General features: G+C 49.0%; 376 protein-coding genes and 9 non-coding genes across 385 annotated transcripts, besides 2 other annotated features; 165 read left to right on the forward strand and 220 right to left on the reverse strand.

Annotated features, from left to right (window-relative positions):
• Window positions 1–2007: 2007 nt before the first annotated feature.
• FMAN_10894 (uncharacterized protein) lies at window positions 2008–3450 on the forward strand (the record flags this gene model as incomplete). The annotated part of the gene is made up of 3 exons (XM_041823590.1): window positions 2008–2316; window positions 2378–2599; window positions 2656–3450. 3 exons carry the CDS (start codon window positions 2008–2010, stop codon window positions 3448–3450), a joined length of 1326 nt encoding a protein of 441 aa, XP_041689155.1.
• Window positions 3451–4186: 736 nt separating this feature from the next.
• FMAN_10893 (uncharacterized protein) lies at window positions 4187–6537 on the forward strand (the record flags this gene model as incomplete). Its single annotated transcript, XM_041823591.1, has 4 exons — window positions 4187–4239; window positions 4304–5026; window positions 5084–5634; window positions 5711–6537. The coding sequence occupies 4 exons, from the start codon at window positions 4187–4189 to the stop codon at window positions 6535–6537; spliced, it is 2154 nt and encodes a 717-aa protein (XP_041689156.1).
• A 152-nt stretch (window positions 6538–6689) lies between these two features.
• FMAN_10892 (uncharacterized protein) lies at window positions 6690–8439 on the reverse strand (the record flags this gene model as incomplete). The annotated part of the gene is made up of 2 exons (XM_041823592.1): window positions 6690–7262; window positions 7333–8439. The coding sequence occupies 2 exons, from the start codon at window positions 8437–8439 to the stop codon at window positions 6690–6692; spliced, it is 1680 nt and encodes a 559-aa protein (XP_041689157.1).
• A 780-nt stretch (window positions 8440–9219) lies between these two features.
• Window positions 9220–10177, reverse strand: FMAN_10891 (uncharacterized protein; the record flags this gene model as incomplete). The annotated part of the gene is made up of 2 exons (XM_041823593.1): window positions 9220–9828; window positions 9893–10177. The coding sequence occupies 2 exons, from the start codon at window positions 10175–10177 to the stop codon at window positions 9220–9222; spliced, it is 894 nt and encodes a 297-aa protein (XP_041689158.1).
• An 819-nt stretch (window positions 10178–10996) lies between these two features.
• FMAN_10890 (putative sugar transporter) lies at window positions 10997–12864 on the forward strand (the record flags this gene model as incomplete). Its single annotated transcript, XM_041823594.1, has 6 exons — window positions 10997–11092; window positions 11146–11401; window positions 11465–11662; window positions 11719–12005; window positions 12077–12483; window positions 12534–12864. The coding sequence occupies 6 exons, from the start codon at window positions 10997–10999 to the stop codon at window positions 12862–12864; spliced, it is 1575 nt and encodes a 524-aa protein (XP_041689159.1).
• A 767-nt stretch (window positions 12865–13631) lies between these two features.
• FMAN_10889 (uncharacterized protein) lies at window positions 13632–15203 on the forward strand (the record flags this gene model as incomplete). The annotated part of the gene is made up of 2 exons (XM_041823595.1): window positions 13632–14172; window positions 14242–15203. The coding sequence occupies 2 exons, from the start codon at window positions 13632–13634 to the stop codon at window positions 15201–15203; spliced, it is 1503 nt and encodes a 500-aa protein (XP_041689160.1).
• Window positions 15204–16079: 876 nt separating this feature from the next.
• Window positions 16080–18342, forward strand: FMAN_10888 (putative uracil permease; the record flags this gene model as incomplete). The annotated part of the gene is made up of 10 exons (XM_041823596.1): window positions 16080–16344; window positions 16409–16521; window positions 16578–16678; window positions 16737–16914; window positions 16966–17128; window positions 17184–17303; window positions 17357–17649; window positions 17743–17834; window positions 17894–18100; window positions 18156–18342. 10 exons carry the CDS (start codon window positions 16080–16082, stop codon window positions 18340–18342), a joined length of 1719 nt encoding a protein of 572 aa, XP_041689161.1.
• Window positions 18343–18734: 392 nt separating this feature from the next.
• Window positions 18735–21812, reverse strand: FMAN_10887 (uncharacterized protein; the record flags this gene model as incomplete). Its single annotated transcript, XM_041823597.1, has 3 exons — window positions 18735–19478; window positions 19536–19727; window positions 19779–21812. The coding sequence occupies 3 exons, from the start codon at window positions 21810–21812 to the stop codon at window positions 18735–18737; spliced, it is 2970 nt and encodes a 989-aa protein (XP_041689162.1).
• Window positions 21813–23097: 1285 nt separating this feature from the next.
• FMAN_10886 (uncharacterized protein) lies at window positions 23098–24069 on the reverse strand (the record flags this gene model as incomplete). Its single annotated transcript, XM_041823598.1, has 2 exons — window positions 23098–23249; window positions 23310–24069. 2 exons carry the CDS (start codon window positions 24067–24069, stop codon window positions 23098–23100), a joined length of 912 nt encoding a protein of 303 aa, XP_041689163.1.
• Window positions 24070–24617: 548 nt separating this feature from the next.
• FMAN_10885 (uncharacterized protein) lies at window positions 24618–26276 on the forward strand (the record flags this gene model as incomplete). Its single annotated transcript, XM_041823599.1, has 1 exon — window positions 24618–26276. The coding sequence occupies one exon, from the start codon at window positions 24618–24620 to the stop codon at window positions 26274–26276; it is 1659 nt and encodes a 552-aa protein (XP_041689164.1).
• Window positions 26277–26422: 146 nt separating this feature from the next.
• Window positions 26423–28036, reverse strand: FMAN_10884 (uncharacterized protein; the record flags this gene model as incomplete). Its single annotated transcript, XM_041823602.1, has 3 exons — window positions 26423–26624; window positions 26680–27800; window positions 27848–28036. The coding sequence occupies 3 exons, from the start codon at window positions 28034–28036 to the stop codon at window positions 26423–26425; spliced, it is 1512 nt and encodes a 503-aa protein (XP_041689165.1).
• Window positions 28037–28584: 548 nt separating this feature from the next.
• Window positions 28585–30471, forward strand: FMAN_10883 (putative D-lactate dehydrogenase (cytochrome); the record flags this gene model as incomplete). The annotated part of the gene is made up of 5 exons (XM_041823603.1): window positions 28585–28908; window positions 28964–29790; window positions 29851–30080; window positions 30132–30343; window positions 30394–30471. The coding sequence occupies 5 exons, from the start codon at window positions 28585–28587 to the stop codon at window positions 30469–30471; spliced, it is 1671 nt and encodes a 556-aa protein (XP_041689166.1).
• A 601-nt stretch (window positions 30472–31072) lies between these two features.
• FMAN_10882 (uncharacterized protein) lies at window positions 31073–33490 on the forward strand (the record flags this gene model as incomplete). Its single annotated transcript, XM_041823604.1, has 4 exons — window positions 31073–32241; window positions 32308–32735; window positions 32782–33056; window positions 33119–33490. The coding sequence occupies 4 exons, from the start codon at window positions 31073–31075 to the stop codon at window positions 33488–33490; spliced, it is 2244 nt and encodes a 747-aa protein (XP_041689167.1).
• Window positions 33491–33786: 296 nt separating this feature from the next.
• On the reverse strand, window positions 33787–35307 carry FMAN_10881 (uncharacterized protein; the record flags this gene model as incomplete). Its single annotated transcript, XM_041823605.1, has 2 exons — window positions 33787–34641; window positions 34732–35307. The coding sequence occupies 2 exons, from the start codon at window positions 35305–35307 to the stop codon at window positions 33787–33789; spliced, it is 1431 nt and encodes a 476-aa protein (XP_041689168.1).
• A 660-nt stretch (window positions 35308–35967) lies between these two features.
• On the forward strand, window positions 35968–37635 carry FMAN_10880 (uncharacterized protein; the record flags this gene model as incomplete). Its single annotated transcript, XM_041823606.1, has 1 exon — window positions 35968–37635. The coding sequence occupies one exon, from the start codon at window positions 35968–35970 to the stop codon at window positions 37633–37635; it is 1668 nt and encodes a 555-aa protein (XP_041689169.1).
• Window positions 37636–38724: 1089 nt separating this feature from the next.
• FMAN_10879 (putative 2-haloalkanoic acid dehalogenase) lies at window positions 38725–39447 on the forward strand (the record flags this gene model as incomplete). Its single annotated transcript, XM_041823607.1, has 1 exon — window positions 38725–39447. One exon carries the CDS (start codon window positions 38725–38727, stop codon window positions 39445–39447), a length of 723 nt encoding a protein of 240 aa, XP_041689170.1.
• A 60-nt stretch (window positions 39448–39507) lies between these two features.
• FMAN_10878 (uncharacterized protein) lies at window positions 39508–41757 on the reverse strand (the record flags this gene model as incomplete). The annotated part of the gene is made up of 5 exons (XM_041823608.1): window positions 39508–40471; window positions 40526–40696; window positions 40754–41373; window positions 41429–41517; window positions 41571–41757. 5 exons carry the CDS (start codon window positions 41755–41757, stop codon window positions 39508–39510), a joined length of 2031 nt encoding a protein of 676 aa, XP_041689171.1.
• A 1591-nt stretch (window positions 41758–43348) lies between these two features.
• FMAN_10877 (uncharacterized protein) lies at window positions 43349–43949 on the forward strand (the record flags this gene model as incomplete). Its single annotated transcript, XM_041823609.1, has 2 exons — window positions 43349–43408; window positions 43464–43949. 2 exons carry the CDS (start codon window positions 43349–43351, stop codon window positions 43947–43949), a joined length of 546 nt encoding a protein of 181 aa, XP_041689172.1.
• Window positions 43950–44442: 493 nt separating this feature from the next.
• FMAN_10876 (uncharacterized protein) lies at window positions 44443–45864 on the forward strand (the record flags this gene model as incomplete). Its single annotated transcript, XM_041823610.1, has 2 exons — window positions 44443–45354; window positions 45406–45864. The coding sequence occupies 2 exons, from the start codon at window positions 44443–44445 to the stop codon at window positions 45862–45864; spliced, it is 1371 nt and encodes a 456-aa protein (XP_041689173.1).
• A 572-nt stretch (window positions 45865–46436) lies between these two features.
• Window positions 46437–48216, reverse strand: FMAN_10875 (uncharacterized protein; the record flags this gene model as incomplete). Its single annotated transcript, XM_041823611.1, has 3 exons — window positions 46437–47849; window positions 47899–47983; window positions 48038–48216. The coding sequence occupies 3 exons, from the start codon at window positions 48214–48216 to the stop codon at window positions 46437–46439; spliced, it is 1677 nt and encodes a 558-aa protein (XP_041689174.1).
• A 1364-nt stretch (window positions 48217–49580) lies between these two features.
• Window positions 49581–50498, reverse strand: FMAN_10874 (uncharacterized protein; the record flags this gene model as incomplete). Its single annotated transcript, XM_041823613.1, has 1 exon — window positions 49581–50498. The coding sequence occupies one exon, from the start codon at window positions 50496–50498 to the stop codon at window positions 49581–49583; it is 918 nt and encodes a 305-aa protein (XP_041689175.1).
• Window positions 50499–50977: 479 nt separating this feature from the next.
• Window positions 50978–52570, forward strand: FMAN_10873 (uncharacterized protein; the record flags this gene model as incomplete). The annotated part of the gene is made up of 3 exons (XM_041823614.1): window positions 50978–51780; window positions 51843–52161; window positions 52226–52570. 3 exons carry the CDS (start codon window positions 50978–50980, stop codon window positions 52568–52570), a joined length of 1467 nt encoding a protein of 488 aa, XP_041689176.1.
• Window positions 52571–53829: 1259 nt separating this feature from the next.
• Window positions 53830–54801, forward strand: FMAN_10872 (uncharacterized protein; the record flags this gene model as incomplete). Its single annotated transcript, XM_041823615.1, has 1 exon — window positions 53830–54801. One exon carries the CDS (start codon window positions 53830–53832, stop codon window positions 54799–54801), a length of 972 nt encoding a protein of 323 aa, XP_041689177.1.
• A 2745-nt stretch (window positions 54802–57546) lies between these two features.
• Window positions 57547–58623, forward strand: FMAN_10871 (putative PGU1-Endo-polygalacturonase; the record flags this gene model as incomplete). Its single annotated transcript, XM_041823616.1, has 1 exon — window positions 57547–58623. One exon carries the CDS (start codon window positions 57547–57549, stop codon window positions 58621–58623), a length of 1077 nt encoding a protein of 358 aa, XP_041689178.1.
• Window positions 58624–59389: 766 nt separating this feature from the next.
• FMAN_10870 (uncharacterized protein) lies at window positions 59390–60107 on the reverse strand (the record flags this gene model as incomplete). Its single annotated transcript, XM_041823617.1, has 2 exons — window positions 59390–59892; window positions 59996–60107. The coding sequence occupies 2 exons, from the start codon at window positions 60105–60107 to the stop codon at window positions 59390–59392; spliced, it is 615 nt and encodes a 204-aa protein (XP_041689179.1).
• Window positions 60108–61140: 1033 nt separating this feature from the next.
• On the forward strand, window positions 61141–61544 carry FMAN_10869 (uncharacterized protein; the record flags this gene model as incomplete). Its single annotated transcript, XM_041823618.1, has 2 exons — window positions 61141–61229; window positions 61283–61544. The coding sequence occupies 2 exons, from the start codon at window positions 61141–61143 to the stop codon at window positions 61542–61544; spliced, it is 351 nt and encodes a 116-aa protein (XP_041689180.1).
• Window positions 61545–66004: 4460 nt separating this feature from the next.
• On the reverse strand, window positions 66005–66724 carry FMAN_10868 (uncharacterized protein; the record flags this gene model as incomplete). Its single annotated transcript, XM_041823619.1, has 1 exon — window positions 66005–66724. The coding sequence occupies one exon, from the start codon at window positions 66722–66724 to the stop codon at window positions 66005–66007; it is 720 nt and encodes a 239-aa protein (XP_041689181.1).
• A 1434-nt stretch (window positions 66725–68158) lies between these two features.
• FMAN_10867 (uncharacterized protein) lies at window positions 68159–73711 on the forward strand (the record flags this gene model as incomplete). The annotated part of the gene is made up of 3 exons (XM_041823620.1): window positions 68159–68329; window positions 68405–70069; window positions 70118–73711. The coding sequence occupies 3 exons, from the start codon at window positions 68159–68161 to the stop codon at window positions 73709–73711; spliced, it is 5430 nt and encodes a 1809-aa protein (XP_041689182.1).
• Window positions 73712–73910: 199 nt separating this feature from the next.
• On the reverse strand, window positions 73911–74417 carry FMAN_10866 (uncharacterized protein; the record flags this gene model as incomplete). Its single annotated transcript, XM_041823621.1, has 1 exon — window positions 73911–74417. One exon carries the CDS (start codon window positions 74415–74417, stop codon window positions 73911–73913), a length of 507 nt encoding a protein of 168 aa, XP_041689183.1.
• Window positions 74418–75213: 796 nt separating this feature from the next.
• Window positions 75214–75863, reverse strand: FMAN_10865 (uncharacterized protein; the record flags this gene model as incomplete). The annotated part of the gene is made up of 2 exons (XM_041823622.1): window positions 75214–75445; window positions 75496–75863. 2 exons carry the CDS (start codon window positions 75861–75863, stop codon window positions 75214–75216), a joined length of 600 nt encoding a protein of 199 aa, XP_041689184.1.
• A 986-nt stretch (window positions 75864–76849) lies between these two features.
• FMAN_10864 (uncharacterized protein) lies at window positions 76850–80417 on the reverse strand (the record flags this gene model as incomplete). The annotated part of the gene is made up of 10 exons (XM_041823624.1): window positions 76850–76870; window positions 76921–77025; window positions 77079–77181; window positions 77230–77520; window positions 77571–78450; window positions 78508–78701; window positions 78763–78793; window positions 78851–79065; window positions 79117–79224; window positions 79276–80417. 10 exons carry the CDS (start codon window positions 80415–80417, stop codon window positions 76850–76852), a joined length of 3090 nt encoding a protein of 1029 aa, XP_041689185.1.
• A 497-nt stretch (window positions 80418–80914) lies between these two features.
• On the forward strand, window positions 80915–83981 carry FMAN_10863 (uncharacterized protein; the record flags this gene model as incomplete). The annotated part of the gene is made up of 7 exons (XM_041823625.1): window positions 80915–81217; window positions 81264–81456; window positions 81510–82538; window positions 82589–82700; window positions 82752–83006; window positions 83056–83501; window positions 83551–83981. 7 exons carry the CDS (start codon window positions 80915–80917, stop codon window positions 83979–83981), a joined length of 2769 nt encoding a protein of 922 aa, XP_041689186.1.
• A 1575-nt stretch (window positions 83982–85556) lies between these two features.
• Window positions 85557–88164, forward strand: FMAN_10862 (uncharacterized protein; the record flags this gene model as incomplete). Its single annotated transcript, XM_041823626.1, has 4 exons — window positions 85557–86035; window positions 86100–86317; window positions 86399–86828; window positions 86910–88164. The coding sequence occupies 4 exons, from the start codon at window positions 85557–85559 to the stop codon at window positions 88162–88164; spliced, it is 2382 nt and encodes a 793-aa protein (XP_041689187.1).
• A 450-nt stretch (window positions 88165–88614) lies between these two features.
• Window positions 88615–89604, forward strand: FMAN_10861 (uncharacterized protein; the record flags this gene model as incomplete). Its single annotated transcript, XM_041823627.1, has 1 exon — window positions 88615–89604. One exon carries the CDS (start codon window positions 88615–88617, stop codon window positions 89602–89604), a length of 990 nt encoding a protein of 329 aa, XP_041689188.1.
• Window positions 89605–90063: 459 nt separating this feature from the next.
• FMAN_10860 (uncharacterized protein) lies at window positions 90064–91820 on the forward strand (the record flags this gene model as incomplete). The annotated part of the gene is made up of 9 exons (XM_041823628.1): window positions 90064–90179; window positions 90226–90266; window positions 90319–90396; window positions 90462–90574; window positions 90708–90720; window positions 90774–91198; window positions 91256–91340; window positions 91392–91512; window positions 91577–91820. 9 exons carry the CDS (start codon window positions 90064–90066, stop codon window positions 91818–91820), a joined length of 1236 nt encoding a protein of 411 aa, XP_041689189.1.
• Window positions 91821–91913: 93 nt separating this feature from the next.
• FMAN_10859 (putative endopeptidase K) lies at window positions 91914–93241 on the reverse strand (the record flags this gene model as incomplete). Its single annotated transcript, XM_041823629.1, has 4 exons — window positions 91914–92454; window positions 92509–92681; window positions 92734–92913; window positions 92963–93241. 4 exons carry the CDS (start codon window positions 93239–93241, stop codon window positions 91914–91916), a joined length of 1173 nt encoding a protein of 390 aa, XP_041689190.1.
• A 1057-nt stretch (window positions 93242–94298) lies between these two features.
• On the reverse strand, window positions 94299–95141 carry FMAN_10858 (related to NADPH:quinone reductase and related Zn-dependent oxidoreductases; the record flags this gene model as incomplete). The annotated part of the gene is made up of 1 exon (XM_041823630.1): window positions 94299–95141. The coding sequence occupies one exon, from the start codon at window positions 95139–95141 to the stop codon at window positions 94299–94301; it is 843 nt and encodes a 280-aa protein (XP_041689191.1).
• A 1124-nt stretch (window positions 95142–96265) lies between these two features.
• Window positions 96266–99539, reverse strand: FMAN_10857 (uncharacterized protein; the record flags this gene model as incomplete). Its single annotated transcript, XM_041823631.1, has 3 exons — window positions 96266–97424; window positions 97474–98884; window positions 98939–99539. The coding sequence occupies 3 exons, from the start codon at window positions 99537–99539 to the stop codon at window positions 96266–96268; spliced, it is 3171 nt and encodes a 1056-aa protein (XP_041689192.1).
• Window positions 99540–102754: 3215 nt separating this feature from the next.
• Window positions 102755–104023, forward strand: FMAN_10856 (uncharacterized protein; the record flags this gene model as incomplete). Its single annotated transcript, XM_041823632.1, has 1 exon — window positions 102755–104023. The coding sequence occupies one exon, from the start codon at window positions 102755–102757 to the stop codon at window positions 104021–104023; it is 1269 nt and encodes a 422-aa protein (XP_041689193.1).
• A 263-nt stretch (window positions 104024–104286) lies between these two features.
• FMAN_10855 (uncharacterized protein) lies at window positions 104287–105423 on the reverse strand (the record flags this gene model as incomplete). Its single annotated transcript, XM_041823633.1, has 1 exon — window positions 104287–105423. The coding sequence occupies one exon, from the start codon at window positions 105421–105423 to the stop codon at window positions 104287–104289; it is 1137 nt and encodes a 378-aa protein (XP_041689194.1).
• Window positions 105424–106261: 838 nt separating this feature from the next.
• On the forward strand, window positions 106262–108043 carry FMAN_10854 (uncharacterized protein; the record flags this gene model as incomplete). Its single annotated transcript, XM_041823635.1, has 1 exon — window positions 106262–108043. The coding sequence occupies one exon, from the start codon at window positions 106262–106264 to the stop codon at window positions 108041–108043; it is 1782 nt and encodes a 593-aa protein (XP_041689195.1).
• Window positions 108044–108238: 195 nt separating this feature from the next.
• On the reverse strand, window positions 108239–110161 carry FMAN_10853 (uncharacterized protein; the record flags this gene model as incomplete). The annotated part of the gene is made up of 1 exon (XM_041823636.1): window positions 108239–110161. The coding sequence occupies one exon, from the start codon at window positions 110159–110161 to the stop codon at window positions 108239–108241; it is 1923 nt and encodes a 640-aa protein (XP_041689196.1).
• An 833-nt stretch (window positions 110162–110994) lies between these two features.
• Window positions 110995–112745, reverse strand: FMAN_10852 (uncharacterized protein; the record flags this gene model as incomplete). The annotated part of the gene is made up of 4 exons (XM_041823637.1): window positions 110995–112072; window positions 112128–112422; window positions 112475–112666; window positions 112712–112745. 4 exons carry the CDS (start codon window positions 112743–112745, stop codon window positions 110995–110997), a joined length of 1599 nt encoding a protein of 532 aa, XP_041689197.1.
• A 2174-nt stretch (window positions 112746–114919) lies between these two features.
• Window positions 114920–116293, forward strand: FMAN_10851 (uncharacterized protein; the record flags this gene model as incomplete). Its single annotated transcript, XM_041823638.1, has 2 exons — window positions 114920–115379; window positions 115428–116293. The coding sequence occupies 2 exons, from the start codon at window positions 114920–114922 to the stop codon at window positions 116291–116293; spliced, it is 1326 nt and encodes a 441-aa protein (XP_041689198.1).
• Window positions 116294–116814: 521 nt separating this feature from the next.
• On the reverse strand, window positions 116815–118654 carry FMAN_10850 (putative general amino acid permease; the record flags this gene model as incomplete). Its single annotated transcript, XM_041823639.1, has 4 exons — window positions 116815–117407; window positions 117462–118024; window positions 118074–118417; window positions 118466–118654. 4 exons carry the CDS (start codon window positions 118652–118654, stop codon window positions 116815–116817), a joined length of 1689 nt encoding a protein of 562 aa, XP_041689199.1.
• Window positions 118655–119610: 956 nt separating this feature from the next.
• Window positions 119611–121590, reverse strand: FMAN_10849 (uncharacterized protein; the record flags this gene model as incomplete). Its single annotated transcript, XM_041823640.1, has 3 exons — window positions 119611–120062; window positions 120189–120951; window positions 121009–121590. 3 exons carry the CDS (start codon window positions 121588–121590, stop codon window positions 119611–119613), a joined length of 1797 nt encoding a protein of 598 aa, XP_041689200.1.
• Window positions 121591–121838: 248 nt separating this feature from the next.
• Window positions 121839–122915, reverse strand: FMAN_10848 (uncharacterized protein; the record flags this gene model as incomplete). Its single annotated transcript, XM_041823641.1, has 1 exon — window positions 121839–122915. One exon carries the CDS (start codon window positions 122913–122915, stop codon window positions 121839–121841), a length of 1077 nt encoding a protein of 358 aa, XP_041689201.1.
• Window positions 122916–124385: 1470 nt separating this feature from the next.
• Window positions 124386–125293, reverse strand: FMAN_10847 (uncharacterized protein; the record flags this gene model as incomplete). Its single annotated transcript, XM_041823642.1, has 3 exons — window positions 124386–124602; window positions 124654–124954; window positions 125014–125293. The coding sequence occupies 3 exons, from the start codon at window positions 125291–125293 to the stop codon at window positions 124386–124388; spliced, it is 798 nt and encodes a 265-aa protein (XP_041689202.1).
• Window positions 125294–127424: 2131 nt separating this feature from the next.
• On the forward strand, window positions 127425–130368 carry FMAN_10846 (uncharacterized protein; the record flags this gene model as incomplete). Its single annotated transcript, XM_041823643.1, has 2 exons — window positions 127425–127488; window positions 127538–130368. The coding sequence occupies 2 exons, from the start codon at window positions 127425–127427 to the stop codon at window positions 130366–130368; spliced, it is 2895 nt and encodes a 964-aa protein (XP_041689203.1).
• A 273-nt stretch (window positions 130369–130641) lies between these two features.
• On the reverse strand, window positions 130642–131396 carry FMAN_10845 (uncharacterized protein; the record flags this gene model as incomplete). The annotated part of the gene is made up of 3 exons (XM_041823644.1): window positions 130642–130737; window positions 130790–131191; window positions 131247–131396. The coding sequence occupies 3 exons, from the start codon at window positions 131394–131396 to the stop codon at window positions 130642–130644; spliced, it is 648 nt and encodes a 215-aa protein (XP_041689204.1).
• Window positions 131397–132137: 741 nt separating this feature from the next.
• Window positions 132138–132865, reverse strand: FMAN_10844 (uncharacterized protein; the record flags this gene model as incomplete). The annotated part of the gene is made up of 2 exons (XM_041823646.1): window positions 132138–132509; window positions 132596–132865. The coding sequence occupies 2 exons, from the start codon at window positions 132863–132865 to the stop codon at window positions 132138–132140; spliced, it is 642 nt and encodes a 213-aa protein (XP_041689205.1).
• A 1323-nt stretch (window positions 132866–134188) lies between these two features.
• On the reverse strand, window positions 134189–157036 carry FMAN_10843 (uncharacterized protein; the record flags this gene model as incomplete). Its single annotated transcript, XM_041823647.1, has 2 exons — window positions 134189–142414; window positions 142466–157036. The coding sequence occupies 2 exons, from the start codon at window positions 157034–157036 to the stop codon at window positions 134189–134191; spliced, it is 22797 nt and encodes a 7598-aa protein (XP_041689206.1).
• A 2465-nt stretch (window positions 157037–159501) lies between these two features.
• On the forward strand, window positions 159502–164453 carry FMAN_10842 (uncharacterized protein; the record flags this gene model as incomplete). The annotated part of the gene is made up of 10 exons (XM_041823648.1): window positions 159502–159708; window positions 159790–160288; window positions 160347–160573; window positions 160627–160906; window positions 160981–161214; window positions 161280–162233; window positions 162286–163570; window positions 163626–163706; window positions 163764–164141; window positions 164201–164453. The coding sequence occupies 10 exons, from the start codon at window positions 159502–159504 to the stop codon at window positions 164451–164453; spliced, it is 4398 nt and encodes a 1465-aa protein (XP_041689207.1).
• Window positions 164454–165389: 936 nt separating this feature from the next.
• Window positions 165390–168127, forward strand: FMAN_10841 (uncharacterized protein; the record flags this gene model as incomplete). Its single annotated transcript, XM_041823649.1, has 7 exons — window positions 165390–165670; window positions 165773–166100; window positions 166154–166571; window positions 166623–167259; window positions 167307–167482; window positions 167538–167748; window positions 167803–168127. The coding sequence occupies 7 exons, from the start codon at window positions 165390–165392 to the stop codon at window positions 168125–168127; spliced, it is 2376 nt and encodes a 791-aa protein (XP_041689208.1).
• A 309-nt stretch (window positions 168128–168436) lies between these two features.
• Window positions 168437–169522, reverse strand: FMAN_10840 (ADH4-Alcohol dehydrogenase IV; the record flags this gene model as incomplete). The annotated part of the gene is made up of 1 exon (XM_041823650.1): window positions 168437–169522. The coding sequence occupies one exon, from the start codon at window positions 169520–169522 to the stop codon at window positions 168437–168439; it is 1086 nt and encodes a 361-aa protein (XP_041689209.1).
• A 547-nt stretch (window positions 169523–170069) lies between these two features.
• On the forward strand, window positions 170070–171771 carry FMAN_10839 (uncharacterized protein; the record flags this gene model as incomplete). Its single annotated transcript, XM_041823651.1, has 4 exons — window positions 170070–170368; window positions 170423–170828; window positions 170880–171531; window positions 171590–171771. The coding sequence occupies 4 exons, from the start codon at window positions 170070–170072 to the stop codon at window positions 171769–171771; spliced, it is 1539 nt and encodes a 512-aa protein (XP_041689210.1).
• Window positions 171772–172443: 672 nt separating this feature from the next.
• Window positions 172444–173221, reverse strand: FMAN_10838 (uncharacterized protein; the record flags this gene model as incomplete). The annotated part of the gene is made up of 2 exons (XM_041823652.1): window positions 172444–172656; window positions 172709–173221. The coding sequence occupies 2 exons, from the start codon at window positions 173219–173221 to the stop codon at window positions 172444–172446; spliced, it is 726 nt and encodes a 241-aa protein (XP_041689211.1).
• Window positions 173222–174070: 849 nt separating this feature from the next.
• Window positions 174071–175396, reverse strand: FMAN_10837 (uncharacterized protein; the record flags this gene model as incomplete). The annotated part of the gene is made up of 2 exons (XM_041823653.1): window positions 174071–175255; window positions 175307–175396. 2 exons carry the CDS (start codon window positions 175394–175396, stop codon window positions 174071–174073), a joined length of 1275 nt encoding a protein of 424 aa, XP_041689212.1.
• Window positions 175397–176816: 1420 nt separating this feature from the next.
• Window positions 176817–179508, forward strand: FMAN_10836 (uncharacterized protein; the record flags this gene model as incomplete). Its single annotated transcript, XM_041823654.1, has 6 exons — window positions 176817–176841; window positions 177001–177208; window positions 177263–177290; window positions 177346–177464; window positions 177539–178871; window positions 178930–179508. The coding sequence occupies 6 exons, from the start codon at window positions 176817–176819 to the stop codon at window positions 179506–179508; spliced, it is 2292 nt and encodes a 763-aa protein (XP_041689213.1).
• Window positions 179509–179608: 100 nt separating this feature from the next.
• FMAN_10835 (uncharacterized protein) lies at window positions 179609–180658 on the reverse strand (the record flags this gene model as incomplete). Its single annotated transcript, XM_041823655.1, has 2 exons — window positions 179609–180309; window positions 180367–180658. The coding sequence occupies 2 exons, from the start codon at window positions 180656–180658 to the stop codon at window positions 179609–179611; spliced, it is 993 nt and encodes a 330-aa protein (XP_041689214.1).
• A 466-nt stretch (window positions 180659–181124) lies between these two features.
• On the reverse strand, window positions 181125–182438 carry FMAN_10834 (uncharacterized protein; the record flags this gene model as incomplete). The annotated part of the gene is made up of 1 exon (XM_041823657.1): window positions 181125–182438. The coding sequence occupies one exon, from the start codon at window positions 182436–182438 to the stop codon at window positions 181125–181127; it is 1314 nt and encodes a 437-aa protein (XP_041689215.1).
• A 414-nt stretch (window positions 182439–182852) lies between these two features.
• Window positions 182853–184989, forward strand: FMAN_10833 (uncharacterized protein; the record flags this gene model as incomplete). The annotated part of the gene is made up of 4 exons (XM_041823658.1): window positions 182853–183068; window positions 183369–184135; window positions 184186–184881; window positions 184941–184989. 4 exons carry the CDS (start codon window positions 182853–182855, stop codon window positions 184987–184989), a joined length of 1728 nt encoding a protein of 575 aa, XP_041689216.1.
• Window positions 184990–185289: 300 nt separating this feature from the next.
• On the reverse strand, window positions 185290–186284 carry FMAN_10832 (uncharacterized protein; the record flags this gene model as incomplete). The annotated part of the gene is made up of 3 exons (XM_041823659.1): window positions 185290–185602; window positions 185652–186180; window positions 186236–186284. The coding sequence occupies 3 exons, from the start codon at window positions 186282–186284 to the stop codon at window positions 185290–185292; spliced, it is 891 nt and encodes a 296-aa protein (XP_041689217.1).
• Window positions 186285–186951: 667 nt separating this feature from the next.
• On the forward strand, window positions 186952–187716 carry FMAN_10831 (uncharacterized protein; the record flags this gene model as incomplete). The annotated part of the gene is made up of 1 exon (XM_041823660.1): window positions 186952–187716. One exon carries the CDS (start codon window positions 186952–186954, stop codon window positions 187714–187716), a length of 765 nt encoding a protein of 254 aa, XP_041689218.1.
• Window positions 187717–188151: 435 nt separating this feature from the next.
• On the reverse strand, window positions 188152–188982 carry FMAN_10830 (uncharacterized protein; the record flags this gene model as incomplete). Its single annotated transcript, XM_041823661.1, has 2 exons — window positions 188152–188353; window positions 188408–188982. 2 exons carry the CDS (start codon window positions 188980–188982, stop codon window positions 188152–188154), a joined length of 777 nt encoding a protein of 258 aa, XP_041689219.1.
• Window positions 188983–189500: 518 nt separating this feature from the next.
• FMAN_10829 (uncharacterized protein) lies at window positions 189501–191357 on the forward strand (the record flags this gene model as incomplete). Its single annotated transcript, XM_041823662.1, has 3 exons — window positions 189501–189980; window positions 190028–190597; window positions 190650–191357. 3 exons carry the CDS (start codon window positions 189501–189503, stop codon window positions 191355–191357), a joined length of 1758 nt encoding a protein of 585 aa, XP_041689220.1.
• Window positions 191358–193431: 2074 nt separating this feature from the next.
• On the forward strand, window positions 193432–195344 carry FMAN_10828 (uncharacterized protein; the record flags this gene model as incomplete). The annotated part of the gene is made up of 2 exons (XM_041823663.1): window positions 193432–194963; window positions 195023–195344. The coding sequence occupies 2 exons, from the start codon at window positions 193432–193434 to the stop codon at window positions 195342–195344; spliced, it is 1854 nt and encodes a 617-aa protein (XP_041689221.1).
• Window positions 195345–196111: 767 nt separating this feature from the next.
• FMAN_10827 (putative mannosyltransferase involved in N-linked and O-linked glycosylation) lies at window positions 196112–197513 on the reverse strand (the record flags this gene model as incomplete). The annotated part of the gene is made up of 4 exons (XM_041823664.1): window positions 196112–196179; window positions 196232–196520; window positions 196579–197370; window positions 197439–197513. The coding sequence occupies 4 exons, from the start codon at window positions 197511–197513 to the stop codon at window positions 196112–196114; spliced, it is 1224 nt and encodes a 407-aa protein (XP_041689222.1).
• Window positions 197514–199189: 1676 nt separating this feature from the next.
• Window positions 199190–200287, forward strand: FMAN_10826 (uncharacterized protein; the record flags this gene model as incomplete). Its single annotated transcript, XM_041823665.1, has 1 exon — window positions 199190–200287. One exon carries the CDS (start codon window positions 199190–199192, stop codon window positions 200285–200287), a length of 1098 nt encoding a protein of 365 aa, XP_041689223.1.
• Window positions 200288–200345: 58 nt separating this feature from the next.
• Window positions 200346–201387, reverse strand: FMAN_10825 (uncharacterized protein; the record flags this gene model as incomplete). The annotated part of the gene is made up of 2 exons (XM_041823666.1): window positions 200346–201250; window positions 201300–201387. 2 exons carry the CDS (start codon window positions 201385–201387, stop codon window positions 200346–200348), a joined length of 993 nt encoding a protein of 330 aa, XP_041689224.1.
• A 548-nt stretch (window positions 201388–201935) lies between these two features.
• Window positions 201936–202934, forward strand: FMAN_10824 (related to reductases; the record flags this gene model as incomplete). The annotated part of the gene is made up of 1 exon (XM_041823668.1): window positions 201936–202934. One exon carries the CDS (start codon window positions 201936–201938, stop codon window positions 202932–202934), a length of 999 nt encoding a protein of 332 aa, XP_041689225.1.
• Window positions 202935–203194: 260 nt separating this feature from the next.
• Window positions 203195–204388, reverse strand: FMAN_10823 (uncharacterized protein; the record flags this gene model as incomplete). The annotated part of the gene is made up of 1 exon (XM_041823669.1): window positions 203195–204388. The coding sequence occupies one exon, from the start codon at window positions 204386–204388 to the stop codon at window positions 203195–203197; it is 1194 nt and encodes a 397-aa protein (XP_041689226.1).
• Window positions 204389–204855: 467 nt separating this feature from the next.
• Window positions 204856–205340, forward strand: FMAN_10822 (uncharacterized protein; the record flags this gene model as incomplete). Its single annotated transcript, XM_041823670.1, has 2 exons — window positions 204856–205001; window positions 205058–205340. 2 exons carry the CDS (start codon window positions 204856–204858, stop codon window positions 205338–205340), a joined length of 429 nt encoding a protein of 142 aa, XP_041689227.1.
• Window positions 205341–205624: 284 nt separating this feature from the next.
• FMAN_10821 (uncharacterized protein) lies at window positions 205625–206809 on the reverse strand (the record flags this gene model as incomplete). The annotated part of the gene is made up of 2 exons (XM_041823671.1): window positions 205625–206682; window positions 206740–206809. 2 exons carry the CDS (start codon window positions 206807–206809, stop codon window positions 205625–205627), a joined length of 1128 nt encoding a protein of 375 aa, XP_041689228.1.
• A 1152-nt stretch (window positions 206810–207961) lies between these two features.
• Window positions 207962–208793, reverse strand: FMAN_10820 (uncharacterized protein; the record flags this gene model as incomplete). The annotated part of the gene is made up of 2 exons (XM_041823672.1): window positions 207962–208596; window positions 208646–208793. The coding sequence occupies 2 exons, from the start codon at window positions 208791–208793 to the stop codon at window positions 207962–207964; spliced, it is 783 nt and encodes a 260-aa protein (XP_041689229.1).
• Window positions 208794–209683: 890 nt separating this feature from the next.
• FMAN_10819 (uncharacterized protein) lies at window positions 209684–210214 on the forward strand (the record flags this gene model as incomplete). The annotated part of the gene is made up of 4 exons (XM_041823673.1): window positions 209684–209727; window positions 209781–209982; window positions 210037–210084; window positions 210161–210214. The coding sequence occupies 4 exons, from the start codon at window positions 209684–209686 to the stop codon at window positions 210212–210214; spliced, it is 348 nt and encodes a 115-aa protein (XP_041689230.1).
• Window positions 210215–212150: 1936 nt separating this feature from the next.
• On the forward strand, window positions 212151–213790 carry FMAN_10818 (uncharacterized protein; the record flags this gene model as incomplete). The annotated part of the gene is made up of 2 exons (XM_041823674.1): window positions 212151–213725; window positions 213779–213790. 2 exons carry the CDS (start codon window positions 212151–212153, stop codon window positions 213788–213790), a joined length of 1587 nt encoding a protein of 528 aa, XP_041689231.1.
• Window positions 213791–216109: 2319 nt separating this feature from the next.
• On the forward strand, window positions 216110–217751 carry FMAN_10817 (uncharacterized protein; the record flags this gene model as incomplete). Its single annotated transcript, XM_041823675.1, has 4 exons — window positions 216110–216897; window positions 216969–217032; window positions 217103–217336; window positions 217395–217751. The coding sequence occupies 4 exons, from the start codon at window positions 216110–216112 to the stop codon at window positions 217749–217751; spliced, it is 1443 nt and encodes a 480-aa protein (XP_041689232.1).
• Window positions 217752–217975: 224 nt separating this feature from the next.
• FMAN_10816 (uncharacterized protein) lies at window positions 217976–218965 on the reverse strand (the record flags this gene model as incomplete). Its single annotated transcript, XM_041823676.1, has 1 exon — window positions 217976–218965. The coding sequence occupies one exon, from the start codon at window positions 218963–218965 to the stop codon at window positions 217976–217978; it is 990 nt and encodes a 329-aa protein (XP_041689233.1).
• A 523-nt stretch (window positions 218966–219488) lies between these two features.
• FMAN_10815 (uncharacterized protein) lies at window positions 219489–219794 on the reverse strand (the record flags this gene model as incomplete). The annotated part of the gene is made up of 1 exon (XM_041823677.1): window positions 219489–219794. The coding sequence occupies one exon, from the start codon at window positions 219792–219794 to the stop codon at window positions 219489–219491; it is 306 nt and encodes a 101-aa protein (XP_041689234.1).
• A 996-nt stretch (window positions 219795–220790) lies between these two features.
• On the reverse strand, window positions 220791–221099 carry FMAN_10814 (uncharacterized protein; the record flags this gene model as incomplete). Its single annotated transcript, XM_041823679.1, has 1 exon — window positions 220791–221099. The coding sequence occupies one exon, from the start codon at window positions 221097–221099 to the stop codon at window positions 220791–220793; it is 309 nt and encodes a 102-aa protein (XP_041689235.1).
• Window positions 221100–224050: 2951 nt separating this feature from the next.
• On the reverse strand, window positions 224051–224392 carry FMAN_10813 (uncharacterized protein; the record flags this gene model as incomplete). The annotated part of the gene is made up of 1 exon (XM_041823680.1): window positions 224051–224392. One exon carries the CDS (start codon window positions 224390–224392, stop codon window positions 224051–224053), a length of 342 nt encoding a protein of 113 aa, XP_041689236.1.
• A 1474-nt stretch (window positions 224393–225866) lies between these two features.
• On the forward strand, window positions 225867–227402 carry FMAN_10812 (uncharacterized protein; the record flags this gene model as incomplete). The annotated part of the gene is made up of 2 exons (XM_041823681.1): window positions 225867–226880; window positions 226929–227402. 2 exons carry the CDS (start codon window positions 225867–225869, stop codon window positions 227400–227402), a joined length of 1488 nt encoding a protein of 495 aa, XP_041689237.1.
• A 734-nt stretch (window positions 227403–228136) lies between these two features.
• Window positions 228137–230101, forward strand: FMAN_10811 (uncharacterized protein; the record flags this gene model as incomplete). Its single annotated transcript, XM_041823682.1, has 2 exons — window positions 228137–229626; window positions 229675–230101. The coding sequence occupies 2 exons, from the start codon at window positions 228137–228139 to the stop codon at window positions 230099–230101; spliced, it is 1917 nt and encodes a 638-aa protein (XP_041689238.1).
• Window positions 230102–230148: 47 nt separating this feature from the next.
• Window positions 230149–230603, reverse strand: FMAN_10810 (uncharacterized protein; the record flags this gene model as incomplete). Its single annotated transcript, XM_041823683.1, has 4 exons — window positions 230149–230225; window positions 230279–230356; window positions 230439–230487; window positions 230544–230603. The coding sequence occupies 4 exons, from the start codon at window positions 230601–230603 to the stop codon at window positions 230149–230151; spliced, it is 264 nt and encodes an 87-aa protein (XP_041689239.1).
• Window positions 230604–231030: 427 nt separating this feature from the next.
• Window positions 231031–234492, reverse strand: FMAN_10809 (uncharacterized protein; the record flags this gene model as incomplete). Its single annotated transcript, XM_041823684.1, has 2 exons — window positions 231031–233175; window positions 233230–234492. 2 exons carry the CDS (start codon window positions 234490–234492, stop codon window positions 231031–231033), a joined length of 3408 nt encoding a protein of 1135 aa, XP_041689240.1.
• A 1088-nt stretch (window positions 234493–235580) lies between these two features.
• Window positions 235581–236741, reverse strand: FMAN_10808 (uncharacterized protein; the record flags this gene model as incomplete). Its single annotated transcript, XM_041823685.1, has 5 exons — window positions 235581–235667; window positions 235716–235883; window positions 235949–236341; window positions 236405–236639; window positions 236689–236741. The coding sequence occupies 5 exons, from the start codon at window positions 236739–236741 to the stop codon at window positions 235581–235583; spliced, it is 936 nt and encodes a 311-aa protein (XP_041689241.1).
• A 1124-nt stretch (window positions 236742–237865) lies between these two features.
• Window positions 237866–240082, reverse strand: FMAN_10807 (uncharacterized protein; the record flags this gene model as incomplete). Its single annotated transcript, XM_041823686.1, has 1 exon — window positions 237866–240082. One exon carries the CDS (start codon window positions 240080–240082, stop codon window positions 237866–237868), a length of 2217 nt encoding a protein of 738 aa, XP_041689242.1.
• A 949-nt stretch (window positions 240083–241031) lies between these two features.
• FMAN_10806 (uncharacterized protein) lies at window positions 241032–241985 on the forward strand (the record flags this gene model as incomplete). The annotated part of the gene is made up of 1 exon (XM_041823687.1): window positions 241032–241985. One exon carries the CDS (start codon window positions 241032–241034, stop codon window positions 241983–241985), a length of 954 nt encoding a protein of 317 aa, XP_041689243.1.
• Window positions 241986–242386: 401 nt separating this feature from the next.
• Window positions 242387–242779, reverse strand: FMAN_10805 (uncharacterized protein; the record flags this gene model as incomplete). Its single annotated transcript, XM_041823688.1, has 1 exon — window positions 242387–242779. The coding sequence occupies one exon, from the start codon at window positions 242777–242779 to the stop codon at window positions 242387–242389; it is 393 nt and encodes a 130-aa protein (XP_041689244.1).
• A 1112-nt stretch (window positions 242780–243891) lies between these two features.
• On the reverse strand, window positions 243892–244809 carry FMAN_10804 (uncharacterized protein; the record flags this gene model as incomplete). Its single annotated transcript, XM_041823690.1, has 2 exons — window positions 243892–244415; window positions 244473–244809. The coding sequence occupies 2 exons, from the start codon at window positions 244807–244809 to the stop codon at window positions 243892–243894; spliced, it is 861 nt and encodes a 286-aa protein (XP_041689245.1).
• Window positions 244810–245472: 663 nt separating this feature from the next.
• On the forward strand, window positions 245473–246331 carry FMAN_16218 (uncharacterized protein; the record flags this gene model as incomplete). Its single annotated transcript, XM_041823691.1, has 3 exons — window positions 245473–245819; window positions 245872–246101; window positions 246156–246331. 3 exons carry the CDS (start codon window positions 245473–245475, stop codon window positions 246329–246331), a joined length of 753 nt encoding a protein of 250 aa, XP_041689246.1.
• A 485-nt stretch (window positions 246332–246816) lies between these two features.
• On the forward strand, window positions 246817–247128 carry FMAN_10803 (uncharacterized protein; the record flags this gene model as incomplete). The annotated part of the gene is made up of 2 exons (XM_041823692.1): window positions 246817–247022; window positions 247089–247128. The coding sequence occupies 2 exons, from the start codon at window positions 246817–246819 to the stop codon at window positions 247126–247128; spliced, it is 246 nt and encodes an 81-aa protein (XP_041689247.1).
• Window positions 247129–247594: 466 nt separating this feature from the next.
• Window positions 247595–248071, reverse strand: FMAN_10802 (uncharacterized protein; the record flags this gene model as incomplete). Its single annotated transcript, XM_041823693.1, has 4 exons — window positions 247595–247738; window positions 247789–247824; window positions 247875–247977; window positions 248028–248071. 4 exons carry the CDS (start codon window positions 248069–248071, stop codon window positions 247595–247597), a joined length of 327 nt encoding a protein of 108 aa, XP_041689248.1.
• A 906-nt stretch (window positions 248072–248977) lies between these two features.
• FMAN_10801 (uncharacterized protein) lies at window positions 248978–249670 on the forward strand (the record flags this gene model as incomplete). Its single annotated transcript, XM_041823694.1, has 1 exon — window positions 248978–249670. One exon carries the CDS (start codon window positions 248978–248980, stop codon window positions 249668–249670), a length of 693 nt encoding a protein of 230 aa, XP_041689249.1.
• A 172-nt stretch (window positions 249671–249842) lies between these two features.
• Window positions 249843–250494, reverse strand: FMAN_10800 (uncharacterized protein; the record flags this gene model as incomplete). Its single annotated transcript, XM_041823695.1, has 3 exons — window positions 249843–250120; window positions 250183–250265; window positions 250316–250494. The coding sequence occupies 3 exons, from the start codon at window positions 250492–250494 to the stop codon at window positions 249843–249845; spliced, it is 540 nt and encodes a 179-aa protein (XP_041689250.1).
• Window positions 250495–251184: 690 nt separating this feature from the next.
• On the reverse strand, window positions 251185–252131 carry FMAN_10799 (uncharacterized protein; the record flags this gene model as incomplete). Its single annotated transcript, XM_041823696.1, has 2 exons — window positions 251185–251999; window positions 252053–252131. The coding sequence occupies 2 exons, from the start codon at window positions 252129–252131 to the stop codon at window positions 251185–251187; spliced, it is 894 nt and encodes a 297-aa protein (XP_041689251.1).
• A 954-nt stretch (window positions 252132–253085) lies between these two features.
• On the forward strand, window positions 253086–254070 carry FMAN_10798 (uncharacterized protein; the record flags this gene model as incomplete). Its single annotated transcript, XM_041823697.1, has 4 exons — window positions 253086–253205; window positions 253290–253662; window positions 253736–253853; window positions 253914–254070. 4 exons carry the CDS (start codon window positions 253086–253088, stop codon window positions 254068–254070), a joined length of 768 nt encoding a protein of 255 aa, XP_041689252.1.
• A 1308-nt stretch (window positions 254071–255378) lies between these two features.
• Window positions 255379–256824, forward strand: FMAN_10797 (uncharacterized protein; the record flags this gene model as incomplete). The annotated part of the gene is made up of 9 exons (XM_041823698.1): window positions 255379–255450; window positions 255512–255549; window positions 255603–255656; window positions 255722–255728; window positions 255775–255819; window positions 255870–256027; window positions 256082–256138; window positions 256186–256540; window positions 256594–256824. The coding sequence occupies 9 exons, from the start codon at window positions 255379–255381 to the stop codon at window positions 256822–256824; spliced, it is 1017 nt and encodes a 338-aa protein (XP_041689253.1).
• A 569-nt stretch (window positions 256825–257393) lies between these two features.
• Window positions 257394–258684, reverse strand: FMAN_10796 (uncharacterized protein; the record flags this gene model as incomplete). The annotated part of the gene is made up of 6 exons (XM_041823699.1): window positions 257394–257710; window positions 257766–257930; window positions 257988–258076; window positions 258127–258329; window positions 258383–258610; window positions 258664–258684. 6 exons carry the CDS (start codon window positions 258682–258684, stop codon window positions 257394–257396), a joined length of 1023 nt encoding a protein of 340 aa, XP_041689254.1.
• A 1222-nt stretch (window positions 258685–259906) lies between these two features.
• Window positions 259907–261542, forward strand: FMAN_10795 (uncharacterized protein; the record flags this gene model as incomplete). The annotated part of the gene is made up of 2 exons (XM_041823701.1): window positions 259907–261177; window positions 261230–261542. The coding sequence occupies 2 exons, from the start codon at window positions 259907–259909 to the stop codon at window positions 261540–261542; spliced, it is 1584 nt and encodes a 527-aa protein (XP_041689255.1).
• Window positions 261543–262196: 654 nt separating this feature from the next.
• Window positions 262197–263760, reverse strand: FMAN_10794 (uncharacterized protein; the record flags this gene model as incomplete). The annotated part of the gene is made up of 2 exons (XM_041823702.1): window positions 262197–263631; window positions 263681–263760. The coding sequence occupies 2 exons, from the start codon at window positions 263758–263760 to the stop codon at window positions 262197–262199; spliced, it is 1515 nt and encodes a 504-aa protein (XP_041689256.1).
• A 1914-nt stretch (window positions 263761–265674) lies between these two features.
• FMAN_10793 (uncharacterized protein) lies at window positions 265675–268509 on the forward strand (the record flags this gene model as incomplete). Its single annotated transcript, XM_041823703.1, has 6 exons — window positions 265675–266081; window positions 266134–266222; window positions 266272–266448; window positions 266509–266533; window positions 266583–267152; window positions 267207–268509. 6 exons carry the CDS (start codon window positions 265675–265677, stop codon window positions 268507–268509), a joined length of 2571 nt encoding a protein of 856 aa, XP_041689257.1.
• A 166-nt stretch (window positions 268510–268675) lies between these two features.
• FMAN_10792 (uncharacterized protein) lies at window positions 268676–269723 on the reverse strand (the record flags this gene model as incomplete). Its single annotated transcript, XM_041823704.1, has 2 exons — window positions 268676–268787; window positions 268840–269723. 2 exons carry the CDS (start codon window positions 269721–269723, stop codon window positions 268676–268678), a joined length of 996 nt encoding a protein of 331 aa, XP_041689258.1.
• A 318-nt stretch (window positions 269724–270041) lies between these two features.
• Window positions 270042–272400, forward strand: FMAN_10791 (uncharacterized protein; the record flags this gene model as incomplete). Its single annotated transcript, XM_041823705.1, has 6 exons — window positions 270042–270054; window positions 270102–270159; window positions 270209–270798; window positions 270857–270888; window positions 270939–272249; window positions 272302–272400. 6 exons carry the CDS (start codon window positions 270042–270044, stop codon window positions 272398–272400), a joined length of 2103 nt encoding a protein of 700 aa, XP_041689259.1.
• A 1102-nt stretch (window positions 272401–273502) lies between these two features.
• Window positions 273503–276789, forward strand: FMAN_10790 (uncharacterized protein; the record flags this gene model as incomplete). The annotated part of the gene is made up of 2 exons (XM_041823706.1): window positions 273503–273599; window positions 273647–276789. 2 exons carry the CDS (start codon window positions 273503–273505, stop codon window positions 276787–276789), a joined length of 3240 nt encoding a protein of 1079 aa, XP_041689260.1.
• Window positions 276790–277035: 246 nt separating this feature from the next.
• FMAN_10789 (putative choline-sulfatase) lies at window positions 277036–278598 on the reverse strand (the record flags this gene model as incomplete). Its single annotated transcript, XM_041823707.1, has 1 exon — window positions 277036–278598. The coding sequence occupies one exon, from the start codon at window positions 278596–278598 to the stop codon at window positions 277036–277038; it is 1563 nt and encodes a 520-aa protein (XP_041689261.1).
• A 603-nt stretch (window positions 278599–279201) lies between these two features.
• On the forward strand, window positions 279202–281181 carry FMAN_10788 (uncharacterized protein; the record flags this gene model as incomplete). Its single annotated transcript, XM_041823708.1, has 5 exons — window positions 279202–279311; window positions 279361–280023; window positions 280069–280618; window positions 280667–280728; window positions 280779–281181. The coding sequence occupies 5 exons, from the start codon at window positions 279202–279204 to the stop codon at window positions 281179–281181; spliced, it is 1788 nt and encodes a 595-aa protein (XP_041689262.1).
• A 65-nt stretch (window positions 281182–281246) lies between these two features.
• On the reverse strand, window positions 281247–282985 carry FMAN_10787 (related to RGT2-Sensor of high external glucose concentrations; the record flags this gene model as incomplete). The annotated part of the gene is made up of 5 exons (XM_041823709.1): window positions 281247–281553; window positions 281603–281845; window positions 281897–282458; window positions 282507–282704; window positions 282751–282985. 5 exons carry the CDS (start codon window positions 282983–282985, stop codon window positions 281247–281249), a joined length of 1545 nt encoding a protein of 514 aa, XP_041689263.1.
• Window positions 282986–283380: 395 nt separating this feature from the next.
• FMAN_10786 (uncharacterized protein) lies at window positions 283381–286754 on the reverse strand (the record flags this gene model as incomplete). Its single annotated transcript, XM_041823710.1, has 4 exons — window positions 283381–283504; window positions 283556–286071; window positions 286119–286590; window positions 286642–286754. 4 exons carry the CDS (start codon window positions 286752–286754, stop codon window positions 283381–283383), a joined length of 3225 nt encoding a protein of 1074 aa, XP_041689264.1.
• Window positions 286755–287022: 268 nt separating this feature from the next.
• Window positions 287023–288466, reverse strand: FMAN_10785 (uncharacterized protein; the record flags this gene model as incomplete). The annotated part of the gene is made up of 6 exons (XM_041823713.1): window positions 287023–287565; window positions 287623–287786; window positions 287835–287971; window positions 288023–288231; window positions 288278–288350; window positions 288399–288466. 6 exons carry the CDS (start codon window positions 288464–288466, stop codon window positions 287023–287025), a joined length of 1194 nt encoding a protein of 397 aa, XP_041689265.1.
• A 1554-nt stretch (window positions 288467–290020) lies between these two features.
• On the reverse strand, window positions 290021–290092 carry tRNA. The gene has a single exon. It is a non-coding gene; the product is annotated as a tRNA-Gln (tRNA).
• A 1523-nt stretch (window positions 290093–291615) lies between these two features.
• FMAN_10784 (uncharacterized protein) lies at window positions 291616–292851 on the forward strand (the record flags this gene model as incomplete). The annotated part of the gene is made up of 1 exon (XM_041823714.1): window positions 291616–292851. One exon carries the CDS (start codon window positions 291616–291618, stop codon window positions 292849–292851), a length of 1236 nt encoding a protein of 411 aa, XP_041689266.1.
• Window positions 292852–293078: 227 nt separating this feature from the next.
• Window positions 293079–294489, reverse strand: FMAN_10783 (uncharacterized protein; the record flags this gene model as incomplete). The annotated part of the gene is made up of 7 exons (XM_041823715.1): window positions 293079–293333; window positions 293383–293725; window positions 293784–293873; window positions 293923–293935; window positions 293993–294004; window positions 294088–294154; window positions 294208–294489. The coding sequence occupies 7 exons, from the start codon at window positions 294487–294489 to the stop codon at window positions 293079–293081; spliced, it is 1062 nt and encodes a 353-aa protein (XP_041689267.1).
• Window positions 294490–295775: 1286 nt separating this feature from the next.
• Window positions 295776–296803, reverse strand: FMAN_10782 (putative acetylxylan esterase; the record flags this gene model as incomplete). Its single annotated transcript, XM_041823716.1, has 3 exons — window positions 295776–295889; window positions 295938–296309; window positions 296354–296803. The coding sequence occupies 3 exons, from the start codon at window positions 296801–296803 to the stop codon at window positions 295776–295778; spliced, it is 936 nt and encodes a 311-aa protein (XP_041689268.1).
• Window positions 296804–297995: 1192 nt separating this feature from the next.
• Window positions 297996–298950, reverse strand: FMAN_10781 (uncharacterized protein; the record flags this gene model as incomplete). The annotated part of the gene is made up of 4 exons (XM_041823717.1): window positions 297996–298157; window positions 298263–298397; window positions 298463–298702; window positions 298753–298950. 4 exons carry the CDS (start codon window positions 298948–298950, stop codon window positions 297996–297998), a joined length of 735 nt encoding a protein of 244 aa, XP_041689269.1.
• A 480-nt stretch (window positions 298951–299430) lies between these two features.
• FMAN_10780 (uncharacterized protein) lies at window positions 299431–300723 on the reverse strand (the record flags this gene model as incomplete). The annotated part of the gene is made up of 1 exon (XM_041823718.1): window positions 299431–300723. One exon carries the CDS (start codon window positions 300721–300723, stop codon window positions 299431–299433), a length of 1293 nt encoding a protein of 430 aa, XP_041689270.1.
• An 893-nt stretch (window positions 300724–301616) lies between these two features.
• FMAN_10779 (uncharacterized protein) lies at window positions 301617–302552 on the forward strand (the record flags this gene model as incomplete). Its single annotated transcript, XM_041823719.1, has 3 exons — window positions 301617–301726; window positions 301777–302151; window positions 302183–302552. The coding sequence occupies 3 exons, from the start codon at window positions 301617–301619 to the stop codon at window positions 302550–302552; spliced, it is 855 nt and encodes a 284-aa protein (XP_041689271.1).
• Window positions 302553–303644: 1092 nt separating this feature from the next.
• On the forward strand, window positions 303645–303884 carry FMAN_10778 (uncharacterized protein; the record flags this gene model as incomplete). Its single annotated transcript, XM_041823720.1, has 1 exon — window positions 303645–303884. The coding sequence occupies one exon, from the start codon at window positions 303645–303647 to the stop codon at window positions 303882–303884; it is 240 nt and encodes a 79-aa protein (XP_041689272.1).
• An 892-nt stretch (window positions 303885–304776) lies between these two features.
• Window positions 304777–305508, forward strand: FMAN_10777 (uncharacterized protein; the record flags this gene model as incomplete). Its single annotated transcript, XM_041823721.1, has 1 exon — window positions 304777–305508. The coding sequence occupies one exon, from the start codon at window positions 304777–304779 to the stop codon at window positions 305506–305508; it is 732 nt and encodes a 243-aa protein (XP_041689273.1).
• A 594-nt stretch (window positions 305509–306102) lies between these two features.
• On the forward strand, window positions 306103–307149 carry FMAN_10776 (putative arabinogalactan endo-1,4-beta-galactosidase; the record flags this gene model as incomplete). Its single annotated transcript, XM_041823722.1, has 1 exon — window positions 306103–307149. One exon carries the CDS (start codon window positions 306103–306105, stop codon window positions 307147–307149), a length of 1047 nt encoding a protein of 348 aa, XP_041689274.1.
• A 373-nt stretch (window positions 307150–307522) lies between these two features.
• Window positions 307523–310831, forward strand: FMAN_10775 (uncharacterized protein; the record flags this gene model as incomplete). Its single annotated transcript, XM_041823724.1, has 1 exon — window positions 307523–310831. The coding sequence occupies one exon, from the start codon at window positions 307523–307525 to the stop codon at window positions 310829–310831; it is 3309 nt and encodes a 1102-aa protein (XP_041689275.1).
• Window positions 310832–311376: 545 nt separating this feature from the next.
• Window positions 311377–313713, forward strand: FMAN_10774 (uncharacterized protein; the record flags this gene model as incomplete). The annotated part of the gene is made up of 1 exon (XM_041823725.1): window positions 311377–313713. One exon carries the CDS (start codon window positions 311377–311379, stop codon window positions 313711–313713), a length of 2337 nt encoding a protein of 778 aa, XP_041689276.1.
• A 496-nt stretch (window positions 313714–314209) lies between these two features.
• FMAN_16219 (uncharacterized protein) lies at window positions 314210–314912 on the reverse strand (the record flags this gene model as incomplete). Its single annotated transcript, XM_041823726.1, has 3 exons — window positions 314210–314662; window positions 314716–314740; window positions 314875–314912. 3 exons carry the CDS (start codon window positions 314910–314912, stop codon window positions 314210–314212), a joined length of 516 nt encoding a protein of 171 aa, XP_041689277.1.
• A 1171-nt stretch (window positions 314913–316083) lies between these two features.
• FMAN_10773 (uncharacterized protein) lies at window positions 316084–316710 on the forward strand (the record flags this gene model as incomplete). Its single annotated transcript, XM_041823727.1, has 3 exons — window positions 316084–316150; window positions 316283–316307; window positions 316356–316710. 3 exons carry the CDS (start codon window positions 316084–316086, stop codon window positions 316708–316710), a joined length of 447 nt encoding a protein of 148 aa, XP_041689278.1.
• Window positions 316711–317760: 1050 nt separating this feature from the next.
• On the reverse strand, window positions 317761–320087 carry FMAN_10772 (uncharacterized protein; the record flags this gene model as incomplete). The annotated part of the gene is made up of 9 exons (XM_041823728.1): window positions 317761–318029; window positions 318084–318219; window positions 318275–318473; window positions 318529–318629; window positions 318693–318789; window positions 318844–319226; window positions 319289–319333; window positions 319399–319973; window positions 320024–320087. The coding sequence occupies 9 exons, from the start codon at window positions 320085–320087 to the stop codon at window positions 317761–317763; spliced, it is 1869 nt and encodes a 622-aa protein (XP_041689279.1).
• A 469-nt stretch (window positions 320088–320556) lies between these two features.
• FMAN_10771 (uncharacterized protein) lies at window positions 320557–322551 on the forward strand (the record flags this gene model as incomplete). Its single annotated transcript, XM_041823729.1, has 3 exons — window positions 320557–320632; window positions 320686–321921; window positions 321977–322551. 3 exons carry the CDS (start codon window positions 320557–320559, stop codon window positions 322549–322551), a joined length of 1887 nt encoding a protein of 628 aa, XP_041689280.1.
• Window positions 322552–323003: 452 nt separating this feature from the next.
• On the forward strand, window positions 323004–324282 carry FMAN_10770 (uncharacterized protein; the record flags this gene model as incomplete). The annotated part of the gene is made up of 2 exons (XM_041823730.1): window positions 323004–323106; window positions 323162–324282. The coding sequence occupies 2 exons, from the start codon at window positions 323004–323006 to the stop codon at window positions 324280–324282; spliced, it is 1224 nt and encodes a 407-aa protein (XP_041689281.1).
• A 547-nt stretch (window positions 324283–324829) lies between these two features.
• FMAN_10769 (uncharacterized protein) lies at window positions 324830–327318 on the reverse strand (the record flags this gene model as incomplete). Its single annotated transcript, XM_041823731.1, is given in 5 exon segments — window positions 324830–325429; window positions 325467–325717; window positions 325735–325860; window positions 325885–326996; window positions 327053–327318. The coding sequence occupies 5 exon segments, from the start codon at window positions 327316–327318 to the stop codon at window positions 324830–324832; spliced, it is 2355 nt and encodes a 784-aa protein (XP_041689282.1).
• A 399-nt stretch (window positions 327319–327717) lies between these two features.
• FMAN_10768 (uncharacterized protein) lies at window positions 327718–328896 on the reverse strand (the record flags this gene model as incomplete). The annotated part of the gene is made up of 1 exon (XM_041823732.1): window positions 327718–328896. The coding sequence occupies one exon, from the start codon at window positions 328894–328896 to the stop codon at window positions 327718–327720; it is 1179 nt and encodes a 392-aa protein (XP_041689283.1).
• Window positions 328897–329114: 218 nt separating this feature from the next.
• On the reverse strand, window positions 329115–329705 carry FMAN_10767 (uncharacterized protein; the record flags this gene model as incomplete). The annotated part of the gene is made up of 1 exon (XM_041823733.1): window positions 329115–329705. One exon carries the CDS (start codon window positions 329703–329705, stop codon window positions 329115–329117), a length of 591 nt encoding a protein of 196 aa, XP_041689284.1.
• Window positions 329706–330397: 692 nt separating this feature from the next.
• Window positions 330398–331689, forward strand: FMAN_10766 (uncharacterized protein; the record flags this gene model as incomplete). The annotated part of the gene is made up of 5 exons (XM_041823735.1): window positions 330398–330473; window positions 330521–330817; window positions 330865–330941; window positions 330993–331361; window positions 331405–331689. The coding sequence occupies 5 exons, from the start codon at window positions 330398–330400 to the stop codon at window positions 331687–331689; spliced, it is 1104 nt and encodes a 367-aa protein (XP_041689285.1).
• Window positions 331690–331988: 299 nt separating this feature from the next.
• FMAN_10765 (uncharacterized protein) lies at window positions 331989–334247 on the reverse strand (the record flags this gene model as incomplete). The annotated part of the gene is made up of 1 exon (XM_041823736.1): window positions 331989–334247. The coding sequence occupies one exon, from the start codon at window positions 334245–334247 to the stop codon at window positions 331989–331991; it is 2259 nt and encodes a 752-aa protein (XP_041689286.1).
• Window positions 334248–336712: 2465 nt separating this feature from the next.
• Window positions 336713–338843, forward strand: FMAN_10764 (uncharacterized protein; the record flags this gene model as incomplete). Its single annotated transcript, XM_041823737.1, has 4 exons — window positions 336713–337605; window positions 337658–337796; window positions 337846–338147; window positions 338198–338843. 4 exons carry the CDS (start codon window positions 336713–336715, stop codon window positions 338841–338843), a joined length of 1980 nt encoding a protein of 659 aa, XP_041689287.1.
• A 705-nt stretch (window positions 338844–339548) lies between these two features.
• Window positions 339549–341921, reverse strand: FMAN_10763 (uncharacterized protein; the record flags this gene model as incomplete). Its single annotated transcript, XM_041823738.1, has 6 exons — window positions 339549–339675; window positions 339727–339838; window positions 339889–340007; window positions 340057–340934; window positions 340982–341168; window positions 341215–341921. The coding sequence occupies 6 exons, from the start codon at window positions 341919–341921 to the stop codon at window positions 339549–339551; spliced, it is 2130 nt and encodes a 709-aa protein (XP_041689288.1).
• Window positions 341922–343195: 1274 nt separating this feature from the next.
• FMAN_10762 (uncharacterized protein) lies at window positions 343196–344017 on the reverse strand (the record flags this gene model as incomplete). The annotated part of the gene is made up of 2 exons (XM_041823739.1): window positions 343196–343607; window positions 343680–344017. 2 exons carry the CDS (start codon window positions 344015–344017, stop codon window positions 343196–343198), a joined length of 750 nt encoding a protein of 249 aa, XP_041689289.1.
• Window positions 344018–344376: 359 nt separating this feature from the next.
• FMAN_10761 (uncharacterized protein) lies at window positions 344377–346392 on the reverse strand (the record flags this gene model as incomplete). Its single annotated transcript, XM_041823740.1, has 1 exon — window positions 344377–346392. One exon carries the CDS (start codon window positions 346390–346392, stop codon window positions 344377–344379), a length of 2016 nt encoding a protein of 671 aa, XP_041689290.1.
• A 1001-nt stretch (window positions 346393–347393) lies between these two features.
• FMAN_10760 (uncharacterized protein) lies at window positions 347394–349476 on the forward strand (the record flags this gene model as incomplete). Its single annotated transcript, XM_041823741.1, has 4 exons — window positions 347394–347507; window positions 347570–347646; window positions 347700–348781; window positions 348824–349476. The coding sequence occupies 4 exons, from the start codon at window positions 347394–347396 to the stop codon at window positions 349474–349476; spliced, it is 1926 nt and encodes a 641-aa protein (XP_041689291.1).
• Window positions 349477–350428: 952 nt separating this feature from the next.
• Window positions 350429–350807, reverse strand: FMAN_10759 (uncharacterized protein; the record flags this gene model as incomplete). Its single annotated transcript, XM_041823742.1, has 3 exons — window positions 350429–350644; window positions 350697–350714; window positions 350763–350807. The coding sequence occupies 3 exons, from the start codon at window positions 350805–350807 to the stop codon at window positions 350429–350431; spliced, it is 279 nt and encodes a 92-aa protein (XP_041689292.1).
• Window positions 350808–351215: 408 nt separating this feature from the next.
• Window positions 351216–351728, reverse strand: FMAN_10758 (uncharacterized protein; the record flags this gene model as incomplete). Its single annotated transcript, XM_041823743.1, has 1 exon — window positions 351216–351728. The coding sequence occupies one exon, from the start codon at window positions 351726–351728 to the stop codon at window positions 351216–351218; it is 513 nt and encodes a 170-aa protein (XP_041689293.1).
• A 609-nt stretch (window positions 351729–352337) lies between these two features.
• Window positions 352338–353902, reverse strand: FMAN_10757 (uncharacterized protein; the record flags this gene model as incomplete). Its single annotated transcript, XM_041823744.1, has 3 exons — window positions 352338–352633; window positions 352714–353421; window positions 353473–353902. 3 exons carry the CDS (start codon window positions 353900–353902, stop codon window positions 352338–352340), a joined length of 1434 nt encoding a protein of 477 aa, XP_041689294.1.
• A 1019-nt stretch (window positions 353903–354921) lies between these two features.
• FMAN_10756 (putative apsB protein) lies at window positions 354922–359485 on the reverse strand (the record flags this gene model as incomplete). The annotated part of the gene is made up of 2 exons (XM_041823746.1): window positions 354922–356055; window positions 356105–359485. 2 exons carry the CDS (start codon window positions 359483–359485, stop codon window positions 354922–354924), a joined length of 4515 nt encoding a protein of 1504 aa, XP_041689295.1.
• A 760-nt stretch (window positions 359486–360245) lies between these two features.
• Window positions 360246–360586, reverse strand: FMAN_10755 (uncharacterized protein; the record flags this gene model as incomplete). The annotated part of the gene is made up of 3 exons (XM_041823747.1): window positions 360246–360276; window positions 360331–360430; window positions 360487–360586. 3 exons carry the CDS (start codon window positions 360584–360586, stop codon window positions 360246–360248), a joined length of 231 nt encoding a protein of 76 aa, XP_041689296.1.
• A 2256-nt stretch (window positions 360587–362842) lies between these two features.
• On the forward strand, window positions 362843–365485 carry FMAN_10754 (putative homocitrate synthase, mitochondrial precursor; the record flags this gene model as incomplete). The annotated part of the gene is made up of 20 exons (XM_041823748.1): window positions 362843–363057; window positions 363144–363237; window positions 363298–363351; window positions 363514–363608; window positions 363667–363696; window positions 363755–363835; window positions 363888–363927; window positions 363995–364046; window positions 364098–364266; window positions 364318–364340; window positions 364392–364436; window positions 364493–364511; window positions 364564–364703; window positions 364765–364806; window positions 364860–364888; window positions 364942–364966; window positions 365025–365085; window positions 365179–365238; window positions 365298–365325; window positions 365390–365485. The coding sequence occupies 20 exons, from the start codon at window positions 362843–362845 to the stop codon at window positions 365483–365485; spliced, it is 1398 nt and encodes a 465-aa protein (XP_041689297.1).
• A 405-nt stretch (window positions 365486–365890) lies between these two features.
• On the reverse strand, window positions 365891–366617 carry FMAN_10753 (uncharacterized protein; the record flags this gene model as incomplete). The annotated part of the gene is made up of 3 exons (XM_041823749.1): window positions 365891–365988; window positions 366042–366316; window positions 366376–366617. The coding sequence occupies 3 exons, from the start codon at window positions 366615–366617 to the stop codon at window positions 365891–365893; spliced, it is 615 nt and encodes a 204-aa protein (XP_041689298.1).
• A 989-nt stretch (window positions 366618–367606) lies between these two features.
• On the reverse strand, window positions 367607–368630 carry FMAN_10752 (putative arginase; the record flags this gene model as incomplete). Its single annotated transcript, XM_041823750.1, has 2 exons — window positions 367607–367916; window positions 367963–368630. 2 exons carry the CDS (start codon window positions 368628–368630, stop codon window positions 367607–367609), a joined length of 978 nt encoding a protein of 325 aa, XP_041689299.1.
• Window positions 368631–372480: 3850 nt separating this feature from the next.
• FMAN_10751 (uncharacterized protein) lies at window positions 372481–374500 on the forward strand (the record flags this gene model as incomplete). The annotated part of the gene is made up of 3 exons (XM_041823751.1): window positions 372481–372684; window positions 372732–373329; window positions 373377–374500. 3 exons carry the CDS (start codon window positions 372481–372483, stop codon window positions 374498–374500), a joined length of 1926 nt encoding a protein of 641 aa, XP_041689300.1.
• Window positions 374501–374778: 278 nt separating this feature from the next.
• FMAN_10750 (uncharacterized protein) lies at window positions 374779–376607 on the reverse strand (the record flags this gene model as incomplete). Its single annotated transcript, XM_041823752.1, has 2 exons — window positions 374779–376328; window positions 376373–376607. 2 exons carry the CDS (start codon window positions 376605–376607, stop codon window positions 374779–374781), a joined length of 1785 nt encoding a protein of 594 aa, XP_041689301.1.
• A 977-nt stretch (window positions 376608–377584) lies between these two features.
• Window positions 377585–378969, reverse strand: FMAN_10749 (putative VPS4-vacuolar sorting protein; the record flags this gene model as incomplete). The annotated part of the gene is made up of 3 exons (XM_041823753.1): window positions 377585–377806; window positions 377852–378302; window positions 378347–378969. The coding sequence occupies 3 exons, from the start codon at window positions 378967–378969 to the stop codon at window positions 377585–377587; spliced, it is 1296 nt and encodes a 431-aa protein (XP_041689302.1).
• A 440-nt stretch (window positions 378970–379409) lies between these two features.
• Window positions 379410–379921, forward strand: FMAN_10748 (uncharacterized protein; the record flags this gene model as incomplete). The annotated part of the gene is made up of 4 exons (XM_041823754.1): window positions 379410–379470; window positions 379518–379588; window positions 379636–379760; window positions 379807–379921. The coding sequence occupies 4 exons, from the start codon at window positions 379410–379412 to the stop codon at window positions 379919–379921; spliced, it is 372 nt and encodes a 123-aa protein (XP_041689303.1).
• Window positions 379922–380078: 157 nt separating this feature from the next.
• On the reverse strand, window positions 380079–380808 carry FMAN_10747 (uncharacterized protein; the record flags this gene model as incomplete). The annotated part of the gene is made up of 2 exons (XM_041823755.1): window positions 380079–380695; window positions 380742–380808. The coding sequence occupies 2 exons, from the start codon at window positions 380806–380808 to the stop codon at window positions 380079–380081; spliced, it is 684 nt and encodes a 227-aa protein (XP_041689304.1).
• Window positions 380809–381901: 1093 nt separating this feature from the next.
• On the forward strand, window positions 381902–383599 carry FMAN_10746 (uncharacterized protein; the record flags this gene model as incomplete). The annotated part of the gene is made up of 3 exons (XM_041823757.1): window positions 381902–382039; window positions 382092–383368; window positions 383419–383599. 3 exons carry the CDS (start codon window positions 381902–381904, stop codon window positions 383597–383599), a joined length of 1596 nt encoding a protein of 531 aa, XP_041689305.1.
• Window positions 383600–385201: 1602 nt separating this feature from the next.
• Window positions 385202–388739, forward strand: FMAN_10745 (uncharacterized protein; the record flags this gene model as incomplete). Its single annotated transcript, XM_041823758.1, has 5 exons — window positions 385202–385451; window positions 385521–385759; window positions 385818–386010; window positions 386061–388132; window positions 388188–388739. The coding sequence occupies 5 exons, from the start codon at window positions 385202–385204 to the stop codon at window positions 388737–388739; spliced, it is 3306 nt and encodes a 1101-aa protein (XP_041689306.1).
• A 709-nt stretch (window positions 388740–389448) lies between these two features.
• Window positions 389449–390060, forward strand: FMAN_10744 (uncharacterized protein; the record flags this gene model as incomplete). The annotated part of the gene is made up of 1 exon (XM_041823759.1): window positions 389449–390060. One exon carries the CDS (start codon window positions 389449–389451, stop codon window positions 390058–390060), a length of 612 nt encoding a protein of 203 aa, XP_041689307.1.
• Window positions 390061–390306: 246 nt separating this feature from the next.
• Window positions 390307–391923, reverse strand: FMAN_10743 (putative beta-xylosidase; the record flags this gene model as incomplete). The annotated part of the gene is made up of 2 exons (XM_041823760.1): window positions 390307–391316; window positions 391386–391923. 2 exons carry the CDS (start codon window positions 391921–391923, stop codon window positions 390307–390309), a joined length of 1548 nt encoding a protein of 515 aa, XP_041689308.1.
• Window positions 391924–392146: 223 nt separating this feature from the next.
• FMAN_10742 (uncharacterized protein) lies at window positions 392147–394191 on the reverse strand (the record flags this gene model as incomplete). The annotated part of the gene is made up of 5 exons (XM_041823761.1): window positions 392147–392347; window positions 392394–392561; window positions 392607–393693; window positions 393741–394084; window positions 394144–394191. 5 exons carry the CDS (start codon window positions 394189–394191, stop codon window positions 392147–392149), a joined length of 1848 nt encoding a protein of 615 aa, XP_041689309.1.
• Window positions 394192–395323: 1132 nt separating this feature from the next.
• Window positions 395324–395677, reverse strand: FMAN_10741 (uncharacterized protein; the record flags this gene model as incomplete). Its single annotated transcript, XM_041823762.1, has 2 exons — window positions 395324–395599; window positions 395657–395677. 2 exons carry the CDS (start codon window positions 395675–395677, stop codon window positions 395324–395326), a joined length of 297 nt encoding a protein of 98 aa, XP_041689310.1.
• Window positions 395678–396806: 1129 nt separating this feature from the next.
• Window positions 396807–397613, forward strand: FMAN_10740 (uncharacterized protein; the record flags this gene model as incomplete). The annotated part of the gene is made up of 1 exon (XM_041823763.1): window positions 396807–397613. One exon carries the CDS (start codon window positions 396807–396809, stop codon window positions 397611–397613), a length of 807 nt encoding a protein of 268 aa, XP_041689311.1.
• Window positions 397614–398179: 566 nt separating this feature from the next.
• On the forward strand, window positions 398180–402074 carry FMAN_10739 (uncharacterized protein; the record flags this gene model as incomplete). The annotated part of the gene is made up of 7 exons (XM_041823764.1): window positions 398180–398678; window positions 398732–399106; window positions 399172–399750; window positions 399806–399911; window positions 399967–400218; window positions 400266–400693; window positions 400747–402074. The coding sequence occupies 7 exons, from the start codon at window positions 398180–398182 to the stop codon at window positions 402072–402074; spliced, it is 3567 nt and encodes a 1188-aa protein (XP_041689312.1).
• Window positions 402075–402230: 156 nt separating this feature from the next.
• On the reverse strand, window positions 402231–404012 carry FMAN_10738 (uncharacterized protein; the record flags this gene model as incomplete). The annotated part of the gene is made up of 6 exons (XM_041823765.1): window positions 402231–402317; window positions 402376–402526; window positions 402583–402768; window positions 402822–403674; window positions 403723–403910; window positions 403960–404012. 6 exons carry the CDS (start codon window positions 404010–404012, stop codon window positions 402231–402233), a joined length of 1518 nt encoding a protein of 505 aa, XP_041689313.1.
• A 469-nt stretch (window positions 404013–404481) lies between these two features.
• FMAN_10737 (uncharacterized protein) lies at window positions 404482–405401 on the reverse strand (the record flags this gene model as incomplete). The annotated part of the gene is made up of 2 exons (XM_041823766.1): window positions 404482–405054; window positions 405102–405401. The coding sequence occupies 2 exons, from the start codon at window positions 405399–405401 to the stop codon at window positions 404482–404484; spliced, it is 873 nt and encodes a 290-aa protein (XP_041689314.1).
• A 693-nt stretch (window positions 405402–406094) lies between these two features.
• On the reverse strand, window positions 406095–407616 carry FMAN_10736 (putative mfs-multidrug-resistance transporter; the record flags this gene model as incomplete). Its single annotated transcript, XM_041823768.1, has 3 exons — window positions 406095–406444; window positions 406495–406756; window positions 406804–407616. The coding sequence occupies 3 exons, from the start codon at window positions 407614–407616 to the stop codon at window positions 406095–406097; spliced, it is 1425 nt and encodes a 474-aa protein (XP_041689315.1).
• Window positions 407617–408349: 733 nt separating this feature from the next.
• On the forward strand, window positions 408350–409933 carry FMAN_10735 (uncharacterized protein; the record flags this gene model as incomplete). Its single annotated transcript, XM_041823769.1, has 1 exon — window positions 408350–409933. One exon carries the CDS (start codon window positions 408350–408352, stop codon window positions 409931–409933), a length of 1584 nt encoding a protein of 527 aa, XP_041689316.1.
• Window positions 409934–410335: 402 nt separating this feature from the next.
• On the forward strand, window positions 410336–412780 carry FMAN_10734 (uncharacterized protein; the record flags this gene model as incomplete). Its single annotated transcript, XM_041823770.1, has 1 exon — window positions 410336–412780. One exon carries the CDS (start codon window positions 410336–410338, stop codon window positions 412778–412780), a length of 2445 nt encoding a protein of 814 aa, XP_041689317.1.
• Window positions 412781–413904: 1124 nt separating this feature from the next.
• FMAN_10733 (uncharacterized protein) lies at window positions 413905–415424 on the forward strand (the record flags this gene model as incomplete). Its single annotated transcript, XM_041823771.1, has 9 exons — window positions 413905–413931; window positions 413978–414146; window positions 414194–414241; window positions 414291–414496; window positions 414550–414587; window positions 414635–414654; window positions 414709–414763; window positions 414810–414875; window positions 414920–415424. The coding sequence occupies 9 exons, from the start codon at window positions 413905–413907 to the stop codon at window positions 415422–415424; spliced, it is 1134 nt and encodes a 377-aa protein (XP_041689318.1).
• A 231-nt stretch (window positions 415425–415655) lies between these two features.
• On the reverse strand, window positions 415656–419536 carry FMAN_10732 (uncharacterized protein; the record flags this gene model as incomplete). Its single annotated transcript, XM_041823772.1, has 2 exons — window positions 415656–419188; window positions 419245–419536. The coding sequence occupies 2 exons, from the start codon at window positions 419534–419536 to the stop codon at window positions 415656–415658; spliced, it is 3825 nt and encodes a 1274-aa protein (XP_041689319.1).
• A 531-nt stretch (window positions 419537–420067) lies between these two features.
• FMAN_10731 (uncharacterized protein) lies at window positions 420068–421132 on the reverse strand (the record flags this gene model as incomplete). The annotated part of the gene is made up of 1 exon (XM_041823773.1): window positions 420068–421132. The coding sequence occupies one exon, from the start codon at window positions 421130–421132 to the stop codon at window positions 420068–420070; it is 1065 nt and encodes a 354-aa protein (XP_041689320.1).
• Window positions 421133–421635: 503 nt separating this feature from the next.
• On the reverse strand, window positions 421636–422238 carry FMAN_10730 (uncharacterized protein; the record flags this gene model as incomplete). Its single annotated transcript, XM_041823774.1, has 1 exon — window positions 421636–422238. One exon carries the CDS (start codon window positions 422236–422238, stop codon window positions 421636–421638), a length of 603 nt encoding a protein of 200 aa, XP_041689321.1.
• Window positions 422239–422761: 523 nt separating this feature from the next.
• On the reverse strand, window positions 422762–423845 carry FMAN_10729 (related to GNT1 alphaN-acetylglucosamine transferase K. lactis; the record flags this gene model as incomplete). The annotated part of the gene is made up of 2 exons (XM_041823775.1): window positions 422762–423420; window positions 423467–423845. The coding sequence occupies 2 exons, from the start codon at window positions 423843–423845 to the stop codon at window positions 422762–422764; spliced, it is 1038 nt and encodes a 345-aa protein (XP_041689322.1).
• Window positions 423846–424982: 1137 nt separating this feature from the next.
• On the forward strand, window positions 424983–426686 carry FMAN_10728 (uncharacterized protein; the record flags this gene model as incomplete). Its single annotated transcript, XM_041823776.1, has 1 exon — window positions 424983–426686. The coding sequence occupies one exon, from the start codon at window positions 424983–424985 to the stop codon at window positions 426684–426686; it is 1704 nt and encodes a 567-aa protein (XP_041689323.1).
• Window positions 426687–427270: 584 nt separating this feature from the next.
• On the forward strand, window positions 427271–429535 carry FMAN_10727 (uncharacterized protein; the record flags this gene model as incomplete). The annotated part of the gene is made up of 1 exon (XM_041823777.1): window positions 427271–429535. The coding sequence occupies one exon, from the start codon at window positions 427271–427273 to the stop codon at window positions 429533–429535; it is 2265 nt and encodes a 754-aa protein (XP_041689324.1).
• A 2249-nt stretch (window positions 429536–431784) lies between these two features.
• Window positions 431785–432326, forward strand: FMAN_10726 (uncharacterized protein; the record flags this gene model as incomplete). Its single annotated transcript, XM_041823779.1, has 2 exons — window positions 431785–432080; window positions 432137–432326. 2 exons carry the CDS (start codon window positions 431785–431787, stop codon window positions 432324–432326), a joined length of 486 nt encoding a protein of 161 aa, XP_041689325.1.
• Window positions 432327–432708: 382 nt separating this feature from the next.
• On the reverse strand, window positions 432709–433212 carry FMAN_10725 (putative brt1 protein; the record flags this gene model as incomplete). Its single annotated transcript, XM_041823780.1, has 3 exons — window positions 432709–432796; window positions 432844–433001; window positions 433054–433212. 3 exons carry the CDS (start codon window positions 433210–433212, stop codon window positions 432709–432711), a joined length of 405 nt encoding a protein of 134 aa, XP_041689326.1.
• Window positions 433213–435435: 2223 nt separating this feature from the next.
• Window positions 435436–438185, reverse strand: FMAN_10724 (putative homoaconitase precursor; the record flags this gene model as incomplete). Its single annotated transcript, XM_041823781.1, has 8 exons — window positions 435436–435923; window positions 435973–436354; window positions 436408–437255; window positions 437306–437365; window positions 437417–437560; window positions 437658–437755; window positions 437811–438115; window positions 438174–438185. 8 exons carry the CDS (start codon window positions 438183–438185, stop codon window positions 435436–435438), a joined length of 2337 nt encoding a protein of 778 aa, XP_041689327.1.
• Window positions 438186–438878: 693 nt separating this feature from the next.
• Window positions 438879–439888, forward strand: FMAN_10723 (uncharacterized protein; the record flags this gene model as incomplete). Its single annotated transcript, XM_041823782.1, has 2 exons — window positions 438879–439482; window positions 439530–439888. The coding sequence occupies 2 exons, from the start codon at window positions 438879–438881 to the stop codon at window positions 439886–439888; spliced, it is 963 nt and encodes a 320-aa protein (XP_041689328.1).
• Window positions 439889–440237: 349 nt separating this feature from the next.
• FMAN_10722 (putative KGD2-2-oxoglutarate dehydrogenase complex E2 component) lies at window positions 440238–441689 on the reverse strand (the record flags this gene model as incomplete). Its single annotated transcript, XM_041823783.1, has 4 exons — window positions 440238–440354; window positions 440403–440585; window positions 440634–441020; window positions 441072–441689. 4 exons carry the CDS (start codon window positions 441687–441689, stop codon window positions 440238–440240), a joined length of 1305 nt encoding a protein of 434 aa, XP_041689329.1.
• A 1131-nt stretch (window positions 441690–442820) lies between these two features.
• Window positions 442821–444070, reverse strand: FMAN_10721 (uncharacterized protein; the record flags this gene model as incomplete). Its single annotated transcript, XM_041823784.1, has 3 exons — window positions 442821–443188; window positions 443239–443878; window positions 443927–444070. 3 exons carry the CDS (start codon window positions 444068–444070, stop codon window positions 442821–442823), a joined length of 1152 nt encoding a protein of 383 aa, XP_041689330.1.
• Window positions 444071–445967: 1897 nt separating this feature from the next.
• On the reverse strand, window positions 445968–446985 carry FMAN_10720 (uncharacterized protein; the record flags this gene model as incomplete). The annotated part of the gene is made up of 3 exons (XM_041823785.1): window positions 445968–446495; window positions 446547–446782; window positions 446832–446985. The coding sequence occupies 3 exons, from the start codon at window positions 446983–446985 to the stop codon at window positions 445968–445970; spliced, it is 918 nt and encodes a 305-aa protein (XP_041689331.1).
• A 351-nt stretch (window positions 446986–447336) lies between these two features.
• On the forward strand, window positions 447337–451955 carry FMAN_10719 (putative SMC4-Stable Maintenance of Chromosomes; the record flags this gene model as incomplete). Its single annotated transcript, XM_041823786.1, has 3 exons — window positions 447337–448203; window positions 448249–451602; window positions 451719–451955. 3 exons carry the CDS (start codon window positions 447337–447339, stop codon window positions 451953–451955), a joined length of 4458 nt encoding a protein of 1485 aa, XP_041689332.1.
• A 1244-nt stretch (window positions 451956–453199) lies between these two features.
• On the reverse strand, window positions 453200–454672 carry FMAN_10718 (uncharacterized protein; the record flags this gene model as incomplete). Its single annotated transcript, XM_041823787.1, has 2 exons — window positions 453200–454010; window positions 454086–454672. 2 exons carry the CDS (start codon window positions 454670–454672, stop codon window positions 453200–453202), a joined length of 1398 nt encoding a protein of 465 aa, XP_041689333.1.
• A 109-nt stretch (window positions 454673–454781) lies between these two features.
• FMAN_10717 (uncharacterized protein) lies at window positions 454782–457031 on the forward strand (the record flags this gene model as incomplete). Its single annotated transcript, XM_041823788.1, has 1 exon — window positions 454782–457031. The coding sequence occupies one exon, from the start codon at window positions 454782–454784 to the stop codon at window positions 457029–457031; it is 2250 nt and encodes a 749-aa protein (XP_041689334.1).
• Window positions 457032–457678: 647 nt separating this feature from the next.
• FMAN_10716 (40S ribosomal protein S26E) lies at window positions 457679–458417 on the reverse strand (the record flags this gene model as incomplete). Its single annotated transcript, XM_041823790.1, has 4 exons — window positions 457679–457778; window positions 457952–458054; window positions 458113–458240; window positions 458395–458417. The coding sequence occupies 4 exons, from the start codon at window positions 458415–458417 to the stop codon at window positions 457679–457681; spliced, it is 354 nt and encodes a 117-aa protein (XP_041689335.1).
• Window positions 458418–459048: 631 nt separating this feature from the next.
• Window positions 459049–459570, forward strand: FMAN_10715 (putative ubiquitin/ribosomal protein S27a fusion protein; the record flags this gene model as incomplete). The annotated part of the gene is made up of 2 exons (XM_041823791.1): window positions 459049–459426; window positions 459484–459570. 2 exons carry the CDS (start codon window positions 459049–459051, stop codon window positions 459568–459570), a joined length of 465 nt encoding a protein of 154 aa, XP_041689336.1.
• A 1076-nt stretch (window positions 459571–460646) lies between these two features.
• Window positions 460647–462291, reverse strand: FMAN_10714 (putative SIK1-involved in pre-rRNA processing; the record flags this gene model as incomplete). The annotated part of the gene is made up of 3 exons (XM_041823792.1): window positions 460647–460889; window positions 460939–462061; window positions 462122–462291. 3 exons carry the CDS (start codon window positions 462289–462291, stop codon window positions 460647–460649), a joined length of 1536 nt encoding a protein of 511 aa, XP_041689337.1.
• Window positions 462292–462664: 373 nt separating this feature from the next.
• FMAN_10713 (putative endochitinase class V precursor) lies at window positions 462665–463963 on the reverse strand (the record flags this gene model as incomplete). Its single annotated transcript, XM_041823793.1, has 3 exons — window positions 462665–463712; window positions 463763–463864; window positions 463914–463963. The coding sequence occupies 3 exons, from the start codon at window positions 463961–463963 to the stop codon at window positions 462665–462667; spliced, it is 1200 nt and encodes a 399-aa protein (XP_041689338.1).
• A 738-nt stretch (window positions 463964–464701) lies between these two features.
• On the reverse strand, window positions 464702–466597 carry FMAN_10712 (uncharacterized protein; the record flags this gene model as incomplete). Its single annotated transcript, XM_041823794.1, has 5 exons — window positions 464702–465198; window positions 465246–465774; window positions 465822–465881; window positions 465928–465982; window positions 466029–466597. The coding sequence occupies 5 exons, from the start codon at window positions 466595–466597 to the stop codon at window positions 464702–464704; spliced, it is 1710 nt and encodes a 569-aa protein (XP_041689339.1).
• A 4888-nt stretch (window positions 466598–471485) lies between these two features.
• FMAN_10711 (related to GNT1 alphaN-acetylglucosamine transferase K. lactis) lies at window positions 471486–472894 on the forward strand (the record flags this gene model as incomplete). The annotated part of the gene is made up of 3 exons (XM_041823795.1): window positions 471486–472131; window positions 472182–472774; window positions 472826–472894. 3 exons carry the CDS (start codon window positions 471486–471488, stop codon window positions 472892–472894), a joined length of 1308 nt encoding a protein of 435 aa, XP_041689340.1.
• A 784-nt stretch (window positions 472895–473678) lies between these two features.
• Window positions 473679–474446, reverse strand: FMAN_16220 (uncharacterized protein; the record flags this gene model as incomplete). Its single annotated transcript, XM_041823796.1, has 2 exons — window positions 473679–474133; window positions 474185–474446. 2 exons carry the CDS (start codon window positions 474444–474446, stop codon window positions 473679–473681), a joined length of 717 nt encoding a protein of 238 aa, XP_041689341.1.
• A 433-nt stretch (window positions 474447–474879) lies between these two features.
• On the reverse strand, window positions 474880–476514 carry FMAN_10710 (uncharacterized protein; the record flags this gene model as incomplete). Its single annotated transcript, XM_041823797.1, has 2 exons — window positions 474880–476422; window positions 476477–476514. The coding sequence occupies 2 exons, from the start codon at window positions 476512–476514 to the stop codon at window positions 474880–474882; spliced, it is 1581 nt and encodes a 526-aa protein (XP_041689342.1).
• A 644-nt stretch (window positions 476515–477158) lies between these two features.
• On the reverse strand, window positions 477159–478223 carry FMAN_10709 (uncharacterized protein; the record flags this gene model as incomplete). The annotated part of the gene is made up of 2 exons (XM_041823798.1): window positions 477159–477552; window positions 477607–478223. The coding sequence occupies 2 exons, from the start codon at window positions 478221–478223 to the stop codon at window positions 477159–477161; spliced, it is 1011 nt and encodes a 336-aa protein (XP_041689343.1).
• Window positions 478224–479196: 973 nt separating this feature from the next.
• Window positions 479197–482454, forward strand: FMAN_10708 (uncharacterized protein; the record flags this gene model as incomplete). The annotated part of the gene is made up of 1 exon (XM_041823799.1): window positions 479197–482454. The coding sequence occupies one exon, from the start codon at window positions 479197–479199 to the stop codon at window positions 482452–482454; it is 3258 nt and encodes a 1085-aa protein (XP_041689344.1).
• Window positions 482455–482946: 492 nt separating this feature from the next.
• Window positions 482947–483763, reverse strand: FMAN_10707 (uncharacterized protein; the record flags this gene model as incomplete). Its single annotated transcript, XM_041823801.1, has 2 exons — window positions 482947–483706; window positions 483759–483763. 2 exons carry the CDS (start codon window positions 483761–483763, stop codon window positions 482947–482949), a joined length of 765 nt encoding a protein of 254 aa, XP_041689345.1.
• Window positions 483764–484306: 543 nt separating this feature from the next.
• FMAN_10706 (uncharacterized protein) lies at window positions 484307–485171 on the reverse strand (the record flags this gene model as incomplete). The annotated part of the gene is made up of 2 exons (XM_041823802.1): window positions 484307–484846; window positions 484899–485171. The coding sequence occupies 2 exons, from the start codon at window positions 485169–485171 to the stop codon at window positions 484307–484309; spliced, it is 813 nt and encodes a 270-aa protein (XP_041689346.1).
• A 539-nt stretch (window positions 485172–485710) lies between these two features.
• Window positions 485711–487121, forward strand: FMAN_10705 (putative prenyl transferase; the record flags this gene model as incomplete). Its single annotated transcript, XM_041823803.1, has 2 exons — window positions 485711–486880; window positions 486960–487121. The coding sequence occupies 2 exons, from the start codon at window positions 485711–485713 to the stop codon at window positions 487119–487121; spliced, it is 1332 nt and encodes a 443-aa protein (XP_041689347.1).
• A 1402-nt stretch (window positions 487122–488523) lies between these two features.
• Window positions 488524–490163, forward strand: FMAN_10704 (uncharacterized protein; the record flags this gene model as incomplete). The annotated part of the gene is made up of 2 exons (XM_041823804.1): window positions 488524–489051; window positions 489099–490163. 2 exons carry the CDS (start codon window positions 488524–488526, stop codon window positions 490161–490163), a joined length of 1593 nt encoding a protein of 530 aa, XP_041689348.1.
• Window positions 490164–491641: 1478 nt separating this feature from the next.
• On the forward strand, window positions 491642–495652 carry FMAN_16221 (uncharacterized protein; the record flags this gene model as incomplete). Its single annotated transcript, XM_041823805.1, has 2 exons — window positions 491642–493366; window positions 493412–495652. The coding sequence occupies 2 exons, from the start codon at window positions 491642–491644 to the stop codon at window positions 495650–495652; spliced, it is 3966 nt and encodes a 1321-aa protein (XP_041689349.1).
• Window positions 495653–496127: 475 nt separating this feature from the next.
• On the forward strand, window positions 496128–497533 carry FMAN_10703 (uncharacterized protein; the record flags this gene model as incomplete). The annotated part of the gene is made up of 9 exons (XM_041823806.1): window positions 496128–496172; window positions 496224–496250; window positions 496307–496397; window positions 496449–496490; window positions 496541–496695; window positions 496750–496787; window positions 496845–496982; window positions 497032–497451; window positions 497506–497533. The coding sequence occupies 9 exons, from the start codon at window positions 496128–496130 to the stop codon at window positions 497531–497533; spliced, it is 984 nt and encodes a 327-aa protein (XP_041689350.1).
• A 515-nt stretch (window positions 497534–498048) lies between these two features.
• Window positions 498049–498777, reverse strand: FMAN_10702 (uncharacterized protein; the record flags this gene model as incomplete). Its single annotated transcript, XM_041823807.1, has 1 exon — window positions 498049–498777. One exon carries the CDS (start codon window positions 498775–498777, stop codon window positions 498049–498051), a length of 729 nt encoding a protein of 242 aa, XP_041689351.1.
• Window positions 498778–498810: 33 nt separating this feature from the next.
• FMAN_10701 (uncharacterized protein) lies at window positions 498811–499401 on the reverse strand (the record flags this gene model as incomplete). Its single annotated transcript, XM_041823808.1, has 2 exons — window positions 498811–499031; window positions 499125–499401. 2 exons carry the CDS (start codon window positions 499399–499401, stop codon window positions 498811–498813), a joined length of 498 nt encoding a protein of 165 aa, XP_041689352.1.
• A 2285-nt stretch (window positions 499402–501686) lies between these two features.
• FMAN_10700 (uncharacterized protein) lies at window positions 501687–503016 on the forward strand (the record flags this gene model as incomplete). Its single annotated transcript, XM_041823809.1, has 2 exons — window positions 501687–502669; window positions 502743–503016. 2 exons carry the CDS (start codon window positions 501687–501689, stop codon window positions 503014–503016), a joined length of 1257 nt encoding a protein of 418 aa, XP_041689353.1.
• Window positions 503017–506321: 3305 nt separating this feature from the next.
• FMAN_10699 (uncharacterized protein) lies at window positions 506322–506822 on the forward strand (the record flags this gene model as incomplete). The annotated part of the gene is made up of 1 exon (XM_041823810.1): window positions 506322–506822. The coding sequence occupies one exon, from the start codon at window positions 506322–506324 to the stop codon at window positions 506820–506822; it is 501 nt and encodes a 166-aa protein (XP_041689354.1).
• Window positions 506823–509989: 3167 nt separating this feature from the next.
• Window positions 509990–510892, forward strand: FMAN_10698 (uncharacterized protein; the record flags this gene model as incomplete). Its single annotated transcript, XM_041823812.1, has 3 exons — window positions 509990–510273; window positions 510320–510730; window positions 510778–510892. The coding sequence occupies 3 exons, from the start codon at window positions 509990–509992 to the stop codon at window positions 510890–510892; spliced, it is 810 nt and encodes a 269-aa protein (XP_041689355.1).
• Window positions 510893–511555: 663 nt separating this feature from the next.
• On the reverse strand, window positions 511556–511927 carry FMAN_10697 (uncharacterized protein; the record flags this gene model as incomplete). Its single annotated transcript, XM_041823813.1, has 2 exons — window positions 511556–511851; window positions 511906–511927. The coding sequence occupies 2 exons, from the start codon at window positions 511925–511927 to the stop codon at window positions 511556–511558; spliced, it is 318 nt and encodes a 105-aa protein (XP_041689356.1).
• A 3216-nt stretch (window positions 511928–515143) lies between these two features.
• On the forward strand, window positions 515144–516807 carry FMAN_10696 (uncharacterized protein; the record flags this gene model as incomplete). Its single annotated transcript, XM_041823814.1, has 2 exons — window positions 515144–515786; window positions 515855–516807. The coding sequence occupies 2 exons, from the start codon at window positions 515144–515146 to the stop codon at window positions 516805–516807; spliced, it is 1596 nt and encodes a 531-aa protein (XP_041689357.1).
• Window positions 516808–517375: 568 nt separating this feature from the next.
• Window positions 517376–518449, reverse strand: FMAN_10695 (uncharacterized protein; the record flags this gene model as incomplete). Its single annotated transcript, XM_041823815.1, has 5 exons — window positions 517376–517563; window positions 517612–517833; window positions 517882–517983; window positions 518033–518348; window positions 518399–518449. 5 exons carry the CDS (start codon window positions 518447–518449, stop codon window positions 517376–517378), a joined length of 879 nt encoding a protein of 292 aa, XP_041689358.1.
• Window positions 518450–520354: 1905 nt separating this feature from the next.
• Window positions 520355–522328, reverse strand: FMAN_10694 (putative saccharopine dehydrogenase (NAD, L-lysine-forming); the record flags this gene model as incomplete). Its single annotated transcript, XM_041823816.1, has 5 exons — window positions 520355–520791; window positions 520848–521170; window positions 521816–521919; window positions 521969–521989; window positions 522041–522328. The coding sequence occupies 5 exons, from the start codon at window positions 522326–522328 to the stop codon at window positions 520355–520357; spliced, it is 1173 nt and encodes a 390-aa protein (XP_041689359.1).
• Window positions 522329–523735: 1407 nt separating this feature from the next.
• Window positions 523736–524791, forward strand: FMAN_10693 (uncharacterized protein; the record flags this gene model as incomplete). The annotated part of the gene is made up of 3 exons (XM_041823817.1): window positions 523736–523986; window positions 524058–524615; window positions 524671–524791. The coding sequence occupies 3 exons, from the start codon at window positions 523736–523738 to the stop codon at window positions 524789–524791; spliced, it is 930 nt and encodes a 309-aa protein (XP_041689360.1).
• Window positions 524792–525041: 250 nt separating this feature from the next.
• tRNA lies at window positions 525042–525124 on the reverse strand. The gene is given in 2 exon segments: window positions 525042–525077; window positions 525088–525124. It is a non-coding gene; the product is annotated as a tRNA-Lys (tRNA).
• A 1182-nt stretch (window positions 525125–526306) lies between these two features.
• On the forward strand, window positions 526307–527086 carry FMAN_10692 (related to AVO2 Component of a complex containing the Tor2p kinase and other proteins, which may have a role in regulation of cell growth; the record flags this gene model as incomplete). Its single annotated transcript, XM_041823818.1, has 1 exon — window positions 526307–527086. One exon carries the CDS (start codon window positions 526307–526309, stop codon window positions 527084–527086), a length of 780 nt encoding a protein of 259 aa, XP_041689361.1.
• A 1369-nt stretch (window positions 527087–528455) lies between these two features.
• Window positions 528456–529628, reverse strand: FMAN_10691 (uncharacterized protein; the record flags this gene model as incomplete). Its single annotated transcript, XM_041823819.1, has 1 exon — window positions 528456–529628. The coding sequence occupies one exon, from the start codon at window positions 529626–529628 to the stop codon at window positions 528456–528458; it is 1173 nt and encodes a 390-aa protein (XP_041689362.1).
• A 1157-nt stretch (window positions 529629–530785) lies between these two features.
• On the reverse strand, window positions 530786–532529 carry FMAN_10690 (uncharacterized protein; the record flags this gene model as incomplete). Its single annotated transcript, XM_041823820.1, has 5 exons — window positions 530786–531083; window positions 531141–531575; window positions 531623–531992; window positions 532041–532457; window positions 532505–532529. 5 exons carry the CDS (start codon window positions 532527–532529, stop codon window positions 530786–530788), a joined length of 1545 nt encoding a protein of 514 aa, XP_041689363.1.
• Window positions 532530–535955: 3426 nt separating this feature from the next.
• Window positions 535956–536979, forward strand: FMAN_10689 (uncharacterized protein; the record flags this gene model as incomplete). Its single annotated transcript, XM_041823821.1, has 2 exons — window positions 535956–536525; window positions 536572–536979. 2 exons carry the CDS (start codon window positions 535956–535958, stop codon window positions 536977–536979), a joined length of 978 nt encoding a protein of 325 aa, XP_041689364.1.
• A 2188-nt stretch (window positions 536980–539167) lies between these two features.
• On the forward strand, window positions 539168–540315 carry FMAN_10688 (putative endo-polygalacturonase 6; the record flags this gene model as incomplete). The annotated part of the gene is made up of 3 exons (XM_041823824.1): window positions 539168–539348; window positions 539398–539901; window positions 539951–540315. The coding sequence occupies 3 exons, from the start codon at window positions 539168–539170 to the stop codon at window positions 540313–540315; spliced, it is 1050 nt and encodes a 349-aa protein (XP_041689365.1).
• Window positions 540316–540619: 304 nt separating this feature from the next.
• Window positions 540620–542225, reverse strand: FMAN_10687 (uncharacterized protein; the record flags this gene model as incomplete). The annotated part of the gene is made up of 3 exons (XM_041823825.1): window positions 540620–540782; window positions 540828–542019; window positions 542063–542225. The coding sequence occupies 3 exons, from the start codon at window positions 542223–542225 to the stop codon at window positions 540620–540622; spliced, it is 1518 nt and encodes a 505-aa protein (XP_041689366.1).
• Window positions 542226–542784: 559 nt separating this feature from the next.
• FMAN_10686 (uncharacterized protein) lies at window positions 542785–544393 on the reverse strand (the record flags this gene model as incomplete). The annotated part of the gene is made up of 3 exons (XM_041823826.1): window positions 542785–543216; window positions 543264–543723; window positions 543771–544393. 3 exons carry the CDS (start codon window positions 544391–544393, stop codon window positions 542785–542787), a joined length of 1515 nt encoding a protein of 504 aa, XP_041689367.1.
• A 518-nt stretch (window positions 544394–544911) lies between these two features.
• FMAN_10685 (uncharacterized protein) lies at window positions 544912–545874 on the reverse strand (the record flags this gene model as incomplete). Its single annotated transcript, XM_041823827.1, has 4 exons — window positions 544912–545466; window positions 545514–545717; window positions 545764–545781; window positions 545830–545874. 4 exons carry the CDS (start codon window positions 545872–545874, stop codon window positions 544912–544914), a joined length of 822 nt encoding a protein of 273 aa, XP_041689368.1.
• Window positions 545875–547493: 1619 nt separating this feature from the next.
• Window positions 547494–548890, forward strand: FMAN_16222 (uncharacterized protein; the record flags this gene model as incomplete). Its single annotated transcript, XM_041823828.1, has 3 exons — window positions 547494–547984; window positions 548031–548108; window positions 548158–548890. The coding sequence occupies 3 exons, from the start codon at window positions 547494–547496 to the stop codon at window positions 548888–548890; spliced, it is 1302 nt and encodes a 433-aa protein (XP_041689369.1).
• A 247-nt stretch (window positions 548891–549137) lies between these two features.
• On the reverse strand, window positions 549138–550375 carry FMAN_10684 (uncharacterized protein; the record flags this gene model as incomplete). The annotated part of the gene is made up of 2 exons (XM_041823829.1): window positions 549138–549429; window positions 549477–550375. The coding sequence occupies 2 exons, from the start codon at window positions 550373–550375 to the stop codon at window positions 549138–549140; spliced, it is 1191 nt and encodes a 396-aa protein (XP_041689370.1).
• Window positions 550376–550637: 262 nt separating this feature from the next.
• FMAN_10683 (uncharacterized protein) lies at window positions 550638–552653 on the reverse strand (the record flags this gene model as incomplete). Its single annotated transcript, XM_041823830.1, has 1 exon — window positions 550638–552653. The coding sequence occupies one exon, from the start codon at window positions 552651–552653 to the stop codon at window positions 550638–550640; it is 2016 nt and encodes a 671-aa protein (XP_041689371.1).
• Window positions 552654–553971: 1318 nt separating this feature from the next.
• On the forward strand, window positions 553972–559461 carry FMAN_10682 (putative DUR1,2-urea amidolyase; the record flags this gene model as incomplete). The annotated part of the gene is made up of 1 exon (XM_041823831.1): window positions 553972–559461. The coding sequence occupies one exon, from the start codon at window positions 553972–553974 to the stop codon at window positions 559459–559461; it is 5490 nt and encodes a 1829-aa protein (XP_041689372.1).
• A 523-nt stretch (window positions 559462–559984) lies between these two features.
• Window positions 559985–560879, reverse strand: FMAN_10681 (uncharacterized protein; the record flags this gene model as incomplete). Its single annotated transcript, XM_041823832.1, has 5 exons — window positions 559985–560104; window positions 560154–560427; window positions 560477–560562; window positions 560695–560793; window positions 560844–560879. The coding sequence occupies 5 exons, from the start codon at window positions 560877–560879 to the stop codon at window positions 559985–559987; spliced, it is 615 nt and encodes a 204-aa protein (XP_041689373.1).
• A 3507-nt stretch (window positions 560880–564386) lies between these two features.
• On the reverse strand, window positions 564387–565670 carry FMAN_10680 (uncharacterized protein; the record flags this gene model as incomplete). Its single annotated transcript, XM_041823833.1, has 1 exon — window positions 564387–565670. The coding sequence occupies one exon, from the start codon at window positions 565668–565670 to the stop codon at window positions 564387–564389; it is 1284 nt and encodes a 427-aa protein (XP_041689374.1).
• Window positions 565671–570374: 4704 nt separating this feature from the next.
• On the reverse strand, window positions 570375–572515 carry FMAN_10679 (putative ATP-binding cassette transporter protein, mitochondrial; the record flags this gene model as incomplete). Its single annotated transcript, XM_041823835.1, has 2 exons — window positions 570375–570454; window positions 570502–572515. 2 exons carry the CDS (start codon window positions 572513–572515, stop codon window positions 570375–570377), a joined length of 2094 nt encoding a protein of 697 aa, XP_041689375.1.
• Window positions 572516–573515: 1000 nt separating this feature from the next.
• tRNA lies at window positions 573516–573587 on the reverse strand. Its single transcript has one exon. It is a non-coding gene; the product is annotated as a tRNA-Gln (tRNA).
• Window positions 573588–574253: 666 nt separating this feature from the next.
• On the forward strand, window positions 574254–576012 carry FMAN_10678 (uncharacterized protein; the record flags this gene model as incomplete). The annotated part of the gene is made up of 2 exons (XM_041823836.1): window positions 574254–575757; window positions 575807–576012. 2 exons carry the CDS (start codon window positions 574254–574256, stop codon window positions 576010–576012), a joined length of 1710 nt encoding a protein of 569 aa, XP_041689376.1.
• Window positions 576013–576438: 426 nt separating this feature from the next.
• On the reverse strand, window positions 576439–576522 carry tRNA. Its single transcript is given in 2 exon segments — window positions 576439–576474; window positions 576485–576522. It is a non-coding gene; the product is annotated as a tRNA-Asn (tRNA).
• Window positions 576523–577068: 546 nt separating this feature from the next.
• On the reverse strand, window positions 577069–577153 carry tRNA. The gene is given in 2 exon segments: window positions 577069–577104; window positions 577116–577153. It is a non-coding gene; the product is annotated as a tRNA-Asn (tRNA).
• A 2757-nt stretch (window positions 577154–579910) lies between these two features.
• On the forward strand, window positions 579911–581093 carry FMAN_10677 (uncharacterized protein; the record flags this gene model as incomplete). Its single annotated transcript, XM_041823837.1, has 3 exons — window positions 579911–580112; window positions 580169–580752; window positions 580809–581093. 3 exons carry the CDS (start codon window positions 579911–579913, stop codon window positions 581091–581093), a joined length of 1071 nt encoding a protein of 356 aa, XP_041689377.1.
• A 1299-nt stretch (window positions 581094–582392) lies between these two features.
• On the reverse strand, window positions 582393–584401 carry FMAN_10676 (putative nucleolar protein NOP58; the record flags this gene model as incomplete). Its single annotated transcript, XM_041823838.1, has 3 exons — window positions 582393–584049; window positions 584184–584273; window positions 584367–584401. The coding sequence occupies 3 exons, from the start codon at window positions 584399–584401 to the stop codon at window positions 582393–582395; spliced, it is 1782 nt and encodes a 593-aa protein (XP_041689378.1).
• Window positions 584402–584867: 466 nt separating this feature from the next.
• On the forward strand, window positions 584868–586124 carry FMAN_10675 (putative H+-transporting ATPase, vacuolar, 41 kDa subunit; the record flags this gene model as incomplete). The annotated part of the gene is made up of 4 exons (XM_041823839.1): window positions 584868–584899; window positions 584964–585052; window positions 585103–585992; window positions 586041–586124. The coding sequence occupies 4 exons, from the start codon at window positions 584868–584870 to the stop codon at window positions 586122–586124; spliced, it is 1095 nt and encodes a 364-aa protein (XP_041689379.1).
• Window positions 586125–586344: 220 nt separating this feature from the next.
• Window positions 586345–587351, reverse strand: FMAN_10674 (uncharacterized protein; the record flags this gene model as incomplete). Its single annotated transcript, XM_041823840.1, has 2 exons — window positions 586345–587255; window positions 587306–587351. 2 exons carry the CDS (start codon window positions 587349–587351, stop codon window positions 586345–586347), a joined length of 957 nt encoding a protein of 318 aa, XP_041689380.1.
• A 372-nt stretch (window positions 587352–587723) lies between these two features.
• FMAN_10673 (putative ribosome-associated protein S2 (Rap-1)) lies at window positions 587724–588834 on the forward strand (the record flags this gene model as incomplete). The annotated part of the gene is made up of 3 exons (XM_041823841.1): window positions 587724–587893; window positions 588074–588522; window positions 588572–588834. 3 exons carry the CDS (start codon window positions 587724–587726, stop codon window positions 588832–588834), a joined length of 882 nt encoding a protein of 293 aa, XP_041689381.1.
• A 1159-nt stretch (window positions 588835–589993) lies between these two features.
• Window positions 589994–595691, reverse strand: FMAN_10672 (uncharacterized protein; the record flags this gene model as incomplete). The annotated part of the gene is made up of 2 exons (XM_041823842.1): window positions 589994–594902; window positions 595171–595691. 2 exons carry the CDS (start codon window positions 595689–595691, stop codon window positions 589994–589996), a joined length of 5430 nt encoding a protein of 1809 aa, XP_041689382.1.
• Window positions 595692–599371: 3680 nt separating this feature from the next.
• On the reverse strand, window positions 599372–601790 carry FMAN_10671 (putative vesicular fusion ATPase, NsfA protein; the record flags this gene model as incomplete). Its single annotated transcript, XM_041823843.1, has 3 exons — window positions 599372–599710; window positions 599759–601619; window positions 601672–601790. The coding sequence occupies 3 exons, from the start codon at window positions 601788–601790 to the stop codon at window positions 599372–599374; spliced, it is 2319 nt and encodes a 772-aa protein (XP_041689383.1).
• Window positions 601791–602121: 331 nt separating this feature from the next.
• On the forward strand, window positions 602122–603285 carry FMAN_10670 (uncharacterized protein; the record flags this gene model as incomplete). Its single annotated transcript, XM_041823844.1, has 2 exons — window positions 602122–602129; window positions 602187–603285. The coding sequence occupies 2 exons, from the start codon at window positions 602122–602124 to the stop codon at window positions 603283–603285; spliced, it is 1107 nt and encodes a 368-aa protein (XP_041689384.1).
• Window positions 603286–603806: 521 nt separating this feature from the next.
• FMAN_10669 (uncharacterized protein) lies at window positions 603807–604412 on the reverse strand (the record flags this gene model as incomplete). The annotated part of the gene is made up of 1 exon (XM_041823846.1): window positions 603807–604412. The coding sequence occupies one exon, from the start codon at window positions 604410–604412 to the stop codon at window positions 603807–603809; it is 606 nt and encodes a 201-aa protein (XP_041689385.1).
• Window positions 604413–605288: 876 nt separating this feature from the next.
• Window positions 605289–605780, forward strand: FMAN_10668 (uncharacterized protein; the record flags this gene model as incomplete). Its single annotated transcript, XM_041823847.1, has 1 exon — window positions 605289–605780. One exon carries the CDS (start codon window positions 605289–605291, stop codon window positions 605778–605780), a length of 492 nt encoding a protein of 163 aa, XP_041689386.1.
• Window positions 605781–607118: 1338 nt separating this feature from the next.
• On the reverse strand, window positions 607119–607938 carry FMAN_10667 (uncharacterized protein; the record flags this gene model as incomplete). Its single annotated transcript, XM_041823848.1, has 3 exons — window positions 607119–607200; window positions 607321–607473; window positions 607616–607938. 3 exons carry the CDS (start codon window positions 607936–607938, stop codon window positions 607119–607121), a joined length of 558 nt encoding a protein of 185 aa, XP_041689387.1.
• Window positions 607939–614085: 6147 nt separating this feature from the next.
• On the reverse strand, window positions 614086–615288 carry FMAN_10666 (uncharacterized protein; the record flags this gene model as incomplete). Its single annotated transcript, XM_041823849.1, has 1 exon — window positions 614086–615288. One exon carries the CDS (start codon window positions 615286–615288, stop codon window positions 614086–614088), a length of 1203 nt encoding a protein of 400 aa, XP_041689388.1.
• A 1535-nt stretch (window positions 615289–616823) lies between these two features.
• FMAN_10665 (uncharacterized protein) lies at window positions 616824–618783 on the forward strand (the record flags this gene model as incomplete). Its single annotated transcript, XM_041823850.1, has 2 exons — window positions 616824–616994; window positions 617047–618783. 2 exons carry the CDS (start codon window positions 616824–616826, stop codon window positions 618781–618783), a joined length of 1908 nt encoding a protein of 635 aa, XP_041689389.1.
• Window positions 618784–619920: 1137 nt separating this feature from the next.
• Window positions 619921–621321, forward strand: FMAN_10664 (uncharacterized protein; the record flags this gene model as incomplete). The annotated part of the gene is made up of 1 exon (XM_041823851.1): window positions 619921–621321. One exon carries the CDS (start codon window positions 619921–619923, stop codon window positions 621319–621321), a length of 1401 nt encoding a protein of 466 aa, XP_041689390.1.
• Window positions 621322–622367: 1046 nt separating this feature from the next.
• FMAN_10663 (putative nuclear export factor CRM1) lies at window positions 622368–626145 on the reverse strand (the record flags this gene model as incomplete). The annotated part of the gene is made up of 9 exons (XM_041823852.1): window positions 622368–622605; window positions 622654–623222; window positions 623274–623974; window positions 624029–624797; window positions 624851–625572; window positions 625631–625702; window positions 625822–625894; window positions 625952–625981; window positions 626080–626145. 9 exons carry the CDS (start codon window positions 626143–626145, stop codon window positions 622368–622370), a joined length of 3240 nt encoding a protein of 1079 aa, XP_041689391.1.
• A 1388-nt stretch (window positions 626146–627533) lies between these two features.
• Window positions 627534–629054, reverse strand: FMAN_10662 (related to several transaminases; the record flags this gene model as incomplete). The annotated part of the gene is made up of 3 exons (XM_041823853.1): window positions 627534–627614; window positions 627670–628657; window positions 628735–629054. The coding sequence occupies 3 exons, from the start codon at window positions 629052–629054 to the stop codon at window positions 627534–627536; spliced, it is 1389 nt and encodes a 462-aa protein (XP_041689392.1).
• A 751-nt stretch (window positions 629055–629805) lies between these two features.
• Window positions 629806–630847, reverse strand: FMAN_10661 (uncharacterized protein; the record flags this gene model as incomplete). Its single annotated transcript, XM_041823854.1, has 2 exons — window positions 629806–630286; window positions 630345–630847. The coding sequence occupies 2 exons, from the start codon at window positions 630845–630847 to the stop codon at window positions 629806–629808; spliced, it is 984 nt and encodes a 327-aa protein (XP_041689393.1).
• A 923-nt stretch (window positions 630848–631770) lies between these two features.
• FMAN_10660 (uncharacterized protein) lies at window positions 631771–634339 on the forward strand (the record flags this gene model as incomplete). The annotated part of the gene is made up of 9 exons (XM_041823855.1): window positions 631771–631835; window positions 631890–632012; window positions 632066–632169; window positions 632257–632409; window positions 632473–633032; window positions 633079–633352; window positions 633398–633573; window positions 633621–633804; window positions 633858–634339. The coding sequence occupies 9 exons, from the start codon at window positions 631771–631773 to the stop codon at window positions 634337–634339; spliced, it is 2121 nt and encodes a 706-aa protein (XP_041689394.1).
• A 424-nt stretch (window positions 634340–634763) lies between these two features.
• Window positions 634764–636758, reverse strand: FMAN_10659 (uncharacterized protein; the record flags this gene model as incomplete). Its single annotated transcript, XM_041823857.1, has 7 exons — window positions 634764–634997; window positions 635056–635297; window positions 635345–635819; window positions 635872–636083; window positions 636134–636223; window positions 636274–636517; window positions 636570–636758. 7 exons carry the CDS (start codon window positions 636756–636758, stop codon window positions 634764–634766), a joined length of 1686 nt encoding a protein of 561 aa, XP_041689395.1.
• Window positions 636759–639262: 2504 nt separating this feature from the next.
• FMAN_10658 (uncharacterized protein) lies at window positions 639263–639433 on the reverse strand (the record flags this gene model as incomplete). The annotated part of the gene is made up of 1 exon (XM_041823858.1): window positions 639263–639433. The coding sequence occupies one exon, from the start codon at window positions 639431–639433 to the stop codon at window positions 639263–639265; it is 171 nt and encodes a 56-aa protein (XP_041689396.1).
• Window positions 639434–643093: 3660 nt separating this feature from the next.
• Window positions 643094–644985, forward strand: FMAN_10657 (NAAP-1 amino acid permease NAAP1; the record flags this gene model as incomplete). The annotated part of the gene is made up of 4 exons (XM_041823859.1): window positions 643094–643381; window positions 643434–643491; window positions 643551–644671; window positions 644725–644985. The coding sequence occupies 4 exons, from the start codon at window positions 643094–643096 to the stop codon at window positions 644983–644985; spliced, it is 1728 nt and encodes a 575-aa protein (XP_041689397.1).
• Window positions 644986–647973: 2988 nt separating this feature from the next.
• Window positions 647974–648055, reverse strand: tRNA. Its single transcript is given in 2 exon segments — window positions 647974–648008; window positions 648020–648055. It is a non-coding gene; the product is annotated as a tRNA-Gly (tRNA).
• A 2469-nt stretch (window positions 648056–650524) lies between these two features.
• Window positions 650525–652802, forward strand: FMAN_10656 (uncharacterized protein; the record flags this gene model as incomplete). Its single annotated transcript, XM_041823860.1, has 6 exons — window positions 650525–650680; window positions 650800–651006; window positions 651061–651214; window positions 651262–651374; window positions 651422–651759; window positions 651812–652802. The coding sequence occupies 6 exons, from the start codon at window positions 650525–650527 to the stop codon at window positions 652800–652802; spliced, it is 1959 nt and encodes a 652-aa protein (XP_041689398.1).
• A 14978-nt stretch (window positions 652803–667780) lies between these two features.
• Window positions 667781–671459, forward strand: FMAN_10655 (uncharacterized protein; the record flags this gene model as incomplete). Its single annotated transcript, XM_041823861.1, has 2 exons — window positions 667781–668320; window positions 668370–671459. The coding sequence occupies 2 exons, from the start codon at window positions 667781–667783 to the stop codon at window positions 671457–671459; spliced, it is 3630 nt and encodes a 1209-aa protein (XP_041689399.1).
• Window positions 671460–672604: 1145 nt separating this feature from the next.
• On the reverse strand, window positions 672605–674222 carry FMAN_10654 (uncharacterized protein; the record flags this gene model as incomplete). The annotated part of the gene is made up of 3 exons (XM_041823862.1): window positions 672605–672858; window positions 672913–673597; window positions 673653–674222. 3 exons carry the CDS (start codon window positions 674220–674222, stop codon window positions 672605–672607), a joined length of 1509 nt encoding a protein of 502 aa, XP_041689400.1.
• A 2733-nt stretch (window positions 674223–676955) lies between these two features.
• Window positions 676956–677896, forward strand: FMAN_10653 (uncharacterized protein; the record flags this gene model as incomplete). The annotated part of the gene is made up of 2 exons (XM_041823863.1): window positions 676956–677604; window positions 677658–677896. 2 exons carry the CDS (start codon window positions 676956–676958, stop codon window positions 677894–677896), a joined length of 888 nt encoding a protein of 295 aa, XP_041689401.1.
• A 1197-nt stretch (window positions 677897–679093) lies between these two features.
• Window positions 679094–679582, forward strand: FMAN_10652 (uncharacterized protein; the record flags this gene model as incomplete). The annotated part of the gene is made up of 1 exon (XM_041823864.1): window positions 679094–679582. The coding sequence occupies one exon, from the start codon at window positions 679094–679096 to the stop codon at window positions 679580–679582; it is 489 nt and encodes a 162-aa protein (XP_041689402.1).
• Window positions 679583–680524: 942 nt separating this feature from the next.
• On the forward strand, window positions 680525–682111 carry FMAN_10651 (putative beta-succinyl CoA synthetase precursor; the record flags this gene model as incomplete). The annotated part of the gene is made up of 4 exons (XM_041823865.1): window positions 680525–680578; window positions 680663–680758; window positions 680865–682014; window positions 682068–682111. The coding sequence occupies 4 exons, from the start codon at window positions 680525–680527 to the stop codon at window positions 682109–682111; spliced, it is 1344 nt and encodes a 447-aa protein (XP_041689403.1).
• Window positions 682112–686338: 4227 nt separating this feature from the next.
• On the forward strand, window positions 686339–687412 carry FMAN_10650 (uncharacterized protein; the record flags this gene model as incomplete). The annotated part of the gene is made up of 3 exons (XM_041823866.1): window positions 686339–686528; window positions 686583–687270; window positions 687319–687412. 3 exons carry the CDS (start codon window positions 686339–686341, stop codon window positions 687410–687412), a joined length of 972 nt encoding a protein of 323 aa, XP_041689404.1.
• A 166-nt stretch (window positions 687413–687578) lies between these two features.
• On the reverse strand, window positions 687579–688302 carry FMAN_10649 (related to VPS20 vacuolar protein sorting (putative); the record flags this gene model as incomplete). Its single annotated transcript, XM_041823868.1, has 3 exons — window positions 687579–687782; window positions 687839–688202; window positions 688265–688302. The coding sequence occupies 3 exons, from the start codon at window positions 688300–688302 to the stop codon at window positions 687579–687581; spliced, it is 606 nt and encodes a 201-aa protein (XP_041689405.1).
• A 744-nt stretch (window positions 688303–689046) lies between these two features.
• On the forward strand, window positions 689047–691317 carry FMAN_10648 (uncharacterized protein; the record flags this gene model as incomplete). Its single annotated transcript, XM_041823869.1, has 1 exon — window positions 689047–691317. The coding sequence occupies one exon, from the start codon at window positions 689047–689049 to the stop codon at window positions 691315–691317; it is 2271 nt and encodes a 756-aa protein (XP_041689406.1).
• A 920-nt stretch (window positions 691318–692237) lies between these two features.
• Window positions 692238–693115, reverse strand: FMAN_10647 (Cytochrome c; the record flags this gene model as incomplete). Its single annotated transcript, XM_041823870.1, has 3 exons — window positions 692238–692262; window positions 692410–692695; window positions 693106–693115. 3 exons carry the CDS (start codon window positions 693113–693115, stop codon window positions 692238–692240), a joined length of 321 nt encoding a protein of 106 aa, XP_041689407.1.
• A 707-nt stretch (window positions 693116–693822) lies between these two features.
• FMAN_10646 (uncharacterized protein) lies at window positions 693823–694613 on the forward strand (the record flags this gene model as incomplete). Its single annotated transcript, XM_041823871.1, has 2 exons — window positions 693823–694164; window positions 694224–694613. The coding sequence occupies 2 exons, from the start codon at window positions 693823–693825 to the stop codon at window positions 694611–694613; spliced, it is 732 nt and encodes a 243-aa protein (XP_041689408.1).
• A 163-nt stretch (window positions 694614–694776) lies between these two features.
• Window positions 694777–695845, reverse strand: FMAN_10645 (uncharacterized protein; the record flags this gene model as incomplete). The annotated part of the gene is made up of 2 exons (XM_041823872.1): window positions 694777–695367; window positions 695417–695845. The coding sequence occupies 2 exons, from the start codon at window positions 695843–695845 to the stop codon at window positions 694777–694779; spliced, it is 1020 nt and encodes a 339-aa protein (XP_041689409.1).
• Window positions 695846–696391: 546 nt separating this feature from the next.
• FMAN_10644 (uncharacterized protein) lies at window positions 696392–698792 on the reverse strand (the record flags this gene model as incomplete). The annotated part of the gene is made up of 3 exons (XM_041823873.1): window positions 696392–697632; window positions 697855–697902; window positions 698726–698792. The coding sequence occupies 3 exons, from the start codon at window positions 698790–698792 to the stop codon at window positions 696392–696394; spliced, it is 1356 nt and encodes a 451-aa protein (XP_041689410.1).
• Window positions 698793–701073: 2281 nt separating this feature from the next.
• FMAN_10643 (uncharacterized protein) lies at window positions 701074–701371 on the forward strand (the record flags this gene model as incomplete). Its single annotated transcript, XM_041823874.1, has 2 exons — window positions 701074–701196; window positions 701222–701371. 2 exons carry the CDS (start codon window positions 701074–701076, stop codon window positions 701369–701371), a joined length of 273 nt encoding a protein of 90 aa, XP_041689411.1.
• Window positions 701372–703966: 2595 nt separating this feature from the next.
• On the forward strand, window positions 703967–704722 carry FMAN_10642 (uncharacterized protein; the record flags this gene model as incomplete). The annotated part of the gene is made up of 2 exons (XM_041823875.1): window positions 703967–704039; window positions 704304–704722. 2 exons carry the CDS (start codon window positions 703967–703969, stop codon window positions 704720–704722), a joined length of 492 nt encoding a protein of 163 aa, XP_041689412.1.
• A 1185-nt stretch (window positions 704723–705907) lies between these two features.
• Window positions 705908–706590, forward strand: FMAN_10641 (uncharacterized protein; the record flags this gene model as incomplete). Its single annotated transcript, XM_041823876.1, has 3 exons — window positions 705908–706025; window positions 706139–706207; window positions 706268–706590. 3 exons carry the CDS (start codon window positions 705908–705910, stop codon window positions 706588–706590), a joined length of 510 nt encoding a protein of 169 aa, XP_041689413.1.
• Window positions 706591–707440: 850 nt separating this feature from the next.
• On the reverse strand, window positions 707441–708363 carry FMAN_10640 (uncharacterized protein; the record flags this gene model as incomplete). The annotated part of the gene is made up of 2 exons (XM_041823877.1): window positions 707441–708033; window positions 708087–708363. 2 exons carry the CDS (start codon window positions 708361–708363, stop codon window positions 707441–707443), a joined length of 870 nt encoding a protein of 289 aa, XP_041689414.1.
• Window positions 708364–709672: 1309 nt separating this feature from the next.
• FMAN_10639 (putative GTP-binding protein ypt1) lies at window positions 709673–710739 on the forward strand (the record flags this gene model as incomplete). Its single annotated transcript, XM_041823879.1, has 5 exons — window positions 709673–709683; window positions 709862–709985; window positions 710045–710092; window positions 710153–710380; window positions 710542–710739. 5 exons carry the CDS (start codon window positions 709673–709675, stop codon window positions 710737–710739), a joined length of 609 nt encoding a protein of 202 aa, XP_041689415.1.
• Window positions 710740–712139: 1400 nt separating this feature from the next.
• Window positions 712140–712500, forward strand: FMAN_10638 (uncharacterized protein; the record flags this gene model as incomplete). The annotated part of the gene is made up of 2 exons (XM_041823880.1): window positions 712140–712327; window positions 712380–712500. The coding sequence occupies 2 exons, from the start codon at window positions 712140–712142 to the stop codon at window positions 712498–712500; spliced, it is 309 nt and encodes a 102-aa protein (XP_041689416.1).
• Window positions 712501–712793: 293 nt separating this feature from the next.
• Window positions 712794–715792, reverse strand: FMAN_10637 (uncharacterized protein; the record flags this gene model as incomplete). Its single annotated transcript, XM_041823881.1, has 2 exons — window positions 712794–713682; window positions 713736–715792. The coding sequence occupies 2 exons, from the start codon at window positions 715790–715792 to the stop codon at window positions 712794–712796; spliced, it is 2946 nt and encodes a 981-aa protein (XP_041689417.1).
• A 4150-nt stretch (window positions 715793–719942) lies between these two features.
• On the reverse strand, window positions 719943–721223 carry FMAN_10636 (uncharacterized protein; the record flags this gene model as incomplete). Its single annotated transcript, XM_041823882.1, has 3 exons — window positions 719943–720917; window positions 720965–721133; window positions 721186–721223. 3 exons carry the CDS (start codon window positions 721221–721223, stop codon window positions 719943–719945), a joined length of 1182 nt encoding a protein of 393 aa, XP_041689418.1.
• A 381-nt stretch (window positions 721224–721604) lies between these two features.
• FMAN_10635 (putative sepB protein) lies at window positions 721605–724225 on the forward strand (the record flags this gene model as incomplete). Its single annotated transcript, XM_041823883.1, has 2 exons — window positions 721605–723464; window positions 723518–724225. 2 exons carry the CDS (start codon window positions 721605–721607, stop codon window positions 724223–724225), a joined length of 2568 nt encoding a protein of 855 aa, XP_041689419.1.
• Window positions 724226–732096: 7871 nt separating this feature from the next.
• On the forward strand, window positions 732097–734071 carry FMAN_10634 (uncharacterized protein; the record flags this gene model as incomplete). The annotated part of the gene is made up of 5 exons (XM_041823884.1): window positions 732097–732464; window positions 732516–732614; window positions 732670–732737; window positions 732797–733213; window positions 733263–734071. 5 exons carry the CDS (start codon window positions 732097–732099, stop codon window positions 734069–734071), a joined length of 1761 nt encoding a protein of 586 aa, XP_041689420.1.
• Window positions 734072–734616: 545 nt separating this feature from the next.
• FMAN_10633 (uncharacterized protein) lies at window positions 734617–735249 on the reverse strand (the record flags this gene model as incomplete). Its single annotated transcript, XM_041823885.1, has 1 exon — window positions 734617–735249. The coding sequence occupies one exon, from the start codon at window positions 735247–735249 to the stop codon at window positions 734617–734619; it is 633 nt and encodes a 210-aa protein (XP_041689421.1).
• Window positions 735250–735695: 446 nt separating this feature from the next.
• FMAN_10632 (related to thermotolerance membrane protein Dlt1) lies at window positions 735696–736976 on the reverse strand (the record flags this gene model as incomplete). Its single annotated transcript, XM_041823886.1, has 1 exon — window positions 735696–736976. The coding sequence occupies one exon, from the start codon at window positions 736974–736976 to the stop codon at window positions 735696–735698; it is 1281 nt and encodes a 426-aa protein (XP_041689422.1).
• Window positions 736977–737515: 539 nt separating this feature from the next.
• On the reverse strand, window positions 737516–739485 carry FMAN_10631 (uncharacterized protein; the record flags this gene model as incomplete). Its single annotated transcript, XM_041823887.1, has 3 exons — window positions 737516–738430; window positions 738482–739290; window positions 739347–739485. The coding sequence occupies 3 exons, from the start codon at window positions 739483–739485 to the stop codon at window positions 737516–737518; spliced, it is 1863 nt and encodes a 620-aa protein (XP_041689423.1).
• A 925-nt stretch (window positions 739486–740410) lies between these two features.
• On the forward strand, window positions 740411–741248 carry FMAN_10630 (uncharacterized protein; the record flags this gene model as incomplete). The annotated part of the gene is made up of 2 exons (XM_041823888.1): window positions 740411–740677; window positions 740730–741248. The coding sequence occupies 2 exons, from the start codon at window positions 740411–740413 to the stop codon at window positions 741246–741248; spliced, it is 786 nt and encodes a 261-aa protein (XP_041689424.1).
• A 134-nt stretch (window positions 741249–741382) lies between these two features.
• On the reverse strand, window positions 741383–742444 carry FMAN_10629 (uncharacterized protein; the record flags this gene model as incomplete). Its single annotated transcript, XM_041823890.1, has 1 exon — window positions 741383–742444. The coding sequence occupies one exon, from the start codon at window positions 742442–742444 to the stop codon at window positions 741383–741385; it is 1062 nt and encodes a 353-aa protein (XP_041689425.1).
• A 1055-nt stretch (window positions 742445–743499) lies between these two features.
• FMAN_10628 (uncharacterized protein) lies at window positions 743500–745245 on the forward strand (the record flags this gene model as incomplete). Its single annotated transcript, XM_041823891.1, has 4 exons — window positions 743500–743783; window positions 743831–743966; window positions 744022–745009; window positions 745061–745245. The coding sequence occupies 4 exons, from the start codon at window positions 743500–743502 to the stop codon at window positions 745243–745245; spliced, it is 1593 nt and encodes a 530-aa protein (XP_041689426.1).
• Window positions 745246–745446: 201 nt separating this feature from the next.
• On the reverse strand, window positions 745447–747499 carry FMAN_10627 (uncharacterized protein; the record flags this gene model as incomplete). Its single annotated transcript, XM_041823892.1, has 8 exons — window positions 745447–745915; window positions 745968–746502; window positions 746552–746607; window positions 746655–746703; window positions 746758–746856; window positions 746909–746969; window positions 747021–747284; window positions 747335–747499. The coding sequence occupies 8 exons, from the start codon at window positions 747497–747499 to the stop codon at window positions 745447–745449; spliced, it is 1698 nt and encodes a 565-aa protein (XP_041689427.1).
• A 1047-nt stretch (window positions 747500–748546) lies between these two features.
• Window positions 748547–750175, forward strand: FMAN_10626 (uncharacterized protein; the record flags this gene model as incomplete). The annotated part of the gene is made up of 1 exon (XM_041823893.1): window positions 748547–750175. One exon carries the CDS (start codon window positions 748547–748549, stop codon window positions 750173–750175), a length of 1629 nt encoding a protein of 542 aa, XP_041689428.1.
• A 173-nt stretch (window positions 750176–750348) lies between these two features.
• On the reverse strand, window positions 750349–752509 carry FMAN_10625 (putative cro1 protein; the record flags this gene model as incomplete). The annotated part of the gene is made up of 2 exons (XM_041823894.1): window positions 750349–751704; window positions 751760–752509. 2 exons carry the CDS (start codon window positions 752507–752509, stop codon window positions 750349–750351), a joined length of 2106 nt encoding a protein of 701 aa, XP_041689429.1.
• A 743-nt stretch (window positions 752510–753252) lies between these two features.
• On the forward strand, window positions 753253–754329 carry FMAN_10624 (uncharacterized protein; the record flags this gene model as incomplete). Its single annotated transcript, XM_041823895.1, has 1 exon — window positions 753253–754329. One exon carries the CDS (start codon window positions 753253–753255, stop codon window positions 754327–754329), a length of 1077 nt encoding a protein of 358 aa, XP_041689430.1.
• A 355-nt stretch (window positions 754330–754684) lies between these two features.
• Window positions 754685–756589, reverse strand: FMAN_10623 (uncharacterized protein; the record flags this gene model as incomplete). The annotated part of the gene is made up of 3 exons (XM_041823896.1): window positions 754685–756099; window positions 756148–756347; window positions 756402–756589. The coding sequence occupies 3 exons, from the start codon at window positions 756587–756589 to the stop codon at window positions 754685–754687; spliced, it is 1803 nt and encodes a 600-aa protein (XP_041689431.1).
• Window positions 756590–757625: 1036 nt separating this feature from the next.
• Window positions 757626–759272, forward strand: FMAN_10622 (putative actin-related protein 3 (ARP3); the record flags this gene model as incomplete). Its single annotated transcript, XM_041823897.1, has 7 exons — window positions 757626–757660; window positions 757720–757742; window positions 757814–758041; window positions 758091–758137; window positions 758186–758272; window positions 758324–759157; window positions 759207–759272. 7 exons carry the CDS (start codon window positions 757626–757628, stop codon window positions 759270–759272), a joined length of 1320 nt encoding a protein of 439 aa, XP_041689432.1.
• A 1437-nt stretch (window positions 759273–760709) lies between these two features.
• Window positions 760710–761945, reverse strand: FMAN_10621 (putative ALCOHOL DEHYDROGENASE I-ADH1; the record flags this gene model as incomplete). The annotated part of the gene is made up of 2 exons (XM_041823898.1): window positions 760710–761710; window positions 761885–761945. The coding sequence occupies 2 exons, from the start codon at window positions 761943–761945 to the stop codon at window positions 760710–760712; spliced, it is 1062 nt and encodes a 353-aa protein (XP_041689433.1).
• Window positions 761946–767376: 5431 nt separating this feature from the next.
• On the reverse strand, window positions 767377–767680 carry FMAN_10620 (uncharacterized protein; the record flags this gene model as incomplete). The annotated part of the gene is made up of 2 exons (XM_041823899.1): window positions 767377–767534; window positions 767590–767680. The coding sequence occupies 2 exons, from the start codon at window positions 767678–767680 to the stop codon at window positions 767377–767379; spliced, it is 249 nt and encodes an 82-aa protein (XP_041689434.1).
• A 2515-nt stretch (window positions 767681–770195) lies between these two features.
• Window positions 770196–771083, reverse strand: FMAN_10619 (uncharacterized protein; the record flags this gene model as incomplete). The annotated part of the gene is made up of 1 exon (XM_041823901.1): window positions 770196–771083. One exon carries the CDS (start codon window positions 771081–771083, stop codon window positions 770196–770198), a length of 888 nt encoding a protein of 295 aa, XP_041689435.1.
• Window positions 771084–771660: 577 nt separating this feature from the next.
• Window positions 771661–772524, reverse strand: FMAN_10618 (uncharacterized protein; the record flags this gene model as incomplete). The annotated part of the gene is made up of 1 exon (XM_041823902.1): window positions 771661–772524. The coding sequence occupies one exon, from the start codon at window positions 772522–772524 to the stop codon at window positions 771661–771663; it is 864 nt and encodes a 287-aa protein (XP_041689436.1).
• Window positions 772525–772943: 419 nt separating this feature from the next.
• FMAN_10617 (putative sterol carrier protein) lies at window positions 772944–774373 on the reverse strand (the record flags this gene model as incomplete). Its single annotated transcript, XM_041823903.1, has 2 exons — window positions 772944–773826; window positions 773880–774373. 2 exons carry the CDS (start codon window positions 774371–774373, stop codon window positions 772944–772946), a joined length of 1377 nt encoding a protein of 458 aa, XP_041689437.1.
• Window positions 774374–775169: 796 nt separating this feature from the next.
• FMAN_10616 (uncharacterized protein) lies at window positions 775170–775763 on the forward strand (the record flags this gene model as incomplete). Its single annotated transcript, XM_041823904.1, has 1 exon — window positions 775170–775763. One exon carries the CDS (start codon window positions 775170–775172, stop codon window positions 775761–775763), a length of 594 nt encoding a protein of 197 aa, XP_041689438.1.
• A 583-nt stretch (window positions 775764–776346) lies between these two features.
• FMAN_10615 (uncharacterized protein) lies at window positions 776347–778844 on the reverse strand (the record flags this gene model as incomplete). The annotated part of the gene is made up of 2 exons (XM_041823905.1): window positions 776347–778101; window positions 778152–778844. 2 exons carry the CDS (start codon window positions 778842–778844, stop codon window positions 776347–776349), a joined length of 2448 nt encoding a protein of 815 aa, XP_041689439.1.
• Window positions 778845–782665: 3821 nt separating this feature from the next.
• Window positions 782666–784768, reverse strand: FMAN_10614 (uncharacterized protein; the record flags this gene model as incomplete). The annotated part of the gene is made up of 1 exon (XM_041823906.1): window positions 782666–784768. One exon carries the CDS (start codon window positions 784766–784768, stop codon window positions 782666–782668), a length of 2103 nt encoding a protein of 700 aa, XP_041689440.1.
• Window positions 784769–785803: 1035 nt separating this feature from the next.
• On the reverse strand, window positions 785804–787788 carry FMAN_10613 (uncharacterized protein; the record flags this gene model as incomplete). The annotated part of the gene is made up of 4 exons (XM_041823907.1): window positions 785804–787180; window positions 787388–787628; window positions 787683–787718; window positions 787772–787788. The coding sequence occupies 4 exons, from the start codon at window positions 787786–787788 to the stop codon at window positions 785804–785806; spliced, it is 1671 nt and encodes a 556-aa protein (XP_041689441.1).
• A 765-nt stretch (window positions 787789–788553) lies between these two features.
• Window positions 788554–789368, reverse strand: FMAN_10612 (uncharacterized protein; the record flags this gene model as incomplete). The annotated part of the gene is made up of 3 exons (XM_041823908.1): window positions 788554–788641; window positions 788706–789121; window positions 789189–789368. 3 exons carry the CDS (start codon window positions 789366–789368, stop codon window positions 788554–788556), a joined length of 684 nt encoding a protein of 227 aa, XP_041689442.1.
• A 1679-nt stretch (window positions 789369–791047) lies between these two features.
• On the forward strand, window positions 791048–792743 carry FMAN_10611 (uncharacterized protein; the record flags this gene model as incomplete). The annotated part of the gene is made up of 3 exons (XM_041823909.1): window positions 791048–791273; window positions 791340–791763; window positions 791822–792743. 3 exons carry the CDS (start codon window positions 791048–791050, stop codon window positions 792741–792743), a joined length of 1572 nt encoding a protein of 523 aa, XP_041689443.1.
• A 558-nt stretch (window positions 792744–793301) lies between these two features.
• FMAN_10610 (uncharacterized protein) lies at window positions 793302–795028 on the reverse strand (the record flags this gene model as incomplete). The annotated part of the gene is made up of 3 exons (XM_041823910.1): window positions 793302–794127; window positions 794181–794479; window positions 794531–795028. The coding sequence occupies 3 exons, from the start codon at window positions 795026–795028 to the stop codon at window positions 793302–793304; spliced, it is 1623 nt and encodes a 540-aa protein (XP_041689444.1).
• A 1234-nt stretch (window positions 795029–796262) lies between these two features.
• Window positions 796263–797368, forward strand: FMAN_10609 (putative cytochrome-c oxidase assembly protein (COX11); the record flags this gene model as incomplete). The annotated part of the gene is made up of 4 exons (XM_041823912.1): window positions 796263–796645; window positions 796693–796762; window positions 796813–797266; window positions 797319–797368. The coding sequence occupies 4 exons, from the start codon at window positions 796263–796265 to the stop codon at window positions 797366–797368; spliced, it is 957 nt and encodes a 318-aa protein (XP_041689445.1).
• A 517-nt stretch (window positions 797369–797885) lies between these two features.
• Window positions 797886–798401, forward strand: FMAN_10608 (putative ribosomal protein L26; the record flags this gene model as incomplete). The annotated part of the gene is made up of 3 exons (XM_041823913.1): window positions 797886–797904; window positions 797959–798071; window positions 798123–798401. 3 exons carry the CDS (start codon window positions 797886–797888, stop codon window positions 798399–798401), a joined length of 411 nt encoding a protein of 136 aa, XP_041689446.1.
• Window positions 798402–799798: 1397 nt separating this feature from the next.
• On the reverse strand, window positions 799799–802508 carry FMAN_10607 (uncharacterized protein; the record flags this gene model as incomplete). Its single annotated transcript, XM_041823914.1, has 3 exons — window positions 799799–800120; window positions 800171–802337; window positions 802397–802508. The coding sequence occupies 3 exons, from the start codon at window positions 802506–802508 to the stop codon at window positions 799799–799801; spliced, it is 2601 nt and encodes an 866-aa protein (XP_041689447.1).
• A 3756-nt stretch (window positions 802509–806264) lies between these two features.
• Window positions 806265–807149, forward strand: FMAN_10606 (uncharacterized protein; the record flags this gene model as incomplete). Its single annotated transcript, XM_041823915.1, has 3 exons — window positions 806265–806525; window positions 806616–806684; window positions 806739–807149. 3 exons carry the CDS (start codon window positions 806265–806267, stop codon window positions 807147–807149), a joined length of 741 nt encoding a protein of 246 aa, XP_041689448.1.
• A 371-nt stretch (window positions 807150–807520) lies between these two features.
• Window positions 807521–809491, reverse strand: FMAN_10605 (uncharacterized protein; the record flags this gene model as incomplete). Its single annotated transcript, XM_041823916.1, has 1 exon — window positions 807521–809491. One exon carries the CDS (start codon window positions 809489–809491, stop codon window positions 807521–807523), a length of 1971 nt encoding a protein of 656 aa, XP_041689449.1.
• A 1618-nt stretch (window positions 809492–811109) lies between these two features.
• FMAN_10604 (uncharacterized protein) lies at window positions 811110–814769 on the forward strand (the record flags this gene model as incomplete). The annotated part of the gene is made up of 2 exons (XM_041823917.1): window positions 811110–812748; window positions 812821–814769. The coding sequence occupies 2 exons, from the start codon at window positions 811110–811112 to the stop codon at window positions 814767–814769; spliced, it is 3588 nt and encodes a 1195-aa protein (XP_041689450.1).
• A 1091-nt stretch (window positions 814770–815860) lies between these two features.
• FMAN_10603 (putative PRS5-ribose-phosphate pyrophosphokinases) lies at window positions 815861–817246 on the reverse strand (the record flags this gene model as incomplete). Its single annotated transcript, XM_041823918.1, has 2 exons — window positions 815861–816241; window positions 816299–817246. The coding sequence occupies 2 exons, from the start codon at window positions 817244–817246 to the stop codon at window positions 815861–815863; spliced, it is 1329 nt and encodes a 442-aa protein (XP_041689451.1).
• Window positions 817247–820161: 2915 nt separating this feature from the next.
• Window positions 820162–820677, forward strand: FMAN_10602 (uncharacterized protein; the record flags this gene model as incomplete). Its single annotated transcript, XM_041823919.1, has 2 exons — window positions 820162–820293; window positions 820357–820677. 2 exons carry the CDS (start codon window positions 820162–820164, stop codon window positions 820675–820677), a joined length of 453 nt encoding a protein of 150 aa, XP_041689452.1.
• An 80-nt stretch (window positions 820678–820757) lies between these two features.
• FMAN_10601 (uncharacterized protein) lies at window positions 820758–821429 on the reverse strand (the record flags this gene model as incomplete). The annotated part of the gene is made up of 3 exons (XM_041823920.1): window positions 820758–821039; window positions 821087–821300; window positions 821362–821429. 3 exons carry the CDS (start codon window positions 821427–821429, stop codon window positions 820758–820760), a joined length of 564 nt encoding a protein of 187 aa, XP_041689453.1.
• Window positions 821430–821883: 454 nt separating this feature from the next.
• FMAN_10600 (uncharacterized protein) lies at window positions 821884–823524 on the forward strand (the record flags this gene model as incomplete). Its single annotated transcript, XM_041823921.1, has 1 exon — window positions 821884–823524. The coding sequence occupies one exon, from the start codon at window positions 821884–821886 to the stop codon at window positions 823522–823524; it is 1641 nt and encodes a 546-aa protein (XP_041689454.1).
• Window positions 823525–823631: 107 nt separating this feature from the next.
• Window positions 823632–824267, reverse strand: FMAN_10599 (uncharacterized protein; the record flags this gene model as incomplete). The annotated part of the gene is made up of 1 exon (XM_041823923.1): window positions 823632–824267. The coding sequence occupies one exon, from the start codon at window positions 824265–824267 to the stop codon at window positions 823632–823634; it is 636 nt and encodes a 211-aa protein (XP_041689455.1).
• Window positions 824268–825820: 1553 nt separating this feature from the next.
• On the reverse strand, window positions 825821–830827 carry FMAN_10598 (uncharacterized protein; the record flags this gene model as incomplete). Its single annotated transcript, XM_041823924.1, has 4 exons — window positions 825821–829772; window positions 829862–830173; window positions 830220–830346; window positions 830395–830827. The coding sequence occupies 4 exons, from the start codon at window positions 830825–830827 to the stop codon at window positions 825821–825823; spliced, it is 4824 nt and encodes a 1607-aa protein (XP_041689456.1).
• Window positions 830828–839216: 8389 nt separating this feature from the next.
• Window positions 839217–839300, reverse strand: tRNA. Its single transcript is given in 2 exon segments — window positions 839217–839252; window positions 839263–839300. It is a non-coding gene; the product is annotated as a tRNA-Asn (tRNA).
• Window positions 839301–839693: 393 nt separating this feature from the next.
• FMAN_10597 (related to cytosine/adenosine deaminases) lies at window positions 839694–840365 on the reverse strand (the record flags this gene model as incomplete). The annotated part of the gene is made up of 2 exons (XM_041823925.1): window positions 839694–840226; window positions 840290–840365. The coding sequence occupies 2 exons, from the start codon at window positions 840363–840365 to the stop codon at window positions 839694–839696; spliced, it is 609 nt and encodes a 202-aa protein (XP_041689457.1).
• Window positions 840366–843605: 3240 nt separating this feature from the next.
• On the reverse strand, window positions 843606–844070 carry FMAN_10596 (uncharacterized protein; the record flags this gene model as incomplete). The annotated part of the gene is made up of 1 exon (XM_041823926.1): window positions 843606–844070. One exon carries the CDS (start codon window positions 844068–844070, stop codon window positions 843606–843608), a length of 465 nt encoding a protein of 154 aa, XP_041689458.1.
• Window positions 844071–846797: 2727 nt separating this feature from the next.
• Window positions 846798–846839: a sequence feature (Short protein (FMAN_10595, CVL05688.1) was converted to a misc_feature.).
• A 53-nt stretch (window positions 846840–846892) lies between these two features.
• Window positions 846893–846925: a sequence feature (Short protein (FMAN_10595, CVL05688.1) was converted to a misc_feature.).
• Window positions 846926–856267: 9342 nt separating this feature from the next.
• On the reverse strand, window positions 856268–857011 carry FMAN_10594 (uncharacterized protein; the record flags this gene model as incomplete). The annotated part of the gene is made up of 2 exons (XM_041823927.1): window positions 856268–856906; window positions 856964–857011. The coding sequence occupies 2 exons, from the start codon at window positions 857009–857011 to the stop codon at window positions 856268–856270; spliced, it is 687 nt and encodes a 228-aa protein (XP_041689459.1).
• A 1138-nt stretch (window positions 857012–858149) lies between these two features.
• On the forward strand, window positions 858150–859023 carry FMAN_10593 (uncharacterized protein; the record flags this gene model as incomplete). The annotated part of the gene is made up of 3 exons (XM_041823928.1): window positions 858150–858174; window positions 858350–858742; window positions 858809–859023. The coding sequence occupies 3 exons, from the start codon at window positions 858150–858152 to the stop codon at window positions 859021–859023; spliced, it is 633 nt and encodes a 210-aa protein (XP_041689460.1).
• An 848-nt stretch (window positions 859024–859871) lies between these two features.
• FMAN_10592 (uncharacterized protein) lies at window positions 859872–860623 on the reverse strand (the record flags this gene model as incomplete). The annotated part of the gene is made up of 4 exons (XM_041823929.1): window positions 859872–860163; window positions 860215–860288; window positions 860337–860501; window positions 860546–860623. 4 exons carry the CDS (start codon window positions 860621–860623, stop codon window positions 859872–859874), a joined length of 609 nt encoding a protein of 202 aa, XP_041689461.1.
• Window positions 860624–863663: 3040 nt separating this feature from the next.
• Window positions 863664–864793, forward strand: FMAN_10591 (uncharacterized protein; the record flags this gene model as incomplete). Its single annotated transcript, XM_041823930.1, has 2 exons — window positions 863664–864289; window positions 864343–864793. The coding sequence occupies 2 exons, from the start codon at window positions 863664–863666 to the stop codon at window positions 864791–864793; spliced, it is 1077 nt and encodes a 358-aa protein (XP_041689462.1).
• A 1857-nt stretch (window positions 864794–866650) lies between these two features.
• On the forward strand, window positions 866651–867957 carry FMAN_10590 (uncharacterized protein; the record flags this gene model as incomplete). The annotated part of the gene is made up of 4 exons (XM_041823931.1): window positions 866651–867020; window positions 867081–867485; window positions 867537–867689; window positions 867740–867957. 4 exons carry the CDS (start codon window positions 866651–866653, stop codon window positions 867955–867957), a joined length of 1146 nt encoding a protein of 381 aa, XP_041689463.1.
• A 669-nt stretch (window positions 867958–868626) lies between these two features.
• On the reverse strand, window positions 868627–868885 carry FMAN_10589 (uncharacterized protein; the record flags this gene model as incomplete). The annotated part of the gene is made up of 2 exons (XM_041823932.1): window positions 868627–868737; window positions 868817–868885. The coding sequence occupies 2 exons, from the start codon at window positions 868883–868885 to the stop codon at window positions 868627–868629; spliced, it is 180 nt and encodes a 59-aa protein (XP_041689464.1).
• Window positions 868886–869724: 839 nt separating this feature from the next.
• On the reverse strand, window positions 869725–871581 carry FMAN_10588 (uncharacterized protein; the record flags this gene model as incomplete). The annotated part of the gene is made up of 1 exon (XM_041823935.1): window positions 869725–871581. The coding sequence occupies one exon, from the start codon at window positions 871579–871581 to the stop codon at window positions 869725–869727; it is 1857 nt and encodes a 618-aa protein (XP_041689465.1).
• Window positions 871582–872189: 608 nt separating this feature from the next.
• On the reverse strand, window positions 872190–874603 carry FMAN_10587 (putative methionine synthase; the record flags this gene model as incomplete). Its single annotated transcript, XM_041823936.1, has 3 exons — window positions 872190–874259; window positions 874319–874476; window positions 874531–874603. 3 exons carry the CDS (start codon window positions 874601–874603, stop codon window positions 872190–872192), a joined length of 2301 nt encoding a protein of 766 aa, XP_041689466.1.
• Window positions 874604–876592: 1989 nt separating this feature from the next.
• On the forward strand, window positions 876593–879757 carry FMAN_10586 (uncharacterized protein; the record flags this gene model as incomplete). The annotated part of the gene is made up of 2 exons (XM_041823937.1): window positions 876593–878000; window positions 878052–879757. The coding sequence occupies 2 exons, from the start codon at window positions 876593–876595 to the stop codon at window positions 879755–879757; spliced, it is 3114 nt and encodes a 1037-aa protein (XP_041689467.1).
• Window positions 879758–880137: 380 nt separating this feature from the next.
• On the reverse strand, window positions 880138–882073 carry FMAN_10585 (uncharacterized protein; the record flags this gene model as incomplete). The annotated part of the gene is made up of 4 exons (XM_041823938.1): window positions 880138–881172; window positions 881241–881654; window positions 881729–881931; window positions 882025–882073. The coding sequence occupies 4 exons, from the start codon at window positions 882071–882073 to the stop codon at window positions 880138–880140; spliced, it is 1701 nt and encodes a 566-aa protein (XP_041689468.1).
• Window positions 882074–882992: 919 nt separating this feature from the next.
• On the reverse strand, window positions 882993–883595 carry FMAN_10584 (putative Gim complex component GIM3; the record flags this gene model as incomplete). The annotated part of the gene is made up of 4 exons (XM_041823939.1): window positions 882993–883185; window positions 883242–883309; window positions 883387–883515; window positions 883569–883595. 4 exons carry the CDS (start codon window positions 883593–883595, stop codon window positions 882993–882995), a joined length of 417 nt encoding a protein of 138 aa, XP_041689469.1.
• Window positions 883596–883926: 331 nt separating this feature from the next.
• Window positions 883927–884326, forward strand: FMAN_16223 (uncharacterized protein; the record flags this gene model as incomplete). Its single annotated transcript, XM_041823940.1, has 4 exons — window positions 883927–884022; window positions 884077–884108; window positions 884166–884247; window positions 884300–884326. 4 exons carry the CDS (start codon window positions 883927–883929, stop codon window positions 884324–884326), a joined length of 237 nt encoding a protein of 78 aa, XP_041689470.1.
• An 863-nt stretch (window positions 884327–885189) lies between these two features.
• Window positions 885190–886673, forward strand: FMAN_10583 (uncharacterized protein; the record flags this gene model as incomplete). The annotated part of the gene is made up of 5 exons (XM_041823941.1): window positions 885190–885347; window positions 885408–885435; window positions 885493–885997; window positions 886052–886428; window positions 886479–886673. The coding sequence occupies 5 exons, from the start codon at window positions 885190–885192 to the stop codon at window positions 886671–886673; spliced, it is 1263 nt and encodes a 420-aa protein (XP_041689471.1).
• Window positions 886674–888076: 1403 nt separating this feature from the next.
• Window positions 888077–891100, forward strand: FMAN_10582 (related to stress protein ORP150; the record flags this gene model as incomplete). Its single annotated transcript, XM_041823942.1, has 1 exon — window positions 888077–891100. One exon carries the CDS (start codon window positions 888077–888079, stop codon window positions 891098–891100), a length of 3024 nt encoding a protein of 1007 aa, XP_041689472.1.
• A 1146-nt stretch (window positions 891101–892246) lies between these two features.
• FMAN_16224 (uncharacterized protein) lies at window positions 892247–893691 on the forward strand (the record flags this gene model as incomplete). The annotated part of the gene is made up of 4 exons (XM_041823943.1): window positions 892247–892499; window positions 892549–892663; window positions 892715–892839; window positions 892898–893691. 4 exons carry the CDS (start codon window positions 892247–892249, stop codon window positions 893689–893691), a joined length of 1287 nt encoding a protein of 428 aa, XP_041689473.1.
• Window positions 893692–894769: 1078 nt separating this feature from the next.
• FMAN_10581 (uncharacterized protein) lies at window positions 894770–895426 on the reverse strand (the record flags this gene model as incomplete). Its single annotated transcript, XM_041823944.1, has 3 exons — window positions 894770–895103; window positions 895173–895262; window positions 895365–895426. The coding sequence occupies 3 exons, from the start codon at window positions 895424–895426 to the stop codon at window positions 894770–894772; spliced, it is 486 nt and encodes a 161-aa protein (XP_041689474.1).
• A 2333-nt stretch (window positions 895427–897759) lies between these two features.
• On the reverse strand, window positions 897760–897831 carry tRNA. The gene has a single exon. It is a non-coding gene; the product is annotated as a tRNA-Thr (tRNA).
• A 1855-nt stretch (window positions 897832–899686) lies between these two features.
• Window positions 899687–901306, reverse strand: FMAN_10580 (uncharacterized protein; the record flags this gene model as incomplete). The annotated part of the gene is made up of 1 exon (XM_041823946.1): window positions 899687–901306. One exon carries the CDS (start codon window positions 901304–901306, stop codon window positions 899687–899689), a length of 1620 nt encoding a protein of 539 aa, XP_041689475.1.
• Window positions 901307–904078: 2772 nt separating this feature from the next.
• On the forward strand, window positions 904079–905430 carry FMAN_10579 (uncharacterized protein; the record flags this gene model as incomplete). The annotated part of the gene is made up of 2 exons (XM_041823947.1): window positions 904079–904848; window positions 904902–905430. The coding sequence occupies 2 exons, from the start codon at window positions 904079–904081 to the stop codon at window positions 905428–905430; spliced, it is 1299 nt and encodes a 432-aa protein (XP_041689476.1).
• Window positions 905431–906063: 633 nt separating this feature from the next.
• Window positions 906064–909315, reverse strand: FMAN_10578 (uncharacterized protein; the record flags this gene model as incomplete). Its single annotated transcript, XM_041823948.1, has 1 exon — window positions 906064–909315. The coding sequence occupies one exon, from the start codon at window positions 909313–909315 to the stop codon at window positions 906064–906066; it is 3252 nt and encodes a 1083-aa protein (XP_041689477.1).
• Window positions 909316–910031: 716 nt separating this feature from the next.
• Window positions 910032–912091, reverse strand: FMAN_10577 (uncharacterized protein; the record flags this gene model as incomplete). Its single annotated transcript, XM_041823949.1, has 3 exons — window positions 910032–910457; window positions 910517–911625; window positions 911923–912091. The coding sequence occupies 3 exons, from the start codon at window positions 912089–912091 to the stop codon at window positions 910032–910034; spliced, it is 1704 nt and encodes a 567-aa protein (XP_041689478.1).
• A 1057-nt stretch (window positions 912092–913148) lies between these two features.
• FMAN_10576 (uncharacterized protein) lies at window positions 913149–917828 on the forward strand (the record flags this gene model as incomplete). Its single annotated transcript, XM_041823950.1, has 4 exons — window positions 913149–913634; window positions 913687–914403; window positions 914464–915385; window positions 915442–917828. 4 exons carry the CDS (start codon window positions 913149–913151, stop codon window positions 917826–917828), a joined length of 4512 nt encoding a protein of 1503 aa, XP_041689479.1.
• Window positions 917829–925659: 7831 nt separating this feature from the next.
• Window positions 925660–927958, forward strand: FMAN_10575 (uncharacterized protein; the record flags this gene model as incomplete). Its single annotated transcript, XM_041823951.1, has 4 exons — window positions 925660–926133; window positions 926260–926269; window positions 926325–926411; window positions 926463–927958. The coding sequence occupies 4 exons, from the start codon at window positions 925660–925662 to the stop codon at window positions 927956–927958; spliced, it is 2067 nt and encodes a 688-aa protein (XP_041689480.1).
• Window positions 927959–929100: 1142 nt separating this feature from the next.
• FMAN_10574 (uncharacterized protein) lies at window positions 929101–930314 on the reverse strand (the record flags this gene model as incomplete). The annotated part of the gene is made up of 2 exons (XM_041823952.1): window positions 929101–930145; window positions 930238–930314. 2 exons carry the CDS (start codon window positions 930312–930314, stop codon window positions 929101–929103), a joined length of 1122 nt encoding a protein of 373 aa, XP_041689481.1.
• A 1326-nt stretch (window positions 930315–931640) lies between these two features.
• FMAN_10573 (uncharacterized protein) lies at window positions 931641–932057 on the reverse strand (the record flags this gene model as incomplete). Its single annotated transcript, XM_041823953.1, has 1 exon — window positions 931641–932057. One exon carries the CDS (start codon window positions 932055–932057, stop codon window positions 931641–931643), a length of 417 nt encoding a protein of 138 aa, XP_041689482.1.
• Window positions 932058–933444: 1387 nt separating this feature from the next.
• FMAN_10572 (putative MFS transporter) lies at window positions 933445–935116 on the reverse strand (the record flags this gene model as incomplete). Its single annotated transcript, XM_041823954.1, has 5 exons — window positions 933445–933661; window positions 933711–933808; window positions 933863–934152; window positions 934207–934898; window positions 934956–935116. The coding sequence occupies 5 exons, from the start codon at window positions 935114–935116 to the stop codon at window positions 933445–933447; spliced, it is 1458 nt and encodes a 485-aa protein (XP_041689483.1).
• Window positions 935117–936482: 1366 nt separating this feature from the next.
• Window positions 936483–938051, reverse strand: FMAN_10571 (uncharacterized protein; the record flags this gene model as incomplete). Its single annotated transcript, XM_041823955.1, has 1 exon — window positions 936483–938051. The coding sequence occupies one exon, from the start codon at window positions 938049–938051 to the stop codon at window positions 936483–936485; it is 1569 nt and encodes a 522-aa protein (XP_041689484.1).
• Window positions 938052–940894: 2843 nt separating this feature from the next.
• On the reverse strand, window positions 940895–942732 carry FMAN_10570 (uncharacterized protein; the record flags this gene model as incomplete). The annotated part of the gene is made up of 3 exons (XM_041823957.1): window positions 940895–940928; window positions 940986–942515; window positions 942566–942732. 3 exons carry the CDS (start codon window positions 942730–942732, stop codon window positions 940895–940897), a joined length of 1731 nt encoding a protein of 576 aa, XP_041689485.1.
• A 2277-nt stretch (window positions 942733–945009) lies between these two features.
• On the reverse strand, window positions 945010–945957 carry FMAN_10569 (putative ubiquitin conjugating enzyme ubc1; the record flags this gene model as incomplete). Its single annotated transcript, XM_041823958.1, has 5 exons — window positions 945010–945149; window positions 945206–945389; window positions 945536–945565; window positions 945691–945736; window positions 945914–945957. The coding sequence occupies 5 exons, from the start codon at window positions 945955–945957 to the stop codon at window positions 945010–945012; spliced, it is 444 nt and encodes a 147-aa protein (XP_041689486.1).
• Window positions 945958–947492: 1535 nt separating this feature from the next.
• FMAN_10568 (putative glutaryl-CoA dehydrogenase) lies at window positions 947493–948878 on the reverse strand (the record flags this gene model as incomplete). Its single annotated transcript, XM_041823959.1, has 3 exons — window positions 947493–947539; window positions 947589–948614; window positions 948671–948878. 3 exons carry the CDS (start codon window positions 948876–948878, stop codon window positions 947493–947495), a joined length of 1281 nt encoding a protein of 426 aa, XP_041689487.1.
• A 2024-nt stretch (window positions 948879–950902) lies between these two features.
• Window positions 950903–952715, forward strand: FMAN_10567 (uncharacterized protein; the record flags this gene model as incomplete). Its single annotated transcript, XM_041823960.1, has 4 exons — window positions 950903–950953; window positions 951005–951235; window positions 951290–951401; window positions 951451–952715. 4 exons carry the CDS (start codon window positions 950903–950905, stop codon window positions 952713–952715), a joined length of 1659 nt encoding a protein of 552 aa, XP_041689488.1.
• A 3150-nt stretch (window positions 952716–955865) lies between these two features.
• Window positions 955866–957722, reverse strand: FMAN_10566 (uncharacterized protein; the record flags this gene model as incomplete). Its single annotated transcript, XM_041823961.1, has 1 exon — window positions 955866–957722. The coding sequence occupies one exon, from the start codon at window positions 957720–957722 to the stop codon at window positions 955866–955868; it is 1857 nt and encodes a 618-aa protein (XP_041689489.1).
• A 2325-nt stretch (window positions 957723–960047) lies between these two features.
• On the reverse strand, window positions 960048–961095 carry FMAN_10565 (uncharacterized protein; the record flags this gene model as incomplete). The annotated part of the gene is made up of 5 exons (XM_041823962.1): window positions 960048–960188; window positions 960241–960667; window positions 960764–960786; window positions 960952–960978; window positions 961039–961095. 5 exons carry the CDS (start codon window positions 961093–961095, stop codon window positions 960048–960050), a joined length of 675 nt encoding a protein of 224 aa, XP_041689490.1.
• Window positions 961096–963990: 2895 nt separating this feature from the next.
• On the forward strand, window positions 963991–967266 carry FMAN_10564 (uncharacterized protein; the record flags this gene model as incomplete). Its single annotated transcript, XM_041823963.1, has 4 exons — window positions 963991–965361; window positions 965411–965849; window positions 965906–967125; window positions 967180–967266. The coding sequence occupies 4 exons, from the start codon at window positions 963991–963993 to the stop codon at window positions 967264–967266; spliced, it is 3117 nt and encodes a 1038-aa protein (XP_041689491.1).
• Window positions 967267–969623: 2357 nt separating this feature from the next.
• On the reverse strand, window positions 969624–970649 carry FMAN_10563 (uncharacterized protein; the record flags this gene model as incomplete). The annotated part of the gene is made up of 1 exon (XM_041823964.1): window positions 969624–970649. The coding sequence occupies one exon, from the start codon at window positions 970647–970649 to the stop codon at window positions 969624–969626; it is 1026 nt and encodes a 341-aa protein (XP_041689492.1).
• A 3041-nt stretch (window positions 970650–973690) lies between these two features.
• Window positions 973691–975399, forward strand: FMAN_10562 (uncharacterized protein; the record flags this gene model as incomplete). Its single annotated transcript, XM_041823965.1, has 3 exons — window positions 973691–973968; window positions 974020–974194; window positions 974254–975399. The coding sequence occupies 3 exons, from the start codon at window positions 973691–973693 to the stop codon at window positions 975397–975399; spliced, it is 1599 nt and encodes a 532-aa protein (XP_041689493.1).
• A 5033-nt stretch (window positions 975400–980432) lies between these two features.
• On the reverse strand, window positions 980433–980614 carry FMAN_10561 (uncharacterized protein; the record flags this gene model as incomplete). The annotated part of the gene is made up of 2 exons (XM_041823966.1): window positions 980433–980468; window positions 980537–980614. 2 exons carry the CDS (start codon window positions 980612–980614, stop codon window positions 980433–980435), a joined length of 114 nt encoding a protein of 37 aa, XP_041689494.1.
• Window positions 980615–987159: 6545 nt separating this feature from the next.
• FMAN_10560 (uncharacterized protein) lies at window positions 987160–988434 on the forward strand (the record flags this gene model as incomplete). The annotated part of the gene is made up of 1 exon (XM_041823968.1): window positions 987160–988434. One exon carries the CDS (start codon window positions 987160–987162, stop codon window positions 988432–988434), a length of 1275 nt encoding a protein of 424 aa, XP_041689495.1.
• A 1477-nt stretch (window positions 988435–989911) lies between these two features.
• FMAN_10559 (uncharacterized protein) lies at window positions 989912–992871 on the forward strand (the record flags this gene model as incomplete). Its single annotated transcript, XM_041823969.1, has 2 exons — window positions 989912–990057; window positions 990129–992871. The coding sequence occupies 2 exons, from the start codon at window positions 989912–989914 to the stop codon at window positions 992869–992871; spliced, it is 2889 nt and encodes a 962-aa protein (XP_041689496.1).
• Window positions 992872–993411: 540 nt separating this feature from the next.
• On the reverse strand, window positions 993412–994099 carry FMAN_10558 (uncharacterized protein; the record flags this gene model as incomplete). Its single annotated transcript, XM_041823970.1, has 2 exons — window positions 993412–993775; window positions 993849–994099. The coding sequence occupies 2 exons, from the start codon at window positions 994097–994099 to the stop codon at window positions 993412–993414; spliced, it is 615 nt and encodes a 204-aa protein (XP_041689497.1).
• Window positions 994100–994654: 555 nt separating this feature from the next.
• Window positions 994655–995059, forward strand: FMAN_10557 (uncharacterized protein; the record flags this gene model as incomplete). Its single annotated transcript, XM_041823971.1, has 1 exon — window positions 994655–995059. One exon carries the CDS (start codon window positions 994655–994657, stop codon window positions 995057–995059), a length of 405 nt encoding a protein of 134 aa, XP_041689498.1.
• An 899-nt stretch (window positions 995060–995958) lies between these two features.
• FMAN_10556 (uncharacterized protein) lies at window positions 995959–998907 on the reverse strand (the record flags this gene model as incomplete). The annotated part of the gene is made up of 2 exons (XM_041823972.1): window positions 995959–996693; window positions 996742–998907. 2 exons carry the CDS (start codon window positions 998905–998907, stop codon window positions 995959–995961), a joined length of 2901 nt encoding a protein of 966 aa, XP_041689499.1.
• Window positions 998908–1002994: 4087 nt separating this feature from the next.
• Window positions 1002995–1004676, reverse strand: FMAN_10555 (putative ATP-dependent RNA helicase DHH1; the record flags this gene model as incomplete). The annotated part of the gene is made up of 3 exons (XM_041823973.1): window positions 1002995–1004443; window positions 1004503–1004581; window positions 1004633–1004676. The coding sequence occupies 3 exons, from the start codon at window positions 1004674–1004676 to the stop codon at window positions 1002995–1002997; spliced, it is 1572 nt and encodes a 523-aa protein (XP_041689500.1).
• A 1088-nt stretch (window positions 1004677–1005764) lies between these two features.
• FMAN_10554 (putative acyl-CoA dehydrogenase) lies at window positions 1005765–1007511 on the reverse strand (the record flags this gene model as incomplete). The annotated part of the gene is made up of 3 exons (XM_041823974.1): window positions 1005765–1006997; window positions 1007048–1007346; window positions 1007397–1007511. 3 exons carry the CDS (start codon window positions 1007509–1007511, stop codon window positions 1005765–1005767), a joined length of 1647 nt encoding a protein of 548 aa, XP_041689501.1.
• A 1181-nt stretch (window positions 1007512–1008692) lies between these two features.
• Window positions 1008693–1009980, reverse strand: FMAN_10553 (putative DNA repair endonuclease rad2; the record flags this gene model as incomplete). The annotated part of the gene is made up of 3 exons (XM_041823975.1): window positions 1008693–1009214; window positions 1009265–1009831; window positions 1009882–1009980. The coding sequence occupies 3 exons, from the start codon at window positions 1009978–1009980 to the stop codon at window positions 1008693–1008695; spliced, it is 1188 nt and encodes a 395-aa protein (XP_041689502.1).
• Window positions 1009981–1010955: 975 nt separating this feature from the next.
• On the reverse strand, window positions 1010956–1013106 carry FMAN_10552 (uncharacterized protein; the record flags this gene model as incomplete). Its single annotated transcript, XM_041823976.1, has 2 exons — window positions 1010956–1012990; window positions 1013051–1013106. 2 exons carry the CDS (start codon window positions 1013104–1013106, stop codon window positions 1010956–1010958), a joined length of 2091 nt encoding a protein of 696 aa, XP_041689503.1.
• A 1650-nt stretch (window positions 1013107–1014756) lies between these two features.
• On the reverse strand, window positions 1014757–1015650 carry FMAN_10551 (uncharacterized protein; the record flags this gene model as incomplete). The annotated part of the gene is made up of 2 exons (XM_041823977.1): window positions 1014757–1014771; window positions 1014826–1015650. 2 exons carry the CDS (start codon window positions 1015648–1015650, stop codon window positions 1014757–1014759), a joined length of 840 nt encoding a protein of 279 aa, XP_041689504.1.
• Window positions 1015651–1020962: 5312 nt separating this feature from the next.
• FMAN_10550 (uncharacterized protein) lies at window positions 1020963–1021930 on the reverse strand (the record flags this gene model as incomplete). Its single annotated transcript, XM_041823979.1, has 4 exons — window positions 1020963–1021110; window positions 1021195–1021270; window positions 1021326–1021558; window positions 1021608–1021930. 4 exons carry the CDS (start codon window positions 1021928–1021930, stop codon window positions 1020963–1020965), a joined length of 780 nt encoding a protein of 259 aa, XP_041689505.1.
• A 388-nt stretch (window positions 1021931–1022318) lies between these two features.
• Window positions 1022319–1023492, forward strand: FMAN_16225 (uncharacterized protein; the record flags this gene model as incomplete). The annotated part of the gene is made up of 2 exons (XM_041823980.1): window positions 1022319–1022492; window positions 1022548–1023492. The coding sequence occupies 2 exons, from the start codon at window positions 1022319–1022321 to the stop codon at window positions 1023490–1023492; spliced, it is 1119 nt and encodes a 372-aa protein (XP_041689506.1).
• Window positions 1023493–1023689: 197 nt separating this feature from the next.
• FMAN_10549 (uncharacterized protein) lies at window positions 1023690–1024110 on the reverse strand (the record flags this gene model as incomplete). The annotated part of the gene is made up of 2 exons (XM_041823981.1): window positions 1023690–1023786; window positions 1023857–1024110. 2 exons carry the CDS (start codon window positions 1024108–1024110, stop codon window positions 1023690–1023692), a joined length of 351 nt encoding a protein of 116 aa, XP_041689507.1.
• A 3549-nt stretch (window positions 1024111–1027659) lies between these two features.
• Window positions 1027660–1030228, forward strand: FMAN_10548 (uncharacterized protein; the record flags this gene model as incomplete). The annotated part of the gene is made up of 2 exons (XM_041823982.1): window positions 1027660–1027822; window positions 1027872–1030228. The coding sequence occupies 2 exons, from the start codon at window positions 1027660–1027662 to the stop codon at window positions 1030226–1030228; spliced, it is 2520 nt and encodes an 839-aa protein (XP_041689508.1).
• Window positions 1030229–1031280: 1052 nt separating this feature from the next.
• Window positions 1031281–1032578, forward strand: FMAN_10547 (putative aspartic proteinase, pepstatin-sensitive; the record flags this gene model as incomplete). The annotated part of the gene is made up of 3 exons (XM_041823983.1): window positions 1031281–1031379; window positions 1031440–1031596; window positions 1031644–1032578. 3 exons carry the CDS (start codon window positions 1031281–1031283, stop codon window positions 1032576–1032578), a joined length of 1191 nt encoding a protein of 396 aa, XP_041689509.1.
• A 1158-nt stretch (window positions 1032579–1033736) lies between these two features.
• On the forward strand, window positions 1033737–1036493 carry FMAN_10546 (uncharacterized protein; the record flags this gene model as incomplete). Its single annotated transcript, XM_041823984.1, has 2 exons — window positions 1033737–1033972; window positions 1034069–1036493. The coding sequence occupies 2 exons, from the start codon at window positions 1033737–1033739 to the stop codon at window positions 1036491–1036493; spliced, it is 2661 nt and encodes an 886-aa protein (XP_041689510.1).
• Window positions 1036494–1037146: 653 nt separating this feature from the next.
• On the reverse strand, window positions 1037147–1038403 carry FMAN_10545 (uncharacterized protein; the record flags this gene model as incomplete). Its single annotated transcript, XM_041823985.1, has 1 exon — window positions 1037147–1038403. The coding sequence occupies one exon, from the start codon at window positions 1038401–1038403 to the stop codon at window positions 1037147–1037149; it is 1257 nt and encodes a 418-aa protein (XP_041689511.1).
• Window positions 1038404–1039002: 599 nt separating this feature from the next.
• Window positions 1039003–1040285, forward strand: FMAN_10544 (putative phosphatidylinositol/phosphatidylcholine transfer protein SEC14; the record flags this gene model as incomplete). The annotated part of the gene is made up of 4 exons (XM_041823986.1): window positions 1039003–1039170; window positions 1039274–1039323; window positions 1039412–1039535; window positions 1039614–1040285. The coding sequence occupies 4 exons, from the start codon at window positions 1039003–1039005 to the stop codon at window positions 1040283–1040285; spliced, it is 1014 nt and encodes a 337-aa protein (XP_041689512.1).
• A 501-nt stretch (window positions 1040286–1040786) lies between these two features.
• Window positions 1040787–1041507, reverse strand: FMAN_10543 (uncharacterized protein; the record flags this gene model as incomplete). The annotated part of the gene is made up of 2 exons (XM_041823987.1): window positions 1040787–1041266; window positions 1041319–1041507. 2 exons carry the CDS (start codon window positions 1041505–1041507, stop codon window positions 1040787–1040789), a joined length of 669 nt encoding a protein of 222 aa, XP_041689513.1.
• Window positions 1041508–1041835: 328 nt separating this feature from the next.
• Window positions 1041836–1043559, reverse strand: FMAN_10542 (uncharacterized protein; the record flags this gene model as incomplete). Its single annotated transcript, XM_041823988.1, has 2 exons — window positions 1041836–1043450; window positions 1043510–1043559. 2 exons carry the CDS (start codon window positions 1043557–1043559, stop codon window positions 1041836–1041838), a joined length of 1665 nt encoding a protein of 554 aa, XP_041689514.1.
• Window positions 1043560–1044806: 1247 nt separating this feature from the next.
• FMAN_10541 (uncharacterized protein) lies at window positions 1044807–1045271 on the reverse strand (the record flags this gene model as incomplete). Its single annotated transcript, XM_041823990.1, has 1 exon — window positions 1044807–1045271. One exon carries the CDS (start codon window positions 1045269–1045271, stop codon window positions 1044807–1044809), a length of 465 nt encoding a protein of 154 aa, XP_041689515.1.
• Window positions 1045272–1045828: 557 nt separating this feature from the next.
• On the reverse strand, window positions 1045829–1046946 carry FMAN_10540 (uncharacterized protein; the record flags this gene model as incomplete). Its single annotated transcript, XM_041823991.1, has 6 exons — window positions 1045829–1046032; window positions 1046099–1046212; window positions 1046258–1046488; window positions 1046523–1046531; window positions 1046615–1046802; window positions 1046865–1046946. 6 exons carry the CDS (start codon window positions 1046944–1046946, stop codon window positions 1045829–1045831), a joined length of 828 nt encoding a protein of 275 aa, XP_041689516.1.
• Window positions 1046947–1048499: 1553 nt separating this feature from the next.
• On the reverse strand, window positions 1048500–1049183 carry FMAN_10539 (putative Putative glutathione-dependent formaldehyde-activating enzyme; the record flags this gene model as incomplete). The annotated part of the gene is made up of 1 exon (XM_041823992.1): window positions 1048500–1049183. The coding sequence occupies one exon, from the start codon at window positions 1049181–1049183 to the stop codon at window positions 1048500–1048502; it is 684 nt and encodes a 227-aa protein (XP_041689517.1).
• Window positions 1049184–1050516: 1333 nt separating this feature from the next.
• Window positions 1050517–1051602, forward strand: FMAN_10538 (uncharacterized protein; the record flags this gene model as incomplete). The annotated part of the gene is made up of 1 exon (XM_041823993.1): window positions 1050517–1051602. One exon carries the CDS (start codon window positions 1050517–1050519, stop codon window positions 1051600–1051602), a length of 1086 nt encoding a protein of 361 aa, XP_041689518.1.
• A 241-nt stretch (window positions 1051603–1051843) lies between these two features.
• On the reverse strand, window positions 1051844–1052770 carry FMAN_10537 (related to nucleoside-diphosphate-sugar epimerases; the record flags this gene model as incomplete). Its single annotated transcript, XM_041823994.1, has 1 exon — window positions 1051844–1052770. One exon carries the CDS (start codon window positions 1052768–1052770, stop codon window positions 1051844–1051846), a length of 927 nt encoding a protein of 308 aa, XP_041689519.1.
• An 809-nt stretch (window positions 1052771–1053579) lies between these two features.
• FMAN_10536 (uncharacterized protein) lies at window positions 1053580–1053895 on the reverse strand (the record flags this gene model as incomplete). Its single annotated transcript, XM_041823995.1, has 2 exons — window positions 1053580–1053791; window positions 1053841–1053895. 2 exons carry the CDS (start codon window positions 1053893–1053895, stop codon window positions 1053580–1053582), a joined length of 267 nt encoding a protein of 88 aa, XP_041689520.1.
• Window positions 1053896–1054694: 799 nt separating this feature from the next.
• On the reverse strand, window positions 1054695–1055165 carry FMAN_10535 (uncharacterized protein; the record flags this gene model as incomplete). Its single annotated transcript, XM_041823996.1, has 2 exons — window positions 1054695–1055026; window positions 1055072–1055165. 2 exons carry the CDS (start codon window positions 1055163–1055165, stop codon window positions 1054695–1054697), a joined length of 426 nt encoding a protein of 141 aa, XP_041689521.1.
• Window positions 1055166–1055956: 791 nt separating this feature from the next.
• On the forward strand, window positions 1055957–1057068 carry FMAN_10534 (related to isoflavone reductase homolog P3; the record flags this gene model as incomplete). The annotated part of the gene is made up of 4 exons (XM_041823997.1): window positions 1055957–1056037; window positions 1056087–1056371; window positions 1056420–1056746; window positions 1056799–1057068. 4 exons carry the CDS (start codon window positions 1055957–1055959, stop codon window positions 1057066–1057068), a joined length of 963 nt encoding a protein of 320 aa, XP_041689522.1.
• Window positions 1057069–1057171: 103 nt separating this feature from the next.
• Window positions 1057172–1057674, reverse strand: FMAN_10533 (putative brt1 protein; the record flags this gene model as incomplete). Its single annotated transcript, XM_041823998.1, has 3 exons — window positions 1057172–1057249; window positions 1057299–1057451; window positions 1057510–1057674. The coding sequence occupies 3 exons, from the start codon at window positions 1057672–1057674 to the stop codon at window positions 1057172–1057174; spliced, it is 396 nt and encodes a 131-aa protein (XP_041689523.1).
• Window positions 1057675–1058404: 730 nt separating this feature from the next.
• FMAN_10532 (uncharacterized protein) lies at window positions 1058405–1060260 on the reverse strand (the record flags this gene model as incomplete). Its single annotated transcript, XM_041823999.1, has 2 exons — window positions 1058405–1059775; window positions 1059826–1060260. The coding sequence occupies 2 exons, from the start codon at window positions 1060258–1060260 to the stop codon at window positions 1058405–1058407; spliced, it is 1806 nt and encodes a 601-aa protein (XP_041689524.1).
• Window positions 1060261–1063607: 3347 nt separating this feature from the next.
• On the forward strand, window positions 1063608–1064240 carry FMAN_10531 (putative SED1-abundant cell surface glycoprotein; the record flags this gene model as incomplete). The annotated part of the gene is made up of 1 exon (XM_041824001.1): window positions 1063608–1064240. One exon carries the CDS (start codon window positions 1063608–1063610, stop codon window positions 1064238–1064240), a length of 633 nt encoding a protein of 210 aa, XP_041689525.1.
• Window positions 1064241–1064741: 501 nt separating this feature from the next.
• Window positions 1064742–1066577, forward strand: FMAN_10530 (uncharacterized protein; the record flags this gene model as incomplete). Its single annotated transcript, XM_041824002.1, has 1 exon — window positions 1064742–1066577. One exon carries the CDS (start codon window positions 1064742–1064744, stop codon window positions 1066575–1066577), a length of 1836 nt encoding a protein of 611 aa, XP_041689526.1.
• Window positions 1066578–1067273: 696 nt separating this feature from the next.
• FMAN_10529 (uncharacterized protein) lies at window positions 1067274–1067963 on the forward strand (the record flags this gene model as incomplete). The annotated part of the gene is made up of 1 exon (XM_041824003.1): window positions 1067274–1067963. The coding sequence occupies one exon, from the start codon at window positions 1067274–1067276 to the stop codon at window positions 1067961–1067963; it is 690 nt and encodes a 229-aa protein (XP_041689527.1).
• A 1146-nt stretch (window positions 1067964–1069109) lies between these two features.
• rrna47 lies at window positions 1069110–1069225 on the reverse strand. The gene has a single exon (XR_005994039.1). It is a non-coding gene; the product is annotated as a ribosomal RNA (ribosomal RNA).
• A 1170-nt stretch (window positions 1069226–1070395) lies between these two features.
• Window positions 1070396–1070993, reverse strand: FMAN_10528 (uncharacterized protein; the record flags this gene model as incomplete). Its single annotated transcript, XM_041824004.1, has 4 exons — window positions 1070396–1070511; window positions 1070570–1070612; window positions 1070666–1070733; window positions 1070834–1070993. The coding sequence occupies 4 exons, from the start codon at window positions 1070991–1070993 to the stop codon at window positions 1070396–1070398; spliced, it is 387 nt and encodes a 128-aa protein (XP_041689528.1).
• A 1329-nt stretch (window positions 1070994–1072322) lies between these two features.
• FMAN_10527 (putative 26S proteasome regulatory particle chain RPT3) lies at window positions 1072323–1073753 on the forward strand (the record flags this gene model as incomplete). The annotated part of the gene is made up of 4 exons (XM_041824005.1): window positions 1072323–1072477; window positions 1072537–1072578; window positions 1072632–1072730; window positions 1072784–1073753. 4 exons carry the CDS (start codon window positions 1072323–1072325, stop codon window positions 1073751–1073753), a joined length of 1266 nt encoding a protein of 421 aa, XP_041689529.1.
• Window positions 1073754–1075201: 1448 nt separating this feature from the next.
• FMAN_10526 (uncharacterized protein) lies at window positions 1075202–1076614 on the reverse strand (the record flags this gene model as incomplete). The annotated part of the gene is made up of 1 exon (XM_041824006.1): window positions 1075202–1076614. The coding sequence occupies one exon, from the start codon at window positions 1076612–1076614 to the stop codon at window positions 1075202–1075204; it is 1413 nt and encodes a 470-aa protein (XP_041689530.1).
• Between the last annotated feature and the right edge of the window lie 9891 nt (window positions 1076615–1086505).

Genomic DNA, 1086505 nt, shown 5'->3' on the forward strand with positions numbered 1-1086505 from the left:
TGATGGAATATGGGATAGAAAATAAAATAGAAGGCGCGAATCAAGATTAAAATGGATTTGGTACTTGCTAGTTATTTAATTACGTCTTGCACTATGCTTCTCTCTACTTTTTATTTGCTTGTCCACTAATGTTGATTTTTGGCAGATTTTAATTGTTATTTTCTGGTCGGCGCTCGAATTTGACAAAGACATTCACCATCCCGCCAACCCTGTCCCTATTTGCACAACTGATGCCTGAAGGAGATTTGAATTGGAGGTGTATTGTATCTGCACAAGTGGCACTAAGAATGCCTTTTGAGAAGCGCCCCATGTCGATGATTCGCGGCCCTGGGTACGATTTGATCATAAACAGATGCAGCAACGTCTTCGGAATAGAATATCAGTTATTGTATATGTGCCATGTATTGCTACTGATTGATGTTTAATGGACCATTTAGTGAAACCCAAACGAGTTGCTCCTCATCCTGGTGCTCAACATCGATCTGCGTAAGTGTCGCATTTCTACCACATCCTTGGAGTGTCAAACGAGTATCGGTTTGGCTATGGTCATGCCAACAATTCCCGTTCGTGGAGTGTCGGGCATGGTGGTGGGGGAACCATGAAGGAAGCTGATGGCAAAGCCCATACCAGTCACTGCGCGGTACCAGGTTCAAGACTTGCGGCTCTGGATCAAGGTAAGATGTGCATTATCTAAGAGATAGAAGAGATGATAAATGAAAGTGGGCATGCTGGTAAATCAGAATTTATGTTTGTAGATTAATACATAAATAACTCTACAGTAAGGGCTATGCAATATATAGAGGACATCTAGCAGCTAATAAATAATTTATATTTAAAGATTCCTTTATTACTCTCTTAGCCTCTTTCTCTTTAATTGTATAAGATTTAAAAATAGAACTACTTAAATAAAGTGTAATATTTCTATTAGTTTATTATATTATTTATAATAATAAGTATTATACTATAAAGAAAAACGTTGTAGTATTTGTGCTGATATAAAGATATATTAACGACTTCCCCCAATGGGCCAACTGGCCAGAGCTCCCTGAGTGGCAGGKCTTTTAATGCCATACAGCTCGTCGTTGGACGATGAGGCTTCTGTGACTAAGAGCTGAGCACCTGTCCCATATTGTAAGCACTAGGGCAGCCACAGTTGCCTCGCATGACTAGAGAGACAAAGCTGAGAGACATGCTGATCCCATTTAGAATAGGTGGCATGGCCATTTCCAATACTTTCAAGGGATGAAAATTCCTGCTCAGGTGTGGGGTAACAACCCTCCCAATCTGGCAGAAAACCCCTGGGCAATTTCTTACCGTATTACTAAGAGTGAGACAAAGAGGTCTAATCATAAGAGTAGAGTAAGCTAAAGCTGGTCCCTTACAGGAGAACTATTGCGCTAATTGATGCAGGTTATAATAGTATATGACCTTACTCTATGAATGCAAAGGCTAAGCGAACCGTTGTAACGGTTTTGGTTACATTGTGTTACGCTCTCCCTTTAAAGGTAGATCAATTGCCCCTATTTATGCAGGGCGGTGGCGTGTCAACCACTTAATGTTTATCTCGCGTTATAAGGTTCTACTTTTTGTCTTACCTTGACTTTTTACACACAGTTTTGGATATGTTTTACACGGATATCTTCTTGTCTAATCTTGCTTGGTAGCACATTGTACCTGAACTCAGCCAGTCACTATCAGTTGACATCTCGGAAAAAGACTAAGTAGGATAATATCAATCGGCCCGGTTTATGCAGATGCGGTTTAGAAGCATTCATGCAACTAGCTACTGGCCCAATTTCTTTTGGGTTGGCAAGATCTACTTTTTAAGGACCACCTGGGCAAATTGTCTCAATGGCCAACGTGAATTAATCTCCTACATCTATTTCTGGCCCCCCCATCCCAAGATTCTTGTCTTTGGGGTTATAAATGAGCCAAAACTACAATGAGTCACACTCATCTGACCTCGTTGTCTCCAAAATCATTTTTCCTTCAACTTACATAAGCAATATGATCAACGACTATGAACAGCGGGTCGAGGACATCGCATCGCGATTGCCAACACTGCAAGCAAAGTTCGAAGACCTTCGGTCAGCCTCGGTACAAAACCAGATCGACCTCCGGTCGGATCTTGCTTCCAAGGTTTCTTCCGCCGTGGATACACTGACGAAACTGGCCCAGCTTATATGTGGCCAGCCCGACCGATTCAGCCCTCATCCAGAGATAAACATCACTATTAAAGAGCTTAACTCATCCTGGAAAGAAACCAACAAAGCAGCAAAGAATCTTCTTGACAATATTAACAACAATTACATCAATGTATGTTTAACATTCTTCCAGTAATTACTTATGAACGACGAGCCAACTTTATGGTATCTAGATTGCCGATTTTAATAATGTCAGCTTGGGCCGCTGGTACAATCAAGCAGTTAATCTACAGGCAGCGCTACGGGCGACCCAGAAGTCTACAAAAAAAGACTATAGGATTGAGAAGTCTATACAATTGTCTTTGTTTCAGGCCCGCCGAGATGCAGAAAGCCACGTCCATAGCTTGCAGCAGACGCTGGATGAAGCACAGAGCGAATACGACGGCCTCGACCAGGTATGCAGAACGTATACTGCTACAGATCCATCAACACTAACATCGTTCCAAACAAGCTTGCGCTGAATCCTACGATGAGAAGGATGACTTTACAACGCTTCGAGCACGCCATGGCGATTTGCACGTTTGACTTATCAGACGCAAAAAATGCCGTTCAAACGGCTATTGAGCAAGGAAACGCTACAGAACAGCGACTACGCGAGCAAGAGTCCACGGTGCGAGAAATAAATGATCTTGTAACCATGCAAGCCGATCTCGTATCTCAAGGCTCATCGCTACTTACCAACTGTAGTGACCTGATGGGAAGTGTAGAGCATGCCGAAGATGAGATTTCCTGCATTAAAATTCATCACTTCCGCGCTTGGCAGCTTATAAACAGGTTATCCGACCGTTCCGAGTCTGCCGAGTTCGCTCTCTCCAAAGCAGCGTGTGCCAGCTGTATACTGATGGTCATCGATACGATCCTTGACGACCATACTCTCACGGCCCGTTTGACAGAAATGGTTCAACACTTGGCAAATTATGATGATAGCGAGGGATTTATTCGAGGGATCATTACTGGTGATTATCCCAATGGTTTGCTTGCCGGAGTGCAAAGGGAATTAGAGCTGATTCAAGATCGCTGTTTGGTGTCAAATACTGTCAGCCCCACCTGTGAGAGACAAGACACGAAGTCGCCGGCTTTTGTGCCTTTGAAACTTTTTCCTACTATATTACCATCTCCCACTCGACCAATGCTTGCTGATGCTAGTATAGATCTGTTGGAGAAAGACAAAAATAGGTCATTTAACGTTAGGCGCTTTTCAGCTTCATCTATAAAAAGAATTATAATTAGGCCTAGTTTTAAATAGTAACTTCTTATCTTTTTTACTTAAATTATATAAATTATATAGTGGTATCCTGGCTTTTAATATATAATCAATTTATTTTAATTTGAACATTACCTTTATTTTTACATTATATTATTATTTATTTATTTTTATTTTACTCATACTTCTTCAAGATAAATAAGGCAGAATAATGGCCCTTTAGTGAATAATTAGAATTATCAGTATGACTAGGAGAATATCATCGTTTGGGCTGAGCAAGGCGAGCCTCGGATTAACGCTATCTCATGTCATGGAGACTACAACTGTCGCGAAGTCATGAATGGTCCTATCGAATACCCTGTACAGAACTGGGATTGACTGCCCGCAGACACGCCCGCGCACCCAAAGGTGGTTTTCAATAAGGATGGTCAGCTTGTCATTTCGGGGGAGCTTATTTCGCGATAGGTAAGATAATAAAAATAACGATAATTTACGGTCTGCGTCATTTCAACTGATCGGTAAGGCAATCAGCAGCTGAATTATTAGTGACATAAATAGATCCAACCTTGCGGTATTTTCCGCCACTAATTGCGACGACTAAATTAATGATAGCCGCTAAATGTACATAGCGTGCCTTGTTGGGATGATTGGGCACATGATAAGCAGCTTTCCCCGCGTTTCAGGACATGGACTGCATTCCACCCACAATTCCGGGGAATTGCCTGTTTTTTTTTTACTTTGTCCAAGCTTCCCCTCAACCCCTTTGCTCTGAGCGGCTATGGACAAGACTCAGAGACGCCGAGTCCAGGGGAAAAGATCACGCACTGGATGGTATGAGGCTTCTCCTGGTAAATATTAAATTGCTCGCTTGCTTATACCTTTTATCACCTTCTAGTCTACCGTGCCGCATCCAAAAGATCAAATGCGACGAAACTCAACCCTGCTGTCAACAGTGTTATAAACGTAACCGTGTATGCAACATCTCAAGCGCTCGGTTCCGCGTCTATAATCGCGGCTCTGATCCACAGCCTGCCACGGCTCAGAGACCGTCACAGTCATCGGAACCTGACCCTATTGATAACAGTTGCCGCAATGCGGACGAAGACGCCCTTGACAGATCTTGGCATTTATTTGTTGGCGTTGATAGCACGTCTCCAGATCTAGACGTGGCCGCCGAAACGCCCAATGTCCCCAGCCCAATCTCAAACGCTGTCTATGACTCGAGTCGCATCCTGGTACGACTGGCGAGCTTACCGACGGTCCATCCTAGTGAAGCTCAACCTCACTTGGCGATTGGAGCCACCCCGCCAGGTGCCTCAGGCACAGTGAGCTCACCTCCATCAAACAGCATTGCAGCGCAGTCAGAAGTGCCTCGACGGGACTCAAACATCCCCGAACCATTTGATTTGATTGTCTCGCCCTCTTCGTTTGGAACAGATGAGAGTTTGCCGCATTTGCCCGCAATGGTCGCGGCACACGCTCTGACACCATCTCACGACTATACGAATGCAAGGGGCAGGGTCTCGACAAATTTGATAGACCAGAAATCAGAAATAATAGAAACAGACCCTGAGCTGTCCTTTTTCTTGCGGCAATTCGCCGATACAATGGGAAACTGGTAAGCAGCACCAAGCCCCTTAACCGTCGCCTTGCATACTAAAAATCGCCTTTATAGGATGGATTTGTTCGATATGGATCGGCATTACCATAGAGTCATACCAATGCTCGCATGGAGTAGCCCGCTGCTTCTCTATTCTGCCTGTGCCGTGGCAGCCAAGCAGCTTACTTTAGTTGAACCATCTCCACAAGAGCTACGGTCCTATATGGAGTTCTGGCAGACCACCTCTCACAAGGACTTTGGATGGTATAGCACCAAGTACTACGATCGTGCTATCTCGTTACTTTTGAGGTATGTTTCCGATCTCAGTTCAGGAGACTCTGGGCGGGAAACAGTAGAGCAACAAAGTGAGCGTGATCACAATTCGAAGCCATGTAGAAATGAGATCATCATAGCGGCCACCATCTTATCAGTTTACGAGTTTCTCACCGCTAGTGACCAGACGTGGTCTGAACACCTTGATGGTATCCGATCCTTTATTCGTCTATCGGACGAATTAGGCTTCAACTTCCAGCCCACGTCGGCAAGCCTGATTCTCGATCCTCTGCTACCAAGTCTACTACGAGCTGCCTGTTGGAACTTTGCAAGGCAAGACTTTCTTGCAGCTTGTGAGACATCCCCTTCCTTATTCAAACATTTCTCAACGTCATTGCTTTCCAACGAAGGCATAGCTAACGTGGTTAGTGATCAATGGTCACAAGACTAGGCTCGACACTGAAAATCCAGTTATCTGGCGACGAATGGGTCTAAACGTCTCTGCAGATGGGAAACCAATGGCCCACGTGCACTCCGATTCCCCAGAAGATCCCTATTCACAGGCTTTACGACCTGACATAATATCTAATACGCTCGTATGGCTTCTCTCAAAACTAGCCAACTACGTTGCACTTGTAAACGATCCAAGGCAGCAAGCAAACTCGGCGAGAGGTCTAGAGACTACGTGGCTGTCGCTGAATCAAGACTTTGAAACATGGCACCAGGGACTGCCCTCTAGCTTTCGACCGTCATACCGAGTGCGATACACGCCGCGTCACAGTGCCAAAGGGTGTCGGACATGTAGGCATCAGCCTGAATCGTTGATTTGTCACGAGACTTGGTATAGTAATAGTATGTGTGCCTCTAGCATACAGTCCTACCACATGAGTCAGATACTCCTCTTGATTCACAAGCCCGAAGGGCTAGCAGCAGCTCATGTTTCGCGACCGTCTGCCTCGGAAGGCCCTTTCGATGCCTTAACGAGGTTTAACCAGATGAAACGGGTGCTGCAATATCATGCTGCAGAAATTTGTGCTATAGCATTGTCCAGACTGGAAGCAGCCGCGAAAATCCATATGCTGCAGCCTGTTTACCTTGCAGGTCGTTGTCTACACACTAAAGCTGATCGTGCTATTGTTCTCAGGCTACTTGAATCTATTGAGATCGAGTTGGGATGGAGCTCACGATACCGAGTGGATGATTTACTCAGAGAGTGGGGCATGGATCGCGAAGAGATTATGGATTGCTGTCATTGATCTTCTTATGGCTTGGATACTGATAGCGAGATTTGAAGATGCATACTCTCATCTTTTACATAATTCTGTTGATACCATAACAAAAGAGCCCAATGTCGTTTGGGTTAGGGTGATTTTTATCTAGATACCCTGGTATGCTAACTCTTCCTCCACTATCTACTGGCAAAGGATAACACAAGCTTGTCATTCAACAACCGCGATACAGACGATACCGTACTTTTATCCATAACGAATGAAAGACCAGCGAGAGCCGGTAGCAATACCCAAAGGGGAGATATTTGGCCACCGCTCTTAAGGTCAGAAACAAACCGAAAGTCTCCCCAGCGAATGAAGATACTTCTCAACCAAAAGTGCCACTGCCATTCAGGATAGATCAATAGGTTCTTACCCGTCTTGGGCTCGACATACCAGTTACTGCATCCCGACGACCAAACCAAGCTCTTACATTTGGACTGGATCCATGAGTTCTCTTCATTTTCGGCCTGCTGTTTGACTTGGACAGCCTCTGCTGTTCGCGAGGGCCAAAGAGATATTTTCGGCGGGTGCAGTGAGCGTAAAATGGGATCGATGACGCGGAGGGCGAAGTTTATCTGGCACTCAGTCGACCATGTAACTGACAGATGACCGGTGAGTGTGTTGGGGCCCATCATGATGAACATATTTGGGAAGCCGGCAATGCAAGTCCCGTAATAGGCTAGGGGGAGTCCGTCGTTATGCTTGTTCCACTATTCAAATCATTGTGTCAGTCACTTGATGTATATAAGATCAAGATTAATGTGAATAATGAGTGCCTACATGATCTTCAACGCTCTCCCCTTCAAGACCGATAATCTCCATCGGCGCGAGCAGTTTTGTCGTCTCAAACCCAGTAGCCAGCACAATGGCGTCAGCTGGGAGTTCCTTGCCCGAACGGAGAAAGACGCTTCGCCGGCCAACCCGCTCAACAGGATCATCTGAGATAAGATGGAGGTTAGGCCTGTGCAGCGCCTCTAGGTATCCTGTGTCAAACACGCGACGCTTGCAACCAACTTCGAACTTGGGCACCAACGCGTTGACATATTCAGCTGGTGCATTCTCTCTAATGTACTTTCTAGATGCCTCGCTTAACTTCTGACGCGCGTTCTTGCCCGTTGCTGTATTGAACATGAGCCACTCAGCCTCGAGTTCGGCGTAGATGACGGCACGGAGTAACATCATGGCACCAGGGACCCAGCGCATCACGAAGCGGAACAGGGCCGAATACTCTGGATTGGGACGCTCGAGTAACCAGTGCGGTTGGCGCGCAAACTGGGTGACGCTCTTTGCAGTCTGTGCAATAACGGGCACGAATTGCGTGGCGCTGCAGCCGTTCCCTAGCACCACGACATTCTTGTTGGCGTGGTCGAAGCTGTGGTCCCAAGTTGCAGAGTGGAAGATGTTGCCCTCGAAGGTCTCGTGGCCTGGGACCTCGCACTTTTTGGGGATGCTGAGGGCACCAACAGCTGTAATGAGGATGTTGGCTCGTCTCTGAATGACTTTGTTGGTGCGGTGGTTGAGGATATCGACGAGCCAGGTGCTAGAATCGGACTGCCACTCGGCTTTGATGACGCTGCGCTGGAGACTTATGTGGGAGTCGATATCTTGCTGGCGAGATACGTCTTTGAAGTAGGCAAGAATCTCAGGCTGCATGGTGAATTTGCGCGTCCAATGCGGGTTCAGTCCGAATGAATACGAGTAGAAGTGGGAAGGAACATCAACTCCGCAACCAGGATATGTGTTAACGGCCCAGGTTCCTCCCACTTCGGTGCCTTTCTCATAAATCTCGAAAGTGGCATGTCTGTACTTTTTCTGCAATTGGATGGCGAATCCAATGCCTGACATGCCAGCGCCAATAATGAGTACGTCGGTATCAGCGGCAGTCATTGTCATGACAGCAGAGCGCGACGGCGAACATAAACGATGAGATACTCCCCAAGAAAACAAAGTCTTGCAGGCAAGAAAATAAGAATGTCCAGTTTTTTTCCCCTTGTGTCGGAACTCAATATTATCTGGCGTTGAGATTAATGGCACTATAGAAAGGGCGAGGATAATAAAGTCTTCATGAGCGCTGTATAAGGTCTTGACTTGATGGATCCTACATTCCTCACTGGAGGCACGCCAGTATTACCCTTTTCGGATGGCTAGTGAGTTTAGCCAAGGTTTAGGACACTGCCGCCAAGTCCAATCATGCATGATATGATACACCTGCCGATCTAACGCCTAAACTTCCAAATCGGGAGATTTTATCCTCAGCTCGATATCATGTTTCTGAGCATCCCTTCCTCAGGCTACATTGATCGGCTCCGCAATCTACGTCTGGTCACATGCATGTTATTATCTGGGAGCTAGGAGCAGAGCTACTTTTGCTCGAGACACCGGGCACCAGTCGGGAAGGTTCCTTTCTGCTCCTCTTTGAAACTAGCTTAGTGCTTCTTAATTCCTCTGGCCATCTCGGTAATGGTGTAAACCAAGGTCTGAGTGAAGTTTAACAGGCACAGAAGCTGGAAGCGGAATATGAGACGTTCTATCCTTGGCAGAGAAAAGGAATGGCACCTGATTATTGACTTTTCTTATAACAAGTTCTTAATAATGCAAAAAGGAGACTAGTACCAAGTTATTCCAAACTATCTTGAACTATACCGTCAAAGAAATTCATAACCCATCTCAGCCATGCTTCTTCTGTGAAAGAATCTCCCAAACCTCGTCGATGCCCTTACCCAAGCCGCTAACGGTATGTCCCGAGCCAGACGGCCCAGAATCATTGAGAACATGAACCTCTCTTGTTTGACCTTTTCCGACTTCCAAAACCGTTCCTCCAACATATTCTTCCTTCTCAACGAGACTGAGCATTGCCAGCGCAACATCCTCAGGCTCTACCCACTCGTCTTTTGCGCCATCAATCCACGCAAGCTTCTCTGGATGCTCTGTCCACAGGGGAGTTTTAATGACCCCTGGTGCAACTGCTGTCACACGGATACTAGCCAAGTCGGTACTGGCTGGAGGTTTCTCGAGACCCGCGAGTGACCGGACGAAATGAGATATCCCAGCTTTGGCTGCACAGTACATGGGCACCGACAAAACTGGGCCTTGTGCAGCGATAGATGAGATGTGCACTATGGAACCCAGTTTCTTGTTCTTTGTGAAATGTGTAATGGCTTGTTGCGTTGCGTAGATTGGGTGCGTCAAGTTGATGTCAAGGCTTGCGAAGCGACTTGCGCTATGCACATCTTTTGACAACGCCGTGCCAGCTGGGTGCCAGAAATTCGAGAAGGGCTGGAAAATGCCAAGTTTTAGACTCCCAAACAGACGTAGTATCATGGACTTAAGAAATACTTACCGGGTCGTACACTCCAGCACCAGGACATACGATGTCATACCCTCCAAATTCCTTCTTAGCAACCTCGAATGCGTGATCGAGTTGATCCCATTTCGTGACATCAGTCGGCTGGTATAACGCCTGAGAAGGGAAGGCCTTCAGCAACTCGCTCGCCTCAGGCCGTAGAGAAAGGTCGGCCATGACAACATTGCATCCCCTCTCGAGGAGGACTTTTGAGAAGTGATAGCATATTCCCGAGCCTGCTCCCGTCACAACAGCAGTTCTGCCCTTGACCGTAAATGCCATTGCCCTTGTGCTATGTGTGTATTCTTTGCTCAAGGTAAAGGAAACTTGATGAATGGCTGGTGATTGAGTGCCAGCTTGTGTAGATGATGCACGAAGGGGTTCGGGTGTAGGCAAAGAAACTGGATAGACAAAAAATCATTCTTTGATTTTAAGCGACTTGAGGGGGGATGTCTTACGTCCGGTCTATACTCCATACAGAGCGTGTTGTCAACTCATGATATGACTGGGACTCTCAAGTATGCTTCCCCACGATATTGACCCCACGGGGTTCTCACGTGTCATGCATACCTAGATGTTATTAGTTCGAGGACCCGGAGGGACATGATGAAAGGTTGCACCCAGCGCTTAAATTTCCACTTTGGGAATCGGACCAGTGTCTTTGGAACCGAACCCCGCAAAGACCTCAATTCCGCCGCAAATCTTACCCAGACGAGTCTGGTTCCTCTAATGAGCACCAGTCCAGAAGCGGAAAAACAAGAGTGCCGACTCGGCTAGCGTTACCCCGGAATTTAGGTGTCGGCTCCAGATTTCTAGGGGGGGCAGAATGCGGAGAAGTCAAGGTTGCAAACAGGTTCCAATCACCGTGAGATCTTGATTCGCCAATTAAGATGCTGATCATGTATCAAGGCCCGCAGTCCGATTTGCATTAAATGGATCGAAGTGGCTCTTGGCAATCAAGTACAAAAGGCGATCAATAACCCATTTCCACCCTATAGATTATCCTACACATGATCCTGATCTGTAAACCATCGATAAGCATTTGGTAGCAACCTCACCAGTCGACACAGCTCACCAGTCCTTGGTGACTGACATAACATCATGGGCCGAAATTACCTCGGCGGCTCTGGAGAGAGCCTGACTGTTTGGATCAGTCTCGCAGCATCAACCGTGCTAGTATTCTATGGCTACGACCAGGTACGAGAAGCAGACAATCTGTCAGATGAGCTCGCTGACGAGGCCAAACTCAGGGAGTTTTTGGTAACATTCTCGTTTCCAAAGATTTCATCGAGACCGTGGGTCATCCTTCTGTCGAGGCCCAAGGAACCATGACATCTGTATACAACCTCGGCTGTTTTGGTGGTGCACTCTCGACGTTATATACAGGTGATAAGCTTGGGCGGCCCAGGTCACTCATTGTTGGAAGTTTGATCATTGCGCTTGGTGCTATTATACAGGCTACTGTTTTTGGCCCAACGCAGATGTACGTTGGACGCGTTGTGGCAGGTAAGCCCTTGGCTCCTCATATTAGGTCTTTGTCAATCGATGTTACTGATACTCATAACCCAGGTATCGGAACTGGCATTAATACCTCGACTGCTGGTGTATGGCAGTCAGAAACAGCAAAGACCGCCAGCCGTGGCAAGCTGATTATCATCCAGATGGCCAACTGTATCACGGGCTTTTCTATCTCCAATTGGTTGACACTCGGCTTCTCCTTCGTTCCAGGAAGTGCCAGCTGGAGATTCCCTCTCGCATTTCAGATCTGTCAGTTCTGTTTCATATGTCCCGAAATACGAAAGTTTGCTAATTTCCACTCCAAGTCTTCTCTGCCCTCGTCTGTCTTATGTGTCCTTTTCTCCCCGACTCTCCCCGTCTGCTTATGCGCAAGGAGAAACATGAAGAAGCCCTTGAGGTCCTTGCCGCGCTTGAAGGGCACGGCGTAACTGTGGACTCACCGTCAGTACGAACTCAATATGCCATCATCAAAGACATCATGGACAAGGAACGTGGTGATGAATGTACATGGTGGCAGCTGATCACCGGGCGTGGTCCATCAGGTGCAGTGAGGAGAATGATTCTCGGCGCATGGATGCAATGCATGAACCAAGTTAGTTCCTTTTTGCTCATCTGTCTCACTCATAGTTCAATGATAAAGAGATGGCTAACATCAATCACCAGATTTCAGGCATTAACGTAACTAGTTATTACATGACCTATGTATTTATCAACGCCCTCGGCCTCAGCGAATTCATGGCCCGGGTCCTTGCTGCTGCTGGCTCGATCGACTATCTTGTCTTCTCTTTCCTCGCCTGGTTTGTCATTGAGCGTTATGGCAGACGTCGTGTCATGATGGTGTCTGCTGCCGCTTGTGCTGCCTGCTGGACCATCATCTCCATTGCTGCCTCCCAGATCGAACTTGGCAAGGGTAACCGATTTTCATGGGGTTGTGCAGCCATCTTCGGCTTCTTTGCTTTCTTTGCGGCGTTCGGTATGGGTGTCTTGGCAGTGCCGTGGCTTTATCCTACAGAGGTGAACGCTTTGGCTTTTCGGGCCAAGGGTGCTAGCTTAGCCATGGCCTCCAACTGGTAAGTGAATGACGTGATTCCTGCCAATACTTACTAACACCATGGTTTAGGATCATGAACTACATGGTTGCTCAGATTACACCTCCAGGTATTGCCAATCTCGGCTACCGTTTCTGGGTGATCTGGGCTGTCATCTGCGCTGCCTTCGTGCCAATTACCTACCTGTTTTACCCCGAGACTGCAAATCGCTCTTTAGAGGACATTGACCGCTTTTTTGCCGAACATCCGGATATTTTTGTCTTCCGCAACAAGACTGCCACTCAGCTCGCAAGGCCCGAGATTTACTTTGAGGCAGATAAGGCTATCGCCGAACAGCAAAAGATCCGAGGTGAGGTGGATGAGAAGAGCATTACTAGTGTAGTCGAGAAAGAGTTTGCTTAAACGAACAGTAAGCCGGTTGTGGGATGTAATAAATCGATACAGCTAGAATGATAATACTATTAGCTTGAATCTTATATAACCAACTCTGGAGTATCTAAACTACCAGTTAGTTAATACACATAGGTGGATCCTCTCTGTGACCCCATCGTCTTTGAATATACAGTAGATTGAAGTATGGAAGCATTTTTCAATATGCTTATAACTTCCAGAAATATTTTAATTAACTGTTGGCTTTATTTGTGATAAGTCAATGTCTCTGTATTAATATTGGGTGATATCTCCAGACCGGGAAAATGACGCATCTGTTACCCTGTACCTAGGCCGGATTTAATCTCCTATGGGATTTCATATCTACAATACTTACACAACAAATTACTGGTGTAAAAATTGCAACACGCAAGCATTATTAGATTTCCTTTTCTGATCTTGCCCCGGAAGGAGAGTATATCGTGATTGGCGCGGAAAGCATGAGGCGGGACACATGCTGCCAAGAAACCAAAGGCCAACAAAATTCTCACGACAGACTCCGGGGTATTATGCCGGTTAAATGAAACAGACACAACTCATTACCGCACCAGTTTTGTTCGTCCTTATGGGCAGTCCCCTGTACATATAATAACAGGGTAATATTCCTCGTTTCTTCCAGCTCACTCTTTCTAGATTTGTCTCCAATTAGAACTAATCTCTGCCTACCAATGCGATCTTACGTATCTTTATCGATGGTAGTTGGCCTAATGTCAGGTCTCTGTGCCATGACATCGGCTAGAATGCCACTAGACATACGACAAGAAGCAGCGTTCAGCAATCCAGTCCTATTCCAGGATCTTCCAGACATAGATGTTTTCCGCGTTGGCTCTGTCTACTACTACTCGACATCGACCTTCGCCTTTTCTCCTGGGGCACCGGTCTTGAAATCCTACGACTTGGTAAACTGGACACCCATAACGCACAGCGTTCCCGACGTTGCGGATTTTGGAGAGGAATACAGACTCAATGGCGATAATGACCGCGCCTATGTCAAAGGTGTTTGGGCGAGCTCAATGAGGTATCGCGAGTCTAACGACAAGTTCTACTGGATGGGCTGCATCCAGTCCACTGGCAAGACGTTTCTCTACACTGCTCCAGGTAATGGTGCTGCCGACAACGACGGCGAGAATGCCGATTGGGAATGGACTCTTCAAGGCACCATTGACGAGTGCTTCTACGACAATGGAATCTTCTTCGACGATGATGATACCATGTACGTGACATGGGGCAACCGAAAGCTCCGCGTTACTCAACTGTCCGATGATGGCTTGAGCGTTGTGCGTACCGAGACAATTTACGATAGTGGCGATGATTTATATCTTGAAGGGGCCCATCTCTACAAAACCTGAGGCTACTACTGGGTATGTCCTACAAAAGTTGCCAGCGGCCAATACATCCTTCGCTCAACTGAGCCGTTCGGCACATACGAAGTCCGGGAGTTCTGGGATAACCTTTCCGGGCCACTCCCAAATGCCGGATATGCTCACCAGGGCGGTATGGTGGACACTGCTGAGGGCGACTGGCATTACCTCGCCTTCATGGATGCATATCCCGCCGGCCGCATTCCTGTTCTGGCCCCTATCACATGGTCTGAGGATGACTGGCCATCAATTGTACTCGACGCCAATGGCGGATGGGGAGTGACCTACCCAATGCCGGTCAAGACAAACAAGACTGTTCCCAGTGTCGAACGTCTTGATGACTTTTCCGCATCAGCCTTGCATCCAGAGTGGGAGTGGAATCACAGCCCTGATGCGGAATACTTCGAGCTCGGGTCAGACGGCTTGACTCTCAAGACTGCCTCTGTCGTTGGGGATCTGTTTAATGCACGAAACACTCTTACTCATCGCATCACAGGCCCACGTTCTGTAGCGACCTGGCACCTCAATATCAGTGAACTCATGGAAGGTGATCGTGCCGGTGCAGCCATATTCCGCGACGAATCCGCATATATTGGCATGCACAAGGGCGCAAATGGCACCCAAATCGTGTTTGTGAACGATATCATCATGAACCAGCAGTGGCAGACTGTCAGTAGAGGCACTGTCGCAGCATCGGGACCCCTCATAGACGTTCACGAGATCTGGCTTCGTGTCGATGCTGATGTGACCCCAAGTTTCGGACTGTCTCCTGTGAGGGAAGCGCATTTCTACTACAGCCTTGACGGAGAGAATTGGAAGCAGCTCGGCATTTTTGTACTCCACAATAGATGGCAGTGGTTCACGGGCTTCCGGTTTGCCGTGTTCAACTTTGCGACTCTGAAGCTGGGTGGTCAAATCACCATTAAAAGCTTTCAAAATGCATTAAATTAAATCATTCTTAAAATATCTGAGATGCAGGCCCAAACACGCTATATAAGCTTTATCTCATGTCTATCTGCAGAAGAACGTCGAGTGGCCGCCGGCTGAATATTGGCTCGGCCGCCGGGCCACTGTTTCCGTTGACTGAACTAATCAGCAGCTATAATATCGGAGACCCCGCTTTCGCTCTAGACCTCTCTTACCGGAAACACTTCAATCACTAGGCGGTTATCAAGAGATCAACAAGGGAGGCTCTAGGTTTTCTTAGTAGAATTCGACGAATCGATGTTATGCGATGCGCCTTGGTGGCGGAGGCCTTCGAAAGGGAACACAGCGGGCCATTAGATAAGCGACCAATTATATCTTCTTACGGGAGGCTCCATGTCGGGAGATCGGAGGCCACCGTGGGGGCATGGGTTCGAGATCTTGAATAGCGCGTTGCCTGTGGACTATGTAACTATATTAGGTTAGCAGGCACGCGAGATTAATTCACATTGATCTGTGGCAAGTCCGTTTAAGCTGAGCAAGCTGAGGTTGGCTTTTCCGACATGATAAGAACAAATAAGACCCTCGGTTTTAGTCACACTTCAGCGTATCACAGAAGATAAGGTTCATAAATCTCACTGGCCAGGTTGGGACGGACGCCACGAATTAGAGTTGGGTGGCGATAAAGCTAAGCTGGATCCCTTCGGGCTTATCAAAAGGTCTTATGATTTATCGATTGCGGAGATAAGCTTTACAGCGTATTTTTCTGGGATATCAATCCCCAGACTCCCCTCATTCATTTCGCATTAAAACGCTTGGCATTTGTTTCCAACAGCTCGGTCTCTAGTGCACTCCCCTTGATTGACTTGGCGCTGTGCTTCGCTTTCCCTGCCTTACCCCAAGATGCAATCGGACGGCTCGGACACTAAGAATGGCTTCGGGGTCACTTCCGACTCGGAGCCGGGGCATGTCGGCCCGGTGAGGCGACGACGATTCGGATTCAACTTCAGCCTCGAAGTTGACCAGGAACCTAGCTCTTTTGCACCGTCCAAGAACATGTCCAATGCGGATTTCGATCCGATCCCGCCTTCGAAGCGAACCTGGAATTGGGGTGCCTATGTGGCTTATTGGATGGCAGATGCATGGGCTGTGTCGAACTGGGAAGTTGGTAAGCTTGCTACGTTGTGTATAGTCACAGGAAGAGCGCGAATTGTTAATGTTTTGTTGCGTAGCCTCATCTATGATTGCTGTTGGACTTAGTTGGCGAATGGCAATTGGAGCCTGTGTTCTTGGTAACTTGCTCATGGGTCTCGTCATTACAGCCAATGGAAGAATCGGAGCTATTGTAAGTTTCTCACATCGTGACTGTGGCTCCTTATCGACTGACGGACTTGTTCACAGCTGCACACTCCCTTCCCGGTTCTCTCCCGTATGCCCTTTGGCTACTACTTTAGCTACTTTGTTGTGCTGTCCCGCTGTGTCCTTGCCATTGTTTGGCTCGGGTAAGTGCATTTTATTCTGTTGCTGCTGTAAGGGTCGTGACTGAGAGATGTCTTATAGTGTGCAAACCACGACTGGAGGTCAATGTATGACCGTTCTACTGACCGCCATCTGGCCGAGCTTTGCCAACATCCCGAATCACATCCCAGAATCCGAGGGCATCACCACTGCAGGCATGTGTGGATTCGTGCTCTACTTCCTCCTTCAGCTTCCCTTCTTGTGTATCCCATACACCAAGGTACTACTCAATGCCACCTTTGTGAGCTGGACACTCGACTGATAATTGCAGGTTCAATACTTCTTCGCCTTCAAGAGTGTCATCGCTCCGATTGTCTTCCTGGCTGTCTTCGGTGACACATTGCATAAGGCCGGTGGAACAATTAGCCACAGCACTGTGATTTCCAAGGGCACTACCATTCACGGTGCTACTTTGGCATGGGCCTTCTTTAATAGTGAGCGAGGCAGTTCCAGTCTTCTCTTTCACCCACTGATAGCTGAAAACTTTAGATCTCAACGGAGTCTTGGGTAACTACTCCACGCTCGGTCTCAACATCGCCGACTTTTCGAGATATGCCAACAAACCAAGCGCTCAGAACGTGCAAGCTATCGTTATCCCGTTCATCTTCAGTACGACTATCATGTTCATGCACCCTATTCAGATTACTAATCAATGTCTCCAGCCATTGTCGGTCTCCTTGGCATTTTCACCGCAGCTGCTTCCCAATCAGCGTACGGCGAGGTTCTCTGGAACCCCATTGATATCATCAACTTGTGGATGAAATCTGGTTCCTCTGGTGGTCGTGCTGCAGCTGCCTTCGCCGCCATCGGCCTGATTATCGTAACGCTTGGTATCAATATTTCCGCCAACTCAATTAGCGCCGCCAACGATTTGATGGCTTTTGCTCCCCGATATATCAACATCCGACGTGGTCAAATCCTTGCCGCCGTAATTGGTAGCTGGGCATTTGTTCCGGTGAGTAACTGCACTTATTTATGAGTTGCTACAACAACTCATTCTCCAAAATAATGGCTTCGTGTTAACCAAATGACTGACCTTATGCTACAGTGGAAAATCTTGGCATCCGCCCAAAAGTTTATTGCTTTCCTCAACGGTTATACTATCTTCCTTGGTCCTATGACCTCTATCCTCATGACTGAGTACGTTCACCCTGGTCTTTGCCTCTCATAACGGTTCGCTGTCTCTAATCCTTCTTCAGCTACTACATTCTCCGACGAGGCAAAGTCTCAGTGCCGGACATGTACGACTTCCACGGCATCTACCGCTACTCGCAGAAATGGGGAACCAACTGGCGTGCTGTGGTTGCCTTCTTCATTGGCTGCACCCCGCCTCTTCCTGGCTTCATCGATAACATTGTCCAAGCAGGCGGGGGCCATACCGGTGTCTCGCTAGGAGGCCAACACCTGTAAGTCTTAAATTATAGCCTGCTCTAATGAATTCTGACTGAAATATGTGTATAGCTTCTACATCGGCTATGTCTACTCTTTCTTATCTGGTGGCGTCTTCTATTATCTCCTTAACCACTTTTTCCCAGCCCCTGAAAGTATGGTGGAATTTGCTATCACTGGTGAGGACATTATTGCTGCTCAAGACGCCAAGAACTTGGAGATCAAGAAAGCAGGATTTGCAAGCAAGGAGTCTGCTTAGATGAATCAACAGAGTATCGTAGTGAATACGAGCAGGCCGCGAGTCTGAAAATTGAAAGGATAAATCAGGGTTTTTATATTAAGATTAATACCGTCTAAATTAGGCGATATCTTTAGTTTCTCATCGCCTGAACAAGCTTGCAAAGCAAATACAGTTCGTTCCTCACCACATGTCGTCCGCTTTGTTGTGCACTTGTTTATCAACCTCGGGGCATCTAGACTACAGCTGATGCTTATCACGCGCCCCGCGCATGGCTTAATAATGACTTTTGTTTCCATCTCTATACCTATACCAATACAATATTCGAGGGCATAAAACTGGAAAGTTATAAAAAGTTTGCTCGGGTCTTGGTGTAATCTTACTATATGTTATACTCCTCCCATTAAGTCTGGCTAAAGAACGCCCAGCATCTTGAGGAACGCGTTGGCCATAAAGACTCGTGATTGATACAAGAACAGCCCACCTATACGGCCCGGTGGTATCTCGAAGTCGTAGTATTCTTTTACACGGGTCCCTCCTAAGGAATCCAGAAGCTCATTAACGTTCTTCATCCAGGGCTTGTTAATAAGATAGAGATTATCCGAGGCTTCCTCTTCGATGTCTTGGCGGCCTGGATTTCTGTCTGAAGCTTCCACCGTCGTTTTGTTAGCTAATCTGGTATCAACTTCTCCTGCCTGTTGGGCAACATCGCCAGGCCGTTCGGCTTGTAAATTAGATTCAAGTTTTGATGATACCTCTGAGTGTTGCGTTTGAGGTACTTCGACCCGGTGACACGTTCTGGGACGAAAGACATAGTCCCCAACGTTCACCCTCGTCGAGGGGGACATATCGCCCATGCGGCGTTCCATCATAGCCGTGAGATTCTGATATTGCTCGTTCTGTCGATCTTGACTCGACCATAGGTCCTCTCTCCGACTCACAATATTCTTCAGCTCCTGAACCTGCATCTTAGACTCTGGTATCCGGCCAAGATACTTAAGACATTGTACCCTCCTAGTGGTCATCCATTTTCTCTGTTCAAGTACACTTACTTCGTCAATGTTGGTCCCTCTGAACCTGCAAATATCGTTGGAGCACTGGTCAATCTTGTCGAGGACGAAGAGAGCGGTTTCCCAGTCCCCAGCGTTGAAGTACACCTATATTCCGCTTAGCCCTATAGCGAGGAATGATTGCTCTGTTCCAATTTGTTTTACCTCTGCCAATTTATCGTAGATGTCAAGTTGACTCCGAGTGTCATACCGCTGGATTGCATCACGTAAATTCTGATCAAGAGGCGGTAAATCTTGTTCCTGGTTGATGGAGGCACTATTCAGAGCTTCAAACGCGTCAACTAGTGTGTCCAAAGGCTTCAGAGGTGAGAAATCCTCGGATGAGTCGACAGAATACTAAGGGATTTAGTATACGTGCTGCACAAAACTCCAACAGAGGCAACATACCCTCGCACGGTTCTGATGATTCCGCCACGTCTGGGTCAGGTCCAAAACGAAGCCCAGTCTTCTGTAAGCGTGCGTTTTCCCCCAGACATCGGCAAAGGTGCGGAAGTTTGAAGGCAGGTCAAAATCTGATGAGACTTCGTCCCATAGATCCATCGTCTTTGGCATCCGTCCCTCTTCACAAGAGAGCTCACATTCTGTTAGAAACGATATCGATGTCGCCATGCTCAGTAGCTTGCGATACTCTTGGTCATCTAGGCTCGTCGGAAGTGCATCTTGCAGAATCATCAAGGCATCTTGGTAGATACTAGCAGTTCTTGGTGAAATATCGTAATAGTAATGGACGAGGAATTGCACTAATAGTGTGATGCGCAATATCTGGAAATCTGATAGCTTCCTCGCTCTGGCGCAGAGGCCCTGATCAACAATAAATCGCAGGCCTTCATTGCTTGTTGGTACAAACTCGGGGGCCATGGCATTCAGCGCTTTGAGAGTCAGGTCAGCGAACATGTCGACGGCGTGCTTGGGAATGTCTTTATGGAAAACATGAAATGAGCCAACAACCCAAGAGAGGTCGAAGAGTCCCGATGCATCGCTGTCGTTCTCGAGCTCTGGGATCATATGGCTCAGAACGGCTGTCAGATTTTCCCACTCGTCCTTTGGCTTGGACTTTGGTGTAGTCGGGGAGTAGAGGCCTGTTTTGATCCAGTCGATGCTTCGATCGTGGTAGTAGGCTGCTGCTCTGCGCCAACTAGAGGTGACGTCTTCTTTTGGCCAGGGCTGATTCCGCGCGAACTGAGAAAATAGGGGATGAAGCTGGAGAGGACCAGTGGATGCTCTTACTCCTTCCGTACTTGTGCAACCCGCTTGGACCAATGTCTGTCTGGCAGAGAGACCAAGTCGGTAGATTGCAGAGATCTTGGACAGATAGTCTTCTGGCACCGAAGTGGTGAAGGGGATGAAAGCTTTCAGGATGTCAGGGTGATGTTCTACTAGAGGCTTCCACAGCAGGAATAGCTGCTTGACAGGGAAAGCCTCCCAGTCCAGGTCCAAGCTTCCCGTCTTCAGATGCCAGTAAACTTCGCGAGACTCACAGCTTACGGTCACTGGAAGTACAATTTCGATTGCCAGTGGGTTATGCTGGAGGAGCATAAGAATGCTCTGCCGGTACCAGAGTGCTGAGTATGATTCTTCCTTAGGCTGTTTGCCACTGACAAGATTCTCTGCAAGGTTTGAGGCAGAAACCGAGTTCAAGCTTTTTAATTCGTAAGCGAACTGTCTGCCGGGCTTCGTCTTGGATAGCTTGCGACGGAATGAGGATAGAGACGTTAGAGATGAAATAAGAACGAATAAAGGAATGGCGTCCTCGTCTCTCTCAAAGATGGCGAGCTTTGAACAGAGTTCTGCTAACCAGTCTGTGCTGTCCTCCACGTTTTCGACGACGAGTAAAGTAGCTTGTCTGAACATAGTTTGAAGCATGAGATCTTCGACCTCACATGTCTCCATTCGTTTCGTTTCTATTGCAGAGTCGGCTTGGCGGCAGATGGTTGCAAGAACTGATTCTAACGATGAGGTGTCGGAGGAGCAATCCACGTGGAAAACATGGTTAATTAGACGGCTCTCAAGGAGCCATTTGCTCAAGTTGTTTACCAGGCATCGTTTCCCTATTCCATGAGGCCCATAAACGATACAGACACGATTCCTTAATAATGAGTTCTCTACCTGGAGCATATCGAGTTCCCGGCCAAAGAGATTATCGGATGGCGTTGATACGCCTGCTGGTGTCTCAGAGGACGTTTTCAGAAGTCTCACCGAATGCTTGTGCAGTTGACGGTCACTCGCATACAGCACAGGTAAAATATCGTCGTGCAAGGAAATCGGGAGCCCGAAAAGGTCACTGGTCCGCTCCTTGTTCATCCTCAGCTTTGCGCGGGCTTCATAAACTGCAAGGAGAATATTCCGCGTATTCCACAAAAGACAGTCATGCAAGGCTGATGTGAATATCTCTACAGCAGTATGTGTTACCTTAAAAGCCATCCCGAGTACGTACGGCACGCCGTGGGAAGCTAACTGGTGCGCAAAGTTGGCTGTTGACGAGCCTGTTGTGGAAGCACTCTGACACGCATTCATGATAACTAGCTTCACTCTGTTGACAAAGAGAGCTTTTCCGATATCGTTAGCACTGACTTCGACAGTGTAATCGTCATCCGGATCTTGTAATAAGAGAAATGCTCTAATGTAAAAGGGTCAACGGTGATGCACAGATGTTATGTACTCGAGAGACTTGCCTCCCATTCCGAACTACGCCATGTACATCTAGGTGCACAATATCATAATCCTTTTCACAGAGACATCTTAGGAACTCCTTCAGTGTCCCCGGGCGGGCAATGTCCACAGACACTGAGCCCGAAGAGTCTTGACCAAGTTTCTGAAGTAAGGGCCTTGAAGTCAGTCGAGGGTCGATTGCGTCGTTCTTCCCCCTTGCGACTACAAGTAGGACATTGATGCTTTTCTGTATGTCGATGTGCGTTGGCGCTCGTTGTAATCGTGTTCTTTCGCCCGTCGCGATGCGACATACTGTGACTTTAATGTCGGTCTTCCATATTTCAGGTGATTCGAGTGCTTCCCAATGGATCTTGGAGAGCTCTGTTCCTTCCACTATTTCAAATACGATCCGCCTGAAACCTAACTTCCATATGGAAGCATTATCTATCTGTAGCTCCTCAAGTAGAAGAGATGTCTGAGAGTTGATAAGAACTCTGGCATTATCGGCCCTTAGGGTCAAGAAAGGATCTCTAGGATATCGCTCGAAATACCATTCGATTTCTTTGTTCGACCTGGGAACTGATATGAGTCGTGTGAGGGGAGCCTGGACAGCTGTTGTGTTGGGCTGAATTCCTGCAGGATGATGAAAGGAGATAACAACCTTAACCTTGCAGCCGTCGCCGGGGAGAGGGACAGAAGCAACCTCTTCGACAGCAATGAAGACTGTAAGGTCCATACTGGGACTTTCTACTGACTGGAAGTCGTGGATAATAGAAATCAACGGCGTCAGATCTAACCAGTTACAAGTCGTGACACCAGAATGGCATGCGGTGTCCAAACTAAAACCAAAAGCTCTCAATGGAGGTGCCAGGTCTTGAGCTACGTCCCGTGCACAATTGAAGTGAAATACCATCGTTCCAAGCCATAAGCACTAGGGGTCAGAAGACTCCCCACTTAGCCCCAGTAGCGTGCCGCAGCTGAAAATTAGGTACTTTGTATTGTCTACTTCCGCCTACAAACGGAGGACGCACTGATTGGTCTGAACTCAATTGAGGGTTCAATCAAGCCCCAGCGATGTCATGACATTCCCGTCCCTCGCTTGCAGCTCAACCTCGTAGCTCGGTGACAAGACAACTTCTCCCTTCTCGTCATCATCTAAACCATCGGACATGCAGACCTCCCACTCCTTGACCTCTTGGGTGTCCTTTTCTGAGTAGTAGAGTTAGACAGTAGTAGCACAAATGAGAATTTCATGTAGCATGAACTTACTATCTTGTGGCCCAAACATCATATCCTCCGACCCTCGGATATCCAGACTCTTTCTCATCGTGATTTCGCCTTTAAGCAGTCTGGCTAGAATTAGCCCTTTACGCTGCAGCTGACGGTACCGAATGGCAATAATCGACTCGCCAGCATATGTGGCGCTCCAATCTACCGACTTGTCGCTCTGATTCCGCCATTCGACGGAGATGGACGGTAGCTCCACTGGTACGCCCCCAACACCAAGAATGGCGGCTTCTAGCGCCTTTGTGATCGATGTGTCGAATCCAGCACTGGAAGTCTCGGAATTGGTAACATGGCATGAGGCATTGACGATAGTCACGAACCCCGTGATCATGTATAGGTGCCTGCTGTCGTCGAGCCATTGCTCTGCTTTCTCCTTGAATTGTGGATCAAGCAGCATCTTACTGAGAACTTCTCTCTCCTGGGGCAGGTTGAAAACGCGAGCTAGCTCCCCGAACCAGTTGGCGGTGGGCTTCTTTGCCTTCTCCCTCTCCACGGACAACAGGTCTTCGATGAGAAAACGAGCAAAGGCCGTAGTATTGCGGCCAAGAAGGATGGAGGTAGACCGCGCCTTGATATGGAAGGGAGCCGCAGTGCTGCTGTAGAAAGACGAGGGGTCCTCAGGGAAGTAATTGGCCCATGGCTGATTTGGGCTGTCGCATACACGTCCCAGTAAGGTTGGGATAAACTGGCTGGGGAGAAGGTTCTTTGGGTCCAGAAGAAGGAATTTATCGCTGCTACTCATGGTGTAAAGGATCTATGAAGTCCAAAATGTGAATTGGGTCCGGAGTGCTGCGGATAACTAACCACGCTTACAGGCTATGGATTCTGCCTTGTTGGGCAACCTAGTTAATATACACCTCTAGAAGTTCCACATTATGAAGGGCGCTTTTACTTAGCGATAGGTGCCGAGCCAAAGTCACCTTGCGTATTCAGCTCGTCCTCAGGTGGCGTTTGTGGCGTGATTTGGGTAACATTCACTGCAACTAAAAACGCCGTGGCTTATCGTCGGAAGCAATATCAACTCGCCGGATCCAGCATTGAAAACTTTGGCTAGCAAAATCTGGCCCATCAACAACATTATGACAGGGACGGCCTGTTGAACTTGCGAAAATGGACGCTTTTAATCAGGATCTTCTGGCAAACCTCTCTGCCGCCGATCACCTAGACTTACTGGAAGCTCTGACGTTGGATGACTCTGACGGAGGCTCGAGTCTACAAAATGGTGGGCCTGCAGGAATTACTGACGATGGTAGTGGAGGTAAAATCGCATCACACAAGGTCGCTGTCGCTATGTCGGACATTTTCAGACAGACTGTACGAAACGAGCCCATTGTTAAGGCAGCAATCATTGGAGACATACCCAAGCTAAAAGATCTACTTCAGCAGCCTGGTGTTAATGTCAATGTCAGAGACGGTATTGGAGACACAGCACTCTTCGCCGCTGTCTGTCATGACAGGGTCGATGCTGCAGCCCTCCTACTTGAAGCGGAAGCAGATCCCAGTATCCAGAGCTTTGACTCGTGGGCAGCTCTTCACGCCGTGAGCCGTAGCGGTAACGAAGAAATGGCTGCCACACTTCTAGACTGGAAAGCCAACACTGAGGTCGTGGATGAAGCAGGCTGGACTCCGCTTCACGTGTCCAGTCTCTATGGGACCAATCTCATCGCAGATCTTCTGCTTGAGCGAAAAGCAAATCCGAACGCGCAAGCGTTAGACGGTCTAACCCCTCTCCACACTGCAGTGGACTTCGGACACAGAGACGTGATCCTGAATCTCATCAAACATGGCGCCCGGCTAGATGCCAGAGACTATCACGGACAAACACCACTTCATATAGCATCTATGAAGAGGCCGTTTCCTCCTCCTGTAGCCCTCCTGCTAGATCTCGGGGCAGATCCTAAGCTAGCAGACGAAAAAGGATATACAGCTCTTCATTTTGCGGTTGAAGCGGGCCATGATCCATCCCTGGCCGTTACTCCCCTGCTCCAAAGAGGCGCCGATCCGAATACTGCCACCACTGGCGGCTGGACACCGCTTTTGTCGGCGGTTCATCAGATGACTAAACCAGGCGACCATCGCGAGGCCATCCTCGAGACCTTACTCGAAGAAAGTCTTACTGATACAAACCGCATATCAACCATCTCTTCTGGCGGTACAACACCCCTGATTCTAGCTGTTCAGGTCAGAAGCCAGCGAGCAGTTCAACTTCTCACAGACCATGGTGCAGACATTGCCCTTCCAGTAGAGAGGGACGGGCAGCGTATCACTCCTGCTCTCCAAGCTGCCGCGTGCCATAACCCAGAAGAGGTCGAGATCCTTCGGTACCTGCTCGCGGATGAAAATGCCAAGGATAAGATGGAGGGCGACATCAGCCTGGCCCATATCACTGCCCTTCATGGGCACATTGACTCTCTGCGACTCCTGCTCGGATACGGTATAGATGCCAACGCAGCTGACGTGGAGGGAAGAACACCATTACACTTTGCCGCACACCATAGCCACCCGGAGTGTATCTCGCTTCTTCTAGCACACGGGGCAAACATCAACGCCAAAGCCAGCAACAGAAGCACCCCCCTACATGAAGCCGCGAGCAACGCAGATGAAGAGTGTGTCCGGCTGCTACTAGATGCAGGGGCTGATATGTTGGTTAGATGCGAAAGAGGAAGCTTGCAGTCACCCATAGATATCATGAGGGAGAAGCTCAAATTGGAGGAGGATGAGAATGTGCAGAAAAGGTATCTATGCATTTTGACCATCATGATAGAAACCCTGGCCGAGAGAGATCCGCGAGTGGGAGAGGTTTCGCAGGATCGACGAGAGGGTTGGAGTATTGAAGCACTGCAGCAATTTAGTCTGTCTGGTGAGGACGAGAGACCACGTCGGCCAACAGTAGCAGAGCTCAGGGAAAGATATCAGCCGAGGTTTAACACAGAAGCAGGACATCATTAGCTTTTAATAAAGACAGGGATTTAATTTTAAAGCATTTTAAAGCATTTGAAGGATAATTAACAATCAGGTTATGGATATCTAATATCACCAGCTACAGTACTATGTGTTGATTTTCTTTCCTATAAGCTATTACTCCTTGATATTGGCTATAGCCTATATCTGAATGACTTGTTTTCCCGATCTGTCAGATCTTCCAAGCCGTGACTGTGGTTGGGAGAGCCATAAGTTGTATCGCGATGCTTGTTCTCCCGATCAAGTAACCATCGGAGTGCAAGGGCAGCAAAGACACAGACCGTAAAGCAAATCATGATCCCAGTGAATGATTCGTCATAACGAGGGGCGAATTTCCTATGATTGTCAGCAAAAGTTCTGTTATTTGTATTCACAACTGTCGTTCACTTACGCATCAAACATGAGAGGACCAATAATGTTTCCAAGGCAGTAACCAATGAACGTCGAAGCAGCATACACAGCTTTCTTAGTATGCCCGGCGACATTGGAAGTCCCCAAGCCAATGCACTGGACCCAGGCAGAAGAAAAGAAGTTGACAAGATAGAAGCCGATGATGCGTCCTGCTTTCTTAGAGTCTGGAAGTTGCCATATCAGGGAACAACCAAGAATGACAGGAAGACATGCTCCGGCGATGATATACAACCTTGAGTTCGGAACCTTCCTACCAATATACCCTGAACCGAGAATGCAGATGAAAGCGAGGGCTCCAATGGGCAGGTTGAGCAACAGCGAAGTAAAAACGTCAAATCCCATATCCTTGAATACAATGGTTCCAAAGGTTGTGACAGCACCGGAGCCTGTGCAGGACACAATAGACAGAATCATGATACCCCAAAGCCGATAGTCGAATAAGGCCTCCTTGAACTGGTAGGACTTGAAATGCTTATCCTCAGTACCGGCATTATTTTCTCGAACTCGCTCTAGGAGAAGGTGGCGCTCGGCTTCTGTAAACCCTTTGGCATGCTGAGGGCTATCGGGGAACAGCCACCAAAGTGCAATACCCCAGGCCAGAGTCGCAAGTCCGGCGATGATGTACATCCACTGCCAGGAGTTGAGAACGCCTCCTTTGATGTGGCCAAGTCCGTAGTTGATCAAGGGTGAGATAAGCAGAGATCCTCCGCTGCAGGAATACCACCAACTAGATCGCGAGACCTGCTCCGAGTGGGTATACCAGAGGCCTACGACGAGCATGAAGATAGGTGATACACCTGCCTCGACAAGACCAAGCATAAAGCGATTGATAAGAAGTCCGGTATAGGAAGTACAGGCCGGTGTGCAAAGTATCACAAGAGACCATATAATGCAGATGGCCGTACAGACGATTCGAATGGGGTATCGTTGGGCGAGAAATGAGGCGGGATAAGTACCAGCGATATAGCCAAAGTAGAAGATAAGAGAGACCCAGGAGTACCTGATGCCAGTGGTGAGTTTTAGGTCCTCTCGCAGGCCGAAGATGGCGGCCTGGCTGAGGATGGCCTTGTCGTAATACTGTAGGGCGTAGGTAAAGCAAAGCTTCCAAAGTCAATTTTAGATCATACAGCCAGGTAGATATGTCTTACCACGGGCATCAGTTTTCGATCGATCTTCCGAAGCAACTTTCTGTTCGTCTCTTCATCAAGCTCAACACTGGCTCCAATCACTGAACTTGGGACAGTCTCAAGATTCATGGCAGAAGATTTGCTATCAATGCTGGCCTTGGAGCTAGCTTCATTCTCTTGACGTGTCATGGTTGTGATCGTCGGTGACATAAGGTAGTGGATTGTGTCGGAAGTTCAAACAGGTATGAAAGCAGCAAAGGCGACGAAAGAAAGGCCTTGCCACGATGTTTGTCGGAGGTTAGCTGGGCAGAGTGGATTGATGTCGTGGGTTTATATAATTAATGGCAGTTGCCTTGACCGCACCAACCCCAGATCGATACCCCAGATCCCATTATTTCAACTGATTATACACTTGCCGCGCATTACCCCAGGTCGAATCACACCAATCCGACAGTTGAATACCACAGCGGGGTACAATCCCGAGACTCCACAGATATCCGAGCCGGTCGGATATTGAACAGGCTAGTCTGTTCTGGGAATATCCGAGCCCGCCATTTGCCTCGGCGTCTGTTTCCCTGATTCAACCAATTCCGATTTTCAGCAAATGGGGTAGAAGTCGTTTCACTTGGATATTACCCTCAGACGCACGAGATAAACCAACCCTTCTACTTATCTTATGGAAATCTTTTTACAGCTATTAAGTTCCCAAAGATCGACAAAACACCGTGCTAACTACATTTACACCAAACAATAAAAACATGGTCATCATATCGACCATTTATTCGAGCTTGTCCCGACCGTCATTGTCAGCTCTGTCAAGGCGATGTACCCCTCGCCGTCAAGCTCTTTTATCCGCAAGACATGTTTCTTCCAACGCGCAATCCAGTCGGCAGAGACATTATCCTCTAGGGTACTTTCTATTGGGATTAGGAGTCGCTGTGAGCGGCATGGCTCTCGCACCGTCGAAAGGCATCGACTTACTCAGGAAGCCAGCAAATGGCACACCTTCCAGATGGAAAGAAAGCGACAGCTCACTTATTTCGGTGAAAATGGTGTATGCGGATAGAGCAACTATGTTGAAGGTACGCTAATTTGGAGACTGTAAATGCTACTAAACACGGGTTGCTGACAGTTTAGGCTGTGGATGAGATACGCCAATTACTTGGCGAAAGCATCGTGAGCGTGGACTCGGATGACCTTGATGAACATGGCTATTCAGAGTGGTCCACGTCAAATACTGACGTACGACCAGTGGCAGTTGTCCGACCACAGACGACAGAAGAGGTCTCGAGTATTGCCCGTATCTGCACCAAGTACAAAGTGCCGATAATTCCATACGGAGCTGGATCCAGCGTTGAAGGCAATTTCAGCTCCCCCCATTCTGGAGTATGTCTTGACCTATCTGGCATGGATAGAATCGTGGCTTTTCACCCCGAGGACATGGATATCGTGGTCCAGGCTGGTGTCAATTGGACCAATATGAATGAAGAAATCAAGAATACTGGTCTCTTCTTGCCACTTGACCCCAGCCCTACTGCATTGATCGGTGGCATGATAGCTACGAACTGCAGTGGTACCAATGCCATGAGATATGGAACCATGAAGGACTATGTTATTAACCTCACAGTAGTGCTCTCAGATGGATCTGTGATTAAAACACGTCACCGACCTCGGAAAACATCAGCTGGATATAATATTACAGGTCTTTTTACCGGATCTGAGGGAACACTGGGTATAATCACTGAAGCAACTTTGAAGCTAGCCATAATTCCCGAGAACTTTTCTGTTGCAACAGCCACTTTCTCAACTGTCAAGGAGGCGGCGGATGCTGCATTTAAGATGATGCGACGGGGAATACCCCTCGCTGCCCTGGAAATGATGGATGATGTTCAGATGAAAGTCATTAACCAGAGCGGTGGAGCAGGCGGAAGGCTATGGGACGAACATCCTACGCTTTTTCTGAAGTAAGTAGCAAGCAGCTACTATTTGTCCCTGAATACATCCTGATACTAATCAAAACGCAGATTTTCAGGCTCCCAGAATGCAGTTCAAGACAGCATCAAATCGGCCAAAGAAATCGCCAAGTCCAACAGTTGCCGTTCCTTCGAATTTGCCAAAACAGAGGATGAGATGCAGTCCCTTTGGTCTGCCAGAAAACAAGCTTTGTGGGCAAACCTCGCTGTCCGACCCGAGGGCACCCAGATTTGGTCCACAGATGTTGCTGTCCCTCTGTCTCGAATGGCCGAATTAATTGGTGAGCGGCATGATCCTTACAAATGGGCATGAGCTAACACGGTAACTATAGAGATATCAAAGCAAAAGGCCAGCCAACTAGGACTTTTCAATAGTGTTCTGGGACATGTCGGCGACGGCAACTTTCACCAGGTCGTCATGTACAACCCAGATGATAAGACGGAACGCCAAGCTGTGTCGGATTGCGTGGATGGGATGATGGTGAGAGCACTGGAAATGGAGGGTACAGTATCAGGCGAGCATGGGATTGGACTGGGGAAAAAGGTGACTATGTTCTTGTCTCGATTCGTCTTATTCCAGCTAACAGACTTAAGCATTGCTTACAGAAAGAGCTCGGCCCAGCCACGATAGGTATCATGAAAGCTATCAAAGACACATTGGATCCCCAGTAAGTACACAATAAAGACAGCCACGCGATGAATCGTGGAAACCTACTAAGTCTGTCGTTTAGTTGGTTATTAAATCCGGGTAAGGTGTTTGACCCGTGAAAACAAAAGTATTGTAGGAATCTCGAGGTCTCTCTCTTGTGCTAAGAAAATGGGAAAATGTATGTCGGTTGGCAAAGACTGGATATAGATGCATAAAGACTGTATATACGCTGCTAGCAAGAACCCTTTGTCAAAGACTTAACTGACAAATTCACTCAATTTGTTTTTCTCGTGCTGGGCAGAATTGCATGCTTATCATGAGGGAGAAATGAAGGCAAATGTAAAACAGAGCGCCTAGTCCGTTGTCAACTGCGTACCTAATCAGGCTAGTCCAGAGCATCACAAGTGCAGTGCGGGGTTGGAGTTGATCGACCCTACTCGGGGCAAGCTTCCCCCGGATATTCAGAAGGGCCGGAGCCAAGAATTGTATCCGAACTGTGAGGATGTTTCCCTCCCTACCACTAGCCGAACTCCGAAGTATTCACCCAAGTCTTCCAAGCGGCAGTCCGTCAGGCATTTGTTATAGTACGGTAATATGCAGTAACAGTGCTCGGATAACCCAAAAATGGCGGACCACAATGACAGCGGCAGCTGGCAGGGTCTGCAGCTTGGCTTCGTCCCCATCAACCAAGCAAATTCACCCCCTGAATCTAAACGACGCCGCGCGTACTTATCTTGCGAACGATGCCGTAAGCGCAAAACTCGCTGCGAGCCAGCATCAGATCAGAAGCAGCCGTGTAAGCGATGCTCAGCCGACAATCAGCCTTGCGAGTTCAGAGCGTCGCGACGCACCAAAAGAAGGCTGTCGCTTCCAGGCGAAGAAGACACCGAGTCAGTGTCGCGTCGCAATCATACGGGTATTGATGTCGACATCCTAGCTTTGACACCACTTGCGTCTCGAAATGCTCCGGTTCATCCTCTCAATGAGAAGGAATACATGGATGACATACCCATGGCCGACTGTTCCCATGAACCAAGGTCTCCAACCGCCCTCGACGCAAGAGCACGGATTATTTCTACGCATATAAATAATGCATCAGATGCCCTTGATCTTCTCACATTTGCTGCGAGCGGTACCCATGCCTACAACAACCCTTCTGCCACGCCGAGCCGCGAAAGCCAAGTCCCATCAATTACCTCTCCGACTGTTGCCTCAGATGTAGCCCTCAGTCTGGACAGAGCGTGGAAAGGCTTCTCCCTTATTAAAAAGGGAATAGTATCGCAACAAGAAGTTATGGACTACCTAGGCTTCTTCTTTAATCAGTTATGGCCTCTAAAGCCAGTTGTACCGTCTTACTACCGCAACCGGGCCACTTATGGTCAGCTTGTTACTGAGGAGCCTCTTTTAGTGGTCTGTCTCGTCACGCTCTCCTCGAGATATTTTCCACTGCCTGGAGACCATGGCGAGATTAGGTCAGAGCGTATACACTGGCAAGCGTGGAGGATCCTGCAGCGATCCCTTCAGTCCGTCATGTGGGGGTCTACGACGACGCGTTCTCTCGGCGCGATAGCGTCGATGCTGCTTCTGATTGACTGGCATGTTAAGGCCATAAATAATCCATCTGACTTCACAGAGGGAGAGGACGAATCTCATGAACAAGTCGATAGTCATGGCTTCAAGCCTTCGACCAACAACACAGACTCACTCACTGGACAGCGACGGTATGGGATGGTATCACTGATGGAGAGGCTAAACATAGTATCACCGGCATACCGAAGCAACAAGATGTCATGGTAAGCATATGAATTGTCCAGTTGGCTTACCCATCTCAATCGGTTGTGCTCATGACTCTCAAATAGGAGTCTTCTTTCAAACGCTATTGCTTTAGCACACGAAGGCTGCTGTTTCCAAAACGAATCCTCTAGATCCAGACTTACCTCCTCCAATCCGGACTCTATCAGACAAGAGTGGAATAGTCTTCTCTGTGTTTTCATATACCTCGCTGATGAAGGTCTCGCAACTCGACTTGGCCTAGAGCCCTTGTTGCCCGACAGGTCGAGACAAATAGTCAAAGATCGATTCGCAACGACATTCACTGAGTCTTTACCCAACAGTCACCTCTGGGAAGGCTATTTTGAACTCTCCATAGAGACTCGAAAGGGGAGAGATTTCCTGCTCTCATTGAAATCCAGAGATGGGTCCTTTTCTGACTTGGATCTCGTCCCTCATTTGGAACGTTTACGAAGAGCCCTGCGTCGCTGGAGACGACAGTACTATGATCAAGATGGTAGGTTCAAGGAACGATGAGATATATCCCAGCTCACCATTCCCAGATGTCAATTCTTTATTGAGTGCCTGTCTTCTCATTGAGTTTTACTACATAAACCTGTTTTGCTTCGCTCCGGCAGCTCAAGCCGTCCAAACTGGCTCCGCCTCCCTGCCACAAGAAACACTTCAAGCCTTATCTGAGTTCGAGGATCAAGCAAGACAGGCCAGCCACGCACTTCTATCAATAGTCGTGGATTTTCTAAAACCTTCAGGACTCATCAAGTATCTCCCGGTTAGATGTTGGCTATTCATTGTTGCTGCAAGCCTTCATCTACTCAAGGTATATTGTAGATTCTAGCAGAAAGGTATTTCTGTACAGGACTAACGAGTATAACATAATAGGCAACTCTTACAAAAGCCAAGGATATAAATCGAGCACATCCAAACATCTATCTTCTACACCGCGTTATCAATGCAGTCCACAATGGCTCCCCAGATGACTCGCATATGGCAATCCGATATGCCAAGTTTCTGGGCATTATGGTACAGATAGCTGTTCCTGCCCCGTCGAGAAGTCCCACTACGGCACCAAGAGCAAGAAATGGAGAAGTCAGTATTGGTGCTGAAAATCAGGCAGAGGACGACAACGGGCAAGTCGCCTATCCTTACTCGTTTCATGATATAGCGGTTGAGGGAGTAAGTGACTGGAATGCTCTTTTGGACTTAGACCTAGCTCCAGATCTTTTCATGTGGTGGGAGTCTATGCATAGCTAGTTTAGTTCTCCCTGAGTTCCTTGTTCTTTTGGTGCCACTTGAGATTATCCTGCTATGTTGTATGGCAGCCCGAACTTGAAAAACAGTAGATGGGAGGGACATCCCAAGAAGACGGTACCGGACTGGTCTGAAGATAAGAACTTGACAGAGCGGGACCACTCTACTGACTCCTGGCTCGGCAAAAGCAACACGACGTTACGTCAGATACTATACCTGAAGAAAATATCTCTAAGTATAAATACGCCCACTAAAGATGCTGATAAGAGCCTACTTGTCATCTGATCAATATTGTCATACTATGGCTTTGTAGTACTAAAGTTACCAGTGCCTATAATATCACCATCTTCCTCCTTACCGCTCTGTGCCCGGTCAATTCGAAACTGGCTTGTCTGGAACAAGCGAGGCAGTGTTGTCTCCTCAAACTGAGTCCCTTGGGATACCATCCGAGCCAACTCTTTAGCTGCCAGCCAGATGACAGGCATGCCGTGTCCATTAAACCCAGCTACGATGAATTGCCCATCCTTGCTGGGAACTTTACCAATGTGTGGATTTGAGTCATATGAGTAACCCATCACGCCAGTCCAGATATTGCTCACTTTGGCACCAGTCTCTTCCCAGCCACGATAGGTTTGCTGCATGTAGTCCTTGTAGTAGTCCTTTGCAGAGTCAATAAGGACACTGTCGTCGACATTGTCATACCACTGTTCCTTAAATGGCCGGAAAACAGATGAAGCACCACCTACAATGATACTTCCGTCGTGTCTAGGGATAAAATATGATAGTGCGTTATCTTTGGTGCGGTTGATGTACGAGTTGTTCAATAACGGCGCTGTAGTTCCCTCTGGGACGGTGATACGACAGCAAATGCCCTTACAGGGGATGATGTTCTTGCTGTATTCCGGGAGAAGCGCTGAAACATAGGCGTTGTTGGCGTGTATCACCTTTCCTGCTCGTATCTTCCCACGCGGTGTCTCGACGATGAACGATCCGTCACCCGAGGGATCTGGCGTCACGGAAGTGACAGGTGTATGTGCCTGGATGTTGACGCCTGCGGCAAGGAGTTTTTTTGTGAGATGCATCAAGAATTTGAAGGGCCACATGGTCCCGGCCGTGAAGCTTGCGCATGCAACAGCGCCTTTGACACCGCAGATCTATTCCACGATAACTCAGTCAGTACATAACTCCAAATACATCTTTGTGCCGCACGCAAAGCAATCTGGGCTGGTGTTTGGGCCACTTACGCCTTCGACTTTATCGCCTGTATAAAACACAACATCATCCATGTACTCAAAGTTGTGAGACACCATTGATTGGTAGACGGCCTCTGCCTTCTTGGCCGAGTCTTCGTTACACCAGACATCAATGGATCGGGTAAGAGTGAAGTCGCAATCAATCTTCTCTTCATCAATGATCTTCTTGATGGCGCGCAGGTTAGCAATCTCAAATTCGGCAATCTCAGCACCAGCGCGCTCGCCAGCTCGATCTATGTAGGTAGGAATATGGCCGTAGAGGTCTGGCCTGCAGTGACCCCCATTGCGACCAGTTGCACCGGAGCAGATTCCCCTGGCCTCGAGGATACAGATAGACGTGGTGCCGGCATCGCGGACGAGGTGGTGCGCTGTGCTGAGGCCTGCGAATCCAGCGCCGATGATGACGATGTCGCTGTAGTCGAGGAGCTGCTCTGAAGAGCGGTGATCGCGCAGCTCAGTCAAATCTTGTGGCAATTCTTGTTGCCAGAAGCATGGTGCTGGGTCCGGTGTGGGCATGCACTTGGGCGTGCCGGCGGTGCGAGATGTGTTTCCGTTTGAGATGGCCATGACTGCGCTAGGATGTGATGAAAGTTTGCTTACAGGATCAGGTTGAGGTATCTCAGGTATGTTTTGTATAGAGGCTATCAAGAGGCGTACACTGTTCTAGTTTAGCTGAACTTTATTTAGAGGATTGTGCTCACGACTATCGATTTCGCTGGAATTTGTCAGCTTGATTGGGGACAGGTTGTATACAGTTAGATAGACCGGAGTCGGGACCCACCGGGCCGGCGTTACCCAATCTGGACAAATCGCTCCGGGTCCGGTGGACAATGCCGCTAACGCTATATCGCTCACCACGGTGGGAGTACCATAGCATGGAGGATTGCAGGGCCCTACACTTTCAGAGTCAAAGACAGCCAATCTGGTCTCATCGTGCTCTTGATATCTCCATAGCCGGTCGACCCCGGTCTGATCTGCACCCTATCGCCCCAGCCAGAACTTCCCCAGACCTGCCTATGGCACTAGGCCTACCTTACTGATAAGCCGTGGCCAATCGTGGCAGACATAAAAACGTTTCGTAATACAGGGAAACAAATACTTGAGATCCTCGATTCATCTCGCTTCTCAGAGAAACTATCTTGAGTTGACTCAATATCTTTTCTCTGCTCTGGTTGCTTCTGCAGCAGTCTCCAATTCCGCCTCCTTTCCTGTGTTGGCAAAAGCCAGATGTCAACTCACGACACTTCGTCCCAACTTCTCAAAGTCGACATTATGCCTTCGGAAAAGAAACTCGGTGATCCTGTCACAGATACACGGCGGGACAGCGACGTCGAAAATATGGCTGGAACGGTCGTTGAGTCTCACGAGCTCAGGCAAGGTCTGCACCAACGACATATCCAGATGATTGCACTGGCGGGCACAATTGGCACTGGCTTGTTCCTAAGCTCTGGTCGAGCCATTGCCTATGCTGGTCCACTCGGTGCCTTCCTGGCATACCTGATCATTGGCTTGGCTGTTTCGAGTGTCGTCTGCGGCGTTGGCGAGATGGGTGCTCTGGCGCCCCTCAGTGGTGGTGTTATCCGTTACGCCGAGCTCTTCTGCGACCCTGCTCTTGCGTTTGCCAACGGATGGAATCAGGTCTACTCATACATGGTCTCTATCCCCGCCGAGATCGTAGCGGCGGCCGTTATCATCGAATACTGGGTTACCATCAACAGCGCCATCTGGATCACCGTGCTCGGCATTCCCATGATTGTCAGTTCGCTGCTGGCTGTGCGCGTCTACGGCGAGCTCGAGTTCGGCTTCTCCATAATCAAGATCATGCTCATTGTTGGCGTCAACATCATGGCTCTAGTCATCACCTGCGGCGGCGGTCCAAAAGGCGAGGCCATCGGCTTCGAGTACTGGAAAAGCCCATACGGGCCCATGGTTCAGTACCTAGGCATTGCTGGGTCGCTTGGCCGGTTCCTGGGCTTCTGGAAGACACTTAACAATGCGCTTTACGCCTACTCGGGCATAGAGAACATCACACTGGCTGCGGCTGAGACGAGGGACCCTCGTCGGTCTATCCCCATGGCTGCCAAACGTATCTTTATCCGCATCGGCCTCTTCTACGTCGTGACCATCTTCATGATCGGCTTGGTCGTCCCGTCCACCGACAAGAAGCTAGTACCATGGACGGGAGACGCTTCCATGTCGCCATTTGTCATTGCTGCTCAAAACGCAGGTATCAAGGCTGTGCCGTCCATCGTCAACGCTGTCGTGCTCACTTCGGCCTGGTCAGCGGGTAACTCCAACATGCTTGGAGGCTCCAGAATCCTATACGGAATGGCAGCTCAAGGCCAAGCCCCGTCCATTTTCCTGCGTATTAACAGATTCGGTATCCCCTATGTCGCTGTTTCCCTCTATGGTCTCTTCATGGCCCTGGGATATATGACACTGTCCGACTCGGCTAGCACAGTCTTCACCTGGCTGCAGGATCTCGTCTCCATCTCTACGCTGGTCAACTGGATCACCATCTGCATCGTCTATTTGCGATTCGTCCATGCCTGCAACAAGCAAGGAATCGATCGTCAAAAGGAGCTCCCTTGGGCCGCTCCTTTCCAGCCCTATACCACCTACGCCTCTCTTGTCTTGTTTGTTCTGCTTTTCTTCACTGGCGGCTACACGACCTTTTTGCACGGCCATTGGGAGATCGAGACGTTCATTTCAAATTACTTCAATTTGCCCTTCACTCTTATCATGTACTTCGGCTATAAGCTTTGGTTCAAGACCAAGATAATTCCCTTGGAAGATGTACAACTTCGTCATCTGATCGACTGTTACGAACATGAGCCACGGGTTGAGCCAAAGCCTCGACGCGGATTAGCAAGACTGAACTTTCTGTGGTCTTGAACATTCAGGGTAGTCGGAGTATCTTTGTGAGACTTTTGCTATAGTAGCATAACATGCGTGGATATTTCGTGTCTTGGGAAGTGGTGATTGCTTTGACGTAGCATGGTTATTGATTACTTACTATTGAATTGAGACGTGTCTGCCAACCTACCCTGTACTGCAATCTGACATTCGCTGTGCAAGACTTCAAGTATCAGTCTAATAGACATAAGACCTGTAAATTTCGCTGTCTTGATGATAATAGCGATGGGGTAAGGTATGACATAGTAGAAGTCCGTTGATGCGCCCAATAATACCGCAGAATATACTCCGTACAATTGGTAAAATGAGTCTGCACTTTGTGGGGAAAGTGGGACATGTGGGAGATGCCGAGAGTGTGTTGCAGATTCTAGAGTACACCAGTCAGCAGGCTGACTTGCTTGGCTGCTTGAACACTAACTTAACTAAGCCTCATCGGGCTTAGGTTTCCAGAAGGGGATCATGGAATTTCTTTTGTCTATGTAAATAAATTCGATTATTGTTTATTAATCTGCTCTATATAGAACAGACACAACATGCACTGAGACACACGCGCTCTCTATAGAACATTCTTGGGAAAAGGATAACCAAACCGGAATAACGGCAGCGTGTGCTCCTATCGGTTGAGCTTTCATGTCAAGATACCACTAACTATCTGGAAAGCCGCTAGCATATCTCCGATCCGGCCACAAGAGTCGAGAACCAAGTGTGGAACCCCTGTAGCCCCGATAATGATAACCGATAACGAGAGGAGAGAATAGCCAATCACGCCTTACCGGACCGGTATTGCTCCATTAGGCTAGATCAAGATGAAATGGCGATAACCGGCCGGTTCAGTGGAGTACAGAGTACCAGTGTCACAGTCGTCATTGGATAAAAGAGACCATTTCACGTTGTTGTTGATGCTGCAAGTCGACCCTGCTTGAGATAATTCATTGTTGTCTACTGCGTAATCTCATAATTGCGCCCTTTCTATCAGCATCTTATCTTGTTTCGCCAAACTTTCTTTTCCCCTCTTCCCCGCACTCTTCTATCAAGGACTGCAACCGAAGTTGACATCGAGTCCCCATCATGGCCAATCAGAAACATGTCGTCTTCGACGTCGTCGGCACTTGCGTCTCATTTGATGCCTTCTACAACGGTATTGACCGCGTCATTGGCGAGAAGCTGGCCTCAAAGCACATCACAGCCAATGCATTCGGCTACACTTGGATGACGGCAGCCGAGCTTGAGTTCACCTTTCTCTCCGTCTCTGAGCGCCATCGTCCCTACAAGGAAGTCTTGCGCACCTTGTTCTACCGCACGCTGTTCATGGTTGGTGTTGCAGCACCACGAGAACTGGTCACAGACGCAGAGAGGGATGCTTGTGTCCAGGCATACTCGGATCTCGAGTTGCGACCCGGAGCAAAAGAGTGCTTTCAGATATTGAGAGACGCCGGCTTCACAGTTTGGTGTCTGACAACAGGCGATACCAAGCGTGTGGGTGGATACTTTGAACGCGCTGGCGTTGACATGCCCTTGGAGAACCTCATCAGCTGCGATGGACAGGGCGTGGCCAAGCCCGCGTTGGCTGCGTATAGGCCGACCTTGGCTCGATTCGCACCGGATGATATCAAGTGGTTTGCTGCTGCTCACATGTGGGACGTGTCAGCTGCGGTCAAAGTTGGCTTCCGCGGTGCTTACTGCACCATATATGAACAGGATCCCTGCGCTGAGATCTTCGACACCAAGATGGAGGTCATGGCTGACACACTACCAGAGATGGCAAAGGGGATCGTGCAAGCATCGCTTTAGTTATTGTCTGTTTTAAATAAATTCGATGAACCATGTTTTATTATGATTCGCTTCCACTACCTAGTCTCCTCCAGGAGGTCCTGTGATGAATTGCCCAAGGATTTCCGTCTCGGACTGGGTAAGCCATCCATCAGTCGGAGAGAGATTTTCGGTACCAAAGACAGGTAGTTGAAGTAGAGGATCAGCCATAGGGTCATAAGCACTGAAAAAGTCCATGCTGGACAGGGCCTGGAAGTCTACCGGCCAGCCAGACACGGAGTCTATCTCCGCTTGACCACCTGAGGCATTCGAAACCGCAGGTGTAGTGGCGTCGAGCCCATTCTTGCCTGCCAAGTTGGCTCCCCAGCTGCGGAATGCTTCGTATGCCGAATCAAAATTCGCTTGATTATCGCTACTGCCCACGTCGTTCGATCGTGCTCTTGCATGCAAACGAGCTAGAGCACGCTCAAGCGACTCGATCAAGGAAATCTCTGCGCGTGCCGACTCTCCAACAGCAGACATATCCCGTATCATATCCAGCCCTTCACATAACGACTTGCGGAATTGGTCAGAGAGATTACGAATTGAGTAGGCAATCAGCACCAGCAACGATGCTCGACACGCACTGTATTCGGAATACGAGGCTCGAGCGAGGCCCATCCCGCTCGACCGTAGCTGCTGACAAATGTCGAGGGCTTCCGTTGCCGCTTTGATGCAGTCGCTTATCAGCTCTTCTCGGCTAGTCACGAGTTTCGATGCACTTCTTTCGTTGGTCCCAGGGCTGTTTTCGGGGACAGACGGGCTTGTCGCAGAGTCTTTTGTCTCTTTCTTCAGAAGAAACGGTCTCCCGACAAACATGCGCACCAGGCAGTAATCGAGCCTCAGGTGCATTGCTGAACGTGACTGTGCCATTGTTGGCTGCTCGGTCACGTCGATTGTATTCGGAGGGAGAGATTGCCACCAGGTGATCAAGCCGTCCTTCTTGGACACAAGCCGTGATACTATTGTGACTATCTCTCGCTTTCGGCAATTGCGCAAGATGTTGCTGGATGGGCGTTATTCTTATCGTGTCTTGCGTCGATCTTAGGTCTCAACTTACATCTCGTGATACATGTCTTCGAGGAAGTGCATCAGCTGTACAGAAACTCTCGTGTATGAAGCTCGTTTGCGCCAATCATCTGATTGTAAACCGTCCTGCTGCAGGGGTAGACTGGCATCGATATTTGACCGGGACACCGAGATAGGCCGGCCGTGGAAAATAGATATCTTTCTTCTCTACAGTCAGCGGAGGAAATTCCATTTGCATTCTGGGGAAGCCATAGCTTACCTTTCCAACACGAAGGTCGTCCACCAAACGCGATTTCGAGTTTCAATAACGCTTGCGTTAAAGGCGTTGTTGCTGCATTTCCGATGCATACCATTCTGTATCCCCAATCTAGTAGCCAGATTAATGTAGATAAACCCCAGGCCAGAAGCGTCAATCGGCAGGGAATAGTATCCAAACAACAGACATGCCTGTACACTTTCGAGGGACGAGATCTCGATGATTTCTGGGAGCAGTCGAATTGCTTGTTGGTAAAACATGGCGCCTATCTCTTCCTCCAACAGGCCTGACGTCGAGGTGTTATCAGAACCATCGGTGTGTTCTAGATGAGCGTATTGAGTTCCGATGGCAAGGACTGTCAGGAGGATGCTGATCGTCACTTCACTGCCATCGTGGGATAGACCTTGAGGGCTCTTATAGAGTAGATCTAATTTCTCAAAAACCCAGCTTTCTTCAATAAAGAAGAGGTAACTCTCTGCAAGCTTGAAAAAGACTGTCACTAGGAAGTGTGATATGTTGGCAGGAGGAAACGATGATATGGCTTCTGACATGTGGTTACGCCCAGGACGAAGATGATGCGCCCGTGGAAAGGCATCCGAGTCATCATTTTGACTATTGCCATCCTATATATCATTAGATACGAATGGAAAAACAATTCCTGTCTGTAGCATAACATACTCGGCGGCTCTCTGGCTCTTGTATCTGGCTCTCGATTAGGTTTTTGATACGCATGGAGAAGTTCCAATACGAGAATTCTCCTGAGAAATCTGCGATGGTTCAGTGCTTGTGTCAGTGCAAGTTAAGTATGAGGTCAACGAACGCGCTGTTGTATCTCCAACTGGTTGCATCGTACAAGCCTCATCATCGATCTCCAATGCTTCCAAGTTGTCCCCCAGCCCTTCCAAGTCCCTCGGGCCATCTGAGGCCGTATTTAGACTCTGATGCTCGGCGTCGAGTCTGTCTGCTATGTTGGACAGATTCTCAGTGTCAAGAGGGACTCCTGGCATGGTTCGCCGTAATATCCGTTCCATGTGTTTTGCTCTTTCAATCAGTTGGCTCGTATCCGGTCTCCGGCGGCTTTCTCTTCGAGGCGTCAGACGTGCTTTCGACGATCGCAGTCGTTGAGGCTACTCACCTGGGAACGTAGGCACGAAACTCACGAGGCTTCGGGGCCGGATCTGTGTATCTACATTGCCGCTGAAGATGTGAGCACCTGCGGCACGGGAAGCCGCTTTCACATTTCTCTTTCAATCGACGACATTCATCGCACCTATCGCGTTCGATATTAGACAATTGGGTATTTCCCTCCCTGGCTTGTTTCGGGATCTTACGCTCGGGAGACGCGTCTTCGTTGCTCCATAAGGACTGGGTCTGAAACTGACGCTCACGTATTTAATCAGGTAGGGAGCTCACAATGAGATAACGGGTTTTCGACGAGTATGAATGCATGTTCCCCAATCTGGCTGGGGGCTAATCATCTACGTGACTTTCCTGCACCCCGCTTTTCCAGCAACTACCCCAGAATAGTTAGTCACTGTGCAGTGTCTTATCTTAAGGTAAGATAAGCTTGAAGAAGAGTCAGTTAATTGTTAGTAAGAGCTTGTGACACCTCAGCGACATATATCAGGCTGGCATTACTCAATCTTCAACCAGCCAAGCCAAGATAATGGCAGTCACCTGCTACCTTGGGCTACCTTGGGCTGCCTAGTCGGCCTTTTGGTCAGCTAGTGGCACCTAACCGTTATGCCTAGCTTGTAGAGCCAGACAAGGTAAATGTCCCTATAGATCGGAACCTCAGCGAGAGCCTGAAATGCGGCTGTAGTGTTTGGCTTTGGCGCGCGGAAGCTTGAGCATATTGATAGCAAGAAAAGAAGTCGCTGCAGAAATACAGGCTTCCAAGTCCGATGAAGTAGCTCCTTACCCTTTCTGTCTGTACGACCACAAGTGTGGCACGAGAAATCTTGGGATAAGACCTGGCGGTAATTGCGGGCCTGGCCGCTTCTTGTACCAGGTATCTCTCAGCACAAAGAATCGCCAAAGTGATTGAATTTTAATCTCATCACCAATCACCAAGGGCTACCATACGTGTCCCGACGAAGTACATTACCCAAATCATCCGCCTACAAGAACTAGGCCATCATGCACGAGTGATCTAACGCGACTTATGCAATTCTCACAAGTTATAGCCGAAACCTCCCTAGCGCAGATCAAGGCATCTGCCCAGCTGGACTTAGCTGCTTTACAGAATCATGCTGAGATGGACTTTCGGTACTAGACTAATAGCCCTTTCGATGAGCAAATGGCAGCTATTGAAGTTGTTGCCCAGTCTTGGAACACAGCGCAAAGCGCTGCAGCCTAAGTGGCCCATCTGGTCTGGTCTACATTGAGTAACACTAGCCAGAAGGGGCCGAAGCGCACGGGACTGCATTACGTAAGCCTTTGAGAACTCAAAAGGGCCAAATTCGGGTAACAAATGAGAGTCTGGTTTGCATTACTACACGGCCTGAATTTACCATTGGAAGAATCTGACACTGGGAAATCTCGGCTTCTTCTTATTGTTTCTCCCCTATAATTGACCTATCTGAGAGGAATTGCACCATGACGCAAATATCTGAGGTTTTCCCACGGTACTATCAGCTTCTGTTTATGGTTCTCGAAGTACGCGTTCTTGCCGACCCTTGGCTTATCGGGCATCTTATTAACTCTTCTATAGCCAAGTGCGATCCTTATCTCACTTTTTTTTATTCCAGCATCACCATCAAACCACTTCCACTCCCTCGCACCATCTGATAGCATGGGGCCTTTCTGGTCGCCCTCTCCTTTGCACAAGCTATGTGACGCCGATTCAGCCTGGAACACCCCGCAGCTCCGCGGCCTCTGGTATTCATACATCTCCGCTCTCGCCTTTAGTGGCGTTATTGAGCCGATGGTCCTGTACGTAGCTCGATACAAGCTGCGAGATATACGTGACGCGGAGGAGGTGATAAAGACAGTTTTGGTTGCTTTTATAGCCTTTGATATCTTCCATGCAGGCGCAACTTTGGCTGTCACGGGTGTGGCGGCGGTACTTCCTGGATCACGGAGTCACATATATGCTATGGTTAATGTTTGGGTTCCGATGGCGTGGATGCTCTTGCGGATATCGTGGATAGCAGGTGTTGGGAGAAAGTCTGCCATGACTGGGATAAAGCGCGAGTAAATATCAGTAACAGTCACTTACTGCTATTTGCTAGAGAAGGGGAAGTGAATAGTAGTACTTTGGATCTTCTTTTATTTAGCAATGTTGGTCGCTCTTACCCAGCGCGTCTTGCGGAAAGAGCTGGCGAGCCTGATTCTAATGGTGGCTTTCCTACCTGCGCCTCAGCTTTCCTAGCTTCATTACTGGCGCACTAATTGGATGTGGGTTTCTTCTCATGGCTCTCAATGTTACGTACCCCTCGCAACCTGTCTTGGCGGCGGGTTTGCTGTGTGGGGTCGGCTCAGCAGACCAATTCTGCATAGTAAATACTCTGGATCTGCAAAACTACAGGTTCTCGTATGTGGGACAAAGAGGAGAGGCTTGACTTGCTTGATTATTTTACAAGTATCGCCTTTTGTATCATAGGACAAGCTGCTACCACATCTTCCGACTGATCCATTGGGTTTCCATATTATTTAACCTTCACTTTTGCTTATTACATATTAATGAGATCATGCCTTCCCCAAACTCAAACCACCATCCAGTTATAATCGTTGGGGCAGGTCCGGTTGGCCTAATTACCGCGGTAAACTTGGCAAAGCTCAATGTGCCAGTACTGATTCTAGAGAGAAACCATCAAGTCGACCAATCTCCCCGCGCAGCTGTTTACCAGCCTTGTGCACAGGCAGAGCTGCTCGAGTCTGGCACTCTCGACGATGTCCGGAAGGAGTCTGTTCTCAATGATGTCATGACTTTTTGGAAGAACAAGGAAAAGGTCGCTTCTATCACCAAGACTCAAGATGCTGATGTATTCCCTGCCGGACTTAATTGCCCGCAACCCAAGCTGGCCAAAATCTTGGTCGATCATCTCCTCAAGAAATACAATGCTGAGATCAAGTTCTGCAAGAAAGTCATTCAAATTAACCCTTACGTTGGTCGAGATACAGTCGAAGTCGTGGCTCTGGACACCAATACAAATCGCGAGATCACATACACGTGCAACTGGCTGGTAGGGGCTGACGGCGCTGGATTAACCGTTCGCAGACTCTCCGACATTACATTTGACGGCTTCTCTTGGCCCAAAGAAGACTTCGTCGCAACCAACGTACGCTTCGATTTCATGAAGCATGGCTTTTCGACCGCCAACTTTATCATGGACCCTGTACACTGGTCCGTCGTATGCATTCTAGACGATGCTGGCCTTTGGCGTTGTGCCTTTGGTGTCAAGGCAGGAATGACAAACGATGAGATTCGGGCCGAGATTGATGAGCACTACAAGCACATTTTCCCAGTCTGGCCTGTCGAATACGAGCTCGTAGAGCTAAACAAGTACAAGCCTCATCAGAGATGTGCCTCGACTTTCAAGAAAGGAAGGGTTTTGCTGGCGGGAGACGCAGCTCATGTACGTCATTGTTTCCACAGACCAGTGTAACCATATTCCGCGAGGTCATCTGATATACTGACCAATAGACTATAGAGCAATAACCCCATCGGAGGACTGGGCTTGACTACTGGCCTATTAGACGCGGGACCTCTCGGCCGCGCTCTTGGTGCTGTGATCAACGGTCGAGCACCAGAAGATATTCTTGACTACTGGGCAAATGCGCGTCGCGACAAGTGGCTCACTTTCACCAACGCATTCTCCATTGAAAATAAGAGAATGATCCAGATGGGAGGATACAGCGAAGACCCTCTTGGTATATGGGCCGATGATGAAGTCGCGAAAGAACATAATATGGAGAAGTGGGTAAGGACAGCAACTCCAGAAAAGAGACAGGAGGACAATCAGTTCCATGAGTCGCTTGCAGACCTTCACAACCAGGATATGGTCCACGTGAGGCAATGGAGCATTACCCTTGATCCTTGGTGGATGGAGGAGTACGAGGATCTAGAGGTGGTTAAGTACAGAATTTCCCTTCGGCCAGATACGTGTTGAGTATGAGTGTGCTGGTCCTATCCAGATACCAACCAAGGCCTACATAACTCACAGTCACCAGAATGAGGTTATAGCCTTTTAAATACTGGTAACGTTAAATAGCTTTTACATAATAAGAATCTACCTTTTTTAAAAACTCTAAGCAACGGATAAGACCGCAGTTTCAAGATGTACAGAACTGTGCCAAACAGGTTTACACCACCTAACACACTTATTAAACTGCAGTCTTTAGCCTTAAGTGATGATACGAGCTCTATAGTAAGGTGTATGTCTATATAGGTGTCTAGAGGCTATTTAAAAACTTAATACTTTTATTGGCAAACGCGACCTCGATCGTAGGTAATTCATTTACTGCAGACTTTTAAGGCCCTTTATAAGGATAGTGAGCCTTACTAGATGCAGATTATTAGCCTTCTTTATAATTTAACAGGTAGGAGAGCATAATAGCCAGAGGTAATAGATCCAAATTGATTATATAAACTATATATACCTGTAACTCTAGTTGAAGGTATCGCTATAGTTACCAGCATTCAGGACTCATTTATATAAAGGAATCGTATACCCAGGAATGGCTATTGTCTTGTTTCCGCCGCAAGGTCCGCCCAGTAAGTACATTTCTCAGATAATGAGTTACTTATTTTTTCCATCCTAGTATTATTCGTCTCGATATTAAGAAAGCTACCATCCGTGGATTTCTTCCAAAACGGCGTCCCGTTAGCCCTTAAGATATTAGGGTTGCCAGAAGACCGCGCGAAACTAGTCCAAAAAGCCTGCATTACAGGTACGATCGCAGAATTAGATTGACCTGGTTTGAAGCTAATGGCCCCCGGCAAAGCAGCATAGTTTATGGCAAATGAGGGTCCCCAGACAGCCTGCGTGTCGAAAGTATGTGGCACAATGTAGCCAGTTTGGACCTCGACTGGATCCAAGATGCGATCAAGATACAAGTACACAGGAACACCAGCATTACGGAGACCTGCCGCGAACTGGAAAGCCGGACAAAGGAATGAGGAATCGCCAAGCATCTCTGCAGCTCTGTAGTATAATGGAGCCTGCGTGATGGTGACATTGGGATACGTCGCTGGTATATCTGAATAAAGCTGGTTTAGCCTGCTAAGGGCTGTTTCCGTCAGACCAGGGAGTTGAGCCGTTAGGAATAGGTTCACATCCTCGGTAGTATTGGCTTGAGGTGCAAAGACGGTTCCTTCTGTATTCGAGGATCCCAGGATCATCGGTTTGTCTTTAGCAAACTGTCCTTGCTGAAGCAGAGTGGAAGGTCGATCTGGGAGAAAGCTACCATCGATGGTCGGACCATATCCGAAAAGTGCAGGCTCATGTTGACCAGGGAATGGGATAGCCACATTCTTGGCTTGAAACTGCTCAATAGGCAACTGGCGCAGACATTCCAAGTCGCTACAATTCGTAGCCGTAAGCAGGTGCTCGTAATGGAACTGCATCTCATCGACAGTGTAGACTGAGGGCAGATACATGGACTCGGCGATTCCTGCACTCCACTGCTTAGAGCTATTTGTGGACTTGCCTCCATATGCCAGTAATTGCAGAAGAACACTGCCTCCGCCGACTGAAGTACCGAAAAGTGTCACTTTGCTCGGATCGCCTCCGAATTTGGAGATATGTTCATGAATCCATTCGATAGCGGCCATCTGATCGTGAAGCCCGACATTCAGGTTTCCTTCTTCTTTCAATTCATGGTTGGCAAGGAACCCGTACGGTCCAACACGGTAGTTAAAGGTGGCCACAATCATGTTTCCCTGAGTTGCTTCGATGAGGCCAGAGCCATTGTAGTTTGCGTTGATGTTCTGTACAAATCCACCGCCTTGGATCCACAACATGACTGGAAGACCGCCGTCTTTGTTGGAGGTAGCATTTTTCGGAGCGTATACGTCGATGAAGAGGCAGTCTTCTGAGAACTCCAAATCGGGGGTTGGAACAGATGGGTTAACGCCATAACAGACAGCGCCGTGCTAGTATTTGAAGATTAGATAGGTCTAGATTGCAAGTGACAAACCTCACCTTGTGAGCCTGGACTAAGTGTGTTTCATTGAGCGGCCGATCAGGCAACCGGAAACGGCGTGACCCCGTGGGCGGCGCGGCATATCTGAGCTAACATCAACAACATTTCGCGATGAAAGCGTTATAAGTATCAACATACCGCATACCCAAGAACTGGTTAACACCATTGGAAAGGGCCACACCTTCGTATTTAGCATAGCCCAAATTGACACGAGGTGCAGTCGTTGACGAGCAGCTATCGACAGGCTTTGCGGCTGCGATGATGCCTCTGAAAGAGGAAGCGCACAGCAACACGATGTACGAGAGTCGTGGCAACATGGTAGGAAAGTCTGGTATTCTATGAGGTATTGTGAAAAGAGTATATTGGCCGTCTGTAACCTGTCTCAGTAGATGTAATAGCGGTAGGTGATCAGCATATTATATATGTATCATAGAGCACAGATCACAACCGGGCATTCAAGATTGCAGTTCCTACACAACCAAGAGAGTAGAGCATAAAGAGAAAAACATTTGTAAGCACACTACAAATTAGACCGGATTTGTCGTGACACCGCCTTGAGTAAGCTGTCGCAATTCGCGCGCGCTTGTCAGTAATCTTTAAGATGTATTTCGGCCCTTATGTTGTTAAGAAGAAATGGCCTCCGCTATTTCCATCAATCTCACCCTGTTCCTTATACGCCAGCGAAGCTTCCATAGGTAGATTTGCCGAAGATCGCGTACGTACTGCCCCACATCTAGCTAGTATACCCCGAGGAGGCAACTGCATTAGTTATCTTGCTGGACTTTTTAAGCAACTCTGTGGGATGGGGTACCCAGCACAAGAGATAACTCAAGAATGAGTGATTAACACGTTTTGCTGCTACTCGTTGTTATTGGCCGTTGTCAATCTGCATATTACCTGGATCGATAGCCAGTGCTAAAACGTCAGAAATTCCTTAATGCGATTCGTCGTGCAAGACGTGAACGTCCAATATCGGGATGCCGGAGGCAACAAGAGCAGCTGCCAGCCCTCGAGCACACGGCAGACTTTATTATTCTTCAATCTATGATTTCTGTTATTCGCATTCAGAAAAAGTTGTTAGGAAACGTGGGCTGGCGACAGATTCCTCTGATTTTGTTCAGCCACTCTTACTGCGAATCCTGTTATCGTTACTTGCGAAGCGCGCCGAGTTGCATTATGTCTATCAAGCTGTTGAGGTCCATCTGGTCCTCCCTAGGTCTTGGAGCGTCCGCTAGTATCTCCCTGATTTCTAATAGCAGTCCCATCATCTATCAACCAAATGAAGTCAGCACACCTACTTCTTGCAAAATGGTCATGAATAGGTAGATAACTACTCTTCCACATACTGAGCTGGAGGTTTTGTTGGTTGTGATCGTATAAATTAAGAGCGCTGCGCCCACAACCATGCATCGTCGTTGCGAAGTTGAGAGCAGCGTCCATTGGCGTACAAGTTGTTGAGGCCGCACATGCGAACAGTGCAGCGAAAACATCAATACAGACTCTTGATAGCGACCAGGGTGCCATTAGGTCTCCGCAATGGCATGCCCCAATATAGTCGGTGACGGAGACGCCTACACCTGCCCAGCAGATCAACTGCGGTATTCTAAGCTCTGTCTGCTGATTTACGCTCTCACACACAAGTCTGAAATGTAAATAACACATCTGCATAACAACCTAGACATTATATAGTCGCTATATTACACCAATCTAGTGTCAGAATTGTACCAGACTCACTTTCAACAATGTAGAGAGTTTTCTCAGGCCCCTCTCCCCAAGTCAAATTAGTCGTGCCGGAACCAAAACCTTTTGTTGTAATGGTTGCGCGCGGTGTGCCGTCCTTGCGATGCACAAAAACTGTGCCCAGTGTAGAATGAGCAACAAAAAGATCACCCTCCCTATTCGTCAACAGGCCATCAGGTCCCCCAACACCAAAGTAGCTCGAAAACCGCCCTGTTCGCTGCACACTACCATCTGGGTACAGGGGCGCAAGCCAGACACTGTTATCCCTTGTCATGGCGACGAAGAGATTCTTTTCATCTTTATCGAGAACTAGGCCATTGGGTGAAGGACAGTTGCGAAGCAGCACCTCGACGCGGTTAGGGCCTGCATCTGTGTTGAAGCCTGGGCCGATGCGGTATACACGTCCCGTCGGGTCTTGAAGTCCACTCATACCCTGATCGGTGAAGATAATACTGCCGTCGCAAGTGGCAATCAGGTCGTTGGGGCCCTTCAGCCGCTCGCCATTGAAGCGATCCATCACAGTGGTCATGATCTTAGTTTTGAGGTCGAGAGCAAGGATGCCGTGCTTGAAGTCGGCAATGAGGAGTTGGCGCCGCTCTTTATGCCATGCTAGACCATTGGGCTCACCGTCGTATTGTATCACAAGGTTCCATTCATTTGTGTTGAGATTGACGGCGAAGATCCGACCGTACGGGATGTCGGCCAGATACAGCGTGTCGTCTATGACGACTGGCCCTTCAAGGAAGCTGTCGAGTGGTCGTCCACGTTTCTGGTTTGTCGAGTGCTCTGATACGCCAAAAGTGCGAAATTTGGATGGAAGCGTGGTTAGGAGCTTTGGCTCCAGTACTGGAGGGGGCATGGTCCAATTCATCTCGCAGGATAGCTGAGCAATACCCAAGGTGGTGATGACTTTTCGAACTGGTAAGGGCAGGGTTGCATAGTCTAGGTCATCGGGCCTCTAAAGGATCTGAAGCGGGACTTTGCCGTACATACGCTCCCGCCAGATTTGAAGAACGGGCAAATGCCGCACGGGGTGGTGTGCGGAGATTGAGCACGGAGGCTCTCCGCCCAGGGCTCCGGCGGTGTTTGCTCCGCTGACCCACGATTCCGGAGTCCTGCGGGGAAACTCAATGTAGATGCCAGGTTACTTATGAGCTTGTGTTGATTACCCCTTTATTTGCTCGTTGTGTCCAACGGATTTCACCCGCCACTACGTAAAACATGGGCAGAAGCCTGTTCGCTCCTCCGCATAGAAAAAATGCTATATCTCATTCCGATTCACTACTATGCGAATGCTCTCCATCTACTTCTCCATTAAATTGATGATACGCGTATATCATGTCAGGCCTAGAGAAACAGCAACCATGCCTTCACCTCGAGAACAACACGGAAGCCGCCAAGGCAAACACCGAGACCCCCGAAGCCTTTGGCCCAGCGGATGAGAAACGACTCGTCCGAAAGCTCGACAGGACCATCCTCCCTTGGATCATGCTCCTCTACCTTCTCTCCTACATCGATCGAAGTAACATGGGAAACGCCCGTAATATTGGCCTCGAAGCGGATATTGGTCTCTCCAGCGTCCAGTATCAGATTGCCTCAGCTTCTTTCTACATTGGCACAGTGATATTCGGCACAATCGGGGCCTTGATGTTGAAGGTAGTCAAGCCATCCACGTGGCTGGGCATCTGTGCCGTGGGTTGGGGCGCTGTTAGCACTTTACAGGCTGCATGTGTCAACCCCGGAGGACTCATCGCGGTGCGTTTTTTCCTCGGGGTATTTGAGGCATCATTTGCCCCTGGGTGTGCCTTGTACCTCAGCTTCTGGTACCTCAAGTCTGAACTATCTCTGCGCATCGCGGCCTATGCGGGTATGAGTGCCCTAAGCGGCGTCATCTCAGGTGTAGTTGCTTACGGTATGGGCCTTGCCAAAGACATGGCTGTTACCCCTTGGCAGGGCTTGTTCCTTGTCGAGGGTGTTCCAACAATTGCTGTGGGGATTGCTACTTTCTGGATGCTGCCTGGCCGACCAGAGTCCGGGAAGTCGTTTTGGTTCACGGAAGAGGAGCATCAAATCATCTTGAATAGACGTAGCCGGTTCACCAAGAACGCAGATGAAGGCATCAGCAAAGCTCAAGTCAAAGCGTAAGTCCCTCTTTATTTATATTTCCAACTGGCCATCCAAACATTGACACATACTCTGGCAGAGCTTTTCTCGATTACCGTCTTTACCTCTTCTGCGTCATGTATTCCGGTCTTTCCTTGTCCCTGGCCGTCGCTGCCGTTTTCCTGCCTACAATTGTAAAAGACTTGGGTTACCACTCTGTGCAGGCGAACCTTATGACAGCTCCCATCTACGCCGTCGCTTATGTCACCTTGCTTGTGACAGCCGCCTTGTCTGACAGGTTTCGGGTCAGAGGTATTCCAATCTCCCTCGGAGGCTTGATCGCTGGCGCTGGATACATCTGTCTCGGCCTTCTGAAAGATGACTTGTCGCGATATATAACATGTTTTCTCGCTGTCACGGTAAGTTCGTCCATATACCAGCCGCAATTTCATAAAACTCGCTGGCTGACCCCTCTCGTCATAGGGAACATACATGGCCTTCCCCATCGTCCTTACCTGGATCACTTCGACTTTTGCTGGAGACACAAAGGCAGGCGTCGGCCTCGGTATTGTTATTGCTGTCACTCACGCCGTGGGCGTTGCCGCGTCCAATATTTATCCCAAAACCGACGCGCCATATTATCTAATGGGAAACGCAGTATCAAGCTCCCTGGTGTTCCTCACGGCCCTGAGCGCTGTTAGTATGAGTGTCATGCTTTACAAGGAGAACCGCCGACGTGATAGGCGTTTCGGTAGACCTGAAGCAGGCGTGCCCATTGATATGGGAGGCGATGCTGACAAAGCCCAAGATTATCGTTACGAGATTTGAGGCGTGTTTATTGTTGGAAATAGGATGTGTAAATGGTTTTGTTGATGTATTATTATTAGCTATTGAGCAGATTATTATGGGCGATTTTGGGGAATATGTACCGCCGCCGGAGTCGGGATGAAGCCTATTGTACCTTTTGCTTCCTGCGGCGACATTTGCTGCATTGATAAGCGTTTTAAGCAATAGTTCTAATCATCGGTCGGAAAGGCGAGACAGGCTCTCACTTTTGACGGGCCTGGACTCCGCCTCTGATCTTGTGCTCGAAGATGGTTTGGCCAAACTTATCACCGGCACCAGTTTGGGCTTGGCTCTCGGGCTGGAAACGACTGTGCTTTTACTACCATCGCTTTTTGAAGCATCTGAGTTCTTTATAAACGCTGTCGTTTCCTCGAAGATAATAATCTTAGGAGTCGGGCACTGCACCTTTTGCGTTTCAAATCTTGCAGTCTCTAGCCAGCGAAAGCTCAGCACGAAAGCCCATTGATGAGAAGGAATGGCTCGGATCCTCAAAATGCCCCCACAAACCGCGAGATTATACAATAACTTGATTGTATAGAACACAATGGCATTCAAAAAGAAGTGTTCTGGATTGGAGTCTTGGCTTGTCAAGTGAGTGAGCTGTCTGGTGGAATAATCAGCATCCGGAAGTGACGCCTTCTTAGTGCTGCGATGGCGAGGTAGCCAAGAATCGGGAGGCCACGTTTTGTGCCTAATAGGCATCGTAGAATGGCCAATAAAAATGACGTTAAACGCCCAGTCTAACCCTTACACCTGAAACGCGCTGTTGTACAGCACTTGAGTAAATCAGGTGGATGCAAGATACTTCACGAGTACTGGACACTGCAAGTCTTCCTCCCGTTCTCCGCGGAGGCCGAGTAAATAAGGGCTTAGGCACTGTTGTCACTTGGAGCAGGTAGCTATCTTAGACACGATGTGTAAAACTTTTATCGTTTCAGATTGGGGCCCTTAATAGCCCTTTGCTCCGAATCATATATGTCTAGCGTTCTTTGACAAAGGACCGGTATAGAAAATGAGTACTATAAATCCCTCGCAAGGAACATAAAATATCTTCCAGTCTTACTCTCTGCGTTCATCCTTCCGCTCTTTCAAGCCCGGTGCTAGCTGTGCGTCCTCTCTTTTCATCTCGTTGCCTTTTTTAGCTTATCTCGTTCCCTTCTTGACTTATCTCGTTCCCTTTTTTGACGCATCTCGTTCTCGCTCTACTTAGCTCGTTCTTCGTTTACATTTTGTTTGCCAAAATGCACTTCAGCTTCTTCTTGGCTGCATTTGTCGGCAATGCCGCTGCACATGGTGTTGTATCAAGCTTCAAAACTGATGGTGTTGAACATCAAGGTTACTTGATGAATTACTACTATGATGCTAAGAATGGCAAATCTCTCCCTCCTTTAGCTGCATGGTCTGCAGAGAACCTCGATAACGGCTTCGTGTCCCCAGACAACTATACGCATCCGGACATTATTTGCCAGAAGAATGGAAAGCCGGCCAATCTGACTGTTCAGGTTGCTGCTGGGGGGACTGTCGACTTTCAATGGACCAAATGGGCCCATTTTGGCCCGATGATGACATATGTCGCTCCCTGCGGAGGCGATTGCGCTACTGTCGACAAAACCACCCTCAAGTGGGTAAAGATTGACGAAGCGGGTATTGATTTTGATACTCAAGAGTGGGCGGCTCGAAAGATGGTCAACAACAACCGAACATGGACGACAAAGATACCCTCGACACTGGCTGCGGGCAACTATGTCTTCCGTCACGAAACCATCGCTGTTCACGGGTCGAACAGGATTGGCGGCGCACAGAACTATCCTCAATGTTTCAATATTAAGATCACGGGGTCTGGAACTGCTAAGCCTGAAGGCGTCTTGGGCACCAAGCTGTACACTCCTACTGATCCGGGTATCTACTTCAACCCTTACACAACTCTGAAGAACTATACTATCCCCGGTCCGCCTCTGTTTAAGAACGACAATGGAAGTCTTGGCAACGGCGCCATCACATTATCAAGTGCTAAGGACCAGACCACTGCTACGAGCATTGCCACCACATTGGTAACCTCTGGACTGCCCAAGCAAACCACAGTGGACACTCTCACCAACGCCTTACCAACCGCTACTATCATACCCAATAAGACCCCTGCTAAGTCATCTGCGACTGGATGTAGAGCTGTGCGAAATGGTAAATACCAGAGAACCCGACGTTCTCAATTCTAGTACCTATCGGTCTATTCAAGATCCATTCATATACGCTCACCAAGAGTACGTTTGGATTTCTCTTCCATTCATTTGAACCCCCAGGGTATGGCGCTGGTAGCCATATGTAGCTTGTCAAGGAAAAATGGCTTAGCTATTATCTTATAAATAAAACTTTTATTTACAATTTTAAACTCTTATTTGCGATGCCCTGTAGAAACTATAACGCTCTAAATAAGGAGCCACCGCATACTTTTACATGTTTTACAAGACTTGACAAACCACTCTGTCATACGGAACATAAGAGGAGAAGTTTAGTAGTGGCGTTCAATCTGGCGACCGTGCACCCTGTGATTGAATTTTCTGGTGACGGCTATCGGTCAAGACGGTTAAGGTTTAGCACTAACTACTGCAACCCACTGACGGGCTAATTACGCCGAGAGCGGTCCACATACCACGATCACAGAAGGCGTCCTTGAAGCGTCAATGTCACAGGTACGTAGTAATTTGTTATCATAAAGCGCTAATGGACCCGGATAACAAACGCGTTATATCAGCCGCATCCTTGCAGAATAGTGTGTATCGGAGAATCATGCAAGAGGAAGCAAATAAGTTTAATGATTTGTACGCATTCAGTTATATGTAAAAGAACTGCTGGCGCTTCGATTACGATGGTATGTAGACATAATGAGAGGTATCTAGGACACACCAGCCTCGCCGATGTGCCGGAGGTAAGGTGATTGAGAGCCGAGCAAGGGGCGTGGCTCAGTCGTTTCATTAAAGCATAACAGAATTACGCAGACAGAAGCAAGCCTACTCAGCGCATTCATTTGATTGTCCAGCCTGCAGACATCTTACGAAAAGATAGCGCAGCTGGTTCAATCACAATCTACGCCAGCATTCCAACTATAACGATCCTCCCATCGATCGCACAACTAATCTAATTGCCATGGCTCTAATCCCGTTGGTAAGAATTGGTCTGCCTACTAAACCTGGTAGCTGGACCGGCGTAGCCCACCTACCCTAAATCCTCTCTCCTCACTGCAGGGCTCACCATAAGATTGTCTCCCTTTGCAACTCAAGCGTAGAGTCAGCGCATTTTGGCGATTAAGACATTTGGCCTGCCCTCAGACACTCGAACATACAGCGATGCCACCAACCTGGCCCAGGATGCCAATATAGACTTGGTAGTATACAATGCTCGCCTTGACCGCCGTTACACAACGGCGAAAGTCAACATCTCCGCCGGCACGGTCCTCAGCATTTAATTCTTATTAAGCTAATATATCTTTGTATGGGAGGTCCTGTACTATCCCTTAAAGACGCCTATTATATTTGAAACAGGATGCAGCTACAGTAACCCAACGTTGAGCTTACTTCGACGACCGGAGCAATAGTTGGCACTGTCGAATCTGACGTACAAGATCTTATTGCTGTACCTACCAATACATTGAGGAGGGTGCAATAGTCATTGTCATTTTTGCGAGAAGACCGCCAAATCCTGGTGAACCTTATCTCTCGTGGACTAGAACAGAATAGAATGGTAAGCTCACGTTCACTAAAGGAGGAGCCACGCCTTTATGGCTTCTGAGCCTGTCAAGATCGAGCTGCTCAATATCCCCGCTGGAACAGTCCAACGGGTTGGTTCCATAGACCTGGGCGGCTTAGCGTCAGAAACTCCCAATCGCGCCCGGGGCATTTCCAACGTGTATGAAGCATAAGCCCGAGGTGACCAAATGGCATGTTACGACTCTGAACACAAGATAAAGCGACATGGGAAATTAGGGAATCTATAATCTAGGGGCGCTTAAAGAATGTAGAAGCATAATTTATCAACTAGTCAGTTTTATATTCAGAAACTATGAGCCTTAGAAATGAGACAATTAGGCTCTGAGAGGCTCAAGACTCTTGCATCCCCCACAGAAATCGCCATGCCCCCGATCAAACTGATTGGGATCTTGGAGCTAAAGGGGAACAGACAATTAGTACAATACTTAGTGTCAGGCTTATAGGAGGTAAAAATCAACGTTAATTTAGCAAAGTTAGATTCCAAGGAGAATAGAGTTCGCCGTTCCGTTGCTAATGAAGAAGGTAGTGCCAGCTCATGCAGTCGCACAATCTGGGGAAATACACCCACGAATGAAAAGAATCACCGACGTGCCTTATTGCCGAAAGCTTTGGGGGAAGTCATACTGGCTAGTGCAATCGAGGAATTGAACTGCATCTCCCACTGTACGATGTCACGCAACGTGCAGCACTTTTACTTATCTAAAAGTCGTTTGAGAAACAGCTGGAATGCGTTGAATGTGCCGGGCATCCGAGATGGTCCAGATTCCAGACTCGATGGTGAAACATGACAGCCTGATGGGTTTCTCTGGAAAAATGCAGTCCACCAATTGACCGGGCTTTTTGTGGCGTCGATGTTGGTGTTTCAATCTTAACCCCGGTACATTGGGGGCGATGTGGAGCACTCAGCTAATTCCCGGACCAAACTCGCGATCCCTAATCAAGATGCAGGGCCGACGTTATTGCAAACACGGGCCATTGTCACGGCTGAACGGCATCAATACGCGGGTCTGTCATGATTCAGGCTTCAAGTGCGCGCTTCAGATATAGGGAGTGCACTGAACTCAGTATATAAGAGAGCCGCATGCTCTTGGCATCATACATCTTGTTCTTGGCATCAGCATTCCATTCAGCAGTATACTTCAATTCGTATATACACTTTCTCAAAACTTCCATTCATTTAACATTACATTCATTACCATGTTCTCTTCAACTGTCCTCCTCAGCGGCCTGGTCGCCTCTGTACTCGCAGCCCCTCTTGAGCCTCGTGCTAGCTGCACTTTCACCGATGCGGCTACTGCCATTAAGAACAAGGCTGGCTGCTCTACCATCATCCTCAACAACATTGCAGTTCCTGCAAAGACCACTCTCGACTTGACCAAGCTCAACGATGGCACTCACGTCATCTTCCAGGGCAAGACCACCTTCGGCTATGCTGAATGGGCGGGCCCTCTTATCTCCTTCACCGGTAACAACCTACTCATCGAGGGAGCTTCCGGACACTCCATTGACTGCGAGGGTAAGAGATGGTGGGATGGCAAGGGCAGCAACGGCGGCAAGACGAAGCCCAAGTTCTTCAGCGCCCACTCCCTCAAGAACTCCAACATCAAGAACCTGAACGTTCTCAACACCCCTGTCCAGGCTTTCAGCATCAACAGCGTCACCAACTTGGGCGTCTATGGCGTTCACATGGACAACTCTCTCGGCGATTCTCTTGGTGGACACAACACCGATGCCTTCGATGTTGGCTCCTCCACCGGCGTGTATATCTCTGGAGCCGTCGTCAAGAACCAGGACGATTGTCTCGCCATCAACTCTGGCACCAACATCACCTTCACTGGCGGTAACTGCAGTGGCGGTCATGGTCTTTCCATTGGATCCGTTGGTGGACGCTCTGACAACACCGTCAAGACAGTCCGCATCCTCAACTCTGCCATCTCCAACTCCGACAACGGTGTCCGTATCAAGACCGTTTCCGGCGCTACCGGTTCCGTTTCCGATGTCAAGTACGACACCATCACTCTCTCCAACATCGCCAAGTACGGTATCGTCATTGAGCAGGATTACGAGAACGGTTCTCCCACAGGAACCCCCACTTCTGGTGTCCCCATCACCGACGTCACCATCAACAAGGTCACCGGAACGGTCAAGTCCAGCGGAACTGATGTCTACATTCTTTGCGCCAGCTGCAAGAACTGGACCTGGACCAACAACAAGGTCACTGGTGGAAAGACCTCTACCAAGTGCAAGGGAATTCCCTCTGGTGCTTCTTGCTAAATTTTGAGTTTGAATGGAGAGAAGTACATGGAGGTTGTGTAGAACATGACATATAGCTGGTACTATCTTCTGTTTGTTTTCTTTGTACATATAAGCTATCAGTTAATACTATTCTCTCTGATACATATAATGACCTTCTCTATTATGGTATGTGGTGTGAAATGCAAAGTCTGGGATAGGAAGGGTTGTTTATTTATTAAATGATCCGTCTTAAGTATATCTTATCCTTTTCATCAAGATCCACTTCCTGATTAGTTCTCTCCAAGTCGCTTGAGGCTTATCGTACCTGGTTTTGTTTTGGTATTTCATGGACCTCTAAACTCTCATTAAACGTATGTGCTTAGAACAGCAACCGAGGCATTTCCTCTGTAAATATGACTCTCTCGACTGGTTACAATCTTGTGCAGAGACTTGTCTCCTGAGATTAAACGAGCCATGGCAGGAGGAACTATTATTTACTATTATACTTGATTTGCATTGCTAAGCTGTTACGGACCAAGATTCAGATTGATAATACCCCTTTTAAGGCTTAATTCACTTAAATAAGTCACTTACAAGATCTAATGGTAAGCTAGTTCTTGCAATACAGAGTCTTATATTTAATACATATAGCTGCTAACTGATGTTATAATAGATAAATTGCTGTATTGCCTTTTTAACGAAAATTCCTTAAGAATAAACATAAAAGTACAAGAGATAACGTATCCACTCTTGCTTTTACTTTGCGGCTCCTTTTAGTGTTTTCTTAAGTCATATAAGAAAGGATTTACTTGGTGTCAACAAAGTCCCAGCTGGATACAGGAGCATTCTGACCGGCGATCGTGGCCGTGGGGCGGTCGTAGAAGTATCGGACTGAAGTTTCACCAGCGTCGCTGAGGATTCGGACAATGAAGTGAACGACAATCTCCTTTCCGGCGTAGAAGCCCCTGACGAGGAAGGGGACTTTGATGTCGAGCTCAGTACCGCTCTTGTTGATGAAGGTTGCGCCCTCGACGCCGATCTTGGGACTGGTGACGCCGCCACCAGTGAGGCCGCTGTACCAGATGGTGGACTTGCCAGTGTAGTCCTCCTCGACCCAAAAGTTGAAAGCCCAGGAGGCGGCACTGATCATGTTGCCGGCGACGACCTTGAAGGCCTTGCGGACATGGGGGGAAGTGAAGACACGCTTCTTGAGAGAGGCGGTATCCTTATCGACGCTGCGGACGGCGACGGCGTTGGCGATATCAATACCAATGGGGGTGCTGACACCCTCGCTCAGGTATTTGACATCTGTAAGTGTGATTTAAGGTTAGCTCCGCTCGATGAACGAATCTCTGATCATTTCAGGGGATACAGGGTTTGGAGACTGTGTTATGGGATTCATCTGTCTCACCTCTGGACTCGACGACGACGGCAGTATTGTCGATGGGGCTGGCAAATACGGCTGAGGTGAAAGTGCTGGCTGCGAGAAGACCAGCGTAGAAGTACTTCATCATAGGAGCCATTTTGAAGACTAAGAAAATAATAATGGGTGGTTGTGTAATTTGATAGACTGGTTTTGTTGAGAGTTGAATGAGTAGTAGATAACGATGAAACAATTTCTCTAAGACACAGGGTGTCCTCCATTTATACAAGTTAATACAAAGTCTGAAATTAAAAGATTCCTCCCGCTCCTTTGCGGGCAGTCGATGACATCTGTTTCAAAAATGGACAGGTGTATATTCTTTAGATTGTTTCACTCTAAAGCTGCTAAAGCATTGCTTGATCTGCGAAAATGGTTATAACTGCCAATCCAAACATGCCAGCAGTTGCTAGTCTCTACTAAAGATTATGCCTTATTAGCAAAAAGCTACCTATGTTAACACGTGTTAAATATAAAGTTTTAACTAAAACAAGCTTTTAAGTTTAAAAAGAAAGAGAATAACTTAATTTTTATAATACTAACTATTTAAAGGTTAAGATAAAGAAGGTTATATAAGATATTTATTTTAAGAGATTAAAAGTTATATAAATAAATAATATATTATATAATCTTAAAGTAGTTAAAAGGTAAAGTAATAAAGTACTTTCTATAATAAAATTATTTATATCTTTATATTTATATTAAATCTATAAAACCTAAATCTATTTATTTTTTCTTAGAGGGAAAGACAACATGTCTAAAGCACGGTCTTATTGAAGACAACGTGTCTAGAGTACAGTCCTCTTAAAAGACAACGTGTCTAGAGCACGGCCCTCTTAAAGATAACGTGTCTAAAGCACGGTTTTAAACACACTAACCTTATAACAGTTAAGACCACTGCTAGTACAGTGGTGTTCAAATAGGAGCATTACGATCTGGGTTAAAGAGACTGTTAGTATTATTTATGCTAGAAGGTCTTATAAATATAATTTAAGAAGACCTATAGCTTGTATTATAAATTCTATTATAGTAATAAATCATCCTTCCTGAAAAGAACTCATTACATCTTTACAATTTCAATTAGTTCCTTAACTTCTTTATCCTTAACAGTTTTGCTATTCCTTACCTAGAAAAACATGGCCGACAGTAACTTTAGTGGCTTTAATGTTAGCAACAAGTACCACATAGGTTCGGTTCTAGGCACTGGAGCATATGGCATTGTTCGGTATGTTGCAAAATGTCTTATTTCTCGCACTCGTACTGACTAGTGGCTACTAGATCTGCTGTTCACAGACCTTCAGGTCAAAAAGTCGCCATCAAGAGAATAGAACTACCCAACGTCCCTATGTTTTGCTTGAGAGCTCTTCGTGAGATAAGACTTTTGAGATGTATCAGTCACGAGAACATTATATCCATTTTGGATATCGAGAAGCCATATTGTCACAACGAATTGACTGAAATATATATAGTCCAGGTAATAAAGCCTCCTAGATATTTATTCATATCATCTTTATATCTACCTTGTATATTATATCTTTGATGATTTTATACTAACTCCATTTCTAACTGCTTAGGAAATAATGGACACAGATTTACATAAAGCTATAAAGTCTCAGCCTCTTACTGATGATCATGGCCAATTTCTGATATATCAGTCATTGTGTGCTTTGAAAGCATTGCACTCTCTCAACATCATCCACCGGGATCTTAAGCCCAGTAATATCCTGCTAAGCGAGGATTGCGACTTAAAAATATGTGATTTTGGACTTTCTCGGAGTACCAATTCCAGTCACCAATCCCGAGGCTTCATGACCGAATATGTTGTAACTCGGTGGTATCGAGCACCAGAGCTCATGTGGAGTCCCGGAACATACAATAATGCAATCGATATCTGGTCGCTTGGGTGTATCTTTGCTGAGATCCTCAAGGGCAAGCCTATCTTCCCCGGCAAACATTGTAAGAAAACTAGGCCTTCATGAGCAAAGAAGGACCGCCTTTTCATGGCGAATCTTAGTTGAACATACGCTGACGTTCTCCCCTTGGTGTAGTTCTTCATCAGCTGTCAACAATTTTCGACATCCTCGGGTCGCCGACAGCTGAATTTTGCCGTTCGATTCGTTCTCCACACGCTCGTAACTACATACTATCTATGCCCCACAAGAGCCCAGTACCATTTCGAAACTTGTTCCCAACAGCGTCGAGTCAAGCGATCGATCTACTTCAAAAGATGTTGACTCTTGATCCTGCCAAGCGTATTACCGCTGAAGAAGCCTTAAAACACCCATATGTTGAAATGTATTATGACCCAGCTGACGAACCAAATATTGCCTTCCATCCAGGCGGGTCGACAGATCTCGTTAAGGCTGAGGAAGGTTTATGTTTGGAAGAGATAAAGCGGTTGATATCTAAGGAAATAGACGCAATGCAAACGCAATCTGAGGACTATTATTAGGGTAACAAGTAGATAGACACTTATAGAGGCTTCAAAGTTAATTCTTAAAGTTCTGTGACGTCGATTAATTATTTCTTAAAAGTAAAGTTGATCACCAATTGGCTTCTCAACATGGGAATGATGGTCCCAGTGTGATTAATTATCATGGCCTAATGACTGCATGTGCCTGTAAGGCAATATATCTCTTTTAGCTACTTAATTGCTATACACATAAGAGCATTGTCAAATAGCAGATATGGTTATCAATGCACTGAAAATGCTCTACTAATTGAATTATGAATAAAAAGTAGAATCTTTAATTGGGCATTCCTCGTTATATCAGAGTCTGATTTCATTTACAGCAATATAAAACGCAGCGTCTTTTCCACGATATAAATATTATATCACAGTACCCCTGGACTGAATTGATCCATGTAAGTCCCAAAGTAGCTCCACGATGACTACCGATCCTTTGCCAAGTTTGATGAAGCACATCTCATACGGGTGATCGGCGAAAAGATGGCTTGAAAGACTGGGAATTCAAGCCTCCCTGGACACAAAGAGCATTATGGTAGTCGTCGAGCCCTGATACTGATGCCCATATATCTTGTTCTTGATCTCGTCTAGACTTGTAACCTTGTGGATCTATTCCATAGACATCTCTTGTCGATTCAGATCCAGTGGTTATCACTCTTGAAGTAGGAAAAGAGCCACCTGGCAGCATTCGTTCACTTCTATCTCGAAAGCGCCCTTCGTCTCTGACAAGCATAATGTAAGCGACAGGCCCTGTTTCACCTTGGGAAGCCGGAATCATGTTGGCGAAAGTTGAATCAACTTTCGACCAAACAGATTCATGTATGGCATGGTGTGCCTCGCTTCTAATTTCTTTCTGGAAGATTGGCCCAGAAATATTCTGGTCAAGTTCCGGCATGTCATGAAACTGATCGCTGGCTGTTCCACTTCGATATGGCGACAGTCTTGGAGGAGACGCAGATGGTAGAGAACGGGATTTATTTCCCTATTCGATAAAAATTAGTTCAGGAAGAAAATTTAAAGTGAGAAAATCACGGAATGAATAGATAATAAATGAAATGCAAAAGCTTGAATAGAGGCAGAGTGGGTCGGTAGTTAAATATAGGTGAGAGTATGTAAAGCAGAAAGAGGAAAGCTTAAAGGGTAGAAAGAAATTTATTATAATAAAAACATAAATTACCTGCATAACATGGTTCTCAAATGTCTTATCTGCTTGTAAAGTTCTTATGGAATGATATCGGTGATGGCGGTTATATGGCCTCCTGCCTTGATAGCCTACTTGGGGTAGCAGGGAATGCTGTTCAATGTTGAGATTACGTCCAGTGCTGGGGAAGCTATCACCATGCGCTGCCTCTAATTCATCGTATACTGATGACTCAGACCAGATTGGACTTTCGCAACTCTGGCTTGCAGTGGTAGACACATTCTCGCCCTCAAATGAATCCAAGGTGTCGAGGCATTTCCAAATTTCTTCTATCAGGTCTCAATAATGGATGATGACAACTGCATATTGAATACGTACCGCTATCGTCGGAGATAGACGGAGATGTGGGTCCAGAAAAAGACAAACCGAAATCCACTCGAAGGTCGTCAATGTCTGCCAGCAATGACTCGAGAGAGAAATAAACACTGTCGGGTGGTTTGTGCATGGTGGCCCTTGGAAAAATAAAGGCCTTTCATCAGTCAGACCTGGTGTTTCAACTAATACCCTCTTGCAATAGGGCATAAGAATGCAGCATAAGAGTAAATAAATGCAAGGGAGAGAGAATAATTAAATAAGTTTTGTCTGGAAGCCACTCTTTCTTTACACAGTTGCAGACTTTGATAACTGTCAGATTGCAGGGCTCTTGATAACGTTGATTGGTAGAGCTACATTGTAAGTGAGAGGAGCATAGACCACATCGTATTAATGGAAGCTTATCTGTTAAGGACACGTAGCAATTCAATCTGAACACGTGTATATATGGATGATCTACAGCCAGAAAGAGACAAGGCAAGCTGAAAAAGTCTATCAAGAGTCACAGATCCGCCAACAGATAGCAAGACTTGTGCTTCGTCGCGACCAATCACCTCGAGCCGAATCCCTTTACATTTGATCCCTGGGATATCTGAACTATAAAGCACCCCTTGACGAGCTCATACCTACGTCACTTTAGCGGAATAACTGCCGATGCGTGTAGCTGTGTGGAACCCTGGATCCAAGATCGAACGGAAACACCAGGCAATCGGCCCATAGAGCGTCAAGTGAAGTGTGTTTTTAATACGTGTCGTTCATTGTAATCGGCCTGAATGACATCATACCGACTGCAATATAATTTATAGGAGGCGCTAAGAATGATGCTACTTTTAGCTAGACAAAGCTCATAGTTTTCTCATACCTAACAGATAATGAGGCAGATGCTATTAAAGATGTTGAAGGAGATGAATTGCCTACGCGGTATATTGAACTTACCTCTGCGCCATGATTTCACCGCCTTTAGTTCATGCAAGAGTTTGTTTTAAGACGTAATATAGTCATAATCTTTGGCCGTTGGCACATCCCTTAGGGACAGCTCTAGGCAGGTACCGCATGGTACAAGGGAGTTGAATGGCCATTGGACTCAGCCAAGATGTCTTGTTCGTTCATGTCGACTCATCGGTGTCCACACATATGGCCGTGATTTTAACGACACAATCAAACTACTCCTTTGCAGAGTTGAGATGGATCAAGCGGGCTTGCCAATGTGTATGATGATTTTCTACTCCCATGGCTGTACTGTGCCTCGGGATCGTCATTTTGGTATTTTTGGTATGGTTAATGAGGATGATAGAGAAAAAGCACTCAGTCTTCGACCTGATTATACCTTGTCAGTAAGAGACATAACCATGCGATTCTGGAGATATGCACTGCGGACCGGTTCGGAAGGAGAGCTCCTGTTCTGTGCGGGCTTTTCCTGGTCGTGCTGAAGAATACCCATCTTGAATACGAGATCTTTGTGCCCCAAAACCCTTGAGAAATATCCAGATAGGTTCTCCCAAGGCACTGGTGACAAAGGATATCAGGTTTGACTTCAACCTGTCAGGTTAAACAGCTCAGTACTTTATTGGCTGTCCGCCGGCTGTCGATGCAACATGCCATTTGATCAGAAATAATGCAACTGTCATAACGAAGTCTTCAGTCAACCAGGAATGTAAGATTTATTACAGCCTTATTCCTTTCGAGGTAGTAGGCAGGACGAGAGTTTAACGGTTCTGGATGAATGTGTCGTTTGTATGTTTTAGTTCAATACGTAGTATAATATGAGTTCTTCCCAAATCTCGCTACGTTGCCATCACTGTTCGACTAGTTGTCAAATCTATCTCGCCATCATGGTCTTAAAACAGTCACGTCACAGCAGTTTGCCAGATTATTCACTTGGCCAAGATTCAAGCACGCAATCAGCGGTAAGATAACAGATAAATTTATTAGCTAGTAACCAGATCAGAGCATATAAGAAATCCCAAATATATCAATATTATAACCATCCTGTGAAACCCATGAAACAACAGCTGACTGTTTAATTGATGATAATGCGCTGGGACTTAGGAGTAGCCTTAGGAATGACTATAGTCAGGAGACCATCCTTGAGATCGGCAGTGACCGCGTCGTGGTTGATGTAGGTAGGGAAAGTGAAGTAGCGCGAGAACTCCTTGCTATAGCCAGAGCGCCTTGACTCTTCAGGCTGCTCGGGCTGCTTCTCCTGTGCCTTCTCGCTGAGGTTCTCAGGTTCTGGCTGGCTGACGGTCTTTGACTTCTCTGATGTGTGACTCAAGACCTCAAACTCGTCGTCATTAACATCATCCTCTACAGTGGCCTGGTAAGAGCTTCTGCTTCGAGTGTCTTCGTTGTCTGAATCGGTGACTGGGGTGGGAGCAGCCTGCTCGGTGGTTGTTTCAACTGGCTTGGGCTCCTCTGTGAATCGCTCAACCTTGCCGCTGACGACAAGCTTGCGAGGCTCAGGGAACTCGACAGTGACGTGCTCCTTGTTCATACCGGGGAGTTCGCCGTAGAGCACGAAAGAGTCCTCAGTCTCGTGGGCCTCGAAGCGGGGTTCCCATGGGCGGGAGTTCACCCGATAGGCAGGGCAAGAAGCCTGAGCGCGGCTCCGCTGCTGAGGCTGGCATTGGCGCTTTCGCTGGGGCTGCTGAACCGACTGGTCAAGCTCCCGAAGGAGATGGTAGAGTGGGTTCTGGGGAGCCTGGATATGGTAGAAGGTCTGGGGAAGGAAGAATGCCATTGTGTTTGTGTGTTTTGGTTGCGAGTTGTAGAGGGTGATTGATATGATGGTTCAGGCTTCTGATTGGCTGAGTGGAGGCGACTTGTGCTTTGAGCTTTGTTTAAGTTGAATGAGTAGTGAAGAGATGGAATTCTGATGAATAAAAAATTTACCAAAGACGTCGGAAACGCTTCATTTATACAGCAATATCTCAGAAATAACCTTTAGGCAGGGTGTTCTTGCGCAAGCTGTTACTCACCATATCGAATTGCCATGATCTTGCCCGAAGCATCCAGAAGGTTCTGGGGACTTTTCCAAGCTGAGTAAGACGTCATTTGTCAGTCCTCTTTGCACTAACACTAGCCACTGTGGCTGGGGCTGCTTGCAAATCCACATTCAGAGCCTGGACCATTGAGATTGTCACCATTGATGACAAATTTAATTTAATTCCCGGACATTCCGTGTTAAAGCCGTCCCGACTGTAGTAGTCAAATCGGGATGGGCCTACCCGATACTGAAACAATGCGTATAATGAGATGCAAGAATGGCTAATAGTTATGCATACAATTCTATTTTGAAAGCCCTGGGATGTCACTGCAGAGAGCACGAGCAAGCGGATCGGAATATGTTTTTATTTAGTTATAACAGCTGACACATGTAAGTTCCGTAAGCTTTCCGAACCAAAGACACGTAGACAAGGATGATATCGCACAAATCTTGGATCTCACGTCCCTTTGTCACCGCCTCTGCTGGGCCGACTGCCATCATCTACAGTTCTACCATCTTGCTTCCAAACATGACAATACTTACGTTCCAGATTACAGAATTGCATAGGGGGCTGAGAAAGCGAAGGTAGTTCCAGGCACTGCCCATCCACTATCCAGGTAAGAGGGCAGCCGGTTCGAAACCATTGGCGTGAATAAGAAGACCACGCTCAATCCAACATGTGAAGATGCATCAGAGAGTTATCTCCACCCGCTTCTGTAAAATAAAAGTCCAGACTCCTTCCACAATGCTAGCAAAGTCCACTGAGACCTAAACAGAATAGTGCCCAAAATTCCTACCAGTAAGATAAGATAGAAAGCGACACTATCCCAAAGTAGCAAGCGTAGCTCTGTATAATTCGTCACTTTTGTCTCCAGCAATTCGATAGTCAGCGCCATAGATTTCATCTACAGCACTTAGCTTGCAGCCATAAGTACAATATGTATTTTTCCACTGAGTCTTATTGGTAAAGCTGAAGGAATCTAGATCTCGTGGCGCATACCTGTCTCAGAATGTGGCCTGATGATAAGACTTTCAGCTTTCAGCTTGACTCTTGATCAACTTTCCGTTGTATCTCTTGAACAAAATCTCTTGGCTTCCCAATTGCATCAGCACATCATACCTCCAAGATACAAATCTCAAGTATTATACGTCATTCAGTCAATCTGAACATTTACCCCTGCCTACGCCATGGAGATCGTCGATGGATCCTCGCCTTATCAGGGAAATGGCTGCAACTTATCCAACCCAAAGTATGGTTACGACTTTGTCATCTCAACTACCCAAGCTAGTATAAATTCGGATTTCTGCAATTACCTGCACAACAACACTTTGCCCTGTAATTACTTCTGTTTTCTATCGGTATGTTACTCGACTTTGCCTATAGATGTCCCCGGACTCATGCTCGTGGCTGTAAAACCAGCTAATCAGGTCTAGAACTCCTCAAATGCGAATGCAGTGGTTCCAGTCACCTTGGATGACCTTGTTGCCAAAACAGGCGGGGTTGATCCCTTCAAGGTTCCACGGGATACCCCGCACACAGACCCTCGGGTTCAGGCGCTAACCAAGGTGGGATTCACCGTCGGTGTCAAGATTCGTATGGGGCTTCCTCCAGGTGTAGAGCCCAGGGATCTCCCTCCCATTCTTGAGCTTGGCGATCTTGCCAACTCCGCCACTTTCAACATCCCTTGTTCCGACTTTCATGTCGTTGAGAACGAGCTGGGCACACCAGCCAGCCCCAATGGCAAATGGAATGTCTGGAAGCAGCCCCCGGGTCATCCATGGACTCTCAAAACATGGGTCAGCCTCGTTCATGCCAGTCTCGACAATCAGCTCAATGGCTCAGCACATTTTGCTCAAAACCCAGCCAAGAAGCAAAGACTACTCAAAAGGCTTCAAAACATTTCTAGCACGGCTTTTAGTCTGCAACAGCTGTTGCTGGATATGGATAATGCTACAGTTCAGAATGTCCCTGTCATTGAAGGCATGAAGCCTGGCAGTCGAGCTCACCTTGTTGTCTCTGGCCAAATCGGTAACATCTGGACAGCATTCACCAAGAAGTGCCATTGTCCCCCAATCTCTGTCGTCGCTGTTCCCCGAACATCACCAGACGCCTCCAAGCTCCGCTTGACATCCTTCGACCTCCAAGTTAACCGCGTCAAGGACGGCAACGGCGATGCGGTCAAGAATCCTACCAAGGAACAACTTGCTGCAACCACTCTCGATTACCGTTGCATGACTAGTGGCTCACAGCTACCGCCTGCTAAGCATTTCTCCTGGAACTGGGTCGAGCCAAGCAGCATCAATTCCGAAAGCGGTGTTGTCGCCATCAAGAGAGAAGTCTTCAGCCAGTATTTGCTTGATGCAATCCTTCCTCAGATCAAGAAATACTGCATCACCACGGACCCAGTGGTGGGAAACAGATTCCCCTGCGGCACCGGGAAACTATGGGCAGACTGGTCTCTACCCACGATCAACAACCAAACCCCCAAGTATCTTATCCGCCGTGGGTCCGACAATATAATCGTTATCAACTACTATGCTATCGATGACCCAGACACAAGCTCAACCCGAGGTTCGATATACGCTTCAGACTATTGCCGTTTAGACGTGGTGCCTGGCTATGAATGCAACGTTATACTTACCGGCAACACTCTGCAGATCCAGCAAAACCATGTCGTCAACGTCAGGCTCAAATGCACCGGTGCTACCTTTCCCTCGAAGAGTATTCCAGATTTTGATGAACAGTGTACGGCATACAACGCGTTCACTACTGATCACTACCAGATATCTGTTGGGCAAACAGGCTGTCTTCAAATCACTCACACCAACAGCTCCCCGGACACTTCACATGATAGATTTGAGGATAGAAACTCTTTTTTCGAGACGGACAATTTGTTGGAGAAGGTCAGGAGCCGTTTCACAGCACCAGTACCCATTGACTTCACTTCAATCAATGCCGCGATGTTACAAAACTTCATCTTCCCAGGAGGAAAGGTCTTTACCTACGGCAATGTCAGAGCAGCACCAAGTGGCGATCTTCTCTGCAGCCTGACTTATGCGGACCCCGACGAAGCCATCACTTCGACAGCAATGCTCAAGGTATGTGACCTGCAGTTTGAGAGTAGCCCATGCTAATCTAGTTGGTAGTTTCCAGCGGCAAAAGCAGAAGATGATGTCCCGTCTACTCCAGTCGCTGTACCCGTCCCAGCTGCGACTACGCCACCAGCTTCCCTGACATTTACGGCGGAGATGATGCAGAACTACGTCCCTGGCGAGATTGTTAATCCTTCTGGAAAATTCGAGGCTCTGCAGACACAAGATGGCCACTCTATTCTTTTCAACTTAAGCTCTACAAATGTGTTGCAGGCTATTGTCGAGCAGAGCGGAGCCAGCTCAACGGGATGGCGAATAGTAGACCTCTCGTCCAACGTCCTTAGTTCCGCTTTTGCCAGCGATAAGAGTGCAGTTGTCAAAACATTCGATGTTAACCAAAGTGCTGTAGACAGCACTATTAGTCTGGCGATGGTTGTTACCTCTGGGGGTACAGATAACCTCCTCTTGTCTCTGTACAATCACAACTCAACTGCTGCATGGATTCCTGCGCCAAACCTGACCTGGAAATCGGTTCCGTTCGATGCTTCTTCGGCATCCAGCAGTACAATAGCCATAGAAGGTGTCATGTTTGCCGAGACAGATGCCAGTCACAAGCAACACATTATTGTTGACATTGACCGCTCAAGTTCTGACGCAATCAAGATGATTTCTCGATATCACGTCAATCCACTAGCAACAGACAAGCACTGGACCTCTCATGGTATCACGGTAGATATCCAAGCCGGGAACTATCAAAGCTGTGTTGGGAGGTTCCAGAATGAATTCGTTGACGGAGTCTTTACCCGCGGTGTATCTGGAAACTCGAGCCAACTTGTCTATGTCCCTATTCACAACGCCTTTGGAGATGGCCCACCTGCAGCGCGCACTCTCAGTCTCCCAGGGAATGTCACAGCATCGGCAATAGCAACGGCAAGGGCATTCAATAATTCGACAGACTTGTATGCTATTGGTGGTCAGACCCTGTTCTGGTTCCCTGCAAACAGCCAGGCCGGACAGTCAGTTGCTACGACAATCGTCAGCAACAGCATATTCCAAGGAACGACTGAGCTTTCAGCCATGACGCACGGCGGTGTTACAACCATTTGGGGCAAGAATGGAAGTGATCAGATCTACTACACGTCTTGTCCCAATACACAGCTTGGTACGGCCGCATCATGGAGCACACCTCTCCCGCTGATGACCGGTATAGAGAACATGTCGGCCTTTGTGAACCGTACGGGCTATAGCAACACCATATTTGTTTCTGGGGGAACCTCCCTTTGGCGATTAGTGCAAGCTACAGAGACAACTGCCAAGCTTTGGCGTCAGGAGTCCCTTGTTATTGAGGCACCGCCACAAACCAAGGCGATTGCATTCAACTCTTACACTACCACCATTCAACTGGCAGACGATAAGAAGGTGCCTGCAGGCGATGTCGCTGTCTCTATCACAGCGCCTTGCAGGACTCCTGTTTACATCAATGGCTTGTACTACGTTTTGAGCTCAACGCCCATCACTGTTTCTTCAGACAAAACTGGTGCACTAACGGTAGTTGAGAACACGCACAACACTCTGAATGGGACATCCATCACTGTTACCTGTGGCGGTCATGCAACGGTCATAGATCCATCGCATCAACATTTCCAAAAGATTACCTCATTGAACACTCCCACTAAGTTGGGAGCAGCCAAGATCCCCAAAAATGTCGTTGCAGGGGGTACTTCAGGCCCCTCGGTCACAACGCCTCTTGTCAATCCATCTACTTCGTCAAATGACACGCAAAGTGTTGCAACCACCTTGGGAAACCTCAATACTGTCTATGGTGCCATCAAGAACCCAAATGCGCCTCTCAAGGTCGCTCCGAAGCCAGTCCCTCCCAAGCCAATTCCAGAGCATCGCCCTAGTTCAGGTCTTTTCGGGTCTATTTGCGACACCTTCGAGGATATTGGTCATGCGATCGAGGCTGATGTTGGAGACATTTTTCACGCCCTCAAATCAGCAGCTGAAGCGATCGTTCACATCGTCAAGGAGGCAGCAAGCGACGTGTGGCATTTCGTGACCACCATCGCAGGCAAGGTCTACCATGTAGTCCTCAGCACAGTTGATGCAGTTGTCGGTGCTGTCGAATGGGTATTTAATGCCATCAAGACGGTGATCCAGGATGTGATCCGCTTCCTGGAGTTTCTCTTGGATTGGGAGGACATCAAACGCACCAAGAACGTTATCTGCAACATTGCGAAGCTGTTTATGCAGGGCCAGATCAACTTGATTGCATCCGCCAAGCCCTTCTTCGACCAGGAGATGAATGCTCTTGTGACCATGATCAACGGCTGGGCTGGTGATACAAGCTGGACGGGCACGATTGGCCAGGCTACGACCCAGCCCTTGTCGGCAAATGGTCAGAATACATCAACAGGCCAGACATCTGGCTCACAGATGCTGTCTAGCCACTACAAGAACAACGCTTCTTCCCTGACTCTCGTTGAAACCGACACAGCCGAGAGTGGGGTAGAAGAGCTTGTGGACAACCTCTTGACCGCTCTGGAGAATGAAAACAAGACAATGACAGCAGCATACAACAACCTGAAGAACCTTGCTCACAACGTCTCATCTCAACCACTGCAAGACTCCCTCAAACAACTTGTTGCGATCATCGCCGATGTTTTGGTCTCTACTCTAGGCAACGTTGGGGACGCCATTCTAGATATTCTAACGAGTCTCGCCAGCTCCGCCATGCACCTTCTCGACACAAAGTTCCATATCCCAATCATTTCCGACATACTCAGTGATCTGGATATAAGTGAACCTTCTCTGCTGGACCTTTTCTGCTGGATTGTCGCTGTTGCTTACACAGTCATATATAAAATCGCCAACAACAGCGCCCCATTCCCCGACAACGACGATGTGAGTGCCCTGATCAACTCCGATAGCTGGCATACACTCCAAACTATCCTGGGTCAACCACCTCCCCAGGACGAGCTTTCCTATTACTCGCGTGCCGCTTCATACATCTGGTCAGCGCCTAAAGAAATCGGCGATTCTACCAAGAAGAGTATTTACCGCTGCCTACACACCATCGGGACCGACATTGATCTGCTGAATGTGTTTGTCATTCCTCTTGAGGCTAATGGCTCTTCGGATAGCAAGCAGAACGCATTTAGTGGGCCTATGTCGGTTCTAGGTTATCTGAATACCGCATGTCACGTTGTTGCTGGACTCGCCGTACCCCAAAATCCCATATCAAACGAGGTTCTCAAGGCCATGCATTACAGAAACATTGCTGTCAAGGTTCTGGCTAGTCCTATTCTCAAGAAGTGCATGAAAGTGAATGGAGATAACAGAGGCTTCCCTGCCCTTGACAAACGCGGCATGGGGGCTTTGGTTAAAGTCGTTGTCGGGTATTGGGGGCTGTTCGTCACTGCAGGTCATCTCTATGAGTTGAGTCACGATGCTCCAAGTTCCAACAGAACAGCGGCTATTCTGACGGAGGTCGGTAGTATACTGGGTGAAATCAGCAATGTTGCCTATTGCGAAGCTGTCAATGATCCAGATCGAACTACCAGAGAGGTCCCTCTCTTAGTTATAGCTGGAGTGGGATTGATTGAGGCCGGGTTGGAGGTGTCGTTAGTGGCAACTGTTGACAAATAGTTTATGACTGTTAGATCTTGATGAGAGATATGTATTTGTTTAACGGACATTAAGATTCTAATACTTCTCGTGCCTAAACATAGTCTTGTGACTGTCCTCCCTCCATCGTGAATCAAGCCCCTCATAGCCATTTCTAGAAAGTCTACCTCTTTTATCATGCCCATCGTTAAATGACTTTCCCTCCTCCGGCAAGCTCTTATCAGAGATGCACCAAGCATGCCACAGTAAAGGCGACAGCAGCTGTGTAAAACCCGACTTGCGCACCCTTGCCAGCACTATTTCGGATAAAATCAAAGCCTTCAACGGCGTACACATCACTCTCGACTGATGATAATTGACTACCAGAATTATTCAGCAGCCTAGCTTCAAAGGCGTGCACCGCGTCTGCTGAGATCGAGACATCGCTATCTTTGAGGCTTTTGACGACTGTTTCAGGGTTCCACTTGAAGGATCCTGCAGAGAGCGAGAGATTGGTGGCAAGTTCCCAGCCAAGCCGGCCACTGATGTCGCTGGTGAGGGCATAGAACCAGAGATCGAGTGCGCGAGCCTTTGGTTCGTTGAAAGGCCCATTGTTGGCATCCCACGTGATTGTGATAGGTTGAGTCAGGTCAAGTTTCTGAGACGAGTCAGGGCCAGTAAACTCGAATGCATGGCTGGCATGAAAGAAGGCGCAGCCAAGAGTGAGGAGTAGGGGGTCGTAGCGCATTATGTTTTGCGAGACGAGCACTAATGAGGTATCGAGGACAGGATAGGCCGCAAGAGAACTAAGTGCAGAATTGGTTAAGTGAAGCTATGGCTAACACGTGTAGAAAAATGAGGTAAAAGACTTTTTAAAATGAAAGATAGAATTAATAAACAGGTGAGAATGTAGGTCTTGTGACCAAGCATTCATCCTACAGATGACAAGTGCTCAAGGTACTCGTATAAACCTCCGTAAATGGCAGGTAATGACCTTTTCTTGTTGGTTGATCCTTGACTGCTGGGGAAGAGTTCCACTTTGAGCCATGTCCCTTACCGTATGGTGCAGAAGACGCGCTTGGCAGAGAGTCCAGAACGCGAAAAATGCCACGTTAGTTGGGCGGATTGGAATCTGGAATACAAATGGCTGGCATAATGTTACTAAGCACTAAGTTGGTGACCCGAAGGATTGATATAGGCTAAACTTGGAGCCAGAGCAAGTGACGGTGAGAAAAGAAAACATCGTGTTGGTCGAGGGAAGCTTGCTTGGCGTGAGGGGTATTGTGGATGGTGTTTTCTTCGGCTGATTAGCTGACATCGAGCTATTCAACTACACAGCTGCCAACGCCGAGATGTCACTTGTATGCAGTAAATGCTATTGTAAAAAGAGTTGGATAAAGTAGCCCGGGAAGGTAAATGTATAATCCAAATTAAAGTAGCCTCCCTACCGTTTTGCAGGCGCGATAAAAATATGTCTATGTATATACGATAATTATGTGAAAGAAATGTGATCATTATAGAACACAAAACTGATCTATCAAGCCTTAATTAGTAATGATAACTTCAGTAGTCGTGGGCTCCGGAATTGTAGTTGTGAAGGCAGTGACACCAAGCTCAGAGCAAGCCTCATAGTACGCTGATGGGCTATCGCAGTATGTAGCATAAGCTGGGACTCCAGAAGGAAAGATAGTTGTTGCGGCCTCGCCCTCGGCACGACGGGCAATCGCATTTGTAGGGATAATTATAACATTCCCGCGCTTATACACTGTCTGAGTCCTGGAGAATCGTCAGCCGATTGCCTACTAATTGATGTGAACGTTACCTACACTTCATATGAGCTGACTGTGACTACATTGAGATCCTGACAGTCTGCAATTTTATCTGTGAGCTGAGGCTCGCCATTGTTTAAGGCAAGGCTTTGGGCACAGCTATCATCCGGTGGAGCTGTGGTTGAGGCGGAGCCTGAGGTCGTGGTGGTTTCGGCTGTAGTGGTCGCATCCGAGCTGGCGATGGAAGAGGCTACGCTTGTGCTCTCAGAAGAGGATGTCGCTTCGGTGACGGAAGTCTCGACGTAGGACGTCTCGGTCGACCCGATGGTGGTCGACAGAAGCTCAGTGGAAGAACTGGTGGGTTTGCAAGGTCCAGCAATGGCAGTGACTGCGAGTGCAGCAAGAACGAGAGTGTTGCGGATCATTTTGAGTATGACGACCGGTGTTGATAATTGAGAAAGAGCGTGTATGTCCCAAGTTCACAAAAAGAGGAAATAATGCCAAACGTCTAGATTTTACAATCGAGGAAAACAAGGAGATAAATACGTCAAAGCAGACCACACTACTTAGCGGCTTTATCACGCATATTGCAACCGAGCATTTCTTTTTCAGATGTCTCCGGCTGCAATGAACACTTCTAGTCAGGGGCAGCTGAAAGACTATTGAATGGCTAGACCTGACTTGGTGTTTTTACTCAAGCTAGTAGGACGCTATTGACACGCTACCAGATTAGAGCCAACGAAAACGATAACCCCTGTATTTTTCTCAACAAGGAGCTGGATACGGGAAACTGGAAATACTCGGCAGCTAACAATACATGCCCCAAATGCGGATTGACTAAGATAAGCATGATGTACTTAGCAATACCCACATTTACCTTTCGCCACCGTGTGCGCTGCGTGTTCAGGGACAACACTTCGTAGTAACCAACACATTTAAAAAGTGGTACGATGTTGGTACGCAAAATCACCGAGATAACTAACTAATCTGTGTATACTGGAGGATCTCCCCGACGTCCAACAAGACTAAGGTAGTAAGGCTACTCAATGCCCTTTTGGGCCACAATTCAGTCGTCGAGGTCTGACTTGACCCTTTGTATTACACCTCTAACTACGGAGTGGTGGCACTGATTACGGGAGCTCCCGCTGCTAGCATGATGCGCCTAAAGACAAGGCGTTGTGATTCAACGCCGCTCGACGCCTCTCAACGCCTCTTAAAAACATGGTTATTGCGGGAGTAGAGTGAAGCGTGCATTAGTTCGAGATCAAACTTAATAAATTCTACGTGGTCTAATTACAAGTTTCATAACATGCATCGCAATGCAAGTCGTTTTATATCCGCCGAGTTGAATATTCTCTCTAATTACATAATGAAAATCTTTCTATTCTATATCTTATTTGAAAAGTGAAATCTAAACTAAACGGCGCAGGAACTTTGTATCGATTAGCAAGTACTTCAATATTCAGGTCGAAGGCAACATACCTCCAAACGGTTCAAACCAGACTCGGTTCTGTTTTCATCACCATTGGCGGGATTAAGAAGGATCCGTGCTAGGTCTCGTTTTGAGGCTTGTGCCTCTATAATTCTCTGGTGACACTCTTAGTTAGGGGACGTATCGTCGGCGATTTTCGCAATCTCACCTCCTCGAAGGAGTTTTGCACAAACATCCTCAATGTAGTCACTTCTTGGGTTTGTCCAATCCGGTGAATTCTTGCCAGCGCCTGGTCTTCCAGCGTTGGATTCCTATTATGCAGTGAGTCATCAAATCAACGCGAAAGCCGATTAACATACCAGCTTGGCTCCATTAAATAAGCTCGGGAAGCTTCCGTCAATGTAAGCCTGTTCACAGGAACGTTAGCGTAACAACCTAGGGACAAAGATCCATAAATGGCTAACCCAACTGCACCACACGTCAAGGTTAACAGTAGAACCCTAATCTGAGGGTCATTACGAAATCTCTCGATAACGCTGTGTCTCTCCTTCTGCGTAACAGTGCCATCAAATCTCAGACATGGAATAGACTCATGATCAAGACTGGCCTGGATAACATTGAGTGTAGTCCTCCATGAAGAGAAAACGACGCTGGAAGAATTTAGTTATGTCGGGTTATTGTAGGATATAAAATGACGTACCATTTAGTTTTTGGAGATTGCTTTCTAAGATCGCACAGCAACATTGCTACCTTGGAGGGTATTTCATGAGAAAAACTTGGTATACTCATAGATAATTCTGAGAATGAGGTGCCTGTTGTGACCGCGGCGATACAGCATTTTGGCTTATGAGGACAGAAGTTCTCTCGGTTAGTCTCACTTTGAGAACAGACCGGACATAGGAATGCAAGACATCGGGAGAACCAGGGATTCCCAACCTGCACTCCCTCGTCTACAAGACTTTCCATTTCTTCGAGGCTTAGACCACATAGATGACACTGAATGGCGCCCTCTTCGCGTCTAAGGTTGAACGCTTTCTGAGCTTCTGATTGCCAATCATCAACTGATACCTGGACGGATGGCTTCTCGTGTCGCAAATAATAATGAAGACCGAGGTTGCATATCATGCGCATGGCCTCGATCTTCTGCAGAATGTTGATGAAGAAATTTGGCTGCAGGGACTTGAAAGATGTGGGAGCTGAGTCGTTGAGCTGAGAAAGTACTTGCAATCTGACATCCTCGTACAGTTGTCGCTCGGCCGTCGTAAATTCCACTTGGAGCTGCAGATTATGAATTGGAGGTAATTGAATAACTTCTTTTGGACGCCGGAGCAGGAGACAACTAGCAATCCTCTTTAACCGTTGAACTGCCTTTTCAGCGTTACCGGACTTCCAGAGACTTGAGATGTCAGCATCAAAATGTCTCTTCTCAGAATATGGGTGAACACGCAGGAATTTTAATAGAGCCGTGAGATCAGACAGCCTATTTTGTATGGGTGTTCCAGTTACAGCCCACCTGGACACAGAATCAAGACTGCATATGGCGCGAGAGAGTTGCGAGTTGGTGTTTCGAATGTAATGAGCTGTTGCTGGGTCAGTAGTCTTCTTACCTACAAAATGGGTACCAGAGTAAGACGTACCTTCATCGAGAATGACCCTTTTCCATTTTGTTGAGAAGATTATTGATTGGTCTGTCTCTTTGCCCTTCTTCCATTCTGTCATTACTGTGTGGTATGTTGTTAAGACGATCGCTACTTGATCTAAGTCTGAAGCCACTCTTAAGCGAGACTGGTTATGATGGCAACGCCATGGTAGACTGTTCGGGAAGCAATGTCTACAGTCGTGTTAAAGGTTTTGCACTCCTCAATCATTGTTCAGCTTAGCTCGTGACATACCTCTGAAGCTGTTCTTCCCAGGACCCCATCACTATTAGCTACTCAGTGCTGATTCATCAAGTTTACGTGTTGCGTGGCTTCAACTCACATGGTGCAGGAACAATAATCAGTGTTTTGCCCGAGGAGACTTCAATGTCTACACCGGGAAGTGAAGATGGCTCAATGTCCTCCGCGCGGACATCGCATGCTACCAATGCGATCATACTGAGTGTCTTGCCCAAACCCATTGGATCGGCAACTATTCCTCCATAAAACTGAGGTGGTTGTTCAACTTGCATGGCGCCCGAAACTGTGTTGTAGAAGCTGGATACGGTTGATAATATGCTAATATCAGACGGAAAGGGCATGACTTACTATGACTCATGGCCATTATCCCTCACTTCCCATATGTCAGTACGACACCCATCCCATGCCCAACCACACTCCCTTTGAAGTAGAAATGTCAAAGCTTGCTTTTGATGGCTATAGATCATTAGATAAGTGCGGTTATAGCGCTGGTATCTGGCCACTTACGGCTGCAAAGGTGTTCTGATCGATCTTGGTTGTGTCGCTTCTGCAAGATCTTGGTGCGAAAAGATGATATCAAGTAGCTCCAGATCATCATTGATATCAATTGTAGTGGCCAATGGTGCAGTTGACTTGCCCAAATCAAATGTATACTTAACATCGCTTGGATTGACTGATAATCTGTGGGGGTTACTGTATCTGACATTTTGCTTACAGTTTACCGGATCCTGTAGATAAAGGTCGTATTCTTCGAAGAAGGAGCCGACATCCTGGCATAGATCTGGAGGTCCGTAAATAATAATGTCTAAAGCGCATTGTGACGAGTAGCCTGGAATACGCTTTCCTGGCATCTGTGGTCCTGGCTTGGAAGGATTATCTAAAGTCGAACAATTGATTTCTAGCACAAGCTCACTCTGACCGAATAGAGCGCTTGTCAAGTGGGTGAATTCGTAGTTGAGCTTCCCTTCTATTGAAGTGTCGTCAGAGCCAATAAAGTTCTCAACATCTAAAAGCTTAACGCTAAACTCAGAAAGAGAACAGTTAAAGGAAGGCCGATATCGGGCAGATAAGCCTTTGATCTGCCGCTTGTTTAGTGTATGACGGCTTATTGTATTATGAGGTTGACAAACCATGCCAAAGCATATGAGTTCTGGCTCGGGAGGAGGCTGGGGGTAGCTGACTGCTTCAAATTTCAGGGGGGGTTCTATGAGAGCTTGGTGATTTTGCTGATTCATCCAGACATCTTGCTGGTGGATGACATGATACTGTTGCAGATTTCCAGGCATTGGATCGCTTGGAAAGATGCAAGCGGGCGTGGCAAAGGCTGTTTGGGGAACCAATGGCTGCTGAATATGGTGCCCGTAATCGCCTTCGTAGTTGTAGTGAGGGTTACCACCAATGTAGGGAGTTTGGAGAGGGGTATTACTGAACCCATATGGAAGCAGTTGTGGCTGCCCAGTCCGTGTTGCAAAGTCCGAGGCGGGTATACTTCTATCAATCTCCCAAGTCTCTGGATAACTGTTGATAAGGTTGGTATCCTGGTGCTGAATCTCAGAATTACTTGGCTGTGTTGGAATATTATCGGCTAGATATTCACTGTACGACCTTTTGGATGTCGACTGGAACCCTTGTTGTGTGAAATCGGCCATTTCTGGTCCTGAATATGCCAGAAAGCAATATAGAAAAATTTAATAAGCGACGAATCTATAACCTTAATTCTATGAGTTTGACGGCGGCGGGGGGGGCATAGGACTGTTACATTATGCTGCCTTATGCGAATCAACTAGCCTCTGGGCTCTGGCCAATCTGCCTTGGGCCCATGCGCAGTTGGCACTGCCATGTTGGCGATTGAACGGCCCTGGCCCGGCCACCTAGAACCAATCAATCAACGCCACGTAAAACGTAATTGTTATTTTCAACCCCAAGATACTCAAAGCAAGAGGTGAGTCGGCTGCAAAGCCCCCACACGGCCTCATAACAGGTCTCACTTGGCGGTGGCTTGTGAATGTCAATGGCAGCCCTCAAATAATATCTGCCGTTCTCAAATTTCCTGTATTCTCAATTCCCACAAAATCAATCTTTCTATGCTATTCAACAATCTCTCGAAATTCCACTTGCTGTTCTATCAAACCGCTAGACCAGCAACATGCCGCTTGCTCCCACGATCAATCTGGAAGCCCGACGCACTATTGAAAAGGCGTTTAAAGATCTAGAAAGCACGGTATCAGCTAGCGATCGCATAAGCCTTCAGGATACAACTCTTGACGATGTACGAAAAGCAGCGCACCTTGTCGAAGATGAACTTGCGGCTCGCCAATCACTTCGCAATATGAGGAGACTTGAACCTCTTTTCACGGGTTTGGAGTATTACTCTAAAACAATCGAGGTCTTATGCAACGGGGCTCCATATATGCCGTGGATATGGGCTCCAATCAAACTCGTTCTTAAAGTAAGATTTTTTAGTTGTATAGGCCAAGATGCTGATAGCTTATTAGATCTCCTCTGACTACATTGAAGGATTTGAGAAAATTATCAAGGTCTATTGCCAAATCGCCGAACCACTAAAAAGGTTCCAGAAGCTCAATCGCGCATTTTATAGCGACAAAGATATCCAGCAGACTCTTGCCATCTTTTATTCAGATATTCTAAAATTCCATAAGGAAGCGTATCAGTTTATTCGCCGGAGTTGTGAGTTTCCTCTTAAATGTACAGCAAATAATACTACTAGCTGACTTGAACAGCCTGGCGACTACTATTTCTTACATCATGGGGACGTTTCCAACGGCGTTTTGAAGGTATCATCCAAGACTTGAAAGCTCACGAAGAACTAGTTGACAAGATGGCTATTGCCACTAACATTGCCGAATCAAAAGACTGGCGAAAGGAACTCAGGCAAGAAATGGAAAGCTGGAGACAGGAACAAGTGGAAAGAATGGCTAAAGAAGAGACCGAAGAGGTCGTAAGGCAATACCTTGCAATCACCAGCTACCTCAAGGTCGATGATTCTATAAGCGCCAAAGTCTTTGATGCCATTGCTTCAGAGGCTGTTGACAGTGTCGGGACAAGCAGCTGGATCTTAGGCCAGTCTGAAATACAGGCTTGGTTAAGATGTCACCCCTCTTCCACATTCATGCTTCTTCACGGGCGTCCCGGAAGTGGGAAGAGTGTGCTGGCCACGCAGATTGTCCAGTTCCTCCAGGCATCTCAACAATCACTAGTCATGTCACATTTCTGCACATATGCTTACGAAGAGTCGATGGACTATGACAAGCTATTGAAGAGTCTTCTTCTGCAACTCATTCGCTCCGACAAAGACCTCATAGATTATGTGTATGATATGTTGCTGCGCAAAAGCAGGGTCCCCAGCTCTAAAATCGTCGAAGCACTCATTTTGGATTCTGTGCGTGCCTCGTCACTTGACCCGTCACGAACTAGGTACATCCACATCGTCATAGATGGACTGGACGAATGCGATCAAGCGACCCAGTCTAAAGTCACAAAGCTTATGAAACGGATGGTATCTGCCGCCTTTTCATCCGGATCGACCATCTGCAAAGTAATGCTCTCAAGTCGCTCTTCTCCTGCAATCACGAAAACGGCAAAGCAATCGCAAAGAGTGTGCCTCTCCAACGAGAACAAGCACCTCGAAAGGGCTATCGAGGTGTATGCAGGGCACAGGCTTTCCCTCCTCGAAACGGAGCTTTCTCAACTACAGGTTACTCCTGACGATATCTCTGACCTGAGTTGTCGCATTGCGAAAAGGGCAGAAGGTAACCTCCATCCCTGATATGTTCTTGGGGTCTGAGCTAATAGTTCTGAGGAATGTTTCTTTGGGCCCGACTCGTACTAGATTACTTGGCAAACAATATGTTTTTGCAGCGAGAGGAGGTTTTGTCAGCACCTGAAGCCTTACCCCGAGCACTACAGCAGTTGTAAGAATGGCGTTCATGTCCCGGTGACAGGGAAACTGACATATGTTATAGCTACGAGAAGATCTTGACACATATAACTAGTCATTTTGACGAGCGGTCCCTGGAGCGCATGAAACTAATTTTTGAGTGGATCGCTTTCGCGAAAAGACCCCTTCGAAAGGCTGAGTTCCGATCTGCATTGGCTTTTAGCTCTGGAAACCCGGATACTGGCGAACTAGCGCCCCAATATCTCTTTGATAAGTGCAGTCCGCTGATAGAGGAGCGATACGACTCGACATTCGCATTTATCCATGTTTCTGTCAGAGAGTAGGTAGTTTGATCTACCTTATCTAGAGACCGATGCTAATATTTGCAGCTATCTAGAAAGCAGTGACAGCATAATGGCCATTGATGAGTCTAGCAGCATCAGATCACATGGACAAGCAATTGCAGCTTGCCTTGTCTCTGGTTTGCAAATATTCACGCCGAATTATCCCGAACACAAGCGGCAACTGAGAGTTCTGCGTGGCATTCATGCCTTCCATACGTATGCCAGCCAATATTGGGTGCACTATGTTCTTGATACTTGCGATTCTCCCGAGACTAATCACGGATCCAATTTCTTGACCTTATGCAGCGAGCTCTGCGCCAAGTTCAATCCAGCGTCTGACACTTGTCACAGCGCGGATATCGGGGCGCCCCCTTGTCTTGATCCACGACTGGCGGCAGTTCATTTTGTGGACAAATCCTTAGGCGCAGTAGTTCAGCGAATCTTGGAACAAGAGCGGAACCAGTATCTTGAAGAGCCATCGCCAGAAGATGGTACGTATATCCAAGGAGGCTGAGATAGAAATTGCTAATATCGATATAGACTCTGTCAGTGACATAGTTGAAGTGACAAGCCTCAAATCACTACTGAATAATTACCAACAAACCATACGACAGTTACTATCGTTGCCAGGTTGTACAGGAGTCAGCTTTCATAATCTCGAGAGATTTAGACAAGAATTCCGATCCTCTGCATTTACTTGTCGCCTGCCTTCGTGTCGGCGCTCGGTAGAGGGGTTCGAGACCCACTCCCTTCTGGTTGCCCATGAATCCTCGCACCGTAGGATCTTATGTGAGGTACAGGGATGTCTATATCCGCCATTTATAAGCATCGAGGCTCTGCAACGACACCAGATAAAATATCATGATTTGCAGGTGGCTAACATAAGAAGAACGATTATCAAAGAGGCACCGGGGCAGCCTGCAAGATTCAAAAATCTCATAATGGCTGGCACCGTTAAACTACGGATATAACTGCTGCCTATAAGGTTAAGCTTTAGGCCATAAATACAGGAAACTCAAAAGGTTCGGGCTCGAAATCTGTTTTCTCTCTTAAGACTAACTGGATTGCGGATGCTTGTCCATGGAGCCGTATCATAGCCGCTGAACGATAGCAATTTGCTGCAAGGCCCCAATCTCCACGAAAGGATGGCCGTTGATGCAAGGTTATTGTCAATGTCCGGGTCTCTTTACTCTGAGGCAACGGCTCACTCGGGTACCACCACATCATTTATTGAGCTCCCGGGGCGTCGCCATACGCCTCATCAGTCGAATATTCAACTTGAGCAGTAAAGCAGACCAGAGTATGCAAAGCATGGCCGCTTCCACGCGCATAAGGGCCGGGCTATACAATAACATTTTTTGCGAGTGAGTATATGCTTCTCATTCGGGTACCTAGGTATTTCGCTCCTTTGTTTCTTCTTGATTAATGCAGATTGCATCTATCCGTGGGATACAAGCCTTGTCGGGGTAGCGGAGGTGATCCAACGCGTCTGCCAGGTTAGCCCCAATCAATGTATATGATATATCAGACTTTGTCTCTATCCAGACCTCGATCATTCCCATTCATCGAACCCCACACCTATAATAACGCATCATACTATTGTTGACTGCTTACAAATTCCTCGATCTTAAGTAGATGGTAAAACGAAGGGTCTACTCCAAGGTCGGGATGAGCCCAAGAGTTCCTATGGCCTTTGGGGTTCATAAATAAGTAGCGGCCCTCCTACGTTGTATTTACTATCCATTCTTTCGTTGCCGTTGCCGTCTTCTCCACTTCCTCCAGCTCCATGCGGGTATCTGTTTTGGGCTCTTTTTTGGGCCCACGAATAAGTGAAATATGGGGTATCTTGAATGTTATTTGCTGTCCCAGTAGAGCTAGCATTGGCACTATGAGAGGAACCTCATCCGCCTTTTTTTCAAGCTGCTGTATTGTTGTCTAGCTTAATGACAAATGTAAGGGTGTATGACTTAGGTGGGATGAAAACAAACTTGCCACATAAAGCAAACCTAATTTATGGCAAGTGAGTTAGTTCATTATGATCTATCTGCAAGTTTTCCTGAAACAGGCAGGTATCTTCGAAAGTTCAGTAACATGAGATCTCGGAGAATTTAGCCACTTAAACAGTTCCGACGGCTATTTTCTCGTATTCCATGAGGAGTATGTCGACTACAAGTATTAGTCGGCACGCGGCAAGGATTATTGTAGATCACATCCACATTCAACGATGATGCACGCCGGCCAGCGATGGCACGGATAAATTGACCAAACCCGCTTAATTTCTGATTCAAACGGAGTACCGTCGGCTATTTTCGAATATGTTGTATTTCGGCTCACCGGCAATGTTAAGCAAAACTAGTTAGTGACTGCGAACCAGGAATGTTGTAGATCCCATCCCCAAGAATATGTTTTGCGTTAAATGTATAGTTTTACCCCAGATTCGGTCAATACGAAGCGGTTACTGATTTCTATTTAATTGCTGCATTCCTCTTCACCTCTAAGTTAGACATAACCGACACAACTTGCTTTTGCATGGCTATCAATTCAAAATGCATATACTCTCCTTCAATGTCTTTCTTGCCCTTGCCGCCTCGGTAGAAGCCTTGAAAAGCAACTACTCCGGCTCACGGCACCTTTGGTATGATAGTCCTGGGAGCGATTTCAGGTCATCTCTACCAATCGGCAACGGCAGACTGGGTGCCCTCGTCCAAGGTTCCATCTCCGAAAAAATCATCATCAATGAAAACTCGGTATGGAGCGGTCCTTTCCAAGACCGGATCAATCCCGGCTCCTTGGAAGCGTTTCCCAAGGCTCGCAAGTTGTTGACTGCAAATGACTACACGGGAGCTGCGGGGTTGGCCAGCGACATGTACGGAATACCCCCACAGAACAGGTGGTACAGCGTGACGGGAAATCTGCTCTTGGACTTTGGGCATCAGACTGAAGAAGTCTCAAACTACGAGAGATGGCTAGACACCCTGGAGGGCACCACTGGTATTAGCTACGATATCAATGGAGTCACATACACGTAAGTGCGATCGACTTGAAGCATTCGTGTTTCTATCAGTTCATCCGAGTTGACAAGAGAATAGTCGCGAAGTTGTAGCCAACTTTCCACTTGGTGTCATTGCTGCGCGGTTCACTGCAAGCAAGCATGGTGCACTGAATATCGGCGTGAGCCTTGAGCGTGACAGAGGCGTCATTAGTAACATCGCAACTGAAGGAGAACACAACGTCATGATGGATGTTGGAGGCTCAGGAGCAGACGCAATTCCTTTCACTGCAGGCCTTCGCGTTGTTCCGTACAATGGTACGTGCAGTAGAGATTGATGAAACGCCAAATGACAACCATTGCTCCCTTAGACATGACTGACCATGATTTACACATCAGGGACCATAAAGGCAGGCGGGTCTGTCTTGAACATCACAAACGCCTCCACCGTCGATCTTTTCTTGGATGTAGAAACAAGCTTTCAGTGGAGTTCCGAGTCTCAATGGAAAGCTGGCCTTGCGAACAAGCTGGACAATGCAGCGAAGCGCGGGTTCACGTCTCTCAAAGCTGAAGCCATCTCAGACCACCAGAACCTGATGCAGCGTGTAGCCCTCGATCTCGGATCAAATGATGCCACTTCGAGTCTGCCAACGGATCAACGAGTCAATGCATACGCGAGTAACCCAGACGACGATCCTGAGTTTGTTACGCTGAGTTTCCAATTTGGCCGTCACCTGCTTGTCTCTGCTTCTAGAGACACTGGGGGTTCTGGCCTAGGAGTCCCAGCAAATTTGCAGGGTATTTGGAACGACATGTATAATCCTCCTTGGTAAGATTACCCTCCTCACCTACAGTTACATTAAGCAAGATGCAGAAACAGCTAGTTGGGGTTGGCTAACTGATGAAATAGGGGCAGTAAGTTCACTGTCAACATCAACACGGAGATGAATTACTGGCTAGCTGAAACAACCGACCTCACGGACACCCTCAGGCCACTTTGGGACCTCATGTATCGCAGCCGCGATAGAGGGTCCGAAGTTGCCACCAAGATGTATGGCTGCCCAGGCTATCTGTCGCATCATAATCTTGACCTCTGGGGCGATTCGGCACCTCACGATAGTGGTACGGCTTATTCCATCTGGCCATCAAGCAACCTGTGGCTTTCTCAGCACATGATGGAGCATTACCGATTTACTGGTGACAAGACGTTTTTGAGAGAAAAGGCTTGGCCGCTATTCAAAGACATCGCGGCATTTTTTGACTGCTACCTCTTTGAATTCGATGGCAAATGGACCTCTGGACCTTCCACTTCCCCCGAGAATGTTTTCATTATTCCCAAGGATGGGTCAAAGGCTGGTAGCAAAGAGTCTTTCGATATTTCCATCACCATGGACAACTCTCTACTGCGCGAATTCTTCTCCAACGTCATCGAGGCAGCGGGCATCCTTGGCACAGATCTTAGCACAGATAAGGTCCTCTCAAAGGTGAAAGACTACCGAGATGGTTTACGACCTACAGAAATCGGCGCTCGAGGTCAGATTCAAGAGTGGCGTCAAGACTATACAGAAGCCGAACCTGGACACCGCCACTATTCACACCTCGTGGATCTCTTCCCTGCCAGAGCGATGTCCCCTCTTCTCAACAAAACCCTTGCGAATGCAGCCCAGAAGAGTATCGAACTTCGACTCGCTGCGGGTGGTGCGTCCACTGGCTGGTCGCGCGCGTGGACAGCAGCGCTTTATGCTCGATTGCTCAACGGCGACAAGGCATATGACAACATTCAGACTCTACTTGGCCGCCATCCCGCCACGAACCTGTTTCATAACATCGAACCTGGTCAGGCATTTCAGATTGACAGCAATTTTGGTCTGGTTGCTGCGGTGGCGGAGACTCTGGTCCAGAGCCAGGCCGGTGTTGTGCATATCTTGCCTGCACTGGGCTCCCAGGTGAAGACTGGTTCTGTTTCTGGGCTTGTTGCCCGTGGGGGCTTCCAAGTGTCCATCGTCTGGAAAGATGGGCTTCTTGTGGAGGCAAAGGTCAAATCTAGACTAGGTAATTCTTTGAAGGTGAGGGTTGCGGATGGTTCAAGCTTCGAGATCGATGGAAAGGGAGTAACTGAGGTTGAGACAACATCAGGCCAAACATATACTATTACTCTCGCCTGATCTTCAGCAATACACTAGATAGTCCTGTCTAATATTGACTCGAGTTTTCACGATCGTGCTTGCGTATCATCTGGCTTTTAATTTCCAGAGCCAATGTAGAAAGAAATCCACCAATTTGATCTCATTCAAGCCAGGGCTGTTTTGAAAGTCTTAAGCCGCGCAAGAAGCAGGGAAGATTTATAATTGGAGGTAAATCGTTTAGATACCCACTTGACATTTAGCTCCATTGACTTGATTGGTTGATAAAGTCCGCTGCCTCTGAGCCCGCTCGTCAATCAGTCCAAATCAGGCAAGTGATCGCCATCTTCTAACCAAGCCCATATTTTTTCCATCTCCATGCTTCGCTTTTTACTTATATTCCGCTTCAGCGCTCTTTAACAATCCTCCTTTTACTTTTCCCTCGATAATTTAAATCTCATCATTATCTCATCCTCTCACCACTTCGACAATATGTCCAGTAAAACAAGCTTGGTCTTTGTTCCGGGCGCATGGCATAAGCCATCATGTTATGGCAAAGTAATGGAACAACTACAAAACCAACATCATTTGAGATGCATTCCCGTCACACTTCCAACAACAATGGATGACCCAATGGAGACCTTCAAAGACGATGTTGAGGCCGTCCGTGGTGCTATCAGGCAGGAAACAGAAAAGGGCCGTGACGTGATTGTCATTACGCATTCCTATGGAGGAACGGTTGGGAACAGCGCTGTCAGAGGTTTCTCTAGGCCAGCCGAGTCATCCAAATCAGGCCAAAATCCAGTATCACCATCTACGTCCCGCGAACGGATTCCAGAGACCGGACACGTTGTCGGTATTATCCCCATTGCAACTGGTTTTTGCTTCACTGGACTCACCTTCATGGACCACTTTCTCAACATAACTCCACCGTTCTTTCGCGTCAACAACAAGACTGGATATGCAGATCTCACAGTCCGTCCTCAGAAATTCTTCTACCACGATCTACCGCCTGCCGAGGCAGACCACGCGACTTCTATGCTCACCACGCAAAGCCTCAAAGCACTATTTGAAGGCAGGGAGTACTCGTACTCTGGGTGGTTAGATGTGCCTGTATGGTTCATTGGAACTGTTGAAGATCAGGGGCTGCCTATCCTTGTCCAGAGAGCTCAGATCGGGATGGTGAGGATGCTGGGTGGTCGCGTGGTTTATACCGAGCTCAAGACAAGCCATTCACCATTCCTGAGTCAGCCGAAGCAAGTTGTGCAGATCGTGCTTCAGGCTTTTGAGTCATTCACTGGCACAAGAGCCAACGAAACGCCCGAGACGCTCGAACTGGCAAACAGGTCATTCATTCCTTTAGTAAGTCCTTGGCAACCTTCAACATGGTTTCGGTACGGACTGCCTCTGGTTTTTGGAGGTCTTATAGGCTGTACTATACTATTCTATAGAAGGGTCACGGGTTTGTTTCAGTCCGGGTAGATAAAGAGGGACTAGAGAACTTGGGACGATGTAAATCGGTATAGAGAAGAAATCCCCAATCAATGTTTCGATATTATAGTTTATTGGTTCAAGGTTTGCATGTTCAGTTTCGCGTTCTCCTGCACATTTTAGATAATATATAGAGTTCAATCGAGGATTTACTATCTTTCTCATCGCAGAAGATGCAGCTATATCTACGCGACTTGATTTGTGCATTCAGACTATTCCTAATACCTTCTTTATAGAATTTTCACCTTCAGATGTCAATATACCTATTCAAATCATCATGATATGATCTGATAAAAATGGCTGTTACTCAGCCCACCATGATGCAACGTCAGCACAGCTGGTCATTGGCATGCCAGGGTTCCCCTCTCCCTCTCACGTCCACTCAATTTAAACTGTCAAAAACATCTCTCTCAATAACTTTGATTCAGCGTCGCATTACGATATTTCTTCATGTCGTCGCCAAAGACCAAATCGCCGACTGGGCCGTCATCCCCGGCCTCTGGGCCCAAGTCAACGCCGTCTCCGCAGGCCGAACTCATTCCCGCTGCTGACGACGACGCGGTGGGGTAGCATGAAATGTTCCGTGCTGCTAGTTATGCTAACGTGCTGAAGGACGTTCGAGATGACGCCGACTCGACGCTTGAAACAGACGCGTAAGATTTACTACTACCGGCATGATAAGCCCATACTGATAGCAATTTTTAGTGACAGCTCAACTGCCTCTGTTTCCTCAAGCATCCTCCACTACAGAAGTATTCAAGGTCGCACGTTCCATAGCGACAAGTTCGTGACTGAGTATTCTTTTCCGAATGATGAACAGCAATTAGAGTCTGTTGACATCAGGTGAGATGCTATATCCTCAATCTTTCGCGCTCCGACTCATCGAAGTTCAAGCCATCATTACCTGACGGTGCTGCTCGACGGTCAGTTATATCTAGCTCCCATCGGAGATGACGTCCAGGTATGTGGAGGAATCGTATTGGGTATAAATGATTATAAATGTTGATATATGATTAGAAAGCGCTTGACGTTGGTACGGGAAGTGGTAAGTCGGTGTAGAGTTGATTCCTGATCATAGCTAATGAACCGATTAGGGATCTGGGCAATGTACGACAACTACATGCTCTATTACGCGACGCGACGCTGACACACTTGCAGAGACTTCGCAGATCAGTTCCCCCAAGCAGAAGTAACAGCAACTGATCTCTCACCAACGCAGCCAAAATGGGTCCCTCCGAATGTGCGTTTCGAGATCGATGATGCCACCGAAACATGGACCTGGAAAGATAACACTTTTGATTTCGTTCATATGCGTTATCTCTTTGGCGCCATCCAGGATTGGACTACTTTGTATCAACAGGCCTACCGTGTTTGTACACCAGGAGGCTGGGTTGAGTCCGTTGAAGCCGACATTCATTTTCGCAGCGATGATGGCACAGCTGAGGAACAAGAGGTCTATAAACTGTGCAACAAGCTTTATGAAGAAGGTGGCAAAGCAATTGGTCGAACATTCTTTGTGCATGACTTGCAGCCGAAGGGGATGGAAGAGGCGGGGTTTGTGGACATCAAAACGGTGGACTACAAGGTGAGCGTTCAATTTATCAGTGTGCTCTTACAAGGCTGATTCCATGCGCGATTACAGATTCCAATTGGGGATTGGCCCAAGGACCCGAGACTTGCTGAGGTCGGTCGATTTGTCAAGCTGACATTGGAGAATGACATGGAAGGTATGATGAGTTTATGCTTTTTTTCTGTTCTATGCTCACAGATTATTTAAGGATATACTTTACTATTGTGGAACAATGTGCTACAATGGCCAAAGGACGAGTATCAAGTGTTCCTGATGCAGAGTAGAAAGGCTCTGCGCAACCGCAAGATTCATGGTTATTTTGTGGTACGGTATGTATATGGCCGCAAGCCAGAACAATTATACGACGCTACAGGATAACTGAACCGTCCGTAGGTTGTTTTGCGCAGCCGACTTATCGGGCCGGAGATTCTTAACAGGTCACTGCATTAGCACATTGCAATATTTCAATAACATCAACAATAAAGCAAACCAACTAGTATATACACATCTAGGCCATAGGGATCACAGCATCTATATATCAGTAAATGTATGTTGTTGGCACATGCCTCCACCCTTCATATACGAAAGACACAGGGAAGACCTAGTAGCTATGAGTTCAGGCGACAGGTCATTATAAAGGATTCATCTTCCAAAGCTTATCCAGCATTCCCATGCCCGTCTATCATCTCTTATCGTAGAATTCATCTATCAAAACCATGCAGAGCATAACTTAAACGGACTTGTCATTCTGGACAAGGAGGTTCTTGGTACCACTGGGGACATTATCAATCACGTCCTTAAGAGCAATTCCCTGGAGATACTCGCAAAGACCAGTAGCGGCCTTTCCGAGGCTGAGGAAGTAGGCACCAAGGCCGACAACATGGGGAGTAGCCATGGAAGTGCCAGAGATGGTATTTTTGCCTCCACCAATCCAGGTGCTTAAGACGTCAACGCCAGGGGCGTAGAGATCGATCAGAGAACCGTAGTTGGAGAATTCAGCAACCTTATCGCTGATATCGCTGGCACCAATGGAGCAGACTGAAGGCTCAGAGGCAGGAGAAAAGCCAGCGGCATCCTCGGGGTTGCCGAACAGGTCACCATTTCCTGCGGCGACAACGGCAAAGTAGCCAGCGTCGACGAGGGCCTTGGCAGCCGAGTTGACGGCCGTAGACTTGGTGTTGCCGAAAGACATGTTGATAACCACACCGTTGGGGCAGTCTCGGCTCGGGGCGTCCTGAAGGACTCGGTCCATGCCGGCAATCATGAGAGAGCTGTGATCCGACGTTAGATTTGGGTCTCAAAGACTGAAAACTGAGAAGACGTACTCTGTGCCAAAGCCATACTTGTCGAAGATCTTAATACCGTACAGGCTAGCCTTCTTGGCAACTCCGTAGGTCTTGGAGCCGATAGTACCGGCGCAGTGAGTTCCGTGGCCATGGTCGTCGGTGTTGATGCCGTCGACGTAGGTGGCGACAAACTTGGCACGGCCCTGGAATTCCTGAAAGGCGTGAGTTATAAGATAAAGCATATCGGTAGAGCTTCAAACTTACAGGGTGCGAAACTTCAATGCCAGTGTCAACAACATAGGCGCAGACACCTTGACCAGCAGAGTCGTCATAGGTGTAGGTCCTAGAGCCGGGCGACTTGTTGGACAGACGGGCCAGACCCCAGGTAGCGTTGTTCTGAGTAGCAAAGATCTTGGCCCGGGAGTCCTGCTCAATATACGCAACCTACAACGATGTCAGAATATTGTATGCAGCAAAAGTAGAATCAACTCACGTTGGGGTTCTTTCGGAGCTCCTCAATCTCCTTGTTGGTCAAAGAAGCGGCGAAACCGCCGACCTTCTTGTAGACAATATCAGGGTCGGCAGCCACAGAGTCAACAGCTGTCTTGAGGACCTTGGCGGCATTGATTGAGGCCACATTCTTCATCATGACAATGTACTTTCCCTCGAGCGCCTCTCCTTCCTGACGGGTGATAAGGGGAGCACGCTTGACAGGGCTAGCAGTCGCGGCCTCAGCCATGAGGAGGGCAGTCAAAGCAGCGATAAGACGCATTCTGAAAAGATGTATTGAAGACTTGAGGGAGACGAGATGATAAATACTAGCGGTTGCGGTGATCTACAGACTCTCTTTTACTAGCAAGAGGGAATGGACTACACCTTTATATACTTCTTGTTGCTAAACATCCCGTTCGGAGACTTGTTTGTCGATCATTATCTTGGTCGTATTCTCATGACAAGTAAAGCTTCCATCTGTTTGGCATACGAACTCTGCGTCTCTTTCAGGCCGGAAATTCAAAAGTTCTTGATGATTTCTCGTGTATGCATAGACTCGCGCGATTGTAACCCTTGGTAGTCTTCCCTTCGAGGGCATCTAGTAGCGTATACAATTGTGTGATTGCAAGGCTACACAACATAATTGGTATGCCTCCTGCCTCTTTTGAGACAGCCGAGTCTTTCAGGATATTTGGGTCCATGGAGATCTTATTGGCTACAAGGCCGTATTTCATTTAATCGGATGGTATACGTCGATCATAGCCGGGTTTGTAGCCTTAATCCGTTGGACTTTTCTACTATTGGCAGGAGACCAGTCCGACACCAGTGACCTGAGCACTATCTTCCCTGTAGATAGATAAGACCAATGAAGGGGCCTTTTGTATTTACAGTTACGGGATCTAATTGGTGCGCTTTTTATGGTTACCTGTTAAGGTAATGGCCCGGTCCGGCCGATCATAAGAGGATAATGCAGTCATTGGTTTCGGCAGTTGATAGCACACAAAGTACCGTTTCCGAATGACACTCTTGTTACTTATTCAGGAAAGTGCTCACTGCGGCGGGGTCTGAGCACCTTGTTAATACGGATGAACCCTCCAGGTTTCCTAAACTTTATTTAACAGATCTACTTCTTGTACTCAACTAATCTTTCTACCATCTTATCATTACTTAAGGAGTGGATAAGATTGTAACACCTAATCAGTTATAAGGTTGGTTTTTAAGAAGGTTAGGCGTTATAGCAACAGTAAGACAGAATTCCGCTATCTATAGTCCACAAAACAGCCTGATCCTAATATCCTCAGATTCTATAAGGTAAGGTAGCTTTATCATTTTCGGACTCAATCCCTGTCAGGACTCTGATAAGCTATACATACTCCTGCTACTTTTGTAGCCACAGTGCCATCGCGAATCATTTCGAAGATCTCATCCAAAGCACTTTGTACCTCGTCGTGTCCCTTTACGCGAGCCCAATCCCTGAGTCTAAAAAGTTCAATCCTCGCCCAGGGGCACTCCTTGAGCAGTTCATATGATAGAGCTCTGCCAGAAAGGAGACGATTGTGGACAAGAACTCCTTTTGGGCTCAGCGTGCGAACCAAATCGTCACCTTCAGATCCGCCAACCGCGTTGAATGCAACCGCGAGACCACGGCTACGGGTCAATTCATACAGCTTTTGTGGGAGACTGGCTTCTTCCGAACTGCAGATCACAGCTGCCACGTCTAGCTCTCTCATCAGCTGTTCTCCTGCGTCGGAACGTCTGACCAAGACGACGGGCTCCAGGCCTTTTTTGTTGAGCATACGAATGAGAATTTGGCCGATTGCAGACGTTGCGGCATTGACAGCCACGATTGTGTCCTGTTTCTTGGGTGCGTATTTTTCGACTATCTTCTGAGCTGTCAGCGGATTGATATATGCCATTGCCGCCTGTTCGTCGGTCAGGTCAGATGGAACGCTAGAACACGATTCCTTTCCAGTGACTAACTTTTCAGTGACCTTGACGTCCTGCCAGGTCCCCGAGCTCCCCAATGGTAATACTCTTTGTCCCACCTTCGACTCAGAGACTCCATCGCTGACAGATTCGACTACTACAACTCCTTCATATCCAGGCACAAAGGGAAGAGAAATCCTCGATCCGTAAGCGCCAGAAATGGTAACCAAGTCCGAGGGATTTATGCTGGCCATCAGCATCTGCACCCGGAATTATCCTGGTCCGGAACTTCCGGCTTGTAGGCCTCATGAACGACTACCTCTGCCCCACCAAACTTGTGCGCGATAGTCTTGAACATGCTTAATAGCTGAAATTTACAAGAGGCAATATGTTGACTAATTCAGCGGTGATAATTGCGACGATGTAAGTGTCTTTAGAGTTTTGCTGTTTGGTCTGACAAGGGACAAATGGCCTGATGGTGTGAGCATGATTGGCGATAAGCTGATAAGCATTGCTAGGCAAAGGTTAAACTAGATGAGGACTGCGTGTTCCCCTTGTCAGACATACAACGAGCGCTTTCGTGTGATGCTGCACGAGGACGACAGGGAAAAGTGCTGCTTTCTTTCAATCGAGGCATGAGTGCTGCTGTGTACTGGTCCACTGGAAGAGCTGGTACATCTCCAGAACTTCACATGAACATCCGAAATAACCTGCGGCATATTCTCTGTTGCGTATTAAAGCTTTGTTATTCCACTTCATCTGATAGGAGTCATTCCTCATGAACCATTACCTCCTCGTCTACTTGTACTAAGATGAGACGAAGGCGTATTCCATGTGCCTGACCTTGCGTCCAGGACCGTTCCTATGGTTCTTACGAAGAATATCATGAATATAAACCAACTTTCTAATAAACCGAATAGAACACGGGTTTCTTCACCTACGTTGAGCTTCTCAAGGAACTCACAATAGTCGCTAAATTGTAAAAATAAAAACAATACAGATCACAGGAAACGCTGCGAGACAATTCATTACATACTGATCTGTCTACCTAACGTCTTATAACATCCAGCATGGATTTTTAATAATATAGTGGAAGTCTCAGTTTAAAGAGATATGTTTACGATAGAGTATGTTGAATACCTATAATAACACTACCGCAGTATCGAAGCACTGATTTTGCTACGTTATCTGCGCACCGTTTCAGTTTCGGTCCATCGAGGGCCGTTTGTCAGTAGGGCATGTACCAAATCTACCAAACTCGTGAGGCCCACCAGATCCTACGCTTGCTCTTGCTCTAAATTTGGAAAGCTGCGGTGATTTCAAACCCCCCAAAGCGCCGAAGGTAACTTTTATCAGGCTTGAACGGCACTGCAGCTCTTTAGAGTGGTTCCAACAAGAAACCGAAAGCCGTATCCTGTGTCTTAACTAGCAAATCCTCTCGAATAGCAGGTCTACCAACGCAAGTTCCTACAGCGGAGGCTCTAGCGTCTAGTCTGATGAATACGCAATCTTCCTCGACTAGGTCAGACGGGTGCTTAGCGTTCTGAATCGTTGTATCTCTGTAGTGCGATGCAGTAAAGCTGAAGTGTTCATTTTCTTGTGTCCCAGATAGTCGGGTGACGCGCAGTCCGACATGGGACATTTTAGAATCTCTGAACGTCACCCATCTGGCTTCTTCTCTGTTACCATTTTCTTGTGGGATATCATAGGCAGTCTGAAGCTCTGAGATAGACTCGCAATTCCAGATACCGACTCGCTGGGAGCTTTTCTTATCGGGGTAGCTCTCGCCTGGTCCCAGGCCAAACCAGCTTACATGGTCCAGCAGCTTTGTCCCATAAAGGTTCAAGCCAATACGTGGAAGGAATTCTGGAAAAGACCCAGTAGGACACATGCGAGTGACCTTAATACTGAGAGCTCCAGTTGTATGCACAGTATACTCCATATCTGTATCAAAACCCCAGTCCAGGACCGGTGGAGTGATGAAGAGGTGCGCTTTGAGGATAATCTTGTGGCGATCGAAGCTATCAACCGAAAGTGAACGAAGCTGCGACGCAAGCTTATTGACACCAAATCTCTCCCAGTATGATAGCGACGCACGGGTATCATTAAGGGTACTGGGTCTCCAGAATGATAGGGCAGTGGCTATGCTGGTCTGAATATCGGCGTCCAATAACTTGTCATTACCGTGGATCCAGCGCTTCAATGCACCACGGGCTCGATCAAAGACGAACAGAAAGTCATTTCCAGAAACTGAGATAGTAGAAGGGTCCGAGGACACGCGCAGTTCGGGGTACGGCATACTGACATCATTGAGGGTTACTTCAGCTTCATGGTGATGATCTTGAAGTCGATGTTGACCCCAAGCGACTTCGTGACCGGCATCAGCCCAAGGAGTTGACTGCCTAAGTACCAATGATACTGTCAAGTAAGTTTCTCCTCGCCTATATTGCCGGTGGCTGAGGGGAATAGGTATGATGTGAGTATTGCCGGCTGGGATATCTGGCAATTCGAAGAAGCCTGTATCTAGTAGCGTCGTCCTACATCGATTAGCGCCAGCCAGAGATATAGAGACCTTTTCATACTCACTCATCACCCAGATGTTCCACCTTGAAACTTGCTGATAGATAGTTCAAGGCGACAAAATCATGGCGGTTCTCGATCCTTAGCTTGCCGTTTTCAAAAGAGAAGCCAACAGGCTGAATAACCTTCTTATACTCCATCAGTCCCGGAGTAGGCTGATGCGCGCTATTTAACAAGCCATCCATCAGATATGGCCCGTCATTTGGCTCATCGCCAAAATCCCCGCCATAGGCATAGTATCCCCGGCCATGAGAGCCAGACGACTTCCATAAGCCATGGTTAGCCCACTCCCAGATAAAGCCGCCTTGGAGGCGAGGAAAGTCGCGGAAAGCTTGCTCATAATCCTCCAACCAGCCAGGGCCATTGCCAAGCGCATGGCCATATTCACATAGGACAATAGGCTTATCAAAGTTGCCATCATCTTTTACGCCTTCTTCTTTTGCATACTTGATCAGACGCTCAACACTTGGGTACATATAGCTATACATATGTGTCGTCTCGGCTTGCTCATCTCCTTCATAGTGTACCAATCTGCTCGGATCGAACTCTGTGGCATACTTGAACATTGCCCGGATATTATCTCCGTAGAAGGCTTCGTTGCCAAGACTCCAGATAATAATGCTAGTATGGTTCTTGTCGCGATTGATGACAGTATGAATGCGGTCAATATAGGCATTCTTCCAAGACAGGTTATTGGAAGTATATTGCGCCGCCTTACCAAATACTAGCCTTTTCCTTTCTCCATAATCCATTTCTTCAGGAATATTAAGCGGACGCGCAATAGCATCATAAAACCCATGACATTCCAGGTCAGCTTCAGCCATAACCCACAGGCCTAGCTCATCACAGAGATCTAGGACCTTTGGGTCATGCGGCTGATGAGCACAACGGATTGCATTGATATTATGTGCTTTCATCAACATCAGATCCTTCCTCGCAAACTCGAGAGGAACAGACCGTCCTAAAACAGGATGATGTTCGTGGCGATTGACTCCCTTAAATCGAATTGGCCTGCCGTTAACAGTAAGAAGTCCCTCTTTAATCTCGACCTCCCTAAATCCAATACGATGCTGGACCTTGTGCAGCACAGAATTGGAATCGTTAGATCTCAGGATTATCTCGGTTGAGTAAAGGTATGGGGTTTCCGCGGTCCATTTCTTTGGATTGTCGATCTCAAGGCTTACATCAAGCTGCACGGTGTTTTCATCGATGACGACCTTGCTGGAATTGACCAAGGCGCCTCCATTTTTGTCCAGCTCGGAAAGCCCAACCTCAAGAGTTGCGGACTGTTCGGTAACAACACTAACGGAGACAATGAGAATGGCGTCCTCATAGTTACTATCAAGTTTCGTCTTGATAAAGAAATCTTCAATTCGACAAGATGGGAAAGAGATGAGATACACATCTCGGAAAATTCCTATGGTTTATTAGTTTCTATTGTAGTTAACAACGCTCTGATTCTGTATATTACCTGAAAGCCACCATTGATCCTGATCCTCAATATAGGTTGCATCAGACCATTGGTAAACTCGCACAAACAGTTCGTTTGTATCATTCCGATTGACAAAGGCAGATATATCAAACTCAGATGGGTTTCGAGAGCCCTGAGCATAGCCAACAAGTACGCCATTGATCCAGACGTGGTACGCACTATCAACCCCGTCAAATCGTATTCTTAACTGGTCATTTGAGTCCCAAGCAGGAGGAATGCGAAATGTGCGGCGGTAAGACCCCGTGGGGTTCTCGACGGGGACATAGGGTGGGCAAACCGGAATAGGGAATTGGACATTTGTATAGCAGGGTTTTCCAAAACCCTGTAATTGCCAATGGCCAGGTACCTGAATCTGTTCGGAAACAAGATCTCTTGCCAGGGTTGGTTCTGGGGCTTCAAGAGGTGTAGCAGCAATTGAGAATTCCCACGTGCCATTCAGTGAAATCGAGGTGTCAGGAATATAGTATGATCGGGTATTGAGGGTATTTCGCCTGAAAACAGCTAGATTGGTATAGTCCGGCAGGTACTTATCCTGTTGTGGAGGAATACCCTTGGGCTTTTCATTCGAGTAATCACTCATATTGTCATCAAGATTGCCAACAACGCCTGGGTAGCATTTGTGTTTCAGGATTAACTTGATTCTTTTATCTTATTTTTACTACCGACTCTACACCTAGATGGGGAGGCACACACCCCATACGCACTGACCTCTTACTTTTCCTATCACAAGCTTGATCCGGCTTAAAAGTATTTGATAGGTTCGGCATCATGGCTGGAGAACAGTATCCTACTACAAGTACAAAACCTAATACGGGCGAGCCAATCGCCGTATAGAACGAAAGCTCGGGGGTTCGAGTGCGGGGAGACCGGAGCCGGAGTGATTTAATGGTAGCTTCAAGCGTTGAACGGGTTGTGCTCTGTTCTGGCTGACGGTGTAAGTGATGGATTTCTGATTGATAAGCCGACGAGCCCACTCTGCCGGCAGCTCTGCCGATGCCCGATGCATAGTTTGGAATGGAAACGTTGGGGATTGGTGTAAAGATTATTTGCGCTGTGCATCTCGTGTAAGAGTGGGGCTCGGCTCATTTAGAACACAAGTCTTGGCCAGAGTAGGCTCATAAAGCTCTGCGCTTTGTCCAATGATGGCTAACACAAACTCTTCATGCCACATAAGCAAGCTTAATGCAGATACGTCGAGCCTATGAGATCACAGGCATTAGAATCCATTTTAATATCTGATACGCTCGCAGAACATCTGTCCATGACGTCTCTGTGATCGCATCATCTGCCGTTTCCAGAGCATCCTCGAATTTGTAAAATGAGCTAAATATAGCCACTCGATGTAGCTCTATAAGGTCTAAAGAAGGTATGTTCTTCAGAACCCTGAATGCGTAATTAGTATTGGAATCTTCAAACTTAACTCGACTGGTGTAACGAATCAATTGCGCTTGCGGGTAGCTCTTGGCTTGCTATCACACAATGATCACATTTCTATCCATAGCTAGTTATCTATTATGCAGCATCTCCTCTAAGCATCTTACGTTTAGGCTTGTCGCTGCGGAATGCCCTCCGCACTCGAAGCCATCGCTCCGTGGGAAGGGATCAGGGAATTTCATTGCCAAAGCATCTGTCGAAGTGGTATTCTGACTGTTATGGCTATCTTCACCTTCAAAGTATGCCAAATTACAAGTTCCGAGATCTTTTAATGAAAAAGTTCAATAGCAAGACTTGTAGAGAAGCGGCGGCACCGTGATTGAAAAGTATACTCTGGCGAACAAGTATTAAGAGGACAAAAAGCCCAACCTTCAGAATATCGATATTCCCCTCTATATTGGGACTCATTATTTTGCTGACTTGCATACCGAGGGCTCGCTCAGAGTGCTAGAAATACTCGAATTTCGAGGGAAAATAGTAGGTTGTTCATTCTGGATGCAAATACAATTATAACTTACCCTTTTAGGCTAAGGATCCATCCAACTCGCGAGTGCAAATGATGAATCGCAGAGATTCCTAGACTACCATCTTATCGGTAGCGAAAATTGGTGGAAGAATGCGCCAAAGGTCAGACTATTACTTCTCAGATATAATGCTCCTCCTGCATCATTCCGGGCAAAGGACAATTACCTACCAAGCCATACTAAGTACCAAACCTTCTACCTAAATGTCTTAAACAGAAGGCTAGAGGAGAAAACTGCCGAGAACGACAAGGATATCTTTATAGCGTTTAGACTCCTGGCAGGACGATAGCGCTCACTCTACATTCACCCTTAATCACTACAGGGAAGTGTGTGGATTCTCCAAAGCCAACATTTATTTCATGCTTCGATTTAAATAACATGGATATATATATAATCATAAGGAAGCTTGACTAAGACGGAAAAGCGATTCTCAGCTATGGCATCCCTTGTATAAATCATAAGCCTGATACGAAACTGGAAGGCTCCGGGCATCGAAGCGCGAGACTGGAGAAGATGGTGACCTTGCAAAGGAGATGTGATCAAGTAGAGATTCCACAGAGATTTGGTACACATGACGGTTCTGAAAGGTACCTCCAGGATAGGTTATTGAGCTCGACACCGCCATCTAGCCTGGCAGGATCATTTTTGAGACTGGCGATTCGCTGCAGTTTTGAGGTCAAAATTCATGTTCCTCCTATAGTATTCTGCCAGAATATCCTCTGCTATCCTAAAATCTCACATTGGTAGGCATACTATATATACAGGTCCTAAGTATTAAAGCAGTCTAATACTGCCTCTTATTAAATAGGAGTTAATTATATAAAGTTTTCAGGCTAAGAAAACCTAATTTACAGATAGTCTTATTAAAGAAAGAGTCTATTATTTATATATTTTGGCTTGATTTATTATTTTGTCTGAGTCTAGCATCTGAAACAACATTTGCATCACACTCAGGTGATGCTTACTGAGTTGTTGTGAGACGTAAAGAGTCTGGAGAGCACCTCGTAAAACGTCATTTGCACGAAATGCTGCATGTTTGTTGTTAGTAGGAACTCATGAAATTAAGTTCAACGACGTTGCCAAGCTGATTCAATGTCGTCAGTGTGCATTCCGAGAATGGGACGAGTTGTAAAAACCTGTCCTGAGGGTCCCCGGATATTAATGGATCACATGAGAGATCACGAGATTAAATTACATTTCAATGTTGTGATCGCGCTTGACAGGTGCAATTTACCCTGCCGGTGTTGCCTGGGGACGTACCCGTGAGGAATTTCAATCGTGAATTGCATTGCGTTAAGCTTGATGACACTTACGTTCTGGCGAGATATTCACGAAGCACGGACGACAACAACACTTTCTCACCTCAACCTTTCAACTCATGTACACAAATCAATTGGTTGGTCTGTATTCAGTATTACCTCTCTATAAGTCTCATAGTCTATAGTTTACTTTGAGCATCTCTTGACCTGTCCTCAATTGACAATTGTTGACTCTAGGTTAGAATGCAACCTCGGGCATGTCTACCCCACCTCTTTTACTGGAGAAGACTATCCCAAACAAGTCAAGCCCATAGTGAAATCATGCAGTAATATCGGCTAAGCCCGAACTAGGCACCGGATCATTTGAAACAATGAAGGGGGTAACGTCAAGCGAGCAATGCAACGCATTCCTCGCCCCTTTTGCCCCAAAACCAAACATGGACCTGTAAACAAACACAGAGCAGCCAAAACTTATGACTGCTTTTTACAAGCAGCCAGAAAAATAGTGTGATGCAATCGGTACCTTTGATGCAACCCTTTTGATCTTGGAAAAGAAAAGAGAGTCGTTAGACAAGACAATGGCAGGCAACAAGACCAGCACCAGCAACAGCAACGATAAACCCCTGTGGCGACCGTTGGCCCATAAGCTCTCCAGCCTGATCCCGCTGCGACGCCTCAATAAAGCCAAATCCAAGCCCGACGTCAGGTCCGATCACGCTGCGCACTCCAACGCGTCCGACTTTCGACTTGACGTCCAGTTAAACGGCCTCGAGAGCCTGCGCCTCCCGAGTAATTGGCTCCTCCAGCCCAAGGACGCAGACAAGCAGCAGCAGCAGCAGCAGCAGCAGCCTGTCGACGCGTCGTCTCCGAGACTTAGTCATCACTTTTCGCGGAAGCCAGTTAATCGCAATGAAGGCTCTCGGCCATTGACTTTTATCGACAGCAGCGATGCAGACCAGCGCCACGCTCGGGCATCGGCGCTGGAAGCCCTCAACAGTCCAGATGCGTCGACGACGGCTAGTATTTTGGACCGTGGGCGACCGGTCGAGGCCAGGCATTTAATTCACCAGCCGGTCAAGAACCTCAAGAACCATCGCAAGTCATTGCCTCTAGACCTGGAGACCATGTTCCAGGCTCCTAACGAAGATCACGATTCAAATGCACTACGCACCGCCACTATTCGCCTGGTGCCGAATGAAAGTCTCATCACCACTCCATCTGTAAAGGAATCGCCAAGATGGACTGCTGAGCGCGAGGCACGATTAGCCATGCCCCCACCACCAAGGCCACTCAGCACCAGCCCAATTGACTCATCGTCTACTGCTACACCACCCAAGCCAATTCAAATCCCACGAAACCCTCAATTGGCATTAAAGAGACCCACCAGCCTCGGACCTCCCCCCAAGGCCGCCGAGTCACCCTCAGAAACTCCCCTCGCAAGAGTCAACTCAAAGCGACCAGGCGCACTTAGCGACCGCCTCGCCTGGATGCGCAAGCTAGAAGAGAAAGACACCACCAAACCAAACAACGACCTGACCGCGCTTCAGAAACGAGCTGGCTCCGTTTCCGACAAGCTCGCCATGTTCGAGAAGAAGAACCTCTCCGTCACTTCCGCCTCCTCCAAGCGCCTCCAACTCCCAGCGCGCAACACAAGCAGCCAGTATTCCGCGTCGGTGCGCGAGTCCATCTTCTCGGCGGATGGCAGCGCTTACGCCCCGTCGCCTCGCACGTCGATGGACACGGCGCGGACGTCCTCCGTTATGAGCTATTACGACGATTCGTTCCGAGAGAAACTCGAGTCAATCGTTGGACAAGAGCCTGAGGCGAATAAGCAAGCAGAGGAGTGATATTGATTCCTCACTCAGTGTTCTTGTCGGCGTTGATGCGATCATTACAGATCAGAATGAAGATGATTTAGAATGTATTTATTGATATTATTAGAGCAGGTTTCTTTCATACGATGGCGTTGATGACTTATCTTAGAAATGATTTGAGAGTTGTTTAGATTCTCTTTAATATACTGCACGCAATGTGTCACTTACATCGAGTTGTCTTTGCCACGTTTAGTTATACAAGTTACGTGCATGCTGTAAAGATGATAAGTGCTGTCTCAAACCAATTGATGAAGAACATCCTTTCCGTCTAACCATCTCTCGACATTCTCTGCCTGTTCAGCATACCAATTATTCATAATACCCTCCTCCACGTACCCCATATGCGGCGTCACCAGAACACGACTCTTGTTACCCCTTCCCCAGTTCTGAGACCGCCATGGGCTATCTGCAGGCAGAGGCTCAGACTCAAAGACATCCAGTGCCACGCCGCGGATTAAACCGTCATTCGCTGCTTCGAGCAGTGCCGTCTCATCGATGAGTGCCCCACGGGATGTATTAACCAGTAACGCCGACTTCTTCATCGCCTTGAGTTCCTTGGCGCCAATAAGACCGCGGGATCGCTCACTCAAAACGTAATGCAGAGTGACTACATCAGCAGTTGCAAAGAGCTCTTCCTTGCTCACTGCCTCAAAGGTCTTATCGCCATCCTCGTCCACAATAGGCAAGCCAAGCTTAGCAGCCATTTCATCCGCCCTGGACTGGTCTAAGCTGCTGCTCCAGCACTTGATCTTCATGCCAAAGGCCAAAGACCCGATTCTCGCCACTGCTGCTCCTAGCCTTCCCAGACCAACAACTCCCAGAGTCTTTCCGGATAGACCAATAGCCATATCTGATTGCCATCCACCAGCTTTGATGGAAGCATCATCTGCCGCAATATTTCTCGCCAGAGCAAGGATCATGGCCCAGGCATGATGAGTGGCAGGGTGACTTCCGCCTTTACGGATGTCCTGCTTATGCTGCGTTCCATCACTCCGCCCGCGACCTAGCGCCGAAGCAACAGTGATCCCCAGATCCTTGGCAACTTCAAGGTCAAAGGTCTCAAACTGAGTACCGGTACATAACAGTAGCTTCAAGTTGGGCAATTGGCGTAGGAGCTCGCCAGAAAATGAGGTTCGCTCACGCATGGTGGAGATGATGTCATATGGGTAGAGCTTCTCTACCAGACTTGCTTTTTCATCTGCAGTCCGCCGAGGAAGGTAGGCTTCATATACGTCAATCTGTAGTTTTGAAGGCTGCAAGTGCTCAAAGTGTTTCGCTGAGATGCGAAGATAGTCGTCCAAGACTAACAGGGCGGGTGTTGATGATTTTCCATGCAGGGGAACCCCACGAGCCGTGCGGCCAAGCGAACGCATAGTGGGAAGCATCTCAATTGAATGGTCTTTTAAAGTCTGGGATTTTTCGTCAAAATATTAAAAAAAGATTCATTGACTTCGAATTAAATTTAAATAATTATTAATGATGTGCACAAAACCGTCCTTCTTGATTAAAAGCCGACGGAGCTCGGCTCGGCCGAGTCAGCTCCGAAAGTCCATTAGACTCACCAAACTCAACGCTACCGGGTAAGTATAAAATGAAGATATTTCCATCATGACTGTTCCATTGGCCGCCAACTCATATAAGGTCGAATAACTGACGCAAAACCAGTATTTTCCACGGACATGGCCTATTGTATCATTTTATATCAAACCTGTAACCTTTCACCGATCCTCTAGTGTAGTGAATGTCCAGAAAGCTACCAGACTCCAAGCAAAGTTCGCCACGCTGATGAATACAACCTTTACAACAGGCGCTTTGCAAAAAAGGCAGGCGACATAATGGGGCAATGCCGTTAAATTTGGCCACTGACATGATGTTACAAATAACTCTATTATGTAGACAAAATACATTACTTCGGACACTTGTCCGAACGGTTCCCCCAATGTCCATCGTCATTTACTAAGGTTAAGCTTAATCGTGCTAGCCAACAACACCCCCACAGGATCTAACCTGTACTGAAGCCTTCCCCGCGGGGAAGTGGACTTCGGCAGCTCTTCATGAAGCCGATTGCTGCTGTAATCGGTATATCAGGCACCGAACCTCGGGCTTGGCAGATTTTGTTTACTTATTTAAGCTTGTAACATGCGCTGACTCTCGTCATGTAGGCAGTGCACGGATTCCCAGTCTTGTCGTGTTCCAATGCATCTTTTGCGTATGTCGAGTGCCCTTAGGGCAGCGGGCGTGGCGTTGCTTGCCATCACCGCCACTGCCGCTTCTACCCCAGCCAAGGATTGGACCAGTCTAAAGCTTCTCACCAAGTCTGCTGATGCTCAGGTACAGACAGTTATTGACGGTAAAAATGCCTCATTGACTGGCTCACCGAGATCACTGACGCGTGAGGTTCGTCGACTCGTCACACCATTTGTCTGGCCGAACTCGACCTACTACCACGATGAATCTCTGTTGCCACATATCGAGGAGATGCTCTCTGTGCTGGTAGAAGTTCAGCATGACGACGGGACTTACACTGTCGGCAACCGACACTCTCCTCCGGATACAGGCTTCTTGATCGAAGACTTTGGTATCATGGTACGCATCCTCGAACGCGACAATCACAAGGCGTCGCAACCTTTCGCCAAAGCCATGCGTGGTATTCTCAAAAAGGCTGCACCTGGTCTTGCAAAGGGCGGGATTCATACCCCCAATCATAGATGGAAGATTTGCAGCGCCTTAGCACGCATCTCCAACATCATTGAGGACCCGAGCTTGATTGAGAGGATCGATGAGTGGCTTGCAGAGGGCATTGACATCGACGCTGATGGCATCTACTCGGAACGCAGCCCAAACTACTACTCGGCCGTGTCGAACCCTTCTCTTTTGACGGTAGCCCATGAGCTCAATTACACAAAATTGGTCAGCTTCGTTCGCAAAAACCTTGAGCTTTCCATTGAGCACGCAGAGCCAAATGGTGAGATGGAAACGATTCAGAGCCGCCGACAGGACCAGTCTCAGCCCCCAGGGGACAACATGGGCAACTTTTACCCACAATTCCGCGAGCTTGCTCTGCTAGACAAAAACGGTCGATTCGCTGCAATGGCTCGTCTCATCGAGAAGCGAGTTGGAGCGCAATTGGGCGACTTTCTAGGCAACCTCATAGAACGCCCTGAGCTGGCAGCAGAATTGCCCAAGCCAAAGCAACCATTCTCCGACTTCAAGAAGCACTACAAGTCAGCAGGTCTCGTGCGAGCCAGACGAGGAAAGCTCACAGTGTCGGCATTTGGTGGGTCGGATTGGTATACCATGGACGGAAAGAAGGCCGAGTTCTACAACCGGATGGGCTCGGGCCTTTCGACGAATCCGACCATGTTCCGAGCCTGGAACGGAAAGGCTGTTCTTGAAGCCGTGCGACTTAGTGCTAGCTTTTTCAGCATGGGCCACTTCCGGTCGAATGGCGTTGAGCTCTCCAAGGATGGTACCATCAAGTTGGGGAGCGAGATTGAAGTTCCATACTACCTACCTATTCCAGCCGATGAACGTGACGACAACGGGACATATGCGCTGTCCAAATCGGTCGATGGTCGTTTTTACGCTATGCTTGACTTTACGAACCGCCCAACCAGTGTTCGTCGTCTCAAGACAGATGTTGAGATCAAGCCAACGAAGAAGGGATATGATCTCGATTTTGAGGTTACAGGAGAGGACAATGTGGAATTGACTTTTGAACTGACCTTCAGAGAGGGTGGAAAGTTCAAGGGAGTGAAAGAGATTCTTGATAGCGATAACACAACCATATACCATCTCATTGAAGGAAAGGGAGAGTATAGTATGGGCGACGACAAGATCACCTTCGGGCCAGGAAATGGAAAGGGACCAATCGCTGCTGATGCTGGTGAGCAGTACAGTTGGCACGGTGGTAATCTCACTTTACAAGGGAGCCATGTTTACATCACAGGCAAGACGCCACTGAAGTATACTCTGAACCTCGGCTTTGCTTAGATAGACCAAACAAGAGGCAGCTCTTGAGTGAATTACAGGGAAACATTTAGATCAATTACATGTAGCAGATAAGCATCACAATATTACCATCTCATGAGGCAGAGTAGTTTATATCTCAAACATTACTTGGTATTAGTCTTCGTCTAAGATCAGCTCAACATTAATATACATTACGACCACTTGTCTCATAAACATTTATTCCTCAAGCTCAGCCAACATGACATCAGCGGCCTTCTCAGCAACCATGTAGGTCGACACAGCTGTGAAGGTACCAGGGATACGAGGGTAAACCGAAGCATCAACAACACGAAGACCAGCGACACCTCGAACCCGGAACTTGGAGTCGAGAACCGCCATCTTGTCATCATCAGCACCAATGGGGCAAGTCGAGGAAGCGTGGTGACCCCAAGCAACATCCTTGACATAAGTCTCAATGTCCTTCTGAGAAGTGACGCCGGCACCGGGAAGAACCTCAGTTACGTTGACAGGCTGGTTGGCCAGTGCGCTGCGGGTAAGCTCGACGGCCTCGTACAGGGCCTGGAGATCAGCAGAGGAGTCGCCGTTTCCAGTGTCGAAGTAGTTGAAGGTGATGGCAGGCATGTCGAGAGGATCGGCGGACTTGAGGAGGACTTCACCAGCGGTGTTGCGAGGGTGAGCCTTGAGGATGGCCCATGAGAACCAGTTGTGCTCGATGGTGGCGTTGACGGCGTACTGAGGGAAGTATCCTCTGAAGTTGACGGGGCCACCGAAAGCAAAGATGTCAAAGTTGTCCTTCTCAGCAGTGGAGCTCTTGTAGAACATGGTGGCAGCAAGACCGGAAGAGGAGTAGATACCGTGATCGCCATCAACGGGAGCTTTCCAGCGGTCGACACAGGGGTCCTCATCAGTGTAGAGACCGAAAGTGCAGCCATCGAAGGATGTGAAGTTGTTCTCGAGAGTTCCCTGGACGGAGATCTCGTAGTGATCTTGCAGGTTGGTGCCAACACCGGGAAGATCAGAGACAACGGGGATGTCGAACTTCTTCAGCTCATCAGCAGGTCCGATACCGCTAAGCTTGAGGATCTGAGGAGTGTTGTAAACACCGCCAGCAACAACAACCTCACGAGAAGCAGTGGCGTTACCATGGGTACCAGCAGCACCAGTGGCGAGAGGGCTAGCCTTGTAGAGATGCTTGCCGTCAAGGAACTCAACGCCATTGGCACGAGGGGGCTTGGAGTCATCGAAAGTAACCTTGGTGACGTAGCAGTTGGTTCGGACATCGAGGGGATACTTCTTTGTACCGTTGGAGTGCTTGGCATCGCGGACAGAGAGAATAAACTCACGGGGTCCAATACGGCTGGCATCCTTGGTAGACAGGGGGATCTGGTAGAAGCCAGCCTCCTGGTCACGAGCCAGAGTATCGGCGTTGGCATCGTCGGCAAGCAGACCATCCAAGGTGATGTTCTTGCCGCTCATCTCAGTAAGAGCAACGGCACCTCCCCCGAGAATGCTGAAAAGCTGCTCGTCGTTGAGGGGAATGCTGAGGGGAGCAGTCTCAGTGCTGAGCCAGCCATCGTAGCCGTGGCCAGCCTCGCCTGCAGGGCGGTAGTTGTTGTCCTCAGCCTTGACAAAGTACTTGCGCATGTTATCCGCTGACCAGGAGTCATCACCGGTCAGAGAGGCGATGTACTCAAAGTCAGACTGGTGGGGGTACACGGCGATCAAAGCATTGTGAGCTGTGCAGCCACCAAGAGCTTGGGTGCGGGGGTACAGAGTACCCTTCATCTCAGCTCCCTCAGGGGGGTTAAGACCAGTGTACTCTCCGTTGGGGGTATCATAAGTGGTCTTGTAGTCACGAGCTTGTCGCTCATCATCAGCGTAGTGACGAACAAAGAAGTTCCACGAGATCTCAGGATCCTCGGACGCATTGGCAGAGTAGGCAGGGACGGTGTAGTTGAGAGAGGCATAGTCGTCACCGGCCTCGATGAGAAGGGTCTTGTGACCAGCCAGTGCGAGACGAGCAGCCAGAGGACCTCCTCCAGCGCCGGAGCCAACGACGATGTACTCGTAGCCTGTGAGGGCGACGGCGCACACGGAAGCTGGGGCGGCCAGAAGGCCGGCAAAGAAGGCGTGTCTCATGATGTATTAAGTAAGATCCAATCAAAGAGTGTTATAAATGAATGACGTCCCTGTGGCCGTGGTGGGTCAACGAGGGAGAATGAAGGAATGACTGTAATGAATGGATGGTGAGGAACAGCATAAGTCGGCTGCAACTTGCTATTTATCTATCCATCAATACGGAGTAGAATCTCTTAGTATCCCGGTTTAAACCAGGGGAGGTCTCGTTGAATGTAACGACCTCGGCATTCAGTCCAGAACAAGTCAGGGGTCAACTGCACCACCAATTCCCCATTATACATACATAACCAATAGCTACCAGACGCAACGTCGAGTGCAGAATCTACAGGCTTGGCTCACACATGGCATAGCAGGCAGTGCAATACCACCCCAACGAACAAACCAGACCAACTACCACGAACGGCATAGCCTCGGCTCACACTAGCTGCCTTTCCGCCCATCCCCGAACATGGAGCTTGGCCCGGGTTCCACTCCCGCGGGATCAGAGTACATAACCGGGGCGTTGAGCCGCACGCCGTTACATGCACCAACCAGAACCATCGAAACCCCCGCTGCAGGGGGCGTTGCATCGAGGATCGGCGGCTAGGGTTCAATTCCGCAGCTCGACCGTTTTCTCCCGACCATAATTTTGGAGGGGGCCTTTATGCGGTGCAGAATATAGGCAACTGGTCCGTTCGCCGGGCTTAAGCAAAGCCGTTATGCGCAAGGATAATAAATGAGATGCGGTCATAATTCTAGTGAAGACGAATATAGCCACCTACATCCGATTCTAATGCCGGGCCCAAGACGCAGGAGTTGTAGTTCTAGAAAACGTCTCCTGACTTGGCTGCAACCTATTCCTCCCTCAGCTTCTTGTTCTTCCCAGAAAAGCTCTCCTCAACTATCTTATTCTGACGAACAATCTCATCCCTCGCCCCCTCCCACGTTTTTCTCTTCCCCGTCTCAAAGTATCGAAACATGTGAGCTGTCTCTACACCGTGATTCATGAGGTTGTACATCTGTCTATCCTTCCACCAGAACTTCCACCCTGCCAATCCCCACCCAAGGTTCTCCATTCCCGTTCCCGCTTGTTGATGCATCCAGGGTTGGAACTCATATTGTTTGACCATGCTCACATCGAGATGCGGCTCTCGGGCCCAGTTTGCTGCAACCCATTTTTGATGGTCGTCAACCCATTTCTCCATCTCTTCGTAAGACGGTAGCTTGCTCACGCCTCGCCAAATGTTCGAGATAGCCATGTTCATGACATCGCTGAATGAGAAGCCATTATTTTTGCCATATGCTGAGTAACATAGCACAGCGCAGCTGTCCGCGTATTTCGGGGGAAAGACATTCATGTATAGGCGCTGAATGGCAGGTCCCTGATAAGTCGATGAATTTGGCACGCTCTTTTCGACGAAAGGAGAGACAGAAAAGTCGGCACAGTAGCCTGTAGTCAAGATAACGCTGTCCACGTCATCCACGACAGTCCCGTCATCAAACTCGATTGACCGTCCGCCCAAGAAACGTTTAATTCCATGCAGACTCGTCAAGCTACCGTCTTGCAAGTGAGGTACGATATCTTGAATAAGACCCGGTAATCGCAACGTCGGGTTACGGAATGACTGTATCCGCCATTCCGGGTCGAGTTTCACATCTGAGAACTGCGACGAGAGAAGTCTGGCTCCCCAGCCCGCCAAGTATCTGTAGAAATTAGGTATGTTCTTTGCCATCCACTGAGTAATCTGGCGACGTCTCCACGAGACTATTAAATCTGTCGGCCGTCCTTTACGCATGCGCTTGACCATCATCTGGCCGCTTCTATGGGAGAGGTAGACCCTTTTCGCTGTGCTGATTACTTGCGGCGTGATCTCGCCTGTTGTCGTGGATAGGCCGAGGATCACCACTGTTTTGTCCTGGAACGCTTCTGGGCTAGAGATTACTTGTTAGTACGGTCGAGAGAACTGCGAATCATGGTACCACGAACCTTCGGTATTGCTGCGAATGTATAATCTCCCCATCGAATTTATCCTGCCCCGGAAATATCGGCATTACTCTTTTAGTCTGATAACCATGACAGAAAACGACCTTGTCAAATAAGCGAGACTCTTTTTCGCCCGTTCCGACTTTCTCAACCTCCAATATCCACCCGCTATCGTCGCTGTTGCGGTTGACGACTTGAACACTGCTGTTGAACGAGATATGCTCCGTGAGCTTGAAGTGCTCCGCGTAGCTCTGCATAAACTCTTGGAAGTTTGCTGCGCTGAGATAGACGGGATACTCTGGATGAAGTAAGCATGCATCATGATATCAGTGGAGCCTGGCCCGACTTACTGTCTGGTATTGGAAAATCGGTAAATCCACAGGTATACTTGCTGATGTTTGCACTCGTAGACGCTAATGCAGTGGTCCATCCATTATTTGCATCATATGCCCACAATCCTCCGACAGAACTGCGTCTCTCAAACAACGTCGCGTTGAAGCCATCTTGGAGAAGCTGCTTGAGCATGGAAATGCCCGTAGGACCTTGACATGTTAGAGATCAGTATGACATATCGCACGATTACTTACCGGCGCCTATGATGGCAACACTGACGTGCTTCATTTTGTCTTTCGTCCTATTTTACGTACGCGTAGTTTCGAATGAATATGAAGGTGCTGAAAAGGCGAGGCCTGCGTGGTATTTATGATGCCTTATCAAAGGATCACACATTCAATTAGCCGATTGGCAAGTTCGGAATGTAGCGCTGTTCATTGGCTGTGCGCTGCACGAGGCTAATTTCTTACATGTCATCATTGGTCTTGCTGGGATCGGCATTTCTGACAAGCTTCCCACTGCAACCTTGGTAGGCATTTCACTCCGGATCTTGCGGAAGTGATCAAACCTCAAAGAACTGCCGGTATTAGACTTGCAGCAGTTTAATATAATGCAAGCACATCTTTATCTATAATGACGACCTGTAATTTCTTGATAAATTAATCGGCCAACTAAACGGAGAATGTGTATACATTGCGCTATATCGCAGGACAAGTACGTGAGTCCATCTTTGACTGCGAGTCTTGTTCTTGCACTGAATAATAGGCGACAAAATGTTGTAACTCTTGCCCTAAGCCGTCTTAAGCCTAACCATGAATCGTCTTTGCAGAAAGTCCAACTGGTTAGTCCAGGGGCCTCTTCGGACATAGAGAAGCTATTCAATATGCGAACTTATAAATATCCCGGATCTTCTCGATGAATAGATTAAAGATAAGATAGTTCTGTAAGGTGATACTCCTGGTTAGAGGAAAAATTAAATCCGACCGACCAACTTTAAATGGAAATTAAGCAGCATTGATACTTTATTTCATGAGACAAGGTAAGTACGACTGAGCCTCAGCTGACATCAACTCACTATTTGTCGCTTAAGATAAGGCAATATTAGCCACGACCCATTTACCATCTTTTTGGTGTTTTTTGCCATTGAGGCCTGGGGGGTAAAGCCTCTTTCAAGCTCTTAACCTTATCACAACTATTAACCATCTCAGCACGCACAGATGGCCGTAACAACATCCTGATCATGGAGAGTGTTATTAGAAAGAAAAATCTATTGATACATAGCTAGCTAAGTCACTATACAGTGGACAAGCAACGCAGGAAATGGTGTAGTATGATACCGAAAACTCAAGATTCATGATGTCATCCTAATGATTCTAGATGAATTCAAGTCCGATCTAGAGGAAGCTCTTAGTGCTGGTGAGAAATGTGCAATACAAGGTGCACTAAAAGGATCAAAGAGTAGAATATCCAAGTGTCAAAGGAATTCGGCAAACGCGGCTCTAGTTAAGCTCCAGTTCTGAGGCTCGGTTACCTGCGTAGTTTCATCTGACTAGCGAGCCATAATTGCTTGTAGCTGCTTTTTCCCACCGTTGTGCCGTTGCACTTGCGTGCCAATGTGGCTGAGAACTCAATGGCTTGCTAGGGGAGTAAGTTTGGCATCGGTAACAGCAGTGGCTTTTTGAGTCATTTGCGTACTACTAGCGGTCTGTTTGATCTATCAAGGTTTTGTATTACTCATGACCTTCAAGCAAGGTATTGTTCGTATTGGCTTGAAACTGCCGTTCAGCAACAGTCTCTTCATACTTATTCAGTCTCTTGATAATATACTGGCTTCTATGCTTGGAGACCTCGCTTATGCTTAGCTCAAATGGAGTCGTCTGTCTCGTCTGTTGTGAGAGCCTTTAAGAGGTTGTTATGAATTGAGTTTGTGAACATTCCAGGCAAGACAGCGGTTTATACGCCACTCGCTTATTACGCGCTTGTCATCGCGGGGACGGTACAACGGCCCCCCATGATGAATATCACCAGATACGACTAGAAAATGCCTCAAGGTTATATACACTTTGAGGCTGAGCTAATTGCTTTTAGTAATAATCTATGTATCTAAATAGCCAAGTGCTGAGAGAGATCTCTAACTGGTAAAACTCAATTGCATTGTATTTTACACTAAGTCATAATAACAATTTGCAGTCGCTATTTGATCCTTCACGTGGTAGATGCAGGAATGATGTGGCTTAGGGTCTAATTAAATACTAATATCGCCACATTTTCATCTCATTCCAAGGCTCTTATGCAGCGCTAAGAGATATTTCCAGTGCCGACAGCAGTTATAAATTCAACACCTCCCTCCAACAATCCTGTTACCGGAGGACAAATTCAAAGTACATTGTGGATCCCGAAGACACATCAAATGTCCCCTTCTCCCTAGTCTTCCCAACCATTACTTAGTAACCCTTCGCACTATGTTATCCAAACTCCTTCCCCTTATATTAATCGCAAGCGCTCTTGCAGCGCCGCAAACTCCTCTCCCATATGCCAATGAGCCAAATCGATGCGATGCCACTTGTCAAATCGCCTACCGACAGGTGCTAGCTATGGAGGCAGAACGATGGGTCAACCAAGATATCACCACTGATTCCTTCTATTCAACCCCCTCAAATGTGTCAAAGTATTCGACTGCAGATATACTAAAATGGGAAAAGATTCCATCTGAACAGGCTTACCGGCGATGGACTGTCCCTGCTGGCATATCTTTGATTCGTTTCTTTTACATGTCTGAGGATATTAAGGGGAAACCTCTTCCAGCTACTGGCATTGTGCTTATTCCATACTCCAATCCGCAGGGGAATAAGCCATTCCGTACTGTTGTTTGGACGCACGGAACAGCTGGCGGAACCCGACAGTGTTCACCATCGAACCATCGTGCACTGCTCTATGGCTAGTCAGCTCCGTTTGCTCTAGCCCTTGCAGGCTACGTCGTTATCGCCCCTGACTACGCAGGCCAGGGAAGCGAGGCCCAGGGCTTTATGTACGAGGCTGGCATTCTCCATGCAGCAGATGCCAGCTTAAGCGTCCAGGCTGTACGCAAAGCTCTAGGCAGCAAGATTACAAAGGAGTGGGTTGTTATGGGCCACAGCGAAGGTGGAATGTCTTGCTGGCGCACCAATGAGCGAGAGGCAAAGCCGGAGGCTACAGGCGGCCTAATTGGGGCGGTTTGTGCTTCTCCTGGCCTTGTCCCAAGCAAGATTATCGCTGAAATGATCCGTCGTGCCGGAGATGGACCTGCTGGAGACTTCCTCTCTTCCCTCATGCTACAATCGGTTTCAAGGATCTACCCCTCTATCAAAGTTGAGGACTATGCTTCTGATATCCTTCTTGCCCGGATGCCTCTGGCCGACCAAGGATGTTTCTATACTTCAGCTGCCCTCTACAGCAACCTAACTGTCAGTCAACTCTACAAGAACACTAGTTGGATTCAACACCCCGATTTCATCAAGTGGGAGACAATCTATAATGGTGCAGGGCCTCATAAATTGGCAGCTCCATTGCTTGTGATCCAAGGCGCTGAAGATCCCTTGGTATACCCTGACACTTCTGAGGAGGCCTTTAACGAAACGTGCAAAGAGTTTGCAAGCTCGACGACTGCTGAGTATAGGCTATACCCAGGCCTTGGTCACGGTGCGGTTCTCCCAGCTTCACAGCAATACTTCCTTTCCTGGATTGAGGATCGATTCAACAAGGTCTCTCTCAAAAAGGGTTGTAAGAAGCTGAGTTTGACACCCGAAACCGACAACTTTTCCCCAGTTAATGATGAATGGGTTGCAGTACTTAGTTAAGAGACTTTGCATAGCTTACGGCTGGGAACGAACTAGTGAATGGTAGGTCATATGCAAAGACGTCAATATACTATCGTTATTATCTACAAAATTTGAATGGATATCGTTTGGCAACGGTAGATTTCTGCAATTAATCGATCATGGAGTCTGTCCTGCCCAAGTATTTCAGGGGAAGAAGTATAAGAGGAAATCCCCCGCCGAGATGGGCAATTCGTACTGACTAGTAAGTATAAAATGCTCAATACTAGCGCTGTATCATCTCTAGTGTCTGTTCTGTAGATCAAGACCTATGGCCGTTATGGAAGCCATCTCAGATATCCGATATGGCGTACTAGTTGAAGTACAAGACCCAGTATCGGCAGTCAACACGTAATACATGCAAAGAGTGTGATTCGAGGTCTTTGTCGTGTGAAAAGCGCATGATACCGGTAGAAGGAAAAGATGGATAAATTGGCACTTTGACCCATAAGGTAGTCTACTTTATCAAAAGGCACTCTACATCGTCGGCGACTACCTTGTAATTACCACATTCTCTCCCAAGTACGCCTGGCCCAATTCATCTCAGCCAGTCTAGCCTTTTCAACCTCCTCAATGCCCCCTTCCTCCCAGTGTCTGCATTCCTCGTCAATCTCAGCCTTACCAGTGATCAAATCTGCATCCTTCGGACTGACGATACCCTTACCCTCTCTCCAGTACTTTATCTTGCCAACCAGATACATAACAGCTGTGAAAGCAACGGCGAAATAAGATGTGATGAAACCTCGCAGGCTGAACGGGCTGAACACGTCAAAGCCTACGAAAAAGATCGCTGTGCATCCCAAAGCGAGGGCCATGATGGGAGTGTATGGTGTATAAGGCGCGACATAAGACAGTGACTCGTCGGTGAGACCCTGTGCCTTGCGAGCACGGTAGAACCCAATGTACGCGAGTAGCATAAAGCTGTACGAAGCGATGAATGCGGTGGTGGTCAGGTCAACGAACCAGAAGAAGACCTCTATAGCCGAGTTGGATGCCACAAGGAAAGTGACGCAAGAGATCAGGGAGACGACTGCAGTGGAATAGATTGGGACGCCAGTCTTGGTACATTTCATCAAGAACTTGGGCGCTTGATGATCTAAAGCATTATCAGTGGTCTGGTCAGGTTCGATAAACAGTGGATCAGGCTTACCTCTGGCAAGGCCATATAGCGTTCGACTAGCAGCAAAAAGATAAGCATTGCCACAAGAAAGCCCAGACACAAGGATCAGGGCATTGATGAAGTGAGGCAAGAATCCGATTCCAAGATTCTGAATACCAATCACCCATGGGCTCGCAGCAGCGCCAGAAGAACCATCTGCGATGGCGCTAATAAGTCTCTCATCTTTCGATGAGCATATAATGCCAACAGCAAGGGCTCCGACGATATAAAACCCGACAAGACGGTAGAATATCATCCGCGCGACTCGGGGAATAGTCCGACGAGGGTTCTGGATCTCACCGGCCGCAAGGGCGATCATATCAGGCCCAGCGATAGTAAATGCCGCATAGATAACAACCGACCACCAGCCGAGGAATCTACCAGTGGGACCTTTGGCGTAGTATTCGTGCATGGCTCCGTCCTTCCAGTTACGAAACCCATAGGCATCACCTTTAGGGTTTCCGCCGGCCATCGTTATGACAGTGATGAGGACGAGGAGGATGAACAAGAACACCTTGGTGATGGCGAGAATAAACTCGGCTTCGCCATACCATCTGTCAAACGGTTATCTTTTGATGTAACAATGCGTGTTGGGATACTTACTTGACTGCAACAACATTGAGAAAAATACAGATAGCCATTGAAACGGCTATCCAGACAGCAGGATTGGTTGTACTGTCCCAGTACTCGGCCACAGCGGCAACTGCACTGTACTCGACACAAACAAGCATGCACGTCCCAAAGAAATAGGTCCAACCTAAGCTAAAGCCAACAGCTGGCTCGACGAAGCGAGAGGCAAGTTCAAAAATGGAGCCGCGAACGGGGAGATATGCCATCATTTCTGCGACGCACAGGTACGTGGGCCAAATGAAGAAAATACCCCAGAAGGTGTATCCCAGAAGAAGAGAGAGGGGTCCAGCTTGACTTAGATAGCCTCCGATACCGACCTGATCCTCATCAGCCTTTGGTCATGTAGAATTTAATGATTAGCTTACCCATAGTGCAGTTCCGATTGAGCCACCGATGGCCATGAGCTGTACGTGACGGGGCTTTAGACCACGCTGGGTCTGTCCATACTTCTCAACCAATTCACTGACTACCGGTTTATTGTCGGTGTCAAGTAGGGAGCCAGGACGGTTACTTTCCACGGGTGAGATGCCCATTTCAGTTTTGTTAGCATCCATGATGGCAGAAATGAAGTGAGATCGGATTGGAACAAATGTCTTGAGTGTTACTCAAGCGTTGGCATTGAGCTGTGGCAGCGACGATAGCGCGGATGTCAAGGGATATATATACCTGTTCCGATTCATTGCTCTAAAATGGTCTCACCCTTGTTTCTGTAAACAACACTCGCGGTTGTGTTCATATTCACTATCGCAGATCTGCTTATCTGCAACATCAAGACAAACAAACTATCCCCATTGTAGAATGTTCAGGCGACTTGGACCGGATCTACCCCCGAGTCTCGACTACCAAGCGTCCAGACTTGGCTGCGAACGCTAAAGCGATAGCAAGGTTTAACGTTTACCATGGTTGTGCGGATTGACCAATCTCCTTGCAAATGTATATCAGCCACATGATGGCCGATAAGCTATCGTAGATGGGGTAATCTGATGCCCTTCTCAAGATGGAAACCTGGAGCGACTGGTGCACTTCCCCGCGTTTTAGCGTCTGCGCTCGGAGCTTCTACTAACGATCCGCTATCTAAGTCGCTGCTCTCGTCTCTAGGCTATTGCCGTTCAAATAGCCCGCTTTTTATGCTCTCGGCATTTCCTTGTCTGAATCATGGGTAAGATAACAACGTGAAGGGCTGTAGAGCCTGTGCCCTACTGCGATTCTCAAGTGCATCTCGACCTACGTTTTGCAAAAGGATCTTAAAAAGGTCTGCCATATCCCCTCGAGCGCAGAAGTACAGTGGTTTCGTTGCCCAGGTCGCGGGCTCGCCCTCAGGATACACTCACCAATACTACGTCGCAGAGTTGCGACCATTTGGGAGTTCTGCTAAAGTGAACAAATTCAAGACGGCAGTATTACTCTGCTTCAATGCATGAACAAGGCGGCGCATGTGGCAGGTCCAAAAGAAATAGGCATACTAAACAAGTTCATTTCTATACCTATTCCTGACTACGTTTGCTAGGCCTTATACTTCTGCTGGGGTAAATATCCCATGATGAGAGGCATCGAGCAGCTCGTCTAGATAATCCCAATTAGTTTCGTGTTGATGGGCCTCCCCATTTTCCCACCTCATTTCCTCAGTTCCATTCGGTGACGCCTGTATATCGGCTGTTGTTTGCATGCCTTCGCTGCTTTGTTGTGCCCATAGACGAGAGATTGTAGCTTCCACTATCGATAAAACTCTGGATCGAGCCCTTGCTCCATCTTCTGAATTTTCAGTTTGAAGCATTGTTCTGACTCTTTCCAACAGAAGCTTCACACTCAGTTGATCGATATGAAATCCCTCAGTGATCTGGCTTGTTGCATGGGCCACAAGACACAATGTGGTTACACCGAGTAAGAAGTCATGCCAGGTGATACTCTTCATCAACCACTCCTCGGTATCCAGCTGGCCTCCAGGCCTGCACTCCTCGTAGACTTGTAGGAGGTCAGTTACCAGGGCAGATGATGCCGAATAGCATTCTCGAATGCTCTTATCTCGATGTTTGGCTACATGTGGACGATGAAGAACACATAGACTTTTGTAGTATACAAAAGACATACAAAGGCGAGCGACGATAAGTTGAGGATGGTCGATTATACAAGTCTGAATTGGCCGAGGTCGATATAATTCCGGCAGGCTTCCGTATAAATGTTTGAGTTCGGCATCCAAAGAGTCAATTTGAGCGTCTATTACCTCGTGTGAAGGGTTTACAAGCGCATGTTGCAGAATCTTGCCGAATATTGTCATGAATTTGTGCTTGATAATGCAAAATGTTACACTAGTCACCTCAGAATCCGGTCGTGGGGAGGGCAGTCGAGCGCTGTGTTCGTCGAAATCGGAGTCGAGAAGATTGCTTGGAGCTCGTGTGTCTGAGACTGATAAGGTGATTCTCGACGGAACACCCAGATGGAATGATACTAAAAGATCAAGCTGCATGAACATACTCCATCCCCTGCGTCGCATCTCTGCTGTGAAGGGACTCATACTTGAGACGCTACTCTCTCTGTGATAGCCTGAAACCGTCGCAATGTGGGCAAGCACGCTAAGAAGAGCACCCATATCCGGAGAGATTTCCAGACAAGTCATGAAGCGTGAATGGAGATAAAGTAAGAGTGCCTCGAAGCAGAAGGCTTTGGGGCGGAAATACTCGCCCAGAGCGAGACACTGGGCGGCAGCAACTGCAAACCCATGCCCTGGTATCTCATTTTCTGTACCGTTTCGGGATATGTTGGCGGCGATGAACAATATTGAAAAGAGGATCGATATCCAAAGTGGCGAAGCTGCGCTAGGGTCGCTCCAGAAAGCCTCGTACTGCCTCTGAAACTGCACTGAATGTATATATGGCGTGATGTACAACCGAACGCGAAATTATGTGGATACCAGGCGGTCGGTGCTCCTTCGCGATGGAAGATGAGTATTCAGTACATGTTCGATACTGACGGCTTGTGAAAGGCCAGCGCCGAACATGACGTCCATTCCCATTCCAACGTCTGCTTGAGGAGCACTCGTGTCTCCATCATCCATGTCATTGCCCTCTAGAGGATCGAGGGTAGACCTGAGAGCTTGTATGTCGTCTAGCATAGCTGACCAGTGTGTTGTACCACTTCCAGCCTGGTCGGAGCGAGAAGACGACGATGCGATTGTGTGCTCCCCAGTGTCCGGGTCATGCGGTAACTCAACAGCCGGAGTGCTATATTGAGCTCCAATAGTGGTGCTTGAACGTTGTTCCGCGAGTAACCCGACGAGGTGCTCCAGATGTTCAAGACGTGCTTGGGCCTGTGTGCGGCGGAGACGGTCGCGGTCCAGGTCATCGATGGAAGCTTCGTAGGAGCAGGATGTAGTGTCTCTCCTGCGAATACAGCTGCCGCAGGGACTTTCACGGTCACACTTGAGCTTCCTCTGCCGGCATGCCGAACAAGCCAGCCGCTCTCTGTGCTTTCTCAGCCTAGAAGCGGACCTCATGGTTTGATGCAGGGCAAATTCTACTCATGACGATGATAAACGGATAGAGCAGAGACTTTTATGAGGGAGGGGTCATGAGGATAATGCATGCTTTCTCGGGCGCTAATCCTTGATAGGGTTAGTGTCCAGCAAGATGGCTTGAGCCCGCAATGTGTTCCTGCTCAATGCACCTTAGAACTAGATATATTACTACTTAACAGACTACCCTTATAAAGTAAATTTCAAAGCAGTAATATGTATACTTGCTATCAATATTCTAGTGGATGCTTTGTTGTAAGCTTTTCCAAGCTCATTTCACCTCCCGCAACACGTTGGATTCCCTCAATACCAGCCTCAGCGCCAGTTACAACTGTGACAACAGGCAGTCTCAAGCACCCATCCTTTAGAGCCAACAGATGCTCCATAATCTTGCGTATACGGATAGCTGAATCCGGATCTTGAGGTGCGCCCATGGCGTTCACATTGCCGCTTGGCCGATAAGACGTGCACATAATGAATTTAGGGTCTTGGGGAACCGGGAGCGTGTAGGCTAGGCGAAGACCCTCCAAAGCGCCCAATGCATTCTTTGTGAGCTCAGGAGAGCTGGGACTGCCAGCGTCCGTAGGAGCCGTGGCTCCTTTGCCAACAGTATCGAAGGCCAAGGCTAAAATAATGCCGAGCGACTTCTGAGCCTGTTGGATATCTTCAACCACGCTGGGGCTCCTGTAGTCAAAACAGTGGGTGGCTCCCAACTCTCGAAGGATGTCATGGTTTTTAGCCGAGGCTGTTGCAAAGATGTAACGGAGCCCAGCAGCCTTGGCCAATTGAATAGCCATCATTCCAACACTGCTTGCGCCGCCCCAGATGAGAATTCCCTTGCCGACAGGGTCAATGCCAGCCACGCCAGCGGCTGGAAGCCCCAGGCCAATGACATTGAACAAGGCATCTGCCGCTGTATGTGCGGGCATGCAGATTACGCTGGCGTCCTTTGATGACACACCGGCTGGGATCTTGTAGAGTAGCTCAGACCTCGCGACAACCAAGTCCTGGTGGGTTCCATGCGAGGATGGCATTGGAATGATGACAGGTGAGATACCAAAGACGGCATCTCCGACTTGGAATTGAGAGTCAGGGCCCGTTTGCTCGACAGTACCCGACATCTCGAATCCGGTGATGAAGGAACTGAGTCCCATGTAGAAGAAGTTGTAATCACAGAGGTTGATGGCTGAATAGTCGACACGGACGAGGCATTGGGAGCCCTCAACCGTGTACCTTTCTGTCACCGGCTGGACGAGGAGCTTGCCCTGAGCGGACAGAAAAATGGACTTGGATGCTTGGGTAGACATGACGGTTGTTGGTTAGATGGTAGGTTTTCTTGAATTGGATGGATTGAGAACGATGGGGAAAAGACGAGATGGATCTTAGAGTAGTCTATTTATATTCTCTTGACTATGGTACTTTACTGTCTCGGCAGCCAAGAGAACCAAGCTTGGCAAGCCTTCTTCGCCGTGTCTGAGCGGACTCGCTTACCCACCGGCGGGCTGATTCATATGCCGTTGCTTCTTCATTTTCCGATACGCTTCGTCAGCAGTGGGATTCAATGTCAGCAATTCTTATACAGTGGGGGCAATACGTTTAAATATCACTTCACTGCCTGGCACCTTACATCTAGCCTGTTTGAACCTAGCTGACTAGCCATACTGGTGGAGAGCCCAGACCAGCTATGAGTATAAGTGAATTCGGCATGCAAGGAAGTATCTCTATGCACATGGAAGCCTACCTGAAGCAGCTAAAATCTCAAAAAGACACAGGTCGAGAACACGAACCTTGGTGATTTAAGGTTTGTCCGAGCGGACAGCAAGGCGCGACAAGCGACCCCGCGTTACGGAGTACGGAGCAACTAATTATTAGGTAGGAATACATAGTCGTGCTTTTAACGGACTTTATCTCCGAACACCCAAAGCGTCACCGCTCAATTGCTCAATCCGATAACTAACATGAGGAAAGCACATTTATGTCAACAAGTTTCATATCGGTAGATAATTGTAGGATTACAACGAGGAAGGCTCCTAAACCCTCCTGGTTATTTGTACCTCTTGCCCTGGCGGCCTTATGACCCAATTGTGTACAATCTTCTAGACTCTACTATAGTACACTAACTCGATATCATTTAACGTCATAAAGGATTTTTCAAACGGCACAAGACTTTTGTATTGCTGCAGGAACTGAATGGCAAAGCAGAACAATCTTCAAGAGACAGAAGGTCATGCTAGGAAGTAAGATAAGAGAGGATTAATAGCTTAATATAAAACACAGAGCATGTCATTATTACGCTAAATCTATTAAAATCTTTATTATACTATATAGAAGATAAATAATAAAATCGTTCTTGGTGTCACACACTACTAGTCTCTTTGCCTCCTCCTCGGCCTCTTTGAGGCTGGATTCTTCCCTGGCTGAGTTTATCCACGCTTAACTTACCATTCTCATTTTGGTATATAAAAGAGATACGCTCGCTTCTACCTTCTGGGGACTCTTGCTTCTGGACTAGATGGAGTTTTGGCCTTTAGCCTTTATATAATCGACATATTAATAAGCCATCGATCCCAACATCGCCAGTAGCCAGTACCGGAATGGCCCGGACCTGTGTTGATTATTTAAGAATGCCACATTCTCAGGGTGCCTAGTTGAGTATAACCGAGGTGGGAGAAAGAAAGGATACCGGGTTTTTTGGTAAATGCCTGACGCAATGTGTGATTTAAGCTCAATATCTAGCAGCAGCCTTGGCATCTTGACCAATGGGTTTGAAATGAGACCTACCAAGGCTGAACGCCTTGCTTTGATACAACTTTGCCAACCTCCTTATCTCTGACTCCTTCCAAAACATCTTTGACAATCGCAGCTCCAATAGAAGGATCAATTGCACCCTGTGTTTTGTTCTGCTCTTGGCCAACACCGAGGCCGGTTGCCAGGTATCCAGGGCTGATAGCCCAAACTTTAACGCCATCCTGGCCAAGAATCCGGAACCACTCCCTAATCTTCAAGTCAGCGCTACTCTCGTGTGCTGGCCAGGTTATAAAATACCTCATCATCATGTTCAGTGCAGTCTTGCTACTTCTATATGCCGGCAAGTTGAGGTTATTCAAGGCTTTGGGCCAGCCTTTGCTGGGCTGCTTATTGAAGGGCAAGTCGGAAGTTTCAGACCCAGTAAGGGAGGATGTGCCGCTGGCGATGAACATGAGGCGGGGATCGCTGGACTCGAGAAGCAATGGAGCCAAGGTCCAAGTCAAGATATGGGTCCCGGTCACGTTCACATCATAGGTTTTATTCCACATTTCCCTAGCGGACATCTTGCCAGCAGTCAACTGTTGATCTAGTTGAGCACCTTTGATTTATGATCACGTTAATATTGTAATAGGTATTCTTGGATTGGGGTTGATTTACCTGCGTTGTTGATAAGCGCATCAAGTCTCCCGTACTGAGCCTTGATATATTCAAATGCCGAGGCAATAGAGATATCATCTTCAATATCAAGTTGAATTGCATGAAGGTAGCTGGAAGGAAACTCTTCCTTGAGGTTCTTGACGGCCTGTTCAGCCTTTTGAAGGGATCTACCTCCGACCAAGACCTCATATCCTTTATTAGAGCTACAAATGGCCTTGACAATCTGGAAACCGAGACCGGTGTTGGCACCTGTCACAAGCACGAGCTTACGTCCGTCCATTTTGTTAGGCTCTTTTGTGTTGCAGGATAGAATTCAGATCAATAATGGGAACAGAACAAAGACAAAGACCGTAAAAAGATTGACAGTGTAGTAATATTAACCTTTTAAGCTTCTTATGGTCTTATACCAGGTACTTAGAAAATAAGGAATGGGTCTGGAATCAGCAGTATTGCCCTTTCTGTCGTTCGGCGGGAACATTCATCAGTCCGGAATATTGGCTGGGATTTCCTTTCCCCATAATTTCTCGGCCATTAACTCCGATCGTGATGTCCGGCCGTAACTGGTGTCTCGGCCGACAATCTCCGGTGCCGTTAGCTCCGGCCGGCGAAACTCAATCCTAATTCGAACATAGCGCGCTTTGGACTGGAGCTTCTACCATTTGCTTCTAACCTAACTAAATTGCAGCTCTTGTCTTTGGTATACTGCCGTTTGAATAGCACGCCTTTTATGCTCTACGGCATTCATTATCTGAGCCCTGTGAAAGATAGCATTAATTGGACTCTTGGATCGCAATTCTGGGATGGCAAAGGCCACCAACAGTCTATAGAGCACACCGAACTGCAATGGCATGTTGGCCTACTTGCTTGTAAATAGCCTCAGTTACAGCTATAGCGATAATCGATAGTAACGCCAGGGCCTGATCCCAGATTCTAGGTCTGACTTGATTGATTCTCAGTTTCTGATATTCTTTAGTAAGGACCATCAGGGAGGCATGACGTCCCCATGCCTAAACACTGGAATCTATCTTACCGCCTTGGCACATCATTTTTGAAAGGTTGCCCTGCATCTTGTGGCCTCTAAGACAGAGCGCTCGATGCATTTTCGCTTCAAGATAATGGACTACTGCAAGATTGTGCTGCGAAGACACGCCATGGCTTAAATTTGGTCCCCCAAGGTGATTATGCATCGGGAGCCGGACCCAGCAAAGGCGGCTCTGTAGATGACATGCGCTGGTCCCAGGTTACCGGCAACCCTGAATAGAGGCTTTTACGTGACCTCAGCGACGTCCTTTCATCCTTTCCACTTACTTTTTCTAAAGCGTCCTTTCCCGGCACTGTAAGTGGACAGCAACTCTGAAAGTATGCAGATCTTCACAACGCAATTTAGCTGCCGCCTGGATCCTTACACCACACTATACGCGTTAAAACAGTCTGGGGAACTTTAGGCAACCCTCAAGTCTTACGCATATTGGGCAGGGGCTACATATGTTGTCTCCTTTATTGGAGAGGCTCTGAAGTACCAGGTTATAATGCTTTCTGTTATTACCGATACTGAAAAACTCGGGAAGCCGGCCCCAGAACCCTTTCCCGCATCTAGGCGTCTACCGCTTAATTCTGCTACCATGTCGAATCCTCTTACCGTGGATCTGTGAGGGTAATTACCAAGACAGGAAGTCTTATGTATCAAGTACAGAGGCGCAGACAAAACTTTACTGTATTTTCTTGGCGATGCAGATATTACTTTCTCTTGCAAAATATTAAAAAGCTCTTAATAAGAGATTATGATTCCCCCCAGCTTTCTCGACATCTGCCGCTTGGAAGCGTCATTAGACTATTGTTTCTTCTCGAAACGAGCTAAATTAGACAGTTCAGGTGTGGCAGATGCAAGGGCGGAGTTCTAATTTCGCAGATCTAGCAACCACTCCCATTAAAGGCAGTGAAACAATATGTGGAGCTACAACATTCCATCTCATCGTTTGGGGACCAACATGCCACTCAGTAGTTCTCAGCAAAGGTCATTAAACGTGTCCTCTGATCAGGCATTTACCTCAGGAATGTATGCCAAATTATCGTCAACAAACACAATACGCAATGCCTTCATAACCCTTTTTAACAACAGTACGTCTCCATTCACTGTGGCAATACTGTAAAATGAGGTTCTGTATCCAATGTTTGTCTCAAGCTGAAACTTGAAGGAACCTGCGAGTGACGGTGTGAACAATTTCTATTATCCCTGTCGTGAAACTGGCCCGAATAGAGCCGGCAAGGCTTCCTGCAGGCTACACTTTTCATTGTTCCTCAATTTCGCAAAGGGGACGGATCAGGATTACTAGATATTCGGCGGGTGAGCACCAAAGCTTTCGATACGCTCTCCAAGATCAATCGCCTCCCGTTGTTGACTGGATGCCGCTATGCTTCTTTCTAGCAATCGTAACGATCTTTCTCTGGAGTCTTTGCAGCAAAGCCAAGTTGACAGTAAGTACAAGCCTTCCAGTGCATCACCAACTTCTAAAGGACAATCCAGTGTCACTAGAATTTCTCGATGGCGATGCCACGAACTTAGAACAGTTATTAGAGTGCTACCAAACAGGGAAAGAGTGTGCACATCCGGCTGTAAGCTTCGATGTAACCACTTCGCATCGTCCAGACCGAATAGACGGTCCCGAGCGTGCTTCAGAAGCGTCCTTTGCATCCTCGCCTAGTCACCCACGAGACCCTCCCACGGCGGGGTATGCTCTTACAAGGGAATCGGACGACAGATTACCGCGACCTACCTCTGTCCATACCTCAACGCAGCTTCAGAAGCTTCCACTTGTATTCGCCGTGGAAGTATCTAGTACAAGCGAGAAAATCTTCCAGCGAGAAAAGAACACGATCTCATATATAGCCTCGAAGCTCGAGCCCAAAGAGTTGGCAGACCAGTCTCATATCTTACCTTGGGATCGTCAAGCTCACGATCCAGTACCCGCAAATCTGATTGGAAATCTCCAACATAGTGTTGGATCAAACCCATCGAGCATTTTCGATAATCATCTTGGTCGAAAATGCCTTGAACAGTCAAAAATATGGTTTCTCATGACGGATGGTGTGATTGAGGAGGAGCGTGCCAATGCTTTTACGAATAAGCTTGTCGAAGCGGGATTACACGGCACTCCATCCGTCATAATTGTCTTTGGAAACAGGTCTCGTCCTCCTTCTCGAAGCAAACTCTCAATTGGCATGTCTATCTGTGCACCGTCGCCACACTGTGCGGTTCTTTTCCACGACGTATGGAGCAACGAGCCATTCATCGTCCAAGCCAAAGGATGCTTCGCTAGTTTGCTCCCGAAAGGGTCTTATTTCAAGTGGTTCAGTGGAACAAAATGGACGGACTTCCCTCAGACTTCCTACGATAGGCTGCTAAGGGTCCGTGCTCCCCAGTCAATCCGACTCTCCAAAGACGAAGTGGCCCTGCCCTACGGCAGAGTGTTTGATATGAAGTCCATCTATAACGACTCCATGTCCGACCAGGATAAACTTCAACTGGTATCAAACAACTCTGCCCTCGATGCGATAATGGTAGTTGCCAGAACAAGAGGAGAAGGATTCTTGGTGAAGCTGTGGATTGAGAGCCTCCGCAGAACAACGACAACGGAGAGCTTTACCATAGAGAGAGACGATGTCGACTCCCGAGGGATAACAGCCATGGGATTCTTGTTGATGGCAGCTGAGCAAGAGCTGGAAGCACCAAATACTCGCCACAAAGACATTTGGTCTTGTTTGACATCTGTCGCACCTCCTCGCTGTTCCAGATCCACGCATGTACATGGAACAAGCCATTTGGACTTTCATCGCGCGTCAGTCAGGCTTCAGAACAAGAGAAATTGGGCCAACTTCGAAGCCAAGGTGGAGATAGAACGGGCAGCACTTGGGCGTGTTACCAAAGGGTTACAAGAGGTCCAGTCCGCGATAGGGATACTAGATGACCCTTCGCCAAATGATCCAAGTCTCGCCACAGCTAACACCTTTTGGTACCCCGCGAGTGGATTAAAGACTGCGAAAGACAATGAGAAGCTTCCGGCTTCAGTTCTATCAAAGAAGTTGGATAAACAAGATGTCGACAAGTCACTCTTTCTCTCTGGCTTCAAGGGCACCCGGAAGCTTGAAAAGGCTGCACGGTCAAGGGCATACGCTACCTGTTCGATATGTCGAGAGCCGAATTCGATCCAAACATTGCTGCTGCGAACGAGCCCAAAGGACAACAAAACTCCACACCTTCCATTGCCCAACGAAAGGCTCCAGCTGAAATGTCCCTTGGCGCTGGGCAACTGCCCGGAGGTCGACATCCTTCTTCCACTTACATGCTGCGATGGCTGCGCACTCCTTCTCCTGAGAACGAACAAGCAAGCCAATCCTCTTGAAACGAGCCATCGAATCGCCGCGGCACTGCCACTTGTATCGCTCCAAGACAAGCAGAATCGAAGGCTGTGGAGGCAGACACTCGCAGAGGTCTTCAGACACCGCTTCCACGATAGTACTGTCTTGTCCGTCTTCCTCGCTACCATCTGCGCTGAAATTGAAAACGTCCCCAGTCTGACACGCTCGAAGAGTCTCAAGTGGTGCAGAGACGAACTCTCCCGACTCCCAGGGATCCACGTACCCCAAAGCTCCAGCCCAAAGCTCGTCACTAGTCTTCCATCAGCAGTGGACAATATGGTTCCGCCACAACAGGTCGCCTTCTTTGCATGTCTAGGAAACAAATTCTATCTCAAGGCAGTTCTATCGCAGCCGGTTGAGGGGTTCGTTGTCCTAGTTCAGCTAGCGACATCGATGAATGTTGTTGAACCAGAGGCTATCCGAAATCTGGTTTGGAAGCGGCTTCTATGTCATTTCATAAAACAAGACTTGCGTCTGCGGACGAATTTTGGGATAAAATACGCCTACGCGATGTTGCAAGAAATCGTACAAGAATCTCCATCCTCTAGCCACGGCCATCATGGCAAATTCGTCATAGCTCTCCCAAAGCAACGAACGTCTATATCACTGACTTCGCTGGTCAATACCTACTTTATCCCGCCGGAATCGAGCGCAATATCGCATTTCTTTCGCATACCCTGCTTCGGGGAATTGCGTAGTACGACAGAGTATGATGCAGCGCTAGCAATGTTTTTACATATACTGGCCAGCATTGAGTATCATGGTGAGGAGGCGACGGATATTTTGGAAGAGATGAACGGCGTAGCAGACAAACTTCGCCATGTCGGAGAGGATATGAGGAGTGTTTTTGAGGATCCAACATCGGTTGAAGAGTCTGGAGCTGCTTATGTCATTGCTCATTTAGAATCATGGCTGAATTTCCTTGTGTCAAGCAATTGAGCCATTTTTAGCCTGCAAGTCCAAACTACTTTTTCATAATTGTAATTATAATATATTTTACTTAAAGAGAAGCAATAGGACGAGAATTTCATTATCCTTACTACTGCTCGCAGCCAATTGAAAGACATCTTATGTGATCTACGCGCCCGAAGTTCGCTATTCTAATACAATAGCCAGCAGCCTTCGTACCAGTCTGTCGAATGGCTCTCCCTTCAATCTTCATGAGTTCCCCCCGACAATCCCTATAACTGAGAGACCGCCAGAACTTAATTCTTATAGCCTAATCGCATTACCTTTTGACAGGGCAGACTGTGATAGGACCAGGATTAAAGACGCGAATCCGAGGACGATTGTAAAGGTCACCGCCATCTAAAACGCGACAGTGTTAGTGAAATACAGTGACATAGAGAATACTACTTACCTTGGAGTTACCATCCCACCAGCCATCTTCTCTAGACTTCGAAGGCCCAAACTCAGTGCCAGCCCAAAGCAGAATTGTCAAGCCTATTACCATGCAAAATATGGCCAATACCAAGAACGCAAGGCTGAACTCCCAGGCGTATACCTGCAGCCAGCTAGGTCGAGACTTGTTATCGGATTGTCGTTTGCGACCAAGGCTGTTTCGGATCAAGCTGAGGCCGTCGGGATGAGCAGACAGGCGGTGCAGTCTCATGCTCTGGACGCCTGCAATGACTACTGAGAAGAGGGCAAACACGAGGCCGCTGAACCACATCGTTCGCACGGACCAGGGCTTGTTACGCCCATTGGGGAGGACATCTGGCCATGAACCTGTTGTGCTAAGACAACTTGCGAGAAGAGCGCCCTGTTCAAAGATTCAGCGAGTGGGCATCAGAGAGAGGTATTTAGAAGCCCTGTACAAGTGTCCCGACAAAATTCAGTTCCTGCAACTTATGGTCACGCCAGTTCTTTGTCATTTCGTCTTGCTGAATCTGGTCATCTTCATTCAACATCTGAATGATAGTGTCGGCTGAAGTCGAGGTCTCTCCTAAGAAGCTAAAGTGAGGCATGGTGACGAATGTTGTTCTAGCTCATGTCAACCTTATTGCACTGGAGACTCCTTATGGGCTGTGAATGAATTTACCTTATATTTTGATACGCTTAGCCTGCTTAGAGATTTTAAATAGTTATCGTTTGCAACGTGGTTGAAAAGAAGAGAAGGGAGTAAAACGCGGGGAAGTGAGCTCACTTGCTTCAGCATCAAAGGGCGGGGAAAAGATTCCGCTTTTCTATCAGGCTAGACAGGCTAGGTAGATATGTCGTCATAAGTCTGCAATGCTGTTCTAATTAATTACAGGCCATATAGGTAATGATAAAATGTTTAATCTCGGAAATACAGATTAAGTTAGATTTATAATGCAGAAAAAGAAGAAGCCTTAGTAGTCTTGTATCTCTTGGTGCTATCAGCAGGACGCTCGTTCGCGAACCCTCTAGGACACACAAGCAAGTGTTGAGATTCTGCTGCAGACTGTTTCTAGGATACTACAGGGAGATGTAGGCATCAGCCGACTGTCAATTGTAGAAATCGATTTGGCAGAGATCTCTGCCCAATGAAGGATATATCAGTCACATAATACAACACTATAGGGTGACTTTAAATTCTGGTTGACGGATTTTTGGCGTCCTGCGGTTGCTCAGTACTGACTGATAAAATAGGCGACGGACTCTGTTCAAACTGAGTTATATGCATCGTGATTATAGACTGAGACAAAGAGAATCAATTAAATTCTGTGAAGTATTATTCAGTCTAACTAATATGCTGCAAAGATAAAAGCGACAGTAAGTACTACGGTTGGCAAATTATAGAGAGACACAGCAAGTGAGCTCTTGGTCTCTGAATGAGAGGCCGACGTATCTACCGCAGTACTAAGAGCTGAGGATTCCGTAGTGGTTGCGAAGTCATCCGTGAAAGAGTCCGACTCTGTCTCTGCTGCAGTCTCTTCTGCAGTTTCCACTGCCGTCTCTGTTGCCTGTCCATTGCAATTGTCCCTTTTGGCTCTTCCACCGATGCAGCCTCCGCCTGCGTTGTTGCATACAGCATCCCAAGGACAGTACCAGTCACTGTCAACCCCGACGCAAAGCTTTGACGGATGGATGCCGGGGGCAGTTGGGCACGCAGGAGACTGAAAGTAATAGATATCAGTCCTTGTGCAGACAAAAAGACTCATTGGGTATGTAGAATACCCGGATCAGGAGATAGGAATCTTACCGAGTCAGTAACAGCTGCTCCACAGAGAGACTTATCCGAGAGGTCGCAGCACTGCTCATTAGATGTGCCACTATTGACGCAAATGGCAGATAGTGGACAACAGCCGCCGGCGCAGCACATTGCACCACCCGAGCAGCAGCCGGGCTGATCGGGGCATTGAAGCTCCGTGCCTGCTATGCCACCGCCACAGTCTGATACCGGGTAGGGAGAGACAACTTGGGCAGACACAAGGCCGCAGGCTTGAATGAGGAGGAATGTTAACAGCATCATGGTAACGGTCGCTGGTAGTTCTTGATGCGTAATGTTGAGTGTGCCTGTATTTCTTGTTCCCTTATAAAGTTCTGGCGAAGATAGCTATATAAGATGACTGCGCAAGACCAGGCGCGACGGAATCTCGGCATCAAAGAAGCAAGGTTGTCTCAGTAGCAAGCACATCCTCGAGTCCCTGAATGCTACCATAGCGGCCCGAGCGTGCGATGCTATTGGTGTCTTCTCAAGCTGAAAAATGTGGCGCGCTTCGGCAAAAGGCCTGTGCAGCTGGGAGACGGTATCTTGGCCTTGTGACCGAGAGCTTGTGCTCGCTTATCTGGAGCGCTACTTACTGCTAGCTTAGGATTCAACCACCCGCGAGCAATAAAGACCAGTCCAAATTTACATATCCCTTTCAATTTCCCGATAATAATAATGTTTTCTGATTTAGACCACTTATTCTACAACAGTTTCGCGAGATAAGGGTAGCTATTAATGCAGAGAAATACTATTAGTTCACACCTGGAGCTTTTAGTAGTTCTAGACTGTTCTTAGTCTTATCGTTGATACTCTCTTCCAAAGAGGAATCCCCAACGTGGCTGTGCCACTATAGGCAATATTCAGGGATTATGCATAAGTGCTGTAGCACTGAAATTCTTAGCGTTCAACCTAGTGCAATTTAACTTCACTACTGCGTTTGCCATTGTACGATATTTTAAACTTTAAATAAGTCTAGATTCTGAAATTATTATCACCACAGTTGGGACGCGAAAGCACGACACATTTTGTACAAGGATTTCACCGAATTTCTGTCGTGAATAAGCAAGGTAGTCTACGACAGGGGCTTCGTCAACCATAGGGTTAGCAAAGTCAAATGAGCAACTAGAGCGATGGCATCTGGAATGTTCAAGTCTTTACGAGTTTCGTTGAACCAAAGAGTTTCGTTTTCAAATGCTCTACTTCCTGTAGAAGATTGCATGGTTTCGACGGGAGCGAAGTTGAGGTAATTGAGTTGCGCCATCAGTACATGACAACCTTAGGGAAAAAAACTCAATAGGCGCTTGCAGTCTGTACATGGCCCTTTCTGGTGCCCTCGGCCAGTACTCTTGGCCAACATTACGCTTATTTCCTAGACGTCGACTGCTCTGGTCTTCTGTTGCATTTTCTCGGTTGGTGATAAGTCTAATTGTTACATTCGGGTTTGTTTATGCCCATAAGAAATTCACTGCCTTGAAACTGGGTTCAAATCAGGCATGGTAAACACAGTATACTTAGTATCAAAAAACTATATACCAAAGAAATTAACTGGCGCCCCGATCCGATAACTTATAATAGCCCGCATCACTATAGTAAAGCATAAGGATCCTGCGAGAATGCTGAAACCCTGTCACAGAGACTTTCAAACATCTCGTCCGTCAACTCCTTGCTTATAGCTCCGTTCCCGTTGTAAACCAAGCAGATCTCAGTGCTGTTGGTATCCAGAGGCGTCGTCACGACGCTCACATCAGCGCAGTCTTCCTGCGAGCCCATCACACCAACCTGATACATGTTTCCCCCCATCGCAAAACTCTCTGTACGCGGCATGCTCTGATGCTGAACAACAGTAGAGAAACCGTTGGTTCCATCATCATCCCAGTCAGTGCACTTGTTGATGATCTCTTTAAATCCCAGTGTCTCATATGGCATATTGTCCACCTGCTGGTCTTGAATGTATTGAAGAAGATCCAGAATGGTCCAAGAGGCTTGGCGTCGAACGCGTACGGGCACTACGTTTAAACAAGGCCCGACAATGCTCTGTATCCCAGCTATGTTGCTGTCATTCCGCCCGCTAATAATGTTGCCGAAAACAACGTCCGTCTTCCCTGTGAAGTTTGCCAATACCGTTGACCAGGCAGCCTTGATGACAGTTGAGGTTGTGATGCTGAATGACGCGAGAGAGGATGTAGACACGACCCTCCTCAAGACATGGGTAGAGAATGTCTGTAAGGATGAGCGCTGCCGTTGGACGACATTGGTAGGAGTTGAATCTTTCAGAAGCGATCTCCAATACGAGTAGCACCCTTGTTTGTTCGTGCCCAACACCTTTTGGATGTAGGCTGCGTATGAGGGTGTCGGGCTGATAGGCTCTCCATCAAATGAGGCTTTCAGACTTTGTAGGATAGTCGGGAAGCATACGCCGTCATACAGCGCGTGAGATATCCGGATGAAGATTCGATGCCGTTCCGATGACTTGTGGCGTGCTACTATGAAGCGGAGGGATGAGTCCTCAGCACGCGAAACGTCGTTCTGATGGGTCAATTCAAGGTTTGAAGTAAATATATCGATACTATCCACATCTTCAACGATGACAGTGGGTTGAACATGGCGGAGGATCACCTGCAAGTAACGGCCTTGATGAGAGACAAAGACAGTGCGCAAGATATCGTAAGCGGCAACGATGTTGGTGATACCCTCTTGTAGTAGCGCCATGTCAAGTGAGCCTGAAGAGTCCAAGTGGAAACAGTTGAGTTGCCATCGCGACTCCAGAAGGCCTCCGTGAATGGCCTGGTCCTGAAAGTCGGTAGTGGGGAGAACGTCGATAATGCTGGCTCGGGACACGCCAACAACGGGACAGACGTGGCTTCGCACGAATTGTTCGACATCATCTGCGTCAATCATGGAGAGAGGCTTGTAAGTGTCGTCACTGGGGATGTATTTCTCCTTCTTGAAGGTCGAGGTATCCAGGTGGTCATGGCTGGAAGCCCTGTCACTATACTTGTAAGACTTGTCATTGAGGCAATCCAACAAGGAACCGAACTCGGGATTCTTGAAGATATCAGCCACAGTGAGCGGCAAGTCCAAGTCTCTGGCGTTGCCCACCATGGACATGGCGATAATTGAGTCACCGCCTGATTCGAAGAAATTGTCGGTGGGTGAGATTGCACAACCTTGATACTCGAGACTGTCTCTCCATAGTGCGGATAGTTTGTTGTGTAGATGCTTCGTATCGCGGGAGAATGAGTTGAACATGTTGGATGACATGGAGGATACGTCGCCAAGGTCAATCAAAGTGGAGGATGCACTGATTCCTGAGCTTTGTGCTTTGGGCAGATGGCTCGTGTCGTCACGCTCGGACGTCGAGCCGTCAACCTCAGATGATTGCGCGTATGTACTGCGAGTCACTGGGGGGCTCTGTAACAGTCGAAGATGAACCAGAGTGCTCTCGCTGTGATCGATGAAGTCGTCAAGTAGCTTAGACATGTTCACGGCAAGCTCCTGGGCCTGTGAGCTGGAAAGTATGTTGGTCCAGTAGCGGAAGACGATGCCTTCGTCACCTCGTGTCGCATTGGCGTTGAGAGTGACGGCGTATTCGCTTGGGTCGTAGGCATCGATTGATTCGTAGGTAAGCGAGTTGGGCTCGGAGACACTTGTTACACCGGCGTTCTGGATGGACACAGCTGTGTTGAAGAAGCCCCGCTTCGATTGGCCCAGGGTATGGCTCACACGAGCCAGAGAGAAGTGTTGATGTGGCAGACTGGCCATATAATCATCTCGGGCGGTGGAGAAGAGTGTCTTGAGAAGCGTCTCAGTCGTGAACTGGAAGCGGAACACGAGCATGTTGATGAGAGGACCGACAATTTCATCGACGCCATCGATCCGGGCATCGCGTCCTGAGGCTAGATAGCCAAAGCAGACGTCTTGGCGGTCTGTATAAGCTCCAAGGAGCAAGGCCCATGCCGCCATGATGATGTTTGAGAATGTCACCCCGAGTTTGGATCCAAGAGTTTGTAGCTCTGAGAAACGGTCGAACTGGACCATGACACACTGTAGTTGGCGGTTAGCCATCAAGTCTGGGTTGAGTGTCGGAAACGCTGTATGTTGTGACTCCCAGAGATAACCTGTCCAGAAGTTGAGGCTTGAGGTGGTGGATTGGTTGGAAATGTATTTGATGTACTCCTTGTACGAAGGAGGTGGAGTTGGAGACAAGCTGTCGGTGTAGGCGTTGGAGATGTCTCGGAGGAGGATTGATGTAGAGGCACCGTCGGTCACTGCGTGGTTCAGCTCAAGTTTCATGAAAACCTTGCCTTGTGGTGTTTCGCAGATGGTGATCTGATACGGGAGCATAGGTCCATCATGTGTCTTGTTGGTCTCACCGAGTGATCTAGAGTTCAGCTCGGCCATGACGTCGATCTCCCGACACTTGATAGTGCTAATGCGAGACTCAAAAGGCCGCAAAACGACCTGATCGAAGGATCCACCTTGACGCAAGGTATCAATGAAGACAGTTCTCAATGCTGGATGTCGCTCAATGACTCTGTGACAAGCCTGGACGAGCTTTGCAGTGTCGATTGCAGAGCCGTCGGGAAGATTAACTTGAAGAACAACGTGGAACAGATACTGCGATGGGTCTAGAAGCTGGCTGAGCAAAATGCCAGTCTGCATGGGCGAACATGGATACATGTCCTCTAGCATGTCGAGCGAGACGTGAGCCCTGGGAAGATGCGTGGTCATAATCTCGTGGAGATCTGTGTAGCTAATGGGCAAGAGAGGGAAGTCGCTGAGTGTTGGAGCAGAAGAGGTCTCGGCAAGCCTTCTCGTAGTGTTGATGAGGCTGTCCTGGCAATTGGATAACCACTTCTCGATACCGTCTTGGTGAAGCATATGTCGGTTATACATCAATGTAAACCCGATGCCTTCGTCAAGGACGGATATAGAAATCTCGAAGAGAGCGAGGCGAGAGGTCTCAGGCGCGACATCGGAGATAGCCAGAGTGTCTTGCTCCGTGAATGGAAAGTCAACTGCAGTGAAGAGAGAATCGCTGTGGTTTGTTTGTTGAGTGTGACCAAGGTAGTTCAGCAAAATCTCCATGGGTCCATCATCAAGCGTTCCTGGGCCGGTGAGATGACGGTGGGCAAAGTATGGGCGGCCATTATTGGGAATACTCCGGCGGACATCCTTGACCTTACGAACATGGTCGACTTCATCGCCGTGGTCGAGACTCTGTCGAGATACTTGCAGAGGGCAGAGTGAGGTGAACCATCCGACGGTTTGAGAAGCGTCAATGCTTTGATCCCAAGGTTCACGGCCATGACCCTCGTTGAACAGTGTTGGCAACTCCCGGCTGTCGAAGGACTCTGCAAAAGACTTGAGGATGGCTGTGATGAACAGATCGAGTGGTTCGGTCTTGAGGGCTCTGTGCGAGTCACCAAGTATGGAGGAGACGACATCAGGTTCTGTGATGACGAACGACTTTTGTTTCATGTCTCCGTAGACGTTGGGGGTGTTTGACATGCCCCAGAAATCCAAGTCGGCAGGTCGTACAGCAAATGGAAGAAGTGCTGCACCATTGCTGAGGGAGTTGATATGATCGATCTGTAAAGCATTCCATCTGCGGAACGAGAGGGGCTTGGTGGGTGGTGAGAAGGTAGAGGTCAGTAGTGCCTCGAGGTCGTGGATGATGTTAATCCAAGAAATGATGTCAATGACGAGGTGATGGGCTACAAGTGACAGTACCTGAGCGCCATGAGATAGTGTGAATAGATCGACCGCAAAGACAGGACCAGAAACATCAATGCTGCCTTGGCTGGCGGCTACGAATGGTATCATGTCCGGCTCTGCAGCAATCTCATGGTGTTGGAAGCCATAGGAACCTTGGGCATGTGAGACGATATGCTGTGTCCACTCCCCAGTAGAAGATTTGTTGAACCGCGCGCGAAGCATCGGATGTCTTTCAACAAGAGCATCAAGAGCCTCCTGGAGGCTGGACATCTCGACAGGCCGGCTGATGGACAAGAGTTGGCTCTGGTTGAAGCGATCTCCACGTTCCGTGTTGGCGCTGTTGTTGAAGAAGAGGCGTTGGATTGGTGACAACTCGAATGCTTGATCGTCATCTTCCTCGTAGTTGTCAAGAACTTGGTCTTCTTTGGCGATGACGATAGTAGCCAACTCAGAGATTCCCTTGGCTCTCATGATGTCCTGCAAGGTCAATGAAAGAGACTGGTCATGACAGCGTGTAAGCATTTGAATCGCCATGATGGAGTCGCCGCCGAGGGAAATGAGAGAACGGTTCATAGGAGTTTCTGTCTCTGGGATGTTGAGTATTGACGCCCAGATACGTCTGAGCTGTTGGCCAACTGGTGTCATGACCGCGTCCACCGCATTTTGACCATGATCCAAGTCGACAGTAACCTTGCAAAAGTCTGCGTCTACATCAACAAGCCAGCTACCTGCGCTCTTTCTGTCTAGTTTCCCAGACAGTAAGAGTGGAATGGTTTGGACCGCGAGCCAAACCGACGGGATCATATACGGTGGAAGGGTCGCGGCCAGATCGTGTTGTATCGCGCAGATCCGTATTCGGGCGGCATTCATGGCCGAATCGGGAATAGGGACAAAGCCAGACGAGGAAATGGATGATTCGGCGGGTAAATGATCCTGGAGAGAAGTAATAGCTACCAAACGACCCTTGAAGATACCAGATTGTGGTAGATTGACCAAGACCTGGCGAATGCGCGGGTCAGACTCAAGACGAGCCTCGATCTCACCGAGCTCCATGCGCTGGCCATGGAGCTTGACCTGATGGTCCTTACGCCCTAGATACATGAGCGATCCATCAGGACAATATCTGACCAAGTCGCCCGTCTTGTATAGACGCACAGGGTCGGTGGTGAAGAAGTGCATCCACGCTGGATCCTCGATGAACGATGCCGCCGTCCGTTCTCTATCGTTCAAGTACCCGCGGGTCACGATGGGACCACTGATGAGAAGTTCGCCAACACATCCCACAGGGACAAGAGAGTTGTGGTCTCTGGGATCGACGACCCAAGTGTGGTTCCCGTCCATGGCGTAGCCGATATTAGCGTTGGTAGCAGAGACAGAACTGTTTGCAACAGCAAATATGGTACACTCCGCTGGCCCGTAGCCATTCATCAGCTCGACCTTGTCTCCCCAGGCACTGATCGTTTCGGGTGTAAGAGTCTCGCCTCCGCAGACCAGAGTCTGCAATGTGGTGAATTTGGAGGGGTCCTGTAGATTTGCGAGCGAGGGCGTTAGGAATGCCCAAGTGACACCGAGGGAGTTCATGGAACCGGCAAGATGTTTCATTCTCATCTCTTCGCTGGGAATGCAGACACAGGCACCGATGGTGAGTGGAGCGAACGTCTCTGCCATGGAAATGTCGAAGGCATAGGATGCAAAATGGAGTACGCCAGAATCTGGACCCAGGTTCATGCGTTTCATGAAAGCCTTGGAGCTTGTCAAGAACGAACCGTGTTCAATGACAACGCCTTTAGGCTTTCCGGTACTGCCGGAGGTAAAGATGACAAATGCGGCATCTCGAGGCGCGACGATTGGCAGATCCTGCGTACAAGGTTCTGGGGCAGTGATCGAGTCAGAAGTGACCAAGACAACGGATTCGACAATGCCTTGAAAGCGCTCTTGATACTGCGGTGCGCACAATGCAACACGGGCCTTGCAGTCGCGTGTGATCTCGGCGTGACGAGCAGAAGGATGCGCAGGGTCCATGGGAACGATGGTGCCGCCGGCGAGTATCACAGCGAGCATCGAGACTGTCGCCCAGAGAGATTTTTCCATACAGCATGGAACTAGCTCATGAGCGCGTACACCATGTCGCATGAGTGTCCTGGCGAAATGAGAGGCGTGCTGGGCGAGATCTTTGTAGCTGAGTTGACCGTCCCAGGCGCGAACGGCGGTCTTGTTGGGATTGGTTGCTACTGACTGCCAGAACAGGTCGGGAATACTCTCCTTTGAAGGTTGTAGGACAAGGCTGTTCCATCCTCTGATTGTCTCCACGTCCTCTTGGCTGTAGAGCCGAAGATCCGATACCTTGCGAGTGGGTTCTCGAAGCGATAGGTCTATCAGTTGACCTACGAGCACTTCGAACTGTTGGGCAATGTGCTGTGCCTCCCAACTAGAGATGACTTTGTTGTCGTGGTGAATTGTCAAGATGAGCTCATGCTTCTCAATGGAGCATTCCACAACAAGTGGATAGGTGAAGAAGCTTTTCTGGCCAACGTCGTTTTGGGTAGGGCTAAGCAGATCATTCAGGCCCGTTTCCTGGTCGGATGACTGTATTACCAGCAAGTTCTGGAAGTCACAGGCGACCGCTATGGCATCGTCTAGGCGACTAATGCGCTGGAGGCCCGCATGCTGATGGGGGATGACCTCTGTGGCTCGTTCGCGAAGACCCTTCAAGAAGTCACCGATTGTACTGTTACGACTGATGTGAACTCTTGAGGGGACCGTGGTCAATGTAGGTCCAAGGATGTCTTGTACATGATCGAGGGCAATGTCACGTCCAGACAAAGTCTCGCCGAAGACGACATCGTCAGATCCAGTCTGAGACCCCAGAACAAGCGCCCATGCGGCCCGGGCGATTGTTGGAATGGTTACATCCATGCCGAGGCCATCTCTGCTGTACTGCACCGTGTGTATCAAGGATTCATGATACGATTGCGCAGCAGGCGCCGAAGAGACTTTGGGGAAGTGAGATACGAGAGAAGCGTCTTGGAACCTAGCTCTCCAAAACTCGTCAGAGGCTTCGGCGTCAACATCGACTAGGTACTTGATGAAGTTGGCGTATTCGCCCACAGGCTCATGGGTGGTGTCTCCGTGGTAGAACTGCCACACTAGTTTGAGGAGGGACGGCATGCTCCACGCGTCATATAGCGCGTGATGGACAACCCACACAAAGTGGCAAGGCCCGTCGTCAGTCGCCTTGACCATACTGTAGCGGGCCAAAGCTCCTCCATTGTGATCAGGTATCGATCCAGCCCGGGTAGTAGCAGACTCGAGGTCATCATGATGCTCCCACTCAATGTCATGAGGAGCAAGAACGGCTTGATATGACTTGAGCGACGTGTTGACGATGCGTGTTCTCAAAATTTCGACTCGATCAACAGTATGCTGCCAAGCGAGCTTGAAACGGTCAATGGAGATGTCCAAAGGAAGCTCAAAAACATAAGTGGCGACATATGCGCCTGGCTGTTGCAAAGTCGAGGCAACAAGACCGTCTTGGAGGGAGCTGCAAGGGTAGATGTCCAGAATCTGACTCTCTTGCACGCCACACCGACCTGCAACCTCGCGCAGGAGTGACGAAGGATGTTCAGTGTCCGAAAGAAGCGAGAACGGGTCAACACTGGAGACAAGAGCTTCGTCTGAGTGTTTGCAAGACATTGCCATGTCTGACAGGACAGGGTTGTTGAAGATGGCCATGACGCTGATGGCAAGGCCTTCCGCCCTAGCCGCCGGAACGAGCTTCATGGCATCGACTGAATCACCGCCGAGTCTGAAGAAGCTGTCGTCTTTGCTGATCTGGGCGAGAGGAATGTCCAAGACTGTAGCCCAGGCTTTCTGCAGTTTGCGCTGCATCGCCGTTGTAGGGTTGTTTCCGCTTCGAGACGAGCTAGAGAGCTTGTAGGAGGCCATCAGTTGAGGTGTTATGGACTTGGCGATGGCTTTGAGTCTCTGGCGATCAAGCTTGCCAGCCAAGGTCAATGGCATCTTGGACAGCGGTATGTAGATGGTAGGCACCATGTAGGATGGCAGAGCGTCCCTGAGAGCTGACTTGAGGGACTGGGCAAGGTCAGTCAAAGCACTCGACATGCTTGTAAGAAGTGGATCGACGTCTTGGGTGAAAGTATCCTCAAGATCATCGTCGCTGGTAAAGAAGACGGCTAGCGCTTTAGTTGACGTCTTGCTCTGCGGAACAACTATGTCAACAGCGGCTTGAATGCAGTCCGGTAAGTGCGCCTGGACATGGTACTCAATCTCGCCAAGCTCAATACGTTGCCCATTGAGTTTGATCTGTGTGTCCTTGCGCGACACGTACTTGAGTGACCCGTCCGAGTTGTACATAACCAGATCACCAGTCTTGTACATCCGACCGATGCCGTCTCCCTCAAGGTTCATGCGTGTACGCCACGAAGGAGGCTCGATGAATGCCTCTTTCGTCTTTGTCTCGTTGTTGAGATAACCTCTGGCGACAATGGGCCCTTCCACGAGTAGTTCACCGATGCCGCCAATTGGCATGAGGCGATTGTGGTTGCGCGCATCTACAACCCAGCAACGACTGCCAACAGCGTGACCGATTGTACCTGGGTCACTGTTGAGGATATTTCCATCATGATCAACCTTTGTGCTCGTTGCAGCGATAACGCTCGTCTCACTCGGGCCATAAGCGTTGATCAGAGCGGCGTGCCCAGTCCACTTCTTAATGTGGTCTCTTGACATTGCCTCGCCGCCGGTGACAAGGACCTTGAGGGTAGGGATACTACCTGGCTTAAGGACTCCCGCGACTGATGGTGTGAGTAGCGTCCAGTTCACGCTGAACTTGGTGATGACGCCCGACAAATCGTCCATGCGGTCTTGGTCGTTGGGAATGCAGATGCAGCCGCCTACCAACAAGGTGGAGAGGATCTCCATGACGCTAGCATCGAATGTGTGCGACGCGAATTGTAGCACGCGAGAGGAAGATGTCATCATGATAACATTGGCGTGAGCGGTGCCTCCCGTGGTGAATGATGCATGCTCGATAATTGTACCCTTGGGAACACCTGTCGTACCCGAAGTGAAGATGATGTACGCAGCGTTGTCAGGCTTAACAGCGATACTGGGCGAGTGCGGTAGAACGGAAGGAAGTAAAGACATAGTATCCCTACCAAGGGGAATAGCGGGAAGATCCAGGCTGTCGAACTTGGCTTTCAAGGACGTGGAGCAAATGATGAGCTTGGCGTCGACGTTACTAACCAGGAACTTGATACGGTCGGGTGGATGAGTAGGATCCAGAGGAACAAAGGCACCACCGGCCTTGAGGACTGCCATCATGGCAACAACGGTCCATGCTGACTTTTGGAAACACAGCGGGACGTACGTTTCGGGCCCGATGCCGAGAAAGACGAGGTACTGAGCGAATCGCGAAGCTGCTGCGTCGAGTTCAGAGTAGGTAAAGGCGGCATCCCACGCGTCGATGGCCGGTGTATGGTCTGGCAGTCGTTGACAGTTATGCTCAAAGACGTGGTGCACACAATCATTCAAGACCTCGGGCTCATTCTTGTTCCACGACACCAACTGCTGTCTACCAAGATCGCTGAGCATATCCAATTCTCCGATCGGGAGTGCCGTGTCACATCTCGTCATTGAGGAAAGGACCCGGTCAAATGTAGAGGCAATGTTGGCGGCCTGCGCGTCTGCGACTTTGTCTTGCCAGTAACATAACTGGAGCTCGACACTCGAGTCCCAGACTTCGACGTTGACGGTCATGTCGTATTCGCTAGGGTCCTGCGCATCTCTGACGTCGAACGCAATCGCACCGGTTGCCATGTCCTTGGAGACTGATCTACGTTGGAAGGAATAGGCGGTGTTGAAGAGAGGCTCGTTGGAGTTACCCATGGCGTGCTGGAAGCTGGCAAGGGAGGCATTCTTGTGATTCATGGCCGTGGCTAGGTCGTCCTGGATGGTTCGCATAGCATTGTCGAGGTTGGTGGATGGGTCGAGGCGGACTCGGCAGACGAGCATACTGATGAATACGCCAATTGCCTCGTCAATACCACTGACGGGTACGTCCCTGTCAGCGACGAGATAGCCGAAGCACACATCGTCAAGGCCTGTGTATACCTGGAGAACCAATGCCCAAGCCAGCTGTAGCAGGTTGGATAGAGTGATGCCTCGTTCGTTGCAGAGCGTTTGAAGCTCAGCAGGGTGCGAGATACCTTGGGCAAGGGTTCCAAGAGTCCTGGGTGATGTAGTTCCGTCCGTAAGCAGAGGCAGACAACAAGGCTCAGCGCCGTCCAAGTAATCCTTCCAGTACTTGGCATCCTGAGAGCCTCCGCTCCGCTGTAAGAAGGAGACGTAGTCTCTGTAAACAGTAAGTTGGACAGTATTCAGGCTGCCCTCGTACGCTAAACCAAGGTCGCGGAAAAGAAGTGGCATGGAAGTTCCGTCGGAGATAGCATGGCTCATCTCTAGAACACTTGACACAGTGCCCTCTTCGGTGGCATAGATTGTGAGACAGTGAGGTGGTTGGTTCGTAGGAAGACCAAGAGGCTGCTGGTTACTGAGTCTGAGGTCTACCTCTGTGGTGGGACATTCGACGATGGACATGTTGGCATCATGGTTCCTGAGAACGACTTGACTGATAGCGCCCTCTTGTAGTACACTGTCCATGAAGACAGTACGAAGTGCAGAATGGCGATGAACCACACGCTTCCAAGCGTCCGATAGTCTTTGAACGTCGATCACGTCGCCTGGACGTGTGGATGTAACCGAAAAGGTGATCGAGTAAGAGTAGTATCCGGGGTCCTTGATCTGGGACAATAGTATGCCCTGCTGGACTGAAGAGCATGGATACACTGCTTCAACATTATCAAGAGAAATTCCCGCCACAGCGAGGTTCTCTTCAACCTGTGACTCCTTCCTGAAGGCCAGAGGCAGCAGAGATAGATCCGTCAATGGCTCTCGCGTAAACTGTGATAGCCTTTGGGATGCTTGGCGTATGTAGTCCCTACAGCTCTGGATCCATCTGCTGACAGATGACTGACGTTCCATGTGGCGGTTGAAAGAAAAGTCAAAGGTTAAGCCGTCGTTAGTGAAAGATGCTGAAATCTCGATGAGGGCTAGTCGTGGAATGTTGCCTCCAATGTCGGATTGCGAGCTCAAAGAGCTCAACATGTTTCCATCGAAAGACTTGAACACGGAGTCTCCCGTTCCAATGTCCAGTGTATGACCAAGGAAATTGAAGGCAATTTCCACTGGGAACTCGATCTGGGACTTCGAGTTAGGTAACATGCTATGAGCAAAGTACGACCGACCGTTGGCGGGAAGTTTCCTCCGGAAGTCCCGTATCCAGCACACTACATCGAGGATATCGTGTTCGGCGGGCATAACCTTGGGGAGGAAAACAGGACAGAGAGTGGTGAACCATCCAACGGTGCGTGATAGATCCACGGTGTCATCGGTAGGCTCTCTCCCATGACCCTCGTTGAATATGGGGGGCACCGAAGGCCGATCTGGAAAGGCTTGGCGGAAGGATGCTAACAGTGATGCTAGCAAGACATCGACAACATCATGACTGCTGCCTAAGAGCAGGTTTGATGTATCAGTCGGGATGTTCATGGTCTCAGTCACCGAGTCGCTATGAAGATTCGATACGCCTTCCATTCCCCAATATTTGTGGTCCTGTAGAGGGACTGGAATGTCATGGAACACACGCTCGAGCGAAGCCTCCCGAGCTTCGTCGTGTTGTGCGGAGCTCCACGTCTGGAAGCATAGTGATTTCGACGGGCTGTAGGCAGATGCTGACAAGAGGCCTTCCAGGTCCTGTAATATGATGTTCCAAGACACGACGTCGACAATGAGGTGATGGGCCACGAATGTGACGATCTGGTTGCCAGTTCCCTCCACTTGAAACATGTCGGCAGCGAATATCGGTCCATCAAGAATGTCTAGGGTAGTCTGACTCTTCATGACCAAATCCAAGAGACGCTTCTCGTCGACGATGCCGTGTGAACGGAGAGTATATGAGCCAGCGACATCGCTAGTGATCCGCTGGGTCCATGTGCCATCGACCTGCGAGAAACGAGCACGCATCATGCTATGCATCTCGACGATACGATGCAGCGCATTCGAGAGCTCCTGTGAGGTGATGCTGCGAGTGGTAGCTAAAGTCATGCTCTGGTTGAAGTGGTGAGAGCCTAGACCAATACTCTCAAAGTAAACCTTCTGAATGGGTGATAGTTCAAAAGACTTGTCCAGCTGTTCTTCATCACACAATACTTCCTTGACGTTGGTGACGGCAGAGGCAAGGTCGATGATGGACTTGGCTCGCATGATCTGGCTGACCGACACAGCCATGTTGGAGGATCGGCAAATGGCCATCAGCTTCATGGCGGATATCGAATCGCCGCCGAGGTGGATAAACGACTGCTTGAACGGGACCATGTCGACCTTGAGATTGAGAGCCTTGGCCCACGCAGCCCTAAGCTTGATCTCCACTTCCGAAGCATCTCTATCCAGAGCAGACGCATCTTCCTGCGCGTCAAGAACGAGATGGTAGTCTTCAAGAGTCATGTCCTCAACCCATCGCATGGTGCGCCTACGATCAAGCTTTCCAGAGGGGAGGAGGGGAACATGGCTTGCGATAATCCACAAAGATGGGATCATGTAGGATGTCAAATGCCTTGCGAGACCTTCTCGAATGCCCACCAAAGCAGATGGATCATACTTGGTCAGGATCTGCATGTCTTGGTCCCCGGTCATTTCTGTCTTGGTCGAAGCAGCAGAGTGCAAGGATAGAATGCCTACAAGGCGGGCTTTGAACGGGCCGGAAGCTGGAACAGCCGCAAGACAAGATTCGACGGCAGGGTCCGCGCCCAAATGATGCTCAATCTCCGACAGCTCGATTCTCTGACCGTTGACTTTGACTTGATCATCCTTGCGCCCATGGAACTCGATCCCGTCCTCAGTAAGCTTGACCAAGTCTCCTGTCTTGTAGAACCTGCGTTCCCTGTCGGCAGCAGCCGTTGGGAACTGTCTGCACCACTTCGGGTCGGCGATGAAGGACTTTGCCGTTCTAGCAGTGTCATTCAAATACCCTTGAGCGAGGATCGGGCCTTCTATCACGAGCTCGCCGACAGCGCCGATGGGCATGAGTCTGTCGTGATTGGCGGCATCAGTGACCCAGCAGATACCACCCACAGCGTGACCGATATTCGAGGGAGAAGAATCCAGTGTAACACTCGGGTTGACAGCAGCCACCACGGCAGTCTCACTGGGTCCGTATGCATTCATGAGACGAACTGACGGGGCCCACGAAGAGATGTGAGCAGAAGACATAGCTTCACCTCCGAGAACAAGTGTCTCGAGACCAGGGACGAGCGATGGCTGGAGCAGCTGGGCCACCGAAGGCGTCAATAGAGCCCAGTTGACGTTCATTCTGTTGATAGCACCTGCAAGATCGTGGAGACGCTCGTCGGTACTTGGAACGCAGACTGTCCCGCCGTGGATAAGCGTGGTGAGGATCTCCATGATACTGGCGTCGAATGTATACGACGCAAACTGCAGGACACGCGACGACTCTGTCATGCCCATGGCACGACCGTGGGCATAGGCACCGGTGGAAAATGCGGAGTGGTCCACGATGGTTCCCTTAGGCTTCCCAGTCGTGCCAGAGGTGAAAATGATGTAAGCTGGACTGGTGGCGGATAGTGACAGAGGCGCTGGGTTGGTTGGGGCGTCTTGAGCTTGCGTTACTAGAGCCTGCGAGACGGTGAAGACCCGTGATCCGAGCTTCGTCAATCGCCCAGAGTGTTGATCAGACGCGAGGACGACAGTAGCCCCAGTGTCGGTGAGAATTCCTTGAATCCGAGCATCAGGGTGTGCTGGGTCGAGCGGCACAAAGGCAGCACCCGACTTGAGAATAGCCAGGATGGATACAACGACAAGAGATGACTTTTCCATGCAGAAAGGAACGATTGAGTGGACTGACACGCCATTTGCCATCAAGACACCAGCAAGACGTGTAGATTGAGAGTCCAGATCAGCGTACGTGAGGCTCTGGTCCCACGACACGACAGCAAGCTTATCTCGTGGTTGAGTCAGTGTCTGAGCCCCAACAGCGTCGTGAATGAGTCGCCCTAAGGCGGGTAGGGGAGTATGGTTCATATCACGCAGCATCTGTAGGTCATTGCAGCTCAACAAAGGTACATCGCGAAGCTGCTCATCCAACAGGTCAGACGACGACACGGACTCAAGCATCAGCGCAAATTGATCCATGATACGCTGCATCTGAGGCTCAGGTACAACGTTGGGATCAAAGTGCAAGACAGTCTCGAGCTCGCCATCTGCAAAGTGGCACGAGAGCATGAGCGGGTATGAGGAATAAAAGTTCGTACCAGCCATCTCGTTTGACTGCTCGCACCAAAAGGTATCCGTCGACTCCCGAGGTCCGTAGTTGATGGCCAGGAGGTTCTGAGCGCCGCAAGCAAGGGCCGTATCAGCGCTGATGTTCTTGATGCACTGAATGCCAGCAAACTGGTGGTTTCTCACGGCGGCTGACCGATCCTGCACAGAGGCAAGTAATGCAGCGACAGTTTGCGAAGGCTCAATGACCACACGTGTTGGCACAGTAGCCAACGTGATGCCCGCCATTTCCTCGATCCCGGCGACCGGAACATCGCGTCCTGTCATAGTCTCCCAGAATACGACGTCGTTGGTTCCAGAGTAGGTAGAGATCGCCATCGCCCAGGCTGTGCGTATTCTGGTAGCGGCGGTGATCTCCGATCCCGATGTGGTTCCTAGTGTTGCTTTATGAACCATCAGGCTCGTTGCGGAAGGCTGGTACTCGGCGTTGGGAAGACGTGGAAAGTGTTGGGTGGACATGTTCGAAAGATGCGACATCCAGAAGTCGGTGTCTTGCTTCGGGTCCCGGTCTGTGAGGTGCTTGATGAAGTTGGAGTAGTCAGGGCCCTTGAGTTGCATGGAACTCAAATCGTCGTGGTAGCATCGCTTGACCTTGTCGAGGATGAGAGGAAGACACCAACCATCGTAGATGGAATGATGGATAGACCAGACAAAGCATTTGCCTGCAGAGTCATCGTCAACGAGACCGTAGCTGGTCAATCTTGCACCATTATGCAGCGGAACTTGGCGTCGAATTGCGTCGGCATCAGAGAGGCTGGTAAAGTTAGACCATTGAGGTGCTTCCCCAGCGACAACGACCTGCACGAACCCAGCATCTTCTGTATGAACGATCCTCGTGCGCAGCGTTGGCTCAGCTTCCACCACAATACTCCAAGCCTTCTGGAACCTGGCGTTGTCGACGTCAGCTGGCAGTCGATAGACGAGTTGCGCCACGTAAGCCCCAGGTTCCTTGGTCGAGAGAGCCATGAGTCCCTCTTGCAGTGCGGAACAAGGATATACGTCTTGAACATGACCAACGTCGATACGAGCAGAGTCTGCAACTATTTGTCGCAACGCATCAACCGAGCATTCATCAGATAGCAACGAGAACGGTCGGTATGTCGTGATTGGGGCCTTCGATAGCGGCACAGCCGACTCCGCCATGTCCAGCAGAGATGGCTTCTGGAACACCCCAGCCACGGTCAAGTCAATGTTGGAGCATCGAGCAAGCGTCACAAGTTGCATGGCCCCAATCGAGTCTCCTCCAAGCTTGAAGAAATGATCTTGGACTCCAATAGACGCCACGTCGATGTCCAGCAACTGAGCCCACATAGCTGCCAGCTGCTTCTCCACCTCACTGAACGGTGCCCTACCGCTCTTGAGGGCAAGCTTGTAAGTCTTCATCCTGGCTGCTGGCACCGACTCTCCCAGAATCCTGAGGCTGCGTCGATTGAGCTTGCCTGACGAAGTAAGAGGCATCTTGGAGACGGGGAGCCACGCGGATGGGACCATGTAGGCAGGAACTGCATTGAAAAGCACAATCTCGAGCTTCTTGGCGTGAGACCTGAAAGAGTCATCCATGTCCAGCACCATGCTATCATCGCTGGTTTCTCTGAGGGAAATATCGGCATCGGCACAAATGAAGCAGGCGAGCAACTTCCTGCCCTGTGATGTGACAAGCTCCACGGCAGATTCCCAGCCCTTGGGGAGATTTGCCTCGATGTGGTGCTCAATCTCTCCAAGTTCGATGCGCTGGCCGTTGAGCTTGACCTGGGTATCCTTCCGTCCAAGGTAGGTAAGGGTACCGTCAGAGTTGTAGCGCACAAGGTCGCCGGTCTTGTAGAGCTTGCGATCCCGTCCGCCATTCTCAGTGATTCCCTCGATACAAGCGGGTGGAGGAACAAAGGACTGGGCCATCTTGTCTGGGAGGTTCAGGTAGCCTCTAGACACGATAGGACCATCAATGAGGAGTTCACCAACGCAGCCAATTGGGACGAGAAGATTGTGATCCGTCGCATCGACTACCCAAGCGACACTACCAATGGCACGGCCAATATTGTTGGCCTTCCCAGGCTGGGCGATATCTCCAGAGTAGGTCGAATTGACGGAGCATTCCGACGGCCCGTAGCAGCATCGCAGAGACACAAAGTCCCGCCAGATGCCAACGCACTTGGTAGTCACCGCTTCACCTCCAAGAGCCAGAGTCTTCAAAGTCGGAACCTCCGATGGCTCGAGGAAGCAAGCCACAGTGGGTGTTATGTCAGCTAACGTGACGCTGTGCCGATTGATGGCTCCGGCCAAATCGTTCAGCCTCTCGTGGTCCGAGGGTACGCATACGCAGCCTCCCAGACTGATAGTGCTGAATATCTCTGCGAGACTGTTGTCAAAGGTGTACGAAGCGAACTGCAGCACCCTCGAGTCTGAGCCGTAACCTAGCCTGGGGCCTGAGTACATGGCGTTGCTGGCGATGCCTCTGTGCTCTAGCACCACACCCTTGGGACGTCCTGTGCTGCCGGACGTGTAGATGACGAAGCAGGCGTTGTCGGGCGTGATTGGAGGAAGAGGTGGCTCAGGCGCCGTGGAGATGGTCTGAAGTAGATCTGCGTCCACAGCGACGACGGTCGTGACGAGGGAGCTGAGCTTGGACACTAACGAGGGAGATACAACGGCGATAGTAGACCCTGTATCCTCGACACGAAGTCGATGCGCAGCTTCCGGGTGCGCTGGGTCCAGAGGCACGCATACACCGCCAGCTTTGAGAATAGCCAGCATCGAAACTATAGCGAAAGCCGACTTCTCGAAGCAGACAACCACAAACGTTTCTAGACCGACGCCCAATGAGGCAACATGATGGGCGAGTCTGTCGGAAGCGCTATCAAGCTCAGCGTAGGTGAAGTCCATGTCCCATGAAACAATCGCGGGACTGTCGGGACGTGAGGCAACCTGCTGCTTGAACAAGTCATGCACGCAGCTCTCAATGGCGTCAGGAATCCGCTGATTCCATTGAGAAATCTGGCTGCTATGCGAGGAACCTAAGTGGTTGAGCTGAGCAATGGGCTGGTCGCAATCATGTAGAATATTGCTCAGCGACTTTGTAAAAGTGCTAGCGACATTGGAAGCCTGTCCGTACGACAGAGTATCAGACCAGTACATCAAGTCAATCGCCATGTCATGCTCGCCTGCCTCAATGTTGACCGACACGTTGTACTCATCAGGATCGTAGGTAGGGCAGCATTCCTCAAACACGAGGTCCGTCTGCGTGATTGGCGGCAGCTTTCTGTACGACAAGGCTGTGTTGAACAGAACAGCGTCGGAGAGCTGAAGGGCGTGATGAACCTGGGCCAGCGGCGTGTGGCGATACTCCAGACTATCGAGATAGTCCCTCTGCACCGAGCCCATCATGTCCGCCAAGCTTGTCGTGCTATCAGCGTTGACACGGCATGTGACCATGTTGATGATGGGACCGACGGCATCACGGATGCCTTCGATTGGTAGATCACGAGCTGATGTCAGATAGCCGAAGCAAACCTCATCAGAGCCAGTATATAAACGCAACGTGACAGCCCAGGCAGCATAGATGGCATTGACAATAGTGACTCCCTGTTTCTCACAAAGATTCTGCAGCGCAGCAAGCTCATCAAATCTGACCCGTAAGTGTCGCAGCTCCTTGACCTCCGCAATCTCCCCGTCGTCCAGAACTGGGAAGAGGCATGGCTCAACACCCGCCAGGTAAGACTTCCAGTAGTCGATACCGGGTTTGATCGGCTGGTTCTGAAGAGCTTTGATGTAATCGCGATACAGCGGGCCTGTTTCAGCCGTGAGGAGCCCTTGATATGCCAATGCAAGATCGCGGAAGAGGATTGATAGCGAAGTGCCATCCATGATGACATGGCTTATATCCAATCTGCAAAACACCTTGCCGCTCTTTGCTGTACAGACGTGGAAATGGTGTAACAGCCGGGATGCATTGTCGCCATGGTTCGTAGGTACCTTCAGTGCTGCAATCGCATCCTCATCTGTGCCGCTCTCAGAAACAGTGAATGGAACTTGAACTTCCTTGAGCACCACCTGATCGTAGATAGAGTCCTCCAACGTCACGCTCTCCAAGAAGATAGTCCTGAGAATAGGATGGTACTGCACCATGCGCTTCCAAGCAGTGATGAGCTTGACAACATCCACCCTATCGCCACTCCTGTTCTTGATCTCGTGGAGCGTGTAGGCAGCGTAAGCAGCGTTCTCCCTGGTGGTGCTGACCAAAAGCCCAGACTGCATGGGAGAGCAAGGGTAAGCGTCTTGAATAAGGCCCACGTCTGTGATCCCAGCCTCGGGGAGCTTCTCCTTTGTGAATACCCTCAGACGGTCATACGTCAGGGATAAGAGCGGGAAGTCGCTTAGAGTAGGTTCAGGTACCATTGAGGCCAAAGATGTAATGACTTCGCCGAGACTCTGCTCGCAGCTGGAGATCCACTGGTGGATCTGCGGTTGGTGTTTCATGTTCTGGTTGAACCCAAATGAGAAACGAAGAGATCCCTTGACTATGACGGCGGACACCTCGAAGAGAGAGATGCAAGCAGTCAGAGGCCCGATATCTGCACCTTGACTTGCTTCTCTAATCTCGCCAGCGATGTTGCTTTCGGGAGTGAAGAGAGCGCCCTCACGCTCCAGCTGTTGGTACTGGCCCAGGTAATTAAAGGTAATCTCCAAAGGCCAGTGACGAGAAAAGGCTTCTTGACCCTCCTTCGTCAGCCAGCGACTCGCGAAGTAAGGCCGACCGTTGTCGAGAACTTTGCGCCTTGAGTCCTTGATCATCTTGACTGTGTCGATGAGACTGGATTGAGTATCTGATCCAGCAAAGACAGGGTAAATGGTAGTGAACCATCCGACAACGTTTGACAGGTCGATTGAGTTGTCCCAGACTTCTCTGCCGTGACCTTCTGCAAAGATGGCTGGGATTGGACGGTCGGTGAAGATCTGGCCAAAGGAATACACCATCGCTGCCATAAGCACATCCGGGATCTCTGTGCGCAGTGCGTCGTGGCACTTGGATAAAAGTAACGATGTCTGGTGCGGCCCAATCTCAAAGCCTTGACGGACCATCTGCCCATAGATATTGGGAGTATCTGTCATGGCCCAGTACGCAGCATCGCCGTCGGGAATGCCGTGGATTGGCAGGACTTGGTCTGGCTTTTGGGTCTGAGCGTGTTCGGACTGCATCTTACACCAGACCTGAAATGGAAGCGGACGATCTGCATCATGCACAGCTTCGGGCCGCAGTAAGATCTCCTCGAGTTCTTGAAGGATGATTCTCCAGGATACAAGGTCGATGACCAGGTGATGCGCCACGACGAACAAAAGCTGCTCTTCTGTCCCTCGGTCGATCAGGTCAGCAGCGACAAGTGGACCTCGTACAGGATCCAGGCAGGTCTGACTGTCAACAAGCGAGTCATCGACGTCCTCTTGCGAAACCAGTTTCAAGTCACGCAGTCGATACGAGGACGCAACGTCGTTGGTGATGCGTTGCTGCCACTCCCCACCAACATCCTGCTGGAACCTCGCACGGAGCATCGAGTGCCTGGAGATAAGAGTCTCCATTGCCCTGCGTAGATGTGCCTCATGAATACGCTGGCTCGTCCGCAGCAAAAAGCTCTGGTTGTAATGGCCCTGCTCGTAGTTTGGCCTCGCGAAGTAGAGCTTCTGGATGGGGGACAGGTCAAACGGTGTTTCAACCATCTCGTGCAGCAGCGCGGGCTTCTCAATGTCCTTAACCTGCAGAGCCAGCGCGCTGATGGACTTGCAGTTGATGATGTGAGAGACTGCCAGTCCGAGACCGCGTTTCTTGCACTCACTCATGACTTGCATCGCCGAGATGGAGTCACCGCCGACGCTGAGGAAGGATTGTGCGAGGCCAAGCTGTTCTTCCTTGAGGTTCAAGACGTAGGTCCATATCTTGTGTAGCTCCAGCTCAGTCGTGCTTCCGCACTCAAGATCTCCCGATCGTTGCGTGACTGCTGCCACAGGATTGAGTTGACGATACAATGCCTCGCTCATGCCATCGATCCATTTCGCTGTCTGCTTGCGATCCAGTTTTCCAGACTGGAGACGAGGGATAAACTCGACGGCAAGCCACATGGATGGTATCATGTATGAGGGCAGCCTCTTGCCAAGCAGCTCCTTGGTCTCTGCAATCTTTTCCTGCGCAGTGCTCTCAAGATCGCCCCCGATGAGCTTATAGGGTTGACCATTGGGCACGAGGTCCTCACTCAGGGCGTCGCAGAGCTGCACCATGGCCAAGAGTCGACCATTGCAAAAGCCCTCCCTTGGTAGGACTACCATGCCGTGCTTGATGCTGGCACTGGCATTGATGTGATGCTCTATCTCCCCGAGTTCGATGCGCTGCCCGTGAAACTTGATCTGCGCATCTTTCCGACCGGCAATATGAAACGTCCCGTCGTGGTTGTATTTGACGAGATCGCCCGTCTTGTACATCCTTCTAGGGCCAATTCGTGACGGTTGGTTCCTTGCCCACGATGGATCTTCGATAAATGCTTCGCGGGTTTTCTCGGGCTCCTTGTAGTACTCGCGTGCGAGCGTATGGCCCTCGATGACCAACTCGCCCACTGCACCAACGGGCATGAGACGGTCGTGATTGTCCCGATCGACGATCCAGCAGTTTATGCCGACCTGGTGCCCAATGTTCAACGGATTGGTCCCTTGCACCATGCCTCGGTGCACGTGTGAAACAACAGACGTCTCAGCAGGGCCGTAGCAGTTGATGAGGTTGATGTGCGACCATGAACGGATGACAGCCTGTGTCATGGCCTCTCCACCAGTAACGAGTGTCTTCAAGGTTGGGACATTGGCGGGGTTGATGAACTTGACGAACGTCGGGGTCAAAAGCGCCCAGTTTGCTCGGAGCTCGGTGATGGCCTCTTCAACTGCATTGAGGCGAGCGTGTTCGCTGGGTATGCAGACACATCCACCCAAGATCATACAGGTCAAGATCTCAGTGATGCTCACGTCAAAGGTAGACGCAGCGAATTGGAACGATCGTGTATTGGAGTCCATCATCATAGCAGGCCCGTGAGCAAGTGCGCTCGACATGAGAGCTCCATGTTGGATCAGGGCTCCTTTGGGCTCACCCGTTGTGCCACTTGTAAATATCATGTAGGCTCCGTTATGCCACGATCCACAGTCAACCTCATCGCTTTGGTTGGGTAGCTCGGTGAACAGCTGCTCATCGACAGGAATCAACTCTGGCGCTACGCTCTCCAGCATGCGCTGATGCTGAGGAGAGCACAAGATCGTCTTGGCTTCCACCTTTTGCGCGAGAGATTGTAGACGAAGCAGTGGTTGAGAAGGGTCGAGAGGGACAAAGATGCCGCCTGCTTTGAGGATCGCCAGCATCGAAACAACGACCCATTTGGACTTGTCAAAGCAGATGGGCACAAAGACTTCAGGCCCAACTCCAGAGGCTTGCAGACGACAGGCGAGACGATCTGCTAGTGAAAGGACCTGTTGGTAGGAAAAGCTCCCATCCCAAGCGCAAACAGCTTCTTCATCAGGTCTCAACGCTCCCTGCATTGACACGGCCTGATGGATGCACTTGCGCACATTTCTCATAGGGTTGCTGTTCCAGGCCAAAACTTGTCGCTCATTTCGCTCACTGAAGAAGCTGACTTGTGATAGGAGAGTCTCCGGGTGGTTGATGATTTCCCTGAAAATCTTGTCGAAGGTGCTGCTGATGTTCTCTGCTTGATCTTGGCCCATGAAGGAAGGGTCCCATGTCAAGACATTTTCAAGCGTCACGGGATCTACCGTCATGCGAATTTTGCACCACAAAGGATGTTGTCCGCTACTGTTTCTAGGCTCATTTCCGTGGTTCTGAATTGACAAAATCGTGTTGAATAGCGTTTTGGCCTTTTCGTCGCTCATCAACACCAGCGACGAAAAGCTGCCGTTGAGAATTTCTCCAACGCGCTGATTGGCAGGCAAGCGAGCATGCACAGCTTGTCTCATGCGCTCTGCAAGTCCCGACGTTTCGGTAACGCTGTGCTGACTGTCAAAGCCGAAACACACATCATCCAGCCCGGTGAAGCAGCCAAGAAGGATCGCCCATGCTGCACAGAGAGCAGAGCACGTGTCTCTCAGATCATCAGGTGCAACGTGGTAGATCCGGCTGGCAAATTCCAGGTGCTCAGAACCTGTCTCAGACACATCGAACTGCGGGAACATGGCAGACTTCAGATCCGGCATTGACTGATCGGCGGTTCTGACACAGCCGCAAGAGACATTGGGTGCCATTGTTTAGGTTATGTAAAATGATTCGGTGAGTATTTGCTGGTGAGGACTTGTATGACAGAAAGATGTAGACCGTCAAACGAATAATGTGTGAAATTCGTGCGTCACGACAGCAATAATTTTCTCTAAGGTGACTGCATCTATGTGGATGGAGGTTACAGCAGATATATCCTTGTTACGGATCAGCAACATCACTACCAAGAAACAGCATTCAAGGTGTCATTCAGGGATATAAACAGCAAACCATACCGAATTAGAGGACTATTTTTTCAGCTCTACAGCGACATGCAGCCTATTTCGCCATGCTGGCTCCTTTTTCTTGCTTCTGAACCGCAAGACGATAGTTGTCTCCGCCCATTGGCCACTGACAACGCCGTTACACCAATGACAACATGGAAAATCCAGTATTTCCGCTCTTTTCTGATTCTCCCTTTCCTCGTTTCTCTCGTTCCACCATATACGAACCGGTTTTGGGACCCGGAAAGCCCGGATGTAGCCCGAAATGGTATGGAGCCCAGAAGTATCTTCTCGACTGAGACATAAGAGGCGGATGAAAGTCTAGGGTGCTTCAGGCAACTTGACGAAGCAAACTTGGCCAAGCCAATGTTGAGAGCACGTAGGCGGCGCAGCTTGGCCAGAAAGAAATGAGATAATCTGAATGGATCCGCGATGGCAAATCTATCCTTGTCACTTGATGGCGCGATTCACACTCAACAAGTGGTGGAGTGACAAATATGGCAGACAAAGACCAGTTAACTGGACTATGCATCGAGATACTCCATAAGCCGGCTTGGCGCTGGGAAACTGCAGCTAGTCACGAGCCGACCATGCAGCCGTTTTGCTCGTTTGGTGGACAGACGCAGCTGCGAATCACGCTTATTCACTCCCTTCTTGGCGGTGGACCGTTGGAGCTTCTGCAAGGACTACATTAGTTCGGTTCCGCTGCTGGGGTGAGAAGCTTGGCAGGCCTCAGGAGAAGGCATTCCGGATGATGATATGACTAGCATGAATCTATGTCAGCACGCAAGGGGGCGTGGTAAGATATTAGGATCTCTGTCCTAAGTAGCAAAAGGGTTTAGGTAAACTTAGTGTAATTTGGTAAAGATCGACTACTCGATCTTAGACTAAGTTTTGCTAGGACCTTGATCTAATATCAGACGTTTTCTTGCATCCCGGAGACATGGTTTAATGGGAGGGAGGTCTGGCTTGCAGGGAGCGGGGTCATGTGGCGGCTGTAGTGCCAACACAAAGAAAAGCTTTTTTTAATCATGATGCGTGTTTTATGTCAAATGTCGTACTATATGCAAATTTACAGTCTTGTTGAGCTGGTGAGTCTTGTCCCAATCTGCAAATTATAGAGACTGGATATAAATAATTCAAAAAGAGGAATGTTTAGTCCTGATAAATGTATATGTCTTCTCTTTGGAAAGTTAACAAGAGCTCTTTTTCAATCTAAGCGCCTGCAAAGAGCACTTTGGCATTCATCCTCGTAGTCGCGGACATGACTCACGAGGCGGCATATGCATGTAACGTGCCGGAATGGATTCTGATGCAACACCACAGGGATAAAAGACCACACAAACTAAAATACGAGCGGTGAAGTGGAACTAGTTATCTAATTCCATGATCTGAGCAGGCCTGACCAGTGGGTACAGAAAAAGCAAAGAATTGCTGAACAAGAGGCTGAGAGAAGTAAGTGATGATCTTTCTCGGTCTTGAAAGGGCAGGTAAGCAAGATAACTTCCAGATAGCGTAAGATCGGTACTTCGCCCCAGAACAGGATTGATTGATGCTTGTCTCAGAAGCCAATCAAGCAATTGTCCTAGGGTAAGGCACTAATAGCCGCTGCCGTGCTTGCATTAGTCCCCGCCGGTGAGGTGGCTTCGATGTAGGCCTAATTCACACTAGCTATACCGGTAATGATTATGATCGCCGCTACGGAGCCAGCTGAAAATTACCCCGGCAGATTGTCCTAAAAATCGCCGATCTTTAACATTTCAGTCCCGTTCCTGATCCTCCAAAGTCCCCGGATTGATCAGATCATGGCGTCTCGGAGCCCAGATGTAGAGTACGTACAGTGCTTCCCTTACGACCGGGCCGCCGGATCGTTTTCACCGGCTTCGTGTCGTATCCGCCATGTGCGCTACGCCGTTGCGAGCCGTGCCGTGTCCCTTGCCTACCCTGTACGTACCCTTGCACCATGTCTGACGTGGCTCGCTTCTCTATGATGACATTTTGTTTTTCCGCATTTTTTTCATTTATCCTGGCTTTTTTGTCTGTGGAGCATTTTCTCGGCTAAGCTTGCAAAGGGGCTCTATTGTACTACGTAGCAGGAAAGATTTCCCGGCTCGCTTAGCGATTGATCGATTGATTGATGCCCTGTTGATCAAACAACCTTAATCGATTTTTCCCAAACATTTGATTGTGATTACAGATTGTAAACCTTTGGTCTCACATTAGGCACAATCATGGTCTCGCTGTCGTGCGACGACTCTTTTGGTCCATATGCTGGTGGTTGTAGAGGCGGCTTCGACTTTACACTGCTTTTTGAAGAGTCAATCCTCACCATACCCATCACCGCTCTGGTGCTTCTCGCTGCCCCATGTCGAGTCCTGTACCTCTTGCACAAGAATAAGGTCAAGGTAGAAAATAGCCGCTGGCTGTACTGTAAAATTGTGAGTTAATTGATGTGCTCGCGTCGTGTCTCGGGTACTAACAGCCTCACGACATTATGTCTCGGTCTCCTAGCAGCGCAGATCAGCTTCCTCATCTCGTGGACTCGCTCTTCAGCAGTCACCACTAGAGCTTCTCTTGCAACGGCTGCCTTATCCTTCGTCGCATCAATTGGCATCTTGTGTCTATCCTACGTCGAGCACGTCTATTCGTACCGACCGTCGACAGTGCTCATACTCTTCCTGCTCTTCTCTGCTCTTTTCGACGCTGCGCAAACACGGACACTATGGCTCCAAGGCTACAACCGGCCCGCCGCAATCACCGCGCTCATAGCGACTGTGATCAAGATTCTCATGCTCGCTGTCGAGGCAATCGAGAAGCGTCGTTTCTTGCGGCCCCAGTACCGTGTTTTGCCCCCCGAAGTCACTGGTAGTGTCTTGTCGCACTGGTTCTTCTCTTGGCAAATACCGATGTTTCGCTCTGGCTATTCTAAGCACCTAGAGATCGAGGCGCTGTTTCCCCTGGAGAAACATTTCAAGTCTTCGTATCTTCAGAAGCTTTTGCAGACAGCGTGGGCTAAAGGTCTGTCATCCTGCCAGCTCCATAGACCTCAATTGACTGGATGCTGACATTGGTATAGCATCTCGGAAAGGCAACCATGCTCTGATGCTTACGGTCCTCAGGACCCTGAAGTGGCCTACCCTGTCCATAATCTTTCCACGTTTGTGCTTCATCGGTTTCACCTTTTGCCAACCATTCCTCATCTCTGCTACCCTTGCATGGGCAGAGAACGACAGCGACTCTGACGACATGAACCAAGGATATGGCCTCATAGGCGCATGGTTTCTTGTGTTCATGGGTCTAGCAGTACGTGAATCTCTGTTGCTACAGGCGCGTCCTACTAACGTTCCATGCTACAGGTGACGAGCGGCCAGTATCAACACCTGACGTATCGCGCCATCACCATGGCACGCGGTCAGCTCGTATCGATCTTGTTCGACAAGGCCACAGATATCAGTATTGCGGCGGCTGACCCTAGCGCAGCACTGACTCTGATGAGTGCCGACATTGAGAGGATCGACACGGGTTGGCGCACTGCCCATGACGTTTGGGCCAACTTGGTTGAGATTGTTATCGCAGTCTACTTGTTAGGACGCCAGCTTGGTATTGCGTGTCTTATTCCTGTCGGAGCAGCGATTTGTGAGTCTACTCATCCTCTGTTCATTTTCGAGCACGACATGTTACAGTACTGACCCGACCCCGGATGTGTTTAGTCTCGATCATCGGGTCTGTTATCGCCGTCAGTTTTGTCATGGCTCGTCAAGCCGCATGGCTAGAGGCCATCGAAAAGAGGATATCCGTTACCTCGCAGATGCTAGGCAGCATGAAGGGCGTCAAGATGTGTGGACTGACCGACGTGCTCAGCACTCGTATCCACGCCCTGCGAAACGACGAGTTGCGCATTTCCGGCAAATTCCGCAGGTTGTTGATCTGGAATATGGTCTTGGGTGAGTACCTACCTTGCATGGTCCGAACCGCTTCGATGGGACGTTTGCTTACAAGACATCTATAGCATACCTCGCTCCTATCTTCGCCCCAATCCTGACCTTTGCAACATACAGTCTTGTCGCCCAGTCCCGGGGAGGAGACAACAACCTGGACATAAACCGCATGTTTACATCTCTATCACTGTTCGCATTGTTAAACGAGCCTATCTCCTCGTTTGTTACGTCGTTGTCCTCTTTGATGGGGTCCGTCGGGAGCTTTGCGCGTATACAGGCTTTCCTCAACACAGACATTCGCGTCGATAGCAGAATCATCTCTCATGATAACACGAGCGAAGGGTCATCGACCTCAGTTTCTCTACGCAGCGAGCAGGAGAAACACTCGGTATTGTCCGAGAAAGAGCCTAACACTACCCAGAGAGGCCCATTGCTGATCGATCCTCTGGACTGCAACTGTATCGTCGTCAAGACAGGTGCCTTTGGATATGATCCTACTCAGAAACCCATCCTCAGTGATATCACCGCTCAGGTTCCACTGGGCAACCTTACCCTTGTCGTGGGGCCAGTGGGCAGTGGCAAGTCAACTCTTCTCAGAGCATTCCTCGGAGAAGTGGTAGTCATGGCCGGATCTATTCAAGTGATGAATTCGGAGATCGCCTACTGCGACCAAACTCCCTGGCACATGAACGGCACTGTGCGAGATAGCATCATCGCCTTCTCTCACGTCGACGAACGTTGGTACCAAAAGGTCCTACAGGCTTGTTCTTTGACAGAAGATCTCGGCCAACTGCCCAACGGCGATCTCAGCAGGATCGGGAGCAAGGGGATCGTCCTCAGCGGAGGCCAGAGCCAACGAGTCAGCCTAGCAAGAGCCATCTACGCACAGAAGAGAATCATCATCCTTGACGATGTCTTCAGTGGACTGGATATGCACACTGAGAATGCTGTCTTCCACAGCCTACTCGGCACTGATGGCCTCCTGCGACAGTCTAATACAACCGTCATCATGGCGACTTCTCGTGGTACGTTGTACCGTCTATCTTTGTTCTCATACTTATGCTGACACTGCTGTAGCAAATCGACTTTCTTACGCAGACTATATCATCAGTCTCGATGGTACTGGTATAGGCTGTGTACAGGGAAGCTTTGACAAGCTGACCCAAGAGGACAGCTACGTGTCCCGCTCGGCTGTAGCGTCTGCGAACTGGACATACAGCAAAGAAACCTCTGTCTCTGCTTCTACAGAACCTTCGGCTGATACGTTGCTGGATGCAGAGGTACTCCTCTCAGAGGAAGCCAAAGATGACGCTGGTCGTCGCACTGGTGATATGGCAATATACCTCTACTACATCCGCGCCATCGGCTGGATTCCAAGCTTGATCTTCGTCTTTGCCATCTGCGCCTTTATCGTCTGCCAGTCCTTCCCCACCATCTGGCTCAACTGGTGGGCAGCTGCCAATGCCAAAGACCCTTTTGCACGTCTGGGTTATTACCTGGGCATCTACGCGATGCTAGGTGGGCTCGCGATTATCTTCCTAGTCCTCAGCACCTGGCAGATGATTGTCACTATGGTGCCGTTGTCGGGCAATAGCTTCCACCAGAGTCTTCTCAAGACGGTACTCAACGCGCCCATGTCCTTCTTTGCCACTACAGATGCTGGTGTCACTATCAACCGCTTCAGCCAGGATCTTCAGCTCGTCGATATGGACTTGCCACTGTCAGCGCTCAACACATTTGCCACGTTCGTACTGTGCATCGCTGAGATGGTTCTGATCTCTGTAGGTTCGTACTACACAGCCATCGCGTTTCCCTTTCTGTTCGTCGCGTTGTGGGTGGTTCAGCATACATATCTTCGAACGTCTCGCCAGCTCAGATTCATGGATCTCGAGGCGAAAAGTCCGCTGTATGCCCTTTTCACAGAATCTGTCGCTGGACTGGCGACACTACGTGCATTTGGCTGGCGTGACGCACTGGAGAAGAAGCATCATGACCTTCTAGATCGGTCTCAGAGGCCGTTCTATCTTCTTTACGCGGCTCAGAGATGGCTGACTCTTGTCCTCGACTTGTTTGTCACAGTCATTGCTGTGCTGGTCGTGGTTCTTGTCACACAGTTGAGAGGTGTACTCCCAACTGGGTTGATTGGCGTGGCCGTTGTCAACATTATCCAGTTCAGTCAGCACCTGAAGCTGCTGATGACATTCTGGACGACCCTGGAAACGCATATCGGTGCAATTTCTAGGATCAAATCGTTCACATCTGATACTGCGTCAGAGCACGAGCCGCAGGAAACGGAGCAGCCGCCGTCTCTATGGCCGTCCAAAGGCCAGATAGTCTTTGACAATGTTTCGGCCGGATATACGTGCGTCTAGTTTCATCTATTACTCACAATCAGTTGCTGACTGACTTTTTTGCAGGCCATCTGAAAACATCTTGAAAAGTATATCTTTATCGATAGAGGCAGGTCAAAAAGTCGGCATTTGCGGACGAACCGGAAGGTAACATGCTCTCACCATTCACTAGTCATACCCAAGCTGACCTATATACACCCGTAGCGGCAAGAGTTCCATGGTATCTTGTCTCTTCCGTATGGTGGACCTCCACCATGGTAAAATCCTCGTAGACGGGCTCGACATCAGCACGCTTCCTCGCGAAGAAGTTCGCACTCGACTAGTTGGAGTGCCTCAAGATGCATTCCTCGTCGAAGGAAGCAGCGTGAGGCTGAATGCTGACCCTGCTCAAGGGCTCTCAGATGCTGCCATTGAAGACGCCATGAGGGCCGTTGAGCTCTGGGACATTGTAGCTGAGAAAGGCGGCCTTGATGCGCCTATTGAAGCGCTTCACCTTTCCCATGGCCAGAAGCAGCTCTTCTGTATCGCACGTGCTATCTTGCGCCCTTCGCCCATTGTAGTTTTGGATGAAGCTACCAGCAGGTAAGCCGTAACCGTCCATTTGCCGCCGCCTTGACATCAAGAACTGACATTGTGACTAGCGTTGACTCGCATGTTGACGAGCTTGTGCAGCGTGTTATACGCGAGCGGTTTGAGAATCGCACAGTGATTGCAATCGTGCACAAGCTCCAGTCAGCCCTTGAGGATTTTGACATGGTAGCTGTGCTTGATAAGGGTGAACTACTAGAGTTTGGACCTCCGCGACAGCTACTGGAACAGGGGCCTGGAAATTCTGCATTTGCTGCTCTTTACGCGAGCCTAGGTACGGGAGACGAGGAAGCACCGCATGAATGATGAAAAAATGAGATTCTACTAGAAACGTACGATGTAGCATGGTCTGATTTGCTCCGGCACCAGCGAGTGGATTCTAGGCTGGACTCGTATACTTCTTACTGTTATGATAGCTTCTAGTAAATAGCTTGGTTTAGAGCATCAGTTATGATACTAAGATCTAAAATAAGATCACTAGCTAATCCACCAGAGATATTTTGCTCTCTAAGGCAGAGAAACAGTAAATGGCTTCATACGTCTACCCTAAAGAGAGAGACCGACTATGGACTCATGAAGGTCGGTGAGAATGTGGCCATACCTGAAGTGCCCACGAAAGCCTCCCATGTCATAATCTTATGTTTGCCGCGCTACCCGCTACCGTGGGGCCTCAATTTCAAATTTTCATCCTGCAGTTCCGTATTGCAACGATCGTTCCCTGCTCGAATACGGTGACAATGAATCATGATGCGGATATTGGGCTTTCAGCTGCAGCCACAGCTGCTAGATCCTGTATTTGCGCTAGGCTTTATCTGCTGTCCCATCATTTATCGGAACGCAGAACTGCCGGTAGCCTCACTTTCCGTGATCGACATGGTAGCATCGAAAGTGAAAATATTAGGCTTCTCGGACTGTTTCCAGCTCTAGACGTTGGACCGGAGCTATGTTGTGTGCCGTGAAAATGGCTTGCAGCATGCAGTAGTGAATTTAGTGGCTGGCTGATCAGATATCACTTGCAACAGGCCCCAGCTGCCCGCTGTTCTCTTTTGTACCGCCCTAAGCCGTGCCGTGCTAGCCGTGCTTCCCCTTGCATAGCTGTGCCTGGGGGCTACCTGCCCTTCTCCTTCCAGGTTGTTTACAGCCCTATAACCACAACATGCGTCTACCTGTCTTTCGCAGGTCAGCACCACCATCGCATCCACCATTTTCTGTGCCACCTCAGGCCTTTGATTACAGGCGGTCATGCGTCCCACTATCAGCCTGATCCTCTGCCTTTTTGCCATCCCGAATGGGATATCGGCTTATCCTGGGCCCGCTGGTCCAGCAACACGGCCTCATTCCCTCAAGCGGCTTTCAGAGTACAAGTCCTCTACATCAGGATGCAGCTCTGGTCAAGATGTAGTCATCAAGGCGCCAGTGAAGAATATTTTCCAAAGTCTCACGGATGAAGAATATGCCCATGTTACGGCGTATCTTCATGAGCAGAAAGACCTTAACTTGACTGCTGTAGTCAACTCAACCTCGTGAGTCTCAGTTTCCTTCGAATCTTTAACAAAACTGTGTTGAACATCTTCTGCCTACTCCTCACATAAAGCTTTCGCGATTCATCAGCTAACGGCGCCCAGCTGGGATAATGTAATTGTGTCTTTGGACCTGTTACAGCCAAACAAGACAGGTGCATTGACGTATCTTGAAGGCCACGGTCCTGCTCCAGTCCGCTATGCCAGAGCAACCCTCCAGTTTAACTCAAAATTGCAGCCCTATATCCAAGAGTACATGGTCGGGCCTCTGCCGATCCAAAAGGGTCTTACACATCATGAGGAACTCAACTACATTTTCACATCTGGCCGAGGCCGGATCAATGTGTACAACGCTGACGGTGAAGCCATCGCTGCTTTCAATCTCAAGATTGGCACCGAGATAAAAGACATCACCAAAGAGCTTCTCAACGGTGTTCGTATATCCTTCAATTATCCGTCTAGAAGTCACTCGACTAACGATGTCAGACTGCAACAGGTGCCAAAACTGATAATCTGCTGATTGCAGGGAGTGACCCTCTGATTCATCGTAACGATAGGGTCTACCAGTGGAACGAGTTCTACTCTGCTCATACTGGAGAATTCTACTCAGAGACAGTACTACCCACCAGTTTGCAATTCAAGGTTGACCTCACGGGCCGAGATCCATCAAAGTGGAAGGTGGTGGGCTGGTACTACGACGGCAACTTCTGGCCAACGACTGCCGCCTTTCGCAAGGGCATCAAGACCTTAAAACGAAGGCCAGGCCCAGTCGTTGATGGAGCTTGGACTTCTACTGATCAACAAGGCGATGGCTTTCCTCGTGATCATCTATACCCTCCCATTTCAGTCCAACCTGATGGTCCCCGGTTTGGAGTGGATAGAGAGCAGAACTACGTTGAATGGAGTAAGTTCTTTTGTCATTTCTCTCGTAGATCCAGCTGACAGTACTTGAAAGTGGACTTTAGCTTCTTCCTTTCTAATCACAAAGAAACCGGTTTGCAGCTACACGACGTGCGATTCAAGGGCGAACGCCTGATCTATGAGTTTGGGCTTCAAGAGGCTCTTGCGCATTATGCTTCACAAGACCCGCTGCATGCCTCATCGGCATACCTTGATTCCTCATACGGTATAGGCACCAGTCAATGGAACCTCGTCGACGGTTTTGACTGCCCATCTCACGCTACCTATCTCAACACAACCTTTTACATCAGCGAGACTACTCATGTGCACCCAAACAGTTTGTGTCTGTTTGAGTACGATACTGGTTATCCTATTCAACGACACTTGACCACGGACTATGTTTCTGCAACCAAGAACATTGTTTTCACCGTACGCAGCGTTTCCACGGTGGGTAACTATGACTATCTCTTTGAGTACTCTTTCTACTACGATGGATCCATCACCGTTACTGTTCGGGCCTCGGGTTATATCCAAGGAGCCTTTTGGTCGGGAGACGGCGATTACGGTTATCATATTCATGATAATCTGTCTGGATCTATGCACGACCATGTCATCAACTTCAAGCTGGACCTGGATGTCAAGGGTACTAAGAACAGTCTGATGAAGACTGAGTTCGTACCACATACTCAAGTGTAAGATGCCTTCCAGCATTTGTACTCAGCCCGTTGACTTTGAACAGCTATCCATGGTCTGATGGCCAGTCTATCAATACCATGAAGGTTAACCGCTCGTACATTGCCAGTGAGGACGACAGCAAGATAAACTGGTCACCAAATGGAGCTGCTTCATATTCCGTTGTTAACAAGGACAAGCTGAATGACTTTGGGGAGGCACCTGGTTACTCCATAACCCCAAGTATGACAACCTACCCATATACATGATCTCACACGATGGCTAACCTGGTCTATAGATAGCGGTAGTACTGCGTATCTGACTGTTCAGTCATCCTCCGCCCTTGGTCAAGCCGCCAATTGGGCCAATCATAACCTTTACGCCCTCCAACGCCACGACACTGAGCCCAAGAGCGCATACGCCTATAATAGCCACGACTTGAACCGCCCAGCTGTCGACTTCAACAAGTTCTTCAATGGGGAAAGTCTCGATCAGGAAGACATTGTTTTGTAAGTACCTGATGCGACGACATGGCTGTCATTCCGAGCTAATAAGCATCACAGATACTTCAATCTAGGCATGCATCACCTGCCTAACACAGCCGACCTGCCCAACACTGTGACTACGAAAGCTGTATCTTCAATGTTGATCTCTCCACAGAATTACTTTGCTGGTGATGTATCACGACGGACTGTGCATCAAGTTCGTATGTCCTTTGACAAGAACTCCAATGTCACTGGGGTAAAGAGATTTGGTGTGAAGCAGCCAACATGCGCGCTTGATATGAACACAGTGGCACCTGATCTGAGCACGTTTGTCGGGGAGATCGAGATTCCCAAGTTTCCATGGAATCCGAGTGGTAGTCTGCAGACAAACCCTGGTGGCTAAGGGTCAGGATACTTAGTAAAGGTGACGCTGACACTGGACCCTATGATGCAGTAGTCACTCACTTGAAGTTTCTTTGTAATAATGATGGGAGATGTATATAATACCATAGTTTACTTCCAAGTCACCAATTGAGTAGAGAACCTTATAGCAAAACAGAAGCCTAGATTGTGGGCGTTCCATCTGCTTCTATTTCACATGCGAGTAAATATTGATTCATCTGACAATGGTTGCTTTCATCTTTTGCGAGGTAACCGCACTGGTAAGAGCAGCGTTATCCTAAAGGTATTCGGTCGCCTTAGATTAAGCTCTTTACTGTAAGGTTGCTTCTGCAGACTCCCCAGTCCAAGCTCGCCGCAGTAGTTCAGAAATCCATTTGAACTCCAAAGGGCGTGGGTTCGGGTATTGTTTACTTGTGGCAATATGAGTCGCCCTTTCAATATCACTTTCTTTCATTCCCAACTCCTCCAATCCGCGTGGTACTGGCAGCTTGCTGAATAGTACCTCCAATCCTTTCAACGCATCCCCATCGCTTCCGGGGAGAGCAGCAGCTAGTTTCGCCATCTGATCGGGTATACAGGGTGCATTGTAAGACAAGGAATGGGGGAGCATAACAGTGTGCGTTTCAGCGTGAGGAAGTCCGAACGACCCACCGAGCACATGGCAGATTTTGTGATGCAGTCCCATTGAGGAGTTTCCAAGGACTGTGCCGCAAAGCCACGCACCATATAGAGCCTGATCTCGAGGAGCCTTGGAGTCGGGGCTTTCCACAATTTGAGGCAACGCCTCCGCCAATGACTTTATTCCCTCGAGGGCGAGTATCGAAGTGATTGGGTTGGCATTTTGTGCGTAGAGTGCCTCGACTGCATGAGCGATTGCGTTGACTCCGGATGTACTGCAAATAACAGGCGGTAGAGTCAAGGTGAGATCCACATCATAGATAACAACAGCAGGAAGGATCTTAGGGTCGGAGCGAGTAGTTTTGATACCGTCCTGCGTCTCGCCGAGGATGGGAGTCATTTCCGAGCCAGAATAGGTCGTTGGAATGCTAATGTGAGGTACGCCTGAGCGGATGGAAATAGCTTTCCCGAGTCCAACTACTGATCCGCCACCTATAGAAACAACGCAGTCTGCTGACACGGAGCCAAGAAAGGCAGTTCCTTCTTCGGTTACAGACGTCGGAGTGTGCGCTGTGGCGTGGGCAAAGATGCCAGCGACATCTAGAGAAGCATCTTTGATGATATCGGACAATTGATCGGCGAGGTGTCGCTTGCCAGGCGTGGAAAGGATGAGTGGTCGGGAGACCTTGAGGCGCTTTATTTCGGCTGCGAGTTTTGTGATACTGCCAGAGCCAAAGACCACTCGGTTTGTTTGGACGTTGTACTCAAAGTCCTTCATTTTGCGCTTGCGAGAATTGTTGTATGTAGTGATGAATCCAACAAAGTCCTAAAAGATTGTTCCTTTAACAAATTGCTACGCCAAGATAGATGTCAAATTACCTCATTCAATTGTTTTGTTACATATCGGGCCGGAAGATCCGGAAGATTCGGAAAACCTGACATGTTGAGACCGGAAGGCGGAAGATTTAGATTTGAGGTTGAGGTTTTCCGAGATAACGTGTGTTCTTCCGGAGGCTAGAGCCGTAGTTACCATCGCGGGGCCCCGCGTTACAGGGTATTCTACGACTACTGTACATCGGATTGCACGTCCAATCCTGCCGGTGTTCCCCCGCATCCGGGGATAGACCCGGCAACAATACTAACGGAGATCCTAGAGGCAGGCGGGAGAATTTAAACATAAAGCATGGACTTCCCCTCTGTTGTAGATCTCTTTCAGGTAGATCTTCATTCCTGGGCAGGCCATACATGAGCACCGCTTCATTTCAATCAATCTTAATACCAGGCTACCCTACAAGTCACGTACACTTGTATGAGCTCACACCAGCATGGACGATTACAAACCCAAGCAATCAATGGACGAACAAGTCGGCGACACTGCACTGTCTTCAGATCTCAAAGATTCAGAAGGCTACATAGCCCAGGTTGACACCGCACACCATGGCAACCTCAAGCTCGCCAAGGATGGCCATACCGTCCTAATTCCACAGCCTTCCGACGATACACGTGATCCTCTCAACTGGAGCCCTGTCAAGAAACACGTGATCCTCTTCATCATCAGTTTCGCAGCCTTTCTTCCCGACTATGGCAGCGCTGTTGGTGCAGTTACTCTCATCCCGCAGGCAGCGTAAGTTGAGACTTAGTCACAGGGTGAATCATTCCACTAACCCAATGGCTCTAGACAATGGAACATGAGCCAAGATACAGTCAACCACTCACAAGTCGGTAACGTTTTCATGCTCGGCGCAGGCGGTATCTTTGTTGTAGCCCTCTCCGCATGGGCAGGCCGTCTCCCTGTCCTATTCTACTTCCTCGTCATCGCTGCAGCTACAGCAGCTTGGTGTGCTGCTGCTACGACCTTTGAGTCTTTCATGGCTGCTCGTATCCTCAATGGTTTCTTCAGCACTGTCTCGCAGGGTGGAGGACTTATGTTCATCTTTGACATGTTCTTCTTCCACGAGCGTGCTCGCAAGATCAATATCTGGGCTGCCTTCATTATCCTCTCTCCCTATATGGGGCCATTGTTGACTGCCTTTATAATTACGACAGAGCCGTGGCCCATTGCGTTCTGGGTATACTTTACTGAGGTGTGACAGACTGGCCTAATGAGTTTGAGTCCAAAACTGACCGTGACATAGACTTCGCTTGCGCTCATCCTTACCATCTTGTTTGTCGAAGAAACCTACTATGACCGTCGCATCACTGCTGCCAATCAACCACCCAGAGGATCACGCATTGGCATTCTACTAGGCTATGCTCAGTACCAATCACGCCACCTCCGTAACAGCTTCGGCCAAGCCTGTATGCGCCCAATTCGGGTCATCCTGAAGCCAACTGTCTTCCTGTCTTGCCTTTACTACCTACTGACCTTTGCATGGGTCGTCGGTATTAATACAACCTTGTCCATCTTCCTTACACCGCTATACAACTTTGGCCCTAAGCAGATCGGTTTCTTCTATTTTACACCTGTTGTTGCCGCAATTTTGGGAGAGGTAGTCGGCCACTGGCTCCACGATGGAATTGCCACACAATTCATCAAGACGCACAATGGTCACTTTGAGCCGGAAATCAGATTACGTGCAATTTGGTTCAGTACCCCGTTCATGCTCGCCGGTTTGGTCGGACTAGGCTTCGCTCTTCAGGAGGGGTATCACTACATGATTACAGCCTTGTTCTGGGGCCTGTACGTCTTTGGTATCATGGTAACTACAGTTGCTCTGAATGCATACAACCTCGACAGCTATCCAGAAGCATCCGGGGAAGTATCTGCATGGATCAACTTTGCGCGAAGTAAGTTGAGAAACCACTACTCACTCAACATCGTCAGACAATTGCTGACACCAAACAGCTACTGGGGGGTTTATCATCAGCTATTTTCAAGTCAAATGGGCAAACTCTGTCGGCGCTAAAGTCAGCTTCGGCACCCAGGCTGGTATCTGTGCCTTTGCGTTTCTTATCATTCTTGTATTGCAGGTTTTCGGAAAGAGAATGAGAGCCAAGAGTAGAGAATTGTCCTTCCCTACAGCCTAGGTAGACTCATCTTGATACTTTTACTATGTACTTGTTGATGTAACAATGAGATAATGTAATAAAGGCTTTCATTCAACTTGCAATCGAGTCTTAGAGAAAAGAGTCTATGGCTATGCCACCTTGCTTCCTTAAAAAGTGATAAGCTGTTTCCATTTTGCGACAGAGGCGCACATGATAGATGCGTCTTTGCGTCTTTAACGGTGTCACCCTAGCCCTGAACAAGTAGGCGACAGTGTTGCAACTACATATTCTCTTACTAGGTGAGGCACGAAATAATAAATACATACTCCATACCTCGCCCGCGAGTGACTTATTTCGCGAGTTTTATAGGCGGTCATACCTTACAGTTAGTAAACACGCTTGCATACGGACACAGCTTTTAGGTTCGAAGCATATCCCTGCGACTATCAACGATCAGGCCATGCCGTTGATAACAGTGAGGCAACAAAGGCTGCCGATATTCTTAGCTAAGGCTCCGAATAACAAGTCTGGGAGTAATGACAAATTTTACAATTGTTTTCAATCCAGGTATTAAGGCAAGCTAGTAGACATTTCTTAAAATTCACAATGACGTTTGTCTAGGTCAGGCGACAGCTTATTACCCAATCTTAAATGTTCTCAGCCGAGGTCGAAGTCATATCAATGGCCTAAGCTGAAGCAGACATCGCAGATCTAAGCTCCTACAGTTGCCTTAATAAAAGACTGAAACTCATCCATGTTTCGAGTCTGTACATAAACCGAGCCAGGACCTGTGAAGCGGCATACTAGACCCTCGCCCGTCTTCAATCCAGTCATAGCCCCCCCACCAGCCTTTTCAATCGCGTATTTGCAGCTCCAAGCTACGAGATGACCGTTATCAACAATATGTTCCTCACCAGGTCGAAGCTATTCATCGAAAGTCAGTAGTGCACCTACGCGAATTTCTTGGGAATCTCACATCTAGCCCATCGACAGCACCAAAGCTCGTCAGCCACATAATTCCTTGACCCTCAATACGAAAGACAAAGAGATCCTCTCCCGAGAACAGCGCCTTGCCAATACCTTGAGTCTCTCTCTTCTTGCTAACCTCAGAAGTGCAAGCAAGGAAAGCGTCTCTGCCGATGGTCCAAGACTGGTGCCCATCGACATGGAGGGTGATAATATCTCCAAACAGCGTTGGGCCGAGCGCGATCCGTCCTGGGCCGGTATACGTCGACTCGTACAAGTTGCCACCTGTAAAGAGCTTCCCCAGAGAGAATTTGGACTTTCCAGCTAGCTCGATAGAGCCAGACATGTGAATCATGGCACCTGACTTGGAGCGCACCACGGCGCCTTGCTGGAGATCGACATTGAGAACGGCATTGGTGTCGCGGTGAGCAATGCTGTAAGTTCCGCCTGGAAAAGCACCTCTGTCATTGCTTGGGGGTTGCATCGCCTGTTGATGCTGCGGGTATCCTTGTTGGTGAGCCATGGCGTTGTAATGAAAGCTGGTAGTAGCGTGAGATGGTGAGAAAGGAGGGATGAAGATGTGAAAGATGACAGGTGTCAGACTTTATTTATATGCTTATTTCTGCTCCTGCTGACATTGATCTTATCTTTTTCAGCAGTGACATAATGTTCGGTACTTTGGTAAAATGGAGTGGTTCAGCTCTGCTGATCCCAGTAAGCCTTAGCTTGTTTAGGCAAGTCGGTATTGAAATGTGCCTTGTCTTACCCCCCTCAGGACTAGAATAGAAAGTAAGGACGCTCCGTGCAGGGGTTCTTGACAAGTAAACAGCCTTATATTCTTTAAATCCCCGAGCCATCCCTGTACTCTGTTCAATGATTCGTGGTGACTTGAAGTAATTGTTATATAAGTCTGGCCAGTTACTTACGCAACTGTAATCACATGGAAATGTCCCTTCCGCAATCGTGTTTTTGACATCCTCGTGGCTCTAGTATTACGAGTCATGCTAATTGTTCTTGAAAGATAGGCGTGATTGGCTTGGAACAAGGCTGCTGAGTGTGCTGCCTGCTTTAGTTATTGCATTAAACAGCGAGCTTGAGCACCACTTCTACCACAAACTCAGAATGCCCGGCATCGATTAGTATCTTCAGTACCTTCTAGTTGGGACTAAGCAGAGTGGCGGTGGTCCCGATGGTTTAAGCCAGTTGACTGTTGTTGTTGCTAACAATGGGAACCACCTGTTCTACGTTTCTAAGGGTGATGGCGAGTCCAATGTCAGCCATTTAATCCACAAGAAGTAGATCATTAGTGCTACGCTTAGTTAGGGACGTGGAATTGGGCTAGAGAGATGTGCTCGATTATATATGTCTGTTGTTATTCTTGAATAACCTGTAACGGCCAAAGCAACCATTCTCTCCAGTAACTCCCCAAGATATCTGCTATTACCTCCACTATCGCTTTGCCCCAGCCCTCCAAGAACCAGTAATCCCTTATCTTATGCAGGAGTGCTCCAAATAGTGAGAATAGGATCAAAGCTGGCGGTTGCCGCTGTTGCAAGAGTGCGAAGTAAGAGTCTGGTGCGAAATGAATGAACATCAGAGGCGCAGACCACTCTTTGTTGTATCCCCAGTTGTCTCTTGTCTCAGAGTCCATTGCGCGGAACTGCGACGAGTAAAGTCGACATTTCCGGAGAACTTGAAGCGCCTCTTCATAGACCTCGGCACCTTCGGAGTGGCTCCAAGACTCGCGGGCGCGGCAGAAGTGGGCATCTTCTGGGTTCTGGGTTTCTTGATCTGGATCAAGTTCATACCAGTTCCCCGTACTCATTATAGCCTTCATTCTCCCGAGTCGGAAGTAATTATGTGTAGGCTCAAGCACGGCCCTCAGACCGCGGATCATAGGAATCCATTCTGTACCCAAGACCTTCTCCTTTTGGGCTGATGTAGACGAGGTGGGGCTACCATCTATACCCTGATAAAGTGGATTTGAGGTAGCGAAGATGTACAGAACATTGCATATGGACCAGGTAAACAATGCCTCACTGTTCTCTTCTGTGATAACGCAGAGTTCTCTCCGAAAACCGGCCGAGGCCTCGTTATGATGATACATGCCAACTAGCCAACTCCGGGTTCGCTGGGTTGGGGACGTGTAAGCAATGTGTAAAGCGGCAAGACCTAACAAAGCATGCATGACGAATGGATATTGGAAGCCAATCTGGGGAAGGGCTTCCTGCCAGATATACAATGTCTTGGAGCATCTGCAAAGGTCGACACTTGTTGTGACTGTCCAGTGGTGAAGCAGATGTAATTGATTCAACTCTAATGATGCTTGACTAGTCGCAGGGCCAAGACTCTGAAGTGCCGGAACCGGGGTTCCTGTCGATCCCGAGGGTGACGCTGACACGCCCAGTGGTGAATGTACGAGGGAGGGTAGCGGTGGTATAGACACTGAGTTTGAAGTAGATTCGACAATTCCGTCCGGGTATTTACAAACGGTTCTGCGGTTCAGGCATGACCGACATGTCGGGTGTTCCTCGGTACACTGACAAGGGAACAAATGCTTGTTTCAGCCTTGGCTAGACAGGTAAGAAAGGAATTCGGAGTCACTTACCTTGACCCGGCGTTTCCTGCATGTGAAGCAGCCATTCCTGGACTTGAGGTGTGGCCTCCGTGCCCGAGGTCTTGTTGATGACGACCCCATGATTCATGAACTGGGACTTGCAAGTGCCGAGTCGGTCTAGGCAAACAGAGCAGCAAGTAGTCTGCGGGGCTGGCTGCTCAAACCCCAAGCGATGTATGATAAAGAACGAAGAATGCGAAGAGGAAGTGATTGAGAACGAAGAGAAGACGAAGGAAATCGCGTTGCTTGGCCTTGGGTCGCAAGAAGGAGTTTAGCAGATCCTTCGGCGGGGCAGTGGATCAGGTTCCTGGGAGAACCACCACTCACAGTATTGAACTCTGGGCTCCATACCTCGTTTATCCTCGTTTATCCTCGTTTACTTCGTCTAGTTTGTTTATTCGTATAACTTCCCATCACTGATGTGCACTAATTCCTTCTGGTGCCCTTAGCGTCTGATGGCCGGTACCCCCGGCACTCGATGTCTCTTGATTACTCCCGAGATGGATATTCTATGCAGCTAGGTAGAAAAACGCAATCTGGCATTGATGGCCAACGTCTGCGGTGGTGGAAATGGCATTGCTCGTTCGCCGTCGTATCGTAAGTAGTACCAAAGTCGTGTGTCAGTACTAACTGGGCCTTGACCAGTGCGCTTTACTGGAATGTCAGACTTCCACGACCAGAGCCCTTACCTTACCATTCATTTATAAAGCTTATCCCCAAGAGCCAATGCCCAAAAAAAAGCATACGCAAACACACGTCACCTTTGGATCCTCCGCCCGTCCACTTACGACCAAAGTCCAACTACAGGTTATTGACGGTTGCGCATATCGAAGACCATGAAAAATCGAACATGGCGTCGCTCAAGCCTTGCAGTTTTTCCACCATCATCTCCTGCGGAACCGGCTTACCTGCGCATTGTTGCAAAATGCCGGATCCTCCAATGTTCTGCGCAGATTCTGCAAAAACGAGCTCGAGCTGAGGATATAAGGGAGTCTGACGAGCAACAGCATATTGAAAACGCTAGTCGCGACGTGGGGGGAAGTATCAATTTTCAGCAGGCCATCTCAAAGATCGGGAGCTTTTGAGGGAATGGGATTTTGCCGCTTCTGTCCACATCAAGTTATTCAGACAAGGTCCCGCAAGCAATGGCGAGAAGACTATCCAGATTGCAACAATCTCTGCCAAAGGCTTTGAGAAATTGGCAACTCTCCTACTGGAAGCATTGTAGCTGGCTGCTGAAAAAGGCAGTCTTGATGTGTTTACGAGGACCGCGATAGGAGATAAATACCTATTTCTGCATGCAATGATCAATCTCATTTATCAACAAGTGTCAATAAATCGTCAGTTATTAAGATGGTAAGATATAACTGTGCCATATGTCTTTATATTATACTAAATTCTCTAAACAAAGAAAATATTTCTAAAATCCTTAGAAAGTTATCTTCAAAAGCCTCGGCTACAGGCAGAAGAAGATTTACTTTTTCCCCTGCAGGGCTGCATAATGCAGGTCTTCAGTCTTTGTGTCGGTACGTTTCCCCTTATGAGGAACAACACAGTAACAGCAGAACTTGATTGCTACCCTCTGCATTCATCTGGCTTATTTAAACCAATTACAGAGGTATCGTAAGTAAAACATACCCCAGGTTCTGAAATTGCGGGGGAGTGACTATGACGTACCAAAACAGTTAGTGGATCTGCCTCGGCACTTCAGTGCGGAATTGACGATGCGTCTAAAATGAATGGAGCTCGCCTGTCGCGCTGTTTGGCCAACTTGGACCTTCAATCCCGCGAGTCCCGGTCTATCTTTGAGGGGTCAAACGAGAACCGAAAAATGTCCACCGCCTCGACGACGAAGAAATCCAGCAAGAGGGATGAGTATACCTCCCATGCTTGGTAAGCTATTTTTGTGCCTGTACCAAGATTATTCGCTGACCAGGGTCAATGAAGCACTGAGTGCCAGCGACGCAAGGTTAAAGTTAGTCTCCCCCTCAACATAAATAATCACTTCAGTGCTGATGCTACCGTTGTAGTGTTCTGGACAGTCGCCATGTCATAACTGTCTTGGGAGAGGTGCTGAATGTTCCTATCAAGATATCTCGAATGGATCGAGTAAGAGGAAGCGAAAACAATCTTCGTCAAATGCAAATAAGTATGGTAGATCCACTGTCCTTTCAACAGACAATTGTACTCAGGGCTTGGACTGCAGAGCTGACAGTCATCAAGAAGACGAGCTGTTCCGTCCTCAAGTCTCTCCACCTCTGCGTCAGACGAGACTGCACTGCTCAAGGAGCAACTTCGACGGTTGCAACAAGGATTGGATACCTTGATGATGCAGCAATCACTCAGCTTCGACTTTCTCACTTCGCACAACACGCCATCATTGCCGAACCAGACGGGTATCTCAGCACCCTCACCAGATGAACCGCCTCTCACATCCAGTCAATCAATCGAAGCATTTGAACCACGGAGCACGACACACAATGATGAAGAAGAGTCACCGAACTCTTGTCAAGAACACCGTCAACCAGATGAGCTCACCTACGCCGACACCGACACCTTTGTCCCCGGGAGTAGATGGCTCAATCGATTCGCTGTTGCTTCACAGATCTGTGATCTACGCTCCAGTGTCGGAGCAGGTCCTTTCCTCCCAAGCACGACTCTCCCAAAGAGCTGCACCGTTATCCTTCCTTGCCCCAAGGACTTGTCGCAGGCAATCAAGGTCGGTCTGGCTGGTGCCGACTGCTTCTTTCCTTCCATCCACGGGACGAGGCTAGTAGAGGCGATTTCAGAGACCCTCAAGGCACTGAGCTACTCTTCTACAACCCAGTCGGTAGTTGTGACTGAGCCGCATCACTTGGTGATATCAATTCTTCTCGTCATCATTGCAGCTGGACAAAACCTGGACGATACGATTTGCCCCGATCTGGATCTTGACAAGGTGTGGCCTGGCTCGGAAGCTTATTGGCAGAGTAGGAAGCTCATGCAGCACTTTGAAGGAGGCGGCAGTGAGCTGCAAACAAATTGTGTCATCTATCACACCTTCTCCGCAGCGTATCTCCTAGCAGCAGAGAGGTTACGTCTTGCCTCCACCCACGTGCTCAACGGTCTTCATTCAGCAGTTAGTCTAGGATTAGGCCAAAGCCACGGATATCCGACATCCTCTGAGGACATTGTAGATCCCCTGGCACTATGGGTCACTCTCGACTTCCTCGACAAGCGCATCACCCAGAAATGCGGCATCCCATACTTTGTCGGAAACAGTCTTGGGCATGTGGATTTTGAGCATGAAACCAGCGCTCACATCGACCTGAAGAGCAAGACATATCTGAAGACAATGTTTAGCCATGCCAGGCTCTGGGCATCAGTGTGGGACGGGTTTCTGGCTCCGAATGCCCCGATGGCGAGCGATTGGGTTGAGATCCAAGCATTTGATGCAAAGCTCCTAGCCCTTAGGGAGCAATACCCCGACATCTCATCATGGAACGGAGAAGTGGACAACACCATTTTGAATTCTCCTTGTGAGCTAGAAGATCGACGGCATCTTCTTGTTTTTCTGGCAAGTCTTCCAAGGACAGTTTGGGATGAGTAACACAACACTAACCAAGCAACTCTAGCGATATCAATCTCTCAGACTGAGTATCCGCCAAAGGACGTTGATTCCCCCAGAGACAAATGCTCGAAGGGTAGCATCTTGCTTGAGAATTTCCATCGAGTCTTTGGATGCCATGAGCCATTACCTAGACAGCTGGGGCGCAAACCCGAATGCCGGCTACATACTAACTGCTTCTCTGGTCGAGTCCATATACTATCTAACCCTTGGATACCGCGAAGGTGTTTCTGTGCTTGACGTTGAAGCACTTCCACTGGCGCTCCATCGAGCCGGTAGCATGCTAGAGTCTCTGTCTGCCACAATCGTGTCCGCAGCTAGAGCCTTCAAAGCCCTGCGATGCGTGCTGAACTTTGACTTTAATGATTCACGTCCAGACTATGACCTGATATTTCCACTCGGGGGCTATTCAGAGTCTGACATGAACTTTGCAATGGCAGTTGACCAGGTCGATTATCCCTCGAGCACAGAAACATTTGACTTTTCAAAGAGCTTTAACAGCATGATTCCAAACCCCATGGCAGAACGTGGCCTTGAGGTCAGCTTAGGATTAGCTGAGATGTTCACTGAGATAGAGGCTAGATAGTTTCTCTATAGAATGTTTGTTCCTTTGGCTACTCTTTAAATGTTGCTCGGATATGAAAGAAATTCACGGATTATCTTAGGCCAAGTATATTAACGTATTGCTACATTGCAAAGCGCTTCATTTGTATATGCACAAAGTCAACAACTGCCTGAATCCCCAGTTCCGTGACCTCACCCAGCGGAAACAGCGTAAAGGCATGACAAGCACCCTCAACAACATGCAGCTCAGCTTCACTCCCCGCGTTGATCCACTTGGCAGCCATGAAGATGCTATCATCAAGTAGTGGCTCAATATTTCCCACGAGAAAATGCGCCGGGGGTAGGTTGCCCAAGTCAGCGTATAACAGGGATATGTCAGGCCTTTTCCTGTCGCTGAACGGGATATGACCAAAAGCCGCCTCAGAAAATCTCATCATGGTCTCGCGACTGATAACTATGTTCCTTGTGTGCGACAGCAAGGAAGGCGTATAGGTCAAGTCGTATATCCCATAGCCAGCACAGATGGCAGCGATTTGTGACTTGACGTCGATTTCATGCTTATCCCGCAATTCTAGGGCAACTGCAACGGCAAACCAGGCACCGGCTGATTCTCCGCCTAGTACTCGCAACGGAACCCCAAGTGCACTAATACCTTGGGCAGAAAGAGCAAAGAGGGCCGCATCTACGCAATCGTCGCGGCCCGCTGGGAATGGGTGCTCCGGCGCGAGTCGGTACTCCACAGACGCGACGGTCAGGCCGGATGCTTCGGAGAGTCGGGTCAAGTACCCATCGTAAGAAGCATTGCTCCCAATGACGAAGCCACCTAAAGACGGTTAACAAGTCCACTACAGATAGACTGCGGAGTCGCGCGTGACCATACCTGCATGGAAATGGAGGAACACGCCTTTCGACGGCCCAGGCGGTTCAATCACCCGGAGTTCAATCCTCTGTCCGTCACGCCCGGTAGCATAAACCAAGCGGGCTTGGTCATTCAGTTGCAGACGGTTGAACCCGTGAGTGCCTTCTGCTCGTGCTTGTCGATAGTCTTGGGGGCGGTCAAAGTCATACCATTGCTTGGCATCTGCCAACTGTTTCTCGAGGCGATCGACAACTTCGAGGCGAGCCGCACGGACTTTGCCGGACACGGATTTCGGGCGTACGTTGACCGACATTTGAATAAGGCTTGGCCTGCGAGAGAAGCCTTTTCTTTTTTTTTCGGACCAAGATGCGGAGGAAGTATATAATCTAGCCAGAGATATCGGCGGAAGTCTTTTGGCCAAAATCCACAGGTCTGTTGTCTATTTCCTTTTGATGTTCCTGTACAGCATCTGAACCACCTCTGAACTGTAGTCGTGATTGGAAAGCCGCAACGGAATTGGTGATTCCGAACGATACGACATTCCGCGGGAAGCTCCTTGTAATCCGTGCTCCGCCCCGTTTATTTAGTTAGTGCGAGGATATTAGCAGACAGATTGGCCTGGTCTCCCGGGTAGCATTAACTTCCCTAAAATAAATATCGTGATTACTGTATTAAAATATTTTAAAAAATATTAAAGTAAGAATACTAAGTGATTGAAACAAGAGAGGCTGAAATGTTACATTCTATTAAGCAATAGCGTCTTCTATCTGCGTTCAAGTTCAGAGCTTTGTGAGCACCTGAGATATTTGAGGTCGCGAAATAAATTGTGGCCAGGCCACGTCCACTCCCAACTCCTGAGCGGCCTTCAAAACCCAACCGGGCTCTTTCAAAAACTGGCGACCAACCGAGATCAGATCAACACTACCCTCCGCGCCGTCCTGAACCAAGTCTCTGGCCTGGAAGGCATCCGTAATCTCACCAACAGTACCAATAATCATCCGCTTGCCTGCCCTTTCCAGTGCCTCCTTCACCCTCGCCGCAATGGCAGCTTGCTCCTTTCCAGCGTCGAACACGCTGTGAGCGGCCTGTGGATGGTTGCCTGCGGAACTGACGTCGAGGACATCTACGCCCAGGTCAGGAAGCAGCTTTGCGAAGCGGATCGTGCTGGGAACATCCCAACTTCCGAGTTTCTTGCCCAGGGTAGAGTGTTCCATCCAGTCAGTTGCGCTGATTCGGACGAACAGGGGCATGGAATCAGGGATAACACCTCGGACGGCTTGGATGATCTCGAGAACCAGCCGTATCCGGTTTTCGAAGCTGCCGCCGTACTTGTCTTTCCTCTGGTTCGTGATGGGGCTGACGGACTGATGGAGGAGATAGCCGTGGGCAACATGAACCTCGAGTACATCTACACCAGCCCAGACAGCTCGTTCTGCTGCTTTCGCAAAGCTTCTGACCAAGTCGGAGATGTCGTCAATGCTCATCTCTCTAGGCTCCCAGAATCCGCCCTTTAGATCTTGACTAGCCTTTCCATCCCAGACAAAGTCCGAGCCTCCAGATGGCCCAAGAACGTCATTTGGCCATCCACCTTGGGATTCATCAGCTCTAGCACTTCCCTGTCCCATACGAGTGGCAACCCACGGCGCCAGAGTGCTAGCCTTCCTCCCGGCGTGGCCAAGCTGCAGCCCTATAAGACCTCCCTGGGAGTGCACAAAGTCTGCCAGGTTCTTGAGGGCATCTCTCTGCGCATCGTTCCAGATCCCAGGACAGTTGACGCTGATACGACCATTAGGCGTAACACCAGTTGCTTCCAGCATGACTAGCGCTGCTCCTCGGAAGGCATAGTGGCCGATGGTAGTGTAGTACAGAGGAGTCAGGACACCCGTCTGCGGTCCACTTGCGGCGCATGAGTAGTGACACATGGGGGACACGCAGATGCGGTTTCGCAGCGTGATGCCGCGGATCTTGAGGGGACGAAAGATCGTCGGAGTGTCTGGTTCAAGCTTTTTCGCAGTCCCTGTGCTTGGATCCTGTGCTGGCGCAAAGAAAGGGATGCCTGGCACTGCGGCGTTGAGTTGCGCGCCGCGAACCATAATGCGTATTGTTTAGACAGAACGTATAGAGAGACTATGATGAGCTGTAATCAGGATGTGATGGATGAGCGATTTGTAGAAAATTATTACATCAATCAGTAAAGGTGAATTTAGTTAGGCCCAGCTCTTAAAAGACTAAAAGTGGTCTGGCAAGTATTGATCAATTCCACGGAAGTAGTACCTAATTGTTGATTGGGGTTTTCGGAACTTGATAATTTCCGAAACCTGGGAGCCGCGGCAAGAAGCGAGACCAAGACTGAATGACTAACAGCCTGAACTTGTTCATATATTGACTGACGTTGGTTGATTCAAGAGCATTGCAGTGTTTGATAACCATATGCGAAAAGGCAATCATAATACCATCCCCTTCTCTTCTCGTTCACTAGTCTCCCAGACATCGCGGCAAAGCTCGAGATGCCAACAAATCAGTCAATGAGCGCGCGAGACCGCGCCATCAAACACTTCCAGAGTCTAGCTCCTGGACCACCCAACCCAGGAGAAGGCACAGAGGCTTACAGGGATGTTGACGAGCTGGCATACGCTCTATCTCGAGTGCCCACGTTCACACCTCGGCCAGTGCGTATCATTGCAATTGGGGCGGGCTTTGCTGGTATTTCGATGGCCAGGGCTGTAAGAACCGGCAATCTCCAAAATGCTAGTATTACTGTTTATGAAAAGAACGCTGATGTTGGAGGAACGTGGTATGAGAATCGCTACCCAGGGTCAGTACCATATTAGATTTGTGCACGGAAATTCTTCAAATCTCTCCCTACTTGTGGATTTCTAATACTTACTTCGCTTTAATCTGACTTCTTGTATTATACTCAAGCTAATGGTCTACTAGATGCGCCTGTGATATACCAGCACCTAATTACCAAGTAGGTGAACCACAAGGCCTGGCTGAGTGCCAAAATCTAACCAGTCTACTAGTTCTCCTGGGCACCTAACCCGCTCTGGAAATCGTATTACGCCAAGCAAGAGGATATCTTATGGTATATACGATCAGTTGCCGAACAGCATGATTTACGGCGTTACATAAAGACGTCTCACAAGATCACCAATGCTTCTTGGATACCAGAGCGCGAGGTCTGGCAGGTCACAGTGACCAAGACCGACGGTAGAGATCTCGTCATTTCCAGTCCAGGTATTACAGAGGGTGAGACCTCGTCTACATTTGTGGAAGAGTGTGATATCTTCATCAACTGCACCGGTTTCTTCAATCACTGGAAATGGCCCAACGTGAAAGATCGAGAAGAGTTTGGGGGAAGAATGCTTCATTCAGCAGCTTGGCCACAGGATGCTGATAAGGACATCAAGGGGAAAACTGTGGCACTGATCGGTAATGGAAGCAGTGGTGTCCAGATTCTCCCCGCCATCCTCAATGACGCAGAGAAGATATATGTCCATATTAGAAGTCCCACATGGATCACCACCAATTTCGCTTCCAAGTTTGCAGGTCCCGGTGGATCAAACTATGATTACTCTGAAGAGAAAAAGGCTGCCTGGGCCAAGGATCCAGAGACATATCTCCAGTACAGGCGTCAGATCGAGCAGGAACTCAACAGCCGTTTCGGTCTATACGTAAACCATTCTCCGGAGCAAAAGGCTGCTCGAGAGTATGGAATCCGTGAGATGGCCAACAAGCTTGGAGAGAGACAAGACTTGCTTCAAGCGCTGCTACCGGACTTTGCTGTTGGGTAAGTCAAGAGAAATCACAAAGCGGCAAAGGTTACTGACTAAGGTATAGGTGTCGTCGTCCAACGCCTGGCAATGGGTATCTCGAGGCTCTCACGTCGCCAAAGGTACAAGTTATTTGGGGCACTGTCGATGCATTCACCAAGAGCGGTATCCGCACTTCACCAGGTCACGAAACAAAAGACGTGGATACCATCATCTGCGCCACTGGCTTCGACTTGTCTTGCGCCCCTCGCTTCCCAATCACCGGCCTCAACGGAACCGATCTCCAACACCTCTGGAACGGGAACCCACGGTCCTACCTCTCAGTAACAGCCCAAGACATGCCCAACTACTTCGGCTTCCTAGGTCCATTCTCCCCGCTCGGCCATGGCAGTCTGGTCACTTCGATCGAAATGGTGACCAAGTACATCACCGACTTTGTGAACAAGCTTCAGACTCAGAACTACAGTTACTGTGTCCCCAAGGCTCACATACCCGCTGCATACCAGAAACATGCCCTCGCATGGCTCAATAAAACGGTCTGGGCGAGTAATTGCAGCAGCACGTTTAAGAACGGGACTGCTGGAGGAGAGCTAAACAGTTTACATCCTGGTAGTCGCATCAACTACTTTGAGCTTCTGCGTACTCCGAGGTGGGAGGACTTTGAGTGGAAGAGTCTTTGCGATAGTGAGGACTTGACTTTTGCTTGGCTGGCGAGTGGTTTCACGTATAGGGAAAAGAACCCCGCTGAATATCCGGATACAACGTAAGTCTTCTCTCATTTATGCTTTTCATCAAGTAGCGTTAACTAACATTGGAATCTAGCTGGTTTATCAACTTTGACAAACAGTCTAAGCAGATCGAAAGACGATAGAGGAAGAGGTTGGGAATGTCGTGAATGGAGCATGGAGGCTGTACACAGACTAGATAGACTTCGTTACCTGGGCTGACATATAAAATGCATCTTCATTTATTGTTATCATCGGTCCTATGTGGCTTGTTAAGTTTCGCTCAATTAGGACTGAACGTTCGTCGGATTCGTAACCCTCCAGAGTTTAAGTCTTATTACTCATCATAAGAGTGGATTTGTTGCGGTAGTAGTGGCAAAATAAATAAGTTCAGTTCAGCACAAATGCTGCTGAAGGGCAGTGAGAGACAATATTATTCAGTATCTTTATAGCTTGGAAGTCCTACAAACATCCTTCTCTTCTCCCATCAACATCTTTGCAAGCTTGGCTGTGGCTTCGGTTGTCTTGGCTCTTGCACGAGTCGATCGGCCCTGGGGCCCAGCATCTCCCAATAAATGCACCTCCCTCCAACTACCAATATCGCCAACCTCCAGAACCGTCCCCCCAGCATACTGGATGTCAGTCAGCAATGCCACCATGGCCTTCACAACTTCCTCAGTAGGCAGCAAGAAGTCTTCAGCCGGATCAACGTGATTTTGTGCTCCTGAGGTATTACGAAGCAGCGGTGTGTCAACCAAGCTAAATCCTGTGAGCAAGATTGGCAGCTCAGTAGGGATTGTGAACTTACCCCGGCGCGATACCGACTACTCGGATGCCGCACATCTGATCGAGAGGTGCCATGCAACGGACGAATTGGCTGATAGCAGCTTTTGATACAGAGTAGAGCGGAAGAACAACGGAGGGCTTCTGGGCTGTAATGCTTGAGAGGTGGAGGATAGTGCCTGGCTTCTTGGCCTCTCGCATCTTGCGTATCGCGATGCGTGTCATTCTTATGGGGTGCAGCATGTTGATGTCAAATAGCCTGTAGCTGAGTGTTTCGTCCTTGTCATCCCAGAATCCAGGAAAGGACCCTTCGTACACGCCAGCGCCGGGAACCACGATATCGGGTATGCCGCCGAGCCTCTTCTCAAATACCTCAAAGACCTCGATTAGTTGTTCCAGTGAGGTTACATCGGTTTTGTGAAATACCACTTGGGTATTCACTTGGTTTCCAAGAGACTTTAGCCATGCTGTGGCAGGTGGACTCAGTGCGATGTCAGCGACGAGGACTGCGCATCCTTTGGCTCTGAGAGCCTTCGCAAGTTCCAGATTGATCCCTATGTTTAAAGAGTCAGATCGAAGGACGCAGAAATGTGATTAGAGACTTGTTACCTGAACCCCCTCCGGTTACTAGAGCTGTTTTGCGGAGAAGATCGCTCATAGTGGCAGGATGAGGTAATGTGCTTCGCCGCAAGTGAGTTGTGAAGCGGGCAGTGCTGGATGAAGAATGGTGCGACCGAAAGTCAATTGAGATTCCGAGTCAAGAGTCCAATTCATGAAATTTGTTTCTTCGCCCGAGGTTTGAGAATTACACTGTAATGTTAAGAATGATAAGCGAGGCTATTTCCCGGTGAACTCTAGCCTAAACGGAATGGAACCAAATTTAGCGGACCTCTTTTACCTCCGAGTTCCGCGGGGCATTTATACGGAAATATTAGCTAAAACGACCATGAGTTGATTGATTCCATGGAAATAATGTGGTAGGGATAATGCCTGAAAGCCTGTAACACCTCGGCTTTTCACTCCACCATTTATTCCACTGCGGCCTGTAGTGTTGAGATATTGCGGTCAACACTGCTTACTATTGATCGTATTGTAGTATAGGTATTTAAGGCCTGGAAATCGGGGTGACAGGCTAATCAACCACTATTCCGACTTTCCGAATCTCACTGAGACCGTGCGATCATCTTGACTACAATTCAGGTGTGTAAGCAAATACAAGTAGACTAAATATAATATTCTGTCCCCTTTCCTCAGGCCTTCACCTTGCAGCTTGAATATTCTTTCAACTTATTTTATATACAAAAAAACCACCACATTCAGCAACCATGCCCTTCGGTACTTTCAAGACAAAAGAGGCTGTAGGCCCTATCCCTCTCTGCTCTCCGCCCTACACAACTGGCCCAGATGAATTCACCGATATCCAGATTCTTGCCATCAAATATCACACGACATACGACGCCGTCAAGGACATGATCCCTGAAGAATGCGAGCTGGAAGATGAACCGCTCGTAACGCTCACCCTCTTCAACTACGGCATGGGTCCCATAGGCGCATACAACGAGTTTGTCTGCCAGGTCGAGGTCAAGTGGGAGGGCAGGAAGTTACCCTTCTCGATCGAGCTCATCCTCAACAACGAAGGCGCCATATATGCTGGCCGGGAGCGCTGGGGCATTCCCAAGGTCATGGGCACGGTTGAGTGGGATCCCTCCAAGACCAATTCGGCGCCTAACGGAATCATCACGGGCCATGTTGAGCGTCCTGCCGGGTGCAAGCTCGTCCAGTTTGGGTTCAAACCGCAGAAGAAAGTGCAGGACTGGGGTGCTATGAGCGGCATGATGCGCGAGAGCCTTCACTTCCGCTTGATCCCTGCGGCGAATCATCATGATCCCCCGATCATCAGGGAATTCATTCCTACCGCTTTTGAGATTACTCACGGTGAGGTTTGGACAGGGAATGGATCCATTGGTCTCTTTAATGTTTCAGAGTTCGACCCGGTTCATCGACTCAAGGTCGTGAGATATGTTGGCGCAACAATGTGCAGAAATGCGAGAGGTGTTCTGCATCCAGTCTCAAAGACCTTCCCTGTCTGAGGACGATGACACGGCATTCAAGCGGCATATGAGTTTATAAATATTTATATGGATATTAAATTGTAAATTCTAATGCTAGAATTATGGTTACTATACGTTTTGTCCTTGAAAATGTGTGAATCGGGTGGCAGGTAACCTAGAAATATTGACAATCTAAGTTCCTTAGAGGTTCTACGTCAACAGAATAATTAGGTCACCCTGAATAATGATATGTCAACCTACTTCTGTTCTGCCAAACCAGTTACAATCATACTAAATGTCCGAAAATATGACTAGACGCACCATCATGCATCTAAGACTTTTATACAAGGCTTTCAGCTCCGGGACTACCCAATTTATGACTAAAGTAGTGACTGAGAAGTAAGAATATCATATTGCGCCCCTCAAGAAGTAGAACGTTCAAGACACCACAGGTTGGCATTTGGACATTCTATATTACACAGACGACCCCCCATCTATGCGAATAATCTGGCCCGTTATGAAAGACGAGAGTCTTTCACTGAGGAGAAAGCAAATCAGCGCCGCAACCTCCTCGGCTCGTCCCTGTCTCGAGATAGGCTGCCTGGAAACCTTGTCTTTCAGAAACGTTATAAACTCGTCGGGAACATTCCGACCCATTGGAGTATCTATCTGGCCACTAGCCCCAATGTTAGCCCAGTCTAATGGTCACTCTTCTTCACGGGACACTTACGGTGCGACTGCGTTGACTCTAATGCCAGCTTGGCCCTCTTCTCTGGCTCCCGTCTTTGTTAGACCAACCACTGCATGCTTCGACGCTCCGTATTCCGCAGCCCCAGGGACTGCAATTACACCAGCCAGGCTTGCTAGGTTGACAATGCTCCCGCCGTTAATCATGGCGTTGAGCTCAGCGCGCATGGAGTAGAAGACACCCGTGGCATTGATGCCCATACACAAAGCCCAGTCCTCATCACTGAGGTTACGGATCCTGCCCTTGCCCATCTGGACAGCGCTAATTCCTGCTGAATTAACTGCCCCATCGAGTCTGCCAAATCTCTTGACGGTCTCTTGGATCCAGGAAGTGACTTGTGCGCTGGATGTAACGTCGACCTCTGCTGTCAGGATGTCTTGCTTATTGCGGTTTGGGTGTGCGGCGAGAAGGGCTTGGGCGGCTTGTTCAAGTGGAATAGGTGATCTATCGGACAAGGATAACTTGGCTCCGACAGAGAATAGTAGTTGAGCAGTTGCAAGCCCAATTCCGGATGCTGCACCCGTGATGGCGATAACTTTATCTTTGAGGTCTTCCATTGTAGTGTGGCTTTGTATGATCCTGATATATCTTATTGATGTTATTAGAGGATGTATAAGCCAGATGTGAGACCTTTTGATCTTGATCTACTTATTTGATGAGAGCAAGATGGATTTCAATAGCATTATTTTAGCTAACTGCAAAAGGAACAATCCTGTCTATAACCCATAAAGAATAGGTTGTATGTTGGAGAAATTAGCCGGAATTGTATTTCGGAATGCCTGAACAGCGGGCACTAATTAGCCCCGCGGAACCCAAGCTAGGGCACAACGTTTAGTGCTCATGGCGTTGGGCATGATCAAAGTGGGCCTGTCATGGTTCATGTAATCACGCAGTTCCGCGGAAACAAACCATGAGACGACTATCGACCATTTGAACTATCTATAGTTATTAGACCAGGATATAGAAGTGACGACTAAAAGCTCTTTCCCATATATCGAGATGCAATATCCTAGCTCCTAGATCAAGCTACAATCCATCACATACTGGCAAACTGGATCCTTTTCACCAAGCAGCAATGTTCTCTCTTCATATTGGTTCTATGTCCTGGTTTGAACTCACATCTGGTGCCTTTTCTATCATCCTGATACTCCTTTGCCTGTATAACCTTGCTCTTCCCAAGCCTATTCCCGGAATACCGTATAACAAACATGCCACAAAACGCCTCCTCGGAGACCTTCCAGACCTGATGAAGCATCAGAAGCATACTGGAGAGCAACGTCGATGGTTTCCGTTGCAAAACCAGAAGTTCGACTCCCCAGTCTGTCAAGTATTCATCCGCCCGTTCGGAAAGCCGAGAGTGGTTCTATCAGACTTTCGAGAGGCGCAAGATATCCTTTCGAAACGGTTGAAGGATTTTGACCGCAGTGATAGAGCCCGGGAGGCATTCGCGGGAATCGTCCCCCATCAGATGCTCTCTTATCAAACCGTGTATCCCAAGTTCAAGAAGCACAGAGAGCTGATGAGGGATCTCATGTCACCAAAGTTTCTCAACCAGGTACGATAATTAAACGCCGTGGAAGAAAAAACTCTAATCGTGATTAGGTCTCAGGTCCAGAGATATATTCCAAAGTCAACACTCTGGTCAGACTCTGGCATGAGAAGTGCTTGCATGCCGCCGAGCATCCGTTCGATGCAAAGACAGATCTCAAGAGAGCTACTCTCGACGTTGTTACAGCTGTTTCATTTGGCCTAGCCGATGAGAACAGTGCTACTAGGCGGCAACTGGACGACATGTTGGCCAGATCTACCGCGGGTGTTACATGCACGCAGCCCGACAACAAAATTGTGGCTTTCCCCGTTCATCCCTTGACAGCAGAGCTAGATGCAACCTTGACTATTGTTGAGAGCTCAGCAGTTGGCTTCTCGTCGCCGATACCCCGATGGCACTATTGGGTCATCAGCCAGTTTCCGTTTCTGAGAAACGCCGCCAGAGTTAGGGAGGAGTGGACGCGACGTGAGATCGACAAGGCGGTCGAGGCAATCTCCATAGATGGCTCCGATAACGAATGGGCAACACGTTCGGCACTAGAGTTCATGGTACTTCGAGAAGCAGCCGCTGCTAAGAAGGCACAGAGACTCCCAAGGTTCCATCGCCGGCGTATCTATGACGAAGTATGCTTCCCTCATTGTCTTGTGTCGACTGACGACTAACCATTCTGGATAGCTGTTTGGGTTCATCATTGCAGGTCATGATACAACGGGTGCTACTCTCTCATGGGGGGTGAGATACATTGCGGATGCTCCGCAAGCACAAGAAAAACTCCGATCACTTCTTCAAAATGCCTTCTCCCCCGCTCTTGCGGAGCATCGCCAGCCGACGATTAACGAGATAACCAGTACGTCTATTCCATATCTTGATGCTGTCATCGAGGAGATATTGCGTCTCAGTGTGGTACTCCCAATCGTAAGTCGAGAATCAATGGTCGACACAACTATTCTCGGACACGCCATTCCAAAGGGCACCACCGTGTTCTTTGCGCTCAACGGACCCAGTCTGATGAAGCCGGCGATCAAAATCCCTGAGACCATTCGAAGTCAGAGCTCGCAGGATACAAAGAACAGGTACGGAGAGTGGAGCGCAGAAGATGTCGAGCAGTTCATACCTGAGCGATGGATAGATGTCGACGAGAAAGGCGTTGAGACTTATAACGCTATGAAGGGCCCGTTCCTCACGTTTGGCAGCGGACCACGAGGCTGCTATGGAAGGAGACTTGCTTACCTGCAGCTTCAGATTTTCTGGGTGTTGCTTATGTGGAACTTTGAGTTTCTCCCCGTTGATCCAGAGCTCAGGACTAGGGATGTTATAGAGCATGCTGGGGTAGAGCCGCGCGAGAGTTATGTACGACTGAGAAAGGTAGGGAGTACTTTGTGATATACTGGGATAAGGTTATTGGGTTCTGAAAGCCTTATCTTGTATGTATCTCTATAAAATATACTTCGACATGCAATCGCTGTGCTAGGAGTTTGCAGGTGATCTCCCCAAGAATCAGCTTCAAGAGGTGCTCTTGCGGCGTGTATCTTCTCCCGGGTTGCGGTCTCATGCTAGACTGTTACAACGAGGACGGACATAAGGATTCTTAAAAACCTTTGAGAATTAACAGAGCGAACCTAGACAGGCGGTGATGTTGCGGTCAGGGGATTCTATCGGCGGGTTGAGGAACCCACTGGCTTCGGGTGATTTCTACACCTTCCGTTGGTACAGGAATTGTCACTTACAGCCGCAATCTAGTCAAGTCGATGTTTTACAATTACTAAGAACAATCAAAGCTCTGCAAGACAGACTCAGCTCATCATTAAGCCTCTTTCTATCATTCTTGCCAGTTCGCTCAGCATCATATGTCCAGGCAGCTGTCTCACCAGGACACCTCATCCCTCCAGACCAAACAACATAGAGGTGGTGTGCTTGTATAATAATAAATAAAGTTAATACTTGCTTATAGTTATCTTAATAATATTATTAATCATATATAGAATATAAACATTATATTATTTAATAGTAAGTTACTATAATAAAATGTATTACTTAAACATAGCCTTATTAGCTGGCCTATTCATAAGCTTGCTAGATATTAATATATCTTATAAATTAAAGGGAATCTAAAAATAAAATTGAGATGGCATCATGACTTCAGCAATGTTGGCTTGCATTAGAAGCATACTAACAACAGCCGGTGTTACAGATCTCGTAGGTAAGTTTCCTGATGTGCTGTCACAGCGCGACTAAGTCTGATGCTGACATCCCTGGGGATTCTGGGCCAGTACTATTTTCGGTCCCAGATCAGAGGCTGAAGTGTTTTCGTGGTAATCTCATGCGGGCAATGACGCTGACTACAAACCGGGCCACCCAACTTCCCGCGAGAAGCCTAGTACATCCAGTAAAGACAAGACGCCGGATGGCAACAACGCCCATGTCCTTTTGCCAGATAGTCTCAAAAGCTAGTTCAGGCTGTACGCATTCGACGAAAGAATTGCCACCGATACCACGGGAACAATTAGTGGGCCTGCCGTGATGATCGATACCGTCTTTACCAAGATAATCATGGGTCACCAGATGCCCCTCAACTCCTCCTTCAACCCGCATAAACACTCTTATCGCTATCAGTCCAGAGACTACGACCAAGATACCCGTGCATAACAACAAGACGTGTGCGGACTCTCCGTACGACGATGCCGGTCTTGAGACGCCTTTGCTCTTGGGTCGAGGTTCAACTCGCCCTTCCACTCCATTACCAGGGCTCGATTCAAGTCCGGTACTCAATTAAGACAAATAATTTACACAAGGTTAATACTTTCTACTTGAGTTTATTGCGTTAGGCGGGATCTTTGAAACACATGATGGCATTCTAGGCTGGAAAAGGTTTGGCTGTCATGATTCCGTGGGCTGATTGAATTCATATCGAAACGGCGTTTTGGTTGAGCTTGAGTGGTCAAAATACAACAATACTTTTTGCTTCCTCGCTTGACATTGTCAAAGCGCAGAACTATAGGCCGGGCTCTGATTAAGCGCCTAGATGCCAATGGTCAAGACCTTAAGGTACTTTTGCTATCAATGATGCGCCAAAATTAGATCTCGTATTTCGGCAATTCGGCACCGATCGCTCTTGCTTTTGCGTCTATTCACTCAAGACAATTCATTGGGACTTTTCATTAGCTAGTCCAACTACCTTCTTACTGTAAGAGGGTGGGTGGGTTCTGATTCTCGAACTGGAAGGTAGTATTTAGTGATCGACCTTAAGAACAAGATACCTATACATCACACGGAATTTGCGGTACAAGAGCAACTAAATTCCCAGAATGTAGATATTCTCAGCTTGCTCGGTCTATCCTATTCAAGTATTTTGAAACAAAACATGCATTACCTTGTAGGATTTCTTATTTTCTTTTTGAGCTTGTGCACAGCCGAAGATTTACGCATCGCTCATGAATCACGAAATAGCCATGGGGACATGTGGGTTAAAGGGGAGCGGATCGACCCGGACGCTCGCTTTTACCTTCGCATTGGTTTAAAGCAGTCAAATCTCGAGGACGCCGACAATCTCATTCACAAAGTGTCGGATCCATCGTCCCCCAGCTATGGTAAGCATTACTCTGGACAAGACATTGTTGAGATTTTTGCCCCCTCAAATGATACCGTCGAGACTGTCCGCTCGTGGATTTCCAAATATGGAGGGTCTTCAGCATTATCCCCAGATAGGGGATGGCTGTACGTCAACATGTCAGTCATCGAAGCTGAAACCATGCTTAACGCGACTTATCACAAGTACCACCATACCCTACAAGAGTATTCAACACTATCATGCGAGGAATACTATCTTCCTGCCTCTGTGCGCCCACATATCGACTTTGTCACCCCAGGCGTCATGCTTCTCGCGCCTAAGCAATCGCGTACCAACACAAAAGTCAAGAGACAGGAACCTATTTTTCAACCCGCTTCCAGCAGTCCGCCTTCAACTGGCACGTCCAAGTGCGGTGACGCCGTTACTCCCGATTGCATACGAAAACTTTACAATATACCCACGAATAAATTGAAAAGTCCGTCTAATAGCCTCGGAATCTTTGAAACAGGGGACTATTATGCCCAAGAAGATTTAGATCTGTTCTTTGGCAAATTCTCACCCAACATCCCGAAGGGGACCCACCCTAAGCTCGTTTCAATCGATGGAGGCTCTGCACCGGTCAAGCCAGCCGAGGCCGATGGGGAGTCCGATCTTGACCTGCAGGTCGCTTACCCGCTTGTATACCCTCAGTCAATCACCTTGTACCAAACCGACGACAAAGTGTACACTGTAAACGGCGCTGGAGGACTGTTTAACAACTTTCTCAACGCCATTGACGGGTCATATTGTTCTTACAAAGCCTTTGGGGAGAAGGGTAATGATCCTGCATTCGATGATGTTTATCCTGATACACAACCTGGCGGTTACACGGGCAAGACGCAATGCGGCATCTCGAAACCAACGAACGTGATTTCCATCTCGTACAGCAAATCGGAGTCGGATTTGCCTTTCTACTACCAGCAACGCCAATGCAATGAATTTATGAAACTCGCACTCCAGGGACACACTGTTCTAGTTGCCTCTGGTGATGCCGGTGTGGCCTCTCGCTCCTGGGACCCAGAGCCGAACGGATGTCTCGGTTCGAACAATACGGTGTTCAATCCTAACTTTCCCGGAAACTGTCCGTACGTTACAGTTGTTGGTGGAACTAGACTACCCGCTGGCGCTTCAGTCACTGAGCCAGAAGTTGCTGCGTATCTCCCGCATCAAGACGGTTCGGATAGCACATACACAAGTGGTGGAGGGTTCAGTACCATCTACTCTATCCCAAGCTATCAGAAAGCAGCACTCGATACATATTACACGCACCATGATCCAGGTCACAAATCCTTCAGTGTTATACACAATGCTACACACAATGACACAGCTCCCATTGGCGCAAATGGAGGCATTTACAATCGCATAGGCAGAGGTATGCCTGAGTAAGTCCATCGCTGCCGCTTTATCTTGAATTGAAATCCTGACATGTTTTATTTTATAGTGTTTCGGCTATCAGTCAAGATATAGTAACGTATGTGGATCGTGAGTACGGGCTCATAAGCGGTACTAGCGCGGCGACGCCTTTATTTGCTTCCATTGTGACCCTCATCAATGAACAGAGACTCAAAGCTGGAAAAAGTCCTGTTGGCTTCATAAATCTAGTCATGTATCAAAACCCTCAGATTTTCAACGACATCACCAAAGGAAACAACGAGGGATGCGGTACTAAAGGTTTTTCTGCAGTTCCAGGATGGGATCCAGTGACTGGGCTTGGGACACCTAAGTATCCTGCAATGTTGAAGTTATTTATGGATTTACCTTGAGGCATAAATTAGAGAGTAGTATTATATATAGTATTTATAGAATATGTAATTAATATATATCTCTATTTATAAATGCTAGATTTATAACTTTATAGCTGTAAAATAAAGAGTTAGGTATATAATATTACTAAACAAAAATGAATAAATACTTCTATAATATTAATATACCTTCATCTGCCTCCATCTTTTCAGAGTCATTCTGTTTATTTTGCTGACTCCTTGTAGGCACGATGTTGTCGAAAATTACGTCTCTTAGTTATAACAGAAGCTGGGGTATTATCTTCTAATAGAAATTTGCCCTTGAGTTATAAAACTATATCAGCATCCCTGGCGCAAACCAGGATGCGGGCCTTGAAGAGCACGGATAAAAGTTTAAAGGTTATGCACTTTCGAGAAGTGCTTAACTGTTGTTCTAGAGTTTTTACGAAGAAAGTGTTTTGCCGAGACCGACTTCCTTGTGAGGATCAGCGGTGTTTGCTTGATATCCTATACTCACCAGGTAAGTAATCAAGAGTTGGCTAACTCTTTCTTAACGAGACTGATATAGCTAGACTTAAACAGTAAGTCAATATACTATAATATGCCATAGTAGCAATAGTAATATAAGAACTATGCTTTTCTTTTTATGTATTATATCAGGAAAATACATTTAAGAGCTATATTAAAATAAAATGTAAGGGCTGGCGTTATATAGCTAAGCTACAGTCACCTACCAGACCTCTTCCTTCACAATTTCATTTCCCATCGGCCAGAACTCCTTTCCTTCATCAATCCTGTTGGTTCTCATACCCCTCCGGCTTTTCCATCCCTTGAGAATCAAAGAACTTCGATGTACCTAGTAGCTTCGTTAATAAAAACCTCTTAATCATGGGCCATTGGGAACTTACAAGAATAACCTTTCCAATCGTTATTGTCTTTTGGATTGCAGTGGCAGCGAAGTTCGAGTCTTTTCTTGACATCGGTTGGACAGTGAGTAAAAGGATTGTGCCAATACGCGATGTCGTCAAAGAAATGAATCTCGGACTTATCGAGCATGAGCCCGGCCGCGATTGAGTGAATCGGAGCGTCGCCCCATCTCTCATAGAAAAAGCCACCGGCTTGATCGAGATGGTTGAAATAGTCTAGATATTTTTGACTTCTGAAAAAGTTCAAGTCGCCAATTTCAAAATTTGACCACTAGATCAGAAATGTTAGTCTTCTTACTCGCCACTGTTGTTATTGTGCGATGACCTACAAAGTGACACTTGTTATATGTTGATCCATTGTCATCACTCAAAAAGTCCATGGAGTTATGTGGGCTTAGATGACCTGGATTGTTCTCGAAAAACTGCTTGGTAGTGTCCCAAAGGGTAGGAATCGTCTCGATATACTCAGGAAGACTCAACACAAAGCTGTACTTTTTCTTCTGTTCCTTCATAAACTTGAAAGGGTCGTAATCGAGATCGCAATAGAGTTGGATATCTGGTTCTACCCGCCAGTAGTAATCATAGTTCATCATGAGAGGTTGTCGAAAAAAGAAGCCCGATTCGAATCTGCACATATGGCGGTAGCTCACAGAGTCTCCGTAGATTATTTGTCTCTGGGCCATATCCTCTCTGGTTTTCCTTGCTTTTTCCTGGTCAATCCAATCAGGAAATGACCAGTTCTCTGGCGGGATCAAGCCGTAATAGGTTTTGCCTGATACAAGAGCGCTGGTTACTCTTTTGAAGGTCGCATCGAATGGCTTCTCGTTCAAAAACACCCAGTCATATCCGTACTTTCTATTGAAACGATCTTCGACTTGCCGTATCGACTTGGCTATGTTCCATACATCACTGTTCCGCGCAAGGGTGACAAATGTAGCGTTCATGCGGAAAGCCTGGTTTGGCAGCCGGTTTGGTGTTTGCTTTAACAAAGCATTATCTGTCTGTACGTGAGATGCGGTAGGCGGCTCAGCACGACAGTTCCGAGACCTAAAATCGAAGGCATTACACCGGTATTCTAAGAATATATTTCCAGGCCTTAGATATAAGAGTATTCCGAGTGCCTGCAAATGTTATAAGGCGTCTGAGCTATATGGTTTACAATCTTGGCCGGATGACAAAGAGAGCTTACCAGTAATATGAGGACAATTATCCTTGAATATAGCCTGGATCTTTTGACAGAAACAGGCGCAGATCCAAAGCGCATGTTGCCGTGAATGGTATGGTGTTGTAACCTATATATAAAAGAAGGAATAGAAAGTAAGAAAAAGATGAATAAGAGAAAAATAAAACACAGAAGCCAGTAGAATAACAAAATTAACAGACAATCGACAGAATAAGAAGAGGACTTTATTCAGTATTTAAAACAGGTAGTGGAGCACATCATGGCGCTAAGTGCACAAGTTCGTAAAGAATTTAGGTTTGCTTTTATCCCCTGACACTCAAGGGCGATGTTCATCCAGTTGTGCCTAGGTTCCAAACTCAATTCCAACCCTGCTACCTAGTCTTTAACCGGTAAACAAAGCTACTGATATAACCTCTATTTAGATTAGCTTATCCCTTAGGAAGTCTAACAGTAAGACAGCGGCGCTAGCATTTTAACATCATTTATAAGGCCCACCTATTCGACTACCCTTGGCACACATTTTCGTTTCCAAGGGATAAAGCAAGTGTTATATCCTTGAAGCGGCGTCACTTAAGTCAATCAGCAGGATAGAACAATATGCCTCTTATATGCAATACGTTGAATTGGAGATGCTGTACCAACCTGATGCTTTTTAGTATTTACCCACGTTGACCCTGATCTTCAGTCTTATGAACAAATCTCAGTTCAATATCTCTGGCGCCGTATTGAGTGGTTTTACGGCCAAAGCCTGGCCACTGCTCCAGCTGTCAAACGTGGCATTCTGTAGACCTATCATGTATAAATTACAATGTTCTTTCTCAAGGATCGGCCTTTTTATGCAAGATGTAAGCAAGAACCATGATTTTTTCCAGACAACGTTACGTAGACGTCTTGCTGAAACATGTTGAGCTTTGGCAAATTATTTCATAGAAGAGTTTAGGGAGCCCGATAAAACGCTCATTCCTGTCAGATATTTCGAGCTCAAATATCTCCATTGAAAGGCCGGCTGGGCCTTGATCGATGGGAAGAACGCTAAGTCCCAAGTCTGCAACCCCCAATGACACCTTTGTGTTTCCTTACTCAGGGCTTGGTAGACGTCGTGAATTTGGTCTCAAGACTGTAGTCAAGGCAATTCACTCTCAGCTGTAGGTAGTCTACCTAATCATCTCGTTCATCTCAGTTGACTCCTCGTGTACATGATGCTGTGGACCATTATTCTCAGCCTCGGCAATTATTGTAAACCAACGCGCTTTCGCGGCGGGTGTAATTGTGCCAAGCTTTCATATCTCGGTTTATAAAGGAGACAACCATAAGAATTACTCTATTTCTTTAAGACCGTTAACAGAAACGGTTAGAAGCTTCTTCTCAAACTCCTGCTCTATTCGCTGCAAGTATCGGCAGCGTTATTCAGAGCACCGTTTAGTAGCCCGAAACTCCGCTAGGACGGACGTGGACCCGGACAAATTTTAAGACTAGCGCCCTTGTCTCGGGCAGATGGTTGCTCCGCAAGTAGAAGATCAGAGGCCAGATAACGCCAATTCGGCAGTGGCTTGAACCTAAAACAGTGAACATGGCCGATTACTCAACAAAACCGTCATACTGTCCGGGGGATTGATAAATGCGGTTTTGTTTTCTCCTAGCTCTAAAAAGCTTGTCAAATGTTGCACATCAGGAACTCAATACGTATAAAGTATCTGTTTGGCGACTTGTCATAACGAATTGCAACGCTTTTTTCATCTGAGTTCAATGTTATCATCATGACTACCATGAAGGCGCTCGTCTCCAACCGCAGCATCGTCACACGACTCGTCAACGCCACTCGCAACAAGGCCATCTGTGGCCAGGGCGGTCGTGTCCAAGACGATGTACCCATTCCCTCCATCTCCTCCAACGAAATCCTCGTCAAAGTCAAAGCTGTAGCCCTCAACCCTACAGACTTTAAGCATCTCGACATTATCTCTCCACCCAACTCCATCATCGGATGTGATTACGCAGGTGTCGTCCACCAAGTGGGTGATTCCGCCAAGGATAAATGGAAAATTGGCGATCGTGTTGCTGGCGCTGTGCATGGAGGCTTATACCCTGACAAAGGCGCCTTTGCAGAGTATTTGAAGATAGATTCGGATCTGGCCTTTAAAGTCCCGGAGGGAATAAGCGATACTCAGGCAACTACATATGGTGTCTCAGCTGTGACAGCCATGCTGGTCCTCAATGTCCATCACGGGCTTCCCTTCCTCGACACGAAACCTGCTACGCCCAAGAATGAAGCTGTCTTCATTTACGCCGGATCAACCAGTGCAGGCCTATACCATATCCAACTCGCAAAAGCAGCTGGATACAAGGTCGTCACAACGGCCTCGCCACGTTCATCCCAGCTAGTGAAGCAGTATGGTGCCGATGCTGTCTTTGACTACAATTCCCCCTCCGTGGCAGAAGATATCATCAAGGATTATCCCAAGATCACAAAAGCGGTGGATTGTTTCTCTGAGGGCAAATCAACGTCCATCTGCGCCGCGGTCCTCAAGCCCAGTGGAGGGAAGGTGGTTACGCTATTACCCAACGGGAAGTCGAGTACTCCTGGTGTGACTTACGACCTTGTCATGTCGTATACAGCTATGGGGCATGCCTTCCAGTGGCTACCACCAATTGGACCCAAGTTTGAAGCCAGGCCACAGGATCGAGCGGCCCTTGTTCGCTTTTATGAGACTCTACCGCGAATCACTCACATCTTGAAACCTATCCCGACTATTGAGCTAAAGAACGGCTTTGAAGGTATATTTGAGGGGTTGGATAAATTGCGAGCGGGTCAGATAGCCGGAGGCAAGCAGGTTGTCCGGTTCAATACAGAAGAGTAACAGACAGCGCTCTAAACTGTAATAATTATTTAGGATAAATAGTCTCTTTCAGCATTGCCTATTTATTCCTTCCCAGTGTCGAGATTGACAGACGCATTGGCTCCGCCCCTCTTTTCACCCTCCAGCGATTACTTATCTCCACGAGCTCTTCGCAGCCCTCGACAGCCCATGACCACTTCGTAAGAAAACCAGGTGTAGCCTCCCAACTCTGCATATCATGCGGCTCGCCCCAAATTATCAGCCCGTTGCGTCCAGCCGTAAGTTCGTCTGTATCTATGTAATTCTCCAAGATCAACTTCTGTGACTGCTCGGCCTCAGGGATTGTAGGAGAAAAGCTGAATGGTGTTCCTCGTTGCCAAGGCGCAGCAGTATAACTCATAAGATCGCCGACGAGATCGCGCCACAATTCGAAATTATCAAACCGACCTTCGCGTCGTATAAGATTGTCTCGTAGCCGGGCGAACGGCATGATATTGATCCAGGGGAAATGGTATTGAGATACTTGCAGTGTAGTAGGGGCAAGAGAAGGAGGAATATTGGGGTTGGGGGGGTATCGGGTTGTGTCGTCTAGGCAGGGCCCGAAGACGGGACAGGTTGTTGGGTCTAGTGATATTGTGTTTATGGTGCGTTTGATGGAGATGAAGGCACGGTAGACGTTGAATTGTATGAGATGGAGCAGTTGATCGGAGGGGAGGGGGAAGGCGATGGTAATGGGCTGAGAGGCTGAGTATATGGTCCTGCTTTGATTGGGTTGGTCTGCGGATGATGGTTCTTGAACAACAGTGGCACTTTCGGTAGTGTAGGGAAGTGTAGAAGACGCATGATAGTTTGTAAGCACGGTAGTTGAGTCTCTGTCCTCATCTTGGGAACGGTCATCATCAATCTCATCGACCCGCCAGCGCCTAATCTCAAATGACTCCGGTCCTTGGTGTATCTCAAAATCTTTACCCTTGATACGTTGCCCTAAAGATATTAATAAGCACCTCTAGCCATTTGGCCAGGGAAAACTCACGACGGGCTCTCTGGTTCTTCCGGTTTTGTAGCTTTCTTCGCTGCCTATTCGCCCCGGAAATTGCGAAGAAATTATTTCTGGAGTCCATATGATGTGTATTATCGACTTTGAGATATTGGAAGGAGAGGACGATGAAATTGGTAGCCGAGTTCTGTCGGCGAGTTGAGAAATGCTCCGCCTGGGCTAGCGTAGTCAAGTCCCGCAAGCTAAACTGGATGAGGATATACTGTCATCAGCCCCACCTACGCTTCCGGCTTCAGGGCATTTAGGTGGGACGGCTAGACCTAGAAGGGCAGGAATGTCATCAACCAGGTACACCAACTCACCCTACAGTTCGATACTGAATAATCAAGATGCTTTTTTCTCATGCTTCAGCTTTAGTAGACGGTAATTATTCTGTGGGAAGATTTTAACTCCATACTGGATAATGATTTGTAAGTTATTCTTCACGACGTAGTGCGGCTCAACAATGATACATAATGAGACAACATCATATTCAAAGATCCAAAACATGGGATATAAATGTCTGCATCCCAAATACAACTCATGGTTTTTCTTTCATCAAATACAACAGGACATCAAAAGCACCAAGGGCTGCAAACTTATCAACTCTCTTCTTCGAATCCGCAAACAATCATGTCTCGCTACACCGCTGTCCACGCCAACACCAAAGGCCCAGGCGATGCCCGTCCAATAGCCCTCCAGATCATCAAAGACGAAGGTCTCGAGGAAAAGCGCCAAGGTCAAATCTTCGTCATCACCGGCACATCCTCTGGAATCGGCATCGAGACTGTCCGAGCAATCGCAGCCACAGGTGCAACTCTTTACCTTACGGCCCGAAACCTTGACAAGGCCAAGACAGCCTTAGATGGCATCTTCGACCCCTCTCGTATGGAACTGTTCCAGATGGATCAGGGGTCTCTTACATCCGTCCGCGCTGCTGCTACTGCTATTCTCAAGAAGACCTCCAAGATCCACTGCCTCATTGCTAATGCTGGTATCATGGCTATTCCTGACCTTCGCTTTACGGCTGATGGTCATGAACTCCAGTTCGGCACCAATCACCTGTCGCACTTCCTATTCTTCCAGCTTCTCAAGCCTGCACTCCTTGCTGCTGCCTCGCCTGAGCTCCCCTCCCGCGTTGTGGTTCTTTCGTCGTCTGGCCATAACATCCAGGGCATCAACGACGCTGACAACTACGCCTTTGAGCACGGCGACTACGAGCCCAACCTCGCTTACGCCCAGTCCAAAACAGCAAATATCTACATGGCCAATGAGATTGAGCGCCGCTACGGCGCGAAACACCTTCACGCCACTAGTGTCCACCCAGGCGTCGTCGCCACAGGACTGACTAGACACATGCCTCCCGACGCCTTCAAGGGTATGGAGCATATCTATCCTATGATGAAGAGTGTCGAGCAAGGAGCTGCAACTACGGTATGGGCAGCTGTTGGTGAGGCTTGGAAGCATAATGGTGGCAAATACCTTGTTGACTGCGATGCTGCAAAGCCAACGGTTGATGGGGACGATAAGATGATCGGGCCTGGGTATGCTCCGCACGCGTATGATGTCCAGAAGGCGGCACGGCTGTGGAAGGACTCGCTCAAGTTGGTGGGATTGGAGGATGAGGAGTAGTTACTAGCGGGCTGCATGCTTCATTGCGTGATCTCCTGGGGGTAACAGAGTCATGGTAACTCTGGCCGATTTTGGAGGGAGGAATAAGGGGGTTTGGGAAGTAGATAGAGATATCGATAGCTCAATTTAGAAAGAATTGGTCACCGTACAACTACATGTGTCTTTTGTGTATGCTAGCTTCGATGTTGTGACACGATAAGCCCGCTTTACCTTAATGCTCTATGCGAGGGTGCAGACATATCTTATCTAAGCGTGTGAAATTATTCAAATGGATTATTATCTCCAGAGCTTAAACCCCATTTCTCAAGCATCTTCTTATCATCACCAGCCCACTCCTTCAACACCTCAAAGCCCTCATAACTGACCAGAATCATAATACCCAATTCATCAAGCTCATGTAAAGAAACCCCCTTGACACTATCACGAAACCTCGACATCTCCAATCTGAGCCACGTCTTTTGCTCTATGGCTTGTTGCCACTCCGCCAGCGACCTTGCGTTCCATATCGCTGCATGGCCTGTGAAACTTAGCTCGGATAGCCTTGGACTGGGTTGATACCAGCCGAATTTGAGAAAAGTGTAAATACTCTCAACAAGGTCTGCAACGATCATGGTTCGCTGGATGCTCTCTTCCCGGACCCAGTCTTCCCAAGAACGACTAAGCATCGAATTGTTGGAGGAAACTTCCGACGTCTGTGCCTGCAAAACATCGATCCATCTGGAGAGTGACTTGGCGTCCTGCTGAGCTTGTTCTTGCTGTGAGTTGTCGCCAGAGAATAGCCGGATGCACTGATACATCAGCATGGCCTGTATAGAGGGCAGCAGTTTAAGACTTATGGTCGACTGAGAGCTCGGAGGACATAGCTCGATTGCTGCGTCTGTAGCCCGTATGAGTAGTTCTGCTCGTCGTGATATCTCCGATGCCACAAGGGATGCATTCACTGAGTTACGTGTTGTGTGTAGAGAGCAAGCAGCGAAAGCATCGCGTAGCGCAGTGGAGTTGCTGGTTTGAGAGTAGTGAATGAAGCATGTTTGTCCCGACTCTGTAAAGCTCTTGACCTGATGAACTAGACGATGGGCCTCATACTCTGCGCGCTCTTTCAAAGTATTGTTTGTGTACACGGGCCTATTCCGGGACCCTTGCAACGGTAGTAACGGGCGGCCAATCGCCGTTTCCGTGTAGAGCGTCTGTGAATCCGGAGACGGCTGGTTTGGATGTTGAGGATAAGGGTCTAGGGTGAACAAGGATATGGTTCTTCCTCGGCCAACGATCTCGTCTATAAGTGGCACCAGCGGAGGGGGAATCGTAATAGGAGTTGGGAAAAGCGAACTATCATGACCGGCTTCTGCCCCAAACGAGTCATAATTGGGCCGAGAGGTTTCGGCAGTGAGTGCTCCATCGTTCCAAACAATTACATCAGAACTTCCGTTGTCTTGCGCGTCTTCAGATGACATCCAAGCATACACACAACTAACTCTCCTCGCAAGACAGCGTCCGCACTGCGGAAATCCGAGGTCGCACCGCCTTTTCCCTCGGACACAAGCCGAGCACGACTTTTGTCTTGACGAGACCATGTCTGCGAGATGGAACCAAGACGCTCTGTGAGAATCGTGACTAATTTTGTTTAGTGGTTAAAGAATGGTGCTGCAGGTAGTAGCCGCTGGAAAAACAAGTCGGTCAGCGCCGAGCCCGACCATTCCGGGCGTGTTTGACTAAGATGCGGAGTTCCGCACGCTAGACTAAAATCTTGGGTTTGATCCACTCGGACGACTCCCGACTTATACAGACATATCGAAGCACATGGCCTGGACAATGGGTATAAATAAGTGCCTATGAAGCTGTTCAAGCTGAGTATTGATTCTCTATCTCACATCATTATTCATACTTTACAAAACTGTCACAAACCTGATATTCATCCACCATGGCTAACAATCTCGAATCCACTCTCCCAGTTTCTGCCCTGGGCAGTTGGATGGAAGATCTCTACGCCCGAATCTTTGTCCAGCCAGATGATGAAGTCTCAGCGACCACTATCAAAGAGTGCATTGCAGAGGATTTCACAGCCAGGTAATTCAAACCCCAAAACAAGCTTCACTTCGAGTGAAACTAATCGCTTGCCTTAGAATCAACCATGATCACTACACACGACAATCATTCCACGATATCATCATGAAGTTCCGCGTCGATAACAAGACCACCATCCACGAAACCAAGGAGCTCCAATGTTGGGATGCGCCCGATGGCTCAGGTGCTGGCTGTGTCTCCCAGTTTGTGCGCTTTACCGACTCGAATAAGGAGACTGGCGTTGGTAGCATGTCTTCTACGTTGCTGATTGCAGGCATCAAGGTTGTCAATGGGCGGAAGATGCTGGTAGAACTTACTGAGGTGATGAAGGCATCTGCTTAGACCTTTAGAGGATGGAAGAGCTGAGGTCAACGTTGTTGAACCTAGTATGGTCCATACTCTGGGACTATCATAGGATTAAAAGTTACCGAAGTCTGACATTCAGACCAGATTCCATACAAATATTGTGCGTTACTTGTCATCGATGTTCAAAATGTCAGGTCCACGGGATAATACTAAACATCTTTCAAGCATCTTGCCCATGTCTGTACCATGTTGATTTGTAGCTCCTGTCTTTTCCATCGACTGACAACTCCTCCTCCACAGTGCACCTCTCGTCAATACCCCTACTCCACTAATATCCTCGAAGACCAATTCCTCATTCTCTCCGTGGCATCCCCTACCACTTCTGCTTGGTTCTCAATGAGTATAAAGTCATGGCACTCATGCTCACCAACTTCAAAAACAACAGGAATCGAACGGCATTTCTCTTCGGCAGCTTTCCCAAATTCAACGACTGCATCACAGAAGACCTCGCGTCCACCGACAGTAACGTAGAGCGCTTTAGTTACCGGTGGGAGATCGCTCAACCATGATAAATCTCCATCCATGGCTAACGCTGGATGAGCTTCCTTGACCTTTGGCTTCAAGTCGTCAATGTTGAAGGAATGGGGTGAGGTTTGCTGGAGTAAACCTGCAGATAGCATGTCGACGTTGCCGTATTGCTTGAACGAGGCTGTATCTGTTCGGTCGCTAAGCCATGGAGAGACTAAGAACATTCCTGCTAATGGGCTCTGAAGCTTCACTTCTGGAACCGCTGGATGGGGATGGAGGAGGTGGTAAGCCAGCTGAGCTGTCAAGTTCCCTCCGGCCGAGTCACCGCCGACTATCAGATCATCTGGACTCACGCCGCTTCGAAGCAGATGATCGAGAGCAGCGGAAGCTTCACGCAGCTGATCGGGATATTTCGCACCTGGCGCCAGGGTATACTGCAGAAACGCAACAGCGACTTCTGTCTCTACACCAGGTCCACCGTTGACATATGCCTCCCAGCACCAAGTAAAGTGACCTGGCAGAGGGGGCGCGACATATCCACCACCGTGTAGGAAGAGGACGAATTTAGTTGCTTTCTTGCGATTGCCGATCCACAGTATCGATGCGTCAGTGCCAGTAAGGGGCTCGATGTCGATGCTTAGACGAGTGTCATGACCCTGGCCACGCTGTTTCTTGATCCAGGCTGTGTAGGCATCTATTGTTGGTATGCAGAGGAATTGAACCTGGCGTGGGTTGAAGTTGCCGAGGAGGATGCGTCCGACCATGCAGGTGAGCCAGAGCTTTAATGGAATTTTGTATTTGATGGCGAGTGGTAGGCCTCGGATGAGAATGCCCACGATGGTTCCGGGTACTTTGAAACTGTGAGTCTATGAGGCCAAGGACGATGTGGAGCGGAATCGCATCTTACCCAGAAGAACTTTTACCGCAAGACCAAACTTCTCCAGGAGAGATAGTCCTGGGATAGTGGTTGACTTCATTGTTAGTGGTATCTCGGTCTCCACCAAAGTTATCTCCTGTGGGTTTCAAGGTTCGAGCATAGATGAGAGATACGAATTGTGGACTTGCCAAGTATTGGCTTAATATATCCCATCGGCATATCGGAACATCATCAGCCATAGAGAGTCAAGTGATACAAATACAAAACCATCCTCGGCTCAGGATGGCGGCAATTGTCTACGGCAAGTAATAGAGTTTGCGCTAGTTTATGCTTGGTGATAGTTATGATCCCTAGACCCTAATTTGAAGCTGGGGTTTTAGTTTACCCCAGACCCCGTACTCCAAGATCGCTCGTTACTCTAAGATCGCTCGTTACTCTTAACAAGTCACAGTACTCACCAAACTTCTTTTATAACAAGACTCATATCTTATTACAGAAGGATTGAAATTGATCTGAGTTAATGTGGTATGTTACTGGGGTCTCCAATAACGTGGCTAGGTAGTCTAAGTCATCACTCATTATTCAATAACGGCAGATCGCGGCAAAACATGCTTCCTTCCTTGCGGCCGGTCGATCGGAAATTTGACTAGACTTTAACACCCCGTCAATTCCATGCCATAACAGAGGATTCAGGAAGGCTTACTTCAGCATCTAGACCATCCGAAAAATGAGCCTCTCAAGTTTCAGGTTAGGCACGCCTAGACAGACCGCACTAGGCGATGCTATCTCTTTTAGTGCCAATTTCCCCGCATGCCGTGTATGCTGCAATGAGGTCAGTTAAACCGCCTCTCCTCCGCTGGAACGTTGGATCTAAATACTGATATATATTCGCTGACTTATGCTAACTTGTTCATATCAGTCGGGCAAGAAAGAGAGAACAAAATGAGACCGCCCACTTCATAAGCAAATCATAAAGCATAAGCACCAGGTATAATTCAGCTTACTGGTCGTGTATTCAAGTTACAAGTGCCATCAAATAATACCAATAAGTCATAAAGTTCTCATCCACCATGAAGTGCATAATGTATCACCGTTAAGCCAAGGTCTTTCAATAATCTCCAATGTTACATCAATGGTCACCACGTGGCCGGATCTCCGTGCTATATCCGTTGACATTTGCTCCCCGCCCTGTCAAGCCATGCGAGATGCTAGGTCCATGACTCGTATGGGTTCCAGACCAATCGATAGCAGTTTACCGGAAGTTTCCACCGCCGTTGCATCGAGAAAGAGGAATACCACTCTGCCTCTTAATGCACATGGTAATAGCACCAGCAACCCACTTAACACCCTCATAAGACCCCTCCTCATGCGCATCAGCCATCCACGTACCAGTCTGCTGCATCGACCCAACACATCCCCTAAACTGCCGTCCATAGCGACGATTAGTCCAAGGCCGCGTGATAACAACACCAGTTTCACCAGCGTGCACGGTACCGCGGACAGTGACGGTGGCTTGAGTTGTCCAGGTGCGGGAGTAGTTGATACCAAAGCTAGCGCCGAGACGGTCCTTGACGGCCTTGAGGTCTAGACCCGCGCTGACGGAAACGCTGTTGGAGATGCTGAAGGATGAAGCGACGCTGACGTCGATGCCGCTGCTGCCGGCGCCGATGACGACGGGGGACATTTGCACATCCCAGTCGACGAAGCGCTGGGTGCGGTCGGTCACGTACGAGGTTGTGGCGCCGCAGGACTGACGTTCCTCGAGGTCGCGGGGTGCAACGGCGTTGGAGTCGGTGTCAAGCCAGTCTTGGTCGATTTCAGGGGTGATGGGGGAGATGCCCTCTGACTCCAGAAGTTTCTCATAGACGCTGACGTGAACAACCTCCACTAAGTTATGTTGAGCGGCGATGAGCTGGAGAATGGGAGGGTGACTTACTGCGGCCTTCGCCGTAGAGGATAACTTCATCTTGCTTGAGGATGTGGTCGGGGGTCCAGAGTGTGGAGTTGAGATCGCGCTCGGTCATGAAGGGGGCAGCACTGGCGACAGCTGCCAGGCTGAGAAGGATGAACTGAGGTGCAATCATCCTCACAGACTGTAGAAAGGGTAAGATGGGAAGAGGTTGTTGAGATGTTGAGAGAAGATGCTGGTTGAGGAATGAGAGCTGTACTATCATCAAGAGCATCTCAGCTTTTTATACCTGAATATGCCCAGCTGTAGGACCAACTTCTCAAGCTATCCTGTTTTGTCAACACCATCAATAACTCACCATCACATCGGCAGTTGATTTCTCATCCGATTCCGGAAGCTCCCTCGCAATCTCCCACGAAGCCAGACTTGAAGCTATTTACGCGGCTAAAAAGATCATCCATTTACAAAAGTTCAATGTATCGGTGATTGTGGATTTGTCCCATCTAGGTCTCGGCAAGACCTGAGCTCCTGGTGTATTAGGAAGGTGACTCGCTAGTCGACGGGTCCAACTAACACTGACGATCACGACGGCAAGTTTGATGTGTCGGTCCGAAGTACGGAATAAATTGTTACTGGTTGAATATTTTACACGGCCACTGCTATCACGACTTCACTCATGGTGTTCTCAGCTCTGGAGTTGTGATTACAAGGTAACTGCCGGACCTCGTGGGAGAGCGATAGGACTTGGAGAGATGATGGATCCTGGCTATCTATCGTGTGGCATGACTCAAGTACGAAATTGGCAGGTCAGCTGTGAATAATGGGTATAGCTTCAGATAACAGTCAGGAAATGTCTGGGCAATGGGTCAGCATGGAAAAGTTGGATCATCCGTCTCCGGAGTCGTCCTTGACATTTAGCCGTGATATTGAACATATAAGCGCTCTAGATCACATTGTCAAGGACCAGATCATCCAGTATCACATTCTCGCCTCGATCCTTCTGTATCCCTCATACAGAGTCCCAGCCCAAATCTCCATTATCCCTCCCTATCATCACAAGTCACAATGCAGTTCCTGAGCATCACTTCTCTCTTCGCTCTCGCGACTCTGTACGAGCCCAAACTCCTCGCAGCATGTATCACTACTGACAAGATGTCAACAGTGCGTCGGCAAAGCTTCACAGCCAAGCTGTCTGCGTCACCAACCGCCGCTACGACCCCATCGGAGGAACGCCATGGAGCCCCAGCTACAACTGGAAGGTGAACTATGAGATTCTTCCTGGCGCTACCAAGTGTGCCTGCGACTACTACAAAAGCCGTAATACTGGCAGCAAACAGTGGGACAAGTGCCCTGACTGTCGCTTTGTGGGTCACCCAAGATGCAATGTCTTGGTGGAATGAGGCGCTAACACCTGGTAGGATGGTCTTGCGTGTGGATCTAACGGCTGGCATATTGGCGGTGACGAGGTGAGTAACGTAGCATATCATGCCCAGTCCCTGTCACTGGGCATCTTTTGAAGTCTTGGCTGACGATGAATCTCAGTTTACCTACTACTGTGAGAAGAAGTGTGGAGCGCAGGGAGCAGAGGCAAACTAGTATGGAACAGCCTTGTTGCCAGTTCCACCAAAAGGACCTTGAAGGATAGTGCAGCATTTGGGTACAAGTTGAGATAGGTCAATACCAGACAGGAAATTCGTATTCATTGTCGGAAAACGGCATTCGTGACAGCTCGGCATTTACCGTTCACCCTGGGCCAGGCCTAAATGCAAGGGTCTCGCAGTTTGACAGTAGAAATGACTCGCACTGATCATCAAACGTGCTGGGGACCGAAATAGGGCACGGCTCGCAATGCATTAGTGCAGGCATCGGTAATATTTCCACGAATCGCCTTTGAAGAATCGTAGTTTAAACTTTGCAGCCACTTGATGCGCATATTAATGTTGATCAGCGGTGATTGGCTCATCGTGGTATTGAGATGAATAGACTTCCAGATTCGAAGTTTCGTGCATTTCGCACAAACCTTGTTAGTTAAATGCCAACAAGCTTATTAAACTCAGGCATCTTTGATGGGACCTGGTCCCTGTTCCCAATGGCATGGGACGTAGCAGTTGACGGCCCACGTGCTCAACAAGCCGCCAACTGAAACACGGGATTAGGCCTTTTGCTGTTGACCCACCAGAGCCTTGATGGCCATGGCAGTGGTTAAATGGATACCCAGCGTTAGTTGCTTTTATCCATTGTTTGTTGAGTGAGCTGCGGGAATAGATGACCCGAAGACCGTGCGATATCTCCATTGCCGAAATGAGCATGTGTCGATCAATCTGGTACCCTTATGGTTACAATCGGCTACCAGGCCCGCGAAATCTATTCCCGGTTTGAGTGTTTGTGAGTCTACAAGTATTTGGCTCCGCCATTTGAGCAAGTGACTGTCTCCTCTCTCCGCCAATTCGTTGTGAATCAGTTTAAAACACAGATTTGTGATTGTATAAACATGTGACAATTTTTGCCGCCTTATCTGACTTTTGTTCCTGGAACTCTACAGTCGTTGGACAAGCAACGAGAAAAAAAAATAACAGCAGTCTCGCTTTTGTGTGACTCTTACCTTGGCACTATACTTTGAGATCGTACCGTGATGCGAAAGCTTAGCAAGAGTGTCACATCAGCAAGCAAAGGCATCCAAGTTGGTTGAACAAGCAGGACACGTCCTTCGAGTTTGAATCACGCGCAAAGCTTAGCCTTGTAAGCGGCAGTCAACCCCGTAGTAAATCTCATGGTCACAATACGGAGAGTTTAGCACGATGAGCGCTGTAAGCATTGTATGCGTGTTATCAACTCGACTTATTCTGAAATACTTTGCCGCAGGTTGTTCTACATTTGCTCTCTCCAAATAGATCGAATAGCTTGTTTAGAGTCTACTACATAGTGTTTTGCACTCTTTAAATCATGAATATCCTTTCAATCGGAGATCCTCCTTGTCTCAAGGGATTAGTGAGACAACGGACGAAACAGAAATTCGGAATTGCCGTCAAAGGCGGATCTGATAGTAAATATCGGGGGAACTGAAGTCAGTTCGCCCAACGTGTGATATCTTGATTGGTAGTTCAAGCTTATGACACCTCAACAAGACGTATCAAATCAACACACTGGAGAATCCAAATTAACTTCACATGTTGGAAGGCAATATTTTGTACGCAGGCTTGGTTGATTGCGCAAACTTAAAATCATCGATCTCGGAAACGTGTCAAAGATAGAATTTACTAGAAATCAGCAAACCAAGATCTATACTTTCATATCTCGATCTTCGGCAACACCATCAGGCTGCCTCTCTTCGTCACGACCAGTCATCATCCCGAGCGCGCGGCCATAACGAAAATACTTTTTGCGCGAATAAACAGACCAAAGTCATTGTTCATTTAATCCTTCAAAACACACTTTGCCTAAATGTGAGCACATCAATTCTTCTATAAATTAGGTGAGCTTTCCTCATCCTCCCAAACTCCACCCAAAAATTCTTCAGCAAGTTTTTCGCGGAATGTCCTCTCAGGCGGGCTCAAGCAAGGAGGTAGTGGCACCCAACCCACAGCCGCCTCCGAAACCCCCAGAGGAACTGCCAAAGGAACTCCAAGGCGGAAAACTCATTTTCTTCACGCTCGACACCCTGTTCAACCGTGACTATGCTATTGAGTGCGCTCTGAAGAGATGCATGGATCTTAACAAAGACCTTGAAAGCAAATCCATGGATGAACTCAAGATAGCCTATCGCGGTGCCATGGACGCGGCGTATCGACAGCACATCCAAACCCAGCTCCGAGGGCCGCAAGCTCCGATGGACAAAGTTGGATTGATATTTCAGCAGCTCAAGCTCGAACTGCCGTCGCTGAGTGATCGTAAGCTCCTCAGCAACGCGTTCGCCGCTGAATTCAACCGCAATCGATCAGAAGCTACCGGCGCTTCTCATCTCCTTAAGCTGCTGAAGCGTCTCGGGTACAGTATCGTTGTTGTCGACCACGGTTTTGACTGGCAGGTTGTCAAGGATCTCAATTTCTGGCACGACGTCGGTGCTATGATACGTACATGGGATCTGTTGGTGCGCAAGCCTGACCGTCGTGTGTTTCAAAAGGCGTTGAATGAATGCCAAGTCTCTGCCAGGACTGCTCTCATTGTTGGGTTTTCAGTGGAGGAGGACATTTTTGGTATCCTCGCTGCTGGCGCAGAGCCAATCTTGTACATGCCAGGCCATAATTACATGACTATGGATGTTCGGGGCACGCGTGTTCCCGTTGTTCGTACTATGGCTGAGCTATCGTCGGAGATACACCTTCGACCGGAAAACAGTCAGCTCGTACCAGCACAACATAGCCAGGCACAACATAACCAGGTACCTCCTAGACCACAGCACCCAGTCCACCCACCAATGGTTTATGAACCACAGAGCCGGGAAAATCCGAGCGATCAGAACGCTGCACCCTCAGCGGCACGACAGCGACTACCTCCGGTGCGGCTGCATCCACTCACGCAAGACTATGGGATTTCTAGCTCAAATCCTGCACAGAGATCGAGTCCCAGGCCGTCGACACAGAGTTATGGCCCCCGTGCACCAACACCAGCCACGGAAGTACCGACACCGAGTGGTCAGGTTTCCCGTAGAGTCAGACCTGACAGCAACTCGCCCGTCCATAGCTCTGGGGGCTCGACGCCACGAGTGTGGCTACATCCTCCCACCGAAGACTATGGGATTTCCATCCGAAACTCAAACCACAATGAGGATCGGTATCAGCCGCGCTCTCGGCATGATGGGTATGGACATGGGACTTCGAGGGACAGGTACACAGACCAAGGCGGATATCCACCTCCACCTCTACCTCCACCCAGACCTCCGTCTCCACCACCCACCCCCCGAAGCCACACCAGCTATCAAGATCTGGCAGGGCCTTGGCCAGGCGGACACGGGTACGAGACCTCGAGGGGCGGGTACACCACCCAAGGTGGATACCCACCTGAACCCTCGGCCCAACATGAGATCGTAGATCCAGAGCTTAGAGACGTTGCTCAAAGTATTCTGGACCTAGCACGAGATATCCGACGAACTGGTTCGTCTTCCGAGGATGTGAGTAGGCTACCTCGTCTCCATACAAATCAATATCTTGCTAACTTTTATAGGTCGATACATAGACTGGGGATTCGGCGGCTAGCAGAGGAAAGATAATGTAGAGCCTGGATCCTAAACAATAAAATTTCTTCAGTAACTTCATATAAACTTATAATAACTTTACTAAGTATGGGATATCTTTTACTGAGTTATATAAATTTATAATAAATGTACTGAGTTTAGGATGTCTTTTACTGACTTTATTTTAACGCCTTATATCAACGTCTGGTTTTTTCTTGCTCCCTAAGGGGCGGGTCGACAGTAGCTGGCTGAGTAACTTTCTTACGCCCAAGGATACAGACGCCGTGAAAGTCCCTTAGGGTTGACTTTGTGAGACAATTTTGGAAACGTATATGGCGGACCAGATAGTTGAATCTGGCTCGTATAACATTGCTGGGTACCACCTTTCCAACGTGAACATCACTAAGTTACATCCCCACTGCAAGTGTCTCAAGCATTGTCTCGCCTTATGGTGGGGGAGCTAAATGTAAACTATCTAACGATGAATATTTATCGCCGCCAGAATTACTCAGCGATACTTATGAAGCTTCTCGCTCGTGACATTAAGATTGCTGTTATCTACCAACGTGACGAAACAGTAGGCCGTTCCCAGCACAAGGAAAATAGGGCGAATCCTCAACTAACATCTGAGTCTACGAGCAAACGTCAGTCCAGCGTGCTAAACAAGTGACAGCCGACCTCTTCACCCAAGCTTTCTCAGCAGAGAAGCGAGTTCCTTCACCTTCATATCATCTACCAACTCATAGATAAGAAGTGCATCATCCAGAGAGGCAGGAGGTGGCTTGGTTCCATTAAACCAATCCTAAGTCTCGAAGCCCGCAAAGTCCATGGTGTGAGTCTTTGGATCTCCTCCTGCCGTAGTGACCAAAAACGATTGATTTCAGATAGCCTCGATCAAGTCTGTGTATATATTAACATTAAAATTTCTCAGCCAGCACCTCAATCTCAATATTGGTCAAACAGTGACCTCCACCCGGAAGCCTTCTGACCCGTGCACTTGTTTCAGCTCTTTCAGCTCACGGTTTCATGTTTACATGGGTTGATATTGGACCGACCGTGCGCTATGCCAACACAAGGTTCATGTAGCAAGTGATGCTTGATAAATGCTCCGAGCCATAAGGCTGCGAAGTCCTCCGATTGCACGGATAGTGACTGTTGAGACGACTATGAATAGCTGGCGACCTGGCAATCACCAAGGACGCGGTACTTCAGAGTGGATATATCAGTTCCAGAAGTTGAATTACCATTTTGAGTGCAAAAATACGGCGGAAATACTATCTCAGTATTCGGGTGAATCAGGCCGAAATCCTCTGGGATATTACCTCCTTCTATGGAGTATCATGCACAAAAGTAGCCTCCCAGGCCAGCATTCTGGTCCCACTGGGGAAGAGCCATAGATGTTCTTAGAGTAGAGAGTATCATGATACCAACTAACTTGCGAACATCCGTTGAAACATGGCATGATGCATCAAGTCACAAAGAGAACGTCCGATCGACGATGTCGGGGGCCTCCATTGGTGGGGTTGGTTAGCTGGTAGAAGAATTATTGCCTCCGGATAACGTTATCCTGAAAGTCAGATAACAGGAATATCATTTGCCGTACGAGGTAAGAATATCCAGACTTTTGCCTCGGCATGCATTAATCGGTCGCCGATCTTGAATATAATGTATAAAGTCTCCCTTTTAACGACATTCTAGTAATCGTCCTGTTACTCTTCATGCCAGTTAGGAAGCAGACAAGCGGACCGATCGCAATTCTCATAGAAACATGCTTCCCTCGCTGCCTCCCCTTTCATCTAATGCTGCAATACTTAATTTTGAGGCCTTCTACACCAATGCGGCTTAAGGGACCGCGACCATCACGCTCATTTTCGGGTTTTGCTCCGGGATGTATGACGTTTATATATGCATGCAGACCATGTGACTTTCTTACTTGCAGACCCAGAGGTGACAGATCAAGTGATACGCTTGAAAACGGACAAGATAAATGAGAAGGCAATCATTGGCTCTTGGCTGTTCAATGTGGTCGTATTTGTGCCAATCTGCAATGTAACGCATAAGCGTGACAAAGCAACTGCATATGCGCGAGGCTGTATAAGGTAGATGTGGCTGTCTTGACCACTAACCGGCTAAATACAGAGCAAAAGAGCTGTCAAGGCGAATTGTTTTTGGGTTGTGAGGGAGGATATGTAGACTTGCGGTTTGATTTGAAAATGGGCATAAGACCCCGGTTGTATCCCCATTCAGCCCCTCAAGGCTTTACGCTCTACATTTCGTTTTAGAGGCAGTCAAGTCAATATCTGACAAAACCTACAGCAGCGATGACCTTCTCTTATGTATCAGATCTCACAACCTCCAGTGGCATTGGCATAACCGCTTTCTGCTTGCTATCAACCTGGTGGCTCGGCACATCCTTTCTAGCATGGTACCGCCTCCGACACGTCCCAGGCCCCTGGTTCGCAGGACTCAGCTACATATGGAACGGCTGGATAGCCTACAGCGGTAAACAACATCATGTATTCGTCGCTCTCGACGAAAAGTACGGCTCACTTGTTAGAATCGGGCCACAAGTCCTGCTCACTTCAGATGTCGAGCTCGTCAAGCGCATGTCGGCGACAAAGAGCTCATATGGCAAATCATCTTGGGTCGATGGTGTGCGCTTCAATCCGTATCACGACACTATGTTTGCGGTGAGGGACCCGCGACAGCATGATCGCGCAAAGGCAAGGGTTGCCCCTGCGTATAGTGGTCGTGACACGCCGAATCTCGAGGGCGCTGTCGATCAGCAGGTCAACAATCTCGTATCCTTGATTCGGCGGCGTTATCTTTCAGAGCCGGCATCTGGTGTATTCCGTACCCTACCGCTTCTTAACGTCCTGTCATATTTCACCCTAGATGTCATTTCCAAAGTGGCGCTTGGGACGGAGTTTGGTTGCTGCGCTTCTGGCTCGGATCCGTATAGGTTCTATGAAGGGTTGGCTGAGCATATGCCTCTGATGGCGCTGACGAGTGATGTGCCGTGGATACGAGCCATAATGTACTCAACCACGTTTCTCAAGTACTTTGGGCCACGCGAGACTGATACTCATGGGATCGGCCCATTGATGAAGTAAAAGATCCTCATCCCGAATCGCTCAACAATTTACTCAGAGCGTCCTTTGGCTGACTTATCGCGCTCAGAGTTACGAATGACAATGTTAGGCAACGCTATAGTCAGGACCAAACAGAGAAGAGAGATATGCTGGTACGTCAGAGTGTCCCACTTCCCCATTTAACATTATTCCCAAACGGCCATTGATGTCTTCTGCTATCAGAGCTCATTCAAGGTCCATGGTCTGTCCGAAGGCAACGCCCAATCTGAGACGCTCTTCATGTTCGTCGCGGGATCCGATACCACGGCGTCGGCTATACGAGTCACTCTATTCTACCTCATGTCCTCTCCCCGCGTCTATCGGAAGCTCAAGGAAGAGATCCGAGTTACTATTCGTGAGGGAAGAGCTTCAAGTCCAATTACAGCTGCTCAGGCACGCGAGTTGCCTTATCTCCAAGTGAGTCCCTTTCGCTTACTTCACCCCACATTTGATACAGATAGTTGACTTCCAACAGGCAGTTATATATGAAGGTCTTCGCATGCGACCAGTGACAACAGGGCAGCAAGCCAAGGAAGTACCAGCTGGAGGCGATACCATCAACGGGCACTTCATTCCCGGCGGTACATCCATCGCCATAAACTTCTCGGCTATTTTAGGCTCAAAAGCCCTCTTTGGCCCGGATGCCGACGTCTTCCGACCAGAACGGTTTCTGGGTCTTTCAGCTTCCGACCTCGCCGAGATGCGACGTAACGTCGAAATGAACTTTGGCCACGGTCGATGGATGTGTGCTGGAAAGCCGTTGGCGTTTATGGAGCTGCAGAAAGTGTACTTCGAGGTTTGTTGTAAAACGGAATTTGCCCCTAGGATATAGTTTTCGCTGACCTTTGAGGACATAGTTACTACGAGCGTTCGACTTTCAGCTCACGGAGCCTCTGAGTCCCATGCGGTCGGAGAGCTACGCTCTGTTTCGAGATTTTGGACTTAAAGTGCGTGCGACAGTAGCAGAAGATATGGAATAGTGGTTAGAGTCGATTGAGTGCAGGACACGATATTTATAACGGTCTATCGTTCTATGAATACTTGAATTCGTAGCTTCTAGTGCGGGTAGTAAATTGAACGAATGTTATAGGATAGCACCACCAATCCCCCAAACAAGCTCGCTACTTGCTCCATTTCAAAGACTGAAATACCAACGGCCGGAATAAACAGCTGGATCGGATATCCTAGTCTGAAGGTGATGACTGTACTTGCCGCCAGGATACCAATGAAGGCAAGATAGAGGATCCCAAACCCAAAGTGTAAAAGCCGGATTCTACGGATCTGTTGAAACAGGTTGACAGTGAGCTCTAAAAGAAACCGTTTTGTGGATCTTGTTTCGGGCAGTATTCCAGAGATTGAACTCCACTCGGTTGATAGTGGTAGATATATGAAGAATGCCACCACAACTGGGCACATACCCATAGTTACCGCCATGCACCTGAACATTGTAGACTCTAAAAAGATCCAGAAGGTTCGAGAGTCATGAAATAGGACAAGTAGAAATATTCCGTTGAGTATCGGTATTAAAACCCCAGCAACGAGGCATTTTCCAACGCGGTTGGAGCCTTTGAGCTGTTGCTCTGTCCAGTTCTTCCTTGGCTCGACTAGGAGAAATCCAAGCGCGATCAAGCAAAGCCAAAAGCAATTATCGTTGATTCGCAAAGCAGCATCAATTGTGACGACACGCGGGAATATTTCGAACATGTCGGGGCCTGGTTTGTCGAAAAGGATTTGGTTCTTGTATTGGTAGTCATATTGTTCCGAGACTGGGCCCTCAGGTCCATTTCCGATGATGATATGCATAATGTTGGCCCTGAGATACTGCATTTTGTCGGAGGGGAAGGTCCATAACTGTGTAGCAAAGTGTATCATTGCGATGAAAGGGTATAAAATAGCCGCCACGAAGTCAGAGGTTGGCTGGAAGCGATGAGCGGGATTCCATATCCAGGATACAGCTGTGGATGCTACGATGCAGTACCAGGCTGTGATAGAGCCTGGGCCATAGTATCCCGGCGTCGAGAGGACGATTTCTGACGGGGAGTCCATAGTTCTATGTGGAAGATATGGACTTGAGAAGTGAGGCGATTTGAAAAGAATGAAGGGGGATCAAGCTGGAAATAAGCGCCTACGCTAAGCCTCAAATTAGAACAATGTCGTAAGTGGCGCTGATAGACAAGATAAGATCTGGAACGTCTCTCTTTGGCTTAGCGCCTTGTTATCTAATTCAAATTCAGGATGTGAATTGAAAAAAACATATGTCTTTGTTCCCGATCAGGACCGCTCGAAAGCTGCAGGATAATGGCACAGGAGCCCTTGAGCTAGCAGAGCCTCGTCACTTCATGGCGTCAATTAGAGTGCATCTCCAACTTCATGCTTAGTTCTTTTGTACATTATGTACAATAACATCGACTCCATCAATCAACCAAGACAGCCAATACCTCTCTTAGCATCTCACGACTCCGTTATTCAGATGCCCATCAAGTCTCAGCTTAAATTCAAGGGTCATAGGCTTCTATTTACTGCCATAAGTACTTTTCTATGCTTGACGCCCTGCACTTTTGATAGCTACCTATCGTGCCGACCGTAACAGCATGGAAAGCCTCCTCTCTTCGTCCCTCAGCTCCTGCATTCTTCGTTCCCGGTCTAGTGCCTTGTCGAGGAGATCAGACAGAATGTCGCAATAATAGTCATATTCCTTCCGGGCCGCGTCCTTTGTGTCTTGGTCATGGAGCCCATATACAATTGCCTGCTTGTCCAACTTCTGCTGCGTTATGTGCTTTGTATAATCATCGGCAGCCTTTATCTCTCTCTCCAGGTGCTCCTTTTCAAACCCAACATTAGCTAATCCTTGTAGGATCTCGGCTTTAGAGGGCATGATGTTCTTGCTGTAATGCAAAGCTATATAATTTCCAAGTGCCGACGGATCTTGCGGGAGGGTACTTTTTCTGGAGAAAGGGTTGAAACCTAGGGGGAGCGAGGTTTTATACCTTTTAAGCATGTTTTGTCACTCATGGCTGTCGTCTAGCTGAATGGGTCGAGCCAGTGTTTCCTAATCGGCCTTGGTAGCTGTTCCTTTGAATTAAAGCGTATACCACCAATGGGACCATGTATGACTTGCTGTTCACTGTAAGTAGTAATGCTGAGACTCGATGTCCTTGTAACGTGACACGCGAGCATCACTCACAAAATCTCCCGCCAAGGGGCTCAGCGCCTAATCAATGTCTCTACCCACATGCTGTTAATCAGTGACGGCAACCAACAAAAGGCCTCAAGGTCATTGCTTTTATTCACTCAAGAACAGCCACCTTCGCCTATCTACTTTCTCTTGAAAACTAAAGAAGCACCTGGGGCATCCAATCACAACCCTCTTCGAGGGAACTTAATGTGATTTTGACTGTATTTATTTATGCCATGTGTGACTTCGTCAGTAGCCACGTCTGGGAGATTAATAAGGTTACTGATTAAGTTATCATAAAAGCATATTATTCTGATTTTAATTGGGAGACTTATCTTTGTGGAGGCTATACGTATATTGCCTTTGGAAGCCTAAAGTTAATGTATTTATTGCTATGCATGCCGAAGCTACATCTCGCATCACTATCTAAGGGTTTAGGGATTCCAGGAAGCCTGAAGTTAATTGGTATTTTTTAGTGTGTTGGCTTGATATATCTCGTTGAGATATCATAAGCTTTAACTATGAATCAGCATCCAATCACAATAGTGACAGACCCCTACGGATCCTCACGTTTCCCCATGTCACTTGACAAATCATCGCAAGGGCCCACAGCCAGTTAAGATGTTGAAAGTTCTGGTTCATTTGAAAAGTCTGTAGCTAAGCGTTGTACACTCGCTGCCTCATCATTTCAAGCTGTCACCAAAGCGCTATGCGCAAATCCCTCAACAGCTCCCTCTCCTTGTCCCTATACTCCTGCAGCTGCCAAGCCCGCTCCTGTTGCTTATCGCAGAGCCTTGTAATAGTCGCACACAGGCGATCATGCTCCCTTGTTGCCGACTCCTTCTCGGCCTCGCTCGCTCCTCCGTTCATTATTCTCTGCGCCTCTCTCCTTTTCTCCATTAAGTCTTGTATTTCCCATCTGGCGGTATCATAGTTGATCTGCAATCGCTCCATAGTTGCTCTGAGCCTTTCGAGCTCTGCCTTGAGCACCGCTTTAGAGGGCATGATGTTGTAGCTGTGCGGTCAAGTGGTATAAGGCGTGTAGGTATTTACTTAAAATTCTAGGAATAAATTATTTGGGTGGAGATCGTCGACATACCAAGCTCAGGGCGTTTTTATATCCCAACGGCCAGGCGCTTAATTCACTGACTAGAATGGACCTTCACTTTCGCTGACACTGCATTTCTTTTAACTTGAGCAAAAGCAGTGAATCGACCGTGACACTTCATTCTTTATTTATTTAAGAGTTGTAGAAGACGGCAAGTGTTATAATCCAAAATAACCACTCATTCCATGATTTCTGGCTTTTCCTACGTAATCGCAGGGCGTGGTCAGCACCTTGATTGACCATATGGTCAAGACTACTGTTGTTAGTGAGTGACGGTGGCTAAATCAGAAATCATATTCCCTACTATCTCTTGTCATGCAATTGTTCATGGATCAGCTGTCTTGATGCAACTGTTACTTTCTCACTAGTAACTGTGTATCATTATATCACAGCGTTTGCTTGAATCTGATACTTACTAATCGACTCAATATAGTTTTATCACCTAAAGCTTAACCTTCTCGAGGAGTAGTTTATTGTGTACCAATAAATGATCAACAGCCTAATTTGCTGATTGTAATTCTCTCTTCAGACATGCAACTTTTCCATTCTTTCTCAGCAAATCCATCTTCAGTCTCTCTAGCTTGAGTTCTAGTTCCACTTCTTCACGAAGAAACTCGTGACGTTGTTGCCGAGCTACGCATTTCTGCTCATCGCTAAAGTTTGGGGAAGTACATATCGCAGTGGCAGCCCGCCCTTTTGCCTACACCCCCAGTATTTCCCAGTTTACATTGTTGATGTCCTTTTCTGTCGTACTTATTTCGCATTTGACGGCAGAAATCTCCGCCTCGATGTATTCCCTAGTTCTAGGCATGTTGTTTTGGATATACTATCAGGTGGTAAAATGGGTGTAGCTCTGTGTTTATAGTTCTTTAGCTAACGTAGTTTGCTTTACAGGAGATACTCTAAGAACCCGTGTTAGGGCGCCTTTTATACCATTCTGGCCTGGTATTTCACTGACTAGTACATCAGAAAGATGTTGCTTTCATAAACACTATCTACTACTGATCAATTGTTGTGTCATAGTATACCCTGAGCAGGAGCTGTGAAACTACAGCTATGCACTTAGTTCTTAGTGCTGATATATGCTCTTAACTACAAGCCGCTACAAATAATGGCTCATACTGGCTGTATGTGATGTTGAGAGCGGCCATCTTTACCTGATGTTTGTTTACGGATTCATAAGTCCCGGGCGATAATCAAGTCACTCATGCCGTTTTTACTACCTAGCGATATGTGAGATGCGTGAGGTGAGCCATCAGCTATGGGTCTATCAACTCGAAATAACACTCCTATCAAATCAGTTCGGGAAGTATGCCAGCCAACTACACAATTTCCACTACTTGGCTTCATGAGGTCGCGCTTCCTGTCCCTTGTTCCTTCATTCATTTATCGAGAAGGAAGTATTAATGTCAATGTGGTAAACTCAAGTTCTGTATTGCCTATCTTCTCTCAACGCTCCGCCTTCCTAAGGAGTAGCAGATCCTATACTATAGCGAAGGCCCTCAACCATCATCAATGGCCTCTTACGCTTGTAGTTGATGCTGAAGCCTTGTCTCTTTTGCTTTCAGTCTCTGTAATTCCGACCTGCTTCTGTTTTGCTGACGGTACAGTTCGTTCTCCTTATTAATAAATTCCGCAACTTGCTGTTGAGCTACGACGATCCGATCATGCGGATAGTTTCCAGTTACTATCGCCTGTGCAGCGGACTGTTTTGTCTGCACCTGAATTATTGCCCATTTTATATCGTTTATTTCCTTCTCGGTGGAGGAAATGTCGCTTCTCGTGCGAACAAGCTCTAACGCGATATCTGTCTTTGTAGCCGCCATGATGTTGTGGATATATTGTCAAGTAGTTGAAGTGTTTTAGTTCTTTGGTAGGGTTTCTTTACAGGAGATCGTTTAAATGCCCAGCTCGGGCCTTTTTTATAGCTTGCTGGTGTGGCATTTCACTGACTGTTTGATATAATCAGATATAGCTTGTGCGAACACAATCCAAGGATTCATCACTGGTGTCATGGTACCCCAGATAGCATCAGTGAACCTACTGCTACACCCTAAGTCCTTTGTGCTAATATAGCTCTCAGCCACAAGCACCGATAACTGATCGCATATCTAGGTTACAAATTAGACATTGTATCACGATCTACTGAGTTGCACACTTTTCTTGTTACACAACCACTATGTGACATCGTTTCGTAGCCACTGTACGACGAAAGAGACACTACACTCAACCGCTACTATGATCAAGTGTAGTGTCGGGTTTAATGCGTGTGGTGAGTGCTATCAGATGAAAACAATAAATCAGATGTCCTGTTTCCCAAAAGCTGTCGTGAAAATATTTATATAGCTATGTTCTCCTTCTTGATTCAAGCTCTCAGCCACAAGTCTCAGCGGCAAATAACACTTCTCAATAGCAAGTATTCACTATCCAGATGTGTTATTTGCAGTCGATACTTGTGGCTGGGAGCTTAAATCCGCAGACAGACCTCAGCAAGTATTCACATATCAATCGTCACAGTTCACCGAGTTCGTTTACTACAGCCTATGATCAATTCTACGCATGAGCAGTTCCAATTAACTCAATACCTCTCTGGTAACTTAAACTTTCCTCATGTGCTTTGAAGCACTAACAAGACTCAAATATATAACTACTTCATTAGATCATCTTTGCATGACATTGAACAATGGGCAAATATACCTCATTGCTTCTCCTACAAAAGGCGTGGGGTCGGTGCATGCAATAGTCTTGATGTGAAGTCTATGCCATTTTTAGTATCCTGAAACCTAACCTCTCGTAGCGATACCGTATATGATACCGCAAGGGAATTGGCCTTGATGCGTTCCGTTGCCTAGTCTGGACCTGTCCACTGCTTGTTGAAGTCTTCAAGCTCCTCCAACCTCTTCTCCAGCTTCTTCTCTTCCCTCTGGAGTCTCTCTTTGTCTTTCAATGCGCGCTCTTCGTTATTCTCGTGTTCGTAAGATTGCTGTTGAGCCATGGCCTTCTCGGCATTGTTGTATTGCGCAGGACTTGAGGTCACTATGCCCCCGGCAGCCAGCTTGAACCAGTATTCGTCTATAGCTACCCAATCCTCACTTTCCCTCAACTTTGTTACCGTTTCTAGACTGGTTTTGGTGGTGCGGATCTCTGTTTCGATCTCTCTCTTATTTTTGAAATCCTTGTTGCGCGGCATGTTGGGATGGTTGTACTAGCAAGTGTTGCGGTTTGTTGAATTTGTTTGTTTCGGGGATGCTTCATAGAAGAGTTGGGAGGGTTGTTTGTATGACTGTTGTATGGTTGTTTGTGTGATTGCTCGTAGTTCAGTTTGTAGAGCGTACCTACACCAGTTATTATAGTCTGCTTGACTTGCATTTCACTGATTCATATGACCGACTCGAACGTGACTTTTGCTGTGACTTTCTATTCAACAGCATCAGGAAACTCAGATTCAGAGTCATGTTGAGTCTTCGGAGAGTGAACATGACTGGATTTACGATCCATTCAATGCTGTTGACTGTCATGAACAAGCAACTCGAAACTTGTAACTATCGTGAATGGCTCACAGACTCCTCGGGTAGCGGAAAGATGTTTCACCATCATTACCACGATCAGTGACGCAGGACGGTTTGTAACTGATGTATTGTCGCGTTGCTCGCTTTGACCATTTTTCAGAGTCCCTGACTCTTCATGCAGAACTCTGACTCTGATCTTGAATGAGGGATAATTTCTGGTCAGCGTATCAGTTCGTCGCTCGGAAATCCCATCATGTGATTCACCTTATTTTTGAGCATCCATTTCACGGGCATGCAGCAAAAAGTCTCCCAAATGCACCAACACTCTGACCCTCGCGAAGACGGAGCTTTGCTGAGATAATACATCAATCCTTGAGCCGATAATTCTACATCGCATTAACAACGACCAGGTAGTGTCGATGCTCAAGTTAACGTCATTAGCAAACGCAGCCCCAATTTGTATTAGTGCATCGGAAACCTCGTGTTACCCGAAAAGCCCGCTCCAGAATCGGCAATCCCTTTCGCACTATCAGCAGCCATCATTCCAACCCCATAAAGGTTTCCATAAAGGGCACCTCTAGCTTCAAGCTAGTCAAGCCGTGACATCATGGTCCACGCTTAGTGAGGTCCGTGATTTGCCAGTTGCTAATTATAGCGAGTCCACTTCGTATGCTACCCGGTAGATCGGCACTTTGAGGCTTAGAATCACGAGAATGAGCGCCACTAGCTCAATCTTTGGTTGGGACTCTTTCCATCAACGTTGCATTCTCGATCAAAGTTTCCTCTGCAGCTCATGTTCTTAGTTAGTACCAAGCGGCAGTTAGTGTCGCGGGAAGACAGCGCATTATTGCTTTAGCGGGTTAGAGTTCGTAATTTCACATATGGTAGCGATGCAGGGATCGTGTAATGTCTATTCTGCGCCCGGGGACAGCGAGGGCCACTGATGGTAGATCCGCAACGTAGTTTTTACTTTAGCTCATGTCGTATTGGGCTTGAATATCAGTTCGTAACGCGTCGATCTGTGGATCATGCGAGTGCGAGGGTGGCCACGGCAGTTGATGCATTTAATAACATTTAATGTCCGCTCCATCCGCTTTGTTTCACCTCATTCCATTCATCCTTCCATCACCCTTCCATTCCTCACAATCATTCACAATGCATCTCAATACACTTCAGTGTTTGGTCATTGGCCTCGTTGCCAATGCTGCACAATCATTAGCTGTGCCGACGAAACGAGAGGCTGTGAATAGCTGTCTTGTCCAAGCAAAAGTCCCAGTCGACACCAAGGGCACGCAAACATGGACCGAAGACGGCACCGCTTACAATCTTCGCCTTCAGTTCGAACCCGTCGCCATCGCAGTCCCCACGACCGTAGCTCAAATCTCCGCCGCTGTCGTTTGCGGCTCAAAACATGGCGTCGCAGTTAATGCCAAGAGCGGTGGCCACAGTTATACATCCCTCGGTTTCGGCGGAGAAGATGGCCATCTCATGATTGAGCTAGACCGTTTATACAGCGTCAAACTAGCCAAGGATGGCACTGCCAAGATTCAGCCTGGCGCACGACTTGGCCATGTCGCCACTGAGCTCTGGAACCAAGGAAAGCGTGCTCTTTCTCATGGAACTTGTCCTGGTGTCGGTATCGGTGGTCACGCCCTGCACGGCGGTTACGGAATGGTCGCGCGCAAGTACGGACTCACGCTGGACTTGATGAAGGGCGCTACTGTAGTTCTCCCCACCGGAAAAGTGGTCCACTGCTCCAAGACCGAGAACTCGGATCTATTCTGGGCCATTCGCGGCGCCGGTGCTTCATTCGGCGTCGTCGCTGAACTCGAGTTCGACACCTTCGCTGCACCAGAACAAATCACATATTTCGATATTGGTGGATTGAACTGGAACCAACAAACTGCTCCTCAGAATCTCCTGGACTTTCAGGAGTTTGGAAAGACTATGCCTGCGGAAATCACTATGCAGATGGCCATCTCCAAGAATGGATACAGTGTTGATGGTACTTTTGTCGGTACGGAGGCTGACCTTAAGAAGGCTCTTCAGCCGCTGCTTAGCAAGTTCAATGTGCAAGTTAGTGCGACGACTGTGGATTGGATTCAGCTTGTTACTCACTTTGCTGGTGCAAATGTCAACATCAACCCTACCAGCGCTTCATACGATGCTGTAAGTCTATCTCTCCCATAATGGTGATTATTCGCTAACAATTTGCAGCACGACAACTTCTATGCTAGCAGTCTGCAAGCGCCTGAACTCACTCTCGCTCAATTCAAGTCCTTCGTCGACTACATCTCCACCACTGGCCAGAGCAGCAGTCACTCGTGGTGGTTGCAGATGGACATCTCTGGCGGCAAAAACTCCGCCATCTCCAAGCACAAGTCCACCGACACTGCTTACGTTCATCGCGACGCGCTTCTTCTCTTCCAATTCTACGACAGCGTTGCTCAGAATCAGAAGTATCCCTCTGATGGCTTCAACCTGATCAAGGGTCTGCGACAGAGCATCTCCAATACCCTGAAGGCGGGTACTTGGGGCATGTATGTCAATTACCCTGATTCGCAGCTCAAAGGAGACAGAGCTACCGAGATGTACTGGGGAAGCAACCTCGCCAAGTTGGAGTCCATCAAGGCGAAATACGACCCAAAGAACATCTTCCGCAATCCTCAGTCAATTAAGCCCAAGGCTTAAAAAAATCCATATAAAGAGTTGTACTTTTATCGCTACATATAGACTTGTTCTTTAGCGTGTTTTATTAGTTTAATATTATAGATTTGTTTTTCCTCAAGCCAGGTCCCGGGTAGCTTCTATATTTATTTGTTTCTTAAATCAACCTTTACATAATTCGGCCAACCTAAGTTACTCGAGCTACTCATATAGTATGTTACTTCCCTTTATACAGTTTCCCTACCTTTCTATTCAACGCATGATATTTTTCAGTGGCGTGTACTTTCGCAGCTCCGTAGCACTGGGGCTCCCGGTAAGTGACCTCCATGGTTGGACATTAGTTCCAACGGACTAACAAAGTGTGACTGAAAGGCTCTTTCAAATTGACCAAATTGAATGCTTGACATATGATCCAAATTACCTTTCAACGTCCCCTTCTCAGTTGAGGCATAAATAAACATCACTCCGTAACGACGACAACAACATTGGTAGAACCAACAGTCTTGGTTGACTGTTGGTTGTTACAGCTCTAACGCGGTTTGAGTTAGTTCCCCTCCGAATTGGTCAATATGATTGGCCCAACAGTCATCTCACCGTATGATTTGCCCACCTTCTGCCTAACTGTGCCCGAAATAACGGGGCCGGTTTTAACGCCAGCGAACCAACACTCGACTTACCGTAAAAAGTCTTCCCCTTTTCTATCATCACCTCATCCATTTCCTCACCAATTGTCCCTAGAAAAGCATATTATCGCAACAATGTCGGACCTCAGCGACCGGATGCTGCAGCTAGACATGGCTCTGACCCAGAACGGGACAGCAGCCACGCCCCATCTCCGTCAAGCGCGGATCAAGCGGAAAAACAGCCCTACAGACATCAGCCATTTAGTCTTTGGTCCACAACCTGGGAAGAAGCATCAATTGTGGATCACGGATCGAATCATGGAACCTCAGACAATTCCTCACTTCTTTGAGTTTCTCATGAATGGCGAACTTCCTGGGGATCGTAAAACATCTCGTCCTTTGCTTACGGTCGAAGAGGTCAAGAACTTAACTAGGCCATCCTCGGAATGGGCGCCTGCTCCACATAATCGACAAATAAGATCGACCGGGGAATGGATTGGGATTCGAATTGGCTCGTATGAAGACAGTTCAAGACTTTGGCCAATTGCAAAAGAACTTCACGCTATGAAGTCCAGACTTTGGGAAGGGATACCACCTATATCTGAGAGACGATGGCAAGAGCTGGGGTTGGATCATCCCGACAGATTCCCCGAGGCTTGTCGTTACTTCGTTGCGGTTATCAATGTCTTTATCTACCTAAACACCAAGCGCACCAAGGCGGCTCTGCGAAAGACTTATAACCTGATCTGGGAACATATTAGTGTGTTTGAGCAGGCGGTCAACGCCAAGCGAAAAGCCGAAGCAGAAGACGGTGTTTATCAGCACGTATCAGTCACTGGTCTCTGGTATGAGTTCATCAAAGCCCAATATGACTCTATCTGTGAGAATGCGCACCACTGGATAATCGAGCACATCGATCGCATACGAGAGTCAATCGTGCAAGAGCTCGCGCTACACCAGCCCGATCATCCAGATCATTACAGCGATAAGCAATGGGAATTGACAAACAAGCTGCACGACCTTGCCGAAAACACCTCTCAGGCTGATTACACCATAATGATGCCTACGGATGGGTACAAAGGCGATAGTCTCCCAGTGAAAGAGGACGATTGCCTTACAGAAGCTCATGGCGGTGGGTTTCGCACAGAAACGATCAGCTGGTCTGCGAATCTGTCATGGCGAGCGTCTGACTACACCAAACGTGTTAGATATCTTGACCGGAAGGAAATGTACAGCCATGTCCAGCATGAGGACTTTAGAATGCTTCGAAACTCCGTTGGTGTGACTGACCCAGCGTGTATGGTCATATCGGCGATTAGTCAGATTGATGCGCAATCTATGGCCAGGGAAGAACTACGCGGGCTCCCGAATCATCCAGACTTTGTGCCGTGGATTGAGTATGCGCGACGAAGGTCGAATAAACATTTGGGTTTTGTGGCGTATAGGCTTTGTCATGAGTATAGTCCTGAGAAATGGGATTTGTTCAAGGTCAAGTTCGAGGCGGATATTTCTGATTGGGGACGAGGGATGATTGGAATTAATGATATACGCAAGGCGTGTAAGATCCATTGGATTGATGGCAAAGAAGAGGATATTGCGGATGACGATATCGAAGCTGCCAGGAAGTAAGTTCAATGATGCGGAGACAGTGGAAAATGCTAACAATTGTGCAGGCATTTCGAAACCCTTTCGGATCAGTCAGTACACGACAGGGTATTCCTCGTCATCGATGAAGCAACCATGAAATCATATCTCGAACCAGAACCCGGAAAAGAGAAATTCGTCCTCGCCGTTGATGCAAACTACAAACCAACAAAGGAAGAGAACGTGGAGTCACCAGGCTACAAAGGAACTTTACGCATACTAGGCAGTCTTCTTTGGGATGAGCTTGGCGCCCTGCTGGTCATGCAAAGCGCATTCCTTGAGAATCTCTGGCCGATGGCGATGCATGATTCTGAGGGTATTTACCGCGGCATCAGGGTTACATCAGTGCTCAAGTTCTCATCTTATCAAGAGAATCTGAACTGGAGGCTTGCAAGTGAGATAGTCCCCAAGTTGGTTTCTTTCAGAAGGAGACTTGAGTTCAGATCGAGGCGGTAGATTGACGGCGCGAATAGCTAATAACTGAATTGTTGTTCCCGTGGCTATTAATCCCTGCCAGCCTTTTTGGCCGCCATCCTCGCTCGTGTGATCTGCTTCTTCCAACCAAAACACTGACTGCACGCTACATGTTCCAGTCAGAATTATGTTTTTCAATATGTAACAGCCGCGACTTACTCCCGCTGTGATGTTTATTGCAGACATAAACGCCATCGTTGTTGACGGAGGCATCTGGAGTTTCGATTGCATCGCGGTCTATAGTGTCAAACTACATCGCGAGTAAGGGTTGTAAATAAACGGGTTTTGGTTTAGGGAGAGAGATAATGGCAACGTACACCGTAGAAAGCGTCGTTCTCTTCGCGCAAATCGGCGTTGCAGTCATCGCACTACGGAGACGATGTTAGATGTTTTGATGGGCTTTGAGGAGGGAGAGTGTACTGACGATTTCTGCGAGATGCTGTTGGCAGAATACTGCGTCGTTGATCTCAACAGTGGCGGCCATAGTTGTGTCGATGAGAGAATTGAGGGATTGAGTATAGTCTAAGATGAGATGGAATGAAATTTTAGGAATGGCGAAACAGTCGTCTTATAAAGTGATGCATTTTTGGGATCACGTCAGTGGCGGGGGGGATCAGCGAGACACTACTGCAGCATTTGCGCTTGCACCGCAGCTGAAAGATGGCATGGCCCAATGGTGAGGTCGAGAGCTAAGCGTCAACTGTATGCGATCGGCGCTGGTATTCTTGTAGCAAGATCATTGGATGAAGATACGAGCTTATTAACTGGAATCCTGGAACTCAGCTGCCAAAATGAGACATTCTTTCCCTTTTACGTGTGATGGAGATGTGAACCAAGTTCCCACGCATGGTGAAGGGCGGAGCCCGGGCTGAGCGAATATTATGAACCAAGCTATATTAATTGGAAAAATACTATATAGAATCTATCTTGATACTCAGTATAAACACACACCCGTCATGCACTAGTGTAACCGTCGATTTTCCTGTCCCCAAGTCTGTCTGAATGGAGAACCGTTCGGGATCAACATCCTGGCGAGGAATCCACAGTATCCTCCTAGAACCTTTCATAAGCCAGGCCTCGGACTTTGAGAAGAATAGCCTGAGGTAACGCGGGTCCCAGTGATCCTCTGCAGTCACAGTTGGCATGTCGTATTTGAGGACACCAAAACCTGTGTCGAGTAGTGTGGGGGTTAAAAAGCTCAAAGTTGGAACGTTGCCAAATAGAGAGTACTTCCCAATCCAGGTACCATTCGTATTTCCAATGGCTATATATTCCTGGCCGGTTACCTGGACATATATCGCAAGAACACCACTAGAATCTAGAGAAATATCCAGAATTTCACGACAATCGCGTGATTGAATGTGTGCTTCAAAACGCTGGATTTCCTTATCACGCATGACGTCCCATATCACTACCTCAAAACATTCTTCAACCCAAGCGACTCGACCGTCGGCTGCAATAGTGGATGTACAGTATCTCCACCGATCTGGGATAGATAACCTCTGCAGAAGTTTGCCTGTCTTGAGGTCCCAGAAATTCATAGAAGGACCATAGCCTATAATCAGGCCTTGTCCCCAGAACTGTATGGTCACATGGGGCATCCCATCGAGCCCTTGAATCAAAGGCTCTTCAATCCGCCGCTCGCAGTAGTAAAGGCCCGTATCGTGGTCGAAGTTAAAAACATCAATAAAACCACCGTTGGTGGCCATAGCAAAGGAGTCTTCGTGACTGAATGCTAGTGATCTACTTATGGAATATGACCCAGGTGTCGAATTTTGAAGTGTCTGTGGGAGATGGTGAAGGCTGCAATCTACTGCTATGCTCAACGTGTTGAGCATTCCATCGAATATAGCGACCTTACCACTTGGCGATGTGATAAATGGCTCGACTATGCCGACCGATTGTTGGGTGAAAGGCTCTGAATGTGTTAAGATCGAGTCCAGGCTCCATACCTTGAGAGTGCCGTTTTCAAACCCGAGCGAAGCAAGCCGGCCATGTCTTCCATAGAATATTGTACTGACATGATCGCCTCGTACCTGCGCTACCAGTCCTTTAGTTCCTAAATCCCATATTTCGATGCCGAAAACACCACAAAGGGCTATCAAACGGTCATCGGCCACCCATGACACACCATCTATGCGCTTCATTCGGTCAAATTGCACAATCTTATGCAAGGTTATGCATGAACCCCAAGAGTACAATACGACCTCCTTCCATTCATGCACTACAGCACAGCATGTCCGATCATGGCTAACCGCGGCAGCGTTAGGAAATGTTATGCCCGTCAAGGACATTAGTTTCGACATTTGATGTTTCTTATCAAGACCCCAAATAGAAATACCCATTCGGCCGACAATTAAGAGAGCCCGTGGATGTGAATGAATACTAATCCAGGAAATATATTGGATACCTCGTACTGTAACCGCGTGGCAGCCATCCACTTTTGTTTGGCTCGCCACATTCCAAATTTCGACATTTTGGAGGTCGGATGCAAATGCAATGAATTCTCCGTCAAGAGAGAAGGATGGACAGAATGGCTGGCCATAAACGGCAAAAGATGCACTTTCTTCCCCGTTAGGAAGATGGAAGACAGTGAGTTTTTGTTCGTCTTCTATGTAGCCAGAAAATGTGACTAGTGAATGTCCGCTGGGATGGAATGTAAATGCAAACAGATGAGCTTCAGAAGGTTTAATTGACCTAATAAGTCCACCAGTAGACGCATCAATCAATAGCAAACTGTCTTCATTGCTGCTAATCGTGGCAATTTGTCGACCATCAGGCGAAAATTTGCATGTGAATGAGCCGTTGTCAGGACTTGCTATTCCCGGAATAGTCTGGAGGCAGGCGTCCCAATGTTGGAAGTTGGGGGATAATACACCTATAGATTGGCTGATTTCTTGATTAAAGGATCCTTTGATCTTGCTGAGTTGGGGCGTGAATATCAGAGCTGAGCCATAGAGCTGAAGTGGTGCAGCATCCATTATGGCTCTGTGCTTAGAACCGAAACGTACAGCGTCATTGACCAGAAGCTTCAGCTCATCAGGTACTCTACCATTCTAAAACAGGGTTAAAGGTCAATTAGATTCTTTTCATTCCCCTTGGCTACCTACCAACGCTTTATCAAGTTTCTGCATTGCCTTGATTGCCTCTGAGGTACATCCCAACAGGCTCATAGCCTCAAGCCAGTAAAGATATTTCTTCTTAAAGAAAGAGGTGATTGTCGCATAACATAAGTTTCTTTGATGTCGGTTATCAATCAGAAGCCATGCACAGAAGTGATCAACCCAATAGACACAGGCATATGCAACAATCGTCAGAGAGGAATCTTCCAAAATATCTATCTCATCGATCAAAACGCAACTGTCTTTGAGTTTGCAGAGATTTCGATGGAGCCTCTCACGCATGACATTCATGCTACTGAGGAAGATAGAGTAATGTTGGTATCCTACACCTGATGGCAAGATCTGGGGTGCCTTATGTAAGAAATCGTTGACTGACTGATGGACAGTGTAGACTGTATCGCCTCGTATTGTTAGGAGGGAGCCACAAGATGTGACAAGGCTTGATAGGGTTTCCTTATCTTCGATCCACTGAGTCAGAGTTTCGTCAGCTGCGGCTAGCTCTTGTAGACTAAGAGGCCTTAGAGCAACAGCTACCACGTTAAGGATGGCTTTGCACCAATCAAAGTCTCTAATGTTGATGTGGCTAATCATCCTTTTGTATAGCTCGTTCAGTCCAGGGGGGAAGCACTCTAAGATGCTGGAAATGTGGCGGCGCTTAACAGTGGAATTTTCCAGTTCTTGACAAACCAAAGCAAGCCAAAGAAATGTGTCCTTCGCCTTATTGAGCAGATGTTTGCGGATAAGCTCTCGGCTAGGCTGGTCGTATGTTGAATTGAGCCCGTCGATCTTGGTATCAACGAATCTGAGGACAGCATGTGAGATTGAATCATGGCTGAGTTCCAGATGTAATCGAACTTGACTTGGCGCTGCATCAAGCTGCGATTTTATCTCATCCCAATTGCGGCTGGATATGACCCATTTGGCCCTATAGGACATTGAACACTGGCTGATATAGCCAATAAGTTTTTCGCGACCCTCGGTGCACTCATCCAAAGCATCAATAATGATGACACAATCCGCAGATGTCTCATCTTCGAGGATAGCGGAAAGGATCCCTGATAATGCATACCAAGCGTTATGATCGGTGAAGATATTTGAACCAGCTTGATCGTATTCCTTGCGAATATAGGACTTCAAACCCGGTCGCTTGCTAACGAAAAGCCATATAACCCCGCGAAGCACGTTTGATGCAGTTCGATGGGAAGGCCGTTCGGCTTGGCAGAAGAAGTAAAAGATACCGTCATCTGACATTTTTTCTAGCTCTGTGATAAGCCCGGCTAGAAGCATCGTCTTGCCTTTGCCAGGGTCGCCTCTGACCCAGAGCAAATGTTGTTCTGGATCGTCGCGCCATTGCAAAAAGTTATCATTGTATAAAATCCAGCTGTAACAGTCTTTAAGCAGGCCGCCCTTTTCGCGTTCAATGCGTTTTTTATCGGCTTGAGGGTTGGTGATATAAAGATCTCTGAGGCATGAGTCCTTCTCTACCTGAGTCGCTATCAGATATCGCTCGCAGATGTATCTACAGGAGACCGCGTGTCCAGAACCCACTCACATCTGTCTCGTAGATATAGTTAGTCTGTTTATCGATTTCAATGTGACCGGCATTTGCAGCTTTCCCTATGTGCATGCCGTTCATTGTCAAGACCGAATATTGTACTTGAAAAGAAAATTGAGCCTGCAAGTATCAGAGAGAATGAGTATGCAGTAGGAAAGCTTCAAGCGTACCAACCTCTTGTCAAGTTTCAATGACATCCAACCCACCTAACCCTAGGGCCAACGCTCAAAAGTCCTACACTTCTGACCACGTCACATCACACACCGCCTTAATTTCAACCACCCTGCCTTTCCCTGGTTGATTTTGCTGCTGCATGCATGATTGAGCGTAATGGAGGGGGCGTTGGCCAACCAACACTCGTCATCCTCATCCTAGCCATCATTGTGTACGCCACGGCGCTAACGGCTGTCACATCTTTTTCTTTGGGCGAAAAAAAAAAGAAAGAAAGAAAATACCATGGCGGCTTGAATAAGTACTTAGGCATCGATTCGCGCTCCTTTGTATTTTTTCCCACACCATCCTAGCCACTGTTAGAAATGAACAGCAGTCTCATAGGCCCGTCCCGAGTCAATTTGCCCCAAAAAAGGACCTTTAGGAGCCTTTTGACTGCTGACGATGTTTCAAATTGTGTTTGTCCTTTTCTCACATCTCAACGAGACTCATAAAATCCCAATTATTAAATAAATTAAACAGGTTTGCGTCTAGACAGATGTTATGATCTAGAGAATCTGACTTGCTTATCAAAATACTAGAGTATGTCCATAAATGGTTAAAGACTATGCCACTAGAGGTGGTTCACTTGACTCCCAATACTGATGCTGTCGTTGGCAACATTTACAGCCTTCCCAAGTATATTGATAATCCGGCCACCCTACAATGGTTATTAGTATCCGTACCACGTAGTTTACAAAAGGCTCACCCGTGTTGGTGAGGCGCCTGGTGGTATCATGGCTTTCCGAATTGCTGCCACAACAGTAGCGTAGCCGTCAGCGTCCTTTGTCTCGAACTTGCAGATACCAATATGGTCAGCACGAATAGGCACGGCATCGCCACATCCATGAAGTTGAGCGGACTCAGCTTCGACGATCTAAACGCGTCAATCTTAGTATCTGTCTACTAGCTGGGACCAGAGTTCAAGAAGAGGTATCATACCTGGACCGATCCTATGCCCCATCTTGTTTTCAGAGTTTCATAGAAGAAAAAAGCTTCGATCCTATGGTCGATATCTGTAGAGAATCTGCGCTTATTCAGAACCTGTGGAAATGCTCTCGTGAGTTCATCTAAGCGCTCAGAGTCAACACCAAGAAGCTTCAGAGTTTGCTGCTGTGTGTCAACCTTGAAAAGGTCAAGGACTCTGCGGACAACTTCAGCGGGCCTCGCGACTGAAGATCCTCGGAATGGTGTTCCCAAGAATACCAATCCACGGATATTTTTGGCGATAGATGCTTCTGCCGAGTTCTCGGGTTTATGCTCTCCATGAACCAGAATTTGGGCAGCAACTAGACCGCCGAGGCTGTGAGCAACGAAAATTATTGGTCGATCACCCTATTTCCATGTCCAAGAGTCAACATTTGGATTCTTTCTCGTACCGCATTCGAAGTTACTAACGGTTTGTGTGCTTAGTCGCTCTGCTGCCAGCTTTGCACACACGTCTTCGGCATCACTATGGATCTCAGTTTTCGTGGCGCCAGACTGGCCAGGACTGGTGATATTGGTGTCATAACCAAAAAGAAAGATGCGAGATGCTGGAATATCGTTGGGCAATAAATCTTTAGGCCAAACGACCCCATTTTTTGCCCAGGTCTTTTCTCGATTCCCCCGCAACCCATGCAAAAAGACAATGCTAGGATTTTGTTTGAGCTGAGTGACGTGGTGAAAAGAGGTCAACTTACTCGGCTTGCGCGTTTTCTCCATTATACACTTCTAGTAAACCGTATTGGGCCATCATGAGGATACCTGCGGCCTGACTGTACTTCGGGGTTTCGTTGTTAGTCGACAGAAAATATGCGATGACAATCCTCGATGAATCATTGAAGTAAGGTGTTCACCGCCTGCAAGACTTCTGCTTTAGGTGTGAAAATTGAGTGGTGAGGCCCAATGCAAGATAAAGGTCAAGACTTCTCAGGTGACGTGTACTACCTTTGACTTACAACAAACCCCACTGGCGTGCCAAGTGCGGTGTGTCTTTATAAAATGGTATTGTGCAGGCAATGCAGGTGTCTGACCGAGCCCACAAGGCGCCTGCATTGTTAGCCAGCTGGCAAACAGGAAGAATACAGCACCACTTCCTCCTGTTGTAGCAGGGCTCATTCTCCGAAAGAAAAGTCTATGTTATTAGCCGCACTAACGGCAGTTTCTTGGTAGCTGTATTTCAAGAGTTATTCGTATACTCTTCCTTCTCAAGCTAGGTTATGATGGGTTGGCAGAATACTTCCCATCAACGCCGCTCAAGGATGTCAACCGCGGCGGGCTGATCTTTGCTGAATGGATCAAATATTGTCAGATTGGCTTTTCAACTCTCCACAATAGACGGGCGCTACGATAACAAGTGAATTCAGCCGCACTTCCCCACCCCCATTGATGAGTTTTATGCCTGCTGTTGATCCCTCCGGGGCTCACTACCCCGCTCAATCGGGCGCTTGGTCAAAGCATGTTATTTGTCGATATTGAAAGGGACTGTTTACCCTTTCAGATGTCTTAACAGATCTGTGCAACCAATAGTTGATCTTTCGCACAGCATACTTAATACGGGCCCTTATGAGGAAAAAGAGAAGAGAAGATAGAAAACATCTTAGTTCTACTCAGCACATAGACATAAAAGCGGCGAAATCTGGCATTTTCATTCTGGTTTCTATTTGAGTTTAAATAAATATTTTAAAGTTCCTATAAACTATATATTTGATATCGGGAAATAATCTAGAGGGATATTTTTAAGACCTGAATAAAGATATAATATAACTTCAAGCAAATCCTAGGGCAAAAGGAACTTGACATGCTTGGTCGAGACCTCCAGAATTTAGATATTCTCGCGTCATCTAGAGGCACTCATCTCTCAGCCCCACTGAGTATTTACCCGAGGACAAGGGAAACCTTCTCTAGATCTAAACTTTCCCACTCTGATGCTATCACTTCCCCACTTGCAACTCGATATGCAACACCGTCCTTCCACTCAACCCAGAGCACAAGATATAAGTCCTCCCTGAATATTGGTAGCCGCGTCTTCCATTTCCCTCGATCCCACGTCTTGGAACATCTTTTCAATCTACACACCGCCACTATATCAACCTGTAACCCTGCTTCATCTCCATTCACATTTTCTGGGAAGCGATCCCTTGTTTCTTCGTTAGGTAGGTGCAGTTTTCCAATCTCCTTTCCAAATCCATCGCAGAGCTTTGCTTCATTGTCCCACAGGAAGTATAGCTTATGGGAATCCTGCTGATATCCTGACAGTCTGGCTTGGACTGTCTCACAGAATAGATACGGGGTTTGCTCTGGCATGAAAGGGGGTGTTGATTCCTGGATCTCGCTCACAGGGAAAGGGTAGTACCAGTACAAAGGTGCCCCATAGCGCTCAAGCATAGATTCGTGCTGGAAGAGATATTTGCCGCAGCCATCGGGGTAAATCTGGGGCTCATTGCCGGGTTCTGGTACACGCTTCCATCCCGGTGGCAGAGGTTTGGTGAAATCCCTATATCCCTCACGTTTCTCGAACCAAGTCGGCCGAATTCTTCGCCTTCGGTTATGAGGATCAGCTGGTGACCTACTCGTGTACCACTCAGTAATAGGAAATGCTTCTTCAACATGTTCCTCTTCACCTGTGTAGTTGCTGCCAACTCGAATGCCTGTCTGGCCGCGGTCGTTGATAGAGCCTTTCCAACCTAGCCAAGACCAAGAAGGCAGATCAGAATACTCAAAGCGACTTTCGATAGGTCTACTTGATTCGATGCGACGCTGTATGCCTTCCGTGCTTGATGCTCGCCAGCAGAGACTATGCTCGAAGAACATCTCTGGAATCCCATAAAGGAACCCACCTTCAAAGGAGCGACTGAAAACCGATAGTAGACCGGACAGAGCTGGAAGAGCATCTTCCTCAAAGGTCAAAGACCTCTGGTTGTATTCGTGAAAATAACGGGAAAGAGATGAGTCATCCGGGAATCCAGCTATGACAATATTGGACTGAGGATGCAACTCGTCATCAATCTCAGTAAACAAGGCGAGCTCTTCGTGCCAGAGACTACATGAGCACACCCAGTGGACCTCGCGTCTATGAAAGATAATCTTTCTCTTGGCCATTGCATATTCCTGACAGGTCCAACCCCTCTGATAGTAATTCCTGAGCCGAGTTGGAAAAAAGATCATCTCATCCAGGTAAGAAGTGTTCCGAAGAATCAGCTTCTCATCCCCGAAAGGAATGACTCTCTGGTTCAGCCCTCGGGGGTTGGATATACTCTTGAGACCAGATATCCCCGATCCAGAGTCACCATCTGTGGCAATGATGGTGACAACTGCATTGGCGTAGATGGCCCCCATTGACCTCAACTGCTCAGAAGCAGCCTTAGGATCGTGGTGAGTGACACAAAGTGCATCAGCCCACAGGTACCGTTCGTCAATGGCTGAGGCTAGGCACATGGCGTGGCGGATAATAGGCGAGATAAAGTCTGAGAACTCGGGGGTTGCCAGAGCGGAAGGCTTTTGTAGGTCTCTGAAGGTGTTCGAAGTAATTTTGGGTGGAGTATGGCTTCCGTATGTGTAACTTATTGCCACGTAGTCAACGGGTTCGACGCCTGGGACAATGCATTGCTTCTGCACATCTACTAGCCAAGCAGGGCGCGTGGGCCAGACTTTGAGAGGATTTTCGCACCTGGCACCATGGGATGCAACGTATTTATGCTTCCATCTTTTGATAGTTTCGACATCAGCCCAGTCCGTATCAAGTACACGCCCATTGCCCGGGTGTCCAGGCACGTCATCCTTCTTCACCAACAGTAAATTCCAAAGATAGCCGGTGCCATTTAGTGATTGATTGAGACTTGCGCTGTTGCCCTTGTGTGGTTTTCGAAACCCCATGACCCTGTGATCGAAAGTTCCTCCTTTAGAGAGGACATAGTCAATGAACCTCTGCAACAGTTCTTTGTGGTGCTGACACGTAGTCGAAAGCGCCTCTCTGCAGGTTCCAAGATTGACCTCAGGCGCAGATTCAGGATCTGCGAATTGAAGCCAGATAGCCTTGCAGGTCGGACAGGTAGACGCCCACGACGGACTGCTGTCTGCAGGTGTTGTAGCCATGATCTAGCTGGCTTGGATAAAGAGAAATAATATTGAGAATAGAAAGAACTAATCTAATTACGTACACCAACGTGCTTAAATGCCGTGCGACTCTCGATAGTCATCATATAGTTTGATGAGGGGTAACTGCATATGCATAATAAGCGTAAATAAGCGGCTCCCGCTTTCCTATCCGCCTGCATGCCCCATCACGTCTCACGGATCCTTCTGTAAAAGGGCGACTGGGCCGTGCCAGCTGTAACCTACCTAAGTAGACATGCCGGTAGTTGGTTATTGCCTAAAACGTTAAGCTTTTGGCTGACAACACCAGTGAAAGACAACGGTACATCCGCACCCAAATATGAGCTTCTACCTAGAAGCATTCACCATGGAACTGGTTATACAATACAAGCCTGTTACTTGGGATGTATAAAGATGATAGAGCATAATTCTTTTCAATCTTGGTGACTCTTTGGACCTAACTCCTTCGGACATCATTTGTAGAGTTTTCGTATAGATGGCGAAAGCTGATTGTCAATCACCACGGCATTGCCGCGTTTTGCCGGGTCTAATTAGGGCCTGGTGCGAACTTCAGTTAGTTTCTGCCATAAGACTCAACCAGAAGACCGTGTCCATAATTGAGTCAACGGTTCGGCCGGCCCAAAATAAAGCCAGATATCTCTGACGACGGCGGGAATTGTGTTCTCTCCCGACGTGGGATTTTGATGTGAATTAGACTTTGTAAACCTGTTACGGTAGCATCAAACAAATACAGACTCCGGTGCTTCCGATGGCGTCCCTTAAATATTTAGTTGTGACTCCAGCAGAAGAAAACTCAAGTTTGGTGTTTTCTGAAGCATCATCTGGTTAGATTTCTTTCTTACTTCGAGTATAGCATTACAGCAGGCTTCATTCACTTGCGATATACTAAAAGAAACACCGACGTCCAAACAATTATCACTTCGTCAACATGGATGTTATCAAGAAGTCAATTCCGAAAAGCGTCTTGATCTTTGGCGCTGCTGGCCACATCGGCCAACCGCTAGCGGAATTTCTCACACGAGAAGCCCCTGATATTCAACTCTCGCTCGTTGCAAGAAGCCCCGAAAAACAGAAAATGCTACAGCACAAATTTCCCAACGCCCGGGTTCTCGCGGCTGACTACGAGGACCCATCTTCGCTCGCCACTGCTGTAAAGGGCATTGAAGGTGTTTTCGTCATATCATCCAGTGGCATGTTGGAAACCAGTGCCATGACGAACCTCACAAATGTTCTCAAGCAAGATGGCTCTGCTGTTCATGTCATCCGGTTGCTCGGGATATTCCCTGAGTTCAATCCCCATCGCGTGCCTACAAATCTAGGGCCAGGAAGCCTGCCTGTTGAACATCCGATTGCGAAGCGTATCTTGGATGAAAGCGGACTTCCAGTTACATACATCAACTCCGGGGCTTCCTTCATTGATAATTTATGGTTACAGATCCAACCCGTCCTACTGCACAAGAAGTTCATCTGGCCAGAGCACCGAGTGCCATTTGTCGACCCGCGCGACATTGCCGAAGTCGCCGGACGTTTGTTTCTTTCAGATAATGCCAAGCACATAGGTGCATTTCACACAATGAACAACGGTCATGACTGGCTGAACTCTGAAGAAGTGGCGGGAATTCTCAGTGAAGAACTGGGTGAGCCGATTCCCTTTGACGGAAGCTATGAGGGTTTCATGGAGTTCTGGGGTCCGAGGATGGGAAAGAAGGCGGAGCGACTATGGAATTTCTTCAAGTTCGAACAGGCTAACGAGGAACATTGGGCTTTAAATAGTTTTGTCGAGCGGATCTTAGGGAGGAAGCCTACTACTGTCAGGGGCTGGATAGTGGAGCACAAGGATGGTCTATTGAACGCTAAGCATCTGGTATCGTGGGGACAGTGAAGAGGAGTCTCATGTCTTATAAAAGAAGGCTATGGAAGACAATAAGAGAAAAGCACACTGTATTAGAGATATGAAGACAGTGAAGTCGCTTATAGAGCTGCTTCGATATAGACTTTTTGAGGACATATTTACTGCTTAGGGCCAATATGTAGATCTTGGTACCATCTTGAGCCGGGGATCGTCAATGGTTTCGAACAGACCCAGCCAGAAACATTTCCTAATCCAAGCTTTTCGCCATCCTCGAGCTGCGTCCTGATGAGATTATCAACCCGAGGCTTCAGTACCCAAACATATACCTCTCTCTCACTGCCTCAGGCTGCATTACACTATATCATGAACCGGGCCTGAAGATCTTAGCAGTGGCCTCAAACACTAATGGAAAGAACCCATACATCTTGGTATTAACAAATAGCCCAGTTGCACTTGGGGCTGGAGACATAGTTGATAGTAAGGATACCATGGCTCTTCTCATCGTTATCCTGCGGCCAAAAGACCGGAATACTGCCGCATTTGTTGCAGCCGTGGGCTTCAAGGTCCGAGATAAGTGTCTTGATGCTCGAGCCAGGCATTCCTCCTGTGTTCTGCAGGAAAGCACAGAGATGCTGGGCACACATGATATGCTGCCCGTTGTAGTACCAGCGGTTAGGGTCGAGGCCCCTGGCCAAGTTTACAAAGCTGGAAGTATATTCTCCCTGTGTTCCGCCAGCACACTGGCTGCTGCCCTTGCAGTTAATGCCAGCAGCTGCTTGTCCTGCTGCTAGGAGGGCGGTGGCGAGTATGGCGGTGAGTTGCATACTACAGTCGTGATGTGTTAGCATTGCCGATAGAAAGATGGAGATTGGTGCTGACCTGGCGTTTATGGAGGTATATGAGTGCTGAGTTCAGTGAGAAGAGTGAGAAGAGTGAGATGGACAAGATGAGATTGGGGTCTCAGGAAAACAGACAGCTTTATATCTAGAAACCAGTAACCGAACATGCACGGATATAAAACCCACAACTGGGTAGAGTTTGAAATGCACATACGATTTTTTCTGTCGGGCAGCGGTCGGGAATCAAAGTCGTATCAGCGAACCCGTTCTAGAAGTTATCACCAATCGTAGCTTGCCTATCTAAGTACAACTGGGTATTCCCCTGGATGTAACATGGCCGAAAACCGCAACTTGTGGGACAAGCCTTTAACATAGTTGGATGACCGAGATGATTCAGCAGCTGAATAATCGCGCTACCATGCATGATATTCGGCCGCCCGTGCAGATACGAACTCGCGGCACCTCTCCTTCATTCAGGACCTTCCAAAATTGTAGTAGGCAACTAACTAAAGCGGGACGGTCCGTCGGTCTGTGCATATAATTATTTTATTCTGAAAAGTCTGCCTAGACCGATCGAAACCAGTGCTTCCATCCTTCATCGCCTGCATTCAGACAACTCCAACTCTTCTTGAAGGAGCTACGTCTGGACTCGCTTAATCGTCGGGATAGGCGCTCTCAGTACCGCCATTCTGACTTCGATGTCTAATGCAAGGGTCTTGATAATTACTACCTCGGTCTTGCAGGCGCTTACCGGCTGGGGTCACACTCTGGTTCAACCTATAGTATAGAACTTTTCATAGTCTTATTTTAAAAGACATTTTAACGTCTAGTAAGCTTGCAATCGACTCGTTATATAACGAACAGCTGCTGCAATATGGACCAATCTGCCGAAAATACAGCGTTCACAGGGTACCTTGCGAACATCTCTATTCAGAGCCCTTATATCAGTTCGCGAGGTCACAAGCCCGGTTATCTACACAGGGCTTTATAGAAACAACCAGCTGCATAGTCAAGGGATTAATAGTTAACAAAGATGAAGTTAAGTTCTTAAATATAGATATAAGGAGCCTGCGGTTAACACCTCAGCCTTGGAGACCCTATGGCGCAATAAACCTTTCTGGGTTAGGCTCTATCGACCCTCCTCTCTCTGCAAAATATTCATCTGGAAACCAGCGGGGGATTTGCAGAAGAAAAGACGAATTGATATCTATCCAGATAATAATCCGGCGCAAAAGTCCATTCAAACCTAGTGAATCCAGACCGCGTCTTTGCTCAACCATATCATACAGCCCCTGCATGTGAATTCGATACGAATCGACGCCTCCATGCATCGCCTCAAAACTTGCCATTTTTGCAACGGCCCCAATAAGGGCGTCGCTTGTGTCATCATGCGCAGCCATCAATGCATTGATTGATGATATCGCTTGAAGTCTCAGCTGCAGAATATAATTCGATGGAATGGAGGCACCGGAGACCGATGACTTGTTGGCTGCAGAGAGTAAAAGGATTGTTTGAAAGGGTGCCTCGTCGGAAAGCACGAGTGGGAACCAGCTCGTACGGAGAAGACCTTTGTTTCCTGGCTGGTCTAACTCGGGGATATCTACTGCCATGTGTACTAAATCTATGACAGCCTGTTAGCCAGTCATGAATGTTGACGACGACATGGGAGGATGCTCACAGTGGTCCACGAGCCCAGGGACCTGCGGGTTCCACGGACCAGGATAGGTTCTGAAGGGATCGACCCGACCTCCGCCGAGCTGTTTTTCAACGGGCGGTATCTGTGTACATAATTGGTTTATGTCGTAGCTGACGCATTCAAAAACAATTTCCTGTTCCTTGTGGCGTCCCCGACGTTGTTTCGGCCGGCCAGGCTTCGTATAAGCTTTCCAACCCCGCTTCGAAATATGTGACCGGATACTTGAATCCGCTTTCAGCAAATCGGGCTGATCGGCGATAACGAACTTAAGGTCCGAGGGCAGTTGAGGGGCGCACTGGATGAGTGTAGAGCGAGACATGTCAATGACGAAGGATTTTGGCGTGGTAGATCTTTGTTTTCAATGTTGGACGGTAGAGATGAGGTCGGGGAGACCCTAGACCTAAATAGGGAAATGCATCACGGCTCACTAGTTCATGTTTAGGTTTGGAACTCAGCTGCCAAGTAGTGTGACAGCTGCTGATCAATACGCCAAATGTTCTAGCGTCAATTGTCATAGCGTTGACAGGTCAAACTTCATATCCTCCATCATCTAGAGGTACCTCCATCTACCTATGGTCCATCCTTTGTGCAGAGTATCCTTGTTATTGGTCATCTGGTCACAATTCGTTTTCACCGACTCCTGGTGCACAAGGGATTAAATGCTACTGCTAAGCCTAATTCCGCCGCTGCATCGAGTTTACCAGTCATAAGTCCGACTTCCTAACTCAACGCAGATGTCATTTTCAGTGTATCCCCCCTGGATCCTTTGATCCTCGTACTATGCCCGATTCCGTCAATGCATATGTTCAGCAAGTGCTGATGCCTTATCCCCTCCATCGAGATTCCTCCTCAGGCCTGGTTTAGTATGTATATAAACCTGTCCCTAGACCTGCAACAAGTTATCAAGAACCCCATCGTCCAAGACTCACACTACAATCCAATATTAAACCCATACTCAATCTATCTCATCACACTTTTAAAAATGTCTCTTGAAGGAAAGGTCGTTCTCATCACAGGCGGGGCCAAGAACCTGGGTGCCGAAATCGCCTTATCCCTCGCCAGCGTTGGCGCTAGCCTAGCCCTCCACTACAACTCCCCGTCTACGAAGGACAGTGCCGACGCTTTAGCAAAGACAATCGGCCAATCATTCCCCAAGGTGAAATATGCTTTTTATCAGGGCGATCTCACCACCAAAGCAGCAGTTGACAAACTGTTCGAATCGGTGCTCAAGGACTTCGGCAAGATTGACATTGTCATCAACACAATTGGAAAGGTTCTCAAGAAGCCCATCGCTGAGATCTCTGAGGCAGAGTACGACAGCATGTTTGAGTAAGTCTCGCCACTTTAATTTCCAGCTTAATCTTGCTAAACAAGACCGTAGCGTCAACTCCAAATCGGCTTTTCTGATTCTCCAAGCTGGTGCAAAGCATGTCAAAGACGGCGGAAAGATCATCACTATCGTCACAGCCCTTCTAGCCGCCTTCACCGGCTTCTACACCTCATATGCCGGATCCAAATCTCCTGTTGAGCACTTCACCCGTGGCGTTGCCAAAGAGCTTATGGGGCGCCGAATTAGCGTCAATGCTGTCGCGCCTGGACCGATGGATACACGTAAGTCGCCCTTGAAGTTTCTAGACTATGTACTGACAATGATATGCGATAAAGCTTTCTTCTATCCACAGGAGGCTGATGATGCTGTGGCTTTTCATAAGAGTCAAGCGCTGGAGGGACGGCTGACGGATGTTAAGGATATCGCTCCCCTTGTTAAATTCCTTGTCACTGAGGGAGGATGGATTACGGGCCAGACCATCTTTGCTAATGGCGGCTATACTACCCGCTGATTGTCTTATGCCTATTCATAGTGTATCTAAACTGAGACAAAATCATCGAGTGTTCATCCTACCCTGATGAGGCTGATTGTCGACAGTCCTATTCGGGAAATTCTGTTTACACCCATGCTGTATCCACTCCGCTCTACTTCCTTGCAGCCAAGACCTGCTGAAACTGCAGTGTTCCACCGTCTGCCCAATCAAATAGATGGTGAAACCGTTATTTACTGAGCTTCAAGGTTTGCGTTAAACTTGTTCTTCCACTTGGATATTTTCTCGTCTGTTGTTTCGTGAAAGCCACTGGTCACAACTTGAGCACCTCCCAGTCACTGTACTAGGCAACCTGAATCTGTCCTTGTATTTGGTTCGGAGATTATATAAAGCAGCTGGATCACGAATTTTAGCAAAATTATTTCCTTCTCAACATATATTCTTCTCTTGGCTGGTCCAGCAACATTTCACCTATTTCCACGTATCTCACATCCTTTCTTTTCTCAATGCTCGTCAACAACATCTGCCTCATTGCCTTCGCCGCTGTTGCCATGGCTGCGCCCCAGCGCCCCGACTTTAACCGAGATCCTAATAACAATGGCGACCGAACGGCACAAATGGCGCGCGTCGAGGATCTCCGAAACAAGGGCCTCACGTGTAATGAGGCTGCTCAGGAAACTTTTGTATGCTCTGATGGCCTTGGTGGCGACTGGTCAGTATATCTACGCGCATTCTGCACTATATCTTTGAGGTCATTAACTAATTCCATTTCGAATAGTTTTATTAATATCTTCGGAGAAGGAAACTGCTTGATTTAGATAGTCTATCTGCAGAAAAAGCCGATGTACTTTGATATTCGAAATGCCTACAGGAATAGACAAAATCCAGTCTCCCTCCACCATTTGCGGAATTGGTTTTATTGATTTCTTCGGCTTGCTCTTCAGTCGCTACCTTCGATTGATTCTTGCATGCTTCTTCCATCAGCCTCATCGAATGACCTTTGAGAGAGGCAATGAGTTGTATATCGCTATGTCCAGCCCACTCAAAGCCTATCACGAAAAAAGGCTTCACTGTATGAGCAACAGCATACTATGTCCACCGCCTTCGATTACACACAAGTGGGGGGTTTCCTGCCCATACTGGACCTTACTCTCCGTTTCTCATGATCAAGATGGTTTGTGATTTAATATCGTTAGGTTATTAACAAAGACTTCATCCATGGAAGCGGAAAGGTCTTCGACACTTCTATAGCATTCATTCCCCGCTGAGCATTACACAAAGACCTTAACATCTACCACGGACCTTGCTGGGGTTGGCGTAGCACTTCCCTTCGCCATCAGCGCAGTCATATCCCTCCTCAGCGATCTTCCTACAAGCATCCTCCCACTGGTCACCAGCGATCTTGTCTTCAGTGGTGGCCTGGGCACACTACTCTCGAGTCAGCATAGATCTCATCCATCAAATAAATTTTCACTTACACGACCAGACGTCTCATTGTAGGTAGCACCGCCCCACTACACAATTAGTTAGCCAATACTGATGAGTGCTGGCTCCAGTTGCTTACCTCGTAGCCCTCATCGTTGTACTCTGTGCATGCAGCTGCAGTCAATCGCCAATTGTAGCTGTCGCCATTATGGCAGGCACAGTCGTCGTGAAGCTTGGCTGTCCTTTGGTCTGTTAGCGAACTTATGTGTCAAGGCCGACAGATCTATCTTACACGGCGGTGACGAGCAGGAAAGCGCTGAAGATCTTGGCGAACATGATGAATTCTAGTATTATTTGAGCAGATAGAAAGATGGAATATTAACTCGTAATCGCAGAAGTTTCGATGTAATGAATGAGTGACTGAGTAAAAAGAGTGTTGAAATGCCAAAACTGGTAAAGACTGTTGGTGATGGTTGTAAGCCATCGACTATCTACGGACGTGCAGACACTTATAACACCCTATCTCAGGGATCGTATGTCCATCTCCTCAGCTGAACAGGTTTGTCCGAGCTTTCTCCATCAATGCAACGTCACTAATATCCAGTACCGGCATCTACACGAAAATTATGCCAACCTGAAACAATACCAAGGACCCTCTGAAAGATCAGCGCCAACAACCGACGATATTCCCGCGGGCAAATAGTCCACAAACCTGCTTCTCATGCAACCTCAACGCTTCTATTCCAAGGCACACCCCAGTATCGGCAGTTCCGATGGATATAAGGATGAAACTAGTCATAAACTCTATTTCCTTGCTGTCGGTGCGAGAAATAGGAGAAGTTCATGACGCAGCCGACGATTTGAAACTTCGGGATACGATTTTCCGTGTGGAGCACCCGTTGTCCGCTGCGTGTGCACTGCCCTACTGGGCCAGAGTTGCATTTTCGCGTGCATTGATAATGGGATCCTTGTGTCATATGTGAATTTACGCATTGCCGTTTTGAGTCATGAAGGGGAGTCGAGATGAACTGGGTCCGTGATATCTGGAGATGGATGGGTTAAAAGATCAATGCGCCCCAGCTTAATGAGATTAGCTTTTAGGAGCATCGAGCTTTCGTCGTTCATTCGTTTGTGCACCAAGACGCTCTTTACAGTCTTTACCAAGTCACTCATTTATTTGGTTTATCGCGTTTGCAATCTTGGTTATTAGCCGCAGTTAATCACACCAACAACTCCTCCACCATGATCCCCTCCACGCTCCTGGCACTGATCAGCCTTGTCTCGGTCACCCAAGCCGCAGCTGCTCCCAAGATCCTTTCATCCGACGATGTCATTGTTCTCAAGACCGATGGCACCTCCCAAATCATGAAAGCCGCTGACCTCGAGCGTCTCGAGACTGCCCCCGCTATCAACACCAAGACTCCCTCCAAGCGAAACATCAACCGTCGTGGCTGCGAAAGCACCGAAGTCCAAGTCCTTTCCGAAAAAGAATTCCTCAACTGGGACGTCCCCATGTCCCCCGTCATCAGCAGTCTCGATGGTTCCAAGGCCACCGTCAGCGTCACCTCTGGTTTCACCATCGCCAACTCCCTTAAAGTCGGCGCTAGCTTCAGCATTCCTCTCATTGAGGACATTCTCACTACTTCGCTGAGCATTGACTACACCGAGACCTGGACGTCAAGCCAGCAGCAGTCACTGTCGTTCCAAGTTCCTGAGAATCATCACGGTCTCATTGTCAGCCAGCCTTATGTCCGACGTGTTCAGGGAAATGTTCTTGATGGGTGCGGTGATGATATTGAGAAGACGGAGTTTACGTCGGATTCTTATGAGAGTCAGAATTATGGGGACCTTGAGTGGGTTAAGGGTATTATTCGTCTCTGCAGCAGCGAAACTTATCCCATTCCTTTCTGCAATGGCGAGGGCGAGCACAAGTAAGACTTAGGCTTGGAGATTATGTATGGTTTGCAAGTGGTGGTGGAGCGCTTCTCGCAAGCAATGGTCGAGCTCCAATGACATAATAATTCACATAATTGATTTTGTTCTTACACTGCTGCAAACTCAAGCATGTTTGTTGAAATATAAATCATTTGTTGTATAGATTATGCATCTAATCCTCTCTGTTGAAACCACTAAGATCCAATGGAATTCTTTCGCCCATCCAGATCGCCCTCTCCAAATGATCCCTCTTCATCGAGGCCCAACGATTCACGCCCTTTTCGGGAATAACATTAGGGTGAACAAGAGCTGATAGGGGCCCTCTCCAAATAGCAAGCCACGCGACGAACGCCCCAAACTGAGCGGGTGTGAAGACATTGACTTCAAACATGGCAATCGGATGAGGTCCAATTGGCCCCTCCCAAAATTTGTAGATTCGGAGCTCGGGAACTAAAGTTGCTCGCGTTAGCTACGGCCGAAGCAATTCATTTGATTATGGCGCATCGACTCACACTCTCTTCGGATGCGTTCCCACAGTTCCTTGGCGTACTTGGTCTGCGTTTCGTTGGTTTGGAGGTAGTAGATATGAATGTCACTGGTATCTGTCAGCTTATCACGTGCAGTCCAAGGATCGATCTGACTTACAAGCCACCTTGTCTGCCATTGTCCAAAGGATCAATGAACTTTTCGTATGCTTCGCTGAGCTTCCCTGACTGAGGATTTACATAACTCTTCCCGTCTGCTGCCTTCTCCTCTGGTAGTGGTGGGGCATTCTCGTACCCAGTTAAGGGAGAGGGATATTTGAAGACTGAAACGTCGCCCATGGCTGTGCTGATTAACTGATCAAGATAAGAGGACAAGAGTTTGAATTGATGCAAACCTAGTAGTCGATTAAGGTTTAAACGATGTTACTGCGAAGCAATGTCTCTTAGGGGGCTGGATGCGGGGGATTTAAAGGCGACTGCTGGTTGCGTGACTGTTGCTATTAATAAGCTGCGTGAGTCAGCAGCTGGAGCACAAGCGGGATCGCCCGACGCGCGCGGCAATTACCCTATAACTACTAACCTGTTTTAAAAAAGTCAATTCAACCGTGGCAAACGACCGAAAGGGTCCAACAAAGCAGCATTGCACCAGCCTATATTTGCATGATGTCTAGAACACCAGCAATTATCAAGATGCCGTTCCCCAACAGAGCTTCTGTCTTTCCTCAATGGGTGTGGACAGCTAAGACTATTTAGCTGGTAATTCCAAAAAGAAAAGATTGGGAGCTAAAACCTTTCTGTTACAAAATATTACTTATCTTTACACGACGTAGAATAGGTATATTTAGTGGTCGAAAGAATAATTATAGTTGCTCAGAAACATGCCGCTTTTGTTCCAAAGCCCTCACTATTCCGAGTCTTCTCGAAGCATATCTTGCTTTCTGTCAATGTTGTAAAAGTATCTACATCGAATCCAAATAACCAGAGAAGAAACAAAAGTCCCATAGATCTCCTCTATTTTCTATCTGCTGCTCAAGGTGTCGGAGCAGCAACCGCAGCCTGGTCAACAACCAGATCAACTGGCGTCTGATTAATACCCGTGAATCCATCACCAACAATATACACCATTCCAACATCACCCTCCATGCTAAAGTGACTCAACGTGCCCGACGTCGCAGAGCATGTCTGAACTCCACGACCTTGCTGCACACAGCTCAGTACCGGAACGCTGCACTGGAGGGCAGATCCCTCAGTACCGGCCTGACAGGTAAGATGAACTACGCCCTTGCTGACATCCTCATTGTCGCTGGTGCATGCAGTGATGTAAGCCTTGGTCATATCGCTGTTGTTGAACCATGCGCAGATGGACTTGCTGCCAGATTTGATCTGGCCGGTGGCGGCATCGATGTTGTAGTGCTGCGCGGGGAGAGTGACGCCTGAGCCGAAGTAAATGGGGGTGCCGAAGGAGTTGTCTGATCTGAGGTTGCGGTTGGCGGCGGGGCCGGAGCCGGCGATGATGGCGAAGGTGGTGATTACGGGCGGGGCGTCGGATGTAGTGGTTGTTGCGTCGGCGGTGGTGGTATCGGCTGTAGTCTCAGTGGAGGAGAATTCAGTTGTAGCTGCCGAGGTTTCGCTTGTGAATAGTGTTGTTGAATCGGCGGACGTAGTGGTCAAAGCGAGAGTGGTTGACAAATCAATGGTGGTTGAGTCCGTAGCGGTTGAAGTCGCAGTGTCAGTTACCAAAGACTCGGCTGAAGTTGAGGTCTCAGCGACAATAGATTCAACAGAGCTAGACACAGTAGGTTCAGCCACACTCGATGTCAAAGTGGCAGAAGAAAGTGCCGAACCTGTACAACTCTTGATTAGCGGATCCCTTATCAGATTCATGATACAACCATACCCGACGTCAGCGGCTTGCATGGGCTGGCAGCCGCACCAATGAGGCCAATGGCCAGCGACAAGAATGCACGAGTATACATAGCTAGTAGCGAAAGACTAAAGTTGGAATTGAGATACAAAAGAAAGAAGCTGAATCCAGAGGCAATACGCAAACGGGCGCTGCAATGTCTTTATGGCGTCGGGCTTGGTGCTAGCGCCATGTCATCCGTGAACTATCGACCTCAGTTACACGCTAATACGCTTAGTTTAGGGGCTACCAAGGGAGAATACAGGGGAAAATCAATGGTCTGTCAATAGCTTCGTCTGATTCTTCGATTTACGAGCATCTAATTTCTTTATTTACAAACCGACGGATATAAATGCATCAGATCGAGCTTGATAAGTCGAGTTAGAACATGCTATCTGAGAACTGCTTGTATGTCTGGTCTCTTCTTTTACTATTGCAAATAAGTGTGAAATTAAGATAAAAATAAAGAAATCTATAAAGGCCTTATCCATTTATTACTATATTAAACTTTTTCTTTTAAGACTAAAGGCTACTTATAGCATAATGTTGTTATATCTGTCTACTCTAGATGTTTTTATATCTTGTTTAGGTGGCTGTAAGATATTGAACTTGCCGACTAAAAGCTTGAGATTATTAGAGTTTAATACTTATGTAGATCCAACCTATTATAAGGCTTATATCATGTGATATCTACTTATCACATAACACTAGACTTCTATAAGTAAGATCAAATTCCACTTTGCTTAAAATCATACTCCTAAAGGTCGTATTCATTGAAAAATAGCTCATGCTTACTACTTATTCTTTCTATTGTAACTGTCCTGTAAACAACAGATATGGGATATTGCCAAGGTGTCATTCGACAATTCGGTCCTCTCGAATTACTATCCCGACGACCTTTTAGATAACGTCGACATTCGGCTGAGGCTGCGTATAAGGAGCGGAAGAGAAGGTTCCTGCGGCCCGAATACCAGCAATGAATTCGCTTCCGCCTGATGTCGCGTCTGAGACCAAAGGCCCTGCTATGATGGTATCTATGTATTCATTCACTGCCCTTTCATGCCTCGCTGTCGTAGGCAGGGTCTTTTCGAGATATAAAAAGCTCGGTCGCTTAGCTATCGATGATTACGTTATAATCCTGTCTCTTGTTGGTCCCCTGCTCTGTTCTCTGTCATCCTAACTCTATCTACCACGCGCGATAGAAAAGGTACGACTGCTGACATCCCGATAGGGCTCCGTATTCGCCTACGTAGCGTGCTGGACGGCCGCCATATTAGCCGGTAGTGGCCGCCACCAGGCGACTCTGACCGTCGACGAATTCCATCGTTCTGTATTCTACCTAATGATCGGCTTGATCCCAGGAGTCCTGTCGCTCGCGCTACCCAAATTCGCTGTCGTCAATCTGCTCGTCAAGATCCTCTTCCCATCAACCCGGCACGTCCGGTTGCTTTGGGGCCTCGCGATCGCAAACCTTGTCCTTATGCTCGGTGCATTCGGGGTCCGTTTCTCGGAGTGCGACCCGCCAGAAGCTCAATTCACTCTATATGCCCCTGCCAAGTGTCGAAGCTCGACTGCCGTAATAGTCTATTCAGTTATTGTGGGATGTAAGTATGCCCTTATCCTCGAGGGTGAAGTGAGAGGTGTTCGATATACTAATGATCAATCGACAAACGGCAGCATTTTCCGCCGTGGTGGACTTCTACCTTGCTCTATACCCAGCTGTAGTACTATGGTCACTAAAATTACATCTGAAAAAGAAATTGGCCCTTAGCGTGGCCCTTGGCTTTGGTGTTTGGTTAGTATCGCTGCATGCTACCCCCCGTTGAGTTTTGACATTGACTGATAACTTCCCTAGTGCTGGCTGTGCTGCTATACGCAAAGTCATGATGGTGCCAGGTATGGGAGACGGCAAAGACTATACCTGTGAGCTCGCACAATCCGCACGACTGTACAACACAGGCAACCTTACTGACAAAGTCTCGCATGGCAAGATGCTTCAGGGAGTCTCGTGATTTGGATAAGGTTTGTGGTCTCCCTTTTACCATCCAACATATTGCCATTGACGTATTCCTATGACCGTAGTATCGAAACAAACTGTGTCATAATAGCCGCCTGCATCCCGATGCTGCTTCCTTTCCTTGAACTATTATTTGGGAAGAGGTTTTTGTCAGCGCCACCTCCATCGTCGTTGAGTCGAATAAGTGATTCAAAGCCTGGAAGCAGGACAGAAAGTCTCAGTGGGACCAACAGGACAGTCGAAACGGAGAGGCGGAGAATAAGAGACGAGGTGGAGGAACGCGTGGAGGCCGTCCTGCTCCTCGAGGAACCGGGCCAAGATGAGGAAGGCGGCCAGAACCAGAGGGCAGACAATGTTCGTCAACGTAGGCTACAGCATACCTAGGATGCTATCATTCCAGCCAATTAGTCGAACGATCGGCATACCATCACGGAAAACTGGGTTTCAAGACCCCGCAGATCGAGAACCAACAAGTGGCACTTACAGATGATGGCCACATGGCGCCCCCAAGATTATTACAGAATCCAGCCACAGGGAGACTCGTCAGGTTGCTTATCCAAGCAAGATATCAAACGAGCTATTGGCGTGCACCGCTGTGCTCTGCTAAGACATACCACGGCCCAGACAGGAGACGGTGAAACGAACGGCCACTACCACTCATGCCTCTGTCTCTGGACTTCAATTACCCTTTATTCGATTGCTTTCGCCCGAAATAGTTGCATGCCAGACAGAGGCATCGAAAGCAAACCGAAGCGTGCATAGTACGCGCGGAAAAGGAATTGGCAAAATCTGTGCAGCCGATAACATACATCACTATGGGAAATCGACCATCTTACATCTTGTAGCAGCTTTATGCAAAGATCATGTGAGCCCGTGTGACTACTACGGATGACGAATCAGCGTGTCTTGACAATTCAATGGAAGCACAAGTTACTGATGGGATGATGAGTCAAGGGACTGTCTGATTGGCAGAGATGCAACATACCCCCAGTTCTTAGAGTTTCACATGACAACTAATGCAGAGCTTAGGATTGGACGACATGCACATTTTGTGCCGAGCTGCCTCATTAGATTAGTTGTGCAAGGGATATTTCTTCACGTTGGTATCAGACGTGGTGACGTGTTCCCACATTATCGCGGGGAAGCCTCCGATAGGACGTGGCTGTGCGTAGTGCATAATTCGCTCAATCAAGGGTTCGGGAATAACTTATATGATCTACAGACCCCTCATTTTCAGCAACGCAAGACTCTCGAGACCTCTCTTTGATCGTTTGAACGTAACACAGGAACAAAACTGCATACTATGGCCGATAACTCTCCTCAAGACCCGGCCGCGACGGCTACCACTCAGCCAGAGAGCCACCTGGAAGTTGACGTGAGTTGTTGATGCTTCGCTATAAACATGATGCCTTTTTGCATGCTAAACAGTTCCTCAGGATGACTTGGGTGCCAATGATTCACTTTATCAATCAACGTCAGTCCGCTACTATTGATTATCTGTTTCTGGTATAATGACAAGAATGGTAGGATCGGAGGTTCGAGCTTTTTGTCGTCCCTGAATTCAAGCATATACAATTATAGGTGAGATATATGCCAAAGAGTCACTATTGATGACCATAACTGACTTGTTCTGTCATGCTTCATAGATACGAAGTGAGCTACACTGAATATACCCCGGTACACTATTAACAGCAGCCAGAATGGACGTCGATATCATGCATTCCGAGAAGGCACCTATCCCGTGGTATGTGCCAGAGCGCCACTTCTTGACACCTTTACTCAGTCATATCTTAGCCCAACGATGAAGATGAGCAAGATCGTATGGATCTCGTCCATCACATATACAGTATCCTTCTTGACGGAAAGCTTCACCTTGCCCCGATTGGCGCGAACCCTCAGCGCGTCCTCGACCTCGGCACAGGAACTGGTATTTGGGCGATAGATTTCGCAGAGTGAGTGGAAGCATGAGCTGCAGGGTATTAGCCCGCTAACATGCTCGGCAATAGTGAGCATCCTTCGGCAGAGGTTGTAGGCAATGATCTCAGTCCTATTCAGCCAGAATGGTAAGACAGAGCTTTTCACGTCGCGTATCATCGTGCTAACAACTCAGGAACCCACCGAACTGCACCTTTGAAGTAGATGACTTCGAGGACGAGTGGCTGTACCGCTCAGAATTCGACTTTGTTCACGCCCGCGAGCTGGAAGCATGTGTAGGTGACGAGGATCTTATGCTACAGCGTGCTTTCAGACATATACGCTCAAACGGTTATATCGAACTACAAGGCGTAGACGCACGTTTTGAGTCCGATGACGGAACGCTCGACAAGGCGACCAGTGCCAAATCGTGGATGAAACACCTAATCGAAGCTTGCGCCAAATTTGGCAAGCCGGCTGACTGTGCGGACAAATGGAAGGACAGGTTGATCAAGGCAGGGTTTGTGGATGTTCAGCAAGAAGTCCGAAAGGTATGTAGCCTGTCATCTGGTTGTTGTCCTGTTTTCCTGAATATTGAGTATAGTTGCCTATCGGGCCTTGGCCGAAGGATCCAAAGCTCAAGGAACTTGGCCGGTATCAAGCTATCCAAGAGTCAAAGGTCATCGACTCGTACACGCCTAAACTGTTTGAGTATGCGCTTGGCTGGAGTGCAGAAGAGATCCAGGTGTTGATGGCACAGGTTAAGAATGAGCTGAGAGACCCGGGTATTCATCTTTATCTCCCTGTCTATTTTGTTTGGGGTAGGAAACCTTAGTTGGGCTCACCTTGGGTGAAGTGGTGAGTTCTTGTCAAGCGAGATAGATGCGCTGTTCCTAGTTATTGGATAACGGCCTTTTAATAAGGCTTATGCTTTTATAGTTAAACTTGCGAAATATCGAGGGGAGGATGGATCAGCATACTGAATCGACAATAGCTTGGTCGCGTGCATCGTTACATGTCCTCTGATGATGTGGCGAGCGAGGACATGATTGAGTCTGAGTCCAGATCTGGTATTTCTATGCTGTCTTCATAATCCGAGACAATTTGTCGAGAATTGCGTGTTGCGCTTTGATATGAGCGTGTGCAATGTAGCCGAATCATGATTCACAGCGGTTGCCATTGAGAACTTATCGTAAAAGTACCCACGATACCAATTCCTGAATGCCAACTTCAAAGATAAACGTAGGACAAGGATCATACCTACCCTTCGGCTTGGCATGACACTGAGCTGTGCTGCGTGCATCATCAAATAAAGTCTAATTATATACATAATGAGGGCTTTTGGCGCCTCGCTTGTCATACACATTACATTTCCTCCAACGCCTAAATCTAATATCCGGAAAATTATACCTTGAAAGTATTACTGACTGCACTTTGTCCGCTCGCGCTGCGAGTATCATCTGGACTTATTCGCTCATGGGAAACGCGAATGTGAGTGACCAGCTCGATCTCATCATCTCTCACGCCCCATTTAGCGTACTGCGACACAGGGGTCTCGGCATTCTGGCCTCTTCCTGTGATCTTTGTGTGAACACCATAGCCACTGGGTTGGTTCGACGAAGAGCGATTTGTAGATGTTTTCGATCGCATAATAAATCTTCGAAGGCCAGGGAGGCACACGACTATAACAGCGGTACTCATCTCGGCGAGAGATAAGGTATCTGTATACTGGGTTAGCCGAAGAACATTATATAGCAAGGATTTAGAAAGACATACTGCCAGACTGGTCATCAAGCTCAAAATCTGTGGCATTATAGGCAATAAATCGGGACAGGCTGACTATCAACGTGATAGCACCTAGAGAGAAAATGCCAATAAGGGCGATCTTTTGTTTTCGGTGGAGTTTTAGATGTTTGAGCAGAAAGAAGGGGTAGAAAAAGACTATTGGCGGTCACGTTAGCTGAATTGCTCCCAGCGAGTAGCAGGCATTGGACATACTTAATAAATCCGTTGAGAAATTGAGACCCCATTGAACACAAAAAGAAGCATATGAGTTCCATGCTGACTTGAGCTGATTTTCGATAGACCTGATATCTGTTAGTCAGATGATGAGACAAGTTATGCCATTTGACTTTACCAATTGTCAGAAAACGGTAAACAGATAAGAGTGTTTACAAGTACTGATACGAGTAAAGCGCAACCAAGATAAATCGTGATTACAAGCAATACGCGTCGAAGGGATCCTGAGATCCCAGGGATTAGTTTCCAATAAAACAAGATAATGGATATCTTGGGGAAATAAATCCCAGTATCGAAGAAGTACTCTGCGACTAATACTATCTGCACTCAGTCAGCTTTACAACTCTCTTTCACGTGGCCATGCAATATCATACCTTCAAATATTCTACTGAATTAACTACAAGTTCAGAGCCAACAGCGGGATTATCGATGAGAATTCGAAGTGCAAGAGTCGAGCAGATAAACCATCCTAGGCTGAAGACCCAACCTAGCCATGCAAGAATATCAGGCAGGCTAAATAAAGCCTGCTTCATTAAAAAGTTCGCCCAGCATCGTAGGACCAGTACCACTAATGCTAAGATGAGCAGCACTGCTTGAATACCCTAAAGAAATTAGTCACGACAAGAAGAAAAGAGAGGAAAAGGCAGAAAATTACAATAGAAGTGTTGGTATCCATTGAGACGCTCGCTAGGTAGAGCGACCCGAGTCTTTGGTTCTACAGCAAGACTGAGAAGCAAGCAAGGACAAGAAGGACATGGTTTGGCAGCAGAGGTTGGACAAAAATGGGTTGGGGGACGTGCAGTATATTTAACTTTCAAGGTTTAACTTAAGCTAAATGTTACCAATCAGCCGTGGAGCTTAGAGCTGTGCTAGGCTAGTAGAGCGCTATGGTTGGGAGGGTTGGGGGCTCGAGCACTTGCAGTCTTGCACGTGGCGAAAAAAGATAAGAGGGATCAAAAGTCCAGTTTCATAATTTTAGCAGCTAAGATATCCACAGCCCAGGAAAATTCGGACTTTTACCCGATGGGCTGAGTCGCGAGAATGCATTTGCCCCCACCTCCAAAAAAGGGGAAAATTGCTTTGGAACCCACTGAGTATAACCTTAACTCCTGTGGACTTGATGTAAGACACTACAGCGTCCATAGAAATAGTGTATCTTCCTGTCAAGTGTTGAGGTGCGCATGAATCTCTCGTCACGTTCAGGTTATTACTTGAAACCATTGTCAGATCAACAGCACGGCATGCGATTGGTGGGTTAAAAATTGACCAGCATCCGGACTCCGAAATGAACAACGAAAGCGCAATCGACAGCCACGAAAAATTGTACCCGAGTCGAGATCAAGGCACTGCGAATATGGGTTAATCTAGATTAAACCTTGACTAGTACGAATATAGATAGAGTACGCGGACTTCGCGAATCGCAATTGGTGCATGTAGATCCCGGTGGCTCCGATGCAAGACCAACCTGAAAGGCGAATTACTGCGAGTCATGGCATATTGTCTCTAGTCACCAGCGTCAGGGACCTACTTAGCTAGGCAGTAGCACCGACGAGCTAACGGACGCTACACGACCAACAGCTTACGAGATCGAAAGCTTAATAACTCCAGGGGAGAAAAGCCCGCCAGACTTTGGCCAGAATTGCGGATGTTTTGCTTTATCTGATCAACGATGGACCATGGCCTCCTCGGGTCAACATTCGGGCGGGGAGCTCCGCGGCTCCACCGGCAGAAGTTGGGCGAACGAGGCTAGTGAATCATGACAGCCTACGTATGCTCGCCGCGGTAGAGCTAGCGATGGTTTAATTACTCGCAGGGTGAATTCGTATAAAAACAAACTCCGTCCTTCTAGCTCTCAGAAATGCTGATCCTGGACACTCTCGTTACCAAAAACCGCCAACATGAAGCAATCACCAGCACAGCTTCTCACTGTCCTTACAGCTTTCTTTACTGCCGCCGAGGCAGCCACCCTCCCGCCTCGAGATAAAGGCACCTGCAAAAAGACCAAGGTTGCAATTCTCGGAGCTGGTGTTGCTGGTATTGCCGCAGCCCAGAATCTGACCCAAGCCAAAATCACCGACTTCCTTATCGTCGAGCATAACGACTACATCGGAGGTCGCCTGCGAAGTCAGCAATTTGGCCGAAATGCCAAAACTGGCAAGCCGTACACCATCGAGCTAGGTGCCAATTGGGTCGAAGGCATCGGATCGCTCGAGACGCACGAGAACCCCATCTGGAAATTGGCGCAGAAGCACGGTTTGAAAACAACTTATGCCGATTACGATGCCCTCAAGACGTTCGACCACGAGGGCGCCAAGAACTGGACCGACAAAATCGCCGAGCTGGATGAAGCTTTTGAGAACGCGTCGGGCGAGTCCGGTGAGATCTTACTGGATAACCTGCAGGACTTGTCTGCTCGAGCTGGTCTCCGTACTGGAGGCTGGAGACCCGATAAAAACGATATGTATGCCCAGGCAGCAGATTGGTGGGGATGGGACTTTGAGGCTGCCTGGACCCCGGATGAGAGTGGTCTTGTTTTTGGCGTCGCTGGAGACAATGCCACCTTTGGTTATTTCAGCGACGTCAGTAACCTAGTTATTGACCAGCGCGGTTATAACTATTTCCTCAAGCAGGAAGCTAAAACCTTCCTCAAGGAGAACGACCCGCGACTCCTCCTCAAGACTACCGTTGAGGGTATTGAGTATAACAAGAAGGGAGTCAAGGTTACAACCAAGGATGGCGGCTGCATTGAAGCTAGCTATGCTATCTGTACTTTTTCCCTGGGTGTATTGCAGAAGGACGTTGTCGAGTTTAAACCCAAGTTGCCTCATTGGAAGCAGAGCGCTATCGACCAATTCGCGATGGGTACATATACCAAGATCTTCATGCAATTCAATGAGTCATTCTGGGATACCGATGCTCAGTATCAGCTCTACGCCGATCCAATTGAGCGTGGACGTTACCCTCTATTTCAACCGCTCAATGGCAAAGGTTTCCTCGAAGGATCTAACATCATCTTCGCGACTGTCACCGGCGAACAGGCCTACCAAGTCGAGAGACAAACAGACGAGGAGACTGAGGCGCAAGTCGTGGAGGTTTTGCAGTCCATGTACCCTGATAAGAAGGTCCACAAGCCTACAGCATTTTCCTACCCTCGCTGGAGCACCGAACCGTAAGTTGATCAACAACCCGTAACCCATCTGTAACTAACATAACCTGTCTAGCTGGGCGTATGGATCATATAGCAACTGGCCTGTAGGCATGACTCTCGAGAAGCACCAAAATATACGTGCTAACGTCCAACGCCTTTGGTTTGCCGGCGAGGCTTGTTCGACTGAATTCTTTGGCTTTGTCCATGGTGGCTATACCGAGGGTCGTGAGATTGGACATAGAATTGGAAGGATTATTAATGGAGAGGCCGGCGACGATGAATTTGATATGGAGAGGTATGAAGTTCTGCACGGAACCACTCACAAGGACGAGTATAACGATGAGAACGGATGGTTGTTTCCCTACGACGTTGACGGTGACAACTGATCACATCACGTCTCAGACATTTACTGTACATATTCCTAGACCCCAGTGTCTAGCATGCTTCGGGCATATACACAAATTTTCTAATATATTATCTATGACAATGGAGAGTACAAGATTTCTCATTCTGCTTTTTGATTGAGCACAAGTCGATGGCAGACATGATCCAACTCATGGACAAAACACTCTAGACCGCGTTATAGATATCTAGACACCTTCAAGTGTAGAGTTTCAAGAAGTACCTATCGATGTGACTGCGCTCTTGGAATCTGATATACGTATACATCAACATGGAAATAACGCTCTGTATATGTCCAAGAAGATACCAAATTCTTCCTACCGAAACATAACAGTAAATCGTCAGCCCAGGAACCAGACCACGGAAGTCGCCGTCTGTGTAACAGTTATTACATGGGAAGTCAACATTCTCCTGTTGAACTCCCCTTGGTGAAACTTCCCCGTCAATTTAAAGCCTCGATATTACTTGAGTAATGTGAAGGGTTCGGGGAAGTAGGAGATTTCCAGGCCCCATAGACGCAATGCACGGAGGAGGTACGAAGGCCGGACTCTTACAGTGTAGTATGCAAGTGGAAACGCCAGTGCTTTCTTATAGACTTGTTATTCTCAGTATCCTGATGCCCTAACACAATGATTATCTCATGCAAACTTAAAACGCCCTGTATCTCCCAGCCTATTCAACCACATCTCAATATCGGAAGACACGCCCCGAGCAAACTCATCATCAACCGTTCCAATTTGCCAAGCATTAGTTATAACCAATTCCCCACCTTTGGTAGAGATAACATTCAGAGTCAATGCTGCTCCGAACGAAGGCGAACTCTGAGCGAAGTTGGCACCATCGATACTCCACTTGCCCTCCCCATCGCTGTTCTCCGGAAGTCTGCCTTGGATGACGCCTAAGTTGCTTACTTCAAAGGCATGCTCGCGCGTCTTGCTAAGACCTTTGAAGTATGACGGCCAATCGCCAATGAACTTAGCCAAGCCCACCGTATCATTCTTAGTACCCTGACTCAACTTTGCCCGCAATCCTTCTCTGATGGTTCTAGCAACGTCCCAAACGGCATCCTCAAGATTTGAATCTAAATCGGGGTTTGCTTTGGCATCACTGAACTGCTGGCGGATCGTTGCAACCAGACCCTTCTCAAAGATGAAGGGCCAGTAGGCATAACAGTTCATAACCGTCTCGTTACAATCAACATCAGATTTTCCAACCTGGAATTGCCTGAAACAAATAGGCGTTCCGCATGAGAATGCTCGAGCCTTGTCTTCAGAGAGTCTCGTTGCTATTGATACCATGAGGAGTGTGTTTAAAAGTGCAGTCAAGGTTGTCTCATGCATTCGACAAGCGTCTAACACTGACGGGAAAGCTTCTTTCGTTACCCGCATCCATGAAAGGCGAGTCTTTGCTGGCTCAGCGAAAATGGGCGCCCAAGTCGCCGTGTGAGGTTGAGACGATAGTTGCGGGAGAAATTCGCGGCTAAGTTCTGATACAATGTAGCCTAGAGAGGTAGGAAGATCGATTAATTGATCCATAGGAGGTGTGTGGGGAGTAGCAGGAACGTCGAAAGATCGGTTCTCCAGAGTGATACTGTTGGATTCTGGCGTATTAAGACAAGCCAGAAAAGTATCGTGAAATATCTTGCCACTCTTTCCATCACCTGTTGAATGATCCCATGCAAATACGACATCCATGAACTTCGTGCCATGGTATTTCAGTATCACCGCCCTCCAGCAGGGCTGTGTCTCGAGGTTGAGATATGGGTTATTGACCTGCCATTCCAGGACATCACTGAGAGAATTCTCAGTGTCTTCAGAAGGCTCAGACCATGTTATATGGTTGTTAAAGTCGATGCGATCTAGGCGAACCCAGAGCGGTGATTTGGTGTTATCATCGATCCGACCGACGGTTAAAGCTGGATGTTGAAGAATGGCACGCGCAAATTCACTCTCAATTGCATGCTTGAATGACTCTGTATCTAAGGCCAAAAGTGCCTCTGGTATAACGTAGCGGCAGGATAGAGCGCATCCGATATAAATTCTAATTAAATGCTGGGCGCTTTGAAAGCATTCACTGGTGGCTGTTAGATTACCGTCAACAAAAGTGAAGATTTAACACGAACTTAGGACTTAGTTTTCTCAGGATTCTTGCTTCCTCATCCGGGCTTCTAGAGCTCTTCTGCCCAAAGAGACTGGCGATCATGTTGGCGACTGATTCTTGTTTGAGGTTAAGAAAGAAATGGATACAGATGAGCGAACAAGGCCGAGCGGGACAAGGTCATTTATATGTTAGTTTGTCGAAAAGCATATTAGAAAGCCGAGTCCAAAGGGACTGTGCTTGGGGACTTGTGAGAGGATGCTTATCTAGTCCAATCGGAACGAGCCTTTCTTTTCACTGGCGTGGTTTTTCGCTCCCCCTTTTATTAGTGCTGACGCATAATGAATCCCAGTTGCACGGCTCGGGATTCCGATTAATTACACCAGAATTCATGTTAAAGACAACACTCACAGCAGTATAACATTACTCTATGTCTCTAGAGTCGACTTTTAACAAGTAAATAAAACACTATTTTAATTAAGTCTTTAAATAAAATATAATAATAAGTAATTAATACTATTACTTATAATATATAAAATAAATTAACTTAAATTTAATAATAATACTGTATATAAAAGTATAGAAAGTAATAAATAATTTAAGATGTAGAAGTATCTTATTTAAGCTTTTTAGTATATACTACTACCTACCCTGGTGTCACTTAAAGTCTCCAACTACCTATGCAACCTATATATATCCCGGACTGTTAAGATCCTTTACTTTAAGACTCTTCTGTAAACTCTTAGGCTCTTATTCTGCTGGGTCTGGACCTAGAAGAGGTATAACAAATAACAGCCAGTTACTGAGAGGATGGCAAGTTAAATACGGCGTGAGTAATATTGTTGAAAAGGAATACCTTTAGGTTATAGGTTGTTTTTATGCCTATGAGGAATTAGGAAGGCGAAAGTAATTTTTAACAGCTGAGATAACTTAATGCGGCTAATATAGAAAAGCCTTAGCTCTACATACAGATGCAATACTTTACTACGCCAGACCTGGAGCTGAACAGGGGCGTTGAAAATTGTTATCAGGCTGGCGGTAAACCCGGCTCTGCCATGCGATATAATTACCTCCCATATGTCGGGCCTTGTTTCATGACTTGTTGTACTTGAGCCTGCTGTCAGCTGTGAGATGCCATTCGCTTAGCTTCAGCCAGAGGTGCTATGGCTCTCTATCACAAACCCTAATTGCAAACACGGTCTTGCTCCTCACATTCTGATAACGGGTCGACTAATCAAAGAAATAGCATCAATGCCATTTCAGATCATGGGTAATTTAATGACAGGAAATCGTCAAGTTACCTATGTTGATATAAGCTCTGAATGACGTATCCTAACTGCAAACAACACGACAAGAAATCATATCAATATCATCGCGCGCAGAACCGCCACAAAGACAACTCCGATCCCGGCAATCGCACTACGCAGTTAGCACAACTCAGGAAAGTAATCATAAAGCACTCACCAGCGGTTTAGCTGTCCACTCTCGCGAAGCACCAGCGTCGCTTTTTTCTCCCATTGCTAAACTCCCATTGCATCAAGAAATCGCCATCAATTCTGTATAAAGCATTGATAACTAGTTAAAACGATCATCCACAATGCTTAAGTTGAAAGATATAAATGGAGGCGCAACAGGAAAGTCTGCCAAAATCACTTCTGACAGAATGTATTATAATAGTCATGATGGGCTCCAATGCGTCTGTCTATTGAGTTCCCTGGCAAATAGCAACAAGCTGCAGTTACTAGATCTGGCAACGGAAAGCCTCAGCTATTTGTATAGTCTTTTGCTAGTTGATAAACCTCCTAGTCTTCTATAGTATTATATTCTCGAATTAAGGCACCAGCGTCTCTATGTCCGCATTCTTACGGAAACTAAACTTAAAACTCCAAAATACCAACATTGTGGCTTGATATTCTGCTCCAGCTGACCGCCTGTCAGCTCATGAACCCCGCTCAACCTCAGTTCTGAATATATATCACGGAAGAATGCCAAGCCTTTCTTCTATCTCGCCCCATAACAATGGTCGACCCCATTTCCATCATCGGCCTAGTAGGCCAAATTTCAGACCTTATACAGCGAGCCTACAACTACGGCAAAGCTGTCCACGATGCCCAAAGTGACATGCGTAAGCTCTATACTGAGCTTCTCGCCCTCAAGGGTGTGTTAGAACAACTTGAGAAACTAGATATCGCGTCAGCAGAACCGCATATAGCCGATTTAAAACGCTCGAAAGAGTTTCGCAACACTTTATCTTCGACTTCGGAGCTTGTAGGTCGTCTTGCCGACAATTTGAATAAGAAGCAGACCTCTTCTCGTCGAATGAATGCGTTTTTGTGGCCATGGGTGAAAGATGATGTGAAGGCTGATATTCAGGATCTTGAACGTGTGAAGACTTGGTTTATTGTGATGATGATGGCTGAGAATTCGTAAGTTCTTCAATCGTTCAATGCTAATGTCGAGTGTCTCTGATTGCACTAGGACGCAAATGGAAGTCTTGGTGCTTGAGTCCCATGAGATTTTAAATATTGCCAGAGAAGGTCAGGCAAGGGGGAAGCTCAAAGATACAGGTTTGTAATCATATATACCACGCTTCATTGCCGCTTACGTTTTGAACAGAAGAAAAGAGACAAAAGATCAGGGAATGGATACAACCGTTCAGTCCCAAGCAGCTACACGCTAAAGCCATTAAGAAGAGGATGGAGGATACAGGGTCATGGTTCCTGGACGGTGACTTCAAAACTTGGATAAATGGTGGTGCAGGCAGGCCAAGAATTCTCTGGCTTCGCGGCAAGTGTAAGTCAACAACCCTTACATGTCCTGAAAGTTGCACTCCTTTTAACCCATAGTTCATAGCCGGTTCCGGAAAAACAACACTGCAGTAAGTCATACCAATCATTTCCTTCTCCTAATGCTGAAGCGAATACCAGTGCTGCTGCCGTCGATCAACTCAAGTCACATCAAGACGGAAACCCCAAAATCGGATCTGCGTTCTTCTACTGCTCCTTTGATGACAGAGAGTCTCAACAGCCTCTCAATATCTTGGGGTCTATATTATACCAACTCTCGGAACAGCATCCCGAAACGCTAGAAAGTATCAACCAACTGCGTAAATCCGGAGAAGTCTTGGGCAAGAATATCCTACTCAACCTCATTTCGGAGCACATGTTAAACTTTGACAGATTCTTCATATCAGTCGATGCTATTAACGAGAGTTTTAGCTGCGTTGAAGTTTTTGAGACGCTTCTACAGATCGTTACCGACAACCCAAACGTACGACTTTTTATGACAGCCATTTCGAACTGCTCACATTGGCTAGAAGATTTGCAACTGGAAGAAGCCCCGAAATTAATCGAGGTAGATATGGGTACAGGTGATGTTGACAGAGATATCGACTTCTATATCACCAGGAGAATAAGCGAGGAGCGTCTGCTTAGACGACTCAGCAATGATACAAAACTAGAGTTGCGTGAGAAAGTAATCGGTAACGCAAAAGGAATGTGAGTACAGTTATAACATATGCGCCGTATTTACCGTTCTTCTGACACATGCAGGTTTCGGTACGCCCAGTGCCAACTCGACTCCCTCAGTACTCTCCGCACAGCAAAGATGGTTTTCAACGCCCTATATGATCTCCCAAAGGATATTTACGAAGTTTATAAAAGGATCCTCCTCAGTATTCCGCACGCAGACAGGCTTCTCGCCAGAGAATCGCTGTTCTTCCTCTCGGTAGCACTACGGCCACTTACGATACTGGAACTGGCAGAAGCTACGGTTCTGGATGACTGCGACGCACAGATCAATGAGGAGTGCAGACTCCCTGAGCCTATGGTGTTGCTGGAGATATGTCAAGGTCTTGTCGACTACGACGCAGTGACAGGCGTGGTTACGCTGGCACATTCGTCGGTTAGGGCGTACATAACCTCGAGTCACACGCGCGAGGGCGATATTGGCTGGTTCAGTTACGACATCCCCGGCATACATGCCGATATCGCCAATAAGTGTTTATCGTATCTACTTCTCGAGCATTTCCAAGACGGCTGCTGCAGCAACGATGAGCTTGAGAAGAGGTTTGAAGACTATCCTCTTCTTCGCTATGCCTCTCAATATTGGCCACTTCACGCAAGGTTAGCTGATCGCGAAGCGCGCTACGAGACGTCTGCCATGGTATTTCTTCTAAGCCATAAGAAACCTGGTGGCGGCAACTTTAGCTTCTGGGTTCAGTGCTTAATGCCCTATACATCGAGGGACACTATCACGGCGAGCCAGCCTCTGTACTACGCTTCTTCCTTTGGGCTTACGGATCTCGTCAAAAGTCTGCTGACGTCTGAAGGTGTAGATGTTGACGCTCGGGGCGGTCGCTACAAATCCAGTGCGTTGCATGTAGCATGCTACAGAGGCCATGTTGAAATAACCCGTCAGTTGCTTGAGTGCGGCGCAGATATTAATCTTCTCGACAGCGATGGTCGCACCGCGCTATTCTGGGCAAAGAAGTTGGGACGAAGCGATATTGTTGATCTTTTGCAGGATCCCAAATATGCACAAACTAAAGGACATACGGTTGTGACACTCTCAGATCTTCCAGAGTATATCGACTATCCGATGTGGTTCTGTTGTGCCTGCAATGAAGGACCCGGACGAGGAAGATTTAACAATTGTTGGGGATGTAGTCACGAGAGGTGTGAAAAGTGCATCAAAGTGGCTGGTCTGGAGGATGTTGAGAAGATTCCTGACTCACTAAGTCGCTGGGTATGTTGCAACTGTGAGGCCGGACCTTCCAAGGTTGAGATGAAAGAATGTCGAGATTGTGAACATGAGAAGTGTCGAAGATGCTGGGTCTTTAATGTTTCAGTTTGACAAGGGGGTATTATTGTGGTCAACTACAGAAACAAGGAAACACGGTGCAATGTTTAACATAAGTATTGATATTCTATTCTAATGACCGGCGCGACCTGAGATCTATTATTAAATTATGAAGGAAAAGACAAGTAAACGAAATGGCCATTCGGTGACCCGCACGACTCTAGATAATCTTAGACACTCCAGGGGCGATGATATCCAACTTCTCCAACAGCTCCTTATAGAGTGCAGCCTGGATCTTTGCGCCAGTCTTGTTCGTGACATGACAAGCGGGCCTACGACGATATTAGCTTGGAGAAAATTGGCACGTAATGAAGGAAAGCTTACTCGCGAACTTGACAATTATTCATGTACTGCCCATTGCTTTCTTGACCAGCCAAGACTCCAGTAACAAGGGCACGACTTCCCATTTCTGTTGACCGAGCCAGGAAGTCTGGTGGCGCAACGTCTTGCTTCTCTCGCATGAGACCTGATTTGCAGTAACTTGGATTTGGCGCGTTGATGATGACACTTGACTTCTCGGTGGCTCTGAGGCGAGATGCGATCTCACGAGTGATATAAAGCACTATAAGCTTGCTGACGTAGTACCGAGATTCCATGATGGACTTTTCGGGGTCGTTGAGGCGTGAGAAGATCTTTCCCGCCTTCTCATCGGGTATCAGCTCTTTGACGGGAGCCCAATAATGAGTTGCTGAGTTGGGAATGACGAATTTGCCAGGGTATGAAGACTTCCGAAGCTTAGGCAGCAGTAGAAAGAACAAGAGAAAAGTAGATATGACGTTGACCGTCATTGTTCTCTCATTATCCTCCGCCATTGAGAACTTGTCCGACGTTGCAAGACCGGCATTGGCCAACACAACGTCAATGGTAGGCAACTCAGCTATGGCACGAGCAGAAAAAGACTTGACAGATTCATAGCTTGCCATATCAAGGTGCCAAACTTCGATAGACTCTGGAGCCCTCTTCGTCAACTGGAGCAGTTCCTTTCGTGCTGTTTCGCCTTTGTCAAGACTGCGAACTGCCATGATGAGTTTACCGACCCCAAGACGGAGAAGGTGTTGACTCGCTTCGAAGCCAAGACCAGTGTTGGAGCCAGTGACGATCATGATTTTGTCGGATAGGTCATCTTTTGTTTCGGGGTATGGGAGGTTGATGAAGAGGTTGGAGTAGATGGTACCGCTGATACCGTAGAGACTTGAGGCGATTGACATGGTAGCTGTGAATGTAGAGGAGGAATAAAAGTTGGAAATAAGATGAAAGTAATTTTCTAGGAATGAATGTATTGATGCGAGTGATTGATGATGATAATACGATAAAATATTAAACGGCCATTGTCGTTCTTATATATCGTACATTGACTCTACAAACTCCATGGCCAAAGTGGGTTTAATATCTCCGCTTGCATCGGCAGCCAATAAGAACATCGCGGGGTTATTAAATCCGCCCCGTCCCCGATCTCCGTCAGCATTGCTTATCTCCCTCCATCCAACAGCACATTCCTTCAACAAGCATTAAAACTGGCAGAAGCCATGATTGGAGCAAGTAAGAAGATCTCCAGCGACTCAGTTACAAACGCTGACGATATCCAGCCAAAGTTGAGAAGCGGAACCGACCGCCCAAGTCCTGCGAACCGTGCCGCACACGAAAGTGAGACCCAGCTGCCAGGAGGTACAGACGATGACGCTGACTGGACCAGGTTAAAATGTAACAGAAGTCTACCTTGCGACTCGTGCATCAAGCGGAATAAGCAAACGCTTTGTCACTATGCTTCCAATGCTGATAGACATGATAAGCGTGTCGAGAAGGCTGAAACTGTCGCTGACCGACTTAAGAACCTGGAGAGTCTGATCGCCACGGTTGCTCAAAGGACCCAGGAATCAAACCCTACGTCTTCCGCCTATAAAAATGAGGACACGATTCATAAGGAACATGGGATAGCAGGGATTAACAACATTCAGCTTTCCGACCACTCCAGATCAGAGGCTCTCACCAATAGTGGCAGTGACAGCGTCTCTAGCGCCCTCATGGGCCAAGTCGATTCGAGCCACTGGACTTCGATCCTCGAAAACATCAGAGCTATTCGCGATGAGTTGCCTGCTGTCAGCCCGCAGGCCTCGACTCTGAGTTCAGTCACACTGAACAATGACGCGTCCACCAATGAAGCAGACTTTGACATGGGATCTCCCTCCGGGTTATCAATTGAGCATATCCTATTAGCTTTGCCGCCACGACAAGTTTGTGATACACTGGTGTCTGTGTTCTTCCTGTCTCACTACACCATGATGCGTAAGCTACTCTCAAGTTTGGTTTATTTTTTTGGTTGACGCTGACAATAGAATGGTAGCTATCCTGCATCCGACCAAATTCCAACAAGAGGTAGGCTCCCTGCGAAACGTCTGACTGTGGCTTGGCTAATATTACCTCAGTATGAATTATTCTGGGACTCGCCATCAGAAACATCACCGGTGTGGATATCACTACTTCTCGCTCTTCTCAGTCTATCGGCAGGTGTCTACGAAATCTCAGGCATGGCGCGCTCTTCTCAATTCCCTATACCATCTAGCAAAGCTCTCTCCAAGAAGACTCAGGAATGTTTGCTCCTGAGTAATTACACCGCCGCCAATGAACATGCCGTTGAAGCGTTTCTTCTTCTTCTCGTCGGATGCTGGCTACGTGCCAAAGTCTCTGACACTAACCTCTGGTTTCTCATGGGCAAGGTAGTGCAACTTGCGATATGCAAGGGTCATCATCGAGATTCGACCAAAGTACCAGGCTCTAGGATCTCTCCGTTTGACGGGGAGATGAGGAGACGAGTCTGGGTCTGTTTGTATCAGCTTGATTCTCTCATGTCGTTCCAGATGGGCCTTCCAAGCATGATACCATCAGACTTCTGTGATACCGAGTTGCCGAGGAATCTGAAACAATCGGACTTTTATCCTGGTATCGCACAGCTCCCTCCGTCTAGGTCTCTTTCTGAGAATACGACTATCTCATATGCTATCGTCAAAGCTTCTGTGATGAGCATGTTCAAGAAGGTGGTGAAACATACTCGATACCTTACCCCGCTGTCCTATGAAGAGACAATCTTACTAGACACTGAAGTCAGGGCAGTCTATGATAAGATTCCCGATAGCTTCAAGTACAGACCTCTCAGTAGCTTTATCGTCGACGACATTAGTATCATAATGAGCAGAACAACCATAGAGTTACTGCACCTCAAGAGCATTATAGTTCTTCATCGGCAATACTTGACAGACAGACAAGACAGCAGGTTTGCGTTCTCAAGAAAGGCCTCTCTCGAGGCAGCGGAAAGGTTGCTTGAGAGACAGGCTGAGATACATCAGCTTACTTTGCCAGGTGGCTTGCTGCATGATAAGAAGTGGATGATCACGTCTTTGACACTGAGCGATTTTACTTTGGCTGCTATGGTTATCTGCTTGGATCTGACTGTTGGTATACGAAACAGTATGAGAACCGGAGCCACTACGGAGGAAGAAGAAAGTCACAAGAACTTGAAGATTATCAAAAAAGCCCATGAAATATGGTCCAGTTCGTCAGAGACTTCAGAAGGACGTATCGTTTCTCACGCTCTAGACTCGACCATCCGCCGCGTGAACGACTTCATCAACACATCGTCAGCTTCAACGACTGCTCTGGGCTGGCCAGCTTCTGCAACAGACACAGAAACACCTGATTATATGATAAACAACTTCGACGTGATGGACAGCATCGACTGGGTAGGTCTTGAAGTCGTACTCCGCACATCAGGCTTATTAACAATTTTCTCAGAGCCTTCTCGATAATCAGATCCAAGATCCTAGCAGCATTCAAGACTTTGATTTAGATATGTGGCTCATGGACACGGCTGGACCTCTGGAATCGTTATGATTGGTGTTGGAGGATTCCTCCGAGAAGTGGCGTTGCTGAAGGATTATCCATTACTGAATGTGATTTGGGGCATGCGTAGTCGATATTGTGGCTTGCGGCTGAAGACCCAGAACGGGGATAACCTCAGCGCCTATGGGCTGTAGAGGACGTTCTCGGGCACTGGACGGTCCGGAGCTCTCCCTTCTCAGTCGTCTACTTACTTCAGACTATTGAAGGGCAAATTAAATCCGTGTTAAACAATCTGTGGCAATGTGATGCATATGCTCGATCTATCCAGCGATTTCGCCACTATACAGCCAAGTCGAGGCCTCGTATTCATCAGGCCAATAAATTAAGTGCAGTTCTTGCGCCATGTTATTGGCTCAATCGAAAAGCTATATATGCATGTCTCAAAGGCGTCAATGATAGTCATCCCGATTCGGCCAATGTGGCTGATATGGCTGGAGCTGAGCTGCTACCCCGGCTGGCTGGACGCGTGCCAGCCAAAGTCAGGGAGTCAAGACGCGATCAACACTGATAATTAAGAGCGCAATTGAAGATGCCATTTCATTACAGTGTCAAATTTACTCATCGTTGTTGATTTTACGGCACTATTAAAGTTCAATTGGCCAATCTACTATCCACCCTTCGTACATTATCCCAGCGGATGAGCATCGAAACAGACTAATCTAAAGCACGTTCGCTCGACTTCCCCATACTCCATCACGGCACGGCGCGTCTCCCAATTTAGCCACATTCCTTATCTCCCTCGTGGCGAGCTGACCTCCAGCGTGGCGCTGAATCACATATTGAAACATGGCCCAAATCTAGATCCACTAGTCCCCGTTCAAGGCGCTGTGGCTTACCCGAGCGATAGCTGAAAATAAGGGTCTCGGCCCATAACAATTTCAGGGATAGCTAGTTCATGTGATGAAGCCTCGAGAGTGTGATATGCCATTCGAGGTGATATGGCTGAACTTGTGGAAATGAAGTCCAGGGCGTCACATTCGGGGCTTCGGATTGTCTCACTGTCCAGCTCTCCTCAAACCACTAGTTCATCTAGGCCACCCTGCCTCCCGCGTGAAGACAGATAAGCCCCCCATCACTAGGTATATCTCCCACGATGGTCCTCGCTTCCATGCCAAACTCGAAGGCAGTTCTCATGTTTGCAGATATCTTCTTCAACAGTGATACAGACACCATGCTCAGCCAAGCCAAACGTACATCCCCCTCCCTTTGTACCTCTTTCTTAACTAACACTCTCTAGTCCACCAGCTGGAGTCAGCCCCCTCAAACGTCAAGTCCAACTGGCTCACCACCGTGCAAACACGCCCCGTCCGCTCTGGCTCCGTGTCTTCAGACGACGAGCCCACCGAGAGTATAATCCACCACCACGACACCGAAAGTATCGTCGCGCCCGCTCGCTCTTCAGTCTTTGAGTATGGCACCGGTACTACAACAGTTCTCTCGCACCGCGACTTCTCCAGCGCAACGACACGCCATGGCTCAAAGGCCATGTCTATAATCTCTAAGCGAGACTATTCCTTCTCTTCTTCCTCTTATGCAAGCGAGTTATACGACACGCAAGCTATTTGGAAGCATGGAGTAGACTACGAAGGGTTCTCATTCGAGCTTGACTCGCATATGCAAAGGGCTATTGATCGATATGCTCGCGTCTGCGGTAAACCTCTCGACTTTGGTCGCTCCATTACTTCGAAGGAGTTTCTTGCGATGGTTACGAACGAGCGTTTGCGATACATGCCTGAGAAGGGCAGTCGTCTTGACAAAACCCTCAAGAAAGCTGAGGCTTTTGCGAAGAAGTTTGACAAGATCATGACGGCGATCAAGATGATTGAGGTGTTGACGTACGATAGCTCTGCGCTTGTTCTCTCATCGTGCAAGACACTTCTAGGCTTCGCTGGTAAGTATGGGTTCGCTGTTGAGCGTTTCTTTACTGTCCTTGATGATGCGATGGGGACGGTCGTTAAGATGGTTGAGAAGTTGGAAGCGAGCCATGCTTCGCACCGAGTCACTTCCATCTTCCAGTCTTCCCTTGCTATGATCGTTGATATTGTTGTCGACATCACTGCCTCTTTTGGTACACATCGCTCTGGCGGGAGTGAGAAGACCATCGTCGCACAATTCGAATCTCGCTTTGAGATCATCATCGTCAGACTCACGCAGCTCAAAGCCGAGTTCCACATGTGTCATCTCAACCACTGGCTCGAATGCCACGGATCTGTCGACTCACTCCTCATCATCCTCCGTGGCTTCGGCGACTTTGGTCTCGACTCCTGTCCCCCAGCCTACATCTCCATCCTCATGAAAGTCTGTCTTTCTCTACACAAGTCACACAGCGAACACGCCGAGACTCTCACTTGGTTCCGCTTCCTGTGGAACTCAATTGAGAAGCATCGTCATGAGCACGAAATCATCAGCTCTGAGCAGTGGTTCGAGGTGTATCAAGAGTACCTCATCATCCTTGGTGTTCACGAACAACACACTGAACGACTACATCTGGCAGAGAGCTTTAGAGCTGTAATTCTCGCTGACTTTGGCGCTACGCATGCATACTACATTCGTGCGAGCATTGAGTTCGCCAAGATTCTTGAGATTGACACGGTTCGATACGTCGAAGCTGTTTCTATCTACGAGGAGCTATGTCAGTTCGACATTCACTGCTGCGAAGAGGGCGACTCCATCATCGCTCTCCTCGAGATCGCCAAGTATCGCCTCTCAGTCCTCTTCGAGTCCCACTGCGATCTCGGTCATCGCGCCGAAACCCTCCTCATTGACTCCTTTGTCTCTCTCAAGTGGGAACTCTCCTACTCCCATGAGAAGGTCTTGGTAGCACTGACCCGCATCGTCGACTACCATCGCAAGCAGAAGCGTCGCGAAAGTATCACCGTTGCCATCAAGGTCATCGAGGAGTACATCGTCGGTCTCCTCATTGAAGAGCGCAATGAGATCGTCCTCTTTGACATCGCTCGCAGCTTGGCCAAGATGTACCGTGAGCTATCTTCTGTCGAGTTTGGTATCAAGTTCATCCAGACTCTGAAGGAAGAAGTTCTCATGGGTGAGAAGAGCAAAGTCGAAGGTTTCTGTGGCTTCGGTCATGAAGATCGCCTTGCACATCTTGATCGACGCTGTTTCATCTTCATCCATGCTTTTGAGCAACTTCTCTGCGGCTATGAACGCGAGAACATGCTCGACATCATCATCCGCGACGTCTACACCGAGACCTGTCTCTACGAAGCATGGTCCATCTCCGTCAGAACCTCCAGCCGTCCTATCCACATGCGTCTTGCCGCTGGTGCTCGTCTCATCGCCTTCCTTGAGCTCAAGGGTCGACAGACTGAGGTGCGAAAGCTCCGTACGGATATGTGGGAGATGTTCAAGGGCTTCTGCTCAACATCTGTCTCTTCTGAATTACTCTGGCAGCTTTTTGAGTTGACTCTCTCCAACGTCAACAAGAAGGTTGTTCATATCGACATTCTTGAGCGCTTGGTTGAAGTTGGTCTTCAGGTCTACAAGGCTAAGGACTTCAAGGTCTCGCTTCAGCTGTTGAAGTGGTCGCAAGTCTACTTCCGACAACTCACCAAGACGAAACATTCTCATGTTGTCAAGCTTGCCTTCAAGATCTCAGAGTCTTTCTCGCGTCGCCATACTCATGATCATGATCATATCATCATTGAGCTCCAGCAAATCTCATCAGAGATTCTTGTCGAGGTTCTCAAGGTCGGTCGTCTTGACATTGACTTTGGCACCATTCCATTTGATCAATTGAACGTCATCATTCGTCTCCTCGGTGAGAGAAAGAACTTCTCTATGCTTGAGCGTATCCTTCAGTATCTCTGGGATACACGCATGAGCCGCAACTGGTCCGGCGCTGCGACCGTTGCTACTGGCCGTCGACTCTGTGAGGTCAAGTTCGCTGCTGGCCATCAATCAGCTGCCATGTCTCTCATCGAGAGTATCTGCTACAACCTTCGCGACGTCTACGGTTCTCTTCACCATCTCACAGTCGACTGTGAGACTCTCCGTGCGAGCTTCCACAACACGTGCGGGAATCACAGAGCTGCACGAGACATCCATGTTCATCTTCTCGAGCAGATCGGCAACATGGACAGCGATGCTATTTCAGGCCGTGATGATCTTGCCGAGCTGGTAACGGACCAGGCTAAGAGGCTGAAGTGGGCTCATCACAGCCACCAGAGCAAGGCTGGTGAGGATGACAAGGATGAGTCGTTCTACCTGTCGATTCTGCGAAATGCGCAGAGTTCAGTTGGTGGACATCATAGAGTCGAGTCAGCGTCTTTCGGGGATGCTTTCAAGTTGGATGGTGAGAAGATGGAGACCAAGTGGAAGCATCCAGAGAACTGGAGCTTGCCTGTTCGTGAGGTTTTATAAGTGCGTGATTGGAGTTTTCATCGGTTGGTTCAGCAGCTTTCTTTATACACACGTGTAACATTCAGTCATTCGACTTTCATTTGTACTTCAGCTCTCTTCTAGTATCTCTACAATTGATTTATGAACACACTTCTCCTGTCTGGCGTCTGTTTATTCTGATCGTGGCTGATCTTCTCTATGCATCGTTGACCTATGCTGCGTCGCTTTCTAAACCGTACTTTATCCTCAATCTCTAGAGTTTGGGAGCTAATCACTCTTTACCTCCTTCAGCCTCTCCTCCATCTGCTCCCTTGGACTCTTCAACTTAACCTCCGGAAATCTCGGATCCTTCGTCCAAGGCATAACATCAGCTCCCTCCAACAGCCACTTCAACGTAGCCTTCTCATATTTATCCGCCAACTCTTTATGATCCGGATCATGAGCCAGATTATGTAGCTCATGAGGGTCGTTATGTCGATGATACAACTCCGCCGGTTCGTACAGTCGGTATACGTAAGTCCAGTTTTCATCACGTAGCGAAATAGCCTTTCCAACCAACGTGGTATCCTCGTGCTGAAGCCCAGCTTTGAGATCATAGGGGTAGGGCGCTTGTTCGAGAATGGGCTCTTCAGAAGTGAGGAAGCCACCTTCTGAGAAAGAATACTGCTTATACGTTGTGGCATCGCCGCAGAGAAGAGGAATCCATGACAGACCATTATGAGCGAATGACTCTCCGATTCCAGATGTCTCCAGCATCGTAGGCACCAAGTCCACCATTTCGGTCATGGCATCAATTCTCTTTCCTTCTGGAAGTCCGGCGCCACCAATGATGAGAGGCTCGTGTACCAGAGTCTCGGAGAGACCTGAAGGCCACTTCTCAATGAGTCCATGGTCTCCAAGATACTCACCATGATCAGTGAAGAACATGGTGACGGTATCCTTCCAGATGCCGAGCTCATCGACCTTGTTGAGAACCCTTCCGAACTGATCATCTAATCTTGTGATCATTCCATAGTATGTGGCTTTGATCTCCCTCCAAATTTCATCCGTCGCACGATGAGTGCCGTACTTCTCTCGAATCGACTTCATATACCGTGGTTCATATCCCGTTTTCTTTTCGACCGTCGCTTCAACACTTGAGACTTTAGACCGATCGTACATCGAAAAGTACGGCTCCTCGACTTGGAATGGGCAGTGCGGAAAGATGAGAGGCATAAACAGAACCCATGGCTTATCCGTAGGCGGACAGTCCAGCCACGTCAAAGCAGATCTCACGACAGCTTCATCGTAGTCCAACGCCTTGTCCGCATCTCTCAATCCACGATAGAATAATCGCCCCCAGATACTCTCATCAACCTCTCGTCCACCACCAGCAAATTTTGGCGTAAACTCCGGTGTCTCTAAGAACCCGTATTCGCTAAGACTCAGCTCCGTGACAGTTGGTGCAAAAGTGTCGCCTCGTGGTGCAAGACAGGCAACATGATAGCCCGACTCTTTCAGACTCCGAAAGATATTCGGTTCCCATGGCTTGATGAGGTTCTCAAGGCTCCGATGACCGCTGACGTGAGGATATGTTCCAGTAAACATACTGCATCTCGATTGTGAACACACAGAAGCTTGCGTGAAACAATTGGTGAAAAGGCTTCCCCTTGCAGCGAATGCATCGATATTCGGAGTCTTGATCTCAGAATCGGGACCAGTTGTACAGCCGAGAGAGTCATATCTCAATTGATCAGGCATGAAAATGATATAATTCGGCCTCTCTCCTCCATTTTTGGACTCAACCTTCAAAGGCAGTGGTTTCGGAGGAAGACTATGAGATTGCGACATTGTGAAATGCTATGAGCAACAAATTCAGTCCTTCAATGTTGAGTTTGTAGTCGTAGTTATCTAGTCATGAGCTAACACCCTCGCGTAAGTTAGCTTCGGATCTCGTTCTCCGGATCTCGCCCCCTCGTCATCCAACCTCGGGCTGACGTGCTTGAAACTCTGCTATGTAAAGACCCAGCAAACCCCACTCCTCACCCAAAGCCAGGAACTCGTTCGGATCTCGTACAATGGAAAGATCGTCCCCGCAACTCGCGTGTAAACAATGTCGAGCGAGAAAGGTTCGTGCTCTTGTTACGGTTTGCGGGGTTCTCCACTAATCTAGGCCATCAGGTTAAATGCGATCGACGAATTACGGGGTGCATACGCTGTGAGCGGTTGGAATTGACTTGTAGCTATGTTGCGGGGGATGCGATTGAAGTGACGGGTCATGGGGAGGATGTAACGCAGGCGGGTATCAAGAGGCGGAGAATACTGAAGGCTTGTGCGGCCTGTCGGAGTGCCAAGTCAAAGTGCTCCGGGACATGTCCTTGTAACCGATGTCAGTCACAAGGACAGGAATGTGTATTCGGTGACGAGCCGGGGAGTTCTAGTGTCGATATTGGTATGGAGGTACAGACTTCGCCGGCGAGCACTTCCCAGTCACAATATGGATCAGCACCCAGTCAGGCATCGCCAATGGACACGTCTACTAGTGTGACCAGTGGACCACAGCGGTAAACTCCAATTTCTGTACATGTCTACCTCCCGCTGATATTCAGAAAGGGTCTTTGAGCTTGAGAATCGAGATACCATTCGCCAATATCTGGACACATACTTTGACAAGTCCGACATCGCCGACTGTGTCTTTCTTCACAAAGCTACAACAATCGCAGAATGGAGTCAGGGAAAACTTGAAAAGACTTTACTCAAAGCTATCTGCGCTTCAGCACTGCGACTTGCACCAACATATCACTCAGAGACCTCACCAGCGCATAATTGGATAAAGCAAGTTCAGCACGAGTTGGTCAATCAGATGGGCGATATGTCAATACCCAAACTACAAGCTCTCATGCTTGTGATCAAATTTCTGTTCTCCATGCGTTTCACTGGCGATGTATGGGTTCTTCTCTCAATCGCATCAAGAGTTGCATTCACCAAGAGGCTCAACTATGAACGCCCAGCTATCGATCCAGTCAAACAAGAATGTCTCCGTCGATTGATGTGGTCTATCTACTCCGTTGACAAAATCTTCTGTGGTGGCATCGAGGATCTGACTGTTTGTCCAACGCAAAGAATGCATATCCGCTTACCGTGCAGTCATCATAACTTTCAGCTTGGCTCAAGATCAAAAGCGCCGTTTTTACGGAGTAAGAATGAGAATGATACAGATTTGAATGTTTTGGCTTACTTGATGCGGCTGTATGACATTCGAGATAGAGTTCTGAGGTGAGACGCCAATCCTGCAAAATGGGGTTTTGCTGACGGGCCAAGATACACTAGACAGGTCATCCTCAGCGGAGCCAGTCCATATCTCAGCAGGGGCCAGTTGCGCTCCCTGGACCTCGAGCTGACATCTTTTGAAGAGTCACTTCCAGATGAGTTGCAACTCACTGATAACAGACTTATGATAATGTGTCATTCAGAGGAAGCACGCACATATACAACCCTCCATACAATTCTGTTCAGTTCTCGCTGCGACCTTCACCGGTTTCTCATCCCTGGTATCCGAGAAGCCGTGTCGCCAGAAGCAGTCGGCCAAACGCCACGAGAATATATCGACTACTGCCAGCAACAGTGTTTACAGACGGCACTGAAATACATCGGCATGTGGTCAAAGGTTCGACAGATGGAGACTAGTAGTCGTGTCGGGACACCAACATTTGCAGTAGTGACGTACCAATTCGTCAAGATGGTTGATCACTTGGCTGCTCTGCTTCCATTACACGGAGACTCATCGTTACCGGTGATCAAGCAGAAGTTTATGGACATTCTACTCATTGTTTCGGGTAGTCGAGTTGAAGTTGGTTGGATTGGCTCATGTGTGAGTATTCGTTCCGTCTTATGGGCGAGGAGGCTAACCGAGGTGTAGATCACCGACATCGAAAACCTCATACCACGATTAGGTACTAGACACATATCTCCTGGCTCGCCGTACGTCACAGTCATTGCTACCTCGATCCTATAGCTAACGAGTACTTCAGAAGTGGGTCGCCAGGTACACTCCGTCTGCAGGAGAAGCTGCATCGTCGTTCGAAGCATGCCTTTGCTCCAGAAGATGAGGAAGAAGAAGACCCGGCAATCCGACCACCAGAGTCCAACACTGGCGAAGAGATACCGGAGACGTCTCTCGAGTCTGCAGTTCTTGAGAACTCTGTAGGGCAAGACATCTGGTCCTTCCCAGCTCAAGGCGATGAACAAGGTCTCACAGGGTCAACTGGGGATGGATCATTGGGTTCGTTCTCGTCCCTTGGATATCCGCTCATCAACTATGACTCTATCAACTCGACTGACATGGTGTTTGGAGATCAAGAGCTTGGCTTTCCGTTGGATCCTTTTGATCTACAGATGAATGCTTATACTGATGCTAATGCACCTCAATATTAAGGAGCTAGTTGGCGATCTCAATACACTTCCCCCCGCCTCAACTTTGTACCATACCCATCCATTACTTAGACTCGCTGTTCAGCTGTCAAGGCATTATCCTTGGTATCGGATTGCACCTTGCCCAAGCCGTCTTCCTCTTGTGTAGCGCGCATCATCTCCGCCGCATCGACCTTGCCAAACTGTCGGATCGGAACACCCTGGTTAAACAAGAAGTCGACCTGCTCCAACGTCTTACCCTTGCATTCAGGGACGCAGAAGTAGACAAACACGAGAGCAGTAGCCATGATGCCTCCAAAGATGAAGCCGACTTTACTATTCAAGCCGGCGTACTTGTCGTAGATGAGATATGGGATGCTGAAGTTGACGGTGAAGCTGAATCTTTGTCAGTACTATAACAAAAGCAAGTAAGTAGCGGGCTTACTTCATGATGACATTGGTGGTGAAGCCAACTCGCGATGTAAGATCACGGAGTCGAAGAGCTGACAGCTCAGTGGTGACGACGTAGACGAGAGGTGCCCAACCCATTCCGAAGCCAGAAGCAAACACAGCCATCATACTGATCACCCCCTTCTTTCTTGAATCATCGACGGGAGTCACGATACCAAGGCCGCCCATGGTCATCATGGCAGCAAACATGGTAATAGACGAGGCCATCATGAGAACACTAGATATTGGTCAGCTTTAGTCGGTGATACAAATCAGGCAGGTCTCATACCGTCTACCAATGATATCCGTCCATAGAAGGATACATGTAATTGAAACGATGCTGATGGCTGAGGTGATCAGACTGAAGCCAAACGGGTTGATGGTCCCAAGCGACTTGACGTAGATGGTACCATACTGCGACACGAAAGCTTGACCACCAGCCTGCTGATAGAAGTTGACAGCCATAACGATCAGAGTTCGCTTGAGGTTAATACCTCTCACAAGTTCAACGAACTTTCCTTGTTCAGTCTCTTGTTCCAAAGAGACCTTCAGCTCCGTGAACTCAGCATCGATCTCTTCGTCTGTAAAAGCACCTTCACGGATCTGCTGGAGACTCTTTCGCGCCTCTTCAACTCTATTCTTGCGTAGCAGCCATCGCGGCGACTCGGGAACAAACCAGATGCCTGCGACGACAATACTAGGCACGATGTAAAACATGCCGAGAGGGATTCGCCAGGCTCGGTTGTCGGGGAGCGAGCTTGTTCCGAAGCAGATGCTGTTGATGACGAGGCCGCCGACTGCGAGGCTGAGTTGGTAGGATCCGACCATAAAGCCACGAGCTTGGGCGGGCACTGTCATTGTTAGCGATGGAAATGGCTGTTTGTTGAAGTATCACGAACCTATCTCGGACTGAAAGGTTGGAACAACACCAAGCTCCATGCCGACGTAGACATAGTTGAGGATTCGAGCTGCCATGATCTGCTCACGATGGAAAGACGTGACAGCGATAGTCGCCGTACCAAGAGCATACACGCTCATGACAAACATACACCACCGTCTTCCCCATCGCGAAGAAATCCACGTTCCAATCAAAACACCTGCACATCATCAGCAAAGCACACCCAAACCTCGCGCTATACTCACCAGCAGCAAAACCAATGTAGTTCAAACTGTTAAACAGCGAAAGCCATGACGGTTCAAGAACATACGTCCCCGTCTTCTCATTCCACACGCCAAACTGCTTATCAAACGCGTCCATCGCCTGCGTCGTAGCAAAAGCTTGGTTGTCAAACCCATAATTGAACGTCGACACAGCGATGAGCACGCACGATAGCGCGAGTCGTCGGTTGAAGAAGCGGAACTTTGTAAAGACGCCCATGATGGAGATGTGCTTGTGGTTAAGTTGTCATGATGAAGGCTGGAGCTGTGGACTTATATGGAGAGTGGTAGACTTGTGAGGACGAGGCTAGAGATGTCGTGATGGTTGGGATTGTTTGACGAATTGGGGCGATTTTGATGGTAGATCCTTGTTGGAGCCACTGGAATTGTGGTTTACCCCAGAAAATTGGGCGTGAACTCCCCGAGGGACGAGATCCGGAATTGGGTGATCCACATACGACATCCGAGGACGAGATCCGACTCAGCAAAGTAAAGTTAGAAGACAACTCTAGCGTCAAGCCATTCACTAGCAAAAGTCGACTGCGGAATTTGTTACACAAGCCAACATCAATCAAAGTCATCCATCCCTGGAATCATCCAACTCGGCCTGTTCAGTTAGTCTTTCTTGTTTCCATGGGATGCATAACTCCGATGGCTAAAACTACTCGCCGAGCTAAAACTCGTGATGCTTCTTGGACTTCTAGGGCCATTTTTCGGGACTGGGATATGCGAAGACACCCTGTTTTGGCCCGTCAGATTTTGGCAATAGGTGACGTATAGAGCCACTTACTTTGGACGAGGAGGTAGCCGGTTCTGTGCCACCGCTTCAAGCCACTCGGAGGTTCTCTGTCGCGCGCGCTTCTCCTGCTGTAGGGTCCGCAGACGTTTCCAGATAGTGTCATCTCCCAATCTCGCGATGAGACTCCGTGTTGCCTGTGTGGGATTAAGATCCAACTCTGCAAGATCAATGTGTACCATGAATTCTGTGATTGCATATACGAGTAGCGCTGGGTAGTCGTCTAGAACCTGCGATCGAGCGGCGGCAAGAGACTCACGCGAGACAGAGTTCTTGGCAGAATTTGCAATGGTACCTGTATATGACGATAAAGCACCTCCGGCAAGCCAGTCCTCGATGACTTCAGAAGGCTGCCAGGGGCGCAATGTCTTCAAACCCTCAAAACCATGTCTAGACCCCCGATTGTTTCGCTGATAATCTACCTCTGGCGGTTCTTCAGCTTCGAGATGAGCCTCCGAGCATAACGAGGCACTGGTTAGACTAGCCATGTTTACTCGTTGTCGGGCAACGACATATTCATCCAGCTCAGGGATGAACAAGTAATCGATGCATGTATTGGCAATGGTGCAATGGCAGTCCGCAAGAGGGTTGACGCTCTCCAATCCTAATTTCTGGAAGCCCCCTTTGTGTATGAAGAAGTCGTAAACAGACTGATGGATAACGCGCACGACACGAGCTGATCCCTCTTCATGGTCCAGCGATCCCATACCACCATTAATGGATGACACATCGCCATTCTTCTCCGCCAGGACATCGTGTTGCTTGGTGCTGACTTCCAATAATCCTCTCGACAAGGTCTTAATCTTTCTTTCAAGCTGATGGTCGTTCTCAGTATATGACTCTGATCTTCGCCACTTTGAAAGCGAAGCTGGCTTTGACGGTTGGATAAAAGCGAGAATGTGATGCCACTCATCCAGGCGTAGTGGTCTGTTTGCTGCAAGTACCCATTGAAACATCCTTTCAGTCATCAAACGATTCTCATATGCGGCGTTGAAGAGTAACATCCTTTCGTATAGCTTGTTGAGCTCCGAGGGCGTTTCTTCGACGCGCCGGAGGAGCCCACGCAGACTGGTGCCGTTATCATAGCTCTGGAGAACCTCATCCACTACCAAAACTACCCAGAGGAAAACCCCTGAGGACAGAGAGTTAATCCTTTCCGTGAGCTTCTGCCTCCAGGAATCTTCATGTTTCGAAATCCGTGTGCCAAGTCGCTGTGTGATGTATTTCAGGATATCGTCCTGCTTGTACGCACCCAAGCTAAGCTCCAGGCAGCCATCGACGGTGATGTTTGGAAATTCTCTACAGGACAGACATGTTCTTGGCCCCGAAAAGAATTGTTGCTGCATACTCCAGAAGTCAACTTGCTGTCGCTGCATCTCGACACTCAGCTCGTCGAGCGCATCCACGAAAATAAACACCGGTATACCGAGAGACCCTAGATACCAAAACGTCTGGACGAGCAAATTTTGCAAAAGTGTCTCACTCAACACTCTTGTTGGCATCAAGGTACTGGCGACAGTACTCTTAATGCTAGAGATCAAAGCGTCTCTCTCCAAGCTCATCTGGGTCACCGCGCTGCATATTGTGCTCTGTGATAAGATCTGATAGAGCAGCGATCGGAATATCCCAGCCGAACAACGTTGTAGAGGTTCACCACCGGCGTCGACGAAGAAGTCTGCACAAATACGGTCGCCGTCTCGTCTTTGGACATTCTTCATCATCCGCACAGTTTCTTTCATCAAGGTTGACTTGCCAGCCCCCGGTTTCCCTTTAATGAAGAGTAGACTCTCACTTCGGTCAGTTGCAGTGGTCCAAAGACGGAATTTTGGGTCTCGGAAGAGCCAGTTTCCCGTATCTATGGCCGGGGCCAGGATAGCCTCTCGCCTAGCATTCATCCCATCAAAGCGCAGTGCTGTGAGAAGCTCCTCAAATATTTTCTGGTCTAGAACCTCCGGAACGCCTCCTTTATGTAAGAGCTCGTTATTGTTGCCTTCTCTTATATTCATAGAAGATCGCTTGTCAGTACGAGCATTCTCAATTGCCGTATAGAACGTCTTGATCTCCCCAGCAACTTTGATGTAGTTTGGATCTTGAGCACCGCTGAATCGACTCATCTGCTTGTGATTGGCCTGCAGAGTCTCTGCATGTTCCCTCGGATCTCCGATCAAGGAAGACTCATGAGGCACGACCTTATTTCCCAAGACGCCCAGATCAATGCCGGTAAGACCAAAACTTTCTTGGAACGTCTTCACCTGGAAGTCATACTGGTGCCAGAGTCTGCAGAACGCTTCATGGGCGCGTTCTAAATCAGTTGTTTTTAGGCCTAGACTGTCCAAGATTGTCGATGTTGTTTGAAACTTCAGACTGCTAAGCATTGACCTTGCCCATTCACCAATAGCTGACAATTCAGGACTTCCTCGGTGGGGTGTACCAAGGAATATGACAGCTGCAGTTGATTGAACGACAGCCTTTTGCGTTGGGTTGTCTGAATTTGACGACAGTGCTAGCATCTGAACAGGTCAACACATATGTTCACGGAGGCGTAGGGAATATTTACCTCCTTCACCAATATTCCACCAAGGCTGTGAGCAACGAATATGATAGGGCGGTCCGGCACGCATTCACGCGCTAAAGAGAACAAAAAGTCTTTCCCATGTGAGAAGATACTGTTTGTGTTGGTCGGCCCCGAGGTAAACTTGGTGATCTTGGTATCATAACCGAATGTCAAAATTCGAGCCTTCTTGCAGATTTGCGGGAGTAAATCGGCAGGCCAGAAAACAGACCCGTCGCCAGTTTCTAAAGCTAAAGTATTGGTAAACGTTGAATCGGTGAGACTACTGTCCTGTCTGTTGCTCGACGAGCCTTTCAAGAACGCCTTGATACTTTGTCTAAGCTCGAGTCGTTTGGAAGTGCTCGACTTTGGTGCCTCTTTGTCAGGGTTTATGGATAGCTTATCCTCATTTTCTGGAGTTTGCTTGCATCGCCATGTTTTATATGGGTGGCCTTTCAGACCATGAACCATGATAATGCTGGCGTACATTCAGCAGCGCGATCTTAAAATAGCCTCATTCGCTACTTACTCGACTATTGCAGCATCGGTCTCCGGTACGTATATAACACTGAGGCCGGTCGAAATTATTGTCTCTGGATGGTATTTTTCCCTTATCCGGGAGCTTCCTTGGCCATCCATCATCACCCGAGGGAAGGATGATGAGATGCGGAGTAAGCGTTCTTGGGCTTTGAGATGAGGCTGAGAGCTGAGGTCACGTGGGACATTTGTGTATTTTCAAGCACCCTGAAGAGATTCAATTGGATGACAATGTCGTCCAATCAGATCCAGCAGTTCAAGAAGGACTTTGATGTTGTTCGCGAATGAGTAGACGCCGATATTTTGATTAGTGATTGTATTAGTTGTACTTGGGAAAGTTTATGTATGTCTAGTTCGTCAGTCCGTTGGCCCATTATACTCCATGATAGACCTTGGTAACAACACCAAGCTCCATCTCATTCGCTGACTTATCCCCATTCTCACTACCGCCATGCGCATTCGCCTCCCGCAAATTAATCCTTTCCAACCCAGTATGGCCAGGCGGTGACGGCGATCGTTTATCAGACGACGCCTCTTCAGTAGTGATATTAACAATAACCTCATTCTTCTGGTAAATCTTCAAAGGAATATCCTTCCCGTTGATCTCCTCTTGACTCTCCGAAAAGCTCATCCCAGGCTCAACAAAAGTCGTCTTTTTGGGTCGTCGATCCATACTGCTGAGGTTTCCGTAGGCTGATCGGAATCGAGATGTTCCTTCGCCAGTGCGCTGGTTGGAGGATTTGCCGTACTTGGCGTGGAATGAACCGAGGCGGAAGACGCGTTGAAGGAGGGTCCATGTGAGAGGGAGGTTGGCGGCGATGACGGCGGTTGAGACTTCACGGATGTACCAATAGGACCATTCTGTGCCGTAGGGGTCACCAAGACTGTAGATTTTGCTCATCGTTGCTGCGAGGATCTTGAAAGACAGGTCAGCTTGACAGGTCGATAGGATGAGAAACGGATGAGAACTTACGGTGAAGATTCCAAGAGCAAAGACACCGCAGAGGATAATCTTTCTCTTGAGCGGCAGTTGAGATTGCAGAAAGACAGGCATAGGAAGAAGGATGATCATGATGTCAGAGGAGATGTTGACGACAGCGTTGGTGATCATATGATTGGTCTCAGCCGAACAATTCACTGCGATCCATTAGTACAAATTCCTTATCTTATCAACGGGTTGCTCACAATCATCAGGAGGAACCTGCCAGTAGTGGTTGAAAGGCCGGCACCAAGCAGCAAACCACAAGATCTGCATGACAACGAATCCAACGACGACATAGCCTGCTACCAGCTTGACCAAAAAGTTTTGCTTCAAACTCATTCTAAAAATGGTTAACAAACTTTAACTGTGTCGGCGATGAGGAACTACTCACGTAAGTCGGCCATACATGAACAGCAGACAGCCTTTGACGCCCCAAAGGGTAATCATCTGCATATGTTCTGTGACGAGTACCAGTTTCGATCCATATTCTCGGAGTTTGATGTCTTCGGGGGTGAGTACGATGTGGTCGTCGGGGTTGATGAGGTTGGTGGGAGTTCGTGTGAGGACGCTGACAATTGCCAAAAGCGCAGTATACGTGACCTGCAGAAGTCAGTATTCATGCAATAGAAAGTGGAGAAATACAAACCATTGTCACGGCCATGAGGTAATCATCTGCCAACATGCGCTTGAAGGATCCGAGCAACATACGACGTGATGCCCTGGACAAAGTCAGCAACAATTCTCAACATGCCCAAACAAGTACTCACATTCGCGCAATCACCACAATCAACGTCAAGGCGTACCACGCCCACATCTCAGCGTCGAGAGACGACATGGCTGCTGATGCTAATGCGATACCAAATCGTCGGTACTGAAGAGGGTCTTCACCCAGAACTAAAAAGCAAAACAGTCAAAATCCGGGGCATGGATGCAAGAAAAGTAACAAAAAGGAACGACAAGATCTGCAGCGCCAGTCAGGGGTGCAGAACCTCAGTAGTTAAGCCATCCAGAGATCCAGTCACGACAGTGATCCAGACCCAGGCCGTCAGGGTAGACACGTGGAAAGCATGGGTCCCCTAATCAGCCCATCGCCATTATCGGAGCCCGCACCCAATAATTCACTGGCTAGACAGGGCAGATTAGAGTTTGCTGGACGTTTGGGGCTGCGAGTCAACTCGGCCGCTATTACGAGACAAGTCTTAGGCCCGGCGTTACTGGTAAGCCACTGACCCACAAACTAGCACTCCAAGTTCCTTTTTAGAACGTTTCTGTGGAGCGACGCTGTGAAATTTCGTGATTGACAGATTATCTAGCTGGTGATCATATTGCGTAAAGCATTTCCTTCTGCGAGGTCGGAACAGGAACGCCCCAGAAGGCTGAAAATAAATTGGGGGGGTGAATCCACTGAATTTCCGTCAACGCGCAATCCATCTGACAATTGGCTGGCAGTGACATGACCCTATTAAAAATATTTCTTATCATTATAGGGGCTAACGCGCCGCTCAGACAGTGGCTTTTATTCCGCCATCGCAAGCGCTTCCAGAACGAGCATGTCGCCGTTCTTAACAGATGCGCGATACGAAGCTGAAGACGCATGTGATCAGACCCCTGGGCGCTGCATTATTTAGCCACTTCCCGGCGATGTGGTTCAGATCTGGATGCTACCCCGTGGCTGTGCGGCCGCAGGATGATCACAAGGATGGAAGGTCAATTGAATTGAACTATCAGATGAGCCCCTGAGAGTGATCCGAGGGACCGAGATAACGATCTTGTTCTCGGTTCATCTTTTCCGTTCGGCTCCGGCAAGTGGACACTCACTGGATCGTTGTATGGTCGGTGATCAGAGTGTTTTTCATCATTGGCGAATCTTCGGATATTTGCGCCATTTTCAGCCCGTCTTCGTCACTTGTTCCTGTCGATCATTCGTGGAAATACAGGGTGCCAAGGCTTTAAAATCCTTCTACACGTGGGAGCCGTCGGGAATAAGTCATTGCCGTGACTTGAAGGTTGACACACGAGTCATGGCGGAGATACAGGGTAGCAGGCAAACAAACACGACAGAGCCATTGCAGACTCGAATAGTAGTTGTGATACGTTGAAACAGTGTAATTTTGTCCTTATATATTTTTGTAATAGTCTCTGAACAGAGCGATAGTGTTTTCCGCCATATTCCGCTTGTTTTGCAACCGGCAGAATGCTTTGCAAACATAGCTGACTAAAACTCAAAGACAGACAATGGCTGAAAAAGCTCAACGAGGAACACATGGCGTAAGTAGATCAACGCAGAAAAATGGGTATGTAAAGAACCTCAAAACATAACTTGCGGTGCATGGCATTTAAGAGGGAAAATGGAACAAAAAGAAGATTTAAAAATGCATAAGCAAAAGAAAGGTCTCGGAGGGAGTCGAACCCTCGCTGGCGGAATCAGAATCCGCAGTCATAACCGTTAGACCACGAAACCGTTGATTTAACTGACAATTTTTCAAATTGATGATAACTATCATTCTCCTACACTCCTTTGGGAAAAGGTAAACAGCCTGCCCAGCGTAGTCATCTTAACAAAAAGTCTGCTGCGCCCCTAACAAGTACTCCGTGCTATGCAATCCACCCCCAAGACTTCGTAGAACGGCAATTCCGTGATTCAGACTGATGATCCAAGATTTAGGTAGGAGATTATGTGCAATAGAATATTCTGATTCCCTTCACTTCTTCTTATTGACGTCTGAAGCTCTTGCAAGAAATTGAAATCAGCTTAATTGAGAGTAATGACGAAGATCACAATGCAGGATCAGCGAAGGGCGTTGATTGGGCATCCTTATGAACATGAATTTCATTGCGGTCTGTCATATTCCACATGAGAAGTGGAGGAGGCTGCCCTGATATGGAAGAAAGAAAAAGTCTCTGCTATCCAGGCTAGCAATCAGTCGCTATAATGCAGCTGAACAAAGCTTGAAGAGATGATGACCGCAAGGTTATAGTGATCTCGCGTCGGCAATTGAGTCGATCCGCCCGCATGATGGAGAAGATTTCTTAGTGACATGAGACTTATAGAATCAGAATTTTGAAAGGGTGAAGCTAGGATATGACATAACTGAGTTTGTCGTCATACGGAGTGACAGGTCGTATGAGATTCCATATTCCTTGGGCGGCACACTTCTTGGAATCGTGCTGCTGGAATTTTCCTCGGTAGTTTGGCAAAAACTTGAGCCTACAGTTACTGGAACGACATGGTCTCTGTTGGTCAACAATGTAGGTACCTTGGCCTTTCTGGGAGTTGGAGAGGTTGTATCAAGATATCCTTATGGTGAATCTGAGAACTGAACTCTTTTCTTGTCGGATGTCCTCTTAGCCGGCTAGAAAGAAATGCCATAATCATCGATGGCGAGGGTCCTTGACCTAGCTTCTGTGGTTGCAGATGGAATTCTTGTAAGGCACGCTATTCTTGTAAGGCACGCTGATCTTGAAGTTGGCCGCTCATCATCCCCTGGAAAAATCTTCTCTTTTCTGGTTTCCAGCCCAAGCCTAATATCGTGTCTACAGGAGCGAATCAATATTGGTTTCAAGGCTTGGTGCAGACTCTCCGATAGATCACGAAGAATTCCTCGCTCAGACACGAAGCTTCTGCATACACTGCACCGTATAATTGGGCTGGCTGCACTTGATCATTAATACTTACAGTTCTAGTATTTTCCCAAGGCAATAGTGACATACTATTCTACTAAAACTTTAAATATGCTAATAAGCGGCCACTAGTTGAGGTCGGACCCGAGTGTAAGCACCATCAGATGGTACAATAAGCACCGGCACCGAACGGCATAATCTACAACCCGAATCCGAAAATTGCTCGGGAATAAAAATACCGAGCTTGTCCATAAGATAGCACCAAGCCTACTCTCTTCGATCATAAGTAGTGAAACCTACTTGAGTTTGGTGATTCTTTTTGTATTTGGTCTTGTTGATTTTTCCATAGTACGATACCTCAAAATGACCGCAGAAGAAGCTCACTTCCTGGAGAACAAGTCCATAATTGTTGCCGGAGCTGGTATGGCTGGTTTAGCGTTTGGTATCTCATTGCGCAAGAGATGGAATCAAAAGGTTTCCCCTCCCAAGATAACAATCTACGATCGCGATTCTAGGCATCCTGACCTCCGGAGACAAGGCTACTCACTCGCGATCAATGGCATGGAACAAGATGGCGGCCTGCAGATCCTCGAAAAGCTCGGCCTCTTGCACCGTGTAATTGAGAAAGCAACACCAGGAACTGACAGCATGCCTTTCAAGATATGGGATAAGGACTGGAACGAGTTGATTGCTGTCCCTGCAAAACCATATGGGGATGTCCCTGTGGCGCGGTTGCGGATTCTCAGAGCTAGCTTGAGAGAAATTTTGATCGAAGAAGCTGAAAATCTGGGCATCAGTATTCGGTGGCAATCACAGTGTTTGGGTGTTAAGCTACTAGATGATTGTCGCCTTTCGGTCACTGTTTCCTCACAGAATAAGCCCGAACACTTGATCGACTGCGACCTTTTGATCGCCGCGGACGGTGCACACAGCAAAATCAGAGCCTCACTTCTCCCAGACGACCAGTTGCATTACGCAGGGGCTACTCAAATCGGTGGTCTCGCAGTCTTTTCACAAGGAATTCCGAATCCCTTGGCCGATTCATGGGGTATTATGGCGTCTGGATACGGCAACAGCTGTTTCGTGAGCCCATTCGAGGGCAAAACTGTTATCTGGGCTTTTAGCAAAGCTGAAGAGATGCCAGCTCAAGCGACAGGCGGAGATGGACGTGCACTCCTGGACGAAGTGCGACAGCATTGCAGCGAGATAGCAGAGCCATTTGCAAGCTTGATCAACGCAACAGACCCTTCAACGGCTTTTGCTATCCCAGCGCGCGACAAGAAGCCATTCAGCCATGAGGATGTTCTTCCTGGTGTGGTCTTTATTGGAGACAGTAACCATGCTGTCAGCCCTTTTGCTGGAAATGGTGCCAACATGGCTTTGGCAGATGGATGGGACCTAGCTGAATTTCTGTTGGCCTCGGATTCAATTGGCAATGCTGTCGCGGCATACGACAAGGTGTCAGTTCCTAGAGCGCAGAAAACTCTCAACTCTTCACATTGGCGGATAAGTATTGCCAATCTTGAGGGTATCACTTTTGCTATATTCAGACGTATCCTGCAAGTGGGTGGACTTCTCAAATGGATAGCTGGAAGATGACAAAATAGGTCCAGCATTACATCTAGCTGGCATGGCTTTTGTAATATTGTTATTTCTACGGGGTGCAGAAGGTAGCTCTTGGGCAGCTATTGCGCTTTCGTGAGGCCCAGTTACAGATACTTGGTCAGGAATGGCTGATATAATGTCTGATAAAGGTGTGAGTGAGTAGGAATAAGAGAAACACCACTTGCTAATCAGATTCCGATGTAAATCTATACGACTTATGCTCATGCAGGCGTTGGACCCTCTTTCGCTTCCGGCTTCCGTGCCCAGACAGCCCTGAGACGTATGTAAACATGATGCTTCCGGTTCCGAACCTCACGTCGGAACTTGGCGATATACACATGGACCTCTTCCATCGACCAGCCCAATAGATTGGCCGCCAATGTTACAAAGCCTTCAGTATCCTGTGTGAGGAAAACTTCTCCAAACCGGCCAATCTCCTTGAGCTTAGGATCCGCGGGCCACGGGTTCAAGGGACACTGTTCGAGTCAGTCATTAAGGCCGCCGTACAATGGTCTCGTAGAATACCTTAAACTCCCACTCGTGGATATCAACGAATCCCGCCTCTTCTAAAGCAGGTCTCTGGACTTTATCGTCGACAACGGTAAAGCTATTACCGATCTTCTCGGAAGCCTGGATAAAAATCCTTCCCCATTGAGCCATTGCAGAGTCATATGCGACAGTACCATCGTCGCTTTCTGCAGTCGGGGAAATTTCGAAGCTCTCAACCCAGCCACCTGGCCTGAGAGTCTTGTATGCTTGGCTGAAAAGTTCTGTCCAGTCTGGAATACAGCCGACCAGATAACGAAGGTGAACATAATCGAAGGACTCGGATAGGAAGGTCCACTGTTGGGTACAGTCTTCAATCTCGCTGGTATCGGGGTTAGACATAGAGTATCTGTCCGGATGAAAGTAACGAAGTGGCTCACAATTTCAAGTTGGGTGGGACCCAGCCGGGCTGGATGGGTGAAATATCGGTACCAATGACCTCGCAGCCTGGGAATTTGTCCGCAAAGTCACTGAAGATTGGTTAAGAGTTGGTACATCACCATATGATAGGTAACCTACATAGCCCAAATACCTGCAGTACATATTAGTACGGGTAATCTCGCGGTTAGTAGGGAAGGCCATTTCATACCGGTTCCAGTTCCTACGTCAAGAACTTACTGAGAATTGACAAAATTAGCTCAGCAACAAGGCAGGCACAACATTGTATTGCGTTATTTAACGAACCTGTATGTTGTCTTCCAGAGGCGCAAAGTATAGTTCTCCATCGTGGGCGAGTGTCCATATGTGGTGACTGGGTAGTGTCCTGTTAGGCGAGACGTAGCACAACTTTTGTGGGAGGGGTACCTCACGCGATATCCATGGCATCACTTTGACGCTCATCGTTCGACCCCCAGTAGGCTGCGTTTCCTCTCTCACTGTGAAACGTCTGCCATTGATCGTACGATAATTCAGAATGCTCGATGAAATGGAAGCCGTCGAGCTCTCAGCGTCAGATCCCAAAGTTAAGTCTTCCTCCTCATCTTGAGGCTCGTCCACTGCGATTATTTCGTTGACTGCTATCGACGGATCCTGGGGCGATCGTGGAGACCGGGATGACCGGTTCTTCGGGCTGCTGGTATTGGACATTGTATCAGTAATGCAGATTACCAGAAGGAACAGAAGGCAAAAAGAGCAGACGACAAAGTAATGGAAACAAAGGAGCAGGGCCAATCTTTCTAAGCTGTTGGTTGTTTATAAAGAACACGTCGGCGTCGCGCGGGGGATTTCCGGAGCGAGGCCAGCAAGGGAAGTGACAAGGAACATATCATGACATTATTGCATGTTCTATGCATAGGCGACAATTTGTTGACCAATGGTATCTGAGCGTTTGCCAGGTTGTTGGTTGTCATCCGTTTGCTGTTACATTTGAGGAGGGGGTTTCCAGGTAAGGTGGATTTGCGCGAAAAAAAAGATGATAGGTCCTGTAAAGAAGTTGGACAGTCGATTGAAACTGATATAGACTGCTCCTGCTGACCGACTGTAAGAAAGAGCAGGTTTTAGAGTCTGGCAGTGATCCAATTGGTACAGGAGCTGGTTCCGTACTGTGGAGGGTCGATAGTCTTGGCTCCAGACCAGTAGATTGTAGTGGAAGATGAGCTGAACGAACCAAGGCCATCTTGTTGCTGTTTGAATCTAAATCTCCCAGCAAGTTCCAGTTCCAAGTGCTGAGTCGATGGATATGATTTTCAACCAAGACGAGCGAGGAAATAACAATTTACAACTTGAGGAGCCGCCGACCTCGCATTGGGTGTTTCGAACCAACGAGATGACTGCTTACACCACTTGACAGTTTAGATACTAGAATGACCAATTGACAGATCGATTACTTAGCACTACGCGATGAGGTTTATCAAGAAGTCATTAAACCCGATATCTGCCTCTATCTCGGACTAAAGACCCTTGCGCGACCTAGACACTACGGCCTTTCTGATACCAACTATATACCTATCAGTGGTACAACCGAGACCAAGCCAGCTTCCGTCAAAACTCGAGAACACTCAAAAAGGCCGGGCAGTCAAACTACCGAGACTCTCAAGCTCACAGGCAACGCGTATTCCGATTGCGGTAGCACGAGCTATGAAACAGGTCCAAGACCAAGGGCAGAGGAGGCTATCACTCGATGCCGGACAGAGAGATGGCCCACTGATTAACGGTCGGCGTGCTAAGCTTCCAGTACGGTCATTTCACCCAGACAAGGAATAATATTCGATGCAATATATACAGATCTTTTATCGACGATATTTACAATAGATAGTTCATAGAAATTTAATGTGTTTTGGGCCACGCATCCTAGACTGGTATCCTAGGTCTTTCCGGAAGACCCCGTTGTGCAAGATTGTTAAATATTTGGAGCGATTTACTACAAAGGAATGTCAGTTTCTGGCTTCGGTGGGATTTTGGACATGACTTACGATGAAGCCGAACCACTTGAGATCGTTGTCGTCGAAATGAGGGTTACCGTGTCCAATGCCCTGGCCCAAGAAAGCCTAAGAATGTCAGTTATCACGTCCACCGCATCAGACTGCTTTACTTACCTGGAACTTCTCACCAAAGACCTGGCGAGTGTAAGGGCTGGCGGGAGTGTTGGGTGTGGATGACTGAGGGTTGGAAGAGTATCCGAAAATGCCAGTCCACTGCTTGATCTCCTCATAGTAGTTCTGGACATTGAGAGTAGGATCGGCGGTTCCGTGGTAGATCTGGAACTTGGGGCGAGCACCGTTGTAGCCGGGATACATGTTCTTGACGACGTTGGCCCACTGAGTCTGAGTGTAGATGGACTTTCCTTGGGAGCAGGTTGAGTTCCATGCAGCGGCTTGGTTTGCCTGGCTGACGAAGCAACCGGCGGGAACACCAGCATAGGCGCTTCCTGCGGCGAAGACATCGGGGTAGGTAGCAAGCATGACGTTCTGTTCTGTTAGTCGAAGCCGATTGAGTGACAGGGTTTGCTTACGGTCATCATGGCACCGGAAGATTCACCAGTGACGAAAACCTTCTTGGGATCACCGTTGTACTGCTTGAGGACATACTTGGCCATGTTGGCAACAGAGGTACTGCAACCACCACCCTCGTGGGTCAAGGTCATCTTGGAAGAGACATCCCAGCAGCCACCGGAATAAGGAGTCTGAGGATAGACAACAATGAATCCGTACTTCTCAGCATTGGAAGCCCACTTGGTACCCTGGTAGTAAGCCTGACCTGTACCACCACAGTAGTGAAGAGCAACGACGACAGCAGGGTTGGCCTTCAAGTTCTTGGGCACGTACAAGAACATCTTTGTGCCGGTGGGATTGTTGCCATAGCTGTTGACTTGGGTGAGCTGACCTCGCGGCACGGGCTCTGCAGCGAGGACGAGGCTGAATAGGGCTAACGCCCAGAAGCTGATGATGGAAGTCAACTGCATGATGAATTGTGTCGAAAGAATGATGTGCCAAGAAGTATGGGGAAACAAAACATGATGGGATGGTGTATCAGCCAAGATATATACCCATCCCCCCAAAAGTAAGTGGAGGCCCAGGGATCGATCTCATCTCCTGACCATGCTCCAATGGATCGAACGGACGTGTATCCTCCGCCAGCCGTTGTTTCTAGTAGCGAACGAATCTCGTTCCTGAACGAACTCCACACCGCTAGGTCCTCAGCCTGGAAATGTACGGATTCGGCACATGGCGGATATGCCGAGGGGCCATTTTGGCTAAAGTCGTCCCCGCAGTGAATTCATGCAGAGGCAGAAACGGATCATTTGACGAGGATAAAGGGCGAGTTTAGCCTGGGATAATAACCGATCGTGGTGTGTTTCAGTGGGACTTGAAACCTCGAACCTTTCCGGATCGAGACGCGGAGAAAATTGGAGCGTAGCATTGATGGGTGAAGGACTATTCCACCAATTGGATGCAGGGGAGAGCTGATGGTTTGGAAACACCAGTTAAATTACACGGATTATGTTTCCTGTCAATGCGACTATATTTCTTTGTCAGGTCATCGATAGTTTGTGTCGTGTTGTGACCGTGTCATTTCAGGAGTGAGTCTGGGCCGTTAGTGGAGCCTATCCCAAATGACAAAAAGACTTAGGTAAAGGCACAGTCGATTTCAGAAGACTTTAGACTAGATACTTTGAGTACCTTGCATCAAGGCCAAATGTTTCAAGTGTTTAGTCGTGTCAAATAGTTTTGTTTGCTCCCTAGCTGCCTGGTATGTCTGTGGCTTTGACCCGGATACACGGCAAGGTATCGTGATGGCCAGACAAGTATTAATTAATTCGCAACGTCACTTGTCTTCTGACAGTCCATGAATGAAAACGTCGAACATAACAGCAGCACCGTGCACAGACGCAAGGCCTCAACTACTTCTCAATTAAGGAAGCGATATACATAACCAAAGGAGGACAACAGTTACCAGTCAAGTTGCATGTTGTGTGAGTTCACAAAGGTGAATCAAGAGAGCCATTGAAAGCTCGATGATTGATTGAGCCAAGACTTAGACCCTGGCTATACTAACGACAGAACAAAGTCCGACGAGAATGGAAACGAGAAGACCGTCGATGCAACTGCACAGGATCCCTGCAAGACAGGTCCATATCCTCTACCACTATTACTTCACCCAGACTCTGAGTCAATTCCACGAGCACCCTGTTCCTTCTTATCAGAGTCTTTGGCCTTGCCATAAGCAGAGTTGAAAGTCATCAACAACTCATTAGACTCAGGTCCCGATTCATCCTCATTATTGGCGACAATGATCAGGCATGCCATCGTGGACAACTTTGCATTTAGCGGCCTTACCGCAGGCTTCCTTCATGGCGGTTGGAGCTTGAGAGGGGATCCATCAGAGAGGGAGTCGCACATCCCTTCCTCAACTGAACCCACCACCACGTCCTCAGAAACAGACAGGTGAGCAAGGGCATTTCGAAGGGTGACAACACAATTGCTATGGCGAGCATAGGGTGGCTGGATAGCGTCGAGACGCTCGTGGACCTCATCCACAGAAAGGTTGGCACCGGCCTGGCATTTCAATACGTTAACGAGATCCACGAAATTGGGGAGTCTTCGGTGAAAGGTGGACTCACAGACTGAAGGATAGACAGATTCAAGGTCTTGCGACTTGCAACTGACTCTTGGAGAGCAAGTCTCGCTAGATTGTTCGGATTCATGAGATGTCCTTCCAGCTCGCGCCATGATGACCCGCAAGCCTCAAGCGCACGACGAATGCGCCAGATTTGACGTCTGTTAAGGGAAATTTCTCGATCCTGCAGGCGAGTCACAAAGTTCCAGTACCATTGGGCCGCACCTAGAAGCTCTGAGGGGATCTATGGGAATAAGTTAGATGCATTGCCGAGCACTCGTGAATGAGACTTACCGAGCCACATTTCTTGTGGTAGTACTCGCAGATAACACAAAGAGCGGAATCATCATTCGTGACACAGATGCAGGAGATATCGCGATCGATTTCCGAAATACAAGCAAGACAGGGTACACCGTCACTGCTTTCAGAACCAATGTCCTTGTCGTACTTGTAGTTAGAGAAGACAGCCGCGATGTGGTCAAGGGAGGCCATCGCGAAAGTGTTTGCGCAAACAAGGAACTCTTGAAGAGTTGAGAAGGGAAAAGAACGCGGCGAAGATGCAGAGAAGAATTGAAAGAGAGGGCAGAGGCAGAGATCACGAAGAGATGCTTGAGGGAGAAAAACAAAAGTGTGAAAACTTTTCTTGATTGTTGGCCTTGAGTGTTTGCCAACGATCCACTTGACCGTGTATCACTGCCTCCGGTCTGGCTGGTGGGCTTGCGCTGGCAAACAGCTGCCTACAAAGCAGCAATAAATCTGAGAAAACCACAGTCGTCAACACTCAAACTGAGCCAGATGATGCACTAAAATGGGATAAAAGATGTTATAAAATTGGAGGAATGATATGATTACCTCGAATTCATACATGCCATGGCCTTGGGCAACCCTGGAAAAGGTGCAATTACTCTTGCTCAGGGATGTCTTGCTGTGATCTCGAATTTCTGTTTGATCGATATTGTTGAGTTGAAATTTCTATAAATCCCACGTCCTCAATCGCTCCCAAACTGGATACACCTGGCTTTCGTCAAAAGCCTCGCAATTTGCTCTCGCAAGAGCACGGCGGGAAGCAAACCACATAAAGAGGTTATGATCCGCCCCTACTTCCTCAGCATGAGACATCACATCCTCTAGCCAGTCTTGAAAACGATGATCTTGTTCCTCTTCCAACCCTTGGTATTTGTTCTCCAATTCATCAAAAGACGCCTTCTCCCTCTGTAGCAGATCCCATACAAAGCGAACCGCGACGTCGAGACTAACTCGAACAGCTGTTTCTTCCTCTCCAGGACCGCCAATGTAGTCGTCGCGGTTCACATTGGATGCTAGCCCTGCCTCGAACAGTGGAAGAAAATTGATGGGTGAAGACAGATGCGCATCATCCCCTGTTTTGACGAGAAGAACTGTACACGGTTTTAACTGCTTCTCCACTCGATGATCCAATTTGTGAATCCTGTCATAGCCTTCCAACCCTGGCGGTTCATAGTATGGGCCTGTAGTATCTGGCAACGATTGATTATCAACAACCAGATACAGGGCGCGGAACAGATGGGACATGTGGTGACCATGCTCTCGCCAAGATCGTATGTCGCCTGGGCTTTCATCCTTAGGTGGCTCTTCTCCAGGATAACTCGAACACCAGTTTCTCCCAGGCTTAAACTCCACCAAGTGCTCTACATGAGTGGATACGTATTGAGATAGATCGCCATGAAACGTTGACAACTGTTCGAGATTTTGAGGACCGTTCTCTTGCAAGAGTAAGGGTTTGCCGAAAAAGCCACCGCGCTGGAAGACTGGTCGGCCGTTGTGGAGTCGTAGCCACTCTCGGAATATATACCGGGCGATCTTTTGACTATCAAAATTGTCAACTGCCCTATGTTCGAAATAGACCATTACTTCTTTATTTGACCAGTCGTCAAGATGATAGGGTCCAACTATAGGCTTTGAGAGATGTGGTGTGTTGACCGTTTTCATGCAGTGGTCTGCACGCCATCCAATCTTGAGATCTGAACACATCCGTATCTCTGCTGCAGAATGCTCGAAAAAAATTATTTCAAGTTCCTTATAGATAAGATGTGGTATTTCTTTGAGGGTCGCTCTCGCGGGCTCGAGATACTTCTCATTGTAGCCATCTTCAATGGAAATGGAAGCTGGGTTAAATACCTCCTTTGATAGGAGACGATAAGCAGAATCTCCAGGGGTACTCATGGAGATGATCTCCTGTTCGTTGCTCCCAGGAGCCGACATGGTCAATGATGGGGAGTTTGCCATGGCTTTTGGAGATTTTTGATCCTATGAGTTTTGGCGATAGAAGTTGACGAGAATTTCAAATATTTGAAGATATGGCTCAAAAGAACAGGAACAGGTTTATACTCAAACTCGGGAGGCTTGATGAGTCACCCATGTTCTCGACTCTCAATTTTGACTTTTGGTGATGAGTTCTTCGGAACTTTAAGCCAGTACATCGCTCTGTTACTGGTGGCACCAATGACAGTGCATATACTTTACATACTATGGCGTATCAATTCGCCGAAACTTACATTTATCACACCAACCATTGGTTAATTCTTCATGTAGTCTGATTGAAACCACAAATATAAGGTGGAAGTGTATGACTTGGTCCGAACTGCGAACCCAACTACTTAAACCATCTCAGGCGAGGCGGCTTAGCAACGATAATCCCTAATCTTGGACCCGGGTTATGGAAAATGAATCTCTCCGTCATGCATTTGTTGCACAAGGCGCAAGTGAGTCACACGAGAATTCATGTTTGTGTAACGGAGCCTTGATTTGTTCAACTTGATTGAAGCCGATGGCAAGATATAGCGATGTGATTGGGTCTAATGGAACCAATCAGAGGGATCTGGTGCCGGGCTTGGCTCTGATCCGAACTGCCACGGATGCCTTTGCGGACTCAAGATGCTGGCATCTGGTCTGCCAGCTGTCAACAGTGTCTGCCTGACATCACGCAAAAGACATCATCTCCTGAGAGAAGTCCTCTTCTCGCCCTCCTATATGCTACTCTTTCTTCCCCACCGCAGTTCGTTCTGCTAGACCTCGCCTCGCGGTTTTAAATCTTTTCACATTCGCAATACCGTCTTTACTCCCGCAATCTTAAGAGCTTTACGCACTGACCGCACTGATCGCCGACTCGTCCTCCAAAAATGTCCACCACTGCCGCCGTCACAGCTACCCTTCAGCAATATGAGTTTGACGAAGAGACGGGGTTTAATCGTCTTGCCGACTTCGAGGTTCCTTGCCTGCATTGCGTCCTGTCCGCCCATCGCTACCTAAGACTTGTCTGTGTGGTTGATGACATGCCAGAGCGATGCACTCTGTGCAAGCGAGACCACAAGACATGCACTGCCGTATGTATCATCATCGATGGTTCTGTGTACCTTCGCCCGACAAAATGCAGATCCCTCCCGAGCTGAAGGCTGTTGTGCAGACCTACTGGAACGCGCTTCATGCAGAGTTCACCGCCGATCGATCGCGTCTTGAGAAGTGGCGCGTTATACAGTGTGTTCTCGAGGCTGCGTCTGCTCTCCGATCCCTCGTCGCTGCTCTCTCGAATCCCTGCGGTACAACTCCTCGTAATCGCACCGGCATTGCTCCTGTTGTCCAAGCTCAGGAACTTGCTTCGAATCAGGAGCTTCTTACTCTTTCCTACCGAGGTCAGGTTAAGATCTCCGTTGCTTTGTTAACTTGTCGGCTCTAACTATTTACCCAGGCTCGCCCCGAGATCCATAACACAAAACATTTGCCGAACCGTCCCCGCCTACGTCGCCCAATGTCCTGAGGCTGATGCGTTTGTTGCAGTACTTGAACGCCTCCCTACTGCCTTCGAAATGCCCCTGGAGGGAGATAACAGTCGGAAGAGAGCCAAATTCCCCTCAACCGAACTCCCTGACAAGTTCATTGACGATATGGATCGCCTCGTCGCCGAAGGTGGCTCGGCTGCTCGCAATGCATGGCCTGGCCCAACCTGCAAATCCCGGCACTTGAAAGATCTGAGCAGCCTCAAATCTGATGGTCCTGGCCCCAGCGACGAGGAAGATAGTGGGGGACTGCAGGTTCTCGGGGGCTTTAGTGTATTGTAGCCTCTGTAATCTTCAGTGAGATGCTGCCCGGCCACGCACTACCAACGCCAAGGGAGGGATGAATCTCGACCCTAAGAGATGAAGAGATTTAGGTAAATTATCAAAATCTTGAAGGAGTTTTAGATGATTTTAGATGACTTTATTTTGAGAATTTGTGGTGTGAAATCTTAGGGTCTTGCTTCTCGTGCACAAGCTTTGCAAGCACCTCACTGACGTCATGTTGCTTCCCAACAGGAAATACACAGCAGAAGTAGCGTCGCTCTGCCTGCTCCACTCCTCACCGTTTCAACAACAACATCAACCGCAGCATTCTCTGGCATCTTCACCTGTTCAGCCAACTTCTGCGGGGTTTGCTATCAAATCTATTCGAGTTTTCCCTCTCCCAATCATCCTCGATTGTCTCATCCCCGGCGTCGACGATGCCTTGCCTCAACTTATCACTTCATTTCAGCCAACAAATCCCACCGTCCCGTCTCCTGTGGCTTCTATCCGACCTATTGGGCATCTCTTTGCGGTCACCTCACCGCTGGCCATAGTTGAGAATAGCTGCTCCAATCCGAACGGTTGCGACTCGCCCCGAATCATGACGCCAGACCCTAGTCGGCCGACAACTGGCCGACAGGCTTCATCACCGAACGTGCCCCTAAGGACTCACCCGCCTGTCAAGCACCGCTGAAAGGAAGATCACGGTCGATAGAATCCCGAAGCAAGCACGCCCTCGGGCCGGCCAAGCGGCAACAGAATCAGAATTATCCAAGTTGTAGCTCGAAACGTCTCCATCGCCAAGCCCCATGGACGCACCGACGCCGTCACCAGATCTCCTTAAAGAACTCGACCCAGACACAAGTGCCCCGGAGCAAACGCATGCCCGATATAAGCTCTACCAAACTGCATTGGAGAAGGGTCGCAGACTGGTCGCCGACCGCCAAGGTCAGAGGAGTGCACCCACCTCTAGATCATAAATACGAGATAGTCTACAAGCAGTACCGCAGCACAGCTCGCCCCTTGAATAAGGAACCGGCGGCATATCTCTGACGGGAAAACGTTGATACAAATGATCTCAGTTACTGCGAGGTAACTAGCAAGCCAACAATGTACAATCACTGCGCCTTGGTCAAGATAGCTCCCCAAAGCGGAGCATTTGTAGTGAGCGAACTTGAACGCAGGTTCGACTATTGGTATGTCTGGACGACATCTCTGGAGGCCAGGATGTCTGAGATTCTGTTGAAAAGCTGGGAAACAGCGGTGAAAGCCCAATCCCTTTCGCCGAACCTTCTCCGACGGGTCTGGATTGACCATATCGTCAATGTCGAGACGAAGCTCGTGGTTTAGGAGGCCATCCACCAATCGATCGCCGAGCACACAGAAAAGAACGACAAAGCCAAGCAGTTTCAATCCATTTCTACGTATACCCGACACCAAAACGCATTTTATGCTATTCTGGGGAGTTGCCTCGGGCGCATAATCATGTGCATGCTTTTCGACCACCAAGCAGAGCACCAAAAGTATATAATTCACTGGGTGGTAGTTCTTGGCAAAGCGGCTTTTGGGTTAAGTATTGGTAGCTTTATATAGATTTTATAAAATCATAATCAGGTTTGTTAATTCTTAGGGCAGTTTATAATAAACTTAGACCAGGTAATTTATGATAATTTTGATGAGTTTAGGAAAGCTTAGATTAAGCTTTACCTAAGTTTATATTCCCCATATAATTCATTTTCCAAGTCTTATGATCAATCGCATCGTGGGCCACAGCATCTGAGAGCCAGTAAATGGCCGTATGTTTTGTGCCTTTCGGTCTCGTGAGACTGGTCTCTCTGCTGCACGAAACTCAGTTTCTCGACCGTTGGTGCATACTCGTTTAGATATTCCACAGAGGAGTAAATCGTTTTCAGTATATGAGCGATACTATTGGTTGAATCAAGGAGTCATTTTGGACAACAGGAGAATGACCCTCTTATCACCCTTGATGCCTAAAGCTAGCATAGATTCATCAAACTTCAACCTACGAGAGTCTTCCATTTGAGCACATATAAGAGGAAGAATGTAACAAATCTCACCAATTCTGACTTTATTTAAACCACCATAAGTCCAGTCCTTCCTCACCCCCAAACAACCATAACTCTATCAATCCAAAGCTAAACCCTCTTTTTCTCATCGCCTTCATTTCTCCTCAGACTTACATAATATCCCCCTTTTAATCTCACAGCAGACAATACCGACCATGAATTTCCAAACGGAACCCGACGCCATACCTACCTATGAATCCGAACCACGCATCATCTGGATCGGGGATGCTGAAACCTTATACACTCTCCTCGACGATCTTCATGATATCCCAAAATTTAAACCACGCCTCTTCATCACCCTTGAGGGGAATTATATCGGACATGAAAGCAGAATCTCCATTATGCAGATCTACAACGCCATGCCCCATCGCGTCTATCTAATAGATGTATACTGGCTCAGTGCCATAACATTCTGGCGGGTCAATAGGCGCATGACTTTTCTCAAGGGTGTTTTAGAGTCCGAGGATATCATCAAGGTTTTTTTCGACGTTGAGAAGTACTCCGATGTACTGTACAGCCAGTTCAAGATCAGGCTTGCCGGTGTTCACGATCTTCAGCTCATGGAGCTGGCGACTAGCGGGAATCCTCAAAGGCTCGGTGACATTGACAGCTGTTTCTGGAAAGATGCCTCTTGGCGGTCGAAAAATGGGTGGTTGTTTTGGGATCGTCGAGGAGCGGTTCTTTCATGGTGCTCTCATCGAGTAGGCTCCCGATCCGTGCAGATCTTCCCTACGCCGTATTCTTGTTACGACGAAAAGCTACGGGCTCAACTTGGGCAGCGGGAAAGTATGATTGCTGCTTCGAAAAGCGTAATTGAACTGCCGCGGGGCATGATCTGTGCCACCGAGGAATCGCAACGGGCTCTTATGCGTCGTGAAGTCGACTGAGTTTGGGATTGTGTACTGGGTGTTTCATCATGAATATGGGAGTATATGATGTTTTGCCAGGGATTTCCAGAGTTTCCAAGCTAAAAAAGACTTGAGATGGAAAATTGTTGTTGGAAGTATAGTGGAATAAATAACGGAAATAGTACTACTACCAGAAGAGCATTACTCTATTGTATACAGACGTAGTCAGAAATAGACATTATTCCATCTACCCCACTGCATCATAGCGACTATGTTCTCCATGCGTTCCTATTCGGGCGGATGAAAGACATGCACAAGTCCCGTTAGAGCATGTCGATTCTCGGAGCCGGCACTTCTAGCTCCGCTTCTAGACACCCGATTACGGTATTTTTCTTCCGAACACTCTCTCACGAGGTTTGATCGTTCATTAAGGAGCGCTAGACCCATGCCGGAATAATTGGTGAAACATCCTTCATCCGAGCTGTGATTGGAGGAATAACGAATATCCCTGTACGGATCCTACACAGCTCCGCGTATTTAGCTGAAAGTCATGCTTGGGCGAAGGTGCTACTTAAGAGAACGCTGTCCCGCGAACTGAGGTTGACTATTTTGAGCTCCCTCACGATCGTCAAAATGGTACTATTTCGGTTTCTCGCATTCCTGTCCTACTGCTCGGTCGCTTTGGCCTTGACCTACAAGGGCGTCGACTGGTCTTCTGTTCTGCTCGAGGAACAAAAGGGCATTCAATACACTGCCGGCGGTTCCGCTCAACCTCTCGAAAAGATCCTCGCCGCAAATGGCGTCAACTCAGTCCGCCAGCGAGTCTGGGTGAACCCATCTAACGGCGACTACAACCTCGACTACAATCTCAAGCTCGCCAAGCGTGCCAAAGCTGCGGGCCTGAGCGTCTACCTGACTCTTCACTTCAGTGACACTTGGGCTGATCCTGGTCATCAGGCTATTCCCTCCGGATGGCCTACCGATATCGATAACCTGGCCTGGAGACTGTACAACTACACTCAGCAGGTCTCCAACGCTTTCCAATCTGCTGGTGTTCCTCCTGCGATTATGTCTATTGGAAATGAGATCACCGCCGGGCTTCTCTTCCCAACCGGCTCGACGAAGTCTTACTACAACATCGGCCGTCTTCTCAACTCTGCAGCCTACGGTATCAAGGACTCTTCCATCAGCCCCAAGCCCAAGATCATGATTCATCTTGACAAGGGCTGGGACTGGGGTACCCAAGAGTACTTCTACACCCAAGTCCTCAACCAAAAGGGTCTTACCCTCGGCGCCTTCGACGCCATGGGTGTTTCATACTATCCTTTCTACGGATCAGGCGCTACGTTCTCTGCGCTCGAGACGTCTCTTACCAACATGGCCAACAAATGGGGAAAGCAGATCTTTGTTAGCGAGCTTGACTGGCCTACGTCTTGCCCTTCGCCCGCTCAGCCTTTCCCTAGCGATATGAAGAACATTCCTTTCTCTGCTGATGGTCAGACGCAGTTTATTAAGAAGGTTGCTAGCATTGTTAGCAAGGTCAAGGGAGGAGCTGGGCTGTACTACTGGGAGCCTGCTTGGATGAACAACCAGGCTCTTGGTTCTTCGTGCCCCTCCAACACTTTGTTTTCGTGGCCTGGAAAGGCTCGGTCAAGTCTTTCTGTCTTCAAGAGCATCTAGGCTGGGCTAACTTCCTTCAAGTTACCCTCACGGTTATATACTTATAAGAACAAGTACATATAATTTTCCAATGTCAAGACAATCTTGCCTCATGTCCAATATGTTTTAACTTCATCCAATGTGATAGGAGCCTTATGTAGATGGGAGAAAATAGAACATGCCAATGGTATCAATGGTGCATAAAAAACAACAATTCCAGTACAATAACAAAGTGTCTGCCTTGCTCAGCCGCAATCTGGTTCGCCTTGACACGTCACCCCGCACTCGGCCAGCTCACCATTCTCGTTTTTCTTTTTCATTCTTCCACTCTCAAAAACGCCTCTAAATCAAATAAGATTCTTCAAATATTCTACAATCCAATAACACACAAAAAATGTCCGGAGCCGAGGCGGCGATCGCTGGCATAGGATTTCTTTGCAATGCGATGCAGATCGTCACTTTCGGTAGAGATATCCTCCAAGTTTACCGCCAGGTTCGGGATAAAAGCAATCCTGACCCAAGATTGGAGGCCTATCTTGGAAGCGCGAAAGCTTGCTTCGATGATATTAACAGCTCTGCTTTGGCGACCTCTCAGGTTCTGCCGTCGACCCGAGACCAACAGCAGATAATTGACATTGGCAAAAAGCTGGAGGAATCCATGACCCAGCTCCAATCCAAATTTTCAGAGCTTCATATCGATGATGCATCTAGACGTGGATTCCGCGGGAAGATGGAGATGGGTAAAAAGAGTCTGGCATCTCTTTGGCAAGGAAAGGAGCTTGAAACTCTTGAGGTAAACCTCAAAAGATACGAGAGCCTTCTTCATGGTGTCGTACTACACCGTATATGCAACCAGTCTCAGGCCGCAGAAATCAGTTCACAACAGTCCTTCAGCGAACTTAATACCAACCTACAGTCAGTCATTAAACAACTGGCAGATGGCCGCACATGGATGTCCGAGCTTTCAATCGAGTCACTGGAGACGAGGAACCGAATTACCCAGGAGCATGAAACAACACGTGCAGCTATCAACACAGGGTTCACTACGACAAATGGCGCCCTTTCGAGTTTCCGCGACTCGGTGTCCCGAGAATTCGAGGATATGGCTCGACGCGACCAGAGCAAAACCTTCGAGCAAGAGCACGACCAATTACTCCAAAGCCTCCGATTCTCTGAGATGAACAGCCGCAGGAATCACATATCTGAAAACTACCCTGGCACCTTCAATTGGGTCTTCAAAAACCCCGTTGACCGCAATCGCGGCAACTTGTTAAGGTCGGCCAGCACGACATCGGATCCCGATTCATTTCCTGCGTGGTTAGAGTCTGATGCCCACCAATTTTGGATCAGCGGCAAGCCGGCTTCTGGAAAAAGCTCGCTCATGAAATTCCTTGCGACAAGTCCCCTCACACTACAGTATCTGCAAGCCCAGGATAGCAAGTTTCAAATCCTCGCTCACTATTTCTGGAAGCCAGGGCAGCCACTACAAAAGAACATAGAAGGGATGGCACGCTCTCTGCTCCATCAAGTGCTTTACAAGAACCGTGTTCTCGCCCAGCGGCTATGGACTGAGCAGCCAAATGTTCAAGATAAGCGAGATGGTGGAGACTGGGATATGAAGGGGCTAAGGAAGGCTCTCTGCTGGGCAATCGAGTCTTCTGGCAATACTTATTGCATTTTTCTCGATGGACTGGACGAGGCTAAAGAATTCGAGGACCTCCCGTGGGGTGACCATCAAAATACCCAAGTCATCTACGACTTGCTCAAACTCGACAATATTAAGCTATGTGCATCCAGTAGGGAAGAAAGTCCTTTCTGCCAGTTCTTCGCAGGCCAACCCCACCTCAGAACCCATCAGCTCAATGAGTATGATATTTATCATTATGCGGAGAGTATGCTAGAAGTATCTGGGCTAAGTTCTTATGATCGATCTCGACTTCTATTAACAGTCGTAGAGAAAGCAAACGGTGTGTTTCTCTGGGTGGTCTTGGCCGTCAAGAGCCTCAATCAGGCAATACGTTCAGGCGGTGCCAACGAATTTGAGGAACGACTCGCACAGACACCATCAGATTTGCAAGACCTCTTGGTCGATATGTGGAATCGCCCAGGAGATGATACCAAGTTGCCAACTTACAGCATCGAGTCTTCTCGCTTCTTCAGTCTAGCCCTTTCGGCAATCAAAATAGACGAGTACTGTTGCTATGGCGGTCTTTCTCCGAGACTACCTCTCCATTCAACGCGATCATTACTCGTCATGACTACAGCCCTGGAGGATAAGTCATTCACGTCAATATTAAGAGAAGGCCGAGAAATCCTTGCAGAAGAACTTCAAGCAAGATGTGCGAGGGTAAAAGATCGATTGCGTTTGGTTTGCCGAGGTCTCCTTGAAGTAACGACACTAGATGATGTCCATCATTCATGGGTTGGAAATAGAGCCCTTTATGACTATGCCATGACAAAGGTCGAATTCATACACAGATGTGCATTCGACTTCATTACCGACACACACTTTGGACGTCAGTGTCTTTCACTTTGTCATTGGTCATCAATTGACAAAGTTGAAAGGTTGCTTGTCGGCCACCTAGTCAAATCCCGATTTCTATGCTACACGTCAAAACGACACTATTTGAAGGTAACGAACGGAAGGACATATTTAAGATCCGACGTTGACTACCACCAGCTAGTCCCAGCCTTACGTATTACCCTAAACTCATTCAAGGACAATATATCCCGCCGAAATATCATTCTTGAGGAAATGAGGGATTGGCAGCAACGTGGCTTATTTTACAATCACTCATATTGGCGTTATCCAATCTTGTTCAAAGCTCATCCCCTCCTGGGAGAGTTGGAGTTTCTTGAATATGTTGCAATGGTGGCCAGCCCGAACATCATCGTTATTGAACTGTTAGACCAATTGTCTATTGATCGTCTGGCAGTCGCTGTTCCTGTTCTGCTCTGCGCGTTGGAGGATACCCTCGGGTATTGCTTGAATTTTATTGACTACCTTTTAACCCGCTTACAAAGCGCGACTGACAAAGGGTGGCAAGGTTATCCCTTACAAGTTCAACATGACGTGAGAAATGCAGTGCGTCTGCTGCATTCGTGGTTCGTCATGCAGTGTCTTTGTCTTTTACATGACGAATGGACTGAGGATGGACATAAAATCACAGATCTACTACACCGCTTTGGCCGTACTCTATCTCCAATGGATTGGCTGTGCCCGTTGATTTTGGAATTTGGGGTGGATCATAAGATCGACTTTATTTCAATAAACAGCGAAGGGGAGTTCTTTGGACTTTGGCAATATACCCTGGCTATTGGCAATTTCGTTACTGCCTACCACTTACTTGGTCAACTTTTACCAGATCGGGTAGGTTGTGCTCTACACGTCCAACCTCCACAAGACGCCAAAGAACGGTTTGAGATACTTTCCGTCAGACATGATGCAGATTCTCTAAATGGTGACAAAGAGTTTTTTTCACCTGCAACAGAGTATCATCTAGATATTGCAAACTGTATAAAAGAGAGCTTATTAGAACGCGATGCTCAGATTAGACAACAAAAATGGTCGCTCTTGTTGGAAAACATTGAGACGGGCTTGGAATGGATAGGCAAGGACACATTGGGATATTGTATTAGGGAGGTCAACAAGCGGGGCTTGGAACTGGTACATCCATGGGTGAATGTTGTCATAGACGATTAAGATACTGTAGCAGTGAATCACAACTGGATAGGTCAGTAAAGAGTGTTGTCCATCTCTTAGACCGTCGAATGATCTCCAATAAATTTAATGATCCAGTAACAATCTAAGTGAGCGGTAGTCCATTCAAACAATCAAGATGTCTACCCTGAACTCACCCTTGTAATTGGCTCATCCCAATCCCAAACCAAATTTAATTCAAGGATCGTCACCGTATCACCAAAAACAACAATAACCTTCCTTCCTTATCTCCTCACGAACTTTTGTCGCTCTCCCAAGAAACCAAGTCTTGGCCAACGCAACATAACACGGGGAACTTTGTAAAAATGGTCCAAAGCGGCAGGTCTAACACCCCTGTAGCATTCCACATCTAAACCGCTGCGGGAAGGCGCCTATCTCACTAGCCCTGTCGATCCCCGGTATAAGCTTAATCTCGTCCCGGAAGTTAATCCACTATAAGAACAGCGTAACACCGAGCAACCTTTTTCTTGTTCTTTTTTCTTTCTCCTCAAGGTTTCTCTTCTGCAGCCTCAGTTCAATCGTTCATCATGGTCGCGAAATTACTGGCCGCTCTTTTGGCGCTTGCCCCGTTGGGTCTGGCGATTGATCCTCCCAGACAGCCTCATCAACCTGTTGGTGAGGGTGATCGCCTACTCACTTTTAATGAGACGAGTCCGAGCGCTAAATTGAGACCTACTACCATGAGCGTAGAGTGGTCATCCGCTGGTCAAGACGGAAACTATATTGTTCTCAGCGACGACGGCGATCTCGTTCTTGAAGACATCGTCAGCGAAAAGACAACAAAGTTCGCCACAGCCGATAAACTCCCCAAGGATCTTCACGAGTACTGGATCAGCAGCGACGCCAAGCGCGTCCTCGTCGCGTCAAACTACACCAAGCAATACCGCTACTCGTATTTCGCAGATTACTTCATCCTTGATGTTGAGTCTGGCGAGAGCGAACCTCTTGTGAAAGACCAGGTTGGCGATATTCAGTACGCACAGTTTGCGCCGAGTGGAGAAGCCATTGCGTTCGTGCGGGGCAACAATCTTTACATCCGTGATGGCGAGGGCAAGGTTGACCAGATTACGACTGATGGTGGACCGGATATGTTTCACGGTGTGCCTGATTGGGTGTATGAGGAGGAGATTTACGGCGGACGCTCGGCGCTTTGGTGGTCGCCTGATGCAAAGTTCCTTGCGTTCCTGAGCTTCAATGAGACTGGTGTCGGTACCTTCACAATCCCCTACTACATGGATAACCAGAAGCTTGCGCCGACATACCCTCGTGAACTGGACCTTCGATACCCCAAGGTTGGATCCAAAAACCCCACTGTCGAGCTCAATATTCTTGATCTCTCGGATCTGGAGTACAAGCCTATCCCTGTTGATGCTTTTGAGCCTGAGGAGCTCATCATCGGTGAAGTCGCTTGGGTCACCAAGGATCACAGCGCCCTTATCTACCGCGCTTTCAACCGCGTTCAAGACCATGATGCTCACGTTGTCGTCAACCCTGAGACGCTCAAGTCAAAGACCGTTCGCGAGCGAGACGGAAGCGACGGATGGCTTGAGCATACTCTCTCCATCTCCTTCGTCGGACCTTTGAGTTCCAAGAAGAAGGATGCTTACTACGTTGATGTTTCAGACGAGGATGGTTGGAACCATATTTACTTGTACCCCGTCAACGGCGGAAAGGCTACTCAGCTTACGTCTGGAAAGTGGGAAGTTTCGACCATTCTCAACATCGACACTGCTAAGAAGCTTGTTTACTTCCAAGCTTCGAAGCGACACTCTACTGAGCGACATGTCTACAAGGTCTCGTGGGAGACTAAGAAGATCACTCCTCTCGTTGATGACAAGACTCCTGGTTACTGGTCTGCGTCGTTCTCTTCCAGCGGTGGTTACTACATTCTTCACTACCAGGGCCCTGACGTTCCGTACCAGGAACTTTACACCACCAACACCACCAGCAAGCCTGTTCGTACCCTCGTTGACAACAAGGCGTTCTACAAGAACATCACGCAATACAGCTTGCCCAACATCACATACTTTGAGCTCAAGCACCCTGATGGTTACTCCCTGAACGTCATGCAACAGCTCCCTGTCAACTTCGATCCCGCTAAGAAGTACCCCGTTCTCTTCACGCCCTACGGCGGCCCCAACTCCCAGCGTGTCGCCAAGTCTTTCCAATCCCTAGGTTGGAAATCCTACATTTCGTCTGATCCTGAACTACAGTACATCGTTTACACCGTCGATAACCGCGGGACCGCCATGCAAGGCCGCAAGTACCGCTCGCTCGTTACATCTCAGCTCGGGAAGCTTGAGCCGCTTGATCAGATCTGGGCTGCCGAAGAGCTCATCAAGAGATATAGTTTCATCAACGCTGATAAGATTGGAATGTGGGGATGGTCGTATGGTGGATATCTCACAGCCAAGACGGTCGAGGCAGACTCTGGAGTGTTTAGCTTCGGTCTCATCACCGCTCCTGTATCGGACTGGCGCTTCTATGATTCCATGTACACGGAGCGGTACATGAAGACCCTCGATGAGAACAAGGATGGATATCTCGAGACGGCAGTCCACAAAGTCGATGGTTTCAAGAACATCGCCGGCAGTTTCAGTATCCTCCATGGTACTGGTGATGACAACGTTCACTACCAACATGCCGCTGCCATGATTGATCTTCTTGTCGGAGCTGGTGTTTCGCCTGCGAAGATGAAGATGTTTGCGTTCACGGATAGTGATCACAGCATTGTGTACAATGGCGCTTCGCCTTGGATCTACAAGTATCTTACTGCCAGGTTGTACGATGAGGTTAAGAGACAGCCCAAGGCTAGAGCACTGACGCACCAGTGGAACAAGAGACGGGTTGAGATTGTGGCTTAAGGGCTGTCATTGTTTGTGTAGATTGATAGAAGAATAGAAAGTCTACGCGATACAATGATTCATCGCCTACAACCGTGAGAATATGTCGCGTGATTCAAACTGCTCAGATTCTGGAAAGTGTCAAGGCTTATGATCATCATAATGTTTACGACTCTTTTTGATGATCTCATCCTAAGTCTTAGGGTCCTTAGGATAAGCCTTAGGCCTAAACTTAGGTTAGGATCCTAAAACTCATCATCAAGTTTTCTGAGACCAATCTGAGAGGGGCTATATGTCGCCCTGCTCACTACTATGTTCCTCTTCCATCCTTTCGCGACAGCGCTGTGGAGTGGCTTGGGCAGGCCCACGGCGAGAAACACCTTGCCCAGCAAAGCGAACGGCGATGCGAGGGGTCGGATTACTGGCGTCGACGCATCCCTGCATCACAGCGAGGAAGTCGACGGGGAATCACCCCGGCCAATCCGCTTCATTGCGAGGGTTTTCGTTGTCGAGAGGATTACGAAAGGCAAGGGGCAGCCGTAGAGCGTTGTAGTGAAACGCCAACTTCACTGTACTCCCGGGCGTACCCCGGGGCAGGGCGACTGATATTGTCCTTGATCTCATAGCCGTGCCGCTCACTACCTGCCTTGATGGGGAATTGGTTAGCGACGAAGCATTGGAGACTGATAGGCGAACTAATCTGGACTCGGTAGATAAGGGAAAGGTATTCCCGATAGAGGCAAGTTCTTGGACTTGGAGCACAGGAGCAACACCTATGTGGTTTCTCGAGGAGGCTCGGCAAGGATTCAAGACGTCGACGAGGGAGCGGAGCGCGGAACTGAGTTCGTTGAGGCATTGTACGAGTCACGACACGCCAGCGTTGGAGAGAGGAGAGCTTCCGATCGGCGGTGGCTTCGTGGTCAACCTGATTCCAGTAGTAGTGGACTACACCCTTCAGTTCCGGTGGGATCTAGGAAATATCAGGCAACCGCTCAGAGAAGGTGCGAAGACAGGGATACTCACAGCAGTGCACTTCTTGTGGTTATGGCTGCACTAAGTGCAGCAAGTCTCTGTCTTGTCGATGACGCAAACGAGACGGTTTCTTCAGTGGATGGCGAGCGCGCATCCAAGGCATTGCTGGGACTAAGATGAGCTAAGCCTTATTCGGGGTCAAATTCATACTCCTCAAGAGCTGCGATTGCCGCAGAGGAGATGGACATGGCGAGGCGAAGCGCTGGCGATCAGGGAAGATTTAGGTATCGTATAAGAAAAGAGGGATATTTTTGTTGCGTAGAGGCGAAGCTGAGGAGAGACAACGAGGGTGAGAAGGAAAACTCGATAGTGAATTGGAGGGAGCTTTTTACCTTCCTTGACAAGACGGTGGGAGTAGCGCGGAAGAGCTAGAGAAACACCCGATACTGTCAACACGGCCAAAATAACTGCTTTATTGATTCCATCATGGTTCACATATGAGAAAGCTCACGTTAGGCGATGGCCCAGACAGCTCCTGAGTGGCGAGGATACTATTCTATATGCAGATGTCCAAAACAAGTGGAGATTTAATACAACATCTGAGGTAAAAGGTCAACTTCACGATGATGAGCTCCGTGTCTCCCAACTAAACACCCGTCCCAAAGAAAAAATGCTTCTCGTCGTGCTCGCGGTTGCGTTACTCCCTCTCCTCTCCGCTCTAGCCTTCTTCTCCAACCTCTCCAACTCCCCTGCAGGATCAAGAGATAGGAACTTAATCACCGCCTTGCTCGACGAGTAAAACCTTCCAAGTTCCTTCCTAGCCGTGTTTCCATCAATGTCCTGCTGGTCCGGATCTGCACCCTTGACACGTAAGCGTAGGATCATTCCTTCTCGACTCGCCAATGAGATTCCAGTGGATGACGAGCAGGCTAGGATAGGGAATACTCCCGTATTGTCTGTTATGTTCACACGTGCTCCTGCATCGAGCAACTTTCTCATGATTTTCAGGTTTCTCTGCGCACAAGCTATGAACAAAGCTGTCTTACCATATGCATCTTGTGAGTCGATGTCAATAAGAGATGAAGCGTCGTGACTGTTTGGATCAACGTGTGTGAGGCTTGAGCGATGTCTGGATCCGTTCAGAGCATCTAGAAGGAGATCCGAAGCCCTGTGATCATGACACCTGCGAAGCGGTGTCATCCCTTGTCGATCCCGGATATGCAATAGAGGTGGTACAGTTAGAAGACTTAACAAGGCTGCTGTGTTAGTCCTGTCGACAGCTAACAGCAGTGCTGTATCCCCACTCGCGTTCTTGACAATTAGGAGATCGTTCTTCATCAACTTTGGGAGTATCTTCACATCGATGTCTCTATTCAGGGTCGCTTCGTGTAAAGCACTGTTACCCCTGGAGTTGAGTCGATGTTTGACCACCAGTTGATCTCCTTCAATAAGCACATCAAATCCTTTCAGTTTGCCCCTGGCTTGGGTGAGTGAGCAGTGCCAGTGAACCAGAGACAGATCTGACCAGTCTAGGCCCAATCCCATTTACTTTGGCTTCTGAGAGGCAATTACTCCTACCCGGGACAACAAAGTATATAGCAACACTAACTTGACCAAGTCTCCCGTCATTTCATCGTGAAGCGGTAAGTTCAACCCAGATCCACTATCAACCTATCTAACACGATGCAGAGTGCCTCAGTAGCTATCAGCATGAATCTCTTCTTCGCAGGTCTTTTGTCAATTCTGCTGCCAGAGATCTGTGATGCTTTCCACGCAAGAGGGACACTGGGCGTATTATCTATTCTCAACGTGATTGAGTTCATCCTGGCCCTCTTCTCCATTGAAGAAACGAGTAGTTGGAGTTTGGTGGACCTTGAAAAGGTCTATGAGCGCCCAAAGATCCAACTGATGATGTGGGTATGGCATGAACAGCTCCCTTACTTTATCCAGAAGTGGATCCTCTGGAGGAGGAGTGTTGATGAGCCTGTGCCATATAATAGCTATGGCGAAGAGGGACACGGTGGTGAATCGGAAACAGAGATGTAAAGCTTGGGAGAAGGGCGATAAGTGTGGATTGTCACTGGTGGCACATCACACGAGAGCATCGATCGTCCTACCAAGACAGATCATAGCTGAGATGTAAGAACAAAACCATGACCCTTTCACTTAGCTTAACGAATGAATGGAGAGGATTGTGGAGATGAAAGAAGTGCCCAACAAGCGCAAATAATAATCCAGTAAAACCCACAGAGAGACTGCTAACGACCACCACGGCTTCGACTACTCTCACCGCGCCCTTCACGCTTACGGATGCTGCAAGAAAGACTAGAGGAAGGACGAGTAAGACGCCTTCTAGTAACGAGCTGAATAGAGGAGGGGTCAGCGAAGAACAATCGGCGAAGGTCAGGCGGCCTTTGGCTTACGCGGTGTGGCCTGGGAAGACCCTCGACTGACGGGTACCATTCCGACAAAGGTAGGAGGGCAGACAGGAGCATTACGCCCACTATCGCGAGCTTCGTTCATCTTAGTAATACCTAACAGCTTCCTGAAGCTCTTGAGGTCGGTCACCTAGGTCCCCATTGATAGGCCCACAGGGGGTCTTGACGGCGTTGGGAAGGCGATGGAGCGCTCGCAGACAAACAGCCTTAGAGCCATCGCAAGCGTATTACGGTGTCACGGCCGCAACGCGAGCGCGAATTTCCTCTAGGGGAGAAATTGGCACCAGCCTGAAGAGTTATCAGCGGCCAATCAACGCTAAGCAATCGCTATGGCTTAAAGATTGGAAAAGTTGCAGGGAGAGCAACTCGCGGTTCGACGCAGCGTCACGATCGTTGCTCGATAGTTTCCGCGGGTCTGAGACCTGTTCGGCAGGCTGCATTCACTGACGGTTGACAAAACACGCCAGCGTTATCCTGAATTAAAATTGTAATAAAGAAATTAAGATCAACAATAAGGTGATTACTTACAGGTAAAATGATTTCAAATGATTTTTAATAATAAAATTATATAATAGTAAAATAATAAAATAGTAAAATAATTAAATAGCAAAATAATAAAAAGTTTAATTATATTAATTAACTATACTTTAATAGTAAACTAACTAATAGTTAAATTCTCCAGACTCAACTTACTTTCTTCTTTCTCCTTACCAAACTTCAATTTCGCCTCTCCCACAATCTCTCTCCCGCACACGACGCGAAAGTGCATGTATCCCAAGTCGTCCTCGACCACCATGACAATCAAGATAATAACTCTGTGGATCTTCAGCTTTTTCCACTGCAGCGGTGTGGTGATCTCCTTTGTCTCAAAGTCGCTCAGATCCACGTTACTCAAGTCAACATGAAGCTCGCCTAACTCCTCAACGGCTTTTCATAACAACTGGTGAGAAGAGTACTAATAAGGAGTATGGAGTGACTTACAGTGATGCGACTGCTTTTCTGGAGCCACAGCTAGCGAGCATTGATATAATGTTTCGACCCATTTCTTTTCTCTGCCCTCCAGAAAGTTCAGGGAGTATGGTCGAATGACTACGCTGTCTGGTGTTATTACCTCGCCCTGATGATGTTGTAAGAGATGGAATATTAGAGGCCCAGGGTACTTGAAGACTTACCCTATTTACCATCCAGTCCATGAATCCCCCGATGCGCTTTGACCCGTCGAAAGGGTCTAGGTAAGAATCATCTTCGTCATCGATACCTTCTCTAAATGGTTTTGCCACTTTGGTCCCAAGATGCCTCCTACATTTCTTCTTTATCACAATTGGGCCGTCAAGACCGCGAAGGGCTGCGCCAAGACATACAGCTTCCCATCTAATAGAGACCTCTGTTATGAAAAGGCATCTCCGGATGGAAGTGGCTGACTTACGACCTTGTTGGGTTTAGAAGTTCAATACCTGGCGGGCACCACTCTTTGAGCTTGTTAAGGAGGTACACCGATTCACCAAATCCACCAACAAGACATATCGTCTAAGCAGTATCAGGTAAGCAACACTGGTTTCTATGTTAGAGTTAAGGAGATAGTACCTTTACCTCAAGTTGGCTTTCGGTAAGTGTCGCTTGGATCTGCTGTTCCAGTAGGACGATAATTTGTTTGACAACAGGGTCAAAGAGACTCCTCATGTCTTCTCTGAGAGTGTATCAGTTTCTTCTTGTACAGACTTGAAGAAATATGCGAACTCACGTCGTGATGATGACTTCGTTATCATCTCCATCGTACCATTGAGAATCAGGGACCTTCAATCTGAGGTCGAGCCGATACTTCCTGGAACGCTTTGACACGCCAAAATCACGTTTAGCTGACTCGAACTGGTTCATGAACTTGGTGCCTCCGCCTTTCTTTTCATAGGGCAGAGACGAGAATGCGGAGCCAAACCGTTCTTCCATCAACTTGTGTAAAGCACGATCTATAGTCGTCGATCCACACTTGCCACCTATCGCGATTGATCTTAATATGAATACTAGCTTATAGCAAGGCAACGGGATAATAACTTCACCTTCACTGACGCAGGCTTGATCCAAACTCGGTTTTGGATAGGCCACTTGAACTTTGTATGAGGCGAGATCCTGGCAAGGGATCTTAGCCTTCCTTCTTGCAATATAGTTTCATTGCGAAATTGGGTACTTACCACTGTTCCTCCGCCGCAGTCGCATACCAGAACACCGTCTCCCACCTGGGTAGTCACGTCAGAGTTAGCCAGGATTGGCCTGTAACAGCTGCTTAGAAGACGAACTGTACCTGGACGAGCTTACTTTCACCATCCTTGATCAACTCACTCAAACAAGCGATCGCTGCAGCTTCCGGCTCCCGTACCATATGGACAGAGTCCTTTTCTCGTGATCCAAACCCAGCCTTCAGCGCAGCGTTTTTTGTTGCATCTTCTGCTCTGAGACTCCAAAGGGCCGGTACAGTGAACCAGAATTCGATCGGGCTTAGTTCGACTAATGTGCCAAACTTGTCGACCAGAAGTGACATAACATGGGAGTATAGCTGTGCCAGAAAGTCTGTTACCACATCCTCAGGTGTCTTGTTTCGAGGAGTAAGGAGCAGGCCCGGCCCGTCAACCTCAGTGAGGGACGAGTCGTCAAAGTCGGAAGGCTTAGTGAACCTGTCAAGTAAAAGTTTGGTCCAACAGTATGTCGTTGCACCAGGGTCAATATCGTAGCCCCAAGAGAGCTCAGGGGAATACGAAATCTTGGACGGCACGAGCCTTTCATAACCTACTCTTCCACCGCTTCTTTCTCCACTACCCCACTGGTCCACAAGCTCAATACTCTCTATGCCCACAGCGGTGGACCAGACAAATGATACACCTATTGATGTCAGAAGGTAGTGAAAAGCGAGGGCACCAGCCATGGCATACCAGAATACGTGGTTCCGTAGTCTACCCCAACGATAAGCTTTCTCTCGTCGGATTCAGACGTCATATTGGAGGGCGGGGTCTGGACGCGAAAGAACGTGGAGTGTATGGCTAAGTGGTTTATCCCTAACTCAAAAGTACTGATACAGGTGATCTTGGTGAAGAGCTAGCAGATGATATGGGTGCTTTAATAGACCTTGCTCGGGTGATGTTTTATTAAGCAAAAGGAGAAAGCTACCATGCCCAGGTTCCCAGTGGGCCTTTCGGAGTCCTAGAGTCCTAGTCTCATGCATGGCAAGGCAGCAGAATCCAAGTATGCCTTGGGGGCTATTGACGCAGCTGAGGTCCGGTGTGACACCCCATGCATGACTGACCCAGAGACTAAAAATGCACCTTTTGAGACCTTTCTCTGGCAAGTTACCATTTTGGAGACGGAAGGAAATGGCTGCTAGCGGGAGCTGGGCTTATAAGGCCAGCCATTATCTTCATAGTCCAACCTGCGATCTCTTTTGTTTGCAGAACACATAGAATGCAAAATGTTTTCAAGCAATCATCAGGTCCATCAGGACAATGAAAAGAAGGCCGACTGCTGCGAACGCCCCAGCCAACGAGGTATGCAACCAGTCAAGATACGTAATTACGACAGGAGATTGACCGTTGGGTAGCTGATCACCAAATGGAGCATGGATCAAGTGACGCTTCAGAAAGAGAGAAATCTCAAAGTCCGGGGGAGCCCAGACTCAGCGAGGATGCCAGGGAAGACCTTGATATATCCCTCACATCCCAAGATCAAAAAGGCGAATCGGAGGATATGGACACTGCCAAAGCTCATCTCAATTACAGCTTCAGTCCGTATAGTAACAGCCCCATTGAAAATCCTGGGGGCTCCGCAATGAGCACAGGAGCTTTATCTACTGTGGCAACAAGCAATGAGCGTCTGGTGAATACCTTACCGGTACATCCTCGAAACACCTACTCAACTCAACCCGGTTCGCAACACGCAACAGCATTCAATGGTCAGAATAAAAGCACTGCGCTCACCAGAGGACTAGGGAAAAGCCCACAAGACTTTTGGGGCGAGTCCTACCCTCCCGGGATAATAGCCAAGGGGCCGGGAGCCGGGGTATCCGCCTCTACTGTGACACACTGGCTCAACTTGTCGCGGCACTGGAAAAGACTATGGGTGACGTCAAACACACAAAATGACACCTTAATCGCCAAGAACAAGGGTTTGAGTGCGGAAAACGAAGCTTTACTCAACAGGATCCACGATCTTGAGTCGAACATAGAGCAGCTCAACTTGAAGTACGCGCAGGAGCTCACCAACCGTGAAAGACAATACCGAAGATGGGAGAGCAATCTTGATGGCAAGATCAAGAGGCTTGAAAACGACAAGGAGGCGCAGGAAGAGAGCATACGACGTGCTCAAGTGGCCGCACAGGCCATGATGGAGCAGTGCAAGACTTTTGCCTCAACTGATAGCGAAGTCGAGGCTTGGTTCAAGACGAACAGCGACAGCTGGTACGATTGGGCCAAGTCCTTTGCACATAAAGACCCCTCGAACCTCACCAAGCTTCCAGGCGATGCCTGGAACGACCCTAGTGTGTTTGTGGCTTTACAAGATGGCAGGCTCCCGGTGGGGTTGGCGGCCGACCAAAAGTTGCCATACTTGCTTCTGCAGGGCATGATGACCAACTTCATCTGCTCGCATGCGTTTGGGTCACCATGGTGGATTTTTGAAGCACTAAACCAATATGACCCGGACCTAAGTGAAACCAGGCGCCTATTAGACAAACATGTCAACGATGCGGAGGCAGCCCAGAAGATCTTAGCCTCAATACGTACAGAGGTGCCCACCATGCGTCAGAACATTGACCGTCTTTTCCAGCAACTACAAAACAGTACGCCTTTGGTAACACGCTATGCATCGAGATATGTGCTAACAATTATGTTTAGTTCCAAAAGACTCTCGCCATAAGTTTAGAGTATCGCTGGTGAGGTTCTTCTCTGCTCATGGCATGGCTGCTGATGCAGAGAGCTCGCTTCGAGGTGGGGAACAGGCTCTACTTGACGCGCGAACCAGATTTGCAGGACACTTGACCAGCAGGTTCCTCGCTGGTCCAGCGCACTACTTGCTCCGCAATCTATCGGAGGAGGAATGGCAAGACTGTTCGAGTGGCCTCGAGGAGCAGATTAACCAGGCCCTTCAACAATCCCTAGGCCTTTGGACTCACCGGTCTTACATGCGCTGCTACGACCTTCCTATCTTACAGCAGCTGGGGCAGGATGTATTCGAGGCGGGTTCAGAGCTCATGCAGCCTCATCAGGCTCACCAACTCGGTCAGCTCAAGCGGGCGCAACACCACGGCACGCCTGTTGTCATGGTTGTTCAGCCAGCCATAGTCGTTTGTGGTACTGAGGAGGGTCAGGATTATGGCCGCATCAGACGTGTCTGGATGCCAGCTAAGGTGTTGATTGCGGGCGCACCAGTGTCTCATGACAGAAAGGAGGGAGGCCGTCTGCATGGCTGATATGTGATATGTCAATCGCTTGGACATTATTGCAGTGCATAACTAGCTATACCGAATCTGTTTAACCAATAAGTATGGAATAAATACGAATCTGACCTGTTTGTTGTCGGATGCATTTGCATGTTGGCCATCCTTTTCAATGCCCCGCCATGGTCTCAAGCCAATAAGGCTGCATTGTTCTCAAGACATTGGCTAATCAAAAATCAGCCCAGCAAATAGTTCAGCCACGATGCGTCATTTAGGCCGTAAGGCTTTTATGCATAGAGCCACGACTGGCAGGTTCGCCTCGGCCGCATTATCGCCTCTTTTGAGGCTGACATGATCACGCAGTAGAAGATGGGGAGGGGCTTGCCCACGTTCAAGGAAATCACCTTGGACGAACAACCCCTGCCGTCTTGGCTTTCTACAAATCGATAAGCTACAACGCCATGATGATCAAAGGGCAGCCAACAATGGTGATTGGGGTTATGGGTGTGACTGGTTCTGGCAAAAGCACTTTTGTTCGCACGGCAAGTGGTAATAATAACGTTATCGTCGGACACTCACTGGAGGCTTGTAAGCATCGCCCCTAAATGTTCATATCATCTAGATTTACAACTCTATTGCATAGGCACTCAAGAAATCACCGCGTTCGAGTTTAATACCAACGGCCAAAATATTATCTTGGTTGACACGCCTGGTTTCAACGACACTTACAAGTCAGATACGGAGATTCTTCTTGATCTAGCAAAATGGCTTGAGGTAACTTACCGTCAGAATGCTAAACTAACTGGCATCCTCTATCTGCACCGCATCACAGATGTTCGTATGGACGGGAGCGCTATGCGAAATCTCAAGATGTTCCGTAAGCTGTGTGGAGAAGATCCAATGAAGAATGTTATCATTTTGTCTACCTTCTGGGGACAAATTGACAGCCAGAGAGCCATAGCGCATGAGGCTGAACTGAAGACAAACCCTGACTTCTGGGGTACTATGATTGAACATGGCGCCCAGGTATCGCGCTTTGATGGTACTCAGCAATCTGCTGTCGACACTCTCATGTCTCTTGCAACAAAGGCCAAGATGACTCTCGATATACAGCGCGAGCTGGTAGACGAAGAAAAGCCCTTAGGTGAGACTGCTGCAGGCAATGCTGTCAACGAGGAATTGCATCGCCTCGAGAACAAGTACCGTGAGAAGCTCGACGAGATTCAGCAGGAAACTGCCGCAGCTCTGGCAGAGAAGGATGTTCAATATGAACAAATCCTCAAGGCCGAACGTCAGAAGATGGAGCAGAAGCTTGAACGAATCCACTCAGACCAGGAGATGCTACGCCAAGAACGGCGCGAAGAGATCCGCCGTATTGAGGCTGACAACAAGCGCAAGATCAGCCTCCTCCAGAGGGAATACGATGGAAAGCTCCAGCGGCAGCAGCTTGAAGCAGATCGACTTCGTGACGAGGACAAGGCAGAGATGAGAGAGCAAATGCGTGAGGCACGCTTGCAGAGCACAGCCATGCTGGCCCAATTCCGCGGGCAGGTCCAGGAGATTCAGGACCGTAGTGACGAGCAAATCAGAGAGATCAGGGATGAAAATGAGGCTTTGAGGACGGAGGCAAGGAATAACGCCACACAGGGGAACTTTGGGGGAAAGCTGGCACAGCTGGTCGCTTCGGGAGCTCTGGCAGCAATGGACCCCTTGGCGATCCCCGTGGCGTTGGCCTCTCTGGCGGATTTTGTGAATGAGTTTTGACATATCAGTACTTGACTCTTTTTTGTACTGCAAATGTCACGGAAGCAGAACTTGTGGTGGTCAGAGTAGTCAAGTCGCAGACAATGATGCTCGAAGTAAGTTTCGATCTGGGTCAATTAGGCAGAGAGAATTACGAATTGGGATTTATTTTTTATCGAGACTATGCGCTTATTGCCTTCCAAAAGCTGAAGGTAACTGGGATTTTAAAGTGTCATTGCTTGGTAGGTCTCGGTTAGATGCCATGAGCTTTAACTTATCAATTAAGGTTAATAAAGCCACACCGATCCTCGATTATCTGGGCCTCCATGTCTGCTAATACTTTCAAGTGTACAATTTTTAAGCCTTAGTGGTCCAACACGTTCGCCGTACGTATGGGCCTTAACTCTTCCCTGTCCCTCCTCATCCCTCTGTCCCTGAATGATAACTACTGTCATGTCGTGAAGGTCAGTGTACGTGTGACTCTTTGAATTCCCCAATACTATACCTGTCCATGACTCTTGCATCAGTGATGACACAGACATGGAGGCCCAGATAAATATGTCAAAACTCATTCACAAAATCCGCCAGAGAGGCAGGCAGAACCGAGGTCGATAGCGAAACATGACGAGCACATGCCGGTTGTGCTATCTACCCACTCGTCGATATATTCCTGCTGCTCCTCCAGATATAAGTGGCACTCCTTGAGGAGAGTTTTCTGTAGTGTATCAAGTAGACTTCCTGTGATGCTAGGTTGGTAGTAAAAGTCGGACTCATCGCTAGAAATCTCACTTTCTTGAGATGATGACGGGCATGTACGCTGTCGTTCTCGCCGCTGTAGTCGAACCTCCTCAAATATAGAGTGTGCGTCAGGCCAGATGCCTTCCTCAACGACAAGGTTCGCCTCAAGAGAATGAGGTCTCGTAGATTTGACCGACTCACTGGCGCCTCTCGTATGCGAAAGCGCTATAGTTTCCATATTCCCTATTTGTTTGGCAGTGTCCAATGGGCTGCCAAGGCCCCCAACTTGTGGTCGATTCACGTCAAGATCTGACCGTGAGAGGAGAATCTCGACATACTCACGACCTTGGTGAGACGTAATGGCTAGAAGCAAAGCTGTAAAGCCATCATGCTCCTCGACATTATGATCAACGTCTGGAATTCTTAGCAGCTGCAGCAACACGGCTTTCCGTTCTTCTTTTTCTCACTATCCTAAATACCATTCTTCCCGAAAATCCACAAAAGCGAGCCTCGTCCATGGGTATCCCGCGCATTTGGGTCAACGTCGTCCCGTGCGAGTAGCGCATTGGCACTTTCGATTTTACCATCCCTGCAACGAGAGAAAGTGCCGTCCGGCCCTCTTTGTTAGGGAGACTAAGCTTGATCCCTGAGTGGTCGAGAATCGCGCTCATTATCTCGAATTTCTTGCGTAGCTCAGAGCAGTGTTTCTCCTGCGATCCTGTAGGTTTGGATCACCTCCAGATGTCAAAACAAGCTTGACCATTCCCATTGTGCCTTGAAAAGTAGCCAGCATCAATGCTGTCAAACCATAATCGTCCTGGGAGTTCGCATCGATACCGGGGAAGGATAGTAGAACTCGAGCTGTACTTTCGTGTTCCACTTAACCGTACTGGGCCACGTCTATGAGCGTTGTTCTTTTATTCACCTGAATTACGACGCTGTTAACGTCGACCCGCCCTTTACTTAGCAGTGCCTGAACCACATCCGCATGGCCAAACAAAGCTGCTGCCAAAGGCGAGTTGTGCCCAGGCCCAGCCGCCGAGTCAATCTGAGGATGCTCTAGAAGAGCCATGACGAGCCCTACAGCGCAACTATTAGCCGCGTACCATAGCGTCGTGCGGCCCTGTGAGTCCCTAGCATTAACAGCAGTTTGTCTATTGGCCAGCAACCTGCGGGTCACGCTCTCATGTGACTGCCGACCACCAGGACCGTATCCTCTCCCCGAATTTGCGGCCCATATAAGCGGCGTTCTAGCCCTGGATTCTCGGCCGTTCGGATCGACGGCTCCGGTTGCTAGCAGTTCGTCCACCACAGCCTCGGAGCCGCTCTCGGCCGGAAATGAAAGTGCATTGCGCCCAGCACCACTTTCACAGTCAACTTCGAACCTGTCATCAGCAATAAGAGTCTTGACAACATCAGCGAATCGTCCCTGGGCAGAAGCGGTGTTAGCCGTACCGCTATGCTTCGAACTGACGCCCGATCTGGTCTCGTCCATATCTAGCAACAAACGGACAGTGCCCAGATCGGCGTGCCTGGACGCCGCCATTAGTGAGCTGTCTACAACCCAGCCTAGTGCTTCTCCTACGTAGTATACATGAACCGCGTTAACATCAGTGTCGTGTTTGGTCAAAAGCTCTTGAACAATACTAGAGCATCCAGCTGCCACAGCGAAAACCAGGAGCTTCGATGCAGGCTCAACAGTGTCCCTGGTACCATTGTTGTCAGCATCTTGTGAGTCGTGAGCAGTATCGCATTTATCCAGCACAGATAACGCCACGTTTTCGAATTTACCACGAATAGCGAGGCTGAATATGCTGACTTTTTCCCTGTAACGTTGCATGGATAGATAAGCTGTTAGGCATGGGTTGATGCAATCTGCGCGTGAAAGTAGCTCGGCTGTTTCTTGATGGACCTCCTTGATCGCAATGGAGAGGGGCGTGTCCATTCCATGCTCGTGGAGGTATGAAGGCCGCGGCTTGTCATCTGACAGCTTAGTGCTGCTATTAACAGTTGCACGACAGATATATGTCCATGCCGAGCGGCCTTTCATAACGGTGTGACGTAGTCGAGGTCGCTCAAGTTGGGGTTGGCGTCGTGTTCAAGCAGTCGCTCTACCACAGTGCTATGTCCCTTTTTGGCAGCTAGTGCCAACGACCTGCAGCCGTCGTATTTGCGTGCGTCGATGTCGATGTCGATGTCGCAACCGTCAGTAAGAAGCGTTGTAAGCGTGTCGATGTCGCCGGCCTCTTCTGCACACATCAACGGTTTACAGCCTTTCTCCTGGCTTGGGCTACTGCTGGTATCGAGTAAGCATGCCATCTCACACGCCCTTCTCCCGTTCTCAGTCGGTTCGTCCTCTTGTAGTATGAGGTATATCTTTAGGCGGAAAGGGGAAAGGTTTTCACGGTAGCCTTGAGCGTCTCATGACTCTCAATAGAATTGTCTCATCTGCGAGGGAAATAGTGACTTGGGTTGAGAACTTGAGCGGTGCAAGGAGCAAAGTTAGCTGAAGAGGGTACCGTGCCTCTTGACGCGACAAGCTGGAATGGTCCTAAAACCTCGAAACTTGATTAAATATATGACTTCGTAGCTACTGTGACTAACAATTGACTACTAACCTCTTTCAGAGGCTGCAAAAGCTTTATATATCATGAACGATTCATCCCCAAGCTGAAGCCAGGGCAGATATGCCGCCACTCTAAGCTTTTAGTCACAAGTCTAGCTACGATCTGTCGGAGTAGTACGATCAACATTGTTCTCGGGCGTCTGGCTCTCGGCTGTAGATTCACCAGCCCCAGTGGCAGTGGCATCAGCCTCAGTAGAAGAAGCAACTTCCTCCGTAACAGGATTAGCTACTTCAGCTGCAGGAGCATCAACAATCACCGCGGCATCAGCCTGAGTCACAGGAGCACCAGTCTCCGGTGCGACAACCTCAGCCGCCGTCTCCTCAACTTCACCACTGCTTATCCAAACAGGCTCCCTCTTCTCCAAAAATGCAGCAACACCCTCCTTCGCATCCTCGCTCCTCGCATGCAAAGCCATGACCCTAGCCGCCCATAGAGAAGCCTGCTCGTATCCATCACCATTCGATTTTCCAAATTCAAACTGCGTCCAATACGCCCATTTTCCTACCGCTTGCTGTTGAGGCGACATAGAAAGCAGCCGCTCAACCACATCTAACACACGTTTCTCGAAAGCCTCTTCTGGATCTTGCCCCGGTGAGACTTTGACAACATCGATAACATCTGGGTGGTCCGATGCTTTGATTGGCTCTGCTGTGGCGAGGAGTCGATATGTCGTCGCGGCGGGCAAACGTCGTGAAACTGCGGTTGAGGGGCTAGTGCACGGCAATCCGATCTTTGCTCCTGGGAGAGCAAATTGAGTATCTGGTAGAGCAATCGGGAAGTCGGTGCTCATGGCAAGTTGGAACCCAGCAGCTGTCGCAATGCCTTGGATCGGACAAACAACCGGCACAGGGCTCCTCCGAATAGTCTTCATGACATCGGCGCAAAGTTCAAACAGAGTCCTGACATCATCCCGACTCATCTCGGAAAGCTCTTTGAGATCATGGCCCGATGAGAATACAGGCCCTTCGCTCCGAAGTACCAGAACATCAGGTGCTCCGGCACGTTGTTTCTTCCACTCAGATGCGCTGACGAGCCAGCCCCAACGTTCCCAGTGCTTCGACTTTGGGCCTTTTAATGCCCATTCGAGTTCATTGAGAGCCTGCTGGCTGAATTTGGGAAGAATGCCCATGCGACTGGCAGGTCGTAGCGCGAGGGCGCTGTCGAGCTGGGACTTGAGGTCTCTGAGCACGGGGATGCTGAGGGCGTTGCGCTTGGTGGGGTTTGAAAGTTTGATGTAGGCGGCTCTTGGGGGGAGCTTGGGGAACGGCATTTTTGTTGAGTTTATGATAGGTTCGTGTTTATGTAATGAGAGATTGTGGGTTGGGATGATGAATTTGGTGGTTGATGTATGATGTGAGGTTGGTGGGTAACCCCGCATTTTCTGTTGGCCACTCAACCTCGGGCAATACATTTCTATAACCGTGACTTGATGACATGATGTAACAAGAAGTTAAGGATCAACATATAAAAACTACCAAAAATCAATCTTCATCTCTGTCCTTCCGTCTTCCCTCCCTTCTCTTCCTCATATCTCGGATTCCCTCTTCCTCTCTTCTCCATAATCGCCCTAGTCTCCCCTCTCGTCCCCTCCGTAACCTTCATCCCCATAACCCTCTCATAAAATGGAACACTCTTTTCCCAATCACCCGTAGCAAGCATACTCTTTCTCAAATGGGGCATTGACTCGGCAACTTCATTTACGCATTCCATGAGCCATGTACCTAGTCCTTCGCTCCGGTAGGCGGGGGTGACCCAGACGTCGGTTATGTAGAGGACTGTTGTGAAGTCTGTAACGCAGCGCGCGATGCCGATGAACTTTGGGCCGGCGGCCTTCTTTTTTACGGGATTACCTGGAGATGGGGGTGGTGAGTCTGTGTCTGTGTCGTAGAGACCGAAGCTGAGGCCATTGTCGAGCATTTCTCGGGTCGCATCTTCTGGGAGAGGCTTTGCCCAGTAGAATTCGTCCGAGGTAAAGATCTTGATGACATCCTTGACTGGAATCAGTGAGGGGTCGGTCGAGATGAGAAATTCATCTCGTCTCCATGACTTTAGTCGTAGCTGAGAAGCTGCTATGGTCATTGCGCGAATTTCAAATGAAGTTGGCGATGTTGGCTTGAAATTGAGAGCTTTATTTGTTAATGGTCTGATGTGACTTTGATGGGCCCACCTGTCATATCCCTGCACTAACTCATTCCAACCGAGCTGAATGCGGCACAGGGCAATTCCAAATCGCTATTTCGAGATGGTTTGATAGTCCAATCAATAAGTAAGAATTTGTCATATCTCGTGACTACAAACGCTGTCAACGAGCTGGCATTACCAAGGCTTTCCAGACAATATCAATAGACAGAAGCCGCGTCTAGTACGGAGAATCATGGACTGCACTAACCATCCGCTGTCGTTCAAATAATAAAGACACATGACCTCTCTCGTGCAGTACAAGAATTCACAATTAGCGAAAGAGTTGAATCAAAACGTTGAGTTCCCAATCAAGAGCCTCAGATAGCGTTGCTGAAGTCGTTATTCTGACTAAGCCCCAAGAATGAAATTGCGCCATTGTTATCGATATTGAGCAAGCAGTTGATCAACATCGGAAAACATCTTCCCCTCCACAGCGTGGCATCTCATGCGGAGAAAGTCAATCACGACATCGTTATTCCCATTGATATGTCAGCATACTAAATGTCGCGCATATATATCTACTAGCTGTCTTTCTTCAAATTCTGTAATTCAAACCATAATCTCCGTGTATTTCGTTGATATAGAACAACATGCCTTCTGCTGTCTCAGATATTCCCCATTACTCCTACGTCCCAGAGACAAAGGAAGATCTCGACTGGGCAGACTGTACTTCCCCTCGTCCCCTGTTCCTCATCCATATCTAACATTTACAGTGGCAAACATTGACCTCTCTAAATACGGTACCCCCGAAGGAAATGCCGAACTCGCCCAAACTCTCATCGAAGCAATCCGCACCAAGGGTTTCTTCTACGTAACCAAGTTCGACATTCCTCAATCTGCCATTGACAGACAATTCGCTCTTGGTAATGCCTTTTATAACCTCCCCATCGAAGAGAAGCTCAAATATGTTCCTGATCTTGATGCGGGGGAGTATAATGGGTACAGACCTGGTGGACGAAGGATTCTGTCGGGTGGTGTGAAGGAGAAGACCGAGGTTTGGAATATGGCTAGTAAGTTGGTCCCAAACTCAATAGACTGCAGTACTGACTTAATGTAGCGGATAATGGAAAGATCACGCAGCCTGTCCCTAAGCTACTGAAAGACCATATCGAAGAAATCACCTCTTTCGCAAAGGTAAATCCATTCACTCTTGTGGACCCCAACCACACTAACACCCACCTCAAGGACCTACACGAAAAAGTCCTCGACCCTCTCTACCATCTCACAGCCCTCGCCCTCCAAATCCCAGAAGACCACCTCGTCAACCTACACAAATGGGGAACCCACAACGAATCCCACCTTCGCTACATGAAATACGGAAAGTTCTCCCCCGAAGAGATTGAAAAGCTCGAAGACGGTCTTTGGTCTCGCGGCCATACTGATCTTGGCTCATACACTCTTCTCTTCCGTCAACCTGTAGCCGGTCTTCAGATCAAGGATCACAAGACTGGTGATTGGAAGTGGGCCAAGCCTCTTGATGGAAGTTTAACAGTTAATGCTTGTGATGCATTGAGCTTTCTCACAGGGGGTTATGTACAGTCTACCATCCATCGGGTAAGTCGTCGTCTTGAACCTGTTTCAAAGACTAACAGGTTAGGTATCTGTCCCTCCTAAGGATCAGCGCAACGTAGACCGGTTGGGTCTTTTGTACTTCTCGCGCGCAGAGAACGATCTCGTGCTTAATACAATTGACTCACCTCTTTTGAAGCGTGAGGGATACACGCAGAATGAGTTTGAGAGGGGAAATCATCGTGTTCCAACTATGGGAGAGTTTACGACGTTGAAGCAGACTTGGCAGCAGTCGCAGAAGAGGGGAATCACGTATGATGAGCTGGAAGGACAGCAGATTCTTCCTGGATTTCACGGAAGAAGTTTCAAGTAGTTCGTCTGTAGGGGCAAGAAACATCAAGCCTTGACATAAGGTATAAACCAAACTCAGTAAATTCTATCCTAAATTTATCCTAAGCTTATACTAGGTTACCTAAGTCTTTGAATTATTGAGGATCAAGGTCCTAATTTTTCTTTTCCCCTTCTAGTTGCCGTAGCTCAAAGAGAGCCGAGAAGGGTCTGGCTACGGATTGCAAATAGCACATTTAGCTTGTAATTCGTTTGATTTGCACAACATCGTTAACGAATATGTTTCTCTGTTCTTGGTGATAATGCAACCTCATGCAACGTTCTCTACCGCTTGCGAACCTTGTTATCAGCACATGTGGATAACCCATACACCTGCCCATCAGAACCCGTTGACTCCGCCCACTTCGCAACATCAACATCCCTCATCCCATTACTCGCCACAGTCTCCACCACAACACTCGTCTCTGGGGAAACGATCTGCGACACAGCATGCCATGCATTCCCAAGGATAGAGCTCTTCGTCGAAGCCATAAACATGATAATAGTTATCAACGTAAGAACCAAGTGCAGGATAACTCCTGACAGAATAACTATCAAGCCCGTCCATTGATTGGGAATAAGCACATGTTTGACATTGATTGTAGTAACCGACTGTTGTTGTGTGAAATACGGTAAGATATCGTGGAAGATCATCTGGTAGAACCGAAAGAATAACTCCTGGACCGCTCGTGCTGGATCATCCGTTTCTTGGAGAACACTCTGAAAGAGATGCGAATGCTCTGGGTGCGCCGGCCAATTCGCTAATGTATCAAACCATCCTTGCAAAGCATCGTTGTTGAAGGTCCATCCACCGGAAATACTATAGTCGAAAAGGCTGAAATGAATCATTTGGTAGACCCATTCATCCCAGTCAGCAACCCCTGTATCCGCCATAGAAGCTGGCCCTGAGAGCACTTTCAGATCTAGAATGCCTCTTGCTTCGTTGTCAGAGGGCGATACGCCTACACCGAGCTGTTTGAGAAATTCTGTCCCGTTCTTGCCCTGCAGTGTTTTCCACTTTGCTATGGACGTTGGCTCGGATGGTATTGCTCTACCTGTCATGGTGACGTTGTATAGAAGTGGTGTGTTCTGAGTGAGGAAGCATACACTCGCTTGGAAGAGCTGGGTGTTGTTTTTATTCGTTGCTGTCGTCCATGGGCCTTTGCTCGTTGAATTCGCCATTTGCATACCTTCAGGAATCGTCACATTCGACCAAGTTTTTGTAGCCCTGTCATACATGGGTCTCAACTGAATCAGACTATCGCTCGCGTTGAGGAGAAGTACTGGGTGAAAGTTGTATGGATGACGAGAAAGCGGGTTCGTGAAACTTTTGTTCTTGGGAGCTAGCTCTTTCATGTTGAAACTGCAGAATGATATGGGCCAGGACGTAGAGTTCGTTTGGTCCCATTCGTTGTTGATGCGGCACGAGAGTGTCGCTGGATATGAACCGTTTATGCTGGGCCCTGACTCCCAACCAGTCAAACTGTTGAATTCTGCTTGGAGATAAAGACCCTCTGTAGCATTGCTTCCGGTGTATATATACTTAAATGTAGCATTATTGAAATTTGGTGCTACACATGCTGTCCTCATGTTACTGACAATCGTAGGTCCAGAGTAATACTCCAGTGAAGTTCGATTATCAACATTAGCCATCGGTATCATGGCTCGATAAACGTCTCCAGTGTCTGCCACATCCTTAGGCGCAAGTCTCTGGCTTGAAGGCCGCGTCTCTGCAAATCTCCAGTGTGCTGACGGCTTGGACTGCCAGTAAGATACACCAGAGAACACAGCTGTATCCTTGGATATATCGAACCCAACATGAATTGACTCCGAGACCATCGGCGCAGCGATCGGAAGCGCCTTAAAGTCGAAAAGCAAGATCGTCGACGTAAAGGTCATAGCAAGACTTAGGATAAAACTAAATAGTAAGATGATGCAGTGGAACAAGGTTTTCCTGTTGCCTTTTGTGATGAGGAAGATATCCCACGGACTTGCATCACAACTAGAGGCTCTAGAGATTGACAATCGGGCCAGATCAGAGAGTCGGCAACCGGCGGTTTCCAGGACAATAGCTGCCATTGAAGCAGCAGCGAGACAAGTCTGCAAATCCATCGATACTCGGATTGCAGCGGAGCAAAGTGTTGCAACTTGCGCTGCGTAGTTGTCAAAGATGATTCTGTCCCATTCTTTGCCTCGGGGCTGTCTGTTGCGCGCTTTCTCGGCACCTTGCCAGAGATAGACGAGAAGAGCGCATGAGGTAATAATGACGATTGTTCCGAGGATGATGATGGTCATTCCCGTTTTGCCGAGTCTTCGTCGCAAAGGCTGGCGCTGTGCTGGTCGTTGGAAGCCTGTCGGGGCATTTTGGTGTATGAGGCGTTGGCGGTCTTCGAACTCGGTGTTTGTTGGAAATGGCGCAGGTTTACCGCTGGGGAAGTAACCGTAGCTAGATGGATCATTGGGGTTTGAAGTTTGATGATACGTTGAGAACCCATCTGATCCCATCTCGTAGACGCCCTGGTGGACTTGACTATACTGCGCCATGATAACTCCCTTTCCCTACAATCCCACAGAAGCATCAATGTTAAAGCGACAGGAAATTCATGCACTGGGGAAAGGGACAAGGATATTAACCCAGCTGTCCTCAAGGGCAAACTCGATGGCATGCCTGAGGCTGAATCGGCCAGTCTAGCTAACGCCATTTCTTTATTTTAAGCTTATTCTGGTAGTACAGCCAAGCGTCACTTTTCCCGATACAGCCTTTTACCTTTTCAGCTCGATCAGCCATTTCTTGGCTTTGGATAGAATTGGGATGATGGCTACTCCGATTGGGCTATGTCGCGCGTGGTCACGATTGATTCGGGGGTCTGGATCTGTGGTGAGCGGACGCAAGAAAACTTAGGCCTTCTGATCTCAGTGATGAAAAAAGTTAGGTAACCTCAGTCCCTTTTAATCCAGCTTTTAGACCAGTTTATTCTGGCACCCCAATTGAATGCCACATGTTTTTTTCTCCCTGTGTTGTGATTTGGTGATGATCTCCGTCGCTTACCGGAGGGTTGGACGCCACTGGGGCGAATGATTTAGGGCTGGATGGTTTATTAGGTAATACAGCAGTTATGTTTGGAGCATCTTGTAATGAAATAAGATTTGTAGCCCGCGTTTATAATTTGATAAATTAGTTAATAGTCAGATGAATATCCTGGTGCTGGCCTTGGTGTTCTCGCACAAGAGAATGGGTGTTAGATTGAGACGAATCAGTGGGCAGTTCTGCAAGCCAAACCTCAACATCGAAGATACATACTTCAGCACATCGGCAGATAACTTTAGAGTTATTGTTTAGTTACGGAATATGCCTGTTGAAACCATAAAAGAACCGGGGGGGGGGGGGGGGTTCTCTCAAAGACGAAATTCAGGACAGTCCACTGTTTTGATCTAAGGTCCTGGCCGAGAGCTGAACAAAATTCGTGGGTCTTTGAATATTACTTATTTACGTATGTCTATTCTTTTCTCAACTTGACTCACCTAGAGTGTTCTAGTCCCAATTGGTTGGTCAGCGGAGATGCCGCCCAGCGGTAAATTATCAGAGCATGTCGAGCTTTGGGAAGTATAAGTACTTCAGCTTCTGTAATCTGCTTAAAGCGGCTCACTTGAGTCTGCAAGACCTTTTTATTTCTATAAATTAACCGCTTGCATCTGACCAATTTCCCAGCTCTGCCTGCGTATTACTCTCCCAGTAGCAGCTTGTTGTCCTCTGATTACGGCGTAGGCGAGATTCACGCATGAGGTAAACTTCTTTTGTGGCTGGCTGAGCTTGAGGGGGTGAGTTCTGGACCGGTCTGCTTATTTGCACTGACTCTTGTTGGTTGCTGTTGGTTGTTGGTTCCAATCTTCAGTTCTGATTGGTTCATGTAAGCGAACTGATGGGGCTTTTGTGCTCCCCTTTCTCATCATCTCTCGCCTGATGAAACTCCTCCCTCCTGAATGCATGATCCTTCCCGGCAAATCATTACTTGATGCGCGTCGCTTACTGGCGCAACTTGCACTTGCTTCTGTAAGCGAAGCGCCAGGAAATGTCATCGCCAATACTTACTTTGGTGAGGGATCAGGGTTGTCCTGAATCCTTGAAGCTCCAATAACAAATGGCAAGTATCCCAGGGTTCCCTGGTAGCTGAACGAGAGCTGAACGAGTTGAAGACATCACTAAAAGGCTTATGCTCATGGTTGAGGAGTTACAAAGCTCCAGTGGCAGCAAATGATCAAAAATACCGCCTTGTGAGATCCAACTAGACGGAGGATTTACCTTTGCTTTGTGTGAAGTCTATGCACTAGAAAAGGAGAAACGAAGATTCGGACAAAGTGGCAGTGAGCCAGGCGGTCAAGATGAGAATGGTCAATGCAACGAGTCATGGAAGTCCTTGTAATAATAAGGTTGTTGGTGGACGTTGAGTGAAACCTTAAATGAGTCTGTACTGTGCGAGATCAGCGTTAAACACTGTGTGTCTAGATACTATTAGAAAAAAGAAAAGACTATTTTACTAGCCTATTTGCTAAAGCTTTAAAAGGAACTTGCAGCTTAAGCTTTTAAGCTATAGATTAAAAAGGTTAAGGAAAGTAGTCGGCTTGCTTATCCGGTTGGCTTGTCAGCCCTGGTCAAAATGTCAACAGCAGGGCCACTGGCCCACCCCTAATAGCCCTGATCGCACTAACGCAGGTACTGAGCCCGCCCCGCCAACAACACACGATATTTCCAACAATATTGCCAATAGTTCAAACACAATAGACTTTTCAGCTGCGCTACTTAGATAAACAAAGAAGCCACCAACAGATAACCTTAGTAGAGCGGAAAAGCAAATATCCGAGAGGCCTGCGATTTGGAAATAGTGTTAGGGTGTAAAGAATCTAGACAGGATGGATAAAAGGAGGTTTCTCTCCGTGTTGACTCGTGAATCTTCATCCCGATTTCTACTCCTTTTTGCGCAGTCACTCGTTTACCTGTCATTCATTTTGCGATGCTGTTTCACAGGGTATTGCTAGCCGCGGCTGTGGTTGCTACATCGTACGCTGGGCCTTGCAAGCCTGTGAGTTCTAGGGCGTCTGTCTCTTCGACTGCCGTCACTGGCATTCCCTCTTCGACTGCTTCGGTTGAGTTCTCGGATACGACACTTACTGCCACTTCTGTGTCTTCCGGTACAGAGAAGGCCACTTCATCTGTGACCATTGGCTCTGAGACGGTCACGTCAAAGGGTTCCACCACTTTGGCTACGTTGCTGTCCAGCTCCGGATCTGTTTCTGAAGGTCTCTCTATTTCTGAAACTGGTTCTCAAAGCAGTGATGTCTTGGTTTCAACCAGTGGGACAGAAACCCTTGGACCTTCTGCTAGTACTACTGTTACTGGTACCATGACCTCGGGGGGTATCACGACTGGTACTACTGACGTGGATCAAACGACTGAGCCTACTACCGCGCCAACTACCGATGGTACCAATGATGCTACTGCAACTGGTACTACTACGACTGAGCTATCTGGTCAGGCCACTGTAGACCCTCCCACTCAATCTTCGACTGAGACAGCCACTGGTCCTACTACCGAATCCTCCGATCAGCCTACGACGGGCACGACTACGACTGATTCTCCCACGACGCTCCCGACGACCGAAGACACAACTGGGTCTGGCACTCAGCCAACAACCGATACTACACAACCCACCAGCGGCGCCACCACTGACCCTTCGACAACTCAGCATACCACAACCGAGGGTACAACCACCGAGTCTACAGCCGCTGCGCCAACGTCCACATCTGAGTTCTGTTACGACAATGCAGATGTCATCTCAATGCTAGCCTTTGACCCAGTTGCCTCTCCCTTCTGTGTCAGCTACCTTTCCATGACCACGCATACAATGTAAGTTCTTTGCCTCGGTGAACTTAGAACGTTCACTAATTACATCTCGCAGCACTGAGTATGCAACAACCGATCCCACAAACGTGTACCAAGTCGATGTCGTCACCATCACCGCCGACGCTCTCACGCACATCGAGACTAATTACGACGGCGTAACTGCAATCTTGACAGAGTTCAAGACCAATACCGAGGTAAGTTCTACTGACTATACTTGAGAATCGTGTACTAACATTGTGGTAGTGGTCTGAGGCCACGGTTACGTCGACGCGATCGATCGAAACAATTACATGTCTTGACAGCGCATACTCCTACGTTGCCCCAGTTCCTACCATCGATCGAGGCACTCCGCACCCAGAGAAGCGTGGCCAGGACGCGGTTGATGTCCCTGAGGCTATACCTTCTGACTGGACTGAGGCTCAAACCTCTGATATCTGCTCGTGTCTTGATATCGAGGAACCTACGACCCATACAACCATCCAGACAGTTGAGCCTACGACGTTCATCACAACTTCGACAGATGCTGTGACTCCCGTTGAAGAATAGTACGTCTCGTTTCATTTGTTTAACTCAGTGCAGACCTAACTGTAAATAGTACCAAGATCATCACGACTACATCAGTCAGTGTCTTCACATCAACCGTCACTGAGAAGAAGACCTCTACTGTCACAGCCTGGGTCGTCGAGACTACCTTTGCTGACAACAACGACATTGCCTACCGTCGATTCCAATGCCCTTTCAACGCTAACATCTACGACGATGGATTCACAACCAATTACTTCAAAGGCAAGCCCGTGCTATCGTCAGGCAACGCGCAGACCCTCCAGTTCGGCGCCTGCAGCTCCCTCACCATCCCCGGCAGCGGAACATTCGATGCTTCCCAATCAGCGCTTCTCTACAACGCATACTTCTATGCCAAAGAAACAGGAACGTATACCTTCTCTGTTCCAGATACCATTGACAACTGGGGTTATCTCTGGGTTAAGGATGCAGCGTATACGTGGAATTACGGTGCTTGGGCTATTCAGGGGACGCGAACGGGACAGAACTCTGCTTTGTGGAAGGGAGGTTCGTACCAGATTCAGTTGAAGAAGGGCGATGCTATTCCGTTCACTTATCTTTGGGCGAACGGCGGTGGTTGTGCTGGAAATGATTTGAGTGTCAAAACACCAAGTGGGAAGTCCATTCCTGGTATGGAGGGGTCGACTGTCAAGGCTTGCCATCTGAACAAGTTTACTTAGGGTTGGTGGTTTCAATTCTTCATCTGTATATCTTTTATGATAGACTTACTCCTGTGCTTAATTGCATCTGAATGGCGTCTCTGAGTCTCCAGATTCATTGTCTTGCACTATGCAGTTAGAATTCCTTTACCAAACTAACAGCATCGAGATTAACACACTTTCGGCCTGAAAACTTGCCATGTGAGCGAGCTCCTAAGAATTTCCAAATTGTAACACCCCTTATGTCATTAAAAACATAGCTTCACGAACTGCACTATCCTGATTGCTCCAAGTTTGACTGGTTCTACTGCTCTTCAATCTCAACTGTATCTAATGGCTAGGTAGCCTTGCATGTCCTACAACCTGACTACCGTACGCCTATCTGACCAACCTCAAATTAATGCTCCATCCATATCAACAGACTACTCTATTGCCCAACAATGCTTCAACGCTCAGGAAGATTCGATGATTCTAACACATTAGACACAAGTAATTATCGCAGACTTGTCAGTCTTGTTTCGGGGAGAGTATGTATTATTTTTAATGAATGATGATAGCATGCCTGAAAGAATGACAAGTGAGTCATCTTGAATTCTTGATTCCTCTCAAAAGTCACCGAGAGGCAGATCCAGTGACACATAAAAGAATACAAGTTCAATTTCGCCAAGTCAACTCAATAAATCGCACCAAGTAGAAAGAAAAGTCCGCGTCACTGCAATACCAGTCCTAGTGCTTCCAAAGCTTGAAAGCCTGGTTCGCACCACCATGCCCATTGTAGGTTAGGAAAGCGGTGTGATTAGCAATGTTTCCACCAGACAGATCAAGGTACGTCCCATCCTTAGCATTACGAAATCTAAATCATTCGTCAGCTTTTATTTCATATGTAAGATGTTGTGCCACTTACCGAACTTGCGTGTTGTCGTTGACGTTGTCGACTGTCGCGCCTTCAAGATCCCACTGAGCTGCAAGGTCAGAGACATCGCGGTTTCTCTCGCACTGGACATTCTTTCCGTGTCCTATATCCTTCGTAAGCAATCTGGTCCATTATGTGGATTCATGTACTCACCAGTTGAAAAGAGGACAAAGCTGTTGCCCGCGTTCTTGATGATGACGCGCGTGTTGGACCCAGGAACGGAGAAGATCTCCCAGATCTGGTTGGAGTTCCACTTGTACGTTCCATCGGAACTAACAGAGGTCAGCTACTATCATGTATTATGGACGGGATGACACTTACATGGCATGAACTGGAGGGTTCTGGCCACCTGCGCCGTTGAGGTCGAAGAAGACATGACTGCTGCCTCTGGAGCTTTCACTTCGAATGTTACACTTGAAGTGAAGCTTAGGCTCAGGAACAACAGTAGGGGCAGGGGCAGGGGCAGGAGCAGGAGTAGGTGTAACATGACCCTCATGCATGTGAGTCCGTAACTCCTTAGCCTTCTCATTCATCTCCTCCTGGAGCTTGAGAAACGCCTTCTCCTTGGTCTCGATGACGCTGTTGAGCCTTTTGATCTCATCACCTTTCTCGCCGATCGTCACACCCCTTTCTTTTGCAAGCTTGTCGAGATCCTTGGCATCATCCTGGGCCTGTTCTAGCTGGCACTGGAGGTCATTTTTGGCCTTCTCAAGCTTGGCGATGGTCTCATCCTTCTGCTTGTTCTCACCGCGGAGTCTCTCACCCTCTCGCTTCTCAATTTCGAGTTCTGCTTCGAGAGTGGCGATACGAGCAGTGAGAGCAACAATCTTGGCGGCTTCAGTCTTAAGGCGAGCCTCGGCGGCTCTGAGATCAGTAATCGCCTGGTCAAGCTTTTTCTGGACCTCAGTCTTAGAAGCTCGCTCGTATTCAAGCTGGGAAACCAATTTCTCCATGGCCTTGTGGTCCTCAATATCATGACTCTTGCTTTTGGCGAGCTTTTCGTCTCTCTCCTTGAGATCGGCAGCATGGGCGGCTTGAGTGTCAGAGAGTCTCTTGGTCAAATCACCGGTCTTGGTCTTTTCAACGGTGAGATCATCGGTGAGCTTCTTGATCTCCTTCCTGAGCTCGTTATTCTCCGTGTTAGCAGCGTTGAGCTGCTCACCTCGAGCATGGAAGTTGGCATCAAGGGCTTTGAATCGCTGTAGTCATCAGCTAATGCCATGGCAAGTCAATAGTTGGCACTTACATCCTCAGCATACTTGGCGAGATAACCAGCCTGATCGGCAAAGGCGATGGTATGTCGCAGAGTGTCAATGAGATTCTTGGGGAAAGGAAGGGGTCCAAGAATGCGAGGAAGAGACGGCTGAGGCTGGGGAAGACGGACTTCGACCTCGGCCTTGTCGGGGGTTGAATACTCTGGGGGGGTCCAGTCACTGAATGGCGGTTAGCATTGGAATGAGCCTGTGGCCTCAAACTTACTGGGAGTGGCGATCAATCAAAGCGGATAAAGTGTACTCGCCAAGATCCTGGTTCGCCTCAGGTCCCTTCATGTGGACAGCAAGCTTCTCTGTCTTCTCATCCCAGGTACACGTAATATCATAGTACGAATGGTAAGAGAACTTGACGCCTTTTCCAGCACCAGAAAGCATCTTCTGGGACTCGGCGCGGAAGGACGGAGACTTTTCAGTACCAGTATCATCATGAGTCCACTGCCAAAGCGACAGAACAGGCTTTCCATCACCAAACCCCTCAGGGACGATGAAAATGCTCATCTCATCACTAGCATACTTGGACCAAGAAATCTTGCCAGTCCAGATCCTAGCAGCCCCAGTGGCCTGCTCACTCTTGGACTGCCAGATCCGCTTGAACGACATGTTGCTCTTGGCACCAGCTGGGTTCGACATAACGACGTCGAGCTTGCCGTAGACGTCGCGGGAGGTGATCTCCCAGCTGTAGTAGGACGCCTTGGCGATGAAGATATCATCGCCGCTGGGAGTCTTGGAGACTTTTTCGATGGCGGACTTTTGGAAGAAGTTGGCCTTCTTGGTGCCCTGCGCGTCTTTGGTCCATTGGGAGAAGAGGTAGGCGGTGTCACCGACGCGGACTGGACCGTCAGGTAAGATGATAACGAAAGTCTCGTTATCACCGTAGGGCTTCCAGTCGAGACGGCCTTCGTAGACGAACATTGTAATTACTAAAGTGGAAAGGGTTCTGGGAGAATAGAAGAGGCAATTGGTGGGATTGAAGGGTTGTTGCTAATGAGGATGTTAGGATATGGCACGAGGTGGACCAGCAATATATAGTTAACTCTCAGACCTTGTCCTCCTCCATTTCACAGGTGAAGCCTCACAAATGAGTTGAGAGTTCTTTGATGTCTGTTCCCTCTGGAATTCACTTCGATAATTTTCTGCATGGCTTTGCCTATCACCAGCTGAAAGTCCAGTGGCTACCTGAACATTAGGACCCGACAATTGCAAACTTACAGCAATCGCCAGCAAATGAAGTCAAAGCGCCATCACCTTCAACTCATTTCACACCGCGCAAACTCTGTGATATCGAACGCCTTGCCGTTATTCAGGGATGATTTTCATCATGATTTAGACTCAAAGGATAACGACCCCCGGAACATGGCCAACGAGTATCGCACCATTGGAATTTCAGCTCGTGCGCTTGGTCCCCGTGGCGGCGACTCGGCATTCATTTGATTCGCCTCCGAACGGGACAGTGAGCCGCTTTGATGATATAGATGGATCTGGACCATGCATGTCGCTCCGGGCCGATCCCTGGGGTCCTGAAGATGGAAATCTCGTGGGGAAGTGGAGAGCTGATGTTTTTGTTTCGGGCTGGCTGAGCTGAGACGTGCAGGAGGAATGTAGCTAGCGTGTTCGCTATCGAACCTGGAATGTGTGATTAGCGCCGTGGCTTGCAGGGATTCATAGTCGTATCTGAGCAGGAACAGGATCGTAACTGGCCACTGTTGATACACTGGGTCGATTCAGTATTTGAAAAGTGATGCAGGTTGCAAGCCGTTATTCTGTTATGTTGATCCCTGGGAGGAAACAATTATTCTTAGAACAGGGAGCATATAGAACCGGTTCTTGGCATTTGAAGTATCATATCCTGTAAACGGAGTAAATAAACTCACAATAATTTTCTTAAATTTCTTAAATTTCAGGCTTCAAAAATCTACATTGCTTCTCGAATCTTTTCTCTTCCACGAGTTACAGCCCTTTCTTCCTACTGATGTACCTAATTCAATTTCCAGCTCTGACTCAGAGGAACAGTCCAGCAAGTTGAAAATCATGTTTATCTGTCAGTCCATACCACAAGATGTTGTTGACTTTTATCGCCGCCAAGCTATAACATAAGAAAATTGTCTATTCAACCTAAACGCCATCTTTATCTGTTCTATTGAACCCAAGTCTATCCCAAACCCAAACAAAAGAAATCTTGCCCTTTCTTAGGCAGCCTCAGCAACAGCATACCCAACCCTCTCTCCAACCTCCATCTTGCCCTCCCTAGCATGCCTCTCCCTCTCCTTAACCTCAGCCATCCTATTCAAGAAGCTCAGATACGTCTGCCACCCAACCGCCACAACACCATGGAACAAAGGCCGCCACCCAATCGACAAAAACGAAAAACTAAATGCCGTGACCATGGGCCATAATTTGCAGGAATTAATGATGCTGGTTGGTACTGTGTCTTTGACACGCTCGATTGTGCCGGGGATGTCACACCCGGAGAGCAGGGCTTGGGCGCCGAAGAAGTATGTGTTGAATATTGGGGTGAAGACGGCTTGGCCAACGGTTACTTTTGTGGCGAGGGAGAGAAGACGGGAGGAGTAGTTGAAGTTATGTGAAAGAAACATGAACCTGAACAGAATATCAGTACGAAACTCTAACCTCACTCATACTCTCTCACTGAAACTAAGAAGAAAGACTCACCACTTATAATTCGGTATAGCAGCAACACACCCAATAACCGCATTCCTCAACGTCCTCACAGGATCATACTCATTGCCACTAACATACTGCGCACTCAAATCCCCCGCGATGTAAATCACCACCGCAGTAGCAACCTGCGTCTTATACGGACTCTTATTCTGCGCACGCGCATAAGCCTGCACAGCTGTTGTCAAAGGGCCGAGGCGCTGCCATAACGGCAGGGGGGCGACGGTGGCGGGTACGGGAACGGGGTCTTTTTTAGGGGGTGAGGATTGGAAGCGCCGTTGGATGTGGCGGAGAGGATGTTTGAATGCGGGACGGAGGATGAGTATTGTCATTATGAGGGTATATGTGATATTATGTGTTAGTGGGTGATGGTGAGAGAGTCTGGGGTCTGGGGAGTGAAAGGGATGCGAGATTAATGAGATGAATTTGGATCTTGATAAGCGGTTTCGAGCGGCCGAACTCGGACGGTAATTCCGAGTGAGTAAAAAAAAAATGAAAAGGAGGGTGATTGATTAGATTGGTTTGGTTTGGTTGGTGTGGAGATCGGTATTCGTCGGCTATCGAATCGGTACTTACTCAGAAAGGCAAGTCATCACGGCCAACCTCACACTCACTCTCACTTTGAATATGAATATGAATTAAATAATAATATGCTAAACAAAGGAAAATGCAATGAATGTCTTAGCCATGTCTAAAAGAACTCCTCCTCCTCCTCATCCAACAACCCCATCCCACTATCCCTCCCCCTCAACCTCTTACTCACCCTCCTAACCCCCTGTCCCTTCACAACATCTTCCTCCTCCTTTCTCGGCGTCAAAAACTCCTGACTCATCTTGACAACCCTCTCCAACTCCTCCTTCATCGCATCAATAACCTCCTTCGCCTTGACCCTCTCCTCATCAACTTGCCTCTTCAAACCACCGTTTTCAACGCGCAGGCCGCAGATTTTGTCATGTGCTGAGCGCAGAGATTCATTCAGCTTGTCGATTTCACTGCGGTACTTGAGAACGCTTGCGTCGCGCGCTGCGAGTGCTGAGCCGTGCTTTTTGTTGAGTTCTGAAATGGTTTGTGTGTTGGTGGTTTGGAGAGTGAGCATTTGGGCTTGAAGATCGGTGGAGCGGGTGAGCGCTGATGAGAGTTTGCTTTCGAGAGAGGCGATAGTGTCTTCCTTGCGGGTGAGGATCTTGTGCTTGACTTCTAGTTGCACCGCATACTCGTCATTGGCATCATGGGCTTCGTGTTCCATTCGCTGAACGAGATCTTCCAGCTCTGAAATATCGCGGATATACCCATCCACAGCACCCTTAAGCCTCTGATTCGCAACCTCGAGCTCTCTAATCCTCGCAATCTTATCACTGATAAGCTTCTCAGCCTTTCCCATCTCTGCTTTAAGCCCGTCCATCACCGTAACTCTTGCGTCCAACTGCTTCCGTAGAGAGAGTTCGATCTCGTGATACTCATCTATAGCATCCTCATCTTCTTTCGCGCGCTTCGCCATGTCGCGTAAACGCGTGAGCATGAGATCCAAGACCTCTGCGCCATGGGATGAAAGGGGGAGGGTGATTTCGCCGGGAGTTAGGTACTCGAGCTCTAAGCGGGCGGCGCGGAAGTTGGTGATGAGGGTTGTTATCATCTCGCTGGCGTCGGAGCCGGTGAAGCCAAGTTTTGTGATGGAGGATGTGAGGGTTTGCAGGGCGCATGTTCTATCGGACATTGCTTGGAGCATGGCGTCGATCTGTGCCTCGAGGCCTGACTGATCTCTAGGTGTAAAGTCTGATAGCTTGTCGGAAAGGCGTCCGCTGAGAGTCTTGTAAGATTCAAGAGTGTCGGTCAACTTTGCAACCTCCAGCTGAAGCGACGACACTTCCTCCTCCAACTGCAGCTGCTTAGGGTCCGGCAGACAAGCCTGAACGCCAACCATGGCCGTTGTCTCCATCGGTTCAAAGATTGGTGTCCCAGGTACAGTAGGACTCGTAGCAGGCGGCGTCATGAATGAAGTGCGCGCCCTCGAAGGCGTACTACAAATAAACTGCGCCATGGTCTCATCCCCAAACTGATCCTCATCAGGCGACATGTCCATAAAGTCCTGAGAAAACTTCTCCCGCGCTGCAAGAGTCCAGTTATACCCTCTGCTCTGATCCATAGCGCGACCTGATCGTTTAGTCAGTTCATCCTGAAGATCTTGGATCTGCTTCTCAAGATCCCAAATGCGATCTGTGTCAATAACGATAGTCGCATTCTGCAACTCATAAATCTCGCGATCACGCGCTTTCAGCTCATTCCTCAACTTTTCAATCTCCTCTTTTGCTTCTTGGTTCCGACGGCGCTTTTCCTGTTGAATTGTGTTCATCTCCTCGCTCAGACCATTGCGACGAATTCTGCGCTGCACGCGACCGTCGAGGACTTGTCGCAGCGGCAGAAACGTAACTTCGCCGCTTTCAGGGAGCGCTGGACTTGAGCGGATTGCGCTTGGGGTTGTTTGGACAGGTAAAGATGAGTGGCGACGGCGCTTGGGTGTTGCGACGGTGAAGCGATTTACCATGGGAGTTAAGCCGGATGAAGAGGCGCCTGGGTCGGAGAAGCGAACTCGGCGGGAGGAACGCTTGGGAGTTTTGGAGGGCATTGGGGATGAGGGCATGTCTGGTTCTGGTTTGATGCTGCTGCGACGGGAGCGTCTTATTGCGATGGGGAGATGAATGTCGTCCATGATGGGTGAGTATGTCAATTGAATGGGACGTCAAGCAGTTTACACAGACGACTCATAAAGACCACAAATATGAACAAAATAAGTCCAATGAGCTAAACAAGTATGAATAACAAATCAACAAAACAGCGAACCCCTCGCATTTAAAAAATACAACTCCAGCATAACAAAAACATCCCCCAGGCCATCATTTACACGACCTCCAGGCATAATGTTTACCTTTTCCCCCTTACAGCCTAGCGCGTAACCTCGCAGCGAACGAGGACCAATGGTTCTCAGAACATGCAGGGTCTCGCAAAACGGCCACTGGAGAATTGTTATGGGGCCGTGAATTCAGGCCATGTTTTTTGGTGGCAGCGGTCGTGTTTTTGGGCCTGCGCATTCACGGTGCTTGTTTGTTTGGGGGGGGTCCACTATAGCTTTCGGGGGTGATTGAAGGGGCAACGGGTGATCTGTTGATGTTGACGATGATGTTGTGCGACGATATTGTGTCGCATTTATTGAATGATTGTTGCACAACGAATTGCAATTATCGAGATATTTACTGTTTGTATTATGCCCACGTTTGGTGATCGTGAGGGTGTTGAGATACGGGATGATCCGCCACCCGGTCGATCTGACAGCCAAGATCCATCCCTCCCTCCGTAAATGGCAGGGCAATCGAAGCCATTCCCAAACTGCAATTACAGTTCAATCACAATCTCCTTCTGGGCGCTTACCCAGACTCTCGGGTCCCAGACCTCCTCCCACCGATCAGTCACATTTCACATCCTCCAGCATAGCCATCACACTCCTAACAATACATTCTGAACATTTCTTGCGCTACACAAACCACCCCATTCATATTCTCGTGATACTCATCTCATGGTGTTGTCCTCCAACCAAATCTTACCGAGCTGACTAATCCCCTTCCCATTCCTCACCGACGCGTCCTTCACCTTAATCCACTAACTTTAAGCATCCAATCCTCTCACTGACGCACTTACTCACATGCTTCAGACGAAATGCCCACTCCTTCAAAACATGTCAAATTCGTCGCCTCAGACCCTTCGCGCGGCGGTCTCCCCGTGAAGCGCAAACAGGTCCAGCACGCCTGTGCTTCATGTCGCAAGAAAAAGGTGAGCACTCACTGACACACCCCGGGAATAGTGAGAGTGAGAGCCGGGGGCTGATTGAGTAGAGGCGCTGCGTTCATGCTGAGGATGCAGTCGATGAGACTTCGCCTCCCGTGGAAGAAGATGAGACATCCCGGTCAACGTGAGTGGGCCACCACTACTACTCTGGGTACTCCCCCAATTGACACTCACCAGATCACTACCCTTACAAACACAAAGAACTGCTCTCCCAGACTCATCGCTTCAATATGCAAACTCAACCGCAAATGCAAGTCCTGCTGCGCCAACTCCAAGGCGCGAATCAGGAAGCACGCCGAATCAATCCTCCCGCTTCGTGGGGGATCTCAACCCTGAGGGCATGTTCATGGAAGCTACAGGCTCGGCATCTGTCCGCGAGACCTCACAGAAAGGGGATGTAGGAATATGGCTTTCTTCTAATAATCCTGGCCAAGCCAGCCAATTCATCACTTCTCGGCCACCGCCTATAATGGACCAGTTTCTACTACCGTTTGTCAAAGAGCATTGTCTATCGTGTCTTCCGCCACATCAAGACTACCTCAAACTCAAGGCGTTGTATCTGGAAAAGATTCACCCCATCATGCCGATTATACCGGAGACTGCGCTGGACGGCGATGAACCCACGAGTGTGGTGTTGAAACAACTCATATGTCTCGCTGCATCTACAGACCCAGGCATGGCGCTGTATCTACACCTCCAGAACAAAGGCGACAATCTCCTCCCCTGCCAAGACTTCATGCAATCCGTCTCCTCCGCCGTCCGCGCCATCCTCGAAACAAGCATCATAACAGACAGAGTCCTTCACATCCGCGCCCTCATCCTCCTATCCCTCTACACCCAGCCCAACTCCTCCGAAGAAGCAGACCTCCCCGCCCAACTCGGCGGCCGCGCCATTCACCACATCCAAACGCTGGGTCTTCACTTGTTGAGATACGACGGGCCCAATAGTGAGGAGCTGGAAACGCTGTTCTGTGCGGTTTGGGCGGTTGATCGGATTAATGCCGCGGTGTACGGGAGGCCTTGTCTTATGCATGAGAGGGATATAGGCGCGAATCTGGATGGGTGTATTAGGAAGAGACCGCCATGCTTTAGGCTGTTCTTGAGTGTTGTGCAGTGGTTGGATCAGGTTATTGAGCTGTATCGCCCGGGACCAAGTGCTGAGGCGAGCGGCTTGGACAAGATTGCTTATATCGATCTTCCGGTTCTCGAGGCCATGATCGTCAATGCCGATGCGCTTAAAGTACCAGGCTCACTAATCGGTAAGTCTCCCATTCAGTCAAGTTCGCGGCTAATAATCACAGCAACGATTGAAACATTCTATCACGCCGTCATCATCTTATCATGTCGTCTCCCACGACCAGGCACACTCACAGCAGCATCAACCCTCCCTCCCCCATCCGCCAACGCCCGTCGCTCCCTCGCAGCAGAACGCATCGCCTGCGCCGTCCTGCGCGACCACCTCTCCCCTATGCCGTTCGTCCCCTACGCCGTCTGTCTCGCCCTAAGCGTGGAGTACCGCAAGATGCGCCACTCCCGCCTGCCCATGTTCCGCTCGCGCGCCATGCACGCATTCCGTCGCAACTGCGAGATGCTCCGCAAATTCGGCGACTACTTCTGGAGCGCCAACGTGGTGGCGGGGCTGGGCGAGCGGGTGCTCAAGGAGATGGAGCGCGCTGCTAACACGCTCACGCGGGAATCACCGCCGCCGACGGTGAATCCTGTGGCTGTGACGAATCCGGTGGCCGTGACGAATCCGAGCATGGTCAACGCTGTGCCGAGCGTGGAGCAGGCCGTGGACTTTTCACTGATTGATGCGATTTCCGGGGCGGATGTGTTTGGGGCTATTGATCCTAGTTTTAATCTGGGGGCTGTGGAGGATGCACTGGAAGCGAATCTGGATATCGGGCTGCCGATGAACTGGGTTGATTGGGGGCAGTATGCTACGCTGTCGTGAGATGGACAGCTCAGAGTCAGCTACGTCTTTGATGACTGGTTGGTGATTCGGTGTTGTGCGCCCGTTGGCGACGGATGAAAGCTTACTTTGGTGGTGATACTTGGCGCGGCTATTTCCAGAGTTTTTGGTAAGATGATGACCACGGGTGGGATGACAGAAGCTCACGGTCAGCGACAAACGTTTGGGCTATAAAACTGGCTTTATTGCTGGTCTGGAATGCATTTCGCTCGAACATCAGTCACCATGTGGAAGACATCATCGAAAGATACCAGCATCGAGATCGTCCCTCTTCTCGACGACACTACGAGTACACATACCCAGCACACTACGCCAATACTTCGTCGATTAAGGCGACACAGGGTGAACATGGAGAAATGGGGACAATTATCGGCGTTAATTGGGAAGGATATGAACATGGTGGCGTGTTGTCTGCCGTGTAATCCGTAAGATGGACATGGATTTTGCAATAATAGACGATTCAGCAATGAAGGAAAGACATGGAGCGTTAATCGGTATAATTGGCAGCCCGTAGGCGCGGTATTGTACAGTAAAGCAACCGTTTCTGTTTCCAAACGATCTCGCTAATGGCGCAGACAGATAAAGAGCCATCGACAAGAAAATCGGAGTCTTTTGCGACGTGTCGGGCCAGATCGTCGTGCTGAGGCAAATGGCTTGGAGGGAGGATCAAGTAGAGGTGTCTGCTCGGATCGACCGAGCGACTTAGTCGTCCTCAATAAATACTATCCATCTCCTCGTGACCATCTCAAGATCCTGCGACGTGCGTATGGTTGTAGCATTCGAGGTTCGCATCGTAGGGACAAGTGGGCAGGTAATCGCCTGTTCCATTTCCCCCATCTACATCTCAATCCAACTCGTAAACCTCCCACCATCGCATCCAATCGTCAATCATCACAGTTAACCAGGGTATCATAAAAACATCAATCCATCTCTTTCACTTCCTCGTTATATCCGTCGGCTTCCCCCGAAACTGATTCTTAATCTCATCCAGAAAATGCTTCGCAAACTCCGAGTTCTTCCCAGCTGTATTCGGATCAGCTGTTGCTTCGCCCGGTGCCAAAGGCTCGTGCGGATTTCGTCCGTGTTGCTTCTCGTGGATGGTCTTGTGAATGCGCGTTACTGCGCGGTGGAAACCTGGTTGTCGTAGGATCTAAGTCGTGATTGTTAGTGAAGAACGTAGAGGTTGAGGCCGGGAGGCGTACGGATGCGACGATGTGATCCTGAGATTTGTTAGTGATTGGGAATCAGGGCAGGGAGGGCAGACGGACTTCGAAGGATTGGATTGCGCGGAGGAGCCACCAGTGTGCAGCCATTTTGGTGAAGAAGACGGGTGATTGAAGATGCTGAATTCAAGATGGAGATGGAGATGGAGTGGCGGCGTTAGTGCGGCGGGAAATGGAGGGGCGAGCAAGGATGACAAATGGATCTGATCTTGTGTGACAGCTTGACTACAGTTTCAGCTACTCCGTACAGCTACCCTGAACTTATCATGAACCACTCAAGTACGCATCAACGCAAAAGCTTGAGGTCATCAAAGAACTTGGAATAATCGATCAAAATTATCTCAAGCTTAATACAAACTTGTTCTAAAACCCAGTTGTTATAAGTATTTAGTCTTGGTCGCTTCTAAAAGACACCTCATTACTCTCATTCATGCAGCCTCAGTCAACGTCAAATCACTTTTATTAATCCCAATACATCAGCTCAACTAGTGTCCAGGCTTAGAAGTACTGGTTCATGAAAGAACCGATATAGTCCTGCTTCCCCAACTCAACACCCTCCTTTCTCAAAATCGCATACGCAGTCGTCAAATGGAAGAAGACATTAGGAATTCCATATCCCTGCACATAATCCCTAACCTTCATATCCGCACTCTTCCCGGGTCCAAGCCCAATAGTCACAACCTCAGCACCACGCTTCTCAACAAGCTCCCGATCAGCCTTCTCAACGACCTCGAGAACCTGCGCGATACGAGCTTGGAACTGCTCAAATGTAGTGCACTCGTCGCGAGAAAGAGTAAGAGGCTCGCTGCCGGTTGTGCGCGCGACAATCTTCTGCGCTGTGTCGGTGGTGAAGAAGACCTGGAAGCTGAGGTCCAGCATGTCAGGGGCCAGTTTGGCGGTGGGGAATGAGGATGCGTTGGCGTGGGTTTCGGCCTTTTTGAGGATCGAGGACAAGGAGTTGAGGGCTTCCTTGGTGTGGAGGATGGCGGCGTCGTAGAGTGTGTAGCTCATGATGGGCAGTGAAACCTTGATGGTAGTAGTGAAGAGTGAAGGTAGAGTGAATTGGGTATAGTAGTGTATTGCGTGATGAAGCTTGTCTGTCCGAACAATCCGAGGGGCGATGTCTACGGGGTATATATATCTCTTCCTCTCCCCGTTTCAAGACGACCTCAACCCTTCCCCACCGTCTTCACCGCTTGCCTTGCTTTACTAATGGAACCTTTCCAGTTTCCCCCTCAGATCGACCCGTTTGAAGACTCTAGATGCTTCCTCGATTAGTAATGGATCCATTGACGACCATTGAGGACCATTGCGGAGACTGGCAGTAACGCTAAACGTCTCCGGATCATCGCTGTCCGACATCCGTGCGGGTTAAGGGCCACGGGTGCTTTCGTTGGACGTGCGTTGAACAAGTGTTCTGAACGGTCGAATATCGCACGGTTCATGAAACATCGGCTTACAAACCAGAGTTGATTACAAACTACCTGATCAGAGTGAGACACGGAGAACCAAAGAAATCGGCAAATACGGCTGCAGAAATAACCGGTGTGAAAAAAATAAATGACAGGTAACCGAAGAAATGACCGTGACGGACGAAATAACCATGATTGAGGCCACCGCTTAAAACCCAAGGATCCGATTCGCCTCCCTAACAACCTCATCCTCCCCCTCCGTCCTCAGCGCGCTCAGTCCCATCGCCCGACGAGCCGCTCCGTCCAGCATCTCCTCCGAGCCCCGCCCCACATGTCCGGACTCCCCCGCACCGCCTGGGAAATCCGGTCCCGGCGTGCCACGGAGGAAGGCCTCGCGCTGGCGCACCATGTACTCTGCGTTCTGTGCCGTGATCGGACAGATGGGGATGTACATCACCGAAGAGTCTGCTGTGCCGGCGTGTACTTTGTCGACTGAGTGGATTGCTAAGTGCTGTTAGTACTGATTTAATAGGCAGTGGTGTTGCGGTAGAGGAGGTAGTGATTGGTGACAGGAGGGGACTTACTGTCGCAGTGCCATGCTACGAAATCTCCAGGCCGAATCTCAGGAACGTGAACCATCGTCTTCTCAAGCTCCAAATGCGGATGCAACTCTCCCGTCAACTCCTGTCCCGTCCCAGGCGTCGCGCCCTGCAACTCACTATCAACATCCCTCATCAACTCCCAATTCCCCTCATCCAAAAACCCCTTCCCCAATCCCTCTCTCCTCGCCTTAAAAAACGGCCTCAGCAGCACATAAGCCATAGAAAGCTTCACCAGCGGATTCACCAACAACGTCCCCTCCCCAGGCTTAGTATGGCTCATGCTCATCCACCCCTGCCACATCCTAAACATGGAGCAAGCACCCAGTCCATTGTACCGATTGTTCACAGCGTCGACACGCCCACTCGCGTCCCACGGATCGTAGGATTCCCAGTTTCCCTGGAGGATGGAGTCAAAGACGTGTCCTGCGCCGTAGCCTTCTGGCTCCCAGCGCTCGACGCTTCCGCCGTCGATGTGGGGACCGAGAGCGAAGCTGGCGTCGCCGGGTTGGCGGATACGAAGACGGTCGGCGTAGCTGAAGGGTTGGGAGAGGGAGATTGAGGTTGGGGAGGTGGTGTGCCAGAGTGACATGAGGTTGTGTTGGACGGCGAGGAAGTTGGGGTGTGAGCGGGCTTTTAGTTGGGGTGGCGACCAGTATAATTCGTAGACTTGAGGATCGTGAGGTGGAAATGCTGTATTCATTAGTCTATGTCAATTGACGAGCGGAGTGTAGGGGTAGATACCTCGTGTAGATGGGTTCCTAGCAACATACTCCTCCACCTCAGCCTTATACGCCCTCGCCTCACCCTCTGGAACAACACCCCTCACCACAACAACACCTCTCTTCTTAACCTCCTCCCTCAGCGCATCACTACTCCTCTCAAGATCCTTAAACTCAATCTGTGGTATAACACCCGGTCCCTTCCTGGCCACAATCTCATTCTCCCGCTTCAGCTCACGTAGTAGCTTGTTCCACGACTGAACAATCTTATCTTCCCGACCTTGCAGGAGTTTAAGTTTCAGCTGCCGATATCGATCTGGTAAAGGCTCGCGCTTGGCCCCGGACATCGACGTAAATGCATCAGAGATGTCGCCTTCTTTTTTGGAGGCTAGCGATGTCATGCAGCGGCGGAGGACAGGGGGCGAGGGCTTGGCGAGCGATGCGCGGAGCATTTTGATGGTGCCAAAAGATATCAGAAATCGATGGAATTATTGTGCAGAATACGATGGGAGTGGTGAGGAGATGGTGATAAGATAGAGGACGATACAGAATGGTGACAAGATAATGGTGTTGGATCTTATATCGAATTGAGGAGAACGCGGTCTTACTCCATTCGGAAATTCCGCATTACACCTCGAAAAGCAAGAAATATTCTTCCCCAGCTTCGGGGAATAAGAACCTTGTTCAGTGTGGGGTTAACCTCAGAAGGTCTTTCTTGACCACGACATTCAACTGTCTGCAGTAAAAGAAGGCATAAGGTGCCAGTGACTGGGAAAAAAGCTCTGTTTGGAGACCCAAGTAAAGTACCCCAAACCCTCTCGAGCTGGCTTCAATCTACATAAGTGTTCCTATTGCTTATATCGCGTCCCTAACTTCAAGACCCCAAGAGCACGTCACCCACTTACTGCCCTCAAACTTCTGACATTGAATGGCTACTAAGTAAACTGGGTCTCGTCTTAACAAGATAAACTTACTCAAGTTTACCAAGGTCTTCATCACTTAGATAAGAGATCCTCAGCTTTCTTGCCTCTCTTCAGTGTCGCCCGTACTCACAGCGCTAACCCCACCAGGGGAGGAAAGAAAACACAGGTCCTTGACCCTAAGCGATAGAAATACTTAGGTAAATCTAGCCTAGACTTAGGGGACTCTTTGCTAAGTTTAGGATAACTTTTAATGAGTTTATTTTCATACCGTATATCAAGGTCTGATGTGGATGTTTTCTTGTCCCCCGAAGCCCCAGTACTAGCACACCTCACTCTGTCAATAAATAAATCACCATCACCACTTCAGCTTCACCAACATCAATAATCATAATACCCAAATATATTCCCCAACACCAACAAAAGAATCCTCGTACTTAGTTTATACAAGCAATGCAGTCCATGCAGTCCAGTTATACACAATCAACACCTAGCTCCCATCTATGCTAATAATTAACCGCCCTTGCACCCATCAACTCCACGCTTTTTGTTCAATCCAGGTCCCCTAGAGCCCTCTTCATCCTCTCCTTCAAATCACGATTCTCCATCTCCAGCCCTCCCAGCCTCTGCCTTGCAGCATGTCTATCCTGGTTCCGACCCTCCCGTTCCATCTTGAGCTTATACTCCATGTCGCGCAGTCTAAACAACCACCTGTTATCGTTCGCGGCGCCGTTGTTCTCCTCGCTTAGCGCGGCCATGTCGCGGAGTCCTAAACCTCCCGCTGAAGAACCTGGTAATGCGGTGGTGGTGTGTGCGCGCGTAACGGTTGAGCGAGATTTAGAACGGCTTGTGCGTTGATCATTAGGACCGCGGGGGACGGATGGTGATGGTGAGTGAGGAACTAATTCGGTGCTGGAGTATGAGGCTCGGGCGCGCACGTCGTTTGCGGTGCGGAGCGTGGCGTTTTCGACTTTGAGCTGGCGATATGCTTCTTCCAGGCGGGAGTACCTTGCGTCGTGGCTCAGAGATCCTGAAGCGACCGAGTTTCTAACCATGGTTTCAAGACGGTCCAGTTTCTTGGTGCGCACTTCGAGGTTGGACTCGAGGGTTTGATACTCCCTGTGGAGGTCGCGTTCGACGGACTTGATGCGCACTTCGAAGGAGCCGATCATGTTCTCGATGGCTTTGACGGCCGCCATCAGGTTCTTGGTGAAGCTGGGGAGGCGGTTGGCGATGACTTCGATTGAGGGGAGAACTTGGCGGTCGATGAGAGAGTTGCCGTGAACCCATTCTCTTCCGCACAATTTACTGAGCTTGTGCCAAAGCTGTAGCAGTAACTCATTGCGCTCTTGTAGTTGATCGCGCATCGACTGCTCAAGCTGCGCGATCCTCCTGCGATCTTGACTCTTGTTCGTCTCGAGCTCAGCGATGCGCACATCTTGACTGCTTGCAGTACGGGTAAGGTGTTGGTGAGACTTTTGGAATGTGTCGTACTGCGATTTTGTGTTGCGGTGGGCAATGCGCTCCTTGTCGAGTAACTCAGCAAGTTTGCGACTCTCGAGGGCATGAGACTCAAGTAGTGAATCGCGCATCTTGATGATACGATCCTTCTCCACAAGAGCTGCCTTGCTAGCATCCAGGTCGCGGATCGTATTCTCAAGCTCCCGCTGCAACTTGGCAATTGACTAAGACTGTTAGCGTAATCACCCACAAATGCAAGCTAAGCCGACTCACCTTAAGGAGCGAAGAGCGGGTACCGTTGAGGTCACCAAGAGCTTCACGAAGATTATTCTCAAGCTCCATCAACCTCTCCTTCCACTCTGTCGCCTCAACCTCTCTCGACGTCAAGTTCTTACGCAGACGACGAGCCTCATCCTTGGCCGCTGACGCTTCCCGGTTGAGCTCGTTGACAAACTGCTGAACCTCCTCCTTCTCCTGGTCCGCCACAATCTCTCGCTGGTGTCGCTCTTGTTGGAGACGGTTCTCCAATTCCTTGACTCGTTCCTTTTCTTCGCGGATGCTCTGTTCGGCATTCGCCATTGCAGCTTCGAGGTCGCCGATGCGTATCTTGTCGGTCTCTTGCTCTTCTCGAAGGAATGCAATCTCTCCCTGTGACGACTCTTGCTGTACTGAAAGTCGCTGGTTCTTGTCGTTCGCTTCCATGAGCTTCTGCTCCAGCTCTTCAAGCTCCTTGTTCGACGAGTCCAATTCCTGCTCGAGCTGTTGGATGCGTCGCAATTTGTTCTCCTGGTCGTCTTCAAGTCGTATCAAGGCTTCGCTCATCTTGCGCATCTCTTCCTGCAAGGCGTCAAAGTTTTCTGAGCGGTCCTGTAAATCTGCTTGCACTCGTTGCATCTCCTCAGCTTGTTGATCGGCTTCGGACTCCAACGCATCAATCTCCTCTTGAGCCTCCTTCCGTAGCGCTTCAAATTCGCTCTCCATTTCGTTCTGCTCGCGAAGAGCTTCGTCGCGTTCGGACTGCAGAGCAACTAGATCGTTCATCGCGTTGTTGAGGTCCTCCTGCAGAGTCATCGCTGCTTCTTCGGCTTGTCGCTTGTCGCCAATAGCAACCTCAAAGTCCTCCATGCAAATCTCAAGCTCGCGCTGCAACTCTTGATTCTGCAGCTTGACCTCACTGAGTTTGTCGCGCATCTCGTTCATCTTGTTCTCCAGCTCTTCACGGTCGGCTTCCTCCTCAATTTGCGTCCGTGTCTTCATGCTACCCCGCGATTGGGGTCTCTCCATACCACCAACCTGTGAAGCCGATCGCTCTAGGAGACTGTCAATTGTTGAAGGGGCAGGCCGACCTCGTCGCTGAGCCATCTTGAGATCCTCAATCTCCTGGTAGAGGCGCTCCTTTTCGCGGTTCCTCGAAGTCAGCATGGATGTTTGCGCACCGACCTCGCGTCTCAATTCGGCATTCTCATGACGCAGCTGCTCACTCTCGCGACGTAGCTCATCAACGAGTGTGGTCGCAGCACTGAAATTGCCATTTGAGCTCTCCATATCGCCTGAGAGGCCAGATACAGGTCGACCTGGTGATACATTGCCGTCGCGATGTTTCTTGGTGATGTTGTAAATGTTTGTCGTGTGGTGTAAGCCTCCCCCGCTAGTCAGGCTAGACATGTCCTGCTTTAGCTTGAACACCTCCTCCCGTAGTCTCTTATTCTCGTCATCGGCTTGTTCTCTGCGCGCAGTCTCTTGCTCCAGAAGATCCTTCCACACATCGGCCTCTTCTTCTCGCTCCATGTTTCCGCTATTTCGCTCACCAAGAGATCGGACGATATCCGCAAACTTTCGTCGCTCATTCTCCTTGGTTAAACTTTCGGACCGTAAACGCTCAATCTCAGTGGCATACTCCTCAACCCGCTCCCGCAAAAAGATGAGCTCTTCTTCTCGCTCTTCATCTCCCATTCGGGCCGTTTGATCTGTCGATGATGCACCACTGTGCGCTGTGCTTGGTCGCTCTCCCTCGTCTCGGACTTGCTTCTCCAATTCTTTGACCCGCCTCCGCAAAACCTTGTTATCACGTTGGAGTACCGCAAGACCAGTCTTAAGGTCAACATTCTCCGAGATCATTTCCTTGATACCCTCTTCTGACAGCTTGTCAAGGCGATCGCTCAAGAACATAACTTTGAGCTTGAGATCGAAGTTTTCCTTTGACAGCCTCTCAATCGTACTGCTCTGTTCTTTGAGCGTCAAGTTCTTGCCCGATCGGGCGGTATTGACGGAACCCATGGCGATTGAGGATTGTTTCCGGGGTGTTTCGAGTCCGCCCTTGTACTTGTACTCCTTGGCCAAAGATTCGGGTACCTGGACGTTTCTAACATGCCGCGCGATGACCGTATCTGTAGGCGCTGTAGTGAACCCTTCCTTAGAGGGCTTCGGTGTCTCCAGCAAATCTTGTCGCTGCCGTTCGGGACTATCGACTTCATGAAGCGGTTCGAGTTGCGGTAATGAAGTATCAGTGTAATCCTCAGCGCCGAATGCTGATCCAACACTACCCATGCTCCCTATGCTGATGGATCGTAGCATGGGGTTGCTGGGATTTCGTAGCATTCCAATAGCGGGGACTGCACCGCCAGACTGTAAAGCGTAATCGGTACCAAGACCAACGGTCATGTCGCTGCCTTCGTGAGACTCGGGGTTCGTAGCAAATGAGGATGTCGATGATCGTTGGCTTCCAAAACGACTACGCAGATATTTTGGCCGTCGGCTTCGAAGCGATTGACCAGGGGTGCTGCCCGCATTGACTTTTTCTGACAAGGAATGTGTTCTCGATAAAGGGGCCTCGTTATCGCCAGCGCTGGATACCTGTGAGCTCTCCTGTTCCGTGTCGTCCTTTTCGCTCTCGTCGTAGCTTGTGTTGCGATTGTCTGGCTGACTCGCCATGCTAACAGCGCGCGAAATAGTTCTTCGTGTTGCAGCTGCCGTCGGCGACGAAAAGTTCTCAAAGCCGGACGTATTCGTGCTGGCGACAGTTACATCGTGATCCTCCTCTTCTTCTTCTTCTTGATGTCGTTGCAGAGGCTGAGGAGCAGGCGCAGGCTTTTTTGTCGGGGAGTCGAATTGGTACGTGTCGTCGACGCCGCCGTCCAGGTTCGTGGATGCAGTTGGAATGGGCGACAAGGCGGGTAAGAAGCTAGACTCCACGTCTCCCAGGTGGCGTCTAACGTCCTCCTCAGTCAAGGAATCGTCATGTCCCCGTGTGACATCGACGGAAATAGGATCGAAGTAGCTGGTTTCAGGGGCAGAGTGACCAGGCAGGTGCAGCATCGAGTCTTCGTGGCCTGTGGGGGGATTGCTCGTGGTCTGGGGAATTGTCCGGGTCTGAGATTTTGCGTGCGTATCATCAACGGTTATCGCAATGTCGTGTGGAGATGTCGCTGTGGTAGGGTTTGTTGGCTGGGCTTGCGACGTGTCGGCGGCTGTATCGTCAGTCATCTCTGATGTCTCAGTGGCCTCGGTGTGGTCCAGCAGATCATCGCTGCCGATGTGTGAGACGCGATGGGCCGTCTGTGGACGCGACCCGTCCTTGGTGCCGCTTGGACTCGGGCTTGGGCTGGGAGCCTGAGCCTTTGGGCTCTGGCTGTTTTCTCGCTCATCGTTGGCCATGATGCATTGCGGCGACCGCTATGCGAGGCAGCTTTGGTGTGCTGTGCTGGTGGACTTTGATTGATGCAGATGCGAATGTGGATGGAGATTGTCGGGTATTGAATGGGGATGCTGAATGTTTTGTCTTTCTAGGCATCGCCCGCCATAAGCTCTCACTAAAGAGAAAACCTGACTGCGCTAAAGTCTATCCCTTCAGGGCACCGTTGCTGGTGTATCTGTCCAGCCAATCATAGCCTCTATCATCCCCCCTGCGCAGGTTGTTTAGCGGCGGTTGGAGGGGAAATAGCGGGGCTGATCCATGTGGTCGAATTGAAGCTTGGCCCGTTGCTTGGGACAACCTGACCTACCCGCGCTTTATGCATCAGTCAGTCTATGGGTAGAAGAATTCAATGACAGCGATACTCGGATTCACAGCGAAACCCCGTCATGGACGCAAAGATACGAGATAATTTACACTTTTGATTCAGCCTGAGACAGTAAACTTGCTTCTGATCGTTAGATCGCAGGTTGAAACAAGGGTTTGAGTTGGAGAAGAGAACTAAATTCCTAAGCGAGTAAGCAATTCGTATCGAAGTGAAACCATCCTTCAGGTTCGTTTATTTTGTGGATTGATGATTCGCAGGAGTTTGATCTACAATGCCCCGTGGCAGTGATTCACGTCAACCTTGATGTCACTTTAGACCCATGAAATTGAAGTAATTATGTCATATTTATTCATGCTCACTATTTGAGCTTCCATCATTAAACATTATCCCTCTCTCTAGTTAGAGTACTTGGGGTCGACCTTGTTGCTGGAGGATTGTCAGCCACAGTTCAAGCCACGATGAGTGATAAACGCCACTTACCCAGTCTGCTTCTCGTACTGGCCGCGGGCAAAGTCGGTGGCCTTCTCCTGGTTGTCGCGGGAGATGTTGAAGCCGGCCTTCTTGTTGAGGAAATCAACACCTATGAATGTCAGTCAGCGGTCTGTGGAGGTCCATAGGTATTTGAGGGGTATTTACCCTTATCGACGTAGTCCTCCTGGTTCTTGGAGGCATCACCAGTCTTGGAAGCATCACCAGACTTAGAGCCACCAGACACAGCGTTCTTGATGAAATCCATTGTGAGTTGAGTGTGTTGATTTGGGTTGTAGATGTAAGTGAAGTAGTTTAGTGTGATAAAGAACTCAATCTAGCAGCGGCATTCCGTCCTTCTTATACCTCTCAACCCGCAGCTAATAATAACGAACCATTTCCAACTTCGTTCAAGTCTCTTTTGCAGAATGGAGAAATAAAACCGGCAGATCCATTAGATCTCACCAAAGTGCCAACATCTGCATGCCCCCTCTTTCGTCATCTCCCACTTTGCAGGGGTCCAGCCTACGTCACTTCAGACCCTGAGTTACCAAGACCGATTCCGAAACTCACGGCACGCATTGCCGATACTTATTCTAATTCCGGTATATGACTCTGGGTATTTCATCATGGATGTTTCAAAGACGGAAAGCTTCTTGGCTGATTGTCGCGATGCTTTCCTGGTGAGGGGTAGGTAAGTGAACCTTGGTCGAGGCCTTGACGTGAAAGCTGAGCTAGTGACACCGCCGTGCAGAGGGAGCTGAAAAGATAAGAGGAGGGCTAATGAGGATCGAGCAAAGCGTCGGGGGTCGAAGGGTCCAGAGCTTCTCTCAGTTAGCTTGAAGATTGAGGGAGCCAGGGGAGACAAGAAAACTCCTTTATGCTAAGGGATGGAAATGTGTACTGAGGTAGTCTGCAGCGAAACCCAGGGAGCCCGCGCTCAGGCCTGGTTAAGGTAGTCAGGTATGAGTCCCCCGCTCTTGCTCTGGCGGATCGCAGGGACATGGCCTATGAGCAGAACGTTCTGACTTGGCGTAGGAACTGCCCATCTTTGTTTACTGTGAAGCTTCGCAAACTTCATATCTCTAACATCTGACACATTAGGAAACCACCAACATCTCAAAGTGTCGCTTAGACTCTCGGATTGCAATGCCCAGGCCCTTCTTTTGGCTTTTGGTCTGAAAATCACGAACTATGCCCTAATGCCCAAGTTCTCGACGTGAACACCGCTCGACTATACCATGCACGGTACCAAAAGAAAGACAATTGCCTTTCTCTCTCGCGTCGCTGCTTGACCTGCGAGCTGACTAGCACATGCTGAGGGCTCAATGCTCGAATCCGGGGATCTCAGTCGTGCAAGGAAATACAATTTGCGTTGTCGAAGCTTGCAATAACACCAGCCATGTCCCTGGGTCTAGCCACTGCCCTCAACATTTGGGCGAGATAGGCCATGAACACCATGCAAAGCAGAAAAACGTTGACTTATACGCATTACGCGTGAAGTTTCAGGCTGCAGCCGGAAGGAAATGGGTCTCAAATCGTCAGTATGATGACCTGGTCCAAACTCGCGTAGCAGAAATCCAGGCAGGGTCGCGATCAAGCTCTCATCTCGCGGTCCCAGATGACGAGTTTTCACCCAAGACGCACGACCTCTTCGAATCCGCTATCATTGATCGTGTCTTTGGCAAAACCTTGATCAATACCCAGGTGAAGTATTCCCAAGGAAAGCAAACAAAGCAATCGGCAGGTCCAAAGTGCTCCTTGTAAGACGCCTTAAACTGGCTTCAGAGGCGATCTCGGCCCGCGTCCCACGCTGCATCTCGGCAGTGTACGTGTAAAAGCCTCTCCGGCTGCAGAAGGACGTTAATGGATCGAGAATAGCCTCAATAGTCGGTACTTGTAAAAATTGATAAGCACGAAGCAGATAGCAAGCGAAGAATAGAACAGGACAGGCATCGCGTCTAGAGTTTAAGAGAGTGAAGAGCGAAATGCTCGTTAGAGAGAAGTAGCTTTTGCTTCGTATCCTTTCGAAATCTCGTAGCTCGAATAATCAAAGCCTGATCCCACCTCGTTTCTCTTTCTGCTATCGAAACTCGGGGAAATTTGCCGCCTCATCAGGTAGTTCTAGATACGTGGATCCGGTACAGCGTCATCCGTCAATTGCTGCTCGGACTAAGGTACTGAAGCGAAGTCGGAGCGAGGGTTGACGGGTCAAAAGCTTCTGTGTGTCATTGCACGCAAAAGTTTGGCAAACAGGGTTCCTCTGGTTGGTTCGATTGACGGTACAGGGTCCCCACCATTACTCCATACCCCGCGCACCGAATTAGGACCTTGACTCATGGAGGGGGGGGGCCTTAATTGTCCATGTCTTTGGATAAAAATTTCTAGTGGTCGCCAACCTCAAACCTCACCTCTTCACCCATTGCATTCTACGACGACTATCCTGTTCGCGACATTGCTTTTCTCCCTGGCTACGATACCTAAAGAAAGCCCACACGAATCTCCAAAGACCCAGCCTGGCACCATGTGCGGCACTGACAACGCTTCAGCGGCGGCTCCCGCGCCGCACCCGGCCTCGACTGCCCACCTACCGTCGTCCTCGCCTTATAGCCAGGTCCAAGATTTCATCTCCCAGACCCAATCGTACCAGATCATCGAATCAACTTTGCGCGAGGGAGAGCAATTCGCCAATGCCTTCTTCACTCGTGAGCAGAAGGTCAAGATCGCAACCATGCTCTCGTAAGACAACCCCCGCGTCCGCCAAGCTGTTCACGACGCCGGACCTTGTCGTGACTGTCTCGTGAAACTATTTTAACGAACGACAGTGAGTTTGGATGCCAGTATATTGAGCTTACGAGCCCTGTGAGCTCCCAGGCTTCATACGACGACTGCAAGTACATTTGCTCGCTTGGACTCAAGGTGAGGCCGCTCTTCCGTGGTGCGGAACCACTTGACATCATTGCTCACACTCTACAATAGGCCAAGATCTTGACACACGTTCGATGCAACATGGAAGATGCCAAGCGCGCAGTGGTAAGCCAGTCTCATCAACGATATCTGCATGGGGTTGTTATATAGCCCGCAGGCAGGATACGTCAGCCTTTGACATCACTGCTGGCTATGGCCCTTGACGCTAGCCTGCCGCGGTGCTGTGCAGCCCTGGCAGGCGTACGATCGCTCAACTGACATGATCAGGAATGCGGAGTTGACGGTGTAGATCTCGTTATCGGCACTTCATCCTTCCTTCGCCAGTACAGCCATGGAAAATCCATGGCTATCATCAAGGAAACGCATGTGCCCTTTCCTGAGACCAGCGGATGGCATTGTTATACTGACTGAATTCCTCAGGGCACTCGAAGTCATTGAATACGTCAAGTCGTGAGTTATTGCAACCTGCACAAGTTCTAGACGCACCAATTCCTAACAAACGCAATAGGAAGGGAGTTGAGGTGCGATTTAGTTCCGAGGACAGTTTCCGATCCGACCTTGTCGATATTCTTTCCCTTTACCAGGCCGTGTACGTTGGACAACGCAAGTAGCACGACGATATATGTTGACCATCTCTACAGGGATAAGGCAGGCGTGAACCGCGTTGGTATCGCCGACACTGTAGGGCATCCGTGTTTTCCATTATCTTTGTGAGCCGCATGAAGCTAATCTTGGCGTCCTTGTCCAGGTCGGAGGAGCTACTCCCCGAATGGTCTACGACCTCGTCCGCACGCTCCGAGGTAAGGTTTTGCGAGCAAGGACCAAGAGATGAATATGCTAACGTGTCCTAGGTGTGGTAGGCTGCGACATCGGTGCGTATTTGAACCCGACGTCTTCTTCACTCACACTCCTTGTCAATCCCTCTTCTCAAGCTCACATACAAGTTGCTTCTTATGATGAATACTTTGCTAACAACTCTAAAGAAACCCACTTCCATGACGATACTGGCTGCGCAGTCGCGTAAGACACTCCCAAGATTGAGTAATGTATGCTGGCTGACAATCTCTTCAGGAACGCTCTCACTGCCCTCGAAGGTAGTCCTGTCTTTGGCATCGTGATGTAAACATCAGCTAAATCAACTGTAGGAGGAGCCACGCACGTGGACACGTCTGTTTTAGGTATCGGAGAGCGTGAGTGCTTTAATTCCTGGCTGATTGAAAGTTGTGCTGACTCGAGACTTTGACAGGAAACGGCATCACCCCTCTGTATGTATCGCAACGCTGCACAGTGGAGAACACTTACTGATAAGCCTTCAAGTGGTGCTTTAATGGCTCGCATGGTCGTAACTGCGCCAGAGTACACTAAGAAGACATTTGATCTTCCACGCTTGAAGACTATCGAGGAGTACGTTGCGAGTGTTGTCGAGATCAACATTCCATTCAACAACCCCGTTACAGGTAAGTTGTCAAAAGCGGTGGGAGCGGCGATCGAGTCAAGACTAGGACTGACCCTTCACAGGCTTCTGTGCCTTCACGCACAAGGCTGGTATCCACGCCAAGGGTAGGCACAGTGGAATTACCCGGCCCTTTCTGACTAGCACTAACCTTGCACAGCTATTCTGGCGAATCCCTCTACTTACGAGGTACGTACAATCCAGGATAGCTTCCAATACGGCTAGTTGCTAACAAGAAATAGATCATCGACCCTGCGCTATTCGGACGTACGATTTATATCCCTTTCTTCTTAAAGTCTCAAGCAGGAGAAAGCTAACGTTATAGTGACTCGCTACGTTAACATTACCTCAAGAATTACCGGATGGAACGCGGTCAAGGGCAGAATGTTCGTTTTCCCTACTCCTCCAACCCATATTAGTGCCCCTCTGCACTAGTGTGCTGGGGGTTCAATTGATTAGGCGCCACTAATACCTGTTAGTACCCAACTCGGCCTGGACGGACCCGGTGGCTTCGAGACCGACGACCAAATCAAGGAAGTGTAAGTCCATGAATTAATGAAGAACATCGAAGGAGTTGAAGCTGATATATCCGTTATAGTACTGCTAAGATCAAGCAACTGGCTGACGCATGTGCCCTTTCCACTTGGAAGCATGACCAGAGTAGATTTAGCTAACAACAATGTCTTTTAGATCCGACCACTTGCCATCGACGATGCGGATTCTATTATCCACGCATACCATCTTCAGCTCACGGGTAACAGTAAGCAGCAGGAGACCGCTGCTTGAGTTGGATGAAAGCAAACGGGAATTTGGAAACACAAGATGCAGAAGAAAACAACATGTAGGAACTGGTAGGGTTGGCGTTACCAACAAAAGCAAAAGCAATAGTCGTTATTTTCTCCGTACTTTCGTACTCTGACATTGAGAGCGTGACACAAGCCGCGAGCCAACATGTGATGATCCCTTCGAGGTCATTTTGATGATATGCCTATGTAGTGCCAATTAATGTTCTCGTCTATACTATTCCGACAGGATGCCTGCGAATGCACCAATGTTCTGTTCCGTTCAATCCAACTCCATCCAATGCAAACAAACATGTTGTAACAATCATGCAACTCCGGGCGTCATGCCATGCTTCGTAACTTCGTCATTAATCCAATTATCCCCCTCTGTATTTCCCTCGGTGGTCGGTTATGAGTTGACAAAGACTTGGTACGCCATGATCATAACCCAGACGAAGAAGACAGTACCAGTAAGAGCCATCGCAAAGACAAGCTGCCATGATTGACCTGCACAAGTTAGCGATGAAACTTGACCTCGAACGTGAGACATAAAAACGTACAGATGTTTCGTTGTTGAAGCCACGCCATCGTCGCCATGCTCGTACCCTTGGGATTCCTTCCAAAGACCTGAACATCGCACACGCTCTGAATAGATCCATCAGGTCCGAATAATTGTATCGCTACGACGACAAGTCCCACGAGCCAGAGTACGAAGAACATGAAACCGCCGACCATTACGATGGCAGGGAGGAGGCGTCGTTGGGCGATGAGCCAGAAGATACCGAGAATAAAAATAATGGAGAGAGAGCCGACGGTGATAAAGTAGGGAAAGTACCTGCAGACATTAACAAACCATCTCCCGATAGGTAGTAGGTAGTGCAATGGGGGGCGTACCATGGAATTCCAAGCTCAAGTTGAGTTTGGATCTGTATGAATGTCGCGAACACGCCGATGATGCTCGTCGACGCGAGGAGGATAACAAAGATCCAGAAATTCAGTTGCCAAGGAGGCCAGTTGTATGTTCGAACATGTGTAGATGGCGGAGGCCCGTCGTAGGTCATTGATGATCTCGTGAAGCTCGTTCCCGTCCATCCTGTGGTGCCGGTCAAACCGGTAACCGTTGATTTGGCGACCATTATGCTGTTTCTGTTCTAAGGACAAAACGTGAATAAGAAGCTCAATATGTCGTCGAGGTCGTCAAGATATAGTATAAGTCGTCGAAAGCCCCAAGAATCACGCGTCGCTGGTTGTTTCTTCCTCAATGCCAAAAAAGACTGCCACGTCGCAGAACAAGCCCCGCCGATCGGCGACCAGTTGATTCCAGCGTCGCCTCGAAGGGAACCTCAATTCGATTCCCCTCGTGAAGATAGTTTGGGTGCCTCAAAATCGAAGCTGCTGCGTTGATGCCTCACGCGTTTAAATCTCTCGTCGATAGGGGATTCTCGGTGTTTTCTGCGCGTCCAGTTGGATCGGAGCTTCCAGGTGTGGAGATTGTGCTGCGTTGGCTGGGGATCTGACGTCGGGTTGATGTGCCAAGAGGTACCAATTGAGGCCTCTTATCAGGTATTAATCACACGATAGCGATTGTTGTCTTGGTGTTTTTTGATATTCCAGAGGAGAGATGGAAGAAAAGCAAAAGGAAGCAAAATAGAACAAAAGTCAACAAGACAGGGGATGGAAATGGTCCATCCAATTGAGGTCAAGTGTGAAATTACAACAAAGCGTTTTTTGGGTGAGGCTTCGGGTAGAGGGGGTTGGTTGGTGGCTGGGGATGCGACGCAACAGGGGACGATGACGCTGCGATGGCTTCTGAATGGTTACACGTCAAAAGACAAGATCCGTTTTCCAGCCTTTGAGATGAGTTCTTTACGATTAATCAGAAGATCGGAGAAATTATTTGTCATGTTTCAGTACCAAATGTGCCGGAATTGAACAGTAAGTCGGTGATGGTTTCATGTGGTAGGCATCAAGTCCCGAGGAAAGAAAGACATTTTATTTCGAGAGTGATCTCGCAGCGCAGCCAGCGCTTGTATGTTATGTACCTAATGCATATGCACCGACCCAATTCCATTCATTCAACTCAAGGATATCATCAATCATCGCACAAAACCCCCCTAATTTACATTTACAAAAGAGTCTCGCCAAGAGCACACCGCACCAGCGAGCATCCAGCGTGGATTGTGTTCTGCTCAGCTTGCTTACCATCTGCGAGCTGAGGGTTCACCTCGACGAGATCAATGGCGACAAGGTTTCCTGTCTCGTGCACGCTCTCGCAGATGAAATCTCCCTCGCGGAGAGTCAGACCGCCGCGGACGGGTGTGCCGGTGCTGGGTGCCCACATGGGGTCGAGAGCATCGACGTCGAAGGATAGATGGATGGGGGTGTCGTTTCCGATGTGAGCGAGGGCCATCTCGACAACGCGACCGATACCATGTCTGTAAATGTCAGTAAAGCTCATGAGCGTAGAAGTGAAAAGCTTACCGGTCGACATCGTGCATGCTAAAAGCCTTGATGCCATGCTCACGGAGAATCTTCTTCTCGCCAATATCAACAGATCGAAGACCAATGTAGACCAGTTTCTTGACGCTCAAGCGCATGTCATCCTCGAGCCAGCCAAAGTACTCCTCGTTATCCTCCTTAGCAAGACCAGTCAAGAAAGCAACAGGCATGCCGTGAATGTTTCCGCTGTCACTGCTCTCAGGAGTGTTGATGTCCGCATGCGCATCAACCCAGATAACAGCAATCTCACGGTTCAGCCTCTCCCGCGTAGCCTTGGCAGTACCAGCAATAGTACCGATGGCAATGCTGTGATCACCGCCGAGGGTGAGGGTCATGCGACCCTCGCGCGAGTGCTCGTATGTGTGCGATGCGATCTTGCGGGTCACGGCGGAGGCGTGACGGGGCTTCTTCATGCCGCGGTAGTCAGGGTCAGACTCGGGCACGAGGTCCTCGAACTGCTGGACGGACTCGTCGCCAAAAAGCTTGTAGCCGAGCTCGTCGCGGATCTCGGTCAGGAGGCCGGACTCGATGAGGGCGGCGGGACCGATGTCGACGCCGGCCTTGGGCTGGCCGCCGGAGAAACCGACGGCGACGATGCCGACTTCATCGGGCTTGGAGAGGAAGCGGCTGTTGACGAGACCGGTGTTCATGATGGGCGGAATGTGGGGGGTGACGTAGAGGTTGAGATGTGAGATAAGATAAGAGGAGGTGAAGTGAAGATAAGAAGTGAAGATAAGTGGGAGAAAAGATGAAGATGGGTTGGGTTGGGTAGAGTTTGAGAGAAGATTGAGCAGAAAGAGATGGATGGGAAGAAGCCTCCATTTGTATTCGGAGGTCAATGACATTTCTCATCCTCTCTCGGCCTCTTTGAACCCTCTCATGGCTGCAATCGGCCGGCGGCACAGACACACATTTCTCCTCTGTACCTCTCCCCAAGACAATTGAATATGGATAAGGTAATAGCGTCGGTTTCGGGCGGGCGCGGGGGTTTCTCTTACACTCTCCAAAGGTTATCAACAGCCTGCCACTGGCACATGTCAAGGGTCATCAGACAGCCCTTTCGAGTCTAGACGAGATACTTGACAGATACAGTACAGATGCTGTGATTCTGTTGGTCCCGCTCATCTGGGTTTCTCTTACGCACATCTTCTCCAGTTTTTCCCTCACTATGTGTCCATTCAATTCCCGCCTGCTCCAAAATCCCCGATTCCCCAATTCGAACAGGTCTCCTCCACTTTGAGTCAAGTGCCGACGATGTATATCCTATGTTTTTCGCCTTGTCCAATACCTCTACATCTTCTCATCAGACATTATCTCTCATTCTCATTGTTTCTGATGTCTTTTGCCGCCGGCCATGGACGTGGGATGCACCGCTCACAGCCGTAGATAGCCTCTATTGATCTTATGTAATGTTAGGTAATACCTCTGGCGCATGCCATGGTCGTGGTCGGCACTCTTTACCCCTAAGTTACTAGCTGTGTTTTCGACGGAGGAGTGGGCGCATAAGAGTCGCGGGTCTGCCTTCCCCTAAGTTACTAGCTGTCTCTGCAACTTTCCCCTAAGTTACTAGCTTTCTGGAGTTTGTGTCTTGTCTCTGTTTTTGCGTCCCACGCTCCAGCGCCCGCAAGACTTTGCTCATGGTTGGGGCTTGTTATCAAAGCCCCAGAAATGGACCGACGTGACCCGGTTGAGATGGAACTTTTTACGCAAGACAACGAAGGTCGTAGACCGATTTTACGCCGACGAGCAATGTTCGAGAGGACACGATGCTGTCAACGGTCATCGAGCGAGGCCGGTTTATTTCCTTGAGCTGGGGAAGCTCCGGAGCCGCACCTTTTACCCCACCACCAACAATTCTCACTGAAGCCGACGATGGTCTCGACGCTTTGTTCTCGACAGACCGCACCGCACACATTCAGTAAAAACACGGAGATTCAGGCGAAGGGATTGTTCGGCCTTGGCGACACAGAAAAGATCCTCACATGACGGAACGCGGATCTCGAGACGGATACGGCAGGTCACAGAGGGATTTAATATTCTGGCAATTATTGGCGAAGTTGACAGATCACTCTGTTGGACAAGTGAGCCGGATAAGCAGTTGGGGTAGGACAAAAGATCCGAGGTCATTCGCGATATTCTCCAGCCCAGGCGAACCAATGGACTTGGTCACATCATACACAGGTCGCGAATAGAGCAATTGGTATGGAATGAAGGACTGACGTAGGCTGACTCAGTAGATCAGCTGACTATCCATATGGAAAATTCCATGACAGCTCGTATTCATGACATCGGGGTTTTTAGACTCTCGTTTGTTTCGGATGGGTTCTCCACTGGAAAAGCTTAGCATCTCGATACCCTGAGAGTATTGAAGATGGAGGAATGTATCGAATTGCTGCTTTTACGAGATGGAGTAGCGTTCACTCCCGGTATTCTTGTGCCATGAACCGGCAGTCCGTCTGAGGGTGAGTCGTGCCAAGCCGTCAGCTTCGAGGTTTGCTTCTATTTGTGATTCAGGCGCAGGATCCCGTGAATCTGTCTCTGTTTGGCAGATCTGTGTTCCAAACACTCACTCCAGTGTTTGTCAACGCGATCAACTTGGTGTTGTTACAGTGAGATTGTGATAGCCAAACATTCAGCTGTGATTAACATTGACAAACGTTAACACTAGCAAATACTCTCCTGCAAAGGCACGCAAAACAAACAAACAGGCTAGGGGAGGAAATAAAACTCAGGACCTTAATCCTAAGTGACAAAAAGACTTGGGTGAGTTTGCATAAATTTAGGATATCTTTTGCTGGGTTTATTTTGACACCCTACATCAAGGTCTGATGTTTTCTTGCTCCCCGAGGACAGGCAATACAGGCAAATTCGATATCCACTTGATCTCATCCAATATTCAATTCATCCATGGATCTTTGGGATAGATCGCGTGCCCGGGAGCGGAGACTAGCAGCCACACCGTTCAGGGGCTCAATTCGAACCGCTGCATGCGCCGCCGGGAGGATGGGATAAGATCGATTCCGTGCGGCTGAAATTAACAAACTATTTGGAGAAACATAAAAAGCTTGGCTATCGAAACGCCGTTGTGAGGCAGGCATTTAGTGCTGCGTACCTTGCAGCACGATAGTCCGGTGGGACTTTGGATTGTGACTTGATTAATTGAAGCTAGAAGTGGACAGGCTCATTAATTACCTGTTTTTTTTTTAACGGTGAGGAATGATAATATTCATCGCCATGTTTATTATGTTTATTATCCAAGTTGCAAGTTGATGACAGAATCCCTGTAGTTGTAATCAGAAACAGCTCTGACACGCGTCCCCTCATGGATCATGTCCCAATGAAACTGTGCAACTCGCATCAACCCGTCTTGTCCTCATCACAGGCGACGTTGCAAAAGAGGACACTGTCCTATCCCCCTCTCCCTTGAACATGTCTAACCGATACATACTCCAGCAATGAGATTGGCTGGCTCTCTCTGAGACACCAAACACGTTTCCCGTCAGATCAATCACCTGTGCTCTCAAATGTACCTACTGTACAGAGAAACAGTGCCACCGCAGAATACAACCTGACGCGTGTAAAGCGTCTGATCGACCCCTGATTTATCCAAATTTAATCCCAAGATGCAACAGATAATTGTGGATTTTTTCACCTTTTATAGCGCCTACAGCACCTGGCTCCCCTGTAGGCAAGAAAAAAAATAAGAACCCCCGATGCAAAGACCCACAGAAACGTCCCCTACTCCAAAATCGCCCGCCCGAGCCCCTGAGCGTCTACTTGCATTCGCTAGCAGATTGCAGTGTAGGGGGAGGTACATACTGCCCGGCAGCTAAATTGGTTGATCCCACATTTTAGGTTGGGCTAGTCTGAAGCTGGAGCTGTTCCCTGCTTGCTATTTGAGATCGCACGCAAATTGATTGCTTGCAAGCTCCTTTCAATTCTAACTAAACTCCTCCCTCATTCCATTCCAGCGATTCATGTTCCTTTCTCTTCATTCTCCTAAACCTCTCTCTCTTGTCTCTTCCACGACTAGGAAGAAAAAAAAAGCCTCACATCGACTCGACGTGGATATCTTCTTCTTTCTTCGAGAAACCCCCTTTTATTTGACAATCCTTGTCTGTCCAGTCTCTTCCTACTGTGCAACCTTTAAACCCACCCTCCCCACGTTTGAACACACTGCAGATATACCCAAAACGAACGAACTTGGCATCTTCCGTTCCCAAACGGCCATACTCACAGATCGATTAATCATGTGTTGAAAAGAGCGACTGCTTTTTATCATCTTCGACGTTTTCTTCCTTTTTCTTCGTCGCTAGTCTCACATAAAACGTCACCGTCTTCCTGCCCCGCGATCGACATCTTCTTTCCACTACCGCATTCGTCATCCCTTTCGCTCTCTCGAAAAAAACCCTGCGCATTTCGATTTCTGTCGCTGGCGTCAGATTTCTGCGCCGTAATCGGCTACGACCATTCCTGTCGGGCTGCTCGAATACCGACGACATGCCCAAGATGCTTGCGCCTGGGTTCAGGACGCGGCGCAGCTCCTCCTTCATTCGATTCGGCGCCCTCGCTGCTCTCGTTCTCTTTGCGTTATGGTCTTTTAGCAATCGCTCTCCGGCGCCGTCTCTGCTGCCGATACATAAATCACAACCTGCTGCTGCTGATGGCGCTGATTCGTTTCCTGTAAAAGCAGCGGAGCAACCTGTATGTTTTTAGCCTGCGGGCTTGGTGACACGTGCTAACTTGGGAAGTTCTCAAACAAACCCGTGCAGGGCGCTCATCCGATTGACAAGCTCATTAACGACGGAGGAAAACGATACAAAGATATCCTCTCCAGAGAATCGCATACCCTCGAAGACGCAGCCCAAGCGTACCGTAAACGTCGTGGTCGTCATCCCCCGCCAGGTTTCGACAAATGGTGGGATTTCGCCAAGCAGAACGACGCCATCGTGGTGGAGGAGTTCTGGGATCAGGTTTATCATGATATTGACCCGTTTTGGGGCGTTCCTCAACCCATCATCCGAAAAGAGGCGTACAGCTTTGAGATGTCGATCCACATTCGCAACGGTAAAGCCAATTCAACGAGTGATTGGTTCTGGACGCTCATTTGGCTTGACATGATTCGCTCTATTGAACATATGGTTCCTGATCTGGATATGCCGTTGAATGCGATGGACGAACCCCGTCTTGTGGTGCCGTGGGAGGATATTGATGGGTACATGACCAAAGGCGCTGCGTCGCGAAGTCTATGGCCTGCGAAGGAGGTTGTCTCGGAGTTTCAGAAGCTTCCTACAGCTGGGCGACATGACAGGGACGTCAGAATTCCTTTCAAGCGATGGGAAAAGACCAGTACGTCAACCAGAGACTTTCATGTTGACGTTTGCTAACAGCCACAGGCCCATACTGGCCAATTGCCCGTCGAGGATGTCCCCCAGACAGTCCAGCCCGCCAAGCACCTCTAAAAGAGTCCTTCAACCATCCCCCCGAAATCGACATCTCCAACGCCGAGAAGCACTCTTTCGCAGGCTACGTCTCCAACTTTACACTATCGAGCGAAATCTGCCACCAACCCGACCTTCAAGGCCTAAACGGTCTTTTGATCAATCCCATCTCAGTGTCTTCTACAAAAGTCCTGTTTCCTATGTTTGGCGGCTCGAAACTCGCTATCAATAATGAGATTCTGCTCCCGCCGCCGATTTACTGGAAGGGAGAGGATCGCTTCACGGGCGGTGAGGATAATGATGTGGAGTGGCAGAATAAGGGAAACACCGTGGTCTGGCGCGGTGTCGCGACTGGCGGCAAGAATAAGCCTGAGAATTGGCGCGGTTTTCACCGCCATCGATTTGTCTCGATGCTGAACCAGACAAAGGTCTCGGCTGTTGAGCACGGTAAGGAGAAACCTGAGAATTTCGTCCTTCCGTCGGAGCAGTATCATCTTCACGCCCAAGCTGATGGTCGGCTTGGGGAGTGGGTTGGCGAGTGGTCTGAAGTAGGCTTCGTCGATCTCATGTGCTCGCCCTCTGAGGAAGACGGACGGTGCTGGTACACGGATCATTACTTTGCCAAGGTTGACGGCATGGACATGCACGAGCAGTTCGACTACAAATACGTTCCCGATATCGACGGAAACTCTTTTTCAGGTCGTTACCTCGGCTTCCTCAACTCAACGTCCCTCCCCATAAAAGCAACCCTCTTCAGAGAGTGGCACGACAGTCGTCTCGTGCCGTGGGTGCACTTCGTCCCCATGGACAACAGATTCCAGGACTTTTACGGCATAATGGAGTATTTCAGAGGGTATGGAGAAACAAGTGGTCACGATAAGGCTGCCCAGCGAATTGCACTCGAGGGCAAGGAGTGGGCGAACAAAGTACTTAGAAAAGAGGACATGCAGATTTATGTCCTGCGGCTGCTGTTGGAGTACGGGCGGGTCATTGCGGATGATAGGGATAAGATGGGGTGGGTTGATGATGCGCTCAAGGATCCGTCTATTGAGAAGACGTGGAGCAAGTTGAAGATATGATACATCATTGTGTGGAGTTGGCCTTGATTTGGTAGGCGATGGCGTTCTGGCGTGGTTTTATTTTTTTTATGTTTTATCTGATGCATGTCGTTTTGCTCTACGGACAACGACCGGGGTTTATGGCATCTAAGTCCAGTACAGTACAGTACATACAGCTCAGAATGAGTTCTCAGTTCCTTGTATCAAATATCATGATATACAATTCTATTTTGTCTATGATGCTATGATATAGTACATGTAAAATATTTTGGTGTCGCTATATTCGTACAATCAATCAATCATGCAACGCCGTCCATGGCGGTACCTTTGGCCTCGTCGTCTGGAGGTGGGTCAAGATCATAATCATCCGTCAATCTCCCCACAAGCGTTGTATACTCTGGAGCAAACGGCCACTCCAGAAACGCTTTAATAATATCCGCCCATTGATCCTCTGTAACGCAGCGCGCTACCAGCGCTCCATGTCCTGAAAGAGGAGATCCGCCCAGCTTGGGATCATGAAGCGATCGGATATTAGCTGCACAGTCACCGAAGCCAGGCCACACGCCGTCCATTGAGCTCGTTATTGGCGCAAGCATTTGCTGGAACCAGTAGCGAAGCATGGTCTCTGAGATGGTGCCGTTTCGCGCTGTCGGGCCGTGCTGGCGCGTGTACTTGTTCATGGCCTTGGGCTGCAGGTCGAGGAGAGCGAAGGGCATGCGGGGATAGAATTCATCGGCGCGTGCGGCGAGGGGTTCGAACGGGCGACGGTCCCATAATAGAGTTGGTTTCTTTTGTCGGAAGAGGTGGTAGTTGTCGCGGACCATAGCCCATTCTTTGCGTGTGTTTTTCTTGACGACATCGAGACGTGCGTCGAATTCTGCTTCGGCGGCGTGGAACTGCTTGGGGGATTTCTTCCAGAGCTTGTTGAGGGCCTCTCGCTCCTGGAGGAGTTCGAGGAAGAGCTGCGAATCTACTGCATCGTACTTTTCGCGGTAGCGCAGCATTTTTAATCGGTACGATGCCTCTGAGGCGTCGTCTTCTGCGAACGCTGTTTCTAAACCTTCGAGTTCTTCACGGAAAGGTCGGTTGTGTCGGGGCGGATGAATGCCTGCGAGCTTCTTCTTGGCGAATTTTTGGTTGGCGCTGAGATTGTTGTACATGATGGTCTCGCGGCCCTTGGGCATCGTCAAGCCAGCTTCCTTCATGCGTTTGAGGCAGCTGTAGCCCGACTCCATGTTGATCCACTCATCGCGGAGCTCATAACGATCTTCGACTTCGACGTCATGGCCGCAGATTTCGTGGAGCCATTCGAGGGAGAGTTCTGCTTCGAAGGCGCTGCGTTTTCGACGGATGGCACTTCGTGGGAGGAGGCGCCGTTTGCCGTCGTCGGAGATCCATACTAGCATGCGCACGAGACCGTACTGCTGGAAGAGTGAGGCGGTGCGGATGCTGGCCATGAGCTGGTAGAGAACCATTGTGCTGACGCATTCGAATGATTGGTACCTCTTCGGTGGGCAGTAGCACAGGTTGACGTTGACGAGGAGTGTGTCATTGCGTTCGGGCTCGGCGGCGGGATCGCGGATGGTTTGGTGGGGGAGGGCTTCGAGGATGGAGTTTAGGTCTTTCCAGAGGATACCGGCTTTGGGGACGGCTTCGACGTTGGGTTTGTCGAGAAAGTCACCTAAAAATGGCCTGTAGACCTCAATATCGGGTTCCATAAGGATGTGTTTCCTGGGTTGGACGAGATCATGGAGAGTGCGACTCCAGAGGCCGGGGCCGGGGTTGATATCGACAATGTCGCATCCTTTATGGCGATCCAACGAAGGGCCGATGTATTGAGCAATATCGTCTACACAATAAGCTTCAAATCAACAAATTGATAGGAATCCATACCGCAGAGACTTTGGCTAACGAGGTTGGCGCGGTGCTTTTCACCTATAGGCGCTTTCGGGCGGCCAGCTTTATGAGTCCACTGCCATAGTCCTGTGTCTCGTAGGCGTTCGGAGAGTTCGTTTGAAGGCTCGAGTTGTTCGTTTGTGATCTTGTTAGAGGCGTGGCGGATTAGGGCGGGCGAAGGGCGGATGCGCCGTGGGAGCGATGAGCGAGCATTTTTTAAGGCGATGAACATGGGAATGTGTCTGGCGTTTGGGTGGTCATTGGGATGGTGGGATAGCTGGTGATGGGGATGAAATTATGTTTTTGCCGTGGGATACCGCTTGATAAGATGGATAAGATAAAGATAGTGGGGAATGGCGTCAGAGTGGTTAATAGACAGACTCTCCAATCGAGTTGAGCTTCTTATGACCATTCCTATATTTACTAAGATATATTTTCTCGAACCTCACCCCGTGGGGATTTAATTTCCCCTCTCTTGTTTCTTTTGTTGAATATCAAATTGCTTCTTCTAACGTTGAATATACGGCGACGACCAGTTGGAGGGCTGCACTCATCATGAAAGGTGTAAGTTATGATCAACCAGGAGCTCGAGGTTGCCGGCCAACTTCCCACTGAGTTTAGGATTGGCTGAATTAAATCTCGGGTACCTGGATTTTTTAGAACAACTCTAGCATCTGCCAAAAGTTTTGTTGTCCTTCGATTATGAAGCTGCAGTTTCTCAGTGACTCAATGAACTGGGCTTCTTAACTTGGTATAAGAGACCATCATCTTGACGTCTATTCAGGCAAATATGCAATTCCACCGTATTAGATGTTCCCTAAACTTCAAAGTTAGCTCGAGCAGAAATTTCTAAGAATTCCTTTACTCAAAAATTATTTTTCCTCGGGCCTTCACATGGCTAAGATTGATGCTTCACTTCAATTGTCATTCAATTACCCTGCACTTCGGCATTCAAACATCCAACGCTAACCCCAATCTGTACAGCTCTCCCACCATCATCATTCACGACATCTGCAAGGGTTTGCTCTCCCTGGACCTGTACTCAGGATCGTATATATATCAACATTCATTTCATTTACCCACACACCATGTTCCCAAGTCAAGCCAAGCTACGAGATAAATAAAAACTCCACAAGACGCCGCCATGCTAAGACATAATCCTGTAAACTCGCTACCTCCCTTGTGTTATATATCTGCCTGTCTCCCCTATCATGCGCCCTCGCTTCCAAACTCATTGGTCCACTCAATCTGCCTTGCAATATCATCCTTGGAAACAGTCGGGTGCGAATCGTCAAGCGCCATCTCGAAATCCTTCAGCGCAACATCTGGTGCAAGTAGCTCGTCGGATGAGACGTCGTCATATGTCATCTCGATCTTTTCCGGGTCGCCTGGCGAGCAGGGCGTCAACATGCGCTTGCCGTCTTTCATAACCTGCATTCGTTAGTCAAGATCCAACTCTACTCGAGAGAAACTTACAGGTTTGAAGTGCGTGGCTTGCAGAATCTTGCGGACTGGTCGCATAAGGGCAGATTGAACAACGTTGGCGATATCGCTACCAGACATTCCATCCGACTTGGCTGCAAGGATATTGTAGTCGCTCGCCTGGAGTGAGGTCTCAGTATCGCCGATGGCTAGCTTGAACATGCGCGCGCGGCCATTCATGTCGGGAAGACCAATATGCACACGGCGCTGGAAACGTCGGCGAATAGCAGCGTCTAATTGCCAGGGAATATTGGTGGCGCCCAGGACCAGAATACCCTTGCTATCGTTGCCTACACCGTCCATCTGAACAAGTATCTCGGTCTTTATACGACGTGAAGCCTCGGATTCGCCTTCACCTCTTGGGCCGCACAGGGCATCGATCTCGTCGATGAAGATAACTGAGGGCTTGTTTTCGCGCGCCATGGAGAAGAGGAGCTTCACGAGTCTGGAGGGGTTAGATATGGTACCAAATGACTGCAGGGAACGTACCTTTCACTTTCACCCATCCATTTGCTGACCAAGTCGGAACTGCTGATACTGAAAAAGGTGCTGTTTGCTTCTGTCGCTACAGCCTTGGCGAGGTAACTTTTACCCGTTCCTGGAGGTCCGTACAGCAGAATACCCTTCCATGCCTGTCGCTTGCCCTGGAACAGACTGGGGAACTTGATGGGGAGAACAACAGCCTCCTTCAACGTCTCCTTCGCACCCTCAAGACCAGCGATATCCTCCCACCGCACGTTGGGCCTCTCCTGGAGAATAGCACCGGACAGCGCGTTGCGCAACTTCTTGCTATCGTCGTCCTCACCAGCCTGCGGCTTCCCCTTGCCAGTTGAGCTGCCGTTAGCGCCCATGATGGCCTTTCCGCCGCCGTTTGCGTTCTCGTTCTCGGCGGCGAGGAATTGCTTGAGCTTTTCTGCGCGGTCGAGGTACGTCGCCATCTTCTCCTGCATGGTGACTTTGAGGGCCTTGTTCTTCTCCCACTTGAGCGCCTTGACCCAGAGCTCCATGGAGGACATGTATAGGTCGAAGGCTTTTTGGTACTCCTTGTTGTGGTCGGCTGTGATCGCCTTCTGCACCTCTGCGATGGCGCGATCGCGGAAGTTGGTCGACATGGTGACGTTGTTTGGGGTCGATGAACGTGGGGGGAGGGGGTGACGAGACTCGAGGCTCCCAGAGGAGTAAAGGGATGTCGAAGAGAGGATCGAGGAGGGAACAAACAGAACCTCGAGACGTTAAAGTCGTTATAAGATAGTGGATGGTGATGAGGCAACAGTGCAGCAGCAAGCAAGCAAGACAGTAGGTACAAACGGACAGGTACAGGCTGTGGATTGAATTGGCGGGGAAACATCAAGATCCACGGTTGGATTGGATTGATTGAGCGCAATGCTTATAGCGGGGCAGAGAGGGGCTGCACAACCTTTACCTCGACCTTCTCGACCTCTGCCTTGGCGATTTAGGCGACAGCTACAGTACACTCCAAAAAAGACGAATCAGAAATAGGCAGGAGATTTTTTTATCTGCTTAGTGATAATTTACCGCTTTTTACATCATCATGTCTGATCCCCAAGCACGGTTACAGGCGCTGTCTGAGGACTTCCAGAAGCTTCAAGGCGGTATGTTTGGGTACATTTGGAGGGGGAATTATGCTGATTGGGAGTAGAACTTCAGAACGCTGTGGCGTCGCGACAGAAGCTGGAGGGTCAGAAGCAGGAGAATGTTGGTGTGCAGCAAGTAAGTATTGTTCAGAGACGTCGCATGCATGGGCTAATGAGCATCAGGAATTTGAACGACTACAAGAGGGAGAGACAATCTACAAACTCGCTGGGCCAGTGTTGCTCAAGCAAGACAAGTTTGAGGCCGAGAACACAGTCAAGGGTCGTCTGGACTTTATCAGTAGTGAGATGTAAGTGTTCTTCCCCTCACTACATGCCGCATGCTAATATCCTCAGCACACGACTAGAAGACACAATCAAGGAGACACAAGAGAAGCTTGAGAAGAAAAAGACAGAGATCATTCAGATCCAGACTGCAGCTCAAAGCCAGGGCAAAGAAGCACCCCAGTAATGACAAGAGAGATGAACAAAAAATAGATCATGAGTTGAGTTATATTCTACAGTACGCGGATTATGATAATGCAAATACCTGGCACTTTATGAGCGCCGCGCTAATCGGAGAGTCCCTTAAAAACGCCAGTCGTCAAGTTTGAAGTTCGTGATGTGGTTTAGTTGATCGCCATGATGCTGAAGCCCCACGGAACGCCCATGTTCTTGTGGTCTTGAGCTGCGCTGGGGGAGAACATAAAGTCTTGCTTGTCATCTGCAGCAACGGGCTGAGGTGTCACAGCGTCTTCGTCTGCATCAATAGCAGAGAGGATAGCTTCAGCAACGTCGCTCTTCCGAGTACAGTTCTCAAACACAGCATCGCCCTCAATGAGACTCTGCATCAATGCGCGCTGATCACTCTCCGTGAAGAGCTGCACCTCACGGTTAAGAACGCCATAAGTGACCTTCTCGCCAGTCTGAGCCAAGCGCTGGAAAATTACAGTGAAGGCAGCGATGGCCTGTGCGAGAATACGGGCTTTTTGCTTGGAGCTTAGGTGGGCAAAGATCTCGGAGTCTTCTTCAAGGGCGGATTGGGTGTTGGTGTCGAAGATGGACTGGAGGATGCGGTGCAGGATGTTGCGGCATGTTAGGTCGAGATCGGCGCTGACGTTGAGCTCGAAGACTGAGGAGATGTTGCGGAGAATGCTGGAGAGGGCGTCGAGAGGGCAGAGGTCGTTGGGGAGGGTGACGTGCCCTTGGTCAATTGTGAAGATGTCAATTGCGGCGTTGACAGCAGCTGGGGATGTTAGTTGAGGCTTTGAGAGGTGGTGAGGGTTGTTTACTTCTGCGGGTGGTGTCGATGTCGATCTCGACACTTGAGACAATAGAGTTGTTCTTGATGGCTTCCATTTTGAGATGTAAGTGAGTGAGTGATATGAGTGGTATAAGAGGTATAATGAGCTTGAATTGAGATATTATGCTAGACTTTACAACCGTCAAGACCTGGGGGATACGCCGGCTTTTAAACTCATCAGCCCCTTACAAAAATTCTTTCCAGGAGATGCCCAACTCGTTGAGGATACGGCATAGTATCCTGGCAGCCTCAATAACAAAGGCGCTCATGGCCACACCGTGGTCAATGCCCCCCTTACCTGAGGTGTCATGGGCGTGGATAGATGGGCCGATAACCGTCTTCACCGTGGGGTGTATTTGGCCGACACGACATGGTGGCGGCATGATCATGATGAAGCCGAGATATGATGGGAAGTTTGGGGGCAGACCAAGAGATAGCTTTCTCTTGGCAGATATATCACATTCTATACTTCATGATGAGATCTTGCCTGATCAAGCACTCTCTAAGCATGAGCATCTCTCTTCCGTCGTCTGTCTTGTTGCCTCTTCTGGAAGTATCTCGTCAAGGATCATGACCCGGTTTCCCCGAACCTAAACCTTGATTGCTGGGGATTTTTGCTGGCGAATTCTCCCGATGTCGAGAGAGAACAAGCCGGAAGATATCGGGATACAAGGACAAGTGCTCGAGTTACTGAGGAAACTTCCAAGGAATATCCGACTCGGTGAGACGGCGTGGGGATTGCATTGCAGATGGGAGATGGAATTGTACGATTCACAGGAACTAAACACGCCATCTACTCCATGATTCGAGAAGTGGCTGCAGCGCCACAGATATGAGGCTGATGTTTCAGAATTTCGGCTTACTTGCATATTCCTATGTTTTGGAATCAACATCGGGTAAATGAATTCCCCGCCATTGGGCATGGAGGGGCTAGAGGGGCAATCAATCAAGGTACCGAACAACGGGCGCGTCGTCACAGGACCCGTCTTTCTCAATGATTCCATCACCAGGCAGGCAGCTCTAAAACGTTGGACTGTTTTGAGTAACAAGCCACGCGGCGCCCGACCATGAACTGGATATAACCCTCGACGACTCTAACACAGTCATTTCCAGCTCAATAAAGTCCATACTCGTCTTTTGTATTCCGCCATGGACTCGAGGATTGCCATGAGGCCGACCACGCCGCAGACCGTCAAGGAGCTGGTGGCTCAGGCGGAGAACTTCAAGTTTAACACAAACATTCCGGTTAAGCACTGGACACGTGCAGCTGAGACGCTGTACCAAGAGGTTTGTTACATATGCCATCTGCATCTTTGTTTGTGCGCAGCTAACGGTGTAGGCGTCGTTTGCAGTCTCGGATGGCGATTTCGGAAGAGCTTACATGATGCTGTATCGACACTCCGTACTGGTCCTCCAGTACATCCCGACACATCCACAGTTCAAAGACCCCGAGAATAAAAAGGTGTACAAAACGCTATCGCGACGCATACCACGTGTCATCCAAGACCTAGAACAGTTGAAGCCCGAGATCGAAAATGCCGTCAAAGAATGGGAGCGAATGGCGCTGTCGTCAAAAACGAATGCCGGGCCCGAACCGTCGTCACAATACGAACAGTTTGCAGCGCGCGATCCGAGTCTCACGGGCAATGCGAAGATCCTGGATGCGTTTGACAACCAGGACCTGGCTGTTGATCTTGCGCAGAAGGAATTGATGAGGAGGGATACTGCGAGGAGGGCTACGAGACAGGCGGGGATTACGGATGAGGATATCATGTCGAGAAGAAGAGGCGGGAGGTGGGATCAGTGGGACGGGGCGAGGATGGGCGATGATGAGGATCTGAGGCGGCAGATGGAGGCGACGAGGCATGCTCTTGACTCGGCGCAGGAGAGACGGACTGATGATGACTACCGACCGACGTCGCATACGTACAGTTACCCATCGATCTCGAGACCAAGAGCCGTTGACTACGAGGGCCAGACTCCAATACCTTCAATACAGCCGAGTCGACCACCGAAAGAACCGGTCGCTCCACCGCCAAAAGAACCTCTTCACACACCATCATTACAAGGTCTCCCACCAGCTCTTCCTCAAAAAGTCCCTCTACCAGGCTACGCACCTCTCATCCCCTCACCATCCCCCCAACCCGCCCGTCCCGAAGTCCCCCGCAAAGAAGCCCTCGACACCCCGCCAGCACTCCCCCAAAAAGAGCGTCTCACCTTTAAACCAGGCGCATACCTCGAGAACGGCGACCCAATACGCTCGCTCTTCCTCCCAAAGAACCTGCGCCAGAAATTCCTCGACATTGCAGCGGACAACACCCGTCGCGGGCTAGAAATGTGCGGAATGCTGTGCGGAACACCGATCAACAACGCGCTGTTCGTGCGGTGTCTCTTGATCCCGGACCAGAAGTGCACGTCGGATACGTGTGAGACGGAGAACGAGGAGGTCATGTTTGACTACTGCATGAAGGAGGATTTGTTGCTGCTGGGGTGGATTCACACGCATCCGACACAGACGTGTTTTATGAGCTCGAGGGATTTGCACACGCATGCTGGGTATCAGGTTATGATGCCTGAGAGCGTTGCGATTGTATGCGCGCCCAAGTTCCAGCCATCGTAAGTCACGCGATCAAATTGAGTTGAAGAAGACACTGACACTTTTTTAGGTATGGCATCTTTCGATTGACGCACCCGCCGGGGCTGGACCATATTCTCAATTGTAACCATCAGGATACGTTTCATCAGCACTCGATTGACAATATTTACCGGGGCGCGGGACAGCCGAAGGGTCATGTATATGAGAGCGATAAGCTGGACTTTTATGTACACGACCTAAGGACGAAATAGAACATGCGTAGGTACAATAGAGCGTGCATAGCATAAGGTACTTACATAGCAATGGAGTTATGTGAAGGCGTACAAACAGTGTCACAAGCCGTTATTGCACAACCTCCAGTGTCTGATTTTGGCGAGAGCTGCATTTGAGGCCTGGGGTATTTTCCGCACCTCCACCACAGCGAAAGGATCAATAAAGTGTCTCCCTACCGCACAGTGCAAGCGTCACAGTGTTATAACTTGTGCGATGCAGATCTGCACCCTGCCCAAAGTGGACATTGGGTCGATCTTTATCCCGCTGTGGAGAAACAGATCTAGGGATTAAGATTGGATCTTGGGAGGAGTGGGGACGTTTCTCTTGGGCTGGGGACGATCCGATAATGAGGAGGTCGAAAAGGGTGCGGGATTGACGTTAGGGGTAGGGATCGGCGAGCTGAAAATGGGAGCTTGGGTGAGGGACCGGGTGAGTGGTTGAGGGATCGGCGAGGACTGGGAGAGAGAGGGGAGAGGGTATTGTCTTGCAAATGAGCTGATGCAATTGCGTTGTCTCAAAGGGCTTCGTCAACATTGAAACTTGTCTCAAGGCTGATCCAGTCTACAGGAGGCAAAGGGACACAAAGACTAGTGCAATCTACGGTAATCTCAGGATGCCCTTTGTCAGGGTTAATTTGACATCCTGTAGCCGGTGTCTATAGTAGAGTCAAGTAAGGGAACAGTATCAAGACAATATGTATCAATAATCAATCTCAGCCCTCCAAACAGAATAAACCACGTCATTTTGTCTCTCCCACCACCTGCACAGACCGCACTCTTTTCCCAAAGAGGACTTTCAGCTCTGCATAAGCGACCACTCACACCGTGCTGATTATCAAGTGTCTCAGTTGAAGGGGACCACGCTAAAAAAGCTTAGGGCCAGATTTTGTGAGTGCCGTGGTCGATCAGCCCTGTTAGTTCTGCCGTATTGGGACGGGCTCAGCTTAGCCCGGGTCGGTCCGCTATCGATTGGGCTTTGTACCTAATTTATTTGGTCGGCCTTTTGGTAGCTGTAAGCTTGAGAGTGAGCTTGGGAAGAAAGTAGTGGTGTGAATTGGAGGGGGCTGAAGCCACGACATCATGCGAGCGTCAGTTCTCTTATGAGGAGAGATTGCAGTATTGATTCGGTTAACGTGGGTGCATGTGCACTGACATTGTGTCTCGGAAGCAAGACAAAGATCTCAGACATGGCGGAGAGATCTACTGTGCCCTCACTTACAAATCGTCTCGCTGCCAGTGGCGCTGTAGATCCATGGATCTCCAAGGGTGATAGACCTTCTTCTGGAGCTAAGGGGGTGTCCGGCTCCGCGTAGGTCTTGTTCCACGACATCTGGTTTGTCAATCTCTGTGTTTATTGGCTTCTGGGGTGAGCGGAGGTTTGGAATGCCGTGTCGTGGGAGCTCTGTACTGTGCAGCTTGCATGTGCTCGAGAGAAGAGACAAGATAAAGAGGCGTACGTCCACCCTCCCAGCTCCTCTCTTTCCCCGCTCCCAAGTTTCTTACTGCTCCTCACTATCTGGTGTTTTGTTTTGAAGCTTCGAATCTAGTGCTTCTTGTTTTGAAGCTTGAGCTATAGCAATCATGGCGGAACAGAAGAACGGGGTAGCTACAAACGGCTACGAGAAGAACGCCTCTCCTGCTTCGACGTCTACCAAACACGAAGCTAAGCCTCTTCCCAATGGCGATAAGAAAGATGGTATCGTCAAGAGCTTCAAGCAACTCCGTGTCGCGAGTAAACGACCGCTCCCGAAAGAGATGGGCGATGGGTCGTATCGCGTCGTGGAGAAAAGACCGGGTTTGAAGGAGGACATTCGTCGTCTTCGTGGAAGAGGTATGTTCACAAGCTCTCCCTACGTGTGAGACGGGTAGAGTGTTTGGTGAGTGAAGCTGACCAAAGTAGACCTCAAGACACTGCTCGAGATCGTCAAGGCCAAAGTCAAGGGTGAAACTCAGCAGGATGACAAGACCATGATCATGGAGCGCACGATTCAGCTCGTTGCTAATCTGAGCGATCACTCCAAGGTTCAGGAGTCTTTGACGAATAGTTTCATCTCGCAGCTTTGGAACTCGATTGATCACCCGCCTATGCTGTACATGGGAGACAAGTTTCGGTTCCGACAACCTGATGGATCCAACAATGTAAGTCTACGCTCTCTTTATCCACTGACTGGGTTGAGGTTTGGGACTGACGGTGTAGAACCCGTATCTTCCTCAATTGGGCGCCGCGAGAACTCCCTACTCTAGAACTGTCCGCCCAAAGGGCATGAGTCTCGGTGCGCAGCCTGATCCCGAGGCTATCTTCGAGAGTGTCTTTGCGAGAGATGCTTTCAGAAAGAACCCGAATAACGTGTCGAGTATTCTTTGGTACTGGGCCACTATCATCATTCACGGTAAGCTCCCCCATTCACCTCGTGTCTCGTCAGTTGACTAACATGCGTAGACCTCTTCTGGACAAACCTCCAAGACCCTAACCAGAACGACTCCTCCTCCTATCTCGACCTCGCCCCTCTCTACGGCTCAACCGAAAAAGACCGTGACTCAATCAGAACCTTCAAAGACGGTCAATTGAAGCCTGATTGTTTCGCTGATAAGCGTCTCATCGGTAATCCACCCGGTGTCCCCATCCTTCTCATCATGTTCAACCGCTTTCACAACCATGTCGCCACAAACCTTGCAGACATCAACGAGGGCGGCCGCTTCTCCAAACCAGCTGAGCATCTCTCGCCTGAAGCTGCAGAAGCTGCTTGGAAGAAGCGCGACACAGAGCTCTTTGAAACAGCGAGACTTGTCACGAGCGGGCTGTATATCAACATCACGCTCATTGACTACGTGAGAAACATCATCAATCTGAACAGGGTTGACACGACGTGGACTCTTGATCCGAGACAGGAAATGGGTGTCAGTGTTGGTACGAAGGATCTGTCCGAGAGCGGCACTGGAAACGTCGTCTCTGCTGAGTTCAACCTTTGCTATCGCTGGCACTCATGTCTCTCAGAGATGGACGACAAGTGGGTTCAGGATTTCTACACTCAGCTTCTTGGCGAGAACTACGGGCCTATGAATCTCCAGACCATGATGAAGGCGCTCAAAGCGTTCGAGGCCAGTGTCGCTGATGAGCCGAGTGAGAGAACCTTTGGTGGCTTCAAGAGAGGTCCTGATGGCAAGTTCAACGATGATGAGCTCGTTGAGGCACTGGCTACGGCTATTGAACAGCCTGGCGGTGCATTTGGTGGACGCAATGTCCCTCGCATCATGAAGCCCATTGAGATGTTGGGTATCATGCGTGGTAGGAAGTGGAACTTGGCTGGGTTGAACGAGTTCAGGAAGCATTTCGGCTTAAAGGCGTATGAGACATTTGAGGACATCAACTCTGATCCCTCTGTCGCTGATGCTCTGCGCAACCTGTATCAACACCCTGATTACGTCGAGTTGTATCCCGGCATCGTCGCCGAGGAGGCAAAGACTCCCATGGTTCCAGGTGTTGGCATCGCCCCAACGTACACCATCTCTCGCGTCGTCCTCTCCGATGCCGTTGCGCTGGTCAGAGGTGATAGGTACTACACCACCGATTACAACCCCCGCCATCTGACGAACTGGGGCTACAAGGAAGTCGACTACGATCTCAATGTCAACCACGGCTGCGTCTTCTACAAGCTCTTCCTGCGTGCATTCCCCCAGCACTTCAAGGGCAACTCCGTCTACGCCCACTACCCAATGGTCATCCCCTCCGAGAACAAAAAGATCCTCACAAACATCAAGCGCGCAGACCGCTTCGACTTCTCCCGTCCCGAACCCACAGCCACGCGCATCAACATCGTCGGGTACAACGCGGCAAAGTACATCCTCGAAGACCAGAAGAAGTACCGTGTCTGCTGGGAAGAAGGCCTCAAGCACCTCATGGGCGAAGCAGGCGGCCGCTTCATGCTGTCGGGTGACACGGCGCTACACGCCCAGCAGCGCAAGTGCATGGGTAAGCTCTTATACAACGACACGTGGCGCAATGCGGTGAAGTCGTTTTATGCGACGACCGCTGAGAAGTTACTCGCTGAGAAGTCGTATAAGCTTGCGGGGAAGACGCAGGTTGATGTCGTACGAGACGTGGGTAACGTTGCGCACACGCATTTCGTCGCGAGGATGTTTAACCTGCCCCTTAAGACGAGCGAGAATCCCAAGGGTGTATTCTCGGAGCAGGAGCTGTACATGATTCTTGCTGTGATCTTTGTGTGTATCTTCTTTGACATTGATCCAGCCAAAAGTTTCCCTCTTAGACAGGGTGCGCGAGAGGTTGCACAAAAACTCGGCGGTATCATTGAGATGAATGTCAAGTTGGCGAACAGCATTGGTGTCAAGGGGTTGTTTACTAGCAAGCCTGATAAGAATGATGATCCGCTGGCGAGGTATGGTGAGAACATGGCCAAGGGATTGAAGAAGGCAGGTTTGAGCACAGAGGATATTGTCTGGAGTCAGATCCTGCCTACGGCGGGTGCTATGGTGCCCAACCAGGCTCAAGTGGTAAGTCAAAACTCCCCTCCTCTTCAATTGAGCAAGTGAGTGCTAACGAGTGTAGTTTGCGCAAACACTGGATTGGTATCTCTCACCAGCAGGTGACAAGTACCGCCCCGAACTAGCCCGCATCGCCGCCCTCGAAACAGGCGACGAGACAGACGCTCTCCTCCTCGGCTACGCAATGGAAGGCATCCGCATGGCCGGAACATTCGGTCTCTACCGCGAAGCCACAGGCCCCGACACGATCCACGAAGACGACGGCCGCAGCATCCCCGTCAACGCCGGCGACCGCGTCTTCGTCTCCTTCGTCCAAGCAGCCCAGGACCCCAAGATCTTCCCCAACCCCGGCGTCGTGGACCCGAAGCGTCCGCTGGACAAGTACATCCACTACGGCGTCGGCCCGCACGCCTGTCTGGGGAGGGATATCAGCCAGGTTGCGCTCACGGAGCTGTTTAGGGCCGTGTTTAGGAAGAAGGGTGTTAGGAGAGTGCCTGGTGCGCAGGGCGAGTTGAAGAAGGTTCCGAGACCGGGTGGTTTCTTTGTTTATATGACGGAGGATTGGGGAAGTATTTGGCCGTTCCCTACTAGCATGAAGATTACCTGGGATGAGTAGGTAACTGGGAGGAGAAGTGATGTAATGGTGGATGTAGGTAATGAGTAGATTGTAATCAATTCTCTTTGTTCATGCTCTAAAGTGGCTGTCGCACTGATCTTCTACCCTTCTGTTCAAGCATCGCTCTGTTCCTTGGTGTAAGTGAGACAGGTCCAACTTACACGAACGTCTCCACCCACGCTGACAAAAGTCACCAACCAGCCTCACAGTTCTTCACAACTCACCACTGACTATTCCTTTATGTCACTGAAACGTAGCACCGGCGCCAATCACAGCCCCTTCCACTCATCCCCCCCTAAAACAATGCCGAGCTTCCGACTCCAACCCCTGCAGATCCGCATTAATTGGCCGCAAGCAGTTCGTTTCACATCTCATCTGTTTCACCATTTGTTTGCCTGCGCCTCGACGTGGAATGCCATTGGGTAACATGGCTAAGGATCGTTTCTACACGAATTGTGCCTGGGAAAATGTATTTAGAGGCGACTTGTTCCCTGAATCTGTGTCTGTTCTTGGCATCCTTATTCACTCCCATTGATTGTGAGGCCATTCACTCCTTTTCTCTTTTTTCTGTTCGTGATACCTTGTGTTTCACTCTCGTTCTTTTGGCGGTTAACAAGTCCCTGGTGGATTTTTACTTAAACACTCGTTCTTTTAGATCATTCCCTCGACTCAACATCAATCAAGTCTTGACGCTGCAACATTCATCACTATGAAGTTCACTACTGTCTCTCTCATCGCCTCTTTGGCCTCTCTTTCAGCAGCTTCACTGTCTGCAGTCCCCATCATCGAAGCCATCGCCCCCAAATCAAAAGTCTGTCCCACCGGCAACAAAGAATGCCGCACAGCTACACAAGCAGCCCCCTACATCATCTCCAGCTTCCAGAGCCAGGGAATCTACTCCCCCGCTGAAATCGCCGCTGTTCTGGCTCTCATGGCCTTTGAGTCTGGAGACTTCGAGTACAAGCGGAACCACTACCCTGGACGTCCAGGTCAAGGCACTGCGAATATGCAGATGCCCAACTACAACCTGCTCTACGCCAAGAGTATTCCCGAGCTGGCCAAGGGATGGCAGGGCATTGAGAGTGTGGAGGGACTCTCGGATCAGGAGCTGGGGGATTTGTTGGATGATGTCACGGTTGATAAGTACAACTTTGGAAGTGGTCCTTGGTTCTTGAGGACTCAGTGCAAGGATGATGTTCGACAGGCATTCAAGACGGATGTTGATACGGGCTTCCAGAAGTACATTGAGGAGTGTGTTGGAACGGATCTCCAGCCGCGGTTGGAGTACTTTCAGCGTGCCAAGACGGCGTTTGGTTTGTAGTTGGTTCATGCGGTCTGTTTTTCATTCTGTAACTGGGGTTTGTGGTATGATGACCTGCTATGGAAGTCTTACTATTCAACTCATTAGAAAGGCTGGATGGCGTCTCGCAAGGTTGAAAGCAAAGGGGAGAAATAGAACAAAAAAAGACAAACGTTCATTCTGCAAGAGTTGGTGTCTCCAAGTCAGGTTCATTGAGGGTTATGGATAAGCTGATGCCCTTGTTTTCGAATTGACTGTTCGTTTTCTCTATATCTCATACCGGTCCAACTTGTCATGCACAGGCCTATAAACAAAATAATCAAACTGCGCCTCCTTCGCAAGCCCATTAACATCCGAACACGCCATCCCCACAAACGCACCCGTGAAGCTTCCATCCTTAGGATGTCCTCCACACTCATCTGACAAGATCGAAGCATCATAAACAGGCCCAATCTCCTTCAGCTCCTGCCCCTCAAGAGCATAGTAAAACTGAAGCGTGCTTCCCGCGCGAACACTAACCGCAAGTCGAACCTTGCCCTCGTTGGGGATTTCAACAGGCTCGGCAAAGGGACGCTCTAGACGGCCTATCGGGAATGACTCTTCTGAAGAGATGATCTGGAGCTCGCGCTGGCCGGCGGCGGTGGCGGTCACGGTTAGGTAGAAGAAGTTGAAGCGGCAGTAGTAGGCTGTTAGACCGGCGAATTGGCGCTCGTCGTCGGGGGAGTAGGTTATCACTGTTTCGGCGTCGTAGGAGAAGTGTGTTTGGCGACGTGCGACGAGGGCTTGTTCGAACCATGAACCGACGGACTCTCGACCGACGAGGCTGAGCTGGTTATTCTTGATGGTGAAGATGCGCTCGGGTTCAGGTGTTCGTAGCCATTGGAAGTCGATGTGGAGTTTGTCGGTAAAGGTATACCGCTTTTCTTTCCAGTATTCTGTGTCGTCGCGCGCAGCGGGGAGATCAACGTGAAGACTTGGGACGGGGCCGTTCTTGATGTACAGCCAGTCGTCATCGCCCCAGTAAGCTTCTTGGATAGCTGTCTCTCGACCCAAGACTGAACGTCGCTTTTGAGTAACAGGGCGGCCGGTTAGATGCACGATGTAGGTCTTGCCATCGGGTGTATCTACGATATCGGCGTGTCCAGCTCTTTGGAGCGCTGCGTTGGGTGCATCTTTTGAAGTGACGACGTGCTTCTGAGGATGGACTTCATAGGGACCCCAGATACTGCGTGATCGTGCTAGGGTCATGGCGTGGGTATAGCCTGTGCCACCCTCTGCTGTAGAGAGGTAATACCACCCATTGCGCTTATACAAATGTGATCCCTCAACATAAGCCAGGTCTGTACCTTTGAAGATGTTCTTTTTCGGTCCCACGAGTTTACCCTGCTTGGGGTCAAACTCTTGAAGAAAGATACCAGAGAATAGATGAGGTCGAGCGCGGTGATCCCATGTCATGTTGTTGAACCACTTGCGGCCGTCATCATCATGAAACAGCGATGGATCAAAGCCAGAGGAATTAGCGTACACAGGGTCACTCCACGGCCCCTCGATGGCAGGCGCAGTGATGATGTAATTATGCGCATCCTTGAAGGAACCGTCCTTGCGCTTGACGTCCGTGTACACGAGCCAGAACTTGTCTCCATCGTGCGTCAGGCACGGCGCCCAGACACCGCAGCTATCAGGCTCACCACGCATGTCGAGCTGACTCTTGCGGTTCACTGGACGCACGATGAGAGTCCAGTTGGCGAGATCTTTGGAGTGATGGATCTGAACACCGGGGAACCACTCAAAGGTGGATGTAGCGATGTAATAGTCATCGCCGACGCGGCAGATTGACGGGTCGGGATTGAAGCCCGGAAGAATAGGGTTTGTGACCTGTGGCATTTTGACTGATGCGATGAGATTGAGGCGAGAAGTAGGTACTGTCGTGAATGAGTGGTGACTTTTTATAATTGCTGGTCTGTCGTGATGGCTGTCATTGCATTTAGCCTGAATGCAACCGCGGGGAACTCAGCTCACCCACCATTCACTATCATGAGGTTACGATGGGGCCTCAGTGCCGATCGCCGTACAACATTTCCCGGCTTGGCAGCGGTAAGAAAACCACTCAGTTCTCCATGACCATGTCGCCCGTGATGTCCATACTTCCAGGGAAACTCTCCCAGAAGCCCTGCGTCGCGTCAGCGAACGTCGCGTACATGTTGCTGCCGAATGCAAAGTCCGTGTCGAACAGGTCAATGTCTGCGGGCGCGATGAAGGAAAAGTCGACGTTTGACGAGGTCTGGTCGTTTTCGCCGTCTGTAGCGCTCTGGGAATTGTTAGCGAATTGATATGAGAGCGATGGGGTGAAGTACTTGTTCGTCGGTGCTCTCTGTGTCGGGTTGACGGACGGGATCGGGCTGGAGAGCGCCATAGTCGATGATTGCGTTGCGCATTTCTCGTCTCTCGCTGGGCGTTACTGCGAGATCGCCGTCGGTCTTGATGTTGCTGTAGAATATCTGCATCGCCTTGATCTTCTCGCGCTGTGATCCGTCAGTACAGTTACTGACATGGGCCGGGCAACTTACCCAGGTGTCAGCCATCGGCCAAGCTTGTCGCATGTCTTTGAGGAACAAGAGACCCTCGACGATATGCTCCCTTCGCTTCTCAACTTGATGCGCCGTGTCACCGGGATTAGGGAAGTGGTAAAAGTACAGCATCGTTCCCACTGCTGTGTAAATAGTGAAGCCGATCCATGGAACGAGACCGCGTAGGAAGTACAGGCCAAATGCGCGGATCTCTTGCAGCATGTCGCACACCTGCTCAGCGACCTTCTCGAGCTCTTTGCTTGACCATGTTGACCACTGATCCCAATCCTTATCACCAACTCTGGCCTTCTGCATCTCAACTTCGGGGAGATAAGACCGATAGAGAAAAATGACGCTCATGAAGTAGATGCAGTGCATGTAGCAGTATGCCTGGCCTTGGTTAGACACGCTGTGCGCTCGTAGGAGGAAGAGTTCGTATCGTAGTCGTTCGGGCAGCGAATTCTTCCAGAGTTCAAGTCGGGAGAGCAGCATCTGGAACTCGGACTGAGGCTGCCATGGTGGTACAGTGTTGTCGTGCCGTGTACAAGCCCATTTGGCGACGGCGCCCCAGACATCAGCAACACGCATGCTGTTGGCCACGATGCCTAGACTGCCGTGGACAGTGCCCATGGCCCCATCCGGCATTGAGCCATCCAGTCTTTCACACAGGACGATTTGGCCAAAGTTGAAGCTATCCGACTCACATGGGAGTTGGATCCGCATCTTATCACCCGACAGCATCCTGTCGCGACCCTTTCCTCCACTGAGGAGGCTGTCCATGAGGAAGCATGTCCAGGCAGTGCGACGCCTCTCTTCAGCGTCGATAAAGTCCTCTCGAGTTGTCGCTGGTGGCGGTTCTTCAAATAAACCGAGGACTTGTGCCATGCGCACCGCCATGCCGAGATAAACCCATGCTCTTCTGCCCTCACCGGCGCCCCACGAATGTCCGGTCAGCATGAGAAGAACCTGAGCGCGATGGACTGTAGGTTGGTCCACAAGTGACAGAACTAGCGATCGCGCATGAGCAGCGAATGTATTGCTTGCTTCAACCTGTGTCGCATACCCCGGCGGTGCAGCCTGTGAGAACCTGCTCCATGTGAGTGAGATGATAAGCGAAGGAATCATATGCCGCACCTCACAGTGATAGCCAGCATCGCCCAGACCAGCAAGGGATCCAACATCCTCTCACGAATAGCAATGAGAAGATTCGGAATATGGTGGAACGACCACTTGTACGAGCACCGCAAATAACTGTTCTTGACCTCATCCGTCAGGAAGCCGAACGGGTCCGTGGTGGCCAAGTTCCCGGCCCGGATGATCTCCGAGTCAGCGCGGCTCCCAGCCCCGGCTCCGACTTCATCCCGGTGACGTTCGAGACGGCTCCGGCGGAAGATGAAGGAGGTGCCCTTGGGCGGAAAGACGCACTCGTCGCCGCGGTCGCGACAGCGCGTGCAGGGCGGACCGCCTGAGTGGATGCACTGAGAGGGGTGAGTCAGTTGTTGTGAGAGGGATGGGGAGGGGGAGGGGAGAGGAGCACTTTGCGCTTGGAGGAGCGACATGCGCCGCATGCTATTGACTTCTTCATCGTTGATGAGTCAAGTGATGGTGACGTCTGTACGTTGACAGGGCAGTCAATCAGTAGTCAGTCAACGTTACTGGTATTTTGGCTGAGTGAGGGTCAAGACTGATGGGGTAAATTTTCCAATGCTGGGCCTTGGATTGGTCAGCTTCTGGTGGGTGCAGTGAGAGGCACTGAATAGAGAGCCTCGACACCAGAGGGACAGCGATTGTGAATGGCAACTTGCACGAAGCCATTTTTATTGTTATCTTCAATAGAACTCGTATAAGTATGATCGGTAAAGTTTATTGGGATTAGAACTGAGGCTTGCATCACAGTGCTTAACGAGGTAATTGACGGCAGAGATGAATCGGGCTTCTGCTCCCACTTGACATCATTCCTCGCTGTTTGTCGGTGAGGTTGGGGGACTCTGGGCGCTGAGTTCAGGCGACTATGGGGCAGCCAATGCCTCGAAGATAGTGCACTGTCCACTAAATTTGATCGTCGTAAAGACCCGACCTCTCTGAACCACTAGAAAGAAGCCACGCGTTAACAGGGGACGACTTGTGCATATGTGTTAGTAGTATTTGCTTACCTTTCTCGTGTATAGGTAATCGTTGAGCCCAATCTTCTCTGTCCGACATTGTATCAACATGGCGGATTGAGCACGTGAAAGGCCCTCGTATCGCTTCCGGTTGTCGCGCCCCCAGTTCTCGATAAGCGCCGCGGGTTTGTGTCGTGTTCGATGAGCTCGCGCTAGGCGATACTCATCCCGTCCTTTGCAGCTGGCAGTAGTCGAACGTCGACGTGCAGACAAGCTAATGGCGTCGAAGCGTTCCATGGGGGATTCCCACAACTGCTCCCCAGAGACCCCGCCTTTGCGTATCAGATCGTTGCGAGCAGTATGTCGAAGGAGTTGCGCTTGGTTGTCCATAACCTTGAAGGAATGCCGTTTGCCTCTGGTGACCGTGCCGCTCTGTGTAAGGTCGCTTCGGACGGTCGCCAAGAACTCATACTCCGGTGTATCAAGAACCTTGGCTCGGTGTGTCATTACATGTCGAGTTAGCGTCACTTCAATATCATCGATCACAAGCCCCTTCTCAAGAACCCTGGCGCATGTGCCTTTGAGAGTTCCAGGGATCCTCAGCAGGCACTTATACTACAGGTTCTTGAGCCTGTCAAGATTGTACTCGGGGAAGCTCCAATTCGGCTTCCCATCTCCATGTTCCTTGGCCCACTGGGGCTCGCCCAGTCCAGACAAGCACAAGTCAAGGTTTTCAGAGTCACCATAAATGAACCACGCGGGGCACGCGTAGGTAATTGTTGAGCGTATCTTGGTTGCGTAGAGTGTAACCAGGTCCAAGAGATGGGTGGCCCAAACAGAACCGGAGAATCGGGTCAAGATGGCTAGCTGACGTTCGACCTTGGCCTCGATCTATGTAACGACAATTTGTTAGATGCATGTCGGGGTGAGGCTTGAGTTTTAACTTACCTCGGTACGTGCGCTGTCCATCGCAAGTGACGACCGACAATGACCCCAAGAATTTTGAGCTCGTCGACAGGCTCATTTTTCGTATCGAACCCTTCAATGTTGACTGTGAGTCTGCAGTCAGAGTCGCGACTCTACGAAGGCTTGAAATGCATCATGTGGTATTTCCCAGTCGAGAATGTAACACCCATTGGCCTCGCCCATTTGAGAATCTCCTCGTGAGCAAACGCTAAAGCCCTGCAGTTGGTTCGATAGGATGAAGATACAACCATGATGTAAGTGTCATCAACGAATGCAAAACAGTAGAATTGCACTGACTTAAGCCAGTTTGGAGCCTCAGACTTCCATGCCTGTTCCGACACCATGCGGAGCAGGGGCGCAGTGTAGAATAGAAACAAAACCGGGGACAGAGGACTGCCCTGTGGAATGCCAATGTTGATCCAATATCGCTTCGAGGTCAGACCTGGAAGCTTTACAACGGTGCTACGGTTACTGAGAAACGAGGCGACAAATTCCACTAACCACTCAGGTATACCGAAGTCAGTCAAAATCTCGAGTAGCTTTTCGCGGTTCACTCTATTGTAGGCGCCTTTAATATCGATGCTCAAAATTGAGACATACTTCTTTGGAGCTGTACTTTATGCCGCATAAACTAGGTTCAGAAGGAGCTGGAGGGCTGTGGTCTTGGATTTCCCCTTCATAGCGTATTGGGTCCTGGGGAGAATATTACAGTGTATCACGAACTCCTGAAGTCGATTTATGACGACTCTTTCAAGGATCTTGCCAATACAAGGTAACAAGGCCAAGGGGTTCTTGAAATAATTGTCGATCAACCGGACGGCAAAATCACATTGACATCGTGTATAAGGGGATTCTACAGCTGCTTGCGCCAGCGAGAATTCATCTCTTTTTGATCAATCTCATTACCGGGCTCGTGGGGAAGGATTGAAATCTGTAGGTTGAACATTATGGAACATGAACTGAGGTTATGATATCGCCAAGCTATGATTGTGATGACTAATGCTGAAGGATTCTTGAAGGGCGCCATTGTCAGCGAGCCAGCCAGGTATAAATGCAACCTCCGCTTCTTGGGAGGCAGTAAACAACTTGCTTCTTACAATTTACTATCAGACACTATTATTGAATATCAATCATGACTTCTTTGAAATCACGTTCTGAGCTTATTGATCTCCTCAAGACTATCCTCAAAGTTCGAAATGAGACAAAATGGGAAACTCTGGAATCTTTATTTCAGTCGAGTATGTTGATCGACACAACCTCTCAGCCACGCGAGAACTTCATCGCAAATCTGCGTGCCGCTAGTGGAGTATCAGTGAAACTCGATAGCTGTGTGGTGGACGTCAACGCTCAAGCCGTTGCTAGGCGAGTCATCAAGACTGAAACCCTCCCAGATGGTGAACGGCATGAGTGCCAGGAGATTATCCTCACATGGTTTGTCGATGGTCGCTTGGCAACTCTCAAGCGACTCAGAGACGACGACTCTCGGTCTGCAAAACACACTGCAACTCCTTCGACGTTGGAAGCACTGAAACCTACCTCTCTTGATCTTACAGCATTGTACCGCGACTACATCAAGAGCATCAACGATAAGGCCATGGATGGTAACTTTGACAAGTTCTGTCAGCCTTTAGTGACACATAATACCGTGAAAAAGACTATCTCAGAGTACATATATCTGATTTCCGAGAGTCAAATGGCAATTCAAGGGTTGTACTTTGACATTCAAGATCTCATCGTCGATAAGGATGCAGGGAGAGTTGCGGCTAGATTGGAGTTTACTGGACTTCCTGTGAAGGCATGGGCTGGCGCGGAGCCTAATGGGAAGAGTGTCAAGTTTCATGAGCATGTCATGTATTGGCTTGATGAAGGCAAGATTCACTGGGTTTGGTCTGTCGTGGATTTGGAGACATATCGAAAGCAACTTAAGCAGACGGAGTAGAGATGGATGAGAATAAAGCTCTACTCGCTCCAGTCGTGGACTATCTAGTAGTTCTAAGTGAATTAGCTCACGGCCCAGTCCCAAGGAAATGAGTAAACTCCTAGAGTGCTACGTGTACATAGGTCAGTGTCATTAAATTTCAGTATCATGCATTCAAACTCTGGCTGTATCGTATGTACCACTTAATAGTCCGCTCACAATTACAAGGAAGTTGGCCTTTCCACTGACACCGCGATATGCAAGCTATATCATTCCAGTTATCGTCGCTAGGATTGCTCAGTGCCGCTAATAAAACAGAATTAAACCCAAGCACATGTCTCAGAGATGTTTTCTCGGGTAGGCTGATCCGGGGCGGCTAGGTTTACGTTGGTGGCTTGGGCTGCATGATGCAGTCTGCCTCACCCAGAGCCTGATTGGAAAGTCTGCCTCGCCAGGCGGTGAGAAACTGGCGGACCCCCCAGATTGCATTCTGACGTACCCGACATGACGAGGCTCTCCGAAAATTGTTCATCTCTTTTCACCTAACTCTCGTACTTGTCCATGACTCCCAAAAGTGACAAGAGACTATGGCGTCCAGTTCGACCGATCAAGTCAGCGAGGTCTTTGAAAAGGCCAAAGCTGATTTTTTGAAAGGAATCAAAGATCCGAAGCTGCGCAATGAGCTTGAAAAAGCGACCACAATTGACGACATCTGGGACTACACCGAACAGCTCCAAAAGGACCAGGCAAGCAATAAGCGACTCCGAGGCATGAAGAGGATCGGGCCTTATATCGAGCGACTGCAAGAATACGCTGGTGTCATCGAAGTCTTTGTCCAAGTTAAACCGGATATTCTGGCTCTCATATGGGGACCGATCAAGCTCTTACTCCAAGTGTCGAGTAACCTCGTTGCTTCTTTCGATGCGATTCTCGGCGTGATGAAGAACATGGGGTCCATTCTTCCTCGATTCAACGAATTTGTTCCGTTATTCAAAAACAATGAGCGCATGAAATATGTTCTGGGGTTGTTCTTCCAGGATATTCTTGATTTCTACCTCGTTTCTCTAAAGTTCTTTGGACTTACTCGTACGAAATCACCCGCCTTCTCACAAGATAGTTCTTCAAGCTGATCGTTACAGGCTGGAAAGTGTTTTTTGAGTCGCTGTGGCCAGCACGCCGAGCTGAGATACAAGTCATTGCTGAAAACATAGAAAAGCACAGACTTTTGCTTTGCAATGAGATTACCCTCAACGACATTTTGGAAGCTCACACGGCAAGGAAGAAGGCTCTTGAGCACTATGCGGAGACAAGAGAATTCCAAGAGCGCCAGGACTTTCATTGCATGGAGACTTATATACGCCCTCCTTCTTACGATGAAGACCTGGATCGTATTTGCAACAGTCGATGTCAGGGCACTGGATCATGGCTAGTTCAGGACCAGCAGTTTGTGAGTTGGGCTGAAGGAAAGGAGAAATCCGCCCAGGTTCTTTGGCTTCAAGGGATCCCTGGAGCAGGCAAGTCAATTTCTTCGGTCTCAGGATATTTAAAGCACACTGGAAGCTAATAGGCTGCTTAATAGGGAAGACATTTCTAGCATCGACAGCGGTTGATAGGACGAAAGATTTGGGTCATTCGCTATTTGCCCTTCTCAGTTACAGAAACGATCTGAAATCCCCCATCCCGATCTACCACTCCTTGATCTTTCAGCTCGCATCGCAAGATCGAGATTTGCGAACTGTGCTATGCTCAACCATCATGAGCACCACTAAGGATTTGAAACGCGATCTGAAAGGCGACTCCAAATTTGCCTTCAGCATCTTCTCAAAGTTGCTCCAAGCGGCAGGTCCAACATACATCGCCATTGACGGTCTCGATGAAATTGATGAGTTTACCCAGCAAGCCTTTCTACATCTACTCCTTGATGAACTCAAAAGCTTGCCCCATGTCAAGCTTCTTGTCAGTAGTAGAAGAGTTGAAAGAATCGAAAGAATTTTGAAGCCAGTTGCGGCGATACTACCAATTGACCAGAAGAATTCTGACTGCATCAAGGCATACGTTTCCCGTCGAGGTGGGGAATGGCTCGATAACTCATATTTCGAAAGTGACGCCCGCTCAGAAATTCGGCGATTGCTCAATCCCTTGGCTTCGAAGGCAGATGGTAAGCTTATCTTTAGTCCTATTTCTATTATATTATGTGACCTAATATCGACTAGGTATGTTCCTTTATGCGAGGATAGTATTAGAAGATGTGGAAATGCTACAGGATTTGGATTCCATCCGGGATCAGCTTAGTGTCCTCCCAGAGGGTCTTGACGAGGCGTAAGTCGCTTATTTATTCCTACAAATCTTACTGAGAACCAATGTCCAATTAAAGGTACGAGAGAATACTTCAAAGAATTACAAAATATCCATCGAGCGCTCAGAAGCAATGCAAGAAGATCTTGTCATGGATAGCCTGCGCTCCTGTTCAGATCACTCGTCACGAGATGGAACAGGTTTTGATCATCAAGACAGATCATAGAAGTGTTCCTCCAGTCAGATCCACCCTGAATACTCTTCCCCTATGTGGTCCACTAGTTGAAGTTGAGGATGAGAAGCTGAAATTTGTCCACTTCACTGTGAAGGAGTAAGTGACCCTGAAATGATTCTGATCAGTTTTAACAGTTGTCTCAGGTATCTTCTTCGACATGAGAAGAATAAGCTTTTCGATGAGAGAGAGGCACTTCTCGAAATCTCAACCACCTGCTTGGCATATCTCTGCTCAGACCTGCTGGATGCGGACATCAGCGACGACGATATCCAGCGTAATTTAGTATCTGGGGCATATCGGCTACTCAACTTTGCACATCGCCAGTGGGCAGAGTGTCTTAGACTTTGTACGAGGCATTTCCGAGATGAGTTGCCGCCACAGCTTGTCCCCTTGCTGGGCCACATTATGCAAGAACTCGCAAATCCATACTACAGCGAGGACTTGGACACAAACTTGGGGCTCTGGAGTCTTGATAGATTCAAGTCAAACCTTGAAGAGGTCAAAACTATTTCTCGTAGCCTTGACTTTAGAAGTCTTATGGCTACTTCTTATGACTGGCGTCTGGACGAAGGTAACATTAATGCCCCAATAGATCTGCTGAAGGCCCAACTAACAGGATCTTAGGAGAAGCTTGTTGGTCGGATTTTGATTCCACAACTATCTCTGCGACGACAATACGTGTCCATCGCAAATTAAAGAGCCTTCTTTGCAGCGGCAGCAAACATACAAAAGATTGTTACTGTTCAGAAATTCAGAAGCATTATGGTCCTGCTGTCAACATATGCCCCTTCTTGTCTTGTCGATTCCATCAATTCCCTTTGAGAAATAGGGATCTCCGCGACAAACATATCAGGCAGCATGAGCGCCCCTTCAAATGCGCCGTTGAAACTTGTGAGTACTCAACTCTCGGTTTCTGTTCTCGGGGCCAACTCGAACAGCATCGAGTTCAGTACCACCAGAGGCCAACTGAGCTTCATATTCCCGGAGACCTCGATACCCTTCAGCACGAGAACCTCAACTCACTCGTGATGGAGTACATTATGAGAGATGAAGTTCAAGAAATGGAACGGATTCTTCCCTCGATTATATCACGATGGGCTTCCCAGTCAGCCTTCAGATCTTCCTTCGAGGGCTTGTTAGCCTCTCATGGTTCTGTCGCAATGGCCCGCCTTATATTGAGTGAACGACCTTTGATTGATGACCCATCATCTTTGATTGATGACCCATCATCTTTGATTGATGACCCATTTTGTAAGTCGTTTGTGCCTCACGCTATCAAAAGTTGCAACATTACGGTCGTTGAGTGGGTTTTCAGCAACGGCGTAATCGCTTTACTGGAATCCCGTGTAGTCGAGTCTCGCTTTCTCCCAGAAATACTGGCCTCTGATTCTATTGAGATTTTCAATATCTGGCGAAACTATGCACTCTCTTTTGGCTCCACCGACACCATATTCTCCCCTAGACTGGCGTCTAGCAAATTGAGCCCAGTGGTAGAATTACAAGTAGCATCTCTCTGGATCGAGCAGTATAGACTCGGAAATGTTCTTGGAGGAAACTCAAGTCTGGTCCTGAACTGGCTGGCCTCTGGGAACTGCTCTATCGTGCTGGCTAAGGCTTTAGTGGCTTGTGGCGCCGACGTTAACTTCGGGCGAAAAGGAAGTTGCTGGCTTACGTTGCATCAGGCGCTCAGGAAGACTAGCGCTGAGGCAGCTGACCTAGTCAAGTATCTTCTGCTATCAGGTGCAGACCCTCATGCATCTATTACACGGCGTTCGGGGAAGAACAAGGGGCAGACAGTCTTTCCATCCTCAATGCCTGGTGTAAAAGGCATCTTCAAGTGGTTGGGGAAGACATGGGATGAACTAGTCGAATGGGCAGCAGAAGAAAGAGGCAAAAATGCAAAAGATACATTGCCACCCGCGTCTTCGACATTGTCAGCAGATAGGGGGTGATGATATACATATGTACGGGGATATATAAATCAGGGATATGGTATTGTTGAATCGGGTGTTTCTTTTTGTGGATATATGTTGATGATGAGCTATTTGTGCAAATGGAAGTCTAATTTGTGAATTATATGGTATTCAAATATGACGCCTGTAGTTGCACTAATTCTTGTTATCACCTAGAACGGTTATGTGACCCAAGGAGCTATTGATGATATCTAACTTTCTCTCCTTGACATCTTTAACCATCTAAGTTGACTGCATTAGCACGAAGAGGCCGAGTCTAACGAGAGATGAAGCCACTCACCATCTCTATCGAGTCATTCGTAATGTAACGGGTCGCAACGACGTCTCTTTTTTGACCCATTCTATGCACTCGGTCTAGTGCTTGCTCCTCAAGCATTGGGTTCCAATGCGGCTCAACCAGATGTACGAAGTTGGCGGCGGTCAGGTCGACCCTGGTCATGAGAGATCAGCTGACGAAAACACATAAACATACTCAGGTTGAATTTACCCCTCGCCGATACTTCCTATCGTGGCAATCATCACCGTGCACCTGTCGTCATCGCGAAATGATTGTAATGCCAAAGTCCTTTCTGGCAAAGACTTTTGTCCGTCTATTCTCGCAAACTTGAAGCCCTCGCCCCGTAGGGCAATTTCAAGCAGGTTTAGCATTTTCCTCCAAAACGTGAACACAACGCTGTAAGTTTATCAGCATTGTACATTATTGATACCAGGGCCTGAGAGAATAACCTCTTAATAGGTTTATCACCAAAGGTGGGCAGGTTGTCCTGTTGCTCAGCACGAAGACTTTGTATGACTTCTCTTATCTTGGCAGACGGTCGGTAATTCCGCTCTTCAGTGGCTGCGTCAGTACCTACTGAATCCCCATTCTTGGTACAGCTTGGACAGAGAACGCTATCGAGTGACAGTTGATAGGTTTCGTCTGAGTCTGCGCATTTGGAGCAAAGGAAATGAGAACACGCGAATTCCGATTGCATCTCGTTAGTTGATGCTTCCATCCCGCAAGAAAGGCAAAGCCCAAACTTGCTTGTAGGAAAATTCGAATGCGAGGCTGGGTTGTGCCGATGGCTCCAGGCCTCAACCGCAAAATTCGGAAGAAGCCTCTCTCCATGATTGCAGATGAGTCTTAGGGTGTTGATGATCGGAAGGATACTCCCCGTTCTTTGAGCAGCATTTGAGTCGCCAAGCCCTCTGTTGGCAATCAAGTGGGAAGCGTGTCTCCCGAAGAAATCATACAGCTCTCTGTCGTCGGGATCCAGCTGTATGACACACTCGTGTACCTTGCGATCAGGAAGATTCAGGGTTTCACTCACACTGTCTTTGGTCCTGCGGAGACAAGTGGAACTAACAAGTAGTTTCAGCCTTCTGAGTCCCTCAGCAGTGCCCTGGGCGACCGGCTTCATTATCCAAAAGTCAAATACTGATTTACTGATGAATGGTGGGATTCCGATGAAACTTAGTAAAGCCCCGTAGTCGTCGAGACGGTTTTGTATGGGCGTGCCAGTAAGGCACCATCTTCGACTGGTTCGTAAGGCAGTGACGGCCCTGAACGTTTTTGTGGACCGCTCACGAATATGATGGGCTGGACCCTGTTAGCTGAATCCACAAATGAAGAGCGAATATGTATGACCTTCGTCGAGAACGACTCGTGCCCATGTCTGTGTGAATAGAGGAGAATCTCCTTTCTTTGACCTCCATTCAGACTGTAGTGTTCCGTAAGTGGTGAGAACAACATCGTGCTCCATCAGAGACTTGGCCAATCTGTCTCTCGTATGGCCATGGAAAAGCACCACTCGAATCTGTTCCGGGACTATGTGGCTACGATAGTTGAGTTCAGAGGCTGAAAAGAGCACGAGTATGTTCTTACCTAATGATCTGCTCCTGCCACGCGGGAATAGATAAAAGGATGTTAGAGTGCATGTTGCATTATAATGGTAGGAATATACTTACTAGAGTTTGGTGCAACGATTAGCGTCGTGCGACAAGTCTCGGGGACACCTGCATTGTCCATGACATCCAGAAACCAACTGATCAAAGCGAGAGTACTCAAGGTCTTTCCAAGTCCCATATCCTGAGATGTGTCAGCGAGGTCCCGAGAAGAAGTGTATAGACTGACATCGGCGAGGATACCCCCACACAATAGTGCGGGTTTCACTTCATTTCGCCCCGTGATTGCATGACGATACCTTCAATAAGCTATTAGCTCTGATAATCATCTGATAGAGATTCGCCATACTCTACGCGGCCATTTGATGTGGTAACGGGATCCCACAAGGAAGGAAACGTCGTATTATCAAGCAAGCCAAGATCCTTTTCGACCATCATTGCCAGGGCCTTCTTTTGATGTCTTGGCCAGAGTTAGATGACGTTTATTCCGGCTACTGGGACCTTACTCTTGTAGACACGTTCTTAGCCTGGAACTTGGTTGTACTTGCGTAAAAGTCGACGGTCCACTGGCAGAGTCAAACACCCGATGGACTTCGCTCTTCGCCTTTTCCGCCATAACTTGTTCAGGTGAGTGTTGTTTTTCAATTGCTTGGAAGGCCGCACCATCAGCTCTGGGGATAGTTGAGCCGGGTCTCAGAAGGTACTGAGGATTCAAATACTCCAAGCGAGTGTCGTATTCAGTGGGATGCTGGAGAAAGAGTTCGGAGCCTTCCAGGATATCACCAATTTCGTTCATGTCCTTTCGCAACCCGTAGACGACAATGTGGAGTGTTTTTGGTGTTTGAAAGGAATCAGCGGACTTCTTCTTTTTGACAGGCGGACATTCTAAAGTGGTGGCAAGGGTCACTTGGTAGTCCTCAACGAGATCGACTATAGCCTTGGATTCTATACGACCCATATAGTTACCAGAGCCTTCAACATGAAGGCTTATGACGTGGCCTGAGAATCGGAGCTCAATGGGAACATGTGAGAGATCTTCACTCAACGTGGCCGGTGACAAAAATTCGATTAGAAGCTATTTATTAGCACATGGACTCGTCACAGCTGCAGTAGCTTACGAACTTCTCCAAAACAGCACTGATCAGACTCATTGTCCGATAGCATGACGGTATCCTCGTTACCAATTGGTTGATGGCCAAGGGGAGATAGCCGCGAACTTCCTGTATCGCTCAATGCGAACGGGCTGAATGAGTTTCGCTGGCTCGGATTGGAAGAAGATATCGGATTCAGCCAAGAGGGCTCTTGAAGCCTCGAGGTGTCGAGAAAACTCGGCTGTTCGAGACAGGCTCTCTTGGCCAAGTCACTCTCGCCAAGCAAGGCATACGGGGTGTGTTGGCGTTTATTCGGCGGTTTTTCTGACATAGCTGCTTTAATTGACAGATGATTTGAAGTGAAGAATGAAGATATGTTGAACGGAATAGCGAGAAAAGATTGAGGCTGTGGATGAGGTAGCCGACATGCAGCCAGTCAGCCTTACGGCAAGGGTGCCTTACAGCAGGGGTGCCTCAAGCAAGGGTGCCTGAAGCGAAGATCTTCCAAGGCATTCACCATTGAAAGTATTGCTGACCGCCCAAAATGGAACAAGAAGACAATTACATCTGGTTTATACCCGTTTTATATGATATAGTTAACAGATAATAAAGTTGACAAAGAATAGAGCAATTGTCACGATTCGTGCCCCATAACAGCACCGTAAAACTTCGACAAGGCAGTTGCAGCATACCAATAACCCTTGCATAGCGATTCTGGGCCGATCTTTTACCCTGTAGTTTAGGCTTGTACAGCTGTTACAGTACGGAGTATATTTTCTCATTCTATACGAAGTAGAAAACTTAATAGCTATACACTTTTTGCGGTGTACTAGCAATGTAATCTTATAGAACTACAGAAGGTCAAAGAGAGAGATTATACAGTAGTATGTCATGGTAATTGCCGGCTTGATGTCCTTGACTGTACTAATACCCGCTGTCTCGCTCGGCCTAGGTTGGCTAATAAGTAATCTGCCATGTCGTATTTTATATGACCTGAGGTAGAGACATGGAACCTCCAGTGAATTCACTCCTCCGCAAACTTTGACCATTGTCTGATAGTGCGGCCATATCGCCAGAAAAGAAAGGAAACGGGCGAGAGCGCGAGACAAATGGAACCGATAACCGTTCCCCCAATACCCAGCCCCGCATCCACTAACAAGTCTGTAGCATACAAAGGAAACGTCGCGGCGATCACACAACGTACAAAATTATTAATTGCCAGGGCGCTATTGGCGTGGACGAGATACACCTCAATCAGGTAGACCACGCCGGACATCAAGACCAGGATGGAGCCGCTACCAAGCAAGACCCCGGCGGAAGCTTGTGAGAGCCAATGGACTGACCTGCTAGAGGTCCATCCGAACCAAAATATTCCTGGAATATGTAAGAGAGCGAGTCAAAACAGGACAGCCTGGGGTGAGTACCTGCGGATAAGAGGATGGACCCGGCAATCATAGGCGGCAGACGTCGTTCCGGCACATGGATTCGGCTCTGTTGGATATAGTAGATGCTATGTAGAGCAATACATATGCACGCCAGGACTACGCCAATGGTCATTCCGATGAACGGAAGACTTCCATCCATACGGGACCATCCGCGGACTGTGACAAATGCAAGAGGATACATAGTAAAAGTGAGGTATATAATTCCATAAGCGAGACTCATGTAGATGGTGAAAAAGATGAGCTGCAGATCATCAATAAGGTTTCTGAATGCTGGGGTAGCTGACTTACTATTGGCTCCCGCACAAACATCCTGACAGGTTTTGTAAGGTAGCTCTGCACGAATATCGATATACCCCGTTCTGGACGATATATCCGAGATGGGGTAACCGAGGTATTCCCTTTGGATCTTTGGCGCAGTATCACCACCTCGGACGTTTCAGGGGTCAGAAGAAATGCGACGCTCCCAAAGATGACACCTCCTATCAGAGTAAGCCACGCCGTCCAGCGCCAGCCCAACTTGAGCGTCGCCAGATTTCCAATGATAGGCCCAACAGTTGGTCCGCAAAAAGTCGCAACGCTGAAAATTGCCGTTGATATTCCTCGCTCGGCCGGTCTACTGAGGAAGTCGACGTACATGCCACCTAGGATAGCCAAGCTCGAAGAACCCGCTAAACCAGAGAGGAACCTAAACGTCAAGAGTAGAGGCATGTTCTGCGCGAGTGCGCAGGGGAGTTGGCAGATGCAGAAGATGGAGTAGCCTAGAAACAGGGGTTGTCGCTTGCCGTACAGTTCCGAGGCGGGACCCCATGCCATCGGACCAAGGGCGAAGCCGATAACGTAGAGTGTTATGCCTAGTAGGGCGGTATCGGGTGTGACGTTGAATCGGGCTTGGATGTGGGGGATTGCAGCCGAGTAGACGCTGCTGCCGAAGGAGACGACAAAGGTTGCGAGAGAGGTGCTGACTACTATGGACCATTTCTTGGAGGAAGGCCAGTGCACTGGTCTATCCTCTTCTTTCAGGCCTTCTGGACTAGACGGTGGGCTTTGAGAGTCATCGAGGGAGATGGAGTTCTCAATATCGTTGGCGGTTTGATTGTGCATGTTTGTATGTATTGAAAACAAGAAGAGCGGACTTGCGACTTGATGAATGACAGTTTGATATCAACCAAACAATACCCTCAAAGTCAACGTGTTTGTATATGGCCCTTTAAGCTGCCCAGATACCCCGGATTTCCCGAGTCGCAGCGCTAGGGACTACCCTTCCATGTGGAACCGACAAATCCCGTAATCTGGGGTCATAGGCGAGATGTAACCTCGACCAAGAGTTTCGCGAGCGGTCTAGTGCTGACCCCATGAAGTGAGCCTTTTATGTTTCGTGGATGAAATCACATCTCGGGGAACCTCCGGGCTGTATCTCCGTGAAGTCATGGGTGCTGTGAGAAGATCTTGTCATTTTTTGTAAAATCTAGCATCCTCATTGACGTCAGGGAACCACTTCATTTCTGTTTTACAATTTGGATGTGATAGGAAACTGGGGGTTTTAGGTTATTGTGACCATATTTAACTTAGTTATCATGTAGGTCGCTATATGAAGACGAACTACAAGTCTTTTGAGACGCTTACTCAACATTTACGAATCTCAGGTGTAGATCTGCAACAGACTAGAATGATTCAGGCCGGATGGAAGATGCCCGACTCTCGGCAGATTTCTTCCCATTCTTGAACACTTCCGTCATATGAGCGTACATAAGTTGATATGTCCATCTCGCGCCTGATATCCTAACCATTGCAAGAGACAGCCCAACACGAACATTATCAAGTCTGGCTCTCTACAATGTCACTGCTAACATATCTCACCAAACCCTCATGGGCGTTCCCCATCCTCGCAATTGTAGCTATAGTACTACACTGCATCAACCGCCTCTTTATCAAACCCCATTTCAGCCCCCTCAAACATCTCCCCTCCGCCAAACAAGGCCCCCTTCTATTCCGTCTCATACACGAGCCCAAAGTCTCCGAGATAGAAGCATGGATGGATGAACTCCCGCACCAGGGCCTCATCAGGTACATGGGAGTCTTCAACCAGGAGCGTATCTATGTTGCTTCTCCTGAAGCAGCACAGGAGTTGCTGTCTTCAAATGCTTACAAGACTGTCAAGCCTGAGCTTCAGTGGATTCTGGCGAATAACATCGCTGGCCACGGGTTGCTCATCCAGGAGGGTGATCAGCATAGACAGGCTCGCAAGAGATTTAACCCGGTGTTTAGTCCTGCTCAGATGAAGAAGTGGTTTCCTACTATCTGGAACTTGGCTGTCGACGCTGTTGATGTACTACCGCAACACGTAAAGAGAGAACCATTCTCCCCACACGACGTTGTAGGAATCATCGAACTTGTCTCGGCAGCAAGTATCGACATCATCGGTCGTTTCGGCTTCAGCACTGAGTTCCAGACCCTGCAGAGAGTCACATCGGGTCAGAGCACCAAAGGCTCTCCAGATCCAAAGGTTGGCTTTGGCAAAGCCTACATTAAGATGTTCAAGACAACGAAGCGAGGCCAGACTACTCTTCGTGCCGCATCCCTCATCGGGCCACAGCTCGCGCTGAAGCTGCCTCTGCGAGCGGTAAAGACAATAGATAGTATCATGGCTCTGGTCCGTGCCACTGCCGAGGATATAACGACAGATCATGAGCGAAATATGGAGAAATATGTGGGAAGCCCAGATCCGGATATGCTCACCCTGCTGATGCAGACTGGACACTTCTCGCATCAGGACCTGGTTGAGCAGACTGTTCACTTCTTTGCTGCTGCGACAGAGACCGTGGCTGGTTCTACATGCTGGGCCATCCACCTGCTCTCCCGGCACCCTGATATCCAAGACCGTCTGCGAGCGGAGATCAGGGAGAATATAGCCTCGCCTCGATCGGATGTCAGCCAGTCTCAACTGCACAGCCTGAAGTATCTCAACGCTGTTACAAACGAGGTACTGCGATACCACTCGATCAACACGCTGCTCTGGCGCGAACCAACACAAGACATCACGCTTGCAGGAGAGCAAATCCCCAAAGGCACAAAGATTGTCTTCTCACCCTGGGCGCTGAATCGTGATCCTGCACACTGGGGACCTGATGCGCGAGTCTTCAATCCATCGCGATGGCTGGATAATCCCAGCGGCGGATCCGACCACGCATACTCGTTTCTGACGTTTGGGGGTGGTCCGCGTCGTTGTGTTGGTGAGCAATATGCTAGAGACCAACTGTCGTGTTTTGTTGCTGGTCTTGTTGGACGGTATAGGTTTACCCCTATTGATTTGCAGAATGGGTCAGATGAGGGCAGGGAGATTGGTGATGATTTTGCGTTGACGTTGTTCAAGATCCTTTCGGGGTGGAAGTTGAATGTTGAGTTGGTTTCTGGGTGGTGAACTGGCTGTTCAAGGTCTATGTAGCAATCAACTACGGAAACATTTGCTATGGTCTTATTGTCCAGCCAAGGCTCTTCATGTTTCCATCCGGGCATTTGACCAGCTCGGCACCAAGGTATCTGGTACTCAGCCTGACACAGCATATTTATATCTCCACTGCTCCGAACCTATACTATGTAGCGAAACCTGAGACAACCTGCCAGGTCTAACCGGCAGAATCATCGGCCAAAATCCGCCCAAAGCCACTAACCAGAAGCGGTCCACGTGGCTGTGCAAAACACAATTCCAATCAGGTTCTGTCCAGCGCCCAAGGCATCAATCCCCGATCAAATAAAACCCAATGCCATTGGAATTTTCCCATGATTCTCGAATACCGTATCTTTTACCCACAGAAACCTCATCATGACTTTCCAACAAGTCAAAACTTCCTGGTTCTCTCTACTGATCCTTTGTTTAGAGCTCTCTGTATCTTCGGGTATAGTTCACGAGGCATATTTCTACCACTTTTACTTTGCATTACTTATCCACATTCGCTTGAACCCCCTTTTGGCTTCATTATGGAAAGATGTCTCCGAATCCAAGGAGTTCATCCCTGTCGTTAATCCCACTTGGCCAATTTTATTAACATATTTCTTGTGGTACGCCGCGATACTGGCCGTGCCGTTAAATCGCATGGAGGTGTTCGTTCCAGTAGCGGGCCTTGTGGCACTCCTTTTACAGCCTTTAATAACTCTCTTACCGCCCAAGATATCTAGACTATCGCGCTCAGGCTTTTCATTCTACGACACTTGCCATTGTATCACATCACGACAGCCATACAACCATCAAGCCCTCCCTAGCGAAGCTCATATCCGCCTTGTGACGTTGCGAGGTTTTCTATTCTGGCGTGACGTGCAGATTCTGGCCTATCCATTGAATGCGTGCCCTACGTATGAAGCTATCTCATACACATGGGATAATCAAGAACCAACATGTCCTATTGTTGTCAATCGTGGTCGCTTGCTAGTTACTAGAAATGCTCGACAAATACTGTACGACTTTACACCTGCCTGTGGACAACGAATGATTTGGATAGATTCAATATGCATCAACCAAGCTCAAGATGATGACTCCCTAGCGGAAAGGGCAGTGCAAGTTGGGCGCATGTCCGAAATTTACAGAAGGGCTACCGCAGTGAGAGTATGGCTATCACAGCCCTCGGTGCCGGAAACACTGATTCCAGAAAGCCTTGATGTGCTGTTCAAGGAGTCGCTTGCTGAATGGATACATGAGCATTTAGTATCCGGAGTCTCCTTTCCACGATTACATCAAAGAATATTCACCCTGATTGCGCTGGCTTTGAGCGTAATTTACATTTCCTTCCTTCATCCGCCAACTCTATCTAGCGGATCTCTACAGCACATTCTCTCACACGACTACTGGATTCGATTGTGGATTATCCAAGAGATTGCATTTGGCCGAGAGGTCACCATACATTTAGGCCCTATGTATATCACTTGGCAGTCAGTTTCCAATTTTGCACACAAGGTACTGCCTGAGTGTTCCAAAGATGAATATGGTTGGGGGATTACCGCCTGGTTAGGACTGCATAAGTTCTACGACATATCGCCGTCTGATGAGGTACTTCGAGGCCTTCGGCAAATAAAGTTGATAACACAGCTTCGTTCCAACATTTCAAAAGGAAAGCTCGAAGACTTGTTAGCACTATTGTCGCTCTTGTTTCATACCAAGGCACGTGATCCCCGCGATAAGGTTTACGGCCTCCTCAGCCTCGTGCAAGAAAGGAGAGCTGGTCCAGATTTATGTCAGGATATCCAGGCGGACTACAATTTAACAACAAGAACTTTGTATGAGGGACTAGCTGAAAGGTATTTGACACAGACGGCTGCGGAATTCAACGCTAGGATCTTGCTCTATGCCGGAGTTGGATGGCCGAGGACGGTCGGTGGACTTCCGTCATGGGTTCCAGACTGGACTTCCATTTCAATGGCTCATACAAGGGCTTTTGCGACAGAAACCTTTGACTTGCAATGGTCATTAACGCTTCTGAAGTGTCAGGGAGCGTTTTCCTTCGAAGGCAGCACATTGAAAATAGCCGGCTGTCATGTGATAGACAGTATATCGGCCAAAACACAGGTCATTGATCATGACGACGACTCAAGACGATGGTTTAACGAGATTTGCGATGTGGTGGAAGGACAGTTGAGCTATATTCCAAAGAAGGAGATCGACCTTTTAGGAGGATGGAGTTGGTGTTATCGAAGGTGCCCCGGTCGATGGAGAGGGGCTATCTTTCGAGTCCTGATCGGGGACATCGAATCTTACTGGGGAGAAGCACCCCATCAAACGAATGTCACAACATTCGTACGGCCAGACACCTTCCCAACAGATATCCCGGGAGCTGGTTACGAGAACCCAAATCATGCTGATCCAAGAGGAGGCCGCATCGCGCTTGAGGCTAGTTATGATGAGTGGCTGAAGCTTCCACATCGTCAGCCAAGGTATCCGGACACGGTTGAGAAAGAACATCCGGGATGTATTCCGTTTGTTTCTCTCTCCAGACGAAAGACGCAAGGACTGAGGTTCGCCGTCTCTCAAACAGGTAGAATGTGTCTAGTTCCTCCTGAGACGGCTCTTGGAGACAAACTCATGCTTTCTGAACATTTGCGAACCCCTTATCTGATCCGGCCTATGAAAGGGGAAAAGGAATATCAGCTTGTAGGACACTGTATCGCGTTGGGCCTTATGGGTGATCGCGACTGGAATCATTACAATGCGACTGGGGGCGTTAACCCAGAAGGTTATAACTTTGAGGCCTGTAAAAAGGAGGTCATTACGATTTATTAAAGTTTTTCTGGGACCTCTACTAGCTTTAAGAGAGTTTTCTCCCCTATTTGCATTAAGCATCAACATCCCACTAGCTGCATCGAGACCTCTGACTAAAGCTGCCATGACTGGTCGTGTCATTGGATCTCAAAAGCGCTCTTGCCATCTACGTCAGTGAACGATACGCATGATCTCCAATTCTCTTCCAACCAGATGCATCGCAACAAATGGAAACCAATTGTACGTAAATCCGTCACCGGCCCGCCTCCCGGATCACCAGTCGGCAAAGGCGGGTTGTCTAACGAGCTAGCCCAGCCACAATCCACAAGATAATTAAAGATTCATTGGTCTGGACCAAGCCACTCCTCAGAGGCTGAAAAGAGACCAATAAACTTCAAGCCGGTCTACATATGAAACGTGGTGCAATTTACCTAGTGTTAAGCTATGAGGTAAAATTGTCAGGGTGGTCGAGTCAAGATTCTGGTGACTCTTGACCAGAAAGTTGTTGCAAGTCTGGCTGTGGTAAATTGAATTGAGTGAAGATCATCGGCTTAACGAAGTCAATTACTTAACGAGGCAAAAGATATGGTTAGGAGCTCTGTTGATTACCCGTTTGGGCATGTCGATCATACAGACATTACTCAATTGAGAAGCTTATGAGTCAAAAGTGATCGATCATGAATCGATCGGCTTATTCTCCGCTTTCTCCCGCGATCTAGATTCCCGAGCGGAGATCCATGACTCGCCAATCCCGAAAGAGATCGGCACTCCTCAATCGTGAGGAATTTGTTTCCTTCACTCGTGAAACAAACGCCGCTTCAAAGAATACTTACTACCAATGTGCATTTCATTCATAAGACACGGTATGGAAATGTTGTTAGGGTTGAGTATTACACGGATCATGTGCGCAGTACAGAGGGTGAAACAAATCTACCTCTGGTCGGACTATCAGCCCTATTCCTTTCCGGGCTCTAGTCATATGCACCCACGAATCTTTAGAGCCGCTTGGATCCGATGTGATAGGGGCATCTGTGTTAGCTTGTAGTCCATGCAGCTCTAGCTTCTGTAATAAAGATGGAGGTGTCCTCTCTTTTCTTCCGTTATTCCCCTGCTCTGTTCTGCTTTTGTCAGTCTGGTTGTAAAATATGCCTCAGATTGAAGATAGGCCGTCGGTATGTTACTTTGGCTATAGCTGTTGGAAGTGGCTGATGTGATTAGTTCATCATCGAGTCGTGGACGCTTTATGTCTTCGGTACGCTTATTCTCTTCTCGCGCTTCGCAGTTCGTTTCAAGACTGTTGGGTGGAGGGGTCTACAAGGCGATGATTTCTTTTCTGCTCTTGTCCTCATATTCTACGCTGTAGATGCATTTACGGTGCATCTCATCTGTAAGACTCCATGACTTACACCACCAGTTTTTTCTCTAACTGTACAGACTACCTCGGCACTAACATCGAAGCTGGCGTCGCAGCCAAGTCACATAGTTAGTCCCTTCAAAATCTTACAAATAACTGTAAGCTAACAATCCAAAGCTTTGACGAAAGATGAAATCCACGAATACGAGACCGGTTCTAAACTCGAGCTTGCAGCTTGGTACGCATACACGGCACTCATCTGGTCTCTCAAGGGAACAATGCTATGCTTCTTCTCGAGAATGACGATTGGGACGTGGCATAATATGTTTGTCAAGACTGTGTCGATCCTGTGCGCTGTCTCGTACCTTGCTGTCTTCCTCACAGTAAGCATGCTCCCTATCGAGGTTGGGTTCAGGATAGAGCTGATTGTTTCCAGATTACGTTTGGTTGTTTCCCCACTCAGAAGAACTGGCAGTAAGTCCATAAATCGATGTTGGTGAGTTAAGCTGACGTTATTACAGGGTTGTGCCTGATCCTGGAGGTATGTCACACTGAGCTACACGATATTGACTACGTAAACTAACAGCTCACACAGAGAAATGCTCCTTCAAAATGCAGAACTTTCTCGTAACAACAGTCCTCAACGTCCTGTACGTCAAACTCCCCCTAATTCCATAAACCCTCCTGACTCTCCAGAACCGACGCTCTCATCCTCGGAATTCCAATGCCTCTCCTTTGGAAACTCCAAGTCCCCTTCCGCAAGTCCGTCTCCCACCCCCTCCCCAAAGCCCTTCTAACATCCCCAGAAAACTCGTCATCGGCCTGCTTCTCTCTTCAGGAGCATTCGTGATAGCAGCAGCTATAACCCGCGTCGTCCTTACACTCTCCGCAAACCCATCTGCACTGACCATCAACGCATGGGGCGTTCGAGAAACCATCGTTGGAATCCTCACCGTCAACATCCCCATTCTGAGGCCGATCTTCTCAAAGTCCTTTTGGAATGGCAATGCTCCGAATGAGGTTACTTCGTCTTATCGGACCACGACGCACGGCACAAGGGGTGGTAATAGAACGCTTACGCAGGATATTTCGGGCCCGTATGAGCTTACGCCAAGTATTAACGACGGATCGAAACCGAGCATTCGGGGGAGTCAGGACTCGATCGTTTCAAAGACCGTGAGGATGGCTGATATTGTTGTGTCCAAGTCGTATCAGGTCAGTCATGACGTGAATACTTATGATGGAAGATCATGGTATGGAGACCGAAATGGAGCTTCGAAAGCATCTGTGCATGCAGAATCTCCAGTTTAGTCATTATGCAGTTGCAATAAAGCCATCCATGCATAAGTGAGTTCAAGTTGCTTGTGATTCAGACGGGCAAGATCAACACCATTTACTTTCATAGGTCTCTTCACCACATCTGAGCAACATTGGTAGCACCTTTCTAGGCTGAGATTGCATGCCAGGCATAGTTCTCTGTAATGAAATGAATGGTGGGTATCCATTCTAAAATATAACCTTTTGCGCTACATCAAAGTGTCTTTAAGCCGAAGCCAGATCCAAAAGAGTTTTCCCGTTTTTATCCCTTGTCAATGGCTTTGCATTGCCCTCTTTCAAGAGCAGTTCGACAGCGCCTAAATGCTCCCACTTTGCAGCATGTCCCAGTGCAGTCATCCCGGTATCATCTTCGACATCGACGTCAATCCCGGGTTCACCAAGTAGCATCCGGATTATCTCTTTATTTCCATACTGAGCCGCATGAGATAGCGGGGTCAGCCCGTTACCATCCCGCACGTTAAGGTCAATGTGATCCATAGATATCAGTTGCCTGACTATGTCTGTTTGTCGGTGTATGATAGCCCAGATCAGTGCTGTCCTTCCTTGCCGATCCTTCATGTTAATGGCCTGTTCGTATTTCAACAGCAGAACTACGATTTCCCATTGACTCCGGTGAGCAGCGAGCAGTAGTGGTGTATACCAGAGGTTATCCACCACGTTGAGGTTCACTTTACCTGTGTGCAGAATCAGGCGCAACATATCCACATTTCCCATCAAAACACAGTTATGAGCAGGTGTTCGTCCGTATTTGTCCTGGGTGTTGATGTTAACCTGCGAATGATGAAGGAAATATTTTGCTAAGGTTGTGTTGCCGCTCAAACACGCTAGACAAAGTGGTGTGCGGCCGTCTTTATTCTTCATGTCAACTCTCGTCTTCCCCATTGCGATTAGAGCGCCGGTGATAGGAGCTGAGTGCTCCTGAACGGCGTGATGAAGTGGTGTATACCCTTTGATATCGGCTATGTTCACGTCTACTGAATCGTTTTCCAAGAACGGAGACACTGCGTCCGAGTCTAGGGTCAAACAAGCCAGGGCTAGAGGCGTAAGCCCACGGCTGTCTCGGCTGTTGGCAGGCGCTTTTGCTGTTGTGAGAATCTCCTTGATCATTTGATATGATCTCTTTGTGACAGCTCTATGCAAGATAGTTTCGCCCTTGCTGTCAGCCAGATTGATATTTATCTTCTTTACTTCCAGCATAACTTTTAACTTGTCGGCCCAATCCTTGTCGAGCCACTCGTTGTCAGTCTCAAGAATGGCCATTGTACAATCTTGAACGCTAACGGCATCATCATAAAGATCAAACATCAGTTTAAGAGTCGAGAAAGAACTGTATCGAATAACCCAAGAATACGCAGGATCTTTCCCGTGTACTCTAGCAGTGACGTTGGCCACCCCTGTCCTCAATATCAACTGAGCAATATCGTCCTGTCTCCAACGAGCAGCCTGGTGAAGGGGGGTCAGTCCAGTCAAATCTTCAATGTTAACATCAGCGCGTCCGGTTTGCAGTATCACTCTTGCCACTTCGAATTGGCCGTATCGGGTAGCGAAGTGAAGGGGTGACATCCCAGCCCTGTCTCTGATATCCACATCTGCATTGTGTTCCAGGAGAAGTTTGACGATCCCACTGTATCTGTAGTTGATAGCCCACATTAGTGGAGTCCAGCCTTCTACATCCTTGAAATTGAGGTTTGTTTCTTTAGCTTCCAGAAGCACCCTCACCACGTGAATATGACCATACTTGGCTGCGGACAATAGAAGCTTTTCCCCTTCCGTACGATTTCCGTTACTAGGAACATTTCCCCGCACAACCAGATTTTTGATTTTCAAATTTCCGCTCGTCACTGCGTACGAGGTTGGTGTTGCTCCCAAGACATCGGGAACGTCAACCCACGCGCCAGCTTCGACCAAGCGGCGAACGACCGACAGGTGTCCATTCCAGATAGCATAGGTAAGTGGCGTTCGCTTATCTGAATCCAACTGGTTGATTTTGGCTCCTCGTCGAAGAACAATTTTCAAGGACCGAGGGCCAATCGATAAGCCACGGATTAGACGTTCCACAACACCCTCGTGGCCATTACCCGCTGCCCAAGACAACGCCGACCTTTGGTAAGTCTCGTCTTTCATGTTCAATTGAGAAGATTCAGTTTTGAGGATGTGTCTCACAACTGGTTCAAGTCCAAAATAAGATCCCACCATCAAAGTTGTGAACCCTGGAACTCGTCGGGCATGCCGATTTCTCCAATAAACTTGGAACCAAGCTAAGAAGCAAGAACCTCGAGCATTACAGATCTCTAGAGCTAAGCTCGTCAATTTTTTCTGATCATGAACTGACAACCGATTGAAATGATTGGCCCAGTGTTTAGCAGCATAGTTGACAAATAAGTTTCTCGAGGTGTGTTTTGAGGGACTTGAATTGGCACTATGCCGCCCTTTCGTCAAGTGGTCCAATTGAAGACACCAGACGCAGACATAGGTGAGGGTCAAGTTAGGATCCTGCACGAGTACTGATTGCTTCCAGCTTAGACTGGTAGGCTCGGCATAGTCTATAGAAATCAGAAACTCTTTAACAGTCTGATGAAGAAGGAATATTCGTGATTCGCTAACAGTGACCAATCCGCAGATGTCTCTAATCTTTTCTCGGAAGCGGTCTTCGGGCTCTATTTCGATATCGTCAATAGACTGGTGATGCTGCTGAAGCTCGAGGGCAACGACCATTTCCCCCACTGTAAGAGGGCGTTCTGCAGCGATGATGAGGTGTAACATCCTGGTTGCCTTGTCTTTGCTAAAAGTTCTGCACAGTATCCTTTCGTAGGCTTCGTTGACGTTTTGAGGGAGATGTGATGTGATGTTGACAATCTTCTCCTTGCTGATGTCAAGCTGGCGCTCGATCAAATCCAATGTCAGATGGGCCCAGAGATATGTTCGATTCCGAACACACAAAAGTTGTGTAATCAGTATCAATTGCTCGTCATCTGTGAGTGCCTGTTGGATACTGATTGTCTTGACTCTTTCCCTTATGGCAATGTCTATTTCTTTGGCAATCTTTCTCATCTCGGAATCGCTCTCGCCGCTGAGATGAATGACTGGCAAGTTCAAGTTCTCTAGTGGCTTGAAGCCCATTCCGATTTCGCGATAAGGTCGACTAGTGATGAGAAACTTTAGGTTCAGGGTTTTCTTGGAACCACAAAGTTCACAGAGCGCCCTAAAGAGCTGACTCCTCTCGTGCTCGTTGCATTCGTCAACTGCATCAATGAGACAGATGATTTCTGTAGCGGGATTGCTATCGGCAACCTTGATGAGAATTTGCCACAGTTCAACAAAGGACGCAGTTAGCCATTGGGCGTTCGCATCAAACTGTAAAAGGATCTCGTCCGATAGTAGCGTAGTATCCAGCATGAAAATTTGCTGAAGGATGCTGCTCAAGGCGCTGAGAAGACTCTTTTGATCGGCGAAATCATCTTTGAAGAAGAAGTAACAGACCTTCCTGGAATCTGTAGTCTGGATAACAGAGTCGACGAGATGTTTGACGAGTACTGATTTGCCGCATCCAGGATCAGCCGAGACCCAGAGAATCTTTGAAGCTTCTTGGCCAAGCCATTCGTGATAAAGATGATGAGAGATAAACCACTCGCAGGTTCCATGGACAGCAGAAGGATTCCGATCCTTCCGGCCACAATATGGAGAAGTTGCGAGGCGCTTCAGAACCTGGGCTTTCCTTTTCTTTCGGGATTGATCCTCTTCGTCGGAAGGTCAGCAAGAAGAATTTGAGGCAAGAACGAAGGAGGTTCCTTACCACTTTCCCCATTCCCACCAACAAAATTTACATCGCCATGAAATTGACTACCGAGGAACTGATTGCCGTTTCCTGTGTTATTGTACTGAATTCCTCCGGAAACATTGAAACTGTTCCCCCAAGTCGATACAGGCGTATCATTTCTTGGGCTGTCATCAACCTTACATGCTCCGACTGTTGCCGTCGTTTGTGTTGCTAGCTTGGTACTGCTTTTCACTGGTTTCCGAATGATGACATCAGGTTTGGGCCTTTCCGTGAAGGGGTCATCTTTAATCAAGACTACACTCGCCATACCTTGCCTGGCATGTCACGTCATGTGCAGCGAGGTAAGGTTGACAGCCATATAGCGAGTGCGGTTGCAGGCAGTCGGTACCTTTTGCTTTCCAAAGGTATTTCTGACGTCTAGGTATGGAACTGCCTCTGGGCGAGGGACGAAGCCTAAATTGCGTTGTGCGTTTATTCTAATTATCAATTACACTAATAAGTAGGAATAACATTGCATCGGTAGATCTCGATGAGCCACAGCATTTCAAACCTTAACAGCTATTAGCATTCAACAAAACCTGTTTTTGTCTTGATATTCGTTTAGCGTCAAGGCCTTTCAGCTGGAATCCTAGAAAGCCTTTGCCCGCTTTCAGAGGCAAGCACTTTGTGCGTTGTCATCGCAGGACGCCTTGCCGTGATAGCATCGATAGCCTGCCTTAGTGCTGTTTGCTGATTGGATCACCAAAGCCTCTTTCAACCCCCCTCCTGCGGTGTGGCACGGCCTCTTGAACAATGGCGAGCCGACAAAAGGAATCTTGAAATGTCTCTATAAAAATAACTACTTGTTAGACGGCAAACCAAAATAGACTGGCCCGTCAAAATTTCCAAAGAACTGATTCCCCGCTCCCGTGTTGTTATGCTGCGTCCCTCCACCCACATTGAAAATGTGCCCAGTTGTCGTTTGGAGGGATGACGTTGCATTTGGCGTTTTTCCATTTGACTCTAGCTCAGCCACAGGGCTGATAGTTGAGTCTCCCGTTCCAAGCATGGCATCCCACCGCACCAACTCCCCCAGTAGTCTCTTGAACCCGCTTTCCTCGGCTGAACCAAACTTGGCTATGTCAGAGTGGTTGGCGTGGATGCTAAAGACACTATAGCCCTCGAGGGAGGCTGATTCTTTGCTGACGATGGTGCCAATTCCAGGCATGGGCAGTTCTTCGAAGAAACAGGCGATTTGCAGAGGCCGACCCTTTTTGTCAAGATCGCGTAGCATTGATAGGAAGGAAGTTTGAATGAATTCGAGATATTGGTTGTTTATCTGTAAAACATCCAATATGTTGCGATTTGTCGATTTGACTTGACCCAATGCCCAAGCCGGTATCTTTGCCCAATCAGCAGCCCACGAGCCACGGTGCGGAGTTCCAAGGAAGGCGATTCCTCTGGTACAGTTGAAAATTTGCCCAAGGTGAGACTCGGTACTCTGGCGGGAGATAATCAAGGCTGTTTTGCAAACAATACCGCCAAAGCTGTGCACAACGAAAATAAGAGGTCGATCGAGTATGCCAGAAGATGCGCGTTCAGCGGCCAGGTCGTGCAGTAGATTATTGGCGTGGTCAATCAGCCGATTCGTTGAAGAAACAGACTTCTTCAAAACGTACGCGTCGTAGCCGTATGTGAGGAGACGAGCTTTGGACAGTCGGGATGGAAGCAATTCGGCAGGCCACGGGTTGGGCTGACCAGGAGCTGTCCAAGTTTTATCGCGATTACCTGACAGACCATGTATATAGCAGATGTCAAATCCGGCGTCCTCAGGACTGTGCCAGATTTTGATACCGTCGGGGAAGTCGTTGCGCGTCGTCTCCGGGGTCGCTACCCTATTGCTCGCTTGGTCAGGTTGATCCATGGTTTGTGGCTTGCGCCATACTTGTCTGAAACTCTTCATCGTTTCGAGGTTGATATTTAGATACTAGTAGTGACGGCCAGTACCGAGTATTTAAACGCTATAGCGCCTGGGGATGTGGCTGATCAACGAGCTACGGAGTTGCTACAGGAGGTTAGGTGCTGAGCCACATTGGAACTTGCATTTCAACATAGCCTCCAAGCACCTTGCCTCTGCATGGTAGCTCATTGACCAACCTCGGTAGCCTCCAATGAGCGATAGCTCCTTACGCTCCTCAGTTGAGAACGTAGATATCTATGCACAATGAGTATAAATTTAGCAGGCAATTAAATCAGTTTTATATTTCTTGGGTTGAAAACTAGCTTTACTTTGATTCCCGTGATGCTATACTCAAAATTCAGTCGTTCAATCTGGCAAAACTCCCAACCCTATAACTAAAAGAACAAAAGCATTCGCAAGCAGGCAACATTGCTAGCTGCAAACCCATCAAAGCTTCTCAACCTATCTCAAATACTTTCACTTCTGGCTGAAGATCTATTCATGCTCTCCCGCTCCTCAGTATTCTCAAACCAAAAACCATCACCTTTCTGATGATACGGCTTAGCACAGTCTTTACAGTAAGGACGGTACTCTCGTCCACACTCCGGGGCTGTCTTGGGAAAAGACTCGATAGCAGCCTCACCACCATGCGTGGGAATATTTACCTTATTGCAAGCCTTACGGCAAATAAAACATTCTAGTAGAGTCTCACAAACCGGGCACTTGCGACAGTCTTCGTAGAGGCTGTGCAATGGGTCGAAAGTCTTGCGGGGCCAGCATGCAGGACACATGATGTGGCCGCAAGGTGCAACAATACCGACTTTGAGTTTTTCATTGGGTGAGGAGATACTTGTTACGTGCAGTTCGTCCCAGCACACGGAACAGATGGCTTTCATAGGTTCAGCCTCTGCATCATCGGCAAGCATGTGCTTCCGGATGTTAGGCCAGAAGCTTTCCTCTACGACATCTTCATCCTCATCAGATTGGGAGCCCCCGATGTACTTTTCCGTTGGAAACAGAGGAACAGGAAGCTCCTTGAGTTTCTGGGCGATGTTCTTCAAGGTATTCATTATGAAATATTCAGTGAGAGGATTCAGCGTATTGATGGTGTTGATGGGGAATTTAGACACGATTTGCTGTTGATTGATGGGTCGGTGATATCTTTCAAGTTAGGAAAGGCGAAAGGGATTATATATGCTATTTAGCAGCGAGGAATATAGCTTGGATGTTCATTTGTTCAACAGGGCATTTTAATATTTCCTTGTGTACTTGATAACTTTCTTTTTGACCTGAAACCTTCTCCTTCTTCAGCAAGTGTTCCAAGTACATTGCATAAAATGGGTTACAATTCCGTTTGGACATTCTGCGATACAGGATGAACATTCAACAGTGTTCAGTTGAGCTCTATGTTCTGTCTGCCATTATCTAAATAATTACTTTTGACTCCGAGTTGCTTTACTCGTACTCGTCATCCACAATGCCCCTGCTATCAAACAAACCTAAACGCACTCCAGATTTCGGCCCTCTGGAACTCTCAAATTCTAGATCAACATAGTTCCACTTGCAGCAGACTCTCTTGTCTCTACGCGATAATCACATATTTCCTAGATCACTCGAATAAGCACGTGCAAAAGGGATAACTGATGGAGTTGTGCAAACCTTTCTCCTCGCTCTAAAGTCAGTATAAAGCGAGTTCCAAATTATCCTCGCGGTACAATCCTCTTCCCCGATTGTCGTTTGTGTACAATTTGGTTGTGCTGCAAGTCGGCCTTCGTCAGGCATAGGCTTCCAGGGCTTTGGTAGCGGCCAATCCGAAAAGTGAATTAGCTTAGCCTCACTATAAACCGCAGCAGGATCCCAAGCTTCAATCTCTGAACCAAGGTAGTGAACATGCTCCTCGTTGCGAAATTCGCCGCTGAGGAGGGCGTAGCGGCGGTGGGGAAAGATCAGAGCGCTATCGCCATAAAGCTGGTTAACAATTTCCATGTCGTATTCGCCAGGCTTTACTGATTTAACTCTTTCCATAATGCGGAAAAGTTCCGTCTCGGAAGGTTGGATGAGCATGAGATGGGATGAGAGGATCTTCTCGGGGGATATCCAGTATGCTCGGGGCATAGCCACTGGTGCAGTGGGTAGGAAGAACAGCTCATCCATATGTTGCAGAAGTGCAGAATCCGAGTCTATGGACAGTACGCGGTCATACTGCGTTTGGTTGAACGCCTGAAGCTTCGTGTACGAGTCCGCCCAAGTTGCTAAAATTGTTAGTACTGTGGTCAAGATAACGAAAGTGTTTCTTACCCTCGCCAGCCCAATGGGTCTGGATAGTAATTGGTACAATCTTAACACTATACTCATCCCGTGCCTTATCAATCAAATAGACGTCGCTTGAGTTTTCCATATCTGGCTCAAGCATGCTTGCGGGGACCATCATGACTCGATCGGCTTGACTGCCAAGACGCTGTAGAGCTTCGAAGAACATGACTGAATTGCAAAGATATTCGCTATTAGTGACATATTGTGTATATGCGAAGCGTGACCAGTCGACACCAAATGAAGTTTGGCGTGATGATTGAAAAGCTGATGAGGCTGTGAAATCTTGGTACTGGTTGAAAAGGGAAAAGAATACAAAGATAGTGAGAACAGCGATGGGCGTCAAACGAGTGCGTTTGGATGCCATGATTGATGATGCAGAGGAAATAACAAGATCTGATGAAGTTGGGTTAAACGAATGCCATTTTTCAGAGGATAGTAACCCTGGGTTGGTATAATGAGTTCAGCTCTTTCACTTTAAGGAGAAGGATGCATAGGCACATATCTTACAAAGCGCCTTTATCAAAGAACAAGGTTTCAATTAAAATTTGACATTTCTAAATTAAAACACCTAAGCACATGAAAGAGCTTAGCAACAGCGCAAAAGTACAAAGGAGCCTGTCAATCACAAACACCATCCATGTTCACATCCTTGACGTCGTGACTGTAGTTGACCATTAGCGCTTGCAGCGGGACATAAAACCGATAAGCGCCAGGTTGACCAATCATCTGGTGGTTCATCAGATCATCAAATGCGAGTGTTCGCTGATCCACTGTTGACCCACTGCGGCCCAGCGCCCTATCACTGTGGAAGATTAGGCGCCGGCGGGTAAAGAGTTTAGTTATGGTTCTTGGGGGCTGTTTCAGGTTGTGCTGTGAAGGGGCGGGATCAGCCGCGTTCTTCGGCTCTTAGCTCGTGCTGTCTGCACCGAGTCGGTATCTAGCTTGGTGAACTGGGCGTAATTTATCTAATCCGCTCTTACTAGAGACTTGAGTAAGAAATGAAAATGCCAATGTAATGTCTTAGAGGCTCCGTGTAACCCTCAAGAATAGCCATTCCAAGTTTACCCTTGTGAGACAACCTTGTCTAAGCAAACATCTTCTTCCAAGATATATATGCAGCAAGGACTCGGATACCCCGGTAGTTATTGCGGGATAATCACCCGTACAAAGTCCCTAGCGCATACGGGATTATAAGCCTACAGCGCTTTTATGCATGTTGGTCATTCTCATACATTACCAAGTGGGCCAATGCAAGTTCACCAGCCCGCGATAGGCTCATCCATCGGATAGCCTTCCATAACCCGGCCACGATGTTGGCTCTGCCTGCAGCACCCATTTTCCACTTCCAGCTCCAGCCGCCCATTCTCTTTTATTCTTGTTTTTCTGAGCCTCTCTCTTTCTTGCATGTTCTCATCGTGTTGGTTCGAACCATCTTTCATTTCCTTTCTGTCTTACTTCACGAACCAACACAATTCTTTCGCTACGCCGCGGGTCATAGACCATGGTCTGGACACTCTTTCTTTTTGTTACTCTCGCACACGCTATCCGCACTCCAAGAGAAGTCGAATGGTCTGATCAAAGTTACGGACCAGATGGACCCTGGAACGCTGTAAAAGTTCAAATTGGAACAAAAGATCAATCTATAGCGCTTTTTCCTGGGGCAACATGGGAAACGTGGATTATCAGCGATGATTACTGTGAAGGCGAGACGTGCTTTGCTTCGAAAGCAGGGACTATTAATAAGAATATGGGATATCGAAACGAGAGAGATCGTTCAGTTGAGCTGGATGGTTTTATGCAGGGTGTTGACCTCGAGGGTGATGCTGGAATTCGGTACCGAGATGATATTACTATCGACGGTATCAACATCGCCAACGCTAGCGTTGCCATTCTAGACGACGCAAAGATGAAATATCCCGGCGGCAAAGCGGTATCCTTGTCTTTGGGCTGTCTAAGTGTAGGCGCCCCAAACGCTGTCAATCAATCCTTCGCGCAATCCGATAAAAAGTCATCTTTCAACGCGAGTCTTCTGCCTGGATTTCTATGGGATAGGGACTTGACATCTTCGAATAGCTTTGGCATGCACATTGGGTCACCTGATCCTTGGATTCCTGGGTCTCTTGTGTTTGGCGGTTATGACAAGGCCCGTATTATTGGCAACGTGCTCATCACACCAGGAAGCCTGAGAAACGAGGGTATTGAACTCTATGATATCGCTATCGAGGGCTTTGGGAGGAACCCGCCAAAAGCAAAAGAGGGTCTTCTCGCGACGGGAAATTCGACATTAAGCAAAGGTCTCAATGTCACGATCGATGGCTGTTCACCCTATCTTACTCTACCAAAGTCAACCTGCGACAGCATTGCCGAATATCTTCCTGTCACGTTCAATAAAGATCTCGGTCTTTATCTCTGGGACACAGAGTCGGAAGACTACGAAGGAATCGTCAACTCCGCTACAGCTCTATCATTCTCATTCCCTAACATGGGTGATATCACCAAGATCCGCGTTCCCCTCATGCATCTCAATCTCACACTCTCCGAGCCCATCGTCAACAGTCCAGTTCCCTATTTTCCTTGCCATGTCAATAACAATGGTCGATATGTTCTCGGTCGCGCTTTTCTTCAAGATGCGTTCCTCGGTGCGAATTGGGGCCCTGAAGTCGAAAGATGGTGGTTGGCTCAGGCACCAGGTCCCAGACTCCAAGGCGCTCGAGATATCCAATCGACTGGGTCTTCTGACATGAGCGTTGAAAGTAGCGATGGCCAATTTGAGACGAATGCTTGGGAGATGTCATGGGCTAGTGTCTGGAACGACGAAGCAGCGCCATTAAGCACTCCAAGCAAAAAGACTCAACAGCCGGAAAAAGACGAAGATGGGAAGAAACCGTTCATGCCGACGGCTTCACAGGTTGGGATGGGCATCGGATTTGGCTCTGCTTTTGGTGTCATACTTGTTGGTGTCGGTGTTTTCTTCTGGCGACGGAAACGCAGAAGTTATCCAGCGAAAATCAGGATAAAGAAGAAGCCGTTCGATGGGTTTTCTATAGATTGGCCCCCGAGCGATCTTCCACCGCAGGAGATGCATGTTCCTAGACATAAGATGCCGCCGTACGAGATGTCGGCTGATGAGAGGCGGATATATGAGATGCATGCTCATCATGTTCAGCAAAAAAGGCCGCTGATAGAGAGATATGAGTTGCCTTGAGTTGAAACGGGGAAAAAGAAACTTATTTTGTTTTTTGAGTTTAATAACTACATTAGAATAGATAATTATTCATGGAATTGGATTGCTATGTTTTGTCGCAAATGCTATTGTCAGCCGACCATACAATCATTGGAAATTTAACCCGACTTGAGTCATACTTCTGTTACAAACTCCGTTCGCCTCAGTTAAAGTAATTATTCAACCCAATTTTATGCATTATGAACTTCTGCTAAACCCCAGTGAGATCGTAGGCGATCGACTCCATCATGCACGTATAGCGCCTTTCAAGTTCTGAGGCTTGAACAGTCAAAAGTTAAAACAGGGCCAGGGTAGCCAACTTAAAGCCCAAGCTTAAACAAGAAGGTGTGCTTCGGGATCTTTTTCGAATGGATGATAAGAGGTCATGGTTACAGTTACATCCGCGTTGTTGCAATCAAGTAACATCCCCGCACTTGTTGCGGAGTCAAGACCCGGATCTCACCAAGATCGGCAAACAACAAGCAAACAATACGATAACCTCGATTAATTTGTGATGGGAGTAAAGAACTTGCACTTTACATCTTGGCCTTGAGGATAGTCGCATCATGTTGAAGGAATATCTGGTCGCAGGCATTCTGCTTGCTTCGCCTCTGCTGGCTGTAGCACAAGATCTCATCCCTCCGATTCTTGAAAAGGCTGATTCGTTTGTGGAAGAGACTTGGTCTGCTGATCCAAGTCCAAAGGTCATTTACATCGAAAAGAAGTTTGCGTCGGTGTCGGATAAAGATGGTCTTACTTTGATTCCACCTACCGCCCATGAGTTCGCGACAACCTTTCAAGATGATCTTGCCAAGATCACAGGATCCAACTGGAAGCTGAAGCGCGTCGATTCGCTTCCTACTAATGCCAGTGGAATTTCACTCGGCTCCTACACTGGGGAGTCTTCTGATCTCACATACGAGAACGGAAAATCAACATCAGAAGGCTACGAGATTATCATCAACTCCAATCGCGTATTCATCGGTGGCTCAGGCGCTCGAGGAATGTGGTGGGGAACCAGAACATTTCTTCAGCTCCTCCTCGCTGGCAACGGGACGATTACGAGTACTCTTGGTCGAGATGCTCCGGCCTATGCTACTAGAGGATATATGCTTGATGCGGGGAGAAAGTGGTATTCGAAGGACTTTCTAAAGGAGCTGTGCAGTTATGCCTCGTTCTTCAAGATGAATGAATTTCACTATCATCTTAGCGATAACTATCCGCTGAATCGCGGCAAGAATGATAGTTGGAGGGATGTTTACTCTCATTTTTCGCTGTTGCCAGAGGATAAATCGCTACTGGGCATTCTTCATGGACGAGAGAACGAGACGTTGTCGAAAGATGATTTCGCAGAACTTCAGAGCCACTGTGCTTCGCGAGGTGTCACCGTCATTCCAGAGATCGAGGCACCAGGTCATTCTCTATATCTCACCAAATGGAAACCTGAGCTTGCCCTGGCCAAAAAGGACTTGCTCAACCTGACGCACCCGGACACCTTACCAACGGTGCAGAGTATCTGGAAAGAGTTTCTCCCATGGTTCAAGACGAAAGAAGTTCATATTGGCGCTGATGAATATGACGCTGAACTTGCTGATGACTACATCACCTTCGTCAACAAAATGAGCCGTTTCATAAACTCCATGTCCAACAAGAGAAGTCGAATCTGGGGTACTTATGAACCGTCAAAACTAAACCAAACAATCGATAAGAACGTCATCATCCAGCACTGGCAGTACGGCCAATCCGACCCCGTGCAACTCGTCCAAGATGGCTACGATGTCATCAACTCAGAAGACTGGTGGGCCTACACAAGTCTCAAAAACGACCACATGCCTATCCTCCCAGCGCGCTACCCGCAGTTCTTTAACGAGAGTCGTGTTTTCAACTTTGCGGATAAGGAGGAGTGGCAGTGGACGCCTGCTGATTTCAACCCTGTGAATACGAGTTTGCAGCTGAAGAGTGATGAGAAGAGGTTGAAAGGTGCGACGTTGGCTGCGTGGAATGATAACGGTCCTGATGCGAGTACGCAACTTGAGGCGTATTACTCTATGAGGAGGGGTATTGCGGTGGTGGGAGGGAGGGCGTGGAGTGGAAGTCGAGGACCGAAGTTGCTGGAGGAGACGAGTGATAGCAGTGTTGACTTTTACTCTCCTCGAGCTCCAGATCAGAATCTGGATAGGGTGCTTTCTCTCGGGGGTAATGGTACCTTAGTATCGTGGACTCGTTCAGACAATGATGGAAATGAAGTTCACCTTGGTCATGGGAGCAAGGGGATGAACTACACCCTTGCACTCTCCATCACAAGCCCATTCATCCTCTCCGGTCCCGATAATACCCTCTCTCTAGATAAGGATGGAGCCATGGTCTTCACCGCAGATGGATGGGAGTACCCCCTTCGCAAAGTCACCAAAGACGACGCACTCGATCTCGACCCCGGAGCTCCAGGTCGTATCTGGGCCAACACTTCATCCACGCACAAACCCGTCAAAGTCACTGCTCCAACCAACATCACTCTGGTGACGGACACCCTGCATGGAACGGTTGTGTTCAGCAATGGCGAAGTGGTAGGAAGATTTGAGGTCTTTGTGTATGGCGGGAGGAATACACAGTTTAGTTGGAGTCAGATGGCGTTTGTTGCACCGCTGGAAAATATTGAGGGAGGCTTGGAGCGTTTGGAACTTACTACATCTTCTAACTTTACGGAGGCAGGTGGAACGGGTGGGAAAGAGAGTGCTGATGTTCCGAAAGGGAATGATGCTGTTCTGTGTTCCGTTTCTTTAGCGATCACGCTAGGTTTAGTCGCGGGAGGCTTGTTACTCGTATCATTGTGAGATACTGTACATGTCAATTAGTTCTCCCTGTTCTTATTCATTGAAGCACATCAAACCGGTCAAGGCCAACATACCAACGAGGGTGATAGCTTTATGACACTGACAACGTTACATCTGCATCTAGACACCTTTATCTGCTTTCTCCATATTTTTCAAGCCCAGCAAACAGTTCTGTCTCCTTCTCGTGTCAGGCGGTGTGTCTCAGGCCTGACTTCGACCAGGAAAAGGAAATGCTGTGATATCCATTTCGTCGAGCAACCGGCAAGAGCTCATCGCGAAGCCCACGCCACTCCTCTCTATCGATATATCATGTGCGCAGGACGGAATCACTCTTCCTCGCTCGTTCCTCAACTAGACACTTCAAGAATAGCTAAGCTTGGCGAGGCACTCAACGTCACCAACGAAGGGTGGGTTGAAGGCATGTTACTTCCTTTCGTCGCGTCTGGCTCTTAGGTTGTTCCAAAGGACGTCTGCAAACAACCTGAACGATGCCCGGTATTCTGCCCCGTGGATACAACGGACGATTGCTTCGTGGGCTCTATCCGGTGGCTTTTCTAGCAGCCTACGCTCCATCATGAGCAGCCCTGATTCGGACTACGGGTCGCTGTCCCTTGACGCTGACGGTTCGTAGTCGTGAGGTGTCCAGCCTATGAGAAGAGCCATGCCTGTGTCTTGATGATGCCAGGTCTGATACAGCGGTTGATATTTCGCTAGTCATTAGTCCCATGATCGATAAGTACAGCATGTCTAAAAGCCAGGACCAGACTACGTAGCCGAGGTCAAGACTATGTTCCGGCGGTGATCTGGTGACACTTTTCTTTGAGTCGGCTTTGCAATTGACGGACTCGTACAGCGCAAGACCGACGACGGAGATGTGCTAGATGTTATTTTTCTTCTCTGCAGCTCTCATGTTTCTTTATACACCCCTCTTGGCTAGTATCAGGCCTCGGTGGCCGCCTAGGACATCTCGACTAGTGTGCTGGGTCATCAAGACACTCCGACCACTAACGACGAAACAACTGGCTGATACACTGCTGACACTATATTTGGCTTGGTTGAGACTTTTGTGTCTCTTTTTCTCTATGGTAAGGCAGAGTATCTGAAGCCAGAGAGACAGTTTTTAAGTTAATGCCGGACGGACACCTCTATCTCGATCAAAGCCCGACCAATGCGTCCGGCACTCTCTAGCTCTTTCTCCGCCGCTCATACGCAGAAGACTTCTGTGCTCAACACGCATAATATAATCTGCATTATGCTTCTGCAGTATTTGAGGCCAACGTGCCCTTCTTTCAGGGCATCAACACGCCGCTCGCCCGGTGGCGGTGGCGATAGTATTGTCGGAGACGAGCTGGGTACACGTGAGGGCTACAGCGGCGTCACTCTTCTCCATGTGTACAGAGTCCTACGGATGCTTCTCTATCTCGAGAAGCTTCTCTCTGTGTCAAATTCGAGAGCCACACCAACCAGGTCGATGCCGACTTGCAAAGCAACAGGACTGTACCACGCCTCCAGGTCAGCCTCTGAAGATTATCAATCTCCCTCACTCAGACGCTTGTTGCCCTCGGCGACTGTTTGGCCCAGGCGATACTTGCTGTATCTCGTATTAATCGCATGTACGCGACCAGGTGAGGGACCAAGCACATGAACCCTAGTGCACTGAACCCTAGTAATATAGCACCAGATACCAACCGCAAACTTGCCGCACCTTTTTCTCAGCTTATGATAGGCAATTTGGCTACCTCAGCTTTCCGTTTGGCGGTTTGCGAGCCGTAATGATGAGTTGTTGAGGGAAATACCTGTGACTGAAGCCTCCCAAAGGCATGCTGAGCCAATCGAGAAGCTCATTCCGGATGGAGCTGTTCTGGGTAGCGACACGGCAACCCTATATCTCATCATTTCATACTACACTTCTTTAGCATCACCTCACTCATTTTGAACAAGGTATCGTACGCGCGAATAGATGTGGCTAGTACCACCTGGCTACGATTCATTCCGCAAGTCACCGCCCTGGCTCTACAGAGGGTCAACGTTTCCTATACATATTGCCCCGACACGGTGGAGGCATCAAATAGTCGTCCAAGGCCCCTCAACACATGCTAAAAGCCGTTGCGCAGCCTTGTGGTACTGCAGAGTACCGCATCCGACTTGCTGCTTGACACCTGCAACTCGGAGCTGATGTAAATTGCCTGGACCCATCTGGCAATCAGACTCTCCATATACATGCAGAATCTTGTGTGCGCTCCTCAAGCATGAATGGAGGCCTCTTGTATGCATTGCTACAGAAAGGTGCTGATCCCAATGCTCTAGAGAGTAATGGAGCCTTCGTCCTCCATCCCGCCGCGACGTACCGTGACAACGCCGCAGTCATCATCCTAGGTCTTTTACGTTACGGCGCTGGCTCGCGTACCGAGCAACATGATGGTACGTATGTGCTGTACTATCTTCAGGTTCATTGGCCCTCTGATCTAGCCAAACAGCTTCTCGGCCCGGGACTCAACCCCGAAGCCGGTGACGAGAACGGCCGGACTCCTCTAGTTCATCGACGGTAGTAGGCAATACTAAGATTATGCGGCCTCTATGCTAATATGGCGTCTTTGTGAGTACTTCTATCTCTGACGATGAGGAGGTCACCGTCTTTTGCGTTACGAGGCAGAAGAACGTCGATGTTGTGGCAGCCCTCCTCCAACACAGTCCTGATCCCTACCACTATGATCACTCTGGCAGGATAATCCTGTACAACCACGCAATAGTGTATAACGCCAAGAGTTACGGCAGCACCATCACATCATAGCCAAAATTAGGAACTTGTTTATCGCACGCAGCACTAACCTCAATGCTAAACGCGGCTGTCACGGAAGTCAGCGGACTGTGCTAGTTCTAGATGTAGGCAGTCTCACCTAGGGAATTCGTTGTCATCACACACCACGCCCTAAACTTTTAGTCTTCAAAGTTATCACTCGTTTCCTATGCTCTTGAACAACACCCTAGCATGGAGAAGCCGTCTACCCACAGAATAGGTGCATTTGCAACATGGTATGAATACACATCACGTAACGAATGACCCGAGGATAGGTGGTCTCGCATAGACTATACCTAATAACTACTAATTATGGAACATTATTGCGAACCTCTACTCGCAGGTAATGCCAGTCCCCAATCAGCGGCAACTTCTTTCACAGCTTTGACTTGGGCTTGGTGACGACTCCGACACACTTGATCTCGATATTGGCGTTCATCGGAAGACTCTTGACAGCAACGCATCTAATACCGTCAGCATACTTATCCGAGACATCTCCCAGTTTACTTACGTTCTAGCAGGCTTGACATCGCCCCAATACTCAGCATACACCTCGTTCATCTTGGCGTAGTACTTCATATCAGACAAATAAATGTTCACCTCAATCACATCATTGAGGCTTGAGCCAGCCTCGTCAAGAATAGCGCCGAGGTTGGAAATAATTTGGCGCTGAGATATCTCAATTAGCATCTGATTCTAGTTTTAGGAGGAATTGACGTACCGTATGAGCCTCAATGTCGCCGTCGATCATCTTCCCCGTCTTGGGGTCCATGGCGACGCCGCCGGATGTGAAGACGAAGCCATTGGCGATGATGGCCTGGTTCATCAAGTTCTGCGGCACAGCAGGCGCCTTTTTTGTAGAGACTGGAGTTCGTGCCATTTTGGGTGAGTTGTCTTTTGTTGGTTGATGGATGGTGAGGCGTGAGGGAATGTCGAGATGAGGGCGATCGCGGGGTGTAGATCTGTCACCCGAAGACCACGGATATCCGATTGGAGCCGATGGGTCTTTCAGCACTGTCGCCAACCAGTGAAATGGAGTTGAGATAATTCAGGGAATTATATTTTAATGAGCATGATTGTTACAAAAATGATGTATACATTTTATAGAATGGTATGGACGGCGTCGTGATTGCAACGCTTACTTCCTAATCAGGCAGTTTTGGCACTTCGCCGAGATCGGACTGGCAGCCATGAGCTCTTCCATTCATAAGAGGGTGAAATCGTCTCTTCTTTAGTAACCAATGCTGTAGAGGAGAGTCTTGGACCTCATGTGATCTGATACTGGCTAAATAAACAATACCGAGGCTTCCCAAGCGTCGTCTGTTGTAGGCTCCGTTGGCCATATCGGCCTACAACAGTAGCGTCACCATCAATAACTCCTCGGCAACTCAAGAACCTTCTCACTGATATAATTCAACATCATCTCCCTACTAACCGGCGCAATCCTCGGAATAAGACATTCCCTAAACCACCTCTCAACATCATACTCAACTGCATACCCCATCCCCCCAAGCGTCAACACGGCCCTCTCACACGCTGCAAACGCCGCTTCAGCAGCCATGTACTTTGCACTATTCGTCGCGATCCCAATCTCATCCTGCATCACCTGTCCGCTCTCATCGTACAGCCTCGCCGCGTGATATGTTGCTAGTTTCGCCGCTTCAAGCTTCATGTACGCATCGGCCAGCGGATGAGCGATTGCTTGGTTCATCCCAATCTGCCGTTTAAACACAACCCGGGTTTTTGCGTAGGATGCTGCTTTAGAGAGGGCTTAGTCTAGACCGAGGGCTTCGCCGGTGAGGAGGCAACATTCGGCGTCCATTCCGTAGAGAATCATTTCGAAACCTTTGTTTTTTGAGCCGATGAGGGATGAGGAGGGGATGGTGTAGTTGTCGAAGAATACACTATTGGCGTCGACAGCTCTGCCCCCCATTTTCTTGATCCGTAGCATCTCAAGACCTGGTTGGTCACAGTTGAGATCAATGCAGAAGAGGGAGAGGCCTTCGCTTGGCTTTATGACTTTATCTAGTGGTGTCATTCTCGCGAGAAGTATCATCTTTGACGCTACTTATATACAGGTTATCCAGATCTTCTGGCCCTTAACGTTAAATAAACCATCAGATTTCTCCCTCGCTGCCTTCTCTAGATGAAGTATATCTAGCCCAGCATATGGCTCCGTGACTCCAAAGCACACTCTATACTCCCCCAACACAATCTTCAGAATAGCCTCCTCCAATTGCTCTCTCGACCCAAACTTGGCAAGAGGTTAGGTCGCGTAGACATTAGCATGAATGCTCTGCGCACCCGCCATACCAGCGCCCGATTCTACGATCGTCTGCATCATCATCGTGGCCTCTGAAATACCTAAATCTGAGCCCCTTCATCATTCTAGAAGTGCAATATCAAGCCAACCAGCTTTTGCGAGAGCGGCGTGGAACTCCTTTAGGCCTTGCTCATCTTGGTCATGGGACTGCCAGTATGTGTTGGGAAATTCAGCGCATATTTTGCTAATGGCGTCGCGGACTGTTATTTGGTTGTCTGAGAAGCCTGTTAGGCTCACGAGATGTCTTGGGGGTGTTGTTGAGAAGGCGTGTCGTTGGGCGGAGGTGAATGAGACATCGTGAAGCTAATCGCGACATTTTGAGAGTCGGGTTACGGGATTGAGTATGTTCTTCCTTATGTTTTTGGGCCAATGACTGATGTTTCAGTAAGCTGTAACTTCCAATAGGTAAAGCTTGATGATGTTGAAGTTTTCTTTGTGTTGAATGATGATGTGATGTGAAGAGAGCTTGGGGCAAGGTGCCAAAAATATCCAGTCGACAGCCCTCTCAATAACCACTAAGATTACCTACCTTCTTTTGTCGGCTGGGAGAGCCTTCACCAAGCCCCGAGGAGCAACAAAACTCCTGACATTGGCTCAATGTGCCAAGCTCAATAGCCTAAAGGCCTCCTAAGATACCTATACTCAACTTACCTAAATCTTAGGACAAAGGTCCCAAGTTTCCCTGTCTCTCATAGCCAAAGGGTCAGTGTCATGAGGTTCAAGACTTTTACTTATTTCCAACATCTAAATACCCTCTATATTACACAAAAATCACACTTTTCAAGCCTCAATCTTGGACTTAACCCACTTCTCCAGACCGCCCTTCGCGATAATCTCCTGCACATTAGCAGGCAACTCTCCGACCTTCTGCTCCCATTGCTTGCCATCCTTCTCCGTAACAACGACCTTTGACCTCCTCACATCCCAAACAAACTTCCACCCTGTTCGTCGAGTGAGCGGCTTTTCGGTGTCGTTCTTGTACGTCTCGCGGAGACGCTCGACGAGGCGCGGCACCTCGACGCCCATGAGTGCGTTGTTGATGCTGTTACGGCTGAAGATGTTGCCGAAGCTGCCCGAGACCACGAGGGGGATCTTCTTGGCGAGGATGGCGGTCGCGGCTTGTTCGCGGGACGAGCCGCAGCCGAAGTTGAAGCCGGTGACGAGGATGTCGCCTGGCTGGGCGATCTTGCCGAACTCGGTGTCGTAGTTCTCCATACAGACTTCGGCCATCTTCTCTGTTGAGATGTTATCCTCATATGTGTACTTGCCTATCAAGCTGTTAGTTGCGCCGTGGGGAATGAGGAGGGTTTGACGAACCAGGGTAGATTCCATCAGTGTTGATGTTATCGCTGTCGCAGAAGACAATTTCACCCTCGACCTTCTCAGGGAACCCGGGGAGGATCTCAGTCAGCGACTCCTCCTCGGACGCAGCAGGGCTTGCTTCCTCAGTTGCACCCTCAGACTTCTCAGCAGCGGCGATCAAAGCGTCAGCCTCGTTGATGATCTTGTCGAGAGCATCCTCGATAGACAAAGCCTTGTCAGCAACAAAGTCACCGCTTCCCTCGCCAATGATGACCTTCTCAACACCCTCGGGCTTCTGGTACCAGCCAGGGCCAGCGATCTTGCCTTGGAGAGCACTTGCAGCAACGATCTCAGGGCTGGAGAGGTATGCCTTGGCTGATGTAGAACCCATGCGGCCCTGAATGGGTGTTAGCTTTAGGTTATAGTTCAACGCTGATAAGAGCTTCTTACCTTGAAGTTACGGTTACTGGCACTAATACCAACCTCACCGGGCTCAAGAAGACCCTTGCCCAAGCCGATGCATTGTCCACATCCTGAGATCATGGGAATAGCGCCAGCTTCAACCAACACCTGCCAATCTCCAGCCTCCTCGGCAATCTTTTGCTCAGGGATGGATGCCGCGGAGATGTAGAACTCGACATCAGGAGCAACCTTGGCGGGCTTACCCTCCTTAGCGGCCTCACGGAACACACGAGCGGCAGCCGCGATATCAGATGCTCGAGAGTTGGTGCAAGACACGAGGTAAGCCTTGTTGACGGGAATGTTCTCAGCCTCAAGCTTGTGCAAGGGGGTGGCGACCTTAACAGAGTTGGGTCCTGAGACAATCGGTGATAGAGTTGAGAGGTTGAGGTACAGTTCCTTAGCATACGTGGCACCAGGATCAGCAGACAATCTGTTCTGATCGAGCTCATCGATTCTCTTGTGGTTGATACGATCCTTTGAAGAGCCGTTGAACATGGCGTTGGTGGTGGCCTTGGCGCGGTACCATGAGATCAGCACATCGTCGACAGGGAAGACACCAGCGAGGGCACCCCACTCCGTTGTCATGTTGCTGATGGTCAAGCGCTCGTCGATAGTAAGGCTTTCACCACCAGCAAACTCGATGGCGTGGTTTAACACTTGATCATCACGGAAGAGGCCGCAGAGAGCAATAATGACATCCTTGCCGGTAACTCCAGGGGGAAGAATGCCAGTGAAAGTGACCTTTGCAACGGGAGGGACCTGCCACCAGGTCCGTCCAGTAGCCCAGATAGCGGCTGCGTCTGTACGAACGACAGCAGTGCCGAGACAACCTATACCTACATGTATGTTAGCAGCCTTAAAGTTTGGCTTTTGCAGTGTGTCATACCTCCGTACATATTACTGTGGCTGTCACTAGCTACGGAAACTGTCTCTGGCCAGGCGTATCCTATCTTGCGTTAGTAAAGTATCTCTCCAAGCTGGTTGAGTCGTTTCATACCCTCCTCGATCATGATCTGGTGTCCAATTCCCCTTCCAGCAGGATAGTTTGTGACCCCGTGCTTCTCAGCGAATTCACGAATTAACGAGTACTTTCGAAGGTTGGACTCTGAGGTGTTTGAGACGTCATGATCAAGCGTGAACACTGTTGGGGGGTCAGTGAGGCAATTCCCATGGTACAACGCATCCCGTGGAGAGAGGTAGATGCCATTGTCAGTCCACAGAACACAACCACCACTCACCAAGTTGACGATTGTCATATATCTTAGAAGCCCCAATTTCTTCAATGAATTTTCGGGCTATAGGCCAGGTATTATCATGTGACATTATGTGTTTCGGACTTGAAGTTGATGTCAGTGCTCTGAGCTTCATGTCATTGTGCTCTGACAACGTACGCCAACGACAAATACGAGCCGCTCTTTATTTTCTTGCCTTCAGGAAGACCGACGGCATGTTTTTGCGCTATCTTTTCGACAAGAGTTTGGGGATTCTCTACCACAGGCGCACGCTGGTACTGGAAGGCTGAGGAGGTAGGAGTAGACGAGTTCTCGAGTTGAGTGTGAAAGGCATATTGGCGTCGGGCACTCGGCGACGTGTAGGCGCGATGTTGTGTGGCGATGGCGAGGGATCGAGAGCGAGATATCAAGGTTCGAGACTGGAGCCGCGCAACCGCGACGGCGTTCAGAGTGACTGCTCTTCTCTGTACAGAATGTCAGACTGCGTTCGAGAAGACTGTGGCTAAGGGAGAATGCACATACAAAAGCAACCATTGTGAATGCTCAATCAAATACCAAGACCAGATACCATACCAGAAAGTCAATTCTGGATCGAGACGGCGACGGTGTCGGGTGGATGGAAAAGAGTGCGAGTTTTAGGTTGGGGATAGCTTCATGTTTTTTGTTTGCGAAGCCGGCCTCGGAGGATGGGTCATAAAAAATTCCTGGGGAAATGTGAGCGGAATAATAATGGCAGCGGCGTGATTGGTCGGAGATTGAATACCCTTGTACCCGGAAGTTGACCGCCTGCCGAAAGTGGAGCCGGATGTTTAACTACATCTCGAGAACAACTCAAAATGTTGATGTTCAATTGCAAGACATTCCTCTCTTTTAGAGCTGTAAAACAAATACCATCTATCTTTAGAAGATACTGCTATGATCTCGTCCTAAGCTTATGATTAATTATTCCTGAAATTATGCTAGAATATCCTAGGTTTAGGATCCATGGTCTTTATTCGGTGACTGTACTTCACATGCCTGTGTGTAGACTCACCTGTAGCCTCTCGATTACAGCAACAACTGGAAAGGAATTCGATAAGATTTATAAACAAGTCATGTTCAATGTCAAGTCGTGAATTTTATCCACTTTCTGGGATATCGGCAACTTGACCAATTGGCCGATCACTGATCATATATCTGCTCACGTTCCCCTCCAAACTTCACCCCGCATCACTTACACAAGCCATCATGTCTCTGCGCAACCTCAAAGCCACTGCCGCAGACGCAGCATCCCACCTGCTTGAGACATTCTCCAATAAATCAATTGTCCGCCGTCAATTTCTCGACGCCAACCAACTGCAAAAACTGGCCCTTACACTTAACCGTCCAACACTGAGCGGCAAAGACGTATCTGAGCAGCCGCCAATTGAAGGCACACCTGTACCAGCGGGTTATCATCTCATATACTTCACACCAAATGGGACTGAAGCTGAATTAGGCGCCGATGGGAGCGATACCACTTATAATGCCTCTAAGCCGTTCACGCGGAGGATGTGGGCTGGTGGTAAGATGACCTGGGCTAGTGATGTGTCGCTTCGTGTGGGTGATCAGATCGAGGAGAAGACGAGGTTGCTGAGCGCGACGCCGAAAAAGAGTCGATCAGCAGGAGAGATGGTTCTTGTGGAGGTAGAGAAGGAGTTTTGGGGGCCGAAAGGTTTGGCGTTGACGGATCGGAGGTCCTGGGTGTTTAGACCCGAGATTGATCCTAGTACTGTGAGAGAGCAGCCCAGAGTGCTTGAGGATGTTGTCCGTGGGCCATCGATCATCAGAGATCTGGATCTCAAGAGTGAAGGTAAGACGAGCAGAAATGTGCAGACTGACGTTGGCTAAGAGAACTAGGTGTCCCCATCAGAGAACTGCGCTGGTCGCCAGTCGGCCTCTTCAGATTCTCAGCCCTCACCTTCAATGGGCATATGATACACTACAACCAAGACTGGACTCGTAACGTTGAAGGTCATCCAGCTGAAGTTGTGCATGGGCCTCTCAACCTCATCAACCTGCTGGACTACTGGCGAGACATTCATGGCAATGGTGGAAGCCCAAGTGGTATCACATACAGAGCTATGTCACCTCTGTATGCTGGCCAGACCTACAACATACGGACCTCAGCTAAAAAGGAAGCTGAAAGTGGAAAGGCTTGGGAAGTTCTTGTTGAGAAAGATGGAACAGTTTGTATGACGAGCGAGATCACGGGCTAGAGATCCTAAACTTGGGATAATCAATCATAAGCTTAGGATGAGATCATTAAAAGTCCTCTAATCAACATTCATATTTCATCTTGATCCAGTGACTTTTGTTAGTGTAGAGTACAGTCCATACATTGCAGAATAGGAGCATTACTCCGGGTTCAAAAAAGATCTCTCCTTTGTACACATTTCTAGATCTCTTCATCTCAATCACATGATAAACACATGCATGCGACGTAGTAAGCATCTGCATTAGTCCATCTCTACAGAAGCGCCAGCCATGCAGAACAATGTTCATTCCTCCGTCTAAACCCAATCGCTTTAGCATAAAAATGAACTCTCTACTCTAACACAACAACTTTTAAACGAGGAGCATGCGCGAAGGATCCTCAATATACTTCTTGACGGTGTTCAAGAAGGTGACGGCCTCTCTGCCGTCAATGAGGCGGTGGTCGTAGGTCAAGCTGATGTACATCATCTGCCACAGATTAGTCTTGGACGATGGATTGAAGAGGAGCAGACTTACAGGTCGGATGACGGCCTCGCCCTTGATGGCGACGACTTCTTGGCGGATGCCGTTCATGTTGAACACAGCGGCCTGGGGATAGTTGATGACGGGAGTTCCGAACATGGAGCCGAAGATACCGGGGTTGCTGATGGAGAAGCTTCCGCCCTCCATGTCCTCCATAGTAAGCTTGCCATCACGAGCCTGTACGCATTAGCACTATTCTCACCAGCAGAGTCATCATAAACATACCTTCTTAGCAGCAGAAGCAACCTCCCTCTCCAACTCAACAATGCTCAACTCATGTGTATTCCTCAACACAGGCGTAACCAAGCCCTTAGGCGCCGAGACAGCAATGCTCACATCGACATAATCGCGATACGTAATGATCTCCTTCTCCGTGTCGATCATAGCATTGATCTGAGGAACCTTTTGCGCAGCGAGGGTAGTAGCTTTTGTGAAAGCGCCCATATAACCCAGACGCACGCCGTGCTCTTCGGCGACTTCTTCCTTGTACTTGGCGCGCCAGGCGATGATGTTGGTCATGTCGACTTCTTGGATGGTTGTTAGGGATGCGCAGGTGTTTTGGGACTGCTTGAGGCGCGCGGCGATGGTCTTGCGCATGCGTGTCATTTTCTCCTACAAGATTGTGAGCTTGGGATAACGTTGCTGTGGTTTGGGCGGACTTACGACTCGCTCGCCACGGGAGGGGCCGCTTGATGATCCTTGGACGGGAGGGCTGGGCTTAGACTCCTTGGGCGCGGGCTTCGATTCAGCGGGTTTTGAAGCCTTGGGAGCTTCAGCAGGAGCAGCTTGCTTCTCCTCGGCCTTGGGTTGCTCGGCGGGCTTTGACTCTTCCTTCTTAGGCTCCTCCTTAGGTTTTGACTCTTCGCCCTCGCTCTTCTGAACGGAACCAGCATCCTCGCCCGTCACGATGCGCGCGAGATCCTGTCCGACAACAACGGTATCGCCCTCCTCAGCAAAGTACTCAGCAATAGCACCAGGCTCGCTAGCATTGACAAGAACATCGATCTTGTCCGTCTCAATACTAGCAATCTCCTCATCCTGCTCAACCGCCTCGCCGATCTTCTTGGGCAAGCTAGCTAATGTTCCTTCGGTGATGGACTCTGCCATGGGCGGCACGGAGACGATATACGAGCCATTGAAGATGCTGGAGTTGCTGAAGAGTCGTCGTTGGGGATCGCGCTGGCAGAGGATGGCGCTGTGTGTGAGGCTGGCGCGGGAGATGGCGACGCGTGATAGGCCGGAGAGGCCTGTTGCGGCCTTCATGCGCATAAATGAAGCCATTGTGAGGGTTTGGGCGGGATTGAAGGTGGAAGGGATGGGGAATGATGGGATCGTGGGGAAAGGAAAACAAGTTCTGAATTAAGCGGGCCGAGCTTTGAAGGTATCGCACGGACTTGCAGTACCTTTTGGAGGTGTTTGTACGGGCAAAAGGGGATGGATCAATATTTACGGGATATTATAACTTAAACTGTTATAATGAATGCTCAATTGCTTTGTAACTTCGTGTTGCGTTGTTGAATTGCAAGTATTACAGCCAAATTGAATGTTTTGCAATACGTCACTTAGGGTGAGGTTCAATTGGACATCAGCAACTTACAAGCACTCACCTTGAACTGCGACAGCTGTGGTCGTCGAGAGCAAGAAAACTACTGATAGTGAACTAGCGTGCCAAAATAAATTGGTCTACAGGTCCCCCAAATTATCATAAATTTACCTAAATATTTTTATCATTTAGGATAGAGGTCCTAGGTTTTCTTGCCTCTCCTTTACGGCTCGGTGAGTGAACCTCTCCGTAAACTTCCTCCCGCGGGATAGGCGGAAACACCCGGACGCTCACCGGACATTGAAGCCCGACGCCAAAGTTCGTGAAGAATAACATCACGAGCAGCTCTGCTAACCACTCAGCGGAGTGATTTAAAATCGGTCAGCTTAGATCGCTTCATCGGCTTGACAACTGCAACGCCGAAAGCTCATGGCCAGAATGGGTTTGCGAATCACATAATTCCTCATTTTGGACCATGGGCTCCGTACTTTGCGGAGCAAGTTGAGCAATAGCTGCGGCAATGTTCGGCATAACGACTCCACGCCATGTTATGCCTCAGGCATGAATATTCAAACTCATGATATTTAACTCCCCAGCGCCCATGGCCTGGAGCCTGGATAATTCCGTGCAAGCGAGTGCAAATGGAATGCTAACAAGGTTGAGGCTGGCGGGCCGACACCGTTGTGCTGGTACAGAACCCAAATTCGACCGCGCATGAAGCGACACGCAGATGACACAGCATACGACACAATGGACGTTTTGCTTGACAATTAAGGTTCAGTTGGTATTTATCCAGTGGTATCTAAGGTGAAAAAAGAACTCAGCCTCGCTGATATCATATCCAAAACGCCGAGGGTCGCCGCCCTGTTTCATGCACGATCATCACGCCGTTGTACAGCAACAGCCGTCTCTTCGTCAACACGGATCCCCGTCTCACTACTCTCATAGTCCTTCGCAGATGTATATTTTCTAAAGGGGCTTGATATCGTGGTTTGTGTCCCGTGTGGCCATTCGCCTATGTCGTATAGATCTGGTGGGTTATTGGATAGTTCATGTGTTGAGCTTCCGCCGTCGTTTTCGCCGGATCGCGTCTTGGATACGCTGGTGAGGCGGATACCGTTGCTGAATGGTGCGCTGAAGGGAGCGCTGATTTGGGTTGATTGGCCGCCGCTGTTGGAGGTGAGGAATGAGCCTGGGAGGATCTTGCGGGCGACTGGTCGAAGCATGGGAAGACAAGCTGTGAAAAGTCAGTACAGGTCAAAATGGTGGTATTCAGCATGGATATACCAGCAATTACGGCAAAGTTGCACTCGGCGATTGACCAAGCGTAGTGCTGTCCCATTTGTAGCGTCATCTCTTTTGAATCCGACTTGAACTTGAATGACTCAATGAGGACGAAAATGGAGGCCAGACAGGTCATGGCACCAAACGCAAACAACGCAATGACAGCAACCTTCTGACCCCTGGGTAAATGAAGTTTTCCAACTTCGATGGCGGGCAGGATAAGAATAGCGCAGTCGATCAAGACGTGCGTCAAAACCGTCGAGAAGAAGAACGTCGATTCGCGGATATGGCATTTTGCGTCCCTCGTTGCTTGGTCTCCATCCCATAAGGCTGTGAGTGGTAGGCATTGCAAACACACCATAAAGAGTCGCAGCAGAAACCATGCCACTGTGATGCATGACAGGACTTGGATGGGGATTCGGATATCGGAGAATTGGAAGAGACGCCAGTAAAAAGCGAGGATGGCGAATTTCGAGAAGGCAATGGCAAAGGTGTAAGTGAAGCTCGTCGTCCACATATGTATCCAGGCCAGTCGGTTTTTATCGTGAAACGTAAAGTCGTCTGTAAGTCCAACCTCCATTGGCTTTCCCAGTCCATCCTTGATCCATATAATTCCATTCGTCAACAAGGCCAATGAGCCCAACTTCAGCCATGTCAGAACACATCATTTCCATTCAAGAGTTGAACATACCCAGCCAACAACGGCCAAAGCATCATCAATGCCATATCCAGCTTTCGTGATCTTCCTCGCAATAAGTCGAGCAATAAGAGCCAAGGTCGCAAGAGGAAGAGTTATGGCGGCCGAAGCAATGATATTGGGGGTATCATCCCTCATGATGCATCGTCGGTAGTATTCCTGAGGTAACAGAATGGAGTCCCCCGCAAAAAAACAACAACGATTGAGAAGCGGGAACCAGATCAAGAAGAGAGAAATGGGGAAGTATTAAAGAGTCGATGGGGCAAAAAAAGGCAGACCACCAGCTTGGTTAAGCATTTTCCCCAGACACCGACTCATGCAAAAAAAACCGGACCATGGATCCAACGGTTAGTTAGGCTTGAAACCATTTTGTAAGGGGGGGCAAGAGACGAAAAAAACGCACTATCAACGCCCCTGGCGCCCCCCACGGGGAGAACTGATGCTCATGATGATATCGACGTTGGGTCTGGGGAGTTTGAGAAACTCGACCCATTTTTGAACTCCACTGAAACAGAACGACGAGCGTTGTGATTAGACCAAGTCAGGTGCTCAATAAGACGATCTCCATTTTGACTCTTGTTTTTGGAGAATCGATATGACGATCCCAGTGGCGAAAAACTCTTCACCGCGGCAATTGAATGCTCACTGTGAGGCATTGTTCTACCCTGGTTAATGGCGCCTCATGCTGACTGTGAGCTGCCGCTTCTGGCACTGTCATGGAACCAGAATGTCACGCATTGATCGCCTGTTGCCTCGTCTTCAGCTCGGCTTCCATGGGTTCCAAGAGGCTTCAAACAACCTACCTATTCAGGCGTAGTTCACCTCGACGCTCCAGTGAACCAATGATGAGGTGAACCGCGACAACAAGATGGTGTGGGATACATACATTCACGTGCATGCATTTCAATCAGCATCATGCATTTGATAATCATCCTGTAAAAAGAAGGGTCATGCATGTCTCGCGATAGGGGTCTCGGCCCTTGCTGTAGCTTATCTCGAATTATGGATCTGTAAGCTTGGTGATAAAGCCAAGGAAGCTATTCGGACCTTTAATATCCAGGGCTGCAAATCCGCTAGGGGTTTTTAATATAAACTTGCATATTCCGAGGCTGCCGACCGGTTGGTTACTCGGTAGACAATGAGTTTGTAATCATCGCGAAAAGTTTGACTGAGAAAATTTAAGCTATGGTGATAAAAATTGGACCGTTGCAGAACTTGTAAACTCAAATGTCTCGGGGAACTTTTTCGGGATGACGCGTGCCGTTGAACTTTGAAGGTGGGATCCCGAGTCTCTGTCTGCTTACCAACGTTGTAACTTCAAGGATCAAACTGTCGAGAGGCCATGTTCTGGAGACGGACGACATGCTCCTTGGATCAGCTCAAGGTCAATGAGTTCCACTGAGCTTATCTAGTTCCACAGTCGAGACCCTGAGGAGGATCTGCTTCTTCTTCGTTCTCATTGGATATGGCCGTAAACCCGGTTCATCCCCGGTGGTGGCGCCTCACTGTTCAGCCCCGTCTTCGGCAGACGCTCTGGACCCGGGAAATTTGTTAGTGAATGGCCCAAGACATTATTCTCCGAGACGCGGCGTTCTGATGGCAGAGGACAGAAGAGGAAGAAGAAGCAAAGACAGACATGCGCTTTTTGTTGACCTGCTTTCACCACTGTTAAAAATGACCATATAAACCTCTTTACTTTATTCTGACGCTTGCAGTCAAAGTCCCAAACTCATGCAGTGGTTTTCACCAGCTTGGTATTTGAACCCCCAAGCTCCCTTTCTCGAGCTGCGAGAGACATCAGAAAATAGCTAAGCTTGCAAATTTGTTTCCTGAAAACGCTCATACGATGGGCAATAATAATAAACCATGGCACGTTCCAGGTCATTACATCCATGTTCTCACTAGGAGCATTTCAGACTGAGGCTGAACTCATCATTATACCAAGTCTCGAACGTTCTAAAATGACTAAAATGACCGAGTAAACGCCTACGCTATGCATGACCATCAAGAACATGACACGAATGCCAATAGCTCTCTATTCAGCATGTCCATTAATTCCACCCTTGATCCCCTCCAGGATTCCAGACCATTGTCCGCCATGTCGGATCTTCGTCACATCGGAGAACTGATCGCACGCAATCTTGCGCATGACAAGCGTGTCCTTTGCCTTCTTATGCGTCTTTCCATTGCCATGAAGAAGATACTCCTCGAACCAGGCCTCCTCAGATTTGTCAAAGGGCAAAAAGGTCAGTTGGCTGGCGCGCTCGGAAAGCTCGTCGTGTGGACTGTCCAATACAGAGGCGATCAATTGACGGAAGAGCAACTCGCGAGTATGGGGAGATCGGGTTCGGGAATAGAAGAGCGCTTCCGAAATGTTGGTTTTCGCCATCGCACCGAAGAGAAGCTCGAGAGCAGCTGAGGTCTTCAATTTGGGCTGCACGGTGTAAAAGTATGACAGTGCAATGCTGTAATCGCCATCCTGAGCAGACTGGACGAGCACGGTCATAATATTGTCGGCAAAGTCGGGGATCAGAGAGGGATGCGAAATGTACTCGAGCGCTCGCTGCAAAGTTATGTCAGTCTTGGTTTTGGGAATCGCAAATGCAATGCATACCGAGTATTCCTGACGATCCAGATACCACAAGCCCTTCATGAAGATCTGATATTTCTTGGGCATACCAGACGCATCCACGAATGCGTCAGAGGCGCTCTCGCGGCCTGCTGTTAGGTCGAAATCGAGAAGGATGTAGTAGAAGATCGAGAACTTGTGCTGCATTGACATTGTGGATTCACAGATTTGCTGATGCAATTGCTTCAACGCATTGTCGGTCTTGGGAGGGTAGATCTTGGCTACAATCCCGAGTCAGCACCTCGAAATCAATTCGTGAGACAAACATACCCTTTGTTATGCCCACAGCCTTTAGGACTCGATCAATGAACAGAGCGCCATCAAATTCCTTGCGCGAGTGTTCGATGTCTCGCTGGGTCTCGCGATCGTACGGGTTCGCAAGACCCTCCGCGAAGACCTCGTGCAAGTTGGTGTAGTCAAACATTTCGGCGACAGGATACTGGACTGTTGTCGTAACACAAACCAATGTTTTGATAACTCGTCAAGAGCTTCAAAGCTATCGCGAAACGGGCAATCAAGGCTCCGTCGCGAGATCACGTGATGCAAGCCGCCCCGCGGCCTGTGCTGGTACGTATTGTTTACACGACCGATTTGGACATTTCTAAACAAACCAACGCGGGGCGCAACCAATCTAATTTGTACAGCTTCCCTCGACACAACAACCCAGTCGACATTGGTTACACCGACCCAAGCTGTCGCTTATTTGTACTATTCATTGTTTGCATACACTCCTTCGCATTTTTCTCTTGTCTGTGACGAGAGTTATTCCTTCACAATGTCTTCCCCTGTCCGGCCAAGGCGCGCAACAAGGCGCACCGCCATTATCGATTCTGACGACGAAGACGATGTTTCCAACCGCTCTAGAGTCCAGGATGAGGAGGAGGACTTTGAACCTGAGAAGCCGGCGCTCCGAAGACAGACTCGGTCACGCAAATCGACGACTCCTGCGCCTGCACCTGCGCCTGCTGCTGCACCGAAAGCGAGAGGGCGTCCTAGAAAAGCGCCTGCTCCAGCTGCTTCGGCGGAGTCCAGCGAACTTCTGGATGCTGATACGACACTAAAGGCAGAGGCGAGTTCTCCTGCAAAGGTTGCGTCGCCTCGTAAGCGCAAGAGCACAGCGAGATCATCGATCTCTTCAGTTCCCGACCTGGCCCCTCCTACACCAAAGCCAGATTCACCGACAGCTTCCCAGGAAGCTTCTGCACTGGCCGATATCACTGATTCTAGTGTGAATACTTCTGTTGTCGACAATACACAGGCAACTATCAAGCCTATCAAACCCATGGACACCATTATGGAGAAGCCAATGGATATTGTGCTCAAGTCACGGACATTAGCTGTCCCTGTTGTTGAAGACACAACGCCCAAGTCTCGAATTGTTTTGACGCATCTTATACTCAACAACTTCAAGAGTTACGCAGGCCGGCAAGAAGTCGGTCCTTTCCATGCTTCATTCTCATCCGTTGTCGGACCCAACGGTTCCGGAAAGTCAAATGTTATTGACTCTCTGCTGTTCGTCTTCGGTTTCCGAGCTAGCAAGATGCGACAGGGCAAGATTTCTGCTCTCATTCACAACTCAGCAAAGTTTCCGAATTTGGATCATTGTGAGGTCGCCGTCTACTTCCAGGAGGTCATGGATCAGGTAACGAAATTCTTGTTCTTTTGCGTCACATACTGACTTTCCCAGCCCGGTGGTGGCCATGAGGTTATCCCTAACTCCGAGCTCATCATTTCCCGAAAAGCGTTCAAGAACAACTCTAGCAAATATTACATCAATGGCAAAGAATCCAACTTTACAACAGTCACCACTCTTCTTCGCGATCGGGGCGTTGATCTTGACCACAAGCGATTCTTAATTCTCCAAGGTGAGGTCGAGTCGATTGCTCAGATGAAAGCCAAGGCCGGCAATGAACACGAAGATGGCCTCCTCGAATATCTTGAGGATATCATCGGCACCTCCAAGTACAAGGCGCCCATCGAAGAATCCGCCACCGAGGTCGAGACCCTCAATGATGTCTGTATGGAAAAGAGTGGTCGCGTTCAACACGTCGAGAAGGAAAAGAACAGCCTTGAAGACAAGAAGGACAAGGCCATTGCCTACATTCGTGACGAGAACGAGCTGGCCATGAAGCAATCTGCTCTTTACCAATTGTTTCTTCACAAGTGCAATGAGAATATTGCTGTTACAGAGGAGGCAATCAGCCAGATGCAAGCTCAATTGGACGCCGAGCTGGAGAAGCATCATGGAGGTGAACAGATCATCAAGAGCCTTGAGAAGGACTACGCCAAGGGTGCTAAGGAATTCGAAACACAAGAGAAGTCAACACAAGCTTTGGTGAAGGAGATGGCCAAGTTTGAGCAGGAGCGTGTAAAGTTCGATGAGAAGCGAAAATTCTTGGACGACAAGCGTAAGAAGCTTGAGAAGGCTATCGCCAACGCCGAAACGAACTCAGCCGAAGCCGACGAGACCATTGAGCAGTGTGGAGAGGAGATCGAGAACAGGACCCAGGAGATCGCAGAGCTGGAGGAACAGATCCAGACTGCAGAGGCTGAGCTTACTCGAATTAGAGAAAGTCTCAAGGGCAAGACACAAGCTTTCTCTGATCAGATTGCCGCCAAACAGAAATCTCTTGAACCTTGGAATGAGAAGATCAACCAGAAGCAGTCCGCCGTCGCTGTCGCTGAGAGTGAGCTCAACATCCTTCAAGAAAAGGCCAACGCCGGTGCTGTCGCTCTTCAAGAACTTGAGACCAAGATCGCTTCAATTGAGGAGGGCAAGACTGCCAAGCGCGCCGAGCTCAAGTCCTGCCAGACCGAGAGGACTAAGCTTCTGGAGGAGGCAGAGAAAATGAAGTCGGAGCTCAAGGTCCTTTCTGAGCAGGAGCCCAAGATTCGCTCCAAGATCTCGAATGCGCGCCAAAAGGCTGACGAGGCTCGCTCAAGCTTGTCTAACACACAGGCGCGGGGTAACGTGCTCGCTGCCTTGATGCGCATGAAGGAGTCTGGTCGAATTGATGGCTTCCATGGACGTCTCGGTAACCTTGGCACGATTGATCAGAAGTACGATGTCGCCATCTCAACAGCTTGTGGTGCCCTCGACAACTTTGTCACTGAGACTGTCGAGGCTGGTCAGCAGTGTATCGAGTATTTGCGAAAGAACAACGTCGGACGTGGTAACTTTATCTGCTTAGACAAGCTAAGAGTCCGAGACATGTCGCCTATCCAGACACCCGAGAACGCTCCCCGATTGTTTGACCTCGTCACTGCCAAGGAAGACAAGTTCCGAGCTGCTTTTTACCATGCCATGCAAGATACTCTTGTCGCTGCCGACCTCGCCCAGGCGAACAGAATCGCATATGGTGCCAAGCGATGGCGAGTTGTCACTCTCGATGGTGAGCTCATTGACAAGTCCGGTACCATGTCTGGTGGTGGCTCAACTGTCAAGAGAGGTCTCATGTCTTCTAAGCTCGTCTCAGACGTCAGCAAGGAGCAGGTCGCCAAGTTTGAGAGTGATCGCGATGGCTGGGAGCAACAGTTCAAAGATTTCCAAGATTATCAACGCGAGTGCGAGACACGACTCAGGGAGTTGGGCGAGCTGATTCCTCAGCTGGAAACCAAGATGCAGAAGATTGCTCTTGAGATTCAGAGCGCTGAGCGAAACATCGCCGACATGCAACGACGCATGAAGGAAGTCAGCAAGGAGCACCAGCCCTCGGCCTCCGACAACAGTCGCATTGCTGCTCTGCAGAAGGAGATCGCAAAGCTCAACAAGGAGATTGAAAGACTTCACGAAGAGACATCCAGCGTGGAGGATGAGATCAAAGCTCTGCAAGACAAGATCATGGAGGTTGGTGGTGAGAAGCTTCGTGCACAAAGGGCCAAGGTCGACTCTATCAAAGAGGAGATTTCCTCCAACAACGAAGAGATCTCCAATGCTGAGGTCCGTAAGGTCAAGGCGGAGAAGCAGAAGATCAAGCTGGCGAAGGATCATGCGAAGTCGTCCAAGGAGCTTGAGGCTGCTACTCGGGATCTTGAGAAGCTTGAGAACGACATCAACAACCAGGGCGAGAGAGCTGAAGAGCTTCAGGCACAAGTTGAGGAGGCTGAAGAAGGATTGGCCGCTAAGAAGAAGGAGCTTAAGGCGCTCAAGAGCGAGCTTGACGAGAAGACGACTGAGCTCAACGAGACAAGGGCGGTTGAGATTGAGATGCGCAACAAGCTGGAGGAGAACCAGAAGGCTCTTCTTGAGAACCAAGCACGACTTCGCCACTGGGACGATAAGCTGTCGAAGATTGTTCTACAGAACATTGACGACCTTACGGGAGGCTCATCGGGCAGCCGCTCCAAGAGACCCAAGCCGCAACCCAAGCCTCAGACGGATGACGATGATGATGTCGACATGGACGATGTTCCTCAGGATGATGTCGACATGACCGACGCTCCCCAAGAAGAGGAAGAACAAGAGGACCAAGAAGAGGATGAGGATGAGGAGGAATCTGTCAATGGGCAGCCAAACGAGCTTCCGAGATACACACCCGACGAGCTCGCCGACATGAATGAGAGGACACTCAAGGGCGAGATTGCAGCTCTTGAGGAGAAGACTCAAAATGTCAACGTCGATCTCGGTGTCCTCGCTGAATACCGAAGACGAGTGGAAGAGCATGCTGCTCGTGCCTCAGATCTCCAGACTGCCATTGAACAGCGAGATTCTGCCAAGAAGCGATGCGATGACCTACGCCGTCTACGCTTGGAAGGTTTCATGGAAGGTTTCAGCGCCATTTCCCTCCGCCTCAAGGAAATGTATCAGATGATCACCATGGGTGGAAACGCAGAGCTCGAACTTGTCGACAGCTTAGATCCCTTCAGCGAAGGTATTCTCTTCAGCGTCATGCCCCCCAAGAAGAGCTGGAAGAACATCAGCAATCTTTCCGGTGGTGAAAAGACACTCAGCAGTCTAGCACTCGTCTTCGCTCTGCACCACTACAAGCCTACCCCTCTGTATGTCATGGACGAGATCGATGCTGCGCTGGATTTCAGAAACGTGAGTACTACCCTAACCCAAGACACTCGGCTACAATTCGACCACACTCGCGTGGGCATTCCACATGCGAATTGTTATCAACTCTGATTGAACCACCATGCTAACACTCAGTGCAGGTCTCGATCGTCGCAAACTACATCAAGGAGCGTACCAAGAACGCCCAGTTCATCGTCATCTCGCTGCGCAACAACATGTTTGAGCTTGCGGCGCGGTTGGTGGGCGTGTACAAGGTCAATCATATGACCAAGAGTGTCACTATTGAGAACAAGGACTACATCGCGAGACCGCCGGGACACTCGTCGCAGCAGCGCACGCAGGTTGGGGGTAATACGACGATATTGCCCTTTCGGTAATGGGTGAGAGGGTTTGTATATGACGATGATGATGACTATGGATATGGCTTTGGCTTTGGCGGTTATTTTAATGATATGGAGGCTAGATTTATGATATATCCAATGTTTGGTGTTTACTGATCTCCTTCATCTTTGACCTCTCCTGGACTCACCGATACAGAACCTCATCCGATCATGTTGTGTCCAGCTAATATTCACATGCCACGTCACTCTCACTCATCTTCCCTTACCATCTCCCAATACACCGTGAGAAAGACTCAGCCTGAACCCCGTCCTCCCCTCGTACCACACTCGCGTCCCACGATCCAGGAACCAACTCCCGTGTCACCGAGCGCGTCTAGACCTGAAGACCTAGGACATTAAGGATCCCCAAGCGAACCCCTGCAGACACCCGCCCCTTCGATCTCGCAGCCGTCGATGCCGTACCACGCACCAAGTGCCGGTCTTTCTCGGCTCTGTATGCGTGTCTTGCACGTCACGATGTCGTGTCTCGGCAGATTATACGTGGGCGGCCTCGACACTGGGATATGCCTGCTGTACGTCCTATAAGTAACGCCTACAGTCAAGCCAAGCTTTAGCTATTCTCGTTCATCGCTATACACTCGTTTACGCATCATGTTGATGCTACTCCCCCTCGTCGTTCGCTTGGTCACTGCTTTTCCTGCAAACTGGAACGAATCGATCGCTTGTCCACATGATGATCTTTACTCATCGCTCATTCAAGATGATGGCGAGTTTTGCTCGAGTGTTATTGAGGGGAATCATTGCGGTGCGGGATATAGTACGCCTGTGGAGTATGTGAGGTATAATCAGACGAGGATAGCTTCATATGTGAGTGGCTCGTGATGAGTTTGGATGATTGCTTATGAGTTGCAGTGTGAGTGTATTGTGACTAGTGCGTATTCTAGCACTACGGAGTCTAGGACGAGGGGGTATTCGGATTCGACGGAGGCATCGGTTGGGCAGCCTGGGTCGGGGACGTATGCTGAGACGACCGAAGGAGTGTATTCGACCACTGAAGGGTCGTGGAATCAGACTGCAGCGTCTGGAGGAGAAACGACGGCAAGAGAGACGACTAGAGACGCTCCGAGGACATCATACGCCAACAGCAGCAATCCAACTACAGGAACAGCCAGAGAAAGCTTCACAAGATCAGATTCAGCAGCTTCATGGAACACCACCACAGAGTCACCAGCAGATACCCAAGGTCCCTTCTCAGCATCCTCTTCAAGCCATACTTCATCTCATTCTCGATCTGGCAACGGCACCCAAAGTCTCTCGGGTGTAACATCACAAGCATCGACCCATTCATCTGGGATGACAAGATCTGGCGCTACAAGCGATTCGCTACCGTGGTCGATTCCCGGTAACTCGACGTCGAGTCCTGTGGAGAGTGGGACACGTCTGACGGGGACTTTGACGAGGTGGAACTCGAGTATTACTACCCCGAGCGGCGGTATATCTGGGACAGGGCCTATCCCTACTGTGTCGGTTCCAAGTATGTCTTTAACCACTGGTTCTGTGACAACTGGTGGGAGTGTAGGTCCAGCTTGGAACACGACTTCGGCGTCAAGGGGAAATGGCTCGATTCCAACTGTCAGTCTCTCCAGTGGAAGTTTTGTACCGTTTCCTACGGGATCGGACATCATTAGTTCTGGGAGTTCGTCGATTGGTAGCGTGGCTCCAAGTTGGAACACCACGTCTGCTTCGAGAGTCAATGGCTCAGTTCCTACAGTCAGTATCTCCAGCGGAACTTTCGTGCCCTTCCCAACAGCCTCGGTTTCTACCGTCACTGGGGCCTCGTCTAGTGGCACAACAGGGCCAAGCTGGAATGGAACTACCTCCGTCTCGATGAGCAATGGCTCAGTACCAACGATTAGTATCTCCAGTGGGACGTTCGTACCGTTCCCAACAGCCTCGGTGTCCACAAGCTCTGTCGGTTCAACAAGTGGGAGTGTAGGTCCAAGCTGGAATAGTACCACGTCGAGACGGAACAACTCAGTACCGACAGTCAGTATCTCAAGTGGCACATTCGTTCCGTTTCCAACATTGTCACTGTCAAGTCAAGCAAGCTCGGGGAGCAGCTTTGGTCCCAGCTGGAATAGCACGTCTCTTCCTTCTGGGGGAAACACGTCGGCACCGGTGACTAGTGCTTCCAGCGGAACCTCGGTGCCTTTTCCAACGACTTCAGGGGTGTTCACTTCAGGGAGCAGTGTTGGTCCGAGCTGGAACAGGACCTCTCTCCCTCCTGGTGTTAACACCTCGTTACCGACTATCAGTGCTTCGACTTCAGCGCAACCCTCTTCAGAAGATATCACTTTGGGTAGCAGCTTGGGCCCAAGTTGGAACAGCACTTCCCTCCCATCAGGTGGTAACGTATCGGTACCAGCTGTAAGCACATCGAGTGGGTCATTTGTGCCATTCCCATCGGTATCATTACCGAGTCTCTCATCCACAGCAGAGGTTACAACAGGGAGCAGTTTGTCTCCAAGTTGGAACACCACTTCTCTGCCTCCAGGTGTTAATACCTCGATACCGACTGCCAGCACCTCCAGCGGATCATTTGTCCCGTTCCCCACAGCATCACTTCCAGGTTCATCATCCTCGGAGGAAGCAGCATCAAGGAGTAGTGTCTCTCCGAGCTGGAACACAACGTCTGTGCCTCCCAGTGGTAATACCTCAGTACCAACCGTCAGTACATCCAGCGAGTCCTTCATACCGTTCCCGACGGTATCACTACCCAGTCAATCCTCGTCAGCCGAAGCAGCATCAGGCAGCAGTATCTCGCCAAGTTGGAATAACACTGCTTTACCATCTAGCGGCAACATGACAATACCAACCATCAGTATATCCCCGTCGCAAACCTTTGTCCCATTTCCAACTCAGCCATTCCCAAGCGATACTCTCACAACAGGCCCAGAGACAAGTGGAAATCAGTTCCCAAATCGGAACAGTACTACTGTACCAGGGGTTAACTTCACTATACCGTCAATCAGTATAACTCGGGGTGGGACATTACCCTTTCCGACGCTGCCACTGCCAAGTGAGTCGATCACGACTGTATCTAGGATTGAGACAACCTCAGTGCCAAGTAGCAGCGAAATTCCGGGCTGGAATGGTACCACTTCTGCGCCTGGAGGCAATGCCTCCGTCCCGACAATCAGTGTATCGCACACTGGGACATCATCGCTGGTTCCGTTCTCAAGTGTGTCTTCGCCGACCGTTTCTCAAGTAACGTCAGGGTCGGCCCGAAGTGAGACTTTGGTGTCTGGTTGGAACACAACAACTTGGGGATCTGAAGGCTCTGGTTCTGTTGCGACTGTCAGCTCCTCTGAGACTGGCTCAATTGTAACTCTTCCTACAGAGTCAGAAGCTCTTTCCAGTTCTCAGAGTGGTGATGTTGGTTGGAACATCACGTCATCCATCTCAGGCATCGTCTCCCTCCCAACCATCAGTGTACCAGCCTCTGAAATCCCAACTCTGCCCTTTCCGACAGCCTCAACCGAGGTTCTCAGCACTATTGCTAGCGAAAGTGTTGTCCAGAGCGGTGACATGACGGGCTCTGGGCCTGGGAGTACTGGAACCGTTACATCCTTCTCGAGTCCTGTGGCTGCAACTTCAACGTCCGGCGCCTCCAACGGCCCCGCGTCACCAAGTAGTAACGCAACAACAACAACTGGCGTTCCCGAGTTCCCTGCCGCCAACTTCACCCACGTTACACGCACCGCAGCCATCTCGCAAGAAACATGCTACACCCTCCCCAACCCAGGCGGTGATTGGACCCGTCGAGCGTTGCTGTACAACGCGAGACTTCGAGAGAACAACGTCTCAATCCCCATTCCGTACATTGAATCTGTTGAGTTTGAGAAAGATGGCATTAATCCGCTGTATCTCACTGTTCGCGATGAACAAGGCGGGATCTACTATGTCGACATTTCTCATCGGGGCAGGCTTTCGGTCGTTGATCCTAATGGGTACTTGGTCACGCTTGATGCTAAGGGGATTCACTTCTCGGGGAGTAACTGCACGTACGACATATCGATCTCGATTGACGATATGTACGAGCAGATTGCCGACTTGGCGGGTGTACAATGTGCTGCACTCAAACGCAAGCGCGCCGAGGACTTGGACTTCAGTCAGGTTCTGTACCTGCATGACCAATGCGGGAACCCCGTTGACAGGTCGGTCAGGCAGTATCCTCAGCTTCTTGTAGGCGATACAGTCTGTGCAGATGTCGCTGTTGATGATGAAACTGGTCGCTGGGACTTTGAGTGTACGTTCCCGGGATCTGAGTCTGGCTCGTTGAGATGTCAGTTGGCTATCAAGAATAAGATCGTCGACTTCATCAGCACAGATCCATTTGGTGGTGCATGTCCAGACTTGTCCACTGTCGTCACCACGCTTGAAGAATCAGGACAGGATATCGTTGACCCTGAACAGCTTCGCAAAGATCTTGCCAATCAGGGTCTGACCAGCGACAGAGCCAAGCAAGAGGCTGATGCAGCTGTGGTTGCGTACACCCAGCTCTGGCAGGCTCTTGGAGCAATCTTCACCAAGAACACAGAGACTTCACAGGGTGCGTTGGAAGATTACATCGACGTATACAACACCCACCGAAGTTTCGAAAACGACATCTGTCAATCCCTCCACGAAGGCGAAATCCCCCTCAACCTAACCCTCATCGCCGGCGCAACAAGCATACCCGCCATAACAACCCTCAACTGGGCCCCCGAGACAACAAAACCCTACAACATCACAGTCCAAGACTCATCACGCATCGCCTGTTGTCCCAATAGCGCAGTCGCAGAGGGAGAAGGCGCTACATGTTCGTATCCCCGCGACGCCATCATCCCCGGCACAGGGTGCGTCTGCGGTAAGAGTGCGGCAGGTGTAGGGATTGCGTTTGAATGGACGGAGTGTACGAATTACAAGGGGGGCTGTGAAGCTGATGGGGATTGCGGGGATGGGTATTTGTGCCTGACGGGAAGTTGTTGTGGTGGGGGTGTTTGTGTTGATGCGTTTGCTTGTTCAGAGAATGGGACGGATTTAGTGCAGCAGTTCGATGGAGGGTTTTAGGGTAGATTGTGTATATTATTGACAGAGCAATCAGCCACGCGATGAGGAGTAATTCGTTGGATATTCTTATCTAGACATCGTCGACTTGTTCGGGGAATTTACTTAATGTGTCGATTAACTTTCAACATTTAACTGACGGTGCAAAGTGAATTGGTTGTGGCAAAAATGTTATCTGGAAGTTGATCATAGTCTCATGTTGGCTCATCAAGTTCACCATAACGAACTACTAGCACTTCAATCACAGCACATTACCATGAAAATTCAAGCACAAGAACAGACGGCTTTAGACCTGATCCCAGAGAAATAAATGACATCAAAAGCCACGGCCAATTTCACCAGCGATATGAATCTGACAACAGATTACGCAATGAGATCACTTCAAAGCACTTCTACAACAGGTCATTGGAAGCGACGTGACACTCGGTCATATACATTCAACATGAAAGCCACTACAGTCACATCAATCACACACAGCAAAGAAAGGAGCAAGCAGATGTTTGTCAATGACGTGTGGACATCAAACGTCGTCCGATTGAATTTTGGAATCTCTTAGACTCATAATCCCAAAGGTATTCATCCCATCCGTTATTTTTTGAATGATGCTATCATAACCGGACTCCATCCCAAGACAAGCCATATCAACCCATTTAAGCCTTAGCGGCAGTAGGGACGATCTTCTTGCCGTCCTTGTTGTAGCGGACGCGAGGGGGAGGGGCACGGTTGCGTCGGCCAACGACGGATCGGACACTGTAATATCCTGGTCAGCTTCAAGGGTCTGGGGCAGAAACGTACTGGGAGTGTGGGCATCAACTGCGCAGCAGGCTGGGAGTGTGTATGGTTTCAAAAAGTACTCCAAGGCTCATCTGAAGCACATACGCAACCAGGGCGCAGTTGTCACACTCCCGGGGAGGACAACGTACCGGACAATCTTGCCGTGAATGGCGCAAGAGACGCAGTACTGCAGCTTCAGGTACATCTTGGGCACGGTGTACTCCGCGAAGACGGAGGCATCCGAGATGTCACCTGTGAATTAAATGTAAGCGAACATGACCGAGCGAAGCGAGGAGTCAAGAAGACGTACGAATAGCAGCAGACTCAACCATGTTGCGGATGGTGAATCTCTTGATCGCCTTGTCCTTTGGGGTGCATCGCGAGCAGTTGCTGCATCGGATGGGCTTGACGTGGCCGCGGCCCTTCTTGTTTCGGCCGCTGCAAAAAAGCTTGTTAGCAACTTGTTCAAAGTGTCAAGGTTGAGCCGTTCAATCGTTGTCGAGCATCATCGCGACAGTGGCTGTTGTTTCGTCTGCGTCGGCGATGATGGTGTGCGATGCGATTGCAGGCGGGGGGAGGAGGGAAGTCGTACTTGTTCTTTCTCTTCTTGACCATTTTGACGGTTGCTGCTGATATAAATATTCAGGTCCACGCAAGTGAAGAGAAAAGGAAAAGAAGAAGAAGAGGCGCTCTTGAAATGTGCGTTTAGTCGATTGACGTTGAGGGCCAGTCCACTTTTTTCCGGGTCGGTTTGGTGGGCAGTAGGGCAAATCTCAAAGCGTGGCCTGCAGAGACGGCTGAGGTCAGCGGATCCACCGCACCAAAAAGTGAAAACCCTGAATCATGTGATCAGACTCCACTGGATGGACTGGTTGTAATTTCTGAACGGGCGCTGCCCTCCACCAAAAGTCGATCTTCTTCAACCCCAATTCGCACCATCTGAGGATTGCTTAGGAAGGCAATAGTTCTTATTGTCGAGGTACGTCTGAAAGATGCTGCAAATACCCGTCTCTGTGAGGGCTTCATTGCCTTTCACTTGAGAATTGCTCTTTTGTTCTTTTCGAATTCGCAATTCTCTGCGCGCACACTCGACGCTTTTTATCGACTTTGAGCCTTCTTTTTCGTTCATCTTCGAAGAAAGACTAGAGTCGTCGCACAAAAAAACGAGACAACTCTCCGCCCGAGGCAGCCGGGAAACATGCTTCACACTTCGGAACCTCGATTCTAACCGTCTCAGTTAGGCAAGATGCAGATTTTCGTCAAGACCCTCACGGGGAAGACGATCACCCTTGAGGTGGAGTCTTCCGACACCATCGACAACGTCAAGTCCAAGATCCAGGACAAGGAGGGCATCCCCCCTGACCAGCAGCGCCTCATCTTTGCTGGCAAGCAGCTCGAGGATGGCCGCACCCTGAGCGACTACAACATCCAGAAGGAGTCCACCCTCCACCTGGTCCTCCGCCTCCGTGGTGGTATGGCCAAGAAGCGCAAGAAGAAGGTCTACACCACCCCCAAGAAGATCAAGCACAAGCGCAAGAAGACCAAGCTGGCTGTCCTCAAGTACTACAAGGTCGACTCTGACGGTAAGATCGAGCGACTTCGACGCGAGTGCCCCAGCGACACCGTAAGTTTCCCTGCAACCCATGATTTGTATGGACTGAAAACTGACTGACTCTTTCAGTGCGGCGCTGGTGTCTTCATGGCTGCCATGCAGGACCGCCAGTACTGTGGTCGCTGCCACCTCACCTACGTCTTCGACAAGCAATAAATGCATGACCAAGGGACTTGAATTGGGAATTGATGACGGATCGGATTGGGTGCCAAAAATGGGCGTTGACGGGCTTTTGTAGCATAAAGCACATCCGGTTTCTGAGATAATGCATGCTTGATTGAGACGACAAACTTGTTAAATCACACAACCTGTTCTCCCCAGTGACTTTGCTTGTTTCTGACCATGTTTGTCTGTTCGTCATGGTGATTTGCCACTTAAATCTGCACCAGAATTCGCCATCTGGGATGCACTCTGTGCGCCCTCATTGACCTACCTACTCTACAACACCCCAAATTCATTGCAAAAGTGTCAAGACCCTTGTAATCGCTCATTCATATCAGTCCTTATCAGTTGAATTTCGCAGCCTCGCATGAATTTCTTGGTGTCCACTGGTGAAATTTTCATCTCGCCAGAGCCTCGTTTGCCCTGGTGGGGCATGTCATCAACACCAAGCGATCCGACAAGGATGAGTCGAGACCACAGCAGAAGGTCTCAGATAGCATACGGTCGTTACAATGAATGTCCCTCATTTGGTTGCTCTATTCGGTCTGTCTGTTTTGTGCACGACCGACTATGATGTCTTCATCAATACCATGATTGGCATACACACACAACTGTCCAAGCCCTTCATTCACACTCCCAATCACGGCAAATGTAGTCTTCAGTGAATTTGCATGTTTTTGTAAACAAAGGGTATGAGTTTTCCCTCGTAGTGAAAAACAGTCTTTTACAATCAAGCCAAATGCCCTCAAACGCCCAAAAGCCATAAGCCAGAGATCAAGATCCTACAAAAACTCCTCAAACAGTTGCGCAAGGGCCCTGGAAGCAAAAGTCTCCCGCACCATCCATCGCTTTTCGCCATCTGAAGGGAGGGCGGCGCTTCTGTTGGAGCGAGCCGTGTGAGACTCCGCGCGAGGGCGTTTTGCTGGGGCGGGAGACGTTGACCAGAGTCCGACTTGCCCTTGCGCAACGTCTATCATGACTGAAGATGCATCTCCCATTATCCGTGTTCCTGGAACGCTCTGCCGGGGGCGACAGCATAAACCAGACGCTCTCAAACAATAGGAAGAGCTCTACTCGTCATCCGCAGCCTTGGACTTTCTCTTCTTCTTCTTTTTCTTCTCGCCGTCTTCCTTCACAGGCTCGGCATCCTCCTCGTCCCTCTTTCGCTTCTCCTTCTTGTCCTTCTTCTCTTTCTTTTCCTTCTTCTCCTTCTTGTCTTTCTTGGACTTCTTGGTCTCAGGCTCAGGAGCGTCAGCCATCTCCTCGTCGGAGCCAGCATTGTCACCGTCGTCAAGGAGGTCCATAACGCCCTTCTGTAAAATAGTTAGCATCGATCAGCCATTGCGATTCGAATACACATACCATGACATCGGTGTTCTTGGCGGGCTTCTTGCCAGTGGCGTAGAACTCTAATCGGTCCTCGACCTGCTGCTTGAGAGCCTCACCGAAGCGGGTTGAGGGCTCCTCGGAGAAGTTGTCGATACGGCTGGCCATACTGCACTTGTTGGCGAGGTATCGAGAGATGCGACCCTTGTTCTTGGGACCAGCCTTGCCAATGAAGCTGCTGTGGTAGATGAGACCGTACTTGGGGGTGTTGCTCTTGGTCTTGAGAGCACGGAAAAGAGCCTTCTCGGCACCGAGAATCTGAAGAGTAGAGGCAGGGTACTTGGAGAGGTTGGTCAGAGAACCAGCGTGAGAGATGAGGCGGGCGGCAACGGGAGTGCCAATGAGAGTCTGCAGGTTGGGGGCGATGTCGGACATCTTCTTCTCGAGGTAGGCGGAGGTGGACTTGCGGTTGTCGGCCTGCTTGACAACAGCCTCAGCGAAGCCGTGGACAATCTCGAGGTCAGCAGGAGAGATGTCGAGACCCATGGAGACCTTGGCGGCGTCAATGATGGCCTGGGCCTTCTCACCATCCTCACCAACGAGAGCGGCAATGTCGTGGAGCTTATCATCGTTCAAGCTCTTCTTGTCGCCAATGGCCAGAACAAGCTTGCAGTAGGTGTAGTTGTCGGAGACAATCTTGACCAGCTCAGGGAAGTGCCATCCGTACCACTCGCGAACGCGCATGAAAAACTGGTTGACGCCCTTGTCCTGGAAGTCGATGGTCGCGCTAGCCTGGATGATGTGGTTGTCGTTGCGGGTGACGCTGAACTTGACCTTGGCACGGGAGTAGGCGTGGCCCATACCCAGACCGGCCTTCTCAACATCGCCGTACTTGAGTCCGCCGAGAAGCTTGTCGGCGTGGAGTCGGATACCGCGAATAACGTCGCCGACAATGTCAGAGGTATCGGCAGTCTCGCACTCGAGGCCGGGGAAGAGGCCCTTGATCGCGCCAGCAAGATTCTTCTCGGAAACACCAAGGACAACCTTGGTCTTCTTGCCGCTGGTCTGGGGGAGGTTGAGTTCGAGGACAGACTTGAGGTAGTCCGAGACGATACCCTCAGTGACGAGGTTAATGTTCTCAAGAGCCTCGACGTGGCCCCTTTTTTGAAGTGTCAGTTATCGCGCATTCATCGGCATCGCACGTCCGAGATTGAAATACCTGAAAGGGCTGAAGTTGGCCAGCTTGACCATCTTGCCGAACTTGGCGAGGTCGTTGACGGCGGCCTGAGTCTCCTTCAATTTCAGGCCCACCGCATCCTGCTGATGCACCACCTTGAAGAGGGCATAGCCCACGGGGGATTCGTATAGAGCGTAGTCGATGTGCGACATCTTGTCGTTCCCTGCCGGTGCCGCAATTGGGAATGATTCCGCGTCGAATGGGTTTGGTGATGGCTCGAGGCTTAAGATTTTCACACTTTTTTTCCAGGTGGAAATTTTCTGGCAGCTTGCGCACGGACCAGCTGAGGCTGGTGTGGCTAGTGATTGGTCACGTGGATGTCTGTCCAGCATCGATTGATGAGACATTATGAGATAAGGCATGCATGAGTATTTGTACATTTAATACTGTGTCTTGATTGATTCTTCTTGAGGCCGTAATTTATTCATACTGTTCGTTTACTTGTGTTATGTTGTTTCATGTAAGTGAGTGTTCAGTCAACACCAACGCTCATCTTACTCCTTGACCCACCAAGTCCACTTCGCCTCAATTGTTCGGAAACCCATTTCGCAAGTTATCATACTTGGTCGCAGGATACTCAATGCAATTATCCTGCCTCATGAGCGCACCCTGTCCACCAAACCCATTCACAACAGTCGTGATCAAGCTCTGATCGCCAGTCTTGTCCGCACTGCTCTCCCACCACATTGCACCACCGAGCTTCCACTTCTTGACATACTCGGCCTTGTCCCAGGCAACTCGCGGCGTGTCGTATGTGACCATGGTTCGTGTCTGGGGATTGTAGCAGTAGCTTGCGCAGCACGCTCTGTCCCCATACTCTGTAGCACCCTCGAGGGGAAGTTTCTTGTAGTCATGGACACCAGCCTCCCAGGTTCCTTCACCGGTGCCCTGGTAGGGTCGGCCTGGGCCGTCGGTGTTCTGGAAAGCTCGGCCGTAGAGGGGCATGCCGAGAACGATCTTCCCGGGGGATACGCCGCTGCGAACATAGAAGTCAATGGCGGCGGATGTAGAGAAGGGTGTTGATTGGGGGTTGTCGGGAGATGGGTATAGATTCGCCTGGTGGCCAGCAACAGAGTCCCAAGATCCAGCATAATCATAGGCCATGAGGTTCCAGAAATCAAGATATCGATCCATGCCACGGATGTCAAGCTTCTGAAAGTTTGTCGCGCCAGCAGGGCAAGCAACAGTCAGTTCGAAATGATAAGGCTGGCTCAAAGTCTGGGCATAAGCATCCATCTCACGTCGAACAGCACCTAGCAGCTCAACATAATCTCTGGCCTCATCTGCATTCTGAGGGTACTCCCAATCAATGTCGATACCGTCAAATCCGAGGTTCTTGATAAGGTCAACGCAGCTCTTGGCGAAGGTATCGCGTCCTTGGGGCGTGCTGGCAGGAGCCTTGAAGTTGCTGCTGTAGGTCCATCCTCCAACACTGAGAAGAATCTTGAGGTTGCGGTTGCGGCGCTTGAGGAGGTTAAGCTGCTTCATGCAGCCATATAAATTGGTGCCTTGGTCATTCCAGGAGTCGCCGTCCCAGTGAATGTCGGTATCGGCCCATGAGTCGGTGAGATGGCTGATCATGTTAGCGGGGCTACATTGAGACGAGAGTTGGAGGTGACTTACACTTCGCCAGAGTCGCTTCGGACATTAGCGAATGAATAGAGAACGTGTGTGAGGTTCTCGACGGGGAGATCTTGAGGACGATGCTGTCGGGCATAAATGGCCCTGTTCTCATTAGCTGAGTTCAATGTCTTGGTGCAGGGTAGTTTCGTACCAGTTGACAAAGTAAGCGACGGTGCGGAAACCTTCAGGACCACCACCCATTTTGACTGAAGTAGTAGACGTAAAAGTACTTGATAGAAATACTGCGATCAAGGCAGTGAGAACAGAGGTTATAAGAAGGACACTTGACCAGGTACAATGCCCAGCTCGTTGTCTCTGTGGAATATCCGTGATGATGGAGGGGCACTAGAGGGGCTGAATGTGGGGAATCACTTCAGCTGCAAAGAACAAGTGAATAGCGAAGCGAATTGATGAGGTTTTGAGGATGTAGCAAACAAATAGCCAGATATAAGAAACGTGGAGGCATCCAAGCCTCTTACTCAGCAGTTCACTGACCAGTTTCAGCTCTTCATGTCCAACTTCCAATCCATGTTTTTGCGTCGTCATCTGCGGCTTGACTTGGTTTGGGGCCAAGAGTGGCGGTGCTAAATCGTGGCAATGCTGCGGTGTACCTGGCTAGAGGTAAGAATTCGATACCGAGCGACAGAAATAATCCGGTAATTGTAGGCCAAGACGCGGGTGAGTCTGACAGTTTATTTTTAGTATCCAGGCTCTGCTTCCCCAGTCCTTTTTCGCGCCCTGAAATCTGGGCAGCTGGGGTGGCTGCATGAGCTAGACAACGCACCAGACGACGGGACTGAACGGCATTGGCAGCTTGGCGGATCAGTCTTTGAATAGCTCCAATTTGAATTGTCAAAGAAAGACGCAAGTTGTGATACTGAATCTTTGTGCCTCTATGTGAACAGTTGTAACCTCATTGAACATTCCTGTGCCAGGGTATCAAAACACAAACAAGAAATCCTCATTCTCCAAATCCGTGATATCACCAAAGCCTTTATCTTCATCCTTCCGATCCGCCCTTTCCCCTTCCAAATCTCCCCCTTCGGCAACCCTACCATCCTCGCCCTCTTCTGCCTCACGTAGTACCCCTCCACGCAATGATCTCTCCATGTGCTCTATCCTCTCCGCTTCTTCCGCCGTCTCCAGACTCCGATCCACCAGCACCGCACTTTTTCCGAGCGCGACTCGGCGTTGGCTGTGAAGGCGGTTCAATCGAGCGAGGTGCAGAGAGGTGAGCACCACGAGAGCGATGACGACGATGTAGAGTGCGAGGTTGGACCGAAGACCACGGGTGTAGGCTGGTGCTTCGTCAGGGGAGTAGAGGAGAGGGCCGACGATGTTGCCGGCTGAGGCGCTGATGAAAATGAGTGCTGATGTGGACTTGCGCTTTGTGTCGCCCGCTGTGTTTTGTGATGACCATGAATAAATCAAGGGTGCTGAATACTGTTAGACGAATTGTGATAAGAGATGAGAGGATACTTACTGATACCAGTGTATGTGCACAAACAGAAATAGCCAGCCAGCAAGACCCCTTTGTTCTCAAGATTATGCTCAAAGTGTAACATAATGGCACACCCAACGATGGGAGGTACACACAGCATAACAATGACCGGGCCCTTGAGCTTCCACTTCATGGCGATATAAGCACTCGCCGACACAGCGATGATGTGCGAAACCCCAACAGGTACATTGAACAACATCGTCTCAAAGGGATCCGACACAAATGACTTGATGATCAGAGGCCCGAAAGTCGAGATGCCATTTGAAGGTACGGATATGCAAAAGATCATGGCAACCCAGCACCATGTCTTGAGGTCTTTTAAAGTCTCAACGACATGGGACATCCTCCACTCGCGTGACATGACACCCATCTGGTTGTTGCGAAGACGCTCGATTGCAATGATCTTGTCTTCGTCAGTGAGAAACTTGGCCTCGGTGGGTGAATCGGGCATCCAGAAGAACATGACGAAGGAGACTCCGACTGTGATGGCGCCGAAGAAGAGGAAGATGATCTACCGGTGTTAGTCTAGAGATATATAACAGAGGCAGTGGAATGTACCTGATAGGGCTTCATCTTGGAATCAATACGTGCAAGTCCATAAGTAATGAGACTCCCAAGCTGTCAAATATTAGCTCAGACCATCAATCAAGAACATCGTACTCACCACCCACGTCAATCCATTCATACAATACCATGATCCAATCCGCAAAGTCTGCTCTCTTCAAACCATCAGTACCATCTCACACCACCACTCATCAAACATACCTTCTCCTCCACCACATCTGCGTAATCGCAATGAAGCTCGGCCCAATGCTAGCCTCAAACGCACCCAGAAAGAACCTCGCAACCATCAACGTCTTGAAATTACTCGCCCAAGTCATGAGAACAAGCGTGACTCCCCACGCCAGAACCATGGCGCTCGTGAGTTTTCCAATGGGTAACTTGACCAGCGCGAGGGCGAGAGGCGGCTGCATTATTAATTGCGCAAGGTAAACGATACTGCCGAGCCATGAGTACTGATCGCCTTCGAGATTGGTGTCTTCAATAAGGCCAAATATTGAGGCATATGATAATGTTGCTTTGTCCAAGGCTTGCAGGAAGTATACTGAGAGCATGAGGGGGAGTAACGCAATGTCAATACGCCGCAAAATCCGGGCATCGTCAGCTGGAGAAATGGTGATCTGCTCATCTGGCGAACGGCCCATTTTGATGAGCAGCATAGCCGCTGCATCGCGATGATTCTCGGCTCTGGCCTCTTGTCCCTCCATGGTGTTGGTGTTGTTTTCCGGTTCATCGTTACTTGGGAGGGGTTGGTACTCTCCGCGGGACGACATGGCGGCGGCATACGCCCGGTTGAAAAACCTTGACAACATGGCTGCTCCAACCCCGATGGGCGAGTCTTTTTTGTTGACAAAAGTTTGTTCTGTTTGTTTGGGTCTCTTATCGCAGGATATCGTGTAAGATGGTTTGGTGGAACGACGAGTGACGTCGGTGTGGCTGTGGCTTGGGGAGTGTGGCCCCTGCAGGGTCTACAGGTTATGGCGTGCTGGACCCTGTAATTCGGACCAACTACGAAAGGCGTGTGCTGATTAGTAGGGACCATTGGTCAAATTGACGCGCTCTCAGGGAGTAGTAGGGGAAAGAAAACTCAGGACCTTGACCCTAAGTGATGAAAATATTTAGGTAAATCTACCCTAAACTTGGGGGACTCTTCAGTAAGTCTAGGATGTCTTTTGCTGAGTTTATTTTGACACCGTATGTCAAGGTCTGGAGTTTTCTTGCTCCCTGTGGCGTCTTAGGTTTTCTTGCCTCCACGACTCAGACCCATTCAAGTGAATCAGTTTATATACGGAGGTATTCGTAGAATCTTATCATCCATGGATAGATTGACGTGTTCCTTCAGATCCCACTGGCTGACTGGCAACTGAAACCCTGACCCTTAGATTCCGATAAAGCACATTTGATGTCCTGAATCGGAAAAGTTCATCCGGTGGGCTTGTTACGCCATCTCGAAGACAATGTGTTTCTCTGGCAATCTGATTTGACATAGATATGTTATGTGCCTTGTCGAAATCTAAAGGATACGTGATCCCATCTCACCAGCTCGGTTCCGTAAATGCGACAGAACATAGGAACCAAGCATGCCACTCAGATCTTCCTACTGACCCTGATTCTTGGCCGTTATAAGCTTTTGCCTCTAGCTTGATGAACCGACTGAATGTGGCATATGTCCAACGTATGGCACGCTATGAAGGCATGCATCAACGCAATAGTATGCACGTACATGGCGCATAAAATCGATAGATGGAAGATTTGATGTGAGCTGAACCAGATATCGAAATGGCCTGGTGCAAAGCGCTCAGGGATTCGGAACTGCAATGCTAGGTCAGCGATGGCTCTTCAGGGGAAGGGAAATCAAGATGTTCGTACTGCATAAAGGCAGCAGCCTCCTCCATACAGAACAAGTTCGATAAGGTACCATCTCATGCCTGAATACTCGAGTATATAGTCTAGTCCATAGACCCATATGCCGTGCAACAAGGGGATAAAAGTTGATGCACCGAGTGCAACGTAGGCCCCGACCCTGACCTTCTGCCATCTCAGCGTCCTGAACTTAGGGATGGAGATAAGAGCCGCTGTGGCAGATCCGCAAAGAATAACCTAAAGACCCAGTTAGCATTCTTTTTCGCCTCTCACAGCTAAGGGTATCTCTTAGTGGTCAGGGTAGCTAACAATAGTCCAGTAAGTCTTCTGCAGGAATGGCTTGCAGTTAAATATGTTAAAAAGTCAAAATGTCCCTATAGCAATACGTGAGGTATAGCCAATTAGGGTCTTAGATAAGAAGATAATACGATAAGATGCTTATTTTTTAGTATAACATAATATAAGGCGTTATACACCACGCCAAAAAATACAATAACCTTAATAATAAGTCTTAAGGTTATATAGCTGCTGCTATAAACCTTATAATCTAACTGAATAAGTGGCCTTAATCTATAAGTATAAAAAAGATATTTCCTCTAGCCTTAGCAGGCTAAATGCCCTTTCTATTATTACCTTATTAAGGTAATTACTATTAAGGCTCTAACCTTAAAAGACTAAATTATAATAACTAAGAAATTAAGAATCTAATTAAAAGATATACTGCTATATAATTAACCTTAATAATAGCTATAACTATCTGGCTATAGCAGTTATTAACTATATAAATGGTCCTCTAATTGATATTAATAACCTTAATATTGCAGTAATTTTAGCGTTATATAACTTTCTTTAGTATTAGAAAATTATAAGTAGAGAGCTTTTATATATTAATAAGTTAATACTAATATAGAGAGTTAATCTTATAATTTTAGATTATTAAGTAAGGCTCTTTAGGATATAACTAAATATACCTTAAAAACGGTCCTTTATTGCATATATTATAAGCTAAAGGGCAGCCTTAGAAGACTTGACTAATTGCCTAAAATAGGGTTAAGGCCTATTAATATAGCAATAGGCCTTTATTGCCAATATTGTATTAGGCGGTAGTAACGGTTAATACTGGCTATGGTTTATAGAGTTAAAATGCGCGGTTGCAGTGGTCGAAATAATGATGTAAATGTTTTGGCGTTGGGGGAAAAACTGTAAATGTTAGCAGACTGAAGCTGGCTCGGTGGGTTAGTAATAGATTGGATCAGGTCGCAAGACAATGCAGTATAAGGAACACAAGTTGAGAATAAACACAGATAATCAACACTTAGGTTAAATATATAGTAAATCCCAGGGATAAAGGTGCCAACGGTTATAATAACAATCCCTAGTAAATCCATCTAGTGCCAGAATTATTCTACCTTGTGTGAATGACTTCCGATAAGATGATATATAGCGCTAAAGATTAGGCAGCTTTTAGCTGAATAGAAGAAGACACTAAACATAATGAAATCGGTTCTTATAACGTTAATATACTGTGGCCTATATATAGTTCAGAGAATAGTAATCGCAAAGAGTGGCAGCAAAATAGCGCCAATTAAATGGGTGTATATATTGCAGGTCTTATTGTATAAGAAAGTGAGACTTTTAACAACTTGTAGATAGTCTGCTTCTAATGGGCGATATCCAGCGAGGATGTACTTATTATCTTGCCGCCATTCGGGAATATCGTGCCATGTGACGGTCCGTGTTGTGGGTGATGGATTGGCCATGGGCTGCTTTTGGCCGTTCGAGTTCTGAGGGTGCGCGCGACGTTGTTTAGTGTTATTTGACCCGATCATGATCACTGCGCGCAGTTCTTACGGGTTGCCCTGAATCCTCTTCTGATCTGAGGAGTGATTCCGTCAATGTAGTGATGGTACTGGAAGAGGAGGAGGCGCAGGGCCTTGGGAATCGCTCAAGGAGAGGAGCGACAGAAGGCAGCTAGGCGCGATTCAATCATGTTGCAAGAGACTGAGCGCCTCGGCACCCCACGGCACTGCACGGAGATGGTTGGCTTCTATAAGGCCAAACTTGGCCATGCTGCCATGGTTTGCGTAGACGCTAACCGCATTGTAACTTTCGAGGGAAGCTGGGTCTCGGAAATGACACCTCTGACCCCAGATAAGGGCAGTTCTCCAAAGGAACGAGGAACCTTGAGATGGCCGTCCTTTACTGCTTCCGAACTATGGAGTAGAACTGAGCCTAAGTTGACTGGAGGTATTCAAGTACACCAATCTAACCACTGATGAAGTTATCGATGGAAGAGGAGAGAGCTCATGGGAAGAGAGATGGAGTTTCCTCAGAACATCGATGACACCTTTGGGAATGAGAAACATCACGGATTTCACGGTACCAAAATGAAATAGGGGCTCTTCTTCAATCAAGATCTGAGGTATTAAAAGACCCTGATTCAGGAAGATTAGGTAGTTCAAGCCAAGGCCAGCAACATAATCAAGTAAACCCTCAGATATGTTCGCGTTGGAGAGCAAGAGGGCTTCTCGGGGGTTCAGAAAACCCATCTAAACTCCCAATAAATCTATCCAATATTCAACTGAAGTATTTCATCACTTAGAAGGGGGGTCATAAGCTTTGGTTCCTTACTTCAGTCAGCCTTAGGTCAAGTGAAATTACACACATTGTGTCGAGTTTGGGGCATGAAGTCAGGTTCTGGTCTTACTGACTTACGAACTGACTATGAGAACCGAAATTGGACATGGAGGTTGAGAAGACGACAAGGAAGCCGAGATAGCATTGCGAGATAAGAGGAGATTGTAGGCGTCTGATCGAGTAGAGGGTAATTTGCCCACTGTTCACATCCCCTCACTTCTAATCATGCTCGGCCACCAACTTCGATATTGACCATGAACTGAACGCACCCCAAACATTACTGCCTGGCTTCTCTTCAGTTTGTATCATCAATCTCCACCCAATGGTGTCATCCTCAGAATTCTGCTCGTGAATTCCTCCCGTCCAAGTCTAAAACCTACCCCCTGAGGGCATTTGAATGATGTGAGGGCTTCTTGCTAGAGCAGCTTCTGCGTCGCCCATCCACCTTTCCAAAGAAAACATCACTCTTGTAGGACTTGGGAATTCCGTCGTAGTTATGGGCTATCGAATTCTAGTTGTATGTACCTCAGTTCGATTCATGGTTGGAGTGTTCCACGAATGCGACGCACCTAAACGTATTCCTACATAATCTTGAGGAAGACTGTCTAGGGTAGGCAAAACCCCTAAGATCTTGATCATAAGCGACAAAAATATGCATGTAAATCGAATCTAAGCTTAGGGGAGTCTCTACTAAGTTTAGACTGGTATTATCTTTCAAAGTCTTGAGTCTTGCTCCTTGATGAGTGTGAATTCAGACCCCTTCCTAAATATTTGGAATGAAGAATGGCGCTATCGAGTCCCTTTTCTGCGATCTCCCTTTCATTCGTTTCTTTTGGCGTCCTGAGACATGCGAAGATTTGACATGGTGTCCAATACGACAAACGACATCAATTAAATAGTTCATGTCTCTAAATGCCATTGATCGACAGAAAGGATGTTGATTAGTTGACTGTGAGACATGGTTTCACATCAGCCTTGCAAAGGGTCGTGTTCATCAAACCCAATCCCTTGATACTTGGCTTTTGCCTCCCTTGCCTCGAGTCCCTATTTCCTGTCCACGACGGCAAAAATGTCATGATCTCAATTGTTCTTCTTTTCTAAGCTGCCGCAAGATAATTTTCTAAGATCTAATCGTGCGTGTTGCGTAGTTAGGTATACAAGATGGGTGTGGCCTCAACCCTCATGTCGCGATTCTGCAGGATCTTACCACCGGTTACCATCATCACGATATGCTTCTACTTCCTTATTAAACTCTCCCTCTTTTCCAACGCAGTCGCACCCGATCCTGCGAGATGGAAAAATCACGCCTTGGATTTTGTTGAAGAAGACGAAGATGGTTACACTCCGACATTCGAGACGACTGCCGTCCCAACACCTCGCCAAACCTCGGCAGCGCATATCGAAGATCTTGAGAATAAGGGAGAGATTGGAGGCTTTGCCGATGACGATGAGTTTCTTCCATTTGTTAATATTGAGGACGATGGGGATTGGGATGAGGAGGATCTTCAAGAGATGAGTGGTGGGAAGTATGAGAATGAGACCGTTGATGATGGTGGCGACTGGTCTAGATTCGCTTACATCCAGTATGTCACGAATGAGGACTACCTTTGCAACTCTGTCATGATATTTGAAGCGTTGCATCGGTTGGGAAGCAAAGCAGATAGACTCTTGATGTATCCGCAGGAGATGCTTGACCCAGAGGCCGAGTACTCAAGCTCGCATGGTGGAAAGCTTTTAATCAGGGCAAGAGATGAGTATAATGTCACTCTTCAACCCATCGAGATCCAACACCGCGATGGACAAGACGGTACGTCCATCACAATGTCCAGCTTCACGTTGTTATCTGACCCTTCTCAGAAACCTGGGCCGATTCCTTCACCAAGCTCCTCGCCTTCAACCAAACCCAATACGACCGCGTCCTCTCCCTCGACTCAGACAGCACAGTCCTCCAACACATGGACGAACTCTTCGAACTCCCCCCTTGCCCAGTCGCCATGCCTCGAGCATACTGGCTCTACAACGACAACCCACCCAAGAAGATCCTCTCCTCCCAACTCATGCTGATCCAGCCCGATGAGGTTGAGTTTGAGCGTATTGTTCAAAAGATGAATAGCATCGGACCAAACGACTATGACATGGAGATCGTTAACAGTTTATACCTCGACAGCGCCCTCATCTTACCTCACAGGAAGTACGATATGCTCACCGCGGAATTCAGAGCCAAGGACCATTCAGCATATCTTGGCAGCGAGAGAGAACATTGGGATCCCAATGCTGTGCTGAACGAGGCCAAGTTTGTGCATTTTTCTGACTGGCCTGTGCCGAAGCCGTGGATTAATGATCCCGAGGTGAGATTGCAGAACCAGCCGGATTGTGCTACGAACGAGACGACTTGTGTGGAGAGGGAGATCTGGAATGGGTTTTATACGGATTTCAGGGATAACAGAGAGGTAAGTTTGGTGCTTGTGGGTTTCGTGACCCAGTTTGCTGACAAGATGCAGAGAGTTTGTGAGTCGTTTGGAACGCAGAAATGGATACACTGGAAGAGAATGGCGAAGAGGAACATGTGACGGTTCATGTGTACGTAGAGATATCATGGGATGATCAGTGTTTTAGGTGATAAAGGAATAAAATGAGTATTATTAATTGCATTGACAGTTTACAATTAATCTTGATGAGTGGTGCTGGTCATTATAGCACCGTGCGCGAATACACAAGTGGGAGGACCAAGTAGAAACACACTTGTCACCAATAAGGGCAAGAAGAACGACATACCTAAATCTCTCCTCAGGAACAACAGTCAAAGCACCTTGATCATGAGCTAGGTGAGTTTCAATATGCTTGTTGCCGATACCAGAGACGGACAGTTTGCCAGCGCTCGCCAGGCAGCTGGTAAACTTGTTAAAACGCATCGTGAGCCTGGCTTTCCGAATCGATGGTGAAAGTGAGGCTAGAGTGAGCATGCACTACAGCCTTCTCAGGTTCGGTCTTAGACTCCTCCTCGTAGAGAAGACGGAAGCGTAAGGATAGTATTATCTGGTCGGTAAAGCTTCTGGTGAACTTCTCCACAGACCACCGTGGGTCAGAGAGTGTTGGTGTTAAAAGTGGCAGTTGGGAGAAGGGAGTTAGGTAGAAGTGAATGTAATTTGCTCTAATCAGGGTTAAAGAAGAGATTTGACAATAATTTACTCGTTGGTATGCCGCCTTTAACTAATCTCTGTTAGGTGCGAGAAGAGAGAAAGGATTTAATTGATTATGTTGAAGTGAAAAGGAGCGACTTTTACTACTGCTACTTGATCCACCGCAGCTCAATATCAAGTTGTTCGTCCCCTTCCTCCTTCATCATCACCCCATTTACATCCCCTTCTTCATCCTCTCGGCCTCCTGAACCTTCGCAAAAGCCCTCTTCGTCTGAACAACACTATGAACCACACAAACCGTCGGAATAACAATCCAGATCGCATTACAGAAAACATAATACATGTAAAAGTAAAACTGCTCCGGGCGACAGTACACAACGCTATGAACAATCTCGTTGAAGTAGCAAGTACCAAAGTACAGCACATCGCCGTAGAGTTGTCCAACGCTGATTATCAGCTGGATCGGGTGTCGCAGAGGATGTTGCTTGACGATACTCCACGCGCAAAAGAACGACATGGGACCCCAGAGGAAAGCGGTTATGGCTTCCATGGGGACGAGGAAGGAATCTTGGGTGAGGTAGCGTGAGTCTGAGAGGGAGTATTCTTTCCAGAGCTGGGCGAAGAGGAATTGTCTGTTGGAGATGTCGACGAAGTTGACGACGTAGTAACCTGGTCCCATTAGTACCATTACCAACCTGATATTGGAAAGGGAGTGCATACCCTCGAAGAACAAATGGATGCACCCGCAGAGGGCAAACCACAGTGTCATGAAAATCTCCGTCTTTGATAGTTTTCGACGAGATTGTTGGATCAGCGATAGAGTCACTCCGAGAATGGCACTTGCGCCAACGACGAAGGATGCTACTAGAGCACGGGAGGATAGTGTGTTGGCGGCATATTGAGGAAGGGCTGCGTTCAATGGCCAGAATGGATGAAGGGGGATTTTGGCTGTTGCGTTGACGCTTTCGACGAGAGTGTCCATTGTGTCTGTATCTGCTGTGAAGTCAAAGTGGAAGTTGAGGTGAGTTTGTTGTTGTTTGTAAGACGAAGCTGAGTACGCCTCTTTTAAATACCCCAATCATCTACAGCCTGAAATTTAGGACACAAAGCCATTCACTACAGCCTTACTCCTTCCCTCCACCCAAACATCTTACACCGTTTTACAGTGGAGGCTTGGCACATCGGAAACTCCAGATCCGCCATCGAACCACTTCCATCTCCACGACAGAAGGATTATCTACAAACTCTCCCATTGGTTAATCTTGAATGAATACCGGAAAAATAAATGGGAAGCGGGAATCTCGGGGCCCGTTTGGTGATCTTACATATTCGTTGAGACTCCAGATGCGAATACGAACGCGTCACTCGAATACGAAAATGTCGATACGCTGCTGTGATTACTACTGGCTCTTCTTCTACCCAAACACCACAGTCTCGGATTTCACTTCTCCAAAATTCCCGATATCATCGCCTGAACTCATTATAAGCGACAGCTCAACCCTCTTCTCAACCGCATCCACCATCACCAACGTCTCCCTCATTCTCATCATCTCAGGAACCCTCTCTATACCCGCCCAACTCGTCCTCGCAGGAATATCTTCCGTCTCCGCCCACGCCTCCCACGGAACATCCTCCATCGCTTCCAAAGGAGAAGCCAAATCGCTAGCAAAGTACTTCTGTCCTTCAATCTCCATTATTCGCTGACCTACTGCTGCTGCACCGTCGCTGTGCCACATTCCTTCTTGTCGCTTGATTTTGTAGAGAAAACTAATCGCGCGACGACGTAGCCAGGGATGTCGGCAGCGCTGGGCGACCATGAAGGCGGGCACGATGAAGCCTGATTCTAGGGAGAGGGGCGATTGGACTTGGGAGGGTGGTGCGTTGGACCACAGTGTTTCTGCGAGTGTGAGGATGCGTTCGTAGTGGCCGAGGAATCTGTCCCATCGAGTTTCTGGGCCGAAAGCGCCTCCTGATAGGAACATGCGTAGCATTGTGTGGTACAGCCTGATGGACACGGCGCCTGTTTCGTCGTGCGGATTCGGATGCTTCTTCTCGAACTGGGCCATCTTGTGCTCCCACGAGCTAAGGTCCTCCATTGTAAGATGCAGCATCTCAAGGTCTTTCGCAGCACCCTCTTCATCTCCTGGATCCGTCGTCTCAGACAACATCATAAGTCTTCTCATCATACCAAATAACGCTGTCCCAGCTTGTCCATAGCTCTCTATCTCCGCGGTCTTCATGTGCTCATCAATCCACACCGTCCTTGGCGCAAGCTTATAAGGATACGGCGCTGATGAATCAGAGAATGTCATGGCCATCAAGTCCAACCGCGTCAATATCTCTGCAGCACCCGACGTCTCGGAGCCATGTCCTGCTTGACTTAGCAGCCGATGACCAGCAATGATGTGAACTTGACTTTCGGACCATCGACCCATCATGTTGGTCACTGATAAAAGCGCAAGACTCAATGCGAGCAGCTGTGTTGGATCCTTCACATCTCGGGCACACGTTATCGCTCTCCCGTAGTTCTCATTTGCCTGCGACCACAATTTCTCTCCGCTGTGATACCCACGGCCTTGCCAGAAAAGCTCATGCCGCTGATGCAGTGCACCAAGCGCAAGGGTAGCGTGCCATACTGCTGGTTCAGAATGCGCCAGCTGTAGCAACTCCCTCGTCCAGAACTGCGACGGTATAAACGATGCAGTAGAAGGCGCTGTTAATGTACGAAACACATCGAACAGCGTAAGATTCGTCGGTGACGCTGAACGACTTCTATCCCGTGGGTACTGCGAAAGAGCCTGTGAGATTGGTCCAATTACTGACATCTGCCGAGCTGCCTCTGCAAGTTGACGTCGTGTAACCGTCGAGTCCTCAGGGAGATACCCATCGCATTGTCGTTTAGAACTTGTACATCTTTGACACGAAGGTTTTGCCAAGTCGCATTTCACACGACGAATGCTGGCCCGATTAGTCTAGTCAATTCCTTAGACTACCACGAAAGCCAACACTTACCGACATGTAATGCACCCATTCCCTGCTTTTCTTGGCATGATGTTAGCGAGAGGCTCAAATTATTGAAGAGATTGAGATTACAGGCTGGGCTGACACATTTGTATTTAATCATCAGCACAGCCACCCATCGCCGTGAAGTGGGCTTTGGACCAGGATCTGGCACATTGACTCACTGTTATGCGTCGTCATATTTAAGGCTATGCTGTGGCTTTTTAAGCATAAGTGCATTGTGAAGGTTTCAATATGACGCTTTGGACTTGGAATCCTTGCCCCAAGGACTGGAAATAGGCTTAGCAAGGAACATTTTTAAATTAATCTCAAACAGCTTAATTGTTTTGATCACCAAAGACTAAAGCCCCAAATGTCCTCTCGTTTCCTTGAACTAGCAGTGATCTACAGTACAGATTGGCTCAGCCCTACCCGTCCGTCTAAAGCAGGGATCAAGATGAGGAGGATATGTGCCGTGCAAACTCATGAAAATTTGTACCGCCTCGTAGATCCAAGCTGCTACCCTGATTTGACTAGAGGAATCAATAAGCGTGATATTAGATCTTTACTTTTGGCCATGTCAATTAGAGCTGCAAAACAGTAAGAAAAGTTTCCACAAGGCATTTCGCATCTCATAAGTGTCTAGGGTATCTTGCTTTCGTCGCGCAATGTCTCTCCACAGACCAAGAGACCGTTACGGGTTGAAAGCCTTATAAACTTGCAAAGCCCCCTCAATAGACTGTACCAGTCCGAAGAATACTGTTAAAACAAAAACAAGAATTGCGACCCAAAACGTATACCACTGAACCGCATTCCTTCGATCGTGCCACCATTGCCGAAGAGTACGTGGCCGAGACTCATCAAACACTTGTTTCAATATAACCAAACGATCATGCCAATAAGTGAAATTCTCAATTTGCCGTTCATCTGCATCTAGTTGCCCAATCTCGACCAGCCGAGTATCGAGGCCGCGCAAGGATGCCTGTGTTTGATACCAAGCTCGTGTGTCCCCATCCCACTTGGGAAATAGTAGAGCCATGGTATTCAGGGTCTCTTCGATGAACTCTTGTGAAAAGAGTGTTGTGTCGCTGTGAGCTGCGTCAAAACCACGGATGTCCCCATCTAGGCCCGCTGTAACTCACCTTTGTTGACGCTTCAAGAAGGAAGCGTGATGAAATACTGCCACTGCCTGATCGTCTTTCAGAAGGCGGAGATGGTCAGCGAGGCTGTTGGTCCAAACGACTTCTATGCCCGCTATCTTGCCCAGATTGTTGGCGTTGAATATCTTCTCAAGCTTTACTTTACTATGCCCAAGGACCGGCTTGCTTTCGAACCGCTCTGTGACCCACTGCTTCAGACTGCCTTTAACCCACTCTATCTGTCTAGATCCTGAGTAGGCAAAGGGAAGATTGCCAAATTCGACCATGAGCAGAATGCGAGCTGCAAGATCAATGGAGTGGCTACAACAAGCATCGCTGTCAGGAAGACTGCAGGATAGTAACAGCTGCTGGTGTATCTCTTCGCGTGTGCGGGAAGTTCTCAATAGCTGAACGATCCTCATGATGTCTGCATGGGTTGCTAGAGGCGTACGGCTCCCGCCCTCGTGAAGCGCAATCAGTTCACACTGTCTGATGTAGTACTTGAAATAGAAATTGAGACCAGACTCGACTTCTGAACGTGGGGTATCCCATAAAGCAGCGGCTATCGCCTGCTTGGCCGGGCCAGAGAGAGCAGTACGGATAAGTGTTCGGTCGAGCATAGTTACGAGGCTGGATGATCGCTTGCGTTCTTACTGCGTGGGGGCTGTATTTATGGACTCATCACTCGCTGAGGCTGAGTCAGGTATGCCAAATTTGCTGGAATACCTTTCTGTACTTTGTGAGAATCGCCCGGTCGTCGATGGTGCACGCCCGCTGCATCATGCTGGACTTAGGTAGTCGATGCATACCTAGTGGGCTGTCTGGAGGCGATGAATTCAGCACGAGCTTGAACACCACTACCAAGATGCAATAAAGAAGCCAATCAAAAGCAGTAGAGCCTGACAACTGATTTCGATTCAGCCTCAAGCCCACAGTCGTACAGGGCCTGGCTCACCTTGAAGAAGCCCAGGTGATAGGATGAGCGATCTCCGGCATGGTTCGCCCTCCACCAAATTGCGCGACTGGCTACCTAGGTACCTTACTTACGTAGGTACCTACTTGTTGTACAAAATATAAGCCCTGTTGCCTTAGGCCCCTAGTGTGGGTGCCCTACATTTTGCAGATCTTTGTCCCAGCGGTTCTGTTCAACACTACGAATCTAGGAACGATTGTTGTACATTTGTAGGTAGGTAGTGCGTAATGGAAACCCCAAATAACTCGGCGGGATGTTATCGACAATAAGCAAAGTTGCTGCATTTTCGTACCTATATCAGTGTCCTACTGCCATGATTCTAGGCTTGGGGTCGAGGCCTCCGAATGTTTGCTGCACCGCCACTGCATGTTGAGAGGTACAGGCCTATAGGATCGAGTCACGCGCATCACCCTTGAAAGAGGCGTCTTAACTCTTGGTCCTGCAGCATCTCAAAACTACACACCACAGCAACTTGAATGATATGCGGGGTAAGATCAGATGGCATTACTAAAGTCAGACGCAGGCCCTGTTCCTGCTGAGGTTGTCTGGCTGGCTCTGCCATAGAATCTTTTATCCGCCCTCTTCATTTTCTCACTATTTTCTGTCGCAAATGATGCAAGATGCCACTCCCTAGAATCCTGAGGCTACAAGATGACAAATGGGAAAATCCTGAAGACTCTATAGGTACTTTCATTGGATATTTGAGTGGCGGCCGGTATCGCTGTTGGGAGGCAGCTGGTCCGGCTCGTCAGGCGTTTAGGGAACTGAGCCCAGACATCAAAGATTTCCTTGAGACTTCTAGCATCCCCCCTACTGATATCGTGTCATGGTCGATGTATATGATCGGGCATAACGAAAGGAACGCAGCACCCAAGGTTTTGATTTGCTCCACGGATGCGAAGGCGCGCAAGAAGATCAGGCAACTTATCAGAGACAGTAGGATTATGGAAAAATACCCTGGCATAGGACTCGGGGACGTTTCAGCACTACCTGATCGCCCTGTAATTAGAGAGCTATCCCGAGAGGCTATCGAGGCTCTTCTCCCTTTTGGTTGCGATGTCGAGGGAGCAGTTCTGGCCGACACACCAGAACCCGCGTTGGGAAAGCGAATTTTTGTCGTCAATCCACACGACTTCTCCCTACGCCCAGCAATGACCGGTCCGATCATCTTGCGTGGCGGAAAATGCTACCAACTGACTGTTGCGCACGTATTCCGGCAGACGAGGGAGCTCGACCATTCATCCGGCCAGCAGATGGCTGAAGATGACTGCGATTTCGATGGCATGAGTGACACTGGAAGAGATGAAGAAAGCCAATACGATGAGATCACAAGCAAAGGAAGTGCAACCCCGGGAGAGATTGATTCCGACAAAGCGTCATTCGAGGCCAGCCTCGACGCTTTCTCTGGTGAGAAGCACTCGAGTTCAAGATCCGAAAGCCCTTCAAGCGACCACTTAGATACTGGACATGATCTACGGCCGAGTGTCGAGTACCTAGAGGACAATCCGGGCTTCGGTGAATTTGATGTATCCCAGCTTCAGTTCTTTGGAAGATTGGCCTTCAGCTCCTTGACCGGGAGTAATCCATCATTGGACTATGCTCTCATTGAGACCTCAAAGATGCCAGACAACGCGGAGAGGTCATCCATGATCACAGGCTCTCTGGTCTCGAATGTTGGGGAGATAGAGGCAGACGACACCAGTATTGTTGCTGCAACATCGCCACATTGTCTAGTCGAAGGCCGACTCACCGCCACGCCGTCCTACGTCCGCCTTTCTGGACAGCATACCTTTCAAGAAGTCTACCCCATACGACTGGGTAAGCCTTTACAAGATGGAGATTGCGGAACCGCGGTCTTTGGCAAAGACGATAACCGCTTTTATGGTCACATAGTTGCCGGTGGCCCTGGGACTAGTATCGCCTTCCTTATTCCAGCTGGGGAGATTTCCAGAGATGTTCAGGCTCGTATTGGCTTTGGCCCTATCTGGATGCCGCAGCAACAACACTCAAAGTATCATTCGCAGCGCAGTGCGGAATTATCCCCTGACACAAAGAACTTTGGTGTAACGCCGATCAGAAACCTGGGTATATGGGACCAGGAAAAGACCCAGAATGACCGGCGTCTTGAGTCCATCGAGTTCCAGCAACAGCTCCAGCAATGGCTCCAGAAAAAACCCAACTCTCAGCCTTCCCAAAACACTTTCATCAACTCCCAACCACTCATTAAACACAAAAGTCGTACAAATGATCTTATAGACCATGTAGACGATGTATTGGGTGCCATGAGTGAGCCGTCATCTGTTCAGACAAGTGATTCTTCAATACCGACAGCTTTACATACACGAAGCCATCCAACATCCAACAATCTGCTCTCAATCGACGAGCGGCTACTGAGACCTAGAGTCGTACTGCCATCCTTATATCCAACCTTAACTGTGCCCGATCGCAAGATAATCTACCTGGGTGATAAGAAGCATGATAAAGGAAACTCCGCAAACCCACTGCCCTCTCAAGACTCGTCAACTATTTCAGCTGCCTCATCCGGACCTCAAACACGCAGTCAACACAGAGGACCGACTGCTTCGCCAGGGCAACAGTTTAGTTGGTCCCGAGCTGGCACAGATGCTTCATCTGCTTCAGATAAACAGCCCAAGCGCCAAAACAGCCATACAATAGACGACATGGAACACGGATTACCAAAACGACTAAGAGTTATACATCAGAGTCTCGCTTTACCTCACACATTTCCAGCTCCTTTCGAACCGTTCCAGCCAGCTACAGGTCTCTCACCAGAGGCGGCGGTTAATGCAACACAGGGGATTGAACGCCGAGCTCGTGATGCTCCGACATCTCCTTCCCATGGCGACATTGTCTCATCAAGTACACAACGAGATGGGCCATCAGGTAGTTTTGCACGCAGATCAGTTCTACCTGGGGATTTTGAAGGTGCCACCGAAACCTGCTTCTTTTGGCTGTTCGACTCGAAGCGACTCTCATCAGTTGAGAGGCGTACATGTCTCGGCCGCAAAGACGAAATATCCCACATCATCACACATGCCGTCGATCACCATGGGCTCATTCGTGGACGTGATCCACAATATACAGCTCGCAAGTACTTAGCAAGCTGTCAGAGCCATGATCCATTTGTGAAGGCGAAAGGCAACTACTGTGAGAAATGCCGTTCGTTACATGAATGGGACGATAGTGACTTTGCGGACCTTACACACCACGGTGTTGTCATTTGTTTACGTTGCTGGCGCAAGTTTGACAAGAAAAGAATGAAGGAGCATATTGCTGGACCTTTATGTGACTACAACGCGGAGCAGCCAAAGGCCAAGAAACTATGGATTTTGTATACCGCATTTTGCTCGGAAACTCAGCTGCCTAGCAAGCCTCCTAAGGATACAGCGCCGCGTAGGTCGGGTTATCTACGTTCTCCGCTAATCATTCGCAAACGTCCACGGCTTGGTAAGCGTCCACGACAGATTGGTCAGGATCGAACGGCAGCTTCAGTCGACAATCTAGACACAAAAAGATCCTCACCTGATACAAAACCTTTACTACCGCGATTGGAGCCTGGTTCTTCACTGCTTCCACCTGCCGCTGAAGAGTCAACGGAACTTTTGTATTCGCCCAAACTGGATGCATCGATGCGGTTCTGGGACGAAGTTGGCGACTCGTTCGTTGATATAGGCCACTGGGACTACATTGGGAGTAACCCAGACACTCAAACCAGAACTGATGAAGCAGATCCTCCGACTACTCAGCTCACAGATCGACAGCAAGAGCTTGAGCCCAAAGGTGAGATATCGCAGCTTTTGAGTGCTGCTCTTGAGAAGGACTTAGGCTATAGAAGTGCTGACAAGGAGTCTGTGTGACGAGGTGCGCCTGTATAATGTGTTTTTAGACTTGTTGTGATGGTTTAGACGGACGCCTTCTTTATTACACTGTACTCACTCGATGACTGGGCTAAGCTGACGGCGTATGATGCATGATGAGGCGAATGATTTGAATACGGATATTTGTGTTCTTCAGTCCGGCTCACGCCAAACAAATTCAGAGTGAACTTTTATTTTTCTTGGATAAAATCTCTTAGTTGTTGGAGGTAAAACTGGATTCAGGTTGTGTTGTAAATATTCACTGCGTTCTACCAGCCTCTCACGCGCTGTTCAAATTAGAATTTTTACTCAAGTGATTTTATATATCCTTTTTATTGACTTACTGGCCTGTTTACTAGAAGAATCCCTGATTCTACATCTTTATTTCCCCTTCTACAGTAATAACTACAAGGCAGTCTCTTTGCATCCAGTCACACAACACACAAACTCAAGATTCAATGTAATTCGTCATTCATAAATGGGTATCAAGTTCTATAATTCACTCTGCTTCTCCTTCTTCTTCGCCCTCAAAACAGCCGCGTGCTGCTTCGTATGAAACTTCACATCATCCGGATACAGCGGATTCCACACAGTATTACACACCTTGCACTCCGAAAACGCAGCTTGCGACGATAAATTCAGTGTCGTTTGTACAGTTGGTGTTTTCACCTTCCCCCTCTTTCCAGGCTTTGAATCGTTGGTGCTCTGTTCTTGGTTTAAAGAGCTCTCTCGAGCAGTTGGTCGAGCGGATTTGGTGCCAGAGTCTTCGGCTTCTGTGTCCTCGCCTTGTGTGTCCTCTCCCGTGTTGTCGTCGTCTAGTAATAGTGTTGATGCACCGCGGAATCGTAATAAGCGTGGTTTCTTTCGGGGTTCTATCCTTGGCGGCTGTGGTGGCGAGGATGGGGGTGTCGATTCGAGTTGAGGCTCGTCGCTCTTTGGACTGGAGGTAACTGTGGATGACGGAGGTACAGGTTTGAAGAAGCTCAAGATTGATCCCTTCTTGACTGGCTCGGTAGTGGGTTTGTTCGTTGTTGTTGATGATTCGGGTGCATTCTTCGCCTCTTCCGTGACCTTCGTCAAAGGCGCCGTGTCTGTGCCTTGAGATGCTGGTTCAGGAGCCATCATTTCTGCTGATACCCTTCGTTTCTTGGTGTTTGGCTCCTTCGGCGAGTCGTCTCGAATGCTTCGTTTGCCATATGTTCGTAATGGTTTGACCCGCGATCGCGGTGCCGATGGCGCTGGACTTGCACACCTGATTGAGTTAGTACATTTCTAGTCCTGCAAGAAAAGCTCAAGAATCATACATCATGGGGGTTGTGCTTCAATTAATTACCATGCTGCCCGATATAAAACCGAACTCGTGATGTTGTCGCGTGGTGATGCTCGAAAACAAGTCACACTGCAATGCCGTATAAAGGGTCGGGGGAGTAAAAAAGGTTATATGAAATTAATATGAGGGAGAAAAGACCGCAAGAATGAAAGAAGGAAGTCAACTGAATGAACAATGGATGAACTCTTGACCTCGAAGTTGAGGCGTGCCGAGGAGAGAAAACAGTTAAAGTGATAGAAGCCCCACTGGACTGGGAAGACGCGTTGAGACGCGTCTGGCGCGCAGTCACATGGGCCCCAAGCCATGATATCACCGCCATCATGGCTGCTAGCCGATGGCCGTGCATTTGCTCCAAATCATGGTCATGATATTATCTGACCAGGTATGAATATGGCTATATCGAATTTGTCGATTGCTTTGAACAATCCTTGATATTGATGTGAATGTCGCACTGCTATTTGTAAAGCTGATATCCTCATCCTCTATTAATTAAATATTACAATATTATGGTATATACTTAGATCATGTCTCGATCTTCGCTTCTGTCTTTCGTTTCCTCACTCCATCTTCCGTCCTATCCATCTCCCTGATCAAAACACTCTTCTCATCTTCATCCTTTCCCAGCACCCAACTCTCCACAACCTCCCTAACCTCCTTAACCTTCCCATGCTTCTTCCTCCCCTGGTCCATCTTCCAAATATACGCATTATACACCACGACCTCCGCAATAGCAACGAGTATACTCCCCCCCATCGTCAGAAACATGCGTGCCGGCAAACTCCACCACCGCGCTGTAACCCATAATGTCCCCGCCACGCCGGCGATGCTGACGAGGAAGTTGATGATTAGCGTGACTTGCTTGTGCACTTCTTCCATCGCCATGTCGTCGCCGCCGAGGTCTAACGCTGATGTTGGGCGGTTTGCGGCGGCAAAGGAGGCGGCGCTGGAGGGGAAGTGGTCTTTGAAGGTTTCGTGTTGGGGAGGAGGGTTTATCATTCGTTCGTAGCTGCGTGCTTCTTCTTCGCGGCGGAGACGGGCCATTAGGGCTCTGTATTCGGGGGACTGCAGTTGGTCAGTATGAGGTACGAGGAAGAGGAGATCTGGGATGATTTACGGGTTCGGGCCTGGGAGGCGGAGGGGGGGTGTAGACGGATGCGCCGCGGAGGAGTTGTTCAAGGGTGAAGTTGGAGTTGCCTTGAGCTTTCAGTTGCTTCCACAGATCGACTATTTGGCCATGCGATATGGGGTTTCCAAGTTTCGGGTCGTCTAAAGTAGGTTCTTTGGTGGGTGGTTGTGATTTTTGTTCCTCTGTTTCGTCGTGATCTTCGATTTGTGGTGTTTCTGTAGCTTCAACAACCAAGAACGCCTCCAGAATGGAGGACGTCATTGTGAGTAGCACCATCTTGTTCTGTAGCACTTCCTATTCAAACTATCGTGTTCGAAAAACCCGTACAAGCGCAGCAGTGATGAAGTCGTCGTAAACTGTGGTTGATGTCAAATTGAAACGTATCAAAGGCCAAAGCTTGATCAACAGGCATCTACTATTTCCAGGCCAGTTCCGTAGCGATTCATCCGCTGACGCTTAGCTCAACGGCCCCATACCCAATCCGTCCAATCACATTCCGTCTCTCGACGGCCTGTTATCGGCTGCTCGCCGAACGGACCCGCAATCCCCCCGGCTTAGCAGAACACAGCTAGAGCTGGAAAAGTTTAGAGAATCGGATCAATCGAGAATCCAGCAGCCATCGATCAAAATTTCCCTCGCCATTGACGATCTCGAAAACTGCCAACCCGCCTACGAACGTCTCGGACAAGACGATATAATCAAACGAATGCCGTTATAACACTCGATTCATTCACTTCGGGAATTATCCATAAAGCTCCGCTACGATGCTCCGTCCGGGGGCCTCGGTGGTGCGTGGCACTATGAACAGACAGGTCTTGTGGACGAGGACAAGCACTGCTGCTCCGGCTTGCGCTCTGTGCAGACAATTGACCGTCAGTCGGTCTCCCTCGAGGATACACAGCGCTTCGTTGCATACCAGTCCTCGAAGGGACTCGGCCTGGGGTGCGGCTGTTCAAGTCGCTTCCAATGTTGTAAGCAATGTCGTTAAGAAGGCTTCCAAGGATGCAATGCATGTCGATCCTCTGCGGACTGTCGCCAAAGAGATGAAGTTCCTTACGGGCAACATTCGAAAGCTCCTTGGTTCCGGTCACCCTTCGCTTGACCGTGCTGCCAAATATTATACCCAGGCTGAGGGCAAGCATGTCAGGCCATTGATCGTTCTCCTCATGAGCAGAGCTACATATCTCTGCCCAAAGACTCCTCCTACGGCTCCTATAGTTACTCACCGTGGCGTCGACACTTCGATATCGCCAGCTCAGATCCTCGCCGATGTGAACCCCTCTGCTCAGCCTCTATCATCTCTCGAACAAGAAGTCCCCGATGCAAACTCCGATATTCTTCCCAGCCAGCGACGACTTGCCGAAATCACGGAGCTCATCCACACGGCTTCTCTTCTACACGACGACGTCATCGACCACTCTATCTCCCGACGTGGCTCGCCCTCGGCAAATTTGGAGTTTGGCAACAAGATGGCTGTTCTGGCGGGTGATTTCTTGCTAGGCAGGGCATCTGTTGCGCTAGCTCGTCTTCGAAACCCAGAGGTTGTCGAGCTGCTGGCCACTGTTATCGCTAACCTCGTGGAGGGCGAGTTCATGCAGCTCAAGAACACAGAGCGGGACGAGAGGAATCCCAAGTGGTCGGAGGAGACCGTCACATACTACCTGCAAAAGACGTACCTCAAGACCGCATCGCTTATCTCAAAGTCTTGCCGAGCTGCCGCTTTGCTGGGCAACACGGATGCTGTGACAGTCGACGCCGCTTACTCGTATGGACGAAACCTGGGACTAGCCTTCCAGTTGGTAGACGACCTTTTGGACTACACACAGAGCGGATCGGATCTGGGCAAGCCTGCGGGGGCAGATTTAGAGCTGGGACTCGCGACGGCACCACTGCTCTTTGCTTGGAAGCAGATGCCGGAACTCGGAGCCCTCGTTGGCCGCAAGTTTGCCCAGGAGGGTGACGTACAAAGGGTAAGTTGGCTGCATTCAGTCTTTGTCCCCGCCAACGAATCACATCTGTTGGAGATAATCCATGCTAACAACGGTCCAGGCACGTGAGTTGGTTCTCCAGAGCGACGGTATTGAGCAGACGAGGGCTCTCGCGCAAGAATACGTGGATAAAGCTATTGCATCAATTGCGGAATTCCCCGAGAGTGAGGCTAAGGACGGATTGATTGAGATGGCGCATAAGTCGCTCAAGCGACAGAAGTAACGGACATACCTACATGAACGGAGGTGGAAGGGCGATGAAAAAGGCGGGATACACGCCGTGTACGAATATCATATCACATCACATCGCATCACATTTATTTTTTTCATGACGGAGGACGAGAGAGAGAAAAGCAACATTTTGGTCAAAAAGTCATGGGAGGGATTTTGGTCAGCTGAGGCTTGACGGTGTACTGTATGTATGATTGTGCTTTAGACTCCCTTTGTTACTACAGAACGAGAACGTCTAGACGGGGACAGGAAAGTGATGCATGTATGATTATTACCTGTTTCTTACTGATTTACTGTACTTGAACGTTGTCATAAGAGGGCGTGGGAGCTTGGCAAGGGGGAGTTAAAAGATGACGCTTTAGACTTTTGGTAACCTCGGGTATTGAGGGAGAATTATGTGTGTATGCTGAACTTGGTGTTTTGATCGAGTAATACCCATGTAATACTCGCTGCGATGATGGAGTGTTGCCGAATTAGGTGATCGAGTAATCCTCAGTTGGACCTTTTCCGCGGGGCCAACACCACGACACGAGGATGGATGGGCTTTTTGATCGAGTAATGAAAACGTGTTCTGCAGTCATTCGGCCCTCAACACGAGAACACCTGCTGACTGATTGTTTGTCGTAGACCCCGAATAGCCTCAGTCCACCGAGGAAAGGGATAGAAAAAGACGAAAACTAGCGAATTCATCCGAAGCCGCACTGCCTATCCCAAGATGGCATTACTCGATGGTTACTCGATTCAATCACCATCGGCGTAGAGGTTCAGTGTCTGATTGGCCAGGCGGACGTCGGCAGTGTCCGATGGACCCTGAAATTCTCGATTTTTTCGAGGTTCGATAAGCTAAGCTTTCCTGTAAGTGGGACCTTGGTTTTGTTGAAAGCCGGAACTGGGATCAGGAACGGGAAAACATGAGGTTTTGATCGAATAATGAATTCGATATTTTCCCCGAGCCGAGAAATCTCGATAAGAGCGAGGCCATTCCCAGATTCCGGGGGTGGCTTTTTCTTCCCTTTCTTCTTCTTCTGTGTAAAGAGAACCAATTGCCTCGTCCTCTTTGATAAGGAAATTCTCCGATCACTCGATCTTAGCCTGTGCTTGCTCTTATCTTGGTCCTCATCTGACGTTTGTTCTTATCTCTGAAGCCAGGACAACCCCACCAATCCCGTGCTCAGCCCCTCCATCAAGTGTAGAGATAAGAGGATAAGAGAACAGGAAAGGCCTCGGCGAGAAGCACGAGGACGAAAAGGGATAGAAACTAGGATTCCCCGGATTTTTTGATAAGCTGTAGCTTTATCTTTTTTGTTTGAGATTGAGTTTCATTCTCTTTCTTTTTTTTCCCCTTCTCTTTATTCATCCCCTGTTTGGTATATCAATCACTGTGTCTGGCCATCATGACAACTTCAAACGCTGAGCAGTACCCTGAGGGTCCTCTCTCTGTCCTTGTCTCCTCTCGAGTCGTCGTCACTCTTCCTGATGACTCTCTTGCTGTCACTCCTGCTTCCATTGTCGTCAGCCCCGTCACCGGAAAGATCATCTCTGTCATCCCCGAAGTCCTCCCCTCAACAAGCTTCCCTGCTGGTACTGAGTATGTCGACCATACTCCTAAGCTTCTCCTGCCCGGTCTCGTCGACGCTCATGTTCACTTGAACGAACCTGGTCGTACGGAGTGGGAGGGCTTCTGGACTGGTACCCGTGCTGCTGCTAGCGGTGGTGTCACTACTGTTGTTGACATGCCGCTGAATGCTATTCCTCCTACTACCACCCTCCATGGGTTTGAGGAGAAGTTGAGCGCGAGTCGGGGACAGTGTTGGGTTGATGTTGGGTTCTATGGTGGTGTAATTCCGGGTAACGCTGCTGAGCTGGGACCCCTGGTCGAAGCTGGCGTTCGAGGATTTAAGGGATTCTTGATCGAGTCTGGTGTAAGTTTTCTGTTTTGACAAGTCGAGCCGCAAGCTGACATTCATAGGTTCCGGAGTTCCCTGCTGTGTCTTCCAAGGATATTGCCCTCGCCATGGAGACCCTCAAGGACAGCCCTACCACTCTCATGTTCCACGCCGAAATGATCCCTCCCATCACTCAATCAGTCGGCGATGACGTTCAGACCTCAGAAGCTCCCCTGGCTCCCAGTGGTGAACTCACCGCATACAAGACCTTCCTCGAATCTCGACCCCCTGCCTTCGAAACATACGCCATCGAGGAGATTCTCAGCCAAGCACACATTGCCCCTTCGCTGCACCTACACATCGTTCACCTGTCCGCTACCCAGTGCATTCCTCTTCTCAAGGCAGCTCGCAAGGCAGGCATCAACATCACAGCCGAGACCTGCTTCCACTACCTCGGTCTCACAGCTGAGGAGATTGAGAAGGGCGACACTCGACACAAGTGCTGTCCTCCTATCCGAGAGGGCAAGAACCGCGATGGTCTCTGGGAAGAGCTCGTCGCTGAGGACTCATGCATCAAGACTGTTGTGTCGGATCACTCACCCTGCACACCTCAACTCAAGCTCCTCCCTCAACATCTCGACGCCGACCGACCCAACATCCCCCACAACGACTCGGGCATCGACGTAACACACTCCGAAGCCCAGAAGGCCGTGAACGCCGACAAGGAGCGTGGTGATTTCTTCGCAGCCTGGGGCGGCATCTCATCCGTGGGTCTTGGTCTCCCCATTCTTTACACCGCCGCCAAGAAGCGCAGCGACTTCTCCAAAACACCCAGCATCACCGACATTGTTCGTCTCTGCTGTCAAGCCACAGCCGCCCAAGTCGGTCTGTCGCATCGCAAGGGCGCTATCAGAGTCGGCATGGATGCAGATATCTGTGTCTTTGACGATGCAGACGAGTGGACGTTTTCACAGGGCGATATGCGATGGAAGAACCGCTGCTCACCGTGGGAGGGCCATCAGTTCACGGGTCGCGTGAAGGAGACTTGGCTGCGTGGAAACAAGGTTTTTGAGCTTGGAGCGGCGAATTCTGGGTTTGTGGTTGGCAAGCCTTTGGGGGAGAGCATCACTGAGAAGCGAACATTTTAAAATGATTGATGATGAAATAGCATTAAGGCGTTCTTGGATGGGCGGATAGAACTGTATCTATGTATCGGGTTTTGTGTTTTTCTTATTGAATAGCATGAGTAATGAGATTGGAGATTGATGAGATTGTGGCGTCATTGGGATTGTGTTTGCTGTGCATGTGAGCTTTTGATGCGTCTCGAGTGTAGCACGAAGAGAGATGATTTGGAGAAATTGTGGGGTTTGACGATGCATTCTGTGATTTGGTGTGAGGCATTTGGAGGTTCTACTCCGATCAACTGAAGGCAATTAATTGATTGTTCTATTCTTTTGTTCTAGTCTAGTCAGTCGGCGGAATGAGAGGAATCGAGAACTCGATCTAGTTGAGGAATATTTACAGAGTACAAATTTGAACAAATTAAGCAGCTCCTTAACTGTCTCTCTTGGCTTCATCCCCTCGTCCGATCTCACGATCTTGAGTCATTCCCCCAATGCAATTCCATTCCATAGCATCATCATTCGCATTATCCAATTGAAGACTCTTATTAGCTACCCCGTATAACATTCTTAAATGGCTAAAGATTACCGTAGCATCATGCTATACGAAATAAACCTTGCCTCGCGAAAATCGTTAAAGAGCTCGCTTAAGTCGCATCGAATATTAAAAAAACCTCGGCTTAACTAGGCGAAAGAGACGGTTGCATCGTTTAGCAGCCGAAGTGGACGCCAAGCGCTAGACATGTTTTCTTTGGGACATGTTAGCGAAAGTTCTTTTTTGCATGGATCATGGGAGTGATAAGCGAGGTGTAAGTGGTATTGATCATGAAGGTTAGAGTCTACAGTGAGATTGAGTTTCTGAGTGGTTCATTCATTGGGGACTACTGCTGACTATGTATTGCTGAAGGAGTCTTACAGTATATTCTTTATGACAGTGAGATATAGAAACATGTGAATTGACCTCCCTCTTTGATCCGATCCTTGCCCGGAACTGACCAGCTCCGAAATGTCAACCCTCTCCACGTCAGCAACAATGCACCCTCCACCGCCGCAATTCCACAAATCACGCGCTTCTGCCCTCCCCTTCTCGATCAATTCTCTCGGCCTAGACCCTTGCCCCCGCAACCTCGCTTCCATTCCCCGATCTCCACTGTCCACACCCATCAAAAGACCTCACCCGACTCTAGAACAAACCCAGCGAATCAGACCCTCTTCTCGGGTATTAGCCTTGGAAGCTCGTCTATCCAGTCTTGACCATGAATTACCTCTTTGGGAAGAGGACCGTTGGGTCTTATGCGGTGGGATTTCTCGTCGAGTGGTTATTGTCAGATTTCGCTTCTTGTTCCTCTTTTTGAAGGCTATTCTACTTGGCGTCATAGATTCAACCAGCCTGAATACTCTGGATAATAAGCACGGAGTTAATGTTCAAGAGACATAATGTCCCGGGCTTGGACAACTAGATAATATTCCGTCTTCAGTCGCGCTTACGACAAAGAAACGCAGTCATGTCGCATCACGGCCCCGACGTTGAGAAGATGGACAGAACCAGTTCCCCGGATCTTTCGATAGATCCTGGCATTCACCATCTTTCAGGAGGCCATCTTTCTCTCGACGATGTTCAAGCTGTTCATGTTCAGCTTCACAACTTGGCTGTGTCCGTTGACACTGCGCCGTCATGGCTTGCGCCCTCGACATATGGAGATTTGTTCTCCTCAAAGTTCAGCACCGCCCCAAAGATGAAGCCGTTACTCAACGCCGTAAACGCCGATCTTCAGCCAGGAACCTTAACAGCTATCATTGGAGGTAGTGGCTCGGGAAAGACGACACTGCTCAACACAGTCGCTGAAAGAGTGCTGAGCTCGAGATTGAGTCAAGAGGGAGTTGTGACGTTTAATGGAAAAGTTGGCGTTCATAATGTTCGAGCTGCGTATGTTATGCAGCAGGATATTCTGCTACCGACACTCACTGTCAGGGAAACGTTACGATACTCAGCTGATCTGCGACTCCCGCCATCGACAACCGCTGAAGAACGCCACAGAGTTGTTGAAGAAGTCATTCTCGAACTTGGACTGAAAGAATGCGCTAATACACGGATTGGTAACTCACAGCATCACGGATGTTCAGGCGGTGAGAAGCGACGAACAAGTATCGGTGTTCAACTCCTCGCCAACCCATCAGTCCTCTTCCTCGACGAGCCTACGACCGGTCTTGATGCGACGAGTGCATACCAACTTGTACGAACGCTCAAGACCCTAGCGCAAAAGGGGCGCACGATCATAACGACCATTCATCAGCCGCGATCTGAAATCTGGGATCTTTTCGACAATCTTATTGTTCTCACGAAAGGCAGCCCTGTGTTCTCGGGTGCTATCAAAGACGCTGTTCCTTGGTTTGCAGATCTAGGTTTCCAACTTCCGCCTTTTGTTAATCCTGCCGAGTTCATCATTGATATCGCGGCTGTTGATAATCGTACTCCTGAGTTGGAACAAGAGACGTCTGCGAAGGTGGAGAGGTTGAAGGGTGCTTGGAATGAAGAGACGCTGAAGAGACATCATCCTCTTGATACGGTTGATGTTGGCGATGGGAAGAAGAAGGACAAGAAGGCAGAGGAACATGCGGGTTTTGTGCGACAACTCACAGTTCTTACAGATCGAACCCTCAAAGTTACATACCGTGATCCCCTCGGTATGGCAGCTACTCTCACCGAAGCTATCTTCATGGGTCTTGTCTGCGGCTACCTATTCTTCGATCTCGGTCGCGATCAAGCCGGCATTCGCTCTCGACAGGGTGGACTATACACTGCAGCCGGTCTACAAGGCTACCTCATCCTCATCTTCGAAGTTTACCGCATGACATTCGACATTCCCACCTTCGATCGCGAGAACTCTGAAGGATGCGTCGATGCCCTCCCCTTCGTGCTCTCACGACGAATCGCACGGATGATTACAGAAGATGTCGCTGCGCCGTTTCTCTTCTCAGTTATCTTTTACTTTATGGCTGGGTTTGATCGTGATGTCGAAAAGTTCTTTACCTTCTTTGCGATCACGTTGTTGAACCAGTACATTGCTGTTACGTGTGCCATGACATGTGTTGCGACGGTCAGACACTTTGCTGGAGCGAGTGTGATCGCAAATCTTGTTTTCACACTTCAGAGCATGGCTTGTGGGATGTTCATCAATGTGAACAGTCTTCCTGTCTATGTCCGATGGCTAAAATGGCTTACTTACACGGTATGATCCTACACCCACTCATATATCTAATACTGACATGCGCAGTTCTACGTGTTTAGCGCGTACTGCGGAAACGAGTTCGAGGGGAGTTTCTACGATTGTCCCTTCGGCGGCGAATCCGACCCACGATGTAAACAGTACACGGGCTCATACGTGATGGCATCTCTCGGCTTCCCCAAAGACTGGACTGCCAAACCTATCCTCGTATGCCTCGCCTTTGTCGTATTCTTCGTAGTACTATCAGTTATCGGGCTTCATATTCTCAAAGTCGAGATGACGATTGCTCGCGCTCGTGTCTCAGATACAGATCTTTCTGCTGGAAAGGAGAAGATGACAGCACGATCTGTCGCAGACGTTCGAGCTATTGACCTGGAACTCAACCAATTTTCACTCGCTTTGGATAAGAGAACTCAACTTGGAAAGAAGCTACCGACTAAGACGATTCTTAACCCTGTGAATGCGACGTTCAACGCTGGAGTTCTGAATGTGATTATGGGTCCTTCGGGCAGTGGAAAGACATCGCTTCTCAACTCGATGGCTCTGAGACTACGGAATTCAGTGGGGACTAAGTATCGACCAGCTGGGAAACTCACCTTCAACGGCGCTGTTCCCTCCGACTCAGTTATTCGATCAGTCTGCTCTTATGTCTGCCAAGATGATGATGCGCTGCTGCCATCGCTTACAGTTCGTGAGACACTCCGCTTCGCAGCTGGTCTTCGACTGCCATCATTTATGAGCAAGGAGGAGAAGAACCGCCGGGCAGAAGATGTGTTGTTAAAAATGGGCTTGAAGGATTGTGCTGATAATCTCATCGGCGGCGAACTCGTCAAGGGTATTTCTGGGGGAGAGAAACGCCGTGTTTCCATCGCAGTACAAGTCCTCACTGATCCTCGTATTCTTCTTCTGGACGAACCAACTTCAGGATTGGATGCTTTTACCGCGAATTCTATCATGGAGGTTCTTCAAGGTCTCGCTAACGAAGGTCGTACTCTCATTCTTACAATCCATCAAGCTCGCTCCGATTTGTTCAGAGAGTTCGGAAATGTATTGCTTCTGGCAAGAGGTGGTTCGCAGGTTTATTCTGGTCCTGGAAAGGATATGCTTGGATATCTAGCCCGCCATGGATACGAGTGTCCGACACACACCAACCCAGCTGACTTTGCACTCGACATGATCACTATCGATCTCCAGCAGGAAGGCAGAGAGTTGGAGTCTCGAAAGCGAGTTCAGAAGCTGATCGACCATTGGAAAGAAGAGAGTTCCTCTCCAAACGAGAAGGTAGTTGGTCCTCGAGATGAAGTCGCCAAGGATACCCTTGAACAACACAGCACTCAGAACACAACACATCGCCGCTCCTTCAACAAAGCCAACCTCTCAACCCCCGCCGAACTCGGCGCCCTCATCCGCAAACGCGCCCCGATAACAACATCCCTCCCCCTCCTCCTCCACCGCGCCACCATAAACACCTATCGCCAACCCGAGCTCATCGTCGCCCGCCTCATGCAAGTCATCGGCCTCGCGCTTGTCCTCGCCCTGTTCTTCGCCCCCTTCGATAACGACTACTACTCCGTCCAGAACAGAATGGGCTTCGTGCAGGAGATTGGCGCGTTTTACTTTGTCGGCATGTTGCAGAACACGGCGATCTATCCGAATGAGCGCGATGTGTTCTACAGGGAGGATGATGACGGGGTTTACAGTGTGCATGCGTTTCTGGCGGCCTATACGATTCTGGAGGTGCCGTTTGAGATTATCAGTTGTATGATCTTTGGTGTGCTGGGGGTTATTGCTGTTGATCTCCCGCGGACTGCGACGCTGTACTTTGTTTCGGTGTTTGCCTGTTTTGGAATCGTGTCATGCGGTGAATCGCTCGGTATCATGTTCAACACACTCTTCGGCCATACTGGGTTCGCCGTCAACATCATGGGGGTGTTCCTCGCGCTGGCTAACACAATGGCTGGTATTCTCTCCATCGACATGCCGGAGCTCTTCAAAGCGTTCAACTACCTCTCCCCCATTCGGTACGGCACACGAGCTGTGGCACCGTATTCGTTGAGGGATATCAAGTTTACGTGTAATGACGAGCAGAGATTGCAGAATGGAAAGTGCCCGATTGAGACAGGGCAGCAGGTGCTGGAGTTGTATAACTTTGATGTTGATCCTGTTGTTAATGTGGCATGTTTGGCGGCTTGCGTGGTGGTGTACAGGTTACTGGCCTGGGGGTTGTTGAAGATTGCTAGGACGCATTGGAAGGGGAGGAAGAAGAGTGATGAGCGTGTGAAGACATAGAGAGGATGACTAGTGTTCGAGGACTCTGGATCAGGAGTCGAAACAAAGGAAAGGGTCATATAAGTTGATCTCAACTGATCATAAGTTAACCGACATTACACAGGAATATACCCAAGACGTTTCATAACTATCGGTAAATCGCTGGTCACCCAGTAACGTCCCATCTTCCATCTCCTAAACACCAACAAGCACCAAATATCTCAGTAATCCTCAGATTATCCGCTTCATGCTCGGAGAACTGTTAGGAATCGTCTCTGTCCGAACAACACGTGATATTTCCTGATGCAAAGGCGGGGAACATGGTGTTGTGTTGGTCGTGTTCATTGTAACGGTTTAAGTTCAACTAACATGCATTTGCATATAGCTCTCACCAATCATAGTCTTCGCCAAGCATGTATGTTCACAAGCAGAATCAGTCCATGTCTTGCGTACTATAATACCTCAACTGAAGCAATTCATTCATGCCAAGAACAAAATGGCCGAGACGAACGAACAACCTGTTGTTGTGCCAGATGAGCAGGTCAGTGAGTACATTGAGCTTTTAGGAGTATATCTGACCACGGCGGTATAGGAGGACAATGAGTCCACGCTGGGTGAGGTATGTTAGCCATTCTATCCACGATATGTCTCAGTTGCTAACATGCGTGGCTTTAGGACTCTGCATCTACAACAGCAAGTGTTTCTGAGTCAATCTTTAACTACCGCTGTGAAAACGGCAGAACATATCATGCGTACAAAGACGGCAGTGAGTTGAGCTGTCTCCAACATCCCCAGAGTCTTCTAACTCCGCCTCTAGAGTATGTCTTGCCGAATGATGAGAGGGAGAATGAAAGATTAGGTATGACCTGGATCTCCGAATGTCTATTAGTTGGCTAATACGTATGTCAGATCTTCAACATAATCTGTTCCTTCTCACCTTTGGCGATAAGCTTGGTCTCGCACCGCCTTGTTTCCCAGACACAAAAGTGAATCATGTCTTGGACCTGGGAACTGGGACCGGAATTTGGGCCATGGACTTTGCGGATGAACATCCTGAAGCAGAGGTACGTTCAGTTCGGACCTACCTCTCCATCGATTTGGAGGAACTGACGGTTTAGGTCATCGGCGTCGACCTCTCACCGATTCAACCAAGCTTGTTAGTTTTCATCCGTGCCAGTGCTCATGTATAGGCGACCTAACACACATTGTTCAGCATCCCTCCTAACGTGGCCTTTGAGATTGACGATATCGAAGACGAGTGGACCTACTCAAAACCATTTGACTACATCCACAGCCGCTTCATGACATCTTGCATAAGCGACTGGAAAAAATACCTCACCCAATGCTTCCAGTACACCTCCTTTCACACCCCAACAACATCCCGTCTGACCAAATCTCAGAAATTTAACCCCCAACGGCTATCTCGAGCTCCAAGAAGCAGATCTCACTATCAAATCCGACGACGACACTGTGAAGCCTGATAACGCACTCCTCAAGTGTCTCAAGCTTCTCCAAGAGGCATCAGAGCGGTTCGGCCGTCCGTATATAGATATCCCAGCGCTAGTAGACGTCATGACGGAGATTGGGTTCGTGGATGTCAAGATCGAGAGATTCAGGTGGCCGAGCAACTCGTGGCCGAAGGATAAGAAGTATAAGGAGCTGGGGACTTGGTGCTATGAGAACTTTTCGAGTGGGCTTGAAGCTATCACCATGGCGGCGTTGACGAGGGGTCATGGGTGGAGTGTGGAGGACACTACTGTGTTTCTGATGGATGTGAGGAAGACTATGGGGGACAGGAAGATCCATGCCTACTGGCCGATGTGAGTTGAACCCTCTGGGCATATTGTTACATTTCAGGACTAACCGAAGTTTAGTTACTCTATTTACGGGAGGAAGCCGTAATGCAATAGTACAATGAGAGTCGTTGGTATTGTGGTACCTGAGAACGTGAGGCTATGCCCCATGATGGAGTCATGCAACGTTAACTCGTCTTGCTTTTGGCCGAAGCTGGCCGCCCATTTTGTGATTCCATTACATTCTTATCGGACAGTTTATTTTGTGTGACATCGCACACGGCGTTGAAATAGACTTGGTACCTCGTGCAGATCATGCAACCAAAACCTCTAACGTTAGTACAGGGGTCCTAGCGTCACGACATCCGATCAGCATCTTGGCGTAACCAGAGAGTTTCCTGGATCTACAACATCACAATCCGAGATTGATGAAGAAATTATCATGGGAAAAATTCAGACGTCTCAATTGATCTGCGTAGCTAGTAACTAAGCCAGCGACATGAACCATAAACTCCAATGCTCAAAGATGAGTACCTAACGTTCCAGCAGCAGAGAACAACAGTAACAGAAACAATAACCAGCAGCTACCTTGTCCCAAATCATCATTTTTACCATCAGGCAAAATCAGCTCTTGCAGAACCAGAGACAGACAACAGGCTTCTCTCCCTTGTTTCCAGTCCTAGAAGAGTCCCAACCGACCTCATCCATGGTCTTTCCGATCTCATCCTTGTCATCACCAGTGAATGAGTATCCCTTGTACCACTTGCCATTCCCTCCGCTGTAGAGCTCGAAGCAGATGTTCTTCTTCGCCGAGGGATTGGTGCAGCCAAATCCCTTCAGGAGATCGCCCAGTTTCGTCGATGTCGGAACGTGCGAGGCGATGAAGGGAATCTGGGCGTTCGCCTGCAGCTGCCACGGAGGAGTATCGCTCTTGAACACATGAACCTTGGTATGGTTCGCCGGGAAGAAGTAATTGTACCCGGGCTCACAACCAACACCACCAGAAGAGTTGGTCATCTGCGCAGCAGGCATCTTCGGATCAATCTGAGGAATGGACTGCGCCTGGCGAGGAAGAATGTTACCAGTCCCGTTGGGCTGGTGCGCATAAGTCTGCTGGGTCTGAAACCCAGCAATCGGTCCCTGGGGTGGGAATCCGTAAACGGGCTGGCCATATGCAGCTGTGCCGGGATACATATAGCCATACGCGGGGGGAGCTAGACCAAAGTTATACCCGGGACCACCAAGATAAGGAACGTACGGCTGACCCTGCGATGGGATCGGTGCACCAATGGGTGAGTAGTTTGGTCGTGAGCCTGTGGCATCACGACCGTTGATGGGGTTCCAACCAGACATGGTGGTTGATCGTGGTATGGGAGGGGAGGGGAGTCAGAGAGGTTGCCAGGTATGAACCCAGCGACGAACGTTCGGATCGAAAGATGCTTGCCAGAAGCCGGGAACTTGACCTTGGGTAGCTGGATCCCAAGTCGGTGGGATAGCGTATGGCGGAGATTGATTCCAATATGGAAAGACTTGGTGGACTGGGGGTGCTTGATAGTTCAAAGTTTGGTTGTGATGAAAAGATTGTTCTTGGAAGGAAGAGAAGATATCTGAGGAGTCAGAAATACGGAAGACACAGGGCTTCATATAGATCATTCCGCGCATGAATGTCTGCAGTAAATCTTCAAGGGATCAGTGTTTACCTGAAGAAGCTGCCTCCTCGGTGTAACTCTCCGCCACAGACTCAGTATCACTAGATTCGTCTTCAGAGTCCGAATCGATGTCAAGTCGACCAGCAAAGATCTCAGCGCTCCAGAGGATGTTGTCTTGTCTGTCGTAGAATGCCCCAACAATGATCCACGCCCAGAAAGGTGATTCTCGTGAAGCTTCAAGGTGTTGGGTAATGATCAGTTTGGAAGCGGGATATGGCAGCGGGACGTCCTCAATAGTCCTACAGTGAACCCGGCTTGAGTTGGACATGAGGACGAGTCTGAAAAACGAACTGGGGAGAATGATGGACGGCTGGTTGACAGGAACAAGTTCGAGAGACGATGGGGGTGTTTATTTATGCTATTGAGAGACAGAGATCCGGGCATGATCAACTACATCTCTTGGCGATGAATCAGGTCCAAAGCAGAGGCAGTGTATGCAAGACGTCGAGTTGTTCGTGAGTATATCTTCACAGAGACACAAGAGTCTTGAGCTGAAAGTGATTCACCAGTCATTACGTCCAGCTGGCCATCATTGTGAGGCACGGGTGCTTCTTGATATGTCTGGGTGAAAAGACGTGAGGAAGCTGCTAGAGTCCGTAAGCTGCGAAACGCCAAGCACGTTAACAGGTCCAACCCAGGTGCTGAAGGTGCCATGCCGATCCAGACGAGTTCCATGCATGATAATTGCGCCTCTGGGAGGACAATTGATGGGTTGATTGTATATGAATCGTACAGTGAGCCGTTCAACTCGGTATGCGACGAGCAACCAAAGCTTCACAATAATGCACATTGTCTGCGTGGCGTGCGCCACACATGAACCTGCTACACAACTTGGCTGATGCCTGTTACACAATCACTTGACTCGGTCGGTGGTGATTGTCAGCCTGAAAATGGTATTGAATGTTTGGTTGGCCGAGACAACTGTGATTGTTGTATTTGCGCGTGTGATTAGCGGGACATGGTGTGAATGAATGTGGAACACCACTTGCATCGGGCGACAGTTGATGGTAAACGTATCCGATGAAAGGCAGCTGACGGGCAAAATGTTGATGAGTCAGAGAAATTCCGTTCAACTGCGCGACGCTTTGTTAAATACAGGAAAGTTAAGTGAAATTGGCAAAAGATGATAAAAGGCGGACGATGGGTCCGGCGGGGATATTTGGCCCCGAATTGCTTCCCATTTTGCCAAAGCTCCCGAGTCGTTTGACTTCTTCAGGCTCCTCGATACCATTCGGTGTCTTTGTGTCACCCGAAATGGAGGGGGCGGGCAACACTTGTGTTACCGCTGTAAAGCAAAAGATGTGAGAAAACTTGTCTCTCGACCTGTCACGCCAAAAGCTGTGTGTTGACACATGTTGGTGTTGGTATCTGGTAATGGTAGGGTCAAAGTGGTGTCGAGATAGCGAGGTTTGATTAGTATCGCAAATGAAGTTTACGTCCACAGAAGCACATAGACATTGTTATCCTCAATGGCCAAGATCTCGAAGGCTCGAGGTCTGTTTTCCTGTTACATCAATCAACTTCGCAACAGGAATAACGGTATGTTGGCTTTGGAACTCCCTATAAATAATAGGCAACATGGTGTTTCCAGAGTCATTGAGGATTCTGATGATCCATGTCCTTGATAGTCTGGAGACCTCGCTAGGTGCGTCTTCTGATGGTGCAACAGGAGAGCTCCCGCAAGCGAGGGGGGGTTCATATACGGAGAAGGAATCGGATTCGAAGAACTCAATACAGGCTCGGAGGAGTGGATTATTATTCGGTCTTTGGATAATAACAGTGGCGAGGAACCATTGATGAAGGAGATGATGGTGGCATATTCCCTGGTACTGAACCTCGTTGTGCAGGTGGTGTCCGTCAGATCTCTGTAGGCCCACAGATCGTGCGTGTACACTGCTCTGCTGCGGGCGCTGAACAAATGCAAAATTGTGACAGTTTAAAAGAAAATTAGTTAGAACAGAAGAGTTGGGTGGCTTTCTAGATGGGAAATAACTACAGAGTATAGTTTGGAATTCCCTGTCATCTGCTTGCTACGCCTGTCCTCGGTACCAGCTCCCTTCATTCTGAGAGTTGCCTTCCCAGTCTACCTAGTGCAACATCTGCCGGTGCCAAGCAGACGGCGATGAGCCACTGGTATAGGTAGTGAGGCTTTGCGCGTTACACAAAGCTCGGGCTTGTACTCTCAGTGGCTCCCCACTCCACTGCTATGTTATTCTTAACCTTCCCTCAACATCGCAACTCTCCTCTCTTCTCTGCCTCACACAACCATCTCTTACAAAACGGCACTCAGTTCTTGCATTTTACTTTCTTTCCTCCCCTTGCATGGTCTTGACGTTATTCTTTTGCTGCATAAGAGTGAATTGCCCTTATACATCAGACGACTCTGAGTAATCTGAACCATATTTTGCCAACCTCACTTTCTCACGGAGCCGCACTGCCTTCTATTGAGGCATAAGAACTGTGGCGTTGTCTACAATAGACCTCATCTCTCAGATAGGCCGAGTTCCCAGTCCTCACTAAACAGAGTCCGTCATATCTTGACAACCAGCCACGATGCCGATCCCCGAAAGCGACGAGGAGATCATGGCTAGCTGGTCCCCTCAAGAATGGGGATTTCATGACTGGGGGGAAAGGAATAGCGAAAAGATTCTCGACACCCAAAGCCGGGACGCTGAGTGGGATGCCCATAGCAAGCTCATCAAACACGCATGGCCAGACCCTGACGACCGCAGAAAATACCTGGAATGGTCACACACCTGGAACGGACGTATTTTCGTCAGAAAAAAGTATATTATGAACACTGAAGACTATATTGAGATGATCTCTCAAACCGACTTTCTAGATATGGACAAAGTCGATACGCTTTCTCTCAATATCTCTATCTATCAGAATCCTTTTGTTGCCATTGGCGAGACAAACTTTGGACATGTGTTCAGCGGTTATGCTTTCACGCCCATGACCGACTCCCTTGAGCCAAAGTACCCTGACTCTGATTCCGATGTCTTGGGAAACATGATACTCGCTTTGAACTTTCCTCTTCCGCACTCCCCCCTTTTGTCTCCGGAATCTTCTGTTGGCTCATTCGACACCGATAGTGATTCAAACTCGTCTGTAAGCACAGAACTTTCACCCTCATTTCCAAGATCCACTACCAGTCAACCGCACTCTCCTCTCTGGGTAGAGAGCTGCGACATCACCCGAGATAACACGCCTGACTCTGCTGCGTCCATTGTCGATCTCCAAACACTGTTGGGCGTACGCTTGGGCTTCAGCAATAGCCCCTCGTCTTTCAACGCTATCCATAGAAAAGGAGGCCACCTCATGGCCACAATCCCCTCTGCAACGGGAGATATGCACGCAAATACATTCGACTCTGGTCTTCAGGATTTCGTCTTCGCTCAGTTAGGATTGCTCTGGACTTTTACTGGGGACTGGAAGAAAGCTCGTCACGGAAATCCCAATGACGACAAACGGGGAACGATGGAACCCGACCGGCTTTGCAGTGGTGGTGCGACTCAGCCCCAAAGGCGAGCTTGGTAAAGTCTATGCGCTCCGCCATCCCGACGTGGTACCTCAACTAGAGAGGATTGAGAATGACCTTATCGAAAGCCGAAAGCCGAAGGCGAACAAAAAGACAACCCACAAGCGAGGATTCATCCTCAAGCACTACAAGCCCGTGCATCCCCACCCGAAGAGTGATTCTTCTTTCTCTATTGCCAAGATTGCCGATAGCATCCTGGAGCTAGGATCCTATAAGCGCCAGTTTGATTTTGAGGTTCTCCTGTCTAACGAGCCCCAGATCGTCAATGCAAAGATGTGGGTTTACGGGCTGGATGGACCTGCGCTTATGCCTGTATGTGAGCCGAATGAGATTGACATCTGAGGCAGAAGGGGTTGGTGGACAAAGGACTCATGGCTGGAGGATGTTGGAAAATGTCTGGATTCGGCTGCTGAGGGTTTTTACCACGAGTGTAAAGCTAGATGCTCTAGTATTGTATTTACGTCCTGCGTATGCTACTCGCAGATCAAGAGGTCAGAGTACCGAAACTCAGCAAGTAGATGGCCAATTACCATCAGGGGGAGGTCTCTCCGCTGGGATTGGCCTCCGACAGGGTATCCAGGAGCAAGGGCATAAGATTCTTCCAGGACATCGAAGGTTTAGAGAACATACTTCTCAAAAAGGAGAGAATAACTCAACTTTGACGACAGCTTCAGGACACCCAGGAAGTAAAAAGGGAAAGGCCTCACCGTCAAACATGGCACAAGCATATTTTCAGAGGTACAGCAAGCCATTAGTATGGGAGTCTCTACCTAGCCAAGATAGGATCACGCAAAAAGTCGCAAACCACTTCATCTTCTAGGGCGGATCATCTAATGTCACCTGCTCAAACCTACGTATTTTCAGGTCTTGAAGAGGGGTCCCCAGGAGGGACGGTATCCGCAACTTGGGACTCTTCTCCATTAAGCCTTTCCATAACGCAATAATGGGAAGCTACTATCTCAGCACAAGAATGCGGATTGTGTATGCGTTTCCAAATTTTAAACTCCTTGCTTTCTTCAACAATATTCTTCTCTAGTTCTTCGGCTGTCATGCCTTCATCATATCCAAGGGATATCTTACATCCATAGCAACATGGCACGGATATGATCATATTCTTGTCCCTGACAGCACATCCAACATGATTACCAACTGCTCGGAGAGGGTTTAGCAGTTCTTCCAAAGCTGGGAGCGCCGAAATTATGTCAGGGATTGCAGTGCCCTCAAGGGTGAACTTGGAAACGGCCTCTCGAACAACACGTGTCTCCAGGCCAGCCTCATTAGCCTCGTCATCTAACTTCTGGAGATTCTGGTAAAACTCTCGCCAAGCTACAATATTTGCTGCACCGATGTGGTTATTTCGTGCCGCTGTACGGATTGTGTTGAACTCCGGCCAGGAATCTAGGCGTACAATGGAAATAAAGGTGAAATCAAGGCTACGTTGGTCGATCAATGCTTGCAGGGCGAAGTTCAAGGGATTGATTGGTGACATCTCCGTGTTTTCATTCACTCCCTAATTGCTTGTTCGCTTGTCTGTCTTTTGTTGACTTGCTTGTGGCTTGTTGACCTGTTTGTTGTTTACTAACTTGTATATTATTTGTCCCGGCGCTTCCCTCTTGATCAGCCGCATGTGATGTCACTGATAGGAGGCAATGGTAGCTGATGAGGCTCATTGACAGTGTACATACAGTTACACTCCGTGTGTAGGACACGTCGAAGTCAAAAGGATCTGCTACCTTAATTTTCATCCTAGAGGCAGATATTGAAACCTTGAGCAACTTTCATCTGCGGTTCATGGCACATATTCATCATTTTTATCGATTGTCAGTACGATGAAAGGCCATAATTTACCATAAATCGAGGTTTCCTTAGCATATACGAACCGCTGACCTAGATCTATATAGGTGGCGCCATATTGATAGTTCTGAAGAATGGCGGCGGTGATGGTCAGTCAATGTTTGGAGAATGGATCAAGGTAGGGGATGGATGGGTAGAAGATGTTGTCGGTAGTTACCTACGCGCAAGGCTTGTTTCGGTCGGGAATAGCAGACTTATGATTCGCAAGGGTTACTCTATTCTGAATCCATCCCAAGTTGTCTAGATCTCTACTCATGATAGTCTTCAGTTAGATGCTCTTCCTGATTTGGTTCATGGGAAAATCGCCGACAGTAGACGGTGGTCATATTCACAGAACAGCAGAACAAAGAGTCACAATCATGGAAGAGATGATATGGCATGAAGGGAGATTTTCGAGTGCTTCCCAGCTTGCTGATACTAGCAAGCGAGTTTGACCTCTTCAGCCTCCACGTTGCCAGTTGTCGGAGAAGTAAACATGTTGCTTATTGTTTGTTGATAGCCGCAAAGACGATTGGCCTTTGATTCCTATTTCAAATGTTATCTTCCAACAAAGCGGGCCCATTTCCTGAAGAGGCAAGTTTCCCAATACCTTTTGCTCCAAAACCGTAACAAAGGCTTTGTCCATTCCATTCTCCCTGATAGCACGAAGGTACCAAGGTTTGATGACTTGCAACATCGAAGGCAATGCAGCCTGCTTGCAATACAAACCATCCAAACAAACCTTCTCATGTTTTGCATAAAGCAGGCTGTATTGTTGACAAGAATTGCTAGCAACGGAACCACTTCAAACATTGTGATGAAGCTTGGCTGTGTGTGAATGGAAAGAATTTATGAAGAAGGGTGAGTAAGCAGGTCCCAACTTCCACTATAAATTGCAGTCTTCTTCCTCCCAACCTCTTTTACTTCTTCTGTCAACTTTCACTTCTACTATAACTATATATACACTCTCTCGTGGGCCTACACATTCACAGCCACGGAAGTCATACGGGGGTTTCTTGGACACCGTATTGCTCTGTTAAAGACCCTCAACCAAGGAGGTTTGGTGCACACGGAGACCACTCTTCTGTCCCTTGATGCCAGCCCTGCAGCTCTGAGGGGGTTCGAGAATTACCTCGGCCTACCTACCCTTCTATGTGCTCCCAGGTCCCAGCAAGTCCAGTGGCTGCTGCTATGGTTACCCAACCCTCCATCACCTACATGGAGTCCATGACTGAAGGTCGAAGCGACGACTAAAATAATTATCGACAGCACAAGATTCGAACACTGTGATGAGCCATGGTCATGTTCCCACTCAGTCACTTGAAATAAAACATGCCAGCTACTCTCCTAAGCATATCAATCCCTATCACCATCTCACCACTTGGATGGTAGAAACTTCAGCAACATCTCCACAACGTTGGCAACTATGTTGAATGGCCTTCACTGGTATTCTCAGCATGATAAACAATCGGATATGTTACGGTCGGTGTGGCAAGGCAGAACACATACATTTTCTGCTGGCATTGGGGGCAGTCGCTATTTCTGTATAGAAAGTCTCAACTGCGAGGCAGTTATAGCATCTTATTTCCTACAATCCCTTTAACCTTGGCTTCTCGCTCTCTTTACATACTCCAAAAGCCTATCAGCCTTTGATCGAATTCGTTGGCTTCAGTTATAAGCCGCGTTTGCCTTCTGTCACAACACTTGTCAACCTAACTGTCTGCTTGACCACCAGAGTATGGCTTCCACGACATATACAGGAGCCTTCCAAAGAGGATCAATATATACATACATATATATATAAATATTATCAGATGATAACACCGCCATCACAGATATATTATATAAGCCCAAGATTTCCATGTCAACCCACTGTGAACAACAACCGGCACAAGGGCGTACGTAACCTGAACGTTGCGAAGGAAAACAAAGTAGCCAATGCCTGCACCCAGGCCAAGGAATCGGTGAGGGATGGGTCATCTACGGATCAACCCAATGCAGACGACGAGGAGTCATCGCTCTTCCGAGGCAACCCGGAGAAGCAGAAGCAGATGGACCAGCTTGAAGCTTTTAGCGAGACTCTTGCAAAGCTCACTACTAGAGCTGAACTATTTGTCAACTGGTTCCACAAATTGTCCGGCTCGGGATCAGACTCTAAGAACTCGATCACGTTTCAGGTTTCAGCCGCCAGGTTCAGCGGCAAATTGACTGCCTTTACCTTCGATGAGGACGGCGGAGACAACGAAGACGGTAACGATAACGGCACCAACAAGGCAGACGTCGCCAACTCTCCCGGCCTTGAGTTTGCTCTCTGAGGCATCACAGTCCTTGCCACTCTTTTGACAGAATAAGCTGACCAATGCTGCCCCTTCAACACTCGTGGTCTGGGAGCAACTCATGATTCCTCTTGGCAACACTGGGGACCTGATTGGCCTTGGTTTATATACAAAAACGACGTTTTTCGGGCTGTGCGATGTCATCACGGATGCAAAGACTCAATATATTGGGTTCGATGCTCGCAACTCGACTCGCCACAAGAAACACACACGTGGGCATGACCGAGCAAGAGTACTGGAATCACTCCCAAGGACGACTCGATCAATTTGGCAGAGTCTCCCAGCCTTGGGCCTCCCCGTCACTGAAGACGCGTGCGAAGAGCACGCTGTGCCTCTGTGCTCTCTATCCCATCCTCCAAATAACCTGACTTGAGAGAATTCCGTTTCTTCGATCCGTATGCTAGAAGCATCAAGTAAGCAATCTTAGCTTGTCGCTTTGGTGACTTCTTGAGTCGCATGGAGCTCCGAGGGATGCATTGGAGCATATAGGCCTGCCCTCTAGTATATACATAGACCGGTTCAAGCCCAGCGGCTGCTGTTATGCTTGCAAAGCCACGGTTCGCTACATCGAAGCGATGACAGCCAAAGTACCAAGTTATTATATCATTGACACAACCAAATCTACAAAGTTCGATCACCGTGTTGAGGCTTGGTCCTGTGCCGAGGTTTTATCGTCACGGTACTGTGAGAATGCAGAAGCGTGGGAAATCAAGCAGAAGAAATTTGGTGTTCTTTACCTTTGTGGCCTTGAGGCTGAAGACTCTTTTGACCCCTCAACCCTATCACAGAACACAAGAAATCCGATGCTCGCTGCAATGAACTCCGGCAATTCTCTGTGTACCAAGGTCGTCGGTCTGCAGCCTCCCGTGACTTCGAGCGAGACATCATTCCCATGTGTCAAGGGAATGACAGGGGTGGGCCATCAGGCACCGCCATGAACTACTTGGCAGCAGCTTTTCACATTCAATATAGTCACTATAAGAGTTCAAAGACCTCCCGGAAGTCTCGCTAGATGATGTTGAGTCAAAAATCGAGCCAACAGCCCTGGTCTCTTTCAGAGGACTGCCACCTTCGCAGCATGAAGGAGGCCGGCGAGATCTGTGCCTTCATCTCAGGATCTCTCTGCAAGACAAAGGACAATATCTAAGCTTACTGGAAGATACTCCGGAGTCAGTTATATGCTAAAGATACTATTAAAGATACTGGTATTGATACTGATAATACCACTAAGGAGGGGCCTATTGATAATATTACTGAGTTTAAAGTCAGATCACATCGATAGGCCCATACACCCTACTCATCACCACCCACAGCCTAATGCCCCCCCTGGTGGTAGGGGAAAGATTGTGTAGCGTGTAGTTGCATCCAGTCTCTATATCACATGCACTGAAGGCACCAGACCTTACCCAATCAGACTAAATCATCAGTCTCAGTCTTTGACACTGGAGTAACCTCTTGGTATACTGCTCTTGCCCTCGAGTCTTGACAGACGACCAATTTTAACAAGTCTACTCTAAGCTTATCATAACTCTTTAAAGTTTATCCATACAACGATCTAAAATTATTGTTTCTATATTGTCAAAGGACCGGTGATATCATCCCTGTTGGAAGTGGAGGCCCCTTATGGTTATGTGTGTGTCGACGTATATTGGTGTTAGTATCTGGTTATGGGTATTTTGATACCTGTTGGTGTTGGTGTTGGTGTTGGTGTTGATATCTGGTAATTATACAGTGGGAGTTCATAAGTATAGATACCCTTCAATATACTTGCACACACATCTCGATCTAAAAGTGCTAAGTTCATTTATAATCCTGGCTAGAGGTTTATCAGTAGAAGAGACAGCGATACCTATCTATGAATAGAAGAGTAGTCCACAAGCCGAAGTCTAGTCCCTGGCCCATGCCTTGTCAGAAGGTCTCAAAATAAAAGTGGCAAAGACTATCCTAAATGTATACTGAATTCATCGCTAAATTGCACTGAGTTGTTTAAGTCTTTTTGTTACTTGAGATTGAGGTCCTGAGTTTTCTTGCTGGGGAGGCCTTGTTGTCAATGTCGCACCAAGCTCGGGAGCTAAAAGCGTCAAGCGGGATAACTTCGAACCGGGCTGATCCTTCAAAGGATTATGCTTAAAAGATGGAAATTCGTTTACAGATGACGACGACCCCATATGGGGTAAAGTTAAAGGTAACGGTAAGATAGGTCTTGGCTAATACTACGTTTATGAAACCGTGAATCGTTGATCAGCGGCTGGGGAGCGTTGTTTTCGGGGCCGAGACCAATAAGGGATGTTTGATGTACGAGTAATGGGAGTTGGGGGTTGTGGATAGCATCCACTGAGAAGTGCACATGACTACGGTAGATGTGCTGATAGACAAAGCACTCCACTGCCATCTTATGCGCCATGAAACGTGCTCACCGTTAAAGTGTGCATTGATGAAGCTTTTGTTGGTGCAGTCATGTTATACACGCACGCATCACCAGCTTCAACTTCAAAGAGGCTATTTACCAAATCATTCTCAAACTCCAGATGATTCATCCAAGCCAAATAACCATTATCATGCCTAAAATTGCTTCGCACTCGCATTCCTTCAACATCAAGCCGTCATTAAACTGACGTACCAACCATCCCACCTCGAAAGGCCTTCCCAAAAACAACTTAGACAGCTCGAAAGCGTTCCCCCAAAGGGTTTAGCGCTACAGGGGTGTCATCCTAGCTTCCGAGACTCAATTTACTGGATCTGATAGCGCTCGGGGAGTTTGATTGGTCGAGAGTTCGGATTCGCTTGTCGCAGGGCTGAAGCGCTTGGCGAGGTGATGGATTTGGGTAGTCATTCGAGGTGGTGGCTATTACACGCGGTGTTGAGACAATTTGAGTTGATTTGACTACTCAAGGTCCCACTGACGTGCAGGGTCGAATGGATGAGGTGAGATGTATAAAGTAAAACAATCCTCCGACTCCAAAAGGCTATTCCCCTCCTGGCCGACTTCCATCAACCTTATCTCTCCTCTTCACCCCTCACCTCCCTCTCTACCTTACGCCTCTGCCTCTCAACATCAACAAAACAATCATGTCGCAAGTACCACCACACAACTTGGTCGTCTTTGGCCCCGACGCAAACTGCACTCTCGCTCTCTGTCCCGTAGAATGGAGCGTCTACAAGTACCGACCTTCGCTCGCCGCGAACATCACATTCATCGTCCTCTACGCCATCGCCATGGGGACACATCTCGTTTTGGGCATCAAGTGGAAGCAGTGGTTCTACATGAGCTTCATGATGATCGGATGTCTTTTGAGATTATCGGGTACATTGGAAGGATTATTATGTATAACAATCCCTTCAACTTTGGGGGATTCATGGTGCAGATTGTGTTTATCACAAGTGGCCCTGTCTTCTACACAGCTGCTATTTACGTAACGCTTTCCAAGACGTAAGGCCCCTCATCCCAGCATATCATGACTTCACTGACAATGCAGGATTAAATACTTTACCCCAGAAGTCTCCCGATTCAGACCCCAACTTGTCTGGTGGATCTTCATCCCCGCTGATGTCGTCTGTCTCGTCCTCCAAGCCGCAGGCGGCGCACTATCAACAGTCAGCCAGGGCTCCAGCCAGACCGGTATCGACATTGCCTTGGCCGGTCTATCCCTCCAAGTCGTCATCCTCGTTCTCTTCTGCGCTCTTCTCGGCGACTATCTCTGGCGATACTTTCGTAGTGGAAATGCCAGTGCCATGGGGAGACGTATGAGAATCTTCTTCGGATTCCTAAGCGCTGCCGTTGTTCTCATTCTCGCGCGTTGTGCATTCCGATGCTATGAGTTGAGCAAGGGGTATCGAAACTCAGACCTCATCACGGATGAGGGGTTGTTCATTGGTCTCGAGGGAGTGTAAGTTGTAAGTGCCTCTGTTGATGATACTTACTAACTCTGGTCAGGCTTATTGTTATTGCGGTGTTCTTCTTGTGCATCAGCCACCCTGGTCCTGTGTTCAGCGATGCGATGACGACGGTGCCGGGTACGTCGCAGAGCGATGCCGATGCCGAGAAGTGAGGTTGAACGAAAAGTACTTGATCTTTTGCGATATCGATGTCAAGAGGGCATATGTGTTTTCTTTGCGAAGGATTAGAATAGAAAGGACTGTTGGATAGAAACATGCAAGAATAAATGGCTCTCAGATCCAGCACATGTTGAACTAGTGACTCGTCATAGAATGCTCTGTTGAATGGACCAGAACAGAGATCCGTGGTGAACACTGGCCAGATTGGACAATACTACTTCACACACACATCGCAGTTCTGGAGAACTTTTCTTTTGCAACCCATGTTACAGGCCTCCTCACCTGTAGTCCAGAGCTCTTTGTCGGGGGCTACATATTGGTTCAGATGAGGGGAGGTTCAACGGCAGTGCTCGCTTCTGAAGACTGGGTCCTTTACGTCGTCACAACAATCACAGTCACAAGCAACATCTTACAGTTTAGCATCAAGTTTCGGACGAAAGGAGTTCACATTTTCTCTAGCTAGCGGGCCTAAGCCACCGCTGATCAAAAGTCTAGCTCAACAGAGCGACTACATCTAAAAACAAAACATTATTCTCGAGCCCACAGATAGGGTGAACATCGAGTCAACCACCATTTCTTCCTTTCGTATCCAACAACCTTCGCCCTGGTCCGTTCATCATTCCGATTCGGATGCAACCCCAGTGATCTTGTCACGATTACCTGGAATCACAGTTGCACCAGCAGTTCTTTTCACAGTCAGGGTTCCATCCGCGACGACGGAACAGACCGTTGTCATCGCAGGTGTAGCCCCAGGGGCGGTAGTAGCACTTCTGGTACCAGAAGGTGCACCGGATGTCGCAAGAGGCCATCTTCTCACCCTTGGCGATGAAGGTGTCGGGGGTGGCGACGGGAGTGGGAGCCTCGACAGGATTAGTAGGCTCAGTGGTGAGGGTGGCAGCGTCAGCGGGAGTGCGGACAACCCCAGCGTTGACAAGGCCAAGAAGGAAGAGGACTACGATGGTGAGAGAGGTCATGGTGTTGGGCGTGGTGGAGTTGGTGGACTTACGGAAAGCGATGAGCTTCATCATGGTGAATGTCTCTGAGAGAAGAGGTGATTGATTTAGATAGGGCAGTGTTTGTTGGTGTAGTTGAGTGAAATTGTTCTGATGTGATGTCAAGTGTGAAAAGGTTGACGGGTGGGGTTGAAAGATTCAGGATCGAGGGAGAAGCTCGTAGCTTTATAGCTCTGAGAAATGGTTACTGCCCCTCAAATTAGTTCTAACAATGGCAGTTGTTCAGCAATGATTCACTGTGAATAGCCTCCATTCTGACCTTAGTTCGCCCAATAAGTCCATTGATTGGCCATGCATGGGTCGCGGTTCGGCTGCTACTGTGCCGGGCAGTGTGGTTCATAGCTCACAGCTGCCAGTGACAGAAGAATGGAAAGAACATCGCCATTGGTCTCCTGATATCGAGTGTACAAGTATATCATCAGTGGTGAAGATGAAGAGGTAGTTGTTCATAGTACAGACATGGGGGAGAGATGAAGGGGGATGGAGCAGAACAACTACCACAATATGAACTCAAGAAACGATGTGCAAATCCCGGCGATATTTGTGATATATCATTCCCTCCCAATTTCTATCATCTCAGGACACTGATATATGCAACGATCACACTCGCGAGTTCATTTTCTGAAGCAGGGTGGTTGTGTGTCTCGCAATCCGCAATGAGTTAGGCTTTCCCGTTGAAGCCTAAGCCTTGGCTAGTCTACAAGTCTGGATCAACAGCAACACATAGTACTGCTGTTAGAATATTCTTGCTTGATTCAAGGAAAGCCTCTTGAGAAAAGACAGTCGGTACTCAGCGTCTATCTCTCCAAGCATGAGAGTGGGATCTGCCTGCTGGGATGGCCTTTCTCCTCTATCAATGAACTTCACGGAAAGGAAGTGACAGGGGTTTCATCCAGCATCATTGAATTCTTATTCTAGCTCACAATTTTATGAAATAAGGGTTTATTCGCTGTGGTCTATTGACTCTTTTCACTGTAAGCCGGGTACAGAGCTTCAACATTCAGGGAGGCAGGAAAGCGTGGGTTTTCTGTCCTAAGTGAGAAAAGTATTTGGCTAAGTATGAATGTCTTATGATACCTTTTAGCCAATTGATTCAAGGTAGACTAAGAGCAGCTAATCTTAATAGCGGTCGTCAATGGGTAATAACTTCTGACTTGAAGCTCAACCAGATTTACTTCTGTTATTGATAATATACCGGTATAAGCCGCTTATCATATGCTCTAGAGGTAATAAAGGAAGTGCCTAGTTGTATAAAATGTGGAATTGATTCATTGGGTATCATAAATATTTTCATTGTCTTTAAACTAGCTAGCTGTCTCCTTCACCTGCTCCCTAAGCTCTGATCTAACTCACACATCATGATCCGATTCCTTCACGGGCTATGTTCATCGATCGCACTGGTAGCATGTCACGCCAACGAATGTTTAGGAGCTTGAAAGGCTGCAGTATGTACTGCTCGAGCGCTGAACCAGATACCACAAACATTTCTGCAAAGCTCGTCGTGGCAAATTTGGCAAGGTACTGATGGAGAGTCCGAATTTGCTTAACGATCAGAAACCTCAATGGTATCATCAAGCGAGCCTGCAAGTTTGGAGTTGCTACGCAGGGTAAGAAAAGACTCCATGTTATACCGAACGGCAAAAATATCCCTTTTCAGAGGTTGTAACCTACCAGTCATGTAATAAACCTCCTGGTGATTGTGTAATGAGACAACGGCCCGCCTTCATGTGACAAGCCGTGATATAATTTTGTATGCTTAATCGATTGTAACACTATCCCACGTGCCTTGCCACTGGAACCGGCTCGGGGAAGACAACACATTTTCCCGCATGTGGTGTGTGACCGTGAAGATGGTATAACACCAGGTTCCGTTTAAGTATTAGTGCCACAAATCTTGATTGCCTCGCGTTTGTAGCCTATAAAACACCTAGTACAACTAGAGGTATGAAAACTTCGCGAAAGTGCACCATTGATTGATTCACTATTCACGGGCGCCTGGAAACACAACCTTTCCAGGTTTTCATTGGATTAACGTGACACATCAAAGCTCGGCATGCTTGTGCCTATTGTCAAACCTCTTGGTCGCTAATATTTTCTATGAACGGGGGTTCAAATAGTAATGGACCTTGGCTGATGGTCTGTTCATTCGACAAGTACCAGAGAACCCATATCCGCTCATTACAGATAATGGAAATCTTTAGATACAATTGGTGCTGAGCGTCTCATTGTGTCAGTGGCAAACCTCTTGGTAGAGTGAGAAAGAAAGTATCTTGCTCTTCAAACATCGCAATTCTCTCCAATGGGGCTTTCGCGATAATAATCCCGCAGAAGTCGGACAGTGAGGGCTGTGAGACGTATTACAGCCGATAATAGCGAGCAAAACTTCGCTGCGCGCCACCGAATTCATTCGTTTGCTAAATCTGCTACATGTTTCCGCGATATCGCAACATTTACGTAGTAACATTCACAGCAAAACCAAGGAAGCAAACATTTTGGTAGTTTCACAAACGGACTACCTGTTGGGAAACTGAAATCCCAATGGAAGATTGACAAATGCATCACAAACCAGAGGCGGTTAACATAAGGCCCAGATAGATTCATGTCCTGCATCATAAGCAGAAGATATGGAAGATGGGAGGCTGAGGTTGTGTGGAATCACCATTGAGACGCAGTCACTGTACAAAATCTAGTTCAGGAAAGGCTGACGATGATTGAAAGGCAATGTATCTACCAAACAAGCCATGTTACTGATTTCTAACATCTGTCAGCGACTGGGTATATTCACAGCAACCGTTGTACAGTGAAACAAAGGAAAAGGACCGAGCAATAAGCCCAGGTGCTCGCCGTGCCGAGCAAGCGAAGGAACAGGTGAATCCCTTGCTTGTCCGGACGCTCAAACAAACGAGAGAAAGTTCTCGGTAGATGATGATCACCATCAAGATTACTTCCTGGCATATACATCCTAGGCCATGCCACCTTCTTGATCTGATCCCATTGCAAAGAACTTGATCCGACAACTTCTCCTGCCTGAAAGTCAACTTTGATCGACCCCAGCTGTACTTCTAAGCTTAGGATCATTATCCTAAGTTTAGAAAACATTGAAGTAAGTTTAGTATACCTTGAGGAATCTTTAGACGAATTTAAATTGACGTCCTATCCTAATTTCAGGACCTTCATCGTCTCCGGAGAGCTAGTACCTACGAACCTATAGCAGGCAGGTGAACCGCCGATATGACTGAACTAGAGGTACCTGATCCTCTGGTGGTGGAACGGTACACTATGTGTCTGTGGCCAAAGATTTTGCTGCCAAACTCAGATAAACCTGTCACTACTGAAGGTCGTAATCATCTCACGAAAGCTCTGGGTACCGTCATCCATCTCCTTTTTCAAGCAAAGATTGAAACAGCGGATTTCCAGCGATCTGAATGCTGGGATGATATGACTGAGTGTTGGAAGCCATTCGGTATTGAGGACTTTGTGGCGATGTTGCGCTACACCTATTCCATGGCCATCAGTGTGTTCAGGGACTTCGAGCAGCTGCCAAAGCATTACCAAGAGGCTGATGCCTATCTCCAACCGCTTAATCCGATGGCTTCTGGAGACTACACGGGCAACACCATGCGTGGGATGGCAAGAATGATCCACATAACAGCAACATCCTTGAACCATGTTGTTAAAAATCTAACCAAGAAGATTTGGGCAAGTAAGGGTGGAGTTCCTACTGATGAGAAAGAGATGCCTGCTGTCCCTGACCAGGTGGTCCCGGCCATTGATCTTCGCTGCCTTCGTCTATGGTGCGTATTGAACACCAAGAAGAAGCGTCAAGAGTTTGAAAACCCCCAAAACACATTGGAAGATATGGCAAAAATCCTTAGTAAGTTCATCACCATCTTTGGGCAAGACTTTGACACTCAACCTCAACACGCACTAATCAATGAGCAGGAGGGTTGAAGGTCATCATTGATCCGTGCTACAAAGAAGCCGGAGTTGGTTTCAGGCCGTCAACAGCGCGAAAGCTTCAGAAAATTACAGAGGGTCAGAAGAATGTGCTCGACTACAATGTCCCACTTATGATCCATATCTGTACAGGGATGGGTAAGGTAAAGGGCAAACCATTCTACGTCATCCACGACTCGACCGCCATTGGCGGCACCCAAGAACGCCTAAGCGGTTTGCCTCACTACTACGATATCCGATTGAACGCACGCCACCAGCACTTCGGCAACGTCGATGTTATGAAATGGAGAAGGGCTTTGGAAGACCTTCGTGAGTTTGACGAGGCCGACAAAGGCATCGAGGTCAGCGACGACAGACTCAGAGAACTTAAGGCTGACGGACTGAAAATCACTTGCAAGGAGCATGCAATCCTAATGATGGGCCGAGCCTATGTGGCTAATCTAGCCATCGGTTTGCCCGATACGCGAGAGCCTCCTCCTCCTACACAGCTGCAAGATCTCGACATTTGCAAGGCGAAGCCTCTCAGAGACTGTTCCAATCACATTGCCCGGCCCTTCTCTACCTCGGATGCAACTAAAGCAGCCTATTGTTGTTGGATGTGCAAAGTGACTTTGAGGTACGCAGAGCCAACGAATCCTACAGAGCTGCATGACGGCCTCAACATAAACGCCTCCAGCCAAACCTTCTTCAGAGACCGCAGCCAAATTCCCCATTCTTGCGCAGAAGTTATTTGCTCTAAGTATTGTGTTATTCTGGAGGAACACAAGAGAGCAAGGGATAAGGCAGAGGAGAAGAAGGAGGAGAAGAAGAAGAAGGAGGAAGAAGACATGAAGAAGAGGCGGGAGGAGGAGCAGAAGAAGAGGCGGGAGGAGGAGCAGAGAAGGAGGATGGAATACTATCAAAGCAGGGGCAGGTACAGTCATGTTACTCGCAGATGATGGTAAGTGAATGAGGACTTCAGATGGAGGAAAAGCATATTTTGAGAAAATTGGAAAAGAAAAAAAACCGGAAAAGGATAAAAAGATAAAAAAAAGGGGAAAAGACAAAAGACAAAAAAAGGTTATAATTCATGTATTCCTCTTAGAGGAAGGAAAAAAAGATAAAAACTAGATACAAAACATAAATAAAAATGGGCGCTATGGGAGGAAATCCTGATTGATTCTCAGTGATGTTAGACGCAAATGGTCTAAAGGCTTCCTTAATTCACCTAAACTCATACAAGTCTCTTGATCACTTAGAATAGAGATCCTAAGCTTTCTTACCTCCCCTTGAATGTCGAAGTTTCACCAGTCGCTTAAGGCTGGCTTGGATTCAATGTGAACTACAAGATCCATCCTGCATCATTCTTAGTTTTCTCGTTCGTACGAACGGCCTAGATGATGCAATTATCAAAGCAGCTTGTTGTCATGATGCGAATGGCCCAATCTTCAGATGCGAGCGCTGGCGCTGAACAGCACTCATCCTAGCCAAAACATCGCCGATTCAAAATCGTCTGATGCTCAACCCTCAGGATAAAATTCCAGCCTCGCGTTCAATTTCCTCCTTACTAGGACACCACTTATCCTGCAACTCTTTATCCGTCGACTCTTCAATAACACTCTTCTCCCACCACTCACCCCAACTCGTCAAGAAGATCCGATCACGATCCTCAGGGAAGTCACTTCGCGTCATAGCCGCAAGGACACTCTGTGCGCCTATCACACAGTCAGTTACACGTTCCAATACAACGGTACACGACTTACCCTCGGGGATCGACTTCGCGTCAGCCATGTCAGCTTTGATGCCCATACGGTTCGCGAGACCTGTACCAGGGATAAGGCCCGGCGAAACAGCGACCACGTCGTTGGTACCGGCGAGTTGACGGCGCCACCACTGTGCGCCTAAAAGGCCGGTGAATTTGGTGTTGCAGTATGTCGTGCTGGCGGAGGCACCAGATCCGGCTTTGAGTTCAGTATCGAGTACACCTGTGCGAGGTCAGAACATGAGACTTGAGCTTGGGTGTTTTGACTTACTGGGATCAGAGACTCGTCGAATGGCGCCGGAAGAAACAAACACGATCCTCGACTTGGACTCGACTAACTTCTCCCTCAAGAGATGGACGAGATAATGCTGCGCTACAACCCATCAGTATCTCATACCACTCAACTCGCAGAACATACTCACAGAGATGGTTTACAACATGGGATTCACACCACTTCGACCCATGTGGGCCCGGTCCTTCAGCAGCGACACCTCCCAGTCCAGCATTAAGCAGCAAGTAATCAATCTTCTCTCTGCCAATCTTATCAAGCGTCTGCTCCGCAAAAGACTTGACGCCCTTCAAATCATTCAACTCCAGTGGAAGAACGGTGACTCCATGAGATTCACGGTCGAACTTAAGCTCATCGTAAGCTTTCTGTGCATTTTTAGTGTTGCGTGCGCCGAGGATGACTCTGTATGGTTGGCTCTGGCTGAGGAGCTGTTTGATTGCTTCGAAGCCCTGTAGATGTCAGAGTCTGTCTTACAAAGCGCTGGGGCTTGAGGGCTTACGATGCCGGATGAAACACCGGTTGCTATGATTGTTTTCGCGAGGGAAGACATTTTGGCTTGTAAATTGAGAATAAGTTGGATGAATTGCTTGTAAGTATTGGGTGCTTACGGGTTGTTATCAAGGGAGGTTTTGGCGGGGTTATCGTTATCGGACATAGGTGACGTAAACACTGCAGACTTGACTTCAACCTTGGGCAGATTGTATTGTGTAAGCGGACAAGACAATGAACAGGGTTCCCAGCGAAAACTGGTCTTAAATCTGATGTAATTAAAATATAATTATTAATTTTCTATTCAACTTTTCAACTTCCATCTCTGTGCAGCCTTCGTTACGTCTTCATGCGTTATCATCTCGGAATTGGCCCACGGCCCAACCTGTAAAACTGTCAGCTTCATCACATCACAATCTAGAGCTTCACTTACTCGGCTTTCTTCCACCTAGAGATAGTCCTCCTCGGAATCCGAAACTCTTTCTCCGCATCCATCGCAGTAGGCCGCACAATGTTTTTCCCCCGCCAAACGAAAGCAGTACGCATCCACGTGATAACTTCGTCCTTCTTTCTCTTCGAATGACTAGCCTGCTTTCGTAGTACAATCGGTGTAGCCGAGGGAGCTGGGGTGGTAGCGGCGGATTGAGGTCCAGGGGTTGGAGTTGGTGTGGCTAGTGGTGTAAAGAAAGGAGATTGCTCGGGTGCCATGATAGGAGTTCCCTGGGGTGTGAAAAGGGGGCTGTGGGTAGGAGCATGCCCCGGTTGAAGATCATAGTGAGGGTATGGCGTGTATGGGATAAGCGGCATTTGAGGATGAGGACTCTGTGGTATTTGATTCAGAGACTGTGCCATCTGATTGTGAGGACCCTGTGGTATTTGATTCGGAGACTGTGCCATCTGGTGCGGCGAGTGATACATATAAGATGAATGCGTAGCCTGATGAGGATGAAGATAACTCATATAACTATGTTGAGCCATGTGCGGAGATTGCGGCATGTGATATGGTGGCTGCGGCATCTGAGGATACAGAGACTGATGCTGAACCATCTGAGCATGTTGAACCTGAGCTGGAGCTGGAGGTCGTCCCCCAGTTCGATGTGACTGAGCCACCTGCAGTGATTGTGGAAATTCAGGCTATGAATGAGTCACCTCGGAGGCTTCATCACCCTCAATGGACTCAATGTCCGTACCATTATTGTCTGAAGAAGCCATCGTGGCTATCAGACCGTTTCGATATAATACGCAGACGTTGAAGATGGCGATTATCAGAAGCTCCAATGACCTGGTGAGAAACTCAACGAATTCGGTCAAAGTAGCGTCACGCTAATTTTTGGGCCTTATAGGTCTCAGGACCAACTCTGTACTTCACCGCCAGCAAAGTTATGCCTATGTTGCAGATACCCTTGCTCAGAATACTTTCCACCAAGAAGAATCTACCTATCAGCTCCTTGTCTGATACTTTGATTGAGCGCGGGTGTTCAGTTTTCTGTTGTCCGACTTTTCAGCTTCGCAATCGTATACTTCGGAAGCAATGCAAATGCGTCTTGTTGAATTGCAAGGGTTGTGGTGAGAGACTCGGGTCAAGAAAGATAGTTTTGTTCAAGGGAGTTGAACGAGATGGTTGAGTTAAGTAAGTGATGGCTCGTTTAATGTCTTGACTTCGATTCAATTGTTTACTATAACTTAAGTTGTTGGAAGAACCATTGTGTGTAAAGAGGTAAAACCTGAGATACCTGCCTTCCTTGATGTGAAGGTACCTTCCGTTTTGGCACAATGGTATTTTCTACTTTGTGTCGTACTTACCCTGTAGGTTTATGTCTGTAAACATCATCTGTTGAGCAAGAAGCACCCCAACTCAGCGTTCACCCTCAAAGCAAGTGTCGAAATATGCCAATCAGGCTGTTCTTTTAGCCTTCCTTCTATTGCGGTCTATGTAGCCAACTCAACTACAACATAAATAGCACTTTTAAACGCTCTTGGTTCTCAACTCCTCGGGCAACAGGGCAACCTTCTCATGGAAGAGCTTCTCAGCATCAGCCCATACCCGCGAAGTCTCGCGATCCTTCAGCGTGAGCAGAGACTCCTTGAGACCCTCACTAAAGGCCTCGCTAGCCTCGCGGGGAAGCATGGAAGGGAGGTGGTCAATGCTGATGACGGATAGGGGGAGGTTGTTCTGATCGTCCTTGATCTCAACGGGGACGGTTGGGTCCTCGAAGGTGGTGTTGATTGAGTAGATGGGGATAGGGTTGTGAGGGTTTGTGGTGTCACAAGAAACGTCGATGACAACAGCGAGGTTGCGACCTTGCTTGGCAAGGAGTTCTTGGTTGATGAAAGGGGGAATGGGCTTGGAGAGGTAGATGGCGTTGAGGAAGACGTCAGCCTTGGCAATTTCCTCGTAAGGGCCTGAAGATGTTAGTTTCATTATCGAAGGCACACACATAAGCACATGTATAACCTACCATCACGGTCCTTAGTCTCGTTCAAGTCCCAACGAGTTATGTTCTCATCAGGCATGCCGGCCTTTAGGAAAAGGTCCACGGCACCCTTACCACATCGTCCAAGAGCGCCGAGAACGAGAGCAGTGGGCTTACGTCCGAGAGCCTTCTCAGCCTTAGCGAAGTCCTCGCGAATCTGGTTGACGAGCTCGTCCTCGTTCAGGTAGTATCCGCGGCCATCAGTGAATGTCTCGACGGAGGGAAGCTTAGAGGTCGGGTTCTCAAGCTGAAAAGCCAGGGACTTGACTCCTAGCGCAGCTCCACAAAATCCAGCCGAGAATCCAAATCTAAGTAAGGTTGTTAGTAAATTAAAAAAGGAAGAACTTGTTGTATTGCATGTTCAGATGTCGATAGTTGAGGCACCAGCAAAACCTGTGCTGGGTCTCGAAAGTTGGGACCCACGGCAAAGGCCTGAGATCCTCAACGTTTTGGTGTAGACCCAACACATGAATCTCCGAACTTTCGGGTTTGTCCCAGTACTCATACTGCTTCCTTGAAATTGGCTGGTGCAACAGTGCGAAACGAGTTCCAGTTCCACCATTCACCATGCTCTGCGAGGGTGGGCGGTATGAGAGCTCATTTTCAGAGCTCGTACCTATCGAATCAAACACCAAAATAATCCCAAGTATCCCGTAAAAATGCTGCTTGGCTATCCATACTTGAAGACTTCATCGTAAAACTTGGGCTCCGGTCTCCACTGAAGAGGCCGTGTATGCACAGCTTTTTCGAGGTTATCAAAGCTAAGATAGCAAGCACGACACCTTTCGGAAACCGAACTTGTGACCTAGTCACAAGAACCCGACCGTTGAGCCTCGAGGCTCCGGGTGCGTTGGTTGTGGGGTGGCGCAAACCCGCCCTTTCTTCAACGATTGAACTCTTCCCAGCAAGGGCAAAATCGCCGCATCTTGGGCTTCTATTTGGAAAAGACTTACGCAGAAACACGTCGACCTTGTTCGTCCACAAGAAACTCGAGGTCGTAAAGCCGGCTGCCACCGCGTGCCCAGCGACCGAGGACCTGCTCCCACCCGCCTTGGTTCTGAGATGGAGTGTTAGATGAGATTTCGCTTGAGTTGCAAAGCATCTACCTTGTAACAATGTGCAAATGTCTAAGTCTAAGTCAGCAAGTAGCATGCCTTCGTTCAAAACACTCAGCGTACAATGTGGTCATTCTTGAGCGGGAAGTCCTCAGAAGGTAGCTCTTTTAGGCCGAGGATGATTGTTCCAGGCTCAGCGTTGGGCCAGACACCCGTATCGACAAGACGAGCACCAGCAGCCTCATATTCTGAGTCCTCAAAGATACGCTTGAACTTGGGGTCGGTGGACGATCGCTCGACGGAAATGGGGTATCCAGCATCAACGAGTGTCTTGATAATTGCGGGGGAGAAAGATCGGTGCTCGAGAGGCTTCTCCTCAGCGCGAAGGAGAATGTGGGGATAGTCAGACATGATGGCGGCGGTTCTTAAGCTGTCGATTCTGAAGTTTCGAAAAGGATTAGCTATTTGCTTTTTATGTTGCGATCGAATTGCAAAAGTTGAGTGCGAGTGGCGGAGAAGCGTGCGGCGGGTGAAAAGGCTCAATGAGGATTCAATTGACGCGCATGAAAACATAGAAGAGAGAAAACGCACAGAACAACGCGATTTTTTTTATAGAGGGATGATCGAAATAGGAAGGCTATCGCGTACCTGGTGTATGGGATGTTTTTTCAATCTGAGTCACAAAAAAGAGGGTGTGAATGTTGAAATGGTCTGCTCCTGAATCGGCCTCAGATTGCGACCCCGGCGAAATATGGCCCCGCTCCCGCAGCCGAACAACCCCGCGGTGGGGACTTTGATTGCTCTTTTGGGTTTAGCGAGGGGAATCTGGAGCTGTTTTGACGATTGCATCATCAATTCAGGTCTTAGCTCTGAAGCTCGAATGCAACTGCCGTGAATTCATTGTGGAAGTATTTCACGAGAAGAGCGTGGTAGACCTTGATTTTGAGAGAACAATATCTATAAGTTCTTCAATTTTGTTACTCGAACTGTAATTGCTTACGAGGTTGGCACGCAATATCGGGGCTTAGATACTAAGGTACAGTAACAAGGACTGTAGTTACTTTCCTTCATCTTGCCCGTGAATGATGAGAAGAAACTCAGGAGAGGCTAATTCAACATTGGTACCTATCTTGGTATATTGATACCAGTCAGGGGTAATTGCTTGATTTTAACCATGATGATAGAAATTGAGTATTCATAATCTGATCATTATCCATATGGTGACTCGGAATATTGTGAGTCATCAAGATGCCTTAACAACTTGATTCAGCTCATGGCTCCCTGCAGGCCGACAAGAAGAGCACCAAAACAACCAGTTGTACAGAACTCATCCTTTACCTCCCTCCCATCATCATTATTCCCCTTAGTCCGATTAAGCCCTACCAAGCTTGGCCAAAAATGATTGATCCGTCTCACTTCCGTTCCTGGCCCACTTCCCAGCCAAGCAACCATCGATCGCCGGAAATGATGCGCTCATTCAGCAGATCGGATCGCGTTCCTTGGACGACCACATCAGATCGGTCCAACCTTGTTCAGCTGAGACCATGCACACACTTAAACGTCAGAGTCAATTTGCTTTTTGATTAAGCTGAATCGATCACCGTAAGCTGTTTGCGACGCATTGTTTTACGTTTTTTTTCTATGACGCTACGATTAAGAGATGGCTGGAATGACGACACGGCCGAGACCAAAAGCAATAACAAAACCTGGGTGATGGTTTAAACAAATCCGTAATTTTCCCATCAATTGATTGTGCTTACTCAAAACTCTCGATATCACACATATTTCAATCACACAGCTGTAAACAAGACCGCAATCATGAAGGGTAATGATGAAGTTATCCAAGAGTTCAACGATGTCGTCAACATGACGGCCTCAGAGCTCGAGAAGTGGCTCAAGTCGGATGATTCCAACAGTGCTGGTTGGCCAAAGGAGGATGAGAATGGAGAGACTGTTGGACATGACAGCGGTCGCAAGATTGTTGAGATCTTGAAGGAGAACCCCAAGAAGGAACCTGAGAAGTACACCGATGAGCAAGTCCAGCACATGCGCAAGGTTGTTTCTTACTGGTAAGTCTTTCACGCTGATTGCGACTGATATCAGAGGCATTGCTGGTCAATTGGATGTTAACACCCCGCAGTAAGCGACATCTTGCTCAGGAGACCAAGGCCAACAACAACAAGTCCCCCGAGGAGGTCAAGAAGACCAAATCCTACGCGTCACTCAAGAACTGGGGTCACGATTTTCTCAAGGCTCAAGGCAAAGAGAATGGTAGTGAGAAGAAGGAAGAGAAAGAGGATAAAGAAGAAGAGAATGACGAAGCCGAGGAAGAAGAGGGCGATGATGATGATAAGCAAACTGGCGAGAAGCGAAGAGCGACTCGAAGCCAGACCGGTTCCAACAAGAAGCGCGAGACTGGCAAGGGAGAGTCTACAAAGTCCAATGATGAAGACGAGGAGGAGGAAAACGAAGATGGTGATGAAGAGAAGAAGCAGGGACAAAAGAAGCAGTCCAATGGCCAGTCCAAGAAGCCCAATGGATCTTCAAAGAAGGATGAAGATGCTGAAGAGGAGCAAGGTGATGATGAGGGTGGAGATGACTCTGGCGCAAAGAAAGGACCCAAGAAGGGAGAGACTGTGAGCTGGAACTGGGGACAGGGACAGCCCGAGGGTAAGGTCTTGGATGTCAAGGCTGAAGAGTGAGTGTTCAATTTGCTGCTGATGAAATTGTTTGTTTATTAACATTGAGTGCAGTACGACAATTACGACAAAGAATGGTAACGAGGTCTCTAGGAAGGGTGATGAGGAAGACCCTGCCGTTGTATTGGACACGGGCAAGAACAAGGCTATTAAGAAGGCTCATGAGCTGAACTAGACGGTTTCTATCGGGTTTCTCATTAAGGGTTATAAGGGTTAATAAAGGAAAAGATTTATTTATTTTACTAAATCTTAACTGCAATACCATATTTACATTAATACCGAGCCACTTCTGACTTGTTTGTAAACATGACCCATTCACCAAAACTCATCTATCTACACTGCAATCATCAAATGACAGTTAGAAATTGACAAGAATCGCAAAAAAGAAAGCACATCTCAATCATGAATATGTAATTTATAGGAACAGCCCGATGCGGGGGTCGAACCCGCAACCTTGAGATTGTGAACTCTTAAGAGTCTCACGCTCTACCGATTGAGCTAACCGGGCGTGCTTCGCTGGGTGATCAAGCCCGTTTGATGAGATCGGTAGCCACAAAGTGGTATTATATTCAAAAACTGCAGTGATCTCGCTATGAAATGATGGGATACTTATGTTTTGTTGCTGGGCGCTGGTGAGATTGTGAATCAGATGGGATTCTTTGAAGAAAGCGGGACGTGACGATTCAGCGAGTCGGCCAGTAGAAGCTTGAAACAAACAAACCATTCACTGAGACAAACCCGGCTTACTCTTTGGCCATATCCCTTCCCTCGGGGCCAAGAAAACAGCAAACCTTACTGTAGGCTGTTAAAATAAACTTAGCAAAAGTCATCCTAAACTTAGGCTATATTACCTAAGTATTTTTGTCATTTGGAATTGAGGTCCTGAGTTTTCTTTCCTCCCCCAGCCCTTGAACTCAAGGGCCTGGGCGATTAGCGTGTTGAACCTTGGTATAAAGTAAAAAGATGACAAAAATCTCTCAGAATATTTTGAGGGCATATCTATGGAGGACCACTACGAGTTCTATAGGATAAACTGTCTCGATGCAATACTATATGAACAAATAGGAATTGCCCCATTAGGGTAAATCTGACGTCAATGAAGCTCCATCGTCACCAGCAAAAGACCATGACAGCGCTTAGAACAGTGGGTCTTGATTGAGCTTTAACGGTTTCATGATACCAATAACAAACCATGATGACCAATGCTTTTGCAGTAAATAGGTCATTTTCTGGCTTATATCTTGAGTCAAGTAAAAGCAGGTAAAATTACTTATTGTAAACTGCTCTTACGCACCTCTTCTTGAGTTCTCTCAGGCTCGTGTAGCAAACAGCGGGTAAGCCAACTGCAGTTAGCGGATGTCAGCGCAATGTGGGGTCCGCGCCGCCTGTTTCATGAGGAGCTGCTTGTTGCAAGCGGGCGCAGAGCATTTCCTCGCCCGAGTTAAGCTTTCTTGGAATCTTATCATCAACCTACGGCAACTCTGTTGCTTGCTTGCCTTGCTTCCATTCCCTTCCCCTCTTTCATTGCATTACTTCAACGACAGCCTCATTTAGCGTTTCCTTTCTCTAAAGTGTCATTAACATCATCCATCTTCAGCTTGTAAATTGCCTTTCGTTTCTTTTGTTCTATTCGACTTTCGTTTGTTTCGCGATTGCGCGGCATGTTTCTTTCGCCTGAATTGCAACCGTCATGACCCGCCGTCCCCTATCATGTGAGAGCGCCAACTCGAGATTATCATGCTCAAGACTAATCAGCTGTAGGATCGAACCTTCTATTCGCGTTCGTCGGGCAATTCATGCCAATGATGCGACACTCCTCCGCCGAATTCTGAAGTCACACCCCACTCTCCTCCTCAACCCCGACTCTTCACCATCCGGTCTCTCCAATTCGAACATGCACCTAGCAGCCTCACTAGGCCATCGCGAAGTCTGCGAAGTCCTCCTACAGCTTGGTCACGAAGATCCAGTCCCTGCACTCAACGAGACCCATCAAACAGCACTTATGCTCGCCTCAGCCGAAGGCCACACCGAGGTTGTACAACTCCTCTGCGAACACGATAAAACATGTATACTTCGCCGCGACATCCGAGGTCGCGATGCCGTGATGGAAGCTAGCCTTGGCGGACACGACACTATCGTCCAACTCCTCCTTACGTTTGTCCCCGGCGGACCTTACGATGCAGTCCGCCGCGCGGACGTTGAAGGGAATACGGCGTTGCATTTTGCGAGTGGGAACGGAAACCTGTTAGTGCTGCGAACGCTGCTGGCGGCGGGCGCGGATATACATAAGCGAAACATCTGGAACTGGACACCAGCTGCGTACAGCGCTACTGTTCAGGCCGAGGTCTATCTGAAGGGTCTGGTGAATGAGGTTGGGAAGAGACAGCAGCAGCAACAGAAGAGAGAGATTGAGTCAGCCAAGAAGGGGGGAGGAGTTCGTGTCGTTGAGGCTACTAGCGACGAGGACTAAATCAGGCAGAACTTATTCAAAATCATTGCTATTCCACTATCGGTGACACACCCGTAGAGGGAACCACTCCAGCATCCTATATCCATGTTTAGTGTTTCCTTGCTCCCCACGGAGGACTTTATAGAGTCAATTGCTAATCTCGATCATTAATTGGCCTTGCTGCCCACAGACACTCAACAGACCAAGCAAGTACTCAGAGGATGCACATGAGCTATTTATACAATTATTTCTTATCGGAAGATCTAGTCTTTTGTTCTTCAAGACTCCCGCATGCTACAGAAATTATGCTGTTGGTGTAAGTTGCAGGACAAAGTCTGACTGTCTTCTGTTCACGGGGCTTGTGGAGGATTAACAGTAAGATTGCTTGCATCAAAATCGAACAAACTATAGATAAACAGTTTGGAAACTTAGTCGGAGTAAGTCTAGCAAGAAGAAACAAGGCAAGCGAAGGCGACCTCGGCCTGATGCTAGACATAAGTCGAACATTATCTTTTTAACGATAATAACAGTCTTTTTACTGCGTCTTACCCAACTTGCTGAGGTAAAGAACAACTAAGGCCAGTCTTTCGAAAGCAGACACTCTTTGGGTTGTCATCGAGACCCTTTCCATCAGGTACTGTACGAACTTGCCTCGTCCTCCCTGTGGTCATCACATAGATCAGACCTGGCCCAGCGCAAGAGACGTCTTTTGTCGAATTATGAGAGGACGAGGTGCAGCATTTCCAGTGACTGCATTGGTATTGCGAAAGAACATTGCCTTTGCCTTTCACATACTAGAAACAAGCTCCAAGAAGCAAAATGAGGTAGGCCTCTCTCAAACAAGATAATACTAACAACAACACGGTAATTATCAGTAAGCATTCGCCTCGCTCCATGAGATTAACACGGTCTCGCTCTTCCAGATCAATTGTGTGGATTCCATCTACTGCGAGAGATAATAGGTGTAATTAAGCTCTGGTTCTTTCTAAGACTACTCCAACAACAGAAGCGTCGTCCTGTTCTCATGATGAGAAGCTTTCTCAATACTCTTCGGTCACCTTAATTCTTTTCCATGGCGTATACGTTTCCTGCGATGTTGCTTGGTAGAGATCAACAATGACTTGGCTGCAGGGGTACATGGGAGTGATTAAGAACTTCAGGTTGCTAAGCTCGCTTTACGAATGGAAACAGAATTTAGCCACTGAAAGGAAATGGTTTTTATTAGAATAAATAAAGATAAAATGATTGCTAAAGTTTTGGTTTTCAGTTTTTATGGGCTAATCCCTGCCGAAGTACTAAGAAAGACAAAAGAGTAAAATGCCAGTGTCCATTCATCCACGAATCCGAGATCCATCAACCATATATCGCCATGAATCCTTCTCAAATATATTCACTTAGCACCTGAAGGTGCTTGAGAAGGACTGCCACTTGCAACGATCTTGGCAGGGGTGGCATGAGGGATAAACTTCTTCCCAGTGGTCTTGTCAGTCTCAATCTTTGTGGAACGAAGCATGCGTTTATCCTTGGCGATTTCCTTAAAGACGAACACGTTGTTAAGGTTTCCAAGGCGGCCAAGAGAGTCGGCAATCTTGGCAACCGTAAATTTCTGGTTGCACATTGGGTGAAGCTTTCCAGGCTGATGGTAAGCCGCGACTCCTGCCGTGTCTGGAATCTCCTCCGGATCAACAGCAGTTTCATCTTTGCCTGTAATATCCTTTGGACTGGCATCATTGTACACAACGTAGACTGGTCCAGGCTGGCCTTTCTGGTTGAGAAGAACAACAACGGAAAATCCGTTTCGCCACCAGGGACCTTCGTTGATGGTTTGGATGGTGGCTGGGGAAGGATCAACGTAGCCCCCCCCATAGACGTAGAGAGTTCCGATCTGAGCGAATACAATATTTTCATCCACATCAGGAGCTTTGTTGGGATTCTCTTTGGTGGGGGAACGGTTAGAAGCAGTAGAAGCGCGTGCGCGAGCATAGGGGGCTTCGCTAACAGAAGTTGACCTGATGCTAGGATTGAACACGTTGCTTGAACTTGAAGCAGGTGCAAGACCAGACGCTGCACGAGTCTTGGACTTGAGATTCATGGTGAGAATGTAGTCACCAACGACATTTGGACCAGGCTCAACAAGATCAGGTTTAAGAAAATTGGTGTTGCGTTTAAACGCATAAAAGGTTCCGACACCTCCGTACTTGGACTTTCCAATAGGGACCCAAGGCATATAGTTCAAGGCGATCGTCCGCAAAAGGTCGCCAGTCGAGTTAGTGTCCGTGAAGTTGGTCCTACTGACTTGAGTGAGGAATTCCCCTGGTTCCATCCTGTACGTCATCCTCGCAGCGTGGCGGCCCAACCACTCTTCGGCCCAGACTTCGAAGGCCTTTTGATCTTCTTCCTTTGGGAAACTCATGGCGATGAGCTGGTTGAATGCATCGTAATCGGCACCTGGCCTGTGGCATTGACGGATTTGCGCTTTGTTCGCTTCGTACCATGCCTCGAACTGCCGCTGCAACGGGGTCCAGGTCTTTCGGATCTCCTGGTCGGTTTTGGGTCGCTGCATTCTTGCGGTTTGGTACTGGAAGATGTGAAAGAGGGAGAAAAGAGTTGACAAGTTTGATGTCTGGGAAGAGAAGTTTAGCGCAAGTCAAGGAGAGGAGAGGACAGGGCTGCTACTTTATACCTCGAGCGATTTGAGATTGCGGCAGTAGAGTTTGGTAAAATGAGGCTCAGGAACTCAAAGGCAATAGGATTGGCAGATGAGGAGCACAAAAGGTTTAGTCGTATGCTGTAAGAAAAGTCTCAGTAAGAGTCAAAGTGTCGGTGATTCACAGGTACAGTGAAAAGTTAGAGAGAGTAGAAACAGAGTTAATGTAGTTGATGTAAGGGAAACTGTGAATCATAGGCAACAATGTGAATAGTTTCACAACTCTTTGGTTGTCACACCAAGGAACACACGTGATAGGAAATTAAGCCTCACAACCAGTGACTCACCGCAATTTGTTTGATGCTGCAAAAGCTTAAGGCCAATTACTTACATGTATAAGCGAACTCGATAAAAACTCTGCATTCGGTGCAATGATACATATGAATGGGATGCTTCTATACCCGCTGGATACACACTGCTCTCACAGATTGCGGGGCAACAGGGCAAAGAAATGAAGTTTGACCTCAGCTTCCGTGTATATTTCCGATACGGGCCGTCTTCTTTGAGGATGTGTATCATACTGTTTGATGCAGTGTGTTACAGAACGCGGGAATGCCTATCCCAAAGGCTTTGTGGAACACATTTAACGAAGATATTGCGTGTGGCATTAAGCATCATTGAAACAATTAGACACTTTGCGAGCTTGAACCATTACACAAGGTTGGGCAAAGGCGGATAGATCGCTTGGTTAGGACAAGTAATTATTGGATATCTCCAAGATGAACCCGATAGTGTGACAAATAGGTACGGTGTTTAGCACTTAGGAAAATACGAAGACCATGAGTCTTCTGTCAACACGTGATCACTGTCGACCAAACTTAGTTGTGTGACACCTGGACGGGATTGGTTAAGCAATTGATGAGCGAGACCAGTCATCCGACAGAGTTCAAGTGGACACCGGCATGGAAGGTTTAGTAGCACACAATACATACAACACCATATCATTGGGTGCATGGATATGTCCAAACTTTGAAACTCAAACACTACACTGTAACAAATCATCAACATGAATGTTACGCAGTCTCAGCATGAGTCGCCTCCCTCTCCTCAAGCTCCCCCTTCAGACCACCAGTGCGCCTCGCCTCCTGAACCTTCTCATCAAACCCACCACTAGCCTTTGCACTTCGCCAAGCAGGCACGTTACTATCAAACAAAACATCAACTTCCTCAAGGGTCTTGCGTGCTGTCTCAGGATAAGTGAAGAAAGCGTGGAACGTCATGGCGATACAGAATGTTCCGAAGATCATGTATGTCTGCCACTGGATGTTTGTGAACGACGGTGGGACAAAGAAGGCGAGTGCCAAGTTGAAGCTGTGAGTTCATATGTCAGTACATGTGATTGGTCTGGTAGTGGGGGGAAGGACTTACATCCAGTTACCAGAGGCGGCGAGGCCAACACCCTTGGCTCGGTACTTTAGGGGGAAGACTTCACTGGCGTAGATCCATGCAACAGGTGCCCAGGTAAGACCGTAGATGCCCACAAAGATGTATGCCAGGGCGATGACTGCTTTGGCGGGAGCTCCTGAAATGGCCCAAGTAAGGATGTCGTTACCTTCGATACCGTCAACGGGGTAGCCGTGAACAGCCATGACAGCCCCACTGGTGAAGTGAAGGACACCGCAGATCAATGCTCCGCTGATGAGGAGAGGTCGGCGGCCGAGACGATCGATGTAGGGCAGAACAATGCCGGTTGTTACGAGGAAGATGACGTATTGGATGATGGAGGATGTTAGAGCGGTGTTTCCAGTCATTCCAGCCATGTTGAAGATGTAGACGAGATAGTAGAGCATGACATTTCCGCCCCTGGTCTTATTAGTAGCTATTCTCACGAGTTTCAGGGGTACACTTACAGAAGTTGCTGCCAGATCTGGACACTCACACCAACAACAGTGCGCTTCCAGACTCCAGGCGCAAAGAGGCCGAGATAGCCGATATCCTTGGACTCACGAGCGATGCGTACAGCTTCGCGGACCTCTTCCATCTCGGCGATCACAACTGGACTGTCGAGGTCGCCGCCAGCGTGGAGGTGGGCAAGGTTGTAATGCGCCTCTTCCCAGCGATCGTGCTGGGCAAGCCATCGAGGTGACTCAGGAAAGAAGAACAGGCCAGCCAGGAGGATGAAGCCTGGCACGGCTTGGATTCCCCATGCGATGCGGAAGGCAGCTGGTCCATCAACTCCAACGGAGCATCCGTAAGAGATGAGATACATAATCAAGATACCTGGTTACATTAGCACAGAACTTTTCCATAGAATGTTGTGGAACTCACCCCATTCAATAGACCACTGCTGAATTCCAACAATTCTCCCTCTAATATCCGAAGGCGCAAGTTCCGCAAGGTACACAAGGACCTGCGAACTCGTAATACCAACAGCAACACCGCTCACAACACGACCAACGATAAGGTGCGCCACATTCTGCGCAGAACACTGAAGAACAGCACCCGCGATCCAGAACAGACAAGCGATCATGAGAGCCTTTCGTCGACCAAGCTTATCGGCAATACCTCCAGCGACGAGGGCGCCGACGAATGATCCTGCTGACATGGAGGCTGTGATGCCGCCTTGCTCGGTTGAGCCTGGGCTGTTGAAGTAGTCAAGATATTGGTCGGAGCCGATCCAGGCGCTCATAGAGCTGATGTCGAAACCGAAGAGCATGCCGCCGATCGTGCCAATGGCAGCAAGCGCTGCATGTATTAGCTACAGTCCATTATCAAGGAAGAAGTGACTGTACCGTAGATGTTCCAGATCCGATACATGGTGGATGTTGTGAATGACACTCAAAGAACTGCAGTCTCTTGAACGGTGAAGTCCTCAGTCGGGCTGGAGCTGTTCTTTATATAAGAACACCCTCGGGAGCATCGTCAAGGATGGCGTGGAGAAGGTTAGAAGCGCGCGAGTGAGGGTTTGCGATGTGAAGGGGGCCCGCTTAACGTCATGCACTCGTGGAGGTTTGCCCACGGGGTGATCGTCGCTTTGTGGTTGATAGCGTTGGTGGGCTTGGCTTAGCCTCAGAGAGCAAGAAAATACCGGATCCTTAACATAAGGTGGTAAAATAAACTTGGCAAAAGGTATCCTAAATTTACCTAAAGATATCCCAAATTTATGCTAACTTACCTAAATATTTTTGTCATTTAGGGTCGTCACGACTTTCCTTTCCCCCCATGACTTTAGCTTGGCTTGTGATATTACAGACAGTGTTTCATTCACTCACAATACCACACGAGTCCAAGATTCGATACCTCAGCGAACACATGAGCGGCTCCGCGAACAGACGTTCCAAGAAATGATATCATCGAAAAACGAACATGGGGGACCCTGTCTGGATGTCACACCGGGGTACTCCAACAGCGCCATAACGGTGCAGAGTTGACATCCGAAATACGATTTCTCGAAAGACTGTGGAAGCCTTGGCTGATCATGATTGGAGCGCATGTTATCCTGTTGCGAGTGCAGCAAAGCAATGATCGTCGCTGTGTTTGTATGTGCCTGATTTCGAGGCCGTGTTGCGGCTCCACTGCCTCACTGATACCGGCTGCATTCTTGGAGATGGATTGTAATGACCGACTCAATCATATTTATTTCTATTTTGCCTAAACTCAAAGTCTGGGGCTTTGGGCGTCGAAAAGACGGGAAATTGTCGTTGAAGTCGATATCTTGGAACCATTTGGCTATGTCATCAGCGGCGGCGTGTGGGGAAAGTTTCTCTCCATTCCCCGAATTCTTCCCCAAATTCCCCCAAATTATTCGGGGTATGGGCCCAGGGAATACGATAATCGGGGGAGCAAGAAAAGCTTGTGACGTTATCGTCTTACGCTAATTGACCTCCCAGCCAGTGGCCTTTCTTGAAAAGTCATTAGAAGGATCGATGCGATACGAGAGTTCTTGTATTCCGACAAAATGATCAGTTCTATGCCGAAGCAGGTTTTACGGGAAGACAATGAAATTGTCATTTGAACAAGCCCATTTGCCAAGTCGGTCGTCTAACCCAAGACGGGTAAATTGATAGTGCAGACGAGAACGGTAATGATCTGGGGGTCTCGGCCAAGGTTACCGACACTCCTGAACTTAAAGTTCAGCGGGAACAGTCTTTGACGGAGATCATGCTGAGTTACATTTCCTAGCACTGAGCCAAGCGTCCTTGTAGTCTCATACCCGAGCCAACAGTATCCCATTATACCTCAGCATCACTAGAACAAATTCTGAATCAGCACGGAACGTTTTCTCTGGAGATCGACCAGAGCATCCCCCTTGATAACCTGTGCCCTACCCGCACCTGTAGGAACGCGGTTCGAAGCTTAGCTCACAGTCGGGAATAAAAAGACCATTGGGCAGGTTGGATTTTGTTCAATGATGTCAATGATGCGGGCTAGAAAGGCTTACATACGTGTGCACGGCATGAACAATACCTCACTGAATGAGCAAGTGAATGGAACAAGATGTGGAGACCTCTATGTTTGTCGCCATCCTCCAGAGGTATGTTCACCTTGTGTGTGTAAGTGATATCTCCTCGTATCCACTACACTCGCATCCTGCAGCTTCAAGATGATAGACTGCTTCATTCTGCAACGTATCATTGTTACATTGTGAGATAATTCTAATACGCGGACGCGTCACTTCCTTGCCGAGCTTGGTTCACCACCAATTCATCTGCGATGCGACTAGAGCGCATCAGAATTGAGTCTGAACTTTGCTTATCTCATGCAGATGGTCATTTCAACTGTTGTATGGGCCTTCATCTCTGCTGACAAGGCAAGAGGACAAGATTTCCAGGGCACGTGATAGCTTCAAAACAACGGCGTGAAGGTGATCTCATTCTGCAAATAGCAGAGACAGCGATTTCGCAAACTGGTGGATCTTTCACCAAGACTTTCTCAATACAACTGAGGAAAAGCACACTCAAAATAGCTCTTTGAGCGATGGAACATAAATCAATCGACTTCTAGCAGTCTCATTCTGGTCTGGAAGTGTTCGGACGTCCCTCAAGTGATGTCAGCTGATGAAACGCAAGCTGGTTCAGGGTAGGCAATTTCAACACAGGCAAGACTCTCGATTCACTCTATCACGCGGTTCATCATAGTGGCGGTCATGACTGGTGAGATAGACGAGACTTCAATTGAAAGAAGAAAGAGTTTCTCTCCATAACAGATGAATCGCAACGCATCCACAAACGAACTGACGTATCCCAGCAGAAACAGTTTCAGTCTTGGCGTTTCAACGACTTCTGTTACACTCCACGTTTTATCCACCCAAGTGATGAACCTTTCCACTTCTCGAGGTGCCAGAAGGGCTCAAGACGCTAAACAAGGGAAAATAACATCGAAAAGGGGCTCAGTAGTCATGTCCTGGGATATTCTACATGTACTTCCTATCCATTAGTTAAAGTCTTGAGAGCCTTTCGTCTGGAGAAGAAACAAGTGCCGATGAGTTTCAGAATTGGTAGCGTCAATCAATCAACCGGTTCCCGACCACGATGTAACTCTACGATCTCCCATCTCAGACACACAGACTAACTCACGCAAAAGATCCAATAACAGCTCATACCAACTCTCGAACAATTCCTCCGTGAAATTTCTCCGTCTCCCACCACCGCATGAAACTCTAATCTGTCGATACACCCACCAAATCACCACCACCATCACCACCACAATCTAACCAACACTCGATCCTCTCGGTTCGATCGGGCCATTCCTGACGGCCCCTCGCACCAATCGAGTTTGGCTCGACCGTTTTCCATCATGTCGCCCCCCGGCCGTTGGCGTGGTCACCCCTGTAAGCACCCCCGGCTGCGAAATTAGAGGGATCGTGGAAGCGTGTGTCAGCCCTACCGAAGGAGGCTTCTAGACCTGTTTGTCTGTTGTCACCAGAGGCGTTCATTTCATGCTGCAGGAGTGAGATTGGATGATGTGCCGGGGATCCGGTTAGTTTAATTGTACGGAGTAGAGTGCTAGATAATAAGCTCGTTCTCCCTCTTCGATTTGGGATTGTTAGCTTTGACACTTTCTCTCATTCTCTCATTCAGTCACTCATTTCTTGACACCGAATCTCGACGGTTCCGGTTCAGTTCGTTCGTTCATTCATTTCAAGTAAATTCACTCTTTTTGTACCAAATCTCAGTTCTTGGCAAGCCCCAAGACAATCACTTGGCATCCATTCAACATCTGAAACTTGTTTTGTCGATCACGATGAAGTTCTTCCTCCCCATTCTTCTCGCAGCTCCCGCTGTCATGGGCCGAGCCTGCAAGGTCCGACACTCGCACTCTTCTGCGGTTGAGCCCGTCCACACTCAGTACCCTGTTCCCGAGCCTGTCATCTCCCAGGCCCCTCAGGTTGTTAGCCAGAAGTCTTCTCCCGTCGAGGTCAAGACTGCTGCTTCCAAGCCCAAGACTACCAAGTCCAAGACTACCAAGCCGAAGAAGGTCTCTAAGCCCAAGGCCTCTAAGCCCAAGACTACCAAGCCCAGCACCACCAAGCCCAGCACCACCAAGCCCAGCACCACCAAGACATCTACTCCTAGTACCGGCTCCGGCTCCGGCTCTGGCTCCAAATCTACACCTATCGGTAACGGTGCCTCCGTCTCTGGATCTTCTACCTTCTACGGTGGAAACCTCGCTGGTGGAAACTGCATGTTCTCAACCTACACCCTCCCCTCTGATATCCTCGGAACTGCTTTCTCTGGCCAGAAGTGGGACAACGCCGCCAACTGCGGTGCTTGTATCGAAGTCACCGGTCCTTCAGGCACCATCAAGGCCATGGTAAGCCCTCCACACTAACAAGAAGTTACCAAGCTGACTCCATCAGATCGTCGACAAGTGCCCCGAATGTGACCCCGGCCATCTCGATCTCTTCCCCGACGCCTTCAAAGCCGTCGGCGGCACAGACGGCATCGTCAAGACCTCGTACAAGTTCGTCGAGTGCGGCATCTCCACTCCGCTCGTGCTCCATAACAAGGAGGGCACTTCCGCCAACTGGTTCTCTATCCAGGTCGTCAACGCCAACGAGCCCGTCAAGAGCGTGCAGGTCTCCACTGACGGCGGTAGCACCTGGAAGAGCACTGAACGCAAGGACTACAACTTCTTCGAGAACCCTGCTGGCTTTGGCAAGACTTCTGTTGATGTCAAGGTTACTAGCAGCACAGGAAAGAGTGTTGTCGTTAAGAATGTTGGCGTTACTGCTGGGGCTCAGTACAAGGCTAGCTCTAACTTTTAAGTTGTTGGTGTAAGCCTTGTTGAGCTGGCGAGAGTTGTGTATCAGAATTATGTGGCGCGTTCATGTGCTGGAGTGTTTGGCGGCAAGTGTAGGTTGGGCGGCTGGCTGCTTTGACCGGGAACTTGTTGATGAGATACTTGAGTACTGAAAGAACGTGTCACTGAATGATGATGTGAGATGGGAGTATAGTTTCTTCTTCAAGTACATATTAGACGCGAGGACTACCTCCAAAGAATTGAATCAGAGTGGCAAAATAAACTGGCCTCAAGGCTTTGTAAATTATTCCAAGTTTACCCAAACCGACCTGAGCCCTTTCTACCTATAGAAAAGAAGTGGTTAGTTTTAAGGCCTCCCCTTGTGAACTGACGGTGCGATTTTACGGATGCATAAGTCTTCAAGACACTCCAGCAGAGTCGTATTCAACCAGCTCGTAGACGCCAGCCTCATCATGATACCAGAACGGTGAGTTTTCATGACCGCTTCAAAGCCCTGACAATGGGTATATGTCCGATCACATTTTAGAGTTCTGTAGAGGTATTAAAAAAAGTGACCGGAACTTTGAGGGGAGAACAGTGGGCTCAAGGTGCCGGTCTCGGCTGCAAAGCGGACGCAATGCAACCTCAGACGCCGTGTGTCCGTAAACGGCAATTAAAGCCTGAGAGTGGTTGAGAGTTCAATGCTGAGGCGGACTTGGAGGCTCTGAAATCCGTTTACTCTAGCCACTTCAATTGAGTATGTTCGGAGACAACTTACAACGGCGTCGGACCTCAATTCTGACCGTGTATTGCTGGAAGAACACATGGGGCTATCAAGACATTTGAGTAATGTTCAGGATGAAAGGAATGACATCATGCATGAATGTGCCTCTCGTTTAATGCAGATCAGATCGGAGAATAACTTGACATTGAACTATCGCCCGGATGCTACAAGACGAAGCACGACCATGTCGACTCTCAAGATGACCCAAGAAGGAGGAAGAGAGTGCTTACAACCACCCACAAATACACAGCCGTGACTTGGCTATGATATTACCTGCATTATAGTCCCTTCAACTGCCGAGTCTGCCCATTGATTGGCGATGACAATCCATGTCACTTCGGCCGAGAGATCGGGTCCGGAAGCGAAGCGAAGCGTTTACCATTACCGCCTCCAAAGATCCCCATCGTTATAACCTTTCGGCCAAACGTATGTACGTCCAGCGGGGTCCCGAGGCTTGCGTCTTAAACAAACGTCATCTCTACCGGTGTCTTCGAATACCAATCACATGAGGTACATACACGTCCAGTATTACGAATCCTCCGGACGCAGTTTCAAATACGGCACCGACGGATAGCGAGGTTTTGAGTCTGTCCGTCGGAGGGATTACCAAGACAGAACAAAACAAGAGACGGAATTGGGAGAGCCAAAAAAATAAAAATAAACTGCAAAATGGCATAGTGACGCACCATTGGACGCCCAGCATGAAAGCTGAGTTTCAATCAAGGCCCCAATTACCCCCTAAGGCGAAGCGTCCGAACCTCGGCACTGCACTGCTGCTTACGACCGGACACGTTTTCTCAACATGGACAGAGCTGAATCACATCCTCCCCAGCTTTTTTCTTTCTGGCGGCCGGTGCGTTCCCCACCGCCGGTCGATCCCCGAGGGCGCCGGTGCCGAACAGTTTTACACTTGACGGGGATATGTCCTCATGGGAATAGCGTCCCGCGTCCTAGCGCCTTTTTCTCAGTTGGCAGTGGGAGAGCTGACCCAGACACCGCTCTAAACCTCACGGAGATAACAACCCCAGAGAGACAAGACATGCCGCACTAGAGAATGTGCTAACTTAGCTGTCTGCTCAAAGGACCGTGAGTGAAAAAGTGAGGTACTAAAAGGCCTGAGTCCCCGGATTGTTGAGACTGATCCGAACTACTAACTAACTAGATTCTTTTTTGTTTACTTATTCACAGGACGAAAAGAAGTGTGATACGCTCTGTGTTTATCATCGTGAAAAAAAAAGATACACTTGCTACTGGTATAAATACTGGAAAGATCGACCTACTGTCTTACAACTTTGAGAGACACAAACCTGCTGCTCAACATTCCACAACACAACCACCTTACACCAACACCAGCATCAACACTACCTTACCCCAGCACCAACCAACCCTGCATACACCAAGTAAACAACACCATCACAACTGTTTCACAATGGCCCGTGATAACCTCTCCATCGTGCTCGCCGAGCGTCCCACCACCGACATCATCCCTGGCCAGACCTTTACCCAAAAGACATCTCCAGCTCCCACACCAGCTGATCTCCAAGATGGTCAAATCCTCGTTGAGACCCTCTATCTATCCCTCGACCCCGCCATGCGAGGCTGGCTCCGAGGTATACCTCCCCCTTCTCAGTAACCTCTCGTCGCCACTAACAACCCCAGACATGCGATCTTATCTCCCCCCCGTTCAGATCGGCCAAACCATGCGTGGTTCATGCGCATGCCGCGTCCTCGCCTCAAAGAGCAAGCAGGCCAAGGAGGGCGACATCGTCTCCGCCCTAACAGGCTGGACCGAATTCGCTATCCTCCCCGAAGGTCGTTTCGAGCCTGCGTCTTTGTACCCCGGCCTCCAGGACCCCAAGGACATGCTTTCTGCTCTTGGAATGACCAGCTTGACTGCTTGGGTTGGCATGTCCAAGATCGCTGACCCTAAGCCCGGTGAGCTCGTCGTCGTGTCGGGCGCTGCTGGTGCTACCGGAAGTGTGGCGGGCCAGATCGCTAAGCTCAAGGGTGCGAGGGTCGTGGGTATTGCGGGTGGTGATGATAAGTGCAAGTGGCTCACTGAGGAGTTGGGCTTCGATGTTGCGCTGAACTACAAGGCGGATGACTTTAAGGAGAAGTTCGCTGAGGCGACAAAGGACTATATCGATGTCTACTACGACAATGGTCAGTCTCACCTCGAATCTTGAAACATGACAGAACTAACATATCTTAGTCGGTGGCGATATCCTCGACATGTGTCTCATGCGAGCAAAGGAACACGCTCGCTTCATCGAGTGCGGTCTCGTCAGCCAGTACAACGCCGCCAAGCCCCAGGGCCCCCGAGCATTCTCCCAGATCGTCACCATGCGCATCCGAATGCAGGGCTTCATCGTCCTCGACCACGTCAAGGACTTCCCCGCTGCCCGTGCTGAGCTGGCTCAGTGGATCGCGGAGGGTAAGCTCAAGAAGACCGAGACTGTTGTTCGCGGTGGTCTCAAGGTTGCTGAGCAGGCTCTGGTCGACCTTTACAAGGGTATCAACACTGGAAAGTTGATCGTTGAGATCAAGAACCACAATGAGACCCCCTCGAAGCTGTAGAGGGTAAACTCAAAAAGACAAAGGCTGTCGTTTGTGATATGTATACATGAGAGTTGATTGTTTAGATCAGGAATGATAAGATCCCCCGAACGGGGAGGGAATGGGATTGTTTATGAGATACTCCATACCTTGTCGGTAGTTAATGATATGCCATGATTTATGGACAGACTGTTCAGTGTTCACTGCTGCATGTCGCTAGGTGTTCGCTCAAGACTGCGTATCTGAGCAACTTCTGTCGTGTATTACTGCCCGTCTAGACCCTCCGCAACTTTTCTCTATCCCTGTCTATTGATGCCCCATTCTATCAGTAAACGTAACGAAAGTAAGGGTTCTCCTTATCAGTCAAGTCCTGGAACGCCAACTTTGCTCTCTCACTCTCATCTCCCAACCCCAAAGCATCCCTCCTCTTGTTCTCGTTCTTCAGAACAAAGTACAGCGTAGTCGACGCACAAATACAAATAATGTAACTAAAACAGTTAGTAACCACGAAGAACAATGTCAAAAAGACTTACCAGATAATCAGCCCCAGCCAAAGAGCAGGATAGTGATCCTTCTTCGTCTGACTCCAAACAAGCTGCGGCCCAACAATATTTCCCACACAATACGCCACAAATATCGTAGCAGCCATAAAACTCTTCTTCGTATGACCCGCCACATTCGACATTCCAATAGTGATTATCAGACTCACCGTCCCCCCAAAGAATCCTGTAATCGAGTATCCCACCACCGGTGCAGCAGCGCGGTAACTCCACTCGCTCTTCCAGATGATGGCACAGCCTGCGATGACGGGGAGACATGTAAAGATGAGCATGAAGATGCGGATGTTGGTGAACTTAGAGCCCAGCCAGCCTGTGAGGAGGATCACGATGAAACACAGTCCGCCGAGGGGGAATTGGAACAGGATGGAGTGCAGGGTGCTCCAGCCGAAGGTTGAGACGATGAGGGGTCCGAAACCGCTTACGGCACCGTTGACGGTGTATGCTGATGCCATCATAAGTGCGACGAGCCAGATCTTGACGTCGAGTATGGCTTCTTTGAGCTGTGAGCTTTTGAACTTGGTGCAGCGAACGCCGGTTTGTCCGTGTCTCAAGCGCTCAACAGCAGCGAAGCGTTCTTCAGAAGTGAGGAACCAAGCTGACACAGGCGAATTCGGCATGATGAAGCAGAACAGTCCAAAAAGAAAGGTGAGAGATCCAGCGAGGAGATAGATGTACTGCCATCTCTTCAACCCACCACCCGTAATCTGCGCAAAACCATAGTTCATCGCTCCACCAATAATGGTGAACAGTCCCGTCGACGAGAACCACCAACTCTGTCGCAGCGACTGCTCAGATTGCGTATAGTACCCCGAGACAATACACATGAACCCAGTGGGGATAATGCTCTCCACGAAACCGAGGAAGAATCGCTGCACGTATAAACCCTGGTAGGATGTCACCGCAGCAGTGAGCATGCAAATAGCAGCCCAGACAACGACCACGCCGCCGAGAACACGACCGATGTTGAATCTTTGAAGAGCGAATGTCATGGGATACAAACCCGCCAGCATTCCAAAGTAGAACAGCGACGTCGCCCAGCTTAATCGACGGGTATCGACTGTTGGCGGCGTAGTCGTCGCATCAACAATGGTGAGGTGTAAGTCCGTCGTCATGCCGAAGAGAACTGCTGAACCGAGAATAGCTTTGTCGTAGTATACGAGGCCATCTATGCATGTTAGAAGAGCAGATGAGGATGAGGTGGAACATACAGCCTATGATCATGGCGGGGATGAGAAACAAATCAATCTTTCGGACTGCGCGCGCCGCGACAATGGGATCAATCGAGTGCTGCTCCTCGCCTACAATGGCGATGGCTTCATCTCTCGTTCCCACCGGCGCCTGCGCGGCATTTACTTCACTTTCTGTTCCCATTTTGCTCTTGTGGCGAAGATATCACGAGGTTGCAATGAGCAATTGAGTTCTGAAAAACTAGCAATCAGCTCCAAGAATTGGCTACGCGGTGTCTTTTTAACCGCAGCCAAGCAAATCAATCAATGTCATATGATACCTTATTAGCATGCATAGCTTCAATGAGGCAATTTTTTCATCACCATTGATAGCCGTTTTAAGCCTCAGCTGCATTCAAACACCCTTGTAGCTCGTTGAGCTAAAGTGAACTACACTACTACAGAGTTTTCTTAGTTGGTGTTCTGGACCTGCGGATGTGAGCCGGGATTAATGGTTCGTGGGGGTTTGTCGATCGATGAATGGCAAGATTTCACTTTACGGCCCGTTTAGATGCCTCGCTTGGAGATGCTGCACTGTATTCATGATATGATGACTAGTATACCTAGCAAAAGACTCGCCTACAAGATACCATCGCTAAGCTAGGAATGCATGTTCTATAACCTGTGATGCCCTTAACCCCCCCCCCCCCCCCCCCCCCCCCCAACGCCTGGCTAACAGTATATTCAATGACCCTGGTATCAAATCAGAAGATTCTCTTAGTACTGGGTCCAACCCATTGTACTTCTGAACAATTCCTGTTCGACCTCCACTGCTCAATTCGCTCAGTCAGCCATCCTGACTTGAAATCCACCCATCGATCTTGGCGATCTGGCGGTGGTGGTATAACATTGCCTTTGTCGTCTTTCACTTCGGGCTCGATGATCTTCTCGGGTTGTCGTGGCTCGCCAACTCGAAAAGACTTGGAAGTAACACACTTTTTCTCGTCGCGACCTCGCCAATTGTACTGTAGACAATCGCTGCTGTCCTTGCAGTACTTGTCGCATGCTTCAAATGAGTCGATTCTTGCTTCGGGCGGTGCAACTGTGAAGTCCCATTTCCCATTGTCCCAATTCTCTGCAACTTCACGATCGCCGGGATGGTGAAACTTCCACACGTCAGAGTAAAGCAACGGGCGCTATGACGGTTAGAAGGCTAAACAAAGTTTCCCGGTGTTCAACTTACCCCGAGCTGTCGTTGCGCAAACTCCCATCGCCAAACGTCAACCATGTCTTTCGGCGACGTCTTGTGTAGCGTCATGACAGGCTGGCACCAATACTTGTCGCTGAAAGGAATACTGTGCAGAGGATGCGGGTTGAACAGTGGCCAGTATCCCCTCAGCGGAACACTAACGTTCCACAACGCCCATCCCGTAACGCTGTCACCGCAGCAATCGTCCCGAAGCATGGGAAGCCACTTTTCCGTAGCTGGCGGTTCGACGTACTGCCCGTAGGGCGTTGTCTTACGGACGAGGAGGGCCCTCATCGCACCACGGCTGAGAACAAAGCCTGGCCCGCCGTTTGCGAACCATGTCTTTATGTCTTGTTTAACGTCGTGCATACCCGGCGAGGGTGAGCCCATGTATAACGGCGCATCGGGGTCGAAGGTTTGGAGGAAGCGGAAAGCGTTGTCCCAGAAGACGTAACTGTAACCGTTAGTGGCTTGTCAAGCTGCGCGGGTGTGGAAACTTGCGTATCTGTCTCGAAGAAGAAGTAAAAGTCTTTGTTTGGCTTCATCTTCCATGCGCGCTCGATCATTGGGAGGAATTTGAACTTGTCCATTCTCCAACCTTGGATGCGCGCTGTCGCTTCCATGTCCACGTCGAGGGTGCCATTTGCCCGCATTTCCTTCTGCCACATGTAGTTCACGAAATCGGGGTTATCGTGGTAGTAAATGGCGGGTAGATCGGCGAGGACATCGATTGCTTGATGGTCGTGTACCGACTCGTCGAGATCCGAGAAGACCAGCAGCTCGCCCTTTCCAAAGCAAGCGCTCACACTATCGAATTGAGCATCGAGTCTCTCTTTCGTATCGGCGTGGCCCATCTTCAAGACAGGTTGTATCGTCTGTAGCAAATGCTTGGGGAACGTCGCGCAAAGGTCTTGGGTTGTCTTACCCTCGGGATTGACGGACACGGGGCGAAAAGAGCTCGTCGTCGAAAAGGAATAGTACTGAGATACGCCATAGCTACCGTGGATAGCACCCCAAAAGACAAGTATGAGAAAGATGACGGTGCAGAGACCAGCAATGGCCATGCGACTGAAGCGTTTGTTCAGCATCAGTCGCCGGCTGGAGGAGGACCAGCTTGAAGGCATTGCAGCTGGAGCTCGAACATGGCACTAGGGCCTTGTTTTGCTAAGAAATGACGATGTGAGGATTATTTTGGGTTGTCGCGGGAAGAGACATGATGGAACGGATGGAAGTGGAAAGCCGGGATAGTCTTAGGGTGACGTTTTCAAGGGGCTAGGTCCACTAAAAGCAAGCCCCTGTCGCGGAAGCAGGACGCTCTAGAATGAGTCTGGAATCAAGTCTTGGGAGCGCCAGACTTTTGAGTTGACAGTAGGAAATACGAGAGACAATTGACAGTTCGTAAGCTTATGGTTAAGGTTATAATAGCCTAGTTATAGGTGCAAGACATGATTCAACTGGTCAACACAAGCCAAACCGACACAGGGCGAGGGACATCTCTTTGTCCTGTGATGAATTTGAGCAGTACAATTCGCTTTATGGCAATAATTTTAGAAGCCATCGTAAGATTCTAATTACATGTTTTGAGGCCTTTTATGTCAGGCAAATCTATAGTTGGAGGAGACTGCTCGTTTCCTGACCATGCTCACTCAACATCTTGAGACACACGATGTGCATTCCTCGCCCTCACGCCATCTCCATTCCCACTCACAGTCCTAAACACTGAACTCGAAGAAACATTCTCATTCATCATGACCCCGTCCCCTGCGCTCTCTTCACCTTCGGCCCTCTTACTCTCACTCCCAAACCTCTTTCTAACCCAGGGCAAAAGGTTGTAATACCCACCGCAAGCAAACACACCACACCACAGAACAAACTCTGTCGCGTAGATGACAATACCGAGAACATCAAGTTCAGGCTGGAAGAACACGGACACAAGTGAGAACACATCGCCTGCTGCATCAATGGCGACGAAGAGAAATGATATACCACGGACTGTTCGGTGTTTCCAGATGTCCCAGTAGTGGGTGAGTACACCTGCTGCGAGTAAGGCTGCGGATAGAGATGCCATGAGGATAAGAGGCCATTCTAAAGAGCCGGCTTTGGCGATGCGAAGGGCGATGATGAGACCGGCCTGGATACCGCCCATCACGGCGGCAATTGGGACGACAACGAGGAGAGAGCGGTACACACTCCATTTCTGACTTTGTTAGCTACCTGATCTGCGAATTGAAATGGCTTCCATACTCTTTCGTAGTAGTAACATTGGATCCAGGTCACAAGACTCAAAAGCGTCAAGATCTGAGGCTGTATTCGTAAGGCGATGTTGAACTCTTTGACGATGTTGTACACGCCTAGCGGAACACCTGCCCATGCCCAGAGCATCATCATCGATGGTTGAAGACCCGTTGCATTGTGCCTTCGATAATTGACGATGATTTGAGGAATCAGCTACAGAGTATCAGTGCTGGTCTTCGGCGTGGGTGAGAGGACGAACCTGGATTGACCAGCAGACCTGGCAACGTTAGCACACAACTTTCAGCAGGACAGGCAAAGTACTTACAGCCCCGAGGGTACCTAAGATATTGGCTGCGACAGGTACATCCATTTCCGTATCGAAGGGAATCCGGTGGTTGTGTCGGGAAGATGAGTGAGGATGGACGGTTTGGATGAGCATGCCAAAATTGACGCGCCAAGAATGTTAGTGTATACTAGCAAATTTGGTAGGGATGCTTAACAGCTACCTTCATCACAAACAGGCAAAGTCATAGTTGCAGAATTAAAGCACAAAACTTGCAAGAACTGAAAAGACGGTGGGGATAAATTCATTGCATGTCATTCAGCTGCTCCAAGAAATGAGAAATACAAAATCTCCCCCATCGCACAGCCAAATCACGAGTCCAGCGTTTATGGAATATCCATGACTCGAAGGCTCTTATGGCTCAAAGTAATGCAGACTGGAGCCGGCGCCGTCAATCCCTGAGGCATGAAAGGACCTTGATCTTTGAAAGGTATGGCTATTCATGTTGTCGGTGCTAATTCTTGCTCATCCACTACTTCTCATAAACATTACACACAAAAGGTCTTCAAAATCAGACGATATGAGAAAGTGGCTAAACGATAGCATAACTCAACGGAGGCCTTAATCATCAATACCCATTCGATATAAACGGTAGTGAAATGCCAGGACATCAGCACAAGAGTGAGCGTTCTGAGACATGGGAGAGGCGTGGAGTGAAACCTGTAAGTTCTTCTCAGAAGCGACTCCGAGGCAAGTAATGTGAAGTCCCCCCATTCTCAAGCAATTGGGTAGCATTCTTTAGCATACAATTTTACGTATGTATCCTTTGAAGGTATCACCTTTATATAGAACAGAACTTTGGGTAATACTAAAAGATCGTGACTGGAGAGTAACTAGAAGCAGCATGTAGAAAGCAGACCTGATATACAGAGCGGCGATAATGAGGTCGGAACACGCATAAGAGCTCTCACCCTCAATCTGTAACTCATACCCTCAAGAAGCAAGAAGATCACTGACATTAGACAAAGGTGCCAAGACTAAGTGGTCTCGAGATCTACTATGTTTACCTAAATCTTTCCATTGCTGTGATTAGAGATCCCAAGTTTAGGTTTCCCACCTTTCTTAGATAATGCGGTAAGAGTAAGGATCAGTGCTCTCGGCAGTGAGTATTTGTCATACATATAGTCCCTAGTCCATGGACAAGAAGTCCGATCAATTCCCCTTGTTGTCGGGTAAGACCTTCTTTATCTTCTTTAAGTCTATTCCGAGTCCTGGTTCTTCTAGATCACTCTGTTCTATCTTCTGCTTAATGTTGTATCTTTTACCTGTCTAGTGTGTATAATTCCAAGAATCTTCCCACTCTCCCATCATTTATCGAACCTGTCTCCAAGAACAAACGAAACTCTCCCACCAAGACCATTTTAACTGCCATTCGTATTGCCAAGTCTTCGGCAGCTGAAGTGGAACGCACTCCGTTCTGAAGACTATAATTCGTAAGTACTTGAGGCTGCAAGAGACTTCCGCTTATCTCAATGGCGTTTACGAGTGAGTTGCCGTTGCGGTGGGCGCAGTCATGACGTTGAGACTCCTCGTATTCTGAAGCACCAACATGTGATATCAAGTAGCCTGTAAACATATAAGCAAACAACTCCAAAACATCAAGAAACACTTGTTTTGTTTGATAATTGGTTATTCAACAAGCCAAGATGCATTCCAGCCCAGACTCAGACTCAGAGCTCCCCTACATCGAGCCCCCTTCCAACGAAGCTCTCAAACCCATCCGCAAACCCCCTCCCTATACAGGAACACCCCTCGTTCTCTTCCTCTCCGACATTACACTCTTTTTCCAGAACTTCTTCTATCTCCCTTACCTCTTTATCCCCCTGTATCCCTGGAAGTCCGGTCCATTCTGTGAGCTTTACCCATCTCGGGAGAACCTCATTGACATTACAATCCACTATATTCTCTCAGTAACCCAGCTAGTTTTCGTAGTTTCTCTATTTGCACTGGCGTTTCTCCCGAATTTTGTGTATATTGGTTATATTGCGGTATTCTTTGCCATAAATGAACTTGTTTGCTGGCATTTTAATAGGGGAATTCCCCGTAGTGGGTTGAAGTCGAGTGAGGATGGGTTTACGAGGGCCTGGCCTCGTCATGACGATGAGGCTTGGATATTCCTCAACGGTATTTGTGTTGGGTGAGTTGACTTCCCTCATTTCCTTGACTTTACTGAATGTGACCAGTAAGAATTGGTTCCAGAAAAACATCGACCGGATCTCGCGCACATTTCATCGGCCGGTAGTTGGTATTCACAACCGAACGTAAGCCCCCAAACAACTCTTCACAAAGTCTTCTCACCCATTTTCGTAGTGCCGGCGTTGTCTTTGACCTCATCCAATGCCTTATCCAACGCGCCCTCCTCTACGCAACCCAGGACGTACGCGAATGCTACATCCTCGTTAAAAACGCTCTTCTCGACGACCACAAGAAGAAAGTAATATTCATACTCCACTCCCAAGGTGGAATAGAAGGCGGCATGATAATCGACTGGCTTCTCGACGAAATGCCCCTCGACAAACTTCAGAAGCTCGAAGTCTACACTTTCGGCAACCTCGCCAACCACTTTAGCAACCCCTACCGCGGCAACGACACAAAGTCTCCCGTTATTCCTCACATTGAACATTATGTGAATGAGAAGGATTTTGCTTGTCGTTTTGGGGTTCTCAACTTTACGAGGCATTATACGCAGAATGAGAATAAGTTTGCGGGCAAGGTTTTTATTAACAGAGGAGGGGGACATCAGCTGAATCAGCATTATCTTGATGATATGTTTCCTTTGGATGAGACACTTCAGAGGGCGAGAGATGCTACAGCGGGAGACTTTATGCATAGAAGAGTTCGGGTGAGAAAGGATGGCACTGTGAAAATGACCACCAAGGCGGAACTGCCCCCGGGTTTTATCGTCACCGAAGATGAGGGGTCCAAGAATGGGATTATGAAGCCAGATGAAGTTCCCAGGATGGGAGATCTGAGTAGACTGTGGAAATATCGGAATGGTCAGTTGCCAGACTCATTCAAGAGTGTCTTGGCCGATGGTCTGTAGAGTATACGAGGGTAGGATATGGTGGTATTGAAATAAGAAGAGACCGTAGAATAACATCCTGTCCAAAACGAACCTCGGCATGAGAGTACAACGCAGCAATGTCACAGTGATCTGAAACTTCGTCATTGTAAATGTCTTTACTATTCGTTTCTTCACAGATGGGCACACTTCACGCCGCCCTTTTCCGATGTACATGATCATATCATGATAAATATCCCGCTCCCGCTCTCAGTTCCGACCTTCTCCCTTAGAAGGTCGTCTGCATCTTGGGATAATCCTTAGCCTGGACATGCAAGTCGGCATAGATAGCTGCAGACTGGTCATCAGCAAGATGCTTCATACGCTTCACATCATCATCCTCAAGATGTTCAAGCACTGTCTCCGGCTCCTCCTTTCCGTCCTTCTGGTCCTTCTTCTGGGGCTCAACAGCCTTCTCAATACCATCTGATTCGCCGATGAGAAGGATCTGGGCGTTGGGGTAGTCGAAGTGGGATGGCTTAGATGGAAGCCAGCGCAGAGAACGAAACTCATCAATGATTCTACTCATGTTAGTAATTGATTCACAATAATAGAAGAAGAAACTTACTCTTTTGGAAAGTCGGGTCCCTCAGGCAATTGAGTGTTTTGAGGTCCTGGATACTGAGGGTTCTTGGTGCTGATGATGAAGCTTCCCTTCTCCTTTAGTCCCAACTCCTTCTGGACCTCCTCAAGCTTCTCAGGCAGTGTCGTCAAATAAGCCAAATGACTCTCGCGACCAGTCGACGTGATAGCATACACGCCTTCTCCAACAGGCTTAGCAGGTGGTGTACGGCGTGTACCAGCAGTCTTGGTTTCATACTCGTCTGCGGACAAGAACTCCTTCTTGATCTCATCATATGAGGCGCCAGACTTTTCGACGAATACCATGTATCGCTCTTTTCCACTCTCGGGGAGGGTCTTCTTGGGAAGAGCAAGGATGCGAGTGTTTCCGGAGTCAGCAATGGGACCGTCGCCGAGACGAGCGTCTTTTGCAATGGGTCGGAGCATGATGAAGGAACGGGCGATGTCATCAACGCTCTCGGGGTCTTCGAGATTCACGCGACCGCGGATGAAGAAGTAGATGATGCCCTTTTCGAGGATGCTTGAAGGGACGTCAGGTTCCTCTGAAGGCTTGACAGCATCTTTGCCGTTCGTCTCCTGCTTTCCATTGGTCTCAGAGTCTTCGCCGTTGACCTCTTTCTTGTCATCTGACTGGGAGTCTTTGCCATTGATTTCCTCCTTCTTGTCGGACTTGGCCTTAGAGTTGTCTTCCTTTTCCGTAGCGCTATCATTGTCCTTAGAATCATCCGAAATGACCACCACATCATCAAGAGTCGTCTGACCAGCCTCTTTCTTGGTACGCTTCGCATCAGGAGAGTCATGCTGAATCTGGTGCTTTTCACCAGTTGCAGCCTGTTCCTCGCCATTGCTGGTCTTTTCGACGTCGTTGTGCTTTGAATCAGACATTCTGGATAGTCAATGGTATTATAGACAACAAAATTGAAGAATTGAGAGATTGTCGATGTCTAGAATAAAAACGCTGAGAAATCGGAAGATTGGCTGAAAGTGGTGGACGCGTCGCGTTGAGTGTCGTACAGGTGATGTCATAGACATGTTGTCTCACCAACTTTCGTGTTTGCTTCGTGTTTTAGTTGAGCCACACAAATCATAGCGTCATATTGATTCACATTCCGCTGTGGCTTGGTCCTTTTGCAAGTGGGCTCACTCTTCATGAGATGCTATCATTGGCAGTCTTTACCATGCCGAGACCACCGATATCGCGCTCGAGCAGCCTCAATGCTTCTCTAGCGAAGGGAGCCGCTGCACCACGGACTCTCAATGCCCATCTGAGCTCATCGACTCGAGATGCACACCACGCCATCTCATCGAATGAGTCTGCAGTTGCCCAGAGTAGACCGGCCAGAGATCCTATCTCGGCCGCTTGATATGCTGCAGCACTGCCCCAGAATGCAGCAGTGTGCTCGGGACGTAGAGATCCAAGCAGTTCAATGGCTGACTGTAGCTTGGCTCGAGCTGTAGATCGTAACACTTCATAAAGAGATGCGGGTGTGTCTGGTGTTGTGATTCGGACCAAAGCACGATGGAGTGCGATTTCGACAGCTGCGTGGGCGAGATGAAGAGCTCCATTAGCACATAATTCTCTGAGCTGAGTGTTTTGTAATTGCAGTCGAGCTGGTAGATTCGCGTGCCACTCTCGAAGACGAAAAACGAGAGGCTTCGCCAGTTCAACAGCAGCGACGACGCCCATCTGATCCAATGTCCCTCCAACGCGAGTGGCTGCAGCACTGTAGAATGTTCGAATCACATCACTCAGAATCTGCGTCAGCTCAATGTGACGAATGAACAAGTCCCATCCGACAATGATAGGCGAAGTATGATCTGGGTTCGCTTCAGGATCCATCTGGCCAAGCTCGGGATAATCTGGTGCAGTGCAAGGCCGGACATCCCAGTCGTTGTCTTGGATGAGAAAGGGTCGTCCGTGAACACATGCTCCCCAGCGATCTTGCATGTACAAAGCCCAAGCAAGTCTTCGCCGCAGACCGACTTCCCATGCGGGTATTGACCAAGAACTACAGTCGATGTGAATGCCCAGATCTTGAGCCATGGCAACAATCTGAGCTGTGAACATGCGGTTCGACATTGGGTGCGTATGAGATCCAGACTCGACTATCTTTCGGTTTCGTTGCAGGAGAAGTAACCCAGCCTCCAGCGTACTAAGCTTGGGCCGTCGCATATCCTGGTTGATGGTTCGTTCAGCTAGTTCTTCGAGAGCTGCTGGATCCGGGATAGATTCAACTTCACGTCCTGCAAGTTGACTGTCGTAGAGTTGCCAATCGAGAGCTACCAGATACACTGCAGCGAGTAGAGACGGCGCAAAATGTCGGTGAGATAAACGATGCTTGCTGATAAAGACATCTTTATGCAAGATCGGAAAGCTGGGGTGGACAATTCGAAAGTAGAGATCGACCAACGTGCGGCCAAGGGGGTGAACTGTCGCTTCGATGGCATCCAGATCTGCAATACGCATCTTCTCCGAAGCAGTGGATTCATCAGGATGAACAAGGAAGACAGTCTGATAGTCCAATCGTCTAGCAAATGTAGAGGTCGTAGACAGCGGTGGAGCCTCCTGGTTCAACAGATTTGGGCGATGGAGGTCGAGAAGAACAGGATCACGATAGTCGGTTGGTCCGATATACTCAGCATGAGTCTTCAAGTCTAGGCCGAGGGTATTGCTGAGAATACTAGGGCGGGACGGTTCAGGCATATTATCCTCAAAGGGCATCACTTGCTGTATCTGCGTGAACTGCTGGTTACTTTCCACACTCGCGGGAGTTGACGCAGCATCACCATGTCGACTCGACGGAGACGCCCCCGTCTCAAAGCCCGCAACAGGCGATGTCGTAGAGTTTCCCTGATTCTCATCCCCATCTCGACCGTCATTCTGCTTCTCACGTTCCTTTTCCCGATTTTGTCTTCTCTGGCGAGGTGTAGGCCCACGCAGGAACGTACAAGGCTGGTTGTGAAAAGTACATAAAACACATCTCGTCTGACCCTCCTCCTTTACACACCGCGTCTTACGAACACGGCACGTGTCACATGGCCGCGCACGGGTGTTAGCATTACCGACAGACGCCCCGGAGGTAGCCATCAAAGAACGGCCAGATCCGGAGCCGGACCGGGAGAGATCAGACGGGCCGGCGCCGTGAAGCGGGTGCGAGAACATGACCCCACTGGACGCGGGCGTTCTATGTCTGAGTCTGGCTTGTGATAAGAGACAAGGGGCCCATCTTCTGGCTGTGGGCCGACCAGTTGACGAAGCGGGAGTCGAGGTCGTGTCGTGGGCGTACGGCGTGATAGTGAGCAGCCATCCATTGTTGATGATCCGCCATCGGGGGCCGCGCCTTATCAGTTCGTCCTGCTACGGTAAGGTCGTAATACGATAAGGAATCATCGGAGATGGGAATGCCCCACGGGGTCGGAAATACGGGGAAACGGATATACCGATGGATGTTCGTTCATTGTGAGACTTGAGTTGATCTGGTTCAAGAGAGGAATTGGCCATGTCTGAATAACTTCAACTCGAGTATATCTTCTACGATACTCACAGAAAGTCGAAAACATGTCGATCCGTCGCAATATGACAGAAGTCCCTCCACTTTAAACCAGCAAGCCGAGGATCCAATAGCATAAGCCATGTCTCAATCACGAGCTTGCCTCTGCATTGTCCTTGCTCCCATTGCCTCAGACATGCATCAACTCTCGAAACGATATATCCTTTTCGCGTAAATTGACTGGTAATATACGATCTCGCCGCCGGCCAAAACAGATAGTCCATCGTGGACCAGGTTGACAACCACTTTAGCCGCCGGCGAGTGCCATGATTGGCCGAACTATTTCTGGGTCTTCTTATCGTGGACTATGAACTGACGATCTATGAAACAAACAAAATTAGTAAAGAATTCAACTTCAATTGACTTGGAAAAATACGTTGAGCAAATGAATTGAAGACCATTGACTTGCCTGTTATTCCCGCACCTGAAGACGGGGTAAACGTCCGGAAACAACACGGACTAAGAGCGGACTTGTAAACGGCTTAGACTCGGCGATAGCGTAATTTTCCACATAATCTCAACCCCCAGACTCAACCTTGACTCCTTCTCACACTCATCCACGTGCAAGTCCAGCACTCAATTCGTATAATACCGTACAGCCAGGCTTCAGTGTTTGGCCGCCGGGCCTTCGGCAAGTTCGCCCTCTTGAAAGCAGAGGTGTTGTTGTGTTATCAGTGAACATGAAATCGTTTGGCTTCGTGATCCTCGAGGCTATGCAAGTTTACGAATCTCGGAAATTCGAACCCGTTGAGACGATTCCGCAGTGTTACCTTCAGGCTCATCCGACTTGATCTGTTGGAGAAATTAGTATAAATATTGTTGTTTGGCTGTGCAAGAAACTGCTTCGATAAACAGCTGTCTCGTTCTTACCTTGCTTATAACCTCACCTAGCTTCCTTTGAAGATCTCGTTCTTGCATCCCCCTGACATCATGGCCAAGCTTGATACTGCCATCAATGGCGTGGAACATCTTCCGAACGGCAGTATGGGTCCATCCCCTTTGACTATTTCTCAGTGGAAATCTGCCCAGGTTGCTGGAGATGGCCTCGACCGACTCCTCTCCCTCGTTTCATCCGAGAGAGCAGCTAATCCTACAACTAAAGCTTGGATATCGCTAGCTTCTTCTGAACAGATCAAAGCCCAATGGACGGCCCTTCAGGCTTTAACCACTGACATCACATCCCTTCCCCTGTATGGAGTCCCCTTCGCTGCAAAAGATAACATCGATGCCGAAGGCTTCATCACCACCGCTGCATGTCCAACGTTCAGCTCTACCCCAGCTACTTCAGATGCCACAGTGATTGCGAAGCTCAGAGCCGCCGGAGCAGTCCTTATCGGAAAGACGAATCTCGACCAATTCGCTACTGGCCTGGTGGGTACGAGATCGCCATACGGTGCTGTTCCTAATTCCTTCGACCCCAGTCGTGTCAGCGGTGGCTCCAGCTCTGGAAGTGCTGTCGTTGTCGCTCGTGGCATTGTGCCCTTCTCTCTTGGTACGGATACGGCTGGTTCTGGTCGAGTTCCGGCCGGGTTCAACAACATCGTGGGATTGAAGCCGACTCGTGGTGCCTTAAGCACTCACGGCGTACTTCCGGCATGCAAATCTCTCGATTGTGTGTCCATCTTCACTCTTACGGTCGATGATTCAGATACAGTCCTATCTGTCACCGAAGGATACGATGTCCAAGACCCATATTCTCGATCGCGACCTGACACTGATATTGCCCCATATGATGAGTTTGGAGGTTCAGCAAGTACCACCAATCCCTCTCTTGCAATATGTGCCTCTCCAGACTGGTTCGGTCGAGACGACCATTATCCAGCGTACGAAAAGGCTCTCGCCAAAGCAGAAGCCTTGGGGTGGGACCTCGTTCAAGTGGACTTCTCCCTCCTCTTTCGACTTGCGCGACTCCTGTATAACGGTCCGTGGGTTGCTGAGCGGTACGAAGCCATCCGGGGCTTTATCGAGAGTGCTGCTGCTGAAGAAATGGATCCTGTCGTGCGAAAGATTATTATTAGAGCCCAAACTCTTTCGGCAGCAGATGTCTTTGAAGGTGAATACCTTAGACAGGAACTTACACGTCAAATTGAGCGGGAATTCGTTCAGTTCGATGGCCTCTTGGTACCCACATCCCCAACATTCCCCACGCTTGATGAGCTCGTCAAGAACCCGGTCGAGGAGAACTCGATACTGGGTACTTATACGAACTTCGTGAACTTTCTGGACTGGTCGGCGCTCTCTATCCCCGCGGGCTTTCGACCAGATGGACTTCCATTCGGTGTGACGCTCATCTCGACCCGCTGGCAAGAACCATTTCTCCTGTCATGGGCTCGAGAGTGGTTTGGTGACGAAGAAAGGTTGCTGGGTGCAACTGGTGTAAGCGCTTGCGAGTCTCCCGCTGCCACATCATCGATCCCGTCGAATTACATCCCCATTGCTGTTGTTGGTGCGCACCTCACTGGGTTTCCTCTCAACAAGGATGTAGTGGCTCGTGGAGGAAGGTTCTTGAGTGCCACGAAGACATCATCGTCGTATCGGCTGTACTCCCTCAACACAACAGTCGGTCCCAAGAAGCCAGGTCTGAAGCGAGTCTCCACTGGTGAAGGCGCAGAAATTGAAGTCGAAATTTGGAACCTGCCCAAGACCTCTCTCGCAAGCTTCATGCTCACAATTCCTCCTCCTCTTGCAATAGGTTCAATCGAACTCAAGGACGGGTCTTGGGTCAGGGGGTTCGTATGCGAGCCCTGCGGCTTCGTTGAAGCTGTCGATATCACTAGCCACGGCGGCTGGCGAGCTTATCATGCTTTTCTTGAGAAGGAGACCAAATCGTTGACAAACGGGTTTCGTAAGCGTACTCTCTCAACAATTCTTATAGCCAATCGTGGCGAGATCGCGGTTCGTATAATCGAGACGATACACACAATGGGTCTTCGAGCTGTTGCCATCTACTCTGAGATAGACTCAGATGCTGCACACGTTAGCAAAGCTGATATTGCTCTCAAGCTTGAAGGATCTTCAGTGTCCGAGACTTATCTGGATATGGATCAGATACTGAAGTTGGCAGCTCAATCTTCAGCTGACGCCATCATCCCTGGCTACGGCTTCCTCTCTGAGAACGCCGAGTTTGCTACCGCCGTTGAAGAGAAGGGAATAATATGGATTGGACCAACTCCAAAGCAAATGGCCGATCTCGGGTTGAAACATCGTGCCCGCGCTATTGCAGTCGAAGCAGGAGTTCCCACTGTCCCAGGGTGTGACACTCTTCTCACGTCGCTGGAAGAAGCTCTCGTGGAAGGCGAACGAATTGGTTTCCCCTTGATGCTGAAAAGTACTGCTGGTGGCGGCGGTATCGGTCTAAGCTACTGCAAAGACCGACAGAGTCTAGCCACAACGTTTGAGAGCGTTCAACGGCAAGCAGAAGCTAATTTCGGCAACGGAGGCGTTTTCATCGAACGGTTTATCCAACGGGCTCGCCACGTTGAAGTCCAGATTCTCGGGGACGGTACAGGTCGTGTCATTGCTGCTGGAGAACGGGACTGCTCTCTACAACGGCGCCATCAGAAGGTTGTTGAAGAAAGCCCCGCGATATTAGTCCCTGAGTCAATTCGGGCGGAAATGCGAGTGGCTGCAATTCGCTTGGCGTCATCGGTGGAATATCGCAACGTCGGCACTGTCGAGTTCATCTATGATATCGATTCGATGGAGTTCTATTTCTTGGAAGTGAATACTCGGTTGCAAGTTGAGCATCCTGTGACTGAGTCAGTAACTGGACTTGATCTTGTGGAGTGTATGATCAACATTGCCGATGGGAATGCAGCTCAACTTTTTAATATGGAGCCCCAAGTGTCTGGTGCTTCGATTGAGGTCCGTGTATACGCTGAAAGCCCCCTTCAGTCTTTCCGCCCCTGCACTGGTCGTATCACTGCTCTTGAGTTCCCTTCCTCCCTTCGAGTCGATACCTGGATCCAACTTGGGACTGAGATCACGACTTCTTTTGACCCCCTGGTGGCCAAGCTCATCGCATCTGGGTCCGATCGCGAAGAGGCTATCGAGAACTTAGCCAAAGGCCTTGCAGCCACTCGTATCGAAGGCGTGCAAACCAACCTCGAGTATCTTCGCCAGATTGTAGCGTCTCCCATGTTCAAGTCTGGCGATTATACGACGAAATCTTTGGACTCCTTCCAGTTCCGCTCCTCCTCTTTTGAAGTCCTTCGGCCCGGGGCTTTGATCACGGTTCAAGACTACCCTGGCCGTACTGGATATTGGAACATCGGTATCCCTCCTGGGGGCCCAATGGATTCTTACTCCTTTCGACTGTCGAATCGTCTCGTGGACAACCCTTCAGGCGCGGCGGGGCTAGAATGCACTCTTGGAGGCCCTTCCTTGAAGTTTCATTGTGATGCTGTCATTGCCGCCGTCGGTGGTGTTGCACAAGTCGCAGTCGACGATGTAGCGGCCCCCATGAACCAAGCCATTGGTGTCAGAGCAGGTCAGATACTGAGTATTGGTGTCGTTGAGCACGGTCACCGTGTATATCTTGCTATTCGGGGAGGAATCGAAGTCCCAGTCGTGATGGGTAGTCGAGCGACTTTCGAACTTGGGAAGCTTGGGGGCTTCAGCGGTCGTAAGCTCCAGGCGCGAGATATTGTTGCCATCGGTTCTGCAGATCCCTTGGTTAGTGAAGTTCAAGCTATACCACCAGTGCCTGTGCCAACTCACCCCAAAGCCTCATGGACCATCAGAGCTATCCCCGGTCCTCACGGAGCTCCAGACTACTTCACCCCTGAAAGCGTCAAGGCGTTGTATCTCAGCGACTGGAAGGTTCACCACAACAGTAACCGCCTCGGTGTTCGTCTCACTGGCCCCCAGCCCGAATGGTCTCGCAAAAGCGGAGGCGAAGCCGGCTTACACCCTTCCAACATCCATGATGCTCCGTACTCGATCGGTAGTGTGAGTTTCACTGGGGATGAAGCTGTCGTTCTGGGATGCGATGGTCCAAGTCTCGGTGGATTCGTGGTACTGTGTGTAGTGTGCTCTGCCGATCTGTGGAAGATGGGACAGGTTCGGCCTGGGGATACAATTCGCTTCGACCCTATTGATGTTGCGACTGCGGTTGGGTTAGAGAAGAAGCTCGATGAAGTCATTGAGACACTCTCACCTCTCGAAGCTTTGGGACGCGTCCCGTCTGATGAGGCAGCTCTGGTAAAGAAGTTGGGAAGTATTCCTGCCACCGTGGGCATCATCGAACATGACGGCCAAAGAGTTACTGTCCGTCAAGCAGGAGATCGAGCATTTCTCTTGGAGTTCGGTGATGCCTCCGCTTTCAATCTCCGTCACAACTTTGAGATATCAGCGTTCTGTGAGAATCACGAGAAGTGCTCCATCCCTGGCGTTGAAGAACTCACTCCAGGTGTCTTCAGCCTCCACGTCACCTACACTCGCGGTCTGTCTCCAGAGCTGATGCTGTCACGCTTGGCAGGTCACATCCGGTCGTACAAAGTCCCCTCCCAAGTCCCCTCAAGGAGCGTCCGTCTCCCCATCGCATTCGACGATAGTGTCAGCCGCGCCGCCATCGAACGATATACAGCAACAATCCGTCCAAACGCACCCTGGCTCCCCAGCAACATCGACTTCCTCCAAAAGCTCAACGGCATCGCTGATCTGACCAAAGTTTTGAGCGCTGCGGAATTCGTAGTCCTTGGTCTTGGTGATGTGTTCATGGGCTCCCCGTGTGCAATCCCCTTGGATCCGCGTCACCGTCTGTTCGGAACAAAATACAATCCTTCGCGCTCTTTCACGCCTCGTGGAGCTGTTGGTATCGGGGGTCAGTATATGTGTATCTATGCGACGGATTCGCCTGGAGGGTATCAGCTTGTCGGAAGAACAGTTGAGATATGGGATTCTGGCCTTGTTGACACTGAGGCTTGGTTCTTTCGGCGCTTTGACAGGATTGTTTTTTATCCCGTCAGTGAAGAGGCGCTGGATGGAACGTCAAGGTCTGAGCTTGTTCAGATCAGTGACGGTGTTCTTGATCTTGAACAGTACGAGACGTGGCTTACCATGAACAAAGAGGACATTGCTGCTGCTGCGGACCAACAAGCAAGGGCCATTTCCAACGCGCCCTTTGTCAATGAATTGCTTCTTCCGTATCAAGTCGAATCTGTTGTCCATGGACACAGCCCGAGTCTGGATAGTTCGGGTCTTCATGGTGAACGAGTCAAGGCGACGATGCCAGGTCGTTGTTACAAGGTCATGGTGAAAGAAGGGAGTGTTGTAGACAAGGGCGATGTTCTGGTCTGTATTGAGTCGAGTAAGATGGAAGTTGAGATTCGCAGTCCTGTCGGTGGAAAATGCTTGGTTGTTTTGGTGCAGGCTGGGGATTTGATTGACGTGGAGGATGATCTGGTAGTCATTGAGTGAGAGAAAACCGTGTTTCAGTAGAGTTACAATGATATGTGGCGACGAACAGAGATTTCACAGTCACAGATTCACGATGATGAGCGGCAAGTATTCACTGAGTGCACGAGTTATGAGTATCAAGATAGAAGTCAAGATGGGTTTCAAGTGTTTGATTGAGTTTTGTATTGCATCCAAGTATCCTTTCCAAGTCATCCTTGTCTGAGTCCAAGTCAAGCCAAGCCAATCCTCCCAGGCGTTCCCATGAGTGCGTGCGGTGAAGAGTGAGTGAGTGTGAGTGCGTGGGTGTGTGTGGGAGAGAGAGAGAGAGACAAGTGTGCTCAGCCATCAAGGTCCCGGTTGCGTTGGAGTCGCAGCTCGAACGAGTGTGCAAGTTCGACACTGTATGCATTGACTTGAACCCCGTTCAAACCAAGACATACAGTGCAGATCTCGCACAATCGGACGAGCTGTGACTCCAACGCAACCAGGGCCCGAGGCGAGTCCACGAGAGCCACGACCATACCGGCCGGCACCTCGACGCGGATCAAACCTTCCGAAGCCGTTTGGGTTCGTGAGTGCCAGGGTGTTCGACGCGCCTGGGGGACCAAACTGCTGCCCAGTGAAGAACTGCTGGAAGCTTTGGGCTGTAAAGAGATCGGATGTTCTACAAAGGGTCAGAGTCGAGCTGTCAGCGTCGTGTCAAAATAACATACCTTGCACACTCGTTCGAGACTGTTCGAAGTCCCTGGCAGACCGAAGTGCTGCCCAGTAAAGGGCTGTTGCTGAAGGCTAGTGGGAAATGGTATGCTGGCAGCGCCAGCTGCGGCAAATGGGTTTCCTTGTGGAGCGTTGAGAGCGAAGAAGCTCTGGTGACGACCTCGGTCGACACCGCGGGGATCTTGCTGGAGTGCCATGTTTCCGAAGGCACCAGCGATTTGGTTGTCGGTGCTAGATTCAGGCACACTGCCTACAAAGGCATTGCATATTCTACAAAGAGTTAGAGTCGGGCTGCTAGTGTCTTGTCAGAGTAACATACCTTGCACACTCGTTCGAGACTGACAAGCCGTGCTCGTCGTTGGCCTTCGCATCTTTCGCGAAACGGCGGCGGACCTTGATCTTGGCCTTCTTTAGTCAGCCCATGAAGGCCATGGTGACGGCAGCCGAGGGCAAGTGTGAGTTACCGCAAGGCGCGATGAAGGGAAGGGAGCAGATGAGGAGATGAAAGGGCATGACCAGAGGAAAAGTGAAACTTACCATGAAACGAGCCACGAATGGCTCGGGAGACTCCCCCGCTGGGCAGGGGGTCAGTCCGCCGCCACCACAAAGACAACACAATATGCCCAAGGCAACACTCTGCGCAGGACTTGTTAGATTGGCTCTTGAACCTGAGTCCAATAACCAACCCCACAAAGCCGCGGGCAAAGTGCCGCATTGGGCATATTGAGTGTCGACGAACGTAGGCTTGGGGATCGAGGGTGCCTTCTTGTGTCCGGTTGATGAGGACTGATGGTGGATATCGAAAAGAGAGAGTGGAGGGGAGTGAGGAGGGATAATGATGTTGGTGGTTGGCTGAAGAGGAAAGGAAGAAGAAGAGGGAGATGAAGAGGAGGGAGGATGGATTAAATACCAACAAGAGTGGATCCGGCTGATCTCGTGTGTGCGCAGAGCTCGAGTTGCCTGGGACAATAGCAGAGGGCCAGAGCCCCGAGCCCTGCCTGAGCTCAAGAGCGGACCTTGATTCACAGGCAAGTGGGCTCTCCAGAGGTGCAGAGATCTTGAGAACCTCTCGAGCCAATCACATAATTTACACTGCCTTCCATTTAATTCCCCTCGTCTGTGGAGCCGCGCAGAGTGAATCTGCCTCGACGAGCTCACCCAATGAAAGGGGGCAAGCTTGTAATCTGGAACGGTTCCAAGCTAAACTTGGGCAACTTGATCCAAAGACCTTCGGAGCTGCACTAATATTTGCCAAGACTTGTTGTGCTTTGGGCCAAAAACGTCCCGGGCTTACGTGGATTGCTCACCTCGCCACACTTGGTTCTCCTGAAGAGGCCAAGCCACTCTGCGAGTGCTCAACCACCTCGAGTCCATTGGTCCTGTAATTATTGTGCGATATTCATCGGTGCATTTGAACGCTTCGATGAGTGTTCTATGCATTCATTACGATTGTACTTGATGTAATTCCATATCGTAGCTTCGTAGTCAATACAATCCTCAATGCATGCACATTGCAATTACTCATTCATTTTTGCATCACTGCTGTTGACATGGATTACCTCGCATATCAATACCAGTGTTCATATCATCAAGTCACCCACTCTGTTGTTGCGGTGCAACTACCGCCCAATGACGCATCGCTGTTCCCCAAAACCCCCGGTGGACGCGGATGAGGCTCAAAACGCACCCTCCAAAATACTCAGGGCAACCACAACAACAATTAAAAATACCATCAAAAATATCTCTCGGAAGCTAAAAAATGCCCCATCGTCGCAAAAATGGTGCACCATTTTTCCTATTGTGCGTGGTCGCAAGATCACAGCCGAGTGTCCGGCCTCGTCGTTGATATAACGTCCAACCGCCCCGCGCCACTACACAACGGTCCCCTGCTTCCCGGTTTTGGCGGAGCATTTCGCTGCACGTCACCAGCTGTCAGATCGCACGTCTCCACTCTCCCGTCTGATCTGCTGCTGGGATACTGCCGCCTCCCAGATCACTCGGCCCCTCATCGCCCGGGATCCTGGGTATATAAACACGCCTTCCTACCAGGCCAGACCTCTTTTCTTTTCTCTTCTCTCATGCCAAACATCCAGTGGCTCTCGGGGATCAAGAAGCCCGGGGGCTGGACTCATCCTGTCTCATGGCAGCTGGTGAGGACGCCGTTCGAAGCGGCCTGGACTAATTTTTTGATTCCGCCCTATGGGCAACCACCTTTTTTTCATTGGGTTCACGGCTTTATGCGGTGGCTTGAAGAAGAAAACTTTCTTTGAATGTGACTGTTGTATGCTGTGATGTTGTGATGTTGTTTGACTTTGTAGTTTGACTCGGTGGCATGTTCTGATATACGCGTAGAGGGGAACATTGCGTGCGTAGTATGAGTGTACGATACGACGGAGGTGAGCATAGCGTTCGTGAGATGTGTGTGAGGTATCGCGAGATGTTGTTTTGGTGGTTGGACTCGACGTCTTGCGCAGTTGCTCGAGTGACGGCGACACGCCTCCAGATATCATGTCACTCGTGAATATCTTGACATCGATTACAGATTGCTTCGCCACATTATCCAAGCATTTGCATCGCTGTTCCTCGTGAATGCTTTCGTGGTTTCCCTGGTGACTTGGCTGCATCTTGACTCGCCAGTGAGCATCGTAGTAAAACAACACGCAGGGAGGATTCAGGACGGAATGAGACGTATTTCTTAGATTAAGGATGATATTACGGATACGACACGCTCTTCAATGACTTCACCGCCTCTGTTCATCTTGTGTTTTGCGCTTGGTGGCTCGCTCGCATCGTGGTCCGCCTGTGGCATCGTAGCAAAACCACCGCAGAGATAGCGCAGGACCAGATACAAGATATTTACTACGTAGACAATGATCTTATCGATTTTGCACGCTACATGAGGACTAAGGCATCTTGTTTCATCTTCTGTTGTGCTTGGGAATCGTGTTGAGGCAATCACTCGGATGCGAGATCGTTGCAGCTCGACAGTCACATCGGTGCCAAACCACCATACAGCGGATACAAGCTTGGATACGAAGGATACATCATATTGAGGACTATCTCAGGGATATTGCATGCTATTTGAGACTGAAATCGTCTTGCTTCATCCAGTGTTGGGCCTGGGAATCGTATCGAAGGATGCACTCGAGTGCAGGATCGTCGTAGCTCGTCCGTGATATCGAAAAACACAATATATTCGCAGTCAAATCGTCTCGCCATGTTGTAAATGCCCTCTTTACACATTCTTCGCACTTCGAGGCCATCTATGCCGGAGGTTCTGTACCGCCATCTCTCGCACTGGCCCGTCAGAGGGCGCCCGCCTTCGCGCTCCTGCTCCTCCCACTACCTTAAGGCAACACTCCCACTTCTTCCCCTCCTGCTCTTTTCTACCTCCCACACAACCACCGCACAGCAATTTCGCCTTGTTCATTTTCGTGTTCCGCCCGCGTTCTTTCTACTGCTGCAAGCATTTGAACATTTGTTCTGGTATGTCCTTTTCATGTTCTTCTTCTTCTTCCCCTGAACATACTGAACAGTAAGAAACTGACCTCGCCGTTGCTGCTCAGCTCTTCCACGCTTTCCCCTCTTCATTTCTGCACTTCAAGCACTGCTTCTTCGTCTACCGCAAGACGCTCTTCAAGTTTTCGTTGATTCCAAGATCTGTTCATCATGGCCGTTGTCATTGACATTCCCCTTCCCGGCGGCGCTGGTATCCGCCTTAGCATGCCGGACTGGCTGGTCGTCCTCATCTTCATCATGGTCTTCCGTGTCTGGGGATGGCCCATGGTCGTCCGTCACTGGCCCCTTGCGTTCACTTGGCCGTGGCACGAGGACGATTTTGCCTTCTAAGCACCATATTCACCAATACCCAAGTCGGTATCTCGAGTACGATCTCTACGAGCCATTTTTGAAATGTTTACGGTAAGTCACCTCGGAGCTTAGAGTGTGTCGTCTCAGGTCTTCGTCATTTACTGACCCTCTCCAGAATCTGAATCACAGGACATTGTCACCTGTAACCAAAAAAAAAGGATGTTATATCATGATCATCATCGGCGGCGGATTTATGGAACCGGACTGGTGAATTATTAGGCTCTAGTAATGAATCGAATCTCGTTCTAAATCTTTTGATGTGTTCGTGATCGTGTTCTGCCCAAGTCTATCCATCTGCCACTCGACAATATTTCCATCTTCCCGCTATTCCAAGTCTTCTAGTTGACAACCGCTGATTTTTATCTTGCTCTAGATTCTACCAGTTCCTCCAAAAGCTCCGAAGCTCGTTCCGCGCCGCCAAGTTCATTGAGTTCATCTCCCAGATGCCCCGCCCTCTCCACGAACCCTGGATCGTCCAGTATCGTCCTCGCTGCCATTCGAACCTGTTCTGTTGAAGGGTTGTCCGTCTTCAGATCGATGCCCGCTCTTGCCCAACTGACCCGAGCTGCTGTGTCCTTCTTATCTTCTGTTTGCCCAGCGCAGATCAGTGGCACTTTATGCGACAGCGCCTGCGTTATGCTTCCGTAACCGCCATTGGTGATGAGGAGGCAGAGCTGAGGGAGGAAGAGATGGTACGGTATCCATCTGATGAAGCGCACGTTCGGCGGCTCCCCTATCCTTGATGTGATCTCTTCTACATGTGGCGAAGCTACTACGAGAAGCAGATCTGGATCATCAGAGAGCGCCTCGATCGCAGGTATGATCAAGGATGTTGGGTCCATGGCTAGGGTGCCTTGAGTAATGCCAACAACACGAGGGTGCGCAACTATTTCATCCCACTCAGGGGGTAGCTGGGCGAGACTGGTCGGTACTTGGGTAACTACTGGTCCGACGAACTTGGTATGCTCCCGCTGTTGCGACGGCTTCGGCAGCAAGTTGAACTCCAGCGTCGGAGACGAAGCCTGAATGTGAAGATAGGGGCTGTAAGTGAAAGATTCGATCGGCTCCCCGAACTGTAGGTTCTTCAAGCCCAATTCCCCCCTCTGGGCATTTATGATCGGCCTCAAAAGCAACGGTAGAAGAATCCACTGGCTAATAAGATGAAGAACATGATTCCAGATCAGTTCAATCCACGACGTCGCCGGACCCTCCCCCGAAACAGCCTGCGGTGCTCCCCAACTCGACATGTACATTGGAATCACCCCCAGCGTCGCATAAGCCGGAATTTCGCCAAGTTCACACAAAGCCCTCGCTCCATATGGCATCACATCGACGAGCAGGACATCTGCTTTAAAGTCCCTCAACACCCGGCGGTAATCCGTCACCTGCGCCAGAAGCCTGATCTGAAGCCGCGAGTACTCCTTGTCGAGAATACCAGTTTCATTGGCGGCGATAAGGGGCTCGTCAATGATGGCTATGGCACTTGTTGGGACGAAAGCTGCCCCTACGGCGAGGACGCGGGCTTCGTTGGAGGCGCTGGTGAGCCATGTTACTTGGTGACCACGACGGATGAGGGACTGGGCTACGGCTTGCATTGGGTAGGCATGGCCGGCTGGGAAGTGAGAGTGGAGGAGGATCTTCATGGCGGGTTTGTGAGGGCGATGATGTGGTGAGTGTGAGGTGAGGTGAGGTGTTCTTTATGTGAGGTTGCATGGATGATCTAAGTGGGCTGCATATAAAATCTGCACACTACTGTATACGAGCAGATCGGGGGCTTGGCAGCGATGGAGGAAGATGAGGGCAATGGTAGAGGTTGAATATTCCACTTATACTGCCTTCAGCCATGTTGTCCATGCATCACAAGCAAAGTGAGAGCGAGGTGTTATGGCTAAGGTCAAGCTTATGTCTCATCGGCTGGTGTCGATCCCTGTGTCCGAGTTCTAACGTCGACCGCTTCCATGTGAGGGGTCAATCAATAAATTGCAGACGAGTTCCATTCACCCGATTCCAATAGTTCGAGGGGTCCTCCTCTATCTCAGCAGCACTGGACATGAAACAATTTCATCGGTCCGTTCTACTTTTGCAATTTTACCAGTTGTGTCTGTAATCGTGTGCGACATTGCTCAGACGCAGATGCGAGGTTCGAGGTTCCGAGTGGAAGAGGGCTACCCTGTACCATTTGTGAATTATCGTATTAAATCAGGCACAGCCCTTGGATGACATTCTGTAACGTAGATTATGAATTCCTGTTCATTTTATTGTATATATCTCAAAGCGGGTACTATTTTGACCGTTGGGGTGTCAAAGGTCACTCTTGTTCAGGATCCTGGCCCAAGGACTAGAGGTTGTGCAGTTGAACATTTGCTGAGATGCGATTTTATGCTCAGCATCACAGACCAACTTCGACAACAATCAACGTCAACAATGAAAGTCACCGAAATCTCTACGCTATGTCTCATTTGAGTTCCAGACTGTTACGATTTACGCCTTGTTCTTTTGTTCATCATCGAAGTACCAGTTGCACTATCGCCCTCACTCAGCTGCTCATGTTTTCCAGTATCCAACTTCGCGAATGCTGCGCACGGTCTCGTATCTTCACTGCAATGAAGTGTTCTTATGAGAGTACGAAGGCCTTGTGATAATATTCAAGCCAGAATTCCAAGAGTTACGGGGGACTGGTACGAAGCCTGGCACCTTGGTCACTGATTTGTTCTGAGTATCAAGGTGCGAAGTTCACGGACACCCGAAGACCTCGCGAGCTTCTTTGACTGACATTTGGATAGATACCAAGCCACCGCTATCAGGAAACACTTCAGTCGCGACGGCGGTCTCTCCCCCTGAACTACAGAAGAGGCCAAGAGATGGCAATGACCAGAGGTCATGAGCCCACACGCGCAGAAAATCCACTCACGGCCAACACTACCGAATATCACTACAAGCAGCGGACCTGGGATGGAAGCTTTGTCGTTATTGTATGCCATTCCATAGTGCCGATGCGTTGGTAGATAACCCGAACCTGCTCAAGGATCCTGCCGAAGGCGATCCGGTCCTAAACCTGGGTCTCAGAGAGTGTGGCTTGGGATACCAGACCGCGAAGGTGGTGGGCAATAGTCTCTTGCCGAGCTCTTTGGTGGGAGGAACCGACAGGAAACACAATACTGAAAGGTATCGCGTCGAGAACAGAGTCCCATTCATAGTTCTTACCATCAGAAAAAGTGCCATGTTATGGCGCTGCCACTGATCTGAAAGCGACCCAAGACTTTTCAACATCCTCGCAGCCCAATGCCGAACAACACATCTTCTTGACAAGCGGCCCGTCCCGGTTGAGATATGTCGTACAAGATCCCCCACAATCGTCCTGCAGTCAGAAGAGCGCCGCCTTTTTCAACGGCACACAAGGAGCTCTCTATGGTCGAATTCAGTGAGGCGCTCCAACACCAGGTTCTGAGTGTCTTCCACAAGACGTGAACATCGACTGCTGACGATCAACCCTCCACTCAGGCGAAAGCCCAAAGCCTGAATACCAAGGAGCGCAGTGTCGAACAGCATACTGTCAAGTCAAACACGGTTCAACAAGAGTCAGTTCATGGTGAGCTTCATTTTACTGAGCACTTGGTACACAGCCAACACTTCCAGCGCCACCCCCTGACCGCAACTGCGTTCCTGAAGTGGTGGATTAGTGACGAACGCCCTTCATCAAGAAGGCCGCTAGCCTGTTCAGTATTCGCCAGTCTTCTTGCACATGGGCCGCCAACAGCTCACGAGCCGAATGCTATCGAAAACGAGTTCCAGAAAAAGCACACTGCACACAATCAACCTCAACCTCAAATCCAGATCGACGACCAAGTTCGAGTTCGAAACGAACCTGAGCGCCATAAGACTACCTGGGAGGGGATTTATCTTGTGCTGGTCCATAGACCTTTTGGGAGCTTCCTCAGTCTTCAACTAACATGTACACGACTGGATCTAAACTCTGGTTTAACACTACGGTCAGTAACTCAGTACAGGGGGCGGAAGTGTTCCAGCAGATATTGCGAATACAAATAGATCCGGACTAGCACCAAAACTACGGCGGAACGAGAATCGACCAAACTTCTTTGGGTACACAAAGTTGATGTATTTCAATGGTTACTAATGATCAGTCGAATATAGAATGAATCGCGAACGTTAGGCTGCGAAAGTATCGATAGCAAGAACCGATTGTGCAATCCCATACCTCGAGTCCCTAGAGCCCCTTTTCTCAACATGAAACGAAGGCGCTCTGGGCTCTCTCGCCGCTGGCTCGTATCGGAATAACATCGCGACTTTGCCAGTGCAAATGCCGGCCAGAGACAGCATATCTGTTTTCGACGGCGCCGTTACAATACCTACAGTCTCGGCTCAAGAATTGGATACTGCAGGCCCGGACGAGCCATGAATGAAGTGAGCAACCCCAGAAAGGTTGGGCAGTAGATACGCACATACCTTATAAACTCTGCCGGTGGTATCTCTTTACAAAGCTAATGGATCTTGACGCAGTTGAAGGCACCTCGGTCGTCAAGTCGTACTGCGCACCCGTTATGTCTACCAGGCGCTATAACCAGACATTTCTAGGCGTGTGTCGAAGCTTTAGGGGATCTCCTCTGTCCACACGGAGCCACTCTATTTCAGCAAGTTGATCTCGGTCAGCCATGTAAGAGGCGAGGCTAAGCTTCACACGAATGTCAACTGAGCAGTTCCGATGGGTGAGCAAGTCCCCCGGGCTTGTCTTGACCTTGTCTCGTTCTACGATTCTCAGCGATGGTTGGCATTCAGATACGAACAACGACCGCTTTATAATACAAGTTAAACAAATATGGGATCGAGTCTCTGAGGATGTCAAGGTCTCGGTGCACAACTTTAATCTTCAAGGCCAAGCTTGCCCTCGTCAATGTCGCCTTTTCTAGCCACAAGATTAAATCCGGTTTCGCAAGGGGAGCCCGGTTTAAACTGTTGATCTTCTTGCTTTGGTAAGTCCAGCTCCTTCATCACAATGTCATGAATGCTGATAGAAAGATAGCTGGAATCAAATCTACTGCCACGACCACCCTGTAACCCCTTTCCACCCGATATGACAGAGCAACTATTGTTTAGCGACTTGGGTTCAGTATGAGAGGACTTTGGCTCACACACCAGGTACGTTGTACAACAATTGATACTGAGGCTTTGCGGCAACGATCGGACGTAGACTACGGACTCTCAATGGCCAACACTCGAACATGACGGATTCTCACTCTGTCCGACCCGTTTTGAACAGCAAAACCTGTGTGAACAAAGGAAAGCTCAAATATCGATGTCAAGGTCTCGTCTTCTGAGCTAGTATCTTTGCCATCTTCTGTCAAACTGTAGTAGATGCTCCCCTACAGAACTCGGTAGCAATAATCTTCCACTTGTCTCAACACGGCTGGATCACTTTATATCCTGACATGGAAGTGGTACTGTTTCTGAGTTAACTTGTATCTCAACAGAGCCTTCAGACTGCCAGAGATACGAACGTCGAACAAAACCTTCACAAGCCAGAGTCAGGCCCCTCCCTTCCCGAAACCAATGAGTTCCAGCAAGTCAATCCGCGCTTACGAGCGAGAGATATAACAACTGCAACGCACAGTATGAATACATCAAGGAATGCCACCTGTGGCACGCTACTGCAGAATCAGCACCGAAGAACTGGCGCCAAAGCGTTGTCTTTCAACAGGCTAAGATGTAATCGACAAATAGCCTTGTGCCTTTTCAAGATCCAACAGGGCCGGCCACGGCTTACCTCACTCCAATAAGGCAACGAAGCGACAGGAGCGTCGACGGTCGATGGTGTCACTTCCAAAGTGACTTGTTCCTCGACTTGTAAGTCATCCATGGGGCCTATGCCCATGGCCCTCGTGTATCTGCGCTATAGGCAGGGCTCGACGAGGACAGTGCTGTACAAGAGCTGAGCGGCCTGGCGTCTGGTTGTCTCGTTTGGTCTTCAAGGTGCCTCTGGACAGCCGAGTGACAGTGATGAATGGTCAGAGAAGCCCGAGCTTTATATAGCCCTTCTTGGCTCACCTACCGACGAGCTTTCCAGAGCGTGGGAGTGACCTTCGACATCTTCCACGCCCAATCCGACCTCTTCAAGTGGCGACAAGTTATACACTTCAAGACTATCCTATTCTCCGCCATTGCAGACAGCAATTACTCATTACCTCACGCCCGACTCCAACAGAGCATGTCCCTCTTGATCGATGATATCATTTACATCATTTCAGTGCTTCTTGCGGTAAGGTTGAGCTGTATTCATCTTGCACCTTGTCAGCAGCCGATCAAGGCATGTGCCGTCTAGGGGCATTATATGCTTAATTCTTCTTCTGACCATCACTCTCCTCCTCAGCCTCATCCTTCTCATTTCCATCCTCCTGGAATCTCGTCTCCTGGGCTGCAACATTGTTAGCAAACGAATCACTCGAAACCATTCCAACTTACCACTCCACAACTCGGCGTAAACGCCATCACGATCGATCAACTCCCGATGAGTGCCCATCTCCGCTACTTGTCCCTCCTTGAGGACAATAATAAGATCCGAGTCAAAGATTGTTCGGAGACGATGAGCCACGAAAACACTTGTTCGGCCCTTTTCTCTAAGGATACTGTTGATGTTCATCATGAGAGCCTGCTCGGTGTGGGTATCCAGAGCACTTGTTGCCTCGTCGAAGAAGAGCAGAGGAGGATCCTTGAGGAGGAGTCGACTAACAGCAAGGCGCTGTTTCTCTCCGCCGGAGATCATGAGACCTCTCTCACCAACCTTGGTGTCGTAACCTTCGGGGAACGACTGGATGGTGTTATGGACATGAGCGCGCTTGGCGACGGCAACAACCTCGTCGTGGGTGGCGTTAATGGAGCCATAGCGGATGTTGTGTTCAACGGTGTCGTTGAACAAAGGGGTGTCCTGAGGAACAACACCAATCGATCGTCGGAGAGACTCGAGATTCACATCTCGAACATCTTGGTCGTCAATCAAGATTCGTCCACCCTGTACATCATAAGATCGGAATAGGAGACGCAAAAGAGTCGACTTTCCGCAACCGCTGGGGCCGACAACCGCGACCTTCTTTCCAGCGGGGATGGTCAACGACAAGTTTCGCAGAATCGGGCGGTTGGGATGGTAAGCAAAGTCGACATTCTCGAACTTGATCTCGCCACCCCTTGCAAGGACTAGGGGCTTCGCATCAGGCTTCTCCTTGATGTTGGCATTCACCTTTTGAAGGTTGAAGAGTGTCTCCATATCCAGGAGAGACTGTCGGAGCTCACGGTAGACGGACCCAAGGAAGTTGAGGGGTACGGAAAGTTGAAAGACAAGCTGGTTCACCATGACCAAGTCTCCAACAGTCAAGGTACCCTCAGCCACACCATTGGCGGCAAGGTACATCATACCTGTAAGTGCCGACGAGAAGATGATATTCTGTCCACTGTTCAGGAAAGCCAGAGATGTCGCAACCTTGATGGAGTTCTTCTCGTACTGCTGAAGAGCCTTGTCATACCGCGCAACCTCAAACTTCTCGTTGTTGAAGTACTTGACAGCCTCATAGTTGATGAGTGAGTCCACTGCCACAGTGGAAGCCTTGTTATCAGCAGCATTCGCCTGTCTTCGGAATTTTGTTCGCCAAGCTGTCGTCCAGATGGTGAAAGCTGTGTAGCTGACCATTGTCAAAACAGTGAGAGCAGCAAACTTTGCGCCATAGTTGTAGGTGAGAATTCCACACACCATGCTGATCTCAAGCGCGGTCGGCATGATATGAAAGACCATACTGGACAGAATGAAGCTGATTCCCTTTGTACCACGATCTAGGGCCCGTGTTAAACCACCAGTCTGTTTAGACAAATGAAACGTCAAGTCGAGACGCAGCAGATGGTCGAATACGTTACACGCTACCCTTCGGATAGCGTTCTGCGCAACAGACGCAAACACGGCGTTTCGTAATTCCTGGAATACCGTTGCGCCTATTCGAGATGCGCCGTATGCAAGGATCATAGCTCCAGCAACTGTCGTCGCAGTACCTCCCACAGCAGCAATATCGATGTTCATTGAATCAACAATACTTTTGAAATAAAACGGCACTTGCACATTTAGAACCTTTGCGCCAATCAACAAAGTCACAGCAAGGCCGACTCGCAGCTTCGTACCCCAGTCATCTTTGGGCCACAGGTACCGAGTCATCTCTTTCATGATAGCCCAATCAGCCTTACGCTGCTCAGTCGCAGATTTATCAACCGTCGCAAGAGGATCATTTTGTTTCGTCGGTTGTTTCTGCGCAGGAAACACGGCCGTGGGTTTCGTCGTCTTGGGTTTTGATTCTGTGGGTGCTCGTTCGCGACGCGGGGCACATGTCCAGAAGGTCTGCGTCAAACCAGGTCGCTGAGACACTGACGACAGTCGGTAAAGTGCCAGACTCCTCTGAGGACATGCCCTCGACGACCGTAGGAGTAATTGAGGTATCATAGTGACTATTCGGCTCAGATCGAGCTCATCATGGGATGTGTCTGGTGGTTTATGGCGGGGTGTAGCGGGATGGGATAGCGCGTCGATAAGAGGCACGAGACAACAAGGTACCGGAGCTGCCAGGGGCCTTGGCTGCGATCCGGTAGCTACTTTACCTTGGCCAAAGAGGTATTTGCTCTATTTATTAAAAGGGGGAGAGGGTTTCTTGTTATAAGCACTTGATGGAGCTCACATAAGAGTAAGTTGCCAGATTCAGACGGATGATGCAACCGATTGGGGCCTGAGGCAGCCGATCATCGGAGCGCCAACCCAATGATGACCAGGAATGGGAATGGGAATGGACTTGTAAGACAGAGAATTATGTGCAATACTTAGTAGACGCTTTTTGAATATTCAATTAAATCTAGTAGTCACTTTTTGGGTGCCATTGAGTTATTTCTCAGTATAAACGGCCAAGTACAAACGGTCAACGTTTGACTTATACTTCAGTATCCAAAATCTTGTGATAGATAAGAACATCGCGCAATATCCAGGACAAACGTCGCCAACATCCCCCAACTAGAACTACTCCGTCGCATATGTGCCCCTCAAACAAGCCCTGAATAGTTAGTGCCTATAACGAAGAGTCTTCGTGGATGTTCCTCTGAGAAAAAGTCTAGGTAAACGCTCTTTCCTGTCATGAACTCTGTCTCTACAAAGGCTGCTGAGCTACATCGGAAAGCTGAAACTCTTATCCCATAACTTCACCATGACAAAGGGCTTTTCTTCTCATCAAGTCTCAAACTCATGTCTTTTGAAAAGGTATTAAAAGGCTGTCGCCTCCCGCCAGACCACGCGATAACTCAATTGCAACTTTTGACCCAAGATCAAGGTGTCGAAAGGCTCGACAATACAGCCTGACCCCCGACCACACATCGGAGGAAATTAAGCATCCTATTCTCGAGTTATAGTATCAACACCGACGGCAAAAGATAATAATAGGCTAAAGCAGCAAAAGGAAAGGTCTCGGAGGGAGTCGAACCCTCGCTGGCGGAATCAGAATCCGCAGTCATAACCGTTAGACCACGAAACCAGATCTAATTGTTGGAGAACATTTTCCAGTACAACGGATTATCTCGCTGAGATTTGGAGTGATGACATATTGATACCCACCCAGTTGACCACGGATATGATAGACTGGCACATGAGGTAGTCTTACAAATATGTCAATTGATTGCTAGTATGCTGAATGGCGTTCTATCTGTGTATTCTTGTCTCTTTCTTTTGTGTCTGCCTACCTACATATATCTGTCCTGGATAATATACATCCAATGCTTCCGGCTTATGCGTGATGCAACAGTATGGATATGAGCTCAATCAACAGAACTGAGTTCGTGACAGAAGCGTTCAGAGGAAACCAAAGGCGCTAATAATAATTGAACTGGAATAAAGAACTCTGTTGTCAAACAAAGTTACTTTGAGTGTTTAATTTCCATTCAATCGAAAATTATGAAACTCCTTCTCAATAATATCACCGGAGCTGTGGTGCACCATCCACTGTAACACTCTGACTACAGTGCACAGCCCCTACAACTCACGGCTGAGCAACGCCAGTCAGCACGGGCGGGTCTGATCCATACAAGAGCTCTCAAGTTTGCATCTTCAGCAGCGAAACCACGTATCGCCTCAACTTCATCAAACCCTCTATTCTTGTTCACACATGCTGGAACACTTCAGTACTCACTGATCTCATCACAACATGGACAGTCTCGAGGCTCTTCGGGAGCGCCTCAATGAGACTCTCATCCCACACGCCCAGCGATATCCCCTACAAGCTATCCTCGTCACAACCATAATTCTCTTCATCACAACGAGACTCTTTACAGGCAGTTCGTCGTCTTCTAGAAAGGATGGATCAAAAACACCTCCTCTTGCACCCTTTTGGGTTCCTCTGTTCGGCCATGCTCCGCGTATCTTCCTCAGTCCTTCTTCAGCTTTGACGCGCTTCAGAAATCGATATGCACAGGGTGTCTTTTCACTCCGCTTATTCCAGAGCATTCACTCTTTTGTCTTTCGACCTTCACTTGTAACTCGTCTTCTTGAGCAGCCGGGATCTATTGCTGACAAGGAGTATGTTGCACGACGGATTATGATGACCAATTTTGGCCTTGAGAGGAAGGATCTTGCTGCTTATGATAAAGCTGCTCCCGAGGTGTATCAGATCACCAAGGAGTATCTGAGCGGCTCTCATCTCGATGCCCTCGCCAAGGCTACCCTTCGAGATCTTGACGACAATGCTGCTGATGCAATCACCTTCAATAGCTATCCCACTGATCAGATGGACTGGGAACGACTGGGCAATGCGGAGCTTTTGGAGAACACTGGAGACGAAAAGATCATGGCTGTGGACTTCTTTGAACTTATGAAGACCTTCGTCGCCAGAACTGCCACCATCTCGGTCTTTGGCACAGACTTCGTCGAGGTCTATACCGATATCTGGCCTCATCTGTGGATTTTCAACGATGCTTTCCACTCGCTCGCAATGGGCGTCCCGGTCTGGGCGCCCTTCCCAAGTTCCCAACGCGCCAGATTTGCTCTTAAAAGGCTACTTACTTTCATGCGTGAGTATCACACTGAGTTGGACAAGTTTCTCAGCGATGAAGAACCGGCGACGAAATGGCAGGACTTTCACACCATCAGCCCTCTTGTACGCGCCAGGACTGAAGTCTACCGAAAGCACGGTCTGTCTGTTGATGTTCGCGCTGCATTTGATGTTGCTCTTCTTTGGGCCACCACTGTCAACTCTACATCACTCATTTCGTGGTCTCTGTTCGAATTGTACCAAGACCAAGTTCTTCTATCTCAAATCCGCGAGCAAATCACACCGTTCGTCAAGATCGTACAGCCTAAAAACGATTTCGGTGGCGCCGTCTGGATTCCTCCCCAGGTTCAGAAACTTGACCTGGAAGGTCTTGTTACCAAATGTCCTCTGCTCCAAGGGGTATACCTCGAGACATTGAGATTATACGGTGGAGGATGGTCAGCGAGATATCTGAAGGAGGATGTGATTCTCAAAGACAAAAAAGACAGCTTTGTTCTGAAGAAGGGAACGTTCGCACATATTGTGAATGACCTTCATCACTCTGATCCCAGAAGCTTCACAGACGCAAAGGTCTGGCAAGTTGGACGATATCTAGAAGATACAGTGGATGAGAAGGGCGTCAAGACGCAGAAGGTTTACCCATACACGGTCCGAGCATCAGGTATGTTTATTGTCTTGCATGGCGATCGAGTACTGATTAACATTTCTAGATGGAACATTGACGATGTGTGATGATTCGGAGTTCACGTTGAGGAAGGTTGCCATGTACATCTCGGTGTTCATCAGCCTTTACGAACTCGAACCCGCCGGAAGTGAAAGATGGCCGTCGCCGCCGGTAGTCAAGGGAGTTGCGTCAGCGCAACCGTGGGGGTCTGTTAGGTTATGGGTGAGGCGAAGGTCGCCACAACCTCAATGAGTTGCATGCTTGCCTCCCTGGGCTACACCAATATGTCCGTGGTTCAAGGTTTTGAGACACACAGGGACATACCATATAATAGATCCCTCGGCATACACCAAAGTTTCGTCGGTTTCCTGCTAGCTACGTTACGTGACGATTCGCCATGGCTGAACGCGGATGATCAAGAGTCTCAGCACATCTTTATTATCCTACTCTCAGCCAAGTTGTCCCAGGTTACCGACCTTTCTCACAGCAACGAACCACCAGTTCAACTCAAGAATCGATCTCATGGTCATTAATAACTTCACAGAGTCTCATCACTCATACATACTATTACAGCTTGTTTCAAGATCCCAGCTCATATGTGAGCCCTAGTGGGGCGTAGTGTCTTCCCCAGCGCAAAAATTACCCACAACACCAAAAAGATGATCTCGAGGAGCGTATCTCCCCCGGGAAGGCTCGAACTTCCGATCTCCCGATTGTCTGCAAGTAACAGTCGGACGCTTTAGCCAACTAAGCCACAGGGGATGAGCTGATTTGATGATGGCCGCAAAGGAATTGGACTCTATGTTGGCGACGGTTGCAGTTTCACGATGATTGAGACGGAAGATGTCAGAAATCGAGAGCTTAAGTTTTGGTGAGGAACGTTCGGCTCGAGTTGAGTTGAGCCAGTTTGAGTTTGTGGGGAAACAGTGGTGAAACGAAGAGAGACAGATGTAACATCATCCAGTCTAGTTGTGGTGATGTGAGCTCAGAGGGCACTCTACAATCAATGTGTTAGACAACGCCAGACAACAGAAGCAAAAAAGTGTTTGTTTAATATTCCGTACGGTCAAAGATGCAAGGACGTAAGTCAAAGTTGTCCAACATGTCTTACAACAGTTGTCTCAGATCTGAATGAGAGCAGCTCTATTGACGAGAAGGGGCTTGCCTTCCGCTAGACACCAAGTGATCAGCCATAGAGTTAATTGACTTCCATCAAGTTACCGGCAACTCAGACTCTGTCGACTCAAAAATACATTAATCAATTGACATTCTCGACAACAAAAACAGACACCAACTGGCAAAAGAGAACTCCCCCGGGAAGGCTCGAACTTCCGATCTCCCGATTGTCTATTTAATAACAGTCGGACGCTTTAGCCAACTAAGCCACAGGGGACAGGTTGTGCTGTTGTTGGAGGACGAGGCTGTAACAATACTCCTCAATCCTTGCCCGGCTCTTTCACGAGTATATGGAATGGATTTCCAGTCAGCAGTTTTAATCGAAGGAATAGTGTATGTGGCTCAGTGTGAGATTGTTTTGTTGCTGATTTTATATTTGTGGAATGGATTGATAGTGTCAGACTACGCGTGGCTGTGAGTGAGTTCGTTAGCTTGACAACTACAGTATCACATCCATTATATCCAACTCACGATGTTAACAACTCACACAACCATGCGATCTAAGAAATAAGAAATAAGACTACTCTTTTCTTTTCTGCATCAATCTATTGCCAACTGATCCAATGCCAAAGCCATTGACATAGTCTCCCTGTACTCTTACCAGGTTGGAAGATTACCCTGTATCATAGCCCCCAACTTCTGGGGGCAAACTCATATTATCATATCGGTCATAACCGAAACCAACACCGTCAATGGCTATGAGAACTGAGCCTTGCTATCCAATATTAATTTGAAACTTCTATTGCTGACATGACTCTCCCTCAAGAACAACATCCATCCTTTACAATCTAGAAGTGGCTATGCAAATAGAAAGGGGCAATCTCAAAGAATCACAGTCTTCTAGAAAATTGACAGTGGATCGCCCCCCTTCCTGCATATTGTTTATCTGGAGAAACTTCATGACATTTTCGTCATGCGGCGATCCTACGGCCGGGGTTCGGAGTACGTGATCGGCCAGGCAGCAAAAACGGGGCCGAGATCTTCGGAGCCGGACCCGGTAAAGGATCAAACTAAGCAATTACATCCCCTGGCTGTGTCGAGGCTGAGCAATGAGCTTAACAGTTGTTGGACCAACAATTCTCTATGCGTATCAGGTCATGAGATGGAGACAGAGATTAGCGGTCTGCCTTGTGGAGTCGAGCCTGTTCTGAGGCTCAGTTGCTTCGGTCCAACAGATGAAGGCCAGCAATTGAGGCTAACAATTAAAGACCTGGGTCTTACCCAAGCGCCAGGTTGACGGTCCGCAGTAAAAGGTAAATTTGGCTACGGATGATGTCCTTGGTAATTTATGAGCATATCACCATAAGCGTAACGAGCATCGTCAGAAGGGTCGGGGCTGAGAAGGAATACATTGACTTGTCATGAAGGAGTCTATAGCCAACCATCAGACCTGCCCGACTTATACGAGGGATATCTCAAGTGGCAAATGATCAAGGCACTGCTGGGCAGCATCTGGAGATATTGGATGTTGACGACATGAGATGTTAGCGCCGGGAATCATTCTAGAATGTTATCCCCGTCCAACAGCTAGAGCTACGGCTTCTTGCTTCCGGCCATTTCCAGATACAGCAGATGCCATCCCGGCATCGCCAAGCCGAAGGGTGACCAACAATGACAAGTGGATGGACATTGACATTGACTTGAACAATTCCAAGAGGCAGTGCAACTGATCACACGTCCCCCATCCAATGACATTACACGTCCCTACAGCGCTCGAGTTATCCTCTTCTGGCCTTGCGCCCATGACATGATTGGCCAGGGTCGGCCAGTAGCTCTGCCGAGTCTCCGTGGGTGAAAAAAGTCCAGCGGTCATGGAAACCAACATCAATCGGGCGCAATGATAAGTGTTAGCCAAACTATCGTGGCCGTTTATCCTCAAAGAGGCGGAGTAGATTCAGGGATCTGCACTATTCGCCTCTGGCCCTGGGGCTAGTCTCTCGTCTTGCTGAAGCTATCTCCGAGAATGGACTGCGGTTCAGTAACATGGACGTGAGAAGACATCGCCCTGTGAGGCAGAAACAAAAGATTACCGTGTATGTCATTTGAGTAATGCTTGGCCAACGCACATCGTTACCGGGTTCACCAAAGCCGAGAACTCACCAAAAGTCTTGGCCATATCATGGATTTGAGCAAACGTGGTCTTATTTCCATAGTTCAATTGAGAAAGTGCATATCGACACTGATGAACCCTCCATCTTTAGAGTTCAGGTAAAACGCTCAAATGGCTTGTGATTGTCATTGCCTGATTTGATAATGCCTCATCCCATATCCCATCGCGTTGGTCGTATTCCCGCAACGAAATCAAGAGCTCTCTCTCTCATGCGAGACCCTAGCGGCACCTCCAAGCCTTGCGCCCCACAAGTCCCTTCCCGTAAGATCGCGTAGGCGAATCATAAATCGCCGCCAAGGTGGTTGCATGCCACGCGGGCTCCACAAATTGCAAAGTAGATCGCTCTTTCCCCGTGTCACTGTCACCTGTGCACCTCAGGGTTTCAGGCTACAGGGGTAGAGGGGCAAGAAAAGTTAGTCTGATTGACAAAAAGACTAGGTAAAATCCGAGTTACATCCTGTGAGGTATAGACTAATTACTTTTGGCACCCTGCCTCCAGGTCAGAAGTCTTTTTGCTCCCTGATGCCTGCGCCTGCATCTGCACTGCACGAAGCTTGGATTGTGTCGGGTGCGACTTCCAATGAGGTCGACGTCACCTCATTGACTTGGCGTTAGGTCGTAGCTCTGAAGGAAGGATGTATGAGCTGAGCTTGAGGGTGGGTTGGACCTGCCCGACAACATTAAATAACACCCTCTCCCCACCTCTGAAGTGAAACATTTGCATCTTCCATTGTCACTGATATTCCATCACCTAACAAAACAACACCGATCATCGAGTATTTCACAACTTCTTTGATCAACCCTAAACAGCTTTCAAGCAAGCCGTTTCTCAAATCAAATCAACACAGCACAACACAATTCACAATGTCGTCCACTGAGGGCATGATCAACGGCGGCGGAAGCTCTTCCGCAAACCCTACCAAGGCTCCTGTTATGGAGGGCAACGGCGGCTTCATGGCACAGCACAAGATGGCAGTTGAGCCTCCCAAGAAAGAAGATCTCCAGCGCAGTTATGCGACTGTTGTCGAGAACGACGCCAACCCCAAGGGCTGGTATGGCTCGATGAGTAAGTATCAGTGATCACGAAATGCATGATATGAACACATCAACTAACACGTTCAGTGAATGCCCTTGGAACCATAATTGGAACCATGGGTGCTGTACCCTGCTGCATCATATGCCCCAACCCCTTCAAGGAGGTCAACCAGGGCAATGTCGGTCTCGTCACGAAGTTCGGAAAGTTCTACAAGGCTGTCGATCCTGGCCTGGTTAATATCAACCCTCTCAGCGAGCGACTTATTCAGATCGATGTCAAGATTCAGACCACAGAGGTGCCCGAGCAGATTTGCATGACCAAGGACAACGTTACTCTTCGCTTGACCTCAGTCATCTATTACCACATTGTCTCTCCTCACAAGGCTGCTTTCGGTATTAACAACGTAAAGCAAGCTCTCATGGAGCGCACTCAGACCACTCTCCGCCACGTCGTTGGTGCTCGCGTTCTGCAGGATGTCATCGAGCGCCGTGAGGAGATTGCTCAGTCCATTGGAGAAATCATTGAAGACGTTGCCGCTGGATGGGGTGTTCAGGTCGAGAGTATGCTCATCAAGGACATTGTCTTCAGCCAGGAGCTGCAGGAGTCACTGTCCATGGCTGCTCAGAGCAAGCGTATCGGTGAAAGCAAGATCATTGCCGCTAAGGCTGAGGTAACATTCTACATCATTTTTCACTTGGCAACACATGATTAACATACTCCTCCTAGGTCGAATCCGCCAAGCTTATGCGACAAGCTGCCGATATCCTGAGCTCGGCTCCTGCCATGCAGATCCGATACCTCGAGGCCATGCAAGCTATGGCCAAGTCTGCTAATAGCAAGGTTATCTTCTTGCCTGGTGCTAATCAGACTATGGGCAACGCTCTCAATGCCGCCATGGCCAATCAGACCGGCGAATCCAGCGCTCGTGGCCTGGACATCGAAAATGACTTTGGAGGTCAGGACCCAGGTTTCCAACAGGCCATGAACGCCCGCGTCGTGGAGAACATCTAAACAAGACGTTCTTCCCTCGTGCGTATTACACTGAGGCAATGGGCTAACGCTTGAGGGTTCCCGTTTCGGGTTCTAGCCTGGTCTACTTGATTTCGGAAGCATTGCCTCGACTGCTCTCTTCTCGTCTTCATCAGAGCTACACCCCAGCTTTGCTCGTCTAACTCAACTGAATGACCTGTCACGTTTTTGCTTTCAACGCTGCACTTTGATACCCATCTCAACAACAACAACCGCCGTCGCTCATTGCGCTTTTCCGCTTTAGTGTATGTATTCTACTTTCTTCTTCTACGAGGGAGTGTTGGTGGACAGGTGGTGTCTTGTGCTTTTCTTTTTTGGTGATGGATACCCTTGGTTTGCTCAGATGAGCATTTAATGAGGATGGATTCTGGATGATCTCCTAATGTCATGGAAAATACCCAATCGCTATGAATATACCCTTTTCCTTCTGAAATTGCTGTGTCTGTGAAGTGCTTCATATGTCCGTGAAATCGGAAGAACTCTTGCTGCATGTGAAGGTCTTGAATTGCCAAATCGTGTTGTTTCCGTGCTAGTGACAAAAAGACTTGGGTAAATCGAGGTAAATCGAGGTAAGTTTGGGCAATTATAGGATAACTTAGAAGGGCTTCAGACTAATTATTCCTCGCACCATGGCTGAAGATCCTCAGTTTTATTGCTCCTTGGGCGGCTTCAGAATGAGTGTCGAACGAAGCAAGACAACCTTATACATATTCGAGGAGACATTACGAGACATCACACTGCATGATGCAGCCGGATCTTCACGACTAACGAGTTCATTTAGCAATCACAATATCCAGGGCATGCAAACTTGAGGATTAACTTTTAAACTTGACAATTTTCTCTTCTATATCCCTCTGTTCACCCTCCCGTAATGATACATCAAAAGCATAGTAATTCCTCTCCAGAAGTCACCGCGCATCCACCCAGGGGACGGGGGAGGGGACAGAGGGTCAAGTTGAAAATACGAAAAAGGGATAAAACCAAATCACGCCAATATGCCCTCCACCCAAACGCCAGCCAGCCAGGAAACAAGGTGCGGGCAGAAGATGCCATGCCAAGAGTCTCTCAGGTATCATATATCTACACATCGGGAACCATCCAATAGTCTGTTGTTGGGTTGACTTGAAATATGATCTTTCATTTTGGAGCGGGTTTCTTCGTCAGTGTTTAGACGAGTACGAGTAAAGCAGGTAGGATGAGATTGGTTAACCTCGGAGTCCTACAATTGTGCCCGATTCAGCATCGTCACGACTTGCGCCGTGGACGTTTACTTGAGGGCCTCTAAGCCTCAGAGTGTCGCTTCTTCTTCTTCTGCTTCTTCTCCTTCTTGGGCTCCTCGTCTTCTGAGTCATCGTGCTTGCGCTTCTTCTTGCCATCAGTCTCTTCGGCGGCGGGTTGCGACTTGGAAGGCGTGGCCTTCTCCTCGGCCTTTCGCAGCTTCTTGAGTTCCTTCTTGCTGATGACCTTGGGTGTGCCATCGGCGTTCATCTCAACGTCACCTCGCTCGTACTTGCGCTTGAACTTCTTGACTGAGATACCGGCCTCCTCGGCAAGGCGCTCGTAATCGGCCTCGGAGAGCTTCTTGGGCTTGCCAGGAGTGGCAACCTCGTCGTCGCTGTCATCCTCAGCATCCTTCATCTCCTCGTCAACCTCCTCGATGAGCTTCTTGGCCTTCTTGAGCTTCTTGGCGGGAGTGGCTTCATTGGCCTCCTCGTCATCGGCGACACCATCGGCATCACCGTTGTATCGGCGGGTCTCCTTAAGAGTGAACTGACCAGCACCAACAATCTCACCAGAGGGAGTGACGTTGGCGCCCTTGGGCAGAAGAGGCTTGCCCTCAAGCTTGCGGAGGTGGTTCTCAAGCTTGATGCGGTTGCTGAGACCAAGGATAGCGCGTTCCTCCTCATCAGCGTCGTCTTCGGTATCACCTAGGGCATCGACACGGAGACCTAGAGCAGCCTTGGCAGACAGCATACGAGCGATCTTACCCTTGTTTCGGCCGGTGGCCTGACCGATGAGTGAAGAGTGGTAGATGAGACCATACTTAGGTGTATCGTGCTTGGTCTTAAGGGCGCGGAAGAGGGCCTTCTCGGCACCGAGAATCTGGATGGTGGAACCAGGAGACTTGGCCAAGCTAATGAGAGAGCCAGCGTGGGCAATGAGACGGGCACCGACGAGGTAGCCGACGAGAGCAGTCAGGTTGGGAGCGATAGCGCGCATGCGGCTCTCGAGGTACGAAGAGAGCTGTGTTCGGTAGTTTGAGTAGACAATGACCTGGTCAGCCAGGAGCTTAATGTTGTCAAGATCCTCATCGGTGATCTCGGTACCCATGCTAATCTCGGCAGCGGCCTTGATGGAAGTCTCAATCTCCTCGGGAAGGATCTCGGAGAGGTCGCTATCGGCAATGTTGGTGCGCATGCCAACAGCGAGAATGACGCGAGCGTAAGCCAAGTTGTCGTTGAGAATCTTGGCCATCTCAGGGAAGTGCCATCCATACCACTCCTTGGTTCGCATAGCGTAGACGTTGAGCTCCTTGTCGAGGTCGTCGAGAAGCTTAATGGCCTGGATGATCATGGAGTCGACCTTGTCGGCAGAGAACTTGAGCTTGTGACGCGACATGGAGTGAGAAAGACCAAGGGCCATGCGGTCAAAGTTCTCCTCAAGCAGACCAGGGATAAGGTTGGGCAGTCCACCTCGAATGCCACGGAAGAGGTCCATGGTGTTGGAGCCAGAAACAGGAGAAATGTTGAGCGAGGGCATGTTAGAGATGGCAGTGCCCAGCTTCATATCGGCGACAGCGAGCGAGGCCTTCTTCTCGGACTTGAGGTCGTCGAGGAGTTGGGTGAGAAGCTCAGGGACCTTGCCCTCCTTGAGCGACGCAGCTTCTTCGAGAGCGGTAGCGGCGCTGTCGAACTTGACAAACTTCTTGAGCTTGAGCCTATCAAGGGGAAACATGTTAGTGAGGCTCTTGATGGTATTTCGCCATTTGGCGATGGTCCACTCTGCGATTGAAGACATTTTTGGGTGCTCAATGGCATAAGTTTTCGCAAATAAAAAATGTTCAAAACTTACATCTCAACGACCTTCTCAGGTCGTCCAAGCTCAGCAGCGAGATCCTCGTTCTTGAGCATCTTCTTGTCAGTAGCCTTGAACAGGCCATAGCTGCCAATTGTTAGCCCGGCTTCCTAGACCTTCACTTGCCTCGCCATCATGAATTGATGATGGTCGAGGTCAAGACCGAGAGTCGCGACTTACCCTGCCGGCGTCTCGGCAAGCACAAAGAGCGACATTGTGAATTAGTTTTGGTTCCTTCCTTCTGGTCTCGCTCTAATCGATTGGGGTCGTGGCTTCCTCGCGAGGCACAGTCCGGTTCGTTGTGCGCGGCTGCGAAAGGAAAGATCGAGGGTGGGCTGGCGATGGAAAAATTTCAGATGAAGCTTGGGAAGGCTCCACTCAATTTTTTTGGTCTTGGTCCTGGCGCGGAAAGTGTGATGCAGGTTCTTCGGCCGCCGGAGCTACTTGCTTCCGGTTTCTGCATCAGGTACGTACTCCCAGCCACTGACTCCTGGCCACTCACGTGTCGACGCTCGCGACAGCATGTCTGGGCAAGCTTGCGTCGCAGGCTGAGGTTTGTTAGGCGGCCAACTTCAACAATCCAGTTAATTCATCGCCTCGGCCACGAAGACGCCCTATAATCCTCAAGGCCTCAAATACGATAGATCAAGACCGAACGAACTACCACGAACGAGAATCAAGATGGAGGGTCTTCTCTACAACGTCAACGGCGGGTGCGTATTAGCTTCAAGATGAAGCTTCGTACGAGTGGTTCTGGAGACTAATCATAAGGAACAGCTACGTGGAAGGAATTGTCCGAGGCTACCGCAACGGTCTTCTCACAGGCGCTGCCTACAACAACTTGACTCAATGCGAGACGATTGATGGTACGCGACGATGACTTCATCACCAACTTCATTATACTAACGACTACAAGATCTCAAGCTTCAGCTTGGCCCTTCATATGGCGATTTTCTCGCTTCCCTACCACCTAACCCCTCGACTTCAGCCCTCGCAGCCAAGACCACCGACAAGCTCATCTCAGAGTTCCGATATGTGCGCGCTCAAGCTGTCGGCTCTCTTGCTACCTTTATGGACTACGTCACCTACGGCTACATGATCGACAACGTCGCCCTTCTCATCACAGGAACCCTTCATGAGCGGGATACCCGTGAGCTTCTTGAGCGATGCCATCCTCTTGGATGGTTTGAGACTATGCCAGTTCTCTGCGTTGCTACAAACATTGAGGAACTTTACAACAGCGTGCTTATCGAAACCCCTCTTGCCCCATACTTCAAGGGCAGTCTTAGCCACCAGGATCTTGACGAGCTAAACATTGAGATTGTCCGAAACACACTCTACAAGAACTATCTCGAGGACTTTTACAACTTTGTCAACACTCACCCTGAGATGGCTGGTACACCCACTGCTGAGGTCATGTCTGAGATTCTCGAGTTCGAGGCTGACCGCCGAGCCATCAACATCACACTCAACTCTTTCGGCACAGATCTTTCCAAGCAAGACCGTAACAAGCTCTACCCCAACTTTGGCAAGCTATACCCTGAAGGAACTCTCATGCTCTCTCGAGCTGAAGACCCTGAGGGTGTCCGTCTAGCAGTTGATGGTGTTCATGACTACAAGTCTTTCTTTGACGCCATTTCAGTCGGTGGCGGCCCCTCAGGACCTGGTAACATGGGTGGTGGTGCTGGTGAGACCAAGACGCTGGAGGATATGTTTTACCAGAAGGAGATGGAGATTTCCAAGAATGCATTCACCAGGCAGTTCACCCACGCCATTGTCTATGCTTGGGTAAAGCTCCGAGAACAGGTTAGTAAATCCAACATGAGTGCCTTCCATCAGACTAACAAATCACAGGAAATCCGCAATATCACCTGGATTGCCGAATGCATAGCTCAGAACCAGAAAGAGCGCATCGGCAACTACATCAGCGTCTTTTAAATCGAGTATGGGTATTGGCATCGTTTTCATTTTTAGCAGGATTTTGTGTAGTATAGCAGCAACTGAGCTCGTAATGGCACGGATTAGTTCCCACACTGGCGCAAAGGACAGATAGGTAGATGCAAAAGGCGGCATCGTCGCCCCATCTTTCAGGTGGCTTGTATTGTACATAGAGAGAAACAAGTTATTCTACAATATCATCTCAGCTCCCGCCCTGTCTTTACAACGAAATCTGGTCCTTCCATGTCGCAGGTGTAAGACCCAGCTTCTCGACCATGTGAGTCCATCGCTCACTTCCCCTCTCCTTACGGTCCATGTACTTCATCAGCTTTTGTCGACGGTGCAGCAATAATCTCAAGTTTCGCTTGTTGTGCTTATCCTTGTATCCTCTGTTGATCTGCAGCGCCTGAGAGAGGGTGTTGATCTTGGTTGTCAAGATGGCGATCTGAACCTCGGAGCTGCCTGTATCAGGACCGCTTCGAGGTGGCATTTCCACTTCGTTGGGATGAATTGATTTTGGCTTGCCCTTCAGAACCAGGTCTGTGTTGTGACGGCCGAATTCCTCAACGATTCGTCTCACGTTGGCGTGGAAACGGTCCTTTGCGCTGCTGTTGCTGAGCGATGTGATACGGCGCAGAGCCTCAATAGCCTTCTGATGACGCTGCTCGTGTTGCTTCGCCTTATCTACTCCACTCTCGGGTTCCATCTGTGACTCGACCACGCCGATCATGGGTTTGGTAAGGGTATATGCGTGCTTGACAGCCTCAGTGAGTTCAGAGTCGGTAAGGAAGTAGTTTCGTAGTTCCGGAGATGTCGGTAGCTCATGTGCTTCGGCGAGCGGGTTTCCACTTCCATCCACAGGAACACGGGATGCAGCCTCTTGACCAGCCGATTCAAGAGACTCTATAAAGGGAGTTGTCTTTCCCTTGACAGGATCACCCCACGCCTCATCCCTTTCACGGGCGAGCTCCTCACGCCGTTGTACATTGGCAGCCTTTCGCTGCTGAACCTGAGCCCATCGATAAGGATCCTGCTTCGCCTTGCGCTTCTTCTCACGCTGGGACAAGTTGGCCGTTTGGACGATGGGGAGGAAGTTCGGGGTAGCGGGCTTCGCGGCGGGTCGGAGGCAGACTGAACAATTGATTAGCATTGAGGAAGCTAATGGCTATATAAGTACATACGGTTCAATGTGCCGAAGCGCGGCAGCGCCGGTATTCTGGGGGGCATGATTGAAGCATCAACCTACTGCTTTGATACAGAGACTGATGGATTGTCGTCTAAAGCCAAAACCCGCCCCAAATTTTCCTTAGCCCACCCTGCCAATGCCGCCGTGGTACCGTAACCCACTGAGCACCAAAACGGATTAGTCTTCCTATCACGTGGAGATACCGTACCAGATCTCTTATCTCCCAGCTAGCCCATGTTTAGCCTAGCGTATCCATCAGGGCTTCCCACCTCCCACATTTTGGTGGTCAAAATTCGGTCGCGAACTTCTCGATTTGCGATTCTCTGCACGCAACACCACAATCCTCTTCGCCGTCACCTTCCAAGCCATCCTTCCTTTTCGTCACCCAAGACAAGAGAAGATAATCCGTCAAGATGGCTCCCTCCAACCTGCCCGCCCTCTTCAACGCTACCAGCCAGGACATTGAGACCCTCCTGGCTGCTCAGTGCCACCTCGGCTCCAAGAACCTCCAGGTTCACATGGAGAACTACCTCTGGAAGACCCGTGCCGATGGTGTCAACGTCATCAACGTCGGCAAGACCTGGTATGTTTGAATTGGAATTATGCTGGGAGTTTTGGGCTTCAAGATGGTCTGTTTGGAGGGGGGATTGAAAGCGCATATTCGATATTCGAAAAATTGAAGCTATTCAGAGGAGGGGCAGAAAATCTTGAAACCAAAACACCAAATAATTTCGCGCACAATCGCTAACAGCTCATCTCACAGGGAGAAGATCGTTCTGGCTGCCCGTATCATCGCTGCCGTCGACAACCCCGCCGATATCTGTGTCATCTCTGCCCGTCCCTACGGTCAGCGTGCCGTCCTCAAGTTCGCCGCCCACACTGGTGCCACCGCCATCGCTGGTCGCTTCACCCCCGGTTCCTTCACCAACTACATCACCCGATCTTTCAAGGAGCCCCGTCTGATCATCGTCACCGACCCCCGCACCGACGCCCAGGCCATCAAGGAGGCTTCCTACGTCAACATCCCCGTCATTGCCCTCGCCGACACTGACTCTCCCACCGAGTACGTTGACGTTGCCATCCCCACCAACAACAAGGGTCGCCACGCCATCGGTGCCGTCTGGTGGATGCTCGCCCGTGAGGTCCTCCGTCTCCGTGGTACCATCTACAACCGCGAGACCCCCTGGGACGTCATGGTCGATCTTTACTTCTGTATGTTTCCCTGTAACTAACACCAGCAATCTGTACTGACAATTCGCAGACCGTGACCCCGAGGCTGAGGCTGAGGACAAGGTTGAGGAGGAGAAGGTCCCCGGCGCTGACGAGGAGGGTCCCGCCGCCATCGAGTCCGGCTTCCAGAACACCGCTGGTGGCGACTGGGAGACTCCCGCCGCTGGCTTCGCTGGTGCCACCGGTGCCGCTGCCCCTGGCTGGGATGGTGCTGCCGGTGAGGAGTGGGGTGCTGCCCCCGCCAACACCGAGTGGGCTGCTTCCGCCGAGGCCCCCAAGGACTCTCAGTGGTAGGGTACTGAGGCCCAGGAGGGTGATGGCCAGGGACACCAAGAGCCTGCCATTGACTGGTAAAACAAGAATTCAAAAAAGAGGATACCAAAGCAAATTCAAAACAAAGATTGAATTTGAACACATTTGGAACGGTTTCGCGACGAGAGAAAGAGAGCAGAAAAGCGTGTGGATGTGTGTTGTGGTTCAATCAAACTATTCGACAACGTTAACCTTTTCCTCCCCCCCTTTCGATAACACAATTCTTCTTGCTGACTATCTTACGAATTAACATCCGTGGGAATTGAGGTTTTCAACTCGGCGGTGCTAATGAGGGAAAGATACTCTCCTCCTTACTTTTGGGATGGAGAGGGAAAGCCCTGCGCTGCTGAGGGGATGGACTTAATCGTTATCCCGCCTTGTTTCTATGGAATTTGTATTGATGCGAGAAAAGTCAAAATATGAGTCGTCTGACCTGGGTTTACCCATGACATGATTGTGTGCCGTAAATATGCTTGTGAAGTTTTGTGTTTACTAGTAAAACTTCTGTATGCTAAGATGAGGACGATCAGGTCTTTAAAGTACCAGCGTCATCAAAGGAGCGAATTATGTTCACGTAGTCAACAGCATAAGACAGAATCAACTCGTCGTAAACATGGTATCAATTGTCAATCCTCACTACATCTGCTCATCCTAATCCCTATGATATATCAACAGCCAACTCCCCTTATCACTCCACCTAACGTTAACACTAATTAAAGTGAATCCAAACTGGCCGTTCTATCAACTGAGAAACCAAAAAAAGGGACAAGACGCAACATGACGCTTGCGCAGTGCGGGTATGATAAAAAACCAGGATGAGAGAAACCCCCATAGATGAATCGTGTGAAATACACAAAAAAAAGCTTGCCCAACTCCTTGCTTTGTGTCCCAGATGCTATTGATTGTAATGATGATTATGTTGTATGTCTTGGGAGAAAAGAGAAAACTCCTGGTGTGGTGGTATGTGAAAGAGTTATGAGATGGGTATAATGTGAAGGCATGCTGGGTATGCTCTTCTTGTGGTGTTGAAACATAGGAAATGAAACGCCGTTTGGGGTCGGTGAGTCATAAATCGTTATTATCGTTCCCGTATGTGTATGAATTGTGAAATTGTGGTAGGTAAACCACATCGTTGAAGAGTTTACTCGAGCATTTCCGAGTGGCGTCGAATGTCCTCGTCGCTCAAAGCGCTCATCCAGAGACAGCGCTCAGTGATACCTTCGATGGGCTGGAACTTGTATCGGGTGCTGGCCTCCAACAGCCTAAGCAGTGTCTTGACGACAGAGGCCGCAATGCGACATCGTTCAAAGTTGATCAGGGGAGGCGTGGTAGGTGAGCCAGCCATCTCAGATGGTCGCTGAGCATTGTAAAGCAGATCGTGGGTATAGATACCAACGAAAGGAATACAGCCTTGGTCAGAACCAACCTCCATCTCCGCACGTAGGTTGTAGAAGTTGCGCATAGGAGTGACCAGCTTTTCAAGATCTTGTAGTGTCTTCAAGTCTTGAGGAGCAACATGCTGCCAGGTCTTGGTGAGTCTGGCGACTTCGTTGCTCGACAGGGCGATGGTGAGCTGAGCGAGGGTAGCAAAGTTGCGGTAACGGCGACAGTGAGTGGCAATATGGATGTACTTGGTAATGCATCGTACTCTCTCCTCCAGGCCTTGTGTCAGGACAATCTCAGATATGGCCCATTTGACCATGATGTTAAACCGAGCAATGACTACTTCAACACCATGGGCGTCAGAGTTACGAAGGAAGTCAACCCACGAGCGAGAGTCGCTATGAGCAGCATCCTTCCAGTTCATGTCAATGAGTTCCTTCCAGTCGATCTCGTTCAACGCGTCCTTTTCGATGAGTGTGAATTGTTGAGCAAGAATCTCCGAGTCAAAAGCCAGGATGAATGGCAAGTGAGCAGAATACTTGTTGCTCTCGAAGGAGTCCACCTTAGCAACTTGACGAAGTGCATCGGTTGATGGTTGATCAGCTGTCTGAACGTACGCAGCGGTAGGTGTAGTCTCTGGAGTTGGAGGAAGAGGCTTCTGGCCCCAAACTTGATCCTCATGTAACTCAGGGACTGTGAAGCAGTGAGGCGGAGACATCTCCAGTGCTTGCACCAAAGTCATGGGAGGAGAGGGAGGCTTGCGGTTAGGAGGTGGAGCAGGCGAGCCAAGAGGATGAGCAGGGAGCTTCACTCTAGGCAAAACGCCGTCACCGTATTCAGAGTCCTCGTATTCGAGGGCATCCGCCGACATCTCTGATGAAAGGTCGCTATCATCGTCAAGGAATGATTGGTCCTCCTCCACTGAGGGGGCAGTATCGCCAGGCTTGATGCCTTCAATGCTCCGCGTCTTCTCAATAAAGTCGTAAGAAGCATGCTGCGAGTCGCCTCCATCTTCGGTATACAAGACGGTCTTGTGTGGTCGAGGCGTTGTTTCTTCATCTGAGCCCTCGAGAATGGACATGTTGGTCCAAGGACGACCCTTTGCAGAGTCTCGATCCAAGATGGGGACAGAGGAGTAGCTTTCGCGAGAAGAACCAGTCAAGAATGATCTAGCTTCGGTTGTAGGTCTCTCGGGTGAGAGGTTTTGCCCTTGCGGCTCAATCAAAGGCTCTGGTTCACTATCCTCAGGGTCCAGCATGAACGTCTCCCTGACCATCAGCTCTTGTTCATGGTGATTCTTCTTGCGATCCGCTTCTGACTGCTCTGAAGCGATCATGACCTCGCCGATTGTCTGAGGGGGAGCTTGAAGGCTGACAGCGGATTTGTGTGACTTCTTCTCGGGGAGCTTGCCCTCAAGCTTGGCTAAAGCAGATTCGATTCCGCCATCGTCGTCATCATCTGGGATCTGAGCCAGTTTCTGAGCCTCCTTTTCGAACGACGGGCGCATGGCTGGCTTGGATGAGTGAGTGCTGAACAGTGAAAGCTCTCGCTTCGGTTTGTCCGCAAGTTGTCCAACAGAGAAGGCCTCGCTTCTAGGCTGCACGTACTCAATGGAGACAACTGAGCCCTGCCCGAAAGATCCACGGCCAAAAGACGCCATTCGAGGGCTCTGCATGAAAGAGCTACGAATTGACTCTGAATATGTTGTCAACGATCCAACAGATTGCGATCTCCTCAAGGTAACAGGGTCCAGCTCTCCCACGTTCGTGGCCGCTCGAAGGTCTCCTCCGGGTCGTCGTCGAAGAATTCGCAGAGGCGGTGGCATAGGCTCTTCAGGCTCAGGTTCCGCGACCGATTGGGCAGAGACTGTTGTGGCATCGAAGCTCTGAACTGTGGATCGGCGAGCGAGACCGTTGGTAAATGAGCTGCGGCGGCGAAGGATCGAGTTCAAAGACCGATGAGTCCTGCCAGATTTATTGCGACGGTGGTTCTCATACGACACAGGTGGGCGGTTGCGAGTGCTTCGAGCTGCTGTAGAGTATGAGACTCGGCTGCCGTCCTCTGACATTGGTGCGCTGGTGACAGGGGCGAGGGTCTCGAAGTCAGGGACAAATGGCGGCAGAGGATCTTCATCTAACGATGGCCGAACAACATGTTGGTTGAGGAGGTATGAGGAACGTCGAGGTGTGTTTCCGCCATTGCCAGCCGGAGGAGTAGAGGGGGGCGTTGGATCGCCTCCCGTCAACTTGAAAGTATCTGCAAAGGCCTCTACAGAAGCATTGCTGTTAGGAATTCGGTGGAGGAGCGACGGGTCGAACGGTGTTGTGTCATCTACAATGACAATTGATTTGCTGCCTGTAGTAATAGCCATGTCGCTAACCGGTCGATGTCGATGCTCGTGTGTCATATGATCATAAGTGGTCGTATCCATATGAGCAGCCGAGTAGTGAAAGTCTCCAGTAGGAGTCAAGGATGGGTTAGGAGACATCGGCGGTGGTAGTCCGCGACGATCAGCTTCAGCGGCAGCTTCGTCTCGCACCGCCTTCTTGAAATCCTCTACGATCTCAGCACCGAGCAGGTCAATTCTGACAGTCGGGCGAGCTCCATTAGGTCTATGGCGACTTTGAGGTACGACAGCCGTTCCAGGGATGCGATTCGTTATCGCGCCACGGGGACCAATGTTGCCAAGGCTAACGAGACTCCCTTGAGTGGGAGACATGCCTTGTCCCCTAGTGCTCAAGGCTCTTCGAACAGTTCCCAGCAGCTTTTTCATACCGTGTCCAGACATGGCGCCAGCGGGTATTCTTTCCTTGATGAGGCTTCGACTTTCAGGGTGAAGGTTGGGCGAAGGGACCAAGCTGGTGGAGAATTCATCCGGTTCTACATCGACGAAAGCCTGACCAGGAGGTAACAAATTTCCACGGACAAGACTTCCTCCATATGGGGTTGTCATCATGAACTCCTGATCCTTGAATGACAGTTTATCCGTGCTGTGCTCTCGCAGGGAATCGGTCAAACTGTTGTTGCGCTTGTGAGCAGCTTGAGGTCGTACACGCTTGCCAACAAGGGCACGAGGAGTGGTTGCTACTGGTCCAGTGTGGTAAGCTGAGGTCGATACAGGATGAGCAGCCAGAGGGTTCGTCTGATGAGGCTGAGCAGGTTTGATCTTGCTAGGAAAAGAGCACGAAATGATGTCCATGCTAGTCATGCTGATTGGTGATGTCTGCTGTTCTGCTGAATCCCTCGCAGTTTGCCGTTCAGGGGTGCTGGGACGGTGCTCAACCACAACAGAATCACCAACATGGCCAGCTCGAGAAATATCGGCGATGAAACTTGTTCGTTCTGCGGGGCTCCTTCTGAGTGGTAGTAGGCTTTCGATTCGGGGTGTTTCGCCATCATCACGGTCCCAGAAAGAAGGATCCAGGCTGGGATCGCGATGTCCAGCAATACCACCAGGCGTAATAGGAACGCTAGAGTCGAGGGTGTCGTCGAAATTCGGGCCATCCCAGTACAGTGCGCAAACCCTTCGCCAACACTTCTTTAATTCTCCAAGAATCTTCAGCTGAACCTTTCGAGACCGGTTGCATTGCGAAAGTTCATCCACAAAATCGTTGAGTAGTTCGCAGAACGTTTGTCGGAGGTTGTAATCCATAACGAAGTCGTCCATAAAATAATTGAGAATCCAGTGTCGAAGGGCAACAAATGTGCGAACGCGAACAACCATGCCTGTCTCATCATCACGAGCCAAGGCCCAGCGCAGTCTTGCAATAAGCATGCGGAGAAGATCCACGGGCTCCAGAAAAGCTCGGAAAGTGAGGAAGAAGTCTGAGATGAGTTCGTAATCGAGGAAACTGGGTGATGTGATTTCGGCAACGAGTCGCGGTGGTGTAGCAGCTATAACAGCACCAGTTGCAGCAGAATATTTTACTAATGTTCGATCATCGCAGGCCGGCTTGAATGTGAGATCATCGAACATGGCGGGTTCGACTTTAGAATTTGATTGGTAGCTTGGGCGAATGGTTCGAGAAGGCTGTGTGGTTGAAGGAGTTTGAGTCATGGCGGATATGTTTCGAGAAATTCGCAACATCGGTACAGCCATAGAACTCGGCCTCCTTGAAGATGTTATATCAGGATGCGAGCTATTTAGCACTCCCTGAGGTCGGCTCAGCAGCGACGCGCTACTTGAGCGAAACTCCTCAGTGGGAGCGTACGAGGATCCGCGAATCATTGGTGTGCCTCTTCCCGTGAATCGGGGAACTCCTATGCGCCACGAAGGTATGGTAATGTCAAGAAGAGGATCAGAAGTGGAATCGAAATCTTCCATAGTCCGAGGTCGGTATTCCTCTAATGGCTTCGAAATGACGATTTTGAAGGCCCCGGGTTCCGAATCTTTCGCGGCGGACACCTCGTGAACCGTGCTATCGGAAAGAGCGCGACGATGTTTCACGGGCCGGAGCGGATATTGAGAATCGTGATCGAAGTATGCTCGGTTACCGTCATATGGCGAGGGTTCCGGTGTTGGCGTCCACTGACTAACGTGAAGTTCACTCGTCTCGTCTTGAAGCTGTTTATTAGAGATCGCATCCAAGCCGGCGGTACTGGGAGGTGTAATCGGAAAGACAAATTGAGGTTGAGGAGTTCGCTGGTACGCAGGGCGAACGGTCGGCCTGGAGAATGAGAGTCAGTCGTTTGTGGAACGCAAATGTCAAAAATACGAGCGAGCGTCGTGTTTCGTGCCAGCCACGTTGCTATCCCTAAGGCGACGGGTAGAAGGGATCACAATAAGAGCTCAGCTAAGACATCTCCCCACAAAGCGCAAGCAAAGACCGCAGAGTGAAGGGAGAGCGGGGATGTGGCTGGCAGTGACATTTTCCCAAGGGATACAATAGATGAGGCACTAAAGGGAACCACGCGAAATATCAACCCTTCACTTACCTCAAATATATACGACCATTGTTCCCAACGTTGGCGACAGTGAATTGACGTCCTTCACGACCTGCCGATCCACCGTCTGGAGTAATCTCCCATCGAGACAGACTACCCTGGTTATCTAGGCTAGAATCTGAGTCCTTGAGACTTCGAGTTGTGGGTTTCTTCTGGTGTATTCTTCGTTCTGAGAGAGGAACCAAGGGTTTCGCAACGATAGTCGTGGGCATGCGCGCGATGTTGGTGGACCTAACAGAAGGCCACTTGCTGGGTGTCGAGAAGCCAGGGCTGGTGTTTTCCTTTTTCTTGAGTGCTGCTACGGCAGCAGTCACGTTGGGGGCTGCGACAGCGATAGCGCCTGAGCCGGAACGAGACCTTGACTGAACCTTTGATTTGGTTGACAACGGATCCTTGACAGTAGTTGCGGCTGGAGGAGGTGATGGTATAGGGACTGGGACTGGGGGCTCCGCGCTGAGACCAGACGCGGGTGGCAGCGGGTCCGCGGGCGTCGAAGACTCCAGGGCCTCCATGGCACGGCAAGGCCGCTCGCAGGCGCGTTGCCTGTCGTCACGTCAGGAGAGGGCAGAGCTGACGGTGCTCAAAGCGATAGAGGAGCTGGCAATCAAGGCATTGAGTTAGCAGCGATCGTTTCAGAGGTTGAGCAAGCCGGCGCGCATATCGTGGGTGATGCTGGGCGCGCGTGGTGAAGAGGAGATCGAGACGACCAGATGGAAATGAATGGGGAAGGGAAAGAGAGAATAAAGGGAACGCGGCGAGTCCGAACTGGAGAAGTGATTGATATGAAGAGAGTGAGAATTAGTTGGCTTGTGCCCATCCCACCATCAACAACATTAGATTGCCATATTATGCTAGTCCAGTCGTGCACTGTAAATTAATTACCAGTAACCAGACCAACCTGAGGCCTGGCGAGACAGACAAGCATGGAATACCTTGTCGAGTTTCGAACATAGACAACCTTGAAAAGGGTGGATCTGATGTCATAAAGTAACAATAAACCCAAACTTACATGATAAAGCCATAAAGCAAAAAGAGACTCGACTCGATTCGACTTTGGGAAGAGTTGTCGTTGTTGTCGTTGCCATTCGAGTACCGGACACTTTCAATGATCGTCGGAGCGAGACAGTTCAGCTCAAAACAGAGACAGAGGGGTCGTGACTGTAAAGAGAGAGAATCGAAATAAGACGTGTAACTTGGGTTAGTGAACAACGGGCACACGATACAACAACAATAGACCCTGGTCAAAGCCCTTTTGTCTCTCTCACACGCGTACGTTCAAAAAGCAAAGAGAAGGGGAAGGGAAAGAAGAAAAGAGACCTTTTTTCTCAAGAGGCAATTGGGGGAAACTCAAAAACCTCTCTCAGAGGCCAGACAGGGCGGACGGGATATGGGCCTTGAATGGCGCGGGCTGGACCTAGACTTGGGTTGGCACATGGGATGGGATGGGATAGAGGAGGGTGTGGGGCAGTATTAGTCCAGCACTTAAGAATAGCAGCAATGGATTCAGGTCATCTTGTAGCTGTACTGCAAATCTCGGCGGGAGAGCGGTCGAGCTGAAGGTAGAGATACCTTCAACCGCTGTCTTCCTCTCTGAGCCGAACCCAGTGGAAGGGTTGCTGGTGGGTTAGTCGAGCTCTCTCCCGTCTTTCAAAGTCGAGTTCACAAGCCTGATTGGCGATCTTAGCTTCAGCTAAACTTGACACGAACAGTTTGCCTCAAGCTAAACAAAAGCAGGGAGTCATGAACAGCAATTCGTATGTATCTCTCTCCGTGTGTCTCCTCAAGTAACTCACCATAACAATCACAAGGTGATATTTTTCTGTACTTGAGCAAAAAGCAAAGAGCAGGGTATGTCCATGCTGTTGGTTACCACGCTTCGTCTTCACAAGCCTCAATCGGTGCACAAAAGTATTGAGTACCCGCCGTTCGTCCCTCAACGGTTCAACAGCTCGGCCCGCGTCGCACACAAAAGATCCCCTGCAAACCCCAGCCATTTGCATATTACAAGGTACTCTGTACCTGCGCCTCTGCCATGCTTTCACGTTGCAGTCAGAAAACCCACCAAAAGTAGGTACCTACTACCTACCACGGGCACACTCGAGTCAATATTCGTACAGATTGTCCTTTTTGGGCGCCGGAGCTAAGGTGGGAGTTGTAGAGTTAATGCCCAGTTTTGTCGATCAGAGGGGAAATCTTGGGTATCAATTCTGATAGAGTTTTTTTTTCTTGCAATCTGATCGGAACGTTCCATGAGGGGATTTTCTTTGCAGGCGTTGGTTGATTGATTGATTGCGTGAAGGGACGGGACCGGACTGTAGGTACATACGATAATTACTGCACTGTGACTACAGGCGGGGGTTGAGAGCGAAATCGTTCCAGAAAGAGAATCCCATGACCGAGGATGCAGCGCAACTAATGCACCATGCATGAGCCCATCACGTTTTGTGCTCTTGGCGTTAGTATCCGTGTTATTCATCACAATCAATCACTCATTCTCTCCTCTGTTCTCCTCCATCTTGAAACTGGCAACATTTGAGCATCATTCCATTTCTCTCTCGCGCGCGCGATCTGATCCTCCCTACACGTGCCATGCATCCATGACAAGGCATGAGATCCTGGGAAATCAAACCAAGCCAAAAAGCCTAGGCCGAACTTTAAGCTCTGATTCGACACCAACTGCTTGGGTGCCCGGGGAAGCATCCGTGGGTCTTTTCCTGTCTCGGTAGTCAAGGTTCAGGTCTCGGTCTAGGGTCTAGGGTACAAATTCCAACAAGGTCGAGGTCGAGGTCAGGTCGACTTTGGTAGGTATGCAGAGAATCAATTGTCTTGGAGTTGATGGGATGTGATTGAATTCTGCAGCCTTATCAAGGTCTCACTCAACTTCTCACGCAACCTTTGTCTTACTTGAAGGACCCGCATCTCGGTAGAAGGTGCATGCTGTGGACTGTGTCCGTAAATATGCAGTGCTACGATGAATCGCCTCGCATGAGGCTACCTAGTCTACCAGTGATATGTAGGGGAGGAAAGAAAACTCAGAACATTGATCCTAAATGACAAAAAGACTGAGGTAAATTAGTATTAATTGAGCCCAGATTGAGGAGACCTTTTGCCAAGTTTATTTTGACATCTGTTATCAAGGCTGATGTTTTCTTGCTCACAGAGGCTACCTTAGTTCGCCGAATAGAACAAATCGCCGATGCTATTTACAGCCCATTTTGCTCCGTGCAATACAAAATCCATTCGTCACGATATCGTTTTCAGCATCAATATCACCGATAAATACGCGCCAGTTGAAGGAATCCATATACCTGCATGCTCACTAACACAGAGAGCCTCCAATGACTACCCTTGACTCAGCAAACATGCGGTGTACCCGTCCCCTCTACCACCAAATCCCCATCACCACGAGTCAGTCAAAACCTCAATACCCAACCATCTGTCTTGCCGCGGGCTTCCCGTCCAACTCCACGCATACAATCCTCTCTTTCAGCACCTATCGACACATTCTTTCTCGCCTCCGCTGCCCCGGCCGGGTCAAGATCTGGACAGTAGTTCGTAAGTACGGATACGTACACTGTATTTTAAGGCCCGCGCCGATTCCGATGAACCGCTCCGCCCAAACCCAGCCACATTTTCTTGTTTTGAACTGGTTCATGCTGCTTCTGCGGAATGCGGCATGGTTATCGTTACTTGGCGAGTGGGCGAGTATCCATTCTCGCGTGCGTGCTTCAAGGTTCCCATGTTCACGTATTGCCATTCAATGATCATCAGCCGCTTGAAGCGATGGCCATGTGATCGGCCATGTAACATCGCCAACGAGCTAACTACCCTATTGTTTTGAAGCCGAGGCTGGCAATGCAGTAAAGTATTCGAGCTGTTAAGTGTTGCTAGATAACACCTAAACAATCCGATTGTGATGGCAGCATGGTGGGAGGGTATTAAATTGAGGATGAATAGTGGTACTTACTTTAAGTTAGAAGCTGTAGAGATTTAGGATTAGTTGACTAAATTGATCAAATCTTTATGATAGTTAGTCTAACACCTTCTTTGCAACGAGCTTTGAAGCCTCATGGTAGACTTATTAAACTTGGATCACCGGGGGAATATAAAAACACTTCATACGTAAAGGGATTAATTGTGTCCCCTTTACTAGACAAATTCAAATCTAGGTAGTCTAATCTTGGTGCCTCTTCTACCGAACCCGTTGGCTCTGAATCCTCTTCACCACCGAGTTCGAGAATTTATTGACAAAGAGATCACTGTCTTCGCTCATCTCAGCCTCCGCGATGAATTCCATGATTGGCTTAATGCCAACACCAACTTGGTCCCCTCCAGCATGCTCATAAATACGAGCTAGGGTTTGGTCAGCGCTTCCAGCCGCAACGCCGCCCCGTGATTGCAGCACTGTCTTCAGTTCACGAAGGCTCGATACTGTAGGTACGTATACATCCCGCGAAAAGTCCTTGGCTAACTCGAGTTCCTCGAGAATACTGAGTTTAGAAGTCGTTGCAAAAATGAGAAGACGGTGCCCCTGCGTTGCTTGTTAGCTAAGTTGCTGCCATGCCTATAAATCGCTTACCTGAACAGCGTCTTTGGCGACCAAAGCGGATATTGTATTGGCTATTGTTGCCGAGAATCGAGGCCCGATAGGGTTCCATCCAATCAGCTTTTCAATGCTGTCCAAGATTAGGAGACTGACGGCCGATTTCTGCGCATCGTTGAAGGTCTTCGTAATAAACTCGGACTTGGCGATGTCGTCGCGGTACTCGAGAAGTTTGTGTGGCGTGATGATCCTGATGAAAGGGATATCTGAAAGCTTCGCGATGTGTGCAGCCAGGGCTGTCTTGCCGCTGCCCTGGGCGCCGTGGAAAATGATCGAAGATTTATGGTGTTTAGGATGCTCCTGAACCATGTGCGAAACACCAAGCACGTCGTTCAATATGTTTTGGATATCAGGCGAGTAATGGATGATTTCCGAATGAAGAACCGCCTCTAAATCCGTATCGGAGGCACCGTATGCTGGCCTGACCTCGCTGAGAGCCAGTAGGAAGTCGCTCCACTTGACTTTCATGTGCTCGATATCCTTTGTAACAGTGATCTGGTTGGCATCAGTGTGCCGAGAGAATGCACTGGCTGCTGCTGCCTTGACCAGACCGGCAATTTCGGCACCGGAATAGTTCTTGGTAAGGCGAGCAAGCTCAGCCAAGTCGACGTCGTGGTCCAAGATGTCGTTCTTTACAAATTTGGAGGTGTGAATCTTGATGATGCCAAATCGACCCTCTTCATCAGGAAGAGAGATCTCTAGCTGGACTTCTAGACGTCCGGGTCGTAGCAAAGCCTCGTCGATCATATCCTTTCGATTGGTCATGCCGATCAAAAGGATATTGTTAAGTTTGTCCACACCATCGAGTTTCGCAAGGAGCTGGTTGACAACAGTATCACCAACGCCTGTACCGCCACCAGATCCGGAACCTCGCTGCTTACACACAGCATCAAGCTCATCAAAGATGATAATGTGGAGACCGCTCTCATCTCCCTTTTGCTTGTACTCCTTCTCTGCATCTGCGAACAACTTTCTGATGTTCTCCTCGGACTGACCCACAAACTTGTTCAGCACTTCGGGACCATTGACGATCTTAGGTTCGTGAGCGTTTAGAGTTTTGCCCAATTGTCGGGCAATCAGGGTTTTACCCGTTCCTGGGGGGCCATAGAGTAGTAGTCCCTTGACGTGATCAATGCCCATCTTGGCAACTATACCAGGAGGGAAAATACGAGACGCAAACACACGGCGGAAAATGGTGGAAATCTGAGTGTCCAAGCCACCAATTCCAAGATCATCAAACTTGAAACTGGGAGCGAAGATGGCGCTGGCGTTGGGCTTGTTCACCGAAGGTTTGAGTTTGAAACCGTCTCCTGTTTTGGCGTGAAAGAACACCTTGCTCTGGGGAATCAGGATACCTCTGGCATTGGGGTCCTGGTTCTTCTGTTCCGCTTCTGAAGACGTGTCCAAGCCCGTGAGAACCACGGACTCGACAATGACCAGGAGAGGAATGTTGCGATGGTCCATGAGCATGCGTTGCCCAGGAGCAAGCACTTGGTTCTGGTACGAATCTATGAAGAGCTTCGAGAGCTCATCCTCATCGTAGGGAACGTCTGTCTTCTTGCTCTGGGTTCTGAAAGTGATCGAAAGCTCGACAGTGCCAAGGTACGCATCGGACCGAGCGCTGAATGGATTGTAGATCTCGCCGATGAATTCGTCCCTCATGGTGATGCCGGCCCATGTTCGCTGGGCGTCGGTGAGACTGATACCGCCTCTCGGGAAGCCTGGAATAGGCGTGGCAGTGACGACGTACTCGCCTACAGGTTGGCCGCCGCGGATGAGGATGTGATGATCAGAGCCATCTCGGTTGGGAGGGAAGTCTTCGGGAGAAACGGCGCATCTTCCTAGTCATTAGCTTAGTCGATCGAGGCTGTTACTGTTGCAAGACTTACTTGTTGTTGTACACGAATCTGGTCCTTAGAGTCTTATCTTCGATTGTCTCGACGTGCAGTCGCGCTGCCCGAGGCGGAGCTCCCTGCTGCCCTGGATGAGGGCGAAAAGGTCGATTCATGGCTAGTAGGGTAATGAAGTGGTGATGGTAAAGGTAGGTCGACTTTGGGTAAGCCAGATGTTGTTCTAATCCCAAAACGCAGGGGCAGCTCCCCACCTTTAAGTAAGTCGGGTCCCCTAAGGACAGTTTTAGGTGGCGATCACAGCTCCGGGCCCGTCAATGGCGGGGTTCTGCCTGTGACACAGCCTCCGTCACAGGCGGGTGTCAGTTGAAGGTGACGACACGGCCCCCACTGAGCTGAGGAAAGTTACCTAAACTTACCTAAACTTAGGGAAGGGTCTTCAAAGGAGGCCTAAAGTTAGCTAAACTTCGACTTGGTAATATCATCAAAATGCCACTGTAAGTCCAGATTGTTCAAGTACCTACCCAATTGCCACGTAAGCTAACTCTCTATAGCCACTTACTAGGGAAAAAGTCGTGGAACGTGTACAATGCCGACAACATCGCCCGTGTTCGTCGCGATGAAGCCGCCGCAAAGGCCGCCGAAGAAGCTGAGGAGCAGCGCATGCAAGAGATAGATGCACAACGGCGCTTAGCTATTCTTCGAGGCGAAGCACCACAGCCGATAGAAGACGATGAAGCACCAAAAGACGAGGAGCCTCCCGTTCGTGATCACGATGCGTCGCAAAGGACGAGTACGCGACGAAAGCGAAAACGACCAGGCGAGGACGATACCGACTTTGAGATGCGAATAGCAAGAGAAAATGACAACTCGGCTCTTGTCAGAATAGAGCCTGAGAAGAAGAGCACAAGTTCTGCGCCCCTTGTGGATCACAATGGACATATTGATCTTCTGGGCGATGAGAAGTCAAGAGCTCACGCCGAGAAGAATGAAGAGGCTGAAAAGGAAGCGAAGAAGAAAAAGCAGAGCTACGAGGACCAGTATACAATGCGCTTCTCGAATGCTACTGGAAAGGATGGCGTTCTTAAACCATGGTACTCTCAATCTGATGCTGCGGCGCCCGATGCCTCGTCAAAAGACGTATGGGGAAACCAGGACCCTAATCGCAAAGAACGAGATGCCAAGCGCATAGTCTCCAACGACCCTCTCGCCATGATGAAAAAGGGAGCTTCCAAGGTTCGAGAGATCAAACAGGAGAGGAAGCGTTTCCAAGAAGAAAGAGAAGAAGAGCTGAAGCAGATGCGCCGAGATGAACGACATCGTGAGAAACGGCGTAGAAGGCATCATGAAAGGGATAGGAGTAGAGAGCGACATCGGAGTCGCGATCGTGACGAGGAGAGATCTCCCAGTCGACATGAGCGGAGACACAGATCAAGAGAAGGAAGTCATAGCCGCAGTGGTCATTCTGATTCACGAAGCCGAAGACATGAACGTCATGATAGAGAAGGGTCACGGCAGGAGAGGCGACACTACGAGGAGAGTGGAGAACGAAAAGAGAGACCCCGGAGAGACGATGGATATCAAAAAGGAGACTCGCGATCTTCAGAGGGGGTTGGAAATGAGCGAAGACGACACCATTCGAAAACCCGATAGCTTAGCATAAGATACCCATTTAATGACTTTCACGATTTGTACCCTTTGATATCTTCATACTCGATCTGACTCTTATTAGCTAGGGAGATACAAACTCTCACAAGAAGGCTCCGTTCATGTGACGTACGCTGTGAGTCTTGCCTGACATTGTGACTACGGCCGTAACGTCATATTTATGATGATGAGTTGTTTTCAATAGTCAATTGGAGCTCCTGAGGGTGTGGCCAGATCATTTGGTAACAGGTTTATCTGGAAGGATGGCTATGATGCAAGAACGTCTACATAATACCTTGGTAAAGAACAGCCCGCAACACGTCAGGGTGCTTATTGCTGTCTATCTCGATCCTCTAGTTAAGAACTTAAAAGACAAAGTTCATTGAGCTCACATGATGTTGGAAAGATGCCATAATTCTGTAATCTGTGCACATCCATTAGGTAGGCAGCATCTCTATTCCAAGCGATAGGGTATATTACATCAAAATACTAAAAGTCAAACTAAGAAGCTCCTCCAAACACGTCGCCTACTCATGGCTTCCCTCTACCCACGGCAACCTGATCTCAACAGGCTGCATGTGAGCTTCAACCATTTCAGGCACCTTCTTGGTCTCCAATCCCTTCAACGCCTCTCTGATCCTCACATACGTCTCCTCACTCAGCCCCTCCTTACGATCACAGTAGATATCAACGCCCTCCTTCGTAAAAACCGTAGGGGCAAACCACGTAACCGCCCATCTCTCCTTGACGCCCTCTGAAGTGACTGCCTCGCCCCAGCCCAGTAGCTCCCAGTGCGAGTTGACAAAGACCAACCATCCTTTGCCCCTCCAGTCCCATCCGATAGACGAAGCCTGTGTGTCGGTGCCTTGAACCGTCTTGAGCGTTCCGTCCTTGGAGAGCGGCTCGTACTCAACGAGGTCGTCGAGACGGGGTCGGCCATCTGCGGTTCCGGGGAGGAGCTTGTATGTGATGCGGACGTTGCGGGCATCGCGCCACATGCTCAGGGTAGAGTGCGTGACGCTCCACGTTGTGGTGATCCAGTCGAGCGTGGGAGGGTCCACGGGAGGTGAGTTCTTGGTAGATGGGGCATATTTGGTTGGGGGGTTGAGCTTGATGGGCTTTGGATCGGCCATGATTGATGTTCTGTTAGGTAGTGAAGTAGTGTAGTAGTGTAGATTCAATGACGTGTCTCCCAGTTGACAGAAAGAAGCAACGAAAATGTTAGTTTAGATGGGATGAAACTAGGTAAGGATGAGTATATTAGACTGCTTTTGTGAGAAGAACAGATGGTTTCACATGAAAAAAATTGCAATTGCAAGGTTGCTTGATAATGAGATGGCCTGCTTGGTACCTAATTTCTTCACAAGCAAGAAATGAAACACGCCAGGCTTCGGGTGGCCGCAGATCTGTTACACAAACACCAGGGAAAATCCATCGTCATTCGTCGACTTTCGTTAAATCTTCCGACTGCATAACCTATCCTAGCCTACGGAGGTATTTGTTTCTAATTAAGTCTCGTCGGGACCTTTTGATCATCAGTCTGATGTCACTGATATTTCGTTTCTCTCTCAAACATTGGCTGCGATACCTACTTAGTACCCAGCTTCAGGGCATTGCGCCATAGTCCAGCATATCTGTATCAACGATTTGTTTTAGTATGTAAAACGAGATGCCACGGTTTATGCCATGATCATAATTTTGTTTTTACTTGTACATATTTTCTAATCCTTGCTGGTCCCATATGCCGCCGACGGATGCCCAGACGGACGCCAGGGGATGGACAAGCCCAAGAGTCAAGCCACAATAGCTGCCCAACAGCCACAACTCCACTATCAGCCTCAACCCCAGATTCCATTTGCACCAGACACACCTCATTCTTTCCACCATCTCACTTGGCTCACTTCACTCATTAATCTCCTCATTTCACTCACCCAAAGGGACACTTCTCACCGTCCGCCTCACTATTCAAGTGAACCACACTCAAACACATTCCTTTTCACGCTTGCAAGATGGACCCCACAGAAGACGACGTGGAAGTCTCTGATGACGATCTCATGGCTCAGATGGGCTTCTCATCCTTCGGCGCCGCATCACCACCTTCCAAGCGCCGTCGCTACAACCCAAATGCTGATGCTCTACTACCGTCCAAGTCATCGGCAACCGGCGCAAACTCTACAGCTCTAGGAACCGGCTCAAACAAGGATGAGATTTCACTCGATGATGATGACAACGGAGGAGATGCCAACCCAGAACAGACAGTGCCAGCGCAAGCGCGCCCGGCTAGTCTACCCCAGAGACCTGCTCTGGCGCAAGCCACACCTCAAGGCCAGCACTCAGGCGCACATGGGGCCAGGGGTAACAAGTTCTCGGGATACTACGACCGACTGTCCAACGAGAATCCCTGGGAAAAGATCGAGAAGGCCCGGGGCTTGACGACAAGGGGAACGTGGATCACTCCAAATGCTGGGAACGCTGCGACGACAGGTGACGCTCCTGCCTGAAGCATTGACACCGACGACAACTGCTGATGCACATGGGATTTACGAACTTAAAATTGTCAAGAGGCAAGCTTCTTTAGCATGGACTACCTCGGGAAGCACTTGACGCGGTACTGCAGGGCCATGGCTCACATTTTGGCCATAGGCAGATTTTGATATCAAATATTCTGTCACGTGGTCCGTCATGTGACACATGCGACAGGGGTCTTAACAACCTCCGAGTACCATTACGACGAGACTTCCACTCACTCCGCCAATATACCTCATATCACATGCTTGCCCTTACTCAGACTGGCTCGCCGATGCTGGAGGGGCGTGGGGAGCAGGTCAATCACATCTACGGGGGGGTTATCACATCAATTGGTCCCGGGGCTATGCCTTCAGTAAAGAGGGGAAACGAGATATTGCTTGCTATGAGACTCCATACTCCAGTCGAGATATCCACAGAGAAAACCTTCCTACAGATCCTAGCTCCTCCCAAGATGGTCCCATCAGCTCTCCAGACTCGCCGCGTTACCCAATGGAGCGACATCAACGTCGCTGCCTCCCCTGATTAGGGCAAGCGTCTGAAATACACTGCTTTGCGAGTCCGCTACTTTTTCCATCCTGCCCTCTTCTTGCTCCAGTGCTTTTCAGGGTTGCTCACTCAGTGCACCCCCCTCGGTAAATGCCACGAGAAGAACGACCTTGCAGCCCTCGGCTGCTCCCGCGTCACCCATACCCAGGGAGGTTCCCAGCACGTCTCCCATGCAGCAATCGGTTCCGACACATCATGTATTGGTGCAAACCCGCTGACGCTATCCCTGGCACCCCACTGAAGCTGGGGAGGAGGTGTACTTTTAACAACCGCACCTAGATCGTTCAGTTCATCCAATCATAAGCCATAAGTCGTGAGAAAGCCGCCCATCTTCGCCCTCTCCGCGTGTTTTCCCCCACACCTGCCCCAGAAGCCACAAGGCTGGCGTTCCTGGCTAGGGAGTACCCACACACATGCCATTGTTCTGCATAAAAGCAGCAAGACACTGCGCGCCAGGCGGCTCAATTGCCGCGCTTAGTGCCCCTGATTTCAACGTCACCTCACACTCCCCTTGCATGAACGAGTAGTTCATGCAGGTCGGGATGAGGGTGGCATGACAAGCGTGAAATCTTCGCTAAATATAAAATAAAATTAATCTGGAAATCCGGGAATCTGATATCGTGTGTTCCTGCATTTTGCAGTGAAACTATGTGCGCAAGTAGGAAATTTTGGTGAATCGCATGTGGCCGAAAGTTGCTCGCTAAGTAAAGTTTTTGGTCGTTAAAGTTCAAAATGCCACTCCAAAGAAAGACCCAAAGAATCATTTAGTTCTCAGGGGATGGAAATCGGGCGCGGGCCTTGCTGTATTCTTTGCCATGCTTGCGAGAAGCTTTGGTCTTCAGCGAGCTATGATGGTCGGTTAGTCTCAATTCACTTCTCTTTAACTCTGCAATTTGAGCCGCGTATGAAAAACTGCAGTTGCGTTTGCCATAGGGCTCAAAAAATCGCAAAGTTTGCTCGACTTACCCAACTTTCTTTTGCGTCCACTCAAGATCGCTGCGCACCTCATGGGCATCTCGCATACCCTCCTGGAACCGCTCGCGAGTCTTCGCAAGACGAGCCTGCGCCTTCTTCTGAAGCTCCATAAGCTCGCGGTGCTTGGCATTCATTTTACCAGATCTATCCACAAAATCGAGTCAGTATACATGCTGGCCAAATGTCTTTTGCCGCTAACGGCAAGCTTGTGTAACATTTTGCGAATATTGGCGAACAAAGATAGTCTGCTTCGCGTTTGTGGGAATCGGATGGGAGATCCACTTACGTCTGAGCTTGCATGGCCATACTGCGGTCAAGGGGGATTGGGTCAAAAGAGTTGGCAAAGCGGTCTTGCATGTACTCTTGGAAGTCAACGCCGCTAGCAGAGCGAGTGCTTTCATATTCGCCGTACCCGCCAGAATATTGGTACCCGGACGAGGTAGCCGAGTATCCACCATTGCTGTAGGAGGGGATGCCCGAGGCGGAGCTAACCGAGTCATCACATTCCGGAGGCGAGACGGAATACTGGCTGTAGGTGGGGTATTGGGAGCCCTTGGAGGGAACGGGAAGAGGCATGGAATAGCCTGCAGGAGTGTAATGAGAAGACATGGTGATTATTTAAGAGAGAAGAAGAAGTGTTTATGCCAATTGAATATTTTGACAAGTGATCCGAGTGATTGTTAAAGTTGAGTAGGCTGAGGACAAGTGAAGCTCAGTTGAGGTATGATAGTCGTGTATCAAGACAACAAGTCAAGGGGACTGTGTATAAGTGCTGGGCAAGCTGGGACTTCAAGTCAGGAGTTGGTTGAAGAGTGATGAGAAAGGAAGAGGAAGAAGAAAGCGTCAACAGCATCAACTCTGGCCTTTTTATACTTTTTCAGAAACCTTGATCGGCCAAGCCGGAAGAACTTCAGGATAACTCATCTTGACACCATTCGTCAACGAAGGACGAGTAACCCCGCCCATGAGGGCGTGTCATAGGATATGACAGGACGATGGCATGGTACTGAGGGTGATGAGAGGCTAGAGGAGACGATCACGACGAGATGCACAGGTGTGGGCCATCACGGACGGCAACGATATGACCAGGTAACAAAACTTCAAAACTAGGACTACTAGGAGGGTGACTAGCGAGGCTAGAAGCGGCAGAGAGCCTTGGAAGGGTAATGAAATGTTAGAGAACTATCCGAGATGTACTGCCGTTTGACATCCGAGCCAACGAAAGAGAAGAGTAACGGAACATGCTCAAGATAGGGCTTTTGGGGGAGGGTGAAGATAGAGAAAGACCAATCTTTGAGTAAGGCGTAACCTAAAGGAAAGAGTGGCTTTAAGATACTCCAAGGGCACTGCTTTGACAAATGCAGTGACGTTGAAATTGTAAACGCCTCTGAGCTACGCCGTTGGCTGCGTGTAACAAGGCCAGCCTGGGATGAGCATGGGCATGTGCATATGCCGAGAGTAAAGACTGCAATCTCAGATGTCAGATGTAACAATTAAGAGAGTAAAAAATGGAGACCGCCTTGGGCCCAAAACGATATTTACCGGGCAAGTCTAGGGGAGGGAATGGGGAGATGTGCTTGATAGGGCAATGGATATGTGTCAAATATGGCGCCGGGCAGAACATGACGATACCATGTGCTAGCGGGCAGTTAATAAAAAGAGAAAAATGCGTCTGTGTGCCAGAGCGGAGACCGAGAGAAGACCCGACTTGGAAGGGACCGACCCAGACCGTATGGTACAGCAGGAGAAGTGCAAGAGAAAGTAAGATGCTGGTAAGATGCCATGCATATCCGGGTCCATCAACGGACACAAGTGGCTGCACTAGCCCTTGGGTCCAAACGTTGAGAAGGGATTGGACCATGTGTATAATTTGTCTTGGGGGCAAAAGTTTTCCCACCGATATTTGCTTGTCTGGAGCGATTGACTAAAGACCGACAGTGTTAGTCGTCTGAGCGTCACGGGCTTGGTCGTTGAGAAGCGGAGGAGGCAAGTCGAGGCCAGGCTTGGATTGGGCTCTTGGTCCAGTGACGTGAGGGACATAGCCGATGTAAACTAGGCTGGCACGCTGCTTTTTGGTGATAGCTAGTTACGGACTGAAAGCAGGTAAATGGATCGCAGGTAAGAAAGGACCAAACGGACAGCGCAACGAACGACCTAATCAACGCTGACTGGCTGGAGAGTTGGCTAGATGGACCTAGGTAAGTAAAGTAGACACCAAAGCCCACACCCTCACAAAGGCATATCTGTACCATACAGAGTACATCTCAATCGGCCGGGTTCCGGTACCGTTTGGAGTAGCGGGTAACATTGGTGGTGGGTGTCTGAAGAAAAAAGACATTGGTTGCCTCACCGTGTAAATGAATATTCGTGAGAGATCGCCAACCGCCGGTTAGGACCTTGGCATTCCATCTTCAGGTCCAGTTCAAGCATTATGGGCAGGAAAATAGCAAGACACCTGCGCGGAGGAGCGGATACTGGAGAATGCAGGCTTCCTGAATGTATCCGCATAATTTTGGGATGCATTAGGACTGCATCTTGCTCCTTGCTGCAGGGGAGTAGGCAAGGAGCATGGAGAATGGAGACGGAGGCGGAGAGAGTTGCAAACAAGCGCGCTGACGCTAGGCAAAGCCAAAAGACAAAGTTGATGGAAAAGCAGCCTTGGATTTTCATTTCCCCTCTAAAGCACCAAACACAATCTCGCCCACACCCCCCTCCAATTGCATCTTGTTCGCTGGCGGCGTTTTAACCAAAAAGCCCAGACATGTATGTCTGTCGAGACTGAAGGAAGAGGTAATGATCAAGATAGGCATTGCAATGGTTTGACCGAGGATTGGCTCTCCGCGTCGGTTGACAGGGTGTGAATTGAGAAGCGAACGCAAGGCGGCGGGTCGGGTAGAGGTGCATCAAGTCGGGCAATTTCTGGCATTGTTCTGACCTGTAACTGTCTGTACCTTTACAGCAGAGCACAGGAGGTAAGGTAAGGTAATGTAATGTAGTGATGCGTTGTCAAAACGATTACCAGACGTTGCTGTGACGGTGGGTTTGATATGCAATTGATTGTATGGGGTGAAAGACAAGACAGACAAGACAAGGTCCGGTATTGAATTCCAGGGACCCGATCGAGGGGTCACCTCAATCGACAGGTGTCTCTGGCACCTTCTCTACGAAGATGGTGTGCCATTTGCAGGAGCTTTTCTGTCTGGCAGGTGCGTGCAATACGTAGTGGAAGCTCTTAAGAATGGAAGGAGGAAGGATCCATCCATGAGATGAGCTGGACGCATCAAGTTGGTGGGATGGTGGGGGGAGGAAAGTGCGTGCGTGCGTAACGTACCTTCCTGGTAGCCAGCTACCTACCTAAGTATCTTACATCCATTGATGATGGCAGCCATTTTCGTTTTGGTTGGATTTGCTTTTTCCTCTGCTTGATTCAATCTTGGATGTTCCACGTGCCATATCAATTTTGCTACCACAATCACGCAGAGCCTCATTGACAATATCTGAGATATCTCTTATTGATAGAACTTAATCGAGCTCGCCATGAAGCAATTGATGGGCCATGTAACACCAAGAACCCCATTGCCTTCATACAACTCCAAGGATCCACTATCACGACTTCAACACGACTTTTGAGATGCTTCATGTCCAGATTCCTGAGCTTTTGGCTTCACCATCCTCGATCTGTTTAACCTTTTGTCCAACGCCATTCCATTGCGAAAAGAACCGGTCGAATTATGCCAACAATTGATTGGATGATGCTTGGACAAATGTAGCATGATTGCATCCATTGCAATGGGTCTTTTTCAGTACAAACGGCATTTCTTCCTTATTTCTCGCCCCTCCCCCGCTTGCTACTACCGACCAGTCACCACAAGGTACACCGCAAGATCCACCATCCACCATCTTTATCTAGTTGGTGAGCATTGGCACAGTTAGCTCAGACTATCTGTGACAGGGTACATGCTTGGACATTTGTCCTAGATGGACTCTTAGCTTGCGAGGTTTGTCTGACGAATCTTGAGAATTCGCGAGGGCGAATGATCTAATCGTTGCGTCTGGGACGATACGGTTCAACAAAGACTATCGTAGAGACCGATATGGATGGATTACGAGCCAAAATAAAATGCCCAATCCTGATCCTTGGGGTGTCCAAAGTCTTAGCAAGGCCAATATCAACTCAGAAAGATGCTCTCTCTGACTTCCACATACGTCCCACGGTAGCCTGAGCCATGAGGCAAACGATCAGCCACATGAGCACTCGACATTGGGAAACATCCATCACTGATCATATCAATACATTCTTCAGCCGGCTTAAACCCCTACACTCTGCATAAGCTGCAAAGCCGGACCGACGCTCGTTGTAGGAGGTCCCTGACAAACCCGGCCTGTCAACCGACAGCTACGAATGGAGACGTTGCCCCGGTTATGTGCAGATTCTGGGCTGCAGCTCTGCTGTATGGTGACAGTTCTGGAGTCTGCGACAACGGCGCCCCTTTGACGTCGCTATCATGAGCCACTGTGACACGTCTTCAACGGTTCCTGTCGCTACCCGCCACTCAGAAACTGAAGTCGTCACTTAACCCTCTCAAGAGCTGTCACGGTTCATGCGCATCCGATACGGGTAGTTGCTTCGTTCGAAATTCGTTGTAACTTTCTCTATTGTTTCACTGTTACTGCGTCCCCGGACCTGGGATGTCCTTGAGCGACGTCCGATCAGCGTCGGCACCAAACGAGCATCATCCTGGCTCATCCACCTCGCGATCTTGTTAGTTGCGCATCACTTGCGATGATCGTGTCTTGGTGCGTCTTGAATGGCAAGTCCTACCACGAAATCCGAGGGCCTATCACCCAGGTGGCATGACTTGCGAGCCCTGCGTTGCGAGCTGTGCGTCAGATTTAGTTCAAGCTGCTGTGCTTCAATCATTCAGTCTCCTGGAGATCATGGAGTCGACTGATCTGCCCGCCTCACATTGATCGATTTGAGGCCATGAAAGCGAGATGAACCGGTGGATGATGACTGGAACGGAATACTGACGCGAGATTCGTCGAGATTGGAAAGAGATGAAAGATGACTGACTTGTTTCTCCACAAGAAGCCAGGTGCCTTTGTTTTGCAGTGCATTGCATTTGCATTGCATGACAAGGCGGGTGTCGTCCTCCAACAGCGCATCCGGCTGCCCACTCACAAAGCCCTCAGGACTTGACTCGGACCTTTGGTTCGTTCCGTGTCCTAAACTATTCGGCGAAAGACGAACAAGTTGTGAAGACACAATCCTGACTGCAACACGACTATCCAAGCGTACATATCTCGGAATGCTACAAATAGTACGTACTTATCATCTACACGCCTCCCCTGCCATGATACCCTCCATCACGCACGGACAACTCAGCGCCGTTGTGTGCGGCAAGGCGTGGCCCAGGCACACGGAGGGGAGGATGCAACTTCGTGCAGGGGGGTTCGATGATGGGGCACCGTCTAATAGGACGACAAGCTTAAACAGAGATGCAAAGTAGATGGATTTTTTTCTTCTCTGCGAAGATGGTGTGGATGGTGTGCGCTGGACTCGAGGCTTTGCCGACGGAACGATTGATATCCAATTAGCCAATCTATCTCGCAACTACAACAGCCATTTACACATACCAAGCTATTTACCCAATGCAGAAGGAGTTCTGTCAGGAAATATCTCAGAATATCTCACTTTTGATTTGCTAACATGACGTAGGGAGCCTTTCGCTGTGTAAGCAGAAGTCGCCTCTGAGCTGGGCGACTCATCCCGCCATCACGGACACTGTCGTGTAAGTCCGCCTTCAACGACCGGACATAACCGAGAGACAAAAGCCTCCATGTCTATGTAAATTCCCCTAATCTGCCAAAAATGGAACGCCCAAACACATCTGTACAACTGATTTGATCTCGGTTGAATGACATCCGAAAGTCTCTGTTCAACACAATGAGCCTCCGAGGTCGTGTAACATTCTGCAGCCTGGCTGATGATTACCGCCGGAATTCCCAGCTCAGACACCTCGTGGCACGGATGTACCATCCAAGCCGTTGAGCAGGAAGTGAGCAATACGAATGCTGTACGGCGTTCGTACAACAGACGTCAAATGTGGCGCTACCAGCCAATTTCTTGCAAATGTGTCACGAAGAATATGTGAAAAGGGAAAAGGAGATGTGTTTCGTCTCGTTATCTAGATACCTCTGTGGTCTCGTTCTGTCTACATAATCCCTAGGATATCACACCATATCATGCTGTCCCTTTCCATTTTCTATTCCAAATGTTCCACCGTAGTTCAGGAATAGATATATATCATCCCGATGTAACACCGCATGGCACCTAAAAACAAGGTTCGCAGCCAGGCACCCAAACCGGAAGACCGTTATGTTGATTTTGGGTAAGGGGGTTTCATGTTATTCCTCCTCTTCCGCACGCCGTTCCCATCTCGCAAGCCTAGCTGAATAAAGTACAAACCAAAAACAAAGCCCTCGATGCCGAGAACATATGTAAAAACTTAATCTCCAGCAGACCCATTTTCACAAGACAAATGCTTTGACAAAGAAGAAGGAATAAGAGAAACGAAAAGACGGGGAAACGAGGGGAGAGTAGGGTATATATATTAACCCCCAATGCATGCACAATGTCAGACTAACGCATTGCATATATGCGATTGCTCAATGTCTCATATGCGCCCTGATCTGGTAGGAATAGCAGCTTTTTATGCTCATAAGATGCCGGTCCTATCCTGAAATCTGTCTCGTCTAGGAGAAGATCTTGAGGAAGCCCCAAATGCCAAGACCACTGAGCACGGGAATCGTCAGGTTATCATCCCAACCGAAGATGTCGACTACTTCACTAGCAGAAGCGACAAAGCCGGACCAGATGCTCATGACGCCGAGGGCGAGGGCTCCAGAGATGGTTGCCTGCTCCTTGGAGACACCAACAGCCTCGCAGATGGTCTTGGGCAACGAGAGAACGCCCTTGAAGAGAAAGTTCTCGTCGCCAGGGAATGGACCAACTGTAGGGACGAGCCAGCCGTAGAAGAAGTACGATGTGCCAACGCCAACGAGGAAGGCAGCAGTCGAACCAGCAAGAGACTTGCCCCTGCGAAGACGGGGGGTATATCGGCCCCAAAGCCGACCGAAGGTGCTGGCAGCAGTGTCGCACCAGCTGAGCAGGAGAACGCTCATGATACCAACATCCTTAGGGAAGCCATAGAGGACGATCCAGGCCCCGAGGAGGTAGAAGATCACACCGTTCCAGCCAGAGTACTCGCTCTCGCGCATCAAAGCACCGAGGACCTTGACATAGAGGCGGTTGACGGACGCATATCGGTGCCGGAGCCAGTCAGTTGCGGCGATTGGGATGAGCGCTGACATGAGCCATGGTGTGACTGACGTAGTCTGAGTTCCCGTCACGTAGAGCCAGATAACGAAGAAACCGATCGACACGTGGAGCACCTTGCGGGGTACCTCGTGCTTGTGTACAAAGGTTCTCCAGTGCCGGTGGATGGGGATAAGGCCCAAGGGACTGGGACTTCGACTAAAGTCACGCCAGGACCATCCCACCGGTGTTGAAGGTTGCGGCGGCGCAAGGTGGCCATTTGATGTCGTGGACTTTCCGTTGCCGTTACTGCTGAGCGCTCCATTAGACGTCGTCTGCTCTTCTGGAATGGTGTCCTTGGACATCTTGCCCGCCTTAGCAGCAGTGCTCGTGCGCCTTGTCAAGCGTGTCACGGCCTGTGTATCGATCGGCGAGCGGCTGCGTGTTCGGGCACGTCGAAACTCGGGGGGCTCGGGTAGATCCTCATCGGGCTCCTCTTCGAGGGGCTGCGGCGTGGGTGTCCGTCTCCGGGCAGCCGAGCGTGTAACGGGGCCCATGTAATCGGCGGCGTCGCGCTCGGATGGGGTGGGACTCGGCGAGATGACGCGGGGCGTCTCTGGGATTTTGGATCGGAACGACATGGTCAGGGAGAATGGTGGGAGGGCGGAACAGCGGACGGCGCCGACTACTATGCGACTGAGAGCGTTGAAGCCGGAGGGCCAGAAGGTATTGGGTATTGTAGAGTGGAGATGTTTATCACGGCGCGATGAGCGCACCGTTGTGATGGATTCTGACGGAGATGAAATTGTGAAGGTGTTGGGGGTGTCGTACTGAGAGGATCCGTTAGTGGGAATATTGTGTTGCTTTTTTCCCAAATCCAAAAGATGTTGCTCGTGGTCGTCGTGGTCGTGGCTATGTCGTAGATAGATGTGGCGTAGACCTTGGTCGTTATGTTCAAGACCAAGATTCTGGTGGTGGTGGTGGTGGTGATGGTGATGATGATGTAGTTGCTGGTTCTGGCCGTAACCCTGACTCGGGCTCAGGCTCTGACTCGAATTCCGGTTCGGGGGACTCGGGCTACGTTTTGGCCGAGACTTGAGAGAGTGGTGAGAGTCGAGAGTGTTTATTGAATCCAGATTGATTAACAAGGGTGCAACGGAGGTTGGATCCCCCGCCGCATGATGGGTTCGGAGATATAAGGTATTGATGACCGTGGCCGTGACCGGGGCACGCACACATGTGGTACGGGCTACTAACCTACGGTACAGGTCTTAGATGTACAGGCTTGTGAGAGACTGGGCCGAGTGATGGATTTGCCAATGGGGGCGGTACTCGACGGGCGTGACTAGGCCGCTGAGACAAGGAGAGAGCAGAAGAAAATAGAGAGTCGCGTGACACTGGAAATGAAAAAGAGGATACTTGCTAAGACCTAAACGAGGCTTTTCTTCAGGATCGTTGTGTCGCTGGTTCTTGATCAAGTTTGGCGTTGGTTGGCTTTGGCTGCCACAGTTGGAGATTTTTCGTCTGGGGCACTCGGAACTCTCCAGATAGTACGTACCCATGTGTGGCGTTGATGTCAGTTCAACTGGAAACCCGCACAAGACACCGCCTTTTTCCATGGATGTCTTTATTCTAGCATGTGATGATCTACGAGAGGGTCTGTGGGAGCAAAACACCTCGGTCTTGGAGATACGATCATGTAAAATTTGGTAAAAATATTCGTATTGCAGTAGAGTCTGATGGCTTGTGAAGGACCATATAAAATTAAAAAAAATAAGATTATATGTTAATCCTGGCACTCACCAGCGTCAGTCTCCGGCTCTTCCGCAACTGGCCTGACTGCTTCTTGCGCAATATCTGCCTATCAAAATGGCATGTCAGCTGCCGCATTTCAGCCAAATTGAATCATCCAGCTCAGGGACCATCGATTCCCACGTCATTCAGATGGACAAGACATCATATCCAAGTGAGCACGTGCCGTGACAGGACAAAATGCTACTTCAGCCACATGTCGCATTGGACTGCGCCACAGATGGCACGTGGTGATAAGATAAAAATTTCAAGAAATGTTTCGCGCAAAAGATGTCAAAGACGGCCCCTCTATGCGCCTTGGATCTGTAAAGGCAGACCGTAATAATAATTCTTATATAATTACAAGACTCGGTCTCGTTCTATAATGGCTTCAGAAAAGGTCAAAAAGAGAAGCCCAAGAGCTTGGGATGCTCTTAACCCGCCTCTTGCAGAATGGATTCGCGATGCTGTCGCAACCATGGGCTTCAGCCAAATGACGCCCGTCCAAGCTGCAACATTACCGCATTTCCTCGGAAACAAAGATGTTGTTGTTGAGGTATGATTCTATTGGTATTGTATGTGCGATTGGCCTTCTAACTTCTTTGTAGGCTGTCACTGGCAGTGGGAAAACCCTTGCCTTTCTCATCCCTCTTGTACAAAAACTTTTGCGACTTAGCGAACCCACGAAGAAGCATCATGTTGCTGCGATAATCGTCTCTCCTACGCGCGAGTTGGCTGCTCAAATTCATACTGTCCTCGTCAATCTGTTACAATTCCACGAAGCTTCGGCTGAAATACTCCCACACCTCAAAGGTGACGAAAAACGACCTTCAACTACTGTACCCGCCATCGTCCCCCAGCTGCTCGTTGGAGGCACCACGACCACCGCGCAAGATCTGAGTTTCTTTCTTCGACATAGCCCAAATGTTCTTATCTCCTCGCCCGGGCGACTTGTAGAACTCTTGTCTTCACCTCACGTTCACTGCCCTCAATCCTCTTTTGAGGTTCTTGTTCTCGATGAGGCCGATCGACTTCTTGATCTTGGCTTTAAGCCTGATCTGCAGAAAATTCTATCACATCTTCCAAAACAAAGAAGAACGGGTCTTTTTAGTGCCAGTGTTAGCGAGGCTGTTGGAGAGATTATCCGAGTTGGTTTACGAAATCCCGTCAAGATCGAGGTCAAGGTCAAGATGAAGGATGGTGGAATCCTTGAAGACAGGAAAACACCTGCCAGTCTCCAGATGGCATATATGGTCAAACCTGCTAGCCAAAAATTGCCTGCTCTGGCAGAACTTCTTCGACAATTACCCATTAAACCCCAACGGAGTATTGTTTTCCTGTCAACATGCGCTGCCGTCGATTACTTCCAGCATGTTCTGCCAGCGATCTTACCAGAGGGCTTTGCGCTAGTACCTCTGCATGGAAAGCACCCAGCCAAAGTACGAGAGAAGAACTTTAACCGCTTTCTGAACTCTGTTGCCCCTACAATACTACTTACAACCGATTTGGCAGCTCGTGGATTAGATATTCCTCAGGTTGATTTGGTGGTTCAGATCGATGCTCCTTCAGACCCCAAAGCGTTTATCCACCGTAGTGGAAGAGCTGGTCGTGCAGGCCGAAAGGGTCTGGCTGTGGTCATGTTACATCCTGGACGAGAGGAGGACTACGTGCAATTTTTGGAGATTCGCAAGACACCGATTTCCAAGCTTGAGAGGCCAACTGTTTTCACATCAGAGGAGGATGCTGTGGCTGCCACAAAGAAGATGAGAGATCTGGTGTTGACAGACAGAGCACTTTTCGACAAGGCTCAGAAGGGATTTGTGAGTTGGGCTCGAAGCTATGGCGCTCATCAGGCAACATCTATCTTCCGCGCAGCCGATCTCGACTGGGCTGATCTTGGTAATGCGTGGGGACTTCTTCGCATGCCCAGGATGCCTGAGCTCAAGGGCTGGAAGGGCGATAAGATGTGCGGTCTCGAAATTGACTGGGACAATTACGCATACAAGGAGAAGACACGCGAGCAAGCACGAAAAGCAGCTCTCGAAGAGGAAAAGTCAGGCGAGAAGAAGGATAAGAGCGACGAGACAAAGCGAAAGCGAAAGAATAACGAGGCATGGAGCGCTAAGCACGAAAAGGAGGACGAGAGAGTCGAGCGCAGGGAGAAGCGACGTAAGCGCCGTGAGGCTGAGGCTACATCTAAGATGACGGACGAAGAGAAGGTTAAGCAGATGGAGCTAAACGAACTCATCGCCGAGGTCCGGAGACAGAACCGCGAAAAGGCTGCTGCTGAAGCTGCGGCGGCTAAGAAGGACAAGGAGGATGAGTTTGCGGGCTTCGATGACTAAGGTAGTTAGTGAGTGAGACGAGATAGGAATATACCCCGTTGTTTGGCTAAGACATGATTTGGGTTTTTTGGTGTACCTGAGGGTAAGGCAGAATGGGAGTGGTTTGTGTGAGGACGACGTGGACATTGCGTGGCTTGGCTGTGAGAGCATGGGTGATAAGACGCTGGTGACTATACGCGTATAGGTTTTGGAGGGTGAATACGAAAATTGAAGCTGAATCCGATGAACGCGTATTGTAATTCCTTTTCAGGTGACTCTGTGTGTTTCTCACGGGGCTTTTTAGCAATAAAGAGCAACGATAAATGAACTTTAGAGGCGCTCTTCTGCGATAGAGACCAAGATCATTCTTGTACATCTCTTTTGGTGACAAAATATGACGGCTTCGTTCCTGGTGTTGTTGTGAGAGTCTCAGCGGCAGTCCGGCATATGCTGTATTGGCACCACCACCAAAAAAGGCAAGATACCGATTGGAGGAGCGGAAATATGAGGTTAAAACATTTCTAAAACGGTTTAAGTCTATTCAAATCATCAGTCACCTACGCAATAGTCCACGTAACGTGGCCCCCTTGTAACCCTTCTAGTATATTACCGTAAGGCTGATAGAGGCAACGGGCTTCTATTTTGAGCTGGACAGAACTCTTGGTACCGAAAGCGAAAGCTGGTTAATTATCACCAGTTTTGGAGTTCAAACCACTAAAGATGTCGTTGATTGCTGTTGATAAATTGGTTATGTCTTGGCTCACAAGATGGGTCATGCTTAGCTACCTAGGGAGACCTTCTTTCACTTCCCTTAGTCCACTTGCATGACTAAAGTTACTGACGGTTTCGGAATTATTCAAACGTCAACACTCCGCTTTGTCAACAACACGTCCATCGATGATCACCACTGAAAGCCACAAGGAATAAACAAACTTCTCCACTGAGACAATACGACGAGGAATACGATTAGAGTCTCCGAACTAAGCTGCCAACCAATCAGGACTCACGCTTCAATTAGAGCAAAAACACACCAGGACTAGCCAGGACAGACAGACAAACAAACCATGACTTGTGCCTGCTGATCGAGGACAACTCTTTTCGCCCCCTGACCACTCCCACTCTCACTCTCACTCCCCCTACCTTATCTATCTACTTCCGATGCCTCCGAGGACCTCCGGCTCCGGTTCCGGTTCCGGTTCCCGCTCCGGCGCCGCTACTGCCAAGCTCCGCCGGGCACATCGCAAGTCCCGGAACGGCTGCTTGGAGTGCAAGAGACGACATATCAAGTGTGATGAGAATCGTCCTGCGTGTAGTAACTGCGTCATCAGTGAGAGGACATGTTCGTTTCCTGCTCAGCCTACTCCCGCCGCTGCGCCAACTCCGCCAGAGCAGCCTGTGTCTTCTTTCAATGAACCTCTGAGTGCCAGCCAGGTTGAGAGTCCTGCTGATAGCATCTCGAGTACTGCAGCCTCTCACCGGCCTTCTTCAATACCGCCTCCGTCATATCTTGCACCAAACTCCAACTCTGGCTTCTCATCGAATGTTGATGACGGCGGCGCGCACTCGACTTCTCTGCCGTCCTTCACAGAATCGTTCGCTGCTGCAGACTTGTCTGAGTCGCCTCTATCAACTTCACTGTCAGACGCTCTTCCCACACCAACCTTTACCAACAAGCACCTTATACTATTACATCACTTCCGCAAATCTCTACTGTTCGATGTTGACAACGTCGACGTTATCATAGACCTCGCCCTGGACTGGTCATCAGAAGCTCCGTACGCTCTGGACCAGCTCCTAGCTATATCAGCAGATCACCTTGCCATGACTCTTGTCGAAACTTCAGCTGAAAGCGCAGCTTCTTGGAGACGCGTCGCCACCGAGTTGCAGACTCGGGCTCTTACCCACTTCAACAGAGACAGCCATGACACTGCCAATTACGAGTCTCGCTTCGTTCCTCGTTTCCTGTTCTCGTCCTTGCTGAGCCTACATATGCTCTACGACACGCTCACACAGTATCGAGCCACATTTCACGTCTTTATAGAAAGATTCTGTGACTCTGTCTGCCTTCATCGCGGCGTGAAATCGAGTTCATCGCCTGGCTACCAAACTCTTATCAGGTCTCCTCTTGCGCCATTCTTTCTAGGTGTCAAAAACGCAGCAGAGCTCGGCGACAAGGGCGATGAGTGTGCCCCTCTCATATCTCTCATCGAAAACTCTGATTTGAGTCCGTCAGCTGTGGACGCCTGCAGTACAGCCGCGCATACATTACAATGGGCTTTCGATATTCACAGAAATCTGCCCAAGAGTGTAAACGTACAAGCTGCCACGGCTTTTCCGGTTGTTTTGAGCGACAATTACGTAGAGCCTGTTCGAAAGCACCGCCCGGAGGCATTGCTTGTCTTGGCTTATTATGGTGTTCTCCTCCACCGATGTCGACATGTCTGGTTGTTTGGCGATTCAGGCGCGTTCCTGATACATTTGATTGCGGATCATCTTGGCAGCTACTGGAAGGATGCTTTGCGATGGCCACTTGAGGAGTTGGAAAGGGATCAAGGATGAGAAGGTTGGCAGAGGACAAGGCTTTGGTCCTGATCCGATTACGTTCAGAGAGAAGACATTGAGAGGCTTTCACAGGAGCAATGCTAAATGCAAGCAAGCTCGTTGAAGCACAGCATTCGAATAAGGCAACAAAGATGTCGCCGGTCTTAGGTCACAGACCTTCGTACCACCCCCAAAGAGTCCGATCAGTCACGCCAAGATATTCAAGGACGTGGTCCTTTAGAAGTCTTTCGGGGGGTTATTAAATACCGACCAAGGTCAGGCTAGCCTATTTCAAGCCTGACCTAGATTATCATAAATTTATAGGGGTGGCTTTGGTGGCAGGAAAAGATACCATTTCGAAGGACGATGATCTAAAGTCTTTCAATAAACAAGTTAAATCACTTCACAAACCCTTCCATGTGTGACAGTTCTATCAACACAATAGCTATCTTATTCCATTTCACGGACAAGAGCACACACTCAACTGATAAATGCCATCTCATCGTCTCTGCACGATTATCCATAGTGTAAGCTATAACGATATCTACATGAGCCCAGCCTGTTCCCTTCCTGTGAAAACAATACAATACTCTGAATTTTTGCATGTCAATTCTCTTTATTTTATTCATAAAAAGGCGGAATGGTAATATCTCGAGCGTTAACGTCGTCAAATCAAAAGTCAAACAACCGACTGCAGCAAAAAACTTCAACCAGGGCTCCTTGATCTTTCTCACACACGCTCCCTCTTTGTTTTTTCGAAGTTCCTCCCTTGAGACTTCCAAGGGCAGAACGGATCCAGACAAGGGCTTTTTTGCTTATTTTGCGCCGCCGGGCAAGGCGAATGGCCACTCTTCTATGGACGGAATATGGTATCATAACAGGAAGGAAATTGGGCGTGGACGAGATGTCGAGACATGCATGAGGTGGAGAGATAGGCTGCTGGGTTGCAGCTTGAGTGCAAACTCTCAGAGACCGTAGAATTCCCAACCATCACCAGCCGCATCCGTCGGTCCCGCTTCATCGGCGGCATGGGGCGCAAATTCAGTCCGAAGTTCTTCATTGAGTCATAGCTCCTCATCTTCCAGCTCAGAGGGCTTGAGAAGACCACCAACCTTCTGTCGTCGTTCCATATCAGCGGTCTTGGCGTCCTGCTCCTGTTGTTCCTTTTCAACAATGAAGAGCTCAGCGTTGTCGCCAGCAAACTCCTTGAGGGAGACAAGGAAATCACGGAGGTTGAGTCGGAATTTGTCGTACTGCGTGTTAAGCGTGAAGAGGCCTTCGACGAAGCTTGTGATTTGGTTCCTATATAAAGATTAGCTTGGTTACAAAGACGGTAGAGGTGATACGTACGCTTGCAGGTTGCGGAAGGCGTTTTGTAGGAGGTTAGCGACGAAGTTGGCGACAAACTCTCGGTTATCAGTTCCAGCTTGGGCCTGATCGGGGCTGTAGATAGGACCCTGGATTTTGGGCTGAGACCCATCGGCGGGGTTGATATAGTAAAAGAGCTTCATCAACAACATGGATTGTGTCTTGAAACCGGCCTTGTGATCGTTGTCGGTCACAACGAAGAACACGTCCTGGAGGATGGTGATGAAGAATCGCTGGAAGAAAGCGTTGGCCGTCTGCACATCAGTCTTCTCGGCAATGTTGTTGATCAGCTCCAGAGCCATGTTAAGACCGGCCGCCTCGACATCTCGGTTGTCATGCTTGAAAGCCCATGAGCATGAGTCGATAACAAACTTGAATTGGTTGTTGTCGAGCTTGAGCAGGGCAGGGAAGCAGTGCAAGTTGATGGCTCGGAGGAGGTTGAAGAACTCGACTCGGTGCTCGGGGAATTCAGAGAAGTCCTTGTTGATCATCTCCAGAGTGCACTCAAAAACATTCTGCATGATAGTAGGAACTTGGTCCTCCATCAAAGCCTGTCACTCGTTAGTACAAAATCCTGCAAATCTCCATAAGGGAATACTGACAGAAAGCTTGGTGATAATAGTAGAGCAAGCCTTGAGCACCTCGGCATCTCGGGCACCAGGGACGTTGCGGTTGTAGTCAACAAGAACAGATTCGAGCAGAGGAGGAACCATCTGGGCACGGACGGCCTGAAGATCCTCTGCCTTATCGACGTACACCTCAATGAGCTTGAGGATCTCCTTCTTGATGGTTCGGAGACCTCGGACCTTGGGCATCTTGGTAGCGAGTTCACCATCGCGAGCCACAGCCTCAGAGATCAGTGTACTTGTGGCGTTGTACATCTGAAGCATGTCATGGTAGATGCGGCCGATCTGGGGATAGAAATAGGACCCCACAGATGAGCAAGCAGACACATTGGTCTTCATGATGTTTCCAATAACCTTGATAGTCTCGGCATCCTGGAGGATAGTTGGGTTCACTGTTGCCTGCTTGATGATCTCATCCCAGGCTGCGTTGGGGATAGCCATCAGGTCGGCAAGGAGTCTCTCCTGCTGGTGCTTGTTGCCCTGGGCGGCAACCATGTAACCGCAGGCCTCGTAGAAGGTGTGTACTTGTTGAGGTGTCAAGTCGCATGTGATCTTGCCCATGTTTCGAACAATCTCCTCAATGAAAGGCTCCTGCTCACTGGGTTGCAGGGCTACAAAGTGACGTCGGCACTGGCGAGCGATCTTGATGAACGTATCGCAAGCCATGTCCTGGACACCTAAACCAATGTTGATTAGCATTTTAACAGTCAGCTCAAGCTGTTTTCACATACCCTCGTGTGACTCGTGCATAAACTCGAACAGCTTGTTGACAACTGTCTTAAGGAACTTCCAATGAGCCTTGAGGAAGCGGGGGTACTGTCCGACGATGTACATAATATTACTGGCGACAACAGCCTTGTTGTCCTTGCCTCGCTTCATTTCAGTAAGACCGAGGAGATCCTTAATGACAGTAACAAGGAACCTCTTCTCTGTCTCCTCGTTCATTGCCAAAGAGATCGAGCCGATGGCCCAGCAAAGAACGTTGCAGTTATGCCAGGACCACTCGCTTCCGTCGACTTGTCGAGCAAGCTTCTCGGTCATGATGTTTTCTGTGTCGACCACGTCCAAATGTGTCAGGTAGACCAGGCACTCTCGAATCGTCTTGTAAAGCTGTACTGTGTCACTCTCCTTGACGAATTCTCGGACAATTTCACCCTCGTCGTTCTCAACAATCAAGACTTCCTCGGGACGGACCATCTTCTCGATCATAACGACTCGAAGGTTCGAGAGGACCTCGTTGTATTTGTGCTTTCGAAGAGGGTAGTTGTTGAGCATTGTAGGGTTCGGGGCGCCGCTTCCAGACATTCCTGCGCCAACTGCCATGAGAGGGTTCAGGTCGGTCATGGGAAGCTGTTGCATCTCCTCGTAAAGCTCCTGGACGAGCTTGAGCCAATAGTCGAGGCAAATCTTGAAAATTTCTCGATCATCGATCTGGGATATCCTAATAAGATAGTAGTGACCATGGATGAGGAAATCGCGGTTGGGGAGTTTCTCGATAAGCTATCATAATTATGTTAGATTCGTCCGGGTATCAAAAACAGCATAAAACCTACATTCAAGTGCATTCCGAAGAAATTGCAAAGGAAGAGAGCCAGGTTTTGTATGAACTCCTGATCCCTCGAGTTGCTGCTTGGATATGTGCTCTTGAGATCAAGAGAAACGGGAATGATGTTAGCAATGGTAGTCAAGGTCTCGGTGAACATCTTAACAAGCTGCTCGTCGTAAGAGTTGGGCTGGCCGGGGCCGCCAGTCTGAAGACCACCAATCTCAGTAAGGCACTGCATGGTGACGTTGCGGAACTCCGGCGTCGAGAGGAAACGGGTTCGCAGTGTCTCGATAAGCGGTGTCTCGAAGATGTATCCCAAGGGGATCCAGTTGCAGAATCGCAGAAGGGTCTCGAGGGTCGCCTTGATCAGACTAGGCTGTGTGGCCGTGTTGAGGACCTCTTGGCAAAGGTTGAAGATTTGCGAGAACTCGGCGCACATGGTCTGCTTGAGGTTGCGTGTCTTGGTCGATGTCATCTGCTCGGCTGAGTAGTCGAAAACTTCCTCCGAGAGCAAGCGAAGAATGATCATGTTGTTCTCGCAGATGGATAGATTGGAGTGGCAGGACGAGATGATTTCGTTGATAAAGGTAGGCCAGTTGTGAGGCCACTCCTGCTTGAGGACGGAAACGAGGACGAGGTTAAGCTTGTTGAGCAAGGTCTTTTGCTGGCGCAGCGACTCTTCGGTGCTCGAGCACTGGATAATGAACTGGACGATGAAGTTTCGGATTCCTACGAGTTACAGGTCGTCAGAGTTGGTTGCTAAGCTGTTATCGCGGTGAGGACGGACCTTGGCACTGCTCCCGAGGGAGGACCTTCCATCTTGTCAAGATCACATTGTCCAGAACCTGCAGACCCAAGTCTGTCAAAATTTGTCAGTCGAGTGGATTCACAAGTCAAGTATTCGCAAAGATCGAAGGGAGGAGAGCTGGCTTGGAGGCAGCACAGCATGGGAAGTGGCGCAAAGCCGAGGCTACACACATTTGGTTTGAGGGTACTGCGCATCCGAGAGGATCTTGTCGACCATGAGCCACGCATCGGGGTCCTCTTTGAACTGCAGCTCAAGTCAGTAAAAAGCTGTACACCAGCCGAGAGCTAGATCGGTACGAACCTGGTTGAGAGCAGCTTGGGCGGCTTTTTGCTAGACGGTTAACGAGGCCGAGTTAGCTATAGTTCCTCACTCATGTCGACGCGCGGGGTCCGCGGTTGGTAAAAACCGACGCCCAAAAGACTACCTACCTGCTCACCGCGCCCCTCGTAGAAGGAGCGGACGAGGACGTCCAGCTCTTCAATGGAGGCGGCCATTTCGTGTGGTTATTTCGGGTTCACGAGAGGATCGTTAGGAGGTGGGAGAGAAAGAGGTTGGCGGTTGGAGGTGGTGGTTGTGGTGGGCGAACGAGACGAGGCGAGGCGGGGGGAGAGAGAAGATCCAAGCAAATACCAGCCCCAGGCAGATATAGATCAGAGAAGCAGTGGCGCAGCTAGCTCTCTATAACAAGAGAAGAGAGGGCTAGAGAGGGAGATGGGATATGGCGATGTGAATATTTGTCGGGGTTCGCGTGGGAAAAATGAAAAAGAGGAGAAATGCAAAGTTCGGCTTTGGTAAAAGCAAACTAAGGCAAGGCAAAGTGGACGACGTCGGTGAGGTGAGGTGAGGTGTGAAGAGATGGTCTGGACGGCTTGAAGTGGACGAGAGTGGGGTTGAAGGGGAGCAAAAGCACTGTGAATACAGTACCTTTAGTGGAGTACCGAGCACAGAAATGCCCCGCAGCGTAGCCTGCCTGCGTCACTGCGCTATAACTACCTAAGGTCCTTGAGGTAAGTTCCAGTAACCACCAGCAACCAGGTCAAGCTCTGAGCTCCTGTCTCTCGATCTTAACAGACTGGATCCCTATATCCGCATGTCTCACACTGAGTGCGGTTTTGTCAGCAGCGGGGCTTGAAAACGAGAAGTCTGATGGAGGGTTGCCTGTCATGTCATGTCACTATCACATCAATGTATCTCTACTTTGATCCGTGACGGCGGTTGATGCTGTCACTGCGCATTTCTCATACCAAAAGGGAACTCAGCTAACGGATTGTCGGACCCATGACGCTGGGATCTTTGTAGCGGTACTTGAACTTACCAAAACTCCCCAGCCTCCCGGGCGCATAATTAATCGATCGATCTCATGATTCGCTCTGGGTTTGACAACAGCGCGTGTTTGTCAATCTTGTACAAAAGCTGCGAGCTGAAATTACCGCATGCGGCTACCCGAATCACGATCGTAATCTGACATGGCTTGATGATAACGACCACGAACCAAACATATCCAGGACTGTCTCGTCAAGCATGTTCATATTTAAGCTGTCATGAACTGTGTCTAGCGTTGATGTTCTGCATAAACGAGAGAGATATTGCACCCTTCATGACAGCAGATAACATCACCAGGCATAAAATGATAGCTCACAAAACTCAACGAACCATGGCTAAACACGTCGGTTATCAAAGTATCATATTTTTTCAAGGCTCGCTCTATCGACAAAAGACAATACTGGCCAACCCTCTATAGTTGGCTCCGTTTGTATCCAGATATCCATACATGGCCAGCCATAGTTTCATTATTTAACTTTTTTTGCATAAACGGCCAGGAGCTGGCAATGTGCCGTCTTCTGACCGTCTTCAAGCGATGTTGATATTCGTCCATTCCCCTTTAAGCCTTGTAGCCAACCTCGAACAAGCTGTCCTTAAGAGCGCTGAGAGCCTTCTCGATGTGGTTTCGGCTGGGATCAAGCTATCAAAACTATGTTAGCAGGTTATCTGGGGTGAACAAATTCAGATACACTTACAGCACTGACTCCCATATGGCCGAATCGGATATACTTGGGAGCAATGGCCTTGTGAATACCACCAGCAAAGACAACACCCTTGGCGGCCAACTTGGGCAGAACATCAGCAGCGCCAATGCCATCGGGCAGGTAAATAGCAGTCATGGCGTGAGCCTGGTCCTCAGGCTTAGTAGCAACGACCTTCAGACCAAGGTCGGTAACAGCCTTCTTGACCTTGTTGGAGACCTCGATGTGGCCCTGGAATCGCTCGGATAGGGGCTTGGTGAAGATCTGAGTAAGGCCAGTGTGGAGGGCGTGGATGAGCTGAGGAGAAGGAGTAGCGAAGTAAGAGGGCTTCTTGGCCTCGTAGTTCTTCATGATGGGTGTCCAGTTCTTCAGGGAGGCGAAGTAAGCGGGAATGGGGGTCTTGCGGTTCTCAAGAGCGGCGGCGACAGCTCGGCCGCTGAAGAATGAGATGGAGAGACCAGCGGGAACGCCAATGGCCTTCTGACTGGCAGTAACAACACCATCCAGACCCCACTCATCGAAAGCGATCTCCTCACAGGCAACACTGCAGACACCATCGACGATAACGAGAGTCTCAGGGGAGACACGGCGGACAGTAGCGGCAAGGTTCTTGAGCTCACTTAGGACACCAGTCGATGTGTCGACGTGAGTTACTGTGAGGATCTTGTACTTCTTCTCAGAAAGAGCCTTCTCAATCTCGGGGAGCTGAGGTCGGCCGCCAACTTCACCGTCGAGCTTGGTGACGTTGGCACCGTAGGCGCGCAGGCAGTCGGCGAAGCCATCGCCAAAGTATCCAGTGCTGAGAACGAGGGCGTTCTCACCGGCCTCGACAAGGTTGGCAGCAACAATATCCCATCCCAGGGTACCGGAACCGGAGATAACGTAGGGCTGGGCCGAGGGGTCGGTCGATTGGAACAGCTTGCGGGTCAGGGTGAGGGTCTCGCCGAAGGTGTTGACGAAGCCGGGGCCGACGTGGCTCTCACTGTGTGACAGGTATTAGCAAACGAGATATTATCAATCACATCACGCGGACGTGATCCAAGTCGCATTGTATCGTACCTGTAGTGGCCCATGGACTTGAGGACCTCATCATCGAACTCAATGGGTCCGGGGATGAGGAGAGTAGCGTGTTCAGGTTGAGAAGACATGGTGGCTGTGGATGTTGAAAGACGACGAGCTTGAGAAGAAACTGAAGCTTGAGCAGGAGAAGCCGCGGTATAAGAAGAAGACGACAAGTGACCTGAGACGAGAGAGATCCTATCGGCCGACGCAGATGCAGTTCCAGCGGCCGAATACGTCTTGAAGCCCGCCGAAGAAGAAGAGGGGCTCTCGGCGGACAGCTCCGGGGCGCGGGGCACCTGGACCTTTCTCCCCTCCATTGCAAGTGCCGATCTTAACAGGCTACGACTGGCTGCTGCACCTACCCCCACTGCCACGGACGACAACCGCTGAAGGGGCGCCAGGTTGACTGCCTGAGGCCTTCTGAGGTCGGGTGTGCTCTTTTTTTGCGGTGCCGCAAGCAAATGTGCCTGCTGCAACGGAAGAAGGCCGAGAGGATAGGAAACGTCGGTAGGCTTCCGATTCGGGGCACAGAAGCCGGGTTTTTCGGGTCTATGAAGCACCGAGATATAAACGTCACGCAACCAAGGGTTTTTTAAGCTGTAAAAAGGCGATTTGAGGTTGTTGATTCAGAGTTATACGAATTGCCTCAGGGGAAAACGAAGAGGGAACTTCGCCTAGGAAATGCGCTGAGTGTTCTGACTCTAGCCCCGGAATCCCCTGTCTTCCGTCCCCGTTTTTTGCTTCTTTCAGCACAGCGAACGGAGCTTTCTCACTGTCGTGTACAGGTTAGCTCGGGTTATGTGAAGCCGCTACCGGAGTGAGAGGTTTGAATTGAGTGGACGATGATTCGGTCATCTCTCGGGATCTTGAACCGATTACATTGAACCGATGTTTTTATATGGTAAGCGTTTCCGCTGATTCGGGACGTAGAATATCGAATGATGTTAATTATCATGATGGAGTTGCGAGCGCTCTACGGGAAGGGTCCCGATTAAAGTAACAGAATATGTAACAAACGGCTGACCGACCGAATATGATCAATACCCACGGCCATTCTCAAAAAGACCCTCATGCAATACCTTTATAAAACTCGAACAACTTCTCTGCACCATCTTCCCATTGAACATCGTTCTGTAAATGATGCCCTGCTCCCTCAACGAATTCTAATCTTACACCATCTCGCTTGTCATTTCCAGCCTCACGGTAAAATGTCGCTGTCTTCTCCGTCACGGGACCTGTCATGAGCTTATCCTGAGTACCTGCCATGACGAGCACCTTTTCGCCGCTCGCGCCGTCATTGCGAATATGACTCAATATGTTTGATGGCGACGTGAAGCTGTACATCATGCTGAAAGGCCACAAGTAACTCTCATAGCGGTTCATATGGCGTTGGAAAGGGATGACGGATGAGAGAGGGAACTTGTCGCCAAAGAAGGCTCTTTGAGTGAGCTTTGGGTGGGAGAGAGGTGAGTTGGAGTGCCAGAGATGGAAGATTAGTCGTATTGTGAACCATGGGTCCATCTTCCACCAATTCATATACACGCCCATTCTGCGATGGTGTTAGTATCCTGGCAGGAGCTTCGAGGTAGGTATTTATCTTGACTCACGATCCAAATCCTGGGACTGCACCCAGCAAAGCAAGTGCTTTCACATTAGCCAATCCATCGCTAAGAGCACCTTGGCTCAAACCACCACCGCTTGAATGTCCAACAAGCATAACCTCACTATCCTCCTTCGTCTGCACCCACTCTATAGCCATAACGAGATCAGAAGTCAAGGCACTTCGAGGCGTTGCAAAAACCATGCGGAAATACGATGGATGCCATGATTCGCCGTGGCCGCGCAGTGAGACTGCATAGCATTGGACACCGCGCGCTGCTAGATATTGCATGTATTCTGCCCATACCCACGCGCAGCCCATTCCGCCATGGCAGAAGACTATGGGAGGACCATTGAACTTTTTGGTGATTGATGGGGTGTTGGAGAGGACCTCGATTCGGCCTTGTGGTGTGTTTACCCAGTGACGCTCGAGGCCTTCGGGGACTGTAGATGGAGGTCCTGAAGGTCGAGTGTAGTGAAGCCACTGGTAGCTGAGATGAAAACCGAACATTGGTGGTTGTTTACTAGGCCGTGTAAGTCGAGCTTGTTGGTGTTGTGTTATGTACGGAGGTGAGTATGATGCCTCAATGCATGGGTATTGCTCCCCTCTTATAGAAATCCGACCTACCACTCAAGACTTCAATCAAGCTTAAAATAAGCACAAATAGCAAGGGCTCTTTCTTCCGTAAAGATCTTGTTTGTCGCACATGCAAAAGCTCAGCCTGCAAGCCACCAACTTAGCCCATAAGCTTCAGCCTTCAGCCGCTCGTTAGCCTGGTCCATCCACAAAGCAGCTCGTCGGAAGAATCAGGAATGAACCTGAGAATGCCTAGTAATTTCGTGTCTTGTGGTCTAAAATAAATATTTCTTGCTGAGTGGCGTCTTCGGTGAGGCCAAAGGGAGTAACGAGTCCATCATGGATATCGTTATGGTTGAAGACAGTATGAGTCAATGTGCTTCTACCATGACAAGCTCATGATAGGCTATTTTAAACATCAATACGCAACACTGAGGTACCATGCGTCCTCTGCAACGTCGTATCATTCGGCTTTCATAAGACTAGAGACCAGCTTCAATCTATGCCTTGAATCACAGGTCGCCCTGTCAATAAGATCGATCTGCTTCGTGACCATTTTCGTATTGCAGGCGGTAGTCGGACTTTGAACTAACACCAACGATGTACCTAACGCAATCAGGAACAGTAGACGATCAACTCCGCAATACCAATCGTCTTGCAATACCCACACGTTCTAGAATGCTTCCATTCTTCTTACCCTTCGGCTCTGAGTTCCTATCAATCCCTACCCCGCTCTCTCTGCGGAAACCTACCCGTCAAGCATGGAGAGTCACAAGGATGCCATTGTTTTGTTCATACATCTATATCATTGCCATTAACCATTTCTGTGCCTCTTTTGTGTTTTGAATCCAAGGGTGATGTCAGCGTCCACAAGAGCTAATGCTACCAGACCAAATAATGCAAGGAAGCGTGTTCCCAAAGCGTATGTTCTTATCTTGACGACATGGGTTCAACAACTGACTTGTGAGATTATCAGTTGTGTAAGATGTCGAGATCAGAAGATTAGATGTTCTGGATCGCAGCCATGTCAGCAGTGTGATAAGAGGGGCTCAGTGTGTCAATTCGATGATGAGTCGCGTAAAGTTGTGGTTTCGAGAGGGTAAGTCGATGCCAAGAACTGTTGATGGAGTCATACTTACACATCTCTTCCAGGTATATCAACCGCCTCCAAGAGAGGTTGGCGGCCTTGGAGAGCAAGTCAGAAGAACACTCCCTCCTTGAAGCTACGACTGGCCGATCAAGGAGCACCGATTTGAGTAAGTCTTTGTTGGTCTCCCATCGGCCTTCTACTAAGGTACCAGGTGATCGTCTACCACTTTCCACCGAGAACAACGAGATTTCAGAACAAGTAATCAAGTCTTCAGTGTCAATATCACCATATGGAACCGCTGAGGCACAAGATCAGCGACAGCTCAATGGTGAAGGCAAAGCTCCCCTCACGAATCCTTTAGCCTTCCACACTTATGACTTTGTTCCGAGCGTCACAGGACACATTCGTAAGTCCATACTCACTCGCCCAAGGAGTCAGTATCTCAAATCGAGTATTAACTTATCGTCAGTTTTCATGGGAACGTCATCAAATTGGTCCTTCAACAAGCGAGTCTTGACCATGACACACGAACGTGTCAAGGGCCGTCCATTATCAATGCACAACTTGCACTTCGCTGGCACTGAGGGAAAGGTCTTTGATCTGAGATGGGACGGGACTAGAAAGTTTACATCGCAGGATGTTCCAGATATGTCTGCCCTGCCAACTAAAGACTTTGCTCTATATCTCATCAACTCGGTCAAGTTCCACTGCGGTTGGCTGTACAGCCTATTCGATGAGGACATTTTCATGGAACGCTTCCGTCTGTTCCATGAGAACCCTTCTGAATATGCGCGTGCAGAACCTTTGTGGTTCGTTCACTACCTTCTTGTCCTGGCTTTTGGGAAGGCTTTCGTGGTTCAGTCAACCAAGTCGAGACGACCTCCGGGTGGTGACTTCTTCATACAAGCTATGAAACTCATGCCCGACTTCAACTTCTTTGACTGTGATATAATAGAGGAGATGCAGGTTCTTTGCTGCGCTGCTCTATATCTGCAATCTGTGGATCACATACAACAGGCATATCGTCTGGTAAGCAATTGGCTCTTTACATATGCATGGTAACTAACGGCATCAGGTCTGCTCTGCACTTCGTCATGGTCTCGAACACGGTATACACACTGAGATGCAATCTGATTCTCTTGACGCAGCTTACGTACAGAGAAGCCGACATATGTTCTGGACACTCTATATCCTCGAACGCCAGCTGATTTCGCTTCTGGGACTTCCGCTGAGCATAGCCGACGAGACAATAAGCGCACGCTTTCCCGACTTCCCAGGCCAGCCGCAAAAGTTAGAGGCGCTGACGATACATGTTGACTTCTGCAGGGTACTTGCAAAGATAAATCAGAGTGCGTATTCTTGTGCTACAGAGACATGGTCACTAACGATCGCAGCTGTTTATGGCCTTGAAGGAAAGCTTGACAGTCGATACCTCGGTGCCACCCAGTCTGTTCTCAAAAGTATCGCTACCGTGACAGAAAGATTGAACAAGTCTTTTGAGATTCAGGCAAGCGAGGGAATGGCTGGCATATCACGAATATCAGCACATCTCCATTTGATGCAACACCAAGTAAGCTCGTCCGTCTCCCTCTGGCTGTCAGCTTCTAATGGAACAAGTGCATCATTCTCACTACAAGACCACTGCTATACACGTTCCTGCTCTCCAGGCTTGGCCACTTAGAGGTAGCTTTGATGCATTGGCTACAATCAGAGAGTGTGAAAGGGCTAGTCCAAATGTGCACCGAGTCTGCTCAGCAGATTCTGAGGATCCTCTCCAGCCTTTCTGAGCAAGGGCTTTTAGGTAAGCTCTCCGGTCCCAGCATTTATTTGAGCGTGTTACTGATGCTCGCATAGAAACATTCCTGAAGTTCGATCAGGAAGCCGCTTTTACCGCTACAATTGCACTGCTCATGGCCGCTGCGATTGACTCATCGCTACTACCAGACCACACTCCCTGGACGCAACGCGCCTACGGTCTCTTCGACGAGATGAACTCGAGAGGCAATCTCGTAGCTAACATGGTTGCAGCTGAACTGAAGCAGCTGGAAGACTTACTCAAAGGCTTCCTCGCCAGCAATGACTCGAGACCTGTGGTTGCGATACAGGGTCCAAACACGCCTCGGCAGGGCTTTATGAATGACATAGACAGTGGCACAGGCTCTGTCACCGATTATGCCGAGCCGTTTAGTATCGAGCCGGATGATGACTTTGGATTAGGGCTGAACTATGAACTTAGTGCGGAACAGCTGTTGAACATTGCTAATTCGCTGGATATCGATAGCTTAACATGGCCGTGGCCGGAGGATCCTATGGCTGAAGATGTGGACGATGTATGAATATCGAAAAGGACAACTTTAATACAAACAGTGTAATTGAGATTCATCGTTTGACTTCTTGTATCGCTGGGCAGTATGTTCAGTTCTCTTCTATCCCCTGAAGTGCAAAGTTGACATCGCAGGTTTTCCTTTCGTTATCTTTATTTCTAGCCAGTCACTGAACACAATAAACTTCTAAGATGGTGAGTCGAGTCAGTGACACAGCTGTGGCTCTTCCAAATTACCCACAGCAGCTTTGATAATGGAATAGTTTCCTTCTTTCATACGTGAATCACGAGCACATCACTGAAGACGAATGTTATATGTAGGTGATACCAATGCGAGAAAATTTTCATAGTATGCAGTGAGTGGTTTCCGAAACCTATGAAATACATCCGTACCCAAGACCCCGATACCATTATGCAACTTTCAAGACGTGGTGTTTCTACCACAGTTGGACATATGTGAGGAAGCGCCTCCACTTGGGCTTAGCATAGTACTCATCGAGATGCTTGATCTCCTCGACGCTCAAGTGTCGTCGGCCAGTGAGACAGTCGGCGGTGGCAGGATCTCTCCAGGGAGTTCGGAAGATAACCTTGTATCCAGCAGTGAAGCCAAAGATGACCAGAACACCAATCATGTATTGGAAGAAGTTGGAGGCAGAAAAGCCAGCGCCACCCTGTAGTGTATTCGTTAGATAATTACTCGTATAGTTCGAGGATTTTGAGTTAACTTACGACAGGCTTGATTCCGGAATAGATACAGCAGACCAACAACATGACGGATATGAGCATCAACCATGCTGGCGCAATGGGCCAAGCGCTGGATCTCCAAGCATAAGTCTCTGAGAAGAGTTTGTCGTTCTGGGCCTTCAGAGCACAGTGGAATCGGTAGTTGGTGAAGGAGATAATGATCCAGTTTGTGAAGAAGGAGGCGCTTGTAATGGAGATCAGCCAGTTCAAGACAGTAAGACCGCCAGCTGCAACAATGTTAGTTGTGATTCTAGGACTGCGAGGGGCTACTTACCAGAAAGCTGAATGTATCCGAGAACAACAGCAACAACAGAGGTGATGATCAAAGCAAGTCTGGGACGTCCCTTATCATCGACATGTGCGAGGCGGGTAGAGATGAGACCCTGATGGGCCATAGTTCGCAGGACTCGCGATGAGAGATAGACTGACTCGGCAGCGATGGCAAGGACACCGCAGATCATTCCAGCGTTCAGGAGGGACGAGATGCCGGGAATTCCAGAGTCCGTAACAGCAACGACAAAGGGTGAAGCAGCAACACCACCTCCACCGAGAAGACGGGGGTCGTTGGAAGGAACGAGAATCGTGATGAAGACGACGCTGAGCATGTAGATGAAGTTGACTCGGAAGGGGACGAGCTTGGTGGCGTGAGCGAGGGAGAAACGTGGGCTCTCGGCTTCACCGCCCATGATACCGATGAAGACTTGGTCGCCGACGGCCCAGGTAGCAAGGAGTGCACAGTTGGCGAATCCCTGTGAAGTTGTTAGTGGGAGTAAATTCAAAGGGGTGTGCTCCAATTCTTACAGAGAAGCCGTTCAGGAATGCTGGTAGGTCAGTCCATGTCTCTCCGTGATGAACATAACCGTTGGGACCAGCTCCAAGAACCAAAGCCAAGGAGAGAGTAATGATAATCAAGAAGAGGAAAATCTTGATCAGAGATGTTACATATTCAAACCAGGCGAATACGGTGTTCGGGAGGAGAAAGATGACGAGACAGGCGAACATGAAGATGCTGACTACAAGGCTCATTAGTTAGATTTAAAAGGGGCTGGTAAGTGAAACTTACGTGATGCCGCCAAAGGAAACGAGCCTCCAGACCAATATCCTACCAAGATGTGGAAGAAACCGGCCTCAGCAGAAACAATAGCAGTCCAACCTATCAACAGTCAGAACACATGGCTTAAAATCAAGTTCAGGGGTACGAACCAAGCCACTCGGCGAAACCTGCTCCAAAAGCCAGAGCGGGATCAACCCAACGATCAGCATAGTCGATATAGTTTCCTGAAACAGGGAACGCAATGGTCATTTCTGACAACGATTGTAGAACAGCCCAGACACAGGTGCACACCATGAAATATGCAATCACCATGTTTCCTGGACCGCCAGTCGCGAGGGCTTTTCCAGTAGCGATGAAGACGCCCGAGCCGATATTGGAACCTAGAGCAATGATCTTGAAAGTCTCATGTTAGTATTGTGAGGGAATTTTGGTTTATTGGACTTACATGAACTTGTCGTGGTGTAAAGGATCGATGGAATTGCCCATGTTTTCCCTCTTGCATTTCAATAGCCTGAACTTCGTCAATGCTTCGTGAAGCTGCGAGGTCAAGACCATCGTCTTTCGTCATTGAGCCGCGGGACTTTTCTGTCATCCCAGCTGGAATATTGACATCGTGAATACTTTCTCGACGCATGATGAAGGATATCCACAAAGGAATTCAAGTTTAGGTAAGCTGTTGTATGGAGATGAGACCCTGGAGTGGGAGCTTGCTGGGATCCATCTTTTCTGCACGACGGCGATCCTAAGTCTTTATACTGTTTTCCTCGGACGTGATGGAGCTGTCTCATAGAGCTAGGGGGGCGAAAAGTCTGGGGAAATTGACAGAAATGACGATCGTATCATGATTGGATTCTACGGGAAAGTATCCGCGAGGGCTATCTCTATATCAAGCATCAAGGGGGAAGGATGAAAGAAAAACAGGCTATCAAAACGCTATCAGGCATTTACGACACCCACTGAGTGCTTAAAGTTACCCCAGATTCTACCCCAGCTTCAACTAGACCAGAACGAGCTAGCTTTCCAGCGTCTATCAGTCGAGACTCGTGGCGAGGTTGGTAACCATTGGTTAGAGCGCATTCTGTGTGATAACAGTTGAGTTTAGTCTCTCCGTGGCGCTACGGATGTGCTCCCGATGATGAAATCGCTGCCTCATATCTTGATCTTATCGTGGTTATCTGCCGATGGTGAGGAGAAGCTGGGCCGAGCTAGGCATGGTATCAGTAAGTTGGGCGATAAGCCACTTTTGACGTGAATGAGGAAGGGTACCGCGAGGGGTGAATCGGGCAAAACGGCGAGAGTTAGTTGGCGTCTATTACCGTGAGGCAATTTCATGACGGTACCCAAAGTCTTCGATTCAGTATCTGATAAACAAGATAACTCGACTATGTTTAGGCAAGTGTTATCAACTTCTCTGATATAAAAAGGCAATCCTTTTCTTATCATCACTTCGACTCGGCGAGACTTTGAAGTATGATAACGTTGACTATCATGCGGCATTCCGTATCTCATCGGCGCGGGGTTCCGATGTCTTGCATCCCCTGCCATGTCTGCCATCAGGTGTTGTATAGGAGGCTCAGATACCTCATGTCATTAGAGGGCGGTTCACGTCCCGGTGGCGTTCTGCAGCAAGCCTAGACCGACCCAGTGGACTGGGACTCTTTCTGATACGATCATTTCCACGTTGCATGACGCCCACGTGTCAAACACTTACTATCGTCTGTTGTCAACGAGATCTACAACATGCCATGATATAAAAATGTTTGCCTATCCTTTAGATATTCTGCTCTTAATTAAATCGGGGCCAAGAATTGCATTGCATTGGTTGGCCAAAGTCTACGAGTTGAGTACTGGCACCATCAGTGTTTAGGACAGTTCCATAGAATTCAGTTCTCGAACGGCGACTTATCCCAAGTTCTAAGGCACCACAACGGAGTATCTAAACGCTAAGTTAGCCCGGACTAACTGGTAACTTGTACGGCAAAATCGACCACTATTGAAGCACGGGGAGCACGAATGGTGGTGAATGGTATTGATATCTGATTTTCTCCGGCGTCCAACTCTAAAACACCAGACAGAAATATGACAGAAATACTCCCCAAAAGAATTGCGTATCTCTAAAATACGTCGCAAACTCTTTCGACTGTGTGATGGTTACTAAAGCATTGTGTAGGCGTGTGCGTGGCCAGCCAACTCATCTCAAGCCACGTCGCGGAAACTTGCAACAAACAGAACTATATACAACTGTAGAATATATCTATCAGATGTTTAATGATAGTTCGATCCTTTGAGGTTGCCACGGCCCTGGAAACATCATGATACTTGCTCTATGATGAGTTTCTACTGGAAATGACAGCACAAGTTACTCGTGTCCTCGAGAGGCAGCTCACCTCTTCAAAATGGCGATCCTATTTCGTCGGAATACAATGTTTTGACAGATTTAGGGTTTTCGAGGATGGTCTTATCAGTGTCTTTGAACATCTAGTTTTGGTTATGAAGCTAAAGTCTCGGGTCCTGTTGGACGCTGCATCAATGAAACAGTTGCGGATATCAATTGTCTGATGTTCTTATGGCTGTTTCTATCTAACCGCGCATATTCCAACTTTGACAAGCCGGCCTCACAGTCATTGTCAATGTGTTGCTAAATACACCTCGCTGAGGTATTGCAAGAGTTTAATTTTCTTCCAAGAGACTTCGAAGGGACTATCTCCAGCGGCATCAAAGTTGAGTATAACCAGATTGACGATGCTTGGAGGATGCGTGTCGGGTCCAGAAAGCACATTCGACAATGAACTGAAATCCATGGCCAATCAATTGTACTTCCCCAAAAGAACAATTCCATTGTTCTGCCAAAATCTCGGCGTGCTGGGCATAAGATGTGACAGCGAGGTCACTCCCCTTACCCTGGAACAGCCATCCGTCTTGACCATGCACAATATCTGGCCAAGACACGAGCATCATCCAAAGATAGAACGGCCAGCTCTCTACCACCTCTTGGACAATTGACACCTAATTCCACGGTCTCTCCAGCTCGACTACGGCATTTTTTACCTTAATTACCCAACTACCCTGCATCCCGATGCCATATACCCAGAGTTCAACCGTGAACTGCGGCATCGCCGAGGTGGCCAAAGCACAGTGTTACCGTGACATAACCAGCGCCCGCAAGAAGACCCAATGCCAAGGACAACCCCACGACCCCCGATTTCTGCCAACTCGTTCGTCTTGGCGATTTGGAACTTCTAGATGCATTTGCATTCGGCGGACGAGGCGTCGTTTAGATAAGGTCAATCCGTGGGGCGAACAGGTCATTAAGCATAACAGCCTTAGTCTTCTGACGACATGATTTGCAGAGGCATTTGCGACTGGTCGGAGAATCGTGAGGAATACGGCGTAGGTACAGCTACATGCTGCAGGGTCGAGTAGCCCAGAGATGATAGGGGCAACGGGATCGACGGGAGGTCACGTAACCGAGGCAGTGCTCTGTACCGTGGGCAAGTACGTACTGAGCGTACGAACAGCCTGAAATGTAGCGGTCATCTTGCCAACAGTCTTGGCTCGAGTCTTGGCGGAACTGGGGGTTTATATATGCAACAGCTTACTTGCCCCTTGCTCGACAAGTAACAACTCGTTATCACCCGTTGCCAAGTGATAAGGGACTAAGACATGCTGCAATAAAGTTCTATGGCGCAGAGACATGCCTAGAGCGGAAGGTCAGCGGCCGATTCAACCAACCTGCTGTATTGGGACTAAGACTTGAGAGACGCGTCAGAGTCAGATGCCATTCTGATTCGACAGTTTCGAAATGCTGACCTGCGACAGAATTGCTACCCTGTATCGACTTTTTCTCGAAAATCTGCAAGGCTGATTGATTTGCAGTAGATTGCATCGGGATCCCGATGGGTGGTTGCATTTGCGCTGTGAGGCTTGATGTATCTCTTGGCCTTGGTTGAAAGAGACCTAGGTCGGCTTTATTAATGAATAGAGGGCATCCTCGAGCAGCTGGTGATGTGTAACTAGTCAGAGCCAGTGTAATAAGCTTTGCAAGTAAGTATCAGTCCAACACATGCCAGTCAACACTCGCTGGCTACCACACAATGTACTGTACAATGTAGCACCTGCAGCTAGGGTAATTACACGTACACACACTGACTTTTGGGTTGTCAGGTGTGGCTCGTTGAAGGTAAGCTTAATGCTTAAAACAACCCCTGCGGCTCTTGAACCAAATGAAGAAAGCGCCGCAGGTTATTGCAGGTAATAAATTTCCTCCCATCGGCCCGTGAAATCGGCCAACTCGGGACGGGTAATGCAAAAGAGACACTAACAAAAGCTTTCCTGCTCGGTTATCGATTACCGTTTGATGTGGTGACTGTTCTCTTACTGTCATTTCAAGCTGAGTCGCGTGTCTTCATGTAATGGACACAATAACCTGCAAGGTCAGGGGCAACATTTGATAACGCTGGAACTGGCCTTGCGGGGACTGCAAGGGTGCCCAGCCGGTCATGTCCGGCCTTGTCGTGCCCGTGCTCCATGCTTCAAGCCAAAACAACGGGGCCTCAACAGCAGTGACCACAGAAACCTCGTCAGAAGAATTGCATTACGTACAAAACTTTGAGTAACTTCCTCAAAGGACAGTTGCTGGTGGTTCTGTCTGAGGACGATGGAGCTCTCCCCAGATTCATGGCGATTTGCCCACGGGGTAAGGCAGTTGAGAGCAAACCGTTACGTATTACCCCGTAGATGGGATTCAAAGCAAGATCTCAGTATCTGGAGGATGAAACGTAATGTGCTGTATGTACAACTTTGAAGCTGAACGCTCCCTTTCTGGGAAGCCCGACTGCCGCGGCGGCAAAACAACCGCGCACCGCTATCAATAGTGGGAAACGGGAAACCTGGGCTCGGGACCATTTTGCAACAGCGATTTTGCTGTTGACTTGGTGTTATCACAGTCCCTTCCACAAAGATAGCTGATGTCGCACCACGGTGGGATATGCCCGGGGTCTGTGAGCTTCGACCAACTCAGCATTTCAACCTTTCCCTTCATCAACCTTTTACTCGTTCGATCGACATGTGCTGATGACTGCAGGTCCTTTTTGGTTTCATTAGCGCCAATCGGGAAGCCAAACAGCAAGGTAATGGACACTTCGTCACTGCGCCACCCTTCTAGAAGAAAGCTATTTTCTCCGCATGCTTCCACCCCCTGTCAGGTTCTGCAAGATGTGGTAGGAGGCGCCAATTAGCCCTGTCATACTCTAAAATCACCTGCGAATCGCACGAGTGAAGAGTCGTGAAACCGAGGACCAGCGTCAGTGACCCAAGGGATCAATTCAGGTAGGCTCATATCGAACACGAGTTACCTCAAGACTGACATGAGGTGACAGTATCAAGATTACATACAGTATCACCTAAGAGAGCAGGTGGGGGCAGTACGAGATGGGTAATTTGGGTATCATTGAGACAGATGCCAAGCTGCTTGGAATCATGCTGAGCCAGTATTTCGGTAATCAGAGACTCCCAAAACGGCGTCAAGTTGATGTCTGGCCCGAATACCTAATATGGGAATGTTGATTGGAGGATTTCACTGTAATTGCTCTTCTTGTGTCTCCGCAATGTCTACCACATGGTGTTGGTCACCTATGGACCCCAAACCTCTGCGCATCTCTGAGAGGAGGAACAAAAGTTCGCTCTGTGCACTCACGGTTGCATGTGTCTACTGCTGACTGAGAAGTAGTGAAAGCTTGGCAGCTGAGGTTTGATATTGGATGCCAGAAGAGTCAAAAACCATGGCTAGAGTCTCATCACGTCTTGATGGTTGTATGAGAGTTTGCGTATGGTAAGAGAATCGTTCAGTAAAAGATTACAAAGATAGCAATGGCTTGATCTCGGCTTTTCTCAATCAACCTGAGAAGAATTAAGACACCAAAGAGGGGCATCGTTTGCCTTTCACCAATGTCAGAAGTGTTGATGGGGCCTCAACAGCACGGGAGAGGTACCTCTTCAATGTACCGGTACCTTTCCTCGGAAGTGGAGTAAGGTTTAGCGTCTTTCAAGGATAGCGTTCCTCTCCAAGTCCCCACTTTACCTTGAATTAGGTTGATCGTCTTGCATGGCTTGAGCTCTCTTGTGTTTCCCCTGGTCAATGCCTGCGAAATGTCTCAGAAACGGTCGAGTCCTTCTTACGAGGAGCAATATTGAGCCATGGCGGGTGAAATTGGAAGGCAGAAGTGAGCCTATGGGGTGTAGGACAGAGAAAGTAATCCATGCGCTTTGATGAGGCGGCACGGGAAGCATGGATCGTGGCTGCGACTTCCCCGGGCAGTCCTTTTGCTGTCAATGGATGTTGCCTCTTCCCAAATCTCATTCTCATTGCATGCGTCGTTCTTTCCCTCGAAACAAGGGGCGTGCATAACCGCGACATCGACGTTGAATCTACCGAATCAGAAGCATGTTGCCCCTTCCTCCCCTTCGCCTTGTCCTGGTCGCATGTCGGTCGGTGATGGTCTCCGCTCCGCCATCTGAATCTTTCTACCTACCCCAATCATCCATGTTCCTCCGTATCGCGGCTCTTGGCACTTCGGACCCTCTCCTCTCTCTCTCCACTGCGCTTCTACGTTTGAAGGCTGCCAACTTGTTGGTGATCGGCGACATACAGGAAACTAGGGGCGTGCCTAGTAACCTAGTCTAGTCAAACCTGGGGCCTCACTAGAACTTCGACTCGAAAGCATCCATTCATCCTTTCCACTATGGCGGCTGTCTTCGCCCCTAGTGCACCGACTCTAACGAGACCCCGGGTCGTCTTGGTCTTCTCCCGCGTCCAACTTATATTTAAGAAGACTCGTTTCCCTCGTTGATGACCGATGTTCCCGCCCATCACCGTTTCTTCTTCATCCAAAAGACCCAAGGTCACTTGACCTTTCTTATCATTCTTTAATCCCTGACTCTTCGAGAGTAACCCACAGGGGAAACGTCAAGATGGAATCAAAGAGTTCCAGCGACAACCCGACCAATGTGTCCCAGGAGAAGGGCACCACCATCACCGAGCACCCTGGCGATGTCCAGACCGGTGGTGGTTTCGCTTTCCAGGAGGAAAGCAAGTGGACTCGAAATGGTCTCACTCTTGAGTCCTTCCAGCGCCGCAAGGACACTGGTGACCATGAGCTTGATCGCCGTATGAAGCCTCGCCATCTTCAGATGATTGCCATCGGTGGTTCTATTGGTGCTGGTTTCTTCGTCGGTTCAGGAAAGGCCCTTTACACTGGCGTAAGTCGATTTCTGTCTGCAGTTCTTGTCCGATACTAACATGTTGACCCAGGGTCCTGGATCTGTTCTCATCGACTTCATCATTATTGGTGCTATGATCTTCAACGTCGGTATGTTGCACTCGCCTCACTCCGCACTCCCAACCAGAAAACTGACAGCTGCCCCATAGTCTTCGCTCTCGGTGAACTTGCCGTCATGTATCCCGTGTCCGGTGGTTTCTATATCTACTCGTCTCGCTTTATCGATCCTTCTTGGGGTTTCGCCATGGGTTGGAACTATGTCGCACAATGGGCTACCGTTTTACCACTCGAACTGACAATCTGTGCTGTTTGTATCGAATATTGGAATGATGAGCTCTCGCCTGGAATCTTTATTGCAATTTTCCTTGTTGCCATCATTCTCATCAACATCTTTGGTGGCATTGGATACGCCGAGGAAGAATTTTGGTCATCTTGCCTCAAGCTCGGAGCTACTGTTGCTTTCATGTTCATCTCTCTTGTCCTCGTCTGTGGTGGCGGTCCATCCAACGGTCGATACAACGAGTACTGGGGCACACGCTACTGGAGAGAGGACCCAGGTGCTTTCAAGAACGGTTTCAAGGGATTCTGCTCTGTCTTCGTCACGGCTGCTTTCTCTTTTGCCGGTACTGAGCTTGTTGGTCTCGCCGCTGCCGAGTCTGAGAACCCCACCAAGGCTTTGCCTGGTGCTATCAAGCAGGTTTTCTGGCGTATCACCCTCTTCTTCGTCCTTGGTCTTTTCTTCATCGGCCTTCTTATCAAGTCCACTGATGACCGACTCAACATTTCCGGTTACTCCAACGCAAAGGCCTCACCTTTCGTGCTTGTCGGCGAGTACTCCGGCCTTACTGGCCTCGCCGACTTCATGAACGTCATTATCCTTGTCTCCGTTCTTTCTCTTGGTGTGTCTTGCGTTTACGGAGGCTCCCGTACCCTGACTGCCATGGCTCAAAACGGATATGCTCCCAAGGTGTTCGCTTATATCGATCGCGGTGGCCGTCCCCTTGTTTCCGTCGCTGTCCATATTCTCATGGGTTTCATCGCTTTCGTCAACCTTGATCCTAAGGGTGGACAGATCTTTGACTGGCTCCTGGCTCTTTCTGGTCTCTCGACCCTGTTCACTTGGGGTTCTATTTGCCTTGCTCACATTCGTTTCCGCAAGGCTTGGGCCCGACAAGGCCACACTCTGGATGAGATTCCTTTCAGGGCTGCTTTTGGTGTTATCGGCTCCTGGATTAGTCTCGGTCTCATCTGTCTCGTCCTTATTGCCCAGGTAAGCCATCGCATTCCACGTTCAAACAAACATGATGCTAACAAAGCCAATAGTTCTATGTTGCTATTACTGCTCCTCCTGGTGAATCTGGTATGGGAACCGTCGAGGGATTCTTCATCTCTTACCTCGCTTTGCCTGTTGTCCTTGCCTTCTGGGCCATTGGCTATTTCTGGAAGCGTGAGGGCTGGCTGTCAATCGACAAGATCGATGTCGACACTGGCCGACGTGAGCACAACTGGGACGAGATCAACGCTTACCGTGCCAAGGTCGCCACTTGGCCCGCTTGGCGACGCTTCCTCAACAAGATCATGTAAAGTCTTGGTCTTGTTATGAAGTTTGTTTCTCTCATTTGCGCACTAGAAACGCTTTGACCTGAAGCGTATATCATAGAACCAATCTCCTGTATATCATTTATCGTTAGATACCATAATAGCATGATATTGTGCCAATCTTAACATATCTCCCCCCGTATAGTTGTTACTAGGTGAGAAGGTGGATGAGTCTGATGGTTATGGCGTAACATGACTGTCCCTGTCCTTGGCCTAAGCCAGGATGTTATGCCAAGAAGTTGCAAGTATTGGTGAAAAGGCAACAAGAAGTTCACCATGACTATGGTAAGGGCGAGTTTGGTTTGGAAATGTTCTACAAGATCCTTTTATAAACTTCAAAGAACGAAAACTTTTCTAAAGATGGAGTCAATCGCGCCCTATGTTCACTTCAATGTTGACATTGTGTGGAGATGACGCCCTGGAAGCGCGCCCTATGTGTCAGTATGGGTAGATGGTGGAGTTTTGGAGATTGCTTCTTCGCTTCAGATAGTCACGTGTGGGAATGAAGAACTCTGAGTTGACAAACTTCCAGTACTTATATTTCAAGTGCCTTGAGGATATTGTTGAAGCAGATATCTCATGTTGCGATATTGAGGGTTGTGCACGGCCTCGATCCTAAACACTGGCTGAGAGGACAACTCGGCCTCAACTTAAGCAGAGTGACTGATGGGTACTCGTAAGTTGTCTCTTCACCCCTTTCCTCAATGTCAAGAGCCAATGAGAGAATACGGGTTGGCATTACACAAACTCCAGGTTTGAGGCGGATCTTGTTACGTACAAAGTCAAGCACAGATTGAGAAGAGGGAGCAAGATCGGTAACGGCGGATATTCTGGGGTAATAGGTAATGGAATCCACAGAAATCAACGACCATAACTCGACTTCACATGTTCACCAAGACTTGCAGTCGTTGAGAGTACGTAATGTGATACGGAGAATAGGAGACATAACCATGCTCCCACATCTCGGCGTCCTTGGTTCTCCAAATCGCGCCATGGCACGACAGCTACAGAGTGCCCAAGGTAATTCCCTCAGACAAAGTCACTCAAGTACAGTACTTACTCCCCGGAGCATGCACCCCAGAACGGTCCAAGGGCCAGGTCCACAGGATAAGCTAGATAATAAGCGCTCTACCAAGAATTCAAGGTTAATCTCAAGCGTAGTTCTTTGTACGTATTTTTTACATGATGGAAATTGGAGATGATGCGGGGTTGTTATCATTATTGGGGACGTGCGGAGAATGGTAATGGGCTGAGGGGTCTTGCAGGCATTGATAGCCTAGGAAGAGAGGAATGTGTCTACATCGTCCAGTTGGGTAACTGTTGTTGGCTTCCCCGGGCACCGCCTCACCCTGGTTTCAGGGCCGCAAGACTCTGAGATGTTGTGAATTAGCGTCTTGGATCAAATGGGGGCGTGTTTATGGAGCGGTCAAGTCCCGAGGGCTGTTGGTTGTGAGAAAGGTGAAAGGAGTGTTGAATTCACATGTGGTGAGGTAGAACTTGTACAGAAGACATTACCCCTGTAGCCCAGGCTCTTTTCGGCATTCTCCAATTCATAACTCCAAACGGCTGGTGTTCTCCCGTCTTTCCAGAAGCTTTCTTTGCTGAGCCATATGTTGAGAATCACCAATGCTTCATCTCATATCAACAACTTGTGTATTTCGGTCGCCAAGAACACTATATTAACGTTAAACTCCCGTCCTCCACTTCCCCAGACTTCGCATCTTGAATTACGAGATAGAATGTAAAGATCTCAACCATTACTCAATTGTTTGTGACAGACAAGGTACATCCCCATGGGGTTCTGCTTCAGCCGCTGCAAGCCGCTATGCCGAGCACCCCTTGTGAATGGAGTCTTTTACGCAACAGGAACTGTGCGAAATAAACTCGTGGGCCATCTCGGCGATCTTGATCTTATGGAGCTGAGATTCTGGGTGAGAGATTCTGGGGAAAGTGGTTCCGTAGGGCTGGGGGATGGAGCTGTGATGTAATGAGAAGGCGCGTGAGGATATCACGAGTTTTGTGATGAGTCTAGCAGTTACATTAGCCAGGAAGACGTGGCTGAGCAAAGAATTGAATCACAGAGTTAAAAATAAGTACTTAAGACCATGTTATCTACCAGTCAGTCGCGCACAGTTATGTAAGATGCAGTCCGAAAGTGTTCCTTGCGGTGATTGTCCATGGTTATCACTAGATATCTCCGTGATGAGTATGAGTCACTGTTCCGAGGGCTACTCATACTCTGTCCTTTCTGCTTCAAAGCCCGCGTGGCATACGTCTTAGCTGTACCAAAGAGACTCTTTAGAGGTCAAAGTCTCAGTCCTCGTCTTTGCCACAAAATGCAACACCTTGACTGTAACGCCCGACAAAGCCTCAAGAGTCGAAGAAGCCAACGGCGTACTGTTTCTTCAGCTGCGCAGGTAACCTTCAGAGGCCCCCCTCGCTTTTGGATGCTTTTCTAATAGATCAGAACTCATATAAAGGATGTACACTGTTCTCATTATCGTTTAGTCCCTCCAAGTGGGAAGACACAGGTTGTTCACTAGGTACACTTCTAGAGGACCAACCGATACAAAGTTGACACGGTCCTTGCCTTTCCTGTTTCGAGAAACCTTTATGCTTATCTTTTAAGGTTAGCTGCGATAGATTTCTGGAAGGAGCGTGCTTCCAAAACGCTACACAGTCCCAGAGGCAGGAGGTCAATTGTCACGTGTGAAAGTTCAACGTCTAAGTCGACGACACACTTACAATTCGATCAAATACAAGCTCAAGCGACCCTCGAAGGCCATTTCTCGGGTGTACATGAACGGCCGCTTAATAATATTGCTCGTGGATTTCGATTTGGGCCGCTCCAGTGACGCGGACGTCTGCAATCGAGTTCCAGCGCCTCAACACCACAACCATCTGGTGATACGGAAGAAGGACAAAAAAGACACGATCGGCAAAAGGAAATACTCGCATTGGAGCGTATATTGTTGCGTAATCTGGGAATCGAACCCAGGGCTCCCCGACGCTGCTCGAATGGCAACGGAGAATTTTACCACTAAACCAATTACGCTGGTTGTTTGATGGAGATACTGGATACAATTGGCCAACATGTTGGTAGAGAGTCAGAAAGCCCTCTTCCTTGTAGTCGAGACGTTGGGCGAGTCTATTTCTGTGCTTATCCACCCGTGGAGTTCAATAAGGCGGAGTATACTTTTGAGTCCAGCCCAGAGTTGCCTTTGCGGATGGTTGGAGCACTCGTGAGGCTTGAGTGCGTGGCTATACGTTCTTAAGAGATAAGAACCAGAACTTCAGGGAGACAAGTGTAGAGTCATGTATCTCTCAAAACTTCCAGCGGAGTTCCCTTTTGCTCAAAGGCTGTGCCTACTAGTAGCTATAATTGTCAAAAGATCTTGAGGCCTGTCATCAATATTCTAAGTTCTAACACCTGGATGCGGAAACATAAACAGATAACTACATTCGCATCAGAGTTAAATCTGTGTATAACAGTGAAGCACTTCAGTATTCCTTGACAATCCGCAGTCTCGTCTGACAACTTGATAGCATTTGCTGGGTACGAACTCCGGTATAGTTCCTTGGGGCGATATATTGGGGGTACGCCGAGAAGAAGCGGAATCCCTATAGTGAAGATGTTTCCCTGGAATTGAAATCTATGATCACGCAATTAATTTAAATTACCGTGAACTGCGTTACCTGTCTGATGTCCAATCCGTGCATGATTTGTTCAGACCCTTGATCGCGAGGTAACTGAGCTCCTTGGTTACTGTTATGAAGACCTCAATGGTATAGCACGAGTTACTAATCTTTTTCTTGAGACACAATTGGGTTGGCAAGATGTTTGATCAACAACCGGTCTTATATAGAGATACAGATATTCTCTAGTCGCGTCCCTGTCAGCACAGGCCTGCTTCGGAGATCGATGTGTCTACACGGGTTGTGTCACAAGATCTCTTACCGCACTTCACCCTGAATACCATGAACCAGTTAGATTTTTGTAACATACAAAGACTAATTGTCAAACATAATCTAGGCAGTCCTCTTGTATCTTCCTCAAAATTTGGATAAGAGTCTCTCCCAGGCTCTTTCTGACTAAGAGTTGACCAAGAGCCTCGGTATCATGATGCACATGATCAGTGACTCCAGATCGGAACTATTCAGTTTCGTAGGCTGGGGTTATTAAACTTACCATATGCAGTGATTCTTACCTGTTAGCTTGTGCTGTTTTCTCGTCGTGCTCAAGAATTCACAACGGTGGTTATGTTGTACAACAGTCAGCTTCGTGACCTATCCTTCTCGCATGGACATAGTCAGCAATTTCTCATCTAGCAGAGTTCAACAGCTAATATAAAATCCGATATCATGGTTATTAAACCCATGCAGATGTTGTTACACGCGACTGTTATACCGATTACACCACCTGGACTCTAAAGACTCACTACCAGTCCTCACAGCCCCGTTGGGGTTGTTCACTGCAAGGAGAGTTTGATGAAATCATGGAGGGAATACATATATGTGGAATTATAATCTATAATGACCTCCTTTCTAAATAAATACTTTCTCTTTGAGCGAAGTGGCTGATATCATGGAGACTATTGCCTACCGAGTGAAATGGGCGTGGAAGTCGCCTGGCCTCAGAAAGAGAAACTATGTCATTGACAACTGGTTGATCTTTTAAATCAATTCCTTCGGATCTTGAAAGATTAGGGGCCCAGTAATGTCAACTCTCTCTCTCATGGATTTCCTCGATTCGATGGGTTGGTGTACATACACACGGTGTCCTTCGAGCCAGAAGACATAAAAGGTACATACCATTGACCACGGCGGCATTTACAGAATCATGGGGTTTCAGAGCCAACTAAGTTGACATTTTGTCGTAGCCACTGACAAAAGAAGCGAATGAATATCAGCATCCCCATGGTGTAAGTCTTTTGCCAGAGTGTACGAGGTAACAGACATAGAGAAACTTTAGAACTCTCTCGCGGCACCGAATAACAAGTCTTTCTAAACAAGTATACCTTAGAGATCTGGCCATAAATCTAATAGTATAATTATAGCTTAGAGTTCATCATCCTCAGGTTTAGGCCAGATTATAGTTACAAGTACTTCCATATAAGCCTAACAAGAAGCCACCAGAGCAAACATTCCGTTACACGTAATGTAGTTATAGGGAAGAAAAAGACCAGAAACTGCCTTGATGTAACGTCAATTTCGTATCAATGATTATCATAATACGAGACTCTCAGTAAATGTTTCTCGTAAATGGCGATTACGCAAGCCACGTTACGTTACGAACACTTGTCCTACAGAGTGAATCTGAGACCTTGGTCGGTGGGCACACACACAACGGTCAAGCCAACAACGTCGAAAGAATTACCATACAATACAACTCAAACAAAGAACAATTCCTTTTCCTAGTCCACTTCGAGCGCTGAAAAGTTATTGTCGTCACTTTTTGGGTGTCAATACACACAAACCACCAGTCAGAATACATACAGCAGGGGTGCACGTGATAAGAACAACCATGGCCCATTTCTCTATCGCAACTCGTCCTCCTTCAACATTATCGTACCTCTCAACCTTCAGCTCCCCTCCTATGGAAGCGTCACCTCTTACTCGCCAGCCTCAGCCCGAGGTCTTTACCCCCAAGATCGTCCAGCTCTACGATTCTCTCTTCAAGGTAGGAATGCCCTCCCTGCCACAGCCCATCATGAACTAAACACCAGCTGCTAGGTAGATATCCGCAACCGCCGAACCTCATGCGCCCGCCTCGACTGATCGCCCCTTTGCTCGAATTAGGATGACTACGACGACGAAGAGAAGACGGATGGCTTCTGGACAGAGTTCTTCCTCCTCAGACCCGATCGCGCCGCCCTGAGACGTATCCTTAACGAGCTGAGCCCCAGCCATGTATTGTCGCTCGATGTGCGGACACAGGAGCTCTTTGCGAGGGGCATAGCTGCGCTGAAGGGCTCGCATAGCCTTGCGCAGTTGCACGCGCTGGACGTGAGTGGCATACGACCGCAATGCAGTACGCGAATTGGTCCTAACACCCGATAGACGCTCAGTGTCTTTCTATCATGCCTCCTCTCCAAACGATACCCACATCCGAGCTCCGATATCATGGTCCTTCTTGCAGGACTCGATCAGATTGATGCCGTGTTCACCGACTTTGTCAGCGCTGTGGAGGCTATAATAAGGAATAGCAAAGAGTGTGAGGCTCGGCATCTACCCAGAGGTGGCTCAACTGACTCGGAGCAGTGGAAGTTCGATACAAGGCGGTTGAAGTACTGTTGGCGGTAACAGCTGGGGCGTACCAAACAACACTGTTGACGTACCTGATCCAAAGAGATCTCTTCCCTGCAGTCATGAAGGTATACAACACTCTACAATTTGAATCGTTCCTAGCTGACAATGCCAGTTCATCCAAGACGCAGAAACGCCAGACCAAGTCCTGCAGCCCTTTACATTACTAGGCCTCCTAGCAAACTACAACAAATTCGAGTTCCAGAATCCTTACCAGCAAAGATTAAACGACTTTGTCAACGAGGCCGTGATTCAAAAGATCGTAGGCGCAGTGGGACAAGCGTGTCAGACTGTTCGGTCTCGCTACATCACAATCCAGGACGATCTTCCTGAAGGCTGGACCTTCAGCGCTACTCTCAACATGATTGGTCTCGGCGCGATTGCTCCTGGGCCAAAGCCTGTGAAGAAGCCTGTGTATGATGTTGAAACTGCCAAAGCTCTCTTCACCAAGCTGTGAGTTAAACAACCCTTTGTGCTACCACAACACAGACTGACATTGTGTTAGACCTGAGGAAGAAGCCGCTGTTCTCCTAGCCACATACGACTTCACCCACGCCAACAAGCTCTTCTGCTTCAACCTAGTGACACAAGCAGCTGAGCCAGGTGCTGAGCAACCCATCGCCAGCTATGTCTCTCTCACCTCCTATCTCCTCCAGCACGCCTACCTCTCACCCCGCGCCACATACTACGCCCATCTCAACCTCATGGTCTTCCGCCTCCTGATCGAGGATCCCACAATCTGCAAGCGTATCTGCAGCGATGAATCCCGTGTCGCAGTGCGTCTGTGTCGACAACGGCAGCCTTACCTCCCTCTCGTCAAAGGCGAGCGAGTCCTCGCCATTTCACTTCTCGACACTATGATTGACGGTGTGAATCATAATCTCCGTCGTCGTCTCGATGTCAGTCTCTACACGCTCTGCTTTGGCATCATGCTTCGCATTATCTCATATCTCTCTCGTACGCGCACACGGCTAGAGTATCATTGGCCTGAGTTCTTCCGGTCTTTGCTCTCCATCGTTCGCTTCCTAACTACATACACAGCCGATCTGAAGGATCTACCACATATCGACACCCTTCTCGACCACGTTGTTAACCTCATCGCCCTGTCCCTCTCCGCTGGTGAAGCCTTCCTCCCCTCGCCAGCAGACTACGATGATCTGTTCTACAAAGTCGTCGAGTCTGGTGAAGTTCTCACCAAGTTCAAAGAGAACTACCGCCTGGGTAACCGTAACAGCAACTCCATTGATACACTCATCAACGTTAGTGCGCATTACAACCAGATGCTTTCAGAAGGTGGTGCGAATCGTCGTAAGCCTAGTCTTTTGACGACGCAGGAGGTCACGGAGGTTATTCGTCAGGGCTACGAGACGTTGAGTATTCAGGCGAAGGAGGGACTGGATTCATGGGAGAGATACCGGGAGGCGGATGAGAGGACGTTGCTCAAGAAGATGGCGAGAGCGGCTGTTGGTGATGTGCGAGTTATGGTTGAGCGGTAGATTGTATAGGTAGTCTAATGTCATCATGAGACGGTGCAGACTGAACTGCTTTCCCGGCTGTGATCCGTCCACTGTGATCTATCCATGTACCCTATTCCTGTTGTCATTGACTGAAAGCTTTTCTCATGAACAACATCTCATAGATGAGCAAACCCTCCATCCTGAGTCTCAATAGTCACTATCAACTCCAACTCAAGTCTCAGCACTCAACCGAGTCATGCCAACTCTCATGACTCTTCAAGAACCTCATAGCCTCAACCTCCCCTCTCTCATGACCCATCTCTCCAAGCATCTTCCCTATCGACACTTCATTACGAACACGCAGCGCACAATCTCATAGAACCCTGATCCTTAAAACGACATTGCGCAGAAGCTCGGCTAGTTCGGCTGGTCTCCACGCAGCGTCGCAGCACTTAATATGTAGTATCTCGAGCTTTGTCCATCTACTGAGCCTCCACCCAACTCACTCACTAGCCATTTCAAGATAGCAGATCGCAGTTCGTTCATTCGAGTCCATCGCGACCCAATCTCTTGGTAAATGGAATCGAGATTATCTTGCATTGGCAGACTGATCATGTGCCGAGGCCTAGTCTAGTCTCTCTGGCTGCTGGATTGAAGTATTACGTCTTGTGAGAGACAGAGTTGGTTAGTTAGTTGTTAGCTGCGACTCTTGTCAAACCGGATTCTCAATTGCTCAAACAGTTAACTCATCTGTCTTGAAACACGTCGAGTCACCGTAAAGCCAGACTAATTCCATAGTCACATAGCACGAACCACAAAACACAATCAAGTCCGCTCGTCCCGCCGCAGGCGAGAGTTGAGAAGTGTCGCACTAAGCCTCTTGACAGGAGACAAGGGTACCTATGTAACCACGTGGACGGGACAGATGAAGAAAAAAGGCCTTTCCTTGTAGGCCTCACTAATGCAATGCAATGCAATGCAGCAATGAACGGGAGAATTTGGTGAAGCTGATACAGATACAGATACAATTCCTCACCAAAAGATGAGATGAGATAGGCTCATCAGAATTGTACAGTACCACCAACAATGTAACCATGTTTCAAGGTATGTGTGTACATACATACATAGTCATAGAGGGGAGAACATGGGCAGTTTCGCGGTATCGGTATCACGGGGACGCCGTTGATCCCTGGGTACTCTTGGATCCGGTTCCGAGGGGAGGGGAGGGGAGGGTAGGGTGTGCGCGATGTGATATCTCATCTTTTCTCACTCTCTTCCTTTCGCTTGGTGAATTGGTTGATTCCGACAACATGGTGACGAGACGAGGCTCCCATGCTTGGCTCGTTGCTTGGTGCCACAGGCTTGACTACCCGGGATTCTCGGGTGAGTCTAGCTTGGGCTCTGCTCGATCCATGAGGGTTCTCAGTCTCTCATCTCGTCTGATGATCGGCTCTTGTCAAGCTAGAATCGTCATCATCGTTGTCGTGACTGAACTGAACTGAACTGAACTTGAAACCATTCTCTTTCGTCAATCTTCGGTCATATCCTTTGCCGAAGTTCAGCTCCAATTCGTTGTCTGAACAATTCAAACAATGTCTCAGACCATCTCGAAGCGGTCTTCCGTTTCTCGCGAGTTAGAGTCTATGCACGTCTGATGCAGAAAGGGCTTATCCGTTAGCACTGCTGCGTTACCATTGCTACCGGTAAAAAGCAAAAGTTCTTTGATGTTCAGGGTCCTCTTTCCAGCCCAATGAACCCAATCTGTCCCGCGTTAAAGCACTAAGTGGCCCTATTTGAGCGATCTATCCTACTGTAACCTCAGCGTTCCCAATTCGAGAGCTTCACCAAGTCGATCATCATGTAACAGGCGGGGTGAGGTGTGTGTGGTGTAATTTACCAGACCAGCCAACACTTATCGTATCCCTACCCTGTCCATTATAATATAATCCTCGTCGCGGCAAGGTAACCTAACGTAAATGAATGGGGAAGCGGTCGAGACGGTTGTAGTTGGTGAACCGAGGAAGCTATGCCCAACATGGTACGGCCTCTGACTGGAATTGGTCCGGATTGAACGGTTAGATTCCCGCCAGCTTTGACAGGCCCGCAGAGGCAAAAGAACAACTGAAGTGAAGCTACCGTAGGATTTGAGGACGAGGACAGGGACAAGGCTGGCCTCGCTCGGCGCTTTTGAATTGGACTTGAACGAGAACCAAGGCGGGGATGGCACAGATCGCCAAAGAGCTCTTGTTGAGTTGACATTCGGTCAACCAAGTTTGTTAGAGTTGGAGAGGATCACAGTCGAGAATCAATTCATGTCGCATTCGACATGCTTCAATTGTCAAGCACGTGTCGTTGTTGTTGCAACGCTAGAACGCTGTTATGTATGTATGTTCAGCGAGTCAGTTATCGACTCCAATACTCATCTGCCGAGGCATTCATGCTCTACTCTCAAGAGTCAATGGATTTGTTGTCTCTCATTTCATCTTGTCTCTCGTCTCGCCTTACTTTTGGTGCCTCAATTCAGATGCCTCCTCCAAGTAGAGTAGAGTAGGGCCGTGTTGCGTCCGGGGTGCTGCAACGGTCAGGATGAGGCGTTTCTAGCGCCGGCATGTCTCTCTCTTCTGCTTCCTGGAACTTGGGGGGACGATTGACCCAGCGATCCATTGTAAAGTAAGCATACGGAGCCAAGGAACGGGGCCTCGAAGGCGATTGTGACAGATAACAAATATTTGCACTCTTGGTTGTTGTTACTGCTATGTATGTGAGATCAGTACGTACAATAGCCTGAAGCCAGTCTCAATCTCGTGGCTTAGCTGAAATGACGGACTAAACCTGGCTGCAGTTAGCATAGAATGCAAGTCAACTGTGTGTGTGATACGATAGGGTCAATCAATAACCGCTGTGCTATACTCTGCAGTGCGATGTGATAGACGTACAGCCTATAGGGCCTCATCACTTTTTGCCTCCCATTGCTGCAGCTTACATGATATTCCATCAGTCATGCATATGCCTCATCTCCACACCGGAGAGGCGCAATTGCTGTATGTATGTATGTAATCGAGGCACAACAGAGCATGCACACGTAATGCAACCGGCGGAGCATCCATCCATCGTATCGAGTAGATAGGCAACTGTACATGTCTCGTTCGAGCATTATGCTGTGACATGACACTACCAGAGTCAACTGAACTGGTTTGACTCGCCTTCAAGGATGATGCTTCCAGTGTTTGAACCGCACGGCAGCCGATATCTTTCCCCATGTGTCAGATGACGTGATGCTGCTGCTGAAACAAACAAAGAGTTGGGATATCCTGGCTGATCATTGAAGAACCCGTTACCCAAACTGACTCGGAATTCCCATGAGGATTCTCAGCATCAAGAAAGGAAAAGATCCGAGGTGGGGTATCTAGCTCTTCTCTGTCTCCATCTCCATCTCCAACTGCCAAGCATTCGATACGACGCAATGCGATGTGATGCAGGGAAATCCTCTCTTACTTGAGGCCATTCCTGCCTTTTCCCATGTTCGCCAGTTTATCAAAGTCATGGGGAAATGCCACCTCATTCTCGCTTTGGTCTGCTTGACTCCTCTCTGTCGATCCCTCTCCTCCGCCATCAGAGTCGCTCATATCATATCATATCCCCTCAGTTCTAACTTCACATGCACAGGGTGGCATTGAGAAAGTGACACCTCCCCTGCATCCACACATCAATGCAGGAACCCGACCTGGCATGCACCAATGAGCTCAATATTTGCCTGTTAGTCCAACATTGTCTTATTCTCTTACCCGGAGAAAAACGCGCTTGAGGCGTACAGGCGCGGGGATTCTTTTGGATCATGATTCCTACACCGCAAGAGTCCTTCTTGTCATGGCAGCAACTGCATCAAGACAAGACTTAGCGTGCATTGTCCAGCTGCGAGGCCGTTGGATGTCTTGACAGTAGAACGGTCCGCGCGTCTCCCTTGCGTCTCTGGTAAAGATACCCCACGTGGAGACACAACCGTCAGTCGCAAAAAGGAATAAATATGCGTACAGCATGGTATAGCACAAAATCCTTGCACCTTGCCATTTTGCACATGGCCCTGGCCGTCTTACAGTAGCGATGTAGCATTGAAGAGTCACACTGGCCCATGCGTTCCTCCGTAGAACCTTGATCCTGGTGTTGATAATGGTGCTCAACAGTCCAGTAAGTGGTGTAGGTTCTGGAGATTGTATGTAAGGGAGTCGGTGACAGGTAACTGGATTGGATGATCATGTCAACTGACACCTGCAGATCAATATAGAGTCATCGCCAATCGGTCCTGATGGTAATCGGAGTTGCGATCGTCAGATTGACCGACTCAGAAGCATTCTTCGTAATTATGCACTGTGACAAGGGAAATTTGTATTCGCAGTCATCGTCACCTTGCAACCAAGGTACGCTCCTACTGTACTCCTCATAGAATGGTCAGCAGTGCTCCATTCATCGTATGACAGCAATTACATCAATCACACGCTGTGTCGTGCACTCTAGTCGTTCCTTGACCGTTTTTCTTTGAGTGCAACACCACGAACCGACAAAGTTCGGACGTTGTATCAAATGCTCCAGGGTAGTTAATGGTTGAGTGACAACCATTCTCATTTGTCAATTTGGAAAGCGAATTTCGAGTATTGCTGCGACGTCGAAGACCAAAGCTCGGAAGATTTGCTCATGGTACATCGCCATGATTTCACTGCGTACAGGATCAAGTACGTGGCGGAGAGCTTCCAAGACTGTAATTTCAGGACTGATCGTGATGATCATTGTCAACGTGACGGCTCCAAGACGAGGGGACGAGGCCCAGTAGAGCGGTTAGACTAAAAGCCCAACTCGGGACTTTTTTCACCTGAAAATTACGGTATAACATATGAGAGGCTGTATAGAGCTACATCGTCTGGGGTTGGATCCACTTGGGCGACGAGCATCGGCCATAAAATCGATGCTATTGCCAATCTTGCCCCAAAGTTGCTGTGCGGGGATTGCTTTGAAGACAATTGCTAAGCAAAGCGATAGTCGATCATGGTGAGCTTTCAAAAGTCGCAGAATCTCGGAACGTAGCTCGGGTAGTCAACATCTACGCCCGCTCTACTACAGGCGTGTGCAGAGACAGCTTCATAGCCCGGTCCAGAAAGTTCCTCAAACGTTTTGTGAGCCTTCATGACTGGTCAACTAAGTTCACAATACTATCGTGTTCCAACATCACCTCATTATGAACTGATGCCAGTCTTAAGGTGCCCGAGCCAAACTCGAAGGAGCTTGGCTTTCTGAGTGTAGCTTCCGAACAGCCCATCTCATTTCGGGGAATTTAAGCAGGGAACTTTCAGCACGAGAGCTGCCTCTTTTTTATCCTCAGCTAACAACCTCCAACAGTCGGGGTAGGCCAGTAGGATCGACGCATTGTATACAGAGTATTCTGGTGTGTGTTGAGGCGGGAAGAATTCCGCTTTCTTCGTACGATACTTTGTAACGTGGATCTTGACTCTCAAACGCTGGCCGACTTTTCGCGTCTTTCCGGTCGGTCACGCTACTGCCGGAACTCGAAGGCGTCAACTATCCGAGCTGTCGATCACAACAATATGCCGGTCAAGCTCCGTAGGCGACATCGGCAGTTGATCAGACATCACTTTCCTCATCACCTTGAATCTGGGTACAAGACCCGATCCAATCAAGCGTCTGCTGTACTCGTCCCGCGTACCACGTTCGGGTTGCGGGTTTCTCTATGATTGCATCGGAAAAGATCCTTGTGTGCTCGGACAGCAGATGGTCCTGTTAAAAGCAAAAAGGTTGATCTTGCGATATCACAAACAGAAGTCAAAGAAACGCTTGTGCTTTTGAGGCAGCTCGCAGGGGACGATGAGCCGGCTGGGGGTTTCATGGGTATAAACTGGTATCCGTGCGTCGTAAAGTTTCCCATCAACATCCAACACACTTGCTACGAACATAGGTAGAGGATCTCATAAGCGTGTATTATCCCAGTAAGTGGATCCATCCTCCACGAGGTGATAGCGTCAGGTCGAACCATGAAAATCCGGTGTTGTAAAGCATCAAGGCGTACATAGTTAACCGTTTGATCAGCCTCAAATCTTCAGCAAGGTAGACCCCGTTTAGTGGCCCTAGGAACTTCTCCCCGGCCGTCCATGTCTTGGAACCAAATGGCACGAGGCGCGGTAATTCCAAAATGTCTTAGAACTGCCAAGAAGACTCTATCGTACCAGGTTACTGGTCTCTATTCAGCATTAGTGCTCGTGCCAGCTTCTTGATAGTGTGAGTAGATTGTGATAAAAATATCACAACCGAGAAATGCCGCGTTGGCTCCATTGCCAATGCGGGAGTTTTGCCTCTAAGTACCAGTGAAGTCTTGTCAACTGGCACGGCCCTCTTCTTCTTCTTTGCTCGGTTCACAACTCTAAATCCAAGTTGCTCCCATCTCCATGTGTCGTCTCGTATCGATCAGATAGGCGCAGAGTGAAAGCCACATCTCTAGCGAGCTGGCGAAAGCTATTTTGGTCAACGTCGCAGCCTATTCGCGTGGCATTTTCCCAGTTCGATCTTGATGACGATCACGACAGGACCCTAAAAGGGCAAACCTGGACATCAGATTGACGATCAAGCGCCACGGGCGGCGCCTCCAGTTTCAGGTACCATCATCAGATCCATCCAATGGGAGTCATTCCCGACTTTTAGATTGACAATCCGCATTTCTGGTGGCGCGCTACAGCATAAGCTAGGTTGCCGTCGAAGTGGGTAGAATAGCAAACTCGACAGATGCTGTTGCTCTTCTTCAATTGCAGTGGCCTCTCCATTCACGCCCAAATTTGGCAATCCCATCCAAGATCAAAATCAAAGATGGACCTGTTGGTGGGACATCAATCTGTTCTCATCTTGATGCCAACTAGATCTGTGCCGGCCGCCCCGAGCCTTAGCCTCCCGAGCAACAAATCGTAACATGGCGTTAGGTCTAGATTCTCAGCTTGAGCCTCTCAGATTCAGTTGACTTCGATCCTCCGAAACCTCTTCTGTCCGTTGCGGTTCAACGTTTCCGAACTAACGTGCGTATGCTAGCAGACAATGCCACAAGCGAGCACCCACTACTGCTTTCCAAATAAGCTAGACAGCATGACGTATCCTTAGTCTTGTACAATTGCTTTTGTTGTCTCTTCACCGGAGTGATTTTTCACCCTCTTAGGCTAATCCTGGTGTGTGTGTGATCTGTAGGTGGTGGGAACCATTTCAAAAGCGGTCCAATCTCTTCGTATGAATGAGAGGCGGCCCGGCGCGGGATGAAACAACCCGTAGCTGTTTACCGTCTTTAAGTTATCTTGACAAACACGACAACGTTTTGATTGAGGTGTCGATCAGTGTGAAAATGAATGGTTAGCGCAAAGCTCCAAACATATTCCTTGTGTTGGGAGATGATTGTGCAGCTAGCTCAATTGGTGAACCGCAACTAGCAAACTTTCGTCTCTTCCAGCAAAAGTAAATGCGGGAGACCAACGCTCAAACCACTAACCACACGGCCCTTCTCGTACCATGATTACAGCAGCCGTATAGCAATCGAGGTCCTCGGACTTCGGAGAGAGCGTGGTTCATTGGCCAAAGTCGGGATCTCGTAAGGGAAAATAAAAAGTAAACTGAATAATCAGACAATTCGTGTTGCTCAGTTCCGCCAGGCCCGCAGGTAACCCTAGATCGTAGGTAGCAGGCAGGGGCGTCTCTCAACGTTGCATTGGGACCCAGAAGTCCTCGATCTACTCCATAACACAGCATTTCCATCCAGGCGGATGCTTCTTACTCCAAGTGGCATATCTTTGCTGTTCCGGCGGTCCGGTAACTCAAGAAGCCGTGGGATTCAGACAGAGGGAAAATGGCCCTGGTCGAAAAGTTTTCCCGTACCAGAAAGCTCTCAACTTGCAGCTTGCATATTCGACTCCAAAAGTGAGACACGGAATATGCATAAAGATGCAGCACTGTGGAACCCTTTTGCAGCAGCGCAGGAAGTTACTATGGAGGCAAGAACTTTTGATCAAACTTCGTAGCAGAGGTTAATGGCTTGTGTCATTTGTACGGTAGCGGTGCTGGGTCTGGAAGAAACGATCGTCCAAACCGGAAGCAAAATGTTCGTTACAATTTCATGTCTCAAAAGAGCTCCATGGAGGCTGTTGACCGGGCATACATAGGTGACGATTGTCAAGTGGAGACGACGTCGACCAGACAGTATCCTTGTAGCTTGTGTGGCTTTCCTTGGGAAGCAAACTTCTCTTGACAACGTTTGTTGTTGCACCTGTTACACGTTTAACCAACCTGCCAACGAGCACCCCGGGGCAAACATAATGCGAGTTGGTGATGTGGATGAAATTTGCCTCGGCTGGAAACAGTTGATGGCGATAACGTGATCTCGGCCTGCTGCAAGGAGTCTGGAGATGCTGACGTTGAGGTGCAAGGTTGCGAGACATGACCCCCGGCTGTTTAACTTTGTATTTCTAATATCGTGGCCAACTGCTTTGACCCTAGAATATGCACTTCGGGTTCGGGAGGAGCAGAGGCGCGAAGGTGCTGTAATAGTAGTCGATGTTCGTATAGATCGAGCTATCGAACTTTGTGACTAGTATATGTTCAAGAGCTAATGGGTTCAGAGAGCAGCCAGAAAGCAAGTTGTCGCGGGGTTAGCAAGTACCCGATAAGCCGTGGGTATTTTGGATATTTGATCACAGCAGTTAATCGTCTCATAAATTAGTGGCGCAAAATTCATAAAGTTCCGATGCGCGGTGTGGGCGCCTCATACGAAGATTGTTTTATTCATTGTAGTTGATGTGAACAACTGTTTGCTATGGTTTCGGCATTGTGCCGAAGTGCCAAGTCGCCAACAGTTGAATAGTCCCATAGTGTAACCCTTTAAAACGGGTGCCACTGCTTTGAATCAACAAGTCATAACGGCTGTGACTGCGGGGTGTTGCTAATAAAGGATGGATGGCTGATCCATACGTAAGGGCGGATTGTATACCGTGAGAAGTATATTGAAGGGATGTTGATAGTGTCGTGTGTCCTTCGAGGGCCAACAAGACGTGTAAGATTCTTTCTTGTGGACGAAGGAAGAGAATGTAGCTCGCAAACCAAGACCATATTGGTAAGGTTACAGTCGGGAACGTCAGTGATTGATTAACGTGGGCGGCTGAGGCTAGAGGCAAGGCTGACATTAGACTGTTTGCAGTAGAGTAGCAATAGGGTTCAATGACGCCTGCAAATTAAAGACCTGAGCGAGATTGTATTGGTGGGAGCGCGAACGCCCATTCAAGCCGCGATTGACAGTGGTAAATCGTCCATTAATTAGCAATTGATCGCGTCGTTGTTGTAATCTGCAACCCAGCCGGTATAGCAGGGACGGATATGAACAGGGGTAAAGCCGTCGTTGGTACCGGGGAGGCTTCGCGGAAGCAGGGGTTGTGTACCAGGTGCCAGGGATCAGGCAGCCCACCCCCTGGCCTGGCAGTTCTGGCAGCTAGCGGTAGGTGGTCCCCTGGCAGAATGCTCGAAAGGGGTTTGATGTCACTGGAGCTGTGTCTAGCTAAGGTAGCGTGAAGATGAAGGGCCCAAGGGCTTTGAGCTGAAGCGGCAGAGAATGGGCAAGAAAGAGGCAAAAAAGCAATGAATGGAACTGAGACCATGCGGTGACCTTGACCTAGACCTTGACCTTGACCTTGAAGGTGATGCCAATGATCTTCCTTCGGCCCGTCGAACAATGGAGGCTTAGGGGAATCAGGGTCGATTGTTGATCTGTGCTGGGCTATTGGCCACGAGAGACAAAGTTTGAGGAGGTTCTGTGCTGTGCAGTATTGGATGAACCACTGGGCACAGATCGCTGGATGCCTTCACCTCCAATGATGGATGAGACTTGTCGCTAGATAACAGTTTCCTACTAGGTAGGTGAGCCAAGTCAATTTACGAGAACTGAAGCTCTAAGGTAAGGTAAGGTATCGAGGCGACAGTGGATGAAAGGTGAGGCTTAGTCAGGAGTCAAATATCCGGTGCAAGCGCCTCCATGAGGTTCTTGCTCCGTTGACTCAAATGACTGGCAGATTTGGTGACATCTCCAAAGAAGGTGCCAACTGGTAGTCATTGCGCTCCTCCCATTTGTCCTGGCCCAAAATGATTCCCAATTCGTCGATATCTAGGTAATCACCGGAGTTGGGCACACAATCTGGAGTCTGAGGTCCCGTCGGCATGGGCCCTGCATTAGGCGCTGAAGAACTACCAGTGCTGTAGCTTCAGAGAGTTATCGCTCGCTTATGTGATGGTGATGATAGCATCAACTCAGTAAAACACGAACGTTAAACGCCACATCGTGTGGTTTTAACGGTTGTCCGCGGGGTTTCGGAGCATCTAGAGCCATGGTTCGAAACGCCAAATCGAAGTTATTATTCTTCAATGGCGCCGCCCCAAACGAACCCGATTCAATTGTTGACCCATACGCGCGAGCCTCTAAGCAGTATTGAAGTCTAACTTAAGTATCGAGCACAGCCATCGAATTTCGGGTCTTCGCTCAAATGAGCAATGCCACTCTTGGAGCAGCTCTGTAATAATGTTTCCTTGATTCTGAGCCAGAATCCTGTTCCTTTCCAGAAGATGATCAGCGACTAGTGGATGACGAAAGCATGGCAAGAAAGCCCTCATTTAAAGAGCTGAGGGCAGATCGCGTTCGAGAGAGGCCAGCTTCGTGAGATGAAAGAACGCAGAGAGAGCGCTTAAGCTTAGCTCCAGCGTCACCGAACTCCTGGAAACATTCCGCCTCTAGAAGGACAGAAGAAAGGGGGCGCAACGTCTTCCAGCGCCCAGCGTCTACGCCATTGATCAACCACGAGAGCGCCGTCATGCTAACTTTTGCGCCGAGTGGCAGACTAATTTGGAGCCGGCTCTTTAGATGAAGCAATTGGTGCCAGCCTTGGTGGCATCTAGACGCTCGATGGCGTGGAAGCGCGGGCACGGGGTGTAAATGACGATCCAGCAAGACGGGGAAATTCGACTTTTAGGGGAAACGTTATCTGGCCGTTTTGCTTGCTTGTGATGTTCGAGGTGGTGTGACCGAGGTTAATACTGTAAGCTTCTATTGGTTTGATATTGTTTGCCGGCGAGGAATTCAATATTGCTGATCCTTTGGTAGTCTTTACGATCTATTGATTGTCTAGCATTGGGGCGACATCGGACACTGGTCAGAGCCTGCGGAGGCAGGCTGCATGCTGTCAGACGGAAGGAATTGTGGTAAGCAGGGTCCCAGCTTGTTTGATCGACTTGGTCAATGCTGTGCGCAAGTTCATGAGGCGGGGAGTCGGTGACAGCAATAGCTTGCGGCTGAGTGGTCTCGTGGTGAGAGACGATATCATGGATGAAAAAAAAAGGGGACTGATGAGCAGGTTCCACAAAATCTTGATCGAGCCCGCACGGCAATTGCTTGAGTCTCCATGATGTTCAAGGAATGGCATCGTCCCGGGTGGTTGACTCTCACCAGGCCCTGGGCTGTCAGGCGGGAACTCGTGATGGATAGTCATGGATGGCTTTGGCTTTGGCTTTGGCTTTGGTCATGGAGCGGCCGGACGGCAGACCGCATCGCATCGATCAGTCCGTGGCTCCGTTGTGGTGCTGAAGCGAGACGCAGGAGAATGCATTGGTTTGCCCATCTTGCATATCGTCTGCAGGCCCAAGGTCAGGAACGAGGAAGCTAGGGCACGACTAGTAAACGAGGCACCGGCGAGTCTCTTCTTCTGTCTGTCTGGTTTTTTGTACTGCGGCGCCCTTTGCGCAACCATCTCAGCCATGGATTACCCCTTGTTGAGAGGGCTTTAAGCCCGCTTTTGCTATCAGCTACCCGGCACTTCCATCATCAACACCACCTTTTGTCTCTCATGACAGCTGACAGTATCTACACATTAAATTATGTACAGAATAGGAAAAATGATAGGCCAGACCAAGTCTGGGGTGGTGGCGGAAAAGTTATCGATCATCGTTCAATAGACACAAAATGCATCTTGGTTAATCTACGAATACGTGATGGCTAAAAATACTGATCGTATGTGGCACCCAATCCGATAACTTGTCACGTAAAGTACAAGGTGAAGCTAGGAATAGTTCATGTGATGAGACTACCACCAAGCAGCCAGCCAGATTCAGTCACAGAAGTTATACATTTCTCTTTTCCTGACTCGAAAAATGCTCGCTCCAAAAAGGGCCGCTGCGTGATGTGGGCATTTCACCGGTTCTCCTGCGAGGCCATCCATTTACGAGTATCCTAAAGTTCTGTGCATACATGCATGAGAGAGGAGAGGCGACGAGAGGAGACGTACGTCGTGAGTGGGACTAAAACCGTTGATCTCTGAAGTCTACTGGAAGTCTGGTACCGAGTTTATCGTATTTTTGCTTTAAGGGGAATTTTATCGTGTGGTTTTTTGAAACCGTGTTTTCTAGCTGCTTTGGTGCCTTTGGTCGTGCATAAAGTACCAGTATGATATGACACCTATATAGGTACTTACGCAGATACACACATTTTTAAAGTCCAGAGTGCTCTTGTGATTGATTCTCCCTTCTTGCTGAGGGATGATTTAAGACAGAAACGCCAATTGGCGATGATGACTCTGATGGTTTCCGTAGTGCGGCAAAGGGTCGCATCCTCCCACGCAACTAAACATCCCGTGTTTCTGTCTGTCCTTGAGAGCTTCACCCAAGTACTGCCGGATACCTGGGTCTTGACATCGGCTCGGAAGCCTTAGCTACGGTACCCAGACAACAGGGGATGAGAGCTTCTTCAGCCGGGAGGCCCCCAAACCCCTGGGACCAGACAGACTCCACTGAACTGCTAAGGTCGGGTTTTGGTGAGGTTAGGTCACGTTTGGTTAGGTCAGGTTAGGTTGAAGAGAAGAAGAGAGAGAGAGAGAGAGAGAGCCCCGCTGAGACCGGGCACAATCCCTCCCGTGGGCACTGCACGAGCGCCACTCTTTTTTTTTCTCTCTCTGACCTTGAGAGCCAGCCTCCCTGCTACCTTTTGGTTGCCCCCTGGTCGTTTCACTGTCTCGAGAGAGAGAGAGAGGACTTGGGGGCGTGGGGTTATCTTCCCGCGTACCTTGCCCTGGTCAATCACCCTCGCGCTCAATCCAAGAGTCAAGTTCAATTCAACTGTTGACCATGGATGGGAGTCCACTCCGACCCGTACGCTATCTCCTCCACCCCCTGGAACTTGGAACTCCCACTTGGGACGGACAGGCCAGGACCCCCTGGACTGGGAGAGAGAGACGGTTCCACCTCACTGACGAAAGACGTGGGTGTGTGTGTGGTGGCCACCAGGAACTGCAGAGCACAGAGCACAGAGCAAGAGAGAGAGAACAAGACTCCCATCCGTCAAAAACGACTACTACCAGGGTCGTCGACTAACTTAAGTTAAGGTGATAATACCACGGCATTCCCCAGACCCAACATAGACGGTGTTCTTGTTCCCATCTCTTCCCCTCGACTCGACTCGACTCGACTTTATACCATTTACATTATTCCTCGTACTCAAATCTCCTCTCCATCTCATTGCTTTGTGTTTTGTGTGTGCGTGGGTTTGGTGTACGGTCTGGCCTATTTTCACTTTTACGACTTGCTTCTACTCTTGGATCACCAACATCAACATCAACATCATCAACAACAGCAACACTCTACCACAACCAAAATAATTCGTCATCACGTAATCTGATACCTTCCTTGGACCGTTGAGCTCTCGAACGTTGCAGGTTCTCCACCCCTGTCGCTCAATCTCATCCGCAGCATTCCATCCAACGCGAACTCGACGAATGACCTGACTCACATCCAGTCAGCACAACCAGACAACGATCTACCGACGACTAATAACGATTGATTGCAATTGGTCAATTTGGATTGGAGTGATTACATCGATCTCATCACTCGGTGTTGATAAGTAAAGGTAAGCAAGAGGAAGAGCCGAGAAAGAGAGTCGAAGGCGTCGGTGGCAGATTTGTTTGCGTTATCTACACACTCTATTCGACACAGCACAGCACAACATCGTTCCATATTGTCTTATTTCTCCCCACAACCACGCAGGTACTGTACATCGGCTGCAATGCACAGACGGGCTTGAGGCATACAGGCTATGCACATGGGCGGATCGTGCCGCAGACAGACATGACATATCAGGACTGGACCATACATGCAATGCACTATTCAGGCGAGACAAGTCACGAGCTGTTGGGTTGGGCTGGGTCCATGGAAGAGATGATTATTGAATGACTTGACATGGGACGATAAGAGCATGGGCAATGCAAAGCAAAGCAACGGAAAATATGGGCACCTCGCGAGAAACCGTTAAAGGTGGACGTTGAATGAGGCGGGTGTGCTTGCTTTTTTGGTGCCTGCGGGTTCACAGAAGAACAACGTCTTTTTTTACGCCCTGAAGCCCCCTCTAAAACGTCTTTTGCTAGGTACCTTGCGCGGCCTCTACAGCTACGCCTTGCAGAAGGTCCCCCCTGCGATCCTGAGCATTCCATTCCTCGACAAGTCCTCCATGGCCCCCTCCAACCCTCTCGACATCGCCTCCCTTCATTCCATCACATTTCCCACAAACAATCAATTGAATTCGCGACTTCTCGTCCCCAGGCGACTTGCTAACATTTCTCTTCTTTCCCAGCCAACCGAGTTCTCCCTCCTCGATTTCCTGTTGCTGTGGTGCAGTTCTATCGAGTTTGATCCCAGCATCATCACCACCACACTTACACCATCGTCGATATAGAGTTTTCGTTACTTCAGCTTCATCATCAGCCTGCACTCTTCTCTTGGATATTCAGACACGACTGCTTGTTAGAGAGAAAGGGATAGAAGAGGACTGAGCAGTACAGAACAGACCAGAACAGAAAGAGCCGGATCATTTCTTGGTTCGAGTGGTTGTATAAACCCACCGGCCGAACCGTTAGTCCCCAGATGATCTAAACGGCGACATCGATTGTCAGCGGCAATCGCACGCAATGTTTAGCGACCAGCCTATGCGAGCCAGTCTCCAGGTGGCTCCCCTTACCATCGCCAAATCACGGACTGAATCATCTGGAGATGCTTCATCGACCTCAGAAAACGACAACACTCTCTACTCACAATCACAAATGACACCCCCCGCTACACCAAATGGCTCGCAGGAGGATCTCTCACCTTCACCTCAGTACATCCCTCCCCAAGTCTTCCACAACTTCCTGCGAGCCTTCTATCCTTTCAACCCCAGTTATGTCATGTCCGACTCGAGTGTGACATTGCCTCTGAACGAGGGTGATGTGATTCTCGTGCACTCTATTCACACCAATGGATGGGCTGACGGCACATTACTTATCTCGGGCGCCAGAGGATGGTTACCGACCAACTACTGCGAGGCTTACGAGCCTGATGACATGTGCAACCTTCTAAAAGCTCTCTTGAACTTTTGGGATCTGCTTCGAAGCACATCAGTCAATGATAAGGAGATCTTTGGCAACCAGGAGTTCATGAAGGGCATCATTGCTGGTGTTCGATTCCTATTGGTGAGTTATCCTTCGTTCACTTTGACAATTGACTTCTAACGATACAAAGGAACGAACAAACTGTCTTAACCGAGAGTCTACCCATATTCAAAGGAATGATGCTCTGCGCAAGTGCCGCAAGTCTCTTCTCTCTGAACTATCGTCCTTGGTCAAGACAGCAAAGCGATTACAAGAGACCCAACGTCTCGAAATTGCTCCCGTTGAAGATGTGAATGATATCATCGATGAGATGATCCTCAAAGCCTTTAGAATTGTAACAAAGGGAGTTCGGTTTATGGATGTGCTCGAAGATGACCGGAGGGCACGTGCCCCTTCAGCCGTTACTGTTATGGATACAGTGCTTGAAGAATCATACGTGCCGCCAACACCACCCGCTGATCAGTCTTCCTTTGATGAACAAAGCCAACGCAGCACAAACATAAATGACACGGATTCCCAAGCTGCTGCCAGCGTCGCTGCCTCTGAATCGAGCGAGACAACTCAAACATCAACATCCATCTTCAACAAGCGATTATCGTCACTCAGTGGCCGTACTGGCCCGAGCTCTCACAGGTTGTCTCAGGGAAGCCTTTCGCAAGCCCAAGCTCACCGCCTGTCGGCCACTATTTCGCACCGAGTGTCTCTGGCTGGCCCATCGTCAGTGTCGAGAGCCCATCATTTAGTTACTGAGCGCCTGAACCGCAGCCACGACACGTTTCTGTCTCATCTGGGCTCCTTCATCGGTCGCCTGCATCTTCAATCACAGTCGCGCCCCGAGCTCGCATCAGCGATCCGACAGTCTGCGCTTTCAGGTGGAGAATTGCTGGCAGTAATTGACGGCGTCTATGACCACATCAACTCCAGCTCTGAGGCTCTTGCCCGAGCTCGATCCACCATGTTCGCCCGAATCCAAGATCTAGTCTTTTCTGCCCGCGATACCCTTGTCAGCGCTGCCTCTGAAGATGCCGATTTGATTATGCCCCATGACAACACAATGCTCCTCGCATCCGCTACGGGCTGCGTTAGGGCCGCTGGAGATTGCGTTGCCAAGGCAAAATCCGCTATCGAGCGCATTGGCGATTTTGAATTCGAGCTCGAGACTAGCAGCCTTGGAATAGATCTCAGCATTCTCGACATCGATACTGAGGAGCGAGCTAGGACCCCATCTGTTTCAGAGCACAATGACGCTGTCAGTGTTGCCGGCTCCAACCGAACATCCAACTCATCTAACGGACATGCTCGTCGCCTCACTGTTGTCGCAATTGATAAGCCTCTTCCTGAGGTTCCCCAGGTGACCACACCTACTGATGAACAGACTGTTCACCCTTCACCCACCTCATCACGACGCTCATCAGTTGCCGATGACACCGTCTCTAGCGTTGCATCCTCCATCTCCTCTCTTCGACCTTCTCTACCTCCCCTTCCCAAGCTTTCTACCACTCTCCTTGCCAGCGAGGAATACAGCCCTGTCGATAACAATGATAACGACTTCAACTCCTCTTCTCGGTTCGACAGTATGATTGCTTCAAGCGCTGGCAGCAGTGCCACCTACCTCAGTCGTGACTCCGAGGTCAGCATTGTTTCACAATCTTCCACTCGAGCTACCACCCCTGAGCAGAATCTTGCCCCTCAGAAGCAGCCTTCGCTGTCGAATTTGAGCAACGGTGGAGGCTCGGAGGATGTCGATGTCGAGTCGAGACTTATGGAGAAGACATTTGCTCACGAGCTCATGTTCAACAAGGAGGGTCAAGTTACTGGCGGCTCTCTTCCCGCTCTTGTCGAGCGTCTCACAACCCACGAATCTACTCCTGATGCCATGTTTGTCTCTACCTTCTACCTCACTTTCCGCCTCTTCTGCACACCGGTCCGACTGGCAGAAGCGCTTATTGAGCGATATGACTACGTTAACGATTCCCCTCATGTGGCTGGACCGGTCCGTTTGAGAGTATACAATGCTTTTAAGGGCTGGCTCGAGTCCCACTGGAGGGATGAAACCGATCGCGATGCTCTTGACCTGATCATGCCCTTTGCTGAACACAAGTTGGCGTCCTCTCTGCCTTCTGCTGGTCGACGTCTGTTTGAGCTTGCTCAGCGTGTCTCTGGCGAGGGTTCTCTGGTGCCCCGACTTGTCTCCTCAATGGGCAAGACCAACACTTCCATTGCTCAATACGTGCCCGTTGACACTCCTCTGCCCATTCCTGCCATCACTAAGGGCCAACTCAACCTTCTCTCTGCTTTCAAGATGGGCGCTGCCCAGCCGAGCATTCTTGACTTCGACCCCCTCGAGTTGGCTCGCCAATTGACCATCAAGCAAATGAATATCTTCTCTTCTATCCTTCCTGAGGAGCTTCTTGCTTCACAGTGGATGAAGAATGGTGGCGTCGCCGCTCCCAATGTCAAGGCCATGTCCTCTTTGACAACTGATCTTTCCAACCTCGTTGCTGAGACTATCCTCCAGCAGCAGGAGGTCAAGAAGCGCGCTCAGGTCATCAAGCAATGGATCAAGATTGCTCACCAGTGCCTTGAGCTCCACAACTATGACGGTCTTATGGCTATCATCTGCAGTCTCAACAGCAGCACTATCAGTCGCCTCCGAAAGACTTGGGATGCCATCTCCACCAAGCGCAAGGACATGCTCCAGAACCTTCAGGATCTGGTCGAGCCTTCTCAGAACAACAAGGTCTTGCGAACAAGACTCCACGACCATGTTCCTCCTTGCCTACCCTTCCTCGGCATGTACTTGACCGACTTGACCTTTGTCGACATTGGCAACCCTGCCACCAAGCAAATGTGCCTGGGCCCCGAGTCTGAGGAGGATGGCAATGGTGGCATCACTGTTGTCAACTTTGATAAGCACACTCGCACTGCCAAGATCATTGGAGAACTCCAGCGATTCCAAATCCCCTATAGGCTTACCGAAGTACCTGATATGCAGGACTGGATGTCTTCTCAGATCAGCCATCTCCGTAGTGAGGAGGGCAATGTCCAAGTCACCTACTACCGCAAGAGTCTTCTCCTAGAGCCTCGCGAGACTGCCAGCCGACCTCCAGTTGACTCTTCGGCTGCCTCCATCGTTGGTGTCGGAGGTGGTCGCCCCGACCTCTTCAGCTGGATCTCCCGCGACCGAGGCACCTCAACACCAACTCCTGCCCAGATATAAGATTTTGCTTATCGCATCAGATCCCTACCGGACTGAACAGCAATTTACCTTCACCATTATCACACGCACATATTACCTCACACCAGTAACTACTTCATCTTTGATACCCCCCATTTTTGTTTGAACTTCTTTCAGCAGATGGGAAACATCGTCATGTTCCTTATGACCTCTATATCCATCAGCACAACGGCGTTATTTACATTTGGGTCTGATAATTTATGTTTTACGGTTTTCAACTCAGTTCCCATGGGTGGAACTTGTTCAAGGATCTTATCACGAAGCGCGAGCGCTGGGTCCTTTGGGGTTCGACACTCACATTGTGAGATGGTCGTCCTCCCTCCAAATTTCAGGGTACAGCTCATCTCGCATTCTTACATTCTACTTTCTCACATTCATTCTCTTCCTGGTTTTTGCATCCCTGTATTATCTCTTCAGGCGAAGATGGGGGCAGGGCGGTGGAAAAAGGAAAAATAACCTCTGGGCACAGGTGCATTCGAAAACGGCTTGCGAACGATTCATGGGTGCCTGGGTTGTTTTATTTTTTTCTCCAATTCTTGGGTTTCTCTTTAATGTATTCTCAAACGCCGTCGGCGCGAAAACGAGTGTATCTGATTCTTACTGTATGAAAAAGAGACGGCAACCTGTCGTATCATGTTTGTTATTCATCATTGAACTTCTGGGAAAGGAGTCTGGTGAAACAAGGACTGAACAGGCAGGACAGGTGATGGAAAAGAAAGACAAAATGGATGTATTCTGCAATAGAATAGGAAGAACAAAAAGAAGAATTAGGATCTATCCTCCTTGAAACATGTTTTCCTCTGCAACTGTGATGTAATGTGTCTGCTAAGTTGAAGTGACTTTACTGCGAGCCCAAATGCATGGTCGTGACTTTGAGCATAAAGACAGAGTTACAATTGTATGTAAGAAGGCAAATGAAGAGAAAACCGCGGATGGCATATGTATTTCTATAGATATACACGTAAATCTTTAACTCGCTTCATGCAATGTAACACATTGTCAAGCAATAACCCAATCCATAGGCAGCGTACCCATCCAGCTCCCCAATGCATACATACTGAACGCCGACATATCATTATATTATTAAGTATTCTTATAAATAGTAGTCCTGTTTATATCTCTCTTATCTACGCCTCTGTGAGGGCAATCTTCTTATCTGTAGGTGCGACAATGACATCCTCGATCTTCTCGTCGCTGAACTTAAGATCCTCTTCAATTGAAACGGAGTCCTGGATCTTCATGAAGATGACGGGGGCGGCAATGACGAGTGAAGCACCGAGGCAGGCCCATGTAGCGGCGAAGATGGTGTCGAATGGCTTGCCGAGGCCGTCGAGACGCCAGAAGATGGCTGCACCGGCGGATTGGATACCCTTGTAGAAACCTGGTTTGATGAGTTAGGACTCTGGCATGGACACAAGTGATGATTGGGACTTACCAGCAAAGTTGGCTGTCTTGCGGCCAGAGTTGGAGAGAGCACCCATGTACCAGTAGATGCAAGTCTGCCAAGCAGCATCGAAGAAGCCGTAGAAGAAGTAGAGAAACATGGGAGCAAGGAACTTGTGAGCACCGTCGTCCCAGTCAATCTTGTCATCCTCGTTGGCAGGGTTCATGGCGATCTCACGAGGTCGCTGATCCTTCTGCCAGGCATAGCCACCACCCCAGATAGCAAAAGTCAGAACAAAGAGGACGACCAGAGAGATCTTTGCGCGGACACTGCGACGGACGCTAGATGCGTCAAGAGCGTATCCAACAATAAGGGCGCCAAAGATCTGAGCGAGCCAGTAGAGCAAGTTGTTGAGAGCGCGAGTGCGGACGTTGAACTGAGCGAGGTTCATGTTGACGTTTTGGTAAGTGTAGAAGATGTTTGAGGAGAAGAACATGGGGAAGAGGAGGACGACCCAGGGGGCGTGGGAGAGGGTTTCCCAGAGACCCTTGATCTCGGTGCTCCATGAAGGGTTCTTCATGACAATAACCTTGGTGTTGTCCTCGCGAACGATCTTGTCGGCGTCGCAGATCATGAGGGCGAGGATGGCACCGATGGCCATGAGAGCGATGAAAGCGGCGTATGTACCATCGGAGACGGGGCCAGCCTTCTTGTTGATGTTTTGAGCAAGGGGGATCTAGAATATGTTAGTGACTACAAAACTTCAAAATCCAGGTCCAAGAGGTACTCACAAGAGACCCGATGACAGCACCCATGTTAAAGATGACCCAGAACCAAGAGATGTATCGTCCCTTGCTCTGCTCAGGAGGATAAGACATCATGATAGATCCCTGAGCAGCCCACAAAAGTCCAGCGCAAAGACCCAAGAGAGCACCAGCGAAGACGACAAAGGGCATGTTCTGAGTATGCGAATAGCACAAGAACGAAGCAGCATATACACAATATCCCAGACCTCCAATGGACAGAGTCAGACGAAGTCCAAGCCTGTTTGCGAAGGTACCGGCGAAGAAACCAATGACAGCAAAGGTGCTGTAGAGAGCCGTGTTGGCGTGGTCCTGGGCTTCATTGGAGACTTGGCCGCCACCTCCGAGACCAGTCAGGGCGTTAAACATGCCGGGACATAAGAAGCAGACGATGGAGACCATGAGGAGCTGGACCTTGGGCGAGGCGTACCAGAGGTCAACGCCAGCGATACGGACGGTCTTGTACATCCATCCTTTGGGGCGGAAGCCTGGTGTATCTGAGTCTGCGGATTCTGAAGCCGCTTGGGCGATGGGGTTTTCCTTTTCGTGAGTAGACATGTTGTGTGTTGATGTTGAGATGAGGGTCAATGCCCTGTACAAGACAATTGATATGCTTCTTTAGACAATCAAAGACCAGAAGATGAATGAATGAGATCCAAGAAACCTAGATAAATCCCGGATGTAGCAGAATTAAAGTAGTCGCGAGAAAAGATGGAGAGATCCAGGCACGCGACGTACTCTATCGTGAGGGTCACCCCAAAAATAAACTAGAACCGACCCCTGCCCGTCCTTGATAGTTACAATTGGGGAACTGTGTGTATCACGAGAAGGCGAAGAGAGGAGAGAGAGAATGGAGTGTCAGGGGTCTCGTCGAGTGGTGAGAGTGGATGAGATGGGATGGATTGGATGGAAGATGGGGAATGAATTGTGAGGGTGGTGCGGGTTAGTTACAGGGGGGTTAATGGGGAGATGCAACAATGGATGGAGGGTGTTGATCCGCTTACAGTGGGTGAGGTGGCGTAAGGTATTTTTCCATTATTATCAACGTATCGGCCGAGGCCGACGATGGCAGTCAGTATCTTTAGATGTTGATTTGTGAAGATATCGTCAGGTATTACATATAAACAATAGACATTGATACCGAGAGTTGAGGCTCTGCGAAAAGGTCAATTCCGATACCCTCGATAGAGAGCTAGTTCACTGCTTTGAACCGCCAAGTCTTCAAACTCGTATCATCTCAACCACCACAGAAACTCCATTCAGAAATGTCACCTCAAACTCACTCCCAAAACGTCCACGGTATTCCCCAGATTCACAAGATCAAAAGCCAAGGTCTCCATGGGGTAGCACTTCTCAAACATGAGAGGCTATCGAGCTCCAGTGGCGTCCCCTAACGGTAACGTTCGTGGATGTCACAGATGCCCCATTGGTAACGTTCTACCAGACTTTAGCTTTGTGAGAACAATTGTGGATTCGATTGCCAGGCTGAGATGAGAGTGGCTGGCTTGGGCTGCTGAGGTCATAGATTGTGAATCATCTGCAAGTTGAACTTGGTGATAACTTTCTTGGCGATAGTAGCATTTACATTTCAATGTTGAATTCATGGTTGCTTTTCTGATGCCGTTTCAAGACAAGCCGTTGAGCATTTTTAGTTGCCTGCAAACCCCAGATCAATTTAGCTGCCTTCTTAGGGTCTTCCAGGGGAAAGGCCCGATTGTGAAGCTCCGTGATTGGCTAAACAGCACCGAATCTCCAGACTTCACTGCCCGTAATTAACCAGTTGAACGGTTCGCCAATAACCAACCGTTTTGTGTCTCTCAAGTCACAACACCCAAGATATACATAGAAATACCAATACGAAGATGCAACTCTCATTACGAAAATTGTCATCTTGCCATCTTGTTTTTAGAAATATGTCACTGGCTCCGGCAATGCCTTGTTCCTCTCGTAACATCCGACACTCACTCATCACGATAACCCCAAGTCTTAGCTATCTCCCCCAAGCTCTGACCACAGGTCCAATTAATTTATATCCGCATGTAACGTTTCGCCCAGACTGCGGATACCACGATATCTCACGTCGAACGGTTCCACGGCCTGCCTGATTTGACACTCGTGGATTTAAACTACGTTTCACTTCAGCCGCATTTTGTTGGGGTTGTTGTGTTCCTTCTGAGCAGGCAGGTAAACCGAGATAAAGCGATCCACTGATTGATTACCTGGTTACAGTGAGTTGGGGTTGGAGATATCGGAATGGAGTCTTGGGCCTTGCTGCATCGTGATAGCGATAGTTATGTAACTGATATGCATGCTACGTTGTTGAGATAAACAACTGTCATTGATCTGGTTGCAACTCTGTTTAGCGAGCCTGCATATAACAATCGCTTCTGATGCATGGGTCATGATTGACGATCCGTGTCCTCGGTACCCATGACTTGTTGCAGTTAACTGGTATCCACGGTACTTTTGGTGTCGTTCTATTACATGGGTTTGTGTATAAATGTTCCCGTCCCCCGTTTTGTGTTCTTGTGTGGCATGGAAGGGGAGCTATTGGATAGGGTTGTTTTGATATGCAAGGTACTGCTTTGACAATGGCAGCTAAATAAAGTGTGCATGATGATTACAGCACAACAGATGCCGGTGCACAGCCTGTCGTTTTGACATTTGGCGACACGCATATCAGCTTATGAATCTGGTATACGCAAAACCCCCAGCAGAGCGGCGACTAATTAAGCCACAGTTTATGCCTATTATCCGTAAGTCTATTCAGAAAACTACATACACGGCTGTCCTACTCCGTACTATGTAAGCAATTTATTTTGGATTATTTGACTGGTTGTCAAAATTACAAACCTTGATGGCCATTCTGTGATATAGGATCAACACAAAAACCGTTGCATTCCAGCTTCACGTAATACTACATATGAGCTCTCTGGACAGCACGTTCCAAACCGAGCAAACCTACATTACAAACCAATTGTCAAAGAAGTAGAAAGGCCATTATGATCTCTTTCCGATGCCATTGTTTATCATGATTGCCATGCCTGTCATCGTCCTCCTTTGTTGAATCTGGCCATTAACATCACGTGAGCCTGACAAATTATCACACTCTGATTCGCTCGGACAAGATCGGGGAGCCATTCTGACGTACCAGCGGTCTCCGGCAACAAACGCCTTTTAGCACCGAGGAGCCGGGCTTTGAAATCATCAGCCTCCACTATCCATCCACTAAACCTTTGCCTCTCTTGATACCAATCCTCAACCTCAACATCACCACCACATGCGTCCACAATGTTTGCCTCAAGATCGATAACGAGAATCGCCCTGCGACGAGGATGCCCCCTGAGGCAATTCTCAACGTCGAGACCTCTCGCTGTGTCCTACCACTCATACACTCTCCCAACACATACCTCGACGCCTCCGAGAAACGACGACGTTCCTGAAACTTCAATAACACAACCTGATCCTCTTCCTAAAGTCCACGAGACACGACCTCCTCCTCAGCAACCTCAGCATCCTCAACCACCTAAGCAACAAGAACCCGCGCCAACACATAATGCTACTCCCGCCACATCGGCATCAGCTCCGAAGCTCAGCGAAACAGAAGCTCAGAAGCCAAAGGCAGCTAGACCACGACCTAAGCTACGACCGCGCAAGGCCGCTATGAAGTTGACACCCTCTGCGGTGGAGCAATTGCGAGAATTGCTGGATCAGCCGGAACCGAAGCTCATCAAGGTCGGAGTACGGAACCGAGGATGTAGTGGCTTGGCCTATCATCTTGAATACGTCGATAAGCCCGGTGCTTTTGACGGGACAGTTGAGCAAGATGGCGTCAAGGTCTTGATTGATAGCAAGGCGCTGTTTAGCATCATTGGGAGTGAGATGGATTATGTTGAGGACAAGCTGAACCAACGGTTTGTGTTTAAGAACCCGAACATCAGTAAGTTGCCACAAGAGCCACAGACCGGCATAGTACTAACAGGCCTTCCAGAGGAGGAATGCGGCTGTGGAGAGTCCTTCATGGTCTAGAATGGAGGCCACAGTTTGGTCATCGCATCAGTAAAGACGAAAACAAAACATCACTCACGAGACGACGTCATTCATGCTTGAACGACAGGGATCTTCTAAAAACCATCCCGTCGTCTCAGCACAAGAGACACGAGAGTCCGGAAATGATCAAAGTTCAGCGAGAAACAGCATGCATAGAAGCATTTGCGAGTCGCGTCTTGTAAAAACCAAAAACAGGAGCCGTCGGGAGCAGGCATGGTAACCCCGTAACTAGGATCGGCATAATCATTGGCGTTGGCTTAGATTGGAGACATCACCTCCCTCTGTTTGAGAAAAACATCATACATACATACATATATACCACCGTGCCGCTTGTTGGTACAGAAATGAGGAGACATGGAATAATGATATGGACACGATTAAGGGAAACTTTTGTAGATCGAAATGATGAACTTGTGTAAATGATATCATGGGTCACATACTGAATCCACTACTGTCACACTTCCCTTTGCCCTCTGTTCTCGTGTCAAGCATCAGAGCAAGGACGCTCAGTACGGAAGACTTGCGATGTGTGAGACGACGTAGCTCGCGAAGCACCAGACTATTAATACTGAGAAGAAGTTTGACATATGTTGTTAAATGAACTGGAGAGATTCAGCTGTTCTCAAGTGAATTAGACGCTCTGTTCCATCTGGGATACAGAGTAGAAGCTATTGAGTAGACGAGTCGGCAGACGGATTGTTTCTCTTGCTTATATCAATCACATCTTCGGATGAGGTCAAGATGGCCGGGTGTTCTAAGGCGCTGCACTCAAGACGTTGTCTTGTCCGGTTAACTGGGTTATTGCGGTATCGAAAGATTCTTGGGTCAGATTTCCAATCTTGACAATTCTTTTATCGATCCTCCATGAATATGAATTCTTTTTGCTTTTATATGTGAAAAGATAGATATATAGATGTTGTTGTATAGCTGATTAGCTCTGTATCCATGACTGTCCTTTACTATAAGCTGCGTATGGAGCTTGTGTAAGTCGAGAGACTACAAGCCACATCATGGATGTCACTTTGCCTACGCTGATGAAGAGATACTTCCCCCCCGGAAGTATTTGCTATTATACATTCTCTGGCATATTATCTATATCTAAGCCATTCATTTGTACAGCATGTACCAGTATGGCTGCCTATTGATGTGGGTCACATGACTTCGCGATATGTGTTGCTTTAGATGTTGGCGTCGACCACGCCCTTTGACGTGACGCGTCTTTAATGACCGTGATTTAAATCGTGACCCTTCCGTTTACTCTTTGAATTCATACCGACATTGCAAGCCATCACACAGCCAATACCCACAACTTGGGAACTTACCCTTACATATAGTTCAACGCGCTTCACTCATTGTACCACTGCTGTTGAGACAACGCTATGGCAGCCATCACCAAAAGCAAGCGATCTCTTGAAGAGCCCCAAGAAGATCGCAAAGTCAAAGTTACAAAGACCGAGAAGCACTCATCACCTACTGCACCAACCTCGCCCGCCGACTTCACCACAATCATAGCTTCTCAACTAGCTCTCATCGAAGCATCCAGCCGCACGCCATTCGAGAAGAGTGTATGGACACTTCTCTGCCAGATCCCACGGGGGAGCTTCTCAACATACGGTATCATGGCTGCGCATTTAAAGTCGTCACCAAGAGCTGTAGGCAATGCGCTGCGACGGAATCCATTCGCACCAGAAGTACCATGCCACCGCGTTGTGGCTACTGGAGGTGCGCTGGGTGGGTTCAAGGGGAAGTGGCCTAAAGATGGTGAGGGAATCACTCTTGATGAGAAGAGGAAGCTTTTGAGAGGCGAAGGAGTGAGATGGGATGATAAGGGGAAGGTTATCGGGACACCGTTTAGCGGGTTTACATGAATTGGTCTCTGATGAGACATTAACTCTATTTCGTATACCTAAAATAAAGAACATGATGAAGTTGAAGGCTTCCATTTGGCAGGTATCCTATCACTGGACGTCTTTTTCCATGTGGGGGAAATACGGTCAACAACAAGCCTATTGTAGCCGAAACCCGGAGACGTTTTGGTATCCAACGACAACGTTTTTTATTCGTGCTTCACCTTGGACTCACCCGAGACGGATTTGCATGACCGGTTTTCACAGCCCGGTAGTCTTGTGCCGCGCTGGAACAGGTTTGGCGGTTAGTAAAAGAGTGGAACTACCAGAGCCCTGAGACGGTAGATGATGGATCTTGGTCACCGAGATCCAATGCGATGCAAATGTGACGAGCCCGCGGGAACAGATGTTGGCTGTCATGTCATGTCATGTCATATCGTGTCATTTGCTCGGAGAAGCGATATATTTTGTAGCATCGCCGAGGACGTTGAGGTCGAGTCTATTACAGAGCGTAGATAGATAGATTCAGTTTTAGAGACAAGAAACGGGTAACAAAGGCGTTATCATCAAACACGAAATGCACCACAATCAAACACAACAACAATTATTATATCATTATCAAATCGGTGAATGTCTTTTTCCGTACTAACTACCTTAATACCTACTTGTCTCCCGTCTGTCTCCAAGTTAGCCCGACAAATCCCGTGCCCAAAATAGTGGATCAAACCACAGAGCACAAGCCTAGGTTAGTGGTCGGTCTGAGGCTCCTGATTGATTGAGCGCCGTAGCTTCGTGGATTTGGTTTTCCTCGTCATCCGAAAACCTCTTTTTCTACCTACTGTTACCTCCTTGTGACGATCTAAACCGCTCTCTCCCTCTCTCTCTCCCCTTCTCTTTATCCCCCCAAAGTCCCTCCCTTTCTCGATCATATCCCCAATCTCCCCTCTTCCTTTATCCGTCACAATGTTCAAGCTCGGCCGTAGTCGTGCTGTGGCTTCGGCCCTCAGCGCCTCAAAGGTACGTCCCAGTTATCGCCCGCTAAACAAAAGCTTGGTGATGCGCTTGATATATACAAACAGTTGCTAATCTTGACGTTAATAGCTCCAGTTTGCTGCCCCTGCCGCTCGATTCCCCGGCGTTCAACAACGACGAGCTCTGAGCATTCACGAGTACCTCTCTGCCGACCTCCTCCGACAGGTAAGGTTTTATCTACTCAATGTCCCCCCTTGACGATCGTCGATACTACGAACTGCAAACTACGGGACTCACCTCAAAAGAAACCACGGCTGCTAACCACCAACAGTACGGCATTGGTGTCCCCAAGGGCTCCGTCGCAAAGTCCGCCAAGGAGGCCAAGGAGATCGCTGAGAAGATTGGCAACGATGATATGGTTATCAAGGCCCAGGTCCTTGCCGGTGGCCGAGGAAAGGGTACCTTCGACAACGGCCTGAAGGGCGGTGTCCGTGTCATCTACTCTCCCCACGAGGCCGAGATGTTCGCCGAGCAGATGATCGGCCACAACCTCATCACCAAGCAGACGGGCGCTGGCGGCCGTCTCTGCAACGCTGTCTACATTTGCGAGCGCAAGTTTGCTCGCCGTGAGTTCTACCTCGCCATCCTCATGGACCGTCAGAACCAGTGCCCCGTCATTGTCTCCTCTTCCCAGGGTGGTATGGACATTGAGACCGTTGCCAAGGAGACCCCCGATGCCATCAACACCAACTACATCGACATCAACGTTGGTGTCACCGACGAGGTTGCCCGCGATATTGCCACTAAGCTTGGCTTCAGCGAGCAGTGCATCGAGGAGGCCAAGGACACCATCCAGAAGCTCTACAAGATCTTCACCGAGAAGGACTCTACCCAGATTGAGATCAACCCCCTCTCTGAGACCTCCGACCACAAGGTTCTCTGCATGGACGCCAAGTTCGGTTTCGACGACAACGCCGAGTTCCGACAGAAGGACGTCTTTGAGTGGCGCGACACCACACAGGAGGACCCCGATGAGGTCCGCGCTGCTGAGTCCAACCTCAACTTCATCAAGCTTGACGGTGATATCGGCTGCCTTGTCAACGGTGCCGGTCTTGCCATGGCCACCATGGATATCATCAAGCTGAACGGAGGTCAGCCCGCTAACTTCCTCGACGTTGGTGGTGGTGCCACTCCCGCTGCTATCCGAGAGGCTTTCGAGCTCATCACCAGCGATGCTAAGGTCACCGCCATCTTTGTCAACATTTTCGGTGGTATCGTCCGATGTGATGCTATCGCCACTGGTCTCATCAAGACCGTTGAGAGCATGAACCTCCGAATCCCCATCATTGCTCGTCTCCAGGGCACCAACGTTGAGCAGGCTCACCAGCTCATCAACGACTCCGGTCTTAAGATCTTCTCCATCGATGACCTACAAACCGCCGCCGAGAAGGCTGTCCAGCTGTCCAAGGTCGTCAAGATGGGTAAGCTGCCTTGACCCCTATAGTGCCTGTTCTGATTGCTAACACTCGAATAGCCCGTGACATCGATGTCGGTGTCGAGTTCACCCTCGGTATCTAAACAGCTCCACTTGAAAATGCTGTTAGACGAGCAGTGGTGAAGGATATGATATAATAACAAGATGTGAGACTTGAGCGCCAGGAGGCTGCGGTTCCAACCAAAACCGAGAGTAGATGAAACAAACACTCATGACAAAGAGTGGGAGACATGGGTGGATATTCCTGTTTTTTTAATTTAGCATGCATCGGTCGGTCTTTGGAGCTCGCTGCTCGTAAAGACACATGGTTTCGATGCTCTCGAATGTGTCCGATTGGTTCGATAGAAGGACGGATGATTCAAAGGATGGACGGGCGATATGGTCTCCAACAAGATGATTTTTCGCGTATCCACGCCCTGCAGCTGTTGTGTTCCTAATGCTGTAATTCGTGATTTGGCTTGGCGTGTGAGATTAAGGGTAACGAGTCGTCATATCTCGTGAGATGCGTAGACACTGAGACTCTCAAGACTCATAATTGCTTTCCCTTCGACCCCAGGCATGATAGAAGATGATTGTTCCACGCAGCCAACTTTGGCTTGGTTGGAGTCTACATGGTATTGTGACGGGTTCTTGAGTGGTGAGAATAGCTGAGGGTTCGGAAGAGTCATTCTCAACAAAGTCAAGTCTGTCCATTGAGTGAACGGAACAAGTCACAGATGGGCTGTTAGACTAATTATGTATAAGAAGACGATTCGATGTTTCGGTCCAGACTCGGCTAATAAGCCTCTCGGATGTAAGGGTCCATCCAATTTCATGCATCGTCTCAGAGCCGCATTCTTAGCTCATAATGGGATGATTTCAGCTTGTTGACAAAATGTATTATTAATGGATTAAATTTAGATGATAGATAGTATGTCGAGTATTGAGAGGGCCCGCTCAAGTGAAAGAAACAAGAAGGAAGAAGAAATCATTCGGGAATAAGCTCTAGTTCAGACCATCAAGGTGTAGTTGAAGACCAACCATCATGGGCAAGGCTTGGCGATCTCTCGTCTCGCCGCACACCATCACAACCTAAAGTCAGCCTCAACTTTCCACGACTCCTTGTCCATATCATGGCTTTTCTCTTTTCTCACCTCTCATCTCCACAGCATTTATCACATCATATGTGTATGATAACCCCCCTTGAACACAGATATTCATGACTCACGAAATGAAAGATTTTCTCAGCTTATCCTCGGTTATTCCCCTTGCCAAAGACCCACGTCTCAATGATGAAAATCTCCTGACGTAGATAAGACATCGGATCGAGCCGCAAAGGGGCAACAGCTTCTAACCAATGGGTTCTCGTTCCGTTGGAGGTTCGAGGCGGGAATTGCGTCGGTTTCATTTCCAGATCCACTGCGGAAGAGCCGCATACAAGCAAGTTTTATGAAGGCGAGGTGAGGTATAAGGTAGGATTTGCGAATGCCGACCCAAGACCGACGCGGGAAGAGAATCTGAGATGGAATCTGTAGATGATGGTGAGTCTCGTGATGTTGGGGATTATAGAGATGAGGCTGATGGTGAGCTATGATGGAATATAGGGTGATTTGGAGAAGGGGAAGATTCGGGAAGGGTTAATTGTGCTTACTTGGAGTTGTTTTCTAAGTGAGGTTAAAGGCGTCTAAGTCAACCGTTACTGGTTATAGGTCGGTTTAGTATCTATCAGCTTGTGACAACAACATACCTATTACCATTAGACCATAGTAGTTGTTACAAACAGTAATATAAACTCTACAGCCAATTACCTCTATGCTATACCTTTGCAGTCCTGTCTCGCAGTGAGCTCACTCAATCATCCGTCAACCTCACGTGCCAGCGCCTCCAAACCATTTCCTCCTCAACACGCAACACCCAAACTTCACAAGCCGTTAAACCCAATGCAACTGCACGTCGAAATAAGGCCACAACTTTAACCAGTTGCCGCGCTTATCCCCCGTCTAGCACGTGTCCCCCATTCCCCAGGCCGACGATTGGGGGGAAAACGCGGGGAAATGGAGATATATTCCTCGTGAGGGGAAACAAAAAACCGCGCCATAATCCATCCCATGTAAGAAAGGGTCTTGGCTCTGGGGATATTCGGTCAAGAGAGAGATTCGCAGGAGGAGATATAAAACGTCTAAGAAAACGTGGTAAAAAGTGAAGGCATCGCGATTTGATATGTAGATTTGCGAACCCACTCTTTTCCCGGACGTCTCTCGGTATCCGGCTGAGAAGAGGAGGCTGCCCCATTTTGTTGCCGTGCATGGGTCAGGGATGGCCTTGGTCTAGTCTCGGGCTTGGATGGCTTCGATATTTTTGATGGATGAGAAAGAATACTTTGCAAAGGAGAAGCTCGGGTTGGTTTGTTGGTCCCACATGCTATAGAAGTGAAGAAACATAAATACCCAAGACATCCTCTTCATTCTTTCGTGGAACTGTAGTTTATTCTTGTCTTCTTTGATCTTAGCAAGCGACTTACACACAACTGACTTCACGTTACACTTGAGATATCCTTCAGTCCAACGAGTCTTACATCTATCTTACTACCTTACTCGACACTACTTCAACGATAACAACTACATCAACCTCACTCATACTCAAGATGCCTTCTTCAGTCAAGAGTTGGTTTGCTCGTCACTGTGCACCTCCTCCACCAATGACCAACAACCCTCTATGCCCATGCACAACCTGCTTCAATGGCGGTTCACACTCCAACAACTCAGCATCATTCTCCATGTCCTCCCCATCATCACCATCATCAACCGTCGACTCAGACAATGCATCACTCAGCAGCGGTACAACCTACGCTGCATCCTCATACATTGAGACCCCCACCAAACAATAAGACCGAACACCCCCCCGGTCTGACGAATTACTATCGGAACGAATAGCGAGTTTTATCTTATGGAGTTCTTGATCTATACCATTACTTGCGATTGGCGTTTGCTCGGAAACAACAAGGCATGTCATTGTCACATCAGAAACATGACGGGAATTTGATTGGGCTTGGATTTGACGGGGCCGATGTGGGCTCATCCGATGGGTGGAGTGCTGATTCGGATCGGCTCCGAGGCGGAGTTTACGCATTATTATGTTAGATGAGGTACCTGCCCGATACTACTGAATAGAGTACAGAAGATGTCCTTTCATTATTGTATCATCGTAATGTGAAAGTATCATCATGGTCGGACCCGATCATCCCCTGTTCTCTTCATGGAAGCGACCGTATGATTTGAGTAGAAACAGCTAGGATCTGTTTGACCAGGAGCCGCACAGCAACTGCCTTGTCATTCAAGATATTGGCCAAGAGTAGAGTGATCTGGAAGATCCTGCAGGTACTCTTCAGATCTAGGGTCTTCCGGCACCCACAAAAGAAAAGCATGGAATTGGGCTGCAAATGTCATACTATGTAGTATTCGAGATTCTCGCCCATTCACTCGTGACATGGTAAGCCTAGCACATTTTTGGCTCAACATGAGACATGGGATCATCTCTGACTTGGTTACCTCACTGCTTAAATTACTGTTTATGGGTTCATCGGGGGCAGCTTTTTGGTTATCTATGTAAAGTGTCACTGTCACCTAATGTATTCACTCATCTGCTGACTATGCCGAAGAAACTCGTTTCGCACTTCTACCCTGGCCCACGCATGTTTGAACATAGTTCCTTACAGTAAGAGGGACGGCTTCTTCTCTGGAAGACTATCCGGAGGACGGCCCGGCATGCAAAAGACCGGCGCCGTGAATTACAGTTAGCTCCCGACTGGCCCCACCCACTCCGGGTCAAAAAGCTCCGGCCTTGGAGATGTGGACATGGACCTCCGATTGGGCTTCTAACAGCAGTGGCCTACGAGAGCGATGCTATTTGATTGAGTGCTGCACTCACGAGATCAAGATGGTCCTTTGCTTGCTCTGATAACGAACTTGGCCTGGCCGTGGTCTTGAAGGCGCCCTGGTGAAGCGAACAGTCTAGTTACAGAGACACACGGCTTGGATACTCACTAAACAACGTCTACGGTCACATCTTGTTATGATGAAATGATAACATCATATCTATCCCTCTATATCTAAATAATTCCAGAAAAATAAGCAGGATAAGTCACTACGTTGCAACGCTCTAAGCTTCCGTGCATGTTTTCGCATTACTAACACCAAAGCTTTGACGTCACCCCATCATCCCACTCAATCTTCCCATCTTCATACCAGCCAAGTTGAGTTTGCAAAACACCGCAAACAACTCGCGTACCTAAATATTGCCAAGCTTGTATACCCCCGAAACCTCTGGATATTATGCCACATACGAAAGTCGACCCCGCCATTGTTGAGGCACTGGGGCTGGACCCCGCCAACTCGGCTATCAACTCTCATGGTGGATCGGGCTTTGCTTCGACGTTCAAGATAACGTCTGAGAAGGACGGGAAGCCTCTGAATTACTTTGTAAAGACTGGGGCAGGGAAGGAAGCTGAGGTCATGTTTAGGGGTCAGTATAAGTTTCCTACACAACTGTCTGATATCATGATCTAACAGACCTCAGGTGAACATGCCTCCCTTAACGCCATAGCAGACTCAGTTCCCAACTTCTGTCCAAGATCTCATGCCCACGGAGCCCTCACAGGCCGCCCAGGTCAATACTTCCTCTCTACTGACTTTCTCGATCTGGGGTCATCAGCACCTGGTGGTTCAGGCAAGACTCTAGCTTCAAAGGTTGCGCAGCTACACACAACACCAGCTCCCATCCCGGAAGGCTACGACAAACCCATGTTTGGATTCCCAGTACCTACATGCTGCGGTGCTACAGAGCAAGATAACTCATGGCGAGAGTCGTGGGCCGACTTTTACGCTAATAACCGTCTGAGACACATCGCGCGTCAGGCAGTTCGCAACAATGGTGCTGATCCAGAACTCGAAGAAGTTGTTGAGACAGTTGCTAGCAAGGTAGTTCCACGGCTCATTGGGGATGATGTTGTAAAGAACATCAAACCTGTCGTTATCCATGGTGATTTATGGAGCGGAAACCATTCCAAAGGGCAAATCGCAGGCCAAGGCGGATGCGAAGAAGTTGTCTACGATCCCTCAGCTGTATATGGCCACTCTGAGTTTGAGCTCGGTATCATGAACATGTTTGGAGGCTTCACCAATCACTTCTGGAAAGAGTACCATGAACTGGTGCCCAAGGCAGAGCCAGTGGCCGAGTGGCCCGACAGAGTGAAGCTGTACGAACTGTAAGAGCACCCCTTCCCTCAAACTCCACGACACTAACATCGTCTCAGATACCATCACCTCAACCACTATGCCATGTTCGGCGGTGGCTACCGAGGAGGCGCCATGTCCATCATGAGGAAACTCATCAACAAGTACGCATAGCAGATAGAAGTCCAAGATACTATATTTCATGATTCAAATGCAGAAATGCCTCAACGCCTCGTGTTGCCCGCTGTGTACACCCAAGTCTAAGTATAGTAGAACGTCTCGAATGTAAAATGCTCTGTCCAAAATGGCTTGAACCCAAAATGTCTCGCTTGCTCCTCGTCTATGCTGCCAGCATGGCTGGTTGCTTCGCTCTCTCGGCTTGTGCCTCAACTTCTTGATTCTTCTGTACTTCTGGTAGATTCGCCACGGGGACGGAGGGTAACTTGGCTGGTCCTGTAAGTTCGGCTTCGAGGGCTTCCAGTTCGTCTTCCACCTCTTGCTCGTCCTGGTTCGAGATACGACCTCCAAGCATATCGCTGACTTCCTAGAAGCATGTAAGTATATTTCGACCTGTGAAACAACAGTATTATAGTAACTTACTTGTTGATACGCAATAGCCTCGGCCGTCTCGCCCATTAACTTCTCCACATTCTCAATACCACCCATCTCAGCATGAATCTCCTTCAGAACTTTTGTACCCTGCTGCAACCCAAACACCACATCCTTCTGTATAAGCGCAAACTCGACATCGTTCGTCAATTTCTCCAGCTGAGCTAATTGCGCATCTGTCTTGGCTAGTAGCGACTCTTGATACTTCTTGCGCCGTAGGGCTAGCAGAGCGCGCTTCTTGTCGCCCTTGGCCAGCATCTGCTTTGCGATATCGGTCTCTTTATCCGTGAGGACTGTTATGCGCCGTTGGTATTGGTGAAGTCTATCGCGCTGGTTCTTCATGTCCAGGATGGCCCTGAAGATTATTAGTATTGAAGGCGGTCACGAGCGCAATCGCGGGGGGTGGGAGGGACGGACTTGTCCTGGGCTGTGACTTTACTTGCGTTTCCGCCCATGATGAGAATCGTGAGGATGGTTTTGGTGGCGTATGAGCTTATCGAGAGATTATCAGGAGAAGCTGTGTGGCTGTTCAAGTCGAGGCAGGGAGTTTGAGGTTTCTGATTTCGCTTCAATGATAGCGAGCGATTGTCACGAGGGAGACCATCGTCATCGGCGCCGATACTGGGGTCCAGGGTCTTATCGATAAGCCAGACCCCTCTAAGTTGACATAATACCTTGAGCAGATTCTGAATAGTAATTATTGATTGACCTGACGTTTCCATATAGTAAAGGTTATAAAACTTCGGTGAACCTTGAAGTAAAGCATAAGAGATTTAAAGCAAGTTTCCTGAGTTTTGATCTGAATGATATACCTTATCTGTAAATCAAATAGTGGGACCACCTTAATTGTACAATAGGTATCTGGTCACAAACATTGTAAGGCCAGTACCTAACTAAGATATAAACTCCATGTAAGGTATAGCACAACACCGAGGAAGAACGCCGAGAGTCATGATACGACTAAACGAGTCGAATTGATATATTAGCATTAAATTGTATTTCTCCCGTAAGTGGTGGGTAAGTCAATCTCAATCTCAATCTCAAGTAACTATATTTGTCTCTGAAGTACTGACTGTTCTTTTTATTTTGTCACCATCCCAGCACTTAACTTTTTTTCCCCGTTCAGTCTTCGGAAATCTTGAACCTCCCATCAACATCAAAGCCCGATCGTCGGTGACGCGACATAGTCTTTAGTGATAATGACGCTAGGAGCCAAAAGGCCTCGCCTCAACCTGAGGCAAGGCCTTGATCGCGATGTATACATGGTTATGAAGAAGCTCGAAGATGCGAACGACGGCAAGCCCTTCAAGACCACAACAGCCGTCTATGACGCTATCAAGAGGTCAAATTCCAGCCTCAGCCGACAAAAGAAGCGCCCCTTGGAAGATTCAATCGATCGTGTACTTCAATTCCGCAAAGAAGAGCTAGGCGACTCAAGCGACTCTGAAGCTGAACTCGAAGAAGCACCCAAGCCCGACGACGAGCGTTTCCTTCTCAACAGACAAATGACGAAGCACTGGCATCAGAACACGCCAACTACTGCGGCTGCAGAAACGGCGACTCCACCTACCGGCGAAGCACCTCGCGCGATCAAGAAGCGACGAGTGCAGGAAGATGGCGAAGAGCGGGCGAAGGATGGAGCAATAACGCCTAAGGGTGCCATGACGGATACAGATGCTGCGCCTACGGAAAAGCAAGACAAAGCACCTCTGAAGAAAACGCAAAAGACGAGCCGCCACAAGGTCGAACATCCTTGTAGCTCGATACACATCGGAGGCGTGACCGAAATCTACACAGAGCTCTGCAAACAAACACATCACGTTTTGAAATGGCCAGAACAGTTTGCTCTCAGCCGCTGGCGAAAGGTCCCAGGAATTCTGCTCTCAGGTCCGCCTGGAATTGGCAAAAAGACGCTCATTAGATTCCTTGCTTCGAAAATCGACGTCCCGATTGTGTCTCTGACAGGCTGTTTCGAAGAACCAGAGCGCCTGGAAAGAAGCCTGAACGATGCAGTTGAAGAAGCCATGAAAATAGCCCCATGCATCATCCTCATCGAGCAGCTCGACTGGTACATGCCCAAACCTGAAGGTAGCAGCCATAGCGAAGGCCATCGCCGCAATGTTATACAGTTCATGCGACAGATGCAGCGCATAGCAACTGAGCAAGACAAGGATAGACACATTTTAGCTATGGCGACAACATCGCGAATCACAGATGTCGACCCAACAGTCCTCAAAACTGGCCTTTTCGAACGTACGCTCCAGATGCGGATCCCAGATCTTGGGGCCCGTCAGGATATCCTCAAGCTCGTTACCAGGGACAAGGACCTGTCAGAGAGTGTCGACTTCGCGGAGCTGGCCAAGATTACACATGGTTTCGTTGGCGCTGACATTATTAACGTCACGACACTCGCACAGCAAATAGCATCTGAACGCCTTTTGGACGCTGCCCAATACAACAGGCACCTTGAATATCCATCTCCATTGTCATCTGACTTGCCCGATCTGATGGAACTTGCGGACGAACAACTTCCTACTCTCTTTCCTGAGCCTCAAAATACACCCCTGACCCAAGAAGATTTCAAAAATGCCATCAAAAGTTTCACTCCCTCCCTACGAAAAGACGGCTTCACTGTCATCCCCAACGTCTCCTGGGAGCAGGTCGGTGCTCTCCAGGCTGCCCGCGACCAGCTCAATATGTCAATCATCGGACCAATCAAAGACCCCGAGCTCTACCGGCGTGCTGGTCTTGCTCGTCCAGCTGGCTGCCTTCTTTGGGGACCTCCCGGTTGTGGTAAAACCCTCGTCGCCCAAGCTGTCGCCAACGAAGCACAGGCAAGCTTCATCCTTATCAACGGGCCGGAACTTCTCAATAAGTATGTCGGTGAATCAGAGCGCGCAGTGCGAGAGCTGTTCAACCGGGCACGCTCATCAACTCCATGTATCCTCATGTTCGATGAAATGGATTCTCTTGTTCCGAAGCGTGACAACGCTTCCACGGAGGCAGGAACTCGCGTTGTCAATGCTCTTCTCACCGAGCTCGATGGTGTTCAAGATCGCACAGGTGTCTATGTTATCGGCACAACCAATAGACCAGATATGATCGACCCGGCTATGCTTCGACCTGGTCGTCTCAATGTGCGCCTCTTCATCGACCTACCTACCCCTGACGAAAGGGTCGATATCTTGCGAGCCATCTATCGCACAAATCACCCCGACGCAACAGCTGAGGAATTTGATCGCCTCGAGCCTGTTGCTCGAGACAACCGTTGCACTGACTTTAGCGGTGCTGATCTAGGCGGGCTCCATGTGAAGGCTGCCGAAAGTGCCCTTCGACGATGCCTGCAGGGGGCCAAACCAGAAGCTGAGATCGATGGGGTGGATTGGGAGCATGCCCTTTCTACCACCTATAGAAGTGTGCAGAATCCTGAGACTTACCGAAAACTCGAGGTAAAGTTAGGGAAATGTTAGATATTTTTTATGACGACACTAGAGTATTTTCCTTACTTTAGACAATATCATCAAACATCATCTAAGATATGACTTGCGTTGTCCCTAAACTTATAAATATAGCCTAAAGAGGTCTAAAGCCAGATTGAAGAAACTCGTTGCAATCGTGATGTTTTCTCTCACCTCAATGTCTGATCACGTCACACCGAACCCCAACCGATGCCAGCCACGGTGGCTCAGAATTTCTCCAACAGCTGTCAATGAAACCTCATTTTCATGTCAGGGGTAAAAAAAGCAAAATCTCCAAAAAATCAGAGACAAGCACACCGCCCGCCGATCGCCGCAGGTCCCGCATACGCCGCCGGAGCAACGGAGGCGCACGGAAATAGCTCGGCAATCACAAAGTCATGATGAAAAAAAACCTGAAGTGGGATCGAAAAATGATATAAACATGCTCATGAAAAAGAACCGGTTTGCGCTGATGACCCTCTTTACGGGGCGCTCGGGTATCGGGGGACTGGACATGTAATCGAAATCGACGGCATTGAGATTGGTTTGTCGCATCGTATCATGGTAAAAATGACGTTCACAATTGATTCCAAATGCATAACTATGAGGCATGAATGAAGTAAACAGATCTGAGAGTAGAACAAATCGTTTAATATCTCTATCGTAACAAAATCGGGCTATGATGCGGACACGTTTAATTTTGGTCTCATGCCATTCCTGTTTTCCGCCTCAAACCAACGCCGGGTTTTCTTCTTGGTTGAAAAAGACGGTTGTGTTGTATCGGACGGAAGTCGCATAAAGAGGAGAGATGGGAATAGGATACGAAGCACGTGGCATGTCTTAACAAGTGCTGTGTAGAGTCTATAGTACAAACGCCCCCTGGCGGTCCCCATCTATCGAAAGTCGTAACATTACACGCGATCTATAGTCGCTTATTTGGTAGAGTCCTTGAGGTAGCTGTGAAGACATGTTAGTGACTGTTGTGATACAGTGGGGGAATGAGTGCGTGGCAGTTTGGAATTACTGCAGCAATGTAGTTGTCGATGACTACATGCAAGCGAATGTCCAGAGCTGACTGCGACGCAACGGAGTAAAAAAACTTACGCAATGAGGTCGTTGCGGTCCTTGGCCTTCTTCAAGCCACCGAAGGCCATCTTGGTACCGGGGATGTACTTCTTGGGGTTCTCGAGGTACTCGAAGAGAGTGTCGTCGTTCCACTCAATGCCCTTCTGCTTGTTGGCATCGGTGTAGGCGTAGCCCTCGACGGAACCAGTCTTGCGGCCCCAGAGGCCGTGCAGGGCAGGGCCGATCTTGTTGCCGCCGTCCTTCTCAACGGTGTGGCACTGAGCACATCGGGTCTTGAAGAGGTTGGCACCCTTCTTGATATCGCCTGCACATTGTGAGTTAGTGAATGAGTTCGAGTGAGTTTTGTTTTTTGGCTCTGGTGAGGCTGCGCAGACAAGGTTCGTGAGTCTGATGAGAGGACGAAAGAAGAGTCGCTTTGGTGTCTTAGAGGCGTGGCACGAGTTGTTGGTGAGTCTTGGTTGAACACTTCGTGGCCATGGGAAAACCGGTTCTGGGTAAATGACGCAGGCAACAAGGTCAGCGGGCCAGCCTCAGCTGGTGACCAAAGCATGACTCTCTGCCATTGTGCAAGACCCGAATTCCCTCGAGACTCGAATTGAAAGTTGTAATATCCTCTGCGAGAAGCGTCTCCTCTTCCGTTTTCCTCAATTGCATCTCTCGAAATCTTGCGCTACAACCGGCGCAAACCAAAGCAAGCTATGAGAATGGACTTACCGCCAGCCATTGCGAATGTGGTTTGTGATTAAGGAGTTAAAAGGTGGTAGTGAATTCAATGATAGGCGTTAGCCAAGGACGAGAGCAACAAGTCGATTGAGGGTTGAGAGTGTGGATGTGGGAAAAAAGAAGAGAGGGAGAGAGAGGAAGAAAAAGATCCGAAGCAAGAAAATAAAACTTTATGACAGCATGACACGACTGGCTTAGGACCACGCCGGATCGCTCAATCTCTTAGAGCGCCACAGGTGGCTGATGCATTTTCAACCAATCACAGCGCAAGAGTAAGTAAGCCGACATTCTCCCCCCTGTCGACTGTGAATGTGGCTCCGGGTAAAGTCGGGACATAACACCAAAAAGCGGGTCTTCCATCGGCGATGGCTTTTTTTCCGGGGTCGGGCTAGTCATGTCATCCTCAGGCTCTTTCATCATGAAAGAAAAAAATTAAATTCCTCAGCCGCTGGAGTCTTGTGACCTTGTCAAGACCTGAGGCCATTACAGGACTAACCCCCAAACAGCCTAGGGTCACCCGGCTCAAAGAAACGGAGTGGGACCTCCGTCCCGGGACCTCGTTTGTTTCTCAACGGCTCCGGAAAAAAGATTCTTCTTGTTTGGGCAGACGTGAGGGCATCACGAAACCACCACAACAAACAAAGCTCCAGGGCTAAGAGGTGGAACAACAAAGGCACATATCGCTATAACCTGTTTCACATGCCAACAATGGCATCTCGCGCCATCATCCCGCGCTTTCTTCTCCCTCTTCAGGGTCCTCTGTGGCGTGGTATCAGCATCCCACTCTCACAGAACAGCATCCGAATTCGCTTCGCCTCCTCGACCTCAAAGGGAAAGCCCATTGTTCTCGAGAAGCCCGCTCGCTTCAATCCTCCTTCTCATGGTTCACGCCTCAAGAAGAACCATGTGCCTAAGCATTATGGCCCTGAGCTCACCGCTTCCGAGGTCGCTGCTCAGAATAAGAAGCACTATCCCGGTATGATGGCTCCCGAGGGGACATGGGAGCACTTTTTCTGGCACAGTAGGCTTTTGCATACTTTTATCACCATGGTATGCCTACTATGCAGCTTCAGCTGTCCAATTGCTTGCAGTATACTGATCCCCACTAGGGAACTCTTTTCGCCCTTGGTGTTTTCACCTTCTTCATGAACTACGCCTACAACTCTCCATACAAGGAACTTGTTCCTCCAATCTCAGACCTCTGGACGCACCCTCTCCACTTCTTCGTCGCCTGGAAGAACGTTATCGTCTTGCACGAGAAGGACAAGGCCGAGAAAGCCAGGGACCACCGAACCAACCATCTCGACGATGTAGCCAAGCGCCGACTTTTCATGAAGATGCACGGAATCGAGACCAAGGACCCTGTAACTGTTGTATTTGGCAAGGGTGAGGAGGATCCCAAGCCCGAGCAAACTGCTGTGGAAGACGAGCCAGTGCAAAAGACCGAGGTGCAAGAGAAGGTTGAAGAGCCCAAGAAGAAGTGGTTCGGTGTCTTCTAAGATGCCTATGTAAAAAACAAAGATGCAAGAATCTGCATGTATGATATAGCTGTAGCATAACGATCTCCATGCCCAGGGATCATACGTTGTACGATTACATGAAATCCAGTCTCATGAGGCTTTGTACTTTTCTATCACACCCATATTCAACTCACACGTAGTCTCATGTGAGCTCGACACCCTCCAGGCCCTCCAAAACCTCATCCGCAACTCCGCCCTTCTCCAGTACAGCTTGTATTATGCTGTCCATTACTCCAAACTTGGTTCCACCCAAAGGTGCCTTCCACACTCCCTCGGCTGTCTGGGCCTCTCCCTTTTGTGCAGTTCCATTCGTCGTATGTGGCACTCCGGGCGGTGTGAGCCTTGATGGCGGGTCAATGGTTCGGATAGACAACAACTTGAGCTCGCGGCTCTTTTTGTCAACCTCCATGCCACCCTCAGCTGCGACTTGACGGACCTCGGCCACAGATACAGCCAGCGCTGTCTCCGCGACAGCCAATTCCTCCTTTGCAGGGTCAAAGATGATGTTGTCGCCAATCGCAACCACGAGAAGAGTGATAGATGGTCGTGAACCTGCCGCATGAGCACCATCGCGAGGGTACAGGAATGTCGACGACTCCCAATCGTCGTCAAACATAGGATCCTCGTCGCCTTCGGACTTGAGACGGGGCAAACGGGTGGCCAGAAGAGCAAGATGTGTTGTAAGTGAGAGTAGTGGGAGAGGGTATGATAGCGGAGGAGATATTAGGAGAACCTGTACCATTTTAGCATCGCGTTTGCTTCTTTGTATTATGAGCACATACGTCGAGATATAGTCGCCAGTGAAACCGTCTGTTGATTCTCAATTTCTTGGCAAACTCATTATCTGCCAATAGCGCCTCTCTCAACATTTCTGCCAGGAATATTGTCGAGGCTTCATCATCTCTCTGTCCTGGGATCTCAACTGCCAATTCGAGCCAGTCACTCCTTGTTCGGTCTTCTTCGTCCTGCTGCTGCTCTTCGCTTCCTCCAGTCTTCTCAATCTCAGCCTTGACTCCTACAATGGCCTCCGTGCCATCAGCGAAATGTACACGCGCGCTACCATTCGTACCGGGTAGAACGCCCGTCTCTGCTGTCAGGGGACGAAATTGTGCCGGCGTGCGCCCATCGGGGCGGATTGGAGGATGTAACAAGAGCGACTGGTGAAGATACGCAAGTTCGGCTGGCGAGAAGAGATTTACCTGGGACGCCATGATGATTGTGATGGTAGAGGCAAATCCGCAGTAGACAGACTGTATACGAATCGCTGAAATAAGTACCAAATTCAGCGCGCTTGGCCGCTTGAAAGGGAGATGCGATTCGAAAAAGCAATGACGCTGGGTTTTGGTGTTGAAAGAAAAGGTTCGTCTTTCACCGAGGTGAGTGATAAGATAAGGCAAGGCAGAAAGTGTGGTGGGCTGGGTGAGGTTAGAGATGGCGGGGTGGAAGCTTGGGAAGCATAGCTCCACCACCAATCAATTGTGCATTGTGCCAACCTAACTACCTGCTTACCTACATCGTATAGCTTCAGTACCTTATTTATCAAAACATCGAGACATCTATTCATTCTTCAGCTTTTTTAACTGGCATAATCTGTTCATTGAACCATTCTTTCATTAGACGTGGCAATTACGTTGAGCGGTGAAATATGTCGAGTTTTTGAGCCGATCCTCAAGATTCAGCCTACAAGAAAGATGTGAACGGAAATCGGTTCTTGACACTTATAGTTCCCATTGGCGTCCCAGTCGTGAAATCATCGCCTAGCGTCTCCGGGAAAAGTCCAGGCAGACCCGGTCCATCAAGTCAGGGCCAATTGCTGCGATGAGCTCAGCAACACCAGCTTTCATTCCTGGATATTCCTCGACCCCCTGTTCATCCCAGCTGACGAGATTACAGGTCTCATATAATGGAGTTCTCGGGGAGATCTTCAAAGCGATATGATCCATATCCCAGTCGGCGACCGTGGATATCGGAGGTATGCCTGGCATCCCAGTGGAAAACAACCAGTTGTTGTCATCTTCATCCGATGCTGCAGAGTCGGAACCTTTGTCCTCCGCTTTGTCAATCTCGCTTGTATCCTTGGCAGGCGACACCGAACTTTGTTCGATCTCGCGAGAGGCCTGCTCCTTTTCAAGTGAAAGGCTCACGTACGGCTTCTTGTCGAGGAGATCCAACACAGTTCGATCCAGTGGGTCCCAAGTCAATGAGACAGGATCAAGAATATACTGAGGTGAGTAATCAATCTTGTACCACATCTTGGGGCAACTGTGTATATAATAGCCTGGGTACCACCAGCCATAGCCCTCCTCGATAGACAAGGCAATCTCATACAGTGCACCAAGCTTCCCTGGCGCATGTTGGTAAATACTTTCATGATAAAGAAAGTATACTGAGCTTATACACTCGGGTAAAAGATCAAGCACTCCAATGGCAACTAGCTTACCATCTAGCCTATAGCATTGGTGATAGGAGCCTAGGCGACGTTTACGCCCATCGGATGTCACCATTGTTTCTCTCCTCAATGGTGAGTCACAAAGGAAGCGTCGAAATCCGCTCTTGGTAATTTCATCCGGAGACTCCTTGTGAACTACCGCCTGATAGTTCTGGTAAACAGCAAACTTCTCATCTGTACAATCGTCATGCTCTAGAGTCACGACGAGTTTATGAGCAGCCTCAGGAGGGTTCTTCAAGTTAGCCTCTTCAGCCTCATGAATTCGTTCGACGAGATCAAACTGGTTATCCCGTTTCTTGGCCTCATCACGCGACTTGGGATACAGGCGAGCCGCTTCTTTCATGTAAGCCTCTCCCATGACATACTTATTGAAACGGTTGACGGTCTGCCGTTGATCTCTGGATGGCTTGAACTGGCTGGAATCAAGACGAATAGTGTAGTGTGGGCAACATGACCGACGTTGATCGGGTCGGTACATGAGAGTGCCTGAACGTCTCCAATATCTGTCAAGGAGAGTTTGGTAGAACGCAGGACTCATAGAAGTCGCCACTGCGTGGTAAGCGTAGCCTATAACCCCACGTACTAGTTAGCCTTACGTTCAAGAGACCGTGTGGCCCAAGTGCTTATATGAAGTGATCAATCTGAACATCAGAACAACCATCGATGACACGGCCGTGGAATCACGGGTGTCTCGTGACGTAAGTGTATGCGAGTCTTGGGGTGGTCAAAAGGGACTGGAGGTGCAGGGGCTCAATTCACGTTTTGACTGACTCTTGTCACGTTTCCCACAGTAACCGCATTTTGATGATTTGAAGTATCCTAGGCATCAGTCAGCAGCATTCGGTGAAGGGAAAGGCACGAACGGCAATTGTGTGGGGGTGGTTTCTTCTGAGATGTCAACGGATGGAGATTATGCGTGGGGGAGTAGAAAGCCAGGTCATGTAAAGCGAAGTGGAAAATAACCAAATGTTACTCGACGTCTGATATAGCATAATGCATTGACCCTGAGGCTGCCTTGCCATGCCTCATCATATGATGGTAAAATGTCAACGTTTGTGATTTGGGCCTTTATTGGTGGTTTACACAAAGACCAACGACACTACTGAGCTAAGAAACATTGAGACCAGGAATCTTGAATTCAAGGGAATGGTTCTGAGACACAACTTGGTGAATACAGTAAAGAAACAAGCCAAATATGCATGCTTGAAGAGGCAGACCTAGGTTTGTTCGAGTCGAGATACACACCCACACTTGTGAGCAGACGTAAGCTAACTAGGAGTGCTAATGAATTGATAGTGGCATTGATCCTTGACGCACGACCACCAAGATTGCGGAACCGTTGAACATGAGACTATGATCAACTGTCTGTCATTGACCAAAGTGGAAGCCGTCTGCAGGCTAAATTGGGATTGATATTGACGTGGATGTGGATGCCCTCGGGCTCCATGTAACTAATTGTGAAGGAAGGGTCAAGTGAAATGGATATGAATAATGGAACGAACTTGTCCCGGACGGGGAAAACGGGGGCGCCACGGGGACCGGCCGCGACGGAGCTTAAGCGCAGGCGCCGGCAACCAACGACAGGCCGGCATTAGACCACGGGGCTGATCGGTTGGAGAAGAACGTGGGAATAAGCACTCACCAATTGGGGTCATATATTCGTGCTGCAACAACGCATTTTCAGGGATGTGCATGCCGCTGGGTTCCATTGTGAACCTTGAACCTGCACTGCACAACTGGAGTCGTGTTCCTCAAAGGGCTGTTGGTAATAGGTGAGATGCTCTGATGATGTCTTGCCGGAGACGGAAGGATGACGGTGGTGTACGGCGGATGAGGGGCGCCGAACCTTTCTCACAGGCCACAGCGAGGAGTTTAAATTACCCACGAGGCGCGAGTAATGCTATCCGAGACGGGCAAGTCGTTGCGTGAGGTACGGTAGGTACTAAATTACCACACGTAGGTAGGTACCGTACGTACGTAGGTCCCTCGAGCGGGAGGAAGACGGAGAGAGGGGCAGACTCCCGAGCCTTGGAGATGGAGAACGGAGAATGGAGGGGGCGTGTGAGTTTGTTGAGGGAGGTTCAACGAGTGACGAAAGCTGCGATCGCGTGCCTGCTGATTCCCCCTCTCAATGCGTGAGCGTGGGATGTTGTGTCTGCGGTTGGTGAATAGTCGATTAACCCAGTTGGTTATTTGGGGTGCACACGAATGATGATGACGAGACGCTGGCTGCGGATGATATCCAGGGATTGGCGCTGAGAGTGAGGGATGTGATCGTGTGCGCGCATGTGCAACAGAGTTGACCAAAATCGAGCTGCTTCGATCTAACTTTAGGCGACCAAGCTAGTATGTATAGTCGAACAGGGGTTCAAGAACACAGAAATTGACGGGTGTGCAACACCTGTCTGTAGACCAGACCTGACCGTGCTGTAGGCTGTCGCTGTTCAACGGTTTCGAAAGCGGCAGCCGGTAGAATGTAGACTCCACGGCAAAGTTCCGATATCGTATAGAAGCTACGGATACTCTGGGTTGGTGTGGTGCCCCATGTAGGTTTGACCGAGAGAATGTCAAGGGAGAAAAATGAAAGATAATACGTGGGAGATGTTGGGTTTTATGCTAAGATGGGAAAGATAGCTGAAGGTTGAAGATGGGATGGATGATGAATGAGATCAACCATTGCTCAGCTCCGCTAAGGTAAAGTAAGGCAACAACCACTGGAAGCTGCAGCTTCAATTGCAATGGCGGGGTGCTGTTCCAGGTGGCCACCCAAAATACCCTAGACACGTAGGGCTATAGTTATCTAGACATCCGACTCTCTGCTGATACCTTTCATAATTCATGAAAGGAGCATTTATTAGCTGCAGTGCTGTTAGCAATATCGAAATTCACATGCAGTCGTCGTATGCAATCAGAGATCCAAGGTTGCGGTGTTCTGTTGTAGGATATGTAGGTATGTACACTATGCTTAAAGCCAATCTCATTGCTAAATCCGACTGCAAATATTCAAGTTTGCTCTCAGAAAGTGCACAGATTACAAGACAGGATATCCCAGGCCCATCTCGTATCCAGGAGGAAGACTTCCCACCTCTCCAGCATTTTCTCAACATCTACGGGACCAGATTCGATACAAGGCTGAGTCTGTGTCACCAACACCCCCACATGTCTGTCATCTCATCTCATCCTGAATAATAAACAAAAAAGTACCTGTCTCTTCAGAGCATAAACAACGTGATAGGATTGGAGGAATCGATTGCCCTGGCTTTTGGTGGCCAATCCCTCAACGTTGATGACTAGCCTCTCTACAGGTACTGCATCCTATTATTCCTTGCATGCTGCAGCCAAAGAGAGAGAAAAGTCGCTGTGCAACGAATGAGGTGAAACGAAAAGAAAGAAACCTACAGGCCTACTAGCCTCAAACTGACCGTCCCAGGCGAATCGAGCAACGATACGGCATTAGTGTGTTGCATCTTGTTGCTGCATTTGCTCCATTGCTCTGCAGATTTTTTTGGCAGTTTTTGGACTCGCCTCGAGACAATCACGGAACCAATGTTTTTTATCACCCGACTTGCGGGCCTTTTCTCGGTCTCGTCTCCGGGAACTGGTTGTGGAAGACTCCATGTCCAAGGAGGCTTGCCGAGCTAGAGACGCTACGAGCTTTTTTGCCAGACCAGGCATCGAGAAGCAAAAGCTTGCTTGTCGAGTAGGTAGGTAGTTAGGTATTGTTGAGAGGGAACGGAGTCCGGCGTTAAAATAGACGAGCTAGATATGCATTGTACCATTCAAGTTGGCAGAGGCTTAACCGACATGACGTCTGTTTATATCTTGAGCTGCAGCTTGAGTTGTGTGATTGAACTGGTGTTGAAGAATATCAGATTATCTCTTCCAATGATCGTCATTGTCAAGGGTGCTTATTATGCGCACTTCGGCCACTAAGTTAGGACTCCAGCAGTGAAGATCAAGGGCTCTCGCCTCGCTTTCACGATACCTACTATGTGCTCCATCCGTGGGATGGACCCAATGCTTGCTCCTCTCCTTGTACAAGCGCATTCTACCCCTCCCCCTCACATCCCCTCTCGTGCTACTACTGCTGCCACTGCTTCTTCTTCATGCATCGTACGTCAGGGTTAATGTGGTACAGCGTAGGAGCTACCCGTGGACGACGATGAACCTATCATTGTTAACATGTGAATTGAGAAGAGGTCAAGTTGAAGTCTTCGCGATGCTGGAGCTGCAGCCCCGTCCCTCCATCGTTGCCAATGGCATGGATGACCCTACGCTGCGAAAGTAGACCTGCGTCCGCGTGCTGATATGCCGACTCGAGACCGCTTTCAATGCCAACCTAGAAGCTACGAAACTGGGGGGTGCGTGGTCAAGCAGTGTCTCCTTTCTGAGGCTCATTCTTGTACCACAAATGTAGATTGTTACATCGGAGGAGTTGTGATGATCCTCCATTGGTTGTGATCTACTGGACGTTGAAACTAATCGGCCTCGTTTTCCTTCACATTAAATAAACCACCCTGCATCTCACCGGCCTAAGCTTTTGAACTTTTATTAATTAACTTCCAAGATTTCTCAGATACTTCTGCTGCATATGCCACAAAGGGATGCTGTAAAGAACTTTTTGACAAACTAGTGGCACCACAAAGCACACGTTTTGTCATGGCCATGATTAATAAGAAGCCCATCGCTGTTGTACTGTATAATAATACTTCCCCGTCTCATGCCGTGGACTTATATTTGCGGGACAAGATGGGGCGCTGGTTAATATCCTGTGTGTGTTTTTGGCTTCGGATCTAATATAGAAGTATCTGCTGCTGGTTTGTAATCTCTTACCGGTATGAGGGTCGAGATCTTCCCAAGTAACTGCCAGATTCAATTAATCCGCATCTCGGTTCTCCTGTTCTCTCATGGTTCAAGGGCCCCGAGACTTTCCAACAGAAGCAGATTGGGGGCGTGGCATTACGACAATAATTGGATTGTAGGAGTAAAGGACAAACACCCACGACGTATTTCCCATTCAGTCATGCATACACAGCAACCTCCCACGCCCATTACGTCTCTGAGAAATATGCCATCGGTTAGCCCTGCATTGTTATTACAGTCCGAGCTCTCAGCTCTGAAGAAGCTTTTTAGACTCGTGCTGGTACAATATGGGCATCCATGCACCTTCAGCCTATCGAGATGGGCTCGAGTATGAAGGCAACAGACCCTGTCGTTGTCAGTTTCGTCTCCTTTGTTAGTTGGATGGCGCAAGACATGAGGTGGTTTTAAGATTACCTACACGGAGACTCATCTCACCTTTATTTCTTGATTGCATTGCCTGTTGACAAGTTGTGCCTTCCTTACTTGGGCCTGGCAATTGAGGAGTCGCTCTCAGCCAAGAGCCTTCTAAATTCAGGGATATACCCAATACACGGTCTCTTCTTGATCACTCGGACACTTTTCGAATATTGCTTGATACTCAAACCTTCAGAAAAGCGCCTACCCTGCACAGCTCTAGCAATTCTTATCCAGGTACTTAATAATTTCGAGCGGCTGGCTGAGTACTATGCTCGCATGAAATAACACTTCCTTACCATTAATTTGACAGTTCGACACACTAACAATACGTCTCTGTCACCGATCGATCTCATATCCCCGACTCGTAAGCTTTTGATTCTCAGCCTTTCTTACAAAAGGCGTTGGCGTGGGACTCCTCAACTCAAACCAAGCCTCTTCGCTTCTGACCATCAACGTTATGGCCAACTATCACATCGGTATCAGTCAGCCAACACAAAACAACACAACACAACACAACACAACACAACACAAAGTCACTTTGGTAAACGCCGCGGCAACTCAAACAGGGGAGCCTCTCACGTTCACGACTTCCATTATTATCCCCATTTCTAATCAAAGTTTGCCTCGCATCGGTTGACCCAGCGAAAGCCCTCAGTTCCACACTCCACGCTTCAGCGACTCACTGTTACAGGGTGCCACCGCCCACCATCCATTCACCTAGGTACCGTTTGGCCGGGCAAGTCTAGGCCTAAAGCCCACTGCAAGCACTACATCACAGCACTGTACATACACACACAGATCTGTACAGTACCTCTGACCTGACACGCTACGCATACTCCATCCCTGGGCAGGCGAGGATCCAGCTTTTCCCCTCCGCTTCCAGTCCCTGTCTGCTGTCACTAGCCTACTTGGAGAAGGCTTGTCCGCCGAGCGCCCAGTGCTCCCCGTACCTACACGCCCCCCAACCAACCTAAGCCAGACCAAACCCTCTTCGCTGCAGTCGGGTCTATTCTGTTCTGAAGCTAGGTACCTAAGGTACCTACTAACGTACAGTGCTACAGTCAGTACGTACTGCTCTGCGGGTTCCGCCAGACAGACAGGCAGAGAGAGAGATCCGCCGAGTCGCCCGCTGCCCCTTCGAGCTAAACTTGGGACGTTTTGCGCGTGCGCACCCACACCTCCATCATCTCGCAGTTTATATCACATCGCCAGCCCAGCTCTTTGGAGCGTCTGGGCTCTCCCCGACCAAAAACCAAGCACCAGCACCTTCTGGCGCAGGCCACGGCCACTTCTGTTCTTCATCCTCACCTCACTTGATCACAAGACTTTTACCAACTATTCACTGTTCGACAATGATGTCTCTCAAGGCTCTTTGAAAGCCACCCACCCGCTCATCGCAGGTTCCCGTCTGTCTCTCCTTCTCGACCCAGGGGTGAACATCCGTTCTCCTCCGCTACCTCCGAGGACCTTTGAAGCTATCTTGCCCGCATCATCGCTTTTCGAGATCCACGAACATCATTGTTTTTGTTCTCGCTCGACCAAACTCCCCGGCATTCCTCCCAATTCCCGCCGTCACTCTCCGCCCCGACTTCCCACTAAGAAGATGTCGAGTTCTGCCTCTGGAGACTCGGGCGGTGGCCGTTCCATGGAGTCACGAGTGGGTAGAAGCAAGCAACGTGAGTCTTTACCTGATGAGCAATACAATGTTTTCAGTTTGAAAGTATCCTTCTCGGCACATTTGACCTCCTTGGCTTTTTATGAAAGCATATGTCTTGGTGTCTTCTATACCATCCTTGTTGCCCATTTTTGTGGTGTGATGGATTTGAATCCAACCATAATTTCCTACGCTCGCCTGGGCACAATTGGACAACTTTCCGACAGTCCGCATTCTCAATCGATAATCTCAAGATCTCACCACTGACACTTTTCTTTTTATATAGGTTACAACACTAAGGGCGAACGTCTCGTCGCTGGCATCGTGCCTCTCACTCCCGATCAAAACTTTGTCCTGTTGATTCAGTCCACCCGGCGCAAAGGCTGGGTGCTGCCCAAGGGCGGCTGGGAGTCTGACGAGACTTGCCAGGAGGCCGCTGAGCGAGAGGCCTGGGAAGAAGCTGGCATCACTGTTCAGATCACTTATGATCTTGGTGACATCGATGAGAAGCGTGCGCCAAAATCGTCAAAAGATCGGTCAAGATACCACTTCTTTGAGGGCACAGTAACCAGCGAGTACGACGATTGGCCCGAATCCCACAAGCGAGAACGCCAGTGGTTTACATTTGCCCAGGCGTGGGAGGCGTTATCAACAAGACCAGAGCTACAGGAGGCTTTACAACGGTCTACTGTAAACCGTCAATAGCCTCACAGCGTCCTCTCATGCGCAATCATGACCTTGGAAGTAACCAATAACTATCCTTGAAACGGCCCTCCATTCAGTCGCGACGACATGGGTTCATCTCCTGGCTGTTGAGTGGATTGTGATACACCGTCACTTCCACAGAGTTCCTTCCATTTCCTTGTCATGAGAGGAATGACACGTGCTCGTCTCAGAAACTCAATTTGGGTTGAGTTACGAAGCGCCTCTTTTTTTACCTCCTATTTTTCAGTTCTCTATATAGAGACTACAATGTGCATCCATCCCAAGGCGTTTAGGCTGGAACATGATAGAGTATCGCTTGTTTTTTTTTTTTTTACACATCTAAGAATTCGGACGGGGTGGGATACTTGAGCGGCATATAAAGGTGCGAGCATCGAGATCAGAGGGTTATCTTACTGCAATTCATGGACAGGACCGGAAAAGCATCACAAAAGGTTGGCTGCCCTCAGATTCTTGCTTTTTCATCGGGGTCTAGCCCGAAGACCGACGGGACGGGGAGGCAAATATGCGCATAAGTCCACCCGCTAGAGAGGGACGAAATCTTAGTAACTCGCCTGGTCATGGTGGAGTTGAATAGACTTGGCGATTCCCCTCACTTGAGCGCATCTAAACAAGTTGAAGCTGGGTGAGAGTGAGAGTGAGGAAAAAGATCACCAAAATAATGAGACATAAAAAAAAGAAGAGCCCTTTGCCGAATGGCATATAATGACGCACAAGCAAGTCACTGCTGCAGCTCTCGACCACTAAGGGACTGCGGCCAAGACCTTGTCATGGATGCTTATTTCTTGCTTGTTCCGTTCCCTGAACCTTTTGACTTTCTGCCCCGCCAAGATGAGGATGCCCCTCCATCTGCTTCTCTGAAATGCCCCGCATTGAAGTCAGAAATTTGATGGCATGTTTTGTTGAATTCGGCGCTTTATAGCGATATGCAGCTAAGTGGCCCTTATCGTTATAGCGCTGTTTTGCCGCAATAGGATCCGCAACACCTTAGATCAACGTCAAAGCATCAACGACCTAGAGCAACTTCCCTTTATTCGACCCCTGCAACCGATCTCCTCGCAATGTTCATGTCATGAGCCCATAGAAGAACCCTCCATGGATCAATAGAATTTCGCAACCACAAAAAGACATCACAAAATACCACCAACCTCAATCCATCACGACATCATGGAGAACCTATCTATCGCCGATGCCCCTCCACTGGGCCGCGGTGCGCCGCAACCGCTTCCCCAGTTGCCGCCGCAGATGTTCACGACTGCAGCGCAGCTCCTGGATCTCACAGACAGTACGACTCCGCCATGGTACCAGTTCATTCCTGCTTCCGGTTCATGAGAAGGGTTGGACTCGATAGAAGCAGGGAGAAGGAAGGATCGTGTGCTGACGACTGTATAATTGCAGAGAAGCTCATGGTCGCTTTGCGCGATGGGAGAAAACTCATCGGCGTGCTAAGAAGCTGGGATCAATTCGGTGGGTTTTAGGGAAACGAATCACCGCAGGGAGAACATTCCCTTTTCTGACCTCAATCAGCCAATCTCGTTCTCCAATCTACCGTCGAACGTATCTTCGCGCCCTCCCCCGAGTCAGCAGGTAGCGATCGACCAACAGGTCTGTACGCCGACATAAATCACGGCATATTCCTCGTCCGAGGCGAAAACGTTCTCCTCCTCGGTGAAATCGACCTCGACAGAGATGACGACCCGCCTCCTGGCTTTGAGCCCGGTGAGCTAGACGTCGTCAAGAAGCTCGCAGAGGAGAAGAAAGCCGCCGACAAAGCAAGGGAGAAGGCGCGAGTCAAGAAGCTTGCGAAGCAGGGTTTTGAGGGAGAGAACATTGGCGAGATCGTGCTCTAGAGTACGTTTGTATATTGGTGTTTATCTCAAATTACAAGGCCTGGAAGTAGGCTTAGGTTGCCAGACGCTTCGAAGTGCTCTGGCTGATGGTCTTTTGGGCAGAATATTGTGAAATGCCCATATACCATCAAGGAGATGCTGGCCTGAGAATGGGCTGGCTCTTCAGCAATTAAAAGGCCTCGACATAGTAGGTTAGAGGCGGATAGCGCGTATGAATATATGAGCTTCACGACGCTACATCCAATGCATACCACCACGAGGCAATTGATGGTCTACTATTATAAGCTATTAGTTTCCGATTGACAAGCTTAAGGTAGCCCCTTAAGGGGTGTACACTTGTGAAGATATGAACTCACGTGAAGCTTTATGAATGTGTTTCTGGGTTTCCCTAAGAATTCCGTAACGCATGATATCGTATTTTACATTCTTTATTGTACTCGTAATAGTCACATGTGTTATGAATGGAGAAGGAATTTACCAAAATGTATCAATGGCACAACTCAACCTTTGTTCGAATTTGAGGCACTAACCATGGACAGGCTCCATTGCGCACGATTAGTGACATGAATTGTTTAAAGGCAAGGCATTGTCTAAAACTGAGCTTTAGTTGCTAATTTACAAAGCTATACAAAGTCTGAATGTGTGTGGAGTCTCATGGCTGATTGTTGTTGTACACTGTCTTAAAGACAAAGACTCCCGCGACACGAACCAGCATGAAGTCGCTGGCAATGATCAAGATGCAACCAGAAACGCCTCTCATAATGCCTTATCCTTCCGTAAACCTCTCTCGTTTTCTAAGAGAACACGCCCCTTGGGGTCATATCATCACTGTCACCCCTAGAGTGAGTGTTTAGATGGATCGTCGTCTTCGCACTCGCTCAAACATTGGTATAGGAGTGCCGGGGTTCTTACAACCTCCGAGGAGCCAGTCAGTCAGACCGACAACCTTTGCACCAACTCCAGCTTCCCAATCGCCACCAGCTTGTGCTTGCTCAATAGTATGGCTTAGAACCCGACCCTCGGCATCGAAATCGAAGACAAACAGTCCCGTGAATGCCTTATCTGGGTCGACTCCCCGACCGAACGGCAGGGACCGGGCGATGACTCCTCTATCAGAAGAACTATCTGAACCCTTTCGCTTCTCGCACCAGCGGACCACGAGCTGCTCGGGTATTGCCCCAGCACGGCGGGGTAAGAATGTGAGGGGCTCCGTTGTCATGCGCTCCGCGAGAACCTCGATACAGACATTGCCGAGAATGGGGACGCGGTTCCATGCTATCGGGGAGGTCCAGAGGGCTGCGTTATAGGCGACACGGCCGGAGACGGTTGGTAGGTGAGGGTGCGTCGAAGGGAAAAGATGGAGGGCGATGTTTGGCGCAAGAATGTCGTGAGGAAGAGGATGTAGTAAAAGCGTTGGCAATCGTTCTTGCAAAACTCGCAGAGCTATAGCAAATTAGCATTGTGATACAAACATCGGAATATCCTCAGTGACGTACTTTTCCCCAGCTTTGCCTTATTGGGGTCCTTTGGTCCGTCATCGCCAGATCCGACCCATCGCACGCCTGTCGCATCGAAATACGTCCTCGACAAGGCGTCTCGCCTTAGATAATCCTCGAGAAGAGTGGCATCGGAAGGCGGAAGAGAGAGTTTATGTTCTCTAACAGTGGCGGGTTGAACCTGTGCCTTTGCCGGGCGAGCATTGGAGAGACTGCGAATAGAGGCAACAGAGGTCCGGCCGGAACGGCTTAGACTGGATCGGATGGGCGCGGCCATTGGGAGGTCACCGCAGCAGAATGGAGAGATTCATGGATCAAGAGTGAAATTCGATAGACGAAGCCAAGTGTGGCTTTGTTAAAGAGGGCCTGGAATATTACAGAATCAAGGTGAGTTGGTAATAATGAGGTGTTGCCGATATCTAGTAGCTTGGATGGTAGGGTACCTCAAGGTATGTCCACTTTTGGACTTTTTCTGCGATGGCTTAATGGGTAGACTCGGAAGTATCTAGCAGCAGTAAAGGGTAGGGAAGAGACATGATTGTGAAGTGCTGGACTTGATTGGTTGATGATCGAGACTCCACAGCCACAAATTGACAGCGGAGCGGGATGTGGCGGGGCGGGTCTTTTCCACTGCGATGGGATCTTTTGAGTGGGAGAGAACATGGAGGATGGGAATCTGGAGAAAATGGGAGAATTGAGGCTTGAGTGAAGCAGGATCCACTAATAAGGCGTTATCTGACATTTCTTAGAGATCATCTGCTTGCAATAGGGAATAGATGTCGCCTTTCTTACTCTTAAAGCAGAAGGCGGTGAAGTTGATCTAGTATGTATCAACTTGTGACATGCCAAGTCACTTGAATCGTGTGAATGACGGCACAGGCTCCACGTTTGGCTCATCAGCAGCCTCATGATGAGATGCTAAAGAATGAACGGATGCCTACAGCGCATGCCCGACGACGGAGCAAAGCAGGCAGACCCTCAAAGTAATGATGCATTGCTCATTCCAATGTTTGCTCTTCTTTTGCTATTGGAAAATGATCCGTTTTGGGAAAGTCTGCATCAACAAGCGATAGTGTTATATCGGTAAACCGCCCTGCGGCATCTTCAAGTATATTGCTATTGCATGAGAACAAGCAATATCCAGCATATTAGCCTTGCAAAGAAAATTAAATCGGCGAATGAACCTCGTTTGTGACATACCCTCTGGTTTCATTCATTTCTTATTTGCTGCACATGCTCTCCCTGCCTCTACCCGTTAACTCAGTATCACGTTGACTGACTTTGTAACTCAGGTCTTTGTAACTCAGGTCTTTGTTCTCTTTGACAGCATCACGTGACCCACGCCTGTCAGCTGCCCCATCATTCCCTCCCTCTCCTAGGCGGTGCTGGCGTTGCCTGGCGTTACGTTTCTTCCCTGACGTACCTTTCTTGAGCCTCTGCAACCATCCTCAACTTAATCTTTCTCTCCCATCAACTCATCTCCAAGTCTCATTCCATCGCCTTGACAAGTCCGCCCTTCCAGCCTCACCCCTTCACATTTCGCATCGGACTCTTGTCTTACTGCGTACCAAGGAACCACCGCCAACATGAACCCTGAGTAGTACGCCACTCTCCGCCTCCTTTGCGATAACCTCCTGATGGAACTATGCCCCATGCTGACTATCGCTTCAGAGTTACACCCTGCCATCCTCGACTAAACCTCATGCGATTTCCTTTTGCTACCGCTGTCGAGATGCGACTCTTTGAGATAATTTTTTGGATCTGACACCAACTAGATATGACTATCTCTTCAAGCTCCTCCTCATCGGAGACTCCGGTGTTGGAAAGTCTTGTCTTCTCCTGCGATTCGCTGATGACACCTACACCGAGTCCTACATCTCTACCATCGGTGTCGATTTCGTGCGTTGTCCCCCGCCAGCACTTTCACTTACCTGGCTTATTTTCTAACACTCGCTCAGAAAATCCGAACAATAGAGCTCGATGGCAAGACCGTCAAGCTTCAGATCGTATGTGGCACCCTTCGCGCGGGCTCCGGCCACCTAACCAAATGCTAACCTGTCCTCAAGTGGGATACCGCTGGTCAAGAGCGTTTCCGCACCATCACCTCTTCATACTACCGTGGTGCCCACGGCATCTGCGTCGTCTACGATGTTACCGACATGGACTCATTCAACAACGTCAAGCAATGGCTCCAGGAGATTGACCGATATGCCACTGAGGGTGTCAACAAGCTGCTGGTCGGCAACAAGAGCGATATGTCAGACAAGAAGGTCGTTGAGTACAGCGTAGCCAAGGTAAGTTTTTTTTTATTCTGGTACTCTGAATGTCGCAGCCTAGCGGGTCGCCCATCACATGCATCTAAGCGCCTGAACGCTCAAATGCCCCTGTCACCAAAATTTCACCCTCGGCTGCGACAACTACCCACAGCAACACCATGGCTGACATGAACTTGTAGGAATTCGCCGACAGCCTGGGAATTCCTTTCCTTGAGACTTCCGCCAAGAACGCCAGCAACGTCGAGCAGGCTTTCTTGACCATGGCCCGCCAGATCAAGGAGCGCATGGGCACCACAACAGCCAACAACACCAAGCCCAGCGTGCAAGTTGGCCAGGGCCAGGGCGTTGGATCGTCCTCCAACAACAGCTGCTGCTAAATGCGTTAATGCTCTCCTTTCTCTTGGCGAAGCAGGATGATGGAGTACGGCCGGAACAATGAACAACATGCCAGGGACACGATCGGACGAGTTCACTCACGATATTTGCTTTTTCCTTTCACTCACTCCATTTCTGCACATAGACCAGATCATGACCACTTGGATTGCCCTTCTTTTCCGCAAGTCACGACTTTATCCCTTTACCGCCTTGGCATCTGGAACAACGACTTTTTCCATTCGTCTCAACGTCATTCGCGGGCCCTCAGGTTCCATTGCTATGTCGACGGCAGGAATGGTTGGGGCGAGGGAATCGATAGGTTCTGGGGAGGGAGCATAAAGGGAGACGGCCGATATGAAGACAGATTTTGTGTTCATGGTAGCGGATGGCTTTGGAAGGTTTTGCGCGTGCGCAGGCTGTATTTTCTCTTATTCCCCCATGCTGTGTCTTTGCACTTTTGACAAATTCGAGTATTGGGAGGCACTTGTCGGTTCTTGTTCTTTTCAACCTGCCAACCAGTCATTCGCTGGGAATCACATTATCTGCGCACCCCGTTTTCCTCTGGCAATTCGCGATCCTGGCCCTCTGTTCTCCATGACGTCTTGACTCCTTGGGAGCTATGGAGGAGAGTTGCGCCAATCGTCAATATCTTGCTTGGGTTCTGACATCAATTGTTGTGTTGTTTCTTCTATTTTACCATCCTGGCTCGCCTATGGTTTTTTCGTTTTTTTGGTACTTGAGATCGATTCTAGTATGCGAGAAAGGGTTATTCTTAATAAAGGTGGAATATTCCTTTTTTTTTAAAAAAAAACTTGATTTATGATGAATATTGTTGGAGTTTCCTATCCACATGGCTCTATATCCCAAGTTATGATGTCGACGTCGTGAAATGTATTCCATGCAGAGACACTTCCTTAGCCAATGTGTGAGGTCATGGCATAGAACGAACTCATGACCGAGGCTCTGTGGTATATCTCATAGATATCACCAATACAGTCTCAAATGCCCAACTGAAGTCCTTGGTCGCATTCAACTGGTTACAAGATTACAAGACAGCTCATGCGTCAGACAACTCAAGCACACCTCTTTCGCGCCAACTTTAACCATTAACTATACAACTTAAGCAAACAGTTCGAGACATTGTGTAAACACTTTATGTAAGACACAAAGATAAAGCTCAGATGCTTAGTCTACGCTACACACGCTTCATGCAAGATCTTCCTCATCGATGATAACCGAGTCGATATACGTCATAGATCAACCACTCTCAGCCTGATGTCATTCTCAATGCACACTTTCAACAAAAGAATTTCATTTACAGTAACTCTCTCTCACCAATATATATACGCAAAATAAAATCATCTTATCCAATACACATCTCAGCCTTTCACGATCTTTCAAAATGGCCAGCGTCGAAAGTCAAGTGTCAAAGCAGTCCGAAGCTCCCCTCCAAAACGACAATGAGAATGCAGAGCAACTAGCTACCCTTGCAGAAGGCAAAGTCGCCGATGCAGTAAAGGGAACGAGTAGCAGAGATAAGCCACGCAAGGATGATATCAAGATTGAGGACTATACCTCTGATCTTGAAAAGTTCGTCTTAATATATAGCCCGTTCAGTATATGGAAGCTAATGCCATGCTAGAAAAAAGTCTGAGCAGGCCGAGGCCAGAGAAGAGATCAAGACACAGAGAAAAGCTGGTGTAGATGTTGATGGTAGTCTTGGACAGGGCAGACTGAGCAATGAGGACAACAGCAGTGTCTAATTATTCGTACAAATCCCTTCAATCACCGACGACTTTAAGTAAAGATAATCTGCAATTATTATTACATCCACCACTGCTTAGGTCCTATCCCCAGACTGTACATGGAATCAAAGGTTGACAAACATTACTCTATTAACAACAGCATCATGACTTTTATCCTTTTCCACCCTCCCGCCATCATTGTAAATCCTCGCCCCAAAAATAACAACAAAAGAAATGCCACATTGGGCGAGATCATAACATCATTACAGCCGTATTTCTCCCACGGCCATGGGTATTCGTTCTTTGTGAAATCACGACAGGCCGAGGAACTTAAGTGCCTTGTGGGAGTTGCCTTTTCGCCTCTCGGCCTTATCCTCAAGGAGCGGCATAATCCGTCGGTCTTCTTGATCCCAGTCGCTATCATCAACATACATGGTTAAGATCGACCGAGCATCAATCGCGGAAGGCTTCCGCTTTGAATATGATCGACTTGGCTTGCTTCTGGAAGACTTTGCTGTCTTGACTGTTTCAGCGATGGAAGGGGCTCGACTCGGAACCACAGATGACCCTGATAGTGCTGCTCCCAAAGACGCGCCAAGTGCCGGGGACATGGGCGGGCTATGAGTCGCTGATGGCACGCGTGGGAAAGGGGAGAAGGTCCCTGTGATAGATGGCGGCTTAGACTTCTTTGGGGACGGCTTCTTGGGAGGCTCTTGAGTGACATAGAAATCAGAAGTCTTAGACAGGATCCTCGAGATGGTCGCAATAAAAGTTGCGATTTCTGCATCAGCTGCAGTTGACGTGATAAGGAAGTTGGCCTCAGAAACCGTAACGTCATAGCCAGGACCCGAGTTTTGTGGGAAAGTCTTCCCGAGGCGCCTAACAGATCCTTGCTCTGGGCCGGTGATGGAGTTTCCACGTAAATGAGTGAATGGAATGCTCTTGCTGCTTGCATCAACAATCTGAGCCACCTTCATCAACTCCACTCCAACAAGCTTTTGAAGAGCCAGCACCGTCGCAAGATGCTCAGGCGGGTATTCAAGGAGAAGATACCTCACCTCTTCGTGAAGGGCAAGATACGTTTCGAGGTGTGGAATAATGAGAGTCGCGAGTAGAAACGAATTCGCAAAAGGGTTATCTTTGGCCTGGCTGGCCAAAGGCTGGGCCGTATACGCCTGCATGGCATTGGCAAGAAGGTACCTGCCCAGTGTGAGTTTTAAGCAGCACAAGATGGGGCAGAGTCAAGTACATACCTGAAGTCCAGTCGGCCACTTCGGCTCATACCATTGCATTTTGTTCCTAGCTTCTCAAGCTTTCCTGTGATGGCGCAAGTATAGTCCCTTTCCACACCTCTCTGGGCTCCAATAGCTAGGATCTGGTCGATTCTATGGCAAGGCCCACGGCTATTGTTACTCCCAGTCTCCCAAAAGACTGGGTTCCACAGTCCTTCAAGCTCTGGCAAAAGGGAAAACTGGAACTGCCGGTAGCCTTGAGTTTCTGGAGGGAAGTGTTCCTGGAGGACAGAACGCAGTGAGTTCTGTACAGTGATGGCTGATTCTTGACCATTAATTCGAAGGTCATGAAACTTGCTATCGACATCCGAAACCAGGGGTGGAGGAGTCCGAACTGGTGTTGGAGGTCTTGCAACCTTGAGCTTGGGCACAGTTGGGACAGGCTTCTTGTTGGGCCAGACGGACTGGTTATATGCGAACGGATCATATTCGTCCGAAAAGATCGATTGGTCGGTGGCAGCTGACTCCTCGTATTGGCTCTCTGCGCAGCTTACGTCTGTGATAGTGTTGGACTCAGGTGTTCCTGGAACCAGAGCATTGCCCTCATCTGTTTCGGAAGTAGGTGAATAAATAGCCACGGGAAATTGACCCATTCTAAGCCCATGGGTGACAGAATTGAGCAAAGGTTCGGGGACCTCCTCCCTGAAGTGCACCACAAGGTCCTCCATAAAGGGCAGTACTGGTTGGAATGCCTCCTTTGGTCCAGAAATGTGCTCGGCATCAGTACCTCTATCTACGTACGATGCCCGTGCAGGCTTTCGCTTCTTGTCCAAGGGAACCGGAGCCACTTTGATGATCGGGAGATTGGTTCTCACAATAACAGTTCGGGGTCCCTCTATGTAGCTGCGTCTGTTGGAAACGAGCTCCTTGGGGCTTGTAGTTATTGTTTGTGAATGCCGATGCGCTTTCAACAATTCTGGCTCCGGATCGCTCTCTAGTTGCCGTGCAAGTCCTGAAGTAGCTGCAGAAACACAGAGATCCCGATATCTGGGACTGGCCGAGTAGATTCTGTCCAGAGACTTGACTCGAGACAGAGTTGGGCTGCGGCCTGGAGACCTCATGTCCACTAATGACGCTTCCCCGTACACGACATTATCTGTGGACGGGATGCTCAAAACGTCGGATCTTGGGCTCAAGCCTTCGAGGGCAGGGGATACAGGGGCAGCCATCAAGCCGTAAGCTTCGCCAATACAGCTGGGAGATGTAAGGAAAGAAGCCCTAGGTGAAGGAGACTGTAGATTGGAAATATCATGATAGATGCGACCTGCAGACCGGTCATAATGCCTCGCAGAAAACCGGCAAGCTTGGGGTGAGTAAGAGCAGCCTGGTGCTTCACCAGCTGTACTCCCACCTTCATCTTTATTCGCGGCACCAAAAACAAAGAATGGGGCATCATCTCCGAAGTTGTCCTCGTAGCCGTAGAGCGGCAAGCTGTTACTTCGCGGACGAGGCGTGAGGGTCAAATCGAGTTCATTGGAGGGTTGAAGTGATGCTGTTTGTCGGTCCAAGGCGTCGGCAGCTCGCATAGCTCGTGTTATGGGATCTTCGAGCTCCTGCTCTTGGTCACCTTTATCCTTCGGTTGATACATGTCCTGCCTTCTCCAGTCTCTAACTGGATTGTCCAGGCCCACCACTCCATCCTTAACCAGCTGGCTGAATAGCGACTCGGCACGGTAGTAGTCTCCATCTGTTTCGTAGTCCATGATGGCTCTGATACAAAGTGTTCGTGCACTCGGGGTCCCACCGTTCATAAACACGAGTCGCCTTCCACTTGCTGTTGAACCATGAAGGAAAGCTTGAGCAGCTTCGTAACGAGCTACTGTGGCCTCGTGTATTTTCTTGACATAAACTCGAATGTCTGAACGGTTCTCTAAGTCCCTATTGGAGATATAATTTTGAATGCTGGGAAGTATCAGAATATGTGGTGAAGTTGGAAGCAGTCGTAGCTGTGTTGATATCGTGTCTACATGGCCTTCGAAGGCAACGACGCTCCCAGGGAGCTTGTTGTCGGTAGACATGATGAACACTCGAGGCGCCACTGATTCGGACGATCTCTTAGTAGAAAAAAGGAATAGTAAACGGGAGAGGTCGAATTAAAGTAAGGGATTGTGCTGATGGAATGCTTGGTCCGTTCGAGGGTGTGAAAGGGAGCAGCCGAGAAACTTTTGGTGTGAAACACGCCCAATTACAAATAAGAAACTCTATCCGATGATTAGTGAGGTCGACATCGGAATGAATAAAGAAATGATCTTACAAGGGTATTTCTCAAGTTGAATGATAAAATGCGCTCAGATATGAGACGTGATGAATGTAATTAAAGATCCCGGCCTGGGGAGGAGAGAGGGTGAAGAAAAGAATGCTCGTTCACGAAAGGCAAGAAATGGAAGAGGAGGAGTAGGGACTTTGAGGCAAGTGCCATCGGGATGTAAACTAGAAAGAACGACCTGGAAGTTGGAGGCAGCTACGACTAATATCTAATTCAAGGCAGGTGCAGGTGGTGTAGGTGGTGCATGCTCTCAGAAGCTGCAGGTCAGGTCGCCAGTCTTCTCCACTGCCAACGGATACCGACTCCTATAATTCCACTCCAACTCGTTCATCAGTCTCCATACTAGGCCCAGGATTTCAGGTTGTTGTTGAACCCTGTAAGAATCGGGCTACCGCAGCAAAAAAGCAAGCCACTCTAGCGATTTACTGAGAATCTGTTGGGTCTCCATACATCCACGAAGGAGCCCCGACGAACGAACAGCATAGAGACACCGAGACCCATCCCGCCAGTTAATCACTCGTCACTGCAGGGTTGCTTTTGGGCTTGTTTAGCCTCCTGAGGGAGCCAAACAGAACAATGCCGATACGAACTGGATGGGAGGTCCAAGCTTCGAGGTCGATATCAAGGTCCGTTTCCGTGCTGTTGGAGTGTCTATGCTATCCCAGCCGGCTGGGTTATCAGGCTGACTGGGACGGGACTGGCCTGCTCGCAACTTGGAATCAAGCTATCGGGCACCTGCAGTAATTCTCCCTTACCGCCAACGTATTTGCCAAGTATGCAGTGAGACCACTCAGCATACGTAGCACAAACACAAACACCAATTGCAATACATAAGGTAGCGAGGTCCTTGCGTGTCGTGCGTCTGGGGCAGAGAAACTGTTTGCTCAAATTACAGGGATCGACAGCACCCATGTCCCATGTTCCATGTTGCAGCTCACGGCCCAGTCCCACAATGCAAGGGCTCCCGTCAAGGATATTCCATGATCCAGGATCTGGTCTAGGCCCAGCTGAGACGCATTATCCCTTGATGATGTCTTCAACTCATGTATGTATAGATTTCGGTCGCGATTAGGTCACGCACAATAGAGCTGACCCCTCTATAACATATCATATCGCCGACAGCCATTATCATCTATTCGGTTGTTATTACCCGATTCCTCTCAAGACTCAAGCCCAAAAAAGAAACATTAAGCTAAAACATGAAACACAGAAACCGGAAATAGCTGTCGCACGTTGTAGGTAGTTGGCATTGGACACTGAACGTATTGCAGCCTCTCATGTCATACTAGCCAGCCCATTTTCGGCTTCCACGCAAAACCCTCAAGCTGACTGAGTCGGCTTAAGCTGGCCTTTTACTGCGGCTACACACGATACAGGGCGAGGAAGCAACCGGCTCGAATCCTATTTGTCAAGCGTTGCACGGCAAGGGGGGTTCATTGCAGTGTTTGATATTTCAATTACCACAGGGGCTTCGACTCAATCTTGAACTAATCAATGGAAAAGGGAAAGCAAGGTAAGGAAATACATACATCAAGCCTTGTGGATAGCTTCTGGCAATGTGGGCCATTCAGTACACCGTCGATCCCCCCACGTCAATTAACGGGTTTCAAATTCTATTTTGGCCATCATCTTCCGAAAATCCGAAATTCTCAAATGGCGATCGTTGGCCCAAATCCACAATGCTCATCAGCATGCAAAACGGGGCGGTACTAGGCGGTTGAGCTTTGAATCTAGGGTCCTGGTAATTACCTCATTTACCGTATACAGGTGGTGCTCAGCGCCATCCGCGGTAGTCTATACAAGACGTAGTAGGTGACTGCAACTATCGAACAGACTTTTAGCGTCGTGATGATATCTGAATCAGTCATATGTCTCGCGATCTCACTAGATCCTTTCGACAAGGGTAGCATTGACATCAACCTCGAGACGCTTCGCACCGCGCGGCTATTTGACCCCCCCACTTACCGTTGTTTGCTTGATAGTGTGACCTGCCAAGTCCTAGAAAGACAAAGGAAACGACTTCGGAACCACTTGATGATAGCTTTGGACGCAGCAATACTAGTCATCAATCCTCCTTGGACCATCTTGGACCAGAACGAACAACGATCGTTTCGTGATTGTCAGAAGGAGGGTTGGGAGTTTGGAGTATGATCCCGTCTTGCAGCAGCACCTTACGATCCTGCAGAAGCCAAGCATACTGCGAACTGTTGCTGCTCATGCAGTGCACGCTGGTAGAGAACAATGGGTTCCGACTGTTCGGACTAGGGGCCTGCATGTCTTACGAGATCGAAGTTTGGCAGGCATCGTCATAACGCGTGCCATGCCTGTGGCTTATGGCTATCGTTTCAATTCAGATACTAGCTTTTCCCATTTACGACAAATCTCCCACAAAACATGGCTTATGCTCGTTTTGACAATGATCACTCACAAATGACGCCGATGCGGGTAAAAAGGGGACGTATTTCCCTTTCCCCGAAAAACATAACACAGCACATACCGATTATGATTTTATGAATCTGTGAGCTAACATGTATACCTACTCAGCGTGACAACGGATCCACTTGGGAACACAATCGTCACTGAACAGGGTCCAGGATACTTGCGAGGCGGAGAATGGACAGCCAGGGACAGCGTACTCCATACGCAAACTTAACAAATTTGCAATCTTGGGGAATGGCCAGGATGTTTGAGTATATCGCGCTCGTGAGCAAGGGGGCCAGTCTTGGCCGATAGAGATCGGGTGTTGGATTTACAGTGCATGAAGGAAGCTGAGTACTAGATCAGCTAGAATGAATGGTACGGTGACATTGAAGATCTGGAAAAAGAACTTCATTGACCAGCTGGGTGCCATTATTGTGTTGGCAAACCTCAGGCTTGTGGCTTGTGGTAAACTTTCAAGTTAAAGTTGCCCGTGTAAGCCACGAGAACTTCGAAGCTCAAAACGGGAATCAAGTTCGTTTAATGAATTGTGCTAATTGACGGTTTCACAGGACGAAATTTTGAGTTCAAGTCCGGCAGCGATCCCTAAAACCAGGCTGAGTGCATCAGTGAGTGCTTGACACACCCGCCGTCTTTGCTCTGTGTTGCGTTTGAACAAAACAACATCAGTGTGCAAGGGAGGTGCTCTGTGTTTTTAGCCGTCTTCAGCTATACCAGCGCTGTATAGATTTAGAAAAGCTGTATTTACATCTCTCCTGCAGGATAGACCCTGCAGCGCCAGCAGACAATTGCTAGAAAGCAAACTATCAGCGCTGTTTGTTATGGCCAGCGCTTTGCGGCTGAATCAAAAGCAAGCACCACGGATAATTAAAACGTGACGAGTATGTGATGCGCTGGGGATCAAATCCTGTCATTTGTGATAACAGATTTCATCACTTGCCCTGCCCCTGTTACCTAGAAATTCAATTCCTTTTTCTTCACAGCTTATCGATGTCCCAGTTCAAGAAATTAGTGGCTAACACGTCAGAGCCATATGAGACATATTCCTCTTTGGTGTAGCCATGGTCCTCCTGGTTGGCCATTGGCATTGAGTCTTATAAATGAACACAAGGTGGCATACAAGGTTAGTTTTTAGTGTTTGTCTCTGCACCTGGAAAAGGAGAGGTGCCGCCAACACAGGCCACTGTCTGAGAGCACTTGCACACGGAGTCTAAGACACGCAGGACACGATCCAGGCTATCATGGCTCGGAACAGCGAGTTCAGACGTATGGTTACACGGCTTGGATGCGGCTTTCCGTCGTATGTTCCGCAGACGAAGTTGAGCTGAAATTTTGTGGCACGGTACGCAACTCATGGCAAGTGTTTCAGGGGCTTGAGCAACACCAGACTGACCGTGAGAAATACGGCGGTCAGAGTCCAACTATTCTGAAAGGTGGGAAAGTCATGTCAGTCTTGCTATTGTCTAGTCGTCCATGAGTTCTGCTAGCTCAGCTTCTTCCTCGGCCGTCAACATATTGCCGCCCTTCTCCTCTTCTTCCTTTTTGGGTTCTGCAGCCTTCTGGATCTTGACAACGACCTCGTCAAGCTCAGACTTCCCGAGCGGCCATGTGCGGACAGTACCGTCGATACTAACACTGCAAACCTTGCGAGGGGTACCATCGGTATCCTGGAGCAGAACGAGGTCTGTAACTTCTTCGTAATGGCCAACCAATGTGCAGTATAGTTTACCAGATGAGCGGTCCCAGACCTTGACATTCTCATCGCGGCCTGCCGTGATGACCCATTGGTCTGTTACGAGAACACCTCGCACATAGTCCCCATGTGTGAGCGTGTCATCAGCGACAAAGTTCCTTGAACGGGCCAGGCATTTTGCAGTTCCGTCAGCACTGGCAGTCCAGAGATCAGCATCCTCACTCATTTGGTCAAAGACAAGTCGGTAAATGCTGGTATCGTGTTCCTGAATGGTAAGTCGCTCAGCATCGGGGCGGTCGGAGAAAGATTCGGGCAGCTGCTTGTAACTGTCCAGGGTGACCTTCCACCGTCGGATGTGCGGGTCGCTGCCTGCGCTGGCAAATACGACAGTGGTAGGGTCGCTGAGCACAGGATCGATGGCAAGGTGCTGGACGGCAAGCATTGTCGTAGTGGGATCTTGCAGGGTATGTAGTCGTTTGCCTGACTCTACGTCCCAGACGAAAATCTTCTTGTCGGCACCTCCGCTGATGAGAATGTGCTTGCCTGAGACGGTAGCACAGATGATGGTCTTTACAAAGTCGTCATGGCCGCTGAACTTGCGGCCAGGTTTGGCGGTCTCAATATCCCATGACCAGATGTCCTTGTCCCACGAACCGGCAAAAACAGTCTTGTTTTCTTGCCCTCCTGTTGCGAGGCAAGTTACAGGGGCCTTTGGTCCACGGTAAGTCGTTTTGGTCTCCGAGGTCTATAAATGGTTAGTACTTGTAGTTTCGTGAGAGTATCCAGACATACCTCGAGGTTAATTCGGCGAACAGCGCCAGCAGACTCAGCGATGAACACAGAAGTGAGAGGTGCAGCAGGATCTGGGACAGCTGCTAGAATCTTGGACTTCATAACTACAGGGTCGCCATTTTCGTTGCTTGCCTTGGCAGCCTTGCGTTGCCGCGAAGCATGAACAGCGCTGCAGGGTTAGTTGGTTATAGCTTTGTAATAGGAGAAACGGTTGTGCATACTCTGTCTCGAAGAAGTGATCACGGTCTGCAGATTGCATTTTGAAGGTCAAGATTTAAACGTGTTATAGAAACAGGTTCTGGTACTGAGACACAATATAAGCCCAAGTGGTAGATATTTTGCTTGTCGTGAGTCTAACTCAAGATATTATCTCTTGATCTAGGTTAGGTTAGTAGGCAACCATGAAATAGTTGGAGATATTGGATTTGAGTGGGAGTTGAATCTCAGTGGAGCTATCCCCTGTAACGGCGCGGGGTCTTTCCGCGACTTTAATTGCAACGCGCTCAGACGCGTCTCCCGAGAAACGCCTGTCCCACTTCTAAACCAGCCATCACCCATCATCGATCGCACTTTTTCTATCACAGCAAATATTCCATTGCTCGTTGATTTGAACGACTAGAACAACATCACATCGACGACTATGGACTCGACAATCGCCTCTAAACCACGGCCTCGGCCCGCCCATACCCAAGGAACTACTCGCTGCGCCTACACTCCCGATGGAACTCGTCTCGTCACAGTCGGTTCCAACAACACGATTCGTCTCTACAAAACAGGATCTGATGGAGAACCGATCAATATCGATGATTGCCAGGAACAGAACATGGCCGTTGCCGCTGGCGACGAGTTCTTCGTCGTTGGTTCTGAAGACGGCACCGTCAGTTTATACTCCCTCGAGACACATACCTTTGAGCGTTTCCTTACCCGAACTGTACTGCCAATTCGCGATGTTGCGCTGTCTAGCGATCGTCAATGGTGCGCTGTGGCAAGTGATGAGTTGAGCGTCAAGATTGTAAACACAAAGGACATCACACAGGTCAAGCACCTTCGAGACCATGCCCGCGCTGTGCGAAATGTTAGCTTCGATCCTCAGGGGCGGTTGGTTGCACTTTCTGGCACCGATGGAATCGTTTACGTATATTCTCTCACAGCCGAAGAGCCAGAGCTGATTCGAAAGGTGGATGGGATCATTGGCGCTATCGACGGAGACAGCGAGACCTCAACACGCGTTGCGTGGCATCCAGACGGTAGAGCATTTGCCGTACCGACACCCGTACGAGACATCCAGATCATCTCCAAGAATGATTGGGAGAAACAAAGAACTTTCGCCAACGGGCATTTATCTGATATCACTGCCATCGCCTGGTCGCCCAATGGTGCCTTGTTGGCGTCGGCGAGCAAAGACGGAAAGGTCCTCATCTGGGAAACCAAGACACAGTCCGTCATTGCAAGATACGACTACTCCAATGTCATTGACATTGTGTGGCACCCTACCAAGAACATCGTCTCCTTTACAACTACTGATGGTGAAGTCTACATCTACCCAGACTTCCTGACAGACCAGTTCTCGCCTCTGTTAAAATTGGCCACACAACCCGCCCCCTTCATCCACGACCCCCTTGCCGAGTTATCTGCGAACCGAAGACCGCCCCCAGCCAACGGCCAGAAGCAACAGGGTCTGCCAACGAGACCCCGAAGGGAGTCGCTTGGAAGTCTCGACTCATTTCTGGAAGGCGGAGATGGATATGGCGATGATGACTTCGTGGAGGACGATGACGGTGCTGGATACACTGTTGGACAAGGCCAGAAACGACCCCGGGACGGTGATGATGGCTATGGTACCTCAAATAAGCGTCGCCATATGCTTGAGCCTCAATACCATGAAGCATTCCAACCAGGAGCGACTCCCTGGCGAGGGAACCGCAAGTACCTTTGTCTGAACCTGATTGGTTTCGTCTGGACAGTTGATCAGGACTCACACCACACTGTTACAGTTGAGTTCTACGATCACGAACTCCATCGAGACTTTCACTTTAGCGATACCTTCCTCTACGATAAGGCCTGCCTAGCTGAGCATGGCACACTCTTCTCATGCCCACCTAAAGATGATGCCCCTGCAGTCATATTCTATCGACCACACGAGACATGGACGCAACGACATGACTGGCGCATTGAATTGCCCAAGGACGAAGCTGTGACGGCCATGTCTTTGAGTGAGTCTTTTATTACAGTCACAACGAGTGCCAACTACGTACGTGTATACACCCTGTTCGGCATGCCATATCGTGTATATCGACCCAAGAGCACACCGATGGTGACATGTGCAAGCTGGAGGGATTACGTATTGACTATGGGCAATGGACCCATGGGCGCCGATGGTAATACTCGCCTTCTATACACCATTGAGAATGTTAAGAGAGATGAGATTTGCCAGAATGAGGATACAGTAGCACTACCCGAGGGCGCCACACTGAAGAGCGTCCTCTTCTCGGACAATGGTGTAAGTTTTCTCTATAGGGCTGATTATAAGGAACCAGACTGATCACGATCCAGGACCCCTGTATCTACGACTCAACAGGCACTCTACTTACACTTCTTCACTGGCGCCAGCCATCAAGGGCATCATGGGTGCCACTTCTAGACACGAAATTGATGGACCGTCTAGCATCAGGCCGCAAGAACGAGTCCTACTTTCCCATTGCAGTGGCCGATAACAAGTTCCACTGCATCATTCTCAAGGGTGGTGACCAGTACCCCTATTTCCCTCGTCCACTTCTGTCTGAGTTCGATTTCTCCATCCCTATAGCAACAGCACCTAAGATCTCGAAGCGAAAAGCCCGAGAAGGATCTGAGGATCTTGACATGGGCGATGGCGATGAAGATAAGGACGATGAAGATAATGGCTCTGCAGAAACTCGCAAGCTCGAGCAGCAGTTCATGCTTCATAACGTGGAGGCAGCTCAGCTCCGGGATCTCATGGAGGCTACATCAGGCAGCCACGCATTACGCTCGCAGCTCTCACGTCTTGAACTCGAAATCGACAAGACTCTTCTGCAACTCCTGGCGGTTGAGTGTCGTGAAGGCGAAGAGCGAGGCATGCGGGCATTGGAGATGGTACAGCTCATGCGGGATCGTACAGGCCGCATGATGGACGCTGCTGGTAAAGTGGCAGAGAGATATGGAAGGACGATCTTGGGAGAAAAGATTCGTGAGTTTGGTGAGAAACGGGTTGGAGGACTGGAAGACGATGACTTTCCATAATATTAAATATGACCCTGGACGAGGTTGTGATGTGGATTTGGATTATGTGTAGCATTGGAGGAGTATAGGATCTTGTCGTTCGGGTCCGAACATGACAGATAATGAACATCATATATCAAGAAAGACCAATTGTCTCTTCATTTCAAGCTCTGTTGTTGCTATCGCCGGGGAATCACGATTTCGATATGAAGTGAATGATGGCCTCCTGTCCTTTCTATTGTAACTGTTGGGAAGCAGACTCATCATGTTATTCAATGTCTCAAAAAGACACTGCACTGCTAATCGAAATTATTGCCGACTCAGATTCCGGACACAACTGATATGCCTACATAACCTACATAACCTAGGGGAGGCGAGAGAACTTTGGGCCCTCTATCCTAAGTGATGAGAAGACTTGGGTAAGTTCAGTATATCTTGATAGACATTTAGACCAGTGAGCTTAACGTCAGAAGTTCTCTTGCCCCCCAGGGACAACCTATTTCTCACACCCATTGAAACTATGGCGAGTCATGGTAGCTTTGATATATGTGGAAACTAGAACTGCCAGGTGCTTCGAAATTGCCACTGGCCAAGCTTCCTCTAATAACTATGTATCTCTATAACTTGTATTCATATCAAGTTGGTGTCTCAAAATACTCACGAAATAGTCAATTCATTCTGTGCCCAAGAGGAGTTAATACTCAGGGGTTGACAGTTGTTGCCAATACATGGATGTACCATGTCGAGTATTTCTAATCACATCAAAATTTTGCTCTCCCCTTGTGGAAATGCGACGGATGTTGTACCCGCGGGAGTCGATGTCGATCATGATACCCTGAAAGTTTTGACTATTTTTTTTCTCCCGTCAGCAAGCAACGTTGAACTGTCGGAGATACAGTAGACGCAACGTATGCTAGGCGTGGCTTCGCACCCGGTCCGGCCGAAAGAGAAGGAATTCCAAAAGAAGGAATAAATCGTGAACAGAGATTTTTCTGTTGACAAGGCGTCATGGATAGAGTAACATCGTTAGTGTGCACGGGTTCAGTGTCAAACGATAGTGTCTTGGTCTTTGATGAACCAGGTATTGCAGCAAAATCAACTGCCGAAGTCCAAGCAAAGCTAGCCTTTTACTAGCATGTGAGTCGAAAACATGTTCATTCCCTGTACAAATTCTGAGGAAACGGCCCAAAGGTCGGATATGGCGAGCGTCAAAGGCATTTCGGCCGGAGGCGCCCATCCCAAAAGGTCGAGCTAATACCGACAGACAGGGTCAGATTTCGGAATACGGCCCATATCAGCATAGATTTGTAGTGAAAGCGGAGTGGCTCAGGTACGCGGCGAATATGAAGTGCCATAAAACCTGCCATCGGAAGAACCGATACTGTCCCTTGGATCGTTCTCGAACATTTCGATAACCACAGAATCTGTTAGCGCTCATGCAGTTTCTGTCGTGCATAACACGGCCAACTTCAAGTTGGTACTACAGCAGGGAGTGACGTGCGCTGCCCTGTCATCCATGTCCTCGGGTTTTGAACATGAGCCGAAATGCATCCCTGTTTCAGCCCGTTCCCCTTTTATTATCATCCCGTTTCGGACAGAGCGCCATAGCCATGTCCGACGCCCGATGAGAAGAGTTGAACAAGTTTATTACAAGATAAGCAGTCATGATTTCATGCGTAATCTGGGAAAACGTTAACCGTGTCCTGAATCGCGAATGCCTAGCTACATGCCACTAGTCAGTCATCATAGATTGAAGCTCGATATGCTGGGATCTTGCATCAGGGGACGGGACGATCTGGTCGTGCAAACCGGGGAAGTGATAGACGGTTTGCTTTTTGTACTGGGCCTGAGACGCATCAAGTATCACAGAGATGATGAGCGCAGTCTGACAAAAGGACAAACTGCTCTACGGATGAGCACCGCGTCGTATGGGTGTCAGGCTAAGTCTGATCCTGCATTCTCATCAGTTCAATGTCTCATCAAAGAGCAATATATCCTATTGTGAGAGCAACTGACAGAAGATTCAGTGCAAGATTCAGGTGTGGTTCCTGTGCCCGTATATCTATCGAGGTAAAATGCCAGAACTGCATTTCGATGGGTCGTACAAAGTCTGTCAGTTCCGAGTTCTGCCTGAACAGATATTGAGGGACCGAACATTATCGGGTTGCTGTTGAAGTCGGCCCTATGACAACTCCCTGCAGTAGGTAGACGCCTTATGAGCTCCTCCTCTGACACAGGGGACTTGTATTCTAAAAATGCTGTTAAAAGGACCCAATTCATCGGTCCGAGGCTTGGCATCCCACTCTTTTCGGGATGGTGGTCTGTGGTGAGTTTTTGGGTTCGCTGGCTGAAGCTGGTGGCGAACCGGCGTCAAATCTTAAATGGTCTGAAGTCGAATTTGAGCCGTGGTTTGCTCGCCGTGGGGGCTTGTGGCTCTGAGATGGAGGCCTTGAATGCAGTGGTGTTGCCATTTGGTACACTTTACCTAAGTTACGGGCCTGTTGTGGAACGCTCCCACGATTATCCAAAATTTATATTATTGGAAATTTGAAATCGACAGGGTGCCGTTGTTGAGTTGTTGGTTCTTTAAATTGCTAATGCCGTGAAGCTCAACATTGAAGCAGATGCGCGAGGTTGAGAGCCGTACTGGCATTGATTGGTTGCTGATATCAGAACATGTTGTAAAGTCGGGGGCGTGTACAGTCTACATGAGTCAAGAGCCTGTGACTTTTAACTCAATAGCTACCTGTAGTGAACCCTGTAGATTGTTAACCTTTGGAAATAATAAGGTCAAATTGCTGTCGATCAAATTCAAATCGGTTAGAGACAAATGACCTTCTTACACGAAACGGGGACAAACAGCCTATCAAAGCTTGATCTGTACTTGTCAACACACAAAATGTTTGGTCCCCTATAATCAAGACATCAGTCGGAGTTGGAGCTCACAGGCTCGGTTTCCCTTTGAAGCTGAAAATTCTTCATTCCGCGGTTGTCACTGGCTCTCGCTATCACCGGAGCTAGAGATCATGGGCCTGAGGCGGGAAAGTTTTCGGGACTGAACAGCATAGTGTAGTAAGCATTCAAAATGAATCAGAACGAGTCATAATCATCTCGCAAATCGCCAGCTCGGTTACGTTCAACCGTTGATGATGCTACATACCTGTTGCGGGGAAAGCTGATGCATTGACGGCATTTGTTCAAAAGCCGGTCGATGATATTCGCAAAGACCCATGTGCCCCATCAGACAACAAACTTAAAATGCCAACCTGTTGGATCTGTGGAGCTGTTACACGAGAAACTGATTAATCGGGAGGATCTAGAACACAGTAGTTATAATAAACGATTGCGATGTGTTTAGAGTGTTGCTGGTGTTTGCCCATGCTTAGCAAGTTGTGGAACATTGGTGAGCCTATTCCAAGACGAGAGGATTAAAATCCACTTATCAGGCGTCATTCTGAGAATAGTTACTCAAGGAACCTCAAGAGAACACACGAAGAAACTCTGAATGCCCGTTTAAGAATCAAGCTTAGGACCCGTCAAACGACAAGGTTGCAGGTTCCGGACGCTGTGGGCAACGGTCGGTCTCTGTCGGCCGTTGACAGAGAACGTGGGAGTTTGCTTTTTGGATCCCGCTTTGATCCCCTGGCTTGTGTTTTTTTTCGTCTGGTCCTGGCCTGGATACTAGCTAGGGGAAGTTGTCCGAGATGCAGCCATAGATTTGGTTGTTGAGGCCAACAGACGCCATCGCCAAGGTTTGACTAGCGGAGAGAGCTAAGGCCCTTGATCACAGTTGAAGTGGCTCGCGGATCGTCATAACTTCGACAAGCTGTCTGCAGGGATAGTTTCTCTAGGCGATTTCTGACTCTGTGGGCTTGAATCAGTTCTGAACGCCTCACCTTAAAGAGTCGGGTCTAACACATGAGTTTGGATGTTGAAGCGGTATCTTTATCTTCGTAGACTTTGGATGTTTCACTGCGGATGAGGAGCTGAACTAGAGAGGTAAGCTCTTTGGATGGACATGAAGGCTGAGTCGATATTAGCGTTAAGAATGGAAGCAACCAAGCCAAGTACCTTACAACGGGAAGGAAGCACGGGGCACGGCCGCACGGGCGACGGGCCACCGAGTAGAAGCCGGACCACGGGCAGGAAAGCACGGAGCACACAGAGGTCTTGCATCTGATAGGCTGGGGACTTTGTGAAAGAAAGTGCACCTGTCTCCTGCCCAGGTAGGAAATCAGAGACTGCTTTTAAGGACTTTCAGTGAAGCCAATGTTTAGCACCTTCCAGTGGTAAAGCCAAGAGGAACAAAAGAACCTCACCTAGCCCGACGAAAGGGAAGGAGCTTACCTAGGTAATAGTAATCTCGAATGAAGGACGAGAATCATGTGGCATCTGTCTGTGCCTGCATTAGTTACGTTCAAAGTCAAAGCCGGAGCAAAAAGCACACCACCAAGATATTCATTCCTAGAGGCTATTCATCAGATAGGGAGAGGCTCGACTCCGTACTAGAAGATGCACAATTATTAGAGCCCCTTTCATTCGTTCAACCACCAACACAAACTCTTCGGTTACCATTTGCGGAAACTGTACCCAGCTGGACAAGGGTCGACCAACAGGGAGACTTGTTGAGCCAGGGTCATCCGGGCCGTCCATGTTGATTCAGATCCATTCCCCATTTACCCAACCGGTTCGCTGCTAGAACCCGCCCGCCATCTCGTCTCTTCGATGCACTATCTCGCGATCCTGGAGAGGACTTCTATCAAGTGCTGCAACATCCCCCTCACCGTGGTACCACATGCGGAGCCCTGTCATGCTTAAGAACTAGCAGAGGGTCCGAGCAAAGATTGACCTGAGATGATGATACTCCTTACTGCTTCTTGTATCCCGTAATTACGCATTATGATGAAGACTAGCGGTTTATCCCAGAACCAGAGAAGAGCATTCTGTATGTCCAATGACGATTGATGTCTTCCACATGTTGGTATTGGTTCATTATCACGTACCATCAGAGCTATTGCTTCTTATGGCATGGACAACGATCATGCACCACCTTTCCGATTTCGCAACGCGGCTTTGCTTCCGACTAAATGATCGACCCTCAGAGACCCATCATATGCAGCAACGTTGAGGCTTTTTCTATGGTTTTGGACCACGAGGCTCTCGGATTCAGGCACGGAGAAAGGAAAACATTTTGAGCTTTTGATGGAGACGATTAATATAGTGCCCAGTCACGAGCCACACCTTCTAATCTTCTTCAACATTTCCACACGCACACTCACTGCATCCACTGGTACATCTACCGATACAGAAAAAATGGTCTAGGCCGTTATTGACTGCTGCAACATACCTGAAATTTCCTCTTTCTTTCTTTTCTGGTATTGTCGATGCCCCTTGAGACACCCTCTTCGGGTCATCGAGGCTGGGCGCCACACATCGCACTTTGCCTCCCGGCGTTTCCAGACGCCAGGCTGCCACACCATGTATGAGAGCAGCGGCATGGCGTCGTAGAAAGGATGTTGAATGTTCCGGGCCCTTCTTCAGGTAAGCTTTATCTTACCATCTCCGGTACCGTTTGGAGCAACTTTCTCTGACGGGTTCTTTATCCCAGATCTGTCGCTGAAGCCGCCACTAGATTTCGGGGACTGTGTAAGCGGGTGTTGATCTTGGCGGCGCTATACTGGCTTCTACCATTGTTCCATCTACTAGACATGTCAAAGTCTTGGTTGTCGCACTGAGACGATTGATGAGTTCCTTCAGCCTGGGCGCTGGAACTTCATTCCAATGATGAGGCCATGATGGATTATGCCATTACTTGGGGCAGTGATCCAGAACCACGGATGGCTGCATTTGGCAGAAGTGAGACCTCTGTCTTTCAGCTTGTCACTGCAGTTCAAATTTGTTCCAAACGGTGATAGCATGAGAAACCAAGCTGCCGTACTTTGTAAAGTCCGTTCCTGGGCGTGGGACGTCTGGAGTGAGTATAAGGTAAGGGTCTGAAGGAGAGGGTGCAACAATCGATGCATGCCCATGCGGGTGAGGGGGTGCCTAGAAGGCCAGAGGCTGGAGTTGGTGTGGGTGGGCTTCTCTTGGAGACTCAACTCATTGCTTTCGATTGGATCTCAGCTGGGCTAACCTGCTCTCCTCCGTAGGTAGCCATGAGTGTCATCCCCATCCCCATTCTATCTCCATGGACTCCTTGCTAGCCATGCCCCCAAATTTCCAACCCCGGCGCATGGATCCAGTTGATATTGATCGCATCGGATTCCTTGCAGTTCCAGAAAAAGAAATCAGTCCTGCCAGCAGCTTGCCTGGATTCTTTCTCTCCTCCCCTCCTCCTGTCTTTCGTTCTGTCTTTTTCGAGACCTTCATTCAACAGTACCTGGCAACTTTCCTATCATCACATATAACCATTGACTCGGGTTTAGCTAGAACGTCTTTGCTCCCTACCTAAACTGCCGTGCAACCACTTTCACTACCCACCAGCAGGTACATTCCCGTCTGTTCCTTCACAGTGCACAGAAGCTGTTTTCTGTTTTCTGGCGCTCAGCCCTTTACCTACTCCGACCGCCTCGCCAATCTTTTCATCGGCCCTGTCCTGAACTGAGAGCTCTCCCCGCTTGTTCCCACGTAGGTGTCATTGCTAGCAGCAGCCCTGACGATTCGTCAGTTGAGCATTACTGGACGGGACAGCTTCGACTCCAGGGTTGAACCAAACCTAGCTTAAGACTTCTTCATCAAGTCAGCCAAAACGTTTGATCATCGCGGCATCGCCGAGCTGTATCGAACGCTATCAGGGATCTGTCCAGTGTTTCGTCTATCTTTACGTCCCTGCAGTGGTTTTGCCCTTTGTCCGAGCAACCTATCATCTGGCTGAGGTGCCAAGATAGACTCAGCGACAAATCTCGCCTTCCCTCCCCCCCGCCTTCTAGAAGGTGGACGAGAGCCCTGAAAAGGCCCCTATGCGAGGCTGATCAGCAGCAACTATCCTAACCAGGGTGTCACCTAAAACCAACACTAACCTTAGTGACCGACCTCCCTAAAGCACTTGGCTTGGGGTTTGAGAGCTTGTGGTCTTGGCCAGTCTAACCAATTCAACCATCGACCAAGAAGAACCTGGCGGGCCCAGCTGCAAATCGCCGTTCTTGTCTGGGCTATTACCACATCCCATTCTGTCGTTCGTTCGCCTGTCTTTTCCTGTCACCTTTCTCTTTCCCAAGCCCAGGACTGCGCATTTCGCCTACCAACGCCGGGAAGCGCTTGAACAGACTTGGGCTGAGTTGAGCTGCGCTGCGCGACATCAACCACTGACTCGTTTTTGCGCCCTGAGAATGAGGTAAGCCTTTGAAGATTTCACTCTGTTGTGTCTGCACAGTCCATTCCGCGCCCATTGATCGCATTGTATCGCATCACGTCGCAAGTTGCCTATCTCATGCACAGTATGGCACATACATATCTCTTTCAAGACCGGCTCCGATCCCGACTCCGCTACCACTCTCCATCGCCTCCTCCCCCGTTGTCTCTCGGCTTGTGATCCACAGTCTCGCATCCGCGATACCGTCTCTGTCTCCGGGTTCTCTTCCCTTTACAAAGCTTTACCTTACCTCACCTTACTCTTTTCCTTTCCTACGTTGTCGTCTCAAAGTTTAGCCGCTGCACACCCTCATTCCTTCACACCCCCATCGGCCGGCCTTGCGTTCACCCTCCTACCTACTTTACTTTCCTTGCCAACATCTACCTTATGTACTCCATCCTTTAACCACCCCGTTTCCTTCCGTCCTCGCTTGTTGTTCGCTTCTCTTTGCATCTTTCGTTTCTTCAAGAGATAGCAAGCACTGTCGACCCTGATCCCGGCTCATCTGTACATACATGACCCTTCTTGTCGACTAATCATCATGGCTACAGCGCACATGGCCGTCAGGACTGAGACCTTCCCACATTCGAATCCAATTCCCCATAGCGAGTCAATGGGTGCTCGCATTATTCCTATACCAACTCCTACGATCAAGATGTCTCCTCCAAGCAACGGCGATCCCATGGAGATCACATCACCTGCGCCATCTTCTACTGGCAACAACAACTCCGACTCCGATGCCAACGGCAAATCCAACGATCGACCCAAGAACTCTCCCGCTCCCGATTCCAACAACGTCGCAAACAATAATGCCAATAATTCCAATAGCATGCCTGCGCCCCCGCCGGCTGCTGCTGCTGTACACCAGCCTAAAATCGTACAGACAGCCTTCATTCATAAGCTCTACAAGTGAGACTGCGCCGCCAAGCTCTTCACGATAGCTTGCTAACGTAGCGACAGCATGCTGGAAGATCCCAACATTCAACACTTGATTTCATGGTCTGCAAGCGCTGAAAGCTTCGTCATGTCGCCGTCGGCCGACTTCTCAAAAGTTCTCTCGTGCGTCCAATACTTCCATAAACTGGCTACTTTGCAATCGACTAATGCCTTCTAGTCAATATTTCAAACATACCAATATCTCATCATTCGTGAGACAGCTGAACATGTACGGTTTTCACAAGGGTGAGTACTAGAACACACACACGAATTGTGAGTAATCGCATTGGCTAACTTGCGCAAAGAACGCGACGTTTTCCACACTGGAAACCCTGATACAACTCTCTGGGAATTCAAGCATGGCAACGGTAACTTCAAGCGCGGCGACCTAGTAGGACTACGTGAGATCAAGCGCCGAGCCAGTCGACATGCTTTGGTCCACCGCGAGAGCAACTATACCAAACCTGTAGCATCCCAGCCAGGCACTCCAGCCGAGCCTGTACCTATCCCGCCTGACAGCGCTGATGCTCGAATGCTCAATATTGAGCATACGCTCTTCGACTTGAGTAATCGCCTGCAGAGGAGCGAAGAGGCAGCTCATTATATGCATGTCAAGAGCCAAGCCGCAATGGACACGGTGAATCGACTTCTTCACTTCAATCAAGAGCTTTCAAGACATATGCTGTCTCTTGTTCCGGCTGAGAGTCCCCTCTCTCGTGAAGGTGTGTGTTACTAGACGAAATCTCGAACGATAGCTAACGTTGACGTAAGTCATTATTCTACAAGGCGAAATGCAAAGGCAGGCTGAAGTACTTCGGACACTCGACGAACCACCCCAGGAGGCACCTTACACCGGCCGACAACAATATTTTGCGAATGTTGAGAACGCCCCAGTATCACCCAGACAGCTTGCCCAGGACGACCAGAGACGAGGCCCTGCTCTAGGCGTCCCCCCTGCACGCGGCCAGAACTTTTATAAGCCACCAGTTCCTTCCAACCTATCTGGCAGCACTCGCAGGCCATATGGCTCCATCAGCGGAAGCAGTACTACGCAGTCGTCCCCGTTACGTACAGGACCGCCACCGCCGCCTCCTGCTCCTCACCCTCTATCCAATGTTGAGACTGTTCCCGGCCCCGGCAGTCTGGCCCGCCGTCACACTGCAGCCGATATTCGAGCCCATGGCTGGCAGCCAGCACCATCTCCCTTCAGCACTGGCGCACCCTCTGGAGCATGGCCCCCTTCGCCTAGCCGTGTAGCCCCAGAAGACCAACGGATCAGAGACTCATTTTCAACGTACTCGTTGCAAGCTGCGTCCCAAACACACCCTCACTCACGCCCAACAACGCCACCACCTCCATTTGCAAATGGCGCTGGCGGTGGCTCTGATACATTCGGTGGCTGGTCGTGGGGATCTGCTGGCCGTGAGAACAAGAACCTTGCCGTGAAAGATCATTCAGCTCCCCCTACTCGAAGGGGGAGCATGGCTCATATCCTCAATCCCAGTGACACTGCCGAGCGATCAGACGAGGATGAGGACCCCCGAGGTGACGATGACAGGAAGCGAAAGCGAATGCAGTAAATAATCACACATTTAACCCTGATTTTACTGTGGGCTCTTGAAACCCGAACCATGGACGACGAAATTCAACACATCACATACGTACATACACATACACGGGCTCTGTACATGGATACTTACTTTCCCTTCATCGGCATTACATTAGGCCATAAACATACTTTGGATTTTGATGGCGAAGAGACCGCCTACTTGGAGTATAGGAGGACATCGGATAGCTGGCTAGAACACGGTCACGGAGGCTTTCTTCATTACGAGCGCAAAGCATAGCAGGATACCATGGCGGGCATTTTGTTTAGTCCCATGGAAATCATTAGTCCTCGCCGAAAGGAAGGGGGCAGATTTCGGCACACCTAAGAGACGGAAGTTGAATTCTTGGGAGGAGTTGCATGGTGGGTGCATGTATATACCATCAGAAGACAATATTATTCTAAGCAAGTTAAATTTGATCCTGTCATCTCCCTTTTCTGTGAAATGATGTCGTCAACTCTCTCTGCGTGTATTCTGGGTATCTTGATATAAAACTGATATAAACGTTATGCCTATGCCTATGCCTCTCCCCCTGTTACCCCAGGTGCGGTCTTTTGTTTCTTGTTTTTCTTGTTCTTGCTCTTCTTCTTCCGCTTCTTTTCTGTCTGCCCACCGCCCAAAATAGGTTCATCCTGTGTTACAGCGTCTTTCATATCCGCATCCGCATCCACCTCGACCTCTCCCCCGTTTTCGTTCGTCTCCTTATTCTCAGGTGTAACAGGAGAAGTCTGATCGCCAGCCTCCGGCTCCGGTTCAACCTCCTTCTCCTTCTCCTTCCGGGGCCTCTTTCTTTTGCCTAGCGCACTTCGTCCAGCTTCATCTTCGCTCTCGCTCTCCTCAGCCTTCTTCTTCAGATTGCCCTTGGCATCTTTGTTCAACCTGCCCCTTAGCATTCTCTCCTCTTTTGAGTTTGCAAACTTTTGAACGTCTTTCTTCTCTGGAACATAGCCTAATCCTTCGTTTGGTCGTGCGCCGCGAGCGAGATCCTCATCGTTGTTGTCTGGTAGAGTGCGTTGCTTGCGCGGTAAATCACGAGTAAGGGGCATCGATTTTCCTATGGACGTCCTGGAGGCGAGGAGCAGTGAAAGAGTGTTTGCGATTGCATCGCGGTTTGTTGCGACGGGGAAAGGTTGGGGGGCTTCAGGTGCCATTGTATCTTTTGTCGCGATCAGTTGTAGTAATGCTGGTGCACGCAATCCGAAGGAGATCGTGTAGAGAAGTGCCTTGAAGTAATTAGGGATATTGCGAGAGTTAATTTATCATTGCTTCAGGTGGCCAGGATTGGTGATGTTTGGGGTTGGTGGAGAGTATCTGGCAGAATAATTTCACATGCGACAAAAAATGCGGATGCTTATCTTATCGCCCCTGATGGGAAGTTCGACTTCAACAAGAGAGTTCAATTCGTAACATGCTATGATTAAAGGAAATATGCTTCAATATTTACTGCCTTGTATAATAGTTTTGGAAGATATATACTCGAATTAACTAAGATTAGGAAATTACACAATCTCTATCCTGTAACTGTGATAATACTTTGGGTCATAAATTCATAAACGTAAAAAGCCATACCAATCGCCGGCCCCTCCAAAACAAGTCATTAGTAGCTAGCCGTCGTATCTCTCAAGCTGAGGACGTAAGGCAGGTCTGTTGAGTCGTGCCGTGTCGCAAGTCGAATAACAGACCCCGAGCTAGCTGATGATTTGGATCGAAGGCTGGAGGTTGATGGCTGGCTCATGGGGTAATGACGCCGACTTCGAGCAAGACTATTATTGCTAAGTCTTCGTGATATGGACCCTGGCCCGGTAAATCCACTCCTCACGCTGTTAGGAGCAGTCTCATAAACGTTCCAGGTATTCGTGGATGGTTGGCGCCGTATTCGAGCAGAGCTGCTGATGCTAGCGTCGGAGGGAGCCAGATTACTGCGAGACGTGCCCAGCCTTGATCTAGTATCGTCATCGCCATCGGTAGAGGGTGAAGACGCATCGTCTTGCTCGTCCAAAACATCTGGATCCAGGGGTTCCATGGCGCGAAGAATCTCGGCAAAAAGATGCATAAGCTCCTTAAACTGAGCATTGGAAATTGGTCGATTCGAGAAGCGTGCATACTCATAGTGTGAAAGAAACTCGATAGTGGTTGAATCCATCTCGATCACCCCCAATTCAGCCAGGTGAACTACGTAATCGCGCAGGCTCATATTGGCGGTTCGCTGCAGAAGAGCTACAGCGTCTGGGTCCAGCAGAGGCGGGTTCGTATCGGAGGTCGGGTCAGGAGGCGCAAGAGTCAAAGCTTTGCCCTCGATCAAATTAGGCAGTTCTGAGAAGACAGTGTTGTACTCGAGGTTCGGTAAATCCGGAGCGTTGGGTGAAGACCATCCATAATGTTCGATGTCTCCCCAAACAGGCTTTTTACGAGGGATCACCACCACCAACTCCTCCGCCGGACCGCCAGGACCATCAAAACCCAGCTTAACCCTTGTTTCGACAGTTTCATCATCCGGTGCCGTGTTGTCTGTTTGAAGCCTGGGGCGCGATTCGTATGCGATCGATGCACTTCGCCCAAGACCCAGCGCAATTACTTTATAGACAGCCGAGCGAAGATCCCCCTTCTCGATTGGTACCCATCCTTTCGGTATCGACCCAAGATCGGTCTTGTTGATGTATAGACGGGTGATAAAGACGAAGGAAATAATGACAATGGCGAGAACGTAGGCGGCAGCGACGATCCAGATGTTGTAGAGCTGTCGATTTTGGAACGAGCGATGAATGGCGTCGGCAGGGGTGGATATTAGCAGTCCTAGCAGACAGACGTAGAGAAGAAGGTAGAGAGTTCGATAAACGATAGATGCGACAAGCCGGCGATGAGAAACGGGAGACGCCATATTCCTAGTCCATGGGCACGAGAAAGCTGCAGTTGCGAATGCGCTGCGATGCTACCAAAGGCCGCTATGACCGGGATCGTGAGTATAATAAGAAAAGGGACGAAGAGTGGGACATGACTAGGTTAAAGAAGAAGCTGAACGAGTGAATGAAGATGCTACAGTGAGTAAATGGTGTCACTGTAGTTGTTGAGGGGGTTGGGTTGAGAATGGCATGTCCAAAAGGCGGACCTATTTGGTGATGATGCGATTGATGTAACCAGAGTTGGACAGGAAGAGGTTGGCAGTTGGCGAGCACCCTTGGAGCTACAGTGTGTTTTGAGTACGGGCACTGTGTTTTGGTACGGTATAACGGCGGCCCCACCATCTTTAATTGCACTGCATTAGCTTCAACATATGAAGCTCCTGCAATAAATACATACTATTATTGGATCCATGGATGGAATAATTGCTGACTGCTTTTATCGTGTTCCAAACTGTTACAATGGTATCATAATACATTAATATCCTTCCCGATATGCCTGTGTTTTACGTCCTTTGACCTATCGCACCACTTCTGCCATCTCAGACTTTTTTGAAGTCGCAGAAGCCTCCTTGGCCAAGCGAATATCAGTAAGTGTCAGTCTAAGGTCGCTGCTATAAGGCTCGAACTTGCCCAGCACCTGTTGCAAAGCAGTCTTCAGAGCTTCCACAACTTCTTCCACCTCGGGGCTGATCCTCTTACCCGACACATCAGTCCAGTGCAGTGGGAACTGCAGGCGGAAGGCCTCCAGTTTCTTGATTACTGATGTGAAGGTTCGGATAATGCTTGGCACATCTCTGTGCACATTACCAAATTGATCTTCTGCCAAGCTGTGCACTGATAGATGGTGAAGCACGTTGATCGCATTGATGCAAAGCGTAGGCTCAGCGTATGGAGTACCCAGCACCGCAGCAGCAAATTGGGTTCGGAAATCTTGCTGGAAAAGGGCAGCCACAGTGTCTACCTCCATCATTTGGAGAGTCCAGTGTTCAAATTGGCTCTTTATGTGATCGGGAGCAACAAGTTCCTGCTGCTCCTTCGTCAAGACCCGGTCCTTGGCCTCTTTCCATGTCTTCTTTGCGATAGGGCTCAAGTTGGACATAGGAGACTCGCCAGGAGATAGTGCGGACTGTCCTAATCGCTTCTCAACCTCACTGAGCATCGTCTTGGAAGTCCCTCGACTGTTAAAGATGGGATCGTCGCGAAGAGGAGCGGATACTCGCTGCTTGGGCTCCGGAGCCGGCGCAGCGGGTGGTGCATCAGGAGCTTTACCGTAGGTATCAATTCGCGTCTCGATGGACTTGACCACTTCCATACAGATGGCGTAGACCTGGGACCACATAGGTCCATCCTTACGATCGATGTCTTCGTAGATGGCCTGTCGACGGGTCTCAAAGCCTTGCGCAATGATTGCAAGCTCCCACATCGCAAATGCCTAGATACGATTAGAAATGACTGCTCGACGCGCGTGTGTGACAAATCTCACCTTGATAGAGAGTTTCTTGCTCTTAAGACCGTTCAGAAGACTGCCATTGGGGTCCTTGGACTCAGAGGTAAGAGGCTTGCCATTCTTCAGGGGCTCCTTGACCATGAATTTCGAGAAAGCAAAGTTACCAATATTCCATATCAAATGCACGAAAGTTCCAGCCTCTATGCATCGGAAAAGAAGCCAAAGATCACTCGGCCAACTAGGCGGGAGCATGTTGGTCTTTGGCAGGTTATAGAAGATGCGCAAGAACATAAGCGCCCATCCCCAGATGAAAGATCGCAGTATGGTGTAGTATAGAATCAGGGCGACAGGCAGCGCACTTGCAGCACCGGAAAGAGAAGCGCCAAATGTTGCTGGGACTGCAGTAATCAGGAGCTTCAACGCGTCAGGCTGCTTCTCGTTCTTGCCCTTTGACGATGCCAGGACCAGACGATCGGTGTCCTTTCGGTAATGATTGAAGGTTTGCGTGATGGCACATGAGACCATGTACGCAAGCAAGAACAGCGGTCTCTCGTTCAGTCTCGCACGGTCACCGCTGAAGTACGTGATCCAAGAGAGGTTGGCCGCCTTGGGCATTGCCCATAGGAACACATGGCTAAACAGCAGGCTGGAGAAGCCATACCAAAACAAAGTCTCGTATGTTTGAAGCTGAGTGATTGTGTTGCGAAGGGTCTGAAAGCCAGGGCCAGTGGTTCGTAGGCCAACGTGGTAGTTTGCTATTCGGAGAACGACGATCGCAAGGCCACATGTGAAGATGAAGAGGGTTCGTACACCAACAGGGCCAATGGGAAACCAAGACCAAAAGTCTAAACAATGAGATTTAGTGTTGGCGCAGATGAAGATCCAAATGAATCCGACTTACAAGATTTCCAGCTGTCCAGGACGACCGCCAACAAATAGGACACGAGCAGCAAAACAGTCGCCGTAGAAGTGAATCGTCTGTGAAGAGCAGGCTGTAGGAAGTCCTTGTAAGGCGCTTTTCTAACCGTGGTAGGCGCCATCTCGACAGCGCATCCCCGAGATAAAGAAGGCCTCTAGACGTTGTTGGGCGATGATGTCGTGGATTGATTCAAAGAGACTAACAATGGAAGCTCTAAGCTCAAGCCCCAAGTAAATAATAAAAATCTCCAACCAGCAACGACTCGATCGCAGAAACGCTAAGGTCCAAGCTCCGTCATTATCTGTCACGTGCTGATAGCACCAGGTCCGGCTCCGCTCTGGTTGGCTAGACTGAGACGCATGTCCAATTACGTATGTTTGCATGGCGCTGTATCCGTAACTACCTACTAATGAAACCTCAGCCACCTCAGAACAAGGCAGCAAAACAAGAAAGCTTTAGACAATAATTAGAAGAAGCTGTCAAAATAGACTCAGTAAAAGGTCCCCTAAGCTTAGGCTAAGGTACCTAAGTATTTCTATCACTTAGTCCTAAGATCTACTAACGAAACCGTACTGGAACCAGGCAGCAGGTCTGGTGTCTCGCTCCCTCTTGTTCCCCAACGTTTTGGAGGATATTCTCGACCGCAAGTGAGTTCTTGATCAAAACGCCTGAGTTGACTTTTCCGTTCACATTCATTTCTTGTTTTGTATCAACAAAAACCAGCCATCTTCTTTGGCTAGTGACTCTGCTTGCCCGTAGACCGGGCTTAGGGGAACAAGAAAACTCGAGACAATAGAAGAAGATGCCCAAATAAACTCAGCAAAGAGCCTCCTAAACTTAGGCTAAACTAGGTACCTAAATATTTTCATCTCTTAGGGTCAAAGTCCTAGGATCTTTTCTTATTCTCCCTAAGGTCCTCTGTATTTAGACCAGACTTACCTTAGGTACGTAGGTTGTCCCGACCCACTTTTCCGGCTGAAGTCGATAGTCAAGGCCCAGCCTCCATCCACGCAACTCTTCCTCGACCTTACATCATCACAACAAACATGTCGTACGATCTAGAATCCGGGCGCGGCGGCGCCGGCTATAGCGATGACCCTGATTTCCAAGCCCTTCAATACGACCTCAAGAGCAAGCTTCAAGCCCTCCTCAGCAACAATCGAAAACTCGCCAACGATGTCAATGTTCTCGGCACACGTAAGGATACCCCGCGCCTGCGGGAGCGAGTTCACAATAGCATGGATAAGACGAGGGATATGTGCAGAGAGATCGGCGAGGGCGTTAAGCGCCTTCAAACTTGGGAAGAATTGACGGTATTATGATGAAAATGCGTCTCGATCGTTGTCGCATGCTAATTATATGCAGAAACAACAAAAGTACGAGCAAACAAAGGTCTCGAGCGACTTCCAAGCAGCTCTCCAAGAATTCCAAAGCCTCCAGCGAAAAGCCCTCGAGAAGGAGCGCGCATCCGTTACCGCCGCCCGTGCCGCACAGGAGGGTGAATCCGCCGAAGGTCCCCAGTCCGGCAATCAGCTTGAGCAGCTGCAACAAGAGCAAGTCTCCCAGCTCGCACCCCAAGACGAAGTCGACTTCCAGGAAGCTCTCATCATCGAGCGTGAGGAGGAGATTCGCAATATTGAACAGGGTGTAGGCGATTTGAACGTTCTCTTCCGACAGGTGGCGCAAATCGTCAATGAGCAGGGAGAGCAGCTTGGGACGATCGCAGACAATGTTGAGAACGTCCGGGATGACACGCGGCAAGCTGATGTTGAGAATCGACAGGCCGCGCGGTATCAGAAGGCAGCCCGCAACAAGAGCTGCTGCCTGTTGCTGATCCTCGCCGTCATTTTGACCATTGTTATTCTGGCTATTGTCCTTGACTAGATTCTTAGAGCGCAGCGTCTGACGATTATGGGTGGCCTGTTCTTGTTCTTGAGGCGTCTATCGGAGTTTTCTAGGGACCTATACATCGAATTTTCCCCACGAGTCTACATTGGTAGTTACAGATGAACGTTTAATCAATTGTTTATTTTGTCAGATGTCTTTGCAATCCGTGATTGGTCTTTGAGCACGAAAGGGAATTCCTTGGATGGCTTGGGTGCCCTCAGATCTGATGTCTTTGGTGGAACAAGACGTTGAATAAAGAAGTCATTGACGCGGGTAAGCGCAAATGATGTACCCCAGTAGAGGAAGATAGCGCTTGGCAGATCGGCAAAGAGGAGTGGCAGTAGGGGCATCATAAGCATGACACGGCCCAGAAGTTGTTGTAGCCTGGAGGCGACCATCATCTTTGAGCCTGAGGGCTGGATTCGCAATAGTGCCTGGATTTGTTCCTTGGGCATCCTCGCCCATATACTCCATACCAGAATACCCGAGCAGATGGCAGGAAGCCCATAGTAAGGGTCCGCAGACGCTAGATCGGTGAACCAGAATAAGCCTCCGTCCACCAAGGACTGGTCAAACATGCTGCTCGAGGGCCCGAGACCAGTATTACCCAGGCCAATCTTGTGACTGATCCAACCCAGGGGTGCACCGCATTTCCTTCGAAGAGCCTCAGATATGGTGACAAAGGGAACCATTCCAAGTAAAGGTGCCATACTTTTCCAACGCTGGAGACCCCATGTCTTTAATATTCTCCGTCTTGACTTTTCAACTGCACCTGCAACGCGAAGCGATCTCACACGATCGGGAAGTTCAGGGTTGTTCAAGCTCCTATCCATCATATGCCGACGAGTCCAAGCTGTGATAAGAGGATCCAATGGTTTTCTAGCCTCCCGCAAACGAGCGCTGTATAGTTGAAGAGGGAATCGGATGGTTGCGTTGACGCCCACAGCAAGTAGTGGTATAGCCACATACCACGGCACGCCAGCGCCATGAGCCCAGCTGAGGGCATCGGCTGTCACGGTGACTGTCTCACCGAGCGCAGAAGCGACAGAGAAGTTCCTGCGGTTGGCGCATGGCGATGAAGTTAATGAGCTGAGAATGGCTGGATGTGAGACGCGGCGTGTTGTGTTAATGGCTGAGAGTGATGGCCTAGCATGAGGCGATATGAAATGGGCCGTTCGTCTCAGAAGGGACATTTTGACCCATAAGACCGTAGGTGCGGGTGCAATTGAGGGCTTGGTGCTGGTGTGAGTGAGTCTCAAAAGTCCATGAGATGAGGTCAAACTGGGACTATTTTTCTGGATTCTCAGCCAATCAGCGCTAGCGGTTCAGCATTGAATATCTGGATTAGTATGCTGGTAGTCAAGGGAGAACCACTCTACGGGACAACAGTGAGGAACAATATATTTACTAGTGCGCTATATATCCAAGTACTATCAAATGCTCAGTGCTAGTGTTAACTTACAGAGTCCGTTTGTATAGCATGATTCAAAACCTCTTGAAAGTCTTGAGGATGAACTTTGCTTATCCCCTTACACACCACACTCTGACTCACCTTGGATATTTATAGTAAATATCTTTATAAGTTGATAAAGCAACCAGTAAAAAAGCTAAGACTGATCATTAATGACAATTCATACAAGTGCTTGCAGATTTGTGTAAAGAGTTCTTGAGAAGACGTGGCTTTATGATCGAATATGGAAACGCCCTCGACCATAATTATTCCGTTGAACGCAGAATGGGCCCTGGTTGGTCCGTTCAATCCTTGATCTCGTATTCTTAAAAATGATTTTCTTTCTAACTTTCTGGGGGGAACAGAGCTATCATAAGTTCTCTCCGCGGGCTGCCGAATTTAAAGAAGGGGTCCAGTGACAAGGGTCAGGAGCCTCTATCCCCCCTGTAGCTTGCGCAGCTACGGTGGGTCAGATACTGAGCTTTGGAGCTTGCAGCAGCGTCCAAAAGCTTAGCTTCGGGTTCCTCTAGCGGTGTCGGTGCCTGTGCCTATCCCCCACCAAGACTAAGACCCAGTGGATGAACTTTTTGAGATCTGGTCTGGCCAGCTGGAGACGTCACACTATCATCCCACACACTCTCGTTCATGGTAGCCTTTCGCTACCAAAAGCTGACAGCCTCACGCCCCTGAGGCCATATAAATATCGCTGGTCGAAGCATTTTCTTTACCTGTCTTTCATAGCTTCTCGATTCCCCTGCGACTCCCCCGAACAGCCTTCCCGACACTACCGTCACGACGATGGCGTCCCTAGCGACGCTTGTGCCTCTGGCCATTCTGATAGCTCTGCCTCTGATAGGTGGACTTCTACGACGGTTTCTAGGATGGTCTCTTCGAAAACGAACAGAAGGCCGTCGTGCACATCTCCTGGCCCTCATGACACAGGAGGATAAAGATGCCCGCGCCAAGGACCCTCAAGGCACCGCAGCGACGAAACTCGTGTTCGACGTCGACGATAATCTTCAAAGCACTCTGAACTCACAAAAGGATTGGTCGGGGATCGTTGGTTTCTTCCATCCGTTCTGGTATGTTGTCATATAAGCTACCGTAGGACCTAGCTAATGTGAGGGAGCAATGCTGGAGGTGGCGGAGAGCGAGTGCTCTGGGCCGCGATTCGGGCCACACAAGATCGTTGGCCAAAAGCCAAATGTGTGGTATACACAGGCGATCACAATGTGACAAAAGATGCGATCTTGAATCGAGTCAAGGTATACGACCTGAAAACTTGACCCTGAGGGCCACGACATGCTTACACCGTGTTAGACAAGATTCAATATTGAGCTCCATGCTCCCACGATAACGTTCCTCTACCTCTCCAAACGAGACTGGGTACTCCCCTCAACATGGCCTCATTTCACGCTGCTCGGCCAATCAATCGGCTCCGTCGTTTTGGCTTGGGACGCTTTCTCACTACTGGTCCCGGATGTCTTTGTCGACACCATGGGCTACGCCTTCGCTCTCGGTCTATGCAAGTTTCTCTTCCCCAAGGTTCCTACAGGGGCATATGTGCACTATCCTACGATTTCTACCGACATGCTCGACTCGCTCGATTCGACGGCTGCCTCGGGAACTCAGGGCGCACATGCTGGTAAGGGTGCTGGAGCTCAGGGTTTCGCCAAGAAGAATTACTGGAAACTTTTTGCCATTCTGTACTCTTGGGTTGGCTCGACGGTTGATATCGTCATGACAAACTCTACCTGGACTCAAGGCCACATCAAGAGTCTATGGGGCCCCTATCGCAAACAGAAGAGCAAGACAGATCCGATCGCAGTTGTCTACCCTCCCACCGCCGTCCGAGAAATGGAACGCGAAGTCGAAGTTTCCGAAGAGAGTGAGAAGCGAAGAGAAAAAGCTCTTGTCTACCTCGCCCAGTTTCGACCAGAAAAGAACCACCAACTCATCATGCGGTCATTCGCTACTTTCCTCAAGACCAAGAGCGAGGCATCCAAGGGAGCACAGCTGATTCTGATCGGAAGCGTGCGAGATGACTCAGACTCAAAGCGTGTGTACGAGCTGCGACTTCTTGCTAATGAGCTTGGCATCAAGGACAGTGTCAAGTTCCACCTCGATGCCCCATGGTCAGATGTTCTGGACTGGTTAAGAAGAGCATCTGTGGGTGTCAACGGCATGTGGAATGAGCACTTCGGAATTGGCGTTGTTGAATACCAAGCTGCTGGGCTCATTTCCGTGGTTCATGACAGTGCTGGGCCCAAATTCGATATCGTCGTGCCAATCGATGGCCAGCCAACTGGTAAGCTGACTGAAAATTCTATGTCGAGGTCTTTCTAACACAATGAAACAGGTTTCCACGCAACGACAGAAGAAGAATTTGCAGAGGGCTACGAGAAGGCTTTGTCGCTACCAGACCCTCTGGCATTTCGTCTGCGTGCAAGAGAGTCGGCAAAGAGATTCACCGAGGAGGAGTTTGCAAAGAAGTGGACGGTTCAGTTGGCACGTTTGGTGTCACTTGCGAAACAAAAAGCGTAGACTTTTTGGAGATAGACTAAAGGATACCCCCTTTCTAAGATTCTAGCGAGAGAAGAGACAGCTTAGAGAAATTAATACAGCAAGCACAAAGCTTGGGCATAATCTAGTCAATGTTCTATGTCGTATGCTGTGTCCCTCTACAAGTGTTGATCGCTCAATCAGGAATATAAACATGTATGCTTCCATCTCTTCCTGTGCTGTCTACAATGTCACACCGCCACTGTTCTTCTGCCTGGGTTCAGGAGCGACCTGAAAAACACCAGCTGAGTCCCTTGTCAGCGCTTGAACTGTACTCAGTCCCTCATCGACCCAAGTGATATTATGTCCTCGCTCCACCAGCGATGGAACATCATACGAACTGAACTTCTTCTCCACGAGTAGCGTATTCGGGATGAGCTGGTTGTGAACACGGGGCTCACGAACAGCATCCTTGATAGACCACGATGGAGAAGTCAATACACGCCACGCAACTTGAGTAGTGGCGGAGATAATACGTGAGCCCCCTGCAGCTCCGATGGCAGCAAAGAGAGATCCGTCTTTGTTGGATACAATAAGAGGTGTACAGGAGGATAAGGGGCGCTTGTTTGGACGAATGAAGTTTGCTTCTGCTGGTGCGAAACCAAACTCATTAGGAACTCCCGGAATAGAGAAGTCATTCATTTCGTTGTTTCTGTGACAGTCAGTCCATGAGTGCAAAATTGAAAGAGGTTGGTAACACTTACAGGATCACACCAGTGAGAGGGTCCATGAGGAGTGATCCAAAGATGAGGTTGACGGTGGTGGTCAGCGAAACAGCCATACCATCGCCATCCGCAGTGACGACGTGTGAAGTTCCATGCCCATCAGATGAGTAGATGCCATCGGGATCATACTTCTCAATCTTCTGGGTCTTTCGAGGATTGATCTTACTCCTGATCTTTTCTGCTGTTGTGGCATTGAGCATCTCATGTTCAAGCTCAGGAACGCCATCTACAAAGTCAGGGTCGCCAAGGTGCAGACGAGCTCCGTATGCGAACTTCATAGCTTCGATGTAGATGTGCAGTGTGGTGTTTCGATCCTCGTCTTGGTGGGTGTAGCCGTTCATGATGTTCAGGATATTGAGTGACACGGCGCCACCGGCTGGAGAGCTGATGCCGTAGACATCGTAGCCCTTGTACTCAGTGTGAAGAACCTCTCGAGAAATTACATCGTAGTTCTTGTAGTCATCCAGGGTTATGGTACCATTTGTTTCCTGGATGGTCTTGACCATGCTCTCAGCTGTGTCATGTTATTGTCTATTCAGTTCTCAGATGCAGGTCTAACTTACCGAAGGCACCTGTATAGAAGGCGTCAGCGCCATGCTCTGCGATAGCTTGAAGTGTACTAGTTTGGTTAGCTACGTTGAAGTCTGACATCGAACCTCGACCTACCGGGCGTATCGTCGTCTTGTCATCTTCTCTCCTTCTGGGATAAGCTGTCCTACTACATGTGAGCCCTGGTCTTAGCGTTGGGTGTTTAGAAAAAAAAGCATACCATTTCGGGTAAAATCTTCTGCCCATGAGGGATCCTCGACAAAGAAGTTGTGATGGTCTCTAATAGTCTTTTCAATAAATCTTGCCATGTCGGCATTGACTGACATTTGTCAGCTTGTAACTCTTTGTCTCTCTACTCTCCTTGGGCGGACCTGTGAATCCATCTTGAGCCACCTTAATAGCTCCTTGTAAGACTGTTTTCCATGGAAGGCTCTGTTTAGAATGTTAGCTTGTGGTAACTTGCAGTGTGTCTGTAGTTCATACACCGTATTTCTTGTGTGCATACTCAAACCCACGGACTTCGCCTGGCACACCAACAGAAAGACCCCCGTAGATGCTACCGTTCACATTTCCTTGGTACATGCCCTCAAAAGCTGCTGCAGGGGCTGATTCTCTGAAGTCGATTGCTTCGTAGTTGCCCTTCTTGTCACGCACAATCATGAAACCACCGCCTCCAATGCCGGAGTGGTACATGCCGATAACACCAACACAGAAGGTCGTTCCGATCATGGCATCGACGGCATTTCCCTGGATAGTTAGTTGGTGTGTTTATATGGAGAAGGGGCAACAAGTCTTACACCTCGTGCTAATAAGTCTCTGCCGATGTAGCTACATTCTTGAGCCTCTGAAGCAACGGCTCCTCTGGTGCCAACACCTGGAGAAAAGAACTCCTCAAATATGGGACTTGCTGATAACGAGACATAATGGACACTGGAGGCCAGTAATAGGAACGGGAGTTTCATCTTGGTGTTAGGGATGTGTTCTTTGGTATCAGAAATCAGTACGCGCCCTTCATACTAGTCGTCTCAACAACTTTGTCACTGCAAGTCGGTACTAAGAAATGATAGCTTCCATAGGAATATCTGAACTCCACGTGGCGGCAAAATAATAGGTGGAAGTATTAATACAAGGTGAGTGATAAAGGAAGAGACGAAGGGACCGCCTCCAAATTGAATGGATAGGTGTTGTTAGTTGATTTCTAAAGCAGATAATAGAAGACGATATTGACGTGATAAGGAACCCCCAGAATTTGGCAGGGCCGATTGTCGGAACACCCCGGTAGATGCATGGTCCCAGGCTCGTGAGGCGATCACCTGCCAGTCTAGGAAATAGGGTAACCAATCACTATCATGACAGTGATAGTCAGGAGGAAGTGCTCACTAAATTCGACTCGGAGTGTTTATAAGTATAATTTATTCAAATAACGGTATGCTCTATACAGGAATTTATAAACAAGTGGATGAGAGCTTGGATGTTGTGATATCTTCCATATCATACAAGGAAATGCCAATAGCAGTCAAGTCATATGTATTTTTGTCTCTCATATTTAACAACTTAAAAAGACATTGAGTATCAGCACACCTGAATAGTGCTGATTCTTTACTAATATTTATTTCTTGCTATGTATTCTGACAAACTGTCCATCATACAAATAATGTATACAATATAAGGTAAGCTACCAAGAGCACTCATGATGGCTACGATACGATATACATACGCTTCAGTGGTCAACCAATCAGATCCCACTTAAAAAAGCAGACAACGACGGCCCCACCGTCCCCGAACTCCAAGTGGGGCCTCTGCAAGAAACATTTCTTCGTCTCATTCTCATCTTTAAGAAATCTTTGTCATTATCAACATCTCAAACATTTACAATTCCCTCCCAAAATCTCACTCTGCTCACAGAGCAATTAGACCAATCGAATTGCTCGTTCATGAGGCGTCTGAGACTCCCACCTTTGGCCACATTCATCAAACCTCGCCTGCACAATTTCCGTTCCTTCACAGTCATGGCGAGCACACAAGCAGAAGCTATGCCAAACGGCAACTCACAAGTAAACGGCAAGGCCCAGCAAATTAACAAGAGACCAAACCAGCAGAATAATCGCCAATGGAAGCAGAAGAAGACGAAGAGGGAAAAGAACATCACCGAAGGTTCATCTGAGGAAGTCCTCAAGCACGATATTCAGGCCCTCCTTAAGGAGCGAGCTGTTGAGTATGGCGAGGGAACAGAGCACGGCCCAGAAGTTCTCCCAGAGGAAGGCACTGAGACAGAGGTTGAGATTCTGGAGCTTTCGTCTACAGGTGACGGCCTCGGTATGAAGCCTGGTTCAAATCAGGTCTATGTTGTGTCCTTCACAGTCCCTGGCGACACTGCAAAGGTCAAGGTCTTCCGTCATCTTCGTCGCGAAACCCAAACCCTCGCCGATTTCATCTCCATCACAAAGCCCTCTCCTCTTCGCGACGACGCCCGGATCAGCTGCAAGTACTTCGCCTCATGCGGTGGCTGCCAATTCCAGATGCTCGAATACCCCGAGCAACTCAAACTCAAGAAGCGCATTGTCGAGAAAGCCTTCAAGAATTTCTCAAACCTCGATCCTAACATTGTCCCCGCTGTCCAGGATACAATGGGCAGTCCTCTGCAGTACAACTACCGCACCAAGCTCACACCTCACTTTGACGGACCCCCTGGATTCCGACCCAGCAAGAGAGGAAAGAACCCCAGAATTCCCTTCGAGAAGTGCCCTGATATTGGATTCATGCAAAAGGGTCGTCGAAAAGTTTTGGATATTGAGGATTGCCCTATTGGTACCAATGCTGTGCGTCTGGGTATGGCACGAGAGCGTGAGCGCATGCAGAAAGAGTTTGCCAACTATCAGCGTGGTGCTACGATTCTTCTCCGAGAGAACACGAAGCGAGTCCCCAAGGACAGCGAAGAGGCCAAGGGTGAAACAGAACCCTACACAGTCCGTGTTGAGAATGAGGATACTGTCGACATCAAGTCCTGCTTCACTGATTCCAAGGCCACCACAACAGAATACATCGGCCCTTACACCTTCACCAACCCAGCTGGCTCTTTCTTCCAGAACAATAACTCGATTCTTCCCTCATTTACCGGCTACGTGCGAGACAATATTCTCCCTCCTGCCGGCACGGGCATGGACATCAAGTATCTAATCGACGCCTACTCAGGCTCTGGCCTCTTTACCGTTACTCTCGCATCGCTCTTCCAACACTCCATCGGTATCGACATTGCAGCTGACTCCATCGCCTACGCAAGCCGCAACGCAGCCCTCAACGGTATGGGGGAGGATCGCTGCAAGTTCATCGCTGCTGATGCTGGTGAACTCTTCAAGAGCGTTGCCTACAACCGTGATGAGACCGTTGTGGTTCTTGATCCTCCTCGTAAGGGCTGCGATGCAGACTTCTTGAACCAGCTACGAAAATTCGGTCCTCGGCGAGTTCTGTATGTCAGCTGTAACGTGCATACACAGGCCAGAGATGTTGGTGTGCTCGTTCGCGGTGAAGGCGAGGGCGAGAGATACGAGATTGAGAGTCTTCGAGGATTTGATTTCTTTCCTCAAACAGGTCATGTAGAGGGCGTTGCTATTCTCAACAGGGTCGATAACACGGCATAAAATAAAAGTACACGGCGTTTGTTTGGGTTGGGTCAAAGAAAAACATGATAGATCTCATTGCCATAGTCATAATCATTGTAAACTTGAGAACCCGCTGCCTCATTCCGCAACCTAAAAAATGCTGATCTGCGCCGCCTTTACAACAATGTATATGTTTCTTCGTCATTCTTCATTCATGATTGATCTCCTAACAGAGCCTTTAAAGCTTGAACTCCCAGCTCGACAACGCCAGGGCCTCGACTCTTCTTAACACATTCTGTAAGAGTTTCAACTCCACCCTCGCTCTTGACCTTCTCTCGCGCGAGCTCACCGACCTCGCCCTCTGCAGTGACCAAGTTGTTTACCACAAACACTCCACGGTGACGGATGTCCTCGCTGTCATCGACACACATTCCGAGGATAACTTTCACACCGCGGTCTCGGTTAATAATGCCCCGGATGACACCCTCAAAGTTGGTGAGTGAAGCTAAAGCACCGCCAGCTGCACTTCGAATTCCATCATCAGGCGCATCAGCAAGGGCGAGGAGGACGTTCAGGCGATTACGGGCCTTGGCAGTCTCTTCAGCATAGAGTGCGATAGCCTCTGGTTGCTGCACCAGATTGCAAACAAGCTCGACAGCAGCCTTGGAGACAAGAGTGTTGGAAGCCAGCATCTGTTCCTCAATCTGGTTCCATGCTGTATTGATGATACTGCGTCTAGTCGCATCGTCATCCATCGACGCGAGGTTGGTCAAGGCCATAAGTGCCTCGAAGGAAGGGAGGAGGTCCCGTGTCTGAGCAGCAGGGTCGGGTGGGATGATAGAGACAAGCGGTCTGACAGCAGCAATGATGGGGGTGTCACGGTTGCCACCAAAGACCAGTGCAGGGTTTGTGCTGATCAAGATGCGGGCCAGGGCTTGTGCTGCAAGACGACGTGAAGCAGCTTCAGTTTGAGGCAGGGACATCCATGATACCAGGAGAAGCTTGACCGCTCCTTGCTGAGCGAGCTGACCACGGAGAGTCCTGTCGACTGAAAGGGAGAAAATAATGGAGATAACAAGTCCTAGAGAAGCGGGCGAGCCATTCTTACTGTGAGTGACGAGAACCGGTGTGATACCTGCATCAAACACCAGCTTACATCGCTTTGCGACATGCTCGTCGTCATTAAGGGGGTCGGGCCCGCCAAGCTTCCCGGCAGCATTGGCATATGCCTTGAGCTGGTTCATCTTCTTTTCTTCCTCTGTCAGGGTGGGCAGGTATTTGGTCAGATTGACAAAGATGCTTAAAGCCCCATAAGTAGTTGGCGATCTTGGCTGGGCTTCTTTAAGAGTCTTGACCAACTTCTGGAGCAACTCGGGGTTGCTGACAATAGACTCCTTGACTTTAGGTTGAAGGGAGGCGTATGCGAGACCTTCGATAGAGTGCTTTCGCCCGTGATCTTCATCTCTCAGTATCATCTTAGTGAACATTCCAGAGAGATCTTCGATACTAGTGACTGCAGGCTCGATTCGAGACTTGTTATCGCCGGGTGCTGGTTTAGCGGGAACTGCCTTGAAAGCTGGGTCAGTCAGTGATAATACAGAGTTCATAGGCATCTTATCTCACCCTCAGCTTGGCCAGGATGACTGCGGCAAGATACTGGACCTGTTCAGAGTGCCGCCTCATTGAAATGGAGCCTCCATCGCTTTGAAGGTTTGGATCTGCGTTCATGCTACGAACAGCCTCACTAAGGTCTTGGTCGACGATCTCCTCAAGCCACTCGATGCAGTACTTGTTGATAGCCTCGCGGCAAAGTGAGTTCATGCAAGCAGCGTTGAGCATCTCCAAGCAGGCCGTCTCGACCTTGCGGCTCTTCCATTTTCGTCGCATAAGTGTGCCGAGGCTGGGTAGGAAGTCTTCGTTGAGAAATAGCTGGGCAGTGAGATCAGGGACAATGGGAAATGTCGCAGCGGCGACACAAAAGGCAACAATGTAATCGTCATAAGTTCCCCTTCGCACACGGTCAAAGAAGAAAGTCGAGAGCTTCTTTGAACCATCATCGCCAGCGGCTTTGAGATATGCGGATGTTGAGAGAGTGGCGTGGCCGCGTACTATCTCAGGCTGTCTCATATCAAGATAGCACAAAACGGTGTCAACACAGTCGCCATCGATAACATTGCAAATAGTCTCACGAGACTTGTCCTTCTGGCGGGCTTCATAGTCGTCGTTGAGCAGCTTAGTCAGTTCATCGAGGTCGCGACATGTCTCGTTATCTTCCTGTCCGCCCTCCATGAGGCGCGCAAAGACGATAAGGGTCTGGTCCTCCAGCGACTGGGCTGGAGGCACCTGAGAAGCAGCTTCTGTAGGTTCTGCCATGGAATATTTATTGATCGAATGTGTAGGTAGGTGAGAGAGAGAAAGTAAATAAGAAGCCAGTTCTTTAAGGTGCTAGTTAAGGAAGTAAAGGTGAGAAGAGACCGAAACTGGAACTTGTGATGTAAATCGTAAAGCGCACAAGGCAAGAAGACCCGTCACGGCCTCCACCACAACCACAACCTACCACAAAAGAGCTCGTGAGACTGGGCTTGGGCTTGAGCCACTAAACGTTAGATCAAAGATCACTGACGCTTGAAGCGTTTTAGTTGGCCATCACGTGGCCAGGCGTTTGGAGAGCTGAGCTAGGGGGTTTGCTGTAGGGGCCTATTGGTGCCAGCAGCCGCGCTCATATCCATTCCATTGGATTATGCCTGTAGATGACGTCTAACCAACAATTGGATCAGATTTTCCCTTCCATCTATGATAGCCGCGTCCAAGAACAAAGTATCTAAAGAAAAGAAACAAACAAGGCTCTTTTAGTAACTGCTGCAATTGAGTTTGGCGTTAATTATTATTGTTATTTTGGCGTTTTTGGCTATCAACTAATCATGCGATAAATGCAACGCTCGTACCCGTCCATCTTCTTTAACTCACCTTAGGTTTGTCTTGAATCCGACAACTTTGCGACAGCCTCAGGTATTGTAGCCTCAGTCCTCAAGTAAGGCCACCAAGGCAGCTCAACCACTCTAAGGGCCTCGTAGCCGCCTCCCCACCAGCATCTTCACAGCGTCAACATCCTCACAATGGACGCCGTCGATGTTTCAGAGCACTACGAGGTCGGCACCCGCGAAGAGACTCCCTCGCTTCTTACCATCGTCCTCGATACAAACCCCCGAGCCTGGGCATCGCTCAACAATGTCCTTCCCCTGTCGCGTGCTATAGCAAACATCCTCGTCTTCGTTAACGCCCATCTCGCCTTCAGCAACGCAAACCAGGTTGCGCTTATCGCCGCGCACGTTGATCGCGCAGAATGGCTCTACCCAACGCCTCCCACACCCTCACGCGACGCCTCTGGCGATGTTGCCATGAACGATGCTGCTGCTGCGCAAGCGCAAACCTCAGCGAACAAGTTCCCACAGTTTGCACAGATTGAAGCTGCTGTTTTGGCTGCGATTCGAAAACTCATGGATCAGACAAAGGAGGAGGATCTCTCTGCTACGACGACACAAATCTCTGGAGCCTTGACGCTGGCGCTATGTCATATCAATAAAGCTGCGCAGGCACTTTGTGCGCCTACGGCTAATCTCGAGGACAGCCACAAAGGCTCGTCGAATACTGCTCCCCCAACTGTTCGAGGCCGAATCCTGGTCATTTCTGTCTCCGATTCAGAACCCTCGCAATACATTCCCACCATGAACGCTGTCTTCGCTGCTGGCCACAACCAAGTCGCCATCGATACTCTCTCTCTTACTGGCGAGCCAACTTTCCTACAACAGGCTTGCTACAACACCGGTGGCACATACCTCGCTGCTACACATCCCCAAGGACTACTCAACTATCTGATGTTCGGTCTTATCGCAGACACAGAAGCTCGTGAAGCTCTCATCGCCCCAACACACGACACCGTCGATTTCCGCGCCGCCTGTTTTTGCCACGGCCGAGTTGTGGACACAGGCTTCGTCTGCTCCATCTGTCTGAGCATCTTCTGTGAGACGCCAGAGAACTCGGAATGTTTCACGTGTGGCACCAAACTATCTCTGGGTAACTATGGCGCGAAACCCGCCGTCGTACCAAGGAAAAAGAAAAAGAAGCGCAAGATCGTCAATGGAGGCGGATCACGGGAAGAGACAGGGAGTGCGACAGGGACACCCCGTCCATGAATGAACCAGCAAATCGCTTGAGGCACAGGGGCGAAGAACGGGATATACCCTTGATGACCAATGTACATATAGTCTCACGGCGTTAAGGAAATTAGCCAGGTATCAGATAATGCTACAGTCAACGCATACTTCTCTGGAGTTGAAAGTCTGTGGATATCAATATTAAAGTGATCAGACTAAACAGCGGGCGTAGGGCTATGCTCCAAAGGCTATCACTTGAATCTAATGCATAAGAGTATTCTAATCGATCATTGCACTTCTAGGTGCGGATAGCACAACCTCTCAACAACTTGAGCAGCAGCTCAGTTCACATCAGCATCGCCAACCCTTTGCTATTTTTGTACAATGGTGCACCTTACTCGAACCTGACTTTACGTCCACCCTTGGCGATCTTGGCGCCATGAGAAAGTCTAGACATCGTACAGACGGGCTGTCTTTCCGAACCTCCCATTGAAGCGAGGGCAAAGGAATCTGTGTTGTGAGCAAAGTAGAAATAGTAGCCTGAAGGCGTCTTCTTGACCACCATGACACCAATGGCACCTGCTGAATGGCAATTCTTGACACCGGGATGCTTCATGAAGTCCTCAGCAATGAAAGACTCCATGATGGCATCTTCATCGTCGTCCTGAATGTTGGCGCCTCCTTTCCCACGTCTTGTGCCATGGTAAATCCTTTCCGCACATCGCTGGGAGGCCATGGTAGTAGCCATATGCTCTCCTGTGCCACTTGTGACTGCAGCGACAGCAACCTGATCGTCATCCTCATCGTCACAGGGCACCACGGCCGTGCCAACTCCCACAAGAGCAGCTGGTCCCAAACGGCCTCGATGCTTCATTCCGATACCACCTGAAGATGAGCCAGCAGCAATTTGGCCTCGATCATCGATCGCAATGGCACCAATAGTGTCTGTAATGACGTCCTCGCTAACAGACCCGTAATGAAGGCGGTCGTGTACAGCTCTTGAATGAGGCTGCGATTTTTCATCAGGACTGAGAGGTCGCTTAGCCCCACGAGGACCTGAGGAGCTTTGGCGATCAAGGCCGTTGCCCCTATTCCCAGTAGGAGTTCGTGGTGATGTATTATCGGCCTTGTTTGAGGCGTGTGCATGGTGCTTATGGCGGATTGATGCATTCTCTGGCAAGACAGGTTTAAAATCCTCAGCTAAAGAATTGGATTTTCGAGATAGACTAGGTCGAAATGGGGAGGACAATACACCCTGGGCACCACTCACAACACCAGCATACGTCTGTGTCGCTCCCTCCTGAGGGCTTCGGGTAAATGAAGTACGGCCGACTGTTGGGGGAGAGGTGCCTGTGGCTCTGAAGTAGCTTGTGCTTGTCGATTGATCTGGCGACGCCACATCTTGGATCGGTGTACCAGTGAAAGGAGAGTCAGGCTGTCCCTCGTTCCAAGTACCGACAAGAACAGCAGGCCGTTGATCCCGCGGAAGTGATGAATGTGGCTTTGTCGGCGATGCTGTATCGTACTGGCACGGGGGACATGTTGCTGTTGTATCAACAGTTTCAGACAAAGCTTTGGACTCTTGACCCTTCGACTCAGCTCGCTTCAAGTCTTCCTGCCAGCGCAGAAAACGGTCTCTAGCATTCTTCGAAACCATGTACTCATTGGGGTATATCATCAGACCATGCTCCTCTGCGAAAGCCCTGGCGCCCTCTCCAACAAGAGCGTTTGGTGCAACTCGCCTCAGGCTCAGTGGTTTATTGCTCATATCTAGAACGAGTTTGGCCAGGGATATCGGGTTTCGAATATCTGTGGTAATGTCAACAGGCGAATTTGCCCTGGGCAGTAGAAACCTACTAGGAACAGCACCACAGGCGCCGCTGCGGCCAAGATGGTCCACTACGGTGGCATCGCATTCCACCACACCATCAATAGAAAGATTAGAGCCGTACCCAGCGTTGGTAATTTCTTTATCCTCGAGGATCCGGAGGGCTGCTTCGACGGCCTCAGTTGCGCTGGCACCGGCTCTGAGGAACCTCATGCCCATCTCAACCGCACTTATTGATGTTAGCAAAACCCAGGGGTCCAGGGGCTACTGGGGAATATCTCACGCAACACAGGCCTGAAGATGTATGTGCTCATTTTGATGACTGTGAAACCCAGCCCCGGCGTGAACAAAGATAGCAGGCACTGTTTTGGTTCTGTGTGCCACTTTCATTACCCGATCGAAAGCGCCATCCGTTCCATGAGGGGTGGATCCTGAGCTAATAGGGGGATCATCATCGAGACTGTCTGACATCCTCGAGAGAAGTCATGAGCTAGCGAGGGTCTATTGCTACGAGATTATCGAGATGATGTTGATGATTGTGAGAGAGGAAAAGAAACGAAAGGCGGGCGTCGAGGGCCCGGGAAGTGATGTTGATAGAGATTCAATGCTTAGGGGGAAAAGGTTGAAGATTGAACAATGATGCAGTTTTGGGCAGATCCAAGCTTTGAGGGGAAATTAAAACACTCTATAGATAGGGAAAGAGCTAGAGGAGCTGTTGGGTCGGGTTTGATCAGTCACTCCTTGCTTGATAGACTCGTTGTGTTAGACAAGAAGCAGCAATCGTCAGATGGAAAACAAAACTATACCTTATACAATCTCTAATCTCTAATCAACACCTCGTTATTGGACACATATAATTGCTACGAGTTTAACCATTTAGAGACATATCTGATCCATAGATCTATGACAAGACCTTGCATTCAAGAAACCTCACAAACCTCAAGACGAGCGTTCGATAAGGCAGAGACGTTGAAGAACTACAGTTGCCTGCTGAAGAGGCCTAGAAATGACGTCGCACGTCGACTATAATTACAACTCACTTGAGACATCCAAACTTCAACCTGAGACAGAGACCAATCCAAAGCATCGACTTTGGAAGCCTACCAGGCTCGAATTTACTTGTGTGAACCGACAGACAGACATTGCATTGTTAGATACTAAATACAATTGGTTTGTTGTACTTGAACTTATATTCCTTTTTGTTAAAACTTGTCAATTGTGTCTATAATTTTGTCACTCAGACCGTCACACCCGGTTATCGCAACAACCAGGCCCCACAACTCCAGCCATTCAGTGACACGTCCCACTCAACGGCGGGGCACAGCACAGCCGCAGTTCAAGCCTCACCTCCATCCGAGCTGGGAGCTTTACAAGGCACGTAACGTAATCCTCGCCCAACGACTACCATCATCGCCGCACATTGCAATTCCTCACACGCGGCATTTGCGTCCACCTCTTGTCCATCTTCTCTTGCAGCTGTGCGCTTCACCACGCACTCTCGCCCATAATGGCTAACCAAACTCCCGCCGTTGTCATGGACAAGTACGTCTCACTTATCCCAGCCCCCCGCACTGACGACGACAGCTAACCTCAGCTCACAGCGGCACGGGTTTCTCCAAGCTAGGTTTGTGACGACGAAACACTCTCCTGAGGCTACTATGTAGTCTTGAGCTTCATGCTGATGCTCCAATCTAGGTTTCGCCGGTAACGACTCTCCCTCATTCGTCTTCCCGACCGCGATTGCGACAAAGGGGCCAACTGGCGGAGCTGGTGGCTCTGGTTCTGGACGACCGGCTGTTGCGAACAAGCCATCTTTTCTTACGGGAGGTGCTGGAGCTGGAGGCCATCTGAGCGGAAAGCGAGGCACCGAGGATCTCGACTTCTTTATTGGCGATGAGGCGATAGCAGCTTCTGGAGGTCCTGGTAGGCAGCCATATGAGCTAGAATTCATGAATTCAGCTGACAAGCTTAGGATATGGTCTCCATTATCCTATCCGGCACGGTCAAATAGAGAATTGGGTATGCTTGCCGACGAATCCGACATGACCTATAATTGACCGCCTTTAGGACCACATGGAACGATTCTGGTCCAACTCTATCTTCAAGTATCTGCGAGTCGAGCCTGAAGACCATTACTTCCTCCTTACCGAGCCCGTGAGCATTATGCGCCCTATACGACGTCAAACATCAAACTAATACACATAGCCCCTGAACCCGCCCGAGAACCGTGAGAATACCGCCGAGATCTTCTTCGAGTCCTTCAACTGCGCTGGAATGTACATTGCCGTCCAGGCCGTTCTCGCTCTGGCTGCTTCTTGGACGTCTTCAAAGGTCCAGGATCGTTCATTGACTGGTACGGTCATTGATTCTGGTGATGGTGTCACCCACGTCATTCCTGTTGCCGAGGGTTATGTCATTGGATCTTCTATCAAGTCAATTCCCATTGCTGGTCGAGATATCACCTACTTCGTTCAGTCCCTTCTGCGAGACCGAGGCGAGCCCGATTCGTCACTCAAGACGGCTCAGGAGATTAAGGAGGAGTACTGCTATGTGTGTCCCGATATCGTCAAGGAATTCAGCAAGTACGACCGGGATCGCACTCGATTCGCTCAGCACGTTGTTTCACACCCCAATGGCCGACAGGTTTCCGTTGACGTCGGTTACGAGCGCTTCCTTGCCCCCGAGATCTTCTTCAACCCCGAGATTTACAGCTCCGACTTCCTGACTCCTCTGCCCGTGGTTGTCGACGGTGTCATTCAGCAATCGCCTATCGACGTCCGACGAGGTCTTTACAAGAACATTGTTCTTTCTGGTGGAAGCACACTGTACAAGGATTTCGGTCGCCGATTACAGCGAGACATCAAGCAGCTGGTAGATGCAAGGATTCGAGCCAGCGAGGTCCGCAGTGGTGGTGCTCGTAGTGGTGGTCTGGACGTGTCCGTTATCACTCATAAGCGACAGCGACACGGTCCTTGGTTCGGAGGCAGTCTCCTTGGTCAAACCCCTGAGTTCCGATCATACTGTCATACCAAGGCCGAGGTAAGACGAACTGTATTTTGTATACTGACCATGACTAACAACATCACAGTACCAAGAATATGGACCCAGCATTGTGCGAAGATTCGCTCTGCTTGGTGGACCCGGTGGCTCTTGATTTACGATATAGACGATCAAGAATCACTCTTCAATTGACTCCCCGGGTCAACAGCAAGCTTCCTAGAAAGAGATATTCTTGGAGTACGCAGAAGACAATAGTGGGCGTCTGCTGAAGAGTGCAATGAAGAGGCGCTCAGGGCGCAAAAATCCTCAATTGACAATTATGCCTAAAGCGATGCAACTACAAGTGGGAGACAAGAGATGGCAAGACGAGACGAGACGAGACGAGACGGTAGCACGTGTTGAAGAGTTACATTAGTCGTGTTTAAAAATCATATTCCAAAAACAAGTCTCTTTCCCCCGCTCTACTACGCAGCAAGGAACGTTGGAGTCTAATCGTTAAATGCATGATGCGTTGAACTTCGGCACGCCGGGAAGTTTAATATAGGCGTTCTCCGTTACCAGTCTCTCATATCATAACTCACATATCCAATTATTCCCTGCCATTGACGTTCCAGACAAGAAAGAACTTCTGCAGCCAAGAAAACGAGCAGTTCGTAAAAGATACGCTTAGATGCTCTAGATGCCCTTCATAAGCAGTGGTCTGATTTTTTTGTTTCTGGACGTTGATGATGTTCTAGAAGTGGCTTGGTGACTGGCAGGGGTTCTTGCAGAGAGGCTTGCATCAGATTCGTAGTGGGTGGAGGGGTAAATCAACCCCCGTCATGGTGATATTTTCATACATGATATTATCCCGTCTCCTGGTAGAAGATACGGTGTTAGTCACAATGCGACTACTTGGCCATTGGGCGTTTGGATGAACTCCGTGGGAATCCTCAGGGAGCAAGAAAATAACGGACCTTAATATATAGTATTAAACTAAACTCAGTAAAGGATATCCTAAATTGACTTCAATTTACCTAAATCTCTTTATCATTTTAGATCAAGATCTTAGTTTTCTGTCCTCCTCTAGGAAATGCCTCCGTAGAAGTGTGTGTTGTTATCAATACGACAGTCCATCTGCAAGCTGGTTAAACATGTTCGAAATCAGCTGTCCATGCAAGTCCATCTGTTGTGATACATGACGACTAAGTGAGATTCGATCATAATACCAGCTAGAACTCTACAGGAGTATTAAGCGTGCTTTTCAAAGAACCAACTAAATTCGAATCAGTTCTTCTCAGATAGAGCGATGTATTATTCATATCAGTGTGCAGTGTGAGATATGTCACTTGGAAACCTTGTTGATCGAAATGTTCGTTCTGTTATTTGATGCTAAGGGAAATCATAAAACTCATAAACTAGGGCTATACACAAAGTGTAACCAAGATCATCCATCTGGTTACCTCGACAACACCCGCGAGAAAACCCAAATCAACACCCGCCTGAACTCCTCTTTAGAGGGTAAACCCCTTTGCGCGATGGGTAGCCCTGTTTATCTTTTTAGGGACGTGCTCTTGCTTTTTGGCGCACTGCCCAAGCGACAGCCGCGCGCTTATCGGCTGGTGTCGACGACGTAGCGACCGACAATTTGGCCAGCCTTCATGAGCTTGTAGACCTCGTTGAGCTCAGAGAGACCGACAGTCTTGAAGGGGACCTTGATGAGACCACGGCGGAAGAAGTCAATAGCCTCAGCGGTATCAGCACGGTTGCCGACGTAAGATCCCTTGATGGAGATCATGCGAACAACTGTGTCGAAAACGGGAGCGGAGAACTGAGCATTGGCGGGGAGACCGATGCAGACGACAGTACCGCGAGAGCGGATGTACTGGGTAGCCTGTTGGAAGGGCTTCTCGTTGGTAGCAACGAGGAGAGCGGCGTGAGGTCCGAGACCATCGGAGGTGGTAGCCTTGACATCGGCGACAAGGTTCTTGGTTGTGGTGAAGTCGACGTAAGCAGTAGCTCCGAGCTCCTTCGTGAGCTTTCCCTTCTCCTCACCACCATCGATGGCAATGGCGTGGATACCCATGGCCTTGCAGTACTGGACAGCGATGGAACCAAGACCACCACCAGCACCGACGATGGCAATGGATTGACCGGCCTTGACACCGGACTCCTTGAGACCCTTGTAGACGGTGATACCGGCGCAGAGAATGGGGGAGATGGACTCGAGGTCACACTCCTCAGGAATGCGAGCAACGTGGATAGCCTTGGCAATGGCATACTGCTGGAAAGATCCGTCGACGGTGTAACCGGAGAGGAGAGCCTCAGCGCAGAGAGACTCATCGGCGTTCTGGCAGTACGAGCAGCTCAGGCAAGAGCCGTTGAGCCACTTGATACCGACCTTCTCGCCAATCTTGACATCCTTGACAAGGTCGCCGCGGGCAACGACAACACCAGCACCCTCGTGGCCACCGACAAGAGGCAGCTTGGTGTCGAGGGGCCAGTCACCCTGCCAGGCGTGGAGATCAGTGTGGCAGACACCGGAGAACTTGACGTTGACGAGGACCTCATCGGGACCGGGCTTCTGGACGGGAATCTGCTTGTACTCGATGGCTGGGAAAGTGAGTTAGTATATATAAGACTTGACAGTGATCAAATTGTTGAGCAAATGGATGGTAGGGGATCTGTGGATGGGTGGGACTCGATAGAGAACCTGGGGTTGTATATGATATCAATGATATCAAGAGGCAATTGGGGCTGTAGATTGAAGGAGATAGGATGACATACGACCGGCGGTCTTCTCGAAAACCTGAGCCCACTGCTTCTCGGGAATCTGGGGAGCGGCCATTTTGATTGTTGGAGTGGTTGGTTGGTTGTTTGGTTGGAAGGATATCGAAAGGTTGTCGTGAAGACTGAAGAGTTGAAGAGAGAGTTGAAGAGTTGATTGATGATCTGGATGAGGATGGAGAAGAAAGAACCAACTTGAGACCGATGGGAGCAGAGTTTATATAGATGTTGGACGGGCGATCCAGAGTGAAGGGACTGATCTATGTGGTATGGTCTGCTCTGCTCTGGTATGGTACGTATGGATAGTACTCGGGCCTAAAGCGTATGGTATGATGGGCCAACGGGGCAAGGATAGGCGTCTGGGTGTAGAAAGTCAAGCCTCATCTTGGCGGTCGCGGGGGAGAGGGAGTGAGATTCTTGGTGTCGAAGGGTGTGAGAACAGAGACGAGAGAGATCAGAACAGATCAGACAAGAGAGTCTCTATTCTGGACTCGACTCGATTCTGACCAAGCCTAAGCCTAGGGGACAAGGTGAATCAACGAACAAGGGCCAAAGGGAGGGGCCACTTCGGCTGCACGGGGATCCGCATTTTGGAACATGCTCGTTGGACTATGGTTTTCGGGATGCGGCGAACGGTGAGTGCGATTGAGTGGCAGTATCGTCCTATGCGTTTGTTGCATGGGTTGCGTGCGTGTGTGTGTGAGAGAAACAGAGTGTGAGGTGAGGTTAGCTTAGCTCGGGTTGTTTGTAGTGGCGTCACCAGTGGATAAGGTACCTACCTAGGTAGTGAAGTGGACGAGTTAGGGATTAGGGAGCTTAGGCCCAGGGCAGGTCCCGTCCATCTCTCCATCTTCCCTGTAGCTTAGATACCTAGGTAGGTTCTCTACAGTTACGCATTGCTACGGTACCTGCCGCGCCTTACCGTAGGTCTGATCTCCTCACGGCGTGTTTCTGTCTGACCCCCCGCTCAATGCCGGACTTCAACTTCCCCTCAGCTCTAGTGAGAATCGATGATAGTACGGAATAGCGCCAATTTCAAACAGTCTTGCTTGTACCTCTGGGGGGAAAGGTACTTCCATCCGCAGCTACAGAGCTAGGGGCAGATCTGGGAATCAATGGGGTGTGCAGTAGGAAAACAATTATCCGTAGTCATGATGCTCTAGTCCAAGGTTGGTACTGTAATAAAAAAAAAAGTTGTTTACAGTGGGAAGTGGTGATATTCTGGCGAGCATCCATCAAAAAAAATTCGACCAGGAGTCAGATGCTTTTTGCGGCCCTTTTCCCATTACACCGGGTTTTCCATTCAAACTGTAACAGGCCACAGAAACCCATTTTTAAAACGCCCGATGCCCAAAGATAGATAACAAAGAGGAGACTGCGGTAAATTCGGGTCTTTCGATTGCATATCCGGTCCTAATTCGGTTGCTCCCATTCATTGTCAGATCCTGCCCTGCCCTGTATGTCTCAATATTGGATAACATAACATGACATGACATTGAAAAGCCTCATGAGAGCCCCTAATCTGCTCTAACCTTGCAGGGCATGCGAATTGTGGATTAGCAGGGTCCTGTCCCAAAAAGGGCGCTTGACATCAATCTACCAGATGCTTCACTCATCCCACGCGTTTCTTACTGCCAGCCTCCCTGAGCTAGAATAGCTTCTCATCACCAAGCGCATCCGTTGAGCCATGTGGGAGCTGCACTGCCTGTTACATCTCATAGGTTGGTGGATTACTGGGGTGGTGTTTGGCAGCGGCTCCGTACCTTAGCACGGAGTTGTAGGTGTGGCATCACTTCTCTGACGCCCCTAAGCTACCTAGGTACTGTAAGTAGGGATGTGCATCTCGAATGAAACGCTCAGTTTATGTTCATCTGCCTTTCTCGGCGTCAATCAACTGCCGTTACGCATTCAAATTTCCATATTTGCGGATCCAAGGAGGTTTCAGTTGTGATTTCTGTGGATTAATGCCTCAGTTGTTTTCAATTTGATATCATGATTACTTTGATCTCAACCGGATCGTTAAATCTCGCCGTTCGCGTTATCCGTCGCCGAGTGTCGGCGTTATTGGATCCGTCGGCATGGAGGGGCAACAGATCATCAAAGCTTCCTTCTGTGACATCAGCAAAGCAACTTAACTGTACATGAGGAAGGAAGGGATTTCCTCTGCCAACAGCCCAAACCAAGAATTCTTGTCATAGATACCAATCAATGCTCCCTCACTGAATCATCTGCAACCTCCCTTTTACCGGTAACGAGCCAACGGCGCTAGAAACCGCTCGAAAGGATCTCGTGGAGGACATGCAGTCATTCATCCAAAAAGCCACGGCGATTACCCCAAAATACGGTATAAACCATCGTGGCCCGTATTGCGACTGGTGCATCAAGGCACGGAATAGGAGGAAACTGTGCTAAACTGTTATACAACAGTGGAGAACCACGTCAATCAATACACAATTAACTACCTATGGCGTGTACGGATACTTCTGAAAGCATCCTCACTTTTCCCCGCACTCTCATCAGACATGGCGCAGGTCCCCCAGATCACCTAGCACCGCGCTATTAGGAAGCAACTTCGGATCCGTGAACTCACATGAAGCTCCAAATGAGGATCTTCCCCTGATAGATCTTGGGTATACACGCAACGCCCAGCAATTGAGTCTATCTTCACTGGTATGCGAAGGGACCATCTTCGGGTCCAAGGTTCATCCCAGCCGGATGGATGGAGGTCTTTTGGGAAGTGCGGGGAAGCTCTAGCTCAGTCCGTTACGCACTGAAGACACCTTGACTCGAAATCCCTGCAATATTGCTGCTATACCAACGCTGGACAGTGCTGCGGACTCATGCGGATTGGTGGCCGCAACACATGTCTCCTGCGAGATGGAATAGTTCACTCGACCACAGACCAGCTCTTCAGGATTTCTGGTATAGTTTCCAACAGTTGAGCAGACCTCGATGTGATCGTGTCAAAGGCTGCATGGAAACGACTTGGTACGACAGTATAACAGTGTCTAGGCCGTGCCTCGCTTACAAGATACTGTAAGCCCACCAGATATGGCACGAACAATGACTGGCAGAACCACATGCGCATGTTATGTATGCACAACTAATTGTTCGGCAAGTCAGTCTCCTCTGTTTCAACTGTCTTGGTTAGTCACCTGAATTCAGTATTGTCTAAGCGACTCATGAATTTGGTGCACCATTTCACGAGCATATCAGAGACTCTATTGGTCAGATTTTACCCCAATCTATGCCAACGCTTCTCGTTCAGGCTCCGGGTGGCCGGGCGTTGTTTATGGCAATTGGCAGTTTGCTGGAACAAGCCTCAGGAAATGCCATCCCAACCCACCCTGATACAAGTCTCAGTCACGATTGCGGATAGATGTACCTTGTCTATGAAGGCTACATTGACTTAGAGCAGTGAGCTTGGGGCATCTGAGCCTAACGATCAAACTCCCTAGCCACTCTCGCACCCTTGTCCGCCCCTAATTCTCTCGCCAAGTACCATTTGCTTCTCGAACACGCAACTGGTAGGGGAATGATTGGATGCAGTCTTTGTCCTGTGGCAACACCTCATCTGCCTTCAACTGCTGAAGATCCACCTTCCGCGATACCTTCGCAGGGATTGTCGAGATGTGCTTTGCCCCATGTCAGTTTTCCTCCCCGCGTGTCGGTCCAGAGGGAGATTGGCTTGCGAGGCTTTTTGTTCTTGAAAGAGCTTTCAGAAGTGCATAATCTGCGTAAGTGAAGATGCCTATTGTTTCCTCTCAGAGCTCGTCCAGCCAACATTATGGATGATGTATACAAGCTTGAAGGCCAAGTTGATGCTGGGCTATGTTCCATAATCCATCACGGAGCTGTTATCCAAATTTCTTTACCTTCGATACTGTCTATCTAAAGCAAGGGAAGCCGGATCTAGCTTGACCAGGTCGTCACATCTTGAAAGTTGAACCCCATGTTCCTTAGATCATCATATCTGGGGCAGGGTCCGTGGGTTCCTGGGTCCTCCGCGTTTTCAAGCCGCGCTTATCCCTCTAGGCTCCATCATCATGCCCGTGCAGTGCTAAAACGGCATCCACTGCGGCTCCGCAGTTTTAACTTGCATGAGCCGCAGTTGTTTTCCCCGCATCGACGTTGCGGCACGCCCCCCGGCCTTGGAGACGCCCTGAGAACGGCTGAGCCCCATCGAGTCCAGCCATGCGTGTAACTGCATCCCTTCCTCCTGGCGCTTCCTGTGATACGGGGCCCCGGACTTTAAAAGTTGTTGGCCTCATGAGACTTCTAGGATCTGGAGAAACGGAGGCATTTCACGGGGTCATGTTGGATCTTTCAGCTTCACACTATACCTGATCCAATGATGTTACGGTGAGCTGGCGCCAAAAGGCGTGGCTTCACCTTCTCATGAGGACAATCTGGAGTCATGATACCCAGATCTGGGGTAATCATGGTCAAAATTCTACCCCAAGCTTTACCAGATAGGTATTCTTAAAGTCATACGTGCCCCTTTATTGGCCGATATGCCTGTCATGGCGTTCATTGCGACGAGCCGTCAGTGTCAACTTGAAGCGCTTGTCCGAGGGAGGGGCTATGCTCCATGGACCAGGGAGCTCCTCACATGAGAGCTGATTCCGTGCATGGTTGCTTGTTGCTTTTTCTGCATCTCTCATTGTTTCTGTGGTTTTGCAGCTTCTTGGAGTTCACTCGAGCAGCTGGTCATGATGATTTCTTGCCCCATTTGTGGCCATATTCGCACAATACTGATTCGATTTCCTGGGAAACCAGCGTACAAGTCGGATTCTATGAAGACTCCGTATGCTCATCTGCCCCATACCTCTCTTCTCTGTGCAAACAATGGCTAATTTGCATTTCCTGCTTTGTCCCGCGGTCACTGTCGTGTTCTGTGTCTCCCACGCAGCACTTCCTACGAGCGTAACGACTTGATAAACATATTCAAGAGGCTGACAGTCGAGTTGCCTTGAAGGGCTTGCTTATGGCGGTACTCTCGCGTTACTTCGCAAGTTACCCTCGTTCCTTTCAGTTTAACCAGCTATGGAAGTACTAGCCAGCCGTGAGGCTAAACTTTAGGCTGTTGAACGGTTATATAAATCAGGGACAAAGAGTTTGATAGAGCTGTTGTATGCTGTCCAGCTGACAACAGGCAACAGGCAAGAAACGAGCTTCAAGATTACTGGAAATGACACTTTTGATACGACATTCAGGGTCTGTTATGCGCAATACGTCCTACACGTCGATCGAAGTTCACGCACAGTGATGGGGCTTCGGTATAGGTTCCGGACGATGAAGGTGAAAGCTGAATTCAATCAACTGTCTGGAATGGTTAAGATGTTTATTTATGAAAACAGATGTTCCTCCTTTTCTCGTTGCCCGAGACCATAAACACCGAATGTTTCCCAAGCGCTTGCAAAGCTAACAGATATTCAGATGGATCGATCGCCCGTCACTTCCTCGACTTGCCTCCTATCTTGGTGCAGCGCTTAGGCGGCGACCTCGACAGACTGCTCAACACCATCCGCCTTGCCAGAGTTGACCTTCTTGCCAGTCTTTGCGATCTTCTGGAGGACGGTATCGTAGGGGAGGGCGGTGACGACCTTGGCGGTCTGGTTCTCAAGGGACACATCGTAGCTCTCGACACCTGCAAAGGGATGCTGTTAGGAGCGGTCGTCCGTCGTTTGGGCAAATATACATACCGTCGAGCTTCTTGAGGACTCTGTCGATGGCACCGGAGCAGCCGCCGCAGCTCATGGTGATGTTGAACTCGTAGGTGTGAGTGTCGGCCATTGCGAATGTGTTTATGATTTGTAATTGTGAGGTTGAAGAAAATGGCGGGGTATTTTTTGATATGGATGTAGGTATCAAATGGAGATGCGAGATGGAAGCTGTCGGAATCAGAGGTCCGTGCTAAAAGTGGAAATAGAGTGGGAGAAAAAAGAGTCTGAAGGGGATTGTAAATAATTTGTAGTCGATTGAAAGGGGTATCTCGAGTTGCAGTCAGTTGTTGAGAGAATTGTCTGCCGCTGACTGTGACGGCGGAAGTGAATTATTAATAAACAACACTTGTTCTCTGTGCTTGGACGCCGCGATAATTGCGCAATTCGTTAGAGGGAGGCGGCCTAAGTTACGCCTCAGGTTCAGATGAAACGTGCTCAATACAACGGGGAAACTTTTCTGAAACGCTTCTGACGGGTGATTACTCCGAATCTTGGCCTTTTTTGCTTGCGAATCACTGTTTCGCTTCTGTTTTCTATGTCACAGCTTATGCCTTTTATCTCGCTGTTGCTTCAACCGTTCTTTGATGAGTGACTTGCTCAGTGGCCGAAGGGTCCGTGTAAGTCAGAGTCTAAAATTAGGTGCTAGTGATTTACAGTCAAAGATCGTCTCTCGTCATCCTGGGCTACGGTGACATAAGCCGTAGATTCAATTGTAGAGCGGCAGAAGTAGCGGGACCTGAATAACAGAATCTGTTAATGAGACTGCGGTGATTTTGCTTTGTTGACTGTTTGTGAGGTGAATTCAGGATGAAGTGGTCGCTTCTACAAACATGGGCTACCCTATATCACCCCTGAGATGTTGGATTCTGCCTCCCTCCACTGCCTATCCTCTCAAGATTCATCGAAACCTTTTATGAATTGTTTATATACTTGTATGCCATAAGCTGCGTGTTTCCGCTCGCCTACAGTTGTGCAATGTTGAGTGTAATCAAAGATTATAGTCAACGAAGCATAGCATTGTGGTATGTCAAAGTCTGCATCCCAACAATCGATCTCGGACTTTGAGGCACGATCAACACTCATCTTATCAATCTATCGTTCACGGCCCCAAGACCTCAAGACGTGTGTATATGATTCGTCATTCTTGTCTTTAGTTGAGAGGATACGATATTGACTCACAGCGAGCCAAAGAAGCACAGACGAGATACGATACGAAAGAATGGGCTGATGTTGATTTTCCCAGGTACCACCTTTTGTAACATGATGTGAGCTGTCACCGGCCACACCGAACCAAGTCAACGGTAGTCTAGCTACTAAGCTAGTCTCGGAGGAGAGACGCCGTCGAAGTAAGGAGACTCTTACTACCTTATCTTCAGCCGTTTATCCGAAGAATGCAACGAAACGATGGCCTTGTAGAAACATTAACCAGAGTCCCAGTCACGGCCACAGTCCCTGCAGATGCAGGCATCAGCCACCCTTCATTCTCCTGACTAGAAAAATAGTCTATCGGGCTGCAGCGAAATCAGATCACCTGCTAACCAAAGTGTGCCGTTTATAGCACCGAAAAAGAGAGCCTCATGAGGCTCTTCCGCAGCGGCTCGGCCCTATACCTTACCCAGGACCCAAGGACCATTCAGAGCCGAGATACAGGGGCAGGCATATGAGATTCTGATAAGTTTTCAAGATGAGGCTCTGCCTTGGCGTTATTCTAGAAACAAAGCCACAGGGCGTGTACGATATACGCCCGTATGCCCCCGGATATCTGGCCGAGAATCCATGATCTGATCTGACGATAGCAAGGGTCGTGGGTTTCGATCGCCGGCTGTTTTCTCGGTGTAAAGAGGCTGTGCCTCGCTAGATCTCGATATGTGGACTTGGCCTTCCGTTGAAGTCACGATATAGTTTGGCTGTGTTTGAATTGAACCCCCACGGTGGTATGACGGAGTTTTGGGCATGTAAGATGCACATCAGAGACTTTAATGGGTTCGTGGCCTCTTACGTTTGGGCTGGGGGGGGGTTCTTGATATCGATGATCTGATGGGTTGTTGGGCTTATCTTGCGGTGAGTGGGCTTCGGTTTAGCCGGGAGGGTATTAGTAGGGGTCTTGGTGATGGTCTGGGCTATGATGGATGGGTGATGTGTCATTTTGGTTCGTAGATGGGGTTGTTGTATTTGCCATGGTGGTGTAGATGCAGATACTGTGATCTGCATACCGTTGGCTCTGATGTTGAGCTATCCATGACCAGGTATCGAAGCACGTGCTTATTCGATGGACTCGTCTCTCTTATGGATGAACTTGCGGACTCTAGCCGTGTATCCTTTGGAGGCAGTATGGGTTGAAGAGTAACTACGAGCCTCGGTATTCATAATATTATCACAAAATCCTCAACCCCCTCGTCTATGCCTGTACAAGATGTAACCTGTAGTTTCCACAACTCATTGAGACATACGAGTTAAGTATACCTGGCTCGTATTAGCTGACGAGAGAGACAGGATAACTGATAAACCGGGTCATATAATTACAGTGGTATAAGGCTCCTGAGTACAGCAACTCGAACGATACAAACACATCCACCATCATTAGCTCAGAGCCAAGTAGGCAGCTCCTTTACAGTTACATGAATCTGCGGCGTCCTCAACTTCTCCTCATCCTCATCCCAAATCTCCGGATCAACCTCAGTAGTGTTCCACAAATCATCAATATCATCAAGCCACTCCGCAAGCTCACCGTCTTCAACATACTCACGGCCCGTTTCTTCATCAGTGTAATGGAATTCAACCTCATCCTCACGCTTCAGGAACTTGTCAAGCTCCCACCGTGGCTGCACCGGTGCGTCCAGTGGTATCTTGACTTCTGCTATATGTGCTACATCAGGCAGCTGTCTCTTGATCATATGGGCTTTGGGGAGTTCGTTCCACAGGACGTAGATGGCCTTGATGTCCTTCATCCATGGCAGGAGACCTGCGATGTTGCTGATGCTGTAGTAAGCTGTGAATGCAGGGAGTGCAAGGTATTTGACGCTCTCCATTATACGAATGACAGCAGCCTGTTCAACATCATTCTCCCAGTCCACGGCCAGAAGTTGGAAGGATTCCCATTTATGTCGAGAAACATAGAGAATATCTCGCTCAGCGTCAAAGCGACGAACGAGGATATCGCCTTTGGTCTCTTCGCGAAAATACCACTCCAAGCTATTCTTCCTCCTCCATTGCTCAACCACTCGGCGACCCTCTTGGCATACAGCGGCACAAGTGGGAATAGGGACTTGAACACGAGGAGGCCGACTCAATTGTTGAATGCTTTGGGTCATCATGTCGTGAAATGCAACGCCAGGGGGAGAATACTGTGCCCACCAGTCCATGTTGTACATGTATAAGGCGGCACCACCATCTCCTTCGGGGAGCGTGTGCTCCCAAATAGTGGCACGCACTTCTGGTGGAAGTCTGGGGAATTGAGGGAATGATTGATCCATTGTGAGTTAAAAAGGTTCACTGAATTGTGTGTATTTGACTGTAAAGAATGAGGTTTGTGGTGTGAGTGATGTGAAAGAATCAAGGTCAGAGACGCGCTGGAGCGCGTCTCTGACCGAGGTTTTATATCCGTGTCAGAGTAGGGGGTTAGGGCTTTAACTTTCTTTTTTCCAGTTTCATACCGCCAATTAGTCACTGCCGACCCCTTGCAAGGATCAGCTCAAATGTAATTTCGTTACGGGCCACGTCTGAGGATATTCGAAAGGTTGATCGTGGTGATGATATTGTTGGGCTTCAATACAATAGCGTGGGTAACTTGTCTGGTGGTACATTTGATCAGTGCAACGACAACGAGCATTTGGCTCAGAAATTGACTGGCAATTGACTACTCGTATATGACTTCAATTGTGATTGATATGATACAATTCGGATGCATATTCGTAACTGCGTTGTCCCTTTCATGCGAGTATTGCCTGTCTACGCTCTGTTTGCTTTCAATGAAGAGGTCGATATAGGCCACATCAGATTAGATACAATGACAATGCCAATGCCAATTGCTACATCTCGCTATCCTAGTGGTTACCTCACAATATCCCAAGTAGGCACCTGCATGATGGTCACATCAACTCTGGGCACCTTGAGCTCCTTTGTAACGCTGTGAGCAATATCCGGGAAACGTTCCACCAATGCCCGCCAAATGCCATCCATCCGCTTCTGCGGGTCTCGGAGATAGACCTTTTCGAATAGTCTTAGTTGCTTGTGCCTGTCTAGCCGATGAATATGAACCTTTTCGTGAGGCTTAGGCTGTGAAGCGATCTCGCATCGCTGCTGGACCGATATATCGGTCCACCATTCCACACCACTTGGTAGGTATGTTGTGATCTTCTTGACGCGGGGGAGGTCGTTGAAGATGACGTATATCTTCTTGAGGTTGGGTGCCCGCAGCATGAGCCTCGCAATGTGCTCGGCGTTGTCGAATCTCGACATGCTATCGGCTGACACGGCCAAGTTGATGATGTTGTTGCGCAGGTTCTGGTGCTCCTCAGGGTCAAGCTCATCGCTATTGACGAACCCTTCAAACATATCCCATTCATCTTGAGGAACGTAGAGTATATCTCTCTGCACATCAAATGGTCGGACAAGAATCCTTTCACTCGTCTCCTGGCGATCATACCACTCGAGGTTGTTCTTGGCCATCCAGCGATGAACAACGGGGCGGGCGTCTCTGCAAACATTGTATACCCCAGAAATAGGGACCTGGATGCGGGCAGGGAGGCATGGGTTGAAATTGTCGTCAGAATTGGGACCTTGAGGCCTCGGCGGCGGGAAAAACTCATTTGCCCACCCTGGGTTGTATATGTATATCGCGTTCTCATCCTCGGGGAGAGTATATCCCCAGATTGCTGCGCGCAACTCTGGGGGTAGGTCATCAAATCGAGCCATTTCTAACAGACTTTCTTTTGTTTTCTTTTTGGTTTGTCAATATGATATGTTGTTTTGTTGGGGACAAGTTGTCATGAAACTTGCAGAGTAAACAGTGGGAGCGGGGAGAGGGGAAAGGGGGTGAAGTGATCTCCGTGCCAATCATGTAAACATGCATGCAACGTTCAAGATATGCAATACAACCGCAAAATGGAATTCCCTCATTGGACAATCGGACTTTCAATGATAATTCAATTATAAGTAAAACTTTCATCAACACGAACTTATGACAATAGATAAAAGACATAGGTAGTTAATGTGTTGTGTTTGCCGCTCAAGTGAATGAATGTGTGGCAACCAATAAATATATTCATCAGATGTATTTATTCGACTACATTAACTAGTTACTTGGGCAATCCATCCAAGAACATCACATACTCCTAAAACCTCGCCTCAACCTTCTTCTCGACATCCTGCAACGCCCACTCACTCCTGTTCTTCTTACTCCTCACCAAATCAACCTGCTCCTGCGTGAACCCCTTGGCCTCAACAGCTGGATTATACCCCAACTTGTTCCTGTTGCCAACCATGGTCGAGTTCACAGCCTGAGCGACTCCTCCATCTGCTCTCTTGTAAACAGTAACCACCGCTGCACCTCCAAGACCGAGGTTGTGCTGGAGACAGTATCGTGTGTTGGGCGTAGCACGGTTGTTGGCCCAGCCTCGAAGATGCCAGACCAACTCAGCACATTGCGCAATGCCGGTTGCGCCGAGGGGATGACCCTTGGAGATAAGACCGCCTGAAGGGTTGATGACGTATTTTCCTCCGTAGGTGATATCCCCTGAGCGGACGAGTTCGTGTGCTTTGCCCTTGTCACAGAGACCAAGAGCGTCAATGGTGATCATCTCATTTGCACTGAAACAGTCATGCAACTCAACGACCTGACAGTCGCGAGGTGAAATACCAGCCTGTTGAGTAGCCTCCTCCATAGCACGCTGCGTCATCTCATAGCCCATCAGATCAATGGAGCTTTGGGAGAAGAGACTTGGCGCATCAGTTGCGAGATGTTGACCTGCGATCTCAACAGCCTGTTCTCGCAGATGAGGACGAGCGTTGAGGAAGGCTTCAGATACAATGATGGCTGCAGCGCCACCGTCTGAAGTTGGGCAGCATTGGAGTTTGGTGAGGGGTTCGTGAATCATGGGAGATTGGAGGACTTGTTCCTTGGTGTAGACTTGCTGGAACTGAGAGTAGGGGTTCTTGGGTGAGTGGGCATGGTTGATGCGTGCAATCTCTGCAAAGTCCTCAGCTGTTGCTCCGTATCTAGATATGTTAGTACAACTAGATCCTACTTGTGTTGTCTCAGAGGTACTCACTTCTCCATATACTCTCTTCCGGCATTACCAAACATCTGAGCAGCCCCGGGAGCGTTGGTGACACCCCTAGTCTCAGCCATCATCTTGATCGTCGTCCCAGTAGGGTTCTCTCTATCCTTGAAGTTACTCTGCAAACTGCCCGCGGCCATCTTCTCGAAGCCCACGACCATAACGCAGTCAGCAGCACCGTGCTGAACAAGGGTTCTAGCCATGTTGAGGCCAGTGCTGCCTGTCGAGCAGTTGTTGTTGACGTTGTAGACGGGAATTTGGGTCATGCCGAATTGGTAGAAGACGCGCTGGCCGCATGTGCTGTCGCCGTAGCAGTAGCACGCAACGCCCTGGTCAACATCGTCGTAGTTGATCTGGGCATCGAGAAGAGCTTTGATACCGGCCTCGAAACCGAGCTCGGTGTAGTCGACTTTGCCACGGGGTTTGATGAATTTGGTCATGCCCACGCCAAGGACGTAGACGGGTGACTTTTTCTTCTCAGGCATCGTGGCTGTATTGTTGTGTATATGAATAAGGTAGAGTAGTAGAGTAGATAGAGTAGAGATATTCTATGCCTGTAAAGAGGAGTTTTCTTGCTATGAATGAATACCGAGTAAGATGAGTTGCTTGAATGGGGTAGATGCTAGGCAAAAGGAAACGTTGATTTTATGTATAAAACATGATATCACCACCATGAGTTAGTCAACAACCCCAGGATCGACGACTTTACCCCGGCTTTCATCCCAATTCGGTAAACAACTCGGTCCAAGCACAAACTCCCGTCAAATAGAATCGATTCTCTCGTTGCATTCACTGCCCCTAGCTTCAATCATCAGATACTGCGGGGGCGTCTAAAAAGCAACCGAGATGCCGAGGCTCGTTTGCTGCTTCAACATTTCCTATTTGGGTCGGCAACGGACTCTCAATGACCCGTGAACTGACTACGACAGCTTTTCTGCTCCGATCTTAGGAACAACAGAAGAATGGAATGGGTTTGGTATGCGAGAAGAAGTTACAATGCTTTCGGGGTATGAGTCGGGACAATTAGTCAAGGTCAAGGCCCGCTCCCGGCCGAATACGTCGGCGCCGTGTTCAATCGGCCGAGTAGACACAACAATAGACCTGCTCACGATCGAGATGACCAGGTATAAAAGTAAGTCATTTCTAGGCATTTAATTCATATTCAAAGACCTCAATTTTCTGCGTAATGCCTTGCTATAGGGTCAATTCATCCGTCTATCTTGTCATTGTCACGTTCTTGGACAACCCCTGGAGCCTCAACTTACTTACACCAAACTCACAATGCATATACTCCTCCTGAGCTCTTCAAACCACAACAGCGCTCGCATTATCCAATCTGCTCTATCTCGAAACTTTACTGTCGCTTTTCTGACTCCCCAGGCTTCACAAGTTCTCCATCATGCAAACGTCACTCCGATCAACGGCCTACCCGCCTCCCAACACGACCTCGAAATAGCTTTACAGACACCCAAGCCCCCTGAAGCAGTCATACTCGCTTTCTACAATACCCATGTTCTCGAAGCAGTCACACACACTCTTGTCAGGGCTTTAAAGGCCATTCAGACTGCTAATGTAAACAACGAAAAGGAAGCTGCAGCAATGCCTCTTCGTCTTGTGTTTATCCAAAGTAATGCGATGCAGTTAGATGCAGACGGCTACAAGAGAGTCGATAAAATAGTACGAGAAAGCGGTTTGCCTTTTGATCTCGCTCAGTGTCCCCGTCTGGCTGGGGAACTCTCTGCCACTGTCCGGGCTTCTCCTCAAGAAGGCCGTGTTGCTGCTTGGTTAGCTATTGTCGAGAAAGCGAGGATGGCTCAATCCCGCAAGATAAAGCATGGGGAAATAAGTCGAACGGAAGTGAAGAACCTAGAGTAGGTGATATCAAATTGGGATGACAGAACCGTAATGATTCAACTGTGTATTTTGAGATCGAGTTGCTTGCGGGCATAGTTTTGGTATTGATCCTTCATCAGAGCTCAGTTCGCTCCCATGTTCATCCAATCCATGCGATGTATTGTCCAAAGTCCATTCTATCAATAACTTGACGAAACTTGATCCATTAGGCCTTTGTTATATCCCAAATCCATCTCTTCCTTTCCCTTGGTCTGTAAAGGCGCAAAGCATACAAAAGCTCACGCTTCAACCATCTAACCCTAATGCGCCTCGCAGGGCCACGCATGGCCAACAGTATAAACGCATCTCAAGACAATCATCCCCGCAGGGAAATCCTGACCAACGCCCGCTGAACTTCCCAGATCCTGTATATCGTTCTTTTAAGTCCAGTTTGCCATCATCTTTGCAACTCACATATCCGCAGAAACACTCAGACCAATACCTCCCAGCCGCTCAAGACAAAGAAAACTTAAGTAAAAAGGGGTAGTAAGAAAACAGAGAACTCGAGACTCAAATCTTTCTTCAAACTCAGAAACTCAGATAGACATCCATGCGCTTGATTCCATTATTCCCATCCTTCCCAGAGCATCCAGTTGTCAAAGTCGTTCAGAGCGGCAGGGACTCCAATAGAATTTCGCTGATACATGAACGGTACATGATGCCTGTATGCATCCCCTTGGAAGCCGTCGACAGGAACTCCAGTAGAGCCCATAGGGACACCGTCGAGGTTCATGTTGGTTGCCCTGAGGCAACGATCCAATACAATGCGGAGGTTTTGTGTAACCTCATCTGTCTTGACTTCCGGTTTGGACACGCATTCCAGAACAACAGCAAGACAGACCACATCCTTGGTGTCCCGGCCACTGATGTTGCGAACCAAAAGGTCCAGCGTCTTTTCCACAGTGCTGATGAGTCGTGATGGCGACCAGAGCACAAGGTTCTCCGGGTTGTAGGTCGGGAAGTCGTCTGACGAGTCAGGAGACATACGTAGAGCTTGTGAGCCAAGTCCGGTGCTATCAGAAGCTGGCCGAACTGCAGACCGTATGTAGAAACACACACTCAAAGCTGCCTGGATAATATCCTTCTTCAATACCTGGTGATACATCTCGGCAATATCTTGGAAGTGCGCTAGCATAGGGTCCAGCTCGTCTAGGTATTTCATGATCACCATTGAGGATCTCAGATATGCTCGAGAAATCTGACCTGGCGCGTCAGATGCTCCTATTGCAAAAGGTCGATAAAGTGCAAGTAATGGCCGCCGCACATGCATATCCAAGATGACCCTCGACCTCCATTGCTTGCTCTTCTGTGCATCACTTAGGATTCCCTGCCTAGGGAAAATGTAGTTGATATCATCAAGGAATCGCTCCAGCTTGGCTCCCACCTCCAGGATCTCTTGATAGTCTCGAATTGTATCGATACGGTTCAACATATGTGCCACTTTCATCCGCACACCCAGAGTCATGGCTGCATAAACTTGCATCTGGTTGTCGGTAACCACGTCTATGGGTTTCGACTGTGGTAGCTCTTTCATATCTGGGAAAAGCTCAATGTCATCCAAGTTGCGGGGCGGCCGACAAGTAAAGTCTCCTTCCCGTACCAAACAAGGAAGATTACTTGCGAGTGAGATATGGAGGTCCATATCAAGAATCGTGAACCATAACCGCCGTCGCATTTCGCCAAAGTATATGGGGATTCGAGGTTCAAATTCGGAGGGATCGCGGTGAAGACCCATTGTCATGGCCATGCGTACGATGGAGCCCAGAGATGTCCAAGAGTCCTGGATCCGAGGGGTGATCATTCGCTGCGCATGTAAGAGCAAGACCTCGACCTGAAGTACCTCAAACTCAACCAGCTGTTTTCCTCTCAGACTATCCAGCCATGTTCGCACAAGAGCGCATGCTGTTGGGATATGGACGCCGTCAGATCGCTCGTTGCCAAGCCCTTTGGATTTAGTTTCGAATCGGGATGCGAGGGAGCAAAGTGAAAGTAGTTGTGGCAAAAAATACTCGGACTGTATTTTCCCTTCCCAGAAAAGATTGTACTGCTCCATAAACATGGGTAAATGGACGATGCGATAGATGGTCTCCGATGTATCGACATATGAGGCAACAAGCCTGTCACATACTGTCTTTTTAGGTAGGATATCAGTCATTCGCTTCTGAACGGGCATCATCGAGTCCACAAAGACGGTGATCGGAGACAAAGATTTCCGGTACTCGTCAATGAGCGCTTTGTGAAACCGCTTGAAGTTTAGCAGAACATCTCGGACGCCATTATTATTCGAATTGTTTGCCATGAAATCCTTGGCTTCGTCAAACTATGAAGTTTAGCAAATATGTACTTCAAAGTGATATCAAGGACAATTACCAGGTTGAGCAAGACACGAGGACTATTTTGGCCGTGATATCTTGTTCGTAACGCTCCTTGCTTGACTGTCAATCCTCGGATGGTCTCAGAGGACGCAGCAATTAGCCTGCCACCACTGCCTTCCGAAACAACGGGACTTCTGGCCATGAGTTGCCTCTCAAGCCTTTCCATACGCATTGACAACTCTTCGAGGGAAGGCGTAGCTCCAGTATCCCCATTACGGATAGGTCCATATGTTGAATCGTTACTAGGGAGAGGAGTGCCTGAGTTGAATATGCCGGGGTTGCAATTGCGCTTCGCTGGTCGAGATGGTTCTGGCATTTCGGTATCTGAGCCTTCAGAGAGGTTTGCGGAATCATGATCCATAGCATATTTGCAGGTTCGATTCGATTTCTGGCATTGAGAACAGGGACAAAGTCGATCGCATCGTAGTTTGCGCTTCCGGCATTCGGTGCATGACTTGACTGGCCTGGGTCTCTTTACACTTCGTTGTTGCTGCTGCTGTTGCTGAGTGAGCGCAAGACCCTGCGATGGCGTTTGCTGGTGTAGATGGTGTGGTGGCGTTTGTTGCTGCGACAGCGGCGCATCGTAAACTGTTGAGCTTAGAATAGACTGTGAAGCTGCGGCCGGGGCGCTGCCACCATCGTGGGTAGTTGAGTGCGCTGTGGTCATCTCGGGCATGCCTGCGGCCATGCGACTGACTGCCAGAGGACTATACGATAAGGACAAAGCTCGAAGCTACAAGGGAACGAGCGATACGGTGGGAAAGTGGTCGGTTGGAGCCGTATGCGAATCAGAGAGGCGCAAGTACGCGAGGTCGAGCAAACGGTCAACGAGCGAGGGTCCGGTGAAAGTGCGCTGACCAGTTTCGAGGACTGAGCAATAAGTGGGATGCAGTGGTATTCACGATGCCGATGACAGCCTCGGCTGGGAAAGGTAGACAATGGTAGGTCGCTGGCGCACTGGGCTCGCAACTGACATGGCGGATAACGAAATAGAAGGAACTCGAGCAGAGTTATGGAGGAAGTAAAGCCAAGAGCAGATTTGTCCAAGGCGAAGCCGAGACGGATAGGCAAGTTAGAGCCTAGAGGCACCACCAGGCACGCAGCTTCGGATAGCAAACGGGGCACAAGGCACGGGACACGGGGGACAGCCAGGACCACACCGGTAGACGTAAGGTAGGTAGTAGTGTAGACCTTTGGTTGCAGATGGGATGGGATGGGGCAGTTTGAACTTGCCAGGCCAGGGTCGTTGAGCTTTACCTTGTTCGAACGGGACGCAGTTGACGCCGTGGAGCTAGCCTAGAGCTCAGTGGCAGTGGTCCGGTCCGTTGCCTCTCTTTTTTTCTGGCTGTTCCGTCTGATTCAGCCACCCCAGACACGCGCGCGCGCGAGTCGGGCGATCCAGCAGCGCACCTGCGGGCCTGGCTACCTGGCTGCAGATGAGAGCTAGGGTAGTGGACCCGTTGCGTTGGGCTGGGTTGGAGTTGGGCTGGACCTCCGTAGAGTCGCACTGGAGGGATATTCTCGGTTTGTTAGATACGTGATGACCCCGATATGTGATTGGTCTCGAAGCGCATTGTGCGAGGTACAAGGATGGTTGTTGACTACTTGATGGTGGGATCTAGCACATGGCACAGAGATCGCCAAACTCCTTAATGTTGACCTTGGTCAATGACTGAGTCGTTCGTTCCGGGACTGCTTAATTAATGTCCGGAGGCGCTGGAGTCGCCGTCTGGAGCTGGAAATATTTTAACTTGGCGGGGGGCCGGTTTGATCGGCCGATGGAGACAATTCAACGGACCCAAGACACCGTACCTTGTCTTCGATTGGCGTTATAGGGACCAGAACCTGGCTAGAACGTCAGAACGGGTCTGGGTTTTGGTATTGTAGATCGCTTGTGGTCGCTTGGCAAGAGAATTGGCTATTGTGTGTCAAGTTGGACAAGACAGGAATGCATTTGTATGATCAATAACGCGATTAGACCCTAGAAACAATAGAAATGTGACGAGGCGGTTATTTTCAAACGATCACTTGAATCTGTTTATGATAGATGATGGAATAGACGTTCTCGGCGTGCAGTATCCACTACCAACTAGGTGGGTTGTGACAGTGGAGAAAAGGCTCCTCCTTCTCTTTTATCAGACTGGATTCTGATATTGGACGGACTCTGCCACAGAAGGCAGGTACGAAAAGGCTGTAATTACCTGCCCAGCGCCCAGCATCAAGATTGGGCGGTTGTTGGGGAAGCCTCGGGGAGCAAGAAAACGCCAGACCTTCATATAGGGTGCCAAAATAAACTTAGTAAAAGATATCCTAAGTTTCTAAAATTACCTAGATCTTTTTGTCATTTAGGATCAAGGTCCCGAGTTTTCTTTCTTCCCCTAGGGGAGGCACCAACAGTTGTGGTGGTGTCCTTCCCTCTCATCTCGGAGCCGATCTCTGGGCCTAGACCATTAGACCTTGAAAGCAGGTGGTCTCGATCGCTGTTGTGTTCCCCCAAGTGATACATGAATCGCACGTGATACCTTGAAAATGGCCCTGAATTCCATGTTCGCTATCAATAACACGAATCCTGATTCAAATGTAATCATCATCAGCACCTCCTCCTTCTTTGATCGACAGCCTCGACCGGTCGTTTCGCTGTCCGTCCCTTTTCGGGGCCACTATCAAATGTCACCGCCTGGAGTCCTCAATATCGAAAATGCTTGGCCACATGGCTCGTGCCAAACCAGGAACATCCATCAAAGATTATCAAGAGATTACCAATCCGACGAAAGCCGAGAAAACGCACACAGAACGGGAATTCGATAATTCTAGCGGAGGGCTTTGAATGGAGATCTGCATATGTAACTATGCCGATCGTGACACTTGACTTACAGCACAGGCACAGCACGGTTTTGCTTGGCCCATCGCCCATCAGCGGGTTCACCACGGATTCAAAAATAATCCTTTCGGCCGACTCATGTGCTCCATCGAAATCCCCAGTCTCCTCCGCACGCGCAAACCCGTGCTTTTCGCAAGCATTTCCATTCAATCCCCGGGGTCATCGACTTACACAAGACAATTCAGTCTCACTTTTACTTTTATTATGGGGTCGTGAGATATGTTTAGCACAAATGTCATTATCTCAGCCTCAATTATTGCGAGTCTCGTATGACAGGAAAAGAACACAATGGCAAGGATTTGGTTTGCGATAAATGATGCTCGGCCTTTCGCTCTCGAAAAAGTCTGAATCGAGCTGCTTGACTAGACACAAGCGCCTGCGTGGAACGACAGCCCATCTGCTGGCTCTCCGCCAGTTGCCATAGTTGTCTTTGGCTTCTCATTGGCATTGACATGCTCGGACAAAATGGCCCAATTGGGTCCTTGAGGCTAGAACCATTCTCCACCACGTTTCACCCTGGTTGACGTCCCCAGAGTCCAGAGTCCAAAGTCCCAGACCGAGTCGAGTCGCGAGCCGCAGTCTTACTTGGACCAAGCCTGGTGTATCATGTGCTCCGAATCATCAGCCATGAATTTTACATGCGCCGCATGCGCCTGAAGTGCTAAGACAAGTAACTCCAGTCGGCCGACGGTGTGCTCCGTGCTTCTGATTTAGGTGTCGGGTTTCTCGGCTCCGAGAAAAATCCCCATTGTCGTTATTCGTTCCTCGGATCGCTCTCGACAAACGCTAACATGCCCAAGCCAGGACATGGGCACTTTTTATTACTTGTATTTTTTATTTATTTTTTTAATCTTTCAGCTGCACACTCGTGGTTGGCCCATGGTGACACTTTGGCTCAGCAATACCAATTAATGTCGGTTCACATCCAGGCCTCTCATGGACCAAAATGCCGCGATTAACTGTCATAAACGCAATCTCTCGATGCAGCATAGCCGGATGGAGTGCTTGCTCAACAAGTCCTAGCCGCTTCTGCGAACTGCTGTCTTCATTAGTCCAGGATGACTGCCATGCACTAGACAGGGCTGAAAATGGCACGCTACGGCCGCAAGAGAGAGAGACTCCGGAATCCTTTTACCACCTTGAATCAATAGCTGGCAGGTTTGTGAAAGCCTTATACATATCGTTAACACAGCATAAGTCTTGCTATGCCTTCCAAACAATCACTCGATGATTTCCGGAGTGCAACAGCCCATGTCAAAGTGCATGTTTATTATACCATGTTTCTACAATTTAATTGGCTACAGTTTGGTAGGGTTCATTAACTTCTGCCGCCCTTTCTAGAAGACTTCATCTCCGGTACCGCTCTAGCGAGTTGGATGGCGTTGAAACTTGCTCAATCGATACAATGGAACAATTTAATGCAATTTGTCTACATGCATAATAATACAACTAGTCAGAGACTATTGAACACTCCTTCAGCCCAATAAACAAAACTGGTTTGTGTTCTTTCTTCCCACGGGAATAAACGATTGCTCAGCCAAGAGGGTCTAGCAGCTTTTGATGGGTCCTCTACTTCTGCACCATCGTCATGAACCCCATGTTCCATATTATCCAGCGAATAGTCAGCCTCAATGACTCCCGGGCCAAGCCCCTGGAAGGCCACTGTTGGGTCCCCTCTCCTGATGCTCATCCTCATCCTGACCAGGCTCATGCTCATGCTCCTGATCGTCATCAGCCTCATCTGGCATATCGTGGTCATCAGCATTCGGCCCGGCTATTATGCCAAGGACGTGCATGATTCGTTGGACAAGTCCTGGAGCATCTCCTTGTTCGTCCTCTTCGAGATCCCTCATCAGTTCTTCATCGTCTAGTGCCTGCACGGCCGCAAGATGAGCGTCCTCTTCATCATCTTCACCGTCGGGACCAAGGGGTGCGGCGCCGGGTGCACCACCCCGACCAGCTGCCGCGAGACGCTCGAACATGTTGTTCAGGCGTGTCTCGACTGCACTTTGTTGACCTCGTTGTTTGACAAAAGGAATTTTTGTGCCTTCGCCTGTAAATATATTTTCCTCCTCAGTGGGTGGTAGAGGGTCGAACTCGTAGTTCGGTTGCATTTCCAAGTACTCTCGTGGCGCCAGACCCATAAGTGATGTCTGACCCTCAAGATATACAAGCCTTGTAACGCCTTGGTCAGGAGGAGAGTCACTGCTGGGCAGCACGCTTGTGTCAACCTTTTCGAGACTCTTGGCTGTCTTTTCAAGGAGAGGGATAGCTTGTGCGTTGTTCCAGATATCCTTGGCCTGGTGGATGTAGAGCTTGACCCAGAACGAACGCGAGTTTGAATCAGCGTTTATGCCCCAGATAGATGGAGGTGTGTCAAGGTTTAACTCCTGGAACAGTCCACAGTACAGCCAGGGGACACGCCGCATGCCCTTCTCGAGCTCTTCAGTTGCACGAGCAGTATTGCCCAGTTGCAAGTGAGCCAATACCAATGTCTGTCGAAGGTAGATCGAGTCTCGGTTATCGGTCGTCTTCTCCAACTCCTCCACAAAATCGATCAACCACTGAGACTCATGGGCTCGAATAGCCAGCCAATGAATGAAGTGTCTCATGGCATAAGGATCACTTGGATCCAAAGAATACATAAGCTTAGCCCATTCCAGGGCAGTGCGATTGGTGCCCTTTCGCATGAGACTCTTGAGGTAGTGATATCCAGCCAACCAGAACTGTCTGTTCTCTGGACGACGGAAGTCAAGACGTGCTTTGCCTTGCTCGATGTTCTGGCGGAAGGCATTTGTGGTCACACGACCAAAAGTGAAGAGAGCCCGTTCACAGAGTTCAGCTGCGAGAGCCTGGTTCTGGTCTTGCTTGGCAATAGAGCTGACCTGGAGGAGTGTCGAGACATGATAGGGTGCTTCCTTGAGGAGAACGATCATTCGCTGAGGGTCTCCGATCTGCACACATGTGAAGAAGAAAGCTTGTAGAGCGTCGTAACTTTGCTCGTGCACGTATGCATACTCCGTGAATGACCCATCTTCAGCTTTTGCCACCTCCTTCATGGTCAAGCCACCAGCACTTTGTTTTGGCCAGTGCTCGCGTCCTTGGATGAACACATTTCGCCTCAGAGAAACCTCTGGAAGTTTCGGTGCTCCAGGAGGACCACGCAGGAAAGTTTCAAGATCAACTTCTCGCTGCATGGGGCGACGATTGCGTTCTTGTTCTTCCTCTGCTGCGGCGGACTCGATGACGTCTCGACCAAAGAGGCTTCGCATCTCATTGTTGGCCTTGAGGTGGTATGGGTTGATAGAGAGAAGCTCGTTAATTCGTCGGGTCTGAGCTGCTGTGTTCTCTGAGGCAGATGTGTTTGCAGGAGTTGATGCCTTGATGTTGAGTTCTCTCATGGCCTTGTCGATCTCATCCTCATCCTCTTCGGGAGCTGCAGCTTTGGCCTTGGCCTTCTTCTTTTTGTTCTTCTTTTTCTTGCTCTTCCCGGAAGTTGATGGTTGCTTGGTTTCGGTCACAGCCTCCTCGGGTTGTTGCTGCTGCTCCTCATCCTCATCTTGGACTTCGTCGTCATCGTCACCACCCAAAGCTGCGAAGAGACTCACGCGAGGCTTTGGTGCGACGGGCTCATTCTCTTTATCGCTCTCACCTGAGCTATTTTCTGCCAGAATTTGTATCCCCTCTAGCTCTCGCTGCTTCTGCAGCTTTCGAAGTTGTCGAGTCGACATTGTGAATGAAGTTGTGGGTGTGACGAGTATTTTTTTGACTTTGGTGTAGGGTGAGCGAATGTGAGACGTGACAGTAACGATTGAGATACTTGAAGAAGGAAGAATGAAAAGGATTGAACAGAGGATCAGAGAGGCTATTTATACAGCTGTTCGTCAGGTATAGTTTGTCGGGAGATATTACGCTTCAGAACTTGAGGCTTTGATAGACTTTCAATCAGTCAGGCCGAAGAGACACGGGAGAATATGACGTGTGCGGGGCTGTGGGCAAAAATTTAAGCTCTTACATTCACGCAGAACATTATCGACGAACATTCCAACCAACCAAACAACGTACTTGGCAATAGAGTCATGGATAGTACAAAGTAATTATTCAACGTCGTCAAGTGACAAGCAAATGCCACTTTAGCTCTCGATATATTCACGAAGTATCATGCTCATGTCAAAGTTTGAACAAGAAGTCACGGCATTCATCATCACAAGAGAAGTGCGTCAACTTTGAGCTTGAATCGTTGGTTGTATTCATGTCAGATGCCTCATTCCTCTCTGAGTTATGCTTCTGATATGTGTCAAGCTCCATTTCCTAGTTTTGTTTGCATCATCATGAGCTTTCGTCGCCTCATTAACTAGGCTTCCTTCTTCATAACCACCAGCGCCAGGCCGTGCCAGGCCGTCCTTTGTGTTTTTAACTCTGCAATTCAAAAAGGGCAAAAGAAATTCCTTTTGTAGCCTGCTATGCGAAAGGGCTTCCAATTCGATCCTAACTCCAGGCCTCGTTCTTAGAGAGAGCCAACCCTCCATTTCCCAAACCCGTTCAAACCCACAACGGTAGGGAACCGTGTTTCGCTTGTGTAAAGCAGCAGAAATGCAATCGTCCCAAAAGTAGGAAATTTGTGATACATGTTAAGAGCAATAATGAAACCTGTATCGGTTCGTAGTCATATTCGACGTTGTGGCGTACCGCCCAGCCTCGCGGTGCCATTGACATGGCTGACATGTCTCAATTCGTATTATACTGGCCAGTGACGTCGCAGCCGATTATTGTTGAGCAGGTGTGGTCTGATACTGAGGACGGTTTCCACCTCGTCCACCGCGGCCATAGCCACGACCGCCCCGACCACGACCACGACCACGACCACGATAGTTGCGGTAAGCACCATCGACGCTGCCCTGGCCAAAGGTCTCCATGTTCTTGCGTTGCTCCTCGCCCCTCCATTCGCGACCGCCGGGCTTCTGACCTCCGTTTTCGGTTCGCTCTCTGGATTCGCTGGAGATGTTGTCAAAGAACGATCTCGACTTGTTGTAGGCAACAGCAGCATCGTCAGTCGTAGTCGAGATCTCGGGTTGCTCGGCGACAGCAGGGTTTTCAGGCGCCTCCGAAGGGGATCCAGCAATAGCCTCCTTGACAACATCTTGCTTGTTGAATTTGGCATTAGACTGGGCGAAGTCGAAGTCAGAGTCGGGAACCGCGACCTTAGCGGCAGGCGGACGTCCACCACGACCTCGGCCTCTGCTGGCCGGTCCGCCTCGGACAGCGTTGACCCGCATCTCGTTGACCTTGTTCGTCAGGTTATCCATAGCGTTGCCACTGTTGTTGCCCAATTGGGCCATAGCAACAGCGACCGCAGCCCTAGCAGCATTGGTGGCATCCTGAACATTAGGTGGTGCAGTAGCTGCAGGAGCCTTGCTGGCAGCATCACCTCCTGCGCCTGGTAGGGAGAAGGGCTTGGCAGCAGATCCTGTCAAAGGTATCACAGGGTTGACCCGGTGATTCCTGGGTCCAGTAGGAGTAGCCTTGCTGATGTCCTCAGGCTTTGCTTGGCCATTGGCTGCTAGGTTCGCAGCAGTCTGCTTGACTTCCTCAATCGAAGGTTTCGACTCGACAGGTGGTGTAGGGGCATGGGAGGACTGTCGCACACCTTGAGCCAGCGATTTGGGTACCGTGGGAGGCGCTGCCTGTCCGCTGGGAGTGGCTGGCTTGGCTCGATCGGCGCCAGGACCAATAGGAGCTGGCTTCGCATCTTGTGAGGGACCAGAGCCTGAAGCGGCTCGTTGGTTCGCGGCAACTTCAACGGGTGCGTTAGGACCAGGAACACCGGGACCTCCAGGGCCTGGTGGAAAAGGGTAGTTGCCCCAAGGTCCGGGACCTCCAGGACCTCCGGGACCGTTGGGTCCACCAGGGCCGCCCGGAAATCCCTGACCAGGAGGGAACCAGCCAGGAGGAGGGGGATACGGCATGTTCCCAAAGTTAGGGCCTGGGCCAGGTCCTGGAGCACCACCACGACCCCAGTTTCCTGGTGGTGGGCCTCCGTAGAAGTTGTTGGGTGGGTAAGGTCCTTGGCCTGGGCCGAAAGCAGCAGGTCCTCCTGGTGGAGCATTTTGGTTAGGCCCTTGGGCTCCAGGGCGAGCTCGAGCCTTGTAGCTTGTTAGCTTATGTGTCTTGAACCACAATAGCAAGAAATGACAACAGAGTGTGAAATCCCAATCAGAAGGAAGGCAACGGAAATCTCGACATTATTTTTTGCGCTTTCCGACAATGACAATGTTTTACATCCGAAATATTTCATCATATGGGAGCAGGAGAAGGAGAAGGGAGGCTCAAAGTGAAAGAAAATAACTTACGCCAACGATGGCCGGATCATCGGGCACAGCTGGAGGCTTGTTCTCCTTGATGTTGGGATGGTCCTCAATTCGTAGATCCTTCACGTCGCTGCCTCGGAATACAATGTACTCGTAGACTTGGTCGGAGGGGGCAATCTCTTCGTCAGGTCGGCCTTTACGACCTTCGGTACCGAATGACCTCACATTTTCAAGTGATACTGTCGACTCGTCCGAGTTGATTTCATGTAGAGTGCCCACATAGCTGTCACGAAGTCAGCGACGTCAATCAATTGACGCGATTGAACAAGTCACATACCGAATATCGCTTTTGGAGATGAGGGAAATGCGAGACCTATGGCTGCGTAAGCGGGCGTAGGCAGGCTTCAATGACCACGTCCAGCATACCCGAGAAATTCAGACATCGCCGATGTGAAAAGCCACGTTCAGCACGTAGTGAGCTTTGTGGGGGGGAGAAAAACGCTCGAAATACAATTACAGTAGCAAGAAGATGCACGATTCGGTGGGTGGGAGGGAAAAGAGAGAAGGAGATTGTTTAGTCGCGAGCGAGGGGAAGAGAGAGAGGTGTGAGATGAAGGAGGGGGAGGTTGGTTGTGTGGAGGTAGTAGAGTTTTGTGAGAGACGAGGAATGAAAAGAGGCTGGAGGTTTCTAGAGCAAAGCCCTGCTAATAGTAAGGTCCGGATTAACCTCGGCTGCTTCTCGGCGATTGTTTGGTTACGTAGCTCGAGACTCAAGCTCAAACACCTTGAACAAGAGGTTGAGGGGAGTCTATGAAGTAGGCCACTGACGCAGCAACATATATAAAGCGAGCGATTCAACGACGTTTGACGTTGAATGATAGCATTCTGTTATTACATTGGGACTTAGCAGAATTTTCACTTTAAATATGACAAGTGACACTCATCACGAGAGTGGATACCGAGACCTTGTACTTTGAGGACTTGATATTTCCAAATTACACTCTAATCATGGTGATTCCAAAAATTGTTATAGCAAGACAAGACGGTCTACATCTACAAATCACTAAGTAAGCATGCTAAACTCCTTCATCAAACGAAAGTACGCGTAAGGCCCATTATCAATAACAGCATAGCGCATCCATTGTAAGCCAAGCCAAGCCGGGTCAAGAAAACGACTGCCTAAACTCCAATAACCAAAAGCCCATTGCTCATCGGAACTTGCTGAAAATGACCGCAATAATAAGAATAACCAAAACAGTGATGATAGAGATGGTGATTATCCGATTTGTAGCCATCCTGCGATTTCATAAAATGTCAGCTCTTCCGTAATTTGCCATGACGTCTGTGTGGGCCACTTTACCTACGCGCCATGCCCCTGAGTGTCTTGACGCTCCTGTCCACGTAGCCCTCACTCTCGAGCATTATGCCGCGAGTGTGCTCGATGGTTTCTCGCTGCCTATTGAGGTCTGCTAGGGTGCCTGCGCCGATGGCTTCGGTCTCGTTGGCGAGGGCCTGGCTGGCCTTCAATCGCTGTGTGCTTCGATCAAGACGGTCGGTGCCCGAGAGCAACTGCTGTCGCTGCTCCATGTGAATATCTGATGAGCCAGCGGGGTCGTCTGTGTATCGCGATCCGAAGAGAGCTGAACGATCCGAAGAGAGAGTGGTCAACTTGCGACGAGCGGCATCTGTGTCTGATTCGTAGTTTCGGAATCGCTGATTGACCTTGGTGCGAGAGCTGGTAGGAATGTTTTGCTTTTCCAGGCGCATTGCGCTGAGCTGAACGGCGAAAGAGTTAGCATGGACCTGAGTACTGGTGGCGATGTTGGACACCAGATAGACCTACCTGCTCATCAAGTTCCTCCAGCGCCCGCTCGGCTTGGCTGATAGCGGCCTTTCGAGGCTCACCAGCCAGTTCGGGAATCTGGTCCAGCTTTTGGTTCAGGTCGGCTTGGATGAGCTTGAATTCAGCCTCGTATGAGCTGAAGAGCTCAGAGCCAGCATCGGTATCGAGAGGGTTCGACATCGTGAAAGGAGGCCGGAGATTGACAAGAGATCGAGGGGATGGGATTGCAAGTGCGACTAATTTCGGTCGTGATAGGAGTCGGACGCCAAATTATAGTATTTTTGGGGGGAGATGTGGTTAAATTCGTGTCAAACGCGCAATATTCGGGTGACGTTGGATCTGAGTGGTTGATGGTTTGACGTTCTCGTCAGCGTTCCAGGTTCGGCAGGCCGAGTGCTGAGTGCCTGGTCGTTTGCGTATGAGAGGCCAAGCGACCAATGAACGCAGCACGCCATGGTACACGTGATGTGATGGTCTGTGCACGATTGAATCTGGGGCAGTATATCACCGAGATTTGGCGACGCAAATTTGGACTTTTCTTCTTTTTTTTCTCTTCATAGAAAGTTGAATACCCCGGATTGCGAAGAAAAAGCGGCTCAGCGCCACGACCTCGGTCAATGGCGTCGGGTTGAAACAAACTGGGCAGACGAAGGCGGGTTTATCCTGCACGGCGCTTTTAAGAATTGGTGACTCGAATTACCGTTTACCAGTCCCGTTGAGTGTTCGACATACTATACTTTGAGGTCTCTGATTAAAGATTGCATAATGAAAAAGCGGTCTTGAATGTTTTGCATGTGAAGATGATGTTCCAGATCAGCTATCATCCTGCCAGACTCGGCGTGGTGTAGAGTTTTCTTGTGCGTTGAGATTTTCAGATCTTGAGGCTGCTGATGGGGAGAAAAATCCTGAAACGGCATTTCAGCCAAGCCACATCCAGGATATTGATCAAGATGTGGCATGCTGCATATCCCGCGAGGTTACAGTGCAGCCACAGGAGCATAGCATGAACCACCCACCTGAGCTATCGGATACCTAATGCCATTGATTACTCCGTACCTACCTAGGTATTGGGATCCATTGCCAGCTGTCCTAGCTCCAGCTGACAGTTCAGCAGCCAAGCTTGCAAGGTCCTTCTACAAGGTCTGTACCGAGTCGAGTCGAGTCGCGAGTCAACTTCGGTTTCGAGCTCCGTCCGTGTTAGTTAGTGGGTCATAAGCTCAATGTTGGGACGGGATAATCATCGATGTCATTTCTCGGAACCCCCAGCAAAAATAGAAGCTCGACCATTCATCTCCCGCTGACTTCCCACCCTCCGTCCGCAAACCAAACTCTCATATTGTAGATCCCCAAAAGCCACTGTCTCTCTTTGAAAACAGAAGCAAGGCACTGCTACTAACTCTAATCTGTCTGTCTGTCTGTCCGTCCCGTCTCTTCTTATCTATTAGTACATCTCGGATACTGTATCCGCTGCTCGCTAAAGCATGCTGGAGCCACAGCACATGTAAGTCCTTGTCTCGTCATGGTGACTGACCTCCACTATTGCTTCCGTTGTCCAACCCCCCCAAAATCTATTCCATTGCCTCGTCATCAAATCAGCTTCGACAACTCACACCGTCTGTGTCTGTGGCTGCGAGACCAATACCTACCAATACCGATACCGCTATTTGTCCAATCATGAATTGATCATTGCCTGAACTGGAGTATTGGGCTTGGCTCTGTCACATGCTTTTCTCTTTTGCTGTCTCTGCTTGTTTCTGCTCTCCATTCGAGATAGATATGTCTTGTACACCCTTTTGAATAGGGCAAACCTTTCCCTCTCTATTGTCCGCCTGCCTGCACCTGCACCGACAGTCGATACAATGAGCTCCTCGACTGATCGCTTCCGCAGGAAAAAGGTCGCCATTGTCGGCAGCGGCTCTGCTGGAATAGGTGCTCTATGGGCCTTGAACAAGACGTATCATGATGTCTACGTCTACGAAGCCTCCGACAGGTTTGGCGGTCATACAAACACTGTCGATTTCAAAAAGGGAAAGTTTTCGACAAAAGTCGATACAGGTTTCCATGTTTTAAACGCCACCACCTACCGTGAGTCCTTGTCCCCTTTCAACGGTTGGTTATGCGCTTAAAGCTCACCAAGCTTCTCTCACTTAGCCAACTTTACCAAGTTCTTGGATAAGATCAACGTCAAGACAACGCCCACAGACCTGACATTCAGTCTATCCCGAGATCGTGGCGCTTTCGAATGGTCAGGTTCTAGTCCAGCCTCATTATTTTGTCAACGAAGAAATTTACTCTCACCGCGAATGTGGCGAATGCTTTTCGACATCTTCCGCTTCAACCAATTCGCCTTGGATATCTTGAGCGATGACGAAGACGATGTATCGAGCATTGAAGTTTTGAATAAAGCGACAAACTGTACCTGCACAGACATCACAATTGGGCAATACCTGGAGCTCGAAGGCTACTCCAATGCCTTCAGAGACGATTATCTGCTTCCTTTGGCGGCATCAATATGGAGCACGAGTCCTGACAGGTGCTCACTTGAGTTCCCCGCAGCGACGTTCGTGCGCTTCCTGTGAGTTCGGATTTCTAGTGACACTGTACAGTACAAACCCATACTAATCATGTCTCAGTTGGAATCATCATTTACTAAACACAATAAGAGCTCGCCCTCAATGGTTGACAATAGAGGGCGGTTCGAAATCATATGTCGATGCCGTCATGAAGGGATTCCCTCCCAATCATCTTTTTCTCAAGACACCAGTCAGGCATGTCACGACTGAGAGCAACGGTCAAGTCAGGCTGCACCTGGAAAATGGTTCATCAGCTCTGTACGACCACGTCATTCTCGCCACACATGGCGATGAGGCATACGATATTATCAAGTCATCTGCTAGTGAGCAAGAGCGCTCCATTATGTCCTGCTTCAAGACGTCGCAGAATGAAGTCGTTCTTCACTCCGATCTCGATATGATGCCTCGCCGTAAGAAGGCCTGGGCCAGCTGGAATTATCTCGCAGTGTCATCACCATCTTCACGAAAGGGAAACATCAACCAGGTTTCACTCACTTACAACATGAACATCCTTCAGCACATTCCTCGAAATACATTCGGCGACGTCTTCGTTACTTTGAACCCGCTTCAAAGGCCAAAGCCTGCAAAAACGCAAGGACGTTATTACTACTCGCAGCCTCTATACAACTCATCCGCCGTTCGAGCACAGAAACTTCTAAAACACATCCAAAACACTCGCGGTATTAGTTATGCCGGCGCGTGGACCAAGTACGGTCTCCACGAGGATGGTTTCAGCAGCGGGCTTGAAGTGGCCCAAGAACACTTGGGTGCAAAGCTCCCATTCGAGTTTACCGATTCAACATACAGCCGAGGCAAGGTACCAAGTCTAAGCCTCATCGACCATCTGCTGCGCTTGATCATCTTGGTAGTTCAGGTTTTTGTGGTTCAGATCCTTGAACGACTGGTCGGTAGCAGTCCTTCTCCACGCCAACGGCTTGTGAATGGTAACAGGGTGAGGTTTGCAAACGGAAAGCATCGATAAAAGTGAATTGTGTGTCTATTTGGTAGGAGTTCTTTAAGATTGGTAGTTTTCTGATTTGCAGGCGTGCACTTGAACTTAACTTATAGCATAAGCGATGAGATTGCATAGGCCGGTTTTAAACGGCACAATTATTGAATTCGATATCATTTCTTCTTTCTCAATCTTGGTCTGGCAAACATCACGGGATATTATGCTTGCAAGTTAGAGCAACATGATATTTGTTGAAGGAAGAATGTTTCTACTCCACTTCAGGCATCAAAGGTGAGGCCTTCAAACCATGACATGCACATGCCTTCCACGCAATATGACTACGTGGTGACTCGACTTTCGATCAACCTTATCGTGGACCCTTATGTTGTATGGAGGTGACGTGTCGTTACAATCAGATATCTACTCAACGCAGATAGGCCACTAGAAAGTTGCTAGTTGTGATAGCCAATACACGCGGAGAACATGATCAATGGGATTTAAGGATTAGTCCAAATATCATCATTATTCGCTTGCCTATATACCCAGAATCTGAAGCAAACATCATTACGCTTTTAAACATTGTAACCACTACCTCGAAGGTAAGTTTGACAGTATAGCAATACCAACACCCAACAACAACTGCACACCCAGACTCAAACCCAAGATGAGATGGACATACATCCACTTTGTAATCTGCAGCACAACGCCATTCTGAGGCTGCATCCCCGGAACTATGATGCCAGCAGCAGACTGGGCCGTAACGGCTATTACACCAATCGCAAAAGTCGACATCACCTGTCCCATGTCATCTGTGCTCCCATTCATGGGCTGCCCATATGACGACTCGGCGGGATAGCTCTGGAACTGTCGATCGCTATCCGTGGGACCTAGTGAAGAAGCTCCGTATCCTTGGAGTGCTATGGCTGAAGTGGCAAGAGATGTGATATTGGTTCCGATGTAGTGCTCCTTGCGCATGGCGTTGACGACAGGTCCGATACTGACGTTGCAGCGGTAGAACCATGCTTGGGAACTTGAGGCTTCAAAGGCTGTGACTTCGCTCCATGTTTGGCCTTGGGGTGCCGCGGCGTTGAACATGAATGTAGTTTGGTTGGCACCGTTTATGGCTGTGATGTTGACCTGTGTTTTCTTGTCGTCGTCGATTGTGATGGTGATTTCGTTTCCGTTGCCTCCCTTTGCGACCTTCCAGCTGCGGCAATATCCTGTGGCTTCAACGCTACGGTTGGTGCTCACCACGAGATCGTAGTTCTTTGGTCGTGCAGTGGATTCCTGGAAGACGTATGTGCAGGATTTTCCGCCGCAGAATGCCAAAGGATCGTTGTTGTCCCAGAGTGTTCCAGGTTTAGGAATATCGTCCATGCCTCCCCAGACCGCTCCAAGGGCGATAGTGCCATAACTAGACAATTGGTCAGTGTTGATTCAAGGACAACCTGGGTGACCTTTGTTTACCTGTTTGCAGTGTATCGTAAGGCACCGAGCGCTTGTGAGTTGTTTTGCGACTTGTTTGCGAGAACTCTGTTTGTGACAATGTTGGACATGTCTGGTATTGTGACATTGCCAGGGTGTAGAATTGCAGCCGAGTCCGCTGTGTTTGTTGAGTAGACGAGACCGAGCATCGCTAGAGCAATCTGGGATATAATGTTGAGTATTATGAAAGCCACAGCATATGACCGCAGTGAACGTGATTTGGATACCCAAGTTAGTTGGATGATCTTGGTCAAGTCTTTTGCTTTTAATATCAACTCGGTCTACCGGGTATTAGTGACCATTTACAATCGATATTTCTGAGCTTGACCTACCTCCCGATCAGGCCAATCTCGGAGACTGATAATCCAATATCTAATCTCCACAGCCATTGCCTCTAGAGATATCGTGATGCTCATTCCAAGACCAAGGGAGAGTCCGATAATGAGAGCGTTGAATTCTCGTTTTGTCGTTGTTGACATGATATTTAGCTTCGAGTAGTACCATAATATCACGTAAATGGCGACGACAAACAGCACCGAAGCGAACCATCTCAAGATGTTGGCAATCAGAGCCTTCCGCAGCTTTTTGGGACGATTTCGAAGCTTCTCTAGTGCAACTGCCCTGCTAGGTCGTCGATGGTGTAATATTTTATCGGATTGTTGTGGTGAGCCTGGCGTTGGTGTTGAGTCTGACCTGCAGAGGGGATTTGATTCATCTCGTTGGTAGTCATGATGTGGCTGAGTCTGGAACTCTTCCTTGGTTGTATGAAACCTCTCGAGCTCGTGAGCCGAGTGTGAATTGTTGTGTCTATCCTCTGCAGTTGGCTCCATGGTCAATCACCCGAGAGGATAGGATAGAGGTAGTCAATGGGGAGAAACATTGAGATCGACTTCTTTGGTGTTGCAAATGGTTTGGGATTGGCCTATATTTAAGGTTTTTCGCATCTTGCCTTGCCTTGCCTTGCCTACAGCTTTTCGTGGCGGCGGGTCCAAGGCCAATCCGTGGTCCATGTAAGATCCCATTCCATTCCATTAGGAGTCAAGTTGAAACAAGCAGCTACTAAAGTACCGTCTGTACCGTACCGTACCGTACCTTTCCGTCGAGTCTCTCTCGCCTGAAGAGTCACTGCCGTGGGTCTTGGTCAATGCTAAGCTTTTACGGAGTACTACTCAGATCGATCCGTCCACTTGATTCATCTGGTAGGCCAGTTCGATATCCAGTATCCATCCGTTTGATGTGTAAGTGGTTATGATGTGCCACCGCGTAAGTGCAGCCAATAAAACCACTCAATGCGTACTCCCTTAAAACTGTCAAAGCCACAAAAGATAGGTGAGACATGATGCCATCGCTACTGTATCCGAAAAAGAAGCTTTCCAACTGCTGAAGCATAATCGAGGCCTCCTGCTAGCTAGCAGCTGTAGCACTGGACATGCATACATAAATAAGTTCGGTGGTGCCGACAGGGCTAAACGATGCTGGTGTCTAGAACCCTCAAATACGAACGAGCTAATGATGGCAGCCATTGAAGCAGGGATTCAGGGCATGGCCCACAGACACTGCCGAACTTGCTGCTAAAAGATGATCATGGAAGATCTCTAACTACCTTACCTACCACTCACTACCTGAATTGGCACGTGCTTCGGGGTGACATACAGCAGTACTGATAGTTTCAGGGACCGGAAGCGGATGAATTGTCCTTTTATGGTAGGTACTATTAAGTCAACCATTCAGTTGAGTAAGCTGAACTCAAAGTCCCGCGGCAGTTAACGGCTACACGGCATAGTTGACACTGTGAAGAATCGATGTTCTATTAAAGGACAGAGTTAGCAGAGGACAGGCAGTCAAAGAATAATACGACAAGTGAAGAAACATGTATTCTCTTCTGAGATTTGAAAACAGCTATTCGCATCGTCACCTGCTTGAACAAGTCTGTCTGCATATGCTACCAACCCGATCATTCATCTATGGTATAATTCAAGCCGTTCATTCAAGACCAATAAATAGAAATAAGTGACAATTCAGTAAATACCAAATGCGATATACGAAATTATGCAATTGCCAAACATGCCAAAACTTCATGATCAAATCGGCGTTTTCCCCCAGGGTAGCTCACTTCCCACCGTCGGCATTACACATCCCGATCCCCGACGTCAGCAAGAAATCCCCCAAGCATCAGCCGACTCATTATCTACGCCTCATCACCAACAAAACCACCAATTGGCCCCCCAATTGACCATGAACGTAGCCCCTCGACTCGCGCGAAGCTCAGCCCGAGCGGCTTCTTCACAATGGTCATGTTTCTTCTGCCAGAATGCCCGGCCGAAGCTCCAGCGAAATGCCTTCAACTTTGCCCGCAATGCATCGAACAACGCCCGCACCGGACAGCCCTATACACCGACGATGGACGAGATTCGTGCGCATTATAGCAAGAAGAACAGGACCGTAGCGTACGATTGAACAAGGGATTGGAGAGGTCACGGCTTACGATTATCAGGTACTATGTCTTGAGTACAATTCTCGGATTTGTGACTCTCACTTATGGCTCTGTGCCCTTATACAAGATGGTGAGAGCCTCTCTTCTCAATATCGCGATGCTGTTCTAACGCACTTGAAGATCTGCCAGACTACCGGCTGGGGTGGTCAGCCTATACGTGCCCACGGTGGTCCAGGATCAGGTGATGAAGGTGATCTCGCGAGCCGACTCGTGCCCGTCAAAGACGCCAAGCGAATCAAAGTCACTTTCAGTGCCTCTGTCTCCGATGTCCTGCCCTGGAAGTTCGTCCCTCAACAGCGAGAAGTGCGAGTTCTCCCCGGTGAGACCGCTCTGGCTTTCTACAAGGCCACCAACAAAAGTGACCAGGATATCATCGGAGTTGCAACCTACAGCGTGACGCCTGCTCAGTGTGCGCCGTACTTCAGTAAGATCCAGTGTTTCTGCTTCGAGGAGCAGCGTCTCAATGCGGGCGAGACCGTGGACATGCCCGTCTTCTTCTACTTGGATCCTGATCTGCTCAATGATATGAACATGAAGGGCGTAGAGACTGTGACATTGAGTTACACCTTCTTCAGTACGTTATTCAGGTTTCGTAAGGAAGACAGAAATGCTAACAGCCCTTGTAGAAGCAAGATACGATAACAATGGACGATTCCAGAGACCTATGTCTGCATAGATGGGACAGATGTGTTGGATTGGATGTACAATACGCTCCTCTTGTAAAACATATGCATACCATGCAGCTATCTCGGATTACACATGTCTATGGCCTTGAAGACTATGACTCTGTCACACGGATTCATTTCAATGGATCAAACTCTCCTTTCCCGTCAAACCTTCTCCCCCAAAAAATCGAATTCTTCCCCATGTGCCATTAGCCTCCGACATCATGCAAATTCTTCTCATCTCATCCATCAACTTGACGCCGATACCTGCAAAGAAAACGGCGTTCTAATGCCCCAATGCAGTAAATGCGGCCCGCAGCCGCTGACTCAGCCAATTCTCCCATCCCATTTTCTCGAGCTTAAATGGAGCAGATCCCCCTGTCTCGTTAATTCGATCACGTGGCCCCCACAAAGTCATCAAAATTCCGCACACATTTCTTTGAAATTTTCTTTCGTTCTATCAATCCGTTCTTCATCGCCCAACGCTCAACTAACTCACCAGCGTCGTCCTCGCCAACCACCGACAAAATGGTCAAAGTCAGCACCAGTGAGTTTCTCTCTATGCACAAGTCGCATTTCATGTTATTCTGACCTCAATTAGACGTTTCGTCTTCTCGACGCAAGAGCCGTGCCGCTCACTTCAAGGCTCCTTCTGACCAGCGCCGTGTCATCATGAGCGCTCCCCTCTCCAAGGAGCTCCGTGAGAAGTACAACGTGAGTCTCAATGACAACCTACCAAAAATTTCACGCCCTAACATTACCCAGGTCCGCTCTATCCCCATCCGAAAGGACGACGAGGTCACCATTGTCCGTGGCTCCAACAAGGGCCGTGAGGGCAAGATCACCTCCGTGTACCGTCTCAAGTACGTTGTCCACATTGAGCGTATCACCCGCGACAAGGCCAACGGCCAGTCCGTTCCTCTGGGCATCCACCCCTCCAACGTTGTCATCACCAAGCTCAAGCTTGACAAGGACCGTGAGGACATCCTGGCCCGCTCCAAGGTTGGCCGTGAGCTCGCTGCCAACAACAAGGTCACCGCTTAAGCGATGAACTTTGTCGAGCAATAACAAAAACCAAACCTTTCAAGACGACATGATCAAACCTCTCCTCCCTGGCGAGGACGAATCTTTTCATTTTTCACCACTCACATAATCACGACACGGATGTGAGCAGCTCAAAGGGCAAAAGTTGATGAGGAAATGGGTATTCTACTCCGGCGTTTTTACGATACCTACGTGCCTTCTTTCTAACCGCACGGTACCTGGTCTACAGCAGGGTAGATGAATTGAGAATTTTTAGGGTTCTCAATGGCCATTTCACTCAACTGGTGAAATGCTCCATGGGAGGTTTATCCCGAAGTCTTGACCTGCTCTCCCCACATGCACATTCGCGAGTCCCCTCGTGATGTTATGTCGGACAGGTGGCTGACCCATCTGTCCTCTCGTAGGATGCTAACACAAACACCATCAGACGCATTCAATTCAATGCCTGTCTGTCGTAGACATGAGCCGCACTTGGGTGCCTCTGCGCGGTAAGTCGTAGATTTCACTTCATCCACCGCTAGGATATCTCCGCGTCAACCACTAAGATCCATGGTTTTCGAGGTATACGTCTAGCGAAGAGTAAACCCGACAGGACCCAACTACTATCATGGGGTCCTGTTCTCCCTAGAAGATTTTCACCGAGATGCCAATGAGGCTGGAAATTTGAAGGTGAGGTACATGCTTTTATTTAGCATTGAGGTATTTTTTTAGTATTATGCAATCAAACATTATTCTTTCCTCATCCATCATATTTCACCCTTCACTTGTCCCCAAAAGTCGTATCTCGCTTCCAGTCGTGGAATCCTCACCGGGAGGTGTTGTACCAGGGAGGTTGAGAGATAAGAAACGACCATCAAATCGGTGGATAATCAGCGAATTCTTGTGTAAGTCAAACCGGTCAAGGCCGCATACATATCAATCTCCCTAAGGGGTTTCTTTCACACAGTGCAAAGAGGAGTCTGGTAGCTAGCAAATATTTGTGAGCAAACGTATCTAACATAAGAGTCCTATGAACATAATCCATGCCCCCGATGAGAATGATCCATCTAGCACTTATTCAGCACATAAAGGCAAACTTTTTGACGCCTGTCCATGACCCTCGAAATCCTAACATGATTCTAACATTGATGTTGCCTGCGCGTCTGTGTGATAGGCGCTTTATCTGATTAAGCGTTGATCGATTCAACCAAATGCAAAGGCCACCGGCTGTGGTGGACTTAGGCCACACTTTGACCATAAGTAGCATGTGAACGAAGCTGTGTAGTAAGCAATACAAATTGTAATCATAAGAGCAATGGCTGATACTTATCAAAAGCAAGGAAGCTGCGGCATCGTCGATAGTCCCGCGCCCAAGAAATTGGAAAGGTTATCAAGGAAGAATGCGAGAGGAAGGTTGTTCAGCGAGTAGAGAACCCATGGTGGCTCTTGGACTGAAGGCTGACGCCGCGCAGTTGTTGATCAAGAAGTTCAAGGGGCGGTCTGTTCTCTTCACGTCTTCCGGCAGCGATGTTTCCTGTTGGGGAAGCGTTCACGTCTCCCAGCTTGGCACTATTGCCACGAGAGTTGGTCGTAACTGCAGGAGTTAAGGATGCAGTGGCATGCCCAGCGTAATGAGGCAGCACACCTTGGGCAGTCATAGGGGAGACTTGTCCTGCAACTACGTTCGCGCTCGTTTTCCCGTTCTTTCGCATCGTGGACCAGATGTCTTTCGGATACTTGCTGCAACAAAGTTAGCATCGGTCACACTGAGTAGTATAGTATTCACATACCTCGCATCTCGATCAACCCGGCGCCCTTTGAAGAGAAGATTGCCCTCTTCGTCACCCGAGTCGTCTGAAGCTCTAGCACGTAACTTCTCACTCGGGATTCGTGGACGCTCATTGATCGCACGGCGAAATTCCAGGTATCGACTTCCAGAATGAGCAGCGTGGGATTCAGATCGTGGCACCTCGGAGGTTGAGCTTGCGTGGAGAGAGTCATCGGTACGATGTAAAGACTCAGAGCGAGTAGCATCATCAAAAGCGTAACGGGCAGAAGGCCTGGTAGCTTCGGAGACAGCATGGAAGGGATCGACCTCATTGGGCTTCATAGGCGGCGTCTTTGACTCATCTGGCCCAGAGGCGTTTTGCGGAACAGACTCATCAGCGCCAGCAGGGTCCTCCTTGATAACGCAAGGCGGATAGAAATTCTTGCCGTCATACAGAGGGAGTCCATTCTCGAAGATAAAAGGTGCTCGTCCCCAATATGTGAAGCGGGCACGCTCCTCCTCTGGTGTCAGCTCGCGATCGTACACATAATCAGTGTCTCTGGCGTTTTCTGGCCGAACTCCTGGCTTGAGCTTCCCAATGAGATAGGGAGGACCCATACTCTTGTCAGCATGGAGCTTGTTCCTGAAGAACGTTCGCCAGCCCTCAGCGTTCTTGTACATGCGTTCATATTGCCGGATCTGTGCCCCCTCGTCGACTTCCTCCACCTCATTGGGTGCGATAGCGGAAGTCGATAGATCTGAGCGCGGCTGGAAGACAGGCGCCAAAGCAGCATGGACCGGAAGGCTTGATGGCTTACGCTCTTTTTCATCGTTATTCTTCGACGCGTTGCTGAAGTTCTTGGCCGAAGGGGCTGCCGTGATTTGCAGCCGGCTTTGAACACTCGCAATTTGTGGAAAGGTGCCGCCAGTCTTGTCGACCGTCGATTTATTCCCGAAGCCCGAGAGATGCACTGCATTGACAGGGTTTAGGCCGTCGGACTCACTGTTGCTATTGCCATAGTCATTGGATGAGTTGGAAGGCGGTCCGTTAGGAGACACGACCTCTGGGGGATACTTCCTGGACTCGAACTCGAGCTGAGTCGTCAGCATGCGCTCGAAATGCTCAATCTCGCGGCAAATGTTCTCAAGCTGCTCTTCCATGTCTCGAACATCGATCTGGTGCTTGTTGTACCGAAGTTGGTCTTGATGGTAGCGTTTTTGACTGCGAAGAACCTCAAGCTGCTTCTGGGTAATCGAGCTCGGACGAATTGACGACACGGGAGGACTAGCGGAGCGCGAAGGCCCATTCTGTAAGCGAAGAGGTAATTGCTCAGGCTGTCGTGACGATGGGTGTCCATATCTAGCAGGAGCTGCGTTGAAATCAACAGTCGGGCGAGGAGCCGATGGACTGGGGACAACAGGAGGTGCAAAGCTCATCTGAGGCGGCATGCTGATAGGGTATAGAGTACCTCCATTTGCGATCCACCACTGTCCGTTGTAGAGAAATGATCGGGAGTTGTCGAACTGATCGGTAGGAGAGAGGTGAACATTTCGTGTCTGTTCCATACCCGCGTCCGGAAGCTTGCCATAAGGAACAGCTTGACTCGGGAGCTGCATGGGAAGACCAGTGGTAGGAAACTGACTGTATGAAATGGGAGCCAAGTTGTAACCCATAGGAGGAGGCATAAGAGGCATCCCTTCAGGTCGAAGTGCCATTCCTGGTAAAGTCCCTGGAGCATGTGGAGGAACCATGGGAGCAAAGTGGCCCCAGCTAGGAGGAAGAATAGGATAAGCAACGCCCTCAGGCTGATTGCCATTCATGTTACGAGCCTGGCTCTGTCCATCGATCGAGCTTCGCTCGCGGCTCCATTTGGTGGTAGGAGAGTGAGGCCCTCGAGTGTTAGGCACGATTCGGCCACCAGCAGTGACCCGAACATGGGTAGGGGAAACAACAGAGTTGTAAAACTTCTGAAAGCCTTCCGATTTCTGGGTTGCAAGATCTGCTGGAGCAACAGTCGGTGCCCGATCAAGCTCAGAATCACTCCGGCCTCGGTACTTGCGATCCGAGTCGGTACCGTCAAGCTGCTGCGCAGGACGTCGATGCATCTCGTCAGCGTCACTGGAGTTGCCCTCTTCGATGATAAGGGACAGTGATGGACTGTTCAAGAAAGGGGTGCGGATGATGTCTTCTGTTTAATGTTAGATTCGAAGCTCATGTTGTGTGTGTAAAAAGAGAGTGAAAACGTACCTAATTCTCTGTCTTCCAAGACCTTGGAGACGAGTTTGTTGGAGATGTCCTTTTGGGGAGGCTTGTGGCGTAGACGCAACAATTCACGAGCAGTGTAGACAATGTGTCTCATCTTGGAAGGGTCCAAGTAAAAAGATAGCAACCAGCTGCGATGGAAGAATCCAGTTAGCAAAGTTCCATGTACAACTGCGGGAAGCCAATGCCAAATCTCCCTGCATCAAAATGGAGAGAGCTTTATGCGAGAATGAGGAACAAGCAAGCCACGATATTGCCGTTGGATGAAAAGGTTGAACCGATGAAAATGACAAGCCAGGGGCGATCCACCAAGTGCAGTAGTAGCTGGGAGCTTTCCAGTGTGCTGGATACTGGAGCAGCCCACAAAGCAATGCTCTCCCGCCAGTGCACACCGACCGGCAGCGAAAAGGTCTGCACAGGGGAAGAAAAAGGAGGAAGCTCTGACTTACTTGATATGTACTGACAGCTAAAAAGCAAACAGTAGATGATACAAACAGAACAGAGCCCTTTGTTACTAGGCGTCCAACTTGAATGACAATGTCTTGATGTGAATGCCAGGTAGTGAACGTTTTCTGACAAAGACTGACAATGAGAGCAACAGCGTGTGGTAGTGAGCGAAGCCAAGAGTTGGATACTCGATGGAGTGAACGAGGATGATGAAAGTGACAGGTTGTTGGGAGTGAATCTTTCAAAGATCGGGATTTAAGTCTTGGTGCCTACTAGGCAGGTTGAGGTGATGAGAGAGGTAGGAGAAGCAAGGTCACTGGCTTTTGGAAGGTGCTCCTTCCACTCTCCGAGGAGATGAGCGTCGTGGCAGTTGAGTGTACGGAAGCCGCGATCTACTTCGCGGTGTTATATCAGTGAGTGTTATCTATTCGCAATGAAGGTTAGAGTATGCACAGGGAAGAAGGGTGCGGAGGGAAGAGAATAGAAGGAAAGAAGCCGACGGGCACGCCTGACGTTCGAGTGAATGCGAAGGCAAGAGCGCGGTAGCTATTCCACAAATGGGGATGATGGAGAGTCAGAGATGGAAGAGAAGGAAGACAACAAGGGCATGAAGCTATTAGGAAAAGGAAATACACCAAGGAAATACTCACATCGAGGGAGGTGATGTTGTTGTTGAAGATGAGATGTGCTGAGAGATGGAAGGGGAGAGTGGGGAGGAAGGAAATGCCCACGGGCAGAGGTGGAGATGAGAAGAGACCCAGTGAATTGCAACGCACAGCACCAAATTAAAATCTCCTCAATGATCTCTGAGAATGCTTTGCTTAGTACCAGGAGATGATATCCCTGGGGAAGAAATGGTGCATACTGTGAAGAACTCGAGGTGATTACAGGAGGGACTGCAGGGGGGGCATCCACACACTGCAGATACTACAATCAGTGACTCGATGTCACATTAAGCTGGTTGAGATGATGGATACAGGACTGGTTGCTTTAATTGTAGCAATATGTTCCTCTCGATACAATGCAATACATGAATAGGTCAGGGGGGACTAGAGTTTGTAAGAGAAGTCCTTCACCCGCTCCCTAGCCTGCAAACACTGAAGTGATCTCCGCGTGTGAAGACACGCTATTGTTGTAAATGCGAACCAGTGACATGGACAAGAGATGGAAGTCATGATTTAGGCATATCTGTTGAAACTTGGCTAGTAGTGCATGCCCTCTGATACGCCTGGACTCAGGTGTAGTGCAAAGTGGAGACCTCTGTCTGCACGATGGGCTTCTGCAACCAGGACCATGACAGTTTTAGACTCACAGTAGTCTAAGCATGCGTTTCCTGAGAGCTGTGAATAGCTTCGTCCTGCGGAACTCTTGTTGTTATCAGGGAGTGCCTCTCGCCCATCCTGACAAATAAAGTTGAGACAAAAGTAGTGTTAAAGGATGTGTACATTTCAATTATCGCGGAGAACCTTCTTTAAGACAGGCTTCTTCGAACCACGTCGACAAAATGTTGGAATATTGGTGTTGCTCTCCTTCATCCTCTCTTACATGGGACCCGAGGTGGTGGGTACTGTAGGTTGTAGGGCAGTTGCAGAAGAGTCCACACACCGAAGAGAGAACCCTCTCCAACGAGTTGGTGGAAAGACACTCAACAATTTCCGCCCAGACTTCTAGTTTTCTCGAATCGTGTGTGATAAATTCGTTTTGAAGTGGCACTATGTGATATTTTGCAAGGCGGAGATGAGTGTGTGTTGAAGTGAGGGGTAACTTGGAAGCGTTTGTCGTAATAATGTAATTTGAAGAAACAATAGAAACGTCGATACGAAAATAGAGAAAGCACAGAGTTTGACCTGTTGATATCGTGTTTTGTTCTGAAATAATAATGCACTGAGAATAACATGAGTCGTGAAAATACAATTATCCTTGCCCCCTGACCTGGAGCCTCATTGGGGCTGGTGGAGACCATGTCGCTTGGAGACTAGACGTTCAATGCTCGGGGATTGCAAACATGGATTCACTAGATGATGACCCAGCTTCACCATTTCTTGAATGAGGTTCTGTCTACGTTTGTTGAACCGTTGATGCCTATGACCTTGGTGTTTGCCCAAGTTCCTTCAATAAGGGACTCGGCCGACGCAGCACTTCAAGGTACGCAAGATATGAAGCCTGGATTGCGTTCTTTTCCCGGTCGAACATGCACCACGAACGTTTGCGGTTTTATTGCTTACTTGCCTCCATAACAGAGACTATCGTTCACGCCTCATGGGAAGATGAGATGAGGTGTACCTCGGCTTAAGGGATGGAGATGCCGGCCCACCACTTCGGCCCGCCTTAGCCATGACCACGGCTCATGAGACCCCCATGCAATGGATGTCAGCTGTCATGCCGAGCATAGAGAGAGTCCACAGGAACTATTCCTTTGTTGTTTGTCTCTCAATAGGGTGTCCAAGACTAAGGTATCGACACCCATCGATATAGGCTCAATTACCTACTACACATCCCTCATGATAAGCATATTTTATCCTATTAGCTATCATGAGCTGCTGTGTTACCCCTCCATCTTGTGATTGTCAGCCAATGTACCCCTCCACACCAATTCCACCGTCGTAGAGTAGCTTCAACCCCACGGTCCAGGAACAGCCAATCCACTGGGTCTGGATTCATTCCTCTCCGTGTCACGTCACTGCATTCTGTGACACATCCATTGCTGATAGGTCACCCCTGGCCAAGGTCTCATGATACAGACCATCTCATGCCGTCTTGACAGCACCTGCGGATAATAACTTGCCGCATTATACCTCAGTTACAGCTGTAGCTCTGTAGGCCAAAGAATGAAACAAGACACTGCCGTTACTCCGGATCTTGGTCCTCCTCGGCCCCATCACTTTACCCCGCCACTACCAAGACACATGCGTAGAATATCCAGAGGCCAACCGACTTGACGTAGGTATGGGTACCTTAGCTAGCTTACCTAAGGTAGTAGCTAGTACTTGAGCAGCTATGTCTTTGCGGGGCGGGTCAAACAGGGGCTAGGCATTCGGTGCTGCGGAGGCTCCAAGCTAAACAATTCGCCAGCATGAGCTACTGTACGTATGCGGGCGTATTAGCTGTGAGCAGGTTATTCAGAAACTAAATAAGAATGCTTGTATTTCCTTGTGCTCTCGTTCTCGTTTGTACCTTTGTATTCGATTGATCCAAGTTCATCTTTCAGAAGCTACTAACCTACTGCCTATAGCTCCACTTAGACCGAGGTCTCACCAACGCTGCGTCTCCAAAACATCATCCGCCAGCAACATCATATAACTTCTATCGTAAGTCCTCTCAAAAATATCCCTCAAGCCTCATTCTAACTTACACATTCAGATACCGAACTCATACTCAAGCCTCACCCGCTACCAAACCACCAACAATGGCCCCTCTCACTCCCCATTGGCACCAGCCCTCTCACCCCGACATCCAAGAAGTCGTCATCGTGAACCCCGAGGAATTCACCACCAAGAGCATCTCGCGCGTTTCTCTCCCTCCATTTGCAGTTTTCGCAAAGTTCGACTTCCCCCCCTGCACGCCCGCCAGCGAGCCGACCTACGCTACCGTTCAGACCGGCCGCGACACTCATCTCAACTTGAACAGTGACTTGCTGTACATTAACCATTCTTGCGAACCTACTCTCGTTAGTTGACCTACTTGAAGGAGAAGCCCCAGATGTTGAAAAAACCCCATCCTTTCGGAAGCGAGAATTTGGGTTAACGCAAGGGTATAGCTCTTTGATGTAGGAAACTTGAACATTCTCGTTGGACCTAAAGGAATCAAGGTTGGCGATGAGCTCACAGTTTGTTATTCTCACCCCTCGAATCTCGTGTCCAATGGCTCACAAGACGTCTAGTTCTTCTATCCTTCCACCGAATGGCATATGGCCCAGCCCTTCGACTGCCTCTGCGGCACCCCCTCTTGTCGCGGCCGAATCTCCGGTGCTCGCGACATGACCCAAGCCCAGCTCGACGGCATCTGGCTCAACGGTCACATCATCCAGCTCCGCGCCGAGCAGCTCGCCCGTTCCCAGGATCCCACCGCAACCGCCCTCCGCGACGCCGTCGTCCACGCTGAGAAGGTCCTTGAATCGGCTCGGCTCGCTCTTCGTTCTTACACGAGCAACGCGCAGGCTCAGAACGGAAATGGCACTTATCCTTCAAAGTACACCAACGGAACTCTGGGAAAGGCAGCTGCGCTGGAGCATCGCGGCCCGACCTCTCGTGAGCTGAGCGGTGAGATGGGTGGTGATACTGTCCGCGTTTAGAGGTCAGGGCCTTCGATGGCGGCAACTGAAAGATGTTGCTGCTGTTGAAGAACCCATCGGTATCAAATAAGTAGGCAGTTAGTTCACAGACACATTCGTTTCACGATTGACGTGCTAAGTCCCATTTCGCGGCGGTTTGTGAAAGCTTCGTTCTTGAATTCATGAGTGACTCTCCTAATCTGCCGAGGTCTCTGGTCATCTCTACTTCAGTCAAATGACTAGCCCCTTATTCAGCATCCCATCAAGGCACCACTGATCAATTGTCATTACCATAATCCCATTATAAATACGCCCAGAACGCCCGAGTCCATTCGCCGCAAACCAAATTGTCGAGGAGTTCTGTAGTGTTGCAGCACGCAAATGGCCAATCCTTACTCTCGCTCTTTCAAATCCTTCCAACGACTCCAAGCATTACGGCCCTTCTCAGAGCCAGTACCGCCGCTATACTTAGATTCTTCTTTCTCCCACTCGATCCGTTCCATGCTGCGACGTGCGAGGAAAGCGCGCGCGAACTTCCAGGCTTCTGTGTCTGCCAAGTTCCAAGCCTCAAGGGATGCTCGTAGTCGAGTGTCAACGGTGGATTTCTTGAGCGCAACAATCTTCTTGGCACGGTCCAGGAGGGACTTTTCTTTGGCCTGCATTTCCTTCGGCGTGAGTTCTTTCTCCTTTGGCGTATCCTCTGGTCGAGGCTGAGGCTTTTCAGGCCTTGTGTCGACATCAGCCTTCGCGGCACGCTCCGCCTTTGCTGGTTTATCAGCCTTGGCCTTTCCTGACATGGGCCCTTGCTCGGCTTTGCCATTGATAGCCATATATGTCTCTCCCAAGCCCTTGGGAATACGAAATCCAAAGTACCACTCCAGATCTGGGGGAATATCAGCTTCAGCCGACAGCCACAGTGCATGAGTCGGGGCATGTTCATCGGCCACAGCCTGTTTGAAGTGCATGATTCGGGAATTGCTGGAGACCTTTGAGCCCAAAAGCACTTTTGTGATAGTCTCAAGCCAAGGGTCTCGAGGTGCCTCCTTACGGATCCAACTAACGTCCACCCTCTCCTTGAGGGTTGTCAAAGTCGCAAGGGTCCAAGGATGAGGAACTGTCCCAATTGCAAACGCACCACTCGTATTCTGATATTGCTCAGGGGTAGTGACCTTCATAGATGTGGTGCCAGCGGCACAGTGTGCGCAGCTTGTAATGCCAGGAGGGCATGATGACGGGATGGGGTTGTCTGGGCAGAAGGCTAGGGAGTCGGCAAGCTTCAAGGCCGGGGTGACCATCTCAGTAGTGTGCTCAGGAAATGGCTTGAGGACCTCAATGCCCTCGGGGAAGCTACTCTGCCATGCAGCGTGAAGATGGGCGTTAATAAGCCGATTGAGAGCTCCTAACCCTCTTGCCCTTCCATTAGTGATGCTGTCATGGACCTTTGGGTATTGCTTTTTGATGATTTCAGGGCTATAATGCACCAGTGCAGTTTGTGCTTTGTCGACCTTGAAGTCGTTCTTTGTTGATGCATCAATAACACTTTTAGCAGCTTTCAGTGTGGGCGAGTCCATCACTTTCCGGATAGTCTTTGTGACCTCTTCCTTGGGACCTACGAAGAGTGCACCTTCGAGACCTTTCCACCTGGTCATGGCAGGATATCCTCCCCTTCGGAGAAAAACCAAGAGAGGATCCTCAGTGTGTGCAATTGGAAAAAGTGTATAATCCACCAACATGCCAGTGCCCATAGATTGCCAAGCGAGCCACCTCATGAGGTCGGCTTTTAGTTCGGGCTGAACCTCAAGCCGTTGAAGTTCCTGATACATTGGATTTCCAGTCGCTTCGGAGGATCCCAAAATGGTTGGTCGGAAACCTTGAGCCCACCAAGCGCGACGCCACGTTAGAAGAAGATCACTGTCAGCATCTTTTTCTTCCCTCGATTTCTTAACGGTTGCATCGTAGTAGCAATAGATGAATGGGCGATTCTGGAGCGGGGGAAGCAGTGCTCTGTCCTCATCAAGGGTGAGGGAGCTGGAGAACGGCACAGACAACCACTTCCAATCAGCCCACCAAGAAGTACCTTGGTATGAATCCTGTGCTCGAGTCGGTGGTGGATGGGCAGGACCACGAAAGGGATTCAGCTCTGTCACGCCTTTCTTGAGCGAGTGGTGGATGCCATCGACAGAGGTCTTGATCTTGCTAGAAGCGTCTGCTTTTGCGGCATCTTCGGCAACATCGGTTTGGGCGGCATTTGGAGACAGTAGGGTCAAGGCTGAGTAGGCGAAGACAATGAGAACGAGAACGAGATAGGTCAAGCGACGAGACACGAAGCGGCGCTGTCTGCCGTAAAATATGTTTATCGCCATTGGGCCAATTGGACAATGAGGCAGTCGGTTATCACGGATGAATCTGGTAGGATGCGTTTCCTGTTGATGTACGATGAAACGAAGGGCAGCGAACTTGAATTGGTCGAGACACGCCAATTCTCACAGTCACAGAAGCATTTCGATGGTATTGTAGGAAGCGAAAGGACACAACATGCACATGTGACTGTGTAGAGGATGAAGTAGAGTAGAGTTATTTGTTTGTCGCAAAAAGAGGGAGGGGAAGGGAAAGTTGAATACGAGAATTGCTGACAGAGGCAGCAGCCCATCCCGGGTAGTACTGAGGTGTGATCCCTTTGTGGCAGGGGTTGGCAAGGGTGCATAGGTACCTACCTAGGTGAGACGAGCGAGAGTCACGCGATAAGACATGGCAAAGTCTCATCAATAGTGCCAATGGATCAGCGAAGGCGTCAAGATTTGATTGCCAGTCGATCTATATCAATACGTTTTATAGATTTGCGTACCTGTTTCAGATTTTATCACCATTCACTTGGAGAAGGTCACCAAACTCATGTAAGCCATCTCTACCAGGGTTGTCACCTGGAGCTCGAGTGGATACGGGTATTTTGGTGAAAGAATAGGTACAGCCGGAATAAAACCCCGAGTATTCTGGCCCTTTACTTTTTTGCAACATGAACAAGCACGAACACATACAATCATCCCCCAGGTCCCAGGCTACTGTTGTTAGACCGCCATGGACTCGGTTGAGCAGCCGAGCACTATCTAACCTATAGGAGGAGATGTTTGCTTCTCATTCAAGAGTGATCAAGCTGGAGTGGGTTCTAACTTAGTAGTAGGATCCACCGAAACTTTAGCTCCCCAACTCTCCAGATCTTCAGTAAGTCAAGGATCAGAAAGGCAAACAGCAAGTATACATGCCAATAAAAAATTAAAGGGCAGTGATTTCAGGCTTGTATCCATCGCACTCATGTAAATTCACACAGAGTGTATGATATCATCACAGGCCCCAAGCTATGGGCCTTGGACAGCCGTATCTTGTCTGCCAACATAGTTCAAAGCCATTGCCATAAATGTCCACAGCTCTAGACGTCATTGGTAGGGCTGAGCAGGGGGGATTCTTAGCTGCCTGTCTAAACTACTAAACTAGACCCAGGTCCATATAATTGATGAACGGATATCAATACCATCCTCAATGCCAAACGATGTGAGGATTCGTGGAGTTGAAGACGGGAATAAAATCAAGTGAATTTATCGATCAAACGCTCTCATGATGATGCGGCCAATGCAATCCTTTGAGCAGCAAAATGGCCTTTCTCTCATTGGCCCTATCACTTTAAAGTCTTTGAATGACTAAGGTGGCAGTGACAGTGGCAGGCAGCAACAGCCCTAACTTAAGGTATTACCACCCGACTTCTGCTTCTCTTTCACGCTCTCCCGTCGAGTGCAGGTCGGTACTTGCGTGACACAGGCTTTCAATCACAGTCGACTATGACTGGAGCATTAAATAAACAAACTTTGCCAGAACCTGCCAGATTTCGGCAAAAGGTCATCTTTTCTATCCCCCGAAATTTCTGAATCTTCTCCCTCTTTCTTCCCTTCTTGCCTTCTGCCCCCCCTTCAACAACAAGAGAGAGGGGCCATGGGTCTCAAGCAATTCAACCTCGACCTCAGGGTTGCGATAGAAGCTCTTGATAGCTTCCCTAATGTATCAAGTCTGCGCAAGGGTGATTCCGATGGAGAGATCGCTTTCACTTATACGCCCGCAGCAGAGCACGAAGCCCAACTTCCCCCCATCGATGTCCAAGCCCTATCAAAGGATGCAGACTCGTACCCAAACCACCCGGGATTCATGATCTTCACTTCCTCAGAAACACCAAAAGACCTAGAGAAGTGGCTGGAAGAGACCTCTAGCTTGACCGATGGCATTACTATCGCTGATGCCATCACATTGATTTGCAGCATGTTGGCTACAAAACTGAGCACTTCCGATCAGTCAACTTCACAGGCACCACCCTATTACGGCGAAGAATCAGATGCCGATCTACTCTCCGATGACGATGACTCCTTCTATGAAGCCGAGTTCGATGAGATAGATATCGACCCATTACTGCCTGGCGCATCTGCCTCTGAAAACGCCACTGAAGCCGATGATCCAGAATCAATGATACGCCTGAAGCGTCACTTGCGTGAAGCTAAACAAGAGGGGTTCTGCATCTCCATCCCCCCTGAAGAAATACACCAGTCGTCTTTCGGTATCTTCTCGCTCTCTGTTCGAGTATGCAAACTTGGAATCCCTGAAGAAGCCCTGGAAGCTTGGGGTATTGAGCCGACAGAATACATTGTCATGCTTTGCAAACTGCCATCCACTTATCCTCATGTATCAGACTTCCAGCGTCTTCCTCCCGACCAAACCCGAATGAACTTCAAACTTGGTAAATGCAGCAGTCCGCGGCCAAATTATAAATCCATGAGGCATATGTTTGCGGGAGCGGAAGAGCCGGCAATGCTAACAGACAAAGACGAAGAGAGCACGGACTCCTTTATTCCGCTCTATATGTCGCTGTCTCTTGACGCACTTCTCAATCGTTTCTTTCCAACTCTTTTACGGCTGCGACGATCAGAAGGAATATCGTGGGATGAAGCACGAGAGCTGGAATATAATTTGAGCCTAGGTCACCATTCTAGAGACATGGTAGATCACGCTCAAGACGTGATTGTCTGTCAGGACCGAGAGTCATCTGACGAGTCGTTCGAGCCTGAGTTCCTTCGGCATGATTACCTGTCGAGCAATGCAGACGAGCTTAACATTGTTCTTATTGCGATGCAATTCGGCCTCCAGAGGTTGATCAAATGCACCAAGTACTGTCTGGTTTGCCATCGAAGAGCAAAAGGAGGGTTTGAGGCCGTAAAACCTTTCGTTTGTGAGACTGAGCTTTGCCTCTACCAGTATTTGTCCCTGGGTTTCGGCCAGAGTATCGAACACGAGATTATCAACAATCCATACGTGGTCGACCTTCTTGTGAGCTTCTTCTATGCTGCCGTCATCCGCTCCCGCCTCCGCGAGTTTCCCCGAGGACTAGGTCTCAAGTGTCCCTCATCAGCGTTCATAGCTAGTGCTTCTACCCCGGTCAGCGCTGATGCTTACTTCAACACTGGTCTGTTGAGGTTTGATTCCAAAGACCTCCACGCCTGTAGAACTATCAAAGCGGGCCATTGGCTGATGCTTTTCGTCACTGGTGCTAACACTCTGGATGCGCAGACACCAGTCATGAGAACATGTAAGTGAAACCTAAAGCATGCAAAAGCATGCCAAGTATCGGCTTTGACAAGAAGACTAACGAGGCATTCAGATCGCGAGAAACATATCTGCTACATCGAATCGTGCATCGATACCGACTTTTGGTTCAAGGTCATGCATACGTTCACGAGTCTCGACAACATTGGACAGGAAACCCCAGAGAATTCTGTGAATCAGGTTACTCAACCTACCACAGATGGTGTACAGGTATTAATTTACAAGTATGGTCAAGATATCGATGAACTCGAAGATGCGGTTCGTGATCAAGCACTCTGCTTCATGACCAGTTGCATCCCACCCGTGCAAACAATGAGACAATACCTTATAGAGGTACCCGGGCGGCGGCTATCCTCTTGGAAACGAATCGAAGGGTCAGCACTCCGTCTACTGAACTGGATCGTTTCCTCGAATAGGTCACATATTGTACAGGATAGCCCAAATCCTGGGGCATCTGCAGCAGAGGAACAAACACAGAACAGCAGCCTTGTCCGCAGCGCGGACTACCGGTGGATGCAGTTTCGCTTCGCCCAGGGTTCTCCTGAAAAGGAACACATTTTCTTCAATGAGCTGCAGAAAATACCGAGATCTCGAACCGGTAGAGCCTATCAAACACTCTTCGCATGGCATGGAAGCCCCCTTTCCAACTGGCATAGTATCATTCGAACCGGCCTTGACTTCTCGAACACGCTTCATGGGCGTGCCTATGGCAACGGCGTTTATTTGGCAAGAGATTTCGAGACTAGTCGCGCATATTCCAACCGTGATACTATGAAAGCGTGGCCAAGCTCAGCATTGAAGGTCACGAGTGCTATCAGCATGTGTGAGATCGTCAATAGTCCATCTCAATTTGTGTCAACGAATCCATTTTTCGTCGTCAACAGGATCGATTGGATACAATGCCGCTACCTCTTTGTTCAAATCCAAATTCGGCAACCAGAATCCTCTGTCTCCCTATCCAATGAAGGGCTGTTTCCTGATAGGGTGCAGGGCGAGGAATATATCGAACAAGACCCTGCCTATCAATTAACCCATGGACTGCAGCAACGAGTTAATATTCCTCTGTCAGCCATACCAAAATTTCGCCGACGTGCATTCGGACAAGGACAGCAGAATGGCACGGGTTCGTCCATAGACCATCCTATCGTTCTTGATGATTCGGATTCAAACGGAAGTCCTAATGTCAACGATTCAAGCTCTTTGGAAAGCCCAGATATGAGTGACGATATCGATGTTCTACTAGCATCGGACGACGAAGGTGATGACCTTCAGTTCGTAGGAACACGAAAAAGACGGCGGACATCTACAGACTCGGGTCTCGGTGAAACGCAACGGGGACCTGACGATGTAACACCTTTTCAACCAGGTCAACTTGACATTGATTCTCTTCCTAAGCTCGCTGAGCCTACGTGGGCATCATCGTCACCAGCTGCTCTACGCGCACTTAACGGCCAGATCAAAGACCTACAAAAGACCCAGTCCAAGACCAACTTGGCCACGCTGGGATGGTACATAGACTTTGACAAGCTGGATAACCTCTTCCATTGGTTCGTCGAGCTTCACAGTTTCGACAGGGACTTACCACTTGCCAAAGACATGGCCAGCCATGGATGCTCAAGCATCGTGCTCGAGCTTCGATTTGGTGCTTCTTTTCCAATTTCGCCTCCTTTTGTTCGTGTGATACGACCTCGCTTTCTACCTTTTGCCCAAGGAGGTGGAGGTCATGTTACTATTGGCGGCGCTATATGTTCAGAGCTGCTCACAAACTCAGGCTGGTCCCCGGCTCTTTCATTGGAAAAGGTTTTCCTTGAAGTCAGATTGAATCTCTGCGAAAGGGACCCTCCAGCTCGTCTCGAAAGAGTCCATCATATAAGTCTGGGGAAGATGGACTACAGTATGTTTGAGGCAGTGGATGCGTACCGACGAGCGGCCGCAGCCCATGGGTGGCAGATTCCTTCCGATCTTCAGATGTTGCAATCCATGAGTAACGTTTCCGAGACGTAGTGGAATCAACAAATTGGGGACCCTTTCCTGACAGATATAGAGAATGTGTGCCCGGCTTGTCACGAATTACGAGTTATGAGTACGCTTGTTTTTCCAACGGGGGAGTTGGCGGAGAACCAGACCCAGGACATCCAATAAGTAGATTGTTGGTAGTAATAAAAGCCATTCTGCTATGGTGTTTCTCTTCACAACTATACCCGCTCGCTTGACAGGTGATAGAACTATCCAGTTTTCGTCTGACGATCGACATTCCGGAACAGCATGAAGTGACATGTTTTAACATTTTTATATATATTTATTTCTTGATCTTTTTGACAGCATCGCCATTTGCAAGGCTAACTGAACCGCCGACCTAGTCTCCCGTCACAGCACAGCAACTAGGCCAGCACCTGTCTACTTTTTTGGTTGATCCAAATGTCTACGTTTTGATTTTACTTCTATGCATTTGCAGGACTGGGATGCGAGAACCGAATCTCCGAGAAATGTCCTTTGGTTTATATCTCCAAACATACCACTCTTTTTCCAACCTCGAAAGGTAAGAAATACAGGTAGTACCCCAAGACAGATGTTTAGGAAAGATTGTGTAGAGCAAAGAGAAGAATTAGGTCCCAGGAAAGGAGAACACGATAGTCCAGGCTAAGGAATAGGTGAAATTGTGCAGCATAGCAGAAAGCAAGTAAACCCGTGCCCAAACCCGCGCTGCAGTCGTTCAACCAAATCCCTCCCTCCCATAATCTTCGTCGCACACTGTTGTGTGCTGGTCCAAGTACCTGATTGATGTTGTTTGATGAGTGTAAATGGGAAATTTTTAGAGAAAAAAAGAACGCCAGCAAACCAGATCTGGCGGACGGCGAATGCAGTATGATGCAGAAGCTCCCCGGTAAACTCCAAAACGAAAATATCCCATATCAGTTCAGCGCGCCGCAACTCGGGATAAACTTTGCGACATCCGTGGCAGAGGGATAGTCCCCGTAAAAATACGGGTATCCAGTAATCTCGATGACATGGTGTTATTCATGGGGCAACGAGCCCTCATATGATTTGAGTAGATGAAATCCTGTTGACAAACCGTAAGTGCGCTTCCAGCCACTCTAGTTGTGCTGGAAAAGGACGCTGATAGACTCGCCGTGATGAACACGACGGATAGCCTCAGCAAAAACGGCCGAGATATCGAGTATCTCAAGCTTGGGGCAGAGACGACGATGCTCATTTTGAGGAACAGAGTTGGTAACGAGCATCTTGTCAATGGCAGAAGCATTGATACGAGCGATAGCGTCACCACTGAAGACACCGTGGGTGACGAGGGCATAGACTTGAGTAGCGCCCTCTTTCTTCAGAAGCTTCGCAGCACGCGTGATGGTGTTACCAGTATCGACAATGTCGTCAACTAGGATGCAGATGCGGTTTGACACATCTCCAACTAGCATCATACTGGCGTTGCGATGCTCGGTAAATCGAATGGGCCGTCGCTCCTTTGTAGCAAGACATGAGTTTTCAAAAGCAGCAAAATCAGAATTCTGTGGTATTACCTTGTGAATCAGAGCAAAGTCAGTCTTGAGACTGTCCGCAATCAAAGTAGCGCGCTTTGCACCCCCAGCATCAGGAGACACAATGACAGCGGTGTGGTGGTTAGGAATTTGAGATTGGATGTAGTTCTGGAGTAGCGCCTTTCCGTACAGGTTATCGACAGGAATGTCGAAGAAGCCCTGATACTGAGGATCGTGCAAGTCCATCGTGATAATATGATCGGCACCGGCGCAGGTGAGCAGGTCGGCAACGAGAGTGCCAGCCTGAGCGATCCACTGCTTGTAGCCAGGCTTAGGCTGGAAAGCAGATATGTTGGACTGGTTCTCATAGTCGTGGGTGGTGTAGGCATTCCTCTGGGAAGAGGTCGAGTTCTCTGCGTGGTGTCCACGGGCCTCAGAGGTGCTGCTCGAGATGGTGTCTGAGCGGCGAGGAGTGCTGAAGACGCCGTGAGTGCCGTTAGCACCATTTGTCGCGCCGTCGTTTGCGAGAGCTGTTTTCGAGAGCTTCTCGGTCAAGTTGTTGACGCCATTGGGCAGGCCAGCAGACTTGGGGCCACCTGGACGAGGCGTGGGAGGAACACTCTCAAATGTGTAGTCTTTGGAGGAACCAGAGATCTGCGACAAAGGTGCGCCGGCTTTGTTATAGGGCCAGTCGGGTTGTCGCGAATAAGGGAAGAGTGGGACAACGGCGGTGACTCGTTTCGCAGAGCCAGTCTTGCAGGCTGAGATCATGATACAGAGATCGATGAGGTTGTCGTTGACGTTGCCGGAGCCAGATTGTATGATGTAGACATCTTTGCCGCGAACTGAGTCCTTGATTTCGCAGCGACTCTCGCCGCCAGAGAATTTTCCAAGAATGCGATTGCTCGCCGGAACACCCAGAATTTGGCAGACATTTTCTGTGAGTTGCGGGTGGGAGTTGCCTCCCAGAACAACAATATTGCGCACCATTGTGAAGGTGAAGTGGTGTCGGTTTGTGGTAGAGGTGAAGGTTGCTGTCGGCTAGAAGAGCAAAAAGTTTTGATGCGGCGAAGGACGGAAGCGGAAAACGGATGTGGAGGGGCCCCGAATCGGAGGGGGATGAGTACGTAGTTTTTTTTTTTTTTTCTTCCTCTGAGGGGGAACCGAGACCGAGTCAAGAGCTTCTAGCGGTGGAATGGAGTTTCGACAGCGGTTGATGAGACAAGGCAGAGATGGAGAAGACCTGAGACAATCCGAAACAGGCGGGAGTAAGACTGAAGCCAGTCAAGATCGAAATCGAGGCTGGATTGAAAGGTTGCAAGTTCAGACTGTGTCGAGGTCCTATTGTGAATTTTTTTTAAACTCAGCCTTTGTCAATGGCAGCCCCGGCTTCTGAGGTAGTTAGGTTGGAGCGCAGCAACGGCAGTGTGTGGGGTGGGGAGCCTGTGGATTTAGCGGAGGTATGATTGGAAATAGGTCGTTCAAGTGTCGAACCGTGCTGCAAGAGTTGAGAGTTGGCTAGCTTGGCCTGGCCTGGCCTGGCAAGCAAGCAAGCAGTGTCCGGTACGGCACCACAAGGTAATGCAATGTGAAGCCGTGAACGCGGTAGCCGATGCCTATTATTGACGGAATTGGGGAATCTGGATGGCTGCGTCCAGAGAAAAGCGTTTTGGCGGACCAACAGGGATTCAGGGCCAAAGTTGACGCACAGGAGAGTCGGACAGGGCCAAACCGACGTCACTGTGCTGTGCTGTGCTGTGCTGTGCTGTGCTGAAGCAGGCGGCTCAGGCTCAGTGTTCAGTGCTCAGTGCTCAGAACCCGGATGACAGGGCAGGGATCTCCAAGTAAACAGACGGTCTGCCGGTGTCGGAGGCAGTATAATATTTCGAGCAGATGGTATTCACTAGAAGGCGCTCGACAATAAAGGTAGCTGGTGTTTGTCTCCAAGGGCAAGATATTGACAAAGGGAGACTCTCAGAAGAACCAAAGCCAAGCGATAATCGACGAGATAACAGTCGAGGATGGCGCGCGATGGTCGTAACGACGGCGGGCAGTCCCCGGGTGGAGGAGTGGAGATGATGGGGAGAGTGGAAGAAGATCACAGACCCATGATGTGAGATGTTGAATGCTTTTGTAGGTGAAGTAGTGAGCAGATGTAACTTTGGAGTGAGAGAATGAAGTTGGAATGGCTGAGTTTATGGCCAAATCAGAAAGTATTGGTTGAGCTCATTGTCAAAGTTGGGCTTGTAAATGGATGAGTTAGAGAGCTTGTACTGTAGGTACTGTACATGAGGTGATCGGGGAACCCTCCAGCAACCAAAAAAGATGATGACATTGCGGCACCCACCGAGTTGACATTTCCACAGGGGGAACTTACCGAAGCAGTAAAGGCACAAATGACGATGTCTTGGTGCTTTTCAACCTAGAAATATCTGATACTTTGCGATATCTCATTCTTTTCTTACAATATGGATTATACTGAGTTCTTATCCTGGACATATTGTATAAGATATTATTTTCTTCCAATACCTGTCATGATAATTCTGGTAACTTTCAACCCGAAAAGTCAGAGAGGTATCTATCTGTACATGGGTGACTGGTACCCACCCCCGCCGATTCTCATGTATCCAGGGTACCTACTTACCTACTCTAGAGTCAGGGTATCTGGAACTCCTCCGTTTTGCCATTTAAGAACCTCCGTGGGCATGGATATATGAGAGATAAAAATAAAAGTATTTCCAAACAGGGATACCTGCTGCATACCGCCATTCGTAAACCCGAGCATCCCGTTCTCTTGGTCTTGATATCAAGACATATTGCAGGTGTAGAGGAAAACTCGGCCCTCCCGCAAAACAACTTTCTCCGTAACGCCGTGAATTAAGGTGCCAATGAACTCTTTTGCTTGAAACTGTACAACATTGGATGTTCAGCCTGGCAGGGGTTGTCAGTCATTTGATCTGTACCACCCCAAATCTCAGAAGAACAGCCCAACGACTATTCACTGAAGTTCCGTTCTTGGAGTCAGAAACCACTACTGCTTGAAGTATCTGGCTGTCCTTCCACGTCCAAATTTCACGCCGAGGTACCAATAAACATAACCATTGTCTCAGCCTGGGGCCTATCGAGGCTTCTAGCTTCCTATTCTTCTGACATGGCCGGCATCGGTCAACCTTTGTTCTGGAATAGTGGCTTGCATGCATGGCATGCCTTTCCAGTGGAGATGCACGCGACCTCCTTCTTCCAACATAGTGGCACGCAAAGAGCCAAGACAGATAATTTGTCAATTCGACGTATAGATTGTCCCATTAGATGATGCCATTGAGCATCATATGACTCCTTATTGGATCCTGTACATGCATAGTGCATAGTACCGCTACCGGTAAATGGGCAAGATGCTCCTCAAGCTTAGCTGTTTCTCTCGCCATAACTGAAAACTCTTATTGGCTCGATGTAGAACAAGAATTCATTAGACGGAAAAAAGAAAGGAAAGGAAAAGCATAAAGTGATGCACTCTGACGTGTGCGTCCAAACCCCTTCCCCAGCTTTTAGCCAGACTCACATGCGAAAAAACACACCGCGTTAAACTTCATGTACCAGTATTAGCTTTACCCAATAAGAGCCCGCGTCTAGATTCACACAACGTAGCAGAAGCCAGTGTAAAAAAGAAGAGAAAATGGAAGCCTCCCGCCAGTGTCGCACAACAATTACAGCACGTTCCAGGCCTGCATCCACTGGAACAATTCCGCTGAATCAGACCCCGTCAAATCTACTAATCCTCTGATTGGCCAGCACTGGATCTTATTCTTTCGTGATACTGGAATCCACTATTTCATCTAGACCTTCATTCAATGCTTCATATCAATCTCACAGCTCGTTGCGTTGCATGAGCTCACTCGCCACTCACCATGAAGATTCTTGAGGCACAATCGGCTGTTCTCACAAATTACGAGGTGTATCAGCACGTATCAGAGCAGCGCGAACGATACAAAAATGCCAAGCGCCGTGGTCCCCCAAATCTCGAGACTGTAGTTCGCGAGGTAAGATTTTTTTTATTCAGTATCAAATTTAATGCCCAGAAACACAACTGACACTCCCTACAGCTCCTCCAATATCTTCGCACAAACCCCGGTCCTCTAAGCCAGGAACCCCTTCCCTACACCGAGGGATGCATCTCCAGACTTCTAGAACGCTTACGGCCTTACAACCTTGCCAAGGGTGAAGTAGTCATGATCATCAACCTGCGCCCCGCCTCAGTCGCTGCTCTCAATACTGTTGTTGAGGAGATGTCTGAGCGATTCAACGAGGAGCAGCAGGAAGCCATGGTCAATATCATCGCTGAAGTCCTCGGCCAATTCCCCGCTGCGGAGGAGGGTGCTGAAGAAGGGGGCGTTGATGTTTCTATGAACGACGCCGCTGCCTGAGCTCTCAGCCCACCAATATAATAACTAATTATCAACTCATGTTCCCACTACTCGATCACAGTATCCGCGACCCTCAAATCTCATATTACTGCGCATGTGCTTGCGCTCTGGCTGTTTGTGCCCGTTGTTGGAGCCATGGCCGTCTTGCACAAATCTTCAAACGCCAGCTTCAACAATTCACCCGTCACCGCCGAACACTCAACATATCGATCAGCTCGTAGAGTCTGCGCAACCTGGTATCCTTCCTGCGGGTATATAATTCCGTTCGGATCTTGCTCCGATCGCAGATCACGCTTCAATCCAAGGATGATAAGGGGGAGGGTATCGATGCGTTGAAACGACCTCTTGATTTCATCTTTCCACTATCAAGTATGAGTTGCATGCTCGATACCGTCTATGGAGCACTTACATATCTCTGCATATTTATCAAACTCAACCGTTGGCTGATGTCGTAGCAAATGACAATGGCATCAGGGTCAAGGGTCCTCCAGTTGTCAGGACATGATGTGTCGAAGAACTCGAACTGAACCTTTTTGGCTCCTGTCTGAATACCGAAGATGAACGGTTGATCCATATCACGGAGCATGGGAATCGGGTTGACTTTTTCACCTGCACTGAGTCGGCTAAGGATATAGTTTTAGTATGATACATCGAGGAATCGATAGAGGAATTTAGACTACATACGAGAGAAAGGTCGTCTTGCCGCACTTTTCATCGCCTACAAGGAGAATCTTGATCACTTCGGGGTCCATTTTGCATGTGAGATAGTCAAAGCCGTTGGTATGCTTATGTTCCAGTTTGATGTATGGAAAATGGACCAGCTCGACAAGAGCAGATATGGTGTCTATTAAATGATGGCCAGAGATAGAGATGAGATGAGAGCTGTACGTAACTTATCAGTATACCCCCAACTGTGGCGTCCAGTCTGGCACAGCCACATTCAGATACAAGCCACATTTTGAACTGCAGCAAAGCCCTTTTCCACTTGTAAACTCTGACTGGCCTGCATATAATCGCCCAAAATTGGAACCCACCAACTTCATGAGACCCTTTAGTCGCTGTCTTGGGCGTCAAACTTCGCTCGAAGGCATAGTCAGCCGAGCCAAAACTCGAAAGTCCTCGCAAAACAAACCTAAACCGAAAAAATCATCAAGTGGTGAATCTCCAAAACCTCCTCTGCAGCCTCAAGGTGCCAAGTACCTCGCCATGTCTGCAGAGTTGAATTATCAGTCATGGACCAAAAATGGTCTCATTCAGAAAGTCAAGGAACTCGAGGCTGAGCTCAGAAATCGGCCTGCTCCAGAGCCAAAACCTGAACCTGAGATTCAGCCTGAAAATGAAGCGGGAGATGAAGCTAAGAAGACGAAACCAAAGGGAAAGAGGAAGATGGATCCCAGCAAATACTCTACACGATTTATCGCCTTGAAACTTGCGTATCTGGGCAAGAATTACGGTGGCTTTGAGTTCCAAGCCATGGCCAACGCTCCGTCGATTGAGGAGGAACTATGGAATGCTCTCACAAAAGCATGCCTTATCTTTCCTGAAGATGAACGAATTGTCGATTTTGACTGCTGCGAGTATTCAAAATGTGGCCGCACAGATAAAGGAGTCAGCGCCTTTGGTCAAGTCATCGGCCTCCGAGTTCGAAGTAACAGACCCTTGCCTAAAAAGCAAAGGCGTCAAAGTGAAGCAGGCGAGGCAATGGTCGTTGACGAGCAAGCGGGAGAGAACGCAGCAGAAGAACACGTGGAGGAGACTCCGTCTTTCGATGATATCAAGGATGAGCTTCAATATCCTCGGCTACTTAACCGTGTTCTACCCCCTGATATTCGCATCCTCGCCTGGTGCCCCTCTCCGCCCCCAGACTTCTCTGCTCGTTTCTCATGTCGCGAGCGCCAATACCGATATTTCTTTACGCAGCCTGCTTTCACTCCTGAACCCAGCGCTGGTGGTGCAAGGAATGGCTGGCTCGACATTGAGGCGATGCGCGAGGCCGCTAAGCGCTATGAAGGCGAGCATGATTTCCGCAACTTTTGCAAGATCGACCCTGGAAAGCAGATCACAAACTTTGTTCGCACAATTTACGAGGCCGACATCGAAGAGGTCAAGGACGTCAGCTCAGCTTTGCCATATCTTTCTGGATCCACGTACGTCCCTGCAGGAGGCTTGCCCAACGACGGCACCGTGTACCCCAAGGTGTACTCGTTCAACGTTCGAGGGTCTGCTTTCTTGTGGCACCAGATTCGTCACATGGTTGCTGTACTCTTCCTTGCAGGTCAGAAGTTAGAGACACCTGACGTTGTGACGACTCTGCTCGACGTTAAAGCCAACCCCTGCAAGCCTAACTATGTCATGGCAGATGAGGTGCCTCTAGTGCTCTGGGACTGCATCTTCCCTGGTACAGATTCTGCTCCGGTAGACCCCGCGTCCAAGAAGACCGATGGGCTTGACTGGGTGTATCTCGCAGATGACCCTGCGCTTAGCAAACCTGGCCCCTTTGGTGTCATGGATGGTATGTGGGCGTATTGGCGAGAGCGCAAGTTAGACGAGCTGCTCTCAAACCAATTGTTGCAAATGGTGTCTACACAACGCAGTAAAGATCCCTCGAGGCATGTCACTCGCCCTGAGCCCTCGGGCAAGCAGGCGAACAGTGTAGTTGTCTACGAGGGTGGTAACGGTGGCCGTATGGGTGGCCGGTACGTGCCATTGCTGCAAAAGGTCAAGCTGCAGTCTCCTGAAGAGCAGAATGAGAGATATGCTATAAGAAAGGGGTATACTAGCTCAGAAGATATGCGAAACCAGAAGGGCATTGGAAAGCGAAAAGCAGATGAGGCCATGAATGAGTAGGCATCGCACAATGCGGTTCAGGATGAAAAAAATAAAAAAAAATAAAGAATTAAATCATATCATCGTGCGCTGGGCACATCCATGAGCCTCTATAGGTATAATGTCTTTTAGCCCAGTGATTTATCCTCTCCTCTTTGCTCATACAAACACCGTCGAACGCCCCTCCAAACTTCTTCCACAATCTTTCGTGGTGGCAACAAGCCTGGAAATACAACCACCACATCATCCTCGCCTTCGGCTATGACAATGAGGTAGTATCTCACCTCGAACCCAAGAAACGCTTCATTGACGAGAATGTCTTGGATCTTCTCGGTCGGCATGAACCTCGTCGCCGTACCTGCAAGATAACTCCCTGGACTTTCACTAGTCTGTACACCCAAGCCTCTCATGACGAGAATACTCTCACTGGCGTAGCCTCTTCGACTGGATAGCCATAGCACAACTATACCCACGGGAACGAGGACAGATAGTGGTATGTTTTGCGCAAGAGCAGCGGTCGAGTTTGGTGCACGGAGGTATGAAGCTGGTATGATCTTGAGGAGAGAGGGAGGGGCGTAGGCGAGAAAAGGGTGCAGAGTCAGGCGCGCGTGGAGAAGAAGAAGGGCGATGATCGAGAAGAGAATTCGAGAGATGATGAGCAGTGTATGTAGAGCTGGTGGAATCGGCCGGAGAGTCGTGACAGTGAATTCGGCGGTTGTTGGAGAGGGATGTCGGATGAGAAGACGGGGCGATGTTGAGAGCATTGTGACAGGTTGGAGTATGTTCAATGGTCGATCATGGCTGTAGAGAGTGTTTCAGAGGAATTGATGGTAGGGATTCCTCGGCGAAGTCGAACGAGCTCGTTGTTATTGAAACATGATTGTGTTGTGTAATCGTGATCGCAATGCGGTTGCAGTGGTGTTTGAGGGTAAATCGAAGCTGTTCACTGGCGATCCACTGAAGCTACAGGTGTCACCCACTGGAGCGCCAGCACCGCCCCACCGGCCACATTGTGGGGTCAAGGGTATATAAGTTGTGAGTACTGACATGATTATCGACTGTAATGGTCTAACGGTGAAGGCGTTCAAACCCGCTCAACCGCCCATCCCAATACTGTGGTGCTTCGGCACCTCAGCCCTCCGCCGCGCCCCGCCCGAACGCTGCGGTGGTCGCCCACTCGTGCAGGTAACTCACGATGCTGGAACTTTGCGGCCCTAAGCACTGGAGATGACCCTTGAGGGAGGTTTCACTCTGCAGAGATCTCTCCCCCGTCGCGTGGCGGGTGGGAATACGTTAGTGCGGGGGGATTTGGGATGGCAAGTGGATGAGATGGAGCAGCCAACTGTCTTTTTTTGCATTTTTTGACAATTCACATCGATAAACAATACCATCATAAAATATTAATTTTATCTCTCCTATAACCAGTCAATCAGATATCAGCTTCTCGTACTCATGCGACATCGGGTTGGGATGATTCGAACCCCTACGTGCATCTTATGCCTGGCAGAGCACACGTGAAGCTATCACCACTTCTTTGCTCCAAGAAATCTGCTTTCAGCACACATATACACATAATTAACATAATGACTATCGAGCGTAACCATAATACAAAGCAGTTGTTCATTCAATTCGTAAGTACTAAGACCCTCCGGGGGAATCAAAATGCATTTCCAATCAGCCCGTTTCAATCCATTCCTACCCGTCTTTCACCCATTTCCATTTCCATTTCCCTTTTCCTCATCCCCTAACTCAAACAAGTGCCGCGAGGCAACATTGTATAAAGCAGTCGCTACGTTAATCCCCCATCACTTCACCCATTTTTCTCACCCATCAGCCTCCGTCTGCCTGGATCTCCCTGTTACCTAATATTTACTACCTCCAACATTCCTCCTTCAGATAAACATAACAAGATACAGTACGAGTACCGCGTCCGTCCTCTTCAAAAATAGTCTGCTGTAAGTAAATGTGGTCGTAATTTGCAGAAACCTTCATGGCCCGACCAAAAGAAATGTAAAGTCGTATACGTTCATTGGCATCCTTGCCAATAATGCGAAAGGGGCCTTGAGACATCCGAAAGTGATATCAAGAGTGAAGAGAGAAACAAGATGCAGTAGTTTCCAGTTGTCATACAGCTAGATCCTTGAAGAAAAGGACAGAAGTATAATGCCAAAATGCGAGCCCCGAAGGACCATGGTATCGACTCGGGAGGAGAGAGAACGCCGATCGCCATGCACAGAATCAAATACAAAGTTTATAGGGAGTGGTAGAAAGGAAGAAAATAATGCACAGCGCGCTGGCCACCATCGCGAGAGACTTCCTAGATCATCTCGTTTCGGTTCAGGCCAGTCGACAAGTGCTTGTTTCGAGAATCAATTGGCGAACGCAAAACATCCGGGTTGAATGACACTGGTGGGGGAGACTTCATCTGTCGAGGCATGGGAATGCTCTCGTAGGGGGCCTCAAAAGGAGGAGACCGGACATACTCCTTTCGGCTGCGGCTGGCAGAGCGGAGTCGCTCAGTGGCCTTGTGAATTCGGCCTGAGATGCTGCTGCTATCTCCGATGCTTCTGCCTCGGTTGTGGCTCCTGTGGGAAGCTGGAGCCGGAGGGCTAGCCTCTGAAGCTTGATCATTGCCAGATGATAAATCGTCATCCATGACAATCTCAATCATGCCTGATGCAACAGCACCAGCCTGCTGATGTCGCTGGGCGTGTTGCAGAGGGGCAGGAGGCGGTGGAGGTGGTGAAGCCAAATGCCTGAGTTCCTTTAGAACAGGGGGCGCTGGAGGGGGAGGTGGTGGTGGCATAGGGTCTTCGTGAGAACGTCGTCGCTCACCAGGGACAACTTCTTCGATGCGTCCAACACTGTTCTTGCGTGCAAAGCGGGGAGGGCGCTGGCCAGGCTCATCGGGGATGGGGGCTGACATGCTACGAGGAATAGGAGGTCTCGCCGGTGGCTGGTAGACAGTGGATGGCAGCAGAGTGAGACTGGGCTCGGCAACTGGCTCTTCTCTCTCAGGAGACTGTTGAGGTGAAGTTTCTGGCGAGTATCGTTGAGAAAAGCCAGCTGGAATACTAGGCACATCGGGCCTGGGCGTGCTTCCTGATTGATCATGGTGGCCCTCGATGATAAGTCGCATGGCTTTTGGGGTCGCTGGAAGTCCGATAACGGGTCCGTTACGGGCGTACATGCTTCTTTGTGGTGGCTCAGTGGCACTGCGAGGTGGGATATCATCAGGCAGCGGCTTTGGCTCAGCAGTCTCAACCGTAATCGCGAGAGCAGGAGAGAACTCGTTAGGGTGAGGGATTGAAGGTGTTTGGGCACGCTTGGCCAGAGACTTGCGGCGCTCCTCGAGTTCTCGTGCGGCCTGCTCCTTCTTTCGCTGACGTTCGTCCTTCATTTGCTTGAGATCACCAGCATGCTCAGTTGAGGCAGCTCTGCCGTGAATGGAGATAGTACCATCAAAGTTGGCAACCTCAGAGTTGGCCCTGCGTCGATGTTCCGAAGCATCTTGCTTACTCAAGGCCGGTGAGCCAAGACCTCGACTGCCACTGCGGCTGTGCTTGTTCCTGAATTCCTCTTGGGCAGCCATGGCTGCTCTGTAGTCCTCCTCATCCTCAGAGCCTTGGTAATGGTGAATGGCAGCACTCAAAGGCAAGGGTGAAGAAGGAGAACGCTGTGCAGAACTCTCCCGACCTTGACTCCGGCCACGAAGTGTAAGAGCTGGCGGGCGAGAACGGCCTTCCGGGCTCCTGCGGCGACTTCCGCGGCTTGAATTGCGGCTCTTTGGCTTGACAGTTGATCCGCTGACCTTGCGGACCGTGTTTGGCTCAGCGACTTGACCATGTCGTGGAGTGCTCAAGTTCAGCAAGTCCTCTGGGGACATGGGAATGGGAGAAGTAGGCGATCGTTTCGCCTTGGGCCAATTGCGAGCACTGACACGTCCACGTTCCTCAGAAGGTTCTCGGGAGCGTGCAGTTCGCTCTCGGCTTCCGGGACGACTGCGCGAAGCATCCCGAGTTCTTGAATGGCTACGCTGGCGACTTCGCTGTCTCTTGGAGTAGTGATTGGCAGCATCTAAGCTATGGATGTAGTCTTCTCGGTTTCGCACAGCTTGATGGCGAAGACTTCTTCCAGCGCTTGATGCAGAAGTGACAGAACTTGTCACAGAGGCAGGACCTCTGCGGCGAGTTGGCCAGTGGTAGCGGGTAGAAGATGTAACTGACTGCTCTGGAGATGTGATGTCATCGTGAGCGGGCCCAGGATGCAGCTGTAGATTCACGCCCACAGGAATGCGGTCACGGGAGCCATTGCGATGATTACGTGATGCTTGTTGCATCTTCAGCATAGTGGCCTGGTCAGGTGGTGGTGGAAAATCGCCCTCACTTGGCTGGACAACGCGTTGAGCGTGCTCTCGCATCATCATCGGGCTCGCAGTAGCAGCGCGCTGTAATGCGGTACCCATCATCATGTTGTCATTGCCAGATGGTGTCCGAGCATGACCAGATCGGGGCTCATAGTCATATGGCACAGCAGACAGCTCGGCAGATCGAAGTGCCTCCCGGTTGAGGTCTGAGGGAATCTCACCAATAGATGGCAAGCGTCCACGTCCTCGGGCAGAGACTGGGGTATTGAATCTGCTATTGTTTGAGGGGCGAAGGAAGGCCGTCGTGGCTTCGTTGTTGGATGCATGAGAGAAAGCGGGAGAGCCGGCAGAGTCAGCGATAGGGGTAACACCCGCAGCAATCGGGGTTTGACCGCCGTCTCCAGCAAAGAACTTTGACTTTTGCGTTTGATCACCAAATGAGGTGATGAGCTYGAGARCAGASGTCTTTGCRATGCTGCGTTGGGGGCCACGCTGTACACCGGGAGGTGAGAGAGGCGGGCTTAAGATCTCAGGAATACTGGGAGTCATAGTCTGGAAGTTCAGCTGCGCGGCGGATGGAGAAGTCCAAGGCTCAGTGGACTCCTGGTCGGTGCAAGCAAAGCATCGGATTGCTAGTTGCTGTTGGCCATGTTGAACCGCCCACTCTCCCCACTTCCTGATAATGGCAGCTTGTCGTTCCCAAACACTAGGGGCTGAGAGGCATGTGAGAATCAGCGCCTCCATATAGCGCTTGTGAGAGATATAAACCTCGATGGCGTCGTTGTGATCACCCATACCAAGCATAATCGTAACTGCTGCGTGCACGTCGCCAGCCTCAAGTAGGCGCTGAACGTATGTATGGCCAAGCTTCTGTTGTGAGGTATGGCCCCCAATGCCGCTCAGAGCCAACAACATCCAGTCAGAAGAAGTCATGTTCTCGAAGTTTGCGTTCATGATATTGGGATCGATATCACCAAGCCATTTTGCCAAGAGAATGCGGCTGGGGGATCCTTGGGGATGTCTACTCATCTCATCCCTAATCAGGTCTTCAACCTCTTTGTTCCATCCGAAGATGGTGTTGAGCATTTGACGACGCAGATCATCATTAGTGAGGCGAGCACTGTTGGCACCCATAGCATGCTTGTAAGGAATATCACTGAGACGCGCTCGAGTAAACTTGAATAGGTCGTGCACCTTGTTGTCGTCAGGGCTACGGGGAACTTCATTGCGCAGGCGAGAAGGTCTTCTTCTTGATCGGCTCGAGGCCATGGAAGGAACACTTGTAGTGCCAAGAGAGTATCCCATGGAGTAAGTGTCCAAATCTCTTGTGTTGCCATGAGCACTGTTGCCGATAGTTGATGACCTGATCGAGGTTCCAGCCGAGATATATGTGTTTTCTGACAGTCCTCTTGACCTCATGGAACCGGGGTAACGGCCAGGAGTTTGAGATGACCCAGCTGAGGACTTAGATAAGGATGAGAGCCCACTTCGGCTGGAGACAGGGCTGGCTGATTCGTAAGGCTCATTACCAGAGTCGTAAGGTTGGCGTCGAGTTAGGCGAGCGAATGGTGATAGGTGATCCTCGTCACTCTCGGAAATGTTCATGTCCAGGGGAATAGAGCTCGTCTCAGATTCGGAGGCGATAGTAGTAGCCGAGGTCGCTGATCGATCACCAGTTTCTTCTGAGACTGGAGGCGAGGGTGGCAATAGGTTTGCTGGGTGTTGGACATTGGCGACCATGATGGCCGGTGAGTTCAGGTCGAATTGCTGCACGGTGTTATTGGGGCCAAGGGTGAACAACGTGGCACCCGGACCATAGACGGCAAGGCCGCGAACAAGATCAAGAGTCGGGATGGGATCGTGAGTGACGTGCTTTGTCCTAACATCCCATGACTGTGTTTGCCTGTGCAGATGTTAGTTGATGATAGGGGTCATGCAGCTAAGCGCGCGTAGCCTAGGGCGTTTTATGGAGGTGGCAAGCTGCAAACTTACGAGTCGGAGTACTGGATTATGCGACCGTTCTTGGACCATCCCATCCAATTGGGTCCATCCATGGAGATCTCAGCCTTCTTGAGGTTTCGAACCACCTTTGCAGGGTCATCAACGCTATATTTCTTTGCCACACTCCAGACTCGCAAGTCCCCATCACGCATCTGGACAGCAAGCATGTCCGACTTTTGCCGAGACGAGGAAGCATGCCATGCGAGATTCACAATAGGTGACGGTCCTCTGGAGGTGGTAAGATTGTGTAAGATAGTGAAGCGTGGTTGCAAGGTTGCAACAAACAGAGAGCCATTCTGGTAGCTGAGACTGTTAGTGAGATTTGAGTAAGAGGAGGACAGTAACTCACCCGATGGCAAATGTTCGACAATCAGCTGATGGTGCCAATGCAGTCACTGCAATTTGGTCAATAGTCCTTGAGGAAACATGTTCAGATGTTGATGGCTCAAACATGATAATGCTTCCCTTTGTGTTGCCTTCAAATCGTTAGTCATGATCATGTGAAACTCATCTCAGTAACTGACCGAAAGCCACATTGCCATTTTTCATCCACGCTGCGACAGTTAGATGATCATAACAGGCAAATCGAGAGATCTCATCGCCTGTCATTAGGTCCCATACAATTGCTGTTTGGCCAGCATCGTAACTGACAACGAAACGGCCACCACCAGCCTCACTCTGATTATCGACCGCTAACAATTGAACCTCATCAGCGTGTCGAGAAAACCTTCGTTCAATGGTAAGAGTATCATGGTGACAGCAAACAACGGATGAACCCTGGGCGTACAAAAACATGGACGCAGTGGCGGCGCAGGGGTCAAAGTACTTTAAATCAGTAACATGAGGCATCGTGGTGCTGTCTGGGACCTGCGACGTCTTACTCCTTGTTGCAGACCTTCCACCGGAACTTAACGATACGGTGCGATTCCGTGACGAACCGGCCACGGGGACGGACATGATGGGCCTGATATTCTTTCTTGAATCTTGACCTGCGTTAACGGAGCCCGTGTTAGCCAGTCGGATGACCACGGAGGGCTATGGCTGCTCTGCAAGGATGCCCGCCTTGTGCGACGCTGCACGTACTGTTCTGATGAATCGATGTCGACGACGAACGACCCCCGATAGCGGGGTCTACACTTTTGTTGCTCTCGGGGTCGTAAGAACAGTCGGAAAGCTACACTTTAGGGCTGTCGAACATGCCTCGGAGTCCTCTGCTGCCCGCACCCGGACAATGACGGTTTCTTGGTGTGTCGGTAAGCCAAAGTCTCGGATCGTGTTATACTGAATTCTGTTTCGTCACTGCGCGATACGATGCGATACGGGCACGCGGGTAGCGACGGGCAAGTGATGTTGGACAACGAACGGAACTCTTGGGGCTGTATGTCTCGGTCGCAACGGTGTATAGTAAGAGGCAGATGCGGTGAGGCGATAGAGAGGCCTTCGGAATGCGAATTAGTGCGAGTGCGAAAAAGTTGAGAAAGTCAAAACACGCAAGAAGGCGTAGAGAAAGACTCGATGTGTGTGGAGATGGGCAGAGCAATGGTTTTGCTTGTCGAGAGCAACATCAACCAGGGCAACAGTGGAAAAAACGACGCTACAGGTGCAACTCGGCAACAGTGAGAATACAGCCGCCAACCCTGCTCAGATTCGATGTGATTGCCTGGGGTCGGACGACGCCAAATAGAGATGTGCGCGCAAAGTGGTCGAGGTCAAAGTGTAGCTACCAGGAAGAGCTTGGTAGTGGATGCGGATAGGGATGAGGGATGTGAAAGGGGTGTGACCCGGCGCTTGACTTGCAGACGTAGCTTGACATCCCTTGAAGATGATTCTAGGGTCCATCAAGCGTGTCCTTGTGTAGGTAGACTAGGTAGGTGTGTGTATGCGTGTGCACGTTTGCTGAGCGGCAACATGCGACTTAGATGGAAGATATGACAAGGGGTGGTAGGTCCAGGGCAAGATGCAGGAGACGTACAATGGACAATTAGGGGCATGAGGTAGCAGACAATACAGATAATTCCACAAAGAAATGAATTGAGATTCCTACCTTGGTCCTTTTTCTCCTGAAGAAAAGAAGTTGACCAGTCTCTTTGGGGGCTGGTGTAAACGGTCGTTGGTGGAGTTGTGATATCAAGTTTCAAGGTAACTGCTGGAGCTGAAGATGTGACAGTGTGATGAGGCGACACCAACAGACAGGGAGACACAATACACAATGCAAAGGCGGAAAGAGAAGACTAAGAAGAGGGAGGCCCAAGAAGGAAATCCTGAGCAGAAAAAGTGCAGGTTGAGACGATTTTGAGAAAGACGCAGACACAGGGTTCATACCAGTGTGGGTGCCTTTACTGCGTGTGCTATGTGTGATGGACCATCAATCATGGATCAAGGTCGGGGGTCCAGAGTAAGAGATGGCGCCTAGAGAGTGGCGTACTGGCCTGTCAGTGGACGATTCAGAAAAGAGACGATATTAAAATAGAGCCCTGAGAGCGTTGGGTTGAATGGATCAGCGGAGACGGACCGGCTCATAGGCAACATGGCACCCAGGGGTCGTTTTGGAGGATGGTCGACGGCGGTTGGGGATTGGGAGCTTGGGTTAACATGAGCACCTTTCTGCTGTTCGGACTCGAACTAACAAGTTGAGTGGGGTAGAAAAGCCGCAGACGACTGGGATCCCCTCTTGTATCGTTGACAGGGGGTTTGGGTATGGTATAGCATCACACATCGATCTAAAAGACGCCAGTTGAGGCGGAGGCGGTCACTTTGACGTGAATGGATCGTGGCCGGCGGCTGCGGCCTTGCAATGACGAACAAAGTCCAACGTGGGATTGCCATCGCATCGTAAATTGTCGACTGTGGATCTTGAATTAAAAGACGAGGCGAAATGACAAGCAATGGGTCGTAGCAAGTCAATTGTCTAGCGAGCAATGCCCCCTGCCAAATTTAGCCTCGTGGGCTGGCCGCGTGCCGTTGAGTACAAGTCTCTCAGAAAAGTCGTTGGATAGCGCATCAAATTGTGTGGTTCACTAGACCGGGACCCTTGTAAATCTCCAGATCCATTCCGGCTTGAGACTCGAGGGACTCGGCCTATCAATCAATCAATTGTATTCCATTGTTCGCTTGCAAGCGCATGAATGGCTCGAGTTTCATCATTTGAGATACAACTCTTTATCATGAAAGCACGTCCTTGGTCGTCACGGTCTCCGCCGTCGTCTCATCCAAATTTCATCCTGAATTTGCATTGATAGGAATCCATCAATCATGTAGAGTACAGAAATCAGTGTCCCTGCTGCCCCTCTTTTGGTGAAATGATCAGAGGTATGCAAGCGAGGTCTGGTACGACGACAAGCGGTGGCTTCTCAAACATTGCAGGACAACACAGCAGAGCATAGTGCAGCAGCGAAGGGGCAGCACGGCGTGCTCCAACGCAGTGCAGTTGCTGTAACGCTGGTGCAGTAGAGAATAGGCACCACGACATGATATGCTCGATCCAGTTGTTCTGGGTATCCTTCGAGACCAAAGACTGGTCGGTACCTTACATTGAGGTCTGTGGGTGCATCAACACAACATCCATCCATCCATATCTGATGGAAGCGTCACAGATGCTTCTCCAGGCAGAATGATGCAGCATATCCTACAGTGGGTGTCCTCTATAGCTGCAGTGGTCAATAGGGCATATAGAACGGTCGATTACAGTGCTCTATGGCCTCTGTCGGAGACATTTCGACGTTGAGATGAGCATGATAGAAAAGCATGTGGTTGGGGAAACGAAACATGGGGGGCTTGAGCAAGCGCTTGTAGACTAACATTGATTGGCTACAGCTCTAAACCCCGCTTGCCAAAATTGTGCTCCAGCTGTTTCTCGGCGCTTATTGGCCATGTTAGCTTAACGGGACGGGCCAATAAGCCGGCCGATCACCTCTATTGCAGGGAGTTAATCGCCCTCTCCTTCCCGTCCCGCTAGCGAAGAGGGTCCGTACCCACATAATTCTAACGGAAAGAGCAAGGAGCTCTTCTCCGCATGGACTTTGATGAACAATGTCATTCTATCAGCCTGTAGACGTTCTGATACTAAGAAGCACATTGCTTGGCGTGAAAATCAGATGATGAGGGAAATTTTGACAATAGTGTTTGATATGAAGATCGCGCGTCTAATATCCCAGATATTGTGTACCTTAGCCACTGATATCATTTCAGATAGAAACATCGCCTATCGACTGATACCTGTATCCAAGTAACTTATATGTTGCTTCTCCACTTTTGACCTCATGCGATATTTCGGAAGGAGCAAGTCTCGATGTGAACATTTTCACGCCTGACTCTTTGACACCTTCCTTAAGGTACCTTTTGGACTTGTCTTGGTAGCATTCCTGGTATCTAATTTGAGGTTGTCTTGCCATTCGTAAAGTCTCCTTGTTCATTCTTCCTTGTTGCGTTTGCTAGGTTGTGGATCTCTCTTTCCTCTGCTCCCGCATACACGATTCTTTCTTTGCTTTTTCCCGTGCCCCTGGTCCATCCCGTTCCAATGCTACCATACCCACACCCACACCTTATCCTCTACCGTGGGTGGCTTGGTGGGTGATGCTTGAGAATAGCGATGTTCTATTATTCAAACTTCAGACTTCAGACTTCGTACATCTTTTGACGAGCCTCTGACAACGCAGATATCTGCGTTTCATACACGTCACCCTGCTCCTTAGTTGGCAACTGGGGATAGTGACTCAAGATGGGTACAGTACCAACGCATCGGTCAGACGAACAGGGTCTTGACCGTTGAATTAGCTCCCTCACTTCAGTTGTCTTTCAGATTGACTCAGGCGATCTGGGGGTCAGGAAAGAAACTGCGCTAAGAATTCACCTGAGAACATGGATATCAACAGCCCTCAAGCTGCGAACACTGGCACAGGCAGTGATACCGTCATTATCCCCTGTGCCTGAGACCTGTACCTCAACATCACTTACACGCCAGCCTCCACAAATGGTTCAAATCTGGCTGACAAAAGACGGGAAACGTCTTTCTGTTTATTTCAGGCCGGTGTAAAGCCTTTCTTCCGATGTTTGTCTCAGAAACATGTGGCTGAGACCCAAGTTGGGTTGCTTATCCAGGCTTAGGATCGCTGACCGACAGGCAGCCTCCCTGTCACAACCTTGGCATTTCTAGTTGTTCTGTGGTCACGGCGTCTCGAGTCCAACAAGCGCCTCCACCTATCCAAACCTTGCTTATCAACCGCTCGGCTAAGGACAGGCGTTTGCAGTAGATGCTGTCCACTGTCACGGCTCCCGTCTTGTTGAGTCGGTTCGCCTTGCTTTACTCGCTTCCGCCGTACAGGTTCTCACTTCTATAGTTTCCTGCAGGCCAAGCACAGCATGACCAGTGAATCGATAACTGATTTTGACCGCAAAGACGTGCATGCGAATGGTCATGAACGCCGAATCATTTTCAAATGCATTCAGACATCAACCACGTATTTCTCAGTTGTTGGATTACTTCTTGGTGCTTTACTGCCCGAGATCCTATCGTGTTGATGTGCAGAGAGCCACGATGCAAGTGGGCAGCTCCGCAAATACATACTATTCTGCTGCACACACTTAATATTCACACACGACCGGGCCTCAACGCCACTGACCGAGGGCAAGAACTTTTGCCAGCCGAGAGCCTACGCAATTTCATTATCCCGGGACTTCGCTTGGCTTGTCTGGCCTCAGAACTTATAATCCAAGTTACCCCACGGTCGTCTCCAGTCTCCTCAGGCTCTACTGCAGCCTCACACAAGCTGCGTCTTTGTGCAACATCTGGGCACGGATTGCTGCAGGCACTTGATCTGAGAGACATCAAAGCTCCCTTGCCTTTTCTTTGCTTCTTCTGCTGCTGGTTCACCTCGCGCATGCAGCTCGTATCAAGCAGTCCTACCCAAATCAAAGCTACAACTTTTCCCAGTTTCTCACAACTCACTTGCTCAGAAAATATCAGGTCTGTGCACTGGGTTGTGATTTTCCCGTCACATTTCATTTCCCCTCTTGACTGTAACATGCTGGTCCTTGGTGAGGACAATATTCTCGGCCGCGGGGCTTTCGGTCGCTACTTTCACACATTCGATATGGCGACTGGGGTATGAGCATGCGATTCCATGCTATAACCTGCGGCCCAAACCGCGGCCAAGCTGATGGATGGTGACCATCACATCTTGGTAACGCCACTTGGTAAAAGACTCCGAGTCCAACGGTCTTCTCGCGGTCGCAGTGTCGGCCGCCTTTCTTCATCAGATCGACCCAGGGACAAAGCCAGCATGTAAGATTTATATATCTGACTTTATACGTGATTGGTAACATGGCCCCGCTATGGGATCATACCCCCATTTTCCAAGACATCAATATGGACATTATAACTGTCCGAGTACTTTCGGCCCATTGGAATACGCTTATTCGAGTGACATTCAGCCAGGCGCATAATGACTCGAGCTTGACCAAATTTGTAGCTCAAGAATCGCGCGAGTTGGACAAACTAACCCTGGTACTGAAATTTTATAATGGACAACTCGAAATAGGAAGAAGTCCCCCGAGGCCCTATCTAGTGTCTTCGGGCCAAAACAGTCCATGTTTCTACAAAGGAGTTTACACCATCTTCCTATGAGTTTCGTTGACGGGTCAACAAGTCAACGTTGCTCTCTTGTCGCTGCTGATCACTTTCAGCTGACTTGCAGATGTGATAAGTTGGGGATCAACGCCCACGCATGGCAGGGTCTAGGTCTACCAAATCCTTGGGTTTACCTAAAAGGCTCGGCCACGTTCTTCTGTCTCACTGCTTTCTCCCAAGTGTCATGGTTCTCGTCACATTTCAGTCAAATTCAACCACTTTCCATAACTACAACGTAAGGCTGGCACACCGAGCACAGTAAAGTTGAGAATTAGGTGAGTGAAAGCCTTTGCATCGCCAACCATCAACTCGCGTGGCTTCAGACTTCCCCGCAATCAGACCCAATTGGCCCATTTCCAAGCATTAGATAGGATCCAAGTGGAAGCCAACGGTTTCGAGTGGCCCTTCTAAGTTACGGGGTATTCTGACCTTGCATACAATCATCCACTAAAGAGCTACAGGGCGCTGAAAGAGGCCAATATTTAGATCTCACTTTTTTCTCGATCATGGTCCAATTGGAATGAAGCCGGCTCCGCGGGGCATTCGATATTCGACATTGTGCATGAAAGGAATGCGGGTGCCAAGACGATTCCAGCCTCGATCTGAGCCCATCAGAGGCTGAGAAATGTGAATATGCAATGAATCGATACGAGACGGAGCTCACAATAGCGGGCGTTCGACATCGGGCGTTATTGGCTTGTTGTCTTAGATTTGCTCCCGTCGATTTAAATCGTGGAAGTGGGCTTGATCCTCAAGAAGGATCAAAAGATACTCTAGACTGAGGCTTGATGTCGGATCATACCCCCAGTCTCTTTGGGTATTTATGCATCTGCAGTATAGTTGTCAGCTCTTGATTGAGTATATAGGTTGAGCTCAATTAGTCTCATGCATCATGGTCCTTTTATCCGGATGGCCGAAGTTGTTGGTTGGCGGCCCATCATCACTTGGGCAAGGTCAGATCATGTTTAAAACTCTTATGATGTGCCGCAAGTGGCTAAGTATCGAATTCCAATCACTCATACGTTTGATTGTCTTTATTATGTTGGTCATCTATCAGTTTTGACAGATATTGATGTTGCTGTTGGGGAGGTATTGCCCAGAACGGCGTTTACCATCTGCCCAGTTTCGACTATGAAACCCTATGTGTGGTCTGCAGAAGTCCAGATATATTCTCTTTGTCATTCAGTCGCAACTTGTTAGAGTATCCATCCGATGTTTGCTCTCCGGTGCCTCTATCGTAATAAATAGTCCGCCTAGAGTCGAAACCTGTTCAAGAGGGCTCAAAAAGGGTCTCCCTCTCAACTGCTTTAGGAACGCTTTGTGGAGTCTCAGACCCAATGATATATAACAGACTTTATTGTAGTTATCTTGATTGATTGTATCCAGAAATACTGCGTGGTTACTTCATTCATGTCTTGAGTAAAGAAGAGTTTCGTGGCTAAAGATAGATGCCATTCAGCCATCTCCAGGCCGAGGCGTAAGACAGTCTTTATCTATTTATTAAACTCTTCTATTCTAACTTGGTTACTCTACCTCATTCAACAGTACAATAGGGTTTTCCGCAGTGTTGTATACAAGAGAGACACGCCGTTGTTGGCCCGGCTCTCAGTCTTTGGGATGAACCCTGTGGGCGACTCTCATCGTTGGATAGACTCCCAACCAGACCAATAAGCTCCTGTAGCATGTATCCCGAGTCTAATTGGCCTTAAGAGGTGTTCTCTTGAGCATTGGGTTGTAGTAATGGTGAGAAGACAGGCTGTGGCATGCAAGTGGCGCTATCATCATGGGAACAACTTGTGATGCAAGTGCCGATTCCATCTTTGAGATATTAGTGAGCAAGACTCGTGAGACTATTCAGGCTAGGATTCAGGTGACGTTACTCAAATGCCATCGACTAGGTTTGACTATCGTACCCTGCATTGTGATGGCCTTGCATGCCTGGCTCACGATTTCATCTTGATCTGTGATACAAGACAATCTCTTATATGCTCTTTTTTTTACTTCAACTGATGTCATGTAAACATTTTCTTCTTTGTGTCACATGCAATGCGTGTCTATACTACATAGTTGAACTGTCGCCCTCACGACACTCGATGATACCTCCTTAAATTGCCAAGAGAAGAGGGTGGTATTCCGGGAGCCTTTCGAATTTGGAGTATGATCACGATTTTTAATTGATGTTTAAGCGGTATTCTCCCAATATTGTGGTTTGAACTCAGCCTATGCTCGTGCGGACTATCCCGCGATAAACGAGGATGAGATCTTTGCTCTGCGTTTTGCTTCTAGGTATGCCAATAGCAGAATACCAAGACAATCCACATTTAGAGTAGACCATATGGTCTCAGCCTTGTGCAGCCTGCTTTACTTGCTACATCTAGATAGACAGAAGTCCTAGTCAGGCTAACCAACCCCGGCGACTGAGCATGTTGAGAATATGGAGCTTGTGACAGAAAGCGCAACGACATTATAGGTATACCCGCTGCTAGTTTTCGAGCTGGCTTATTCAAAGAATTTATCAGTATTTGTTTTGCTGTAAACATTCCTTTAAGGAACGCAGAGAGATGTCTCTCTCGTCAGATGCCCATGGGGTCTCAAGTCGAGATCCTTATAGGCAAAAGTCTGCATCGCAGCAACGATACAAAACTATTATGAGTCTCAAGGTGTGACACTAAGTGAACAAAAGATGAAAGACTCAAAAAGAGAAACTCTGAGAGAACATGTCTCCCCCGGGAAGGCTCGAACTTCCGATCTCCCGATTGTCTATGAATAACAGTCGGACGCTTTAGCCAACTAAGCCACAGGGGATAAGCTGATTGGATGGTAGACGACTTGGAACAAGGAAACATATTTTGCTCATCCTGTCGAAACCGATCAATTTGCAATCTCGTTGACCTCAAGTTTATTTATATCAAATAAACGATTTGAAGAATGTCTTTGGTTTAGTCTCTCGATATATATGGCTCGGTTCTTGCTTGCTGGAGTTGGCGGAACAAGTTAAGCCAACCCAAGACTCAGCCGTTGGGCCTCACACCAGGAGCTCACAGACAAATGCTACAACAAGCAATTCTGAAAGGCAGGGTTTTACAGTAAAACATCTCAAGCTTCTGCTATCAAATATCTCTCGGACATTTCTACATCTCCAGCCATATACGCCACGCTATAGCTCACTCAGAAACATCAACAGACTCTACCTATACCTCAAGCCTTGGACTTGGACTTGAAACCCTTAGCCGTCCAACTCTCAACTTGGAACTTGTAAACCTCTTTAGCCAGTTCTTCAACAGGCCCTTCAACGGTAAGCCCTGGAGCAACCTGGTTGATACTCAATGGCGCAACCGGTGCTCCAACACCAAACTCGGCCTTCCAAGCTCCCAGCTGCTCCGTGGAAGAAGCATACACAATCCTTCCAAGTCCACACCACGCATGGGCAGCAGAACACATAGCGCAGTGCTCACCGCTCGTATATACAGTAGATTTTGCGCGCTCTTCAGCGCTTAGGTTGAGCTGTGCCCAATGTGCGAGAGTGAACTCTGGGTGAAGCGTCGAGTCAGCGCGACCATCACCATTGGAGCCTGTGACGGTGCGGTTTCGGTCGGTTTGAAGGACTTTGTTGTCTGACGAGACGAGGACTGAACCAAAAGGGGCATCTCCTGCTTTGAGAGCTTCGTGGGCGAGTGAAACTGCCAGACGGAGATGCTCCAGATCTTGGTCGCTGATCATTTTTGCTGTGACTGTGTCAAGTAAACGTCAATTTCATGCATGAACTATAAGATCAACTGCAAATCCTTTCATACCTGGGTTTTTATAGGTGGTAGTGGTGAGTTGACTTGCGAGTAGTGAGGTTGAGAGAGTGAGGCGTGACAAATCCATGATGCGGGGAAAATGATAATTGCAATGAGGTTTCTAATCAAGATTACCTCATGGCCGTACAACATCACGCAAATATCATGAATTATTAATGGCATAGTCTCATATTGCTTAGAAATCTACTAACATGAAGCTAATTGTCACTGATGTTCTTCATGTGCCAGATGAAAGAATCTGGCTAGATCAAGTCACCGTAGGACTATATCATGAAATGGTGAGCCGAGAGATCGGGTTTTAATACTTATAAGTCGAATGATAGGTTATAAACTCACTATAATCTCTTTTATCAGTCAGCTCATGCCTAGTCACATTACTGGGATGCTCAAGGGGGTGTTCTGGAGAAGTGATGATGTTGGCAACCTCGCTATCATCTAAGCCATAGAACTACATGATATATAGACGATACCGAGCCATAGACTCGCATAAGAACAAATTTATCCTGAATGAGCCATTTCATAGACCCTGGTCAAAAACTCACAGTCCGCTGCTTTCCCGTCTTCCCTGCTACAACTCCTTGTGATGTGATTCCTCCAGGCAAGTTGAGGAACTGGCCTAGCCTTTGCTGTCTAGAATTAGGGACAATCTGCTGAGAGTTAGATTTACAGAATTACCCACGAATTGGCCGTAAGTAAATTAATATGTCTCAATTAGCTTATGGTCCGGTTGTGCTTGCTCCCTGACATCGGTCTTGAATACTCGATCTGACTTACATCAAGGATCTCAAGAGAAAAGAGCCGTCTTACATGACCAATACAAGGATATCAAAGAACTTCAGTGTCTTACCATGACTCTTGAGAGAATCTCTTATGTGAAACGATGCTTCTGTTGATCTCGATCGAGGCAGTCCTGTCATCCACGAGCATACTGCTCTAGATCATCAAAGACCTTCCCTCCAACTTCTCGATTGTCACACAAGCAATGTCATAACAAGCTCTTACCTCTAGAAGGTCTCAATTCTATGTTGTATAAAGCTTAGGCCCGGATATCTGCGTTTGCGTATACCCTCAAAATTCGAATGATAGGACTGGACATCGAGATGGTCTCTGAAACAAAGGTAACTCAAAGCACGAGTCTGTCCTATCTCGGCTACTCTAAGCCAGATAGCCTATACCATCTCGGACACTCCCGTTCAGACCGTTTTACGTCTCGTTATAGTTATATTCTTGGCTTCTTTGGTGTAAGTCTCACTCTCTCACTCCTCGCGCCTTCGGCATCACCAGCGCGACATACACCCCATATCAAACAAAGACTCAACGGCATCTAAATATTTTAAGGCATGATCTACAAGCAGGTGGCACAAGCGCCCGTTGAAAGTCTGTAGTCTCTTTGTGTTTGTTGTTCCTGAGTTGAAGTTGGCAAGTATACAAACAGCCAACGACAACACTCTAACAATACAAAAGCTTATATCTGTGCAAACATCTATACAAGATACATTTAACCTATTAAGCCACACGGGACAAACCAACTTAAAATCACAGCAAACAAAGCAGATGCTGTCTTCCCCGCCATCTAAACTAACATCCCCAACCGTGCACGATTCTTTGACACGCACTCACATCCATCACCAACTACCGATGTTCTTTCACAATCACAATCATGTTTCCTATCCAAACACCCAAACACAACCAGAAAAGCATCATAAGCTCCTATTCTCAATCACAAGCTCACCACGTGAATTTTCATTGTCTCTTATCGCCGATCTCCCACTCACCGCCCTCTCCACCAACCCCGCGGTAAAGGCGTTATGCCCCCATGTGACAGAGCAGCTTGACCTTGAAGTCCACGGCACGGGACGTTACCACGGGCCAGGCTAGAAAATAGATAGGTCCCTATTGTCGCCGGTACTCGAAAAGTGTGCTTCGGCAATGGTTGATGGCTATTGGATGATAGGGTTTGTTGTGGCACACGCTTTTGTGAGATTGGTTTGTGGCCCTTTATTGTTGCCAAGCCTGAGGGTGCCCCAAGGGTTGGTGATAATACAGAAAGTGCTAAGCGCCTGGAGACCAGACCAGACCAGAGTCACAAGCAGAGGCGGCACATCACATGAATCAAAGACAAGAGCTAGGTAGAGTAGATGTGTATGTCAGATATGATTGTTGATGCTAACTAAGGGGGTATCTTGAAATCAGGGCAGGCTCAAGGCCGCCAAACTATCCTAAGGTATCTAAAAGCCCAGATCGCCGTGTAATAAACCATGCAATGTTGTGTGCATATCCAATGCTATGCAGTTCCATGCCATGCCAATGTTTCCCATTCCATATGCCAAGTGTGTGCCAGCTGATTCATCCCAGTGATGGGAGGCTGAAGCATAACCTGTATCCAAATGTCCCATGCCCTATGATGATGCAAGCCAGAAGACAATGCAATATTAAGAACTCCAAATACATGAATGCTTTCCATTAAGAGGGTGTGCGAAAACGAAAACGATTAAATTAACTCAATAATGAGCCCAGTGAGCCGGGGCGGGAAAGATAAAATGTCGGGCTTGGTTAAAAGCCTCAACAGAAAAGAAGAAAAGTAGCAAGCGGATAGTGATGGACCGAAGAGGAATCCGTTTACCGGTCCGCCGTGCGGGGGGAGACAAGAGAAGTGAGCGGCAGATGGCCGAGGTCGCCGACGGTCCGGAGAAGAAACATCCACATCATCTAGAAGGGTGTCTAGATGGGAGATGCTTCCACCCGCCCGGCGGCATCAACTTCGGCCGCCATCGGAAAGTTTGAGGAGTTGATGGAAGAATGATGGGTGCTTGACTTGATTGTTGATTGTTGTCGTTGTCATCCATTTCCAAAGCTTGGCTCATGCATCTGACTCAGTCTTGGGTGAACCCCCACCCCCACCCTCTGATTTGCTGGGGTCTGAGGCGGTCTAACCATGGCGTCATCGACCAAGATAGTGGTGGTGTCAAGTTGTTTCCCGAAAATCAAGCCGGCGGCTACAAGTCGATCCGACAGCTGAATAAGGTTGCCCGGTATAGCGAGTGGCAGCTTGTTTGGTTGTTGTGGTTGTGTGAAGAGATTTCCCATCTCATATGATGGAAATAGTGGTGTAGATGAATCTGGCATGTGCAGCTATTCTTGCGCACATGCAATGCTGTAGTTGTGTTGTGTTGTGTGGGGTATCATATGCCATGTAAATGCAAAAAGCAGCCTAAAATATTGTTAGCGACTGTTGCTGTCTTGAGGTAACATGTAAACATACGCTATCGTAAATCGTAACAGTCATTAAGAAGTTCCCAGAGCTTGTTTACTCAACAGCCTCCTCGTTGATGGAGGTGAGCTTGGTCTTGGGACTCTTCTTGTGAGAACTGCTACGGCGCTGCTTTCGTGCGGCGGCACGTCGACGCTCCTTCTCGAGGGCGACAACGCGAAGGCACTCTCGTTGCAAAGCGGCCTGGCGTTCGCGCTCAGCCTGGATGAGCTCGAAGTCGGTGATGACGTTGGGAGGAGAGGCCATGGCACCGGGAGAAGAGCTGCCAGCGCTGGAAACGCTCTGGGCATCGTCGTCGAAGGGATCGGAGAGGAACAGATCGTCGTCGGATAGATAAGAGGTGGGTCGCTCCTCTCGGTCAGACTCGGAGAGAGAGTCACGTCGGGGCCATGATGGAAAAGCGCAGGCGGAATCCTGAGATCGGTAGATGTTGCGAGACGCGATATCCATGGGCGCTGAAGACGCGCACATGGAGCTGATGGAACTGTATGAGCCGAACATTGTTGCGGTTGTGATGTTGGTGATGGGCGAGGTGATGGTGGTGAGTGAAGCTCAGAGAGCTGTAGCTGTTGCTAAATAGCAAGTGTAAGTGATGATCACTTGGCTTGATGATGTTGTTCTGTTGACGGCAGATAAATGGATCCTTGGGATGAAAACCTGGGGATGCGGGTAGATATAAATGAATGAAGCAGAACGGGCAGGCAGCCGGCTAAGGGAGGCCAGGGGCGTGTGAGATGAGAAGAAAGATCGGGTTGGGTGAGGTGTGGAATGGAATAGATGATTTGCAATAGGGGCGTGGGGTGTGCACAAAAGGTGACAGAGGACCTGAGCCTGAGCCTGAGCTTGAGCCTGGGGGTGCGGCCGAGAACGGGTGCGAGTGCGGGTCAAGGGTCCTCAAGTTCGGTCGCCGGGAAGAGAACCAGATACCGCTGCCAACTGCCCTGTCGTTTAGGCTTCCTGCTGCTGAAATTCAGCCTGCGGATTGCTCCCGACCGAGGTGTAGGGGGGTGCCGGAACGAGGTGACGGGAGAAGAAGAGGATGTGAACGTGAAGAGGGGACGAAGGGCGGGGGGCGTGGCGAGGGGAAAAGAGCGGTGGGAAATTCGAGTCAGAGAGACCTGGAAGGGGAAAACCAGGGCGATACAGAGGCGGCTAAGTGGACGGGCGGAGCGGATACAACGCCTGTCACTGGTAATTCTTGGGGGGATGGGGTGGCCGAAGCGGATCCGTGGGGAGAAAAGGAAGAGTCAGAGACTCTCAAGGCCTCTGAAGGCTCTGGTTATGGCGGTTGAGTCGAGCGAGATATGGATAATGGGGGGCGTGTGGCCGAGCGGGTAGCCAACTCGGTATCCAGATCTAATTATGATTCTCTATCAATCAACCAAAGAATTCGCCAAGACTCTTTGAATAGAGTCAGTACAGCAGAGCGACCAGAGTAACTAGAGAATGGCTTATCGCGCTCGGGTCAAATCGCTGAATGTGCCGAGATCGCGCCGTAAAGATGAAGCCGAAGTCTTCCAGAAATCAAGTTTGTTGTTCACCGTTGTTCACCGCGTTATGTGTGTGTGTTGTTGTTTGCTATTGATAGGAACAACAGCAAAGCATAAATTGATAAGCCTCGTAATGGATGGTTACCAGCATTGACTGACACTGACTGACTGTATGTATGCACACTCGTGTTGCGGTGACGGGATGGACGAGCTGAGAGCTGTGCCGTCCGTGAAAGTAACTTGCTTTGTAAAAATAAAACCTGTGTGCAGAGGAAACCAGAGTAAATCCCCCCAACAGACGGTGAGATAAGCAAGGCCTTTTCATACGGATCACAGCATTGCATCTCATTTACCGATACGTCCAGATCAACAATAACACAAGACAAGACTCAGGATCTGTATTGGATGAGTCCCGTCATCGTCCAAGACAATCCGCTCTCGTCCAAGACACCTCAAGCTTGTTTGTCTGATTTGCTTGTGCCCAAACAAGCTGGCTTGGTCTCATCTGCCCTGTGGCTTTTTTCGTAATCCGGGGTTGAAAAAACGCCTCCTCCAGATCCCCCCAAAGCCCGAGGTGAAGAATGTCATAAGCCAAAAGACAAAAAAGCCAAAGGCCGAAAAGCTGCGAATCGCAACCACAATATCAATTACACCATGTGCGATTCGCTGCCGTCGCCTGGATCACAGCCTCCCTCCCGCGGGTCAAGTTACCAAATCACGGGCTGCGCGGGCGGCAATGGGACACAAGTCACAGTCATCAATAGAGTCACAAGCTGTAATAATAAGAGGCATGCACACAGCAACAGCGATTCTATCTTTTTTTTTACCGCCCAGGCTGACCAACTGGATTACTCACCCGCCGTATAATGTAATCGTAGGTGATGATTACGGCAGAGTCAGCGCAGCGCAGCAATCGCTTGCGAATTGGATACGATGTGATGTGATACTTTGCGACACGAATCAACGGATTCATCACTCATCAGCCCGAGGTATCGATGCTTCATTGGTGCTGTTGTAGCCTGTAGCGAGCGAGTGAGAGCTCCGTCGCTTTCGCTCCTCCACGGATGGATGATCGCAGATGATTCATTCGATTCGGATCAAAAGCCATCCGCTTACGATTCGGAGAATGATTGATGAACTCATTCGGAGTTTGTTGTCTCATTACTTGTCTTGTCTGGTAATTTATCAAATTGATTGATTGATTGATGCGTTTGTCTTTGGTTGCTTTTTCTTTTCCATGTCTCTCAAGTTTCCTCTCTCCTCTTCCGTTCTGTCGCATCTTTTCCCTCCCCCACGCACGCCCTCCCTCCCCTTCCAGGCCCGTCTTCCCATTCTTCCAGCGCCCAACACACCCAGAATCGGTCCCTGGCCGCGGTCGATCCTCGGGTTGCTTCTGCTTCTGCCTCTGGGCTGCTGCCCTGGCATACGTTGTCCCGAGATAGCTCAGCGCCCAAACCTTCCCGTCGCGTCGGGCAAGAGTAGGTTTTGATAGTCGCACACCACACCATATGCATCCCACAGGGCTGGCTGACACTCAACTCTGGCTGTTCTTTTTTCCTACTTGGGAAGAGGGGGAGGGCATTCACAGGATTGAGGGATTGCTGGATTGGCCTTGTCCTCAAGCAAGGGCCGAGACAAAGATGCGATCCAATGCAGGTAGGGCACAGCTTGCATTTCGCAATCAGTCAATCAATCAATCAATCACTGACCGCTCCCTTGACGCAAAGGGCACTCGTTTCTATTTGCTGGATACGTGCTTCGTGGTGTTGCCAGCATTCGTCTGTAGTTGGTTAATTGTTTTACCACTCGCAGTCAATCAGCGACCATCCGAACAGTCACCTCCATATCAATTGGTTGGGGTGTCATCTTGCAGCGACTGTCCGATCCAGCTGCGCCATCAACCACTAAAGTTGCGGAAGCCGAGGATAGTTCAATTTCACCGCCGGTCAACGGCATAAACAACAACAGCCATTCAGTAGTAAACAGCAAATCATATCATATGCATACAGTACAGTATGCATCCTCGGTAGACAGACAACCACGGCCTACACAATTTTGAAACTCTCCCCTCCGACCTTTCGGTCTTTCTCCCGCCGAAGCCCACCTACCTAATATCGCGTCTTATCGCAACCTATTCCGTTTTCCCCTCCCAATCTAGAAGCTGTCAACCCAAACTCCAGGCCACCAGAGCCATCAACCCCCAATAACCCCCAGGGGCACAGGGCACGCACAGGGGGTGCCTAGTAAAACAAAGTTCAAAGGTGCTGCCTCTTCCCGACTTCCCACTAGGGTTATAGTTAAAACTGCACTGTACTGTAGAAATCAATCCCGGACCGAGCATTCTTTTACCCTGCATGCCCGTTTAGCCTGCAAACCTTGAACAGCTGCCCGGGGACCAGCAAGTTTCCCCTTTCGTCCAGGCTGCTTGAGCGCACGAATCGCAGCTCGTCCCTTTCACCGCTAGCTGGCATGGATATCGATATTGGTAGCCAATCACGGCACTGGATTACTTCTCCGCGATGTCTTGGTCGGTAGGAATCTCGGTGGTACAGCTGCAGGGTTTAATCCTAACCTAGCCATTGGGCACAATATTCAATTTCAAAATCCGGTGGAAGAAGCAACAATCTTGGATAGAACGAAAAGAAAGAGAGAAAAAAGTGAAGAGTTTTCTCAATTGTTCCCCAGTTACACAAAGCAATACGGTTTCGCTTACGTTTGGCAACGGTTTAACCCTGGTGAAGACTGTGATATTTCTCTCATACTCCCCACATGCGATATGCCGGCGTATTCTTCGGAGACCCGCATCCACAGTCGGAGCCGCATTTGCGGCGTTTTCTCCACCCTGTGGCGGTCTCCCTTCCGTAATCCTTTCGGCCTTTCTCCAGTACAGCATCAAATTTGGTTCAGTTTTTTAATTCCTTGACTGTGAAAGTCTTTACCCCTCGCCAAAAGGCCTTGGCGCTCGGCTGAACCACTGACTCTCCCTCGGCGCTTGCCTCGCCCCGGTCGAGTCGAAGGGAGAACGCTTTCGACATGTCGGAAACAGGACAACTCAGATGGCAACAACACATATGCGAGGGTGCATTCAGAGCTGTGATCCGAATCTAGCGCTGTCACTTGTGAGTCGGAAGACATCAGATTGGTGAGCTTGAGCTGTCGGATGTGCTCGCCTGAGGATGAGTGAGACAGCTTCAAGAGCTTCTCCGCACTCTGGCTAAGAAATGATCTGCAGTTCGAGCCCTTCCGAGCCAAACACAGCTGTGAGAGTCTGGAGCTGTCGCAGGAGCTGCACAAAGGGGCTTTTGCTCCTAGCCGAGCAGCCCAGAACGTTGGTAGATCTGCTTATCAGACAGAGTTGCTGCTGCTGATCAGTGATATTCATGATTAACGGTCTGGCCCGTAGTGAACCCTGCAGATAATGGCAGAATGAATATGTTTGGCCGTCTGGATTCACAGCAGCTTTCTAGCCTGCTGATCGCTGGAGATACAAGTGGTTCCAGTGGCTCTGGTGCTGAATTGCACCAACGACAGTGTGAAGGCAATGCCGAAAAGACCCTGCCTATTCCCGCCTCACTCCACCTTTATCCGCGAGGCAGCACAACACAGCACGCAATTCATGTCCGCCGAGGAGGAGAAAGGCTCCGGCGGTCAAAGTTATTCGGTGATCAACCGAAGGATGAGGTGCACTGCTGCAGCTTCGGCGGGAATAGGTCGTGATATGAGTCAGATATGGGTATCAGGGTCCTTTTTCTCCGCGCCTTTTGCGCCGTTTGCGATACCTTCGTCATGGCAAACCTCCAGTTTTCCTTACCTAGGTAGGTATGTACCTTATCTCTCTCTGTGTTTCCACCTCCTCCACCGCCACTTATTTTCTCCTTCACTCAAGCCACTCCCACGATCCATTCTTTCCCGTATAATGCCGGGTCTGGGGAAACACCAACTTTACATTACTCGCCGACAAGATTGGCCTTCCATTTTGACAGGGAAGATTCCATGGAAGATTTCTTCTCACGTTACCTAAGATAACTCCACCTCGGCACAAGGAAGGAATTTTTCACTGCAATTCAATTAATTGACACCTGAAATTCTTCATCCCGAGCAATCTCGCTGTAGTGGACCTTTTGAGCCTGGCCCTTGGTTCTTGTTAGTGGTTTTACAGCGATGGATGAGATCCTTACAGCGGTCCGCGCGGCCGGGTGCTGTCCCGGGATTGACAAGTTCCAAGTTTCCAATCCCAAATTCCCAATGCTACGGTCAGAGATCGGTCATTAAAATTACAGCCAGACCAGACCAGGTCAACCAGCCCTGGATATCCCGCTGGCTGGGGGTGACCCGTGTCACCGTTGGGCTGCTTTGGCGTCTGGGGAATTTTGAGTTTGATAACGATGATTAATGCGACAATGCTTGCAATAAGAGTCTCAAGCAAAGGCCAGGGAAGCGAACGTCATCAATCCCTTCATTTGTCGTATAATTACCTGTTTGTTATCGAATCCCGCGGGAAGAGACAAGATGCTCAATCAGGAAGTTACGGTGCCAAGGCTAAGGAAAAGCTTATCGAAGGCTGGATCAGGCACTCTGTATCGGTTTCCGAGTCTGCATCGCGATATGCTTTACTGGTCTCGCAGGCTTAACTAACGACGGACTAGCCCTTCTCGTACTGCGAGCCCCCTTGAAGAATTGTTTGGTCTCTCAAGAGTCAGTGTTTTGACCGTTTACACGGTTTCGCCTGCGACTTTATCCGGCGCACGGAGTAACATTCTCCTGTATTATATCACAATTCCTTGTGACATAACCGACTCAGAACCCATGCCCAAAAGCAAGTATCCGACACCACGGACACGGCTTGCTGTTGCACTTGAAACTTTGTTGTTTGCTTTGCTTTGCTTCACCTCGCCTTGCCCTGTCTGGCGTTGCTTTGACGATTCGTCTCTAATCAAAACCCCAGCTCCGGACGGCGGACTGCCATTCCTAGCTCCCTCCAAGCGAATGGATGGCATGGGACGGAATACCATTCCCACCTTCCGAGGGCCTGTAAAATAGAATTAAGCCCCTGGCCTGGCGGCTTAACCAGCCTTTGCTTCCTCTACCGTTGCCGCGATAGGATTGAGGCGTCCATAACCCCTTGAAGCTACCGGTTGTGAGAAGCCCTGGTCCCCCGACCCGAACCGGCGGTTCTCCCCTTACCAAATACACAGTGAAGCCAAGCCAAGGCTTGCCATGTCTGAGTTGCTCCCGACAGGCATTGCATTGACCCCATTCACGAGTCGCTCATAACGTAAAGAACCCCCTTTGATATGGGGGCTTGTTAGTCAGTGATGCTACGGAGTAAGTAGAGCCGAGAGGGAGATGGATCCTTATCGGAGGGGCTTCTATCAACTCTTCTAGAGCTTCCTTTTCTTTCTTGGAAGCCACCCTGAAATGCTGTCCACCTTCTCCTTTGGGCCTGGAGCATAGAGTTGTGGTGGTGAAGATGCAGTTGTGGACACTAGAAGGATCGGTAGAAGGGCCATGGAAGGACAGCCACAATGTAGAAGCGTGTCTGCATGTGTCATGAAATCATTGCAAGCGTCAGTGTCAGTGAGTATCTGTAATATGAAGAAAATTCTACATAGTATGCATCCTTCAGGGTGCAGCTCCTGAATCATTCAAAACGTCCAAACTCAAAATATTCCAACCTCGGACTTTGCCCCGTGCTACCTCGGATCTGGGGGAAACGCCTCCCGGTTTTTAATTCTGTTCTTAGCAATCGTTACTGTAGTTTAGCTTCCGCAATTTCCACGTGTTGGTTTGTGGTTGCGGTGCCTCGGGGAGAGTACCGAAAGGTAGCGAGCAGTTGAGCAATCTCTCTTAGAGAGATCGGATTCTAACCGTGGACCTTTGCCGGAATTGGCCCGAGGTCTATCGAGCAAGCAGAATGTGGCTTGCGGGAAAACGAGTAGAGTTGCCCGAAGCTGGGGAAGAAGCGATAATGGTCCCGGAAATTCCCCCGTTTAGGCAGAGTCTAGGAAACGGGCGAATGGGAGGAGGGGGCGTGTGTAATGACGGAAATTCCTAAGGAAAAGGGAAGGTCACCGAGACTGGCCCCGACACCGATACCGACGCTGTCACTAGTAGGTAGGTACCTATCAAAGCAACGTGGGTGAGCGACTCGTGTAGAGCTTCCATTTCCAGAGTCTGAGAGTCAAGTCTGCCACGCGATTGACAGCTTTGACGTTTCATTCATCATTGATAATGCATCATCCACGGAATGGCCGTCAGGTCAGGGTGAGTATGAGTATGCACTGTTGATCAGTGAGTTCCTCGACATTCAATAGTTTCAAAAGAACTGAATCGTAATTAATTAATGGAATCAATTAAACACGTCTACGATATCTGGTTCTGGCCGAGACTTGTCACAGATGATAACAGGTTTTATTGATGTTATTGTCTCTGACTCTCTCGCTGCATACGCTGAGACATCCATTGTTTGTTTCCGGCCACAGCAAGGCAACAATGATCCTGACGCAGCTGATTTGAGATTCCTGAATTTGATGCAACCTCGGAGAAAGCAATTATTGAAAACAACAGAGTCAGTCAGTCATTTCACTGCCAAGGAACCTGCGAGACGAAGCATGTCACCGAGGTATGAAGTATACGTACGTACGTAGGTACGCCACAACGTGGGAGCGCCGCCTACGCCACGACTCAGCGCAACTGGCTACCTCTTTCGTCCAAAGCCTGGACAGATCCCTTCTGATTTACCCCAGGATCACGATTCCAAACCCGCGTCGTGGGAAATATCCAGAAAGAGATCAATATGACGTACGTTGTGCACGCTGAAAACATGATATGTCGCTGCCAATCTCACTCATCTCGAGATATCCGGCGCAAATGGCAGAAATGGTATGCGAAACCGAACTGTGGCTTTTGTCGCTGATGAGATGAATGAATTTTGGCTGCACTGTCGGGGTATGATATGATGCCATGTCGGATGCAATGCTCACTCTGTAATACGCCGAGGCTGAGATAATACGGTCTCCGAATTGCTCACTCCTTCGCTGTCCCAGTCACTGCTACGTCTGCTAGGAATAGCATCAAAGTTGCATTCGCGACACGGACGCCGCGGCTGCTTACTGTACAATGTCTACGCGTTGTGCTCCCCTAATACCTATGTACATACTCTTCGCATTCCCCCATGTTTTGGCCAGAGATTGGCTCGGATCTCTCGCCTCCGAATGTACAGTTGAAAAAGGTTCATCGTCCCGGAGTTCCGCAGTCTGATTGATTACGCTATCAGTATCGTATCTTGGACCCGTGATGCTTGGCTTGGCCCCCGAACTGTAACAATCCAATGTTTCGTTGGTGCCTGCCTGCTACGTGGTGATTCCTTGTGAGGTACAACTACGTACGGTGTGATTATTACAGGCATTCTCAGTTCGTGTTGTATTTGGGGCTGAGTTGCTGAGGCCAAGGCTGAGGCTGGCGATGGCGATGACGATTACCATGTAGCATGTAAATTGGGTGTAAGCCAGGTCAGCCAGCAACGCCTCGTCATCTGGGGGATCGATCACCTGAGAATCCGGGGTAGGCAGTTGGAAAAACGCATAAACCATCAACTACGATTAATCTAATTATGCTCAAGGGTAATTGAGTTGATTATTTCATCATTCCGGGGTATTTGCCTCCAATTATGGCATCTGCTACAGTTCGTTTGTTTTGCTCCAGTAGGGAGGGGAAGTGAGTTCTTCAACAACAGTATTGATCGTCATGATAGACATGTCACTGAGCGACAAGGCGTTATGATAAACTCCTATCGAGGAATCATAATACTCAAAATGTGTAATGAGCTTTCCATGACAGGAATTTCTCATTCCCCCCTTATGATGCCGTCATCGAAACAAATTCGATACTCTGGTACACACCCCTGTCTATGAGCCCAAGATGTGATATCGAATTTGGGTTGTATTCTCATCCGAAGTCGGCCTGAGTGTTTTGAGCTGGCCGTCTCCTGATACAGTACAGCCCTGTTGGTGTTGGTGTTGGCAAAGGCACCCAATCTATCACTTCTTGTGAGGCATGCCACCTGCTGAAGTGATATTGGGTGGGGGTGTATAGGCGGTCTCGTGGGGTTGACCGCTTTACAGCACAGCACGTCAAGCCAACATCAACTGCAGTGAGAGCTCTAATCTCGTCTTCTCCTCAGGCACGAAGCAGCTAGAGCAATCACCCGCTGCAGCCTCGCGCCTCGCAAGCCATGGATGTTGGGGGTTTGAGGGCTTGAGGGCTTGAGGGGATAGTTGTCTCTTTTGTTCTCTCAATTTTTGGGGGGCCTTTGATTGGATGTGACATATCGTGACAGCGCCATGCCGCTATTCAATACAACAAACAAACTGCCGATACAACGCCTCACAAAGCCATAACCAACAAACTCGTTGCACTTTGAACTTGAAAAACTGTTTGCCCCTGTATAATTAGAGCATGTCTCACGCGGCAAGAGCGTTAGGCTCGGATCAGGTGCTTGCCGTACCGTCCCGATGATCTCGCATCCGTTGCTTTAGCTCATCAAGTCAAGTCGCGTCAAATCACACTTGGCCTCGTTCTTGTTATCACATCCCACCAAAGGCTCCTCTTCTCCCCCCACGCAGAAGCAAAACCTCCCTGCCCAGGGTTCAGTGGGTGATTCTCGGCCAAGGAATCGATCCACGGGGGGAGATCCTCTTAGTTCCCGCTCTGAACATGAATACATATGAACACGAACAACGAGACGAGACGACGGCGCTTTACTTTTCTTGCCCTTGCTTGCTGCTTGAGTAAGGGGGAGGAAACAATCGGTGTTTCTTATGCTTTGACCCTGTGATTCCCTGATTAATCTACTGATTTATTGGAATATACTTTTTCTTTTCCTAAATCCTCTCGCATCAACATTGTTTGTGAGCTGTCACCTTGCTGAATCGTGCTTTGAGAAGCGGTCAGGCAAGCTGAGTGTCAGTATCAGAGTCAAAGTCAGTGAATGGATAGTGCCGGGTAAAAGAGATAACAACACGCCCTCGACTGCACTGCAATGCGTGTGCGTTCTCTCATGCAGCCTCGCCCTGCTGCATATGCATCTCGAGTCGCTGGCTTGACTTGACTCTTTTATCCTACACCGATCAATGTGTTTCAAGATTCTGCTACACTCAAGCTTCACCGCATCAATTCAGCTCGCCGTAGCTACAGCCGTAGCCATACAGGCCCTTTAGCCGGCCAGCATACCGCCTTTTGAAACCAGCCATGCAGACACTCTTACTCACAGCAACGACACTAATAACCCTCATGCATGCACTTTCCCAATATTCAGGTTATACAGACCTGCTTATATGCGCTGGCTTGCAGTTGGCGCGCATTCTCCATCGTCAAAGTGTTGAGCTGGCGGGTCTAACTTACACGACAGCAGCTATATCTGGTCTGGTCCCTTGCAGCTGTCCTTGGGAAATGAGTCACATATGAAAATTTTTTAATTGATTCTGTGACGTGACGTGACTGTAGGGTGTCACAGCGTAGGCGATGGATATTTTTCTCAAATTGGGTCCTGTGGTTGTGGTTGTGGTAGTGGTCGTGGCAGCGGGTTAATTACGGTGAAGTGAGGCCATCTACGGACGTGACTATCCGGTGTGAACAACAACACATCGGTCAAACCTGCTTGTTTCCTCCTGTTCACCACGATGACATCGGGTAAACCAGCATTCGGCCGAAACTAGAGTTGTTCCCCGTGTCACAATGCTTCTGAAGCATTGGTTGTTGGCATCGCTCACCTCGAGGCATCATGTGCTTCAGGGTAGGCTACTATATTTATGTGATCTCGAATACACTGCATATAATAGATCTGGGGGCGCATTCATAGGTATCATCGGTGGATTCTGAGTTGGACCAGACGTGGTATCATCTGACTAAGTATTAGATATCATTCGACACGTTGATAATGTTTGGGTATGAAGGTTCATCTGATGACATAGTGAGAGGAGTTAAGTTAGACACCCAAATATCGGGTTTATGGCTCAAGCCCGAGGAAACAAATCAATCTGCGTCTAGTCTATCGACTACAGTACCGTTTGCGGATGTGAGAAGAGACAGCCAACACATTGTTCTCTTCGCCCGTGGCTATCCACACACTCAATGAACAAAAGGCAAACAGTTATCCGCACTGACAGTTTCTGGACAAGACCAAGAGCTGGATCATACGGAAAACAAAGCACATACCACCTCGAAACCTGGAAGGTTGATGTTGAGTTCTAGCAAAGGCCTTGAACTGATTCATCCATGTCTGCTAAACTTGCCCCGTGTATAGATACAATGGCCAGTGTTCCTGCTAGGTACAATGGAGTACTCCATAAACGGAAGAAGATTTTGATGAAATTTATCATAAGATGCTTAGTTACCACACAAGTTGATGTCTTAGCACATCACAAACTGGACGACGATAAATATGCTGACTATTGGATTCTTGGACTTGCTCTCTGAGCAACTCAACGACAAGGAAGCACCCGGTAAACACTGTAGTATCCCCCACAAAGAAGTTTAGCAGGGCAAAGCATTCTTGATATCTGGCTCTAAGGCAATCCCGCCGTTCTTACATCTATGCACTTATCACCAGAACGTCAAGTCTCAGTACTCAGTGACACGTTCAATAGCAAAACGGGAATGTTGACCGCTCTTCTAATGAGCTTAAGTTGATATTGGAACATATGAAAGCATGAAACTCTTGAACTTGGCTATATGTGCTCACTATTTGCGAAGTTGTCACATGCGCTCTGGACCTGGTGCTCTGTGACTCCAAGACCAAACCGTAAGTTAATGTTACTCCTTCGAAGACTGCAGTACGCCTCGATAATGATTTTCGAAGTACGGCCGGGTTACAAAGACAGAGCATGCGGACATCGCAAGCACGATATGTGAATTTGAAATGATACTCACCCCTATCAAGTGGCCAGTTGATCGAAATCGGAACGAGACCTCACATGGTGGCCACAGCAAATAGGATGAAGAAGCATTTGAAACACGGTTATATATCTCGTCGTAGTGCAAACTACGGACAATGCGATGCCAACCCTATAGTCCTCAACAAGTCTTTGTAGGATCAAGTGTATGCCAAAACTGTAGATACGCCAAACGCCCCCAACTCCTCCCATGATGAAGAACAACTGGCATCTTCAAGCAACAGCCAACCAAGAAAGTCTCATCGCCAAACGCACACTAACTTCGAAGAGCCTCTAACCGGTTGCGCATCTGGTCCATCATAGCTTCTGGATCTTCCTCCTCCTCCTCTTCCTCCTGGGGTTTCTGTGGCTCCGGTACAGGCGCCACAGGGAGAGTGGGCTGCTTGCGGTCCTTGAGGATCTCTCCCAAGACTTTGTCAACCTCTCCGTCGGCCTCCTCGTCCTCCATAAGCATATCACCATCAGCAGGAAGCGAGTCCTCGACCATCTCCTCGATGATGCCCGCCTTCATCAACTCCACACTCAGTTCTTGCATGGTACCAGCCAGTTCCGGTAGACGGATAAGCGAGTTGACATCCTTCATAATACCGACACTCGCTCGAATGGATCCTTCAATCTTTCGCACAGCAAAGGCCTCCTGTACCTGCATCTGCACCGAGTTGAGCTGCGCCTTGGATGTGATGAGGCGTGCTGAGGTCTTTCGGGCGCGAACGAGCTCACGCGCAAAGTCGCGAACCTCTTGTTGGGCTTGCTTGGCGCGGGATGGATCGCGCTGGGCTCGCTTATCGGCTTGGAGGATGAGGTTCTTGGTCTTGTACTCGACTTGTTTCACAGTCTGGATATCTCGATCGATCTTGCGGATGTTTTGCCTCATCAACGCATTGCACTTGCGCATCTACAGCCAGACATGTTAGACAATAATGTGGAATAAGGTATAGACCGGTGTGTGTACCTGGGCCTGGGGATCAGGCTTCGCAAAAAGAGATTTGAATGTCTCCATGGTGGCGGTTGGATGGACAATGAAGTAGAAAATGCCCGCGCCAATGACGCAACTGTAAAGATGGCCAAATGGCGGAGTAGAATCCGTGCGGAGGTGCAAGTACGGTACAGCACAGTAATCTGTATGTTCGAGATGAGAAGTCTGTTAAACTGTCCGTAGTACTACCAGACTTCAACGCGTCTTGATGCCGTCGAATCAGCCGCAGCCAGTCGTTGATGATGTTGGGTCATGGTGGTGAGGCTCGCCCGATACTAGCCTCAAGGCTGAGGTGATAGGAAGGCCGAGGTTTCATTGGCCCGCGAGCAAAAACAGGGACCGGAGGGGCTTCAGTGAGAGGTCTGCTGAAAGCTTCCCTGGAGCCTGGCACTAAGATCAGCACTGGCTCGCCTCCGACTCCAGCGTGAGGTGCTTACCCCGCCATCGAATGCCGGCCGCGTGTAGGTAGGACTAGGCTGCCATTGCTAATCCAGAGATAAAGAGCCACTTCAATCAACGGCCTTTGATTGTTTGAAAGGGATTGTTATTGAGTCTCATGCAAGAAGCCTAAGAATTCAGCGGAAATTGCACTGGAATTGCACCCAGATTACGTCTCGCAGCTGCTTGTACGCAGCAAACCTCCAGCTGAGGTGACAAAGCTCCAGCACCTTCTAGGAGCTACAGCCCAGTAATAGTGGAGAAAAGCCGGCCTCTTTCAAGGGGCGGGCAAACGTCAGAGCGGGCACTCAAAAGTTGTGGTAGGGGAGTACCTTGGGGAGCACTATAACTTCAGTGGCAGCTGAGGTATCTGCTGATCAATTGCCCCTCTATTCTCTCCCCTTCTTAGACATTCTACCATCCCGCCTGTGACCAGACAAACGTGCGAAGCCTCAAGGCGGATTGATTGAATCAAGTACGCTCACCTCCCACTGCGCACTCTGCTAGCCTAGGTACAGAAGCTAAAGCTGCACCTCCTCCGCCCACCAAAAACTCATCCATTCCGTCTCCATTTCTCTTTCTCTGCTGCATCTGCGTCTGCATCTGCAACATCTTTCGCCTTCTTTCTCCTTATCTCTCCCTCCCTCTCTCTCCTCTGTCTGATTTTTCCTCCTTCACGCAACTTCGCGATACGACAAGATACCCTTTTACTTCAACCTTCACAATGTCTGACACTGTTTACCCCGAAGGTATGTCATTGTTCGTCCCTGTCCAGCCCCAGCCTTGTGCTCGTATTCCCCCTCCCTCTACCGATGCCGCCTTCAAGATGCAATCTACCGATACTCCTTCCCACGACTGCAATCTTGATCGCATTCTGCGCATACCCTCAGTATCACCTGCAATTCACCCGCTAACCACCCGCAGTCCTCTGGGCCCAGCGATCCTCCGTCGCCGACGCCTCCAAGAACTTCATCTACCTCACCATCTCTGTTCCTGATGTGCCCAAGGACAGCCTTACTCTCGATCTTCAGCCTACCAAGCTCACCTTCACCGGCACCTCATCCACTCTCAAGAAGAAGTACCATGTCGAGCTCGAGTTCTGGGGCGAGATCGACCCCGCTGAGAGCAAGATCAACCACACTGCCAAGAATGTTGAGATAAAGCTGCAAAAGAAGGAGCTCAAGGAGGAGTACTGGCCTAGATTGCTCAAGGACTCCAAGCGCGTCCACTTCCTCAAGACCGACTTCGACAAGTGGGTTGATGAGGATGAGCAGAACGAGGCCCCTGAGGACGACTTCTCTCAGTTCGGTGGCATGGGTAAGTCTATTACAAATCCCGATTGATTGCGCCTCGCAGAACCCTGTGACTAACAAATTTCAATAGGCGGCATGCCTGGTATGGGAGACATGGGTGGTGACTTTGGCGGTATCGACTTCTCCAAGTTGGGAGGTGGTGGTGCTGGCTTCCCTGGTGCCGAAGGCGCTGGTGATGAGCTCGACGAAGAGGATGACGACGACGACATGCCTGCCCTCGAGGGCGACGACAAGAAGGAGGCCGCCCCCGCCGCTGTCCCCGCTGCTACCGAGAAGAAGGACTAAATCTCTCAATTATGAATGTTTGACGTTGCCAAAGAGGAGCATATCTGAACTACAGTACAGGATGAGGCTGTGTAACTTTGGTTGGCGTTATGCCGTACCAAGGCAGGCGTATTTTTCGGATATGTAGTCAAGACTACATTGCCTGTTACGATATGGAAGAAAAAAATGGAAAAACTGTTAAGCACACGCACGGTGTTCATTATTGTGTTGAAAATCTGGTCAATGTGATCGTCAAAAAGGTAGCCTGATGATTTCAAGGCTCGTGCTTGAGGCAGGTCTACATTTGGACCCCTTCATGACTTGGCATGGGCGTTGTGTTAGGATTAGAAATGGTGATTGACGAGTCTCAGATACGAACGAGTTAATCAGTCTCGGTTTAGTGAGTGAATAGGATGTCTCAACCACGAAGAATAATTCTGGAGAAAATAAGCCGAGTCCTTCGTATATTTTATCACAGAGATACATGTTATATCATATCTTCACAGAAATCTGTGTGTATGAAGCGCTTCTTATTCCATCCGTTGTACAATACAATTTAATTTCCAGGTCCCTCAGTCGCGGCTAAGCAACATTGAGGCATGGCTGCCGAATTGATGAGTTCGACGTATCAAGGGTGAGAGCTGAGACCAAACAGTAACAAATGCAAAACCAGCTGCTCCGCTGTCCGACCTCGAAGGCCTCTCTTCCTCTTTCATTTCGGATCAATCTGCTGCAGCACTAAACCGAGTAACCACCGTATCCTTCCGCAAAATGCCCATAAAATACCGGGTCCCTTGTTTTTGTAATTTATCATTGTCTCATGCCATTGCCATGGCGCTTTGACGAATTTACTAGCATCATAGTTAGTATCAACCGTACAGATCAAGAATAAGATTACATACAGCGATCTCATCCATGTCAGCATCACCGGTAGCAGCTGGTGCGGGTGCAGGTGCAGCAGCATTGTTGCTGGCCTCAGGGGCGGCCGAGGCGTCAAAGTAGTCAGCCATCTCCGAGTCGAGTTCCTCCTGGGTCTTCTTCGCGGGACGGCTGTTGCGACCACGGCGCTTCTTGCCAGCAGTTCCCTTGGCAGCGGCACCCTTGGCGGCACCGGCGTTGTGCTTGTCAGCAGCAGCGGACTTGGGTTGGGCCTTAGGTTGTCTATGTCGCTGGTCAGTGATTGATTGGAAAGGGGGAAGATATTTCACGTACGTCGTGCGCTCGGCAAGCGTCTTGACGGTAGGAATGACCTTGTCAGCCTGGGCAGCTCCGACAACGATCTCGATCTGTTCAAATTAGTTACTGATGGGACAGGAGGCGCTGATATAGCTCACCTTGATAGGTCGGTTGTCGACAAGAAGGCCGTTCAGTTTCTGGAAAGCCTTGCTAGCGCCATCCGACTTATGAAAGGTCACGTTTGCGATACCGCGGCTTTGAGAGTTAGGGCCGTAGGAGAGCTCGACTCGCTTGATGGGACCAACGGATTGGATGAAGTACTCCTATCGGGGGAAAATAGCGTTAGTCTTCCGAAGTGTAGTTGAACAAAAATCGTCATTCCGTCATCGAGCCTCGGTCGTTCCAGTTCCGGGAGAGTATCACGTCGCCAGGATTTGGAAATCATGTTGGTTGACAGCTAGCAAGCAGAGCAGTGAGACAAAGACAGAGCCCTCAGTCCGCCCAGCAAGAATTTGAGATCAGTTTAAGCGCACCAGGCCACACCCACATGGCTCTCAGTCGTATAGTAACCCACAACTTGGACCCAGCCCAAGTATACTACAAGTGTAGTATTCGAGAGTCTGCTGAGAAATAGACAAGCAACCCGCTGTTCTCCCCAAAAGGGGATTTTTTCAAGCCGACACAACTCTGTCTCAAGATCTGCAAGGAATAGCTTCTGTATATGCTCACTGCTTGCTTGCTAAAGTAGATGCAGGATTCCAAAAGGTTTTATCCGGAGGAATTCGCTGGCCTTTGGCTGGTAGAATACGCATATCGTCATGACGAGCCTCCACCCTTAAAAGTCGGCGCTACCTAGGCGAGGAACGCTGACCAGGCGATTCCTAAGGTATCATTGCGCGACAAGGGTTATCTCGACTTCTGACATAGCACCATATTCCAGGGTTTACAGAGTCAAAGAAGGAGATGGGCGTCCGATAGCTCCAGGCCTAAGCTAAGTCGACAAACTAGTCGGAAAGACGCGACGTCGAAGGCAAAAATGAGAGCGGCGAAGGAGAAAAGGTCGAACAAAGTCCGAGGGCTTCAAGGGCCGCAACGGAAACATACCTTAATCTGCTGCTCCGAGACGTCCTTAGGCTATTGAAATATTAGTACACGAATGCAATTGGAAACCCGTGTTTGCGACTTACCAGATTGCTTACAATGATCTTGCTATCACTATTGGTAGGAGTAGCCTTGGCTGGGGCAGGCTTTGCGCCGGCACCGCGTGCGGGCTTGGTGCTCTTCTGGATACCACCAACGGGTGCAGCCGCGGCAGGGCGTCCGGCACCACGGCGCTGGTTGGGTCGGCGGCGAGCGCTACGGCGCTGGGCCTGGGTGATATCGTCGAGAGCTTGGTCGAGCTTGCCGGACATGATGATGTGTGTTTGTGAAGTGGGTAAGAGTAGGTCAAAGACGGGCTGAGAAAGATAGGCCCGTGAGATAAAAGGCTGTATCTGCTGTTCAAGCTGATGCAGTTGGTCAAATCAGCAGAAGATATCGAATGACACGTGCGATTTGGTGTCAAAGACGCGATTAAGTATGGTGAAGACTAGAGCTCGATGGGGGCGCAAGTCGCGAATGTGGAATGGAGTTTGAAAAGAAGGTGGTAATAAACGTCCGAGAGGCTTGAGATGAAATAAAAGGCGCGCGAGAGTTATTAAGGCGGCCGAGTAATAAGAAATTGTTTGGGCTGGGTTGAGAAGTGGGCGTGTATCGGTTGAGTTGAGTGAAGTTGGGTGAAGGTCGAAAGGAAGAAGGAGGCAAGGGAGGGAGAGAGACAAAGGCATAGAAAAACACGGGGGTGGGCACTGCTTCCTGCTCCTTCTGTTGCCCTCTAAGGTACTCCGTACTGCCTAATCAGCTCAATGCGCGTGGGTATGAATGTGGCGCATGTCAAAGCTAGTCTCTTTTAGTAGCAACAAGCCTCGCACCGCCACACTGTAAACATCTGGTACCAATTACAATGCGAATAGGGACATGTATCAAAAGGGACAGTTTGCACAGACAAGACAGAGTTTCATCACAAATGCAAACGAGCGCAATTCCAAGGAGGGGAGCAAACGACCAACAAAGATGTGTTGTTTGTTCTTTGCTTAGCAGAATCTGCCTAAGGATGCGTGCATAGCTCGTGCTAGGCAAATATCATCTGTGATAGGTTGGCGTTGACGTGTGCCATCAAATCTCCTATCCCAGTTGCCTCACTTCAAGTCGACCGAGACAATTTGTTGTTGGAAGAAATTCCCAGTATTGCATTGCAGATAGCTGAAAACCTCCCAGCAAAAGATCCATATAGTCCCCTTAGTCTAGTTGTATCGAACCCACGCTCTGCTTTCCGAATAGGCGGCATCGTTCGTCCAAAGAGTTCTCCTTAACGCCGAGCAGTCTTTCCTGCAAACTGGATATTCCCTTCTCGTAAAAAATTACAATGCGCGGTAATCGTGGTACTGTGCAATTATAGTGACTTTGGCGCTCCCTCCTTGCCGGCTTCAATCGGATCTTTCGCAGCGTTGACTTCGAGGAAGTGGTAGAGAACAATGAGAATCATTGCTGTAGTGCCGAAGAAAATGGCGAGTCGGTAGAGATCGTTGTCTGAGATCATATTTGCGGTGATGGAGGTGATGAACAGGAAGCTGCGTAGGCTTTGGGGAGCTAGATTGATTCTCGATCAGTACTTTGGCCTGCGCGCAAGCGTTCCAGCGTTGATAGTACCAACCAGGTATTTATTCTAGAAGGGAGTTGTTTGGATAGGAACCAGAATTGAAGTCAATGCTCTGAATGATCTGTGACAGCGTAATGGGATCAACGCGAGGCTGTATCTGTAGATGTTGGATATGGAGCTTCAACTGGCCAGATGGAGCTCTAAAGTGTCCGCGTTGCAAAGATAGGTACGTATTCTTGCTGGGGTTCTTAGTGCGGCCCGCAGTTGAAAGATTTCCCGACACACTATCCCCACTGTAAGCAACTGAGTGAGTTTCTAGGTACTAAGGTGAGAATGACTTTTTTTTCTTTCAATATGTACGCAATTCTGTCTTCGCTTGCGGACAAGAATTACCTAGTCCCTATCGCAATTCATATGAAGAGAAAGTAAACTACTCGATTTCTGTTAAACAATGTAACTCATAATACTTTGCCTGGCAAGCCAGCCAGACAGGCATTAATCACTTATACACGTTGAGCCACTTGCCCTCGAAGAAAAGTCTCGGCAGACACGTGACTAGCTGTGACTTCATCCTCCACACCAAGGCGGCCCAGCCCACCAACTATCAGCAATCTTCGACATTCGTCTTTTTTTCCAACCTAGATTTGGTGGCTTAGCCTCTCGCCATTCCCAACACGAAATCGTGGGCGTATACCTCGACAGAAACCCTCAACGGACCTCACGATCGTCCGAATCCCATCGAATATCTTTTTGATATCCACGATTACCCCACCATCAACTGCCCATCATGCCTCCCAAGAAGGGTAAGGAGCCTGCGGCCAAGAAGGCCACTAAAACGGTCGAGGACCGAACTTTCGGTATGAAAAATAAGAAGGGAGGTGCTGCCCAGAGGGAAATTTCACGCATGCAGGCGAACCTGAAGAACAGTGGCTCGGCCGAGGAGAAGAAAAAACAGGCCGAGAGGGAGGCTCGTGAGCGTGAGAAGAAGGCGGCCGAAGAAGCCAAGAGGGATCTAGAGGCTATGATGAACAAACCAGCACAAGTCCAGAAGGTGCCTTTTGGCGTTGACCCCAAGACAGTTGTTTGCATCTTTTACAAGAAAGGCAACTGTGAGAAGGGCAAGAAGTGCAAGTTTTCACACGACCTTTCTGTTGAGCGTAAGACAGAAAAGAAGAACCTGTACAACGATTCAAGGGGAGAGGAAGAGGAGAACAAGAAGGCCGAAACTTCAGCAGACTGGGACGAAGACAAATTGCGAAGTGTCGTTTTGTCAAAGAAGGGCAACCAGCAAACCACAACCGACAAAGTGTGCAAATACTTCATCGAGGCTATTGAGGACGGCAAGTATGGTTGGTTCTGGATTTGCCCTAACGGAGGAGATAAGTGCAAATATAAGCATGCGCTGCCACCTGGGTAAGGCTTCTGTCATCAAAATATCTTTGCAATTACACTAACACCAAACTTAGATTCGTTCTGAAGACCAAAGAGCAAAGAGCAGCAGAAAAGGCGCTTATGGACAAATCACCACTCAAGACCCTCACACTCGAGGACTTCTTGGAGTCTGAGCGACACAAGTTGACCGGTACTCTTACGCCAGTCACTCCCGAGACTTTCGCCAAGTGGAAGAAGGATCGCCTCGACAAGAAGGCAGCCGAGGAGCAAGCCCGCAAGGCCAAGGAGAACACTGGTCGTGCTCTGTTCGAGAGTGGCAAGTGGAGAGATGAGGATGACTCCGACGACGATGACGAAGATGACGATGTCTGGAATCTGCAGAAGCTTCGTGAAGAGACAGAGGCTGTGCGCTCCAAGAAGGAAGAGGAGCGTCTGCTGGCAAGCTATGATACTCCTAATAATGGCACCACGGGCCAGGCAACCCCAGCAGAGGATACTCCAGCTGAGACAGCAACCGGATCTTGAGTCAACAGAGACACAGGCGTGTGGCATATGTAGTCTAGAAGACCTTGGATCTGGGATTCGTCAAGCTCTCCTAGTTGGAGCTCGCCGGAGAACAGACCATCCAGAGGCAAGCCGAGCCCTGCTGCAGACCTCACATCAGTGATCCCACGAGTGAGAGATGTGTGCGGGTCTACCGTGGCGATCTCGTCATCTTGCTGAACCTCATGAGAGGAAGGATGATGTCTGTCCTCCGAGTAGAATAAATTACAGTACCAGTATATGAGCGTGCGAGCTGTCACGATGACTACCAATACTTCTATAAACTATAAGCCACAGCTGCATTCGCGCAGGAGGTTGCTTGCTCCATGCGTGAGATGTGTGCATTACCATACATGGTTTGCTCGCGATCATTGTGGTCGTAATGGTTGGTTTTATCCTGCCGAGTCAACTACTCTTTAAGGCATGATGCATAGCCAAATGTCTCGACGGCTGAATGCATCAAGAGGCGTCGATCTTGGGAGTTTTGAGGTCCTGGTGGTGGTGATCGTTTGTGAAGCACAAAATGGAGCGGCCAAAGAGAAGGCCTTTCGTGCTGAGGTTAACGCGGCTGTCCAACCCCAAATGATGCATCCTATGATTGCGGGGTGAGGATTTACAGTGGTTGTTATTGGGCGAACACAAAGTAAGGTAAGTAGCTAAGAGACGGTTGCAAGCTAATTGACCCGGACATTGAAGTCCGCTTGATGACATGGGATATCGGGTCATAATTTGGACACTGAGACTTTGGTTGTGTTATTGCATCCGCGGAAATGGGTCGACGGACATTATCTCGGCCGAGGAGTCAATAGCGAGAGTATTCGAGTCTTAATATTGGCAAGGATTCAATTTGAAGCGTTGGTGAAAGAAAGTCATAGTCGTAGTCGTAGTCGTAGTCGTAGTATAAAGTCAACTCAAGCATTTCCCCATAAACATGTGATGAACGCCCCCGGCCGGCAGATGATGTACCACTGAGATATAGCAGCTCGCAGCGAAGGGGAGGGATCAATTACAGGGCACGGAAGCTCTAAACGATCTTCGAAGAGGTGTCATCGAGGGGGAGCCAGGAACCAAGAAAGCGGTCGGATTGTGCCTTTGTTTGCTCGGTCAAACCCCGCGACCCTGAAACTTGAGGTGGGTGGGCTGTTCCTTCCCGGCCGAGGGGCTGTTTGATCTGGTTTGGTTTGGAAGTTTGACACCGAAGAAAAGTAGCGAGTCCGCAGGCATGACCCGTTCCCTCCCCCGCCTACGCATGCCGTCCTCCATTACCACTTCCTTCCCGTCAAGATCTACCTTACCTTTCCTACCAATTAACTCGCACCATAAGGTAAGGTCAGTTCCTGCTGCCCATACTAGATCAATCTCCACCTTTGGCCTCAGACCTTAATCCTTCAACTCTCCTCTTCTTATCTTTTCTCATTAATTGATCTTCTGTGTAAAGGAACTGCAATCATCAGCATCGTCGCTTCCGTTGTCGTCGCCGTCCTCTGCCGAGGGCACCCGGACGCCCGAGCCCGTGCAGAGACATAAGTCAAGAGCCGCCCACCACCGATATCCCGACGCCGCTCCGCCCCCCGACCTCCGATCTGGGTCCTCTAAACCCACCCGATCATCTTTTTCCATCCAAACGTCTCTGTACCTGTACTCGACTCTCCGGTGCCTCGCGTCTGAATGGACCCTACGGCTGCTCTCGATAGGCCGTGTTTCGACCGCGCCTCCAAATAAAGCTATACCTCGACTATATCTATATTCTACCTCTTGGGCTGCGCACGCCCGTGTCCTCTAGTCGGTGCTCCGGTTTGAGGTCCAATCGCTCTCTATCCCGGAGAACGGGAGGAAGCAATGACCACTGGAGCTAAATTGGCCCACCAAGATGTCACAGGCCATCAATCGCAATTGTCGTCACTATCTCCAGCAACAACTTCTGCCATCAGCATGCCTCTCGGCGCTGGAGGGCGACGCGATGGCGAGACCACGGCTTTGACTGCAACGGGTGCGGCCGTCTCTGCAGTACCGAAAAATAGCCCTTCCAACCGTTTTGTTAAACGTTACCGAACAGAAATCGCAGCCAGCTCTTCCAGCGTATTCTCTACCCTCGCCGCTTTCCCACTTGACAGCGTCAAGACTCGCATGCAGACCTACCACTACAATGGATTTCTCGACTGTGTTCGCAAAACATATCATGCTGAGAAGCTTGGCGGCTTCTTTCGAGGTATGTTACAGCCAATTGACAGGGTGTAGTCGGTCGCAATTGACTAACCCGACATTGCAGGCGTCACAGCACCGATGGCAAGTATAACGCTTGTCCGCACCGTCTCCTTTTCGATCTACCAACGTGCCAAATACTCTTATTCAGCTTGGGTTAAGCGGAACTTCGGCTTTGATATCATTGGCCATGTTAATCGCCCTGGCACATATCCGAATCTCTACTCGGTCGCATGCTTTGGCGCTGCTGGTGCGACCGCTGGCTCTTGTATAACCTTTCTCGCCTGTCCTTTCGAGCTCACCAAGCTCAGTGCGCAGGTCTCTGTACTGCTCGCTGAACGCGGTTCGACCAATAAAGGCAGTCACGCTGTGGCAGCTAGCTACCAAAATAAGGGCACCTTACGGACAATGGCGAACATCATAAAACACCGGGGTATTTTTGGTCTGTATACTGGCCTGAAGCTTCATCTCCGTGAGTGGCCGTTCGAATGATGTGGCTTCTGCACTGACTAACAATTTGCAGTTCGTGACACATTAGGCACTGCTATCTATTTTATGGTGTATGAAAGCGGAAAACAAATTGGAAATACATTGGCTGGCGATCATCCCAACAGTAACAAAGTGGCTGTTGTTGCCGCTGGCGGTATGTGTGGTTTAGTATCGTGGGCAATGATCTGTAAGATGAGCTGCACCTCATTGTGAATTCCCTTTACTCACAATTGACAGACCCGATCGATTCAGCCAAAAGCATCTACCAGCGAAACTCGTTACTCTATTCCAAAGGGGAAAAGGTCGAACCTGCGCCAAAGATCGAATTCTTCAAGCGTCATATGTACCGTGGCCTAGGAGTTTCTATGAGCCGGTCATGCGTTGTGAACGCCATATTTTTCTCGTCATTTGAGTTTGTCAAGAAGCACATCCATCAAATGGATGATGAGAATTAACTTGAACAGAATCTACCCAATTGCGTGTTGGTGGAATAAGTAGGAATATCAGGTGGTCAAGTGACTATTGGGAAAGGTATCTGTCGATTTGGATGGTTGGTAACCGGAACCCAATGCAGAAGCATGCATGCATTACGAATGGGCGTTTGGGAATTAGTGATTTATCTCCAGCTATCACATGTGGGTGGTTAGTTGTTCAGGGGTGTGTGATGACATGAATACTTCGAAACAGAAGACTGAAGTCTGAAAAGGACAGAAGACAACGGGAACACCAAATTGGCTGTCCTCAGGAATAAGAAATCTACTCATTTTATATTACTACTGCCACGTTCTGCTGAGCCTCTGACATCTAGCCTGCCGGTCAGACACCATGGACCTTATATAGAGCACATATGAAAGCCTCGTAGTCTCAAAATCTCTATAGACTTGGCTTGGAACAAGAATGGGCATCGCGGTGCTTCACAGAATCATTATGAGAAAGGAGTAAGTTATCAGAGGGGACATGTTTACCGAATCTAGTTCATCAAATTGTTGCCATTGAGTGATAAAGTAACCTCTATAGGTCACTTTCTAGGTAGACAAGAACCATTCCCTTTCCTTTCTTCACAACCGAATCGAATCTCCATCGATGCTCACCGATACCTCCGAAAGTCATTCGCATCCAACTTCTCACTTCTTCTGTTCTCCCTGTCCGTTGCCCTGCTTAGCCGCCTCATTGGCGTTCTTGTCAGCTGCAGCCTGAGCTCGAGAGTCAAAGCCGGTGTCCTTGCCATTCTTGGCCTTTTTTATGAGTGTAAGTATTTCTCTATATGTTTTGAGAGGACTGAATTGTATGCTGGGCATAGGGGAGAAGACTTACTTCGTTGGACTGGATCCGCGCCGCAGCATCCTTGGTCATGGGGTTGTTGGTTTTCTCGACGCCAGACATGATGAATGGTGAATTGAGTAGAAGATTTTGTTAAGTTTTGTGTGCGTGTATGTGTTGTGGAGTGCAGAGTAGTCGTAAGTAGATCAGAGTGGAGTGTGTTTGTGAAGTTGTTATTGTTGACGAGATGGAAAGATATCCAGAAGTGGGAGAGTCTGGGGTATTTATCCTTTTCCAGGAACGTTTCTCTCACTCTCACTCTCTCTCTCTCTCTCCCTGCTTGATGAGCATTCTTGATTTGACGTTCTTGTTTGTTAGTTCTCGCTTCTCATCGCTTCTTCTGGTCGTGATGCTGTCAGTCGTTTGCTCTAATTGCGGTTTGATCAGGCATACACCAAGCAGTAGCAGTCAAACAAAAGATGTTATGCTGGATCAACAACTTGCTCGATGCATAGAGACAAAAGCTGATGTTTTATACCATTTCATCTGTCTCAAGGCACAGGAGGTAGATGACAGAAGGGCTCTATTTCAACTCGGGGACTGGAGGCAGAATATACGCGCTGATAACAGCCACAACACAAATGAATGCACAGATTGCTGATTTACGTTGAATACAAGGTGATAATAAAAAAGTTTTTAATATAAATTCTACTGTAAGAAGAAGCAAGTAGTCTCTCATCATGATCCTAGCTACTATCACCCTGATGCCCATAATATGATTACCAGAACGCCATGCTTAATCAAGGCGGGTATCTTCGCCCACCACCTATAACTTCACCTCCCTGAGCAACGGATATCGAATGTGATCCAAGGCCATTCATAGACCAGATACAAGTCATACAACGCCATAAATGCAATCACCAAGCCACCATCCTCGCTGAGTCCCAAAAAGCCAACAGTCCTTACTCCTTACGCAAACACTTCAGCAAAGGCGCAATCCTCGACTTTTTGCTCAACCCGACTCGATAGACGGGTTTGTTGATGATTGCTGACAATCCCTTGGAGGGCGTTGAGCTTCTGCTTGGAATTGCTGGTTTCTCTGGTTTTTCTCCTTTCTCTTCTGTTGCTGCATCTGAAGCTTTCGACGCCGCGTCATCGTCCAAACTGGACACAGACTTGGCAAGGATGTTTGTGTCGGATTCCTTCAGGATAGAACTTTCTCGACTCTTGTTCTTCAGCGAGGGTTCCATCTCGCTTTCATCTGCTAGCTCATCTTTGCTTTCAGACTCATCAATGTCTATCTTGGGCTTTTTCTCTGGCCGCACAGCATCTTCAGATAGCGACGCATCGTTTGTAGATGCTGACGGATCAACTTTGGGACTCTCCTCCCTTGCGTCTGTTTGATCTGACTTTCTTGGTCTCCCACGCTTCTTCTTGGGTTTCGTGACAGGCGTGACAACCTCTGGTCGAGGTGAAGGTGCCTCTGGCATTGCTGTGGGCTCTTCCAGGGTCTTCTTCTTCGGCCGGCCCCTTGATTTCCTTGTCTTTGTTACCTTTTCAGGCTCATAATTATCAAGAGCATCTTCTTGCATGGCTGGAGGCTCCGGTTGTTCTGGTTGCTGTTCATGCATAGTCTTGTCATTTGCAGGCTTGGGTGAGTCACCGTTCCTTATTTGCTCTAGTTGTCTCGTTGCTTTTTGTTTGGGAGGCGAATCGATGGCGGAGGTGACGTCAGGAGATGAATCCCATCTGTTTCCAGTGGCTTGTCCGATTGCTGCTCTGTTTGGGTCCATCACACTTGAAGGCGGAGGAGGAGCGGTACTCATAAGATAATGAGCATGGCTTCTGGGAGTGTTGATGTTTGTTGCATCTCCGCTTGACGCAAGATTGATTTCGAACTGACGGATCGGAGGGAGTTGGTGATTCTGGCTGTCACTAGAAGGCAATTGCACACTCTCGTACTCCAGCTTCTGGGCATCAGTAAGCGGGTTTGTGGTAATGAAGAAAGAATCGTCTTGATTGACTGGCAATGTTGGCGGGAGCATGCTCGGTGTTGGCGCTGGCTGGGATTCATGGTTGCTATCCCTTTTAGCCATGAAAATGAAGGGGAATACCAAGTCGACATCGTTAGAACCTTGGAAAGACGGTTCTGGATGACTGACTTTTCTACGCTTCTTGCCTGAAGGTGAACCATCTGATCGCCCAGCCTTTGAGCTTGGAGTCTTTCCTAGTTTGTCCAGCTCTTGCGCGTGACGAGAGTCAGAGGTGGAATCAGACTGAGCCTTCAAACTCTTGACCTTGAGTTTTATCTTAGGTCTAACAGGGCGCTCATCAGGTGAACTTGGTACATCCCACATATCGTCCATAACAGCCATGGGTGCTTTTCTTCTGCCTGGTGTCGAGGCCTGGGTCCATTCATCTGAACCGTTTCCGTTGGTGTGTCCTCTTTTTGTTGCCTGATCCCTTTCAGACGGTACTGAGGAGGGTTCAATAAGTCCCGTTACCGTTCTTTTGAAAGGTGCTGGTGTTGTCATCTCAGAGCTTGAGACTGAATGTTGATCTTGATCATGTGATCTGGCTGTCGGCTCTGGAACATATCCACGGGCTGCATCATTCTGCTCATTGTAAATATTTTGAAAGAATGACGGGTTTGTTGATGTCGTCGCACGGCTTACACCTCCAGAAGAAACATTTGCAGCTTCAGTCTGAGCTTCAATCTCGGCTGGTCCAAATGACAATGGTGCCTGTATATTTGGAGGCGGAGAAAAGCTGCCATCCTCACCTTCATCGTCAGAATCAAGTATTACGATCGGAGGCATCCTGGCGAGTAGTGACGCATCGCTTCAGAGGTCACATGTGGTGATGAATCCTCAATATTGAAGAACGTTAAGCCTAAATTGACATCGTCGCTTGAAAGACAAGGATAACAAAAGAAGCGCGTTGTGACGTGGGGCTCGATAGCTCACTACGCGTGGGCACGTGATGAGTTCCAACCTCACTTCATCAGACCAAAACACTATGACTCCAACGTTGGGGATGTCATTTACAATACCTACACAAACATTCATCTATTTGTTTAACATGGCAACCAGTCACAGCAATTGTAGAGAAGGAACAAAAGTTTCATCATCATCATCATGAAAAATAGGTCAATTTGTTGATTTTAGACCCTCATCTGCTCCCAATCGGGAGGGTATATGCAAATGTTGAATGCTCGCCAAACCAGCCGTACCCAGATCCTAATCCACAGGTTAACTTTTAGGATTTTACCACAAACATATCTGGTCCATTTTTTTAGGCCAGTCCCAAACGCCGATGTTGAAATCGTAGCTGTTTTGAAGAACAGCCTCCACAAAAATGCTATTAACACAATCCTCATACGCCTTCATCACCGTCATCAACCTCTTATACAATTATGGGTTGGCATTTATTTGGCGTACTTGGCACGGAAGTACTTGGCCGCGTTAACCATGTTGGCAAGCGCCTCCTTGGTCTCCTTCCACTGACGGGTCTTGAGACCACAGTCAGGGTCGATCCAGAGCTGCTCGGGCTTAAGGAACTGAAGCATCTCCTCGATGCGGTCCTTGATCTCCTGCTCGCTGGGGACACGGGGAGAGTGGATGTCGTAGACACCAGGTCCGATGTGGCGGGGGTACTCAGAGTCGACGAAGACCCGGAGGAGTTTGGCATCAGACTTGCTGTTCTCAATGGACAGAACGTCAGCATCGAGGGCAGCGATGGCGTGGAAGAAGTCCTGGAACTCAGAGTAACAGAAGTGGGAGTGGATCTGAGTGGCGTCCTCAACACCGGCGGTGGAGAGGCGGAAAGCCTGGACGGCCCACTTGAGGTAGGCATCACGCTCCTCACCGGAGCGGAGTGGGAGACCCTCACGGAGAGCGGGCTCATCGACCTGGATGACGTCGATGCCGGCCTTCTCAAGGTCGACGACCTCGTCACGGAGGGCAAGGGCAAGCTGCTCAGCCTGGACGGACTGGTGGACGTCGTCACGAGGGAAAGACCATCGAAGGCAGGTGACGGGGCCAGTAAGCATACCCTTCATGGGCTTCTTGGAGACCGAGACGGCGTACTTGGACTCCTTAACGGTCATGGGCTGAGGTCGAGAGATGTCACCGACGATGATGGGGGGTCGGACGCATCGAGAACCATAGGACTGAACCCAGGCGTGTGTGGTGAAAGCATAACCCTGGAATCGCTCACCGAAGAACTGGACCATGTCGTTACGCTCAGGCTCGCCGTGGACAAAGACATCGAGGTCAAGCTCCTCTTGGATCTTGATGTTCTCCTCGATCTCCTTCTCAATGAAGCGGTCGTACTCCTCAGCAGTGATCTCACCCTTGGTGAACTTGTTTCGCTGAACTCGGATCTCCTTGGTCTGGGGGAAAGATCCGATAGTGGTAGTGGGGAAGAGGGGAAGGTTCAGCTTCTTCTGCTGCTGGCTGATACGGGTAGTGAACTCGCTCTTGCGCTCGTAGTCCTTCTGGGTGACCTTAGACTGGCGCTCCTTGACCTGAGGGTCGTTGGTTCGGGGAGAGTCGGCACGAGCCTTGATGGACTTGGCGTTAGCCTCAAGCTGCTCGCGGACGGAGGCAGGGCCCTCAGTGACGGCCTTGGCAATGAGAGCAATCTCAGAAGCCTTCTCAGTGGCGAAAGAGAACCAGTCGGCAATCTCGGGGTCCAGCTTCTTCTCGCTGGCAAGAGTGTGAGGGGTGTGGAGGAGAGAGCTGGAGGTGGCAGCGATGACACGGTCCTTGCCGAGCTTCTGGATAGCGGTCTCAACGGTCTCGATAGCACGCTTCAGGTTGGTCTTCCAGATGTTGCGGCCGTCGACAACACCAGCAGAGAGGATGGTGTTGGAGCCGAGAGCACCGAGAACCTTCTCGAGCTGCTCGGGGTTGCGGACAAGGTCGATGTGGACACCATAGACGTCCTTGGGGAGGAGGTCGAGGTTGTGGACGATGTCACCGAAGTAGGTAGTGAAGACAATCTTGGGGATCTTGTCACCAAGGCTGGCGAACTTCTCATAGGCGGGCTTGAAGGCATCCTTGGTCTTCTGGGGAAGATCGAAGACGAGGACAGGCTCATCAATCTGGACAGTCTCGGCACCAGCCTCCTTCAGCTGGGTGAGGATCTGCTCATAGACGGGGAGGAGCTTCTCGAGAAGGTCGATGGGCTCGACAGACTGGCCACGGTCGGCCTTGCCGAGGTGGAGGAAAGAGACAGGACCAACGAGGACAGGACGGGTGGTGATGCCAGCGTCCTTAGCCTCCTTGAACTCAGCAACGGCCTTGGGGCTGTCAGTGAGCTTGAAGGTCTGGTTGTCCTGGAGAGTAGGCTTGACGTAGTGGTAATTGGAGTCGAACCACTTGACCATCTCCAGAGAGGGGACATCGATACCCTCCTTCTGGTGACCACGGCCCATGGCGAAGTACTGGTCAATGGGGTCAAGGCCATCCTTGGTGTATCGCTCGGGAACAGCCTAAAGGATGTGGGTCAGCAAATGTTGTTCTATGACTCCAAGTTGAGGGAGATACGTACACCGAAGTCCTGGATCTGGTGGAGGACCTGGTCGTAGAGGGCGAAGTCGTTACTGGGAATGATGTCGACGCCGGCATCCTGCTGGATCTTCCAGTGAGCAAGACGGAGGCGCTTGGCCTCAGCGAGGAGGTCGGACTGAGAGATCTTTCCACCCCAGTCTAAAGTTTGATTAGTCGATGATGACACGAGTCAGAGATTTGCGGAAGACTGACAAGCTTCGGTGGCCTTCTTCAGGTCACGGTTAACACCCATACGGGGGAAACCGAGGATAGCGGACTGAACCATCTTTGCGGTTGATTCAACTGCTTCTTCTAATTCTTGATTTGGGTATAACTGTTGTTGTCAAGTTAGTCTTTTATTCTGAAGTTCTGGTTGAGAGCACGGTGCAGGCGGGGGTGACAGCGGGGAGAGGGGCGGAGGAAATCGAGCAGGGCTGGACTGGACTGGATGGATGGAGGGGAGCTGGCGGGGAGTTGAGAAAGGCGGAAGAACTGTGAAGAGCTTCACGTACAAAGTGGTCAAGAGCCCCTGTCTGTGCCAAATTGGATCAATTGAAAGATCCTTTTCGAGATAGAGCAAAGGGAAAGAGTAAGATGAAGAAGAGAGGAAAAGGGAAGGGAAGAAAAATTGGGAGTCGAGAGTAGAAGAACGTTTTGAGCTTGCTCAGACGAAAAATCAGAGGGGACCAACCAAGCCAGGCCGAAAGCGGGGGAGGGGTAAAAAAGTGGTCAAGGAAAGCTACGCCGCTGATTTGATTGGCGCCGGAGCACTCGAGATATCTTACACCATTCGTCTACCCACTCCATTCACCGATAAGTGAAGGAGTAGCTTACCTGCCACTGACGGCCACTCTAGCCACTACCACTGTTACTACATACTACTGCTACGGTGCTACCTACGGGACTGTACGACCTTAGGGGAGGAAAGAAAACACAGGACCTCAATCCTAAATGACAAAAAGACTTAGGTAATATAGCCTAAGTTTAGGATAACTTTTGCTAAGTTTATTTTGACACCCTACAGTAAGGTTTGCCGTTTTCTTTACCCCCGAGGACAACTCAGGCGGAAGCCTCTAACAACATCCACCTCGAATCTCACGTATTCGTACTTAGCGTATGAGGCGGTTGGTTAATCGGAGGAGGCGGTTGCCGGAGTGGATTTTCAGGGCCCTTTCCACGGCTCACGGGCTGTCGGTGGGCGCTAATGGAGGGGCAGTTTGCAGCAGCTCTGCAGCTTGTGGCAGGGGTATTCACCGTTCTCGCAGGGCACAATGGGGCTAGTACGCCTCAATGAATCTTTGCTCGGCTCCCGAATTGCGTGCTTGAATGTCAATCACCTCATCAACCAATTTTCTCTTCTCTCAGGAGCTACAATGGAGCAAAGGAAGCAGGAAGAAGTGTTGAGGCCAATTTCTACCTCGCCGCAGATCGGCCTTTGGCGTCGTTTTGCAACCCACTTTGTTGAAAGATCGACCATTCGTAGCCTCCAACAGAAGGACGTGTCCTAATTTTTCGTTCAACGGTGTCGGATTTTCCTACTCTTGGTTTGCAACAGCCTATCGTACTGGAGACCGACCACGTGCTTTAGCGTTGTGTTGTTGTGATGTTGTAGGAATTGCGCTTACACCGGAAATTTTCGGAGTTTGGAGGATTTGGACTACGTACATATGACAAGCCAAGATGCATCAAGGAGAGTGCCGAAAACTTGATATATTTTCAAGAAGATGTATCCACTAGAAAACTGTTTAATTGCTCTACGAAAAATCTTATTCTTCACTGTCTACTTACGCGACTCATACCAGGAAAGATAATAATATGGTACGGCTCCAGGTTAGGTAGGTGTGTCGTGTTGTTTATGATCAAGAGAGATCTGATGCTCAAAAACACACAGCAGTAACAATGTCGATTGAGAAAGTCAAAACAGCATGATGAAAGGTCGGGTCGTTGTCTCCTTCTCCAAAAGTTCGCAGAATGGATCGGTCAAGTGATTTTGACTCTCCAGGTCCATGCTGACCTCGTGGTGACTGCGTTGCACCTTCCAATGAACAAGCGCTAGGGAGACGGATAGGAAGGAACAGATATGGAAGTCGCGATGGCCTCAATGGAACCAAACGCTACCAGGCTTCCACCCGATCTCTCCAGGAAGATGCAATCCTGTTTCATCAACACGTTTCATTTTGGACGACCCTCATGACTTCTTTCTTTTGGTGACTGACCCTTCACTACTTTTTGGTCGTTTCTTGGAAGAGTACCCCTATCCCCCCAAGCCTTACTAATGCCTTCCTTCAACCTCTCAAAACTCCTTTGTTGTTGCAAGATCCCAAAACGCCGTAAGCAGAATTCGGAATCTACAGTAAACGATGTAGCTCTCCAGCCAATTCCTGTTCTGGCCCCTCCTGCTGAGGAAGAACACCAAGAAACCAGTGAGAAGAACCGACAGTCCATCATAGGCTTGCCAAACACAGCTTGGGCAATGCCAATACGGAATAGTTCTTTCGAGAGTGGCTCTGTCATACGTCAGCATGTGGATGACGACGATTCAGATTCAGATCAAGATCGAGCGCAACCAGCAAAAAAGTCCAGCACTGCGTTTGATAGTGTACGCAACAAGCTCATTCGCACCATCTCACATAGTAACAATGGAGACCATCCATCCCATGTTTCTGTTGGGAACAGTGAAGAGGAGATTGCACGCAGAGCCGAATTGAAGCGCATCATGCACCAAAGGATTCAGGATGAACTAAAGTCGGATGAGTCGGATGGTCAGATTGAGAGTAAACCCGCGAACAGTAGCCAGTGTATGGTTTCAGTCGTTGATTTGACGTTGCCTAACTCTGGACCCCGAGATGCTATTGAATTCGGCGTTAGCAAGTCTTCTTCTCGCAATGGACATTCTACCCCATTCGACTTGGATCAGGCCGATCAGGACACGCAACAAGACAGTCGAGTTTCTCAACAAGGTGAAAATAAACCACAAGAAACATTTTCACAGACATCAGAGTCAATTAACGGCGCTGATGATTGGAGACAAGATGACGTGCATCCAAGACTCTCCCCTTCTTACCCCATGAGGCACGTTCCAGCGAGCGAAGACGGCGACTTCACACATTCTCAGAAATCTTTCCAGCTGTCAAACGGCACTGGGCGTCTCGACCGTATTCTGGGACCAGACAGCAGCTTCAACAGCCGTCATGCTTCTTCAGGAGATGGGCATTCTGCTCTTGGCGTATGGCTCATAGCCCAAGGTCTCCGCTCAAGAGACAACTCAACTCTTTTCCTTGACGAAGAAGATGAACTTGAACCAACTGAAGACACCAAGCTAACTGATTACAATACTTCTTCACTAACACGGGCGGAGGGGGACCATGTCCAAGAGACTCGAGAGACAACAGCAAATGGAAATCCGAATATACCCCATGAACCAACCATTATTGACATACCGAACACGGTGGAAACATACTCTCGGTCCAATTTTAAGGCAAATACCGATCGCTACGAAATATCAAGCCTATCTGGAGAGTTGCCATGGGGCCCTACTGTAACAGCGCTTCTCAATTCATTTACCGACAACACGTCTTCAAGTGACCCATCAAAGTTACATCCTAGCCCAATGCGATCTCAGCAGAATCTTTATAAACTTGACCCCAAGGACCTGGATAGCATGGAGTTATCTCCATTTAAATGTAAGTGATTTCAAACTACCACTTTTCAACGACGACTAACATTGTGAAAAGGGCGAAGCCATACTTCTTCCCAAGACCAGGAAAATACAAATGACCAGAAATCCAAGAGTGTGAATATCGGCGTGCCCCAGATAAAGTCCCAGTCTTATGGAAACTTTCACTACGTTGAATTTCCAGTGAAGCCTCCACAAGACACGGCCTCCTTGGCTCAATCAGAATCTGCCAGCTTCCTGCAACGTGAGGCTGAGCTCGGGTCCATTAGGCGACGTTTCAGTGAAGCATTAGCACTAAAGAAACCAGAGAAAAGAGTGGTAACCCGTTTCCGTGAGGAGTTTTCCGAATCTTCGCTGCCACCAACTGTCCATAAATCCTTTAGAAGCAAGATCCAGCTGGCAATTCCGAGCCACCTGAGGGCGAAGTCCGATGGCATTGACCTCCGACACAAAGGTGGCTCTTCTGGGCCACCCAAAGGGCAAAATTACCTGCTCATCCCTGTGGAAAGATTAGGAGGGCACGAAAGAGAAGCGAGTGACAGGTCAAAGGGTCGTGCGAACTTGAGCATTCGACCTCACATGAGTCGGCTGCCTACCGAGGAGTATCAGAAGCCAGGATTAGAGCGCCGAGAGAGCGCAACAGACCTGTGGCAACGGGCCATCAGACTTGAAGCTGAGAGAAGGCACAGTAGTAGTATCCATTTAAGCACAGCAAAGCCGAGCCAGAGAAGTCAGTCCTCCAACAGATCACTGAATGAACCCGGAGCATCTAGAAATAGCACCAGAAGTGTCTCGGATACGGGACGAGAGGTCTCTCAACTAACTCCCACAACGGATGAGCTATCCTCGCCAGGGAACTCAAAGTGGCTGATTGAGCGCTGGGTTGCCACAATGCGACCTAGGATAGGGGAATCAGCTGGAGACCTGAGGTCAACACGACTCACAGAGCCTCCAAAGTCTTGGTCCAGATTCCCGTCCCACAACAGAGAGGAGAGGAATAAGAACGCGACAGATAGAGACCGGGTGCACCCTAGAGATTTTGCGGTCAAGCATATGACGTCTGAAGGTCAGATTAGATGGGCCACAGATGCGCCCCTTGATGAGGCAGAGCAGCGTGCACGTACTCTGCCACGGTCTTTTTCAAACAAATTTGGTAAGCTGGTCAAGTCAAAGATGGGACGGATTATCCCATCAAAAGGTCTTAGACATCGTGTCAGTCAAGGTCATTTCAAACAACATGCTGCCTTAAGTTCAGCTTGTATGGAATATCCCGAAATGGGGATTCGCCCTTCCGAATCTGGATATACCGAGCTTCAAGCACTGGGGAGAGAGATCAGCAACATGAAGGGGGAGCCTCACCTACACGTCCCGGGCAGGGAGCTGTCGAAGCCACAGTCTTCCAGAAGCTTGGGTGATAGAGTAGTTGCTTTGATGCACGAAGCAATTGGTCAACGACATTCGAAACACGACGAAGTTGCCGAAGTCGCCGAGTACCCAACAGTCCCGCTTACACCAAGCGTGGTCAGAGAGAGTATTGCTGCAACAGATGTATTTGTCACACCGAGAAGTCGATTTTCGAATGATGCCATGGACGGAGAAACAAGAACTGGGACAGGAGCAGAATCAAACAAGGTGGAAGACCAGAAGACACCGCTAACGGGACCCGAGAGTATCAGGGACGCTCCCCTGAGCAATTCCTCAACCAATATCAAAGACGTGGAACCTCAAACTCAACTTCACACCCCCGAAAAGGGCTCGGCTTAACCGTAGCAGTCTGTTTAAAAGAAACCCAATTTATTACTACGGCTATATTGGCCGGCAAGCAAACTTTTGAAAATACTAGATATCCTATGAACGGGGAGACATGACAAGCACCATGTACTTGTGAACGAAGGTCGACTATGGAATTTTATTCATTCTGTCTTTTTGGCCTGCCGGAAGTAACAAGCCTTACGTATGCTATCTCTAATGCCAGAGTGTTGTTATTCTGCTCCCTTGTCAATAGATCAGGTGTCTTGACTCATTGCCAGACTTTTGTGCGACTTCACAATCCTTTCCGTGTACCCAGATATGCTGCAATCCGATCAAACGCGGGTAGAATGATGACCAGAGGTTGCACAAGCAAGAAGGAGACCGTGACGTGACTAAACAGTTTCCTTCTCCTTCTCCGTTTTTTCACTTTTGAGCTCATAACGCTCCTTTCTAGCTCTCGCCTCGTCCTCTTTCCGCTGCATTTCCTCCTTTCGCTCGCGTAGTGCAATGCAGAACTTTGAGCGAGATCGGATACTGGGACCCTTCCAGATGAAAACAAACGGAATGAAACACATGAGGGCACTGAGACCACCGAGAAGAGAGCATGCACCATTGATGTGGAGTTGACGGAACATGGGCTTTGTGGCAAGTGGTAGCACAACAGCAAAGAGAGAGCGTGTCGTAGAGGCGGCAGCATTCGCAGAGGCAGCAAAGATCTCATACGCATCTGTGAGGTAGTTGAGTATAGCCATGAAGATTAGCATGAAACCCATCCCAAACAAGACACCGGCAAGCATAGGGGCGGCGAAGGGAATCTCTGCACGGGCAGACCAACCAAGCCAAAAGAGAGAGACGACGAAGAGGGGGCCACCGAGACAGGCTAGAGGTAGACGACGATACTCCTCGCGTTGGACCCAGGGGGCATTACGCTCTGTAGCACGAGCAAGTGTGTTATCCCATGTCCAGAAGATTGGAAGGGTCAGAGCTGCACCACCAAATATTGGAAGATATGCGAGACCAGTAACGCCTGGTGAAAGGCCATAGACATCTTGGAAGATGATTGGGAATGCCTGAAAAGACATGTAGAATATGGAGTAGACAAGGGAGAGATAGGCGCAAGAAGTTGTCACAATGGGCTCAGATATGATCATGCGAAGAGGGCGAGTCAAAACCACAGTGAGAAGCTGTCTCAGGTCTGTTGTCTCGAGGTCTCGAGGGGCAATGGCACGAGACGAAGGATCTTGCTTGCGGAGTTTTCGAGCGCGGCGTGAGAGAAGAATCGGGCCATATGTCTCGGGAAGGAAGATAATGAGGACGAGTGTAGAGCCTGCAATGATGAGAGCAATCCAGAAGACCCAGCGCCAGCCAATATTAGGGCCAGCGAAGCCAGATAGGATAGGAGAGAGGATGGGACCACCAGTAGTACACTATTGCCAGGTCAGCTTATACCATGCATGCAGGAGCCTTTGAAGATTGGTAGGTAGAATATACTCACCACCATGAAAATGGCAAAGGCTCTGCCTCTGGTCCGCGGGTCATTATACACATCTGCCAGGATACCAGCCACGATGGCAATAGGTGAACTAGCAAACGCTCCGCAGAAGAAGCGGAAGATCAATAAAGCAGGCCAAGTGGGAGCCAGAGCACAAGCCATAGTGAAGATGGTGAAGAGACAAAAGGTGACCAGACTTAGATCTCGTCGTCCATAATGCTCGCTGAGAGGACCCCAAACAACCGGGCCCAACACATAGCCTATGAGGTAAACGGAAATGGGCAAGACGCTCTGTTCTTCCGAAGTGATGCCAAAGTATTTGGTGATATCAGGGATGGCCATACTTGGAAGGGCAGAGCCCATGGTAGAGTTGATGACGAGAACGGATGTGCATAGTAAAACTAATTTCTTTTTTGTCTGTTGTAGGCCTCTACAATTAATAAAGCCGTTCCGTATTTTGAGAGGAGGCAGAAGCTTGGTTGAGGACATACATCTGACCAATTTACTGGGTTCTCTGGATCGTCAACTTCCCAAGTGACGAGGACTTCGTTTGTGCGGCTCCGGGTCCGGGAACGGATGTTGTGAAGGGCGCCAAGACCTCGGTCCGCTGCCTCTTCCTCATACCGAGATTGAGCTTCGATTTCGTCGAGATGATGTATATGATCTGAGAATGAGCTACTTCTCCTCCGTCCGCCTAACAAATTGTGAGCTCGAGTTCACTCCAGAATACAATAGTTCAGTCTCGGGAAGAAGAAGAAGAAGAAGAAGAAGATTGGCAACGACTTACGGTATGGTGACGGTTCCCGTGTTGTCTCACTGGATTCACTTGCAGCCATGGTTTCTTGGCGTCTGGAGACACTGAAGCTATTCACATGAGAAAACAATCAATTGGAAGAGTAAAACAGCAGTAACAGCTATATTCATGTGATGTTGCAAGGAAAAGAATGAACAATACGGACAAGCACACGAAGTGGATAGGTTCTGCATGCACTCTTCTCCCCCATGACTTCAAAATTGGCCGATCCGGGTGTTGCATATCTATGGGCTAAGTGGCTACGCCCTCCCTCTTCCTGATCTTATTTGGGGTGCTACTCAGGCTACTGTAAGGCGTAATCCAATGCATGGAGAGAGGCATCTGTGTGGCAATTCCCCATAACTACCACAACAGAAGATCCGGAGCCGGGCCTCAAATATGGGTCACTCATGGGTAAAAGGTGGGATTCGCGGCGCCGATGATAGAGGCGGCGGGTGTGGGAGCTTGAGGAGCGAGGGGCTACAGCATGTGCGGGAGCCTCTTCCGCAGGTGAGGGGAGGTCGAGGGGCGTCATGAGAACCTTTGTTGTCATTCCCCAGAGCAGTTCCCAGGGTACTACGGCTCAATTCTCGATAGTCTGGAGAGTTGGTCCGCATTAGCTTCAATCAACTCAAAGAGCGAGCGAATCGCTGTGGTTTGGTCATCAAAGTTGGGGTTGCTCGAAGTGGTTCTTGGTGACCGATAACCCGGGAATAGCAACCGGACACAAGACCAAGGAGCTGAGCTGTTCCATAGACATGCGAGTTGCTGACCCGGCTTTCGATACCGGAGGGCGTGACCGGCGACCCCCAATGGGATTACAAATAAGGTTGCCCACAAACGTTGTGATGTGCAGAAGAATTGCTGCATTCACGAGAGACTGGATAAGGATTCTTCCGGCTGAATCGGTGTGGCTTTTTGTGGTTTCTTTTGGAGGGGGTATCAGCTTCGATTTTCTTTGTTCAAGTCTCTAGGTTGATCTGCTTTCCGAATCTGGCATATAGCTCGACCTTGAGCTGGGTCATCTCCTCGCGGATAGATGATAGCTTCTCCTCCAAAGATGTTGACTCTTCCTCGAGCTTCTCTGTTGCCTGCTCTAGCATCTCCTGAGCCTGCTCTACCGAGACATGGAAAAAGGCATCGCCAATCTTGTATCTGTGTCCAAGTCAGTATATTGGGTATTCGATTTTAGGAGTGTTTCGCTTTCGTACTGGATCTTTTCGTCCTCATCGGCGAGTTCAAGTTCGGTGGACAAATCGTCAAGCTCTTCCTTTTCCTTCTATATAGCAATATTGAATCAGTCGGTGTTCAACGAAGCTCACGAGGCATTCCGATGCTTGTACATCGTGTACGTACGGTTTTTGTGCTCAGTTCCTCCTCCAACAAAATTTCTCGCTGGTGTAGGCGACTGAATCTGTTGATCTTGTCCTGGTCCTCACGTCGAACCTCAACTTCGTCGGCTGCCTCCTCGTCCGCCTTTGAAAGCTAGAGAGCTGTCAGATATACTAGGATCATACCTTTGATCGAGGACAACTTACCATACGACGTTGTACTAATGAAGCCATGGCGGGAGACTGAAGATGCTATCGCTATTGTACAGATCTCAAGCTTGTGAGCCTTGCGCACAATCAACCCGAATCCCAAGGTGGGTTACAGTGCGTGCGTGTTCTCGGCCGTTGACCTGGCACTGTACACCCCTCACTCACTCCACTGGAACCAGGGGCTTCTTCGATTTGAGGGTGTGAAGCTCAAGGTGAGCTAGGTACGTACTGTATGCTTTTCGGGCGTTACCGATTGGATTATTCCCGAAGTTTGGATCAGTGAGGTCAGAGTAGCAACGGTAGAACGCGCATTGTCAACACCACAAACTAAAACAACAACCATTTCTCATCAACCATGGCGCTCGGAAAGAAACCATACCCCAAAGCCACGGTCAAGAAGATCATCAAGGCTCATTCAAACCACAATTTAAAGAAGAATGCAGATGTTACTGTGCGTTTAAACGTTCTCATGGCCGCAACTGATGCTAATGTTTACTTGTCTTAGATCTTCCTCGACTACGTCCTATTCATGGAAACGTACGAATCTGACGAGTCCTTCTGTACCGCGACAATCCAAGCTAACTTAATCAAAAGCCTTATCAAAGAAGCGGCGATCCACTCGAAACAGTCAGGCGAACGAGGTCTCTCTGCGAGGAGCGTCAAGAAGGTGACTAGAGTATGTCTCGTGAAGCATCTTCTCTCCACATCTGCTGATCCGTGCTGTCTAGGATACCTTGACCAAATTCAAGGGTTGAACAAAACGAAGAACTGCGACAAGCAACGAAACCTACCGGACTCACAACAGAGTTGCGATCCTCAAGAGCCGCGCCGTCATTGAGAGCCATACAGGCATAGACGCGACATCCGACATGGTACAACAGTATCACATACACCGCAGACATTACAGAGTTGGGAATGGAGGCACTGTATGAGTTACCCCCTGACGGATTCCGCGACCGGGCAGAGGGCATCGCGAGGTTGAAAGAACATAGCGTTTGCGCACGAGACCACCCACCTAACCTCATCTCAGCTGAATGCGACGATTGGGTGGGGCTTTTTTCTTGTCATGACGATGATGTAGACCAACGAGAGAACACTCCGTCTCTATCCGTACAAACAACATTAGTAGATTAATAAGGCAAACAATGGATGAGTCTTGATAAAGAAAATACTGCACTCAGCCTAAAATTCATCATAATGTGAAACCATCTTATACACACAGCAATTGACAGCCCCGTTTTCTCGGCCAGAAACAATGACAGTGTCAATGCAGGGGGTTTGCTGCCTGGGCGCTCTGGGGTTAGTTAGTGTTGGTACTGGCACTGGCACTGGCGGGCACAGACATGCAAAGCTTCGCTGTACCACAACCTAACTCGGACTTCTCCTTCTCCTGCTCCAGCTCAGCTACCTCGCTTTACTCTTCTCCACCATCTGGACTCAACTCTTCTCTCTCCTCCAAACCATTCTAAACGCATCTTTAGCATTTAGCATTTTCACTTTCTCAAACACTCAACGAACCATCTCCTCTGTGAGCCTGTCGCACACATCGCTGACAGTGCCGTAACTCTCCGCGCAAACTCTCTTCCACCAAATCACACGATCTCCTCATCCTACCGCGATGGCTGCTCAAGCTGTTCAGCCTTCCAAGTCCGCGAAGAAGAAGGCCGCCAAGGCCCTCGAGCGAACCGAATCACCTGCGCCCAGCGTTGCCTCTGCCACTGCCGATAAGAACAGCGATGACAGCTTCGAGAGCCCATACATCAAGGAGATCCAAAAGTATGTTTCTGGGGCTTGAGTTTAATATGCGCAGACGGTAGAGTGCTAACGATCACAAAGGAACATCCGAAATGTCAACAAAAAGATCGTACGTGCCTGGTTGCAGCCCAACTGTCGATCATCGTCACACTGACTTTACCGTTAGACCAACGCTTCCAAGACCGACTCCCTCCTGAGCCAGAACCCTGGCAAGTCCCTTGATGAATTGGTTGAGTCTCGAATCATCAACAACGACCAGAAGGCCCAGATTCTCAAGAAGCCCGCTCTGCAGGCCCAGCTAGCGCAATACGAGGAACAGCTTGTGCAATACCAAAAGGTTGACGAGCAGTACCGTACACGTGCCGCCAGTGACAAGGCAGAGTGGGAGAAGAACTTGGAGAAGGCCAAGGCCGATGCTGTTGCAGAGGCCAAGGCTGAGTCTACCAAGTCTCTCCATGACAACCTCCTCGTCCTCTCACAATTTTTGCGACTTGCTGCCTACCGCCGCGAGGAAGCTCAAGACCCCGACTCCGATGAGAGTCAAGCTATCGAGGGTGTGCTTCTTGCCATATACTCTGGTGATGAGAATGCTGTGCAGTCTATGCTCAAGCTTGTCAACGGCTCTGAGGATCAAATTTACAGCGTGCCTGGCGAGCAGCTACAGACCTCTTGTGAGTATCCCAAAGCAGCTCAAATTCGTACTTGTCTTTACTAACAATACTTAGTCTCCAAGGTCAAGGCCCTTGCTCAAGAGTACAAGACTCACTTTGACGAGCCTCAGCCTGCCGAGGGCGAGGCCGAGCATGTTAAGGATGTTGCTACCGATCCTACTATCGCGCACGCTGCCGCTACTGAGATTGAGGCTGGCGACACCGCCGCTCCCGTTGTCGCTGAGCCTTCTTCAACCTCCAACGGCTTGGCCAACGCCAGTGTTGCTGATGATGCTGCTAATGCCGTCGCCGAAAGCCATTGGGACACGAGTAACGATCTGTCCACTTCACAGGAGTGGGTCGATGTGAAGCCTGCCGAGGCTGTTGAGGCCGATGCTACTGCTCCTACTCGCGTCGCCAACACCCACTCCTGGGCTGATGACCACCCTGAAGTAAGTTGATTACTTATTCGATAATATACGATCAGATGCTAACAAGTCAGACCACCGCCCCTGCTGATCCCAACGATGGATTCCACCAGGTGCAGCGAAAGGGCCCCCGTAACGAAGGTGGCAACCACCGAGGTCGCGGACGAGGCGAGCACCGTGGCCGAGGTGGGTTCCGCGGTGATGGTCGTGGCCGTGGTCGCGGTCGCGGTGGTGCTGGTCGAGGCGGACGACGTGGCGATGAGGCTTAAGCACCTCGAAACATGGCATGCGGTAAACACACAAACTTACGAATCTCCTTTTATCTCCCGGAGGCAAATGTACACCATGAGATGACGGCGTTTACAAGTCAAGATTTCTATCTAGGGCGAATAGCCAGGGGACGGACGGTGGACTTGAGGACTTTGCATTTTGGGGTTTTGATGATTTTGGGACTCGGATATACATCTGGCCACGGTTTCGGTTGGAGTTCTCTATACCTTTGTAACAAAATAGGCCTTCCGGGGATTAGGCAGTAGGTAGATAATGTGAATGGATACCCGCCAAATGTGTTTGATGTGTGACACATGATGCAAAGTCGTGTGGATATTGTAAACCGAGCCATTGAGTTATGGTATGGTTCAAATATTACCATGAAGATCGGTACTACATATTATGTCAAGAGTATCGTCTCATTACATGGTGCTGGACATGCTATGATGCCTCATGACAAGGCTGAGGGTCAAAGCTAGAGCTCCAAAGTGTGCCGTCATAGGGTTGACAGGGGGTCTTGGAGAATGTGGGGAGCTCAGAATGTCATGTTATTGGTAGATAAATTGGCCACATTATTGACTGAAGAAGAGCAAAGGCCACGTGCGTTCAATCTCATGATAAGGCCATAACGAAACTCCACTGAATATTGCGTTTAGGTAGACCTAATACTCTATACATCAAACCTCAAGAAACATGTCTTGTTTGCATAGTAGTTAGAGAAAACCCATCTCGCCTAGTCAACCCATATGATATCTATATCACAGTTCAACTTTTATCCCTAAATCACTATACAATTTGAATCTAGTCAGTATAATCATGAAATTACCCAAGATTACGGATACCTACCTCCACGCCATCCATCATAAGCTATAGCCTAATTACCAAACATCATGAACTTCTGAGACCAAATAGGCCACTTGTCACTACTGGGGGCTTTGATGTGTCAAGCGAACTCGATGCTAGAGCGAGGCCTTGACTCGAATGTTCCACTGTAAATTCTTATCGCCCCAATAATTTCGAGTCGTCTGTCTTATCTGTCGCTCAGCCTTGCATAGGGACTAAACGTCACCGCCGCCATAATACCTATTGTTAGCTGTCCTCTTTCCATGAGTGGCTGGACGCTTCCACTAACTGAGCTTCTAACAGCCATCGTGGCTTCTTGCTCCCCCCATTGGAAGAGGTCTCCATTCTGGCCACATCGTCCAGTCCTCTCTCTCTCTTCTTTAACTTATATATACAAAAAGAGTTTCTCCGGGCTTTTTATTTTCCTGCCCATAGACGAAATCGTCTTTTTGTTCTCTTTTCTCAAGAGGCAAAGCTCCTCGCTGGTTACAAAAAAGAAAAGAAATACTCTCTGCGAATTGGTGTGCGCAACTGAGCGCACCCCACCAAAACCACCATCATGGCATCTCGAGTCTCGCCGCTCATGACGCTTTTGGCGACAATCTTCCTCTTCGCCACAAATGTTTTCGCAATCTCAGCTGTTTTGGGTGTCGACCTTGGTACCGAGTACATCAAGGCCACTCTTGTCAAGCCTGGAATTCCTTTAGAAATCGTCCTAACAAAGGACTCCCGACGAAAAGAAACCTCCGCCGTTGTCTTCAAGCCCTCCAGAAATGGTCCTCAGAAGGGCGACTACCCCGAGAGGGCCTATGGTGCAGACGCCATGGCTCTCGCCTCTCGATTCCCTAGCGACGTCTACCCGAACCTCAAGACCATCCTCGGCCTGACCACTCAAGATTCTGTGGTTCAGGAGTACGCTGCCCGACACCCTGCGCTGCAATTGCAGTCCCATCCCACACGAGGCACCGCCGCATTCAAGAGCAAGTCCTTTACTGACGATGTGGAAGCCTGGATGGTTGAGGAGCTGCTCGCTATGGAGCTGCAGAGCATCCAGAAGAACGCTGAGGTGGCCGCTGGTGATGGAAGCATCGTCCGCTCCATTGTCCTGACCGTTCCTCCTTTCTATACTGCCGATGAGAAGCGGGCTCTTCAGACTGCTGCTGAGCTTGCCGGTCTTAAGGTCCTGGGACTTCTCAGCGATGGTCTCGCCGTTGGTCTGAACTACGCCACTACCCGGGAGTTCCCCAACGTCAGCAACGGATCTAAGCCCGAGTACAACATCATTTTCGACATGGGCGCTGGCTCTACCAAGGCTACCGTCTTGAAGTTCCAAGGCCGATCTATCAAGGATATTGGCAAGTTCAACAAGACTGTTCAGGAGGCTCACGTCCTAGGCGCTGGTTGGGACCGCACTCTTGGCGGTGACTCCCTCAACTACCTCATTCTAGATGATATGGTCAAGCAGTTCGTCGAGTCCAAGGCCGCTCAGAGGGCTTCTGTCGCTGCTGAGAGTGTCAGGTCCCACGGCCGCGCCATTGCGAAGCTCACCAACCAAGTCGAGAAGGTTCGCCATGTCTTGAGTGCAAACCAGAACACCGGAGCCAGCTTCGAGGGCTTGTACGAGGACATCGACTTCCGATACAAGATTACCCGCACTCAGTTCGAGGAGATGGCTGCCGAGCACGCTGAGAGGATCACTGTTGTAATCAACGATGCCCTGAAGGCGGCTAACCTCGACATCATTGACATCGACTCTATTATCCTTCATGGTGGTGCATCTCGCACTCCTTTCGTCCAAAAGGTCCTTGAGAAGGTTTCTGGCTCTCCTGAGAAGATTCGATCCAACGTCAACTCTGATGAAGCCGCCGTTTTCGGTGCTGGTTTCCGCGCTGCTGAGCTCAGCCCCAGCTTCCGTGTCAAGGAGATCCGAATTGCCGAGGGTGGTTTCTACCCCTCTGGTGTGAAGTGGGAGACCAAGGAGGGAAAGACTCAGCACCAGCGACTCTGGTCTGCCGTCTCCCCTCAAGGCGCTGCCCCTAAGGAGCTTACATTCACCAACGAGAAGGACTTCACTGCCACTTTCTACCAGCAAATTGGCTCTGATGAGAAGGATGTTAAGACTCTAACTACCAAGAACTTGACTACCACTATCGCTGCTATTAAGCAGAGGTATCCCTCTTGCGTCGAGTCTGAGGTTCGCTTCAAGCTCGGTGTCAAGCTCAGCGGCGAGAACGGTGAGGTTGAGATTGCCAAGGCTGCTGTTGAGTGCGAGGCCGAGGTTAAGGAAGGCCTCGTAGATGGTGTCAAGAACTTGTTTGGCTTTGGCAAGAAGGACCAGAAGCCTCTGAAGGAGGGTGAAGGCTCTGAGGAAGAGATGAAGGAGGACAAGTCTTCTTCTTCCACTGCCTCTCCTGAGTCTGCTACCGCTTCAGCAGCCGACTCTGCCGCTTCTGGAAGTACCGAGGAGGTCAAGCCTGAGGCCAAGAAGCGAGAGATTGTTGGTATCCCTGTTGAGATCGCCATGGAGAACCGTGGTATTCCTGCCCTTACACCAGCCGAGATTTCCAAGTCCAAGGACCGTCTCAAGGCCTTTGCTGCCTCTGACAAGGCGCGTCTACAGCGAGAGGAGGCTCTCAACCAGCTTGAGGCATTCACCTACAAGATTAGGGATCTCCTTGAGGGAGATGCCTTTATTGCGGCTTCTACTGAGAAAGAGAGGACCAAGTTGGCAGAACTTGCCAGCGAGACAAGTGACTGGCTCTACGCCGATGGTGCAGAGGCTACCAAGGATGTTCTCAAGTCTAAGCTCAAAGTTCTCAAGGACCTAGTCACACCCATCCAGAAGAGAGTTGAAGAGACCGAGAAGCGACCTGAATACCTTACTGCACTAAAGCAGACTCTGGAGAACACTCAGGGATTCGTCGACAAGATCAAGGGACAGATTGCTGAGCATGAGAGTTGGCATAAGTCCGCCTCTGAGTCCGCCTCTGCATCTTCATCAATTGAGTCTTCCAGCACCGAGGCTGCGCAAGAGAAGGCCACAGGTGACTTTGACGGACTGGAAGACGAAGATCCTGCTGTTACGGAGGCCCGCAAGATGGAGCAAGTGATTAGGGAGAAGGGGCCTATCCCCCCTCTGTATACTTTGGAGGATCTCAAGGAAGTGATTGATCTTCACAAGGCCACTCTGGACTGGTTGAATAACCTCGAGGTCAAGCAGTCTAAGCTTGCTGCCACTGCCGATCCTGTACTCCTCATCAAGGACCTCAAGGTCAAGCGTGACAAGCTCGAGAAGGCTAGCGTCGAGGCCGCCCTCAAGGGTGCCAGAAAGGTGGAAGAGAAGAACCGACAGGCCAAGAAGGCTGCCAAGGAGGCTAAGAAGAAGAGCAAAAAGAGCAAGACAACAAGTGGAGAGGCGTCACAAGAGACGGTGCAGCTTAACGCCGAGGACTTCATGAAGGACGGTGAGATTGATAAGGAGCAGCTCGAGAAGTTGCTCAACGATATGAAGAAGGAGAACGAGAAGAATGAGAAGAACAAGAAGAGCGAGGGAGAGAAGAAGCAGACTCACGACGAACTATAGACGATGGCGTATTGACTTTTGATCTTTGCTTTCTCATAACGAAAAAGAAGAAGGTGGAGCTGGTTGTTGATACGCACGCACCTTGATTGATTGATTGTTTGATACCGGGTCAGATGACGAACGATAGAATATCTGACTCTGACTATGCCTACCATATGAAGTAGAATACCATGAAGATGGACATATGGATTTCTCACCAATGAATGACGAACGGGATCGCAACGTGAGATGTTTAGTATGTCGGTCCTGTTTCACGGGCCGTATCGCTTAGATATATTGGTCGACGGATCCGCGAGTAACGAAGCATTATATCGTGACCTTTGCTGTCTCTACCCGTTCCACGTCCATGTCCATGTCTAGCTCCCTAGGTACTAAGGTAGCTTGGTAGTATCGTTACTCATCCTCATGGTCTTGTGAGCCAATCTCATGACCCAAGTCGAGTACAGGTGCCCCCGTATCTGTATTTTCAGGATGGAGTATCTAACGTGCCGTCGTTGATTGTTTGCTACCAGAGACGTGGATTGGATATTCATGCATTGTTACGTCGCAGTTGCAGGTTCCCGTGTTTGTCCCCGGCTGGAGCTGTAGGCGAGAAAAACGATCCGATTACAAGAGGTTGTGTAATGGTCGGCGCGAGGTGATGGGCTCGTCTACGGGGAGTGGGTGGCCTTTGGGTGTTACAGAGCGTGGGCCGAGGGCCTAGATATGGAGGTTGGTGATATAGGGGTCTCGGCTTCTACTACTCGAATGAGACGTTGCGAGCTAGACTGTCTTGGCCGAGAAAGTGTCCGGCAGTGCCCATTGATAGCTGTAAGGTACGTAGGTTAGTAGGTAGGTACCTTAAGGCAACCAACTGTAGCACCTCCGTCCCAAGCTCTCTCTGGGTCTGGTATTTAGATGATTCACTGGCCCTGTCTACCTAGGTACCTTACCTTAGGTAGGTATCAAGTTCCAGCTTTCCCTCCTTCTTTCTCTGTTTCCTTCGTCAATCTCTCTCCCAGTTACACCTTCCTGTGTATTACAACATCCAGTCAACTCTTCTCGTTTATCCCATACCTTAGTTTCTTCTTCTCGACTAAGGTACCTATTCCCTTATCATCCTTCAGCCTCTTGACCAACCTCGACTCGCCTCCTCCAATCTGAATCATGAGGAGCCTCGCCTTTCTTGCCGTGCTGTTGGTAGTCAGCATTGCTTCTGCTTCTGCTTCTGCTTCTGCTTCTGCTTCTGCTTCTGCTGCTACCACCCCACAGCACAAGGGTCGCAAAGGCTTTTCTCTCGAAGCTACCAAGAACTCAAACTCCAAGCCCGATTTCGTTCGAGAATGGGTCGCAGCTCACCAGAAATGGGGGAAGGGTGTCTCTCCAGAGACTTTGTCTGCCTTCTCACTTCTTGATGACGGTATCAACTCTAATACTTGTCGTCCATTCACACACTAACCATTTTGCAGATGGCCGTGTCGATGTGAAGCCCCTCGGAGCAGATGAAATCTACATCGCCGATGTCAAAGTTGGAAATCCGCCTCAGACTCTCAAGATGGCCCTCGACACTGGCTCTGCAGACTTGTGAGAAACATGCCCTTAGATACGAGCGGTTTATGCTGACTTCCACTTCAGGTGGGTGCAATCTACAGACACAATCTATCGAGCCAACCCTGAAGGTCCTTGGGCTCCTCGTTACAAGCCCAACTCTTCCAAGACATCTCGCCGACTTCGCGATGCCGAATGGGAAGTTGAGTACGGTGAGAATTATCTCTCGTTTCATGCTGTGGGGACATGTTGTGCTGACCTCTTTGATAGTCGACGGAACTCATGCTAATGGCATCGTCTACCTCGACACTGTCCGCTTGGGAGACTTTGAACTCAACAACACAGCTATTCAGTCTGCTCAGATCGTTGCTCCTCGCTTCGAGCGTGAAACTGAACTCACAGGCATCTTGGGCCTTGCCAAGTCTCTCCCCAGCAACATCGATCCTCCGACTCCGTCTCTCCTTGATAAACTTCGTCCTCTACTGGCTGATCCAGTCTTTACCGTTGATATGCGTCGTAATGCGACAGGTCGCTTCGATTTCGGTTACATTGATGAGAGTCGAGCCAAGGACAACATTTCATGGATGGCCACACGGGAGGATAGCCCCCATTGGGATGTCACATTCGACACTACAGCCTGGACCGGTCTTCGTCAAGTCTGGATGGCTCACACTTTCGAGGCTACTATCGACACGGGAACTACACTGCTGTTTTTGCCCGGGGATCTGGCCAGTATGTACTGGTACGACGTTCCAGACATGCGTGTAGATCCTCGTCTCGGCGACTCGTTCACGTTTCCTTGCAAGTTTTCCAACGATCTTCCAGACTTGATGTTCAAGGTGCCGGGCACAGAGCACGTTCTGAGGATTCCTGGACCGTACCTCAGCTACAGCACAACCGACAACGATTCAGACTACTGCTGGGGCGGTTTGCAGAGTGCAGAGAGCTTGGGTGTTACCATCATTGGTGATATTGCGCTCAAGGCCTTGTATGTCGCATTCGATCTCGAGAACAACAAAGTTGGGTTTGCCAACAAGGATCTTGATGATATCGATGATTGGTAGTGGTTGTGTTCATGGTCATGGTTGTGGTGGCGTGGGTTTCGCGTTCGGCATTTTAAAGCATGTCGATATGTAATTCTGGAGCTGTCGATATAGGTCGGCTATTGTGATGCTTTGTAAGATGAGAAGAGCTAGAGCCATTCATGTGTAATAAAATCAAAGCCATATCAGAACTCAAGGGCAGAAGCGAGGCATTGTTCAAGTGACAAGGTGAAGGATTACCCGTATATTTCAACCCATGCCGTAACTGGGAAAGATACATATAAACCTCATTATTCCGGCCGTGAATTCAAGTCGATTGAGGCACAGTTGATGCACTTGCTATCAATTGACATGCATACCAGTCCATCCAAATACATTCCCGTCCTATTCATTCCGTCTCATCTCAACTCATACAAACAGTCCCCGGCCCAGTCCATCCAATCCACTACCCGCCATGCTAGACTTGGACGTGGACGTGGATGCTATCCTCCCATAAACAATATGCAGCAGCCTGACGCAACAGTTGAAGCGAGAGGATGAAAATAATAGTAAAATGATGTTGCAAATGCTGCCTCTATGAACGCCGGGAATCTTGGTAGCGAACGACAAAAAAGGGGGGGGAAGGGGGGACTTCAGGCTGGGGATGCGCCGTTGATTTCCCCCGGGCTCCTGAAAACTCCTCCAGCAACCGAAAAACATTGTTAATAATAAAAAATAGTCGAGGGCGTTTGACGTTATTAATGCGCCTCGGCTGCAATTCGTGGCTTTCTTCGAAACAATGAATTGGCCAGTCGTCGAGGGTTGCGCCGCCGAGTCAGTTTTGAAACATGTTCCCCATAAAGATGAACGGTCGTGCTGGAGAGCGAATTGCGGTCTGGCCAAGGGTTGGATGCAGCTCAGCCGTTGGCTCTCCGGACCCGCTACCGTCCACTAGCTCATGAGGGGCGACATCTTCTCTTGTAAGAGGCTGACTGGCGGTGATGAGTGAGATTTGGCCCTCGATAGAATTGAATGGTTCATGGAGAGAAAGGGAGCAGCAAAAAAAGGTCAGATTGCTTTATTCATGGTCTCCGTCTTTATAAAAAGTCAAAAATATTCGTCAGCGCGGGCCGTCTTGCAAGTCATCGCGGGTGACGACGTAGTATTCACCTTCACTGGCACCCGGGGTCGGGGGCATGTTGCCCGAGGAGGGAGCTTGCTGAGAAGCGCGGGCTGTTCCCGGTCGTGAGCGAACCTTGGAGTCATCCGTGGGAGCATCGAGGGAGCTTGGCTGCTGCTGAGTCTGGGACTGGTTGGTGTTCTGTGTCTGGACCTGTGGCAGAGGAGAGCGCTGCTGGGTGGTGCCTACAGAGCGACGTAGGCGGTCTTCCATTTCGCGGATGCGGGCTTCGAGAGAGGCGAGTTCTTCGGTGTTCTTGTCGACTGTTTGCTTCCTGAACAAGGTGAAATGCGGTTAGATGCAAGGTTTCTGGCGTGAAACGGTGAGCAAGTGGTAGACCAACTTATCGTGGACTTGCTGATCCAGATCGGTGAGCGAGTTCTCGATGCGGAAGATGTCCATCAACTCTGCACTAAAAGAGCGGGCGATGGTACTATACGAAAGAGGGATGTTAGGTCTTGGCTCGCGATCACATTGATTTTCTAGACGACATGGCGGGCGTCTTCAATTGAGGTGAGTATAGGGGGATACGGACGATTGAGGGCGACGGCCACTGGGCTGCCAGTCGCGGTCGAGCTCTTCATCGGTGAGAGTCATATTGGTTGCTGATTAAACGAGGTTGATATGATAGAAGCTGAGTGAAGTAAAGCTAAAGGTCGAGGAGTATGGAATTGGGTATCACAGTTGAAGGCGCAAAGAGATGAAGAGTTGGGAATGAGAATGAGAATGATGGATGGAGGGAGAAATGAGACGGGAGCTCAGCTCTAAAGACAAGAAAGGCACTTGTAGTGGCCGTAATTAATGGAAGTTTCCAAGGGACGGGTTCTACCTTTAGAGCTTGAGCTACTGTAGAGCTAGCGACAGCCATTTCCTGAGGTGAAGTGGGCTCTCCCTCTCGCCCCACACGCGACCCGGCGCCCACGCGCACAGCGCATCTGTTAGGGGAGGGGTTCACTGTGAGATCCACTCCAGCTGGCCCTAGGGCAGAAGGTCCCCTGGAATTAGCGGCTTTTTCTGGCAGTCCAAGGGGGATTTGATTTGATGGAGAGGGGAGGGTGGGGGTGTGATGTAGAAATAGGTAGGGTGTGCATGAGGTTGGGAGTTCAAGTTTAGGTTCTTTGATGAATGAACCTTTTTTTTTTTCCACCTACGGATGCGGATTGAAAGAAGAGATCATGATATAACGGTTTAGAACAAAGAGCCGATGATCAGTGTGAAAGCGGCTAGGTTCGAGACTCAATGGTTTGTTGTGGTCTGGAGATGTGACAACGTGGTTGAAAACGTCAGGAGGAAAAGTCCAAGACATTGTTGATAAACTCTCCATGACAGACCAAAAGCCGCAGTGATAGCTTCCATCCGTCAAAAAATGTCAGATAGATGCCATACAACCTTCCTTCTTCTGTGTCGTCAATATCCGTGCATTGATCAAATAACCTTGAATAGTCCTCACGCCCCCCGCAAAACAGGCGGTGATACGACCCCCCTTGCCCTGTTCGAGACTTGATGAGCAGATGAGGAAAAGGTTTCTATTTGTTTAATGGATAATGATGATGGCTTCTCCGTATCGATTTAATGGCTAATCAACAGCCGAGATGGCCTGGGCGTGACGAGGTCGTATCTGGTGGAACACACACGCCCCCAAATTATCATCATCAATAAGAGGCTGAGACTGAGACTGGAGGAGGACAGGACGAGAAAATAAAGACAATGCATTACATGCGGACTGCTCCTGAGCCTGTAATTAACTGAGAAACCCCCTATTCTGAGATACAGACAACAGCGAATTCGTCTCATCGCAGCACACTCTAGTAATCATGATGAACCTGTTATTTCTTGGTGTAGACCTCTATCTCGCCAAATTTCCACTCATTTACCCAGCCATGGCTCGGCAGCGCCTATCATCATGTACCTACTGTACGGATACTGACTGTATCAACCAACGCGCCCAAGCGAAAAGGGGGCCGAGTGGGTGGATGACATCAATTTTAATTTACGTATCTTTGAAATCCCGGTTCCATTGTTTTAACTGAATGACGATGCATGATTACCTGCTTCTCTCTCCTTCTAGTCTCTCTCTCCTGTGATTTGAAACGAAAGCATCTGCATTTGTCGCGTGCTTCATTGGTTGCCATTGGATAAGTAAGGCACGTTCTAAGAGAGACAGGGCTATAAAACGCCATTTCATTAATTAATTAATCGATTCAATCCAAAAGGCACGCGCCATCTTGACGAGACTAGGATCGAGTGAAATTTAATGCTGGTTCCACTCCCTCTTCCTCTTTTGTTCCTCGCTCTTTCATGCCCCCGATCTTGATGATTGCACTGACCAAGACTCTCCGCTTTTTGGCTGGGATGAAGTGATTCTCGTGAAGTCATCACGGCTTTGACTTGGACTAGGGTGATGAACTGAGACATGTCATGGGGCACTTGCACCCGACATTTCTACCGACTAAGAAAGAGTAAAGATCTCCAGTGACTTGTAGACATGTACATATATGTTTTGGCCATGATCTTCTGTTTCATATCGTCAGGACATGAACACTGCACAAGACTGAGTAAAGTGTTTGGTTTAGGGTAGACGTGATGACCATATAATGACCAGGCATCTCATCCCCCACTATCCGTACACGGCTCGAACCGAGACTCGGTCATCCCGATGTGATGCATCAAAAGACTTGATCCATGTGTATATGTCGTTTCGCTAAGTGACTTTATGTTTACAGGAGAGGTCCGTCTCTTGGTCTATTGTGCTTCTTCTTTAGACGCTTCTTGGAGTGTCGCCTGTATAAGTAAACATTATAGCAACAAAGCAAACCACAAAAATCAGTCCCAACATCAATGGTCACTTACGCATCCTATGATAGATATTGTGATATCCTAACGACTTTGAAAATTCAGCAAAAATCACTAAAAAGAAACGCAAGTTCACATGCCCCGTACTGGAATCGAACCAGTGATCTTATCATTACTAGTGATACGCTTTACCACTGAGCCAACGGGGCTTAATTGTGAGCTTGTTAGAGGATTCGCTGCAGATTGGCAACTTGAAGATGCGAGAAGGCCAGTGGAATTTGGTGATCATAGGTAGGATGAACCAGATACTACCTAGTCATGACAGTGACCATTGGATGTAAGTCAAAATGAAAGCGAGGCCGTAAAGTTTGAAGCCAAAGTGCGGAACGGATAACTCTATCGTGTTCTTAAACTCAGAGTGTTTGCATTTACGATAAATTTAGAATTCTCTACTAAGTTTCACGTTGATTTTCAACGTCGATATAGAATCATGCTTTCATCCTATCAAATGGGCCAAAGTCAGGACTAATTATGAACTGGCTCAGATGGTTCATCTATGGCTGGAACTCAAACCAAGCAATACCATTCGTAAGCCAGAAGATGTCCAGCTATGCCAATGAACATGAGATACAGACACGTACTGATTCCTCAAGTAGATAACTTCTCAACATTGTTCATCACTTTACAAACGAGCGCAACCAGACAATGAATCACTCCCTGTTTCAACATGAACAAACAAACGAATTAGCTAGCTATACCCTCCCCGAAATTCCAGTATTCACTCCGTTTAAAGTTGAATGTTCAGTGCTATCTGCAAACTGGTTGCCACTGTCACTGCTATGTTGCCGCATACAAACGCCGTAGCAACTGTACATTCCCCTCGGTATATCATGTTACGTCCTACCAATCTCGACTCTTCTTCCAGTAAAACAAATACTACTCCCGAAACATTCAGAACTATACACTCGCCTAGATTTTGACCAGAAAGAAACATTGCTAAGCTCTGTTCCATCAACAGAGGGAAGTGAGTCCTCTAAAACCATGCCTCCATGGTGAACATATTACCTAACCAGATACAATAGAACACAGCAGTACGACTAACAGAGAACCTTGGACCCCCCTGCCCAGAACCATCATCAGCAACAACAATGAACAACCCTGCTATCGGGACCCTTGAGACCCCTCGACCTGGTAGATCTCTCCCTGTCGGCTTCTCTCGAGATGCTGGGGCCGGCTTCATGCTTGGTGGCCTCGGGGGCGTCATTGGCTTTGCTATCTCGTACTGTATCGTCTGCTTCATCATGAGCGTCGTTCGAGCTCGACGCCAGCGCAACAGACGCCAGACAGCGGTAGAATAAGGATACAGCGCCAAACATCGATTCCTTGCAGTCTGAGATATATCCAAAACGAGGCTTGGGTAGTTCTGGCAGGGTGGTATGAGATGAATCTGACTGGAAGTATCATTGCATTGGTAGACGGGAGTTGGGTCAACGATCACAGTAGAGTCACAAGATTCGAGAACTTGAAGACCAGACCCAAGTGTCTTTGGAAGGACAGTTTCTGGTAGGACCTGGAATGTCAGAAATACTGCTAGGTCACCATCTCACCAACAATCATTAGAGATTCCTGAATATACACCTATATCAGACCGGAGACATGACATGGTGCAATCAAGGTGAACCCGGACTCAAGCACCATTCAAGAGCTGTGTGTAAATGGTTTGAGTCAGAAACCTGTGTCAATTCTTTCTACCTAAAATCTCTATATATACAATACTTCATCTGGAGAAATCAGCCTCGAAGCAACAAGGGTGTCGGGCATTAGTAAGTTAACAAAACGCGGAACCGAACTCCAACCATTTAAGGCGCAATATCAGAAGAAACAAGGACTCAATTCCGATTTTCTATCCATCTCTGGCGTGTTCGCATTTCGCATATGTTTGTCGTGTATTTGATTTCATGAAGCATCATTGGATTTGTTCATCAGCTTTCATCGTGTATCGTTGATGGACCGTACCCATCTCGTGTTCACTCATAGCAGTCATGTTTTCATGAACTCGTCATTTTAGCTGCGGATCGAAGGGGTCTTGCCGCCGCCAAATGCAATCGAGGGAACAGCGTTAGACTGGACTTCAGCTCGCTTCTCAGGGTTCTTAGTAGGATCGTTGAGATCGTCACCATCAGCACCGGGGTTGGCCATCTCGTATTCGAGAGTCTTGATGAACCAGTAGAAGCAGACAGCAATCAGAGAGCCGATTCCGGGACCAACCCAGTAGATCCAGTGCTCGGAGTCGAAGGTACCGGTGATGACACAAGGACCAAAGCTCCGGGCAGGGTTGAGTGACCCACCAGTGAACTGGACGCCGACCATTTCTGCAATGAAAAGAGCCAGGCCGATACCGACGGGAGCAATAAATGTGGCTCGGTGCTTCTCTTTGGCAAGCATGAAGATGGTGAAGACCAACTCAGCAGTGAGAAGAGCTTCAATGAACACACCCTGAACCAGAGATGCACCACCTCCCAGAGTAGTTCGGACGTTGAATGTCTCAGGAAACAAATATCGTACCATAACGGAGGCAAGCATTGACCCAAGAATCTGAGAGAGGAACAGACAGATAGCTCTCGTCATGCTAATAGCCTTCACCATCAGCATGGCAATGGTCACGGCAGGGTTAAAGAGACCACCGCTGATACGGAAGAAGACCCAGACATTGACCATGAGCGAGAAACCGAAGATGATGGAGATGTAGAGGAGCTTGGAAACGTTGAGACTACCAGTAGACTCTCCCGTGGTAGTCTTGCTGTCGGTTTGGGCCTGAATGTTGGCAACTTCTGTACCGGCAAAGGCGAAGAAGAGGAACATGGTAGTGCCGATAAGCTCGCCAAGACTGGCGACGAAGTGGTTCTTGAAATTTGAGTTCATCCACTGAGTCAAAGGAAGACGCATGATCTCTGATTTCTCCTTGGGACTGAGGTTACTCCACTCAAGCTTGCCTGTAGAGATATTGAAGCCATTGAGGGTAGAGGCACGTCGGTGATGAAAAGGTCGATGAGGATATCCCATCTCCTCGTCCATCATTCTGCGTCCGCCAGTGGAAGGCATGCGAGGGTCGTCACTGCTGTAGAACTCTTCGTCCGAATCATGAGGGTGCGCTCGACGGCGGTTCATGAATGTGGGAGGTGGGTAAGGGCCTCTTCGAGCAGTGTAACGATCATTGCGACCTTCATTGCGCCAGTATCGCTCATAGTCACTCACTGTGGGGTAGTCGGCAGCCTGGTCAAAGTCGTAGTCTTCACCACGATAGCGTCGTCGCGACGATTTCATGGAACCTCCAGAGTACTGAAGAGGCTCTCCACCATCCTGAGAGAAGCGAGCCGTCTTGGGAGTGACAAAGTTACCGGTGCGAGAGCCAGGACGGACTCGACTGGGATCTTGACTGATAACAGGTTGGAGGGGGACTACTGTATCAGCCTCGGAGTTTCTGTTGCTGACTGGAGGGTTGTCTCCACGGGTGATGACTGGAGTAAGAGCTGGGTTGGACGGTAGGCTGTCGGCTTCAGGAGAGTTGTCTCGCATGAAAGGGACTCTTTCATTAGAGGATCCATTGGCTTCAGGAGGATTAAAGGCGGATGCGTTGATAGCAGGTGTACTGCGAGCAGATCGGCTTTGTATGGAAGAGGACATGTCGGATGGAGAAGAAGAAGTGAGAGTCGTTTCAATAGTAGGCAAAGGGTCAAGAGACATTGAATGAAATAAGTTGAAAACCCAGGATGAGCTCTCGTCTTTCACTTTGAGAGATAAGCAGTTGAGATGATTGAGATGATTATAGATTGATAGCTGACAGAAACAGACGACGAAAGTCAGTATTTATGATAAGAAGAGCATCATCTCATGAGGCTGAGGTCAGGGTCCCCAAAGGGTTCACCAAGTGACCCGTCACCCCGACTCGGCCCTGATTCTTGAGGCTATCCTTGCTAATGACATCTTGAGGAAGGCTTTGATGGTGGGTATGTAAGTTGAGCTCTAAAGAAAGCCGAGGCGTCAGCGTGCATCAGGACGAATAGAAGCTGCGCAAGTTGAGATGCGCAGCATGGAAGCCCTGAGTTGGACGAGAAGAAGCAAAGAGGAAGACCCAAAAGCTTGGATCTTGTGAGAGTCAGTGGAGGGACCAGTTTCATGGGAGGACCCTGAAGAGGAGCGAGCCGACGTGGCGCGAGGGAGGCCGGTAGTTAAGTGAAAACGAGAATGACGTAGCGCGAACGGCTGAAGATCTCAGCGATGGTGACAGCTTGGACCGTTAATCTGGATCGTTGCCAATGAGACGGGAGAGATGAGGCGTTACATTGGGCGATGAACCAGGATGATGGCTGTAGATGAGGCTGGCGATGCGGGCCCACTCGACTCAAGTTGAGGGACTACACGTAGACCGTGCATGGTGAAGGCGTTTCTAGCCAACGACGAGAAGAAATTTCAACTCCACGTAGAGCCATGAGCTTATGTTTCATGTTGAAAGTGTGCGCTAAGGAGCCAAACCAGACGATGTCCTGCATGCCTCACTCTTAGTTGGCACGGTGAGACTCGAAGCGATATCGGTATCCCCGTACAACCTCAGATTCTGGGTATGAGGACGGACCCTGGGGCCTTGCCTTAGCTTCAGGTACGATACTGGCCGTTGAACGGTTATAGCGGGCATGGTCAAGGCGTTGCGTTGCAGCGGAGAGACTGGACGGGCACCCCGTGAGATTCAATTGATTAAGGAATTGTCGTATTGTTTCAATGTAACAAGATCGAAGATCACGGCGAAGGGCAAATGGTGCTGCGCATTCGTCACCAGGATTAACCTCCCTGCTTGATGTAGGTCAGCGGCGTAGCATACATAGATTTCAGCGATCAACACGACACCGACTCCGAAGACCGAAGAAGATGGAGGGTACTATATTCATAGGCCCACAAGGGTCAAGGCCAAAAGTTCCTTGTAGTCGAGTCAAGAACTGTCAGTGTCAGTGACATTCTGCCTGTCGGTGAATGACATGACATGCGTCAGATCTCGGACCAAGATTTTCTGGAAGCTTTTTTAAGCATGAGGCCGGGGTCACAGTGGGAGAGGCTGGCTCCTGGTTGGGTTGCAGTGATACAGTTAGTAGGTAGTTTTGGCGGGGTAGAAGAGGAGGACCCTGTAAGTTGCAACCAGGAAGTTCGGTCGGTAAGAGGCGACTTCGGTTATGATTAGGCTTTGGAGTATGAAAATAACTCAACTGAACAAATGATGATATTGTATAGAGAGTGTATCGGGCCTGCAGAGTCGTCGCATTGCATTGGCTCGTAGCATTAATTCTGCTTATGGCTGAACTGAAGTGATGATGTTTGAAACAGTCAAGGCCGAGGGCAAGATTGACAGGGATCAACTTCAGCTGAGGTGAGCCTAACTTAGACAAGGCAAGACACCTAAAATAGATTCGATAGAGGACCGGACACGTGATAGCGCGTCCAACTGTCCACTCACATCCCATTTTCCAACGACAGCTAGCTATGTATAACCGCGACCGCGCCTAATAATTGACCTTGGAGATAATCAGTGAGCGTTGGCAGTGTTGGCCAGTTCTAATACCAAGTGATCACTGCCAATCAGGATGGACATCACTCGTGGTTCAAGAAGAGCACGGCATGTAGCTGCCACTCATGCGAACCCAAACAACACCACAAACGCCCGGGCACAGGCACAGGCACAGTCACAGGCAAATAGGGCCTCGAGCCCGAGACCTGTACCATCCGATATAACCTCATCCCCAGTGCCCCAAGCTCCAGCTGCTACTCCAAGCGGCCCTTCTATTAGATTGCACCCGAGTCAAGGCGCTTCTCCTCTTGCTGCTGCTCCAATGGTTACGCCTGACGGTCCTCCAGTCCATCGAACACCAGATCAACCTCCTGACCAGAGACGACGTCGAGCGCCTCCTCCTAATCCGTTTCGTCTGTATAGAAGTAAGTGAAATATTTTCAATTAAACGTGCATACTTAGCGCCTCTTTCTGGCAGTGCCATGATCTCATATCGGCTGCGATCCCAAAGTGTCTGCAGCTGTAGTTGGCTGCCATTGGTCATCTGCCACTTATCGACGGCTGTCACCAGTGATTCATTGCCTTGATGCTTGCTCGATGGGCCTCTTTTGTCTATTGTTCGATGACTCGATAGGAATTAGACTGCTGCCTTCATCTCTCTTCTGCTCTTATACCTTCTCTTCTTCTTCAACACCTGATCTCCACTTCATGCTCCTTCACGCATCATCATCTCTCCCAATATCCCAATAGCCAATTCTTCCAACAAATATCTTGTTAACCTTCTTTCTCTATCACCATCCTTCCTTTCTTCTGATACCTCCATCTGCTGTTCTCAGCTTGATCACTCCTTCATCACTGAACTTGTTCTCCCTTTATCCGAACAAACCATCTCATCCCTGAACATGCCCTCGCGCCGCGAAATCTACATCCCTCCTCCTCCAGCCTCAACTCATCGAATCAACCGCGATCACCGCATCAAGCGAGTTCCACTCCAAGATCTTGCCTTCAAGAAGTCCAGTGGCGCTCTTCTGCAGCAGCGCAAGCGAGTCTTCCGAACCGTTCCTTCTCCAGACAAGGAGAACGTGGAAGCCTGCTACCGAGCCATTGATCATCTCAGTGTCACCTTTGAGGAGTGGTATCAAGAGCGCATGCGACTTCTCCGCGAATCACGAGAACTGCGAATAAGTATTAACAACATTCTCCTAGCTGCCCAGCAGCCTACAGACCGATCTCGTCTCAGCATGCCTCCCCGCGATTCCGACGCCTCTAGCTCCGACGCCGAGCCTGATGAGAGTATTCTCTTCAACCGCGCTCGCCCAATGGCTGCTCCCGCTGGCCCTTCTTCTGATGCCACAATGGCTAACAACGACGACCAAGCTGCTGAGGACGATGCCGATCAGCGCACTCTTTCTCACTCCCCTGAAGAGTATGAGGATGAGAACTCAATCGACGAAGAAGAAGAAGAAGAAGAAGAAGAAGAAGAAGTCGATGAAGACGAGGATGGCGAAGAAGCCGCTGAGCACGACCAGGCTCATGAAGCTGCTACCCTTTTCGACCCCGCTACTGCTGGACTAAAGGAGATTTCCAACCTTGCCCGTTTCACTGTTAGCAGCCACAAGCCTGGCAATGGTGTTGAGGAGCTCAAGAGCGATGACCTCAAGCTCTTCTGGCAGTGAGTTCATCCGCCAACTCTCATCTACTTTTCACCCGACTAACACTTCTCAGATCCGACGGCCCTCAGCCTCACAAGCTCACCATGTACTTCACCAAGCGTGTTGGTATTCGCGACATTCGCTTCTACGTTGACTACAACGAGGACGAGTCCTACACCCCTACCAAGGTCGTCTTCAAGGCCGGCACCAGTGAGAACAATCTCATCGAGTTTGCTACCATGGCTCTCGAGAATCCCTCCGGCTGGCAGCAGGTTCCCATCGCTGGCGCCGGCGGTGGTCCTGACGGCAACACCCTCGTAGCTTGGGTCGTTCAGATGCAGATCCTCGAGAACCACCAAAACGGCAAGGATACCCATCTTCGCGGCATCAAGATTTATTCTTTCGACAATGACTCCGCTCTTGGCCCCGGTCGCGATGGTAACCCTGTCGAAGATGTCCTCGACCTCATGGACACGGCCACTAGCCATATCAACCCCAGCTCTACTCGTTCGCGCCTCAGCAACTTTGGAGCTTCCAATTTTGAGTCTGGGGAGGGAGGTCTCGCCATCCCTGAGTTCATGCGAGAGCCTGAGATCCGCTAAAGAAACTATCTTAACCACCACGAACGGCACTATACTTATCTTGTGATCTGTCATGTTATGAACTCGGTAGCTACACGGCGGATATTGCCTTCCTTTTTCTTTTCTTTTTTCTGGGACTCGGTATTCATGACGGACTCGGAGTGCTTGGGTCACTCGCACAAGAAAAAGCATTTCGGTGGAGTTTGGAGTCAAAGACACTTGTTTGTTATCATGATCTGCGCCAAACGATGGCGGCACTGGTGCGATGGATTTGCTAGCATTACGAATTGCGCCTCAGCAACTGGCTAAAGTAGACGGATGAGAGATGATAGATACCAGAAATTACAGTGATTCGAAGAATTCTTTGAGTCTTGCTTTTTTCTCTCTCTTTCTGTTGCACAATGAACTGCATGCATTATTATGATAGATGATAAATTGCGACTAGTGATCCCTCTATAATTCATGTTATCCACGATATTATGCATGTTTCTCCCCTTCGCATCCTCCATCCATCAGCCACTGAAGTATTACGGCAACACCCGCTGTTTCTAGTGCCGAGGCCATCTGGGTGGTAACTTGTACTAATACGCCGGACCCCTCCCAAAACTCTATCAATCATCTGCCATGTCGTGGCCTTCATGTTCCTTTTCTCTCTTACATAATGCGCGCTGGCAAATCTTCCATATCGTCCATAACGCTGTCTGAATCGTCGGCGGCAGCCGATACCTCAGGGACGCCAGCGGATCGGAACCTGCTAGGCGTCTTTCGCTTGCGCGTCTGAGCCTCGTCAACCTCAGAGTTGTCCTCTGCGGGAGCCCCGGCCTGAACCTCCCCATCATCCTCAATTGGGTCCTGAGAAGGGGCCGCATGTCGGGCAGATCGACGGCTAGGCGTGGCTCTAGCCGGAGTAGATCTGGCAGCTGACTTGCGAGGGGGCTTAGGTGCCTTCGCTTTGCCCATACCTGTTCTCTTTGCAACGCGGGTTGCCTTGGGGGGAGCTGGCTCATCAAACACAGGTGTGCTGGTGGGCTTAGCGACAGGCACAGGCTCTTCTTTCATCGGTGCATCGACGGGCTCTTCAGGCTGTTCGGGCTCTGCATGATCTGCAGAAAGAGCTGGGTCAACCATTTCAGTATCCTCCATGGGAGCCAGGTCTGCAACTGCAGCAACGGGATCCATTGATGCCATCGGGGCTGGGTCGAAGTCCTCCATTGGTGCGATAGGCAAATCAGGATTGATGTTCTCATCAGGAATGCCGTATTCACCCTGCGGTTGTTCGGTTTCCTCCTCATCAGCCTCGTTAACAAATTCGGCGCTCATGTGGCTCTGACCATTGGCAGAAGTGTTGTTGTGAGAAGCGTGCGCGGTTGGGATACTGTTCACGAACTCCATTTCCTCCGCATCGTCGAAAAGAGCATCCTCGACATTAGGAAGCTCGCCAGTCTGGGCGTACAAATTAAGAAGGTATTGTGCAGAGTCTCGTACAGTCTTCTGTTCTGACTCGGGTACACTTTGCTTCAGGCGTCGCCAAAGAAGCATCTGCGTTGGCCGATGCCAGCTGTTGCGGAACTGTTTGTCAACCAGCCTCTGCCACGGAATCTTGGCTTCAATTGATGCGGATGAGCCTGAAATAGCCATGATCATGCGATACCGTTCTTCCTCAGGCATCGCGGCAATTTGACGACGGGCTTTCTCAAGACGGAAAGAAATAGATGCATCGGGCGCATGTGACACCAACTTATCCTTGCCATGAGTCTTGATGTTCATGGCCCTCCATTTGGTGATACACTGAAGTCGACTGCGAGTTCTCCCCATACGCTCACTGATGTTTTGCCAATCGATAAGTTCCTCATATGGCTTCTTGAGCAGTTCGCGGGTAGGTTGGATGATTCGTAACTCGTCAATGGCGGCCATGGCTTCCATTACATACTGTGTCAGGTTACCCTCTTCCTCCTCGTCCCAGGTATCCTTCCGCTGGGAGTCTCCGCAGATGATGTAGTTTCGATAACGATCCCGAAGATCTTCTGGGTGACGGTTGATGATACCCGCAATCTTGGACCACTTTGTTCCGTTAGCCTCAATAAGGTCACGGAGCTCGGCATCTTGCTCGCTAGTCCAAGTACCACGAGCAACGAAGTTGTGGAACTTCTTTCGGGTGATATTGATGATTTTCTGTCTGTGTCGGTCTGGGCATGTTGCAAAGATGCGTGCCCAAAGGGCGGCATGCTCATCACCAGCGGTTGTACCTCCAGGAGCATGGATCATAGCATTTAGTTCATGCTGCACCATGTTGCGCTCGACACGGTAACTCTCAACTGCTTGTGCAATTCGGCTGAGTTCCTCATCTGTGAATCTTCCCTGGGTGAAGCCAGCCATTCGGTTGCGTCGTCCGGTTGCTGGGTTGCCATATAGGTCGTCATCATCTCTGACTTCCATGTCTTGAGATGAGAGTGCACGGTTGGCTTCAGACTTTCTACGATTTGAAGCCTTCTTGGTGCGCTTTCGTGGCATTGGTGTCATGGCAGAAGGTGATGGGAGGTCGCCCTCGGGGACCTCAGGAGAAGGCGATTTCTCAAAAAAAGTAGGCTTTGCCTTCTTAGCCTTGCCTGATCGTGTTCGCTTGGCACTGGCACTTGGGGGGTTTGAGGCTTGAACTGGGCTTCCGGGAACATCATACACATCATTGCTTGTATGGGGACGCTGCGCAGATGTTGGAACTTCCATCTCCTCAGGGTGCACGGATGGGTCTTGTGTGTTGGGTTGGTTCTGGCCGTTGATGTGCGCATTCCACACGTCCCTGGCCACTTGTTCAAGCTCCTGGTGTTCTGTGTTCTCTTGCCCATTGATTGCAGAAAAGCCAGACACCTCAGTCTCCTGATCCTGGGCCTGCTTCACTGATGCATCAATGTCCATCTCGTCATGCGCGGCACTACCTTCTCTTGATCGAGCATCACGTACCTCGAGGCGTGCAGCACTGGGAGATTGGGGTGCATCCTCTGCGACGTCATCGTAAATGGAAGCTGGGCGAGCTGCGTCCCTGGTGCGAAGGAAAGAGGCAGCTTGGGATTCTTTAATGTCTGCTTCCTCAATTTGGCCATCTTGTGTTCCTGGTTCCACCAACTGTGATTCGATGTCGGCTGCCTCGTCGCGGGATCTCCGCTTCTTGCGTTGCTTGCCGTCAGTAGAATCCGAGGGGTTGCGCTTGCGCTTCGTTTGAGTAGCAGGAGCAACCGCATCATCATCAAGGTCAGCAGCCAAGTTGTCCAGAGGCTGAGATGGGAATATGGCTGATGTGTTATTTTCGATCAGGCTATCGGGAATTTCGACCGGTACCGTTGACTTTTTCTTGGATTTTTTGGACTTGCGCGAGGATCCTTGGGCAGCTGGCAGCTGTGGAGATTCACTCTCATTTATGCCCTTCTGTTTGCGCCCCTTCTTGTCGCGCTTGTGCTTTTGGGATTGAGAGGACGGCATGTCTTCCGACGTGGGCGCCTCAGGTGCCTGGTCTTCCTGGGACGCGCTGTCGAGTTGCGACGTGTAGGGGGCTTGTGTTGCGTTGCTGTCGAACATTTCGAGCGTACCAAAGTCTTGGTCCTGAACGTCGTCTTCTGGCCCAGACTGAGCATCGCCATCGTAGTTATCGAAACCGCTCATCTCGTCAATTGGCCGGCTTCCGGTGCCGACTTCGTCTTGGGTCAACTCGAGTGACTGCATTAGCTCTTCTGGAAGCTCTTCTTGGGGTTCGTTCTTGAGTTGCTGCTCGTTCTTGTGGCCTTGGTTGCCGTCGCGGTCTTGGTCGTTTTGCTTATCTGGCCTGTTGGACTGGGAGCCGGGCATAAGAGACCATAGGGTCGACGCGAGGCGGAAGTCAGGCCACTTGCTACTACCGTTGCCGTTGCCTGACATCGGTGAACAGCTTCGCGACGATAGCTTCTTTCTCGTCGACAGAACGCGAGTTGAGGATGTAGGGTAAGGGGAAATTGGAAGAAGGTGTGGGGCGTCACGAAAAAAACTGACGGCGTGGTTAACCTAGAGATGGTTGCTCCTGGCTCCCTTCGCGTTGTCGTGACATTGATCACGTGAGCCCCACACCTACCCCTTTCATCTGGTCTCTGCCTATAGCATACTTAGAGTCAAGGGATCAGTTACAAGAGATAAAGAAAACTCAAGACCGTGACCCTAGGAAACAACATAATATAAAGTTAGGGAACTTTTCACTGAGCTTATTTTAGTATCCTCTTCTCAAGCCTTGAGTTTTCTTGCTCCCCGAGGGTCAATCATGATGTGAAGATAATCTCGAAGCATTGAGAGTCAAATATGTACTGTTGTTGTTTATTACTCTAATCTAAAGAAATAGTACAGGTTTGTACGGAGTTATTTCGACACGTGCCAAGAAAATCTATGTAAGTCAGTCAGTTATTGTACAGGTCGCTTCATCAGACCCAAAAATATCCATCACCTGCGCCTGTCCTTCAACATTATTCCAGTCATACCTCATTCAGGCGTATGACCAGAGACCCCCCCCCCCAAAAAAAAAAAAAAAAAAAAAAAAAAAAACCAATAAATGCGTCGTTATTCACATTTACTTCCATGGAAGCAATCCAAAAACGCACACAGTTGCCTCAGTCATCTTCCTTCTCAGCCTCCTTCAGCTTCACTGTAATACCCTTGCGGTTATGCTCGATCTCATACTGTCCACCAAGAACCAGATCTTTGGCAACAAGCTCACGAGTACGTCCCAAGCTTTCGATATCGGCAATTCTTTGTATCGTGCCCTCCAGGTGCTTGTCAAAATCAGGCTGAGCACAAATTTCTCTAAAGGCTCGATGCATCGGAACGCTGCTCGCTCGAACATCTGCCTCACTGGTGATGCTGAAGAGGTTCAATCGATCGAGATCACGGATGAAGTCACAGCGAGTCATTATTTGCTGAGCGATGTGGAAAGGGTAGGTCGGAAGCACATGTCCAACAATAGGGTCGTAGGTCTCATGCTCTTCCATATCCTTTTCCTTGTCGACCAATGCCTTGGCCAAACACATGGCGGCAGCCTATGATTTGGTTAGTAACTTGTCTTCGTAAATGCAGCGTAGTACTTCTTCAAACTTACAGCCCACTTCTGTTGATCCATGACATCGTCGTCCATCTCTGGACCGAGAATCCAACACTGGTTGAGGAACCACTTCTTTTCAATTTCCTTGATCCTTTCGCAAGTTCCCATCATGTCCCTGCTCTTTGCTACTCGGTTGAGAAAGCTCAGCCGCCCTCCGACCCTTTCATAAACTTCTTCGAGAACTTGGGCGTCAATGCTTTCCTTCCAGTACTTCTGACGGTATCGCTGGAGAGCCGAAATAGCTTGTTGTTTGGGTAGATCAGTGACAGGGAGAACCTCCATTCTGGTAGCAAGCTGTTTGAGGCGCTCATACACCCAGTAGTCATCTGAGTTGAAAACCATAGTGACAATGTTGGCAGCAGCCCACTGTTCAGCCCGTTGCTGCAGTAGTTCAATGACATCTCGACCATCATCATCATGGCGAAGGAGGTGCATCTGGTTGACAATCACCACTAAAGGCTTGCCTCTTTCTCTTCGCTTCTGCATGGCCACTTTCTCCAATTTGTTGAGAGCACGCTCAATGTCCAGAAGGGCCGTGGTTTCGCGGGGACCCCTCTCGCTGAAGTACCCTCCGATGTAATCCTCGTGAAACTCATAATCGAGGGCCTTGCCAAGCCGAATACGGAAGATCTCCAGGTCTGCGTGCGCTTCGAACATGGCAACACCGTCACCCTCATTCTTTCGCATGGCATCAATAAGCATGCTGCTCTTACCAGACCCCTTGTCGCCGATCAAAAGGTAATAATGCCCAACAACGCGCCCCATGACGATGTCATCAATACGCTGCTGCTCTGGGCGGTATATCCAATGTTCGCCAGAACCACCAGGCTGATGAGGAACATCTTTGCCAATTGCAGCCAAATCCAGGACCGGATCCCCTGGCTCAAAAGCATGGTTCATCTTTTGGAGGACGAGCATCTTGTAGAACTTGTGATAAATGTAGCCCGCTGCAGCAAAGCCCAGACCCAACACCACTATGGAAGCAAAGGTCGTGGCCGCGGCCTCTCCCATCTTGCCTAGGAGTGAAGGCTCTGAGGAGGAGGAGGACTTGGGTCCTTTCTGAGTCTCTGCCTCTGCCTCTGCATTATACTCGGGTGCTTCTTCTGCTTCAAAAAGTTAGTAATAGTTCGATTTCATGTCGATTTCTGGGCTTCCAGCAACATGTTACTTGCTATGCAGCGATTCCCACTTTCCAGCGTGATGATCCCCACTTGTAGATCAGAAATGGTTGGGACTGTTGTTCAAAGCCAAGTCTCGATAAGATGCTGACTGAAAGTACCGTTTCTGGAAACAGAAATGCAAATGCCGGAACCCCTGGGCTACCCAAGTTTTGCTGTGAAGAGTCGCCTCTTGATGGGATTGTGTGACAAAAGACAAGACAAGAGTTAAATATCAATCAATACCTTTTCTTTTGTGAGCTTGTGATGAGAATCGTAGCTTGCTGACAACATTGCCATTTGTGCCCCTCGGCCCCAGATACCGAATTTGCGGTCCAACTGGTCGTGCCAAGTTCAAGGAGCTGACAGGTTGGTTGAGGCGACGCACCAGGCGCCCTGAATGCCTCAAAATCATAATTGGTGATTTGCAGTGCAATAGAGAAAGCCGCAAGCAGTTCCACGAGTCAATTGACGTTCCGGCTGAGGCTATCAAGAGTTACACCAACGCCAGTAGGACAAAGGAGAGAAGAAAAAGAAGGGAGTAGGACGACCAGTGGCTTCGTGGCACCAAAGGAACAGTCCAATTCAAGCTTGCCCTGGTCAAGGATCTAAAAACAAAGTTAGCTCAGGTTCCTGGTCGTGCTGCGTCAGAACAGATTCGGAGCCACCAGTGACAGTTAGCTGTCCTGAAACTGGCTGCCATTGGCCTTGGCAGAGAGACTTGACCAGATCCTCGGCGACAGCTGCAGAAGCTCCCCCTGCAATTCCACTGAGCGTGCCCGCTATTCCTCGCGCTAGTGCAAAAACCACTGTAATTTTAGCGGGGAATGCAGGAGGCCTCGTCAATTGAGTTGAGACTCAGCAGGACAGGGGAGTTTTAGATGCATGTCACCGAATGGATCTTTCCCACTCTGAAATGACTTCATGAGATACGGGGTTAACGGGCGGTATCGACAACTTCAGCATCCCGTCAGTAACGAATGTCCTCAATGAATCGAGTCGCTATCAGTCGATCAATAGCAGTCAAATGTACTATTAGGCCTCGTGATTAGTCAACAATGCTCTCAAACAATGGGAGGTGGTCCAACTCATGGAAGGAAGGTGACAAGTGACGCGACCACAAACGATTCTGTCCATATTCATCATGAACAAACGTATCCATAAACAAAAACAACAAGGCGCACCTCGCGCAAACGGTTCTTTCAACAGCCAGCTTGAATACCACGGCTATAGTGGATCAGTCCCTGCCCGCAGACTTTTTTCCTTTCACGCCCTTTCACCTTTATTCACTGCCAAGATCACAATATTCGGCAGCCTTTCATTCTCGAAATATCTTCTTCTTCATTCACAGATCTATTCCTCCCACTGTTTTGATACTCTTCGTCTCTGACTAGTGCATCATGTACGATCGCGCTGTATAAACCTTCTCCTCCGCACTCTGAGCACATATTTCGGCAGAATATCACGAAACGATGCCACCCTATGCTGCTGAACTCGAAACCTGGTGGTTAGGGATAGGCTATGAAGCACTTAAACAATTGGTCAACGATAAATCAGATGACCTTAACTCTCGACAGTGTGGCTTTGCGCAGCAAATGCAAACGAGGCTATTGGCATTCGATAACGACCAAACCATTCAAGCCTCCCTTCAGACAACCTGGCCAGCCATTCGTGCAGCAAGAGGAGTCGACTATGACGCGAATAGTCGCAAGAATTCCAAGTACATAGCTTCCAATATCTTTCGGAAGCCCCATGATGGAGGTATTGACTTTGAACGTGCCATGGATGGCCTCGGCTACCTCGATGCCATCGAAATTCGTCGCCTTCGCCTCCTTGAAGCCACCCATGCTGCCATGGAGACCATCTCACCGACAGAAAGTCAACTACAAATGCTCCAAGAGCTTGATAGGACTTCTACCGCAAATTTTCGGCTTCTACACGCCGGTTTCAGGGCCTGTGTAAGACACATACTGCTCCCCGAATGCGCTTGGTAAACTGACTTACCCTTAGATCCTTATCGAAGAATTGACGAGAGACTCCGAGTGCAGGAAGGAGATCCCTCAAATTATGGGAATGTTCAATGCTCTTATGCCTTCAGATGTGTTTCTCGAAGACGAAGATGATGTCGACCCAACCCCACACTCACCGGGCCTTCGCGACAGTGTTCGGTTTTCTGTCTTTGAGCACCTAATGTCCGACCACCCCTTCTCTCCTCAGCAGCAAGAAGTCATTAAAATGAAGCTGTCTGGCTGGTGCGAGGTCACAGGGTATCCTCAAGCCAGAGATGCCATGGTGAGATATTGTGAAGAGTTCAAGAAGGTGGAAGGTGTGTGCTTAGCGATCATAAACGATCTTGAACGAAAATCATTCAGCACCGGATCGTATCACATAGCATCTCCAACCTCGTCCACGTTGTTTGATACAGACAATTCACGAAGCTCTGGTTTTTCAGCAAATGCAACCCAGGGCGCGAGCGCTATTTTCACAACTACGACTTCAAACGACAACCAGGACTCCGCGCCAACGACACCCTTAAGCCCATGGGCTCTATCGACTTCACATCCCCTACTAAAAGGAATGCCCGGAAGAGAAATGAGCCCAGCTAAAACGGACGGCGCTCTTTTTTCTCAAGATCTCAGCGCACCACCCGTCCTGTCGTATCCTGATAACCTCTCTAAAACAGAGTTCTGTCAGCACCCATTCACCCGAAAGCTTGACATGTCGCCAGTCGAACAAGCGGCTTTGGGTCTTATCCTACCCCGAGAAATTGACAGTCGAGATTTCTAGTACGATCCCGACAGCGACGATGAGGGTAATGACATGCCACCCGTGCCCCCCTTACCACACATTCCTGAGAGACTTAAAGTGCATCTCACACCCAGCGTTTTGGACAAGATCAAAAAGAGAATGCGCTATCAGTCTGATAGATCCGAAAGGACAGACCAAAGTGGTGTGCCGTTCCAGGCACTGGACCAGCACGTGGGCACTTCCACTACACGCAAGTCAGGTGATAGAAAGCGCTGGCCGTCGTTCAAAGCAAACATCTCGGAGCCAATATCTATCATAGGCCCATTTCCGGGAAGTTTGAGCTTTGAAGCCAACAGCTATGAGGCCCCTAATACATCTTCGAGCCCATTACAGAGTCCCAAATCACCCCCGAGACAGGCCACCGTGGGGGGAAGCACCTTCCGGCCTTTCCACAGAAGGGGTAGAAGTACTGGAATGAGTTGCCAACTTACAAAACCACGTCTATCACCTATGGAGTACTGTCGAATGTACCTGATGGAGAAGCACTTATCTGACTGCGAGAATCGACCATGTGAACTTCCATCCCCCGACAAACACTGGTTCTGGACGAACTATTATAAGCAATTTCTGGTAATACCGCAAATACCAAAAGTAATACGGCGTGATTTGGAGCCCATGGCTTTTGGGTTCAATGTAGAAAGCACTGCCGCAGATGAATATGCAGCTGATTCTGATGGGGAATCAGTATCAACTGTAAGGCCAGAAACTTACGCCAATGGACCCATGCGTCTATCCCTTCACTTGGGTGGCGAGCCGATTCTTCTACCCTCATTCATGGATACATTGCGTTTCAACTTGAGTAATGCTCAGTTCAAAAAGGCCTCAGAGTTGGACAAAGAAGCCGGGGATGGTCCTGGAGGCGCGGATCCTGAAGATAGGGATATGGTTGTGCCACGTAGAGGTACGTCATCTGTTTTTCTCCCCTTACTCATTCATAATAACTACTAACGAAATCAGTACCAGCCGGGGGTGAGGTCGAAGATTGGCGGCCTATGAGCGAGTATGAATCAGACGAGAACGATGAGACAGCAAGTGCGACCACACCAATTAAAGCTTCTGGGGACAATCATTCGACCGAGGACACAGGCAAGACCACGAAGAGCACGGTGACTGCGGCTCAACTTGCAAGCTTCGACGATGCAGTGACCCTTCAAAATCAGAATACATCGAGTTTGCCCGACCCGGGCACCCATTCTTCTCGTCAGAGTGTCAAGAGGAATGATCTGATAGGTAACTCAGATCAAGCTGATAGACAATTCCACAACGACCCTGGTAGCTTCCGGCTTTCGAGGCAGTTATCCCGTATATGTAAAGACGAAATGTCTGTTTTTGATTTTGCCACCCCAAGGCCCAGAGGCAAGACTGTTGGCTGTACTCCCCAGCCGCTGGCAACAACAGACACACAGAGTCCCCTTGCTCGTTTCCCTATCGCAGTTCAGCCAACTCATCGATTGACTCCAGGAACACTTACAAAACGTGTTGTCGGTGATTCTGGCGGTAAACTCCTTTTTGAAGATACCCGACAAGCAAGACTAATCCCAAGTCCTGGTGATAAGTACCACCAAGGGCTTTCTGCGGACCTATGGGAGGCCGACACAGAATCAATTATCTCCGAACTTCAACCAAGTCCCTTGCATATCAACCGCCGGAAGCATAGGGCTAACACTGACGAATCTGATCGTAGATGGCCAAGATTGTTTGATAGGGGGTATGCTGATCCGCCTACCACACTTAAGATGCTTAGGATCAACGCCCCAACTGAGATAGGCGATTCCTTCGATCCCGAAGTCTTCGGAGATGATGATGATACTCCAACAGAAGGAGATCGTACGCCTCGTGGGCTAAGACACCAAGAACAAGGCATCCTGCAGGCAACACCTGCGCCAAGAGGCCTTCAACGTTCGGCTTCCACAATCGTTACCCCAACACAGTCTATGAAAAGGCTCGAACACAAAGCATCTTTCAACCTGGAAGCCAGGGCGCAATCAGGTTTTACCCCGGAGCATCGTAGGGAAAGCATTTCGAGGGATACATTCCCCAGGTCTGGCATAATGCTCAACCTCCAGAGCACTCAGGAGCGTCTAAGATGGCCCCCTCGAGATTCTAATGGAATTGAAATGAGTACAAGCATAACAGATAAGACCCCCAAAGCCAGACGCTTGCCTGCGTTGCCGGACTCTGGGCGGCATGAACGCGCTTTTGCACCAAAAGAATGGATGAGGGCTTTCGCAACTACACCCCGAAAGTCCAGAACCATGTCGCGAAACGACGGGCGACTTGAGAACCATGGAGAGGCTTCTTCTGGGGTGGATTGGCGAAATACTTTGTTTCAGCCAAGTGTGACTATGGATGAGGGAGATTTCGAACGTTCAACATCGGCCACTACGCGAGACTTCTCGCAGCCTCACAAGCTCCAAAAGCCGCCATCGCGAGCGAGACTTACTCCCAGCAGCACCTACCGTTCATCAAACCAGCAGATCGACCAATCAACTCGTGCCTCGTCCTTGATGCCTCCCGGAAGTGAGGCAGACGTTCCTGAGCGAAGAACCCCATCACCCACCGCCTCACAAACTACTGTCGTTCCACGAACACCATCCTCGAGCATCGGTAGTATCTTCCGCAAGCGTATGCGTTCGGACTACAATCCCCCAGTAACTCCCCGAACACCGGCTGAGCCCACCTTGGCATGGTCCCCGTTTGTTAACTGCGAACCCGAACCACCTTGTGCGTCGCCATGGGTCTCAGGTAATGGTGAAGGGAAAAGAGAGAAAGAGAAACGAGCGGCGTACTTCCGGGACAAAGTCGAGCGTGAGTTTCAGAACAGACAATCGCCAAAGAGGTCCAGTCGTAAGGACTCTCTCGAAAGTGCGGCTAATGATGACACTGTTCAAAACAACGTCGTCACTGATAACAGGACCAGTAAAGAGAGTCTTATACAATGGAAGCAGTTCCTCGAAGATGCCCCGGAACCGCTTTTCTCATCACCTAGGCCGCCTGTACCACCTCTTCCTTCTGAGTCTCAGCTAAACATCGCACTCGATCGACCTTCCCGACAGCCACAAACCACTACTGGGGTAACAGCGCGGGGGCGAGTGACTCCAGCTGCCACATATCGCGACAAGAAACCCCAGGGGTTAACGGTAGAGACACGTAAGCTACGTAAAGCGATGCGTGAGGGGGCGCAGACCCCAAGCAGAAACAAATCGACGATGCCCGCCAGCGGAAGCAGCTTCAGGTCTACGTTTCGTTTGGAGGCACGACGAATGAGCTTTGGACGACCAGCGGTCGACCATGAGTCCCAGGGTAAAGGGCGAGAAGCCGAAACGTTTCCAAGATGCAAGTAAATTGGTAAATCTATGTTGCAGGCTCACCATAGATGCCTGCATATCTACGCTGTTTGCTATTATGTATATTGGGTTTATGGCTGAGACGGAGGGGCATCTGTCAAGATAGCTACATGACTGATTCGACTAGATTTGTATGTAGTTGCGATTAACAGGACCTTGCGTAAAGCTCCTTGAAGGTAGAAGACAAGTGTATAGCCTCTAGTATTTGATCTCACTGTATTTGCCAAATAGAAGGATTTAGTCCTATTCTACCAGCCCGCCAGCCAGCCCCGATAACGTAGGACGAGAAGCCGTTGCAATTCTCGCTGCCGTTAAGATACGATTTCATGATCGAGTCTAATCTTAGTAAAAGACCCTAGATTATGATAGATCTGGTCCAATATTGAGATTTAGATTAGGTATCCTATGTAATATTATTATCGCTTTGAATCAGCACCTGTCCCAGTGAACGCCATGGCTTCAACTCAAGAGTCTTGTTCCCAGCCATTAACATGAGACATTTAATGACTTTGAGACAGACAGATGTAGCAATGGACCATCCAGAAGAGGACTTTTGTGTAGGTAGACAAGGTTTGCCGAGATGCATGAGGCAGACGTGTTTACTCGCTTTGCCGCAGAGAATGCTGCGAGATAGAGGGTCTGTGATATCATGAGTTTGAATCACCACGACGCTGATGAGCACATTTCTACGTGTGTACTTCATTATTTTCCTGCATTATCAAAGTTCTCGAGTCGTACCCTGCATGAATCACATTTGGTGCTGCAGAATAACAAACGCACGCTAACTTAGTACATACATACACATGTATGTAGTAACTGTAACTAGAGGCCTCATCCATGTTGACCAACGGCCTTCAGGGCCCCAGGATCGAAAAGGCCAGGACAAGCAGAGTTGAGGACACGCACGCTTGTGCAGCCACACCAGGGGACGACGTTCGCTTCATCACGGCATAACAGACATGGCAAGGGAGGCTTCTGGGAGCATGTCCAATCAGTCTGTTGATCCAGGCTACGGGTTGCCGAATCTTGATAGTTAGCTTGATGATCGTCCCGTGACGACGCACGAGACCGCGATAGCACGCGATAGTACGGATAGCAGGGACTCGAATCGACTGGCACGCAGCGAATCACCTGCAGACCGCAACTGTCAAGTTGCGATGCTGCTTGAGATTGAGCCAGTCGATTGGCTTGGGTCGACAATCTTTGTTATTCACGAGATTGCATGTATTGTGCTGGTGACCAAGTGCCGAGCGAGTCAAGAAGCCGAACTCCGGGATGCACAGTAAGCATGCCAAGTGTTTGATATGTCTTGAATGAGAGCCATTGAGTCGTGAGGGAGTCGATCTTGGCCAATGTCTGTATTATCAAACGTAAATAATCAGACCAGAAATTTTTGCGATGATGTAGTTGAGTGGGATAGCGCTACGCTGCCGATGGTAGGGTCGTATTTTCCCATTGCAGTCCACGTTGCCCATCTTGATTATGGTGTCGTCTTGTGATGAAGACTAGAGGCCATCCACACAGAGTAGAGGGTCGACACACCGCTCCCCACGATCCCCCACTTGACTGGCATCCGCCCATCACCTCACCCACAACCCATAGTCCACAGTCCACAGTCAGTCACCCCCCCAGCAGGTGAGTGAGAGTGAGTCTGGGGTATGGGTATTGTATGGGAAAGACACCAACAAGATAGCATACACTCGTATCTACGCAAGTCCAAAGCCTAGATCTCGGGTTTCGGCTAACCCCCGAGGCACCACGTTTTTGTCTCTCCCTTTGACTTTCTTTTAGGATAGCCAATGTCGTGTTGTTATGCTTTTGACTCATGGGGCAATGACAGCATGCTCCGGAAAGAAGTCTCATACTTGACCAAGAAAGGTAGATGAAACAAATAGCCTCGCTCAATAGAAGCTGTACTGCAATGTACTGCGTACAGTACAGTAGTGGTGTAATTAAACTGCGTCGAGCCGGCCTCAGATGCCACACCTTGAGAAGACGTCTAAATGCCTGGCTCGTCAGAGCTCTGTCGGTTTCTAATGGAATTGGACTATTTGCTCCGGTCGCAATCAGTAGGGCTGGACGAAAGGAAGCGCCGTCCACGTCCACGTCCGCTAACGCAAGGCTCGGCCATACTCAGACATGTGCTTTCCAATATGAGGCAGACACATTCCAGGATCCCGCCTCCTGAATACTAGTCATGGAGTATCATGGACTGTCCACACCAAAAGCTTTGCGAATATCAGACCAAGCGCGAGCCAGCCCAGCCCAGCTCAGGGATGCAAACCGTGGTCGGCGCATTGAAAATCATAGTCCGTGCATGCCCTGATCTTGCCTGTTGCGTTAATCCCGAACAACGTTTGACCTTGTTCGTTTCTGTCGGTCTGGAGTCCAGTATTCAGCCTGACCCCGGTTTTTACTTGCTTGAAATGCAGATAGAACCAGAAGGCTGGCTGGCTGGCTTGCACCATCCATGCCTGCCCGAGGAAACAACCGGTGACACCCAAGACTGAGGAATAGGCAAAGGTTACTATCCATCGTATCGTGAATCGTCAAATCTTCCTCACACGACCAGCACCGGAGGCCCTCCGAGTTCATAGCTCCCACTGAAGCCATGCTGGAGTTGCTCTCCAACGCCATAGTTTCCACAACCACATTCTTCACAGCTGTGTTCGGTCTAGTAATGGCCCAGTTCACCGCATATCTCGAATTCGATTCGTGAAGGTCTGTGCCGGCCCGATAACGGGAGATCTGCTAATGACTAGTTAGGTGACCTGAGCCTCCTTCTAGGGGGGTTCTATTCGCACGGGCACAGCATAGGGCAGTCTCCATGTTGGCTTAAATCCGTGACAAAACGCGCGCCAGAATGACACAGACCACTTGGTCCGGTACAGTGGACTTCAAGCGCCAAACGAAATGTGTCAGTTGATGATGGCTTGGCTTTTGGTGGAGTAATTTAGAGTACGAGCATAATCTTACGCTCAGGCAGACCCGCCTCCAGCTCCAGATGTTCTAGCCAGCTTGACCCGCGCGCTTGCTGACAAGCTGAGCTCCTTGGTCCTGGAAATAAAACCCCCCCAATCCAGCTCAAGTGGTGGTTTGTTAGTGAGGCCAAGAGGGTTGAAAGTCGCTGGTCTTTGGGTATTTCAGGTGGTTAATGTGGGATCGCCAGGGTCCTCTCACGATGGATTCGCCTAGGTTGGCAGATACTGCACGACAGTACAGTAGTACTAGCAGTACCTGGGCTACGCTAAGCTAGACACGATACAACTTTATGTATGTCAAAGTTGCAGGTGCTCGTGCTTCTCCATGAAGAAAAAAAAAAGCATTTCCGGCCTGGCCACAATTGTCAGCAAAGATGCCAGGGACTCTTCGTTGAGAGTGATATTCTATCCGCCGTGACTAGCTTACAGGGCACATCAAGCTGCAAAGTCGTGAAGTCATTGGCTGACTGTGACGAGCCAAATATGAATAGTCCCTTATTTTAGAAACAACAACTGGTGTCGGCGATGACGTCGTTAATCTTCCAGATGCGCATGTTTCTCCTGACTCCCACCGATATGGTTGGTTCCAATCATCTGCCCAACCTTCAGCCTAGGGAAAAGACGGGACTCCATTAACGGACCGCGCGTGGGCCGGCGCACCGTCGAACTCAATTGTCGGGCAATATTGAGTAGCAACTGGTTCACATACCAGGAGCAGGGGCGGTGTGAGATGCAGCTGAGAAGCGGAATGCTCGGTTCGAAGCGATAGACTATTCATAGATGCTGCTGTGAACGCTGAAATGGAGTTGACCTCTTGAAGTTCAATTGGACATCCAATGAGAGGTAGATCTACCTATTATGATATAAAACAGCTTGAGGTACCTCGAAGTACTACCGTGTCAGCAACCCACTCATAACTCTCATGGGAGCTTTCATTTAGCTCCAGAAGAGCTAAGCCTGAAGAGGAATAACGACGACATCCTTGGCCTCTGGGTAACTGCCAACATCAGTATGTGATTTCAAGAGAACTTCAGCATGATTAATGCGGAGACCGAGGGCGAACACCAATGTGGAATGCTTGGCCATCTCCTACATAGTCAGTATAAAGTATCAGCTCGGTGGAATCAGCTGAGACATGTTGCGTGAAGTGATTAAAATTAGCGATGAAACCGTTGTGGCTTTGGAGTCGTGCCAAATGGTAGATGAGCACGCTCCTAAGCTGGCCAGGGGTTACTGTTTTGGGGAATCCGGATGATGCTGACTACCTATATCTGAGATACTCTTTGAAGCAAGAGCAGACCAGTTTATGTGCGTTTCTCGAGAGAGAGAGAGGTTACAGATTTCGAATGGAAAAGACCAATTTCGAATTCTTCTGTTAAAGTAAACCTTCGGATCTGTAATCAACTCCCAGTGGCCAAAGACTCGGTAGCTGTGCATAGCAAAAAAAGAGTCTGTGATGCCGCAATTCTGCAAAGCAACGATAGCCAAAATATCTGACCACAACACCACTTTCAAGGTTCGTACTCCGGATGTATGTATGGACACACTGGGCGAGGATGTGTTCATGAACTCCATGTCAACATCAGAACCAGGGGTTGCGCTCTTGGTTGTGTCCCCCGCAATGTGCGCAGAAAAAGCAAACATAAACAATGAACATGGTGTTATGAGTGGTAGATGGCCCCAATAGAGTTCAAATTTTCTGGCTCTCATCGCCTGGCAGTCGATAATCATGGCAAACTGCGTCCCATTCGGGGCTAAATTTTGCGAGCTGACGTGGGGGTAGACCGGCGGGCCGGCATCTTAGCGAAGTTGTCAAAGCCTCCAGTCTCTCGAGCCCAGGGTTCTGAATCGCATTGGAGAGTTGAATACCTATCGTGATCAACCAACGAGTGGGCCGTCCGTGATGACCGAGTTAGGTTAACTCGTCGAAATGGTAGACAAATTTAGTCGTAATGATCGACCAACCTAGACAGGCATTGTCTCAGAGGGAAAGTATGCCTTGATCACCTGAGGGTCCGTGAGTAGGCGGTTGGCTGCGGAGGATGCGAGCTGGTCTTACCCCTACCCGTTCGGCTACAGGGCACGTACCATGTTGGAGAGTCAATTGGTGAAGAAGTAAGAAGAGGGTGAGTTGGTATTGAAGCTAGAATTTCCTCGTGGCTGGGAGACCACTGATGAACTCATGTCCAGGGAGGCTGTGAACTGCTTCAACTTTTCGAAGGAGCCGAGAAATCAACGCAACTTGTCTTGTCTAGAGCTCCGGAGCTCCAACAGTTGTGGACTGACCTGGGCCGTCGATTTCCAGTCCCCAGAAGCAATGCACCTATGCGCTAGCAACACATTGCAGTAGTGCGATGCAGATGGAAGAGGTTACAAGGTAATAGCGACATGGGAATACCATGTCAGTCAGCTTTGGTGTCGATGGAAAAGGGGTGATTGAGGTTTATCAGGTGCAGACGTACCATTCAAAGTAGTGCTTCCGCCAGGCAGAAAAGGACAGCAGTGGTTGATGCTAGTGATAAACGGACGAGTTAAAAGTGGCCGCTATGGATGTTTCTGCATATATTCTGCAGGAGGCAGAATGATGATGCAGCGCATAGCGGGCCGGGGGTCTAGATCTCTCCAGCCAACATGAGGCTTTCTGTTGGAAAAGCCATCAAAGAGAGACAAGCATGATCCTGGTTGGTGTAAAAGGAATAGGGGATTTGATGAAAAGTCCAGATTTTGATTGAGGAAGCTTTCAATGTGAGTTGAAAAGATCTAGTAGTACCTTGGGTTATTACCTACTACCTAGGTACCTTAGTACCTAGGCCTCGGGGAGCAAGAAAACACAAGACCTTAATATAGGGTGCCAAAATAAACCCAGTAAAAATATCCTAAATCTACCTAAGTCTAGATATTCTAAGTTTATGTAAAGTTACCTGAGTCTTTTTGTCATTTAGGATCACGGTCTCGAGTTTTCTTTCCTCCCCTAGCTAGGCAAGGAAAATATTCGGGGTCGGATGTCAGTTGGGCTGGAAGGACGGAGTAGCCTACTTGATCAGATTATGTACCTTCCTACACCTTGTGTCATCGGCCTTCGTGGAGAAAGGTGCCTAGGGTGCCTTCTCAGATGGGCAGTAAAAGCTGATCTGCATCGTGACTGACCTCTTTGAGGAAAGAAATTTGAGACAGATGCCGATTTAGTACAGAAGCACCTTTCCTATTCATGTCATCCGCTGTCAACACCATCATCTTTATCCAACCGACTCGCATTTTCCGTCACCACAACTTCTTTGTTGAGAATCCCACAGTACCTTGCCCACTGATGGAAGTTCCTTCACTTGATGCCCAAAGTCGATCGTGGTGCAAAGCTGAAGAGTCTTGCAACCCCAATTGGGGCCTTAACACTCAACACAGCCTGTCTGGGCTGATTCAAGCGAAATCTACCATCACCATGATCATCACTCAAAACAGCATCGGTTGGTTGCGCGATAAAGTGTGAACAAGCACTAGCAACGAATACTACTCAACGGGAATTTACAAACACAGGGGACTTGAAGTGATATCATGCTACAGCAGCGTTGCAACGTCGTCCGTTGATTTTCTTTACTCCAAAGTTGGTTGATGCTTTGTCGTGTGACTTTCAGAGACAGATCAACGTTGTCGAACCATACATAGACGCTACTCCACTTGTCGCATACAATACGGGCATAGACACGACTTGTTATCCTTGATTGGCCTCTGAAATTGAGAAAAGATCAAGCTCATCGAGATGTCTGCTAGATCGAGGCCCTTCCTCGTAATTCTAGGCACGGCACGTTTTACCTCACCATGATCTTGCTCCCGTATCCCAGGCATTTGCTAGCATTTATAGCACGACATTGTACGCACCACCTTGACGAAACCTGAGTCCTGAGCAGTCCAGACAGGAAATGTCCCACTTAGGCTGGGCTGCTTTGCCTGCTTTGCGTACCCTGAAGTATCTCTAGCAGGGCCCTGAAGACGCTAAATCTATGGAGGGTGGATATCTAAATACGCCATGTCCATGTTCCCCCATCAAGACTTTGGTGGAGACATCCGCCAAGGCTTAGAGTATCCTTCACGTCTCATTCATCATGGTCGTCCTAAGCTACTGAACTAGCCGACCTAGCCCCCAGCAGCTGGCCCTGGCATGACAGGGTCTGTAGGAGACCATCGATGGCATCGTCGAGCGGCCTGAAAAGATCCCTGGCGGGACCGAACGGCACATGGGTATTGAAGGTTATGTACCAGGTGTACCAAGGCCCCTGTGGGCTCTCTCACCTTGACCATGAGGCCAACCTCATTGCTAGGCTATGATAACTGTGGGGAGATGGAGTCGACAGACTGCAGAAGGGTTCCAGTGCTGAATCTCAAAACTCCTCCATACCAAATAACACCTCTCCACCCACATACTGTAGCCCCTCCATTCTCCTCACCTTTCCCTCCCTTTCATCTTGCGATTTTCGAACCGTCGCCTGTTCTGGGCGACTAAGGAGCTTCGATCAACCGTTGGTGTGTTGGCGTCGATAGCTAGTCCAGCCTAACGTCCACCGCCACCACCCTCTAGTCTCCACAGCTTCATGCTGAGTCGTCACGTCCAGCTTCTATAGACTGTGCTGTGCCTATACATACCGTACCAGATTCAATTGGGCTACCTAGTTATCTATCTAAGTCTTTACCGCCGGCTCTGGGACAGTCGGCACAAAACATCTTTCTCTCAACTCCTGTCTGAGGCATGGTCACCCTCTTCGATGGCTATCGAAAGTTCATTTGCATTTTCGCAGTCTGAACGAAACCTGGCTTGGTGCGATAACCATAGCATATCTCTCGAAAGCCGAAACAACATGGTGCCACCATCACCTTTACCAATGGACTCTTTGTGGATGTCTTCAGCAGCAACAGCAAATCAACTACAGCCCGGCCAGATTTCACCGTTGAGCGCAGGATTGGACAATTCTTCTGCCCCTACGATGGTCCATTCAGCTTCCTCGTCCTGCGCCGATTCTTGGAGCACGGACTATGTCGACCGAGACGATGTTGAAATGGACAATAATTGGGAGCAAGGCTCGGACGATATTCTTACCATCCCGAAGTTGGAGCCGGTCGAAGATGACCTTAACATGGACGATCTGAAAGCCGCCCCCCTGGCGCCAGCTTCAATGGACTCCGCCAAGATAGATCCGAAACCGAAACGACCACGAGGAAGACCAAGGAAACACCCATTGACCACGGCAGTGAGCGCAAGTAAAGTGACCAAGGGTCGATCAAAGACTGGTTGTATTACCTGCCGAAAGCGCAAGAAGAAATGTGATGAAGCGGTAAGTGATTTCACGAAGGCGTTAGACCTGTCACAGTACGAGGGGGGATGCCATGTCACCTTTCTCCCTGTCATGTCTAGTGCTTTTTAGTTCTTGAGCTGCCAACAGAAGGCTAATATGAAGTAGAAACCTCGATGTACGACCTGAATCATTCACCTGAGATATGCAAGATTCTAATCATTTGTTTCTAGGCATGAATTGCGAGAAGAACGCTGTGGTATGCGAGGGCTACCACGAAAAACAGATATGGAAGAGCGGCAAGGAAAAGGCCGAAGAGGGTACGTTCCCTTCCATGAAATACCGACACATCCTTCTAATTATCGCACCAGAGCGATTACGCCAGGAGGCCCTTCCAATCATTACTATGCAACCAATCTTCCATGGTGTCGAGACTGTCGAGGATAAGGTCTTTTGGAAACATTATATTACCCATTTGAGCAATGTCTTAACAGTTGAAGGAGAGGCCAGAAATGCATTCAAAGACATCATCCTTCACCTCGCCAATGAACACCAAGGCCTCATGCACTCTATCCTGGCGGTCAGCAGCAAGCACATCGACTGGGATACACCGTATGGTGCCAAGTTATTGGCCGACCATCCTCAGTCCAGTCGGGAGGCGTTGCAACAACGCGCCGACTATCACCACGACGAGTCCATGAAGCGACTGTACGAGGATATGGGACGGCCCTTGGATAAAGACGATCCCGAGTACAAGACCATTCTCTCTGCGAGATATGGACAAATGCTCTGCTTGCTTCTTCAGACGAGAGCCGATGGAAACCCTCGAGGTGAACATCGTGTGCACCTCCAAGCTTATCAGACTCTGATTCAACACTCACCCCCTGAGGACCCGGCTTTATATACTTTCATTACTGAGTTCTTCCAGTACCACATCTTTGCCGATGACTTGTTCTGGCACCCTGAGAATATGACAGCTAGACTGTCGTCTGAAGATTGGGAGCCTGTAGCACCGATACAGCCTCCCCGTTTGATAGGTGTTGGGGATGGCCTCTTCCAGTATCTATCTCAGATCACGACTATTCGAAACACGATCCGAGCCAACATTTCTGCTGGTGTTGACCCAGTGGTGGACTACACCAGCTTGTATCAGGCTGCTGAGATTGACGCGGCCATTCGCGAGTGGACACCAAACTGGCCATGGGGTGACAGCCGTGACCGAGTCGGACTGCTCTACAAGCAGATGATGTGGGTGTATCTTTTCCGGACGATCTACCCACCTTCAGTCTCCTCAATGCGCCGTTCGACGTTCAGCACCTTGCCCATCTCGGCCTCAACCACTGTTGCTCCTCCGCCACCACCACCCAGACGAGCTTCGATGATGGCCACAGTATCAAGGGGCAACGGTGTCACCGGGGCTGCTGATGTTCACATGGCCAGTAGCTGCCCAACATCTCGCAACCCTTCGAGGACAAATTCCATGCATGAACAAGACTCGTCAACATGCCAAGAGAGGGCATCTTCACCCCCACCTTCCAGAAGACCAGCATACCACGACCGACGAATCACGCTCGCTGTTGAAGAGTCTCTCACTATTTTGGAGTCATTCAAGCCTTCTGATCCCTCTCAGACCCTGCTACTTATTCCCTGTCTAGTCATTGGCACTGCTTGCTTTGAGCCAGCCCAACAAGAACGCATACACACTGCAGTGAGAGCTGTTCGTGGATATACAGGCCTACGGAACTGCGAGCGTGTCATGGAGCTTCTAGAAAAGATTTGGGCATGCATGGATCACGGCGACTGGCTATCTGTATGGGACTGGCAAGGCGTTGCTCGGCGAATGCGTCTTGACTTCTCCTGCGCTTGAACTATACGACAGCATGCGAATAACCATTCGTCTTATTCATATTTGCGTCACCATATACAACAACACTGGGGTTCTCCAGATCGTTATCACATGGTACAGCTTTTCATTTATGCATATAATGTTGACAGAGCCAATTTTATGACAGTATACCAGTCTGTTATTGTTGTTACTTTTCTTCCTGCAGCTCTGAAGTCTCTGAGAATTCGTTAGCGCCCGAAACAGCAGCTTGCGCATATATCTGAGATGGAAGCTGGGAAAGGATGAGGTCTGGTGTTTCAGCATCCAAGCCTAGATCACCATCTTGTCATTTCATCATTGAGGCATTACGACGCAAGGAGTCACGGGTTCGGTATTATTCACAGTCTGGTTTCCTTTTCCCTCAAGTGTGCCTTCATGGAGGCCCATGATTGTTTCATTGAACACTTTGGATGGCATTTGTCCGGGAGGAGTGTTGCGATTAGCCCGCTCCCAGACGAAGTTCACCTAGTTGATGGGGCTGGCGTTTATCTCTGGCCAGATGCACTTACAGAACGAGCGATGGTTTTTGAGGCAGAGAGTGACCAAAGCCATTCTTTCTCGCTGACTTAGTCTCATGATAACTGCCAAATGAAGTACACGGAGCATGGTCACACAGTTTGAGGCGAATAGATAGCGGCGTCATATTTAGAGACCAGGTACAACGGGCATGCTGATAATACAGCATGCTTTGGCTTTGACCATAACAACATGAAGTAACGTGCCAGGATCTAAACTGACCTCGGCAACGTTGGAAGACCATTCAACGTCCAATCAATCCCCAATTGCATCGTGACATATTCACAAAAGGAACAAAATACTCTGTACACAGGTACTAGAGCCAATAGCTTCATACGGACGTGTTTGTACAGCATAAAAGGCCGCATTCCAAGATAGAAGGCCCCAACGAAATATCAACATGTAAACGAAACTGGCGGGACAGCGATGGGCGCGCATATAATCTAAAACATAGAAACTCCTTCCGAGGACAAGCACAGCATGAGAAATACGACCATATCTCTCAAGCTCGTCGTGCCTGGCATCGCCCTTCAACCCAGCTATGAAGTCATCATCACCCTTGCAGGTGAAGGCTCAGCTGGGATTTCTCTTTTGATGTAATAACCGCTCTAATCATCACGCTTCTCGCCTTCAAAGTAGAACTTGCCCAAAGGCTCATCACCCCGTCCAGGCCCTACAAGACCCGAAGCAGGCGCCCTTGTCTCACCTCTATCCAACCTCTGGACAATACGCTCTGCCGCCTCCTGAGCAGCAGCAGCAGTTTGTGATGGGGGTTGCGACGCAGAGACAGGGCCTCGGAAGGTTGTGTCAACAAAAGAGTCGTTCTCTGGTGCTTGCCCTGGATTTGGATCAGTCGCGACACCGTCCATCATGCGAGCGTCCCGGCGCTCCTGAAGTGCAGACATACTCACAGGCGTGTCACCGCCCATATGAGTGTCACGCTCTCGCCGGGCGTCGCTCAGACCGGAATTGGTTCTTTCAAGACCCCAAGCTTGGGGGACCGTTCGACGATGATAGATGGGTCCAGATACGGTACTGCCTGCACCCTCACCAAATCCAACAAGAGAGGCAGAGCCGTCATCGCTCATGCGATCGTCATAACCAGCCACAGAACGAGCATTGGCACCATCGAGATCCTCGTCCATGGCGTCGGGATAGCCACCCATGCTTGCGACTGACTCGGCTTCACGGTAGTTGGTATCGGTACTAAACATGTCTTCGTCGTGTTCGCCGGCAGTTGTGCGAGTATCATCGCCGTCGCCAACATGGCTCTCAGTTGCGCTGGCCGTTCCGACAGTACTCATCTTGGTCACGGCGACAGGCTGGCCATTGCTATCGAAATATGCAGGTGTCAGGTGCTGCGTAGCAGGGTAGTTGGGCGGAAACCCAGTTGTAGAGGTTGGCGTGGTCTGAGGCGAGGGAGATGATGCTCCTTGGGCATTCGCTTGAGGAGGTGCCCGGAGGGTTGAAACTCGCTCGAGACCAGCGAGTCGGGAAATTCGGTCGGCACGTTCAGCCTCGAGGCTTTGGGTGGAAGGGTTATGTTGGTGTCCGCGACTAAGAGGACCCTGTGGGAAGTGGCCTCGATGACCATCTTTGATCGCTGTGGTGGATAGGGCGGAAAGCGAGGTAGTGGTGCTTGTAGGAGTGCCTCTGAGACGGGCAACGATGTCAGTGGACAAGTTTCAGGGGGCAAAGGCATCGCATCAAATGACAGGCAATGCTAGGAGCAAGGAAGAACACACGGCATCTCAGAGGGGGTCTCTGGTCTGGAGGTGGGAGGCGGGAGGTTGATGAAGGTCGGGGGCTGCGTCTGCGCCATGATGATAATAGCTCGTTTCGGCAGTGAGAAGTTGCCCGACTGAAACGCAATGGGTATTGTCTTTGCACAAGAGCTCCTGATGGTCGCAGAAGTGGATGTGGATGCGATGGTATGAGACGACGTCAGGTATCGAGGGTTTCGCCGTCGACAGCGCTCAGGAAGTTAGGCGCCTGCTAATATCAGGCGAAGGATACGACGAAGACTATTGCGTGACACTATCGTCGGTGATGGCTTGATTATGCACGAATGATGGCGATTGTTGTAAGAAAGAGAAAAGGACGTAGGGAATTGAGAGTGGGAAAAAGTGTAATATCGCAAGTTCAGCTTCGTTGTGTTGGTTGGGCTGGGCAAGAGGAATGAATGCAAGACATGCATTGCGACTTGCCATGTCTAGGTAGTTACCTAAGGTAAGGTAAGGTAAGGTAAGGTAAGGTAAGGCAAGGTAGTTAGCACAGCTCAAGGCACAGTGCGCCGTGAACCTACTGAAAACCCCCTACAGCACAAGCACAACAGGCACTGGAACTATTGGATGCGATTGGAGACGGGAGCTGTACTCGGAGGAATGAGGGGGAGGGGTCAAGTGATTGGGCCGACAAAGGGTGGATGGATTATGACGTCGATTGTAGATGTCGTGATTGGCCAGGGAGCATCGGTATCTTCGAATCGGGAATTATGATGCCAATTCTCTGACTCCAGGACCCTCAATAATACTTAAAATCAATGAATGCGGACGGTAAATACTGCCCGACGGTGAACATGTATTCGTGGCTTATCTCTCACCCTATGAGGATATGTTTTACACTCGCCCTACAATCAAGTTTATGCAGATAGGTCATGGCTATGGCATCAGGCCATGCCCATGCCCGTGCCCGTGCCCCAGCTAACGAAAGGGTGGCTCTAAAACGGACAAGGCACGGGGGGAGCTCAGGTTTCATTCCGGCGACAGCAGATCAAGAAGTCGAGAAATTCTTTTTATTTTGACCCAATTACTTATATCAACAGTTTTACTCCAATGCAATGCTCTTCCAGATCCAGGTGCGGATCTAGATAGTTTTTCTCCCATAACCTTCTTATTCCTTTCGCAATCTCGTATCTTTTTTCCCCGAAACACATGGCTTATCTGAGCGCCACAAACATACGCGTCCATCCACCAAATTACAGGCCAGAGAAAAATCGCCAATCCCCGTTGCCGTTGACATTCCGTATAGCGCCACAATCATGTGAAATAAAATGAATAAACCGCGTTCAACCAGAAAACGCTTGCCAAGAAGAACCACTGCAGAAGCTGAAATGTGCAATGATCTCTAGGGAGGATGGCAGATACTCTTATAGCAGAGCCATTCCGAGAGATGTGATGCCGAGTACCAACGACAGAACAACAACACCAGGAGTCATGGGCGAAGGAGAGCCAGCGTTGATATCAGGGACCGTAGTCTTGGGAGCAGGAGGGTCCCAGGTAATCGTGGGTCCATCAGCCGTGGTTTGAGAAGCAGCCGACTTCTCCTTTGTGGCAGACTTGGTATCGGACTTGTCGGTCTTTGATTCCTTCTTGTCATCCTTGCCCGTAGCAGTTGCAGAAGCCTCTTCTGTCGCGTCCGCTGTCTTGGAGTCGTCGGCAGTCGCGGAGGCCTTGTCGTCGGTAGCCTTGGCCTTCTCGACGGCAGTGGTAGACTCCTCGTCCTTGGCGGCGATGACACCGGTGAGGAGGATGGCGATGGGGAGGACGTGCTTGGAGAAACGCATGATGTCGGGTTATTAAGTGTTGAAGATGGATTGTTGAGTCGACCGACCAGTGGAGGAATAGGGGATACACCAAGACAACGGTCGAATATAGAAGAAGTGGTATACCCGTAGATTCCAACTGTCAGAGAAGACAAGCGAGAGACTTTGGACTGAGTTGGTCAGTAACGAAAGTGAATAGCACCCAAGAAGGAATTAGTTAGAAGGTAAGGATGAAGAAAGAGAAGCAGAAGCAAGTGGAAATGGAAATGGAAATGGAAATGGAAATGGAGACATTGGATGGAAGAAAACAGGGGAACATGGGAAGAGTCAGTAGCCTCTGTTAAGCCTCCGTTTTTCGACGCTAGGGCATGACTTGGGCACCTAAATTTGGAAACAAGGGTCCGCTAGTGCTAATGGAAGTCCACTGTGATCCTGGGGTACAGTACATGTGCATTATTCCACTGAGAATGAGCGTGTCTTATGGATTGAATGTCTCAGGGAGGATCGATCAATCAGGAGTGGCGAGACTGTTGGTATCTGGGCCGTTTATTTACATACTCTTGCCCGGTAACGGTACTAGAGTCTGAGGACATGTGCTGCTCAGCCTGCCCTGGCAGGTTAGTACTTAGGTAGTATCAACAACAGGAAGACTTGACTGATCATACAGGGGGTTGGGCAAACCAGCACCTAAACACGGGAGAGTACCTACACTTCAAAGTTATTCAATACAATGATACTGAATGGTCAAGACCTACAGCCTAGTATAACGTTCTCGAGTGTCTTCAACTGTTGACAATATTTCAGGCGACATTCTTCAACACAGCCCAGACCTCGTATTCAATATGCACCCACTGGCCCCATTATTACACGACACCACTTCCTTTGCTTGAAGGATGGATCATGGCAACCATTCAGCAGCTGACGTGCACAGCCCCAACAACGACAGTTGAACTGGACGTGCTGGCAATCCCTTCAACTGACTAAGTAGGTACAGTAAAACAGCCTGAAGCTGTAAATAATAACACAACAACACGAGTTGTGGTTCCATGATACATGATAAATACCAAATGCAACTGACCGATAAATTGCTCTCCTAAACCATGTGAAACTCCCCCAGCAACGATGGAACCATGTACCTCATCAAGCTACTATTAACGGATATTAGCGCCGTTTAGTTCCGGTACTTCTCCTTGGTGTTAGGTGTTAGTTACCCCGATGCTCTGCTTTGAACCATCAGTCATCTCTACCTAAAGGACGTATTTTATCTTCAAACCGTTATTTCTGTCTACTGCCCTCGGTAATCAACGGCCATTCTCATTATGTATATCCATTTCATATCGTATCCTCCGTCATCTCGATCTAGCCCCTTATAGCCCCAAATTCTCATTATCCTCTTATCAGATCCCCTCTAAATGGTATATCTATAACGTGGGCTCTCATCTCCAAGCTCAGCCAACTCATCCTCTCCCATTCCTCGAAACTTGTCGTCCATGAGACCTGCCTGTCGTCGCTCATTCTCTCGTCGGTACCACCACCACATGAATCCATAGATGACAGTGCCGAGAGCAACCATGCTGAGCGTTACAGCATGTCCGCGGATATATCGAGGCTTGTCTGAGGCAGGACTGGCCAAGGTTAGCAGAAGTCACGATATCAATCAGTATCGGGACTTACTAGATGAACGCAGACATGATGCCTGCCGCATTACCCCAAGTCAACTGCATTCCCGTACCAGTAGTACGCTTTCCGTAACGCGGCGAGTTTGTGGGCAACTAAACAACTGAGTCAGCTCGCTATAATTTATCATCATGCTCATATTAACGTACCCAAGCCAGTGGCAAGCCCACTACAACGTACAAGCCTCCAGCTACCAGGAAGCAGCCAAAGTAGTGAACACCAGACGACACATCGGCCAGCAGGACTGCATATCCAACAACGCTGATAACTCCAAAGATCACGCAGAAAAGTCCACGTTGTTGAAGCTTATCTGAGAGAAATGCGGTCGACATGTACGCCGCTGCACCGAGAAAGTAGCATGGCACGGTGAGGAGTTGTGTCTCTGCAACCGTCCAGTCACCAAGATCCCTAATAATGGTCGGGAGGAAGGTTGAGAACCCTACGTTTGCCAATCAGTGGACTGAGTGCTAGGTTTGGGGATATCGAAACTCACCATACAACATAGTGTCGACGCCAAACTGCGCAACACAAAACGCCCAAACCTTCCAGTCCTTAAAGGCGCACATCATGTCCTTCTTGCTAAACTCACGACTGGAAGCCGTGTTCCCGTACTCACGGGCGTGTCTCGAACGCATAAGCGCCCTTTCATTCTCGTCGAGGAAGTATGCTGTCTCTGCGTCGTTAGGCAGAGCGAAGTATGTGACAACACCAAGCAAGAAGCTCGGAATTCCTTCAATGATCATGATCCATCGCCAACCGCTCATACCATGGAGGCCATCCATATGTCCAATGCCATATGCCAACAAACCACCCAGAGCTCCAGCGACTGCAGCGCTAACGAACAGATAACCCACGCGAAGGGCGAGTTCTCTCTTGGTGTAGAAGAAAGTGAGATAGACCGTCAAGCCAGGGAACAGGCCTGCTTCAACAGCACCAAGAAGCAACCGACAAGCAATTAAAGCACCATATGAGTTGACGAGGCCGGTGAGGGTGGCGATGATTCCCCATGCAGCAGCAATGAACGCGATCCATCGACGAGGCGTGAAGAGCTTAAGGACAAGGTTGGATGGAACCTCGAAGAGCAAGTATGTGACGAACAGAATGGACACAGCAACTTGGAACTGGTTCGATGAGAGGTTCAGATCCTCTTCGAGTCCGTAAAGTCGGGCATTACCAATGTTGACTCTATTCGTTTTGAATTAGTCATAGGGACTCGGTGAGTGAGTGAGTTGTGTAACTTACCTGTCTAGGAAACTGAAGAGGTAAAGTACCATTACCAGAGGAATGATGTAGAAGTCCAGCTTCGCAACAAGTCTCTTCTCATCAGCAGCTGAGTTGGAGTCAGACTCATCGCTGAGACTGTGACGCCTGGGCGTACTATCTTGGCCGTCTTTCGAAGCCATACTAATTTATCTCTGAAGGAGTCATGAGTAACAGTCTTTGATAAGGATTTTCAAGAACAACTCACAATCGAAACAGGGCCCTCCCAGCCTCTTTGCTTTATAGCAAGAAAAACGAGCCCCTGCCCAATGCAACCGAGCAAAGGAAGCAGATATCCTCAGATGATAGCGAGAATGGGGAAAATACCTCCCACTCACGACAATCTTTTAAAAGATTAGGCGTGTGCTTGGCAATTCTTGGCGCATGAGGACTTGTAAAGTGGAGGATAAAGCAAAAGATAGACAAAAAGAAAGAAGGACAGCGGAAGAAATAGAAAAGGCAAAAGGACCAGAAGCAGAATATAGTACGACACTATTCAGAATTTTTTTCGTAATAGCTCCGCTTTCAGATCAAGTCAGGTCATCCGAAACTTGCCCGGTTGTACAAGAGTGAATTGAGCCGAGTAGACGCTTTTTAATTCCCTCGTAATGTACGGAGTACGTAGTAATATTATAGAATAAAGTATAGGATGTGACTCTGGGTGTTTCGATGATTACCAGGAAGAGTGGGTTCGACCTTTTTTGTTCTAGAACTGGGGGTTGTGGTCACTTGAGTCAATATGAGGTCGTGATGATTGGAGAGAGAGAGAGTTTGATGAATATACTGTAAAATTAAGCTTGATGATCGAATTCCTCATTAGAATCCCGTTGCTTGGTTGAACTATTTGTCTTTCTTGCACGCACATGTCTTGTTCTGAATGCACGACATCAAGTGGCGTCACCGATAACGGACATTATCTGCTGACTGAGTCGATCTATCGAACGGCGGATAAATCCACTAGAGTAGAGTTTCTTGAAGCTTAATTAATCAGCGGGAATAATATCACGTTAAGAGCAATGCCGGATACCAACGTTGCAACGTTGGACCATAAACAGACAAACAAACAGACAAACAAATAGAAGCTAAAACAGTGTCTCACATCAATTGCACAGAGAGTAGTTAATTTCGAGATATGGACGATCGGAAATAGTTAACATAGATCTTAGACTGTCAAATTTTAATTCTTTTTTATTGCATCAACGTATCTAATCCACTAAACACCTCAAATCATCCACACCTCTGTTGAACCCAAAATGGTAGCAGTGGAAGATATACAAGTCATGCAATGGGAGACATCATCTCCCGCTCTTGTTCGCTTTACCGATGTGTGATCTCGTCATACGCAAGGGAAAAAAAAAAGTAAGGGTTTACAATATGTACAGTATCTGACATTAATTATTTCCCCTCCCTCTAGCTACAAGGGGAAGTCTCATCGAATCTTGAAGTTTTCCTCATCCATCCATTCCATTACCAGTGACCACTGTGCTGGCCAACTGGCAACCTCATCGTTTACCTGTAGGGTTGTGCGGGCATCTCGTAAACGTTCTCAGGGGGTGCTGTTCCACGAGCGCTTGAAACCTGGTTGCCATCGATCTCAGCAGCATCATTTTGATGCCACTTGGTAGCAGCGCTGTCACTGGCCAGCTCAGCTGTATTGGCAGGGCTGTACATCTCAGCAGCATTGTGGTTAGGAGAGCCGCCCACAGGGTGTGCGTAGTTGTTCTCGGGAGTGGTAGCTGAATAGGCCTGGTCGCTACCAGCAGTGCGAGAGTAGTTGGTCTCGGGGCTAACGGGCATGTAGCTGCGGCCGAACTGCTGGGGCTTGGCGAAACCGGCACGTCCATCGCCCAGAGCAGTACCGCGGTAGCCCTCGGACTTGGTGGTGTTGCGGCTGGGAGCCAGAGTAGAGGCGGCGGCGGTTGTCTGGGACATGTGGGGGCTGGTACCGGCAGCAGCAGCGCCGCCACCACCACGGCCACCAACAGGAACCTCGGAGGCGCCAAAGACATCGTCGTACTCGGCCTTGTTCTTAGCATTGCGGCGCTTGCGAAGACAGAACCAAACGAGACCAGCAATGACGGCAAGGCCAGCAACACCAACACCAGCACCAATTCCAGCCTTGGCACCTGTAGAGAGGCCCCCGTCGTTACTGCTGCTGCTGCTGTTGTTATCAGAGCTGGCACCGCCAGTACCGGAAGGACCATACTCTCCAGAAGGAGCAACGGTCGCTGTGCGGACAACACCAGTGGTCACTCTAGTAGATGTGACAACAAGGGTGCTGGTGACAGTGACAGTGGTACTAGCACCTGCCTGCTCGGTCTCGGTGATGGTCTTGGTCACCTTGGTCTGGCTGCTGACGGTGGAAATAACGGTTCGAGAAATGGTATTGAAGACGGTGGTATCGGAGTCGCCGCCGCCCTCTGTCACAGTAACGGTGGTGGTGGAAGTGGCACGTTTGTGAAGACCTCGTCGGAAGGCTCGGAGACCGTAGTGCTCACCTTCGACCTGAGCGTTGAAGTGAGGAGGAGCACTGGTGGTGGTAGTATAGGTAGGCAAAGCAGGGGCAACGAGTTCAACACCACCAATGGTTCGAGGAGCCAAATCAAGGGCACGCTTCTCGTTAGCCCACTTTGTAGAGGTAACGTAGGTCGTAGTCGTTGCGGTCTCAGCGTCGCTGCTAGTAACAGTCTTGGTATCGAACGCAGTCGACGTAACGACGACAGTGGATGTAATTGTCTTCATGACAGTAGTCTGACGGCTTACGGTCTTGGCATCGGCATCAGTGACAGTCACCGTCTTGGTAACGATGACATCCTCAGCCGTGGTTGAGCCTCCATCGGAAGATCCATCAGTAGTAGATCCGTCAGCGGTACTAGAATCGTCGGTAGGTTGGGCGGCGGTAGTTTCTGCGGCAGTAGTGGCAGCAGAGTCGCTCGTGGGATCGGCTTCAGCAGTACTCGCGGGAGAATCGGTTGAGGGAGCAGCAGCAGAGTCGGAGTTGGAATTCTGACGGGCAACGAGTTGAGTGGCCTCGGCTCCGAGGAGCATACCCAGAAGCAAGAATCGTCGAAGCTGCATCTTGAACGGTCGGTGTTGTCGTCAATTCAATCAAGCCGTCGATATGAGGTGGTGGGTGACGGCGTGTAAGGAGACGAAGGAGTACCCGGGAGGGTTCGGCACAAGGAACGACAAATCCAATGGGGAAAAGCAGCGACCGTCTCAAATAAAGAAGAGGTCTCTAGTGTCTCGTGTCTGATAGGGGAGAGGGCGCAAGCGGTGGTCAAGTCGAGCAAAATGTCGCTGGATTGTCTCGGCTTGTGCGATGTGGATAAGGAGTACGAAAGGCACGCGCGGCAGCAAACAGCGAAGGCGCGTAAAGCAAAGGACAAAAAAGGAAAAAAGAACTGAGGAGGAAGAAAAAAGGGAGATAGTAACGAGTGTTAGAAAACAGTAGGAGCAGGACCAAGCAGTATTCTAGTGAATAACTACTCGACTCGTATTGTGTTAGTTTGGGTGAGACGAGAAGGAAAACGAAGGATGAAAGAAGAGGCGTAGTAGTAGCAGTGCGTGCCAGTTGCTGGTGCAAATACTACAGGGCAGTGAGTGAATGACCAAAACGAGGGACGGGGGGGGCCCAGGCTCGTGATGAAGAGGACTGGGAATGAATGGCGCGGGAAGAGCGGATTTGCGCGACGCCGGCCACACTAAAAATTTGCTTGCTGCCAGCGAGCGAGTTGCGTGTACGGGGAACGGGCTCTAAAATGTAGAGGGTACTTAGTGGCGAAGTACAGAATCCTTGGCACTTTGACAGCGAACTCCATGCATTGATGACTGTTGATTGGGGGAGACAAGATTTCAGTTGACGAATGATAGTGTTTGGATTGTTACAGTGAAACGGTCAACGGTTTACCGATGGTGAGCAATTATACAATATTAGACGTCAAGACGAGAGAGACGATATCAACAGTGAAAAGCCCTTCTACAGCCTCATTTAGAGGCTACCTAGACTGTGCAATACCTATTCGTGGCAAGCTGGGATTGACCTAGCAATTTGTACAGCAGACAAAATGGGCATTATAGCCCCTGGCCAGACACCCCTTACGGTCTAGCTCGTTTGTCATGGCGCTGCACCCCAACTCCTTTGAGATTGTTTAGTGTTCTATTTACGAGGTATACACGATGCGCAAGTAACGTGGACCTGTCGTCAATGCATCTCCTGCTGATCTTTACAGAGCGAGGCAAAAACGTGACGGATGCCCAGAAATGACAATCACCTGTAGTTTCGAATGACCAAGCACCCAAGACTGACGAAGAGGGATTGATGGAGGGAGTTTTGCACGATTGAGACTTTTTTCTCTTCGTTTTGGTTGCTGCAGACTAACGACGGCTACCATCCAACAGGGAAGTGGCGCGAGAAGCTAAGAAAGAGGCGTTGAACCGTTTATGCTTGTGTGTTGCTGAGTGTTGCTGAATGTGCATTGATTGGATTGGATCAGTTTAATGGCTGCCAACTACCTCGGCCTCTCACAGCATACTGTAGATAAGGGAGAGAGACGTAGCTGTAGGTAACTGCCAAACTTAGAGCACAAATTGAATAAGCATTCTAGTCCATAATTCCAATTACATGGTACTCGATCGCCCTGCCTGACACAATCTCCCGAGTGGTCATGAGTAACAAAGTCCCGGTTCGTATTTTGACAGGCTAACGAGGTTCCAGTGGACTTTCTGATTGAAGTGACCTGTGCTAGCGGCGCGCGGCGGGGCGGGGCCTCCACTGAAGAAATGACGGGCCCGGGTCCAATGAACGAGGCTCAGCGACTCGAGCACCTCAGGGTCTGACCCCAAAAATGGAACCCCTTCTGCCATCCAATTTGTTTCGATTTCCGTTGGGTCAACCGTCGGAGTACCTAGTCACTGTTATTGAGCTGAGCTGAGATGGAATCGACAAGGGCTTCGAGTCTTAGTGAGGCCTCTTGATTAACTTCCCGTACCCGGTATTGACACGACACGATCACTGTTAATTAGACTTTCAGCATCAGATCTTCAGGGTCCTGTCTTTATCAACTAAACTCTCACCCAGACTCAATCGGATTGGATGGTTGCATCGGCCTGACCGTCAGCCCAAATGCATATGGACACATGCATACGATACAACATCCATAATGAAATACAACCATGCATCTTAAAAGCCTTTCCCGTCTCTATATCCTATCTCCAGCCACTGATGCCGGTCTTGGTATTCGGACACGTTGCTGGGTGGTGAGACATGCACATATCAGTCGTTGTCTAAAAATGTTATTTTCGACTCTGCATCTCACGTCTAGACCCTGCATGGAATTCTTGGTCATGGCATGTTAGGTTGTCTTTGCCTCTCTAATTACTGACGCTTTCAAATCTTTGGTGAATCAGACATTGTCCGAGATGATCAAGATCGAGCGGGAGCATCACTCTCATCTGCCGTTATACCCGCGATCCTTAGTAAGAATCGTCTTTAGGATTCTCTATTCAAAACAGTAAGCTGTGGCTATAGGATACTTTCCAGGCTTGTGAAACGTTTCAGACGAGATCTGGGTCAGATGTGGCATGGATGGAATGCATAGTCCAACGTCAGCACTCCAAGTGGTCAGTTCTTCAGCTGCGCCTCGATTCAATCACGAGCTTTACACTACTCTCCCCATAGCAGACAGCCCTTAATCAATAGTGAACTGGAAATATGTGGCTGATCTTGTCAACAAAAAGGTTGTATTGGTTGGTGAGATGCAACATCTGTTTCTACGGTATTAAAATGATAACTCAACGAGAACATAGACCAGGTATGGATGGTCTTGCAGTAAATCTACCCCATGTGTCGTGTTCCTTTTACTATTACAAACATGACTATCCGCTTGCGTAGACTTGAATGAAATTGGTAGAGACAAAGTTTAGAAGTTCTCCTTGCCCCAAACAAAAGAGAATCTGCGTCAAGTTAGCTGAGGTTCTCACATCCATATCAACAATAGCATAGAAACTTACCCAGGCTCGGTGTACTTGTTACAATACGTATGCAGCGAACTTCCCAGTCCCTTGGGTCCACAGAAGAACACACCCGCCTCAGCAGGACTGTGCAGCTTCCTGATACCTCTAAAGATCATGTCCCAGTTGGGTCTGCCAAAGTTTGTCGGGCTGCGCAGACCAGTGATGGTGTCCTTGTCGGCGTTGGCATCGTTGATCATGATGTTTGTCGCGTCGTCGGCCTTGATCTTGGCTGTGAGGTACGTGTGAATCTCAATACGGTGGTCCAGATCCTGCGCTTCAACTGCCAGAAGCAGTGAGCGGAACCACTCGAAGGAGTCAAAGTCACGGCAAATCCAGAAGAAGTAGACCTTGGCTAGGCGGGTCTTCTTCTGGGGATAGTTCATTCGGTACCAGATGGACTTGAGGATGGAGGCGAACGGTGTAACACCGATACCTGCACCAACAAGCACCGAGACTTCGTACTTGAAGACATCTTCAGAGGCAGAACCAAAAGGACCGTCGACGTAGACTCTGGGGAGAACACGGCGGATAGCTGGATCGATCTCGGAGTCGCGTCCAGTCAAACCAACGACTTTGCTGGAATCGTTGCCACCGGGTTCCCTCTTCTTACTCCAATCACAACCCAAAGCCTTGGAAAGCTCCTTAGTAAAGTCACCCACGCAACGAATGTGGACCGAGATGTAGTCCTCCTCGGGGGCACTGGTCAAAGTGAAGGGATGGTACTGCCATAGCGAGACGGCAGGGCAGCACAAGAATATGTACTGCCCAGCTCGCGTCTTTGTGTGCTCCTTCTTCATCTGGATCTCGCAAACATTGCTGGGATGTTGAATGACCTTGGTGATGTATGTCCTGTGACGACCTCGCACCTCGCGTGCGATACGCTCGGCCAGGTAAATGAAACCGCTGTACATCCAGTATTGCCAGAAGACTCCAACAGCCGATGCGCCAACGCTGGTGCAGAACGGTGCAACATCTGGCTGAATCATGCAGAAAGCTCCGTGGATAGACCAGAAGAAGAAGAAAACGATGAACATGTGGTGAGTATACCAGAAGCGCTCAAAGTTTGCTCGTCGAGGCTTCTCGGTCGACGTGAGAACCATACCCATCAGCGCAATAAGCATGACATAGCCAGTCCAACCAGGTCCAGACACAAAATTGGCAACCAACCAGCCGTAGATACCAAGCTTGTACTTGATGGCGACCTGGGCAAAGTTATTCCAGTGAGCAATGGTATGGACCCAGGACCAGAAAACGATGGACCAGGCGGTGACGATGTGGAAGGTGATGTTCTTGTCGAACTGGAGGATGCCATTGAGAGGTGTCTGTCGAAGGAGCGAGATGAGGGTTCGAGAGACGGGGAAGAGAATGATGGCGACGTCGACATGAAGGACCAGAGCGGCTGAACGAGCTATGACGAAGGTGAAGCCGAAGAGTTCATTGGAGGTTTTGAGACTCTCTTTTTGAGAGTAGTGGACGCATGCGAAGGAGAAGATGAGTGCGTGAAGAAGCATAAAGACAAAGACGAAGCTGCAGCATGTTAGTCTGGATCACTCACTATAACGTGCCAGCGAACTCACAATCTTCGATAACCTTCGTTGATCATCCAGCGATCAAACTTTTCTCTTGACGATAGTTCCTGTTGCTTCTCTTGGGTCATCTCACCCGATAGCAGCATTCGCGTTAGGGGAGTCCATCGTGATCGCTCTGAGGGCTTCTCTCCCCAATCCTGCATTTGATAGCTCATCTTGAGCGAGGGCGAGTTGAGTCGGTTAAGTCAACCGACTAGAATTATCGGACTTTGCTTCGATAGGTGTTGGTCGTATTGTCGCTCCTCGGTCCTCGAAACCCAATCAATAAACCACCTTGAACGACAGTGTCGATTATTCAGAACCAGCTGAACAGTTGAATTTCCGTAGCCAATGAAACAGTTCAAATAGTATAATATAAACAAGAAGAATAAGAAGAAGAATGAGAATAAATGCTGTCTAGAGCCTCAAGATTAAAAGAAACACAACTTCTCATCGAACCATGACTTGTCGACAGAATAAACACAAGAGAGCGAACAATGGAGAGAAGAGGGGAGGAGGCGGAAAGCAAGGCAAGGCAGGGCAGGGCAGGGCAAGGGTCTAAAGAACCAGAAAAGAAAAAGGGAAATTCAAGCCGTCGAAACTCAAGGGGCCCTAAAACATGAATGAGATGATTTTATTGCGTGGTCTCCTCTTGTAGAGAAATAAAAACGGAGTTTGGCGACCGGACTTGATACCAGGCACAGACGGCGAGTGTCCGGGGTTAGCGCTTGGCATGCACCTAAAGATTCTAGCGAGAGGCTGTAGATACATGCAGACTCGAGTCGAGATGGGAGAGCGAGACGTGGGTTTGGAGAACACGCCATTTAAGGAGTTGTTATGTATCAGGCATGGTTCAACCGAACAGACTCTGCCTCACCTCAGGGGCTGTAGTCATGAACTTTTACGGCTGGCTCTATCTGAGTAGAGTAGTTATCCTTTGAGTTCTTACTAGTTGTTGGGAACTTTGAGAGCCTCTAGAAGTGATATACTATTCAATAGCTAACTCTTCGTCTGCATCTCTAGCAGAAGCCAGCACGAGTCGTTCACTGTCAACTCAGCAATGGTAGTCTGTGATTGGCCATCGTCAACGCTTGTTCTCATCTGAAACCCCGGTGTTACAGGTTTGACAAGACTTGGCCCTCCCTGGCATGTCGCACCGAGAGTGGGGCAAAAGACTCTAAATCTCGACCCATGAATGGCACGACCATTGACGCACCTCAAGTATTCCCACGATACAGAGCAACAGCTTCATTGTTGAACTGACGATTGTGATGCTATTGAGATGTGATTTTGGGATATCTCTTTATCCCTACGAGTCTCTCAGAAATATCGGCGCTTGGCTTTCCTATCATTCCCCCGCAAGTTTATCATTATCTCTCCCAACATAATGAAGGGCCCCTGAATGGACAAACAACTTGGCATTATATCTCTCCCTTCTCATAACATGACATACAATAGAGCATATATCAGTAGTTATATAGGAGCAACTCTTGAACTTTCCTCCAAACTCGATCCCAAACACTGCTCCATATCGGCCAAGAGCCGCTCCTAAACAAACCCCCACTCATATCTCAGAAACAATGGAATATATCAAATCTCTGCCCTATATCACATTGTTCCAGCTTTGTCTCTGCCGCGTTTCACTTCACTTCCAAGACATGTACCATCTCCAAACACATTCGTCATCGCCACGGTCTATGTGGACAGCTCAGCTCGTATTTCTCATACAAACTGCAACTATCTGGCGAACCAATCTCATTCGACTTCAGTTTGACATTTCCTGCACAACTTCCATTAGATTTCATCACATCCCCTATAGAAACACTGGACCGACTGTAAACTTCCTCATGATCTCCACCCCGACATATGCTGGATGAACCAAGTTCCTGACCACTAGCGCCCGTCATATTACCAGTCTTGTCAACCAGCCGCAACCCTATCGGCGCCTAATCACGCTCATCTCAGCATAGCCGCCAGCCTTCACCATGACGTATCCTTCAAGTGCGAATCACCATATGCTGGCGCTTCATAAACACCCATTGGGTCATTAATTTCGACTCTTCAAAACAAACTTCAATGTCACCAAGATTCAGCATCAACACAACAAAAGCACCGGAGTTATAGCAGATAGAGACACAAATTGTATACGCTGCTTGTTTCTGGATGCCAAAAACACATCGTCAATGCAAACCCAACATCCAGCCGCATGATATCCCTTACTAGACTAGTCTGTTTGTCTGGAGTTGTTCCTCCCCTCTTCGCTTCGTATCGTTGCTCATTGCCTCATAATCGCAATCAAAGCCCCGGTTCAGGCAAAGCACCCATATAGGTATCGCCGACTAATAGACATTTCGCAACAGCACGCGAAGCTTTCACTCGTTCGTTTCACGTCGCTTCATGATAGGGGAGATGAAACCACCCCAAGTCTAACCGCACCGGCCCTGGTATTCGCTTTAGATTGCATACTTTCGAGTCCACTCCCGAGCTGTGGCCTCGTATCGGGGTCGGTCAGTCTTGTAGACATGGGCGATCTCGGGCACAAGAGGATCGTCAGGGTTGGGGTCTGTCAGCATCGAGCAGATGGACAGAAGGACTGGTATATATGTAAGCAATGGGCCTGGGCCAAAAGGGTTCTCACATCAGACGTACCTTTAGAGATGGTCAACGCAGGGCTCCACTGGTCACGCAGAATATCCAAGCAGATGCTACCATTAGAGTTGATGTTAGGATGGTAGATGCGGGTAGTGAAGTTGACCTTGGGAGGCTTGAAAGGGTAGTCGGTAGGGAAGTGAATGGCCAGGAAGAAGACACCGCCGGAGTATGGAGAGTCACTCTGTGAGATCTGGTCAGCCACTTTGTTCTTGTGATTGTTCGTTGAATGCAGATGCGGCTGCACCGGCGTGCGGCTGAGGGCTTCGCCACGCCCAAAAGCCATCTGAGCAGGCAGCGCATCCAGAAGCACAGTAGAGGTGAACTTACAGGACCCATAATCGTAGCTTGCCAGTGGAACTATTCAGATTCGTTAGCCGTACTCTCAAAAATGATATCTCGTTCGTCCTGGGAAGAGGCTTGCGGCAGTCATGACGCCTTTGAGAGCCACGTGCTTCTCAACGTGGGGGAGGGTTGATGCCTACCAAATCCTCGCCGACAGGGCCGGCAGAGCAAGAAGAGGGTGGATCTCTGCACGAGAAAAGTCAGCAAAAGTTCGTCAAGAGAAGAGAGCCATGAGGCTTTGAAGGCGTCGAGGGGCTTTGGCATCGTCGGTCGTCACTGAGGACCCCGCTTACCAAGTGCCCCCACCTGACGTCTTTGGGCAATCTGGTTGACCCCTCAGACCTGTGAAGAGAGCGAACTTACCGGCCGAGATCAGTGAGCTCCTTGTTAATGCGCTTCAGAGCCATTTTGTGATGTGTAGAGGGGGTATCTAAAGGGTTTGTTGCGAGGTATCGCGGTCGTTCTAGGTTGGACAAAGATGTTAGTCGAAGGGTTGCAGGACGAGCGGTCGGGAAGGAAGAAGGATTCGAAGGAAAGGACGCACAACAACGATCGATGGGAAAGATCGTCCGGGATAGAAAACAGTGCACAAAGACTGTTTTATGATGGATATTTGTGGTAGAAAGTTGTTTGGGTAGTCGGAGTATGTAAGCGTAAAAGAAATTCAGTCGAGGCTGAAGAAAGTAGAAGAGAGAGGCGGGATTTGGAGGAAGATGGTTCGTTCAAATGGGGGTAGGAAAGAAGGGGAAGGAGGGTCAACAAAGAGAGAGACCCAGAAGCGGAGCAGGAAGGAAGGCGTGAGTAAATGCGTGCGTGCGTGCGGTGCTGTGCTGTGCTGTACTGTGCTGGTACGTGCCCGGGCGGGTGAGTGACTGAGGTGGACTGGCTTGGAGGAGTGGCTGCGCTGGCACCTCCCGTCCAGACGAGACGGGAGTGGCAGCCCGAAAAGTCAGGTTTTTTTAGGCCCTCCATCGCCTGTGACTGGGCCACAGCTGGGCGGCGCTCCAGAAGGGGGGACACCGCCACTGCTGAGGGCGAATCAGTGTTTAGCGGTACCCGAGCACTAACAGCTGGCTACAGATTTTTACGTTGGGCCCTGATACAGTGGAGGGCACCCGTAGTGGGCTTGGCTTTCACGAACCGTAGATTAGTAGGTAGGTAGTCACTAACTGTTCTTCGCCGGGTTTCGATGCTTATTTACTCATGACAATAAGATTATACAGCATTCACGAGGCCGAACTACCTTCAGATTCAGGCAGTCAACCTCAGGCTCAGGGCAAGATTTAGCAGCAGTGAGTAATAATACTTAGGTGGCGGTCGAGGCCAGCAGGGTACGTTATAGTTTGGGAGAGTACCTATCGACTTTTTGCCTTTGCCATAACTTCCAGATGCTTCCTCATGGTATTTGACCACTCGTTGACTCATGATTCGTGTACTATGATATATACAAGCGTGGGCTAGCCTCTCTCTTCGCGATTGCCACGGGAATGGCGGCAGGAATTTAGATGCATACATTACCTGATTATCAGAATTAACACTGCCGAGCCCGGCCCCGGGACCGGAAGCGGACGCGGAACTTGACGGCATCACTGGCTGGTGGTTGACAGTCAGTCATACACAGTCTGTAGAGACCAACGACGTCACTGATTCTAAGGTGAGGTTTCGTTTTGATAATAATCCAGGCTGAGTGAGCGCTAAACACCAAACATCAACTTCACGACTTCTAAGCAAGAACACACCTAGCAAATGCTATTCTGGTAAATCGTCTTTTGTTGTTCGTCAATGCCATGCTACTGTACTGTTTTAAGGCCATATAAACCAGATTAAACGATTGGCTAAATGCCTTGCACTGGAAACTGTATGTTTGCTTTCCAAGCATCTATAACACGGGTATGCACCTCAATGGTTCTTTTATATCGCCTCCTGACCAATCACTCCTCATTTACACGAATGCCTGGACACCAGTAATAGCACGTCCCAGAATAAGACCTGTAATATCTGTTAGCAACAATCACTCCCGTCATGCAGGTAAACTCACTGTGAATATCACTCTGGCCCTCGTAAGTCTGTGTCACATAGAGATTCGCCACATGTCGGCCAATCATGTACTCATCACTCGCAGCGTTGCCTCCAAAGATCTCCTGGAGGACTCGTGCGTTTTTGAGAGCGGTATCGCAGTTCTGTCGCTTCACCATGCTGATCATCTCGGGTGTGGCCTTACCCTCATCCTTGAGACGCCCAACCTGGATGGCGGCGAGTGTGCCGTAGGCGGCATCTGTTGTTGCGTCGGCGAGCTTCTTTTGAACAAGTTGGTACTTGGCTAGGGGGTTGCCTTTGAACTGCTTGCGCTCAAGGGCGTATGTTCGGGCACGGGCGATGCAGTCCTCAAGAGCACCCATGACGCCCAAGGCGATACCGTATCGAGCGTTGTTGAGGCAGCTGAAGGGGCCTCGTAGGCCTTCAACGTCGGGGAATATGTTGACATCTGGCACAGGGCAGTTGTCAAGGTGGATCATGCCAGTGATCGAGGCTCGAAGACCGTTCTTGTCCTTGATAGCTGGTGTCTCGAGAGTACCTGGTGGGCAGTCCTTGCGCTCCACCAAGAAACCTCGAATCTTGCCTGTGTCTTGCAACTTTGCCCATACCAACAAGACATCGGCGATAGGGCTGTTTGTGATCCATGTCTTTGAACCACTTAGAGAATAGTAACCCTTCTTGGTAGGGTGAGGCTTTGCCACTGTCTCCATGCTTCCAGGATCACTGCCGTGGTTGGGTTCTGTCAAGCCAAAGGCACCGAGGAGCTTACCCTTGGCCATCTGAGGGAGGAACTTCTCCTTCTGCTCGGCAGTACCGTGCTCAAAGATACCCCCCATCACCAATGAGGACTGAACGGACATTCCAGATCGGTAGCCGCTGTCGACCCTCTCCACGGCCCGTGTGATCAAACCACCAGCAACAGAGGATACACCAGCGCAATCATATCCCTCTATCGTAGCGCCCAATAGACCAAGCTCGCCCATCTCCTCGAGAATCTTGGGATCGTAGGACTCGTCGCGATAGGCCTCTGTAAGACATGAAAGTCAGTGGGCGTTTCTGGATATCGAGTTTGAGACAACTTACGTAGAACGCGGGGTAGCAATTGTTCTTGGCAGTATCTCTCTGCAGTCTCTCCAATTGCACGCTCCTCTTCAGTCAGGAGGTTATTCGAAGCCAAAGGATCCTCCCAGTTGAAGGTAGGTCCAGATGCCGAGGCAAAGGACCTTGTGGCGCATGGTCGCAGAGGAATAGCAGCTCTTCGAGCGCATTGTCTGAGGATAGGGCGGAACATGGTTGAGGAAGGTGATTTGTATGGGCAGATGTGTTATGAATCAGATCAAGATCTCGAGGCGAAGCTGAGTAGTTAAAAGATACAGCATCGCAGGCTTGAGTTGGCAGGCAAAAGGGCGCCGGCAATTGAAGCCCACCAGATGAAGTCATCCGACGCGAGCCGGAGCCGTGAGTGTCGCTAACCCCAGCTTTTGGACCCCGGAACCGAGGAAGACAACGAAAACTACAGCCAATTGGAGTAGGTGATACTTGAAACATGAGGATCATTATCCCAATTTAGGTTGTTTCGGGTCCAAGATGATCTTGCCGATGAATGAATCGGTGTCTTTTGGTTGAATACCGATACAGTCAAGAACAGCTAAAGCTTTGCTACGTACCCAATGATTCAATAATCCATGCTCACATCCAATGATCGACAAGAGTTGCAGGCCAACTGCCTCGGATAGGAAATCTCCCCTGACGCCTCGTTTTCTGAAGATTACAGTGACATTGGCATTATGCCTCTCCAGTCTTTCCTCTGGTCTCGTCGTTTCTCGCCATGCGACTCAAGCGGTCGAGGTCTAATGTCCCCAAGGCTACCCCCGCTACCGCCAACTGGCGAGTCCCTTCTTCGCCGTCCACCGGAGCCGAGATGACCGGCACCGAATCTTCGGCGGATGAGTTACGGTGATTGACTTCAGAGTCGCGTGCCCTTCGTCTACGTTCCTTGCCAGCTTGATATGTTGGACCGTCTGCTGATTCAACTAATGAGGTTGATGATATTGATCGACTCGATCCAAACGGAGATTCCTAGGGTTGAGCTCGTCGAAATCGATTCTCAAGACGGTGCAGGAGACCTGTTGGTGTTGCTGGTTGGGAGAGTGGACTCTGTCGGTGAGGGCTATTTCGAGAACTTCTTGAGCCCGGCGCAGAACGCTGTATTATATTGTGTTAATGAAGCGTCACACCCGCCGGTCAACAGTGAATCATTACCCATGGATGATCGTCTCGGCATCCCAGTTCCGGACAAGAGTGCATCGCCTGTTCCTGGCTCATCAAATTGAACGACGGCCCATGTAATGCAGCGTCTATATCTTCGGATCCGCATTCGAACTTTCGCTGAAGCATTTTCGTGGTATTTCCATGCCTTGACGCGTGACTGTGATTCCGTGCTCGGCTTGCTCCGACGCCAGGTTTAAGATGGCCACACGCGATGCTTGTATCGCCCTTTGTTGGCTGAATTATCTCCTCAGGCAGAGAGGAACCCATCTCTGATAACATCGGACCGACTTGAGCATCACGTCACATAACTAATTCACAAAAGGCCAGCAAAGAGGGATATGATGGGATAATGGGGTGATGAATAAGGTCGGTATCTTATATCGTGATATCAGGGAGATGTATGGATCCAATATCACATCCGCAGAGACGTTTCCGCGGCTAAAAAGTGAGGAGCGCAACCTTCTGCTTCTAGAGCCTCCCGTCGATCTGAAAACCGTTCCTGCTTCTTGGTGCTTTATCTCCCAAGGAAGTGCATCGTCAGTTCCTTTCAATGAGCCCCATCGCATCCATGACACGGGAGCTGAAGTCCGTCACTTACATTTTATCATGACTTCTCGGCTAATCGGGCTGATGCATACGAGACAGGGCAGTAAATAAAAGGAGATTTCATTCTGGCTCTCCCAGGTATGAATCTCATTTGACTGAACCATTTGATGTTGTCTTATCTCTAGCTCATACAACTTACCCTCAGGAAGCAAGAAACCACCGGACCTTGATGTAGGGTGTCAAAACAGCAAAAGATACCCTAAACTTAATAAAGGTATCCTCAATTCATGCAAATTTACCTAAGTCTTTTCATCATTTAGGATCAAGATCCTGAGTTTTCTTTCGTCCCCTACCTAGCCTACCTGCCTACTACCTATGGATGGGTCGCCCGGGCTAACGCACATGACCAGGGTCCTCCGGGATTCGGTGCTTGGTCAACTAACTTCAATCGCTCCCTCGAGACAATATTATGATCCTTATCAGAGTACAGAGAGTAAAATGGCTGCAGATACCAGCGACCTTTTGCAATTGATGCAAGCCATCAAATTGGTGAGCCAATCACTCATCAGAAGAACCCTCGACTTGACTAACACGATGCAGGCTGCTAACAAGAACAGCTCCAAGCTCGTCCGTGCTTGGTTCTATGTGCCACTCGGTATCACAATAATACTCGCTGTCAACTTTGGAGTTGATTCAATATTCTACAAGTTCAATGTTTCATTTCCTGCTTCTGTTACCTGCATGATGTTACTCTTCTTTGCTCTTATCGCAAGTGAGTCATTATTGGGTACTCACAAGACAAGAAAGCTGGTCAATATCATTGACGTGCCTGTAAGTCATGGCTAGCCTTTTCAATAACAAGTTTATCATGTCTCATCTTTCTAGGCCGGCTGGTCGCTTCGGTGGATGGGCATCTTCTTTACGCCGTCTTTCGTCCTGTTACCTCTCAGTCCTCCTATTGGCATCGTTGAAGTCATGGTCATTATTGCAATCTTTGGTATGTCACCGTTCGAGTCCACATATAGACCATTCTCTAACGATTCTAGTCATTGGCTTCTTTATCATGATGGCTATGGCAGCTTGGATTACCCGCAGTCTCCAACTTGCTGTTGGTGTCTCGAGGCGTTCAAGGTCCCAACGAGCTGAAGAGCTCGGCCGTCAAACACCAGATCTCTCGACAGGAGATGTCAACTCTCCCGGCATATCACGTCGCACGAGCGTATCTCGAGCTGGCTCTCAAATACCGCTTATGTCTGTATCCGCGCCGAACTCGGAGCCAACGTCAGCGGCGCCTTCGCGACCACAGACTCCACCTCAATTGCGGCTTCAAGAACATCACTATGCAAATGGTCAAGCCCCAGTGAATGCTGTTGAAGCTCTCAATCCCACGACTGTTCTCACACAGATTCCTCTGCCGCCGCCAAAGGCTGAGTTGTGGGCGGCCCGTATATCTGCAAATCTCGATGTGGCGATCTTCGTAGGACTGTTTGCCTTTATTGGCATTCCTCTCTATTACTCAACCGGTTATGCTATGCCACTTCACCTTGCCGTGAATGTTCTCGCCTGGTTCGGGGCATTGTCAGTTACACCTAAATGGAAAGAATATCTTCATCCAGTCTTGGTGTCGTCTCTTGCAACAGTCCTTATCATATGGGCACTTGCTGCAATTCGTGGCGATAGCTTGACCACCACGCTTCACGCTTACCGCACAGGCGCAAAGTATATACAGTTATGGCGCAACGCAACTTCGAAGAAAGATCTTCTCCCCGGCGCCGGTGACGTCTTCGGCACCCTTCTCGATGCTAGTATTGTAGCTCTCGCATTGCCCATGTTTCAATACCGACGAGAGCTTCGCACTCATTTCATTTCCATCGTCATACCCAACGTTGCGATCAGTGTTGGTTCGCTGCTCGCATACCCGCCCTTGTGCTACGCCTGCGGCATCTCGGCAGCCCGCAGCCTCGCTTTTGCATCGCGCAGCCTGACGCTGGCGCTCGCTGTCCCCGCGACTGACAACCTAGGAGGAGATGTAAATACTGCTGCTGCATTGGCCATCATCAGTGGTATTTTGGGCGCTGTGCTCGGGGCGCGCATATTGCGCTGGCTGCGAGTCCCCGAGGACGACTACGTGACCCGCGGAGTGACACTAGGTGTTAACTCGAGCGCCATCGCGACTTCAGTCTTGTTGCGAACAGACCCTCGAGCTGCAGCCTTGTCGAGCTTGTCGATGAGTCTTTTTGGGACTATCACTGTCTTATTTACTTCAATACCGCCTGCGGCGGCTTTTGTACGAGGGCTTGTAGGCCTGTGATCGGTCGGCGGGAACGAGATCTGTCGAGGCAATTTACCAATCTAGTCAGCATTTAGAGGAAAATCCAAACACTCGAGCCATATAGAATAATAAGCAATATTTATTTGAGAGAGTTTGGTGCCGAGTGTCACAGATAGTATCTAGAATTATATCAAGAAGGATAAGCACAAATACCGTTGAATCTTAATCCAGTGGGTACAATAGTACGTACGACCTTAGGGAGCAAGAAAACATCAGGCTCTAATACAGGGTGCCAAAATGAACTCAACAAAAGATATTCTAAACTTAATAAAGGTATGCTCAGTTTATGTAAATTTACCTTAGCTTTTTTTTTGTCACTTAGGATCAAGGGCATGAGTTTTCTTTCCTCCCCTAGTACTACGTATGTACGGTTCGAAACCTCGGTAATGCAGTTACATGCACTACCGTGCTGGTCGCATTAGTTCGTTCGTGTACACCGTTATTTTACATAAGGTCTCATGACAACGATAACTCCACACGACGCCCTGTCGCGTGGCACATGCAGCAGCGGCATGTCGTTATCGTGAATTTATTGAATAGTAGTAATCATGGGTATAGTAGTAGTGAGAATACAAGGACAGCCAAGAAATGAAAGACTGCTGCTGTCGTCAAACACAGAAAGTAACTCTGATGCTCCATCTAATTCGTGTACCAAACTGAAACTGAGCATTATGCCGTGAACGCCGCCGTAAATCGTAAGACCATGAGTCGTAAAGCGTGGAAATGTTATCGAACAGAAATAAACTAGTGGGCGGTATGGCCTCATTGTATGAGTTCCGGCTTTCGTACGGGTATAACCATCCCGTAAGAGCCGAGTTGCAGGCAATGCCATTTTGCCCTTGATAGAGCCTGAATGCCTCTTGACAAGTATGTCAGTACAGGGTTGTCTTTTGTCCTTTTTCCCAGATAGCGTAAGCAGAGCTTACCATCCTATCTCACACCTGGTAGGGTACCTTACAGATGACTTGGAGGGTTGAATAATGCCGCATTGGAGCTCTGGGTGCGGTGCGTCACTTGCTGAAAGCCCGGTTTAGCCTCACGGTCATTTGGCTCCTCTGCTCTTTTGCATCGCTGCATACACCGCACTCGCCGCTGACTACGGTGCCAGTTACGCGTGAGACGTATTTGCCGCAGACGGTGAGGCAGGGTGATGTTCCTACGGGTTGTTCGCCGACGCGGCGGCCGCAGGCTTGACAGATGAGAGTTCCGAGGTTGGCGTAGCACATTGTGAGATTGGGTGATGAGTGGAATTGAGATTGATCGAGTATCTTATGAGAGAGTCAAAGTGAAGAGCGTCGAGACAGCACGGGTGAGACGGTAGAAGAGACAAAGAGGCATGTAAATGTAGATGAGTCTTAAATACAGAGATGGGTCCAACAAGAGAAGGAAGAGATGACAAGAGAAGAGATATGCTGATTAAAGAGGATTGCTGTCAAGGAGAATGTCGAGATCTATGGGGAGGGATGAGTTTAAGTATTTGCAGAGAAGAAGGGAAGTTGATGTCGTTATAATAGCGAGGGAAATAATGTAAGAGAAGAGGAAGAGGAAGAAGAGGAGGAGAGGCAGAGGAGTAGGAGCGAGGTAAGATAAGGCGAGTGCTACCTTGCTGGGTTATTTAAGAGGTACTATACCTACCTCAGATAGATTGGTAGATGCACTGAGAGTGCATTGCATTACCGTAGGAGAGGGAGACGGAGAGGGAGACGGAGAGCGTGCGTGACACAAGCTGAGCTGTCGTGATGGGGGCGTCTCCATCCATACAAGGTCCCTCACTCACTTACAGCTTGTTAGCTCTAACTTACTTGTACCTCGACCCATTTGACCGTTTGAAGAAGAGGGGTCGCCGTCGCTGTCGCTGTCTGGGTCCAAGTGGGATCTCTGTTGCGTCAACTTGCTAGTATATACCGCCTGTTCCATTATGGTATGGCATATGAACCAGGTACATGGTATTAGTCACCAGCTCACAACAAGGGACTGTATGTACCGTTAGCTTAGTAGGTACTGTAGTATCTCAATATCTTTAAAGCTGTATAAAGTGACAGATAGGTAAGTATGTATGTCGTGCTTTGACCCTTCCCCTCACCGACTCGCCTCGTCGAGTGGACGTCCAGGTTACTAACGATACAGTACTTGGTCTTTGTTGGAGGTAGCGTCTGTACCTTTACAGTAGCAGTGAAGATCCTTGTCCCTGGCAGACCTTCTCGAAAAAAAGAACCCTCCATCCCGTGCGCCCTCTGGCAAAATTCCCCTAGTCGCAGTGAAGATCATTGCCCCCAATCACAAGCCACAGAGAGGCCCCCCCTCCCCCCCTTCTCACCACGTTGATCATGTCGCCCAATACGACATGACGGAGTGAGCAGACAACAAATATACATATGTGTGTACATGGAAAGGAACAGAATAGAACAGATAGATGCAAGCCTGTCAATAAAGGCTCACAAATACTCACAATAGTATTGTTATGCTCTCGTGCTCGCTCACTAGAAACAATTACACTTTTCATGGTCATATGTTTCAACTGTCACGGATCCTTCGGGGTTCAGACGCCAAACTGCTAAACAGCTAGCTCATGACAAGGGTCTCCCTGACGACTCATATCTAAGTCCATCGGTAGTGTGTGTGCGTGTGTGTGTACTGAACTGTACTGTACTGTATGTGTCCTGGTGGCTGAGTAGAGGCGAGCACTACACCAATACGGTCATCCAAGAGCACGACAGAGTGCATGCAATCCTCAATCCTCATCATGATCGTCAAACATCACTTCCATTATGCTAACTTCTGTCTCTGACAACTCAATCAACTTGCCATGCCTGGCATCATGATATTCATCTACAACACCTTTTCCCATACAGATAAAGTAGAACAAAGACCAACCAGACAACTCTATCATGCCAGAGTCCTGTCCATCAAAACGCCCGCATAATGTCACATCCATACATATTATGTTCTTTCTTGCTCTCTTTCTTTCTTTCGTTCGTCCGTTCCCTCGTCCTCAGCTCCCACTCCACTAAGACTAAAGCTTCGACTGCATGTCGCCACGCTCCTCTTTTGTACAACCATCAACACATTCCAACATGCTTCTACTCGCTTTCATGCATGCATCTCCGTCGTATGTATGCGTGCACCTCGTCATCCCAGTTTTCCCCGCAGGGCGTCCACCTCTCGTTGTAGGGCGTCCAGGTCAGCCAAGATGTCAACACTCTTCCCTGGCTCGTTTGCCGATTGCGGAGATGTGGGACCCGAGCCGACTGTCGCTGCGACATTGTCAGGCTCCTCCTCGGCCACTTGACTCGATCCAGCCTTCCCTACACCATCAAGACTCGTCCTCCGAGGTCCATCGACGCTGCCACGGCTGCTGCCTCGTTGCCTTCGAGGTGGTGGAGGGGGTGCCATCTGATTATGGGGTTTTGCTTCGAATGAGATCCGCCGGCTACTGCTGTCAACACTTCTGATACTCGCAGGCCGTCGAACAGATGTGTTTCGCGCAGGTGGTGGTGGTGGAGCCCAAGATTTTGTTGTCGTCACAGGCTGATGTGTTCCTGATTGCGTATCTCTCGGAGGCGTTAACTCAACTGTGGAAGATTGACGCAGCTGTGATGGCGTGGAGGTGGTGCTCATATCGACATCCAGGGATGGGGCAGGAGATGATGACGATTGGCTCAGGTCCGTGAGGCTTGAGGCCACCCCCAATGGTATCTGCGTCGACTGTCTCGAGGTGTGATGAGATCTTGGTGGAGGCGGTGGAGGTGGAGGTGCTGCTGCATGTGAGTCACGTCGGTTGTGCTCAGGTCGGGATCTCATAGACGATGACCGTGATAAGTTCTCTTCATTGTGCACAAAATGCTGCTGTGTCAAGCCTAGACCAGACGCATGGGCCTTGCTCTCTCCTCTCGCGTGACCTCGTCGAGGTGGTGGTGCAGGAACTGCTTTACGGCTGCCGCCTGATGGTTCTGGCGATGCTGATCCCACATCACCTTCAGCGTCTGGAACTTTGCCAGCTGCTTCACGGTCAAACGGTGAGTCGCCTCCTTCTTCCATACTTCTTCTCACCGGCGCGGGCGGAAGCGGTTTGTTCATATCTGATGACAGTGTTGCAAGAGGTTCTCGAGATGCCTGACCAACCAGATCCAGCTTGATGGACTTGCCATGTCGCGAGCTAGGTGGCGGCGGCGGTCTCTTGCTGTTCTTTGTGCTTAGCTGGGCAGAAGTGCTTGAGTCAGAAACGTTCTCTTGATCAATATCATCTTCCGGGGTATCCGAGGCTTCTTCAGATATGAGAGATGCCTCTTGGAGTGCATTCTCGGGGGTCGATATATCTTTGGAATCATCATGTGATATTCTTCGGAAAACAGACGGTCGGTCTTTTGTGTTTTTCGCTGGTGGCGGCATCGACTGTCGGATTCTCGGCGGCGAAGACTTGTCCGACTCCGTATTACCCGTCATCAGTAATCGTTTGAAAGAATTGACGTCCAGAGACCTTCTGGCTGTATTGGCGGCTTTAAGCGCCTGCCCTTCTTCTTTGCGCTCATGCTCAAGCTTTTGTTCTGCGACGGGGTAATCAACGCTGCGTAATGTCTTGCTGAATGGGTTTCCTATGCCCTGACCGCCATTCGGAGCATAGCCATGGGCAGCCGCAGCTACCATTTCGCGGTCGCTATCGTCGTTAGACGTTGCATCGAACGGATCGTCCTCATTCTGTTGGTTCGCGGTCTGTTGCGCGATAGAAGGTGCCGCAAATGCCCATTCGGGAGAGTCGGGAGACAGCGGCGGGGGTGATAGTACGCGGACTTTTTTGGTAATCTTAGATTTCGAGTCAACGGTTGAAGAGCCAACTTGCTGGAAGCTGGTCGGAGGCGGAGGAGTAGGTGCTGTTTCAATTTGGTCGAGAGCAGGGAAACGAGCGGCGGCGGAGGATGTTGAATTGGGAAAAGAAGCTGAGTCTACCGTTATGGCAGCACTCTTGCGAAACGGATTGGACGATGCCATAGCGACTAGATTTTCTGCGCGATCGGCTCAGGTGATCTTTTCAGGCGTGTCTCGTCTTGTTCTGCTATGGTTCGAGCTTATCGTCTGCGTCACAGGGGAGATGGAGAGGTGATTCTGATGCGATAATAGGTCAAGGCGCATGCAAACAGAGGCTGCCCGCCATCTTCGGCACAGCCGGGCAAGAGCTTGGGTAGGCGGCCAAGGTGAGGAAAACCGAGTGGAGGAGATTAGGCGGCAATGGAAGCGATAATAACAGCGCAGCGCAGATGAGACGGAAACGAGGCAGAACAAGACAATAGTAGATTTTTGAGGGTCAACAAAGCACAGGTCTTGCAGGCAGGGTACCGTAGATAGATAGGTACCTTATGGAGTAGGAAGCCTTGTGAGGAAATGAGGTTCAGGCGTAACACAGCGCAGCAAGTGGCCCCCGGAACGATCGGTCAGGAGCTGGAGGGGGACGTCGCAGCAAGAATGCTAAGGCACACACAACCTGAGCTGTTGCTTGTACCAAACGAGATCTTGAGTCACTGGGGAAAGGAAAAGAAATCTGGCGATGCCACCCAAGAGGCGTCCAAAGTGGGTTGAAGTCGTCAGCGCCTTCAGACCCCAGGGTCAATATCTTATCGCTAACGGTGCCTGGACCCAGCACAGAATCGAGTCACTTTCAGGGGGATGAACCGTCCGTGGCACGAAACAGAAGCCTAAGATAGGCTGGACTGGACAGACTGGACAGGATGGGACAGGGGAGAGAGAGACAACGAACAGAGTCGACTCAAGAGAACGAAACAGAACGAAACAGGCGATGATCATTGACGGGCATGAAGAAGCACGGGCCAGCCGGGAGCTTACGAGGGGCAGAAATACCGCTGACGTTGGGCATTGTGGTCCCTACAAGTAGGATACGTACTGTCATAGCTCTTCGCTCGGTAATCTGTGCTGCAAGGAAGTACAGGTACGAGCGTTTGGTTAAGCTTCACGTTGGGACCTGAGGCACGTGAGTTGTGACGACAGGTCGATATCTGTAGCTGAAATGTCTCATCTCACGCCCCGGACGATACGGTTTCGAAATAGACGCTGAGATCCAATGTCTGTCTTGCTGACTACCTGTGTGCGAAGAGTGTGTAGACTCTATGTCTTAGCCATATAGGCCGCCAAATGAGTCATCATGTCATCTGTGAAAGGCACTCTTTGACAAGACTCTTCTAAGTAGTCCCTGAGTGTCCTCCTACCTGCTCACATACTTAGCAAGCCTTGAAGAGTGAGTTGTCTACCTACTAAGGTAGGCAGTTATCTAGGGAGACACCACGGGTGCCAAACCAAAAGTTTCATGGTTCCACTTTTCTCGACTACAATCCTCACCAGCAGGTCAGCGACACACTCAACCATGATATGGCGGCGAGTGCCAATACCTCAGCCAAGGCAAGATGACAACTATGGTAAATGACTAGAAAGCTCTTGTCTCGAAGCAACAATTCTATTGTGGCGAACAAGGCTTGGGATTTGCACTCGCGCTCAAGAAACGGCGAATACGAATATACCCAGACTCACTTACACCCAGAACAAGGCTGAGACGCGTAAATGCTCTACAGTTTCAGACCACCAACAGGCAATTAATCGTATTAGATTGCGCTCATTTCATACCGTCTAAAGCGTTAGACGCCCAAGACCGCCTTTTCCCCCACGTACCTACCTAGTCTATTGTTTCGTTCGTCAGTCAGAGCATGTTGGCGACCCACGTGAAACCCCCCTGGCAAAGAGAGTCGAGACACGCTTCACCTCAACCCACGTAAACAAGCCCTAAGACAGCGCGTCACATAATCGCGCTCGCTCATGCCTCACGGAATATCCGAAAATCATGAATTATCATCGAATGAAGAGGAATCTTGAAAAATGTTCATTGCGTAGTTCAAATCGAATAACTCAAAACAGCGACAGTGGTATAATCGCAAACAACCCTTCCTCACCCACAACCGAGACTTTTGCCCTCTCCAAAAACACGCCGACCGTCCCCTCCAGCATTGTTTGAAACCATGACACGCCGTAAGAAGACTCTGTCATGTCATATAAGATAAGAATACAGGGGACAAAATCGCATAGAAATGACCCTCACTTCTAGTGTACCACCTCCAACATAATGAGATGGCTGAGGGTAGAATCATACAGACGCGAGTCTCCGCGTGCACGTGTAAACAAACAGCCGATAATCCCGCGCTCCGAACCAAACCATCAAAATACCAGTAGCCGTACTTTCCGTACCCTTGCCGTGAACAGATCCTTTAACGCCGTGGCCGTCATTAATTTAAGTTCAATACTGCTCAGCGTCATTTACGCCTTGGCAGCGGCCTTCTTGGGTGCTGCCTTCTTAGGTGCAGCGGTCTTCTTTACGGGTGCTGCCTTGGTGGTCTTGGTGACGCGACCTGTCTTTGTCTTTGTAAGAGCGGTCTCGGGCTTCTCAGCCTTGTCGGCCTGGATAGAATGTTAGAGGATGTGATGGGAGAGCAGCTGAGTTCACACATACCTTCTTGGTAGCAGCAGCCTTCTTGGGAGCGGCGGGCTTCTTGGCAGGAGCAGGCTTCTCAGCCTTCTCGGCCTTGTCGGCCTTCTTCTCGGTCGTCTTCTTCTCAGCGGCGGCCTTCTTGGGGGCAGCAGCCTTCTTCTCGGTAGCAGCCTTCTTGGGGGCGGCGGTCTTCTTAGCAGCAGGCTTCTTGGCAGCAGGCTTCTCAGCGGCCTCCTTCTTCTCAGCAGCAGGCTTCTTAGGAGCAGCGGGCTTCTTAGCCTCAGGCTGCTTCTTGGCGAGCTTGGTACCACCGGAGGGACCCTTGGGCTGCTCAAAGACACCCTTGTCGACACCAGCCTTCAAGGCCTTGTTGAAGAGAGAGTCGAACATGTTGTCGGTGACATTGAGAGTATTATTGGCCTTGACATACTTCTTCAAGGATTGACGGCTGTGCGGCGAGTCAGTAGCTGGTGGGAAAGAGGGAAAAGAAAGGCGACAACGTGAGTGCGTTGCGCGACAAGGATAAATGAAAAATGAAGCTTACCTAGAGCCCTTTCGGTCCTTGAGCTGTTGAATGCAAAGAAAAACACGTTAGTGAGTGAAAACGAATGGAAGAGAATGAGTGAGGTGAAATCGTCGGTCGGGCGTGTGGCGATAGCCTCATCCGCGACCGAAGACTGAGTGCGCGATGGTGGACGCGACATGAATGGGGAGCTTTCAGAATTCACATACGTTGACAATGGCATCAGTGATCATGTCCTGAAATTTAAATGTTAACGACCAATCCAGAAGAAATACCTCGAGAATGAATGAACTCACCTGATAACTGGCGTGGCCAGACTTCTTGGGAGCGGCGGCAGCGGCTTTGGGAGGCATTGCGGTGGGTTGTGTGGGTTGAGATGCTTTGAATAAAGACGAGTAGTTGGGATGGTAAATGAGACGCGACAAAGACGTTTGAAGACGAGTGAAGGCTTTGGAAGACGATTAAGAGACTAGAGAGCAAACGACGAGTAGAACTATCTTGGTCGGGCGCGTGGAGGGGATGGGCCATGTTTATATATTCGGTGGGGGCAGAGCGCAATCACTCTCCTCCCCAAGCTCCTGCTCCTGCGCTGCTCTCCTCTTACATCTTCGCGACTCTCCCGTCTTGCTCACCTGCCATAGGCCCACTTGCCCCGATTGGGAGGAGGGGCATTTAAAGCGCCACACTAAAAATGCGCATGCACACTTAGCACCCGCTGGCATGCCATTGCACAAAACAGCGCACAAGAGTGACAAGACCTTCATAGAGCACGTGAACTTTCTTATCGCGATTCTGGATTGGCCGAAGCTCGCTGCATAACTCACAATCTCTTGCACTATTTCGGTCCAGCCACATCCAGCTCATCAAAGTTAGAGACATGCCAAGCCTGGACCCTCCAAGATATGGCACTTGAGAAAATGGGGCACCAAAAATGCCAAAATAATCCTGGGCAAGTGACCATTTTTCTGATTGGCCAGCCCAGACATCACCTTGGGTGAGGTGTATCTCTGTGTGATCTAGAGTCTGGCAAAATGCGAGCGCAACTCATGCCCCCGAGCATCCATTTCCCTCGATTCTCTCGCTTCTTCGATGACCATTGTCTAAGAGATGAATGACTCGATTTCTTTGTCTTCTTGCGAGTCTCGGGCAATCTTTTCCGTTCCAAATTAGGTGGAGGATTCGCTGACTTATTGCGACTGATATATAAGCCTCCCTTCGCGCTCGAGAACCGTTGAGCGGCGATTGAATGAGCCATGCTCGTTGTCGCATTCCGATTTACGGCTGATACAGTGATGAATATGCTCCTGTGAAGCTTTTCAATGCCTTTTTAAGAAACAGCGACCACGATAGTGTAGTTTCTACGTTGTCCTGGCTCGATTCGATAAATATCTGATCCATATTGCTCAAAGTCACTCACAAGTCCATTTCTCAACATCGCGCGTCGTTTCTGAAGCTATCCGCATCCCACCACTGTCTAATCGGTAAACCACCACACACCACATCACAAGCCAACTTTACATCGTTTACTGGTCGGAAAGTATTCATATGCAACTTAAGTGCACTTTTACTTTTTTTCGTTGAATAAAATATCACCATCGGCTCTTGAGAGGGCGAAGATGTTGCATCACGACTTACACGGTGGGAGGCGTCAAAGAAGCAACACCGAATGGTGAATAGTCTACGGTTCGCATCCACACATCTCATGGTCTCTCTTTAAGGTGCTTCATTCTTTCTCTTCTTCTTCGTTTTCGTCCGTATGATACTTATTGCTATTTCACATTGGATTTACCAACACTTATGGCAACCTACTCATTGTACGTATGCCGTTCATACGTGGCCAACCGCGAGACAGATCTAACTTGGGGCATTTGCAATTCTTTATCATTACATATTGATCTTTGACTTATTTAGAACGCTTGAGGAGAGAGAATATCAACATCCTATAACCTCAACATAACAACATTTCCAGCCACTTCGAAGCTTCACCTCTGGCTTCACCGTCGCAATTGACGCGTTACGTCAAGTGAGGGGCAGGACGTGGCATCATGAGAGCTTGCGCCCAATTCAACAGCCTTATCGTCTAGGCACTAAATGATATGGAACATACGCCAGCTTTTTAAGATGTCTAGCATTCTTGAGATGCGAGTTACTGACCTTGATTTGAGATCTGTATACTATTTTTGGCTCGCCGTTATGTTCGTGATGAGGACGTGATAATTCACCCCACCCGATCGCGGGCTTCTCAAGCACGGCTTGGCTTGGCTTGTCTTCAAACGGTAACACTTTGATTCGTTTATAGGCCTATTTTTATCGAGAGTCTGTGTTTGCTTCGTCTGTGTTTGTAGAAGTTTATTGGCTGCCGCGTTGACAGAGGTAGTATTGTCATATCAAGATTCGCTGATGAGTTGTAGCGTTAGAAACGAAGATAAGACTCCTCGCAGAATAAGAACGGCCCTCTGGCACAAAGATAGCCGTCATAGTAAAACAGCAACCAGAGGTACATGAAACATAACAGAAAGCGGAACTATACCCACTGCTTCCACGAGCCTACAGGAAGACGATACTGTTACAGAAAAGCTGTTGGTTTTGCAGGTCTAGGTTAGCATCAACACATGGGGTGAGTTCCCTCTCGAGTTGAGCATGGCAAATGACTTTGCTACTCTCCATATTATTTTGGAAGCCTCTGGTCCGTATTCACACACAAAATCATTTACCCAGTTGTTGAGCGAGACCTGTGGCATCATGTCGTTGGTGAGGCGCATCATTACTTACACTTATGAAATGCTATGCTGAAGCATCACATGACCGTCTTATAGACCACAGTCCATCTGTACAGTGCACATTCCAGTTCATACTTCAAGCCTTACCAATCAGAGTAAGGTGGGACACGGAACACGATCGCCCAGAATGTCCAACCGGAAGGTGCACCAGAAAAGGCCAGCGAGGCAGGCAGGACACCTATCATCAACGATAGCATCTCGATTCTGCTCCTGAAATCTTCGGTGAAGAAAAAAGAAGGTCTTCAGCTTGGGTGCGGACTTGGGAGACCATGTTCGTGATTTTCTGCATATAATTTCTTTGTCGAATTCTCTTGTCTCATGTTATTGAAGCTTTAGCTACCGCCATCCATCATCCTACGGTACATTTCATTGCCCCACGTCTCCTTTACTGGGCACACGCTCATCCGATAGATCGATACTCGCCCTCGATACTTTCGTCCCTTTCGCTTCTCGAGCCTCAACGTCGCAATGGCCGACTATGCTCAGTACCACGCTCTTGGCCATGGCGAGGTCATTGACCCCAGTGATCCCGACCGAACATCTCAACCCTCTGCGCAACAGTTCCAATCGCCAATCGCTCCCTCACCTTACCAACAACAAGCATCACCATATGGAGCACCCCAATATCTCGGAGGCCAGCAAGCGCCTCCTCCTATGACTGGCTCACCCGCACCAGCTCCCGGGTATGGTTATGCACCTCCTCAGGCTCAGGCTCCTCCAGGTCAAGCTCCTCCGTCACAAGATGCTACACTGGCTGCTCAGCTTGGTGGAATGAACTTGGGAGATGGACACGGCACAGCGAGAAGGAAAAAGAAGGATCGTCATGCATACCATACCGTTGAACCTACCGGCTCCTCACAAGCCTTCAATGGCATGCCCCCCCAGGGGACCTCGGCTACACAGTTCCTCGACAGCGTCCCCGGCGGTCCCGGTTTTGGAGGTCAATTTGGAAGCCCCCAGGGAACTCCCCAGATGCAAAGTCAGAGCCAATTTAGTGCGCCAATTAACTCGGCTTTTGGTTCTGGTCCTGTTGCTGGAACACCCGGTGTCGGCGAGGGCCTCGGTACAGCCTCAGTGTCTACCAGCGGACCCAAGGGAGTGTCACCCGACGACATGCCCAGCGTACCGGCCTCGCGAGACGCTATCCAGCAGTACTACCTTAAGAACGTGTATCCCACCTTCGAACGACATGTCCCTCCCCCCTCGACCGTTTCGTTTGTTGCCTACGACCAGGGCAACTCGTCACCGAAGTACACTCGACTCACACTCAACAACATCCCAACTACTCAGGACGCTCTCCAAGCTACAGGCCTCTCTCTGGGACTCTTGCTGCAGCCGCTAGCTCCGCTGCAGGCTGGAGAAGCCGAAATTCCCGTCCTCGACTTTGGTGAAGCTGGACCCCCACGATGCAGACGATGCCGAGCTTATATGAACCCCTTTATGATGTTCCGTTCGGGTGGAAACAAGTTTGTCTGCAACCTCTGCGCATATCCCAATGACACTTCTCCCGAGTATTTCTCTGCAACCAACCCACAAGGTGTCCGAGTTGATCGTGATACTCGACCCGAGCTTCACCGAGGAACTGTAGAGTTTGTTGTGCCTAAAGAGTACTGGACCAGGGAGCCCGTAGGATTGCGATGGTTGTTCCTCATCGACGTAACCCAAGAATCTTACAACAAGGGTTATGTCGAGGCTTTCTGTGAGGGTATCCGTGTTGCTCTATATGGTGGTGAAGATCAAGAGTTGGATGAGAATGGAGAGCCAAAACGTAGGATACCAGAAGGCGCCAAGGTTGGATTCGTCACGTACGACAAAGACATTCACTTTTATAATGTCAACGTGAGTTGAAAATGATGCTTATACTGCCGCTTTCACTAACGGTCTACAGCCTGCCCTGGATCAAGCTCAGATGATGATCATGCCTGACCTTGAGGATCCCTTCGTGCCCCTGAGCGAGGGACTCTTTGTCGACCCATATGAATCCAAGGATGTGATCACATCTCTGCTTACTAGGCTTCCAGATATGTTCTCTACCATTAAAAACCCCGAGCCCGCCCTTCTCGCCGCCCTGAACTCAGCGCTTGCCGCCCTCGAGGCGACGGGAGGCAAGATTGTGGCATCTTGCTCTGCGCTGCCAACTTGGGGCCCTGGTCGTCTCTTCATGCGTGACAATGGTAATCACCCTGGAGGCGAAATCGATAAGAAGCTCTACACAACTGAGCATCCGGCCTGGAAGAAGGTTGCCGAGAAGATGGCTGCTTCCGGTGTCGGTGCTGATTTCTTCCTTGCTGCTCCGTCAGGTGGTTATCTTGATATTGCGACTATTGGTAGGCCCAGTCCCTAAAAGTGTCATAAACTGATGCTGATCTCATGTTTTCTTTAGGTCATGTTTCCTCAACCACTGGCGGAGAGACCTTTTATTACCCTAACTTCATCGCTGCGAGGGATAGCAGAAAATTATCACTTGAGATCTCACACGCCGTGACCAGAGAAACTGGTTTCCAAGCTCTCATGAAGGTCCGATGCTCTAACGGTCTCCAAGTCTCGGGCTACCATGGCAACTTTATCCAACACACCTTTGGTGCAGACCTGGAAATTGGCGTCATTGATGCTGACAAGGCAATGGGTGTCAGCTTTAGTTACGATGGCAAGCTGGATCCCAAGCTTGATGCTCACTTCCAGTCTGCCCTCCTCTATACAACGGCTTCAGGCGAACGACGCGTGCGATGTTCAAATGTTATTGCTAGCGTTACGGAAACCTCCAAGGAATCGGGTGCCCGTGAACAGGGTATTCGTGAGTGCCTCAAGTTTGTTGATCAGGACGCTGTCATTGGTATGCTGGCCAAGGAAGCCAGCACGAAGTTGGCGACTACATCTAGTAATCTCAAGGATATCCGCCACTGGCTAAGTGAGAAGGCTATTGACGTTCTTGCTTGCTATCGAAAGCATGCCGCCCAACAGCATCCTCCAGGACAGCTTGTCATGCCTGAGCGATTAAAGGAGTACTGCATGTACCTTCTTGGTCTCCTCAAGTGCCGAGCACTCAAGGGAGGTGTCGAGAACTCAGACCGCAGAGTCCATGAGATGCGAATGCTTCGTTCTATGGGTGCTCTCGAGCTGAGCCTGTATCTGTACCCGCGAATGATTCCTATTCACAATCTCGCACCCGAAGAGGGCTTCGCCGACCCCGAGACAGGCCATCTGAAGATGCCACCTGCGATCCGCACATCATTCTCACGAGTTGAGCCTGGTGGGGTGTATTTGGTTGACAATGGCCAACAGTGCCTCCTTTGGTTCCACTCACAGACTTCTCCTAACCTCATTTCTGATCTGTTTGGAGAAGACAGGGACTCTCTCAAGAGTCTTGACCCCTACACATCAGCTCTACCACTGCTTGAGACTCACCTCAACGCTCAAGTCCGCAACATTATCGAGTTCCTGCGAACGATGCGTGGTTCAAAGGGTCTCACTATTCAGCTCGCTCGACAAGGCATTGACGGCGCCGAGTTTGACTTTGCCCGTATGCTCGTGGAAGATCGCAACAACGAGGCTCAGAGTTACGTGGATTGGCTGGTACACATTCACAAAGGTGTTCAGCTGGAGGTAAGTTTCATCTAATCATGACTTGTCAACAAGAAGGTCTAACATGCATTGTAGCTGAGCGGACAACGTAAGAAGGAGGGCGAGGAGCACACTGCGGCAAGTTTGTCAAACTTTGCAGGTTTAAGACCGTCTTATTGGTAGTTGAAAAGTCCAGCAGCTTAATAGAATCGGGTCTTGATAACAGCGGTCGTTTATCTTATGGAGTAATGTAACAGAAACAAACTAAAGACTTTGGTGGGAGAGACAGGATGAGAGGACAGGTGATGATTTGGTTAACAGTTAGCGGGTAGCACGAACACACCGACACATTATCGTCGAGTCCATCTCAGTCTTGCCATGGACACCGTCCTCACTGTCCGTTGTTGCACGATACATGCGTCCATCCGTAACATGGCAGACACTCAAGTATACAGCTTACACCGCAAAACTGCATTCATGCTTGTCTTTAATATTGCAATGGAGGGCAACAAAACAAAGCTGGCTGTGTTTCTCCCTTGCAGGAAGAGACACTTCGTTGTCACCTCGCCAATCTCTTTTTCAGGCGGTCAGTCAGATTTTTGTGTTACTGCATCTCGCCTCTTTGCATGACTCTCCTTTGCATGACTCCTCTGAAACAAAAGCACTCCCCCACTTTGCAGTTTCTCTCTCTCTTTGTTATTATCACAGTCTATCTATCCTTGACTTTCTGTGTACGCTCACTTCACCGTTCTTTGCGCCTCGTGGAAAAGGGTCTGCGATGTAACGAGATGCTGATGTCGTGTAAATGTGTCGCAATCGAGATTTGTGCAACAGTCCGAGAGAGGGAGTAATGTTTATTTGACAAAGTTTTGGATACAAGATTTGAAGAGGCGGTGGAGAGGGGAACACAGAGATTGCGGTGCATACAGCTGGAGACAAAATGTTACAAGCCCATGGGGAAGCATAAGCCACTCACCCACTCACTATACAGCACGTACGTGTTGTATGTAACTCGAAACCCTTGCTTGCAATGTCTCGTCTTATTCATCAGATAGATTCTCTGCGGGACATGATTTGCCGTTCGTGAAGTACCTATGATCGTCGACGTGCATTTGCGTCTGCATCTGCTGCAGTTGTCCAAGTTGAGTGTAGTCTTCTTCTCCCCTGCGGCCATCCGCGGCTAAAGACCCGCCTTTCGTTACGTTACACGTGAGGCTGAACTCCAAGCGCTTTATCATATACGTATACATCTTTGATTGATGAGATGTCAGGGCTTGACTCATGGGCGTGCGTTATCTTGCATTGGTACCTAGTTTGATGGTCGAGTCGAAGGTCACTGCTGAATCCTCGATCACCCCTTCCAAAGATATCTTCCTGACATCGGTAGTCAGCCTCATATGATTCATGATTAGGTACCTACCTACCTAGTTATGACCTATCAGGTTTGACTCGTATCTCTGAAAGTCATCAATCATCCAAAGAACTTAAGAGAAGCAAGTCCGAGCAAGTCTAAACTTAATACTCAGCCCTGGCATTTGTTTCGTTTAGAAAAGTACAGTACGTATCCATCACCCGGCTGCTTCGGGGGTACCCGCATGCACGTTGTGACTACAGTGCAAGCTGGGGTTTAACTACGTTCAAAGAGAGCTGATAGGTGGGCCATATGAGACGAATAGTATTGCGTATATCACCTTGTTAAAATGAAACAGAAGGGATTTAGCAAGGGAATGTTTCTTCCAATGAACCCTAGTATCCAGATATCGTGCCTCGGAATTGCTGTCCTGCCTCACAAGTTCTCAGTGCATGATGACCGCTAGGGTGCTCACATCTCAACCTGAGTGGGGTCTCGGCCGACTTCTTCCCACATCAAACCCTCGAGCGACATTGTAGATCGAGGCTGTGGAAGGGCATTCAGTGTTCCCGTGTGCGACATCAGATAACAACAAGATTCCCTAAACAGCTGAGCTAAATATATATGTGACACATCCAACGCCGATACCATCATTTATTCGTCGTGATACAGGAGCCCGACAGGGCCACTTGTAGATCGGGAATCAATAAGGCGCCAAACACAAACCCCAAACACCAAGAAAAAGAAATTCCTTGTCAAATGACCACAACCAACAACAGCAAAGAACCAACATGACTCCCGTAACACTGCGTCTGTCCTGACTTCGTCTGGTCCCTGTCCCGTAGATTCCTCATCCATTGCATTGCCTCATAATTGGCCTTGAACGGTTGGTCGAGTTGGTATCATAGTTGCCCTAGTCGCTCGTTGGCTTTTTGTCATTCCTCGGTTGACCACCAGAATTCGGGAAGGTATAGTTGAAATTAAAAAAAAAAGAAACGGTTCGCAAGGGTCCCGCCCAGTCGGTCGGCCTCAAAAAAAAAAAAAAAAGACTAACTCAGAGTCATCACAGGTTCGTCTTCCTGAGACAAGTTTTTCTTTGTCGACAAACCCGACTCAAGATTTCCGCTGGTACGGCTCTCGGGTTGGCAAGCCGTGTTCTGGAATCTGTCTCAGATTGATGCAAACTAAATCATGTTGTAATCATGTTAAGTCCGTATCGTGGGTCAGGCTGTCGCAGAACTCGGTCGACCTCACTCGCACTAAAGACGTGCTCGAAAATTTCACGATCAGCGGGAACGCTACTGTGGCTTTTGTTTGATCCAGACGAGCTGGAGGATCCAGACCTAGATTTGCCCTTGTTCTCCTTCTTGGTAATCTCGTCCATAATGTGACGCATTGTGCTTTGTAGGGGATCCTCAAAGACAAAGACAACGTATGCAAACTGTCCTCGAAGGTCGGGATCGAAAAGCAATACATCCCGCCAGAGCTCTGCCAGCTCTTGAGGAGGATTGCGGTAACCATTGCCCAAGCCAAAATCCCCAATTACAACACGGTCATATCCGTTGTAAAGACAGATACGGAGAGCTCCGCGAAGCTTATCACGAGTCATCTCACGTTCCTCTGCAAAAGAGTACTTGAGTCCGTTGTCTTTGAGTTTGGGCCATCGGGTTGGTGGTACCGACACGACGGGTAGGTCAAACCAGCTCTCCAGTCTGTCGTAGCGGTCATGTGGTCCACGGCAAACCACAACAGCATCAGATAAGATGCCACCCTGTGATGGAATCGGGTAGTTGTTGGGTTCCGGTGAGTTCGGCCATGGCGTGTTCAATGTGGCTGAGAGGTTACTTCGCCGGCATAGCTTCTCCTCATATCCGACGCATCCAGTTTCCCAGTCACCTCCGGGCCTCCGTTCATTTGCAGCACAAATGAACGGAATCCGCACTCGAGGACCTCCCATAGCCTCGCTTTGTTGTGTATCCATGGCTGCATATGTCAATGCCTTCATGACTGGGTCTCCCACTTCGATTCTGAAGGAGGGTGGCCGAGTCGTAGGCTTCTGACGCTGGATGGCGAGTTGCATGATGGGCTGTCTATAGAGGTAGGAGTATGGTGGGAAAACTTCTCCGTAGTTCTTTTTGACAAGTGGAATGAAATTTCTCTTAGTATCAGCTGCGACCTCTGAAGGCCGCACCCGGCTGGATCTTGGAGGAGCCATGATGAAGGTGTTGGATGTGTGAGCAAGCAGTACGGACTTGTATTGCTGTTAAAAAAGCTTGTAGTCAGGGCGCTATCAAACCAATGACGCCAATAGTGAGAGAATAAGTGCCAAGTTTGAGATGCCTAGCTTGATGAGGAAGAGTAGTGAAAGTGAGTGGCAGTGGGTTGGAGAGATCTGAAGGGCTGGGAATAAGGACTACGATGGAGGGCGGGAAGGTCTTATATGGACACTCGGCCGTGAGTCTGGAGAAACAACACGGCGGAGGAATCTGTCACCGGACGTGATCCAAGGACTCACATTCTGGTTGACTGGCTTCTCTGGGACAAGCGAGTGAGGGAGGGATGGGCACTGGGCTGTGTGACCCAACATGTGCAAGATCTGAACCACTTGTTTAGAACAGACTCGGCCTGAGGCGAGGCAACAAGCCAAAGAATGAGCAGAAGAAAAACAGACCAGCATCACTTTATGGGTACGGCAAGACTTGGTTGCCAAAAACGGGGACGTTTCGCTTGACGACATGTCCTAGCAGGCATATAGGTCTTGTACAGATGAGTTTGGGATGTACGAGCTGCAAATGGTACAGGGCAGCTCGAAAAAGCAAATGCAGGGCCAGACGAATCAAGACAAGCCATAAGAAGGGACAAGAAAAGGGCCCATCAGAAGGCTCAGGGACTGGGAACCACGTATCGTAGTCGACCGGGGATCTGTGCCGTACCAGATCGCAGCCCACCATCACAGGCGTACAGTGCAGTAGGGGCACCGACATCCAAGTTGACGGAACCAGGGTGGGCTACACTGAGCCTCCAATATCGGGACCGTGGGGCATCTGCAAGATCTCACGGGGACACAGGCGCCGCCGCCATCTCAAGACGGAGGCAGCAACCACGCTGGTTGGGCTGTTTGACGACAAGGACCATAGAGGAGGATGATCTTTATCGGCGAGCCTGAGACAGAACTGGCCGGGACATTGTTGCGAATCAAGATCTGTGGCACCCTTTCATCTCGCCTGGTGGAAGCTTGTGTCCAAGCGGATACCCAGGGCGGCGGACCAAAACCAACTTGTGAGAGAAAGAGACAGGAAAGGAGGATGAAGTGTGGATGTGATTGTGATTGTGGGGTGATTTGTGACGACGAGGCTCAGCTAAGCTATGGGGGCCCGAGAAAATGGAAAAGCGAAGAAAAGGGTACGGAGTACGGAGTAGTAGTCTGGGATTGGCATGGGTATCAGAAAAGTGACTGACGGCATCGACAAGGTCGATTCATGCATTCATTGATCGTGTGCGGGCGGGTATGGTATGGTATCCCAGCTAGCCTCATCAAGTACATACTGTATCTAGTATCCGTACATACAGCCAGTTCGGTACAATAGGGATTCCCACATGCTGGGGCTGGCTGGGGCGGAAGCTGTGCAGAGTGCGCAATCGATCGGTTCAAGATGTGAGACATGGAAAACCGCATAAAACCCAGTCACGATGCCTGGGCTGAGACAGGGTTGGTACCGGGGCAAGATGCTACTGTATGCTACCTAGAGTGCGGGAGGTTGCGGTGTGGGCTGCTTGCTTTTTCTTGGACCGAATGATGTCGGGATCTGTCTCTTGTTTTGGTGCGAGGAAATCGGTGAGTTCGCATTTTGGCTTCGAACTAGTCGAGAGAAACACGCTTGTTTCGATTGGGTGGGCTGGTGTCTTGCTATGTCTCGTCAGAAGCATGGTTGTAGAGGGTGAGTGGACGCAATATCTGATTGGAGTATTGACGAGAACATGGTCACTGACGTTTGTTTGATACGATTTTCTGTTAGGTATGTACAGGCGGTGATAGACCGCGGCCTGAGTGAGATCTCAAAGTGGGTGCATGGTGCATTCTGATCCAGGTTGTTTAGGTGAAAGAGAACTCAGAAGAGAATATGTCTTGAACTGGAGATGAAACTGTAGTAAGGTGTCTCTGAAACCGATGTGGAAAGGAAGGGGCACTGTCTGATATCTGATATCCATCCCTTCCCAGATTTCATGTATTCCCTTGTCCCTTCTTTTTCCATTCCAGCTGAGAATCTATTTTTGCATTCCCCAGTTGGCAGTTGCTTTGTCGATGTGACGAAATGAGGTAGCTCTAGCTTGATTAGCTTCAAGCAAGGAAAGCGTGTCCCGGTAGACTGGCTCGGGTCGTGCACCTGCACCTGCCTGAACAACGATACGCACACCAGGGACTAAGTTACCTTAGCCTACCTACTAGGTAAGGGCGACCCAGCAATTTGGTGAGTGTGCGGTGCGTGCGTGAGGTACCATCTCGCTGGTAAGGCAAGGTACAGTAAGGCAAGGTACTGCAATTGAATAGGCGATAAGGTGAAAACCACGTCAAACAAACAAACAAACAACTCTAACCTAAACCGTTCCAAGAACCTCGATACACGCACCGATACCTACCTACCTAAGGTAGTTAGAGTTAGAGAATTCCTAGAACATGTACCTCCTCCTCCTCCTCCTCCTACGTAAGGTCCCTCAGTACCTAAGGCGCCCCGGTTGCTGTAGCCAGCCACTCTGAGTTGGTCAGCATGACATCGACACCTCTACAGGCCATCCCCCGATCTCAGCTCGAGCTCGTCCCAGCAAAATGGAGATCCGATGCGGTACATCTCTTTTAAGGGCCCGCCGCTTGACCAGAACGGGAACCCAAATTCGAGCCCGCCATTCCCATTGGACTCTGCTTTCGTATTCAATCGATAGTACCTGACGGCAAGGCGATTAGGTTACCCTAGACCAGCCCGTGATATTTCCAAAATTTCTCCACAGCCAACCATTCTTCCATCGAAACTTGGTATCCCTTGCGTTAGACTCCACGACACTACTTCAGCCCATTTCACTCACCGACAAAAGGCGTAATTATTTCTCCATCATTACGCGCATGTTTCCGATTTGAGGCGGGTTTGATTCCCAACATAGCAAATTTGGGCTCCATGATTGGGTGTTGAGGAAAGGCACTTCCCAGAGTTAGCCTCTGCTGCTTATACCTTAGAACAACCAACTGACTCGTCATCTCCCACAATGAGATCGTTTCGTGCATCGAGAGTGCCAAGATTGGGAAGACCAAGGCCCCAAATAAGGCCATATGCGGTCAAGGTTCCTCCTGGCGAGTGCCAGAAAGATATCAAAACTGTGGCTGAGCTTAAAGCTTGGGGCCCATCGTCCCATGTGCCTGATGTCGAGGTTTGTGGATGGGTCAGATCAGTGCGGAAGAGCTCAGGGGTACGCTTCATCGACATCACCGATGGATCGTCCATGCGACCCGTTCAGGTGGTCGTGGACAAGAATCTAGCCACGGAGTATGTAGGTCTTGAGTCACACATATTGACATCGGACTGACTTGTCCACAGTATGCGTCCAGGCGCAGCTGTCCGCCTAAAAGGAACATGGGTTGATGAGAGCAGAAAACAATCTGCCATTAATGGGACATCTCAGGCGTCGAGCAAGGGCGAAACGTCAACAGGCTCAGAGCAGCCGGAGCTCAAGGTCTCAGAGGTAGAGGTTCTGGGAGGCTCTGATCCTATGGTACGTCCATCAAGAGCATCCGGACATCACGGATTAGACCTATTCTTACACATATCCAGACCTATCCGATCCAGAACAAATATCAGACCCCTGAAAGTCTTCGCACTATCTCACATCTGCGGCCAAGAACGCCTCTGAATTCAACGATGCTACGATTCCGATCAGATGCCACCGCCATGCTCACACAGTTCTTCTTCCGTGAGCGATTTCAGCAAACGCACCCTCCTATCATCACTTCCTCTGATTGCGAGGGTGCTGGAGAAGCATTTTCCGTCAAAGCATCTTCTGCTGACGAGTTCTTCCGTGATCCCAAGTATCTGACTGTCTCTTCTCAGCTCCATCTTGAGGCTCTCGCTCAAGCGCTCGGCAACGTCTGGACCTTATCCCCAACATTTCGTGCCGAGCAGAGTGATACGTCGAGACATCTCAGCGAGTTTTACATGCTCGAGGCTGAGATGAGCTTCGTTGGTGACATGGAGGAAGTCATGAACCTAACACAACGCATGCTGAACTCAATGGCCAGCGGGTTGAAGGAGCTCAATGCTGCAAAGGAGCTTGAGCAGAACCGAGTTGACTCGAAGGAACCTTCCGAGCGCCTCGCATTCAACGACCTAGTTGACCAGGAACAACTGGATCGTCGATGGCGAGGTATGCTCACCATCAAGAAATGGCCTCGAATCACGTACAGTGAGGCTCTCGAGATTCTTAAGCCTATTGCCGAGCAATTTGAGCACAAGCCTACGTGGGGTTCTGGTCTGCAATCGGAACATGAGAAGTACCTCGCTGAGAAGATAGGTTACGACGAGGCCACAGATGCATATGTTCCAATCTTCATAACACAGTATCCGCGGGATATCAAAGCATTCTACATGCGCCAGTCATCCTCGTCTCCGGCTTCGGGTCTGACAGTGGACTGTTTTGACCTCCTGGTTCCTCACCTGGGTGAACTGGCTGGCGGCTCTATGCGTGAGCACCGTCTGCCTCAACTCGAGGAGAACATGCGGGCCCTTGGTCTAGAAGTTCCCAGCAAGCGATCCGACAAGGGCAAGGAGCTGGCCTGGTATCTCGACCTGCGTCGCTGGGGCTGCCCCCCTCACGGTGGCTTCGGACTTGGTTTCGACCGACTTCTAAGCTACCTCACTGGTGTGCCCAACGTCCGTGATGTTGTCCCCTTTCCACGCCACTACCATCGATGCGACTGCTAAGCGCTGATTCGGACTTGAACATCTCCTCTCATTTTCATTGCATCGGCCGCCCAATATGTTCTTCACCGTCTTTCCACGCCCAACAGAACATTCTCGTTAATGCCTGCCTACTTTGGATAGCCCTCCGCCCTGAGAGATGCGTCCATTTCAGCGAGCAATCTGATACTATGTCTCTTTGCCGTGACACGTCGCGCACACCAAAGCAAGCGACACTTGTGTATCCTACAAGGACAAACGGTCACGAGATATGCACCGTCTCCTCTTTCCCGTGGGAACATGCATGGGCCGCGGAGTACTGTGTGACACAGCGATGGGCTCTCAGGGCATCTCAGTGGCTTGGGCTGGATGCGGTGAAGAGCAGCTCCTGAGTTGACTCGGATGAGTGCATGCAGTTTTTGCAAGATCTAGGTTTGCTGCGCGTGGCCGACGGGGAGAGCGCTGGATCTTCCGATAGCGAGGACGAGGACGAGGGTGGGATCTACTAGAGATTGAGACAAGGTGCTGGGGTTTGTCAGATCTCTGATTCATGTTTATATCGTCGTATCTGGGGACTGCGTATTACATTTGTACATTATAGCCCACCACTTTGATGGATTGGGCACGACATGATAAGCCAAACCTTAGAAAAAACGCACATGGTTTTGTTGCTTCTGCTTGAGCTAAACTTGTCACGAATGCTGGCGATGGAGCATGCTGGTGTATACTAGATACTCTCTCGTTGTTGTCTTTCGGGTTCTCTGTGATTGTGGAACTATTGACGGGAGTGATGTGACCAATGCTACGTTAATCGTACCTCCTTGTAACGTCTGATAGTATTCGTAGCTTGTAGTGGCTTTTTCTACATTGTTGGAGGAACTTCCCTGGTGTGGCTCTGGGCAGGTCTGAATACAGTTGCCGACTTGTATACGCCGCGGCATAGTGCTCAGAGGGCTCGTTATGCCAAGAGACCATCTTCAACTCGTTAATACGGTAGGTTCGTAACGAAGCTTGGCTTCTGTTAATAATAGCCAATACCTAAGTTAGTGTCGCATATGGTACACATTACTACTAGCTCAATGGTGGTCACGATACCTTCCAGGGCAAGGACCGACTTGGGTTCCAGAAGACCTGGCTGGTAAATAACATGCTTCCTGGATGTACAAGTACGAATGTTATATTGTTCCTATGACGATCAGATATTCCCTCCCAGATTTAGTCTTGTGGTAGTGGAGATAAACCAGAAGACTCTCCTCGTCAAGGACAACATCGGAGGAGCACGAGCATCAAGAGACATTACCCGTGATTATTTAGGTATCTTCTACGGGTACACATCAAGAGCGAGACTGATTTACTTGGATACAGTCAATTCAGGATGACCAGATACACAGATGCAATACTAACGATCGAGTTACCCTGTTACGACCTCTTGTTCGCCATAAGCCACCTACCCTAAAGCCATCGTGAGAGCCACGACTACCTGGTCCAGTTCAACACCAAGAAAGACATGAATAGATTTCCCCGCCAAATGTCTGTAACGGCAATTCCCACATGTTTCTGGTATTAGTTTCAAGCTCGTAGCATTGCAAGAGACCACGTATCGTAACTCGAGTAGTCCATCAATTAGAAGGCACTCGTCCGGAAGTACGGCCCCCATCAACCAGGGGTTTGAGAGGGAATCTGGATAAACGGCAACAGAGGGCAGTGATAGCGCCAAACAGAAATCTGATAGCCCGAAACTCCGCCACCACGAAATCCAAGTGGTGAAATACAGGCCTACAGTAGTGGGAGAGCGAGCCAACGGCTGAGGTGCCATCCAATCCACCAGTCGTATCGCCTGTTTGCAAACCCGCGTTTCATGGGACGGCTTTGACGGCACGGAGCAGGGCTATACCACCGAATGGGGAGTGGGTGGCTAGCGGTGGAAATAAGGTAGAGGGCTTTTACCAACATTGGCAGTTGGTGATAATAAGCATATCTGTCCATCTTGCGGCGCATGCCATCATCCCGCGGCACAGCGACCCAGAGATCGTGCCGACGCAGCCGTTATTGGGGGGTGTCTAATAAGAAGTGGTTTGGTTTCCTTTAGTCAAGCGGTCGGGTTATTTCCGCAGCTTCACCACTTGTATGTATGTATCTTGCAGTACTGTACGGATACCGAAGATGGATAAAACGGCAACGCTCGGTGTAATAACAATAATTTTACCTATCACCGTTGATATCGATGGGACTTGCAGACTGAAAAATGGAAGCAAATAACGGGTCTTGGAACAACAGGACTCGGCCGTGCCAAGCACCGAAACTTTCGGCCCTTTGCATTATCACCGTTGGTCGTATTCAGTGAGTGAGTGACGGAGCTGCAACTTTGTTTCCAGAAAGCAAGCCCTGATCAGTCACTGACTGTAATTAATGTAATGCCCCAGAATGCCCTAAAATGCCCACCGTAAACTCGAGACGGACAGTAAAACTGGTTCTCCAAATGCCTCTTTGTACGCATACTATACGCATAAATCGGTTATAACGGCGTCGCTGGTGCGGCGTCTCTTTATTGACTATCTCCGGTTTTGCCGGGTCCCGCGTAATCTTTTCTCTTTTCGACGTCTCATGTCAAACTCCATGGCACGTTAAGTTCAGTCGAGTTAGTCAACTCAACCGCAAAAGTGCCCTGCCCGTCCTCCACTCACTCGATGCCTGCGAAACACGAGACACCTAAAGAGGCCGGGGTCTCGTCTTTGTCACTTACTGCTTTGAGCAACCCCCCTCTTCAGAGTTGGAAAATAAGCTTAAGATGGATCACGGTATGGGACAGGGTTGTTTGAGGAACTCTGTTTTTCTGCAGTCAATGACTTTTTCAGATATATTAGTTCAGGTAAATTAGTGATCTGTTCTTTGTGTGATCTATGTATGCAATCATTTGCTAGGTACTCTATTGACTTTACCTCTTTTTTCCTCGTATTTCGTTGGCATCAAAATGAGACAACAGCAAACATCAAGAAACCAAAACCACGCAAAATGGATGATCGATGCCGACTTATCCATGAGACCCCTTGTTCGGGAAATGGGCACACATTCCGTTAGATGATACAGTATCCGCTAGTGGAACCTCTGACGATAGAGGTAGGTCCAAGGTGTAAGTATGTATGTATCGGTAACGCTTTGATCTCTCTCTGGGTGATCCATCATCGTGTATTTTTTCCCACTCTTTCTCCTTCTTTTTTCTCTCCTGGTCTCCTCTTTTTTTTTCTCTTTGGATCCACGAATTTATTCCATTTTCCTTCTTTCGCCCCATCATCGTGTAAACCATTTCGTCATGCGTGACAAATAGCTTCACCTTGACCATGTCACCTGTTTTCCTTTATTTTTTATTTTATTTTACTGTTCTTCGATACGAGACCCATCTCATCATTCTAAAGACAACCTTGCCTATCAAGGGCAATAATTGGACTGTTGTAATTCGTCTCGTCGTAACATAACCCGTCCAATCAGGTCGCATTGATGACCCCCTTTTCAGCCTCATCTGACAGAAGGTCTGGACCCTCCAAGGGCAGATTTCAGTGGTTATGCTTACCTCTATTGCTTGTTGGTTACGGGCTAGCCTGAGCTTAAAAGACACCGTGAGTCCTGTCTGCCTGCCTGTCTGAGTAAAAGGCAAGGTACCATACCATGAACTATTTAGCCAAAACCGAACAAACCTGGTGCTGTCAGTACCACGCGCCCAACGCCCGCCGCCGCTTCTCGGCGTTATATCACATTCACCAAAGATCCTGGCGGTGTTTTTGAGTTATAAAAAAAAAGACGCCAGGGGATCGGGGTTTGAACCTTTCTCTTTCATCCCAGCGCAATAATGCATGGCGCCCAGTCCAGACTCTGACGATAGATGAGCCTCGGCGAACCTTGGCGGGGGCCAAGATGCGAAGCAAATGGCGTTCGCTCTAAGCGAGGTCACTGGCTCTTGTTCTAATAAAGTCTTATCGTGGCGGTGATGGCTTGGTTTGCAGTGTAGCTTTCCTTTGGTCCTTGGGTTGATTGAGGCTTGTCACGATGCAGAGTAACGTGTGATGACTTTGGGCCTGCCAAGTTGCACTAGTCACTCAAACTGGGTGGATTTCTGTGGTCCATTCCTTGGATCAACAGGTCACGGAGCTTTAATCTGTCAGAGTTTTTACCTCGTGGTTTCGGTGACAATTAAGCTTAGCATCAGGGTTTGCCGTAGTACGAGTAAGTCGACTGGGCAGTTGGTGATTGGGTTCTCACCGTATCATGATGTATGGTGTCATAATTAAGAACACCAGGCAGCATAGCAATAATATCAATGCCAACGAATGTATGAACTTGAATATTGATTATCTTTTGCTGAGCCACCACATTTGACGATATACATACATAGGGTAACGTGTTAACAACCCCTTTATCTGCCTCAACCTTGTCGGCTGCACGGGTAGATCGGCGACACTTGGGTTATACCATGATCCGATTACTGGGGTTGGCCAAAGGTCAGAGTCACAATGGCACAGACTCGACAGAATAACCAACCCATCGACGCCTTCACGGATACGTCTCGACGATATTGCTATGTAGCAATCTGGGAGTGGGAGACCTGTCGAGCCAATCATGGCGGTCCAAGGGTTTATGATGCGATGGCTAAAACAAATAAGCATGCAGCCACCGAGCGCCAAGCTTTTTATCGGGCTGCACGGTAAAAATCTAAAAACAGAGACAGAAAGCTTCGCCCGCTGAGGGAGGGAGGGTCAGAGTTCACCAAGTGAGCCTGTGGCGTCAGCCGAGTCATTGTGGACAGGGATCTGAACGGACAGATCGGCACGCGAGAATTAGAAATATGGAGAGGCCCTGTCTAGCGCGACACCTTAAGTCCTTAACAGCACATGGGCGAGCTTCGAGATGCCGATATATCCAGATGGTGACATTGGATGGACTCCGCCATGACGATTGCGGCCTATTTCATGCCGTTGTTGCTTCGGACGCCTTGCGTGTGATTAAGAACACAACTTATACGACGCAAAGTGACAACTACACAGCAGCAAATCTCACTATCATCATCACCTCTCCCTCTTGGCAACAGAGCCTCGCTTCTCCTGCCCGCGGTTAGCGGCCTCTTAGCAGAAAGCCAAGACAAATCCTTGATCCACCCGGCACCGCGAACACGGCCGGGAATAAGACTCTCAGTGAGGTGTGCCCCAGATAATGCCATACAATCGTAATCCGAATCAGAAACGCCCATTCTTGTTTCCGCTAAGTACCCACTAGACAACCCCTGCAAAGCCAAAAAGCCAAGACGGTTGCGACGGCATCTCGCAACCATACCAAGACCACATCTCGCAAGCCACGGGCTCCAATTGACGGCCAACCATGTGTCCACTGTCCTCCTTTGCGGGCTCAGGCAGGGTCTACCTGGACGCTGAGCACATTATCTCCTCCTGATGAGCGTCGCTGCGGCCTTGGGATTGGAAGACGCGGCTACTTTCTCGTCACTTGTGCTTGTAGAGCCACGCCCCAGGGCGGAATGACACCCGTGCCAAGCAAGTGGCTGACAACGCTTAAATTCATGCTTAAACCAGGGCGTTTGCTTTTGCTCGAATGAGAGGCCGCCTGACCCAAGGTACCACCTGCGCCGAGCCCTGTCCGATCCGTCTTGGCAGTTTTGAAGGATTCATTCAGTATTTTATTAATTGGGCGACTCGTAAAGTGAGAAAGCGCCATTGTCTTTTCCGCGGCCAGGAAGAATTTCCATGGCATCAGTGACAGTATCCTTGGCGGCATCAGCTGCGTAGGTAGAACAAGGGAGTTTTGCTCAACCACAAGCATTGGCACTCTACACAAAACGCTTCACAAAAAACAACAGTGCTGACTGACAAGGCTTCCCGCCGAGCCTTGGTAATCCTCACAATCCATCGTTGTTTCATCAACATGGCAATGTAATTGGAGCGTCTCGCCTGTCGTATTCCATCCTTGGTACATACTTGACTGGGTTGCGCGTTAGTGTGCACCGTCCAGAGCCGATTTTCCGAGCTCAGTCCTCAGACGACAAGCAGCTCAAATGGCCTTCCTCTCGAGTCAATTTCAAACAAACATGGGCCACATACTCCGTACAGTACATTGCATTTTGGCTCTGTGACACAGCAGAGTAGTATCCATAGGCCAAGCTTTAGACAAGTCTGAAAAAGCAGGGAGTTGGAGGCTTGAGCACTGGCACAAGAGGCATGGCATGTGGCATGGCTAGGCATATGATGTCGATCCTGATGCGTCAAGTCGCTGATCAGCATTCAAAACAGTCAACTCCCGTTCCAGTCGAGGGCGGTGACAATCAACAACTTACAGTACAGTACACTACTCTCAGATCCAGTGGTTCACAGGGAGAGATAATGATTCTTACAGCACATGCAAAAGGGCCGTGGCTCTAAAAAAGCACCGAGACAGAGACGAGACATTAACAAACGCCCAGCTCGGCACCACGGCACAGTCGACGTCATGTCCTGGGGACGTGGGGAATGGGGGACTTTGTCTCCAGGGGGGGGGGCAAAACCGCCGATTTTCCCGAGTTGACCTCATCTCAGGCCTTCCTGTCCACTGTAACTGCTCCATCGAGAGCAGTACAGAACCCGCTAATGGTCAAGATCTTGATCACTGGAAACCGTGTTACGTGTCCTGGACAATCATGAGCTTTCGTGAGAAGAACAAGCATTGGGCTAGAGGCGGGCGCTGTCGATCTCTCTGAAACCCTTCATCTGAATGGCCAAAATAAGAAACCTTCGCAGGAGAATTAAAAAAGAAGACACACGGATCAGGGTCTGGCGCTTGTTGGAAACAAGCAGTCAACGAGGTTATGCCTGATACACGCATTGATGCACAAGCGAATACCTTCCTTTCTGCTACAAGTCCAAGCTCGGCGGTAAAAGCGAGAACAACAAGAAGAACTTCTCCCGAGCACTCCCCATTTTATTTCATTTTAAATCCCCATAAGTCAGTCAGTCAGTCACGGCGGTTACCGTTACCTGTGGTTGCATTATTTCAGTGTACGATACGACACCCGCGGAAGTGCGTGTATCACGGCAAAAGGATTTTGAGTGGGAATGCATGACAAAAGCCGCTCTATGACCGTTACCTGACATGGACATGATCGACAAGCCTTGCGCTGGGAGAGGCAGAGGCAGACAAAGGGCCCCCAAATGAGGCAACTTCGTGGGTCCTTCGGAGATTCTCAAAGGCTTAAGCTTACCTTGAAGATCTCCATCAGTTGGACCCTAAACTTGAACATGTTGTGGTGCCTGGCAGACGTCATCTCGTCATCAACTGCTGAGGAAAACTTTATTTACAGGCGGCAGACGCCCATCACTTGAGCCGTGCGTGCCGAAGGGTGGTGATAATCTTGCTTGTTTTGTTGTTTGTTGTTGTCCTATCAGAAGAGGAAGTTGTTTAGAAATGCTCGTTTCTGTTTGTTTCGAATGGATTTCCATAACTGAACAACGGCTATGACGATGTTGCTGACTATTATACCAAATGAACCTATTATTGGGGTGGCTGAGGAGGCTGAATGCGTGGGATTGAGTGCTTACGAGCGTTGTTTCGAATGAGCCAACATCAACTGGCATGATAGGGTCTCCTGGTAGATACCGTACACATGCGAGCGCAATGACACTCTACCATCCCGCTCAGGGAATTATGTATGTACCGTATTGCACGGGCGTAGATCATCACATCGTCAAGTTTACGTGAAACACAACCAGCAGAGGTTACATCGAGGTTACAGGAAACGGCTCTTGAGCGACAGCAAACAATTCGAGATTGTCTCAGCTGGGTAGGCAATCAACCTGCGAGGAACTTTTTTTTTTTTTTTTTACAGCACCAATATCCCTGATAGTTGATCAGAGGAGACCAAGTGGGCTATAAGACGACAAAGTACATGACTCTCTCAGTCTCTGACACCGGGAACTTTTGAGGAATAACTGATCGATCTTGGCACTTGCACAGGGAAATGAAGTCTTGTCTGGTCCACCAGGACTTGAGTCTGTGCAATGCCATGGAGTATCAAAACCTGAATGTCTCGTGCGAGCCAAGGCGCTTTGAAGCTCGGCTTCTTGGACAATCGTAATTTGTGCTGTAACCCAACCCAACCCAACTCCTTTAGAGGCGGGAAAAAACCCCAGATGATCAAAGAGCACGACAAGTCCGAGGCTGTTCCCGACAACCCCTAGACTCGGGCCACGGCACTTGGTGCCAAGCCTGAAATTTGGAGTGTTCTAAAGCCGCATCATCCGCCAAGGGCTGACGAAACCCAAATAAGGCTCAAAAATGCAACAATAATACTGCAACATAGAACGGGAAATACCTTTTTATCTTTTTTTGGTCTTATGTCATTTATATAATCTTTTCTTTTCTTTTCTTTTTTTTTTGAGGAGGCATATTCCGTAAGCAACAAAAATGTCTTGCCAATTTTATCGCGAGCCAAGAACCGCTCATCATAATCCTGATAAGCACCGAGGCCTCGCTTAGGAGCATGGCCTCCTCCTGAACTATTTCTAGACGAGACCCATCCGGCCATATCCTGCGCTTTGTGCGGTAGAAGGACGTACGTTGGACGATGTTACTGCTTCTCCCACAAGCCGAGAATCCCGTGTCGTGACCGACCGTCTTTTATTTTATACCACATGATGGGCTTGTTTTTGATAGCCAAGGAAATCTGATAGAGCGGTGAAAATGTATCTGATACACACACACAACGACCGCTCGTAGAAAATTCACCCATTCACGTCCAGGCAGCCAAGAGGATCAGCAGCCAAGCTTCAGTGGCTTTGCAATCCCTGCACGGGGCTTTCCAGGAGCGGCCTAATTCAGCCTTTTGATGGGTTCTAGCCCCCGTCACCTGCTGAGGTAATGGGGCCAAGAGAAGCCTCGCATTGGGGATCTCAGCCAGACAGAGCCAAGCACAGCTCGAAATAAGCTCTGGAGGGATAATTGGCTTCCTGATATGCTTACTGTTTGCCGCATTGCCGCATTGCCGCATGCAAATAAGGGTACTTATGTGGCTTTGAGAGGATCCGCGGTGTTGGGAGCCGGAACCGTCACGTCTGTCTGTGACTGCTGTATTTTATTTGGCTTGGACGGTTAACAAAGAGTGCCACTGACCGAGCATTGCATTGCACTGCAGCATTGGCATGACGATATTTGCATTCTGGTCGAGTTATTGTTGGTTGACGCAAGGAATGATTATAGTAGTATTTATGGTTATTCTTAGTGGTGCTTGGCATTGGCCTCTATGAGACTTTTTTTTATATCTTAAAATACATTTACAACTACCAGTACATGCAAGCCAGCACCGAGACAGGCCTACTCATTCGTTGTAACCTTACCTTGCTTGACTCAACATCTTCGGCATTGATCTCACGAGACTTTATCTTTCCAATGGGTTTAATTTAAATGTTGAACAAAGTTTCCGCCTCGACTATATCATTCGCTAGACGCTCTAAAGCAAGCTTCTCTTCTCCCCTCCTACCAACGAAAGGACTCCTCAACCTTGCCAGCGTAGATTGTTCACGCATAGGTAGTAATACGGAGCAATAGGAGTATATAATTCCTCATCTCGAGCCGTCTATCCGAGTGATTGCGTTTCCCTTGCACCTTCCCTCGACTCGCTTCTCGATAGTTTGAAACCCTAACGCTCCGTCTCGTATCGATAACGGAAAGACCTCACCTGCGCCTACTCGGATATATGGCAAAGGGTTCCGCTCTAATTATACTCCGTACCTTACCTAACTTACCTAGGTAGGTATGTATGTCCCCGCCCGTATCGCGATGCCTTGGACAGTCAGAAACAGCGAAACAATCAAGCTGGTCAGACGGGCGCACCGAAACGTCGCCGACGCACATTAGAATCGCCTGGGAACGCCTCCCCCACGACTATATCTCCCGCTACTGGTAGATTCAGCTAGTCCTTCGAGGTTCCAGACTCTTTGCTATCCTGAGCACTATCAACGCCAGCGTGTGACGGACTGTATCATACGGGTAAGCTTCTGAATTCTACGCAGAACAAGCACTGCATTCCATTTCTTGTATGATGAACCTGCAAATAACACAGTGGCTGCAAGTTCCTCCACGAATACATACCTCATTCCTTATCCCCACCTCATGCTACAACCTCCCAACTACTGATCCGATAGCCGTGATCTGTCATGCATTTTGCTCCTTCTTACGCCTATCATGCCCTTTCTGGACCCGACCCTGCCCTGGCCCTGCATCGTCATCTTTCCTTTCCCTAAAGCCCCCTTGATGGTGGGTCAGCTTCAAAAGCTTGTCCTGACCAACCTAAGCTTAGACGAGTCTTAGACGCTCTCAATCTCAGTCTCACCCCTAGGCAGTGCCTCTCTCTCTCTATCTGCACACCCTCCTTCTTTGCCGTCCTCCGTTCTTCTCCACACTCCCGGCCATGTCGTCGCCGAGTTATCCACCACCGACTTTACGCCTCCAGGCCTCTGATTCCCTTTTCTGACTTGCCTTTGCAACCTTATCTTGCTCTTGGCCCCTCCCTGTCTTCCCGTCTTGTCCGAGGACACGGTTCATTAGACCCTGCTGACCTGTTTCTGAACAAGAGGAATAACATCTCTCTAATCTTGACTTGACATTCCACTCCAACATTACATGCTCGCTCGCTTCTTGTAGCAAATCATCGGTTTCACCAACTCGACGACAAACGCAGCAAGCCGTGGCTCTCGAGCAACTACAGACTCCTTGATAGGTATGTTTGCCTCCGTCTCAGATCCTGTATCTTTTTCCTATGCCTATGTCTGGTACTCGGTGCATCCGGCGCAATACCTCCTAGGTGAGGCGGTTTGGTGCATGGATCAAGTGTCCTGGAAGCACTCGTGGGACCGTTGTGTTCACTAAACCGGGTTTCTCTGGGGCGCCTGAGAGCCGCAATCGACTTTTGTGCGCGTGTACTTGCTTCGCAAGTTGGGTCTTGGCTCGAGTTGAGTCAAGTCAAGCAGCTGTGAGATTGCTTGGTCCATCTTCCTACATCCGACGAGTTCATGATGCACATCGCCAAGCGGCAAATACTCAATCTAAGGGAAATTTTAGTCGAGTGGATCATCCACTTAATCGGCTCCGACGGCACTCCCGCCAGGGAGTCGAGCCTCAAACCCCTGGGATGTGGGCTTGGAGTGTGTCACAGTACCGTTGTGTTGTGGTTTCCCTTACGACCTTGTTTTGGGGATTATATATGATCACCGGTGTGCAACTCATATCTTGGTTCTCTCCCCTTGCACCTTTCCTCTCTTCACATGCGCTCTACTACTGTACCAAGATATTTCAAACCTGCCCTCAGACATCATCTATCTACTGCTTCACGCATATACATTACAGGCACAAGACTAACAAATCTACTTAGCCTTGTAACCTTACCAAGATCAAACAAACACTTTCATAAGCCCCAACGCTCTCAGGAACGCCAAGAGAGCGAAGGACGAGCCCGCCCACTTCCACAGGTGGATACGTGGACAAAATTCCGCTCAACCCTCAGCCCTTGTGGAGTCACCTTCGCACATTCGGCTTTCACACGCCCACGCCCTGGCTCGATCTGATCTAGTGGGGTGCCGCGTACAAACAAGCCAGAGCTTGGTTCTCACAAGGCCCTTATTTATAAAGTCGCTGAGAACCTACCCAGGACACTGGATCCGGATCCATTACCCTCAAAAACTCCTTCCAGCCTCCCGCCCTTGTGCGGAATATCTCTTTCACATAACATAACATCACATCAAGTTACACACCTTCACAATGGAAACGTACCACGGATATGTGCGGACACCCGCCGATGCTATCAGATTATTCGAGGCTTGCCGATTAGGCATTCTGCCCCGTGTGCAACGACGACTTTCAGAGAAGGAGAGACAGTCAATTCGATCTGGTTCGGTTTTTGTTTGGGATGAGCGGGAAGCTGGTATGAGGAGATGGACTGATGGAAAGTCATGGAGCGCCAGTCGAGTGTCGGGAAGCTTCCTGACATACCGTGAGATGGAGGGCAAGCGAGGTGGTGGCTTCAACACTACCCGACGAGGTGGTGGAAAAACCCCAGACTCTGGACGCGGTAGCGACGAGGACCTAGATGACGGGGAGCCCGAGGGATACCGATACAAGGCGGACGGCCTGATGAAGCAATCTTTCAGCATCACTACTTCAACCGGCCAGCATCTTCACCTTATCTCATACTATTCTCGCCCTCAACCTGGCCAGCCTGAGCTTCAACAACCAACAAATGATCCTAACTTGCGCGGCATAGTCCCTGTTAAGGGCATGTATCCTGAGTCCAGCATGGGAGAGGCCAACACTACACCAGCTCTAACACGGGCGCCGATGCAGCAGCCTCCCTACATGGTTCCTCAGCCCGGTCAACAACCATATGCTCCCTATGGCCAGCCTGGCTATGGATGGCCTCCTTCTCCCGTCGCTACTCCTCCGTATAGCCATTACGCTGCTCCCTACCCCCACGGTGTTCCTCAGCAACTTCCACCTCACCCCGGCCACCCAGGTCTTCCTCACCCACATTACCATCAGGCACCTGTTTATGAGCATCGTGCTCCTCTCCCTCCTCTCCCTGCCAAGCCCACCTACCAATCAACATCTCCTCACTACTCACACCCTACTCTCCCTAGAGCCCACGACTCGCCTCGAGAGCATCATCTGCAGGCAGCTGCTCCAGCCTCCATGGTGAATGGATCTTCTCGTACCCATCAGGTTGCGCTCCCAGGTCTTGGTGCTGTTACCAATGGCCCCCCAGGCTCGTCTCTCGCTGCCATCAGCACCCCCCCTAGCCGCACTATGAGCGTCAGCCCTCCACGCAGCTCTCATTCCGAAGCGCCTGCCAACACATCTAACAAGGCCAGTCTCTCAGCGCTTCTGCACCCTACTCCCGCACCTAGTGAAAGCGGTAGCGTCAAGCCTGGCAGCGCCAGCAGCAGTCCTAGATCGGCTGGTGCCTGTGGTCTGGAGAAGGGCGGTGTCAGTGAGGACGCAAGAGCCTTAAGAATGCTGGACCGCAAATTTTGCATTTAAAAACGCGAGGAAGCCGTTTTCAGGGACGTTAGAGAGGATTGGAGGCCAAAAACCAGCCTAGTTAGAGGCTATCATGCTAAGGGGTTGTGTTTATCCATCATATGCATTGTCACGGCGTCTTCATTTTTTACGGGGCAGCAACCAAAGGGGGTTGACTGCGATCATTCAGCGTGCTTTTTTACGACACGGAAGGGAAGAGGTATGAACGGAATGGTGTTTAAGGGGTCATACAAGGCAGAACCATGGTTGAGTGGTGTTTAAGTGCCATTGCAATACCAAATCATGTACATAGTTACTGAACAATATCAGGAGCAAATTGGCCAAACTTGACCATCATCACCATTCCACCTAATTCATCGTGTCTCTGTATGTTTGAGTGACGTTTCGTCCCAGGGTGTAATATCAGACCGGCTGACGAAGCGGGTTGTACGTACGCGTTTAGTGTAAGTCAGGGGCGGCACAACGGCACGATGAGGTAAAATTTACAGTAGATTTAAGGTTGTTGTCAGTTGGAGGATAGTGTCTGCATTCCCGTTTATCCGTGTCTTTAGCTATTTGGCGGCGCGTAGTGCAGGGCCGCGTCATCCTGACGATGCCGAGATGCCGGACAGGGTGTGGTACAGATCGTAAAGAACGCGTAAGGGAGAAACTGGGGAAAAGAGGGAAATGATGCTGCTAAATAACAGAGGGTCTCGGATGGTTCCAGATAATCCTTAATTTTATCTCGGAGCCTAGAATTGGGGTTTGCGTATAATCGCTGTAGGGGTGCGATGGAAATAGGCGGCAATTTAGAGGCCTAGAGGGGTGGCGAGAGGATGAAGCTATCGACGATAGTTGACAATGCTATTTATGGACGAGGGAGATGTCTTTTAAATTGGCTCGAATTGGTCTCGCGAGATTGGTCTGCTCGTATTGAGCCTTTCGTTGTAATGTTGATTGTGAAGCTATTCGTATTGGCTGGCTTGTCACTGCAAGACAGTTCCTAATATCGTGCATGGTCTGTCTGTCTGTCTTGGCATGCTCACATGCTTGACTGTTTAATAAAGATCTGGAGATTCATTGTAGTCGCATTTGAGTTAGTCCAAGAAGCCATTGTATTATACCTTAAAATAGTTTATTTCATCAGTGGATGCCCTGGATGCACGTAATCAGTAGCATGTCGCGTGTAAGTCGGACTATAGTTTAGCCGACCCGAGTCCCCATTTGACAGCGCTGCTGCAAGTGCTACGCTGCGCTACCATACGCGCATCAATGGGCAGAATAATCAAGCTTCGCGACGACTGATTGATTGTCTTTGTCCGCATCAATAGAGGACAATGAAATGACAATTCAATAGCTGCAAAACTCCCATCTCGACTCAAAGATTGATTTCACAACAGCCATGCCGTTACAATCCATATAGCAACTCTACTCCAAACTTTGATTCATCTCGATTTGACTTGATCCTTTCTTTGATCACGGTTGCGCCGATACCATCATGTTCACCTTTTGCCCGCTCCAGGGCGCCCTTTCAGACTCGCCTGCTTCACAATCGCTCCTCGAGCTCGACGGAGGAGTCAAGGTGCTGGTAGATCTAGGATGGGACGAGACCTTTGACGTTGAAAAGCTCAAAGAGATAGAGAAGTATGCCATGCCCCCCCCCCTGCGCATCTGATCTGATAGTGACGATGATGGCTGACAATCATGCGCTATAGACAAGTAACAACTCTCTCGCTCATCCTCGTTACACATGCGACGGCTTCGCATCTTGCTGCCTACGCCCATTGCTGCAAGAACATTCCACAGTTCACGCGCATCCCCGTTTATGCGACACGACCAGTCATTGACCTTGGTCGCACCCTCATCCAAGACCTCTACACATCGAGTCCAGCCGCGGCGACAACGATCCCTCAGAGTTCGCTAACCGAGAGCGCATACTCGCTCACACAGACTGCGACGACTGCGCAGAACTTACTACTACAATCTCCCACGAACGAGGAGATTGCACGATACTTCTCCCTGATCCAACCGCTGAAATACTCACAACCACATCAACCCCTCCCCTCCCCATTCTCGCCGCCTCTCAATGGCTTGACTATCACCGCCTACAACTCTGGACATACCCTCGGAGGTACGATATGGCACATTCAGCATGGCCTAGAATCGATTGTGTATGCTGTGGACTGGAACCAGGCACGTGAGAATGTCTTTGCTGGAGCAGCTTGGCTGGGAGGTGCTGGAGGCGGTGGCGCTGAGGTCATTGAGCAACTACGGAAACCAACTGCACTGATCTGCAGTAGTCGTGGTGCAGACCGAACTGCCCAGACTGGAGGTCGCGCAAAGCGAGACGAGCAGCTGGTCGACACTATCAAGGCTTGCGTGGCACGAGGAGGAACTGTTCTTATCCCTGTGGATTCAAGTGCTCGAGTCCTAGAACTCTCGTATCTCCTGGAACATGCCTGGAGGACCGATGCTGCTTCCGACGAAGGCGTCCTCAAGACAGCCAAGCTATACTTGGCTGGACGCAATATGTCAAGCACAATGCGATACGCCCGAAGTATGCTCGAGTGGATGGACGATAGCATCGTTCAAGAGTTCGAGGCCTTTGCCGAGGGCCAACGAAAGGTCAACGGCGCGAACGACAAGAAGGAAGGTGGACCATTCGACTTTAAATATCTACGACTCCTCGAGCGCAAGGCCCAGATCGCACGACTTCTAAGTCAGAACCCCGACAACGTATCGACAGAAGGCCGTGTTATTCTGGCCAGTGATAGCAGTATCGAGTGGGGTTTCTCAAAGGATTTGATCAAGGGGTTGGCACGAGACTCGCGAAACTTGGTCATCCTAACAGATAAGCCGGGCCTATCAAAGACAGACAAGCCATCTATTGCACGAACACTATGGGATTGGTGGAAGGAGCGCAAGGATGGTGTCTCGGTGGAACAAAACGCAAATGGAGAGAATCTCGAGTTTGTTTATGCTGGTGGACGGGAGTTGGAGATCCGCGAGGCCCAACGCCATGCGCTGGAAGGCGACGAATTGACATTGTATCAACAATGGCTTGCGACTCAAAGACAGCTTCAGGCTACACAGCAGAGCGGAGGCGCTGCTGGACTTGAGGCTACAGCAGATGTCGTCGACGATGCTTCATCTGAATCCTCTTCTGACTCAGAAGATGAAGATGGAGAACAACAAGGCAAAGCACTCAACGTCTCAACTGCTATCGCCCAAGCTGGCCGGAAGAATGTTGTCCTCAAGGACGAGGATCTCGGTATCAACGTGCTCATCAAGAAGAAGGGCGTATACGATTTCGACTCGAGAGGGAAGAAGGGCCGAGAGAGGACGTTCCCTATCGCTATCCGAAGGAAGCGCCAGGACGACTTTGGAGAGCTCATTCGACCCGAAGATTACCTCCGTGCCGAGGAGAAAGAGGAAGAAGGACAGGACAACACCAGCATGGAGGCTGCTGATGACAAGCTCGGCAAGAAGAGAAGATGGGACGACTTTGCAAAGGCTGGAGCCGGTTTCAAGCGGCAACAGAACATGCGGCCTGGTTCCGCCGACGGAGAAGAGGCTGCAGCTGGTGACCATGATGGTTTCGTGCCTGATGAGCTCGATAGTATCGAGGATCTCGAGACCGAGGAGCCCACGGGGCCATGCAAACTCACATACCAGACCGAAACTGTCCAGACCAACATGCGCATTGCATTCGTTGACTTTAGCGGTCTGCATGATAAGCGGAGTCTTAACATGCTGATTCCCCTAATCCAACCACGAAAGCTCATTCTTGTTGGTGGTGAACGGGATGAGACACTTTCTCTGGCTGAAGACTGTCGTCGAGCATTGGGCGGGGATAGTGGCAACGCGGATGCAGGCAGTGAGCGTTCCGTTGACGTATATACTCCCGAGGTTGGAGTTGTCGTCGATGCCAGTGTCGACACCAACGCATGGGTTGTCAAGCTCGCTGATCCTCTTGTCAGGAAGATGAAGTGGCAGAATGTGCGTGGTCTGGGTATTGTCACTATTACCGGGCAGCTCCTTGCCACACATCTCAACGAAGCTGCCGCAGCAGATGAAGATGCTGCCAACAAGCGCCAGAAGACGGATGAAGCCTCATCAACAACACTCACCAACATGGCCGCGGATATCCCCTCGGCCACACCAGTTCTCGACGTCTTACCGGCGAACCTCATCTCCGCCGTCCGCTCAGCAGCCCAGCCACTGCACGTTGGCGATCTACGTCTTGCTGACCTCCGCCGTGCCATGCAATCTGCAGGCCATGCGGCTGAGTTCCGTGGCGAGGGTACACTAGTTGTCGACGGCACCGTGGCTGTCCGCAAGACCTCGGCAGGACGCGTCGAGGTAGAGAGCGTCGGTATGCCGACTGCACGAAGAAGCACTTTCTACGAGGTGCGTAAGATGATATACGATAACTTGGCGGTTGTGGCGGGTGCATAGAACGTCCATGGATGGCCACAGAAGAAATTGGAGGCGAAGAAAAAGGAATGGGCGTAATCGATGGGATGCGCTGGTTTTTGTACTCTACTGAAGAAAGAAAGAAAGACAAGTAAGATAAGACAAAGGTGTATTCTCTTTGGGGAATGATTTGGTTACAACGAGCCACGACGGGGTTGGAGATTGCAGAAGATGGAGGTTGAGATAGATTCAACAAGGCACCAAAGCCACTTCTCCGTTTTTCCCTTGCTGTTTCTTTCTTTGACTGTAATCTTGATGGACAAGCAAAGGACTGAAGCATGTCACGATAAGCCACAAGTGTCGATTGTAGGCACATGCATCTATGAAGCTTTATGAGATCTGGTCGTCATGCTGAAGTTCGTCTCTTGACAGACAGATCTATCCTCGAGTCGTCTCACTCGGTCTGAACGGGCCCCTGATTAAAGCCCTCCCAAATCAACATACATAAACGGAGTAAAGAGCGCCCAAACGCCTAGCAATGCAAGTCTATTCAACCATATCCAAGGGCCCCAACCCCAAATTTCATCTTACAGGCTGCATAGGCGCCATTTCATACTCTCCTCCACCATCTGGCCCCCTTCCTCTCACAGCAATACCCATCTCCTCATCAACAGGAGGAGGTTGCGGCGTGGCGCCTTCAGCGCCCGTAGCTGGGAGAATGGGACGTCCGCCGAAGAAGACAGGCTGTAGCTCGCGATACTGACAGCCCCAAGCCCCGAGACCGATACATAGCCCGGATGAGACAAGCATGGTGAACCACCAGGCTCCGTGGCGGGGGATGTGGCCGCTGTAAAGGGATGCGATGACGAGGTTGAGAAAGTGGACGGTCAATGCGAAATCGGGTACGAGTTTGGAGCGAGCGATGAGGGCGACTATTGCGATAGGACTATGAAGTGTTAGTAACGAACGGTACTCGAACAAGGGGAGCTTCTGCGCGTGCTTCGAGCAGTTGAACTCACATAATCAACCCGCCATCCAACAATAACACAAATGCCATGAGCCATCCATGCGTGGTATCTCCTCTCAGTCCCTCCCATCCAAACACAAGCGTCCAGCTAAACCCAGAGCCAGAGACAAGCGCCGTAAAGACGATCAGGACCAGTGCAGCGAAGTAGTATATCGCCTGTAGCGTCGCGATCTGGCCTGCGATTTTTAGGGGCGCAAGTTCCGCAAGGGCGCCTGCGCGCGGAGGCTTACGACGTCGCGGCATCTTTTGTTTGTTGTGTCAAGTTGTTGTAGGAGGCCAAGTGTAGAGGGTGCAGGAGTCGTCGTCGGTCATCGAAGGGGCATGTCTCGTGAGGTCTTGTGATGTCTTCTTTGAGCTTTCGGCTTTAGCGCATGAACCTTGTATTCCTAGCTTTTGCTCGTCTCTTGAAGCTTGGTTATTGAAAGCAGGACTCAACAGGAGCTGAGAATCAGCGTATACAAAGAAGAAGTAAAGGAGAGAAGAAAGTTGAATGCAGGGAATAAGTCGAGTTGCTCAACGCAAGGGAAGTAAGTATGTAAAGGACAATCAAAGGACAGATTAAAGTGCATCAGCCACACAAAGCAGAGCATGAGGTACCTAGCTACCATGAAACGTGGCTTGTGCTCCATCCACTAAACCACTTACGATCTCACCGCCCTCTTTTTCTGCCGGTTCTGCTCGTCATAGTGTACCCTCCCTCAGCTTTCGAGATACACGGCTCATGAGATTTTGCACGCCCTCATCGCCTTCACCAATTAACTCTCTTGCATAAAAACCACAAAAATTACCAAATACGCAATGGGTTTCTGGCCTTTCTCAAGTGAATCCCGCGCTGACGCCATTCGCTCCGGTGACGCGATACCAAACCGTCAAGAGCGCAAGATCTGCTGGGCCGCCCGCGATGCCTACTTCAACTGTCTAGACGCCCACAACATCGTCGACGCCACCAAGGATCCATCAGCGACAAAGAAGGCTTGCCCAGTCGAGACGGCGGATTTTGAGAGGGATTGTGCAGCTGCTTGGGTCAAATACTTCAAGCAGTGGAGGGTTGCCGACATTCAGAAGAAGCGACGCCTGGATGAGTTGAGAGCACAGGGAGCACAGGAGATGACGGTTACGACGAGCTTTGCGCCAGAGGGTGGTGCTGGGGAGAAGGGCAAGGGCGTAGGCGATATTCAGGCCATGCTGGACCAAAAGAAGTAAAAGGAGTTGGAGGAATAAGATGATAGATGAATGGGACAACGGACGGACACGGAAAAGACTTCACAAGAGGCCATTACTTGTTTTACATATTTGTATTATATCACTGTAAACTACCACAATATCACCACCTCACACCCCAAAAGTTACAATCACACCCGCAATTGCACTCACTGTACCACCTTCACATCACACCACACCACTCCCATTCCTCCCAACGGGCTAACTCGAGTCTTTATCCTACCAAATCTATCTATTCCTACTACCTAAGCCGCTGCCTGTGCAAGCCCTGCCATCTGATGAAAAACCAAGAGAGGACAATAAGTATATGACAAAAACGAAGTATCATATGAAAAGGAGGTCACTCAACAAAGAGTTGATTAACGACCAGAAGAAAAGTGAATAAAAAAAAACAGACTGTAGCGTGCTAAGCGTGGTGGTATCATCCATGTCTTCTTCTTTTTTGATAAAAGGAACCATATCTGCACTCGCTCCAGAGACACCGACCGCCCTTGAACCTGGCGATACGGCTCGCCCACCACGTTTCCGAGTGCTTCCCTGCTTCGTCGCTGACAAAGGAAAATGTGACTGAAATAGAAACTTGCTTTCATAGGCCGAGGCCGAGTCCAGTATGCCAAAGACGTCGATTGACAGAATAACAATAAGGAAATAGTGCACGGCTGGTCAAGGAATGGTCCAGCATAAAAATGTGATAAGAATATGGATAAGGGGGTGTCGCCAGGTGTCTCGCTTTTCTAATGCATCATTGGTGGTTGGCGATGGTTCCGTCGCTCGTCAACCTTGTGTATGTATCTGCGTCGTTCGCTTTCTTAATCGTGAATCCATCTTTGTCCTCCTTGACAAACCTGGAAGTGATTCCTTGGTTTGACCTTGGTCGCAACCTAAGCTACCAGTCGTACTCCATTATCGTCTGTCCCATCCTTCCTTGGTAATGGCGGCAGCTCCTTATTGAGACTGTCAATGCTCACTCTCTGTCCTTGATTGACGGGACCTGTGCCGTTGCTGAGACCTGCATACCCACTGTCTGCGCTTCCGGGTCCGGCATATCCTGACTTGGGAGGAGTTGGAGGTGGTGCTCTCGTCGGAGGTAGGCTCTTGTTGAGGTCTTTAGAGGATCTCGGGGGCTTGGCCTCTGTGTCATCGCGGCCATTTTCACCTGCCTCCTGCACCACGGGCAAGATAGGCTCGTGCTGCAAAGAATCGCGGTTGTCCCTAGAAGTGCCGGTAGTCAAGACTCGGTCCGGAACCTGGTTCTCAGTATGTCCATGCCTCTCGGAGCGCTCGGCCTCCTTATTAGCCCGTTCGAGCGTTTCTTGAGCTTCCGGAGATCGTGGGCCAGGTGGTGGAGGTGGTACATGGGTTGGCATCGGTGGAACGGCCTGAGACGACCTGCGGCGAGAATTCCAGCTTGACACCCTGTTTTCTGAACGTTGAGCTTCAATCATTTCCTGGTGTCTCCGTTCAGCCTCCCTGTGAGCCTCTTCGGTGGACATGGTGACACCTTCGATGAAATGGTAGAACCGGTCACCATACTGGTCAGGTGGTAGTGCTGAGATTTGAGTCTTGTCACTAGATAAGCCCTTCCAGAAGTGCTCAATCTTTTTGATAATTCCATACTAAATCATGTCAGTTGTCGTCGGGTTCAGCCTTGGTGCAATACTTACGTGAGTGAGACAGTCGATGACTCCGAGATAGTAAATTTCATCCCCTGGAGTGTTATCTTCATGGGTTGCCCTGAAACCGCCGTCATCCTGTCCAAAGACCCATCCAGGTCGATGTTGGCCTTCTTGCAACTCATCAGGCATCTTGTTTGCTGACTGGCCCATGGGTACTGGTCGCTCCTGGCGAATCATCTGTCTCAGTTCCCTAGCCTTACGTTGGTTTTCTAATTTGGATGGTGTGCGAAGGAGGACCGAGTTGGGTTCGTCGTCGGGAGACTTCTCACCACCAGGGTTGAAAACTTGTAGTGTCTTGTCACGAAGGTTCTCTTCATTCCCTCGAGAAACATCATGTATGCCAACCAGTAGTGAGTAGTCCATGATCTTAAGTCTCTTCAGGAGGGCAACATCCCGTTGCAGTTGCTCAAGGAACATGCGCTTCTTCTGGATACCCAACTCGAGGCTCCGCTGTCGCCTCAGCCAGTTGAGATCCTTCAGGGTCGCCCTGGGATTTTTCTCCAAATCCTCTTCCCTATAGTCTCGACCAATGGTAGAGCCCTTCAAATCGAAAGTGGTGTGGATATCTCGGTGTGGGGGGAAGAGGTTGTTCATCACAACAAAGTGTATCTTCTTTCCATATGGCATCTTGACTCGGTGAAGGCCGTAGAACTGCGAAAGAAGCATATTGGGGTTGTCTTTAACATGCTGGTAGTATTCCTTAAGAATCTTGCGGAGAAACTTATGTTCAGCATGGTGGATGGTCTTGATGATGTACTTGTAATCCCGTGAGAAGTAAAAGAAACTTCCGCTCTTGCCAGGCGATCCCAGCTCAGAAAGAATATACTTGCCCGTAAGCGACATCAGATAATCTGCAGGGTCTAAGCGGAAGAGAGCTCGGAGGCGACGAAAGACCCAGGGAGCGTAGTCCTTGAATTTGAAATCGTACTTGGCAGACGGCACCAGCTCATTACCGGCGATGTCAAATGTCGACTTCTGCTTAGTCTCAAAATCGGCATCTGTCAACTCTCGGTCGAGCTTGGCATTCGTCCTCGAAACCGAAACACGAATACCTGTAAGCATGTTGTAGGCCGTCTCCCAGTTGGCGTGATTCTCGTCAACCTTGGTGCCGACAAGAACGCGATCGTCATCCTCCTCCTCCTTTCTCCTCCTCTTGCTAGCTCTCTTTTGTCGCAATGCCTCTGCCCAGCGAAGAGCATCCTCATCTGGTACAATCTCATCCCGTGGTCCATCTGATTGCATTGATCGAGTTGGCCTTCTGCCCATACTCAACGAGGGTCGTCGACCACTTGAACTTCCAGCATTAGTAGGGGAGAAGCGGCCACTAGCTTGGGCTGTATCCATTCCGTCTTTTGAGCCGCGCCCAGGCACGTACTTTGGTACATCGAGGGTATGTCGTTGCTTGAGACCAGGGGGTGCTTGTAAGTGTCCTGTTGACGAGGCTGCTGCGCTTGACGGGTTATAGATCGGTGGTGATGACAATCGATGTGTACCATTTGTGCGAGGGTGCAGCGTCTGCGCCGCATCGGTGTTCGTATTATTATTCACCGGAAGAGCAGTTTGTGACTGAGAACCGCGCGGCTCTACAGGGAATGGGGAGAGTGAGAGTGTGTGGTTTCCTTCAAAGCTCCTGCTTGGGGGCTTCTCAGAGATTCCCTCTGACGTTTGGGGTTCCGATGGTAAGGGCTTTGATAGTATGTTGTTTTGTTGATGATTATCGGTAGAGGCTGTGTTGGAATTGATGCCATTGGTATCGGATGAGTGTTGGCGTGTACGATCGACTAGGTTCTCTGTGCCATTAGGCATGGGCTGCTGCCCAAACTTGCCGACTCCGTTTACATCGTCTTGTTGGATGTGAGTAGCTGTAGCGGGCATGCCGTTGGAATTGGAGCTCATGCTCGTGGGCCGCGTGCTGTTACTGTTGCCATTCATAGGCGCCGGTGTTGAGTCGGAGACGTCGGACGCGTGCGTAGAGGAAATTGAGCTCTCGTCAAAGCTCTCATTGATTGTATCGGATCGGGTGTGGCGGATAGAACCCCCATTCACCCTATCCTTGTTTACGAAACCGAACTGGTTCGTAGGATCAAGGTTGAGGATATCGGGGTTATTGCTAAAGATTGTGGAATTGTCCTGGTCGGAGAGAAACGATGGCATTTCGAGCGGGAGTGTGAGGAGCTCGCTGGAGGCCAAGACCAGCGAGTGCTGACGCGGTAGATGCTACTAGGTGAAGTGATGCTATTTCGAGCGTAAATCGGGGGTTGTGGATGTGATAATATCGTCGAGACGTCGTCGGGCTCTGGAGTCACTTGGCTTCTTGTCGCAGTGGTTCGCTCTCACTGACTCTGGGATGAGTATTAACGTTGCTGGTGGACAATGGGCGGTAGAGACGAGAGAGGGAAATTGGTTCGAGGGCCTTGCTGGCTGGGCGCACGGGGGGATGCTTGGCGGGTCGACCAATGGGCAGGGCAGGGACACCACGCTGGGGTGAAAAGTCGAGGGGAAGCGAAAGCCAGGCGAAGTTGAAGCTGTAGATTAAATGGGCTACGGAAGTTGTATGAAGATGATTGCGATGGGAAGCGGTTTCGTCTATCGAATTCCCAATTAATGTGCTGTCGAATTAGATCGATTTCTGGGCGTGAGGTGAGGTGAGCGACGGAGACGGAGAAGAGAGACGGAGGATGGATGGTGTAGTGTAGAGTTGGTTGGTGGTGGTGAGGCTGGGAGAAATCCGGGTGGGAAAAAGTGACGGGGGCCTGGGCTTCGTTCTTTCAGCAGTAGCGGTTGCAGATGCAGCAGCTCCTTCCTGCCTTGCCTGGCCTGTACCTAAAACTGGAAATGAGGCGTCTCTCTATGTGTCCTGTAAGGAAGAAGGGGGAAGAAGATGGTACCCAATGGGATAAAGGATGGGGGGCCACCCGGGATCCCGGCTGATATGAGATGTGAGGATTGGTGGACGGTGTGACAGGCTCTGTTTTACTGGGCACAGCGTATTCAGGGCTATCTTCCAGTGCACTCCACCCACTGAAGCAATGCAACTGGGCTGTGTGGACCACTGAAAGGGGAGGGTTTGTGTGGCATACTGGTAGGTCCCAGCGCCAGATGGGCTTGGCAGGCGGCCCATGGAAACCCGTCTCCCGCCCGTCTGATGCCGCTGCTACATTTATCGGTGGCTTGCAATATTGGCGTCTAGCTCTTGTATTTTAGAGGGTATGGGTCAGAGAAAATATACACGCCATTGACACAGTTTAAGATGCCATTAGAAGTGCCGGTCGGTTGTGGTGTTGTCAGATTTGACGATCTGTGGCCATAATCATCCTTCTTATCTCGCCAAGGGGTTAACATGAGAGAACAGCCAACTAACTTGACAGTACCTACAGCACAGCATAGCATGATATGACCCAGGCTTCTCCATGATTCAATACGATCTCCCTATTTAATGTCACCCTTGTCATGAAGCATCAATCAGTGCCCGTCTCATTCTAAGTTTGCCTCAGAAGTCGAACAGTGGATAACGAGTTATATCTCGACTCATGTCTCTTCAACATGAAACTTATGGTTTCCAAGCATTGACTCTCCGACTGCACGTATGTACTATATAAGGTATGTAGAAACCTGCTTAAGTAACTTGATGTTCATTCAGCTGATCCGATTTCGATATTGTTTGGATGCTTTAAAGGCTCCGAGTGTACAGAGTACTGGCCATTAAACCTTGTCAGTCGTCTACTGCCATTGGATCCCGTCAACATCAATCAATCACCCCAGGCACCGTTAACACAGCCACGGGGGGTCAAGATCCACTCTCCCCCATCTCTTTCAATCTCGTTGTCGTGGATATGAAGACCAAGCTAAATCTCCAGACTACCCAAGGTCCATACTAATCTATTTACTCTTCGTCTCAACTTGAATATGAAATACTGAGAATGATTTGTAAGTGGCAACAGATTCTTGGTGGTGTTTCTTCAAACTAAACCCACTATTCGACTAATGGCAACTGATCATCGTTTTGGCTGATATGTCGATTTGCAAGATCGGCGCCATTCTCTCATGTTCCAGGTCTTTTTTTGGTCCCAAGACATTTGTTCCTGTCCCTTGTTTTTTGTCTTCACCGCTAGCCAGCACATTCCGTCATGGCTGCGACCCTTACATAGTATGACACCAGCGGTGTTTATGCGGCTGATCTACCTTCCAACATGCAGCGTCCAGCATCCATCCATACTGGTTCATACTGTGATAATCCCGCGGCTTTAACATCCGATATGTTTCCGTATCTGGTATGGAGAGCAATATTCCATAGTCTTTGGTCTTATAAGTGTTCATTGGGATTATGGTGGCTCTGAAGGAGTCTCGCTCCAAAGAACGTGTGAATACCCTAAGCTGTCACTCAAAGCTCGTATCACGGGCATGTGTGTTTCCTGTGACACATGGAGCATCGTTATACATCATACATGACTTGACTTGTTATGCTGCACTCACAACTGATTCTCATCTCTATGTAGTATCAACCTCCTTACGACAAAGCCAAGCCCATCATCTTACAACATATCAGCCCCAATATCTAAACAAGCTCTTCATTCTCCACAGCATCTCATATACTCTTGGCTGCCTCTTCATCTTCAATAACAAATATCTTCCTACCCCTGGCAAGCCACCCACAGAGCACGGCCCTTCTCGGGGTTGGCGAAGAATGCGAGCAACCGTGACAGATGTAAAGGATCCACTGTCTACGCAATCCTTGATGAATCCTTTCAAGCACAGCTAACTCAACTTTCTTGGCCATCTCTCTGGAAATAAAAAGGAGGGCTGTGATTTTCAGGAACATGTGTAGTCTAGTGCTAACTAACGCGCCTTTGCTGATCAGATGCGTGAAAGCCCTACAGACCCTGTCCCTGGGTTTTGTCAGATCGCATTCCAGTGCTGACTCATTCGTTTCTTGCTTCACGAGCCTCTTCCAGACGGTTCACGACAACTCCCTAACTTGACTCTTACAACACACCCCAATTACTACATCCAGATGTCCTCTCAAACTTAAACGTGAACCTTAAGTAGGGGTTTGGCGTACCGATGGTTTCTGATCTGTTAAAAAACGAACTGCATCTGAATCATTCCGACCTTCTATGATCGAGAACGCTGATACTCTCAATAAGTTCGCCATCACAAGTTATCACGCAACTCAAGAGTCATCTGTATGAGAGGAAAGTGGGAAATCCCACAGTTTTGCTCAAATAAACTATCTGTCTCACCAGCTCCAGCCACGTCGTTGCAGAACGCAAAATCTCGTCCATACAACGGCACGCGCCGAGCCGGTACGAAAGTCATCCGGTCTATTCAGTTTCCCCTCCCAAAAGTTATTTTTTCTTGTTTTTCTACTTTCATGGTTCTCATTGGTGCTGCTCAATAGCAGTCATCTCAGTGTCTCAACCCTCAGTCTTGTCGCGAGAAGCCGTGTTCGAGCAAAGACTGCGTCTTGTCCATGATAGGAGAGGGAGAGAGAGCAATATCAATGTAGTGATGTTACCCTTGGGCCTCATAAAGCCCTTCCGAATCCACCAATACGTGTCTAGCAGAGTCTGCCTCAGCTCATGAGATCCGCTCATCCAACGTAGATTTGTCGTAAGGGTATCATATCCCCCGTGCGCTCGCTCCGCCGAGGTGCTGTTCAAATTGCAAGTCAGCTACAGAAATTGCAGCCCTCAAATACAAACCGAGGGCAACGCCATCCGCGTGAAGAGCCTCGAACGCCTCGAACCTCAGAAACACCCCTTCCTTTCCTTTCTCCCCGCACCATTTGACTGTGTCCAGCCCCAAAGCGGGTATGTCTACCGTGGTCGATGCCCAAAGAACACCTTTTCCCTGGAAGTTCCATTTCTCGCTCTTTTTCATCATCCGTAGATATCATGAACCAAATCAAACAGAATGCCAAAGCCGATGGTGATGATACGACTGACAGATCCGTGCAAAAAGGAAGCCAACAAGGCCTCCATGCCAAGAATGCGTGAGCCAAATGAGTCGGGGCTCGCTAATGTGTTGGGTTTTTGCATAGAAACCCTTTGGGAAAGTGTCGAAGGAGTCGTAATCCATCGGCAGTGCAGGCCGTTCGCCGTCCCATCCATTCGCGGAAAAATATGCGAATAATGTACAATCCAACATTGAAATCACAACCCAGTACAAAAAAAAAATCATCTGAAAGTCATCCTTAAACCCCTGTCTCGCCTGCCTAACGCCATGCAAGAGATATATGATATTAGGATTGGGCATCGCGGGGCGGGCCGCGACCTCGACCGCCTGCGCCTTGGCCACCACGGCCACGATACCCGCGGCCTCGTCCACGACCTCGTCCGCCGTTGTTATAGTGCGGGTTGCCGTGCTGAGGGTTTTGGCTCTGCCAATTACCTTGGCCTTGTTGAGGCAGACCAGCCTGCTGCATCTGCTGAGGCTGTTGGTATTGCTGAGGTTGTTGAGTTTGGGGCTGCTGCTGACCCTGTGCAGCAGGTAGTTGTCCCCTTTGCATGTTGGAGATGGGTCGGGGGATCGACTCAGGGTTCTCGTAGACATAGAGACTCTTGTCGATGCTGGCGGGGATAGGCTGGATCTCAGTACCAAGATCCCGCTCAATGTTGTAGAGGTTGAAGCGGTCGTCCCAGTTGATCAGGTTAATAGCCAGACCAAGGTGGCCATAACGACCAGATCGACCAATGCGATGAAGATAGGTCTCGGCATTCTTGGGGAAATCAAAGTTGATGACAACGTTGACAGCCTGGATGTCGATACCACGGGTGAGAAGATCGGAACAGACCAAGTTTCGGCACACACCGTTACGGAAGTCGTGGAAAACACGGTTTCGTGCATGTTGCTGCATCTTAGCATGACTGTAGAAGCAGGAATATCCAAGTTCGGTAATTTTCTTAGCCAGAAGTTCGACTCGGTTGGTGGAATTGCAGAAGATAATCGACTGGTTGATTTGGAGCTTGGAGAAGAGGGTGTTCAAGCAGTGGACCTTCTGCTTCTCTTCAACAAAGGCGTAGTATTGAGTGATACCCCTCAGAGTGAGCTCATCCATCAGGTTGATCTCATAGGGGCTGACCATGTTCTTATCGGAAAAGTCCTTGACGGACAGAGGGAATGTGGCTGAGAAAAGCATGACCTGTCGGTCCTTGGGGTGAAATTGCAGAAGCTGTTCAATAACGGGAGTAAACTCAATGGATAGAAGCTTATCGGCTTCATCCATGATGAACATGGGGCATTCGCTAAGGTCGGCAACATTTTTGCCAGCGAGATCGAGAATTCGGCCTGGGGTACCAACCACAATATGGACGGGATCCTGCAGACGAATAATGTCATCTCGAAGACCGGTACCACCAGTCGTAACCATAACATTAATGCCGAGGTGCTTGCCGAGGGTCTTGCAGACTTGCGAGGTCTGCATGGCAAGCTCACGTGTGGGGACAAGGATAAGACATTGAATCTTGGAAACCTTGGGGTTGATGCGTTCCAAGGTAGGGATGACAAAGGCAGCTGTCTTGCCAGTGCCATTCTTTGCTCTCGCAAGAATATCTCGGCCAGTTAATGCGACGGGTATAGCTTCCTCTTGAATTGGTGAGGGTTTCTCAAATCCTGCTTCAAAAATTCCCATAAGTAGATCTCGCTTGAGGGCAAAGTTCTCAAACTCGAGGCCCTTTGTGTTTGTAACATCCTGGGGACAAAGGTCAGCCTCTAGGCGTGCGCCAAGAAAATCATGATTGCAGCATGTACCTCTGTTTGTTGTCGGTTATCCTTTGCGGGGAGGTTCAGGTTCTTCTTCCACTCGTCACCCGCGGCGGGAGCACCGTCACTGCTCGAGTTAGTCCAAGCTCACAAGGGCCGCTAGGGCGGCGCAGCGGACCTGAGTTGGGTGGATTTCAGCTTGTCTGCTAGCTGATCCGCCATTGCGTGTATAGGATCCGTCTACGGATCGAAAGAAAGTAGAGGGGTGAGGTATTATATGCAAAACAGCACAGAGGTCGGCCTCTCGTGGGTTCGGGGCGCGGGAGGGGAGCAGCAGGTGAGGAGCTGCAAGGCGTTGTTGGTTTGTGTGGAGAGAGGTCGGAAGAAAATCGGTGCGCGAACTACCTGAGAAAGAATACTCAGGGATGAAAGTGCTTTAGTTAGTTGAAAGCGCGAGGTCGATGTCGTGTGGAGAGGTTTCTTGTCGTCGTGGAGTGTTTGAAAGTGTGGTTGGGTTCTTGGTAGAGGGAAGAAATAGAGTAGGAGTAGGCTCAGTCTTGGGGTTTGAAGGTGAAGGTGACGATGGTGTGTGCCTCATTGCGGCGGAAGGCCCTGCAGTTTTTGGTCACGTGTAGGCGGGGCAGCCCGGTTTTTATCGTTTGCTGAGATGGACGAGAATGAGCTTTTGCCAAAATGATCTAGTCTATTGTATTCTGGAATTGGCCAAGTGTTTGCTTGGAGGTGAGCGACTCTCGGTGGGAGATTTCGAGGCTTTTGTTGTGAGGAATATGACACGAGAGATGAAAATCAACAGAGTTTCAATGAGGACGCATGATACCTCCGGCTCTAAGCAGGGGCCAGCTCTAACGATTCAACAAGCGAGGTACACCTTGTACTGCAGCCTGGGGTTAAGCTGTTCAAATGGCAAAAGACAGCTCATCTGTGCGTATTTTTTGAGGGGATATGCACCTCTGAAGGTTAAGTTCTTATCGTTCATCTATCAATTCACATTCTAGGTCAAGAAAGGTGGCGTTACTAGGTACACATTACTCGATACTAGGCACACTCACGATCTCACAATCACATAAAAACAATGCCTTGACCAATAACCGCTGGAGGAATTGCCAATTCACGCAAGCCATTCGTTCATCCTCCATCATGGAATCTGTAGAAACTGGTATTCATTCTTCGCTCTACTCGGCCTGACATCTAGACCAAGGCCATAGTCAAATAAGTAACTCCAAGGTGGTGCAACACACACACACACACACACATATATATATATATACAAATGATCTCTACTCCGGGTTTTACAGCTTCATACCCACAGCCTTTGCAACTCTCAGACTCTGCCTCATGCTAAGATCAAGCATAATCTCTTCACTGCCACCGGGGATGGCATATGCTCGCACATCACGGTACAGTCGCTCTACCTTGGCACCCTGGCCTCCTCGAGAGTAACTCAAGCCACCGAAAATCTGACTAGCTTCTCGGGCACAGAACTCAAATGTGAGGGTAGACTGGGCCTTGAGACCAGCAATAGGACCGCCGAGCCGAAGCATAGCCTCTGTCTCACCCATGCGTTCGCACTGGTAGATGAGGTTCTCGAGCCAGTTGTACGAGGCCTCGATTTGACGAGCCATGTGAGCGAGCTTCATGCGAATAACGGGGTGGTCAATAAGCTTCTTGCCGAACGTGCGTCGCTTGCTACCGTACTTGACGGACTCCTCGTAGCAGACACGAGAGAATCGGAGGGACTGGATAATAATACCCATACGCTCGTGGTTGAAGTTGGTCATGATGACCTTGAAACCCTGGTTCTGCTTGCCGAGCAAGTTCTCAACGGGAACCTTGACATCTTCGAAGGTGATGTATGTTGTTCCTGAAGACAGGACACCTTGGCAAGGCATGCGTCGGGTGGAAACMCCCTCGCCACGCTCAATGAGGAGCAGAGACACACCGTTCATGCCAGCCTCTCCAGTTCGCACAGCGACGGTGAAATAGTCGGCCCAAATACCGTTGGTAATCCACTTCTTCTCACCGTTGACGATGTAGTGCTTGCCATCCTCGCTCAGCTTGGCCTCGCAGGTCAGGTTGGCAACATCACTACCAGCATCAGGCTCAGTGATGGCCAAGCAGATACGCTTCTCGCCACTGAGGATGCCAGGCATGATACGGTCCTTGAGCTCCTTCTTACCGAATTTCATAAGAGGAGGGCAGCCAATACCGAAACCACCAATGATGTTCCAGACGAAACCACCAGAGCCAGTGCGGGACAGCTCGTCGGTGATGATCATCTCGTGGAAGAGATCCCACTGCTCGGGAGGGACAGACTTGATACCTTGAGGAACATATTGGGTTGGGTACTTGACACCGAGCAGACCAGCGAGATAACCGCGGCGACCCATCTCCTTGTAGATCTCCTCGGGGACCTCCTTGGCCTCGTCCCAGTCGGTGACATAAGGCTCGATATCCTTCTCAACCCATTCCCGGATCTCGGCGCGGAGAGCAGCATGAGATTCGTTGAAGTATGGTGAATGGTACTAACACCGGTAAGCAAGGAGCTGACAGAAGACAACAGGGGCAAACCTACGCTTTGGTACCAGGCAGGGTCAGCAAAGGGTATCTGGTCACCGAAAGGCTCAAGAGCCTCGGCGTCTTCCTCCTTGGCAGCAACCTCCTTCTGTGTAGTCTTGACGGCCTTGGGTGTAGGGGCCGCGGGCACCGGAGCAGCATTGGCCTCAGGCTTAGGCTCGGGGGCCGCGGGTTTGGAGTCAAGGGATCCGACCTGAAGCTGCTTCTTGTACTTCTTGAGGATACCCTCGTTGTGGTACTTCCAGAATTGCTTGGAAGCGTCCTTGCCGCCGACGCGCTGGAGAATCTTCTTACCACCTGTTATGTGTCAGATGTGAGTTTCGAGGGCTGTATTGTGATTGACCTACCTGGGTGGTCGTCTTGGAATTTTGTCACATCGTAAACATCGCCATCGACAATGATGTACAAGTCGTCGGGCTTCTTATGCGACGCAACGTCGCTTGTGGTAAAGACCTTAGACATGTTGACTTTGTATTGGTGATGATGTGAGATGGAGAAAGGATAATCAAAACTGCAAAGGGTATATATCACAGGGTCAAAAAGAAAAAGCCAGCACAACAATATGGGAGAAGAAGAAGGAAGAGAAAGGGATCACAGAACCTTTCATAGAACCTTTTTTTAAAACATGCTTCGGCAAAACCATAGGTAGCATTACAATCACATGTTGGTGCTTCAGCTCCACCCCCATATTCTATCATCTTATTTTCTGGGGAAAAACTTATCGCTTCAGGTCATGAGTCGTCTCATTCACGGCATTACTCGATGCGGTCATGGTATGTAGAGACAAAGGTCATGTGAATACGCCTCGCTATCTTCATTTCACATGTGAAAGAGCCGCAGTGAACGACAATTGCTCTGCTGCTAAAGTCTAGCGCACGCGTTGATGTCATGATGGAGGATGCCGAGGCTTCTGTACGCTGCCCAATCGGAGGTCCAGCATTGCCAAATATGGCGTCCGAGGTAAATGCAGATGCTCACAACTCGCCAACCTTACAAGGGGACAAACCCCCACGGGGAACGGACAATCCATCTGAAAAGAGCATGCGGAGAAGACCTTTTGATGCATTTTACTTACATACATGTGTTGGAAATTCCTCTAATTTGGCTGGCTGGGCTCAAAGTCCGAATATGACCCCAGTAGCATCTTGGTTCGGTGATATATCTACATCAGATCACCATCTGCCGCCTGAGAATGCAACGAGTCTCCGAACTCGACGAACCATCCGAACAACTGGGCTTCTTCACTGAGACTCTTGAGACCCTCTATTCATGTTTATGTAAGCCACTGAATATGCACAACGATACATGTATGCAACGAACTCTGTCCATGTTCCTTGTAAACCTTTTGTAGGAGAGGTGAGAGAAGATGTCAATCTTGAGTAACAGAAATGTTCAAGTCAATTTAGCATAACCTAAGGAGTTCTATTACTCCCCTGCTTCAGGGCTTTCCCCTTGAGGCCGTTCGTTGATGCGGACTCTAGATTATTTCTATCAAAATCGTCGTAGTGCTTTCAATGCCCACCTGATAAAGCCTCCAGGTGGTATATACCACTCCACAACGCCAAAAACTCCGTTCCCGATCCCAGCATGTGGCTAGCCCTTTTCCATATCCGATCCTTGTCTCACTGCAATGCCATGTATCCTCACTTGGTACCTCGAGGCTTTGCTTTAGAAGCTGCCTTGTCCTTTTTCTCCTGCTTGGCCTTCTTTCGCTTCTCTTCATTCTTCTCATCCAGCTTTCGCTTGTGTGCTGCCTTCTCAGCATCAGTCTTGGGAACTGGTTTAAAAAAACCCTCAAGTCGAGCTTGTTGAGAGCTCTTGAGATTCTTCTCCAGTCGGGCACCTCCACTGCGGACGCGATCCTCCGAGAAACCCTTCTCCGTGACGAGAAACTGAACAAGGCCTTCTATGTCGGGCTTCTCCCATTTGAAATCGCAGTCAGGGTGGTCGGCTTGTCGCACATCAGGCTCGAAAAATAGATCCCGAGCATCCTTATAGGGCCAGTCCTCAGGAATGGTATACTTCTTCTTGGGATCTTTCTCAATCGCCTCAACAACTTTCTCCAATGAACCATGCTCACGGATCAGCTTCAGGGCAGTGCTGGGGCCGACTTTGGGAATTGGGTCAAGGTAATCGCAGCCGAGCAGGATACAAAGATCCACAAACTATACGATGTTAGTCCAATGTATCAACCAATCTGGGTGTCGCAACATACCTGCTTCCTCTCCATGTTAAGGCCCTCGAGGACCTTCTCCAGGTGAATCTCCTGAATAGGCTCTTTGCGCTGTTCGCTGAAGGTAAGATGGCGCAGCAAAATGGGTGCGTTGAAGCAAAGAGTGTCCATATCTTCACTGGCGGCCGCATACACCTTGCCAGCCTGTGCCAAGACAGCACACTGGGCCTCAGCCTCAGTAGGTGCAATGATGTAAGGAATGCCCATGAGCTTCAATAGTCGCTGGCATTCGGCATTGTGCTCTCGGGTGACACGAACAGTTCGCCGCGAGAATTTCTCGATGTCTTCAGCTGTACCAGTCTCCTTAGCCTCCTCAAGGCCTTCGGTAGCTTCCTGCTTGCGTTGGAAACGCTTGGCCAACTCGCCAGACTTGAGTTTGGGCGGTGCACCATCGAAAACGTAGAGGGGCTTGATTCCGTTGTCTACCACGCGCAGAGTACGGTAGAACATGCCCATGAGATGCGATGTTGTCTCGCCGCTCTCGTTCATGAGCTGTTGGCCTTCGGATCGTACGGCGATGAGGAAACTGTAGATACTCATTGAAGCATCCTAATATCATAAGTAATTACTCTTCGTATTGAATATCGTAGTGAGCTTACAATGGCGACCTTGCGGCCGAACTGGTTCTTGATCTCACCCTCCTTGATCGAATCTGGAGCTTCCTCCTTGATGATCGAAAAGAGTTGCTTAATACCCATCTTTGCACTTATCCTCTAGTACTCTAGGGTTGGGTTGGTGAAGTAAGATTCGAAATGAAGCCGAGATCCAAGTGACAAGAAGAAAAGCGAGAATACTTAATCAATGAGAAAAAAAAAAAGAGATGGAGGCGCAAACGAAACGTGAAAGAAGAAGGGACTTTACGCGTGTGGGACGTCATGACGCGCCTGTCGCGACGGAAACTACAGGGATCTTAATTGACCCCACAACGCGATTGGACTAATACATCAAGCTTCAGAGCTGCCTGAAGCTTCACTGTAACATTATGTGATAAATGAACAAAGAGACTTTGTAATTAATGTGACTATCATCATGTTGGATGTGGAAAAGGCCATTGTTTCAGATGCTGTTGGTGTTCTGTTCTTCCAATGTTCCTAGTTAATTCAATGGATTCTCTAGGTGTCCATAACTACACCCAGCCCTGTTTGGGACTACCGCTTTGTCACAATAGATGATATGTCGAGGGCAGAGACAAATGTATCGACGTTCAAATCTCCAGCTTAGGTTATCACATTCCCCACTGTCCTCAGGAATTCTACATTGTCCTCAAGGCAAGCCTCAAGTACTCCGAAGAACCCATCAGGCAGCAGATAGCAGGATGCATCCTGAAAGCTAGAATAGTGCTCAAGGCACTGAACCTCTTCCAACCCTCCTCTGAATCGTCGACCAAGCACAAAAGTACTTTATGTTGATATACCGCTCGGAATACAGAGCAGTCAAGGATGGGTCTCTCCTTGCGCTCCACCTGGCCGTGCGGAACATGTCACGTAGAAAAGGATCTGGTTTCACATGTTCACATCTTGTCAAGCGTTTGTCATGTAAGATGAGCAAAGGGGCACCTCGTATGTCGTGGGGGTTATCGTAAAAATCGTCCCCGGCATCTACATTATATCGTTCTCGACATCTACTCGCAAAGGTCAGTCCCTCGATCTCAACTATACATCCATGAGACAGCCTCATGTCCTTCTTTGGCCATCCATGTTGTCCAGTGTCTTGTCGATCTCCATGATATCCAACATCTCAAACTCCACGTTCCGTCTCGTAAAGTCTTGCGTATCGTCTGCTGCTGCTTCGAGTGTGTCCATAAAGTCAAAGCCGACGGTTCGGCGCGGTGGCTGCAGAGTAGTGTCTGCGTCTTCATCGTAGTTTCCAGAGGCAGATCGAAGTCGTAAGGTACCCGGCTTGACAGTGCTCAGGTTGAACAAAGACTTGGCTGGTCGGTTGTCCCTGCCGTGCACGATGATAGCGTCTGACTTATCTCCCTTTGAAAACAAGCGTCGTTTTCGTGAGTTTGCAACGGCACCCACAATCTTGCCGGGTCCGCCCTCTCCTTCTCGAACAACAACAATCCTGGACTCGCCGAGAACAATAACATCGGCAGGGAGGCCACCATCTTGTGCAATAATACTGTGATCAGGCTCTATCAATAGACCAACTCCGCAACATCTCTCACCCAGCAGGCCAGTTGCCAAATCCATGAGCTTGATCATCTTGACCGGTTGGGCTCCGCTGAAAATATCTCCACCTGTTCCAGCAGCCCTTCGGAGTTGAGAATCCCAGAAGCGTGTGACTCCAGGGATGACGCATACATGCTCGAGACCACCGATCCACAGAACCACGGTCTCATCTTGAATGGCACTACCACTTGATGGCAGAGACAACACTTTGATGCCACCTCGGATAGTGGCCAGGCGGTCAAGTGTGATAGCAGAGCTCAGGGATGCAGTAGCCTGTCGTCGAGTGTGCGGTGTCATAGGGGCGAAGTCTCCAGTGCTGTGCTCCTTGTTCTGGGTTGTCACACTCCTAAGTGAGCTTGTCCCCTCCACGTAGCCAGAAACGCTGAAGGTCGTCAAGGCGGCTCCCTTGACTCCAGGCTGCAGTTTATTTGAGAGAACCGCGCCTGGTGCAGTAGGACTGGCGCCATCAACGTCCCAGATACCCCACACGCCATCAGCAAGAAGGACTAATATGGCGCGACCGTGTACTATCCAAGCAGCGTCGATAATTGGTTTCCTTGTCGATGAAGGGCGAGAAAAGGGCTGATACATGGAGAGAAGCCACGAGCCCTGGAGAGGGAAAGGCCCTGTGGCATCTGTGGCGGTGAAAGAGGGTCGCGCAAAGTCGTAGACCCGAACGCCCTGCAGGGCTGAGACAGCAAGCAGCTGTGTCGTATGTGTAGAGTTGAAGGATATGCTTGTCAGAGGGTTGGGCAAATACTCGGTCTGGAAAGACTCGACAGGACTGGCAGGTTTATCACTAGCATCTAGCGGTACATCCCATAACCGGAGTACACCAGAAGCCTCTCTGCAGTGCGAGGCAACAACGGCCCTGGGTTTTGTACCAGGCCGCTCTGTGACAGTGGGCATGATGAGGTTGATGGCAATGCCCTCGCTGTGTCTGTTCTGGCCACCAAGCAGGATGAGCGACTCTCCCCAGGCTCCGGATCCAGCCTCGCCTGCCAGCAGATCGCTCCTGAGCTCTGATCTTGCCTTGCTCTCTGGTGATGGGGGGGTAAGAGGAAGTGTAATGACGTAGATGTCGTTGGTTACGCAAGACACAGCGAATACCATCTTTTCCGTCAGGACTTTAGCACCTCCCCATGCAGCATCATGTGCTGGTGTTGGGGTCATGGGCATGACCGCAACTTTCAAGACCGCTGTTCCAAGCGCCAGGTCCAGTGTCTGGACGATCTCCGGAAAGGGAGTATCCTCAAGCTCATCTTCAAACTGCGGTTTGTCTTCGTAATGAGATGCTGTCTTGGACTTGGCTGGTGGTTCGTCGTCGTCCGAGTCGATAATCATAATGGAGTCGTCTGTGTTTCCATTCTGCTTTTCGGGTTTAGGCGGGGCCTTCTTCGCAGCCTTGAATCGCTTGCCTCCTCGCCATGCGATCGTCACACCGTTTTCGTGACCGTATATGAGGATGGTCGCTCCTTGTGGAGAGTAAACTGGATAGGTTTGAACATCGTTTACCCGTCGCGAAAGGTTATATCTATAAAAATGAGAAGGCGTTCTTCGAGCCGAATATCGTTCGAAAACGAGGTTCACCTACGTGAATTGTGTGTTTTGCGCCGTGCGACGAATTCGAGGAGCTGGGATGGAGCTCATGTTGAGTTTGAGCTCGGGCAGTAAGCCCTGTAAGGACTGATGTTTGTTCTTGTCTGTAGGTTTATGGGTGAATATTCGGGAATTTGGATCGGTTCTCGTTGTGTATGCAGTGTGCGAATTGTTTCGTTTGTTTGCCGTTAGTTGATGTTTGCAGGCTGGGAACTTTTCCAACGCGACAAGCATCGCGCCAAGCTCGAGCTTCCATGGTCACGTGGTATCCCCTCTGAGCTTACTCGCCCGAGACCTAGCTACCTACCCTAAGCAGACTTTGATGGCCTTCAAGTTTGACCCTCATATTGTCGCTTTCGGTCAGTTTTTTGGCTATCCTTTTTACCATGGCAGAGGCTATTTGTTTTAAAGCGAGAGTAATTTCCGGCTGTTTCTTAGAGATCATGCTGTCCTCTCATACCTCTCATTCACCTATGTCAGCTTCCATGAGTGGAACGTATCAATTAGCACAGATAACAACCTAGGATGCTCAACACGGCACTGCAACATTAATCGCAACACAAATAAAGACCTTTGAGGTATCATATCAGTCTGTAGCACCTTACCCGAATACCTGCAAAATTTCAGATCGGGCATCGGGACTGAACCCAACTGGACGGGTATCTCTTTGAGTATATGCATCGTGAAGACGAAGTGTCCTACAAGTGAGGCAATCGGTGAGGAAATTACCTAAGGTATCTTCCAAGCTACATGGCCCGTCGAGAGCTGGTACCAATACAAAACCACATTCACCACTATCACACAATGCATACAAATGGCGCCCAACAGCTTGCACAGGGTATATATATAAGCCTAAAACAGCAGCTTACCTCAGCAGTGATATCAAGGGAAAGACTCAGTCAATGAACCAGCATCTTAAGTCCTACGTAGTAGTATGACTATGCACAACCCTACATACAGGCGACACCATGACCACCACGATCATCGGTCAATGATAGGGAAAAGATAACGGTGAAGTAAAAAAGTAAATAAAGCGACGATACGATATCCCGCACTATCCGCCAACCTCCCAATCGTGATACCCCCCCCACGAGGTTGGCACATCTCCCACGTTCCATTGTATCTACTTGACAACTCGCTCCATCGCACCCTGACCAATATCCCGAGAGGACTTCTCGCCCCCTTATTTTTAGATCTGACCCTGCCCTACTCAACAAACAGAGGGAGAATTTGTACACAGGAGACATAGGACTCCCAGTCATGAAGAAAAGAAAACAGACGTGCCGATTACACGCGGGTATGATTGCCGCTTAAATACCCTTACACGAAGACGACATCCATAGTGAAACGGATCCAGGGAAAGATGGCATCTAAAAAGGGCACTTGCGACATTATTCCCATATTCTCCAGTCGTTTCGTCAAAGGCCTAGTTGTGAAAAAGGAGACAATGAGTGGATGGCGCAGGTGAAGCCGGTGTGCCGTGGAGCGTGATTGATCAAATCCAGTCGTAATTCCGCAGACGCAAACAGTAGAAGAAATGTCTAGTCCTACGCCCAGAAAAGAGTCAAACGCCGCCAGATCGTCGGGAGTGATTGATTGGCAAATACACATGAGCTATCATACCGAAAACGCCCTAAATGCCGATGGTGAAATAATGGGTGAAAAGTAATTGATATTGAAGATCCTAGACTCGAGATTCGCTCAAGCGTTGGTGACCTAATCTCAAGTCAGTGAAACGTGTATGCATCCCAACACACACTATTAACTTACCCGTAGGATTCTTCGAGAATAATCTTGATTATCAGCGATGCTACCATCACTGAGTCGTCGGTGAGCCATGACGGGATCCAGGCGGGAATCGGTCATGGAGATGCTGCCACTGCTGCCAGGTGGCTTAGAGCCATTGATAAAAGCGTTTACGGCGGCGTTTCGGCGGTGCTCCTCCTCGATCTCAGCGTTGCGTCGGCGGCGGACAAAGAAAATGGCACCACCTCCAATGGCAGCAACAACGGCCACGCCCACAACGACACCAGCAGCAATGGCGGCCACGTTGGGGCCACTCTTCTTCTCATCGGAAGCCGCTTCCGAAGTAGTAGCGGCATCCTTACTTTCTGTTGGGGCAGTAGATTCCTCGGCAGCAGTGCTTTCATTGCTTTCAGTGGCTTTAGTGGACGAAGGAGCAGCACTTGTGGTAGATTCTTCCGGTTTATAGCTATCAGGTGCTAATTCGAGGCCTGTATTGAAAACCGAATAGTATGTCCTGAGAGCACCGCATGCCTCCTTAGGATAAGCAGGACACGGCCAGTTGCATTTATCGTCGTCGACCAGGTCGTCATCTGGAGGGTAGAGCATACCGCAATAGCACTTCGACCCTTGTAGTGCGAACGCGTTGTACTTCTTCTTGCATAGGTTGAAACAATAACCACTTGATGTATCGGTGCCCGAAAATGCCTGTGTCATGTTACCCACAGACTTGAAGCACCCTTGACGAGTCTGCTGGTTCAAGACGGGAGTCTGCGCAGGCTGTTGCAGGTCTGCAGCGAATACAAGGCTGGCACCCGCCATGGCCATTGCCACAAGTCCTGAAGTCTTCATGGTGAATATGTGTGAAGAGAGTTTTGAGCGAATGTGTAGCAGTAGTGTACGAGTATCGTATACTGATCGTTGATAAGAACCCCCAGTGAGATGGATATGGATCGAGAGAAGTCGGATGTGATGAGCATGTGAAAGGGGCCAAATATTCCACTATCTGGCAGCACTTGTTCCTTGTCGTCGATGATAGCGAACAGACTATTAACCCTTTGCAGTATTTGCACAAAAGCCGTTGATGGTCGATGGCTTGATCCAGCAGTGCCGTCGGGTGGCGAATAGATGACGGTGATAAGAGAGGCCAGAGGTATCGATCGCACGTGTCGTAGTAGAGGAGATGAGGAGAGGCGAGGCAAATGAAGAAAGAAGATCAAGATGCCTTGAACAAGGAAAATAACTCGACGATGAAAAGAGACCACCGCGATACTAATCACGATACGCTTCAAAGTCAAACAGAAGAAAGAACAAACGCTTTGAAAGTGTGGGGGGAAATGAAAGAGGGACTGGAACGAGCGAGCGGCCAGAGGTAGTGGCTTGTTTTTGTTGAAAGAGGAGATGGAGTGTAATGGACAGGAGATGGAAGGTAAAGCGAAGCGAAGCGAGTCAGAGGGGACAGGAAAGGGAAAGGGACAAGATGCTCAGCGAAGGGGAGATCCAGAGCCAAAAGCCAAGCAAGACCAGGACCCTCAGCGCACCAGCCAGTAATTGCACGAGCTGGCGAGACAAAGGACCAGGGGGTGCAGGGGCATTTGCAATTTAGTGGAGACACTGTCAGGGATTTAGCAGGGAACCGGCCACCATTTTGGGATCATCTTCTGGTAGCAGGTGGATAAACTGGGAAGGCCTGGCTTCTCCTTTTGCACAAAATCATGCATAGCATAAGCTCAAATCTTGACGGAAAACCCGCTATCAACCACTAAACCACCCGATGTTGAATACGGCCGTTAGTCCAACAACTAACGGCGCAATTTTTGCCCGTTTTGTGCAGTCTCGGTCAGTTGCACAAACCTTGAATAATATAGTGCACATTGTCGCCACACTAACCGCATTTTGATTACACACACGGACCTGTCCCTTCCTTTGAGACCTGAGTTACACGACACAAACTCGAAACCACACCATCACGGAAACATCTTCCAACTTCGACGGAAGATGCACAGATTCAGATAAAACCGCAGTGAGACCAGAGGATGACAACTATGGTTATTTTGTGACCTGGCGCGAAGCGTCAACCACGGAGTATCGAGTTGCAAGATTCGGAGGAACAGAGGTCATCAGCCACCATCAACACACTCGATCGTGAGCATGAGCGACTTTATCAAGCTCGGCCCCTTCGAAGAAGAAAAGTCTTTGATTTCATTCATGCCTCGTTCCTGAGCACCATCTCGGTACGTTATTGCTCGCACGAAAGTCCAGTTTCTCAAACCCCACCACTCCTTCCAACCTTCTCCTGGATTTCATCAAATTCAACCCCCTGAACAATTACACGCCCCTGCGACGTTGCACTCCGGGCATATACCAGGGGACAACCAGAGGCGCTGCGACCGCTACGACCGCTGAACCCGCCCGCGGACAAGCCACATCATCCAATCCAATGCCTGGGTTTTAACCTGAGATATGGAATGTGCTACCACCATTGGAACACGCGTTTTATGATAATTTCTATTTTATTTTTAAAAGAGAGCTTGACACCGGCTCCGAATCCATGAGGGACCTATCGCTCTCGATTCTGGACCGCACCGTCAGTGAACATCGACGGCTTAAACATCCATGGCCGCGAACTTTTGGCGTTTGATTTGCATTATCGGCTTTTCAAACAGGTGCAAACCCTACTCCCGTATGGTTCACGCAATTTGTGGATGATATTCAGGAACGGCATAGTCCAGTACGTATCTCACCCTCCATCTTCCTAAAATGGACTTTATACCGCAGATCTTGGCCATGCTCGGCTTACTTTTGAGGCACCATGGCTGTTCAAGAATTTACCCATTTTAACCACGGCACTTATTACTCACACATTTTCCATTGAAATGGTAACGCCAACTGTTTGTTGAGGACGCCATCTCGAAACCCATGAACAACACTATGAGGGACTTGTTCATTCTACCTGTCCTGCCAAGAAACAGACTACGCTCATCGATGCTAGACAGGCTTCTAGCGATTGAGTTGATCGAAGCTGACAACAATCCACCTCTAAGTGGGGGGCTTCCAACATTCATTTGCATGTCAATGCACCTTGGTATTTGGTCTGGAAGCTTTCATAAGTCTAATCACATTTTATGCAAAATCTGTCCAAGTATTGTGCGCTTCCTGAGTGGGTTAACTCACTGTCCACAGGAGGTGCGCGTCAGCTAATTACCTGTGGTCACCACCGTATCGGTCCACGTGTCTCGTGAGGCTTGTTGCTGAACTTTGACGGTCCAGTCAGAATACGACCTGCAAGTTATTCCTGGAAGGCGCTTAATAGACCTACTCCGTATACTACGGTGCGATCGAGTGATGGGAGCTCCAAATCAGTGAATAGCTTCTCTCAAAATAACAGATCACAGATAAGTCAGCGGTCATTTCGGTGCATCAAAGTCCCCACCATAACAGGCAGAGTCGAGAGCAAGGCATGATGGCTTCAAGGCAGTTGATATGCTTGACTTGAGTCAATGGATATCGCATACAGCGACTATCTTCTTTCGACTAGCGGACTTGTGTCATTGGACCTGCATTAATACGATCGTGACTTGCCTCGCCCAACCAACAATAACCAGTGTCTCGGTATCTGGTCCTGCACAGTCTAATGGAAAACCTACAAGGATGAATCCAAGCCGTCACATCTAAGTATATTCGTTGCGGTATTTTGAACCATTGAGAAACGGAACGAATATGATTCTCACTGCAAGCATTGCGACAGGAGAAATCAGCGGCTACCGATTGAAACAGCAAATGGAGACGGCGTCTGCTACCACTCGATATAGCCAAGCCGTCGAAGCGAAACCGAAGATTTGTTGACTAGCTTCTGTAAGCTGAAACCAAGAATAACTTAGGTACTATTGTGTGGAAAGAATGAACCAGACGCTGCCACAGAAGAGAAAATTTGCAACCTCGGAGTCTCGAATGTAAATCGAACTTGTTCAAAAAGACACTTTCAGCTGAATTGATCACAACTCCACCGATTTTGAGTTGTTTGTTCAGCCCACGGACCATGCAAGCTTGGATTATGCCAACTTAGAAAAATACACAATTCCTATTTTGTGCAGCCTTCCGATAAGGTTATCCACGCATTTCTGGGTTGGTTCCTACATCACATACTACGGTTATGGACTTGCCCCTTTTGTCGACGTTCATATTAAAAGCCTCTCTCTTCCATCCGGTCTGCCCTTGGCCAAATGTCACCTGTGGGTCATATCAACCTCCTTCATAAAAGGGCCGCGAAGCAATTCGCAACACGATTTGCTCCTAGAGTTCCGAGATTGATACGTACTAGAACACCAATGCACGAGATCGATGATGAAAGTCTGAAACTCATCGAGGCAGCGAATGGAATAGCCAAGTCGCAAGAATGGCGGCATTCGACTCTGCTCCGGCTATGAAAAGAAAGCATAACAATTAACGCGATTAATAAAGCATGGAACATGGCAGCGGGTCGATTCGCCAAGCAGCCCCTAACTTACTGTATCATACGTAGCTCCAAACAGGCTTCAGGGCTCTTCTGGCAAGGCAGACTCTGGCTTTGCCAGCAAGAGGCGTTCAAGCCCCTCTCTGATCTCGGCATGCATCTCTGATGAACAGGCTTGTCCCTAGCCCGTCATCCATCTCCATGGCGGCCAAGAGATGTGTCGACCCTCCGTTGCATCGAGGATACTCGATGCTAAAACCCCGTGGAGATTGATTTAAACCAAGGGACCCGTGGATAATCATCTTGGATAATCGCTGGCATGGCATTCTTGACGATGCAACTTCAACGCTTGGCGTTCTGCTTTGATGCTCCACGCTCAATATTCCAAGCCGGAAGATAGGATTGTTCCAGCCGGTCGGGACTGTCGGCTTTTGCAGGCGACATTGAGCGTAATAAGTCCGTCCTGTCTCGAGCAAAACGAAATGCAGTCGCATTGACGACTAGATTGACCGTTTGACACAGTGAAGCTTATGTCATGGTCACAAACGTTATGGCCTCTTTATATGGGAATGCTGAATCTCAAGTGATTGGGCTGCAGTCTTTTTAGACATTGAGGCGTTAACTAACTAGGTACTGGGCTCAACATGGCTTTCGTTCCGAACCATCCGCCAAGACCGTTTTTGTGCCTCGTCGGATGTTTTCTGGTCTTTTATTTGGAAGAGAAGACATACCAAGTCCCATCCATTGCCGCCGATTTTTCGTCTGCTAGTTTCGAATAGAGAACATAGGCACAAACGCGGACATATGACTTCGGAGTATCTGTATAAATCGATATATATATGTTTGAGAACTACGAAGTATCTGATACGGAAACGACCTGCGCTAGGGTTAGTGAGGCCAACGCAAATTGTCCCTTTCCGCCACCAGCATACCCATATATGCATCTTTACATGCGGCTTGCATTATTACACGACATGGAAGATATAACCTCACAATAACCCCCCCTTTTCCTGCATAAGTCTATGTATCAATAATCAAGCTGCGTATTTGTCACCGTTCGCTGGTATGCGGCCCGTTGATCCCCAGTCTTATATCCAGCCTGGAGAATGGGAGATTGTCTGATAAGTCTTGGGGGGCTATTTTTGGAAGATTCAATCTTAAAAACTCATCAGCTATTGGTGGCCGCTTTCACCTCCCTCAATCGACTTTCCAATTTCGTGTCTCTGCCTGCACGCGATTGTGATAATGGAGATTGAGTTGACAACTGCGCCGCGACCATGACCAAGAATCAGAAATATTCTTCCAAGTCCATCCATTTCCAGCCTTTCGTAGCATCATGGTTTGTTCTTGGGAAGACGGGATATCTCTGGGCTTTGCCAGCAATGCAACGCAATACAAGGACACCCTCAGCCCGTTCTATCTCCCTGCCCTGCATTATTTGTCTGGTGGCGGTGGAAACACGAGCTCCGTCATACCAGTCGGTGACAAGTGTCAGAGACACTGTGTCTCATTGCCCTGTGGAGTCTTGGCACGATTTCGTGATATCGAGATGATACATACTCCGTACAAGACTATCGATTCTGTGGATTTCAATTTTCTACAGCCAATTCTCCCTAATCGTCATATTCACTTCACATTCACTTCATTTAGTCTCATGCTTTCCTCTGCTCCTGTGTATATCAACCAACCCGATGCTCATTCTGGCATAACGCTATGTCATTTCAGCTTCCCTCTCAATAAGGAGGCCATTGCCAACCGGTCCTTGTTTCAAGGGAGCTGACCTGACTTCCGCTTGAGCATGTTTCTGTAGCATGGGTTTCGAATCGGCCTGTGGCCTCAGACTCTTCCTTTTGCGTTGTCTGCAGCACCCAAAGATTCTAGACAAGCGTCAGACTCGTGCGTGTTTCCGGTCAGTCATAGGAAACAATGGCTTAAACACTCACGCAAAAAATATCAACATCAGCCCACCAGCAAGCCCCGAGCCCACCCCGGCGCCTATCCTTTGTCGCGAGCTCAAGTCTGCTTTGCGGTTAACAAGAACACCGAGAGAGTCTCTATCAAGTGATGCACTGACCAGACTCGGTCCCGAGGTTTGGTCCACCGGCGTCCGTTGGTTGAGGACCTCCTCCGTCTGTTCTTGAGGGCTCAATTGTTGGTTCCGCAGTAAAGGTTAACGGATTGCTAGAAGATGCATCTCTAGTCTCTGTAACGACCGTCACTGTCGTCCTTGCCGTGGCACAGAAATATGCTTCTGCTGAGAGTTGTGGCCATGTGTAGGTTGCACATGCAGAAAGCGAACCATCGGTGCTGTATCTGCTTTAATATAGCCTTCTGAATCCAACATCAGTGAGCCTACCATTGAATGGTATTACTGTTTAGTGCTGTGCCTGACTCAATACATGTCGTGGCGATTGCACATCTCTCATAACCGCAGCATCCAGCATAGGCATTGTCGTGGCCCCATATGAACAAGAATCCGCATGATCTAGACGTGCATTCGATTGCACGATCGAAATCTGGACAAGGTCTCCCATTAGTTGATGGCTTGCACGCAGTGATGACAACCCTACCTCCATCGATGTACCCGCAAGTTTCTGAAGACACAATACTGCTAATTTGTGAAGTGACCAGTGCAGCAAGACTGAAGCCAACGGTGAATAGAACAATGGATCTCGACATACTCAGGACACTAGTATCGTTAGAATGAGCTTCTGTACACTTGGTACGGTTTCCGGCTCTGTTGATGGGTAAGAATGTCTCGAGGCTTGAGCCTTATATGAGACCCGACACTGTACAACGAGGCTCGGCATTCGGTCTGTCCATTTCAAGCCAGTGGCATGAACTATCGAGACTACCTGCGCTGATGAGCCTTTCATTTGTTGCTATTGGACCTTGGCTGCGCCCAGAATACGCCACCTTCAGCCGCAGCTGAGTATTATTGGGGGGCGAGTCTTGATAACATTTGAGACAAAATCGGGCTGAAGTCAGTGAGCGACATTGCTCAGCATTTCGAGATTGAACATCCCAGCGGCATGTTCATCATAATCATCAGCGAGCCTCAGTCAAAATGTCCAGTCTCAGCATCGATTGCTCGCAATGGACAGAACTAAACGATTTCAGCAAATACATTCAGGATCTCGACTCTAAAACACAGTTTAATAAGAGCTTACTAGAGTATTGTAAGAGCGAGATATGTAACGCCATCTACGGCACAGGAAATCCTGACATATCTGGAATTGGGGTCTGTCTCAATGATCCTCCATACATGATGTACTGTAACTGACATTCCGCAACAGGTTGCTGTTGGTTATGTTCTCGAGATCATACTGAGCATACTACTATCTCTTGCAGTCATAATGTCCAAGCGAAGTGGCAAAAATAGCCATGGGCGTGAAGTTGCAAAAGCCGGCCTTGAAGCATTTGTCGACTGTGCTGCATATTTTGCACTGGCGCTACAGCTGGCTACGATCGCTGTACTTGCTCGCAAAGACTATGGTATCAGCACTGCGGACTTGGGCGCTATAGAAGCTCTAATATCCCAATCTGTCGCCGTCGTTAGCATGATGCCGCTTCTGTACCCGGTTGCTCTGTTGGAGCCAGCAGCGAAAAGCAGCGCGAGAGCCAGTATTAAACACAACGCCAGATTACTTCTCCTCAGTGCAACTGTTGCACTGTCGTTCTATCCCTTCTTATCGAGGTGCATTCATGCCTTTGACATAAGCCCCATCGGTGAGGGTAAGGGCTCAGAGGTATCGCCTACAGACTGGAGTGTCGTTGAGGATATGTGCTTTCCCGCAGAGTACAGAAATATTGGGCGATCGACAACTTTCAAATCTCTAAATGGCTTAGAATTGACTGCCTCCTTGATTACATACATCTTCACATTCTGGCTCCTTGCTGGTCTGCCTGGCACATGCTACGACCATGACGAGAAGGCAAAGAATGCCAAAGGAACAGAAGACAAGGCCTCTTGGCGTGAGGGCGTTAACAAGTGGTTCAGTGACAGGCCACTTGTTGCCATCCTTCCTCTTTTTGTGTTTGTTGGACTGACTATACCACTGCTGGTGGCGATCTTCACCCTTAGAAACGTCCAGGAGCAAATGTCGGAGAATATGGGAGAGACTTACGATGGGAATTACTGGGGTTTTGGGCAGATTGTGTCTATCATACTGTTTACCCCTGTTGGAGTCGAAATGGTATATAGATGGAGGTTCGGGGGAGCATATGCACAGGATGACTGAACAGCATTTGGAAGACAGGTGCCTCTGGGGTTCATTCTTTGGATTAAGTGCCAATGAAATCTATTTATTTGCTAAGCCAAATGATCGCTAGCCTTCAGGCCCCGCAAGATGTATCCCGGTGTGTTGTTGCAATCCCTTGCAAAGACCATTTCAAAGCCCCCTGCCTCCGGATGAAGCTGGCTAACTAGGTCAATACCTTAGAGCCTGTTGCACTGCACCTCGTCGACGCCCTTGAGACACTGGGTCGCGAAGTTGGTGCCTTTAGAACCGGAACCGACATATTGGCAGGCACTTCTGTTTCTGTATATTAGCCGACTGTATGTAGCAGAGACTGGACTTCTTGATCATAACATGGGACACGTACCCACTGCTGTAGCCAAAGGTACACCCACAACCATTGCTGCTCTTGGCGGAAACGATGGGCCCCTTGAGGCCAGATTTGTCAACCTTGACCACACGGCCAATGTCTTTGCCTTGGTAGCACTTGGTATGACAGTTGCCCTTGAGGTTTCTCCAGTCGCAGACTTTGAGGTAGCAACCACTATCACATTTGGCGACAGCTAGGTCAGCACCGAGGCCGAGGGAGACGAGGACGGTTGCAAGAGCAGAGAACTTCATGGTGTTTCTTTGAACGGAGTGGTTGAAGTATGAAATGAGGAGTGAGGTGCTTGGTGAACCGAGAAGATTTCTGTGGAAGCAGCACCTCTATTTATACACAGAAGAGAGCTCTCTGAGCTTGTATTTAGTCATAAGGTCCTCACATACTGTGAGTTCGTATGAGTACAATAATCCTGGTCGTTCCATGCAATACAACGATCATGCTTCCCCTGGACTGACATGGCCCAACCAACAAACCGGCGGTTATGGAGTGGAATTGGTCGGTGAAACTCAAGACTCGTTCCTCACACCCGGAAGTCTGATGTGCAGAAACTTACTCGCAAGTCAAGACTCTATACTAAGCTAATGTATATTTGCTCTGAGGTAAACGAAGAAGGAAGGTCGTGAGAACTGCCACACCGCGGCCCCAAAAGTCAGATTTGATCACTTTGAGCATGTGAGACGATTTGTCCAAAGCCTCTCCTACAGCATCAGATTAAGAAGCTGTTCTATCAGGTTCTCGCCGCTGTATTGTGCCCTGCCTGACAAACCCCATATAGAGAAAGTGTGTTGGTTGAAGTCGTGAAGAAACAGCAGGGGTTGTCTGGTGTCAGTAGCTGTACCGAGCGCCCAGGCTAGCCAGGGTAATCATTTTGTCTCTAGCTCAAGCCGTGATTGGCGCAGCATGGTTAAGCTTGCAATGCTTTTCGCTAGTTCCGGAACTCAGCTGCTGTGCTGGCAGCTCTTGGCTGAGGCTCGAAGAGACCCCTGACTCTGCGAGCCGGAAGTCGGCATTCACTGTACCTAAAGAAACGGGGAACGTAACCGACTTGAGGCAAGTATTTGACATTTTGGCTGCAAATGTCTTTGCGAAGTATATAGCTTCGCACAGTTCTGTGAAATCAGAATACTAAGGTGTTTATTAAGACATTAACAATCTCGATTTGAACCGACGACAATCAGTTCTTTGAGCAGGTTGATACTTAACACCTCAGATCCACAACTCTTTTCGGATGGCTTGTTGGTTGAGAGTATGCACGTGCATGGCTCGAAAAGTTAAAATTCGCTGATTTTGAGGTGCTGTTGGTCAAAAGTTCCAGAGAAGGACAACACGTTGATAGCAACTGAGACAACTACGAACTGCGTTGGGATTCATCAAACCAGAAAGATACGTTACAAAACTACGAAACAGAGACAGAGTCAAAGACTTGAGTAGACTTCTATCTTAAGATAGTTTTGCTTGTGGGTCTGGTTGTCGAGTGTCAGAGTTAAGAAGACAGTTACTAGTTGCCATCCTTAAATCAGGCCACCTGCATGTAGGCGAAAGGTGCGGCGGAGTATTTTTGCTCCAGCACTATGAGTTATTTCTAACAACGGTTGACAGCACTCGTTTCCATCGTCATATAACCAGGTCAAAGTGTTGCAGTTGCATCACCCCCAAGTGTCCCGGAGCCAACCACGTCCGACCGTTCCGAGATCTATAACATCACGCATGCGATGATCCTCTAGCCTTCTCTTAATCAAGCAGGCCGAAAAATTGCTCTTCACAAGCTAAGAGACTTCGTATTCAGGATGTATCAAAAGGTTTGAGGGCTGGGATTCGTCTCCCCAACACGTAAGCCCTCGGAGTGACACTTATCACCAGCTCTCATGAGTTATGTAATCTTTATGGTTGAACTCACAGCATGGTAGCATAGTCGGCCATGCAATCGCTGGCTGTTGAATTCGTCTCGATTTGAATGTGTGGTTTCCTCTTGTCTCGTTCCCTGCAAGTTGTAAGTGAAATGATTGGGAGTGCCCTCGGGGGAGCAGGAAAACATCAAACCTTGATCTAGTGTGTCGAGATAAACTTGAGGGATCCTAAGCTTATCCTGGATTTGTACTAGACTCATGTTGAGTTATCTCAGCCTTTTTGCCATTTTGGATCAAGGCCCCGAGTTTTCTTTTCTCCCCTACCTTAGAGTACAACGTAATCAGAAGTGTGTCAACGACTGACGCCGATAACATATTGCGGACCATGAGATCACGCATTGAGAGATAGAGTATACGAAGCAGTCGCTTCGAATAGGAATGTCGTAATATAACTTTAGATGTAGTATTAGCTAGTCACAATCTATGGGTCAAGGTCACCCTCCTCGGGGGGCTACCCTGTATGTAAGCATTTTGTATTCAGTTCGGGAAACAAATCGGCGCATACCACTTGCAAAGGGGTCAGTAATCTTGGCAGTGAACTCTGTACAGAGCTGGCTTGGAGTCATTTGTGCTGCCGCTTTGGAGTGTTTGCAACAAGTTTCTGGCACCTTGAATATTAGAGGTTCTAATCGAGGGTAAAAAGCCTACAGCCCGAGCCTAATTTGGAGGTATATAACCACACTGGTATCTCAAAACTACCTGCATTGACGACGTTGAAAGTCTCAGAAGTTCACATCCTATACCATCCAACGCAGTGACTTGGAGACCAACAGGAGCTTAGACTGAAGGCTCCCTAGATCATACAACATTTGATTAGATCGAAGGTGAGGCATGAGGAGTTTGTATCTGAAGCATCCATTCCACTCAACATTTCATATAAACATCATTGGGAAAGAATTATCGTAGCGATCGCACGGATATGCTAGGTACCTAGTATCTAAAGGTTTACTACACAGAGTGACTATCAGAACATCCAACACGCTTAACCCCCTTCAATTCCTAGTTCAGTACGTAGAAGCAGATAACTAATTGGCGATTTAATTTCTGACAACGGTTGGAAACGCGACAAGTGAGTGGCCATTAACACAACAGCGCCGAGACATCGAGGCCTCTCTTTCACGCGTCTTCATTACCTTGATTGGCTGGGATAAAATGTTTGCAGAAGCTTGGACAGCCCGAGGATGATACGCATAATCTCGATGTGAAATTAATAGGCTGGGGTCATGACTAAAGTAGATGGGGAACTGAGTGAAGGCGATAGAACACTGAGTGAATATTCTGTGCAAATGCTGTCACAGAATATTCATTGAGGTTTTCTTTTTTCTATGAACCTTAACTTAACGTCATTGCAGATTCTTGGTCGCCTCCCGTCTGCATGGGTCGAGTCTACCAAGTTACAACCCTGGAAAAATGACATTGGGCCTGGACCATCTTGGCGCTGGCGTATACACCAGCCTTCCCAATTTTCCCCTTTAGACATTCCTCAACGAGGGGAAGCCCCCCCGACCGATATGAACGGTTTATTGTTAATTTAGTTTAGCTCCCCTAATTAATCAATGCCAACGCCTTTTTCTTAATCAAGATCCCCCCTAACGGAGATATTGCCACAGTATTCCAGACGATCTCGAATACGATAGATATCCCTCCTTTACCGTATCTTTGCTCTCATCTTCTTGTCATGAGACTTTCACTTCGCTTGCACTAATGACAGACGGTAAAAGGTACCACCCCTCCTCTGTCGACGCATGCATCACGCCAGGACATTGAAGCCGCCGTTGGGATTGATACACCGACTATTGCATTGCATGGAAGTCAGGCTAAGAACCGCGTTTGCAACTTGATCTTTGCAATATCACATTAAATCAGAGCGAACAAGCAATGGGCTTCTCAAGAGCGAAAGACGACTCCCCGCGATCTTCAAGGTCGCGGTTCTCTGCCTCTGATGAAGGACCTCTATCGCCGGATAGCTTCTTAGGACACTATCCGTGGCCGAGCACAAGCACTGTAGCTCATAAGCGCTATGAAACGCGTCACGTTCCAAGTAAGACGCCACATCTCTTGACAAGTGTCTAAATATACTGACTTGATAGATGATGCGGACAAGGAAAAGCAGATTGAAGCTTTCTACAACGATCTCATCTGGTTGGATCCCTCATATGCAAAGGATGCGCTCAGAACACAGCAGGGTCCAAGGGCCCCCAAGACCTGTGAATGGATTATGAGTGTGCCAGAAGTTAAGAGCTGGCTTCAACCAGAGTCAGAAAACCAGCAAGTTTTATGGCTTTCTGGGACTCAAGGAAGAGGAAAGTCGACATTGGGTGTCTTTCTCGCCGAAAGGCTCACAAGTAACTTCGCGACTGATCCCACAAAAACCTGTGCGTACTTCTTCTGCGACTCAAATGATTCGCAGAGGAACACGGCTCAGGGTCTTCTACGAGGTCTCCTCACTCAGCTCTTTCAGAACCATCCCCACTTCCTCAGCGACAGAATCCGCAGGAGACATGCGCATCGCGGCTCTCGAGTCTTTGAGAAACCTCAAGCACTGTGGAACTTGCTGGTTGAGGTTGCTTTCAGATCTGACCGTCACATCTTCTGCGTCATTGATGGGTTAGATGAGTGCGACGCGGCCTCTCGAACGATCCTGCTGGAGTTGATGGAGCAGACGTTCCATGGCCCGAAACCAGCTGTGAATCTCAACATTCTCATTTTGAGCCGACCAAGTTCAAAGATTTATGAGTACCTGGGCGAGTTTGTCCACCGAGATCTGGACTCATTCTCCCAGTCGAAGCATGATGTTGAGATCTTCATCAACCAGCGCGTGCGACACATCGCGATCAAGCGAGGATGGTCAGGGACAAGTACCACCCAGGTCAAGCGAGTATTCCAAGCAAAGTCGGAGTACAACTTCCACTGGGTGCGGTTGGCCAGCGAGAGCATCTGCAAGCTTCGTTGTGCCGAGGATGCAATCAAGTTCCTCAAAGGATTACCCAATGGCTCGGAATTGCCCGCCCCCAGCGCATCCACAAACCACAAACGCGACAACCTTGAGCACTTGGGATTTGGTAACACAGATGAAGATAGAGAAAAGCACCATGCGAGACTCAAGTCGCCGTTTGTTAGTGCGATACTCACCGGAAGAGTTGAGATGCTGGCGTTTCTTCTCAAAAAGGGCGAGCCTTTGACGCCTTATACCATTCGAGCAGCAGCAAGATGGGGGTGTCCTGGGATGCTTGAAAAGATCATGACACTTCGAAGAGATGAAATTTCCCGCGATCAAGATCTTTCCTGCTCCGCGGCAGAATGTGCTAGCGCTGAGATGATGGATCTTATTTTCGATCATCCTGATTTCAAATGGAGCGACGCAGCAATGATCGGAGCGATAAGGAATCAACGGCATGGACTCCAAATACTAACGTTACTATTTGAACTCCACGGGGATGACATCGAACTGGACGAGTGGATGATGGAGAGTATTGCGAGCATATGCCACCCCAGGACCATGGATTACTTGCTTACACAGCATGGAACACGGATTGCAATCACACCGGCCGTTGCCGAGAAGGCTATCGAGAACCGTCAGGGTCCAGCCATGCTTAGAGTTCTTCTTAAACACCGGGCACATGAGGGCCTTGTCGATGAGAAGCTCATGACACTGGCTCTTGCCAACACCCGATGCCGACCTGACTTTATGGCCATCTTTCTCGAAATGCCAGCAGCCCAAGTTCGATTCACGAAACAAGTCGTCCTAGCAGCGATAGCTTCACCACAGAAAGACACCGACGACTGGGCCCCCGAAGTTCTCGAGATGCTTCTTGCCAATCGTGCTGCCGACGTTGACGTCGACGAGGAGATTGCCATTGAGACATTACGGGAGCTTGGATTCCCTGGCTTGCAAGTTCTCTTCGAGCACAAAGATGAGAGCGTACGGATCACACAGCCACTCTTGGACGCTGCAGTGGGCGTTTGCTCAGCAAGGGAGTTTGTTGTGTTGGCGGAGAGAGCTGAGGATGAGTTCAAGATCACGCAGGATATGCTTATCAACACGACGTCCAACGCGCGACATGGCGATAGATTGCTGCCAGTGATGTTGAGATATCTCAAGGATTCTCTTACCATCGGACAAGATGCTATTGAAGCATTCTTGAAGGCTGGGCAGATTGGCTTCAAGGGCTTGCTTATCCTCTTACTAAGAGACCGTGGCTGCAGTGTCAACCTTACAAGAGGCGCACTCCGTTCTTGGATCCGAGATGACCAAGTCTGCCGTGGGAGCTTAGCGTTCCTTTTTGTTGCACTTCATTCTGGATGGTGCAAGTTGTCGGATGAGATGACGGGCTCCAGGCTGGAGAGACTGGAGGAACTGATCAAGCATTATGCCGAGTTGGATGATGTGCGGCAAGTATTTGCTGAAGCGATGGAACGTTCCAAGAAGGAGATGCGAGGAGCTTGAGTATTATTGGATGATGTTACTAACGAAGTTATGATGACGACTTTTATGATGGGTCAAGGCTCAACCGGGTGGTTGTAGCTATATATAATAAAGGTTAGGGACAAGGGCATTTATCATAGGGACATTGTTTATTTATATTTAATAAGGGGGAGACAGTTTCTGGTTACAACTTGGTGCAATTCCGCTTACATTTCGTTCTTGTGATTGCCTAGACGGTGAGAATGTATTCGTCTGACGATCAGGCACAAGGCATGATAGAGGATCCGAGCTAAGTTAGAGCTGTGTAACCCCGGAGTGCTAATGCTAAGGTAGTGTTAGTTTCAATGGTGCTACGCTGTAAGTTAAGCTATCAGGAACACTAACATAAATATCTCACCGCAAACGCGTGAGCAGGCCAGGGGGCATCATACGAATACTACGTGCATGCCGCACTCATCATAGATCATCAACCTCTGACGAATCTTCCACGACAACGGCATAAGAGGAAGTGTTCCAGACCCCGGTAAAGAGTAACAGCATGTTTTGTTGTTTGTTCCTGATACGCTTGAACTTGGCGCTGATAAGATGAGACAGGCATGATGCTTAAGGCGGAAAGGCTTGGAGCTGGTTGCCGAGCAGGGAAAGTGGATACAAATGGTGCGTCATTGCCAGACAAGCAAGACCAAGTCACAAGGTCATGAGCAGGGGAGTTCTTCACCAAAAGACTAAAGTCCGGAGGCGTAACTTACGAATCCAGGCAGGTGCGAGGTGCGAGGCCCAGGCCACACCCACCACTAGACTTACCTTAACCGCCGAAACAGGCCGCAAGCACGCGCAATAAGCTTCCCCCAGCCAAGCACAGCTCGGACGGTGCTTTCCTCCGCCTCGCTTGCCTTCTTACCTTTCTCGTCGTTATTAACCAACCATCTTATCTCCTCCAACTCCATCTTGCACCTTGCATCTCAACTCACCATCTGCATCTTCATCTCCATCCCATCGCAGCTCGTAACATTCTTGTCGAGCTCTTCCATCATTCCATTCACTTGGTCGCATTATCGACCCGATTGTCCATCATGAAGGGCGCTCTTCTTACTGCTGCCGCGCTCCTGGGCTCTGCCCAGGCCGGTGTTCACAAGATGAAGCTCAACAAGGTTCCTCTTGCCGACCAGCTCGTATGTTTGATTCCCATGATGATTGCGCGTTCCATCAAAGCTCTCTAACACCATTCACAGGCTACCAACTCCGTTGAGGACCACCTCCAGAGCCTCGGCCAGAAGTACCTCGGTGCCTCCCGCCCCAAGAATGCTGCCGATTACGCTTTCGCTACCAACACCGTCAACGTCGAGGGTGGCCATCCCGTCCCCGTCTCCAACTTCATGAACGCTCAGTGTAAGTACCAATTAAATCGCCAATCCTGCCATCGCTAATCGCCCCAGACTTCTCCGAGATCACCATTGGTACTCCTCCCCAGAGCTTCAAGGTTGTCCTCGACACCGGTAGCTCTAACCTCTGGGTTCCTTCCCAGCAGTGCGGCAGCATCGCCTGCTACCTCCACTCCAAGTACGACTCGTCCGCTTCCTCAACTTACAAGGAGAATGGCACCGAGTTCGAGATCCACTACGGATCTGGCAGTTTGTCTGGTTTCGTCTCCAATGATGTTGTCTCCATCGGCGACCTCGAGATCAAGGACCAGGACTTCGCTGAGGCTACTAAGGAGCCCGGCCTGGCTTTCGCCTTCGGCCGCTTCGACGGTATCCTTGGACTCGGCTACGACCGCATTGCCGTAAATGGCATGGTCCCTCCTTTCTACCAGATGGTCAACCAGAAGCTTCTGGATGAGCCCGTCTTTGCTTTCTACCTTGACAACCAGGACGGCGAGAGCGAGGCTACCTTTGGAGGTATCGACAAGTCCAAGTTCACTGGAGATATCGAGTACATTCCCCTCCGCCGCAAGGCTTATTGGGAGGTTGACCTCGAAGCCATTGCTTTCGGCGATGAGGTTGCTGAGCAGGAGAACACTGGTGCCATCCTTGACACCGGTACCTCCCTGAACGTTCTCCCGAGCGCTCTCGCTGAGCTTCTGAACAAGGAGATTGGCGCTAAGAAGGGCTACAACGGCCAGTATACCATTGAGTGCGACAAGCGCGCTTCTCTTCCTGACATCACCTTCAACCTTGCTGGATCCAACTACAGTCTCCCTGCCACCGACTACATCCTCGAGGTTCAGGGCAGCTGTATCTCTACCTTCCAGGGCATGGACTTCCCCGAGCCTGTGGGACCTCTTGTTATTCTCGGTGACGCTTTCCTGCGACGATACTACTCTGTCTACGACCTCGGCAAGAACGCCGTTGGTCTGGCTCGTGCCAAGTAAGATACTTGCCTATGAAACATTTATGTATGAATTACAGATAGCGAATGGAACACGCAGTATGGACATGGCTTTGGATACTGGCATGGGACTAGTTTGAATTGTATGACAGATCGTGAGCTTGAGGAATCGAGAAGATGGCTTCTCGTACTTGTTGCTCAGTAATATGAATCCTTATTGACTTTTTGGCTATATGCTCTGTTGGTGATTTGGTGGTGCTCATGATATAATGAGATCATAGTTTAGCTTACGGACTGGGGTAAATGGATACTTTGATCATGGCCATGATTGCGCTAGGCCTGCAGCCACTCTGTGGATGTTAATGAGCTGGCTGTTGAGTAACAAAGATCTCGACGTGGACGGCACTTTTCTTCATAAGAATGCTGCTGTCCTGTTTGGAGAGCCATCACCCTAAAGCTAGGCATTGTAGGTATTTCATCCCCTTTAGAATAAAGAAATATCGTAACTTTCGGGTGATCCAAGATGATCATGTTCTGCAGCAATGTTTACACCTTAGACCGTTGAACTTCCAGCTGAGTCACGTGCATGAGATGACTCCTGAGGCTTCACCTTCCGCCAAAAGGGACAGAGTGGGTCCGAAAATTGGCAAGCAACAAGTAAGGGACGAGGTACAAGGTACTTGGCGATCAAGGAGACACATTCTTCCCCCCCCCCAGGCTCAGGCAGAGCGCAAAGCAAAGCAAAGCAAGCAAAGGACAGCCAAAGCTGAGAGAGCCAAAGGCAATCAATCATCCTCCCCCCATTTTTCGACTTGAACTATTGCTTTGAGACGTGTTTGTCGCGTAATTTACGACTCGATTACTTCCTGTTACATCGATTGACTGTACGATTGTGTCGTGGGTTTACTCGATGGAATCGAATCGTTTGCGCTTCTCCAACCGCTGTTGAATCGATACCTACTAAAGCTACAGAGTATTGACTTATTATTTACCTGGTGTTGCACCAGCGACTGAGGAGGACCTGGGCCCCCATACCCATAACCCATTTCTGCCATCCACTACCGCTGTCATTCCAGCTCCAACTGCTGCTAACAGGAACCACTGACTGATTACCACTGCAACTACCGCGTATCGCGACGAGGCGCGGCCAACGCCCCGACGACGGAACCAAAACCATCCAAGGCTCTTTTTTGAAGCCATCATGACCACGCCGACCATGGCCCAGCCCACGGCCATCCACGCCAACGGCACCTCAGAATCTCCCAGCCTCGACAAAGCGCAACCTGTCGCTCCGGGAAAGCGAAAACGCGAGACGGAAGAAATGGAAGACCGCGATGAAGACAATGCCTCCGAAGAGCAAAAACCTGCCATTACCAATGGACAGCCCAAAAAGGACCAACGCGACGTGATAAAATCTTTCGTTGGAGTTCTGAGCAGGTATGCCTGCTTTTTTTATTACCACTTCTTTTTCATCGCATCGCAACTCTGTCGCGAATGACTTCTCCCTCAGATCCACTAACCCATCACCAATAGCTACGACATCGGTCCCTCCATCCTCAACTGCCTCTTGCCCGAGTCCTCTGATGATGAGCAAGACGAACACCGAGCCAAGCGTCAAAAGTCGACCGATCTAACTACCATCTCTGAGAAGGCTGCCGCGAATGCTTACGAGGATCTAGACCAAGTGGCTAATGACCTGGTCTCTGCACTTCAAGCCGCTCTCAAGGATATCAAGACAAAGCCAGCCGATGATGAAAAGCAAGCGACCAACGAGGAATTGAGAACGCAAATCTCGGACTTTAAGGAAAAGGCCATGCAACTTCTTCGACGAGAAAAAGCTTACCCGAAAACTTCGGCCGACCCTCTTGCAATCGAGGCAAAACTTCCACCATCTCCTCAGAAGGGAGAGTTGGTACTGTCCCTTGTTGCATATGCACCCCAGGAAAGAAGGCTGTTCTCGAGTCTCCCAATTTCCGATGAAGCCAAACTGCGTGATATGCCCTTACCCCACGGAATGTCATTAACTCATGTTATGCCGACAACGCCCCATGAGCGAACACAGACTCTTGGAGATTTGTTTTCGTCGCCAAAGAACCTGCCGCCTCTGCAGCCACCCAAGCAGCCTAAGACGCAAGCTAAGGGCAACGTGCTGGATTTTTATCGACCAGAACTGACAGATACTTCCAAGTTCCGAAATGCGTCTTACTTCACAACCCAATTGACTGCTGGATGTTACCTCGACTACAGCAACGCGACTCCTTCGTCGCAAACCATCACCAAGCAACGAGAACGTGCGCAAAGTCTAGCGGGAAAGCGACCCTCAACCACTGAACTTGAGCTGCACGAGATGGAATCGCTTTTCCGAGGCGCCTTTTCTAGCTTCGCACCTTGCAAGGATGATTCAGGAGCGGTTGTGCCGTCGAGTGTTGCGGGTCGTATGTGGTGGCAGCAATCGGGCCACCGATCTTTTCAGAACATGATTGAGGTCGAATATTATAGTAGTGCCGACAGTGACGAAAAGGCGGAGATGGATGAGGCTATGGACATCGACGAGAAGGCTATCCAAGAAGCGATTGATAATTGGGATGAATCCGTTGTTGATCCGTCACTCGAAGAGGCTCTGGGCACAAAACGGGCGGATGAGGAGAAGGAAGTCGATGAGATTTTGGAAGAAGTCAGCGACATGATTGAGACTCTGTCTTCTTACCAACGCATCCGAAACCTCAACCTTCCCAACTCGCAAAACCGCTCGTCAAGCGACCCGGTTAATGGCGATATGCTGGCCACTCCCGGACCTACTCCTTCAGAAGGCGAGCAAGCCACATATGAGATGCTCAAGGCACAGCTTGCTCTGATCATCAAGACACTACCGCCATATGCTGTCGCCAAGCTGAATGGAGACCAATTGGAGGATCTTCTCATCAGCACCAAGGTTCAAGTCCAAACTGACAAGTACAAGGGAGTTATGGAGGAGGATGAGGCGGGCGTTCAGGCTCGGTTGAGAGCTCAGCAACAAGCTGCTCAGGCTAATGCCCGGCCGCCGCCTCAACGTACACCCAGTGTGTCGGGAGTTTCTTATGGGCATCATACTCCCCAGACCCAGTACGCAACCCCTCAACGAACCCCCTCTATGCAACAACAGCAATACTACCGACCTGGGCCTACGCCCGGTTTCACACCTGCACCACGACCTATGCCCGCCCAACCTAGACCTCCTCAACCTAATCAGTATTCTCGACCCAACGGTTATCCTGCTCAATATGCCACACAAGTTGCTAAAGCTCAAACTCCTTATGGCCACCAAAACATGCCTCAGTATGCTTCTCAGCCAAGACCTCAGTTTGGACAGATGCAGGCTCAGCAAGGAACTCCTAATGCGCGGTTCGCTTTCCAACCAGGCTATCCACAACAACAAGCCGCTACACCCTCACAGCCCAACTTTGGGGCTTACACTAACGGTCAAGCTGTGCCGCAGCGCACGATGTCTCCTCAGGTTAATAGACAGGCCTACAGTGCCTCGCCTAATGTGCAGCAGCCTCCACGATACGGTACGCCGAACCAGGCTGTGGGCAATCAAATGAACAGGTACCCGAGCAACCCCCCTCAACACGGAACGCCTGCTCAGAACCCTGGACTTACAGGATATCACACCGTTATCCCTGAAGCGCAACAGCAGCGGATTCTCGAACAAGCGAAAGCCAGGGTTGCGGCTCAAGAGCGATCTACTATGTTCGCTGACAAGATCACTCAGCCTGGCACTCCTGGTTTTGGCCAAGGAGGGACTATGGATCCCAGCCGACTTGCAGCTGCGCGAGCAAGTATTGCTTCTCAGCAAAAGCCTCCGACTCCCAATTCTCAGCGATCGAGTATGAGTGGGACGCCAGGACCACCACCTCCCCACAAGGTGACTCCTGTTCCTGTCCCACCGATCCCAGGCATGCAGCAGAAGCCATTGTAATAATCGACACCATGTGTATCTTTTGGAAACGAGAGACGCGAAGCGGAAGGGGTCAGATATGATATCATCAAGGCAGACTTAGGGCACCAGAGGAGCGAGAAAGGGGTTCAGGGGAGGCGTTTAGAGGGTGGATTCGCGATTGTTTTTATTAACTAAGTTTTTCTGAGGAGTTGGTTTTTTGACTCAGCCAGGGGAAAAAGGGACGAGAGAAATATCTTTTAGTCATTACAAGGAAGAACTAGGAATTGGTGGACTTTTCCATCGATTTGTTGAGCTGGGGGTGGAAACTCCTGGTTGTGTAATCCAAGACGCCGAATTGGCGCGTGTATGCAGACGAAGACAAGGTACACTGTTGCATTGATATGTTTGCGTTATGGACTTTCTTTTGTGCCAGTAAAACATGTCAAGGGTTCTGGATTGAGTGAGTATGTTTTCCTCATCTATGATATGGAAAAAGATGACAACAACAGGGGCAAAAGAAATGTATAGAGTTGTTTGTCAATTCTATTGAGCTGAGGGGTATCTATCAAGCCAGTCCTGGAGGCACATGTCGTATCCTCAACCTATTCCCAAAAAAAAAGAAGTTATACATGTAGTTTTTGCATTCGGTCGTACAGAAAGTTCTAGAGATCTACATCCAGGCTGGTGGTGATCTATGCTGGTGGTGGCACTGTAGGCTTTGCCAGTTCAGCCGCAAGCTTCCGTTCTTGTCGTTCCTGGAGCATCTCAAGGACAATGCGACGTAACTCAAAGATCACCTCGACGGCAATGAGCACGATGATGATCCATTCTAGGCGAGTGCCATGTTGCTCACTGGACATCTCGCGCAGAACACTCGCAATTTCGGCGGCGTAGTCCATCTTCTGGTTCAATGCGCGGATACGCACATTTACATCGAGTGCACGACCAACTTGTTCGTAGTAACCTTCTAGACCAAGATCGGAGCTGGTGTCCCAGAAGATATCTGGTAATGAGTCGGTGAGCTCAGAGTAATGGTTGAGACGAGCACGCAGACTGAGGAGTTCGCCTGTTTTTTGTAGGATGAACTTTCGACCGAGAGGTACACCAGCACCTTGTGAAAGTAGTGCGGGGATGTTGCGTGTGCTTTCAAAGTACGACGTCAAAGCCGTTTCGAGAACAGCAAGTTTTGTGCTTCGAGCCAGACCCGACGAGAAAGCCACCTTTGCTAGAGTAGTATCTAGCTTGTCAGCCTCCTTGTGCTCCTTGCGAGTACCCAGAACGATAACATCGCCCTTAAGCACACTTGCTTCTCGGTTTGTATCGGTTGTGAATTCGAGATCCTCAAACTCCCGACTTTCAATGGAGTGCGCTTCTTCGGCAGCACGCATGATCTGCCTGGTAACGACATCTGGAGGCAGCGACCATGTTACGATTGTGCCAGACGGAAAGACAAAGATGTCTCCACCATTTACACCTCTAGCATGGACCACCTCGTTTGCGTCGAATCCCGTGCCATCCGGGTCAATGTCAAAACCATGCGATGAGAGAATCTCGAGAACTACAGGCATCTTGAATGATTCTGCGACGCAGGTCGCGCTGACTACATTGGAGGGTTCATCGCTGGGACTTCCTGGTGCTGTTGCGCCTCGTTTGGGCTGCTGGGCAATGATGGCAACTCGACGTAATGAATTCTTGGCCGTATTCGATCGAGTTGGCTTCCTCTTTGAAGAAGCAGGACCTTTCTCTTCCTTGGAGATCTCAGAAGCGGAACGGGAACCGTCGTCGACTTGAGACAGGTAGGGATTCGAGGTGAAGAAGCTTCGCTTTCGAGGGAAGCTAGCCAAAGAGGTGAGATGGAATTGTCGATGAGGCCTCAACCGTGGCCCGGCGACTGAGGTGTGAAAGAGGCGGGCGACATTGAGGGTGATTCGCTGGGAGGAATTCCTCATGATGTGACGACTATTATGCCATTAAAGGTGAATTTATGGTGGGTTGACTCTTTCAAAGTACTGAGAATGAACCAATGTCGAATCAAGAGAAGTTCTACTGGTACTAACAAAGACATTGACATCGGGAGCGGGCCCGATGATAAGATAAGATAAGATAAGGGACCAACTCAGTGATAAGATAACCTACTTGGATCATCGAATTATCTGCATGTGAGAGACCACGTGATACTCCTCAACGGAATGTGGGTATGCTAGACCGCTTCGGGAGGCATCTTGGAGTGGACTTGGACACCCATGACGAAGTCCCACTAGCCACCGTAGCTTAGGGAGGGAGATCCATCTCTAGGGGAGACCAGACAAGCCCAGAGACGGTTAATTACGCTACGCTACGCTTCTCATCTCAACACCGACAGGACAGGACGACTTTAAATTCAGAGGAGGCCCCCTTGACCTGAACTCTTCATCAACCTCTTGGCGTCATTCTTGGCCTATTTTAATTCATAACCTCCGCTGTCCTCTATCCCCGCGGACTCTTTTTCCTCTTCTTCTTCTGCTTTCTCCCCTCTTTCTCTAACCCCCACCATACAACGTCTATCACCATGGATCTGAACCCCAAGTACGACAACTATGATTTCCCCATCAAGGGCCCTGAGAAGCAGGATGGCCACGCCGGCTACCTCACAGAGGACCAGATCGCCAAGCTTCACCAGTTCCGCATGATGCTCGAGTCCGAAGGTTGCACTGATCGATTGGACACCTTGACGCTGGTACGAGATATACCTTAACCTAGCTACCCAAGCTTGCTAGACCCTGGACAAAAAGGGCCATGTAACGCGACACAGCAAATACTGACAACGCCCTTGTCTACAGCTTCGATTCCTCCGAGCGCGCAAGTTCGATGTCGAGGCCGCCAAAGCCATGTAAGACTCTTCTACCCTTCCTTCCCATCTGATGGCGGTGGAACGAGAAATTGTGCTGGTAGCGACAGGGGGCTGACCGCCACTATAGGTTCTTGGATACTGAGAAATGGCGAAAGGAGGTTAAGCTTGACGAGACTGTGCCTATCTGGGACTACCCCGAGAAGGCTGAGATCGGAAAGTACTACACTCAGTTCTACCACAAGACCGACAAGGTATGGCAAGCCGGTGATGACGAGCGAGAGCTATCATGAGAACATATGTTGACTAATGTTTTTTTTCTCCTCATACAGGATGGACGACCCATCTACATCGAGACCCTTGGAGGCATTGATCTGACCGCCATGTACAAGATCACCAGCGCTGATCGCATGCTCCTGAACCTCGCTGTCGAGTACGAGCGCGTCGCCGATCCCCGTCTTCCTGCCTGCTCCCGCAAGGCCGGCCACCTCCTTGAGACATGCTGCACCATCATGGACCTCAAGGGTGTTTCCATCACCAAAGTGCCCCAGGTCTACTCCTACGTCCGACAGGCCTCTGTCATCTCCCAGAACTACTACCCCGAGCGCCTCGGCAAGTTGTACATGATTAACGCCCCCTGGGGTTTCTCCACCGTCTGGAGTGTTGTCAAGGGCTGGCTCGACCCCGTCACCGTCTCCAAGATCAACATTCTCGGCTCTGGATACAAGAGTGAGCTCCTCAAGCAGATCCCCGCCGAGAACCTCCCCAAGCAGTTCGGTGGCGAGTGTGTGTGCGAAGCTGGCTGTGAGAACAGCGATGCTGGTCCTTGGCACGACCCTGAATGGGCTCGTCCCGCCTGGTGGGAGAAGAAGCAGGATGCCAACGTCATCGAGAATAAGGGATCTGAGATTGAGGAGCCCGCAAAGGCTCCCGAGGCTGCTCCAGCTGCCGAGGGTGCTGATGCTACCCAGACTGCTCCTGCCTCTGCCCCTGCTGCCGCTTAAAGAAGAGTATATGTACCAAGGTGAAGGATATGGAAGAAAGATAGACGGGCGGGTTTGCTACGTCTTAATATAGACCACATATTTTCTCTCGTTTACCATGCTTTTTTTTCAACAAATGGGGTTTGAGAGGATATCTGAGCAAAGATATATATATATATATGGTAAAAACGCGTGGGAGGAGTGTATGGCGGAGCGTGACGTTTGTAGGGAGCACAAAAAGAATTCTTCCAACCCCCTTCTTGTTCTGCTCGGTGTATGAACATGCTCATGTGGACGTTTTATTTCGTGTGTGCCTAAAATTATGTTAGATGCCGGCCGCCTGAGGCTCCTGACTATGGTTGCAATAATTCTCAACAATAGACGCGGACTCGAGATTTGTGTTGTAGCATAGGAAGTGATATTGCCGATTAATCCAATCCAACCCCATGCGCCCCAACTCCTTGTTCGTAATACACTGATCGCCGCCCTGGGTATATATGCAATAAAGACAAGGGATGTCTTTTATCGTCCCTGCGTAACGACATACTCGCCGGCCACGCGCGCTCTCTCCATCTTGGCCACCACGGCAGGCATATCGCGCTTCAATCTTCCCAGACCTTCGACAGCTCTTCGGAATCCTTTCTCCACGCCATCTTGTCTCTCCAGTGGTTGGACATTTAGATCCACTTCAGCGGCCTCTGCTATGATCTGTTGTTTTCGCGCTTCCAGCATATCGTCGTCGCGCTTTAAGCCATCGCGTAATTGCTCTGCTTGCGCTTCGGCCGTTGTAGCGGGTACTGAGCGTTTCAACGCTGCAACATCCTCGAGAAGCTTTTCTTCTTGTGTGATTAAATCTGCGACACGCCGACGTTTGCGCGTGTCAAAGGGTTCGTAAATGGTATCGGGCTCGACGTTTGATTCGGAGAGGAAAGAGTCTGGAGATACGGGGAGGCCGTTTATTGAAAGATTTGGAGAGGCTAGGGAGAATGTCTTGTCGATGTACTGGTTGCTTGTTAGCCTTGTGTCATAAAATAGACTGGACAAAGGATAGTACCTCGTTTACGAGCTTTTCTATCTGATTTCGCAATTCATCCTCTCCATCATTACTCTCTACCACGGGAAATGCTTCGTTGAGACGTTCTGCGGCTGCGCGACGGACATTGGCGATGAGATATGAGAGATCCTCGGGTGCTTGCAGCTCGATCTTGCGCTGGACTTGAGCGACGACAGATTCAGAGTCCATGACTATCACTCTCCAAGAGGAGGAGAAAAATCAAGGTAAGGAATAGCTGGAAGAGAGGGGGTAGTAGAGGAAGGGTTGTGCTATCAAGGTGCTTGACGGTGAGTGCCTGCCCCGCGGCCGCGTTTAGTCAATTGTTTACTTTGAAACTCCGGGCGCCGACTCGGAAACGGAAACGGAGACGGGGCTTATCTTATCGTTTAATGTGGGATGTCACCTCCACCTCGACCAAGCAGAACATGAACTTGTAAATAGGCAATTTATTGTGAATGTAACTTGCAAATCGCGTTGATATCTTCATTCAATAACCTCATTATTCCATCGATCGTTCTCATACGTCGCTCCAAGCTTGTTCGCTCACGTTGTACTCTGAAATGAGAGTCCTTCTGTTGACTCCCTCTTGCTCCCGCTTACAGTAAAGCAAGATTTTGTCCATGGGGGCACCCGAGAGCTCGGCCTCAACTTCACTCATTCTGCGCAACTCTGGTAATAATGGCACCTGATAATCCAGATCACGCATTGGGGTGTTCAGCTGAAAGTCATCCCCCAGGTCAACGCCGCCGTAAAAGTCCCCTTCTTCCAACTCGACCACCTTTTTGGCGACACATGCTGCGATATGCGCATCCCAGATGCCTTCCCGGTGAGGACTTGTCCTGAGAAGCTTGATTGCTTCAGCTCGGATGCGATGAACGCGACATTTGACTGCTGTGAAGTAAAGTGGCGGTATCCAGCCCATGTCGATGATGGACCTGGGCATGCAAGTCGTCATGATGTAGAGGGGCATCTCGTCCTCCAGTTCATAATGAAGCGACAGTTCCCATAGCTTTGTAAGTTCTTTGATGAGTAAAATGAACTTGTCGGTACAGGTGTCGTATATGGTCTCGTTATTGCATATGCAAGTCTCAGACATAACGTTTGTCATGGCGTAGTGTATCCTCAGAATCTGGTATGCCTTTTGCAAGGATATATTTGAGCCACCAGGTCGCGCTTTCATAAAATCTTGAAACATGCCATGCCATTGGGCGAGCCTTGTCTTGACGAGCTGCTGGGCTATATGCTCTGTTGCTGCTATTGTCTGTTGACGAGCTCGGTGAGTAAGGTGGAATATCTGGTTGTAAACAAGCTCCAGCCCTTTCCAAGCATCGTTGAGATTAGCGAAAGATTCAAGGAAACTCTTGTCGGGGCTGTGAGCTGGCTGTAGAATAACACATGAATGGTGGTACAACAGTGTGAAGAGCTCAACCTGCATATGGAGCCTGGACAGGGCCTCCACTATCCAAGCATCGGTTGATTCGTGACAGGGTTTCAATGCCAAGATGCCCGAATTAGCCTCGGGAAGACCCTGCATCTGCCAAAGAATGTCAAGCCCATTCTTCAGGTGAAGCTGCGCCGTGGCGAAGTGGCCCCGGAAGAACTCCAAGCAGACAAAGACAACACAAGTGATGAGCGCCACACGGCACGATTCCTTATCTTTGGCGTTGAAGTGTGGCTGCAGATGTGCAATGGCCTTGACGTACTGCTGCAGCGTAAACTGCTCCTGTTGGCTCATGTGCGAGGTGGGCGAGTTTCTATGTATGTCCAATGTCACAACACCCTTCTTGTGCGCCGAGCTGAGCGCAAGGAGGGCATGTAGCACGGCGGGTTCTCTAGATCCAGCCTGGAAGACGAGGGTGTTCCAGAAGCCAGAAGAGAAGGTGGCCGAGATCTTTGTAGAAGTGCGACACCTGAACCAGTCAAAGTAGAGCCTCTCGTTTGCGTTTAGAGAGAAGACGAGGGTTGTCTCTAGGGGAGGGCCAAGGGTGAACTTGGGGCGTGACTGGGACTGGGAATATTGTGTAAGAGCGTGTGATCCTCCGCCCCAGATTCCGTATCCGTCGCATGCTCGACCTGTCGATAGGCATCTCTGACAGGCTGGACGGCCTTCGTCACATTTGACTTTTCTCAATCTAAGTCATTAACCTCTGCTTCCCTCTCTCTCTCTCTCTCTCTCCTGTCGAGTACTCACTTGCATGTTTTACAACCTGATTTGACCTTGGATTTTCCCTTTCGAGCCATTCTACGAAACAATCTAACAAGGAAGAAAGGAAGAGACGGAGTTGATTTGTCTGCTCGGAAACTTTTGGATCTGCTTGGTTGTCGATTTAAGCGGAGATGGCATTTTGGCGTCGTCGAACGTGCCCCTGGAGCTTATAAGCCAGGAATATTCTTGCTGGGCCAGCGGGTTGGGGGCGCTACTAGAAGGACTACGTACTGAGCGTGCCCTGCCACCCCGCGGACTACTCCGCTGACGAGATCGTCATCGTTATCTGCACTTCCTATTGGTTTGCTCGGAAACTGCGAGGTCTGATTGGTTCAGATACCAAGTGTCAGAACCTTGGGTGTAAGAGTGCCAAGATATGTAGTACTTATATGCAAGTTTGTCCGTTCGGAAACTTTTGAGAGAGTCTGTTGTATGATGTAGTTGATTCGGAGATAAGACCTGAGAGACTGTTACTATTTCATATATTCATTGTCAAGTCCAATCTACCTGAAGATGCACGAAAACACCGTGAAATTGGATCATACGAAAGTCGATTTTGGAGTCAGCAACTACGAATTTCATGCCAGATTCCCAGTTCAACAGAATAAATAAATCCAATCTTCAGGCTACTCGAATTCTTATCATCACATCAGCTAAGGCTGCCCCTCGATGCCCCCTTGGCAAGAATGGCCTTCTCGTCTCTCACACGGGCTTGGGCACCATAGGCTTAACCCGTCCAACATGCAGAGCTATCCCTAGTTGAGATGAAATATTTGCGTTCCTTGACCATTCTTACGAGGCATGTGTAGCGTTCTGGGATAGTGCTGAGTAAGTTCAAGAGTCTGTCAGCATCCGAATACCAGCCAACCACATAAGAACTACTATAACGACTGCGAGGAAATTATTGGCAAGTGGTTCAGACGAACTGGAAAACGACGTGGGGTCTTTCTTGTAACGATGTTTGGATATGATATGTACATCAACAAAGTATGTCCTGAGAGGCTACGTGTTTTATCTATATCTGTAAGTACAGAATATTAGCAGAAACTCTGACCATGAGTGATATAGGCTAGCTGTACCCAATCCTGAGACGCCCACCGAGGAAACCATTCGTGCCCTGAACAAGCTTCAAGAGTAAGAAACTTCCCAACTTTATTGAGGGAACGGCATCTGGGCAGAAAGATAGTGCTAGCCTTATTCCAATTCCAATTCCAGGAACACAGAAGATTCAGTATTTTTGCCTATTTATATCAAAGAAGGATAACTCACAGAGCCATATATATCAAACACCAAAAGGCCCGATATATCGGCTCAGCCTCCTCTTCACTCCGACGATCCTCGTCTCGTCAATAACCTCGTGTGCCTTGAGGATATCTAAAATCCCATATACGAAATCCTTACTATCATTACGCATCTCGCCCTCTGCCAGGCTCCAGAACGGCGAGATACAAGTCATATTCACGAGACTCTCAAACCACTCTGCGTTTACTGTACAAAGTTTTCCCCAGGCGACGTAGGACGGAAGCATACGTGGGTTATTTGAATGTCGATATATCCTGCAAAAGTTGCCGCGGTGAGCTCGAATAACGTCGAAGTTTTGCCAGAGATGAGCAACTGTATCGTAAGCAGAGAGTGTCCATTGAAAGTCTCTGTCTAGATCGGGGGTCGAGATTGTGATGAAAACTTGGGTGGTACACGGCGAGCACCAGGCTGGGCGGCTACTGTAAAGACGATATTCGCTAGACATGGTGACTAGTAGATTGGTGTGTGTAGAGGAAAATGAGTATGGATATGCTTGAGGGACTCCTGGCATGAGAAATTTGCTCCATCTTATAGGATGAGATTCGCTGTGACCAAAGGACAAATGGATAACAACTTAACAAGGGTTCTTTGATTAGAAAACTTTTATTGTAGTGGTTCACAATTCAGTGAAGCTCATTCAGCTATTATTTGAAATCGATGGCCGATATAACCTGATTAAGAGGATGCATTGAGGCCAGGTGAAATCTGAATCAGGCTTCCTTCTAGTCTGTTTGTCACAAGTTGAATGATTTCAAACATCTTGATAAGTCACTCAGTGGACGCCTTATGCTCTTTACAAACAGCAACGCCCTTTCAGGCTCAATAATACCTGCATCAAAGAAGATATTCAACATCCCTATAATATACTCATGGCTGCACCAAACGTCTCGAGCACTCAAACCTAGATCCGGACTAAGACATTCTGCGTCACTAGAAGAGTTTGGAGACTTATACGAAATTGATTCATACTAGCAGTGCTAAACCAAACATAATTCCCCGAGGTCAAACGCCAGAATCGTCCTGGAATATACCAACAGGGTTCCAGTGATTCTTCCGGTCGCCATACCAATCTTTCCACTTCTTACAACCATCATTGACCTGCTTCAACTTCTCAGGAGTCATCATCTTCCTCAGATCCTCTTCACGCTCCATGGTCTGTAGTGCCAAACCACTTGAAGCGTGCCAGGCAATATGGCAGTGGAACAGCTAAGAGCCAGGGTTGTCAGCCTTGAAGGCAACTACAAGGTAAACTCCGGCTGGTATCAGTGCAACGTCACGTCGAGGTGGATTGTCGAATTTGAGAGTGACGGGGTTGTTTGGGTCATTTATCTGCGAAGAGTTTGTGCCTTGGGCGAGCAGGGCAAAGTCGTGCCCGTGTAGATGTAGCTATTGAATATCAGTACAATTACAGTTGCGCAGGTACAAACTTACCGGATGTGCAAGAGACCTGAAGGTCTTGTTGGTGCCAATACGATCAAGCGATGGAGCCGTGATGACAAGATAGACCCAACCGTCTCTGTTCTCTGCTGGAACAATCACATAATCGTCAGGCCATTCTTTTCTTTCCTCTATCAGGGTGATGGTTGGGTTCGAGAAGTCGAGCCAAAGAGGTCGCTCGCCGAAAGCCCACCAGCTAAATCTGTCTCCAGCGTGTGGTGTATCCTTTACATTTCTATACCAAGCTCAAGATCCTTACTCCTATCTCCTACATCTTGTTAGCAAAGGATCTGCATTTGGGTAACCTTGCTGTTGACTGAAAAGGGGTGAATAATGTGAGTGATTGTGTACCTCTCGAAGCACTCCAGGCGGATACATAGTCTCATAGTCAGTATGAATGCTGAAATTGTGTCCATCTGAGCTCTTCAACCAGCAGTGACGGTTCTCTGGAGTAGAACATGACTTCCAGTCATTTCCAAGCTCGGGATACTTGCAAATAAAGTCTTCGTCTGGTGAATCGGGGCCATTGGTGCTGGGAACTTTGGATAATTTTGCGAGATTTGGCCATTTTCGAAATATAGAACAGGCTGTTCAGAGTCACCTCCGATATGCTCGTGAAGTGGAAGTGAGAAGAAGGTGACGGTGTAGACGATGAACGACTTGCACACGCTGTAGAAACCCATCTTGGGCAAACGTTGACTAATACCTCAGCGAAGTTTAGGGATATGAAATTTACGACCTACTATGAACTCTGGAGGTTGATTGAGATGGTGAAGGAGAGGAATTAAATGTTCTCAGAAGGGGAGACCCCTCCATATCAACTTTCAGAGTTGGGTTTCTTGTTTCTCGCGGCGGTTTTCCTCCGGGCTTCGAGTATGTGATAAGCCATTTCACAACTTACACGATGGAGAATCATCCGTTTGTAGTCTCATCACATCTCTTTTACTCACTATGACCGAATCCCATAACCATATTTCAGCCATGACTAGAACCTAGTTCTGTCTCAGCTGTTGAAGCTGCCCAGATCTGGTCATCAGCCGCACTCTAGGCTGAGCCACCACTGCTTTCCCCTCATTGACTGGAATGCCACACAAGAGCGTTGCCATAGAGAAACAGAAGATATCCCCGCTTCTGTAGAAACACGTTGAAAGCTAGACTAGCTTGAGTTTGTCGTCCCGTCCCGTTCCGCATGAGTTAGTGAGTTATCGTTGAGGTGACGCATTCATTTGTCTGTGAACCAGCCTCAATCGCCAGATTCATGAAGGAGTACGCAAGTGAGATAGACTGAGGTCTAGACTCTGAATTGTCTTCTGTTGCTGTTCTACAGTTTTGGTGGCCAGCCAGTCTCTGTGTATTTTGACGGTTGAACGAACAAGCAGTCTGATAACGTGCTATCCCCGAGGCTGATTTGTCAGAGAAGACTATCAACTCGTCTCATTCTCGTGCCCTGCAACGTCGTCACAGTACGTACGTTTTTCGGTCTCTACAACACCGTCAACGCTGAGAACTCGCCACCTCATGAGTGAATATTGGTCATTATCTCGCATAGTTAATGTCATTTCAGGCACAAGGTCGGCACAGAAGAGTGACAGGGCCTGAAGAAGTTGCTCTTCTATTTGAAAAGGTGTCTGTTCCAGCTTCTAAAATCAAAGATTTGTGATTCTTGTCTCAATATTGACCTTGCAGTCGAACATAATATCACAAGGAGCATTGTAACTGCGGAGACCTCGGAAATTCATCGTCACTGTTGCCATTCTATGCATCAGAGGTCTTTCATTGATGATCTTCAAGGCCGTGATGGAGATGCAGGAATAGTTGAGTGCAATTCATATGCACTTCTCGCTGCATGGCAAACAAACCGATCAGATTATGTGATTTATCACGTGCTGATATCAGCAAATTGTAGTTGATGACCAGCGTGAGGTCTGTACTAGTGTACTCAGCATGCTCACATCACAATTACACAATGGTTATATAAAGATTCGTCAAGTCATGAATTTGGATTGATAGAGCTATCTTTGAGCATCTCTTCCTTTCATATCATTCGTAGGCGCACATTCCTCGTGTCATCCTATTCAACTGCACACCCAACTCCGTTCATGTCGTTCTGTCCCAGAGACTACCTATACATTCTTATTGAAACAACAACCGCCGGACCTCAACACCCCGCTAACCATTTCTCAAAACTTTTGTAACATGGGCCCCAAGTGTTGGGGCATATATGAAATTGAAGTCCTTAGATCTTGGACTTGGCGGCGGTCCAAGAGGCGATGGCGTCCATCAGAGGGGGAGACAGAGCATCATAGGACTCGAGGCCAAGATCCTTGAACTGCTGTCGAACCTCGTTGGCCTTGTCGGCAGGGAAGCCCTGCTCGATGATGGAGGAGACAAAGGCGGCGAACTGGGGCTCTTGCCAGCCCTTCTCATCAGAGAGCTCAACGTGGACAAAGTCGAGACCCTTGAAGGGGTGATCGTTCTCAATGCGACCAAACAGGTGGACACCGCAGTCACGGCAGGCGTTTCGCTGAATAGCAGCGCTCTTATCAACAATAGTGAGCTTGTCACCGTTGGCAGTGACCTGGAGCTGGTCGCGGGGGATGACAGCGACGACGGAGAAGAGAGCACCCTCGGGCTTCCAGCACTTGGAGCATCCGCAGGCGTGGTTGTGAGCGACCTGGCCGCTGAGGGTGACCTCGACAGGGTTGGAGGAGCACTTGCAGCGAAGCTTGCCACCAGAGAAGTTGGTAGAACCCTTGGTGATGCCGTTCTTGAGGCTGGGGTGGAGGTTGTGAGACATCTTGGAGGTGGTTACTGAACGGTAGATGGAAGTGATTACTGCAGCAGCTGATACTAGGGCGGCGGCGACGGCGATGGGAGTTTTATTCTTGGAGAAGATGTTTCGATTAGAGGATGAAGCCATTGCGAAGGGGAAAAAAGAAGAGCTGGGAGGAAAGGGATGGACAAAGACCTTATATACAACAGGATTTACGATAGCAGCCACAGGCGCCTGTGTTCAGTTATGTACTCTGATCCCCCGCAAAACAGCATGTATCAGACGGCAATTTTGACTGTATGCAGCCATAATCGGCGTAAGCGTAAGCGTCGAGACCGAGATGCCGAGTTATCACCATTGTCCTTCACTGTGTGTCTAACTGTCGCGATGGCGTTTTGCGGGGAATGGGCCACGGTTCAGGCCCCTTCAGAGACAATCGGGGTCCGGCCGACGGTCATCGGAAGCCGATTCCGTGGCCGTGCCCACTGATAACTCACCGATAAGACAGGTAATGCCTGAATCTGGAAAGACAAGTGAGAGCTGAAGACGATAGATAATTGCTCTTGGGGCAGAGGCTTCTGGAAATGTCTGATACTGTGTAGCCCAACGTCGGCTCAACGTCCGCAATGCAACTTATATCGAGGCGTAAGCAAAACATAAAATGATAGGACAACTTGGTCTAGACGATCGACGACCCCTCTCAGACGTCGTAATCCCAAATCTGGGCAGTGTTACTGTTACCCCAACTTCTTCCTCCTCTTCCTCTTACTCATCATCTGATCGGGATAAATATATGCGATCCCGGTAAATACTGATGATCCCCCCGGGTCCCATCCCGAAGGCGTCTCGTCTAGGCTGACCGTCTAGCACAGCAGGGCAATTGATACCTGGAGATAAGATGCCTTGAGATGCCCCTGAATTTAGAAAAACACCTCCAGAATTGCGTGATGGGGATGTTCGGAATTTTGGAGGCCCCGTTGTCGGAAAAGTAGTGGGATGTAGAGTTCCGAGATGCGCCGTGGCGTGGCGGCTGCGGTTAAGCTGCCAAGAGGAGGGGAATGGGTCAGTGCTGAAGGAGATATACTTTTTGAAGCACCGTTTTCGCAATATTTCGTAGGATGGCATCGTGTGGTTATAGCGGTGATGTTAGATGCCGATGTTAGATGCCGATGCTGATATCTCAGTCAGACAAGATGGCAAGGGACGGAAGTTGTTCGCAATCTAGCAAATGAAACATGGTAGGCTCAATGTCACTTTCTATCAAGAATAACCTAAATAATACGCGTTTGAGGGATCACGTCGGAAACATGGAGAGTCCAAAAAATGCGCAATCGTCTGCAGGGCGTGATTCCAAACCAGGGCAACCTATCAAATGGCGATCCCCAAAAGTAACCCCGACCACCTCCTCATCATCAAACCTTCGCCCATCTACAGCGAAACAAAAGCCACGACGAATCCTTGCTAGAGCTGAACCTGGGCCATGTCGTGTCCAGCGCGTAAATACGCCCTCCGCAAACCCCAAGGCCACAAGCTTCCGATCCCACGATGGCACCTCGCCCTCCCAGATGATGTCACCCATGTCTGCACCGCGTATATCGGGGTTCAGGTACATTCTGATACTCAAGACGCTGATATCGCTCGAAACAAAGCTACTGAGACTATTCAAGCAAGGGTGAACAGCGACGCTGGGCCAGAGGCATATGAGGCATTCGCGGTCATTGATGGATGTGATGTCCAAGAATCGAGCATATGGGTGCTTTACTGGTCAGACAAGACCAAGTATGATAAAGGGCTCGATGACCTCTCACTGAACTCCATCTACGCTCAACTACCGGAAACAGGCCGTGCCTCAGTGGGCATCTGGCGAGAGGCCTTCATCACAGAGCTTTCCCGCCTCGAGACCAATTACTCGGGCCTCGACTATCTCCCTGGTCTCGCAAAACTCCCTGGCGCAAGCTTTCCAGAACATGAGCTCTCAGCGTACTGGGGCGCAGCAAGAGACAGAATCCCCTCGTCTGCCTTCGATCTCTTCCCTCCATCAAAGCCGAACCTGCCAGTCACTATTCCTTCGGGTGTTGGCCAATACCTCATCGGAACAAATGACGAGAACGTAGCTCATATCCGATCAGGACAGTTTTGGGAGAACTGCGGGCAACAGGAAGCAGACTCTTACAACAAAAGGCTTGAACCCACTCTCCACTCTGGCCTGCGATATCTTTGGGATAATTCACCCGATACAGGTGCTTTGGGGCTACGATATCTCAGAAATCAAGACCCTTCACTTGAGGAACCTCGGCATCGAAAAGAATCGTGCGGTGCTGGCTTCTTCACGAACCTCGAAGCCCTTGAAGTTTGGGCAAAGAGTCACAAGTCTCATCTTGCTATATACCGTGGTGCACTAACTCACTACAAGACCTTTGGGGACGACAGAAAATTCCGAACATGGCATGAAGTCTCTATCCTGAGAGCAGGTGATGCACGATTTGAGTATCTGAATTGTGTGCCTAAAACAGGTGTGATTCAAGGCGTTACTCTCAAGGCAGAGAGTATCCAGCAGAAAGTTTGACGGTGTTCATAAGCGTAATTACTCAGATTTCTAGCCGGGGCATACCGTTATATATGAATTCAACTCTGTATACCAGTACCGAAGAGTGGTGTAGTGGTATACGTCCTAAAACCTATAAACCTTCTCTAAATCCGAACCTAAAATCCTAAAAATCTCACCCACTACACCACTCTTCGTTTTTGCAGGTTGCAAGTTCGAATTTACAGAAGCTATTCTTCTTGTTTGAGCTATCTTGGTTATCTCAAGCTCTGGCGTTGTCGCGTCCTGGGACGTCGGTCTTGACCCATTGTTCGACCGTTGTAGGCTCCAACTGAGTCTTTAACCATGCAAGATCCGCACCATAAGGTCTCTCGCCGATGAAACCAAACATTGTGTTTAGGTCCTTGATCATCCAGATGATGAATCGGGTTAGAAGGCCATAAGTAACAGGTACGCCATTGCCGGTATGTTTGATGAAGATGCCATCAATGTCCTTGAAGCTCAGTTCCTCACTAGCAATCGAAAGGGCCTGATTTCGGATTTTGGTCCTATCAGGACGGACAAGACCCTCTACAGCCCATCTCCCAATGTCTTTTGTCACAGTGACTTGCATCTTCTTTCCCGCCATGTTGTCTCTCCAGCCCGTCATGCAAAGTTGGCCTGGGAAACCCCACCAAGCATTATCAGCGAACCAAGTCGGGCGAAGGATGGTGTAGTCCATCTTGGAGTTTGAGCAGGCATCGATGAGGTGCTTCTCGATGAGGAATTTGTCGGAGAATGTCTTGCAGTACGAAGGATCCTTATCGCTGAGTTCTCGGCCGCCACGGTCAACAGAGGAGTACACAAAGTAGGGAATACCATTCCTCGCAGCAGAATCGATAAGCCCTTTTGCGTCGCTGACTTCAGTCGGTCCATGGGCTTGAGCGAGAAAGATGCCAGTTTTGGGAAGGATGGTCTTGTCTAGCTGTTGGAGGATTGCTTCAGGGTTGTTCAAGTCGCCAGCAACAATATTGACGTCGCCGTACTTCTCACGGAGTTTGACGGCTCCTGGCCCAGAAGCTTGGCGAGTCAGTGCATGGACTTGCTTTGGTTTTATTTTGATGTCGGGGTGAGTGAGGAGGGCATCGACAGTTGCGCCGCCTTGACGACCCGTTGCGCCAGCGATGAAAAAGTATTCAATGGCGGCCATGGTGATAAGTTGCAGTGGGTTTGTGTGTGTTTGTGGGGGACTGAATCTATTGATCTCTCATCTTATTTATACTCTATCTGATGCACTCATATTTGATATTGTATTCTTGGAAATCCTAGATCTGGTTTAAGTCATCGATAACGTTAATACCACAAGCCTCTTCTTGCGCTGGGTGCTATCCGGGAATTCAATGACTAATGTTGGCTTATTCTAAGACCTATCATGATCTGCATAAGCCCACGGCCGAAAAAGGTTTCCGCGCGGTAAGAATAAGCTCATGATGAGGCTCGATCAGAAAGTGGAGTTACCCGCGCGGGTTGAGCCATCAAGGTCGTTTAGTCTCAACAAATGACCTCAATCTTAACAATTCCCCGCGAAGAAACGGGCAGATCTTGATGACAGGAAAGTAACAGATCTTGGCTGCAACGTAATCGACGTTTCCCACGATCAACGGGCATGAAGTGGACGATGAGCTACACCAATCGTCTTTCACGGTGCAGGAGATCTAACGCGCGTTGTAGATTAGTAGATAGTGCGGGAACTTGGATGTGGCATGGTTGATTTCTAAGCACAGCGCGCGGCAGCCACAGCAAATTGGGGGCGGGTGATACAGTCTATTTCGTTACTTGCTGCCGACTGCAAAATGGTTGTGTTCTGTGTACTCTCAATAGCCCAGCCAGATACAAAAGTCTGTCGAATAGGCGTGTCTGTGATTCCATACGTGCTTGAATAGTTGTCAAAACCCCCATCAGCAGCCACATTCCCTCTATCCAGTCCACATCACCCCAGCCCAAACTCCATCGATGCCATCAGAAGTTCATCTCCTTGGTGAGTTCCTTCGCAGTCTCCTCCAGAAGTGACTCTAGAGCACCTTCGACGGTCGTACGCTCAATACTCTTCAACAAGACACTCCCATGCCCGCAAGTATGGGGAGTGGCCACGCCGGCAACATACAGCTCGCCGCGCTTACAAACGAAAAGCTTGGTCACTGGCATGCTCGCGTAGAGGGCGGCGACGTTCACTGGCAGGTCAGCTATGCATGAACTTACAGGTCATGAGGTTGAACTTACTCTGGATGAGCTCCTTCAAGCGTACAGCCCGCTCGACTTGGCCGGTAGTTACCATTTTGAATGTCGAAAAGTGAAGTTTGTTGTATCAGGAGACGTGATATGACTTGATATGTCAGAATGGTCAAGGACTAGGGAATAATCTGGCAATGCTGGTGAATATCAGAGAAAGTTGACTTTGGAGAAGTTACCTTGGAAGGAAAATTTACAGCTTTATGTATGTTTCTCGGATATGGTTGTCTTCTAATCCTGCTGGCTGCTTGCCAGTGGCTTTCTCTGAGCTTCCATCTACGGGTAGCCTAGCCAATTATCTACTCTATACAATGGGACATGATTCTTTACTCAAGCCAAGCGATTTCCTACAAAATCACAGGCAAACACAACCATTTTTCGGTTGTCTAATGGCAGATGCTTCTTCTATGACCTTCTCTCGGTAACCTGCATGCATAATCGGGAATGTTGTATGCGGCATCCCAGATTACTCACAAGTAACCTGAAGAGAATGAAATATGTGTTGTTTGCCTTATGCGTCTCATAACTGATTGGCTCCAAGGTGAGCAAATGCATTGGTTTGTTCTAAAAACATTACCCTCTCAAATACAGGAAACCGTTTGTATTGCTTCCGCCTAAGCTCAACATTCTTGACCAGCAATCATCGAACTCATGCATTCCGCCTGATTATACAACAAACAAAGAGAGATCATGGCGTCACAACATGCGAGAATTATTTGTTGCAGCTTGGAAAAGAGTCGAGTCAAGAGGTGGCTGTATTTAGATTCTATTTCACGCCCAGTGATGTTCAAAGTAATACATCCAAATCCAATCGCTCGACAATTCTCTTCTGCGAACTACAGCCATCATTCGCGGACTACAAACAAAATCAAGGTTAGCTCTTTATCTGTGATCTGTGTTTTCGTAATTATGTGGTGAGTACCCTTTGATTTTTTGATACGCCATTCAGGGAATTCCACATCCTCACTGAGCTCCGCCATCGTCTGGTCCAGGATATCCTCCAGCGCGCTTTCGACTGTGAGTCTTCTGCCGCTGCTTCGTAGGAAGACATTAGTGTTCTCAGTGTTCGAAAACATAGCAACGCCAGCTCCGTAAAGAACCTGACCTGAACGCTTCTCGACACGCTTAACCAGGAACAGCCTGATCTTGTTGGAGGAATAGATAGCCCTGATGTTCACTGCTCTGTTAGTGACTGTATAGTGCTCTTGTTATGGGGACATACTCTCGATCAATTCTTTCAATTCGCCGACTGTCAGTTGACTCTGTTCGACTTCGGATGAATTGGATGATTCGGACGATGATTCGGACGATGACATGTTGACTTTTGGTTGAGATGGAGTTGTGAGGTTATCAAAACGACTTTAACCGCTGTTGTCGAGATCCAAGATGGCGTTGAGCGTTGATCTGGGTTGGAAATACTGCCCTTCATATAGTTCTTCAACAAGGTTAAGCTATGTGAGGTCAAACTACTTTATAGCAAGTTTTGTCTTATTTAACAACATATTGCTAAGTGTTGCTTCCTTTCTCTTCGCTTATTTCGTTGCTTGAAAACATAGAGTCCCTCTGCAGCAAGACAAGCATCTTCCACGCAAGTGTTGGATTTCCAATCACAAACAGTAGTAATAAGTTAGCATATTTTGTTATCATCGCTTTTCAAACGTGGAAAACTCTTTGCGTCACCTTCCTGAAGCCTGTGAATAATCCAATATCACGCCTCGGTTGGTTTCAACAATAGGTATCTGTTGCAACCTCAACAATTCAATGGTAATTGGTGGCTAACAGTCCTTAACAGGAATACGAGTATGTAAATGCAGGGTCTGTTAGCCTTTGCTAGTGGGTAGAAATGGGTCCACTGTAGCAAAATACCACCGCCGACATTTCGGCGGAGCAGAGCCCGGCGATGACTTACAAAGCCTCGACATGACATGCTTTGCAATAAACGAACAAATTTGTAATGAAACCACGGAGGAGGCTCTTCTCGTCCTCCTTCATGATGAATATATATAGCATCAAGACCCGACTGAAATTTTAATCATCACTCTCCCCTCTCACTTCAATCACAACAATCAATACAGTTAACTACTCTACCATCCCATCCATATCCATCATGAACGTTGCAATTGTCGGCGCAAATGGCGAGGCCGGTTTGTCCATCATCGATGCTCTCTCACCTTCTCCAAATGAGTTTGTAAGTTGCAATCCCCAACTATCAAAGTTTCTTATACTCATCTTGACAGAAATTAACCGCAATTGTGCGACCTGCTTCCATCAACAAACCCGAGATCCAACAAATCAAGAACAAGGGCGTTTCCGTGGTCCCTATCAATCTCGAAAACAACCACGACGAACTCGTCAAGGCACTCACTGGTCAAGATGTAGTCATCAGTTGTCTTGTGCCCTTCACTACCGGCCCTGAAATTGCTTTGGCAGATGCTTCCAAAGAAGCTGGAGTCAGACGATTCCTCCCCAGTGCCTTTGGCCCGCCCTGCCCTCCTGAGGGCGTCATGCTTCTTAGGGAGTTTGTAAGTTGCAAAGCAAGTTAACAGTCAGTGTCACTAACGAGTTTGTAGAAAGAGACCATCATCAACCACGTCAAGAAAATCTATCTTCCCTACACAGTCGTTGACGTTGGCATGTGGTATCAGGTCTCTCTCCCATCTCTTCCTTCTGGCAAGATTGACTATGCTCTCAAATTCCCCGCCGCCGTCGTCGCCGAGGATGGTTCTCACGCCACAAGCTTGACAGACCTGAGAGATATTGGAAAATACGTTGCCGAGATCATTACTGATGAGCGAACCCTGAACAAATACGTCTTTGCTTACAACGAAGTCTGGACTCAGGAGGAAATTCACACTCATTTGGAAAACGCCAGCGGTGAGAAGATTCCTCGCAACTCGGTAAGTCTCTCTTCCATTTGCAGAACTGAAACATGGTGATTAACAGCAGTAGATGCCAACCAAGGATATCGAGGCCACCATCGCAGACGCCCAGGTCAAGTACGATGCGAGTGACAAGAGCCTTCCCTTCATCTTTGGACTCGCTGCTCCCCAGTATCTCTACTGCGAGTGGTTCCGTCAGGACAATCTCCCTGAGCCTGCCAAGTATCTGGGCTATCTCAGCACCAAGGACCTTTACCCTGACTTTGAGCCAATCAAGTACGTGGACTATGTTGATGAAGTCATGCAGGGCAAGGGCAAGAGCATCTATGCAAACCGTTGAATGTGTTAAAAGGGTTGGGGGTGATTACAACGGGCAATAGTAGAGAAGACGTTTGATTGTAGTGCACATTCATAGCATTTCGTTCCTATAAACCTATCTTTTCCTAGTCAAGAGCCGCTGTGCACTCAATCTCAATATCAGTCCCCAACGGCAGCTGGAAGACCGCTACACAAGTTCTAGCCTGAGAGACATTAGTGATTGAGTTGGACTATGCTTGGAACTTGACATACCGGCTTTGGCTCCCAAGTGAAGAACTCATCGTATGCTTCGTTCACAAGAGCAAAGTTTTGCATATTCGTGATGTAGATGTTCATCTTGACGATATTTCTCAGGCTGCTGCCGGACTCTTTGAGGATAGCCTCAAGATTCTTGATAGCTTGTCGCTATAGTCGTATGGTCAGCCAATACATATTGCACGGTCTGAATCTCTCAAAGACCTACCGCTCTATCTTTAACAGTTCCCTCTACCAGCTCAAAATTTGTCCCGGGAATGGCTCCGATGTTTCCAGAGCAGTAAACCATGCCATTGTGCTTAACGGCCTGTGAGAACTGCGGCAGCGGAGCCGGAGCAGATTTGGTAGAAACAGCTTCGATCTGAGGGGCCATGACTGGTTTTGTGGTTAAAATGAGTTTGCTGTTTAGTTGTTCGGTGAGATTCTGATTTTTTATTTTATTTTTTGTGTATTAGAAATCAAAGCTTTGAGGATGCGGGGAGACTATTATCTCCCAAGGTTGACCGCGCCCTACGGAGTACATACAGCTCATGATATGGGCCGGAGCTTAGATTTGTCCCCCGACACAAAGAAAAAGAGTAACTCTTGAATTTAGCCATATCTACTCTCGTTAATGAGATCAGACTGATAAGCAATTATAGGTTTTTGCATATCAAATCTCATGAACTCTACGTAACTTTCAGTGTCTAACAAGCTGGCAAAGCAAGCTCTTGTCTTCTCTTCTCACATATAACTGGATCATACGCCAGCTTTTTTCCCCTTAATTCTCTTATTGTATCTTCAACTACCTATTTGTCCGAAGCTTTTGAGGGGTATCCTAGCCATTGCCATCCTGACGGTGACAATAGTCAACCAGATTCCAGTCTATGGTTGTCACAAGTATCTAGGTGCTCAGGCACCAGGGGGGACATAAAATGTATCAAATTGGGGTATTGTGTATGGCGTGCTCCATGTGTGTTGGGTTCCAAGGGGTCTTTCTTCCTTTCTTCGACGATGGTGCTGGGGGGTTGTGTGCGTTTGTTTTTATCTTCAATGTTTTTTCCTACCCGCCTTCTTCATTCTTTTCTCTTCTCATTTCAACGTCTTCGAGAGTCACATGTCGGTCAGGTTGTCAAGCCCTGAAAGACATCGTACTCAAGCGACAACCAAGGCATATCTCTAGCCCGATCATCATCGTCATATTTGCCATCATGCAGTTCCCCCTTATTAAAGGCATCGTTCAAATACAAAAGTGCCATTTTCTCCCATCGACGTTCAGACCCTGTCGCACAGCCAGAATCATCGCACCAGAGTATGTGTTTCATTTCCTCGTCCAGAAGAGGGTTTCGTTTGAGTCGTGAGTTACACTCCTTATCCTGGTTATAGTTGAGATTGAAAAGCCACGAGGGGTGGAGGAAGGTTTCCATGGCAATGTCTCTTTTGATCTTGAGATCTATAATTGTTCTTCCGCGAGGCTTTGTTAGTGTTTTCGCCGATCCTCTTGCTGCCGACGTGGGGATTACAGGCGGTCCTCCGACTTGCTTCAGACTTAGGTGATACTCTGCGCCGCAAATCTTGCAGGTTGCGTTGGGAACAGAGCTCAATAACGTGCATTTTCTGAGCCCTGTCTCTGATCGTGGGAAGCATGAACACTTGGATGGATCGGAGACCACACACTCTTTGAGGATCTCGCTAGAGAAATGCGTGCATAGGGCTTTTGGGTCGCTCACGGTGTATGAGCCTTTTTTTAGCTGCCGAATGGCTTCTTCCCTATGTTTGTCTGAGCATCCATCAAGAACGACAAGGGGAATAGTTGCTGTAAGTATGAAATACAGGTGGTGCTTCATGGGGCCATGGTCAAAAGCTGAAGCTTTTGAGATGTCGAGGTACCCATAAGGGGCAGAGCCTTTCTCGGAGAGTGAACCTGAAGGGGATAATTTGTGACCCAAATCCTCGCACGTTATCGATCTTTGCTTTCCACCGACATTGGACAGAGTGACCATATCAGGGCCTGCAAAAGTCTCATGCGAGCAGAGCGGGAAATTTCCCATTCGACCCAAGCACTGCGTGTATTGTTTACCTTTCTCCTCGGGAGAAAAGAACAGTGCAGGGTGATTGGCTTTACATCCGTTACAGTACTGCATCTCGTAGAGCTTTCGCATCACTGCTTGCAACTTGCCCGAATCGCGGTGGGCGTTACATTCTTGACAGAGAGTCCTGCGAGCAAGGATGTCCCGAATGACCTTTCGTTGTTGGTAGCCATTCTCGCTCATACAATAGCTCTCTGGTCCGTCTCGAAACTCGAGGTTGAATGTCTTGAATGTATCTCGCTTCGAGATCTGGCGAAACTTTTGGCATGTCTGCTGGAGAAGATACAGACTGCTGTGTGGAAGAAGTAGCATGATCTCGATTATCAATTCCGGCGAGAGCTTTTGTAGAGTCAGGCAAGCGTCATGTTGCTGCTGTTGGTCGAGCCCTGTATCGTTGTTGGTCATCTGCAGGTAATTAGTAGGGGGAAAATACCGTGGCCGATAGTGCACTTTACGTCTTTTTTCTCTTCTCTGCCAGGGATGTTGACTTGATGGTGTTGCGTGATCATGTTGCTGGCGGGTTCGGTTTCATCATCACGAACCGCAACCTCGTGATCGCTAGGGTCGAGAATGGTTTCCTGGGCATCGAAATAAATCTCGGGTCCGGAAGAGCTATCCGACTCTTGATCAGACAGCGACGTGCTAGGGGCATAATCACTGCTGACGGGTGAGGTTTGTTCTTGGAGCTGAATGGCTCTCTTTTTGCCGACACCTTGCTCCTCGGAGTCCTCACGAACATCATCTTGGACATGTTGGTCTACCACAGGAGTTGTAGCAAGCTCATCTTTGGCACGGTCGAGCTTCCTGAATGGACTTTTGATGGACCGGAAGATCTTTTTGACCTTTGGTCGCGAGAGTGAGAGCGAGAGCTTCTTCTTGAAAGAAGGCATCGTGGATGAGCGGTGGTCGATGTCAAAAGAAGGATGGGAGAGGAAGAATTTCTCTGTGGGTACAGAGGCTGACAAAACATTTTATGTTAACTTTGTGAAGTTAAATTCCTTTGAGGTTTAGGCAGAAGGTGCCTTGTGAAACTATGTTAAAGGCTTCCTGCAGTGTCAGTCAGTGTCGACCAGTGCCAGGTCCAAGATCTCAGGCGATTTCTGCCATAACACTCAAAGACAAACGGGATCTTGCTTTTGGAGCCTAGTGTCAGCTCAAACTCACGTAGATAATGGTGCATATACGCATGTCACCATGGCTCTATCTCCTAGTAACCATATCATTTCTGAAGCTGCGTAATTTTTAATGCTGCTATCAGGTTCAAACAATACCTTGTATGTATTGGTCTCTTCACTCTAAGTTAAACGTGATTGGGTCAAACGATCTAGCTACTAGGCACATAGTATGTCTATATTTTGAGTTTGATAGAGATCAGAGATCGAGGCAGTCCATGGTTGGAATAAGTTTGTATGGAGCCAAATGCGACATGACTACAACTGGGTGAGTGAACAGTTAATTGTAAGCCACGGGATAATTCTAGGCTACCTCGAGATAGAAATCGTTGTGAGTAATACTGTAAGAGACATGATGAGACTACCCTACAAGAGCCTGGCTAGGTGCTGCTACAAGGAATACAAAAGCATAAATACATCACATGACAAGACAGTTTTCATGCGATGGAAGAGCTGGAGCAATGTAGCTTTACGCTGGTCACGATGATCATTCCAATGGACTTCCAGGAGGGCAAGTAGCGTCTTCTAGCCGATTGAGCATGTTTTTAGACAAACCTCCTTCAAGAGCGGCTGCGGCTAGATAGCCGCATTCCTTTGCATTGAAACGGCTGGCAGCTCACGAAGCAGTTCAACGTGTATTAATGATTGATGAGAGAGACATATTAGGTACATTATGTTGGACAATGAAGTACCTAGGGTATGTCACTTGTGATTTGTGCAGTTGCATCCAATATTCATATTTCATCCAATATCAAGATGAGAAGAAGCAAGGAATCATCTCACAGTCTCGAACAGCCCGTGCAAAGTGCTCAGATTAGCAGGACACGGCCTAGACTAGACCAAACAATGGTTTCTACCTCTGGCGGCGCCACCCGCTTCGCTATTGACTGGACAACCCAATAGATCAGAAGTCGAGTGAGACAGGTGATTTGAGGCTGGAACAAGTGGCAAACCAGACGCCAGACAATAGGAGTCCAGGACCTGCTCACCCGTTGTTTCAGCCAAATACTAGTGCCTATTGGACAGGTCTCAGCCACTTCTGTGAAATGTCGCTATGAAACCCGCCATGAAACGTTGGATCTTTGGGAAGACGGTATTGTTGCTCTAACAGAGACTCAGGGAGGCTGACGAGCCAAGATGAGGGTGGCTTGATGGTAATTTCGCGTATGGGGGATATTTTTGGGGACTTTGGCACGAGTCAAGCGATGCTGACTTTTTGGCTGACGTCTTCGATGGGGTACGGATAAACTGGAGCTGATTGCAAGCGAGCGAGGGGATTTACAACCAGGATGATCTGATCCTTTTTCCCTCCTTCATATTGTTTGTGATAAGGAATGTAGGGGTGCAAATCTTATGGCAGCCTTGCAGAGACTGCAGAGACTGAGGGCGAGAGTCTCGGGTCAGCTTTAATTAGATCGGATGTGTTTAGATGTCCTCGGCTTCCGCGACAAGCCACAGCGCGATCTCTTTTAATTAAAGCTGACGAGCTGTGCTTAGGAGATTAAGTGTCTTATGATGTCTAAGACAAGCTCACAATGCCATTGATCCAGAGACCAGACTATCGACGCAAGGGGGAACGGAACCGCCGCCCGTGGCCGTGGTCGTGCCGTACGAAAACTGTCAAGGAAGCATTGCGTGCAATTTCCTCTTACGAACGGCACAACCAACAACGGATGAACTGACTCTGGGGTCATGATTTGCTCTGGCAAAATGCAAAATGCAGCCCGCAGAATGCAAGGGGCAGGGGGTTCGACTTGTCACTAGACAGGGGGTATTCTATTTTGGTGTCTTAATTGGTTGAAGCTTAAAAAACTTGATGAGATAAGACATTTTCCGCTCTGGAGACTAAAAACCAAGGAACAGCGAAAAGGGACAAGAGGGACAAATCAACGCACGCTAAAAGATGACGACCTTTTGTGATTGGGGCACCTGGGTCAGAGTGTGATAGAGGCTGCAGGACGCCGCATTAGCCTGATGCTGACTGCAGGGGCCGTTGTTTGGTGATTGGAGATGAAAAACGTGAGAGAGAAAAACCGGCTTTTTTTTTCGTTGGAGGAGGAGGGGGAAAAAAAGAGGAGATTTGAGTGGCTAAAAGGTGAGTAAACAAAGTTCCCCGGACTACGGAGCTAGGTGCTATGTGGGTACTAGCGCAGGTACCCAGCTCACACCCAAGACTGCTAACCACTCCGGCTAACTCGGCCCCTCTAAATCGGATCATCCACTGAACAGACAACAATTGATAGCTGAGGTGTGCTGTGCTGTGCTGTTGCAACTGCCACCGTTGCAACCGATGAGTAGGTATGTATAGAGTTTGCCCTACCGATGGATACATAGAGTCGCTGCAACTGCGACAACTGGCCATCATCATATCACAACAAAGAGACCCTGCATTGCAACAGCACGCACACACTCACAACTCACAACTCACAGCCAGGCCAATCACTTCTACCTACCCCGGACATTTCCTTATCATGAGGTTTCTCACGAGATCCGAATCTGTCATAAAATCCCTCCCCTGGCCTCGTATTCCAAGACAAGGGCCCCTGTACCCTGCAACCTCCTCAGCCCAACGAGTCTGGCTAGTGCAAGGTACAGTATGAGTAAGAAGTGAGATTGCTTCAATGATATCATGATTGGACGAGCTACGCTTTGGAGCGGTAAAAAGAGGGTAGAGAGAGGTAAAAAATTGCCTCGTCTAGCGTGAGGCCGTGAGTGTGGGCCCATGATCCATCTCGATGTGTGTACAAGGTTAAATGGACTTTCAGAATGTGGTTAGGCTAGACTAGACTAGACTAAACTAGACGCCTTTTGAGTTTGTGTGTGCCTCTGGGACCTGGGTTTCCGTATCTATCAGCCCAGTTCAGCTCAGCTTTGTCTTGGTGTTGAACTCAAAGATAAATACCCTCACTCTCTTCCCACCTTTTCCCTCGCTTTCTTTCTCTCAACAACTACACTCGCTTCAGTCGTTACACTCTCGCTCAAAGCTCAAGCTCAATCTTGCTTTTCTGCACTTCACTCGTTTTAATAAGTCAGAACTTAATCAAAACCTCGCCAAATCCTTCAAAATGGTTGCTATCAAGGTTGCTGCTGCTGGCCTCCTCATCGGAGCTGCCACCGCTTCTCCCTACTACGCCCCTCCCTCCAACGGCACTCACTACACCACCGAGGTTGTCACCGCCATCACAACCTACTGCCCTGGTGCTACCACTCTCACCTACGGTGACAAGACCTACACCGTCACCTCTGAGACTACCTTGACCATCACCGACTGCCCCTGCACAGTCAGCTACCCCGTCAAGCCCACCAAGCCCGTTGTCCCTCACCCCGTCTACACCACTGAGGTCATCACCGCCGTGACTACCTACTGCCCTGAGCCCACCACTCTGACCTACGGCAACAAGACCGTCACTGTCACCGCTCCCGGCACCGTCACTGTCACCGACTGCCACTTCACCACCACCCACCCTGCTTCCGAGCACCCTTACCCTCAGCCCACTCCCGGCAAGCCCGGTAAGCCCGGCTACACTGCTCCCGTTGTCCCCGGCAAGCCTACCACCGCTGCCCCCGTCCCCGTCCCTACTGGTACCGCTACCTACCCCGTCCCCGAGGGCACCAACCCTGCCGTTGTCACCGCTGCTGCCGGTCGCATTGCCCCCGCCGGCGTCCTCGCCGTCCTCGGTGCTATTGCTCTCTTCTAAGCAACTCAGAACCTCTGCTCTACATGTCATGGATATATCTCGTGATGAGTTTGGACGACAAGGGAAAAGCATTGGTCTTTAATGATTAATTTCACACATGATGAACTAAGGATGGAAGCGTTGGGTATATAATTCATTTCTACAACTTGCACATAGATCTCTTGTTAGAGGTGCATAGACCTTAATACTATACAGTTCATCTGAGCTACACTCTTGTCTTCTATTGTATCGTGATGACCTCTTCTGTATAATACTCGATCCAAATAAGCAATGTCCCGGCCTGGACCAAACCTGACCAATGGCCGCTGAGTTTGTCTCTACTGCTGTTCACTTACTCCTCAGCCATGTCTCGGCACAGCTCACTCAAGCAACGACGATTGATCAACGATCACACGACACAGGCTGCTCCTACCTGTCCGTCAACGCCATTGCACCGTCCTATAGACTCCCAAGCAGCTCAAGTTTCCCAACAACTAACGTACTGCTCTCTCGATTGTTTCAATGCGTCTATTAAATGTCTCAACTCTTCAGCTGAAAGAATTCATCGGACATGTCCCTCCCTACGCAATTCTCAGTCACACCTGGACCGAAGAAGAGGTTCTATACAGTGATATTGGCACCCTTACTGCTCAGTCAAGAAAAGGCTACCCGAAACTCGTTGGTTGTTGTAGTAAGGCAGCTCAGGATGGCTTCGACTGGGTGTGGATTGACACTTGCTGCATCGACAAGTCCAGCAGCGCAGAGCTTTCCGAGGCGATCAATTCCATGTATAAGTGGTACCAAAAGGCGACCTCCTGTTATGCTTATTTACAAGATGTCACCACAGAAGCTTGTACCATGGCGGACGTCTTTCATATCACAGAGTTCGGCAGAAGCAGGTGGTTCACCAGAGGTTGGACACTTCAGGAACTGATCGCGCCCCAAATCGTCGAGCTCTGTTCCAAAGAGTGGACCGTAATCGGTACAAAAAAGAGTCTCGCTTCAAGTATAGAAAGCGTAACTGGCATCCCAATCACCGTGTTACGTGGTTCTCATCCTTCGACATACAATGTCGCCGAGCGAATGTCGTGGGCATCGGCTCGAACTACAACCAGAGAGGAAGACCTGGCCTACTGTTTACTAGGTCTATTCGACGTCAACATGCCACTCCTCTATGGCGAAGGAGCCAAGTCGTTCATCCGACTTCAGGAGCAGATTCTCCGACAAGAAGAGGACTATAGCATGTTTGCATGGACTCTCCAGCAAGATAACCCAATTGCCGATTCCGAAACCTCTTCTACCGGGTTTCTAGCCTGGTCGCCCTCGCAATTCTCCAAGAATGCTATACATGCTCAAGCTCCAAAGCACACGCCGGACCAGAAGATGGTCGATCATGGTCATGCCTTTCCTCCTCCTTCTGAACCCGAACTTGACGTGGAGAAGCAGAGCATCGAATATCGAGTCCTGCACGACAAGGACTACGGCCGCATGTTTCGCGGCCAACGTAGCATCGTTGCAATGCAGTCGGTCCTCTCGAATCCTCTCGAGTTCACAAGTCGCGGTCTACGTATCAATCTGCATGTTCTATTCCCTACAGATCTTGACCTGGCCCGCATTGCATGGCTATCGTACGAGACAGAGGACAGTCTTGTATGCGTCCTGATAGAACGTGACTATGAGTCGGCGCGACGACGGGTCTATTGCAGAGTTAAATCGTCTTCTCTTATCGGTGTGCCCAAGACACTGCTCCCGTACTTTAGGCCTATGGAGCTCTTCATTCGGCCCAGTGGCTATTTCACAGGCTCGAATAACTTTGGCATGGTTCCACCGTCTTCAATGTTTTCGTCAAAGCAATTGCGGATCTTGACACAAGTCTCGTCGACAACTACGCGCTCCCTTGATATTGTCTTGACATATCCAAGTGACGACTGGATGAAACGACAGACTCCGATGCATGAGTCCCCATTCAAGGCCCTCTGGGTTGTCTGTTCACATGGCGCTCAATCTTCACTATTTCGTATCGACATCATGATATCAACCGAAGATGCTTCATTTACTATCCGAGAGCTTTCGCAGTCTAGCAGCGACATCGACGAGTCGCGTAACAACGCTCTCTTCCGTGCTTGTGTCCAGTACAAGAAATCTTTTGTTGCACATACAGACCGTGCTGTCAAACGATCTGCTAGAGTTTCAGAGACTGTGTTCTCAGCTGTTCTCCGGAAAATGCCAACTTCCCATGAGGACCTTGTGACTTGTGAACTTCGTGTCGATGCTTGGGATGTGGGTGGCTGCCCCAGTTGGGTTCAATTGAGTTTGTTGCAAGAACATAAAGAAGTTGACGAAGTGAAGACTCCGTGATATACTATGGCGATTCAAAGGCGGATTGGTGAGGCCAGGGGGTTATCATAGGTTAGGCTTTGAACTTGGAGAACCACACGCCTATACTTCTGCTCAAACAATAAACACGGCGTTTATGTGCATTAGCAGAAACACTTCCCGACACCATTGGCGTACGGATCGTGGCAGCAAAGCTCGAAGGGGTTCATCTACAACTTAAGCCCATCACAAGCTCCGTTAAAAGCCTATTACTACATTAAACTTGCATGCCGTGTCTCGTCATAGGTCTTGTGACTCGAATCGCAGCTATCAGGTAGTATTTGGAACTATTGTGGATCTTGAAGCTGAGGGCTGTGAAGAGGAGGACATAGGGATATTCTTGTCAATGGATCCTTGGCAAGAATATTTATTCCCTCCCATGCCATTCTCAATTAACAAACCAACGACCCAAGTACTAAAGTTTTGCCTCATCATCTACTGTCCAGCAAAAAGAAGAAGAAAAAGAGAAGAAAAATTATAGGCCGCTTGGAACTTCGACAGGATCAGGAAAAGGCCATACGCGGTGATGGAGTGCCGAGGCTCCTTGAAGACCGTGATAGTCGCGCAGCTCTTATCCGGGGCATTCGCCTGCACTACCATTTGGCCATGAGTGAACCCATCAAACGCCTCAGCTCCTCAATGCCTCAGGTCGCTCGGGCCCGCAACGCTCGCCGCATCATGAGCAACGACATACCGGAACGAATGGCGGCGGAGGAGCAGCCATACTGTATATGGCATCCCGACATGGCCACCGAGGACACCTACCGCTCATTGGCCTCTAAATTCCCCGACATGCGCTATCAAGTCGGCCGTGCCTGTGCTGCAGCTGGTTACCACGCCCTTTGTCATGAGCTTGATATCCTGCCTGAAGTGTCCATCGCTGAAGAGGCGCGAGAAAGCGAGACAGATGGCGGGAAACTCATCTATGACGAGATCATGAGTTTCAAGTATCGCTATTCCATCATGGACGATTGCAAACGCACCATCAAACTGATCGACTATGAACGCCCGGCGTATCTAAAGGGCAACACCGAAGTGCGATGGCGCTTGACAGCTCGACAAGGTGTTACACGCCGGTTCAACGACGACCTCCTTCCATGCATCGAAGAGGACATGCATCTAGACCTCGAGGATCAGCAAGTAGATGAAAGGCATGGAACGCTGACCGATGACGAGGCGAATCTGCTCCATAGTCCTCTGCCTCGGGATCTGCCGACGGTAAAGAAGACTTTGCTGACACAGATGGCCGCCCACGACGGCAACATCGAACGCTATGCCCGGCTCGCCAACTCTGGAAGAACTTTGACTCAACTAGATCAAGACTGTGTCATCCGTGGTGTCTTGCATCACACTATGTATGCTCGTTAGTGGGCTGACCAGATCAAGAACGACACCATCTATGCAAGGTCTTCCCCATACGCGTGGGATATTCAGCGAGCCATAATGGCACGCCGGATCATGCTCAACGACGTCTCCACGTTTGAAGACGGCTGGCCACGAGTCCCGATGCCCTACATCTTCTGGTGACCCCTGCAGTCGCAGTCAGATATGCTTAGCCTTCTTGCCATGAAGGTGCCTGAGATGAAGAGGCAATGCGCGGCGGAAGCAATCGTCTGCGATTACGAGAATGTCTATAAGAGCCTTGATCCGGAGCCGAGCTGGCATCTATGGAAGGTCGCCAGTGAGTTCGCTGCCAACTCGTTTTACCGCGAGGACCAGGAGAGGCGAGGGAGGCAGAAGGATATTGATGTGGAGGATGACGCTTTTATGGAATCATACTCCAGTGAATTAATGCAGACGAGGGAGATTACGGTACTTGAAGAAGGCGGCGAAAAGATTAACGACAGTGTCGAGAAACACAAGTTACGAACTAACATACATGGCTCCGTGGAAGTACTTAGTACGAGCGCCGGCCAGCTCAGGATCTGGGAAGGCATTGGAAAGGTATCGCCGGCATCTTGACGCCTCGACAATTAAAGCAAGCAAGCATCCAAAAGTTGAGATTTGGCCGATTACATTCGAGTATGTATTACAATGAGCCTGTCTTGAGTGCGTCTCACTAGATGCCCAGGAACGCTACGACCGTTCATCTTCGGCGCCCCAGTGGGTGGCTAGGGGAGGAAAGAAAGCACAAGACCTTGATCCTAATGACAAAAACAATTTGGTACTTTAGTATAAATCTAGTCCTAATTTTAGGATACCTTTTCCTAAGTTTATTTTGACATCGCTTATCAAGGCCTGATGTTTTCTTGCTCCCTGGCGGGTGGATCACGAAAACGGTACCGGAGCCCCACCGTCGGCGCCGATTCCGTAAAACGGTTCGGACCGGAATCAGAATCGGGCACATAAACAGTTCAAGAAGCAAGACTACCTATTTGACAACGCCTTATAGTCAATTTTTATAAGCCCGTATTACTCTGCAGCAGTTACGAGCTCTATACCATCACATCTACCTCTCTATCCCTCTTGAAAAGACTGGAATCAGTCCCAGACAAGCATCAAAAACACCAAAAAGACATACAACACCGGGGATTCGCTGGTCGTCACCGACCCAACTACTAATCCAGCGCTTCGCAGCTTGACTATGGGAGAGCAGACGGGATCCCGTATTTTCTACGAGCTATGGTCGTATGTGCTTGACAAACTCTCAAACTGTGCTCATCATGATACCCAGATGTGTTCTCAGGCATCATTGTCGAGATCTCACCGACTGTGGTGTAAAAGGTGGACCCTATAGAACGAGGCCACCCGGTATTGCAGGCCTCAATATCAATTGAGACATAAAATCGCTGCCCAAGATGCGAGAGTGCTGTGATGATAATGTTTGCACCATGGCGTTCTTGGCGATGGATGTTGGTTGAGTCAGATGCTGGGTACTGGCCGGTATGGAAACAAAGTCAATCGTTGTCGGGAATCGGTAATAGACTCGTGGCCGTGCCCTCAACCCGTTTTTACAAAGATCCATAGCGTACTCCGTAATGCAGTCCAGCATAATCCGTGCGACAATAAGGCTTGATCTCTGTCAACCTGACGTCGACCACCAATAGTCTACCCAAGACGGAACTTGCTTCTTGGGCCGGGCTTGAATGACATCAAGGTTCCCCGACCAGCCCCGTACAGTTAGCCCCGGTCCGGGCGGGTTCTCGGTAGGGCGCCGGCTCATATCGGCCGTCGGTGATTGGCGCCAGCGGGGAAGCGACCAACATCGCAGGTGTCATTTGAGCGATGATCAAGTTAAGTCATGTGAATTGAGGAGAGTTACAAACAAACAAAGAAACACCGCCGTCCTACCTCAACGCCACCATCCCCTCAAGAACAAAACAGTCCAGCCGTAGAATTAGTGAGGAAAATGAACGAAACAGTTTGGTCTCAGGTCCCCAAGAAGTGAAAATAACCTCTTCCTTTTGGCCTGCGAATCCAGGCGTTCCCTCCAATCCAATTCCCAAGATCGATACCGAATGTGCCGGACGCTGAGGTGATGGATGCTTTGCCATGTCTTGTCTACTCCGCCAAAGCCAAAACCTAAAAGTGAGGCTGTCAAGTCGATTGACCAGGGACCCTGTCCCGAAATCATACTCCACCAAACAATGCCCATGCGTCGACAGGCCTAAAACAAGTGTCATGTCTTGCCTGACTGGAAGGAAAGGCAAGGGAAGGGAAGTAAAGAAAAAGCCGCGGGAATCGTAACGCCGTAAAAACAATAACTGGATAATAGCAGGCCTGTCGTTGAATCGGGAATCTCGTGAGAAGGAAATGTCTATCGTGGCCTGGTCTGTGTATACGACATAATGTCAGGCGGTTTAGTGAGGTAGCAGGTTCTTGGACTCGTCATCGGTCAAAATGATCTCGTGGACCGGGTCCCGGCGGTTTTCGAGGGGAACATAGTCGCAATCGATATAAGACGGGAGAAAGATTTCTATCAGTTGTTAGTCGTGACTCGTGGAGAGGCTGTTCATGATCCAAGTAAAACATACCGGGATTCCAGGCGAAACCCTGGCTGGAGGAAAGGTAGGAGATCTATGGAAAGTCAGTTCACCTGAAACCAAGTACAATATTGTCGAGACACTTACCAGTCGGGGAGTGCCTTCTGGATCGCCGACGTTAATGACGGTGCATTCTTGCTTGGAGAGTGAAGAGCCTACAGAGACAAGTCAGTAAACGGCTGTCGGTGCATGATAAGACGATAGTATCATTGTCGCTGCCATCGTCTGAGGCGGGGATGATCCAGCTTCACTTACTCAGGAGGCTCGGACGGCGGTTGTGCAGGGCCTTGTCCTTTCCGGCTGACGGAGGAGAAGACGAAGGAGTGCCAAACGGGCTGTTTGTAGAGGAGCCGGTGCCCTTATGGAATGGGCGGGTAGCCGAGGGGCCAGCGGGAATGGCGATAGAGGACGACATTGTATGTGCGATGTTGAGGTTGCTTAGAGTATCAAGACAGAGACAAACAAGCAACCCAAGATGAAACGAGGAGTATTTCGTGTGTGTTTGTGTGTGACGAGCGGTTGGCCGAGTCGAAAACGGCAGCGGAGGGAGGGAAGATGGCGGCGTTTGGGGAGGAGATGGCAGCAGTATCAGTAGAATGACGCAACAAAGACACGCCGAGCAGTAAGTGATAGATTAAGGTGATAAAGTGACGTGAGGTTGGCTTGGGCGAGAAAGGCGATGAAAAGAGAGCAAAAAAAGACCAAAGAGGTCGAGTTGGTTGGAGGTTGAACAAGTGAGAGGGTAGAAGGTGGTTTCAAAGAGGTAGAGTGAGTGAGTGAGTGAGGTGACTTGTCGATTACTGGTACCTTACCTTGCTCCTCGGCCGCCGACCAGTGAATCACCGCCGCATCATCCCGTGAACAGGCGAGTGATCCGACGCTGATAAGCCACAATCCAACCGGGTACTTGAGCTTACACGAGATGGTCCGTCAAGATACATGTACTGTATAAACAAGCGAGAAGCTCCTCACTAACAATTACCAATAATAACACTCTATACTGTAAATACTGTATGAACGATTTCACGGTTCACCTAACTAACATCCTCTCACCGAACATCGCGGGGCAGGCTTATCGACAGGGTCATGAGTCTATTCTCACCGCAAAACCCGCCATCTTTCAACATTAGACTGAATCAGTTCAACGCCACTAATAGGACATTCGACATCCCCCCAACTTGTACAGCCTCAGGAGGGTCAAGTGCCAAAAGCACAGAGGCCCTCGATCCGCTGTAGCTCTCATGTACCAGGCTAGAAACGTCCCCCTTCAGGGTCCCTACGTCTTTGGTCTTGTGTGGAGGCAGATCCCCCGATAATCGGCCAATCTGATTCACTGAAGCTCGCACTGGGGTTGTTGGAGCCTTGGAGCCTTGCAGCTGCTGCACGCTTACAACCCCACTTCGCCCTGCCTGGAAGAGACGATCATGAGCCAATCAGAGCCATCGAGCCTGGACCCCAACTGCTCTCGCTCTTTGACGTAGAATGATCACGTGAATTGAGCTCCCATCCAGATGACTAAGATTTCCAGCCACGCTAGCTCACCTTAGCTTCCAGTGTCGTCGTCGTCGTTACTGGCGCCTGGTATCATCTCGAAGCAGCTCCATCACTCCCTCAACGACCGAAACAACAACGAAGCGCCGTATCTCCCGACGACAATCGCTTTCCAGCACCCACGCGTATTTCTACTTGCACCGCATTCTCACGATCATTTCACCTATCTTACTCACCCAGCAGAAGCGCAAAAATGGGTGACGTCGCTGTCGAAAACCCAGCAAACCAAGTGGCACCTCACAAGAGGGCCGCCCACTCAGCCATTCCCACCATTGATAACTTCGAGGGTGTGTCAACCGATGGAGGAGACGACTACGCCAACCTCAAGAAGCTCCAGCGGCAACTAGAGTACGATACTCCAGTCTCAGATATTGCAAAGTGGTGGGAAACTGATAGCTTTCGAATAGGTACATCCAGCTGCAAGAAGAGTATATCAAGGATGAGCAAAGGTAATTCATTAATCTCGTCTGGATTCAGGTCATGGCTTGCTAATTCTTCACAGGAGTTTGAAGCGTGAGCTTGTACGAGCTCAAGAAGAGATCAAGCGAATTCAGAGCGTGCCATTAGTTATAGGACAGTTTATGGAGGCCATTGACCAAAAGTATGTGCTCACCTGCAACCGACAATTCTACACGAGCTAACCAGCATCCCAAGTACTGGCATTGTGCAGTCTAGCACCGGATCCAACTATGTCGTCAGAATCCTCTCCACCCTCGACCGGGAGAAGCTCAAGGCTTCCTCCTCGGTCGCCCTCCATCGACACTCCAACGCCCTTGTCGATATTCTCCCTCCCGAGGCCGACTCCTCCATTGCTATGCTTGGCGCCGACGAGAAGCCCGATGTGACATATGCCGATGTCGGTGGTCTGGACATGCAGAAGCAGGAGATTCGCGAAGCAGTCGAGCTCCCCTTGACACACTTTGACCTCTACAAGCAAATCGGTATCGACCCCCCTCGAGGTGTTCTACTCTACGGCCCTCCCGGTACCGGAAAAACTATGCTGGTCAAAGCCGTTGCCAACTCAACCACCGCCAACTTCATCCGAGTTGTTGGTTCCGAATTCGTTCAGAAGTATCTTGGTGAGGGTCCCCGAATGGTCCGTGATGTTTTCCGCATGGCTCGCGAGAACTCTCCCGCCATTATCTTCATCGATGAAATCGACGCCATTGCCACCAAGCGATTCGACGCCCAGACCGGTGCCGATCGAGAAGTCCAGCGTATTCTTCTCGAACTTCTCAACCAGATGGACGGTTTCGATCAGACCGCTAACGTCAAGGTCATCATGGCCACCAACCGAGCCGATACTCTTGACCCTGCTCTTCTGCGACCTGGACGTCTCGACCGAAAGATCGAATTCCCCTCTCTGCGAGATCGCCGTGAACGACGTCTCATCTTCTCCACCATCGCCGGCAAGATGAGTCTGGCTCCTGAAGTTGACCTCGACTCCCTCATTGTCCGAAACGATCCTCTGTCTGGTGCTGTCATCGCTGCGATCATGCAGGAGGCTGGTCTCCGTGCTGTCCGTAAGAACCGTTACAACATCATTCAGAGTGATCTCGAGGACGCCTACTCAAGCCAGGTCAAGGGTACCGGCGAAGAGAACAAGTTCGATTTCTACAAATAGATTCACCTGGTGTCTATTTATCATGTCACGCACTCTTGTGTGTCATCCATCCTGTATTACATACGTCAACTATCAGGCCAAGGGGGATATGGAAGGAAAAGTCCATATGAAGGGAGGCGGATTACAGCGAAAGGTAGATTAGGATTAATCAACGTGCCGATTGACGGCGCAAGCGATATGAATTTGTCTCTACAGTCCAGGTCCACACCGGTGAAGTGATTGATTTACGCGATGTGTGCTTCGAGTTACATCTCAAAATTCTTACCATTCTTTCTGTAGGCATGTCAGACTGTCACATGTTTCTGAGCAAAATGCCGGGACACAGCATGATACTGCTGCAGCCAACAAAGTGAGGTGACATTGGTGATACTCTGCTTGCATGCATCAATGTGGCCTTTTGAGAGTCAGCAGCGATAAACCGTAAATGGTATGTGTAATCGATATTGGGGGTCCAAGTTCCCAACAATTCAAGTCCAAGGCGAATTATTCATCCTCAATGCCTGATAACTCCGAGTTCTCCATATTAGGGATTCGAACTTCAGACAACCACGCACGATAGCACACAGTAACGGGGTATGTTCAAGTTCAAAGTCATCGTAAGTTATCGTAGTTTTTTCCATTCATAATAATTCCCTGTCTATGTTCCGTACAAGTCTATCAATAAAACCGTGCCAACTCCTAGCTGTTCGTCTCGCTCTGACAAGTGATAACAGGTAAATAATTGCAAAATACAGTTGCTTCGCCACAGACTCCATTATTCCACCATCTTCTCGGTTTTGTTTCCCCCAACTCGCTATCCGTCTATTTTGGTTGGCCCGCTTCCTTGGAGTTCCCGTCCTGACGAGTTCTCTGCGCACAAAAGTAGATAACAAACACGCTACAAAAACCAAATGGGAATCAATTGCCCGTGCAAAATATGCCGAATGACAACGCCGTAAAGCCCTTCCGAAGGCGATACATGTAAGAATACAGTTACACGAGGCTCTTGGCAAGTCGGCCGCTGTGTATATCTCCCCGGTCTTGCGGAAAGGTGTAAGCAGCATTGCCAAGAATCCTCGAGCATTGTGAAAAGGAAACATACAAAAGACCAGTAGATCTGAAGTGACTGCAGCTGTCGATCGCGATCGTTGCTTCATTGAGGTATTAACCATTAGCCATTACCATTACCATTACTCTCGGATAAGTATGCTTGTGTGTAAATCATACATCGCTTATTGCTCCAAAAGGACAAAAGAGCACCGAGCCAACAAGTACGAATCGGATTTCGACCGATTCAGTATCACTGGGTTGGGCGTGGAGAGTGGCATTGGTAAGGCTGGGGTACATCTGCGGCGACCAAATCATCCCGGTGGGACAGGGCAGAAGAAGTCATCCTGATCCTGAGGGATTACCTTGGGTATGCCGAAGCAGAAAACGTATAAAGCATGCCAATAGGCATAAACAGCTCATTACGAGCTCAAGGTGACACCAACTTCAAAGAGAAGGTGAACGAAACGCCGGTGCAGCTCGATAAAGATATCAGGCTGTCCAACAATCTCCGCTAGACCACGGGCTTTTGGGGCTGAGGCACCAGGGCCACCACCCATCCGTCGGGTGAACCCGCTACCGCCCGTGAGAAAGCTACTTCCATTGCGATCAGGGCCTCCAGAGGATTCGACGGTTGGTGGTGGTGGTGCATAGCCACCCCCGTAGATGCTGCTACCAATAGGAGAGTTCTCGGCCGCTCGCTCGGCCTCGGCTTCAGCCAGTTGCTGGATCCATGTAGCGAGCTCGCGAAAAGCGGTCGAGACCACGGCAAACGTCTTCATGGCCAGTCGCTCTCGGTGAGTACTAAGCGCCAAGAAGGCATACACTCGCTTATGACCCCTTGCGTGTACATCAGGAATACGGAAGATATAAGCCGTTGTGTAACCGGCGAGGGCGTCGCCGAAAAAAATGGGGCCGCCTGTGACGGCCGAGCCGGCGCTTTGCGTAGTAACAAAGGCCGGAGAAGAGGTCGCAACGGGTGAAGTGGGGTTTGCCGTAGATGGAGCCCGGGGTAACGTCTCGAAGGATAGAGTGCGCAAGCAAGACGCTCGAATAAGAGAGAAAGAGTCGGGTAGGACCGGATCGTGTGTAGATGTATAGTCGACGTAGTGAACATGGAAGGGTGTCCGTTCTGCTGCGGTCGAATTGCCTGTACCACCACTCTTGCTTGATCGCGAGGTATTGCGCGAGCTGACCGAGGGTGTAATTCTTTGCCGAGCCCGAGGGTCCTCGTCCCGCTCTCCATCGGTATCACTCGAGGTCTGGGAGTTGGGAGGCGATGCCTGACCTCCTGCGCCGAAAACCCGTTCTGCTGGCGCACGGGTGCGCAATGTTGGTCCACGAGTATTGTTTGCGAAATGAAGACTATTTGATCCCGCTTGTTGTCGCGGCAAGGTCATTGCGCAGTTATCGCAAGGGCCTTGCTTCTTTGTCACAGTCTCATCATAGGTTCTTCGGAAACTCGAATCGCGCCGAGGATGAGGAGGGGCCGGTCGTGGGCTTTCAGGAGGAGTATCGATAGCAGTGGGTGTTGCGCCAGAATTGCTAGAGTTTCGCAATAGCGCTGCACGTTGCGCCTGAGCCTCTTGTTCGGAGGCTGGCATTGAAGCGCTCCGAGATAGGTCGAGGTTCTTTAATGCGTCGTTGAGAGCAGTCGACGATGCGTGCGCGCTGGATCGTGGTCTATTATCGGCAGGATCTTCACCATCTTCAAAGCAGACAGTACATGAGGCCGGTAGACCCTCAGTGACCATCAAAGGGGTCGGGCCATGGAGGTCGCAGTAGTGAGCAAGACATAGCTGGAAAGACGGCATTAGTGATTGATTCTTGCGCATTGCGAGCAGATGGCCGGTTGGCGCGAGAGCAACAGTGGATCAAAGGGGTAGGTAATGCACGAGCTGCTGGGAGAATTGATCATAGCAACAAAGGAAGGTTCTGGGGAAGTATATCATGTCAAAAAGCTCATGACGTTAGGGTACAGGGATAGATCATGTATGGATAAATAGGCCTCAGAGCAGGAGGGTTGCAAGGGGTAGTGATGGGAGACATGGTATTATAGGAACAAAGCAAGTGGTGATATATCTCGGTGTACGGAGACAGCTTGTTTTGGTCGCCTTGGCTCCTCTCCTACCGGCAACGGGCCGTTCTTGAGGTCATGGGGCTGAGGTAGGGAAGTGATGTGGCACCGGTGAGTTGGGATTCCAGTAGGAAGCATCATGATTGCCCCGGGACTACCAACGCTGAATCGAGGGCAGGGCAATCATACCTAGTCAAGCGGTGAAGCGGTGTGGATGTAAGTGCATGTCTGTGTGCGCCTGTGTATTGTTCGTGCCTACCTAGTCAGGGTGTGCAGGCAGACAAGACAAGACAAGTAAAGACTTGGGCTGGGTGCGTGCGTGCGTGGGATGTGGGATGCGATGCGATGGGGATAAAGAAAGGACAGGACAGACCAGGACAGGGTGTGCGTGTGCGTGTGAGAGGGTGAAAGTGAAAGTGCATGTCAGACAGCGGGCGGCTCGGGGGCCATTAGGAGGTACGGCAGACGGGCCGTCGATGGACTGGCAGCTAGGAAACGAGAGCGAGGGTGTGAAAAGGGAAGGGATGTGAGGATGAAGCCAAGGGGGATAAAAGCAAGGGAAGGTCGAAAGCGACGTCGAGAAGCAACGTCGATGAGAGCCAAGACATGGTTGCTGAGTATGGGTGGATGGACGAGAATAGGAATGGGATCATGATATATGATAGAAGTGTGTGTGTGAGAGATCTCTGGTAAAGAAAGGTACCAGAAATGCCTGGACCCAACAGGACGGGCGAGACTGCTCGACCTAGGGACGTGCAGAGAGCCAAAGGCTCAAGGAGGAAAGCTTTCATTCATGGCTGACAGGGATCTGCTGAGACAAGCTATCGACCATGTGAAGTGAATGCATGGCGTGTGATGCCTTCATTGACCAGGGCGTAGGTTGGACAGGAACGTGGAGGGCGGAGGAAGCAGCTCGGAGCGTGGAGGGTGCGACGTCGGACGTGGCAGGAATTGGCATGTGGTTGTACAAGAGAGCCAGGCCAAGTAAAGACAAGCAAAGCAAAGCAAAGCAAAGCAAAGCGAGACATGTCAAGTCGAGAGAGACAGGGAGGTTTGACCTTGGAGGAGGGAGTTTGTGTTGTACACTTACAATGTATGTCATGACGTATCGTCGTCTCGGAGTCGAATCGCGGCAGAGGAAAAAACCTAAGTATCGAAGTATTATCGACGATTGGACGATGCTGCGAGACAGGGATGGGGTCTCCCTTTTGGCAGCACGAGACTGCACAAGGGACGTCGGGGGAGAGCTGCGCTGTACTGAGTTGTAGGTTGATTTAAAGCTGGAGCTGGTTTTCGGGGCGTCGCGGTCGTAAATAAGTTTATAGAAGAGGAGAGATTCGATGGGTATCGAGGCGAGACCTGGAGGCGCGAGCAGGGGCCGGATCGACGAGGGCGTGCGTAGGTACAAGTAATTAGGCGTGGGTGTGGTAGTACGAATAGCTCGCGCAGTGCTTGCAGTTGCAGTTGCAGACGGAGTGCAGTAGGGCTACAGGACAGGACAGGACAGGACAGGCCGTAGTAGCTGTTGTTGAAGATTCGATTCGGTTCAATTGGATTTTCGGTGGACCCAACAGGCCAGGGACTGCCTTTGTTCGGATGAATCGAATTGAATTGGATGGAGGGATGCTTGCTTTCGGAGCTCTCTGCTTGATTCGATGTCCGATTCGACCAGGGTGTGCTGTGGTATGGTATGGTACAGTACGGTATGGATAAAAGGTGGCAGCACCAAGATGTGCAATTGCTCCGGGCAAGATTGTCGAACAAAGAAATCGATTCGTTAAATAAACGTATCAGGTTAACCGAGAAGGCAAGAATGGCCTTTGACTCGCTCGCAAAGTTACGCTGCGCGGGGAAATATGTCGACAAGGACAAGGAGCTGCAGCAACCCAGTTCAGGTTGACGAGGCGTAAGAGAGACAGCGAGAGAGAGGGAGGGGCAATTAATGTAGAGAGCTCCAGGTAAACGGACGGAATATCGGCGGCGGAAAGTCGCGGCTGCAACCCCAAAAGCCAGATCCAGAGGATGGGCAAACCCAAATGATCGTATCGACAAAGAAAGTAGAGGGAGAGATGATGGAAGAGGAGGATGGCAATTGGAGGGGATTCGACGGAAACGACGGGATCGGATGGACAAGGTTTAGTTTGAGTTTGTGAGTGAATGAAGCCGAGCTTAAGGATGACGATGCCTGTATTTAAGGGCAAAAGTAGAATGGAAAGACACCGAGAAAGTAGCTGGTGGTGATCTTCTAGTGCATCACCATCATCATTATCATTGTCATTCAGTCCGTAGAGTCGGATTGAGGTTTCTTTGCTTTGGTTTCGATAGTACAAGCAGATGTCAACTCTCGTGGCTAGGTGTGGGGGTGGGCGTTTTTTAAAGACATCCATGGCCCCTCACGAACCTGAGAAACCGTTTGACCAAAGGAAAAAGGGCCTAACTAAGATAATTCACATCAGTCAATGAATGGGATCCAATAGGATATGACATGGGGAAACTTGTCTCCATTGCTTCCATTCGGTGGGTACCGTACTACAGACAAGCTAGACAGGCTAGAAAGGACAAGGATCGTGTGTGGGTGATTGATATCCATGCCAATGCCGATTCATCCAATCCTACGGAGTACTTGGCTCTTTTTTCCCTTCTCTAGCTCGATAATTTTGCTGAGATGCATTACATATTCTCTCTCTTGTCTAGGGTATGGCATGGCTGGAATTGGCGGCAACCGGCACGTCAGTCAGTCAGTCAGTCAGTCAGTCAGTCAACTGAGGTACCTTACAATCAAAACACCCTGGTACTAAACGTGTGTGGGCGTGCGATGTGTCCTGTGCGAAGATGAATTGTTTGGGCGACATGATATATCAAGGGTTGGCTGTTAGAGGTGAGTTTCGTATCTAATATTAATCTGAGAGAAACAGTCAGTCACATGAATATTTCCAACAAGCAATTTGTGATTAACTTTACCCGTAAGAAACCACATTTCTCGGACACGCTAAAAACCATCTTCTTGTTCCTAAGCATCCGCATCCAATCCACATCCACACACCATGTTTTTTTTTAATCTTCATCTATGACGATGAATCCGCAATGGAACAGCGGGCAGGAGAATTCTCACCGCAAGATATTCAGGGATACAACGACCTCAAGTATCAAGCATCACGATGGCCATGGCCTTGAATATGAGCAAGGCCTCGTACCTGACTTGAGTTGCTTCACATCATGACATGACCCACCATCAAATGCTAAAAGGAACGACGGTAACAAGCAGGAATAACCAGTCGTAATAAGGGTCCTCCGGTTGGACAGCCGATCCGCCGATACCTTTCCTCCAGTGAGAGGCTATCCCAATACCTTATTAACCTTTTCAAGGATCGGATCTTTACGACAACGATAACTTCCTAGGCTTGCTTACATATTAGTCGAGTACCTTGATCGCTGGGGTGCCAAAAATAAGCGGTCCAAAGATCTGTCAAGTCTGGTAAAAATCTACCCAAGTATTTTTAGTCACTTAGAACAGAGGTCTCAAGTTTCTTGTATCCCCTTGCTCAGGTTCCAAGCCGCCTCCGAGCGCCGGCCCCAGGGGAAATTCTGGTACAAGTGGGACCTGTTCCGTTTGCCCAGCCACCAAGTCAATGGATGAATTCTCGGCTTGTTTTCTTAGCTGCTACGCCAAGCCTGGCTGTATGTAAGCCATCCCGATGAGCAACACGGAACTTCCTAGAGACACTTCCTCCTCTGATCTAGCGGCTGTTATGATAAATTAGATGACCAATCCTGGCTGCTGTGTCTAAGTCAAGACTACTGTACGGAGTACTAGTCGGGGGCAAAGAGAAGAGAATCGAACTTGTTTGCCAGGATTGCTTCTAGAGCGAGCCTAGACGACGGACGGGGTCAACAAAAAAGTCTGGAAGGGAATCCCGATGCTGAGGCACTTATGGGGACGGATCCGATGGGATACTCCACTCATCGCGTGCGTGCGTTGGAATCGAAGCAATGGGGCAAGCAACAACAAGACAAGGGGTCCTCTTCTTTCGGAGGAAATGGTCGGACGTAACGGTACTTGAACGTTGCACTTCTCTCACGTCCTCGTCATGTTGGTCCAACAGAGCACGCACGGGCACGGCTCTCTACTCGGAGCGACTCAGCAAACAATGAAACCAACTTGTCGTAACACTCAGCTCACCCTGCGTTTAACAAATGTCAAAGGGTATATTATACAAGCCAAGAAACACACGGTAACATCGCAATCTTCAACAACGAAACACAGAGCCAAGAGAACCTATCAAACAACGGCCTCTAGCCCGAATAGGGTCTGGGCGGCAGTTGGCCATGGTCATTATGACAGCAGCTTTCACTGCGACGACACGAGGGGGCTGTTCGCACAGACACAGTTCGATTCTGCTTATTTGCTGGGTAACAAGGTAGTCTGTGCAACGTGAAGGAGAGAAAAGAGAAGGAAAGTTGACCCGTTCACGCGGGGAACTCTAAAAGTTCTCTTGTCTTGGAGTGGCATTGATTGCGAGCTATGGTAGCTGATGCCCTGGATATAATCTCCACCCTTCGAGAGAAGGAGATGAGACAAAGTTGTCGCTTCGGCGTGTGATGGAATAAGCAAAGTCTGACTATCACCTACATACAGCATCTCCTCGGTATGTTCTGGAGGCTCTCCCTGCTGTCGCGTGCCCGTCAACTCTATCCGTACATACATGTGCAGGCATACCTCGTCTTGCACATGTCGAAGCTGTCTCGTCTTCCTTCTCGCTTCCAAAGCAGTGGATTACAATACCTTGCCTTGCCTTGCTAACCATCCGCTGCTGTACCGAGAGCGGATACGATACGATGTGCGATGGTACCTCGTCTTTTTAGCCTAAGGAAACCTGGTTAGGCTTAGGTTACCTTTGGGCCGCCATCGTTCTTGTCTCCTCTTCTCTTCTGGTCCTTTTTTTTCCTCCCGCGCGAGATGGAGCCGGCCACAAAAGGACTCAGAACGGAGACCCCAGGAGCAATGACCAAGGGGGGGCAGGGGGGAATGACTTGTGACAGTTGTTCCAGAAGCCTTCGACGAAGAAAACAAACCCCTGTTTCGGTGGGTCGCTCACATTCACATTACTTGTACGGAGTACGGAGTAGTACACACACACACTATACAGCGAGATCCGTGAGAGACTGGGAGTGAGGCTGTCTCTGATATTTCCTTCTTTTGTGTCCTTTTTTGCTTTTGCTGAAACACTTTTGATTCATGATTCGTGATAACAGAGTCAGAAACCTGAGCTTCCTGAGCTTCCTTTCGTTTCTTTTCATTTATTTTATTTTATTTTCATTTCTTTCCTCATCAATGATAAGCCGGCAAATACAGCCTTGGCGATCCCTTGATATGGGTTCACAAAAGGTCCTCGTTCAATTCACTCACCTGGAACAGGACCCAAGTATCATTTGTCAAAGGACATTGCGGACGTCAAGATGAGCCCACGACGTGGTCGACCCCTGGAAATCGTGGTCAAGGCACCGAAACGAGTAGGTCCCACGATCTCTATCCCTGCACCCACGCGCCGAGAGAGTGATTTTGACAGGCGACAACCGCGGCAATGCAAAGCAAGCAAGCAAGTAATTGTGTTTTGAGTTCCGCTTCTTCCACGTGTGTTCTCATACATAGCATTGCTTATAATCTTAGTCTAGATCGTATACCAAGCAATAAGAGCTGAGAATTAAGGATCTGACTAGCTGTGAGTCCGTTGCTCTTGGCAATGAGTCCGAATGTCAACATGGCGCTGTAGATCAATGCTTGGGATCTCCAATACATGACATATGCACTGTACATGCCGCAAACACACTGCAGCATCACCTGCAGCACATGACCTGCAAAAATTATGGGATTATTCGGCCGAGGCCTATTGTATGAATGTACTGTAGGCACTGTAACATCTTTGCTCGACCAACCAACAAGCATGCTGCCGATACGCGTTGCATCGTTCAACCCCTTGTCAGTATATCTGCAACGTTGATACGGAGTAAAGATCAACGACGAATCAGACTCTGCGATCAATGACTGTCAATTAATCAACTTCTAATTCGTCTACTATATGTATGCGTATGTACAGTATCCGTACGCAATCATCACCAATGTGAGCCTGCCTATTGACAAACGTCATGTCAGCATAAGATGACTCGGCTCGGCGCGTTCCCTCCTCTCCCTCTGAAGATCATGATTTCTCAACACCCCTCGACGCCCGCTGTCCGTAATCTTTAGGAACGTGGAACGCCGTTGCAGTGAGATAAACGGGCACTGGGCTGCATCTGCCTGCATATGCAGCTTCTAAAGCATCCATCGGTTAACGACTTCTAAGGTCTAGTTTACGACGATCACTCGCCCTGGGCTCCACGTCTTCTTTTCTCTTTACTCCGTCCATTTTCTTTTCTCCTTCTTGTTTTTGATAAGCCATGATAATCTTTCATACGTCTCCAGAAGCCTGGGGGTCAAAAAGAAGAAAGAAGAAAAAAAGAAACAGCTGAGTCCTGAGTCTCGGGAATCCCGGCCAAGGGAGACCGAGAAGTGCTTGTGGCCATGGACTTGGACTCGGAAAAAGCAATTCACGGTCATCTTCACGCCCCCACCTCGGGCATGTACCAGCTTCCTCCAGGATCTTTGTCTGCGTGAATCTTTGTCTGGGTCCTAGATCGGTCCCGAGGCGAAGTCTGGTCGGTGATGCAGACGCATAATGCCGTTGCTATCCCTTCAGCTGATCCCCCCAGCCATTGATACAAGTGGAACTACGCTGACTCTTGAGTCGTACTCGTCTATCGGCTTGGTGGATCGGCTTCAATCCTGTTCTTGCAAAGGGGGCTTTCTTCTTGTCTCGCTCTCGAGGGCTTGTTTCAGCGTTTGCTTCTTCGCGTTGTCGCCTCTTCCCTCCCGGCGATCATTTGGTTCCGCTGGGCCGGATTTTGACGGATTTGCCGTACGTCAAGACACATTTCTGGTATGATCTCCTTGCCAAGCGATGACAGGTCGTGTGTGTGTAGGTCTCAGACAATGGCATAGCTCGATATGATGATGGAGCTGCAGGCACGAGATAATGGCATTGCATTTGTGGTTCACTTTTTGATGCCAGATACCCCAATGGGGCGAAGGGATAGCTTCATTCAGTTTGGATCTGACTTTCAGCCTCGATCAGGTTCCATTGAGGCTTGATGGCGATCTCACAGGGGCAATATGGGGTCGCGTGATGGCCGTTGAGTCCTGGAGTCTGGCGTTACACAAGTGACGATCTCAACTGGGTGAGTCTCTACAGTTGGCGTAGAGACGAGGTGCGACACATAGCAACAGTTTATCGAGTTCATACTCCTCTCCCTGTTCGTTCAGCCGCATCTCGATAAGCCAAGAGTGAGTGAGACCTGATTAGAATGCGATGTCTTTTCTGACGTCGTCGACGATCTACCGACAGCTAAGCTTGATGTGTCTGCAAGTTATCATTTATGAGGAGTCATATTAAGAAGCAGTGAACGCCCTCGATAGTTCATGGCTGAATCAATAACTTGCAGGTGACTGGCTTCCTGGATGCCCTGGATCAAACATCATGCAGTTGTCATGAACTTCAAGGACAGTCGTCAGGGCTGAAATCATGTTGGGCCCAAAGACAGTCCGGAGCTGTTCCGTGTCTTATCAGCCATTGCCTTGCCCGTTTCCTAGCAGGAAGGGATATCCTTTGCTTGTATTCAGTCTGTCTTACTCGTCCTCCAAGTCGAGAATTTCCGTATGTAGGAGCAAAAGCGGGAACTCTGGGAGAGAACCGTCCGAGTCAGCCCTGTCTCGACTACTACAGAATGAGTTCGATGTGACGATCAATAGTGGATGTGAGTCTTTAGTCCAGAGCCGGTGCTTGATTGCGCATTGCTAGCTGAAGGTCGCTCAAAGCCTCAACCCCGATTCAAGCCGGGCGAAGCTCCCGGGCTCATGTCAAGTTTGTCTGGATGAAAACGATGAACTGTTCCGATATCGGTGATGGTGGCATTATTGTCAAAGAGAATGTTTCAAGCCATGCATGATATTCAGGCTGGTTTCGTTTGAATTGTAGGGTAAGTTCAGCAACATTTACCTCGCAAAGCAACAATATCCATAGAACACGCATTCAAGACTTTACTTGTGAGTAGATTAGAGGGTTTTTGGAACGCTTGTCATTCCGAAGTCACTCTTTCAAGAGCCATGTATGTAGCTAGTGTTGATATCAAATTGCCCTTTGTTGTCAATGAAAATAAAACCCCAAACCTAAATATCTAATAGCATGACTGACTATCACAAAAATACCCTGCAGATCAAAGCTCTCCGCAGTCCAAACCCGGCAGTTAAAGCCAACATTTAACCAATACCGTGGGTTACGTGAGCATAATAAAACAACAAATAACTAATAGATATTTACAAATCTTCAAATAAAGTCAAAGATCGTTCGCATTTCGAGTCCAAGCTAACCTAAAACCACGTGCAAGTCTATAATTTACACAATTGGAGGCTGATGCGTGGCAAGGCAATTGTCTAGGTTAGCTCAGTTTATCTGGGCTGACAGATGTACTGTACCGCCTCACTCTTGTTAGCCAAGCCAACAAGGCATCAAGCTGTTCGAGGTGTAGATGTTAGTTATCAGTTGTTGACGATTCGGAATGGTTACACTAGGGCTTTGGGTCAAATACATACACGCACAAAACAAGCGCACGGTTTCTCGAATCTTGTATAACTCACTCATCATCTCTGTCCTCACCTCATCACTCAACATGTCCTACCTCAAACGTCCTTCACGCTCAGTAGCACTCAACCCCCGTCCAAGATTCCCTTTGAGGCCCCGCCACTGACTATGGCAGGGCGAACCGTCTCCACCAAATCGCCAAACCCTGGCGTGGACAGTGGACTCTTAGCAGCGTGGAGACGCTGTGTTTGGCTGGTTTTCGGCCTCCGGTGGACTTATCTACCGCCCTGTTCAGGGAGTAAAAAGACTTGAGACCTTCAGAAGAGGATGCTAAAATAAAATCCGACAAGGGCCATTTAAGCTAAGGCTAGAGCTATCTGAATATTTTTATTACTTAAGATAGATTTATTTTATTTTATTTTATTTATTTATTTAATTAGCTATTTTAATATTCCATAGGATAGATTTAAGCCACTTAGTTAAAATAATATATTAACTTTTTCCCTCTTTTAAATAGAATAAATTCTATTTTTCTTATAGTTAATATTAACTTTTAATAATTAAGCTATTAAATATATAGTTTTATTAATAATATAATTAACTTAATTTTTATAAATATATAATTAAATATTCTCTTTAATATAATTATAGTAAAAAATTAAATAGCCTTTTATTTTCTTAAATTTACCTAAATATTATAGATTTAGGCTTTACTTAAGCCTCTATAAGATTATATAACTTAAAGGTCTAGTCTAGATTTAAGCTAAAACCTAATAGTATATAAAGAGATTTCCTTAAAGAATCTTTTTTCTTTCTTTAAGTTTAATAATATTTATATTAATATCTTTTTAATTATAGCTAAAAAGTTAATTTATAATAATTATTAAACTTTTTATAACTTAAAATATTTATAACTCTTTAGTTATTACTTACTATAAAGTAATTAAAATATAAAATATAAAAATAAATAATAAATA

The sequence above is a fragment of the Fusarium mangiferae genome (assembly GCF_900044065.1).
Source record: "Fusarium mangiferae strain MRC7560 genome assembly, contig: FMAN_scaffold016, whole genome shotgun sequence".
Taxonomy (NCBI): Eukaryota; Fungi; Ascomycota; class Sordariomycetes; order Hypocreales; family Nectriaceae; genus Fusarium; species Fusarium mangiferae.